General features: G+C 39.5%; 4 protein-coding genes and 6 long non-coding RNA genes across 15 annotated transcripts; 6 read left to right on the plus strand and 4 right to left on the minus strand.

The window, feature by feature from the left end:
* Positions 1-106196: 106196 nt before the first annotated feature.
* On the plus strand, positions 106197-170129 carry LOC109547619 (uncharacterized). The gene is made up of 6 exons (XR_012327773.1): positions 106197-109652; positions 109818-109868; positions 115299-115381; positions 136566-136625; positions 143930-144012; positions 167501-170129. It is a non-coding gene; the product is annotated as an uncharacterized lncRNA (long non-coding RNA).
* A 44547-nt stretch (positions 170130-214676) lies between these two features.
* Positions 214677-800096, minus strand: NALF1 (NALCN channel auxiliary factor 1). The gene is made up of 3 exons (XM_019920900.3): positions 798638-800096; positions 247437-247608; positions 214677-216973 (listed from the first exon to the last, which is right to left on the minus strand). The coding sequence occupies exons 1-3, from the start codon at positions 799529-799531 to the stop codon at positions 216684-216686; spliced, it is 1356 nt and encodes a 451-aa protein (XP_019776459.1). The 5' UTR covers positions 799532-800096; the 3' UTR covers positions 214677-216683.
* Positions 579519-700614, minus strand: LOC141277005 (uncharacterized). Its single transcript, XR_012327525.1, has 5 exons — positions 700561-700614; positions 596783-596875; positions 595603-595647; positions 594658-594802; positions 579519-579574 (listed from the first exon to the last, which is right to left on the minus strand). It is a non-coding gene; the product is annotated as an uncharacterized lncRNA (long non-coding RNA).
* LOC141277090 (uncharacterized) lies at positions 768510-771813 on the minus strand. The gene is made up of 3 exons (XR_012327832.1): positions 771713-771813; positions 769696-769792; positions 768510-768547 (listed from the first exon to the last, which is right to left on the minus strand). It is a non-coding gene; the product is annotated as an uncharacterized lncRNA (long non-coding RNA).
* A 43022-nt stretch (positions 800097-843118) lies between the features above and the next one.
* On the plus strand, positions 843119-909849 carry LOC141277074 (uncharacterized). The gene is made up of 11 exons (XR_012327776.1): positions 843119-843300; positions 855108-855295; positions 855552-855769; positions 861141-861233; positions 862336-862463; positions 864074-864134; positions 878488-878565; positions 882688-882835; positions 891051-891176; positions 900738-900977; positions 909583-909849. It is a non-coding gene; the product is annotated as an uncharacterized lncRNA (long non-coding RNA).
* A 27103-nt stretch (positions 909850-936952) lies between these two features.
* LOC141277006 (uncharacterized) lies at positions 936953-941536 on the plus strand. The gene is made up of 4 exons (XR_012327526.1): positions 936953-937068; positions 939308-939445; positions 940286-940360; positions 941313-941536. It is a non-coding gene; the product is annotated as an uncharacterized lncRNA (long non-coding RNA).
* Positions 941537-942241: 705 nt separating this feature from the next.
* On the plus strand, positions 942242-976792 carry LOC141277075 (uncharacterized). The gene is made up of 3 exons (XR_012327777.1): positions 942242-942341; positions 960874-964783; positions 976542-976792. It is a non-coding gene; the product is annotated as an uncharacterized lncRNA (long non-coding RNA).
* A 1611-nt stretch (positions 976793-978403) lies between these two features.
* LIG4 (DNA ligase 4) lies at positions 978404-987252 on the minus strand. 3 transcript variants are annotated; one of them, XM_004324529.4, is made up of 2 exons: positions 986165-987252; positions 978404-982304 (listed from the first exon to the last, which is right to left on the minus strand). In XM_004324529.4, exon 2 carries the CDS (start codon positions 982274-982276, stop codon positions 979541-979543), a length of 2736 nt encoding a protein of 911 aa, XP_004324577.2. In that variant the 5' UTR covers positions 982277-982304; positions 986165-987252; the 3' UTR covers positions 978404-979540. The 3 variants fall into 3 exon arrangements, with proteins under 3 accessions (XP_004324577.2, XP_019776641.2, XP_073651501.1); XM_019921082.3 differs by lacking the exon at positions 986165-987252 and adding an exon at positions 985845-986145; XM_073795400.1 differs by lacking the exon at positions 986165-987252 and adding an exon at positions 984989-985779.
* A 1592-nt stretch (positions 987253-988844) lies between these two features.
* On the plus strand, positions 988845-1007146 carry ABHD13 (abhydrolase domain containing 13). The gene is made up of 2 exons (XM_019921085.3): positions 988845-988979; positions 1002103-1007146. The coding sequence occupies exon 2, from the start codon at positions 1002123-1002125 to the stop codon at positions 1003134-1003136; it is 1014 nt and encodes a 337-aa protein (XP_019776644.1). The 5' UTR covers positions 988845-988979; positions 1002103-1002122; the 3' UTR covers positions 1003137-1007146.
* On the plus strand, positions 988850-1071800 carry TNFSF13B (TNF superfamily member 13b). 4 transcript variants are annotated; one of them, XM_073795402.1, is made up of 10 exons: positions 988850-988979; positions 1032926-1033040; positions 1033179-1033429; positions 1033908-1034041; positions 1035658-1036017; positions 1036096-1036183; positions 1052108-1052164; positions 1065708-1065820; positions 1065908-1066058; positions 1069142-1071800. In XM_073795402.1, exons 4-10 carry the CDS (start codon positions 1033970-1033972, stop codon positions 1069252-1069254), a joined length of 954 nt encoding a protein of 317 aa, XP_073651503.1. In that variant the 5' UTR covers positions 988850-988979; positions 1032926-1033040; positions 1033179-1033429; positions 1033908-1033969; the 3' UTR covers positions 1069255-1071800. The 4 variants fall into 4 exon arrangements, with proteins under 4 accessions (XP_073651503.1, XP_073651502.1, XP_004327518.1 ...); XM_073795401.1 differs by having other exon boundaries at positions 1032926-1033429; XM_004327470.4 differs by lacking the exons at positions 988850-988979; positions 1032926-1033040; positions 1033179-1033429 and having other exon boundaries at positions 1033497-1034066.
* The last annotated feature ends 81633 nt before the right edge of the window (positions 1071801-1153433 follow it).

The raw sequence follows: 1153433 nt of genomic DNA on the forward strand, positions 1-1153433 counted from the left end.
CAAAAACAACAGTTATTTACTCATCTGTGAATATATATAGATTTCAGAGAGCCTCCATTTATTTTTCTTATTTCTGAGCCGTTTCTATTAAGAGAGTTCTGTCTACTAAAACTTCTGCAGATGTATTTGATTGAGAATATAACTAAGTGGGAAAATTCATGTTGCAAAGTGATTATCAACACTGGAAATAATGACCCCATTGTCTCCCAGCATCTTGTGCTGCTGATGAGAGGTCTGATGGCTACCTGATTCTTATTCTGTGGTAGGTGATCTACTGTTTCCTTCCAGATGCTTTTAACTTGATGGGCAGCCATAATCTGCCCTGGATTATGACTAAAAAAGAAAATATTGCAAAGAAAACGCCCTCCCTCGAACTATCCTCATTTATACTCCTGGCAACTAGTGTTCTGGGCCATCACTTTCCCACATTCCACAGGAAACACCACCTTTTCTCTCCCCAGGCTGTCGAATGGCTTTAACATCAGTCTCTTACATCCATTAACTTCTCATCTCTCTGGATCTCCAGAGTAAAGTACTGGGGGGACAGCTGCTCCCACTAGTTTGTCAGCCTGACAGGAACTGGAACAGCCCCCAATTTCATTTAAAACTTAAGCAAATAGTCCAGTTTGTGCATGTGGCTTTCAACCCAACTTGTGTAACTTCCGAGTTATTTGTTGTTGTTGACACTATTATTTGATTCTTTCAACATTCCCCCAAACCTGCTTCTGTTTCCTTGATACCTGATAATTATATGATTGTAATATAGATGATCAGGTCTTTGTCATTATTAGAAACATTTTCCGTCAGTTCGGCTGTTTTCTTCATCATTATGCTAGATAATAAGCTACATTCAGTAGGATGAATTTGATTTTGAAGAAATTATACCTCTGGTTATCTGATCTGGATATAGAGCCCTGATTCGTTATCACTAAGCAGAGGAAAGCCTTTCAGAGGTTTTGGTGAAAGGAGAATTTATTTCCTCTTTATCCACTTCAGAATGGTTCTCCATGGAGCTATGCATACACTCCCAAATATTTTCTCCAGGCGACTCAAAGGCTGGAACATTACCCTCTATGATTTCTTTTTAAAGTGCTGACAGAGCTAGATGTTTCATAAGCTGAAATCCTAAAGAGAAAATCTGGTCTGAAATCCAGCCTTGGGTAGAAAATGTTTGAAGTCACAGATCTTCTACTCACTCCCGCTATATGTAGGGATCATAAATGTGGGAAGAAAGAAGGGAGACTGTTCTGATACAAAATTATTGGGGTCAGTTACTAGTTTTTGAAGTTGATTTAAATATCCCTTATTTTGAATTCTCTTTCTTATACTTTCTGTCCATCTGTTCATCTCTAATTAGAAAGATAATTTTGGCAAAAGAGAACTTAAGATGAGAGAGTGAAGCCCCCTGACAGAGGGAACCGTGGTCCCCGAGGGAGAAAAGTAGTAAATATAGTGAGAAAAATACTGAAATCAAAACGTCTGTTTGAGACAAGATGGATAATGCAGTTGTGAGAATAGGGGTGTATGTGAAGCAGGCAGGCTAAAATGATGAATTTAATCTAGGTCTCTGCAAAAATAAAGCAAAATTCTTCAGTCTGTGAAATCTTCACACCTTTTTATTGTGCGTGTGTGTGTGCACACATATTATCAAGACTTTAATACAGTCTTGGCTTTTCTTACTAAATCAGATTGTATTGATAACTATAATCACAAAAAGACTGGGGGCACCAGAAGCCAATCCAGAAGCATCCCTCATGGTCTGCACACAGTCTAGAGTCAGGCACCAGCCAATTCTGATCCACAGCCGGAGCCATGGGCACGTAGGTCACCAGGAGCTCATCACAGAATGTGTGCAGCTCCCATGGTCAATGCAGTGTGTGCTCCTGGGCAGGGAATGGGGGGTGGAATTCACTACTTTTAACATCAAAATATCACCAGTATTTAACAGATGAGAAATCGTTAAAGCAATTGATTTCATGTTTCGTAAATCATTTTAAGTGAATAAATAATGCATAATAGCTATAGAAATTTAGAAAAAAATCCCCTATAACTCCACAACTTAGAGATAAATATTGTTTGGGATTTGTGGACATTTTCCCCAGTATTTTTTCCTATATGTTTTATAAATCAGGTGACATATGCAGAATTCTCTATCCTGGCTTTTATAGATTATATATCATGTTTTCCCACTCACTAATTACTTTATAACATAATTTTCAGTGGCTGTATAATATTCCATTTTACAAATGTGTTATAATTTGCTTTGCCTAATGCCTTTTAAATTTGAGACATTATTGTTTGGGGAGTTTTAATAGGAATGAAGTTAGAAGGTCTAAATAATTTAACTGCTTTTTGATATATCATTTAAAATATTTTGGGTTTTCACTCCTTAAAAGGGAGTTACTAACACGTGTATGTCATCTATTAAGACACCAGAAGCTACTCAGGATAAATAGAGAAGATAATTATTATAACCAGTTGAAATGATTTTAATTATTTTATTCAACTTTGAACTAAATTATAGTTTACTCTGTTTTTAAAATTTTCAGTATTCCTAAGGCTTGTTGAGAGATGGCCCCAATCTTACATTTTGCTTTGCTCTGCTAGGCAGTGTGTTTACGTGTGTGTGCTCGTGTGTGATTTTCATTTAAGGATGGAGGAAATAAGGCATTAGGAATACATGGTGCTGGGAGCCCTTTTTTATTTTTGGTCCATACTAAATGTCCTAGGCTATTTCCAAAGCTTTGCTTTAACCCAAAGTATTGAAGCCTTAATTTTTAGGACCCAATGATTCATTATGTGTGGAATTTCATTTGAAATCCAGTTGAAAAACATTTGAAGAGCTCATCCATCTTGAGTAGTGATATCCTAAAATCAATGGTAGATTATGTCATCTACAGTGGTAGCAAAATTAAACATTGTTTTCCTTTATGCGTTATGGTTACAAAGTAAAATGATACTCTTTCAAGTACATTCTTCTACCCATGAAAATCCAACAACCCTCACACGTTTATTGAAAAATATAGTGTATTAGTCAGTGTTCGATCAGAGAAGCAGAACCAACAGGAGAGGGAGAAGGAGAGAGAGGACAGACAGATGTTTCCATTATTGCAGAGAATTGGCCTATGTGTCAGCAAGGGAGGATGGTGAACATACTGCTACCCACGAGCGCGAGCTAAGAGGCATGGAGTCTTCAGGCTCGGTGAAGCCCTAAGCCCACTTTTAAGGGGTTCACTTGATAAGGTCAGGCCTGTCTAGGATAGTCTCCCTTTGATTAATGTAAAGTCAACTGATTAGATGGGAATCCCCTGGTGGTCCAGTGGTTAGGACTCTACAATTTCACTGCCGAGGGCGTGGCTTCGAGCCCTGGTCGAGGAACTAAGATCCTGCAGGCTGTGAGGCATGGCCAAAAAAAGTCAACTGACTAGGGATTCTAATCACACCCACAAACATCCCTAGATTCGTGTTTGATTGAATAACTGAGAACTGTGTTTTAGCCTAGCCAAGTTGCCACATCAAAAAGCCATCCCATATGGAAATCAAGTAAATTGGGTCTAAGTCCAGTTTTCAGTGCTCATTGAAAAACGTCTGACAACCTTCATTTTTTACTTAAATTGTTGAGCTGAAAGAGTTAAAGATGAAAGCATGACTTCTGACGATTCATTATTAGTCCTCAGTTTGTTGGCTTTGCGTGGCATGCACAGTTAGAAATACCCGAGCTTTTCGTACTTTTACTTCACGTATTATCAACTTCTACAGTTCTTCTTTAAAGCTCTTAGCCACCATTTGCATTCATATTAATATTTAATACAGTTGTGGCTAATATTATCCTCTGAACGCTTTTATGTAATAATAGCTTTGCATTTGCACAATACCACTCTTCCAAGGGCTGTGAGTGCTTTGTCGACAGTGAGCCAGATTTCTTCCCCTGCATAAGCTGTTCTCCATCCACCCCTAGAGAAATGTTAGCACTTTAGAACAGGACCTCGGTTTGTGCTTGTAGCAGAAATTAAGTAGTCAGTGTTCTTACAGCATAAGATCCTTCTCCAGTAGGTCCTAGGAGATTATTCAGGGTTTTAAGCACTTCACAAAGTCTCATATGGAATAAGTTATTCACTACAAAGTTGTGAAAGTGAGCATAGGATATTGGACATTAAGAAAGTCAGTGTTTTTGAATAATGGATAAGTTGTGGCTAGAATAAAACATTGTTCAGGTCAGTGGGATTTTCCAATGGTTTTAGGAAAGAAGCCGGTGAAGTTTGGTTAGGGTTGTAGCCTTCTTATTATGTACCAAGGAGAGAATGTTCATAACTAGGAAGAGGGATGTTCTCAGCTGTAAACATTGGGGTAACTGAAATGTCTTCTCTGTCTGGAAAAAGAAGAACCATCTACTGTGTTCAGATGAAGATACTATCAGTGATATGTCCCAGGGAATGACATCATCTCATTAAACAGTAAACCAAGCTGATGCCACTGGAGAGAAAACACTCAGCTGGGGGGTCGTGAAATTTCTTGCTGGATTTGGACACAAATAGCTTTGCAGTTTGAGCAAATCACTTAACTTCTCTATTTCTGATCTTCATTGATAGGGCTGGAGAATTGGTTTAAATGACATTTCTCAATGCTTTTGTGTCTAAAAGTCTAAAAAAATGGATTAAACATGTTGAGTGCAGCCAACTTTGCCTAGAGAAAGGGTATGGATATTCCTATTTGATATTAAAAATGTTTCATATTTTTATCCTTAAATGCCAGATATTTTCAATACTTCAGGGTTGCCAAGACAGAGTGTAATATAGTACACATTGACAAGTTTCATATTTATTATAGAAAACATGGTGACTTTAGTTAGTTTTACATACTGTAATATTCTTTTGAAGCTTGGTACAATTATCTTTTCACTTCCAAGGTCAAATGACAAGCCTAAATTAATTACTTAATTACCTTAAAAATTATAATACCATGGCTAATCTTTTGGATTCTCTAGGATGTTAAATTCTCTTAAACATTATAAGCACTCTGCATATCAAATATACAAACAGTTATTCCCAAACTCAACACAGAAGTCTTCATACAATGAATTGATTTATGTCATCCATATACTTGATTCCAAACCTTTCTGGGTTACTTATAGTCCCCTATTTATCTTTTATGGAAACAACTTCCTATCCCAAGTTTAAGTTGAGTTACATCATTTATAGGCTGAGCTTATGGACCCAGAGATTTTGGCTGCAGTGGTAGACATGCAGGGCAATTTTTCTCAGAGTGACTAGAGGCAGATCGAACTTTCTTTTACAGTCTCTTGGTCAAACCCTAGAAGCGGGATGGATTACACTTTGATTTGAATGTGCGACTCCTCTGATTCTCAGCTCTGACTTGAGCCTGCAAACTCTGCTTGGGCTCTGTGACTCCCAACTTGAAATCAATTAATGACTAACGCTAAACAGCATTTACTCTTTGGTATTATTCCAGATTTTCTTCATACTCATCTTAGAGCTATTTAAAAGTTACTGACGAGGACGCTACCCAACTCTTGTGTGTGTATCTGACCGTGGCATAGCCTCAGCTTCTTAATCCATTTTGATGACAGTACAGATTTTCACTTTCAAATTTACTGTCTCATGTGAGCCTTTTGGTGGGGAGGACAAAAGTATTAAAGTTATTCCCATTTCTATCATGATTATCCCTAATCTATTTTGTTGAGTCTAAAGGATATCCCTGTAAACTAATACAGTAGCTCTGAGGTACATGGTGGGTCTCGTTAAACTTTCGTTAAATGAAGAACTATTAGCTCTGGATTTATATTATACAATATCAACATTGTATAATAAATAGCTTAATTTCTTTATTTCTGTAACTCAAAAAAATCTGCTCCAGGATCCCTCTGAGCTGGTAGAAATGTGAACTCTAATCACAGTGAAGTGGAGTGTGGACCTCGAGGTGGTGAGTTCTGCCGCTCCAGTAACAGGCTGGACAGGCACCCCAAGCCCTGACTCTCACGGGTCACATCACTGGCCTCCATCCTGCAGGCCGGGCCTCTTCCTTGCAGGGTGAGACATAAAGTTATGAACGCTGCTTCTAGACAATCTTACACAAACTTGGGAGGAATTGTGTCACTCTACTGCCCTCCCAACCAACTTAAATCTCTCTTTCCTAAGTCTGGGCACCTGGTTCCAAGCCTTCTTCGTCCTATGTCTGAGGAAGTCATCTGAGTGTCCTTGCTCCTGACTCCAGATACCCCAGAGTCTTGGCTTTTCCAAATAGCCTGGGTTGGAAAAGCTTCTAATTCATGGAAACTTCTGTTTTGTCCCTAAAAATCACACACACGTGCACATGCACACACACACATGCACACAAAGCAGAGAGACACAAAGTCCTTACTCACTTGCTTAGATGGGCAGAAAAATAACAACAGAATAAAGAACGCGCAGGAGTTAATAAGTCGACAAATAAACTTGAATTATTAATGATGATTATAAAATACTTTAAATTTAGTGATGTATATTTTACAAGATGCCTTCATATGTATACCATGTTTAATCTTCGTAATACCTTGTCAAGAAAGAAATCACAACCCCTGTTTTGCAAGTGGAAACCCTGAGACTCAAAGACTTAAATTAAGCGCTTGTCTTGAAGGCTCACAGATGTGTGCGTGTGTGCATGTGTGTGTGTGTTCTCAATGGTGGTGACACATTAGAATAATCAGGGAAGCCAGTAAATAATGCCTGTGCCCAGGACTCACCTTAGATAAATGAAATCGAAATCTCTGGAGACGGCCTGGCACTGATATTTCTTTTTAGGTTTCCAGATGATTCTAATATGCCAGCAGGGATGATTACAGAACCGAATTTAAAATACAAGTTTTCTGATTTCAAATGCCATGTTTTCGATGTTATATCAGAGTAATCGTTTGAATGTGGCGACTGAGGATGTAAATTCTTGCTTGCTCTGTGAGGTGGGGGCGACACGGTTTCCTTGGACATTTCCCGGAGCGCACAGCCATCTGGGGAGAGGGTCTGCAGCAGGAAACGGCGCGGGTGATAAGTGAGGGTGGGGCAGAGGGAGGGGCGGAGGCAGGGGCGGGAGGGACAGAGTACCGCGCGCTCCAGGAAGGCCCACAGGTCCGCTTTCTTTCGATTGGTTTTATGTGAGTTAGCGTTCCTAAATGGTGTGGTGTCATTAAGTCCAGGGCATTTAGAGTCCATGGGGCATAAACATTGCTCACTAAATTCCAGTGTTTGGAGTGGGATCTGGATAAGGAGTAGAAGACCTGAGAAGCTGCAGCTCTTTTGTGGAGGGAACTGGCAAGTGTGCTTCGCGAGGGTGATGCATAATGTCCTTCTGATGACAGTGCTCTCTGCTATTAGGCTTCTTTGTCATCATCAGTCATTAGTTCCATCACCTTTGTCCCACTAGTATCTATTTTGTACGTGGGGAGGGACAAGAAGAAAGAAAAGACAAGCAGTGATCTCTTGCTATGCTCTCGCTGCATTATTTATGACGCAGATTCTTAGGGAAGACTGAGCTCCATGATCCCATGATGAGCAAGCAGCATTCTAGTAAAAACAGCCTTCCCGTGTTAGGGCTCTGGGCTTCTCACCTGAGTGATACTAATTGCCCTCTATCAGTTGGGAAAATATATTTAGAAATGCAGTTGAACTCATTTGAAATATGTCTGCTTTGTTGGGTGAAGGATGGGAATCTTATTTACCTAAAAGATAGGTCATGAGAAAACCATAATTCAAAAAGAGTCATGTACCAAAATGTTCATTGCAGCTCTATTTACAATAGCCAGGACGGACATGGAAGCAAGCTAAGTGTCCATCAACAGATGAATGGATAAAGAAGATGTGGCACATATATACAATGGAATATTACTCAGCCATAAAAAGGAACAAAACTGAGTTATTTGTGGTGAGGTGGATGGACCTAGAGACTGTCATACAGAGTGAAGTAAGTCAGAAAGAGAAAAACAAATACCATATGCTAACACATATGTATGGAATCTAAAAAAAGAAAAAAAAATGGTCAGAAGAACCTAGGGGCAAGACGGGAATAAAGATGCAGACCTACTTGAGAATGGACTTGTGGATATGGGGAGGGGGAAGGGTAAGCCGTGACAAAGTGAGAGATTGGCATGGACATATATACACTACCAAACGTAAAATAGATAACTAGTGGGAAGCAGCTGCATAGCACAGGGAGATCAGCTCGGTGCTTTGTGACCGCCTGGAGGGGTGGGATAGGGAGGGTGGGAGGGAGGGAGATGCAAGAGGGAAGAGATATGGGAACATATGTATATGTATAACTGATTCACTTTGTTGTAAAGCAGAAACTAACACACCATTTTAAAGCAATTATACTCCAATAAAGATGTTAAAAAAAAAAAAGGTCAGATGATTAGGAGAAAACCCCATGTAAAATATGTGCTTTCAGACCTTTTTTAGGTTTGGTTTTAAAAACTCAGGTTCTGTGTAAAATGATACAGTCTTTTTCATGGAGAATGTAAAAATTTAAAGATTCTAAGGGAGCTAATAAGAAAAGGCATTGTTTGTAGAATAAAGGTTTAATCAGAAAAGAATAAAACTTGGAGAGAGTGTTTTCAAAAAGAAAAAGATAGAAAAAAGCAGCCGTTAAAGAAAATCCCTGGAGGCAGTCAGGTGTGGAGGGTCTTCTAGACTCAGAGATAAAAAGCAGACTGGTTTCTTATTACCTTAATGCTTCCTGCCTGCCTGGGTCCTGAGTAAAGACTGGAGTCAAGAGATCAGAGGGAAGAGAAAACACTTTCTAGAATGATAAGGACAGGCATGCTGAGAGACCGATGTTTAATTAGCGCAAGTGGCCACAGTAGCTGAGTGGATCAAGGTGGGCCATGTAGGGAAAAACCCTGGCAGATGGAAGAAGCAGGAGTGGCCTGAGGTGACAGTTTGGCCTCATGTCCCACGGCGGAGGTTCCTGAAATGCATATGAGCCCTGATAGGGGTACGACCCTAAAATTCAACTTCACACCTGGCGAGGAAGACACATTCTAAGAAGGGAATGGGGAAAATGGCAGTGATTACATTAAGCTTATGATTAAGTAAAGGCTGAACAATTAACATTTTTCTTAAGCATTAAAAAATATCGTAGTCTTTAAATGTATTTTACGTAGTATTTTTTGACTTACAGCCTGTTTAACGATTATACTATGTATAAAAGATTAACGAGTAGAGCTCTGTGCTAGTTTATTTCTCTCACTCACTAGTTAAAAGCTTGGTAGTCAGGACATTCCAATGAAGGACGCATGTGTGCGATCCTCTAGGGAAAGCCTGTCCTTTGATGAGGGGACATTAACTACTGACAGGTAAAGTCACCATCTCAGCTGTAACATGGCCATTACAAGCGTTTACAGCCCTTTTACAGGGCTGAAAAGCCACTCAGGAGATTCCTTCATTCGTTCAACGCATAATTGCATGTACTGTGTGCAGGGCACTTGCTGAGACTTGGAGGTCAAGAGATCCAGAACACCCCGCCTTCGGAAGCTCCAGTCTAGAGGACAGATGCGTGCAAGCTCAGTTACATGTGCTGCAGAAAGGGTCAACTCAACACACTGTTTCAGAAAGAAGTGGTATGTGGTCTGATCTGAGACACAGGATGGAAGTAATGGGAAGAGGAATGGCTGCTTTCCTCACCAAAGTCAATTTATTTACAGATTTTCAGATTTATAGTTTTACGGATTTTTAGGGAAAAAAAATTCTCTTAAGCACACGTGGTATTAAGAAGGCGAGTTTTAGAGCCGCTCTGGGGTGAAGAGCCATAGGGGTTTGGCAGGTTGCTTACCTTTTCAGAGCTGCAGGGAGAATTCCAGCTGTCACAGGGAGACATTTGATGGTTACAGGGAGTCAATGAGAGAATTTTGCAGGTAAAGCAATTGGCATATGGGAAGTGATGGACAGTTTGTAGCTGTTCTTATGACAACGTCGGGAGAGGAACTCTGAAAGTCCTTCCCCTCCAGGTCTTCCATCCCCATCTGGTGGCAGAAACCTCGCTACCTTCAGTCTTGCCTCCGCCCAGTCTGCCCACCACACCACCACCAGGGCCATAGCTCTGAACCGCAGAGCTCCCTCCCTGCTTCCCACTGAAACCCTGGCTGACTCCACTCACTGCCTGAAGACAAAGTCCCCTTTCCCTGCTTGACACACAAGGCCGCCCAGGACCCACCAGGACCTCCTGTTCCCATCTTATCTCCCGCTCCACTCCTGCCCCTCTGAAGCTTCTCCTCCACCCGGACCAGACACCGAGCGGGACCCTGATCCCCGTACGTCCTTCCCCGACCCTCTTCCTCTGCACCTGCCCTTTCCTCCCTTGCGATGCCCCTTCCCGTCATCTCTCTGTAAACATCTTTTAAAATCCCAAGCATTCATAGAAAAGCTCTCTGGCCATAACCCTTCCATGGTGACATGTCAATGCTCTGGACTCAATGCACACAAGTGCTCGTATATTATGAGATAACTCGACCTGTTCATGGCCCCCTCTCCCTGTCTGTATCACAGACTCCACAGGGTCTCATATGTGCCTTTGAATTCCCAGCCCAGTGCCTGGCGTGTAGTCGGCCTTCAGTTATGTTTATTGACTTATATATGTAATTTGTTTTTTGCCGATTTGGTTCAATGTATATTTACAGATTCTTGTTTTCCTTAAGATAAAGTCCTGACAGTTGCTACAGTTTGTTGTTAGCTTAGCCGATAATTATACATCCTGTTTCGGGCAGTTTATCTTCATCATTGCATAACTTGGAATCGATTTGCTCGGCATCATAATTGGAGTCCCCTCTTCTCTGTGTCCTTGCATTGTCTGCAGTGACCTATGGGTGTCTCAGAAGCGGTGTTGTCATCCCTCTCTTCCCTGGTCCTTTTGATCCCACCCCCACCCCACCCCCGCCCCGTGCCCTCTGACACCTTTGACCATTCGCTTTAATTGCCCTCCATCTTTATTATGATTTGCTCTGTGTCGCTTTGAGGTCCCCTGTTTCCAATGTCATCTGGTGTCCCCTGATGATATATCCTGGAACTAATTCAGTGTGTCTGGAATATGCATCTATTTGTCAGAATAACCTGTGCTCATCACCTCCGCTGTCAGGCTAATAGCACTGGGGGATATTTATGGGGCTTTGCAGCCACCACAATGGCTCCTGCTGCCTCTGCTGATTGTTTCTCTGATACTAATGTTTGGATGTTGGCTAATTTTCCTAAGCATACTGCCGGTAAAATAGTGCTATGATAGAAAAGTCCTCTCTACGGAGATACCTATTGGCAACTTCATCCTGCATGGTTTCACGAGTCTGTTTCCACCCCCACCCCCACCCCAGACTTTCTAATCTTTGAAGCACCTTTGACTTTGAGTTTCTTTGTAGGACATATTTGAAACAAATCATTGTTTCCATGCTTATCTTTATGTCACTGTCTTAAGTTTAAATCACTGATTCCATTGGACGAAAATTCAAATGGAATAAACACCACAAGGCAAACGTTATCACCTCTCACACCCCCAAACCAAAAGGTGGTTTGATACACTGATCATTACCTTTGACTTTCCCATTAGTTTCCTGCCATCACTTAAAGTAATAACATACTTCCTGCTCTCAGTTTAACAGGCAGCCTCTATTCTTGGATACTTGTATTTTGATGTCACCCCTTTCCTTTTGCTTGGAAAATTTGAGTCACTGATTTCTTTGATTGACTTTTTTTTCTCCATCTGAGCCTTTTCTATGTCCTTTTTCTCCATGTTTGTTTTACCTAATCTTGTATTATTATAAAACCTCATGGGAGGGATAAATTAGGAGTTTGGGATTAACATATATACACACTACTATATATAAAATAGATAAGTAATAAGGACCTACTATATAGCACAGGGAACTCTACTCAATATTCTGTAATAACCTACATGGGAAAAAAATCTGAAAAAAAATGGATATATGTATATGTATAACTGAATCACTTTGCTGTACACCTGAAACTAACACAACACTGTAATTCAACTATATTCTAATATAAAATAGAAGTTAAATGAAAATAAAAAACCCAGCTCATTACTTAGCACTCCACAAATTTGGAAGCTGTGCTAATTCAGAGCATTGTATGTGGAAATATGTCTCTTTTTCTTAATGTGACTTAAACGACACAGCAAGCCCAGAATCCACTTATATCAGAGTCTGTTGAGACAAACCACCGCCTTCTCTTGTGTGACGTCATCAGTCAGTTCCTAAGGGGAAGGAAAGCTGGGTCATCTTCCTTCTTCCCTAATAATCGCCACTTCCTTGTGTCCAGCTTTCCACCTCCTATCCCTCCCACCCCGTGTCCCCAGACTCTTCTCGTGTCCCCTCCAGCTTCCTGCGTTATTACCTGGCTCTCAGCTGGGACCACAATCTCCCCTGCCGCCCCCCTGTCATTGCTCTATATCTTCTCGCACTTCATGTATTTCGAGGACAGAGCATGGCATTGGCTGTCTCCTGGCCCCTCATTGCTCCTTTCAGATCCCAGCTCCTCCACTTCTCCATCTGTAAAGCAAAAACGAAGCAACAACGACAAACCCTGGATCTTTGAGACTCAAGACACTTCACACTAATCTCTGTCTCTTTCTCCCTATTGAGATTATCCACCTTTTAATCAAAAACATCACAGATTTCGCACGTGACTTAGTCTTTTTCTTTTCCGCCAAGGTCTGTCATCCATGTGGGCGACCTCTGTACCTGCGGCCCCGTCCACCCATGACTTTCTCACCGCTGCAGACCTCCGCTCACTTGAGCTCGTCACTCCCGTGGCACACTGGCAGGCTTGTCGGGAAACACCACTGGGAACACCTCCAGAGTCTTAATCAGAGCAGTGATGTGGGACCACAGATTTTCTCCATCCTCTGCTAACTTGTTAAGCGACTTCCGCCAGGTCATTTCGTCCATCCAGCTGAGACTTCTGCCCTTTGGTCTTCCTACTTTTCCTCCAACTGCCTCTCCTTGGTCACCCAGCTGACACTGAATGCTCCGTCTTGTTAATAATTCCTGCCAAGCCTGAAGCCCTCTTGCCTTTTTGTTGCTATTGTTGTTGTCGTTTTCTCCAACTCATCTGACAAAAACATCACCTTGGAAGGACCCAACTACCTCATTCTTCTCTGCCTGGAGAAAGCACACATCAGGGGAAAGTGGTTCTACTGTAAATTCATGATCACTAACCTGCAGTGCTGCCGGGAAATCCTACTGGATTTTGTTGGTCAACATTCCTCCGTTCTGCACCAGAATGATTTCAAATTCTTTCCAGTTTCCATAAATCTCCCGCACTTACCTGGTCCCACACTCCTGGTTGGTGACCTCATTTCTTGTTTTACAAATGGAAAAACTAGCCATCAGGTAGAGATCCCATCATCTTCTGAAAAACACAAACAAACCTACTTCAATTCTGCTCACTCTGCCTTCCCTTCCTGTGACATAATAAGGCAAACGCATCCATTTATCTTCCCGACTCTACCTTCTGCCATCCTATCCTTTCTCTCTGGAATGTCTTTAATTTCTTTTTTCTCCAGAATCACTTTTTCTTTTTTCTCCAGAATCACTTTTACTGGCTCTTTAATATATTTGCATTCTACAGAAATTATCATTTAGTTTTAAAACCTATATAGGCACCATCTATTTTAGAAAGGCAGTGGAAAGGTGTGGTTAAGGGCATAAAATCTAGAGCCATATTGCCTGGGGCCAATGCCCAGTCTTGCTACTCTGTAGCTTTGGGGCTTAGTAGGTTATTTAAACTGTTTATGCTTCAGTTTATCTATAAAATATGGGTGATGACCATACAGTTTTGATGGATTCTGAATCAATATACAAAAATGATTAAAAAGATGTTGGACATATTGTAAGCTTTATACAAGTGTTTGCTATTATTATTAGTTTGTTTCCTAATTGGATCACAGATTTACTTACAGTTTTTTGCTTGTCCTGAAGTTTATAATTACATGCCTTTTCCTTAATGGCCTGAGCTGGACCATTTTCTTTCTAGATCTGCTCTACACCTGTTCTGCTCTCATCCTGGGACTTGAGTTTACCTTTTCTTGGTTTGCATCCATTGTTTCCTGAAACTCACAATTTATCCTTTTGTGTTTTTTCCCATTTGCTTTTGCTGTCTTATATTTGTAAGAAGTTTCAGAAAAGGGTAGGTGGAAGGTACAATTTATGGATCACTGATTGTCTGGAAAGGTGGTTAGCATCTCACATTTGATTTATAATTTGAATCCCAAATCATTTTCCACCAGGTTTTAAAGGCATTTCTCCACTGTCTTCTTTCACCAGGGTTGCTGATAAGGTATCTGATAGCACTTTCATTCTTGTTCTTTGATAGGTTTTGCCCCCCACCCCCCACCGTCCATAGAAGCATTTAAGACTTTTAACTTTTTTTTAATATACATTTATTTATTTATTTATTTTGGGCTGCGTTGGGTCTTTGTTGCTGCACGCAAGCTTTCTCTAGTTGCGCTGAGTGGGGGCTACTCTTCATTGCAGTGCGTGGGCTTCTCATTGCCGTGGCTTCTCTTGTTGTGGAGCACGGACTCTAGGCACGCAAGCTTCAGTAGTTGTGGCGCACGGGCTCAGTAGTTGTGGTGCATGGGCTTAGTTGCTCTGCGGCATGTGGGACCTTCCCAGAGCAGGGCTGGAACCCGTGTCCCCTGCATTGGCAGGTGGACTCTTAACCCCTGCGCCACCAGGGAGGTCCCAAGACTTTTAACTTTGCCCTTGTGAAAAGACACGAGGCTATTTCCGCATCCATTTTGCTTTATACTCGTCAGATTCTTTTGATTTGAAGATGGGTGACTTCCTCTAGGATTGGAATTCTTTTCCTATTATGTCTTCATAATTTCTTCCTTACTGTTTTTTTCTCAGTTTATGAGATGTATTATTTGAATATTACACCTCCTGGATTTGTTCCCTATGCTGCCTATGTTCTTTTATATTTCCTATTTCTGTCATGTTGTTCCACATTCCTGGAGATTTCCTAGATTTTATTTTCTGTCCCTTTTATTGACGTATTTTTTAAATTTCATCAGTCATATACAACTCCTCACCTGTTCTTGTAATTTTTTCGTAGAATTCTGTTACTATCTTAAAATAGAATATTTTTCTCAAATCTTTCTCACCTTATTAAGAAGTCTTTTTTGTTTGTTTGTTTTTCCTTCTGTAAGGTCTCTTGATTGTCTGAACTGTGTGTGTCTTTCTGGGTTCAGTTCTACTGTTAGCTTTTTCTCCGTCTTACTTTTTCATACGGATGTGGTTCCTCCTTGATAGTCGGCTCCTTTTTAAGACAGAAGGATTGGGAACTGGGTGGGGTTCTCTGCTGTATTGCAAGGAAGTCCACCTCCACCTCCACATTCAGCCTTCTCCTTGTCATGGGGCGGACTAGCTGGGGCCCCTGGAATGTGGATCCAGTCTGTTTCCTGGCTCTCTTGGGCGGGAACGGGCAGAGAGAGAGCCTGCTGTCAGCCGCAAGCTCCTCCTTCCACCTCAAAGGGAATGTCAGGACCAGCAGAGCTGTGCTCTGGAGGGCCAGCGCCCACATTTTTTTCCCTTTGGTTGTTGTTTTTCTGATGTTAACCCCCTGGTTACCTATGCATGTCGGATCTTCAGTGAAAGTAGATATTCATGCGGTTCTCTGTTGCCAGCCGCACTGTTTTTGTTTTTCCTTATTCTCCCCTGTACCTGATGCTTTTCTCCTGTATCACATCCTCTTGGTGTGGATGCACAGAATCGGCCCACTTCCTGGGCCCCTTCACGGAGGAGTGTGTTCTGGCTGCTCTCTCTTGTTTCGATTCCATGTGCCCAGAGGCTTGGCTTTCTGTTTTCCAATAACTCATTGATAATGTATATCTGATGATGACTTCCCCCCTTTTTTTTCATTCTTTTTTAAAAATTGAAGTGTAGTTAATTTACAGTCTTGTGTTAATTTCTGCTGTACAGCAAAGTGATTCAGTTATATATAGACATGCTTTTTCATATTCTGTTCCATTATAGTTTATCACAGGACATTGAATATAGTTCCCTGTGCTATACGGTAGGACCTTGTTGTTTATCCATTCTATGGCTAATAGTTTGCAGCCGCTAACCTCAATCTCCCCCTCCGCCTTTTTTTCTTTATAGCTACAGATTTATTGCTTTTTATACTTCTTATGGACGTTAAGACAAACGGGAAGTGATCCACGCACTTATTTCTGCCAATTTGAACTTGCAGCTCTCATAACTAGTTTAAAAATTCATGAATGAAGAATTCTTTTTGAGGAATTATTAATTATTAGGTACAAGGCTTGAGACTTTCCTCTCTATCATCTCATTAACTTCTCATAATCACCCTAAGTAGCCCCATTTACAAATGAGGAAATTGATGTTCAGAGAAGTCTATTAATTGCCTGAAGTTGCACAGCTCTTAAATGGTAGAGCCAATATTCGAACTCAGGCCTTCTGATTCTGAGTCAGGTGTGCTTTTATTTACAGTATAGCTGAAAACAAACTAGTCATCTTGGACTTGGGGAAAGGTTGGAGATGACGAAGAAAAAGGGATATTTGTACTTAATCACTTGTGTGAGATGGACCTTTCTTTTACAATAGGGAGCAAACATCAACTCTGAGCCTGTCCCTGGGAATTCACATAAACAGGGAGAGTAACTTGATGGTCAGAAACAGGAGAATATTTTTGAAAACTAAAAACTTTTGAGGACAGAATTAGGTCCAAAATGGTCACAAAGGGGAGACAAGAAAAAACAAATAGAAGCAGAGTAAGTTTCACGGGGTTAGGGTTATCAGATTCAGTAAACAAAAATATAGGACACCCAGTTAAATTTGAATTTCAGATAGACAATGCATAATTTTTAGTATATGTCCCAATAAGAAACCATTTGTTGTTTATCTGAAATTCAAATCTAACTGGGCTTCCTGTGTTTTATCTGGCAACACTACATAGGGATAAATGCATTTTCATGAATTTTAGCCTTAAAACTTACACAGTTGTAGGACAGGGGACTCTGATAGGGGTTTCTGTGAGAAGACTTAACTGTTTAGATTGATTGCAATATCAATATGACTCTGTAGTGTCCTTAAAAAAAAGAATGAGATCTGAGGCCATATTTTTTTTAAAGTATACCCCCTAAGGAAATATTTCTCAATATATGGGCTGAGGAATACCTGCTCATCATATGCAGCTGTCTGGGCCCCTAGAAACCGGAATGTATAAGAAAAGGGCTTAGAAATGTCCATTTTTAACAAGTCCCCTAGGTAATGCTTGGATACATACAAGTTTCAGAATTACTGATGAAGAAAAAAGAGAGGTCTCATCGGGTACTGGTCAGGCCACACCTAGCCAACTGTGTTCAGTTTCCAGAGCTGCGTGTTACAAACACAGATCCTGAGAAATGAAACTGGGGCGCTGAAAGGCTTTGCTAGGGTGTTCTATGCGAAACATCAGAAGGGGCCAGCACTGTTTAACCCAGAGAATTTTCAAGAAACATGAGAGCTTTACTCAAACATTACTGCAGAAGAATTGGCTTTTTTTTCCCCCAATGTGTGCCCAGAAGTTAGAATTAAGATCAATAAATAGAAATTACGAGCAAGGGTGGGATTCATCATAAGGATGAATTGTTGCACCATTATTCTACCTAGAAATGGAATGGACCTCCTTTAAAGGGACTGCTTCTCCATCACTGGGGTGTTTTGAAAATGAAGGATGAAGGCTTGCCAGAGATTCTGTTGAAGGGATTCCCTCAGAGGCTGGCCTTAGGGTGAATTCTCTGAGTGAGCGCCAGACACTGCCTGAGGCCCCTGCCCATAAATCTCAGACTCAATATTGAGAACCAGCATGTCTTCACTGAGATGGATAAAAATCATTAAAGGGCCGACATTTCTTAAAAAAATAACCAGCCCTCTGAATTTTGACCAGAGGAGAAACTGTTGATTGTGATATATTGATTTTCAAAATCACGTTGGACTCGGGTGAATGTGAACTTAAGGCTCTTATTGTGGAGATGAGAGAAGCAACGCCATTGGCACAGAGGTTTTCTTTCAAAGGCTGGGTTGGTTCATGGGGCAGACTGTAGGAATCTCCTCTTCCAGAGTGATATCTTTCTGCCAAGACTGAGTCAAGTTCAGCTGAGGTGTGAAGTGGACAGTGGGATAGAGAGAAATGTCGAGATTCCATATTACTCTTGGAAATCATAACATCCTTATTTAGCTTTTAAAAATAGTTTTCCTTTCAAATTAAATGTGAATAACCGGGAAGGCAACACATATTTCTTTGAAAACTATGAAATTCTGTATTTATTCTTTTTAAATTTGAAATCTTTGAAAGTACGGGGTGTATTTTACACCATCCAGCAAACTCACGTTCCATATTTGAAGTGAAATGTGATAAAATATCTTGAGAGGAAAGGAAACACCTTTGAGTTAAACCCTCAAGTTCATGTCAATTTCAGCGGGAGATGCAGCTGCTTAGGAACTAAGGGTTTTTTTTTTTTCCTTTTCATCATACAGTGGATTTTAAAAAGGGAGCCCACTCATTACTCAGATGAGGTCATGAGGTCTTAACTCACCCAGGTGAGTTGATTGACTGCGGTTCTGGGGTTTCCGCAACCCCTGTGCTGACTTTGGTTCAGGCCCTGAGTAGCCTGTTCATCCTTCTTTTTCTTGTTATTTTAATAGTCAGCCTTTGTCTTTGTCCTGTACTTTCCTTTCCTAAGGAAAAGACAAAAAAAAAAAAAAAAAAGTAAGCAAGAAGAACTGCCAGATGTTTGAATAGGGAGTAAACAGCTGGAGAGGGGCGCTGGGTTGGGTCACGGGAAAACTGAGGAAATATCAGTGCCCAGGAGGCTACCCTGATTATTAATTCAGTTCCGTGGTCTGAGGCTGGGAAGGGGAAAGAGAGACGGGGTGGAGGTGACGGCGGGGGTGAAGAGAGGGCGAAGGAAGGGTGGGGCTTGTGTGGGAGAGGAACCCAGAAAACCTGGCCTTGGCCCCAGGGAAGGAGGCCAGCGCCCAGGCTGTCAAGGAAAGCATGCTATTGTTAATTTCAATGACTCTGGTAAAAGTTGTAGAAGACCCAGAAGACCAGACTGGAGATGCAGCTTTGTCCGAGGATGGGGCTTCCCGTGGAAGCTTTGCCCGCCACTTAGAAGGGGTTAGATGCCGGGTCCGCAGATAGAGCTGTGAAACCTACGACGCGGAGAAGGATGAAGGTGGAGGGAGGAGAGGAAGGATGCCCGTGGGGCGGAGCGCTGGGACGCCCTCCTGCAGGGACCACGTGGAAACCCGGCCAGGAGCGCCCCGTGGGTGAAGCTGCCCGGCGGCCCGCAAGGCGTCTGCCCAGGTTTGTTAATGTTCATTGAAGGCGCTCTGGGTTCTCTTCTGAACATAGTCCTGGACGTTGTGCTGCTCAGCGGGATGGAATCTAAATTAAACAAAACTCTGAGACGAAGAAGTCAGTGACTCTTTTTGGCCTTAGAGACAACACGGAGTGAGGCGTGTGAAGGGCCTCCTTCAGGGGGTGTCACGGAAACGCAGCGGATTTTTCCAGGAGCCTTCACGTCTTCCGACTGCATTCTAATATCTAATTTGATGCCAGAATGTTTGTTTCTTTGGTCAGAAACTACTCCATGTAGAATTGTATTTTTATTTTATGTCCCTTGGCGTGTAGAACTGGTAGGATTTACCTTTCAAATAAAGAGACTGTGTCCGCTGTTATATACTGCCCTCTGCTGGCCGCCTGGATTGTGTTTGACCAGCTGCTGAAGTCAATGTTTAAGAATGAGGTTGGATTAATTTAAACAAATAAATAAATTTGACTTTTTTTCTCCTCCTTCTGGGCAAACCTAACAAAAACCAACCACCCCCCCCCAAAAAAGAACTAGGTTGTTACCACATTTAAAATAATAAAGAGATTGAAGGATGTTATTTCTTAATCTTTCTACATCCTCCTAAACTCATAGTAAAAATTTTAAGGTGAAACCAGAGTTCGGCACTCTGATATTATCTTTCTGCTTTAATGTGTTTAAGAATGTTCTTAGGAGACTAGGAGGCTAGAAATTCCTGAGTTAATTTTTATTTATTAAAGACCAAATCATACAACTTTGCAAAATATTGGACCCTGTCAGCAGTCCTTGGTATGTAAAGAAAACGTCTCAGTCCAAAATCAAAGAGTCAAATGAAGAATGCAGCAAAACATCTTTGAAACCCAAACCAGACTTTGTAAGACATACTTGAGGTATGGCTTCTAAATATTAGGGTATGTGAGACAGCTCTCCAGCAGCAGCCACCAGACATGTCATGCTTTGTAATAACTTAAAACAAAAGTTCAGAAACTGTGGATTCATGCTTAATTGTCAAAGGAACTGAGATGGAGTGAGAGTTAGTCGCCAAGCCTGGGTTAGAATTAATTGTCTCAAAATCCTCAGCCTATTGCTTTGTCTGCTGAACAAAGCTCTGTCTTTCACAGTAATTAGGAGAAAGAATTTGGTGTGTCAAACACTTTCTTGCAAAACCAAGGTTGAGTGGTGAATTCTAACTAAAGTCATTTTATTATTAAAAGAAAGCCAAACACACTTTACAAACATCTTTAAAAAGGGAAGCCACAGCACGGAAATGGACTGATCATTGTTTATGGAAATGAAGTCTGTTTTAGAGTTAGCTGTGTTCTGTTGTGGATAATTATTTGGGGGTTTGGAGGAGCCTCGTGTGGCTTTTTCCTGGGTTCTTTAAATTAAATAGCACATCTCCATTCCATTCTGGTTGAGTAAACTTCTTCAGGGTATTGGGGTGTCACATCACTTCCTGGATGAACAGTTGGTTGCTGAGCACAGGTTTATTGAAAGCAAGAAACTCGTTTAAATAAGTCTTTGGTCACGCTGTCGAGGGGGTTAACTCCCTGTCAGCAGCGCTGCACATGCAGGGGGACGTTCCTAAAAGAACCTCTGCTTCTCTGACGATGTAGGTCTTAGCGAAGCCTTTTCTGTGCATCTAAGACTTTGTGTTTATTTTATTACACACAGTCTTAATTTGAGTCTGAAAAGGGCAGCTCCAGGACAGACATAAAATTAACTTCTCTTTCAGTGTCCTAACCTTCGGGTTTTAATTTATTCACTTGTCAATCTCATGAATGCCTCATGAAGTCCAGCCATTGATTTCCGTGGCCAATGCTATTTTTCCTGTTTATTATAATATATTGTCCCATTGTTGCCGGCCGTTTGCCCTCCGTTAAATTTCCCACACAGCGGACAGGAAACTGCTCCACAGCCTCAGACTTCCTTGGATTGATTTTCACAGAGACCGGGAGGGACCTGCCCACTTCTGGGTCCTTTGTGCCGAGGCTGCCTTGGCTCTGTAAACCACTTTGGGGACACTTCCTTCCAGGCACCCAGCGCAGACGGCCTCCTGGGCTCAGTCCCACGCAGCCCCTGGGAAAAGCTCCCTTATCAGCACCGAATATTATGTCATTTCTTTTTAACATACGATGTTTATTGTCTTTAGAGCCCGCTCTGTGGGAATGTTCTTTTCAAGGGCGACAATGGGGAACCACAGAACAAACCTGGTGAAATCACTCAGCCCTGGCGCGTCAGGCCTTCCAGTCCTTCGTAATCAGAAAACAAAACCCTCAGCCACAATGCCAACGCTGTCTTCACGCTCTCTGGCTGCTGAAATATGTATTAAAAAAAAGCTTTATCACCAGTGCATTATCCACCCCCCTAAATGCAGGTTATTAAAAACACTGAGAACCATTTGGGATAAACGGGGAAACCTAAAAAAATCTTCTTCTTTTTTTTTTTTTAAATAAGTCAACGTTTATGTTACTATTTTGAGTTTCACTAAACACTTTCTTAAGCTTTTCCAGGCAAAGTCAGCATCTAGTTGGGGTTTAAGAGACACCTGCACTACATGTACTCAGATCTTAGTGTGAAATACTTTTAAACTCAACAAGTTGTCTTAGACAACACAGATGGTGTTTTGTATTTTTTAAGAAGTAGAGCACCACAATTGTTGATTTGCTAACTTACGTGCATACCATCAAACTCAACACGTTTTTTTTTCTTTTTGTAAATTTGCCTCCTTAGGACACGTTTATTACAAAAGATAACACACAAGGTAGTAGATAACTTATTAAAAGTCAGGTGCCATCCTTTGAAAATGATGATTAATTTACACTCTGAAATTATGTTCCCCTAAGGAGCTCATTATCAATTAGAAAACCTCCTGCATTAGGTGGCTGACAGATGAAGCCATTTCCACAACCACAGCTACAATCCCATGGAGGCATCTATATGCAAAGGACACTTTGGGATTTGGGGGTTCTTCTTTTCAAGTGTAGAAGATTTCAGAGGTCATAGAGAAAGGTGTAAATTTTGTGGAGGCTTTACCAAGGGAGCTCAGTCAGAGCTGTCAAACAGATGGCTCTGTGGGGAGGAAACTCACTTTCTACTTCTGAGTTGTGATGGTACAGAGCGAGTCATTCCCCCTGTGAAAATCAATAGCCAATTTATAGATCTAAGGACGGAATTAATGGTTTTGATCAGCTGAAAACTAAATCTTGTTCATTTGCATCAGCAATGGGCAGTATTCCTAGAGTTTGACTGGGTTTCATTAAATCATTTCCAAAGTTTTGACTTGGTTGAATCGGCCAGCTCACAAATAGGTTCTCAGACAGGACGTTACAGGACAAGTTTTTTTTTTTTTTTTTCCCATCTCACTTTGAGGTCCTCCTCTTCATACCCTTAAAATTGGTGTCTCCTGGGGTTTTATCCTTGGCCCCCTAGTATCCTTTCTTCTATCTCCCTGGGTGATCTGTTTTACGCATTGCTGTTGTACTCTTTTGGAAACCGGAAGTCACAGGTATTAGGTCTGCATTGAATCTTATTTATATCCCTGGAACAAGTCACCTGGATGGGAGACAAACTCTTCATTTTACCCTCCAAAATTTCACTCAGTTGTACTCTTCTCCTTTTGGGGGGAGTAAGGGGGTCTTTTATAGTGAATACATATGAGGCATCAAAATGAGATGACCAGATAATTTAATTTGACATGTACGGATATTGGGAAATGTCCCAGATAGGTTCTTCTTCGGGTGACATATTGGTAAATGGAATACAGACCGGGAGAATTTCCTCCCCCTAGTAAAGTGATTGATATTGTAATTTACAGATTTGAACAGATTAATAACAGAGCCATGTAGGAAGCAAGCTACTATTTTAATTATGGATTTCAGCATTCATTCTCTAATGGATATTCCTGCTGTCGTATTTCTCACTTGCTCTCTTCTTAGACCATAGTTTCAACATTTTATAAGTTTTGGCCAGTATCAGCAGATTATGTATATTGGATCCAAGGATTTTTGTTCATAAATTTCCTTACACAGTGATTGAAAATAATCCCAGATATAAGGGTATAGAAATGTTCTGTCAACTACCCTTGAGAAAATGCTCGTTGTTCTCCTGGGGGTGTGAATAGAACTGTGGTCTCAGGTGGTCTCCTGGCCCTCTGACTTTAGGCTGATCTAAAGAAGAGTGGGGGGCTTCCCTGGTGGCGCGGTGGTTGGGAGTCCGCCTGCCGATGCAGGGGACACGGGTTCGTGCCCCGGTCCGGGAAGATCCCACATGCCACAGAGCGGCTGGGCCTGTGAGCCGTGGCCGCTGAGCCTGCGCATCCGGAGCCTGTGCTCCGCAACGGGAGAGGCCATGACAGTGAGAGGCCCGTGTACCGCAAAAAAAAAAAAAAAAAAAAAAAAAAAAAAATTACTCAAAAAGGTAGATTTAAAAATAGAATATTTTATACATAACTTAAAAACTCAGGCTGGGATATTTCTGTCTTGCAGTTATGGCTCTTCAGGGAATGGGGTGACCTGCTCAACCATTCTGAATCTTCTCACAGTGTAACATTAATCAGAAAATTACAGCTCCTTAAGAAAGTTGTCTGGGCACATGATGTTCAGTACAGATGGGGTGGGAGCAGATGAGGAGGGGGCAGAGTCATCTGATTCCTTTGCTTGGGAAATCTCAGGAATTGGTGAGGAGCTCCCAAGTCATGTTGATGAAAAGGACACAGTATAGGGCTTCCCTGGTGGCGCAGTGGTTGGGAGTCCGCCTGCCGATGCAGGGGGCACGGGTTCGTGCCCCGGTCCGGGAAGATCCCACGTGCCGCGGAGCGGCTGGGCCCGTGAGCCATGGCCGCTGAGCCTGCGCGTCCGGAGCCTGTGCTCCGCAACGGGAGAGGCCACAACAGTGAGAGGCCCGCGTACTGCAAAAAGTAAATAAATACATAAAATAAATAAAAATAAAGAAGAGTGGGGAATTTAAATTTGTGAGGAAGGAAGGCCACTGGGGGGCTGGACAAAGGATTCTAGTGTAGTCAACTGAGTGTCTATTTGGGGAGATGATCTAGGAATACTCTAGAATGTCCGGCTTCAGTGATCGTTTCCTTGATAGTACTGATATCTACGACTGGGAAAATGTTAAGAAGCACCAGTCTTAGTTGGAAAGATGAGTAGCTCCAAAGCTCAGTTGAGGACATGTTGAATGTGGGATGACAAGCCTGTGGTACATCCAGACATCCACGTCCCAAGGGCCTTAGCTCTGAGCAGGGAGAAGGGATGGGGGCCAGGAAGAGTAGTGAATCTCCCATCCCTGACATCATCAAAACCTTGAGGGCACAAGATCACCCAGGGAGATGATAGAAAGGAGACTAGCGGGCCAAGGAAAAACCCCAGGAAACCCCAATTTTAAGGGCACGAAGAGGAGGACCTCAAAGTGAGGTGGGGAAAAATTGATGTAGAACAAGAATCGCAAGAGGATAGAATCATAGACATTGTGTCAGTGAATCCTTGTTACAACCTTTACTCGGAGCCATTTGTCATGGAACGGTGTCTCTTTATCTGGAAACTTCATGAGGAGTTGATAAACTCTGGTGAGGGGAGCATGGGGTTATGTGGCTTGATCCATTATATTCTCCATAGATAATTTATATAAATTGTACAGTAAGAAGGAGCTATAAACATAGGAATGGTCTTCACTCCGTACCTCTTGGTCTGGTCTTGAGAATTTTTTGCATGCTTGTTTCTTCATACTATTTTCGATAAAATATGGAAGAACTACTCCCCTCCCCCTTTTAGCGTCTCATAGGACACAAAATAGATTGCAGCACCATCACATCGTTGTGAATCATCTCAAAAATGAAAGAGCAGGCAGGTTACCCCACGAGGGGAGAGCATTTTTTAGGCTATGTTCCTGGAGATTGACTTTGAATGAATTTCTTTTCTTAGGTAGCGTTTTCTCTGCCTGAATTATGAAATAGTTCAAGGAAATGGACATCACCAGCAAAGGGCAGGGAAGATGGTAGGTGTTTAAATTTCCAGGAAGTAAATGAAATTTGTTAACAATCAAACAAACAAACAAAAACTGTAGCTTTGGAATCCATCACTGCCTTAATTAAAAAAATAAATACTAATGAATACATTTGCACTTTGGAAAGGAGAAGGGACTCCCCTTTGATGTTTGGCCAAGGAAAGCTCTACAATACTGAGTGATCACAGCGATTCAGGAGGATAAAGGCTGAACAGAGTCTAGGAGCTCTGATGATAAAGACATCTTTGCTACCCTTTGCCAGAGTCATTTCTGTGGAGGCCTAGAGGCAGAGAGCAGATGGTAGTCAGAAGAAAAATGCATGGGAGGTGAGGAAGGGAAGGAAGGGAAGGAAGATGTCACTCTCATCACTTTGAAGCAGCTTGGCTGAGAAGAGAAAGAAAGCTCAAAGGGTGGGAGCTAGAAAGCAATGTAGAGTCAGAGAGGTTTCTATTTATTAATTTCAGTTTGGGAAGTAAATGGGGATGGTTGGAAGTTGAGAAGAGAGAGAGAGAGAATAGTAGAGTGTACAAATGGGAGAAAAGTTGAGCCTTCTCTCTTCCTAGTCATAAGCGATCTTAATAATCACAGTCACCAGCCCTCCATGACTGTCCTGTTTCCTGCCCAGATCTCTCATCTGAGTTCCAAGTGACACAGCCACCAGGATGTCCCCACCTGAAGCTATGGCTCCTAGGTCCTCATTGACTCTGAAAGGAGGATAATTGAGCTTGATGAATTTCAGGGGACTGCCCTGGACCCATGAGCCCTGGACTTCTCCATTGCAACCGCCCTCCAATTTCTCACCCTCCTTTGATCCAAACTACGTGTGTTGCCAGAGGTTTTTCTAAAGCACATTTAATTCTTTTGGTTAGAAATTATTTAACAGTTCTCCATCAGCTACATTTGGATAAACTCCAAATTCCTTAGCTTGGAAGATAAGACCTATCCTACAAGCCTCTTTACCAATCTGGTTGTACCCTTTCTCCATATACATCTAATTTCCAGTCATGCCAACTTGTAGCTCACTAAACATATTGTATGGGCCCTGGAGAGTGTCAGCTTGTCTTTTCGAGATTCAGTCTAAATGTTAGCTCTTCTATCAAACTTTCCCAAATGGTTTCAAGCAGTTAGCCTGGTCCATTCTCGTTTTCTGTGTTCTACTTTTCTTCCTTGTTTTCTCTTGTTTATCTTTCAGCACATACAGGGCTCCCCCCATGACAGCCTTTGCATCAATAGCACTGCCCGATGTCACGTCTGCCTCTTCCAGAGTATTTTAAACCTTCACAACAGCAAAGGTCAGGTAGTATTCACCATTGTACTTCCAGCACTTTATAGAAATGTTATCTTCTTATTAAATTTAATAAAATACAAATAATATCCTTCCATGGCTAATGTGTCTGTGTTCCAGGTACGCAGTATTATATAGACAAGAGATATCAGACTAACCTAGGGAATCATCTTAATTCTGTGGGCATCTGTAACAATGCCTAAAGCAGAATTTTAGACTCTTTGATGGAACCAACACAAAACAAATAGTGAATTCTAAAGACCAATAGCATACCTGATAAGAGGAAAAAAAAAAAAGCAATCAGTGAGGCCCAAGACTGAGTCTTCATTTAACTTCTATAAAGTAAAAGTGTCTCATCTTGAAAAGGGCACTGTGACTGGAATGTGTAGAACACTTAATAATTAAGATTATCACTAGACGTTTCTAATTCTCAGTGTCTAACTGGCAGAGGTTGAGGTAACCAGATCCTCATACGATTTTTTGCTAACTTGTACTGTAGTCATGTCACTAACCTGTTGCCTTTTAACAAGCTGATCTGACTCTGTCATTTCCAGCCAAACATTCAGACATTGCTGCCTCATTTTCCTCGCCTCAAAGTATTAAGATTTTACCTTCACTCTTTGGTGTACAAATGAGACATTTTGAGCATGCGGGTAAAACACAGCTAGCTGGGTGAGCCCTTGGGGGTGGAGTGTGTCACACATGGTCAAGATATTTGCAGCTCTGGGGCTGTTTTCCATACTAGACTTCGTGAGGTGACAAACAATCAGCATTGTGCTTTAAATTAGTGCATAGAAACCTGCTCTCACCCAGAGAATATTCTGGACTTTTTTCCCTTCTCAGGGATTTTGCTCTCCTTTTTTCTCACAGATGATTTTACTGTAGAGCTAATACTTCACTCTGCCACCTGGGGTCTCAATGTAAGCTGCTTTACTCTCAGATATTTCACTCTCAGAAAGGGATTTCACCTCCATCTTTCCTTCTCTCCTCTTCCTACTTGTCCTTCTGTATCACTGGCAAGAGAAGAAAGGTTTTCTCCAAACATTTTTTTTTGCATTAAGGTATATATTATCAGATTTCTACATGGCTAACATGGTCCTTCCAAATGTCTGCTGCAATCTCCTTTTTTCTTACAGTCCTCAGATTTCCCGAAGGACTTAGGTAAAGTTCCCGTAGGATTGAATGAGAAGGTTTGGAGTATAACCAACATATGTTCTTGGAACACACAGAATCAGTCTCCAAGGAGGGGTTCTATCCATCTCCAGTATCTTTGAGCTCATAGTCTATGTGCGGGCAGTCCATACGTCCATTTGCCCACCCTTCTCTTGTCTCCTGTGGAGTTTTATGACAGTTTCGTCCTACCCTCTTTTTTTTTTTTTAATTTTTATTGGAGTGTAGTTGCTTTACAATGTTGTGTTAGTTTCTACTGTACAGCAAAGTCAATCAGCTATACGTATACATATGTCCCCTCTTTTCTGGATTTCCTTCCCATTTAGGTCACCACAGAACACTGAGTAGAGTTCCCTGTGCTGTACAGTAGGTTCTCATTAGTTAACTATTTTATACATAGCATCAATAGTGTATATATGTCAATCCCCATCTCCCAATTCATCCCACACCTCCCCCATGAGTCTAGAATTCTCAACTTCCATAATTCTGGGATATGTCACTTTCCAAGTGTGTCCGCTGTTTCTCTCAGGAAGTCAGTGGAATCAGTTTGCAAATAGGACTCTGGCAACTTTTTCATGGACAGCTTATCCCAGGAGGCTTTGCTATCCCAACACCTTTGCCTGCCACTGACCATACGTCTACGTCATGGAGGATTGTAGGGTATACTCATGTCATTATGTTTGCCCATATTCTGTCCAGGGTTAAATTGTAGAAATATAGATTGATTTAGTTTCCCCTTATAGTTCTTTTGAATCTTTTGAATTATTTGCGAATCTGATGAAAAAATTTTGTAGCAAATGTACCTGAATTGCAGATTTTACCTTCCATTTTCGGGACTCCAGAGACCCTGAAGTCCTCTGGTCCATATACCTTCTGCTTTAGAGATGTTATTTATGTGAACAGTTTGCCTCCTGTTGTTGGAAAATGGAACATTTTTTCTTCTGTCTCTCTCTGGATTCATTCAGAATTGTTCACAATGAACTTTACCTTTGTGCCCAAAGTTATCAGGTTTGAGAAAACGAAAGACTTCAATGGTGATGGCTACTCCAAATTTGTAACATATATTCATATGGTTACCAGTTCAAAATTGGCCGTTGTATTAAGAAAGGAGTCATGGAGGGACATCACATTAGAAAACGGAAAGGAACAAACCATAAGAAGGCAAACCCTGTATGGCTATGACTATAATTGCAACTACGAAAATATCAAGGAAGAAAAATGGAATAGAAAAGGTCAATGGAGATAGTAGTGACTAATTTCCAGCAAAATAAGTAAGTTCAGTAAATGTTACAGTTATGATGGGACTAATTTGTCTCATGAGACAGTACTTTGCTCAGTTTTAATTCAAAAGAGTACTTACTACCCAGCTTCAGTCTAGAAGCTTCTTTTCTCTCCCAAAGGGTTAGGCTTCTCACTTAGAAAAATAAGTTCCTTATGCTCTGTCCATAAAAGCATCTCTTATTTGGCGAAGAGTGAGAGTTACAATATCATGCTGACCTGTTTCATGCTACACACCCAGGGAAGGTTGGAACGAGAAGTTCTATCAAGATGCTATTCTTCAATCCATCACAAGATCATTTCTTTTCCACCGCACACAGTAAGACACAGCTGTGCACTTAACTATTTAACCAGCCAAGGCTGAAGCAATTAGGCTCATCTTTTTTTGATGTCCTGGAAGAGATGCCTGGATGGATCTCAGCTGCCCTGTGGTGATGGAAATACAGTTCCAGCTGACTGCAGATGTTTTTACAGTTGGTCCCCCATTAGTTTAAAATTCTCCAAACAAATAAAGCTTGGCCTTACAGCTTTTTTCATTTTAATTTATCCTCAGATTAGAAATCATGTTAGTTGGTTCTGTTTAATGCACTCTACTGATTAATCCATTTCCTTAACTCGATTTGAGCACTTTAAAACCACATTACAGGTGCAATACCTATTTCTAAAGATTTCTTTTTTTTAAAAATTACTTTCCAAGTCTTTAAATTTGCTTTTAAATCTCTTCACTATCTAACTGATTAGTTTTCTTGAAGGAGACTCTCCTTTTTACCATAATTTCCTTTTCTTCCTGGAAGTGATTGAGGGAGTGAAGAGTCCTTGAGATGTTGTGAGGATATTAGCTACATAAGATGAGAAAATGGGAGCTGAGCTATGAATTTAGACAAGAATTTGTGATACATGGAGACATGCCAGAAAGAGACCATCAGAGGAAGTCAGGTAATTGCAGTGCTAAGTTATGTCTTCCCCTTTGCTATTGGTTTAAGAGAACTTTCCCTCTCATGAAGGGAAATTGCTACCAGTAGCTATTTATTAGATGAGTAGTGATTTCTTTCTTGGTTAAGGTCAAAGAGTAAACCAAACGTTCACTCAGAAACATGAGTACGGTGGGGTGGGGTGAGAGAGAAAGAGACAGAGACAAAGAGAGAAGGAGAGAGAAAGGGAGAGAGAGGAAGAAGAGAGAATACATTGTGTTGATCTGATCATTAGCATCAAGGATCTGTTGAAATTGGCAAAAATTATTTCTTCATCACTTTATGGCATTTTTTGCCAGTAGGACTGAGTGCTACTCTTGATGCAACAGAGAGAACTTTTTTCTTCAGTTGAACAATTCAGAGGTAAATGAAGATAAATGTAATGTAACTATCAGTCCCAGACCATCCATGAAAGAAGCCACAGAAAAAATGCGAAGGGACCTAGGCTAGCTTTGGCTGGACAAATCAAGTGTTGGAGAAGTACCCACATATTCTTCGGAATGTGGCCCTGTGCCTATACACTGCTCCCCTTTACAGCAGTGGAGGCAAATCTATCGGCAGGCGTATTATCATTCTTGGCCACTCATTTTTTAAATGTTTTTACCCGTGGACCATTTGCTATTGGTTCCACAATTATTATGGGGTCGGATGTCATGAGTTTTGATGATTTTATTTGATATTTGTGAATTTATCAAAAATGTTCTGAATCTCGGTAATTTACATATAGTTCCACTTTAAAGGAGTCAAGCTAAAATACAAGAAGACATCAAAGATAGGGAAACCAAGGCAGTTTATAGTCTCTTAATTTTTTAAATGAAAATTCCAGGATTTTGATGGTCATTTCTTGACATTTTCCCCAGTAGATAGATGTATTCATTCACCTTCACATCCTTAGCATTGCTTTCCAGAAAAACAAAGCAGGGGGTGGGGGGCTGAGAACAATTTGTCTATCAATTCACCTTTTATGTGTTTTTAAAAGGTCTCCATGTTCAGAAATCTTTCAGAAACTTTTCTTCATAGTCAAGAAATCTTCAAAATGATTATATTGAATAAGAAAGTTCATTTTTCTCTAAAATCTCAAGTAAAAATTGGCAGAATGCCCTTTCTCATCAGTTACTAAAGATGCTGTTTAAGTAATTGAGTTTGTCTCGTTCTTCATCTAAGAGTTCTCTACGTTCTCACAGGCAAAAACCTCTTTACAGAGTTTTAATTTCACCTTCACCTTTCCTGCTAATTGGCCATTACATACTCTTGAATCAAGGAAAGGTGAAATCTGCTCCTGATTAAAAAATAAAGCAGGTTGGGCTTCCCTGGTGGCGCAGTGGTTGAGAGTCCGCCTGCCGATGCAGGGGACACGGGTTCGTGCCCCGGTCCGGAAGGATCCCACATGCCGCGGAGCGGCTGGGCCCATGAGCCATGGCCGCTGAGCCTGCGCGTCCGGAGCCTGTGCTCCGCAACGGGAGAGGCCACAACAGTGAGAGGCCCGCGTACCGAAAAAAAAAAGCAGGTTAAGGACACTGGACTATTGATCTCGCCGAAGGTTGAGCATCGTCCTAATCCCATTGATCAGCACGTAGGGGCTACCGGAAGTGACCTCCTTTAATTTCTTTTCTTAAATAACTTCCTGTTTCCAAGAGATTCTTTTACCTCCCTCATGTGCTACTTTAAGACATCCCACCCTAATCGAGTGTCAATCTGGGTACAGGAAACTTTCCCAATTTTCTTTTGAAATATTTCCAGATTGTCCCCTTGGCTCTGTGAACACTTGAGCGTCAGGGTCATCGTTACGTCATCACCTTGATTCCAGGAAGTCCCTACCGTATAGAAATAACAAAACTAAAGCCTGAATGTTCCTCCTCTTTGTCAGAACTTGAGTTCTTCTGGGTCAGCCAACCTGATGTGGAGAAAGGAGAATCATTTAAGGTGAATAATTTGGAAGATCCCTCACTGCCTTGAAGGGTGAGGGAGGAAAGCTTTAAATATGACAGATTTCTGATAGGAGGTATTTCTTGAAGTGGAAAGTAAGCTAGACGGATGAAGTGGAAAACTGAGCATAAAAATAAAGGAATGTATGATCCAATTTTTATATTCTGAGAAGCTCTAAATATAGCTTAAAAAGCGTTTTAAAGCCACATGGGCCGTGCCAGTACATGACAGGGGATTGGAGCAAGGCCTGGCTAGATAGCATGGCTGAAACCTTCCCATGGCAATTTTCATGACCTGTTAAGATAGCAAAAATATTTTATTTTTCACAGACATAACATAGAAAGTATGCGTGTTCTGAAAAGCCACCTCAAAAGTATTTCTCTACGTGCTATGGAAAGTTAGCCTAGCAATAGTATATTTCTCCAGCATCTACAGAGAATCAGGTAGGAAGGAAGTTTGCTTTTATCTTAACCTTCAAGCTAACTCAAAAACTAAAATAATATCATGCTTTATTGTTGCATAACCTACTTCAGCGCATCGACCCTGCTTCATGTGTGTCCCAGCACTGTCGGGCTGGACACAACAGGATACAAATTTACAGACACTTTCCACTCTCTTCTCTACATTTCCTATTCATCTTTGGGATGGTTAATTGTATGTGTCTACTTGGCTGGCCACTGTGCCCAGCTGTATACTCAAATGTTACTCTGAATGTCTCTGTGAGGGTGTTTTTGGATGAGATTAGCATTTAAGTCAGTGGACTTGAGTAAAGGAGATTACCCTCCATAAAGTGAGTGGACCTCATCCAATCAGTTGAAGGCCTGAATAGAATAAAAGACTGGCCTCCCCTGAGCCAGAGGGAAATTCTCCAGCCTGGCAGCCTTTGGACTTGGATTACAGCATTGAGTATTCCTGGGTCTCCAGCCTGTGGGCCACCCTGCAGAATTTGGACATGCCAACCCTCATTGTCCTGTGAGCCAGTTCCTTAAAATAAATCTCTCTCTGTGCAGACACATATCCTATTAGTTCAGTTTCTCTGGAGAAATCTGACAAATACACTCCTTTTCCCCCTTCCTTCTTTTCCCCAACTCACGTTGCACCCATAAAATGCTTTCCGTTGACCTCAGGTTGTATTGATGCGAGAATCTGTCAGGTCAAATATTATCGCTCTCCACAAGGAAGGGTGAAAACCTAGAACTGAACACAAAAATGGCCTGTGTCCCCAATTGACACTAAAAGCAATTAAATTTTGTCAAGATATTTATGACACTTATATGCCAATTATTATCAATTCATTTCCAAAGGACATTTAAGTAGAATAAAAGGTGTGCTTTGTTTTATTTTGTCTTGTTTTAATAAAAGGTAGTTCTCTGAAAAGTATATCACTGAGGGGATAATAGAAGAAAAAAAATTCAGGGTCAAGTTTCAGAGCTGTATGTCCTGAGGAAAGGGTGGGAAACCTTGCCGGGCATCTGGTATACCAGACATGGTGTCACCACCCGACGGCCCCCTTCTCTTACACCACCAGTTCAGAGTGACCCTATAATACTTCCTAATTTAAAAGTCCTTCACGGGCCCCCTTTTGTCAGGTGGATAAACTCCAGGGCACGTAGTTAAGCCTGCAAAGTTTTTCACCATCTGGATAGGAGGCCAGGTTCCATCTACCTCCTCCTTCCCAATCCCACTTTATTTCAGTCCCCACCAGGTCACTGAACGTTTCCCAAATGTCATGTTGGTCCACACTTCTGCCTGTGTGTGGACCCTTCCATCTGCCTGGATGCCCTTTCCCCCTGGAGATGCCTACCTAGTGTCTCAGCACAGACATTTCATCTGACTATAGACTTTCTCTGAAAGCTGTATTCAGTTTTTCTCTAATCCCGTATTACATATTTTTTATAAAAAATATATATATATATATTTTAATTTTTTTTTGCGGTACGCGGGCCTCTCACTGCTGTGGCCTCTCCCGTTGCGGAGCACAGGCTCCGGACGCGCAGGCTCAGCGGCCATGGCTCACGGGCCCAGCCGCTCCGCGGCATGTGGGATCTTCCCGGACCGGGGCAGGAACCTGCGTCCCCTGCATTGGCAGGCGGACTCCCAACCACTGTGCCACCAGGGAAGCCCTATAAAAATATTTTTGACAAGGTGCATTTGTTTACATGTATATCTATGTCTCCACCACTAGATGCTGCACCTTTTCAAGAAGGTGACCATTCCTTATATACCTTTGCACATAGCAATGCCTGACAATAAGTAAGTGCTCTATTAAAAGTAAAAAAGAACATGTACACAGCTTTGACAGCATTAGCTTGAGAATATTATTAACAAGTAGTCCTTTAGCACTTTCAAATATCTCCCACTCGCATGAGGATAATGGAAGTCTTTTCAACAGAAATACAAGAAAGGAAGGAAGGGAGGGAGGGAGAGAGGAAGGAAAGTACAGACAAATAACAGAGTTCCTTATTGTGTAGAAAGTGTGAAAACCTTTATACTCATTACCTTTTTAGAAGGAATTAGAAAGAGCGTTAGAAGAGAGATTAAGAAATGAGAACTGAAATTGTCACTAAGAATGGAGAAACATGGAGGGCTGGTCTTATCCCATCTCCGAAAGAAGGAGAGCAGGAAGAAATGAGAGAATGGCAGTCCCCCATGAAGGAACCACGTGGTCACGACCAACAACGAGAAGGTGAAGAGAATTTCAGGGAGGCAGATCCTCGACTCTGAAACTCTTTTTAAATCTCTCCTATGGGCAAGGTTTGGAATAATACACTTCAAGTCCACTTCAGCGTTTGAATTCCAGGGCAGTTCTCTTTCAGTATCCAAATGTGTTCTCAGTACCTTATTTTGAGACTCAGTATCAGCTTTAAATTATTATACTGAATAAAATAATCAGGTTGTGTTTTAAGAGGTTTTTTTTTTTTTCAGTTGTTAACATAGAGTGCTTGACGTAGCATAAAGCTCGCAATTGGTTAAAGTGGAAAGTTGACTTCTTAGTATAACAGTAAACATTTTCACCTTCTGAGGTGTGAGCAAGGATTTGAGTTGGGGTTGCCTCCCCCTTTACTCTGGGAGGGGTTGCTCTGTGGGCTTTGGAATCTAGCAGATATGAAACGTGGGCCTACTGAGAGTCGCTGGGGAAACTTGCTTGACTCCAATGCTCTAAGTGTTCTCTTTCTTAAAATATAGATTGACTGGCGTGATACTCCTCACCTTCTGTACTTAGAGGAATGGTGGTTTTTCTTACAAATGGAACTGAACTATACTGCTTTTGGAAAATGACTGTTTGTCCCAGGAAGGGGTGTGTGTGTGTGTGTGTGTGTGTGTGTGTGTGTGTGTGTGTGTGCCCTCATGCAGGTGCATGTGGACTTTCTGTCCAGGAGATAATCCTGAGAGAACAGGAGAATCTCTGAGCAACAGCAGGAAAGGATAAGGAGGCCATTCTTTACCGCTGACCACAAAGAAGGTCAAGTACTGGAGGCTGCCCTTCCAGCCTGCTGAAGACCTACGTGGCCTTGCCCTGCACCGTGTAGCTCACACTCAGCCAGTCTTCCTTGGACACCAGAATTGGATGAACAGTCTGTCACATGTTCACTTGGGTGTCTGATCTCGAAAGTAAAGACCTGATTGACTTCAAGCCCACTTCCTCTTTCTTCTTCCATATTACAGCCAAAGGCAAATTCATCCTCTAAGCTGCTTGGGTCAGGAAACCTTGGATTCATCTTTAATATTTCTCTTTCACTCACAGCCTGCATTCAGTCTATCAGTAAAATTTGAATCTACCTTCAAAATACTACTCTTCCATTGCCAGTTTCAAGGGCTAATTTACTATCATCTCTTCTGTGCATTATTTCAAAAACTTTCTAGTAGGTCTTCTGCTTCTGTTTTAACCCTACAGTGTGTTTATAACACAGCAGCCTAAATCATATCGCTTTAGTCAGATCCTTCAGTGTCTTCCCATTTCACTCTGAGTAAAAGGCAAAGCCTTTACTGTGGTCTCAGTGACCCTGTAGGTCTACACCCACCCTCTAACAGCGTTTTGATCAAGATTCTCCCTCTCCTTCACTCTATTTCCAGATACTTCTGCCTCACTGCTGTACCTCCCACCCCCGAGGAAGCCCTACCTCAGGGCCTTTGCACGTGCTGTGCTTTCTGCCTGGAACACTCATCTGCTACATGCTAGCCGCATGTAAACTCTCCTACATCTCAGAGGTCTTTGCTCCATTCTGTGTTCTGAGTCCTTCCCTGACAAGCTCCAATGAAAACGGTGAACTCTCCTGAATACCTAGTCTCTGTACTTGCTTTAGTTTAGTGAGTTACTTGATATTTTACTTCTGTATTTTTAATATACTATACTCCAAAAAATATATAAACCCTATAAGGGTACATATTTTTAATCATTTAAAATTTATTACTATAGTTCAGTGTCTACATTTTTTCCTGGCACTAATACTTATTGAGTCAATAATTCTGAGCCAAAATAACGTTTCATATTCCTGTCTTTCAGAGTGGTACTCAAGGCAGGGAAACTTTAAGCTGGAATGATAGAAGAAATGAAAAAATTTCCCTCCGTTTTAGCATGCATAATACGAGAGATTTATAGGCATGTTTCTGGATATTCTTGACAAAGAGCAGAACGTCATGAAGCTATTGAAATTCTGCAGATTGCAATATTGTATTCTAGACCAGGCCAGAGAATTTCTCTTGGGAAATGTGGGTGTTTAGGTGATGTGGGGGGTGAGGGAGCGGGGGTGGTTAAAGCTGGCTGGGCTGTGTAGACCAGTGGTTAGATGCCCTACATCCTCAGACTCAGGGGTAAGCAAACCGTGTTGATGGTGATAGTATAGAAACAGGGAAGTTAGGGTTCACTCTATGGACCCCAGAAAAGACAGCAAGCAAAACAAACCGCAGAAAAGTCATTTCGTAGTGTGTAATGTATTTTAAAGTAAGCAATACAGCCTGATTCACCTTTATTAAGACATGATAATAATACCTGCACTCTTATGAAATAGCTTGGAAATCAAGCAAAAGAGCCTCAAGGGGACCTCCTCCCACGCTGTTTCCGACCTTCTCGTGTTTGTGAACTGGCGTCTCCGCCTCCTACGGGATGCAGCAGATTCACAACCCACTAGCAACCTAAATTCCAGGTTATCCTGGTGACACGTAGTCACATTAGAAAGCCATGCTGTGCTTTCAAGTGAGTCACAAGAAATCCAGCTTGTCCCAAACAGGACTCACCGTCTTCTCCATTTACAAGGGCTAAAGTTCCCATATCTTAATGTCACCTCCTTGCAGACGTAAAATCTCAGGGTGATTTTTTTTTTTTTTTTACATCTTTATTGGAGTATAATTGCTTTACAATGGTGTGTTAGTTTCTGCTTTACAACAAAGTGAATCAGTTATACATATACATATGTTCCCATATCTCTTCCCTCTTGCGTCTCCCTCCCTCCCACCCTCCCTATCCCACCCCTCTAGGTGGTCACAAAGCACCGAGCTGATCTCCCTGTGCTATGCGGCTGCTTCCCACTAGCTATCTACTTTACGTTTGGTAGTGTATATATGTCCATGCCATCTCTCATTTTGTCACAGCTTACCCTTGCCCCTCCCCGTGTCCTCAGGTCCATTCTCTAGAAGGTCTGTGTCTTTATTCTCGTCTTACCCCTAGGTTCTTCATGACATTTTTGTTTTTTTCTCTTAGATTCCATATATATGTGTTAGCATACGGTATTTGTCTTTCTCTTTCTGACTTACTTCACTCTGTATGACAGACTCTAGGTCCATCCACCTCACTACAAATAACTCAATTTCATTCCTTTTTATGGCTGAGTAATATTCCATTGTATATATGTGCCACATCTTCTTTATCCATTCATCCAATGATAGACACTTAGGTTGCTTCCATCTCCTGGCTATTGTAAATAGAGCCACAATGAACATTTTGGTACATGACTCCTTTTGAATTATGGTTTTCTCAGGGTATATGCCTAGTAGTGGGATTGCTGGGTCATATGGTAGTTCTATTTGCAGTTTTTTAAGGAACCTCCATACTGTTCTCCATAGTGGCTGTACCAATTCACATTCCCACCAGCAGTGCAAGAGTGTTCCCTTTTCTCCACACCCTCTCCAGCATTTATTGTTTCTAGATTTTTTGATGATGGCCATTCTGACCGGTGTGAGATGATATTTCATTGTAGTTTTGATTTCCATTTCTCTAATGATTAATGATGTTGAGCATTCTTTCATGTGTTTGTTGGCAGTCTGTATATCTTCTTTGGAGAAATGTCAATTTAGGTCTTCTGCCCATTTTTGGATTGGGTTGTTTGTTTTTTTGTTATTGAGCTGCATGAGCTGCTTGTAAATTTTGGAGATTAATCCTTTGTCAGTTGCTTCATTTGCAAATATTTTCTCCCATTCTGAGGGTTGTCTTTTGGTCTTGTTTATTTTACACCTCCCTCTACATTGATTTAATTGTCGAATCTTGCTGAACTTGTTAAAATTGGTTTTCTTTTTTAATCTTCAGTTTTGCGCTCCCCCCGGCTAGAACTTCGTAAATTCACTCAGTCTATTACAACTAATGTCTTTGCTTCTTGACTGTTTCTTTCCATCCTGGATTCTGCTATCAGAGTTGTCTTTCTACGCCAAAAGTTCTCAGCCAAAAGTGCTGTGACTGTCATGTAAGCAACACACTGACATGGACAAAGCCAAATAGTCACCTTCCTTCCCCGCAATTGTAGGCAGAAATAAAGCAAATATTGCTGCATTTTTTTGGTGTGATAGTCGTTAAAATATTTTAGAACATGAAAGTAATGAAATCAGCCATTTGAAGATATAAAAAATGTCATTTAAGTGGAAAAATAAATAAATTGGCAATTTTGATTTTAAACATTTTTATTTTTATAGGAAATAAGTCAAACATACTGAAAAGCAATGAAAATAATATAACTGATATCCATGTATCGACCACCCAGATCTACCAGATGTTGACATTTTGTTACACTGGCTTCAGAGTTCTCCTCTTTGTTTTAAAGAGGAAAAAAAGAGACAGCTAAAACTGGGCTTCCTTCCATTCCCTTCTCTTCCTCTCCAGAGGCTAAAGTTTTGTATATCATTACTGTGCATATGTTTGTACCCCTATTATGTTTATATTATAAGCAATTTCTATGATTACCCTGCTTACATTTTTACTGAAATTGTATCACACTATATTTACCCTTTTGCACCCTACTTTTTTTGTCATCAACATATATTGGTACATGTTGATACAGTTCATTTAATCAACTGGCCTTATGGGATTCCAGTATCTGAATAAACCCATCTATTTGTGTATTCCCCTAGTAGGGGATAGTAACTTTGTTCCAATTCTCTCATTATTTCACTGCTACAAACCTGGCAGCAGCAAAAATCCTTGTGAATATCCTTGTGCACATATGGTAGACCTTCTAATCTAGAGCAGAGAAAGTTTGCAATCCAGAGGAAGGCCTCCATTTAGTGAATACACCTCTTCATCTCTCCAGATAATATTGCTCTCCAGACGGTTGTATCAGATCGCCCAATAGTACTGTATCAGAGTTTCTTCTCTCTTCATTGTCACGTACAGAATGATTAATAGTTTTTCCAGTCTGATGAATTGAAATCGAATTTCATCATTGGTTTAATTGCATTTCTCTGATTCCTACTGATGTTGCAGGAGTATATTCATATGTTTACTAGCTATTCTGATTTTCTTTTCTCTGCAGGGCATAATGTTCACAACTTTTGCCTACGCTTTCATTGGGTTGTTTGTTTGTTTCATTAACTTGTAACATATTCTATATTCTAATCTCTCATAGGTATATGTGTTATATAGATTACAAATATTCTCTTCCAGTATATACTTTGTTTTCACTTTATTTGTGTTGTTTGTTGATCGCAGTTTGTTTGAACTTCTTATTTTAATTAGGCCAACTTTATCAGACCTTAGTATTTCATTTTGTATGTGTATGAGCTTTACTTAAAAGCTGCTCAACAACAATGGCATATGCCCTATATTTTCTTCTATTTTTAAAGTTTATTTAGTATTAGAACTCTTAATCCAAATGAAAATGTGTGTATGTGTGTGTGCACATATGGTTGAGAGAAAGATCTAGTTTCATCATTAGTATTTGCACAATGATCTTTGTAGGTATTTTGAGGGGTTTATCATATTTCTATTGATTTGCAATGCCATACCTATCACATATCATGTTCCCTTGTGAATGTGGGCCTGTCTTTTTATCAAACATATATTTTTAACAAAATAATTTTATGTAAAACTAATTCTAAAATATCCATTTATGCTTTAGTGCTTTTTTTGTATTTATATTGTATTTTGCAATAAAAAAAGATTTAAAACATAGTTTTGAGCTTTTTCCAGATCTCAATAACATGTATTATACAAATTTTTAAAACTCAGGTATATACTATTAAACAATAACGATACAAATCCTTATTTAATTTAAAAGGTATAGAACTTACACACTTTTACATGTGATCTGTAATATAAATACAATATTGCCAATTTCACATAAGTCATGACTTTGTTTACCTTTGATTTTGTTAAAGTGAATGATATATTTATAGAGTTAATCTAACCCAGGTACAATGCAGATGTGAATGCCCTTTGAATGGACCCCTTTGTCTTCCTAAATTATCTATAGTTTAAAATTAGAAGGTAAGATAATATAACAAATTAATCTTAGCATTAGTACGGTTAGATAATAGTATTAGCCCTATTCCCATGATAGTGAATGTTTTCACTGTAGCTGTGTCAAGGATAAGCTGACTGTGACCCAGCCCAGTTGTGTGAGAGCTCCGCGTGATTTCTGCTCTTTCTCTCTCATATAAAATTATTTGAATGCAAGTAATTGAGAGAGTAATTATTCTAAGTTAGTAGTTTGGCAGAGGTGCTTACTGCTCCCTAAATATCCATGAGCTCCGCCAAATCTCCCAACCTTCTTGCAGTCATGCAGGACCATGTGACTAGTTCTAGAGAGTAAACAGGTCATGAGAACTGCAGATGGCACCGTAATGAGAGGTAAAACCTGGACCCTTGAGCTTGGGGAGCTGCTGCTGGAGAGAGACCACTGAATGCCCTTTCATTCATAGGCAGTGGTCTCGGCGTGTAAAAGAAGTGCATTTTTTTTTTTTTTACATCTTTATTGGAGTATAATTGCTGTACAATGGTGTGTTAGTTTCTGCTTTATAACAAAGTGAATCAGTTATACATATACATATGTTCCCATATCTCTTCCCTCTTGCGTCTCCCTCCCTCCCACCCTCCCTATGCCACCCCTCTAGGGTCACAAAGCACCGAGCTGATCTCTCTGTGCTATGCGGCTGCTTCCCACTAGCTATCTACCTTACGTTTGGTAGTATATATATGTCCATGCCACTCTCTCACTTTGTCCCAGCTTACCCTTCCCCCTCCCCATAGCCTCAAGTCCATTCTCTAGTAGGTCTGTGTCTTTATTCCTGTCTTACCCCTAGGTTCTTCATGACATTTTTTTTTCTTAAATTCCATATATATGTGTTAGCATACGATATTTGTCTTTCTCTTTCTGACTTACTTCACTCTGTATGACAGACTCTAGGTCTATCCACCTCATTACAAATAACTCAATTTCATTTCCTTTTATGTGTTAAGCACTGATATTCCAGGGTTGTTTGCAAACACGGCATCACGTATCCATCCCAACCAAGGCAAGTGTTACACATACGATGTATTTCTAAGGGTGGATGTGAGAGTTCCATAAACCCACTGAAAGATTTTAAAATATTTTTATCATGATATAAAATAATTTAAATTAAGCACATTCCAGATGGGTCATTTAGATCCTTTTTTCTTCTTCTTCAAACTATGGTCCAGCAACATTGACATCACCTGGGTGGGAACTTGCTAGGCTCTCAGAACCCACCCGGGCCTGTGAGTCTGCATTTCAATAAGATACCTCGGGATTTGTTGCTACATTTTGAAGTTTAAGCAGCTCTGATTTAGGTGATTACCTACAAATATTACTGACTCCCAACTTCAGTGCCCAAATTGGCTTCTAGGTTTACCCTTTCATTGTTGCCAGTTAGTGCTATTTGAATTTCAAATGCTAATCAGAAAAGGACAAAGACTGTGTTTATGAAAATTAAATAATTAGCCCAGTGAGTTTCTGTGAGGTTTTTCAGCAGTTAGTTCAACTAGGGAAAAGTGGTGGGAGATTTAAGTCAGCACATAGTACCTGGTAGTTTAGGCAGATAAATCTTAGAACTTGGACCATGACTGTGAGAGCTGTATTCATATTGCACACGGTGCCTTAATTTTTGTAATCATCATTCGTGTTACATTCCTGCTGTTATTGAGTTCTATTAGCGATATAGTTTTCTTTTTATTTAATTTATAAATTAGTTGGGATTTTGCTGATGTATTATCAGCATAAAAATAAAGAATTTATAAATTGTTTGATGTTTGTACATCAATTTTATAGTAAAAACGATTGGTAACTGTATTAGTTTCCTAAGGCTGCTATAACAAATTTCCACAAACTTGGTGATTTAAAGCAAAAGAAATTTACTCTTCCATAGTTCTGGAGATCTGAAGTCCCAAATCATTATCCCTGGGCCCAAATCAAGGTATCACCAGGGCCACCCTCCGCTCAGAGACTCCAGGGGAGAATCCGGTCCTTACCTCTTCCAGCCGCTGGTGGTGGCCAGTATTCTTTGGCTTGTGGTCACATCTTCAAGTCCTTCTTTTTTCTGTCTTCACATCACCTTCTTCTGCTTTGTGTCAAATCAGTCTGTGCCTCTTTTCTGTGAGGATACTTGCGATTGCATGTAAGGCCCACTAAGATAATCTAGGATGGTTACCCCCATCTAAAATCCTCAATTTAATCACATCTCCAAACCACCATCCCCCTTTTTTGTCATATAAGGTAACATTTACAGGTTCCAGGAAATAGGAAGTGGCTATCTCTGGTGGTGGTACTGGTAGGGGAGAGGTAGGTGTAACATTTTTCAACCTGCCGTGGTAACTTTATAATGAAAATGATTGGTCAACACTGGAGAGTCATTAGAAGTTTGTTTCCTTTTTAAAAAAAAATTTCATATGCTACTCAAATTTGAGAAAGTCTATTTTTATGGGAATAATATTGATTATAGTTTAATTTGTATAGCAAATAAATAATTTGCAAAATTTGATACCTATGATGTTCTGCCACAGAAATGGGAACAGGTGTCAGAATGTTAGCAATATACTGGATTTGAGCAATTGCTTTAAAAGGAAGATTCTAATCAAATTATTCTCATTTGGCATATAATGCCTTTTACAACTTGTCTCTTACCTAATTTTCTAGTTTCAGTTTTTACTGCATTTTCTTATTTTCTCCTCCTTCCCCACCCAGGCAGACACGAAGGGGCCACATGCAGATAGAAATAGTGGAGGATAATAATCTGAAATTTAGTCCAAACCAGGGCTCAACAAACCTATCCAGTCACCAGGGGAGGGGTGGGGCAGAGGAGCTGACCCAAATAAGTGGAGGTGTTGGATGAGAGCAGGGGAGGTGATTCCTTTCATTAACATGGGTGTGATTGTCACCTTTGTCCACATAAGGCAATGTTGAAAGCACACCTGCATTAGGAGTGATTGACGTACAGTGATTGATACCTAACTACTTAGTGGCTCCAGAGGAAGAGTTAATCCTGGTATGAATATCTCGAAGTGATCTCAGGGGTGGGCCTATTGCTGGGGCAGAAGCTGACTTTTATTTATTTTGGATTTATTGATATGTATTTATCAATATACATATCTGTAAAATTGGTGAACTTTGATAAAATAAGGGATGGTATTCATTTTGCTTTTGTATCTAGAACCATGAAGACTAAAATATTTTGTATACAGTAGGAGCTCATTAAATGCATTGATCGTGAATACCTTTGTTTGGGTCAGAGGCCATTTCACACATCAAATGCTTTTCACCAGAAGATTAAAATTTTGCTAGAAAGAAAAGCTACCAACAAAAAAGTAAAGGTTAAATCTGAAAACTGACTAATTATAGGATCCAGAGGCCAAGCTGTGATTTTTTTTTGGCTAAGTTCAAAAACAGCTATTGTAATAGCTTTGGAGATGATTCTAGGTCAGTTGTGTGGGTGTCTCTATTGCATTGAAGTTATCCTTGGAATCTTCCTCTTATAAATGAAGTGTTATTTTATTCTTAATGACAAATTGGAATAGAATATGGTCCAATACCAGAAACTTATTATGGTGGGAAAATAATGCTGCCTAAGGATTATGTGGACGACATTTTGCATTTAAAACAAATCCAATGCACTTTGTCTTGGGGGATCAACTCCAGATTTTTGTTAGGTGTTTAGTTTTGGAGGCTCTTTCTGAATTGACGTTTTCTTGATGTAAAATATTCGTGGCTCAATTCCATTTCTTTACTGACAGTTGAGGGGAAATCTAATCAATAACTTACTATATATTCAGTTGGCTCTCAAAGAAAGCAATGTGATGAATATCATTCCTTTTGTAGTTGTTATATTTTCACATATCACATGGTTCAATCCCAGACATAGGATGATTTGATCCTTGAGTTTAATTCTTCTTTCTGAATTTGAGTCTGTGGGCTGATTACAAAAGACCACTTACTATGTCTTCTTTATCGGGTCAATGACAACTGTTCAGCATGTGGGTAGGGTGGGCAGCAAAGTGGGAAATGATAAAGGTATGGAGATAGGCCTTCCTGAGAGGGGAGGCTTATGCATCGGTCTCCTAGGGTCTCTGTAACACACACTGGGTATATTAAAACAACGGGAATTTATCTTTTTACAGTTCTGGAAGCTAGCAGTTCAAATTAAGGTGTTGGCAGAGTTGGTTTCTCCTGAAGGCTCTGAGTAGAATCCTTCCTTGCCTCTTCCTAGCTTCTGGTGATGGCTGTCAATCTTTGTCCTTCCTTGCTTGCAGCCAGATCCCTCCATTCTCTGCTCCGGCCTCACAGGGCCTCCTCCCTGCCTATCTTTGTCTTCATGTGGACGCTTCTCTCTGTGTCTTATAAGGATACCAGTCATATTGGATTAGGAATCACCCTACTGCAGTAGGACCTCATCTTAACTTGAGTAATTCCATCTGCAATGACCCAACTTCCAAATCAGGTCACATTCTGAGCTACTGGGGGACAGGACTTCGACATGCATTTTTAGGGGGACACACTTCCACTCATAAGGACTTCTGATGGAACATTCCTTTCTAGAAACAACTCTTGATTTTTAGAGCAGCAATTTTTTGATATGTGCAAATTGCTTTCTTCACAAGCAATTTTTTGATATGTGCAAATACTGGAAAATAAGAGAGATTAACTCACAGGTTACAGGAAACACAACCACAGAACCTTAGAGCTGAAGGATATCTCAGAGAACCTTAAATATCTTAACTGCTTCTTTTATTTAAAAATATAAATATAGCACATGTTTATGGTAAAAACAATATTCAAACATATTAGAGAATGAAATTCCTCATACACTAGTCCTGGTCTTTGGAGGAAATCACTGTTAATTTTTATATTTGTTCTTTCTGAAATATTCTATGTGTATTTAAGAATATATATGTATATATACACATAATGTATATATACATGAGTGCATGTATATATATGTATAAATGGAGTTATACTAAATATGCTCCTTTGCAATTTGCCTTTTTTAATTTTATTATAAAGCTTGTAGCCCACAGGTATAACACACTAGTTTTCAAAATGAGTTCTATACAGCCCTGGGCTACACCCAGGTGTTTCTAGGGCTATAAAAATTAAATATTTATTTTTGCCAAACAATTAAAATGTATGCTGCCTGAGGGTCCTTTTTATTACTTTCATCTTTTTTTTTTTTATATTTGGGGGTTTCGTAATAAGATTTCCTTTGAAAATTAGAGTTTATGGCAAAAAAGGAAGGTAGATAGAATAGATTAGAAAGGATTAATCTATTTCAGTTCTCTCATTTCAATGCTGAGGAAACAAAGGTCCAGAAAAGGGCATTAAAGGGCTAATGGGAAGCAGTGTGTGCCCTGCTTTGCCCAGAGTTCTACACAGTAGCTAGCGCGCCTGTAATCAGTGAACATCTGATGCCATGTTGGTGGTATCTTCCTTTTTCTTCTTTCTGTTACTCAATGCATGGATCACTTACCTGGCTCTCTTGTCAAAGGTAGTTCATGTGGTCACACGTAGAGACTAAACCAGGTGGAGAGGAGATGAAGCCGTAAAGATCAAAGTAACGAGGAGAAGATGCGGGAACGGAGAACGTGGAGTCTTAGAAAAAGACAGAGTGGAGAAGACAGAGTGGGTACCAAGGGGTGGAAACTGACATCTGTTGGTCAGAGATTGAAACACAGAGTTGAGAATATGATGGAGAGAAGAAGTTCTGGGTGATGAGATGCAGCAAAGTCTGGTTGTGAGTGAGGGTGAATGAAACGGGAAAGGAGATGGAGGTCATGGTAAGTGAGCATGTGGAAACTCCACGTGGATACCAAAGAAGTTTGTGATGCTGGTGGGAGCTGGGGTGTAGAGTTGTCACCCTTTGACAACTCAAAGGGTGTTGTCACCCGTTGACACCCTTGTCACCCAACAAGGATGTCATTGTCACTCTTATGACAAAGCCCTCAATGATGGGAGAGCCAACCAGGAGCTTTGGCGATGACAATGACATGGCAGGATTTCAGGACATTGTAGCAGGAAACATTACATAAGGAGTGAAGGAGTATGGAGGCGAGGAGGGAAAAAACCTCATTGCTCGATTCCTTGGTGCTGAGGCTTTGAAACACAGCTGCTAAAGAGGGCTACGAGGGACATAGCTTCTGGATAGGACTATAGGAAGAGGAAGACGACGTGGGAAGTACATTTCAGAGAAGGTGAGGAAAACTAGTAGAAGGGAGGTCATCTGTGAGAGGGTAACAGCAAAGGGAAAGCACAGGGAATCACAGAGGGACAGTTTAAGTGACTGTCCCCTGGAGAGAACTAATGAGCAGTGACACCACATTTTGGTAAGTGGGAAAGGATGAGAAGGACGTGGGACATGGAGTTGTTCTTTGGCCTTCAGTCACCTGACGGAATCCGGGATGGAAGTTGACCCCTCCCAGCCAACTCCATCTGAAGTGTGCAGGGCCAGAGAGTAAGGCGCCTCTGCTCAGAAAGTCCCCTCATCAGCATCCCTGGGTGCTGGCTGCATGCTTGTCTCTGTGACAACCTAGGGGCACCGTTCCAGGCTGTGAAGGAGCTGAGTCTATTGTGGGGTCATGGAGGTGAACACAAAGTGAAAACTGCCTCAGAACTGTGTAAGCACAACAACATAGGAGTATGTGTAGAAGGAACGTTGCCTCATTCCGGTCCTGTCCAGGAAGGCTGGTGATGGTATAAGAGCCTCCAGGAGGTTGGAGGGCAGAGCAGATTTCAGGCTTCTGGGTGGACTGTGGGGGTGGCTTGAATGTTACCGTTGTACAACCTCAGGGTCCTTGAATGCTGGGCTGCAGAGCTGGGTAAGTCTTCTGCTCATGAGCCTTTGAGGAGGAACTGAGTAACCCCCTGAAATAGCTGGGCAGGAGTCAAGCCCTAATGAAAGGAAGTCCTCGCTTCTCGCTTAGGAGAGGGTTCTGTTCTTTGCATGGTCAGACCTGCATGACTGTTCCATGGACGGTCACTGAGAAACTCTTCAAGACTGGTCCTAACAGAGGAGAAGGGACCCACCTCGACAGAGCCTATAAAACGATGCTGTAAACAAGGTCCGACTGACAAATGCCCAGCCATCCATATGGCTCATTTAGGTTGGTAGGTGCATGTACATTTCAATTAGCATCACCAACATTATTTTCATGTTAACTTACTATTGTTAACACATCCCCTTGTCATTCCCTGAGAATGTCAAAGGACAGAGTGTAATGAAAATAGACGGAAAAGATGAGATGAACTTCTACCCATCAGGCTATCAACCTTTGGATTTCTTTTTTTTTTCTTCATAGTTCTTTTCATTGTCTTTAGCAATGTGGGAAACCTTCCATTAGGTATTATTGTAAAGTGTTGTGTAGAAGATGTGGGTTTTGATGAAAAGTGCCCCCTTGGTAGATAAAAGAGGATGTCCATCAGCCCTAAACCTGGAGAAACAGGTGTGAAGGATCACTCCAGGTCCTCTGTCAGACTCTTTTAACTGCTCTGTAACAGAGTGATGGGGCTGCAGATAAGGGGAAATAAAGAGAATCTGTGTGGACTTAGGGCTTTTGATCACGGATCGCCCCCAGCAACTGATTCTGCACTGACCTTAGAAGTAAACAGTGCCGGGACCAGAATTGCTTGATAGTTTAATAAACAATCTCTTCAAATGAAGAATTGGAAAGGCATTATTAGCATGACCATTGACACTAAAATAAATATGCTTTCTTTAAATATATAAATATGACCCCGAAGGATTAGAAAGATTTTATCACAAAGCAGAAAGATATTTAAAGAGAACATTTTATGACCATAGATTTATAATTCACCAGTTGGTCTTAATACTTACATGTGAAGCATATTGATAACTCGGAATCTTTTTAATATTTTTCCAAATATTGCAATCTGCTTTCTGGAAATGGTCTTAAATAAACCAAACCAGTGTTAAGATCATGAAAGAACTTAATTTTTCCCATTTTTCTATGTGTGCTATATCATTTTTTTCTCAAACTACCTGTGGTGAGAAACCACATTTTAAAATTTCCAACTCATGGCAAAACCATATATTTGTAAAATACAAAAGAAATGAAGTACTAGGAAAATGAAAAGAAAAGAAAATATGTACAAAATACAAGCCTCAATTTTTTAAAAATTTATTTTATTGAAGTATAGTTGATTTACAATGTTGTGTTAGTTTCTGCTGTATAGCAAAGTGATTCAATTATACACACACACACACACACATATATATATTCTTTTTCATATTCTTTTCCATTATGGTTTATCACAGCATATTAAATATAGTTCCCTGTACTGTAAACAAGCAGGACCTTGTTGTTTATCCATCCTATGTATAATAGTCTGCTTCTGCTAACCCCAAACTCCCAATCCAGCCCTCCCCCACCACTCTATTCCCCTTGGCAACCACAAGTTTGTTCTCTATGTCTGTGAGTCTGTTTCTGTTTTGTAAATCAGTTCATTTGTGTCATAGTTTAGATTCCACATGTAAGATATCGTATGATACTTGTCTTTCTCTCCCTGACTTACTTCACTTGGTATGATAATCTCTAGGTCCATCCATGTTGCTGCAAAAGGCATTATTTCATTCTTTTTTATGCCTGAGTAATATTCCATTGTATACATGTACCACATCTTCTTTAGCCATTTATCTGTTGATGGACATTTAGGTTACTTCCATGTCTTGGCTATTGTAAATAGTGCTGCTATGAACATTGGGGTGTGTTTATCTTTTTGAATTAGAGTTCTGTCTGGGTATATGTCCAGGAGTGGGATTGCTGGATCATACGGCAACTCTACTTTTAGTGTTTTGCAGCACCTCTATACTGTTTTCTATAGTGGCTACACCGATTTACATTCCCACCAACAGTATAAGAAAGCCTCAATTTTTTTTTTAATTGCTGGATTTAACAGACATGAAATCAATCTGTCAAAATAGTTCCTGTCAATTTCAGTACCTGTGTAGCTCATGACAGGTAGCAGTTTGGGACCAGCATCTTCGTACTGAGAAGCACAACTTATCTGTATAAACTCTCTGAGCAAGCAGGCCTTCAGTCCAACCAAGACACGTCCACCCAGTTCCTGCTGGAAAAACAACCCGATGTCCCCGGCATAGCCTTCAAGATGAGCCAGTCCCACTTTCCATTCCTAAAGGGCTCAGAGTTCGATGCTGAATTTCTGATGAATCAGATACTCTCTAACTCAATCCTACATAATTTTGTTGGAAGCCTCTTTTGTTGAATAATTATTTTTAAATGTAAAATAATGAATTCAATCATTTAAAAATGCCCTTTTCCCCCAAATCTCTTTTTGTAATGAATTTTTTTGTTATTGAATAATTATCCACATGTATTTCAGTTCACATCCTAGATTTCTTTTCTTTCTTTTTAATATATACTTGGAAATTCCCTCATGGTCCTTTCTTTACAGATTTCCTTTCTTGTTGTTCAACAAGAAAAATATCCTTGTACCTTTCCCTCTGCTGCTAAGCTTCACTTTGTTTATCATTTCAATGGTATTTTGATTTCTACTATTACTAAAGGTGATAATTGTACCTCTTAGATTATCTTGATTCATTTACCAAGATATTTTTTATGTAGTAAAGTTGAAAATGTCAAATAGTCCTAGATCCCCAGGGACCGCTTACAAAATCTCACTTTATTAAGCTATAACATTGAAATGTAATTACTCATTGATTGATATTTCGGTGAAACGCCACCATTATGTCGGTGCCCATGTTACTTTATTTTGACCTCCAGTCCTAGTTCACATTTACTCAGATGATATGGGAATGTTACAAGGGACAATAAACTTTATTAGTGAAGAAATATGATGCCATTTCTGCCCTCTAATTTACCAGGCTATCACTGGTGTAGGAAGAAATTATAAAACTTTGACAGCATTTTGCTCCACGACGGTCTGTGAATTATTATCTAGCACTACGCGCTCTCCTCCGTCCTTGCAAATTGATTTTTGGATGATTTGTTCCGGTTTTTCCAGGTAAGGAAAATAAGCTGATGCCTGTAAGTTCCAGGGTCATTGTTCATCCCATTTTTAAATCTAGACACTGTATTTGCCCTTTTCAAGTCCTCTGGTGCTTCGCCAGTGTCCTCCATGAGTCCTTAAAAATAATGGGCGGTCACCTGATGGCTGAATATTTTAGCCAGGTTCTCTGACATAATAAGCTGTTAGTCCTATGCATTTGAAAAAAAAACAGGGAGAGGGCCCAAATCAACAAAATTAGACATGAAAAATGAGAAGTTACAGCTGACACCACAGAACTACAAAGGACCATAAGAGACTACTACAAGCAACTCTATGCCAATAAAATGGAGAACCTAGAAGAAATGGACAAATTCTTCGAAAGGTACCATCTCCCAAGACTGAACCAGGAAGAAATAGAAAATATGAACAGACCAGTTACAAGTACTGATATCGAACCTGTGATTTAAAATCTCACAACAAACAAAAGTTCAGGACCAGATGGTGTCACAGGCAAGTTCTACCAAACATTAAGAGAAGAGATAATACTGACCCTTCTGAACAAATCTATTCTTTTAAAATGTTTTTTAAGTAGAAGGTAGCGGGAAGATGACATCACTAACAGGATAAAGATAGAAAACCATTTACTTACGGGAGCGTGTTTGGTTCTGATAAGAGAACACCAACCAAGCTTTGACAGGAAAACTCCATTAAATGCAATTTCAATTTTTTCTTATACGAACGCTATATTGTATTCAAATAGTGGCATGCTAATTTTGTGCCCCCTCCTACATGGGATACAAAACATGAATAGCGCTTGTCTCTCTTGCCAGGATTTTAACCAGAACTGCAAATCTGTGTGGCCCGTAGAGAGGACCAGGCTCTTGGCAAAAATTGGCTCAGCCCATCAGGATAGAACTGATATTCGGATGCTGGGAAAGCAAACGTGTGCTCTCTGAGGGCAGAGACCCGGTTTCTGTAAGAGCTCCAGGAGTTCAGTGTGTGCTGAATGAATGACCTCTACACAGCCCTGGAGGTCGGCTCTGCTTGGGCTCAGCCTAGGTGACCCTGTGGCCTGATCTGACCGCTGGGAGGTGTAGGTTCTTTTCCAGCTCCTGTGAGGATGCTCTCAGATGCTCCCCACCCAAATCAACGCTGTGTCCTCACCCGCTGCGGGGAGGGGATTTAGTGCAGAGCTCTTCTTCGATCTCCACTCACCTCTCTGGATCACCTAATGAAGGGCCTGGACCTCCAGGGAGGCCTGTGTCTTCCAGTGTTATTTGCAGGGCCTTTGCACCGCCCCCCCAGTGACAAGAACCTGAAGTACGGGAACCTCACACCCATTTTTTGTATCTGTGTCTTCTGGTACCCAGTCCTAAAAACTAGATGTTGAACTAGTCATCTGGCAAGCTCAGTTAATGGGTTAATTTGCTTATAAAATATTTAAGAAAAGCATATCTGTGTCCTGAAGCAGATAGACATTTACATACGTACGTCTGGCTAGTTGGAGCAGTACTGTTGCAAGATCCCTCCTAACTTTCCGTTTCTGGGAGAAATAAAATGCTTGTTTCCCAGGCTTTCCAGACCATCTGGACTTGTGCAGGTGGGGAAGCGCATTTACTGAATGAAACTCTCAGTGTCTCTGCTGAAGCCAGCCTCTCCTCCACCCCTGTCCCAACAGCCAAAAGTGATAGGTAGAGAGACGTGTCATACCCATCTGCATCCTTAAATGCCAAGCACCACTTCTACAATGCCTGGGTGAGTACATCACTGATCATCTATTTCTCTTAGATCTCAAAGAGGGGCATTTGGCACCTGGGGATGTATCAAGCATACCCAAGTCCCTAATGATCAATGAATAGACAGTCAGATATTTAGCATACTTGGACCACAACTCTATCTGAGTAGTGTGAGAAGGTTAGGATAACTGGTTCATATGCTTTTGCCTTCATGTGTTCACCGGCATCCGACTTCCTTCCATCGGCCCACGTGAAAAAAAAAAGTATTTATTTTGTCTATATTGATGGCCATTCAGTGTTTAATTTTAGGTATTATTGTTAAAATACTATATAGGCATTTTTGGTAAAACCTATACGTTATGGAAAGCATGTCATTACAATTGGCAAAACTTGTAGTAAGAGTTTAGTTGTAGCTACTGGGGCACCTACAGATAACTAGTTTTGTGACAACAAGGGAATTTGAATCCTGAACTAGAGAAAAAGAGAAATGAAAGGGGAAAGGGAAAAGCAGAGAGAGAGAGAGAACTGTTTCATTTTCTACCTAATTGCAAGAAAAGAAATGGGGCCCTTGGCGTGCCTTGAACTGGAGGTGACCTGGCAGGGCCCGTCTCAAGGAGCATTTTGTTATATAATTTAATGACCCTCACATACTTCTATCAAGGTGTCTGAGGCATTTTCCCCCTTTCATACAAATCTCATGGTAACCTTTGCTCCCCAGTGGTTTAAATCACATTCTTAAGGGATTAAACTGTTATGACAAAAGAGGAATGTTTAGATACTGTGCTCTGCAGCTCAAAATTTGTCAGATTAGAAACTGTGTATTGTATAATCTTTAGATCAAAGAAGCTCTCTAGCAAAGCTTTATGTCTACTACAATATTTTCCCAACCTTTGTTGAACCTGAATTGTTTTGGATTATCTCACGTCGGGTTCACTAAGTACGCCTAGACTAATGTGCAGGGGAAAGCTTTCTTCCAAGCATTTTAAACATTTTCACGTACTAAGCTCCAGCCAGGTATTCGCTGACGGAGCCGGGCAGCCTGCCTTGACAGTCTTTGTAACTTCAGTCCCATAGGGGATGCTGTTCGAGATTATGACAGCTAAAACCCTGTAGGGCAACCGTTTACCTTGCATTAAGAACACTGCTCGCTTTCTTTAACCAGCTGACCAGAGTGCTCCGTAAAGAGGCCTTTTTATAGAGTTTTTACATCTCAAAGGATTAGGTATCATTACCCCGTTGGAAAAAGAACAGTTCAATTTTCTCAGAAGAATGGTTTGTCAGAGCTGGGCAGTTTGTCCTTATCCATCTCTAAATCCAGCAATCATGTTTCCCAAACAGGCACAAAGCAATGATCATTCAAAGTTCAAACTGCCAATTAATTTAGAATCTGCTCCCTGAATTCCTTTATGATTGTACTTCCATGAATCCAGAAAGGCAGGCGTGAGGTCAACTTGATGGTATCTATTATAAATATCTTTGTACATTAAAGGAACGAAAAAAAACGATGCCAGCTTTCTTTCAGTGGAAGGTATTTTCAAAATCATACCTATTGATGGATAAAATGTTTTGAAGGGGAACCAAAATTAAGATTAAGTGCTTTAAAAATCACTTTTTTGATATAATGAAAAGGACAATGCAAGGCTGTAGCACGTGGTAAATATAAGTTGATTGCATTTATTTCTGCACGTAAGGCGTCTTTTATTCATTTATCATAGAGTGTAACGTGCATTGTTGAAGAGATGAATGACTATTATATTCCAGTAAAGCAGAAGACTATAAATATAAATGCTGTTTTCTCTTTTAGACCATCATCTTTATGGTAACACGCTGGTATATTTCTCAAATGAGTTATGAGGACCGGTTTTGAAAGGGTTTTGAAATTTATTGTTACTCAGTGAATTATGTTCATCATATAAAATCCACAGGAGAAATGTCTTCTGATTTTTGGTATTAGGAAGAGTTGTGGGGTTTTTTTTTAGCAACTACTTTGCTTATAACTTAGGAGCACGGCATCTCCTGCATCTGGTCATTCCCTCCGAGTTTTCTGACTGCTGGAAAATGTCAATCTAGGTGTGTGATCTGGCTTCAGCAGGGTGTAGAGGCATTTGGGGACTGCCTTTGTAACCTAACTTCACTCTCAATCCCATTTTACTTTTCAACCTTTCACGTTACCTTTAGGTTATTTGTATTACCAGTCTTAATCAACTTCATTTTGTTATATGGTACCCATCTTTGTAAGTTCACATGCTCTTGGGAGCAAGGAAAGGGGAAGGCGGAAAAAAAAATAGGGCTTATTTTGTTGTAAATAATCGTGTGAAATAAAAGGCAAAAGTTGAGACTCTCCTGTTTTAGCAGGAGCTGCACATCAATATAAACCTTCCCAGAGTCCCCCAGCAGTGTCAGGGACCTGGCCTTGTCCTCCAAACCAGCCAGCTGGGCAATGATAAACCTTCCCCTACAAAGGTCTGTACTGTAAGAAGTTTCACGGTGTCAGAAAATATCCTCCTTGTTTCCCAGGATGCAATGCTTTACTGAGGGAGACACTGAATATACAAAAGTAGAATTCTTTCAGTAGAACTAACATTGATGTTGATCTAGACAAAACTCACTAGTTTTGCAGAGATATCGTTGTGTCTGCAGGTAAAGGAGCTTCTGGGATGGTTGAGGAGAAAGGAACTGGGGAACTCTGGGGAAACTGCTGGAGTCTTAACTCAGGGGTCAAGGAGAATGTAGGAAGCAGTCAATAGGGTACCGGCCACGCCTGGAGCCTGGACGGCGCATCGAGATTTAGAATATCTGGCTTTTCCCCAGGTTAGGGTCGTTAGAAGGCTTAGCAGATTCAGTTTGGGAAAATGTTGTTGTTCTTGTTGTTTTCTGAATAAAAAATGGAAGAGAGGTTCACAGTTACAGAATATAGGAAATAACCACTGACCAGTTTGAAAATTAACGTCCTTAACAAATATGATTTATTAAAGAGTATTTTGTTCTTGCTTTTCTTCTTGTAGCCCCTATTACACATAACCCTTATGGCCATCTTGAGATGTAGTCATCAGTGTTCCCGATTTACAGATGAAACAAACACACAGAAACACTTCTGTACTGTCCCTCAGCAAATCACGACAAAAGCAAAGCTTGAACCCAGGTCTATCTGATTACAAAAACCATCGTCTTAACCACTCTGTGATGTATTTCATGGGGTGTGTTATGTTGAGTCCCATGAATAAATGCTACTTTCATGCTGTTTTTTTAAGCTGTACTGAAATTGATAGACATTGCTTCCACTTTTTGGCTATTATGAATAACGCTACTCTGAACCCGTGTACAAATTTTTACGTGGACATACATTTTCATTTCTCTTGGATAAATACCTAGAGTTAGAAATGCTCAATGACATGGAACTCCATGTTTAACATTTGGATGAGCTACCGAACTGTTTCTGGAATGGCTTCACCATTTTCTCCACATCCTTGCCATCCTTGCCTTGGTTATAATCACTCTAGGGTGTGTGAAGTGGTGTCTCATTGTTGCTTTGATTTGCATTTCCATAATGTTTTAGGATGTTGAGCATCTTTTCATGTGCTTATTGGCCATGCAGTACATCTTTGCAGGCTGCCCCTCCAAGGAAGTTACCATAGCCCTAGACTGGAGAGTCTGGGAGAGGGGGGTCTGCATGCATGTTTGCACCCATCTGGAGTGGTACTTCCACCACGGGGAGCAGAGGACTGGGGAGGGAGTGGGTGGTGACTCAAATGCCACAGACTCCTGGTGCTCTTACTGAGATTTGTAGATATTCTTGAATAAACGTTTCTCTCTTTTTTTTTTTTTTTTTTTTTGCTGTAGGTCCTTAGGATACTTCCTGGGATTTTGGTTATATGTGTATGTGTGTGTGTGTGTGTGTGTGTGTGTGTGTGTGTGTGTGTGTGTGTGTGTGAGAGTGTGTTTAGTAATTTCCCCCATTTATGATTATTTTACTAGGAAAATTGTTCACTGAGCTCTTCACACTGTCACCTCTGATTATTTTTTAATACTGACTTTCTTGATGACTCATTTAGCTTGAGGTCAATCGTAGCTGTTACTGGATCCTTCTGCTACTGGATCCTTGGATTTTGGATAGGAATTGGATTTCCTTCATGTCTAACTGATTTTACATTTCAATGACATGTACTTCTGATTTCCTTTTGTCATTCAGCTTCGAATTTACTCATATTGTCTTATAAAATCACATTTCCAATTGATATGGTGATTTTTCACTTTACATCTGTATTTTACAAAGTGTTAGGAATTCTGCCCAGTGTAGCATGTAAGGAATCATAAGAAGTAATCCTTTCAGCAGCCAACAGAATCTTGCAGTAGCTTCTAAATATATCTCAGCATTTGATGATTGGGTTCTCTGTTCTTCCACATAGATCATTAATATGTAAGTCTAGTGGCATGGGTTCTACAGTCATTTTTATGGTACAATCCAAATTCACATTGTGCTCCTAGCTGACTATCTTTAGTACAGGACACTTCAGGAAAAGGCTTAACTACACTATTCAGTACATAGAAACCATGCCACACGCTCTCATCAGCCAGCAAACTGGATCATGATAGCGCCACAGAGGTCAGACTCCAAAGCCTTATCAGTGTTGACTGTCCACGTCTATTGTTTTTCTTTTGTTGATGTGGCTGCCAGGCTCTCAGTGAAAAAAAATGTACCATCTTGCCTCATTTGCTTTTTACAAAGCCATTTTGAGTGTTTGGTGGTGGCATGCCCCTGCAGTGCTTACAGACTAAGGATTTCTGCGCATATGTCCCTGTGTGTGTGTGCTGAGGATGTGCTGGGGTGATCAGAGGGGAGAGAACTTCTGGGGGATCGTAGCCCCACTACCAACCTGTGTCTGTGGCTACGTTTTGTACCTGTGGCTCTTTTCATTGCTAGATGTGTCTAGAATGTGTAGGTATTCAATATATTTGTGGAATAGGTTAATAGATTCACATCCAATTTTCAAAAATAGTTTATTCATACTTCCATTATATCATTCCTGCTTATATTATTAAATTTAGTTTTATCAATTTTATCATGTATCAGCATCATATTTTAAGCACCCGCTAAATTATATATATTGATCTTATAAGTTTTCATTTCAATTTTTCCTCTTTTGCCTTCTCTACCTTATAAATCGGGCATCAGTGATCTTTTCCCTGATATACCCCACCAGCCCCCAAATCCTGCTTCTTCCTCCCCCTCCCCCCTTGGTTGACAAGCTCGCTCTCGCCATGTCACCACCCCACTGAGGCTCTTTCTAGATCTTCTCAGTGACTGTCGAATTAAGCAAACACCAAGTCCTCTGAATGGCTTTTATTATCACGCACACCAAGACCCCAAACCACTTTCCCTAGTGTCTTTCTCCCCTTTTCCTCTACGTGTCCTATGTGATAGGTCAGTGCTCAAACCCTTCCTATCTTTGCTCAGTCTCAGTTCTCCTCCCCAAATTCCCACTCACTGCCTTCTTCACGCCCAGGCTTCACTCACTCTTCACCACCAAATACTCTGTCCTCCTTACTTGAATTCCCTGGGCCCCGGGTACATCTCTTCTGGTGCTTATGGCCTGTATTCTGGGTATTTGTTTATGATCCTTAATAGGCTGCATGGTCCGAGAGCGTTTTCCCCCTTCTTTCCAATCCTTGCCAAGCCTGGGACATTTGTCTGCCCAGAATGACTGCTTGAAAGCAGGTTTAGTGAATTACACAGGAGCAGAGTTCTCTGGCTTGTAAATTTGGTTCAGTAGGAGAATTGGGGTTCTGGGGGTGCTCAGGCCCACTGTCTCCCATGCCTAGATTTCCTTTTCTTCCCAGACATTGCTATTCCTCCTGTAAACTCATCTCTTCCTTGATACTCTGGCATATGAACTTTACAAAGAGGAGAGCTTGGTCCCTTTGAACATTTTTCCTTCCCATTTCTTTGAAAGCTTACGATGGGATGATTTACATCTTAATTACATAGTATTTCATGCCACATTTTATAACTGGAGATTCAATTTTTTGCTTGATCTTTCATGTTCAAACTATTATCTCTTAAACAAAAATAAAATGGCTCACCATCCAAACATACTTAGCTATGTAAATAGAAGAACTTAATCATGTGAGCATTTTTAATCAAACTGTCTCGGTAGTCTGTCAACACTGGTTACACAAACAGGGCTACAAGAAAACCTGTAGAAACCCTATATTATCAGAGAAGTGCATTGTGTGCTTTTCAGTTTAATTTAGCAAGAAATAGCAATTACACCTTCTGAACATTTCAGCGGAGGGACTTCTTAAACATGAATCAAGTATTAGGATTACTACTGCGGTGATTCCATATTTTATGACTCTTTCTCTAGTTTTATGGTAGTTTTATTTCTTCAGTGGAAGCATTTTTAGGTCTAATAAATTTTTGCAGATATTAGAGCATTTATTTAATAAAATAAAGCAAGTTCCTTTGCTTTGATGTTACCTACAAAAGCATGTCTTGACCTGTTGGGCCGTAATTAATGAGTTTGTGATTTGTCGTGAAATCTTTGGGACCCAAAGAAATGCGTTTTAAGAAACAAATATGTCTTGAACCTTCTAGAATACCTTCTCCTCCTTTGATTTAGAAAAAAGAGTAACATATTCATAATCGAGGGAACTTAGAGGCCTCTCCCTGAGGTGAGCTGAAATAAGATTTCAAAACGATGTCGGGCTCTCTATGCTTGTGTGGCACAAAGATAATTATTTGTCATAACTGTTGTTGCCTAAGGGAATGTTAGAATTAGGGAATTGTACTTTCAAATAGATATAGTTTATTACTTTCTGCATTATTTTAAGCTTACATCAGTAAGCTTCCCTTTAAATAAAGGGAAGCGTTTTGTTTTCTTTTTTTTTTTTTTTAGTGAAGATAACAGGTTTATGCACATAGCCACTATTCTATTTTTTAAACTTTTCAAATTTTACAATAAGGTTAACCAAAACACCTCTTAATGCAAATACATCAGCACCTGGTAGCCTATTTTAGGCCTCTGTGATAGATTGTCATCTTCTTGGTCATTTATTCCACTAACCAAGATTTCATTGTGTATGCACATTCTTCAAGACACTGGGTCAGATAAGACTTGCAGAATTTTGGTTAGGACTCAGTCTTTTCTGGATAAATTTACAGGTTCTGGGAGAACTGACCATTTTTTTAATTCATGTATTTCCCCACTTGTCAAGGATGAATGTCATGCCCATCAGGCTTTAGTTCTAGAGTTTGTATTGAAAACTGGTTATTGACTCAAATTGAGATGGGTAATGTTTTGTCATCTCATGTTTTGGTAGAAGTTTTCATTGTGTGTGAATTACTCATCCTTCAGTTACAATCCCTCTGAATGTTTGTCATCAGGATCATGTAAGGCCCCTTCTCCTCCATTTTTTTGAGAGTTGCTGGGTTGATAGCCAGTGTGTTTACTGAGCAGCTCTATGTGACCATCGTATAGATGTAGGGTAAAAACTCCCACATCATCTGGATGGCTATAATCTTGTTTAAATGTTGACAGATGTGATATCTATGTAATATATATATTTACTCATGTGTATTATAAATAGTTATACACATCTGTGTTTGTCTTCATATGTATTATGCCTCTTTCTAAATATTTAATGAAACATTTAATCAGACCTCTTCAAATGAAGATATTATATTGGAAAGGGTGACAATTACGTTGTACATAAACAGTACTTATTCTTACATTTAGAACCTAAGAGAGAAAACTCAAAAGGAAATAAATAACCAAGGTTAATTGCACAAAGTTAATTTATATTTGTTTCCTTATTTAAAAAGACAAATAAAACATATTATTTGATCAAAAACCTTAGACCATGCCAACATTTAGAGTAAATAAGAAGATATAAAAAATCATGAATCTCAGCTAGGTGATAACTTTTTATCAGATGATATCATTCTAATTTAATATCATTAGGATACACGAAATATACATGTTAAGCCCATGGATATGTAATTCCCTACTAATGTAATTAAGATAATATGGTGTCTAACCAAACTCTCCCAAAATGAAAATGCTCCTAAGACTGTAGTTCACAGATCATTTGGAGCTTTAGAAGTTCTTTGTTACATTGTCTCTTTGTTTACATCTTGGATCCAAACTTCTCTGTGAAAAGCAAAAGCATTATATCCTGCATTTCACCCACCAGCTTCAAAATCTTAATTACCTGTTATTACTTAGAAACCATTATAAAGAATTGATTAGATAAGTTGGCCCCATTATCTGCAAAATTGACCTTACACTGGAGCTGATTTGATTAAATGGCTTTAGGTTGCAGTCAATAAATAATCTTGGTGCTGAAGAAACTATCTTAGGCCAGCCCTTGGCCGGAGGGCTCTACCAAATAACATGTCAAAACCTTACTCTCGGGCTTCCCTGGTGGCGCAGTGGTTGAGAGTCCGCCTGCCGATGTAGGGGACACGGGTTCGTGCCCCGGTCCGGGAAGATCCCACATGCCGCGGAGCGGCTGGGCCCGTGAGCCGTGGCCGCTGAGCCTGTGCGTCCAGAGCCTGTGCTCCGCAACGGGAGAGGCCACAACAGTGAGAGGCCCACGTACCGCAAAACAACAACAACAACAACAATAACAACAAAAAAAACCCTTACTCTCTCTTTGCTCCTCCCTCACCCCATAGCCGCATCTTCATTGTCTAATTAAGAGAGGACATAAAGGCTCCATATCTGTAATAAAAAGTAAAAACAAAGCCAACAACATTCAAAAGGAGGTTCTTGAGTTTATAAGCATTTTCTGGTTGGTTTTTGATGTGAATGCAAGTAGAACGGGCCGGTGCCCTAGTCAGTGGATCTCAAACTTGCAAGCGTTTCAGAATCTGTGTTGAAACACAGATTGCTGGGCCCCAGTCCCCTGAGTTTCTGACTCAATAGTCTGGGTGGGACCTAAGAGTTTGCAATTCTAACCACGTGCAGGTGACACGGGTGCTGCAGATCCCAGGCCCACGTTTGAGAACCGCTGCCCTGATTACTTGCTGCTTCTGGGCTCCCCTTGGAAACAGTCAGCTTTGCCTACTGCTTTCAAAACAGTAGTCGGAAATATACTCAATATTATGTTATAACCTATAAAGGAGAAAACTCTGAAAAAGAAGAATCTGAATTGCGTCCTATACACCTGAAACTTACACGATATTGCAAATCAAGTATACTTCAATAAAAAAATTAAAAAGGAAAATATTAAAAAATAAAAACAGTTGTGCTATCTTTTTTTTTTTTTTTTTTTTTTTGCGGTACGCGGGCCTCTCACTGTTGTGGCCTCTCCTGTTGCGGAGCACAGGCTCCGGACGCGCAGGCTCAGCGGCCATGGCTCACGGGCCCAGCCACTCCACGGCATGTGGGATCTTCCCGGACCGGGGCACGAACCCGTGTCCCCTGCATCGGCAGGCGGACTCTCAACCACAGCGCCACCAGGGACGCCCCAGTTGTGCCATCTTAAAGGAAGGTTTTTCCTTTCTTCATTCCAAAAAGGAATCGCATAAATGCTGTTCATGCATTTTGTTTACTTTTGTGGTGCTAGTCTAGGTTACTAGATAAAATACAGGATGCCCAGTTAAATCTGCCTTGAAGATAAACAGTGAATAGCTTTTCAGTATAAGTATATCCAATGGATAAATTTGCTAAATTTGGAAATCCTACATTGAGTTATAAGAAGTTAGATCCTAGCCTATTGTTTTGTCCTGAACTATATAATCTTTCCAATTAAGCAAATTACCATCTGAATAGAAAAAATATGTATAGTCTATGATGATATTAAAGTTTCCTTGATATTTGAAAGTAAAAATAAAATCTGAGGTCATTGTGTATTTTAAATAATAAAGCTACAAATTTGAGATGATCACTTTTAGTTCATTTTATTCTTTAATGCCTTTTTAAAATGGTTCTCCCCAAATTAAGGCAAGTGCTACAGTGGTCAATTAGCAATCTGATTTCACTTGAAGAGGTTTAGAACACACTACAGCTTTGTGGAATGAGAAAAGCAATGGCAAGTGTGGAAAGTCGGAGCTGTGGCCCCATTGTAATCACAAGTCACTGTGGGACTTCGAGGAAGCCAGTGGTCTCCGTTTTCTACCTCGTGAAGAGGATTGCAAGGGATCAAGGCTGCACATTTGGTAAATATTAGACTTCAGAAACTCAGTGTTGAATTGGGGCTCCTTGATCACCGTCAAGCTGATGGATGACAATCCAAGTACAAAGGTGTCGCCCGTGTGGTTTTCAAATGATGATGGAGTAGACGACCCTGATTCAGATTGATGCATAACTTCTAATAACACTGGTTGGCGTTTTAGGGGTTAACAAGCATCAGACCTGTGAATTCTTAAATGTATCGAAATTCTCTGGCGAAGCTCATGTTTTCATCTTCCCTTCCATGCAAAAGAACATTTCTAGTAGTCAGAAATTGATTGCAATATGCTCTGGCAGGCACCCATGTGCTTCTTATTCATTGAAAAGAGAATGAGTTATTATTAGAAAGCCAAGCGGTGGCATGGATTTGAGAGATTTCATTAATATTTTTTGCCTCAGTATGATTCCTTTAATTGTCTGACATGACAAAGACACGTACTTCCATCTTTCCAGTATACAGTCCACGGTATGTTCTTTTTGGCACAAAAGCTAATAACTGAGCCCAGTATCCATGACTTTAAAATAGTGCTTAAGGTTGATATAGCTTTTATTTTTACGGAGTGCAAATTTGAGTTGCTCCCAGGTTGAGAAATATTTTCCATGAAGAGCTACGGAAACTAAAAGAAAAATGATGTTGACTTTGGTATTTAGGTACTTATACACGAGAAAAAGCTTTCAGGAGATTATTCCTTAAAAAAATGCCAGCTTTCCAGGATTTCTTAGTAATCATACTCTAGCCTACAATTAAAATTTTAAAAAATGCATCTAGCTTTTTGGACTGAAAGCCAACTCAGGCGTTGTTTTGGAACATCCCTATTGAAGGAGCTTTGCCACTAGGTTTGCTGTAAATGAGGCAGCATTTGCCAAGCTGCTCAAGTAACACCCCAGCTGCACAAGTGTTCCTGTGTCTTTCAAACATTTTCACAAGAAAACAACCCATTTATTTCTTTGGTAAAAAAAAAAAAGTTCTTATTGCCAATCCACTCAAAGAAAGCTTTGGAGGAAAACTCCTGGTACATAGGAAGCCAATCTCTTTCTTCCTTGTCTCCCTGAGTTCACTGCAATTTGAACTCTACCACCACCATCCACCCCAAAGTCATTAGTGGCCTCCATGTTGCAAATCCAATGGCCTTTTGAGTCCTTGTGTTAGTTTTCTCTCAGTAGCATTTGATAGAGATGATACTCTGCTTTTTTTTAAATTTATTTGGCTGCTCTGGGTCTTAGTTGCAGCACATGGCATCTTCATTGCGGCATGTGGGCTCTTAGTTGAGGCATGCGGGATCCAGTTCCCTGACCAGGGATCGAACCCAGGCCCCCTGCATTGGGAGCACGGAGTCTTAGCCACTAGACCACCAGGGAAGTCCCGAGATGATACTCTGCTTGAAGATGTTTTCTTTTCTTGGTTTCTGGGTTGACTTCTCGTCTGGGTTTCCTCCCATCTTCCCAGCTGCCCCTCCCCAAGCTCCTCTGTAGATTTCTCCATCTCCCTGACCTCTACAAGGCTCAGAACTTGTACTTTCCTCTTTCCTCTCCAAGCCCTGGGTGATCTTATGGCTTTAACTATCATCTAGATTTATTTTCCAGGTTTGTATCTCTAATCCAGACTTCTCTCTCTAGACCCAAGTGTCCAACTAACTTCTTGACGTTCCCTCTTGGCTCCCATTCTGAAAATAGGTAATAGGCCCCTGATATTTCCTGATATTCGACCTCACTGTCAACACAATCCCTTTCAGGTAAGGGACCTTATTCCTCCAGTTGCTCAGGCCATATGCCATGGCATCATCCTTGACTCCCCTCTTTTTATTTTTTCTCAATCCTTGGGCCATCCTATCGAAAGGGTCATCTCAACCCCCATCCTGGTATTTTATATTCATTTTTATTCCTTAGCATTTAGGAGCATCTAATATATTACATATTTACTTTTCATCTTATTGCCAGTCTCCCTCCAGTCAAAACATTCTATCAAAGCAGAGGTGTTTGTTTTGTTCACTACTCTATTCCTAGACCAGGGACAGTACCTGACGAAAGTACTGGTTTCAGTTGCCAAATAAATGTTTTTCTGAAAAAAAAAAAAGAGTGACCGAACAATAAATTACATTGAAGATAGGCTTTACTAAGTTTAAGTGTGATTAACACAGTTAATAAATATGATAAATAAATCTCAGTGAAGTAGCAAAATTATCTCTTTTAACCCCAGATACTGCAGTGGGAGAAAGAGATTGTTAAAGTTGGGAGGGATGCAGAAAACCGTCATCACAAACATATTCCTAAACAAATACCTCATTTATGAAATTCTAGATAATATTCCACCCAGGAATAATTCTATCTTTGCACAAACCAGAGAATTCTATAAAATTTCTCTTACTTTTTTTTTTTTTTTTTTTTTTGCGGTACGCGGGCCTCTCACTGCTGTGGCCTCTCCCGTTGCAGACGCGCAGGCTCAGCGGCCATGGCTCATGGGCCCAGCCGCTCCGCGGCATGTGGGATCTTCCCGGACCGGGGCCCGAACCCGTGTCCCCCACATCGGCAGGCGGACTCTCAACCACTGCGCCACCAGGGAAGCCCCTCTCTTACGTATTTTATTTTTACAACAGGTGTTTGTTCAGAGGGCATTAATCTTAGAGAAGATCAGATTTTCTGGCACGTCAGGGGTATGCGGAACAGCAGTTAGGAGGAGAAAGTGCTGAAATGACAGAAATTCAGTGGACGAAATCCATAAAATTTAAAGACAACTTTGAAATGAAAGATGGATTGAGTACCATCTGCAATTAACATATCCACCCTTATTAAGAAATTTGGCCAAGTTACAAGACCACCGGGAAAACTAACAGGGGAACCAAAACAAGAAGAAAGACTTTCTTAAGGCTGCGGGTTTATTTAGTGGCTGGTCATTCCTTATGGCTTAATTCCCATGTATTTTTTCTTTAGTATTCTCCTTAATATGCTTCATCATAGTGTTCCAGTAGCCTCAACTTTCTTGTCATATATGAGCCTCAGCTCAAAAGATCATGTAAGGTATTGTTAAAGGGAGGATCTTGAACTGGGTATGCAGTTACTACCCTACACGCATTGGGGAAAGAAAGGAAAAAGCACTTTATTACAGAATGGCAACCAAATAAGACCCATGGCAAATGCTAATCTTAATTTATAGCTAGATAAGTACCAGAACTAGTGGCTGGAGCCATATATGTTCAATCTCATCTAATGCTCACCCTAGGACATCATAGGCAATTGGCGTGGTGAGAATATGAAGGTAAAGATGTTGGCAGTGAGTCTGAAGACTAATGATTAGCTTTAGTTAGCACTAAGAATTTGTTTTTCAAAGCCAGCGAGATTCGGTTTGGAAAGGAAGGTGGGTTTACCATGGCAACAGGCACTGTCTACGACTCATGTTTTCCCGATGCCCTGGAGATTACTTGAGTCTTCCTTCTACTTATATTTCCACGGTTTCCTACATTGTAAGATTTCTTTCCAGGACCACCGTTCTTGAATAAGAGCATGGCAAATTGTTCCTGGGTTTCGGCAGTAGAGAAAGAGAAGCTACCAAAACAAATCTTAAGGGAGGGGGCATTGTACCTGTGAAGGCAGGAGATTAATTGCTGATCTGGGATTCTTTGTTACCATCCTCAACTCCACCAATGTAATCTAGATAAAACGATCTGGTCCAGTGACGTGTATGCATTTGACCATTGTGTGCATGAGAAAGAATATTTTAGGACGAAATAACTCAATTTTTGGAATAGTTATTTAGAAGATCCATGACTTTTTTCTTATCAGTAAAATAATAAGACACGCCTACTTCTTCCAATGTTTTCATAAATTTACCAACCTTGAGGCATAACAGGCATAACTTCTTCCCATGTTTCTACCCTCTCTTTATCTTTATCTCAGCCTATCTGTTCCGATAGGCTTACTGGGGGATACTCCTCCGCCCTTCCCCCAGAAAAGCTTCACTTCATTCAACAGGTTCTTTGAAAGAATTTGGTTCATGGAGGTTATCAGCAGTACAAAGTCTACTCCTTAAACCACACTTCTTTTCCTTCTCTTTCTTTTTTCTCCCGCCACCATCCCAACCCTGCCATATTGCCTTGGGTAGTACTCTGCACACACAGAAGGCACTTAACATATGCATTTCATTGAGTATTTAGTAGCATCCATGAGGTATGTCGTTGCTATTATTGCTGCCAGTAGAGGGGAAAAAAAATGAGAGGGTGTTTTACAGTAACGTGGTGGCATCACAAAGTTCACAGATAGATTTTCCTGTTGAAATGTTTTTAAATTAATGTGTGACACTTCACTGGGTATCATTTTGAACACAGCTATAACTTCTGAAGAAAATAAATCACCGAATCAGACAATGTTTATTAGCCAATGTGCTGTTATTTCCTAAAGCACTGCTTCCATTCGTGATAAAATTGGCAGCCAGGGGAGATAAAGAGAGTATTTGGAAGCGTTTCATCCCTGGGTCCCAGATGAATTGCAGGAATACAGTGTGTATTACATGAGAAATGCTGTTCTTTAATTTCACTGTGATGTTTTAGAAAAGTACTGTTTTTAAAATATTAATTATCTTTTCTCCAACTGTTTAATTAAAACGTTTCATGATTAGGATAGTAAGAGGGAAAGGAGCATTCGTCCATTTATTCTCCTCCTTCCTTTCAACAACTAGCGCCTGATGTCTGCAAAGTATTAATATGTTTCTCATCCTTTTTCTTTTCCGTGTTCTATAATAATTATGCAACTGGTCACGCTGCCTTCTCCCCCGTGATGGGCAGCATATCTAAGTTTTATGATAGCTTTTCTGTGGCACTTGGGGAAAGATGAAAGAGCCTGTCCCATGGCAGGTGATCGAGGGCCAATGCATCACAACGTAGCTCTGAAGCAGGTCGGAAGGATGCTGTCCTGTCGGGATCTGCAGGTTCTCTGTAAGGCAGGCTTCCTCACATTGCTTCCACTTTCCACCTGAACTTGCTCGAGACCCTGTGGGTTTTGGCTTTGCCGTGCGTGTGTCTCAGAAGCAACAGTAGAGAGCAAGAGGTTTGGCTGGTGGCCTGTGCCTTTCCAGTTCACTCCTTTCCTCCTACTAGAAGCCAACAGGTCACTTCATCACAGCCCTCGGCAACCCCCCAGACCCATCCCTGAGAATCTTGCAAACATCCGATTTTCCGGTCCATTATTCCCCTTCTCCCTTTTTCCTCCCCACCTCATAAAACTGCCGTGATCAGCAAAGATGAAGAACAAATGCTCAGTGATACAGGAGATGATCTGTGATTTGGGGCTGGAGCGCGAGAAGGGTATCTGGTGAGTCTGGGGTTATCGCAGGGAAGGGTCCTACAGCAGACCGCTTTCTCTTCCAGTGACCATTCAAAGTGAGATCATTCAGTCCCCTTGAGAAGAGAAATGTAAATGCAGAACATAAGTATTTACAAATAAAATGCATTCATCTTCATCGAGAAAACAGACATTGCTGCAACATGTATCTCACATTTCTAAAAGGTGATGTGAACTTGGCGCTTTCTAAGAGAAAGGGTGATGACTTCCCTGGAAAACTTGACCCGTCACCTCCTTTTCCCTGTACCCTTAGCCCCCCAGATAAGGTTTGTTCTTGAGACACTTTCAGTATTTTGCGGATTTCATTTCAAATTCAGAGCTCTCTTTTTCTTAAAACAGTTTATCGTAAGTATTGTTTGATGCATCTTTTGTCAGAAACACGCTACAGAGTAAGGCGATCTCCTCGTGTTGGGTCTTCCAGGTATACAGGGGGATGAATTACCTGGCCGCCAGTCTGCATGTGCTGTGTGGGATGCTGGTGGCACCCGGGTAGCGCAGTGAACGCCCCAGACTGAGGTTTCTTCCTTTATTCATTATTCAGAGCTTCCTGCAATAAGCACTTCCGCCGTCTTTTAACCTCATCCAAGTGTAACCTCGCAGTCACGATTCCACATAACGTGGACAAAGTGTGCTGGGTCACAAGAAGTTGGCCTCTGGGGAAGTTGTTATTGTCGGGATTGAGCTGAAGCTAAGATGGCTTAGAAGGGAAATTGGTGCATAACAACATTTCCCTACTTTCATTTGCCTCACAGCTGGGAGGAATCAGCTCCTTCCACAAGCCCAGGCTGCTGCTGGCCAGCTGGCCGGGAGCATCGCAGAGCAGGAGTGCCAGACCCTTAACAGCTGTATTACTGCTTATCCATCTGCAGCACAAGCCATATGCCAAACCCCAGAGTAAGTGGGGAGGGGATCCCTTTAGAAAGAGATTTTCAAAGCCGCAGAGAAAAAGCATTTTCTCCTGTAGCGCACAGGCTTTGATCTCATATTCTCATGCTCCTTTATCCCTCCTTTACCCAAGCTGGACACCCTACATCCTTTACTGTTGATGCAAAATAGTAACGGGGCATTTTGCTTGGTCAACTTCGGGAAGTCACTTTCCAGGTAACTTGTAAAGAAACCTAACACCTGTTTGCATTTTTTTCCAAAGAATCATATAATCATTTAATTTGGAAAAACCTCTCATGATCTTTAAAACTCTTTATCACAATGTTTCATCGTAACACCCCATTTAGAACTGTCTCTGAAAAGCACAGAATAAGTACCTTTAGGAAATATTCCAAGATTTTCTTCATCATAGTAACTTTAGAAGTTTATAGTCGACAGTTAGGAACACCAGATCCCAATAAGACCCTCTAGTCCCTTTCTTCCCTTCCAAGGTCATGGAGGATCGTGAGAATTGAACTTGTGAGACAGTCTGATCAGATATTTCATTTTATAAAAGATGCCCATTTAAGTAAATGTGCATTCTAGAATGAAGACTGTTTAGAATAAGTCAGTCACTTACAGAAATTATTTCCTACTGGAAATGAGAAGAAAATGTTTTGTGAACATCTCAAATACAGACGGCAAGGGGCCAGTGACCACGAGAATATGGAAGTGCTCCCGGGGTCACTGAGAGATGGCAGAGCCACCGTCTGACTCAGAACCCAGCTGCCTTTGGAGCTGGTGGAGGGTCTCCTGTGGACACCCTCGCCGTCCTGAGCACTCATGGCAGTCCTTGTGGAGGCGATGGGAAGAGCTAAACCTCCATCGCATTTTTCCCCCTTTATCTGCTTTCCATTTTGATTTCTGAGTTTTCCCCCATTACTATTAAGAGCAATATTTCACATCTGCTTTCTGCTTTACTGTTTCAAAAGTGTCTATTCATAAAATAGTTCATTTAAAGAGACGTCCAGTGCAGAAAACTGTGATGTTCTTTGGAAAGTGACACATGCTGGATGAAAATGACCAGGTCAGCACTATTCAGTGACACATTTTTATATTATCCTAAATATAAGCCAGGGAGCCTCATGGCAGAGTCTTTGCGTGGAGCAGCATTTGAAAAAGAGTCTGGCTGTCAAGCCACAAATAAAAAAGAATTCTGATGTTTACATTCATTTTCCAAATAACATGGAAGGAAATCCATTTCTAATTTTCAGCAACACTTCTTAAAAACTCTCTTTCTCCACTGTCCACTTGTTTACTCTTTCTCAATTCTCCAGATTCTGAATCACAAAGAATCTAGGTTGGCAGAATCGTTGGCTGACATCATAGGTGTTATGTGTGTGTATAGTGTATATAGCAGGTGTTTATACATATACATATATATAATACACATACAGATATAGTATTACTCATAGACATGTGTGTATACACATACAAACGTACATATCCACTATATACACACATATAATACTCATGAATATAGAATAATGTATACACACACATGCAAACATATGCACGTGTGCTTCACTTTAAGCACATCTATGCATATTAAAAAGACTAGAAGTAATCTTAGCAACACATACTTGTTATTTATCTTAGGATTGGTGGAATTGTAGATAATTTATTTAATTTCCATTTTCATTTGTTCTCCAGAAAGTCTGTAATGTGTATGCTAAAACATGCCCCCAATAGCATGATTGCATATGGCAATAATCTTTGTCCTCGTCAGGAGTGGCCAGAGTTTAGAGAGTCTAGAGGAATAGCTCAACATGCTCAGTCTAGTCAATAGGACCCCAGTGAAGGAGGGGCCCCACCCACATATCTGGAAGAGGTTTATGGGGTGTACAGAGGAGTGTGAAAAATGAAAAATGTGCAGCAGGGCTGTCTTGCTAATCTGCTGGGGATGCCACCAAAAAGTAGCATGGATGGGGAGCTTACACCATCGAAATTGACTTCTTGCAGTCTGGGGACTGGAAGTACAGATCAAGGCAGGATTCTGGTGAGGGCTCTTTTCCTGGCTTATGGACGGCTGCCTTCTTGCCATGTCCTCATGATAGTGGAGAAAGAGAGAGAGCAAGGGAGACAGAGAGGGAGGGAGCTCTCTGGTGCCTCTTCTTATGAGGATGCTAATCCCATCCTGTGGGCTCTACCCTCTAACCTCACCTAAGCTTAATCACTTCCCTGAGACCACATCATGTTGGGGGTTAGGGTTTCAACATATGAATTTGGTGGGGCAGGGCAGGGGGGGACAAACATTCAGTCCATAGCAGTGGCCATCCATCGCTCTATTTTAATAAGTATTCCAGGCTTCTGAAATAGCTCAGAGGGAGGTTTTCAGGGACACACAGCTTTGTTTCAGTCCCCTGACACTGAGGTGGCTGCATGGCAATGGCCACATGATCCATGAAGAGGTAGCACAAATGCACTTTTGGAGTCCCCTGGGGTGAAAGGTAACATTATCCTAGAAATGGCCAAAGAAAACCTTTCAACACAACATGCTATTTTCAATTCGGTGCAGATGATAGGAAAAAGGCATGCACAGAAATTAAAAGAAAAACAAATTCAAAACAGATGTTAGGAAATACCTTGCTCCCCAGAGGAGGGAAAAAAAAATAGATGAGAAGAATGTTTACACTAGGTAGTTTTCTGAGCTAAGAAACTGGGATAATCATTTAAAAATAGAGACTGGGTGCTGGGCTGCAGGAGAGGTAGGTAGATGCTAAACTTAGGGTGAGAAAGGTGACCTTCCATAGATGAAAACAAACCTGGTGCGAGCTGGTGGGTGGACCATACCCTGCTGCCCCACGGCCTTTGTCTCTCCTTGGGTGTTTGAAAGGTGTGTTCAAGTTGTGTTTATGAGACAGGAAATACATGTTTTAGCAGGAAATAAATCTGTCCCTACACACACAGATGGCTGTGTATTTCATTAAGTTGGGAGCCAATGGTGCCCCTTTCACCTGTGTTTCTACTTTTGATTCCAACCCATTGACAGAACTTTCCAGACCAAGGCCTCATAGCTGGTTTTCTGAATGACTCCAGGTCACATTTACAGACCAAAATTTCCTGAGTGATTATCGGTGGGTTAAGTCCTCACTCAGCTGCGTGTTTAACACTCTCTTTCATTTCAAGGGTGAGCATCATAGGGGCTGAGAACCTGAGGGGAAATTTGGGGCCAAGAAAATTTCAGTTTATTTTACAAATGCGAGTCCAAGGAAAAGCCAAACAATTTTAAGCTCCTTGGACACATCATCGTGGGTTGCTATGCACCACTGAGTCACTCCTCAAACTGGCCCATGCAAGAAATTAGACCACCATAAAAAAGAATGAAATAAGGCCATGTGCGGCAACATGGATGGACCTAGAGATGATCAGACTAAGTGAAGTAAGTCGGACAGAGAAAGACAAATATCATATGATAGCACTTATATGTGAATCTAAAATATGACACCAATGAACTTATCTATGAAACAGAAACAGACTCCCACACATAGAGAACAGACTTGTGGTTGCCAAGGGGGAGGGGCATTAGGGAGGGATGGAGTGGGAGTTTGGAATTAGCAGATGCAAACTGTTGTATATAAGACAGATAAACAACAAGGTCCTACTATATCGTACAGGGAGCTATATTCAGTATCCTGTAATAAACCATAATGACAAAGAATATATACATGTATAACTGGATCACTTTGCTGTACACCAGAAACTAACATGACACTGTAAATCAACTGTACTTCAATAAAAAATAAATTTAAGTAAAAGAAAGAAATTAGGCTGCCGGGTCATGATGTTTGAATAGAGGAAAATTTAGAAAGGCAAGATTTGGATAAATTTCAGTGTGAAGCTAAAAGAGAAAACAAACCAGAAAATGTAGTCCCTGATGTCCAGACGTTCACAGTGTAGTGGAAAGTTGGTGAAGGCCTCAAAGGATAGAATGGTGAGTCCTGACAAAATGTCACGCAAAATGCTGTCTCCTTCACTGACCCCTTCCCAGTGCCTAGCAGGAAGCTCGCCATGTCATATGAGCTTGGTAACTCATGTTAAAAGAATAAGTAATCCATGCTTTGTTCAGATCACTCCCACTTTTTCTCTGTTTTTCACACAGCACACTATTATTGGATACATCTAGCATCGGTTTACACACCTTTTCTGGAAGCGTCCTGGGACAGATGCCTTTCTCCCATGTCCCCCACCCCACAAAATGTGTTTTTCCCTCCTCTGAACTCTCATAAACCACTGGACATGCTGTTATTATAGCAATTATAATATTCTATTGTGATGAAGTGTCTACTTGTCTATTTCCCTCAGAAAAGGCTACCCCTCCTTGAGTCAGGAGAATGTGTGACTGCACTGCTTATCTTTAAACCCTGGCACATTTTCTAGCATAGAGTTCGAGCCCAATAAAAGTTTACTAAACTGAAGTGACCTGAGAAATTGTCTTAGTTTGGGTTCACCCTCCCAAAAGAGCTTGACACGAGGTCTTGGGTGCAGGTGGTCTATTTGGAGGATGATTCCAGGCATGCAGGCATGGGGAGCGAGACAGGGAAGGAAAAAAGCCAAAGGAAAAAATAATGCGCCAATAAAGGGTGCGTGCGCTGTGAGCAACTGGGGCTCAGGCCCTCTTGGGACCACCTGGGAAATCGTATTGCATGCAGCGCAGAGCTCTGTTCCAAAGGGAGAGATGCCGGCACACTTATCTACCCATCCCTCCAACCGCTAGTAATGGTTGCCCTGGAGACAGCAGCCCACCGCTCCTTGGCTGCCCTGGCTGTCCAGATTGTGTGGCTCTCGCTGACAGTAGCCTCTCTTCAGAGGGCTATAGCTTAAGAAAATTCAGAACTATAAGGAGATTTACAACTGATGCATGCACGATAGAGATAGAAGGGAACCAGAAGTCTTTCCTGCTGCCTCAAAGAATACATGCTGGCATGTTTTTACATTTTCTCAGGCTTGTTTTAAAATTGAAGTATAGTTGTTGTACAGTATTATATAAGGTACAATTTAGTGATTCACAATTTTTAAAAGTCATACTCCATTTATAGTTATTATAAAATATTGGCTATATTCCCCATGTTGTACAATATGTCCTTGTAGCTTGTTTTATACCTAATGGTTTGTGCCTCTTAATCCCCACCCCAGTATTGTCCCCCTCTTCCCTCTCCTCTCTGACAACCATTAGTTTGTTTTCTATATCTGTGTGTCTGCTTCTTTTCTTGTTATATTCACTAGTATGTTGTGTTTTTAGATTCCACATGTAAGTGATATCATACAGTATTTATCTTTCTCTGTCTATTTCACTTAGTTCTAATACCCTCCAAGTCCATCCATGTTGCTACTAATGGCACGATTTTGTTCTTTTTTATGGCTCAGTAATACTCCATTGTATATATGTACCACATCTTCTTTATCCATTCATCTGTTGATGGACACTTACGTTACTTCCATATCTTGGCAACTGTAAATAGTGCTATGATGAGCATTGGGGTGCAGGCATCTTTCCGAATTAGTGTTTTTTTTTTTCTTTCAGATATATGCCCAGGAGCGGAATTGCTGGTCATGTGGTAGTTCTAGTTTTAGTTTTTTGCGGAACCTCCACACTGTTCTCCACAGTAGCTGCGCTAACTTACATTCCCACCTACAGTGCAGGGGGCCTCCTTTTCTCCACAGGCTTTTACTAGTCCTCACATTCAGAACCATGCACTTTTAGGGCATCATGTTAAGTTGTAGAAGCTATATAAAAATCTGTGTCTGATATCTTTGAAAACCCTTAGATATTTATTTACTAATCCTCATCATGTCCTCTCCTGGGCCAGAGAGTTCATTTTACAGGTAGGAAACATCGGATACAGAAATGAAAGGATTCACAGTTAGTGATGGTGAGAGAAATGCAATTTCCTGACTTTTAACTTCGACACACCTCCTCAATGCAGCAACATATTGAGTCAAGCAAGCACATCCTTTCATATAAGACACAGTGAGGGAATTGCTGAAAAGGACCAATGAAAAGTATCACAGTAATGGAACCATCTAAAAACTGATGGTACCCCTTTGCAGCAGATTTTTATCAGGTTAGTTTATTTGTAGAAATTTTTTCACCCTCATTATTATGTTTGACTTTGGAGTGAGGGGAAACTTGATATTTTACTTGGTAGAGAGTTAACCTGATTTTAAATTTAAAGGTTGAGATGACAGAAAAGAGCATGGGTGATAGTTACAAAAGAGAGGATTTCAAAGATTTGGGAAGCTGTCTAATTGGAGATATAATGCTATATTGTAAAAATAAAAGAGCTTTGTGTTTTCTGTAAGAAATATTACGACTAGTGCATGTTGGCCGTCTTCGGGTTGAAACTGAAACAAGTAAAAGGTTACATTTTGAGTAAGGACACATCATATTCTGGGGAAGAAAACCGTATAATAGGGACTCATTGATGCTATGACATTAAGTCACTTTGGGATCACAAGTGAATCAAATCTAATATTTGAGAAATAAGTGAATAAGAAGACCCTATTTATGAATAGGTTGCCTCAAGAAATAAGGAATGCAAGTGCGAGGAGGTGATTCTGGAAATTTGTCTTTGAAGGTGTCTTCACAAGTCAACTGAGTCAGCACAGCTTTATTGGTGGGAAACTTCAATCCTGTCTAATCACACTGTCAGCGGTGACCTTCTCATGGATAAACCCAAGCTGTACAAATAATGATATAGTAGGTAACAAAGATTAAAGCTATTTAGGAAAGATAAATTCCATGGTATCAGGGCAGAAAAGTCAATAATTTATTTGGTCTAAAACACATTCTGCATATCTGCAGAAGCCCAGTAAAGTAAACCAAGGTGGGGCAGGTGGGTTGGTAGTTATCCTGTTCTTAAGGGCGTTAAGATCTTGGGAAGACGTTTGTAAAGGAGTATTGAGTTATTCAGACACATGTACAATCTAAATACAAGACACAGGTCTGGTTTATCCTCCACTGTAGGCTGGGAACACCCATCCCCCCACCCTTCCAGTCCTGGTCTTAAATAGGCCAGAGAGAAAAAATAAATGATCATTTTTAAGGAATCACAGCCTCTCAGGATTAGAAGTGGCATCAATATTCAAGTTTAATCGCTCATGTGAAACTTAAGGCTTTTCTATACTATCCTTATCAATGGTCTTTAGGTATGTGCTTGAGTTTTAGCATCATTGAAGCATCTCAAACCTCCTTGGTTTATTCTGTAGTGAGATATGTGATTGCCCTGTTAGCTTACAATTCCTTGAGTATTTCCCAGTACATACCTAGATGTTCTTACAATGTAGTCTCAGGACATTCCAAAAATGATCTTAAAGTACAGAACATTAAATTCATCATTTAATAAAATATGCAACTCTCAATGCAGCTGAAGATGCAGTTGGCTTTGGTTTGGCAGTTAGTCACACTACACTGTTATTTATGAAAAGCTTAATCCACCTAGGACCTCACAAGGGTCTTTTATGCCTACTACCACCAGGGCATAAATTCTCAGTTGTCATCTTGCAGAAGAAGATTTGAAAATTGAAGGCGGCCTAATAATTTTGAAGCCAGTGGGTAACTTCATCAGATTCTAAGTAGACTGTCTGTGCCTCTTTCTGACCTCACTGCCCTGGGACACCAAGATGGTACGGCAGGAACATGATGTGGGCTGCATCCCTTCCCTGCTATGGCTGCCTTTAAAGTTCCCGCACCTGCATGTACGTAGAGTAGTGGTTTTCAGGTGGGGGCAGTTTTGCACACCACTCCCCAGGACACATTGGGTAATGTCTGAAGACATTTTTAGTTTCCACAACTAGGAGAGTGAGCTGACATCAGGAAGACAGAGGCCAGGGATGCTGCTACCATACAGCCCCAAATGTCAGTAGTGCCAAGTGGAGAACCCCTGATGCTGACCGTTATCATTACTAACAATATCAATTCAGTGCCCTCCTGTGTGCGTTGCTGTACGTGAGAGTTGGGTTGAATTCTTGTCCTCGAGGTATTAGGCTCTAAACCAATCCCGATCAGTGGAGTGTAGAATGTATTGAGAAAAAACACAATAATAAATACAAACATGTTTATCACTGTATTTCCAGACACATTTAAAAAGAAGAGCTGTGACAGTTTCTTCTGGGAGATTAGATGTCAGAAGTTCATTAGATTAGATTCACAGTTAAACCCACACAAGTAAGAAAATGTGAGCCCAAATGTGAATCTTGAGTGCTGGTTTCTATAATGTGGACTATATGTATTAGGACCTATGTCATTCAAGTTGATACAAGCTGTAATCCTTTTAGTTAGGTCACATTAATTGCAATTCCAAGGAGGTAAAGATTTGTGTAAGGCTCTACTGCATCTTTTTTAATATATACTTTGCAATCTCACATTTTAGATTGTGTGACTTCCACCTTAGGTAGCCCCTATAGAAACGTATGCTTTCTGTGAAAATATTAGTTAATTATTCAATGCAGTAATAGATTGTCCTGGTCGATTAGTAAATAACTTGATGTACTCTACCTGTTCCAAGTGATACCTATTTTTATTGCAATGTTTCTTCCCTCAAATTTAAAATTTTGAGGTAAACGCTCAGATTCATTCATGAGTCTCTGACCTGACCTCTTTTAAAAGCCCTACCACCCTGCAGGCCGCCATAACAATACATGTCACGATCTTCATCCTTAGCATTTCCTACATTATATTAAAGTGAGTGGGTCTAGGACATTGTGCTGTTCATCCTGCATCCTCCACCTCTCATAGTCTACTTGAGTAAATATTAGTTAAGTTAAAAATACCAACACTCCATATTTATAGGTTCTTGTGCAAATGGGGAATATTGAGCCAAGTTGAGTCCGAGGCCAGAAAGTTCCTTTAGTCAGAACAATTACTTGCCCATTCATTACATCACAATCACTAACATTTATTAAGCATGTACTATGTGCTAGGTGCTATTCCAAGTTCATTCCAGGTGAGAGTTCACTCAATTCTCACGACAGCCAAGGAGGTGGGTATCATGATCCCCATTTTAGAGTTCAGGCACATAATATATAAGTTGCTCATCTGCTAGGTGGTAGGCACTGAACCCAGCACTAAGAATGTACAGATTAAACAGTACAATCTTTGTCCTGCCCTTAAGGCATTTATAGTCTACAAATAAGCAAATAGGGAACACAGTATGCTGTAATAAACATCAATAGAGGCTGTAAAGGACGCTATAGGGAGGCTTAACCAAACCAGACTTTGGAGTTCATTGACAACTTGCTGCTAATCCGAGGCCCGAGGATAAGGGAGATCTCCTGAGAGGGGGCAATGCAGCACAGGGAGTGACGTGGAGAGTCCCAGGTACATAAAGGGGTCAGCCGGCTACACAGTGTCGGGGAAGGTGATGGGGAAGAAGGTTGGAGAGGTGGCAGGAGCCGTGCATTACTGCCTTATTCGACATGTTTAGTTTGCACTTGACTCTAAGAGCAATGGAGGGCCATTGTAAGGTTTTGTTGTTGTCATTTCCCATTGTAAGATTGTAGTCAGAAGAATGACCTGATCATTCTTCAGTGCATTAAAGAAGGATTACATTGCAATATGGAGAATGTATTAGAAGCAAGCAACGCTAGGACCAGAGAGAGCAATTGGAATCCTGCAGGGTACTGGGTAAGAGGTAATAGTGAACAGTAGGGCAGTGACAGTGGGCATGAGGAGAAGAGGCAAGCTCAAAAAAATATTTAGGTGGTATTTAGGTGGTATCACTGATGGGAATTTTGATGTGGGAAGCAAGGGAGGTGAGGGAAGCAAAAGGATTCTTGCTTGAGCGTCTTGGTAGATGGTGATGCCTGCCACCGAAACTTGGGATCGAGAGAAAGTGGGTTTGATGGGAGTAGGATGAACTTATTTAGGGACATTGGATTTAGACCTTACTGGGAGATATTCAAGTGGTGATCTTCACTAGTTAGAGGGATATATTCATCTAAATCTCAGGATAAAGATCTTGGCAAAGAATATGAATTTATGAATCAGAATCCATCAGTGGTAATTAAAGCTGGGGATGATGGAGCAGAAAGGTGTATAAGGTTAAAAGAGCAGAGGAGCTGGTACAGGTAAAATAGAAAAAGGTCACGAAATAGACTGAGAAAGAGGAATCAGAGAGTCAGGAAGAAAAACAGGTTTAAGGTGTCCCTTAGAAAGCGCAAGTAACTGAGATGTCCGTTGATTGGGAATTCGGTAAAATGCTGATGTCAGGTGACAGAGAACAAAGAGACAGTCAACATAGGCACGGCTTCAGGGAATTTGGAATTGAAGTAGTGAGGAGAACCAGTGAGGGGAGAACGGTTTCAATGGTGGAAAAGACAATCGTGGTCTAATATTGACATGAAAGTGTCTGTAGTGAAGGAGATGCAGAACATTTAATAAAATGAAAGAGAAGAAAGGAAGGGATGGCATCCGGATCACAGGTGGACACATAAAGGGTGAGCTTTGATTCAGAGGAAGGCTTCACTTCTATGGTAACAGGCATGAAAGATTAAACATGGGTTCCGATGCCAGTAAGTTTGTAGGCTTGGTCTTTTCGCCATGCGTGGCATCTTAGTTCCCCAACCAGGGGTCAAACCCATGCCCCCTGCATTGGGAGTGCAGCCTTGACCACTGGGTGGCTGGGGAAGTCCCTGGGCTTGGTCTTTGGATGTTAAAGATGTTTTCCACCTCTTCCTCAATGTCTTTTCATTTTCCTTATCGGAGATGGTCAAGTTGTCTGCTGAGAGTCCAAACTAATTACAGTGAAAAATAGATTAAGTAATGGGGGGAAATGGAAGACACAGCATTTGGCCTTGAAAAGCTTTCTGTTTCTACCCAAATGTAGGAAACAGCTAAAAGGGTATTTGATGAAGGCAAATAAGACTGTGTTTTAAAGAATCAATCAACTTGATCATCATAACCTAGACTGGTTTGAGATGAGAGGATGCAGAGACGTGAGTGGATTCAAGAGACATTTTGGAGGTAGAATTCATCGTACTTGGTAACTGACTAGAAAGGGGTGTAGTGAAAATAGGGGAAGTTGGAGTTGATTCCTCTGGGTCTGAGTTGAGCGACTGCATAGCTGGGAGAGCCAGTCACTAGGTGCTGAGGAGAGAATCAGGACTCAGATTTGGACATTTCCAGCATGAGAAACCTGTGTGACTTTAAAAAGTTCCAATTGTATGGTTGGGTCTAGAACCCAGAGGAGAGGTCTGAATGGAAAGTAGGTCAGGGAGTTTGTATGAGGAATCTTGGGATTAAACCAGAACATCCCTTTAAGATGCGCAAATTGAAGGAGTGAAGCCAGCATAGGAGACAGACAGCTAGATGGAAACCCATGCAGGAGGGGGTGGGAACATGGAGACAGAAAGGACAGGGGCCATGTCGTACGTGACAGAGCAGCCGTCAAGACTGAACTGCGAGTGTCCATGGGAGTAGCTTGCATGACTCTCTGCATCATGGTTACAGCAGGCTCTGAGCTAAGAATAGACTGAACTTGAGTCCCCCATAGAGAGATGGGGCTTCTGTGCAGGGTTGCATTGAAGCTGGGACCCAACCAGCCTGTCCTCGGCCACTGTGAGCTGTGCGAGTGGACGGTGGGATCCAAATGCCGACACTGAAAGAAGATGGACCCCGACCACGCCAGCTACATTTCCTTGACTAAGTAAGATCTGTCCCAGAGGTGTGCTAATCACTATATGCCTCATGAGATCAAGCTTCTGGTTCTCTCTCTGACATGGGACCTGTTCAAGGCCCTGGATGGGCCCTAGCAATGTGGTATTCGTCATTTTGTATTCTTTTTGTTAAATGGGGTATAAAAGATTGTTAACCTTCAATCTCTACAAAGCCTGGGTCAGCCCCTGATCTTTACCATTACTTATGTGAAAAGAGATTGATGGAGGGCAGGGAGGGATAAATTGGGAGTTTGGGATTAACACATACACACTACTATATACGTACAAAATAGATAAACAACAAGGACCTACTGTATAGCACAGGGAACTATACTCAGTATTTTGTAATAACCTATAAAGGCAAAGAATCTGAAAAAAATAGATATATATGTGTGTATAACTGAATCACTTTGCTGTACACCTGGAACTAACACAGCATTGTAAATTAACCACACTTCAATAAAAAAAAGAGATTGATGGGTATTTTTGTTTATATTTAAGGAAATTGCTAAGCATACCTTTGTTATGTATAATATAGTGTAAATTTAATTCTATCCAATGAATTGTCTTCTAATCTTTTAAAAAATATCAAATGGAAAAACAGCATAGGTTTTACATTTTAAGAAGTACCAGATAAATCCAACTGTCCTATACTGCCACTCTCATGGAGTCAAGATTGTGAATGTAAGGGAATAACATTCATTCAATTTATCACAAACAGAGGGAAGTATCTGTCTCCCTCGGCCACTCTCCTTTAGCTTAACACAAGCAATATGTTTGGATTGTGACTAGTTTAAAATGTAAACTTCTAAAAGTAAAGCTGGGCAGGTTGGCAGCAAAATATTGGTGGATAAAGACATGAGCTCCTTTTTTTTTTTTAAGAATGCACTTGGAAGTTAATCCTTAGAGTTACACATTCACAGGTCAGAACACGTGGTGAAAATGAAGATTGAATGTCAAGATTTGTTTGATAGAAACAAATTAATATGTATTCCAAGTAGCAAAACAGAGAATAGGAAGAATGTTCGTTGTATGGTTTGTTTCAGGACACCACCGTAAAGATTGGTAAACTAACAACCTCTTGTTTGACATTTGCAGGAAGGATGTTGGATGGAATAAGTCTCCTTGGCCTTCTTGCCTTGGATCTGAGGCCTTATTTGGGCATATTGCTCTGTGCTATATGAGCAGATGCACCACAAGAGTAAATAAAACTCTCTCCTCCTGGTGTCTGGGTCCAGATACTCTGAGGTCAGGATACAGCCCTTTTAACCTTCACATACACAGCACAGCAAGCACTGAGCACGGTGGAGGGGACCTTCAGGTGAGATTATAAAAGCAATTCGGAGTGCAAAGGGCCAAAGAAAAGTATCTTAACTCGGGCTGCCATAACGAAATACCATAGACTGGCGGGGCTTAAACAGAGGTGTTTATTTCTCAGAGTCTGGAAGCTGGAAGTCTGAGATCAGGGCGTCAGCAAGGTCAGGTTCTGGGGAGGGTCCTCTTCCAGGCTTGCAGATGGCCAGCTTCTCACCTTGGCTTGCAGGACAAAGAGAGAGTGCTGGTCTCTGGTCCTCTTCTTATAAGGGCATGACTTCCATCATAGGGGCCCCACCCTCATGACCTCAGCTAAACCTCCTCACTTCCCAAAGGTCCCATCTCCAAATATCATCACAATGGGTGGGTAAAGCTTCAACATATGGATCTGGGGGGACACAGCTATCAGACCATAACAAGAAGCAAGTTCAAAGCAAGAAAAAAACACTACTGAACTTGGGACTATCTGTCCACCTACAGGATCACTCCATTTTTATATGAAAACAATTCTATTGTTTTGATTTCTTTTTTTTCTCTCTAGTTTTTTTCTTTCTTTCTAATTTTATTCCTTCTCTCCTCCCTCCCTCCCTCCCTCCCTCCCTTCCTCCCTCCCTCCCTTCCTTCCTCCCTCCCTTCCTTCCTTCCTTCCCTTCTGTTACTGGCATCAACAATTTGCAATTAATGGACTAAAAGTTATTCTGTTTTTGTTTTTCCTGAGGTCAAACCCATTAAAGGCAAATGGGCTTTAAGCAGCCCTTCATCCAACTGTAACTTAATCTGTAATTTTCTATTTCTAATATAGAAAAAAAGCCCTATATGCAGAAAATTGAACATGAATTAGACAATTCTTTCCTATTAAAAGATGAAAGCTTAAGGGATAAAAGAATCCAGTGTGTCAAATTAAAAACGAGTGTATATAATATTTTAAATAAGTGTCGTTTAAGCTGTTTAATAGAACCTACCTGAGGGTACATGAGACATAGGTGACAGTAATAGTTACTAGAGCACTAATAGTTCAGCTCTCCAAAATGAAAGTTTTAATTGCATCCTTTAAAAATTTGACCATCAAATATTGTAAAGATCTTTTCTAGAAAACGCGCATGCACATTTTTCTTTATGTAAGTTTGACGCTGGCCAAATCATAGGTCAGTAATTAAATGCTCGTCCGTTTATAAAATTGAAAAAAAGGCATTTAAAATCATTTAGCGTGCATTAGCCCAGGAAGTAAAACATTTTGCTCCTTACATTCCTACGTATTTGGCCGATTACTTCACTTATTCTCAGTTATTAATGTTGATGGGACACTCTTTATTGTAATATGACAGGTTATTAAATCTTAAGGCCACCCACCATAATTTACGTTGCCATAGTTTGTAATACTGGAATCAGAATCGGTACTTAAGACGTTCTTGTGTGGGACAGAGAGGAATGAATAGCTTCTTTTTTCTCACTGAAAGGCCTCCTTCTTTCTTCTTCTGTTTAGGAGAGCTTTGGCTCTACAGGAGCTTGACCTGACATTTGGTCTCTTTCAACATCTGACTAGACCCTTTGGAAACTCCTCTGATTGCTTTGCCTTTATTGCTTTTCCCTTAGCCTGGCTTGTCGAAATACTTTATCTTTACATAGACACCCACCTCTGCTTCCTGTTTCAATCACTTCTATGTCATGCTAAAGAGAAAACAACCAAAAGAAAATACAATAATTAACGCTGGCAGTGTTGGGTTCTTTAAAGAAGTAAAGCTCCTTAACTGTCAGCTCATGAAACAGTCTTATTTTGTAGGTTGGTGTGACTTTATACCAGTATAAAAAGCATAATTGTTACGTATAATAAAAAGGAATAAATAAGGAATTACTGACTTCAACCACCTAGGCACTAAAATGGCCAAATTCCTGACCACTCACCCCCTGAGGCTTGCTCTTTCCACACTGTTCCAATTCAACAATTGACAATGTCTTCTTTTCAGTTGCTTAGGGATCAGATCGAGTTATCTTTGGTGTCTTTCCTCTCACAGCAAATCCTGTTCACTTTACCTTCAAACTATCTACAATCCGAGTCTTTTCACCACCTCTGTGCATCCCACACTGGTCCCAGCCACCATGACACTGGCTAGACGTCCTGTAGCCTCCAGGCTCTTTCCTTCCGTTCCCCTTTGCCCCCTTAGAATCCACGCTCGATAGATGATCCTTTTCTTATCTGGGCCGATTGATCCCCTCTGCTCAATCCTGACACTTCTCACACAAATTCAAGCAAAAGCCAGAGCCTCCGAATGGTGGCCTGAGGTTTCTGACCTCACCCCCTTCCCCTCCAGCTTTTGTCTCTCCTCTCCCACCCTGGACCCCTCGCTGATCTTCCCAACTCAGGGCCTTAGCACTTGCTATATTTTCCACCTGAGAATGTTCTTCCCTCCTTTACCATTAGGGCTGCTACTTCACCTCTTGGTGGTTGGCTGGTACTCAAATATCCTGACTGCTTTGTTAAAAAACTTCAACCCTCCTATCACATGCTATGTACACATATGATATATTGATACATTGTGTATTTATTGGACGTCTGTTTCCCCGTCCGCCAATGACCACCATAGATTGTGAATGCGATGACATCAGAGGTATGACTCTTTTATCCAGTGATGTACCGTCAGTGGGAGAACGCGTACATGGCGCATACATGGACACGCCCCCCCCCCTCCAAAATACTGGCAGAATGAAGAGTTGATAACGAATATTTCTAAAATCTCTTCTTAAAAACGTCTGTAATCCTATTTTCTCTTCCCTGCAGTAGGGCTCCCTTTATATGACTTAAGCCCTCCTGTACCTAGAATGCCCGTCACCCATCTTTGCCTATCCCACGGGCTAGCTGCTCTTTCTGCATCTAAGTCGCTGGATGACACCTGCTTGAAATTCTTTCCCCTCTTCCAGAGACTTACTGGTGCCGTGTCATGCCTTGTTTCTTGTGTATTTATGTGTCTTAACTTACGTGTATGTTAAATTCCTTTAAAGCAAAGGACATACCTTACCCAGGCCTTGGTGCATCTTGTTATTACTATTTGCTCAAGAAATGCTTGTTGAATGACTAAACGAAGATGTGAATAAAGGGGAAAGAAATGAACGAAAAATGCTGTGCTCTTTAGCAAATAGGAAGAGTGTACAAAACTTGAAAAGGATTTATTTAGAGTTATTAGAAAAATCTCAAATACATATTGATGCATTATGCTGCCCATACTTTTTTTTTGCTGTACGTGGGCCTCTCCCGTTGCGGAGCACAGGCTCCAGATGCGCAGGCTCAGCGGCCATGGCTCATGGGCCCAGCCGCACCGTGGCATGTGGTATCTTCCCGGACCGGGGCACGAACCCGTGTCCCCTGCATCGGCAGGCGGACTCTCAACCACTGCGCCACCAGGGAAGCCCTGCCCATACTTCTTAATCATACTCATCTTGGGTGCTTTTTCATCTGACTGAACTTCTTTTGGATTATTTATTCAGAACTTTGTGTTATCAAAGCTGAGTCACATTTTAAAGGTGAAACTTCTTTCTTCCCCCTACCCCAATAATGATTCTTTTTTTCCTATTGGAGGTTAACTTTTATTTATTACTTTTTATTTTATTATCTTTAATTATCTTTGGTTTAAGTAAATTAAACTTGAAGAAGTTTTCTAAACAAAGCCAAACCATTATCACATAGTTCTTAAAGGAAATTTTTTTTTTTTACACACTAATTCAGGTGTTTGTTACACAGTTTATTTTTTATGTAATTTAATGAAAGCAATTTATATAACTCATGATTGGACTACTCAGGAAAATGGAATAATATTTAAGCTTTCATAACAGGAGAGTTTTTGTTCTTCAGTAAAGATTACAACAAAAATTCCAACTGGGAAAACTCTTTCTTATAGATTTGTTTTGAAGTTATGTGTATGTGAGTTTATTGTGTGTGTGTGAGTCTGTGTATCTTTGTGTGTTTACACATAAAATATCTGTTTAAATGATATATTTATATGGTGGAATCAGCCCATGTTAAAAAAAAAAAAAAAAGCCTGATGTCCTGGAAAGATTTTTCACCTAGAAATCAATAGACATTAGTCCTTACATAGTAACATTTATGTAACTGCCACTATGTATTGAACGTCTGTTTTGTACTCAGTGCTCTGCACCCATTAATCCTTACAATAAATGTGTGAAACAAGCGCTATTATCCTGTTTTGAAGATTAGGAAATGGAGGCACAAAGAAAATAAGTGATGACAATGACAATCATCAGGACCAAAGCCATTCAGCTGATAAGGGTCCACGTGACTCGAATGCCCATGTACTGAAGTTTGCCAACAAAATCTAGCTCTGTCATTAGCCAGCTTTGGTATCTCAAGAAGGTCAGTTGATGGGTACAGTGTAAATAGTGCCCTTTAGAATGACCCAGTAGAGCTGCCATGCTTCTATGAGCCTCAGTATCTTTACTTGTAAAATAGGTACTGTAATAGCTGTTGTGTTACCTCACAGTTGATTTACCGTAGAATGTTCACACCATTCAATAAATAACACCAGTGTAAATCGTAGTATTATGGCTCTATTTTAAAGTTTATAAATAGGAGTTTCAGGGTTCAGAAGGAGGTTCTGGGAGAGTAGAGCATCTGCAGAGGACATGGCAGCTCTGCACCCTCACCCCATGCCTCGCCCTGTGCATCTCTTCCATCTGACTGTTCCTGAGTTATATCCTTTTATAATAAACCAGTAATCTAGTAAGAACAAAAAAAAAGATATAAATATAGTAAGGTCAGTATTCTAATTTGAATTATTTCACATAATTTAGTCTTAGTAGCACAGATACAGTTTATCCTCAGATCAAACAACCCTGTTCTGACTACTAATTCCTCTCTTTCCATTATATTACTTATGCACATTAATTTTTCCCATCCTAGATCGTTTGCTTCTTTGAGGGAAGGAACTACCTATTTCTCCCGATGCCAAGCCTTCCTGGGATGCTCAATTCTAAGATTCATCTAAGTAATTTATTTCCAGATCTGGGATAGTTTGCTCTCAAACGTTTCCTTGGTTTATGTTTTAAGAGTTCACTTAATTCCTTTGATTTTCAGGTTGACCCCACTGCAGCCGTGTTACTTCAGACTCTTTCAGATTTCTTGGCTAAGTTCATACAGGGTCATAAACAAATCTTTTAATTATATACTTTTCCTGTTCCTGTTTTTATAAAACATGATTAAAACTTATTTAAAAATACAAGATTTAAGTTTTTTATTTCAACTGACAAGAATTGCCGGTAAGATTTCATTTTTCTAAAGTCAATATTTTTGAACTATTTTAAATACATTCACAATATATGGGCTTAAACAATCTGGGAGGTGTGAGGGAAGTAACATTACATACCACTGCTTGGAAGAATTCCTGGTGAAAAACGGATACCTTAGACCTACATGGGATGGTATTTGTTATGTAGCCACCTGGTGTGGAGGGAAGAGTTCAAATTCTGAAATTTGTTCCCAGCCTTCCCCTTACCTCACCCATGAGGAAGGGTAGGACTCAGCTCTGGGTGAATGGGAAGCCAGGTGCTTTCCCAGCTGTGACCCAGCTGCATGTGTTCTCAGCCTGAACCAATGGAGAAGTGTAAGCCATCTTGAATTAATCATGCTTTTACCTTGTTGGAGGAACCTCCACAGCTGCGCTGACACTTGACCTCGGACCGAGTCTTTCTTAATGACTCGCACGCATGGACAGAGGTGGGGTATGCTAACACAAAACTGCAGGGATGACGCTTAATCCTCAGCTGCTACACAGGATGGGCGAGGATGGGCCTTGTTAAGGTCTGTGCAAAACCAGGGATGGAAAGCAGAAACCAGCCCCACATTTGTTTTTTCTCTCTTTCTCCGTATTTAGTTTAGAACCGACAGTGGACTCTTAGACACGTCAATTCATGAGATTCAATACTGTAGAGCCAATTACCGATTTTATTTTTTAAGAAACCACAACACCTTCGCTCTGGGTACCATCCTCCCCTGAGTATCATGCAGTACCTACCTACCATGGGCCTCATGTGACAATCCTGGATCCTGTGCAGGACAAAAGCGACCTAACACCTATTTTTTACCTAAGAGCCTCTGAGGGCTATGTTAGCTTAACTGGGGAGTAGTTAATAAGTTATCAGGAAGAATTTACCCATGTATATTTTAACGGTCTTTTATCATATCACCACAAACTATAAAGCAATAAAACACAATAAAGAGTCATTCTAATATTAGTTTAAATGATTTTAGAAACAATAGAATTCACTGGCCAACTGTGTCTGAAAACTTTTGGTGAAAGCCAAAGTGTGATGCCCTTATCTTGACTTTTTTCAGTTCATTTCTTTGAAGCCTAGTTGTTTTATGAATGTGCATTGAAACGTAGCTAAAGAATTCCATTGCAGTTAGAACACTTACTTCAGTGGATGCCCATGTAAGTAACCTGCAGTGAAGACATACTTTGCTCTCTACGTGGTATGCTAGGTACAGAAGTAACTCTATTGAAACACTAATTTCTGTGGCCAATATGAACTTACATCCTTTCCACAAAGGACAGAAAAGTAGGTACTAGCAAGTCAAACAAACATAGACATCCCAGTTAGTCAGTTTAAGGGCAAAATGTAAAGTCTATTCTATGAGTCTGACGCATTTGCTTTGACAAAATGTGTACTGTATCAGACCAGAAATCTAGGGAAATAGATTTCTCAACACAAGTTCTTTCACCAGGTAGAATTCTATAATAAGCAACACATGAATCAGATGTAGAAAAAGTTAAACCAAACATAATAATTCAAAAGCATTTTTGCTTTAGATTTGGGAAAAAAGGAAATCAACCTGAATTATTTGTGTTTTAGAAAGTGTATGCTTTCAGCAAACACGTAACACACACATACACGTGCACATACACGCAAGCGTACACACACATAAAGACACATATACACTGAGCATACATTTACATACCAACATAAATTACTGTTAAGTTCACTCTTGGTCAGTAATAAAATGCAAACGAATTTTTCTTTCTCTTGAATTGCTTGTATTTTTGTTCTGTGGGCCCAAGCATATGCTCAGCTCACGTGAGGAACACTCAGTAGATAATTGTTAGCTTTGACTTAACTGAATTGAACGAGTTCAGGACTGTGTAACAGAATCCCTGATTTAGGGAAAGCCATTTACATTGGTAGTAGTGGACTAAACGAAGTAAACATTTTTAGTGTCAAGTGGTACGTTTTCCGTGGTACGTTCCGTTTTCCGTGGTACGTTCAGCACTTACGTAGATGCAGGCACAGGGGACAGAATATCCTAAGGTTGTAAAAGCGTGTTGATCATTGGCTTCTAAAGTAACACCTTTAAAAAACAAAAACAAGTGACTATTTTGATTCCCTTTGTCTTGTTCTATCTTCAGCTTCTCTGACACAGTATCAGTTTTTCTAATAAATCTCTAACACAGGAAGGAAACAATGCCTAGCCTTCTGGAAGTGGGGCAAACTGTTAACTAAAGCAAAGTGCATCATTTTGCCAAACCTGGGGAAAAGTTAACATGAAAAGAGGACAAGCTAAAACAATTCTTAGGATTTTGTTCTGTGAATTTCCAAATGTGGCCTTCATTTCCACGTAAAGATCTTTGTAGAGTCTAAATTTCTCTTTCAAAGCATTCTTTTTGATTTTTTCTCATTGAGGAACAAGCAAACTACAGAGAGGGCTTCTATTTTTTGCTCTTTAGGTTAAACCGGCAGAAGCAAAGGGTCTCTGTTTTCCTGAAGTGTGACACCTCCTACATGGAAACGAGGACAGGATAAACTGGGGCATCTGAAGTGACCTCTTCCGGGCAGGATGTGGAAGTGTGATGCGTCTCCTTGAGCAAGACCTTCCAAAATGCTTAATCTAAGGTAAATAATATTTCAGTATCCTCAGGTGGAGAACCAAAATTCCTGAAAGCTTTCTTGGGCAAGGAAAAGGTCAGCAAAAATAGCCAAAATAAAGTGGCAAAAACCAGATAAGATTATCACACAACAGACCTAAGAACTGCCTGGTGGTGAAGGTCAGACTCTGCAGAAATGTTGGGTCAACAAGCGAGCCATATAGCAACCAGGGGTGTATGTAGTTTATTGGTCTCATGGAAACAAAATATTGATCAGACAGGTAGTGCCACTTAATAATCTTCAAATGCTTGGCAGATAATTGGTTACTGATTTGAAGAATACAGCAGATAATTTTTAAATAATTTCTTCGGTGTGAAAAAAATCATCATTTCAGTATACTGAGCCCTGAACAATGCGAAGAATTGCAAATTGCTAATTCAAGTGGTTTTATGGTAGAGTCATAATTCCCTTTTAAGATAGAAACCTTTATCAGGAAGACGTTCAGGGTTGGGTCTTTTCTTTGCCTTTTGAAACTATAAAAACAGATGAAGGGCAGGGCAAATGTAAAGAGAGTTACATGTACACAAATCCACCCCAAAACAGATACATTCACGTAGATTCATAGGATATTTCCTGCAATTTTGCGTTTATCATAAAAGAATGGGGAGTCTTGGGTTTTAACCATAGAGTAGATTCGACTCTACTTAGATTCCAGGCACGAATACAAATTTTTCTGCAGATGTAACACTTTCTCAAAGGGAAATCCTTTTGAAGTCTAGGAAAAAAGCAGAGACCCAGGTGAATGGTTTTTCTCTGAGGACTGAGCTTACAGTCTGGCTCATTGAATAATATGGACCAGGTAAGGCATTTTCATAAAACCTGAGACCATGATGATTTTCAGCTTGCTTTTTAGAATAAAGAAAATCAACAGTGGTATTTTCTGACATACAAAAGCCATCCCTTTTCCCACCATTAATTATTTGTCTGATTTTAGAATCAATTCGGTATTTACCGGACATCAAAATACCTTAAGAAGGTCTCCTCTACTCCGTGTGTCTCTCACCCACTGACAGTTTACTTTGTGTTCAGAATTTGCATAGAGCTGCCAATTGCATGATAAAAAGGAAAAGGAAAAGGAGTTTGTTTTTGCTTCTTTGGTTTCAATTAACATCTGCCATCTTCCTGACCTGAATTCTGACAACACAATTGCTATGAAATATTGGTCTGAACTTAAAACCAGAAATCCTGAGTGTAGGTTTCTGCCAAATAGGTGCTAGTTAGAACCAGCTGCCTGAAGCGGAACTACTAAATGCTTGAAGGTTGCCTCTGATCTGAGCCGGTCTCTGACAGAGCCCTTTAAAAGGAGAAACTTCCAGTGCAAATACGACTCCAGGATGGATGAAGATTTATCTGTAGCCTGATCAATGGGTCATTTCTCTTCTTGTTTAATTTATCATTGGGTAGATCCCAAACCTAAGCAGCAATAATGAACGAGAGCTATATTTAGAAACTTAAAGCAATTGTCTTGGGATTTAGATGGTGGTGGGAAAGTGTATGCGTTTGAGGGTGTGAAAGGAAAGAAATGGGATATCAGTAAATCCGAAGACTACAATTATAGACACAAGTTTGGGAAAGAGGCCTTAACTGTGGGTGTATGATGGAAATTGCAAGTCAAAACAGTCTCAAGGGCTTCCCCGGTGGCACAGTGGTTGAGAGTCCGCCTGCCGATGCAGGGGACACGGGTTCGTGCCCTGGTCCGGGAAGATCCCACATGCCATGGAGCAGCTGGGCCCGTGAGCCATGGCCGCTGAGCCTGCGCGTCCAGAGCGTGTGCTCCGCAACGGGAGAGGCCACAACAGTGAGAGGCCCGCGTACCTCAAAAAAAAAAAAAAAAAACAGTCTCAAATCACTCCTCGACGTAATTGTGCCACAGGTGACCCTGAATCATCAAAAACAATCAAAAGTTTAACTAATAGAAAAAATTCTCAGTGGGTAGAATTGGCCATGGTTATCTCATTAAGCACACAGTTCTGTTTTCGACATAATTAGTCATCTAATTACTCATCCAAAATTAGTTAGTGCATTCATATGCCTAATTAATTATAATTTCATTCAAACTGCCCTGTTGGTAATGCTTTTGTTCTCTGTTCCAACAAATCAAATTACGGAGGGACAGATTTGATTTGGAAATTGGTTTGGGTTGAGTAAATTGGTTTGGGTTGAGTCTCATCTTAAACATATTAAAATATTAATGAATAAAACTGTGAGAGTATTAATTTCCATAGTAAAGCTAACTCACCCAAATGTTAAATATTTCCAAGGAACCCCGGTTTCAAACGTGAGAGCCGTGAATCTCCCAGAGCCTCAGAGGGCTGAGGATGAAAGAGCAAAATCTGAGCTCAAATATGCCTGTTACTAGGGGTGGAACCCTGTGCAAGTGGGAATGAAAATCAGTGCAGCACAGAAAACCTGGGGGTGGAAGGCCGTTGGGTTTCTTATGAACAATACAGACTGTTCCCTGTTGTTGGTGCATTGTTCATGGCTAACCGGGAAAGATTATTCTAACAAGATGGTTTCTAAAAGTTGTTTGATAGTTAATCTACAACTTTAGTATTTTTCCTGGGAAAAATATTAAGCAGCTCTTTTTGGGGGGATGGACCGTGCACTAGTCACTACGCTAAACGTTTTGAATTTTGACTCATTTAAACCTCAACTGGCCTTTGAGGAGGGTACTGTTGTTGGCCTCATTTCACAGAAGAGGCACAGAAAGATTAGATCATGTGCTTGAAGCCACCAAAGAGAAGCAATAAAAACTGTTCTCTTAGAAAATCAGCCTTTGTGCAATCTTTTATGAGTTTTGTCCAGGAAACATCGTGGAAATAAAACACCTCTGACTATGAAGATTGATTATGAAGAATATTAATAAGGATTGGCTCTTTTTTCTGTTTTTTTTTTTTTGGCCATACTTGTGATTTGCATCCACCTTCATGCTGGACCATGGAAAAGGTATCAGACAGTTGCCCACTGCCTGCCTCAAAGTCTGTGTGTCCTAATGGGACAGTGTATGAGATCAGGATCTTATCTTTCAGAAAAATAAAGGATAATTATGGAGGCTCCCTGCTTTGAAGTAAATCTGAATTCTAATAAGGAATGAGAAGATGAAATGAAGAAGAGAATGCTGGTTGCATTCAGCCAATTGCTGTCAGAAAGACAGGAGTGATGGGACCAACCTTGAGAATGCTCACCCGGTATCTGTTACTAACCGCTATCCCGACAAATTGTCCCAATTCCTGAAATACTGGGCTGCTTTAGTATGGTTTAAGGCTGGCCTTGAATTACCACCTCTACCTTAACCTTAGAACTTACAGCGTCTCTGGGACTTGTCAACACCCTCCAAAGTAGTTTGTATGCAAGCGTTCGCTGCTTCATGACTTAGTTAAAAAGAATGCAAACACGTATGAAATATCTGTATTTCCATGCTGGTTGGATCATCGTGAGGCTAAATAAAAGGCAGCATGATCTAGTGGCCAGAGCACTCTAGGAGGCCCGACTTCTAGTCTCAAATTTGTTCCTAATTAGCAATGTGACATGGCAAGGCACTTAATTTCCCTGCATCTCTATTTCTCTTTTGTAAGATGAAGGGATTGATCTTTTCAGGTCTAAGAAAATATGACATGAATGACCTGGCAAAAATGATTTCACTTCAATTGCTTTATGCACATAATAGTAATAAGAATAGAAATAATAATGAACACATCATCATAATAATGAATAATAATAATGAGCAACAGGGATTGCTGGAGGGCAATAAGTGAAATGATGGTTTGGATAATATAAAATGACTTGATGAAGGAAATGACTTTGATGTGTAAGCATATAGTCACCTTTGTCCTTCCTCTTTCAAAATTAGCAGTTAAATGCATTCCCTGGACGCTTTACGCACGAGAGAAGACTGTTCATTTCTAACTACACTGTAAACTGTGTTAAAAAAAATCTACTTTTTACAAAATGGGCCACTGACTCATCTTTGTATTATAGTTATAAAAGGAAAAATTTAAACTCCTCAAGGGAAGGAGACAAAGCAAGAGAACCCAATTACCTGGCTGAAACTGTACAAATATCACTTCGCACACCCAGCCTCAGAACAATAGGTATTGTAATGAATTACCTTTTTCCATGAAAGGCCTCAGTTTCTATCCCCTGGTTTGCTATTTTCTCCTAAGGTTGCCATCCTGTCTGAGCTATAAAGACATGATGCATTGGTTTCCTTTCCTTGTCTCCACCTTTTGAATTTGGTACAAAAATTAAACCATTCATCTTCTTTTTTCTCAAGAGCTTTCTTGCCTTAATGAATATTTTTTTGAGAAGGAAGGAAAGAAAAGAGTGAAGGTGAAATATACAAAGAGACTAGGGAAAAATCTTAAAGGGGACACAAATGTGAGAGGATAAAGGTGAGAAGGAGAGAGAGTCAAAGCAGAGAATCAGAAAATTAGAAGAGAAGGGAAGGGGCTACAACGCAGGGCTCTGTGCACATCCTTCTTCATTTGTTAGTTTTCCACATCCCTCTCTTCCCCACTTTAACCTTCTCTTCCTTCTCTACTTCGGCTTGTGGGCTTCAGAACTCAACCGAACTAGAAAGGCTCCTTGTCATTCTTCCCAGATCCTCTTTGAATGAGGAAATAAAATCAAGTCTATGCATAATTGCTCTGTGCTGTGCAAAAAACATTTTCCTGAAGGGAGCTTTATACTGTATTCATTTCAGCTACTAATGTGTGTATAATATGCCTTCATTCCTAATTATTTTGTCACCATTTTGTTAAGTGTCCAGGATCTACATTTGAACTAAGACACTTATCAAATTAACACAGCTTCATGGTTGATATGTTCAATTTCTCACCACTGGACTTTTTAATTTTCTTTCTTTTTTTGTTAATTAACTGGCTCCTTTCTGGTCCTTTCCCCAAATCATACAAAGAGGAGAACAATACCCTTGTTTTACATTCATGAATACTTTCCATAAATACCCAGGCATTAAGGGTTGCTAAAGAGTGCCCTTTCCTGCAGCAACGTTTTCATTGTAGTCTTTCTTCCTTGATTTCTAACCCATCAATGACATTTATTTATTCACAGGTTAGGATCTTCAGTTCAGTTGGAAACAGAAAAATTTTCATAGCTTTTTCAACAACTAATTGCTTGAACTCAGCAGTCTCAGGTACAAAAGGAAAGGAACTTTGCATTAATGAAAAGAAAAGGGACATCTAAAATTCTAGCTGACATTAAACTATGAAAAGAAGGAAGATAGGTTATTTTTTTTTAAGTTGTCAAACAGAAATGGTAGAAATGAAGGAGTAATCGCAGAATGAAAGAGGAAGTAATTATAAGACCCAGAATAATTAATTTCTTAAATTCGCTATAGAGCTTATTCATTGTGAAGTACTTTGCACAGTTTCTGTCATGGATTAAGGGCCCTGAACACATTTGTTTCTACACAGGAGGGTGGCAGTTTGCCTCCTGTGAGATTCAGTGCTGCCTCGGAGCAGATTCTGAGGCAAAGTAACCATATTAATTCTCAAGTTTAGAAATTCATCTTGATGACACCAAACTGGCTGAGGTGATCTGTGTGCACCCCCATCTGGATAAGCATCATTTCAAAACCAGCTTTATTGAGGTATAATTTACATACCATAAAATTTACCCTTTTAAGTGTATGACTCAATGAATTTTAGTAAGTTGACAGAATTCTGTGAACTTTACCATAATCCAGATTTAGAACATTTCCATCATCCCAAAAAGATCCTCTGTATTCATTTCCAGTCAATATCCATTTCTGCCCCCTGGCCCAGGCATCACCAATCTTTCCTTATATATTTGCCTTTATAGACACTTCATGTAAACAGAAGCATGCAATGTGTGGTCTTTTGTGTCTGATTTCCAGCACTTACCCTCACCTTTACTGTTAGAGCAGTTTTTCCAACAGGTTTGTTCTAAATTATGGCCCCTCCTACAATCAGTTTTGCCAGTTCTGCTCTATTGGGTGGTAACCTTCACTGGTTATAAAGATGAACAAGCACCACATCATGCTAAGGTGAAAAGGTAACTTTCTATTTTATTCTATAAATTTATTTATTTATTTTTGGCTGCGTTGGGTCTTCGTTGCTGTGCGCAGTCTTCTCATTGCTGTGGCTTCTCTTGTTGCGGAGCACGGGCTCTAGGCGCGCGGGCTTCAGTAGTTGTGGCACGTGGGCTCAGTAGTTGTGGCTCGCAGGCTCTAGAGCGCAGGCTCAGTAGTTGTGGCGCACGGGCTTAGTTGCTCCTCGTCATGTGGGATCTTCCTGGACCAGGGCTTGAACCCGTGTCCCCTGCATTGGCAGGTGGATTCTTAACCACTGTGCCACCAGGAAAGTCCGAGGTAACTTTTTGAATGATTAAAAGAATATTACCAAGAGTGGGAAGTGAGAACAAGCACAACTACAAGAATGGTTGGGTGTATGTATAAAATATTTATTTGGAAGGAAAAAAATGGCAGCATTTAGTGTAGCATTTAAAAAAAACTGCAGAGATGAACACTGATACGTGTGACTTTTTCTGAAGACATTTTTAATAGTGTATTATTTTTAATTTTTAAAATAAAATGACCAGCAATTTTTCCAAAGTACTATTTTATAGTTACTGAATTTAAAATGGGCTCTTCCTTGTGGATGATGTTTGATTTTGTTTTTTTAAACAAAGTTTTCACTTATTGAGGGGTTTGACTGCTCAATATCATAGCATACTGTAGTATTTTTACAGATTCAGGATTGTTTCTGGGGAAAAATCCTGACTGAAATTCAGTGGAAACACATCTATGGTCTTGAAATAAATGTACAAAATATTGGGACCTTCCATTCAAATGAGGTGGGGATACAGCCAGTGATAGCCGGGCCATATTGGAGCCCAAAGTGAAAGGTAACGTTTGTGCCCTTGTATTCGTGCTTTTATTATTTTTAAAATAAATTTTATTTTTAAAAATAGTTTTAGTATTACAGGAAAATTAAAAAGATAGTCCAAACAGTTCCCATATACCACCTTACCCAGTTTCCCCTGTTATTCATGTCAGTACGGTACATTTGTTACAATTAATAAACCTATCTTGGTACATTATTACTAAGTAAAGTCCATAGCTTATTCAGATCACCCTAGTTTTAACCGAATGTTTTCTTTCTAGTCCAGGATCCTGTCCAGGATGCCACATAACACTTCATCCTCATGTACCCTTAGGCTCCTCTTGGCTGTGATAGTTTCTTTTTTTTTTTTTTTTTTTGCGGTACGTGGGCCTCTCACTGCTGTGGCCTCTCCCATTGAGGAGCACAGGCTCCGGACGTGCAGGCTCAGCGGCCATGGCTCACGGGCCCAGCCGCTCCGCGGCATGTGGGATCTTCCCGCACTGGGGCACGAACCCGTGTCCCCTGCATCGGCAGGCAGACTCTCAACCACTGCGCCACCAGGGAAGCCCTGTGATAGTTTCTTAGACTTGTTTTTGGTGCCCTTGACAGTCTTCAGAAGGACTGGTCAAATATTTTGTAGGACTCCCCTCTGTTGGAATTTGTCTAGTAGTTTTTTCCCAGGATTTGACTGGGATAATGTGTTTTAGGGAGGAAGACCACAGAGGTAAAGTCCGTTCTTGTATCATATCAAACGTACACGCTGGCAACATGAATTATCACTGGTGATGCCAACCTTGACACCGGACTGAGGTCGGGTCTGTCAGGTTTCTCCGCTGGAAAGTTACTTTTCTCCCTATTTCCATACCGTCCGTTTTTGAGAGAAGTCACTCTTCACGGCCCATATTTAAGCAGAGGGAGGTTATGCCCCACCTCCTTGAGGGTAGCATATCCACATAAATTATTTGCATATTTGTCTGTTCTCCCCTATTTATTTATTTACTTATTTATTTTGTCATTTATTTATATGAGTATGAGCTCATAGCTGTTTGGATGTTTATTTTATACTTCGGGTTATGTCCCAGTCTATGTCGCTGTTCAAATTGTTGTAGTCTGGGCCATTGAGAGCTCCGTTTTGTGGTTCCTGTGTCGCTCTGGCACCCCCATCCATGTAGGGTTTGGGGAGTTTTTGCACTTTTTGTTTTGTCGCACCACCAGATGCTACAGGCACATCATGTATATTTCCTGCCCCTGTCATAAATTCAGCCAGTTCTCCTGGGAGCCCTCCCTGATTCCTTTTCCTAGACAATGGTATTAGAAACCAAGATCTGGGCATTAGATGTGCTTGTTGCTTCTGCAGTGTCATTGCTTCTAGTTTCTTCAGCTGTCAGAACAAGGAAATATAAGTTATGCCCCTGATATTTTGAAATGAGAAAACACACTTTTTATAGGAGCTGAGATAGCTGGTAATCTGAAAATAAATTCTTCTACATGAATAATATACTCATTTCTGATTTGTTTTCATATTAACATATGTGAACATTTCAGATTGAATATTTGCCAGGTAATTCCATTTAGGATACTTTCATTCAACAGATATTTTCACAACATTCTTTTTTTTTTTTTTTTTGCGATACGCGGGCCTCTCACTGTTGCGGCCTCTCCCGTTGCGGAGCACAGGCTCCAGACGCGCAGGCTCAGCGGCCATGGCTCACGGGCCCAGCCGCTCCGCGGCATGTGGGATCTTCCCGGACCGGGACACAAACCCGTGTCCCCTGCATCGGCAGGCGGACCCTCAACCACTGCGTCACCAGGGAAGCCCCACAACATTCTTTTGAATGTTTTTTAGGGGAATTAAATTTAGATGCTGCAAATTTATAGCCCTTCTCAGTTTAATTTGCTACAAAGTATTAATTTTCTCAATTAAAAATAGGAGCTCTATCAAATAATATTTATGGTAAATCAACTTATTTCAAAATGTAATTATAGAATATCACATTCAAATCTTAAATACCTTCTACTTCTCACCATTTAATGTGTTTGGTTCATCCCTTGCTGTTATAGAACACTGTACAATGTCTTCCAATTCAGAAGCATTGTTTTGAATTATCATGATTTGCTAAAAGCTTCAGAAGCTGACTTTTTTGGGGGGCGAGTTACTCGAGTTATCAAATAATGTGATTAAAGATTTTCAAGTGATTTTGAACAAAATTGCAACCAAAATATAAAAGATCCTGTCGCCAAAGTTCAATACCATTTTAGATATTAAACTGGGATTCTTCAAGGCTCAAACATTTCAAAACCTGAATAATGATGTATAGCAAATGAACCGCCATGCTGACATATTTTTTGTATTCCCATTTTGGAGTCGTGCATCTACGGATGAATACAGCAAAATCATTCTCATCCTGTATTCAAACTATTGAACTTATTTGGATACCAGTTATGAATTATATGTACATTGCAACCAAGTTCACAGATTTCTTAGTTTAGTAAAAACATAGTCTTACCACAATGCTGTGCTTGACCAAAATTTATATAGCGTTATCACTAAAAACAAACAAACCAAAAAACAACAAGAATACATTGCAAGAATACAATGCAATCATGTGCCACCCTTGACTGAATTAATTTCCAAAAGTCTTACTTTGATTCTGTGAACTGGATGAAAACTTGGAACTCTTACTGAGATGCACTCCTTTTCCCTCTGCAGCCTCTGATGGCACTAACATGAAACTGGAACCATTTAACTCTTTGACACACTCTTCTGCCAATGGAGCCAACGCATGAACCTGCTTCTCTTTTCGTAGCTTCAAACAGAAACCTGGACTTAAAAAGAAATGAGTGAAATTAACTGAAACAGGGGTTCCTGATCTAAACGAAACATGCTTCACTGAATAATATAAAATGGACCTTTTCTAAAGCCTTTAAATAATATTTGGGTCAAGCCTCAAAAATAAAAATAACTTTGGGAGTAGATGTTGATGCTGGTCCAGGAGCTGTTGGTGGCATCATATCGGCCCTGCTCCTACCCCTTCTACGGATGGTAAACGTTGAAAAACAATCCAATCCTGCAAGTGCATCATCAACTTTCCTGCAAAATGGAAACCCAGTACCTTATTTTCATTGAAAAAGAGCTTTTTTTATTCAGTTTAGAGTTGCCCAAGGTATTTATCGAAAAATAAGAAACAGCATCGTACAACAATAATAAATAGTTGCTTTTTTTTTTTGCCCTGTCCATTGAAGAGGGCACAGAGTCCTCCCTATCTGCTTGATGTCACGACAGTTCAGCCCCTACCTCCTACTCACAGCTTCACATCATCTCACCTAGAATTTCTCACATTTCCTCTTGAGCCGATGCCTTGCAATTCCACTGGTTTCATGCCTCACATAGCACAAGGCAGTGGTGGCTGTTTGGGGATGGCAGGCTGATGCAGTAGTGCCAGATTCTTCCCTACTGCCCCGAAGACTGGAGGAGTTAGCTGACTAAATCCGCTGGCGTTTGAATCCACTTGTTTATAAGGAATATCCTACACGCTCCCCTGAAAGGAAAACCAACACATACGGTCATCCTGGTGGTCTTATGCACGTGTTTCAGCCATGGAGAGTCAGGGCCAGGAGCTCCCACTCTTCGGCTCATGGACCACTGGGCACCTATGCGTGGGCTTCAGGGAGATCACAGGCCTCCGAAAATAGTGCACGTAATGCTGTGATTGAGTGGTCCATGGCTTCCATCAAATTGTCAAAGAGGATAACTGCTATTAAGGAAAATTATTTGAAACTTGGAAATAAAGAAAAAAGATGAGTGGCATGCCCTTTCTATATCATAGTGGGTTATTGTTCACCAAGCCCGTCCAATGTTTATTTAACACATTTGACTTTGTTGTTTGGTCCTCTTTGATTACAGTGTAGGCACTATGAAGTTGCATGTTAACCACAGATTTCTGTTCAGTAGTAAAATCAACCCAAAAGATTTCTGTTTTATTGCCCTGTGGGTCATTCATCATTTTTGTACTTAACTTACCCATATCCCATTCTAATATTCTGCTTTTTTTCATGCATTTCCTGAGGATGTATTCAAACTCCTCTCCCTCAAATGTTTTTGAATCCAGCTTCACCATCTTCCTGGTTCCCTCACTAATCAATGAGTTGAATAAAATCCTTGAACATCTTCCTTCTATATGGGTGCATGTAGATATATTTAACTTTCTGGAAATTATTCGTTGACACTTCAAAGCATGAAGAACATCTGATGCAGAGGGCCACGTGAGAGACAAGAGGGGTAAGCTTCTGCAGCTGCTACCCCTGACGTGGAGTTTATCATGCAAGGATAAGGATGTGCCCTAATGTAAATGTTTAGGAAGGAAGGAAGGGAAACTGGCTTTTCTTCAAAAATCAGTGACAAGCGAGAGCCTCTGTGTACGGTCGGGCCGGCTGTGCAGCTCATGATTCCTGGGGTCCTTGGACGACGCAGCCTACAAGATCCTCTGTTGTGAAACCAAGTCACAGCTGCAAGAGCCTGTGCTCAGGAGGGAAGTTTTTAAGGATGGGGCCCAACAAACAACACTTCTTTCCATATCCAAAGCATGTCTACACGCAGAAGCACACACTTCAGGGCTGGCAGATCAATCCCAGCGGGAGGGAAATGCAGTAAAATCCATGGTGGGCTCAGAGCTTCACTCATTTATAACTTTATCTGCTCACACATGCATCAATTCATTATAGCATTCATAGGGTGTTTGTGAGTGCTTTCTCTTTTTTTTCATAAAATATTATGCAGTTTATTTTTTTTTAATTTATTTTATATCAGAGCATAGTTGATTAACAACGTTGTGTTAGTTTCAGTAAGTGCTTTCTTGGTGTCAGGTGACAGTCTGGGTTCTGGGGTTTCATGGCAGATATGGGTGGAGGGTAAAGAAATTAAAGAGACAAGTAGAACACAGTAGACTTTCAGGGATATAATGGGGGCCAGGTGGGGAGGATCCCTACCCACATTATGGAGGAGGCAAGGGCCCTGGGGATTCATCAGAAAGGATGAAAACATAGTTGGAGAACGTTTGAGGCCAAATGAAAAGTACATGAAAAGTACATGCAAAGAGCACAGGTGGGGCCTTGGTGGTGCCTTAAGAAGGTGGGAGTGAGGGGCACAGCATTTTAGAGAGATGGTGGGAGAAAGGATGCTGAACAGCAAGCAGGGCCACATCATAAAGAACCTTGAAAACCATCTTGAAGAGCTTTGTTTTGATATTTTCTAAATAGCGCTGTTAGCTAGATATCAGTGACTGTCACACGGTCCGGCAGCACTGTAAGGAAGAACTTTGGGGTGTTGTGCTCCAAAAGAGAGAGAAACCTTCCTCCATCTACCTTCCGCTTCATACATGAACTTCAGACTTGAATTGTGAACAGAGGCATGAACTCGACCCTCAAGGCTGGGCAGTACCATCCACATCCCTGAAATAACTCTATGATGACAGGAACAGATATTGATCAAACCCCAGATTACTTTCCATGGGAAATAAGCCAGCACGGGAGATATCTTAAAGGAGAGAATAGAGGTGGGCAGAAACCATGGACAATGTTTACCTGCTGAAGGGAAGGGAAGGGTATATTCAGGGAAAGATTTTTAAAACGTATTTTGAAGAGTTTTAAAAAGCAATTTTAAAAACATTTTAACATTTTGAAATACCAAAGTTTTTCATTTGTTTCTAAGCAGCAGGAAACAAGTGATCACAAACTAATTTACCACAGGTATTGAGTTGCACTCGATAATTGGCCAAAAATGGTGCTTTGCTTTAGAATATCTCTCCCCCAAAAAACAACCTTTATAAATATTCTCAATGCAAACTTTTCAGGAACAAATCTACTTCAAAGAAATGTAGAAAAGTACCAGAGGCTAATTTATCACATGTGAAATTATATATGTGTAACTCTAAATGTGTTAGTTTTATGACATTTTTCCAGACTATATTTTAGGATCATTCTCTCTATATTTTTTTTAATTTTAGGTTTTTTAAAAAAAATTGGTATCATTTTTTTTTTCATTTTTTACCAGTTGGAAGGATTAATTGCAATTGATTTCTTTGAACACTCTTTAGTGGTTAGGTCATCACTGAGACTTTTCTCAGTATAAATCCCTTAGGCCTTTTAATCACAACATGTGTTATATTCTGCACACCCTAAGGGGAAATAATCTCCTTAACAGTGCCACCTCCATCCACCCAGCAGGCATTGTAAGCGAAGCGAAATGAAGGAGAAGACATTCTAGGTTTCCCTTAATTAATTCCCCAATCTACTGCTGTTTGTGTTGAGAAAAATCACAACCTAGCTCTGGAAAATAAAAAAAAAGTTCAGGTGGAATTTTGGTGAATTTAAAAACTGAGCTAACTACTGCAAGGACCTAAGACCATCTTTATTTGAGAGTCGTAGATTTCTTTAGAGTCCTATGTGTTATCTGCACTGCTCAGCTATTTTGGTAGAAGTGTTGAGGGCTAAAGAAGCAAATCACTTTTACTTAGATTTTACAAGTAATTATTTACGTGCATACATGATACTGATGCTGAATCCGGCCTCTGTACACTGACACCAAATTAAATCTCGGGAACAGAGTTTTGGATGAAGTAGAAAAGAATAGCTTTATTGCTTTCCCAGGCAAAGGGGGCCACAGTGGGCTAATGCCCTCAAAACTGTGTCCCAGCATGGAGGGGCTAGTGAGGAGTTTCATAGGAATGGTTCAAAGTAGGAGTGATCAACTCGTGGACATTCTTCTGATGGGTTGGTGGGGAGGTAATTGGGAGTCGGCATCATCAACCTTCTGGTTCCAACCGGTCTGGGGTCTCCGTGCTTGTGGGCAGCATGCCCTTGACTTCTCCCACCTGGTAGGGGTTTCAGTATCTGCAAAAAGCTCAAAGGTATTGTTCTGTGTATCCCTTGAGGGGGAACCAGGACCCTGCCCCCAAGGCTGCACTATTGTTTCCTGACTGCTCCTCCCTTGTCTCTGCATCCCCTTGCTTCCCTGATTAGCAACTGTTTGAACCTGCCTGTTGGAACTCAGAGAAGGTCAAGGAGGCTGAATGAAGCCTATTTCCTGCAAGCAGGGAACACAGAAAAACTTTTGTGCCCAGGGACCCCACAGGGTCCTGCTGGTCTCAATACATGATAGGAAATTTCCAAAATATATTGTGCTTTTTATATAAGCAGAATGATGCTCTGAATTTTATCTATCAATATATATGTAAAAATAGACATATACAAACTTATGCATGCATGGAGAGAGTCAGAGATGAACAGTGGAAACATTGAACTGTCTATTCAGAATTTTGCAGAGAAGCTAAGGAAAATAAATGCACTTTCAACTTTAAAACCTGCTAATTGATAAGTGAGAACATTCCTAGATTTTCTTCCCATGAAATAAAGCTTAGGTGAGAATGAGTGAGTGTTTCAGCCCCTGGCTAAGAATGCTCTGTTAAGGCTTTAGAGAAGGGAAGATAATAGAGCTTGTTTTAAAGATGGGCAAAGTTTTTAGGAGTGGAGAAAAAGACGTTCCTTTATGGTTTGGGGGGTCGAGGGAAGAAATTTGAGCCAAAGCAAATGAATAAAAAAGCCCGCTGTGAACCAGGATAGGAGAGTTACAAAGATCTGGGTTGGAGATGACACTGGAAAGGTGGTGTTGGTCCATAATAGAGGGCTGAGGAGTCTGTGCCCACTGCTAGAGCAGACAGGAAACATCTGGAAATTCTGTGCAAGGATGTGGCTGAGAGGTACCAGTCTAGCAGGAGTGTGGAGGACGCACTGAAACGTGGAAACGTTTGTGCTGAAACTACTGCTGCACTTGAAGGCTTGAACTATGGTGATGGCAGTGGAGGGTAAAAGGGAAGTTGAGGTGACAGAGGCAGAGTGGAGGAACACAGTAAAGAAGGTGGAGTTTGAATGTCTGGCTTGTTGATCACTGTGTGTCTCTGTGCTAACACAGGGCCTGGTACAGCATAGAAAATCAGCAGGTGTGGACCGAGAAGCTAGGAAGGTGACACCAGGGTTCTGACCTTAGGCACCTGGAAAGGATAATTCTGTCGTTAAGAGGAAAGGAAGCAATGGGACACGAAGCTGGTTTGGGGTAAATATAATCATTTAAACAGATGGAATGGGATGTGAGGGTATTCTACCCAAGGAAGAATAGTCAGCAAGGAAGGCAGCTCAGGAGAGAAGTTTGATGCTGTCGATTACAGGATTTGGTGTCTTTCATACGAAGACAGTAAGTGCAGTCCCGAGACTGGATGATACAGTGAAGAAAGAGAAAACAGGAAGAACAAGTTCAGATTGAAATTTAATGCAGCTACCATTTAAGTTCATCTGCACACCGGCATTTACACGATCTCATGTAATCAGCACTATAATCTAGTGAGTTGGGCACTAAAACCTCACACGAACTGGAGGAACCCGAGGGTGAGAAAGGTAATGTGGCAGTTGAGGGTCACAGAGTTCCTGACGACCACGTGCAGCTCTATGTCCCTCAGGGCACAGCAGCATCAGAGCCCAGGCCCAACGGGGAGGTATTGGAAACTGACATGGAATCTACAATCATCCCTGAGAATTTCAAATGTAGTTTGGTTTGGCTGGATGTGACCTGAAAAGCAAGTGAAAACTAGACCACGCTTTGTCCCTATTCTCTTTTCTTCATTGTTCATTTCCTGCTAAAATTTCCAGTTCTGCTAGTAACTTTCTGTGTATTTTCAGTCACCAGTTTAGAGATCTCATATCACAGTTCAAGCAGGAGCCATTGAAACAACTTAGAAGGGAAAGTGTAAATCTTTTCCCAGAAAGAGACCTATTTATAATTTTCTTTCTTGAAAATATTTAAGGGCTTATTTACGCTTTTGGATTCCTTTCTTCTGATGTGCATTTTTATATCACTCTTAGCAGATGGTATCAGGTCCAAGGCAATCTCTTTCTCCAGCTACCCCCAGGAGGCAAGCAAATAGGTACTGAATCACACTTAAAGTTACCCACACCCTGGCTTTCTTAAGTCTTTTACTCATTACTATGATTTAACAATGAGGAAATGAGATAAATCCTAGTCCAAGCATATAGCAGCGTGTACACCAAGATGAACAGAGTGGACTTATCAAGGTATCAAGTCCTCAAACGCACAGAGCATCACAGAGAAGAATCTCTAATTGTTCTTCCAAGGAGGTGAGGGTCTGAAACCAAGAAGGAATCCTTGACTAGTTCAGGGATGGGGAGAATAAAGGTAAGCTCAACTCACAAATGTAGTGCAACTACTGGGACTCGAGATTTATTTTTCTATCAAGTAGAATTTAGACCTGTTACATTTCTTATAATAGTTTATTGCACTGAGATATCAGTTTAGCTCAGATCCAGAAACGTAGAGAGTAGGTTGATTGTTTTCAAAATAATTACTTCATAATTTTTCTCACATCGTCTTTGTTCCCAGGTGATAAACGTATTTCTGACAGAAACCTGTATTTCATCTTTGAATCTCCAATCGCCTGGCACAGAACTAGACAGACAGTAAGTGCTACAAAAGGTTTGTTGAATGGATGCACGACTAAGGCAAATATCAAGGTAAAATTCCAAGAACGTGAAGCCAGATGACCTTAAAGCCTCATTTACCGTCTATACTTCCATCCTAAGACAAAGCTCACGTGGTCTGTGGTCCTGCTTTTGTCTCCATCACTAACCCCACCCCTACCACAGCACACATAGAACAAAACCAAAAGAAGTTGAAAGATAAAGTTTATTAAGACACAGATAAAAAGAGTCTGAAATTTGACTGAATTGATCAGCTGGATTAAATAAAATAGGCAATATAGTAAACACCGATACAACAGTGAAACAGCAACTTACTCTCTAGACTATAATTTTACTGCTTCCTCCGTGTTGTAAAATGATGTTTCTCAAACTGTGACTGAGGCCATCAATGGCTAAAGACATCAGGGTAAGGGTTGCAGTGGGCTTTTTAAAAAACTCACGGAAGAGCAGTGAACTGTGGTCAAGAGGTAAAAGGAGATTGGGAGTTTGGGGTTGACAGGTACACACCGCTGTACTGACAATAGATAACCGACAAGACCTACCATATAGCACAGGGAACTCTGCTCAGTACTCTGGAATAACCTAAATGGGAAAAGAATTTGGAAAAGAACAGATACATGTATATGTAGAACTGAATCACTTTGCTGTACACCTGAAACTAACACAACACTGTTTGTTAGTCAACTATGCTCCAATATAAAATAAAAAATTTTTAAAAAGAGGTAAAAGGAGAAAATTCATGAAACTTGATCCATTTCTATATTTGTAAGTGACTAGGTCATGATCACATGATCCCTAGGTTTGAAAAACCCGGATATGGAGGAATGATAAAATAAATGATGCTTTTAGAGTTAGGAAACTTACATTTTTTCTAGATAAAAGACACAGGAGTTTTCTGCCTGGTCATCTTCGGCAGACCACAGCTAAGCTCTGACAACTTGCTAGCAGACCGATTCTGTGAAATCACTGACTTGGTGTGACTATCGGCATAGCCTCACCATATAGAAATCACCGCCGGGCTTCCCTGGTGGCGCAGTGGTTGAGGGCCCACCTGCCGCTGCAGGGAACGCAGGTTCGTGCCCCGGTCCGGGAAGATCCCACATGCCGCGGAGCGGCTGGGCCCGTGAGCCATGGCCGCTGAGCCTGCGCATCCAGAGCCTGTGCTCCGCAACGGGAGAGGCCACAGTGAGAGGCCCGCGTACCGCAAAAAAAAAGTCACTGCCTTTCGGGTGGCATTTTTTAAAAATACTGTAAAACATCGCTAGTTGCAGGAAGGTCAGGCTGATTCAATCCTTTCACAGAAAAGCCTGTTCTGTTAAAAGATCACATGAAAAGAAAAGCACCTTCGTTCCATTCTCACCCCTTGGCTCTCGGCTGGCAGGGGGAGGCTTAGTGCACCTGTTAAGCGCTTCACAGAATCGCGTGGAAGTGACTGCCAGAGGCACACTGCTGGTTTGAATGCAGATCGTGGCCGGAATGGCTTAACAAGAATTCATTGACCTTTGCTGCCAAAAATGTTCATTCATTACCCTTCATTTTCTTAGAAGACCCATTTTCACATAGCTTGCTATTAAATATGCTCTGTCTGCGTTTCCTTTATGATTTTGTTATTTATGTTAATAGTATTTAGTCGGTATACATGTACTTGTTCGTTCATTCATTCATTCACCTTCATTGAATTTTGACAATGTTCCAAGTTCTGTGTTTAGATGCCAGGGAATAAGGAGGCATGGTTTCTGCCTGTTAGGAATTTCGCAGTTCAGTGGGGAAGAAAGACGAGCGGATGAATCGTTACAGTAGAGTGTGGTGAGTTTCTTGATAGGGTGCTATGACATTGCTGAGAAGGGATATTAAGATTAGACCAGGTTGGGCTTCCCTGGTGGTGCAGTGGTTGAGGGTCTGCCTGCCGACGCAGGGGACATGGGTTCGTGCCCCGGTCTGGGAAGATCCCACATGCCGCGGAGTGGCTGGGCCCGTGAGCCATGGCCGCTGAGCCTGCGCGTCCGGAGCCTGTGCTCCGCAACGGGAGAGGCCACAGCAGTGAGAGGCCCGCATACCGCAAAATAAAATAAAATAAAATAAGATTAGACCAGGCGTCAGGGAAAGTTACCCTGAACAGATGATAACTGAGTTGAGAACTGAAGGATGAAGAGTTGCTAGCCATGTGAAGAAGCAGATAATCGATGGGGTTCAAGGTGGTGGAGTGGCCAAAGGAAGACCAGAAGGGTCAGACCATTTAGAATATACCCCGCCCAAGAAGTCACCCTCAGGCCACCTTCTCACAATGGCCTGCTAACTGGTTTCCTTGACTCCAGTTTCCCTACTGTTTATCCTGCACTCCACGAGCAATTTAAGATCTCAAGGCTCTGTTTTCATCTAATTATTTCCCTCAGGGATGGAAGATAAATGTTATTCTAACAGCTAAGATCTCCCCCAACCATCGGCCCATGTCTCTTTCTAACCTGTCTCCTCCTATTCTCACGTATGAATTATAGTCATCACTGATGCTGGTTCCTTGACTGCCCTTATTTCTGTTCTTTCCTCACATTCAATTAACCTAAACCTTGCATCAGAGAATGTAGAGATAATTAAATATGTCAATTCTTTACCCTCTTCCTAGCTAAAATTTTGGCTGTGTCTGTACCCAACCCCTAGTTCCATCCCTTTTGTTTCAGGGGAAAAGACATATTTTCTCCTTCATCTTTCTGACCTTTACTATATGTGCTCCTATGGATTTGTTCTCTCTCTCCCCCTCTCTCTGTGTTTTACTAGGTGATTTCATCCATATCTGTGGCTTCAGTTACTACTCAATGACTGACGAATCCAGAAGCAATGTCTAGCCAAGACTTACCACCTAAGATCCCAGTCTGCATCTGCAGCTGCCCACTAGACCCACAACCTTATTCTAGGAAACACTGAGACTGGAATTAGTCCTACTCTTCAGCTTGAAGGAAATCATTTTAATTACGTGGAAATCGATTCATCAACTTTTATTCATGCAATAATAAATGGTTAGGCTTCCCTGGTAGCTCCGTGGTTAAGAATCTGCCTGCCAACGCAGGGGACACGGGTTTGAGCCCTTGTCCGGGAAGATCCCACATGCCGCGGAGCAACTAAGCCCGTGTGCCACAACTACTTAGCCTGCGCTCTATAGCCCGCGAGCCACAGCTACTGAGCCCATGCGCCACAACTAATGAAGCCCACGTGCCTAGAGCCTGTGCTCCGCAGCAAGAGAAGCCAATGCAATGAGAAGCCCACGCACCTCAACGAAGAGTAGAGCCCGCTCGCCGCAACTAGAGAAAGCCCGTGCGCATCAACAAAGACCCAGCACAGCCAAAAATAAATAAATAAATTTTATAAATATATAAATAAATGGCCATCAATGCCAGTGGAGTCCTGAGATCCAAGAATATGTGCTGTACACACTTTTCAGTCTCATGGAATCCTCCTCTGGGTGGTGGTGTGATTGTTATTTTCACTTGACAGGTAAGTCATTAGTATTTGAGAGGTAAAGTTATAATTTCCTCCAGGCCAAAGGGCTCCTACTTAACAAATCCAGTTACAAACAGATGTCTAAGTATACTTCAAAATTCTGCTTTTAAATACCTCATATACTGCTTTCAAATAAAAATGCTTTTTTTTTTTTTAAAGCATTGTGCAGTAACCTGTGTTCATCTCATTCATCTCATCTCATCACAACAGGTAAATATGTTGTTTATTCTCCTGTTTTGCCAACTAGAAGCTAGAAGGCAAGGAACATGAGGAGAAGCTCTCAAATTAAGTGTGTTCACACAGTGAATGGCAGATCCAGGAATTAAATTCACACGTAGTAGTGCACGTTACATCACATAGTGAAACAGCACAGGCTACCAAAGTGGAATCGTAAAAATCAGACTCTTGCTTCTGAATATGTATTTCAAACTTCAATAAAGTTTGAAGACTGTCTACAATATTGATATTAAACTATTATTTACTGTCTTTTTACTAAACTCATATAGAAGCAGGAACTAGTAATTCTCAAAGTCGCTAATGAAGCTTGCCTTTCTCTTTTTAGTATCATTCTAAAATGAGCATCCTTAGGAATTATTCTCTTTTCATACATTATGACGCTACCACTCATTTGTGATCTGTTATCTGTGATGACAAAATGAACTATTACTGCACAGTTTGTTTTTTTCCCTAGAATGAGAGCTTATTGCTGAGACAGCTCCCACGAACAGGCAGATAACACAGGCTTCAAATGACAGAAAGAGCAAAACCCAACATATAAAATGCCTTACAAACTTAAGCAAGAAAGATAATTTTTTTCCTGAATAATAGAAGGTCATGAAAAGAAACAGTATTATGTTGATTGCTTAAGGTCAATCTAGAGACATGGGATTTTATCCTTGCGGACAAAGATCTCTACCCTGATCCTATGAACTCTCTCACCGGGTCGTAGTAAAAGAAGTCTTATCCCATGTTGTTGACAAATCAAAAAAAACACACAAAAAAATCTCTATAAAGAAGTAATGCTAAGTGACAGAGTAAACAGGAAGAAGATAAAATGATAAATGTTAAAGTTGATAAACTCTTGAGGTGATGGATGTTAAAATTTATGGAAAATTTCCTAGTTCTTTTCAAAGACCAATACAAAGTGGTACGATTTCTCAATTTTCCCCCAGAAGTGATAGACTTAAGAAACATAGGTAGTAGCAAATATAAGCTTTCATCAGTATTTGTACCACTTTTGTTCCCAAAGAAAACATTGTTACAATTCCCTAATTGAGAGTCCCTGGCTGACTTCACTCTTGGTTGGTAATTGGGACTCTGCCACAGGCCAATAGCTCCTGACAGACAGCTTCTGCTGTTGAAGGAGTGACCCCTGGTACAGAGCTGGACATCTGACAGGTTCTCACAAACACATTTCAGTACAGCTTCGTAGTTAGCTCCCTGGCTTTGTCTAAATACATCGTGTAACCAAATCATCCTTAGATACGAAGTTCTGTGCTCCTGACTCTTTCTCATTTTAAAGTCATGTCTCCCTGTCTTGACTGTGGGTCACGTGGTCTCACTGTGCTGTATGCAATACCGTGTTAGCCATTTGAAATGTGATTTAAGGAGAGGTGATAAAATCTTCCTTGAAAGCTGTTCTTGCGTCTCTTCTCAGAAATATTGAATTTAGATACTGATTGATAAATAAGAAAGTCCCAGTGTCCTGTCTGAAGTAGTTTGGGACCCAGAACTGAAAGAAAATTTGTGAAAAGTGTTGTAGTATGCACTTAGGTAACAATTGATTGAAATACATCTTTCTAAAACCCTTATCACATCAAATTAAATTTGAAATGTAAGCATTCAATTTCACAAAAGCTCAAGTTTTTCCTTTTAAAAATTATCTCTAATAATTTATTATGACTTAATATCCAAAATGTCAGTCATGATGATATGCCCTTGGAATCTCTAATACTTACATTTAGAAAACAATTATCTGCTCAATAGTTATGGTCTTTAGAAAAAATGTGAGCCCTCACATATAAAATAATTATCCCACAAAACCTGTACACCTTGGGTTAGCGATTATTATGTTTTAAAGACGTTTGATTCATTTGGGAATCTGATTAATGGGATAAACCTATCCTTAGAAAGGTTCTCCTTTGAATTCCTACTTTTTTTTTTTTAAGTCAAGTTCCATGGGCTAATCAGTGTTTAAACCTTTATCTACCCATCCTTTGGTCATTCAGTTGTGGTTCTGCTAAGCAGCCATTGCTCTTACCAGCCATGGAGAACCATCCTTTAAGAGGTCTCTCTTTACTGCCTCAGAATAAAGAAAGCTGACACAAGTCTGGAGGTATCTCTCTGTAGCCTGCGTGATAACATTACAACAAAAGGCCATCCTAAAATATAGAGTACACAGTCCATTTCTAGCCTAGAAAGATGAATTCTTTTGAGAAGTTCAAACTAGCCTTGCCATTAGCTACTAGTACAGTTAATAACAGGATTTATTCACATTTAGCTCATCAAAGCAAAATGGTGACTACTGTTTATTGAGAACCATTTATGTTATGAGTGCTTCCTATATATCATCTGGGATTTCCAAGACATTCCATCAGAGTAGTTGGTATCATACCTATTTCATAGATGGGGAGCTAGGCTCTGAAAGGTCTAAGTAACTCACTCAAAATCACAGTTCGTAACTGTTTGAGATAGGATTTACTCCCAGGACCATGATGTTACAAAGGCCAGTCTCAAAAGCATCCTGATAACTTGACAGTATTTGAGAGGTGGCTAAATGGTTGTCTTAGGCAGGGTTTTCCATGCAGTTATGGAGGCTGGCAAGTCCGAAATCTACAGAGCAGGCCAGCAGGATAGAAACTCAAGGAAAAGTTAATGTTTCAGTCTTACATCCAAAGGCAGTCTGGAGACAGAATTCGTTCTTCCCTAGGGGACCTCAGCCTTTTCTCATAAGACCTTTAACTGGATGAAGCCTACCCAGATTTTGAAGAATAATCTGCTTTATTCAAAGTCAACTGACTTAATGTTAATTTCATTCAAAAACTACCTTCACAGTAACATCTAGACTGCTGTTTAACAAAGAACTGGGTACCGTGGTCTAGCCACGTTGACATGTAAAATTAACCACCACAATGATCATTAGACAGGAATGTAGTAAAGTGTCAGGTATCTGATCGGTGATTGACAGTTTCAGGGCCTTTCTGAGGTTCCATGAGTTTGTTATTCTACCCATGAGGCAAAATGCAGGTGATATGAATGATTACAACCAAGCCAGGAGACATGTCCTCAAGGAGTTCACCATCAAATAAGAGAATCACCAGGAACACAGAAAAACCCCATTAAAGATGAAGTTCATGAAGTGGCTTTCTTGATTCTTATAAATAGATAGTGGGCCCTTGCCAATGTGTTTTGGTCTTGACCTCTTTCCTGAGCCGCAGTGGCTGACCAGTTCTCAGGATAAGGAAGCAGAGATCAGAAAGGTCAATATCATTAGTCAACAGGACTGGGCCTGAACTGAGATGTGTTATCTGACTCCCGGTCCTTTTCCTGCTGTCTTGGCTTCTGCTTCTACTTTATCAGTCCAGTGCAGTTGGATTAACTGAATGATTCTGGGCGTGAAATCAAAATTTGTGTATAAGTCTGCCCTGGACTTCTAGTTGAATCCAGAGCTATTTAAACATTCTTGACCAAATAGTGACCCTCTTGTTTTAGGCTGTGTGCTTTTATTGCACGTTCAGTTTCAGGAGAAGAGTATGGGGAGTGGATAGTGAGGAAGGAAGAACTTGCGAAGAGAAGGTCGACTGTACAGACTCTGGTGTGACGGATGCTGCCATCATAGGACCTTCATGTCCATGATCTAACCTTGACCTGTGATGCTCCCATGGAAGAGGGTTTTGCTTGTTGCTTGGGACCCCTTGATGAGACCCAAACCTGGGAGTAACCCTGCAAGCATTTCAAGTATCAAGTCAGTTTTTAGCAAATATGATGAATATGCTCCCCCATCCTGGCCTGATCCAAAATTATTCTTCCAAGAAGTCTCAGCCCAGTGGCTGGAAAATAAATGATCCTCTTTTATTCCTAACCAGATTTATTGTGCCACTTGGTTTACAGTCACTTCTTCTTGCTAAAGATCCCAAATCATGACCTGAAGAACAGCAGCAAAATTTTATTAGTAAGACTTTTAATAAACATTTTAAATGTACTTTTAAAATAAGACATTAAAAATCAAGCCAGTCTTCTGAAAAATAAATCAGCCCCCAGCACCTTAGTGTTTCCAATGTAAAGATAAGATTTCAAAAACCAACTTACTTAAAAATCCGAACAGAAACTTCACACCTGCAGATCATCTTAGAAATGTGCAAAATGCAGACACATTTTTAACAAATATAGAAATAACATCCACACATTAGAAATAGAAACTGAGAAACATGAAATCTTACAAACTTGCAATAAACTTTAGAGATGAAAAAATTATATGGCCCCCAAAAGAACAGATCGGTGACTTTTTATCATTCTAATGCTAAGATGAGAAGACATTTACTATCTTTTCTAACACATTAATTTTTACATGAAGACATTTCAAAAATCCCTTGACTGAAAATATAAATTTAAAACATTAAAGATTTTTCTTAGGAAGGAGGTTTTGCTTTTGCAAAACTTGAATGCTGACGTTAATTGCATTAATTCCATGACATTATCCTATTTTATATTAACCTGCTCCTAACCTCTGACCTCATAACCATCACGGCGATTATAAGAGAATTGTTGAGCACCCAAGTGTAGTTAGCAAGAAATAATTAGAAAGCAATATATGATCAAGTATTAAGTAGTGTGTTAAAGTCTCTGAATGCAGCAGCCGTTTAGTTGAAGAGAGGCCAGTGGGAACAACCGGGGGAAATCATGGTAAATTCAGAATCTTCACAAAGGAAATGAAGTGTGCGTTGGATTCAACTGGCATATATAGATACAGCAACAAACTTCGTGTTCGTTAGGCTTTCAGTAAATAACAAGTGGAAAAAATGTTTTTTCAGTTTTTCAAAGTCGTATGTGTATTTTATGGTTTGGTAATGCTAACCTAAGGATTAATACTATGATCACTCAAATAAAATTTAAGGGAAAGCAGTAAATAATTTTCAGTACTTCTTCATTAGCCGGAAACTTTAAAACACCAGCTAGTCAGCAATCTGTTTTTATTACCCAGATGTCCTTTATCTTGCTCCCATTTTTCATCCCCCTTGTCTTGCCCCGAGGCTGGCCCACCATACAGCTCCAGCGGGCAGTGTTCTCTCATGTTCCAGTGGGTGGTGCCCTTGGACTCCCTTGAGTGGAGCCCCTGGGGCAATCCTGGGGAACTGATTCTCGTCCTTATCATTCCTTTTATCTGGTCACCTCCTTTCTGATGTTTTTCCATTCAAATCCACCTCCTAAACGGACACAATAATTATTTTCTAAAATTCGAATCTGACAGTTCTAATTCCTTATGTCACTCATTCCTTCCTTCATTTATTGATTCATCAAAAAAGTACCAAATTCCCCAGTACTCACAGTTTTTTATAAGAACCAGTGTACCTCTCAAAATTTTAAACTGCATGTCATAGCTTTTTTACTTCATTTCAACAAATATTTGATTATTATGTATAGGAACCATAGCCGATCCAGGAACACTCAGAACCTTCTTGTTGGGACCACCCCACCTCTCCAGACGCCCAGCTGTTCTTCACCTGGTAGGTGAAGAATTTTCACTTTTTAAGAATTTTCAGCTATTTCCTGTAAGCTGCTAGGCTGTTGTCTGACTCACAGCTTTAACATCTGCTATTACTTCTGCCTGAAGTTTCTTTTCTGTCTTTTCATCCGTCATGACCCACTAAAACATCTATGAAGCCAAATTACAGGAGGGCAGGGGTTCTTTTAAAATTTTTTTTTATTAAAAAATTTTTAATTAGATTTTAAAATTTTTTATTTATTATTTTTAATTTTTTAGTTGAAAAAAGTTTTTTTAAGAAGTTCTTGTTCTTTGTTCCCTGAGATATTAAAAACACCTAGAACAGTGCTTGGCACATAGTAGACACTCAATGAATCTTTGTTGAGAGAGAAACCTTCAAGATGGCAGAGGTGGGCTTCCCTGGTGGCGCAGTGGTTGAGAGTCCGCCTGCCAATGCAGGGGACAAGGGTTCATGCCCCGGTCTGGAAAGATCCCACATGCCGCGGAGCGGCTAGGCCCGTGAGCCATGGCCACTGAGCCCGCGTGTCCGGAGCCTGTGCTCCGCAACGGGAGAGGCCACAACAGTGAGAGGCCTGCGTACCGCAACAACAACAACAAAAAAAGATGGCAGAGGAGTAAGACATGGAGATCACCTTCCTCCCCACAAATATATCAGAAATACATCTACATGTGGAACAACTCCTACAGAACACCTACTGAACATTGGCAGAAGACCTCAGACCTCCCAAAAGGCAAGAAACTTCCCAGGTACCTGGGTAGGGCAAAAAAAAAAGGAAAACAGAGAGAATAGGGCGGGGACTTGAACCAGTGGGAGGGAGCTGTGAAGGAGGAAAGGTTTCCACACACTAGGAAGGCCCTTCATGGATGGAGACTGTGGGTGGCAGAGGGGGGGAGCTTCGGAGCCACGGAGGAGAGCGCAGCAACAGGGGTGTGGAGGGCAAAGCAGAGAGATTCCCACACAGAGGATTGGTGCCGACCAGCACTCACCAGCCCAGGAGGCTTGTCTGCTCACCTGCTGGGGGGGTAGAGGCTGGGAGCTGAGGTTCGGGCTTTGGAGGTCCAACACCAGGGAGAGGACTGGGGTTGGCTGCGTGAACACAGCCTGAAGGGGGTTAGTGCACCACAGCTAGCCGGGAGGGAGTCCAGGAAAAAGTCTGGACCTGCCTAAGAGGCAAGAGACCATTGTTTCGGGGTGCGCGAGGAGAGGGGATTCTGAGCACACTTAAATGAGCTCCAGAGATGGGCACAAGCCACGGCTATCAGTGTGGACACCAAAGACAGGCGTGAAATGCTAAGGCTGCTGCTGCAGCCACCAAGAAGCCTGTGTGCAAGCACAGGTCACTCTCCACACCTCCCCTCCTGGGAGTCGGTGCAGCCTGCCACTGCCAGGTCCTGCGATCCAGGGACAACTTCCCCAGAAGACACGCGGCGTGCCTCAAGCTGATGCAACATCACGCCAGCATCTACTGCCGCAGGGTCACCCCTCATTCCATACCCCTCCCTCTCCCCGGCCTGAGTGAGCCAGAGCCCCCTAATCAGCTGCTCCTTTAACCGCGTCCTGTCTGAGTGAAGAACAGATGCCGTCAGGCGACCTACATGCAGAGTCAGGGCCAAATCCAAAGCTGAACCCCAGGAGCTGTGTGAACAAAGAAGAGAAAGGGAACTCTCTCCCAGCAGCCTCAGGAGCAGCGGATTAAATCTCCACAATCAACTTGATGTACCCTGCATCTGTGGAATACCTAAATAGACAACGAATCATCCCAAAATTGACATGGTGGACTTTGGGAGCAACTGTAGACTTGGGGTTTGCTTTCGGCATCTAATTTGTTTCTGGTTTTATGTTTATCTTAGTTTAGTATTTAGAGTTTATTATCATTGGTAGATTTGTTTATTCATTTGATTGCTCTCTTCCTTTTTTATATATATATAGATATATTTTTTTTTTCCTTTTTCTCTTTTTGTGAATGTGTATGTGTATGCTTCTTTGTGTGATTTTGTCTGTATAGCTTTTCTTTCACATTGGTCCTAGGGTTCTGTCTGACTATTTTGGTTTTTGTGGGGTTTTTTGTATAGTTTTTAGCACTTGTTATCATTGGTGGATTTGTATTATGCTTTGGTTGCTGTCTTCTTTCTTTTTATTTTTAATTTTTTTATTTTTAATTTTTTTTTATTTTAACAACTATTTCTTTCTTTCTTTCTTTCTTTCTCTCTTTCTCTCTTTCTCTCTTTCTCCCTTCTCTTCTGAGCCGTGTGGCTGACAGGGACTTGGTGTTCCGGCCAGGTGTCAGGACACTGCTTCTGAGGTGGGAGACTGAGTTCAGGACATTGGTCCACCAGAGACCTTCCAGCTCCACATAGTCACAAATGGCAAATGCTCTCCCAGAGATCTCCATCTCAATGCTAAAACCCAGCTCCTCTCAATGACCAGCAAGCTACAGTGCTGGACATCCTATACCAAACAACTAGCAAGACAGGAACACAACCCCACCCATTAGCAGAGAGGCTGCCTAAAATCATAATAAGTCCACAGACACCCCAAAACACACCACCAGACGTGGACCTGCCCACCAGAAAGACAAGATCCAGCCTCACCCACAGAACACAGGCACCAGTCCTCTCCACCAGAAAGCCTACAAAACCCACTGAACCAACCTTAGCCACTGGGTACAGACACCAAAAACAATGGGAAATACGAACCTGCAGCCTGCAAAAAGGAGACCCCAAACACAGTAAGATAAACAAAATGAGAAGACAGAAAAACACACAGCAGATGAAGGAGCAAGATAAAAACCCACCAGACCTAACAAAGGACAAGGAAATAGGCAGTCTACCTGAAAAAGAATTCAGAGTAATGATAGTAAAGATGATCCAAAATCCTGGAAATAGAATGGAGAAAATACAAGAAACGTTTAACAAGGAGCTAGAAGAACTAAACAGCAAACAAACAATGATAAGCAACACAAAAAATGAAATTAAAAATTCCCTGGAAGGAATCAATAGCAGAATAACTGAGGCAGAAGAACAGATAAGTGACCTGGAAGTTAAAATAGTGCAAATAACTACCACAGAGCAGAATAAAGGAAAAAGAATGAAAAGAATTGAGGACAGTCTCAGAGACCTCTGGGACAACACTTAACACACCAACATTCAAATTATAGGGGTCCCAGAAGAAGAAGAGAAAAAGAAAGGGACTGAGAAAATATTTGAAGAGATTAGAGTTGAAAACTCCCTAATATGGGAAAGGAAATAGTCAAGCCCAGGAAGCACAGAGAGTCCCATACAGGAAAAATCCAAGGAGAAACATGCCAAGACACATATTAATCAAACTATCAAAAATTAAATACAAAGAAAAAATATTAAAAGCAGCAAGGGAAAACCAACATATAACATACAAGGCAATCCCCATAAAGTTAACAGCTGATCTTTCAGCAGAAACTCTACAAGCCAGAAGGGAGTGGAAGGACATAATTAAAGTGATGAAAGGGAAAAACCTACAACCAAGATTACTCTACCCAGCTAGGATCTCATTCAGATTTGATGGAGAAATTTAAACCTTTACAGACAAGCAAAAGCTAAGAGAATTCAGCATCACCAAACCAGCTTTACAACAAATGCTAAAGGAACTTCTCTAGGCAGGAAACATAAGAGAAGTAAAAGACCCCCAAACAATTAAGAAAATGGTAATAGGAACATACATATTGATAACTACCTTAAATGTAAATGGATGAAATGCTCCCACCAAAAGACACAGACTGGCTGAAGGGATACAAAAACAAGACCTGTATATATGCTGTCTACAAGAGACCCACTTCAGACCTAGGGACACATACAGACTGAAAGTGAGGGGATGTAAAAAGATATTCCAAGCAAATGGAAATCAAAAGAAAGCTGAAGTTGTAATTCTCATATCAGAAAAAATAGACTTTAAAATAAAGACTATTACAAGTGACAAAGAAGCACACTATGTAATAATCAAGGAATCAATCCAAGAAGAAGATATAACAATTATAAATATATATGCACCCAACATAGGAGCACCTCAATACATAAGGCAAATGCTAATGGCCATAAAAGGAGAAAACGACAGTAACACAAACATAGTAAGGGACTTTAACACCCCACTTTCACCAAAGGACTGATCATCCCAAATGAAAATAGATAAGGAAACACAAGCTTTAAATGATACATTAATCAAGATGGACTTAATTGATATTTATAGGACATTCCATGCAAAAACAACAGAATACACTTTCTTCTCAAGTGCTCATGGAACATTCTCCAGGATAGATCATATCTTGGGTCACAAATCAAGCCTTGGTAAATTTAAGAAAATTAAATCATATCAAGTATCTTTTGTTACCCCAACACTATGAGACTAGATACCAATTACAGGGAAAAAATCTGGAAAAAGTACAAACACATGGAGGCTAAACAATACACTACTAAATAACTAAGAGATCACTGAAGATATCAAAGAGGAAATCAAAAAATACCTAGAAACACATGACAGTGAAAACACAACGACAAAAAACCGATGTGATGCAGCAAAAGCAGTTCTAAGAGGGACGTTTATAGCAATACAATCCTACCTCAAGAAACAAACATCTCAAATAAACAATCTAACCTTACACCAAAAGCAGTTAGAGAAAGAAGAACCAAAAAACCCCAAAGTTAGCAGAAGGAAATAAATCATAAAGATCACATCAGAAATAAATGAAAAAGAAATAAAGGAAACAATAGCAAAGATCAATAAAACTAAAAACTGGTTCTTTGAGAAGATCAACAAAATTGGTAAACCATTAGTCAGACTCATCAAGAAAAAAAGGGGAAAGACTCAAATCAATAGAATTAAAAATGAAAAAGAAGTAACAACTGACACTGCAGAAATACAAAGGATCATGAGAGATTACTACAAGCAACTATATGCCAATAAAATGGACAACCTTGAAGAAATGGACAAATTCTTATAAAAGCAGAACCTTCTGAGACTGAACCAGGAAGAAATGGAAAATATAAACAGACCAATCACAAGCACTGAAATTGAAACTGTGATTAAAAATCTTCCAACAAACAAAAGCCCAGGACCAGATGGCTTCACAGGCGAATTCTATCTAACATTTAGAGAAGAGCTAACACCTATCCTTCTCAAACTCTTCCAAAATATAGCAGAGGGAGGAACACTCCCAAAGTCATTCTACGAGGCCACCATCACCCTGATACCAAAACCAGACAAAAATGTCACAAAGAAAGAAAATGACAGACCAATATCACTGATGAACATAGATGCAAAAATTCTCAACAAAATACTAGCAAACAGACTCCAACAGCACATTAAAAGGATCATCCACCATGATCAACTGGGGTTTCTCCCAGGAATGCAAGGATTCTTCAATATGCACAAATCAATCAATGTGATAAACCATATTAACAAACTGAAGGAGAAAAGCCATATGATAATCCCAATAGATGCAGAAAAAGCTTTTTACAAAATTCAACACCCATTTAAGATAAAAAAATCCTCCAGAAAGTAGGCATTGAGAGAACTTACCTCAACATAATAAAGGCCATATATGACAAACCCACAGCCAACATCGTCCTCAATGGTGAAAAACTGAAACCATTTCTTATAAGATCAGGAACAAGACAAGGTTTTCCACGCTCACCACTATTATTCAACATAGTTTTGGAATTTTTAGCCACAGCAATCAGAGAAGAAAAAGAAATAAAAGCAATCCAAATTGGAAAAGAAGAAGTAAGGCTGTCACTCTTTGCAGATGACATGGTACTATACATTAGAGAATCTTAAAGATGCTACCAGAAAACTACTAGAGCTAATCAATGAATTTGCTAAAGTAGCAGGATACAAAATTAATGCACAGGAAGCTCTTGCATTCCTATACACTAATGATGAAAAATCTGAAAGAGAAATTAAGGAAACACTCCCATTTACCACAGCAACAAAAAGAATAAAATACCTAGGAATAAGCGTACCTAAGGAGACAAAAGACCTGTATGCAGAAAATTATGACACTGATGAAAGAAATTAAAGATGATACAAACAGATGGAGAGATATACCATGTGCTTGGATTCGAAGAATCAACATTGTGAAAACGACTATACTACCCAAAGCAATCTGTAGATTCAATGCAATCCCTATCAAACTACCAATGGCATTTTTCACAGAACTAGACAAAAATTTCACAATTTGTATGGAAGCACAAAAGACCTCGAATAGCCAAAGCAATCTTGAGAAAGAAAAACGGAGCTGGAGGAATCAGGCTCCTGGACTTCAGAATATACTACAAAGCTACAGTCATCAAGACAGTGTGGTACTGGCACAAAAACAGAAATATAGATCAATGGAACAAGATAGAAAGCCCAGAGATAAACCCATGCACATATAGTCACCTTATCTTTGATGAAGGAGGCAAGAATATACAATGGAGAAAAGACAGCCTCTTCAATAAGTGGTGCTGGGAAAACTGGACAGCTACATGTAAAAGAATGAAATTAGAACACTTCCTAACACCATACACAAAAATAAACTCAAAATGGTTTAAAGACCTAAATGTAAGGCCAGACACTATCAAACTCTTAGAGGAAAACATAGGCAGAACACTCTTTGACATAAATCACGGCAAGATCCAATTGACTCACCTCCTAGAGAAATGGAAATAAAATAAAAAAGAAACAAATGGGACCTAATGAAGCTTAAAAGCTTTCGCACAGCAAAGGAAACCATAAACAAGAGGAAAGACAACCCTCAGAATGGGAGAAAATATTTGCAAACGAAGCAACTGACAAAGAATCTCCAAAATATATAAGCAGCTCATGCAGCTCAATATCAAAAAAACAAACAACCCAATCCAAAAATGGGCAGAAGACCTAGATAGACATTTCTCCAAAGAAGATATACAGATTGCCAACAAACACATGAACGGTTGCTCAACATCACTGATCATTAGAGGAATGCAAATCAAAACTACAATGAGGTATCACCTCACACCAGTCAGAATGGCCATCATAAAAAGTCTATAAACAATAAATGCTGGAGAGGGTGTGGAGAAAAGGGAACCCTCTTGCATAGTTGGTGGGAATGTATATTGATACAGACACTATGGAGAACAGTATGGAGCGTCCTTAAAAAACTAAAAATAGAACTACCATACGACCCAGCAATCCCACTACTGGGCATATACCCTGAGAAAACCATAATTCAAAAAGAGTCATGTACCACAATATTCACTGCAGCACTATGTACAATAGCCAGGACATGGAGGCAACCTAAGTGTCCATCGACAGATGAATGGATAAAGAAGATGTGGTACATGTATACAATGGAATATTACTGATGTAATGTTATACCATGAAAAGAAATATTACAGCAATAAAAAGAAACGAAATTGAGTTATTTGTAATGAGATGGATGGTCCTAGAGACTGTATTACAGAGTTAAGTAAGTCAGAAAGGGAAAAACAAATACTGTATGCTAACACATATGTATGGAATCTAAAAAAAAAAAAAACAATGGTTCTGAAGAACCTAGCAGCAGCACAGGAATAAAAATGCAGACCTACTAGAGAATGGACTTGAGGACATGGGGAGGGAGAGGGGTAAGCTGGGACGAAGTGAGAGAGTGGCATGGATATATATACACTCCCAAATGTAAAATAGATAGCTAGTGGGAAGCAGCCACATAGCACAGGGAGATCAGCTCGGTGCTTTGTGACCACCTAGAGGGGTGGGATAAGGAGGGTGGGATGAAGACACAAGAGGGAGTAGATATGGGGATATATGTATATGTATAGCTGATTCACTTTGTTATAAAGCAGAAACTAACACACCATTGTAAAGCAATTATACTCCAATAAAGATGTAAAAAAAAAAAACTTTGTTAAATGTGTGAATGAATGAATATATGAATGAAGGCCCAGCTCATATAGCTTCTCCTGGGCAGCACTGGGAGTTTTTGTTTTTTGTTTTTTTTTTTTTCAGTACGCAGGCCTCTCACTGTTGTGGCCTCTCCCATCGCGGAGCACAGGCTCCAGACGCGCAGGCTCAGCGGCCATGGCTCACGGGGCCAGCCGCTCCGCAGCATGACCAGGGCACGAACCCGTGTCCCCTGCATCGGCAGGCGGACTCTCAACCACTGCGCTACCAGGGAAGCCCCCACACTGGGAGTTTTTTAAAGCAAACACTCCAACAGCTACTGACGTTGGGGAGGTGTTTCAGGGGACACTGGGGACTTCCTGTGACAGACTTTTCCAGTGATTCCTCAAGCATCGCCTGAGGAATCACTCCGGAAAGAAGGAGGAAACGGCAAACATTTGGAAATGGAGTCTGGAAAGTTATGCCTATCCCGTAAGAATTTTCCCTTCTTATGTTCACTTGATTTTACTCATCTGTGACTCAGCTTCTGATGAATCACTCAAAGCACGTTTATCCTCTGTAAGTGGGATGTACACAGGTGAAATTAAATGGACACATGAGGAAAGCATGAAACGAACCTGTAAGAACAATGTCAGGAAAGGCTCAAACCCATGACAAACGAAGTTCATGAGAAATGCTAGAAAAAAATACAGTTTTTTTTTCTTTGTTTGTTTGTTTGAAGCAACAAGAACAAAGAAGGCATGGGCCTTTGGGAAATATGATGTCATGTTGACCAAAAGCTGAACTGTGCGATTCCCATATGGCTTTGGTGCCTTCAACTCTGAGGATGGTCCCAGAGTGCAAAGGGTAGGGCAGCTCTGATGAGGAAAAAACAAAACCAAGTCAGCTGCAAAGAATATTTAAACAAAACCAGTCAGTTTCAACATATTCAAATCTCTCTGTACATGAGCATTACATCTGAATGGGTTCAATAAACATGTGTAATCTCAGAAAAACTTTATAATTTTAAAAAAATATATGGATTCTATGAGGTTTTTTTTTTCCTTTTTTTTTTTTTTTTGGCTGGAGAATGGCAAATAGTACAAATCTTCTGGAATTTCCAGAAACTATAGACTTTTGTGAATTGTGGCCAAAATATACAATTAACTCTTTTCAGTGGATTGTCTGTGAGTATTTAGAAAAGAATCTGGTGATTGTGCGTTCACTAAAAACATGTCAAGCTAGACCCAAGCAATTTAACATTTTTTGTTAGGGTTACTAGGCACGTGTTTCATATGTGCCAGATGCAGTCGACAGTTACTCTCGGATCATCGCAACTGTGATACTGAAATGTTGAAGGAACGGGAGATTTGGGGACTAACCCAGATTTACAACATCAGGATGCCATCTGCTGTTTAATTGTCTGAGGCTGCCACGGAGTTCAAAAGTTCAACATGCCCCTGACTTGAGATCCATCTTTCTCAAGATGTTTATTAGTAACTCAAATGAAGGCATAAAAGACAGGCAAATCTATTTTAGGAAGACAAATATATTTGAGGGATATTTGATATACTGTACTTCATGCACTGTGATACTTGTTATTCCTTTCGGAGTATCTGGGGTGCAGAATAAAGGCGTGTTTGGGGGCTTCCATCCAATTAACCATGCTAGGTGACATGTGACATGTATGATTTCTGAAACTTCGAACTACTTCCGATATGATATAGCTCTTTAGATATTAATAAGATTTTTCCTTATATTGTGACATTTCATGGACTAGATTATGATCTGTAGATGAGAGACCATCTTTATGGCCGTTACAACCATGACGAGCATTGCTAAACCTTTGCACACCTGCCTCTCGGTGGGCTCCACTAGATGCTGTGTAAAATTGGCTTGCACAGTCTCTGGGTCTTTGTCATGTGTCACAGCCAAGCTTTGATAGGATTTTCATGAAGAGGAAGCTGACACGTACAGAAACAATATTCAAATATAGGACTCGGTAGAAACTTTTTTTTAGGGTTTACTTCTATTAGTGAAAGACATGCTGTAGAACTCAGTAAGGATGCACCGTGGGGTTGCAGGTTTAGGAGAAATGAAACATCAAAACAGAAGGAAAAGGAACTGATCCTACTTCTCAGAAGGACAAGAATGTGATTCTGAAGTAAAATTTCAGCAGAATGAAAAGCATATACGCTGGAATTGAGACCCAATTCTGGAATCACCTCCTGTGAATTTGTAACCCTAGGCCTCAGCTTTCTCATCAGGTACACAGAGAACACCGTGTAACATCATGGGAAGAATAATAACGTAATTGGTATAGCATTTATAGAGGTTTAGAAAGTGCCGCCACATGCATTACCAACTGGATACAATAACCACATGAAGGATTATTGTAAATCCCTGTTTTGCACATGAGGAAACAGATGCTTGGGGAATTTGAGGGCCTTGCCGGGAACTGTGACCAAGCTGCTCTCATGTGTCGGCATCAGGACTGAGGCCCAGGAACGCTGGGCAGCCTGGGCTTCACTCTCCAATCCCTGCTCAACCACCAGCAGATCAGGTTCTTGACAAGACAGGTTGCTTCCCAAACCACCAAGTTCCTTCCTTCTGAAAAAAGGGGGTTGAGGAGGATAACATTCCTACAGCCAAGTCATTCAGTCATTTCTTTTTTAACGTCTTTATTGGAGTAGAATTGCTTTGCAATGCTGTTTTACTTTCTGCTGTATAACAAAGTGAATCAGCTATATGTATACATATATCCCCATATCTCCTCCCTCTTGGGGCTCCCTCCCACCCCTCGAGGTGGTCACAAAGCACAGAGCTGATCTCCCTGTGCTATGCGGCTGCTTCCCACTAGCTATCTATTTTACATTTGGGAGTGTATATATGTCCATGCCACTCTCTCACTTCGTCCCAGCTTACCCTGCCCCCTCCCCGTGTCCTCAAGTCCATTCTCTACGTCTGCATCTTTACTCCTGTCCTGCCCCTAGGTTCATCAGAACCTTTTTTTTTTATATTCCATATATATGTGTTAGCATACGGTATTTGCTTTTCTCTTTCTGACTTACTTCACTCTGTATGACAGACTCTAGGTCCATCCACCTCACTACAAATAACTCAATTTTGTTTCTTTTTATGGCTGAATAATATTCTATTGTATAAATGTGCCACATCTTCTTTATCCATTCATCTGTTGATGGACACTTAGGTTGCTTCTGTGTCCTGGCTATTGTAAATAGAGCTGCAATGACCATTGTGGTACATGACTCTTTCTGAATTATGGCTTTCTCAGGGTATATGCCCAGTAGTGGGATTGCTGTGTCATATGGTAGTTCTATTTTTAGATTTTTAAGGAACCTCCATACTGTTCTCTATAGTGGCTGTATCAATTTACATTCCCACCAACTGTGCAAGAGGGTTCCCTTTTCTCCACACCCTCTCCAGCATTTATTGTTTGTAGATTTTTTTAAAAATTTATTTGGTTTTGGCTGCATTGGGTCTTTGTTGCTGTACAAAGGCTTCTCATTGCGGTGGCTTCCCCCGTTGCAGAGCACGGGCTCCAAGGGCGCGGGCCTCAGCAGTCGTGGCACACGGGCTCAGCTACTCCGCGGCATGTGGGATCCTCCCAGACCAGGGATCGAACCCGCATCCCCTGCACCGGCAGGCGAATTCTCAACCACTGCACCACCAGGGAAGTCCCTGTTTGTAGATTTTTTGATGATGGCGATACTGACTGGTGTGAGGTGATACCTTATTGTACTTTTGATTTGCATTTCTCTAATGATTAGTGATGTTGAGCATCTTTTCATGTGCTTCTTGGCCATCTGTTTGTCTTTGGAGAAATGTCTGTTTAGGTCTTCAGCCCATTTTTGGATTGGGTTGTTTGTTTTTTTAATATTGAGCTACATGAGCTGTTTATATATTTTGGAGATTAATCCTTTGTCCGTTGATTCGTTTGCAAATATTTTCTCCCATTCTGAGGGTTGTCTTTTCATCTTGTTTATGGTTTCCTTTGCTGTGCAAGAGCTTTGAAGTTTCATTAGGTCCCATTTGTTTATTTTTGTTTTTATTTCCATTACTCTAGGAGTGGATCAAAAAATATCTTGCTGTGATTTATGTCAAAGAGTGTTCTTCCTATGTTTTCCTCTAAGAGTTTTATAGTGACAGGTCTTACATTTAGGTTTCAAATCCATTTTGAGTTTATTTTTGTGTACAGTGTTAGGGAGTGTTCTAATTTCATTCTTTTACATGTAGCTGTCCAGTTTTCCCAGCACCACTTATTGAAGAGACTGTCTTTTCTCCATTGTATATCCTTGCCTCCTTTGTCATAGATTAGTTGACCATAGGTGTGTGGGTTTATCTCTGGGCTTTCTATCTTGTTCCATTGATCTATATTTCTGTTTTTGTGCCAGTACCATATTGTCTTGATTACTGTAGCTTTGTAGTATAGTCTGAAGTCAGGGAGTCTGATTCCTCCCACTCCGTTTTTTTCCCTCAAGACTGCTTTGGCTATTCAGGGTCTTTTGTGTCTCCATACGAATTTTAAGATTTTTGTTCTAGTTCTGTAAAAAATGTCATTGGTAATTTGGTAGTGATTGCATTGAATCTGTAGATTGCTTTGGGTAGTATAGTCATTTTCACAATATTGATTCTTCCAATCCAAGAACATGGTATATCTCTCCATCTTTTGGTATCATCTTTAATATCTTTCATCAGTGTCTTGTAGTTTTCGGCATACAGGTCTTTCGTCTCCCTAGGTAGGTTTATTCCTAGGTATTTTATTCTTTTTGTTGCAATGGTAAATGGGAGTGTTTCCTTAATTTCTCTTTCAGATTTTTCATCATTAGTGTATAGGAATGCAAGAGATTTCTGTGCATTAATTTTGGATCCTGCAACTTTACTTAATTCATTGATTAGCTCTAGTAGTTTTCTGGTGACATCTTTAGGATTCTCTGTGTATAGTATCATGTCATCCGCAATCAGTGACAGTTTTACTTCTTATTTTCCAATTTGTATTCCGTTTATTTCTTTTTCTTCTCTGATTGCCATAGCTCGGACCTCCAAAGCTATGTTGAATACTAGTGGTGAGAGTGGACATCCTTGTCTTGTTCCTGATCTTAGAGGAAATGCTTTCAGTTTTTCACCACTGAGAATAATGTTTGCTGTGGGTTTGTCATATAGGGCCTTTATTATGTTGAAGTAGGTTTTCTCTATGCCCACTTTCTGGAGAGTTTTTATCATAAATGGGTGTTGAATTTTATCAAAAGCTTTTTCTGCATCTATTGAGATGATCATATGGTTTTTATTCTTCAATTTGTTAATATGGTGTATCACATTGATTGATCTACATATATTGAAGAATCCTTGCATCTCTGGGATAAATCTCACTTGATCATGGTGTATGATCCTTTTAATGTGTTGTTGGATTCTGTTTGCTATTATTTTATGAGGATTTTTGCATCTATATTCATCAGTGATATTGGTCTGTAATTTACTTTTTTTGTGTTATCTTTGTCTGGTTTTGGTATCAGGGTGATGGTAGCCTCATGGAATGAGTTTGAGAGTTTTCCTTCCTCTGCAGTTTTTTGGAACAGTTTGAGAAGGATGGGTATTAGCTTTTCTCTAAATGTTTGATAGAATTCACCTGTGAAGCCATCTGGTCCTGGACTTTTGTTTGTTGGAAGATTTTTAGTCACAGTTTCAATTTCATTACTTGTGATTGGTCTGTTCATATTTTCTATTTCTTCCTGGTTCAGTCTTGGAAGGTTATACCTTTCTAAGAATTTGTCTATTTCTTCCAGGTTGTCCATTTTATTGGCATCGAGTTTCTTGTCATAGTCTCTTAGGATGCTTTGTATTTCTGCGGTGTCTGTTGTAACTTCCCCTTTTTCATTTCTAATTTTATTGATTTGAGTCCTCTCCCCCTTTTTGTTAATGAGTCTGCCTAAAGGGTTATCAATTTTCTTTATCTCCTCAACGAACCAGTTTTTAGTTTTATTGATCTTTGCTATTGTTTTCTTTGTTTCTATTTCATTTATTGCTGCTCTGATCTTTATGATTTCTTTCCTTCTGCTAACTTTGGGTTTTGTTTATTCTTCTTTCTCTAGTTCTTTCAGGTGTAAGGTTAGATTGTCTATTTGAGATTTGCCTTGTTTCTTGAGGTAGGCTTGTATAGCTATAAACTTCCCTCTTAGAACTGATTTTGCTGCATCCCATAGGTTTTGGATCATCGTGTTTTCATTGTCATTTGTCTCTAAGTATTTTTTGATTTCCTCTTTGATTTCTTCAGTGATTGCTTGGTTATTTAGTGACGTATTGTTTAGCCTCCATGTGTTTGTGTTTCTTATGTTTTTTCCATGCAATTGATTTCTAATCTCATAGCATTGTGGTCAGAAAAGATGCTTGATACGATTTCAATTTTCTTAAATTTACTGAGGCTTGATTTGTGACCCAAGATGTGATCTTTCCTAGAGAATGTTCCATGCAAACCTGAGAAGATAGTGTAATCTGCTGTTTTTGGATGGAATGTCCTATAAATATCAATTAAATCTATCTGGTGTATTGTGTCATTTTAAGCTTGTGTTTCCTTAGTAATTTTCTGTTTGGATGATGTGTCCATTGATGTAAGTGAGGTGTTCAAGTCCCCCACTATTACTGTGTTACAGTTGATTTCCTGTTTTATAGCTGTTAGCAGTTGCCTTATGTATTGAGGTGCTCCTATGTTGGGTGCATATATATTTATAATTGTTATATCTTCTTCTTAGATTGATCCCTTGATCATTATGTAGTGTGCTTCTTTGTCTCTTATAATAGTCTTTATTTTAAAGTCTACTTTGTCTGATATGAGAATTGCTACTCCAGCTTTCTTTTGATTTCCATTTGCATGGAATATCTGTTTCCATCCCTTCACTTTCAGTCTCTGTGTGTCCCTAGGTCTGAAGTGGGTCTCTTGTAGACAGCATATATACAGGTCTTGTTTTTGTATCCATTCAACCAATCATTGTCTTTTGGTGGGAGCATTTAATCCATTTACATTTAAGGTAATTATCAATGTGTATGTTCCTATTATCATTTTCTTAATTGTTTTGGGTTTGTTTTTGTAGGTCCTTTTCTTCTCTTGTGTTTCCCACTTAGAGAAGTTCCTTTAGCATTTGTTGTAGAGCTGGTTTGGTGGTGCCAAATTATCTTAGCTTTTGCTTGTCTGTAAAGCTTTTGTTTTCTCTGTCAATTCTGAATGAGATCCTTGCCTGGTAGAGTAATCTTGGTTGTAGGTTCTTCCCTTTCATCACTTTAAGTATGTTATGCCACTCCCTTCTGGCTTGTAGAGTTTCTGCTGAGAAATCAGCTGTTAACCTTATGGGCATTCCCTTGTATGTTATTTGTCGTTTTTCCCTTGCTGCTTTCAATAATATTTTTTGTCTTTAATTTTTGCCAATTTGATTACTATGTGTCTCAGCATGTTTCTCCTTGGGTTTATCCTGTATGGGACTTGCTGCACTTCCTGGACTTGGGTGGCTACTTCCTTTCCCATGTTAGGGAAGTTTTCGACTGTAATCTCTTCAAATATTTCCTCAGGTCCTTTCTCTCTCTCTTCTCCTTCTGGGACCCCTATAATGTGAATGTTGTTTTGTTTAATGTTGTCCCATACATCTCTTAGGCTGTCTTCATTTCTTTTCATTCTTTTTTCTTTATTCTGTTCTGCAGCAGTGAATTCCACCCTTCTGTCTTCCAGGTCACTTATCTGTTCTTCTGCTTCTGCTATTGATTCCTTCTAGTGTATTTTTCATTTCAGTTATTGTATTGTTCTTCTCTGTTTGTTCTTTAATTCTTCTAGATCTTGGTTAAACAATTCTTGCATCTTCTCGATCTTTGCCTCCATTCTTTTTCCGAGGTCCTGGATCATCTTCACTATCATTATTCTGAATTCTTTTTCTGGAAGGTTGCCTATCTCCACTTCATTTAGTTGTTTTTCTGGGGTTTTATCTTGTTCCTTCATCTGGTACATAGCCCTCTGCCTTTTCATCTTGTCTATTTTTCTGTGAATGTGGTTTTTGTTCCACAGGCTGCAGGATTGTAGTTCTTCTTGCTTCTGCTGTCTGCCCTCTGGTGGATGAGGCTATCTAAGAGGCTTGTGGAAGTTTCCTGATGGGAGGGACTGGTGGTGGGTAGAGCTGGCTGTTGCTCTGATGGGCAGAGCTCAATAAAACTTTAATCCACTTGTCTGCTGATGGGTGGGGCTGGGTTCCCTCCCTGTTGGTTGTTTGGCCTGAGGCGGCCCAACACTGGAGCCTACCCAGGCTCTTTGGTGGGGCTAAAGGTGGAATCTGGGAAGGCTCATGCCAAGGAGTACTTCCCAGAACTTCTGCCAGCATCCTGTCCTCATGGTAAGGCACAGCCACTCCCTGCCTCTGCAGGAGACCGTCCAACACTAGCAGGTAGGTCTGGTTCAGTATCCTATGGCATTACTGCTCCTTCCCCTTGATCCCAATGCTCACATTACTTTGTGTGTGCCCTCCAAGAGTGGAATCTCTGTTTCCCCCAGTCCTGTTGAAGTCCTGCAATCAATTCCCACTAGCCTTCAAAGTCTGATTCTTTAGGAATTCCTCCTCCCATTGCTGGACCTCCAGGTTGGGAAGCCTGGCATGGGGCTCAGAACCTTCACTCCAGTGGGTGGACTTCTGTGGTATAAGTGTTCTCCAGTTTCTGAGTCACCCACCCAGCAGTTATGGAATTTGATTTTATTGTGATTACGCCCCTCCTACCATCTCATTGTGGCTTTTCCTTTGTCTCTGGATGTGGGGTAACCTTTTTGGTGAGTTCCAGTGTCTTCCTGTCAATGATTGCTCAGCAGTTAGTTATGATTTTGGTGTTCTTGAAAGAGGGAGTGAGGGCATGTCCTTCTACTCTGCTATCTTGACCCAATCTCTCTTCCTTTTCTTTTTTAATTCCTCTTGATTTATTTTCCCATTTTTTCTTGATGAGTCTGGCTAATGGTTTATCAATTTTGTTTATCTTCTCAAAGAACCAGCTTTTAGTTTTATTGATCTTTGCTATTGTTTCCTTCATTTTGTTTTCATTTATTTCTAATGTGATCTTTATGATTTATTTCCTTCTGCTAACTTTGAGGTTTTTTTGTTATTCTTTCTCTAATTGCTTTAGGTGTAAGTTTAGGTTGTTTATGTGAGATTTTTCTTGTGTCTTGAGGTAGGCTTGTATAGCTATAAACTTCCCGCTTAGAACTGCTTTTGCTGCATCCCATAGGTTTTGGGTCGTCTTGTTTTCATTGTCATTTGTTTCTAGATATTTTTTGATTTCCTCGTTGATTTCTTCAGTGATCTCTTGGTTTTTTAGTAGTGTATTGTTTAGCCTCCATGTATTTGTATTTTTTCCAGATTTTTTCCCTGTAATTGATATCTTGTCTCATAGTGTTGTGATTGGAAAAGATACTTGATACAATTTCAGTTTTCTTAAATTTACCAAGGCTTGATTTGTGACCCAAGATATGATCTATCCTGGAGAATGTTCCATGGGCACTTGAGAAGAAACTGTATTCTGTTGTTTTTGGATGGAATGTCCTATAAATATCAATTAAGTCCATCTTGATTAATGTATCATTTAAAGCTTGTGTTTCCTTATCTATTTGCATTTTGAATGATCTGTCCATTGGTGACAGTGGGGTGTTAAAGTTCCCTACTATGATTGTGTTACTGTCAATTTCCCCTTTTATGGCTGTTAGCATTTGCCTTATGTATTGAGGTGCTCCTATGTTGGGTGCATAAATATTTACAATTGTTATATCTTCTTCTTGGATTGATCCCTTGATCATTATGTAGTGTGCTTCTTTGTCTCTTGTAATAGTCTTTATTTTAAAGTCTATTTTTTTTTGATATGAGAATTGCTACTCCAGCTTTCTTTTGATTTCCATTTCCTTGGAATATCTTTCCATCCCCTCATTTTCAGTCTGTATGTGTCCCTAGGTTTGAAGTGGGTCTCTTGTAGACAGCATATATACAGGTCTTGTTTTTGTATCCATTCAGCCAGCCAGTCAATGTCTTTTGGTTGGAACATTTCATCCATTTACATTTAAGGTAATTATCGATATGTATATTCCTATTACCATTTTCATAATTGTTTTGGGTTTGTTTTTGTAGGTCTTTTCCTTCTCTTGTATTTCCTGCCTAGAGAAGTTCCTTTAGCGTTTGTTGTAAAGCTGGTTTGGTGGTGCTGAATTCTCTTAGCTTTTCTTGTCTATAAAGGTTTTAATTTCGCCGTTGAATGTGAATGAGATCCTTGCTGGGTAGGGTAATCTTGGTTGTAGTTTTTTCCCTTTCATCACTTTAAATATGTCCTGCCAGTCCTTTCTGGCTTTCAGAGTTTCTGCTGAAAGATCAGCTGCTAGCTTTATGGGGATTGCCTTGTATGTTATTTGTTGGTTTTCCCTTGCTGCTTTTAATATTTTTTCTTTGTATTTAATTTTTGATAGTTTCATTAATATGTGTCTTGGCATGTTTCTCCTTGGATTTATCCTGTATGGGACTCTCTGTACTTCATGGGCTTGATTGACTCTTTCCTTTCCTATATTAGGGAAGTTTTCAACTATAATCTCTTCAAATATTTTCTCAGTTCCTTTCTTTTTCTCTTCTTTTTCTGGGACCCCTATAATTCAAATGTTGGTGCTATTAATGTTATCCCAGAGGTCTCTGAGACTGTCCTCAATTCTTTTCATTCTTTTTCTTTATTCTGCTCTGTGGTAGTTATTTGCACTATTTTAGCATCCAGGTCACTTATCTGTTCTTCTGCCTCAGTTATTCTGCTATTGGTTCCTTCTAGAGAATTTTAAATTTCATTTATTGTGTTGTTCATCATTGTTTGTTTGCTCTTTACTTCTTCTAGGTCTTTGTTAAATGTTTCTTGTATTTTCTCCATTCTATTTCCAAGATTTTGGATCATCGTTTCTATCATTACTCTGAATTCTTTTTCAGGTAGACTGCCTATTTCTTTTGCATTTGTTTGGTCTGGTAGGCTTTTACATTTCTCCTTCATCTGCTGCGTAGTTCTCTGTCTTCTCATTTTGCTTAACTTAACTGTGTTTGGGGTCTCCTTGTCGCAGGCTGCTGGTTTGTAGTTACCATTGTTTTTGGCATTTGCCCCCAGTGGATAAAGTTGGTTCAGTGGGTTGTGTAGGCTTCCTGGTGGAGGGGCCTGGTGCCTGTGTTCTGCTGGATGAGGCTGGGTCTTGTCTTTCTGGTGGGCAGGACCGCATCCAGTTGTGTATTTTGGGGTGTCTGTGAACTTATTATGATTTTAGGCAGTCTCTCTGCTAATGGGTGGGGTTGTGTTCCTGCTTTGCTAGTTGTTTGGCATAGGGTTTCCAGCACTGTAGCTTGCTGGTCATTGAGTGGAGCTGGATCTTAACATTGAGATGGAGATCTCTGGGAGAGCTCTAGCTGATTGATATTACACGGGGCTGGGAGGTCTCTGGTGGTCCAATATCCTGAACTCGGCTCTCCCACCTCAGAGACTCAGGCCTGACACTCAGCCAGCCAAAGCACTACGACCCTGTCAGCCACATGGCTATTTATTTTGTGAAAGTCAGCAAAACGGGACAGCCCCAGGCCTCCCTCACTGGAGCTCAGGCAAAGTTGTAGAAAGTACAGTTCCTGAGGACAGGCAGCTTAGCTGCATTCCATTCAATCATTTTTTATCAAAGATTATGTTTATCTTGGGACTTCCCTGGTGGCACAGTGGTTAAGAATCTGCCTGCCAATGCAGGGGACACGGGTTCAAGCCCTGGTTCGGAAAGATCCCACATGCTGCGGAGCAACTAAGCCCGTGTTCGTGAGCCCAGAACCACAACTACTGAGCCCACATTCTGCAACTACTGAAGCCTGCATGCACCTAGAGCCCATGCTCTGCAACAAGAGAAGCCACTGCAATGAGAAGCCCAAGCACCACAACAAAGAGTAGCCCCTGCTCGCCACAACTAGAGAAAGTCCACATGCAGCAACAAGACCCAACACAGCCAAAATTATTAAATTTAAAAAATAAATTAATTAATTTAAAATGTATTTTTAAAAGTACAATGTTAAATGTTAATCTCATCCTAAAAACACCACAGAAACATCCAAAATAATGTTCCACCAAATATATTGGAACTGTGGCCCAGCCACGTAAAATAAAATAAAATAAATTATGTTTATCTAAACGGTTTCACTTATTCGTGTTGGTATGAAATGTTAAAACTTCTGAAATATCATAGTCTCACATAGACGAAATATCAGTACTGACTCACGTGTCTTCATTTTTTCTACCTGAACCCAATTTAAGGGCAATTTTCTAAGAACATTTTAAGAAGAATACCTGGCATCTGGTTGCTGTTCCTGTCCATTTCTATATGACCTTTCTCTTCAAAGTTTTGACCTGCATCTTAATTTCCATCTCAAAAACAGCAGTTGCTTCGGTACCTGATGGATCCCTCATATTCTTTTTTCCACTTTAAAAATCTACATCAGTTTCAGAAAAAAAATGAGTGCAGGCCGTCCAATTTTATCTAGAGCAGCAAATCTGTGCCTAGGAAGTTCAAATAGAGGCTAGCCTCTATAGAAACAACTTTTAAATAAACTTAGAAACCGAACTATTTAGACTTTCCATTCTTGGCATATAATACTTTTATTTTAGCAAAGAAAGGACAATGAAAACTTTTCAAGGAGGTCAGAAGTTGTGTTCCGTACTCTAATTTGATTTGCCCCAACTGGAGGGCATTTTCAACACAGTGTAAACAGTTTTCAGCAAACACATTCTTAAAGATCTTTTCAACTCTCTGGTTTCAGTGGACGGTGAGTGGACACATATGTTAATGAAGTATGTTTATTACCAAAGCTGATGCTGAAATCAAACTACCGGCTAGCCTGCCATGTCCATTTCTACCTATGTTGTTGGTACAACCAACTGACTCCTCTTATAGATTTTTCTATGTTCTTTTTCATTCACCCTTTCTTCTTCTCTCCCAAGGAGATAATTGACACTGCCTTTGCATTTCTTGCTTAGCCCGGCTCTGCCTCCTGGGGTGTACTTCCTGCTCCAAATCATGGCTGATGTTGTAGAAATTTCCCCTTCCAGGACCCACCCCCTCAGTTCCTAGTTTCCAAATGTCACATTTAGCCACAGTATTCTTTGCCTCTGGTCTCCATCAAATGCTACTTAAATAATGTTGCTAGGAAAATTGAAACAGTAGTATCATTTATTTTGTTTCTCCACTTATTCTAAAATGTTCTGCTTCTCAAAACAAAACTTTTCGTTTTTTCTATTTTAGAGGAAGAGGAGGCACCCTCATCCCCCCCCCAGTAGTTTGGTCTCCACCAGAAACACCGAGGTCAGTTCAGTAGGAGTTTTGAGTCGATCACATTGAGCTACATTTTGCGGGCATACTCGGGAAAATCCTGTTGATGTAAAACAGAAAATTAAACCAGTTTCATTGCAAGTGTGCATATAGTGTCCTTAAAAAATGGAAAAGCTCTTATTGTCCTTTCTTATATTTTATGGCCAATACGTCTGACCAAAAATCCATCTCCAGCCAGTATTTTTCTATAAGATGGAAATGGAGTGAATGCCCCAGCAGGACGCTGGTGAGAGGAGTGTTCTGCATGTGATAGACGCACACCTGAACTTCAGATTCATTGTTCAAGCAGGAAATCACCCAATTTCCCTGCATTCTATATTTTTTCTCTTTAAATTATATATTTAAAGTGTGCTTTTATAAACGGGTATTACATGATCTCACTTTCACAGATGACAAAGGCTTGGGGGAAGTTAATGCTTTGCTATTATTAACTTATCAAGCAACCGCAGTCCCCAGGCATTCTTTCAGGCAATAAACCCTATTCGTTTTGTTGTTGGCTCACGCTTTATTTTTATGGCCCATTAACCAGTACTGAATTAAAATCAAATTTGTATAAATGATCTAATAGTTTTGCAAACTAGTTAGTCATCTGAATACCCAACACATGGCAATGCCAGAATAAGGTTATGAATCAAATACAAGCATAGATTTTAAATCATTGATGATGAAAATATTCTTTTTTAAAAACTGATAGCCAAAAAGGGTAGAGAAAATGTTTTTTAAAAAAAAAAGATAAATTTGGCACAAACTTTAGCAAACATTCCATTTGCGTACAGAGTGGGATTTGGGGCTGAATGAAACCCACGCTCTGCGTTGGCGACAGTGCAGGTTACAACTTCCTGTTCTTTCCTGTCACTTCATATCGGCTTTTGGAGAAGTGGAAGGTTTCTGGTCTAATTTTTCCACTTCTCAATATTAATACTATCAAAGTGTACTAAAGCTTTACTTTGTGAATCCTTTTACCATCCTGGAAAAAGTAAAGATGAAACAGAATATTTAAATGGGAAATTTTTTGTGATCCTAATGAGAGGTTTGGAGTTCTCTGAACCGCTAATTATAATGATACGATTCTAATTTTTCTTCCTCAAATAATAAGCACCTCTTATTTTGAGGAGAAGAATTTAACTAATTAAATTCCTCCTAAATAAAGGAGGTGAGTCTTTTGGCTCCCATGAGACTTTCCACAGAGATCCCCTCTGGCCTGGCCCAACTGTGGCCTTGTGACCATTCGATGAGGTGGGAAATGTCGCTTGAGATGCATGTAGTCACATGACAGCGTCATCACTGTCTCAGGGGGGTTGCTACAGTGCTGTCATGGATTCTGCTTCCAAATGTTGCTCTCATGGTGCTCAAAACATGTCATTTCACTGTGTGCTTCTGCAAGAAATTTTGCCAAGCAGACATCTGTTTGGATTGAGATGCTATACCTTGAAAAGGGAGGAGTTTGTGTGGTAGAAAGACAGGGCCTTTGAGTCAGAAGAACTTGGCTTTAGTCTTGACCACTAATCACCATTTAAGGTACAGGCTCAATGAACTCTTCACTAAAATGAAGATGAAGCTACCTACCACTGGGTTTACTGTAGGGTGGGGATTAAATGAGATAATATATGGAATATAGTTTGATGCCTGGACATCACAGAAGCTCAAGGATAGAGCTTACCATTAAAAAAATAAAAACAATCTTTTGCCCAGAGAAGAGCAAAAGATTAAACTAATCCAACTGAAGATTCAAATACCTAAGGCTCAACTCAGGCACACTACTGTAAAAAATATTAGTCAGATCCGTTCCCCTATGTGTAGACACTCCATGACTGTGGTAGATAGAAATGCAGACTGATTTAGATGTTTCCTGGTGGTGATGTAAATGCCACGGACAGCATCATGGGATTTTCTAAAATGATGAATAATTCCTGGGAAAGTTCGGGGGAAAGAAACCCTCCCTCAGTTGGTGTATAGTAGCATTCCTGGAACAGACTGTTTATATTAAAATTGTACAAAAAGTGGTTTGCATTCATATTTAAACAGTTTGTTTTTAGGAACAAACATCATTGACAAGTTTCTCTTCTTCACATGAAAGTCCTCTGGGACACAGGAAGGCATGAGGGAGCAGGGACCGTTCTTCATTCTTCCTGGTGGAGAACCAGCCACCCTTTGCAGGAGGGAGCCTTCCAGGTTCCTATTTGCTAACTTGTAGTAGAGGAGCTAGTCTCTTGGCAACCAAGAAACCAGGTCCACCGGTTTTCAAAATCTCCCCTTGGGTCGACTCTTTTCTCTAGAAGAGGACATTCCTTTACAACAACAAGCTCTGTGGGGAAGAGCAGGCCTGGTGAAACTATCAAGGAGAGGCCAACAGGCGGTCCCAGACATGGGGGAGGGAAAAGCCTTGAGGGAAAGTGCTGACAAGAAAGAAGGCATTGTCAAAGGAAGCTATCTGAGCGCTCGAGAACTGGCCCAGGAGTGGGAGCTGTCCCAGAAGGAGGAACTGTAACTGGGAATAGTTGACTCAGCATGCAAAAGCCAATGACCAGGGCTTCCCTGGTGGCGCAGTGGCTGGGAGTCCGCCTGCTGATGCAGGGGACACGGGTTCCTGCCCCGGTCCGGGAAGATCCCACATGCCATGAGCCATGGCCACTGAGCCTGCGCGCCCGGAGCCTGTGCTCCGCAACGGGAGAGACCACAACAGTGAGAGGCCCACGCATAAATAAAAAAAATAAAAAATAAAAAAAAGCCAATGACCAAGGCACCAAGAGGGGCCGAGTCTCAGAAACCAACACTGAGTTGAATCTGACCAAAGAGGCAGGTGGCCCCAAGGAGGGAAGCACAGACCATTAGACTATAACATCACTCTAGTCACCTCCTGAGAAGACTACAGCCCGTGCTTCCCCTCTTCTGAAAGGTAAGGACGAAGCTCCCCAGGAATCCTCTACGTGAGCCCTCTGTCCTGGCCCAGGCCTGTTCTCCACTGGCAACAAGAAATATCTCAACACCAACCATGAGAATCATTCTCTATCCACACAACGTGGACATGGAAATGGATAACCTTCCAAATTAACCTACCTCCCAATGAGGCTACTTTGAAGACTGAGAAAAACAGCAAGATCGTTTTTGCCTTTCTTACCTGAATGTCTTCGATTTTGCCTCTTTCAGTATTATTCTATTAAGCCAAACTATTAATGGCTAAATTGGGAACCTGATAGGTTACATTTGTTAGTATAATGTTTTATAAGTAGTATAGTTGTGGTAGTTTTTATTGTTAAAAAAATAAACCAGACCACAGAATATTGGTTTCTGCTGTTGAACATGCCTCCATAACATCAGCTATACTGAGTTTTATGTGAGACATTTCATACGTGAAACATTTAAAACTCAGGTTTATTGCTATATAACTAGGACTCAATAGCTTCTTATTATAAAATAATATTATTTACCATTATAGTTAATAAAAAGCCAAAAAATTTATCCAGGTTATGTGTTCTGTTTTGTTCAAAGGCCAGAACGTTGGTCACATTCATCAATCATGTGATTCTTAATCCATCTTCACTCACCAGAAGTACAGTCAGTGGAAATTCGGCCTTGACTGACCTCTGCTTTCTCACTCACACTTTATCTATCATATGTGGCCTATCTATTTTGCATTTCTGTGTGTCTGTATATCTTAACAGGAACTCTGGAAGGACATATGTCAGGCACAGGTAACCTGCTACCATCCAGACCACGTGTTTTCTCCTGTTTGTGGCCTCGGGATTGTAGGGAACTTACCTGCCTTGTTCATCCCTGTATCCACAGCATCTAGAATAGTTCCAGACGTGGATTAAGCACCCATAAAACAGTTGTAAATAAACGAAGGACAAGAACAAGTGGGGGATAAGTTGCCCATCCTTATGTTTTATATAAATGCACTAATATTTTTCAAAAGTCTTGGTGCACTAGATTCAGGCGGGCTAAGTGCAACCATAAGTCTCATTTAAACAATCTTCCTATAGAACATGCACATATAGAACACATACTACAGTAGCCTGTGATTTATAAATCCTCATTAGTCATTTTTAATCAACAACTCTACAACATGTATCTCCTTCATCCCAAGCAAGGAGGATGATCACTGTGGAAAACACAGTGAAAAATGGAACCGATCTGCATTCAGTCTCTCTGAAGACAAAAAAAAAAAAAAAAAGAGTTATATGAGGCAGGTCTGGAATTATGAGGTAACTAGAAACTTTATAATATTAGAAATAACTGAAGTCTTGGAGTATGAAGCCTAGAGACTGGTGAACACGTAAGACTTGTCTTAAACATTTAAGGCACTATCATTTTGTGGTGCTGTTATTGGATATTTAGGTATGTTTCACCATGGATAAAGTTAGGGCTCTGAAAGTAAGTATAAGGTAACTGAGAAGTAGATTATTTGATGGTTAAATATTTACAAAGATGTAAGAGGTAGCAAGTTCCTTGTCGCTGGCATGCTCAAGTATGGACTGGGTATACACTTGGTGGAGACTGTGGAGAAGCTCATATATCACACCAGGGTGGTATTTGAACTACTTGGCCTTCGGTATGCCCCCAAAACCTGGGAAATTATGATTTTGTGAGACAGAATCCCAGGCATTATTAAGCCATGAAACTAATTGTGGTACTGGATCTAAGAAACAAATTTCAAGGAAGCTGAGAAGCTTTAGGGTAGCTCTGAGCTGAGTATTTGTGGAGGACTGGGGAGGATATTTAGGATTGGGAGAATGTTCTGAGGAAGTCTACAGAGGAGGGAGAAATCATCAAACACGCTCAGAGGTCAATTTGACTGAAATGAAGGTTCATGTAGAATTGTATTAAAATTGGGCTCAGTGAGGTACAGTGTGATATAATCCGTGGGAAGAGAGAAAATTTTGCCAATTGAGAAATACGACACAAGTGTTAAGTATTATCCAGTTTTCACAGAGAGACTTGAACTGCCAGGTGGAGTGTCAGGTAGTTTGGCAGGAGGTGATGCCCACGTCCAAGGTTGGCCAAAAGTATGAGTCCCGGAAGAAGCCGAGAGTGGGAAAACTAAGATCCCAGGAAGTAGGCAGCTGTGCAAGCAGTTGGCACAAAGGGAAAGGACTCTGGCATCTGAAGAGCCTATTAAGAGAAAGGGAACACCCAAATCCCAAAGAAAAGATGGATCCTCAGCAAGTGACCAAGGTATAAACTCAGATATGGTGCCGTGTACTAAGGTCCCAAAGAATAAGTCAAAAGCCCAGTGAATAGGACTAAGACGTAAGATCGGAGTGGTGCCAGCAAAGAGGGCGGCTTGTTTCTGGGCCTCTCAGATACTAGCCCGAGGTTCCCTAAACATTTATTCCTACTGGGAAAGTTGACCTCAGACCCTGGGATAAGCCTGAAAAAAATAATTAATAAATAAATAAATTAAATTAAATTAAATTAAATACTAGCCCGAGGTTCCCTAAACATTTATTCCTACTGGGAAAGTTGACCTCAGACCCTGGGATAAGCCTGAACTAGACACGGAAGTTCAGGGGTCTTAGCCACAAGGATTGGAAATTAAGAGGAGAAAGAAGCCACCAAGAACAGCAGATGTATTTAAACCTGATGCCCACTCTGATCAGTTGTCCAAGTCACTTCCTGGAACATGGTACTGAGAAGGTTTCAGAAGATATGTTACTACATAGTGTGAAAAAAAAAATGCCACAACCAAGTGATGGTGCCTTCCGTGGGCATGGGACAGTGGTCAACACAGGCATCACATGTTCATCATTCTTGTACAGCAACATTCCAAACTAGGGATGAGGCTTGAATTAGAGTCAGAGAGTGGCAGACCTTGATTACCAGATTGAAGTACCATGATTTTATCTGAGATTCAAGGGACTTCACTGAAAGATCATGGCCAACATTGCTGTGCACTTCTGGTGTTAGATCACAACAGGTCTGCAGAGAAGCTATATTGATCAGGGGAGCAGAGACTCTTCAACATCTGTGTTTGTGGCTCTCAGTTTCCCCTCTAGTGTGAGAAATGAAATTGTGTGCCCTCATGTTAGATTTTCTGTGCAGTGAATTGTAAAAGCCATTGCCAATAAGAATTATTTCATGTACATGTAATCCCATGTGCAGTCTGCTGCAAATTTATTCATGATCTTCTCCAGCTAATATGAGGAAACGCAGCTGCGGTGCCAAGATGACAGGACGATTTATATAGAGAACTGAAATCCACATTAAAATTCTTTGACTTGATCTCCTGCTCTGTAATTTGAAGGGGAATACAAGGGACATATATATATTTTTAAATAACCTTTCCTTGGTTCTCAAATAATTTATAGTATTATTCCACTATTCTCTGCTTCTTACCATGTTTTAAAAAATAACCCTTCCTAAGGTAAGATGTGCAGGTAGAAGATTAGCATCATTGCCCATGAAGTAGCACTTATGTGTTGCTTATGAATATATGGGATAGAGTTCCTGAAGAAAGGACACCAACACCAATGTGTAAACTAAGTAAAATTATAGAATTTTAATCTGAACATTTAAAATATATATGTATATATATATACCCTACTGCAAACACATTTTATAGATGGGGAAAATGAGACCCAGAGATGGTAGAGCCTCAGTGAAGTTTCCATAGCAGAGGCAGAAATAGGACTTGAGTAGACCTGTCATGTGCAGAACCTCTGTGATTTCCTCCGCATCGTGATGTATTTTGAGTTTTCTTTTTTAGAAATAGAACCATCATTATTCTCCAGTTCTAGGATTAAAAATCTCAGTTTTCGTACACTGCACTCCCTCCGATGCCCTCCTCCCCCACCCCTGCTGCCTTACTCTCAGGTGCCAGTACCTGCCCATCTTGCTGACCTACCTTTGCAGTTACTGCTTCCTTTCTTCTTCATTCACTTTCAGTTCCTCAAAGGGACGCCCCTAAGAGAGCTCTCATTCACTTGGTGGCTTTTTAAATTATTTTTTAATTGTTATTTTTTCCTCTTTGTTATAGTCCATAAACCACCATCAGATGTAGATTCATTAAACATGTTTTCTATCATCTTTCCCAGGCACAAAAGCCTTCAATGGCATCTGTTTCCTACTGATTCAGGTCCAATGTCTTTAGAGCCTCACGTTCAACGCCACCCGCATTCTAGCTTCAATCCCTAACCCACTCTTTTCCCAAGAAAATCTCTCCTTTCACACCCCACCCATATCTATAATTTTAATATATATATAGTTATATAAATGTGTGTCACTTTAGAAACTTGTCCACGTTTATTAAATTTCATTTACTCTGCTGAATTCCCCAGAGGCTTTGCACGGAGACCAAGTTCAGCCTGATTCCCCTGTGCTTGGCTTGCTGACCCTTTCATCACAGCTGCTCAGGCCTTTGGTGAGTAAGTGAGACTCTCCTCGCAATTAACACATCTGGTCAATTCCTGACACAAGAGTTTCCTTTCCAGCTGAGTCAGTCTAGTCTCTGCCCCAAGAACACCTACTGCACTGTTCCTTATCTACTCCCCCTCACCCTCCAGTCTCTTTCTCTTCCTCCCTTCCTGGCTGTCCAGACTAGATTCTTTCTTTTCTACTGTTTCAACTCCTGCTTATTCTATGCAAATGCTCTATTTTCCTCATGGAGTCTTTCTTGATTATTACAACTGGAAGAGATTTTTCTCACTCCAGATGTCCTATCACTTAAGAATTGCAGTACAAGACATTTAATGAAATGTGCCCTAAAAGCCTTATATTGTGATTATTTGTTTGCATGTTTTATTTCCTTATGGTTGAAGGTGGTCTTACCAATATTTGTGTTTGCTAAAGTAGTTAGCACCAAATGAAGGAACAAATATGAAATGCTAGTTCAGATTGGGGCACTGACCACATTACTTACAATTAATAATAAAAGAAACAGAACTGACAGTGAAAAGGAAGTGATTATTAGCAAACGAAAACTTGGAAGAATTTCTGAAAGGTAGATAAACAACTCACATATAAGTATTGACTGGTGAGCACTTTCAGAACTCCTCAGAGAAAGATACTAAACTTTCTTTTAAAAAAATAGGAGCAAGTATTAAACAAACACTAGACTTCTCATGAGCACAATCTAATATTTAACAACAATGGAGTAACAATGGTATGAGGGAAACCACATTAGCATTCAAGCATGCGGGCAAAATTAGGTGCTTTCCAACCAAAAAAGGCTCAGCAAGTTTATCTGGTCGGGCACCTTTAAAAAAAAACTATAAACAATTAAAAAACATAAATTCAGGTTACAATACTCCTGGGGCCAATGTGTGTCATGTTAGCAGATCTCTGTGTGTAGACTGATTATAGTTCCGCCCTAACCTATACACATTTATGAGTTAATTGATGGGCTTATTTTCAGGCTTATTTACTTATGTATTCCATTCACCTTTCCAGTAAAGATTTTTTTAAGTTTAAATTTTATTTTGTTTTAATTTTTATTGGAGTATAGTTGATTCACAATGTTGTGTTCGTTTCTGCTGATTCAGCAAACTGCATCAGTTATACATAGATATGTATCCACTTTTTTCAGATTCTATTTCCCTATAGGTCATTACAGAGTATTGAGTAGAGTTCCCCGTGCTATCCAGTAGGTCCTTATTCGTTATCTATTTTATATGCAGTGGTGTGTATATGTCAATCCCAATCTCCCAGTTTTCCAGTAAAGATTTAAGATGAGATAGCTTCTAATGTGTAACCACGACCCCACTTCCCTCATGTCCTCTTGCAGAACGAAACCCTATGGTTCCATTCGGAGCCGGACGGGCTGGTGAGTGGTTGGTTTGCCTGTGAAACACCCTGCGTCTGGGATGTGGTCTGTTCGTTTACTCGTCATTCCATATGGCCCATTGACAGCCGATAGCAACTTTGCCCATCATTACAGTTGGGGAGTTGACAGATGACAGATGTCAGTTGGAGATGGCTCTCTCACACATGGCCAGCCAATCACCAAGCACCCCCCAAAGGTGGGGACAAGATCCCAGCCAACAGATGGCTTGGCCTGTCTTGAAGAGGCAGTAATTAAACATTTTGGCTAGAAATCTCCTTTTTTAGGTTTCCCTTAAGGAGTTGTCATTCAGCCCCATATGCACTGATTTTTCTCCTTCTCCAAACATTTTTTCACACTGTCATTCAGGCACTTGACAGAAGTTCCCACAAGTACGTTTTCAGAGATTCTGGTCAAATCAACTCCAGAAAACCCAAAGATGAAACCTGTCATGTTTAATACGTTGAAAAGAAACAACTGAGTTACAGATAGCAGCTTCATGAAAGCCAGAGGTGGTTTTGGTAGAAGACTCACTGCTTCCTTTAAAAAACCAAAAACAACCCCCAAAAAAAGGATGTTCTCAAAGGCAACTACTTTTCTTACAGCTTTCTTCATATTTTTGGTGATGTTTATGTTTCAAGAAGATTGTTCTTTTTCCCAACTGGGATTCACCATCTGATTGTTTGTGTGAAAAGTCCTGTGTATTATGGCCAAAGGCACGCTATTTCAGATCATGTCCCACAAGCTCACGGCGGAGCACGGGCCTGTGATAGGAAAGAAAAACTTCCTTCCTGAGAAGAAGATGCGGCTTTATCTGGGGTCGCTTCGTCCAAACACTTCATTCAGACCCACTTCTGGGGATTCTCTGCTTTGCGATTCTTTCCATTTCACAGAATTCTTCTTGTGGGAGAAAAACACCATATATGTGTCTAATGGAGGAATACAATCCTTAATTTAAAAGGCTATAAAATATTTTGATATAAACCTGTGAAAAGTGCTACTTGGGGCAAGAGTCCTGTTTATTTTTTTCCTGTTCGCTTAAGGGAACTAACTTTTCTCGAGACAAATGGTAATTTTTTTTAAAAGTCATGTCGAGTAGAGGTTTTCCTAAGGAAAAGAAAAATATCTCTTCCAAAATCTGAATATCTTTGTCTCAGTGAGCGCTCTAGAGAAAAAAATATGTATACTTATATCCATGATTTATTGAAGGAAAAACCGGCTAGGTATTAAATTATGATGATCAACATGCTTGATTTCATCAAATGCTGTGTCTTACAGAACTTTAACCCAAGTTAAGTATTTTTTTTTCTTAAAGAAAAACACCCAGAACCGTAATCCATGGACATACACCCCTGGAAATGAACTGTATATTTTCTGCTTTTTCATGTTATTGCCACCAGTGGCTACACTTATATCTGCGGTGACCACAGTTCATTGATCACTGACACGATGGAACTTCATGGCTTCCACATGTCGTTACCAAATGTGACAAAGATGAGGACCTTTCCATCCATGAATCAGGGATGGGACAAGAAGAGGTACACCTTCAAAAATCCAGAGATGACTACTGGGGAGTTTTGATTGTGCATTATTGGTACAATTTCTTATCATATTCCCTTTAGAGTTGCTGTCATTCATCATCGAAGTTGACTCAAGTTCTTACCTTTAGGCTAGTATTAGAAGGTTTTGCAAGTTCATGCAACTTGTCTTAGTAATGGTCTATTAATCTCCATATCTGTAAACCACACACCTGAAAATCAAGTCATTAGAAATCATATTAAAAATAATCCACAATAATTCTTGCTGTTAGTTTTCTCTTCCAATATTTTTATTTAATACATTTCCCACTTGTAAGAGTCCACAGAATTAGTTTGCCAAAATGAAGCTGTATATAAATAATTCATTTCTAGATGCTTTTCTTTACAATTCTGTAGCTGCTGGCTATTGGGATGTAAGGTAGAGAGCAAAGGCAGATGAGACCCAGGCTCGGTGTCCTTTTAGTCTTAATGCTGGTATGACCAGCTAAGTCTGGGTTCTCCCAAGAGCAGAGCCTGAGCCAATGATGTGAGTGAGAGTAATTTATTAGGAAGTACTCCATGGAGCCAGGAAAGCAGGACAGAGAAGGGGCGAAGCTGGGCAAAGGTGGGATTTGACATGAGGACCCAGACTCTGCGGGTCTGCGGGTTTTGACATGAGGACCCAGGGTTCTGCGGGAGCTCTGGAGGGTGTGTGCAGACCGGAGACTAAGTCCTGGGCGTTGGTCGTTCTGATACCGACCAGAGTTCTTTGCCTTCCCCAATCAATAGAAATTGACTAGAGCCCAAACAAGAAATTCAGGCAGGACTTTATTGGGGCCCCTGCTGAGCCGGGGCGGGGGGGGGGGGGGGGGGGGGGGGGGGGGGTGGGGGGGGGGGGGCGAAAACAAGTAATCATTTTCCTTTCTTGCTCACTCCCTGAAGGAGGGCGAGCTTGTTCCTTACATGGGGTGAGGGTAGGGGTGTGTCCAGGGGTCAGGCCGGAGGGGTGGCTTAGGTGATGTTGGTGTTGAGTGCAGGGGACATGCGCAGTACCCTGCTTTTGCTCCGGGCTCTTCAAAAGTGGCAGTTGGGTTTTTTGGTCTCTTTGTATCTTTTGTCCAAAATTTGCCCCAACTGGGAATGCTAGCAGTTATTTTTAGTCCCATACAGTTTCTTTGTATTTTGTAGCTCAAGGAGACGTTTGTCCAGGTGCAAGCATTGCAGCACTGCAGCAAAGGGCCCCGGGTCCCAGCCTGCCTCACTTCCACACCAGTCCTTGGCCTTGAGCTGGTGGTGGTTTTCGAGGGAATTTCTGGCTGTTAGTTGGGCAGTGAACACATTGGCCAAGACCAGTCTCTGAAGGTGGCCGATGTGAGCCATTAGCAGACAGTTCACAGAAACTGGGAGAAGGATGCTCAGGGCTGGTGAGAGGCACAGGTTCTACGTTAGCTGGGGAGGGGGTGGAAAGGAGCAAACTCTGCGGCGGCACTGACCTTGGGAAAATTACAGTCTCAGGTGACCAGGTTCCTTACCTGTAAGAAAAAAGATGGGAAGGAGGGTTACATAAGAAGACAATGTTGTTGGGAGGATTAAATAACATAATACCTGAAAGTGCCTGACACAGCTCCTCAGGTGCGCTAATCAGTTCACACCTGTTACTGTCTTTCTGTGCTTTTTAAAGTAAACTGCTTTTCCGTATCATTTCCAGGTTAGGAATGTTCAGTGTTTCTGGTTTCCTACAGAGAGCTCCTAATGGTGGCATTTGGGTTATTTATCAATGTGAATCCAACGTTTCCACCAGCCACCCCATAGATCAAAACTGTTCAACCCAGGGACCAAGGTCGTGGGGATCTGTGAAGTCCATGAACCCTCTGAAATTGTGTAGAAATACAGAATGCTCCTTATTCTAGAAAAAGAGCCTATTGCTTGGATAGGCAGGGTGGTGTTGAGCCCAGATTCCAGGTCACACATTTCTGGCTGCGTGACCTTTGACCTGTTCACACTTCAGTTTTGTCATCTAGTAAGGGGAGAGCTTGATCGTGAGACCTCATGGGGCTGTGAAGTTTAAATTAGTAAAAACCTCTTATGTGAAAAACACTGAAGGCACATTGAAATTATGTGCGTGTTATCATTTATATTACTGCTAGCATTAATATAGCATTGTTATTATTACCATCACCATATCATGGTATGCTTAAAGGGGTCTGTGGCCAAAAAATGTCTGGGGACCACAGCCCTGATACACTTGCCACTGTAACCTTGCTGTTCTCTAAAAGCCCCCATACACATTCCTGCATCTGTGCCTTTGCTCTAGTGCTAACTTCCCCTAAAGGGTCCTCTCCTCCTAATACACTGGCAGCCATTCAAGGGCCGACTCGTCTGTCCAGCAGCTGTGTCTCTGGCCCCAGCAGTCTGGCTCTCCCTCCTGTGAATCCCCATCTTACTGACAGTTTACTCAGCCAGTCAGCTATAATCCAACACTTCTGAGGCTACCTTGAAAGTTCCCCATTGTCTTATGTCTCATCCCAGTAAATCCTAAGCATGCAGAGTAGATACTCAAGTACAATGTGTTCAATGCGTGATTTTATTTTATTTTAATTTTTATTGAAATATAGTTGATTTACAAAGTTGTGTAAGTTTCAAATGTAGAGCAAAGTGACTCACTTATATATGTATATATATTGTTTTTCATTTTCTCTTCCTTATAGGTTGTTATAAAGTATTGAGTATAGTTCCCTGTGCTATACAGTAAGTCCTTGTTGGTTATATATTTTATATACAGTAGTATGTATATTTTAATCCCAAACTCCTAATTTATCCCTCCCCCCCTTTCCCCTTTGGTAACCGTAAGTTTGTTTTCTATGTCTGTGAGTCTCTTTCTGTTTTGTAAATAAGTTCATTTGTAACTTTTTTTTTTCAGATTCTACATATAAGTGATATCATATGATATTTGTCTTTCTCTGTCTGACTTACTTCACTCAGTATGATAATCTCTAGGTCCATCCATGTTGCTGCAAATGGCATGATTTCATTCTTCTTATGGCTGAGTAATATTCCATTGTACGTATATACCACATCTTCTTTAGCCATTCATCTGTTGATGGACACTTATGTTGCTTCCATGTCCTGGCTATTGTAAATAGTGCTGCAATGAACATTGGGGTGCAAGTATCTTTCTGAATTATGGTTGTCTCCAGATACATGCCCAGGAGTGGGATTGCTGGATCATGTGGATGTAAATTGATACAGACACTATGGAGAACCGTATGGAGGTTCCTCAAAAAACTAAAAATAGAGTTATCCATGCATCATTTTAATGGAGCTCGTGCCTGTTGCCAAAGTAAATATCAAAGAGCGAACTAGCCCTTTAGGAAGGGATATTAATGTTATGAGTGCCTCATGGAATGCCTGACACATAGTAGGGCTCAATAAGTATTACTGAGAGGATAATACAATAATCAGTAGTCAGGTTCTACTTAAAAGACTATGCTTGGAGTAGATACCAACATTGATGACTTTTATGGCATCATTACTTATTAACATTTATTAAATAAGGGAGGGAAAATATCATTTCCATCACAGTCACGGAGAAGGCAAAGGATTACAACAGAACTGGAAGCAAGAGAGTAGACTTTTCCACACACTACCATTTCTAAAGTGGAAAGTGTCACTAGCTATAGCAAGCTATTGCCTGACACTAAAATAACTGTTTCTGTGGGGCTGGTTGATGATACCTCGTTAGTGATGGAAGATAATGAGATGATAAGGGCAAGATTCATTGGCCTTTCAAAGGCTTTTGATTTACTAAATGACACCATGGGATAAGCTAATTAAATTTGGCTTTTCTCCTGCAGTGATGGCTGAGTTCTGATCTCATTTGATTAGTAAGGAAAATCGGGGGCTGTTTGAAGGCCATCAGCCTGATTTATTATGATTCCTATCTGATGGTGCCTTAGGGCTCAATAACTGATTGGCTTTATTTTATGTATTTTTAAATTATCTTTCTGATGCTAGGGATAAGCCAGGAATTCACTTACAGAGCAATGATAACACCACTTCAAATACTGTTTCCCTTTGTGTCCCAGAACTTAATATGCTTTGCCTTCTGAGTCACTACATTCGCCAACAAGGAAGATTCTGAAAGATAAGCTTACAGATCAGATCGTGAAAACCTTGCTTGGTGACAAACTCCCCCGATACTGAGGAAGGCAAAAAAATCCGAATGAATCTAAGAAAAGCAGAAAGGCAAACAGTTTGATATAATTTAGTTATTCAACAAGTCTACCTAATTGTCAGCTTCCAAGTAATTTGCTGCATGTTCACGCAACTCTGTTTTAATGGTAAAGCCTAGCATTTTTCTCAATAAATACTGGTTTGGTTGGTTCAACCAAGTCCTACATTGAACTACAGACTACTCAGTAATAGGAAGAAATAACTAGACTTGGTTTTTAGACTGAGGCATATATTTAAAATGTTTGACACCTACAAAAAGCTTGTAATTCTTTATTGAATTTGAATTCTATTCTTCATTCACTATAGTTAAATGTAAGGAATGTAAAGCAATCCTCTTTTTAACTATAATGAGGTTGTTTTTTAGAAGAACTTGAGAGTTGAGATTTATTTCCATTAGGCTTTCAAAGACACACCTGTAAACAGTCATTCAAAAAGTTGAGCTAAACTCCAAGAATGAAATAAATCATAGTTCATAACTAGGATTTATAGGAGAATGATAAATTGGGCTCCTGGTCTCTCTATTCTATAATAGAGAACAGCACAGAGTTAAAAGCCTATTAGCAACATACACCTACCATATGACCCCACAGCCATTCTACCCCCAGGCCTTTACCCAAGAGTAATGAAAGTATATTTCCATACAAAGACTTATACACAGATGTTCACAGGAGTCTTTTTGTAAAAGCTGGAAACTGCTCCAACTTCCAGCAACAAGTGAATGGATAAAAATATTGTGGCATATACAGCATATACTATGTTACATGACTCAGCAATAAAAAGATGAATTATTACTATGCCACAACACTGATGAATCTCAATACTGTAATTTTTCATTTGTATACATTTCTTTAAAATCCAATCTAATCTATCGTGACAAAAAGCAGATCAGTGTTTGCCTGGGACTAGGGTAGGGAGTGGGATGGGGCTGGTGAGGGATTGGGGAGTGTATTATACTAGTCAGGGTTCTTCAGAGAAATGGACCAACAGGATGTGTACAGATAGAGCTAGAGGTAGATTTATTTTAAGGAGTTGGCTCCCCACATCTGGAGGGGTCAGTTGATGTTGCAGCTCAAGTCCAAAGGCCATCTGCCAGCAGAATTCCTGTTCTCTTGGAGGATCTCATTCTTCTTCTCTCAAGGCAGTCGACTGATTGGATGAGGCCCACCCCCACTAGAGTGGGCAATCTGCTTTACTCACATCTACCGATGTAAATGTTCCTCATCCAAAAAGCACCTTCACAGAAATAACCAGAATGATGTTTGATCAAGTATCTGAGCACTGTGGCCCAGAGAAATTGATACATAAAATTAACCAGCACAGGGAGGGCCAGTAGTGAGGATGATAAAAGGCCATGCGGACATTTGGGGGGTTCTGTATATGTGCTGATTATCCTGATTTCAGTGATAGTCTTATGGGTGCATACGTAAGTGAAAGTTTATCGATCTGTATGCTTTACATATACACAGTTTATGGTATTTCCATTACAGTTCAAATAAAGTTTTTAAAAAGACAGAGACTTAAAAGATAACAGCTGGGCGGGCCAGTCGGAGCTGTGGAGGGAGAGCCCTCACCTATGTGCCTTCGATGACTTCCGAAAAAATGCCCATTGTCAGAGAAATGAAATCTTAACATATGAAAATAATCTGCAGACAATAATTGCCCCTAGGTTCTACTTTTTAGAAATTACATGATGAAAACAATAGATATGGGATAAACAGTACTTTTGACACTCCTCTGGGCATAATGGAAGACTCTACATTTCTGGTATTAACTATTTTCTTTAAATAAGGTAGTTTTTAAGAAGAGCCTGTTCTTTGGTATGTGGCTTTCTGGCACTGTGCAATGGGTGCAGCACCAGATGAAGACAGGCGTGTCATGTCCTGGTGTACAAATTCACGTTGACAGGGGCACTTTGGGCCAGTGGAGGGTGACTTCTGGCAAGATAATTAACCCTAAACAGAAAGCACGTTCGTCTTTTCCTTCCTCCCCCACCCCATGCCCACCCCCCCACTAGTAATTGGTAGATAATTATTTTAGTAGCAAAACAAACCTTCAAATTATACACTCTTTCTTGTGAAAAAACATGAATTACATTCATCTCATGGTTGTAAATGCTAATGAGACTCTGAGAGGTGTGCTAATGAAGGTCCAAATAGTAAAGTCATATTATTTAGGCCTGGTAGACTCAAGGCCTTCAGAAAGAATGATGAGTCATTCTCAGTAGTAAATGGAGGACTTCTCTGGTGGCACAGTGGTTAAGAATCCACCTGCCAATGCAGGGGACACGGGTTCAAGCCCTGGTCCGGGAAGATCCCACATGCCATGGAGCAACTAAACCCACATGCCACAACTACTGAGCCTGCGCTCTAGAGCCTGTGAGCCACAGCTACTGAGCCCGCGTGCCGCAACTACTGAAGCCTGCGTGCTCTGAGGCCCATGTGTTGCAACTACTGAGCCTGGGTGCTGCAACTACTGAAGCCCACGTGCCTGGAGCCTGTGCAGAAGCCACGGCAATGAGAAGCCCGTGAATCACAACGAAGAGTGGCCCCCGCTCGCCACAACTAGAGAAAGCCCATGTGCCGCAATGAAGGCCCAACACAGCCAAAAAAAAAAAAAAAAAAAAAAAGATATAGATATATATATATATATATATATATATATATATATATATATAGTAAATGGAGGCCTTAAAACAATAACCAAGATGAATTTTGTACAACTTCGTCATCTTTCTAATCCTACACTTCCTCATTGAAAGTTGCCATGAGTCCCTACATACGGGCTCAATAAAATGTTTCTTCTTATGGCTGCTTCTCTCATTGATCTTTCCCTCTTAAAATGGGGCCCCTGAGATGACCCGGGTGAAAATACCCCTCAGAATTTGCCTGGCCCAGCAGAATAAAGATGAGGCTCCTTTGAGAGCTCACGCACACTCGGAATGCTCAACACAGTGTGCAATTAATTGTGTTGTACACGGGAACTGAAGCAATTGCTTATCCTCAGAGCAGATGACACAGTAAAAGTGGAAAGATCAACTCTGAAGACATATAGTAGAGTCATAGATGTGAAGTGTAGTCACACAAAATGCTTCTTTATCCTCCATCTTCCAATTACACCCCTGTCTTAGCCTACATGTGCAGAAAGGCTCTATTCCACCCAGGTCTAGAAAGCTGAGGTTGGAGGAGGGAGGGCTGATTATGGGAGAACATTCTCCTTTTTCTGAGTGGAAAACAAGATGATTTAGCCTAGACTTCCGTTCAAGGTGTATATGCTTCCAGGAGCTGCCGCACTGGGCCTGATGTATCGTTAGTACTCTCTGTGGGATGGTGGCCTCACTCTCATTGATAACCCCAAGGGGATACTCCATTGTGAATCTTAAACTCCTTTGCAGTTGTTGAATAATTTGTATTTTTTCATAACACTCCGTAAAAGAATAAGGAATGATTGACGTTATTACGCCCATTTTGCCTGTGAGGGAGCGGAGCCAGAAGCAAGGCCGTGGCTCGGTGAGGTGCATGCTAGTCTAGGCAGAGGGAGAGCTACACATTCCCTTTTATTGTTGCAAATTAGTTTACTTCTCCTGGGAAGTCTAATTCCCTTCTACTCTCCCATCCACCTCCTAACTTCTTATGACATAAGAAAAGCAATGCTTCTCCCATAAATATTATTGGTCTTCTCACCTCTAACGTTGTAACTAGGACTTAAAGAAATGGCGCACAGGCTCGCTCTCTCTTTTTTTTTTCCTGAGGCAACCCATTCATGGACTGCTATTTCTCCAGGAGCAGTAATAACCACAGTCGGGCTGGACTTTTAAATACAGGCATAGGTCTTCTGTGTTTTCCAACAACTGGGAGGGGAAAGCATTTGCTTAGTATTCATTTATTTTGCATCATGGCAGGGCACAGGGGTACTTTCTAAAATGCTCATCTGATGTCCCCCAAATGACAACCTGTGTTTCTGAGCAAGCTTTCCCACTTTCACCCTGTATGTGTCTCCTGTGATCACTTCATATCCAAACGGGAGAAAACAACTTCAGTAATTGCCGACGTAATTGGCAAGCATGGCTCTCCAGGCTGCACTTACTTGTCATGTCAGGCCGCTGCAGAATCACATTATTCCCAAGATGGTACTATGCATGCCTTTCATTTTCCAACCACTGTGTTAAAAACCCCACACTCCGCTCCTGGCTGATTTCAACGACCCAGATGGTGAGATGGAGGAGAGGGACACACACCTGCAGCCACTTTGCCGTCACAGGGAGGTGTCTGTGTGGGTGTCTTCATGTTTGTTTGCAAACTCTATTGATGAAGTTCACCCTCTGCTGGTCCTCAGCTTCCATAGACTGAGACATCCTTGGGGGTCCTCACAGTACACAGACCCCACAGTGTTGTGTAGGGGGACACAGGCATAGAATTTCTCAGCAGGCTGAGGCTGAAATCACTCATTGTAACTGGGAATAAAATAATGAAGTCACGAGATCACAGAAATCCAAGGATTTGAGAGTTGAAAGGGACCCTAAAGAATATCTAACTTAATTCCCTCTTCATGGATAAAACGCAGTTTGAGTCTCAGTGAGGTTAAAAGATTTAAAAGAGGATAATTTCGTGTTCCTCTCTGTTTTCTTCCTCTTGGGCTTTCAATATTTTTTTGTTTATTTTGTCTGTATGATGTCTTCTTTGAGAATCAACTCTTAATTACACTTGATATTGAGATGGGAAAAGCAGATAAAAGGAAGGTCATTATATCTTTACTTTTGGACTTTACATGTGAGTGCGTGATGTCCAGGAAATTCACATTATTAAAGAATGAAGATCTATCCCTAAGACCATCCTCATGTCAGAATGTAAACTTATTGGAAGGGGTCCAGATTTCTTATTTAACTATTTCCATATTTAAATCAAATCTTCTATCTTCCTGTCTCCCTGCACCCTTTCTTTAAACTTTCTGAAATAATTATACATGGCTGCTCATTTAAAAATTAGATATCAATATATTATCACCAATGCAGGACACATCTGCAAACTCAGGAGATGAAAATATCAATAGAAATTTCAAAAATCTTGGACCTTTCCTGTCTCCGCTCCTGGCTCAGCACCTATTTCTAGAATATTTACTATTCTTTTGGAGTCATACACCTTTTGATAATCTGATAAAGATATGGTCCTTTAGCTAGAAAAATAATATATCCACACACACAGAATTCTGTTCACAACTTCTAGAGAACATAAGATCTCAGGTCAAGAATCCCTGTTATGGATTATCTATAAGAAAGTTAGTCCATTTTTTAGAGTGATTTAATAGCTGAACTTGTGTTTGGAGTCAAGCTGAACTCATGGTAGGTCAACTGATTTTAAGGATAAGATTTTTAGCCAGAACAAATGACTGAGTCTAGGGAAAAAGCCAGCCCAAGATACTTGTAATAACTGAGACCTCTTGCAGATTGGAGTTTGGAGAGTCATCAGTGAAGGATTCTGAGAAATTTAAGGTAGACACACATAAAATTATGAATGGGTTGAAAAGTTGTTAATGAAATGTTTCAATCAATTTTATTATTTCCGTAGGACCAGATGTGGTTAAAATAAAAAGAGTTTTCTCAAACAGCACTCCCATCAAAGGTGAACTGAAGGTCAAAATAAGATTATCCATGCAGAATGTGGCTATTTCAAGAAAGACAGAAGTATGTGATGAAGTTGCAAGGCACACAGAGTACAAGAAAATACATGTAGGGCGCTGGACCTTGACAATCCCTAAGTTTATTCTTTGATGTGATTCCGAAAGAGTTTAGAGTTAGAATCTTGAAGAGGAGAATCTATCAGGCAGATGGATTTTAGGAATTCTAGAAATTCCATTTAGGAATTGTCAAAAACACAGAGAATGCACATTTCATTGAAAGACGCACATACTTTGGTAATTTTACAGCACTAGGACGGGCTCTAAGTTATCCATTTAGAGTCATCATTTAATGCAATTATTTACTGAATAATTACCTTTTTTTGGCATGAGGCTAGACAAGATAGGGAGGACAGTGACCCCAGTTAAATATAAATCATGATTAGTACCATCAAGAGGATTACTGAATAGAAATAATATGCATAAAACTGTTAAGTAATTACACAAGGCAGCATCTGAGTATTGGCCCAAAGAGTGATTTTTAAAGTAGAACAATGGGTTCATGCCCCGGTCTGGAAAGATCCCACGTGCCGCGGAGCGGCTGGGCCCGTGAGCCATGGCCGCTGAGCCTGCGCGTCCGGAGCCTGTGCTCCGCGACGGGAGAGGCCACAACAGTGAGAGGCCCGCGTACAGGAAAAAAAAAAAAAAAAAAGTAGAACAAGAACATATACACACTGCTGTATATAAAATAGATAACTAATAAGGACCTACTGTATAGTACAGGGAACTCTGCTCAATACTCTGTAATGGCCTATACAGGAAAAGAATCTAAAGAAGAGTATATATATAAGTACATGCATAACTGATTCATTTTGTTGTAGAGCAGAAACTAACACAACATTGTAAATCAACTCTACTCCAAAAAATTAAATAAAAAAAAAAGAAGAACAAGAAAAGTGAAGGAAGAAAGAGATGGATGAAAAGGTATTTGGAGGACATTTTTCTGGAGGAGCTGGGAATTAAGTTGGGTCCAAGGTGTGGAGAGGATTTGGATAAAGGGACGGAGTCGGATGAAGTGCGTGTTGTTTTTAGTTTTACTTCGTGCTGTATTAAAATAGTTTCCTGCGCGTTAAGTTGAGGCTGAAGGAGATATTCTGGGCCACCACCAGTTAATCAGCACCCCTAGGGGAGAGATGACTTCACAGCCCAGCTTCCAACGTGATAACCCGAAAGGGGAAGCAGCCTGCCCACGCCCACCTCCCTCAAGGCTGCACGCGGCTCTGTGTTGCAAACTCAGGGGCGCCTGACATTTTGTAACAGGTGTGACCAATTAACTCTGTGACGCTATGAGCCAACAGGGCTGTTTGGTGTCATGTAGACAAAACAACAGCACGAGTGGCCAAATCTGTCATTTTTATCGAGCTATTATTTTGAGGACATGTAATTACGGGTCTCATTTCTTGAGGAAGGCTTTGAGGATGTCTCTTAATGAGAGTACGGGCGTCAGGTGTTCCAGGGGTTGGTGCAGGGGAGATAACATTTTCCTCCAGGGGAAAGGATCGCCTTTTCCAGTGGAAATTCTTACATGGTAATTTCCAAGGAAGGAGAAGTGAATCAGGAAAGGTTGATTATTTATTTCTGAGCCGGGGGGGGGGGGGGGTGGGATTTACAAAGTGAGCGGTTTATAGGACATATCTCAGAGTAAGTAAGCTCTGGTCACCCAAACAATGTCAAACAGATAAATGCCTTACTGAGAAAAGTGGAGGACAGTCACTGTGGGATAGGATCCAGGATGTCAGTGACTTCAAGGGACGGGAAGGGGTCCTCCTGACCTGTGTGACCTCTGTAGATCTGCATGAAACATCGTGGTGTAATGTTGGCTTCGCTCTGATGAGAACGCATCTGCACAGCTTGCATAGCCTAGGGAAGCCTGTGCCGTGATCACCCAGTCTGTCCTGAGATGGAAAATCCTTGAACAAAGTGTGCTTCCTGGAAAGTGTCTAAGAGGCACACATCGTAGTCAAACTATTGTCCCCTGTCACTCATTTCCACTTCTCCTTACTCATGTCATCCACTTCCCCTTCTGCCCAGTCACACCCTTCCTTGGTGTTCACTTTTGTGCGTGCTCAGTTACTTGGAACTTGGAGTCTCTTGATGTGTACGCCCTCAAGTTTCAAAATATGCTCACGTCAATTATGACAATAGGTTTGTTTGTGAATGTGGCTTTATTAGTTTCCCAGGGTTGTTGAAATAAAGTGCCACAGACTGGGTGCCTTAAAATGTATTGCCTCACAATTCTGGAGGCTAAAAGTATGAAGTCAAGGTGTCAGCAGAGCTGTGGTCCCTTGAGGCTCTGAGTAGACTCTTTCCTCTTCCTTGCTTCTGGGGGTGTGCCAGCCATCGTTGGGTACTTCTTGGCTTGTAGAAACATCACCCCAATCTCTGCCGTCATCTTCCGTGGCATTCTCCTCATGTGCACGTCTGCTTCTATTTCCAAACTCTTCCCTTTTATAAGGATAGCGGCCATGTTGGGATAGGGTCCGCCCTAATGACCTCATTTTAACTTGACCGCCTCTGTTAAAACTCATCTCCAAATAAGGCCACCTTCTGAGCTACTGTGGGTTAGGACTCCAACCTGTCTTTCTGCAGGGACACAGTTCAATCCATAACACTGGTATTCAAGAACCATGGGTTGGCTCAAGTATTTTTGAGTTATTCCTGATCTCGCACGAATGGGTTCTAAGAGTAGCAGAACCTCCACCCTGTAACCATAGGGGTGACGTTCCAGACGGTAAACCCGGAACCGTCCTCTGTTCTGTCCCTAGTCAGAAGGTTCACTGTCCCTGGCCTGCAGCAGTTGGCCTAGCACTTGGTCCTATGAAGCCTGCTCCAACCTGATTCCGCTTGACCACTCGAAGCCACTGAAACACTGTGCTGTTTGCACAATCTATCTTTACTGCCAGAGTTTTCATATCACCAGAAGGAAAGAGCTGGGACTTCACCACTCAACTAACAGGTTGTTGTCCATTTTATTTGCCATCAGATGTCTGCAAGAGTGGCTGAGTTTTGCTCTGATCAATTACCCGCATAAGGAGGGTGAGCATGAGACCTGATTTACCTGCACAGTCTTGCTTGTCCAGGTGTAATGACTACTAGTTCTACACCTCCAGTCCCCAAAGGGGCTTGACTTGGTAGCAAGGTTGGGAGACATCCCTCACCCCACCCGCCTCTAAACCACTGGCAGAACGTGATGCTTGTGCTTCATCCCATTGTCTTAGGTGAGATCCCATCAGGGTACCATGAGGATTCTGGCAGATAGAACCCCCAAAGCAGGCATATTGGAGCTGCAGCAGAACAATTCTGCATCCTTGTGAACTTTGGAGAGAGAGGAGTTACCAGTCTTGAAGGGAGACTCATGCTTGAACAAAGAATAGCTCCATTTACAATGCTGCCTTGAAGGCTAGAGGTCCTTTCTCCAAGTTTCTGAGCCTAGCATCCCCCATCTCTACCTGTGGGCCCCGCATGCTGACAGATATTGGGCATATATGTCTCAAGGCCTCAATCCAGATTCACTGTAATCTAGAAAATGTTGATGGTCTGGTTCCCATATTTGGTGGTGTTATGATGTCCATTACAGTAGCCTCAAAAGGAAATACTTGTTTGAATCAGCCTAAGTACATGATGCACAATAATATTGAATCCAAATGGACTCAGTTATCTTTGGTCTGCTTTCAGGTTGCCTGACACAAATATCTGTTTCACCCAGTGTAGGCTCACTGACTTAGGAAAAAAAGAAGATGAAGATATTCTCAATCACTCTGCCCTTCAAGATATATTTTAACTAAGTTTTTACTAACTTAATTATAATAAATAGTTACATAACCTTTAATACGCTATGGGGCACACAATTATTCCATTTCTCTTTTGTTGTTATGAAAACTTCAACATCATTTAGTTTACTCATTGGCATGTAGTAGATATCAAAAATTTGCTAGGTTACATTTAAGCCTCCGTTTCTGTTGATTAACATTTAGGTTAACTGTTGGTACCCATTAGCCTATTAACTACGCAACACCTAGTATGAACTGAACACTGGGATAGTATAGGTTAGGCAGGTTAAAGATTACTTCATATATTTCTTACAAACTGTCTCTCAGTATTCACGTATCACCTTCGTGTGGATAACCTCTGGGACCTAGGACAATAGCTACCTACTGCTGCATAACAAATTACCACGCACTCAGCACTTAAACATCACGCATTTATTTTCTCGCAGTTTCCATGGGTCTGATGTGTGCACTAGGTTACTTCGGTCCCCAACTCAAGTTCTCACCAGGGTGAGAGTCAGGATATTGGCTGAGCCTGTGATCTCATCTGAGGCTCAGGGTCCTCACTGGATTCCACTGGGTGGCAGAATTCCTGTGGTGGTGGGAGTACGATCCTCGGCTCCTAGAGGCTGCCTGATGTTCTCTGCCACGTACCCTCTCCACACCAGGCAGTTTCCTTCTTCAAGGCTGATAGACAGCGTCTGTTGCAGCCTCGAATCTCTCTCTTTATACTCTGATCTCTTTTGCAGTGCTTACCTGATTCCCTCAGATGCGTTCAGAATAATCTCCCTTTTGATTAACTTAAAGCCAATAGATTAGGGACCTAAGGACATCTGCAAATCTCTTCCCTTTTACCATATGTTGTAACCTAATAATAGGAGTGAGAGTGCATCATATTCACAGGTCCTGGTCATGCTCAGGGGAATCAGATTATCTATTGTGTGTACATGAGGGGGCGGGAATCCTGGAGCCTTCTTAGAATAGGGGTGACATTCCATGTTCCTTATAAGAGAGGCAAAACTATTGTACTCATCTGTAAAATGGGCGTTATACTACTTAACTCATGTGAGGATTAAGTGACGTAAAGCATGCATTTATCAAAATACCCGGGAACATGGTCGTGCTCCTGTGACTTATTAAACAGAAAAACACTCAACCTACAGGGGACTTAGTACTGCTTTACATTCCTGCTGCACCCAAACTTAATATACTTCAAGGTTACAATGGTGCCCTTCCTTCCACCTTCCCTCCCAGGACTGCTCAGGTAGATGGATGCCTACATGGGGGGTGAAAAGATGCCCTGGCATTCCTGCAGCCCACAGAGAAAATCTGCTCTGCATTGTTGTGAGTAAAATTCAAGCATTTAAGTTTTGGGGATGGAATGAGGCACCCAGAAGCCATATTCCAAATATTTAACATCCAGTAAGGCACAAGAAATTTCTGATAAAAACAGAGGCCAGGCTGAGATCTGGGCCTCAGGACTCTTGGTGGACATTCACTCTTTAGTTACTGATAGTGATGAGCTTCCACAACGTAAGGGTAGGACTTAGGGCTTGTGATCGGTTGCTATTTACCGCAAGGTATGGAGATGTTTGGATATTTTATCAATCGGTATGCAGCATGTACAGACTAGCCCTAGACTGGTCCTGTTCCTACTTTAAGAATATTTACCCCCCAAGAAAATCCCCAGGAGAGGTAACCTGTTAAACCATTGTCAGTAAATGCTAGAGGTTAAACTATCAGCTCTTGGGGGAAAGGCTGTTTTATGCAAATGTGTTGATAAGATCCAGGTCTTTAGGATGGAGAAGGGAGAGGAGATAGAGATAAAAAGGGGTTGAGTCCAGTCAGCTTTCCTCCAGTGCCAGTTCTTTTTCAGGATTACCACCAACATCTGTTCTGTGCATCAGTTACCTGGCCACAGAGCCCTGGTACTGCTCTCGCACACAGGAGACCATGGGAAACTGGCTTTATTAATTAGAGCACTTGCCCAATGGAACTATTTGCATCCATTCATAATTCCTTGACATCCTTGCATAATAAATATTGGGGTATTCACTCATCTCAAGCAATTATCTAAACAAAGCTACATCCATCACAGGGGTTCATAAACTAGGAGACTCAAGTATAAAAAATTCTAATTAAAGGAAGCCTACTTTTAATAGCAAATGCCCCCTTTCTCATTCATATGTGTTAGGTACTTACCAGCCCGGAAATGAGATGCCAGCTAACATGACACATTAGGGTACAGCAGCAGACGCTCTCTCTTGGAGTGTGGATATTACAGTGGAACATTCAGAAAGCTTTCTTCACCCGCTTGAAGTTCTGAGTGGCCACTCTGAGCATCTTCATCCTACTGTTTGCACCAGGATTGGGGTAGACCAAGCCCGGGGCTCTGGAACTAAGCCTTCTTGTCTGCGTTAGAGGTGTGTTCAAGGAGGCTGTGACCTGTTCACACTACCTGGACACCCAGCAGATGCCAGGCTGCTTTCAACATTGAGTAAAAATCAGGCAAGTTTGAAATTCGGAAGCCACACTGTTCCCTGACCTCGGGGGTCAGAATGTCTTCACAGGACATTTCTGCCTCATTCCAGCTTTCAGTCTTGAAAGACCAGCATGCCATACCCTTCCATGTTTCTGTCTTAAAATGCAAAATATACACACGCCTATCTATAAAATAGATAACCAACAAGGACCTACTGTAGAGCACAGGGAACTCTACTCAATATCTTATAATAACCTATAATGGAAAAGAATCTAAAAAAGTTCTGTATCTATATCTATCTATAAATGAATCACTTTGCTGTACACCTGAAACTAACACTACATTGTAAATCAACTATATTTCAATAAAAATTTAAAACTAAATAAATGTCAAATCATCGCCCAGGCCTGTGTCAGTTCCTCAGGAAAATAAGTTATGCGTGGAAGCAAGCGTCTCTTGCCGCACTTACCTTCTCACGTGATCACAGGAGCCTTCTCCTGTGAGGTAGGTGCCTTTTCCGGTATTGTAACAAAATCCTCCTGTTGACTTCTGACTTTGTCGCAGAGACTTTGACGCCGTTCAAATGAGTTCTTTCTTTGGCCCAATCTCTTCCCCAGCTTTTATTCCTATGGAAAACGGTCTCCTTATCATTATCTTCAAAAATATGATGATAGTACTACTGGGTTATGTACAAATGTGGACGCCACTGTCAGTCCTGGAAACTGTTTTAAAAACTTCTCTTCCCACAGAAATGTTGTCACCTCTAGTTCCACTATTCATTCGTTCGTTCACGGAGTGATACAACATACGTAATTAAGTCCCGATGTTCCAAAAGGCCCATTGTGCCACCTACAGCCTTACCTTCTACCAAAAGTTAATGGTGGTGGGGAAAATAATGAAAGAACATTCCATTTTCTTAAACATGGAGTAAAATACCAGTGCAGAACTTTATTGTTAAGATTTCACAGAACGATATACAGCTGAAAGCAAGTTAACTTCTCTTTCCTAGTCTGAGTCCAATGTCTTTTTGCACTTTTGGGGGCCAAATCTTTGAGAGGCATGGGATGATGACTGCTTTAGACGTTTCTGAAGATAAATATTGATAATGATGATTTAAGGAGGCAGAACCATTCTAAGGAAATTGTGTAAAGGATTTTCAAAATAGAAGTTGACGTGTGAGCAACAGGTGACTATCATGACTGGTATCATTAGCTCCATATCTGAAGGTCTCTTGCTTTTTGTTTCCCCATCTTGAACAGTGAAATAATATTGTCTGCCTGCCACCTGGTTATCAGGAGGAATGAAAGAAGCCTTGCTTGGCATTTGGAATTTTTTGCATCAGATTCATTCTAAGTATTTATGTATTTTATTTGCTTAAAAGAATGTGGAATTGAAAACATCAGTTCTTGGGATTTTTTTCAACAGTTGCACCCTATAGTCTATTGTCAGTCAAATTAACACCAGTTAAGGAATGATTATTGAATCTTTTCTGATGCATTGCATTGTGTAGAACAGCACTGTTGCATGTCTAAATGACAAAACAGCAATTCTCTGCTGTAAACATGAAGTATTATGCAATTACTCTTCATTCTGAGAGCAGCTATCAAATCTTCAGAAGGCTTTTTCTATAGAAAATAGCAAATCAAGCCCTGGTAAAGGTCTCAGTCAGTCTTCAGAATTTCAAACGGCATCTTCCAAAGAAAGAAATAAAACATACGATAATTTTTTTTCTTCAGAAATGTATATTTTCAGAAAATACGTCTTTTAGATTTCCAAAGATGGCGTATTGCTTTGTGAAGAGCCATTGCAACATGTCAGTTGTTTGAATAACACAATTCAAGGCAATATAAGCAACATAAAATAATTATCATGGTAACATCTTGAACTTATAAACTATTTACTCTGAAGAATATGTATAGAGTCACGTAATCTCATTTAGCTGTAAAACCTCTGAAAGTTAGCAGGATGTTGTGTTCCGAAAGGCAGTGTTACAAAGAAATCCTATGTAATTCAAAAGTTGGCAGTAAGTTGAAGGTAGACCCATGCTTCCTATCTCCTATAGAATAATTTTTTATTCATAGTTGTTTATAAGATACTTGGGAAAAAGTGACAAACAAGTTCCTGTGAGGCTGTCTTGGTTTTTTCTCTCCCTTCTTCCTTTCATTCTTTCTCTGCCTTTCATTTCATTTCTGCAGTTGTTTATTCATTCAACAAGTATTTATTGAGAACCTACTACCTTGTTCTAGGTGCTGGAGGTACAGCAATAAATCAAAGAAAAAAAAATCCTACCATTATTGAGCTGGTATTATAGCAGGTGTAGAGAATGAACACGCTCTCTCTTTTTCTCTCTCTCTATAGATAGCTAGATAGATAGATAGACAGATCAGTAAACAACATATATGCATGAAAAAATAAGGCTATTTTCCAACACATAAGAAAGTGAGAAGCATGACGTTGTTTTACAAGTTGCAAATCTCTTTAACATCAGGCTTAATAGAAGGCAGCTGGATTCGCATATCTGCTTTTGCATTCCATCTACCCGTGATCCATTGTTTTGGTTTAAGTATAAGGGAAAACAATCTGGCCTCACACACATATGAGGTTTAAGAAGAGACGATTACTGTAATAGCCTGTTTTTTTTTTTTTTTTTTTTGCGGTACGTGGGCCTCTCACTGTTATGGCCTCTCCCGTTGTGGAGCACAGGCTCTGGGCGCGCAGGCTCAGCGGCCATGGCTCACGGGCCCAGCCGCTCCGCGGCATGTGGGATCTTCCCGGACCGGGGCACGAACCTGCGTCCCCTGCACCGGCAGGCGGACTCTCAACCACTGCGCCACCAGGGAAGCCCTGTAATAGCCTTTTGAGATAAGTCCGGATGTTCTTCTTTGACACTTCAAGAAAACTCAACAGATGATCATTTTGGAAAGGTCAGGTGTAACATGGAACTTGAAATCACACCATTAAACTCTCCACGTGCTGTTACTTTGAAAGCCTTTGGACTAGCTTGTGCTTTGGTTGGATTTTTACTGGTGCATAATTTGATAAATTATTCAGAGCACACATTCCTACTGATGTTTAAAAAGTCATATTTGTTAGTACCATCACTGATCTAATCAGAAAACACTTTGAGTATTGGAAAACTATTAAGCTCACAAGGGCAAACACCAAATGTTCAAAGTTGTAATTTTTGTTCTCAACATTTGGCAACAAATACTGTCAATTGTTTCTCTTGTGATGACCTCATTTTATCCATTTTGTAGAAAATGTCTGCCAGATACCCACGTCTGAATAACCATAGTTCGTCTGTCAGTTGTTTTTTCAAGTAGAAATATTATTCCATGAAAAGAAGCTACTAGTTCAGCTCACAACTCAATATTACTAGTACTTTTCCTTCAGACAACCCATCTGACTTGGATTTGCAACAAAAGCGCTTCATGCTTTCTTCCCATTTCATCATACAGAATAATAAAAAATACCTACTCAAGGGTCAAGTTTTAATAATTTTTTTTACTGTGTAATCAACATATTTAAGTGAAATGAACATTTTTGTTTGTTTGTTTGTGTTTTTTTTGCGGTACGCAGGCCTCTCACTGTTGTGGCCTCTCCCTTTGCGGAGCACAGGCCCCGGACGTGCAGGCCCAGCGGCCATGGCTCACGGGCCCAGCCGCTCCACGGCATGTGGGATCCTCCCGGACCGGGGCACGAACCCGTGTCCCCTGCATCGGCAGGCGGACTCTCAACCACTGCGCCACCAGGGAAGCCCGAAATGAACATTTTTGACTTGCATGCTTGTGCTGCTGAAAAATTCATTGACTACAAATACAGTTTGGTGTCACTGTATTGCCTTGATTGGTGCTAAAGAATCAGCTGAAGTCACTGATCCTTGCTTTTATACCAAGAGGGCAAATGTTGACACAGCATAAAATGTATGTAACATCTTAGTATTATTATAAAAGTAATTGACCTTGCAGCCCCGAAAGATCTCAGGGTTCCCCAGGATCCTGCGACGATATTTTAAGAACTGCTGCTGTAGAACTGAGGTTCTCAAACTTTAGTGGGCACCAAAGTCACCTGGAGGGTTTACTAAAATTCAGATTGCTTGGTTCCACCCCAAGACTTTCTGACTCAGTGGGTCTGGGGTGAACTCAAGAATTTGCATTTCTAGCAAGTTCCCAGGTGAGGCGGATGGTGCTGCTCTGGGGACCACAATCTGAGAAGCACTGCTGGAGAAGAAGGTAAATTCAGTTCTTCACTACACCAGCCGTCTCGTGTGAAAGCTGAGATCCGTGTCTGTGCAGTTGTAAGCATGCCCTACATCCTTGGACCGTTTAGCCTTGCATTTTGCACACAATTATCATGCCATCAATAATTCTGGTAATCAAAATAACTTGAGTAGTGTTATTGACATTGAAATATCTTTTCAGGCTGGCCACTTGAAAGAAGATAGGATATTACAAACATAACATGGACGTGTCATGAAGATATTTTACGAGGTACCTGAGGCACCACTTCTAAGCAAGTTTATCATGTTTAAGATCGTGTGTATTATTTCAAGAATGACATAGCTTTTGCTTCCTGTTTCCTAAAATGTTTCTGGAACCAGCCACGAGGAGACTCCTTGGTTGTGTCTATATGATCCATCCAAGTAGTGCCTTTGAGGACGGCCTCTTTTTGCCTATCCCAGATCTTTCTCAATGTCCTCAGTTTCCCGTGAAAATGAATGAGCCTGTGACCTTATTTTACTTGCAAGGAAATCTCACTGAAACAAACAAGGACTGCTTATCCAAGTTTTAGAACCAGTCTTCAAGGTGACTGTGTCTTAGTAACTTTAAAGTCACTTCAAGTTAAAAAAAGAAGTTTGATGGATGAAGAACTGTAAGGTAGACAAGCTCTCATTTCAAATATCAAAATAATTCAAAATGTCCACACTTTAATTACTTTTGTCAAACAACATGTTTTAGATTCATGGGATGGTTAAACGTTATGAAAAATTGAAACTATTTTTATTTCTGCCGTGATGAAGTGACATTGCATTTCTCAGTATTCCGCTGTTAGCTGGTTCTTCAAAATTTATTGGCATGATATCCCAGTCAGCCCCAACGTCAATCAAATTTATTAAATATTTATTTTCTGCTAAGGAAAAACAACATGAAAGTGAAATATACTAATAACCAAGTGCATGACTGAATACTGAAAGAAGTATTTCTTAAGTGTGTTCTCCAAAGTGTACCTTTTCATTTCACTTAGAAACAATATTTCTAGATCTTTGACACATTTTCGTTTCTCATAGATACAATTTATGTTAGAATAGTCCAAATACATTTTTATTTATTGTGGTTAGGTTTTAAGACCTTCATTACACACTTTTGAATTACAGAAGGATTTAAGTATGAAATTTCATAGCATGCTGTCAAAGAAGGGGGATGCAATCCTGGTGGGATAATATACTAAATCACACATTTTGGCTGTACTGGGTGAAAAATTCTATGGAAAGAAGAATGTCTAAGTTCTTAGGACCAATGAAGGCTTTATTTATCTAAAATTATCACCACCAGCACTGACTTTCAGCAAGTCACAGAGCCGGAATAGGTCATTCTAGGTATTTTACCTGTTTTCGGACCAAACTATTACACTTTGAGTAACACTAACCCATTACATTGCCACGTCCAATGCAAAATTCACCAGTTGGTGACAATGACACAATTCATTCACCTTCAATAGATTTTTGCTTTGTGTTGCCTTTCAAATAAAGTTTTGTACTAAATCATCAGCACTCCCTCACTTTTCCTCAGTAGCATACCTGAGGCTTTACAAGCAGAGAAAGTTCTGGTTTTGCCTGAAATAGTCCTTTCATTTGGAGGGGATAAGCCGAGTGTGTCGGGCCCTCAGCATCATTTGGTTGCAGCATCCCCGTACAGACCTGCCCTGCTGCATCTGGGAGGCCTACACGGTACTTGTTCATCTGAAAGGCAGCTCATTTAGGGGCACGTGGGAGAGTTCTAAAGAAGGGGAAACGACATATTAAAATAGCCCCGAATATTGCTCAATGTCAGCAACCCTGAACCAGATGGATGGACCTAGTTGTGCCTTTTTACCAATCTCCCCTCCTTCTTCATCTTGCTATTCTTCCTTTGGAGGCTTGAAGACTTTGGGCAGGAGGCTGAATGCAAGGGCACCGAGTCATTGCTTGGTGGTGCTGTTTTCTCTGCATTAGCTTTGTACTTTTCTATCTTTGAAAGATTGCTTTTAAGGCATAAGGCTGTGAAGAGGAAGACAACAAAGAATGTTTTCAGGAGGAAAATGCTTGAGAACTATCGGATTAAAGAGTGCTATGTAGGGCTTCCCTACTGGCGCAGTGGTTGAGAGTCCGCCTGCCGATGCAGGGGACACGGGTTTGTGTCCCGGTCCGGGAGGATCCCACATGAGGCGGAGCGGCTGGGCCCGTGAGCCATGGCCGCTGAGCCTGCGCCTCCAGAGCATGTGCTCCGCAACGGGAGAGGCCACAACAGTGAGAGGCCCGCGTGCCGCAAAAAAAAAAAAAAAAAAAAAAGAGTGCTATGTGAAGAGAGGCTCTGTGACGGTCGATGGCTGTTACCCAACTTCTCAGAAATTTACACTCCACCCTTATCACTAGTTATTTCAGAATCACTCATATAGACTAGGGTTTCTCAATCTTGGCACTATCAACATTTGGGACCAGGCAATTCTTTGAAGCGGGGTGGGGTGGGGGGCTGTCCCGGACATTGTAGGATGTTTAGTAGCGTCCCTGGCCTCTACTCACTAGATGCAAGTGAGTAGACGTTCAAACTGTCCAAACCAAACATGTTTCTAGACATTTCCACGTGTCCCTGAGGGAACCACTGCTGTAGCGACATCAGTAGCTAGAAGCCTCTGGGAATCATTAAGAAGTACCTGTTGAGGGCTTTAAAGAAGGTTAATCTATCATCTGAGCAGGATGGATTCTTTATTTAAGCTTTATAATGTACCTATTTATATGATCGTTTTAGGATGTTTTAAATGGATGGTTTAAAACATTGGTCCCCAACCTTTTTGGCACCAGGGACCAGTTCCGTGGAAGACAATTTTTCCACGGATGCTGGGCGGGGTGGAGGTGGGGGCGGGACGGGGATGGTGGCAGGGGGAGGGAATGGTTCAGGCAGTGATGCGAGTGATGGGGGAGCGGCAGATGAAGCTTCTCTCGCTGGCCTGCCGCTCACCTCCTGCCGTGCAGCCTGATTCCTATCAGGCCTCGGACCGGTACCAGTACGTGGCCCGGGAGTTGGGGACTCCTGGTTTAAAAGGAATTTAGACGAAGAAGCAATGTCCTTTAGGAAGCTACTTCATTCATTTTTTTGTTCATTCAGAAAATATTTATTGACCCCCCAGAATGTGCCAGACATTGGGAACAGTAGGGTGATTGGAGGTGTGGATTCTGCACGTAAGGTGACTATGGTCTACAGGGCAGGCACTTGGGCCGGCAATGGCCGTGAAATAGTGATTCTTCTGAGGTAGCAGGATCCCATTTACCTGGAGAGCTTGGTAAACCCCCATTGCTGGTCCCGCTGGGGTGGAGCCAGAGAACGTGAATTCTAACGAGTCCCAGGTGACTTTGTTACCCAGGGAGCCAACTCTGAGGATGACGGCGAAGGAGTGAGCTGTGATAAGGCCAGTTGCTATGGGAATGGAACCGTAAGCCACCCTGAAGGATGTGTGAGTTCAGCGAGATGAACTGGGGAGGAGACCTTGGGGCCAAGGAAGGATGGCTCTAGACACAGTCCTAGAAGTGAGAACCAATAAGGCAGAGCAAACATTTTTGAACAGAAAGCTGTTACTTGTGACGGTGCTCTTGTCACAGTACGGATTTTCAGCTCAGGAACTAGAAAGCTGGGTTTTGTGGGCGTGAAAACACATACAGGAATATTTGGAGTTTATTTGTTTCGCAGTGAGTTTATCTGCCTGCCTTTCCAACTGGACTGAGCATAGAAGTTGGGTGGGGTTTAGTATTTCATGCCATCCCTCAGGCCAATGCTGCCACAGGGAGGGGTCCTCTCCCCTGGACAGCGCCAGAGGCGTACTGATCACATTTTTTCTTTACATTTTTGTTTTCTAGTCTCCATACCCAATGCTTTTTATATTCAGGTTGCAACTTTGAAAATACTAACACAGTCATGGTTTCCTGAAAATATATTAATCCCTCCTCTTCCCATCATACTCACTTTATGGGAGTCTTGTCCACAGAGTTTCATAAGTTGAAAAGGATGCCAAAATCATAGACACAGTGAGCTAAATCTTAGATATGTTGACTTTTAAACATGGAGTCTTCAGAAGTGACTCAGTGATCTCTGATCATCTCATCCAATATCCTCCAAACAACATCTGCTAAACGGTCTGGTAAGGTTCACTAATTTGACTCAGAGCACACAGCTAGGTATGAGAAGACCTAATCTGGTAGGGGATATTAATCCAGGTCTTCTCAAGCCCAGTGAAGGAATCTCATTTCTCTTTGTCAACTTGCTCATATCGGGTGATAAAATTTGTTAAGATATGTTAATTACTACTGGCTACTAACTCTTAAAAAAAACTCTGCAGTTTCTAAAAAGGGCTGGATCTGCTGCTTTCTCCCCTTCTGTTAAGGCCCCTGGCATGTGCACTGAGATGTGTACATGTAGGTGAAGCAGAAGTCCCATCACTCCTGGAGAAGACAACTCACAGACAAATCCATTCTCTGGAATGTCTGCTCCCTGGAGCGTGCTATACAGATGGTGAGGTTTAATACTCTGTTCCTTCCTTGGACACTTAATCTTCATTGACCTCCTTCTTGTTAGAATGTAGAGCTTCTGAAAACTCCCATATGTTGTTCCCCATTCCAACTACTTTAGAACTGCCTTGCAATTCTCCAAAAGGTTACTTTTGTAATATTTTGGTTATGAAAGCATTCTTTTAAATGACTGCAGTTAAGAAGAACTTAAAGTGTCAAAATAATAACACTTTGTAATTATTATTACTTTTATTTTTTTGCAGTACGCAGTCCTCTCACTGTTGTGGCCTCTCCCGTTGCGGAGCACAGGCTCCGGATGCGCAGGCTCAGCGGCCATGGCTCACGGGCCCAGCCACTCCGCGGCATGTGGGATCTTCCCGGACCGGGACATGAACCCGTGTCCCCTGCATCGGCAGGCGGACTCTCAACCACTGCGCCACCAGGGAAGCCCACTTTGTAATTATTAAGAGTTTTTCCTCCCCAGTGATCATGGTGCTTTCCAACGTGCTCTCAAGGACCCACAGAACCACCCAGCTGAACTTGAATTTCAGTTTACCTGTCTGAAAGGGAATCCCTTACCCATAATCAGACCATATTTTGCTTCTTCACTCTTAACTTGAAAGTGAAGCATTTCTGTTAAATCTATCCTGGCATTTTTTTCATAGGAATATTCAAATCTGGTACTTTTGAAAATCGGGTATGTTGCTTTGTAACTTCCAATCACGTGCTCTGCTTTTGAAATTCAATAATCGAAACATTTCCCCTTTCCTCTGTGACTATCTTGTTCTCCCAAGCATTATGTGAATTTCTTAAAATACACTTCCTTCAGATGGATCTCATAAAAATGCTCTACCCTTGTGTTGTAAAACAATGTGGTTTCAGACAGTGGAAAAGGCACTGAGAGAACAAAGCCCTTCGCTTCATTAAACAGTCTGAAGGGCCCATCTAAAGGGCAAAGCCTTGAACGGTTAGGTTATCGCAATGCAAACCTCAGTCCCGAGGACCCCACTTCAGCCAGGGGACCCCCTTGGTGCCTGTGTGTGGGTGATACAGAGCCACAAAAGCTCCGGCCCATTCTAAGAGGAAGACGGGCCTCTTTGTGAAAACAGAGTTTAGCATGTGCTCAAAGCACAGCAGAATTGAGGAAATAATTGACTCCAGTGTTATTTCAAACTCAGGGGATAAAAATCACTTCCAGACTGGTTTTGAGAGTAGACGCATCAGGTAATTAATCAGTACGTATACCACAGTCCTGAAGGGAATCTGCCCGACTTTGATTCTAGATACAAGTACAGATACGGATAACGGCATGGGTCTTTGAAAAAGCTCCATGTGTTTTATTTACTCTTGCCTATACGTGCCTTTGAATAAGCAGCATGTATTTTATTCTTGGCTATTTCCTTGTTATTAATAACATAAATTGTAAGGTGACCAAAGACAGACTAATACTCATTAATAGTAAATCCTGCTCAGAAAATACATTTTGGTAAGTATTATGAGCTTTTAGAATTCTACTGCTCCGAGCTTGCAGTAAAAGAGATAAGAGGAAATCTTTATTGCTCACCCTCGCAGGTAGGCATTTGACTAGTTCTTTGCCAAGTTAGCATACATCATAAAACCTTTTGATCTTCCCTCAGCACGACAGAAAGAAAGTGAATTACAAATATTTATGCAGAGTCTAATGTCCCAGGAAGAATGGTGGTAAAATGTGGAGACCTACAGAACAAATAGTAAAATAATAGGAATGTTTTGAATAGGAAGGCTTGCTACCCATCTCAGCATTGTCAGATTTCTATAGCAAAAAATATCCATGCTGGGAAAATGGTTTGATTATATAAGTAATGATTCTCTTACTCATGGGGAAGTTATTCTGTCCTTGATAACGATCATCAGTTTAATTAATAATTACAACATTTAGGGCTTCCCTGGTGGCGCAGTGGTTGAGAGTCTGCCTGCCAATGCGGGGAACGTGGGTTTGTGTCCCGGCCTGGGAAGATCCCACATGCCGCGGAGCGGCTGGGCCCATGAGCCATGGCCACTGAGCCTGCACGTCCAGAGCCTGTGCTCCGCAACAGGAGAGGCCACAACAGCGAGAGGACTGCGTACCACAAAAAAAAAAAAAAAAAAAAATTACAACATTTAAAATTATGTTTTAGAATGTTTCCCTTTGTTTATACAACGATTAGAGGAAGACTGTGTGAGTTTCATTCTTAACAGATCCTTCTGATTATTCCATGTTTGGGGGACGTGGCAGAAGTCACAGGCTAAGTCTTCTCCCAATGGTGCTTTGCTGTCTGGATATAGAATACTGCATCTGAGGGCAACATGAAGTTGTTTCTGAGTCTTGCTTCTACATATACATTTTCAAAAGAATAAAACATCTTTATGTTATTTTTTCTGGTGGGGAAAATTGTGGCAAAAGTAGGTGATACACAGATTGAAACACAAGAAAATAAGCAAGTGTTATTTGTTTGTTTGATGTTAAAAAAGAAAAACAGTGACACTGCAAAACATTCTACTTAGTGCTAAAAACTTCAGGGTACCCACCTGAACACATCCAATTCTTTCATTCTTAAAGCTCTCCTTATCCCTTTATATTATCCCCACTTGAGATGCTCTATACAGCTGAGAGCAAATTGAACTGAAATGGAATTCTTAGTAGGCATAATTTTCTCCACCTTTATAAAGAATTCTAGGCCAGAATCTGATGAGCTGATCTTATTGCTTCTGCAACAGTTAGGTAAGCTTAGAACTGATCCACCCACTGCTAGAATAGACACGGCTTGAAAAAAGTCACGCCTTAGCCTGTATCAAATGCACTTACCCCGTTTACATATATTTCTGTTTTCTTTAAGTCAAAATCCAATTTACAGAAAACATCATTTTCAGTCTTATCTGTGGTATTAGGAAGATTTAAGCTTGTTTCAAATCCTGTCATTGACCCAAACATCTGTCATGGGTTTGGGGCTCCCTCCCCAGACCTTTACGTGGCGTTTATTCACTCCGAAGGTCTGTGTGATGCTTGTGGGAGCAGGGACACAGCTTCCGGCGTCATCTCACTTTGGTTGTTTAGCCATTCAAGGACTGCTTCCCCAACACCCTGGCATCTAATCCCCTGTGAGCCCGGAAGCCTGGCCGGGCTGGGGCTCATCCAGGCCACATATCTGTTTCTCCCAGGGTCTACCATATTGGTCACCTTGCTCATGTTGGTCATTCTGTGTAGAATGAGCTGGGAAGAGATAGAAACGACATTGAAATTCCTGAGCACAAGTGTAAAGAGGTCACGATGAGGCAGTTTATCAGCAGGGTGTCGGGCACAGAGCTGGAGACAAATAAATGCTTGCTGAATGGAATTGGCTGACTACGTTGCCATTTTGAAGTTTCATTTAGCTTGTAACTTCATGCTTTTCATTGGGCAGGACTCTGTGATTTGACCCCTTTTTTCTTTTTCTCTGAGTTGTTGTGAAATCAATCAAAGTGTCAGCTTTGGTTTACTTTACCCAATAACTTAAAAAAAAATCAATCAAACAATCAATCAATCAATCAACCAATCCTGGCTCAGAGAGAATGAATGATCTATGACTTATCTCAACATATATTCCTAAGAAAACTAAATTTGAAGTGAACAAGGGTAGAGAAGATCCCTTAGATTACTTCAATAGACTTTTACTTTTTTTTCCCGGGTTCAGCAGCTGATTACCATTCATTCCGCCTGTTTTCTTTGAGGCCAAAAGGGAATTCTACTTACTTCACTGTTTCATTGCAATGCATTTAATTTTTCTATTTCATTAACAAAATGGCAATAAAATCGACACCACATGTGTGCAGCCAGGCCGAGACCGAGTCTGAGGTGTTTGATAGTTTTGTGTCGCTGAATGAAATACGTTTGACAAAATCCTCCTTATGATATATTACGCTTAGACTTGCTGCCATGTATTTCCTCATCAGTAAAACATGATTTACGTTGTATTCATCATCGAAATAAAACCCTGAGCAAATCCCCCTCACTGTAGATCTAGATCTTTCACCTTATTAATGATCTTTTATGGCTGTGAACAGCAATTGCTAATAACCACTGTATGTAGATTATAATGCAGTAATAAATAATTATCTCCTGAGGTTATGTACGTGGTGATTTCCTCCCCACTTGAAATTACATGAGGATAAATGTAAGGGTGCACAGAGACAGGATTTCCAGCACTTACATCTAGACAGTTGGGTGATTCTATCAAACGAAACATGCTATTTAAATACCAGAAGGCTGCAAAGCCTTTTACTACCCACTCCAGACCATCCTGGAGTATCATACAGCCCATCTTTCTTCCCCTCCTCCACGGGACCATCTCCAAGCTGCTAGTTCTCACATTCCTTTACTCAACCGTATTACTTGCTATTTCCAGCGTAGTTTTACCTGTAATCCTAGCTGCCCCTGTGCCTTGCGTGAGCTTAATGAGCTCCTGGTCAACTCCAGTGAAACACTTCTTCTCGGAAGCCTTCCCTAGGTCCTATAAACAAAACTGAGCCTTCCTTCTTGTGAACTCCCGTAGTGTGATATATATATATTTACAAAAACTATATATATTTATATAAGATCTTAGCACATTCAATAATGTTTACTTACACGCCTCATTCCTCAAAGGCAGACATTTGTCAAGTTAATCTTTGCACCCAGCAGTGTCAAGCATGGGGGCACGCAAGAGGTAGTTTGATGTATGAATGAATGAAATGTAGTAATTGTAAACATATCTGAAGCGACGAAGGTAGGAATATTGGCGTTCGTTTCTAAGAGTGTTGCTGGGTTTTAACACCCTTAGACGTGCCAGCTGTTCGATCGCTGCTGGCCACCTAATACAGCTAGAGCTGTGGATCAGGGAGAGTTCTCTTTTGTATTTCTTGCCTCTTTTCTGTCTTCCACACAAGACTGGGGGTTCCTCGAGGGTAGAGCCTTTGACTTAGGCCTCCCCGTTTCCCCAGCCTACACTGGCCACGGCACTGGGCAAGTGCCCAGTAAAAACGTGTTGAATGAATGACAGCTAGTCCTGATTTACGGCTGATTCGACGTGTACTTCACAAACGCCTTCTATCCATTTAAGTATTTCAAAGATTTCAGTAATAATGGCAGAAGAGATACTTTCCTCATCAGACCTTCCAGATCAGACTTTCAGGAAGCCTGTGGCCATCCAGGTGGTCTTCTTCTCACAGGGCACAACACAAGACCCAATATATACCCATTAGGTAAAAATATTGAGTCATCTCATATTTACATAAAATACAAACAAAATAATTTGTTAACAACTGCTAGCATTCCCAACAGACTTGCAGGTACTTGAGGTACAAGAAAACTAAAGCCATAATTTTTGCCAGCCCCCTCACAGGAAATACCCTTTATGGAATCTCTCAAAAATATGGATTGCTTTAGCCATTTATAGTATAAAAATCATAGAATTAGAAAGATCTGAGAAGTGCTTGGAAAATGGTATTATTCTGATGCTCAAACTAAAAATTTTAATTTATGAACCTTTTGCCACCTATCAGGAAATAGCTTGAAGGATTTCACATGAAATCTCCACGATATTTGATCCACGTGACTATTTATTTGAGTATCATGTGGACGTGACTAAATTCTAATTTTAGGTTTACCAACTTCAGACAGATTTTAATCTTTCTTTTACCTCTGAGGAAATAATACCGTGGATGTTTATTGACTGACATGAATACACTAAAAACAACGAAATCCTTGTTCTTGATTTGATAGATGATATGATGCACTTGGACTTCTTTTGAAACATTCATGGTAACTTAAGTCTGGACAGAGGGAAAATGTGAAAGTTTCGGAAATAGAGCTGATTTTTGAAAATACGCACCAAAATTAACTATTGTGGAGACAACGTTTAAAGGCTACATCTCAGTCCGTCTTGGCTAAGTTCCGCCCAGTGGTAGATGGTCCACAGCCTGGAGGTCCGGTCCTCGACGGGTGGGGTGCAGAGTTAGTCTCTGCCCGTGAGCACCCGGCCCGGAGCTCGGGCAGAGCCCCTGTGTGCTCCCTGTTCATCAGGCTATAACCTTGCTCCTCCACTGCGCTGTGTTTGTTTAGTCTGCGGCCGAGTGTCTGTCGTGGCTTCCTGGCTTATACCGCTATTCTCTTCTGAAGATGGAATCCTGCCCTGGATTCCTGCTGACATGGGTTGAGCTGGCCAAGAACTTCTCAGGGACTCTGGGTTGTTGCCCATCTCCCCGGCTACTCACTGCCTCAAACCACGTGGTTGTGTCTGGAAGAAAGATCCTGAAGAAGAGTGATTGTGTCGAGTTCATCGTCGTCTTCCCCGTGCCAAACATTTCACCTACTACCGAGTAGATGACAATTATCTGGTCAGTGGATGAAGCAGTACAGCAAGTCTCTCTCTCCCCTCCCCAAATAAAGACCCCACCTCCCTTGTATACTTCTTCCCTTTACCGTCAGCTTTCTCTGAGGTGTCGTCCTCACCAACTCTCTCCCCTTCCACGTTGCAAAAGTCCTAAGTCTCCTAGAAGTCTTATGCTTAAGATTCCTCCTAGGGTGCCCATCTGCCAGACAGTCTTCTCATATAGGGAGAAATACAGATGGAAATCTCTCTTGGGTCGTAACTTAGGAAATTGCCCTTTGGACTGTTAGTCACCCACGTTCAGTCTCAGTCATGACCCCTAACGCACTTAGTTTATTCCTAAATCCCAAGCACCCCAGCCTCACCCTCCTGGGATGACAGACAGTTATTCCTGGACCTGGATCTGCCTTGAATGAGGATGGAGATGCAAACCAGAGTTTCCACAGTGGTTTTCAGGCTTCATAGGGCTTTCTGGAGAAGCGAATATTTCTCCCAAGTAAGGAGAAACATTCATTATCACAGAAGGGCTCAACGATATTCTACCCACTCTGTGATAATTAATGAACCTTTGTAGGCTCAATTCTCCTCATCAGAAATGTAGGTATTACAGAGTTCATCTGAAACGTTTGGAATTGATATCTAATAAAGTATTAAGAAAAATCTCTGTAAATATTATTCAAATTAGGCAGATAATAGCAAAAGGTCTACATGGGAAGGAGTTTACAAAATTCATTAATTTCGGTACAGATTATATTAAATATGGGACCCAAAATATTCTGATAAAAATCTCTAAAGATTTAGCTTGTAGGATGAAATGATCTCAGTGCAATTGAAATAGTTTTAACCAATAATTTTCTGAGACTTTGAAAATTTCATTTAAGTGCTTGACACTTAGGAAAAAGAGTTCACAATATGCGTTACTCTCATATTGACTTAATAATGGGGTAGAATCCTTTTTCCTTATCTGTTAGAAATTTTGAAAGAAAAGTCCTTTTTCTTCATACAATAGTAAAGAAAATTATTGAACATTATAAAAAAATTTCCTGCTGTCTTCCTCTTTAGCATAAAGGCTCCTAGAATGAAAAAATAAAATAAAATCAACGTTGTATTGATTCACTACTAGTTAAGCTGACATATAAGTAAGTTCTGGCTCTTGCTGGTATATTCCCTCGCATGAGGAAATGGACCATCTCGTGGCTACAACTTGACCCTTTAATTTGTCTGGTGGACGAAAACTTTTGGTTGATTTAGACCAGTACTTAGTAGAGTGTTTGACCCCATATTTTTGAAAACTGAAGTCTACATTCCAAGAGGATTGGGAGGTGAGGGGAGAGGGTATCGTGTTCCAGGCACCAGGCTGCTCTGTGTATAAATCAGTCTCATTTTGGTTTTTAAACCATCCTGAAGATGGATATTAATTTCCTCATTTTACAAATGACAAACTGAATCTCAAAGAGCTTAAACAACTATAACAAGAAGACCTAAGTAGTTAGGACGTATCCAAGTGTGGAGCAGAAGCCAGACCTGTCTGTCGCTGCACTTCCCACCTATCCATTTCTTAACCCCACAATATAATCCTAAAATCCTAAAATTTCTGCTCATACTTTTTCACTGAAATAGCATCACCAAAGACATCAACGTCCCTTGAGCTCCCCAGCAATTGGTCCCCTGTCAGCTTTTGTTCCCATGGTTGCCAAGCAGCAGGCATCCCAGTGACCAAATGCTCCTTCTTCAACTCCTCTGTCTTTAGCTCCTCGGAAAATGTTTCCATCCTATTATCTTCTTGTTGGGTCACACCTACGGTGACTTCCACATTCTCCTATTTCCTAAAATGGGCCTGTTTGAGAACTTAACACTGAAATCCATTCTCTTTCCTTCTAATTTCTCCCTTGACAGTTCAGTCTCATAGAATCAGTCATCAAGTTTGTATTGATAATTCCATAATATCAACTTGTAATTTATTCACTTCTAGACAGCTCCACCTGGATGCCCTCCTCTCATGTCTGCCCTATGTCTTGATTAGTTGATACAACAATTTTTTGTAATGTTTTGAACTTAAATCTCATTGTGTGGAACATACACTCCTCTAAATAAATAAAGACCCCGCCACTCTTTATTACCTGTATTGAACTGATTCACATATTTGTTTGTTACCTGGTAGAGAATATAAACATTTAAGTTTGTGATTTCTCAAAAATCAACTTTTCGAATGTCAACTCATTTAGTTTAGAGGTCCACGGATTACTGTCCGTGGGCCAAATCTGGCCAACTGCCTGTTTTTTTGTTTTTTGTTGTTGTTGTTGTTGTTTGCGGTACGCGGGCCTCTCACTGCTGTGGCCTCTCCCATTGCGGAGCACAGGCTCCAGACGCGCAGGCCCAGCGGCCGTGGCTCACGGGTCCAGCCGCTCCGCGGCATGTGGGATCCTCCCGGACCGGGGCACGAACCCACGTCCCCTGCATCGGCAGGCGGACTCCCAACCACTGCACCACCAGGGAAGCCCAACTGCCTGTTTTTATAAATAAAGTTTTATTGGAACTTAGCCATGACCATTTGTTTACATATTGTCTAGGGCTACTTTTGTGCTGTAAGTGCAGGATTAATTAGTGCTGACAGAGACAATATGACCACACACACACACACACACACACACAAATAGTTACTATCTGGCTTTTTAAAGAAGAATTTGTCAACCCCAGATATTGCTCCTATTTCAAATTTCTTCATTCTGAGTATGGTACTTTCTTGCTATAACTCAGTTAAAAATATATGTCGTTACGATCCTTTCTTATTTCACCTCTTCCATTTCTAATCATAGGGATATTCTGGAAATTTGTTTCTTTTCAATGTCTCTCACATTCTATTCTTCTGTTTTCTCCTACTCATCCCCCTGGTCCACATCATAAAGTTCCTTGGACTACTTTCCCTAGTTTTCTACTTTGCTCTTTTGCTCATCATGGGATACCCTCCTTATTAATATTCCTAACTTCACAGAATCACCTTTCCTTCAGAACTCTTGAGTCACTCATTAGAAGATGCCACGGATTCACCTAATTACGTAAAAAGCTTTCATCACAAAAAGCTTTACTGATCATCAGTCTACACATGCCTTAACACATAACACATGCATTAAATGAGGTCAGTGGAGGACAAGTAACTTGTCTAGAATCATATAACCTGGCCATGGCAGAGCTGGGGCTATACCCCTAGTCTCTTGGCTGTCAATACAAACTTCTTTTTACTATCTAGCCTCTCATGCGCAATGTGTGACCTCAGTAACATCTTTAAAGATTTGCTGTTATCATCTTAAATGAACCCTATATTTCCATAAAATATTTCCAACCCCCTCTCTCTACTTTGTATTCTTTCATGGGTCACCTCAAAACCTTATCCTCTGAATGTGCTGTGAGTTTCCTACTTTCTCTGTTCTCTACTTCCCCTCTTGTGAGATTTATCAATTGTAGCAACACTATAAACCTAACTGACTTTTATTATTATTTATATTTTGCCGACTATATTATAGTCTCCCTGACTGTATTAGAATCCTCCCCCTTCTCTGGGATAGAAGCTCCGTTGACATGACTGTGGTGGGATGGGTTTGGGGACACGCTGGAACTTAGGAGCCCCGTGCTGGAGGATGCGGAGGAAGACATCAGGCCTAAGAGACCGAGGATGGTGCAGAGCACTGCTCACAAACAGAGCAGCCCTTGCGAGGTTGACCAGAAGTCCACTCCTTTTCCTTCCAGCCAGTGTTCCTATGCACAGAGTTTGCATCTTGCTGAGAGATGCCCAGCAGGCACAGTGCTTGCAGGATGCCAGGGGCAGGTGGGACCCAGGAGGGCATCCAGCACCTCACTTCAGGATGCAGTGTGGGATCAACACATAGAAGATGGAGTGGATAAGACACAGTCGTGACAGCAGGGCACCAGCTCTGGGAGCTTGGAATCATGTGAAGACCTTAATTCCAACAAAGAAAAAGAGAGCAGAATGGAAGACAGAGCCAGAAATAGTCTAGTTATAAAGACTGGTCCGGTGTGCTGGGGTGAGGAGAGTCCTGTGATTTTGTGAGCACATGGGTTTCTTTGTGTGTGTGTGTGTGTGTGTGTGTGTGTGTGTGAGTGATTCAGTTATACATATCCATGTACCTATTCTTTTTCAAATTCTTTTCCCATTTAGGTAGCTACATAATATTGAGCAGAGTTCCCTGTGCTATACAGTAGGTCCCTGTTGGTTTTCCATTTTAAATACAGCAGTGTGTGAAGTTTCTAAACCTCACAAAACAGCAAGACCCATGGACTGGTGGGTCTGAGGAGACTGACACATGGGTTGCCTTGGTCAGTTCTGGCTGATGAATTAGTGTGGCTAAACCTTTTCGTTGAAGCCAGAATGTCCATTGATAAGAGGGTCTGGGGAAAACAGGGACCAATGAGATGTCCTTCTGCGGTGCCTCTTTCGATCCCGAGGATTTATCACCGTGCTGGTCTCACATCCGCCTCTCAACACATGTGTCGCTGCTACTGAAGAGAACGGCACGTTGTCTTGTGTTTACTTAACGCACTTACAGTAGAAGAAGAGTGGCATGGGGCAGGGGGATGGAGACGGAGCGACAGACACAGATGAGGGTGGAGTGTCGGTGTTTTAACTGCTTACAGGAGGGTAAGTGCTGCGTGGTAGAGATGCAGCTCTTCATTACTCTGCATTAAAAGGCAGACATTATGCGCTGTGAAAATGACATCAAGGAAGAGAAGAGAGGGCAAGGGGAGAAGACAGTGAAAGATCCCCAAGGCCTGGAATTCAATCCTCTCCCGTCCACGGTGGGAATATGGGAATAGGGTAATTGATGACGCAAAGACAAAACAGCATTTTGGGGAGGGAAAGGGAGATGTGGGAGGAAGTGGTGGTATAGAAGCTGACCACCTTTGGAGACAATGTGCTGGAGAAATGTTGCTGTATGTTTTGCCTCATCAAATTCACATCCAGTTAAAGACCGCGCAAGGGTGCTCTGTGTGGGGTGTGACGACCTCTGCAATCAATGGCACCTAGTTCAGTAGGCAAACGGCGTCACCAAGAGGCTCCAGGTCCTGACTACGGCCACACACCGAGCCCTAGGCAGATCCAAGAACATGTTTCATCTTATTCTGACTCCTAGTCACCTGTCGCTTCCACCTTTCCCTATGAGAGAAACAAATGGAATTTATGGTCAGATGAGGAAGTAGCATCCTTCAGAAAGGAACAGGCAGCTTCCGTGGTGGCTTCTACTTACCTAAATAATGGATTAACAGTGAAGGGGAGGGAGGGAAAGTCCTGCTTGGCTTAGAATCCTATTTTAAGGTAATTTTAAGGTCTGTTAATATTGAAATTCCTCTGACATCCGGAGAGCAAAGTGGATGCCAATTCTGCCCCCGTGGCATGTCCTGCTAGCCCTCCCACTCTGAAACCCTATTCCAAATAAAACCCACACGAGTGTTTATTTCAATGATATTCTTTTATAACAAACTGGGATTGGTTCTCAGAGCTGCTGATTGAACACTTTCATTTGCAAACAGGTTTCCCAAAGCTGAGTAAAGCCACCAGATGCAGAGAGAGTGGCCACACCACCGTGCTTGGCATGCTTAATGCAGGCAATATCGTAAACAGCGCTCTGGGGAGAGGTTCCAGAAGTGAATTTAATTGCATTTTCCACTTCCCGTAACAACAAGGGATTAAGCCGAGATGGAACGTCACGGAACCTTCCCCATCCTGTCACCTTAAATCGGGGGGCGGAGAAGAATCCAGGAGGGTGAACTTGCAGGAAGAAACCCCATCGGCTTTATTTGAATAAGTCCACGAATGACCAAGAGCAAATGCATTAGTTTATATTTTACGTTTTCTGGTGGTCAGTTTTCAGTGACAGCCGTCCACTGGTAACTCCCACGTATATGAACAATAACTTCCATCTCTCGTCATGGACTTTTGATTTTAGAAATAAATTCTAATGTGTATTTTCCATGCAGCATCATTTAAATTATTTATGTCATATTGATCCATACAATGTATAATAAGGAATACATGGCCTGGAGAAGCAGATGAGTCTTACTTGCTGAACTTCGGTCCTTTGGGCTATTGTAACGCCGTGAGGCATAAGAACAAACTCCTGCTAAATTAACAAAGGTGGGTTAGGGATTCATTTGCCACGTTCCCGCTGAGGTCAGATTTCCTCAATGCTACACTTCCCACGTCATTTCCATAGATCCTGCCTACAGAGCCCTTTCCAGTGCATGTTGAATGGTGTTCCTCTATATTCTCGTATTTAGTCTTATAACGGCTGGGCTACATCAACAGATTAGAGTTTAGGCAGTTTTTCTCAAGTTGGGTTTTGCCTTTAACCTTGCCTGTGTCAGAATCACTTGGATGACTGTTAGAAGTAAAAAATATTAGTCCTCAAATTTTGAGAATTAAAATTAGAATTTCCCCCAGGTGATTAGCCTACACACGCAATTTGAGAGCTGGTGTTCTACAAAAATACTAAAGGTCCTATTCGGTCTACTCACACAGGCTTTTATTAGGCCAGTAAGAAATTTTTCCACCAGGACATGGCAAGTAGTCCCCAAATGGCATAAAGTAACACTTACTACTTAAACTGGAAGAACACCAGGACTTTCCTGTTTTTCTCCCATAATTTGTCACAAGTGTCAGTTCAATACCAAGCAGCGGATTCCCCAGAACCATCTTCCAAACACAGTCTCTCTGTCTAAAACCAACTGACCTCCAGTGTGTTTAGGGTAAGCTGGCTGCTGTAACCACCTCCCACCCCCAGGGGCTCAGGGCAGTGCAGGATCTGGCCCTCCTGCTCTTGTTCAGAAACCCAGGCTTTTTGCATATGGCGGCTCTGCTGTGTTCTGCCGCTCAGAGTCTGCAAGGGATGCTGTGCTTCCAGCTGGCAGATGGGGGGTGGGGGAGAACATAATGTAAGGTCACATTCCATTGAACAGAAATCAGTCCCAGAGCTCACTTCACTCAAGGAAGGCTGGGAAATACAGCCTGGCTGGGTGCCCACCAGAGAAAGTCCTGGGCTTGGTGAATCCAGAGACAACTTTGTCACACTAAGGACACGCTTAGCATCCTTCCACAAAGCCCGAGTCCTCTCCAGTCTGTTCCTGTCCATCCCCACCACTCTTCAGGCTCCTCTGCATCTCCAGATGGGACTATGATAGATCCCTTAGAAATTCAATTTGATCATTAGGTGAGATGCGTATGCAAAGTGTCCAGGATGATGGGTGGCATACAGAGGTACTTAGTGTAAGGGAATTCCTCCTTGCCTCTGTAACACTTTGTAAATCGTAGTGTTTGAAGCTAATCATATTGTAATTCCTTTCTTTGTTGATAGGTCCTCCTCTAACTTTTTCTACATGGCAGGAAATTTCTTTGATTTTTGCGTCTCTAGTGCCCAAGCAAAGTTCTTAGTAAAAGTGCAGATGTGAGGTCTCTGGGCTAAAAGTCTAACACCTGCCACTACTGGCTGTTTAGTGTATCTGTCTCAGTCTTCAAACCTTTATACGGGGGATGGTAATCCTCCTTACTTTATGGGGCTGTGTGAGAAGTAACACGCAGCAATGCCTAGCAGAGTGTCTGGCAAATAATACACGGGGAATGTTACTCATCACGAGTCTTAGCTCTACGACACGGTGGGTGAAAATTTGATGAAGGAATGTGTGAGACAGAAAAGGTCATGAAAATCTAGCATGATTCAACGCAGCCATTCAGTTCAGAAAAAGCCTCCACGAAACAACTTGGTAGAAATAACTTTGTAGATTTTAGTAGCTCATGAAGCAACTAACTAGAACGTGTAGAAGTGGTGTAAGAGAATACAAATAAATGGCATTTACAATTTTATTGACAAGGCTGTAAGTGCTCCCAGGAAGACCATATGTGCTCCCAATTTAATTTTTTTACAGAAAAGTATTTCACATTCATCTTTTAATATTGCAACATGTAACATTTAGGAATTAACATATCTGAACTCTGACGTGTTGAGATGGGGTTGGGAATAGTGGAGAGAAAAACATCTAATACGTTCTTTAGGAAACCATAGTTTTGATTCATCATTTGGAGCTAAAGTCGAAATGCTGGTTAATATTGCATTTAAAAGATCAGAAAAAAATATGTAGCATAGCTGTCAACAAATTCTTGCCCTTTAGTATCAGTAATTATTAATACTTCAAAGTATACTTGAGTTTGCTTAAGACTGGTTAATAAGAAAACCCTCTTTCTTTCTGCTCTTTAAAAATTAAGCGTCAACCAGGCATTTCTCATAACAATACCTCGTTATGAGCCATAATGTGGGCTTTGATCCCAACACAGGAAATTTTTGTATGCCTGTGCACGCACAGCCCCAGACACGCAAGCAGAATAAATTACTACGTGATTCGGTGACACGTTTGGGGGGCTAGGCTCAGTAGCGTTGACCTGTTTGCTTCGCCACCTGTCCCAACTCCACCCCACATGTGACTTGCAATACTGAAGGGAAAGAAAACTAAACCCATGTTAATAGTTAAGATAGGTGGTCTTTCAAAACATCAGGTTGACCATCCTTCCCCCAGCAGAATGGGTACGCCTAGGCTACTCCTGTGTCCTTGCTCTGAAAGAGATAAGAGGTCCCCAAGGATAAACAGTGCAATGGAAACGAGAAAAGACACTCCAAGGACCGCTTGTGGTGCTTCCTAAGAATGTGAAAATCAGTCAACTCTTAAATTGCCAGTCAGATCAAACGACCGGGCTCCGGTCGACTGGATACCCAAATTGCGCGGGGGCGGATTTAGCAGAGAAAGCTAGAGGTTTCCTCTAGTCTCAGGAGACTGTAGCTGGGTAAGTGCTGTAATAAAGAGGTCTGATCTAAAACACGACCAGATACGCAGTCATAGACTGAAAGGACAGAATTACCGCATCCCCTGAGCCCGGCCAGAACCACACGGCAGGAAGCTAACAGATTTCCACACTGCTTCAGAGGAGCCCTAGATCTTTCTCTCAGAGCTCTCAATCCCTCTCTCTCTTATTCTGAATTTCAAGCCTGCCCCTTCTCCTGAAACGATTCTTTCCTCACGCTAAACGCTTCCACAGTGGGGTTCTAGCCTGGTCTTATCTGCTTTCTCGGTGGTCTCCTATATGCAGTTCCGACTAGACCTTGATGGAGGTGCAAATGCATGGCTGCCCTACAAGCCCCTCAACCTACAAGCAAGCTGGTTGCTTGTTCTGAAAGTCGATGAGGTGCTAGATGGCTGTCTTCCTGTTCAAATAAAAGATTGGTGTGAGTATATTCACATGACGTGCTTTCAGATTAATTGCTACCAACTACCACTTAAATCATGAACCGATTGTGTGAGTGAATTGTATTTATTATAAACCAGTCTACATGGGATCAAGTATAATGTGGCCCAAAGCTGTCTGGTCGGTAGAATCAGATACGCCTTGTTTTGAAATCCGGTGTTGTTACCTACAGAGCTTTATATGTCGACCTTGGGAAACTCTTTGAGACTTGATGTTTTTCATTTGGGACAGCTCCTCCAGTCAGTGATGAGAAGGTACACCTAGGTGTGGGGGAAGAAATACATTTATCCCCAACTTTGGTTTTTCCACACTATAGAGATGATATAATAATTGTAGCTAGTAATCGTTTGCCACATGCTATATATTTCAAAGGGTTTCTAAGTACTTTACCAGCATTTCCCCACTTCTCACAATAACTCTAGGAGCTCAGTATATCATTGTTATCTTTGTTTACGACTGAAGAAACGAAGGTGAAAGAAGGTTGGTGGATTGACCTCAGGTCCCACAGCTGGGTGGGTACGTTGCCGTTTGAACACTTTGGTGCCACAGCCCGTACTCTTTATCGTTGTGGCAGAATCCCACTCAACAGTATACGGTAGCCTACTAGATACACCGTTCCTCGAGCATATATGATGTTCCTGGCACTGTTTTAGGCCCCAGAGACACAGGAATGACCATGAGGGACGGAAATGCCTGTCCTGAGGAGCACCGCTCTGGTAGTTCTAAAATTTATTGAACATTTACTGTGTGCCGGTGCTAGGATAATCTTAGTTAATCTAGAAACTATTCTTAGGATTTTTAATTCCACTTTATAAATAGGGGAAGTGTTATTTCTCGGCTTCAAGTGTTTTCTATAACTATACAGTAGAACAGTAGTAAGACTAGTAAGGGAAAAACATTATGTCTCTGCTTTTTTAACTAATCTGGGGGGTTAGACTCAATTGAAATTTTGATTCAGATCAGTTTAGCTTCTGATGAACTTTTATGTTTCTTTCAAAAGTTTTAGTAAGTTAAGCAAATTAAGCCTAGGCTCACTGACTAGCTACTAAACGTTTTGACTGATAAATATATTGACATGTGCTTTCGATTTGTCGTTCAACAAACTTGGTGGGGGAATGTGGTGGGCTTCATTCCCAGGTCAGTTTTATGGGTTGGGGTTCCTGACGAGAGGAGCTCGTGTGTCAGGAGAAGGCAGCTGTGCACATTTCGGGGAAGACAGACAGTGCGGGAGGCCGGCAGGACACTGGAAAGTGGGGGAGACGTTGGACGGGGAGCTGCCCGGGGAGACTTCATTGGCTGTGTTGCATCTTGACTCAGCTTCTGCTGACACTGATTCACCAGCAGTCACCTGAGAAAGTGAAACAAAGACTGATGTATTCTATGGAGAAAGAAGATGTGGTATATCTACACAGTGGAATACTACTCAGCCATGAAAAAGAATGACATCTTGCCTTTTGCAGCAACATGGAGGGCTTGGAGGGCATTAGGCTAAGCAAAATAAGTCAGACAGAGAGAGACAAATGCTGTATGAGATCACGTATAGGTGGAATCAAAAGACTCACAGAGGGAGCAGACTAGTGGTTGCCAGTGGGGAGAGGGGAGGGGGAGGGGCAACACAGGGGTGGGGATTGAGAGGTACAAACTGTTAGGTATATAATAAGCTACAAGGATATACTGTCCAACACAGGGAATACCGCCAGTATTTTATAATAACTATAAATGGAGTACAACCTTTAAAAATTGTGAATCACTATTGTACACCTGTAACTTATTAATATTACTGTACATCAACTATACTTCAATAAAATTTTTTTTAAAAAGATTAATCTATTTTACACTTTCCTTTGTTATAGCTTGTACCCATCTGTGCAGTTCAGAAACCAGCAGGGGGTTCAGAATGACAGACCAGTTAAGTTTGAAAGAGAAAGGAAAGGACATAGATTATCTCTTCAAACATCGACTCAGATCATCTCTTCAAACATCGACTCTAGGATGACACCAGAGCAGGATGGGGGCAGGACGCAGGCAGTAGCGTCCCCCCAGGGAGAGCCACTGGTACACAGGAGATGCTCCACAAGCCAATGTTGACGTTAGAGCATCTGGATTTGCAAACTGACTTCAAGACTACCTGTGGACCTTCACTGACTACTTCAGTCTTTAATCACTAAGCGTCCGTTTGAAGCTCATGGGAAATTCATTTCTCATGGAAGCTGTTATCCCGTTTGCTGGGTCTAATGGTTATAAAGCTCTTGTTGCAGGCGACCTGCAATCTGCCTCATTGCAGTTTTCATCTACTGTTCCCGGTTCTGCTAAATTTGACTGGAATTAGGGGGTGTTGGTGCCAAAGGGATCAGACTGCCCCCCACCCCATGCACTGCGTACTTGAGAATTTTGTAAGAATGTTCCTTCTACCTCAATATCTCCTCCTCCTGATACATTTTATGTTCAAATTACCTGCACGCCCTTTCCAAGACTGAGAAGGGCAGGGTTCAAATGCGCACATGCTCACATTCGCCCACTCAGCCACTCTGTCAGATCCACTGTTTCTGGTTTTTGTGTATAAATGAAACTGTAAAAAAAAGCATCTGGTTTACAAAAAAAACAACTGTGTTGCTTTGTTTAAGTTGATTCGTTTAAGTGTCCTTGGTGAGAAATTCAGAAGGTACAAAAACACAGTAATTTAATTTGAAGTGATTGAAATTATAGGGATAATAAATCAAATATTTGAATTAAACCACAACACACAGAATTTAATCCATGAAGGATATTGGTAGCCACTCTTTGTCTCTCCTATGATATCTCATCCAATTTAAAGGTGAAAAGTAAAAACCAAGAAGAACGCAGCTCCAGAGTGCATACAATAGTAATTTTACATGCAATTAGAACTAACAATTTCTTTTCGTTTATAAAACACACTCCGATGACCTTTGAGGCTGGTGGCAAGATAGGACATTAGCTTATAATTATGCTTTGATTTGCAGTGAAAAATTGAAATGACTTATTCCCCTCCAATCTAAGAAACAGCAGACTGTTAGAATTAAATTATGAGGCGTTGCTGCCCTCCTCTGGTAAATTTTGGTATAACATTTCTAGAAAGGATTTTTAACAAGAAGCCACATTTTAAAAATCATTTTACACAATAGAAATGAATGTTTTCCTTTATGAATTTACACCTAATCTATTTTAAAAATCATTATTTCATGTGTTTTCTTTAAATTAAAAATGGCAGATAAATCTTTTGAAATCCAGATATAAATTAATGAGGCAGAAAATGTCGGAAAAACAATGCAGGCTGTTAATATCATGCAATTTATACGACATTTTCAGAGAGCACTTAATACATGTTTTCTCATTTAGTCTCACATTATGCCCAGGAGGAAGCAAATCGTTATATATTTTATTTGTTCAACTTCTTAGGTCTGTGGGTGCAGCTGGTAATTGATTTCTTTTCAAATGCAAGTAGTAGACATTTAGTTTGCACGCTTTTGTGATCCAGTTATGTGTTTCAGCCCACAATACCAGCAAGTGACAGTGTCTAAATATCTGTAAACAAATGATGAATTCTCTTGGAATAATACTGATCCACGTTCAGAACCAAAGGGACAACTACACTGTTTAGGGATTTCCACCATTTCATCTTGTCTTTAAAATGAAAATTTTAGATCGAAAGGTGAGATAAGGCACCGCTTATATTTAATTATGATTTGTGATACTCTTAGCATTGACACTTGCTCCAAATCAGAGTTTACTTTTTATTCTCGTGTCCAGAAGAGAAAATTGCATTTATTCTTTGCTTAAGGACTTGAGGGATTCCAGAGTGATTGCCGAACTCTGGTTTATATCCGTGGCTGCACAAAGGGAAATCCAGATGGGGGAGTGTTTGCTTTGGATTTGTGCGAGAAATTTCCAGTGTTTTGTTTTTGTTTGTTTATTTCTCTCTCTTCTGGAAACCACATTTTTAGGGTCTGTGGAAGGATATTCCTGACTATATAGTTGGGGGCATTTCATTAATAAGATTCACCTGGGTAGCGCAGCAAGCAACTCGTTAAGCCTCATTGTACTGCGGGGCGGGGGGAACCCAGCTGCCTTTTATATGTCTTCTTTTATAAAGCCCAAGAGTGTTCTCATGTTAAAGTGTTTTACAGCATTTTGTTTTAGGGCTTAATAACTGAAGTCTAGGGCAAAAAATCAAAGTGACTGTCTTTTACCTCATTGTAGACTATAGCAACTAACATTCTGCTCCTAAAAGGGTGAGCTCCCTGAAGGAGGTTTTCATCCACTGATTCAGTGAACCCAGAAATATGTAGTAAAAGCCTTTTGTGAGGCAGTCTCTCTCTCAGCAGAGAGCATCCTGGGCTGAGTCAACTAGATGTGGCTTTGTCTTCAAAGATCCTGGTCATGGAGACAGTTACACAGCAGATAAAGAGACAAACACATTTACAATTGGGCTAAAAGCACCTGGAGACGGAAAGAAGAGAATGCTTATTGAGAGAGAATGCCAGAGTTACCGGGCCATCAGTGAAGGCCTCCATACGTGTGTGGTACCCTATGTCATCGCATATCAGATGCACTGATTATAAGATATATTGACATTCTACGTTCCAGCAAGAAAAAGATGTGGCTAAACTATAACCCAATGCTTTCTTTCAACTAGAGTCTCTATTTAAACGTATCAGGAGAGATTAGTCTTGACAGGTTTAGATATAGATTTTTTAAATCATAGATCACCTCTGGGTGAACATAGAGAGGAAAATTGAGCAAAATAAATTCGAAAACTTTCACACGTTCAGACTTCGGTTGGGAGTAAGTGGAACAAGAAGAAGCATAAAGACCTGGGCTAGAACTTGAGAGGAGCCGGCTGCTGGGAGAGCAGAGCGATGGGGCCACAGGTGTAGCTGGACACGCGGACAGGAGGCGCTTTGGGAGGAATAGCGGGGATGTTGATGACAATGACTCAGCAGAGCACAGAAGGAGGCAAGAGGGGAAGGAGTAAAAGAGCCTCATCCCAGAGAAGGTCCTGGGGACATGGCCCTGGACTGCCGTGTGTATCGTTCTCTGAGAAGAGAAGGGACCTGCCCTCTGGAAGCACAGGAAGAAGAATGGAAGCTGACCCAGGGAGGGTTTTAGATTTTTTTAAAATAAATTTATAAATTTATTTATTTATTTTTGGCTGCGTTGGGTCTTCGTGGCTGTGCGCGGGCTTTCTCTAGTTGCGGCGAGCGGGCGCTACTCTTCGTTGCGGTGCACGGGCTCTAGGAGTGTGGGCTTCAGTAGTTGTGGCTCGTGGGCTCAGTAGTTGTGGCTCGTAGGTTCTAGAGCGCAGGCTCAGTAGTTGCAGTGCACGGGCTTAGTTGCTCGGTGGCATGTGGGATCTTCCCGGACCAGGGCTCGAACACGTGTCCCCTGCGTTGGCAGGCAGACTCCTAACCACTGCGCCACCAGGGAAGCCCAGGGTTTTAGATTTGAGATGAGGAGATCACAGGGTTTCTGTCTGAAGTTTTCCAATCAACTGAACATGAGGCAAAGTCATCTCCTGAAAAGGAGGATTTGTGGGGAAGAGTTACTGGAGGTTTGAGAATTGAGGAAAGTTATCAAATAATCTTTGCCAAACAGCAAATGTCATTGGAGTAGAAAAGCTATAGTTTTGTTGGACAGATTGCAGGCCCACTGGAGCCCAGGGCTTATGTAATCTTGTGGGCTGGAGGGATCCAGCAACTATTTCCCACACGGGGACAAGCCAGAGATGGACGGGTTTTTTTTCCCATGTTAGAGTTTGCCCAGCAACGATCTTCGGAGAAACATCAAGAGAGAGTGATTGCAAGGAAATAACCATAATATATACTGGGCCACACTCTCTGAGTACTTACTGCGTGCCAAGCTCTGTCTTAACCACTTGGCATAAATTTACCTGCTCAGCCCTTTCAACAGTACTCTGAGGTGGAGAGTATAATATTAGGTACTAACGTCCCCATTTTACAGGTGAGGAAACTTAAGACACAGGCAGGTTAAAGAACTTGTCCGAGGTCACAACAGGTAAGTGTGAGAGCCTGGGATCAATACATCATCGTCAGGAACCTGAGGCTCTGTTGGAAACCCCTGTGTGACAGTTCTTCTAATTATCATGCTTAATCCCGTGATTTCTGCAAGACACAGTCAGAAATAAGAAGAGAGGATACTTGTGGGTAGAAAGAAAATTGTAGGGTGGACAAAGGTCCTTCTTATTATTATATGCTAAGGGTTTAGATGTTCACCTGTGAGGGACCCAAGAAGAGGTAGAATCAATAGGACTTCAGGTCTGATTGAGAGAAGGAGACGTCATCGAAGAGCTTCAACTTTCCAGAGAGTTTCACTGGGTGTAGGAATCACCCAAGATAGACGTTTGAAGACCGTAAGTGAGAATATGTTTTCGATTTTGGCGATGCTGAGTTTGAGATGCCAGAAGGGTGTCTGAGATTCGGTCACATGAGTGTGAAACACAACGGAGAAGTCGGGCTGGATTTCACGACCACTGATAGGTACCGGCTTGTTGCTTGTAGCTGTAGTCACGGAGGGGAAGAGCTCCCCGAGGGGCACAGCGACGGGAAGGGATTGGGGGGAGAGGGGCTGAGGAGATGAAGGAAGAGGAGAGGAGGTGGGGACGACTGGGTGAGAGAAGCAGGAGAGCAATCGGAAGAGTTGGACGCCATGGAAACCACGAGAGGAAACAGTTCAAGGAGAGGGAGGGACCCAGCGCTGCAGAAAGGCCAAGGAAGATGAAGCTCAGACTGTCCACTGAGCTTATGGACCAGAAAGTTATTGGTGACCTCGGTGAGAGACGTGACACTGAAGTCAAGGGGCAGGTGGTGGATTTCAGGGGCTGGGGAAGGGATGGGAAGGTGAAGAGGTAGAGATAGCAAGTACAAACAAGGCTTTGAAAATGCTTAAAGTGGAGGAAAGAGGCAGAGCTGGGGTTATTGGGGGTCAAATGTTGGCTTTAAGATGGAGGATGAAGAATGTTTAAGTCAGTCGGGCTTAGAAGAATTCCCTAGAGAGGGAAAAGCTGACGATACAAGAAAAACTAGAGAGAAAAGTTCCTGGAGGTGCCAGGAGGGGGCGGTGTCCTGAGTGCACATGGGGAGATGGGACAGGTACATCTTCCATGGCAACCGGGGAAGACTCGGCATGTTTGACACACCCGATCAGTTACAAGTGGGCTGGACGTTCATAGCAAGGGATGGAAAATGAAACAGTTCCCCTGCAGTGGCTTGTCTTCTCTCTGAGGAGTGGAAGGAAGCTCATTTGCTGAAATCAGGTGGCTAATAAGAAAGTCAAGGGCGAGGCATTCTGTATTTGCGGTGGTACCAAGCAGCAGCATCGTATCCTGCTTTTTTTTTTTTTCTGGTGCTCTCAGCATCTTGGGTAAAATGTGGAGAAAACTCCATCAGGGATGGACTTTTGACCGGCAGGTATAACGGAGAGAATATGAGTTACGGGTGTGGACAGCAAAAAGAGCACAGTGGTGGAAGTGATGGTTCGAAGAATTTAAACTGGGGAAGGAAGGAAGGAAATAAATTCAGATGGGCCTGGTGTGGGGGTGCCGGGCGTGGACGTCCTCTCTCTGAATGCAGGTCTCACTGGAGTCAAGGAACATGTGCGTAACTGGTATGATGAGAAAAAAGGTGCTTAACTTGAAAATTGTGATCACAGTGGGACTTCCTGCTTCCCCATCCCTTTAAATTTCATACAGTGCAATCTTCTCTTGCTCCTGGGTGACAATTCTTGCCTGTCCCGTGCCTTTTTTTGTTTGCTCGTAGGAAAGGGAGAATCCTACAGTCACTTCGTGTTCTAGAAACAGTTTTGAATCCGTGTTTAGAGCACTCATTCTCATGCGATAATCAAACTTCCAGATGTGAAGGGGGTTACATCAGTTTCCCTCCTGTAGCTCCAGCCGGCTTCAGGATGCAAGACCAACGGAGGGGTGGGGGATTCTTCTCCCTCCTCTGTCTGTCCTTCAACTTATCCTATACCCATCCCTGGTACTTCCTCCAGAATCCACTTGTTTTATCTATTGATCTCGAGTGTATATTATTTTGATATTTTTCTACTCTTCTACGTGTCTGCCTTTTTTCTGTGTTAATGGCTATGTAGATTTGGAATGTACAGCAGAATAATTTATTAAGTGGTAAAAAATAACTCTTCTCTTATCATTTCCCTTTTTCTTTCTTTTCATGCTGATGGCCCAGGCTTTGCCATGCACTCCCTCAAGAAAAACGAAAGTAACTTGAATCCAACAGGTTTTCGGTCTTCTGTGGGAGAACTTAGCCCTTTGTAGGGATCAACCTATATTCTTGGAGGAGGGAGGGGGGGCAAAGGAAGAGGGCTTCTGAACGTGAAGATAGAGGGAAGGCGGAGCCTGGAAGGCGCCCAGAGGAAAGGCATCCAGAATCCAGATGTTTCCAGCCTGTCCTGTGTTGTGGTGACAAAGCACCACAAACTGGGTGGATCAGAACCAGTGTTTGGGATTGACACATATACACTAATGGATAAAATAGATAACTAATAAGAATCTGCTGTATAAAAAATAATCTCAAAAAAAAGAACCAGGGTTAAACAATCTGCCCAAATGTGGATATCTTCCTTTTTTTCTGCTGAATATCCACTATAACAACAACAACAAAGGGAGGAAGATTTATAATATTGATATATAAGTTATCATGCCTATCTCAGAGGACAATCTTGCTTTACTTTCACCCAAGAAGATCTGGGTCTGTGAACAGACTTCATTCTGTGATTTGGTGTGATGGCATAAGTTCTCACTGCAGGGATTCATACTGGGTTTCAAGAGATTTTCAGTTAGATAAATCAGTTCACACTTTGGTACACTGGCCACCTATCTAATGCCCGTGTACAATACAGCCAATGAGTCACCTCCTCCTATGCCTTTAGAACAAAATACAGTGACGAACACCACACTCCTGCTACCCATTTCCATAATCTCACGTTCTTGTCCGTAGCGTCTCAGCACTTCCATGTGGCTTCGTCACTCAGCTTACCGCTTCTACAATCAAGATACCCATTTCAATGGATGCATCTCCCACAGTTCTCTTTGGCTACAGATCCGTTGCACGTCTGTTACCAACGAGCTTTCCAAGGATGCTGTCTGTCTCACCCACGCCTTTCTAATAGCTTAGTAAACTGAGTGTCTTCGAGACCCTGCCAGATGCTGTAGTAAAGGAGAAAGTAAAATATTTGTGTATAATAATCTACCCCAACATTGTTATCCCCCAAGCTTTTAGATTTCCTTCTCTTCCTTAGGGCGGTTCTAGAATTTCAGCCCCATTAAGTTCAGCACATCGTTCAGTCCAGTCATCCCAGTGAACTCTTTCATCCACTTCCAGCTGCTTGAACTAACGCATTAAATTTAAATTCCCAGGGACGTGTACCCCCAAACAATAAGCTTGGTCTGAGCCAGCATTATATTGGTCTTACGGGTCTAGCAATCTCAGAATCCATTCCCACACATATTTGCTACTTTTCTGCCAGTATAAGTTGGCCTGATTTAGCGATGATTTGTGTGTACACGTTGTCTCTTCCAAGATCAAACTTTGCACTACCCCACACAGAGTATGCTGGAAGATGCTTGTATTTAGGAGTCTGGAGGAAGGAGCATTCATGGTAACCCCATCAACAGACTGCCTCTGCTGAGATCTCACACGGGCTCTAAGCTCGGTGGCCAGTCTCCTCGGACAGGGGGAGGGGGGCCCGTCTGATGGCCAAGGGGACTCTGCAGGAACTGGCGTTCAAGACTCATGGTCCTTCTCATCCAAAATCTCACGGTCCCCCTCCTTATTCACCCTTCTCCTTGCCTCACTTAAGAAATGCGGCAACTGTGCGTTCAACTTGCTTTGTAAGTGTACAACCTGAATAACGTCCTGTCTGGCTGGAATCTGGTTAGCGATGATCTGTCTGTGGCTGTAAGAAAGAAGACATTTTTTTCTTTTTTTGCCTGTAAACGTATATTCCTTTTTTATTTTTAAAATTTTCATTCGAGTCTAGCTGCTTTACAATGTTGTGTTAGTTTCTGCTGTACAGCAAAGTGAATCAGTTATACACATACATATATCCACTCTTTTTTAGGTTCTTTTCCCATATAGGTCATTACAGAGTACTGAGTAGAGTTCCCTGTGCTCTACAGCAGGTCCCTATTAGTTGTCTATTTTATATATAGTAGTGTGTATATGTCAATCCCAACCTCCCAATTTATCTTTCCCCCTCCCTTTCCCCGCCGGTAGCCATAAGTTTGTTTTCTACATCTGTGACTCTGCTTCTGTTTTGTAAGTAAGTTCATTTGTACCATTCTTTTTTTTTTCTTTTTGCGGTACGCGGGCCTCTTACTGTTGTGGCCTCTCCCGTTGCGGAGCACAGGCTCCGGACACGCAGGCTCAGCGACCATGGCTCCCGGGCCCAGCTGCTCCGCGGCATGTGAGATCTTCCCGGACCGGGGCTCGAACCCGTGTCCCCTGCACTGGCAGGTGGACTCTCAACCACTGCGCCACCAGGGAAGCCCATGTACCATTCTTTTTTAGATTCCACATATAAGCGATATCGTATGATATTGGTCTTTCTGTGTCTGACTTACTTCGCTCAGTATTTTTAAGGCCACTAATTCTCTGACTTACATTTCTCTGACTATAAATTGAGTTGGGAGTTTAAAGCCCTGCCCTATCTTTTTCTTTCTTTAAGATCTCCACTGCAGTCAGACAAAGAAATTCCAGCCCACAGTCCTTGTGGCCACCATACGTGGATAAATACTGTGATATTCAGAGGCACCACATTCTTTGTATCCTGATACCTTTCTTTTAACCAGCAGGTCACCCTGGGCAACGATAGGTGAACATTTCTCTAGGCATATTCATACAGCCAAAATTGTTTTGAATAAATACATTTGGGACCTTCCAACTTTAACTGTTAAACAGATGTCTTTACTGCAAGAGTTCTCTAAACTTTCATATACTAAAGAGCAATGTGTATAAAACGTCATTTTCCCAGACAATCTTATTGAAGGCAGCTTCCTGGCACCTACTTAGGAAGTGGAACTCTGAGTCTCAGTGTCTTATTTAGCCCCCTTGGATGTACCTGGATTAAATTCTTGGAATGTCTTCCTGTATTATTTTTCCATTGTCGTGTAAGAACTTACCACCAACCTAACTGCTTAAAAATATCCTCATCTATCTTCTCACAGTTTCTGTGGGTCAGGAGTCCAGGCTTGGTAAACCAGGTCCCCTCTTAGACTCTCAAAAGTCATCAGTGAAGTGTCGATTGGGGATGCAGTATTGAGGCCCAACTGGAGAGAGATCAACTTTTGTTTAGAGAATTCCGTTCCTTGGGTTGTAGGACTGAGGGTTTCGGTTGCCTGCGATTGCTGGTCAAAGACCACCGTCAGCACCCAGAGCCTGTCTCCAGCTCCTTACCGTGTGGGCTCCCCGACACAGGCTCCCCGACACAGGCAGCCTGGTCCTTCAGAGCTGGCAGAGGGTGGGGACCTCAGACGGCCAGGACATCTTATATAGCATCATCCTGTCATCACATACACACAGCACATACATCTGTCACCTTTTCCCGATTCTGGGGTTAGAAGAAAGTTACAGAACCCTCCCCGTAGCCTCCACGTACACACACTCAAAGGAGGGGATTACCCAAAACACTGAAACAGGACATGGGGGTCATATGTAGGTCTCTCAAGTATTTCCACCACTCTTCCCTCAGTGGAATGGTCTATTGTTTCAGCTGTTCATGGTCTACTAATTCCCTCACTTGGGGGCGATGGTTAGGTTTGTCCATATTAAACCTAGACCAGGCCGTCAAGTTCCATTTCATGTTACTTGTCCCTTCGGAAAAGACTGCAGCTAGATGTGAGTCCATCGTCGCTAACCCAACAGAGTTTTCTTATCTTTCTCTTTCTGCTGTTCCCATTACTGACTCTTTACCCCCAAGAACGTTCCTGCTTCAGGTCTAGATGCAAAAAGGTCCCAGGGAGGCATGAGAAGCAGGACGTGAGTCAAGTCCTGAACACGGAGGTGTCACAGGGAAAATTTAGAGCCAGGAAATTCTGCAGCACTCAGCAAAAGGAACTCTCCAAGCAAATCCAGAAGACTTCCCCTTGTCGCCAGGCTGATACCCTCTTCACGGGGCACCTATTGCCAGCTATCAATATTCCACTGTGTAAAAAACATTTCCAGGAATCATCCACTCTGGTCCAATAGGGCAGCACATTTTAAAAGTCAACGTCTGCTTCTCTCAAGCTGTTTCTAACTGACTTCTCCATGCCATGATTTGTGAGTGCCCAGGAAATATCATCTTTAATATTAATCAAAGCAGATGTAACTGTTAAGGTGAATCGGGTGCCCAAAATACATAGAACATATACCAAAGCCAAACAAAAACGACTCGGGGTAATTCACGCTTTTGTAATCTCTCTACTTCTTTTCTCCCCCCATTAGCACGGATAGTTGACAACAGCTCATCGAAGTTTCACAGCAGCATTTAGACAACCCTCCCCAACTCAAAACACTCAGCAGTGCTTGTGGTGTCCTCTGCGTTGCACATGCCTTCTTAACTAATTTGCTTTACTATCTTTCCAAGGTATGTCCCTTCCGATTTGAATAACTTGGAACTGAGTGGCCCATCTGGCTCAGCGGAGTATTCCTGCTGGCTCATAACACTGCAGTACGATTGACTACGTTGAGGGTAAAACATTTCTCTGTCAGCATTTTCTAATAACGTTCTCTCTCCTGCCCACTGGGCAGCTCATTACTCTCTAGGTAGAACAGAGAACATAAAAAAAGAGATGTTCATTATTTTTCATAAACTTGTTTTTTACCTAGAACTATTTTTTAAATATAGGAATTCTGGAACTTTTGGAAAGAGAATTGGTTATGATCCAAAAGTTGATATTAAAGTGGGTGGGCTGGAGTATTTAATGCATTTTCCCGTCAATGCAACGATACACATTGTGGTTCAGTTGCTGGCATGGTGATAAGAACCACCATTTATTGACGGTCTACTCTTTGTTAAGTGCCTCCTACGATTTGTCTACTGAATGTCTTTCATTGTCCCACTCTTCCCCTAAATGTCTACGTTTTATCTTTTCCAGAGGTTGGAAAACATGTTCTGTAAAGATTGCAGGGGGTCGACACCTTAGGCCCTGAAGGCCATCCATCACTCCAAGGTGCTATTTTGTGGAAACAGTCATAGACGACATGTATATAAATGGGGCCCTGTGCCAATAAGACGTCTTTTATGGAAACTGAAATTTGAATTTCACATACTTTTCATGTGTCATAAAGTGTTAACTTTTTTTCAACCATTTATGATTTTTTTAAAAATTGCAGTAAAAACACTTAACTCGAGACCTAAAAATTTTCCACCATTAACAAGATGTGAAAGTCATTCTTAGCTCGCACGCTATACAAAAACAGGGGGTAGCTTTTGACCCCCAGGCCATCTTTTGCTGATTTGCATGGGTTTTCTTTCAGTTCCTTGATGCTACTGAACTCCTTCCTCTCCCCTTCCTGTGTTCATGTCCTTCCCTCTCCTTACTCGACAGAGTGGTGATGAACCCTGAAAGCACCAGTGTGTCTATTCCTAGGTTATATTAAAGCAGTAGTCGGACCCCAGGCCAGCTGCACGTCTCTGGTTATGAAAGGGTCTCCAGTACTGAGTGGTGGGATGGGACGTGCAGAATTGCCCTCATTAAGAATATTCTGATCTCACTTTATACCACAGACGATTAGTGAAGTCAGTATACCTCTTTTCCAGGGAGAGTGCATTCATTCAATTATAAGCACCTTTAAAAAAAAAACACTCCATAATCTTATTATTTAAAAGTACTCTTCATAAAAATGTTAATTTTCATTAAGAACCAAAACTTAGTTTTGAGCAACTGTGATCTTTTAGGTTAAGGGAAATATTTTTTTCATACCATGGGGACAATTCACATAATAGATTGAGTAGGTAGTTCATTTTGCAGCTCATAATTTTCTTCATGTTTGGCCTACCTTCAGATTCACAAATGTCTTTATGATTTCATGACATCCTTGCAGGGTATTTTTTTGTATTTCATTTCCCTGAAATTCTTTTCTAAGTTGTAAATTGCTATGGTAATGCTGCAGTTTTGATAGTGTTTCCTGTTTGTTTTTTGCTAGTAGCTAGCGATGCCTACTTGAGTTTATTAGAACTACAACTTCATTTTTTCAACTAATGCTGTATTACCTAACCTATTTGTGTAACTCAGAAGACATAAGCTTCAACTGTAGCCAAATATTTGTGATAACAAATATTGATGGACATAAGTATGGATTTCAGGGTATAGTCCTTGAAAATGGGCCATAATATTAGATAAGATTCTCTTTGGTTTTTCGTTAAGAGTGGTTGTTTATGTATAAAGCAGTCACCCCATGACTCAGAATGGTATTGACTTATTTTGTTAATGAATATGGACACTTGTTCCCTTGCACAATATATTGTGAGGATTTCAGACTTTTGCAACAGATTTTTTTCATCAAGATATGAGGAAGTAAAAGTTTGTGCCTCTTGTACAAAAACAAAACTATAAATAATGAGCTGTCACAACTAGGCCAATTATTTTATTCCTTCCAAATTGGTTTCCTTACCTGAAGGAAAAACAAAGCAAAAATACAGTAAAGCAAAACAATTTTTAAAAACATTTCCAAAGCATCTTCCATCTTAAAAGTCCTCATCTTCCTCCCATTGTTTTTTTTGTTTTGTTTTGTTTTTGTTTTTTTTAGTACACGGGCCTCTCACTGTTGTGGCCTCTCCCGCTGCGGAGCACAGGCTCCAGACGTGCAGACTCAGCGGCCATGGCTCACGGGCCCAGCCGCTCCGCGGCATGCGGGATCGTCCCGGACTGGGGCACGAACCCATGTCCCCTGCATCGGCAGGCGGACTCTCAACCACTGCGCCACCAGGGAAGCCCCACCATTGCTTTTTTATTTCACTTACAGCTATTGAGCAAATGATTTTAATTAGCACACAACTGTGGCTTCTCCAACTGTGTTCTTAACTCTGGCTTCAGGTGTGAAAGAAAGGAGAGTTCAGATTTTAATCACAAGACACCTCTGAACAAAATTCCTTCAAAATAACTCCAAAATAAAATGTTTATCAATAAATCATCAAGGAGCACCTGGGGCCACCAGAAGCTGGAAGAGGCAAGGAAGGATCTTCCTGTAGAGATTGCAAAGGGATCCTGGCCCTGCCAGCACCTTGATTTTGGACTTCTAGCTTCCTCAACTGTGGAGAAATAAATTTCTGTTGTTTTAAACCACCCAGTTTGTGGTACTTCATTTCAGCAGCCCTAGGACAAATACACAGATTTATTTAACTGAGAAGTTCTTTATGTGGGGATAGGGTAGGGGGATTCTCCCTTCCTGAAAAGTCAACATAATCAAAACTGTGGAATTAAATAGCTTCCTCCCCTTTGAAGTGTGATCGAAGCACACTACATAGGGATTAGCCCGCACCGTCTTCTGGGCGGCTGTTGTAATTGTTCAGCCTGCTGAAAAGATACTTTTCCTGCTTCTGATAATAAAAACCAAGCTATTGAGCACTGAATGTGCTAGATTTCCTGGGAAGATGGCTATATATCCAAATAACTACAAAACAAAACAAAGACTTACAAGCACCACGATCTAGGATAAAAAAGGGAGGAGCAATTACAGTTTTTATAAAGTGAATTAAAAATTAATCCAGGGCTTCCCTGGTGGCGCAGCGGTTGAGAGTCCGCCTGCCGATGCAGGGGACACGGGTTCGTGCCCCGGTCTGGGAAGATCCCACATGCTGCGGAGCGGCTGGGCCCGTGAGCCATGGCCGCTGAGCCTGCGCGTCCGGAGCCTGTGCTCCGCAACGGGAGAGGCCGCAACAGTGAGAGGCCCGCGTACCGCAAAAAAAAAAAAAAAAAAAAAAAAAAAAAAATTTAATCCAGTGCATATTATTTTACTTTGTAAAGTATTGAAATAAATTCAAATCTCAACTCTCAATAAAGTATTTCATTCAAATAATTTCAAGTTAATTTGCATCTCTGGGCAGTTATATTCTAGAAAATTTATAGATAAATAGATTTTTTTTTTTTTTTTTTTGCCGTACGCGGGCCTCTCACTGTTGTGGCTTCTCCCGTGGCGGAGCACAGGCTCCGGACGCGCAGGCTCAGCGGCCATGCCTCACGGGCCCAGCCGCCGCGCGGCATGTGGGATCTTCCCAGACCAGGGCACGAACCCACATTCCCTGCATCGGCAAGCGGACTTTCAACCACTGCGCCACCAGGGAAGCCCAGATAAGTAGGTTTTTATACACACATTATATATACAATAGTATCTGTAATTAGTACCACTATTTGCCAAAGAAGAAACATGAATTGGTGTTTACAGCTAGAAAGTCTATGTTACAGTTTTATGAAATTGTACAGAAAATGACAAGCAATATACATAAATATTTATATGTTCTTCATACATATTTAATTTGATCAAGATACTTTACTCATTAAACATAAAAAGTACATGTATATGCACATATATTAATGGTTACAGTAATCCAAATAATTCTTTTTGGTTTATTTGGTCTTTTTTAGAGCTGACCATGTAAGGAAACATTGATCAACCTTAACCTATTTAGGCATTATTCTTCTAGGTTTTTTTAAAGGTATTTTTGGATGATCCCCTTTATTTTTGATGTATTCAGAGATTTTTGAGTTAATGTGGTATTCATTAAAATGGTGAAAAAATGTGGTATTCATTAAAATGGTGAAAACCCTCTATGATTTTTATTTCATTTTCTGCTATCTCAATACACAAAATCCCACAGGAACATAACTAAATTGATAAATTGTACATTGGTATTGACTGTGTCAATAGAACTTCACATTTTGGTGAGAAATCAATTCAAACAAATAAAAAGACATCTACTTGTCTTTTTTATGGGCATCTACTTGTTAGACTTTGAAGTTATGGGCATCTACTTGTTAGACTTTGCAAAGGAAAAGAAATGAAAATTGTATTGAGCTGCTACGAATTGTTCAACTATCCTGACTGACAGGACCCACTGATTTTTTCAGCCATGCTCATGAAAGATATAATGTTTTCAGTTTTCTTTTTCATATAAAATTAAATCGCACTGATAGGAGCGTAATGCTGGGCCCCTAAAATGAGTTGGGCAATGTTCCCTCCTCATATTTTCTGAAAGAGTTTGTATAAGATTGGTGTTATTTTTTTCCTAAATGTTGGAAGGATTCACTAATGAAGCCATCTTGTACTAGAGTTTCCTTTTTTGGAAGGTTCTGAACTTTGAATTCAATTTTCTTTAATAGAGACATGGCTACTTGAGTTATCCATTTCTTCTCGAGTGAGCTTTTGTAGTTTGTAAGCTCTTTAATCATGTAGACAAAATGAAGATCATTGTTAATGGGACAGGTTGAAATTATATTTTACATGATAGGATGACTTTTCTGATATTTCATCCAAAAATATATAACCTCAATCTAATAATGAAGAATAATCCAACAAATACTCATCAGGGGAATTTCTAAAAAATAGCTGGCCTGTCACTTTTGGACATGTCAAGGTCAGGAAAGTAAAGGACCTACTGAGGAACTATTTCAGACTGAAGCTGACAAAAGAGATGTGACAACTTTATGCAACATGTGGTTCTGAATTAGTTCTTTTACGCTAATGGCCACTTTGGGGACAAAGGGTGAAACTTGAATAGAATGCAAGGATTAGATGGTAGTAAGTACCAATATTAGCTTCCTGATTTTGAAGAGTGTTTTGAAGTCATAAAGGAGGATATTTTTATTTATAGAAAATACACACAAAATGTTCAGAAATGGTGAGGCTTCAGGCTGCAATTTATTCTCAAATGGTTTGAAGAAAGTGGGAGAAAAAGTTGATTTTACTTTTCTTGCAACTGTTCTACAAGTTTGTGATTGTTTCAGAGTAACAAAAAAGACTGCAAAGTTTTCCATAATCAGAAATCAATTTTATTAGGATAATAGGAACCCTAAATTAAAAGGGTTAAAATGACTAAGGACTCTCTCAAGATTATTATATTTAGAAATACCAGCTACAAAATTTGGGCAAATTTGGAACAATTTGATTAGTGAACAAGTGACCTGGCTTTCTGGCATTTTTATTTGATAATAAAATGTGAATTGTAGTTCGAATGTTCATTAGGTAACAAAAATCTACAATTTTAATTTTATTATCTAAAGTATTAGGTAACGTTTCATTTTCATTAAAATTCTAATGTGTCTATATTCTTTTATAGTATTTTTATTACATAGTTGTATTTAACTGTGGGCCAGTGAGATTTGGGGGTCCCTCTGAGGCAGGTAAGTGAAAACTACCTAAACATTGAGTTCATGCTCTTGAGATACAGATGTGGTACCTGTAAGTAAGCTACTTATATGGTAGGCAGGTAAGGTTACTTTAACTGATTAATTCTCTAATGCTAAGTAATGTTGAAATAAACTGCTGTTAATTATTTCCAAATCTCACTATATATAATTTAGTTACCATTGGCAAAGTTCCTGGTCTCTTCAGTGTACACTGAAATGGAGACATTCTATTAAGTGGAAATGTACTAATATAAATCTGGGAATTGAGTTTTGACCTTTATATAGATAATCCCAGATAATCTAAATACAGGTTTATTAGTTTAACATTTTCAAACATATTGTTCCTCAACCAGATTTATGTTGAACAACTTCCCTATTATAACGACAATATATAGATTCTTTCATTTCTAGTGAGTTCTTGCTTAGTGTGTTAGCTCATAAATAAGCTTGGGCTTTTCACAATAGTGTCGTTACCATAATGAATAATGCAAATAATTTGCGATTTTTGCGCATAAAACTTAGCTGATGTTATTGAGATACTTAATTTTGGCTTATTCTCAGAATGTATGCTAAAAACCAGGATAATCTATTATATCCAGAATCTTCTTTATGTTCACATGATGCAGTTGTACTTATGATATCATCTAATTGTAAGGGAGTGCGATGAATACTTCTTCCCTTACTAATTGGTAAAACCAACTAGCAATGTTTCCCAAACCTGTTTATTACATACTATTTTGGAAAATAGAAGCAAGTTTTAAAGAATTCACAAGTTAGAATGACCAAGTTTGAAACAATAAAACCCAGAATGTATCTTTTTAAAAATTATACATCTGGCTATCTTTGGTTCTGAAAATCAAGTGAAAAGAAACCGATTAAAGAGTCGCTTAGAAAAACTAAATATTTTCTTAAAACATAGGTGTTTATGAAATTGTGGGAATTTTCCTGATTATCCCAACACGGGTTGACATCATGGAGAATTTCCAACCACATCCATGAATGACTGATGTTGTCACTGAGCTGCATGTGGTATTGAGTTTATAATGAGACATTCTGTAAGTTTATGTGTCCTTAGTAATATCACGAGTGTTCTCTCTTTTAATATATTTCCCTCTGGGGAACAGCAATTCTCTCTATCAATTTTGAGAGAATGAATCGTAATCACTAAACCATTGGGCACAAAGATAATTTGGTCCTTTGCCAATCACAGAGTACATAAAATGAGAAGTATGGTTTCCAATTCCCTTTCAGCCATGTGCCTGTAGCTTTCACTGTTATAAACTTGTCAAAATAGGAGATAATATCTATTATTCATCTTGACCAGCGCCCTGAACACTATGGTAGTTTATTTCAATTAATGTCAACTGGTTTACTTAGGAATTCCATAGCCATGTGGTATGATCATACTTAATCAGTATTGGACCCAAATTTTCATTCTAAGAGGATTGACGACTCTAAATCTGTGGTTAGAACCCTTTATAAATTCTCTGACCTTGAGGACCAAGAGGCAAGAACGGAAAAATAGAAAACCCTTTCACCAGACAATTTTACTATATTTCTCAGATATTCTTGACAATTAAAAATGCAATTTATTTTTATTATTTAAAGCTAAAATTGGATGTTAAACAATATCATCTACCTGGGCCTCCTCCCAGACTGACAGCAGGATTATACTAAGTGTTCTTTAAGGAGAAGCAGAAGGGCCTGGTGTTAGAAAAATCATACTTGAGTCCAAGCACACACGTTGACTATTTGTGCGACCCTGATCTCTCCACACTCTCTCTGAGACTTGAGCCACCTTCAAAAATTTAGATTAAAAAACACCCCTTATGCAGGTTTGTTGTGAGAACCAGAAATGAATTATGAACAACGCCTGACCCTGACAGATGCTTAGAGAAAAATGACGTCTCCCTTTAGCTTTCTTTGTCCTTCAGGGCGATCTGCCCCCAAATTACTCACTTCCCCCCAGAGGTCTTCTTTTCCAAAGCAGTCGTCGTTGTCGTGTTTCGAAAGTGGATGTAACTTTCCCAAACTGTCCCCTTCACCTGGATTGATACGGCAGAAGGACAGGAAAAAAGCCTGGGCCTTGGAATTAGCCACGGCAGAGGTACCCACCGAATGTTAAAGGGAGCAAAAAGTAAAATTCTGTTGTCTACCTTTTAGAGCAGCTAATGTTATCCTAACTAGTAGCACACATCAGTGCTGCCAGGAGGTATCACCCACAGGATGCCTGCTAACATCTCTAAGTGGGCACAGGTTGGCCATGGTCCCAAGTCTATTCTTTCTTCTTCCCGGCTTCTTTTTTTTTTTTTTTTTTTTTTTTTTTTTGCTGTACGCGGGCCTCTCCCTGTTGTGGCCTCTCCCGTTGAGGAGCACAGGCTCCGGGCGCGCAGGCTCAGCGGCCATGGCTCACGGGCCCAGCCGCTCCGCGGCACGTGGGATCCTCCCGGACCGGGTCACGAACCCGCGTCGCTTGCATCAGCAGGTGGACTCTCAACCACTGCGCCACCAGGGAAGCCCCTTCCTGGCTTCTTATTTGATGACTGCTCACTCTGGAAAACTGAGATTCCTTTCTGTCTTTTTTTTTTTTTCCATTTTCTTTTTGCCTTTCACTTGTGTTTATCAGTCATACTCAGAAAAATAACCAAGACCCGTTAATTCTACATCATAATATTTCTCCAGTTTACTCCTTTCCTCTGTCTCATTTGCTGTTGAATTTGTTCAGACTCTCATTATATCTCATCAATGTGCCAGTCCCTTCCTGCCTTACTTCCCTCAGTCTGTGTTATCTCCTGCTGCCAGGGAAAAAAATTTTAATTCATTAAGTTCATTATGCAGTATTAGTTTATAAAAATTCTCTAATGGCTTTCTCTTACTTTGAGGGTCAAATCCAAACTTTGAGGCTGGGTTATAAGACCAGACTCTCGTGTCTTCACCCGTGAGGCTTTCCTGCATCTCTCTGTGCTCTGCAGGAAAGTTCCTTCAGCTTCTGTGTCTTTGCAGATGAACACAATTTCTGTCTGTCCTTTGATTGTTCAACACCTATTTGATTATTAAGATGTGATTTCATCTGTGAAACTTTAATTTCTGCCAATCAGAGTTAAATGCTTCGAGTCTAGTTTGCCACAATCTTTTTTCTTTTTTAAATAAATAAATTTATTTATTTATTTATTTATAGCTGCGTTGGGTCTTCGTTGCTGCGTGCGGGCTTTCTCTAGTTGTGGTGAGCGGGGGCTACTCTTTGTTGTGGTGCACGGGCTTCTCATTGCGGTGGCTTCTCTTGTTGCAGAGCACAGGCTCTAGGTGCACGGGCTTCGGTAGCTGTGGCGCATGGGCTTTAGTAGTTGTGGCTTGTGGGCTCTAGAGTACAGGCTCAGTAGTTGTGGCACACGGGCTTAGTTGCTCCACGGCATGTGGGAACTTCCCGGACCAGGGCTCGAACCTGTGTCCCCTGCATTGGCAGGCAGATTCTTAACCACTGCGCCACCAGGGAAGTCCCTAGTTTGCCATGCTCATGACTTATCTTTGCCTTATAATTGTATGTGTTTCTCCCACTCTGGTCTAAACTGGAAAAACAAAAATACGTCTTTTGTATGTTTCCCCAAAGGCCTAACTTAGTCCCAGTGATATGGAGGACTCTCGGTTTTGGTTTTTTTTCCCAATAAAGGAATGAAGGTCACGAATGTAGGTAGTTTATATGTCTGTTTCATGTAAATGAATGAGTGGAAATATAAAATATGCCTACTCTTCTCAAAATAAAAAGCATTAGGTATTGATTTTAACCTTCAGGTTTTTTTCCCTTTCTGGAAACTTCCATAAAGCATAAAAGAAGTCTCTGTAATGGCTATATGGGAAAAGAATCTAAAAAAAAAAAGAGTGGATATATCTGTATGTATAACTGATTCACTTTGCTGTACACCTGAAACGAACACAACATTGTAAATCAACTATATTCCAATAAAAAATTTTAAAAAACATAAAAGAAGAAAAGAAATGTGTTTATACTACATTTGACTACCATAAGAGACATTTTTATCACCCAGAAATTTTATTGAGGGACCAGAGACTTGGCACCACACGCAACATGTTTGCTGTGTGGCTGACAGGGTCTTGGTGCTCCGGCCGGGTGTCAGGCCTGGGCCTCTGAGGTGGGAGAGCTGAGTTCAGGACATTGGTCCACAAGCTCCCAGCTCCACGTAGTATCAAATGGCGAAAGCTCTTCCAGAGATCTCTATCTCAGTGCTAAGACCCAGCTCCACTCAATGACCAGCAAGCCACAGTGCTAGACATCTTATGCCAAACAACTAGCAAGGAGGGAACACAACCTCACCCATTAGCAGAAAGGCTGCCTAAAATCATACTAAGTTCACAGACACCCCAAAACACACCACCAGACATGGACCTGCCCACCAGAAAGACAAGATCCAGCCTCATCCACCAGAACACAGGCACCAGGCCCCTCCACCAGGAAGCCTACACAACCCACCGAACCAACCTTAGCCACCGGGGACAGACAACAAAAATAACGGGAACTACGAACCTGCACCCTGCGAAAAGGAGACACCAAACACAGTAAGTTAAGCAAAATGAGAAGAGAAACACACAGCAGATGAAGGAACAAAGTAAAAACCCACAAGACCAAACAAATGAAGAGGAAATAGGCAGTCTACTTGAAAAAGAATGCAGAGTAATGATAGTAAAGATATCCAAAACCTTGGAAGTAGAATGAAGAAAATACAAGAAATGTTTAACAACCTAGAAGAACTAAAGAGCAAACAAACAACGATGAACAACACAATAAATGAAATTAAAAATTCTCTAGAAAGAATCAATACCAAAATAACTGAGGCAGAAGAACGGATAAGTGACCTGGAAGATAAAATAGTGGAAATAACTACTGCAGAGCAGAATGAAGAAAAAAGAATGAGAAGAATTGAGGACAGTCTTAGAGACCTCTCGGACAACATTAAACGCACCAACATTCGAATTATAGGGGTCCCAGAAGAAGAAGAAAGAAAGGGACTGAAAAATACTTGAAGAGATTAGAGTTGGAAACTTCCCTAACATGGGAAAGGAAAGAGTCAATCAAGTCCAGGAAGTGCAGAGAGTCCCATACAGGATAAATCCAAGGAGAAACATGCCAAGACACATATTAATCAAACTGTCAAAAATTAAATACGAAGAAAAAATATTAAAAGCAGCAAGGGAAAAACAACAAATAACACACAAGGGAATCTCCATAAGATTAACAGCTGATCTTTCAGCAGAAACTCTGCAAGCCAGAAGGGAGCGGCAAGACATATTTAAAGTGATGAAAGGGAAAAACCTACAACCAAGATTACTCTACCCAGCAAGGATCTCATTCAGATTTGACAGAGAAATTAAAACCTTTACAGACAAGCAAAAGCTAAGAGAATTCAGCACCACCAAACCAACTTTACAACAAATGCTAAAGGAATTTCTCTAGGCAGGAAACACAAAAGAAGGAAAAGACCTACAATAACAAACACAAAACAACGAAGAAAATGGTAATAGGAACATACATATCGATAACTACCTTAAAAGTAGATGGATGAAATGCTCCCACCAAAAGACATAGACTGGCTGAATGATACAAAAACAAAATCCATATATATGCTGCCTACAAGAGACCCACTTCAGACCTAGGAACACAAACAGACTGAACACATACCTGCATTTTTCACATCATTCTTAGTCTCTCAGAATTGGGTGGTATTACTACTTTGGCTCTATATTTTTATTTACTCAAAAATTGTACTTGAGTGAATTTAGAATAAGAATTTTAAAATAACATATGAGTTTATATAGTTGTCCCTATTTTTAATATATCACACATCATCAACAAAAATGGAAATATTGTTTCAGTGCAAACATTAAGGTACTTATTATGATATGGAAATTATAGTCACATGGGGGAAAAGGAAGTAAAGGTAAAGAGAAAAAGTAAAAGAACAATCAAGTCGTCCCCTCTGCCCCTGCCCCGGCCAGCCACATGCTTGCTGGATTGGACCCGGGCCACGGCAGTGAAACCTCCAAATCCTAACAACTAGACCACCAGGGAACTCCCCAATTCAGAGTTTATCTAATGTCCATACAGAATTATAACTTTTGCTTTGGTTTTCCCGTCTTAGCATGTCATCTATTTTGCAGTGAAATGGCCAATGGGAAATGGACATAAGTTGAAATTTGCTTTTCAAAGCCAGTGGCTTCCTCGTTAGCCAGCACTCAGACAACTGGAATCTTGCAGCAGCCAGTGTTGCAATGAGCTGGGGGTTTAAGGAGAGACAGTCACTGTTTCTATATCTGTAGGTCAACAGCCTATATCCACAGATCAATGTCCAGAGTCTGACTTCCAACTAAAGTTTTAAGGGTGAAAGTGTTTGAAGCTGTTATAGCTGGAAATACGGAGTGCGTAAGACACATGCCAAGACACTCACATATCTATCAGGTGGGTGAGAGGTGGATGGAAGGGGAAGAGAGATAAGAATTAGTGAAATAAGAAGGTTAATCAGGAGCCCTGCTTAATCCATTAATTTACTGAGACTTAATTTACTTAGACTTAATCAATAACTTCTCAGCCTTCCTAGTTTTTTTCACTGTGATTTCATTGCATGGAAATTGTAGTACTAATTTAAGACAAAACAGATATCAACTCAGCATAGACATATATTCATACAGAATAAATTTAAATTTACTGCAGTGTTTTTGCTTAAGGAACCAGAGGTACCCTCTTGTTCTCTCTCTATGTATATGTATCTCACTATAAAAATATGCCAGAGATATATAACCCTTTCTCCCTATATGGATGCATATATAGTCAAATACCCGTCTGCAGTTATAGTGAAAATAAGATGCAGTTTTCATTTCTTTGCAGATCGTATGCTTCCAGTTGCAATAACACTGTAAATTTGGCTGTTACTAAGAGAGAACTAAAACAATGCCTGGGACTGATCAATATTTTAATGTTGTCCAGATACCAAATGTCATCTCCCAATTCAGGTATTTGGCATATGGACCTGACACCCAACTACATCTTTCATTTATTTATTTTTTTCCTGGTAAAAGTGAGGTTTTTATTCATTCATGCAAAAATCCATTTTTGTTTTCCTTCCCTCCTCCCTCCCTCCCTCCCTCCCTTCCTTCCTTCCTTCCTTCTTGTCTGCTTTTTTCCTTGCTGTGTTCCTACCTTCTTTTATTTTAATGACTACAGGTCCTAGTAATTAACAGTACCAATTCATCGGTAAGGAATTAAATTGCTTTTTTTTTTTTTATCATGGTGTCACTTAAAAGAACAACTTTTGCTTACTATTTGTGGGTGAGGGGAACAATACTATCTTTTTAATGAAGGAGAAGTCCATATAATGTACCACCAAACATCCATGCAATAAGGAGTAATATATAACCACTTATGTTAGTTGACATTTGGTTTTGCAGTATCAACATATTCTTCAAACGGGGATTTCTCTATTGCAGAAAAAAAAAGACAACAATAAATATGGAGAAATCTGTTTCATACATTTGTGAAGAATATTATTTTCTTGATTTTCAGCTTGTTTTCAGAAATAATTGTTTTAATACCATAATTCATTAGCTAGTATGCAGTGGATATCCACCACGAGGAAAACAGAATAAGACGATGATTACAAAGGTGCAAGGTGGGAATATTTTCTGTGTAGAACGTCAAGCATGTTCTCAAGTAGGGAAACCACTGCAAAGGATCCATGGATGTAGTGAGATGTGGGTCACCAACTGGCTGCATCACAAGTCATCAGTGGTTGTTTCTTGTCTTCGTGAAGGAGTCATTGCCTCTTTGGATTCTTTAGCCAATCGCAGGAATAGCTGCTTTAGTTCACTGTGTCCGTGGAAATGTCATAGGCAAATGGTTACACATTTACCATCATAAATACTAGGCACGGAGACCCTTCCCACGTCAGAGTAAATGTGGCAAGAAAAAAATCTGACCAGAATTACAGTTGATTCCAACTCCGGCTGACTTGCCATTTCCCTTCCCACCCCACCATCTCTTCCTCACCTAAGCGAGAATTTCGTATTTACAATACTGCATGGTTTTTCCCAGTTCTTGAACTTGTCTTTTGGAGGGCTTACCTCCCATGTAAAGTAGTGGTGGTTTGGGTTTACCTTTTTTGGCCACCATTCTCCCCAAACTAAAGCTAAAACATGCACAGATGGAAACATCCAGTCCCCTTATTCCGGAAAAGAATCTTAATCAGTTGCAAAAAAATATTAATAGAAAATGAAACCCCATTGTTAAGGGATGCTATCTGTCATCACTTTGCCCTGTGTCTAGAAATAGTAACTTCTTGTCATCCCAGTAAGAGTGGGTGCAACTTGCATCTTCTGTTGTGTTGTTTTCCTGAAAGAATGGAAATGCCTCTGGCATGAACAGAAGCACAAGGAACACTGAAGAAACAGATAGTGGGATGGTGTTTGCCGGGCAGAGGTAGATGAAGGTCACGACAAACTTTGTTGTGGTCATATACCTTAAAGTCGTTAAGAGGTGGTCAGTGGAAAAAGAGCTCATCTGATACGTTCTTCCCCATGAGTCATCACCCCCCTCCCCCTCCAGTCATTGCTCCCTAACCCTTCTCATCCCACCCCCAACTCCACTGAAATCTGGAATCCCCCACTCATTAGGCTTTACCAAAACTCACTTCTATAAGTCTCGCAAAATTCAATGCAGTTAATAGGCGCCAGAAATAGTACCATTATTTCCATCAATTATAAATGCTGTGCCTGTGTGTGTGCACGTGTGAATGTGTGTTTGCATTTGAATAGAAAACAAATTTCAAAAAAGGAACAAAAACTGGAGAATTTTGCATTTTTGGTGTTTTTTTTTTTTTTTTTTGTATTTGCGCAGACCATTTTAGGATTTTCAGTCTCAACAAAACACTATTAAAACAAAGAATCTAGTAAAATATTTGTGCATGTACTGCTAAACAATTCTAGCAATTTTACTAAGCAATACCTTTATTATTTTGAATATTCTTAACAGACTGGAACAAAACAGTTTTTTTATTTTTTTATTCAAAACAAAATATGCATAACTGTAACGCGTGTCGCAGAGTTAGGTATGATGCAGAGATTAAAGTTTTGTTTCAACAAAAACAAATGCCTGGGGGAATTTCATAGCTAGAAAGTTAAGAACTAAATTTTGTTCGCTAAGAGGACCTTTTCCATGGTTTTCCTTCATCTGCCAGCTATACAGCAATCATCCCTGAAATGCAGTTCCCGAGTGTAGTTAGAGAATAGCAAAGAATGTGAAGTGGTTCTTTTAAAATTATTTGTTTTGATTGTTTGTTTTAAAAACAGCCCTTATTAACTCTTCCTTCCACTGATTCTACTGTAAACTCATAAAAGCCTTTTTTTTTTTTTTTTTTTTTTTTTTTTTTAGAAAGCAAATTCATAGACACTCAGCAGGTAAAATGTTCCCACAAAAAGAAAAAATACAAACAGAGCGATCCGATTTCTCCTCTTGTCTTCAACTATCTAGAGCATGTGAGAGTGGTAACGTTTCTGTACTTGAATGAAAATGGCTAACCTAGTGTTTGAAAAGTTCTTTTTGATAATGCAGAATTGCATACACTTTATACCTGGAGTAATTAAAAACTGTATGTGGGAGAAATACTGGGGTGAAATGGTCTAGATTCTGTATGCTGCAGGTGTCTGAGCACGTCTCCTAGCCCTCCACAATGGTAAAGGAGGAAAAAGAAGTCCAGATTTGGGTCCTCAGAATCCTATTCCTGTAACAATGGCCAAAAGGTGCTCGTGTAGTCCTGCAACAGAACTGAAATCCCAGCGAAAGCCCAGCCACCTGCGGCTTCAGGGCAGGACTCCCTACCTCCTCACACCCCCATTCTGGGCGGCTGCTTCCAGCCACCCGACCAGTGAGGAAGGCCTGGGCCCTTGGAAGGGGGAGCTGGACCAACCGAGTTCACGGTAGTTTTCTTTGCTTTTGTTTTATTTTCAACGTAAAGATGTGCTAACTGTCTGACCCCACCTGTTATGGAGAGCACTTGTTTGTTCAGCTAGAAAGGGCCCCCCTGGTTCTGCTCCGTTGCAGGTTTGTGCAGCAGCGGCTCAGGGGCCCAGCGGAGCGTGCACTGCGCCCACTCACGGCAGCTGCGACAAGGACAGAAGCAAGCGGATGTCATCTGCTGTGGGCGGGGAAGGCCCGGGGCGGGCAGGCCGGGAGGGGTGTGGGTTCCAGAGGCAGGAGGGAGAGTCAGGGAGTTTTTTTATTTTTATTTTTTTGTTGTTTTCTTTTTTTTGTCTTTTTTATTTTTTTATGATTTTTTTTTGTGTGTGTTGTTGTTTGCTATACCGCGAGGTCATAGCCGTCATTCCGCTAATAGAAACTGACAGGACATGAGACAGAACTATCTGAGGAGCACACACAATGACTAGAAATATATATAGAGAGAGCGACAGTGAAAAGACTTAGTTTACCTCTGAGAAACCATCCCCCAAATAAATCCTGTATTAACAAGTGCAAAAACAAAACAAACAGATAAACCCAAATCAAAAGGAAAGCAAAGAAAACCTCCAAACATTAAAACACAGTGTATAAAATGGTGTGAGAAACTGAAGTCACTTTCCAGCCTTTTAGTCCATAAAAAGCTGTGTGTGTGTGTCCTTGTTTGGATTCAGGCCCCTCTTTTCCAGTTTTGCCCTCCAGGCCCTGCACAAAGTGATGCGCGGTCGGAGCACCCAGGCCGTGACGCCGGTGGCCAGGGCGGCAGGCACGCTCCAGGGTCCAGCATCCCTACTCCTTGCTGGCCGAGCGCTCGTCAAGTGCGTGGACGCCCCCGACGCCCAGCGCCGTGGCGTTCTGCGCCGCCGAGGCCGTGAGAACTGTGTGAAGGAGCATCAGCATGAGGACACACAGTCTGAGTCTGCCGGGGCCCAGCCTGGGCGCTGCTGAAGCTGGCAGCGACGTCCTGGGACAGGAGCCGCCTCTGTCCACCGTCCCCTTGGAGGGGGTGTTGGATTTTGCCTCTCTCCTGACGTCACAGCATTCTGGTTCATCATTGGTTAGAAAGGTTTCGTAGAGCCCTGGGGGGTGAAGAAAGGGCAAGGTTAACAGGCGAGAGGAGGATGGGTAGGAAGGCGCTCAGAGCCGACGGCAGCGTGTACTTTAACATCTGATCCACGACCTCTTACGGCAATGGAACGTTTTGTAAAGGAGAGTCAAGTCCGTACAGTCTGGGTCAATGGTCAACCGTGCTCTCAAGCCAGTACTTCTAGGTTCCTCACTGCTCTTACTGTACTCTTGGTGGTCATCCATGAAAGTTCTGGGTTGTGAAGACTACAGGATAAAAGGCTTCACTAGGTCAAAACCAGAACCTAAGGTTCTGGATCAACTTGGTGACCAGGAACATTCAACCACCATTTTCTCTTTAACAGGAATGTGATTAACTAGTGCGATGTGTAAAGTGACACCCACTAGTTATGAGTTAGCATATTTTATTTATGAAACCACCAACCAATCATAATACCAGAGCTACAGGAACCATGTTACTAATCACGTCCTCTCAGGAACCTCACCAAGGCTCAGATCTCCCTTTATGGCTGAATGGGCTTAACATCTACACACCCAAAGCATGACCATTTCCATTTGTATATACTTCTCTTATTCTTCCATTTGCTATTCTATTGATGACTGCCTACATCGAAGCCTGTATTGTCTTTTTATTTTTTTATTTTTATTTTCTGGACCACTGGGGGAGGAGTCTCTGCCTCATCCTTCTCCCTTTCCCATCCTCCAGCATCACTTTTTAGTGATTGTGGGTCTAGCTCACTCTCTCGCTCTCTCTTATTCTCTCTTCCTTTTTTCCCTTCCCTCACCACAGAATCTCTCCTCTTTCTCCCTTCTCTTTTCCCTTCTTCCTCTAAAAACCCACATTGTTCTTATTTTTAAATTGATAAGTGGAGACTTTCGAAGTGATGAAAAAGAATAAAACAACTGGCTATCTAAACCTTCCAATCTCGTTTCTTGCTAGATTATAAAATTTTTACGTGGTCGCTTTAAGCCATTTTGTATCCTTTTTTTTTCAACTTGACTGAAACATTTTTTCATGAGATTTAGCATGAAGTTTCCACACAAATTTTATTCTGTTACTCTCAAGCTTGAAAAACTTGAAAATGACGATAGAGTAATTGTTAGGATTAAATACGATGTCGTATGTAAAGTGCTTGGCTCAGTGCCTGGCACAGAGAAGTAACTTGAAAAATTTGACTACTGTGAATTATAATCACTGTTAATAGTGCCTCATTGGCTCGACGTTACTCATGAAATCTAGACTCCTTTCCTCTCTCTCCAGACTCACTGCTCAGTGCTCCAGACATCCTCAACTCTTGGTTGATCTCAGAACACGTGACACTTCCACCCACATATGGACCACGGCTCAAGCTTTCTTTCTGGAATTTTCTCCATCAATTCATAGAACTAACTCTCATTTCTCCTTCAGGTTCAGCTTACATGGAATTCCCTTTGTGAAGCCTATATTCATAGTCCTGGGCTCCTAGTACATTTTGTGTAACTCTTCAATAGAGCAATTATTATTTTTTCTTTTAATCACAATTGCTCATTTTCATGTCAATTTCCTTACTTATGTGTCACCATAAGAGCAAGAACTATATAGTATCAGCCTCGTGTTCCCAATATGTTGCAGAATGCCTGAATAAAATAGGTACTTAACGAGATTTGTTACATGAATAAGCTCAATATATATTTATTCAATAGTCTATTAAATAATATACACTGCAATCTTCAGTTTCTTTAGAAAAATGACCAAGATATCCTTATAATGATGCTTACAATATTCATTTCTTCTTAGGCATTCAAAGGTAAACTTCACCTTCGCCTAGGTAGAATATGGAAAAAAAACTGAATTAATGAGGTCTGCAGCTCCGACATTTTTATTTTATGTATTTTATTCTTTTTTCAAATAAGATACCTCACGGGTAGACTAATCATTTATTGAAGTATACGTCTTCCAAAATTATATTCTACAAAGAAGAGAGTTTATAGTTAAGATTATAACAATAGAAATCTAAAGGTCATTTAGGTCAACATTTTAGAATGGTAACAGTCGGAATATCTTTAACAATGTCGTCCAGATAAGAAGCTCTTCCGAAGTTGCTCAGAAGCCAGGCGACTGATTTAGACCTAAAGTCATCTCAGAAAAAATAAGGCAATTTGTCAGGTCAATCAATGTACTCTTCTTTTGGACTAAAAACAATAATACTCTTTCTTTTTACATTGTCCATCTTTTTTTTTTTTTTTTTTGCGGTACACGGGCCTCTCACTGCTGTGGCCTCTCCCGTTGCGGAGCACAGGCTCCGGACGTGCAGGCTCAGCGGCCATGGCTCACGGGCCCAGCCGCTCCGCGGCACGTGGGATCCCCCCGGTCCGGGGCACAAACCCGTGTCCCCTGCATCGGCAGGCGGACTCTCAACCACTGCGCCACCAGGCAAGCCCTGTCCATCTTTTTAATAAGAATCTTTATTCAGAATTACACATGCATATTAGTAATCAAATCATTCTACAAGATATTTTATAAGAAAAAATTCCTCCACCTCCTCCATCCCAAATTCTTCCTTCTCAGAGGCAAATACTGCACTTTTTAATTTGTTTCTGTATTGGCTCCATTTCTGGAAATGACCTGTTTTATACTTTTCGTGATTTTTCATTTTTTATCACTATCACTAGTAGATTCCTCCCCGCCCCCAACCCCACCCCAGGACATGTGAGGATAAAACATTCATTCTGCACCTTCTCCAGCCCATAGGTGACCCCCTTCCTCTATGGTAATAAGTTTAATACTTGGTGTTCCTTTATTGGAATGCTGTAAAAACAATTCTCAACTCAGACGTGCAGTAAACTTTCATTTTCCATTCCAATTCCACTTTGTTTTTCCTAGAACTAATACTTACTAATTCTTAGAGTTTTCTACATAGTTACTAGTTCAGCACCCAGTACTTTGCCAGCTCTTTCCTGTCAGTTGTGTTTTCCTGAAGAACTATCTCCTGTAGTCTTTTACCATCTGGACTGGTGGCTTTTATGCCTAGTGCATAGATTCCAGCCTGAAAACTCCAATGAACCTTCCTCTTAGGGACGCTGGCTGCCTCTTTCCCGTGGATTTCCTATCTCCTGTTCCTTACACCTCTTTACTCATTTTGGTGGACTGGGTATCTAGTATTTTCATAAGGACAAACTCTTGGGAGTAAATTTCTGAGAAGCTGTATGCCTAAAAATGTTTACCTCACGTTTAATTGTTTGCCTGAGTATGGAATTCTGGCTTAGAAATTCTTATCCTTCTGCTTTATTTGAGCGATACTCCCATATTTAGTTGTTGAACCTCTGGGACCTGTCCTTTAATATTCTTATCATCTCCCTTGTTCATCACTTCATCCCTGGCTCTGCTTTCTGGAGGATTTGGTGAGCTTTACCATGAAATAATTTTACTGAGTTTTTCTTTTTTTAAAAAAATCACATTTTAATTTCCAAGAGCTCTTTTATATACTCTGAATTTCTTTTTTGAAGTGACTGTTCTCATTTCACAGTTGCAATATATTCTTTTATCACTCTGAGATTTTTACAGCACTTTTATTTGTCGTGTTTTATTTCCTCCCTGCATGCATTCTGTTTTCTCCAGATCACTTTTTTCTCCTTTGTTTGTCTCTTACTTTTTACGTGGGAAGCCCTCCTCACGTCTGTCACCCGGTCCAACAACTTTCTCCAGCCATCTCCAAAAAACAGTTCCCCTCCCACAAAGAAATATGCCAGCACTTTTCTCTGGAGAGGGAGGCATGGGTTATGGAGATCTGACTGCCTCATATACAGACTTCCACCTGCTCTCCCTTATGTCGTCACCTCCTCCAAAGCATTTCATGCTGTCAATTCCTGTGTCTGGAGGGAGTCTTGGATGGAAATCTGGTTGACTCTTTGCTTCTTCTCCGCTGCTCTAGCATTCACTTTTCTAGGTGTCAGCAAATCCTTTCACATGCACCAATTTTCTTTCTAGTTTCTAAGAGGGTTTGGTTGTTCTCTCCTTATCCATTCTTCTGTCCTTTTGGATTTATGCCTAATAACGATTTCTCTTCTCTTGGGTCTGCCTAGGAAACTTTACTGCACTTTTCTCTACATCGGTCTGCTTTGTCCTGATCTCTGACTCACTCCTCCAGCCAGGAATGCTGCCTGTCGCTGGATTCTGCCTCAGTGTCTCCCCAGAAACTGAGGACACAGGGCATCTGCAAAGGGCCAAGCCAGCCTCGGATTTTTTTTCCCTCTGCTGAATCCTTGTTCCCTAACTCCCTCACGGGTACAGTTCTGAGTTCTCTCTAGTAAACCGTCTGGATACAGATGCTTCCTAGGAGAGCCTACCTATAGCAGCCAACACTTCCTCATCCTTCAAAGAAACTGTAAGGACATATTACCAAATGAAAAAAGTTCTCAGACAATCTCATTGCACAAATATATAAGAGATTTGGGATTAGGAAAGGAAAAGAGTAATTTTTTCAGTTAATGAAATGTTGTTCTACAGTTTGCTACAAAATGTTCTATCTGCAATCTCTAATGAATCATTACCTATTTGACATTGAAAATAATAGTAGTAGCAATTATTCTATCTTATAGTACCAACCTCATGAATTATTTCTGAGTATTAAATAATACACATAAACTGTCTAGAACAGTGCCTGGCAGGTAGTAAAATGTCACGTAATATTAATTATTCCTCTTAGAAGTTGGGATAAATAGTAGAGTCAGAATTTATTATTAGGAAGGGCTTTAAGGAACATCTAATTCAAATTCTTTTTCTGTTTTCAATTAGTCTAAGCCACTCACAGAAAAGCCTTATTTTTTACAGCTCAAAACAATTATTCTAGTATAGTCAGTATAAATAACATCTAAGTACAGGAAAGACATTCTAAGGAAATCCTTAAAATAAACACATTATTTAAATATAACCCTTCGTTATCTCAGTAATTTACATTTTGCCATCTTTAAATCCAGGAATATGAGACTAATTTTTCAAATATTTGAACTAGTAATATGCTTTATAATATCTTTCCAAATGCAAAAGTTTAGAAAACAGTAAAGTAAAAAGAAGGGGGAAAATTACCCCAAACCTGATTTCATTAGGATGAAAAAAGAAACAAGAAGAAACTGTTGGAATTTGTTTCCTCAACTTTTTATTAACACGGACACACGTATACAGTCAGACCTCATTTTACTGCACTTCACTTTATTGAGATTCACAGATATTGTGTTTTTTACAAATTGAAAGTTTGTGGTGACTCTATCCAGCCAGTCTAAGGTGCCACTTTTTTCTTTCATTTGCTCACTTTGTGTCTCTGTGTCACATACTGGTAATTCTTGCGGTATTTCAAACTTCTTCACTTTATTATATTTGTTATGATGATCTGTGATCGGTGATCTTTGACGTTACTACCAAAATTGTTTTGGGGGTGCCGCAAACTGCATCCACGTAAGATGGCAAACTTAATCAATACATGTGGTGTGTTTGCTCCACCGACTGGCCATTCCCCGTCTCTCCCCGTCTCCCTCAGGCCTCCCTATTCCCTGAGACAAAACAATATTGAAATCAGGCCAATTAATAACCCTACAATGGCCTCTAAGTGTTCAAGTGAAAGGAAGGGTCACATGTCTCTCACTTTATATCAAAAGCTAGAAACGATGAAGCTTGGTGAGGAGGCATGTTGAAAACGGAGATAGGCTGAAACCTAGACCTTTTGTGCAAGACAGTCAGATTGTGAATGCAAAGGAAAACTTCTCGAAGGAAGTTCAATGTCTACGCCAGTGAACACAGGAATAATGAGAAAGTGAGACAGCCTTAGTGCTGATACAGAGAAAGTCTGAGTGGTCTGGATAGAAGATCAAACCAGCCACAACATTCCCACAACATTAGGCAAAGCCTAACCCAGAGCAAGGCCCCATCTCTCTTCAATCCTGTGAAGGCTGAGAGAGGGGAGGAAGCTGTAGAAGAAAACTGGGAAGCCAGCAGAGGTTGGTTGATGCGGTTTAAGGAAGGGAGCCATCACCATAACATAGAAGTGCAAGGTGAAGCAGCAGGTACTGCTGTAGAGGCTGCAACACGGTATCCAGAAGATCTAGCTGAGAGAATTAATGAAGGTAGTTACGCTAAACAGATCTTCAATGTAGATAAAACAGCCTTATACTGGAGGAAGATGCCATTTAGACTTTCATAGCTAGACAGACGTCAATGCCTTTAAGCCTCAAAGGACAGGCTGACTCTCTTATTAGGCGCTAAAGCAGCTGGTGACTTTGAATTGAAGCCGGTGCTCATTTCCCATTTCTAAAATCCTTAAGAATTACGCTAAATCGACTTTGCTCATGCTATTAACGGAACAACAAAGCCTGGGTGACAGTACATCTGTTTACTGAATATCTTAAGCCCACTACTGCAACCTACTGCTCAGAAAAAGATTCCTTTCAAAATGTTACTGCTCATTGACAAGGCATCTGGTCACCCAAGAGCTCCGATGGAAATGGACAATGAGATTAATGCCATTTCCATGTCTGCTAACATGACATCCGTTCTGTAGCCCATGGATCAAGGAGTAATTTTGACTTTCAAGTTATTACTTTTAAGTAATAATTTAAAAAAGTCATGTTGTAAGGCTGTAGATGCCTTAGATAGTGATTCCTCTGAGGGATCTGGGCAAAGTCAATTGAAAACCTTCTGGAAAGGATTCACCACTAGAGACACTAGTAAGAACATTGCTGATTCACGGGAAGAAGTCAAAGTATCAACATTAACAGGAGTTTGGAAGAAGTTGATTCCAACTCTCATGGATGACTTTCAGGGGTTCAAGACTTCAGTGCAGGACGTAACTACAGAGGTGGTAGAAAGAGCAAGAGAACTGGAATTAGAAGTGGAGCCTGAAGATATGACTGAATTGCAGCCGTCTCATGATCAGACTTGAAAGGATGAGTTGCTTCCTATAGATGAACAAAGAAAGTGATTTAACGTTATCTCCGTTCATTTTAGCATCTTTGATATATCATTGTCCATTATTTTAATTTTTCTTGATCTTTTTATATTTTTCTCTGCACTGTGTTCTACATCTAAGAGTTTCACAATGATTGGAAAGGAGCGTTCCATCCAGTTCCCCTTACTGTCGGATCTGTAGTGCTTGGTCTTGTCTTCATCCTCATATAATAACATTTCCAAACATTTAAAAATGTGTCTTTACCATTCCCTCTGTTGTCTATCATTTGCTGTGTGAACTTAAGTGCATATCTTTTCATAATTTGTTAAATATGTGCAGTTATTCATTTGCCTAGAATTACATTTTTAAAAAATCACACACACTTGGGCAAATTTGTCTAATTATTAGGGTCGTTGATGAGGAAGTTTATCTAAATTTTACTTCCTCCAACTTCTAATCCCTCATCATTTGGGGGGGGCTATATAATCAGATGTTTGAAACTTATTTATTGTCAAATTACTAACATTTTTATATCTTCCCTCCCAGTAATGATGAATAACATTTGCATATCGTTTTATATGTACCTTATTCACGGATTATTTGGTTGCAATTAACAGAAACTCACTGGAGCTAATTTAGGCAACAAAACGAAACAAAACCTAGAGCAGCTAAGGGGAGGAATATGTGAAAACTTCAAGCCTATTCTATGAGATACAAGACTGAGAGCACACAAGGGAACATGAAGAACTAAATTAAGAAATAGCATGGCCATCAGAAGTAGGGGTGCTCCCTATAGCACTGGAATCATCTCTGTTTCCTGCTGCACAGCTCTCCCTCATTTATCTTTGGGCTTTTTCATGGAGATAGGACTTCATTGTTTTGTTCTCTTAATTCGATGTCATAGGGGACTGACTGGAATTGCTGGGTTCCAGTGACATGCTCCTGGGGATGCAGATCGACTTGACATTGGACTGGTTTATGCTGGTCTCATCAGACACACCAGAGAGAGATTCCCACAGAACAAACATAGCCGTGCATGTAGGTTCACTCTCTGAAAGAAAAACGTGAAGTCAGTGTTTTTCTTTCTGCTCAAATATGATATTTTCCACCTTGGAGCTTGTAGGCTATTTCCTCCATTCTCAAAATTCAAGAATGTTTGGAATTTGATCTAATTTCCTTAATTTTGCCAGAATGGGAAGAACCACTTTAATCTGCCAGTAGGAGTGTCTCTAAGCTCAGGAAAGATATTTCCCAGTCTTCGTTTGGTTGTTATTTCTTTATTTTCACCGTGTATTGTGTGCTTTCAATTTATCACATTCCCTCCCATCATTTTTATAGTCTTGGTCTCCACCTTGGACTTTGCCTCTGTTTTCTTCAAGCTTATCCTCCACTTTGCTTACTTCAATCTCTATATGGTTGACACTATAAGTGTACAACATATTTGCAATTGTTTTCTGTTGCCCTGCAATATATATATATACGTATACGTATTATATATATTAATCTAAATTAATTGTTATGTTTGCCTGCTTCCCAGCCAAATTTCCTTTCCACGTTTCTCCCCTTGTTTTAAAGGGTCTATATGTCCTTGAATTTTATTGGGAACAGATGCTGCCTAAAATTACCCTTGTAGTAACTTTTCTTAAATATATGCTATCATTCTGTCTCTCAAACTCTGTCTTCCTTCTTTTATGTGAAGTATATTTTATTAGGTTCCATATTTCATTTTCTCTGTGTTAAAAGTTGAACAGATTTGCCCTCCAAATATATCTGAAAGACCTAAATCCTAGTACCTCAAAAGGTGACCTTATTTGGAAATAAGGTTTTCAGAGACTTAATCAAGTTAAGGTGAGGTCATTGGCAGGGTGTGGAGGGTAGGCATGCAGGATCCACTATGACTTTTGTTGGGTGTTGTTTTGCCTTTTGTTTGTTTTTATGTTGGGAGTGAGTACCTTCATAATTCTGTACTGTGTGTGCCTATGTCTGTTTCTTAATCCAGTGGTTTTAGATCATATCTATTCTCAACTGACAAAGCTGAGTAGATTCATGTCTGTATAGTTCTCTCCTGTCCCATTAATCTCATATTTGGCCATTGCTTTTGTTCTAAACTATGGATACATCTTCTTCCATGTTTTCATCCTGTATGTTAATTTTGAAAATTGAAAGTGAAAGAAAAAACATTCTTAGAGTTCATGCAATGCCACTTCATTACAGTAACATCATTCAAAGGATTTAAGATCTCAGGCAAAATAGACGATTACTTTTGATATTTTATCAATTCATAAAAATTTTAGATAGCTTTATATTTGACTCACGCTTCTCTTGCACATTTTTTCTGAGATTCTAGTTGTCTTTCATGCTTCATATAATCAGGAAAAATATTATATCTTCATCCCTATGTCACTAAATCCATTTCATAATCATAACAATTTCAGTGTTCTAATATGAACAGGTTATTTTCGATGCACAGATATTATCTTATGATTTATTTTACTCCACCACGAATATTGAGAGCCTACATTACCCTCTTTCTTGTAATCCTCTTTTGTTCTACTAGAGTAAAACTACAAGTAATGTTTCACATGGGATATGTAGAAGGTAAATTTTCAAGAACATTTAATTGAAACAGACTTCGTTCTCCTATTTGAAAGACATTTTGCCTGGGTATAGGATCCCAGGCTCACAATCTCTTCTTCTGATAACTTTGGAGGCGTTGCTCATTGCGTCCTAGGGTCCAGTGCTGTGGGAGAAAGTTATGACTATATTTGTTTCCTGTCGATGTTGTAGCAAATTACTACACATTAGTAGCTTGAAACACCACCCGATTATTTACTCACACTTCTGTAGGTCACAGTCTAGGAGGGTTGGCTGGTTTCTCTGCTCAGTGTTAGCAAGGCCAAGATCGAGATGCTGGCAGGGCTGAAGTCCTTTTCAGGGTCTCTAGGGGGGAATTCACTTCTAGGCTCATGCAGGTTGCTGGCAGAGTTTGGTTCTCCACACTTCTAGGACTGAGGTCCTCGCCTGCTGTTGGATGGGACTGTTCACAGCCTCTAGAGGCCATCCTCATCCCTGGGCTTATCCTCCTCCATCTTCAGAGCCAACAGTGACAGTGTGGAGTCTTTCTCATTCTTCTAACCTCTATGACCTCTCCTTCAGCCCCATCTTACCTGAATCTCACATGGTGCCTTTATGACTGACTCTGTCTTCTGTGCTTTTCACAGCCTGTGGGATTAGACGGGACCCACCTAGATGATCCAGGATAATCTCCATATCTCACAACCACAACCTTAATCATAGCTGCAAAGTCCCTTTTGCCACGTAACACGTTCACAGGCTCTGGGCATTAGTTCATGGGCATCTTTTTTGGGGGAAGCCATTATTCAGTCTAACACTCTTCACCCTCTGGCTCTCAAAGACCCACATCCATGCCACATGCAAAGACTCTTCACCTTATCCCAAGGTCCCAAGTCTCAACCCAATACAACTCAAAGTGCACAAATCTCCCCTAAGTCTCATCAGTTCAAACTCCTCAAACTTCATGATCTATATCACCTGGATTAGGTATTGATGTGACACTAAGCACACTCCATCCCAGGATAAAATTCCTCTCCATCTGCGAAACCAGAAAGTAAGTTATCTGCTCCCAACACACGATGGTGAGAGACTAATCGTTGCGGACATTCTGCTTCAAAAAGGGAGAAGGTGGAAGGAAAAGGGGGTCACCAACCCAAATCAACTCTGAAATCTAGCTGCACAAACTCCATCAAGTTTCCAGGCCTGTGAATGATCCTCTGCGACTCTCAGCTCCACCCTCTGGGCTCACATCTCCGTCCTCTGACTCATCTTTCCTTTCTTATAAAAAGTTGCATCTGTGTGCAGCTGAGTAGTTTCACTAGCAAGTTTCCGCCAGTAGACTTTTGAGGGTCCAACAGCCTCCCTTCACTTCATCCTGTCTCTGTCCCTTTCCGTCCAAGCTGGCAGTGTTTTTGCTAATGTAAACTTCTCCATAACTTTGTCAGACTCCTGTCTATGTCACAAGGGTTTACCCCGTTAGACAAGAAGCGCCCCCACAAATCCTCCCTAGATAATCCCTCCTCTACTTTTGGCTACTGCTCAAAGGGCTGAGGGGAATCCATGAGTCCCACCCTTAATCTCTCCAAAAGCCTTTTGTATAACTTAATACTCTGACCTTCCAAACTTTGTGAGGTCTTAGAATGGTTGTACAGCCATCCCCTCAGCAGTTTCGTTTGGTTTTCTCTAGAGTATACTTTCCTGACAGCAATTTGTTTTACCTTTTGCCATCTTGGTAGACTGAGATTGTCCCAAATCATCAAATCCTGGGTTCTATTGTTGAATAATTCTTTTCTCAGTGTATCTCTCTCCTTATGCATTCTATTATGAGTAGCAAGAAAAAGCCAGGTCACACCTTCAACATTTGCTTGGAAATCTCAGCCACAGAGCCAACTTCATGACTTAGTATCTCTGCTTTCCAGATAACTGCAGGACGCAATTCTGCTAAGCTTTCTGTTACTGTTGAAGATGTTTCCAATTTCCATGAACATGTTCCTCATTCCTTTCTGAGCCCTCACCGGCAGGCTTTAACGACCATATTCCTACACCCTGTTCAAGGCAATCTGGGCTTTTTCTATCATGCTCCTCAAAAGTCTTCCAACTTAGGCCACTGCCTGGTTCCAAAGCCACCTGCACATTTCTAGGTATTTGTTACAGCAACACTCCACTTCTACGTACAGAAATCTGCATTCGCTTTCTATTTATAAAGAACTGTCACAGACATCACAGTGGCTTAAAATGGCATCCATGTATTATCTCACAGTTGTATAGGTTAGAGCCTGGGCTGGTTTTGGCTAGTGTCAAAATGAAGTAGAGACATGAGTCAAAACCAACCCAGGCTCTAACCTATAGAACTGTGAGGTAATACACGGATGCCATTTTAAGCCAAGATGATGTCTGTGACAATTTTTTTGTGTGTGTGACAATTTTTTATCAGGCTGAAGTCAAGGTGTTGGCCTTGATTATCCAAACTGGGTCAGGAGGCTGGCAGAATTCACTTTCATGTGGCTGTAGCACTGAGCTCCCTGCTTTCTTGCTGGCTGCCAACTGGAGACTCTCAGCCTCCAGAGACCACCTGCATCCCTGGCTCACGGCCCTTTTCTCCATCTTGAAATCTAACAACAGTGGGTTGAGTCCCTCCTACACCTTCCATTTCTGTGATTTCTCCTTCTGCCTCATCTTTCTGGCTGATACTTTTGTATTCCGTGATTACATTGGGTGGACCTAGATAATCCAGGATAATCTCCCTATTTTAAGATCAGCTGACTAGCCGTCTTAATTCCACGTGCAAAGTCCTTTGAGCCATGTGATGTACCATATTCACGGGCATATCAAGAAAGAAGATCATAGGGGCTAAAATCTTGGCTATGACACAGATGTTAATATCCTTCTCATTTCACTGAAGGCTTGGGTTTGTTACCCTCAGTGAAACCTCTTCGGATAGTTCATATATTCGTTGTTTTCTAAAATTTCAAGAAGATATGTCTACACGTGGCTTCTTCATAGCTTCTTCTGTTGGTCCCTTTCAATCTGACCATGGTTTTCTTCCACTCTGGAGAAATTCCTTCTCGCATTGCTTTGATAATCAATTCCTTTCCCCACTTCCACCTTCATACTCTTTTTGTTTTGTTTTATCCAAAAAGCTCATATGGGGTTGTCCTGGCCCTTCCACATGTTTTACTCTCTTGTCACCTTCAGTTGTCAAGTCTCTCCAAGAGGCAGAAGCCTCCTCAGGGTGAGTGAATGGAGATGAAGTGGATGAATCGCAGCTCCCCTCCTAACACCCCAAAAGTCATTACTAAGAAGGCTTCCTCACATCCACCCAGGGAGCTCATTCAATGTCTAGAAAGTCGATCCCTGGATTTTGTGGGCAGACCCCACACTGCATAGACAGGAATGGGGGTGATCTGTCGGCTCAGATGTCTGCTCAGAGCCTTTAATCCATCAGAGGATTTCTGGTCTTTTTGTTCTGCTTTCTCTATGCCCCCAAAACAATCCATGATCATCAAAGGGTCCTATTGGAAGAACAGTTCCCACGTCTGCTGTGGTCTTTTTTCAGAGCCTGCTCTGAAGGCTCTCACAGTTCTGGTTGCATTCTAGAGTCCTGCATTTGCCTTTTCTCTTCTGTACATTGTTTATTTAAAAAAAAATTTTTAATTATTTTTGGCTGTGTTGGGTCTTCGTTGCTGCGCGGGCTTTCTCTAGTTGTGGCAAGCAGGGGCTACTCTTCCTCGCGGGGCTTCTCATTGTGGTGGCTTCTCTTGTTGTGGAGCACGGGCTCTAGGCGTGCGGGCTTCAGTAGTTGTGGCGTGCGGGCTTCAGTAGTTGTGGCGCGAGGGCTCAGTAGTTGTGGCTCGCAGGCTCTAGAGCGCAGGCTCAGTGGTTGTGGCACATGGGCTTAGCTGCTCCGCGGCATGTGGGGTCTTCCTGGACCAGGGCTCAAACCCATGTCCCCTGCATTGGCAGGCGGATTCTTAACCACTGCGCCACAAGGGAAGTCCTCTGTATATTTTTTAAAACAGTCTCTGTTCTCCCTGTGTCCCATTTTCTAGGTTCTATAGCTTCTATGAATGTATCCCATTTTGTAGTTTTTACTTCAATTTCAAAAGAGTTCGAGACAGGTGGGAAATAAAAGCCCGCTTCAGCTTGCCATCTTGAACCAGAAGTCACACCCGCACTTAAATGCAATGGTTTACTCATCACCAGGACCATTTTTTGCCACCATGTAAATCCTGAGAGTTGCAAGAAATAGTTTTTGAAATTAGCATTTCACCTTTAATAGTCCTTCATTTTTTATTTGCTGCAATAGTGGTTTCACATGCATATAACCTAGGATTTATTTAGAAATAACTTACAAAAAATATAAAATTAGCACTAGTATCCAAATTGTATCCACTTTTTTAAAGGTAAAAATAACATAAGTGACGTGTAGAGATTTTGATAATTTTCTAGGATTATTTTATCATTGGGCTGGTAAAACAATATAAAACGAGGAGTCAGTCTCAGAAATCTAGAAACAAATTTCCAAATCATATGACCATCTGCAGAAAGAATGACTTATATTTAAAATCTTTATAGTATCTTTTTTAAGCAAGGGCAAATTTTAAGTAATTAAGGTATACATTTGAAATAGATTAGTTTTTTTTTTTTTTGAAAGGAGTGGTGGCAAATGTATCAGGTCCACATGATGAATTTTCAGTCTAACATCACACTGAAATCTAACTACTCCATCCTTCCTCTAAACACCTAGCATTCTGCTTATCTCCCAGAGAACAATACGTATTTGTTTAATGAGGGGAAGGAACCAAGGGATCATGAAGTAATACTCTGAGTTGTAAAAGACTGTCTTAATGCGTTGAATATATTAGCACATGGATATAACCCAATAGTAAAATATAAGTACACATATCAGGAAGAAAAGTGACGCAGACTCTCAAGGACGGGCCACACAAGTACCTGCCTATGTAAAGGTCGTTCAGAATAGAAAGCTAAGTGCACATTCGATAGAATAGAGATTGTTTTACAAATGGAAAATCATACGCAATGAAATTAAAATCAAAGGCCCACATTAAAATGGCAAAGAAGTTCTACAAAGAATTCACTCATTTCTTAAGACCATAAGCTAAATTGAGGGATAAATTAGGCATTCGAAGTATCTAGAAGCTAAGCAGGTAACTTCCTCAGCGATGGGTCCTAAATTTTTCTAGGATTGGACTAAAAGAACAGAGACTGTCTTCTGCAGTCAGAGAGGATACAGTCTCAACATAACTAACACATGATGTTAAATATCACATTTTCATTGTTATCTCTCCTAAAATGGTTACAGTGATATTTTTAGTTATGAAAAATTTATTCTAAGAAAATAGGAAAGAAAAAAAGTTCATGGATAAAGAAAATATTTGCTGACCAAATATATCATTTAATTTCCCACCCCATTCCTGATGATGCCTTTTAGGGTGGCCTTCATGTAGACTTTATAGGATGGCGTGGAGGAAAACCATATCAGTTCCCAGAGGAGTGTAGCTGTTAGCATCTGTACAAACCATCAGAACATTGTAGGGCTCAAGGCAGGGGGGCGCTGGTGGGACGGAAAGACTCATGTTCCTCTTTCTATTCTGATAAGTTCCCACGTATCAGGGACTTGTACCAAGTGCAACTAGTAAACGTCACCTGAGGAAGGAATAAGAATCTTGACTCCTCTTCCATTCCTGTGAACCAGCCATGGTTGCTAAGTGCTTTCATTTTTCCACTTGGGTTCCTCTCATAGATGAGAAGAGTGTTTATGGGATTTCATGAGATGAATTTCAAGGATTCAGAGAAATGTGTTTAAGTGTGTCCTATGAATTTACATTACAGGAGGACGTGAAAAACTGGATCTCTCATGGATGTTTCCGTGACTGCATGTTGAGCGCTAGCTAGTTCAGCATTGCTACCCAAGAAGAAAACTGTATGGTCCTCGTTAAGAACATTACCTATTATGTTCTATTTCTATTTATTTGTGTTATTTTTCTCTGTGAAGTGACATGGTGAGGATCACATACTGTAAATCAGTGTCATGTTTTAGTAGATTACCCAGTCTTTTTTTAATTTGGCAATCTTTAGTAACTATGACTCTGCAGAGGAAATATCCTTAAAAACAGGAAACTACGTAAATAAGTCCGCGGCTGCAGAATCTCAAACCATGACTTGTAATTGAAGAGACAGTTTTGCTAGTGCTTTGATCCATCCACGAATGTAGTTAGAGTACAAACAACATTTCCTGCTTTTCTTTCTAAAAAGAAAAACAGACTTTCTGTGTAATCACAGAATACGTACAAAGCTATCCCAATGTCTGTGTCCTGCCTACACGGACACACGTTAATGGCTTCAAGGCATGAAATCACCTCATAAATAGACCCGGACTTCAAAAATATGCTTTTTTAAAATGAGTTAGGGGAAAATTATTTTCCTAATTTGATCACCAGTTTTTGAAACATTAAATGTGAACAAAAGTAGTTGTGATTTTCATCAAAATATTTTTACTCAAAGATAATGCCAAAACTTAAGTTGGTAGTACTCCGACTCTAAGGAAAAGCCAATATTATAGAATCATTTATAACAAGAAAACTGTCTCAATGTGTTAGAGTTGACATTGAACTTAACAAAAAGAATATTAACTAGAATGATTAACTGTCTTTATTTGTCAGATGTGAACTGACAAAGAAGTTTAAAGTAAAAGAGATATGATTATTCTTTTTTGGAGTGGGGGAAATAATAGGATTTAACACTCACTTATGACTCTTATTTGAGCGACATAGAACATCTGTTCTTTTATAATAACAAAAGCATATATTTGTTCAATAGTTTTGATATCTACTGGTTTTCTGCTGATTACATTTTTTTAAATATATAAAGACACATACATATATAGTAAATTGAGAAAATATTAAGATGAGAAAAGATTAGACTGAGAAACTGAGAAAATATGAAGAATAACAAAAATGAGGTTTTGAAGTATGTATCTCTCAGAGGCAAGACGGCACAAATGAATATTCTGAGAAGCCAGGCTCCTTGGGCCCCTTGTTTCCTACAAGAAAACAAAGATGCAAGAAAAGGAAAATGTGCACAGGTGACGACAGAAAGAAAGAAAGAAAGAAAGAAAGAAAGAAAGAAAGGAAGGAAGGAAGGAAAGAAGGAAGGAAGGAAGGGAGAGAGAAAAAAAGAAAGGAAGGGCTTCCCTGGTGGCGCAGTGGTTGAGAGTCTGCCTGCCGATGCAGGGGAAACAGGTTCGTGCCCCGGTCTGGGAAGATCCCACATGCCACGGAGGGCTAGGCCCGTCAGCCATGGCCGCTGAGCCTGTGCGTCCGGAGCCTGTGCTCTGCAACGGGAGAGGGCACAGCAGTGAGAGGCCCGCGTACCGCAAAAAAAAAAAAAAAAAAAAGGAAGAAAAAAAGATTATATATTAAATTAAGAATTAGACATTAGGAGGTGACATAAAAAAGAAAAAAAACGAACGTAAAAAAGTTCAAATACTAGTATTTAGTGACTTGAAACAATAAGGATGTGTAATATTTTGCTTATAACATCGAGAAATACTCATTATAATATGTATGTCCACAAAGGAATGAGAACTGAGAAGTATAATACACCTCTGGCAAGAATCTATGTCGTTAAATCTTTCTGAGTTTTTGGCAATAAATATCAAAAGCCTAAAGTTTTGCAAGCGCTTTAACCTGCCAAGTCCAATTCAATGAGTTTAGGGAAATGAATCAGAAGCGTATGGAAACACTGCAGCACAATGGATGGACCCAGAGGTTATCACACTAAGTGAAATAAGTCAGAAAGAGAAAGACAAGTACCATATGATAGCATTTATATGTGAAATCTAAAATATGACACAAATGAACCTATCTATGAAACAAAACCAGACTCACAGAGATCAGACTTGTGGTTGCCAAGGGGGAGGGGGGAGGGAGGGATGGACTGGGAGTTTAGGGTTAGCAGATGCAAACAATTATATATAGGATGGATAAACAACAAGGTCCTACATATCGTACAGGGAACTATATCCAATATCCTGTGATAAACCATAATGGAAAAGAAAAAGAAAAAAATATATATGTATAACTGAGTCACTTTGCTGTACAGCAGAAATTAAACACAACATTATAAATCAACTCTACTTCAATAAAATTTTTTTAAATGTATGGAAATAAGTATGCATATATGTGCTTAGTAGTATTTTTTTTTTACATAGCAAAAAAATGAACACGAAGAAAAGTCCGGTAGTTAGTAAAACACTCAAGTAATTTACATCATAATAATACACTGTATTATCATGCAAACATTAAATTATGCTATTGAAACATATTTAATCATTCAAACCACTATTCACGGTACAAAATGTTGTTTTCCTATTGGTGGTAGATGATGGATTTTCTTATTATCTTCTTTTTGCTGATGGACACTTATTAAATGCTTTTTTTTCTTTTTGGGTCTTAGTTGAGATCTTTCGTGTGGCACAGGCTCTTTGCTGTGGCGTGCGGGCTTCTCTCTAGTTGTGGCGCGCGGGCTCCAGGGAGCGTGGGCTCAGTAGTTGTGGTGCGTGGCCTTAGCTGCCCCGAGGCATGTGGGATCTTAGTTCCCCGACCAGGGATCCAACCCATGTCCCCTGTACTGGCAGGCGGATTCTTTACCACTGGACCACAGGGAAGTCCTGACACTTACTGAATGTTTTTAAATAATTAAGCATGCATTTTCTAGTATAAATATAATAACAGATATTACTCTACAGAAATGTTGTTGTGAGTTTTTAAGATATTTGATGAAAATGCTTAGATTCTCAGAGAGACGCCATCTTTTCTCGAATCTATTGGCGCTACAGGAACAGTAAGCCCAGCGCTTCTGATGAGGCTCTCCCGGCTCTCCCCGGGCACTTACCAGCAGAGGCCGGCTGGGAAAGGCACGCAGGCTTCCTTGGTCTCTCTGATGAGGGGGCATCTAAGCGGTGGGCAGCTGTGGTTTAGTTCAGGGAACATCCGTCACCCCTCTGGGAACAGCACCCAGATTTTATTTTGGGGAGAAGGCTTCCTGCACTCCAGGGATGGGGTGCAGGTGAGGCTGGGCCAGCCCCTCCCACATGCAGGAGGCCTGGGACTTGCCTTATTGACCTGGACGTTCCGTCTCCCTGGCTGCAGGGATCGCTCAAGTGTGGACACGTGACTTAAGCCACACTACTGGACTCCACGGCGGGACTTCTGCAAACATTATGGCAACGAGGTGATCTCTTCCTGCTGCGGTTCCCAAACTGAGAGTTTATAAACCTGCAGCTGCTGGTGAAATCAACTAACAAAGAGAAACACAGAGCTCAGGGGTGGGGCCGGGGAGCCAGCGCTCGACTTGGGGCTTTGACAGAGCTCGAGAGTTATTCTCTGCGTGGAATCTCTCCTGTATCTCTGTGCTTCAGTATATCTCTTTATGTCAGCATATTTCTACCACCCATCTATCTATCTATCTATCTATCTATCTATCTATCTATCTATATCTATCTAATGAACAATATATTCCCTGCTGTTTATTTCTGGACCGTGAATTCCGTCTCTGCTTCAGTCAGTTCCAGTAGGGTTTCTGCACTTGCAGGACGCCTTACCGACACACACACTCTCCTCATGGAGACACTGTGAAGCTTTAAGGAGACGGTGCATCTTAGGTGCCTGGCTGAAGGTCTTGTGCCGACTAAGCGCTCACAATTAGTGGACAGTAATAATGCTGGGCGTGGTTATAACAGTGGCAGTGAGATGCATACACGGTAAGGTAGCCTGGAAGCTAGGGATGAAATCTTCATCATGGATCTTACCCTTGTTTGGGAAATCATCTGCTTAAACCTGGGAAAACATAGTTTCTCTGTATTCCCTTGCACATCTGTAAATCTGTGATAATTACACTCTCTACACTTACATCTCAGAGAAGTTATGGAGATAAGTGAACGGTTCCTTTCCTCTTCGATATTTTGTTAATACATTACAGGCAACACCTCCAGTCTAGTATTTATTCAATTTGTTTACTTCCACAGATAAACTTGTGTTTCTCGGGTTATGAATCACATCTATTAATCCTCTTTCTATCCCCAGCATCTAGCCCAATAGCTGGTACATGATAGATGCAGGAGGGCAAAATGATGCCCCGCCTCGAAGAGGTTACATCGTAATCCCCAGAACCTATGAATATCTTGTAACATGGCAAAAAGGAATTGAGAATGCAGATGGAATTAAGGTTGCTAATCATCTGACAAAATAGGAAGTTTACCAAGCGAGACTAATCTAATCACACGAGATCTTAAAAAGGGAGAGAGGTTGAGTCCAGCGGGTAAGAGAGATGTGACACGTGAATAACTTGCTTCTCCACTGCTGACTTTGAACTTGGAGCAGTAGGACCACAAGCGAAGGAATGTGGGTGGCTTCAAGAAGCTGGGCACTCTCCTTGGTGGACAGCCGGCAAGGGAACAGGGACCTTGGTCCTACAATAGCAAGGAGCTGACTTCTGCCAACAGTCTGAACGATCAGGAACCAGCTCTTCTCCTAGAGGTTCCAGGAGAAACTTTGATTTCAGCCCGGTGAGATCCAACTTCTGACCTACAGAACTGGGAGATAACGTATCTGTGCCGTTTTGAGACACAAAGTTTGTGGCAATTTGTTAAGGCAGTAATAGAAAACTGAGGCAATGAGTGTTGCGCAAATTTATGTTGAATGAGTGAAAATGCAAGAGAAAATACTTAGGGCGGAACAGGACGCACTTCTTAGGAAGTAAAATGTGGAGGAGAGAATATAGTTTCATATACATCTACCACATTTCTCCTCAGACATTTCTCTCCAGCATAGCAAGCATTTTACAATAAAAGTAGGCGGAGCTTATGACCCTCTGGAGTCGAGAGCTTATGATGAGAAGGTCACGACTGAGAGAAGCTTGGCTACTCCAGTTACAAAATAAATTCTGGTTGAAAAGGGAGAAAACAGAAGAGCAGTGAACTGTGCCAAGTCAGGGAGCCAGATGCCTTGGCTTCGACTGATGGCTTCAGTGTGAACCCGGGGAAGAAGAGACTTGGTTTCTCTATTCTTCAGTTTTCTTTTCTGCTGGATTTAACCACTGAGCCATCATGTGGGACGAATATGACTGAGGAAAGCCTGCGCCTGCTTCCTCACTTGTGCACTTTCCTAGGTGATCACTGAATCCACTAACGGTCCCGACCTCAATCTTCTTTACAGTCCAGACCCAACCGTGCACGGAGCCAACGGGAAACCCACCCTCAAGAGCTGGACGACAGCTCACGTCCTTTCAGCTCTGAACCTCCGTGACATTACATGTGGAGTTTCCCTAATTATATGTTCGTGTTTGCTTCTTTTGTGCTAATTGATGGAGCTCATGATTTCTAATACACTTCCTGCTTTTCCGGATGCTCCATGTATTTAAATTTTATCTCTTTGTGGAAAGAATAATAGAAGCGAACAGGGATGTAAACCATTCTTCTTGTAAGGATTAAGATTTAGAATTTGAAAGCTGTCCACAAATCTCATAAAACTGTTATATAAAATCATGAGTCTGCATTTCCTTCTGACACTACAAGAGTAGGCTGGAAATGATAAGAACAAACACATCTCCAAATCGAAGACAATTTATCTAGAGGTAGAAAGTTTATTTAGCTAGGTTCTCCCACCCCCGCTTTTCATTAGGATTTATTTTTTAGAGCAGTTTTAGGTTTACAGCAATGTTGAGCACCAAGTACAGAGTGACTAGATTTTCCAAAAGAAAAATTCACTAACTGCAATTTCGTGACATGAAAAGTTTGCAGATTCAGGTTTAAAATCTTCTAATCGTGAAGCCACGAAAGGGTGGACACAGTACACACAGCAGCTTTGCAAAGTGAATGTGGTTCTAAATTCCTTCAAAAGGAGATTCGTGAAATTCATGAAAATCATTTTATTTTGCAATTAAAACCGATCCACACTGGTTAATACTCTTTCTTCTTCATCATTCCTCTCTCTGCATAATTATTATCCTCTAACTCCTCTAGGCTGAGTTCTCTCTTTGCCTTTATGATTCCTTTTTATTGCTTCCTCTCCTCTAATCCTCTAGAACTTTTGAAGTACACAAAATCTGTCTTCATAGAAGGGTTAGACATTATTCTCTTCTTGAACAAACAATACTGAATGTATCTGTTCTATTCCAAAATTGCCAGGCAGAGCTCAGAGCCGCCCTAACAAAGTCCCACAGACTGGGCGGCTTCAAAACAGTACTTTATGGTCTCACAGTTTTGGAGGAGGACAGTCTGAGGTCAGAGTGTTGGCAGGGGTGCAGGTGATGGTATTCTCCCTGTGTTTCCCCCACTGTGTTCCCTGTGGGTATGTTTGTGGGTACGAATGTCCCCTTGTTATAAGTACACTTCTGTGAGATGAACTGAGATGTTAGAGCCCTAACTTCCTGCACCTCAACGTGACCGTATCTGGAGACGGGACCTTTATAGAGATGACTGAGTTAAAATGAGGTCTTTAGAGTGAGCCCTAATTCAATGAGATTCCTTATGAAAAGAGTAAATTTGGACACCCAGGAAGACCCCTGGGTGCACACACAAAGGGAAGACCTTGTGAAGACACAGTAAGAAGGTGGCCCAAGGAGAGAGGCCTTTGGAGAAACGAAACCTGCCAACACCTTGACCTTGGACCTCTGGCCTCCAGGACTGTGGAATAATACATTTCTGTTGTTTAAACCACCCCATCTGTGGCGTCTTGTTACATGGCAGCCCTAGGGGATTAACATACCCACTGGGCAGCACGGGATCAGGGCCCATCCTGGTGTCCTCACTTTAACCTGATCACCTCCCTAAATGACCCTATTTTCATATAAGGTCACATTCTGAGATACTGCAGGTTAGGACCTGAACTGGGGGGCAGGGGGCAAGTTAACCTTGATGGTCAGTTTGGGGGGCCCACTTAAAATGTAAATTCCATAAGTGAGGTGTCACAGCGTTCATCAGGCTTAAAGTCCTAGCATCCCAGGTGAGTAAGCAACGCGCATGATGAGGTCTGAACAGCTTTCAACCTGAGTCTTTATCTTGCCTGTGACAGAGGATGGAACGTGAGGGACAAAATGGCTTTCAAAGGAAATACTGATATTCTCTCTGACTCCAACAGGGGGACATGTTGTTAAGGCGCATCTACCTGTCAGCCCCCTTTCTGGAATCGTCAGAATATCGCCGGCAGAGGCAGGCAGGAGGCAGCTGGTGGCCCTGCAGGGTACAACCTTCACCCCCTGGCTTCCTTGGGCTTCTCCCCACCTTGGATGGTCCCTTCTTCCTCATAACAGGGCCCGTCACAGATTGCTCCCCATTAATTAATTCATTCGAAATTTGTTTATTGAGCACCAACTGTGTCAAACAGCTTTCTGGGCACCGGGCATACAGCCATAAACAACAGACATGTTCAGATAAACCTCCCAAAGCAGGAAGAGAATGCTTCAGGATATGAAAATTATTTCCAGAGAAAAGTTAAAAAATTATTTTGAACAATGACTGCATCACGGATATAAACACTGACCTCCTACATCTCACTAATTTGAAGAAAACTTCACATTGAACCCAAAGAGTAAACATTATAATGATCTGATACATTACAAATTATGACTAACAGTAACCATCTCATCTGGTAAAGTCAAGTCGAACCACCAAAAAGACAAGATTTCAAAACTGAGACAAATTGGTTCACTTTCCATTTTTAAAATGTATCGAATGCATGATTTCCTTATGGGACTCAAACGTACTGAACACAAGGCAGAAGGCAGAGTCACAATTATTTAGGCAAACATTTTAGAGACCTTGGGTCCTTGCCGTTACCCTTCAGAGTAACATATTTGTAGGTTTGCATGTGTGCAGTCTAAGAATCTCGCTCACTCATCTGACTGAAAAAGCCAGGCATCTAAGCACAAAATCTTCCAGAGAACAGTGCCAGACAGTTCTCCTTTCTTTAAGCAGAAAGAATGGCCCAGGTAGAAAATATACGTGATGTTTATTTTTAACATAATATGTGATGTTGTGAAATCAGGATGAGTGTGTTGAACTACTGGAAACGGCATCGCACACACCACAGGCTGTGTCCCCACCTTCTCTTTCCCTACAGGGGGACCTTCTCCAGCCGGACAGCAGAAAGGAGACATTTGCTTACAGGTTAATTTCAGGACAGACCCAATGGCCACTTCCCGCTCCACCAGTGATACAGATACTGGACTAATAGCTAGGAAGTGTGGGTCTATCCTGGTTTCTGCAATAATAGGTTGCAGGGGGTCAGCTCTCTTTAATCCTGTATAAAAGCAACATCAGACCAGATGACGTCTATAATTCAGGCTTGTTCTCAAATTGACTGAATCTATAATCACGTGAGGTCACTGCAGTGTCCAAAGCAGTTCAGTGCCCAGGACAGCTACAGGGTGGGGAGAAACACTTCACAGAGAGGCTTCATTGCAGAGATGTTTAACTGCAGATGAAGTTAGTAAACGCCTTCACTGAATAAGGTTTCGCCTGTCCTAGGAGATTCCTCTTCGTGCAGAGTTACCCTTCCTAGACCGAATTCCAGAACTGAAATTCTTCCTCTATCTTCCTACTTTGCTGCCATGTCAGTCATAAACAGCTCTGAGTCTTGTCGGTCACGAAGCTTTCTGGGGATGATGTGAATCTCTGTAGAACAATGTGTATTTCACCCTCCTCCTTGCTCTAGGGAAGCTCTCTAAACGTTTTCTTTCAACCTCCATCTGAGTACAGACCAACCAACTCATTGCCCAGGATGCCCTGCCCTGGTCCCGTCAGAGCAGCATTCAATAGTTCTGGCTTCAGTTAAGGACAGTCGTCCATCCTAGGGAGTTCAGAGGTCAAGACATACCGGCCAGGCCAGCAAGTTACGCTGCTGCTACAGATTACCAGGCAATTGTGAGATGATGTCACTAGGATCCTCTCCAGGTGGCATCAAGGAGGATAGCTTTCTGCTCAATGCACCTGCGGTGCCCACTTACCTGGAAACAGGCCAGGAAGTGGCTGCAGGCTCCGCCCGTCCTGGCTCCAGAAGCAATAAGCTTGGGGCTCCCTGCCATAGAGACTGGACACACCTTGGGGCTGATTCAACTCCACGCCATGCCAAAGCTCCAGGCATGGTTTCCTCAACTCTCCCTGGTCTAACCCCTTTCATTCCTCCTCTTAGATCAGGTAAGGTAGAGAGAGAAAATGCAGAAGTACAACGTGGACTGTGTTGGAACTTCTCCAAGGTTTGTCTAAGTGTGCAGGTTTGGGAGGGTATGGCCAGTTTTATCAGCACACCTGGAGGTAGATGAGTTTATCACCAGTCCTTCCTGGCTCTCCAGCGAGGGGCATCCAGGGGGGCCTGGAGCGAGATGCCAGCCTCCACTAACACAGACAAGGATGGACTCTGCATTGTCTGGTGCTGGGGTGCTTTGCCCTCATTCTGGACCAGGAGGCGCCCATCTGACTCAGATTCTGCCTGGACCAAGGGGCGACCACCTGACTCAGACTCTGCCCTCAACATCCAGGAGGGCTGAATGTGCTGGAGACCCAGACCCATCAGCCACTTGTAGAGATGAGGAAATGGAAACCCAGTGGGTACGACGTTCCAAAATTCATAGCTATGGGCAGAATCCACCAACCTAATTTCTACTCCGGGGCTCTTTCCCTGCATTAGTCCCCTCGCTCAAAGCAAACTTGAACTGCTGGGGAAGCACACGGAGGTGGACGTCGGGGAAGATGATCTTAAGTATGAGGACCTGAACTCAGGTCTCACTATACGAATTTAATAAGCCTCCAAAAGTGCAGTGTTTTAATGGAAGACGATGTCCCAAACACATGACGTTACTACATGCTACGTAAGTTTTTAAAAATAACTTATTTTCATATTTATTATTTATTCTGATCATATTATCTTCCTTCACATTTCTCTTTTGGTCTAAATTTATATATATACATATATATTTATATAAAGATTTTGTATCTACATAAAGATTTTGTATCTACATATTTTGTAGATTTATATATATATATTTTATATATATATATATATATATATATATAAAGACTTTGAATGACATCACATGGTGCTATAACTAGCTGGTATTTCATTATTCCTTTTTCAGAAAAAAAGACCCTTGAGTTTTAGAAAATAATCAAACATATTCACACACTGGAGAAGGTACGGAGATTAAAGATATCATAGACGTCCAAATTAAAATTTATAGGGAGCAGATTTTTCTACTGAAACACTACTTCGGTGAGAAAATCTTTTACATAATCTTTCTAAAAATCTTCATCAACTCCCCAGATGTGAGATAACAGTTTAGGGAATGTTTTTTCACAGTTGTCAACTCTCTCCTGTGAATGACACGCAACATTAAAAAATTCCTTTCTGACTCGATCAATATGCATATCCAAGTATTTTCCCCCATCTTTTTCTCTCAAAGGATTATTATAATGACTTCCCTTGCCTGAGGGAAATAAACCGCTTTAGGTCCCCTGCAGACGCAGAGCCGCGCCACCAGGGGGCGCCCGTCCTCCATCACTTCGTAATCAGACCTGTCACCCTAACGAGCAACAGCCCGCCGTGTTTTCCCAGGAGGCGGAAATATAACCTCATGCTTGTCACAGCTAAAAAATGAAATGCAGAATTTACACAGAATTCTCAAAATGTTTTATCTCCATTGTCAGTAACCCGCAGCAGATCTTTTACTTTACTTTTTCTTTCAATAATTCACCTATGAAAAATACAGCAGCAAATCAGGTAGGGTCTCTCTTATCCATCAATCAAGTGGCAATTTTCGCAACGTATGTTACCATAGCACCCGCAGCCTGAGATGCTCTGCTACTTCTGTGTTGTTAGTGTTGGCTCACCATTCCAGGTAAGCAATCCAGGATTTCTCCAGGGGATTCTAGAAGAATGCGAGGGAGTGTGCAGGGGGGAAACCCACGTCATTATCACCATGATGGGTTGACAGCGCAGAACCCACAAAGGACTCCACCTCCTCACTCTGAAGACGAAGAAACAGTTTCTAAAATAGCAGAGTATTGTGTGAACCCAGCTTGAGAACAGAACCCACCTCGAAAAGTTTTAGCTCAATAAAGCCTGACATCCAATGACGGGCTTCACCCTGACAGCACCTTGGAATTTCTCCCTAATTAATTTCTCAAACACCCCTTCAGCAACGCCTCAGTTTTATCCTCTAACAGAAAAACCAAGAGAGATCTCAGGCAAAGTGTCTTTCCTTCATTACCTAAAACAGAAGCAGAACGTAACAATAGGAGGAGGCTCTTCTCTCCTCTAGTTTTGTGGTTAAAACATCTGTCCTTCACCTTCAGCAACAGCCTCAGTCAAAGACATTGCACAGCCATGGACATGCATTCTCAGATATTTCGTTTTGTAAAAGTAAGCTACCGGCTTGCCAAGGGTCATAGCAGCAGATGACCAAAATGTAGACATTTAAACACTCCCATGTAGGACACGGGTAAGTAATATAAGCCTCATGAAGAAATGATGCAATAGGTTGCATCTAATAACTGACCCAAATTTTAACTAACTCCTGATTATTTAAAGGAGTTTTGTCTGCTCTGAATCCTCTAACTGGTTCCCTGATCCCAAGGACTGAGATGTGCTTTTTTGGATGGATGACAGGAATTCTAAGCATCACTATATATCTAATAAAAGCCTAGATGACGGGAAGACCTGGCGTCCTGTAATCCCAGTCTCTAAAAGATTGGAAAAAAAGCCATAATCACACCACTGGTTTGTCACTATGGAGAAGCACCTTGAACAAAACTGACCCTCACCTGGACAGGATCTGCCGGCGAGCCTTTTGCAGTCACGTGCTCCCTGAGTACTTTTTTGAGATGATTTTTAGAGGGAATCTCTTTCCTTCTGGAAGCTTCTGAATTGGCTGTATTTCCATTAGTAGGGAGACCATTATTAAAGGAAGTTGAAGGAAACTGTCTATTCCTTCAACTCTTGATGATAAATGATGATATTTGTCAGCATACAGAATGGCAATAAAATCATTTATTAATTTTTTTAAAAAAGAGGAATTACTGGAGGCAAGATGAAGACCAACCTACTTGGTGAACTCCTTTTAGTGAAATTGGGTTTAGTGATTGCCATTTACTCATTTCATTGAGGGGGGAGTCCAGCAGATGTGCTGTTCTGTGTGAGCTGAAACGTGGCTATGAGCCTGCTTCCCAGGGGGCCTCAGGTCATGTGCAGCCAACCGGGGAACTAGGAAAAATACTTCCATTTCTCGACTAGACTTAGTCTCATTCTGAGTACAGGAGACGCTTCCTTCACAATGCGTAAAAGGTGTGTGAGATGACTCAATACTTACTCCAAGTACACCTGAAGGGTCAGTTCTTTGGATCTTCATGTCTTTCTGTAAGAGGTGAACCTTCAAAGATCGTGTGACAATGTTTGGGAACAAATGTTTTATATGTAAAAGTCTTACTAGTTTCCCTACACATGTGAGGCCACCGGGCTCCTGGGCAGGGTTTCACCAGTGGCCCCGGGAGCTCACTTCTTCCCAGAAGGAGATGTTCCGGGGACCCTGGTGTCTGGGACCCTCATCGGTAGTGGCATGGCAGCGAGCGATTCCCACCTGCAGAAATCTCTCCTGTTCAAGTCCAGCAGCAAAACTCAAGGGACCTCTGTGACCCAAGGTGGATAAAGGATGGCTGCTAGTGGTAAGACCCAGAAGAATTCTTCCAGGAAGCCTGGGTCACAGCTTAGAAAAGGGGATCAATCTGAAAATTAGTACCATTTTTTTGGTCAAAATTTTTCACAGCGCTCAGGGACCAAATGCCTTCATAATTTATTCTGCACATTTTTGAGAAGTAAGAAAAAGAACATAGGCCCAGCTGACAGTGGGGAAAGAAGAGTCAGATTCCCAAATATTCAGTGATGAGATTCTCCCAGAAAGCTTCTAATTTTCGTGGCATTTTCCCCTGGATCCGACAAATGACAAATCTCTCCTCTTTTCCTATTTGTTTTCCTTAATGATGTAGATGAAAAAATCTGACTTTGAAAGACTCAAAGACAATTAAAAATATAAGATAGACTTTCTGCACATGTGCGAAAAGAGATTAATTTCCATGTTTAGCTTTCTGACGGCCTTGAAAGTGTATAGGGAAGGCGATGAACGTTCAAACCTGTATTTCAGATTCAAACATACAGATAAGAGACCAGGAAGCAGGAGGAGATAGACAGACGCCTCTCCCTTCATCTGAGGTTCTTTTCTGCTCTGAGAATCTAGTGAAGCTGTTGACCTTCTCTACGAAAAAAGCTACATGCATGAGAATGAACAAGAATACAACCTTTACATAAAATTCCAGGAGTTTCTCAGAAGTCCTAAAATCACAGACACCTCATTGGTCCTTAAGTCAAGAGATGAAGACCTTATCTTGATGACCATTTATTGAAGTTTTGTGTGGAAGACAAATAAATGAAATAGCCTGTGACTGGTGAATTCCGGCTCAGATTCAAAGGAAGAAGGTGTTAATATCTTCCTTCCTTCCTTCCTTCCCTCTTCCTTTCTTTTATCTCTCTCTTCTCTCTCTCTCTCTCTGTCTTCCCAGTAGAGAGGAACCATATGAAAAATGATCTCAGCATCAAATCAGTGGAATAACAAAAATAATTGGTAAATCACTTTGCATTCCACAAATCGCTTCCTTACGTACAATGGCTATTGCCTGTGGATGACGTATCTCGTGCAGCTTCTCTATCTGTATTCCTCACTGCAGACATGCCTGAGGGGTATCGCTAACACTAATGTACTAATGAGGAGATGGCGGCTCGGAGAGAATGCATTCATAGAAATAGGAGGAAAGCCCATGTCTCTTAACCTTCATCCAGATATCCTTCCCGTAAGTTTGGGCAGCACAAAAGTCATCCAGTGTGCAGGCAGGCGTTTAGGGGAGAGCTTTGCTGGACAGTCTCTTGACAGCACATCACTTAGAACAGGATGGGTTATGGATAGGCATGGGAATAAGTGCTCTAGAAAGAATCTGATAAATTCTCATGTTGAACATCTCAATATGTCACTCTGCTTAGAAGGGTCTCACAAAGTTTATTATAAGAAGGGGGGTTTTCATGTTTCTTCGTACATATGATGGTGTCTTATCCTTAAAACTTGAAAACTAAACAGGCTACAACTCAAGCCATCCAGTTACAAGGACCCGTAGCACATCTTTACTGAGACAGCGTGAAGCAACAACTCTGATTATCACATTTCTGCAGCAAAGGGGATCGTTCTCACTTGTCTACTCAGCATTTATTTTTAAAAAGCAATCTACTCTTATCCTTTGCGTCTTATTCTACGTCTAAATTGTGTAACACTTATAAATACCCAGAAATTGCATGCTGCTACTGGTGTTTTGCCCAGCCTGAGTCATTTGGTGAAAGAGGTAAACAATTTAACTGGACTCTAATACACATACACACACACGAGTAACTTCAATGGGCATTTCTTCATACTCTCGATACTTATTTAAGATAAAGTAACATAACACTTCTCAGAAAATAGACTTGGGACCTAAACTTGTTACCAATTTGAAGAAGAAACATAATTTTACCGCCTTATCATGTCATCTGTTCTTAGGTTAATACAAAGATAAGGCAGGTAGAACCCAACCGACTCTAAGTCAAATTTAAGCAAATCCAAAGATTGCTGACGTTTTTCCATTTTATCCTTTTACAGACTTAATAATGATGGTGGTCACAGGTAGACGACACATCACGTGGCATCTCCAAATCAGTTTCGGGGTCCCTTCAGGGCTTCTGTGAAGGAAAGCATGGAATAGTCCCAGCCGAATCTTCAGGGTTACATAGGTGGAAGGAAACCCCCAACCAAACAAACACCACAGAAGCAGCTCCACCACGAGAGGCTGGGTGCCAACACCTGCCCCGCACTGTACCTGTACAGATGAAACTGGAGAGTCCCCCGTAGATAACTTCATCATTGTCGGGCAATATGAACGGACACCTCGTCTGAACCTCCAAACAGTATTGCTTGCAAGGAATTGTCTTTCTGCAGTTCAGCTGTGCGACTTCAAAATACTGGGAACACAGCCAGGCTTTGTAGACAATCTGAAAAAAGAGAAGAATCAAAAATAGGGCGGGATGACAACAGTTCTGACTGATAAAGGACATGCTGTACTGTGAGAAACATGCTAGGGCTTCAGGCGGATCATAAGAAAACTCACACTTGGAGACAGCGTATTCACACAAGGCCAGCTGCAAGCGATGTCTTGGCAACAGAGCAAAACATTTTTTGATTGAGCCCTTAAGAGGATGCAAAAGGTAATGTGGCGTTTGAGGGGATGTAACTCATGTGAAAAACAGTGGAGTTAAGCAGGGCCTGAAGTTTTTAAAATCCAATGATATACAAGAAAGGAAATAACTGTGGACCCACCGTGGTTATTTACTGCAGGGTGCGAGAGCCCTGCAGACACCGGCTATTCCCCCCATGGGCACTAGATGGCGCTGATTCCCCTACAAAGATGCCCCCGCGGGCTGTGCAGAGGCGGCTGGTTAGAGCTTGAACTCCAGGGCACAGAACCAGCAGCGGCGGGCATTTAAATTGATGACTCACATCAAATGCATTAAATATCTCATCGTCCGAAAGCCGGGAAACACCCAACCTAAATCAGACACTTTATGTCGTGGTGTGGTGAGGAGAACGAAGAAGGAAACCTCATCAGAGCCGCAACTTGGACCTTTAGATACTGTGATCCACATCGATATTCGATAAGTATTTGCTTAATTTAATAAAACGTGAAAGGACTATGAACTCACCTAGCTCTTTGTTTTTGATAGGTATTTAGGAAAGTAGATACTGAAAAAAATGCCTTTTTCTAATATAAGGGAACAAGTTGAAACTAGGCCCAAATAAAACCATGGCAAGGTATCCACCATACAGATGGCTGTGACTCAGGTATTTCCCAGACCCTGGGCGCTGATGTCTTCTGTTTACCTGTTTCTAAGGTTAATACTAGTCTGGTAAGATTCTGTCGCCTATGTTCTACCTGGAAAGGTGGATGGTGTACCGTTAACTGTACACTAAGAGGTCATAAATACCTGACAATAATAGCAAGAGTAATAGCGAGTATTTATCAATTTCACTCTGTTCTAAGCAAGGTACGTACATTTTTTTCCCATGTAATTCTTAGCACACACAGAGAAGGTAACTATTGGTCACACTTTGCACACAGATAATAATTAGCAATGGAAGTGAGTGGACAGCCTAGAATTCAAGCAGAATCTAGATAACTCTTGTCAGTATCCTGTGAGGAGAATTCTTGTGTCAGGAAAGGGAGAGAAATAAACAGCTCTGAGATACGTTCCATGCCTCCCTTTTAGTTTTGAGGGAGGGGGGTTGAGAAAGTTAGATGTTTTGTGGTGGCACAAAACCAAAGAAACAAGATGATTAACTTTTAAAAGCCCTAAAGGATTTTCAGGGAAAAGCACTGATGACAAATGAATACACCTGTCTTCTTTCAGAAGAACTCCGTAGTATAAGGAAGACCAGAAATCTTTTTTATAATGGCTTAGCCTTCTCCTATGGACAGACATACGAAGTCATCGCTTTTCTAGGTGTCACTGAATTGTATAAATGATTATCTGATGCTAAACAATAATTTTGGGAAGGAACAAAAAAGGTTTAAGGTCTCTGATGATAAATGACTGGTTCAACTACGTTTACCTCCATTTTTCCTGGAGGGCTTGTACTTTCCTCTCTCTGTGGAAGTTACGTTTTCCAGGTAATTATGCTCGTGAAGGACGTCTCACCCCACCCCCGCTCTGCTGCTGCCCCTTGGAAATCACTGCTGACAGTACAACAAATTGTTTGACAGCTGCCATCCTACGGTGAATAGAAAATACTCTCAAGCTACAGTCTAGAAAAGGAACAGACTAGACTATTAAAACGGCCTAAAAAAGAATGACATTTTCACTTAATAGCTGGATAACAATCTTCTCTTTTTCTCCCAGAGCGTTTTCTCATTTCTTATTTTCCCCCCTGAAACCCTTGAGATGGGTTTGGGAAATATTTTACAAATAAAGAACCTGAGTTAGAGAGAGATTATAGTAGCAAATGGACAGAATTCAGGCCAGCACTTCCTTCACTGGGCCCTGGGGTAGCTGGACCTCTTCTGAGAGGAAGCGGAAAGTGATGACAACATGACAAAAGGTGGGTCTCTGGAATCCTCGAGGGGAGGGTGGCAGTTCAGAGGGGAAAGGTCCTAGGGGTCATCTAGCTAAGCCTCTCATTTTAAAGTGAGAACTGGGGCCTAGGAAGACCACAGTTGATGGCAACCTCAAATCCCTGCCTTCTTGGATGTTGTTTTAATAACACAGCACATTACTGGGAAGGCATCAACTGAATCATTCTTAACGTACCTTTATTCTTTTCTTTTTTTTTTTTTTTTTTTGCGGTACGTGGGCCTCTCACTGTTGTGGCCTCTCCCACTGCGGAGCACAGGCTCCGGACGCGCAGGCTCAGCGGCCACGGCTCACGGGCCCAGCCGCTCCGCGGCATGTGGGATCTTCCCGGACCGGGGCACGAACCCGTGTCCCCTGCATCGGCAGGCGGACTCCCAACCACTGCACCACCAGGGAAGCCCTTCTTTTTTTTTCTTTTTTACAAGTCACTTCACCCCAGATCTGCACTTTCCAAACCTTCCCTTGAAATTCTGCGCAGTGGCTGTAATAATCACACCCCAGCCCCGGGCTGATTTCTGGGTCTTCTCTGCACCAACATCACTTTACAAATCCCCTCGGTTTCGCGGGCCTAACTGAAGGTGTGAGGAGAGGAGGGGAGATCCCAGGGAGCTGTGGTCTACTGAACTCATTTCCAGATTCCCGATGAAGACTAGTTTTTTTATTTTTTAAGATAATTCTCAGTTTTCAGGAAAGTTCTGGTTGTAATGGTACAAGCATGGTTGAGAGGAACATCCCAGGAGACAGACTGAGCGAGGGGTCTCTGTTCCCTGATTACGGGAAGTGATGTTAAGCTATGGGACTCTAGGAGGGAGATGCTTTATGTGGCTAGAAATATTGTTCATTACGGGTTATACCCAGTGCCCTGAATAATCATGGTTTTCAGGCTCCTCTTTACAAGTGATGTCATCGTGCACCAGCGTGACGTCAGCATGCACCAGTGTGACGTCAGCACGCACCGGGTCTCACGACCGCTCTTGGTTCTGGGCGTTCCACATGACCACGGCTCACCTCCCGTAGAGCCTTTCACAAAATGCCCCAGATTCGTATTTTTCCCATAGGGGCTTGGATTCTCATTTCTTTTAAGTATACTTGCCTCCCTCCCCCAAAATCTATATTCACGTTTTAGCGCAAGGGAACCAATTTATATTGCAAATATATGTTAGCTGGCTGAAAAAATATGTCGGTTACAATTTTTTATTATTAAGAAAAATGTCAGGTATTGACCGTGGTTGTCATCTTCAAATCAGAAGGCCGTTTTCCCTTTTCCCCCAAGAATTACTAAGGGCTAACTCTTCTTACATGTATACCATGTGTTGATGCGTTTTCTGAGGCCCTTCCCTGGCAGCTCTAACGCGTGAGTGGCGTGTGTCTGGAGCACGCGGGGCTGAAATCGCTGGTTACATAAGCAGTAGTCTGCGGTGGCGACCGCCTCGGGCTAATGCACTTTGATGCGCAAGGCATGTCGTTACAGTTGTGAGTGGGACAGGAGGTCGAAAGAAATGTTCACATGCGTATATCTGAGCGTCTTTCCTTAGCGCTGTGTCAGTGTCTGGTTAAAGCACGCGCGGCACCCAGAAAATGAAAATACGGACATATTTTAAGAGAGAAGCAAGAAAACAAGCCCTGCCTGAGGATGCGCCAGGTCATCTGCAGAAGAATATTCAGAGATGGACAGCGTAAGGAGACAGGCTCCTTGATCCGCCAGATGTCAGCACACCTTGTCCTGCGGGGCTGCATCTTCGCTCCGTTTCCTGCGCCGAATGCAAGTACCTTCCTGTTTTCTCCTGGTGACGCTTCGTGGGTCCTGTGATAACACTCGGTCTAACCCCCTGAACTTCAGAACGGCCCTCGCTTCCTAGCACCACCCTATGTTTTTTAGTCCACCCAATCCATTCTCACCACCACCCTGGGCTCAGTCCCTTCAGGAGAGGGAATCCGTCTGAAGAAGGCAGGGCCAGCCCGGCTCCACCTCTAGTCGGGTGTGATACCTGGAGGCCCACAGACGTGATGGCAACGATGACAAAAAGCAAATCAACTCTTCAAGCTTTCCTGAATAGAGGATGCTACCCTCCAACGATGATCTCGGAAACGAAGGAAGACGGGGAAGAATTTGTCAGTGTGTCTCCTGCACTGTCCGGGGCACACAGGAAGCCAGCTTCTTCTTTCCCTTCTTCCTCGTCAACACAGTAAGTCCCCTACGTACAAATGAGTTGTATCCCGAGAGTGCGTTCGTTAAGTCCAATTTGTTCGTAAGTCCAATGAAGTTAGCCTAGGTACCCAACTAACACAATCGGCCATATAGCACTGTGCTATAATAGGTTTACAATAATTTTCACACAAGTAATACATAAAAAACAAACAAAAAATAAACATTTTTAATCTTACAGTACAGTACCTCGAAAAGTACAGCAGTACCAGCTACGTCACCACTGCTTTTAGGTTTGCTTCCGGACATCCTGGGCTTGAAATAAAGATACTGTACTACTGTATTCTATACAGTACTGTACTCAAGTACACAAAAGCACAACCACTTGTAGAGGATGCACACACGTGACAATGTATGACACGTGAACTAGCTTACGTGATTGGACATGCGAATACGCGTTCCCATCAAGTCTGCAACTTGAAGGCGTGTGTGTAGGGGACTTACTGGACGCCTCCTGCATTGTCTGAGTTAATGACATCCTTGCTTCATCTTGTTTCCCCTCCTCACCTCACTATGGTTTGGTGTCAGCCTGAACTACTGCACAGAAACGTTCTTTCTAAGCAACCTGGCCTCTGGGGTGATAAACGCAGCTGCTAAAATCAGCTGTTTTCTTATCTGACTTCTTGGCAGTAAGGAGCGCTGCTGCTGAAACTCTTTCTTGAAACGCTGGCCCCCGTGATTAAGAGAATCCATTTGCCCTGGGCTTCTTCCTACTCTGCCAGCCACTACTTCATTGGTTGTTTTGTTGTGATTGTTGTTTGTTTCCTCTGCCACTCCCCAAAATGTTGGTGTCACTCAGGCTTCTGTTCTAAACTTCCTTCTGCGCAGTCTTTCGTGGTAATCGTCCACTCTCATGATTCAACTTGGTCTTTAAAACAGTGACGCCTAAATCGTTGTTTCTTTCTCTCTCTCTCTCACCTGATGTGTCTATAAACTGCGTCCTACATGCTTCTGTTTCCATATGCTCTTTAGTATCTCAGCCTCTGCAAGTCCAGAGTGGAATTCAGCACCTTCTCTTCGGGAGAAGCAAGATGAGAGAAATCTGGGAGTCACCCCCAATGTCCCCTTCTATGCTCTCCCCAACCACTTTCTCCCCAGGTCCTATAAGCCTACGCCCTAAATATCAAGGCTCCAAATGTCTTGATTTCTGTTGCCACTATTATCCCAGCCATTCCCATCGCTCACCCACACGACACGTCCACAGATGAGCCTCTGCGTCTTCAGTCCTGATCTCCTCCCCTCCGTGCTGGTCTGTACCGGGCAGTTAGGGTAACCCCTGTGGGACTATTGGATTCTGTCAGCACTCCGCTTTACATCATCCAGGGCCTCTCCGCAGCACTCCGGGAAAAGTTCAAACTCCTTAAAGGACACTGAGCTTTGTGACCGCGCCCTGCTGAGCGCTGCAGCTGCTGAGCCTCCACCCCCACGCTCAGTCTGTGCGCTGCGGCTGTGGAAGGTGACACGCAGCGTCACTAAACGGCCTCGTCCTCAGCAGCCCTGCACCCCTGCTTCCCCTTCGCCTCGCTCACACAGCCCTCAGCCTGATGGGTTCCTACCCATCCTGTGTGACCTCATCTGTAAACCTCCTGCCTCTGATCCGTAAACCCACCCCCGAAAGCCTCTGGAATGTTCTCTTCCTAAGGACTCACACTGAAGGCGACACTCTTTGCTTGTCTGCTTCCCTTTCTAGCCTCCTGTAAAGGGGCCTCGTGCACTTCTGTGTTCCTGGTGCTCTGGGTGTACCTGGGAGAAACTGACTGTCCATGGAACTGTCCTTGGAAATTCACACCATGGCCTTCAGGTGCACAGCTCTGTCGGGTGACCTGGTTCATGTGAGTGAGTCCACCTGGCTCTGAGATCCTGCACAGAGCAGACTCTAACCATGAAACCTGACGTGCTTCCAAGACATTCAATCCTACGGACTCCTTTGGAGGTATCAGCAAACTCCCTTATCGGAGGACAAATAAATCCTATAGAAAGAAACCTTTTAAAGCCCACTTCCTGATTGAACCTCTCTTTCCAAGCAGACACCGTGGTTTAGGTGCTGAGACACAACACGGACTGGGGTTCCAAGCAGAGAAGGATGTCCACACGAAGAGAAGGCTCCGTGGGCGGGACTCAGGGGAGGCCCGCAGAGCTGCCAAGGGCGGAGTTTGCTCTGGCCTTGTCATCGGAAATGGACAAGCTGCTTTGGCTGGGATCATGGCAAAAAGTTTCTGGAGGACAGATTACTCTACCTCATCCCTTTCCAAAACAGTTCTATTGTACTTCCAAAAATGAATTATTCATAGCGATAGAAATAGGTGAATGAAAAGCTCCTGTTAGAGACCAAGCTGTCAGGAACTGTGTGCGCGGGCCTCGGGGAAGAAGGAGGGTCAGCGAGGGCCCAATGGGGAGTGATGGAGGCCAGCAGCAGAGGCCGCATGAGGCCAGGAATCATTTCGCAAAACATCTGATCATGGAGTTGCTGAATATTTCACTAGTGTCCTCCTCTTTTTCCAGCTGGAAAAACCAAGAGAGAATTTAATATCTATATTGCAACGGCTGAGAATTGCCAAATAAGGTATGACTTTCCCGTCCATTATGTCAAATTGAGCTGTGTTTGAGGTGATGGACTCCTTGAATGAAAGCACCATATCACTTACGCAGTACAAAGAAGCCCTCAAAACCCTGAGTCTGTGCACCGCAGATAAAGCTTTAAAGATGATGGGCATGGAATAACTTCGGAAAAATTCAGGTGTCAAGTGAACAAGAGGACTCAGGAAATATGGTCAGCATTTTAATAACACTGTAAGTCCAAGGTAATAAATGATTCTATTAGAAAAAAAAAAAGAAAGGAAGGAAGTTCTTTCATGGAAACCACTTCTGTGTGTCGGCCATGGGTGGACATCATGGTGTTTTCTCAACAGCCTTTTCTAGAATCGGGAAAGACAGGGATAAATGACAGCTTCCTTGTATTTTATCAGCCAAACAATACCTTGGAAATGCAGCAGTGTTACATATCCCACGGTCCTCTAGGTACGCTACGTATTTAACGTGGTCTGTGTTAACTATCATCGAAGTGCCCATGATCCTATTAGAATTGATAGTTTTAAAAAGGCAGTGAGGAAGCACCTCGATATAAATTCAGTCTGGGGCTCCATACCTTAGGCAAGTTGGGAATGTTGAAAGGGGTTTAAAAAGTAGGGAATCAACCTTTTGAAGGAAGAAATGGAAGTGGGTCTGCAGATAAATCTGAGACTAGTCTTCAGCATGTATTCATCAAGGAAATGGGAGCGTCGATATGGTAGAGTCCCCTTATTTGGGAGGACTCACATGGGAATTCACGAAGCAGTTGATTAATAAATGAATGAGTGTTATAATCCACAATCTAGAGTATGTTTAGAAAACACCCATGTATTCAGTAGAACAACAATGAGTAATCAGCACATTCACTAAAACATGCAGCTGTATTCACTTTTTTCATACAAGTAAATAGAATGGGACTTGCTTATCACTGCCTCTCACTTAATAGAAACATCCAATAAAGGTCTAAAGAAAGTTAAGGCATAACTTTCTCATAGGACCCCAAGTAAAATACGGAAAACTTGCAATAATAAAGCAAAATTAGTTATCTAACCATCTGATAATTTTACACAGTCTTACACTTTATAGAACTAGAGTATAAAATGCTCTGGGTATATATCTAAATGTTCTACCTCTTTGCAATACAGTCAAGACATTTCTGTATGAATAATACATGATGACACCCCACTTTACAATATCACAGTCATAAGAGTTGTCAATGAAAACAATAATAATGTCTTCGCTCCAAGCAGGTGCTGCTGCCCCCGGTTGAGTGGACTCTGTGCGTTCTTATTTTCCTCCCAGAGGCGAAGGAACGCTTCTGATTCTGTCATCCCCAAGTCCAAGCTCAGCAGCTATGATTATGGTTTCTGCTTTCTCCTGACACGTCCTGTTCTTGAGGAGCAGGGACAGGAGGGATGGCAGCTCCTTACGGAGACCATGTGCAGACCAGCGCCTTGGGGATGCAGCGGTGCTGTGTGTCATGTGGCCATTGAAACAGGCTATTTATCTACACCTGGTCCTTAGATAAACAGGATCACAGCCAGAAAAGTGCCAGGGAGCCTCTGAGAGTTCATAGCTTTAAAATGTGACAGAGTGAACACTTCAAAATTCTCATTAGAGTAGAGCTGTAGCCGGTTATCATGATGCCGGAAGAGCTAACTGATTTCTACCAACCTTGGCTTCAAAGGTATCGTTCAATCCATCCAAAGCTATTTACTGAGAGCCGACTATTGGCCTGGCCGTAGGAACATACCCTGGGGAGCAGGTTAAAAATGTCATTATAAGACATTTTCCCTGGCCCCCAAAATAGTCCTGTCAGATTAAAGGAGACAAGGCCAGACGTGGTAGGCAGTGTGTTACCATCAGGGTGCTTTGGTTTGGAGAAAGCAGAGGTCAGTGACGACTGAGGGTGGCCGGCGGTTCTGGAGAAGAGAAGGGGACAGTCAAGACGAGGAGTGGCGTGGCATGTCAGAGAGGGGACTGGAGTGGGGGTCAGTGTGCCTGTGATACAGGACAGGGAAGAAGGAAGGGAAAAGGACAGCAGGAAGACAGCAAGGAGGGGGGCAGATAATAACTATTTACTACATAGGCAGACCTAGGAGATACTGTGGGTTCGGTTCCAGACCACCCCAATATGCCAGTATTCTAATAAAATGAGCCACGTGAAATGTTTGGTTTCCCAGTGCATAGGAAGTTATGTTTATATTATACCGCAATCTACTAAGTGTGCAGTACCATTATGTCGAAAAAATGATGTACATACCTTAATTAAAGAATATTTTATTACTAAAAAGTGTTAACCCTTATCTGATCCTTCAGCCTCTTCTGCTGCAGGGTCTGGCCTCCAAGCTGGTGGCTGCTGACTGCTCAGGGCAGCGTTGCTGAAGGCTGGGATGGCTGTGGTCGTTTCTTAAAAGACGACAACGTTGAGGTCTGCCCATCCTTTGATTCTTCCTTTCACGAGCGATTTCTCTGTAGGATGCAATGCTGTTTGATAGCCTTTCACCCACAGTAGAATTGCTTTCAAAACCGGAGTCAATCCTCTCAAACCCTGCCACCACTCTCAACTAAGTCGATGTACTATTTTTAATCTTCTGCTGTCATTTCAACAGTCTTCAGAGCATCTTTACCAGGAGTTGTTTCTAGATCATGAAACTACTTTCTTTGCTCATCCACAGGAAGCAACTCCTCATTCTCTCAAGTTTGATCATGAGATGGCTGCAGTGCAGTCCCATCTTCAGGCTCCACTTCTAATACTAGTTCTCTTGCTATCTCCACCACATGTGCACTTACTTCCTCCACGGAAGTCTTGAACCCCTCAAAGTCATCCGTGATGGTTGGAATCAACTTCTTCCAAATTCGTATCGATGTTGATATTTTGACCTCTTCCTGTGAATCGCAACATGTTCTTAATGGCATCTCTAGTGGTGAATATTTTCCAGAAGGTTTTCAATTGACTTGGCCCAGATCCATCAGAGGAACCACTATCTATGGAAGCTACAGCCTTACAAAATGAATTTCTTAAATAATAAGACTTGAAAGTTGAGGTTTCTCCTTGATGCATGGGCAGCAGAACGGATGTTGTGTTAGCAGGCGTGAAAGCAACATGAATCCCATTGTGCATCTCCATCAGAGCTCTTGGGTGACCAGATGCATTATAAATGAGCAGTACTGTTTTGAAAGGAATATTTATTTTCTGAGTATTAGGTCTCAAGAGTGGGTTTAAAATAGTCAGTAAACCATGTTGTCAACAGAGGCACTGTCATCTAGGCTTTTTGTTACATTAATAGAGCACAGGCAGAGTAGTTTAGCATAATTCTTAAGGACCCTGGGATTTTTGAAATGATAAATGAGCATTGGCTTCAGTTCAAAGTCATCAGCTGCACAGACCCCCAACAAGAGGGTCAGCCTGTCCTTTGAACCTTTGAAGCCAGGCATTGACTTCTCCTCTCTAGCTATGAAAGTCTTGGTCACGTCTTCTTCCAATATAAGGCTCTTTTGTTTACACTGAAAATCTGTCGTTTAGTGTAACCACCTTTATTAATTCTCTTAGCAAGATCTTCTGCAAATACTTACTGCAGCTGCTACATCAGCATTTGCTGCTTCACCTTGAACTTTTATGTTATGGTGATGGCTTCTTTCCTTAAACATCATGAACCAACACCCTCTGCTGGCTTCCAAGTTTTCTTCCACAGCTTCCTCCCCTCTCTCAGCCTTCACAGAACTGAAGAGAGATGAGGCCTTGCTCTGGATCAGGCTTTGGCTTGAGGGAATGTTGTGGCTGGTTTGATCTTCTATCCAGACCACTCAGACTTTCTCCATATCAGCACTAAGGCTGTTTCACATTCTTATCATTTGTGTGTTTGCTGGAGTAGACTGTTAATTTCCTACAAGAACTTCTCCTGTACATTCACCAGTTGGCTGTTTTGCACAAAAGGACTAGGTTTCAGCCCATCTCAGCTTTCAACATGTGCTCCTCACTAAGCTTCATCATTTCCAGGTTTTGATTTAAAGTGAGAGACACGTGACCCTTCCTTTCACTTGAACACTTAGAGGCCATTCTAGGGTTATTAATTAGCTTAATTTCCATAGTGCTGTGTCTCGGGGAATCGGGAGGCCTGAGGAGAGGGAGAGAGACGGGGAATGGCCAGTGAAGTTGGAACACACACAACACTTATCAGTTAATTTGGCCATCTTATATGGACACGGTTTGTGGGTCCCTGAAACAATTATGATAATAACAGCAAAGATCACTGATCCCAGATCACCATAACAAATATAATAAAAATGACAAATTATTAGAATTACCAAAATGTGACAGAGACAGGAAGCGAGCAAATGCTTTTGGAAAAGTGGTGGTGATAGCCTTGATGGACGCGGGGCTGCCACAGAGGTTCAATTTGTAAAAACACATTAAAATGAAGTGCAGTAAAACTGAGGTATGCCTGTACTCAGCTCTTCACCTAGGTAGCAGTGCACTGTCTACGTGAGGTGAGTGTGAGCATTCCCGTTTTACTAAGGTGAAAATTAAGATTCAGAGAATTCCGGCAATTTGGCCAAAGTCCCACAGCAGAATACAGCAAAGCCAGGCTGAGATTTCAGGTCATTTTACCCAGCACCTCTACCCCGAGCAAAATGTGTTTCATTGTACCCCACAGACTTCAGGTGTAAACAAATTCTAACTTCTGATAGTTTATGTAGATTATTCCTGGGTCTTCCGGGGATAAGCTTTGGAGATCTGAACATTTTCAACACTGTGTACTTCACTTCATCTCAAGAAGATATTTCAGCAACTGCTGTGTTAGTCTATAGTGAAAGATTTTAAATACAGCAAAGGATTACAGTGTTTGTGATCTTATTAACACATGCTCAAAACTCCAAGCACTGGTGACATGAGTAATACTACCGTTAATGAGAAAAGGGCCAGAATTATGTCTGAAAACAATTGCCTGTCATTTGAACTAACAGCTACCACCAATCAGAAAGCTACTTTTGCTAGCCCTGGTCCTAAATCCTTGCTGCTCTCTCTTTCTCTTTTATCATGTGAACATTTATTCAACTATTAAATTATACAGAACTGACACCAAACTGTTTATCTTTGAAACTGTACATTTTTCACTCTGTCCTTTTACAATTTTAGTATATTTCCCTTCCATAAATATTTATTTATAAAGTGTTCTGACACACACACGGACATACACACGCACATAGACACACACATTCACACACACACAGACACACACAGACATACACACAGAGACAGACATACATATAGAGACACACACAGACACACACACAGACATACATACAGAGACGCAGACATACAGACATACATATAGAGACACACACATTCAAACACAGACACACAGACATACACACGGAGACACACACAGACATATATACAGAGACACAGACATACACACAGACACACACAGACGTACACAGAGACATACATACAGAGACACACACAGACACATACACAGACATACACACAAACACACACACACAGACATACGCAAAGACACACACATACATACAGGGACACAAAGACACACACACACAGACATACTGAGACATACACAGACACACACACATTTTCTCTACAGTTGGCCAGATCCCATTATCATATCAAGGAAAAAATACCTTCTGCCCTTCCTCTTACAGTGGACTTGGAACAGAGCTATTTCTTTAAGTTCAAAATAAAAACACCCGACTACTTCCCACAGCCATGAACACTCCTTCAGTTTCTCTCTGTGTAGAATTATGACTCCGAGGGCCTTTAGAGCATTCAGTTCCCTTCATAAAAGTTGTTTTCTTGAGGGTCAGTGAGCGGGGAGGATTTATCACAGGGAGAGTCCAAGTTTAAACACAAACCGAGGCCAGAATAACAGACTGGAGGGGACACACTGGGTAAGAGAGATCAGAAAGCAGTGCTATTTGTATGACGTTAAGTCAAGAAATCAGAAAATGCTAGCAAAATTAGAGTGTGATTTTATTCCTTAGAATTTAAGATGCTTTTCCATTGTTTAAAATCAGTTGCAGCCAGAAAATGTCTGTCTTCTGTTACAAGAGCAAAACAAGGTTAATTGCGTATTTACTGGAATTTGTAAACATTTAGATGGAAATTGCTTCCTTCCAGTGAAAATTCGCCAATAACCTGTTTCTTTTCACCTAGTACACATGTGAGAGGTCATTCATTCACTGTGGAACAAAGTGAGTAGGTAACAACATATAAGAGCCTGATACTTGAATTTCAAAGACCTACAGTCTGAAAACTGTTAACGTCAGTTTCCCGACTTCTCATCATTGCTATCCATCTGAAGGAACAGAATGATGATTATAACAAATAGGTGATTTCAGATCTTACAAATGCGACATCTTAAGAAAAGCAAAGATGATCATGACTGACACTTACACAGCACTTACTACGTGCCAGAAACTGTTGATAAAAGTATTACATGTAGTAGCTCCTTTCATTCTCGCAAGAAACCTCTGAAGTAAATAGTAATATTTCTCCTTTTTTTTTACAGATGTGAAAAAAATGAGGCCGAGAAACTTTAAATCCTTGACTGACGTGAGCGAGCTATGCCAAGGGGGCAGCATTTAAACGCAGGCTGGCTATTTTCTGACTAGTTTCAGATCCCATGCACCCAGCCATTCAGCTATGGGACCGGCATGACGACTGCTAGATATTTGACATTCACCAAAGCACATGGTTCACGTGTCACTGTACATGTTGTATGTAGACATTCTTGTATTACATCATTTCAGGAGATTTCTTTTTGGCAAAATGAAAGTATAGACTGAGCAACTCGACATACCATCGGAGCAGCACAGAAAATTCTCTGAGGTCGTGTATCATTCATTGCCAACAATTCTCTTCCTGTTTGAGTCAAAGCTCCAGTCCCTCTCTCTATATCTTCCATTTCACAAAACACAGATGTTGCGTACTTCTGTATGGACTTGTACTTGTGTATAAACTTTTCTCCAATATTTTTTGTAGAAAAAGTATGACCATCTCAGCCTCCAGCAAGCAATGCCGTTGCCTCCAAATTCTGCAGCTCTGATTGGCTGTGAATCAGGCCACACCTGCTTTTTGGTTGCCTCAGTGTCTCCTTTGAAATTGGTAGTGTTGAGGCAGTGTGTCACAGACGAGACTCTTCATTAGGACTGCGCTTTATCTGAAACTTGAAGAGAGCCCTCTGTGTCTAGCGCTGTGCCTTGATCTATGCAGAGTTATTGAATGGGTTAGATTATTGCAAGCTAAAGATGTTCAAGACACAGGTGTGTCAAACCCCTTCCAAGAAAGATGTTTGGTAAATACCATGCCTGCCAGAAGATTTTAAACATCATTATGAATGAACTTGGACCTTCTGATCAAATATTCTTGACGATCACTTTAAGTTAAAATTTGAACACACTGCTTTTCTGAAACATCTTCTCCATTACATCATTCAAGTTTGCATAGTACTGGTAATTTTCACGTCTCTATAGACAAAAACATAGAAATGACTGAAACTGTCAACATCCCCCTCCCCACTGCCAATAACATGCAAGTTTTATATGACGAGATTGACAATGAAATGGAAAAGAATATATAATGGAGAGATAAGAGACAAGGATCCCAGGGAAGCCATGAGCAATGTCACTTTATTACTTGTGATGGGTTGAAGACGCGCACTTATTTGCACTTAGCTTATTTATTTGAGCTCCAGTTAGTAATACCAACCTCCTAAGGTTTTAGGAAGGACAAAATAACCAAATATATGTAGGGAAAAATAAAATACAATCAAATCTAATAAGACTTTGCTGATGGTAGGTGTTGGCAAAGCCCCTGTTTCACAATGCAAGCTCTTTACGTATAACACACTGGTAGAAATAATGAATTGCCTTTTTTATTAACTTGATCATTCCACCAACATCTACTGAGTATTATGTGAAGGGCCTAGGCCAGATACGCTGGTAAAAGGAGTGGTACCGTTATTGATTAACCTGTATTTTTTGGTTAATTTAGCTAAACAGTGGTATCAATGAAGGTTAATCTCAAAGAAGGCTAATGGCAGCTACAATCTATTATAGACTGTTTGGAAAATATATAACACAAGGTAAGGAGGCAGCATGGGATTATGAACATAGTTCCTATCCTTCTACTGAAATAGTCTCCTTATTGCCAAGACGACAGTAATTCAGTGAAATCAGCCCATCCAACACCTCTCTTATGATCTTAGAAGACCCTGCATCTCCTAGAGGTAGAACAGTGAGGAGAACTCAGTGTGAGGAGACGGGGGGCAAGTGAGGGAGAGCAGACAAGGAAAGGCAACCCCATCATCACAGGGAGAAAAAGACCCGGAAGGTAAATGTATACCTCTGCCTGGGGGGCGAAGCTGTGACATAAACCTTTCATTGTGCTCTATTGTCATGTTTAGCTCAAACATACACCAAAAAGAATTCAGTCCTTTTGAGTTGTTTACTTTGTTCTTTGAAACGACATCAAACACAGAGGGTAAGATGCAAGTGGAAGGGTTCTGGAGACTCGGTAGATGATGCTTCTGTTTGTCTGCCTGAAAATCCTCCATTTCAATTAGTAAAGGTTCTCTTCTGCCATTTGGTTATCTTGCATGGTTCAAGCCTACCAGCTTCAGAGAAGCTCTGTCATGTGACTGTTTTATAGTATTTTCTAATATTGTTTTGCCTTTAGCTCCCAGCATAATACTATTTGAACCAGAGATACCGCAGATAAAACAGAAACCATACTTTAGACACATATACTCAAGTATTGAGAAGTAGTAGTAAACCTAGGTGAGCATATTCATTTTGGATTTCATTTAAAAATTTGCAACGAGGAACTATATCATGGAAATACATGCTCATCTAAAATCAATACGAATCATGATGATGGGACCACGTGCTGCTGGAGAAGCCCTTCTCTCCCTGGGGAAAGGGAGTTTTCATCTCATTGGCCCTGTGATAAAGAGAGTGTCAGATCATTTCTCATGCTGGGTGACGCACAACACCTGTAGCATAATTAGGCACTCAAAATCTGTTTGTATTTTAAAAGTGCTTTATATAACTGTTATTATGCACCCTGGGATGCCTTTAGCTCAGCTGCTAACCTTTCCATTGCACAGTTCAAGAGAGCGGGGCAACGAGCCCACGGGCGCTTCACAGTGCATGAGAAATCCAGAGGAAAGCTTGTTTACCAAGAGAAAGCAAAGCTTCCACAGAAAAAGCAGCAGACTGAACCCATGAACATCTATATTTTTATTCCTGGTGTTAAATCAATTCCCCTCTCTGCACCCGGACTCAGGGAGCAGAGATCATTAAGAACACATTTAAGTGCTTAATTAGGTTTTGAAGGAGGTTTCTCCATTAACATTAATTAAAGTCTCCCTGGGCTCCAGAAAGCTCATTTGCCAGGTAGGGGTTTCCCAGGTTCTCTCATCTCCTCGTTGCTGCCTCAGCAAAACTATCTTTCTTGCCTTGGATTCCAAACCAAGCTTCAAGTATGTGCAAGAAAAACCGAAAAGCAAAGGAGCACCGTTCCATTCCGTGATGGAAGTCTTTCCTCCTATGATTTTACCCTTGACAGGGAAGCTGATGATGGTTACCCTGAAATAATGTGCTAGTTGCTGCCCGTGGTTAACTTGTTCCGGAGATGCAGCCTTCCATCTTTGTGGATAGAAACAGTTTTTCATGAGTATGTTAATTTTATTAGGTTGATCCATAAATAATTCCTGATATTCAATGATTCTGATCTATAAAAACGGCAATTTCATACGGCTCAATCTAATAAACTAGAAAGTCTAGATTTTATATAAGAAGAAAAACTACACTCTATCACCAAATCTTTCTTTTTTCCCTCCTTCATCTCTATATGCCCTTGAATTTCAAAAGCGTTTCTATATCTATGCATGTGCCCTAGAAGTACAGAATGTCAGCAATTTTATCTTTGGTTGTTGCCTGTTGGGGTGAAAAAGCCTTTCAATCTTTTTTGTGTGAATATATTGACATTATCGTATTGACTTCCGTATGTCCGTGTGTCTTCTCTTTTGGGTGTTATTTATTGTTTTTGCCCTTCAATGTGGAAGGAACAGTAGGAAAATTACAAACTTCAAGATAATAAGTATTTATTGCTTGTCTAGTAGGTATTGTGAAGAATACAAAGAAGACATGAGGAAGAAAAATGAAAGGGAGCCAGGGAAAGAGATAAGAAGGGATAAAAGAGAAAGATGCCCTGGCCAAGCTAGGGAGTTGAGAAAAAGAACCACTGAGGGCGCCTTAGACGCTGAAACCCCATGACAGCTGTGGGTGGGTTTGCAATTTACCAAGTGAAAGCTAAGTAGTGTGTATTTTGAAATGGAATATTGGCAAATATAGTTTTTTAAAAACTATTTGCCCAGGGCAGGGTAAAGAGGGGATTAGAAGAATGAATTTGTGGTCTAAGACTGTCCATCTGACACAAAAATCTTTAAATAAAAAAATCCCACAGTCCCTCAGTTATTTGCGTATTTTGGCTGCGTTAGCTCAACTGTCTTCTACCACGTGAATGATTTTAAACATTCTATAGGTATAATTTGTCGGAAAGTAGTCGCCCAGATTGCGGCTCTCTTAATGGTTCATACAATCAGTGTTTTTGCCCTGCCGTGCTTGAATAATCGTGCATATTTGAAGATGCATTAATTTTAGACTAGACAAAATTGCCTTTACATAGGAGAGTTCCACATAAAAAATCTACGACTTATGTTTTTCGCTTCCTTCTTCTCAGTATTGCTACAACCGACTACATTTTGGTCTTACTGGTAGCTCCTTGAGGGCTTCTGAGTATAATTACAAAAAAGCAGTTTTTGATCTGTGCCGAAATGTTTCCCTCGAGAGAGTTACTAATTTTTTCTGTGATTTTGAGCACCAAACTTATCTGTGCATTTAAAAGAGCAACCCAGAACCATATGCCATGGCGTCCAGATAAAGGGGAAGGAGAATGGAAAATACTAGGTGCTCTTCAAACGTCGTTTACATTTTCTGCTTAACTGACGACTGCAGACAGCCTCTCTGGCAGCAGAGGAGTTTCAGTGTTTCATCACATGTGCAAGTAGTCTAACATTTTTAAACAATTTAAATTAATTAATTAATTTGGGGTACGCGGGCTTCTCACTGTTGTGGCCTCTCCCGTGGCGGAGCACAGGCTCCAGACACGCAGGCTCAGCGGCCACGGCTCACGGGCCCAGCCGCTCTGCGGCACGTGGGATCTTCCCGGACCGGGGCACAAACCGTGTCCCCTGCATCGGCAGGCGGACTCTCAGCCACTGCGCCACCAGGGAAGCCCAATTTATTTATATTTTCTAATAATAGTTCAAAATGGATGGGTGTTCATAGTGGGTTGGGACAACTATGAAAGTTAGGGCACTTACCATAAGCAAGTTGGATGAAGCAAATTTGATCTAAATTTAAGCATCTGCAAATAAGGTGTGGGAAGAATGGAGAGGTCCGAATGTCAGTCCTGCAGATCATGGCCGTTTCTTCCTTTGCAGTCACTGTTCACATAAGCACTTGGAAATAAAGCCAAGGTAATTGGATGGCTGAGGGCAGGCCCTGTCGTCCCTACCGTGGAGTCTGGAGTTGACATTAGAGGGTGGGCAGATGGGGAATTCAAAAGAAGGGGGACCATGGAGCTCATCAGGAAGGCTAGCAGATAATGGGAAGGCTGCTCTGAGTGTGGTCCTCTCCACATCCAGACAGCTCTTCCATGTTACAGGGAGTCCTAGAGATCACAGACACGGGAGAACAGGGAAACAGTGACGCAGTCTTCCAGGTTCCTTCTGCCTCTAAGATTCTACACTGTTTCACCTAGCACAGCCCACAGACCCAAAAGTCAACTGAATGCCTCATCTTAATCACACATGGTCTTACCCAATCTTTCAAAAATGGCTACAAAAGGGGCTCTTCTTCAGAATACCTAGTGATTTGATAAGCTCAAATTGCTAGATGTGGACTTAAAATTTAGGAAATTTCATTATCTTAATAATGTTTCTCACTCATCAGTGATCTAGGCTGAAAGGCTGGAAGCACTTGCTTGGGCTGGATGCAGAGTACTCAGAGAGCTAAAGCCCCAGGCCAAAAGACTTAGTACGTAGTTGCTGGAAAACTAGTGAAACAGATGATAGAAAGGACCTGTATACTTACTATTTTTTTCAATTATTGTTCTAGACACTTTATATACTGTGAGTGAGAGCATCCTCGATACAATTGCGTTTAGTAGGCACCCCGGAACGCCATCTTCAGAGACGAAGGCACTGAGACTCAGAGAAGTTAAGTCACTTGCCTGAGATCACACAGGTAGTTGGTGTTGGTTCAAGACTTTGAACCCAAACAGACCAGCTTCAGAACCCATGTTCTTCTCTGCCCTGATAAGCTGCTTCTCTTTCAGAGAGCGTGGTGAGTTCAAAGGGAAGCCTTTCAGTTCTATGCCGTTAAGAACAAACACATAACAACTAAAATAGTTAAGCTGAGAAAAGATCTGCTTTGATTCTGAATTTTGAACAAGTATAAACAGAAAGAGTGAGATTCATCTCCAGGTCATATTTTGAAATCTCATATCAGGATGATCTGCGCTGACAAGGAAGAAACATGGAAATATGGGCACAGGGGAAGGTGAGACACAGTGACAAAGGCAAGACACGGCTGAGAAACCAAAGCAAGAGGGTTTCACAGTCATCTATAGCTAGTGTTATTGTCTTTTTCTAGTGAGAAAAGATGACAAGTTAAAACAAGAAGTATTTTTGCTATATCTAAAAACAACAAACCATTTAGGAGAAGGTAGAAAGGTTACAGCATCCACATTCCATAGTGTGGGCCCACGAATTCTCAATCCAGTTCAATCTTCATCAAATCTTGAGTTAAAGGACCTTTTTGGATATTCAAAGAGATAACTGAGTGAAAGACATCCCCAACAGACAATGGCAGCCAAAATTTGGGGGCAGGAAAAAAGGACAAAAATACCCATAAGTGGTTTGCTTAGAGTTCTGAAGGCGTATTTCTGTCTGGCTCTGCTACATGTTACATAAGCAGATCTTACGCACGAAGAGCAGAACAACAACCGAGACGAGCTAAACTGAATTCAGCGCCTACACAACTGCATCTACCACACAATGGCAGAGACGGACTGAGGGAGAGAGAGGGAAGCCCTCCAATAACACACATACAAAGTGATGCTTTACTCCCAATACAAATGATCAAACAGTAATCTTATCTTCTTATATTTAAACAACATTTTGTTATGGAAATGGGATTGTAGAATAATAGTCTTCACTTCAGAAACTACTTTTGCATCCAACCATCTACCCAATGAAAGAATCATTTCTTCTGCATCGTTTTTTCTTAAAACTCTTTGTCTAAAAATTATTTTTCATCCAAAAATGCATACTCTTTTTACAGTCAGAGGAAGACTGGCTGCATAGATATTTCCAAATGTGACAAGGAGTCGAATAATCATAATTGGAAAGAGTATAATACATCAAATATGCATTAGACAACAAACACATCACTTTTTTTTTTGAGTAAGGTCTTTTTATTGTAATAAGATTCTTTATAACACATATGATATATATCATATACATATATACATATACATATAGACACACATTAAGAGCTTAAAAATATGTATTTCTGAATCAAAATATGGACACAGATTTTTTAATTTTGCTGTTCAAACTCTTTCAGATAGTTCATCCAAAGCAAAAGTGGAAACATACCAGAAAACAATAGGCTAGACAGGTACCTGTCTCATACCATTCCCATTGTAGCTACGTTGTGATTACTTTTATTAAGTACGTGAATAGAATACATTGATCCGTGTATACTAAACATAAATCATGGAAATAGGTACTTCTTTAAAATATTTATAAGAAGTCTTTGAGTAATATTTTTAAACTTTATTTTACTGAGACGTCTGCATTTAGATCAACCCAGTGCGATGACGTGTAAATTTATTTTTTAATTTTTTAATTCTTTTCACGTTTGAAAGAGATTTTATTTTTTTAAACATCTTTATTAGAGTATAATTGCTTTACAATGGTGTGTTAGTTTCTGCTTTATAACAAAGTGAATCAGTTATACATATACATATGTCCCCATATCTCTTCCCTCTTGCATCTCCCTCCCACCCACCCTCCCTATCCCACCCCTCTAGGTGGTCACAAAGCACCGAGCTGATCTCCCTGTGCTATGCGGCTGCTTCCCACTGGCTATCTATTTTACGTTTGGGAGTGTATATATGTCCATGCCACTCTCTCACTTTGTCCCAGCTTACCCTTCCCCCTACCCGTGTCCTCAAGTCCATTCTCTAGTAGGTCTGTGTCTTTATTCCCGTCTTGCCCCTAGGTTCTTCGTGACCATTTTTTTTTTTTTAGATTCCATATATATGTGTTAGCATACAGTGTTTGTTTTTCTCTTTCTGACTGACTTCACTTTGTATGACAGAGTCCATCCACCTCACTATAGATAACTCAATTTCGTTTCTTTTTATGGCTGAGTAATATTCCATTGTATATATGTGCCACATCTTCTTTATCCATTCATCTGCTGATGGACACTTAGGTTGCTTCCATGTCCTGGCTATTGTAAATAGAGCTGCAATGAACATTTTGGTACATGACTCTTTTTGAATTATGGTTTTCTCAGGGTATATGCCCAGTAGTGGGATTGCTGGGTCGTATGGTAGCTCTATTTTTAGTTTTTTGAGGAACCTCCATACTGTTCTCCATAGTGGCTGTATCAATTTACACTCCCACCAACAGTGCAATAGGGTTCCCTTTTCACCACACCCTTTCCAGCATTTATTGTTTCTAGATTTTTTGATAATGGGCCTTCTGACTGGCATGAGGTGATACCTCATTGTAGTTTTGATTTGCATTTCTCTAATAATTAGTGATGTTGAGCATCTTTTCATGTGCCTCTTGGCCATCTGTATGTCTTCCTTGGTGAAATGTCTATTTAGGTCTTCTGCCCAGTTTTGGGTTGGGTTGTTTGTTTTTTTGATATTGAGCTGCATGAGCTGCTTGTAAATTTTGGAGATTAATCTTTTGTCAGTTGCTTCATTTGCAAATATTTTCTCCCATTCTGAGGGTTGTCTTTTTGTCTTGTTTATGGTTTCCTTTGCTGTGCAAAAGCTTTTAAGTTTCATTAGGTCCCATTTGTTTATTTTTGTTTTTATTTCCATTTCTCTAGGAGGTATGGGTCAAAAAGGATCTTGCTATGATTTATGTCATAGAAAATACATCACTTTTAAAAGTTGCTATTCATTCTCAAATTAAATGAAGAAACATACCATGATTAAGAATATCTATAGTCAGGCTTCCCTGGTGGTGCAGTGGTTGAGAGTCCGCCTGCCGATGCAGGGGACGCGGGTTTGTGCCTTGGTCTGGGAAGATCCCACATGCCGTGGAGCAGCTGGGCCCGTGAGCCATGGCCGCTGAGCCTGTGCGTCCGGAGCCTGTGCGCCGCAACGGGAGAGGCCACAACAGTGAGAGGCCCGCATATGGCAAAAAAAAAAAAAAAAAAAAAAAAAAAATATATATATATATATATATATATAGTCTATTTGTAAAATGTCAAAGAATAAGAGTTATAGATGATATAACACTATTACCTTATTGTACCACATGAGCTTTCTCTATTATTGCATTCCCTTTATTACACTGTTACTTGAATTATGAAATTATTATACTAATTATATGAGAAATAGAACAGCGATAGAAATAAAGAAGGATGTTGCTGAAAGATCGTTAATTTTCTAGTGCTGTGGACTAAAGTATGGTGTCCAGTATTCTGAGTCTCAAATGAGAAATTAGACATTAAGGCCATTATTATACTTTAAATGGAGCAAGCACAATTAAATGGAACTTTTAGTTTGTTCCATTTTTAAATAGGCATAAATTGACATGCTCTTCCAAACACACACTATCATCTTTCCTTCTTATCTTTTTAAATAAAGCGAATTTGCATCTGGTTGAAATCAAGTGGAAAAGGAGACTTTCCCTAGAGCTTGGGCTAGCCCCTTCTTTCGTTAGGGAAACCTGGTGGCTTTCCTGCATCTTTAGACGCAAGACAACACCACCTGTGCAGTGGAGTCTGAGCCAACCGTGACCTGATTGTCCTTTGCAAGGGGTAACGTGTCCTTGAGGTGGCAGGATTTTGTGTTCTCTGCTTTAATGAGGATGCCATTTTTATAAACATCAAAGACAGGCTGGACAGCCAGCCCGGCAGGCCTGAGAGGTTCAGGCCGCTGGCCCTGTGCTCAGCAGCCGTCGGGTCATGTGGAAAAGCAGCAGAACCGGCTCCTCCAAGATCATCTGTTTTTCTTCACCAAGGACTATGTGGCCTTGCTAAGAGCAATCCCAAGTGACTTTCCCCAATTCCCTACCACTGTGTCCAGGCAGCAGCTCAGCAAAAAAAAAAAGAAGATATTAAGTTCTCCATTAGTCTGCTTTAAAATTTTAAAGGCTTTCCAACGTGGTTATTCTTTTTTCTTTTTTTTTTAGCATTTTTATTGGAGTATAATTGCTTTACAATGGTGTGTTAGTTTCTGCTTTATAACAAAGTGAATCAGTTATACATATACATATGTTCCCATATCTCTTCCCTCTTGTGTCTCCCTCCCTCCCGCCCTCCCTATCCCACCCCTCCAGGCGGTCACAAAGCACCGAGCTGATCTCCCTGTGCTATGCGGCTGCTTCGAACTGGTCTATGTCATCTCTGTTTGGGGTAATTACAGTTTGACTGATTGACTCCCAGAAACCCTTCCTTAGACTTCAGACAGAGCTGATGACTTGACAGTCTTAATGCCTGGATGCCACCCGCTCCCCACACTTCCTTCATCTCAGTGATGCTCTTATCAACGGAATCCCCACTCAGCCTTCCTCCAAATGTGGAAGCCTGAAAATCTCCATGATTAATAGCATCATAGTGCATCAATCAATGAGAGACAGAATTGTACAGAAAAAGAACGTGGAAAAAAAGGCAAGTGTTAAAAATGGAACACACAAAAATCTCCACTGAATTGCGCTTGCTCCATTTAAAATATACTGGACACCATACTTTAGTCCATACCACAGGAAAATTAAAGATTTTTCAGCAACATACTTCTTTATTTCTATCACTGTTCTATTCTCATATAATTTGTACAGTAAGCTTAGCAAAAATCAGTAAGCAATATTCATTGTCAAAGTGCACTGCCTTCCTATTATTGAAATAATTCCAGAAAGTAATCAGTATATATTTACTAATAATTCCACCTTATTAAAAAGAGTGACATAAAAAATCCAGGTCTGTGAACACATACTTTTAAAAACATCCACTGCATCCGGTGCAAAGTAATTTGTTGTGATGATTCAAAGAAACACCATTTTCAAGGACACTTTTAATCAAATGTTTTTCAAACAATTATGACAGAGTTATATGAAATCATAAATGGTAGAGGCTGATAGTGTTCCCTTCAGTTCAATTAATACCTAGTGTGTGTTTACTACATGAAAGGCCTTGGCTTAACACTATCACCTTCCATGGTCTGAAGACACGGGAAAGAGTTTTCCTCTCTTGTAAATACCATCGTGGAGAATGATGCCATTTTCCAAGGACAGAACATCCCCAAAGAAAAGCACACGCCTCAGATGACTTCAGCTTCTTGCTGTCTCCTGGCAGTGCTGGCCAGCAGGTCCCCTTGTCTGCGGCCTCTTCCTCCTCTGACCTCCGCCCGGGTCCTAACTGCCCAAGATGGCCAGAAAAGTGGCAAAGACGGAAGACTCCACAGCCTGCTACTGTTGAGCGCCCTCTGCTTCGGGCTGGACGTTGTACCAGGTCCCGGCATTCCATCTGCGCACAGACAGGCCATCTGCTGAAGGACACGGAGAAGGGTACAGGAGGGCCATAAAGGTCCAGTGAAGGATCGGAACGTCTCAGGCTTCCAGAGCAAGGAGCTCCCGTGTTCCCGACAGAGGAGTCAGTTTCAAATGTTCCAGGGCGGCTGCATTTGGCCGCAAGTCAGTGTCTTCTGAGAACATGCAGGCTCTGGTCAGGATAAAGGAGAAAGGAAGCCTGGTCCCTCTCCCTGGCACAGCCCAGAGGAAAGCAGACCTGCAAACTCCCAGATTAGGAGAGCTCAGATCTCATAATATCTTCATTTTGAAAACAGAAACACAGACACAAAGTGGTGTCTTTCTCAAAGCTACACAACAAATTAGAGAAACGTAAACTGTAAATCTCATCGCTACGTCCAGTAGTTTAATGATATTTGACCAATATAATTATATTCCTGGGACATATCATGTATTAGATATTACAAATTCCTGGGACACATTATGTACTATATAATATATTATATATTCCTGGGACATATTATATATTATATAATATATATTCCTGGGACATATCATGTATTAGATATTATAAATTCCTGGGACATATTATATATTATATAATATATATTCCTGGGACATATCATGTATTAGATATTATATATTCCTGGGACATATTATATATTATATAATATATATTCCTGGGACATATCATGTATTATATAACGTATTTTATATTTCTGGGACATGTTATATATTATATACATAATATATTTTTCCTGTTATTTTTCTGTCCTTGATTATTTTATGGGACATTATGATAAGCACACCCAGAATGCAGAACTTATCCATCACAAATAATTTAGACCAGCAACTTAATTAATCTGAAATTACGGAAATAGAAATTTTTATTTAATAAGGAAAGCTGGAGATGGGTTTGGAGAAAGGGAAATTCTGTGGATAGTGAACTCTAGAACACACATTTAGATTATAAGTATGTGAAACATCAAATTAAATTCTAAGTATGAAAAAAATATAAAAATATTTAGAGATACTGTGCCCTAACTTTGTTGTAATAATCTCAATTATATCCTCAAAAACATACATATAATCTATACTGACCTATCTCTTTATCTATATATGTTATACTGGGTGAAAAGAGTGAGTTGGACCCACGGATCTAGTGCTCAGAAGAGAAACTGGAGCTCAAGACATAAATCTAGGAGACACCAGCACACACACACACAGGTACACTCACATGTATACATACACACACAGGTGTATCTCCCATAGGACACAGAAACATGATGAACAAATCCATCATCTCTAAAAGACAAATATCATATGCTATCACTTATATGTGGAATCAAAAAAAATGATACAAATGGACTTATTTACAAAGCAGAAACAGACTCACAGACTTCGAAAACAAACTTATGGTTACCAAAGGGAAAAGGTAGGGGGAGGGATAAATTAGGAAGTTGGGATTAACATGTATACACTACTATGCATAAAATAGATCATCAACAAGGACCTACTGTATAGCCCAGGGAACTCTACTCAATATTCTATAATAACCTATATAGGAAAAGAATCTGAAAAAGAATCTGATATATGTATATATATAACTGATTCACTTTGCTGTACACCTGAAAGTAACACAACATTGTAAATCAACTATACTCTAATATAAAATAAAAATTAAATTAAAAAATTTATTATCTCTAATTTGAAGGATAATAAAAAGTATAGGTAATAACAGTGTCAGTAAGTCTTCTTTTTTAGAATGGAGCTGAACTCTGTATGAGAGGGGCCCTACCCATTTAGTAGATGTAATTTGTTGCGAGAATCAAAATCACACACTGTAGAACCAGAGCAACACATCTAGGGTTTAAAATCTAAAACTCTGTGGCTTTAGACAAGTCCTTTAACTCTTAAAACCTCCTCTTCCTCTCAGAGTTAGATGACGAGAGCTCTGAATTGTGTCCATTCCGTAAACTCTGTTTGAAAGACGAGAAGGACGTGGGTGCCCTTGTGTTTTCTAAAGTGGGCAGTGTATTTGCAGGTAAGGAGCCGGTTCAGGTACACACGGCTGCGTGGAACACCGCCAGCCCTGCAGGCGCTCTGCTGGCTGAGGATGGCTACTGCCATCAAGGAGTGCTCCGTTCACTGGGGAGTGACACCGGGGCAACTATGTCAACAGAAGGAGCCGTGAGAACACACGTGGCCGGGTGTGGCCAAATGCAAGGTGCCTTGCTAGAGGAGATGGCTGACAGGTAGGTGTGACCGCAGAGACTCAAGAAGGAAAGGACTTTCCAGGCAGATGGCATAAGAGCGACAGTAAAGACCTGTGGAACAATGTGCTTTTGTGTTGGCAGGATACCAGGCAATCTGTTGTTCTTATAAATCGCAGGACAGGCCGTGGGTTCGATGAGACCAAAGAATCAGACCTGGAAACAGGGTCTTGTAAATCATGCCGAGAAACGTAGACTTTATCGTGTATTTGAAGATAAGCCACAGAATAATATAGGACTTTAAGAAATGGTGAGCCTTATGCAGAAATGTTTTAGTTAGGTTATCTTAACAGCTGTGTGGAAGGTGGCTTTACACGGGGCAAAATTATAGAAAGAAAGAAAGAAGGAGAGAAGGAGAGAGGGAGGGAGAGGAAGGAAGGAAGGAAGGAAGGAAGAAGGAAAGAAAGAAGTAACATGCAATATTCAAAAAGAAAAATAATGAAGGCCTGAGTTAGGGTAGCGGCGTTGGAATGGAAAGTAGGAGATGGGTTTGAGAATTTGCAGGAGGCTAAAGAAACAGCACAAAGTGCTTGACTGAATGTGGAAGACAAAAGAAGACAAAAAAAAAAGATTTTAGATTGAGTGTTGTACCAGTTTCCTAGGGCTTCTGTAAGAAAGCACCACGGACTGGATGGCTTGAAACCAATGGAATCCATTGTCTCACGCCTCTGGAGACTTTGCAGTCCAACCTCGAGGTGCCGGCAGCGTCATACTCTCTCAAAGTTTCTAGGGGAGACTGTTGCATGCCTGGCCCCGGGCTTCTGGTACCTCTGGCAGCTGCATGACTCCAGTCTCTGCCTCTGCCATCACCTGGCCTTCCCTCTGTATGCCTGCGTCCTCATGTGGTAGTTTCCTGTTCTTATACGGACACCGGTCATATTGGATTAGAGCCCACCCTAATGACTTCCTGCCTTTAGAGCACGTATTTGGTGCTTATCTATTACCATCTGTATTACAAAGGAGGAGGCTGCCACATAGAAAGATACGGGCACTTTATTCAGACCACACAGACTGCATCACATGTGCTTTAGAAAATATACAAAGAGAACCAACCTCATCTGGGGTAGGAATCTGTAGTACATTTCTGCATCACAGCACATTTTTAAGAATTCTCTGAGAATATAAATTGGATTTTTTTGGTTAGTATGTTAGAATGTGGTTTCAAAATTTAAAAGTGCTTACATTTAAAAGAGGAAATTCCATCTAACTAAAGATATCCTTTGCTTCACTTATTTTTTTACGCTGAATTCCAGTGGAAAAGGAGTGTGTTGGAAGTAAGGTCATCATAACATAGGAAGAATGTCTCCGAATGGCTAGGAAAAGCTCTCTCTTTCTCAGATCTTCCTCTGCTGATGAAGCCACCATGAGACTATTCCCACATGAATCACTCTTCCCGGCTCTGTGGTCACTGCACGTTGAGCTCTCACCCACCCCATCTTGCTTTAGTTCATCGTCTTCACACCTACCTATGAGTTGTATTCAACACAGAAATCCTTTATAGATGGCCCTTTATTTTATCAGCGATAAAACTATCAACCTAAATTTATTCAAGTAGTGTGAACACACAGTCTATTGCTATTTAAGAGTGGAGCTGCAGGCTTTAATCCTCTCAGTAAGGGATACAATCCGCTTATATAGATAACCTGGATATTTATTTATGAATAACAGCTTATGAATTTTGTAGAGAAAACACAAACCACATATATGTTTATTTGTCATGGCAGAAAAAAGAAGAGCTGATATGCCTTTTATCTTGAAGCTTAAAAATAAATATAAAATGTGGCTAAATAAATTTTCAGGACATCTTTATGGGGCCAACCTGATTTCCTCAGAATTTAATTAGACTATAATGGTACTTCAATACCATTCCTCCTCTACACCAACATGGTATTTTGCTGAATGATCCTGATTTCATTTTTGGTTTTGTCCTATGATTAGCACAGGTTACAGAAGTTTGGAGCTGGAAGAGGCTCTAGGGAAAGCAGGGTTATAGGTCAGAACCCTTGGCTTTCCCCCTTAATGTCCTCGTCAGTTGGTGCTTACTCTCCATTTTAGGTTGAACACGTTGATTAATTCTCTGGGACTTAAGTTGCCGGCACCAGAGAAGTTAACATTTCTCCTGCTGTCTTGAGATTCTTCCAACTCTGATATTCTACGGTTGACTGAAGTACGTGGTCAGCAGAGCCAAAAGCGTGGTTCTCCTGAACTATGGTAATTCTCAACGATTTTGATATCAGATGTGAAGACCGGCTGAGCTTCAAAGTGCCACTGGAGTCCTGGCTGATACCATCCAGCTATAACATCTCCAGCAGGTTGGTATGAGATAACAGAGGCAACTGGAACACTTGATATTGGCTTGGAATAAGCACCTGCAGTTTTCATGAAACACAGTGGCGCCTTCTCAATGAGAACAGGAATCCCCCTCAGCTCCTGCCTCGGCCGCTCGCTATCTCTGTGACACGAGCACGTGTGTTACTGAGTGTCTCCATGCCTCGGTTTCTTCCCAGGTACAAAATGGGTTATTAGTGGCGTGCTGCTCCTTGGTTGTGAGGATTTTATGATGAATACAAGAAAAGTCCTTAAGACTGTGTCTGACGTCCAATAGGCATCTGTTGTGCTGTTCTCTGGAAAGCTGACACAAATCTGGGCTCTGTTACTGAATGTAGGCTCCTCTAAAAGTCATTGAATTATTCTGACACTTGCCTGCAAGATGGGAATGTCTATTTCCAGGTTTCACTGCAATCGGTGATGTGAAAACCTTGAAGCCAAAGGGCTGCCGCACAGCGATGAGCGGAGAGTTGGCAGGGAGAGGGACCCTCCCTTTTCCCAGAAAACTCACTACGTGTGACTCTCCCCGAGGGAGGCCCTGGCGGAAGTAGTCAAACATATCCAAAAAAGCACCCTGGCTGGGACGTGTGGGAGGGCCTGCCGGCTCCTGAGCTCTTGAGAAATCTTATTTTCCAATTAGCACTGTTCTTGCTATTGAAAACCCTCCAAATTCTTAAACCCTTGGATGAAGAGAACATTTAGTCGCTCACCCCTGCTTTTTAAATTGCTTCAAATTGGCCTTTCAAGTCCATTCCCTAGCTTACATTCCCAGCTCAGAACAGTACAGAAACATAGCTTCAAACAGGGTCCGGCACGACCAGTGAATGATCCTTGATGAAAGATTTTCTGGCTCTAAGCAGAAAATGGAACTGACCACACTCCCCTCGCCACCCCTGGTCCGCACACATTCCTGCAGAAACCTGGTGTCCTCACCGTGGAGGACCCTTGCTGGGAAGGTCCGTCGGTCCCCCTCTTCCAGGCCCTGTTCCAGGTGGGCGCCCGGCAGGAGCTGTCAGGCTCTGACAGCAAGGAGGAAAGAAAGGGAAATACGGAGGAACAGCCAGACACCTTCAATAAGTTTTCTTGGACTTATCTTCCAGAAAAAGTTGCATTTTGTTTTCGGTCAGCAGTAGATTTCTTTCATAATATTTGAACACGTTATGAATGATATGTTTTGAACAAATTTACATTTATTTTAATTAACTGATCAACATTAATTAACAAAGAATGCATAAATAATTCAAAGTTAGAGCCCTGTGCACTTTATTGGTGTCTCTGTTATTTAAAGATCCCTCTTGCAGAGTGGTCCCACAGGAAGAAGGTTTGGTTTATGGATTCTGTCAGTCTTTAGATGTGAGACTTGAGTGGGTTCTAGAACTCCCTGGGTCATCTCCTAAAAACACTGAATGCGTCAGACAGATGATCTATCAATTATCTTCCTACTTTTGCTCTATTAGCAAAAAGACTACTGTTTCTCCCTGTCATCAATCATACCTCCAAAGAATAAGAATATTTAAAATATCTCCAAGTTGTTCCTTCCCTCCATCACCACTACCAGCTTGAGGCCACGCCACCCCCTCTCAGCCACTCACGCACACTCTGGTCCTCTGGTCCCAATGCAAGACATCTTCACAGGACGGGCAGGGAGTGGGATCCACATTTCCTCGCTCTCTGCTTTCGAGCCTTTGCTGTCCTCTCATTGCACTGGAACCTACAGCCCAAGTCCCGCCTCTGAGGCCTTGGCATCATCTGACCACCGCCTTGCTTTCCGCCATTTTTTCCTTCGGTCTCTCTCCCCTGGCTGCCACCCTGGGCTTCATTTCTCCCAACAGGCTGAGCTCTTCCTGAATCTTATTCACTTTGTTTGCTGGATGCAACCTGCTCTGTCCCCCACCTCTTCCTTCTCCTTCTTCAGATTTCAGTGTAAATGCCATCCCCTGGGAGAGGGCTCCCAGACCACTGGGGTGATTTCAGCTTGGCCCCGACCCTCACTGCCCTTGCTTCCTGTCACAGCCCAGCTGGTTTCCCTGACTGCACTTCTCATAATGTGTGCAGGTTATGCCTTCATGTACTTGATTACCGTCTATCCTCATCCAGATCCCGAGCCTCTACGACCCAGACGTCAGCCTGGGACTGAACCTGTCTTCACTGGTTGCCCAGCATCCAACTTGGAGGACGGTAGGCCCTCACTAAGCATTTTTTAAAGAAATGAATGGACAAATAAACATGCTGGACATCTGTATGTACAGAAAGAGCTAGATTTTAAATTTAAAGCTGAAACATATTAGCTTGAACCATATGAAACGATTATTTTTGTAGGAATACATGGTCAAATATTGAAAATTCCACATGGCTGAACCTCATAGCTCTGCGAAGGATACACAGGTAGATAAAAATAATATCTTCCTGTGGACCAGACCTATGAGGAAACACAAAGAGAAAAATGGTCGAAGGGTGGGAGTATCAAGGACTCACTTGTCAGCCTCTGCTATTTTTCTTCTTCTTGTCATATGATTTGGGAAATCCATTTTAATGTTAAAACACTGAAGACATGATTGCTCTACAGATAAAGACATCTCATGAAATCAGTTAAAGGATACAATTTTGTTAAAAAAAAAGAAAGAGCTAGAGAAGGGCCTTCTGATATTTAATGCCACCTTCCCTTCCAGTCTCCTTATTTGTTTTAAAGCTTTAGTTTTATTTCTTTTACCTACAGTATTAGATGAACAGCCAGCACTGTGTATGTAAGCGGGCTGACGGTCAGGGATCGGGAAACTGAAGGATACTCTGTCACGGCTCCAGGAAGCAGCTGAAAGGGAGGTGAAGAGATGTGACATCCCTGCTTGATTTCCATGCTGTGGGTCCTGTGAGGCACTCAGTTCTGCTGAGGACACACACTGTGTGGCTGGAGGAATGTCCCATTTGTACCCCGCCCCGTCCCCTCTTCCCTAATCCAATCACTGAGGAAAACTACTGCATAAAGCAGTGTCAATAGCTTTAGAAGTCACAGAAATCAGGTTATCCTGGGGGACTGCAGGAAAGTTGCCTTTTGCAGTGAGCTCATCAATGAGAAGGCGTATCAAGGACTTTGCAACAATCTGTGCCATCCTTTTGTGTCAAAATTTGCTCTATAATGTTCCCTCAGAAGGAAGTCATTTCAAATCCTGCAGTAAATGATTCCACTGTTCATACTGAGTCTTGCAGTGACACTGCAAAAACCTGAGTCAGAACAAGGTTGTGATGTTGATAAAATAAATATTAATTGCTATGGTGATTCTGCTGGAGAAAAGAGGCTTCTTGTAATTTCTGATGGTCAAAGAAGAACACCGTCAATACAGTATAGGACATATTGTCACTCTTAAGAGTTGTGTATTCATGCCACTACTTATTTATTATGTAAATACTATGTGAGCTTTATCATGGTGACCTAGCATCTTATGAGAATAGATCCATTTTTTTCCCTCTGAAAGAGAAGATGAATAGGAATTGTAGTCTCACGAAGACTCATTTGTTTGTCTTCATGAGTAGATGTGTTTGTTCCGCTGACACGGACTCTTCATGTCAAAGGGCAAACACAGCCAGTGTTTTGGGAACATCCATGATCTGGGTTTTACACGTCTCTTGAAGTTTAACTCTCATTTCTCCATTCCTTTGGTCTCAGCAGTCTTATTTCCATAGTTGACTCAAACAAAGTCCTCATGGAAGAAAAGAATATCTCCCTGCCTACCTCATAGTGCTGTGATGAAAATACTGAAATACAGAATATGGGCAGTATATGGGAGGCCAATTAATAAATTATAAATCTATTTCCAATTGCATGTTATAAAGACAAAGGAAAGACATACTTGTGTTTGCCTGTGTTTGTTTAGCTTCAGTAGCTGCTAAGAATTACCATCTGATCCTAACTGATAGCAGATAATAAGTATGCTTTTCCTATTTTTCATTTAACAAAGACCCAGGGCCTCACCGAGGCGAAAAGATGCTTCTTGTAATTTCTGGTGGTCAAAGAAGTACACCAGGGCTTCCCTGGTGGTGCAGTGATTGAGAGTCCGCCTGCCGATGCAGGGGACACGAATTCGTGCCCCGGTCCGGGAAGATCCCACATGCCGCGGAGCGGCTGGGCCCGTGAGCCATGGCCGCTGAGCCTGCGCGTCCAGAGCCTGTGCTCTGCAACGGGAAAGGCCACAACAGTGAGAGGCCCGCGTACCACAAAAAAAAAAATTAGTACACCATCAGCACTTTTTAATGTGTTAGCTTAGCAAGACCATGATCATTTTGCAACTTAACACTAACTTTAATTTATAAAGCAGCTATTAAAATAGCTGGAGATCGCTATTTAATTTTGAGTTACCAGAATCAAAGAGACCCGTGGAAGATGTCAGCATGGGATAATTTTGCTATTCGTTATGACTTTGTGACACTAAAAGTCTGTTTCTAAAATTGGAAACGAATTACCCAGTGCCCGTTCAATGAGCGATAGCTATTGTTTTCACCCGAGAGGAGTTATGCCAAAGAAAAAGGCAGTTTTCATGTTGATCCGTAAAGTCATGAATGTGTTGAACTTTTAAAATTTACTTTTCAGTATATTTCTAGTATAGAGTGAAATCCAGTCTAAAGTTTTATTTTATTTGCTTTGTAAAAAGTTAGACACAGAAAATGCTTGTGCCCTGGATCATAATGGCCGCCTGCGTTTAGGCCTCCTGTAATTGACGTGATTGCACACTTACATCTCACCAGGTATAACTCTGGTTTCCAAGTCAACACCTATGAAGAATACTTTTGTCTAATAATATAAATTTACAGTAAAATAAATCCTAAGAAAACCACTTAAATCATTTTATGCATTGACATACTCATTTTGCTCATTTGCTCCTTTGTATTTTTGCCTAGAAATGTTTGCAGTACGAAGCTGAAATCACATCAAAGAGGAAAAATAATATACTGTTTGCCTATCAACCCATGCAGGAAGAAGTCATATTTTCAATATATTTTCCCTCTCAAAAAACTTAAAATAAGGGAATTCTTCCTTGGATATTTAGCCCCAATTAAGCCCCTCCTCCAGTTTAGAGATTTTCGCTTCAGTGTGGATGGTTCCCTAATCCCTGCGTTTACGCCCGACACTACCTTCCTCTGGAGGTCCAGCCCGCATGCTGAATGGCGTTGCCTCCTGGAGGAGAAATTATCCCGTCAAACTCCAGCTCAGCACGTGGAAGACAGGATCCACCACCTTCCCCCCAAGCCAGCATCTCTCCCCTCAGCTCTACTGACTTCGCTGGTACCTGGAGGGTTCTCTCATTCCATCCACATGCCTTTATCTCATTCTGCACAAACAGCAATATTCCACTCCACCGAAAGCCAGAGCACTTTGTACTCTCTTCTTCGGTGCATTGAAAAAAATTCATTTGAAGACACGCTTCAAGCAGTATAAAACAGCCTTTCTTGTAGATTTTCAGGTTGTAAGTATTCTTGCAACAAGAAAGACAAAAATCATTTTCTTCCCCCTTCAAGCCTCAGCTGTTTCCCGGCTTATCTTCAACCCATACCACAGAACTAGTTTTTTTTTTACCATACATTAAGTTGTGCTTTTATTATATTTAGCAATCTTTTTTTTTTTTTTTTTGTTAACGAGGACAGAGCAGGCAGAGTTAGAATCCTATCTGAATATCGAAAATTAAAGCTTGAAATCCTGTTAGAGAATGTAGGATGTTTTTCATTCTTTCATCTTCTTTGTTGTCGCTTTCAAAGATCAAGCTGTTTTTTTTAAATCCTTGTTTTGTTTTTCAGAGTACGGTGAAATGTCACATAGAATTCTCATGGGGTCAAAGGTATGGCTTTCAAAAAGGTCGTGCAACCGTATTTATTTATTCTGATTCCTCATGAGTATCTCTGAAGATTATAATATCAGACCAAAGAACATTTCTCCATTCAGAATGTTTTTGCCAGAATCTTTTGTCACTGAAAACCTACCAAGAGAATTTAAATATAAGAAAATTATGGTTTATGTTTTCTCTGGAAGAAAATGCTACTTTGGAGATTATCCTTGAGGATAAATTATGAAACATCATGCTTATGTTTGGATGGAGGAAAGAGGAGAGGAGAAAGTTTCATCTTTCAATGATATTTTCCAAAATTATAATAAGATGACTAATTAAATGGTAACTTTCTGGATTAAGAAGTACATTTCTGTGACAGTCCTTGCACACATTTATGACATTTTCCACTGAGGTATTTTAAGAATTCTAGTGATTCCATTATGAGACCTATTTGTAAGGATTTATTTCTCATCTCTAAAAATTTACTCAGAGTTGCAACTAAACATTTCCTAGCCAGGGAATAAGTTCTTCTCCCCCAATTTAATTTTTGATTAGTCTGGTCTTTTAATCTCCTTGGATTAACATGAAGGAGAAAAAGAAAACAGTTGGAAATGCTACAGTGAGTCCAGATTAAGGCTACCAATAATCTATTGGTTGAGACACGTAAGGGCAAAGTATTATGTAAGTCGCTTCAAAAGGTGTGATTCCTTTTTCTTCTTCAGTATTGACAGAGGCAAACTTTAAGACTCAAGAATGAACAGTCCACTTATCTTCAAAGTTTTTCTAGTGTCAGCCATTTAAATATAATTTCTGGAAAGATGGTGACAGATAAATCTGTTTACTTCCATGATCCCGACAGACACGGATAATCAGTGTTCTTCGTGAGATACCCCAAAATGAATTTGATTTGCGTAAGTGATCAAAGCGAGTGAGAAAAAGACAGTTCAATTTGCCTATTTTCACAAATACAGATACAAAAACAACTTTACAAGAGCCTTGGTGAAAAGATGTTTAATGGGAAAATGAAAGAGCTGCCTCATAGACTAGGAAAGAAAAGAATATTATACACTAAGATCGCAAGCTAAACGTACAGTCGAATCACATGTGCTTGAAAGAGCTCTCTACTTCTCCAGGGAGACATGAGGTTATCTGTTATTTTGACTGAAAGGGAATTGAATTTAATAAGTTCAATGTAGGAAACAAAACGTAATGATGATGGAATGAGATTAGAATAGAAGAGAAAGCACGGATCTTAAGAAATGACTGTGGGATTTTGAATTCACAGAGAAAGAAGCAAATCAAAAAAACAAAACCCCTCCATTGGCTCAATCTGTCTGACTCCTGGAACAGAGCCGGGCTGAATATAAATCAGTGTGTCATTATGTAGTGTCTGAAGAGGCCACATCTGGGCATTTTGCTCAACCAGCACAAGACAGTAGCTTAGTGAAGAGGTGAAAAGGAGTAGAAAAGATCACTAACAACGATCAGGCATCTTGGAGGATATTCACATCGACAGGAGAGCTTTAAACACCTCAGATAACAAGGTACCCGATCACGTATCTTAAAATTATTATTAATATTACCACCACTTTGCCGTAGCAAAAATGAATGGGTGGGGGAATTATTTAGAAAGGTAAAGACAGAAAGAACATGAAGACAGAAGAATGTGGGCTCTTCACAAGAGAATCGGGGACAGGACTGTCAAAAACCAAAGGGCATGGATTGCAGGGAAAAAGACCCAAGTATTCAGCGAAATCTGGAAAGAAATTTTACGGAAAAGCTTTTACTGTACAATATACAGGTGCTCTCTGGAGCAAGAGACTTATTCCCTTCCTCCCTCTCCTTCCTCACCACTACTGGAGCCCTAAATTACAATTTCAGGCAATGCTGATTACACATCAGAAAGAAAATCATCTATTTATGTAAGAGACATTATCACCAAGAGGAAAATACCATAGGAAAATATTTACATAATTGAAATCAGCTAAAGACTACTTTGTTATTAATCAAACAAAAAAGGTATTTACTGTATCTATTGAATTCATATCAGAAAAAAAGAATTCAGAATATGACCCTCGGCAATAGTTACAAGAATTTTAAAATACCTTTTTTTTTTTTAAACAAGGGAGCATTCTCCCTTGTTTAAAAAATGCATTTTGGCATTCTAGAAGAGAATGCCAAAAGAATGAGAATGACCGTATCTTACCTCATATGGGATCTTATACAGCAGTTATGATAATAGTGACATTAGACATTAACATTCATCTGACAGAATATTATCCATTTTTATTTTCACTAATATCTTGTGCTATAGTTTTCAGAGAGGATAGGAAGGTGGGAAGTACCGTTGTTCATTAGTTTAGGCACATTGTGCAGCTGAATTAGTTCTCCAGTGAATGCCTCCACTTCAACTTCATTAGGATGGAGTAAGTTCAGGAAGCAGCAAACCCAAAAAATCCAAGAAAGTCCTATTTCTGACTGATCAGAAAAGCATTCACAGAATTAGAAGAATAATACAAGACACTGCTCCATTTTGTCTCAGTTTCAAAAGACATATGTTTGGTAAAAGTGGAACAGAAGATTTTGCTTCTGCTGACAGCCGAGGCAGACCAGTGGCCGTCCCCAGTTATGACTAAGTGCCCTCATTACAGACACACCTGCCGGCAGCTACAGCCAATGGCAGCGGCCTCACCTAGAGGGGTGGGATAGGGAGGGTGGGAGGGAGGGAGACGCAAGAGGGAGGAGATATGGGGACATATGTACATGTATAACTGATTCACTTTGTTATAAAGCAGAAACTAACACATCATTGTAAAGCAATTATACTCCAATAAAGATGTTAAAAAAAAAAAAAGACCCGATCTGTAATAAGAGGTTGCAAACTGTGATGTGGCTTCAAAGAACACTGCACACTGCAGATAGGCGATCACTGGCATTTAATTATGGAAACGCCGAAGAACGTGGGGTAATGGATGCAACGTACGTTAAAATACGCTGGGAAGACGTATTGATTTATTTGTATTCTGATGCCAAGAAGGACTTTGTCTAGTCACAACTATTTGGGAGTTACACAGTTGGATTTTGAGAGGAAAGCAAGATTGTTTAGGATGTGTAGGTTTTGATCTCCTGGAAATATCTTAATTCTATTGTATGACTTTTCAAAATCAGTACATAGAAATTTTAAAAGAAGATTTGAACCAATTCATATTTGCTAAGACATTTGAAATAATGAGTCTTTTGTTCTCCTTTTGTACCAGTCCCTTCTCCTCTTGTTTGGTATTTCTTTCTCAGATACTTTCAGAATCATTTACTTCCATTTATCAAGTGATTACTTTGTTTTTGTAGCACGGAAGCCCATCTCTTTAGCAACAAGTTATACACCCAGCAGGTTGTTTCTAAACCCATTTGCCCATAAATCAAAAGAGACACTAAGTGACTGATGGCTAGTGCGTCTCCAGATGACAGGCACAATTGAGGCTGTTTTGCAGACGCTCACATTTTCTCCCCGGGATATCGCCCACACCAGCAGAAAGCCATCTTGCTGCCTTCAGTAAGTTCCTAAGTTTCACCATGTGGTAGGGGAATTCACCTCATCCTACCCCTTTTTAACTAGGAGTCTGTGTTCTCAGCATCTCTAACGCTGGTTTGTATAATATAATCAGAGCAGAGCACTCTAAAATACTAATTCTATAGCTTACACGCCGGCTTATGAAACACTAAGTAGTCCTTAGCATGACTGCTGCCCATTTCTATGACCTAACCTCCTGTCACTATATTGACTATTTCTCTGCAGCCACATAGTTCTCTTTGCATCTCTCTGGATATACCCAGTGCATTCCTGACTCGACACCTTGGGGCATGTGACTCCCTTCACACCATCATTCCCCCTCCAAGGTCTTTGTTTGTCACCTAATTTTCTGCTCAAATGACACCTCTTCAAGGAGCCTTCCCTCTCAACACCCCTCATGGTATCTTTATTCCCGCTGCTTGTATCACCTGCCATCATATTATGTATTCACGTGTTTACCTGATTATTGTGTATCTCCACTAGGATGTAAGCTTGATGATAGCGAGGGCTCTGTCTTGTTCACCACTGTGTTCCCAGTGCACCCAATAGTATCTGCGTATGACAGGTGTTTCATCAATAAGGATGAAATGTGTTTATCTAAACAGTAAGCACACAGGAGCTTGGTAAGAACATGAGGCCATGTGTCTGCAGGCAAGACCTGGGACACTTCCTGTGTTCTGGCCGCTTAATCCTCCGGCAGTCTTCTGCAGGAGATCCTGTTATCCTCGTCTTACAGAACAGAGACAGGGAACACCGCTAGCAATGAACAGAGTCAGAATCTGAACTCAGGTCATGGGAAGCTCACACTTTCAGCTTACAGCATACTGAAAGGCATCACAGGAGAAGTAAGACATGTTGGGTGTTGAAGACTCAGCAGAAGTTGACAGACCAAGGAGCTGAAGCCATGTTACAAGGCGGGGATGGGGGAAGAAGGAGGACAGGTGAGCCGTAGGGAAGGCTTCGTGAAATTTTCTAACACCAAGGACTACAAATTATCATCATCAGAGTCAGGGGAATTGTGGTTTCTGCCACCACTACTTCCATTAATAAAAGACTTCTAAAGTGAGGAAGCCATCTAAGAAAGTCATGACATGACCTGAAGAATGAGACTTTTCCTTTCAGATTCTAGGCATCACTGACAAGGCTTTTGCATCAAGAATTTGGGGGAAATTATATTTCAGTCTTGTATCAGTCAATCACGCAAATACTATAATTCTAGTTATCGTCATTAGCGTATTGGCTTATAACCATAACATGTCCAGTTTAATGATATTAACTCAATAACTATAATTCTAGTTATCGTCATTAGCGTATTGGCTTATAACCATAACATGTCCAGTTTAATGATATTAACTCAATAACTATAATTCTAGTTATCGTCATTAGCGTATTGGCTTATAACCATAAAATGTCCAGTTTAATGATATTAACTCAAGGAAAACACACAGTAGTTGTTAATAAATAGCACTGGACCTATGAAAGTCCATATTTACTTAACCTTTCCTTTTTCAAAGTTGGTTTACTTCTCAAAAAATAGGTTACTAAACTCAGGACATACTCAGTTTATATGAGCTTTCTCATTCACAGATTTTGCAAATACTGTTTCCAATCCTCTACCCCACAGGGAAAGGATTATAAGCAGTGCTTGGGAAATAGCTGGCTATTTCATTCACAGACCTGCAGGTACTATTTTAAACCAGGAGAAATAGACAAATCTTTCAAAGATTGCAAGTCTGCTCCCTGAATGGGGGCATACTGGCAGAAAACAATTAATTCTCTCTTCCCTTCCTATGTCTTTGCTCTTTGATTGGCAAGAAGTTTTTGTCTTTCTTCATTCTCACCAAGAAAGATTTTTCATGTTTACTTCTCCGTTCAGCCCTTTATGTTTTATATTTCCAAGTACTAAAGTAAATTTTAAGTAAGAGTGTTCGTTAGTCTTCAACTTCTCTGAAGCCGCACGGGAGTGCTACACAAAAAAGACTCAGATCCGTGGGGGCGCCTCACTCTCTGAGTAGCAATAATTTTCACAGTCTTATCAAGTCATTGGCCGACATCCTTACAAGGTTTGGGAAAGACCGGAAGGACCAACTCTACTTTGAATTTCTGTATAGATACAGAAATTCAATTGGTTCATACACATAATTGGGAGGGACTAATACAAGATTTACAATAATTAACATTTTTCAAGTTCTTAATATCCGCCAAGCACCTGTATTATATACAGCGTCTAATTTAATGCTCACAACACATAATGTGTTCTTATGTTATTACTATATCATCATTTTATTATGATGATATTACTATTATTACTTTTATCATCATTTATTACTATTGTAATTACTATTATTATTACTATTATTATATTATCATCATTACTGTTATTGATGTCATTACTATTATCACTATTATCAGCATTTTATAATGGAAGCAGCTTGGGTCACTTCTTTGGTTCTGCACACCTAGTAAGTCACGGACCCAAGATTTAAACATAGTTGGTCTGCCTCTGAAACTATCCTTTTAATCACTTTTCTCTATGGCTTTTCTGCAAATAAAGTAGAGTCTTATCGCTTGATCAATGCACTTCGCGGCCACCTAGTACAGGAAGGTACTATCAATGTGTTAAGAAATTTGAGAAATCAGATATTGGCACAGGCAATGAGAACCAGCATTACTGGACCATGTATCCTCAGCGCCGAAACAGGCGCATCAGACAACAGGGATATTCAGTGGTGGGTGGCGTCACTTTGCCCTGGCTGGGAAAGTCCCTTGTTAAATTTAAATTTTTGTTTGCAAACCAGTTGTCTAAGCAGACATAATTAAAAATTAAATGATATAAATTTACAATTAAATACATTATATTAGAAACAAAGGTAATATATGTCCAAGATGCATTACTTCGTATTTTACTCAATTTTACTAGTATCTGTGTTCTTGAAGTTCTTTATATTGAGTGTATTTGGAGGGTGGAAATACCGCGTCCTGGGGCACTGCATACAGTGATGCGTTCGGTGGTGTCACACCGGTAGCTCCAGTTCTGCCACGATGGATGTGTTTACACGATAGAAACAGGTAAACAATGTAAGCCGCAGCTTGATTTATTGCTTTGTTGATTATCTAGTCCTAAGAGAGTGATGGAGAAAATGTTAGTAAACCCAATTAAATGTAAAAGTGCTTCATGTACACAACTGTCACACTGTGAATAGCACAAAAATTGAGGGAATATTCTTCCAACGTTCAACAACTATCGCCCAATCCAGAAGAGAAGCTGCTCTCACGTTACTGCATTGACAAATGAGTGAAGTTTTAATATATGTCTTCACTGTATCACTGTCTTCTTACTAGTTAATGTAACTAAAAATATCAACCAACATTCATGTTCGGTTACACTCGTTTGTCAGCCTGTCAGTCGCAACCATAGTTTGGCTACTCATACAAGAGTTTGCAGAAATCAACAAAAGTATTCTGCGAGAATTGGTTGGCTAAATAGAATTTACAACAAAGAGTATTTTATGTTTCTATTTTTGTAAACTGTGTGCTACCCATCCTCTATGTCAGTAAAATGTATAATAACTTAGGGACTTTCACCCATGAATACCCCTTGGATCTGTTGTTGACCGTCTACCCAAACACCCCAGGGTACGGCAGTAAATAAGGCTGTCATGATCTCGCCTCTCACGGAGAACAGAATCGTTCAACTAATGATAGGAAATGTAAAGTACTTGATCTAACCTACGTTTAATGTTCAGAGAAAACATCAGTGTGTAAAAACAGCTATGAACGCTCATGAGACTCAAATCATTCTTTCTACTTTATTTTTTCTTGATTTAGATTTAATCTCCTAGAGGCTCCAGGAGAAACCACTGGGATAAAGAGCCTCAGAGCATCACTCTGATGGATTTTTCTCTTTGATCCTAAGAAATTGCAGCAGGGAACTCTCCCATCTGTGAAGAGGCCAGTGACCTATTTCCCACCGCCTGATGCCCTGAGGTGGCCAGAGGCCTGGGCCATCTCTGCAGATGGAACCTCTGCAGCTGAGTCACGTGACTGTGCAGAAACGCCAGCTTTGGGGGTCGCGGGGATGGCGAGGGTGGGGGAGGGATAATGCAATACCACAAAGAGCTTCGGCGCCCTACCCACGGCTTCTGCAACTCTTTCTCCTTCCAGGGCTGGAATAGGGGGAAGAACTCGAAGTAAGTCATGCTTTGCTGGAAGCATTTAGCAAGTTACAGAGCTCCTTTTAAAGGGAAAATCTACCTCTGTAGCAGTCAATAAACAGGGAAGGAGCACAGCTTATATATACAGCAAATATATAAATGAGTCCAACCTAGTTCATATTGAACTGGAGTAGTTTCTGAGTGAGATGCCTTGCTTCCCATAAGAATATACTTCTGTGAAACAACCTGGCACACCATTTGGTAATAGCAACAAAATGCAAAGAAAATTTGGTTCTCATCTTAGGTAAAATCTACAGAAATTAAATAATTTAATAGCTTCTAGTGATTTAAATGTGAGCATTATTTTTTAATTTTAGGTTTTTTTAAAAAAAATTTTAGGTTACTAAATCAGTACTTCAAGTAAGAGGGTCATTGTCTCTGTTTGTTTCTTTTGGTTCTATGATACAGAATCTCACTCCCATTGTCTTGCCAAACATTTGAAATCCAAGGTAAAGCAAAACGTTTCACCCTGCCCTGTCTTACTCCTCTGGCTAAGTAGAAGGTTTATAGCTTCTGACTCAAAAGGTCATAATTAGCTTGAAAGATTGGTCAGATCTACAGTGGTAAACTTAATTAGGATAAATACAAAGTCCGCTCGTGACTCTAAAACCTAACTGTGTAGTTACTTGAGGTGTGCTTTATCCATAGCTAATTAACCTAAGCTTGATATTATCCATCGGGATGATATGAACACCAATATACCAGCCTGATCTTGGAGTTCTTGGGAGGAGGGCATTACCAGGGTGGGAGAATAGTATAGGTTTATTTTGCACTAGTTGATGACACACGAAGAGTACTGTGTTCAATTCTTATCCTACATATTGACAAACTTGAAAAGTCTCCAAAAGTAAGTGGACTGGAATGGTGAATCGTCCATAAAAGGAAATACGTTTATGGATAGCTTGTGGAAGGAATCAAGAATATTTAGATGGCATGGACACAGAAAGACCTTTAAGCTACTTTTCAATATTTGAAGGATATTCTCAGTGAAACAGGATGCGTGGCTCCATGATACAAAGTTAAAATAAAGGGCTGCTCTATGTGGCTCTGAGGTCTCCATCGTTAAAGGATTTAGGCAGAAACTAGATGATCAGTTCATGTAGGAATTTAGAGCCTTGAGATTTGGAGTAGAAAGCATTTAGTTCCTTTCCAAATATCAAGTCTGTAATCCTGTAAAACCTTATCCACATGTGGAGACCCAGAGATAATCATAGCAAAAGAACTGGGTTCTAATCCACGTTATGGGAAAAGTTGAGATCAGGAAGCCAGGAGAGGAAGTTTTTGAAACAAACGAAAAAACAAACAACAGAAACAGAGAGTGGGTGAAAAGGAGGCCAAACTAATGATGAAACAAATGTGGTCAGATACCATAAGTCAATGTTAAGAACCAGACTTAGAGGATACAAGGGAATAAGAAGAGGGAATCTAGAATTAAGAGAAAACGAGATGTCCCTGGGCCAACATGTATGGAGGTCACAGTCCAGAAAGTGACAGAGAAAACAGAGAATATGAGCAGGAACCCCAGGTTACCTTGACCCCAGAGACTGAACTACCGCCAGTTACTTGGGTAAATAAATTCCTTATTATTTAACAAGATGTTAATACATATACCAGAGGAAAACATGTCTCAACTACTGCAGTTTCAAAACGTACATTTCAAGGCTGCCTATAACAAGCATAAGACTTTTCCTTTTTTTCTCTCCATTTCAACAAAGTATCCAGGCCTGAAAATCTATCTAGGCCACATGTATCTTTCAAAAGCATTTCTAGGATCATTTGTCGGCCGCTAGATCATTAACTTCTGAAACCTAGATTAATGCTCCCCAGAGTTCAACATTATATCCCACTTAACTCATTTTATACTCACAGTGTCAGATCTGGCTTCGCATTTTATAAACGAATTTTAAAATAAAGCAAAAAGTAATATTTGTTTATTTCAGTGCACTAACAGTGTGACCTAACAGCAGATCACATTTGTTCCTTCTTCCTTTATTTGCTTACATGCTTAGGATTCACATTAAGGAATAAATAAATAAAACTGAGCAAGGCTTCTACATGTTATTATCGCAAATAAAGCAAGCTGTCAGGAGGAACATATGAAGGTTGCAGGATTTCTTTCAGACGACGCTAACACTGTACATCAAACCAGAACAGCAGTCCTTTCCATGGGATCTGTTTCCCCCAAAGAATGCATTCACTTCCAACAGGTACCTCACGTAGACACATAAATCAACTGTCTCCCCCATCAAACCAGAATTTTTCACATGCTGAAATTTTACATTATGATAGGAACAAGTACTGTTTATAAAACTGTCTCACTCAGGCTAACTGGGTGGACACTCCCGACTCACAAGTATTTCCAACATTATCAGGGCAAAAAATATGCCATGGATAATATCTCCAAATCCCATCACTCTTACTGCTGGGCAAGATCACTTCCTTGTACACAGGTGACCTCTATATACCACAGTAATCAAAGTGACAAGTCACTTTACCATATCTGCCGTAACTGGACTGTCTGCACGCAGTGCCCAATGTATGAGTATTTGGGCCAAATAAAGAGAATTATAGGCCTGGTGCTCATACAGGGAGAATGCAAGCCTCTTCCATCAGATGTTTAGTAGTAGGAACAATCTTACACGAGTAGCAAAGGTGAGGAAAAACCAACATCCTGCTTTGCCAGGGACTTTAGGAAAGTCCCACATCCCAGAAAATCATTCCTACCCTCAGAGGACACTCCTTAATCCAGCAGCTAAGTTCCATATTCTGTGTGTAGACATATAGCCTCCCAACACCCCACAAAATAATAATAACAGCAGACACACACACATTTATACTTATATACTTGTATACCTAAACATGTGCGTGTACATAGACTTATATGCACACACTCAACAATGGACTCACAGCAAATGTGTACGTAACTCTTATTACAAAATCATCTTGATTCCATTTTTACGGCTGCTATACTCCATTTATTTGTCAGTCATCCATAGACTCCATCCTATTATATCTCTCTACTGTGAAAATTATTCTAGACCTTTCCTTAGATTGGAACCATGTGAGCAGGGCTTAAAACTTCCTTTTATGTCTAACAGGTATTCACAGTCACCTCACGGCAGTAGCTGATGCAAATCCTTTGGTTGAGTTAGGAACATGGTTGGTCATTCCTTATGAAATTGTGGCCAGATTTCATCTGAGTAACGCACAAAGTACATTTGGTGGATTCAAATACAAAGTAGGTTTAAGAGGAAACGTGTGTCTAAATTTTTTCTCCTTTCATGATATTAAAACCCCTGAATGTGAGAAACATGCCATTGTTTTTAATGTTGTAATCTTTATTTTCTGTAATGACTTAGTAGACTTTTCTTGGTTGTGGTGAATTAATTCTTTTTCATCAACTATGTTGCCAATTTTTAAGTAATTCTTGAGGTCATTTTCGATTAAAAATCAATTCAAAATAGTGGTTTATAATCATTAGTTTATGCACACAAATGATTTGGTTCTCATCACACTTTAAAGATTGAATTCATTTATCCCATTTAATGGGTTTCTATTGGAAACCCATTGGGAAAAGCATAGCGTTTTTGACTAAATTGAAATAATTATCTCAATTTTGTTTATAAACTAGTTAGCCAAGTTAGGTAAAACTAAGGGCCAATCTTGCCCAAGGGAGGCAACTTACCAGGTGGAGAGATGGGGAAATACTTTTTTGTTTCATTTTGCTCTCGACCACTGCTAGTGCTACGGCAAACTTTATACATTCTATCAATCATCAAGTGGACAAGTGTAGCTTTCTTTTATTTGTTAATTGCATAATTAGTACATGAGGCCACCCTCATTTTAAATATTTTTTTATAAATATTGAAATATATTGATTTAAAAAAAGAACAAAAATGCCCTTTGCGACAGCTTCTTCCTGGACCCAATGTCCATTCCCACTTCCTGCTCTAAAGGGAACAGCTGTGAGTAGTTTGATGTTTATCTTTCCTGTGGTTTTTTTTATGCATTTATATTTATATGCATGTGTGGCTACTGAAATATTTTGCAATTACAGTTTTTTAATATATAAATAGAATCACATTGTGTTACTATTCTACTGTTTGATTTAATTTTTTTTTTCAAATATTTATTTATTTGGTTGTGTTGGGTCTTAGTTGTGGCATGACGGATCATTTTTTAGTTGTGGCATGTGGGATCTAGTTCCCTGACCAGGGATTGAACCCAGACTCACTGCATTGGGAGTGTGGAGTCTTAGCCACTGAACCATCAGGGAAGTCCCTGATTTAATTTTTGATTAACTCCTTCTTAGAGATTGATATGATCATATAATGCTCATTGTAATGGTTGTATAGATGCTTTGTAATTTAACTAACCATTTCCTGATTGCTGGGAATTTAGGTAGTTTCTAATTTCTCACTCTTTCAAACATTGTTGTACTGAATAGTTGTGCATGTAAGTTTCTGTGCACTTCAGGAAGTATCTCTACAGGAGAGAGTCCTTCAAGATTACCTACCAGATGAGAAGGCATTATTTTACCTTCTGAGAAATGTTGTCAAACACATCTTTATGAAAGCTAGATATCACCCACCTTTTTAATTTGCCAATTGCTTGTTTTGAAAAATGTGATTTGATTCTGGCTATAATATATATTTCTCTGATTATAGAGATTAAATACCTTATTTTTTGACCAATTATTTTTCTTCCATGAACCGTTTGCACTTTTTCCAACTTTCTTTTGGGTTGCTTGTCTTTTCCTCATTGATTTGTTGAATTTCTTTTTTATTCTCCATCAAGCCACATTACTGAATTTCATTATTATTAACATTCATATATTACTTGATTCTCTTTAGTTCACTGTATTCTTTAAAATATTAATTCAACTACTAAATGTCAAAATTCACTTTAGACATTAACTTTAAGGCATGCCATAGACCTTACATTTTCTAAAACGAACCATATTTAGGGAAATTATCACAATTACTCTGGTCTATGAATATGAGATTATTTTTCCCATGTAATGACTATCTTGGAAATCTTGTCATTTTTTTACAAAGAAATTATATAAGCGCAGACTAAGTAATTAAGTATTTCCAAAGTATATATTAAGAAAGAGATCAGCAGTGCAGCTTCAGCATAGGGAATTAGAGAAATATAGAATGGATAATATTTGGGTTTTCTGTAAGGTGCTGAGAGATCATTATTTCAGATTCTCTCTCATTTATGCTCTCAAGCTTCCTGGAAGCAGTATCAAGGGTTATAATCTCTGTTCCTAAAATCAGCAAGTGAGACAAAGAAACACTCTTGAAAAGCAATCCAGCAAAATTAAAGGTCCAGTGACCTAGGCAGGGTGACGTACCCACTCTGTAAGCAAGCTGGAAATATGGTCTACCCCTTCCTTCCTCCCATTCGACGTCTCCTTTCTGTCACACTGACAGACTTTTAGCCCCCTGCTTAGTGCCTGGGTGACTCTGCCATGTGTATAAAATACTCATATGTGTTTTGTGTCTTTTGCTTAAGTGAAAAATGAACACTTTTGCTGTACCATGTTGCACGTTATAAATGAACACAGCACTTTGCCTGCACCAATCCTGGTAAATAGGTGGCTACTTCTATTACTAATGAACTAGATTCACACTGCTGTACGAACGTCTGTTGTCTTTGTTGGCACTGATTCCTTCTTCTCATGTTGCTCCAGGTTTCCCAGCCTCTTGTTTTCGCTCTTCATCTGTGGAAGAGGAAGAATCCAATACCTATGACTTATATATCTATTTTTAAACTATAAATACAGGAATATAGTGTCATGGGGAAGGCACAGCACAGAAGTTAAACAAAGTCACAGCCTATCACAATGCAATTTCTAACTGTCCCTCTCCCCTGCAGAAAAAGATAGAACGTGAAGCATGGTTATGCACAAGGTCAGCTATGTGAATGACTGACAAAACTCCTTTCTACTGCTCAATGATAGGACTTTTATTTTCAGGTTAGATTCTAGACTCTGAACATCGTTTCCCAGAGAGATGATGACAACAGCCTCAGGCTCCTGTTTCTGACGTGGTGTGTGCGGTATACCCAGCTGGTGGTGACCTGAGAGCCCAGCTGATTCAAATTCCTGCACAGCTGGTGGTGACCTGAGAGCCCAGCTGATTCAACTTCCCGCACAATGTTGACTGAACAAAGTGCTGCTTCAAACCCTGTTCCTCCCTCCTTTTACACAAAGGTTGACTGAGGTCCACAAATACTTCACTATGGGGCCAGTCCTAGAATCTAGGTTTCCCCCAAATCACTTGTCTCCTGGCCAAGGCTCCCTCCGCTATGCTTTATTTCATTTTTCTTTAGAATGCATCAGTTGATCAAGAAATTCTATTGATCACCTATTTTGTGCCAAGCCATGTGATAGAAGCTGGAAACACAGAGGTCAACACAGAGCTTACAGTCTAGCTGGGAATGTAGGTATTACATAAAAGTTGACAATTAAGATGCAGTCATGGAAAGTGATGCCAGAAATACAAACTGATAAATGAGGGAATAAACAGGGGGACTGCATGAGTGGTCGCCAGGGCTTACAGAGAGAGGAGGAGGGAGGTGGGCACGGCTATAAAAAGGTCACGCCATGCGAGGGATTCTTACAGTGATGGAAGTGTGGTTTTTTGTGGTGGTGTATACACAAGCTCACACATGCAATAAAATAATATGCAAATAAACACACACAGGCGCACACAAATGAGTGTGCCTCTGGGTCTGTGGGTATCCTGACTGGGTTAAGATTGGGACTTGGGTAAGATTCCCCTCGGAACAGCCTTTATTCTTATTAGCTTCTAGCTAGTGTTGCAAGCCCAATGGCAGAATTTGGAGATCCTGGTTCTTCTGTTCATGGCTTTTTAGTTCACTGTGACTAGTAAGCTTCCTAAGAAATCCTTGCCAGACTTAAAACAAGAGAGAAGCGAGTAGGATTGATGGATGGATGGATTGCATCATTGTCAATTTCCTGGTTGTGATCTTGTACTTTACTTTTGCAAGATAATACCATCGGGGGAAACTGGGTAAAGGGTACATGGGATCTCTCTGTATGACTGACAACTGCATGTCAATCTACAGTTTTCTCAATACAAAGTTAAATTAAAAAATGGGGGGAGGCATTTACTAATTTAGACTGGTGAATCAGACAATCTTCTTAAAGAAGTCCTGTCTAAGCTAAGACCCAGAATACAAGTTAGGTGGACAAGGAGAAGCAGGGGCCACGAGGATGGTTTTCCAGACAAAAGAAGCAGTGTGTTCAAAGGTCCTGAGGCAGGAAAGCTCGACTGCTTGAAGACATTACAAAAGGGCCAGTCCAGCTAAAGCAGCGAGAGCGAGAAGGGGTCTCATCGTGAATCTCAAGAGTGAACAAGGAGCTAGATTTTGAGGGACATTTTTGTCATAATATGTTTTGTTTTGCTTTTGTTTTGTTTTTCTTTTTCACTTTTCAAGGGTAAACTGTTTTAAGGAGAAGAGTGATATGTTTAGATGAGTGTTTGTCTATTACCTCTCTGGCTGTGGAGTGGAATTGGATTAGAAATCAGGGAAGTGGTGAGTCGGGGGGAGAGTACTTTAGAATCTATGACAATAGCTATGCAAGACCACAAGTACCAAACAAACTGACGGTAACATGGCTGGAGAAAATGGATGGACTCAGAAGGTATTTAGGAACTAAAAGGAATGGACTGGGTAACTGATTGGATAAATTTAAGTCTTGCTGAATGGACAGTAATGTTATTTACTAAAGTCAGAAACTCTGTATAACTGATTCACTTTGCTGTTCACCTGAAACTTACACAACATTGTAAATCGACTATACTCCAAAAAAAATTATATAAAAAAGAACCCCAGCCCCCGGAAAAAAAGAAGCACCTGAAGAAAGGCTGGGGTCAAGCATTCAGATAGCAAGATTGATATTGGAAAGGCTTCGAAGGTAATGGTGTTTATAGTATTTTACAACAGGTCTCTGTGTAAAAGTTTGAATTTATTTTTATTTCTGTAGGTGAATTTCTGTGTGGCTAATCATTCCACAGTTCTTAGAGTTGTGTTCAGACACATAATAACTAAGAGTATCCCTTTTTCTTTTTCACTATATGGTGCACGGCAGAGAGGCAATATCACATCTCAGAGGTGTAACAGCAGGTGCAATATTGGTTTATGTCAGGCAACAGGTACAAGAGAGAAGAGACACCTGCAGAATGAGAGAAGGTGGACGGCACTTGTGATGTAAAAGGCAATTTTATTTTTTTATATGAGGAGAAAATATGTTTTTTTCAAAATACCATTTCTAATTGTGAACGATGTATTTGAAATACAACGTCACAAAAATTTGAAAGATCCTACTACGTGAATAATCAAGCTTCTTTCAGAATATTAAAAATTCAATTTCTTTCTATCTCAAATTTTTGGTCATTCCTTCAACTGAATTATTAATGTTTTCCAAGAATGATTTTCCAAAGGTCAATCTAATTGCAATTTTATTTCTTGAGGCAATACATGCAATATATACCAGGCTAATTTCTTAAGTGAGGCTCAAAGCATTTTTAATACTTATAGGAAAATATTGCATAGATTTTTATAAATGTTCACCCAAAGCTATCACTTCCATTGTTATGAACTTTTAAATAACAAGATATCACTAATCGCTCTACATGCAACTACATATCCTTTATGATTTATAAACTAGCCACAAAAAAATGAGCTATGATTTCTTATGATCAGAAGAGAAGCCCACTGATGCGGTCCCTGTCTATCGCTTCTATTTCTTGCCACTTTCACCCTCGCTGAACACTCTTCAGGGACTCTGACCTTCTTTCAGTTCCGTAACTTGTAAAGTCCTTCCTATACCTGATTCCTGCTCCTTCCCGAGGCAGAGCCAATTCCTCTTGATCTTTTAGGCCTCAAATTATAAGACATTCCTGATCTAAATCAGATCTGAATCAGGTCTAATAAGTCAGCATACCAGTTGATTTTCTTTATTGCAATTACCAGAAGTTCTATCTACCTATCTAGTAAACATTTATCTATCTATCTATCATCTATCTATCTATCTATCTACCTATCATCTATCAGCTATCTATCTATCATCTATCTATTATCTATTAATCTATCACCTATCTATTATCTGTCTATCTATCCAACTATCTATCATCTGTCTATCGTCTATCATCTATCTATTACCTATCTATCATCTATCTATTATCTATCTATCATCTATCAAATATCTATCTGTCATCTATTTAACTATCTGTTGGTTTATTTTCTTCTACCTATAACAGCAGAGGGACCATCTTGTTTATCATCATCGTATCCTCTGGATTTAGTACCGATATGCAGAAGTTGATCAATGAGTAATTTATTGAACAGATCAATGAGAGAAGGAATAGTTTAGAGTCTTGATTTTTCAAGAACTGTTAGTATGATTTTAAGTTTAAATATGGAAGTTTATATTTAAGTCTAAGTTTGAACGTAACATTAAATTATTTTGATGCAATGGATTTCTTAGATGTTTTAGTCAAGGAGAGAAATAAGGAAAACTGGAGATTTTGTTGACAGCTACGTTTTTATAAACGTGGCCACATGGCGAGAAATGTGAGAGGCCTCAAGGAGCTGAGGGGAGCTCTTGGCTGACAGCCCAGGAGGAAAGAGTCACAAGGCCCTGAATTTGTTCAACAACCTGCGTGAGTTCAGAAGAGGCCTCACACTGTGGACGAGAATACAGCCTGGCCGACACCTAAGACCTTGGGAGACTAAGCGGAGTCTCCCTGCTGAGCCAGGGGCCCAGCCTACTCGAGTTGTAGGTCAGTGAGTGGCGCTGTTTCCAGTGGCTACGTTGGTGTGATTTGTTAGTCAGCGAATGAAAATGAAGATACTGTTTTAAAGATGATCTGACAAGGGACTACATTCAGTATCCTGTAGTAAACCATGACGGTAAAGAATATGAAAAAGTATATATATATGTGTATAACTGAATCACTTTGCTTGGCACCAGAAACTAACACAACACTGTAAACCAACTATACCTCAATAAAAAAGAAAAGAAAAGATGATCCAGATGAGGAAGATACCAGCCCAGTGCCTGCCTGAGCGAGTGCTTAATAAATGCAGTTCCTGGGCTTCCCTGGTGGCGCAGTGGTTGAGAGTCCGCCTGCCGATGCAGGGGACACGGGTTCGTGCCCCGGTCCGGGAAGATCCCACATGCCGCGGAGCGGCTGGGCCCGTGAGCCATGGCCGCTGAGCCTGCGCGTCCGGAGCCTGTGCTCCGCAACGGGAGAGGCCACAATAGTGAGAGCCCCGCGTACTGCAAAATAAATAAATAAATAATAAATGCAGTTCCTGCCCCTCTCCTGCCGCTGGACCATTATTTTGCAATTTCATAAACCTCACAGACATCACACTCTAATGTCAAACCTATGCTTTATGGCAAGTTATGCTTTGTCAATGATCTTTAGGAAATGAGGACTTATACGAGCACATAGGAGGACAGATGTAATTGTCTATACTTTATAAAAAAGAATAGTAATGAGACTTCCAGACTCACATTTGGGCACATCTCCTATCTCCTAATCCAGTGCTTGGGTTTCAGAGAGCAACTTCCCTACATTTGCTCACGCTTTGTAATGAAATAACTTCGAAAGTACATGCAGCAAACACACATCTCTCAATATAATAATGTCATATTTATACATGCATAGAGCATACACATGCACACAAATGTGTACACATATGCAGGTATACATACATATATGACAAGTATTCTGACAAAAATAAGCAGACCCGCAAATTTCCACGAAAAGAATTGTCAGTATTTTTTAGGCTATCTGTTCAGTAACATTTGATGATTCCTTATACAATTCTGTATTTTTTTTTGAACAACTGTAGTACAGATGTTAGTTTGCTTAATGATTCCTGCCTTGGATAATATACTTTGTCCAATGATGTTGAAAACTCAGGAAACTATAACTCAGTGTTAAAGTATATTTTCAGTCCTCCAAGAGTTATATCCATTTCATAGGCTATCAAAACCAACAAAAGCCCTTGAGAAAAGTTTCAGGCGAAGAAACAAATGCTGTAAATCACTGGTGGCTTTGAAATGTGTACACATATGTCAACCTGTTAGAACTGAGGAAGCTGAGGGCAACGGGCTGCTGTAACTAAGAAAATCCTCTCATAGCTGACAGAGAAAGACTGTCACCCATTCAGAGACAAACATTTACTTTGCTACATAAGGTATCTAAGTAACACGCTTTAAACTGTGTTAGCTACCATACAGAAATAAGAATAGGGAAGGCATATACAGGATTCTGTCAATGAGGAAGTGTACGGCACTAACGTGCCTTCACAGTCTTGCAAAGTTATGAGTTCGTGGCTTCGTGTAACATTCTCTCAAGCAGCTTTGGGTTGTTTACCCAGACCATGCTCCATGTTGTAGCTTTTTTATTAATATTATTCTTAAATTTAACTTCCTCTTTTAAAACTTTTTATTCTACATTGGCGTATAGTTGATAAACAATGTTGTGAAAGTTTCAGGTGTACAGCAAAGTGATTCAGTTATACATATACATGTATCTATTCTCTTTCAAATTCTATTCCCAAATGATGGCCAAAGATTATCAGCAATGGTGTCAAGAATCAGAAGATCCGTTACAAGAGCTATCCAGGAGGAGAGACTCAGAACATGTACTTATTGTTGTCCTTGATAATTGAATAAGCATTTTTTAACAGATAGAATGATCTGTAGCATATATAACGAAGAGGTAGATGGGGGAGAGAAACAACAGAAAAGGAGCTGTCTTTAGATCATGAGAAGGAATACTGTGCAGAAAAAGTGAGTTGAAGACGTTAGAACAATGAGAGACAGAAAAATACTGCATTTCTGCAGATTATTCAGCTACATAGCATTTTAAGGAACAAATTGGCAGGCAGTAATCAGAAATGGAATACTGATATTGAGAAGGGCACTGAGCACGCCCTGAGACAAGCATGGAGAAATGAAAGTAGCAGCAATGTCTACCAACAGTACTTACATCCAGTAGCCAGAAAACGGAAGTAGGCTCTTACAACACAACACAACACAGAGTTATTCTGAGCCATAACAATTCCTTTAGATGGCGGTGTGTCTTGGAGAGCTAACTTTGCAAACATCCTACGGTCACTCACGATAACCACCCACATGTGGTCTTGTGTGCTACCGGAGAATAACTGAGCCACAACGTCTTGATTCAGTAAGGTTGTGACTTTTTTAGAGAGGTCCTTCATTCCTTCTTTTCATATATTGATTTTCTGGATAACAAAATGGAACTTTCTGCCTTATTGGGCTTTTAAATTACAGTCATCTTTTAGTTCTTCTAAACAAATTATATCCAAAGTTTCGACCAAATTTTCAATATATTGTACAAAGGAGCAGGAAGTGCTTGCCTGTTTGGCTGGTGCTAATTTAGCTTTGTGATCTATGATTAGGTATCAGGAAGTTTTCTTAACTGACTGCTGTGTTAATAAAATGTTTTGCAGCATTATGATTAAAAGCTTAGTTTAGGATTTCATAGCATTGGTGTGTAAATTTTCTAAGAGCTTGTTTTTCTCATGAATGGGAAATATACCCTGATTTTACATTAATTTTGAATTAAATTTAATTATGAACAACTCAGCAATGGGTTCAAATATTGTTTGCTTGGTCACTTGACAGCCAGAGCTACTCTGTTCTTGGGTGAGTTCCTGGTGTGTTATGTCCCTTTGATTTTGCTCAACCATTTATTGGCTATGTTGTGTTTGTAACCTTTTTCTTCTACAAAATATTTATGAATTTGTCAGACACACACACACACACACACACACACACACACACACACACACACCAGGAGCATCTCTTTTAGTAGTTCATTGCTTCAGCTGCATTCCTTTTCTTAGTCGTAGAATATTTTTTTAAAAATCTATAATGAATTGATCTTAAGATAAAGATGTTAAATAAACAATTATTATGCTCATACATATAATATGTCCATGACATCGTCAAATTTTAACTGGGACATTCTTTTCCAGCTAAAAGGTCACTTTCTCTGTCATTCCTTGCAGCCAGACTTATCATGGGTCTAAGTATTACCCAATGAGAAACAGAAAAAATCGCAGTGTCCTTATAGGAATAGGATATGGCTCCTTTGCCTTTGCCTTTTTCTGTCTGCTTTGCTGGTGGATATGACAGCTGAACCACTGGCACCATCTTGGAACATGAGCATCTTGGAAACCACATATGGGGCAACTGCTATACAGGGGAAGCTGGGTCTCTGATACCATAAAGCTGCCCTCCCAGTTCTAATTGCCTATGTCTACTTTATTTAACTGAGAGAGTAAGAAATTTCTATTTTGCTTAAGGTCCTGTGGTTTAGGTCTCTGTCACTTGTTGCCAAATATAATTCTAATTAATCGAACATCAGGACCTGATGACTTGAAATAAAAAACTAATTAAGGAGTGGAAATAACTTTGTGAATAAATATAATATTCTTATTTTCAATAGGTTTAAAGTGTCTTTTTATTTATGCAGATTTTTATTAATGCAGGTTATTATATTTACTGAAAACTTCTACCATTGGACCAATAAATCAGTCTTACAGCACCATGCAAAAATAAAATTTAGATGGGACAGTATTATCCTTTGTATATTTTTAGTCACTAAACAAGAAAAAAGAAGCCACTGACACATTTATCTGCCCATCTAAAAAGGATTTACAATGAAACAGGATAGAAAGCCCAGAGATAAACCCACAAACATATGGTCGCCTTACCTTTGATAAAGGAAGCAAGAATATACAATGGAGAAAAGACAGCCTCTTCAATAAATGGTGCTGGGAAAACTGGACAGCTACATGTAAAAGAATGAAATTAGAACACTCCCTAGCACCATACACAAAAATAAACTCAAAATGGATTAAAGACCTACATGTAAGGCCAGACACTATCAAACTCTTAGAGGAAAACATAGGCAGAACACTCTATGACATAAATCACAGCAAGATCCTTTTTGACCCACCTCCTAGAGAAATGAAGATAAAAACAGAAATAAACATATGGGACCTAATGAAACTTAAAAACTTTTCAACAGCACAGCAAAGGAAACCAAAAACAAGACAAAAACACAACCCTCAGAATGGGAGAAAATACTTGCAAATGAAGCAACTGACAAAGTATTAATCTCCAAAATATACAAGCAGCTCATGCAGCTCAATATTAAAGAAACAAACAACCCAATCCAAAAATGGGCAGAAGACCTAAATAGACATTTCTCCAAAGAAGATATACAGATTCCCAACAAACACATGAACGGATGCTCAACATCACTAATCATTAGAGAAATGCAAATCAAAACTACAATGAGGTATCATCTCACACCGGTCAGAACGGCCATCATCAAAAAATCTAGAAACAATAAATGCTGGAGCGGGTGTGCAGAAAAGGGAACACTCTTTCACTGTTGGTGGGAATATAAATTGATACAGCCACTATGGAGAACAGTATGGAGGTTCCTCAAAAAATAAAAATAGACCTACCATATGATCCAGCAATTCCACTACTGGGCATATACCCGGAGAAAACCATAATTCAGAAAGAGTCATGTACCACAATGTTCATTGCAGCACTATTTACAATAGCCAGGACATGGAAGCAACCTAAGTGTCCATCGACAGATGAATGGATAAAGAAGATGTGGCACATATATACAATGGAATATTACTCAGCCATAAAAAGAAACGAAATTGAGTTATTTGTAGTGAGGTGGATGGACCTAGAGTCTGTCATACAAAGTGAAGTAAGTCAGAAAGGGAAAGACAAATACTGTATGCTAACACATATATATGGAGTCTAAAAAAAAAAAGGTTCTGAAGAAACTAGGGGCAGGACAGGAATAAAGACACAGATGTAGAGAATGGACTTGAGGACACGGGGAGGGGGAAGGGTAATCTGGGACGAAGTGAGAGAGTGGCATGGACATATATACACTACCAAATGTAAAATAGATGGCTAGTGGGAAGCAGCCGCATAGCACACGGAGGTCAGCTCGGTGCTTTGTGTCCACCTAGAGGGGTGGGATAGGGAAGATGGGAGGGAGACGCAAGCGGGAGGAGATGTGGGGATATACGTATACGTATAGCTGATTCACTTTGTTATACAGCAGAAACTAACCCAACATTGTAAAGCAATTATACTCCAATAAAGATGTTAAAAAATTAAAAAAAATAAAAAGGATTTATTTCCATATCCTACTAAGGTTTTGTTTTCCACCTGAAAATTTAACATAATTAAGATATGTCATTAAGATAATATATTACGATAGACAGTCAATTTGGTTACAAAGTAGAACTGCAAATATTGAGATGGGACACCTAACATGTTTACTGTCTTCTGGGATGCCAAGTGACAGAGCCTAAGAGAAAGAAAAATGATATCATAAAAGAAACAAGAATTCTGAAAGAGAAGAATTATAAGCAGATTTCCTAGGGAAATAACCTCCTTTTAGCTGCAATCCATGGTACAGAACAGAGCTGGCCTCTCTGTGAGAGAACAGGACATTTCCCAAAGCACAGATGCTGAGCAGACATCCTGTAACCTCCCAGGATCACAGAGGTGGAGTGAAATGTTCTAAGAATACCATCAACTGTTTGCAAGTTCCTGTGGGTGTGGGAGTTCCTCTGCCTTGTGCGGGGAAGAGGAATCTTTATGCTCATTAGCTTCTCAACGGCATCTGTGATCGCACAAAAGTTCAACACTACCACCCTAGAGAGGTCTCAGAAGAAAAGGACCTGAATCTCCAGAGGTCTAGCAACATTTCTTTTTCTAAATTTTAACCAATATTGCACTTTCATACAAAATTTTGTACTGGTGAAGCTGTGTTTTTTAAATAGATGCCCACAAAGCCCGGATCCGCCCTTGCTACTGCACATCATGAAGATCCCTGTGGGAGCCGAAGCGCTACGTTTCACACACTAGGTAACAGCAGAGCCGTTTCCTCTGGAACACCTACACCTAGCGAATCGTGAATGACTTGGTCATGCTAATGCAACGGAACAGGACAATATAGAAGAACAAAACGAAACAAAGGTTAGAGTCATATTTTTAGGAGACGTTACTTCCGATCCAAATCTTTTCTGCCCATTCTCTGGGTTATAGAACATGAGTAGAACTTTTAGGATGTGGACCTGGTATGATGATTGAAATATTTTGGAAAGGTGGACTCTGGCATTGTAGGGGAACACTGGACATGTAAGAGGACACCGGCAAAGTGATCAGTTGGAAGACCATGGTGGTGGAACAGGTAGAACTGATAGAGGCCTTGTGGGGTTGGAAGGGAAAAAATGAGAAGAGAAGGAAGGAAAGCGTTTGAGAAATGTTGCAAAAAATGGCAGGATAGTATTGAGTGATTGGTTAAATGTGGCCGAGGGAAAAGAGAAAATTCAAATCAGAGGCTCCCCCAATGCACCTGTGTAACTGATGGATAAAGTGCCTTATACATAGTATGGTTACGGGTATACAACATGCATATAGTTTCAAAAGTTGTATAAAATACAGTTTTTTGGGGTTGTATTTTGTATATAGTTTTTGTTTTACCAACAAACCCTCTCTAGGCATCATTCCATTAACTTTTGTTGACCATAATATTTTAGAGGTAAATTATTTTAAAAATTAAAATTTCAAAATTATGTATACATTTTTCCCAACATCTCTCTAATGGGCCTAGAAAGGTTGTCTCTCAAAAGTTGTGTTCCAGTCAGTAGTGTTTAAATGCAAACGATATATCTTTCCTGTCTCCAAAGCAATAAACCATGTTCTATTCTAGGGAGATAGGCAAAGGAAAAGCATCATTATTGGTCCTGCACTTCTGAGACCAATCAAAACATGTGTCAGTCAAATTGCAGGCTTGTCTGGACCCTCATCCAAGTATTAGGTAATGTATTCGTCATCTATCGTTGCAGACAAATTATCCCCAAACTTCACACCTTAAAATGGCAAACGTTTTGAACCTCACAGTTTCTATCGGTCAGAATCTGATCATGGCTTAGCTATGCCTCCAGCTCAAGGCATCTCATTTCTAGTGCTGCCAGATAAAATGCAGATTAAATTTGAATGTTGGATGAACAACAAGTAAGTTCTCAGTATAAGTGTGCTAAACATTGCATGGGACATAATTATACTGAAAAAATTATCGTTGTTTATCTGAGATTCTGATTTATCAGAGCATCTTGTATTTTTATCTGTCAGATCCGAACACATTATCCGTGAGATTACAGTGAAGCGTTGGCTGGGTCTACTGTGTCTCAAGACTCGACTGAGGCCGAGAGAGCCCCTTCTGAGCTCACCTACGCGGTTGTTGGTGGGCTTCAGTGTCTTGTGAGCTGAGGTCCTCACTTCTTTGGGAGCTGTTGGACGGAGGGTCTTAGTTTCTGGCCGCACCACATGGGCCCCTCCATAGGGCTGCTCACAACGTATGGTCTTGCTTTCCCCAGTGTGAGATCCAAGAGATGGTTCAAATGGGAGCTACTGTCTGTTCTATCCAAATCTCGTAAGTGACAGCCCATTCTTTCTGTCATATTCTACTCATTAGAAAGAAGTCAGTAAGTCCAGCTCACATCCAGGGGAGGGGGTTAAAGGAGGGTATGAATACTAAGAAGCAGGGATCAATGGAGACACCATGGAAGCAGCCCACCATGGGTGTATTCCCAATGAATTAATGTTTCTAAGCTCAGAACAACACTGAAACGCATAGCTCATATTCTTCCGTGGGTTACTCCTCTCTCCCCTCAAAACATGTCCAAAATAAGAAATAATAGGCTACATGACCGTAACAGATTTAGCACATAATCAGCTAAGTGCATTTTGTAGGATTAATCATAAAGAACGGCAAGAATAAATGACACGGAAACTCATACACATGAATTCTGGATCTAATAAAAGTTATTTTAAGGCTACCTTTCTATAGACCTAGTTCAACATAGAGAGATTTTTACATGCCTCCCCTTTTGATGAGTGTTAAGAAAACCAACATACTCCATTCCATCTTTGTATAGGTTATGACAGAAAATTAAACTTTTTTTCCAAACTGCATCAAGAGATAAATACATCATTTATAAATTAAAAAGTCTAAAATTAGGGCTTCCCTGGTGCCGCAGTGGTTGTGAATCTGCCTGCTAATGCAGGGGACACGGGTTCGAGCCCTGGTCTAGGAGGATCCCACATGCCGCGGAGCTACTAGGCCCGTGAGCCACAACTACTGAGCCTGCGCGTCTGGAGCCTGTGCTGCGGAACAAGAGAGGCCGCGATAGTGAGAGGCCCGCGCACCGCGATGAAGAGTGGCCCCGGCTTGCCACAACTAAAGAAAGTCCTCGCACAGAAACGAAGACCCAACACAGGAAAAATAAATTAATTAATTAATAAACTCCTACCCCCAACATAAAAAAAAAAGTCTAAAATTATGCATTTATATTTAAAATTAAAAGCATTCTAGGGCTTCCCTGGTGGCGCAGTGGTTAAGAATCTGCCTGCCAATGCAGGGGACACGGGTTCGAGCCCTGGTCTGGGAAGATCCCACGTGCCGCGGAGTAGCTAAGCCCGTGCACCACAACTACTGAGCCTGCGTGTCTGGAGCCTGTGCTTCACAACGGGAGAGGCCGTGACAGTGAGAGGCCCGCGCACCGAGATGAAGAGTGGCCGGCCCCCACTCGCCGCAACTGGAGAAAGTCCTCGCACAGAAATGAAGACCGAACACAGACAAAAATAAATAAATAAATTTTTAAAAAATTAAAAGCATTCTATAATCTGAAAGCCATCTTTTAACTTAGCTAATCATATATATATAAGAATTTTAATTCCTTACAATTTTTTCTAAAAATGTTGATTCTGTATTGATGACCCTAACAAGTATATTTTAATCAAAAAACAATAAAGGAAGAGAAACTGTAAAAGAAAATTCTTCAAGAAACATTTCAAAATTAAATTATTTTTCTCCTAAATAAGTTATGCAAGATACAGAACATTGTATTCAATTTATAGTTTTTCACTGGGTTCTAGGAAATTATGTGAACTTTCTGGTAATTAGATAATTGCTTTCTTCTGCTGTGATTTGGAAATAAGGGAGAGTGGGTATCAGCCAGAAAACTTCCAATTTATTTCTTTAAAATTACAGAGGTATTTTTTCCTTCATGTCTTACAGGTATTTTGAGTGCTGTCGTTAAAAGGTGCCTTAATTATTTGTGCCAGTCTCTTTCTTTACACAAATAATTATCCTCGTTATTAATACAGCTATCATTTCAGTTAGCAAATACCATACCCCTTTAAGAGTTAGATAATAGGTATTATTCTTAGCTTTGCCTCAGTTTCCTTCTCTCAGGAAAGGAAGCATGACAAGTTCATCTCTGCTTTAGGCAGTTTCCTCTAAAAACTCAGTTACCCAGAAGGGCAGCTTTCTGTTCCTTCCCTTGGTCAAGACTGAGCTGTTCCAAGTTATCTACAGGCCAAGAAGAGCCATTATCAGTACCTAAATGTGGGTCTTGACTGTCAGGTTCTCATTAGCATGGCGCTGGCAAATGGCTACTTGAAGTCACTCATCCCAGTAATGAAATTCGCTTTTAAAGCCAGTGCCTAAAAGACGGAACCATGTTTCCTGTTTCCAGCTCTCTCTTTCTCTGTGTCCCCAGCCTCTGTTTTGGTCCCCAGCCACATACCATCCACCAATTCCTGGCATTTCTTCTACTCACCTGTTGCTTAACAAAGCATCAGTGAGAGAACTGGTGGGAATGATTGAAAACTATAAGCATCAAATCAAAATGGCTTTAAAGGAACAAGCAAGCTGGGCACTGGGTAAGGGTTGGACGTAACTCTGCCCCACGCCATCCTCATGCAGCCGTCCCATCAGTCCCTTAAGGAGATGTTGTTGGTCCCATTCTCAGTGTGTAAAATTTTTACTGTATAGTTTGACTGTCTCTGTGCCCTTTGACTTTGCCGATTTAATGATTGAAGGGAAAAACTGGCCCAAAGCAGCCAAAGTGTTTCCATTGTATACCATGATTTACAGGTAAGAACAACAGTTTTTACAAAGTGTTTAAAAATGTGTCACAAAATATTGGTCACCCAGTTAATTGCTGGTCACGTTAATGATCAACTCACCATTCAGGCACACTCACGATTTCGAGAGAATTCAGTAGAGGGAGAGTCGGTCACTAGCTGGATTGTTTTATATGCTTTTTAGCCCCATGCATACTCAGAATAGATCTGGACTCACTGTTGATCTCTGCCTTTCCTAAACTCCTGGTCTAATGTTCTTCTGTTTATCATCTGCCAAAGCGGGACTTTTAAAAAATGAAAGTCACTCCTAAAACGTCCATGTTATTTGATACTTGTTTGTGCAGCCAACTATTAAAGAAGATAATATAAGGCAGCACATGGTAAACTCCCTGGAATCGGGGATTATGTGGGTTTTCTCCTCCTCTTTCTCTATCACGCTCCTGCCATACTCTCTGACACTCAATAGCACCACCAATGTGACGAATAAATGAACAAATGAGTTCACAATCTAAGAGCTTAGAGCAAAAAGCACGCCATATATTCTGACCAGATTGGTTAATTCTGGATGCCCAATAGTCTGTTTATGGAAAAGTGAAACCAATTACCAGCTAATTGTAAGACACGAGTTTTTTTCTTTGTTTGTTTGTTTTAAATAATCTGATAATGTTAGTACTTTTACCTGATCCTATGAAGCTACAAATGACTGGCTATGAAGCAGGAGACAATTAGCTTTTGAACATTTTGAATAATGTTTTCCACAGTACATTGGAATTCGCTACCTGCTTTAAAGATTGTGCTCAACTCCTCATGTTATGCCAAGTTCTCCTTTCCACACTGCAGCAAGGCTGCTAGAGCAAGTCGGGAAATAACGCTGATTGGATTCAAGGTAATTGAATGTCATCTATCCTCAGCGGTTTACCTGCTTGTTTGTTTTTGCAGGACATTTTTCTACAAGTCATCTTCACTCTCTCTCCTCCTGATTTCTACGTCAGCCTCTAACTCAATTGAGATCAAGCCATCTTAATTTGAGCTGTCTCAATTTTCTTCCTTTTTTTTCTCAAAACGGTCATCCACTCTCTACTTCCCCAGACATGAGGAATAAATGGCTGCCCCATTCCTCCACCCTTTGTAACCTAAAATCCTCCAGAGATGCTCTTGAAATCTCCTCTTCCCAGACCTTGCACCATCAATTATCCTGTTATCTCTCTGTCTTTAATCTGTCCATCTCTACCCACTCAACTCTGCCTACAAAATGCTTCCTTGTTCTAAAAAGCCCGACCCTCAATCCTGAGTCTTTGCTGCATGCAGTCTTATCTCTTTCCCCTTTTTTATCATCAGTCTCCACAATCTCCACTTGCTACCTTCATTTCCTCTCCACCGGCTCAATAATGACTTGCAGTGGACTCCTACAATTTAATAGAAATAACTGCTTCCCAAGTCCAACAGTTACCTTTTAAATGCCAATTAAGATTGCAGTTTTTCTATAAAAATAGAACTACCATACCACCCAACAATCCCACTACTGGGCATATACCCGGAGAAAACCATAATTCAAAAAGAGTCATGTACCACAATGTTCATTTCAGCACTATTTACAATAGCCAGTACATGGAAGCAACCTAAGTGTCCATCAACAGATGAATGGATAAAGAAGATGTGGCACATATGTACAATGGACTATTACTCAGCCATAAAAAGGAATGAAACTGAGTTATTTGTAGTGAGGTGGACGGACCTAGAGTCTGTCATACAGAGTGAAGTAAGTCAGAAAGAGAAAAACAAATACTTTATGCTAACACATATATATGGAATCTAAAAAAAAAAAAAAAATGGCTCTGAAGAACCTAGGGGCAGAACAGGAATAAAGAAGCAGATGTAGAGAATGGACCTGAGGACACGGGGAGGGGGAAGGGTAAGCTGGGACGAAGTGAGAGAGTGGCATGGACATATATACACTACCAAATGTAAAACAGATGGCTAGTGGGAAGCAGCTGCATAGCACAGGGAGATCAGCTCGGTGCTTTGTGACCACCTAGAGGGGTGGGATGGGGGGGTGGGAGGGAGGGAGACGCAGGAGGGAAGAGATATGGGGACATATGTATATGTATAGCTGATTCACTTTGTTATAAAGCAGAAACGAATACACCATTGTAAAGCAATTATACTCCAATAAAGATGTTAAGAAAAGAAAAAGATTGCAGTGTCTCAATTCTTATTTTGTTGTCTTCTATAGCACCTCAACTAGTTTAGCCCTCTATACATTTTCCATTCTTCATCAGACTGAATAGTACACGATCAATATTGCACTTTATGCCTCTGAACCTTGGAATTCTCCCACTGACAACTTCCAACTGTTCAATTTCCCTCTTTACCACGTAAGGTCCAGCTTTTATTTCTATGAAAATGATCTCTTACTACTCTGAAATTTCAAGGCTCTTCTTCATATGTGTCTTTAAAAACTTCAATTATGTTACTAGTTACTTGTGTAAATGCTACACCTCACTTATGTAGTAAACTGAATGAGGGCTGGTAAGCTTTATATCTTTTTTATCTTTGCACCAATAGTCTGATAATTGGGGTTCCATCAATCACCCAGGAGTGCCCCATGTTGAACCACGAAGATGTTACTGACTTACTGACTGAATGAATGATACATGCAAACATTCGTTGACTGATTAACTTCCAGAATATAATCACAGAAGAATGTAACCTACAGTTTAAATGCCTTGATGTTTGATGGCAAACTGTCTTTAACTTAAAATTTGTTCAAACTAGCTCCAGCGTGCCTTTGTTTTGATACAAACTGAAGAAACATAAGAGACTTTATACTCTGAATTGCCACCTTTACGTAAATTGTGGCTATCTAGATCAAACTAAAGGTCAAATACTAAAAAATAAATAAGTAAATAAAAGCAATCTGTATGCTTGTCTTTTGTACCACTTGTCTACGGAGACTACGAAAATACGAATTCGTGCACCAAACCAAACTAGAAAGTCTCACAACTAAAACTATGTCCCAGTTTTTCTAACTGGCTAAGAGAAGGCATTCGTCAGAAACAGTATTGTAGTTCTTTGTGTCTGACAGTTCGGCAGAGCTTTAAATTTGCTTAATTAATTTAATATTTTCTATGAAATGTTCTATGATGCATGTCCCTCTTTTTATATCCTTTTACATATGCAAATATAAAGATACATATCTATGTAGGGGCTGTACCCCTACAAATACTCATTGGTGACTAATTTAATTTATTCCGAAAACACCTACCGATTGCCTGCTGCACGCAAGGTACAGTGGGGTGCTGTGGGGATATAAAGGTAAATTAGACAAAAATCCGGCTCCTCAGGGACTCCTAATATAATAGGGAACATAGAAATATACACAAATAACTGTGGTACAAGGTCAACAGTGATATGTCCCATAAGAACATTACAATACAGATGAAATGCCATGGGAGTCCTTGAAATAAGGGATGTTCTCTCCCCAGCAGGAAAGGCACCACAGAAAATGTAGAACATAAGCTGATCCTTTAGCAAGTGGTATAAGTTGGACATAGGAGGAATATATTTCAATTAGAGGAGATAAAATGGGAAAAGAAGGATTTTTCACTATCTATCGTCCTGCTATAAGCCTGATGATGCAGAAAGAGACAGAACCCAGATGGACAGCAAGGATTGATGAAAGTGAGAGGAACTGAACACTCGAGCGGTGGTGAGACATCCCTCCCAGCCTGCCTGTATGAAGCAGTGGGTCCACAGTCCCGACCTCTTCTAACCCACAGGCTCTCCCTCTGCACTGACGCACTGTCAGCTGGGGGGCAGCCCCTCAATGGAAGACAGGGGAGGCATCGGGAAAGTGCAGTCTCGGTTGTGATCTTACCCGGTGTACTACAGACCTGACGCTGCCGGTTTGAGCGGCCCTGTCTGAACTCCAAGTTGTCATCAGTAACACCAATATCCCATCCCAGACAAACCTTCTGAGGTCAGGCTGAAATCACATGGGAAACAAGGGAGTGTCTGATGCTAGCTGTTCCTGAGCGCTTGCTACCAAAGCCGAAGTGCTCAGTGCTTTAAGTAAAATGCATGATGCTGTCACCTACGTAAGGCCTGGCTTAGGGCTGTAACAGAGAACGAACGGACTGGAAGAGGCAGAGCTGGTGAACTTGTGACTAGTCAGACACTTGGTTCGGTAGCCAGCCTCCAAGGCCCCTAGTGATTCTGGCCTCTTGGTGTGGCCAGTGCCCTTGTATGAAAAGAAACCAGAACGTTCTCTCTCTCTTTTGCTGTCCAGTTGGGCACAAAGGAGAGGTTATGTGAACCCTTAGAAAGAGCACTCCCTACAAGCCAGGAGGCTGGGGAATAAAACCTACCTTTTTCTCACCTTGATCTTTGACTTGCCAGGCTCCAGAACGGTGAGAAATAAAATTGTGTTCAGTCACTCAGTCTATAGTATTTTTTATGGTAGCCCGAGATAACTAAGACAGTAACCAACTAGAAATTCTGGAGCTCAGAAGTACAATAACTGAAATGAAAAATAAAGAATCGGTAAGAGCTGTTAGTGATTAAAAACAAATGGTAACTGTAGTCTTCACTCCATCTCCACTACCATCCATCAACATACACTGTTCAGAAAACGATTCTGGTACAAAAAGATTCTGACTTATCAGTGGAACATTACAGAAACCACAACACCATCTAGAAATCAATCTGGGCCCCATTATTATGAGTGTGCTTGGTAAACACTTCTTAGTTCAGACTTTTCCCATTCTGCAGCGACCTACACAAATCATATACAACGCAAGCCAGTGTGTTACTATATTTCTCGATAGTCGTCTTCGAAGTCTGGGCTGTTTTTATTTTGTTAGGGTCGCTCTGATACTCTGAATAGGTCAAGTAAGTAGTAAGCAATTCAGGTTTCTTGCAGAATTCACAGGGCTCTTTTTGAAGAAAGGTTTGTGACATTGCATGGAATTCTGATGACCTAATATGAGATTTGTACATAACCTAAATGATCTCCTGACATTTGCTTGAACTGTACATGGTCATTATTAACAAGTTTAAGCTCCTGTGCGTGTTGGGTTCTGTGTTTTCACTGTGATACACAGATACTTCAAGAGACTTGATCCTTGCCTTCTAGGTCTTTCTCTATTAATATCATATAATAAAATACCAAATATAAAACTTTAATAACTAACTCTGTGCTTTTATCATAAAATAATCCTGCCTAATCAAAATTCACGGCTGTCATTTCAACTGACCATACCTCACCTGACCAGTACATAGTGCATTTAACAGCAGACAAGTCTTACGTCTTGGTAGGAAATATATATGATCTGAAAACATTTCTTTAAATGTGTGAATAGAATAAAACAGTGGCACAGCTGATAGTCTCTCTTATTTCTGGTACAAGTTCTCTGTTAGCTATATTTTAAAGTTAAAACAATGACAAGCGCATCGGATAAGGCAAGAGGTGAGGTCAAAAAAACTCAAAGGTATTAAAAGACTATGTGAAATACAGATATGCCCTCATTCTCCTTAATGGTGCCTCATTAACTGTTAATAAATAAATTCTGCTGGTTTTATCTTCACCCCATTGCCATTGTCTCAAGACATTGCACTTTTTTCCCTTCTGTAACATCAAATACTTTTCTTCGTTCCCTCTGATTGCTGAGGCCTTTGTCCAGTGTTCCTGCACACCTTAGCGTAAATAATACTTCTGTTCCCATCACTCTCTGAATAACATACCATGATTTTTCCTCAAAATACTTATCACTGGCACTATATTACATATTTGCTGTTTATCTACCCACTGAAATACACGCTCCATGAAATACAAAAGTTTGTCCTGTTCACTGTTGAATCCTCATCACTTAGGACAGTACCTGGCACAAAACAGGTGCTCAACAATTACTCACGAAAAGAGGTGATAAGTTATTTCTTTTAAATATTCTATTTTTTTGTTCTTTTTGTTTTGTAATGTAATACATTATCAAGGTGTACCATGGTATGCATTTATAACATATGCATGTTACGCTATACTATACTATATATGTATGTTCACACACACACATACACACACACCTATTGGGGAGGTGTGTTCAAAACTGTTTACTAATGGTTTAGAGTTCAATGAATTAGAGGATAATCAGATCTAAATCTGCTGATCCTTTCGGGGCGTGTGGACATCTGAGTGCACACATGCAAACCCATCAGCCTCCATCTGCACTCATCCAGCTGAGAGCCATTTGGAAAGAAAACGAGCTATTTCCTGGATGAATTCGTCACCAACTCTCTACCAGAATAGCTTGGAATATAGATGTTTCAATGACTAAAAGAACATTAAAAAATATGGTCATTCCTGTGAGTCACAAAGTGTAAGTGAATAGATGAATTCAAAGAATAAATGAATTCAAAAGACAAGCCATTCCCTAGGACCAGCAGTAACAGTAACGAGCCTTTTCGAGTGTGGGAAAGTGTTGACTGATCCTTTTCAGGAACTTCCAGGAGAACAAGGGTGGCAGGTAACAGGATACCGGCATCTCCGTGTTCTGATAGGATATTGGTAGAATTATCCTATATTCAGAGGATGCTTGGACTCCAGTAGACTTCACTGGTAAAATTTATTAAGTTTTTGTATTTGCTAAGTATCTTCTACCTCAGAAACCTCACCCTCTCACTCTCCCGAAGAGGCAGAAAACTGAAATACATTTTGCTACAAATTACGGTGAATGATTTCATATCAGGAAACTTATTTTAGTGATTTAAGGAACCCGTGTAATTCCCTCCTCCCTTAAAAAAATAGGGATAAAAGGGAAGAAAAGGTACTTCTTGAATGAACATTATTTTTCAGAAAGAACTTACTGCGATTTAGAAAAACAAATTGATATTGAGACATACCTTTATGTGCTACTTAAATATATCATCTATAGCTTTGTATAGGCTGGCATAGATTTCTGAGTTTAACTTCAAATTTGTATCTCATTGAATTAAAGAAAAAATAGTGCCACTGAACTGACACATTCAGAAAACAAGTTATTAATTGAAGGAGTAGAGGGTCCTGGAGTCCTCACTGGAGACTGTGAGGCAATTTCAGGAAAAAAGGCTGTTTCTCACTCTTAGCTGATTAAGGCTGACTCTTAACTAACTATACCGTATTCTACCATTCATCTCTGCTTTTGTAGTTCCATTATGTTTTGTAGTTCCATTATGCTTAATAACTAGCTCAAATTACAATCAAATATGTGAAATTCTCTTCCTAAACGTGCATCTTTATTCTGGAAGCCAATTCCTTACCCATTTATAGGGATGTGAACAAAAAGGACAAATTACGCTCTGATTCAGTGTTTTCTAGGTGAAGATTTTAGGCACTAAGTGATAATAAGAAGTAAAACTCCTTCCCTATGTGGTTTATATTGGTAATCTGAAGTTACCTCCAAAACGAAAGACTTAAAAAATTACTCAAACCTTGAGGTAGCTATAAATTATTTTTCATGAAAAGTAATGAAAATATTTTTCAAAGCAATGTTTTCTCTCAAAATATTTCAGATATTTTCCTTTAAACAATGAGTACCTATTCTAAATTGATTCAATTTCCAAGTAGAAAACAGTCATGAAACATTTTAACTTCGTACGTAATTCAGGAAGTAAAGATACTGAAATTTAAATGAGACGTAGTATCTCACCGCAGCTACCCTGCTCCTACCGGCGTATGACTCTTTGAACAGTGTGCGTGGGCTTTGTATTTTATGCTGTTCCACCACAAACCAAAGGCTACAAAAAACTCTCCAGGCCTCATTCCCAGCTTCTCACTCACTAGGATTTGACTGGTCGCCATCCTAGCCATCAGCAAAGGCTACAGGAAGAAAAAACTCAACTTTACACATCCAGTAGTAATTAATATGGTAATTAATACTGAGTCATCCTTAGTTAGGCCTCATTTAGTGTTCCCTTGGATTCTTCTGAAAAATGTAAATTCCTGGGCCAGGCCCTCAGAATTTCTGGAGTGGAGCCAGGAAAATGCATTTGTAAGACGGACCCAAGGTTGTTTAGAGAAATAGGCTTCAGGGGAGACAAACCGAACAGAACCAGAAAATATAAAGCGTCTTGTTGGAAATAAAGTCTTCATTGAAAGACTTGGAAAAATATATTATTATATAAATATATACAATATATATTATTTTTTATAAAAATAAGCAGTGATATTTTATGGCATAAGAAGCAAGTTTAGCAAACATTTTGAAGAGGATTTAAACTCCTCTTAGACCATTTTAGCTACACACCTCAATGCCAAGAGAACCTCTTTAAATTTATTTTACTGAGAGGTAAACTCAGCAGATGTTTGGAACGCATTCTCATGGTGTCTGCAGATGGCTACTCAGTTGTACATGCTGTCCGGCTAAATTGAGAAAATTCTACTGTGAATCTCACCCCACCAGGGACCGTCTAGTCACAGAACATAAGGGAGGAGAGGGCAAGAAAAGTTTCCCTGGGGATGCTACAAATAGGAGAGCTCGTTGGATCCCTGTCACTGTTTCTTTCTTTTGGACATTCATTATTTTATTTAATCTGTATACTCTTTGAAGGGTAGTGTTGTTTTCTCCATTCTCTATGGACAAACTGAACTTTGTTGTACGTAATTTGCCCATGGTCACACAGTTACAAAACAGCAGATCCAACATTCAAACTTAGATCTTTATCACATAGTGTCTGTGAAACTTTGGAGAAGCTACTTAATGATAATAAGAATAACAAGAAAAATAATCGCAAAATTTATTGGAAAATCCATTCGTTTCACAAATATTTATTTACTGCCTAACATGTGCCAGGTAACCTTCTGAACACTTTCCATGTCCTAACTCATAGGATCCTCAGTGATGCTATCAGGATGGTACTATTATCATCCCATTCTAAAGATGTAGAAACTGAGGCAATGCGAGATCAAGACCCGTGTGTGCCTGGCTTCGAAACAGAAGCATCAGATTACTTTGATTTTGAACTAAACTATTGGTTTTTGAAATTAAATTTTATTATTTTTAGAACCAAACCCTATGGACATAAAATTCACCTCATCTGTCAAGATCTGATTATTTAACAGTTTCTCTAAAGCGTTCACAAAAAGTACTGGTTATCTCAGTTCCCTTGAAAGTTGGTGTTTTGAACTGTCAATGCAAACTCTGAAATGAACTTTGATTGAATTCCTCTGAAATGCAAGAGCTTAAAGAACTAAAGAAAAAAGCTTGCCAAAGTACATTCTGAAAGTTGTTAAGCAAGATACAGGGAACATTCAAAACATTTTTTTAAAAAAAACAAACCATTGCCAATTCGGCTGTATTTCCAATTATATGTACGTCTCCTTATCTAATTTAATAAGATGTGAATTAACGAAAAAACAAAAAATGTGCCCAATATCATCAAATTAATAGCAGTCCCGCAAACTGTATATTCTCTGCCAAAAAAAACCCCCCAACTCTGCCAAACAAGTACTTGTCCTGCATCCAATTCATTTTCAGTTGTAATCCTTTATAGTGTTTATTTGTATTTTCTTGTAATGTATCAGAAGAGTAAGTGGAAGATACACCACCTGGTACTATTAAAAAATAGCTACAGTTACATTTGTTCATTGCTGATTTTTGTGGGGCTACCTTTTAATAGAATATCTAGTGAATATCAGTGAAACCCAAAATCTATGAAAGTTTCATCTGCTGCCTCAAGGTTGATCAGGAGGGAAGAAGAACAAAGATGAAGGGTAACTTGGGAACTGGTGTTGCCCCTGAAAAATCATTTCATTAAAGCTCTTACTTCAAGCTGTTGGTTTCAGCTCCATGGAGGAAGTTTTTAAGAGAAAGTATTTCACTCTCAATTGACAGATGATGGATATCCGCTGATACCCAGGTTTCATTATTTTAACAAATATTTACTAAGGGATGACACTAGTCAGGCCATCTTCAGGTCACAGCAGTTTACAAACATCAGGGGACAGGGAACATTGGCAGGTAAAAAGTGAGTAAAACTATCATTTTAGGGAGTATCAAGAGCTGATCAAGAAGAGGCAATGTGACGATGGGGGTCCTTAGAGCCAGGGCCCTGCTCCGACACCCGGGAGGACCCAGCTACACAAACGATGGGGAGGGCAGATGTCACCTTAGGTTAGCATTCAAGCAAAAGTTGTCTGGAAAAAGGTCAGAAAATTAATGTCGCATTATCAGTCACCACATGGACCCACGTTGCCCAGAGTACTATTTTTTTTCATTGATTAATAGAGCTGTAATTAATAGAGAAAATACAAATGAAATTCATGTTGGATTTCTCTGACCTACTCATTCTGCACAAAGGACCTCTCCTGAAGGCTTTTATTGTGAATCTCCTTCTGGGCTCTATTATAACTGTTGCTTTTTTCCCCTTTCTCACTACATGGGGGGCTCTCTGGGGAAAAGAATCGTGTCTTTTCATTGGTTTTTCCTCCAGTGTTGAGGACCAAGTAAGAATGTTTGCTGAATCTATTAATGACCACTTCAATAATGAAAATAGTGCTTTTCTCATTTTACCAGGAAAATAATTGCAATCTTATGCAATTCATTTACCCGAGTCTCATTGCTTTCCCTCTAAAATGAAGTGCATCACTGAAATTACCTCTGTATCTAAAACTTATAGAGATGGATAGCTGACCTCAGGAATGTTAAAAGGAGGGGGACAACTTTACCTTTACATTTGACTCAAAAAGGCAGCCAGTCATTTTCAAGAGGCTGGATTTCAGAAAAATGTAACTTACAGGAAGAAAGGCTCTCAGACTTCTGGGAAAATGCATGACTGACAGAATAACTGAAGAAAAATTGAGAGCAGTTCCAGCCGGGCAGATATAATTCTAACTTGAGTTAAACTCATTTACTGCATCATTTCCTACCTTAATAATGAGTCTTACTTTTAATATTTTAATGAAAACTTTTCAAGTTATTGAACAGATGGCAACATGGAGCTGACTCAATGAATTATGGTTGAACAGAATACAGCAACATGGATGTGAACGGTGCATACATTAGGAGCAAAATAAGAAACAGGGCACATTTATAAATATTTCCATGGATCCACACAGGTCAAATAATGTTCTCCAATTCTATGAGGAATTTTTGCAGAACCAAAGGGAGCACTTATTACAGTAAAAGCCATCTGCTAGCCACTGAAATATGTCCCAAACGGTAGTCAAAATCTTTCTATAGTTACGCACTGAAGCTTGGGCAAGTGTGATAGATCAGGTTTGAATTATAATGAGTCAAGAAACATAAATTATAGACAGGTATACACACACACATATCCACACACCACACACAGACATATATGTTTCCTTTGAAAGAACTTTAAACTTATACAAATAATTACAAAAATAGTACAAGAGGTCTTCCCTGGTGGCGAAGTGGTTGAGAGTCCGCCTGCCGATGCAGGGGGCACGGGTTCGTGCCCCGGTCCGGGAAGATCCCACGTGCCGCGGAGTGGCTGGGCCCGTGAGCCATGGCCGCTGAGCCTGCGCGTCCGGAGCCTGTGCTCCGCAACGGGAGAGGCCACAACAGTGAGAGGCCCGCGTACAGCAAAAAAAAAAAAAAAAAAAAAAAAAAAAAAAAAATAGTACAAGAGATTTCCCATATGCTATTCACCCAGCTTTCCTTAGTGATAGAGTCTTACATAACTATAGCACGAGTCTCAGAACCAAGTAATTAACTTTGTATGATACTCTTAAATAAATATTAGAGTTCATTTGAATTTTACCAGGATTTTCCCTGTCTTCCTTTTCCTGCTTTAGGATGCAATCCACGGTCCCACATTAATTGCTGGCCCTTCTTATTCTCCTTCAACATGTGATAGTTCCTGTCCTTTGTCATCTTTCATGATCCTGACACTTTGGATGAATACTGGTCAGTTATTTTGTAGAATGTCTCTCATTTTGGGTTTGCCTGACATTTTCTCATGCTTAGATTGATGTTGGAAAACATGACCACAAAAGTGTTGTCATGCTCAATGTTTCAGGCTCTTTTGTATTTCCTCTGCCCCAAACTGAGACTCAAGCCATTTCTCCAAAGAGCCCTGGTTCCTGTTCTTAGAGAAGGGTATTTAGAAAAAGACTACAATTAAGAATTGTAAATATGAGAATTTACATTTCAAAGCAACATAGTTACCAAACCCCTTTAAAACAAAATTTCTCTCAAATTAGATACCAACTGTGCTTTGAGTTAATATTAAATTAATTAAATTTATTTAATATAAGTATATTATTAGTATTTGAGAAGCAAGAGAGTTTTACGTCTAGATAAATATATAATGGAAGTCTCAGACTGAGCCTAAAAGATTTATGTATATCAGGCAGATCAGACAAACTAATGTGAACCTCACACTGAAATGAAGTTTCATTGGGACTGGAAAGATTTCAGGGGAAATGATTTATACACCACAGGAGTTTAGACAGAACAAAGTGTGTGTATGTGTGGGCTGGGTGGAGAAGCAGAGGAAACACTAAAGACTCTTATTTGCTGAGAGTCTACAGGGAGCACAGTAGCTGCAGTGCCTTGAATTTGCACTGTACTTTTTTTTTTTTTTTGCTGTACGCGGGCCTTTCACCGCTGTGGCCTCTCCCGTTGCGGAGCACAGGCTCTGGACGCGCAGGCTCAGCGGCCATGGCTCACGGGTCCAGCCGCTCCGCGGCATGTGGGATCCTCCCGGACCGGGGCAGGAACCCGTGTCCCCCGCATCAGCAGGCAGACTCTCAACCACTGCGCCACCACGGAAGCCCTGCACTGTACTTTAAAAAAACTTTGTGTTCAGAATGTTGGACACATGTTATCTCAATTGGTGGGGACAACAACCCTGAGAATCAACAAAGAAAAAGTGAAAATGCCCATTTTATAGGTGAAGAAACTGCAGCTTAAGAGGTTCCATGGTATCTACTCTAAATGTTTAAAATGTGGATCCAAGACTAGAGTTCTTATTTTCTCATTTCTAGTCCACTGCTCCTTAAAAACCTTGAACAATAATTATGCTTAAGAGCAGGAGAAAATCCAATTAAAGAAGACAGAGTGCAGTGAGAAAGGAGACCCACAACGTGCTGGCAAACCAAGGGAACCGGGTGTCAAGAGACAACGGTGATAAGAATGTCAATGGCCAGAGAGGGGTCTGGGTTTCGTCAGCTTTGTAGCCCTATGCAAATGTTCTCTAGCACTCATCACTGTGGCTATTATTCCATGAATGCATTAAAGACCATTAGTTAATTATGAGCGCAGGCTAACTCCTGGAAAATAAATACAGAAGTCTTCCAAGGTCTCACTGGAGCCCTTTTCTGAATACACAATAACAAGAACTCAGAAGAGGTCCTTCAGCAACACGATGTTAATAAGCTATTAAAAGAAATGCAATCGGTAGTTTTCAAACTAATAGCTGGTTGAACAAAACAACACTCTCATTCAATCCTATGCCCACTACTCCAAGTCACAGCCTTACACTCAGCAGTTAGCTGGTCGTAAGTCAGCAAATCCTACCACCTCTTATCGTCAAGTTACAAACACTTATTGTGTCTGTAACGTGTCCACCACTTTGCTTTAGGGACCAAAACGAAGCATAAAGAATTTTTTTTCTTTACTATCTTTAGGTTGATTATATTAAGAAAAACAACATAACAAATCATAAAATCTCGTATTTATCTGCTCTTTATTTAGAAAGAACTTCAGAGTATCAATTGTTTGGGTATAAAAATGAAATTAAAATTCTGATTGCCAATAGATTTTTAAAATGAACGACATTATTATATCCACATCCTTCATTTATTTATTATCCAAATGCTAATTTTATTTTGGGGGGTTAAGTTTAAAACTTTCCAAGTCTTTTAAGCTTTGCCCTTCTTATGCTTTCGATGTTGTGGTGAGAGGACAAAGCATGTGTCCATGAAAAATGACAGCTCTAAAAAAAAAAATTAAAAAGAAACAAAAAACCCCCCAAAAAACCCCCCAAAAAACAAAAAAAAAAACAAAAAAAAACACGGGTTCATGCCCCGGTCTGGGAGGATCCCACATGCTGCAGAACAGCTGGGACCGTGAGCCATGACTGCTGAGCCTGCGCGTCTGGAGCCTGTGCTCCGCTCCGCAACGGGAGAGGCCACAACAGTGAGGCCTGCTTACTGCAAAAAAAAAAAAAAAAAAAAAAAAAAAAAAATTACAACTGTGACATAGTGAGGTTGGCAGAGAGGAGCCTGGATCCTTGATGATGTCACTGAGCTACCAAACCAACCCACACGGTCTCCTGGAATACTACACAGGAATGAAAAGGAATGGAGTTCCGATCCATGGAGCAGCATGGATGAAACTTACAGACTTTACACTGAGCAAAAGAAGCCAGACACAAAAGAATACATAGCGCATATCTCCTTACATCCGCAATTCTAGAAAAAGCCAGAAATAATCCAAGGTGAATAACATAAGAAAAGTGGTTCCTTCTGAAGGATGGGCACTGACTGGAAAGTAATAAGAGGGAACATTTTGTAAGAGAACATATTCTACGCTGTGAAGAGGTATAGGCTACCCAGGCATATCCATTTGTCAAAATTGTACTGCTACGATGTATGCATTTTGTCTGTAATTTTTACCTTAAAAATGGTAAAAGCAGCAATAAATCAAGCAGGTGCATGGGGCGTGGGTGGAGGTATAGATGACGTGAGAATGACAGAATGTTGATTACGGCAGAAGTTGGGGGATGTGTGCACGGGGATTCATTAGTTCTATTCCTATTCTATTCTTATTCTATTTTATTCTTATTGTATATGTTTAAAGTCTTCCAAAATTACAAATTAAAAAAAAATTTAAAAGTATAAAAGTGTACAATTAAAAATCAAATAAATTTTTAAAATTATAAATTATAAGTGATCTGAAAGTAATTACTTGTGTCCCAAAGTCCTTTTTTTAAATTAACGTCTTTGAAAGTCAAGAAAAGCTACCAGACGGACCAAAAATAAACAAAAAACCCATGGTGTGACCTCTCACACCGACATAAGATCGATATTGGACCTTGGTTACAGAACCAAATCACAAAGCCGTTCTCCATCTCCCTTCTGTAGCAAACATACACACTTGGGCACCATATAGCAACAGTGGACTCAAAGCCGAGGCCCACTGCCATGGCCACGGTTATGTTTATTGTGACTTATGGCAATGAGTTTGTTATTTAGTATCAATGATGATTGGGTATCAGTGATAAAATCTGGTATTCCAATGATTTGCAAACACTCAATGGATGGATTATCAGTTACAATTTGGGGGCTACGGGAAGAGGCTCTGATGTGTCAACAAAGTGACCACCACCACCACCACTGCCACAACAGCAATGAATGACATTTCAATTTCAGTCAAGAGCTGATTAGAAAAACCTTCTCACCTGATAATATTACCATGAGAATTAAGAGCAACTTCTGTTTAAAAGATACCAAGTCTTTGCAATGTTGACACCTGAAAGCCCTGATGACATTTTTCCTAAATAAAATAAGGTGTTTTTCATATGTATGTCTATTTCCTTCCAAAGCATACATGCCCACTCCCTTGATCAAAGTCGTGTTACATCTGGGGTCTTAGTCGCTTCAATGGACAGAGTGCACATCTGTGATGAGGTGAGGCGCCTCAGACCAGTTGTTCTCAACCTTTACTGCCGTTAGAATTACCAGGGGTCTCTAAGTAGTTAAAGCTCCAGGATCATCTCGATACGAAGTAAAGTCGGAGAACCAGTGGGGTGAGCTTCTGCTGTACCTTGTGCCTCTTTTCCCCTTGATAGTAAGAAACAATGTTTTGTTTTCTACTCTCTTTGCCATGACAACTAAACTATTACCTCCGTTAAGAAGATGCATATTGAAGATGCATAAGAAGATGCTTATGAGACATTTAGAAAAGAGAAATCTTCATCCACTTTATACTAATGTTTTGAATGGACATAATAAACTTGCCGTGATTAATGATCGTGGGCAGTTAATTCCTTAGGAGTGATGTTTTAGACTGTAATCGATGATGCAATTTATAACTATCATTAATGATATTATGATTATCTTCTAAGGAGCAATTAATATTATGAAATATGTTACACCCTTAGTATAATACTATTGTATGTGTAGGGTGGATCTGTGGGTGGAGGACCTAGCATTTGTATCGCTTATACCACTGTATTTCTACATTATTTCCTACCCAGGAAATCACAAGGAATCTCATTAGATTTCTGCAACACTTTTCCTCTGTTTTTTCCTCTTCTTTGTATCCCTGCTTTTATTCTTTTAATGTCCATAGGAATCACAACCAAAATTTTTTTTAAAACTGACAAATATTTGTAACAGTATGAAATACCACCAATAATTTCCCATGAATTACAAACAAAGAGACTCTCTAAGTTTCCAAAAGTTAGAGGGTACAGAACGTGAAATGATAATTTCAAGCAAAGGAAATACAAACACCCAGTCATCTACTGACAGAAAATATTCACCCTCAATTGCTTTTAAAATCAATCCTCATGTTATCTTTACTCCTACAAAAATGCTACAAAAATAAACAAATGTTTCCTAACAAGGTATTGGTGAAACCAGCACTCTCAGACGTTGTGGGTATGAGTGTGAACTGGCATACTCTTTCAAAAAGTAATTTGAAATATATATTAGGGAATTTTTAATGCTCATACCTTCCACTAATTCTACTTTTGGAAGTCTCTCCTAAAAAATCAATCTTAAATATGGAAAACATTTATTAACCAACATATTTATTGCAAAATGACATATATTATTAGCATAGAAGTGACGTACTGGAACAGGGATGACCCATACGCTGTTTTACTCAAGCTTAAATCCATTCATGGATGTTCATATCTCCCTTCTTTTCCCCTCCTTAGCCACCAGCCTCTTCAGACTTGAATTCCATCTTATCTGCCTATTTTTTAATCCCTATAAATTCTCTGAAGTACAGAACTTATTTGACTTCTAATTCAATTTAAGGCATTTAGGCTACAGACCAAGTGTGACTTGTCTGCCTATGTGTCTACCTTTTACAAGAGAATTTTTCCAATAAAAATCTATTTTCTTAAGTCTCCTCCTTAACCAGGGAGTTATTAATGGTGAGGGCATCAACCCATGTATTTTCATATCTGCCTGAGATCTTGTCATTTCATCAAAATGTTGATGAGTGAATAAGCAATACAATGACGAGCAAAAGAAACTCTTGTGTTTGGCGATTGCTTTCTCTGTACACAGAAAAGGTTAAAAGCAACAGACTTGAAAAAAGTGGTTTCCAGAATGATGTCGTTCAACCTTTCTCATTTTCACCTCCCATTCATTGGGGTCCAGAGTTCCTGACTGTTTGAATTCTGCCCAGAAACATTCCTGCTTTTAAATGCCAAAGAGCGTGACCACTATCAGTTTACGATTCTCAGAATTCTGAGAGAAATCCTGAGGCAAAGAAGAGACACTGACGAGAGAAGGGAGAGCTTATTTGACTCAGGAAAGCTTGAGCTGACATTTAACCAACTGTCGTCACCCTGATAGGAGGTCAACACACAAGTCCACAGCAAGAACAGGTGCAAAAAGGTGAATTTGGAGAACATAGTCAATTATGAGGCAGTGTTGCTTAAATTTAATGCAGAAGCTGGTGCTTGGTAGAAACGATTGGCTTTTTTTTTTTTTTTTTTTGCGGTACGCGGGCCTCTCACTGCTGTGGCCTCTCCCGCTGCGGAGCACAGGCTCCGGACGCGCAGCCTCAGCAGCCATGGCTCACGGGCCCATCCGCTCCGCGGCATGTGGGATCCTCCCGGACCAGAGCATGAACCCGTGTCCCCTGCATCGGCAGGCGGACTCTCAACCATTGCGCCACCAGGGAAGCCCTGACCTATTTTTGTGTGGTCATTCCCAATTGTGAGTCTCATTTCACTTACCAGGGCACTGACTATATAATATGATTGGAACAGCTAACATACTCCTCTTAAAAGCACGTTGCTTGTTTAATGGATTTGGTCATCTTGTGGCTCAAATTTCAGCTTCATATTCATTGTGGTGCAGTGGTTCTGTTTTACAATTATATTCATTCTCTGAGTTTTATAGTAGAGAGGATTCCTCTGAAGTAAACACTTATATCCATTTTATTTCTTCATTTTAAGAGCAGAGTACCTGACGGATTATCTCAAACATTCCAGATGTCAATTCCATATGGGTTTTGGAATTGACATGAGCTACCAGCAAGGGATGCAAACGCAAGGCTAGGGTTTTGTGTGTGTGTGTGTGTGTGTGTGTGTGTGTGTGGTGCTGTGTGTGTGTGTGCCTGCACACGCGCTACTTTTTGTTTTGTTTTTTGCTTTTAATGTCTTGGTACTTCAGTATCGATCAAGATGTGATTTCTCCTAAAACACTGAAAAAGGAGACAGATTTTCTTTTCTTACCAGTGACGTTTCTTTATATCAAAGTATCATGATGAATTTCATTTAATCAAATTTAAAGGACAATGGTAGCTCTCCTGACATGAAAATAATGCTGAAATAACACCAACAGCAAAACCCCTGATTTTCTTTTTATATTGAATTCTGTAACTATATCAAGCACCTTATCCTAAAACACAGTGAAATCGTCTGTGATTATTAAAGACCGTATATGAGTGAAAAGCCTGGTGAGAAGTTAGAAAATGTGGCCTGAGGCGAACAAAGGTATCATTCTGATAAGAAAACAACTCTGAGGGAGCCAGATATCCTGAATGACGTTCTAACTTTTTTTTTCCCTATGAAATGAGCTCGATCTTCAGCTGTTCCCATCTCCACTATCAGTACTCTGTGTGTTATTTTTGCTTGAAAATACTTCCTCTACAGGGTAAGTGAAAAAAGAAGTGGTAAAAGAGGTCTAGTACAGAAAAATAATTCCTGTTACCTCCCGGCATGCTTCTCTTAAAGACAAATATGTTTACCATCCAAGTTTAACTGTAATTGAAGTCGTATGTCAATTTTAAAAGAGCATACATATAGTTGATTCACTTTGTTGTACAGCAGAAGCTAGCACAACATTGTAAAGCAATTATACTCCAATAAAGATGTTATTAAAAAATAAAATTGTGGGTTAAAAAGCAAAAAATTAAAAAATTTAAAAAAACTAAAAGAGCCACCTGGAAAGTAAAATGGTTGGTGCTGTTTCTCTAATCTAAAAACTGTCAGATCTTAAAACATATATTTCAGAACTTATAGACTTTCTAATTATTAAAACATCTGTCTTTGTGGCATTCATTAGGTTTACTGGCTTAGAAGTGAACACTGTGGCACATTAGTCAAAAAAGAGTTTTCTTAAGACTGAACTGTATTTAATTGTTCATTAAATTATATAATAATTATGTGATAATCTCTGAGCAAATTCATCATAATTCAGTTCCCAAAAAGTGCTCAATAAAAACCTAAAAATAATTAACTGGCAGACTTCTGGTTTGAAGATGGCAAAATTCAGACATTTCTAAAACTGCTTTCTGCACTTAGAAATCTTAAAATAACATCAAGGAGAATCAGAACAGAAATATAATCTTTTATGAAACCCAGAGACACCTAAATCCTGGAATCACAATCCCTAAAAAATGTGAAAGCCAATGGGGAAGTGGTGGCTGACCTAGTAAGAAATGGATTGCCCACGTTGGAGAATTAGCACAGAGAACTCTGCACCGACTCCAACATTCCTGTCCAATAAGAAATTATCCAGTTAGCTTTGTAAGTGTCTTGCTCCTAATCTCTCTCTCTCTCTCTCTCTCACACACACACACATGTACACACGCACACACACAAAGGAATCACAAGATATTTGAGAATGTTTCTTACTTAAGAAAAATGAAACCAAAACAAACCAAAAGAGAAAACTTGGAAACGCTGTCATGATACAAAGAGCAGAAGAAAATATCAGTACTACAAAAAATTGTATTCTCATAGAAATAAGAGGAAAAAAACCTGCATTCACGACATACAAACTAAGTACTGTGAATAGAAACTACAGAAAAAAGAAAGTCTTCTTTGAAAGTTAAAATACAGTAGCTTGAATAAAACTATTAATAGAACAATAAAGTTTAAGAATCTCCAGAAAATAACAGAGAAAAAAATAAAAGAAGAGGAACAGAGAAATGGCCAAGAGCAGCCTTAAGAACAGGTATAAACAAACATCCAGTGAAAGGCCCCCAAATGCAGACCGTAGATAATAAGGGACAGGAATTTTTTTCAACTATTCATGAGTAATACAAAAGTATTTTCAAGGTCTCATGAGTTTCCAGACTGAAAAGACTGATCATAAGCACAACCTAAATGAACTCTAAAACAAAAACAGAGCAATGAAAGAAGCAAGTGCAACTGCAAGTCACCACGTACTCATCATTTACCAAGTCTGACAGTTTTGTAAATAACTCTTAAACCTACTCACTTCCTCTTGAGCCCCACTGACTCTACCCCAATAAGGGCACCATCCTTCCTGTCCAAGAACACCACGACTGCCTTCTAATTAGGCTTTGGCCTCCAGCTGGCCTCCTGGAATCCACTTTCCACCGGATGGTCTGAATAATCTTCCACAAATGCAAAGCCTTTCATCTCCTCTTTGCCTCAGGATAATGTACTAATTCCTTAATGAGATTCTGCATGATGTGACCCCACTTAGCACTTTTTAGGTTTTTTTTGCGCCACTCCCTTTCTCTCCCCCTAGTTCTACCCTCATCTTAATTCTCCAGAAGCACTGTTTTTCCCTTAGTCCCACACTGAGCAATTGAGCAATTTCCCCCTTTGCCACTCCCATCCCTTCAGCCGTGACTCTCCCTTTGCCCTGTCTTACCCGAGTTACCTCAACATGAATACCTTTTTCTCTTGAAGACCTCCTCCCTGCCCAGTCTTGGTTGGTATACACTTTATTTGACATTGAACTCACCCCACTGGATTTTTATTGTCTTTTACTTGTTTATATTTCCTAATAGACTGTCCATCCCGTAAGGAGCCCTGTTTATTTCTCCATTAACATCCCAGTGAATAGAACAATGCAAAACACTTAGTAAACACTCAAAAATATCAGTTGAATTAAGAAACAAACAAATGAAACAAAGCTCATGCAATTCAAATAATGGAATCAAAGCAATACAACTGCCAACTGATGGAGTAAGGTATCTAGTCTGAAAATACCTTCTCTGTACTCCTTCATTGTGTCAACAATGTCAACCCAAACACTCTCGATGTGATGATTCATGGATTGCCACCCACTCTCTGATGGTTAAATGGACACTTCCAATGTTCACTTCCTCATCTTAAAATCAACTTGAGCAAAACTAAATGTATGACATTTTCTTTCAGATTGGCCCTTTTCTCAATACCCTTTTGTGTATCAAAAGAGAAGATGTGAAAGAATTCACATTGGTTTTTGTTTGTTTCCTTGAAAATGCCTCAGATTTATGCAGCTTCAGGACTACCCTGCTAAGCCAGGCTCTGTGCAGCGTGTGTTTCTGCCACCACGACTTCACGTGCCCATATGGTGAATGACGCCGATGAAATCACCTTGCCCAAACACTGATTTTCACTGAGGCTTTTTCATACTTGGGGTTTACAAGGTTTTCAGGTTGCATGTGTATCTTCCTCTGTCTGACTTGAAAAGGCTTCCATACTCTTACCTTAACTGCTTTCTCTTGGTTACTTACTTTGTCACATAATGTAAAATAAAACATTACAGGCAATTTCATACTGTTATTGAACAAATGCATTTTCCAATGTACTTTTCAGATTTACTTTTGAATAAGTGTTTTCTTTTTTTTTCTTCAGTTATTTCTGAGATATACATTTTAAAGTAATAACTAGGATTATGACTTATAACATTATACCAGAACATATAAGATTTTTAGAAATTTGAATAAGTGTTTTCTATTCTAGAAATTGAAATGTGATTTTCGTAGGTCTTCCAAACTTATCAAATGTTGTCTATGAACATTTTTGCAGCTCCTTCCTATGTTCAGGTTGAGTACCTCTGCTTAGTGTTTTTTTAATTTTTAAAGTCTACAGCATTTCTCCTTGCTTAAAATTATTTTTTTTCTTTTGGTTTATCCTTTCCAAAGTAGTAGAAATAAGCATATTCACTTCCTAATATAAATGATAAATAAAATTGAAGTAAAAAATCTTATAACTTAAGCTACAGTTCTCTGCTTTTCAAAAATGCACTTTATTTGCATTTTACTGATTTATCTGCAACTGACAGCCTCATTTTACATTCTCTGTTGCCAAAGAATAGCACCTAAATCTTTAATTAAGTCATCATTGCAACTATGACAACAAGCCATAAGTGGGAAGTACTGTAACAATTACAAAAGTAAACACCTTCCTTTTATTCTTAGAAATGTAAATGAAAGATATTTTCTAGGAAGAAAGAAAATAGATTGTTTTGTAGATATGGAACTTACCTAACATTATAGTAGAAACATTAGTAACCAAGATTACTTGGTTCAGATTTTGCTATTAGAATAATACTCAGCTTTACATTTAATTTTTATTATTTATGACAAAACTTATCCAGCAAAATAAAAGATTATTTGGGAGCAGAGTTTGATTATTTGGAGATAAGCTAATAATCAAGACAATAATATAACTATTTTCTAGATTTAGCCAGCCATGCATACAATTCTTCATCAAGACAAGAACACTTGTCTATTTAAGTATATCTTTTAATACATTTCTAATAAACATCATTACACTGTATATGTACTTGGATGACAATCATTGTTTTTTAACAAAATCATTCTAAGATCTCAGTAAAAGAGAGACTAAAATTTTATCCATTTTCTTTATGATGTTGATAACAATTTTGCATATGTGAGGTTTAAACAAATTAGAGGTTTGAAAAAATTGTAGAATTTCTGGGAATCATCTTTAGGTTCAAAAATCAATCCAGCTCTTAAACTCTCTAATCACACACACAAAGTTTAAAGTTTAATCTTAGCTTAGACAAGGTAAGAAACATTATGTCCAGAACAGATTGGATGTCTAGTTTCATTAAAGACTCATCAATATTAAGAGTATATACTAGGGCTTCCCTGGTGGCGCAGTGGTTGAGAGTCTGCCTGCCGATGCAGGAGACACGGGTTCGTGCCCGGGTCCAGGAAGATCCCACGTGCCGCGGAGCGGCTGGGCCCGTGAGCCATGGCCGCTGAGCCCGCGCATCCGGAGCCTGTGCTCCGCAACGGGAGAAGCCACAACAGTGAGAGGCCTGCGTACCGCAAAAAAAAAAAAAAAAAAAAAGAAAAGAGTATATACTAGATGATGATATGAAATAACAGCATATAACATGCATATTGATAATATGTTCAAAATAACCTATTTAAAAAAAAGAAATATGAATGTGTTTTTGGACTCTTAACCAATAATTATATTAGACTACAACCTCCATACCATAATCTAGGAAAACTAAACAAGAGACAAAATTTAGATAAAGTAAAGCATTAAAATATTAACTTTACAATTTTTTAAAAAATAAAAAGGTCATAGAAATTCTTTAAGGTAATAACAGAAAAGAAGCAGAGACTAACAAAAGAGTTGAATAGAGCATAAAAAAATTGAATTTCTGGAATGAAAAGTGTTTAGAAAGCATGCAAAACCCAATAGCATAAGTTAATAGAACTACTTTCCCACATGGACTCCTTAGTTATAGAGAATGAAGCCAAGGGACCAGAACAGAGTTAAATGGTTAATCATGCAGGATTCGGGATGGATAAAAAAAAAGAAAAAAATCAGTACTACAAAACAAATCTTGAGACAATCAGGAATTATTTCTACAAGTCTTCCATTATTAATAAATAATCATTTAATGTTGCAAGAATCACACTTTCATTGAGTAAAGAATGGTGGTTTAATGAGCAATTACTAAGTTCTGTATCCTGGGCACCTGATCGGTGATGTGACTAGCTTGTTTGGGCCCCCTTTACTGATTACATGTTTTCATCTTACAACACGAGGTTAGGTTGTACGATCTCTCACGTTCCTTCTGGGTGTGAATCTCTATGAATTTTTATTAATCATATTGTTTTAGGAACTATTACATCTTTAAGAATATTATTTCCTATCAATATTTATAAAAAATTTTATGTGAGTTTATAGGTTAAGGATGTTTAAAACTTGGAGAAATTTACAATATTATTGCACACTGAATTTTAAGGTAAACAAATCTAGAGGACATTTATTTGAAAGGATGGCAAATGTTTTTATTTTTGTTGGTAATGTATTCATTTTACTTTTTCCATCAATTTTAAACATTCTAATTATGGGCCTTTAAATTTGAAAAGTGGAGCTTCCAAGATAAACTAATGAGTTGAAGGGAACAGCCCTGCTAAAGAACAGAACAAGCAATTTTATTTTTCTGAATATCGAGACAAAAATATGAGAACATTGCAGTGACTGATAATGAGCATTTATCATTTTTCCTGTAGTTTGTGCAATTTTCACTGCAGAAGGACATCTCAAACTCCACTGGAAACATTAAATTTGCTTTGTAAGTTGAAGAAGAAGCTACACGTAGCAAGTGTGTTCTAAGTGTCTAAATGCTGATTTCAGGAATAATTAGTGAGATGACTTTCTGAGGATCAGGACATTTGCCAACTTCTTCTCTCTGGAACAGCAACCCATGACCTTTTCAGACAACGCTATGTGGTAGAAAGCTTGTTCTCATCTGGAACCGAACTCTGTTTCCAGTAATTTCTGGGGGTTATTCCTGGTCCTGCATCTGGAAATACACAGAATTCATCCACGATTTCATTAAAACGCCATTTCAGGTGCTTCCACAGACTTTCTTGCTGTTAACACTTTTCTGATTCTACTTCTATCAATATCCCTGTTTAAAATGTGACTTCTAAAACTTAAAAAAAAATACATATTTCTGATTTATTCAATCAATTCAGGCAGGGTGAGATTTTTACGTCCTTTCCTTTATGAACGGAGCCTGTCCCTAATTACTGTTATTTTTCAGTAGCCATATCTCCCACTCCATTGAGTGGCTGTACACTGAATTGTATACAGAATACAGAGTTTTTGTTAAAACAAATCTCCTTGTCTTGTGTTTGTGAAGATTTTTTTTGGAATGTTGATAGCAGCTCTATATTTACCTCCAGATAACCATTATTTCGTGGTCATGCTAATGTAATCTCCCTGTTTAAGCCCAGTATGTAGTACCTTACTGCCTTCAGATTGGCATTTCCCCCTTAAACAATATTCTCTAGAATAAGACTTCAAACAGCTATAAACCTACCTATATGTAGTAAGAAGAAACCTGCATGTCTATATAGTATCTAAAAGGCTGTCATAAGACATTTTGTTAAACGCCTCATGGAAAACAATTAAGACTCCCTAGAAAACAAATAATCTATGCATCAGATTGGATAAATTAATTTTGGATTCCTGTGATGACTTCTTGTTTCTTACATAACCACAAACCAATCATTCAAGGCAAGAAATCAACTCTGGATCACTATTATGCTACCTGTTTTCCTTTTTTCCTCCTTTTTGAATTTTGGAAAAATATTGTATCTGTAATTTTCCAGTAGCTCCACCCTAACTTCTCGTTTCTAGAAAAACACCAAGGCTGGTTTTACCACCACTGACTTTACTTGCTGTTTTCAACTAACATTAAAATAAGCTGTTTCTCTGTTTTCAGGGTTCTATCAATACATCAGATGAGTACTGACAAGCAAAGACCTGATAAGATGTGACAGCTGAACTGTGGTTCCCTACTTTCCAAACTTCCAGCAGCACGATTAAGATCTACCTCCCAACAGAACTGCAACTGCCTCTGTGCTACACAACATCTGATTAGCTTTAAAACAGTTCTATTAAAGAATATTGTATCTATAAATCCCCAGGGTCTCTTGGACAGCTTTCAAAGCTCCAATTTGATTTTAGAACACTTAAACAATCTTACTTCATTTAGGGCTTTAATCTTCAGATCACCATTTAAAAAGTTTTGCGACGATTCATCTGCATTGCTTCTACCTTTTCAGATTTTCATTTCCCGATAAAGGAAATCCGTATATCGGGGCCCACAAAATGGAGGCCCAGCGCAGCTCACAAATTTACACCAAGGTCAGCCTGCACTTACTGGAAGGTCCTCACTGTCAAAGCAACCAATCACGATCCTCCAAATAAGCTTTAGCTAACTTATCTGACCCTGGGAAACAGAGCCTGATACCTTATAAGGAAATCCACGACTCCATAGCGCCATTTCCAAGTTGCCTCTTCTAACCCTCCGTAAAATTCCTCTTGCCCAAACTCGCTCTTGCACAGGAAGTTTCCACTGTACGCCCCAATCCAAGGGTTGCTTTCCGTTGAATAAAGGACATCAAACTCGTTACTAAATTGCATTACTTTTGTCATTTGAAAAGTCTTACACCTCTGTTCCTCTTTTTCAGGCGGATCAGAGAAGGGTTACTTTATCAGCCTTTATTTTCTGATTTTTGCCCCTTCCAATTGTTTCCCTACTTTATCGCTGGAGGGATCATTTTAAAATGTAAATGTAATCATTGCTTCTTCTACTTAAAACCTACCAGTGGCTCCTAATTATTCATTTTCTTTCACATCAGATTTTAAGAGATGAAGATCTGCTCTTCATCAACAGCCCGGGTGCCTGCTACAGTGCTTGTACTGTGGCAAGCCTGCGATAAATACTTGTTGAATAAAATAAATGCCCAATCACTGAATGATGAAACACACCATTATATTCTTCCTTGGTCTTTGGTTTATCCTTACATTTTCCCCTAATCTTTGCTTTTAAATTTGAACTTATCAGAGACACTGTTAGTATGTATCTGCCTTTTATATCCTGTATGGATTTTGTCACCGGTAGGAGAGACAAAAGCAGTTTATAGCAGGTTCATTTTTATGATTGGCAAACACTTTGACAAATGTTTTCCGACACTGACTATTATTTTTTTAACTCATAGTATCTGATATTTTTAATCAAAGATTTATTTCAAATATCTTGTCATTTTAAAACATTTTGCTTTTTATCCATAAATAGCTTTTTTTTTTTTTTTTTTTTTTTTTTTTTTTTTTTTTTTTTTTTTTTAACATCTTTATTGGGGTACAATTGCTTCACAATGGTGTGTTAGTTTCTGCTTTATAACAAAGTGAATCAGTCATACATAAACATATGTTCCCATATGTCTTCCCTGTTGCGTCTCCCTCCCTCCCACCCTCCCCATCCCACCCCTCCAGGCTGTCACAAAGCACCGAGCCAATATCCCTGTGCCGTGCGGCTGCTTCCCACTAGCTATCTACCTTACTGCGTTTGTTACTATGTATATGCCCATGACTCTCTCTCGCCCTGTCACAGCTCACCCTTCCCCCTCCCCATAACCTCAAGTCCGTTCTCTAAGAGGTCTGCGTCTTTATTCCTGCTTTACCCCTAGGTTCTTCATGACATTTTTTTCTTAAATTCCATATATATGTGTTAGCATACGGTATTTGTCTTTTTCTTTCTGACTTACTTCACTCTGTATGACAGACTCTAGGTCTATCCACCTCATTACAAATAGCTCAATTTCGTTTCTTTTTATGGCTGAGTAATATTCCATTGTATATATGTGCCACATCTTCTTTATCCATTCATCCGATGACGGGCACTTAGGTTGTTTCCATCTCCGGGCTATTGTAAATAGAGCTGCAATGAACATTTTGGTACATGACTCTTTTTGAATTTTGGTTTTCTCAGGGTATATGCCCAGTAGTGGGATTGCTGGGTCATATGGTAGTTCTATTTGTAGTTTTTTAAGGAACCTCCATACTGTTCTCCACAGTGGCTGAACCAATTCACATTCCCACCAGCAGTGCAAGAGTGTTCCCTTTTCTCCACACCCTCTCCAGCATTTATTGTTTCTAGATTTTTTGATGATGGCCATTCTGACTGGTGTGAGATGATATCTCATTGTAGTTTTGATTTGCATTTCTCTAATGATTAATGATGTTGAGCATTCTTTCATGTGTTTGTTGGCAGTCTGTATATCTTCTTTGGAGAAATGTCTATTTAGGTCTTCTGCCCATTTTTGGATTGGGTTGTTTGTTTTCTTGTTATTGAGCTGCATGAGCTGCTTGTAAATTTTGGAGATTAATCCTTTGTCGGTTGCTTCATTTGCAAATATTTTCTCCCATTCTGAGGGTTGTCTTTTGGTCTTGTTTATGGTTTCCTTTGCTGTGCAAAAGCTTTGAAGTTTCATTAGGTCCCATTTGTTTATTTTTGTTTTTATTTCCATTACTCTAGGAGGTGGGTCAGAAAGGATCTTGCTTTGATTTATGTCATAGAGTGTTCTGCCTATGTTTTCCTCTAAGAGTTTGATAGTTTCTGGCCTTACATTTAGGTCTTTAATCCATTTTGAGCTTATTTTTGTGTATGGTGTTAGGGAGTGATCTAATCTCATACTTTTACATGTACCTGTCCAGTTTTCCCAGCACCACTTATTGAAGAGGCTGTCCTTTCTCCATTGTACATTACTGCCACCTTTATCAAAGATAAGGTGTCCATATGTGCATGGGTTTATCTCTGGGCTTTCTATCCTGTTCCATTGATCTATCTTTCTGTTTTTGTGCCAGTACCATACCGTCTTGATGACTGTAGCTTTGTAGTATAGTCTGAAGTCAGGAAGCCTGATTCCTCCAGTTCCTTCTTTCGTTCTCAAGATTGTTTTGGCTATTCGGGGTCTTTTGTGTTTCCATACAAATTGTGAAATTTTTTGTTCTAGTTCTGTGAAAAATGCCAGTGGTAGTTTGATAGGGATTGCATTGAATCTATAAATTGCTTTGGGTAGTAGAGTCATTTTCACAATGTTGATTCTTCCAATCCAAGAACATGGTATATCTCTCCATCGATTTATATCATCTTTAATTTCTTTCATCAGTGTCTTATAATTTTCTGCATACAGGTCTTTTGTCTCCTTAGGTAGGTTTATTCCTAGATATTTTATTCTTTTTGTTGCAATGGTAAATGGGAGTGTTTTCTTGATTTCACTTTCAGATTTTTCATCATTAGTATATAGGAATGCCAGAGATTTCTGTGCATTAATTTTGTATCCTGCCACTTTACCAAATTCATTGATTAGCTCTAGTAGTTTTCTGGTAGCATCTTTAGGGTTCTCTATGTATAGGATCATGTCATCTGCAAACAGTGACAGCTTTACTTCTTCTTTTCCAATTTGGATTCCTTTTATTTCCTTTTCTTCTCTGATTGCTGTGGCTAAAACTTCCAAAACAATGTTGAATAATAGTGGTGAGAGTGGGCAACCTTGTCTTGTTCCTGATCTTAGTGGAAATGCTTTCAGTTTTTCACCATTGAGGATGATGTTTGCTGTGGGCTTGTCATATATGGCCTTTATTATGTTGAGGAAAGTTCCCTCTATGCCTACTTTCTGCAGGGTTTTTATCATAAATGGGTGTTGAATTTTGTCAAAAGCTTTCTCTGCATCTATTGAGATGATCATATGGTTTTTCTCCTTCAATTTGTTAATATGGTTTATCACATTGATAGATTTGCGTATATTGAAGAATCCTTGCATTCCTGGAATAAACCCCACTTGATCATGGTGTATGATCCTTTTAATGTGTTGTTGGATTCTGTTTGCTAGTATTTTGTTGAGGATTTTTGCATCTATGTTCATCAGTGATATTGGCCTGTAGTTTTCTTTCTTTGTGACATCCTTGTCTGGTTTTGGTATCAAGGTGATGGTGGCCTCGTAGAAGGAGTTAGGGAGTGGTCCTCCCTCTGCTATATTTTGGAAGAGTTTGAGAAGGATAGGTGTTAGCTCTTCTCTAAATGTTTGATAGAATTCGCCTGTGAAGCCATCTGGTCCTGGGCTTTTCTTTGTTGGAAGATTTTTAATCACAGTTTCAATTTCAGTGCTTGTGATTGGTCTGTTCATATTTTCTATTTCTTCCTGATTCAGTCTTGGCAGGTTGTGCATTTCTAAGAATTTGTCCATTTCTTCCAGATTGTCCATTTTATTGGCATAGAGTTGTTTGTAGTAATCTCTCATGATCTCTTTTATCTCTGCAGTGTCAGTTGTTACCTCTCCTTTTTCATTTCTAATTCTATTGATTTGAGTCTTCTCCCTTTTTTTCTTGATGAGTCTGGCTAGTGGTTTATCTATTTTGTTTATCTTCTCAAAGAACCAGCTTTTAGTTTTATTGATCTTTGCTATTGTTTCCTTCATTTCTTTTTCATTTATTTCTGATCTGATTTTTATGATTTCTTTCCTTCTGCTAGCTTTGGGGTTTTTTTGTTCTTCTTTCTCTAATTGCTTGAGGTGCAAGGTTAGGTTGTTTATTCGAGATGTTTCCTGCTTCTTAAGGTGGGCTTGTATTGCTATAAACTTCCCCCTTAGAACTGCTTTTGCTGCATCCCACACGTTTTGGGTCGTTGTGTCTCCATTGTCATTTGTTTCTAGGTATTTTTTGATTTCCTCTTTGATTTCTTCAGTGATCTCTTCATTATTAAGTAGTGTATTGTTTAGCCTCCATGTGTTTGTATTTTTTACAGATCTTTTCCTGTAATTGATATCTAGTCTCATGGCGTTGTGGTCAGAAAAGATACTTGATACAATTTCAATTTTCTTAAATTTACCAAGGCTTGATTTGTGACCTAAGATATGATCTATCCTGGAGAATGTTCCATGAGCACTTGAGAAAAATGTGTATTCTGTTGTTTTTGGATGGAGTGTCCTATAAATATCAATTAAGTCCATCTTGTTTAATGTATCATTTAAAGCTTGTGTTTCCTTATTTATTTTCATTTTGGATGATCTGTCCATGGGTGAAAGTGGGGTGTTTAAGTCCCCTACTATGAATGTGTTACTGTCGATTTCCCCTTTTATGGCTGTTAGTATTTGCCTTATGTATTGAGGTGCTCCTATGTTGGGTGCATAAATATTTACAATTGTTATATCTTCTTCTTGGATCGATCCCTTGATCATTATGTAGTGTCCTTCTTTGTCTTTTTTAATAGTCCTTATTTTAAAGTCTATTTTGTCTGATATGAGAATTGCTACTCCAGCTTTCTTTTGGCTTCCATTTGCATGGAATATCTTTTTCCATCCCCTTACTTTCAGTCTGTATGTGTCTCTAGGTCTGAAGTGGGTCTCTTGTAGACAGCATATATAAGGGTCTTGTTTTTGTATCCATTCAGCTAATCTGTGTCTTTTGGTGGGAGCATTTAGTCCATTTACATTTAAGGTAATTATCGATATGTATGTTCCTATTCCCATTTTCTAAATTGTTTTGGGTTCGTTATTATAGGTCTTTTCCTTCTCTTGTGTTTCTTGCCTAGAGAAGATCCTTTAGCATTTGTTGTAAAGCTGGTTTGGTGGTGCTGAACTCTCTCAGCTTTTGCTTGTCTGTAAAGGTTTTAATTTCTCCATCAAATCTGAATGAGATCCTTGCTGGGTAGAGTAGTCTTGGCTGCATGTTTTTCTCCTTCATCACTTTCAGTATGTCCTGCCACTCCCTTCTGGCTTGTAGGGTTTCTGTTGAGAGATCAGCTGTTAACCTTATGGGGATTCCCTTATGTGTTATTTGTTGTTTTTCCCTTGCTGCTTTTAATATGCTTTCTTTGTATTTAATTTTTGACAGTTTGATTAATATGTGTCTTGGCGTATTTCTCCTTGTATTTATCTTGTATGGGACTCTCTGTGCTTCCTGGACTTGATTAACTATTTCCTTTCCCATATTAGGGAAGTTTTCAACTATAATCTCTTCAAATATTTTCTCAGTCCCTTTCTTTTTCTCTTCTTCTTCTGGAACCCCTATAATTCGAATGTTGGTGCGTTTAATGTTGTCCCAGAGGTCTCTGAGACTGTCCTCAGTTCTTTTCATTCTTTTTTCTTTATTCTGCTCTGCAGTAGTTATTTCCACTATTTTATCTTCCAGGTCACTTATCCGTTCTTCTGCCTCAGTTATTCTGCTATTGATCCCATCTAGAGTACTCTTAATTTCATTTATTGTGTTGTTCATCGTTGCTTGTTTCATCTTTAGTTCTTCTAGGTCCTTGTTAACTGATTCTTGCATTTTGTCCAATCTATTGTCCATTCTATCTCCAAGATTTCGGATCAACCTTACTATCATTATTCTGAATTCTCTTTCAGGTAGACTGCCTATTTCCTCTTCATTTGTTAGGTCTGGTGGGTTTTTATCTTGCTCCTTCATCTGCTGTGTGTTTTTCTGTCTTCTCATTTTGCTTATCTTACTGTGTTTGGGGTCTCGTTTTTGCAGGCTGCAGGTTTGTAGTTCCTCCTGTTTTTGATGTCTGTCTCCAGTGGCTAAGGTTGGTTCAGTGGGTTGTGTAGGCTTCTTGGTGGAGGGGGCTAGTGCCTGTGTTGTGGTGGATGAGGCTGGATCTTGTCTCTCTAGTAGGCAGGTTCACGTCTGGTGGTGTGTTTGGGGGTGTCTGTGGCCTTATTATGATTTTAGGCAGCCTCTCTGCTAATGGGTGGGTTTGTGTTCCTGTTTTGCTAGTTGTTTGGCATAGGTTTTCCAGCACTGTGGCTTGCTGGTCGTTGAGTGAAGCTGGGTGCTGGTGTTAAGATGGAGGTCTCTGGGAGATTTTCGCCGTTTGATATTATGTGGAGCTGGGAGGTCTCTTGTTGATCAGTGTCCTGAAGTTGGCTGTCCTACCTCAGAGGCAGAGCCCTGCCTCCTGGCTGGAGCACCAAAAGCTTTTCATCCACAGGCTCAGGATAAAAGGGAGAAAAAGTAGAGGGAATTAGTAGAAGTATGAGGAAAGAAAGAAGGAAAGGAGGGTAGGAAGGAAGGAAGAAAGAAAGAAAGAAGGAAAGAAGGCAAGAAGGAAAGAAAGGAGGGAGGGAGGGAGGGAGGAAGGAAGGAAGGAGGGAAAGAAGGAAAAAAGACAGAAAGAAAGAAGATACAGTAAAAATAAAATAAAGTATAATAAAGTTATTGAATTAAAAACTTCTTATTTAGAAAAAAAAAAAGGGGGGACGGAAAGAACCTTAGGACAAATGTTGGAAGCAAAGCTATACAGACAAAATCTTACACAGAAGCATACACATACACCCTCACTAAAAGAGGTAAATGGGGAAAAATCCTAAATCTTGCTGTCAGAGACCACCTCCTCAATTTGGGATGATTCGTTGTCTAAAGGAGGGAAGGAAGGACGGAAAGAAAGAAAGAAAGAACGAAGGTAAAGTGTAATAAGGTTATTAAAATTAATTATTAAGAAAGAAAAAAAAATTAAAAAAAAACATGGACGGATAGAACCCTAGGACAAATGGTGGAAGCAAGACTATACAGACAAGATCTCACACAGAAGCATACACATACACATTCACAAAAAGAGGAAAGGGGGAAAAATCATAGATCTTGCTCCTAAAGTCCACTTCCTTAATTTGGGATGATTGGTTGTCTATTCAGGTATTCCACAGATGCAGGGTACATCAAGTTGATTGTGGAGCTTTAATCCGCTGCTTCTGAGGCTGCTGGGAGAGATTTCCCTTTCTCTTCTTTGTTCTCACAGCTCCCAGGGCTAAGCTTTGGATTTGGCCCTGCCACTGCGTGTAGATCGCTGGAGGGCGTCTGTTTTTTGCTCAGACAGGATGGGGTTAAAAGAGCCGCTGATTGGGGGCTCTGGCGCACTCAGGCCGGCGGGGACGAAGGGGCACAGAGTGCGGGGCGGGCCTGCGGTGGCAAAGGCCGGCGTGACTTTGCACCAGCCTGAGGCGCGCTGTGCGCTCTCCCGGGGATGTTGTCCCTGGATCCCGGGAACCCGGCAGTGGCGGGCTGCACAGGCTCCGCGGAGGAGGGGTGTGGAGAGTGACCTGTGCTCGCACACAGGCCCCTCGGTGGCGGCAGCAGCAGCCTTAACGTCTCCCGCCCGCCTCTGGGGTCCGCGCTTTTAGCCGCGGCTTGCGCCCGTCTCTGGATTCCGCGCTTTCAGCCGCGGCTCGCGCCCGTCTCTGGATTCCGCGCTTTCAGCCGCGGCTCGCGCCTGCCTCTGGATTCCGCGCTTTCAGCCGCGGCTCGCGCCCGTCTCTGGATTCCGCGCTTTCAGCCGCGGCTCGCGCCCGTCTCTGGGGTCCGCGCTTTCATCCGCGGCTCGCGCCCGTCTCTGGGGTTCGCGCTTTTAGCCGCGGCTCGCGCCCGTCTCTGGAGTTCCTTTAAGCAGCGTTCTTAAACCCCTCTCCTCACGCCCCAGAAAACAAAGAGGGAAGGAAAAGTCTCCTGCCTCTTCTGCAGGTGCAGGCTTTTCCCCGGACTCCCTCCCGGCTAGCTGTGGTGCACTAACCCCTTCAGGCTATGTTCAAGCCGCCAACCCCAGTCCTCTCCCTGCGCTCCGGCCTCAGCTCGCAGCCCCGCCCGCCCCGGCGGGTGAGCAGACAAGCCTCTCGGGCTGGTGAGTGCCGGTCGGCACCGATCCTCTGTGCGGGAATCTCCCCGCTTTGCCCTCCGCACCCGTTGCTGTGCACTCCTCCGCAGCTTCGAAGCTCCCCCCTCCGCCTCCCGCAGTCTCCGCCCGCGAAGGGGCTTCCTAGAGTGTGGAAACTTTTCCTCCTTCACAGCTCCCTCCCACTGGTGCAGGTGCCGTCCCTATTCTTTTGTCTCTGTTTTTTCTTTTGCCCTACCCAGGTACGTGGGGAGTTTCTTGCCTTTTGGGAGGTCTGAGGTCTTCTGCCAGCCTTCAGTAGGTGTTCTGTAGGAGTTGTTCCACGTGTAGTTGTATTTCTGGTGTATCTGTGGGGAGGAAGGTGATCTCCGCGTCTTACTCTTCCGCCATCTTCCGCCTTCCCCGCCAGGTGATTTTTACAAACAACTCATAAATAGCTTTTTAAAACTCATTTTAACTTTTCCTTCCTCTAGGTTTAGTATGTTTACCTAAACTCCACAGAGACTCTTTCAAATTTGCATTTCTGAGGTCTCTTTTAAAGTGCTTGACCTTGTAGTTAACTTTCAGATTAGCAGATTAAAGTACTACATTTTTTAAAAATCCCCCTGTTTTAAACAGTCTTCAGGGCCCTCTGTGCATATTCAGAGACAAATTTCTTTAAGGAGATCCCTGAATTCCAAGAAAGTACCCTTATACTAGATGATAACATTGCATAGAGCTATAATTGTTGGTTAATCAAAGCATTCCATTTCTTCACCATACATATACATTAACTCATGGTATATTGTGTATGAGTTGGAAGTGTGTGTGTTTGTGTCTAGTAGATGTACATGTAATCTCATGAAACAGTGCCTAGATTTTCCAGAAATATTTCCCATTTTTCAGTAGTTCATATCACTTCTAAAGAAATCATTGTTCATTGCAGAAGGTATGGATAGAGGAAAGTTATGCCACAAAGTCTACTGTCAAATAACTCAAGGTATGTTATTCAACACCAAGTAGACTGTTTCTACAGTATAATATAAACAAAACCTGGACGAGTCAATTTGCTTACTTCAACCATCTTAAATGATTTTGTCTGTTGCCACAAAGTGGATTTGCTGAAGCAATTGAATCAGTTGTAAAGATGACCACTGCACGCCCCTCCGTCCTGCCAGATAGTCTCTTCAATCAAACACTATCTTGAAATCTTCAGTGGCTTCTTTAAATATATGGAAGTGCTCTGTTGACACATGAGTTATTTTTCATGTTCTGAATGTTTCATGGCACTTAGCAAGTACTATATAATTTGAAACGCAGAGTGTGCATATTATAATATACAACAGCATAATATAATACCATACAGATAAAAATAAAATAATCCGGGCTTCCCTGGTGGCGCAGTGGTTGAGAGTCCGCCTGCCGATGCAGGGGACACGGGTTCGTGCTCCAGTCCGGGAAGATCCCACATGCCGCGGAGCGGCTGGGCCTGTGAGCCATGGCCGCTGAGCCTGCACATCCGGAGCCTGTGCTCCGCAACGGGAGAGGCCACAGCAGTGAGAGGCCCGCGTACCGCAAAAATAAATAAATAAATAAATAAAAATAAAATAAAATAATCCAAATACTGTAATGTAACATAATGGCCTAATAATATAATGCATAATAACAAGTTACGTTTTCTATTTATGTTCCCAGTTCTTTCACGTCTATTTCCTAATTAATCTTCCAGAAAATTCTGTGAGACATATTTTACGGTCCTGATTTGACCAAGAAAAAGAAATTAATGGAAAATAATGACTTGTACAAAATCTGTCAGTTTCAGAGCTGAGAGCAAAATACAGGTGGGAAATAAATTTCTTTCCTTTGACTTCTAACATTGTATTCTATAGTAATTGCTAGTTTTTTTTTGTTTGTTTGTTTTGTTTTGTTTTGTGGTACGCGGGCCTCTCACTGTTGTGGCCTCTCCCGTTGCGGAGCACAGGCTCTGGACGTGCAGGCTCAGCAGCCATGGCTCACGGGCCCAGCTGCTCCGCGGCATGTGGGATCTTCCCGGACCGGGGCACGAACCCGTGTCCCCTGCCTCGGCAGGCGGACTCTCAACCACTGCGCCACCAGGGAAGCCCCAGTAATTGCTAGTTTTAAAGAAAATAATTCTATTTCTCATCAAATCATTTCACTAGCATCAAATCAGCAGAAAAAAGGGATACGCAAAATTTCAGACAATTTTTAAAAAATTTGTAGTAGTAGAGATAATTTTGAAGGCTGAAAAGCTAGGAAGCTGGAATCAGGAAGTTGGTATTTGAGGCTTATCTAAGTCATCTAACATCTAGGAAAATTAGCACAAGTCATTACGTAACAGTGCACCTGAAGCAAAATTTAAGGTGGGTTAGCTCTGCTTATCCAACAAAAACACTGTCTTCCATTCTCCTTCAGACAAACCAGACAGTCCAAGCACGGCTGACCTGAACAGACATTCCTGGTCTATGAGAATATTGCCAACCACAGGCGTCGGGACTCGAAGCTCTCTCGAATTATACTTACTTCAAGAGAAATCATTTTATGAAACGAATGCAATATGAATGAGATCGCCATGGCCCAACTATTCTGTAATGAGTAATATTCTAATAGGCTGCCATTCACATATTTAATACATTCTTTCCTGTTATCAAGCTTGTGGTATAATTACCACTTAATCAAATGTCACTGAGTGCCCTAGATTTGGTAATATATCATTCAGGTTGATGAAACATGACGATAGCAGTACGTTTAGAGCTTTCACTGACTTGAGCCACCAGATCACAAATGCATCTCAATGTGGGTGACTTTTTCACTTCCTCTCCTCTTTACATATTTGGGGTTGCAATACTAGATTCAAATGGCTAATTGATTCTTCTTAAATACTTGACAGTAAGCTTCAACAGCCATCAGATATTCAGGGTGTGATGGTTAATTTTACGTGACTAGTGACTGTACAGGGCACTGTGTGCCCACCATTGTCCCTGTCAGTCCTTCTTGCTAGTGTGGTACCCATCTACCCAACTCCAGGTCATCCTTCAGATCTTAGCCTAAAGTGACTTTTCTCCCCATCCCTCCCGACACACACACACACACACACACACACACACACACATTTTGGTTCAGCTCTCACTGCTATATTGTATATTATCTCCCAGCAACTTGGAATTTTCCTCCCTAGACTTGTCATTCTTCACTCCCAGTACCTAGCATGCTTTAGGTGCTTAAAACAAACTTTTCTTGACATTCGTTCAAATTTTTTTTATAATTATCTAATTCATCTCAACTTAAACTCAAGAATCCAACCGGATATCAGAAGCCCTCACATAGCGCATTTTCCCTTTGTCAATCGGTTCTTACAGGGCTCTTTAAAGGAATGGTTTGACACAACCTTTGGTTTCTCTGCTGCCTGTCTTGCTTCTACAGATGCACAGGTGTTTGGAGGAACAAAATGTATTTCTAAAGGAACAGTATAATGCCTCATAAATCTTTTTACCCATGTTCTAGGGAAACAATTTTCTAATCTCATTTTTAAAAGGAAGCAATAGAGGGATAAACTTGCAATCCACAGCCTAAGCCTCTACATCCACAGGGAGGAAATAAATGAAAAGCACTCATGTTTATGGTGTTCATCCACATTGGTTGTCTAAATCATCAAAAATTTACCTCTTTTTCAGAATCTCAAGCAAACAGAATGCCAGTGCCAACCACGAAGATTTCAGGGACAAACAGGCCAATACAGTATGTCTACAGAAAATATTGTTAGCTAGGTTTTTAATTAGAGATGTAAATTAGAGATGTTTCATTAGTATGATATTGTAATAGACTAGCTTTTATAAATGAAGAGGGGGGTCTCAATAGAGCCAAATTATCAAGATCTTGAGCTATGAAATATTCAAGACCGTAAATACAAACTGACTGTATTTCCTTAAAATATTGTTTGAAACATAAAGCTTGTTAGGAACTGATAATATGTCTTGAGGAATTTAGAAAACCACAATTTAAGCATGAAATCTTAGTAGACATTAAAGTTTGCTTTGATAAAAGAGTTTAAATTTTCAACTCAAGAAAGTCTGAAGCATTTTTCTGGAAATCCAAATGGAGTAGAAAAAAGCATTTCACCTTATTGAATGCAATCTGATGTCAAGTATCATGGAAACATCAGGTCCTGACCTAGGTAAGTGTTTTCCAACAGACCTGATTTTCAACTATCTAACAGCTACTCTCCTAAAAAAATCTGGCTTGCGTCTTTAAATTACTTTTGAGAGAAGTTGTCCCCACAAGTTTTATTGCCTAACTTCACCTTTTAAAATTGTCGGCCATTTTTCGCTGCGCCCCATTTATTTCAGGTTTATTATGAACTGAATGTTTGTGTCTCCCCAAAATTCATATGTTGAAGCCCTAACCCCCCAGTGTGATAGTATTTGGACGTGGGGCCTTTAGGAGGTGATGAGGTTTAGATGAGGTCAGGGAGGGTGGTCCTAATAAATGGGATTAGTGCCCTTTTCACAAGAGAAACCAGAGAGCTTGCTTTCTCTCTTTTTCTTTCTCTCTCTCCCTTCCATGTGAGCATAAAGCAAGAAAGTGGCTGTCTGTAAACCAGCAAGGGGAGCCTCTCACTGCTGTGGCCTCTCCCGTTGCGGAGCACAGGCTCCGGATGTGCAGGCTCAGCGGCCATGGCCCACGGGCCCAGCCACTCCACAGCATGTGGGATCTTCCCGGACCAGGGCACGAACCCGTGTCCCCTGCATCGGCAGGCGGACTGTCAACCACTGCGCCACCGGAAAGCCCTGATCTGGTTATTTTGACTCTAATGATGAAGAATCTGAGACTTCATCTACTTGATGTCAAAAGGGAAATGATGTTGACAAATATATGGACACAGTATCTCTGTGATGTTTGATACTGAGTACCTATAAATATCAACATGATGATATTTCAGTTTTTAATCTCTATTTTCCATATTATGATGAAACATATGAAATTGTAGGGAATCAAATTCATTACCAAGAAAGTTATCAATTGATTCTCAATTGGGGTGAAAAAGACATGAAGGTAACTATGAGAGGAGTAGTTTATATTTATAATCCCAAATGAAAAAGCCTAAAATCAAAGGTGCTGCATATGCTGGGGTTTCAGTTCATCCTGCTTCTACCCTCATCTCTCAACTGGTCTCTCACATCCAGAATTACAGTGTGAGGCTTTTCCTTAGATGCACATCCTGTGCCATCTTTCAAGCCACAGGGCTGTGTCACCATGGTTACACAGGGATACTGGAATAAATGTGCTTCAAGCAGTAATTGTTTCATATTTGTATACAAACAGCTGAACTGCACCTTTCAATTGCAAATGCAATCTGTCTAAATTCAAGCCTTGTCATGAAGAATGCCATAGACTGCTCCAAACAAGAATAAAAAGGAAGATTTACGCTAATAAAATTCTTTCAAATATATGAAAACCTTTCTATCAACCTATCCCCTCGTGTGTCATATCCTTTTCTACCTCTACATCTATCCTCTCTGCTTATATAGTGAATCTTTTCAATGGCTGACTATAACCTGTATCATGAAACACAGAAGATGGCAAAGAAATTACATAAACTATGTAATAATTGCAATGATATAGAATAAGAGGAAAAGAGAACTATAGAAGAAAAGAAGATACTAACAGTTTTAAATATTCACTTTTTCTAAAGTGTCTGAAATCTGGTTTACAAAACAATCGTAATACAATAGTAATCTTGAGACTAGCTTTATGATACTGAACAAAAATATCTTGTATATTGATTTTATTTTTGTTAGTATTTAGGGGAATCTCAAATCTAACCTTCTCAGTAATGTAATATTTTGAAGGCTGTGGAACAATTGTTCAATTCTGAATTCTGAGAAATGATTTGTTCATAGATAATAAAAATGATAAAAGATATAAAGGCAAAGTTCTTACGGCATGATTAATGTTTACTGTGTGCATATGACCACATTTTCCCCCCACGATGACATAAGTCATAGAGGAAACCCAGTCTCAACACCTTATTTCACAATTGGGGAAACTGAGGTCCAGAAAAATCAAGCAACTTGTAGAAGTTTATACAGTTAACTAGTAGCAGAGTCAGTACTAAATCTTATTTTCCTTATGTTTGTTCCAGGCTCTTCCTCTAAGCTTTAGCATAATATTACAATAACTTTTAGATAATTATTCATGAGAACATGAAGCAATTTTTACATGACAGATACAATTTTCTTTCAACTAATAATTAGGGGAAATTACTATGCATAATTTAAAGATTCAGAAGGGGTCAGGCACTTAAAAAGAATATCAAAATGTTTATAAACATTTTCATAAGACATTTCAATTTTATATATCCTAGAATATTAACTCTTAGGGATGAAGAACAATGCATATTTCCAAGGACATCAAAATAGTCAGTGAAAAAACATGAGTAAAACTCATGAAGTATCCCATTTCTATTGTCTGCTTCAGAAGAGAATTACTTGTAAAATATTTATTTTCCAAAGAAAACTGCCAGTAAATTTAAATTTCAATAAAAGAACAATTCCTAAATATGGATATTAATGGTTAGTTCCTAGAATTGGTCCTTTGCAAATACATTCTGCACATAAAACAATCTGCTTTTGAATACACAGATTTTGTAAAAGTGGCAGTAAACAGTCTACTTTCAAAAATATTCACTTATTGGTTCCATAACAACCCTGGAATGATCCTTTCCACACTGTACAAATGGCCCGGTTAGCAGAAGGGACAAAAACACTTACATTTAACCGTAATGCCACCTGGCATTCAGACAGAGAATTTAAACATGTAAGGGAATTAAATCAAAACACTGAAAAAAATTTTTACAGAGGTGCAACAGGAGTAGAAAAACACAACCAGAGAATATATATATATATATATATATATATATTTTTTTTTTTTTTTTTTTTTTTTTTTTTTTGGTACGCGGGCCTCCCACTGCTGTGGCCTCTCCCGTTGCGGAGCACAGGCTCCGGACGCGCAGGCTCAGCGGCCATGGCTCACGGGCCCAGCCGCTCCGCGGCATGTGGGATCTTCCCAGACCGGGGCACGAACCCGCGTCCCCTGCATCGGCAGGCGGACTCGCAACCACTGCGCCACCGGGGAAGCCCCAGAGGGTATATTTTAACCTACTGTGACAGATGGACTTCCTCAGAGCTACACAGAGGAGTAAACCCCTTTCATCGCCAGAGGCCAGATTCCCAGAATACAAATACTGAGTCTTCCGTTCAAGGTCAAACTGAAGAACAGCTAAGATGTGAGCATATTTCTAAGGAAACCCACTGCTGAAACTGAATTCAGTTTCAAAAGTGATTTTAAAACAACAAAAGATTAACACAGTTCTATACCCGATAAAAAATTTAAATAAAGAGTGAAAAAATTAGATTCTCCTCACTCGTGGCAGTTATGTTCTGTTCAGACGCCACAAACACTGAAGTAGTGAATACTGACCATGGCTCTTGGGGGAGCACAGGACTGGGTTCCTGCAAGCTTCTGGTCACAATACTTTCATCAACCGATCAATATGTAACCTTGTTTTCTGTGTGTTTCTGTTTAAGGACACCTTATTTAATATATAATGTGGAGGCATTAACATTGAACTCTAGACCAGCAGCACTGTGACTTGTGCCCGAATGAAGCTGCTCTAACAGATGTCCTTTCTCCGTAAGGCACGTCACAGCCTTCTTGCACTGAGGAACACAAGACACCCCTTCAGCACTATGCTTAGGGGCCGTTTGAAATAGTGAAATCACCAACAAAAAGCATAAAAAATGTGAAAGACATGGCACTAAACAGACTACGAAGAGAGTGCTTGTTTACAGTATAAGAGATGAAACAAGAAGGCAGAGTATCACCTTCTGAGTTGCGAACATGCCCATGGGTGACGAACCTTTCACTGCTCTGCATGTCCCTGAATGAGCACTGAAGCACCCAAGCACTGATTTGGGGGTTACAGATAAGTTTTAGCAAGTAGGTGAATTTGCAAATGCAGGATTAATGGACAATTGAGATGGCAGAATCTGTACATCACATCTCATGACTTATTTACTTTATAACTGGAAGCTTGCGTGCAGCATAGGGGATATGGTCAATAGTATTGTAATAACTTCATAGGGCGACAGATGGTGACTAGACTTATTGTGGTGACCATTTCAAAATGTATGTCAATGCTGAACCACTATGATGTACACCTGAAACTAATACGATATTTTATGTCAATTATACTTCAATTAAAAAAAGATTGGCAGAAGCTGAGAAAATAAATGAAACTCAATCAAATACGTGAGATGTTCCAAAAGATACCTATAAAATGCTTACTAATACACAGTGTGCTAAAATGCTGAGCAAGCGAAAATAAAAAGGGAAGCGATCACTGCTCCTGCCTTATTTTCCCAAGAGGGTAGTGAATGCTTCCAATCTGGAGAAGGGGGTGCTCCTGTTGGTTCATTTGGGTTGTATTTTTCCCTGCTATTCAAGAACTTATTGTAATTTGCAAGTCTCAGAATTTCCCACTGATGAATAATTCAGAGAAAAGGATGTATCTCTATTTCTGTATATTTATTTTCTTCCGAGTTTCCCTTAAATAAAGGGAATGTATTCTGTTCATTCATATCACTGTTTCATTCATGAAGTTATGTTTAGAAGAAACAGCAAATTTTAAAACCCACATTGAAAAGGAAACTGAATATTAATTAAATATTCTTGTTGTATTTTAATTAATGCGATGGTGGATCAAATTCAAGGAAATCCATCTTCAACAATACTTTATTTCACATAGCAGTAATATCCTAAGATTTGCATAGAGGGATATATCAGTACTGTCTGGGGAGATCTTTCCAAAATGGAAACCTCAGAATATGTGACTTTGGTGAATCTGGTCATCTGATTTGATCTTTCAGTTGAGAATATGTGGCCCACAGGACCAAGGACGGAGGTCAACACCTTAGCTCCACCCTCACCTCTCTATTTGGAGCCTTGTCCAATGCCTGCTACACAAGCACGGTGCCACATGAGCTCTGTTTCTCTAGAATGTTCCTTTAAAGCGTGCCCTTGATTTACACATTCTTCCAGAAGGAGCTGTCACCCCCTTAGTGAAAGACCTCAGGAGTTGACCCGAGGTAAGATTATGTTTTTAACCTTGACAAGTAAAAGCAGTGAAAACAAATTGTAGTTAAAATTTGCAATTCTTACTAGAGATGGAGCTTTTATTTACCTCTAGGGCTATGTGTATTTTAGTTTTTGAGTGGCTCTTTACACAAACGGAAAGCAATTTGAGGGCAAAAAATAATGAAGCGACCTAAACGCATGACTTAGGAACAGAACGCTAGGTTTGTTTACTGAGCTCTTGAGCCTATCAATTTTGTGGTGTTTTGTTTTGCTGGGTGAAATGCAAAGCAATATTCTAGGCTCAGGCAGAGTTTGTGATGGAGGCTTATATTACTGCTTATTATTGGTGGTGATGTTTTTGTGGTTTTGGTTTGGAGATTTAAAGATGAGGAGATGGGAAAATCTAAAGGGCTCACTTTCCCGAGTCTTTATAAATCTCTGCAGTGGCAGAGTCAGGATGAGGTCCGGAAGCAGGGATTTGGAGAGAATGCTGCTTTCCCCAAGTCTGCCCTAAAGCCAGCATCAACGCTCACCCAAAAGGTTAGAGAGACTGTTCTGCTAATGAGAGGGAGAGTAAGATGGGACAAAGATGACCTCATCTTAAATCTCCCGGAAATTAGAAACTGTGGCCTTGGCTACCTGAGAACATTCAATTCCTCAAGATTTTGCATTAAATGATACCTGACTTCTGTTGGGCACTGTCACTAAAACAGCGGGTCCTGAACCTCCTGTGTTATACGAACTACAAATAAAACTGACCCAGTGTCTTGAAGCTATCACCCGTCTTCACAAGTCTTCAGAAAGTGCTGGAGGAAGCACATTTAAGGCCCGCCTATTAAATCTCACAGAGCAATGACCTTTTCCTATCTTTCATCTACAACTGAACATCTCCTTTTAATTTTCTACCACTTTAAAAGTGATTTTAAAATCCCAACCGTGAGGCATGTTTGCGACTTTTTCACAGCTATCTCAAAATCTGTAGCTACTTAGAAATATTCAGTATGATTGACTGCATTTCTTTTAACTTCAAGCAAGTTATACTCATCTTTTAATTTATTTTACTGAAGTATAGTTGATTTACAATGTTGTGTTAATTTCTACTGTACAACAAAGTGATATATATATATATACACACACACACACACACACACACACGCACACATATTCTTTTTCATATTCTTTTCCATTATAGTTTATCACAGAATGTTGAATATAGTTCCCCGTGCTCTACGGTAGGACCTTGTTGCTTATCCATTCTATATATAATAGTATGCATCTTCTAATCCCAAACTCCCACTCCATCCCTCCCCCACCCCCTCCCCCTTGGCAACCACAAGTCTGTTCTCTATGTCTGTGAGTCTGTTTCTGTTTCATAGATAAGTTTGTGTCATATTTTAGATTCCACAAGTTATGCTCATTTTTTTCCTTCCCACCAACTGATATACTTTTTACTTAATTAATAAAGATATACTTCCAAAGTTTAACTAGTTCCTTTTTTCAGTTTTGTAAACTACATCTTTCCAAATTTTAACTTTTTTTTTTTTTCAGTTTTAGGAAATGCATCTTGCATCCTTCAGTTAAACCAGTCAGCTAGTGTGGCAGAGAAGGGTGATGGAAAGGTTGGGCAGTGGTGATGGATTTTTCTTGTAATCTTCCTCTTTCTTGCAAACTTAGTATCTTATTAGTATTTAAAATTTAATAAATTAATGAATGGGGACAATGTACTCCAGAACCTTCAGAGCACAAATATTAAAATAATTGAATTCTTATACATACATATATATATATATATATATATATATATATATATATATATTTAATTTGCTGGTTTCTACAGTACAACAGCCACTGAGGTTGTAAAGTCATTTGTTAACATCACATAGAGAAGAGCACAACTCTGCTTCCTAACACACTGCCAGGAAGCCAAGTTGGGACAACTCATTACACGCTATCACCCTACCAGGCCCCATCTGCCTCTTCGTATTAATGCCCTTGAATATGCATTTCACGTAGCACAAAACTGTGAGCAGAGCTCGTTATCAGTAGTAACTTTTTTTTCTTCTTATTATGAAACTACCCTAAAAATAATCTATTACTGAACAGGTTTACAGTTTTTTCCCCACAGTCTAATTCAAGCAACACTCTTCTGCATGGCAAACATAACTTTAGGTGTATAATTGAGCATGATTTGAAGCGTCTCCGAGTCATTTTCTTCCCCTTACTCCGTTTGACAGTGACAACAGAATCAAGTTAGGAAAGTAAGAACACCTTCTGGAGCAGCTGTTTCTAATCAATATTAAAACATTCATGCATAATGATCAATTAAAAGAAACCAGTGTCGTTCTTTTTTTATACCAAATATTAGGCCGTCCTGGAAATAAAGTATCTCCTTTTGTTAACTATGAAAAACGTGTTAGAAGAAAAGGCCAATGATGGGCGTGACACCTCTCATAGTGTGGCCCACACCTTGGAAAATGTAAGGGTCTGAATGGTCAGAAGTTTGTTCTGCTAGATCAGAAAGCCTGGGTCCGGTCCTTTAAAAAGCTGAGTACTGGTTGTCCCTCTCTCAGACTGCAGTGCAATATGGAAATTCACAATTCTATTATTTCTCTAAACTTAATGGCAGTGTGATCACTTTGCAGCAGAACAAAATGTGCCGTGTAAATGTTTGAAGACTAAAACCCAGTGCAGTATCTGTATTGTTTTCAAATGCAACCTCTTCATTTTTAATTTCTTGCATATCTGTATCCTTGAGAGATTTGAGATGTACTGGGGACTCCTCAGTGAACTGCTGAAGTCTGTAGATCTGTAATGCATTTGCTGAGCAAGGTCAGTACTGATAAAGGAGCAGAGGGGGCACCTTGCCCTCGCATCACGCCCAGGACTCCATCCCTCAATGTTCGTGTCCTTGCTCTCCCTTGATCTTGCGAAAGCTCTTTGAGGCTATTGTTACAGCTCCTTCCTCTGTGAAAAAGTCAAGATCCCAGAGCTGAAAGACTAGTGCAGAGAAAAGAGTTAAGAAAAGTGTCCTGGGATTAGAGCCGTTCGCTGCATCACAGCACAGTACAAAGACTTTAGGATGAGAGGCACCAAATATTTATTCTGACTCCACCACTTAATGGTTTGATTTTGAAGGAGTTGCTTAGTTTCTCTAAGTCTCAGCTGTCTTGCCTGTGCAATGAATAATAAGAAGAAATAATAATAATCCCTTAGCAGATGGCTGAGAAATTTTAAAATGAATGTACAAACCTACCACCCTGTCACACACATCTTAGTAACTTAAAAAAATGGTTGCAGATGTGGTTATTCTGGGACAATCCAACATTCAACACTGATTTAAAATCTAGTATGTATAGAGTGTCACATTTCATCCATTATAAAGGTGCATATATTTTCATATTTTAGCATCTCTGAGGTGGGGATGTTTCTTAGCTATAACAACTTAATTCTATGAAATACAGTATAATCTTTGTCTACTTAATAATGAATAATCTTTGCTAAAGTTGAGCTCTTACTATGTGCTAAGCACTGAACTCTCTGCATGCATTATTTGGCCCAATTCTTCTAACAACCCCTACGGGGTAGAACCCCTTTATATAAAAGTCTAAATCTATTTGACGTGGCTGGAACTTAGGGAGGAGCTGGAATAGGGGACTGGGTACCCGTCCGGGGAGTGGGGTAGAACTGGGTTGCCTATTAGTGACTCTGTGACCCTAAGAAGGCATTGAACCTATCTGCTTTCGCACCAGTAAAATAACATAATTATGTTTAAACCATACTTAGTGGTTAAGACATGATGTCTGGAGCTGGGCTGCCTACCTTTGGTTTCTGGCTTTGCTACTTATGACATGTGTGACCTTGGCCATTGACCTATCCTCTCTGAGTCTTGATTTTCCCATTGGTAAAACGGAGCTAAAAAATCAAACAGCACATCATGGGTAGGTTGTCAGAATTAGGTAAGTTAACATTTGCAAAGCTCCTCAAAAAATGCCTGTCACCTACTAAGCACTAGTTAAGATCCGCTACTATTTTTATTATCTAATACGGTTGTGATGTTTAAAGGAGACTTTGTGTAGAAACATCTGCTGCTATGCAATTTTGGGCCTCTTTACCCCTTGTCTTTCCTAAAGATGTATATGTAGAAGAGCCTAACAGATAGAAACTAACAATAAATCTACAAGGTATCAACGAACCATGATGAAATAACAATTAATTTCACGCTGATTTTTGATCTGATTATTTTTGCTTGTCTTTGGTGGCGTAGAGATGTATACGTTGGGTTTATTTAAAATGTGGTAAACTCCCACTAGGTGCTCGGGGGAAGGCAAAGATGCTGGGTCATTAAATTATCATATTTACCTCCTTTGACAGCGCTTCTCAAATTTAAGGAGCATGCAAGTCACCTGTTTGTGAAAATACAGATTCCTGCCCCACCCCATTCTGCTTTGGTAGGTCTGAACTGGGGTCTGGGAACCTGCTTGACCTGTAACTCGATTTGCACTCTGGTCAGAATATATTGTGCTTCACATACTTTTCAAACTGCCAGACGTGTGCTTTAAAAAAAAAAATGGAGAAAAGCTTAACACTTCCCAACACTTGTTGGCGGGAAAGCACATGAATAGATTGTATGTGTGTATGGTGGTTGTGTCAACCCGTATGTGAGTGTGTAAAGATTTTGTTCTTACTAAATGAGTTGGTTGAAAAAAAAAATAGAATATATTGTGATTTTATCCTTTACAAGTCATATAACCCACAGACATGCTGTTCTACAGACCCGGTTCGTTGTATTTACGTGTGTGTTTATGTGTGTGTGTGTGTCCACATGTGCATATATATCAATACAAGTATATGAACATACACACATTTTCTGTGTTCCGCTATAATTTTTCTCATAATTAAGAAAAACACTTTCCTTTTCAATTCTTTCATTACATTTCCTATTCTTGAGGCTGAGCCAACATTAAAACACAACTCTCAACTGGCCACGTGAACGCTGCTGAGAAAGGCGGCCCTGCCCCATCTCCTTCAGAGATGTCGGGATGTCCTCAGAGATCTCGTCTTCAGGGGTGGGCTTTACCACTGCCCCCCACCCCGTCTGTTACTCCCTTCCACAGCAGTCTTGTCACGTGCATTCCTTTACATGCTTCCCATTTTCTTTTCTTTCCCTTTTATTTATTAAGTTAGAAACCAAAGCGTGGAAGGGAGAGAGCATTTCTGGAGAGAGGAATCGTTTCACTGACAGCAGACTGCAGACAGATTGATTGTGTGAACTGTGCCAAGGGCCACACGGCTGCGTGTAACTCGGACGTCTCTTTCCACGTCCACCGTGGCCACTAGAGGCTACATTTTGTCCATTTTCAGTTTCCACGCTTTCTTTACATTTCTGGTTTACTTTCTTATAAATCTCCTTTCGATAAAGTCTGCGGTTTTAAATAGTCTCTGCCTCATCACGGTCTGCCAGGGCAGCTCCCGAGAGCCATTGCGACCGTGTGGCTTAGACAAGTGGCTCAATCACCGTCCTGCAGGGAAGGAACTCTGGTGACAGTTTTTGGCTCTAGCTGATTTATAGAACGAACATTAGTTGGAAGGATTCAGGAAAAGTCTGTTACTGCCCCATTTTTCTTTCTCCTAGAGCATCGCCTTTCCTGGAACACCTACCCGTCCTCCTTCCTCCCAGCGTGCTAGATAACGGCATGATTTCTAACACACACCTGGTGCTGACGACAAGGCGGCCTAGGCCACGTCACTGTCAAAGACAGGAGATGTCTCTCGACTTGACAAAGACACTTCCCGAGAGCCTACCTTTGTAGAAGCTCTTAAATGTTTGGAGCAGGTCTCCTACGTAGAGGATACTTTTCATTTTTGGTGTACTTGAGAACACACGACACAATGGATGAGAACAGGTAGCTTGTGCAGGTTGACCTAAACACACTGAGTGCGTGTGTATATACATGAGTGTATATATATACAGAGACAGAGCGGGAAGCCAACCGGTTAAATTATAGTGCTAATATTAAATATTGGCACTATAATCTTCACCGCAATCCATGGGTACTACGATTTCCTTCATTTTGCAAATATATATATATTTTCCTACACATATATGTGACACAGAAACAAAGACAGACAGAGGGAAGACACCCATCTAACGATAGACAGAAAGATTGGAGGGATGTAGCTGGGAACCAGTAAGTGCCGGAGATTACAGGCAAGCACCGGAAGCTAGGACAGGGGCACGGAATAGGCTCCCCCTCTGAGCCCCCAAGAAGGAACCAATGCTGAGACTCCAGGCTTCCTGACATTTCTGTCATTTTAAGCCCCAGCTGTGGTCCTTCATCATGGCAGTTCTAGGAGAGACGTACACCATCCATGAGGGAGGAACTGTTATTTTCTCCCTCCTACAGAGAGGAAACTGAGACACTGAGCGGTAGATGACCTGCCCAAGGTCTCACGGCTGGCGAGCGGCACAGCTGGAATTCAAATGCTACAGAGATCGTGCTTCTGACTCCTCTGTTTGCTGCCTACACAAATGATAGATGGGAAAGTATTTTTCACCTAAGGTTCAGAATTTAGTCTTTTTTCACATAAAATTTTGTGTTCTTGTTAAGATCTGGTTGAAAGCCATCTTAAGATATTGTTACAGACAGATACTTGTAAGACTCGGTCTTCACAGCCCAAAATTTTTTGCAGAGAATGCACTGTCCAGCAAAACAGTCCCCCTTAGAGCAGGCTGGGCTGAAAAGGCATGATTCTGACAGCAAGAGGATGTGCATGGGAGTGAATTGCTCACTTTGCAAGAAGGCCTCTCTCAGCAAGAGCTCTTGCTGTTTCAATTTCATGGGACATATTACAGCCCAATTTCTATGAAGTGTTTCATTGAGATATGACATTTTTCACTTTTAAAATTCTCTGTATGGGGCTTCCCTGGTGGCGCAGTGGTTGAGAGTCCGCCTGCCGATGCAGGGGACACGGGTTCGTGCCCCGGTCCGGGAGGATCCCACATGCCGCGGAGTGGCTGGGCCCGTGAGCCATGGCCGCTGAGACTGCACGTCTGGAGCCTGTGCTCCGCAACGGGAGAGGCCACAACAGTGAGAGGCCTGCGTACCGAAAAAACAAACAAACAAAACAAAAAAATTCTCTGTATGTTGTTTTCTATGAAGTCATATAATAACTGAGATTTTTCTCATGTGACTATGGATAAACAGATACATCTGTTTATTAGTTACCACCTATATGAGGATTACATTTTACTGTGGTAAAAAAATATAACATATCCTCTTTTTATAAGGATACCAGCCATATTGCACTTAGGGCACATACTCCTCCAGTATGACTTTATCTTAATTTAGGATTATATCTGCAAAGACCTTATTTCCAAATATGGTTACATTCATGGCTTGAGGGGGTTAGGACTTCAACAGATCTTTTGGGGAGACTCAGTTCAACCCATAATGAATGGTTATGAAGACGCAATGGGGATTGATATTTGTAAAAGGCTTAGACAGAGATGTCACCGCAGGACGTGTTTGCTAAATCAACTAAACTATAAATGGTGTACAGTAAGTATATATATATATTGGGGCTTTACAATTGAAATGGAAATTGACAGTGACATTCTTATTTTGCAATGATCTTCGAGTGCTTGGGAAAAAATAAACCAAACAGAAAGGAGATTGTTGAACATTTGCTATATTAGGGCATAGTTAAAATGTCTTATGTTGATGGTTTTTCTTTGAAATTGCTACGACTGAGGAACAACCTCTGATTTCACACAGATTTAGGACTCTGACAAAATGTGAGAAACAACACAGCCAACTCCCTCTAAGGTAATGTAATTAGGGACAACTGCCCATTTTTCTCCCTTTTGGGAATCTGGGGAAGGGATCATGATTTGCCAGTGGGGTCTTACAAGCTATACTTACATTCAGGAGTTCAGGATTAGGTTCATTGTTTTCTTAAATCCTTTTCAACTAGGGGCACACACTTTTTAAAAAAAATCAGAAAGAAAAGTGAATTTAATTCATCCTGGATTACATTCGTCATTATAGTGAAGCAGCCATAAAGTATAATTTTTCATACTTTTTATGGAGGAAAAGGCCCACAAGAGCCATAACGTGGACTTGGGGCTGAGCACATTTCTTTCATTTTCCCAGACTCTTCTCCAAAGAGCCTCTACTGGTGGCTGGGCCATGGCTCTGCTCTCAGGCTTCAGGGCTGTAACTGCCCTGACTTGTGGGGACAGCCTGCTCCCCCCGCCTGTAGAGTCACCCCATCACTCTGTGCTGGACCTCAGGGGCTGCCTGTTCACCTAGGGGACCACCAACCATCTGATGACCTTTCCTTTGTGGACCACAATCTACCTGTTAAATCAAGCATCCTTTGGCAGATCACATTTCAAGTGGACACAAAGTTTAAACTCTATGCCACCCCAGCAGAGCAAATACACATTCTGAGTTATGAAACAAGGCACACAAAATAGCCTGTGTAATTATTACAAGCCTAGGACAGGCTCTGCTTATCCAGTTACAACACAATCTACTTTAAAATTCCATCATCTCTCTTTCAGGGACAGACTATCTAGCCAAGTCAAACAACGATGAGCATGAAATGCCCAGCCCTGAATCGACAGGCCCCTCCTTATTTCTGGATCCTTGTAATAATACAGAGTGCAAATGGAAAAGCCTGCGTTTGAGTCAAATGAAATGCAACAGGCTTTCTAATTACTAACCATACCTCTATCTGCGGCTGCAAATATTGTCCTTGCGCTAATAACCACATCTAAACTTCAACTTCAGCAGTGTCCTCTGAGTGTGTCACCACGATGATAGTTAATTGCTCTTGTCCATGAAATGTGCCAAGCTTTTCAGATGCACGGTTGTTATGACGCAGATGTGCTCTGCTGCCAGGCTGGATTTGGTCTCGTCTGTTACACCTCACAGCAGAAGGGAAACAAGCGTCACCCCCCCTCTGATTCTAGGAAGTGTTATCCCACTGCCATTCGTCCTACGACACCTATTTCAGAAGATTCCGGTGATTCTATTGGTTACATTTAATTATCTGGACACATTTCTCAATTGTTTGTACACTGGAACTAGCTTTGAATGTTGTTTATTTCACTTCCATAGAAAACATAAAAGAGCTTCTCAATATTTGATTGGTTGATCGCTGTGCCAGGGGTATTTTTAGAAGAAAGAGTAATATTACTTGTGTACTTTATGGATCTAATAATTTAATTCATACATGTCATGAAGGGTCAGGTTTTTTAAAGAAACATTTCATTGGCATGAAAAGGGTAAGTTTACTCAGAAGCAAATTTAATACTTGAGCAGATTTCAATAAGTTTCAAATCATTTGAGGAAATTTAAAATGCATATGATAAACATACTTTTCTTAATCATTAATGAAAAGTGTGCACTTATTTCATTTGGTGACAAGTCATATTGTCAGAGGAAGCATATAATATTTTAATGATTCGGGGGAGGGACGTGTGTGGAATGCTATTTTTAGATCATTTGAAAACAGAAGGACAAAAATCAATGAAATTAGCTATAATACACCCTTCATATCTTGCTCATTTCCATTTCCCTCTTATTAAGCCTCTCTTTTGTTTCAGATGCTAACTCTTCCTTTGTAAGAGGTAGAGAGCAGAGATGCCCGGACCAAGACCCCATCCATTCTTTAAGAATGTTTCCGCTGTTCCTTGCTAAATGAGATGACAGGTGGTGTAGTATAAACGGCCAGTGGAATACTGCCTGTGGAGCACGGTGGCGGACACTGGTCAGATACAGAGCTCTTGGCATTCAGGGATAGCTATGAATCATAATCCTGAAGTAGGAGTTCCTGGGGACGTTCCCATTAGCCTGATTCTATCTTATATTTTCTAGTCGATGCATTTTCAGGTATTTCAAAAGAGAACAATTGCTTTCTTCTTCATCTCTCCCTTCCCCTGCTAGTTTCCTCTGCTGAGCTGATCGGAAATTTACAAAATGGGTTCTGATTGCTCCACTCACAGCTCCTGGCCCCGTGGCCTATCTCTGTGGCTCACAAATGGAAGTCATGAATGTCTCTAGTCGAATAAAACTGTCCTCGGTGCCCTGGCATGTCCCCCAGGAGGGTAACCATTCTGTGCAAGATAAGCTAGTGAGACGAGATAAGAAAATCGAGCTAGCTCATCTATTTCCTTCTTCTTGACAAATACCCGCAAGTAGACCCTCTGACCTCTCTGAGGTTCGAGGTTAGCGTGTGTCGCCTTGCTTACGTTCTCTGTTTTGTGATAGCATCGAGAGCTGTAACATCAAGACAAATCCATTTACTAAAACCCGAGTGCGTTTTCACACAGCTAAGCATGCAAAGATACGCTATCTGTCAGTTGCCGTAAAAAAAAAAAAAAATAAATAAATAGAGCTTTGTGTATGAAAACTACTGATCCCCTTGGGAAAGTCCATGACGGGCATATTTTAAGTGATTCACGGGAAAGTGATGTCATTTTTAAAAGTTAGGAGAATAGCCCTTCACACAGCTAACCTGTGTGGTAAATCACCTTTTCATTCACAAAAGAGAGACAACAATGTCTTGTCTCTGAGGGGAGGTTAAATTCTAGTTTGAAATCCCACAGCTGGGAAACCGTGAAAGAACGGAAACTCGAACCCTTAGCTTTGACTTCTGATGCAGCTCTACGACCTGAGAGAGAAAAGTGATCTGGATTTACTTGATGACGTTAATGAATATTTCAGATGGTTTAGATGACTTACCGTCTTTATTCTTGAAAATAAAAAGTTATTTCGTGTGCCGCAGAATACTGCTCCCACAACACGTTCACGCCCTAGTAGAGGAGCCTGTGAATTGAGTCAGGGAACTTAGCAGGTGCGAGTAAGGTGACACCTAACACAGGGAGATTGTTTAGGTTATCTAATTAGTCCCAGTCTAACTGCATGTATCCTGAAAAGCAGAAAATTTTTCCCCACTGGAGGCAGAAAAGTGCAGCCGAAGGGAAAGTCAGAGGAACTCCAGGTGTGAGCAGGATTCCAGGTACCATTTCTGGCTCTGAGATGTAGGGACCGCATGCAAGGACTGGAGAGAATCTTCCAGGATCCAAGAGTATCCCCGGCTGACAGCCAGTGAGGAAATGGGGACCTCAGTCCTACAACCACGAGAGCCCGTATTCTGCCACATCCTGAGTGCCCTTGACTGGGGATTTGTCCCAGAGCCTCCAGGAGAGGCCAGTCCAAACCCACACCTGTGCTTCAGCCTGCGGCGTTCCTGGCAGAGAGCACACCTGAGCCGACCGGGACTTCTGACCTCTAGCCTGGTGCGATGCTTTGTCACGCTTTGCTAGTGTTGCGTCGTTTGTGATGATTTGTCACGGCTGCAATAGAGAACTCATCCAAGTGCTGGCATGCTCACACACACCAGTGACTTGTGTGGGATACTGTGTAATCTGGGTTTGCCTGTTCATTCATCAGTGAACTTGACAGGTATTTGAAGCTATGCTTTATCTTGTATTTACAGGTGTTTGTAAGGGTGGGTTCCTGCCATCAAAGAGTCTGGGCTTCACATCTGCAGTGACATCAGGCACAACAGCAACTCTGCTAGAGAAGGAAGATTCCAGAAAGCAGAGATATGAGAACACCATCATCCATCCCAGCTAGGAGCTCCAACCCCACTATCTCACAGATAGCTAGCGAGACTAAGGGCTTCAGCAGGACATAGAATTGAGGACTCCAAGGCAATTATCATGGCAGGGAGGCCCCGGCAGGCTTGTGGGTAACGTCCACCTTCGTTCTTAGTTTTCTGAGACTGTGGATCACTAAGTTTGTGGATAACTAAGGTGTCATTGTCCAGCTGGGGATGGACAGAAAATAGTCCCTGTATAGTTAGGTTTGTAACGTCAAACTCATTGGTATGTCATCTCAGGGGACAGAGAATAATCGGGCACAAAAAGAGAGTTTTTGAAGCAGAAGCAAAACAAAACAAAAAATTCCCAGAACACAAGGTCAGGGGGATAAATTAAGTTACAAGATGTTCCAAGCAAGGCTATGTATGGGACCAAGTCTCTAACTTCAGTTTGAGAAACTGAAGTCTTGGCAATCAGTAATTTTGGCAAAATGACGATAAGTTCTGGAATATATTTATTCTAGGTTTTTCCAAAGAAACTGCCTGTGCAGAAAGTGCTAACTGGAAATAAAGAAAAGTAAAAGATGAAAGATTTTAGTATCGTAGGACATCTGTTTCTTAAGCAAGGTACGCTAGTGCATTTCATCAAGATTCCCGGCCCTGAAAAATTCTGATGAAGATCTAGGATTGGTGGTTACATCCCCTCTCTCTAACTAAAGGCCCTCTTTACTGTGGCCAGTATTGCCTTCCTGAAAGCCTGTGATATGGTGTTCCATGTGCCCCTTCCTGTAGCAAACACACAGCCTGATGCGATGCTCCTCAGGCAGGTACAGCTGCGGAGTCTAAAACCTCAGAAACTTCATGGATCTTCTGTGAAGCTCTGTAGATGTGACTACTGATCTGAAAGTAGCTACACTTTAGTACTGGTTCATGTCTGCAGTTCAGTCCTCAAAGATAATCTACATTAGATACTTTAGGCATGGGTGGATTTAATGAAAGCGTGGCACTCAGTGACACCACAGGGATGCTCAGTTAATTAAGATTTCAAAATGTCAAGGGTCTACAACAAAACAGGAATTTAGGTCTCTAGTGAGCTTGGTGCCAAAGTGGTTTCCCAAAACTAAGACTCTTTCAGATTGCTATATATCGACCAAGGAAACTTAAATTGCTTGGAAAGCAAAATTACAAGTGGGCTCTTTATCACTTCAAAGTTAATGGTCTATTTGCCCTATTCTACCAATAGTCCTCTCTATTCATCCCCTATCCTTGCTCATTGCTTAGCCCTTGTGATCAGGAAAGGTGATGTAAACACGCAGATCGTGAAGTTGACTCTACCAGGGCAAAGCTTTCGAACAATAACAACTGGCATCTGTGTTTTTAAAAGTTCATGATTAAACACTAAACAACAGTAAATAAAACTCATTAAAATAAAATTCTATTGTTAGAGAGAATTTAACTCTTGCTAAAATAAATTTAACTCATTAAATTCTCTTGTTAGTAATGCTGCAGAGAGACACATTCTGTGGTCAAATCAACAAGGGCCAAACAAATTTCAAACAAATTGTCGAACTCACCAAGAGAATTTTTAGTTTGCCTTTGAACAACAAGTTGAAAAACAAATGCCAGCCATGCCAGATTCACTGATTCTACTTAACTGAAGCCTTTTCTACGTTAGAATCTCACTGTTTAAATAAATATTTGGTGACTCCCATAGTGCCCTGTGTCACATAGATACAGTGAGGGACAGAAAGATGAATCAAACATAAAGTGGCCTGAAATCTAATAAAGAAAGTAAGAGATATAAACAATACACTGTAGAAAGTAGATAGATGTAAAAAGATGTTATGGGGGGCTTCCCTGGTGGTGCAGTGGTTGAGAGTCCGCCTGCCGATGCAGGGGACACGAGTTTGTGCCCCGGTCCGGGAGGATCCCACATGCCACGGAGCGGCTGGGCCAGTGAGCCATGGCCGCTGAGCCTGCACGTCCGGAGCCTGTGCTCCGCAACGGGAGAGGCCACAACAGTGAGAGGCCCGCGTACCACACACACACACACACAAAAAGATGTTATGGCAGGTCTTGAGAGAGAGAGAGAGAGAGAGAGAGAAATTATTTCCAGTTGAGGGACCAGGGAAAACGTCCCAGAGGAAGTAGCTTCGGAGTATCTGAACGGATGACTGGAGAGGAAGGGCATTACAAGTGGAGGACCCTTTTATTTTCTCCACTGTACTTCACTCACTCCTATAAAAAAGAAATGCTACCGCCAAAGTGCTGAGACATAATCTGGAGATAATAACGGCAAATGATGCCGTAGTTTCTTGCAGAGAGCAGTGCAGTAACATATGGGCATAAACCATAGAACTTAGTTTAATGGATCGTTTCTGGAGGAGTTTTCAAATAACCTCTCAGCACAGCTCACTACAGTTTAGGGGTCACTGTGAGGCTCTCCCTTGGCCCGTTATTTGCATGGACAATGCCAAGTTTAGTTCCTGAGCTCAGCAGGCCACTCGGGGTGTGCACTTACTGCATTTGCAATGAGGAAATAAATGAAGAAACAAACAAATGAACTATATACACAATGAATACATGTACACACATGAATATACATATGTATTATGTACGCACAGGTGCATACATGTGTGTACACATAGGTACATATACATGTTTCTGTATATAAATGTATATACATATATAGAAACATCTTTCTGCCCATCTATTTTATATACACATATACACATCTTCCTACCCATCTATCCATTTTATATACTTATTTTATATCATATAATTCAAACAAATTTATTAATCATTTAATAAATGCATTAATAATTTAATAAATTTATTATTAATTTACTTCTACTAATATTGGTATCATTTGATTCCTGGCGTCATCACCTGTTTGCTGTGGCACCATCAGAAAATTACCTAACTTCTCTGAGCCTTAGTTTCCCCAGCTGCCAAACGAAGTGGAGAGTGGAAACTGCCACACAAGGCATTTGAGCTTCAGGGAGATGAAGACGAGGAATGCTCAGTGGCGCGTGGCACTTGGTAAATGCTGGGAAACACACCTCCCCAGTATGTTTAACCCACGTGAATGCCTACGTAGGTCTGTCAACCGCACTCCAAGAGATAAGGAAAGCTAATTCAACTGTTTGGAACACCAGGTCTCCTCCTTTGAGGCCTGAAGAAGATACTCCCAAAAGCATGTCTCTTCAAACTCTCCAAAGAGACACAGTGCTGCAAATGAAAATACAACGTCTTCTGCTATCACCAGGAAAATAAACCATATGTGCGTCCCCTGCACCACTGAACACAGTATATTATGCAAGTGAATTTAGTCAACATCCCCAAAGAGGGATCCATGCGGACATGCAAGCTGGAAAACCATGACAAGGCACAGAATGGACATGTTGGTTTCGATGGGTAACACATATTTTCTCAATTTACATACAGGCTTCTTTGGGACTGGATGCAAAGACAAGTAGCTGGAGAGAAAGCCCACCATTGCAGCGACTTTTTATCAGCATGTCAACCACAAGAGCACGTTGTTCTTAAAGTGTCACTTAGTGCTAATTCCTGATTTTAAAAACTACTTAAAGTCCTGGACATTACTGGAGACGCTGAACAATTTTGCTGAATCTCCTTTTAATCATCCTTTCTCGGCTCCAGCCAGCCCGGTCCAGTAACTCCCCCAGACACGCTCTGAACACTCCCTTCCCTGGAATTGTGTTCACTACCCTGTCATTCTCATAATTCCTTCTTCTCTCTTCTTCCAGATCAACTGGATCCCACTTTCTCTCAGTCCCTTTCTCTTGCCGGGGTTTCTCCCTGGACACCCAAACCCACAGTGAACCTCTTCCAGTGGCACATAATTATACTGTTTTGTTGCTCAGCTGCGCATTGCTAACTGATGTATTTTGTGATCGCCCTACCTCTTCCGCTGGACTTCAAAGGTCTGAGGTAGTCTGGTCTTTGCCCTCCCATCCCATGTTTAGAAGGAATGTGTGATCCAGTTAGAACAAGTGCAGTGGTGTCACTTTATAAAAGACACAAACAATATGCCTTTACAAGTGGCCAATTCTATAAATATTAAAGAAGCATTGAGTAGCATGCTGATACAAGTTTTTAAGTTCTATTCCCTAAAAATTTATCTTCTCCCTTCCTTCCTTTTTCCTTAATGTCAATATCTCTCCACTCTAGGAACCATATAAAAAATGTGGCCGCCTCTAGAGTGTGGCATTCTAATCACTTTTTAAGCGGGGTCAGAATCAAAGTGCCCTGAAGGGCTCCGAAGATCCTGTCTTTGTCAGTCTCCCATCTGAATGGAGTGTGTGTTCTAGGACAACAGAGGCAGAAGGAAACTAGGCAACCACCTTCTATTATAATTTGTTCATTTGCACTTTAATGAATAAATTAGTATGCCACATCAGTACTGCTCCACTGTCATGATAAAACTTGCATTTACATAACCTGTAATTATTTTCACTATGGGCACAAGGGAGAAATTGATTTTTAAAGTTGACCACAAATGTGGTTATGCTATTGCATAGATGTGAGAATTTGCAAATGACTTGTAGCAACATGTGAAAGACAAGGTAAAATTAAATGCATGGCAATAGAAACAATTGCACTGATGATGGGTGTAAGGGCACTAATAAAAAGACAATAAAAGTAGGCACTTGTATGTGTTTACAAGTCAACAAATAGTTTTGGAAGTAAAATGAATCAGAGGCAAAGGAAGTTTGTGTAGAGTTCTAGTTATTTCTGACTCAATAGTGTACAAGAGACTAAACTTGATTCGAACTGTAACACAACTTCCACTAAACTATGGTGTTCAGATCTCAGAAGAATTCAGGCCTCAGTGGTCTTTCATCTTCACTTCCAGATCAAAACCCCACTGGAATCATCAAATCCATTTGGAGCTGAACTGCTAATGAAATATCTCACCCTTTTCACATCAGGAAAATTGGAATTGGTGGAGGCTTAGTTGTTATTTGGCCAGTTCAGTCCATTTTTTTTTTAATTATGAAAACTTTCAAATACAAAGAAAGAAAAGAGAATAATAAAGGAAGCCTCACATCCCATCACCCAATTTTAACTCATACCAAATTATAATTGATCTATATCCAGCACCCACTTTTTCACACTCTGAATTATCTGAAGTAAATATTGGACATTATATTGATATATTTTATTTTAAAAAAACATTTTAAACGTATTTCTAAAAACATCAGCCTCATCAATTATCATGACTAGAAAATATAGTAATAGCTCAGTGTAATCAAATTTCTCTTATTACTTCATAATTTTTAGTAGTATGTTCAAATCAGAATGCAACAATTGTAACAGGCTGATTTTTGAAAGTGTTTTTCTAATCTACAGCTACCTTTCTTTCTCTCTCTCTGTCTTCTGCTCTCTTTCTCTCTTTTTTCTCTTAGAATATTTTTGGTTAATAAGCCATGTCTTTTTTTCCTGTAGGGTTTCCTATAGTCTCAGTTCACTGACTGCCTATCAGGGGTGTTACTGAATATGTTCTTTCTTCCACATTTCCTGGAAATTACTAATTAAATCTATAGGCTTGATCAGTTTCAGATTCCTTTTTTTTTCAGCCAAGTCTTACTTATATACATAGAAATATTTCACTTTGTAGATCAAAAACCAAGAACTTCCTTCCCTTACTCACCAATTCATGGTCCAGCCCTCTGCTATCATGAGTATGTACTAAGCTAGGTAAACAAAAAGTACTAATTACTTAAATATCACAAATGAGTAAGCTGGAGGAATTCAGGGAATGCTTACAAAAGGAAGTGACTTTTGATGGAAGCTTTGAAGCCTTCTGGCTGAGGCTGCTGCAGAAAGTCCATGGAAGAGCCAAGAATGTTACTGGTTCAGGAAATAAGTATCAGATAGTTGGACATCTGCTGCTCAGGGAGAGTTAAAGACCAGAGACATGGACCTAAAGAGAGTAGACGCAGCAACAGATGAGGAGACCATCCCAGGAGAAAGCACCATCCCAGGAGAAAGCAAAGAAACCTTTCCAAGGTCTTCTTTGGGAACAAAGCAGACCTTGGAAAGACCCAGGATGTAAGAATTTGAAAGAGGAAGATGAGTCAAGAAAAAAAGAGAAGGGCTGAGAATGGGAACAGGTGAATCGGAAGAAGAAGAAGAAATAGGACTAGAGGAAAATGTTCAAATCAGAGGATGCTGAAGCAGAAGGCTTGTTTTATAAAGATGCAGGAATAAGGTAAAAAGGGAAGGAATTAATATGTGCAGGTAAGGTCACTTTCATAGGTTCTGGTGTGAGGATTTCAAAGTACCTTGTTTGGGGAACACAATTCAAACCCAAACAACAGTTTTGGGAGGGAGGTGGAGCTCCTACACCCCTGCAAAGCACCATGTGTTCTGATATGAATTTCCATGAGTGTTCACGTGAACGTCCACGTGGGCACACACCCATGAAGCAACCATGTGTGGTGTGAGTGTGGTATATCTGCAGTAGGTGGAGTGAAAGATATGGAGCACATATCTTTGTGCTCATGACACAGGCCGAAATTCTATCTTATATCCTCTTTCATAGAATCGTGACGTTCCAAAAATTCAAAGTCTTATATTGCAATTGGAATCATAAAGTGAAAAAATAAATCTTATTCGGAAAACGATACATCACATGTGTAACACTTGAACCTCTACTAGAATAAATGAAATCCTTTAATACTGGGTATGTTTCAAAATCCTCAAGTCAAGCATTTTTATTTAGTTGGTCCATTCCTATCTAAACTATCAGATAGTCAGATATTCCTCTAAAAATCTTAGTATTCCTACCAAGTACTAATCTTAGTACTTTACAGATGGTCAAAGAGGACTGTATACAGTCATACTCAGAGCGCTGTTTATCCTGGATGAGGTGGGTAAGTATAGTTTATGTGATTTTTTTCGGAATAATATCTGATTTTATTTTGGGCTTGCTTATGTTGAAGATTAACAATAAATGAGAGACATTTTGACTTGTTCTAACGTGGGCTTCAGGATTATAAATAAATTGGGTCTAAATACTTCTTGGATCAGAATTTCCTCAATAGCGTTTATAAATAAAATTGTAAAACATTTCATTTTATTTCAAAGAGAAGGTGCAGTGAAATCTATTTTATGTTGCATATCTCAGTCTTGGGGCGACAGTAGGTAACCCGGAAATCCAATGACAAGTGGCTTCTTGTAGTGACCAAGTGTCCTTGAGTAATACTAGAAATAAGCATAAATGAAATAAAATAGGTATAAACAGGCATAAATGAAAATCTTCATCATTGTACTTTCTGAACATTCTAATGAGTAGGTAATAAGTTATGTTTTGAGTACCATTCATAACATCATATTTGGAATGTTTCTCTTTTTGCTGAGAAACCAAAGCTACTTAGTACTATGCTAAGATATCTTGGTTTATTAAACAATTGTTATAGCTCATAATGCTTGAAAAATTGTACCATGGGTCCCTTCAGCTACTTAAAGTAATTTTGACACGGAGAGGTCCAGGTTGTCTTTGATACAAGCATTTGCTACTAATCTTGGATGGGAAGCGCCGTCTACTCCATTTGACAGAATCTTCCAAAAGCACAGAGGATGGGGAGACACAGCGTGTGGACGTGGAATGCAGGGTATGCTGCTATACGTCAGATCTAAGCCTGCGTACAGGTGTAACACGCATAAGGTGTGAAAACGTTCGTAGTGACATATTTAGCGGTGCTGACGCACCCCGTGGCAATCACGTGGACTCTCACCCACCCATCCTCACTTCGGTGCCCATGCATCCAGACCAGAGGATCGGGCTCGCCCTTACTCTCCTTAAGGATGGAAATGCCAGGCTGCTGTATTCTCAGTACCGAGCACAGTGGCCCGTTCAGATCCAAGAGGCTGTTGTGTTGTTGATCAAAGGAACAAGTGATCAGACAGTAAAATAAGGTTTAAGCAAAGGAGTCAATGTTCTCCTTCTACTTCATGTTAAAGGTAGTCAGGACCTTAAGATAAATGTGGAAACAGGGTCAGACAAAAGCCTTGGTTACAAGTTCACAAACATCTGCTCCTAAAAGCCTGACAGCCTGACCCAGGATGATGTGCTTTTGACGCTGAGATAAAAAGACGGTACTTTTCATTATTCAGGTCTATATCTGAATATGTGAAGGGTTTTAAATGTTTTCTTCATATCTTTCCCTCAAAAATAAGAATAGTAGCATATTCACTTGAGAATGCTCCGCATATATTATGATGGATATAATTTTATTGGGAAGTGATCAGACCAAGTTTGAAAAGGTGCAGAAAAATCGTAACTGCAAAAAACACATCATTGCAAGCTGCAAATAGTATACCAGTGTGAGGGCAGACGCGAGGGAACATTTTGCTGCTCTCCTCTTGCCAAAGAACCTTAATTATTCTCCAAGTTCTCTTTGCTCTAAACTTTTCCTCTGGCGGTGGTACAAAGGAGTTTCACACACAAACACACATCGCTCAGTTCAGTCTTCCACTTTAGGACTGTCTCTCTAGAGTTTTTGTTTTTTTTTTTTGCAGTACACGGGCCTCTCACTGTCGTGGCCTCTCCCGTTGCGGGGCACAGGCTCCGGACACGCAGGCTCAGCGGCCATGGCTCACGGGCCCAGCCGTTCCGCGGCTTGTGGGATCTTCCCGGACCGGGGCACGAACCCGTGTCCCCTGCATCGGCAGGCGGACTCTCAACCACTGCACCACCAGGGAAACCCTCTCTAGAGTTTGTGACCTGAGGAAATGTGGCCAAAGTGGAGAAGCAGCAAAGAACAACAGATGCATGGATGCCATATGTACGGTCTTTTGTTGTCTGCCGGCGCTTATTGACGTCTGGGGCTGCAGCCAGGTTGCTGGAGACACTAACCTCCTCCTGCAGAGGCATCCTGACTAACAAAGAGGATGAAATATTCTCGTGGCCTCATTTGTGGACAGAATCAGATGGTAAATCGAGTGTTTAAATCCAAGCAGAGAGAAATACCCTCCTCCTCTAAAATATCACTAATTTTATAGCTCCCCAGAGCGACAATCTCATTGGCTTAAATAATAACCCCCCAAGCTATGCATTTGTATATATTTTTTCCTACTCTTGTTCATTATTCAGCATTACTAGTCCCCCCAGATGGTGTACACGTTCCCTACATGTCAGGGGCTTGCTGTTTCGTTCTAATGCAATAAACTTGGAAGTTCAATTACCAAGCAACAATGAGATTATGAAGCCCATTGTGGGTCTGTTCTACATTTCCCTGCCTGTTGAATGCAACAAAATAAGTCACACAACAAACAGAGAAATCATCCTAAAGCACATGGAGACACACAGAGTGATAATCTATCAAGGTTTATTTTGATGGAAACGATAGTCACCCTTAGCATGTGCAGAGGATCAGTCCAGAAAGGGAGTTGGTGTAACAGCCTCATTCATGGAGAACTTCTTTGGGACAAATGATTTCTATGAAATCTAGATTCCTATCTACAGGAGAGTGAAGCAGAAAGTACTCACTGTGCTATGATTTTAATGACAAAAAAAATGAGGTTAGGGCTTCCCTGCTGGCACAGTGGTTGAGAGTCCGCCTGCTGATACAGGGGACACGGGTTCGAGCCCTGGTCCGGGAAGATCCCACATGCCGCGGAGCGGCTGGGCCCGTGAGCCATGGCCGCTGAGCCTGCGCGTGCGGAGCCTGTGCCCCGCAACGGGAGAGGCCACGACAGTGAGAGGCCCGCGTACCGCAAAAAAAAAAAAAAAAAAGGTTATACACAGAGATTCATTGCTCCTTATGAGAAACGGTTTCAATATCTAAACTTGAAGTGGGAATTATAATCATCTTGACTTTCTGCCTTTTAGTCTCTTTCTGCTATTAAGTTCTGTAATGCAACGTCTGCTCTAAACCTGCAATCCAGAAAGTCTACATATGTGGAATGAGTAAGTTCATAATAAATATACCATACCAACAAAAGGTCTCAGGCCAACCTATTTTTGAGGCAAGAGCTTCTTACGTAGCCATTATTTCCCCTTTATTGTATTCGCTCAATGACACCTTGCCAGGGCACTAATCCGGACCACTGCTTCAACTCTGTCAACAGACTTTTGCTTTGGAAGAGACGTTGAACCGTGGCATAAAAATTCCGGAATGACGGTGGCTTGAGCAATGTAGAAGTTTACATCTCTGTCACTTAATTGTAAGCCATCCAGGGCTGGTCAGAGACCCCACATTCTTGGGGACCCCAGCTCTGTCTCCCTTGTTGCTCTGTTACCCTCAGTATACAGGTTCCACATCGAAGCAGCTCGTCTATATCGGAGCCCACGACATGACAGAAACATGGACCTCCCTTTAAGACACTTCCTGGATATTCCATAAATCTCTCCTATTGACATCTCGCTGGCCAGAACTTTGTTACGTGGGAAATGAAGTCTGTATTCTGATTGCCTCTGGGAACAAATAACCTCCAGGGGAAGAGAAGAAGGAATATTGGGGACAACTAGTCTCTTATTCGAGGATGAAAGTGAAAAGGCAGGAGGGAAAGTGAAAGTTAAGGCAAGAAATGAAACACTACAATTAAGCTGGATGTGCTTAAATTTGGAAATTAATTTTTTAAAAAACGGAGGGATAATTCCTCTTACCACACATTCCATCACCAACGTAAAAATGTAATTCAGGAATGAATGATAATGAGAAGAGACTGGGTGGGAAAGCCAAGCTCTTAGAAAGAGCCACCAGGCACTCTACTGTCACCCAGGTCTGCACCTCATCAGCTGGTGCTCGTTAAGTCTGCACAGGTAGCTCAGTCCTGAATTAGACTGACCTGAATAGCGGTGTGGAATTCACACTGTCCTGACGTCTTATTTCAGACAGAGGAGATGGAGGACAGTCTCGCCCTCATTTCCTGTTTGGATATATTGATTAAGAGTTTCCTATCTGATTAGCATGTCTCCTGGCTGATGGAAGAAAACCCAACGTGGGAAGAAATTAACTACAAAGATAGCCTGAATTTTGCTCCACCTGGAGAACACACACAAAGCCGTGGCTTCATTGGGAGCCTTGAGGCCTGCAGGATGAGCTACCTGGTATATTCCCATATACCATTTCATCATCGTTGGCAGGAAAGTACCCACAGCTACACAGTCTCACATCCAGTTACACATCCCCTTGTGCCAAATCATGTAGTAGTTCATCTTTACATTCGTAACTGTCCTAAGAGGCAAAGAGGGAAATAGCACTGTCCATTGACAAACTGCTAGGCAAACATCTGCACAGGCTAAGAAAATTGCCCAAATCAGGATTGGGCTTAAACAGTCAGAGAGGCTACTTCACTGTGCAAAAAAAAAAAGATGCATTTACATAAATAATCTTTATTTTTGAAAGGATATCTTTCTGAAGATGCTATCTTTGATTTCAGTACAGCCATTCTACTGAGCACTCCGATTCCCTACGAAAAGCGCTAAATCGTTGAGCACTTAATCCTATGTACATAAAATACAGGGTTCTGTGTACTTGAGGTACATTCATAACTAGACATAAAATGCCTTTTGACGGCTCACCGTAATTCTTAGAAAAACTCACGAGTCCTTGCAACTAGAGCACAAAGGGTTACTTTCCTCTACTCAGAGTTGTAACGCAAATATGGCGGCTTTACCCCCAGCTAAGATCCACATAAAACTCTTCATTATATGGCACGCAATGCTCTTTGTGTTAGTTTCCTGTGGCTTCTGTAACAAATTACCACAAACTTCGTGGCTTAGAACAACAGGAATGTGTTCTCTTGAAGTTCTGGAGGCAAGAAGTCTAAAACTGAGGTGTTGGCCGGGCCACGCTCCCTCCAGAGGCTCTAAGAGGGATTCCGCTCCTTGACTCTTCTGGTCTGGTGGCTGAAGGAAATCCTCGGCCTCCATTGGCTTGTAGCCACTTCACCCTCATCTCTGTCTCCATCTTCATCCGGCCTCTTCTTCCGTGTCTTCTCTTCTATGTGTCTCCTAAGGATTGGATTTCGGGCTCATGCAGACAATCCAGAATGATTTCTTTATCTTAAGATCCTTAATTATATCGATAAAGGTACTTTTCCAAATCAGGTAACACCAGTCCGGGGATTGGGTGTGGATATGTCATCGGGAGGCCCACTACACCCATGCTGGTCAAGCTCACCATGTACATTTTAACATCATCTCCTGAAATGCCTTATATTCTGACCTGTTCGCCCTTATCACATACGTCAATTGTTCACGCAGCTTTGTGCATTTGCACATTCTCTTTCCTCTGCAAGAAATGTGGTTCTCTTTCCTGTCCAGCTTGTGATCTCCTACTCATTGTCTGCCAAAAATTCCCAGTTATGGCCCCCATGTCCCTTTCTTCCAGGGGAAGTTTAGAGCTCTTCCTCTCAACCTCCTTAGCACCAAATGCAAAACTACAGTCGAGCCCTTATTACAACGCATTCTAATATTTTTTTCACAAATGCCCTCATCTGATTGTGGTTCTTCTACCACAGAATGCAAAAATTCATCTTTGCGTATGTTTCAATACTTGGGATATGACAGTTTTTCCCGGGTGTTCTATAATTTTTTTTTAAACATCTTTACTGGAGTATAATTGCTTTACAATGGTGTGTTAGTTTCTCATAATTTTTTTGTTTTTTTTTGCGGTACGCGGGCCTCTCACTGTTGTGGTCTCTCTTGTTGCGGAGCACAGGCTCCAGATGCGCAGGCTCAGCGGCCACGGCTCACGGGCCAACCGCTCCGCGGCATGTGGGATCTCCCCGGACTGGGGCACGAACCCGTGTCCCCTGCATCGGCAGGCGGACTCTCAACCACTGCGCCACCAGGGAAGCTCCTCATAATGTTTTTAATAACTTTTTTGTACTACAAGTAAATTTAGATTATTTAAATAAGCATAAAAGGCAAAAAACAGAATTGCCTATAACCCTACCATTAAAAGTTAAAAACAGGAAACATTTAATTGATGAATGTCTTCCAATATTTATGTATATTTCATTGTATGTACATAGTTGTGGGTATATAAAAAGTTACTAAACTCATTCTGTATGTGTTTTGTCTTCCCAAAACTTAATGAATATTTGTTGAATAAATTAATGAATTGATGAATCAAAGAATTAAAAACTACCACTGAAAGAAAGCTAATATGGTCACAGAATAAAAGGTCTGAAGAAGTCATTACTTTGACCCAAACATAAGCCTCTGTTTGGGTTCTTAAAGATTTATTTTTAAGATCTTATCAAAAGATGTTTGATTACTATCTAAACTGTATACAGTTTTTAAGACTAGAAATAGGAGAAATTCTTCTAGATAGTGAAGATACTTTCTTCTTCTGGTTAGTTTATTCTTGAAGTTGTCTCTTCTTTATGATCCTCTAACATATAGAAAAAGGTATGTTTTCTCCACATTCTTGACCTTAGTGCCTTTCCAAAGACGGTCTTGGACAAACGTGAGAAGATGGTAATTGGTGTCTTACGATAAACATCTGGTTCACTCATTTAATAAACCAAAGGAAGAACAGAAAATAAACAAGCTGTCATGAGTTTTTATTCTTTATGAATTCAAATTACCATGAAGTGCCCTGCAGGAGCAAAAGTGATCACGGGAAGCTTGTAAACAGAATGCCATCCTTCTGAAACATACAAATTTACTTTCCAAAGTTAAATGTCTATTAGCCTGAGGCACAGAAGGTACAAATCTGTGAACCTGACAAAGAATAAAAACCCCAGATTCTTCCTTCCAAACTGTGGTTTGGTGGAAGGTTACCTCTCCCGCAGGTCCTCGTCAGGGGGTGATCACTGAGTAATCCCTGCTTGGTGTCCACCACATTCAGTGAGATGAGTCAGTACTGGCTGGGAGGCACACAGCCTCCTCCCAAATAGTCTTCTTCTGACTCTGGAAGACACTCGAGTTTCCTGAGTTCCTAAGGAGAATTCCAACACGCTCTTGCAAAGGCCCGCTCATTACCCTGTGTTCTCAAAATGAAGAATCTAGACGACTTACAAAAGCCAAATCAGTAGGTGGCGGGCCACTGGAGAGAGAAAATCTACCCCCGGCGATGACAATGAACTCAGCTGGTCATAGACTTCAGTCAGATTTAGTCTGTTCTGCATGTTGATCCAAAAGTAACTTCATGGGAAGGAAAAACGTGAAGGCTTTATCATTTAAAAATTCTCATCCATTAAATGGCTTACCTCCTTCTCACCCCTCAAGCTAGGGTTGGCTTTAAACGGAAACATGGCAGAGTTTACTAAAAGCAAAACAGCAAATGAGGAATTAAGAGACCCAGATTTTAGCTATTCCTCTGGCCCTGAGTTTCCTCTGCTGCAAACATATTGGAAAGCACTGACACAAGAGTTTTGAGACACATTCACAGGAAAAACCCAAATTATAAAACAGCAAATGTGGTGCTTCATTAGAAAAGCGTATTTCATGAGCTTGTCCTTCAACTTTTATTATGATCAAGTCCATCAGACAGAACAAAGATGACATTTTGAAATGAGTAGCTATGACTGAGAGTTGTGATTTTATATAGGTCTTCACAACCAATTTACTTTCTTGTGATTGTAGTGACCCTGAGAAATCGTAATTTAAAAAGAAAAATTAGTAATTAACCCCAATCTAGGATATTCCTTTTTTTTTTGTGGTACGCAGGCCTCTCCCGTTGCGGAGCACAGGCTCCCGACGCGCAGGCTCAGCGGCCATGGCTCACGGGCCCAGCCGCTCCGCGGCATGTGGGATCTTCCCGGACCGGGGCACGAACCCGTGTCCCCTGCATCGTCAGGCGGACCCTCAACCACTGCGCCACCAGGGAAGCCCCTAGGATATTCTTTAATCAGGTAGAAAGAGCAGAAGTTAAAAACTGGCAGCAGTAGTCAGAAAGAAGGAGGCATCTGATGTGTTAAAATTTTATTAAGTTTTAGAAATATTTAAACTTACCTTGTGAAATAAAAATGTAATCAAATTTTCCCAGCCCTCCCTCATCCCAGGATTCTACACAGTTTGAAAATAACCTGGCAAGATGGCCTCTGAGAGTCCTTCCAGCCCCAAAAGTCAGTGACTGTGTATTTGTTCTCTGAGCTGAATAAGATACTATTGACTGAACTCCTGCTTTGAGGCTCTGCAAAGCTCAGGGAAGTTTCAGCTGTATATGCAGCCTCAGAGACAGAAAGATGCTGGAAGGATAAACCACTACAGATGAACTAAGGTCCCAATTTCTTTCATCTTTCAGACTTATGTAATCCCTTCTAATGCTAAGGTTTTAACAATGTGCATGTGATTTAAAGGGCCTTGAAATCTCCTTTCGATCAAATCCTTCTCTGACAGTGTCACAATGCATGCAATTTCTATTTTAGACAACCTTCTGGGTAGGATATACCAGGCCTCTGTTGAAACAATAATAACTCGTTAGGGACATATGACATGCCAGCCATGAACTTCCCAGGGAAACTTAAATATAAACAGTCATTTACATAACCACATCATTCTATTCTCATATTACACAATTATTTACTGAGTGCCTGTTCGTTGAAAGGCACTATAGTTACCTCTAAACTAATTTCTGCCCTCTAGGAATTTGAAATTTGGCAGAGAAGAAATGTTTAATGAAATTACAACACTAAAATAAATCATATGATAGATATCATTAGAAACAACCATGGAAAGACACACAAATGAGGATGAAATAATCAGGGAAGATCTTTGCTTAGATGAGATGAGGGGAAACAATTTGTGGGCAGATCAGTACTATCAAAATGTGTACTACAGAGCGATGGTGTCTGGAAAGGTGCAACTATGCATGACTGTGGACACTTAGATCTCAAAGGCCATGAGAAACTCAGAAGAAAACCTGATTAATTTTGTTCAGTGCAGCATTTCTCAAAACGACGTGGTCGCCCATCTAACTCGTTCACTCTCAGCGACAGCTGTTACTATACTATCAGATACATCTGAGTTGGATCCTATCTCCTCCACTGCTAGCCTCTGTGAGAAGCCATTTAACTTCCCTGAGCCTCAAATCCTTTATCTGTAAACTGGGGATACTAATGCACACTCTGATTCCTTTGGGATGAGTTCCTGTAGTTGTCTGAGTTACATAATCAATATATGGATGATAACGCCTTCCCATAAGGCATGAAGAGCACCTACCAGAGAACAAGGTTCTAGCTGGGAATTCAGTAAATGGGGGCTCCCCTTCTCTCTTCCTGTTAGTCCTTATTAAAGAGAGATGAGACCTAAGAGGAAAGTAACTTTGTGAGAATCATAAGTGAAATGTGGACCTGAGACCAGCACCTAGCACTCCTGGTAGCTGGTTCAGGGTCCTCGATTTCACTTTGAGGAACAGGTGATGCTGACCTCGAGCAGGGAAGACCTGAGGACAGACTGAAGATCCCAAATGGAATGGATATGAGTAAATGAATTAAAATCCCAATTTTTAACAGTCTTTCAACTTGAGCGACTGCTCAGTGATGTGATCAAGATTACAGTGAGCCCGGGGATCCTGAACTTAACCCCTCAGCTGACTTCGTATTACGCTGCAGCTCCTACAGCTGCTGGAAGATGGGACCTCAGCTGGGTCCTAATGTACTGGTCCAGTGGCATTGCTAAACTGGACCAAATGAAAGGGGCCCTCCAGATTTCCAGGGCTCCCTCCTCTGTCTGTAGAAGATCCCCTCGTATCTGACCTCTCTAAGCATCCATCTGGTCTTTCAAACAGCCACAAGAGGGCAACACGATCATCTTTTTTTTTTCTTTTTCTTCTTTTTGGACCTGAGATTTAGTCTGATTCACCACACAAATCTCACAGTGTCAAATGATAAAAGTCGAGGAAATCTGGCTTAGCATGGTAAAAGGTTAAGATTATCCATCAGAACAACCTACCTTATTTACAGTGATTTTCGTTCTTTTAAAAAATATTTATGAAAAATACATTGTACATGATGATCAATATTTTTAACACCAGACAATATTCCTTAAAAATGAAACACTGTTTTTCCTCTTACCACCTAAAATTGCATTTGGAATGTTTCTGACCTTTCCAATGTTTCTTTACTTAACATGTTTTCCATGCTATTTTATAATTATAAAGAATGTATATTACAAAATTTGTCAGTGTCCTCTGTTTCCTCCTGCTTTCCCATGCAAATCCTTCTCTGCTTTAGTCAATCTGGACCAGTTATCATCCCATAAATGCAACACAATTCCCCAACACACCTTTGCTTGAATTGACCCTCCAAGCCACCCATACATTCTGTGTGGAACAATATGCTATCAAGAACGTGGAATTATTTTCAGAGGAAATTTTTTCTACTCTGATTCAGCACATGACTACATCAGAGCATCTTTATTGGGCTAGTTTTCAATTCAGTAAGAGATTAACAAGTAGATTGCCTTTACAGTTCTGGAATATACCTTATTAACGTTTCATTTCATATTACAGGCTAAGCTGTATTTAAAAATGACAACTTAAATATCATTAAGCAGCTTTCACCTGAGAAAAGTATTTTGTAGTCATCATGGAATTGCTCAAAGAAATACTGAGTGAGATGTTAAGAATTACCTCAGTCACAGAGGTAGGATAGATTCTGCCCCCAGTCTCACAAGGTCAATAGCAAACCAAGAAAGAGAATACATTGTCTCAAGTTTTTGCTAATTTATTCTCTCCTTGATCGACGACACATTTTTATGAGATGAGACACATCATATGATTATTTTTTATCTAGCCTTGGCACAGAGGTATACTTTTGTAACTTAAAATGGTACCATCCACTGGTTTTTTAAAATTCACCTTCACATACCTTTGAACTATATAAATGGCTCAATTAGGTTTTCTCTAGTTGTACAGGAAAAAAGTATGTGCATATACCCAATTGCATTCATTTTGACAGGATAAATATAGCACACTTAGACTCTTAACAATTATGATTCAAGGAATATAAGTGAGTAAACCATATGAACGGAATGGGCTGTGATACCACGTGTCTATGTATGCGTATGTGTGTTTAGCTTTCAGGTATGTGGTTTCAAAATACATTCTTCCTACCTAATCATACTCCATTTAACATGCGAAAGCTGGACTTGACATTTTCTATTCAACCAGGCCAATGAAGACAAATTGGAAATTCTTTTAATATTCTTCATGTTCTCAAAGAGTAACTCTCTGGGAAATGCTTGCTCATATTCCACAGAATACACTGTTTATGAAAATGTATATTAAAGAAGAAAAAACATTCCAGAAAATATCTATCATGTAGATAAATAGGAAATATCTCATCTGTGCGCTTTGTCCAATTTCAGTGATGAACTGCTTCATATTGCATATTTTTACTAGCAGTTGAGAAAAAAAATAGAACAGAAATACATGCAAATTGATTTAAGCTTCAATTTTGAATTTTTAAAAGTTTAATATTTTAATGATTTAAAAAAATAATATAAGAACTCTATAAAGAAAAGAAAGAATAGAATGACAAAATAGCTCCAAGTTTGAGGAAAGGATTAACACAGAACATTACTCCCTTATCCTGATAAACATTCACAGCAAAAAAGAAAAGAAAAGAATGTCCTAGAACATTCTTCTTCTAAAAGATTCAGAAAGCATATATCAAACTGGGGTAGAGAGTGGAATTGGGGAAGTGGGAAATGGCGGTGGTGGCCAGGCTCCAAGATGACCCCAATGGTCCTCTCTGCTGAGCCCCCTTCCACGCACACATAGAGGAACTTCCACTTTCTCTTCTTAGCATTTTCTATTTTTTTAGACAGTTAGCATGCGTTCATATAAGCATCGCAAAAGCAGCAACTTTCTCTATCTTGTTTATCCCTGTGCCCCCATGCCTGGTAAAGTACCTGGCACAGGTAAATAAATAATAAATGTTTGCTGAATAAATTCAATGTCTTCTATTAAAAGTATACTGCTGGTCTGATACGAAAATGACCAGAAGATCCTGCAAATATAATCAATCAGCCACCTTCTCTCTTCAGGGGGTTTCTGAAGACTGTAATGTAACAGAGTCCACAAATTATGCCCAATATTTCAAAGACACCTTAGCTTCTATGTGCCATGAGGTGGGCTATAAATACAACACACGTTTCAAAACCCTGAAAAAGAGAGTCCATTTCCAATGAGAGCGCTGCTCCTTTCCATATCTGCCACAGTGGAAAGGACGATGAAAATTTACCTACTTTATCACATATGGTCTAGACAAAAGTGGAGAGAATTGCACCACAAAGATTGATTGCTCTGGGAATTCGTGGTCACTGGCCACAGCCAAGGCCTCCAAATGTGCAGGCATTGCTCTGTGTTTCTCTTGTCAGCTCCCTCCTGTTCAGCACAGTGAAGCTGTAAAACCTTCTCTACTCTCACAGCCTCTTAATACAAGCCAATCTCTCTATTCCCGCCTCGCCCCCCATCTCTCCACCCCCAGTCAATTAGGTTACTTTGGCTCCTGTTCAGCAGAAGAGACAAAAACCACAGAAGGTAGCTCACCCTTCCTGCAGTAAAGCCCATGCACGGTCCCTCCCTGCCCTGGTGGGGAAGCAGCCCTGCCCGGCACTGCTGACCACCAGCTCTCACCTCCTCAGGACCCAGGGCTGAGCAGAAACCAGGACTGGTTACTGTCTCCTGACCTCCTAGGAAGTACCCTTCCTCCTAGGAAAGCTTGGATGAGCCCTGGAACCAGGGAGGGAGGGGAGGTCATGGATTCAAGGACCACAGGAGACAGCTCTGTGTCCTCAGCCCCGTGCCTGCATCCCAAAACGGGTGGTGGCGAATCTGAAGGGACGCATTTTGCTTCTTCCCTTGACAGAGTCTCATCAGTGGGTCATAGAAATCAAAGGAATTTCGGAGGTTCACAAAGACAGGACAGGAGGAGACAGAAATGGACTGGGAGAATGCCAAGGTCGTTTCCCTGCCTCAAGGCCTTGGACCCGGCCCTTATTCTCTTGTGTCTCCAATTTACAAAATGATGAAGTGTTAATAACATTCCTTTCCTAAAACAGTCTTTTCCCCTTGTTCTCTGTCCTGTTCCAGCTTTTATCAGATAGCATTTCTTTACTTAAAATCGGTCTCTTCACTCTTCTTGCCTTTTTTTTTTTCTTTTTTTGGTGGCCCCCCTCAGAGTTTAAACAGAGTTGGGACTTAAAACAAAATGCACAGTAAATCCTGAGCTGCTGCGCACAGGAGTCGCCTGAAAGGTCAAAGTTAAAACCGCTTTTGATTTACATTCTCTGCAATGCTACAGAGAAAACAGAAACAACTTTCTCCCGGGAGTAAACCAAGCAGTTCTCACAATCTGAATCATGCAGAAGAATTCTGTGTGTATACTTGAGATATATATGAGCAGTGTATGGTGGCTGTTACCATGTAACTGCTCCCCAGCAGGTTAGTGATTTAAATATATACTTATAATATGGCCAATTTTGATGGTTAGCTACATCTTCAGATTCAACACACATGCACATACCTCACCAAGTGCTTTTGCATATTCTGAAAGAAAAATTCATTTATAAGCTAACCCTGAGAATAAATTTTCTCTGAGGACTGCTTCACTTTTTCTATCCATAAATACTATGAGAAATTACTACAAATTCTGGTTCCAAGTGAAAAAACATGTAGCTGAGTGTCTGAAAATCTGAAAATTTATCTGAATTATTGTCAGCACTCTTGTTGAAAATATAGGTCAGAAAGAACTTGAAAATACATAGCTAACCCTGCATGAAATTTTAGGTAATACAGCAGATTTTGTCCAAAATTTTTAATATTATTGTTGAAAAATAAAATACACAGGCATTTACTCTTTTTTTTTTAATGCAGGTTTTTGGACAGGAAAACAAATGGTGTATTGATTATCTTGAAACACAGGAAAATCAGGACTAGATATTTTAAATGAAAATAAAACCAAGATCACATTAATTTAGGATGCTTTTATTCTTGGTAGCATTTTGACCAATGATCACCATTGTAGGATGATAAGTCATTGCTAACGCAACTCCTTATTGTATCATGAAAAAATAATTGCTTTCCTAGGTGACTTACAGGACCTCTTCCAAGAAGGAATTATTTTATCTTTATAGACCACCTTGCAAGTTAGAAATCACTTAAAATAGAATTGGAATGTTCCATTTCTTATGCAGCTCAAAAAAAATCACTTCATGTTCTCTTCAGTGATAACCCAGAAATAACCAGAGTAGTGGGCTGTTAATTAATTATAGCTTCTCTTATCACCAAGGAAACGACAAAAAACAAATCGCAACGTGTCGTAGTCCCAGCCCAGGCCTGATTTTGTTATTGCTCTAGTAACTCTCCATTAGTTTCTTAAAACGGTCTAACATTTCTGTTTCCACAAAGTTCAAATGATATGATGTTTCCCACTCCCAGTGCATTTCAGAGTTCGAGGATGCTCTAAGGATTTCAGGTCTGAGAATCCCGCTGGGGGAAAAGCAAAAGGACTACGAACGGAGGGAAGGGGAGTTGCACGCCCACACCGGGATCATCACGGAAGCCTGCCCTTCTTAGGAAGAGGGCCCACCGCCAGCGCAGCCTTGCCATCTGTTAGTCAATTTCACTCCGGACTCGCTGTAACCCACCCGCAGAATTTTCTCCTTCCTCTTCACCACCTCTCATGCAAGAAACCTCATCTGATTAACTGCACCCCAGCCTGAGCACTTCATCCAACACCTGCTCAGAACTAATTAAGCTTCAGACAAACGACACGCCTTCAGACCACCTATAAGAGAATACGCTTCTATTTAGAGAGAAATGAGCAACTGAGTAGATCATCTGGGGTTTAGACTCAAGGCTGAGATTCAAAGTCTCTCTGTTAAATCAGTAGCACATGGAGACGCCCCAACGGCCAAGACGGATGTGAATACGAGCTCCATTATAAAGACCCACTCTCACTTGGGAATTTATCATAAACTCCTTTTAAGTTTCAAGAATATAAAGTCATACACGTGTCAAGAATTTTTTAATGATGGATATGGCCTGTTTTTCATCTAAGATACTGAGAAAGTAACAGATTCTTTCATAATTATATCCGTACATTCAGTAATAATTTGTTGTCATTATTTGTGGTATTTCTGAGTCATTACTGAATATGCCTACTAAAATAACAATTTCTGAAAAGCATTAGTATTTTTAATGTTTCCAGTTCTGAAATTTAAATCAGCATAGCCTGAAAAATTCCAATTTCCCAGCCTTTACCAGATTTTTGCATACTTGAATGCTGTTTCCTTTATAGTACTATTTTTTTAAAACACTCTCATCATTTTTGTATGTGATAGTAATTACAAAAACAAGAAAATGTAAAGTTATATAAACAAACTGCTTTATGGAAAAATCTTGTATGAGGATGGAGTAAAGGAGGAGTTTGAATTGACAGCCTTAACCAATGAAACAAAATTTGGGTACAGATTTGTGTAGCAAGGAGATGTACAAGAACTCATTTAAGGCAGTTCTAAGACATCAAACAAAATGACCGTTCTGATCTCCTCCCCTGAAATTCCCCCCACGCCCCTTTCAGTACAAAAAAGGGATTTTTCCTGAGGGATTATTTTCCAGAAACAGGAAAAGAAAACAGAAAATATTGCATCGCTGAGGAAAAGAGAAAGTATTTTGTCAAAAGATGGAGATTAAAAAGTGCACACGTGTTGGTAGTACTGCTTTGTTTCCATTTCCTTTACATATTTTTTTAAATGTTTTGTTAGAGAGGGAAGTGGTGGTTGAAGAAGAGAACAATAAAGAAAGAAGAAAGGAAATCTTAGCTCTTTCTGCCTTTCCAGGACCAAATTCTGAATGGAACGTCTGGGAATGATAGACATGGGGACCTCCGAGTGGTTTATGGGGCATCAGAGTAGGGGCCTTTCATAGGCTGTTTCCCAGCCATGTTCCTGCTGATGATACCTGCAGGAGAATGGTCCATCTTCCCTTCCCAGGGCTTAGTTCCTTTTGGTACCTCTGCTCAATACCACACCCATCTCCCTAAGCTATCTCTGGAAGATGAGTACCCCGCAGATGCCCATTCTTGAGCTCTTCCCTCCATTCTTGAGCTCAGCCCCTCCAGGGCTGCTTTCTATCCGAGTAAGTAGGCAGCTGGCGGCTGATTCTCCTCTTGCATTTTGCTTCTCAGAACACAGCACTACCGTTCACTGTATTGCACGGGCAAAAGAAAGTAGGAGCCGTAGAGACATCTGTCTCTTCAATTCTTCTCGCCTAATCCATTAGCAAATTACTTTGGCTTCTCACAGTGCTGCTTCTACAAACCATATCATCTCTTGCTGAGCTTCTGTAACATCCTGTTCCCTCCACTACTCACTCAACTCCCTCCACTCTATTCCATCCAGAGTATTTGCTTCCTGAAGCAGCCTGGGTGACCTGTCCCAAACCTACACGCTCAGATCATGTTACACCTCCTCCCAATGCCTGCCAATGGCTTCCATTCCATTCAGAATTAAGGCAACCTCTTGAACAAAGGTTATGAGGTCCTAATAATCTTCCGTCCCATTCAGAATTAAGGCAACCTCTTGAACAAAGGTTATGAGGTCCTCATAATCTAGATCCCTCCTGATTCTTCCTCATCATCTCCAGCTTATCTCTGCCTTGCCCATTACCCTGGAGCCACACTGGTCTTCTTGCTGGTTCTCAAACAGTCCAGCCTGTGCCTTCCTTTCTCAAAGTCACTGCCCTCTCCTTTCTCACCACCTGCGATTATTTGTACATTTAGATCTTTATGCAAATGTCATTTCCTCAAAGAGGCCGTCTTTGGCCACTACTTAAAATGACCTGCCCTTCCTCACAACTAGCTTAGCCTATTTCACTTCATAGTTCTTATCACTCTTTGAAATTTCACTGGCTATATATTCATTTACTTGTTAATTGTCTGTCTCTTCTATAGGAATATAAGATCAAAAAGGGCAGGAACCGTATCTTTTTTCCAAGTATATACTCAGCATCTAGAACAGTGCCTGGAACAAAGTAGGAGTGTCACAAATAGCTGTTGGGCAGATGAATAAAAATGAAATAATCTTTGTGGCACCTCTAGGCATGAGCAGCGCTTCTGATCCTCGCCTGACCCTGAAAAAGAAAGATTTTCTATCTGGTCAGTCACTGTTCATAATGCAAAAACAAACTGGATGACTATACAGCTAGTTAATCTTAATTCAGAGTCGATCTGAATAATTAGAAATTTAAAAAAATGGAACCCTGTCAAATGAATTACACACAATTGGAATTTTATAATAATTAAAGATAATTTAATGAATAGAACTGCAACTTAACAGTTGTATTCATAAAATAATTTAGCAATCTTGGGGGGCTAAAATATTAGTAACTTTGTGAGTTATGAAACAATAATGCCAATACTATTTCTTGCCACTAAAATAAATTCATGTGACAACATTAATAGTCACTTTTTATAACTTGTAATTAATGGTTTATAATCTTGTGTTCTTGAGAAGATTAGCTAATTACATAAGAAATGAGGTAGTCCTTAGGTATGTTAGATGAACTCAGAATTGTTGGTCTATTTGGTTGACTAGTGTTCTAAAAGTTTTTTAACCTATATGTTCCCAGAAAAAAGGAAGAGGATCTTGAATTGGCTTAAAAGGAAAAATCATGTTTGAATAATTGTAGTAACAACCCAGTACAGAAGAGGGGTTTGGCCAAATATTCTTACTGTCTTAATCCGTTCAGGTTACTATAACAAAATATCATAGACTGGGTGGATTATAAACAACAGACATTTGTTTCTTAAAGTTCTGGAGGCTGGAAGTCCAAGACCAAGGCACTGGCAGACTCTGTGTCTGGTGAGAGCCCACTTCCCGGTCCATAGACCACCATCTCTCACTGTGTCCTCACATGGCAGAAAGGCTGAGGGCTCTCTCTGTGGGTCTCTTCTATAAGGGCACTAATCTCATCATGAGGGCTCCACCCTCATGACCTCACCAAGGCCCCACTTCCTAATATCATCACACTGGGGGTTAGGATTTTAACATATGAATTTTGAGGAGACACAAACATTCAACCTACAGCACTTATTAATATTCTGTAATCATACGACCTTATCTCCTTTAATGTGTTTTACTTATTTATTTTATAGTTTTTATTTTGAAATAATTTTAGACTTACAGAAGAGCTGCAAAAATAGTACAAAGAATTCCTGTATAGCATTCACCCAGCTTCTCCTAATATCAACATCTTACATAATAATGGTGTAAATTTCAGAACTAAAAAATTAACATGGGTACAATGCTATACTATGATCCTTCCTCCCCATACCTTTGTTATGTCAGGAAGAAATTCAAGATCCTACATTGTTTTCATTGTCCCACTCCCTTTGTCCTCCAATCTGTGACCATTCCTCTGTCTTTCCTTGTCTCGATGACCTTGACACTTGTGGAGAGAACTGGTCAATTGTTTTGTAGAATGTCCCCCAGTTTGCCAGTGGACACTAAGAGCAGTGTCATCTGTTGTTGAGTTTGATCTTTTTTCCCTGAACTGTTCTGCCCTTACATGATCAGCTTTTGGATAAATGGCTAGTTGTAGCTCTGCTTTAGGGAATAAACACAGGTGTGAAACTGACAGCAGAGAGCTGGGCAGCTTGAAGAAGTGATTATAAGATACCCAGAGATGGCAGACCAGAAACTCCGGGCTGCAGCCACCACTGAGAGGCAAGAGGCAACACCAGGACTTTATATGGCATACCTGAGCTCTTCGTGCATTTCCTGTGTTTAAATACCGCACCTTAGTAGTTGGTACATTTTGAACATTCTGTGACCTCATTAAATTGTAAGGGTTCTTTTCAGTATGTGTCTGTAAGATGTCCGAAGCTTCAAAAAACATGGATATACTCCAATAAGCAACTACTGTTGAGGGTATTATGTATTCCCTGCTGTTTATTTAACACACAACTTTAGGAATAAATGGCAAAATAATTTTGTGACCCTTTTCTTCTAAAAATATAGTCATTGCTTTAACTAACATGTAATTGAGCTAGTAAATTTAGCCTATTAATAATACCTATGATATGATTTCACCTCATTTGCAAACGAAAACTCCATCTGGTGGTGTTCTACTAACCTGGTTAGAATTTGACATGCTTATTCGAACTACATAAACATCAGTCTCTGTGTACATATTCACTTTGTGTATTTAACGTGTAAGATTAATTTTTTGATCTTTTTTCTTTTCATTCTCCTAAAACTATCAAACTTTGAAGTTCCATATACTCAAAAGCTCTACACGTTAAAAAAAAAAGTCTCTGTTTCTTTGTGGGTAATAATTGATGTTTATCCCATTGTTATGCTTAAAAAATATTTTGAGGGAATAAAAATCATATTTTTGGGATAATTCCCATTGCTCTAGGAAAACAATTCACCTGACAACATTTGCTCTTTTATCCTGAGACAATAGCAACAAACGTATGATATAAAAGTGAAGTCAGGGCTTCCCTGGTGGTGCAGTGGTTGAGAGTCCGCCTGCCGATGCAGGGGACATGGGTTCGTGCCCCGGTCCAGGAAGATCCCACATGCCGCGGAGCGGCTGGGCCCGTGAGCCATGGCCGCTGAGCCTGTGCGTCCGGAGCCTGTACTCCACAACGGGAGAGGCCACAACAGTGAGAGGCCCGTGTACCGAAAAAAAAAAAAAAAAAAAAAAGTGAAGTCAAGTTTATAAAGAAGAAAAAAATAGACTGAAGAATAAGTAACTTGGAAAATTAAGGAGCAATTTTAAAAACTGCAAATAGATTATTTAGTTACCTGAAAGATTAATTGGTTGGTTCATTTTTAATGCACTCTCTTAGGGCAAGGAGGTATTATTTCCCTTATAAATTTCAGTTAGATGCAATTAAAAATTAAATGCATTGAGCCAAGTGCATCTATAACTCTAACATCTGTGTGCCTCCACAGAAGACAAGCTTGGGCTCTCATTTTACTTTCCAAGAAGTCTAGGAATTTAGTACCAGAACTATTATATAATTACTTAATTTTGGAGGGGCAAGTTACTCTTCTGAGATTTTATTTTGAGTGGGAGCAATTTTTTTCCTATAATTTATATCCCTTTACAGTGACTAAAATGAAATAATATTTTTCTCCCAATGAAGAGTGAATCCATTAGAATTTAAATAAGTGAAACCAGGCAAGGCATATTATTTTTAAAAATCAGACAGATAATAAAAGAACCTTTGTTTGTCAACATCCTATACTGACTTTTCAATGAACTTCCTCCTTTAAGCGTCAGCATATTAAAAACAGAGCAGCTCACAGTGGTGAGAGAAAAGGTTAAGACCTGTCTTCATGTGCGTGATACAAAAGGGGAAATCAAATAAGTTAGTAAATAGGTTCATATGGAAAATGTGTTGATCTTGCTTTCTAAGGTCTGAAGGAACAGGTAGTTTCTCTCCTGATTATTACGCCTTTAAGATGCGAAGTCAGGCTGCCTGGGTTTGAATCTCAGATCTATACCCTGCTGTGGGTCTGCAGGAAAGCAAATTATTCCCTGTAAACCTCTCTCCATCTGTAGAAAGCAAACGGTAACACCCATACCTACCTTATATGGCCATAAAAGTTCAATTATATAATCAAAGTAAAGCGGTGAGCATAGTTCCGGCACATGTTAAAGGGTAATTAAACGTTAGCCGTTTTTTCCATCATTATTATTTCAAAAATCTCTAAAGTTAACAAGAATACCATATTTCTTCATGTTCAGTTGAAATAAAAAGTATCTCCCCCTCTCTTGTTTTCTTTTCTAAATAAGGAATTCCTTTATTTAACTCTATGAGGAGGAGAGGTAAAGCCAACATTCTTAAGTTCTTAGAAATTAATTGCACTAAGAGTATCTTAAAATAACAGGTTTTCATGCTACTTGGAGGACAAGATATTGTTTTCTTCAATAGTTTGCAATCTGTTTATGCCGATCCTTAGAAAATAGTGTCAAAGGAGCAAATTCCACATTTCCACACTCTTGTCCCATTTATAGAAAGTGATAGTTCACAGTGTATTTTAAAATTTTGTTCTCACTCATTACTGATATGTAAGTTAAACAGAAAAGACTTTTCTTAGTTCAATCCAGACACAGAATGAGAAAGAAATAATACCTCTTGGAATGTGAGCAGTCCACTAGCTCACAACTGCAGAATTAAAACAGTGTGTTCCAACATGGGGCCCTGAGACGGGTGAGGATGCCTTAAATTCTATGAAAACCAGACACTTTCCAATTTTTAGCTTTGAAATAGAGAACAGCTTTCATCTTAAATGACATAAAATCACACCTTTTTCTTAAGCACTATTGAACATAAGATAGGTGTGTCTTTATTCTGTCTTCTCAATGAGAACTTGATTAGGAAGCTTGGCATTGAGGCTGACGAATAACTAATTCAAAGATAGATATCTTCACTCAAGGTATGTTTTCTTCAAAATAACGTTAATGTAATTTCTAGACACTTTATAAATTGAAGTACCTGAAGGCAGTATCTACACACAAAACCTCCTTGGTTGGCTCTCTGTAAGTCAAATCGATATCTTGATGAATGTTTAGCCACTTGTGGCCTAAGAGTGAAATGATTGTGGCCATGATATTTCTTAAGTTTGTGAGCAATTTGCTCTCTCCTAACTGGGCTTTCATACTACTGTTCCACTGCTTGGAAAGTCTTTGCCTATTTCTTCTCTGTCTTAGTCCACTGTGGCTCCTAAAACAAAGTACCACAGACTGGGTAGCTTGTAAACAACAGACATTTATTTCTCACAGTTCTGGAGGATGCGAGTGTGAGATCAGTGTACCAGGATGGTCACGTTCTGGTGAGAGCCCCCTTCCTGGTTGCAGAAGGTGACCTCACAAGGTTGTCCTCACATGGCAGAAGGGGTGAAGGATCCCTTTGAGGTCCCTTTTATAAGGGCACAAATCCCACTCATGAGGGCTCCACCCAAGTAACCTCCCAAAGGCCCCACCTCCTAATAGTGATACAAGGGGATTAGGATTTCAATGCACACGGGGAACATAGACATTCAGTCCAGAACATTATCCTGATCATTGGCTATATGCCACTGAACTGTCACCTTCTCTGGGCAAATCTTCTTGAATCCCCAAGTCTAACTGGCTGTTGATTTTGAGATAAGTGCTCCAGTCCTTGCCCTACTTATTTCGTAGTAGCTAACTGTGTGACCCTTGACAATCATCTGAATCCTATGAAAAGGCAAATGGCTTGCTGACCTCAAAGCTTTAACATTGTGCTGAAATTCCAATGACTCTGTCTGCAAATATGGCCACAACAGTTTCCCTGGCCACTGAGATGTTATCAGAGACATTCCATCCAAGGGCTGGCACCTGTACCTCAGAAAGCACTATGGTTTCTGTGCGGAGAGCTTAGAGATCAAAAGGAAGTAACATAAGATGATGAATATTCCAGAGAAGGGATAAGAGCAAAGTTATCATCTTTCAAGTGAAAGTGACACATTAAAACGAGCTGCAAACAGGCTCTTCATGTCATAGCTGGCATCACAGACCAAAGAATGACACATTTTCTGAATCTAGAAGGACTGTAGTTCATGTATTAGACCTCTCCCCCCGAAAAAAAACACCTTTGACCACAGCATCGGTAGCTGCTTAAAATAAAGAGGACATTGATAAACAGACACATCTTGGGTAGAAAGAATAAAAAGCTCGATCAAGGGCATTTTGGCCATCCAAAGTGTCTTAGAAATTTGGACAAGTCTGACAGAAATTAAATTATTTTTTGGAAGTGATCCAAATGTGAACTTTCAAAACTCAGAGACATTTCAGAAATCTGTGTTCCTCCTGTAGGAATTAATTTGTCTAGTTCTGTGACCACAGGCAGGATGATATTTGACAGAGAGTTTCTGTTCCAGGTTCAACCCCCAACAGGCAACGCCGAGCAGCAGGTCCCTGCCTTACTTCACGGAGCTGAAGTCTCTGGACAAGACATGACTTATCTTCACACCTTTAATGGGCTACTGGCAACCCCGACTGATTGGGGTTCGCTGCTTGCCTGTCTACTGCTGTCTTGTTCAATTGAAAGCACAGTATTAGATTAAAAAAGAAGTTTTCTGGGGTTGTACACTGGATCTGCTCAGTGTCAGGAAAACGAACCTGGCCCCCACCTGCATATGATCCAATTCCAAAGATCAGTTCCGACCTGAGATGAGATTTTCATGACTGCGGTGTCATAAGAGATCAATCTGTCCCCAAAACTGACAGCAGAATTATAGACTCAGAATGTGTGCAGGAGAAAAGGTGTCACGTTTGCAAGTCTGGCAAGTTAACAGTTGCAAGTCTGGTTAGGCAACAGCCCAAATTTTGAATAAATTTGGTTGAAATTCATAGGTATTTGCACTCTTTCTTTTAAAGGTAAGTCATTCTTTAGCATGATTTTAAGAGAGGTCTTGGTGCCCCTAATTCATGGTGGAGGAATCTTCACTGATCTTCTCACCAGAGCTTGTCTCTTCTGGTCCTTCTTTTTCTCTCCTCTGTGCATTTAAAAGGCATCTGTGAGGTTTCCCTCGTGGCACAGTGGTTAAGAATCCACCTGCCAACGCAGGGGACACGGGTTTGAGTCCTGGTCCGGGAAGATCCCACATGCTGCGGAGCAACTAAGCCCGTGCGCCACAGCTACTGAACCTGTGCTCTAGAGCCCGCGAGCCACAACTACTGAGCCCGCGAGCCACAATTACTGAAGCCCACGTGCCTAGAGCCCGCGCACCGCAATGAGGAGCAGCCCCCGCTCGCCGCAACTAGAGAAAGCCTGCGCTCAGCCACGAAGACTCATTGCAGCCAAAAAATAATTAATAAATAATAAATAAATAAGACTCTGTAGAGCAAGCCCTCACCATACCCTTCTCTTGCCGGCCTCGCCCTTCTGTCAATGCCTGTACCATGTCGGCAGCACTAGCCTCTGTCCCCATCTACCTACTCTTAGAAATAAACAGGTGACTAATCTTTGGTCTAGTAATTAAAGAATCAGAGACATAATGTAATGTTCCTGGAATTCCTCTTACCGTGCTTAATCATTCATAACATAGGCCATTTTAAATCTAATCAGAATAGGTTTTCATCTCAAGCAAGAGAGAAGCCCTCATGCATATTCTGTTACCCAGAATCCTTTGTCTAGGGTACGGTACCAAGATACAAACGTGTAGATGTCTCTATTTTTCAAAAGCTCTACGCCAAAGGCTTTATTCTCAAATACTTTGAAAACTGTAAAACCAAGGGGACTACGGCACAGTGCTCACGTGTAAGTCTGTTACACTCTTGTCCGCACGTCTGTCTGAACACTACCTCTTTTCAAATACTTAAGACTTTGGAAAGAATGACCCTATAATCTGAGACAAAGTCAGCATCTCACAAGAAACAAGACCTCGGTGCCATGCAAAACAAATTAGGTGTAGTCCGACACAAGATTTTACAGCCTGGGGGAGAAACTCGTGCCCTGGAGGGAGAAACGGTAGGTTTTACAATGAACTCCTTTTAAATAAAATGCACTTCACCAAGTAAAATGTATTAAGAGGGAATGGGGCCTGCTTTTCCACCCCTTCATCCTAGTGCCTACAGCACGTTGTGAAGGAAAGAAAGAAGCCCAGGCATCAGAGCCTATGAAACGCTACCACCCAGGAAAACACTGTGCAGGGACAGCAAGATCATACTAGTCCACAGGAGAAGGCGTCTCGGGAACTGCCAGGTAGCAAAAAATGCAAGAACATACTATACATCCGTGAAACAATCATGTTAGCTCTTCTCAACTCCTTACAGCTGTAAATATCCTTCAAAGATCGCAGCTCCCTGGATACAGGGACGTGTCGGCACAATGCACTGCTGCAGCTTCGGGGGATGAGAGCCAAGTCTTGGCCACACTTGCATACCCCCGCCCTCCTGTGCTTTCCCCATACTGGACATTCAGAGACAGGCTGCGGCAGTGAGGCGGTATGACAGCGCCTCTAATTTGCCATGTTACCAGGCTGCTTCCTCTGCAGGCAGTCAAGTGGCTTACTTCCCCACACCGGGCACTCGTCCAAATACTTATCACCTTCTAACACACCTCCTAACACCTCCATCACATGGTAGGGGTTGACTTGTGTCACCCTGAAAAGAGTGGAGTCCTAACTCCCAGTAAGTAGCTCCGAATGGACCTTATTTGGAGATTGTCTTTACAGGGAAAATCAACTTAAAATGAGGCCATTAGGGCGGGCCCTAATCCAATATGGTAGGTGTCCTCATGAAAAAGGGGATATTTGAACACATGCAAAGAAGTAAAAGCCATGTGAAGAGATACAGGGAGAAGACGGCCATCTGCGAACCAAGGAGAGAGGCGTGGAGCAGACTCTCCCTCACGGCCTCAGAACGACCAAACCTTGCTGACACCTTCATTTTGGACTTAACAGCTTCCAGACGGTGAGATAATACATTTTCATTGTTTAAGCCACCCAGATGGCGGTACTTCATTGTGGCCACCCCGCCAAACTTATATACATCTACTATCTACCTTATTTAGCTGTCCATTGCCTCGTGATTATTGAATGCCCACCCCCCCACACAGGCTAGTGTGTTAAGTTCACGAAGGCCAAGTTTGGTCTGTTTTGTTCATGAATCTAAGTACCATAACTGCTTAGAACAGCACCTGGCATTCAGCGCTGTTCAATGAACACTTACTGAATAAATAAATCATTTCAAGGTGCCAAAGCTATCATATTCATATGTAATTTGACGTGACAGCTGGGGCTAAAAGCTAAGGAAAAGAACTTGGATTTAATAGCCCAATAATTACTTAATATAGCCTCTAAAAATGTGCCTTGCCCGTTGTTTAAGCATGCAAGTAAAACTTCCTAGGTTTGATTTTTTTCTAACCATACCTCTACTTATCTCACAATTTCTGGATAAAGTTAGTGGCTGGACCACTTTGGTAGTCAAAATATATCCCTTAGTAGAAGATGCAAAACAACTCTTTCCTTTTGACCGAAACAGAATTTGATCCTGGAGAGCTTACAAGCTTTAAATTCCTGAATAAATTAAGCATCTTGAAGCATAAGGAAGATGCAAAAACCCAATTAGAACAGTAATGAAAAGCAGTAATATTTAAAACCCAGTGCTTTAGAATTTACATGAGAAAAGGTTGATTCATGGAAGTCACTGACTATCCAAGACCAACCTTGCGCAATGCTATCGCTTTACAGATGAGAGAGCAAAGGCACAGAGAGATGAAAGAAATGGTCAAATTCCACAAGAACGTGGAGGCCAGATTTTGAGTGGATTGCATGAAGCTAAAATAGCAATAGGGCACTTGCAATACCATCCCTTTTGTAAATCCCCAAATCCAGAAGCCAAGATATATTTGGCCAGGTGGAGTGGGGCAGAAGAACCAACAATAATCAAAGCAGTAGTAGGAGTAGAAGTAGTAATAACAGAGGCTCTTTAGAGAATGGAGGGAAGGACAGGGATTGCTCACTGCACTCAACATTTATTAAGAAATTATTCAGCATTTAATACGTGTTAGCACAACACAACACAAGCGCTCTGGGTGCAGAATGTGGAAGAAGGAACATTGAAGCTGATGTAACCACCACCCTGAACAGGTAGGATATTTGGGGGTATCATCGGAAAGCAACTCTTTTCCTTCTCTTCATGGTCCATTTCAATCTCCTCTGGGTGGGTAGTTTCTTCCCACCTCTGTGGATGAAATCAGGACGGATTCCAGGAAGTGTCTCCTGGCCATCAGATGATAACAGAGTACTTGAGACATATTGTCACTTCAAGTCATGGTCTCAGAGCAGGAACTAAAGTACCCAGTTCAGGGTAACAATAAAAATTACCAAAACTTTGACATCCACTGCTCCCCTGCCTCTCATCACTGGCTTCTTCTCCCTCTCCTGTTTCCTGCCCTCCCTCCTTGTTAACTCTTGCCTCTGTGGAATCTTCAGAGACTCTCCCCCTTCCTTCCGACTCCCTGGAGTGACAACTCCCTGGGGATTCGCTCCCAGACTGCCTCACATCCAGGCCAGTATATTACCTGTCCAGCTGGTTGGCTGTCGGTCTTTCCTCCATCCCAGGCATCCAGCAGGACCTCTGCACCTCCCGCTCCGTCCCTTCAGCTGCTCTGTTTGACAGGCTCTAAAGCGATCCCTTGCTTGCTGTCTTCTGTACAAGCCCCAGGCTAAACAATCATCCTTCTTCCCGTCAAGCTCTCACGATTAACATCGGGTAGAGTCTGCCCCTCAGGCAGAGATTTTTCCCTTTGGCTCTGTTTCTGGCATTGGCTGGAGAGGCTCTCACTGTCCAGATTTTCCAGGGGGAGGAGACAGCAGTGCTTCTCTGCGTGTCTCTATACACCTATTGTCTTGGGCCTGGGCAGACTCTAGAGCGAAACGGTTCCATTTTAACATTCTCTCATACCAAGGCTGTGAGAAGGACCTAGCCAGAGTGAGCAGATGAACAGGCCACGGGGGAGTCATGGCCGCAAGGAGGGGGCAGCAAAGGGCAGAGATGGTACAAGTGGGACATTCCAATGGGGACATCCAATGATTCCTTCTTCATTAAATTATACAACGTATTTTCGAGTTCCCATATGTGCTGGATGCTATGAAAGATACAAAAATATAAGGCATAGACTCCACTCCCCCTCCACCACTAAATAAATTCATAGGCTCTTGAGGAGCTCTGTGAGAAATGAGAATGTTAACGCCTTCAAAGAAGACCAGCTTGTATATGACAAGAAAAACTAATTAGTCAAATTGGTTGCCTTGATGCTCATGGCAGCAGGCAGCTGAAAAGCCATCTTTTAAAGCTGAGAGCATCTACTGACCACACTAAATGAGCTCATTCCATTGGTTACACTTTTAGCTTCTGTGGTGGTGGATGAACTGCCTGATGACCATGGTCACTGGGTCAGCCCTGGGGCGATGCTGGGGAAGGTCAAGACCTTCCTAGCACTTAGGTCGACAACTGCCTCACTGAAGGTGGCAGACTGAAGGCCATAGTAAGCTTCCCAGGAACTACTACTTAATGGAAGAACTGGGGTAAAATGCTCTGGTGCCACCCTTGTTCTTTGAGGTTATGTACTACAACACAAGAGGCAGAGCAGATTTACACCATAGTGGAGATGGGGTTCCAGCAGAGTCTATCCTGGTTAAACCATCACTCCAGGAGCGCTGTGGAGTCTGTGTGTGTGTGAAAAATGCCTTCTGGGTGAAGAGTGTACAGTAGGAAATTATGAATACTAATGGGTTGATTGATATTAATCAGACTGCAGATGTATGTGTGAGTATGTGTTCATTTAAGTACACATAGAATAACTTAAGATAATGGCAGACGCAAAAGGAAGCAAGGGGGTCACGGGGGCATATTTGGAGGATAGAACACTACCCTTTGTGGAAGGTGGACCACCTGGGACGCCAGGTTAAGTTTCAGTTTGCATCGCCCTCTAGACCACAAACATCAGTTGACTGGCTCTAAGCACCGGACCAGTCATCTCAGTAGGGAAACTACTTCAAGGAGCGCCATGAAGACCATCCCTAAGTTGGCTGCTCTGGAGTCCGTCCACAGGTGTCCACTTCTCTTGCTACTCCATGCAGGGCCTGTAGCTGATTGCCTTCTTCCTGTTCCTTACGTTTCCCTTCTCTCTCTCTACTCCTGAGAGATGGTGAGAGGAGGAAACTACTGAGAGATGCTCCAGGCCTCTACCTGTGATCTGTGTGTTCCTAACATTAAGGTGTCACTGTCAGCTGTGGGATGCCAAGGAGCTCTGAGGAGGACTTTGCAAGGCTTTGCAAGCACACTGTCCCCACCTGGTACTTCTGACTTAGACTGGCGTGTGCGTAAATTGCATGCACACATCAACTATCCCAAAGGATTCTCGGGCACTCCTGTCACTGGAGGAAACCCCCCAGGACTGCATTCTCTTTATGCGTAAAAGTTGCTCTCCGGTCTGCCCAAGTTTCTGTCTGTAGTTAAGCATTACTTGGTATAAACACTTGGCTTCCTAAATTTGATTTTTAGAGCTGCCCAAAGACACGGCCTTAGGCTCACCCCTTTGCTCCGTATTTGTCAAGTAGAATAACCTATGACAGTGTCCGATTTTAGACCCTAGGAAGCTAATCCCTGGCTCTAGTCCATTTAAAGTAGTGGTCGTGGAAAAGAGGGCAATCAAAAAGTTACTTTGATGTTTAATATTAATATGTCTTCCTATGTATAGAAAATTCCAACATCCTAAAAATAGCATAGAAGGCTTACGATATAAATGATGGCCATCCTGAAAAGCAGTTACAATTGGAGTGGCTAATACTCTGTTACATAATTGATCCCTTTACAGATGAACTTGACTGATATTTATTCATTCTCCCTTCCATCAGCATGACAATGTTCCAGAAGCAGAGAAATAATGGGTAATTCATATTTCACCCAGGTTGTCCTTTTCAAAAAAAGAATTTGATAGCTTTTCTCTAAACTCCATGGTTAAGATTATAATTCTCACCTTTAAAAATCCATTTTGAAGTGTGGAATGCATCTCCTTGCAAAATGATTATCTTTGTACATATTTTCTTATTACTTTGGCTCTCCAAACAATACACACAAATGTTTAACATTGGTAAGATTAAGATTTCTCCCGGTTATCCAATGGATTCAGAGGAGAGAGATTTTACCCTCAACCCAGAAACAGGGACATGGAATCTTAAATGTCTGCAACATAAACAAACATTCAAAATAAATCCCAAACAGTACAAAGAAACAGACAATGTGAACGAACAGTAATGTTTAATAACTTATACGTTCTCTCATGGATACTTCTTGAAACTGAGTGGAAGTGTTTTAAAGTGGTAGTTCTTACTGTTATTCTTCTTGTTTGGAATAAGTAAATATTGCAGCAGGTTGTACTAGGTTGGAAATTCATTTATTTTTCTTTACTTATTGCTGTTCCCAATACAATTATGTCCACCTGTTATTGATGAGCAAACTTGACCTGTTAACACAGAGTCAATGATTTGATGCCCATAAGGGTCTCGATCGCTGACACACTCTTCAACACGTAGTACAATATCCAGTATATAGAGTTGGTACTTAGATATTTGTTATATGAATAAAGGAATGAATTGATAGTTAGGAAAACATAAGCAACACTTTCTTCCAACTTCAAGAGATGACAGAAACAAAATCATTCTCTTCAGACTTTTTACCAATTACAAAATCCATGTCCTCACTGTTGGCCCTGAGCATTTCTCTGTGGGAAGGAGGCTGAAGGGTGGTAGAAAACGTCCACATTAGAGCAGAAGGTCACAGTGGTGCCGACCATCTTTGTGAGTGGCATGGTCACAGGTTGTAGGATGTATAGTTCCTTCTACCAAAATTCCCATAAAACCAATACAGCTACAGATTGTACGCATCATATTTACTATAGAAGCTGCAGACTCAGTGATGTGGCTAGACACATAGGGCTTGCACTAAAAATTTCAAAAGCAGCTCTATGATTATTTGCTTAATGGGAAGACATGGATGTGGAGGGTTAAATACAACATTTATAGACCTAAGAGGGATATGAATTACGTTACACTCAAGGAAGAAGAAAAATTATGTTGAACCTTTTACATAAACATATATGTATATATAATTGTATATATTATCTATTTTAATATATAATATAACCATATTTGCTTATATATGGTATAAGTGCTCATTTGTATGGAGATATACATATAAAATACATACACGAGTGTATGTGTGTTTGCAAGTGTGTGTGCAAACATGCATACGTGTGTGCACGTGTGTATTCGTGTGTGCGAAAAGGGGCGTGTGTGTATGTGTGTGTCTTCATATAAATGAGCACTTCCTTTGGCTTATACAACAGAATACCCACAATATAGTGAGATGTTCAACATTCCTAACCACCTAACCTGCACTGTACTTCCCTAAAATAAATAACCCAAAATTACAGCAAAACAAAACACACACACACTGCCTAGGAGAGAAGAAATCAGTCCAGCCGATGAAAGAGAAAGGTCCTCTCTCCTGTCTGCTCAGCCCCAGTGTTCCTCACAACACTGTGGCCCCAGCCACGTCACCATCATAACACATCCGCCCTGAGTCTTTGCCTGCAGAACCCGCTTAAGCAAATTCCCTGGCTTGCCACTTCCTGGAAGAGTTCAGATCCTCTTCACACCCACCAACACCCTCAGAGTATAAAGTAATAGGGAAATCCTGAGACGCATTACCAAGCGGAAAAGAAGTAGCAGAATGCCCTAACCCCAGCTTCAATTTCTATTAAAATGTCTACATAATTGCTTTGATTTTCCTTTATAAACCTGTCATAAAAAGACCAAACGAAAACAAACATCAAAAGCAGAAAAGGACAAAAAGGTATGCAATAATAGTACCATTCTCTGTATCTTATTGTTGCAAAGGTGGATTATTTATATAAAATGATCTGTTGACTAAAGTCATTGCATAATGATGCTCCTTTTAAGACTATGTTTCATTTTAAACAATTTTACAAGATCCTAATGTATACTAAAAATGGCACTAGAATTAAAAACGTGCTAATTGTCTGCAATGACATTCATTCAATACCACATTTACTTTATACCTCTACCTCAGAATTGCATACTATGTTTCATGCATGTAATTGCTTAATAAATGATTCACAAATCATCTAATTTTCTAACTTTTAAAACATAATTAGGCATATTAACATGTGTGAATTTAGCCTATTATCAATTAGTTATTCAAATTGAGGCATGGATTATTCAGTTTATTCAACTTAGAGTAGCTAAGTTTTTTATTAAGAATAAACAATTTACTCCGTTTTTAATATATATGATTATGCTTACCTTAGGTAAGCTTAAGATATCAACAGAGAGAAGATGGCCTTCAACTATGCTTTTTGGCGGTGGTTCTCAAACATGAGAAGCGTCTGGAAGGCTTATAATAACATGATTGCTAGACTCGACTCAGAAGGAGGAGTCTGAGAAACTATTTTCCTAACAAGTTTCTGGTTGATACTGACACTGGTGGTCTGGGATCCACACTTTGAAAAGCTGCTTTAGGACAAGGTTAAGCTCAAGGTAATTGCTAATGCTGAAATTTCATGGTACAGAGCGTCAGCAGTTAACATTGATAGATGCAGATAACCAGTATCATCAGATGTTTCAAATTAAAAATCCGTTAATTCCAGTAACTTCAAATTTTTTCAGCCAAGTCATGAAATCAAAGTAAAGTTTTTGGAGATAAATTTTGTTAATAGTGAAACATCTGCTCTTCTTTTTCTTTTAAATTAAGTACACCCATTTTTCAATTCCAATTTTAAGGTACTTTATGGAAAGTTACCTAAAGACAAGATCTTAGAAATGTTTTAACTTTTGAAGAACTACTTTGTAAATTATTCCAAGTATAGTACTAACTGTTATATAACTGTTTTGAAAATAAAGCCTATACATTTTTGCTATATTTGTTCAAAATAAAGTGGAAATTTTTAATCAAAATATTTGATAAATAAAGCATCCAAACACTTCAGCTTTTGTTTTCTTTAGCGCTATTTAGTTATTTTAGCAATTGAAAACAGTGTGTAAAGAAATAGAACTATATCTTTATAAAAGCAAGGAAGGAACAGAATAAATTAACCTGAACACAATAATGTGATAAGAGTTCAACCCATGTTCAAGATTTAATTTAATTTTGATATTCTAGTGGTGACCCTTGAAGCATCCACTCATGGGAGTATCTCTCCACTCATGGGAGTATCTCTCCACTCATGGGAGTATCTTTGGAAGGAACTCCTGTTTTAATTGGGTAAATTTATAATCTGTGCCAGAATTGCATGACATTTGGAAAGGCTGCCTTTTTGAAGTATCTAAAAGTGGTGAAATATTTACAATAATAATAACTAAAAACAAATTGTTAAGTTATGTCACAAAAATACTTTTCAAACAGAGGTAGTATGACTTTAACCCCAAAAATGTGGTAATGTTTGCATTCAAATATTTATCCATTTAAATATAAACAAAGTTATACTGAGAATAAGCTCCAATTACTAAATTGCTCTGAATTTTCAAGATACCTTAGCAACTGTAAAGACAATTTTTCCTCAATTAAAAATAGTATAGCATGGTCAGAGTTAACTGAACATGCTGATGTATTGTGAACATAAAGCAACAAAGTATAAAATACATCTTTGATGAAGATTGCAGGCAATTATATTTAAAAAAATTAAGACCATATTTTAAAAAGCATTCTTCAGGAAAATACTAGAGGCACAGTATTTGGGGGAGAGGTGGCCAATATACCAGTTAAAAGTATGTGGGGCTTCCCTGGTGGCGCAGTGGTTGAGAGTCTGCCTGCCGAGGCAGGGGGCACGGGTTCGTGCCCCGGTCCGGGAAGATCCCACATGCCGCGGAGCGGCTGGGCCCGTGAGCCATGGCCGCTGAGCCTGTGCGTCCGGAGCCTGTGCTCCGCAATGGGAGAGGCCGCAACAGTGAGAGGCCCGCGTACCGCAAAAAAAAAAAATAAATAAAAGTATGTGAAATGTATCAAGAATAGTCATCCTGTTTGTGTTCGTATTTAATGTTCAAATAATTCATATATTTTTTGGCAGGGGGAGTTTAACATGCATAGATTTTGTTGTTTTTTTATTTTTGAAAAGAATTTCATTAAAAACAATTTTTGTATACAACTTTTTATAAGTTCACCAATATAATGAAACATTTTGTTGATTAATATGTGCTTTTTAAAATTGCATATTTCTAACACCCTCTTTCCATCTCAAAATTGTCTCCAATTGGGAGCAAATTATACGGTTGATCAAATTTCACTTTCTCTCTCTTTGATTTTTCTAAAATGTGTTTTATCTCCTCCCTGTGTTTTACTGTCCTCTCTTAGAACTCTGGTAAAAAAATAACACAAATTTAAATTTGCTTTCATTAACATGCCTTAACATGATCAATTTCACTCTTCTGTCTTTAAGAATCTCTTACAGTCTTTTGTAATGACATAGTTTATAAAGCAGACCTTGATCTATCACTGTGCTCAAAAGTAATTGAGTGGGGCTTCCCTGGTGGCGCAGTGGTTGAGAGTTCACCTGCCGATGCAGGGGACACGGGTTCGTGCCCCAGTTCGGGAAGATCCCACATGCCGCGGAGTGGCTGGGCCCGTGAGCCATGGCCGCTGAGCCTGCGCGTCCGGAGCCTGTGCTCCGCAACGGGAGAGGCCACGACAATGAGAGGCCCGCGTACCGCAAAAAAAAAAGTAATTGAGCGGACCAGTTTAGATAAGACCCCATATAGACACTCCTTCCCTGATGAAGTTCTCTAGATACCCGATTCACTCAATCCTATTGAGATAGGTGCAAAGAATAAATGAAGTCTTAATCATGTGTGTACTCTGACTTGGCCAACATGTAAATCCTTGTTGAACACAGGGAATCTGAAGTCAAACCTGTGATGATAACAGGATTTTGTTTTCTAGTCAAGCAGTCTACTAGTGACTACGCCGTCTCTTTTAAAATCAAAGCTGAGGTATCTTCATCACCACAAACGCTGGAGAAAAATTAAAGCAAATTATTATTTTGTCGACTGTTTTTTGTATGACAGGCTTTCCTCTGGAGTTGCTCATTTCCATGTCAAAGGGAAGAAAATATTGTGCATCTCTAAAGTAAACAGACGATTTTTAAATTATCCTCACCCTACTGAAAGAATTGTCACTTTAAAAAAAAATGTTGAGCTTCTTTTCCTGCTGTAGTAATTGGCAGTCTGCTCTAATGGCATGTGACTGGAGATAAATGACTGCATACAACATTTAGGACAGGGTAGAGTCAGAACCAAACCCACACTGGACAGCCTGGAATTCACGAGGACTTTTCACACAAGCAATTTGACTTTTTAATTGTTTCTGAATTATTTAATTTGTTTATTTTAGTGTTCAGCTGAATACTGAGATTACAGCCTTATCATTTCTTATAAAAGGCATTTAGACCTCCGTACCTGTGGAGGGCAGACTCTCAGGTGGCCCCCAGTCATCCTCCCCTCCTGGTATTCATGCCCATGCATAATCCCCTCTTCCTGCATGTGGGCTGACCCAGCAAAGCTGATGGGATGTCCTTTCCACGCCAAGGTTTTACAAGGCAGTGATTTCACCCTTACAAACAGACTCTTCTTTGTTGACCTTGATGAAGCAAGAAGCCATGCGCTAGAGAGGCCCATGTAGTCGGAAACGGAGCAGGGCCTCCAGCCAACAGACAGCAGGAAGCTGAAGTCTTTAGTCTAACTCTAACTCTCAGAACTTGTGAACAACCTACCGACAACCACACGAGCTTGGAGATGGACCCTTCCATAGTCAAGTCTTCAGATGAGACCTCACCCCCACCCAACACCTTGAATTCAGTCCTGGAGAGCTAAGCTGCGTCTGGACTCCTGGTCCACAGACACTGTAAGAACATAAATGAGTGTTGGCTTAAGCCTTTAAATATGTAGTAATTCATTATATAACAATAGATAACTAATACAATACTTGATACCATGCCCTGGTTTTATTTGGGTTACATAAGTCAGTAATGGTTTCTACTAATACATATGTATCATGCTACAACCACAGTTTTCATTGAGAGACACAGAGAATATAGGCTTTGAAGTCAGATGGAGTTGCATGTGTAATCCGTGTGTTTATGCAAAGTATTTAAACTCTCTCGGCCTCAGTTTTCTCACCTCTAAGAGGCATTATATTATTCTTACTTCAGACGGTTGTAGGAAGTATAAGTGTGTTCACTGAACAGGTCATCTGGAATTACTACTATGAAAATTCTAAAGAAAACTTTATAATCTATGACTTTTAGGATTTTTTCCCTTATTTCTGGCCACTCTGCCATTCTGCTTTGACGACTCATCCCCTTTTCATCACAATCTATTGCCCCAGCTGTCAGGCCTCAGCAAAAATTTTGTAAGAGGTGTCCTACTGAAGGTCAGAGTTTTCTCACCATCAAGACGTCCAGGCTTGGGTGCCTGCAGGCCTGATGACTTAGTCTTGGGAGTTGACTGATTGCAGCCTCTTGGCACACACGGGGCTGGCGCTCCATGTCTGACCTCACAGTTAGCTTCTCACCTTTGCTTTTTCATCCTGCTTTGGCTTTGCACCCTGTTCCCATACTCTCTTGTAGTTTGGAAGCAGAGAAGGGTGATCATGGAAACGAGTAAAGTTTCTAATTCTTGCGCTTAAAATTCTCTTACACCGTATTTTTATTACCTGTGTAATGAATGTGTTTGCTGTAACAGAGCACAGACGCAACTGGTGGGAAGCCCGCCTGTTAAGAATCTGCTCTGCCGACAAGTCTGGGCTCGGAAAATGTAGCATGTCTGAAGCGATGAGATGTTCAGCGTACTCCATTACTCTGTTTATTTGGTCTTTAAAATGTGTAATTCAACATTTTAAATGTACTCTGAAGATGAAAGAGAATGCATTTTTCATAGCTTATATGACATGCCCAATGTAATACTTAAGCAAGTTGCTAAATCGATCTGCAAAGCAGGGGGAAAAAAGTGGTCAATAGTTTTGTTTGTTTGCTTGTTTGTTTTTGCGGTACGCGGGCCTCTCACTGTAGTGGCCTCTCCCGTTGCGGAGCACAGGCTCCGGACTCGCAGGCTCAGCGGCCATGGCTCACGGGCCCAGCCTATCCGCGGCATGTGGGATCTTCCCGGACCGGGGCACGAACCCGTGTCCCCTGCATCAGCAGGCGGACTCTCAACCGCTGCGCCACCAGAGAAGCCCTGAACTCTTAAATTATATGGCTTTTCCAAGAATCAGGAAGATTAGACTCAAATTGAAATTGGTAAAAAAAAATGTTGAGAAGCAATTTATAATAAAATGTAAAAAGTTTAATTAAAAGTTGAGAGAAGAAAGAGATACAGGAAGCTGAAATATTCGGTGTAGTTATCATAGAGAGAAAGGAATTGAGGTAAATCCGAAATGATGGGCAGACCAGGAAAGGCAGAATTATAGCACCCAGGGAGAGGCGAAGGATACAAATTTAATGCTCACCATGTCTAATGAGCAACCGATACAATATTCAAATCATCTCCTTTTTACTGACATACTTTCAGTATTAGCATTGCTAAACATGTAGATTTTCCTGTTGTTATTTTCTGATTTCCAGCACTATCGGTCCCTCTCCAAAGTTTAAGAGTGAAAAATGGAAAAGCAATCTGAATAAAATCTACCGAGAGAATCCCCTGACAAATATGACCCAAACTGAGACTGAAATGTGGACGGAGATCCGTCAAGCTAACTGCATCCGCTCCATTCGGGAGAAATAGGCAACGTCGCACTGCCCTGGAGGGCCATTTACGAGGACCTGGCCCTTACGAATTGAAATAGTTACTTTGGAAATGATCAAGGAATCAAACACACACACACACACACACACACACACACACACACCAATTAAAGCTGCTAAAACACTTGCAATTTTTTCTGGGTACAGAGTAGGGAGAAAGACTGTACATGTCTTAGAAGAGACAGTAAACCAGACTCTGTATGACACTTAGGTGCAGACAACCTGGATTTTGTGTCATTCAGTTTCAGAATATATACTTCAGCTGTGTCCAATATTTCTTACTCAAAATTGTAAAGGGGTGAGTGTAAAAGACACAGGGCAAATCATAGCAATTCTGCAATTATTCTGAAAAATATCTATGCAGGGCTACAACTTCCGCCCGATTTAAGGCATTTGTCCTGGAAGGGACTTTAAAATACCCAGTCCAAAGGAGCTCCAAAGTCATCAGATTTTCAACTATAAGATGTGGAGGTGGGAGGTGGTACAGAAAATTGAGAGTCAGAAAACTCCCAACAGAAATGCTTGGAGCTGGGCATCCAATTTGTTTAGGCTGCACTTTTAGAAGGTGGGAGAAATATATTTCCTCTAACAGTAAAGTTACATCTCAGCTTTTAAGGCCCTAGGGGCGATTTGAGCTAAGTCTCGTGAACAAGGGATTGCTGGAAAGGTGGTGAAATTCAAGGAAACATAAAGACAGTTAAGGAAGGTTGTGGATTTTCCTTTGCTGCAGGGCTTATGACACACTTCTTCTGGGAACGCTTGGTTGCTCTCCTGCCCACAGGCTGAAGGTAAAATACAAAATGTGAAGTTGACTTACACTCATGGATTTATCCTTCATTCAGACACTCAGGTATTCAGCTCCGACTGTAGGCCACTTCTGTGCAAGGCCCTGCAGACGGACCAATGGAAGTGATCGTGAAGATGATGACAGTCACCAAGAAGAGCAGGACATTAGGGGACCAAAAGAAAGGAAGACTAGCTATATCCACTGATCCCTTAAGGTGAGCTATGGGCGCCCAACCCTGCCACCAGTCCCCACATGACTGCCTTAAGCGCAACGATATCCTGCATTGAAATGGGGTGGACAGCGGGGGTAGCTTTCCAGAAGCCACTTTTAAAGGATAAAAACAGCCAGCCGGGTAAATGGGACCGGAAGGGACAGCCTGGGAGAAGGTCTGGGCAGAAAACAGCAGAATGTGGGCAAGAAGCTCCTCGGGACACCTTCGCAGATTCAGGGGTGTGAGGGGAATAGTGGTGTGGGGAAGGGAACGGCTGGAGTTGAGGCCAGCGAGGTTGGCAAAGGTCCACCTCTTTCCTATTTTATCCTAAGAATACTGGGAAGCCACTGACACGATCTGATTTGGACTTTCAAAAGCCTGACAGTCCACACATTATTAGAATCTGTCCAACTCACAATTTCACAGCTAGATGAGCTGTGACACCAAGTGACGGAGACAGAAACACCATATGGTCCAGATTTCCAGACACTTAAATGATAGCTTCCTAGATGAACCTCAGTTTTCTCGGAAGCAGCAGCAACAAAAGTAATAGCTAAAGCTTAACGAAGATTTATTTATACTAAGCCCCATGGTAAGCACGTCCCCAAACTCGTCTCATTTAAGCTGGCATTGTGCTACGGATGAGGTTCTCTTATTATTTTCATTTAATCGATAAAAACTTGAATATTAATGATATTAAAAAAAAGTGTCCAAATTGAAGAAAAATTAGTAACTGATCAAGCTGTTTTTGTAAGTACTACATCAGCTGCCTCTAGGACGGCCATTCATATTATAATATCAACTTCTTGTAGCTGCCATTGCAGTACTAGTATTGAACTCACAGATTGCTAAAATGTACCGTCTTCACTAGGGCCATATATTTTCACAAAGGATAGCAGGGGGCTATTGCCTGCTCTGTTTGTGTCCCCTGCAGCAAGTCACGATTGCTGAGTTCATATTGTGTTTCATGTGCTTTGCACATCACTGTCACATAATATCATGGCTGCAACAAAGCATAAGATGATTGTTCAGTCAGACGTCGCCTGGAGAATACTTACAAGACTGTGATATCAAAAAAAAAATGCAGATTCACCCATGAACTCATTAACTAACGCAGCACAGTTAGGACTGAAGTTCCAGCTTTACCGCAAGAGAGCACCTGGCATAATAATGTCTTCACAAAAGGGAAGTAACGGATTTTATGCTATTTGAACTCACAGAGTCTTCACGTTTAATAGCGAAAGAAATCTGCTTTTGTCGGGGTAGAGTATCACTTTCTTTCCCAGTGAAAACATCAATTTTTCTTATTAGGAAAATATTTCGAGAAGAATTTTCCATCGTGTGTGACTTATGAAAGCCACGTGAGATTTTTAAAAACTTAACCTGGATTTGTTGAATATATTAATAGTTGTCTTCTTGCCAAAAGGAGGAACATCTTTTCTAAAACCAGTCAGAAGGGAACACAGATTATGAAAAGAACAATCCCCGTTTCTATCTGTCAAATTGAAAATAAGTCTTTTGCTTGTATGGGAAATACTTAACATTTATTAAAGTACATTTTATGTTTATGTATTAATATCATATTTTAGCAAATGGGTCTGAATAAATAAACTTGAGGAGAATAATTAATTACCACATAAGTCTAAGTGCATGTTATTTGCAATGATAAAAAGGTTAACTGCAAATAGTCTTCAATTATACTTTGAGTACAAGAAACAAAATTTCTGCATTTAAGTCTCATCCATTAGCAAGGCCTATTTGCATATTACAGCCAAAAGATAAGTAAAGAGGAAAATGGCAAAAGCAAACTCATCAATCTTAAATCATCTCTGTACAATTTTTAGATTATATATGTTTAAAAAATAGGAATGATGTAACTGAATTGTAGATACTAATTAAATTAAAATTACATGATAATTAAAAAGGTTAATATCTCATTTATATATTGACCGTTTATTTTTCTCCTTTTGTGAATCAATTCTGTGTATTTTACTAATTTTTCTACTTCGAGTTTTTTTCACATTGATCATATATTAAAAATATAAAAACTGTGTCATATATATTGCAAAAACCTTTTCCTCATGCCTCCATTCACCTTTCATTCATTCAAATGGGAATATTGTTTTTAATAATATTTTAAATACATTTTAAAAATTTTATATAGTCAAAATTATATATTAAAATAATTTCATGTAATAATCATATGCTTTAAAAAGTCTTCCCTTACTCAAAATTATTTTTTAAAACCCAATATGAATATTTATTGTATTTTTATGATATTGCTTTTAATATTTAAATATGATTATTAATTTGGTACAAAGTATGAGGTACAATCCAATTTTCTTCCTTCCATTCTTCCTTCTTTTCTTTTTTCTTCCCTTTTTCTTTCTTCCTTTAAACTTTTATTTAAATGGCTTACCCCATCATCCTAAGTGCATTTATTAAACAATCAGCATTTCTTTATTTACTTGGAACTCCACTTTATGGTTGTTTTTACGAGCTCTCCATTGCGTTGCAGGACCTTCCTGCTGATCCCAGCGCCAGTATCACTGTCACTCTACGCGACTTGCTAAAGACACCACCACCAGAAGCCGACTCACTGAACGGTGCATTTGCCAAAGGACAGAGTCACTTAATTGACAATTTACTAAAACTGGATGTGTTTCTTGGAGAGGGGTCCTCGGTAGGCTCTGTGGACCCAGGGCCAGGGCTACAGGAGGTCCTCGCCTTTCTTTTTCAGGTTCCTCCCCTCTCTGCTCAACCTTCCCACTGGCTGGTTAATACCTATTTGGTAATAAAAGTGTTTTCTTTTTCTACTACCTTGGTGGAGAGGTTTCCTGGGTTGGGAGAAGTTTTTGTTTTTAATTATGTTTCCCCAAAATAACGGCCCGTGAATCAAGCTTCTCCTCAGACCTTTCACTCTTCTCTGCTTTCCAGAGATTTTGCTGATCATTTTCTCATGCTTATTTCCCACATACAATTCAGAATCGTTTTCTGAGTTGAAAACAAAAAGGCTTTGAGGATTTAGACTGAACTTAAATGTGGTGTATATATATTACATTTCAGATTAATTCATGTGTTTGTAAATCGAGCTTCACATCAAGAAGGCAGTGTTTCTGCACTTATTCATTTTCTTGTGCTCACCCCAATAGTTAAATAGCTTTCCTTTTATAGAGTCTGGGTATTTGCTGTTAAATTTATACCTATGTGTTTTATGAGTAATTATTATTGTTTTTAAATTAAATTTGTAAGCCATTTTTCTTCTATTACATATATTCATATATACAATTTATTATATACAATTATAATATAATATATAATTATATATAATATATATACATAATTATATATATAATATAATATATATATTATCTATATATTATATTATTATATATAATAACATATAATATATAATTATATATATACATATAATTATATATATTATATATATATAATTATATATACAATTATGCAGTCAGTCCCCTCACGGACCATTCAATTTTTTTCAAAAAGATTTTTATTAAATTACCTTGAGTTTTCCAAGGATAAAAATCATATCATTCCTAAATAATGACATTTTTTCTTTTTTCCAATTAAAAAGAATGGTGACAATATTATCAAATGCATTACTTGCTCCCAGTGAACTGTTTTTATTTTTTTCAATATACAGATTATTAATTTAAATCTTACTTCTCAATCTTGACCATAAATTCTCTGTAAAATCGTGGTTGTATTTATGTTCTTTTTCGAGCAATTCTTGAGAAGTGAAAATCACAAATCATCAGGCTACTAAATTTTCATTTTGATTAAGAGCTGTAGATGTTTTACCCTTGCCCAGTATTCTAGAAGCAAGTGTTTCATAACTTCAGCATACATAAAGATAAAATCAAAATTGTCACTGCCAGATAAAAATCCAAGTGATGAATTATAATATCTAACCGAAGATAAAACCCACATAAGAAAAATAAGAGCCTAGTAAAAGTATCATTTTCAAAATAAACTTTCATAGGACATTTCACTAAGTCTAACTTGACATACTTCTTTAAACTTAATTTTGCAAGCTTATTCTGAAAACATATGGATTAGTAAACAAGACACAAAGTTAACTGATTTTACTACATATCTGTATACAGGAAATGTATCTATGAAATTCTCTCTGCCTAGTACATGTCCTATCTTCATAAAACACAACCGTCTTGTCTTTTTTATTATGAGGGTGAGGGACCAGTAAATTAAAAGAATAAAAAGATTAACCAAAGCATATATTAACTCTGAGAGAGTAAAATTTTATTGGACTTTATATCCACTGCCAGATGCCCAACAGCCTAAGGAAAAAAAAAACAAGGACCAAATGAGAAATTTTTTCAGTGCAACACAAGAGCTCCCCTGGTCGGAAATAACAGTACCAATGCACTACCTATATAGAAACAGACCTAGGATTAGTGGTGGGTGAAAACTGGCGAGTTTTCCTTCACATGGATCTTGCTGATGACATTGCAGATTTCATTATCCTGAAAAAAAAAAAGCCCCAAACTTTCCAAAGCAATAGAAAAGTAATATGACTCTTCACCCGAATTAATTATTGCTACCATGACAAGCACTTCACTCTGAAGCTGTAGAAATTTAAATCGTACAATAGCATCGTGTGGTGTCGTAGTTTACTTTTCCTCTAACTGTAAATGTGGAGGAAATTAGGTAATCCAATTTTGCATTTTACTTTCCACTCAGAATCATCTGTAACCTTTTCCCAAGAAAAGACATATCCAAATTATGTGTTCCAATACGACCTGGCACCTTAGGTTTTCTAGTTCCTCTCTATAACATTGAAAACTCCTACTGGGCACATAAACTCCAGAGTGTAGGAGAGATTTATTATCTGACATCTAAGACCCACCTGAAGTTAAAGCCTGACTTTCCAGTGTTTTCTGAAGCCACTTCGCACTTGAACTCATCTATTCACCAGCCCAAATACATGTTCTTTATGCCACTGTTTGCGTATTTACTATTTGCCATGCTTGCACTGTCTTGTCTCGACTTTATTCAACACACCCTTGAAGGAAGCAATCACTCCTCCCTGCCTCTGAGGACCTGTTGGTGAACTGACCCCACCTCCCCAGGACCCTTGGGTCCCCATCACACTGGTGTTCAGGGGTGCAGCTTCCTCCAACTTTCACCAGCCAGCGTGGGGAAACTTTCCTCCCATCCCTGACACCTTCCATTATAATTACTTTATCACTCAATTTCTTACAACGGATCTGCGATGCGATGCTTTGCTTTATTCAACTCCTTTTAAAGCCCTTGTGTCTAAGTCATCCTCCCTAACCATGGAGAATGTATTTACCGGGACTGTGGCTAGAAGACATTCTGAGGAACCTGTCCATATTATACTCAAAATATCCTGGTGTTGCACCTCTAACCATTGTCTGTGCTTTGGAACACTGATTCTAATTTCCAAGAGCGAGTTCTTTTCCTGTCTATCAGGTTATTGATCTTGCTCAAGCCCCAGATATAAATCACATCTTCCCAAGAGGTGTATCAGAGCTTCATCAAAGTAAATATCTATCATCTTCATCTAACAACCCCAAACTTACCTGGACAAGATCAGGTGCACCTTACCATTTCATTATATCTGGATTCCTACCCTATTTAACATCTGTGCCATTCAATTTTAATATTTAACTTAATGCTTCCGTATACTTATTTAACCCTTTGTGTTTGTGTTGTCCTGACTTGACTGTGAGATCCAGGAGGGAGCGTGTTGTGCTTACTTCTCTGAACGGCAGTGGTGGGTACATGGACTTAACAACCCTATCCCCGTCTTACTGTGTCTTGTCCTTCCTACTTCCTCCCTAGTAATGTCACCAAGATGTCAAAAAGGCTGAAGAATTTTAAAGAATTCAAATATGGCTCTCTTGATCCACCACTTCCCTATTATTTTTAAGAATACATGGACTTGGGGGCTTCCCTGGTGGCGCAGTGGTTGAGAGTCCGCCTGCCGATGCAGGGGACACGGGTTCGTGCTCCAGTCCGGGAAGATCCCACATGCCGCGGAGCGGCTGGACCCGTGAGCCATGGCCGCTGAGCCTGTGCGTCCGGAGCCTGTGCTCCGCAACGGGAGAGGCCACAACAGTGAGAGGCCCGCGTACTGGAAAAAAAAAAAAAAAAAAAAGAATACATAGACTTAAATAAAGGGAAAGGAAATTTCCATTCACATTGGTGCTAAATGTTCTCTAGTTGCTTGGCCCAGTAAAGATAAGTTACAGTCTTCAGTCATCTGGCCTTTCTGTGTTCTTTAGAGAAGATCCCCGTGGGAGGCAGCCTTGAAGATGGTCCTGGATGATTCCCTCCTCCTGGTACCCATGCCCTGTGCACCCTCCTGCTCTGGGATGTGGGTAGAGCTGACTGATTACTTTCTAATGAGGACAATACGACAGAAGTGATGAGATGCCATTTCCAAGATTAGGTTAGAAAAAGATAGAGGCTTGTGGCTTGGATCTCTCTCTGTCTCTCTGTTTCTCTGTCTTTCTCTTAGATCACTTAATTCTTGGGAAAGTCAGGAGGGGGCCATATGGAAAGAGCCCTGAGAGGCTGGAAGCACGCATCTTCCTGGTGGAGCCCTGATAGGGCTGCAAACCCAGCAGCACCACAAACCCACAAGTGCCACCGCCAGGGAAACCCCGAGGCACAACCACCCAGCTAAGCTGCTGTTGAATTGCAGAGCCACATAAACTGTTGAGATAATATACATTTGTTTTCCTCAGTTGCTAAGTTTGGGGATAATTTGTGTGCGGAGATAACTAGTAGGTATGTGTGTAATACCACTGACATACAGATTGTTTATATCTACTCTAGAAATGAAAAATCAGTGATCTAGTACCAGAATTCTTAATTTTGTTCCAAAGAACTGTTTGATAGATGCTAAATTTTATCTTCCATTGCCTACGATGCAGAAGAAAAGTAGATAGCAAGAGTGGCACTGAGGATCAAAACCAGCTCTGCTTAAATCCAATAAATAAATAATATGACAGCATCAGTAGAATTTATTGTCTTTTAAGGTTAATTGGCCCCATATGCAAAGTGGATATTCATTAAACTGCATATGTTCTGAGCAGAGTTTTTTCTTCACAGGCTTTTATGGTTGTTTTTAATTTTGGTTTGTAGATGCCTATACGATTTGTTAAAAGTTGATCATCCAATTAAACATTAATCAAATAAAAACAAAGTTACATGATTTCTAAAAAATTCTAGAAATTTGAAGCTTCATTTGACAGTGAAAATACTCTAAGATAATATCAGTTATTGGGTACATCACGCATCCTTATATCTAAAATCAGGCCGTTTTCTGCATATGAGTAATTAGCTGTAAAGCTAGTCCTCAGGGATACAGAAAAAGAGATCAAAGTCTTGTATAAGAAAGAATGGAGTTGAACACAAATAGAATTGGCTCTTGTAGGAAGTAAGTTTCACATCCTTGAAGAGCTTCAAGCATAGACTGGAAAACTACTAGGTGAGGATACTAAGGCAGAGGGGGGTTGAATTTTGAGATCACTTCCAACTTTAAAACTACATTCTAATGAAATAATTACATAGCACAATACTTTTAATTTCTTTATTTCTCCTTCTAAATCCATTCTTTTCAAACTTAAGAAATACTACGTATGACATATTTCCTTAAGAAGAGTCAGAAGTATAAAATACTGTGGAGGAATCAATCACATTGGCAAATAAAATAAGGTAATAATTGAAGTATTTCTATTTTTAGTGTCAGTGACAATTTATAGCTTTTGTTGTTATCTGCAAGTACAACTGCTCTTTAGTTAACTCTAAAAATATGTGAAAAAAATCAGAAGTCAGTTTGCTATGGCGTGTTGGGATAATAATTTACTGACGTGTTGCATGTCTGGTGCAAAAACTGAAAAGACAAGTAAAGCAGTGGAAGTGTGTTTGAGTTTATACTCTAGAGAGGCATTTTCTATATCCATTTTCAATTGCTCTTAGGACACTATAGTTATAGAATTCAATTTCAGTGTTCCCCAAAGAGAATTAAAAGATGAATAACATTTCAAAATTACACTGCTTTCAATTACTTGCACCTTTTTATCATCAGAAAAAGTAAAAAAAATTTTTTTTTCAATTCAGAAAAAAACCAAAAGTGCAATCACTGAACTGTTTTAAAGTCACATTTATTTTATTTAGAGGGTTTCCCTACTAAAAATTTTCATATGCTGATCACTTGACATTATAATAAATGTATTCCTTCTTTGCCTGAGGAAAATTAATAAAATAATAACTATGCATAAGGGGAAAATTATATGTTTTATTTATTTTTTATTTATTTATTTTTTTGCGGTACGCGGGCCTCTCACTGTTGTGGCCTCTCCCGTTGTGGAGCACAGGCTCCGGACGCGCAGGCTCAGCGGCCATGGCTCATGGGCCCACATGTGGGATCTTCCCGGACCGTGTCCCCTGCATCGGCAGGCGGACTCTCAACCACTGCGCCACCAGGGAAGCCCTAATTTTTTAAATTAAGTCAGATATCATCCATCTTTAGCTGATAGAATTCTTTTGAGGCTCGTGTGCCTGAGGCAATTCCTAGAGAAGTTAGTGCTGAGAAACGAGAGCTTAGTGGCAATCGCCGGAAAGAGGTGACAGCTACGTATATGGCTTTCATTCCAGAAATCATACCGTCGCCTAAGGGTTTCTAACGGAATCCACTCAACATATTAATCTAGAGAGAGTCAGCCACACATACAGGCATACCAGGTACATTTGCATTTTTATGGGCCCTATTTTATCATTGGCTAGGAAACACTGTATAACCTCCCCTTTTTTGTGTGTTTCTGTGCACTTCTCCAGGCATGCCATCCAATATCTCCCTGTTGTTTCCTTATTTTTATCATGCGGGCTGCCTTGACGACTTTTACTAAGCAACACAAATAAGAGGTCATAAAGGGGAGATGTGATAGGTTTTTATGTCATCAACATACACCATTACAGTGGCTTTAAATGTGGGAGGAAACACCATTCTTCTCTCAAAACACCCACCTTTCAGCAATGCATACTCTCTACTCTAAGCACAGAAAAGAGAAATTTAATGTCACATAACTTCATAATTAGAGTTGAGGTCTTAAAAACAGTAGCCTTTTTGAGCTCTGATGATTTACAAGCGCAGGTTTGTTCGGCATTTTCTTTGGTGCCTCCTCTTCATTTATATCCCACTTCTCACACAAAAGGAGAATTTTAACTGCTCGGGTACGTGTTACTTGCCAGATAGTCACAGCCTGCTATTTGGTTACTGGTGGTATATTGTGCTATTTAGGGATGTAAAGTACCTCTTTATTAAATAGGGTATTGTAACTCTGCTATGGAAAAGAGTAAATTCTAAATGAGAGAGAAAACAGATTGTGCCAGGTGTATCTTACTTCATTCCCTAAACTTAAAAAGCCAGAAAGATAGACATGAGGCTAGTTTCATACAGCGATGCGCCCTTGAGCTGTGTCTCCCCGATGGATGTCACGGGTGCAGCAGGGGGAGCTCAACGCCACCTCCCCAGTAGACTAGGAGGGGGGCTGAGGCGGCGTCAGGAGGCCCTTCTGGTGGCAAGCTGGCCCTGTTCATTCTGCAGCATCTGTAAACATTGAAAGAATGGTGCTGGGTGCTAGAAAAGGTCAGTGTGTTGCTGGTTTTCAGTGCAGGCTTAACCAGAGCCCTGACTAATACACAACTATGGAGAGGGCAAACTGCCAATTCTGGGGATTGAGGAGCAGAGCAACAGGAATCGCGTTTTCTGAAGGCGATGGTCCAGGAGGCATGGATTTATTCTCCTTTGGGAGGTGGCGGCTCTCTCCTTGTCACTATTAGATTCCTACCCATGAAACGTACTGTGTGTATTTTACAGATCACTTGTTATGGGAAGGACCGCTATTCCACTCATCATGGTGGTTACAATCACTCTTAGGAAACACGTTTATCCAATTTCTCTCTATACATGACTGTACCACACATCACACCAAAAATGAAACTCATATTTTCCTCCCCATTAGGAGTTTGCTATTCGACACCCATACTACTGATGTGAAAATGTGTTCTGAGGTTTCTAAGCCTTAGGATCTCAAATGTTGCCATGCTTTTTACCTTAGCACATGAATATGGTGAAGAAACGCTTAAATCAACAAGCCATCCACTGACCATACTTTTATTGTATTGTATTTTACTGGCGTATAGTTGATTTACAATGTTGTGTTAGTTTCTGCTGTGCAGCAAAGTGAATCAGTTATACATATATATATATCTCCACTCTTTTTTAGATTCTTTTCCCATATAGGTCATTACAGAGTAGACCATACTTTATTTTAAACTAGCTGGAGAGCTATTCCATGACACCTTAGCATCTCATGAAATAAAGCTTAAAAACTACTGCACGAATAATAATCACACTCAGCACGTCAATGAGCCCTAGTCGGGTAGATGGCTCTCTTGACATTATAATAAATGTATTCCTTCAAAATAGCTTCAAAATCCTGCTTTCAGGTTGTCCTCACTGCATAATGATGGCAAGTTGAGGGTGATAAGCAGAGTACTGGCTTCCAAATGCCCACTTCCTAATCCTCAGAACCTGTGAATACATTATTCTACATGGCAGAAGGGACTTTGCAGATATGGCTAAGTTAGAGCCCCGGAGATGGAGATCATTCTGGATTCTCTGCATGGACCCAAGGGAATAACAAGGGTCCTTATAAGGGAAAGAGAGAGGTCAGAGTGTGAGAGGAGTTGTGACTAGGAAAGCTGAGGTCGGAGTGATGGGACTGCTTCCTGGAACAGGAAGCAGGGGACCGGCCGGCCGCTAGGAACTGGAAAGGGAATGAGGTGAATGTTTCCCTAGAGCCTCCAGGAGGAACGTAATCCTGTTGGCATCTTGACTGTAGCTTAGTGAAGCCTATTTTGGTCTTCCAACCTCCAGAACTGTAAGATAAAATGGTGTGGTTTTAAGCCGTTAAATTAGTCGTGATTTGCTACAGCAGTGAGAAGAAACTCATAAACGTATGTTGTGTTGACTCTGAAACACATCAGGTTTGCTCACATCCAGGATGTGAGTATGTCAGCTCCTGCCTTGGGAAGCGGCAACATCTGATGCGCTTCTTTTCATTATTAGTTTCATAAGGGAAACCCAGTATGGGTTTCAACTCTGACCAGCAGAGTTCAGGAAACATAGGAAAGAGGAGAAAGAGCAGATCATTCAGAGCAAACATCCCTGCTTCTCAGAAGTCCAGGACGCGGCTGGTGGAACAAAGACCCAGAAGCAGGGAGGGGAGCTCTGAACGGAGGAGCTCATTGCTCATCTTCTTGCAATCCTGGCTGCTGCCACTGGTCATTTTTGTAGAATGTTCCATCTCCACTGGTTGGAAAACCAACGCTCCAAAAGAGAAGACTCTTGCACAAACAGCAAATATTATTTCCAAAAGAGGAAAGAAACAACTTGAAGGAAATACATTTTTCTTTATTTTCCTCTCACAGGGCGGAAGGGGAAAAACACAAGGGAGAGAAAATGTGCCAATAAACCCTGCACTGAGTGCCCCTGGCATGCCTCGCCGCAGCTGCTTGTGGCTGAAAAGTCGGTAATATTCTCATATTCAGTATTTCCAGCTCGCGTGAAAGATAAAATAAATCCTGGAGCCCTAATAGCATTTCTAGCTTTGGGACTGCTCTGGAAAGGCAATGCATTATTATTATGAATCTAATTAAGACGTACGGATAATCCGGTAGCTCCACCAAAAGCTTTAGAATAATTCCATGTGCCGAACGTAAATCTTCAAGTTATTTACTTCCAAGATGTTTTTAGTGCAAAGCAAGACCGCATTACACGATCGAGATGATGTGTTTACACAGTCCCTAGAACAATTATTTTTACTTTTAGAATGTCCCTCAATTTGGGTTCGTCTAATGTTTCATCAAGATTAAAATCAGGAGATGCCTTTTTTGGACAACAACGCCACAGAAATGGTGCCCTGCTCTCTGCATCACATCAGGGGATGCATGACGGTGACGTGTCTCATTACTGGTGATATTCATTTTGATTACTTCGTTAATGTGATATCTGCCAGGTTTCTCCACTGTAAAGTTATTATTTTATCCTTTGCAGTTAATAAATATCTTATGGAAAGACACGCTGAGGCTATGCAACTATCTCCTTTCTCATTACGCTGTAGATTTAACATTCATTGGTGCTAATTGTCTGAAATGATTATTACTGGGGTGTTGCTAAATGGTGATTTTCTATTTCAATCATCCCTTCTGTATGCATTAACTGTAATTCTACTGTAATGCAGAAGACACAGCTATTAATACTCCTTCAAAAGCCTGATGTCATGGGGCAGGGCTAGGGATACTGGCATTTCTACTTCCAAACATAGTAGCCGGATGTACCTCCCTCTGCTGTTACAAATCATGACAACAGTGTACATAAGAACAAAAGAAGATGACAGAAGATGATACAGGAGGAGGACAAGAAAGGGAAGGTGAAGAAAAAGAGAAAGAAGCAGAGCAGTAGCGCCACATGGAAAACAGACACATCTCGATTTCCTAGTTGAGAAACCGGCTAACTTAAAACCCGCTCTGGAGAGATACTGGGATTTATCATTTCGACTCAGGTCCATGCAACATCATTGGTCCTATTTATCTACCTTCGCCCACACAATTTACCCACACCCTTTCTTTCTTCCTCCTCTGATCCTCTCTTAATACTTCAGACACAAAATATTGGCACAGATTAAACTTTCTTCATCTCTCGCTACAGATAAACAAAAGAAAACTCCTCTGGAAAGGGAAAAACAAATCTGAAAGCACTATTCTTTCCATGGACCCACACACCCCCTACAGGCTTACGTTGCTGGATGAAGAGTTTTCACCCTGCTCACCCACACTCAATAGGCAGTAAGCCTGGCCACCTTTTCTCTCTCGTCTGACAGATGCTTTTTCTTGTGGATAATGATCGCGAACGTGTATGGGTGCCCACTACATACCATGGGTCCTCTTGTGGCTGCACTACCCAGTGTTTCACTTAAACCTCCAACACAGTATGAGGTAGGCGTATCCCACTATTCAGATGAGTATGATGAGAGAACACAATTTTTAGGAACCCACATAAGCTCTTACAGGTCGTTAACCGTCAAAGCAAACTGACTCCAGAACCCACCTCCTTACCGCTGTCCATACGGCTCCCTGATAAGAAAGTCAACCAGTGGGGAAGGCAATCTCTGCAGCCTTTCAAGTATCGTCATCAATTTTTTAAGAATTATTTTTCACTCATCAGAATGTTAAAAAATATCACAAAAGGGCTAAAAAGAGCATTCTCACATCTTCCTTTATGATCATAAAAACAGTACCTGTTTATTGCACGGTTTTCAATAATAAACTCGGTTTGAGCATTGAATACTCACATCCAGCCAGTGAAGAGTGTATTGTCTCTACTTTGCAAATAGGCTGTGGCTTAAAGTTCTAAGATAATTTCCCCAAAATAATAGGTATATTTAAGGGGTCAAGCCAGGACCTGATTGATCCCAGAATTACTCATTCCAAAATTCTGTTTATAATCATTTTACTATACTGACTAATAAGCATTTTCTTTGGAGGTTTATCAGAATTAATAAAAACAAAGCATTAATAAACTAGAGAAAGAAACACTTGATCTTCACTGACTCCAAAACCAGAACTGGACTATCTCAATAACCAGGAAGCAAACACAAACACACAAATACATTGATGCCTCCAGAAACTCACTGCAAACTTCTTTTGTTTGCCAATTTCCTGAGGCTACCAATCTTAGATGAGTGAGTGTATATGCCATGTGATTTAGCAAGTTATTTTTAAAGGACAGCAAATTATTAATTGAACTGAATCAGTTGTACCTGCCAGCATTCATCTAGAGCTTAAGAAATAGTGTTTCTAATTCTAATATAATTCTTTCACTGCTTCAAATTTCAAGTTTTTCAAATGTATTACCAGATCTCAACCAGTACTAGCCACACGTCAAGTGAACTGGTATAGCTAACGCCTGGATAACTTTCCAAAGTGATCTGAGATTCTTTGCTCCATCTGGAAATAAGCCGCCTTCTCATACGCATATAGGAAGTTCTCATGTACCATGCACTTGTAGATTGCTTTTACATCTGATTAACAGAATAGTATTTTAATTCAAGTGACTGCTGATGACCCTATAAAAGCTAATTTATCTATCTCACTTAAAAACTTTTTTGTATAATTTATGTCATTGATGGGGAGAGACATTCTAACACTTCAGATTTTCCTTAGAGGTGTACCACTGATAATGTCATCTTTCTGTTCAAGTCCTGTAGATCTCAACTTTTGTGATTTCTTTAAAAGGTCACTTGATTTTCAGAACTTCTTCAGGGAATTTGAAGATTTCCCATGTAATAGGTTAACAGCAGGTCACTAAAAAGTTCTTTTACAAGTGCTTTCGTGTTCTACGTGAAGAAATGAGACTTTGCCAGAGATACATCTCTCTGTTCTTTACGATTTCCCTGTAAGTGGGACACAAAATATATACCAGTGACAAAGTTCTTCATTTCACCTGTCGGGTAGGAGAGAAGTATCTGGTCTCAGAACCTTGCTCCGTTAGAGCAAACCTTTGTTAGAACCAAACCTTTTCTAGCAAATGAAAGTTGCAATTTGCTCCTAGTTTCCTCTACTGGCAGCATTAAGGAAGAAAGTCGATGGGAACAAAGTCCAAACTGGCAGTTAGGATTAAACTTTGAGAAACGAATGCTTTTTACCAAAGGCAGAGAACTTCAGAGCTGTACTGGTTGAAGCAATAGGCACAACCACAAATCAAATGTGGGTGAAAATGTGGACACATGCTTGATCCATAATTCACCATAAACTAGGTGCAATTCTAAAGAGAAAAACCTCATCGGAAAATCTGACCTAAAACATTTATATAAGTTCCAAAATGGCACAGAGAGAGCAGATATTCGATATAAAAATGTAGAAGGAGAAGAGAGAATGGCCAAGTTCAGAATAAGTTGTTAGGAAAAGTTTGACTTCCTACTAACTCAGATTTTATTGATTTATTATTCTTTAAAAGAACATATTAAGTAGCTCGGTACCAGAAACTCCGTTAGACATTTTCTTATTCAATCTCTTGCTCAGTCTTGTCAACCATACAACCTCCTCTTCATCCTGGAAAAGGCACGTTCTCCCCGACTCCAAGAAATGGGTGGCCTTTGTTTCTTCTGTATGAAATGCTCCCAGTGGGTTGTTTCCACCCCACACCCCAACTTTACTCTTACTATCGCTCCCATTTTAAGATCACGCCCTCAGGGACGACGTCCTTGGCTTTTCAAGCCAGGCAAGGGTCTTTATCACCTGTGGTTGTAGAACAGAATTTCTCTCCCTTTTTTTTATCTCTTCTTTCTTCTCCACTTTTATCTTTTTAAATTTTATTTTATTTTTTATTTTACATTGGAGTAGAGTTGTTTAACAATGTTGTGTTGGTTTCAGGTGTAAAACAAAGTGATTCAGTTATACACATATGTGTATCAATTCTCGTACCTCCCATGGTGTCAGGGATTGATTGGTATCTGTCCCCTGTGTTCCATGGTAAGCTCCAAGAGACCAGGAATCGTTGAGTAAGTGAATAAATGTGGTGCAACATTTTAGAAAATTGAAGAAATGTACAGACAGAACAGATACTTGAACCTTCGCCTGAGTGACACTAGGGTCCATGGGATTTTCATTGCATATGAATGTTCAGCTTCCTCCACCATCTTTGAGATCCAGAAGCGTGTTTGGGAATTCTTCCCCTCATATTTTCACAACGAATCATTGAATATACAAAAAAAAAAAAAAAGGGAACTTGTAAATGGTCCGATCCAATATAATTTGAGAGATACTGGAGTGTTGCCTCCGTAACTGCCTCTGTATAACCGGGTTCTGTCCTGGAAGTGGTAATGCTGCTTCAGAATTTCTAATTTTTGCCAACCAAATAAGCGCTATCTTCAAGCACACACGCCAGAGGGTTTCATCAGATTGCTTCCAGAAACATTGTTTCTCATATTCTTTACCCCACAGCTGCTTGCTTCTTGAAAAAACTTGCTCAATGATATCCTGCTACCTTGAGTCATAAAATAATTCAGATTTTAGGCTCTTGATAAAACAAAATGAAATATAATAGTTTCTAAAACTGATCACAGTAAAGATTATAAAACTAAGATAATACCTCTCGTATTATATAACACAAGTGCCTAGCACATTATACATTATATATAATGTCAGCCAATTATCCTAATTATTATTATATATTCTAATTTACATATAGAGAAAATGAATATGCAAAACTAAAATTGTGCAATGAGTCAGGATGGTGTGTTAATGGATAATTTTATTATAATTCAAAAAATGAGGATATTGATATTTCAAATAGATAAATACACACAAATGAGGGAGCTGAAATTTCTTTTTTCACGAAATAAATATTTTATTCCATCTCCTATACATAATTATACTATTTTCCATTGTTTTTAGAACACAACCTACATACTTGTGTTTTTCTGTTCACTTTTTATACTCTTACTGCATTTTCGCCAAAATATTTTTTAGCCCTGGAACGTAACCACACAACATTTTGTTTTAAATTTTAAAAAGCAATCAAAAGAATTTGGGAAAAAATGATCATAGTCATTTTGACTGGGGAATTTTATTTTATTTTTCCAAGAAACATACTACTGGAAGTATAAAAATATACATTTCTTTGAATTTCACTTCCTAAAAGGTAAACTTCTTAAGAAACAGAAGGAATATTCAGAGAACTAGAGCAGAGCTGTCAGCTTCAGATAAGTTCTTAAATGATGCTTCAAATCAGTTAACTTCAGATGAGAAGAAAGAAAAAAAGATAAAAAAGAAATTTGAAAAATGTTTTATGACATCTTTGTTCTTTTTAATTAAAAACAAAAACCCCTGCCTTGTGCTTTCTCTGGGGCCAACTAAGGACTGGGGCTGTTAGACAAGGGAACGGATTTCCTTCTCAAATCCAATTAGGAACTTCCTCTGTGGAGTGGCCTAACAGGAGCTGTTCATAAGCTGGCTGAGAGCTCTGTTCCAGGAATACAAATTCTCCATCTAAACACTATTAAGGACGGAAAAAAAAGATAAAGCGATCCTGAAAATTCAGGACCCTACAGGAAAATGTACTTCTATTCAACAAGCGTGTATTGAATTTGAAATACCCTATGGCGCTTATTGGACAAACAGCCTCACCTGGGGAGAAAGGCGTGCAGTTCTCTAAAGCAGTGACTGCCGAAACAGAATGACTGGGGAGGAAATAGCGAAACTGGTGGGAAAGATTTCTTAGAAGAGGGGTTGTACGAGCTGACCCTTGAACGAGTGTGGCAGAATACTATTAATAAATAGAGTTGACTCCAGCTGATACATAGTGCTTCCCAGGAGCTGGGCCATCTTCTAAGCCTTTCACATCTACTAACTCAGGCTACTTGTAGCAGCCTGATGGGGTCCGGGATGATTATTATCCCATTTTAGAGGTGAGGACACTGAAGTTCAGAAGTGATAAGTGACTTCGTGGTGCTCACACTTTCTGTAAATGACTTACCTAGGACGGGAACTCTGGTACAATTTGCACCCAAGATTCCGGGATCTTTACCACCATCTGCTGCCTACCGACTTGGAAATCAGGAAATGGGGACTGCTGAGAGCTTCATGTCAAAAGTCATTTTCTGGATCTCATTTTTTCCCTAAAATTTGAGAGTTATTTGAGGTTGGAATATTTTTTTAGGCTCCTTTCCTGCTCTGAAATTCTGAGGACCAAACCTCCCAGAATCAGGAAGCAGCCCAACAAAAGGCACTGAGCAAAAAAATAATAGGAACTGTTAGCATGGAGAGTGCCAAGAAGTATACTGCTAAATTCTGGGTCCTGAAATATCTAAGCAAATATGTTTTTAAAAAACATCTTTAGCTACTCAAACTTCAGTGCTTTGGAGGATGTTTTAAGTTAAATATTTCATTGTTAACTAATTGTTTATGGTGACTTCTTGGTATCTTATGTCAACAAACTATGTACATTTTGCTGCAACTTAACATGAGTTCTACTAATAACAATCCTCCAACCCTTACACCCTGAAAGAACCCTTCTAACAAGGGTTTAAGTAAATCATTACACATTTAAAGGTAAATTCTCCAGCATGGTTACTGAGTGCTTAATATGGACCAGGTGCTCTACTGGGTCCTAATCATGTATCTATGTCTTTGAAATGCTTGCTATCTGAATTGTTCAGACCTTTTAAAGAAAAGTATTATAATCAAAATGTTTTCCATGTGTTAATTACGCTTACCTGCCAAATATAAATTAATATCATGTCTAGGTAGAGAACCGATTGCTAAAATAACTGAGGGAGAAAGCTGAGGGCACCTCATGCCTCCCTAACATTCTGTTTGGATAAAGCAATAAAATCAGTGTGGCGTTATAACACCATTGGGTTGATTTGTTACCAGCCAGAGAACCATACTCATTAGTGTTCATAAACTAAATAACGTCAAAGAGAAAAGAGTCTGTAGTGGAGGCACTGCGTTCTCCCCTTCTTATGCAATACGGTTATCAATCATGCAAGGTTACTTTTCAGTGCTTCCAAGCTGGTAAGAAACAGTACGATGATAAAAATAGAATCAAAATGTAAAGCAAACAAATGGAGGGGAAACACAGAACTGGAACACTTGAGATAAATTTTACAGGGATAAATGTAAAACTCCTAAAATCAACCTATCAAATACACTATTCAGTTTTGCAGGCATTATTAAAGCAGTTTGATGTACAAATACTTGTTTTTTTTTATATGCCCCAGCTTTTTTTTTTTAGTAAATTTATTTATTTTATTTATTTATTTTTTGGCTGCGTTGGGTCTTTGTTGCTGCGCGCGGGCTTTCTCTAGTTGTGGTGAGCGGGGGCTACTCTTCACTGCAGTGCGTGGGCTTCTCACTGCGAGGCTACTCTTCGTTGCAGAGCACGGGCCCTAGGCGCGTGGGCTTCAGTAGTTGTGGCACACAGGCTCAGTAGTTGTGGCTCCCGGGCTCTAGAGCGTGGGTTCAGTAGTTGTGGCACACGGGCTTAGTTGCTCTGCGGCATGTGGGATCTTCCCGGACCAGGGCTCGAACCCGTGTCCCCTGCATTGGCAGGCGGTTCTTAACCACTGCGCCACCAGGGAGGCCCTTATATACCCCAGCTTAATAAGAACATCTGACAAAGCTGTTAACTATGTTAAATATCAGACTGCTGACCCTCCTATATCAGAAAGGAGAGATCATATTTGGCTTCAGGTGTTTGGTTCTGAGCTTTAAAGTATTAAGAGAGATGTCAGTTTCTACAGAATACATTCACAGCAGGGAATCTCAAATGAAGAGAGAGGTTTGAATACGTATTCTTTACTCACTTGTCCACATTCAAGTATACTTATTGAAAAGCTATTCCATAAAAGGAAGTTGGAATATAACAGTAATCAAGACAGATAATTCAGGTAGCCAGCCTTGGACATAGCAAAGCTATAGAGCTAACAGATACCGGAGTTCCTAATCAAACAAACTTCACTCTGACGCCAGAGCACATGTTTTAGCCACTCTACTACTTTGCTCTTAATCAAACAACCCTCTTCCAGTTGGGCAAGTGAACCCCCCTCCCAATAACCGTCTGCCTTTTGGTGTGTTGAAGAGGCCCTGGTCAATGGCCCACGTTGCAGCTTAACCATCAACAGCGCTTCCTAAACACACATCTGCACAGGCTGTCCCGGTTTGTACAATGTGAATAGTTTGATGAGCTCTATGATGCCATTAGGCTAAATGCATAACACAGCTTAAACCGATTGGGTGTTTGCTGCTCACAGGGGCAACTGTGAATTAGGTTTGTGGGGCTAGAGGCTTGACACCTTGCAGGAGTGCCGGGAATACTTGGCTACGTCCTTAGTGAGCACAGGAGAGACTCACAAGACCATGTAATGTACCCCCAAATATTTATGCCTCTGTAACATCCCCACCTTCTGTCTACCAGATATCCAAGTAAGGGTCTGAGAGAATTATGCCTTCCTGCCCTAAGACTGCCGTATGCCTTTAGGAATAGCAGTACTTATAGGAATCCCAGGAGGACCTAAAAAATGTAGTTACTAAAATAATTTCGGATGCTCTGTGGTACAAATGAGGCACCTCATTTAAGAAAGCGGGCCATTCCAAACCCTTGCTTGCATGAGATTTTCAACATCATATACTCCGTTGTCACAAAGCTCAGTGCTTCCCTATCTTGGCTTCATGCTAGAAGTATCTGAGGAGCTTTAAAATTATAATGATGTGCAGGCTCCACCCAAAAAATTCAGACTCTCTGGGGTGCGGTCCAGGCATTAGTAAATGTTAAAAGCTCCCCGAGGATATTCCAACATGCAGTCAAGGTTGAGATGTACTTCTGTGAATAAACAAACGTGTGAGGAGGCGAGTTGTCAGCTGCACCCCGACCTTACACCCCTAGATAAGATTCCCTGCCCATGTAAATTCAAAACCCTCAACAAGGTACTTCAACTCCCGTGGGGCCTCGTGTTCTTGTAGGGACCTCTGTCCCCAGGCTCGGTCATCTGCTTTTGCTGTTTTCAGTTCTTCTTTGGGATTCGATAATTTGCCCATTCAAATAATTTCAGATTATGATTGCTTTTACATATTATTTTGAGCAACAGAGGAGGGATTTACATTTATGGAGGCAAATATATGTGATTCGAATTAGACATCCATCCCCTAAAATATCCTTAAGTCACCCCACCACAAAGACAGTGCACTTACCCCATGGAGCCCTCAACCTTACACCCTCTTACTCACTCTTCCCCCTCATTCACCTCTTGATCTTTTCTTTCATTCCCATCTCAAGATACACTTTTATGTTTGGTCTTACAGAGAAACCTATTATCTTATTGTCTGGGCCACAAGTAGACATCCATTCCCCAGTGTTCTACCTTCACTTTTAAGCAAATTATGGAGGTATTTTCTCAAAAACAGCCTGACCCTAAGGAGAACTCTGGGGTGATAAAAATGCTCATTTTGTTATACCTACTAAATAAATGAAAAAATGGAATAAATTTACTTTATTATTGTACATTATAATAACTTTAGGCTGGAAAAGAGACCAGTTCCTACATAATGATGACTGAAACTATTCTAAAGTTAGATTAACTATTTCTTCTAAAAATATAAATATCTTAAACTGTCTGAGTCACATCTTCATTGGTCAGAGACTTGGCTTTGAGGGTAATTTGCCCATCCTATCCCAAATTACTCTGCCACGAGAGTTACAGATTATGGAGAGGAGATTAAAGAGATAATTAGTTCTCTTTTATTCCTAGAAGAACACTTCCCATTTCTTCAGTTAAAAATGGTTCACTTCGTGTCATGATGGAAGTACTGTGATCACTGATTATATACTATCAAAAATTCGGGGAGAAGTGAAAGGAGAAGATTTCCCTGGAGATCATTTTTCATTTAGTGTATAAGGTTAAATAGACTCCCAGATGCTCTGCTGAGATAGAGAGATGCATCTCAAGACACGCGCAAGCAGCCAATTTGCCAGCAGATGGGAAAGCAAGCACCCGGAAGCTGGCAGCTCTCTCTGCGTGAGGAAGACGTATGATCTCGAGGTTAACAAGCCTTGTCCACTTAAGACTATATGCCACTAGGAAATGTGAGCGAGTTCCTCGTCCATTGAATGAGGAGCGTGTGTCAGAACATCAAGAAACTGCTGAGTGAGACTCAGAAGCCTGACATTCCCGCCCTGCTAAAATACTACAATGCCAAGTAAACTGACCAACTGCACGTCCAATTTTAGAAATTTAGAACTATGTCACTTTCTGAATAAGAGGTCTGGTTTCAGTGTCATATAATCCCATCCTAACCTGAGTTGAAGATTATTTCGTTCACATGCGAAGACATCTAGAGCAGTCAGTGAACTCCTCTATTCTGATTTCTATATTTATGAAATTAGAAACTTTCTACCAATTTACTGTGTGCTGGTTTTCACTGACACAAAGTGAATGCTCTCTTTTACTCCTTTCTCAGTAGGTAAAGAGAAATTGGATCGTCTCTTCATCTATCCAGAAAGATCCATCACCATAAAGATGATGAAATTCACACTAACCAGAGTGGTGAAAGAAGACCATGCGATTCACACGAGCCTCTTTAATTAGATTCTTCTCTCCATTCATTTTGCCAGCTCAGCTCTCCTGAACTGTTCTGCCAGTTGACTCTGGAAGCCCCAGATGATTTATGCCTTTCCAAAAATAAACAATAATAAAAGCTCACAGATACAGTACAACTTGAGTCATTGGACCCAACCTACGGGAGTAGAGCTACTCAGGAGGGCAGCATTCAGCGTCTGAGAGCACGGGGTTGGGAGCGAGATGAATCTTACTCGACATTCTAGCTCCGCTGCTTACTAGCATGACCTCCAGGATGGGGATATCCTCTCCAAGATACAGTTTCCCTATTTTGCAAATGCAGAGGATAGTATGTCTTAAAGAATTCTTGCAGGATTTCAATATGATGGTGAAGATAAAGAGCTTAGCAGAGGACCTAAAATGTGGAGAGTGCTCAGTAAATGCAGTCCCCATCATCAGTCTTCGCAGGGGACTGGGGTGCACAGACACGTGAAGAGAGGTGTAGACCCTGCCTGCCGTACCCTTTCTTCTGTGACAGCAAACGTCTCCAAGTTGGCTTCAAAATGGTGACAGCTGCCAAATAAGTGGAGGTTTCTGGAGACATCGGGTGTGTTTAAAAGAGGTTTTCCTCCCTAGGGTCCTCGCTTCCCTGATGGGGTTAGTAGGATTTGCGGAGGTAACTTCGGCAACTTATTACCATGTATAATTTGGCCTCTGTGAGAAATGTGTGGACAAAAAGCCCAAGGTGACAAGGAGAATTCCAGTCGTGAGAGAACAACAAAACAGGCATGTTCCTCTAGTTTTGGCCCTGAAACACATCATCAAGACACTCCAAGGGTTTCTGAAGATCTTTCCTAGCTGTGGAGTTGAGATGATATTAGAAGTAACGGCACCTTAGAGGCTGATTAAAAAAATCAAAAGTCAAGTTAGCTCAAAATGTTGTTAGCAGACCCATTTGAGGTGTTTTTCTTCATTAAATTAATAAATGCAGGCAGCAGTTTTACCTGCTTTTCTGATTGATGAATCTGTTAGTGTCTTAAATGTCTTCTGCATGATTATATAGGGATAGGAAGGCTTATCTTCCACTCATGAAGTGCCTACGTTTTGTGTTCACTTGCCGACAGATCTAGCGGTTTCAACGTAGCTATTAACCGAGTCATTTGCTACCTGAAGAAAACTGCAGAAGTACTTGGGCTTTTACTGTATCCAAACAGGCTGATGGGACAGTGTTCTTACCTATGAAAAGAAGTGATGGGAAATGGGTAACAGTCTGATGTCTGAGATATAGGAGCCTCTGATAAATATTCACATCTTCTTTTTTTTTTTTAATTTTTCTTTGGCTTAAACAACAGAAATGTATTGTCTCACAGTCCTGGAGGCTAGAAGTCTGAAATCACAGTGTAGGCAGGGTTGGTTCCTTCTGAGGGTGTGAGGGAAGGATCTGTTCCAGGCCTCTTTCCTTAGCTTGTAGGTAGCCATCTTCATGTTCACATGTTTTCTTCCAGGTAACCCTGTCTGTCTCCAAATTTCCCCTTTTTATAAGGACACCAATCATATTGGATTAGGGGCCACTCTTATGACCTAGTTTAACTAATAGTCACATCTTCACAATATGACTGAAGAAAGAGTGAAAAAGAATGAGACTGAGAGTGAGGGAGGGGTGCAGAGAGGAGGAGAAAGGGGAGAAAGAGCGCGCACGCGAGAGAGAGAGAGAGAGAGAGAGAGAGAGAGAGAGAGAGAGAGAGAGAGAGAGAGTGTGTAAACAGAGCAAGCATCCAATGAGAAAATGGCCACTTCTTTTCCAAGAGCTCCGAGTAAGAAGCACTGGACCCATTTCTAAAATCTAAACTAGAGCAAAACTTTATCTTAGAGAACAAGAAACACCAATGATAATAGTAAATAAACTAATTTGGTCAGTGAACTTTGTTCATTTTTTAATAAACCTGTTCTGTGATTTATAGTGTCCTCCTAATATATTTTTGAATAACTGCTTAAACCTATTCTCAGAAATAACTCTTGCAGTAAAATTATCTTAGGTAATTAGAATTAGCTCAGAACATTATCTAAATAGAAAATTAATTTTGTTGGAAAAAAAGTAAGCAAACAATTCAAAAACATCTCCTTGAATCTAGAAATTTCAATAAAAGGCAGAATCTAGCAGTAAATAAGACAGATAATACATTCCGACCAAGTGGGGATTATCCCACACAACGTGACTGCCTCAGTATTTGAAAACAAATCCACATCACTCACTGTATTAGCATAATAACAGGGGAAAAATAAAAGCCTGTGATCATTTTAATGAATGCAGAAAAAGCATTTGATAAAATTCAACGCCCCTTCATGATAAAAACGGTCAACAAAAACTAAAAGGGAACTTTCTCTGATAATGAACACCTATGAAAAAAACATCATAGCTAGTGAAATCTTGAAGGTTTTCCCCCTCAGATGGAGGACAAGGCATGGGTATATACTCTCATCACTTTTATTTAACACTGTAGTAGAGGTCCTAACTGGTACAATAAAGCAAGAAAATACAAGAGCATGAAATTCAGAAAGGAAGAAGAAAAACCGTCTTCCCTAGCAGGTAACCAGACTGTTTATGTAGAAAATCCTAAGGAGTTTATAAAACAACTACTGGAATTAATACTGGATACAAGGTCAGTAAGCAAAAATCAATTTTGTTTTTATGTACTAACAACAAACTTTTGCTCATCAAAGACTCCATTAAGAACAGAAATAGCCAAGACATGTCTTGGAAAAATATTTACAAAACATATATCTGACAAAGAGCTGATCTCAAAAGTATATAAAAAACTTCCACAATTCAAGTTAAAGAAGACAAGCCATCCAAGAGTGTTTTAAAAAGGCAAAAGATTCAGATATTTCATAAAGGAGGAGATACAAATGTCAAGGGAACACATAAAGAAGTTTCCAGCATCATTAGTTATCCAAGAACAGCCAGTTAGCTGGGACGAAGTGAGAGAGTGGCATGGACATATATACACTACCAAATGTAAAACAGATAGCTAGTGGGAAGCAGCCGCATAGCACAGGGATATCAGCTCAGTGCTTTGTGACCACCTAGAGGGGTGGGATAGCGAGGGTGGGAGGGAGATGCGAGAGGGAGTAGATACGGGGATACATGTATATGTATAGCTGATTCACTTTGTTATAAAGCAGAAACTAACACACCATTGTAAAGCAATTATACTCCAATAAAGATGTTAAAAAATAAATAAATCACACACATAAAAATAAAAAAATAAAAGAACAATGAAATACCATCACACACTCAGCAGAAAGACTATTATTTTAAAAGCCAAAAAGCTGGTAACGCCCAACTTCGCTCCACGTGGCTGACTCTCTTGTACTGCTGCTGGGTGTACAAAATAGGCCAACCACTTTGCAAAGCAGCCTGTTGGCTTCTTACGAAACCACACAGACACCTATCCTGTGATGCAGTCTTTCCATACTTAAGTATGTCCCCAAGAGACAGAAAAGGACAACCATAAAGCTGGTACAAAAACGTTCGTCAAGTATCATTCATATTATTCATAATTGTCACCTAGAAACCACCTAGGTGTCCATCACCGGGTGAATGGCTGAAGAAATTGTCGTGTATTTACACAGAAATGCTACTCAGAAGTAAAAAAGAGCAAACTTTCAATGCATGCAACCACACAGGTGTATCTTACAGACATTATGAGTGCAAAATGCTTTATACAGAAGAGTACGCAGTCTATAACTCAACTTACATGAAGTTCCAGAACAGGCAGAGCTAATGTGTGGTGGCCCATGGGGCAGTGGGAATGATGATTGTCTAGAAAGAGCCATGAGCAACTTTTCCTGGGTGATGGTCATATTCTAAAAATCGTAGGTGTTTGTATCACTCAGGTGTGTGCATTTCTCAACACTCATGGAGTGGGAACTTAAGATCTGTGCAGTGCACCATTTTATGGGTTTTTACCATTTTACCATTTTCTCAAAAGAAAAAATAAAGAAAAAAAATATTGACCTTTGGTTAGTGGTATGTATACTGAAGTGTTTAGTAGGGAAGTGTGCTGATATCTTCAACTTACTTTGAAATCCATCAAAATTGATACAAGAACAAATTGATGGATACTTTTGTGATAAAGCAAATATAGTAAAATATTAATTGTAGAATACAAATGGTGGGTATATGGATGTCCTATATATAACTTTTCAACTTTTCTATGTGTTTGAAAGCGATCTGAATATATATATACACACACGTTGAAATGTGTTTTTAAATTGCATGAATTTATTATAGACATAGGATTCTAGAAATATTCACCAAGGTTAATATAAGTCAAATATTCCTTGGGAAAGAAATTCATCTTTGAGAAGGAAATAAATTTCAGATCTCTTCCAGATATGACCTAGATATCATAGTTTGAAAGGAAAAAAGTATACTTACTATTTTCTGGACAAGAACATTTAAAAGTTTATATCATCTCACTGAAGTTGAGACTTGCTGGTTTTGTAAAATTAGGGATTAGAAACTTGATTGGAATATAACTTCTACAATGCCTGCTGACACTGTTTTAGAAACAGAAGTAGGCAGAAAAAGAAGCTCTCAGGTTACAATCTGACTCGGGCTGTTCGAAATTTGCAGAGTAGAATTTAATAATAGTGCAACGAGCGTCTGTGTTTGTTTTATAAGAAAGACCTCTTAAATAAGGTATACCTGCAACATAATCTTTTACACCCGGTGCTCATTCATTTTAAAACATATCGTTATGTTTTTGGTATTTGTATTTAAATTCAGAGATGGCATCTATTATAATAAGAGTTGAAGGAAAGAGAGTTCACGCCACCCAGGAGCTAAAATGCAAAGGCCTTTTATTAAATTCACAAATATTTGAATTCTTAATTAAGCATATCTAATGCTTGTCAATCACAGTGCTGAGTGATTGGTGCCCTTATTCTAATATAGTCTTACGTGTTAATTTAGTATCAAGAGCCTGAAGACAGAGACTATATTTTTGGCATATTCTGTGATTCTCACCCGGGGCACTTAGCTATCATGCCCATGTGGCTGATAGGGGAATTATAGTTACTGAAGGGAAATACGTACATATCAATTTCTTGGAAGGAAGCCATTGAGAACACTCAGGGCTACTAGGACAAACCCTAACAAACCTTCCTTTGTCTCCCCTTCACAGCTGGTTTTCACCAGGACCCAGTTCACGGCCTTGTGCTCATTCTGTGGCTGTGTCTTCACGGTAGAGAATGACAGCGCTCCTTGGATATCTAAAAGAAATCCCACATGCCCTTGGGTTGTGATTTTAGAAGAAAAGACAACTACATGCCTGGATAAGCTCTCTCCTCCCACTGCAACGTGGCCCCAGTCCTTTTCCACGTTCCTTACCCCCCTCCCCCGGTATTATCTGTATCATCTTCCTCTAATTACCTCATTCTCCACGTGCATTAATCCCCACAACTCTCAAACGTGTTGGGAAACTTTGTTTTCAGCTGGATGGAGTTAAACCAGAGTATACTTCCAGAGTATACTTCATGGTTTCAGTATTTCTTTGTCCCCTGGATCTAAGCTCAATAAGCTACGTTCATAGCGAGGCCCAGATCTTTGCTGCCAAAGTAAATGAGTTTCCCTGGAAATGGTCTCAGATGATCCCGGGCAGGGGAGAGCAGAAGGAGAAGGGGAGAGAGGAAGACCTCTTACCCTTGACTGGGTTATCCTTCAACTGTGACTGAAATTGCAAAGCAAATTACAGATCACTGACAATTTAAGAGGACAAATTATATGTGCTTTAATTATATGTATGTCTTAATATTTGAACTTTCAAAAAGAAATGCTTCCACTTAACATTTCAGAATATCTGACTTTATCCATTATCACTGTAGTTAAGCAGAATCAGAGAGTCATGGAAAAAAGATACAAGAGGTTTTCTAATTTAATAACCTTGATTACAGATGAGGATTTAGAAATATATTTTGAAACTCTAAGAAACATTGAGCTAATTTCTATCTCTCTCTGTTTTTGCATTAAAACCCTACCTTTTGCTGACTGTGGTGGATTACCTTAGCTACCTGAGTGGAGGAAAGGGTCTTGTGGAATATATCAATACGGGCGGGTGGTGGGGGAATGGGGGCAAAGTGAGGAGTCGATACATCAAAATAACGTCAGGTCAGTGTAGCTGTTTAGTTGGGGCGTGTTACAGACAGGGGAGTCGAGCCTGAAGACGTCGAAGGCTGCGTCACTTTCTTCATTTACTCAACAAATGTTTATTTAACTTGTACCATGCATACTGTTCCAAGTGCTGGAGAAAGAGCAGAAAACATCTTTTTTAAAGTCAGTGATAGTGTTCGGACTGAGTGTCGAGAGGAAGAGAGCAGGGTGGTGTGTTCTAGGAAGTACCAGTAGGACTACTGCAGAAGCACAACGTGTGAAGGACGAGCAAACGCCCAAAATGGAGCATTTGTGAGTCTGTATATTTATTGCAATTGACTCTGATTTGCGAGGAAGGTAACAGGAAGTCTTGCTTGGAATTGGATTTTAGGGCACTAACCCAATTCTATTAAATTTAAAATCTAGGTGTTTAAGCCAATTTGTGTCATCAGATTGCGCTTGTTTCCTAATTCTTGTGCTGTGCAAGGAGCTCCTTCATGCGACCTTATGTAAATCCCAGACAACCTTTCAGTTACAGTTTCCTTTGGGCTGCTTTTGCTTAAAATAAACAAAAGACTGCCCCTCTCTTCAACCAATGCAACGAGGTCACCAGATGACAACGCGTCATCTGACCGCAGGTAGATGGTACCTGAAAGGTCCCTTCCCAACCCCCAAAGCGAAGTTCTTAAAAATTGTGCTGGGGAGTCTGTTAGGATTCACTTCAAGTATCTGGTTCTGTATAATTTGACATTTTGACCAGATCCCAGGAAATTCAGTCTATTAAAAAATATGAGACTCCTTGCACCTCTTGCTCTGGAAATCATTTCTGTCAGAGACAGAAAAATGTGACAGTATTTGGTATCTGACAGTATTGATACATTTCATCGTTGGTTCAACAACAACAAAAACTGATTTGCCTGAAGTAAATAAGTCAGCTATTATGAAATTGTTCTTCTTTATAATTAGGTTAGATCTGGGGAGAAATTTAACCTGAGGTAAATTAAGGAGAAGATAGAAAAGGTTTTCTGGATTAACATCCTCCAGTTACACAGAGGCTTTAGAAATAGATTTTGAAGCACAAGAAATGTTGACGAATTTCTATCTTTATATGTTTTTGCATTAAAACTCTACTATCCTGGCTGACACCAGTGGATACCCTAGCTATTTCAGATTTAGCTTGAAGGAAATTGAGTGAATCGACATTGTAAGTTTCATTCTAACAATTGTTTAGATTAAGCAAGACAGTCACATCTTTTCCAGGCTATGCCTTTGATCCTTTCTACAAGTTATTCACTTTTCTTCAAAATCTGCTTATCTTTTCTTCTTAAGAGGATTCTTTGGGGGTGGTTTGAAAATATGTACTTATTTTGTTTAATCAAAATATAGCTAACATTTAAAAATGATAAAGGACTTGAAATTTTCAAATATAAATGTTTCTTTCCCTTAGAACACATGACTAAAAAAAATCACTTTTTTTGAACATATGTGACATAATTGACATTAATCAGTTTTCTCTCGTGATGCATGAGTTTAAATCATCTTTAAATGTCATAGAAAGGAAGCCCGACGCTGGAACGAGCAGAAACACTATCGATTTATTCGAGTCTGTAATTTAATTCTGAAAAAGCTAAACACAAATAACCATGGCAGAGCTCCACTCTTTGCCGACGCTTAGGCTCCAAATGCTGAAACATCTTTCTCCTCGCAGCACCAGACTGCGTTTCTCACTTAGAAGGACGGCCCTGTTTTATTCACGCAGGGTTTGCGAATTCCAGCAGTGACAGGGCCCAGGTGTCTACATAAAGGAGCAAAGCAGCCCGGTGTACAGTGGTGGAGAGATGGGCCACCTGAAGGCACACATCCATCTAAAGATGGTCTTGCCATGTGGGTATCCAGGCCAGGTATTGCCGCAGTTTCTACTTTTTCAAAAGAAGCTGAGCATCTGAAATTTTACGTAATTTTTTTTCATTTAAAAAGGTATTGCCCAGTAATTCAACTGTTTAAACACCACAATGATCAAACATTACATTCCCATGGACCAGGTTCAGCATTTAGAATGCTATTTTGTAATCTCTACAATAAAGTCTCACCTTATAGTATCAATGAATGCACAGAATGGGTTAGGCATACCGGGTCTAGAAGCAGACTTTCTTGGTTTAAATCCCTCTTCTACCAAGCTGTGTGACTTTGGGCAACTTATTCAATCTCCCTGTGTCTCTGTTTTCTCATCTATAAAGTAAGGTTTTTCATGGGGCCTACTTTATAGAGGTGTTGAAGACATTAAATATATTCAAATTGCTTGGAATATTGCCTACACCTAACAAAACAGTCACTAAGTGTTAACTATCAAATCAGTACTATTGTTTTTATTATTATTATTATTATCATTATATACAGGACAAACACTATGGTTGGAACTCGGCTGCTACTGGAGTTTGCAGTTTGGGGTCAGGAGGGTAAGCAGCCTCATGGGAAGGAATAAACATTTTTAAAACCTCTATTGGGCTTCCCTGGTGGCGCAGCGGTTGAGAGTCCGCCTGCCGATGCAGGGGACACGTGTTCGTGCCCCAGTCCGGGAAGATCCCACATGCCGCGGAGCGGCTGCGCCCGTGAGCCATGGCCGCTGAGCCTGCGTGTCCGGAGCCTGTGCTCCGCAAAAGGGAGAGGCCACAACAGTGAGAGGCCCGCGTACCGCAAAAATTAAAAAATAAAACTATTATTTTTAAGACACTTTATACAATTTATTCAATTTTTACATCACTTGATGAGGTAAACATTATTCTCATTTGACCAATGAGGAAAATGAGACTCCAAGACTTTAAGTAACTCGTCCACACTCACGTCGTACATTTTATAATCAGGCTCATGTGAATACGGAACCCTTTCTCTACACAGTGTGCATTATTGCCTTTCTCAAAAAAATGGGAATCTAAGTTGATAGAAGAGACTGGTGAACTGGCAGATGAGCCAGAGATCACATCCTGAAGATCGAAAGCACAGGCTGGCTTAAATTAGGGCAGCAAGTTGAGGCCCTGAGAAGTTAACCTAGGCTAGGAGACCAGGGACTATTGATGCCCAAAGGCCACCAGGTACGAGCCAGCAGTCTGACGAAATCAGGATTACTGACTTGATGCAAAGACAGAGGGCCCTCAGGAAGAACCGTGGGACAGCACTCCACGTGAGCCTTGCAGGAAGCCTCTTCTATAAAGTTCAGGTGAAGGGGAAGGGGAAGGACTCAGAGGGTCTCAAGGAAGCAGGGTCAGTTCTGGATTGGCTTCCATTTCTGAGCCAGAAGGGGGAAAAGTAGGATTGACTAGGGACTGAGCCCCATAATGGAGGCAGGGCAGGTCAACAGCTGTGTACGCCAGTAGCAGATGAGAAGAGCAGAGTGGACGTGGGATTTCATTGGCAAGAAGAAGATATGTGGCAACCTTCAGCCACTTGCAGGGCCTTGGGAGACAGGGCATTTCCTGCTCACTCTGCTGCTTCCCCTGAGTCTGCATTCTCAACAGGGAATTCACAGCAGGGCTATTTGCAGGTCTACAAACTAACCTTTCAGCAAATCAAAGGGGAATGGTTTCGAGGGATTACATTAAGAAAGATTGATAATTTAAACCAAAATGCTGATTTAATATTTTACCATTACAAATAAAACTATCAATAACCAACATGACCTCTGCAGGCACAACTACATGATAAGGTTTATCATAATTACAAGGTTGCACTTAGAACACAGAACAAGTAAAGCTGTTTACGAGGGTGAGAATATTTAGGGCATCAGGTGGGAGTGTCTGGTGTGCCCCTGTTGCTCAGGTAGAGCACAGACTGTGGAGCAGATTTCCTGTCTTGAAATTCTGGCTCCAATTCTATTCCTGTGTGACCTGGAATAACTCACTTAACTTCTCTGTGCCTCAGTTTTCTCGCATGTGAAGTGGGGATAATAATCTACTTCATAGGGTTATCAGGAAGATTAAATGAGTTAATGTACGAAAGTACTTAGCACAAAATCTGGCACATAGTAATAATAATATATCAGTTGTTCTTGGTGTTCTTTTTACAGTGTTATGATTATAGATTCATAATCCTGGTCAGCCTCTGTCCTGACCATGTTCTGATGGATACTGCCAATGTTTATGTTTGTTTGTTTGTTTGTTTTTTCTGTGATTCTCATTGTACTAAGTTTTCTGGCTAACCAATCCTTCTAATTAACGCTTTCATTGTGTAAATATGCACTGTTTCAATCTGGTAAAAGTAAAGTCTTATTGGTCTAGGGACATTTTTTTAAAGGCAATTTTGAAACTCCTGGCTCTGACTAATTATGTACTGATGATATCTGTAGTTTAACGATTAATGAGAGCTGTGTCTTCAGGTCCCCAGAGAGGAGTGCTGGCTGGAGCATCTGGGGCAGTTCTAGGTCCAGGCCTGGTTTTAGGAAACCCCACTTCCTACCTCTCTGACTTTTTTTTTTTTCTGTTAGCAATTGCTGTTCCTTACACAGTTTCATTTACACCTAAGAATCATCAGCTCTACTTTTTATCTGTTTTAATTACTGGGCGTCAGTTTAATATTTATTTGAAGGAAGAAACCCACCACTAAAAGACATGTGCAAACCACTGATCAAAATACGTTTCCACGATACGCGTGCCCACGTATGGAGATGTTATAGTATGTGTGGTCCTGCCTCAAATGGGTCTGCACTCTGTTTTCTGGGTTTGTTCTACGTTTCTCTGGTTAGAGGGGGCTACCTATGCACCGGGCAATCCTGGAAGATAGAGGACACAAAACACTGGTCAGCAAACACTGGTAACATAGCCTCATCTCCTGTGCAAATTGCTTGCCGCCAACAATGTCAGGCAAGAAGATGAACGGGCCACCTTGACCAAGAAAACCATCCTTGGGTTGGGATTCAGCCCTTAGGACTGACACAAACCTTCCTGAGTCACTGGGCCACAGTGTGAGCATTGTGCCGCTTGTACAAAAAACCATGAGACAGCCGCCAGAACACGCGGCACACTGGGTTGAAAAGCAGGAAGCAGAAATGAAGAGAGCAGAAGCACAGTGTTAAGTAGTTTTTCCATCCTATTGGCACTAAAGCGTCCTCATCCACGATTTCCAATTCTCTTTCCCGTCTGCTGGCGAACTAGGACTCTGCCGTCAGATCCTGTTGCTGTTGCCGCCCTAGGGACCTGCACACACACACACACACACGCACACACGCACGCACGCACGCGCGCACGCGGCGCCGCCTGTCTTCCTCTGCTGCCTCAGCCACTTCTTACTGACCCTGTCTCTTTACCGAAAGAGCCTTAAGGCCACCCAGTAATTTCCCTCAACGTTTTATTTCAAAATCAAGGCATCAAGATACGTCCGCCGAAGCAGTACTCTCTCCCAAATCCACCTTAGCTCACTGATACTCAACTGTGGACCAGCGTGGAATCATCTGTATCAGCGCAGTTCACTCACTCTGTGACGGCTTAAAACTCAGTTTTCTCACCTGTAAGGGAGGGATTACACCCAATGCTCACAGGTTGTCATGAAGACTGGATGATATATGCGTCTACCATACACACATGTTAATAAATATCCAAAAAACTTTACTTATTATTGTTATCTACATTCCAGGAAAATGGCAAAACAAACCCCCCAAACAAAAAACAATCGTTTTGGTGAATAAGATACCAAGCAACATATTTTATTTCACATTATGTGAAAAATTTTAATGGCTATCAGCTGAGAGGTTGTTTTATAGAAAAAAGGGTAAATTCACAGTCTGTCATTCTTCTGACTGGGGATTACATGAAGTACCGAGAACATCACCTCACAAGAAGCTAAAATGTAATGTAAGTAAGTAAGTTTTCTAAATATGTATCATTGAAAATCGTACAGCCTTGGCCCCAATATACCACATCAGACGAAAACATTCAGAAAGTACAATTGGGCACGAAGGGGTATGATCCAGGGAGAGGCCCTGGTCTCTGGTATGAAGATAGAGGGGAAGAGGATACTCCATGAGCACAGAACCAACCCAAGCTATTTTAACTAAGGAAAGAACCCTCAGTCATGGCAATAATCCTGAACTGAAGCATCCGTTGAAGATGCTTTTTATTTTTGAATTTTTATTTGTTTGTACTTTATTATGTACACACAAAGATAGAACTGATAAAATTAGTTTTCTGAACTAGATCTTATATGCAAATCAGCAACATTCTTAAACTTTTATTTCTTTCAGCTGGAAAGCTACTGCATAAATTTTTTTTGAGATCTTTAAAATTTTAAGAGTCCTATTCCTAATTAGAAACAAGTTTTTACAATCTTAAATTGCTTCATGAATTGGACTGATGTTCTGTAAATGTTTTTTTTTCTTTTTCTTACATTTCTAATAGTTCTGTACAGCTCTCATCAATAATGAATGCTTACTATTCATTCTGGTACTTTCAGTGCTGGATAAACATAGGTAATGTAATGATTCGAGAATGTAAACAAAGGTATTACAGGAAGGCTTACTGTCTAATTATGGAAAAGTATAATTATGAAAGGATATAACGATGTTTGCTGTAAGTTTATTGTCTAGTTGAGATGATTTTTTAAAGTCGTCCCTCAATACTTAAAATGCTGGTGAAAAAGACTGAGAAATTATTCCACGTAGTTTGTGTGCTACACTACTAGGAACAAAATAAATTTAGAGGGATATTCGTAATAACTTTAAAGTCTTCATTTGGAATAAAAGAAAACATATATTCTCTACTGCTCTCTTGTTGGTGAATGGACATTAACCAGTTCTCTCAGTTCATATTTACTGAATGCATAACATTTACTGAGCACAAGGGTGAAAACCAGAAGAGGACATGGCTCCTACTCACAAATCCTTACATCCCAGTGCAGAGTCCAAGACGGGTATGGGGGACCCTGGAGCTTATGGTGGAAATCCATTACTGCAACAGGAGAGGGGCTAAGCTTTCGAGCAGACTGCCCTCCCAGTGCTGGGTAGGATGGTTAAAAGGAAGCAGAAATCCACGGGCAGACCATTTTCATCACACAGGCAATAAGGGTCTATCCCAGGCTTTTGGACAATACCAGGGAGAGACAGTCCCACATGAGAGATATTGAAGAAGCAGGAAAAGTGAGCCATGAGAGAAAAACAGAACAAGGGAAAGGTCAAAGATCAGCCCTCGTGTGAGTGACTGGGAACACAGGACTGCCGCACACAGAAGCGGAAAGACTAGGCGTTTCAGCAAGGGCACGAGAAGGAACAGTTATGACCTCACCTTTACTGAATGTGAGATACCAACAGTGCATTCAGGAAGGAAGGGTCAACAGGCAGTGAGACCTTGGAACTGGAGAAATGTAGAGGGTGACAGGAGAGAGGTTATTCCAGCCAGTGCCCCCAGGAGCTGGGCGCACGTGCACAGAGAACAGATGTGACTTAGTAAGCCACCCACCGCACTAGGGGTGGCCATCTGAGACGGCTCCAGCTGCTTCACGTCCAATCAGTAGGTTTGATGATACAGATTAACGTATGAGGGAAAATACGGTAATAAAGGAAAACGTGTAGAAGAAAGCTGAGGAGATGAACAAAGTATAAACATAATGGGAAAAATAGCAGTTAAAGTAAGAGCTCAAAGTTAAATTATTCAAAACCAAGAGATCATTTAGGAAAGCTGAAATAGGACAAATTCTCCCCAAAGTGCTATTTTGGGGAATATTTCTGGAAGGTGGGATTTGAAACGGAGCCTTTAAGTGAGTGGTGAGTACTGCAGAGAGAAAGGAAGGCAGGAATAGAGTGGTGACTGAACAAATGTCTGAGAGAGAGAGAGAGAGAGAGGTGGAGAGAGACAGAGACAGAGAGACAGAGAGGGGGAGAGAGAGGGAGAGAGAGAGAGAGAGGGACAGAGGGGGAGAGAGAGAGAGGGACAAAGGGAGAGAGAGAGAGACAGAGAGAGAGAGAGAGAGAGAGGTGGGGAGAGAAAGAGACAGAGAGACAGAGAGAGGGGGAGAGAGAGAGAGAGAGAGGTGGAGACAGAGAGAGAGAGACAGAGACGGAGAGAGACAGAGACAGAGGGAGAGAGAGAGAGAGGGACAGAGGGAGAGAGAGAGAGACAGAGAGAGAGAGAGGGACAGAGAGAGAGAGAGAGAGAGAGAGAAAGAGGGAGAGGGAGAGAGAGAGGGAGAGAGAGAGAGACAGAGAGAGAGAGAGAGAGGGACAGAGGGAGAGAGAGAGAGAGGGACAGAGGGAGAGAGAGAGAGAGGGACAGAGGGAGAGAGAGAGAGAGGGACAGAGGGAGAGAGAGAAAACATGAGTCTTGTTCTCTTGGGGCCGAGAGCACCCAGCAGGATTTGAGTTTGAGCAGAAACTAGACTGTAGACAGGAACCAGGAATTCTATCCATTTGGTTCACGACTATAGAGCTAGCACCTAAATACATAATTGTTCTGTAAATTTTTTTTGAATAAATGAGCTAAAAAAAGCAGAGCAAGAGAAAGACCAGCCTCGCCAATGTGCTGGCTTCTCTAACTGTATGTGTACCCCCAGTCTGACTACTTGTGACTATCTGTAAGGTGTCCAGGGATCAACTGGGCTCTTGCTACTGCACAGGTAACAAGCCAATCCCCCCAGGCTTGAGCAAAACATCACGCAGATATAGTAAAGAAATAATTTGAATTTTTAACCGAAGTCTTCTGTTTCTAGTACTTTAAGAAGAAATGCCAGTACTAAGAATTTCCCTCACATGTCATGCAGGTGGAGGAGATCATTTCTGACTGCTGGCACATTGGATCCTGTCACCCTACGTTACCATGGGGTCGGCCCTGTCCCTGGGAATGGAGAAACAGAATATTTATGTAATATTTATATGGAAGAACGGGAGGAATAGTGTCCAGGATGGATCAGGTCCCAGATGGGTGGTCACACGCGTGCATAGCATCTGCATTTTCTTTATGTGTTGTTGTAAGCATGACGGATTCATTCAATCGTTGGAGAAACATACAGTGAGCACCTACTATGTGCCTGGAGCTGTTTTAGGTGACACAGTTTTAGGACTCAATAATGGACCCTTACTTGTGTAAGCAAGCAGCCCTGGAATTGCTTTTGAAAGTTAAGTGTCCGAAAGAGTCCCAAGGAAATAATGATATCATCATGACCTAGTTATGGTTCACGTTGGGTGCTGCCTTTCTCAAGCTGACGTGATGGGGCCCCAGGCTCTTCCTCACTGTCCTCTGAACGCCGCTGCGTTACCACCTGCAGAGCAGAGCTATGCTGTCAGCACACCACTCGGGCTGCCGTGGGCAGGACCCGGAGGATGGGTTGGGTGGTGTGTGAAACTGGAACAAGAACTTCCTCATTGTCCAAACTGGGGAAGAAAGACTGACCTAGATTATTGACAATGCGACATAAAGAATGAAATGGATGAAAACGGAAGAGGTAACACTGCAGAGTGTAGAGGAAGGCAAAAGAGACAAGGGAATTACAGTGACTGCGGAGTTTGAAGCAAGAGGACTGGTTAAATAGAATGATGATTTTTTTTAAGTCTAGGAAGATACTGTCAAACGGGTTTGTAGAAGAAGTAGGTGAAGAGAAACTTGATTTTGAACCTGTTGCCAGGAGCCTGGGGAACACGGAGATCAAGACATCAATCTGGTCCCGCAGCTTGGAAGAGAGCCGGGCGCTGGAAATGTAGGTTACCGAACAGAGCTGTGTTTAACGACAATAGCCAACGTCTACACAGCCCTTCGATGCTATTTTCAGTTCTTTAAGTACAGTAACTAATTTTACCATCACAACAACCTAGGGGTCTCACTAATATTCCAAAATTTAGAGATAAAGAAAGAGAAGCACATAGAAGTTGGATACCTTGCCTAGAACTCCTAGGCGGCTAGAAATGTCAGCAAAGCAGATCTCCCGTGACCACACCCTCATTCACTAAGGTGCAGCGGCCACTTCTGGCACCAGCAGTTGTCTTCAAAGTATTTGTCCAGGAGGAGGCGGGGCTGAGAGAAGGTGATGGAAGGGTGACGTAAACAAGGCAAAAAGAGCTTACAGGATGACATAAGGAATGACCTGCCTTCTACCGTTTGGTTTTTGTGTTTGTATGCTTTTTTTTTAACTTTTTATTTTACATTACAGTAGAGTTGATTAACAGTGTTGTGTTAGTTTCAGGTACACAACAAAGTGATTCAGTCATATTGATCCATATATCTATTCTTTTTCAAATTCTTTTTCCAGTTAGGTCGTTACAGAATATTGAGCAGAGCTCCCTGTGCTCCACATTAGGTCCTTGTTGTTTATCTATTTTAAATATAACAGTGTGTATGTGTCAATACCAGACTCCCTAATAAGCCTTCTACCATTTGCTCCCCTGGGAACCCATTCTGCGTTCTACTTAGTGCCCCCAATAGGAGCTAGAGTGCAGCCAAAAGATAAACCTTGAAGAACACCTACAACTGAAGGACTGGGGGAAGCAAAAGTACCAAATGAGAAAGACAGAGGAGGGATAATCAGAAGGGATGTGGGGAAACAAGAAAGAGCCCTCACAGAGCCTGGAGATGGAGAGGGCCCAGGAGGAGAAGGTGGCTTCTGGCCAGTGTGGGAGAGAGAAGCAAGAGGGTGTGGGGAGGACCAAGACGAGAACAGAACACATGCGCTTCAAAGAGTTGTTGAGCTTGAAGACGGAGATTATAATAGAGCCGTTTTATTGCAGTGATTCAGGAAACCCAACTGCAAGGGGATGGAACATGACAGCAAGATGAGAAAACGGAAGCACTGAGTTTAGACCGCTTCCCAGAGTAATTTGGGCTGTGGGAATGATTAGGAGACAGAAGCATTTTTAACGCAGGGAGAGGGGGACACAAAGTGGAAAGACTGCCAGGTCTAAGGTGTCTCGGGGACGCGCTGGGTGAATTCCTCAGGCTCTGTGGCCCGAACTGGTTTAAACCCAAGAAGTGAGATGGAGTTGGTCGTGGAGAGGAGCCCTATTTACTGCCAACCTCATTAGGCATCAGTAATGGTTATAAACAGATAATTTGCAAGAAGATGAAAGAATCCAAATTCATGTTGCCAATCCTAAATATTTAACTAATGGAAAATATAGGCTTTGCATTGGCAGTGAAAGTCTCCAACGACGAGCTACGTTTTAAATGCTTTGTGCCCCGGAGCTGATGTTTCAGTCCCTGGCTGTGCCAGATGGGGTGTGAGTCACACACGGCACAGGAAGTAACACTGGATTTCATATTATGTTGCTTACACAAAGGATGTGGACCTTCCGAAAGCTGTTGCCCTGTAGATGAAATGAAAACGCAAAGAGAGGCAACCAGGATGACTGTGCTCCGCTGAGCAGACCATGCGACGCTGGGTCAGAGCTCCACGGCAGGACACCGAGCAGGACAGGGTCCTGCCAGCACGCTGGCGGGTGGAGATGTCTGCTTCTCTTACACCAGGGCGCAGATGCCAGATACGAAGACCCATCCCAGAGAGAGAGGCATACGTAGCCTCGTCAGGGAGGGGGCCTGGTGCGGCTGAGTTTATTAGCTCTCCTGATCTCCCCTCCTATTTATTGCCCTGTGGGTGTCTAAAGAAAGCATCTTTTGAAGCACACATTCTAGACTGGATGAATTTAAAGCTTTACAATAACCTATTGTGTCCTCATCACTTAGGGGTTACAATCCTCAGAACAAACAGCGCCTACTAAGCCACGAGTGTGTGAAATAACACGAGCTTACGAAATGACAGGGCGTAACGTCATTTCAAAAATAGGTACAACGAGGAGCGTATGTGAACAAAATCCTTGAGGTTTTTTAGCTCCTTTTCTCTTTTCCTGCAGCATTCTTATTCACTGTCCTCCTCACTGTTTTTCACACTTCTGCTTTACACTTGAACTGATCTCCTTTACCCAGAAAGATTATTTCTCTCCTGGCTTCACTTCGTCTCCCTGGTTTCTGATCAATTTCTTTCCTCTAACTATCAGACTTCTTAACTAAATAAATTGTGCACAACTCCTTCCAATTTTCCACCAGTTTTGTCTTTTCTCCCCTCAGATGGCATCTGTGACCCTGATGCTCAGCTAACTTCATAGTGTCAAAGGCCAGACACAACCCCACTGGCTAATAAGCCCAGTGGACTGTCTTCAGCCTTAGGTGTTGGGATGTGAATTCCAGAGAGAGTACGGATTCCACCCCATCCTGCTTGCCTTCCACTTTATTGCTTTCCCTGATTTCACACTTCCTTCTTTCCTGTCTCTCCTGCCTGTCCGTGTCCATCTTTCTGTCTGTCATGCATTGATGTATTTGATTTCGCTGACCTCCTTGCTGCCTCCCCCATCTTTCTTTTCCCACTCCTCCTAGGTCAGTTCTTTTGCTCTTAGCCCAGGACACCGCAGGCCTGTCTCTTTCTCCAGCCCATTTCTCTTGCTCTGGAAGGTACAGCACTGCTGACCCACAGGCCACACTGCTCTTGCACATATGCTTGTCTTCATCTGCTATGTTCTACTTAACACTGGGGCATGATTTTTACACTGGGAGATTTGAACACTCTGGTTTCTATTGAAAACTTGAAAAATCTGGAAATATTTCTACCTGACCCCCAGCTGAACAATATTCTTCTAGATGGACCACAGGTCGATGGCTCACCCCAGAGGCTACGCCTGGAGGCTTCCCACCATTCAGACCGTTTTCCTGGGGCTCACGGAAGCTTTTTCATGACTACCTTTGTTGTTTGCTAGGAGTTCAATCTTTTTTGCCATTAGCCAGACGAAAGAGGCTTATGTATTAGGTCTGTCCAGTAAAATTTTCGTATTAAATGAGTGTAAAGAGAGTGTCTTTAATGACCCATTTTTTTTCGTTTTACTCAGCAACAGAACATATTGCATTCTAATTAAATTACTTACATGTTAATGCTTATTAAGAATCACAAGTAACATAAAATAACCTCAAAATTCTATAATTGAACGTAACTATTGACTTGTAAGAAGGAGACTTATTTTTAGAGGAGTTTGAGGTTCACAACAAAATTGAGTGAGAAGTACAGGGATTTCATGCTCACACACATGCACAGTCTCCCCTACTGTGACACGCCCTCATCAGAGTGGGACAGCAGGTACAACCTGTGATGGGACGCTGACACGTCACCGTCACCCAAAGCCTGTGCTCTATGTCAGGGTTCACTCTTGATGTTGTATGTTCCACTGGGTTTTGTCAGATGTATAACGGCATGTGTTCACCATCACAGTGTCATACAGAATAATTTCACTGCCCTAAAAATCTCCTGTGCTCTATTCATCCCTTTATCCCTCCTAACCCCCAGCAACCACTGATCCTTTTACTGTCTCCATGGTTTTGTCTTTTCCAGAATGGCACAAAGCTGTAATCACACAGAAACTGCCCTATGCAAGACTGACTTCTTTCATCTGGTAATAGGCATGTAAGATCCCTCCACGTCTTATCATGGCTTCACACTGATTTCTTTTTAACACTGAATAATATTCCATTGTCTTGATGTTAATTTATCCACTCACGCCCTGAAGGACACCTTGGCTGCTTCCAAGTTTTGACAATTATGAATAAAGTTTCTATAAATACCCGTGTGCAGGTTTTTGTGTGGACGTAAGCTTTCAGTTCATTTGGGAAAATACCCAGGAGCACAACTGAAGATTGTTTCACCTTATTTTTTTCAGTGCTCTCTTGTTGACTGCGGGAATGTCAAAGGCAACACAGGGGAGTAGGGGAGCCATGGGGATCTTCTTCATCGACACAGATAGCAAAAAAAAAAAAAAAAACCCATGTCAGAGTCTCTCTCCCCTGACACCCAGTCCCTGTTTAATTCGGAACCGGAACACAAGATATTTTTCCAGTAAAGTGCAACCACATAAAAGTGAAAGCAAAGGTGAACATTCAGAACACCCTGCTACCCAGATTTATGTGGTCCATGACATTTATCATTAATTTTTCAGAAGTTTTTTCTTATTTGAATAATCTCCTCTCTAAAGACTCAAGGAATCCTTAACTTGGGACCAGTAAGAATCACCCAAAAAAATAATACTCTCTACTTGGCCCATTACGTTGAGTAGAATATGTAGGAATTCTAAACAATATTTCCTGGCTCTGCATCAAAATTATACTACTTAGTGTACAAATGGAGACACTCCTTCTACCATTTGTGGTTTTCACAGCAAGTTTTACTTTTAGTGATGATATATAATGTCTTTTGAGCTTTGATCTCCTTCTGCAGTTTCAGATTTCATGCTGGTTTTATTTCAGAAAGATGAAGAAGAACTTTTCCGTGTTCAGTACTCGTTTAACTCTAGGAAAAGTCTAAGTGGGTGGCATGTAAAAAGTCTACTCTCATGTGGATTTTTTCAAAAAATAATATTTAAAATCACAATAAACTTCAGAAAAGGATATCATCTCATTAAAGAGATGAGGTGGGCTTCCCTGGTGGCGCAGTGGTTGAGAGTCCGCCTGCCGATGCAGGGGACACGGGTTCGTGCCCCGGTCCGGGAAGATTCCACATGCCGCGGAGCAGCTGGGTCCGTGAGCCATGGCTGCTGAGCCTGCGCGTCCGGAGCCTGTGCTCCGCAGCGGGAGAGGCCACAACAGTGAGAGGCCCGCGTACCATAAAAAAAAAAAAAAAAAAAAAGAGATGAGGTGATAGGTGAACCTTCCTCCACAGATGCCATTAAAAGGGGGATTAGATTTGTTCCCTGCCCCTACTGGGAGCTGTATAAAGTACTATCTTTATTTAGTTCCGATGTTTCAAATGACAGCATTTATATGGTATCCGTTGATGTGAGAGCCTAAGGCCACTCACTATCAGAAGAAAGGGACACATAGAGAAACTCAGCCAAGTCAATGGAAAGAGTGTTTCCTTATTTAATTTTTCCATTAAAGTTGCCTAAGTCCTGCTTTAATGCTAAAGAAGTTTACATCCCAACAGTTTATGATGTGATTTAAAGTAAAACCCCTCTAAGAGGTACTGACACATTAAAGATATCCCTGGAAGATTAGTATTGGGAGGGACATTCAAGGCGTTTGATTTAAATCCCTTGTTTTACTAGTGAGGAAGCTGAAACATGCAGTGGTCACCTCATTAACCAGTGATGGCCCCACTGGACCAGTGAGAAGCCCTGCTTAGGAGATCAGGAGACTGAAAGAGCCTTGAGACTCTCAGACACTCAGAACTCATATTGGCATTGATGTAACTCATAAGATACTTTTTAAATCCTTTTTTTTGGGGGGGGGGGGGAAATTGCATCTACGAACACTGTGCTGAGACCCAAGAACCCATGGCAGGTAGGAAACAGGAAGGGACACTCTTCCTTAACTTGGAACAAAACCTTACTGGTTTAGACTCTTAGAGGATGCTTAATATTTCATCTGCTAAACTGGTAACAGCATCTTTATAGGCTAAGATAAAATAAAAGCATGTACACATCTCTGAGCATCTACGATTTATTTATTGCTCAAAGCTAAATGGCCAATTGCAGAGGCTTAGAACAACTGCCAACAGGAACCTAAGATAGTCTTTTAAACAAATGTTCTAACATTTGTTTGGGTTAAGAAAGCCCAACAAATAAACACTTTCCAAGCATGCGTCTACGGCTTTAGTTAGTTTTGGCAAAACGTTTGTGCGTAAATGTTAAAATAGAAAACATTTTTTAAATCAGAGGCCACAATAATACTGTATATTTCTATGGTACGTTGCACTTATTTTCACCGACAGAGGTCAAGAAATATCCATGTTCTAAGACTACACTCTATGAACGCCATCTGGGCCCTGCAAGCTGAGTTTTTTTTTTCTGCTGTAGCCAAAGTATGTAAAAGTCTCTTGTGTGTAAGAATATCGTTTCTAAGCTTAACTTTTTTTTTTTTTTTTTTTTACCATTTTTCTGGCATCTTTTCTGTGCATGTGAACTGAAAACTGAAGCCTTGTATTCTGGAACCAAACCAAATGTTTAAGTAAAAAGTGAAATGAATATCCCTTTATATCTCACTTCTTTCATCTCAAGCCCAAAGAGGCGAGAGTGGGAGGTGACAAGATGATAAAAAGTCAGATGCCCGGACATCTCCAGGGATTTACAACCTCCACATTTATCCCCAAGCCTCAGAGCTGTGTATCCCTCAAATGAAACTGTGCACCCAGAGGGGCTGGAGATGAGGGACTGGCAGCCAGGGTTATGACTCTTTACATAACATCCAATTATTTTTCTAATTTAACACACATCTCAAAAATTTTGAGACTTGACAACTACCTCTAATATTATGAACTAACAACTGACATTCGGGGTATTATTCTATGCTAGGAGTAGGTGTGCTCTGTCCCAATATGCTGACTTTCTTTCTAGACCTTTTGTTCTATAAAAGATGTTCCTGGGCATCAGACTCAACTTCTGCAAAAGGTACACAGAATTCTGTGGTTAAGAAAAGCATTGATATGTTTTGCACCTAGCAAATCTCACTACAGATTTTCATGCACTGCTACCTTTGCAAGGTGGTATATACTGTAGGTCGAAAATTTTACAGATATTGTAGTTGTATATGGTATTATATATACACCAAACTATGTATATGATAAAAAAAAGTTACCATAGGTTTTTAAATTTGGTTTTGCTTTTCTCCCAACTCATATTTCTCAAGGTAAAATCTTTCTAAAAATTATTTTTCTTCTAAAGATGCTTTACGGAGTGTATCAAATTTAGCCTTTAAATGCAAGAAATGTAAGAACACTTTAATGAGAACTCCACTTCATTGTACAGTAGAAATTAACATAACATTGTAAAACAACTATATCCCATTTTTTTTTAAAAAAATGTAAGAACACTTGGACTAATGGCAGCATAATCTAATCATGGGTATTAGAAGGAAATACACTATATTGAGGTTGTCTTCAGTATAACCCTGTTTTTCTTTTTCTTTTTTTTTTTTAACATCTTTATTGGGGTATAATTGCTTTACAATGGTGTGTTAGTTTCTGCTTTATAACAAAGTGAATCAGTTATACATATACATATGTTCCCATATCTCTTCCCTCTTGCGTCTCCCTCCCTCCCACCCTCCCTATCCCACCCCTCCAGGCTGTCACAAAGCACCAAGCCAATCTCCCTGTGCCATGCGGCTGCTTCCCACTAGCTATCTACCTTACTACGTTTGTTAGTGTGTATATGTCCATGACTCTCTCTCGCCCTGTCACAGCTCACCCTTCCCCCTCCCCATAACCTCTAGTCCGTTCTCTAGGAGGTCTGCGTCTTTATTCCTGCCTTACCCCTAGGTTCTTCATGACATTTTTTTTTCCTTAAATTCCATATATATGTGTTAGCATACGGTATTTGTCTTTTTCTTTCTGACTTACTTCACTCTGTATGACAGACTCTAGGTCTATCCACCTCATTACAAATAGCTCAATTTCGTTTCTTTTTATGGCTGAGTAATATTCCATTGTATATATGTGCCACATCTTCTTTATCCATTCATCCGATGATGGGCACTTAGGTTGTTTCCATCTCCGGGCTATTGTAAATAGAGCTGCAATGAACATTTTGGTACATGACTCTTTTTGAATTATGGTTTTCTCAGGGTATATGCCCAGTAGTGGGATTGCTGTAACCCTATTTTTCTTAAAAAGAATCAGTTGGCACACGAGGACACATCTTTTAATATTTAATGTGGGACTTTAAGACAATATAGTGTAAAATTTGAATATACTGCCTTGATTTTAACTGACCACCTGAAAGACGAAAATTCAGAGAAATATTTTGTTAAAAGGGACCGTAACACAAAAACTTGAAGGCTCAATAAAGACCAAACCTATAGAGGAGGCCCCTAGGTCTCTGATTTACCATTAACATTTCTCTTTCGGCTGCACCGCACGGCATATGGGATCTTGGTTCCCTGACCATGGATCAAACCTGGGTCCCCTGCATTGGAAGCGTGGAGTCTTAACCACTGGACCGCCAGGGAAGTTCCCGCTAACATTTTTTAAGTAGAAATAATTCATGTTTCTTTTTAAAAAATTATATCTAATCAAATTATTTTTCAGAAAATTAGAGTCTTCTGTTAGGATAGAAAAAAATTAAATATAAATTGTAAATGCCCTTTTATTAAAACTATTATGAACATGAAGTAAATGAAACTGGGTGAAATCATGCTATAATTTGCATAAACATTCACGTAGAGAATATTAGACTCATTGTCTAGTTGGATAAAATGAGATTTTAAAAATGCTTTTAGAAACATTCTTTTATTTCTATACTGAACTTCCAAAATCCTGTATTCTACATAAAAACATTTTAAACAACCTTCTCTGTGAGGTAGGAAGAATAAGAAATGTATCCTTTTCTTGCATGTGTATTTTGTCCCCAGCTAGGTCAGAGACATTTGTAAGAAACTGTGTCTGCATGTTTTCTTTTTATTTACCCACAGCAGTCACTAAGTATGGTCTACAAGTTTTCAAAACTTTCAAGCTCTTTGAAAGCTGCCTTTATGGTCCAGTGAAATACTCAGTTGAGCTGAGGCAAGAAGCGTGGACCAGCTCTGCTTCCTCTCAGCCCTGTCCCAGCTCCCAGCCCTCTCCCACCACCTCCAGGACGGAGTTCCCGAAGGCGGTAGGTTATCTTACTCCTGCCTTTAGGCCGTCACATATTTAACATCTAGATGTTTTCTTTGGCTTTGCAAACGTTGGTTCTCCCTTATCTTTCTAGTATTTCTGTTGAAGGTGGACCCTTCCAAGGAAAGCTTTCTCTGTTTACCCGTAAATGTGTGCCTTTTGCCACTTTGTGTACTCCAAGTTAGGAAAGATCAACGTTGACTTGTTTTCTACCATCACTGCAAATCAACCAACAATCTTTGAAAGGCTCTCGGATAATCCAAAGAAAAACAAATACAAAGCTTGAAGCTTGAACAAATATAATGTGCATACTTTGCCTGGTTCCCTAAAACAACAGGAAAAACAAAAGAAACTTATCTATGAATTATTATTATCAATTATGAACCTATAAATATATATTGGATATTGCATATAGGTCATGATAGGAGATTCAGAAATGCATTTGTGTATTTATGCAACCACCTGACAAAGATTGCTTGAGTACAAAATACTAAGTAGTGGGAAGACAGAAAAAAGAGGTATGTGGAATTATTGTAATAAAACACAGTGTGCAGTGAAGGTTTTAATTCAGGAGGTCTGAGCCCTGCGCTTTCTAGAAAAAGGTCTGTTTCAGGAGGACTGGCCCTTGACAGGCTCCTGGGGCATAACTTCTAAGCCTTTGGAAGGTCCTGCTGGGTAACAGTTGTCTGGGTATCCCTGAGGACCCAGGGCCACCCTGTATCAGTGGTTTGACCTCTAGGAGGCTGGAGGCTATGTAGCTAAGGTCAGTCACTTCTGTCCCATGTGCCTATGTGACTAGCCCGAGATAAAACCCTGACCCCAAGGCTGGGTGGCTTCCCTCGGGGGCACCATTTCATAGGTGCTGTGTCCTCGTTGCTGAGGGAATAAAGCCTGATGCACCTGCAGGACTTCCCTGGAGAGGAGGCCAGGACGCCAGCGCCTGGTCTCTCCTGGGCCTTTCCCGTGCGCCTCTTCCCGTAGCTGATTTTAACCTGTATCCTTTCACTGTAAGAAACCATGACCACGACGACATCAGCTTCTCTGACTCCTGCTATGTGAATCATCAGACCTGAAGTGATCTTGGGGACGCCTGGCATGAATATGCATAGGGTGGACAAATGCACAAAGGGAGAGAGAATTTTCCTTAGAGATTCAGGGATGACATCAGATAGAAGGAGACGCGTGATCTGAATCTTGAAGAGGAAAGGAAGGGGACTCTCATTTCTGATTACTCACTCATCCCAGAAGCGATGCTTCATGATTGTACATAAATTACTTCATTCAATCTTCACAGTGTCCCTTGATGTAGGAATTATCAGGCTCACTTTGCTAATGAGGAGAACACACAGGAGGGGTGGATGTGAGATTCCAAGATAGGTCTGTTAGACTCCACAGGTCATGGTTTTTCACGATCCTAGGGGCATGGAAGCACATCCTACAATACCTGTTGAGGAAGTTGTAAACATCTGGAGGAGGGTACAGAACAGAGTGAGAGGTAAGGATGGTGCTGGACAAAAAAAGTGCATGTCAAGCTTTGGACTTTACTCTATAGGGGATACGGATACACTGAACAAGGTAAAAGAGAAAGATTTTATTTTTGCATTCAGAAAGTTTACCGGAGCTTCCCTGGTGGCGCAGTGGTTGAGAGTCCGCCTGCCTATGCAGGGGACAGGGGTTCGTTCCCCGGTCTGGGAGGATCCCACGTGCCGCGGAGCGGCTGGGCCCGTGAGCCATGGCCGCTGAGCCTGCGCGTCCGGAGCCTGTGCTCGGCAACGGGAGAGGCCACAGCAGTGAGAGGCCCACGTACCAAAAAAAAAAAAAAAAAACTTTATCAACTGAGAGGCATAAACCAGATATGCAGATATCTCTGTGCTATGTAGCTGGAAGTAAGGTTCAATCACACAAGACAAAGCAGTGGTATAGAGGATGCAAATGGAGACAAGGTGGTCATGGAGAGCAGAGAGCTTCCACAGGGTAAGGGGCATTCAGAAGAGAAAGGAAGAAGCATGTATCGTTCACACAGGCGAGAGGGGAAAGAAAAGGAAAAGGAATTCCCAAAAAAAGGAGGAAAAGTAGTTAATGAGCCCTTACGCCAAACCAGAACCGGTGCTTGTTCTTGGGATAATGACCAGTAGGGCTCAGTTTCGTGCCCTTGGGATGCTCATAATCTAGTTGTGGGAAACTGATGTGTCAACAAATCCATCGATCATACATCATTGTAAGAAAAGAGCTATGAACGAAGAGCTATAAACTTTGGAAACGGGAAGTACTAGTTAGGCTTAGACAAGTAAGCTAGTTTTCCGATGTTCCATTCCACCTGTCTGACACCAAAACCCGTGTTCCTATCCAGACAGGTGTCTTAGACTCCCAACTGTACAACTCGCTAAGCTATGGTACCTCGGACAGGTTACCAATGTCCTGCACAGGTCTATCTTGCCCATCTGCAAAATATGATCTTATTTACCAACTCACATAAAAAAACTGACATACTAAAGTGGCTGATACACAACGATCGCTAAGTGACAGCTGGCTACTACTATCGTTACACAGGAAAATGAGTGAAATTTAAATGAGAACCATTTGGCAATGGAATAGATGACGGATATATACATTGTTAGTAGGGGGAAAGTCAAAGTCACATTGAAGTGACAAAACTAGGGGGCAGGACGGATGGACACGCTGTGAGCTTTGAATTCTTAAGGACTTGGTTTGAATTTTTACGTCTGGAGAAACCATGCCACGGTTTGAAGAAGCAATATGAAATTTTAAATGAGTAAAATAATTCAAGAATTATCTGATCTTCTCTCTTTTCTAGTCATTATAAGGTGGCCTTTTGTCTTATTTTTCACAAAGGATTGCACCTACAGTCACACTTTGTCCTTTTTATTAAAAAATGTACATTTTGGTACATTACCTTTACTTTTAACTTTTTATTTATAGCATAAAATCAGCAAGTCTGATTTATATATATTTTTAGATTTATAGCTTCTATCATTAAAACTGTCTGGAACTTTGGTAAAGTCATAGAAGTTTTTAATTTAGATACCTTTTTAATATAAAAGGAAATTACATGTGATATTTTGGCTTATTAAATTTTTCGTGGCTTTCTTGGTTTGTTAAATATTTCTATGTTGTTAGAAAATACTATTAACCAAACAGTATAGTTATTTAGATATCTTCCTGTTTACCTTTTTTGCTTATCATCCTTTGTAAACCTTACGGTTTTCTCATTTTTCCTTTGACTTTCTGTTCCCACCCTCCAGCCCCGAAGTTCAGGCTCTCGTTACACATATCTTAGCACCTGCCTGGTCCTCTGTGCTCTGTGGGAACCTCCAGCGCAGAAGATGGTGATGAACAAAGCAATTTGGAGGAGATCCGCCAGTTCTCTGCTTGCACTGGCACATCTACTGAGCTCATGTGTCCCTGATGAAATGAGCTTCAGTGTATTTTCACCAGTCAGAACCTGGAATGGGATCCTACTCCACCATAAAATAGTGCCATGGCTTTTGGCTGGATGGAGGATTAGGAAGCAAGTTCAGGAATGTAACGGACAAGATAAGAAGGGCAAGAATGGTCGTGGTAGAAGGAGATGGAGACTCAAGACAGACAGATGTGGAAGGATGGTTGCCAAGAATCTCAGAACCAGGGTCTAGCGCAAATGGACCAAGGAACCTCTTGCTTCCAGGAACCTAACAGGTGCCTCCCCCTTGTGGCCCAGAGCATATGGACAGCTTATAAATATTCAGATTTTGAGTTTTCTGGTCCAATGAACTCCAGGCAGAACTGGGGGCTGAGAGAGTTTACTTGATGGTTCAAAGGTATATTCCTTGAGATGAGATAGGGAAAATAAAACCGATTGGGTCCACCTGGAAAAGGGGCTCTGAGTTGGAGAGAACCTCTTTGTATCATGGTTTTTTGGAACTTCTTGTAAAGTTTCTTTTTCCTCTTCATGGTGTTTTCCTCCTATTTTGGGGCCGTTGAGCAACGTGCAGATAGGGCGAGGGTGTGGAACATGCTTCTTTCTTCTCTCAAATTGCTCTACCAACTTCGTTTATTCCAAGTTTCCCGTTTGCTTATGTTCATGTTGTATTGCACTTAACTGATGAGGCTTCTTAGTAATGACTTACAGACTTGATTCTCTCTCCCACCAAAATTTCACATGAAATTGTGTGACCACTTCATTAGGAATCCCGATGATTCTTTTTGTCTATTATTTCAGTGTGCTCTTTGAACATATGTGTAAATCCTGTATGTATACCGTATGTCGTTGACCATTTGAATTTACAGGGCAGGTCACGTTGTTGCATGCTGACATGGAAGGAGGTGAACCTTGGAGACATTTCTATTACAAATAGAAATGATAAATGTCGAGTTAAAATCTGTATAATTTTGGCACCTGACATAGATGTATACTTTCACTTCTGAAAGACTAAGGTTTGAAATATACTTCCAGTTCTTTCAAAGAGCTATTAATGCTCTGTGCTCTCTCACTTCTGTGTAAGATATAATAAAATTTTCCACAAACCACCTGTGAAGGAACAGCAGTGCCTTCAGACCTATTTAAATATTTCATTCTTCAGTGTTGCTGTAAAATCAAGCTACTGAAATCCACAATAAAAATTCCACTACCTTCTTCTCATTCTTATGGCGTAATTTTTTATGATTAATGAAAATAAAGTACCAATTAAGAAGTTTACATTATTAATATTGCATTTAGCAGGAGAAACAGCTATATGAGAAGCAAATATGATCACTGAAAAGTCAAATACTTTAAACCGTCAGTACAATTTTTATATGATCTAGCAATCAAATTCTGGAACTATTAAAACCAGTAACTGTCAGGCTTAGAAAAGTCATGACTGTTCCTTACCTCTGTCTTGTACCAAGGAAATGTACTTGATTGATGCAAAGAAGAAACAAACTGCTGATGTTTTAAAGTTCAAAGAAGAAAAGTGCTAAACACTCTGGTGAGCCGTAGTGATTTCTGTTTCAATTTGATCCAACCCTAACTTATTAAAATTTACTGATAATGACCTGAGGGGAGATGGAGGCCACTATGCCAGAGAGTTTGACTCCATCCAACAAATATTTACAGATTCCAAGAAGAAGAGCTGTCCATGTCTCTACCCTCCTAAACTTTAACATCTGGAGAAGAAAGAGCGACGTTCAACTCTAGAACATGGCTGAACGAAACAAGGGCCGAGAATGTGCGGCTGTAAATATTTAGAACCATGACCCATGATCCACCACGCTGGTCAGAGTGGTTAATCTGCTTAGATTTTGTGCCTAAGTTTCCTCACTTTAACGCTAGCCACTCTAAGAAAAATATGAGAATAAAATGAAATAACGTGTGAACAGGTGTTTATTTTCAGCAGTAGAGCTGACCAGATACAGAACACCTAGTACTTCTGGACAGAATAATCATATAGCAAACACCTTTTAACAAAGGATCATACGTGATAACTATGAACAATCATATGCCAATAAAATGGACAACCTAGAAGAAATGGACAAATTCCTAGAAATGGACAATCTCCCAAGACTGAACCAGGACGAAATAGAAAATATGAACAGACCAACTACTGTAATGAACTTGAATCAGTACTAAAACAACTCCCCCAAACAAATATCTAAGACCAGATGGCTTCACAGGGGAATGCTACCAAACATTTAGAGAAGAGTTAACACCTATCCTTTTGAAATGTATAGAAATACCAAATCACTATGTCGCATAGCAGAAACTAACCCAGTGTTGTAGGTCAATTATACTTCAAAAACTAACAAAGAAACATATAAACAAACTCAAAGAAAAAGAGATCAGATTTGGGCTTACCAGAGGTGGTGGTAGAGGAGGGGGAATTGGGGGAGGGCAGTCAAGAGGTACCACACAATTCCAATTATAAGATAAATACGTACTAGGGATGTGATGTACAACATGATAAACAAAATGAAAGCTGTTCTGTGTTGCATATAAAATTTTTTAAGAGAGTAAATCCTAAGAGTTCTCATCACAAAAAATTTTCTCTAATTTTGTTTCTATGTGAGATGATGGACGTTTATTAAACTTATTATGATAATCGTTTCACGATGTATGTATGTCAAATCATTATGCTGTACACCCGAAACTTATACAGTGCCTAATGTCAACTATATCTGAATAAAACTGGAAGGAAAAAACACCTCTTAATAAGTAACTGAGCTTGTGAAATAGTAAGGGAGGAATCAAATATGTAAACACATAACTATGATAGGTAAATTTAAGAATGAAGATATGAACACAGCATCTTGGAAAGAGAGAAAATACTAATAGTGAGAAGAAATAATGATCTTACAAGTATATTTGTATGGTATTGAATCAAAACATACACACTAACATGTACAATTACTGAAATGAATTTATTTGATGATTCATTAATAAATACACAAAAGTGTGGTTAGAATTAAAAGTATATAAAATATAGCATGTCTGCTGAATTTTGAGCTCAGTTCCTCAACAGAATTTTACCATAAAATATGAACCTTGATTTCTCCCAAAGTCTTTGAGGTCTTACTTTCACAGATATACCCATTTTTTAACATATGATTTTAAAATCTACTCTATATTTACAAATCACAGTGATTAAAAAGTCTTATAAGTTCCTCCTTTTCAACAAAATACTCTACTTCGGAGTACATTTATTGTTTTCCAACCTGAGCTACATAAAGTCTTTGAACATATGCTTTCAGTGAGAGATAAAAGATGATGCTGTTTATAGATGATGCTTCTTATAGATGATGCTTCTTATAGGTGACGCTTCTTATGGGCAGTGTTTCTTATAGATGATGCTTCAAGTCTTACTCTTTTAGCTTATAAAATAAGTCACATGATTTCTATAAGTCTAATCACAGTAGCAGAAAAAGTTGGAAGTTTCTACTATGTAGATGTAAAGGATATCTTTTTAATCAAGACCCATTCACGGCATATTTCTTAGAGGGTATAAATCAATACTTGTGGCTGGTTTGATTCTCACAGTAATTATTAATAATAAAACAAATTATTTTAAAACAGCTAGAATATTGAGTCTGAGCTGGAAGAATCTAATAGTCCCTAACTCGATTTGTTTTACATGTAGTTATTCCCAAGCTATTTATTTCTTATTTCTTTATTGATTTGACAGATACTGATAGCAAGAAAAGTTTCAAGCTTTCAATGCTTTAAATCAACTATTTTCACCTATTCATGTATGAAAGGAAAATGAAGCTCTATCATCTCTTAGGCAGAATGTAAGACTCACTTTGTGCACTGCAGACAGTAGAGGAAAAGGCTTTTCTGGGCTGGAGATTGTCATAAATATTTGTTAAGAATAATATGCTGTAAACCTCAGGAATGCCAGGATATTTTCTTGCATTGCTCAGCTATGATCCCTTACCAATAAAAACAGAGCCTGATCTGACTAAAAATTTTATTTCCAGGATGCTATCCCTCAGAAATATTCATACACATGCACATGGATATATGTATGTTATTGTGCTCCTCGCCCAATTCACATGTTGAAGCCCGTTAACTCTCCAATATGATGGTATTTGGAGGTGGGGCCTTTGGGAGGTAATTAGGTTTAGATGAGGTCATGAGGGTGGGACCCTCATATGAGACTAGTGATTTTATAAGAAGAGACCAGAGTGTGCTCATTCTCTCTTTTTCTCTCTCTGTCATTCTCTGTTTCTTTTTTCTCTCTCTCTCCCACCACGTGAAGACAGAGCAAGAAGGTGGCTGTCTGCAAGCAAGGAAGAGGGCCCTCACCAGGAACCGAATCTGCTGGCACCTTGATCTCCCAGTCTCCAGAACTGGAGAAATAAATACCTGTTGGTTAAGCCACCCAGTCTATGGTATTTTGTTATAGCAGCCCGAGCTGACAAAAACAAAACACACATATATTTACTGAAGCATTAATTATAAAACTGAGGAAGGTGGAAAAACCGAAATGCCCCTTAATGGTCAATAGCTAAATGGATTGTTTTACATACACACACGGAATCCGACGCAAACACGAACAACAGTAAGATGATTCTATATGAATCATAGAGGGATGCCCGTGAAATATCTTTGATGCAAAAACATTTAGTATAATTATGTTATTTATAAGGCTTATATATACACAACCATGTTTACACACACAAAAGGGTAATATCAAATTATTAATAATAGTTATCCTGGATAATTTGAAGGGCAACTTTCATTTTATATTTTGTACGTTTCTGTATCAATCAAGGTATTGCAGAGTATATATTGCTTTTGCAATATATGACCAAGAAGGAAAATTAATTCACAGAGCTGAAAAACTGTTCTGTGACGCAAGGTGTACTATGACATTTTGACATTAAGCCACTCTTAACACAGTATTTTTAGTTGCTACCATCCAGAAAAATGGAACTAAAGGCTCTCATTAGAGAATAAGGAGAGGCACCGGATTTTGAGAGAGGAGACTAGAAGGGCTGAAACATGAGAGGCCCACAAAACGATAGGTTGCAATCCTTTGAACCTTACATTCAAATCCAGCTCTCATTCACTGCATACATGTGGAAGACACTATGCTCCTTGGCTCCTTACATAGCATTCTGTTTGCATACATAAGATGCTAATTACCATAAAGTGACAGAATGCCTCGTGTTCTTGACAAAGGGTTTACTGTAGATTCTTAGGTTGATAAACATTCAGTCCTCAAATCAATATTTTAAAGATGCCCTAGAGGAGCTAATAAACTTATGAAAATAAGTATAATTATAACCTAATTTTATTTTAGAAATTGCTAAAGAAATTCTCAGGGAAATTATTGTCTCTTTCAGCTCAAGGAAATGGACAGTTAAATCAAAAAGTAATAGAGCTTGAGGGAGAAATTACTGCCTCACAGAAGCTCTTTACTGCGAGTTGTTCAACCAACACTATGTAGGAACTCACAGAGAGAGCAACACATACCCAAAGCCTTCACCCAGTGCAAAAATACACGTTTCTCTGTATTCTTTTTAATAAACATAGGAGTAGAAATACTAGGAGAAATGAGAAAGAAAGCAGTCCAATACTCTGGCACAGGATGCTTTTGAGGATAGACTCATTGAGAAGAGGAGAGTCCAGGTCTGTAGACAAGCACATTCTTTTGGGAGATGAATTAGTACTCAGTCTACACACTAAATCTCTGAAAAAAACAAATATTTCAAAAATGAAAGCTTTCAGATTAATACAATTATGTTTGGGAGTGGCATCCTTGAGTTACAAAGAAAGCTCTGTCCTTGCAGGTGGCAGACATCTTCATGTTGGATTTGACTTTTTTTTAAAAAATTAATTAATTTTTTGGCTGCGTTGGGTCTTTGTTGCTGTGCGCGGGGGCTACTCTTCGTTGTGGTGCCCGGGCTCCTCACTGCAGTGGCTTCTCTTTGTTGCAGAGCATGGGCTCTAGGCGCAGGCGCTTCAGCAGCCATGGCTGGTGGGCTCTAGAGCACAGGCTCAGTAGTTGTGGCGCACGGGCTTAGCTGCTCCGCGGCATGTGGGATCTTCCCTGACCAGGGCTTGAACCCGTGTCCCCTGCATTGGCAGGCAGATTCCTAACCACTGCACCACCAGGGAAGTCCTGGATTTGACATTTTAAGGACACAAATTACTTGTCTTGAGCCCTGAATTTTGAACTGTGAACCACTCACCAAAGAAAGTGATTGTAAAATAAGATATTTTGAACTGGCAGGCAATGTGGTATAAAGAGCTGTAATACACAGGTTTAGAATTTTTCATCAACTATCTGACCATATCCTTAACCATTTGAGTGTATGTTTTCTCATGCATGAAATGTATGAGAAAACTAAGTTAGATTAAATTAATTAATCCAACTGGAATTAATCCAATTATTTTGAATAGATTATAAGCAAATTGATGATCATTCTAAGAGTAAGAACTCTAAAGTATTTCTCTGATATTTGGACAGTATCAAACCATCCAAAATATTTAATCTTTCATATAGCAGTGAATGAAGTATAGATAACTTTTGGTCATTTTATTAATTTTGTTTATAAGTACACATCAATTTAAGCACTTAGAGTTGGGATGTTTGTGTTCTATCTCATTGGGCTATGATCATAGATTTATGTTGGAATCCCTAAATGAACTCACCTGGTAGAAATTCTCTGGCAGCAGAGACAACCACAGAGACCCTCTGCTGGGTCAATTAATACAAGTGTTCCCGTAATGAGCCAAGAGGTATTCAGGAACTCAGGGATCAATTAATTTATAAGTCAACAAACAATTTAGGAGAGTAGCTAGAGTGTTTAAGTGGACAGCTATTCTTTTAAAACTATAAATCATATTAATGTAAACTTAAAAAGCATTTTCATGTGATGTTTAAAGCTCTTACTAACGGCATTTGCAGTCAGGGAAACTGAGTCAAGAAACAAATCCAATGAAATAAATGAAAATCATCTTTGGGTCCTATTTCAATTTCTGAGAAAAGAATGCACAGTTAAATGTTCAAGTAACTGCTGAGAACTGAGAGCAGAGGTATTCCATAGTTTAATTACCAGGACCAAGGTTCAGACCTTCTATATCAACACTTTATCATTCATTCCAGCAAATTCTTGCTCAAGGGAGATAAGGTTGTAAGCCAGTAAATAACTTCATTGTTTGCTTCAGGAACTTCCTCCAAACCAACAGACTGCTCAAACAGCTCCCTTCTCTAATGAAACAACTGTTTATTTATAAATACTTGCTTCAAGACACAGGCCTTTCTGGGTCCACCAATCCTTAATTATAGTATCATGAACTTGGCCCATTCTCAATCAGATCCCTGCACTGAAAGACTGACATCTTTTGAGTCCAGACCTCAAAGCCCAGAAATATCCATCTGTGAGTCCCCCTTCTTAGGCCACTGAAGGACTTTGCCATGTACTCTCCCATGGGGAGGTAATGAACTGAGCAGGCTGGTCTGGGGTTGGCCAAGATGGCCTTAATGTTCCCTTCATGTAACAAAACTTCAGACAGGCTTCTTCCGGATTCTAGGCCCCTGACCTCCCTTTTCTTGGAGCATTCACTTTAGAAGACTTGTAATTGAAACCCTTTCTCTGCTCCTTTGAGATGTAAGCCTTTGCCAAAGCCTCTTGTGACCTCTACAACCCAGGACTGTCTTCCTCACGGACCTGGAAGCCATCCCTCCCAAGTGTAATCGTCAGGGGAGACAGCACCCCCGTATCCCAGTCTCCATGGGAGGGGAGGGTGCTGACTCCAGCAGGGGCCCAGCCACAAGTTGTAATAGTCCCTGCTGTCATGGAAAGTTTGCTTTTCCTCTGAGGAAGGACAATTAGCACAGTTAGCCCAAAATCCCATCCCTGTCCCCTAGCTCATAAAAACCCTTTATCCTTTGGTTTCAGGAGAGGAGAGCTCACGCTGCATTCTGGCCTCTCTCCCTATTACAGTAGCCTTGAATAAAGTCGCCTTGGTCTGTTTAACATCACCAGGTGCAAGTTTTGCTTTGGCATAGTCTTTCAGGTATTTGGTGTTCAACATTCATTTTCTCACATGAAAAATGTACATTTTTAATGCACAACTCAAACATGATCGTTGAAATGAATGTGAACATTCCCAAATGTGATTTTCATTTCTATTTGGACCTTATTTTTATTTCCTCAGAGACTTCAACAAAATCGAATTAATTATTCAATTTAACTAATAAATATTTGGAAACACTCAAAACACAAACTCTTCAAAGTATTTACAAACGCAATATAATGTATCAAGCAAGGTGAAGGAGACCTATGTGAGACTATAGGTAATCATATTTTCCAATAGTTATTAAATATTTAATGAGTGGCAGGCATTGTTCTCTGTGTTAATTTATTTAATATTCACAAAACGCTATGAGGTTGGTTAAATTATTATTTCCATAATGCAGATTTTAAAAAGAAAGAGAGATAACAGAGTGGTCATGGAACTTGCCCAAGTAACAGAGAAAAGCTCAAAAAAGAAAGTCTGGTTTTGAGTCTGTGTTTAAACCACTACGCTATACTTACTTTCTTCCATATGGTTAAATGTTTACATTGATTTTTATTATTTTTTATTACATTTTCTTTTTGCGTAACTGGAGAAATTAAAGAAACTCATCCTTTTTTTTAGTTTTCACTAAAACCTTAGATTTGTGCCAATTCATCACAAAATACTCACTGTTACATAAATATATTTTACAGTAGTATTAAGTATTAAGAATACAAATTTGAGAAACATACAAGATTTTTAGAAATAAATATACTCATTCCGGATTCTAAAATAAAATAATTTCTGACTTCTCATGAAAGCTATAGTTCCAAAGTTTCTCTAGAGTTGCATCATATGGAGTAAACCAGGAGGATTAAAATTCTTTGCTTCAAAGTCACTTTTTTACTCAAATGAGTTCTGAGTGTCAAAGGAATCACTGATGCTGGCAGTTCCAGGCTTCTGTAGAAGATGCCCTTCAAGTTGGTCCACTGAACCAGGTGTGGACCAGCCACCCCACCTCCTGGACTATTTCCTCCCTCCTCGCCAAGGCTCTCTAGTAAGCATCTCAGATGTCTGATTATATGAACTGACAATAACAAAATCCTCAAGATACCTATTATATAATCATGATCTGCCTTTTGGGAATTTCAAAACTGGTAGTGTAACTATTAGCCTCTTATGAAACTGTTGCTTCATATTATCTCTGTCTTGTATTAGTTTTATGCTCAAGTTAAAGAAATACCAATATTATAAGCCTTTCTTATATTGTGAAATATTTTTGTTATTTTAGCATATCTGTCAAAGGGGACCCATTCTATCTAGTTATGCCCTCCTTCACCCTGGCTTTTTTTATAGATAATTTGTCACTGGCATATATTATATGTGTATCCACTTTTATAATTGAGACATTGCTCTTTGGTAATTAGAATTGTTAAATAGTTAATTTCTAAACTGAATTAAAGTGCTAGATGGGGTTTTAAATGAGATCTGCTCCAGAAAAAAAGAAAAAGAAAAAAAAAAAAAACTTGGAAAGAGTAGTAGCTAATGCTTTTCTAATTATGTACATCACTAATTAACATCCTGACTTTCAAGGAGGATATTATTATATTATATTATATTATATTACATTATATTATATTCCTGCAGTTTAAGCCTATTGTAAATTAATATTTTAGATGAGAAATGTAAGTCATGTATTGATATTTGAAACTTACTGGTAACTTCTTTTTAAGTCAAAGTGGATTATTTTTAAGAACTCAGGAGGAAATTAAAATTGTGGAAAGAATGAATCATTTTTCAAAACTCATGCACAATTTCTCCGTTCAATTTTTCTCTCTCTCTCCCCATTTCTTTCTCTAAGTTTTACATTCATGAAAAGTGTTTGCAACACCAAGTAGAAGTTGAAACTTGGGAAGATGAACCATTTAAAGAATTTCTGGCATTATATAGTGCAGCGGGGGAAATATATATATATATATATTTCAGAGTCCAATGTTCATAAAAAATTAAGCCTACTAATCAGTGGAGGGGGATTACTTTACTCAAAACATGGAGACAAAATGTCAAAGCCAAATCGAGTTATTGAAAGCTAACTTCTTTTAGCAGTAAGCATTCCTGCTGGCATCGTCCCTAACCTTGGAGGACAGTGGAGCTCAGTGAGGACAAGTAGATGGCCCTTTGGCTGGTGGTTGGCAGAGCCGGACTGAAACCAAGCCCGCTGAATGCAGAGACCCTCTTTTAATAACAACACTAATCTTTCCTCTCTGGAGGTTAAGCTTACTCATTAGCTAAATCACTCATTAGCTAAATCACTCATTTGCTAAGTCATTCATTTGCTAAATCATCCTCGCACATCTGTCTTCCAGTATTTTGACTCAAATTTGTTCTTCAGGAAAATTCCAAATTGCTACACGTCATGAATCTTTGGGGTCTCTATAGAACAGTCAAATCTGTTTATACAAAAGGTCTCTTGTACTTTTTATTCTGGTCTAAATGAAGTATTTTAGAATCTGAATAGAGATTATATGAGATAAGGTAAACTTTAGATGAGATAAGGTAAACTTTATAGAGCTCTAAGTATTCACTAACAATAGGATTGCCATTAAATCTCTGATTTTAAACAAAATATACTGAGGAAGGCATTCTCACATCCTTTGATTTATTATACCTACTATTTCTACTATCTTCTTTAAAAAAAAAATGAGGGGAAAAAGCTTTGATCGTTTGATACTGAAGGAACTCCTTGATGTTACTGAAGGTCAAAATCTGAATCCCGGGCTTCCCTGGTGGCGCAGTGGTTGAGAGTCCGCCTGCCGATGCAGGGGACACGGGTTCGGGCCCCGGTCCGGGAAGATCCCACATGCCGCGTAGCGGCTGGGCCCGTGAGCCATGGCCGCTGAGCCTGCGCGTCTAGAGCCTGTGCTCCGCAACGGGAGAGGCCACAGCAGTGAGAGGCCCGCATACCGCAAAAAAATAAATAAATAAATAAAATAAGATAAAAATGAAGATCTTCTCATTCATTAATTACATTTAAACCGATTCGACAAACATATAGCAACTGGATTGATCCCTAAAAGTTTGATTAGTGCAATTAGAAAGCAACTGCATTATGTCATTGATATCAAGAGAAAGCCACTGGAAAAGTATTCATTTCATACATAGTTGAATGCATTTCCTACCATGAAACTCCTATGACTGAAAATTTCCCATACCTAAAATTCCTAATAAATGAAATACTATCTTGAAATGGTTTGCTGCAAATAAATCTTTGTCACAATGGTCTATCTGAAATGATTTAATAGTCTAAAAGTCTTTTCTGCTGTCCTTTCAAACTCTAAAGTGAAAAAGAAAACCTAGTGATATCTTCTTTTCTATTAAAAATAGGTTATTATCATATAAAAGCAATCATACAGAAATAACCATTATTTATGTTACTTCTCTCCAAAGCATGTAAACAGATACACTGAATTTGACTTTTTAGGTGATGTTGTAATTCAAATGATCTATTAAACACCTATTACGTGCAAGTTTCTACTGGAGAATAAAGGATGAAAAAGACACACTGCCCTCAGTCTAAGCATCTCCAGTGAAGCAATGAGAGAGAAAATCCGAGGGAAAGAATGTGTGAAGTGCTCTGAGCGCTGACAGGAAGGACTGAGTGGGTCTAAGTAACAGTACAAGCAGCATTTCTTGGCAGAGGAGATAGCTGACGTGGGTCTCGGGGGATCAGGAATTTTGAGAGGAGTCCTCTGCTCCGTGACAGTGTGATTTTCACAAGGTTCTACCTGATCAAGCCATAGAAATACCATGAGATTTGCTGAAAGTAGAGGCTGTGGACTTAGGCCATGTGGAAAGTGTTCAGTTATCCTTACTTCTGCCATCTGCATGAAATTGATGATCTCAGCACGGCAGTTCATTTTATGTGCCTGCTTGGTCATGCTATAGGGCCCAGATATTTGGCCAAATGCCAGTCTATACGTCACTGTGAAGGTGTTTGTTACATGACATTAGCCTCTGACACAGTAGACTTTGGACACAGCAGATGATGTTCCATAATGTGGGTGGGTCTCCTCCAATTAGCTGGAGATCTTAGGAGAAAAAGACTGAGGTTCCCTAAAGAAGAGGGACTGCCTGTGGATTCAAGATGCAACATCAACTGTTTCCTGGCCTCCTGCTTGCAGCCTGTCCAGCAGATTTTGGACTTGCCAGCCTTCACAACTGTGTGAGCCAATTCCTTAAAATATATCGCCTTCTCCTTCTCTCTCTCTCTCCCTCTCCCTCTCCCTCTCCCTCTCCCTCTCTCTCTCTCTCTCTCTCTCTCTCTCTCTCTCTCTCCCTCACACACACACACACACACACACACACACACACACACACACACATCCTAATGGATCTCTTTCTCCAGAGAATCCTAAATTTTACAGGGACCCTGAAGAGGATGTTGCTTTTCAACAAAAGAAGCTTTATACTATCCTTCTATTTTTAGAGTGTAGCAGACAATTCAAATACAGGACAGAGAACATCCAAGCAAGAAAAAGAGAATGGAGAAAGAAAGAGAGAGAAACTGCGTCATTTCATTTTAAGTGGGCAGCCACCTTTTACAGAACAGATGAGAAATAAATAAGCCTTTTAAGCAGAATAATTAATTTAAAAAAGTATATATTAAATGAATTTTCAGCAAGAGCTTAGGAAGTGCCCTGGGAAGAGATACATTTTGGCCCAGATCAACATGGGAAATGGAGAGTGGTCCTACTGGGAAGAAAGATCTGGGGATTTAGGGAGGCAAGAAGAAAAAGACTATGAGCAAAACCAGTCCCAGGGCAGTTTCCTACTCACGGTGGCCAAGTTCATCACGAACAGTAATTTAAAATGTAAACCACAATCTTCTTCTCCTTCCCAATTAACATTTTGTCATCCTCCTGGCCTCAGCTCCTTGTAATTTCCCAGGAAGGTCTTCCCCTATTCCATGCTGAGGTACCCCTACTAAATGGTTCTGGAGTGTCGGGCTTTACATTTATTTGTCGGATTATGGAATTAGTGCCAACCTGCCACACTGTGCATGGGCTCCCATATACAGATGTACGGCACTGATTGTGTCTGTCCTCATTCACCAGGCATCATGCCTGAACACTGCAAGTTAACGCGATATCTCTCAGTTAATGAAAGGGTGAATGAACATTGTATAATCAGCATGATGAGTGCTTTAAGCTAACTTAGGTAAAATTCATATAAGTCTCTAATTTCTTTGATTCTAAGACAACGTTACCCATTGCCTCTTAACATTTCTGAAGTCTAACTGTTTACTAAAGTCCATAGACTGTCATATTCTGTCTGGGTTTTTTCTTCGTCCTGTAATTGATGGTATACTTGATTTGATGAAATACAATGTATCCTTGGCTTTAATCTAATCAGATTTCCACCTGTAACAGAGAAATCTGATTTATTAAAACAACTAAAACAACAATTATAAAGGGTATTTCTTCTCCTTTAAGCTACAGATACAAATATAGGCCTTTAAAGGAGGGAGCCACAAGATAAAATAAACTTCGGATTATTTTAGGACTAGAATAATTTTTTAAACTATGCTATTTTTTGTTTGAAGAGCTTAGAACCAATGATTATTATTATATTAGATGAGAATAAGATTTACATAGGAAGGAATTGCAGCTTCACCGTGGAACCTAATTTTTAAACTCTTGCACTTGTGACATTACAACACTGTAGCATCGAAAAGGACAGCACTTTTATAAATATGTTACATAAACATAATAGGTAAAAAAAATCTTTAGAGTTAAAAAAGTTTTTAAAAAATATATATAAGTCTCAAAAAGTTCTAAGAAATGGGTATTACTGGTATTACTATTATTATTATTCCCTCTTTTCACAATTTTGGAGGTTAAATGCATTACCCATAGTCCCACAAAAAGTAAAGGGAAAAAAACCAACATTAAATGCAAACTTCCTATCTCTAAAATTTCATTCTTTTCCCCTCAAGCCACTATAGCACAATGTAGAAGGCCAAAAAGGAATGAGAAATTTATCATTTATTATAGCTCTCTGACAGTGGAAAGGTAATTGAAATAAAGAAAGATGTCTCTAATATCCTTATATATTACAGTACTTCTAGAAAAAAATGAACTATTTCTTCATGCATATTCTATATTCAATATCAAATTGAACTAGTTTAGTGTCCATTGGTGACTCTCTTGCTTTATAAACACTTTCCAGAAAATTACTTTAGGGATCGGTCAGATTTTCAATCACAAGAACACATTAGATATCTGAAACTTAAATTATTCTTCAGTGTTTTGAAATCCCCGTAAGATCCTGGCAAGGAGAACAGTTTTGGCGGGCGAGGAGCCCGTGCTCTGGATGAGAGGGACTTTCTTCTTTCTCCATTTCTCTTCTACCTCATTGGGGTTAAGAGAAGAACAAGAAAGGCTCTAACAGGGTTTCTTAGTCCCACCTAGGATTCCCGTATGCCAGCCGATAAATATTTGTTGAATGAATGCCCCTGTGAATAAATGTTTCCAGACCACTGGCAGCTCTCATTAACATCCTGCATGACATACAGTGCACTTAGCAGGAGGCAGGAAAAGATGAGGACAGAAGAAATGCCTAAGACATTCTGATGTTTGTACTACCGTTTGTAAACGGTAGTCGTAGGACGCCATGAAGCCCTGAGAACAGCTGTCTTCTCTTCTGGGCATTAGAAGGCAATTGTTGGGCTTCCCTGGTGGCGCAGTGGCTGAGAGTCCGCCTGCCGATGCAGGGGATGTGGGTTCGTGCCCCGGTCCAGGAAGATCCCACATGCCGCGGAGCGGCTGGGCCCGTGAGCCATGGCCGCTGAGCCTGCGCGTCCGGAGCCTGTGCTCCGCAACGGGGGAGGCCGTGGCAGTGAGAGGCCCGCGTACCGCAAAAAAAAAAAAAAAAAAAAGAAGGCAATGGTTATTTTTCAAACCAGGACTCCCCAGGCACGTAAGCAGAGGAAGTCTGTAGAAAAACGGGAGTTCACAGCCATAATAATCCATTTTTAGTGTGAAAGCCTTTCAGAGCCATCATGGTTGTGGAGCATTTGTCTTTAGGGTATTTCCACTGAACAAAGTACCTGGCCAGTGGTACAAGATGGGATATCAAGTTCTGCTTCTGCTGATACCCTCACAGGACCTGCTAGCCTCATAAATGCGAGCTAGCTCACATAGGGCTTGGGAAAGACTGTATTTTTCAGCCAATCTCCTAAATGTGCATCTATGATAGAAGTGGTATAAAGGCGGGTTTCATAGGTAATTGCTACCCTCCCTATCATGAAGCCTCCACCAGTTACATTGTGTGTGTCTGTGCTCCTTCTGGAGACGAAGGCGCTGCGTTTCATTGCTGCCTCTCTCACTGATTGCCAATTAGTAAAAATTAATGAGACACTTGACCGGCACTTCTGCTAGAGCTGCAGGAAATTCTGTATTGGGATCCCGTCAGTTCCTTTCACTTTTCCCAGCATCTAAGGCCCTAGATGTCTGCAGTGACGTCGGTCCCTCTCTTTGCCACCAGGCAAAGCAGTTCATCGCAGGACCAACATGTGAATGGGTCTCATCACATTTTAAACAAAAACTCTACCTTCCTCCACCTTAACTGCAGGGCACTTTCCACACCTCATTTACTGTCAGATATTCAACGATGAAGTTGTAAATACTTTAGGGATGAAACTGCTTGTGAGCAGGCAGTGGTTGGGCCTCAGTCACGTCTACATTCCTAGTATCCAGTAGAGAGAGGAGTCTGCAGAGAATTTTCAGTTACTATACACTGAATTGCACGAATGGACGGTTGCTCTAATAGAAATATAAATGTATCTGGATACTACTGCTGCAAACCATTTTGTGATGTTTACCTAAAATGGAACTGAAGTCTAAAACCTTTGACATATATTCAGGGTCTTTGGTTGTGAAGCCTCTTCTCAGGTCCCAGAGCTCAGTGTCAGGCATAAAGTCGAGCGCCCAAAATATTAATTAATTGTAAGAAGGCTCAGTTCCCTCTGGGCTAAAATTGCACACATCTGCAGGACGACCTCTGCCACCATGGACTGTAAGGGAGCTAGACTGATTAGACAAATGGGCCTTTTCTTTAGGCCTTGGTGTGACATGTAGCAGTTAGCTAGACCCATCTAATAATTAGAAACTGATAAAGGGAAAAAATGATTAGTTTTTTAGTTGTTAACAGACAGTAAAGGTAATCAAAGTAGAGAGGAATTATCAGGGGAAAGATTACAGGAAGAGCTATCAGTGAGAGAACAGGAATGCAAGGATCTAGGAAGACAGAGCTTTTAGATTAAGCCATGTTCAGAATCTTCCAGTTCCCCGGATCCCTGTGTCTCTGAGTCAAGAGCAGGCTGGGCTCCTGAGAGAGAGAAGCTGGCTCCTTCCTGTGCTTGGGATGTTTCCAGCCTGCTGTGGCTACACATCGCCCCCCTCACTAGTGACCTGGGAAGAACGACCCCACGGTTGGCAGGGGAAGCCCAGGCACAGAAGGTACACACAGGGGAGTTTCTTTTCGACGCTCTCGTGTCCTGTTTCCAATCTGAATTTTCCTGATGGGGAAACAAGACGACGAATGCAGTATTTTCTTCCTCCCCTTCATTTCCTGCCCGTCATAAAATATTTCAACTCAGTGTCTTTGGATACCCAAAGGGGTCATTTTTTTTCATCCTGTGTTCATAGAAGTAATTAAACTTTTAAAGAAATATCACCACTGTTTTCTCAATATATTCTGTGTGAAGAATCAACTTGACCCTAAAGGCCTAAAAGAGTATCTATCCATAAGGTTACTAAATCCTAATTTCGAAAAAGTCTGTACCAACTTATAAGAGAGACCTGGTTCTATTAAAGTAGAAAATAGTGTAAAGGCATAACATAAATTCCTCAAGTGCAGTAACCTCGTCTGTACGCTTCCAAGATTATTCTCAGCATCACTCCCCTGTGGGTGTCATCCACTATCCGCTCTCACACATGCAGCCCAACGGATTTCTGACAACTCAACAAGTGACTATTTTTAAACGCACAGACTTTCCTTTCCAGATGGACAATACTAATAATGGAAAATTATCTGGGGTAACTAGGGGTGCACCACCCACTGGTAATTTTCACACACAGTCACATACATTTAGGACTTGGGAAGCAAGTTTCCAGGTATCTGTGTTTGTCTTGTTCTTGAACAGTTAATACGTTGTTGGTCAAGTACTTACAAATAAACAGGTGGCCTTTGTGGAAAAAACGGGGGAATTATGACCAACATGATGAAAACTTTGCAACCATAAGGAACAACTTCATTCGTTCAGCACCCATGGGTGGATGTGCAGTGGCTCCACAGTGTCGATCATCTATATCATTTGATGATAAGCTCTGTGTAACATTTTATCACTCCCCCGCAAGCTGTCACATTTAACAAGAGGACCATCATCTACAGAAGCACCACCTTCTTGGGGTTTTCTATTCAAGTTTATTATGTAGAAACACACTGAAGCATAACAACATGGTAAATGACAATATAATGTACTTGAGAGACTAATAAAAATGTTCAACCAATTAAACTCTGTGAAGAAACCTTACTGTGCTGACTAGACACTGAAGTTTCCAGGAACAAGGACGCCTGGGTGCTTATCCCAAGTTACTGTTGAGAGTACTGTGGTTGAGAGTCCGCCTGCCGATGCAGGGGACACGGGTTCGTGCCCCGGTCCGGGAAGATCCCACATGCCGCGGAGCAGCTGGGCCCGTGAGCCATGGCCGCTGAGCCTGCGCGTCCGGAGCCTGTGCTCCGCAACGGGAAAGGCCACAATGGTGAGAGGCCCGTGTACCACAAAAAAAAAAAAAAAAAAAAAAAAGTTATCTAAAAAAAAAAAAAAGAATACCCGAAGAGAAGGCACAGTTTGCAGAGGAGTACAGGACGCCGCATGTACGGCAGAAGGCACAGTTTGGAGGGTCCAGGGTGCCCTGCTGAGAGAGCAGGGTGCAGTCCACCACCCAGGGCTAAGCCCACTGGGAGGGGTTCTGGATGAAGCTCCCCAAAGGTGCCCTGTGAGTTAGGGTGGTCCTATGCTCCACTCCCACAAAGATTAAGTTAAAGAGGTACCAAGAGAAGGCAGAAATTCATCAAAATAGCCACATACCAGAAACTACTGCGAACACATACTGTCTGTCCCTAGCGTACCTCATATTCAACAGTCCCACTCAGCACCACTGCCAGGACACACAGACTCTCTCTCTTCAGAACCGTCCATAAGTGTTTAGTAATTTAACTCATTCTTACAAAGATTACTGTAGGAAAGAAAAAAGAAGAAAAAAACCTGAAGACAGCAGGTGAGATGAGCCAAAGTGAAGGACTGATGGGATCAATTATTTTAAGTGATAATAATAATTACAGTAATATTCATTGCCATCACTAACATACTGATAAATGACATCTGGGCACATATGCCCTTTACGGCACTCAGGTAGGCTGCAAATGTATTTTTACCTCATTTTTACGGGCCCATCTTAAACTTATCCTGATGTAGAGGATTGACAGCACCAGAAAGAGTACCTAAAAATTCAATTATCTCCTCTCAGCCCCACAGGTTTTCTTGTGCTTTCCTCTGCACCACTGCCTCCGTGAATTTCTCATTTTATATGAGAAATTCATGGGTCACCTCCTCAAAGAAGCCTTCACTGCCTTCCCCACTGTCTTGTTGTAATATCCCACCCATAACTCTAGGACTGCAATTCCACAGTATTTCTATAATTGGCTGTTTATTTCTCTTTCTCCTCTTTTCTATCAGTTCTTTGCTGTCTGCAGTAGGATGTTTTCTTAGATACCAAAAAAATAAAGTACGTTGAAAAAGATTAACTTGTAAGATTCTGCTAATGGATGTACTTCACTAATGGGCAACAATAGACATTTCTGTAGTTATTTAGATTCAAAACCGGTTCCATCAAAACTCCAGAAGAGAAAAGAAGTACACAATTTCATTTTCTTTGAGGGTATAACATCTGCAACCAAAAAGAGACAGCTGCTGAAATGACTTCACAGTGATATTAATACGTAGAATAATTATGAAAAATGAAGCAATTTGTTATTAAAAACAAGTATGGCTGAATCAGAATTTATCACTGGAATTTTATGTAACAGGATCATCCACCATCTTATAATCTTCAGAATTGTTCAAAGTGCTTTCATAACCGTTATTTTATTTATGGTTTTATCGTCTCATGATAGCCCTGATATGCAGAAAAAGACATTATCATTTCTACTTTATGTATGAGGAAAATAAAGTAAAAATGAAAAATGCTGGATGGGCTGCACAAGTCGTTATCTGGGAAAATTTGCACCCAGAAAATAACACTGGAAGGAAATGGTACAAAGTAAAATTTATTTTGAGCCTTTTACTTACCACGTAGAGCCTTAGAAACAGGTAAGTCAGGACCTCTTAGGTATCTGATTAGGAGTATGAATGGGTGAAAGGCCACCACCTTGTTTTGACAGAAGGAACCAGTACATGTATTTCATCAGCACAAATCTTGACTGCAGCGAAATGCACAGTTAGGGACATTTAGAAATAAAGAAGTGTAAGTGTTCTGAAGGGTTGGGGTTCAACAGGCAGGTGGACGGAAGTCTTATAATGCCATTATTCACCTTGGCACCTCCAAACAGAAATGGCTTGATGTAAAGAGGAGTCCGCTGACTTTCTTGATAAAGGGGAAAAGACCCAGAATGGAAGGAAACACCCAAAATTCCAGCTATCACAGAGGCCTTACTCTGCCTCACCGCCAGCCTCTGTTTGCACCATGCCCACTTTCTCAAACACCATTGACACACACTGAAACAGTATACTGCCTCTCACCTCAGGGCCTTTGCACACACTGTTCTTCTTGCATAAACGGAATCCTTAGGCCTAAGCAACTCCTCATCTTTCTTTAGATAACTGCTCGGTGGTCTTCTTCCCCAGTAAGCCTTCTTTGATCCTCTGACCAGGTCAACTGCCGTTTATCATACCCTCAAAACCATACCCTTCTCCCTGGAAACACTTATTACAGTTGGATTTTTAAATGTTCTGCGTGTAGTTCTTTGAATAATATTTGCTTTCCTATAGATGACTGTAACCTTTATGAGGACAAGAACCAAATCTTAATTTTGGACTTTGTGCTAGTTATCCTGACTAGTACAAGAGCCGGAATTGGCTCTAGTCTTCTGGCTGAGTAGATTTTGAACAACTTCATCCCAATTCCTAAGGCCAGGTGCTCCTCTGCTGGAGATCCCATAGTCCTTTCTTTTATGCTAAATTTTCCTTCTAAAAAAGTAAACAAAAAAACAAAACCAGGAGGCATTAAGGTCTCTTAGAAGGGAAGGAACCACACGCAGTATTTTGCGATGGGGAAGTTTGTCTATAATACTGCCAGCTTCCCTTTCTAGAGTTAGAGATGATTTGCTCAGCCCATCCCATAAACCAGTCCACTCCTGCAATCTCACGCTTCACTCTCTGGTAAACTCATTCATAATAAGGGTAAACAATTCGTAATCTTCATATTTCATATCTTTTGTAATATTTGCACTTTAACAGAGAGCAAAGACTTAAAAGAAAAAGAAGTTTATTTGTGAGATTTCCAACTGTTAGTGTACCTTCTTACCCCGAAGCAATCAAGATGCACAAATTGTTAGGCTGACCGAGGCGAGCATCACGGTCTGCCCAGGGAGCTCCATATCCCAGGAAATGTCTCCCGGGATGCAAAACTCCAGAAGTTGCCTTTGGCAATGAGGGCTGAAACCTGGGGGAAAGTACAAAACTCCAAAGTAAGCTCACAAAATAGGGGTTGAAAGCAGCACTGTTTTCAGTTTCAGGTGGGTGTGGCAGAGTTGATTAACCTAACACGTCCCTGTTGCTGTCTTTCCCCCACCACTGATGTTGACAGTCATGACTTCCGGTTCCCGGTGTTGGATCATCTGTCGCTACATCATTCCGAGTGATGCAGCTTCAGTGCGTTGTAATCGTGAGTCTTAACCAGTGTCCGTTTGCCTGTGGCTTAACTATTGTGCTTTGTATCAAGGTAGCACTAGTTTAATTTTTAACATGATGAATATTGCGACCATGTTTCCTAAGAGTTCATATAGTGAAAACAATCATGATTACACCAAGCCAGCATGACCTAGACATCACCAAACAATAAGGATGAACAACAGTGGTATTTTAAATGACAGAGAGAAGGACACATTCAACCTAGTTAGGAAGGTAAATAACCGAAAGAGAGCATACTTCTCAATAGACTTTGAGTCTGGTCACGGTGGAGAAGGGGATGTAATAGCCCATGTGGACACAGGATCTCCCAAGTCAGCATAAGACAGACAGGTGTTCCTAAATCAATCAAAAGATTCTGTCTCCCCCAAAGGCACCATACTCAGAATGTAACAGCTACTGAATTTTGAGCATACTGCACAAATGAACACACATTATCACACTGCACGTACAATATCATATCATTCAAACAAACTCAGTCATCGTTCCATTCTCTTGACGGCTCAATAAAACCAAGTAAAGTTACATTTCCTGATCAGAGGTTGCAGCTAAAATGTGCCGTGGGTGAACAATAGGGAGAATGTGGGTTTTGTCAGATGGTACTAACAATCATGCTTTCTGTAACATATTAAAAATGACGTGTCCGATCGCAGCCACAAAATCAAAAATGGTATTCCTAGCTCTTAGGTATTCTGAAAATTGGAGTTTTAAATCATCATCTTGATTTCTGTGAAGATTTTAATGAAAGCACAGGAAACATCAAACAAAAAAATTGTTGATTGTTGATACCTTGTCCGACTGCAAACTAGACTTCTCTCATCCACCAGCATATGTAGCAGAAGGAACAAATACAAATTTTGGCAAATTCCACCTAGACTACAGACTCACCCCACTCCCTAAAAATTACCTTCCAAATGCCTGTATATCCTGTATATGATACTGAAAAATGGCGTGTGATTTGCTTCCCTGTGACACTGAAGTTTTCATAATGAAAAGTCTGGTCACTCCTTCACCTGCCTCAAAACGTGCAGAAGCACTGACCGGGATGTGAATTCACAGCTACGGAAGGAGACAGCACCCAAAGACAAGACGGTTAACACTGTCGTCAGCCATAGAAAAGATGTTAAAATACTGACCTGCAGTAAGATTATACTTTCCAGGTGTGGGAAAAGAAGGATGTCCACCAATGTGGACTGCACTGGACGAGAACGGAGAGCAAGATTACAGGAAAACGGAATCTACATGCTGCTCCTCCGAAACTGTGATGACCTTTGAGAAGCCAGAAGGAGCCTAGAAAAGGGTAAACTGACTACACCTCAGCGGTTCAATGCCATGTGCAGGCTGTGACGAAAACTCAACAGCAAAATGAATTAGTTTTTTGAAGCAAGACTGCTTAAGAACTAAAAAAACCCCAGAATGTTACCAGAAAAGGGCAAACGAATTACACGGTCCTTTCTCAATTTCTTTATTAAATTGTAATGTATTTGGAAACCAACTTGGACTCGGCAAGTTCCAATTACCTTTGTGCTTTGAAAGCATGTTCCCTGAGAAAGCGCTGTTTAATTGGTGATGACATCCAGAGTGCTACAGTGTGTGTAAAAATGTCAGACCTTTTAGGCACAGAGAGCCAGTATGATGAATTTAAAGGACCTAATTGACTAACAGCCGGTCTACCAAAGCAAGCCCGTGGGTACAAAGTGGATGGGCATTTTTGGAAAGCTGGAAATTGATTCCTACACGTCTAAAACCTGCTGTTGCCTGCAAGTCAAGTCCTAAGAATCCCGCGCTCTGACCCCACTGCTGAGAGAATATTTTGCTTGGTGCCCTCACCGGACTGACACCAGGAATCAGTGCCCTGAGGGTCTGACAAGAGCAGAGCTGCAAGTCAGAGGGAGGTTTCTGTTTGTATCCGATGTTAACACCACGCCAAGAACGGGGGCTGTCCTGAGGGTGCAGGCAGCCCAGCAAAGTGGGACGGAAAGCAACGTGCCAGTAGTATTTTTTTATTAAATATAGGTAATACTGATTAGATTTGTTACGTAGTTTCCTTTCTAAAATTCTTACATCTATGAATACTGAGGGTATACAATAATATAGCCTAAGGATTTTAAATATCCAGTACAGAGTTTAACAAAAAGTTCAAATAAATTGCTGTATCCAAGAACAGAAAGAAATGTTATAAGAATATTGTTATATATTTTTATTTTTTTATGCAATTTTTTTTTTTTTTTTTTTTTTTTTTGCAGTACGCGGGCCTCTCACCATTGTGGCCTCTCCCACCGTGGAGCACAGGCTCCGGACGCGCAGGCCCAGCGGCCATGGCTCACGGGCCCAGCCGCTCCGCGGCATGTGGGATCTTCCCGGACCGGGGCACGAACCTGTGTCCCCTGCATCGGCAGGCGGACTCTCAACCACTGCGCCCCAGGGAAGCCCTTTTTATGCAACTTTTAAAAGTTACTTTCCATTTACAGTTATTACAAAATATTGGCTATATTGCCCGTGTTGTACAATACATCCTTGAGCTTATCTCAGTATTGTTATATTTTTATCATACATATTTGATTAATCATTCTTACTGTTTAATTACTATTCATTGGCACTGTTAATTAGTCCTACTGTTTTATTTAAATAATAGCATTTCTGTAATGGAAAAGTAAGTAATACAGAATAATGTATCATTCAGATAAACACCAATGTTTCATAATTTTGTTAATGTATAATTATTTGTTATATATAATGCTGTCGTGGTTTTGTTTTATCTGGTATCTGGGTTATCTTCCCACAAAGTTGGTCACTCTGATCACCAGGGCCATGTCACGACAAGTCACTTCCTGCCCTGATGTATACTTCCCTTCAATTACAGTTTTCTAGATGATTTCAGATCCATATCCAATGCTACTTCATCAGTAAAGGCTTTGACAATCAAAGCGATCAGAATTAGTAGTTCTCTGTGTCCTCACAGCACTTCGGATATAGCTTTTCTGTAACCTGATTGGTACCGTAAATATTTGTGTGCATGCGAATCTTCCTCATCAAATATAAACAGCTGCGGGTCAGGAGTCCAGCCTCCTGGATCTTCATAGGCTTTTAGCACCTCTCATAGTTGGAGGCCTTTAATTAATGATGATTAAATGTGTCTTTGCTGCGTCTGACAATTAAATAGAACAAAACAACTGAATCAGGAATCAACAGATCCGCCACACACATGCAGATAAAGTAATTTTACACTTTATCTGTTTCCCGATCATCAGAACCTTTGCCCTCGTAAAAACAGAAAACTATCTTATGAAATGTAAACATCTTGACTCCTTCCAAGTTCTGATTGCTATCCAAAAGAAATAAGATGAAGCCAATCAGATCTGATATTTTACTTTATTAATTTGATGTTAGAATAGATGGGCTACTGATTACCTAATTAAAGAGATATCACATAAAACAAATCCTGTACACAGAATCTATGAGTAAACAACAAAGAAGAATAAAAAAAAGTTGTATCTGGTGATAGACTTATTCTTATATTAAAAAATAAGAAGCGGGAACATATTAATCGTATGTCAGAAGGAGTCAGGCGGATAAAATATGTCCGAGAGTATTAAGCTCAAAGAAAGGTTCCTATTGTTGGATCCACTGCAGAATAACTACAGGAAAAGAATTTGAGGGGCTTGGGAGAGAACTGTGGGGAAACAGGAACAATTTATGTTGGGGAAAATAAGAAAGCCCTGGAGACGTCTGCTTCCTGATCATTGTTAAAAATGGCTATGGGTTTAAAGTCAATTGAATTTGGGCAGTGATTTTGGAGGGTAAGCAAGTTTTGTGCAGAAGGAGATACAGGAGGATGATGACTAAGGATCAAAGAGTAAGATTTATTGCTGCAATTTTAAGAAGAGAAAATGGTGGGAAGAAGACATCTGAGGAACGATGCAGAACTGAAAAGTGATTTCAGACCTAGGAGGTGCTTTGCAAATGACAGTGTCTCCATTATGAAGGGAAGAAAAATGAATGGATACACACAGATTATGAAGAAATGAACAAGGGGCTTGATTTTTCTTCTTGTTGCTATTATTATCTTAACAATGTGTCCAAGATTCTTCAACAAGAGAAATAAAAACAGTAATCCTGACAATTGTCATTACAGTAAGAGGCCAGAAGGAATTCTTTCAGGTTAATCCAAAAAAAATCTTTGCAAAAACAGAAGCAGTTTCTATTCAGAACAAATGAATGAAAATGGATATATGTAGAAAGCACTGTAGTAATGGATTTTTTAATGTTATTAAGCACTCATCAAATATGTGTGTAGACATGTACAGTTCTATCACACAAGGACACACACATACACAGCACAACTGTGACGCAGCCCTAACCTAATGACAACTATACTTCAGCAAAGGCAAAAGGTCAATATACGTGCAGGTAAAACTGAAATGATGCCTGGTCTTCTATTATCTTAATTATTTAGTCAATAAACGAATGCCAGAAGGAAATAAAACTGGTATATGGTCACTTAATAAACTTTATTAATACAGACGACTTATTTTCATATTTCTGCTGAGTACAACATATCTTTTTACTCAGGCTTTTCTCCATAGTTTGCCTAAACTACCATCACAGCGTGTGTCACCACTGTAACTGTCCCCTTCCCGTCATTCTTGGTGCCTAGGGGAAAAGGGCATCCCAGGTAAAGCTGCTGTGAGCCGCAAGGTCTAGTTACCCTCTCTTTATACCTCTGTTTATTCAACAACTACCTAGCAAATGTCTACATATGCCAGAGAGCCAGGGTTGAATGAAACAGACAAAGGTCCCTGCGTGCAGAGAGGCTGTGCTTTAGCAGGGGAAACAGAACATACACAGATAACCCAAATTGACGTAACTGCAAGAAGCTGTAAGGGCTATGGAGAAGAGAGAGAATGAGTAGAATTCAGAAAGAGCTCTGAGCCCGTGACAGCAGGGAAGCAGAGCAACGCCCAGGGTGAGGGCAGCACCATGCAAACGGTGGAAGAATGTCCCAGGCAGACAGTACAGCAAGTTTTAAAGTGGTGCGGAGAGAACAGAGCATTTGTGATAAATGTCCAAGGCACGGGGGAGGCTAAAGTGCAGCGAGGAGTGGGAAGCAGGCTTCAGGGCGTGACAAAGAAGAGTGGCTTTCATTCTAAATATGCAGGGAAGCTGAGGATGGTGGATACGGAAATGACATGATCTGATCTGTTGTTGAAAAGGATCCCTCCAGTTACGGCTGCAGGAGGCTCACAGGAGAAGCAGGGAGCTCAGAGATGACTCGTGGAAGTGGTCCAGGTGAGACATGACAGCTGGGAACAGGTAAGAGCTGGTCAGAGTCCGATTTCTGTGAAGGTAGGATGGCAGATTTGCTGATGGACTGGATTGGATGTGGGAGTGAAAGAGAGTCACAAATGACTCCATGAGTGAGATCTGAGGACTCGGAACTCGGAATCACTGGAGTTCTTCCGAGAATACAGAGAAGAGTGAGTTTGGTGGGCAGTAGATTAAGAGTTCCATTGGGTACACAAGAAATTTAAGTGTCTCCTGTATATCCAACTGGAGGTTTTTTAGTACATCACTGGATGTGTGAGTCTGAGTTTCCAGAGCTGGGCATATACATTTGAAAGTTATCAACTTTGACATATCCATATTGCTGTGATTGCTTTCAGCCTTGAGATCTAAGTTAGGTATGGACAAATTTGTTTTCCCACCATATCAAAAACTCATTGGACTACTCAATATTCTGTAAGAACCTCTTTAGGAAAAGAGTCTGAAAAAGAATAGATACATGTACATGTATAAGTGAATCACTTTGTTGTACACCTGAAACTAACATAGTGTTGTAGCTCAACTATACTCCAATATTAAATGAAAATTAAATTAAAAAATAAAAGCCAAAAAAAAGTAAGAAAATTCATTGGAGAACACCATCTTCTGAGTGGTTCCCATAGTGACATATAAATGCAATTGGATATAAAGTTAAGGTTCAATAGATATTGGTGGAACTTATGGAAATCAAATTTTCTTTATAGGTGGTTTGATGGATAAAAATTTTGTTCTTAAAACCAATTCTGAAGTCTTTTAAACCTGTTCAGCGTTGCTGTACTGACACTATTTATTAACAATTATGATGTAAAACATTTTACCATGCTAATTCTCAAACTTGGAGAAACTTTTTGTTGTTATTATTAATTTATGACATCAGAATATGTGAGGAATTAAAGATTCAACTTAGGCCAGAAATGCCTTTAAGTATCACTCATTCAGTTAAAATGTAGTCATTTTAACTATATTTCCCTGAAGTCAAACCAATCCATATCTATCCCTAATTTTCCCCTTCAATAACATGTTTTTTTTAAAATACACTGTATTTTATCTCATTATAATAAAGTCCACATATGACAACTCACAGCTAACATACTCAACAGTGAAAAACGGAAAACTTTTTCTCTAAGATAAGGGACGAGGCAAGGATGTTCATTCTCATCACTTCTATTCAACATAGAACTGGAAATCCTAGTGAGAGCAATCAGGCAAGAAAAAAAAAAAAAGGCATCCAAAAAATGAAGAAGTAAAATTGTCTCTGCAGATAACATGATCTTTTATACAGAAAACATTAATGACTCCACCAAAAATCTGCTCAAACTAATAAACAAATTCTGTAAAGTTGTAGGGTACAGAATCAATATACAAAAGCCAGCTACATTTCCACACACTAACAACAAACTATCTGAAAAAGAAATCAAGACTACAATCCAATTTACATAGCATCAAGATAAATTAAATGCTAGAAATAAATTTAACCAGAGATGAAAGATGTGTACACAGAAAAATACAAAACATTGATGAAAGAAATTTGAAGACACAAATAAATGGAAAGATATCTTATGTTCAAGGACTGGAAGAATTAATATTGTTAAAATGTCCACACGACCTTAAGTGATCTATATAGATTCAGTTCAATCCCTAAAAAAATACCAATGGCATTTTTCACAGAAATAGAGAAACCTATCCTAAAATGGAATCACAATAGACTCTGAATGGTCAAAGCAAACTTGAGCAAGAAGAACAAAGCTGGGAGCATAACACTTCCTGATTTCAAACTATGTTACAAGTTTATAGTAATCAAAACAATATAGTACTGCCATAAAAACAGATACACAGACCAACGAAACAGAACAGAGAGCCCAGAAAAAATGTGCACATATATAGTCATCTAATCTTCAAAAAGGTGCCAAGAATACAAAATAGAAAACGAATAGTCTCCTTAATAAATGGTGTTGGGAAAACTGTATGGTCACATGCAAAAGAGTGAAATTGGACCCATACCTTACATCTTACACAAAAATTGACTCAACATGGATTAAAGCCTTAAATATAAGACTGGAAACTGAAAAACTCCAAGGAGAAAACGTAGAGGAAAAGCTCCTTGACACTGATTTTGGCAATGATTTTTTGGAGATGACACCAAACAGCATAGACAACAAAAGCAAACACAAGTAAGATTACATGAAACTAAAATACTTCTGTCCAACAAAGAAAAAATTCAACAAAATGATAAGGCAACCTATGGAAGGGGAGAAAATATTTGCAAATCATATATCTGATAAAGGGTTAATATCCAAAACATATGAGGAACTCCTACAAATTGACAGAAAAAACAAAAACAAATAACCTGATTAAATATTGAACAAAGGACCTGAAGAGACATTTTTCAAAAGGAGATGCACAAATGGTTAACAGGTATATGAAAAGGTACTCAATGTCACTAATCATCAGAGAAATGCAAGTCAAAACCACAATGAGATATCACCTCACACTTGTTGGGATGGCTCTTATTAAAAAACAAAACAAGCGTTGGCAAGGGTGTGGAGGAAAGGGAACCCTGGTGCACTGTTGGTGGGAATGTAAACTAGTACAGTCACTATGGAAAACAGTATGGAAGAAATTAAAAATAGAAGTACAGTGTGATCCAGCAATCCCACTGCTGAGTATCTATCCAAAGGAATTGAAATCAAAATCTCGATGAGACACCCACACTCTTATGTTCACTGCAGCATTATTCACAATAGCCAAGATACAGAAATAAGCTAAATGTCCATCAATAAATGAATGGATAAATAAAATGTGGTATATACATATAATGGGATATAATTCAGCCTTAAAAAAGAAGGAACCCTGAAATCTGTGACAACACAGATGCACCTGGAGGCCATTATGATAAGTCAAATAAGCCAGACACAGAAAGACAAATATTAAATGATCTCATTTATACATGTAATCTAAAAAAATCAAATTTAGAGAAGTAGAGAGTAGACACAGTTGCCACAGCCTGGGGGAAGGAGGAAATGAAGAAATGGTGATCAAAGGGTACAAAGTTTCTGTTATGTAAGATAAGTTCTGGAGATCTATTAATCAGCATTGTGTCTATAATTAAAGATATTGTACTGTATAATTAAAATTTGCTAAGCGGATAAATCTTATATTAGGTGTTCTTAACACACACACATACACACACACACAAAATGATGATAAAAAAGGGGGCGAGAGGGAACTTTGAGAGGTGATGGATATCTCTATGGCTTTGATGGTTGTGACGCTCTCATAGGTGTACCCTTATCCTCAAACTAATTGAGTTCTATATATTAAATACAATAGAGTGTTTTACAAATATACTAAATTTAAAAACAAAAGAGTATATTTAAAAAAAAATTAAACAGGGCTTCCCCGGTGGCGCAGTGGTTGAGCGTCCTCCTGCCGATGCAGGGGACACGGGTTCGTGCCCCGGTCCGGGAAGATCCCACATGCCGCAGAGTGGCTGGGCCTGTGAACCACGGCCGCTGAGACTGCACATCCGGAGCCTGTGCTCCGCAACAGGAGAGCCCACGACAGTTAGAGGCCCGCGTACCACACACACACACACACAAAATTAAACAGCTTTATTGAGATATAATTCATATTCAACACAGCTCACTAATTTAGAGTGCATAATTCAATATTTTTAGTACATTCACAGAGTTGTGCAACTATCACTCCAACTAATTTTAGAACATTCTTGTCACCCCTCCCCCCCAAAATACCTGTACCAACTAGCAGTCATCTATCAATACATCAACGCAAGGCAACCACTATTCTATAATATTTCTGTCTCTATATATTTCCTATCTTGGAAATCTCATGTAAGTGGAATAACAAAATACATTAGCTCTTGTGATTGGTCTCTTCCAATAAGTATAGTATTTCCAAGAATCATCCATGTTGTAACAGGTAACAAAACTTCAATATCTTATTTTGCTGAATAAAATTTCATTCTATGTATGTCCGCCCTTTATCCATTCATCACTTGATGGACAGTTGGGTTGTTTCCACCTTTTGGCTCTTGTGAATAAAGCTGCTATGAACATTCAGGTACAATTTTTTGAGTGGAAATATTTTTTATTTCTCTTAAATACATAATAAGGAATATAATTGTTGGCTAATAGTATTTCTAAATCTATTTTTAAACTTAAACATAATTAAGAAATTATCTTTAATTTATCAGGAAAATCACCTTTTATTGGTTAAATACAGAAGAGAAAGAATACTGAATTTCTGGGATATTGGTAATTTCTAACTGAGTGGGCAGTTCTTTCATGCAGCACAAACAAAATACATGTACTCTTCATTCAACATTGAACAGATGCATATGAAAATTCTAAGCTATTTTCCAGGGAGGAAATCATTATTCAGATTGTAATAGAGCTTCACAAATAGAATTTTATGTTAAGCTGACCTACTTCAAGCATTTTATTAGGGAGTTCCTAGTCAGCGCGTGACAGCAAAATGTAGGAGAAAGACGGGTTTTCTTCAAATTTCCTTTCCTTCATTAACTTAGAATATAGGGCATTTGTTCATAACTGGCCCCAGAGGAGATTCATGTATTTTATGCGTTAGAATTTTTTTTTTTTAATGGATAAGGGAAGTTACATAAGAAGCACCTGAGGCAACCAAGGGCTAATGAACCTGCTCAGGTATGTTTAAAAATCTAAGTTGCCTCTTAAAAAAAATGTTTAAAGGTGTTTCAATATGTTCTAGTTTTCCATCCTCCTTACAGAAAGCAAGGGCAGAAACACTCAATACAGTGAAGTTCACAGTAGCTGTCAAGTAGCCACTTTTTCTAGTGTGATGAAGATGGTTCGAAATCAGGACTTTGGGTTCTAGGTGTCTTACACTGTCTTGCCCTCTTGATATTGGGGTTCCTTCAACTCATCCCTGTTATACTTATGAAATAGTAGAGAATAATTAGCACTCATTGCCTAATGGATAACTGAAGAGCCAAATGAAAAGTCTAAGTTAAAAGCATAAAAATGGCTAGCTGTGTTAACTAGGAGACCAAAAATTGCTCAACTAGCTGGATGTTCCTAGAATGGAATGGCTGGCCTGCCATGTCTGAGCCTCCTCCCATGCCACACATTCTTGCTGGCCTTTTCTCCTCTGGATCACCACCTTCCTCATAAAAACAGATTAGGCTCATTGATTGGAAAAAAAATAGTAATAAATTATACTGCTCCATCCTATTTAAAAAAGTATCTATCATGACTTCTGACAATTTGAAATAGTCATAGGAATGTTTGGGTGTTATAAGCATGGGGACTTCCCTGGTGGCGCAGTGGTTAAGAATCTGCCTGTCAATGAAGGGGACACGGGTTCGAGCCCTGGTCCGGGAAGATCTCCCATGCCGCGGAGCGACTAAGCCCGTGCGCCACAACTACTGAGCCTGTGCTCTAGAGCCCATGAGCCACAACTACTGAGCCTGCGAATCACAACTACTGAAGCCCGCATGCCTAGAGCCCGTGCTCTGCAACAAAAAGCCACTGCAATGAGAAGCCCGTGCACTGCAACGAGGAGTAGCCCCCGCTCGCCGCAACTACAGAAAGCCCACGTGCAGCAACGAAGACCCAACGCAGCCAAAAATAAATAACTTAAATAATTAATTTAAAAAAATATATAAGCATGAACATAATTATTCATTATTGTTGCTTTCTAATGATCAAGGTGGTAAGTAAGCATTAGTGGAGATTCTGCTTCATATATGAAATTTTGAAACGATTGATTCAGCTCTTTATTTCACCTTTTATTATACAAATATTTGGATTTCTGAGGTCAGTCGTAAATGCTTTCATCATATAAGTAGCTAGGGACCATACTAATGTATATTATACTAATATATATAATTACATGGATATATTAATTATATTAGTATAATTTATTAATATATTTATATAGGTACATTGATTTTATTAGTATATTGCTATATTATATAACTATATGTTTTATATTTTAGATTGGTATAGTCACTGCAACTATTGATGAATAATACTAATGAAGATAAGGAATTTTGATATAAAATGAAATCTGAACTGCTTGCCTGGTAGAGGCTGTATAACTAACCAGGTGTGAATCTTTCTTCAACTTTTCATTTCCGTCTGTAACACAGAGGGGGATAAATTAACTTTCAAACCTTGACAATAAAATGCAGTTCTAGGTATTCCAACTCCATCATCATCTTTCGAACTCACTCTGGTTTTTCCTTGAGGAGGCTGCTGAAAAGCAACAGCAGAAACAAACACCTGAAAGAAAAGTCCAGCTGTGCATTTTCACAGGTTTCAACCACACACAGACAACCCCCATCTCACAACTAACGCAAAATCAGGAAGAAGGAGCCAATCAGACCAGCCTCATAGATGGAGAGCAGAACTAAACAAACCTTTTACTTGTTAAAAAGCAAACAAACAAGCAAGCAAGAAAATAAGACACTTTCCATGCTAAATAAGTTTAATATTTGGGTTTGGGAAACTTTTATTGCTCTCTTTTTAGAGTATATTATAATTATTTGTCATGGAAATAAGTCTAACATAAAAATAAATTATTCGCAAATTATATTTTAAAGTTCCAGTAGTTAATGAATGGAATTAAAAATTTGATATATATAATATTTATTTTTAATCAGATTCTGTTTCAAACAGAAATTGGTTGCATATACACAAAATATACAAATTCAGCCTACTGTTTATGCACAACTGACTTATCCGTCTTTACCACTGGTGTACATATTTATATGTAGTAGTATTGTATCTACATATTACACACTACTTTATAATACTGTACACAAACACAAACTTATGCTCACACAAACATACCAGACACTCTTGGAGACCTTATTCCATATTTATCGATTGAATTGACTACTTTCTACTATTTTAATGCTTTAACTCCAGGAAATCTAAATAACAATTAAAAAGCAAATTAATAATTACAGGATTGTTGACAAAGTTTACTGTAATCAAACCCTTACAACAAAGATTTCAGTAGAAAAGGATTTACGAGAAACAGATTTAAAATTGATATATGGGGATTAGAATAATGCGATATTCCCTAATTTTTGGAACTTTCATGCTTCAAAGACAGTGGCTTGTTGGGCTGTCGTGGAGGCCCGTGCACTTTCTAGTATATCACTTTTACAGCGTTACTTCCATTTTGTCTTCAAACATCAACATTTCTATTAGATGTAGATTCATCTCATCATTTTAGCCACTATAAGAATTTGTAAGAAAGTAATACATTGAGAAGTAAATTGCCAAAAAGTAACCACTAACCACTTCGAAAGGTGTTCTTCTAGCCATCAGACAAAAACGGCTTTAAACTGACTCTCTTTTAAAATTCTTAAAAGAACAATTGGTTTAACTAAATTTTAAGCTTGCTTATTAATAAAATCTGTATCCTTGCATAACACTTAATCAAAGCTCAAATATGTTTTTGACGATGGTAATATTATTGAAGTGACACATTCAGTTTCACTGATGTTTTCACACCTCATTCCCAGGTCTTGCTCTCATTACCTCTTGGGGAGAATCAGAAATTAAACCTGGTTCATGCCATGATTCTCAAGGGCAGCTGCCCAGTAGAAGCTGTGAGCAGAAAAGAAGAGGAATGCTCTCCCATTTGAGCCTACAACAGGGGGTTTTATTTCAAATTAATTTAGTTCTTACTATATTGTGCAACCTCAATATTATTATACACAATTAACAGATGATGAAATAGTCCAGAAAGAGAAAAGCCGCCTCCAACATGCTGGAGTTTGCCCGTTACTCAGCCAACCCTTGGCATTCTGCTGTTGAACCCAATTTCACAGACCATCAACACTGGACAAGGCCACTCTGTGACCGTGACAGACAAGAGAGCTCTGTAACCGTGTCTGAACACAGACAAAGCATGGACATTGGGCAAACCACAGGTGGCCAAACTTTCCCTCTCTGTGCTGGCTAATATGACTGGCTACTACTTTCTTACAAGTTACAGCTTAGTTCACCCTTGTCTTCCCTGTTTCTAGATAAGATTTATTAAGATTTCCAATCATAGAATCCCTCACCCTTGTCTTATGTCCTGCTTCTTGTCAGCAAAGCCCTACTTCTTAAGCCCTTTCCAAGTCACCTAAGACACACACCTAAGGCACATCAGCTTCACATCCCAAATGTCTGAGAGGCGGTGGTTTTGAGTCTCCTTAATGACTTTCCCGAAAGTCAAGCGCCAAACCACAAAAATACCTGTATAAAGTTAGTACTCATTTTTGTTTCTCTCTGGAGTTAATATATCTGAAACATATATGCATTACTTTCTAAAGTGATCTTTAGAAAAAGCTTGTTTACTGCAATATCTAAAACTCACTAATACAGAATCAATCCCCAGAGGAATAAGTATTAGCCCTGTATTAAATGTCTGATTTTTAAATATATTTAGGTGACCTATTATAACAGGCATCAAAACAGCATTGCTTGACTTTATTTCAGAACAATATGTCTTCTCATAACAATACTTTCAAAGTAAGCATTTTAAAAAATTCATTGTAGTATGAAGGATTTCATAAGGACTGAATATAAGACAACATCACTTTTTTGAGGGATAATTTTTGGAAAAAATAAAGCTCTCTTTGATATTTGGGCATAACAGGTAGTTACTGATAACTGCACACTTACCATAACTCTCTCCTAGGTGATTTGTGGGAAAATAATTTATCAAAGTACTAATTTGGTTAGGAAAAAAACTATTAAGTTATTTGTTCAACGTTTCTTTTTTTTTTTTTTTTTCTTTGGTACGCGGGCCTCTCACTGTCGTGGGCTCTCCCGTTGCGGAGCACAGGCTCCGGATGCGCAGTCTCAGCGGCCGTGGTTCACAGGCCCAGCCACTCCGCGGCATGTGGGATCTTCCCGGATCGGGGCACGAACCCGTGTCCCCTGCATCGGCAGGCGGACTCTCAACCACCGCGCCACCAGGGAAACCCTGTAGGTTTTAATGGTTTCAAAATAAGAAAAGTTGGGGCTTCCCTGGTGGCGCGGTGGTTGAGAGTCCGCCTGCCGATGCAGGGGACACGGGTTCGTGCCCCGATCCGGGAAGATCCCACATGCCGCGGAGTGGCTGGGCCCGTGAGCCGTGGCCCCGTGAGCCGTGGCCGCTGAGCCTGCGTGTCCGGAGCCTGTGCTCTGCAACGGGAGAGGCCACAACAGTGAGAGGCCCGCGTACCACACACACAAAAAAAACCTACAGAAAAGTTGCCTGCATGATATTTTTTGTGTTGTTCTTATGCCACAAATCGTTCTCTTCCATTCCAAGTCCTTCGTGAGACTTTTGTCTTGCAGGACGTTTGCATCATAGGAAGAGGCGCAGTAGTTGTTTAAGACTAAAGCATCCTAGCCTTTCTTTTCTTTTTCCCTGAAGTCTGAGCTAATTAAGGGTCTATCGCTATTGTAACAGAGGTGAGAAGGGCCTTGAAGGATGATGGTAGAAGTAATAATAGAAAGCAAAACTATTGTCTCAAGCCTGGTAAATGATGGAGGTGCCTGAGCAGAGGAGACCCCACGTTCTCTTCCTCATAGTGGCCCCCTGTCCCCCTGGAGGTGGCGGATCATTTGGGGGAATGGCTGAAGGTCCATCAAGGAATGCTCAACCAGGAAGAGAATTGGGACCAAGGCAGTGGAACCGCCCTGGACATCAGACTTTATGGGACGCACTTCAATGGACAATGGGTGTTTTGGTGGCTACTGGGCCACTGGTGACTATTCGTTCAGCATAAGAAATGTGAGACCTCTGAGTGACCCCAGGTTTAGGGCGACCACTGGGCCAACTATAAAGTTGAAGATGAGACTTATGCCTCTGAATTGATTTAAATAAACGTAAGGTAACTTTTCTTGCATACACGAATTGTTTGAGAAAGATTTACAACTTCCGTGTAGCAGTGTGAAAAGAAGGCAGAACACATTGTTTTTATTTACTAAATCCTATCTTTGTTTCCTCAGAGAGTTTAGGTAATTTGCTCAAGGTCACACAGCAAACAAATGGTTGAACCTATATTCAAACCTTGGTCTGTCTAACTGATCTAAAGCCCAGAATCTCTGCACTTAGCAGTTCACTTCAGTTTGTTTATATCACTGGATAGACAACAGGATATAAAGATAAAGAAGTAGGCGGGCTAAGGAATTAGAGTTTGTTGGGAGGCAGTGGACAGTGTGGTCAGATCTGACCTTTGTTTATGTAACAGGTATTTATTACGTTTCCCACGATAAATAAGAACAGACCCTGTCCTCATAAGAGGTCCGGGAGGATTAAGCAGGTTATGTGATCTGCCAGCTATGTGTCCATAAGTTACCTAACTTCTCTGAGCAACAGTTTACCCATTTACAGAATATGAGAAATAAATGTACCCCCTCTAAATGGAAACTTTGAAGATCAAATGCACTGCTTTTGTAAAAGTGCCTGTAATCATAAAAACGACTCCAAAATGAGAAAGTATGAGTCCTACAAACAACTGAGTGGTAACTGGTGCTGGAACCTTTGTGTTGACAGTAAGAATGGAAAGGTTAGGGGTGGGAAATGGTTTGGGAGAAAGAGAGAAAAGTAAAAGATTACCAGACATTTTTTCTTTGAAAATTCACACTTACAGTATATTGAGCATTAAACATCATTATACGGAGCACTTACCACATGCCTGACACCACCCAAAGCCCTTGCCATCAATCAACCCATTTCATCCTGATAACAGCCTCGCATGGTCGGCATTGCCATCATCATACAGAACAAGAAATAAGTAACAGACTTTTCAGTAAATCAGAGAGACTTGCCCCAAAGCAAACAGCTTCAACAACAAACGCTGGGGGTTTGAAAACAACTCTGCCCAGCCATGAAGCCCTACTTCTGATCCGTTACTGCTACTACAAACAATAACCAGGTACTGTTCCACGGCTGCGCTGTGACACCACCATTCACACAGTGAACCTGAGATACTCATCCCACGTTCCCTTCATCACCTTCCCCGCCACCTGAACTGTGTGCTTCCAGCATCTCAGGAGCTGGGATAGCTCCTCTGGCAGGCTTATTTCTGGGGTGGGACTGGAGTGGAAATGACCCTATTTTACTCACTGTATGAGGACAGAGTTGAGGAAGAAGGAATAATTTCAGGCCTCGGAGGATGGGAGAATAGGTAGCTCCACTGACTTAGCAGGAAACTTTTTCTCAGACACTGAGTAGGTCGTGAAAGGAACTGAAAAGCCCTCACAAAGAGGAGATTGAATTGACTCTTCAGGGCTAAGCAGAATGTGAGGAAAGAGTGACACCTTTCCAGGACGGTTTCACTCAGTGGTTCTGAAAACAAAATGAAAACATTCTTTCTGCCAGTTGGAGCTATTGAGCATGACCTGCAGGGCTGTAAGGAGAGAAAGGCTGACGTTTGATCCACAAGCAATAAAGAGTCTCCACCCGGCTTTCTAAAATGACAGAAGACAAAGATGACAAAGAGCAGATCCTGGGTCTGAGGACTCAGGAGTGGAGAGAGGAAGCGCAGACTCCAGAATGAAGGTAATACGCGCTAACCCATCAATGTGGCCGGAAGCAGAGGGTGAAAGAAAGGAGCAAACGGCGCTTGCTCGCTGTTCCAAGCCTATTAAACAGAAAGTAACCGTCATCACCATTCAGTACAGAGAGACTGTCCTTGAACAGCAGCACTTGCCATGATATAAGCAAAAAGATTTTATTTGACAACTCAGTTTAATTTAGTTTTTCTCAGCTTTATTAACGTATGTTGCTTTCTCAACTTATTGTCAGCCTTCAGATGCGTAAATAATAAAGCAATCGCAGCAGTCTTGTAGTGGTTGGCAATTACATTTAGGACAAGAAAACCTTTTCTGTAGTGACGGCTACTCGTTTACAGTCTCCATTACAAACAGACAGATTGAGTTTAGCACATACGAAAGATGAGCACACCCCTATTCCCACTTTCTAATTGCGCGCCGCAGGGAACTTTTCTGAAGCACCATCCACTGTGATTTCCGACCAGCTAATGAGGATTTTAGTAAATACTGGGATATTCACTGATATTTTCCAGAGTAAACATTTACGTCTGTGTTTTGTCAATATGCAAAAATGGACCTGGGTTTTTTAATAAACACTAGATTCCAAAGTTTCTAAATTTCACTATTTTGGATAATCTTAGATTAGATAAATAGAAGTGTTACCGTGCTGACATTCTTGGAAAAAGATGCAGGATGGTGCCTAGCTGTACACTCTTTCCATTGTATGAAACAGATACTCCTCACTATTTCTCTATTCCTTCCATACTATTTGTTATCTTAGTTTAAAGTAAAGTTTGTGTGGTGTGTGTGTATAAGTGTGTGGTGTGTGTGTGTGGTCTCTGTGTGTGTGTCTACGTGTGTGTGTATATATACGTGTGTGGTGTGTGTCTACATGTGTGTGCCTACGTGTGTAGTATGTGTGGTGTGTGTGTCTACGTTTGTGTGTCTACGTGTGTGATGTGTGTGCCTAGTGTGTGTGTGGTGTGTGTGTACGTGTGTGGTGTGTATATGTGTGTGGTGTGTGTATACATGTGATGTGTGTGCATATGTGTGTGGGTATATACGTGTGTATGTGTGTGTGTGGTGTGTGTATACTTGTGTGGTGTGTGTGTGGTGTGTGTGTATATGTGTGTGGTGTGTGTATGTGTGGTCTCTCTGTGTGTGTCTACGTGTGTGTATGTGTGTGGTGTGTGTCTACATGTGTGTGCCTACGTGTGTAGTGTGTGTGGTGTGTGTGTCTACGTTTGTGTGTCTACGTGTGATGTGTGTGTCTACGTGTGTGTGTGTGGTGTGTGTGTGTACGTGTGGTGTGTATATGTGTGTGTATGCGTGTGCGTGTATGTGTGTGGGGGTATATATGTGTGTGGGGTGTGTGTATACGTGTGTGTTGTGTGTGTGGTGTGTGTGTATGCATGTGTGGTATGTGTATACTTGTGTGGTGTGTGTATATGTGTGTGCATATATGTGTGTGGGGGTAATACTTGTGTGTGTATACGTGTGTGTATGTGTGTGTTTGTGGTGTGTGTGTGTATACTTGTGTGGTGTGTGTGTATACGTGTGTGATGTGTGTGTGGTGTGTGTGTGTATACGTGTGTGGTGTGTGTGGTGTATGCGGTGTGTGTGTATACTTGTGTGGTGTGTGTGGTGTGTGTGTGTATACTTGTGTGGTGAGCGTGTACATGTGTATCTTCGCTCTTACTCCTACTGGTCTTTGATGATGTTTAGAAAAAGATTCTGTCCTATTTATTTATTTGAAAAGATCCTTTTTTTAAAAAAATAAAATAGAGAAAATATAATTGAAAAAACCAAAGGAAAAGAAAAGAAGCAAACTATTGGCAATATTGGCTACACTACCCAGGCTTAACTTCTTCCCACATATTAATGGGGATTTTTTTTAAGTAGAAAAAAAGGAAATTGAAACTTAACATAAGCTCAAAAAAGTAGTTTGGAGTAAGGCAGAACATAATGCTGACAGGAGCAACCCACAAGGCCTGCACACAGAATGCAGAACGAGAGACGAACAGAAGCTGAGAAGATTTGATGCTCTGAAATACAGGTCTTAATGTTAGGAAGAATTGAGAAAGAATTTTGTCAAATATGAGAAAAACAGTTGCTTTATTTTCTCTCTTCTGTACAAATATGTTATTTTTATTTTCAGATTAAAGAATTAAATGTTGGCATTGAAAGAAGAGGAAAGAAGAGGAACAGAACAGATAAGATCAAATATTCCCCCGAATAATTAAATATAAAGTAGGTCATCTTTATGGTGCTGCACATGGCTTTGGTTTCATTTAGTTGTTTACATATTCTCTACGAAGCACACACAATGTTGGAATTTGGGAATATCTAGGAACTGAAGGAGTGAGAGCAGTTTTGGGGAAACTAGTGAAATGAGATTTGAGGTGTTCATATACGTATGTGGAAAGAAAGGAGCTCTTGAAATTACTGGGAAATGGCATAAGGATTGCAGCTCTACAGTCTGACAATCACAGGGAATGACCACAGCCCCATGAAGGCCCAAGTGAAGTGAATGGGGAATTAAAAATAGGCATCATCTGTTTCAGCAATTCACATGTATTACTTTGGTGTGACAATAATATAAAAATTGAATAGTAATTCTGTTTTCCCAATTAGAGAAAATGTTAGGCTATGCACATAATTTTCTTAATTTTACATTTTTCTCTCATACGTAAATGTATATTTTTTCAGTCTAGCATTCTTCTATTCATTGGACAAATATTCATTGGCTGCACTCTGTGTCAGTCACTTTTCTAGACACTTAGGATACTCTGAGTTACCCATTCTCCTGGAGCTTACATTCTAGTAGGGAAAAGCAGAAGAAAATGTAAACATGGCATGTAAGTAACTATATAGTATACTAGAGGTGATAACTGCTCCCGGAGAAAAAATTAAAAGTAGCCGGTGAGGACCTGGTGAGTCTGGAGGCTGGGATGGCTGAGGGCAGGTCTCTCCAAGTGGATCAGAGACGTGATTGGCTCTTGCTATCACTTTATGCTACATGTGAATGAAAGCAGATAGCTGAGTTACCCTGAAATCGTACATTTACCTCTTTCGGGTCTTCTTCAACAAGCATGATGAGCTCTGGATGGAGCATCCTAAACGAACTTGAGAACACTTCAACATCACGGTGATTTATTTGGGAAAGTGGATTTGAAGTGGAACCATACAAGACAACAAGGCCAGAGCGATTCATGGGAGAAATGAAGGTAAGACTGGAATATGCCAAGTGACAAGTCAGGCCACAGTGACCCTCATGGGAAAGTAAAATAACAAAGCAAACACACAAGCACTCAGACGCCGGCAGAGACTGTAATGTGCAGAATTTACAATGCGCCTTCCAGAGGACTTTGGTTAATATCTGGTAAAGGGGATTAGGTAATAGTTTGTGATCTGTGTTTATAACCAACCACAAGTTACAGATAATATATAATTATTGTTCACATTGGTCTCCAATTAGAATTTTAGATTTGAGGTACTCAAAAAGAGATGAAAACTTCTTTGGGCACTCAATTCCAATTTCTTGGAAGCTAAGGATGAAGCTGTAATGTGAGACAGATGAAGAAGATTCTTATGTGATAGCAAATCAGAAGATGTGGGGAAGAAAAGACAGCATGTCAAAGACAGCATGTCAAAGACAGCATATGTCAAAGACAGCATGTCAAAGAACGTTCATTAAAGTGTGTAACAACTGAAGCTGCGGTACATGTAAGTTATGACTCACAAAGGACCTTGTGTTATAAGAATGGTGTCCCCCCAGGGAGTTGGCTCCCCAGGGATCCTTTTAGAAGGATCACACCATCCAGTGTATGGTTTGCCAAGGGGTGGCCATTTCTCCAGTAATAAGAAGGCAATCCAAGTTGTTAAATAATTGCTGCTTTTTGCTGGGACAGAAAAAGGGTCCCATTTTAATTCCTTCCTAGCCACAGAAACTAAAGTCTCAAAATAGAAATATTTAACAGCAAAATATTCAATAAAACTAGATCCTCATGACCTAATAAAAGGAACGAGACTTCCCAGCCAAAGTAATGTTTTTCTTCCGCTGCAGCTGTATCATACTGTTACCAAGAGACATAGGTAGAGAGAGAAGTAGCTTACAGAACAATATCCAGGTATTATTCAGTTAAAATTAACTATCGTTCATTCTAGAAATAGTAACTATATCTAACGCTAGTTAGACAATGTTCATTGCAAAAAGTGGAGTACTCTGGTTAAAGTTGCCAATAATTTGCATAACTTACATACAAAAATTATATATAAATCATATGTAAAAATTAGAATTCAAGAAGTAAAATAGGCTTTATTTTTCAATGACTGGGAAAGTTATTCAGTATCTTACAGTAATTAAAGTCAGCGTCATGAATATCAATTGTAGGTTACACAGGAGGAAATTATGGGAATTAAGCCATACCTTTGAAATTGCATTGTAGGGGTCAAATTAATATAACTGCTCTCATACATGTATAAGGGGACATGCACATGAAAACAAAAACATGTTTTTGTTTTGAAAACGAAAACGATTAGTTGGTAAGCTGTCAGTTTCATTGGTTTTCACTTAGATGAGGGCTTCCTATTCAAAAATCATGACTAGAAGAGTATAAATGAGTTTCAGGACTCCCCACGTAATTTACACTTCTTCATTCAATAGATTTTCACATTGGATGTCCAGAAATAAAATGTGAAAGGAGAAAGATTATTACAATAGAAGGAGGGACAGATCTGAAACAGACCTGGAGAAAATGAGCTCAGAGATTCTTAAATGTCTTTTGACCTAAATCTGAAAGCAGGGAAACGTTTCATAATGTAGTCATCTGAGTAACCACAGTGGCTAACATTTATTAAAGAGTTACATGGTGCTCGGCACCCAGATAAGCATTTTACATTCAGTTCCCCATGAATGAACTTTATTCACTCAGTCATCAATTAATTTATCAAATCTTTACTATGTGCAAGGCTCTGTACACAGTGATTCTCAACAGGGCTTCATTTGTCATTTGGTGGAACAAACCTTCACTGTGTGTGACAGCCCTGTGCACTGCAAAGTGATTGGCATCACTACCCACAAGTACTGGTGGGGTTCCCTTGTCCTGCTGACAAACAAAGAAGCCTCTTCTCACCTTTCTAAACTCATGGGAGAGGCAGTACCAACCCTGCCCGATGGAGCTGGAAGGACACGATCTCTGCCGTCCGGGAGCTGGGGCTGGTACCATCTTGCCCATGAATTTAAAGATACATGGGGAGCTGAATTAATTGCAGCAGGCAAGTACGCCATCATCATCCTCATAGCTAACACTTATATGTTGTCTGAGGCAAAGATGCAAGAACCTTAGGTATAGTACCTTTTTACAAGCCTCCAGGAGACCCTACTATTTATCTCCATTTATAGGTGAGGCAACTGAGGCACAAAAACTTTAACTGCCAAGAATTCCATGACTAGAAAGTAGTCAAGCTGGGGTTCAAACAGGCGGTCAGGCTGCAGAGTCAACTTGTAACACCCAGGGAGCAGATGTTCTAAAAATCCCTCCCAGGACAGTATTTTCAAACATGCTGTATTTACAAAATGCTTAAAATTAAAAAAAAACAAAACAAACCTTAAAACGAAAGGCATGGCTGAGCCGGGGCATACATTTGAAATGAGGCCCTAAATCCATATAGACACAAAAGCTCTGAAACTAAAACTTTAGTTTCCATCAGGCCACAACCTAAGTATTGGGATTCAAACCTGCCAAACTAAGTAGTGTGGAAGGTGCCAGACATCTGGAGATACCCCCAAAAGCCATGAACTGATGAACTGCAAATAAACCTGCCCAGCAGAGGGGGAGATAGGGTATCTCTGACTGTCTTTTCCTCCAGATATCTCAGTGAGTGAGTAAATCCTTTGCTATATCAGATCTTTGCTCAAAAAACATCACTTTCTCAGTGAGTTCTACCCTGAAAACCCAATTTAAATTGACTTGCTGCTCTCCTGGATTTACATTACCCTGATATATTTTATATAGCACTTAGTGTATTTTCACATATTTAATTCATAAATAAATAATAAATTATTTTTAAAATCATTATTAGGCACTAATTAATTAATTAAGCTTCACAAGGACAGGGATTTTGTCTGCTTTGTTCACAGATGGACTCCCGGAACCTAAAACCAGCAGCCTAATGTTTCAGTTTTGACCTAAGTGCAGAGGCAAAAAGGAAGGAAGTCTTCTGTGAGTGTATTATTGTTCACCCCAAACTTGCTTTCATCAGCCGGTTGGCAGACTACTATCTCAGTGGCTCCAAAGTTTAAATTTACAGTAACCGATGGTACAAACGGAGAATCATACCCAGGAATACAACAAAGAATTTTACAAAATACATAGGCATAGATTGTCTCTAATTCTGCACCTTCCTGAAATTGATCTGTCCCAGAACTTGCTAGAAATATAGACTGGTTCTCCTTTCCACCTCTCTTTTCACAGTCTCCCTCTTTCCAATTCATACTTCCAGAAAAAAGCGTATATCCCTCACATCCCCTGAATCTTACTATGTCCCTTTCTCAAGGCATACAATCTTCCAGGCTACAAAAGAAAGAGACAATTGGAAATACTGGTACAGGTGAGAAGAAAGCAAATTCTCTACTGATTGCGTCAGAAATCCTCCTGCAATTCAAGGAGAAAATAATAGATGTATCTGTTGACAAAATGAAAACCTAACTTCCAGTGGCAGGATCTTATTTCCCTTCTTAATCTTATTGGATCTCTTTCTTGAACTCCATACCCTCCCCTACACACTGAAGAAAATAATAATCATTTTCCCTCTTACTCCATGAACTCCAGACCTTTCTTACAGACTCTTCATCCTACGCTGCCTCTTTAAGTCAGTGATTTCTTCATTCTAGCCCAGTTCTCTTATCTCTCTATGTCCAACCTTTAAAAAAGTCACCCATTCCTAAGGCTTCTGTGATAAATATTTGTCTTTTATCTTTTACAGTATTTATTTGTTTACAGCATTTATTTGGGGTCCCCCTCTACAAAGCACTTTAGTTTTTGACAAACTTTCTCTTTCAGTTCGTATCTTCCTGTTAAGAGAATCCTAATGTTCGCCAAATTCTTTCAAAAGAAGTTCTAGGAGGATGACAAGTTGGAGAAATTTAGGAATGTGAAGTCATAAGACCAGCAGGTCAAAAACTGAACGCATCTTCTGTTTCCCCATCTCAAGCTATGGCTTGGTAACACTGATCAGAGAAGAGTGGATAACTTGAATGGAGGCTGGAAGAGAGCTTCATATCAGAAAGACAAAAAGGAAAATCAATGAGGTTATTCTCAAAATTACCCAGGGAAAAGTACAGAGTAGGAATGATGAGGAAAGGATAGAATTCAGAGCTGCGGTCCTCAACGTCTGTTATTGCCCCAGATCATTCACCGATGGCAAAACGCTGCTGTCAGTTACAGACTTCAATGCACAGAATGATTCCCAAGGTGGCACCTTCTCGGTGATTCTCAAGGTGGGAATTTTATGGATATTTCAGAATCTCAGCTAAAAATCGCTGCCCTAAGCCATTCCACAATGGAGACTTATATACAGATCCATCCCAGCCCCTCTTGAGAATCACCGTGGCAGAGTTCCAGGCGGCAAGGCTGGGCAGCAGGGGGACAGGGTGCAGTCTCCTGGTCCCTGGTCTCAGTTCTCAAGTCTGGGTGTGGGGGGGACTGGTGGTTCCTGTATGTGGTATTAAGGCAAAATGAGAATGATGGGTATGTTTAAGATGAAAGTAATAATTACCTTTTGTTTAAATTTTGTCCCCTAAATGAGGAGAGATTCTTTTCTGACTCTAAAAATAATACCTGATGAAGTCAAGGAAAATCAATATAAAAAAGAAGCACTTATATGCTACGTTATGACCTCACATTTTCATTTAATAATATAATTTGGGTGTATTTCATATCTATAAATGTAAACATGCAAAGGATATACAGAAGTGTATAATACGGAATTACCTTTAATTTATTTAGACAATTCCCTAATGATGAATATTGAAGTTTTTTCACTTTTTTTGGCTATAAAATGATGATGTCTTACTTATCATCTCTGTACACATGTGTTTTTATTCCAGAAAGTGGTATTGCCGGGTCAAAGGGCATGCCATAGAAACTTTGGGTACCTCTTGACAACCTGTACTTCAAAATGTCTTCCAGTATAAACTTCCACCAAAAATGCAAGAGAATTTCCATTCTGACTCTCAGCAGTAATGGGATTTTTCAAATACAGAGAGTTTAAGATGTTGTTGAAAAAGTCCAGTAGAGAAGACCCAACTGATTAAAGTAAAGAGGCCAGAGCAGAAAGGGTTGATTTGGAAGCTATATCCATGGTTAGAAGAAGCCATGACAATTAATGTCATTTTTCAAGGAAAAAAGTGTATGAGGGAAGAGAATGGATAGATCCAGTTTCTATCTTAGCAAAATGTCAACATTTGGAGGGTGGGAGAAAGGAAAAGATCCACAGAAAAAGTTAGAATGAAATGATCAGTAGACTAGGAGGAAAATAAGATGAAAGAAGTGTAATGGAAGGCAAGGTTAGAGGAGGTTTTTTTTTTCTTTTTAGAATACCACATAATAATAACTAGCACTTGAATCATTCTGTATCCCAAAGCCTCAAAGCACTTTGCAGCCTAATCATTTGAATTTTAGAATACCCTTGGTAGGGAGAGAGTAATTCAATAGGAAAACTTGGATAAAAAGAAGTAAGATGGAGGGCTTAAAAGTTTACTCAAGCGTGGTAATTCCACGAACTCAAAACCTCGGGTTAAGGAAGGAAATGTTGACTCTCCTCTAAATTACTGTATATATAATATTTACCATTCTCAGTTTCAGATGATTTCCAGAGCCATAGTTCAGCAGCTGCAGTTTAAAAGCTGTGAATTTAAACATCTTAGTATAACAGCTGAGGAACTTGTTCTCAGAAAACAAAAATCTCAGGAGACACAGAGAACTTTCAGGCTTCCCAAGTTCATCCCACCGTTTCTGACTTTGTTTTCCACCTGGGGCTCTGGAGAGATTCACCTACAGATGAGTCAGCGAATCCTGCACATTTCAAGGGACTATGTTAACCCCCTCTATAAGAGAGTTTACATTTAAATTAACATAGAGTTAAGCTGATTGTGTACATGTGCAGATCCATGAATTTTGACACATGTGATCATGTAACCACCACCACAATCAGAATATAGAACAGTCCCATCACCCCTCAAAACCTCCTTCATACTATTCCTTTCAAGTCACACCACCCCTCACTCCTACCCCTAGCAAGCACTCATCTGTTCTCCATCGCTATAGCTCTGTCTTTTCCAGAATGTAATCTAAAAGGAATCGTACAGCACGTAATCTTCAAGATTGATTTTTTCCATTTATCATAATGCCTGTGAAATTCATCTGTGCTGTTGCACGTATCAGGGTTTTGTTGCTTTTAACTGCTGATTGTATTCCATGGTACAGAAGTACTACAGCTGGTTTATTAATTCACCACTGAGAGACGCTTGAGTTGATTCCAGTTTGGGGCCATTACGAATAGAGTCTCTATAAACATTTATGTACAAACTTGTGTGAACATATGTTTATATTTTTGCCTGGATAAACACCTAGCATTCTTTCAAAAGAAAGCAGTTAGGTTTTCCAGGTCATATAATAAGCATATAGTTAATTTTATAAGAAACTGACAAACTTTTCCCGAGTGTCTCTACTATTCCATACTTCTTCACACTGTTTTGTTTCAGCAATGTACAGTTGCTCTGCATAATCACTAGCACCAAATATTGTGTTTATATACAAATATATTTAATGTTAGTTACTGTAATGGGATGTGGTATCTTACAGTGGTTTAACTTGCATTTCTGTACGGGCTCATTATGTGGAACATCTTGTTGTATGCTTACGTACTATCCATATACCCTCTGTGGTAAAGTGTCCATACATGTTTTCTTCCCGTTTTTAATTGGCTTGTTTGCTTTTTTCTACTGGTTTTGAGCGTTCTTTGCACACTCTCCATACAAGTCCTTTGTCAGATATTTGCAAAGCAAATTATCACCTTTTCACCCAGTCAGTTTGTTTTTTCATTCAAACTGTCATTCGCAGAGCAAAAGTTGTTTCTCTTTGTTTTATTCTGCCATTTGTCATTTCGTTTCCTCCTAGAACTACTTATTCTTTACCTCCATTTTTTTCTTGAGCATCATGTGCTCAGATAAACCAGAGTGTTATTAAGCTAACCTGGCCTTTCAACTATATACTTAAAACAGGGAAGCCCATCTCTTCGGTGAAGGTTTCATCTACTGAAAGCTTTTCCTGGCAGCAAATGGCGCTCTGCTTTCTGATGCCTTTATCTCTTAACTCTGTTTCCATTGATTGTTTTATGTTATCTGTGTATCCCCCAGCAGGGAAACAGAGAGTCCTTGTACAGGGTGGTTATTTGTGTGAATAATTTAATATTTATTATTCATCTCATGCATTATTTTCCAAGGCAATAGTAAGCCTGACAATTTTTGAGGACTGAGTTGCTTTCTAACTACAAATAAGGTTCCTGTAGTGGGATAAACAGTGGAAAATTATTGTTTAGCAAGGGGATCCTAGAAAAGTGATAGGAATTGTTGTGTTATCGATAAAATTGATATGATTTAAAGGTCAAAACAAAAGAGGATAATCTGAAACTTCAGACCTTGGGTTAAAGCCATGAAGAGACGCAGTTCATGCCTCTGTGTGTAGAGAGCATTAAACGTTAGACATTCAAAATCAATGGAAATCTATCTGACTTGAAAGATCTTCTACAATTAAGAAACAACATCTGATGCTTAGGAAAAAACGAGTCAAGAAAACAGTTTCAAGCATGAGACAGCTTGGAAAGTGTACGTCTATCAAGTGACAAGATGAAATTAAACTGAAAACGAGTATAGTCTAACCTAGTTATGACCCAATTGATATGCTGGAGAGCCACCGAGACTCTTGAATAGCGTCACTAAAAAATCAGACAGGCATGATTCCTGTAAGCCACAATACTTGCAGTGGGTCTCTTGGAACTTTCTAATTAACCCCAGTGAAATTTCAAACATGATTTTTCTATTGCCTTAAGTGTTACGAAAAATAACTGTCAGAAAGAACTAGGATCTTTACTTGGGGAACTGCATCTACTGACTCACTGTCATTGGGGGACCACTTTGATGTGTAGAAGGATGAACGGATTTGTGTTGATACACCTCCATGCTTAACCTGGCTCCTTTGTGATAAATTGTTAACATCTGCAAAAAGTTCAGAGGACATCTGTGGGAACATAAACAGAGGAACTCTGATGGTCCAGGAAAAAAAGAATGTTCTGAGAGCTGGCATAGACACATTCCATTTTGGAAGTATACATTTTCAAACACTCAGCATTACTTTTAATCACACACATGCACGGGCACATGTGCACACACACACACACACACACAATATTACAGCTGATAATTAACTACTGAATTTTTGCCTCAATTTGAAAAAGTCTGGGCAGGATTTGAAAAAAAGGATTTGAAAAAAATTGAAAAAAATTGAGAAAAAGGATTTGAAAAAAATTCTGCCTGGATTGTTCTTCTGTAAAAAATAAGATTTTTTATATTTCAGATGTGTTTCGTTTACTACAGAGGAACATAAATAGAACTGATACTTTAAAATGAATGAGGTCATTACTAATATAATTGAGAGAACATCCACTAATTAAAAAAACGCAAGTATGCATAAGCATAAGTACTCTTAAATTACCAGCAAATTATGTGATGCAAGATAGCTCAAAAATATTCTCTGTAATTAATCTAGACAATAATACAATAATTTGCATGTTGATAACAGCAATTTAAAAAATCAACATGTTTTACTGATTAGAAAAGAACAATTTTTTACAAGGGGCCAATTTGCTCATCTGCATAATAAAGTAAATAGAAACTTTATGTTTATGTCATACTAAAAATAAGTTAAAACCATACACTCTGGTTAAGAAAATTTATACAAATATATTAAGCAGCGTGACATATCAGTTACTTACAGTCTTTAATAGTGTCATATGTTTTTTCAAACTTAAAAAAATGTCTAATTCAACAAGGATTCATTACCCAAGTCCCCGGAACTTCTGTTTCTTTGTTATCTTTTGAAGTTATTAGGATCATCTGAGCATCCAAAATACCAGCCTCCAGGATGAGTGCCCAGTTTCAAAGGTGTCTGCATTCTGGAGGAATCTGAGGGCAGGGTCCTCTTCCCCAGCTATGTGAGCCAGAGCTGAGGATGAGTGGGGTTCAAAACGGAGAACACACTTGGCCCTGAGGAATCACCCCTCCAACAAAGACAACAGGTGACGTGCCTTCCTAACAAAAGCTGACGTCAGCAGTCACTGACTTATTCGGGAAGGTCATTTATGATACTCTTATAATGCAGATGTGATTCACGAGCACGTAGGGCAAAGGACCAAGTGTCCATCACCTGTCAACTAACTGCTTTGGCTGTGTAGTTCAGAATTTGAGGGTACAACTTAATAACTGAAGAAACCAAAGCTCGGCTGAATATTTTAATGAATAAAAGTGGCACAATGCCTTGAATCACAATCTTCTGCATACAGTTGTGTGTAGTCCTTGCCCGTCAAACCTTTCCCACTTGAATTATTTTTCAGTTAAACTGCAGATTCTACAAACCCTTCCTACGGGGTTGCTCAGCCCCACCTTTGTCCTCTTGCAGCACCGTTCACTTACATCGCATATTCGCTCAACAAGGTCTCCCCACCAGACAGTGAACAGCCCAACATGAGGGTTTTGTCTTAATCACGTTTGTTTTCTCAGTTCTTAGCACATGGTTGGCACACCCTCTGCATTTCAAGGAACGAGTGAATACTTACTAAACAGCAGAAGAATGAGAACACAGTTCTGGTATTACCCAGCTATGTGGCTTTGAGAAGTCACTTAACCCCTCTCGGCCTTCAAATTTAAAAAAAAAAAAAAGGTGACGTAGGCGGTCAGGAAGAGAACATTCCAGATAGGAAAAGAGAACTTGAAAACAGGGAGACAGAAGGGAGCAAGGTATACTCATAAAATAGCAAATGATTCATCAAGTTTAGACAGCCCGCAAGCTTTATGCTTTTGACTTTTCATACAACCCCAGATTTTCACACCACAGACACTGAAACCCCTAAAGTATAGTTCATTGGTTTAATTTCAACTTTCAGCTAAAAGGTGAGCAATGCTGGCTTCCTGCTCTTCCAGGTGCCCCAGGAGGCACCAGCCAAACCTTTGCCAGCCTTGCTCGCGGTGCAGCCATCAGAAGATTCGCTTTATTCAGATGTGGAGTCAAGTGCTGAAAGCCCTGTGAGAGAGGAACAGGTGTCCCCTGATGGAGAGTCACTGTCTTAGCAGATCCTGACGGTGACTGTGTTGAGAAATTGTCCACGGTGGGGGGCGGTTGGTGGTCTCTTGGTTTAGTTCCCTTCATCCAGTGCCCATGGGGTTCAAGGTAGTTTTCAGAAGGAACCAACGCCAACCCCTGGTTTGCCTAACCCTGTCGCCTCATCTATTAAGGAGAAGAGAACTGTCAACAGACAAGGGTAACGGGCCAGGTTCTACTGTGACCCCAAACCACGTTCCCACAGCTCACTCTCATTCAGCCACCCCAGCCCCGTGGGTCCCTCCACCTCCCAAACTCCCAGCCCAGGGCCTTGGACCACTCTTTCCGCACTTGCTACACGGCTGGCTCAGCCTCACTCTTCATAACTCAGTCACCTACGCAAAGACTCCGACACCTCTATCCAGAGGCAAACCCTCCACACCACAAGCCACTCTCCCTTTGTCCACTGCATAGCATATACCCCAGTCGGCAATAATGTCTATATCTGTTTTCCTATTTCCTGCCTGTAACCCCCACTAGCGTGTAAACCGTGAAGAACCTGGTGCATACCAAGTGCTCAGTTAAAAAATAATAATAATGAAAGAAATACATCCACATAGAAAGAAGCCAAGTCCAATAAATTCCTCTTATTTAGACTTGTAAATTGAAAGAAATGGCTTAAGGTTAAATGTATTTGGTGTGATTATTTTAATATGCCCATAGCATGTGCATGAAAGCATTAAAACACTCATTCCACACAAAAATGCCAGGGCGTAAACACTGCCTGTTGGGGCAACCAAGCAGCTCTGACAGGACAAACAGGAAGCAAAACAATATTGCAAATCACCAAAGCTATGGGGAAAACATAATACCAATTAGATTATAATTATGTAAACTGGAATCCATCCTGAACATGGAGGCTAATCATCTATGAAGAGCAGCTGACACTATACAAAGAAAACAAGCATTTCTAAGTAATATAGGGACTCTGATCTGGTTTCTCCATCCTGGCAGTAAAATTTCAGCAATACCGTGGGAAACGGCATAAATGACAGAAATGTATCTGACCATGTGCAAATAATACTCCCTATTTTTATCACAAATTTTAGTGAAGAAATTTTAGGTGTGCTAAAAACTTTTAAAGAGCTAGCACTCTGTCCTCTGCACTCTAAATACCCCTTTCCTGAACATTCTCATACACAAATATTTGTCTGCAACTGAGCTGTTATCTTAAGGTACATTCCTATAAGAGGAATTACTGAATCGAAGAGTATGCATTTATATATATAAAATTGTGGCCCTCTAGAAAGACAAAGCTCTTGACCACTGACCTTCATCATCAATTTTCCCCATTTATTCCAATTCAATATTTAAACAATGGTACTTTTGGCTAAATTCACGTTGAACATTTCTTTTTTATGATTTGTCTGTTCATATGTGTTTTCCATTATTCTATCAGCAGGCTCATCTTGTTCTGAATTTGACAGACATACTGTTGCAAATGATTTTTCCAGATTTTCACTTGCATTTTAATTTCATGGTGCTTTTGGACATGCCAAAGTTTTGTGTTTCATAAAGATTGATCGACTGATATTCTCCTTTGAACTTTTTCATTACTTTCATGCTTATGAAGTTCTGTGAAATTTTGCAATCAGATATTCAAGTATTTGTTTTCTAGGTGATTAAGGCATCATTTTTCACAATTAAATCTTTAATACGGCTAATTTCTTATACTGATCTAACTTAATTATTTTCTCTCAAATAGTTAGCTAGTTATCTAAGAAGTGTTTATTGAAAAATGCTTTATTCCCTAACTGATTAATAAGCCACTTTATCATACACTAAAACTTTTTAAGTGCTCTGGTCTGAATAAAGTTTCTTGTAATCAACTAAAAACTAAAGAGAAATAGGAGAAATTAAGCAGAATTAGAATCTGAAAAACTACAAGTTTTCAAGAACAAATTTTTAAAGTAAAACTGCATCAGATCTTTTGAAACACTGTGAATTCCCCCAATATGAGATATGTTTTATTCAAGGATAAATCTTGAGGAATTCATTAAGGATTTTCAATTATTTTTATTTCTTTTGGATGAGCTGCCATCATGGACTATTTTACTACTTACTTTTTTGGCAATAAAAATCATTGCTAATATTTCCTGTTACAATGTTTTTCCAGGAAGTGTTCATTCTAGTGGCATGTGTATCCTCATCAATAAACATGAAATGTATCTTATTAAATATTGAGAGTTCAGGTTATGTTAAGTCTTAGGCCTTTGTTGTGATCTAGTCCAAATCCACACTTCATAAACTACTAGCAGATTAATCAAAATGCATTATGTGAAGTTTTTATATACCCATATCTTTTGACATCCATTATCTAAAATATTTGATTATTTCTCATAGATATCATTCCAGCTTTAATTTTTCTGTCTCATATGCCTTGCTCATTTATATAAGTAGCCTTGGATATTATTGAAGTTATCAAGAATTTCAATTTAGAGAAAATATGAATCCCTGAAAAGACAGCAATTTAGATATTAATTTAGAAATATAATCACATTTCTGTGCTAGTTTCTAAGATAAAATCGCAATTATATTGACCAAAGACAAGATGCTGATCCCTAGATAGGTTCCAAAAATTATACTAACGATAGTAGCAGAACTATTAGGAAAACTCCATGACAATGATAGCTATCAACATATTTTAAATCACATGAAAACAAATTGAGTATAAATACTAAGCTGAAACAAAATACAATTTTAAAAACTGGACTGCTTCGACTCGATTCGGTTGTTGCCTGTCCTTTTGAATTAAAACTTTAATCATTTTATCCAAACATAAATATTCCCTAAAACATACAGTTATAACTTTTTTTTTAAATTATTTTTGGCTGCGCTGGGTCTTCGTTGCTGCGTGTGGGCTTTCTCTAGTTGCGGCGAGAGGGGTCTACTCTTCGTTGCGGTGCGCGGGCTTCTCATTGCAGTGGCTTCTCTTGTTGCGGAGCACGGGCTCTAGGCGCACGGGCTCAGCAGTTGTGTCTCGCGGGCTTAGTTGCTCCGCGGCATGTGGGATCTTCCTGGACCAGAGCTCGAACATGTGTCCCCAGCACTGGCTGGCAGATTCTTAACCACTGCGCCACTGGGGAAGTCCAACAATAACTTTTAAAGAGGCTTGGCTTTCCCAATCTCTTTTTCTTTCTGTATATTTTGATTGTTTGTAAGTGACTTAGAAATCTCTATAGAAGTTTATACATTTGAAATGCCTAACAGTATTTATGACGGTAACACAGTTTCTTTAATGTGTTCAGATATCTTTCAATAAGAACTCGAGAGAGTATTAGAAAGACCTTCCTTTGGAAAACAAAACAAAACAAGCTCACCAAATAAAACAAGCACCCGAATCCCTCCTCTGCTGCATGAGTCTCTATGGTGCCAGGAAGTGTACAACTGGAGACTATGGCTTTGGTTAAGGACTTATTAAAAAGTTAGTGCCTCTGAAAGGGTGTCTTCACATGTCCTTGGATGACATACGGTAAAATCCGTTCTTCGGATTGTTTGATGACATAACAAGTTGATTTTATATGACAATGGAGAGGAGAAGGAATGAAGAGATCTGTTGTTGCCTGAGAGGAACCCAGGAACTAAATACCCTGGGAGACAAAGGGTTGCAGAAGGAAATTCTTTGCACAACAGAGAAAGAGAACGCAGGTGGGCGTCAGGGGTGGAAGGTGAGTGGGAAATCTAGAGTGTTGGCTTTAAAAGTGTGTTCCATGGACCAGCAATGTCAGCAACACTTGGAAATCTGTGAGAAATACAAGTTCTTGGGTCACACCCAGTCACTGAATCAGGACCTGCAGCAGGGCCCAGACATGTGTTTTTAACAAGCCCTCCAGGTGACTCTGGCCTACACTCAACTTGAGAACCACAAATGTGTTTTTACTTCAGAGTGTTTGCCTCATCTTCTGATCAGGAACAATGAAGTGAAATATTCTTTCTAAAATAATTTTTTTCTTTATGTACATATTAACATTCTTCCCTAGAAAAACTTAACATACTACAGTTGGCCTTCCATATCCACAAGTTCCCCATCTGTGAATTCAAGCAATCCGAGGTTCCAATTCAATCCATGGACAGGGAGGGCCGATGGTACTTCACCATTTTATATAAGGGACTGGAGCATCCTCAGCTTTTGGTCCAAGGGAGTCCTGAAACCAACCCCCCATGAACACTGACAGACAACTATATTGATAATTTAGTTGGAAAGAAGGAAGGAAGGGAGGGAGGGGAGGAGAGGAAGGAAGAAAAGTTAACATGGAATGCTAAGTTTCTTATATAAGTTCGGCTAGTATTTCCCATACTCTAATATGCCTAAAATTTCACCAGTGAATTTGTTAAAAACACAGATTTCAGGTCTCGCCCTCTAGGATCTGGTCTAAGTAACTAGAGCACAAATGCAAGACTCTATTCCAAACCAACACTAAAAGTGATCCTGACGAGACGGATGGGCCCCATTTACAGTCGCTGACCTGAACATCAATAGGAAGATAATTATCCTGTTGACTGTGTGTCAAAGGACAGGTGAACACATCAGCACACTAAAATTCCTGCAGGTTCTTGGTATATAATCATTTACCTTAGGGCCTTTGGGCATCCGAGCCTTGCTATAGGAGCGCTTTGTATGTAATTAGATAACCCAATTTGGAAACTACCTTCAACATGTCATTTCCCTTACACCTGTGGTCATTTATAACTGAGATGTGGCATTTGATTATCTTTTAGCTTCATTATTATAAGCTGTTTACTTAGTGACTGGGATACCTCTTTCATCATTCCACTTGAGGATTTTGATGGAACTAGGATTCACTTAACACTTGATTTCTCTCCTTGTCATCTCAACAGTATCTTACAGACTCATGTTAAAGATGACATGATTGGCATCCTACAAGGGGATGACCAGCTCAAAAGCCCCAAGAGACCAGCCAGGCAATGTGAAAGAGTGAAGCAAGCCCGTGTTACTCAAGAGAATGGGCGAACTGTGGGGAAGCGGGCCCCCAGACCCAGAAGCACTGAGCATTGCATACACAACACACTAGTGGGGACAGATTTTCTAACCTTTCTAAAGTAGCTCAAAATATGAACTTATTTGTGGAATTTTCTGATGTTTCAAAAACTTTCAAACCCGATAAAAGATGTCCCAGGACTCCAACTGACTCACAGTCTATCCATTTTGAACATCTGACTGACTTTATGTCCCAATTAAGCCGTTTAATAATTGCATCCCTTATTTTTTCTGAGTATAGTCTACTTCCGTTATTTGAGAAACTTCTTTTTGTTCTCCATAAAATGATCATTGAAGAGGCGGTAATTCTTGAGCGGTTTTCCTTTGAACCCCATACCGGGAACCCCTTAAGTGCATTTTAGGAAACATTTTCATATGCAAAGCACTTAATCTGCATAACCCTGGGAGATACAAAACATTATTTTCCTCAGGGCAGAGCCCCTGGAGCTGAGTTAAATCACCTTCCAAGGACCCAAGTCAGCAAGATATCTATCTGGGGTTCTAACCACAGGATCACAGACACAGCTCCTGTATTCGCTGGCCAGAGTCAGACCTTAGCTGGAGTCCTGACTTCACCCAAGGACTTGAACAAACTAGCTCGAACTCTAAGCTACAGTCGACCCATCAGCAAGAAGGGGATGATATCTCCTGCACAAGACTGTTGTAAGAATTATGACAGATCCTATTTCTGAAAGGTCTAGCGCAGCACCTGGAATACTGTAAATGGTCAGCATGGCTTAGCTCTTACGATAATAATACAGAAATCACTAACTAGTACCTATTATTCTAGTCACTCATTTATTTTGCACTCAGATGAAGTGTGTATCTCACTCAAGGCGTTTGGCTAAACCCTAGGTCTGGATGCATTGGTGAACAAAGCAGACGCGGACATACTATTTGTACTTCATCACTGGAGTTTGCCTACTCGATCTTTCCCTCACTTTGCTGTACACTTCTTAAGGGAGTTCCCTATGCCTTATCTCTGCATTCCCTAAGCACCTAAGTACTATGTAAAGAGGGCTGACACTCAATAAATGTTTGCTCAATTCAACTTAATTTTCTTAAACCTGTTTCTTCATCTATAAAACAGAGAGAAATGACATGTTTACCTAATGACATCACAGAAAGTACATTTATATGCTAGAATAGGATAAAATACACAAAAGACTTTATATAGAGGTAATGTAATAACTGTGATGACATTATTTGAAATATTTATTTATTTATAATGGTTCCTTGAAATATTCTCAGTCACATGACATCTATGCTTATAACTGTACCAGTTTTGAGTTTGTGTCTACTCCAAAGCAGCTCTTCTTTTTTTTTTTAAACATCTTTATTGGAGTATAATTGTTCTACAATGGTGTCAGTTTCTGCTGTATAACAAAGTGAATCCGTTATACATAAACATATATCCCCATATCTCCTCCCTCTTGCGTCTCCCTCCCTCCCACCCTTCCTATCCCACCCCTCTAGGTGGTCACAAAGCACCGAGCTGATCTCCCTGTGCTATGCGGCTGCTTCCCACTAGCTAGCTATTTTACATTTGGTAGTGTATATATGTCCATGCTACTCTCTCACTTCGTCCCAGCTTACCCTTCCCCCTCCCCGTGTCCTCAAGTCCATTCTCTACATCTGCGCCTTTATTCCTGTCCTGCCCCTAGGTTCTTCAGAACCATTTTTTTTTTTTTAGATTCCATATATATGTGTTAGCATACAGTATTTGTTTTTCTCTTTCTGACTTACTTCACTCTGTATGACAGACTCTAGGTCCACCCACCTCACTACAAATAACTCAGTTTCGTTCCTTTTTATGGCTGAGTGATATTCCATTGTATATATGTGCAAATCTTCTTTATCCATTCATCTGTCAATGGCCACTTAGGTTGCTTCCATGTCCTGGCTATTGTAAATAGCAAGGCACCTCTTCTTAACTAGCATGATACATTGGTTTTGCTCTGCACTACTGAGATGTATAAACTTACAAAGTCTGTTTTTTTTAAGTTCCTAATGATAGCATAATTATAAGGATTGTTCTAGTTAATGAGTAGTCTCTTAAAATACCATTAAAATCCAGCAAAACACAAAGAAAGTAAAATCAGAGAGCCACCCGATTTTGCTAGCCCAATGAGAATTTAAAGTTTTCTTAGGTTATATAATAATAATCATAGGCAAATGATGAAAGCATTATGGTTCGTAGACTATTCCCATCAGAATAATATTGCTCAGTAATTCTTTGTCTTCGTTGAGGCGTGCTCTTTAGGTAGACACACACGGCATTCGCCTTAAGTATTGCAGAAGATTTCACATGCACTCCTGTTCCCCACAAGAAAGCTCTAGCCCACTGAAAGGGAATAAATTCCAAACCTCAGCCTCTGCTAAAGCTAGAAATACCAAACATAAAAATTACTGTTAAATTTGACAAACCTGAAGAAACTGCCTCTGAGTTTTGATTTAACCACTTCCACATAGATAACATTTGAAATTCTAATTTCCCTATCATGATCAAAAGATAGCATCAAGTATTCTAAAGCTGTATTCTTGATTCCCTAAAAATGAATGTTTCATACCTGTGTATACATGCTAACCAGGAGGCAGAAAACACAGATCGTTCTAGAGAAGTGAATGATTGCTTTTGTTATGCACGACTGATTGAAAGCTCTGCTGTCAACTTCCATGGTGACTGCTGGTCACTGAACTTTAAGATGCTGAAAACATTAGGGGTAAAAATATCTGCTACACTGAGAACATTTTATACAAATTGAAGTCATCCAATTTCCAAACTCCTGACAGCCAAGCAGCCACTAATGCCTGGGGAACGTGCCTACTCGGTGACATATACCAAAAATGCTTTGAGATAGGCTCAAACAATAAAACTCTAAAAATATACAAGTTTGAATACATTATCTAATTTAGATGATAGGAGATTCTGATTAAGAATCCATAAAGCCTGTGGCATTCTTTTTATAGAGACAATTCCAATATACTCCATTAGGATTTTCCGCTGTTAAATTAACTTTACAGACTTCTAATGGATTTCTTAATTAGACTTGTTTTTTTTTTTTTTTTAAGAAGATGTTGGGGGTAGGAGTTTATTAATTTATTTATTTTTGCTGTGTTGGGTCTTTGTTTCTGTGCAAGGGCTTTCTCTAGTTGTGGCAAGTGGGGGCCACTCTTCATTGCGGTGCGCGGGCCTCTCACTGTCGCGGCCTCTCTTGTTGCGGAGCACAGGCTCCAGACGCGCAGGCTCAGTAGTTGTGGCTCACGGGCCTAGTTGCTCCATGGCATGTGGGATCCTCCCAGACCAGGGCTCGAACCCATGTGCCCTGCATTAGCAGGCAGATTCTCAACCACTGCGCCACCAGGGAAGCCCCTAGACTTGTTATTAACAAGAATATTAAATAAATTAAAAGCCCTGACAGCCACTTATAATAAACAAAAAATGAAAAGCAAGATTTATGCTCCTTCCTTACTTTCCCCCACCCAATCTAAAGCTTTTAATAATCTTACAAATGTATTGCAATTAATTATTCAACTGTCAAAGAGTAAAAAGCTAGGATCATTACGTGCCTGTTTGAAGAAGACCTTGTTACTTCAGAGACAGGCTGGCTCCTGGAGCCGCTGTTCTGGCCTTGCTCGTGAAGAGGCTGCTTCAGCTCGGATGGCCCTTTGTCCTGTAACTGTTACGGCTTCAGGATATTAATTTAGTATGTCTGCCTCTGCAGAAGTACCCTTCCTCCTCCTTCATTTTCTAGAGCAAAATAAGTATTTAAGCAGAAGAAAGGAATAGCTTTAATTCCAAACTCAAGACATGCAATGGGGACTTCCTTAGTGGTCCAGTGGTTAAAAATCTGCCTTCCAAAGCAGGGGACGCGGGTTCCATCCCTGGTCGGGGAACTAAGATCCCACATGCCTCGGGGCAACTAGGCCTACGCGCTCTAGAGCCCGCGCACCACAGCGAAAGATCCCACGTGCTGCAACTAAGACCCAATACAGCCAAATAAATAAAAATTTTAAAAAAACAAAACAAAAAAAGACACCCAGTGACCAATCTCTTGTCAGAGAGAAAGAGATCTCGAGAGACAGAGAGAGCGGGAGATAGAACAAGATTTATCCTCTCTGGGGACCACACTGAAGCCCTGCCCCTTCCTTATATACAGCCTTAAAACTGCACTGTGCTCTATGCATTTTTATTTCAGGGATATTTATGTGTAATTCGAAGCAATAGGTGTGAATGTTACAGATACGGACTAGGTGATTTCATTAAAATGAACGGCCTGATGGTGAAGAGGTCTTTAGATGGTGTCTCCAGCCAACAGCCTTTCACAGTAGTAACATGACAGCCTCCCAACCCAAACACGGAACAACAGATAAAGAAAGGGAAAGGTGTTAAATGTTTTCCCAGGGTGAAGAAAAGCAGTGGTCTCTGCTATACTCATTCACAGACACTCTGTCCCCGGATGGCTGCCCTGCCTCAATGAGACTGGAAGGTAGTGTAGCTCAAAGAGCCAAGTGTGCGCCCAGCCCGCCGCGTTCCTTCTACAGCAGGAAACCAGAAGGAGCCCTTGACAACTAAGAATAAGGACACTCCAGAAAGTGGCTATAAAATAAATGTCTCTCTATCAAGTGCTTTTTATCCTTGGCACATATACATGTCTGAAGGAAGAAGGAACAAAGCAAATTCAAATTAATGTGAGGGCAGAGTTTGGGGATGGCCTTGTGCCACCAAACCGATGTCATTTATCAGACCTTTGGGACCAGGTAGCATAAGCCAGCATGAACTCAGTTTCTCCTCGCGTGAGCATGAGACGGAAGTCTTCCCTGTCACCTTTATGGCTGCAGTGTATGAAATTCTGCCACCGCCCTGGAGATGAATTAGGAATCCTACCGCATCGGCAGCTGGCATAGTGTTCAAAACCCAAAGATTCTGATATTTTTGGGAAATACTTCATGTTGGTTCATTAATTCTGCAGAGCTAAATTGCAAATATTTACTTGAATGCAATTACAGATATTAGTGGATACACAGCTATGCCATGACTAAGATACACCACGTCCCGGCAAGGCTATTTATTCATTCTACAGACACGCACTGTGGTATGTACTGCGGGCGCAGAGCTTACTCCTGCTGGTGTGTCCGCTCCCAGGGAGTGTATTGTGAGAACCAGACAAACCAAGAGTTCAAATACACGAGGAATGTATGTATTTTACAGTGAGGAATGGTATGGGTTAAAGGAGCATACCAGCTTTCCTCCATACTCACCAGGGCACGTGATCTGGTTTTGGAGGGTCAGTCTCCAGGGATTATGTCTGATCCGTGTTTTGAAAGATGAACAAGGGGAAGCTAAGCAAAGAAAGCGAGGGGCAGAGGGAATTCTGCAGTCTGGGAGAGAAGGCATAAGCAGTACCTGTTCTGTGACAGGGGTCAGGGATACCATGGGGGGCAGAGCCCTGATGTCTACCCTCCCGAGTCTCCAACGCCAAGGGTTATATTAAGCTGATTACTTACAAGAATTAAATATGGCAGAAAGGAGCAAGATAAAGCAGTGTAGATGAAGTCTGAGCTCTGGAATCAGATATCAGGGCTTGAATCCTGGATCACCCACGTGATAGATGTGAGTTCTTGGGCAAGTTCCCAGTCATATTAGGGTTGAAAAAGGAAGTGCGGGCAGAGCAGCTGGAGACACATCTGACCTAGACGGGTGAGTGAGAGTCAGCTGCTCCAGTCCTTTAAAGATAAGCACACCTATCCCTGGGACCATGTGACAGGGCTACCCACCCCAGTCTGGAGGAATCAGAGCAAGTTTCCCTGTGGAGGTGATATATGAATTGAGACCTGAGGATGTGAACAGAAGGGTACACATGGAGGCTGTGAGAGAAAGGAGAGCTCAGGAAGTGGGAGCAAAAGGAAGGGCAGTTTGCTTTGCTTTTTTTGATAGGAAAAGTCTTGCTATTAGGATTTGAAGTTATGGGCAAGAGTTAAAATCACCAAAGTTAAAAATAAGCTGAACGAATAACAATTAATAATTGTGCAAAGAATATGAATAGATACTGCTCCAAGAAATGTATACAAATGAATAGTCGATAAGCTGATAAAAAGATGCTTGCCATTATGTTACCAGGGAACTGCAAATCAAACCCACCATGAGGCACCACCTCATGCTCCCTGGATGGCTGGAAGTATTAGACAAACACTAGACTTCTCATGAGCACAATCTAATGTTTAACAACAATGGAGTAACAATGGTATGAGGGAAACCACATTAGCATTCAAGCACGCGGGCATAATTAGGTGCTTTCCAACCAAAAAAGGCTCCGCAAGTTTATCTGGTCAGGCACCTTTAAAAAAAAACTATAAACAATTAAAAAGCATAAATTCAGGTTACAAATCCAAAAAGAAATCGGAGAAAGAAGAGGATATGAGTTTTAAGGTGGAACTAATGTACCCCTGAATGTTACATGGCAGCCTGGATGGGAGGGGAGTCTGGGGGAGAATGGATACATGTATATGTATGGCGGAGTCACTTTGCTGTGCACCTGAAACTATCACAACATAGTTAATCGGCTCTACTCCAATATAAAATAAAAAGTTAAAAAAAACTAACAGACTTCATGAATATTAAAAGTCAAATGACTGTCTTTTGTTAAAGTGAATTACACACTAGAAATGTATTTAATTATTGCATAGCAACAGTATTCACATTAAACAGGACTGTCAGTAAACTTGTATACTTTGAAACATGTAACAAGCATTGTTATTTCTCAGGGCAAATTCTGTTCTTAAATTCAGAATAAATAGTTCCTACATCAGATACCAAATTGAAAAAATGAAACTCACGTTGCATTTAGCATTAAACCTGAAACTAATGCTACATTATATACTATGAGTCCATTCCAACTCACTTTATTTAAAATAGCAATAACCACAAAATAAAAACAATGTATTGTGGACTCGAGTGTAATTACTAAGATCCTGTGCAGGCCTACTCATGGGAAAGATGACCTTGGTATGTATGCCCTGAACCTTTCATGCAATATATGAAAAGGCAGGTATAATTCTGTCAACTGTTGGAGACCTTTGCTTACTAGATATCTTCCTAAAGAAAAAAAATATATATATATATATAACAAATATATATATGTTATAGAGTTTTAGAGTTCTCAACCCGAATAGCATTTCAGAGTTAGAAGTGAAATGGTAGAAATATAGTGGCAATCTATAGTGTTAAATATCTATAGATGATAAAATATTTTTAATGTCAATACATATGGCCAAAAGTGGTTTTTTTTGTTTTTTTTAAATCTAACAGTGGATGGTGTTTCCAGTCAGGGAATAATCTAAAAGTCAAAATAAAAACAAAATATCTTGATAGGCAAATATATCAGAATGTACCCTTCTGCTAGAATTAGACTATCAAAATGTGCAGACGTGATAATAGCAACCTATATGTAGAACAGATAAAATTATGAAAAATCATTCTAAACAAACCATCTACTAAGTCACTAACATAAAGGAGGTGAGCGGACACGTGCTTTTAGATAAGCACCTCAAATCTTCAAATACAGTTTCTGAGACACCCAAAGGATTTGATTTTACTGAATCCTTAGTTAGAAGGGCTTGGCGTTCGTGATGTTATTTTAATATGCTCTACAGTCCCAGTTCAGAGACTCCTTTACTTCAAATGAGTCTAGCTACAAATGAGAATAGATGTCTTAACTATCCAAAATGAAGAAAAACAGCAATTTTCCTCAAAATTTTTCCACTGTAATAAACAAAACTGTCTCAAAGGCAAAACAGAAGCATGAGCAATTTCCAAAATCAGAATTCCGGTTTCTTCTAAGCCATTTTGCCGCTAATCTGAGACAAATCTAGAATCTAACAACACGTATTTTGGTCACACTGGCCAGCGTGCCAACATGGGCTCAACTGCAGTGACCCCTATGTGAAATCCGCTCCTGTAACTGCCTCTGAGCGAAGCTTTGTTTTCAGATCCATGGAGGAGCCCGTTACTGACGCCTGCCTTGGGGGAGGAGATGGGGAACATTTTGCACATGAGGTGAGGGGTAGAAAAGAGATTCATTCATAACAATTCCTGAGTATTAACGGCGTGCCAGTCACTTCATGTGGAGCCAGATGGAGCTAGAGGTGCACAAATGGAGGTCAGAGTCCACTCGAGGGGACACACCTGGAACAATCAGCAGTCACAGAATAATCGTACAATGGCAGACTGTGCTGGATACACTCAAGGAAAAATACAGGTTGCTCTGTGTTACGGGTCAAATTGTGTCTCCCCAAAAGACATGGTGAAGTTCTATCCCTCCGGTACCTATAAGTGTGCCCTTATTTGGAAATAGGATCTTTGCAGATGGAGTCAAGTTAAGATGAGGTCATTCGGGTGAACCCTAATCCAGTAAGACTGGTCTCCTTGTAAAGAAGAGCAGAGATGCAGAGGCAGATTTGCATGGAGGGAAGAAGACGTGACGGGACACAGGGAGAATGGTCTGTGAGGAGAGATGAACAGATGGGAACTACGCATCTGTCAGCCAAGGGATGCCAAGACTTGCCAGCAACACCAGAAGCCAGCAGAGAGGCAGGGCACAGGTTCTCCCCTGGAGCCTTCAGAGAGAATGCGGCCCTGGCAACACTGGTTTCAAACTCCTAGCCTCCAGAATTGAAAGAATACACTTCTGCTGTTTTAGGCAACACAGTTTGGTGGTACTTAGTTACAGCGGCCCCAGGAAACTAATAGGCTCTGGGAGAGCACAGCAAGGACCCCCGAGCTTATCTAAGAAAGAGGGTGGGAGAAGGTCAGGAAAGACTTCCCTGAAAAAGCGAAGCTGGAGCTTGAGATCTGAAGGAAGAGTAGGGTCAGAGCAGATGACGGAGCGGGGGTGAGTAAAGTGTGTTTCCAGGCATGGGCCAGCGTGGTGCAAAGGCTGTGGAAGCGAGGTGTCTGATGCATTCCAACTGGAAGGAGGTGGGGTGAGCATGACGCCCAGAGACAGTAGAGTCATCCTGGGTAAGGAGGCAGGCAGACAGGGCAAGATGGCAAAGGCCTGATGGGCTGAGGAAAAACCCCTTCCAGCATATGCTCACGTCCGAGCAGGAGACAGATACCATGGACAGCTCTCTCTTCCTGTAAGTTCTAACACACTGGAATACATCTAGCATTGGGACCTGCAAATACCTCTAACAACTAGTGTGCCTCAATAGTATGGCTTCTTGCCAACAGCAAATACCATTCTGGAAGGAATGACATTGCATTTTTGCAGGCTTCTGTTCAGCAAATAAAGACAGGCGCGTCCTTGACACTGAGGCGTTCACAGTCTCCAGGTCAAGCAGCTGAGAACAATTTTTAGCTTTTCCCGGAGTTGCCCACAGGTAGCTGGAAGCTGCTGGGCCTTCCTTCTTCCTGGGGAATGATAGCCAACAACACAGTAACACTGGTAAACTGCCACTTGGCCTCGGGTCGTGGGGCCACTGTGCCCTTGAAGGCCATTGTGATTTATCCATCCTGCTGCTCTGCAGGCTGGTCTTACAGAAAGGGGGAAAGTTTCCACTTGAACTAGGGCTCTTAACAGACACCCACCGCGTTTGTCCGCAAGCAGGAGTAGTTAATAGAAAGCAGAAATCTTCCTTGCTACGGTTTTTCAGCCTTCCCTAACACAGGTTTGCCTGGAAACGTCTCTCACACATTTCTTCTTAACTGACCTCAAGGGTGTTAAGTGTCCAGAATATGGTGGCCTGAATTAATTTCATTTTAAACGAGGATCAGCTCTCCTGAATACTCCGTTCATTTGTGCATTCCCATTCTACACTGACCTTTTTATTTGCACTTCCAGGGGGCAAAAAAGCTCTAGCTGCAACCTTGAACACTGCAAATACAAATCAATAATGCTTCGCTATGAGGCAAGTTTAATTATTTTGTTATTGGTTCTCTCTTTCTCCTTCTCTTGGCTAGCTGTTTCCAACCTAGTCATCTAGCCCTGCTCTGCCTCAAAAAACTCTGAAGATCATTTTGAACCAAAACAACTAGATAAACAAAATCTCAGTGACATAGTATATAAATAAGTTACCTAATAGTAAAAAATAGATTTTTTTCAAATATATCAATACTAGTGTAAGAAAAAACTAGAAATGTTGCGATATATATAATGTACAAAATGTATGTACAAAAACTGACATATACACCTCTCTCTCTTCCAAGTAGCGCTTCCCTCAGTATAATTGGGTACCTAATATAATACTTGTCACTTTATTGTATAGGGAGGAAATATGGTAGAAGGATTTGCAGAAAAAATATTGGCAGGCCTTATTTCCTAAATCCAACTCAAATATTAGCTGTATGACCATCACTAAGTCACTTCATCTTTCTTATTATCTTAGGCTCCTTGCTTGCAATTGGGAATAATACTACCTACCGAATTTTTGTTAAGAAAATTAAATGATAAAATGTACCTTTTTTCCCCCAGTTTTATTGAGATATACTTTGACATATAACATTGCATAAATTTAAGGTGTGCAGCATAATGGTTTAATATATGTATATACTGTGAAATGATTACCACAATAATTTTTTTTTAATTGGAGTAGAGTTGTCTTACAATGTTGTGTTAGTTTCTACTCTGTACAGCGAAGTGGAGTTCCCTGTGCCATACAGTAGGTTCTCAGTAGTTACCTATTTTATACATACTAGTATATATATGTCAATTCCAGTCTCTCAATTCATCCCACCCCCCCTTTCCCCCTTGGTGCCCATATGTTCGTTCTCTACGTCTGTGTCTCTACTTCTGCCTCGCAAACAGGTTCATCTATACCATTTTGCTAGATTCCACATATATGTGTTAACATACAGTATTCATTTTTCTCTTTCTGACTTACTTCACAGTAAGTCAGACAGTCTCTAGGTCCATCCACGTCTCTGCAAATGACCCAATGCCACTCCTTTTATGGCCAAGTAATATTCCATTGTATATATGTACCACATCTTCTTTACCCATTCGTCTGTTCATGGGCATTTAGGTCACTTCCGTGACCTGGCTATTGTAAATAGTGCTGCAGTGAACATTGGGATGCATGTGTCTTTCTGAATTATGGTTTTCTCTGAGCACATGCCCAGGAGTGGGAAATGAGGTATCACCTCACACCTGTCAGAATGGCCATCATCAAAAAATCTAGAAACAATAAATGCTGGAGAGGGTGTGGAGAAAAGGGAACCCTCTTGCACTGTTGGTGGGAATGTAAACTGATACAGCCACTATGGAGAACAGTATGGAGGTTCCCCAAAAAACTAAACATAGAATTACCAACTGACCCAGCAAAATGTACCTTTTTAATCTCTTTGCTCTTTGTTCTTTGCTCGGTGCCTGACCCTTGGAGAGTGTCCAATAAATGGAGGTCAGTAATAATAATCATAAATTTATAAACAGAAGGAACATTGTAAATTGTACTTTTATGACATCAGAAGACTAACTCATATATATAATAGTGTGGTTTACCACATTTATGTGACTTAAAAGGGCAGAGGTGGTGAAGGGGTTGGTCTACTGTTTTCCTTAAAGAGAAATGTTCTATTGAAACTGAAATCCAGGAAAGGGGAATTCTTTTTTTATTTTTAATTTTAATTTTTATTTTTTTATTCATTTTTATTGGAGCACAGTTGCTTTACAATGTTGTGTTAGTTTCTACTGTATAGCAAAGTGAATCAGCTATACATATACGTATGTCCCCTCTTTTTTGGATTTCCTTCCCATTTGGGTCACCACAGGGCACTGAGTAGAGTTCCCTGTACTATACAGTAGGTTCTCATTAGTTATCTATTTTATACCTAGTATCAACAGCGTATGTGTAGCAATCTCAATCTCCCAATTCATCCCACGCCCACCCCTTTTCCCCTTGGTATCCATACATTTGTTCTCTACATCTGTGTCTCTATTTCTGCTTTGCAAATAAGATCATCTATTAACACATATATGTGGGATCAGGAAAGGGGAATTCTATTATGGAATCCCACACTTTTCCATTTTACGATACTTACTAGAATAACGTAAGTCTCAATAATTTTGTAATTTAAGAGAATCTATAATAGACACCATCTGTGGGTTATCAAATTAATTTTTTAACTCTTGTTGAATAATAATATAGCTATGACTATTTTGTGTTTACCATTGGCCAGGTAATATGCAAAGTATTTTACATAGATTTGCTTAATTAATCCTCACCGCAGCTCTAAGAGGTGGCAGCCATCATTATACCCATTTTACAGATGAGGTGACTGAGGTGTGATTTGCCATTGTGCCACAGGTTGCAAATGGCAGACCCAGACTTAAAATGCAGGCTGGTGGCTCCATAGCCCGTATTCCTGATCCACACATAGTGCCCCTCTCTATCCACACATAGTGCCCCTCTCACATAAGCATTCAATACTAGAGACCACATTGAGCAATTCCACCTACGGTTGACGCAGATTTAAACAGAGTGGTAAAGACATTCTTGTATTAAATGGAAATTACTGATCAAGTGTAAAATCCAATGAACCCATTATTGAAGCAAAATAATATTTAGAAAATCTAGGCAGAAGAGCAGAAGAGCTGTGTCTGCAAGACCACTTGCAGCAGGACAAGTGATCACAGACTAGAAAAAGCTCTTTTAGTTAAGAAGAAATAGTGCATGGGCCATCCTTGGTGTTTTAGCACTGTCTAGAAATCCCTTCCCCAGCTCGAAGGCCGACCTAAGGCTTCCTTCTCCTCCACCATCCATCAGGTACCTCACTCCCTTAGAAGTGTCTCCTAACACCCCTCCTGACTGTTTTGCATCCTTTTTCTGTTCCCCTTTTTGTTCCATAACACACTACAGGTAGCACTAAGTGTGCTGTGTCGAAACTACTGATGCTTTTCTTGACCATCTGCCTGAAGCCTGTAAACTTGTAGAGATTTATCTACGTTAACCCCATGTATACATTTATATATTTATATAACTATACATTATATAAATACATATTGTATATTATTATTTATATATTATAAATAATAATATATAATATGTGTGCTATACATACGTTATGATATGTAATATACAATAGATATATTTTATGCTTGTTTTTAAGACTCAAAATATGTCTATATAGTTATTTAACTAAATTAATACACTTGCATTAGCAAATTAAATTGTATCAGGAAAACATACAGATCATTTAATAGAATCTCCTCCTTTACAGAAGAGAATTTGGTGATTTTAAGTGCTTCTCCAAAAGATACGGGAACCACGAGGCAGGCTACAGACATATAAACTGGCTCATTTGTGGGAATTGTCTTCTTATACACAGAAGATGTTGGGAACGCCTCTTAAAGGTGCCACAAAAATACTCCCCACTTCAGTCTTTCTAAGCTTCAGCCCTGCTGCACTCCACAAATTTCAGGGAACTATGACATGTATATTCATAATGAATCTAGTTTTCCTACAAAAGGAAATAACATATGAAATAGGTGGTTAATTATGTTATAGTCTGCATTAAGCATTTCAAGTTTTCAGATTGTACTTTAATCTTAGGGCATTTAGAATATGTTTATAGTGTTACATCACATTTTCAGGAATTAAAAACAATCATGTTTTACCAATGATTTCCTTCTATTCATATAATATCAAACACGGGGCACACTAATATTAAATAGAGCTTAAAAGGTATAACTCATTAAATCAATCTCCACTTAAATACTTTGAATTGTTCTCTCATAAATCAATGAATTAAAACTGAATATTCAGTGACTCTCATTTAATTGTATAAGGTTTAAGAAGCTCAGTTTTCATAAATATAAATAGATGAATCTTCAACAACATTGATATTTAGTAAATGAAAAGTCACACAGACAAGGTATAAGAAGATAAATGGTTCTGAGAGAAAATAGTACCTAATGTTTAAAGATAAGATACGTTCCCTGGCCTATAAAAGCTAGGAACTCATTACTAAATCTTTTCATAAAACTGCTTTATAGCATGTAAAAATTCCCACTGTAACTAATGCACTTCTGTTTTCAAAATAAATAGGATTTTTGTTAGCGTGCCTTGGGCAGTCATCAATAATCGTATCACATGACTCCAGCTCACAGCCTCCCTACCTGTTACCACTACTCTTGACAGTAGATGTGCTGGGAGCTGCACTGTACTAAAAATATAGCTACACTTTTAAGCTAATATTTAGAGTATTTATTATGTTCCAGGAATTATAAGAGACCCTTTACATGCATAATCTAATCTTTGCAAAAACCTCGCACTTGCTTCTGAAGTTAACATCATGGTTTACTACAGATTACTCTTATTTGAAATGTACCTGCAAATTATGACAATGTTATATGCTTAAGGTTCTAGTTGAATTGTCGCTTCAGTAAAACCTCACCTATCAAAATGTTTATTGATTTATTTGACATTTAATTAATATGAATGAGCTAATTAGGCTTCATTAATTTATACATACCTTACTGATATACTTGGAGCAATAATGAGTAAGTCACCAAAGTTATGCTTCATTTATAAGAAAGAAGGCATACGCTGTGGATCTCACAGCCTTAGAGAGTCAACATTCTTCCTGTCTCCTACTCTGTTACTCACATTCTGGTTAGTCCTAATACTAGACCCGATTCTGCCTCAGTTAAGCAAGTGCTCGGGGGAGTCCACGCCTACTTAAAGGGCACATTCATGGCCTGACAGAGGCAGGAAGTCATCAGCTCTGGTCTCAGGGTCCCCACTTAGCTCCATGATTGTCTGCTACATGCCTCGGTTTCCTCATCTGCAACTGGAGATGGTCTTGTGACCTCATACAGTTGTGTGGATGGGTGGGAGATGTTATGCATAGATAGCACCTGGTACCGCGTAAGGTTGCCTGACGTACGGCAGGGGGTCTGAGCTGAGCCCGGAGCAGAATTTAGTGCCAGTTCCAGGCTGTATCAGAAGGAAGCTGTGTTTCCAGCTTCCTGTAGATTTCTTGAGAGGACCGAACTGTGTCTGTTCTTCTGTCCAGTTCCATGATCTAGGCCAGAGGTCCCGAGAAAAGGCTACAAGGGAAAACTAAAAATAGCCTTCGGGGGATGGATTTTGGGAGTCCTGAGTCAGAGGCTTTGCTGCTTCAGAGAGTCGGTGGGGAAGGTCACAGCAGAGTTGATCAGTCCCCCTGCACTGAACAGCCAGTGTCTGGCAGCCGAGGGATGGCTGAGGGAAGGCAGGGCAATTAGTCACAAGAGCCTTTGCAGCCTGGGGACCCTGGAGGCCTCCCCTTTGGCAGGGATGGCACGTCCCCATACAGCAGCCGGGTGACAGAGGAGATGAGGCCCAGAGATGCTGAGAGAGCAAAAGCTGGAGCTGGTGGGGAGCCATCAAAGCAGGCCATGGCCCCCGTCAAATTGGTTATGTTATTTACGCACGTTTTGACTCCAGAGTTTGAAAGGCACTCTTCCCTTCTAACAGCCTTCGGTACTGGCTCACCATCCACATTCGCTGCCCACTGCTTTATACTGTGTCTGTGTGATTCTCTCTCCCTCTCCAGCTGCCACCAAGGCATAATGATAAATACTGCCATTCCTCCGGTGGAGGGAAGGTCTTCCCCGGCAGAATGCGCAATCAGGCTGGCTCGCAGGGCCGGGATGCCATGTGCGAAGGAGAGCGTGGAGAATACTTAAGCAGGGAGGAAGGAAGGCATGAAGGCGGAGGATGAAGCAAGTCCCAGCTCTGCAGCGAGCCCTGCAAGGGCTAGGCCCCGAGGGTGGCACAAAAAGGGCTGTGAGCCCAGGGCACCCAGGATGACTGCCGCGGAGAGATGCCTTCTCTCTCCTAAATATTACAGGTAAAAAAGACAAAGTTGAGCTGCAAAACAATCACTTTAATCTGAGTGATTATCGCAACTCTCTCATTCTTCAGGTTGGCAGCAACCAACATAACCCAATCCATCATTTAGCCGCTGTTTAATTATATTGCGATTCACACCCCCTAGCCACTAGAATAGGGCTCTGGAACAGGGTAATACAGATTTCTTCACGCAAATTATCCCTCAAAGTTTATTTCGTGAGAGGAGAAAAATGTTTGATTGTACTAAAACAAATTTGGGAAGCTCTGCAGAAACCCAAATTCACTTTGGATGACAATCCTTAACTCTTCTCTGCTTATTCAACTTGCCTTATTGTTAATTAGTGCATCATTCATCACGTATCCTCCCTAAGAATAATGGAAAATAATTGTGAATGATGGGGGGAAACCTACGAAATTAGAAAAAAATTAGGCTTTATAAAATAAATTTAGAAGAAATTCAGTTTTACTGCCTGCGAAAGTATAAGGTTATACAAAGATCAGTAGCTAGCAAAACGTATTGTCAATTATCGTCCATGTAGCTCTCTTTCTGTTCGTTTGTTTCATTGTGGCAAGTAGCACATAGCATGAGATCTTTCCTCTTAACAAATTTTTAAATGTACACTACAGCATTGTGAACTATAGACACAATGCTGTACAATGGATCTCTAGAACTTTTTCATCTTGTGTAACCGAAACTTTAAACCAAGTGAATAGCAACTCCCCACCTGCCCCTCCCCCTGACCCTGGGAACCATTCTACTTTCTGCTTTGATGAGTCTGACTACTTTAGATACAGCGTATAAGTGGCAGAATCATGCAGTATTTGTCCTCTTGTGACTGGCTTATCTCCCTTTACTTACATCCTCAAAGTTCATCCATGTCGTAGTGTAGGGCAGGATCTCCTTTTTGTTAAGGCTGAATAATGTTCCACCATATGTATGTACCCATTTTCCTTCTATCAAGGGACACTTGGGTTGTTCCCACATCTTGGCTATTATGAATAATGCTGCAATGAACATGGGCATGCAGACATCCCTTTTGGATCCTGATTTCAATTCCTCTGAACATGCACTGAGAAGTGGGATTGTGGGATCATGTGGTAGTTCTAGTTTTAATTTTCTGAGAAATTTCTGTATTGTTTTCCATAGTATCTGTACCAGTTTACATTCCCACCAGCAGTGATGCAGATCTCTTTTAATGACTGGGTAAGAATCATACATGTTTAGAATATTGTTGAAATTAAAACAAGTGCCGCGAGCTTACTTGTAATAGTTCAGGAATATTTTTAAATGACTTCTTTACACAAATTACTATCGAATCTTCTCAAATTCTAAATCAATAAAGTTTAGTCTAAGAGTATATTATATCTTCAAAAAAGTAGAATATATCGGTGTCTTGAAGGTTATTCTGGTTTTATATTTAAGCTAAAGTTGTTTTAGCTGAAGAGAATGCAACCAAATTCTTATATATATAAGGTCTGTTGGAGACATACCAACTGATTAATAAAAGAGAGACAGGGAAAGATAGAAAGGGGAAGAAAAGATTATATTGGCCACAGACATGAGACTGGTAATAGTTCTTTTCGCTTATCTTCAAAAGTGGGCCAAATTTTTTTTTTTGCATATATGTGAAGAAGCCTTGGGGAATAATAATGGGCTTAGAACTTTTTTTGATTTTTTTCCTTTAAAACTCAAGAGGCCTTATCGATAATGCTGAATTCATATCTGTTTATTGTTCAACAGTTCCTTCGGATTAGGTTTGCCTGTCCCTCAGTTTGGATAGAAGAAGAAAGAGGAGGCGGAGAGACTGGAGGGGAAGGAGGGGGAGGACGCTGGAGAGAAGGGGACGGAGGAGGGAAAGGAAAAAGGGAGAGGGGGAAGGAACAGTCTGCTAACACTTGGAAGAGAAGCCAGTGCATTCAATGCTACACCATTTGCATAATGCAAATTTCCAGCCTCTGACATGCCACACACACTGGGTTTTAGTTTAGTGTATACCTGTTCTTTAATCTTTTTATGGCCAGAGGCTTGCTTCTTAACATGAATATTGTTTTGTTATCATTATTAGTTTTTATTTTTATTTTTATTTTTTGTGTTACGTGGGCCTCTCACTGTTGTGGCCTCTCCCGCTGCGGAGCACAGGCTCCGGACGCGCAGGCTCAGCAGCCATGGATCGGCAGGCGGACTCTCAACCACTGCGCCACAAGGGAAGCCCTGTTTTGTTAGTATTTTTTAAAGAACATTCATTCAGTCGTTTATTCATTCACCTAAATGGAGTGCTGACTATAGCTTGGAACATTTCTCAGCACAGGGGCTACTGCTGCAAACACGTGAAGGAGCACAGTGTGTACAGAGTTCTCAAATCAAGTTCAGGAAAAGACGGAAACTTTGGGGAGGGTGTGTAGCAGGAGGGGTGTTGAAGGTTTCTATGCAGCTGGTGGAGAGGACAGTCCGCTCTTTACAGGTTATTTCTCATCCCAACTGTCCCACTCCGGGTTGTGTAATAAACACCTCCCCACTTCAAGTTCAATTTGGGATATTTTATTTTTCTTCGCCTCTGCCTGAGAACTTTTAATAATTCTTTAATTCAGACAAAGGACCTTGATAGGTTGTCAGTGTTTATTTGACACATTTCTTGGATTACCTTTCATTGCACATCATTATTTATTAATTTTACCACTCTATTAAAAGTAAATTATTATTTGTTCTTTTCAATATCAAAGAGAACTTCCTGAAATCAAGCTAGATGGCCAGCTACTCTTTGTACCAAAAAGTGACCATAGATTCCCTTCCTCCCAGTGGGTAAATCCACAAAGATCACGCTGGTGGTTGTGACTGAGCTACTGTCCCTGTTCACCATGGTCCCTTTGAGCTAAACATCAATGGACTGGTAGCTTCACAACTAAATTAATTATAACTGGAAAACTGGGAAAACTGAAGGATTTGCCAAGGGGCATGCATACCACTAAGTTGAGGCTAATTCCAGGAGACACAGAGGTTAACTCTACGTTCTATAGTTATTTAAATTCTGTCTTTCCTTATGAACTTGAAGGAGACTTACCTAGAGTTGGGGCTATTGCCAGGAGCGTCAGTAGGACTTGGGACACTTCAAACAGACTCAGTCATATATGGCTTTGACCCTAACGGTGATTCTCCTCACTCCAAACCATGTCACCATCATCATCAACCACTAAACTGCAGGCCATGTCTTTCCATCTGGCTCATTTTCGCTAGATTTGAATCCCTATATCTTCCATGAATTATAGAAATGATGCATAAAAGGCTTATTAATTCAGCTCCTAATATATAAGTTCTCAATAAAGCTATTTTTATTAGCAGTAGTAATGTTATTATCTATAGACCCTGAGGTTTGCTGCAGCTTCAAATATTAAATGTTCAATCATCCTTGGTCTAATTTTCTTCTAAATCTTCTTGTTGATCATAGCAATTGACTGCATCAGGAAGAGTTCTAACTTTCACAAACAACAGAAATGGGTTTTGGCTGATTATAGCAGAAAATAAGTGTTTGGAAATTGCCTAAAATCTTGGAGAACCAGACTTGGAAAAAGGGATGCAGTATGGCCCAAATCACTGTCAAACGTGCCCAGCTCACGCTGCAGGACTGAGGACACTGCTGCCACCACATGAGACTCTAGACACTTTGTTTGCGCTGCTGACACCAGAGGACGGCCCCTCCTGGCTCCACTTTCCCTGCTGCCCTGGAAAATGGATGGTGGTTATTCCTCCTTTAATTATTTTGGTTTCTCAGGAGCCTGGCATTTTTGAGATGGATGAAAACACGTTTTGTAGAACAGAACACTCAGGCACAGGAAATTTAAGTCTCCTTCCTAAGGCACGAAATCTGTGGTCCCTAAATCCCATCTCAATGTGCTTTCTACCACACACACTGTAACAAAATACAAACGAAAAACAAACAACGGAAACGCGTTGTGTTTGATGAATAGAAAAGAGGCTCCACAGTGACTCTGATTTTCCTTATTTAAAAAAAAACATTCAAAATTTTATCAAAAGTGCCAGCTACCAATGTTGTGTCTACGCACCATTGTTGTGGGCTGGCATTCTGGGGGGATGTGTCGTTGTCACGGTGGCCATTCGTATTGGAAAGGCACTGGCATTCAGAAAGACTGAATAGATGAAACAGAACCCAAACCCAAACCGTATCCCTGTGGATACACTCAGGTCACTGGTCCAATGACTCTGAGAGCTTCCCCTATGACTCTTCCAAGAAAAAAAAAGTTTTTTCAAATGTTGATAAAGATGAGTTTAGGAGGAAGAAATGAATTGCTTCCAATTAGTGCGGAAAATGAATGACAAATCTGTGACTAAAACTTGGGTCTCTTCTTCCCTAGTATAGCATCCCGATCAGGCTACATTTATCTCTAAATACAGTAGTGTACATTTCTTGAAAGAAAGTACTAATACGATCACACAAATAAACTATGAAGAACAACGGTGCTTGCTTATGATTATTTTCACAGTAAGAGTGTAACTAAGTCATTCGCTACTCTTGCTATTGGTTTAAGGTATGGCTTGAACTGGAACTTGCTTTGGAGAGAGGTGGGCGTGGTGGAAGATACCCCTTGTGGAGGGGACGTTTCATGGGGAGGAAACTGCAGAAGCAAATGCAGAGAAGCAGAGAGGGCAGGTAGACTGTTCAAGCAACAGCCTGTGTTGTTGAAGAAAGGGTGGTAGAGAAGACTTTGCTGAGTGACCCCCGAATCTTGCATAGCATGAATGGGACTGCACAGAGAGAGCCGTCCAGGTAAGAAATAATTCTTTACTGGCTTACAGACTGCCTCATAAAACCAAAATGAGCTAAGGCAGTGAACAAAGATACAAGGAGTAAGATAAAATGTAAGAATAATTGGAGAAGCATTGAAGAAAATATGTACAATTTTAGAGAAATAAAATGAAATCGAGGAAATAAAGATCTAATAATATACTAATTGTTTTGATCTGAGCTTCCTAGATCCAAAGTAAAGAAGGAAACATCAGACGCGGGCGTCATGGTGACCACTGGTGACATACACTGTCCCTGTGCATTGTTAAGTTGTTTGGGGTAGCAACAGTTACTCATCGGTCACATGAAGGTCATGCAATGAACCATAAGCTTAGCATTACAGCTATGCAAAAAAAAATAACAAAATCTATAGGGTTGGTATTTTTATCTTTCTTCAATGTTCACTAATGCTAAAATTTTAAATTAAAACTAAAATTGACATAAATTTTTTATACAAGGGGAAAGGATAATAAGGATTTGAGGTAGATCAGTATGGTGAGAGAAAAGGAAAGGAGAAGGAGAAACACTGTGGCCATGGAATCAGTGGAGATGAATGTGGAACTGGCTGAGAAGGCGAGAAGGCAGGTCATTCCAAGGCTTTCCTCTCTAACAATGACTCACGAGATCCCACTAAGCAAGGTAAGCAGCCCCGGGGAAATGACCATCTCACGTGGGATTCGCAGCAAGTGGAGGATGGAGATAACAAGTTGGCTTGGACATGCTGAGGTTGAGAAGCCAGTAGAAATTTCCAGCAGAGTGGATCAAATCTGCAGGCTCCTAGGAACAGCATTTGGAGTTGGCAAGGGAATGTGCTGGATACAATTAAGGTCAAAAGGGAACTCCATTATCCAGCCATAAAAAAGAATGAAATCTTTGTGACAACATGGATGGACCTGGAAGGCATTATGCTAAGTGAAATAAGTCAGACAGAGAAAGACAAAGGTCTTCCTTATATGTGAAATCTAAGAAAGGAAAAGCTCACTGTAGATACAGAGAACAGACTGGTGATTGCTGGTGCAGGGGAGGTGGGCAAATGGGTGAAGGGGGTCAAAAAGAAAAAGAAAAAAAAGTGGACTGAAGACAGGAAAGGAGAGGAGAAGGGGTCTACTGTCGACTGCAGGGTAGACACAGGGGAGGGGCTGGGGGGGATCAGGTATGGGATTGAGAGAGAAGAAAAAGAAATTTCTGAAGAGAGCTAACACTCAAGGATTTGTCTAATGATTTTCTTTCAAGGACACTGCAAATAAAAAAGCAAATAGATACTGGCATTATGTCCTATATTACTTAGAAAGGTCTGTTTCACTCCAAGATTAAAAATATTTTATATTTTCTTTCAGTACTTTTTTTACTCTTTAATCTTTTAAAGGGTCTGAAGTATATTTTTAAAATATGGTATGAAGTAGGGTTAGACTTTATATTATTTTTAAATGGATAGCAATACCCCGACACTACTGCTTATTAGCACGTTCTTTCTGCTGATGTATTCACGATACAGCAAATTCACATTCACACAGTCACTAGCACACACTCAGGCACACTCATACACAGAGGTGTATGAGCTCTGTGCTCCCTCAGTGAGCTGTTGGTGCCCTGCCAGACAAGTCTTTCTAAAACATTCATATCTTTACATTAACTAAGGCAGGGAGACAACCTTCTTAAAAACAGAACTTGAAAGTCTTCATCGTGAGCATGATGTCAACAGGATAAACTTCCCACATGGTTGAGAAGTTAATCACTTGTTCTCAACACACTTTTTCCAGCCTTATTTCCTAATACCACCCACCACTAGCCCCTGTATTTTTTTCAAACATCCTTTATATATATATTTTTAAGTATGTCAGTTCATTACTTTGTGTCATTACATGTGGGTTCTAAGTGTTGAATGACCTTGCCAGGTTTTTTTTTTTCTGAACCATTTGAGGAAAGGTTTTATATATATGTGTGTATAAAAAAATCTAAATCCCTTTACTCCTTAATACTCATCCAAGTCTTACATCTAAAGAACAAAGATACTGTCTTGTAACAGTGCACAGAGCAGCTATCAAAGTTAGTAAACGTAACATCAATACCATAGTTTCATGTAATACACATCTTCCATATTGCAATTTTGACAAAGCCAATGGCGTCCACCGACGCCCTTTGTAACATTCCCCAGTTCTGACACGGAATTCGGTCCAAGAGTACAAAGTACTTAGCTGTCACGTCTCTTGAGTCTCCTTTTAATCTGAAACAATTCCTCAACTTTACTGTCTCTCGTGACATTGACATTGTGAAGACCAAAGGCAAGTTATTTTATAGAATGTTCCTCACTTGGTTTGTCTGACGCATCCCACCAGAATAACACGTAACGGTGATTCTCAGGGTATTATCTTTAAAGGCACCCTGTGTCTCTCTACTCCCATTGGTGATGTTAACTTCGAATTCTGGGTCAAGGTATTGTTTAGTATTTCCACTGCAGTTACTATTTTCCCCTTTAACTCGTAAGCAATCTGTAGGGAGAAACTTTGAGAACATGCAAATACTCTGCTTCTTGTCAGATTTTTAGTTTGTAAATCCCTACCTATTAATACTTAAGACTATTTTTAAGCTTTTAAGATTACCCATCATTTTTTATCTTTTTGGTATGACACGTTCACCAGTCCCAGAGCACAGCTAATTATTTCCCCTGCTACAGGGCGCATTCTGAGTAAGTGTTGATGTAACTGTCTCTTCTCTCTACTGACTCTAAAAAGGCAGTGACAACGTTTTGCCAGCATTAACATTTCTCACTCTTGTGAATCAGTTACATTATTATTTAGGGACTTACATTATACCGAAAGAAATTCTCCAAGGTTTGCCATTTTAGATGAACAAAATGAGATGCAAAATGGAGCCAATTTGTGATCCCTTGAATTTACTCATATTTAATAAAATCATATTTGTAGAATCTAATGATGACTCTGCCTAATAGTCTATGAGAAAATAAAGAAGAGATTTTGCTATTTTGACTTTGCCTTGAGATCTTGGAAACAAAAAATGTCTTTTGCTCCAGGGTCCACTGCACTGTACGGATTGAAGACATGTCTACACTTTCTGGGAATGGTGTACAACCTATGAAATTAGTATGTTTGGGCATGGATTTAACCTTCATTGCCATTCTGCAGCACATGCTACTATGAATGAATCCTATGCTAGCATCTGTGCAGTTTTATTTCTAAAGAAATGACAGAGGCGTATTTGCAATCTGTGTATTCTATCCTTATCTGCCCCTCGATTTCTGGCCACATGACTGTTCTAGACGCTAGGAGACTGTAAACCTCGCAGGCCCTGTACTTGCACAGACTCACCCCTGCTGTGCCTCTTCTGCTTTGTATGCAACTTACAGCAGCTGCAGCACCGGGCTTGGTGAGGGTATCTGATATAAATACAAAAGTTTCCATTTGATTTCGTTCTGAAAAAAATCAGTTGATAAGTGCTACGGATCTAGTAGCATAATCTCCTTTGTAGCATCGCCAGACACCGCCTACAAACATGAACCTCAGAATCTTGAAGTCATTTGTTTCCAAGACCATGTGAACTCATCCCTGGGACATTTTTGGACCATCCAGTGCGCTCCAGGCTGAAGGAGGCTACAATGAGAAGTTAAATTGGTCCCTGGCCTAAAGGAGGCCTGTGAAAATCGGATGGAATAGGAGTGGATGCATTGAGTTCTCTTTCGTTTTGAAGAAAATTCTACCTTCCAGCCAACTAGAGCTTTCATAGTTTCCACGTCTAGTTTCCTTTCTGTTCCACCTCAGAAATGCTAACACCAACTTCTGAAATTTTGGAGCTGAGCCTACAGAGAACTCAGGTGGATTTCTTCAAACAAATGTGAGTGAGTAAGTTTAATGAGTTTTAACAACTGTTTATTCAAATCTGAGTTAAAAAAAAAGAAAAACATTTACTGAGCACAAAGTCAGTGTAAGGCACATTACTTGGTATATGAGGAGTGCAAACAGTGACTGTGACAAAGTCCTTGCCTCAAGGTGACACTGGGATACTAAGGAGGATGCCAACTTTATGTGAACTGCATGCAACTGCTGATTGCATGGCCCCCTCCTCAGAAACCAGAACCTCCTACAGAAGCTCCTAGATCTGTAGACGTAGGGACAGGCCCAACTGCATGGATCACTTTTGACAAACCCAGTCAGTGGTGTAGACTCCTGTTCCTGGAAGCGCAGTTCAGGGACCATCCATCAATGCCATCGAGAGCCGGTGAGAAAAAGAGAGTCTCAGGCCCAACCCAGGCCCCAGAATCCGAATCTGCCTTTAACATGTTTCGTACGTCCTTACTGCACATTGATATCTGAGAAGCATGGTTTAGAAGTGTTGCTCTGTTTATTCCATTTAAAGCAGTGACATAACTTTGCAAAGTTGAATCCAGATGAGGAGATTGCACTTCATACTACAACGCATTTATAAATAAATAATGTGTTGTTCATTTATGCCTATCCAGCCCTAACGTCCCTTATTTAGCTCTGCGCCATTTTGCCGAAAGTCTTTGAAGACCGTGCAGCTAAACAGCCCTGTGCAGTTGCAGGGGAATCAACAGAAAACATCGCCATCGTGGTCACTGGAGGCAGCACCAGCTGTTACATAATTTTGTTATAAAGCTATTTCCTGCTACTGGAGGATCTGAAGTAACATTTACTTGTACAATTCTCTTTATTTGATCCATCCGGGACCAAATAAAAAGCATAAATTAATCCACTATGAATATGTCAGGCAGATAACCTTTTTAGAATATGAGAGAATTAAATAGTATTTACAAATTCTTTATAACCTTATCAAAATATCTTTTCAAAGGTCTCTAAACATCTATTGTACGTCTCACACCTGACCCATTATTGTTCAGCACAACTGTATCTTCCAAACTTTCACAGTTCTTAGCATGCCTTGGAACATACGGGGTAGACTGGGAAAGACAACCCAGAAAGAAGCTTCTGAGAGAATGGAGATAATGTCCCATCCTCATGGGGGTTGGGAAATGATACTTCCTCTATTTCCTCAGTCCCAGGTTCATCTCTCAAATATAAATATGCAACTAATCAATTGTAAGGCCTTATTGGTCTAAGGTCTAATGAGTCTACATTCATTATTTTGTTTCAAAGGTTTCACAAATGCATATTGTAACATGAAGCAGCTGTGAGAGAGAGAGAGAAAGGATCATCAAAACAGTCTACTTCCTCAAATTGGGAATCTTCATAAAAGAGGAGCAGTTGCCGGTTGCTGGTCACCTTTTAAGTTCCCTCTCTGTCTTCTGACCGCCTCCCAGAGTAAGTATTAGACCATGTCCTTCCAACATGAGGCTGTTCTATGCAGTGGGCCTTCCTGAGTCCCCCCTGGTTGCTCTTTCTCATCCCCAGGGGAACGCAGACTAACCTTGCTCCTGGAGGCTGCACCCTGTTCCTCTCCAGAGTAGCTCAGGCGAACGCCCGCATCTGAAACCATCTGAACACTGCAAACTGCTACTCCATCTAGAGGGAACCACTGGGTCTGATTCAGCCTCAAGCTTATTCTGCTCCAGGACTGGAGGGGTCTCCAGGGCAAGGAGACTGGGCTTCTCATTTGATCAGTCTTCATAATCCACAGTCCAGCTAGAGGCGGCAGGTCCTCTCCATCTTTTGCATCTAAGACAGAGCCATTAGAATGCTGAGCCTAAGTCCCTCATACAGGTAAGGCTGCTACAAGGCTTGGAAGTCAGAGAATTGACGTTGCTCCTATTGGGACCATGTCTGACAACTCCCCACAGGAACTGCCACCTGTTTCCAAGTCTAAAGGAACATTACAGATATATTTTGGGAGCACGTTTATATATGAAAGCACAAATATGATTTTCACTTCTCCATTGACCAGTGCAGTTAAGCAGGAATGCAAATGCCTACAAAAAAGACATTTTCCTGGGTTTTTATTTTACACGGAGTCATGTCTAAATCAGGAAAGAACAGGAAGATGAAACTCGTTATATTGAGAGAAAAAAAATACAGGGAAATGTGTTTTTTGATGAAGTAGGAGAACAAATGGAAGAGGAAGAGGCGGAAACAGAACAAATGAAAGAGAATCAAGGGGAAAATACAGACAAATCATGGTAACTTGAAATATGGGTGGAGGGAGGCGAGAGCGGGAACAAAGGATGGTGTACAATTATAGAAACATAGGAAAACGAGGGGTAATAACTGGAGGAAGTAGGATCCCTAAGAGGGAAAGGAAAAGAGCAAAATCAAAGACAAGCAACCATATAAAATGGAAACAAACAGTGTCACATAAGAAGAAATAGAAACACAGAGATTACCAGAGAAGGTAGAAAAGTGGCCCAGAATATGGGATCATTGACATGGAGAGGCATAATACAATAGGAGCTCTAGGAATGTGGTAAAGAAAATATGCCCACAAGGAAGAGGTGAGCAAGTGGAAACAAAGCAAGACGGAGTCCCTAGTTAAGATGGAGTAGAGAAGAGGCCCACAGATATTTGTAAAGAAAACATTCCTGGGGCTGGGAAACTTCCTTTCCATGCCTAACAGTGGGCTTCAATTTTCTCATCTGTAAAACAAGACAGCTAGCAGGATGCTAGATAATGTGCACGTGTGCGTGTATCAGTATCAGGATGTGGCCTGTTTTTTCTTTTTCCGGTAACATTACTTCTCAAGGATTCTATTTCTTCCAATATGAGAACAGCTGGACATTTCTCCTTAATCTGATTGTTCTTGAAATTGATAAGCCCATAATACTTTGCCCAGGCAAAAATTTGAATTTCCCTGTGAAACCTTACAATTGATTTCACTAGTGACCTCTAGCAGCCTCTCAAAGGAATAGATTTCAAACACCTAAATTTTTAAAACGGAAAGAAATTTTTCTCGGTCTCAAAAATAACCTAACATAGGACTAGAGCCTAGCTCTTCAGGTAAAAGCTAATTCTATTTTTCCAGATAGAGTAAAAGATATACTTATATCCTAACATACATGAATGATAATTTACTTGGATGGAGACCAAAATAGTCTTTCCTATTGAGAGGCAATTGTTACACGGAGAACTTCTAAGTGATAGGGAAATTCTTCTCAGCGACAATAAGCTGAGAAGGTATGTCAAGAATTGCTATAAAAACGTTCACCCTATTCATGGAAACGGGGAGGATTTTATGAGAGGGCATTTCACAAAAGATACCCACAATTTTACAGGCAAGGAGGGATTTTACAGAAGGCTTGAGCAGAGCCCATTCTATTGGAAACGAGGCACACTTTCAGCATTTCCCACACTCTGCAGGGCTGTGCAATAACAAATATGAACATAATATTCTCCATCCTGAAATAGAGGTGAGGAAGTCTCTGGAGTCACAGCCAAATCTGTCTGAACTTTAATGACTATACTGGGAGCAACCACAGAGGTGCAAGGCCTCTGGAGTTTGAGCGGACACAGCCAGAGGCACCCAGCACTGCCTGGGTCTAAACACAGGAGTCCTTCAGACGCCCTGCAGCCTGACGTGAATGGAGTTGGAAATGTACAGAAACGCACTGCACAGCCCACCCTCACATCTCACGGCCACGCCCAAAGGGGGTCGGGCACCCACGCCAGCCCACGAGATGGGTCTGTCCAGGAAGCCTCCAGAGTTTGCTTTCCACATAAGCTGTTTCTTTCATTTGTATACATTTGTATAATTTAAGATAATTTGATTTCTGTTAACTTCATTAGCGTTGTTGGTCCTATCAGAATATTATGCCATATTTTTTACAATTTCCAATCTAATAGGTCACCCTTAGGTGATCTAAAAGAAAGCTAGTTGTGTGAACAGAAGGAATTTGACATTTGCAGGAAGGACTTCCAAGGCAGCGGCCCTGAGCAGCTGCTGGCTGGGTTGGCTGACCTCGGCATGGGTATATGAGCACGTTTTGAATCTTATATAAAGGGGAGCAGAATCAAGAGAACAAAGCTCTTAAACGTGCTGCACTATAACTTGTTCCTGATTCAAGCCTTTCGAGTTTCCTACTCAGCACTTAATTATTATATATAATAATTGATCTATTGTCATATACCATTTTTCTTCTATCGTTTATCATCTAAGGATAAAGACCTGATTAGGGTCTTTATCATTTATTGTCTGTTTACTGTCTGTTTCTTCCCTCCTCACCCCAACTAGAACATAAGCTCCATGAGAACAGTCTCTTTTTTTGACAAAAGACCAATTCCTGGTACCCAAAATGCAAGCAGTCATAAATATCTGTTGAATACGAATATGTGAGTAAATGAATCAGTGATTGAATTCTTACAGCTGATCTTGTGCTACATAGTTCTGCATTAGAATCACTTGCTGAAGATCAAACTTTGCTTTTTCAGCTTAAGTGAAACTCATAGATATAACTTAGCGACTTGTTAGTAGCAGATCAAAGTCTCACAATGTAAGAGGCTCTATGGCCTATTATTCTGCAGGGCTTTGGTTGATTCCATAGCTTGAAACTCCTAAAGGACACCCTGATTCTTCAATCTGCATATCAATGAGCAGCCTTTCTTTAGCAAAGATGTTATCTTTGAATTACAAATGGAAACTTGAACTCCAAGTAGAACAGGGGGCTGGAAATGAAAGTCAGTACCATCTAGGGCAAGCACAGAGAAGTCCTTGACAACTCAGGGATAGTAAAGTGATCAATAGTTATTCTTATTCTGGAAGCATCTTGCACTTCTATTCTATGAATACTTCTCAGCTAATAAATTCCTGGACGCATGCCATAAAGCTTTTCTTGACACTTAGAAGAGGGGTCTAACCATTTTTGCTGTATTAAGAGTAAGGCAAAATTTGACACCTAAAGTGCACAAGGACCACTGTGAAATTCTATTTTCCACTAACAACAGAAAATTACTTGTATATAGAATATAAAATTATTTGTAGTAGAATGAAGCCATAGAACTTTGGTGAATTTTTCAGATTAACAAAATTAGTAGAGTCCAGGGGAAAAATAAACCAAAATCTTATACTCAAAGGGACTTCCAAGACATCTGGTGGAATGTATTCATCTCGCATTTGAGAAGATTGAGGTGCAAAGAGATGGAGTGAGTAGCCCAAGGGCTACGAGGTCAGGGAGGAACCAGGACCAGCACCCAGTTCAGGATGGTCTTGTCTCCCCATAACACCATCCCACAAGCTCCAATCTACAGTGTACATTCAGCATGGATTCCCTGACTCTTCTGCACATCCACTCCCCTTTGCATCCTCGGCATTCCTTCTCTCTCTTTCCTTTGGTTAAAGATGGATACCACCTGACTGTCGCTTTCTGCCATCTGACTGTGATTGGGGAGGATTTTTGAAAATATCATTTTGTAGTGTCACCAAAATTCTAACAGTTAGGTGATTTTTTTTTTTCCCCATCTGTAAGACAAGCCTTGGACTTTGATTTCCAGTTTGAGATTGAACATAGTCTGGGTATAAAACAAAGTTCATGAAGGTACGTTTGGGGGGGGGGGTGTGTGGGTGTGTGTGTGGGTGTGTGTGTGTGTGTGTGTGTGTGCGCGCGCGAGTGCGTGCGCGTGCACGCAGATTTGATACATTTAGTGTCTGGCTTCTGATCAAGAGCAAGGGCATAAATAAAACAGTGACAAGATCAGACCTGATTAACTTCTCTGTCTTACTTGAAGCAGGAAATGAGAGTGCAATCTACCATGCTCTTCAACTTTTTATTTAATGATGAAAGGGAATCTCTCCAACAGGTCTTATCATGGTAGATAATGATTTAGCTCTTGTTAGACCAGATTTAAATGCACTGAAAAGTTCCATTTCAGAGAATAACCACTGAATTAGTAATCTGTACATATTCACTGACATCCTTCCTTTCTGGGTCTAAAATTCCTAAGAGTGAAACAATAATTACCCCCAAAGGAAAGAACATTTTTCTTTCTCTATTCTCCTGAGAATTCTTTGCTCAGACTAAGTTTAAAGCCTTCTGTGTGTCAGCAATGCTGAAGGATGAGGGTTGGAAAACAAAGATGAATAAATCATGCTACCTACTCAACAAGGAGTTCACAGCCTAGTAGAGGAGCCTAATATAAAAGGATAATGATCACACAGTGTGATACGCTGTCGTAAGACCAAGCACACAGTCTTGCATACCGGTCACCTACATACAGGTCAGAGAAGGGAATGATTAATTTAGGGAAGGTTCTTTGATGTGGATCGTACAGAACTGGGTGGAGTAAGCCAGGCGAAAAATGAGAATGACCACTCTACAAAGAGAGGGCAGTCTACACCGTGGCAGGGAGGTATGGAATGGTATGTTGTGTATTAAAAATGACAAGCAGTTTGGAAGGACAGAATTGTAGAAAATAAATATTTCCTAGTCTCAATTGGGGATTGACTTCATAATTGTTCATACGTGTTGCAATCTTCCGTAGATGAGTGTTCTCATGAGAGTGACGATGCAGCAGCTAGCCCTACATGGCCAGGAGTTACATAAATTAGAGGGTAGGCAAAGCTTTCATAACAAAAAAGTGCCTACTATTCTGTGGCCTAGATAATATAAAAGTTTGTTTCTCTCTCATGGGAGAATCTGGGAATGGGCAAACCAGGCTGGCAAAGCACATGGCCACACCTAGCTGTAAGGAGAGAGGGATGTATATTCTAACTGGGCAGCTACAGACCCAGGAAGAAAGGGGAAATGGATTTTGGGGAGAAACTAGCCACTTTCAATACCCCAAATTGTTAAAGTCACAATGCTTCCAAACTAGGTAATCTGTGATCTGGGAAATATGTATTCATTATTATTCTTTTGCAAAGTCAAGGGATGTACCATATTGTTTCTCACTCAGTTTATTAGCTGTGATTTTTTACTTAAATCTTCTCGTCTCTATTGTGAAAATCTCCTTATTAGTTGAATGGGTGGATTTGTTTTTTTGTCAAATTTTGTCTCCCTCAAATGTTCTGTGGTCTCTGATGTTGTAAAAACTACTATGTTCTTGGAAATCTCCCACCCCAATCCCATGAGCTTCTTGAAAGTTGGATTAGCCCACGTCTCTTCAAATTGAGCTCCCACCTCTCTACGTTCTGTGTGGTTGCTCCTCTCCTTCCAACCTTGACTTTGGCTTTTGCTCCTGACCATCTTATCAGAAGACATTTGTCTTTTCTTCAGTACCATCCCTTTTTCCATAATCAAGTAGCATTTCTGATACTTTGTCTTTAGATGCATAATCCCGGCCTAAAACTCCAGGGGTGCAGCACGGAATTGATGTTATCCCCCTCCCCAATTCTTGTCTCCTCCTTTTCCTCACTGGGTGTCCATTCTGTCCACTGGAACTTAAAATCTGAGTCTCAGACTCCCTTCCACTTATTTGCTCTCAGTATCCAACTTTTTTACAAGTTCCACCATCTTTTCTTTTCAAGTAAGTCCTAAACCAATCAACTCGTATCTCTTCTGGTTGTTTCTACCCTCGCCCAGTGCCCTGTTCCTTGTCATGTGTCTCCTAACTGGTTTCTTTGACATCAGTCAGGCCTTGTTTAGTTAAACTGACTGATTTCAGACTAGTGTCTTTAATTCCCATCACTCCTCAATCCATTCCATTTAACATTCTAATAGAGTGATTTTTCACCCTTCTTTGTACTTCTTTTGCCTGGGGGATGGAGCCGTATGTGGAGATATTCATATATATACAATCTATTAATAGCCTTATTTTTGTCTTGGCTGATTTTTATTTCATTTTTAATTAGACTCCTTTGTACACATTAAGGCCTCATGTCACAAACTGGCCCCATTGTGGATTTCTCCCTTTATCCCATCTTCCACAGCTAATCCATCAGCAATTCCTGCTATTTTCACTGCACTCCTTCTCAACTACTATCACTTTGATCCAAGCCATCTTTATATTTTGTCTAAAAGACTACAATAACCTACTAATTAGCTCACCGTGCTGGGACCCCTACCATCTATATCTTGTCACATTTCTAGCTCAATATTCATTTTCTTAATAAATATCCATCTGGTGTTTACTTTTCTTTTGGAACACCACGCTCCAATGTGCTTCCTTTGCTCCCTAACACTTCTGCTCGCTTCCCACCCAGAGCTGGTGCACCTGTTTCTCTCCTTGCTGGGAGCGCTCTCCTCCATCCTGTGTGCACTGGCGCCTTCCTGTCCCTCCTGTCTCAGCTGCAATGGCACCCCTCCAAGAGGTCTGCTCACGACCCTTCAGTAGTAGTGCCTCCCCCCTCCTAGGCACCCTTCATGACATGACCTCTTTCCTTTTCTTCACAGTACTGTTCACTCTCTCAAATTGTATTATTATTTAATGTTCGGTTTTTAGGCTCATTATTTAATGAGCCTTTCCTTAAGAAAATGTTCATGACAGAAGGGACTTAGCCTTCCTCCTTGTCGCTCTCTTTCTTGGGCCTGGAACTATGTCTGTCACGTAGAAGGCAACCAATCGATATGTGCCTAATAAATAAAACTGTAAGCACATACTCTTTCTGAGTTTGGAGGAAGAAGCTGAAAACTCTGGGGGATCATGTTTAATGCCCAGATTTTCTCCCCTTTCTAAATTATAATTAAACATTTTTTTTTTTTTTTGCTGTACGCGGGCCTCTCACTGTTGTGGCCTCTCCCGTTGCGGAGCACAGGCTCCGGACGTGCAGGCTTAGCGGCCATGGCTCACGGGCCCAGCCGCTCCGCGGCATGTGGGGTCTTCCCGGACCGGGGCATGAACCGTGTCCCCTGCATCGGTAGGCGGACTCTCTACCACTGTGCCACCAGAGAAGCCCCTATAACTAAACATTTTAAAAGCAGGGGGAAAGGGGAGCCAGATTTGACCAGAGAGGACTAGTGGCTTGTTGGTGATTCAGAAATCAAAGAAAAAGCAGCTGAGGGACAAAAGGAAAGAGAGAGTCACTGTAAGGACAGAAGAAAAACTGCCCTTCACTGTGCCCATCTGAACAGGAGCCAAGAGAGGCATTAAATGAGCTGGAGACCAGAGAAAAGCGGTCAAAACATGGTGAACCCAGATAAGAGCTAAGTAAAAGGCTCTGGCAGTGAAAACCAAGACTTGGAAATGACTTTTTTCAAGAAAAATAGAGTTGCTTCTGTTTTGTTTGCGTTGTTTGTTCCTTGGCGGCATTTAGATTAGGCTACCGCACTGATTCAGGACAGCATTGGTCAAAGGCTGGGTAACTGCTGTGTTATTGCTTCTTCTTGTTATTACCTGAATGCAAACGTGTGGCATTTTTTCATATTAAAAAAAAGTGACCCCATTAAGGGCCAAAAAAGGGGAGCAGAATCAACAGAGCAAAGGTCTTTAACTTGTTGTACTATAACTTGTTTCTGATTCCAGCCTTTTGAGTTTCCTACTTAGCCCTTAATTATTACATATGCCTCCACAATTCAATATAGTGCCTATTTTGGCTAAAGCAAAGCGATCACAGGGTATCAATGAGCCTTCAAAACCACTGGTCTTGCTGATTTCACTAAAAACACATAACACCTTGCATAGTACAAGAAAATTGTGTGATGAGAGAGGTAAGTGAACTGTGAACAAAGTAAACGTATCATTCTAGTTCTCCTTGGAGCAAAGTTTTCATAAGACAAAACTGAAAACATATTACAATAAATGTCTAGATAATAGAGGGAACCTTGCAAATAAGTGCTGGAGTCTTGTTGACTCTTCCTTCATAAGCAAATAGTATCTTTCTAATCCCACACCCATTCTGACCCTCATCAGTGCACATTAGTTTCCTATTTTCTGTGACGCTGTTCTCACCCATCATCCCATATAAATCCATAATAATGGTAATTGTTCTTATTCCTAATAATTCTACCCCATGATGATTATCCCCTCATCAGATCTCTTTGGGCACTTACTTCTCATATGACTAATTTGCTGTAGGTTTATAAGCTTTCTTCTAGCAATTTTTGTATTTCATTCTACATTGTCACTGAAATCTCCTATGCTATAAGTTACTTAGTACAAAATCCAGGACATAGCATAAAAAAATCAGTAAACACCTGATGGGAAAGATAATTTTGTTGACTGGATGATGTCTAGAAATTAATATAATGACATGAACACGTAAGAAATAGATTCTTTTTTTAAAATTTTTTTTAAAGTGTTTAATTTTTTGGCCATACCACACAGCATGTGGGATCCTTGTTCCCCAACCAGGGATCGAACCCATGCCCCCCGGCACTGGAAGCGTGGAGCCCTAACCACTGGACTGCCAGGGAAGTCCCCCAGGTTCTTTTTTTTAAGCATTCAGAACCTACTGTGAATAAGCACTAACAAAGAAACCAGGGATACAAGACTGGATGAGACATGGATTCTTCTCTGTGGATATGTTAAGACTAATGTGGAAGCACCTACATCCTGCATAGACTAAAAAACATGAGGATGGTGGTGGAAATACAAGTGCTACAGGAGAACTGATAAAGAAGTTCCCCTGCATTTTCAGAGAAGAAGGAAACGTTTCACGGACAGCCAACAATTGAACCTGGTCTCAAAGATTGAAAACATTACAGGCCAAAGAGAGAAGCCTGGCTAAGCCATTCTGGACCAAGAAATAAATAAGTGAAGTCAAAGGTTCAGCATGAAGTTTAAGTTGAATTTGGAGCAGGAAGCATAACTGGTTATTGGGTCAGAATTTATAGAAGATTCTTCCAACTTTAACCTACAGTTATAAATTGTTTCTTTTCTTAAATTTTCATCTAGGGGAAGACTTAAAGTAAATTTAAAGTTACATATATATAATATTTCTATTATATATAAGCAAATGTATGTACTGCAAACACGAAAAAGTTCATATTTAAGAGCAAAGAATTCTAAGAACAATACTTTAATGATGATTTTCTTCCCTAAAAAGGAAAAAACAAGTTTATGTACAATCTACACAGATTCAAATTTTTCATCTGTAATCATCCAGCCTATGTATCTATACCTGTACATTCATGCATTGTTTTCTCACTCTGGTTTTGCTCTTCAGAAGTCCAAAGCCTTTCTGATTCCTGATTCTTTGTATGCCATTTTTTCCCCCTGTCTGGAAGATTTTAGAATTTTCCTTTCATCATTAATGGTTTGAAATTTCCCAGTAAAACACTAGGCTTGGGGTTCTCTTCATCATTTCTAGGAACATTTCTTGAAATATTTCACTGTGATTTCCTTCCTCTTTTCTCTGCCTCTTTTTCTGAGTCATCCAGTCTTTTCATACAGAAGGAAATAAAGATTCTGAATTTGACAGATAAAACATTTATACATACATTAATATAGTATTTACAAAATTTAATATAAATGTATACAGTATATAATTTATAAAATGTAATATTTAAAATGTACATATATTTTTGCAAGAATCACTTTTGTGATATACTCCTTAATCTTTAAGATTTATACATGTATTTTATCAGGTGAATGTATTTTCAAATAATATTATTAGTATTTTTTAGATTATCAAATAAATAAAACTTTTCCCTATGCTATTTTACTTCAGATCAATTATAAATTACGAAGTATAATTTTGTAAAACTTACATGATCTTAGTTTCCATATAATAAACATGTTCTATCTATTGGTTGTGGCCAGTGATAAAATACAGCAACAGTGATCCATTAAAATGATCATTTTAAAGTGACCACCGTGATTTTAAGTCTAGTTTTAAAACACGCCCCTTTGGGAACAAATTGTTTCAGGCTTCAGTTAAAAATGCACAAGTTAGGGGCTTCCCTGGTGGCACAGTGGTTGAGAGTCCGCCTGCCGATTCAGGGGACGCGGGTTCGTGCCCCGGTCCGGGAAGATCCCACATGCCGCGGAGCGGCTGGGTCCGTGAGCCATGGCCGCTGAGCCTGCGCGTCCGGAGCCTGTGCTCCGCAGCGGGAGAGGCCACAACAGTGAGAGGCCCGCGTACCGAAAAAAAAAAAAAGAAAAAAAGAAAATGCACAAGTTAGTATGTGTGACTCCTGACATTCTCTTACCTACAGAGACTCAGGGTTTTTAATCTGACATTAATGCTGAATATTTTAGGAAGTACTCAAACTTCTAGAAATTGTACATGGAATTTTGTGTGTATATACATTTAACAGGGCTGCAAATATCTGGCTTTCATCATATTTCAAAGCAGTGTGCCCCAAAGAGTTACTGTCCACGGAAATATCCTGGACCTTTCCCTCCACCTGCTTACTAATGAGGCCTTTTCCTTGCCTCTGGGTGTTTCTTTCTTCCCCTCATTATCTCCTCCTCTGACTCCCAGCGAAGGAGAGAGGTTTCCTCTACCCCAATCCTAACAACAAAAAGTTCCTTTTCCATTACCTGTCATGAGAATGCATAGCAATGAGGCTTAAAGACCATACAGGACATAGGTTCCATTCTGAAAGGTCCTGGTACCTGAACATATAGACCTATAGTCTTAATTCACCAAAAAAAAAAAAAAAAAAAAATTAAAGATGTGCAATAACCTATGAGCTCGGGACTTCCCTGGTGGCAGAGTGGTTAAGAATCCGCCTGCCAATGCAGGGGGACACGGGTTCGAGCCCTGGTCCGGAAAGATCCCACATGCCGCGGAGCAACTAAGCCCGTGCGCCACAACTACTGAGCCCCCATGCCACAACTACTGAAGCCCTCACGTCTAGAGCCCGTGCTCCACAACAAGAGAAGCCACCACAATGAGAAGCCCGCGCACCACAACGAAGAGTAGACCCCGTTCGCCGCAACCAGAGAAAGCCTGTGCATAGCAACGAAGACCCAACACAGCCAAAAGTAAATAAATAAAAAATAAATAAAAACCAAACCAAAACAAAAAAACCTATGGGCTCTCCAATGAACAGCTCTCCCTCTCCTGCTTCTAAAAGGAATACATGTATATTCTTAAATGAATGACACATAGGGGTAAGGGCGTCAGTCAAATAAACACAAGATTAGTATGAATCACATACATAAGAAAATTAGACACATACCAGAGTTATTTCAGAGGTTTAATAGCAACTGTGATTGGAATGTCAGATAGTCTAAAAGCTACCACTTGTAAGTAAGATGCTTACAAAGTTGAATCACTAGAGTATTTTAATGCATGGGTGTTTAAGGAAATGAGCTGTTTTCTTCCAAATCTTGAATTTGAAGAACTCATTTTTTATGCAATCACTTATCAGTTCATACCTGAAGTTTAACATCATAAATTAAACCTCAAAGAAGCAGTGATCAACATGTCAAATAAGAACAGCAGTTAGAAGAGGCTTTTAAATTATTGCTTCTTGAGGGAATGTCAAGTATCAAAATGGTTCTCATTCTTTATCACTGTGGTAAATAACATCAAACCAAACAGAAATATTAACAGAACTGCCACGTGTTTTTAGTTTGTTTGCACTTTTCACTTGTGATAAATGGAGAGGTTCATTTCTGGTAGCATGTAGGTCTCACCATGGAATGTCTCTGCATCCTGCATGGCTCCATTTGACACCCACAGGCTGGGCGCTTCCCACATTCCTCCTGATTTGCTGCCTTTTTCTTTTACTACATTGTATTATTTATATTATTATCATCACTATTATTACATCTCTCACTGCTACTTAATATCAGGCTACTTTTTCTTAAATGCCTGTTGGCTACTATACAGTGGTGGCTTCCTTAAATAATTAAAAATAATTTATTCTCACAGTAGCTTTGGGAGTGATTTTATTTTGCAGATGATTAACAGAGGTCCCGAAAGGTAAAGTTATTGACCATGGACACACAGACAGAATGTGATAAAATTGCAATTTAGACTTATTCTGATTTCAGAGACTTGACTTTTCTATTATATTAGTCACCAGTCCCCTTTCAAAATAGACTCTTAATAATCAGTTACTTAAACAAATCAAATAAAGAATCTCTTCCATTCCTTCACCTGAAATTCGATACAAATAAATTCGTGACAAACCAATCCTGGCTGGCACGGTGGGCAAGTAGGAGGTATTCGGTAAACCCAAGTGCTTACAGAGGGGAAGAAAAATCCTGACTAATCTTGCAAGAAATATGAGGTTTCACCTCTTAGATAAGGCTGATAATTCTCCTTTAGGAGCTAACAAATTATTGTGAGTTTTCTGAAGATTTCATAAAGACAAAGAACAAGACTTCTGCGTTTTCTTTTCTTAAAGAAAAAATGAAGTACTGGACAAGACTCCATAGATGATGCTTCAGCCCAGCATCTATTCTTTCCGGCAGAGCCTTCTGTAGAGTTGCTCCACTAAGGGAAATTACCAGTCATTTATCATTGCCTCCTTCCTGCTTGCCGGGGCCTCACAACCCAGCTGACAGCCTCCGCCATCTGTTCTCAGATCATAGTCGGGGACAATAATTACCTCGGAACAACAAAGCAACGCTCTTTGTGTTTATTATTATTATTATTTTTTTGCCGTTACCATATACCAACCTCATAAACACACTGTGTGGTATTTCATTAATTTAATCACTCATATCACAAACTCCTTTCTGTTGGGGAAAAATATCAATTTTCTGAAATCTCACACAACGTACGTATTTAATTACTTTTGACCATATGTTTAGGCCTGGAACGTTTGCATAGGATAAAGACAGGATTCAAAGTTAGTACCCTGAGACAGCTAGTGTGGAAACTTGAGCTCTGGAAGAATGCCTGTCACCTCAGCAGGTGACAAAATGTAGTCAAACAATGACATGCATTTTACACTTACTGAGTAGAGAGGGCTGTGTGTGAAGAAAGGAAGAAGGGACACGGAAGGAAATTCCAGACACCTGATGTCACTGTCCTGCCCTGGAGCAAGCACTGCAGGGAAGAGCTGGTTTGAATGTGCAGCTACGTGGAATCTTAACTGCACTTCCCTCGTTCATAAAGTGGGGCTGACAGCCATCCTACCAATTTCCCAGGGCGGCTATTAAGACAGTAAAGCGTAAGAGGTGCAGTCTAACTCTCCTTTACCAACCAGCATCCCAGTGGCCCCTGTGGTGAGAGACACAAGCATATGGAGTCTGAATGTCACAGGGGCTTTGAGTTCCTGTGGCTCCAGACACACACTGAACGCAATCCCTCCGTCACGTGCCTAGAATACCAGCATGCTATGGGTGCATTTCCAAACGTTTTGTTGCTTGTTTAAATAAATAATTGAATTTATCTAGTTATGAGAGGTAGGTCATTTAACTGGTATTTTAAGAATATACTTTCAGAAAGGAATCACCGAGAGATCATGGCTTTACCCAGGGTTCTCCTAAACAGATTTTTGCCATACTTGAGTTTATAAAATCCATTAGCGCAAACAGCATAAAATGCCATTGTTACATTTTACTACCCTCAACATTCTGCCTTGGTTATTACCTTTGGGTTCTCAGACTGATGTACAGAAAAGGGAAATGGATGAAGAATAAATAGAAAGAACTACCTTATAATATATATATATATATATATATATATATATATATATATAAACAGAAGGAGAACTACCTCTCCTTCTACCGTGTCATGGTAGAAGAACCATAAGGCTTCTTATATCTGCCGGGATTCATCTATTATCCTAAGATACTTCTATAAAGCCATGAATTAGTGGTAGAATGGATAAATCTCATGAAGCTGTTCGCTTGAAAAAAGAAGTCTAAGACACGTTACTTCTTTTGGAACCTGTGCTCGTGAATATCCTTTTCTCGCTCCTGGATCTGAATAATAGCACTACCAGGGTGTTATGCTATCCTGATAATTAGAACCACGGAAAGTTACCATGCTTCCCCCACGACGCCGAGAGGAAGGAGAAGTGGGAGGGAGACACAGACATTCCACAGGGCTGGTAAAAGTTTCTATGAACAGCAAGGATCGAGGTGCTTTTCTCAGCCATGTGTGGATGCTTCAGAAGCAAAGGTCTCAAAACCATGCAGTGCAAACATCCGTAGTCAGTGCCTTAGGGAGATCAGATTACCAACTTACAAAGGGTACGTACTTCTGAGCTATACCTTTCAGGGTAATTCTTCCCTATTTCAATTGTTTTGTTTTTTCATCCCTGTTTCTCTGTAGAGAAAATAAGATTTCAAATATAAATGTCACTTTTGAGATGATAATTGTTGCCAAAGGCTCAATGCAATCTGTTGCACCTGGGCAGAGGGGGCGATGAGAACAGAGGAGAGAGTAAGAATGGATAAAAAAGCAGGCAGTTTTATAAGTGGATCTGAAAAAGGGATGCGTTTTGCATCTGGTATGAGGGGAAAGGGATAAGGGACTGCCAAAGGTGATAAAAGGGACTGCCAAGGTGATAAAAAGTGAATAAAATGGCAGTCTGAGATTCAGAATTCTTCACAACTGTGCCTGGGGGTGAGGAGAGGCGTGTGTAGGGCTCCTATTCAACGCTCAAGTGGTAACTTTTATTGTTATTGATTGTTGTCCTATTTTTACTTTGAACTGGGTTGGGGGTGAGTGGAATAGACACCATGCATAGATTTCTGTCACCCGAGTGCATCCCTGCTACGTTGTAAACCACACGAGGATATGTAAGGTCTACAGTCCTCTCTTCTGTATCTTCAGGGCCTACACATTAAGATGTGCTGAATGAATGACTGAATGGCTTATAAAGATTTTTCTTGCTTGCTTTAATAAGAGAGTTTATTCCCAGAGACTGACTGACCTAAGCCACCACAGTCCACCCGTCACAGGCTGTTCCCACAGTGCCCACATACAGTGCGTGTGCTATAAACACCCTCCTTTCTTCTTGCATAGTGATATCATCCAAGAGCTTCCAAAAGCAGAGTGTAAGTGGTAGGCCACTATCAACACACACACATTTTAGCTGAGGAATAAGGTCAAAGAGCCTTAACAGAAATTACTTTATCAAGTAAATTAGTGGCCCATATCACTGTAGGCAATTTTGAGTCTCTGACTAGATGCAATATGACAGGATAACACGGAAATGGTGCAGCGTCTGAAAAGAGTGAGTTGGGAAACACGGCCATGACAGCCTTAGATGTCTGGGGCCATAAGGAAAGCCCTACATAACTGAACCAATTGAGCACACCTGGAAAAAGAAGACAGGCCGCAAATAATTGGGCACGAAAAAGGGTCCCGAGATAGGATGGCTCGGGCAAAAGTGGAAGAGAGAATGGAGTCATCAAAGAACAAATTTGCCCATTATATTATTTTGATGAAGGCTGTTTTGGTATTTATAAATCTGTTATTTATGAGTGGAAAAGGGAAAACAACACAAGTAAATTTTCCTTGAACAATTTCTGGCAAGCAGTCTTAGGAGTTTTAGTTTCTACATCTGCATGATTTTGGCTGCTGCATAAAAAGAAATGTCCTTTTAATTTTTGTTTTTTTTCTGAATGGGGCATACTTGGCACCATGTGCATGGCATCCTGCATGTGCATAAAACTAAATCAATCGTATTTTCCAGGAGTAATGAAATAAGAGAAAGAGAGTCAAATCTGTAAACGCATTGAGAGCATGTGGGCCTCCATAATGGTAACGTCATAACTTGATGTCATTTAAAGACATAGATTAAGCATTTAAAAATGCTGAAATGATCAACTTAATCAAAGGCTAAGGCACATTTCTGCCCCAAATAATTGAATTACAATCCATTTTAATTGAAAATTTGCCTAAAATACTTGGGACACAAAATAGCAAACAGGTTACTGCCAAGATATCCTGGACCATGATTTTTGTTCATGGTTTTTCTCATTGTTTTGTGGTAGTGTACATAGTGAATTCTCAAGAAGTCAAGAATCAAACGTCAATTTGTGAATTATTCAAATTGTTGTTCATCTCAAGTCTTTCCTTTTTCTGCCTATTAACATTTTTATGACTATTGGCCCACTAGGAGTGGTTAGAAAAATCAATATGAAGATGAATTTACATGCACTATTTTCATCACCATTAAAATTTTGGTTACATTTCAAGGTTACAAGAGAAGCCAAAAACAAATTCCAGCTGTCTGAATTTTGGTAGCTTTTTACTAAACAGCAACTAAAATACTTCCTACTATAATAAATTCATTAAGGGAAATAATTCCTGAAACATTTTGTAATTTTACAAGTGCACTGACTCAATGGCATATTTAATTAAGTTTTTGGAAGCTTTACATTTTATTTTATGAATTTGCTTTCATATTCAAGTAATTATGAATGGCTTTTGAGGGTAAATGATCCCTCCAAGATTTTTTTTCTGTAAGGTAGAAAATAACTGGCATTTCCCCCTAAACATTAAATTAATGTTATTAGAGTACATTTACCATTGCTTAGTCCATAACATTTAATATAAATTTCTCTGAATTCTGTGTAATTAGGCTGTAATTGTGAAATGAAATGTTAAAGTATAATATTTCCAAAACACAACGATTCATGTATAATTAGATACTGATTAAGGGAGTAGATTATCTGGTAAACCAGTTTTTTCTTTGATTGCCTGATTTTTGGAAATTCCTGAGGCAGTTATTATATGCTGTGATTGGGCTTTCAATATTTACTAAAACTTGTAACATCAGGCAGGATGACCAAACAGATTACATATTTAGACTAGCTGGGTCATTTACATCTCAGCTGAAAGAAGATAACAGGAGGCTCTCATGTATTTCTACTACTTCTCTTAGTTAACAGGCTAATTCCTTAGTTTTCACTTGAATGGCATTAAATTTCCTTTTTAGTCCTGTTCTCGGTTGGCAAAAAAGACACTACACTAGAGATACATCAAGATTATAATTACAATAGTTGCAAGCACTGTTTTGATAAATATTCTTACCCTGAAAAGTACCAACCATCGGATAGTTAGAAAATGTTTAATCTTTTTGTCATGAAAAGACAAATGAGATGATTCAAAAATTTTAAATAAATTAGTAACAATGCCACAAAATTTATACCAGTCAACATCTGGCTTTTAAGGTGAGAATTTTATTTGTATGATTTCTTGTAAGAAACAGAAATGGTTTCACTAACCTTTCAATTTCCAAAATATTTCAGAATTGTTCAGAAAAAATACAGTGTAATGTATGATATTCAGGATAATTATTGTATTATGTGGCATTTTATTGCCTTAAATATCATGTAGTGAATAAGTCTGTTCATTGGTTGAAAGAAAATAAAGTTGCTTGAATTACAGACTATTAACTATATAATGAATAAACCATCTTCACTTCTATTAATCATTAAGAACAAAAAATGCCTTTCTGGTTTACAACTGAATATTGTGTATATTTGGTGACATCAAGAACGATTTTGAACAAAGAGAAAAATAGTATTTAAAACAGGTGGAGTCCTTCTCAGAGGTTAGGAACAAGCCTCAATCCCTTTCTTTATCCATTTACACACCTATCACTTGTGAATTTCTCTAAACTGTTTCGGTAGCAGTGAATGGGTATCACTTTTTATTGGCATATGAATAAGAACCTAGGCTGTGTTTGACTTGTCCCAGTGAGTACTTAAAGGAGCCAAGTACCTCCTTCATGTACAGTTTTGATGAGTCCCCTGCTCCATCACAGTCTCCATCTTCCGTTGCCTCCATCTGTAATGTGCCCTTACCTTACAGACACCTGGAAACCCTTATACATTAGCTGTAGTTGGCAGATAAACTAGGATGTCACAGGGTTTGGGTGACTATTTTCTAAGTACAGTATTATAAAACTGTTATAAACTCAGTTATACAGTTTATAAAGACTATTATAAAACTTACTGACAGAAAGAACATGTAAATGTGAAGTTGAGAAGCAGTAAAGAGGAAAGAGACAACCCAGTGGGTCAAATGTCTAATGGGATGAATAAGAATGAGGATAACAACAGAATTCCCAACAGGATAATTCAATATTTCAATGGTTCCCAAGTATTTTTTATATAACCTAAATGTGTTTACAAAGACTTCTTGATAGAGTTATGTTTAGCACCGAACAGGAAAAGGAAACTGTCAGGTGAGTATCAGACGGAAGTAATAAGGTGGACTATGTGTACAAATACCCCAGAGACCTCTCCCACAGCTGCGCAAATGCAGCGACACGCGCAAGAGCCCTCACTTGAGCGGCCAAGCTTACCATCTACTCTGCAACATAACAGCCTTAGAGCAATTAGCACTGTTTCCGGCTTCTTCAGACTGATGGAACTATCTGAAAATCATCAGAATCTACCTTCTAGACCTTCTAGACGACTGACAGTATGCAAATGTACATTTTGATTGAAGCATTTTTACTTAGTATACCACATATTCAATTAAATGCCAGATAACGTAAGAAGTTATTCATATTCATCTTAGTTTTAACTTTATTATAAAGGTGACTTTACTTCCAAATGACTGAAGTGTAACCTTCACTTAGGTTTATTTGATTTTATCTCTCTTCCCACTAGTTTAATGGAAAGAAGAAAGCTATTTTTTCTTTCCTTCAACCTTCTGGAATTGCAGATGCCACTTGCTTCATTCTGAGAGAAACCAAGTATGACGAAACCTTCTTGAATGACTCTTGGTATCTTTTTTTTCAAATATGCAGGTGAACAAATTAAAACATTTGACAGAATAGTTTCCAAAAATTAAACTTAGTCTGAACATTTTTCCCCAAGAGTAAATCTATGTGAAGAATTACTGTTATTTCTGTTACTTCTAAAGATGGACGGAGATTCTATGGCCCTTGGGACACCCAAGTATAGATAATTTACAACATTTGCCCGACAATTTCAAGTATTTACCTAGTCAAATGCAAATACTTCACTTCCTAGATTTGACTTTTATTCAACGTTTTTTGCAAATCTGCTATACTATGATCCCATTTCTTGTGAAAAAAAGAGAAAATTTTCTGTGTGTGTGTGTGTGTGTGTGTGTGTGTGTGTGTGTGTCCAAGCAACTAAAACGTTCTTTTTGGAAAAAGCCAAAACAAAGTATCTTAACTATTTCCAAGCTTTCACACTCCCTCTCTCTTTCTCTCTCAAATATTTTCCCATTATTTTTATGATTACTTTTTAAACTCAGTTTATTATAGTGCTTGAGACGTAGCATGTACTGAAAAATGTTTACTGAATTCAGTTTAAGATAGAATCAGGTCATTATCCTGTAGTCACTGCAACATCCCATAGAAATAAAACAGTTTTTTATAAATTCTATTAGTAGATGATAACCCTAAATGAGAAGTTGTAAACACATAGAATTTCAGAACTGTGAGAGACCTAAGACCACCTCTCATCACTTTGTTCTTTATACCATTCAGCAAATGCGAACACTGAAATCCAGTGATGCTAAGTGATATATTTGGGGAACATACATCATTAGCTTGAGATCACACACACCATGAAACCTTGAATAACAGTAAAATGACTATTCAATGTCATCACTACAGATCAAGAAAAAAATTCAGTTATGATCAAAGACCAAATTCAGCTTGCCTCTGGTATGTTTCTACCAGGAAAAAACAGAATTTGGAAATTGCATTTGTTTAGAGAATATCATGGCCAGGTTCTATATAAGGTCTTTTTAAACCTATTTAATTTTTATGACAATATTTGAAGAGTACATGGCAGGCAATAGAAGCTCAAGAATACTGAGCTTTGGGCCCTCAGATAATAGGACAAATTTACGTTTAAACAAAACTTTCTCATTTCAAAAAATGACTGCTATGCTCTGAATGTTTGTGTATTCCCAAAATTCGTAAGTTGACATCCTAATCCCTAAAGGTGATGGTAATTAGGAGGTAGAAAGTTTGGGAGGTGATTGGGTCATAAGGGTGGAGCCCTCATGAATGGGATTAGTGCCCTTATAAAAGGGACCCCAGAGAGCTCTCTTGCCTCTTCTGCCATGTGAGGATGCAATAAGCAGTCTGCAACCTGGAAGAGACCACTTATCTAACCATGCTGGCACCTTGATCTTGGGCTTCCAGCCTCCAGAACTGTGAGAAGTACATTTCTGTGGTCTACAAGGTGCCCAGTCTGTGGTATTTTGCTATAGCAGCCTGAACAGACTAAGGCACTGACTTTACCTCGACCTTTCAGATAGTGATCCATTCATCCATCTCGGTCTTCCTCTCCAAATTTCTCAAAACTGTCAGCCTGAGTCCTCCCCTTTCCTCTCCGATTCATTGAAATTGGGCTGAAAGTGGTCTTTTGGGCCTACTACCCTGAAACAGATACTACAGTTTTGATTTTAAGTAACCTGCCTTCTACATTTGATGTTGTCAGTCATCTTGAAACTCGTTACCTACTTGGCTTTCACGACGACACATTAGCCTTCAACTCACGGTATTCTGCTTCTATTTCCCTCCATGGCTGATGCTTCACCTATGTCCGCCCACAAATGCAAGTTCCCTTTTCTCGTCCTTCCCCCATGGAAACATACCGGAGGCAATACCAGTCTGTCCTCAGCCTTGATTTGTCCCCCTATATTAATAGCACTGACTCTTCCGCTGCACACTCCCTAAATGCTGGTTTTCTGTAGGGTTCCATTCTTGCACTACTCTGCTTACCCTACATTTTCCCTGAAGATCCCATGTACTCTCTTGATTTCAGCTCTCACTTGCACATTGATATCCCCATGCCACTATCTTCAGACCAGCCCTCTGAGATTCTGATGTCACATCTAGCTACCAAGTACACACCTCATGCACAATATGGCAATCAAATACTCAACATCTGTTCTTCTGGAACTTTCTCTCCTTAGCAGCATTACAAAGTCAACTATTCTAGAAATATGAGTCAATCTTGACTCCTTTCCTACCCTCCTTCAATATCTAATTAACTGGATACTTATTCCTATATTCCTATTCCTATTTGTTTCTACAAACCATCCCTACCTCACCATCCCAACTCCCATAAACCCTCTTCATCTCTACTGCATCTGAGCAGTCTCCAGAATCTGGTTCTTGCCATCTTCCATATGGCTGTCGGCACAACAGAGCAAAAGTGCCAAGTCTTACTATGTCAGTTCTCCTCTAAACACCCTATCCCTTACTTTATTGCTTGGGAAATTAGACATTTGATAAACATTTGATGAGTTAATGCATGAATAATAGATTATTTGCATGAATTTGAGTGGTGAACTATATAGTCAGTCACTTTGTGGCATTAATAATACAAATGGCATTATTTCATTCTTTTTATGGCTGAGTAATATTTCATTGTGTGTGTGTGTTTGTGTGTGTGTGTGTGTGTGTGTGTGTGTGTGTATGACATCTTCTTTACCCATTCATCTGTCAATGGACATTTAGGTTGCTTCCATGTCTTGGCCATCGTAAACAGTGAGCAGCTGAACTTTCTGAAGTCAACTCATGTCGCTTAAAATCACAACGCTAATTTGCTTTTCTAGGTAGATGCCTCTGTTTGTCCTGCTTCAATTTGGCATTTACTTGACATATTTTAATCTATATTAAAATTGAGATAAACCTTAAATGATATTTTGCATCTATTGAGGGGCTATTTTTCATATTTGCTCTCTGAGAATATCAGAAGTGCTCTTGTAGATTATGTGAACAGATTCTTCAAGTAAGTCCTTGAAAAAGTCTACTTATTGTCAAAGACACTAGCATAAAGCAGCATGTTAGTGCCTTAATGCCTGGAGACTTGCATAACTAATGCACACACAAGCACACGTACTCACACATTCATACATACTCATGGCACTCCTGCACATGTAGACAAGGTGAATTAAGGCAAAGATGGTTTAAATTATACTTTTGGTACAAGATTTGGGAAACGTGTACAGTATATTCTCCTATCTAGCATCTCATCTACCACATCATTCATTCCAAACCTTTCCTTACATAAGTGAAAATGCATGAGTTTTAATGTGTACATTAAGTTCCAGCTGAGACTATCAATCTTACACACATGAACATTTTCTTTCCAGAGCTTTTGTTCTTATAAATAATAGAGGTAACATAAAAGGTATTGAACTGTGGAAATGGATTGCTTCTAGGGAAAAAACTACAAAAGCTTACAAAAGAAAAATAGTCAACGTTAGGTAATTCAATACAGTGAGAAATAAGAGTAGAGATGGATCCTGAGACTGAGTCTGTGAGAAGCCTGCCTGATTTTTTTTTAAATGAAAGGAGCTTTTGCACTAATTGTAAAACTAATGTACAATTATTTTAAAAAATCAATCAATATGGTTCTGAATAAAAAAATCAGGTAAAATGTATCCAAAACTCTATGTTCTATCACCTACATGGTGATAACTATTGTTAACATTTTGTTATCTTTTCAAATTGCTTCATGAGGACACACACACACACACACAGACACACAATCCCAATTTTTCATAGGTGTATGATTTCCATTTTGTCTAAATTTATATTATGGGCACCAATCACTCTTGGTTTTCTGCCTTCATTATTGCAACAATTTCATACTCTCTTTTACCTGAATTCTCTTATCTTCCAGTGTCTAAATATTTAGGTAACCCAAGGCTTAGCCCTTAAATGTCTATACTGACCTTATCGATAATAACAGTCTCATAGTTATAAATCAATTTATAGACCAAAGTTTCCCAAATATATACCTCTATTTCTGAACTTTGCCCTTGAACACCACCTTCATATATTCAGTTGCCAAGACAACATTATTTATTGGGTGGCTGATGTGCATATCAAATTTAACCTGTCATTCCCTCCCCAGAATACACAGGCTCCCTCCCAAGCTCGCCCCCTCCCATTCCTCAAGATTGACAAGATCCATGAGGAGGTTAATTCACTCTTCCAGGCTGGAGATCATGGTGAGCTGAGCTGGGAAGGTGCCAACCAGGATGGGGAGAGGGAAGATGGATTCTAATGAATGAATTCCCTCTATGATACAGAAATACAAACTTGGAAACATAAAGCAATCTTATAAATTACTTTACCCATTTTTTTTTTTCATTTTCGGTTGAGGAAGTGATGTCTAGAGAGATGAAATGACTTTGTAAATTTGTACATCCAAACTCCTTTCCAACACTGTCTCTGTCCCATTATGGAAAGAATTACTTTAGTTAGCCTCCAGAGCGATTTCCTAGATTAACTCAAACACAGCTAGCACTCACATTTTAACTAAAAAACTATAGTGATCTATAATGCAGGTGTTTATATCATGATGGCATGGCTTACTAATAACACTTTCCTATTGTCCTTAAATGTTATACAACGTACTTCCAACTGTACTCTAGTTTACCTTTAAATATTTGAGCAATATTTAAAGATTTCACTTAATATTTAGTGTGATTCTAGAAAAGGTTTAATTCATTAAATTATTCCTTGGTATCTGACTTTGCAATTCAGGCCCTTACAGCTGCAAGTTTTCTCGGGTATCCATCCATCTCACTGATGCTCCTGAGAGCCCAGCAGTACCAGACGCATAAACACACGAGAACACGTGATTCTCTGTGCTCATATTTATTAGAAGTTTAACAACATATACACGTTTCATAACTCATCTTCTTTACTAATTAGGTAGCAAATCTCATTCCCCACAACTGACTTGGCAAAGAGACCTAGTAAGAGAATGAAGGGACAGGACAGTTTTAGCAGCTCTCCTAATACAGAGTCTTGGTTATAGTCCTGTCTGTGAAGAGAAATTTTAGTAAGTTCAAAATAATTCCTTAATGAGATTTCTTAAAAAGAAAAAAAAAGCCTCCTTAATTGTTTTATAGAGCAATGATAAAATTAATCCAAATGATCATTTTCCTTTTTTTCTAGCATATATTTGCAACTTAATGATTAGTTGTGCAATTTAAATGTTACTGAAATGGTATTGCCAAAGAATTTCTAATTAAAGTGCACTTTCTATTCACATTTTCTAGGTGACTTATGGGCCAATGACTCCATTCTCAGTTAGTCAAAAATCTATAGAGGCGTCAGTTCATTTTTCAAGAAGAAAGATTACCATGCTCTCTTCGAAACTGTTCAAATGTAAGCACTCACTTTCAGGTTGATCAGAAAAGTTGGCCAACTATGAGGGGTTCTTTTTATAACTTTGAAGCAGTAATGAGTTACAATTGCTGATTTAAAAGACTAAAGTCATAACCATGCAAATATCACAGTCTGAAATCAGTGATACAGGGTTATTTTTAAAAATGCCAACATGTATCAAAAATTTTAAAATGGATTAAACTATGTCATGTAAAAAGTATACTCCTCTCCTTTAAATAACAGATCAGTAATGGACACACTAACAAAGAGTCAATTTAAAATCTGACCATGAAAACTAAACAGAAGAAGAAAGTAAGGATTAAGATAGAGATCGTTTGACTGTGGTGGGGCTGACCAGTGAACCACAGTATGCATGTATGCGGCTCCATTTTCTATGTTTCCATCTGTTACTCCAAATGCCAACAGGATTCTGGGGAATAGTTATCTATTTTGAAAATGCCATGCTCTTTGCACGTTTTGACACTCTGATGACTTACATTTTGTGAACTGAGCACTGGAAGATTGTTCCTTTATACTGCCCTGGAGTGGAAGGAGGGTAGCTAAAGGTGACACACAGGGGCCACATGCAGGAGGCTGTGTTTTAACTCAAAGATTTTAGTTTTAACTGAGGAATAAGTCATTCTCAATTCCAAATCTTCCAGAAAAAATCTGTCCTCTAACCATATTTGAAGACAAAAGTGAATCATGTAGCTAAAATGTCTAAGCCATCATAAAAGCATCCAAACAAGCAAAAGTTAAAATGCTCACATAACTCCCCCCCCCAAACATCCTAAAACAGTGACCTTTAGATCAGAAATGCTTGTGCTCCAGATAATCGCATGCTTGCCAACCTCCCTCCTCCCCTTCTGCCTCCCTCCCTACCACCCACCCCCTTCATCCAAATGCAAGCACATCCGAACTGCTTTTTGCTGTTTAGGGGAACTGAGAGGCTATATTTTAATTGGTGCTCCCTAATCCAAATAATTATTTGCTCATCTTTTCTATCCACATTTAGATTTCAGTAGTTTGTTTTTTCATTCTAAGGAATTAAGAAAAAAAATTTTCTCATTTGTATGATTAGACATTTTAGAAGACTCAGAATCAAAATGAAAATACTCAAAGCAATGCAATTCCAACCTGAATTAGTGGGTTTTTCATTTCTTGGGAAACATATCTGAACAAAACATCGCTGATTTCAGAAAAAGTCTAGGGTGCATGCTAGTTTACATGTTTGATATTCTTCCGGAAGACTTCATTGAAAAGACAGATAGGAAAATTATTCTCTCTGACTAAGACTGGGAGTAAAGCATGGGATGAGAAAACAGGCAGAATATGGCATGTTGCCTCATTAATATTCCACAATATTTTGATTAAAAAAATTAAGTCTCAGCATGAAATTTATCTAAGAAAAATATCTGTGCTACTTCCCAGTTACCTGGTGACAGTAAACTATGGTACGATTATTTTGAAACTGCTGCGTCCTTAATATCATTGGAGCTGACACCAGCATTTCCCTCATCAGTGGTCCCATTAGCCATGAGATAATGATAATTCTACACACAATAATGATGATGGCCTTCCGTTTCTGAATGCTTACTATGTGCCCGATCTTATGCTGAACACTTTACATGCATATTATCATTTTTTTAAACAGTATACCCTAAAGCAGATTTAAAGAAAAGTGTTGGTCAAAGCATGACTTCCATTTAGATAAGGACTTGGGTTCACATAATCACTTCTAATAACATTCTGCGTTTTCTTTAAATCAAAATTCTAAGACCTTGATGTGCTTCTCTTCCAGCAAAATCGTTTGAGCTCCTATCGCTCCCAGCATTAAGGATGTAACACATCCTCTGCTCCCTTCCAGCCTAACTGGGTGTCACGGCCAACTGTCTCTAACGAAGTGAAGACATCTCCCACCTCCCTGTTAACCGATTCAGGACCTGGCTGTGCAGATTTACAACAGACTCTACAATAATTAATTAGGCCTATTTACTTAATTGTATATCATAATACTTTCGTTTTTAATATTTCTTTCTATTGGCTTTTGCTCTATTATTTATGGGTTTCATAAAAAATGATTTGTTAAAGAAAATAAGACTCTATTCCTAAGAAGGGAAGAATACTAACTTGGCCTTTCTTAGAAATTTCCATCTATGTGCATATGACACTGTACTGTTCTACCGGTTGAAAATATGGCTTATTTTCCCATATGGTGTGTTTCTAGAGAGCTAGACAGGGGTGTTTCAGATGAAGCAGAGCAGGATGGAGTCATTGCTGCTGGGAAACATCCCGTCCACACGGTGAAACATACTAGCTGAAGAAAACATTTGTTGAAACATTATCTATCAGGCAACCTGCTCCCGTGCTGAGAAGCTAATGTCGCCTCTCCTGCACCAGTTAATTCCTTCCAAAAACACATGTAGTTCCAGCCGGGCTGTATCGTTCAAATCATAATCCATCGAGGGACACAAACCTGGAGATGTTTGACTTTTAATATTCAATAGTCCGAACTCTGATAGGTTTCCTGACTTGCCCTAAAGAACATAATTCTTCTTTCAGATCTATGCTGCAGGCAAAAGGCACAATTTGAGAAACAGTGTGTTTTCTACTACCTAAACTCACATGTACAACAAAAAGCACCACGATGAGTATTTTGTAATCCTTGCTACCACTGTAACTATGACAAATGGCACTAATGTTTGCAATGACCAAATTAAGCAGTAGACGTGGACCTACTATTCCCCAAGAAAACATTCTCTATATTCTTACCCATTTTATATTTCTTAACATCTTTTGAGAAGAAACATTTAAAGTGTATTTAGTGATAAATAAAAACAAAATCCAAGTTAAAACTTAATTTCTTAACACAAATTTCATTCCCAAGCTGAATAGTCAGTTGGTTGGTTAGTTCATATTTTCTCCGTTATGACGTTTTTCTGCGGCACTAGTGATCTGGATTTCTTTAAAAGAAAGTTTGTTTATCCTGAAAGTGAAATAACTTAATAGGCTTGGTATGTTTTTATCTCATAACAATCTAACTTCGCTGAATTAACAAGGGCACTTTGCTCTTCCCTAGTCCATATGTAACTGGAGGTAATTTCCTCTCTGTTACTCTGGAGGCTAACTCTTATTATAATTAGCCTACTGGGGCTTCCCTGGTGGCGCAGTGGTTGAGAGTCCGCCTGCCGATGCAGGGGACACGGGTTCGTGCCCCGGTCCGAGAAGATCCCACATGCCGCGGAGCGGCTGGGCCCGTGAGACATGGCCGCTGGGCCTGCGCGTCCGGAGCCTGTGCTCCGCAACGGGAGAGGCCACAACAGTGAGAGGCCCGCGTACCGCCAAAAAGAAAAAAATTAGCCTACTGTACCTAGGGAGTTTCTCTAGGGCCTATAATGTGGAGGTTTTTGAGGCGTATCAACAAAAAAGAGAGCCAAGAGAAAACCAGAACGTACCTATGAACCATCTAGATGTGAACAACGGCAAGAATACTGCATATTAAACATTAGCAATTCAACCACACTGGTCTTAGAAATTTGTTAGCTTTAATGGATTTGTGGAATATAAGAAAGGTTATAAACAAATAAGGTAAGCATATGATTCCAAAGGCTGGAAAATAATCATACAGGTAACCCAAAGGAAAAAGAAAGAAATGAATAATGAAAAGAATGTAGATGTAATGAATTAGAAAGCAAAAGTAGAATACATTTGCAACAAAACCAGAACTAGTAGTTAAAAGGAAAAACTTCATGCTAGTTTAATTTGTATTTTTTCTAAGAGAAAGAAGTCCAAAATAAATAAATAACAGAGGAGGTTCATTTCATTCCACTGGCTCACCAAGGACAATCACATGGTCCTCTTGCCCCATCTGTAACCCAGTCTGTCACTACTGCAGAGGCAAAATAATGATGTGATTTAAAACCTAGAATCTGGAGTCAAATCTTACAGGTCTGAGTCCTGGTTCTCTCATTTACCAGCTGTGTGACCCTGGACAATTTACTTAACCACCCTTGCCTTACTTTCCATATCTTTAAAATGGGAATAATCACAGAACCTAACTCAAGGTTTTTATGAAGATCTGTTGAACAAAATTTGTAAAGCACTTAGAACCATACCTGTAAACAGAGAAAAACATATTTAGTCAATAATAATAAAACCCCCTATTTTTCTCTACAGAAGGATGGGAGTTTTTTCATGGCCCGCATTGTCTATACTGAAACATCAGACTACTGCTTTTTGCGCAACTTTGTACTCTCCTTAATGGCCATTTCATATTGTTTAAAAATGAGTCTACATAGTCTTGGACAGTTCCCCCATCCAAAAGGGTAAGTGTAAGTAGGGACCGACCTTAGTATCTTCTTTCGTTGAACAGAATGTGTTGGAAGTGAGGCTGCAGGGGTTCTGAGATCAGGCATTAAAAGGTGGCACTTCCAGGGGCTGCTCTCTCTTGAGATTCCTGCCCTTGGAATCCATCTACCACATTGCAAAGAAGCCCAGGCCACATGGAGAGGCCACAGTCTCTCACAGAGTGTTCTGGCCAACAACTTCAGCTAAGGTCCCTACCAACAGCCAGTATCAATCACCAGATGTGTACGGAGATCTGTTGTACAAAAATGGCCACAGAGTTTACAACACTGTAATGTATAGTTAATAGCTGTTAAGAGGGAGTGAGAGTTAATTTTGAGTGTCAGCGTGACTGGACCATGGATGCACAGAGATTTGGTCAAACAGCATTCTGGGTGTGTCTGTGAGGGTGTTTGGTTGAGATAACATTTGAACCAACAGAGCGAAGAAAGCAGATGACCCTCCCTGATATGGGTGGGCTTCATCCAGCCTCCTGAAAACCTGAGGGGAACCAAAGGGCTGAGTAAGAGGGAGCTCCACCTGTCTCCTGAGCTGGGAAATTGTCTTTTCTGGCCTTCGGACTCAGGCTGAAATATAGGTTCTCCCTGGGTCTCTGGCCTGCTACCTTTCAGGCTGGAGCTTATCCCATCACCTCTCCTGGTGCTCAGGCCTTTGGACTCAGACTGGAACTACACCGTCCATCGACTCTCCTGGGTCCCCACCTTGCTAAATGCAGACCTTGGGACTTCTCAGCCTCCACTGCTGTGTGAGCCAATTCCTTAAAATCAATCAATCCCTCTCTCTCTCTCATTCCATGCATATGTGTGTACGTGTATATATATTTGGTTCTGCTTCTCTGGAGCAGGGGTCCCCAATCCCCAGGCCACGGACCGGTACCAGTCTGTGGCCTGTTAGGAACCAGGCCGCACAGCAGGAGGTGAGCAGCCGGCAAGTGAGCGAAGCTCCATCTGTATTTACAGCCCCTCCCCATCGCTCGCGGTACCGCCTGAACTCCGCCTCCTGTCAGATCAGCGGCGGCATTAGATTCTCGTAGGAGCGCCAACCCCACCGTGAACTGTGCGTGCGAGGGATCTAGGCTGTGCGCTCCTTATGAGAATTGAACGCCTGATGATCTGAGGTGGAGCTGAGGCGGTGAGGCTAGTGCTGGGGAGCGGCTGCGAATAGAGATTATCATTAGCAGAGAGGTTGACTGCATAGAGACCATCATAAATCAACTGCTTGCAGGCTCATACCAAAGCCCTATCAGTGCGTGGCAAGTGACAGTTAAGCTGCATCTGGTGGCAGGCTCTTGAGTGGCAGGTGAGTTCATGTACTTCAGTTGTACAGCTGCAGCTGGTGGCAGGCTTTAAGTCAGAACCTGACGCTTATTTTGGTCTGTGTGTGGTCTGCCCGTTATTTTATTTATCACTTCCGTCCAAGCCTCTTTCCCCACACTGTGCACTTGTCTCAGTCACAGTTTTGGTAAGCCCACAAGCTAACCCTAGCTGAAAGGACTAAAATACAAACATCACTGGAGAGCTTCTTTGAAAAGGGGGAAAGACCCAAGGATGAGACAGCGGAAGACTCTAAGACTGCCAACAAAAAGAAAGCTGCATTGAAAAGAAAATACCAAGAGTCCTACTTAAATCACAGGTTCACTGCAACAGATGGTTCATGTTCTCCAAGCCCACTTTGTATAATATGTGGCGACCAGCTATCCAGTGAAGCCATGGAACCTTCAAAGCTGCTTCGCCACATGGACACCAAGCACCCTGCATTAAAAGACAAGCCTTTGGAGTTTTTCAAAAGAAAAACACGTGAACACAAAGAACAGAAGCAATTATTGAAGGCGACCACTTCATCCAAAGTGTCTGCGCTGAGAGCATCCTTCTTAGTAGCTAACCACATTGCTAAAGCTAAGAAGCCCTTTACTATTGGTGAAGAGTTGATCCTGCCTGCTGCAAAGACATTTGTCATGAACTTTTAGGAGAGGTTGAAGTTCAAAAGGTGGCACATGTTCCACTTTTGGGTAGCACCATAACTAGATGAATCGATGAAACAGCAGAGGGTATTAAGGCACAATTGTTAGAGAGGATTAATGAGTCACCGTGGTACGCATTCCAGGTTGGCGCGTCTACCAATGTTGACAACAAGGCAACAATGCTTGTTTCTGTGTGATATACTTTTCAGGACGATGTGCATGAGGATATGTTATGTGCACTTTTGTTGCCAACCAACACCACAGCTGCAGAACTATTCAAGTCTTTGAATGATTACATATCAGGAAAACTGAATTGGTCATTTTGTGTTGGTATATATGCACAGACGGAGCAGCTGCCGTGACTGGACGGCTTTGTGGTTTCACTAATTGGGTCAAAGAGTTAGCTTCTGAATGTGAGGCTGTGCACTGTGTCATCCATAGAGAAATGCTGGCTAGCCGAAAACTGTCACCTGAACTTAACAACGTTTTGCAGGATGTGATTAAAATCATCAACCACGTTAAAGTACATGCCCTTAAGTCACGTCTGTTTGCGCAGCTCTGTGAGGAGACGGACCCAGAGCACACACGTCTTCTCTTATACACAGAAGTGAGATGGCTTTCCAAAGGGAGACCACTGGCCAGAGGTTTTGAGTTACAAGAGCCGCTCCACAGATTTCTTTTAGAAAAACAGTCACCACTGGTAGCACGTTTCAGTGACACAGAAGGGGTTGCAAAACTTGCTTACTTGTGTGACATATTCAACCTGCTCAACGAACTCCATCTGTCACGTCGGGGGAGAGTGACAGCTGTGTTCAAGTCCACAGATAAAGTGGCTGCATTCAAAGTCGAACTGGAATTATGGGGGTGGCGAGTGAACATTGGGATTTTTGACATGTTTCAAACATTAGCAGAGATTTTGAAAGAGACGGAGCCAGGGCCTTCTTTCTCCCAGCTGGTGCATGACCACCTAACTCAGCTTTCAAAAGAGTTTGAGCGTTACTTCCCAACCACAAAGACCCCCAAACTGGGAAGGAATGGATCCGCACCCCCTTTGTGAATAAGCCAGGTGAACAGACTTCCGTGCTAGAAGAGGATCAATTGCTTGAGATCGCAAATGATGGCAGCCTTAAAAGTACGTTTGAGACAACTTCAAATCTCCTTACATTCTGGATTAAAGTCAAGGTGGAATATCCTGAGATTGCCACAAAAGCACTGAGAAGCCTGCTTCCATTTCCAGCATCCTATCTTTGTAAGGTAGGGTTTTCTGCAGTGACAGCAACCAGAACGAGATCACGGAGTAGACTGGACATAGCAACACACTTCGGGTGTCACTGTTTCCCATCACCCCCAGATGGGACCATCTAGTTGCAGGAAAACAAGCTCAGGGCTCCCACTGATTCTGCATTATGGTGAGTTGTATAAGTATTTCATTATATATTACAATGTAATAATAATAGAAATAAAGTGCACAATAAATGTAATGTGCTTGAATCATCCGGAAACCATCCCCCCGCCCCCCAGATCCGTGGAAAAACTGTCTTCCACGAAACCAGTACCTAGTGCCAAAAAGGTTGGGGACCGCTGCTGTAGAGAACCTGAGTAACATAGAGGGTAAATTTGTGCTACATATATATACACACACAATTTAAAAAACTCCCCTGGAGGAAGTTATAAGGATTTGATGACCCAATATTGATAAAGCACTTAAAACCATGCCTGGAAAATAGAAAACTACCATTTAAATGTCCATTAAATAAACAAACTTACCCTCTATTCTCTGGAGAAAGATGGGAGTTTGTCTAAAGATCACATATAATTTCTTTCTCTACACTGGCATAGTGGAGTGGAGGTTCTTCTTTTCAAAACTTTCATTATTTTCAATCCCATGTCCCTTTTTGCCTTTAACCACTGACACCTAAATGTGAAGTCACGATTTCAAAAATCAGCCTGCATAAATGTGACCTCCTCATCCTCTACCTCAATTCAACTACCACCCTGTACATTTATTCGTTTTCCTAACAGGGGATAAAAATCATATCTCTGGATGTATCTATTCTCCCTGTAAAGCACAGTGCTTTGTCTGCAGGAAGTAGTCTGCAGCTACCCTGCCTTTCCTGTTCTCTGTACTGTGGGCACGTCATCTGCAGGTTCACCAACTTATTCCTCCTGCCTGTTTATTCTCCTCACGACTGTCCTCTTGTCTGAATCCCACTGTTATTTCATAAACCCCACCTGGATCATAAAAACACCTGTTCCTTCCAGCCCTCCCTCCTTCAATTCCTACGGCAGCTACGGTCTATAATATGAAATTGTCAGCCATCAGTCAGCAAATAGGTCCAAAGGGTGCCAATGCATTGATCCCTCCACCTTCAGGGCAGTGGGGAGTAGCCTGGAAGGACTGGAGCCCATGGGCCAGTCACTTCCTTCTGAACCAGTTGGGGAGCTCTGGTCTATACTAGCCATCTATGTTTAGAAATTAGTATCTTGAACTGTTTTTATTTTAATGCAGATATTCATTCTATTCAGTTAGATTACAACCTGTCCCAAGACCAGTGAACATTATCACTTACATCTTCTTTGACAGCAGAGAGCCATGCAAATGGTAGCTGCTTAGTGGAGTGTACTTCGTAAATCAGATCTCCCATAGCCTTGGTTTAAAATCCCCACCTTGCCATTTTAAAGTCCCATGGTCCCTTGGGATTTCATAATTCTCAGTCTATTAAGCCCTAATCTGTAAAGTGGGGAGACTGAAGTGAGGATTAAATGAGCAAATGCATCTAAAGTGCTCATCACACAGAAGATGTTCCAGAAATGACAGCTGCTTTCTTACGTGATTTCCATGCTGCTGATGAAGAGAAAGGAGGAGATGTGAAAGTTAATGCCTGTATCAACAAGATATAAACTTCCTGGAAAATACAAATCTATCTGAAAAATAAAAGTTTACAAGAATAGAAAATCTGAATGTTAAGATTAAAATTCCAGAAACACACACACAGCGGTTAGGTTTAAAGTGGGCACCTGATCTCTAGTAATTGATTTCTGTCCCTCTGCCTGATGATTTGCATGTTCTTTGAAAGAAGTCTCCCAGTCACATCGCTGTCATCACACTTAGTTATAATCCAGGAGCATTTGCCGGTTTTAGTTCAACAAGTGCTAAGCATTTTGTTGCCATATGTGCTGTAACCAGATTTTCTTGATGTAGCTTTCAAAGCTACAGATCTCCTTCTCTTTTTTGATGGAAAAATGTTAAAAAACCAAAAGCAAAATACAAATTTGATTTTGAAACAGAATTCAGGGAAACCTTCTGAAAACCTACCTGCTACCCAGAAAACAAGATGCTTACTCTCCCCTCCTTTAGTCCAGAGCAAATGTCAGTAGCTGCTATTTCATCCACCCTTTATAGAGCAAATGCCAGACAGGATGACATATGAGAAGACATTCAGTGCTCTGCAGTCATCAGGAATAGTTACAGAAGTAAAAGGACAAGCCAGTACCCATGCCATCAGGAACTCTCCCACTGCAGCAGATGGAGGGTGACCCGTGGATGGAGGTGAGAGCACATCTTCCTGGACTGCAGAAACTGCTGGATTTGCAGTCAGATGCCACCCAAGAATAGAAATACAGAAATGAAACATCTAGGTGTGGAGAAGCAAAAACCTCTTACAGAGCAATCCTTGTTTTTTCCATGTAGAGCATGAAGCTTAGTTATTCTGAAAAATTATTTTTAACATAAAAATGCCCGGGTATATACAAAATCGGATTTCCCCAGTACGTATAAGTAAGTGCACATTTAGCAAGCTAAATTCATGAGAGACACGTTCCATTTGTCATGGGACTTAATAACCCAAATAAAAGAAATTAGGTGTTTTACATTTTAAATTTTGCTTCTTTAAATTTGAACATATTCATGTCCTTCTAAATTTAACCATGAAACTTTGACAAAACGTGTCCTCCATTTGAGGAAACGATCCAGGTATATACTCTATGATATGAAGCCCCTTTTTTTTATGCCTGATGAAAGGAATCACTTAATTTACCATCCATCGACTACATTCAACTATCTTGCCAGAGAACCATTAGTTATAATCATTCTGTGAAGGAATTCTATAGTTTTCCTTTTCACAGCAATGAGGAAGAACACAATGCTTCCTAGAACAATGTGTTTGAAGAGCAACTTTTCAGAAACTGGGTGAACATTTTGGCTCTAGGTACCTGATAAAAAAAAATCAATTCTCAAGAATTAACAATAGTCTGACCTTCACCACAGTGGATGGTGAACAAACCAGTAAAGAACAGCTCCAGCAAAGATGAGCCACAAAGAAGGAGCGTGCGGACAACCCTGGGTTAGAGATGGCAAAAACAAAGCAAGAAAAGTGCCACAAAATGAAAGAAAAAAATTAATTGAGGCAGGAAGATAAAGCAACACAGGAATGACAAATGGAAAGAAGATGATCACTAAAGAAGCAGAGGAGTGGAGAGCGAGCTTGCTGCACGGGTCCAGATGTTATCTCCACCTTCCTTTTCCTTCTTCTCCTTAGCACACCTGCAGCAGCCTGGCAGCTAGTGTTTCTATGCCGCCCACCCCCGTCCCCCATTGTCCATAATCTGCCACTCGGAAGAAGCTAAATGCTCCAGCGTTTCTGTGATCACCTTTTCTTACTGAAATTTTGCTGTGTCTCATTCTTCAAAGTGCTTGGTGCGGGTAACGAAACTGAGAAGTGCATTGTGTTCATCTAATTATTCATTCATTCAACACATACTCATTAGAATATTCCACAATGAATAATACAAGCAGATCTCTGCTGTCATCAAGCAAATAATAAAAAAGAAACACAAATACCTTAAAGCTACTTACAGGTTGTAATAAGTGCTATGGAGCATATAAACAGGGCGCTGGGATAGGAGGACCTAAAGTAAGAAGCTCAGGAAAAGCCTCTTTGAAGAAAGGAGATCTCACCTGAGATTGGATGAAGCCAGAAGAAACCAGCCATTCACCGTGTGGGCAGAACATTCCTGGAGAAGGAGAAGGAAGGTAAGGGTGGAGTGCTGTGAGCCATAGGGTCATGTTATGTCACAGTGCAAAGGAAAGACTCTTGAGTTTTAAATGGAAGTGTGACATGTTCTAACTTATACTTTTCAAAAGATCATTTCACTGTTGTGTGGGAAATGAATTAACATCGGGACAGGGTGGAAAACAAGAGACCACTTTGAACACCTCTCCAGGTGAGAGCAAGGAGTGGCCGGGATGCAGTTTGCAGGACTGGCTGGTAGACGTCACTTGTGTCGGGTTTGTGAGAGAGAAGTCTGAGGATTAGAATGTAGGGGGTGAAAAGGAAACGAGATGCACGGTTTGGACGTGAGCTAAGACGTGGCAACAGTGGCAAAGTCTGGCTGATTTATTTCTGAATATTTCTTGCGCGCACCTCTTCCTCTTCGTTCTGACCATTGCTACCCTAGAAGATCTTCCTCACCTGATACCTGAACTGACAAGAGGTGCGTTACTCCATCAGAGTATCTTATTACTCTCTCCTGAACCCCGGTCATAAACAAGGATTTTGGAAGGAATATAGTTCTCTGATGCAATATTCAGACAGGGTTGCCTCAGAATATACAATTAATCTTTTACATACTGCACTTTTCTTTATTAGATCAGAGCCAAATATACAATCTTTTACTAAAGTCAAATTTGTAAAGCTAAGAAAATATATCAAGCATCTAATCAATTCCAGTTTTAGAGAAAACCACAGACTATTTGACTTGGAACTTTCTCAGGCATCGTGCAGTCCTGCCACCTGCCTTATATGAATGAGCGAACTGCTTCCAGGTACACGAGGAGCTGCCCGCAGAACCGGGACAGGAACGCAGGCCTCATTTACACTTCTAATGTAACCACATTATATGATAAGATTTAACCAAAACAACAGCCGTCAAAGCTATTTTTTTCCAGAGGAGGCCAATATGGAAATTTCAGAGGCTCTAATGCCTGGACATTCTGTTTTCTTGTCAAATTTCCCAAATCATAAATAGATTAGGGGGTTGGAAAGAAACAGGTGTCGTTCTTTTTGTGTGTTCATTATTAAGTAATCTGGCATGCATCAATGGAACATTTTTTTCCTGGAATTTTCCAATTGGCTTTTATAGGGCCTTTAAAATGGAATAATCCCTAATTGTGATGTTTGAAACCTGTTCAAAAAAACCAACAAACAAAAAACCTCCTGTAGGACAGAAAAAAAAAAAGGAAAGTTACCAATCCTTAGCCAGGAAGCTTATCATTGAAATCCAGAGTACACACTGGAACCACAACTTGATGGTGAGCCAGAGAAGGGATTTCAAAAGAATGGTGATGATTTGGTCAAGTGGGAGACACCCTTGATATTTAAAGCTATCAATACCTGCGCCACAAAGAGCCACATATACTAAGAGAGATAATCTTTATGGGGAATAATGTGCTACGGTTTGAACAAAACAGGATAATCTCTAATTGTATGTGGCATTCCAGACATTCTAAGAGGAACAGAAAAATCCCTGCAATTCTATAACTGAATGTTCACAAATCTTTAACGGGATTCTTTACCAGCTGGACTCTCTATCTGCATCATTTTTCTCACCTATGTCAATCACAGGATGTCTTCCCATCCATGGGTTCCCTGGTGGATGAGCAGTGGTTTCTGATACTTTGGCACTAAATGACTTTCTCACAGCAGTGAGAACCCTGGTTTTTTGTCCACCAACCACTCTTTAGAATTTAGGGTATAAAATGGCAATCAATGTATATATTCAGTGCACAACACCACCCAGCCAACAAATTATGCCAGATGCAGCCTCCTAAATATTGAGTGTATTTCCAACTCAGTCATATTCTTCCTTTCATATTCCATTCCCATAGGACCATGGAGTAGAGAAATCTGGAACTGTCTGTGTGGGGAGGGCATGATAGAAATTTGTCCATCACACTAACTCAGAGCTTCCCCTTATCTCAATTAATCACCATCCCTGTGCATTTCTAAGTTTTCCAAAATGTCTGGTTTATTTGAAGAGAAACGTTAGTCCCCAGTACTAGAAGTAATCCTTTCTGTCTCCTTCAGGCTCTTTCCTCTCTATTTCTCTCTCCGCCTCCTTCTCTTGCTTTCTCTGTTTCAAGTGCAGTAGGAAGGACACACGCCATTCACCTCGTCATAGCTTTCACAGTACCATGAGAGCTCACATACAGTGCACGCTTGACTAATAATCCCAGGGAGCATCATTCTGTCAAGCAGGACACGTGTTTAACATCAGACCAGCTCCTGATCCTGAAAGTTTTGCTTCTGACTCATCCCATCAAGGAAGGGATGCAGTGCTGTGGTTGATCTCCGAGTGAGTAATTACATCTGAGTGCCTCAGCTCTCCCTGCAATTTCATCAAATTCTTCCTGTCCCAAATTACAGTGTTAACACAACAGTCTACTGTTAGGTAGTCTGCGTATTTCCAGGTCAATAATAATATTTTCTTATTATACTTTTGATTTGATAAATACTTTCTAGTATCATTAAGCTTCCTTAAGGTTAAAAGAACTGTAGAAACATGAAGGAACATATCTTTAATAGTGGCAATAGTTAACCATTCTAAACTCTATCAAGAAGCTGTGAACTGTGAGAAACAAGACAGTAAAATAGTCCGGTGTGGTGAACTTTTAAACTAAATTAGACTGATGTGAAATTACAGAGAGAGGGTTGTTGAGTCATCAGAAGCACAGTCCTAGCAAAACTCGTGTTTTGCGTGCCTGCTGTTCCCATTCCCATGATGTGCTACTGTAACCGGCTCTCACTTTAAAGTGGTTGTACAAAACAAACACCGTACACTAACGCTAACATATATATATGGAATCAAAAAAAAAGGTTCTGAAGAACCTAGGGGCAGGACAGGAGTAAAGACGCAGACGTAGACAACGGACTTGAGGCCACGGGGAGGGGGAAGGGTAAGCTGGGGCGAAGTGAGAGAGTGGCATGGACATATATACACTCCCAAACGTAAAACAGATGGCTAGTGGGAAGCAGCTGCATAGCACAGGGAGATCAGCTCGGTGCTTTGTGACCTCCTGGAGGGGTGGGCTAGGGAGGGTGGGAGGGAGACGCAAGAGGGAGGGGATATGGGGATATATGTATACGTATAGCTGATTCACTTTGTTATACAGCAGCAACTAACACACCGTTGTAAAGCAATTACACTCCAATAAAGAGGTTTAAAGTGGTTGTACTGCTTTTTCCTCTGTTGTAGTTGCTAGGATACTACTTTCTGCTTCTAGGTATTCTTGTTCCTCAGGGACCATACACATTTCACCCAGGCCTTCCTGGATGTAATGCTTGGCTATCTGACCTGTCACCCCCACTCTAAGGCTGAACACTCAAAACCCATGAGAAAAATTGAGATGTGCTGCTCCCCTGAGGCTATAATGAAGGCCCAGACAGGGCTCTGACTTCCTGAGCAGAAATCAAACTGCAAGCCAATCACCTGGGTTCTGATCCGAGTAGGATCATGAATGATCAAGTCAACCGAGCCTCCCTGTCCTTTTTGGCTCCGGGAGTCGGCCCTGGCATGTGTAACTGGGGTGGCCCCTCCAGGGGAGATGTTGCTGGAACTCACAGAATGACGTCTGAAGTATGCCCATGAGAGAGATTTTCCAATAATGATTATTCTATTCCACCGATCTTCTGTCTCTGATGAACTCTCCTGCTTACCTCAGACGTAAGCTACTGAAAAAGAAAAATATTCTATACAAAACCCTGGCGTTGCTTTCACCCCAGGGATTTACAAATCCATCTGCCCAGGTGGAATGTCAGTGATTATTCATGAACAAATCATTATTCACCAGCAAAAACTATTCCACTTCGGATATAGCTCAGGTATTTTTATTTTTACTATTTTTTTGTGTGTGTGGTACGTGGGCCTCTCACTGTTGTGGCCGCTCCCGCTGCGGAGCACAGGCTCCGGACGCACAGGCTCAGCGGCCATGGCTCACGGGCCCAGCCGCTCCACGGCATGTGGGATCTTCCTGGACCGGGGCACGAACCCGTGTCCCCTGCATCAGCAGGCGGACTCCCAACCACTGCGCCACCAGGGAAGCCCAGCGCCACTAGGGAAGCCCGAGGTATTTTTATTTTTGGGTTTTTGTACCCTTTAGACAGTGCACCCTATAGGGAACGGTTTTCAGAAGCTATTACAGAACCAAGGCCTAGCAATGGAATTGGGAATGATTGAGACTTTATATAGTAGTTTTCTGTCAAAGTGAAAAAAAAAATACATGATATGAGACCATGAATATCTGGGAAACACATTCACTGCATCACGAAAAATTGTAGAGATCATCAAACGAACCTGATTTGGCGAGCAAAATCTACAGTAGGCCAGTATATAAAAAACAAATGCTGTGTAATATCACTTATATGTGGAATCTAAGAAAGCTGAACTCAAGAGAAATAGAGAGTAGAATGGTGGTTGCCAGGGTAGCAGAAAAGGGGAGACGTTGACCAAAAGGTACAAACTCCCAGTTATACGAGGAATAAGTTCTGAGAATTAAATGTACATAGTGATTATAGTTACCAATACTGTATTACACACTTGGAAGCTGCTGGAGAATAGATCTTAAATGTCCTCACCACAAAAAAGAAATGGTAATTATGTGACACGATGAAGGTGTTAGCTAAGACTACGGCGGTAATCATTTCCCAGTATTTAAGTGTATCAAATCGGCAACTTGTATGCCTTAAACTTACACAGTGTTACATCTCAATTATAACTCAATGAATCTGGGAAAAATTAAAACATAAATTACTGGTTTTAAATGAAAAAGGAAAAAGAACTTTTGTAATAGGTTCCACTGTTGCCAAAGACTTGCTCTTAAGAATGCAGTGGGTTCAGCTCCAAGCTGGATCACAAGGGCTTGAGTCACCTGGGCTTATGGCTCCCACAAGAAAGCATGGAAAGCATACATTATAAAACACACATACATAGTCAACTCTGTTATCTATAATTAGCCTTTCAAGTTCGATTAATATAATTAAGTTAGAGGGTTTATAAATCTACTGTTTTAATATCTCCTATCATGACTTTTCTTTTATTGAATCTGTATTCAAAGAAACAAACATACAGCAATTTTTCTTTATATGCATTTTTTTTCAGGAAAACATTGTTTTTCATGCACGGTCACATTATTTAGGTTGAAGGGCTACATCATCGAGAAAGGAAATATTTCTGAGCTTTGGAACAGGGTAAAGAAATTAGAAAATAAGTGAACTCCTCTTGAACAGTATCTCTAAAGCTACTCTTGGAAGTATTTTGAATGTTTAAGAATTTTAGATGCAAAAATATCCCAAAGTCCTAAGTGAAATAAAGGTAAATATACTATCTATCTGCACCACCGTTTCTTTCTGTTGTACGCATGGTTCGAGTCAACTGCATAAAACCTCTGTAGAAATGCAAAGATAGGGCACATTTGCTGGGAAGTAAGGAGAGTGGAGTGCCATGGTGTCTCTGTGCTCCCCCAACATTCCTGAGCGTTCTAAAACCCAGTACATGCTCATAAATATCTATTCATTAATTCAGCAAATAAAATGGCCACATACAGAAGACAGTATGAATTAGAAACAACTTTTTGGACTAAATACTATTTAATTAAAGAACAGAAGGAAAGAAATTATTTTGGCTCAAAGGATAAGGAAGTATTTTGTAGATGGAGTGAGAATGACAGGCACAAGCATTTTAAACTATTACAATGGATGAAAATGTATAGAGGGATGTGTATATTGCATCAACATACAAACTTGGTTGGTTGAAGCATAACTACCGTCCAGTTGTGTAACAAAATAGCCGTATTTTCAATTTTCATTCCCACAGGACTTTAAAAATTTGTAAAAGGTTTCTGAATATTATAGCATTAAGTCTTGTTGGAGAATAACTCAGTGATGGAGGAATAATCATCCTCACTTTACAAACAAAGAAATGAAGGCTCAGAAATGTTAGTGAATTATCTAAAGGTACTTACAAGAGGTAGATGTATAAATTTCTTCTGATTTACTGTGTAATGTACTTCTACTAAGCCAATGCGTGGTTTATACAAATGTAAGTACAATTTTGTGTGGCCAATGGAGAGGAAGGATGGGGAAAAAAAACATAGGAGACAATTATTGGAGCTCTTAAAATTCAAATTATTTATCATAACTCTTGCTTTCTACCATATATTGAATTTTCTTGGTAAAAATTCTTAAAAATCAGAGACTTTTCAATTTGTAGTTCTGGGAAAAACCACAGGATGTCATCTTGTATAATTCTTTTTTCTGGCAAGCTGTTATTTTTAGATGAGTAATGTAACTTTTAAAGCTGGTATAAAGCTTATTTTTTTAAGTGAGTTTTATTATTTTGAATGGTAATTCATCCCTATGGCTTAGAAATCAAAATGATTTAATAAATTATATATTAAAAAGTCTTGCTCTGACTCTAATTTCTGTTGTCCTCAATTCTCACACTCACCGACCCATTCTCACCTCATTGTGTATATCCCTGTTTTATACACTCAGATACACACACACACAAACACACAGAACACACACACAGAGATACACTCACACACATTCATATTTCCTCTTTATCACAAAAAAGGTAGCATAATGGACACATCACTCTACGCTATTTTAAAATTTAACCCATCGTGAGATATTTTATAATCAATGCAATCTAATCAATTTTTAAAATTAATTTTTATTGGAGTATAGTTGCTTTACAACGTTGTGTTAGTTTCTGCTGTACAGCAAAGCGAACAAGCTATACGTATACATATATCCCCTCTTTTTTAGATTTCCTTCCCATTTATGTCACCACAGAGCACTGAGTAGGGTTCCCTGTGCTATACAGTAGGTTCTCATTAGTTATCTATTTTATACAGAGTATCAATAGTGTATATGTGTCAATTCCCATCTCCCAATTCATCCCACATCCCCAGATCCCTTCTTGGTGTCCATACATTTGTTCTTAACGTGTGTCTCTATTTCTGCTTTGCAAAAAAGTTCATCTGTATCATTTTTCTGGATTCCACATACAAGTGATAGTATCTGTGGATGTTTATGGATAAGTGCTTGGGTTCTTCCTAATTTCTGCTATAAAAACCTTTGAATAGTGAATTGTAGAACAGACAGAGCTAAATTGTAAAGTTAGGTATGCCCATATCTGTGGCCTTTGACCTTTAGCTCCCCGCTCCCTCGGTTCCTCTTTTGAGGATGACGTTCTTTGACGGCTTGCTCACCATCACCATGGATGTTCCCCTTATCTCACCATCACCATCGATGTTCCCCTTATCTCCTCAATAAAGGAGGAGAGGAGCGGAAGGCAGGGCTGGGGAAAGATGTTCTGTTTCCAGATTTTCTGGGTAAATGCTAGGTTATACTTTCAGGCCAAAGTTAAAAGCAACACATTCAGATGCTAAACCATAGACATTTACGAGCTTTTAACACATAGATTTCTTCTGCATAACCCCTGGCTTTTTCCAACATGCAGTAATCTAGCCATAGGCACATGATTCCTTTTGCCCTTCAGGGCCCCAGTCACTAATGCTGAGGAATTATCAACAATCAGAGTGCAGGCAAGGAACTCCCACGCAGAATATCACTTTTTTTTTTTTGCCTTTACAGATTAAATTTCCACCAGCACCTGATAATTTGATCGTAACCTATCTCTACTTGCAGCTTTATGTAGAGTTAGCATTAGATTCATCTCCACCCAGGGGCACTGTAACCTGAAAAAAAACCTTGGTTCAATGTTTTTGATAATAAAGGTCTAAATGGGGAGCATCCTGTGATTCAGAAAAGAGGTCAACTTTCTGGCACTGAGCAGAAAACAGCACACAGATATGAACCACCCACTCCAAATTATTAGCTACATCTTAAGTGATTAAAAAATTTTTAATGCAAAAATAGTTATTTAAGGTGTTGCATATCAGAACATACTTAAAAGTACCTTAGGGATATTGTGAAATACCACAGTTTCCCATCTTTCATTTCTACATATCTTAACTGCTGCATTTTATGTTCGGCACTGGTTGTCTATACAAACTGTTTCTGGAAAATCAAAGTTTATTAATGACATGCTGAAAAGAATAACCCGGTCTCTTTCTCTCCATTTAATCCCAGTGTTCATTTCCTCTTCATCATTCTCTCATATGGCCTTTCATTGGTGTTCCAATCCAGGTGAATGGTACAGTTTTCCAGGAAGGGTAATATTTCTGGAATAAATGTTCTTTCTAGTCTGAGCTACACAACAGCAACAAACTCTGTTGAAAAGAGAAAATTCGCTCCTACCTGACACCAAATAACTGTTTTGAGTGATTATCTTCTCTGAACTGACAGGTTGTTCTGCAATGTAGACATAGCTTAGTCAATTTAGCACATGAATGGTACATGAGGGGTTCCATATTCAAAGCAGAAAAAATTTACACCTGTTCACTCAACATCCAGGGTATTTATTTAGTTCAATAACACCTATTTTATATATATATATATATATATATATATATATATATATATATTTTTTTTTTTTTTTTTTTTTTTTTTTTGCAGTACACGGGCCTCTCACTGTTGTGGCCTCTCCCGTTGCCGAGCACAGGCTCTGGACGCGCAGGCTCAGCGGCCACGGCTCACGGGCCCAGCCGCTCCGCAGCATGTGGGATCTTCCCGGACCGGGGCACGAACCTGCGTCCCTTGCATCGGCAGGCGGACTCTCAACCACTGCGCCAGCAGGGAAGCCCCAATAACACCTATTTTAAAAGATTGACTATGGGGCTTCCCTGGTGGCGCAGTGGTTAAGAATCCGCCTGCCAATGCAGGGCACACGGGTTCGAGCCCTGGTCTGGGAAGATCCCACATGCCGCGGAGCAACTAGGCCTGTGAGCCACAACTACTGAGCCTGCGCGTCTGGAGCCTGTGCTCCGCAACAAGAGAGGCGATAGTGAGAGGCCCGCGCACCGTGATGAAGAGTGGCCCCCACTCGCCGCGACTGGAGAAAGCCCTCGCACAGAAACGAAGACCCAACACAGCCAAAAATAAATAAATATCTTTAATAAGATTGACTATGTAGATTATAAAAAGTTTTCTTTTCAACTTGTTCATCTTACCCACTACATAAAATTGAAAAATAATGACAATGGATGTTTAATAGTTTTGTCAATAACTGATGAGATGACACATATGTCAAAATCTTAAAAAAATCATGAACTCCCACTTTTATAAATCCATCACAATCACAGACACTGTAAAAAAGTTATATGCAAATTTGCTCCTTGAATTATTATTCATAACTAGAAACTGGAAACCATCAAGAAGATCTACAATAAGAAAGTGGCTAAGTAAACAAAGGCACATTTTATTTTTCGTTCTTCTCTGCCACATAGTGCAAGAATGATCTCCAAAAGTTGAGTCAATCTCAGAGTGGCATATTGTTCCTTATGCTTCCCTACAACATCCTACCAGGAGCGATTCCAGAAGCTGCGCTCAGTTTCAAGATGGCACACACACTAAAAATGGAATCAAAACATAAAGAGGTGATTTTTGTCCCCTGTTGAAATAGTTCTAATCCAACTGATTTAGTCCTGGGTCTATGTACAACTGAACTTAGGAAAGTTTTAATCACCTAGAAAATACATTATTATTTCCCCTGGGATATGGGAATTAGAGAGTGATTTTCAAAAACTTATGAAAAGAAATGAGTACCTTGTGAGATTAAGCACTGCACCAGCTTGATTCCATAATACTATTTACCAGACCCTGTATTATTAAAATGAACAGATTTCTTGAGGCTTTTTCATCCTTATGATTATTATTAGAAAAGCCCATAATGGAGTTCATAATTTCACAGGAAGTCATATTCTTTTCAGTGTTATTTACCATGGGTGAGGGGGAGATTGTCTTTTCATATGTGCCAGTGAAACCTTAATGAAGGAGTTCCTTTTGGACCTATATTTTCTCTACATGAAAGCGGCCTGAATGTCTGCAGTAGGGGCACATTCTCCCCTGTATGCCTAGGAGTGCAATTTCCTATAAACTTATCTTTTAAAGCCTACACATAAGGCTTAAAGAAAAAATGCCACTCAGAAAGCGACGTGGAACAAAGGATCAAATGAAATACCACTATGGAGAAAGCACGGTAACTATGGACTCTATATTTTCTTCCCCCCTTCTATTATTATTAATTCTCAGCTTAGTTCTAAAAGTATCCTGCTTTCCAGAGAGAAAGTACAAACTTGCATGCACTCAGTATGAATGCCTTCCACAGGTTTACTTATTTTGTCTTAAACTTGAGGGTAGTTATCACCCTGGAGTTGTTCTGAAATCCAGCTCATTTAAACAGTAGGAATGCAATGTTAAAGGCTTTTTTTCTGCCTTGAAAGTAGAAAAAAGAAAACAAAAAAAAAAAACCCAAGTAATTCTATTTTCATTTCTAAGTAACGTCTATATAGAATCCATAAATGTTACGAGGATGAAATTATTCTCTCATAAATCTGAAAATACACAAGCTATCACACAAATCAGACACTTCTCTTCAGTGGCACGGACATCCCTTCCTTACCCATAAGATTGATCTTTTATGTTTGTTCGTTTTTTAATAAACCATCATGAAGGCCTGCTACCCTTGTAACAGACACTTGATATTTTTCCAAAGCAAGAAGTTTCATTTAAAAAGACAGCCAAGATTCATGCTCTGGTCATTTGGTATATAAATCAACAGACAGCGCTGCTGCTTCACTTTGCATTTGTACAGTGCACTTTAGCTGATTTAAGGCAAAGTCCAAAGCCCTTTCCATGTAATGGACATTACACCTCCCCAAATCCCCACTTTCCTTCCACTGGGATACCCCTTCCTCTCATTGTTTTTTCAAGCAGAATGTCAAGTGAGAACACAAATTGATCTCTTGCTATTTATTTTGTGAGCCTCAATTAGACTCTGAGCCCATTAGCAAGATTGTTAGAGGGAACACACGTTTCATTCAAGGCAGCCCACCCTTTACTTCAGCTCCTTTTGTGTGGCAGAAACTTCTGAGGAACGGTTTACCATTTCTACATTTCATAAAATGTTTCACATTATTAAAAGGTGTATTGATTCAACGTGCTCACAACTATACAGCAAATGGAAAAGATAATTAGGTGAAGTAAGTTCACTAAAGTATTTTGCATATCAAAAGGTAACAGGGGTTTTTTAGTTGCTTGCTGTAATTCTCAATGCTCTTTTAAAATGAGAGACTAAACGAGTTTTAAGTAATATCTTGAACGTTCTTTCAGTCACAAATTTCTTTCTTTCTTATTCAGGAAAAAAACCATTGTCTAAACTGATCTAGTCAATTTGCAAATGTTACTTAAAAAAACTAAACAAACAAACGAACCCTGATTAGCTTTCACATGGAATGCCAATGGGATTTTTAAAAAATTATTATTGATGTTTTCATTTCAAAATCATTTATAAAAAATGTGCTTGGTGATGATTTTGGCAACTTCGGGAATAAATGGCAATTCTTATGGGCAAAAAAGAAAAATGTGGGCAGTTTTTAATAATCAGGGCACTGAGGCATTAGGTTAAAAAGTGATGTTAATACGCTCTTTCTCTGTGAATCCTTACCTACAGGCTCCGCAATTAAAGTTTTTACCGCTTAGGACATTCCTTTTAACTGTCCCCTGTTATTATAAGTAACAGGGTATTTATAGTCTGTTCTCTGCTTCATAAAAATTTACTTGAGAGGACTTGCATTTTCCAATTTCTTATCCATCTCTCATCCACTCCGCATGGAGATGAATTAAATTGCTTAAGACTAATGTGCCCTACTTTTTGCAAGGTGGCTTCTGAGTGACCATCAGTTGGCCAATATAAGGAGTGAGATAAAACAAATAATACGGTGTGCACTGTCAGGAACACTCACTGTTCATCCTGGCGCTGACTGAACAAATTACTTTGGGCCTCTATGTCTCTGTTCTAAAGAGAATTGGATGAGTTATGGTATAAAAATTCCTTTAAATCCAAATTTTAAATGATTCCACTATGTAATCCAAATCCAAAGCACCTCCATAAGCACCACTGATGTGAAACTAAGCAACCACCCAGTTCAAGAGGAACATGACACACATGACACCCACCTAGTGACACATATGACACCCAGGGACGAAGGGAACCGCCATTGTTAAGAACTCTAGGAAGGACTAACACATGTTTCCAATTCTAGTCTACATGTTTAAAATTCACTTGTCATCTGGGCACTGAGATACCCCTCTACGCAAAGCGCTAGTCTACTAACATTTCATCAGATTCCACAACAAAAATACTTTTAAAATGTTAAAAAAAAGAGACTAATATGCAATAAAGAAAAATTTCTAGACATATAGTCAAATGCCAAGTCAATTTTATGCAATGCTCATTACTATTTCAATGATCGTAATCAGTTTTTATTTTTTTACTGTTTTTGAAAACAATACTAATATATTTATTTTATTATTAAAATATCCTACTCTTACCCATTATACATATATTTATTCAGGTCAACATAAACAAACAAAATCTTTGAAATGTGTTTTTACAATTATCTGTAAGGAATTTATATTGTTGTTCTCTAAGGAGTGAAGTTGTATCACTGAAAACTGTGATTGAAATTTTTGGCAATTATGTAATTCCAACCAAAATACTCTTTTGATTCATATATACACAGCAGGCTTCAACTCTGATCTTTCTCTTGAGCTTCAGATCCATATACTTTGTCTGCTAGAAATCACCTATTTTAAAGGACTTGCTTTGTCAAAATCAGTCCAAAACTCAAAACGTCCCCTCATCCTCCCAGTTGTTCCATCTCCCCATCTTGATTAGTGATGGCCTAATTCCTCTCCTCACTCAGCTACAAACTTTGGAGTCTTTCTCAACAACTCTTTTTCCCTTACTGCATACATTCTCAATTGATCATCAACTCCAATGAATTCTACTTCAGAGATAGTTACACAGAAAGGTACATAGATGCCAGATAGATAGATAGATAGATAGATGATAGATACAGATAGATAGCTACATAGGTAGATAGATAATTTTAGAAAAGGTATCTTGACTGGTTGGAGTGAGAAGATCTTGGAAGCAAAGACACTACAGGCATACCTTGTTCTATTGTACTTTGCTTTATGCTTGGCAGATATTACATTTTTTACAAATTAATGATCTGGGGCAAGCCTGGATGGAGCAATCTATCAGCATCGTTTTTCCAACAGCATTTCCTCACTTCATGTCTCTGTGTCACATTTTGGTAATTCTCACAATATTTCAAGTATTTTCATTGTTATTGTATTTGTTACAGTGATCTTTAATCAGTGATCTTTGATGTTACTATTGCAATTGTGTGGGGTGCAACAAACTGTACCCATGTAAGACAGCAAACAATTGATAAATGTTGTGTGTGCTCTGACTGTCCCACTGATCAGCAGGTCCCTGTCTCTCTCCCTTTCCTCGGGCCTCCCTATTTCCTGAGATACAACAATACTAAAATTACGACAATTAATAACCCTACAATGGCCTCTGAGTGTTCAAGTGAAAGGAAGAGTCACATGTCTCTCACTTTAAATCAAAAGCTGGAAATGATTAGCTTACTGAGGAGGCAGCTGCACACTGAGACAGGCTGAAAGCAAGGCCTCTTGCACCAGATAGTGAATGCAAAGGAGAAGTTCTTGAAGGACATTAAAAGTCTACTCCAGTGAACACACAAATGATAAGAAACTGAAACAGCCTTATTGCTGAAATGGAGAAAGTTTGAGTGGTCTGGAAAGAAGATCAAACCAGCCACAACATTTCCATAAGGCAAAGCCTAATCCAGAGCAAGGTCCCATGTCTCTTCAATTCTATGAAGGCTGAAAGAGGGCAGGAAGCTGCAGAAGAAAAGTTTGAAGGTAGGAGAGGTTGTTGGTTCATGAGGTTGAAGGAAAGAAGCCATCACCATAACAAAAACGTACAAGGTGAAGCAGCAAGTGCTGATACAGAAGGTGCAACAAGTAATCCAAAAGATGTAGCTAAAATAATTAATGAAGGTGGCCACACTAAACAACAGATTTTCAATATGGACAAAACAGCCTTCTATCGGAAGAAGATGCCACTAAAACTTTCATAGCTAGAGAGGAGAAGTCAATGCCTGGCTTCAAAGCTTCTAAGAACAGTCTGACTCTCTTATTAGGGGCTACTGCAGCTGGTGACTTTAAGTTGAAGGCAATACTCATTTACCATTCTGAAAATCCTAGCCTTTCAGAATTATGCTAAATCTCATCTGCCTATGCTCCCTAAATGAAACAGCAAAGTCTGGATGATAGCACATCTGTTTACAACATGGTTTACTGAGTATTTTAAACCCACTGTTAACCGGAGTGTGGAAGAAACTGATTCCAACCCTCCTGGATGACTTTGAGGGGTTCAAGACCTCAGTGGAGGAAGTAACTGCAGATGTGGTGGAGATAGCAAGAGAATTAGAATCAGAAGTAGAACGTGAATATATGACTGAATTGTTGCAATCTCATGATAAAACTTTTAATGGGTGAGAAGTTGTTTCTTATGGATGAGCAAATAATGTGGTTTCCTGAGATGGAATCTCCTCCTGGTGAAGATTCTGTGAAGACTGTTGAAATGACAACAAAGGATTTATAGGATATTATATAAATACAATCGACACAGAAGCAGCAGTGTTTGAGAGGATTGGCTCCAATTTCTAAAGAAACTCTATTGTGAGCAAAATGCTATCAAACAGCATTGCACCCTACAGAGAAGTCGTTCATGAAAGGATGAGTCAGTTGATATGCAGACTTCACTGCTGTCTTATTTTAAGAAGTAGCCACAGCCTCCCCCAGGTTCTCTTCTACAACCGCCACCTGGTTTGGTCAGCAGCCATCAATTGGGGGCAAAGAGTCTCTACCAGCAAAAGGGCTACTTTAAGACTCGCCGAAGGCAGGGATGATGGTTGGCACTTTTTAGCAAGAAAGTACTTTTTAATTAAGGTATGTACATTGTTTTTAGACATAATGCTACTGTATACTTAATAGACTACAGCATAATATAAACGTAACTTTTATACTCACTGGGAACCAAAAAATTCATGAGACTTGCTTTACTGCTGTCTTTGCTTTATTGTGCCTCCCTGGAACTGAAGCTACACTATCTCCGATGTATGCCTGTAGTTAGGAAGCTGTTAGAGTAATCCAGAAAGTAATGATGAAATTTCCACTGAAAACAGAAAAAATTAAGATGGGAATGAATACACAAAGACACACACACATACTGGAGTAGATCTATCTATCTATCTATCTATCATCCATCATCTATTATCTATGCCTTTGGTGAATTTCCTTTGCCCAGTCAGATTAAATCCATTCTCTTACACAAGAGGTACTTGAAAGTTTGCTAAGCTGTCTGTCCCCTCTGAGTTTACTGCACAACCCCAGGTAGTCATTCTGGTTCATTCATACCTCTCTATATACCATGAGTTCTCTAACTTAGGGCTTTTCCTTGAGTTCATTATTCTTCCTGAAATCCTTGAACATCCACATATGAATGAAAAGAACCTCAGATAGCACCCTCTGTCCCCAAAATAGCATTAAACTACAGGCACTTCTCAGAGTATTAGAAAGTCATCACTGAACAGAGCCAATGTATCATTTTTATCCACTGGAGCCCAAAAGCTGGAATACTGTTTTTATCATCTTTCTACCTGCTGTCCCTGCCATAGAGTTAGCTCTTGATATGTATCTGTTGAATAAATAATTGAGACAAAATTATATTTTTGTCATAATTATTAATAGCTGGTTTAGATTTTATTTTGCATATCCAGGTCTGATCTAAGTGTGGCACTAAAAAGTCAAATGTTTTGAGACAAAAAGGATTTCTGAGATACGGTTTATAGAACATGTATAGTTTATGTTATGACATATGTTTAATATTCTCACCTCTGAGGTGATTGACAGATCAATTATTGAACAGAAAAGATGAGGATTCACGCTCATCCAAGAGGCAGCTGAGGCATTTACCTTGGTAACTCAACTCAAACCTCCCGGCTTTTTGAATCTATAGACCTGAATGTTTAAATACAATGGTGCTCTGTAAATATTACCTTATGTTGGCAAAATGGCTTATTTTTCTTCTTATGCTGTACTTTCGCATATTCTTTAATTCTTATGTAATAATAAAACCTGCCAATATATGGTGCCTGCTCTGTGTTCCCCTGTGTTAGGGGCTTATGCACACCCCCTCTTATCCCTCCCATGTAGGTGGTGCTCCCACTATCATACTAATGAGGACCAGAATCTGAAAATATAATACTTTATTTGTGAGAAAAATATGTTAATGGAGAAAAACTGTCTTTTAAGAGAGCAGCTGAATATTAAACCTGATTTTGATTTTTAGTTAGTTAAAATATGAGAAAATGACGTCTGTAATTTGTCAAACCTAACAGAAACAACGCCACTGAGATTACTGAACACCCAGGATTCAGGCTGGAGGCCGTCTTCAGAGCTTTCGATTCCAGAAAGCAGGCTATGAACAAGCAGAATGCATAGCAGGACTCGTCTGGAATCGCTGGGCTGGGGGATTGCACACAGACTCACCAGGACCTCAAGTGGCAAATGATTTGTGTTCTTTATCATGAGCCCCTCATATCCTTGCTGACATCAAATTCAGGGACAACTCATCTCCTCTGATACAGATGACATAGAGCCAGAAATATGAGAAATATTTCACATGAATTACTTCTCGTTTTTCAAAAGCAACCTGGGCAAATAGCAGTTCAGCTACATGACCTCCTCCCTCTCTGTCTCCTCTTCAACTTCCCCTTCGAAGATTTAGAAAAGATGATATTGCCAGAGGCCTCAGAAATGACAATACCTATGTTTAATCCTCCACATTTCATATTCTGGGTATAAAATTTTAAATGTATATGTTACTATATTAATAGCAATAAATAATAGCTATCATTTGCATAGCATGTGTACTTGATGAAACAACTCTGCATATGCAACTTAATTTAATTTAAAACGAGTCTACTGTACCACAGCGGGATATTATAAATGTCTGTGATAGGATATACGTATCTTCAGTGTTCTGGTGACAAACGCTGCATCTATCTCTGTATCTATGCATCTTTTTCTACATATCCATGTATCTATATATTTATCCATCTCCATTTACCCATACACGTACACATACACATACTTGAGCACACACAGACACATTTAATTGGTTTCTCTCTGTCTTCACCTCCTTGGGTTATTCACATCTCTGTGTGGCCCTTCTGGATTCTGGTCCCTGGGGAAGGAAATATAAATGAGGTGGGCTGGAGAGGCCTGGCCTTGGCTGACATTGGCAGAAGACCCCCTTCTGTGTCACCTTCACTCTCCTCTGTCCTCTCCTTCTGTCTCCCCTTCCTTAGGAAACACCCTTCCTAATAACACTCCAGCTTCTGTAGTTTTCCACACATGGGCACGTTCCAAGGCCATCAGTCCTCTTACTGCCTCTGTCTGTCTTCCATCTTTCAATGACGACGTCTTCTCCATGGCTTCAATTGCCTCTATGGGCCGACGCTCTACTCCCTCACTGAACCCAGTAACAGAGGGTGAAAAAAAAATTCCCACTTTTAGCTACTTGCGTTCAGATGTCTTAAAGGCTCGATTTGATAGCAGTTTCTATTTAAGTAGATTTAAGGAGATTATAATGCAAACATGTGTATATAAAGTCAATGGCTTTAAGACAAAATGAGCATAAACATTATATTCCAAATTTCAAAGTGAACGAGGGGATAAATGGAATATGATTATTGGATCATATGCTCTCCAGAGAAGAAAAGCCCAGAAAAATGGAAATGAAAGCCAAAACTTTTATAACAAGCCTCACCAAAAAAACCCCATGAAAGTGCAGGTGTGTAGACTTCACTGACAGATTTCAATTAGTGCAGCTCTTTTTAAAATTAGCACCTGTCTCCACTGAGGACTGGCATGCAAAATAAAGCATGCAGGTATTTTCAGAAACAAAGACGAATTGATCTGGTGATTCCAAAACTGCATCCCATCTTTAATTTTTTGTTTTGGAAATAGGCTTTGCTTACAATCAAAAGAACAGTTGAAGAGCATATTCAGATGTATACAGTTTGACATAAATACAATTTCCAAAGTCAGTGACATTTCAAAAAATAAATTTCTAAAGCTCTCCAGTTATAGGAAACACATATAAAACACACATATAAAATATAGATACAAGAAATTCTGAAAAAAACAATGTAAAATGTAAATAAAATGTGGTCAGGACACTCAAGAACTCATAAGAACTATACTGATACTGATCAAATCATATATCCCTTTACTGTTCAGTCATCACATCTAGAATAGGAACAGCTGGACTAAATCATTTCTGAGGTCATTTCAAGCTTCAGCACTGTACCATAATGCACCATCTTATCAGTCATCTTTGTGAGTGACCATTCTATACCGCTGATGCTGAAACATTAGCCTGGCATGAACTTTACTGCCATTCAATCCGTCTAGTCCCTCCCCTGACCTTTGGGATGCTTTATGGCCTGCACCTACCTCGTTAGTGTCACATTATCACCTTCCTAAACCTCTTTTCTCATTTCTTTCCTCCTTAATAAGACTTTGAATAATAGTATAAACAAAGCCAGACTATTTTAAGTCTAATTTACATTTGCCCAATGTTTTATTTATTTTAATATACATATGTTACATAATATATATGTATATAAAAATAAAATTGGTCTCATATTATTGTTCTAGGTGGTATAAAGCTCAGAGAGTTATACGGATTTTAACATTTTTTTAATAAATCAAGACATACTAAGTACCAGCTCTTTAGTCCTTCATGTAGAATTACAGAACTGACTCCAAGCAGGAGACATTAACCGGTTAATCAACAGGCATTCACTAACCATACAAGGTATATTTAGTGAGTAACCTCTGAGAAGGGAGGTAAGGATGGCAGGGGGCAGTAACTAGAATGCTAATTTACTTTCCCTCCTCTTATACATATTTATATTCCACTTGGAAAAATGTCATTAATAAATGTGAACAAATCAGAGGACAAATTTGTTTCGAAAACATGTGGTGTTGCAAAAGAAGTTTGGAGAAAAGAGAAAACTCTAGCTTTTGGAGCTATATAAAAGACTTATTTTTGGAGGTGGGATTTCAGCTAAATTGTGAAAGATTTAGATAAGCAAAGAGGAGGAGAAAGAACACAGAGGTGAGAAAATGATATGAAAAGAGACTCAGAGGCAGTTCTTCCCTTCTTCCTCCTCCCTCCCTCCCTCCCTCCCTCCTCCTTTCCTTCCTTCCTCCCTCCCTCCCTCCTTCCTTCCTTCCTCCCTCCCTCCCTCCCTCCCTCCCTCCCTCCCTCCCTTCCTTCCTTCCTTCCTTCACTTCTTCCCTTATTTATTTCTTTCCCAGGGAGAGAAACATGGCAGAAGGCAGGGGCAGAATCAAAGAGAAGAATGTTGAGAGAATCAAAAAGTCAGATTCTCATCAAGGCAGAAGAGAAAGAGACCAAAGGGAAGATGTTCAGTGTCTTACTATGTCTGTATCAAATGCTACAGTAACATTGTGCGGGAAAAGGTTAACAATGGACATGAGATAGAGCAAAAGAGTTACAGTTAACTCTAAAGAGAAGTGTTTCAGCGAAGTACTGGGAAGAAGCCTTAGAAGGAATATAAGATCATGGTTGTACCAAGAAAAGAGTAATTGGTATATCTGTAAAGTAACTTGTGTTGTCTACCTCATATTTATCCAAATTATGATGACTGGTACATACAAGCAATAATTAAAATGTTTTGACCAAATTTGAGTATATGAACATCTTAACAAGCAGAGCTGCTTCTATGAACTGCGGAACCCTAGTTGACTTCCACACACCTGCAAAGCCTAATTCCTTCATGTCGTGATGATGACCATCTGAGGCTAAAGCACGTTTCTAATGAGTACTTTGTCTTCAGTCCACTACACTTACTGACCCCTATTCGCGGAAAATTCACCTAGCCTTTCTAAATGTCAGTCCTCCATCTGTAAGTTGAGAGTGGTAATGAACTAATAAGTTTATTTGAAGAATTGAATATAATAATGCTTGGAGAACACAACCCCATGGATGGCCCCTGACTGTTGTTTAATGTTAGTTTTAAATATTAGTAGCAGCCCCAATCAAAATAAAACCTATTAGTTACACAGGTAAATGATTGGCTTGGATAGGAAACAAAAGCCTATTCACAACTTTGCAGTACGATCTGATCTCCCACTCTAGCTTACTAAGTTATTAAACCTGCAAACTTGAATCAGATTCAGAGAGGTTTAGGAAGAAGAAACACATAAATGAGATGTAAATGAAAGCATTTTTTTGAAGGTATGGAAGGGAAGATAAGTAGGGGACTCTACCAATTCAAAGAATGAGTGCCCTGATTGGTGCAGTTTGAATCTGTACCAATGGAAGCATAATGCCAAAGGTCAGTTGAGTTCCTCTTACATGGTTGAGATGCACAAACTATCACTACCTCAAACAGTTGACTTACTGAATCCATTAACCAGCATAACTTGATGCAAAAACCAAAGCTGCCAAACAAGAAATAAACTGGAATAAAATATGGAGGAGTTTGCTCATGCATCCATCCATTAAAAGTTTTTAAACAAACACATAATTGTTTAGAATTGTATGGTGCCAATTCTAGAACTTGCAAGATGAACCAAAACATTTCTTCATTGCATGTTATTTAAAAGATTGATTTGTGGTTGCTCAAGATGGATACGGATCAAGAAGACTCTATATTGAACAATTTATGTTCAGGAAAACATGCTAACGGAGAAGGCTTTTATTTCTGACTGTGACAGAATGAAACGCCTTCATTACTTAGTGATATCTTTTTATCATGCATCATTTTATTTTGCTTTTTGATTACTTTTAAAGTAATGGTGGCTTCTTTTTCATTATTATTTTTTTTTTGCAGTACGCGGGACTCTCACTGTTGTGGCCTCTCCCGTTGCGGAGCACAGGCTCCGGACGCGAAGGCTCAGCGGCCATGGCTCACGGGCCCAGCCGCTCCGTGGCATGTGGGATCTTCCCGGACTGGGGCACGAACCCGTGTCCCCTGCATCGGCAGGTGGACTCTCAACCACTGCGCCACCAGTGGTTATTCTTATTATTATTCTTATTATTATTCTTACACAATTATATGTAGTAAGAAGAAATATTATTATTCTTACACAATTTTATGTAGTAAGAAGAAATATGTTTTACAGTATAAAATTATAGTAGTCTTCAAATCAGCCTTAATTTTATAGTTAACTTAATTAGTAGTCTCTATATGTCTTTTGTTCATTATACCAAAGTTATTTTTTATTTTTAAAATATTTCCCAGTATTCATGAATCTCACTTTCTCTCCTACTCATAAATACATAATGTATGAGGTAAGCCTGATTCACCGATTTGATTTTGTTGTATTCTAATGAGAATTCTCTCTCTCTCATTGATTCATCAAGTATTTATTGAAGGCTTGCTATGTTGAAGTTGCCGCTCACAGTGCTGGGTGGTAGCAGTGAATGAGGCAGAAGAGGTCCTGCTTTAATGAGCCTTACAACCTGCGACAGGACACAGGAAGAGGATGCTAGGTAAAGACAAAGTGGAATCATCATTGAGAAAGACGATTTCAGAAAGTGACACAAACTTTTAAAGAAGAGAAAGGAAAAGAGAGTAACGGAATAGGGGTAGCTGAGGGAGCTTCTATGGCATAGTCTGGGGAGACCTCTCTGAACAGCTAGAACCTGAGTGAGTCAGAAGCAGCCATCTGAAGATTTTGGAGAGAGATCTCTGGGCAGAGAGATTGGGCAAGGGCACTGGGGCAGGATAGAGACCAACTTGATAGCAGCACTACAGAAGGCTGGGGAGGCTGCAGAAGAGTGAGCTACGGGCAAAGGATGGGCGATGAAATCACAGATACACGAGGGGCCAGGCCCACAGGGATGGAATAATGAAGGACACTCACATGGCTGGCATCTGGCTGCCATATACACACATAACGTAAAACGCTTCTCATTAACAGGAGCCCAATAAACAGTTGCTGATTGATTACTGTTGGAACAGCTGATTGATTACAGTGCATTCCCAGTAAAAGCAAATTGTTCTCCTGGGAGAAGTAATGAAAAAGATAACTGTCCCCATGGAAGAGATAATTTACCTAATATAAGCTATTTATTTTGCTGGAGGCCAAATGGATTACTTCTCATCCATCCCACAGCCAGGCTGCCTTGCAAGGCGAAGTCTAATGCCATCTCCCTCTGCTCTTCTGACCACCTTGAATTGGAACCCAAGACCTTGTGTGATCTGACCCTTGCCTACCTGTCAAACATACCTCTCAACAAGGGCACCTTCCTTTCCCTCCCAGTGGTGCAGACAAATCAAGTTTACAGCTCTGCAGACACACCATGTCGTCTCTGCATTTGCTCCTACTGTTTACTCTGAGTGTCCTTACCCTCTACCTCCAACTCATACGGTTAAAACATCAGCTTAGGTGATATTTTATCTAAGAAACTTCCCTAACTACTCAGCCTGTACTACCGATCTCCCCTCCCTACCCCTCTCCGCCATGTCCTCATTGTAGCCTGTGCATTTTTTTTTTTTTTTTTTTTTTTTTTGTGGCACGCGGGCCTCTCACTGTTGTGGCCTCTCCCATTGCGGAGCACAGGCTCTGGACGCGCAGGCTCAGCGGCCATGGCTCATGGGCCCAGTCGCTCGGCGGCAGGTGGGATCTTCCCGGACCGGGGCACAAACCCATGTCCCCTGCATCGGCAGGCAAACTCTCAACCACTGCGCCACCAGGGAAGCTCACCTGTGCATATTTTTACATCATTGTTTGTTTAGAACGTAGGTTCTCCTCATCAGATCACGGGCTTCCTCAGGATGCAGATTTTAAGCATATAAATCTTTGCATCCCTAGGACCTAGGAACAGATCTCAACATAGAGGAGGTATTCAATAAACAGTTAATGGAAATAAACGTTCTTGACTTGGATCAAAGATATCTACTCTTTGACACCATGCTTCATACCCCAAGTGGAAATGAAGCTGCTCAGCTACAGGTCTTCATTGTGCTTTTATTTTTATATCTATAGCAACCTATAAAGATTATTATGAGTGGACTCTGTTCTACTTATGTTGATATTCCCAGTACCTGAGAAAAGTGGTTGGTACGTAATAAACGTCTGTTGAATATATAAATATTTGAGAAGTATCATTCAATTTATATTATATTATGGTGGTTTTGAACCAATCTTTATCATCAAACTTCATCCAAGCAATTGCATGATAAGATAATGGAAGATCTCATATTCAAAAGGATTATAATCATTTAATGCTTTAAATATCTATAATTTACCTTGCCTTCTTGTTATTATGGTATGGCTCTGGTGAGTGAAAAGGAAATCATTTAAAATTATAATTAGAAGATGCCTGTGCCAAAGAAGAAAACAAGTTTACACAGTGTTGAAGTTTATAAACAAATTCTACATCTCCACCGCTAAGACCCATGGTAGCAGTCAGAGGAACAAAATAAAAATTGTAACCTGCCCTAGATGACACAGCCTACAGCTAAACTGGTGAGAACGTGGCTTGTTGATGCAGCAGTGCAAATCTTTTTTAGTGTTTAAAAAGTCAAGGCAGGGAATTTTAAAATATAATTTAAAATGAAACATTCCCAGCCGTATCAGCTTACTTGGTTTTATTTCATTTTAATATAATATTCTTATGATAAAGTAAGAAGGCATTCAAACTAGTCACTTTTCCTGGCAACATTCACGTAACCTTTAATTAATTTCACAACAGTTTTACATTATAAGATTTGAGACTAATAAATATGAAACTGAAATAATCTATAGGTCAAGTGTTGTTCAGAGTTGGGTTTGATTGTTCATGGAAAGATTTATCAGCAAGAAAACAGTATATGGGAAAATATTCCTTTAAGATTTTTTCCCCTGAAGACTTCATTTGCATGAATATTTTTCTAAGAATAATGCTTTAGTGAAAGAAATACATTTGACATGTGTGTTAGCCGTTCTGTGTGGCCTAAGAGCAATAACGATGAGTGAACCCTAAAAATGCAAAGGAATTAACAACATAGATTGTGCTATTTCTAGACCTTGAGACCAGTATGAGACGCTGTGATAATATGTGAAATATTAAAAGATATAAAACCTGTCTTTAAAGAGTCAGCATTCTGGTTGAAGAAAACAAATACAGATTTGGAGATAAAAATAACAGTGAAAGCAATAATAGTAATAATAGCTAAAAACTATTGATTACTTCCCACCACAGGCAAAAGACTATTCCAAGACCTTGACTTGAAATCATTTAATCCTGTCAATACACATCGGAGGTGGACACTTATTATTCCCATTCCACAGACACAGAAATGAAGCCCAGGCTCACACAACAGAAAGTGGCAGAGCTATAATTTGAATGCGGACAACTAGGCTATAAATCCTGAGTTCCTGTCCATTATACCAGCGCTTAGAAAATGATGCACAAAGGAACTGTATTGGAAGCTCCTCGAAGGTAGGGGCCATGAAAATAGAGCCTTTTTGCCTCTGCAAATTATATATCACTGTGCGAACAACACGGTAAGTACGTAGTTGTTTAAAGATTCATTCATGGAACCAAGCCTCATGGAGCACAGTTTAAATTTCCCAGGTATCTCCAGCTATTGGGTCTATGCAAGTCCCCTCCTAGTATAAGAAGGAAGAGGAGCAAATGTGTTGAAATATGGGTTTTATAAACTCCTCCCTTGCTCTTCATGTAACTTTTACCTACATTTGTATGTTCTTTGGTGAGGCTCCAACAAAAGCTGAGAATCATCCACTACAGTTGCAGGATAAAAATGGCCAGGTATCATCAGGAGAGATGCGGTGCCCCACGTCATAGCATCCTTCCTTCAACATTCACTTCCCGATTTTTTCAGCAGAGATGCTATTTTGGCAGTATATTTCTATAAAGGACGTGTGAACATAGGTATTCAATTATAATCTAATAATCAGTGGGACTTTCAAACCCTGTCCTTAGATTGATCAGTTATTATCTTAGCCAAGAATCATGTGATAGCAGGTAGATAACCCCCAAAGGGGAGTTTCTTTCAAAGATGCAGAAACAGTCCATGGAAGCTAAAGGCAGTAAGTGTAGCTGGATCTCAAAAAGAGAGGAATGAAAACCCAGGGTCTTGAGATCTCCTCAATTCTTGTTTGTTTGGTTTATTGTTCAGTCTCTCTGCAGAAAGATGCTTCTATATCTCAAGTGTCAGAAAATAGCCAGCCACCCAGATATACCTCACTGTCCATTCTGCATGAGGCAGTCCCAGGATTCAGAATCACCTTTTCTAGCTTCCTGAGTGATTCCAACGTGCAGCCAGGTATGACAAACACAGGCTGAGGCCAAGTGAGGTACTGAGAACAGGGGAACCAACATTGCCTGGTAGCTTCTTAGAAATGCAGAATGCCCCAGAACTATTGGATCAGAATCTTAACAAAATCCCCAGGTGATTTTTATGCACAGGGGAAGCTAAGAAGCACTGCAGTAAACACATATCAGAGCTGGTGGGAAGTGACTGTCATAACTTACGTAGTTATATTTTCACTAAAACCAAAGGTTGGGTTTCACTTATTTATTTCTCTATGATGCAGTTAACTGAACTAAAACATTGGCTATGTTAGTACAATAAAAAAAAAGTCTGCATTGAAGTCAGCATTTATGCATCTATCCCACACAGATTTACTAAGTCAATACCATGTATCTGACACCGTACCAGACATTGAAATGTTCAGTTTCCAATAAATAAAAAAAAAAGACTTTATATGCTCAGGATATAACATAGTGATCATTATGCACACTGCATATTGTTGAACTGAAATTCATCTATCTTGTTCCTTCGTAACAATCAATTCCTAATATTTACCTGTGAATATCGAAATACATCTCCTGAAAATATGAATGTGCTTTGTCCTAGGTGAATTCCTACGTCCTTAAGTATTTCTGAAATGTGTAGAGTTTCTGTGAAAGGACAAACCAGAACATCAAGGAGGGATGTGTGGATAAACATCATAAAGACCAAAGTCAGAAGATGTCTCTGCAAAGGGGAAACGAGGATACCTGAGTCATCACCTACCATTTAACGCAGCCATGCTAACCCTGGCGTTTATCACAAAGGCGGACCCTAGCTCACCATTCTCATTAGGTTTTACTTTAACTCAGAAGCCCCTTCACCTTGACTCAGGCAGAGCAGTTGTGTCCTGCTCTTGAATTACAGGTGTTTCAGGAAAAGGAGCTGATGTAGAGACCTTGTGTTGGGGTTTCTGCCTCATCTTCACGGTGCATGTATGAGAGTCACAGCGGTGGAAGCGGACTGAGCATCTCAGAGCATAAGAGCGGACGGCGGTATCGCAGCACACTGCTGGCTCAGGAGCACGGTTATGGCTGGGGAAGCTAACTGAACGGTATTAGAGAGGATGACTTTCTAGACAAAGTATTAGCATAACTAAAAAAGAAAGACGGTTAGCAAGCCAGCCGGTTGTGGTTTAATAAACTATTCCCATCAAAAACGCCCGATGATACAGCTATCGTGCTTATGCTTTGAAAGAATTTGTAAGTTACAGGAAAGACTTCCAGCAGAATGAGATAAGAAAAAGTCAGGATACAGAAATTCTCGTATACGATTTCTGTGGGGCTGGAGAAAATGGAAGGAAGTGAGGACAATTTAAAATATCGTGATTATAGTTAATAATAATGCATACTTGAAATGTGTTAAAGAGAGTAGATCTTAAGTGTTCTCACCATACACACAAAAGAAGGTAACTCTGTGAGGTGATGTATACGTCAATGTGCTTCACTGTGGTAATCATTTCACAATGTATACATGTATCAAACCATCCCGCTGCATACCTTAAGTGTATATACAATCGTTATGTGTCACTTACACCTCAGTAAAGCTGTGTGTTACCTACACATTTAGGATTGTTACATTGCCCTGTGAAATAACTATTCTATCGGTATAAAATGTTTTTCTTTATCTATACAATCTATATTGATCTATGCTAGTCAAATTTAACCAGTTTTGTTGAGTTTTATTATATATTTTTTCCATATCTTTACTTTCAATTTTTCCGTATTTTTATCTTTAAGTTGTTTTTCTTTGAACGTTATACAGTTGCATATTTTATCCAATTTGGTACTACCTGTCAAGTGTAATATTTGACTACTTATATATGTCTTACTGGATTTAATGGGTTTTATTGATATGTTTGGGTTTCTGTCTACCATAAAACTATTTATAGCCTATTGTCATCCATTTAATACTTATTCTTCTCTGTTCCATTGTCTTCTTTTGACAACAGAGAGTCTAGGTTGTTTCCTACAATTTCTCCTTTGCAAGCTCTGAACTCTAATTTCTCAGTCCGTAGCACCATGAAAAAGGTAGAGGGGAAAATAAAACTGTTTTACTTTTCAGCTGTTTTATGCTTGGCTTCTTAGACTTTTGCCCTGCGGAGCTTCATTAGCAAATAACTCGAGAAATTGATACAAATTGAAACTGAATTGATTGAAACTGATTGAAACTGAATATTGGGCTCATTTCTCTGAACGTCTCTTCCGGGTTTCTGTTTCCTGGGTCTCACAGCAAAATTCAGCTCCAAGTTGGGTCTCCCAAGCTTCAAGAGGTTACAGAAAACACTAGTGCTTTCTCTGCCTCTCAGCAGCTGCTCTCAACCTATTCTCTGTCTCCAGCCCTGTATCAGCTCCCGTAGAGTGAAATCCAGCAAGCCTGGCTCACGGTGTTGTCTTCCCTTCTCTCTTGGCGATGGCCCTTCAGGCTTTGGCTGCTTCAGCAGCTGTCTGATCCTCTCAAACATATTTTACAAATTTTATCTGGCTTTTCTAGTTGTTCTCAGTAGAAGCATTGGTCAACTACAAGCTATTCCATCACAACTGGAAGAGTAGTTTTATCTTAAATGAAAAGCACTAACATTCCCTATCTCCTTCACACATACTCCCCGGGTAACTGCCAGCTACGTAGGAGAAAGAAAAGTAATGAATAAAAGTGTAATTAGGTAAGAACATTTTCGATTTCTAAAATAATAGCAGAAATATTTTCCTAATGATGTAGTTAAAATAAAATAGCATGAGACAGAATTGTGTCTTTTCCCCCATCAAAAAGCTATTCCCTTAAAATAAATTATTTGAAGAGATCCTTACCTCTTCTATTGCTTTTCATCTTGTACTATATTCTCCACAGTTAAAGTGCCCAAAAGATTTGTTGATCAGATGACCTAGATTATTTCCTTATACTTAATTACTGAGTAAAATATTTTTCCTCTTTATGTGAATTCTTTGTCTATTAATGTAATGTGCATTTGATTTCCAATATAAATTAATCCTCCCCACCCTTCTCTCTCTCCATACATTATATATATAGTTATAACTTGAGTTTCCTACATTTAGCTTTATTTAACCATCACATAGTATAATATAAATCTTTTCACACTGACATTAAAGCTACCTTTAAGCTCTTGTCACTAAAATTCATGATGTCCATTCATGAGTGCATTAGTTTGAATCTGAATGGCCTTAGTGGTTAAAAAATGTATAGAGAATTTTTATTCTTCTAAGGCCAATGATATACATAATCTCTTTAATGATTTGGCAACATTCATCAAAAATATAAATGCACTCAAATGTTGACCAAGCAATTCCACTTATAGGAATCTGCTGTGCAGATATATTTGCTCATGTGGACAAAGACATCTATACTGGAAAATAGTTATTGCAACTTATTAATAAATCAAAAGTGTGGAAATATTCTAAAGACCCATCACTAGGGACTGGTTAAATTACATTAAATGTGTTCAGTGAATCACTGTGAATATTGAGGTAATTTGCTATGCGATAATAAGAACTATCACTAAGACATATTGGTAAATGAAAATAAACGAAAAGAAAGCAATGAAAGGATTGTGATGCTCCCTGAAAAGTATACAAGAAACTGTGAACAAACCCCTGCCTCCCACCCAACTTGAGAGATTTACATTTTAAATTATGTGTTCTTCAATACTATTTTTTCCCTTTTTTAACTATATGTTACCTTTTTACTAAAAGCATTCTACTTAATTAAAATAGAACACTTATATCTCTAGTTCATTCCTTCAAATTGCTGCAGAGCGCTCTATGGTATTTTTTTAAGCTTATTAAACACCCCTCCTACTAAAGGACATAGAGATTGTTTCTAGAAAATCAGAACTGCAAATTTAACACACCTCCATGAAAGCCTTAATAACTTAATAACACAAGTGAGATGCTGTTTAAAACAAACTACCCTTTATTATAGCAGAAATATGGGCTTCAGGGTCAGAAAGCTTCACCAGTGATGACTTATCTGTCCTGAGCAACTTACTGCTAGCTCTGAGTTAAATTTGCCAAAAGTGAGAAAAAACACAGAAAGGGATTACTTTAAATATAACCAAGGGATATTCATATTATGGGTGTGTAGCAAGTATTACATAATGCAAACAATGGCATTAAACAGCCTCTAAATTTTAACTCATGGAGCTTTACTGAATGTTTAAAAATGTTGTTTAAAAACTCAGCTATTTAGACATTAATTTTTAAAACAGCTTAGCAAAGTAAAAGAGCTACTGTAAACTTACCTGATGCTTATGGAATATAATAATTTTTCTAAATTTTGTGGATTGTACCAAAATATTAATGATAAAAATGACTAGCATTGTTTGTTTTAATTAATAGACTACTTTTTAGAGTTTTACGTTTACTGAAAAACTGAGGAGAATCTACAGAGAGTCCCATTTGACACCCTCCCTACCCCCTACCAAAGTGTCCCCTTTTATTAACATATTGCTTTAGGATATTTGTTGCAACTGATGAACCAACATGGTATATTATAATTATCTAAAGTCTGAAGTTTACATTAGGTTTCACTCTCTGTACTTTTTATGGGCTTTTATAATGGCATGTATCCACTATTCTCCCCTGCAACCATAAAAACAAAACAAAACAAAAAACAACCCTCAGTAACCACTGATCTTTTTACTGTCTCCATAGTTTTGCCTTTTCAGGATGTCATATAGTTGGAATCATACTGTATGTGGTATTTTCAGACTGGTTTCTTTCACTTAGCAATATTTATTTAATGTTCATCTATGGTTTTTTTGTGGTTTGATAGCTCATGTCTTTTTAGCACTAAATAATATTCCATTGTATGGATGTACCCAAGTTTGTTTACCCACTTACCTATTTTTGGACATCTTGTTTGCTTCCAAGTTTGGGCAATTATGAGTAAGTCTGCTATAAACATTCATATGCAGGTTTTTGTGTGGATATGTTTTCAACTCATTTGGGTAAATACCAGGGAGAGTGATTGCTGGATCATATGGTAAATGTATGTTTAGTTTTGTAAGACTGCCAAACTGTCTTCCAAAGTAGCTGTACCATTTTGCATTTCCACTAGCAATGAATGAAAGTTCTTGTTTTCCACATCCTTGCCAGCATTTGGTATTGTCAGTGCTTTGGATTATAGCCATTCTAGCAGGTATTTAATCAGTATTTTGTTTTAATTTTCAATTCCTTAGGGACATATGATATTGAGAATCTTTTTGTGTGCTTGTTTGCCCTCTGAATAGTCTGTTCAGATATTTTGTCCATGTTTTTGTTTTTTGTTTTTTTTGCGGTACGCGGGCCTCTCACTGTTGTGGCCTCTCCCATTGCGGAGCACAGGCTCCGGACGCGCAGGCTCAGCGGCCATGGCTCATGGGCCCAGCCGCTTCGCGGCATTTGGGATCTTCCCGACCGGGGCACGAACCTGTGTCCCCTGCATCAGCAGGCGGACTCTCAACCACTGTGCCACCAGGGAAGCCCTTGTCCATGTTTTAAATTGGGCTATTTGATTTCTTAGAGTTCTTTATATATTTTGGATACAAGTTCCTTATCCCTTATGTGTTTTGTTAATATGTCTCCAAGTCTATGCCTTTTTTTTCCAGTCTCTTAATAGCACTCTTAAAATGTTAAAAAATGATGATAACAGCTATACTACGAATTAACTTTGTTACTTTCCTTTTATCCTACTACATGTGGGAACTTTCAATTTTCATTGTTTACAAAGATATACAGATTCTCATAATGAGACTATAATATCTTGAATCATGATATTAAATTATCAAGAAATATGAATATATAGAATCGTGTTCTGTTTACACCAAAAACATTCTTAAAGATTACTCTTTAGTTTTATATGTTATACAGTAAAATTTACAAAAATAGGTTTTTTAATGTATTGATGATGCAGTTATTATTGTGTTTTTTCCTGTTATATTTTTGTTAAAAATGATTAAATCAGATGTTTCCTTTGTCAAGCATTTACATTTAAGTCCTGGATTACAGAGTTAATTGTTTCATATAAATTACTTTTCCCACGAGGCATACTGACTGAACAATGTATATATTTACCTTTATCCAACCCTGTTTAAGTGCAAATAAAACTTTTAACATAAGAAGTTGATTAGTCACAGAAAAAAAATCCTGGAGAATTATTTTTAAAATTCATGCTCTTTAAATAGTTAAAAGGAAAACTATGATGTAACTGCAATAGCATAGGAGATTCAACTTTTTATAAAACAGACTATCTTTTAGGAAACTGTATGTTGTGATGTGCTGGGCCTGGAGTCCACGCTATAAAGATGATCCTAAGCACAGGATATAGGCACAGGTCAGGCTCAAGCTCTTAAAAGTCAGCTTGTCATTTAAAAATATAATTCTATGTAGGCTACTGCTGATATCTGTGAGTTACTCTGGCCTATAAATTATAGAACTTAAAGGAAAAGAACTAGTAATTGAAAGGCATCCTTGGTATCGTACTCTAAATTTTAAAGGTTAAATTCGCTCTGCTGATCGCTCCATTCTTAAAATAAGTATTTGAATGCTGCCTGTTAGGTCTAGAATTGTACGAGTTTGTGCCACTTGGGGGCATATCCTGCACAGTTATTAATAATATACTCTTGATTTATCTGATAAGATGAAGCAGACACAGATGGCTCCCAAGTTAATAATAGCAAATGCAAAGGAAGGTCACTTTAGTTTCAAAGAAGTCAGCGAAGTCTCCCATCCTAAAGGGCCAACTGTGTGGCAGGGAGAACTGGCCCCGGGGGGAGTGCAATGAGGCTGTGCCACCTAGTGGTCGTAACTTAGCTTCCAACAAATCAGCTAATTCCTTTGGCAGACACTGAATTCGAATAGTAATGTCTGCTTATGGAAATAATTATAAAGCCATTACCTTATTTGACTCTAAAAACTTATGAGAGAAGAGGAAAATGAGTTGTTGCCCCTGTTTTATGTATGGGGAGACAGTGTCAGGGACTTGCCCAGCGTCCCACAGGACACTGCCTATGGCCTCAGACATTCGGTCCAGGGCTTCCCCCATTCTCATTCCTTATTTGCACAAAGCAATAATTGGGAAGCAGGGACAATAGGTCGCATCAGGAATGCTTTAAAGCATCTCACCATTCCAACTGTTCAATGCCAAAGGGTTGAGTCATCCAGTTTTGTCTTAGCTCATTTGAATGAATCTGAGATTTTCGTCAGCATTTTGATGTCTTACGTATTTGATTTGTTTCTGTGTGTGGGGCGAGGGAAACCCCTGAAACAAATAAAGCCTGCATATGAAAGTGTTGAGATTATACCTGCAGTAACGACTGAAAGTTTGATGGATACAAGTATTAAACAGATTTCAAGCTAGCTTGCTCAGTGGAACAGCGCATTAATTACCTTTGAAATGGAGCAGGCATTTCGGCTTGCTGACCTCTTTTCAAAGAGGAAGCCCATCCCCCAGCCACACCTTCATCCCCCAGCACTTCCAACCATCTGTGAGCTCAGCTGAAGCATCGGCTTATTACAGGAGGCTCCTAAGGCACTTCCACATACTGAGTTCTCAGTAACATACACTTGAAGATTACTAAATCTCAAGCGCTAAGATCTAGTCTAATCAAAGTAAGATTCAGGGTAGAATGAAGGCTGGAAGGGAGGAAGGATGCATCTTTCCACCCAGATGCTCAGATGTTCAACCAGGACTATGGAGATTTGCCCTCTGTGAATATATCAAAGCTAATTTTAAACTTGGAAGTTTTCCATTTTAATGAATGTGAGATCATAAACAAGACGAAGATATACGTGATTTTAAAAAAATCTTTATAGATATAGGTATGATCACCTCTATAAATAGCTTTCTTACTCTTTGTTGAAAAATACTTTGAGTTACGATGCAGAACACTGTATTACTTTTTATTTACTTCATCTTCCGTCTGGGAAATCTACTAGTGGAAACAGGCTCTTACTTGGGTTCAAATTATTTCGCAACCTAATGTCATCCTGCAGATAAGAGGGAAAATTATAAAACCAAATAAGAAGCAAAGTATCGAATAGGAACAGATATGGCCATTATCTTCCTATCATTAAATTAATTCCTTTGGGATTTTTAAGCTCTCCCCAGAAAGCATATGTGTGGGCAGGGAACAGAACATTTACAAAGACATTTTTTTCCTTTTTATCATTTTTTAAGTGTTGGAACTTTGAGGCTATTTCCCATGAAACATTCCAGGAGTATTACCCTACTTCAATTTTTCTCCCTGTCCTTAGCTTGATAAATTTATCATCCTTACATTGTCAATAAAAGACTTTATCCTTGGGATCACTGTATTGACGATTTCCTCTTCACAACATGGAAAAGACCAACGACTAGAAGCGGTGTTAGGTGCCGCAGAACACTGCATCCTAAATTTATCCACAGGTTGCTCTATGTCCACTGGGTTCACTTTTTTTTTCCTTCAAGACTTCTGCCAAATATGTTTCAAGGGAGATAAATGAGGGTTGAAGGAAACTTTATTCTCTAAGGATTCTAGATTGGAAATAACTATGATATCCCACCTACCTTTCAGGAAATAAAATTCCAATACAAAAGCATTTCTTGGTGATAAAAACCTTGCTGAAACAATGGCGAAAAAAATGGTAAACTTTTCTTGGGTTGTTTCTAGTAGCATTTCTAGTCTTGAGAATAAAGTTCACCTGTACTGTGGGCCTCCAGATTATTCAACAGAATCACCGTATTGCATACCTTTTTGTCACTGTAGAAACTCAAAAAATAAGCAATTGTAATGGGTATGCTTAAGCCATGCTTAAGAATTCTATGTTCCCATCTGAGTCTTAGATATCATTCCTACTGTTGAAAGAATTAAATGAAAGAAAAAAATTTCAACTAAGACTATCTCGTAGTGGGAAACGGAACATTAAAATATAGCAGTCAAGCTTGGTAACCCTCTAACTTTATTCTAGAAAACCCAGTAAAAGTTACAGTGATTTTTTTTAAAAAACCTTAAGTCCTGCCAGGAAATTCTTAAAACTCAGTTTCTTATGATGGTATAAATCCCTCCGTAACATTTTTTTATTCCTACTTAGATTCTTGTACTATAATTTTTCTATATTGTTAAAGATTATTCTGTGTAATTTCTAGAAGCAAATACGCTGGATGAAATTCAATCTCTTTAAAACAAAGGTCTTTCCTTGAAAAAGCAGAGAATCAGAAAATCTCATTCATTCTTAATATTAATAAAATGCTCTGTTATTTAAGAGAAAGTAGATTGATGTAAAGCAATTTGGATCTGCTTGAGCTGTAGATGTAGGCCTCACTGGCTTTGATTTCACCCTTCCCATGTCATCACCTAACACTCTCACCCAATCTGATAATTTGCGACACCAACCAATCCCATGAATTATAAGAAGTTTGAAACAAACAATAATTTACCATTATTTTTTAAAATGTTTTGTGAGTTTCATTTTGTGATTTGTTTTCCCCAGAAGCTAATATAAGACATTATAAAATGTGTCTAAGCTCCTGACTGTGCTGGATAAGAAAAATAAAGAAAAAAAATCAGTACTTCTCTGAGGTCAGTATTAACACCAAATAGTTTTGGTAACCTTTGCCTTCCTAATTTTTAGCTGCTGTCTCTCTGAAAATCAGACTACTGGATGAAATAAGTACTTTTTTTTTTTTTTTTGCGGTACGCGGGCCTCTCACTGATGCGGCCTTTCCCACTGCAGAGCACAGGCTCCGGACGCGCAGGCTCAGCGGCCATGGCTCACGGGCCCAGCCGCTCCGCGGCACGTGGGATCTTCCCGGACCGGGGCACGAATCCGTGTCCCCTGCATCGGCAGGCGGACTCTCAACCACTGCGCCACCAGGGAAGCCCCGATAAGTACTTTTTTAATGTACGGAAAACTGAATATATTTTAAAGCTCTCTTGACATAGGCTAGGTGTTCATCCACTCTGCTCTTGGTGTGTATACGTGTGTGGGAGTCTGATGTATGGTAGAGATCAGAGTAGCAAGAAAAAGGTACAGATAATGAAAAAGAAATGCAATATTCATCTCTGTAAATACCTCAACATGAAGATGCAATGGTTAAATTACTGAAAGACAATCTCAAACCTCAAACGTTTTCAAAAGATATGCTGACAAAGGGAATAAGGTAAATGTAACAAAATGGAAATAAGAACAAAGAAGATTGGTGAAAATCAAACAGACAACTTTTAGTATAACTAAAATATCATTGTTTGGTGAAGGCTAATTTTGTTAATGTTAAAATGAAAAATAAGGTGTTGACTATGATTCAAACATCATTTTCAGAAATTATAGCACTAAATTAAATATATAAGTACTTAATAATGTCAAGGTGAAAAAGCCCTAAAACATTAAGTACAGTATGTTCCTATTTCCCTTATTTTCTTAAATTCTTCCAACAGAATGTCTTAATGTCAATCAATTTTTTTTGAAATATAATAATTAGAAAAATACAGATAATTTTGCATGAGTCTTTTAAATAAATGAAGCTTGCTTAGATATATTGTGCAATTTGAATATCTACTCAGAGGACTGATGTTCCAAAATAGCATTTCATTTGCACAGTACCTCATAGATTACACCAGTTAAATTTATTTAAATTGCAAAAGTATTGCATATATATATATATATATATATATATATATATATATATATACACACACACGTATATATATAAGCAACCCTATAGCTTTCTATTTTCATTTCTCTTTTTACCACAAACATGAGAAGGATGCTAGTGGCAATGTAATATTTGGAGACACATAGATCTCGGAGTTAGTAAACACATGTTAAAAGGAATAAGTATTGCTATATATAAACTATAATATTGATGAATTTATTATTATAGTTTGTTCTATATAATACGTACTCTGCTATAAAAGAAATATTTAAATAGGTATCAGAAAATACAGAAATTGAACACCCCAAATCTCTTCCTTTTTGGATTTTCTAATGTATTATTGTTTGTATTATGCAACTTAAAAGTTTTTCATGTGCAATTAAATTAAGGATGGAGATGTACACATGTACCCTCAGCATAGAGAAGAATCTACACTCAACAATGCTAGGCTTTCTTCTACCATAACATAGATGAGTCTTCATATTGTTGCTTATTTAATGGTTTACTTTGCCATAGACTAGCCATTGGTGAGGGAAGACTATATCCATTTCTTCACTGCTGTATCCCCAATTCCTAGAACATCAATGGCAGACAGTCAGTCCTCAAAATGTATTTGTTGGAAGGATGCACGAATGGATAACATAAATCAGATATATGCGGGGAACAAATTAGGGATTTTGCAGTATAGAAAATGAATCTGGATCTGCAAAAAAAAAAAAAAATCATCATGGGTTTAAGGAGCAAATGTCCTTTCTGAGATTAAAATAGAGTACTATAAATGAAAACAGACATTTTTAAGCAATTGTAAGAACACAGAATTTCAAGAAAAATAATGTTTTATTTCACCACATTTCAATTAAATGTATAAATTTTGTATATTGAGTTAGATATTTTAATGTTAGCCCACTAACTAACTAACACACCCTCTCTTTCAATACATTTTTTGTAGGGAGAGAAGGTAATTGAGAATTACCCAATTGGGAAGTCATTTCACTGAAAGCTTCCTCAAATGTTGAAAGAGAAAATTAAGTCAACTAGATGGTGGGAGGAATTATCTACTAATTCTCTACCTAGTTTTAGATTGGGTCATCATTTATTTTAGTCCCTAGTCATCTAACACTGATAAACATAATCGAGCCATTGTGTTCTTAGCATAAAGCAATTTTTTTAAAACTACAAATTAAGGTCTAGAACTGTTGAAATCTATCAACTAAGTCAGTAAGTCCATTTTTTATTTCCAATGCATTTTGAGCTTTTCATATAGATAGACTGACTACTACTTCTATCAACAGTACAGACAGGGACAAGAATGCTTGAGAGATGGCCTGCACAATCTAGATTCCTAGAGACCACCACAACTGTCCAGCTGGAAACAGTCGTGGAGGTATTTACAAGGTCAAACTCACCAGCCTCTTATTACCTACCCCTCACACACATGAATACATAAGCATGCACACACTGAAGAAAAGAAATTGTAAATAAAACTAAAAGCAAGTAAAAATATGAGTGCCCATTTTAAACACGATAAGCCCATTGCGCCCTGCCTTTGCATCTGAAAGTGAGAGAGTATCTTTCCCCCTCCAGGTACCAGGTACTGTACCTGGTACTGACTGGCCTGCAGACAGCAGTTGCCTAGCTTAGTAGGCTTGTCTGTGGCAGGAGAGGAGGGCAGTCTCGGGGACAGAGACAGGACAACAGAGAAAATAAAGTAACTTTAAGGTAAGGTAATAAGGCAGTCCCGGGGGTTCTGCAGGTCACTTCTGATGGGCATCCTGTGCCTTGACCTAGACTCTGGGCATATGCATCACGTTGACCAAGCACAGCAACCAAACCATTTCAATATACTTTTCCCCACCAAATCCCCAGTTTTGTAGAAATGGCATGGTTTATTTATAGAAGTAGTATAAACTGAATACAGTGCTTTTTCTATTTATGTGAATCGTGAGCCATTCAAAAGGAAGTAGCATGTCTTGGTCACCACTGGGTCCACCACAGCTTCTAGCAGAGTGCCTAGCATGTGGCTGTGATAGGACGATTACTTAGCAATTCATACACTGTTTATAAATTAGATAGGTGGGGTCCTGAACTTTGGAAAGCGACACCACACAGACAAAGGGAGCAAAAATAATTAACGAAATAGCAGATTCTACAGACAAAGGGAGCAAAAATAATTAATGAAATAGCAGATGATTGAAAATCAAGTGGCATTCTGCTTTGACTTCTATACCATATTTCCAAAGACAAAAAGAGAGAAAAAGAACGATGCGCAGGAGTAAAAGAAGAAAGCAAACAGAAGAAAGGCTATGCTGAACTCAGTTATCACACCACCACTGTTTTTGTGTCTCGGTAAATGCCAAAACACATGCTTATTTTTTACCTTTAAACTTCAACCTGTCCTTCGGTTTAATATTACAAGTAAACTTAGAATAATACCAAATAAATAGTTGTCAGCAAACTCATCCATTCCTTTCTCTCAATAAAAAACCCATAGTATTGATTATTAGTAAGCTAATTTTACATGCGGATCGGTTGATGTACCATATTACTTTTTTGTGTGTTTATCTATAATTAATTACATAAAATGTCTTCATAAATTTACATCTTCAGTTTCAAACTTTGCCCTGGGCTCCAGAAAATGTATCCAATTATTCTATGCGAATACACATAGTGAATTCTACAAGTACCATTAAATATGGTCCCAAATTAAAGCAGTCACTCCTTTCCCTTACTGTGTATCACCACCATTAACAACCACCACAAAGCAGTTCTTTAGAAGGTAATTGGGTTGACTTTTTTTTTCCTGGTATTGTGTGTTTAAGTGCGTGTTGTGTGGATGAGTCTGGTCTGTGTGTGTACACACATACTTGTATATTGGAGAGGCAAAGGGACTGATCAGTGATCCTGGTGAGGAGAGAAAGTCTGCCAAGAGAGCTGTGGAGAGAAAATACAGTTCACTGGCTATGATTTTATTGCTGTGGGACACAGTTTTTACAAGTCTTTGTGACCGTGTGTCCTTCCATTGCTACCCAGCGACGGTGACTGATACTCTGAGGTGTGTGCTTTATACGAGAACCTATTATTTACTCTGGCTCCAACTGAGGACGCCTATTCATTTTGTTTTTCTAAAGTATACACTTAAACCTCATTATACACCAATACCTGAAGTACCAACGCCAGGCATAACTCTGTGTTGGATTCCCACCTGTTGACCAATGCCCGACTCCCCCTGCCATCTGACACGTCACACGGGCATGAATGCCGTGTTTTAGCATTTTGTTCCTTTAGAACAAAATGGGCTGTGGCGTAAATTCCGTTTTCGTCTGAAGGAAAGTATTGTTACTGTGCCCTCCTTGTTGAGAGAGATTTTGACAGGGTTTACAAGTTTAAGATGTTACTTATTTTTCCTGAGCACTTTGTCTCCTGGTGTCCACTGATGCTTTAGGATGAGAATTGTTAGTCGGACATTATAAGTTACTTTGAAGATTTTTCTCTTCGTTTCGTAGATTTATTATGATGTCTGCAGGTGTGAATAGCTTTTTATTTGCCTCTGTTGGGATTCGGTGAGCCGCCTGAATGAGAGGATTGGTGGAGTGTACTGGTTCTGCACAATTCTCATCTATCTTGGAATTGTACCTCCTGCCAATTACCTCTTCTCTCTTGAGCAACTTCCATTAGCTTATGTGAGGGCGTTATCTGTCTACCATCCATGACTCTTGATCACTTTTTCATATTCCTCCTCTCTTTGTCTGCTTTTCAATCCCTATGGCCCTGTATCACCTTCCCTAATAGTATCTACAATTTTCAAATCATTTAATGTCATTTATCAAAACTCTGTTCTTCAAACTGTACTTCATGTTGAATACTGAATTTGCACATTAACCTCTAAAAAATGAATTGGCCCTTTTAACTCAATCACTATGACTTTGCAAACACCTAGCACCATTTTCAAACGCTGCTTCTTGTCATCACTTGAAATTGCTCTATTTCTGAAAAATCAGACTTCAAATTCTCACCCTGCCCACAGCCTTGTGTTATTCTAGACTTGAATCCCCTTAATCCAACTCTACCAGCCCTTCAATCTCATGGAAGCTTTCTTACCCTTGGCCCACATTTATCATTTCTTACTAGTATTATTAGAACGCCCCCCCACAAGAACCTCAAGTCTGGTTCCTCTCCCTTAGTACCACTCTAATGATATTTCTGTAACAAAAATGTGATTGGCATTCCCTCTTCAAACTGCTTATTCCATAGGTCTTTATTACTCCATCAGAGATGCAAGGAGGTCCCCTTACATAAAACTGGAATATAGCTCCAGCTCATCTTGCCCACCTGCTTCACAATGCTCCGTGTCTGTGTAAACTGCACTCTCTGTAGTTACTCATATGCACCATTATTCTTCCATTTCTATGTATCCTTTCATGTGGAGTATTCTATTTGGGATACCCTCCTCAACTAGCCACAACTCACCATGCACACGCGCACACACACACACACACACACACGCACGCACACAGTTTTCCTCCTAATTAACTCCTACTCCTCGCTTAAGTATCTGCTGAAATGTCACTTCCCCCTGGGAAGCCAACCACACCTCCCAGAGTGAATCAAGAGTCATTTCTCTGTCTGCATACCATCCCATTTAGACTTCTAGCCTATAATTTACACGTAATCTATTGTATTTATCTTTTCCCTCACTGGATCGCAGGGTGCCTTATCAACAGACAGCATCTTTTATCTTCATGTCTTTGGTACCCAGTGGAGTGTCTTCCATGTTGTTGGCATTAAAAGAAAAAAGTCAAATGGATGAATACCTATAAAGACCATTGTCACCCCTCAAACTATCAACATTTAACATAGTCCAAGTAATCCTCTCTGCCACTTCTCTCTGTAGCATTTAGTTGGCATCTTATTGGAGACATTGGGAAGCAGCTCTAATTATTTTTTCAGGAGCGGGGGTTGGAGCAGCTCTCAAACAAGACTGGTTCAGTACAGAGAGCTTCTAAATTCTATGAACTTTAAAGAAAAGTTTGCATTCATCATCAGGAGACATTTATTGAGCATCTTTGTGTGGGTTTGATTTCTAGGATTTCTCATCTTCCTCCAGTCCCACCCTACACCCTCCTCCCTCCAAATCTTACCACCATGTAGTAAAATCCTCTTTATTATTAGCAATGAGTACTAGCAAGTGTATCCAATCAGGCTCCATCAGATACTTTCAGTTTAACCTGTGATACATTTTTTTGTTGGCTTGGGAAATCAGTTTTATGATTTGTTTTTACTTTTGTGTCTGCTACTCAAGACATATTTAAGGAAGTAGAGAGAACCATATGATGCCCCAAAACCAACTGCAATCACATCTCTCACAAGTGACCAAGGGAACCAGGACGACAGATAACTAAATATGAAATGTATGATGGAGAAGCTTCCTAACAAACAAAAGCACTAGGCATATAATACCTTAAACAAGACATGCCACATAACCCAAGGATTAATTCAATTAGCATTACATGAATGTTCTGTGAAAACTGAATTACCTCCCATCTCACAGTTTGAGATAATATCCTGTCATCCATCAACACTGAGAAAATCATGGGTTCCCCAGCCCAATTCACACTGAGGTAATTACGCCTATCCAATAAGAAACGTCAAGAATAAACATATTGTACAACACTAATTTGATACATATTTTAAGCCTGATACTTAAACCTGTTACAACCTGTTAACCAGAAGGAAAAATAAAGACAATGAAGAAAACATAAACAGGAAATTTACTTAGATTCCTTAAATTTTAGATCAGTACTTCAACCTAATCTATAATTTTATGATTTTGTGGATTATTTCTATAGCTACAATCTTTTGAAAATTGTATGAAGAAATTATTAACATTTATTTCTTTCCAAGAAGAGCTAAATTCAAAAATCTGAATTAGGTAAAAAAGGGATGATGTGGGGTTACAGAATAAAAGCTTCTATCATTCCATTAAAACAAAACCCTTTCTCTTGGTATTTTTGGGCATGCAGTCTTCTGAACTCTTTCCTCTTCTCCCCACTTTGGCAACCACTCTCTTCATTGCTGTGTGTCCTATGGCCTGGTCGTTACAGCCCGGCCAGGGCTGGTGATGAATGAGCTGGAGGTAACCATGGTCACAGGTGATACGAGGAAACATCCACATGGTATCCTGGGCACCGGATTCAACCAGCTGACAGGGAAACTTATTTCCAGGATATGTGTCTGTGACACAATAGAACAACAAATGAAGCCTATCACCTACTAAACCCCCATATTTTAGTTAGTAGACTTTTAACATCGTTGAGAGCGTAAATAGTTTTTCCTTAAATAGGGAAAATTAAGCCTGATAGCAATCATGTGAAAAAAAAAATAGCATAGGAAATACATGGCAATAATCTCTCTTCAAAACTGGGTTTGTTTTTAGCCACTGTAATATGATTTCCTACAAATGTTTCATGTAGTTATCAAGTACCACATCCATTAAAAATAATTTGAAAATAAAATTAATGTCACTTAACTCCCCTTTTCATTACGTTCTATGATTTTAAAGATTCTAAAATTTTAAATTAGACAATTAAAAATAAAGTTATGTAAGATGTTATTACGTAAAATTTTGTATTTAAGAAATAAAAGAAAGGGGAATCTGTATTTCTGAACATATTCTAATTAAATGATAATAAATACTATTATTAGTTGTAAAAAGACACTCTCATTTTCCAGGGGTTCAATGACCAAGTATAAAATTGAAAAACGATTTAGTTCAACTAAATAAAGACTATGGTTTTTTAAAATAAGTATATTCTAAAGATTTTGAAAGTTAAAATGACCTTAAACTAGTCATTTAAAATTAATTCAAAATTCTAATTTAATTGTTAATTTTTTGATATTTATACATTATTTACTTCAATGTGTCTATGTAAACTTAAATAATTAATTCATCTAAATTAACAAAATATATATTCCCCTCCCACTTACTCTGAAACTAAATATTCAACTTGAATGATTCCCTTTCACTGAAAAACAAATTATGCTGGTGCTATATAAGTATCATCTCAGAGTCTCATAGTAATAAGCCTTTACACTAAAAAGTACTGTGTTATTTCATACTTGAAAAAGAATATTCGGGCTTCCCTGGTGGTACAGTGGTTGAGAGTCCGCCTGCCGATGCAGGGGACACGGGTTCGTGCCCCGGTCCGGGAAGATCCCACATGCCACGGAGCGGCTGGGCCCGTGAGCCGTGGCCGCTGAGCCTGCGCGTCCGGAGCCTCTGCTCCGCAATGGGAGAAGCCACAACAGTGAGAGGCCCGCGTACCGCAAAAAAAAAAAAAAAAATGATATTCAACCGTGTTTGGAGGTGATAAATTCTAGCGATCCTTTTCATTACTTAGCACATAAAATTCCTTCATCAGTTCCTTAGGGAACACATTTTCCTTTGTATGTACAAAGGTAATAGCCCTGAATGGAAAACTGATGAAATAAAAATGTTTTATCCTATAGCCAAAAAAGACCTTCAGAAAGTATGTGGTGAATACCACTACTGCAGGAAAAACACGCAAGTCAGCTAATTTCAGCAACTGAGAACCTAGTTTTTTGTTTTTAATTAAAGTATAGTTGACTTGTAATATTATGTTAGTTTCAGGTGTACAATATAGTGATTCAACGTTTAAATACATTATGAAATGATCACCATCATAAGTCTAGTAACCATCTGGGATCTCAAACCTATTGCAGTACTACTGACTATATTCCTTCTGCAGTATATTACCTCCCTGTGAATTATTTATTTTATAACTGTAAGTACCTCTGAATCCCCTTCACCTCTTTTGATCAGTGCCCCCATCTCCTTCCCCTCTGGCAATCACCAGTTGGAGAACCTGGTTAATTTCTGATGAACTGCAAAGCAGAAAACTCCAAAGAAACCTGACCATCAACATAATAGTCTTTTTTTTAATGTAGAACTTAATACCTCATACCACAGCTTAACTACAGTTATACATGTTACATTCTTGGTATCACTAGCTCGAGAATTGCATTATAATTTTGTCCAGACATTTAAAAGACAATACAATATTTTACTATAGAAAATCTAAGAGCTTTCTTAAAAATACAACATTCTGTAAGACACTCCACTGAGCCTTTTGCCCTCCTCATCTTTCTATAAAAACTACTCTTGACAATGTCATCAAATAACTCCTCGTTATCAAATTTAATAATAACTTCTCAGTTATCTCACTGGAGCTCAACTGATCCCACCTTCCCTTGAACACGTTCACATTTTCCTCCTGGAAACACGCCATCCAGCTCTCCTGTTCCCTCTCGACTGTGCTTTCCCCTCAACTCCTGACTTCTCAGGGCTGCAGTGGCCCAGGGCTCTGCCCTCCGACCTCTTCTTTCTCCACACTCACTCCTTCGTGATCCCACCCAATGCCATGGCTTCAGTGTCCTCTGTATGCTGATGGCCCCCACCTCCGAAATCTCTGTTGAAGCCCAAGTCCACGTGTGCAGCTACCTACTTCTTGCCTCACAGATGTCTGAGAAAAGCACATCCATGGCTGAGTCCTGACCCCACAAAGTCTTCACTGTAGACACCGGGGACTCTGCTCGTCCGCCATCTCCTCCTTCCTCTCACACACATTCCACCTGCTCGCATATCTGCTCTGATGGTTCTACCTTCCAATCATGCTCAGGACTCAGATGGTCCTCATCCCTTCTCCATCTTGCCCGGACCCTCCCATGACTCACTGGGGTCAGCACATCAGGCTCCCCAGCTGATTCCCACTTGCACTCTCCTCCACACAGTAGCCAATTCAAATCAGATCACATCCCACTTCTGAACAAAACCCTCTGTCACTTCCCACTTGACTCAGAGGGAAAGCCAACACCCTCTTGAGGACCCGCAAGGCTTTATCTGATCTGCCTTCCCACCGCTCCCAACCCCAAGTCTACGAACTTCTTTCCTTTTACTCTTCCCTGAACCCTTCTCTCCTACGCCATTCATCTCTAACTCATGGCTGTTTTTGTATATTTTTGCCACAAATGTAAACACAAGAATATGGTTCCCCTAAATGTATTAGTTGAAGTTGTTATTTTCTGCACTGTGTTCTTTTGATCCAGTGTTATACTCATTATTCATCCTTATTGAACTTGGCCCTGGCATGGTTTTTTTTCTGTAAGCGCTGTCGGAGTCTCCCAAGGATGCCTTGAACTTGAGGTCTACTTGCCCAGGTGATTTTGTCCCCCTACTTCACACCCTACACTGGTACTTTGGTTTCAACAGGTGACCACACAGACAGCTCAGGACAAAGTGAAACAACAGTGAATGAGTGAAACAGAAGATGAAAAGAGATGTGAAGAGTTCCAAGGGGCAGTATGTGCTTAGAACCTGACATGTTGGCTGTAATGAGATAATAAATTTAGCTCAGCATTCCCTGATATTTGTAAAGGAGATATTTGACTAGTTCTACAAATCTAATTATTTATGCAGAAGACACATCTGTACTCCGGGCTTCCCCCCTCCATACTTAGCACTAATTTTCTGCACAAAATATAAAAAGATAATTATCAGAAAAAGCAACCAGCGACAGTTATCATTGGGTTTGCTCCAAGACTGTGGAGGCCATTTCTAAAGAAGACATACACTGTTAGTATCATGATGGTTTTTTTTTCTTGAGCAAGAGTTTTCTTTCTAGACATGGGCACTGCAAATATTGTAACTGACAGGTTTCAAAATCAGCTTTATCTAAAATAAAACTTACAGACAAGCTTGTGGATCATCTCTAACAAGTATAAAGCCATTCTTGGCATGCTAATTCTTCAGAAAACATGTTTTCCCTTCCCTGCCCTGGTTCTAAGTTCTAAGCATAACCTAGTGTTAAATATCTTACTGTTATTGGTGGCAATATTTCGCTCTTCTACATTATTTTCCAAATTTCTTTGTATTTTATTACATCTTGTTATGTTGCTTGTGTTCTAAAAATTGCCTTAAATGCTTTTGAAAATATTGAGAATACATAAAGAAAAATATGTAAAGAGCCAGAGAATAAGAGAAACTATTAAACCATTTTAAATAGATAAGCAAACGTACTTAGGATTTTTTTTCAGATTTCTAAGGTAACATCTTAATTCTTCCTCCACCTATATTAATTGCTCAATAAATGCAATTTCACATAAAACAAAACAAAACAAAAAAAAACCCCCAAGATTGGTTATTTAAAATGAGAGAAAAAAAGATTTGTTTTTTTGTTTCATTATTTATGTCACCTAATAACTTGGGCTTCAGTTTCCTCATTAATTATGCAAGGACTTAAACTAGAAGATGCCTAAGATTCTTAAAGCCTATATAAAGGTAGAGAAGTGGCACAAAGGAAAGTGAAAGTTTAATATGCTGGGTTCAACATATAAGTTTTCAAGCAAAATTTAATGTTCAAAGTCAATTTTTAAAAAGTTAATTGTTGTAATTTTTCTTTTAGAGAAAAGCCAAATGTCTATCCATCAGAAACAAATTTAATTTCTGTAACTTCTATGGATATCAGAAGTAAGATCTTTTTTTTTTTTTTTTTTGCAGTACGTGGGCCTCTCATTGCTGCGGCCTCTCCCACTGCGGAGCACAGGCCCCGGACGCGCAGGCTCAGCGGCCATGGCTCACGGGCGCAGCCGCTCCGCGGCATGTGGGATCCTCCCGGACCGGGGCACGAACCCGCGTCCCCTGCACCGACAGGCGGACTCTCAACCACTGCGCTACCAGGGAAGCCCCAGAAGTAAGATCTTTAAAGAAAATGTGGAGTACTACAATTACTTGATGACAAAAGAGTCACCTAATCAAACACCGTAAAATCCTAAAAGAGAAAATGAATTTTCGAAATCTCTCTATGTAATGAAAAATATTTTCTTATTTTTTGCGAGGGCAGGATGAACCTACTTTTTCTTTACTTGTGAATGTCTCTTTATATCATATATAAAATTTAATTAACATCTTTAAAATTATAAAAATATATGGCCATATGGAAATTTGGGTCAATGATTATTTTTTAAGTAGAAATGGTGAATCATTTAACTGAAAATTTATACTTGTAGTTCAAATAGTTTCCAATTTATTTTGAAATCACCCTTTCAAAAGTTACCGGAGGGTGATACAGCATGTACTGCTGAACCATCCAACACATAAAGACAGAGATTTCATTTTCTCTACTCAAAGAACAAGCATGCAAGGTTTAAAGAAAAGAAAATAGTGTGTCATCCTCTGTTTAGTTTTGCCCCCATCCCAACTACTAAGTACTCTCTAAGGTTTGGGAAGTCCATGAATCTTTCCTCTCTCTTTTTTTTTTAAACATCTTAATTGGAGTATAATTGCTTTACAATGGTGTGTTAGTTTCTGCTTTATAACAAAGTGAATCAGCTATACATATACATATATCCCCATATCCCCTCCCTCTTGCATCTCCCTCCCAACCACCTCTAGGTGGTCGCAAAGCACCGAGCTGATCTCCCTGTGCTATGCGGCTGCTTCCCACTAGCTATCTATTTCACATTTGACAGCATATGTAAGTCCATGCCACTCTCTCACTTCGTCCCAGTTTACCCTTCCCCCTCCCCGTATCCTCAAGTCCATTCTCTACCTCTGCGTCTTCATTCCTGTTCTGCCCCTAGGCTCTTCAGAACCACTTTTTTTTTTTTTTAGATTCCATATATATGTGTTAGCATAAGATATTTGTTTTTCTCTTTCTGACTTACTTCACTCTGTATTACAGACTCTAGGTCCCTCCACCTCACTACAAATAACTCAATTTCATTCTTTTTATGGCTGAATAATATTCCATTGTATATATGTGCCTCATCTTCTTTATCCATTCATCTGTCAATGGACACTTAGGCTGCTTGATGTCCTGCCTATTGTAAACAGAGCTGCAATGAACATTGTGGTACATGACTCCTTTTGAAATATGGTTTTTTCAGGGTATATGCCCAGTAGTGGGATTGCTGGGTCGTATGGTAGTTCTATTTGTAGTTTTTTAAGGAACCTCCATACTGTTACCCACAGTGGCTGTATCAATTTACATTCCCACCAACAGTGCAAGAGGGTTCCCTTTTCTCCAACTCTCTACAGCATTTCTTGTTTGTAGATTTCTTGATGATGGCCATTCTGACTGGTGTGAGGTGATACCTCATTGTGGTTCTGATTTGCATTTCTCTAATGATTAGTGATGTTGAGCAACCTTTCATGTGTTTGTTGGCAATCTGTACATCTTCTTTGGAGAAATGTCTATTTAGGTCTTCTGCCCATTTTTGGATTGGGTTGTTTGTGTTTTTGATATTGAGCTGCATGAGCTGCTCGTAAATTCTGGAGATTAATCCTTGGTCAGTTGCTTCATTTGCAAATATTTTCTCCCATTCTGAGGGTTGTCTTTTGGTCTTGTTTATGGTTTCCTTTGCTGTGCAAAAGCTTTGAAGTTTCATTAGGTCCCATTTGTTTATTTTTGTTTTTCTTTCCATTTCTCTAGGAGGTGGGTCAAAAAGGATCTTGCTGTGATTTACGTTACAGAGTGTTCGCCTATGTTTTCCTCTAAGAGTTTTACAGTGTCTGGCCTTATTTTAGGTCTTTCATCCAGGTTGGGTTTATTTTTGCATATGGTGTTAGGGAGTGTTCTAATTTCATTCTGTTAAATGTAGCTGTCCAGTTTTCCCAGCACCACTTATTGAAGAGGCTGTCTTTTCTCCATTGTATATTCTTGCCTCCTTTATCAAAAATAAGGTGACCATATGTTCGTGGGTTAATCTCTGGGCTTTCTATCCTGTTCCATTGATCTATATTTCTGTTTTTGTGCCAGTATCATACTGACTTGATTACTGTAGCTTTGTAGTATAGTCTGAAGTCTGGTGGCCTGACTCCTCCAGCTCTGTTTTTCTTTCTCAAGATTGTTTTGGCTATTCGGGGTCTGTTGTGGTTCCATACAAATTGTGAAATTTTTTGCTCTTGTTCTGTGAAAAATGCCATTGGTAGTTTCATAGGGATTGCATTGAATCTTAGATTGATTTGGGTAGTATAGTCATTTTCACAATGTTAATTCTTCCAATCCAGAAGCATGGTATACCTCTCCAACTGTTTGTATCACCTTTAATTTCTTTCATCAGTGTCTTATAGTTTTCTGCATACAGGTCTTTTGTTTCCTTAGGTAGGTTTATTCCTAGGTATTTTATTCTTTTTGCTGCAATGGTAAATGGGAGTGTTTCCTTAATTTCTCTTTGAGATTTTTCATCATTAGTGTATAGGAATGCCAGAGATTTCTTTGCATTAATTTTGGATCCTGCTACTTTACCAGATTCATTGATTAGCTCTAGTAGTTTTCTGGTAGCATCTTTAGGATTCTCTATGTAGAGTATCATGTCATCTGCAAACAGTGACAGCTTTACTTCTTCTTTTCCAATTTGGATTCTTTTTATTTTTCTTCTCTGATTTCTGTGGCTAAAACTTCCAAAAGTATGTTGAATAAGAGTGGTGAGAGTGAACAACCTTGTCTTATTCCTGACCTTAGAGGAAATGGTTTCAGTTTTTCACCACTGAGAACAATGTTGGCTGTGGGTTTGTCATATATGGCCTTTATTATGTTGAGGAAAGTTCCCTCTATGCCTACTTTCTGGAGGGTTTTTATCATAAATCGGTGTTGAATTTTGTCGAAAGCTTTTTCTACATCTATTGAGATGATCATATGGTTTTTCTCCTTCAATTTGTTAATATGGTGTATCACATTGACTGGTTTGCCTATATTGAGGAATCCTTGCATTCCTGGGATAAACCCCACTTGATCGTGGTGTATGATCCTTTTAATGTGCTGTTGGATTCTGTTTGCTAGTATTTTGTTGAGGATTTTTGCATCTATGTTCATCAGTGATATTGGCCTGTAGTTTTCTTTCTTTGTGACGTCCTTGTTTTGGTATCAGGGTGATGGTGGCCTCATAGAATGACTTTGGGAGTGTTCCTCCCTCTGCTATATTTTGGAAGAGTTTGAGAAGGATAGATGTTAGCTCTTCCCTAAATGTTTGATAGAATTTGCCTGTGAAGCCATCTGGTCCTGCGCTTTTGTTTGTTGGAAGATTTTTAATCACAGTCTCAATTTCAGTGCTTGTGATTGGTCTGTTTATATTTTCTAGTTCTTCCTGGTTCAGTCTCGGAAGGTTGTGCTTTTCCAAGAATTTGTCCATTTCTTCCAGGTTGTCTATTTTATTGGCATATAGTTGCTTGTAGTAATCTCTCGTGAGCCTTTGTATTTCTGCAGTGTCAGTTGTTACTTCTCCTTTTTCATTTCTGTTTCTATTGATTTGAGTCTTCTGCCTTTTTTTCTTGATGAGTCTGGCTAATGGTTTATCAACTTTGTTTATCTTCTCAACCAGCTTTTAGTTTTATTGATGTTTTGCTATCGTTTCCTTCATTTACTTTTCATTTATTTCTGATGTGATCTTTATGATTTCCTTCCTTCTGCTAACTTTGGGGTTTTTTTTGTTCTTTCTCTAACTGCTTTAGGTGTAAGGTTAGGTTGTTTATTTGAGACGTTTCTTGTTTCTTGAGGTAGCACTGTATTGCTATAAACTTCCCTCTTAGAACTGCTTTTTGAAATAACTACCGCAGAGCAGAATAGAGAAAAAAGAATGAAAAGAATTGAGGACAGTCTTAGAGACCTCTGGGACAACATTAAATGCACCAACATTCGAATTATAGGTGTCTCAGAAGAAGAAGAGAAAAAGAAAGGGACTGAGAAAATATTTGAAGAGATTATAGTTGTAAACTGCCCTAATATGGGAAAGGAAAGAGTCAAGTCTAGGAAGCGCAGAGAGTCCCATACAGGATAAATCCAACGAGAAACACACCAAGACACATATTAATCAAACTATCAAAAATTAAATGCAAAGAAAAAATATTAAAAGCAGCAAGGGAGAAACAACAAATAACATACAAGGGAATCCCCATAAGGTTAACAGCTGATCTATCAGCACAAACTCTGCAAGCCCGAAGGGAGTGGCAGGACATATTTAAAGTGATGAAAGGGAAAAACCTACAACCCAGATTGCTCTTTCCTCCCTTTCACACCTTAGTGAGGTCCACCTCCCAGGCAGTCTCGCTGCTGCTCTCAGCTGGGTGGGGTGAGGGTGCAGAGCTTAGGCTGCTGTGAGGTGGGGCCCCAACTTCCCTAGGGACCCCCCCTTGGCTCCCAGGAAGTTCTGTGCATCTTACACCTAGATAACTGAATCTACCTTTGTTGGTTTGTTTCCGTTTGCAAAATGTAGTTGCAACATGCTTGAGGAGTGATTCCATTTGCTAGGGGTTCCCGGGTTAACGATGACAATTATTCCTCTCTTCCCCACTCTAGGACCCACACAACGGAGGATCCAGAATCAGGAGCAACTCTGCCCTGTGATATATGAGATGTGGTCATGCAGAGTCCAGGCCTCTCTGCCCTTTGAGACTCTGTGCATGAAATACTCTGTTACTAATCTAACAGCTTTTCATTTATAATTTAGCCATAGCTCATCACCTACCTCAGAGGGAGAGCATGAAATCTAATGAGATTGAGTCTAGAGGATACTATGAGCTTCTTGGAAGACAGACAGCCCATAAATAATGCACTAAATACTGGAATGATCTGCTGAGTTTTTCACTTTCAGATAACTTTTTTTTTTTTTTTTTTTTTTGCGGTACACAGGCCTCTCACAGTTGTGGCCTCTCCCGTTGCGGAGCACAGGCTCCGGACGTGCAGGCTCAGCGGCCATGGCTCACGGGCCCAGCCGCTCCACGGCACGTGGGATCTTCCCGGACCGGGGCACGAACCCGTGTCCCCTGCATCGGCAGGCGGACTCTCAACCACTGTGCCACCAGGGAAGTCCTCAACATTTTTTAAAATGTGTTATCAATTAAGTAAAGGTGTGTTGATTTATGAATATCTGCCACTCGCAGGGGACTATAAGCCCTGGGAGGGCCAGACCTGGCATTCTGAACACCCACCTAGTAGGACCCCCCCGGTCCCATCCCCCATGGATGAGCATGCCCTACATCAGGGCAGAGATAAGAAAGTCTGAGACTCACGTGGAAGATCTCTTAATCCAAGTGCAGCATGCGTTCCAATTCATCACTGCTGCATGCGTGGCCCCAGACTATTCCAAAAGTCTAACTTTTTTTTTCTGAGTTATAAGTTTAAAATTAAATTATGTTTAGGTTTAATTTTAGTAACAAATATTTTTCTATTCAAATTTTTTTTTAATTGGCACCATGTATAAACAGTAAGGGAAATCAACATAAGCAGTGCTGTGAGAAAGCACAATTTTATTTTGATTTTCTACCATCCCTTGAAAATATACTCACTGGGGAAATCTTTCCTTTCCACTGGTGAAACCTCTAGCAGAACCTCTGTGCCATTTCTGCATATGCAGAGTCAGACAGGCTTACAGGCCTTTTATGTTGCAAGATACTTTTTTTTTTTTACATCTTTATTGGAGTATAATTGCTTTACAATGGTGTGTTAGTTTCTGCTTTATAACAAAGTGAATCAGTTATACATATACATATGTTCCCATATCTCCTCCCTCTTGAGTCTCCCTCCCTCCCACCCTCCCTATCATCCCACCCCTCTAGGTGGTCACAAACGTAAAATAGATAGCTAGTGGGAAGCAGCCGCATAGCACAGGGAGATCAGCTCCGTGCCAAATACTCTTAATTCTGCAATTAGAGCCTATAGTGAAAGGTGCCGTTCCAAAGTCCAAAGTGAAGCCATCGCTAGTCTGCCCTATGCACTCTGCTCCGGTGAGGGGCCTGCAGCGGGGTGCAGTCCTTCTGCCCCACGAGGCTGTGGTCTGTCCTCTCGCAGCTGCTGGAGCATGGATGCTGGGCTCCTGAGCGTGACTGAGGCCGCCCCTCTTCACCGGGGACGCGGGGGGCCCTCTTGGAGGTTTCCGGCCGGCCCCTCCCTCCTTGGCTCTCGTCGTGCACAGCCGCCTCTCTGTTCTGGGGGCTCGCTTGTTACTCTTTCTCAGGCTCTGGGCTCCCAGCGGAAGGCGTCCTGTGGGTGTGGGGTCTCCTGGGCACCTGGGTGACGGGACCACCTTGCCTCTATGAGCACATCACTTGCATGAAAAGCACCCAAGTATTCTCGCTCCAAAGATTTTGGCAACCAGCCAGTCCTGGTGGCAGCCCCAAAGCATCCTCTCAGCCGCCAGCCATGTCTGGCTGCCCAGGGCACCTGGGCCCGGCCATAGCCCTCCTCAATCTTCCTGCTCAACGGCAAGCCCCCCAGTTCTCTGAGCCGCCCAAGTGCGGGGAACACAGCTCACAGCTCTCTGCCTGTGTCGCCAAACTCTTCCCTGTCCCATAATGGTTATGGGGTAGGAGGTAGTAACCCCTGCCTGTGACCTCACGTCAGGTCTGAGTTTCAGAACCATTTCCGGGTCCATTTCCTGTGGAAATGTGCAGAGGGGAGAACATGCTTTGATCACCCTCCCTTTGATGTTTGGTCCCCCTATACTGATGCCTTAGGAATCTGAAGGTAGAAGACTCCCATTCTCACATTGTTACAATGCTTCGAAGATAGGAGGTAACACTAACATTCTAGAACTCAACCATTCCATATCCAGAGTCTGACAGGGAAAGGATGAGTCCCAAGTGGTATCAGAGGGGATGTGGGGAAGAAAGGAGTCAGGGGGACTCCTGGAGAGGGGTGGGCCCAGGGATGTGGACATCACTCTGGCTGGAGCTCCTGCCATCCCAAGTCTATGTCATAGGTTTCAAAGACAGAAAACCGTCAACATCTCAGCATCTCAGACTGGTATAATGCTTCCACTTGGCAAGGTAAGAAAGAAACATGTCATTTCCGTTTAGTTACCTCTAGTGAATTATTTAGCTACCAATTATAAGGAGTTTCAGGATATTTAATACTTATCAATGAGCACAGATGTGAACAGATATCTTCAGTTTGGTGCTAAGTTTCTAAATGAAATAACCCCTAGCTAGTCCACCTCTCGCTGAGTAGCTGGCGTGGGTGGCTGTTAATCTTGCGGGTGCCCGAAGGCCCACGGACTCCTCTGCCGCCTCACTGTGTTCTTTTCCTCCTGCTGCCAATGAGGCTCCTGGGATCTGGGGAACACGCCCTCTACTGGTGCACATCTCATCTTCCCTCCTGGCCAAAAATACTCCTTAAAGACACGAACTCTCTTACTTCAGAGTTTTTGTTTCCCCAATATTACTAAAGGTAGAGAAGGGGCATGACGAATCTTGTTGAATATTAAAGTATTTTTAAAAATTGATCGAAATTGATTATATAGAAAAATAAGTGTTAGAATTCAAGCACAGAATGACAGCAGCTTGAAATAAAGAATGGAATAATATATTTTTTAAAAAGAATGCCTTTGTATATTCACTTGGATTCTTGATGGATACGTTTAGATGCAAAGTTTAGGGGAAGAAAGAGGGATAAGATAGGACACTATATTATTTTCCAAAGACATTCATATTTTAAGTGGGGATTAATTTAAAAAATGCATAAATTACTTTAACCATGTTTCTATTCTTTTGACATGGAACATATTATTTTTAAAGGGAAAAGTTTCATCTTCACTGAAGTGAAATTTTTTCAACAATGTCCCTCTAAGTCTTTAATGGGTCAGCGGATTTCTCTAGAAATCCAGATTCAAGCTAAATGAAGCCCAACAGCACTGAGGGGAAAGGGACGATAATGAACGCAAAGTGCAGAAATGCAAAGAATTCAATCATCCTATTGATTCGTTTAACCAGTATTTGGAGCACCTGGTCTCTGCCAGCTCTGTTCTGAGCTACTGATATTCAATGGTGAATAAGTTAGGTTGGGTTCCTCGCTCTAAGACTTACATTCTAGTTAGGATGCGGGGAGCAGGTAACAAACCAACCACAAATATCATTAATGCTGGTGCTGGGCGTGATAAAGTGGGTGTGGAAGGGGCTCTTTGAAGGGGTGATGTTTGATCTGAGAACTTTAAAAAAGGCCATGGGAATGTCTGTGTGTAGAACATTCCAGAGAAGTCTGTCCTAAGGCTGCATGGTAAAGGCAGTGCTGGTATGTGGGAGAGACAGCCAGAGGGCCAGTGGGACCGGGGAGGAGTGGGGAGAGCGGAGAGTGGTAGCACATGGGGTGGGGAGTTGCGGGGGGAGAGGGCCCTCCCTGGAGGTCAGGTGGAGACTTTATTTTAACCACAGCGGGGCCACAAGAGCAGGGTCTAAGCAGGGGTGTGTTTACAAGGTTTGCTCTGCCTCATGTAGAATGCACTCTAAGATCCTAATGATGAAAGCAGGGCAAACACAGTGGCCTGGCAAGAACCCAGGTGGGAAACAGCAAAGGCTGGGACAGGTGTGGAGGCAGAAAGAAGACGAGCTCTGAAAGGCTGGCTGCTGGACTGGGAACAAGGGACAAAGAAACGAGAGGTGTAAAGGATACATCCCAGGATCACAAGTATTTATGCCACCACCATCATCATAAATATACCTTACATCTGTGTGAGGTCTGAACCTCCACAAAATACAGTCGCTCCCTTAGCTCTCAAGATCAGCCCATGAGGTAGGTTTCATGACTCCCATATTCCTCTGTCATCCCCTGCAGTCTGTTCCACGATCAGGCAAACTTGGCTTGTCTTAACAACAGTCTTAATAATCTTGCAAGAAAAAGCATTTGACCATTTTGGTAGTCTTATAAAATGTATTTGACTTCAAATAATTATGCATTTGATAATGATAATTATGACTGTTCAATGAATTTCCTTTAAAGACTGAGAAATTACAAAAGATATTCTACAGAGAAGAGTGTGAAAATACACAATCCCCCCCCCCCTTTACAATTATGTCAAGTCACTACTGCTGTCTCTGTTGAGAGCAAATGTTTCTTCGTATTTTAAAGTCCTTATGCTTGGGACTTACATATGTGGATAACTAAGGAATTAAAATCACTTTATTTAAATATGTAACCCTTGCTTATTCTGTCTCTACGCCATAGCCCAGCTTTTCCTATGTTGTGTTCCACATTACCTACATGTTATTTAAGACCCATATATTATTCTACTTGACTCAAAAGAAGCATGTAATTTCCTGAAGTTAACCAGTATTTCATTTATTTGGCTTCTCTTTTACAATAAATTAACGATAAGGTTCAATTTAACATTACTTAAAGTCTTTGAAACTTCCCATGATATCACCAAGAAACTATGTATTTTGATTTTAGATAACAGGTCACAAATGAAGTGGAAAATTAATTACAGTGCTATGTTTTATATGTTCTTGTTGAATGCATTTGGTAATTTTATCTACTTAAAAAAAGGAGTTGCCTAGAGACAGATTGTTCAATGCTGTAAACACGAGTGACATGTAGCTGTTTTATATTTGCAAATAAAATACTTACTATAAGCATAACCCATGCAACATTTGGGACATACTTACACTAAAAATGAATCTTTTGTTTGGCTGAAGTTAAAATTGAACTAGATGTCCTTTAGTTTTATTTGCTAAATCTGGGCACCCTAGGCTATTAAAATTAAAACCATTTTAAATTAAATATAATTAGAAATTCAGATTGTCAGTTGCGCTAGCTTTGTGGCAAGTGCCCAGAAGCCAGACACTACTAGACACTACTACTGACAACAACAATAATAACAATGGCTGACAATTTTGGATTGCTTTCTACGTGGCAGACGCCGTGCTAAACATCTTAACCACATTCCCACATCATTTTGACTAAAATCTGATGATATGGGCACTGATATAGTAACAGTGCATCTACAGCTGTGAAAACCGAGGCTCGAAGAAGTTCACTCACTGCCCCAAGTTTGCTGGATGCGATGCCATGGCACCAAAAGCATCACAAACACCGTGCCTGACTCAAGACTCCTGCCCCATCCACACCCGCCACCGATACTGCCAAGATGGTGAAGAACTTTCACACTGGCACATGGTAGGATTTTACCCCAAGTACTGACCAGCTGAATGTTAGTAAATTTAAAGTATATGCCATGTCCGTTAACTTAGATGAATGGTAGATCATTACAGAAATATGAATCAATAGGAAATACGTAAATATGTTTTGAACAGTATAAAATGCCTTTGACGTGCACGGCAAAGCTCTAGTCAATTGTTCTTAGAGTTTAAATGGGAAAAAATGATGAAGGATTACAAGTCTAAGGTGGCTATTCAAATAAAATGAAACGAGACCTCTTTTTTCTGCATAAGATTTTCCAGGGAAAAACCAGAGGCAGTGTCAAAGGCAGCATTTCTCTGTCATTCTACAGCTCCTGTCCAAGTGACCCTAGCTCTGATGTCTGAGACCTGCTGCCTGAGAAGCTAGGTTAGAAATGTCAACCCAAAGGGAGAATCCACCTGGAGAATTCAGAGGTCAGAGACAGAGGCTGGCAGAATGCGGCTCCCGGGTCTGGTGACATACATGCATTACCTAATGAAAATGCCACCAAAGTGAGGCAGACAAGAATCTCAAAACGGAGGTGGTGAGTGAGGATGATGGTAATGAGAAAAAGCAGGAAGGCAAGCTTTAACTGGAGTAGAAGGACCAAATGACACAGAACAAAAAGACCCCGCCTGAAAAGCCTAGAGTTTTGTTCTGTCACTAGAATGGCCAGGAAGCTTGATCAGACAGCTTGCTTCCCTGGAGATACTTTCTCTGCAGTGCTCTTGAAAACATCTAGAGAGAAGTCACCCTGCCAAGATCACAGCAGAGCTGGACATGTTTATGTGCTGCCCTGGAGTCTGATTTTCAATCCCCGCCCCTATCCCCCAGCCAGCGCGGTCTCACCTTTTCTTCTGTCTCTGTCCTTGGTCTGCCCTCCCTTTCCGGCAGCTATCTTCCCTTCTCTTTCTCCTTTCTCTTCCCTCCTCTGTCTTACTTGATCCTACTGTTTACTTCTTATGATGACAATTTTTTATAACTGATATAATCCACAATTTTTGACCATTCTTTGTTTTCGGGTCCAAGTAAATGAAGAATCACATTGGAGCCGAATTTTTGCCGCAGCTTTCTCATCTATGAAATTAAACCTACCTTGATGCTAAGTTGACAATTAGAAGGAATATAACTTAGTCCTATGGACTTTTGTCAAAACGGAAATTCAAGGGATGGTCATTTGAGCTTACGCTGGAACTCTTAAAATAATAATATTGAAAGATTTCATTTTAAAATATGACGTCAAAAAGTCATCACAGATATTTACAAAACTGGATTTATTTTTGTGATTTTTGAATTCTCCATGTAAATCTGGGAATGCAATTGCGGTGGAAAGAAAAATACCTTTTCTTCTAGAAAAAGTCTTCAGATTCTTGATATGTGTAAGTGACCTAAGTTCTGGCAACTCTGAAAACATTCTAGGCCTGCCTCTTAACTTGGTTTTATTTATTTGCCTCCATTCCCTTCTGCAAATTGAAGACACCATCAAAGGTCACATCTCATAAAGAACTGTACATATTTTATCATTTTGATAATCAAACGTAACTAAATCTTGACTTGTACCTTTTCGGAAGCAATTATTATTTAATTTAGCATTTGAGTAGGTAAAAGTAAGTAAAACATAGGCAAAGGCAAGTTTAAGAAAGGAACTAAACATAGCATTAATTGCCTTTCACTGACGTGTTAGCTGCTTTAGTGTAGCAAGTCTTAAAAGTAAGTCTTACTATCCTGAGTTTACAGATAAAGAACGTGAGTGCCAGAGAGTTTAGGAATTGTTTCAGAGGCAAGAACAAAGGAAAAACTAACCTGCCGTTCAAATTCAGTTCTGTAGTGGTCTCAAGTCTTAAGTCTGTGCTTGGCCCGTTCTATTACGCTTTAAGGGTTAATGCAATCAAAGTTTCAATGAGAATGCTCTCAGTGCAAGAAAAAGAGATACAGTGCTTCACCTAGAGGGAAACAGCGTAAATTAGGGAACAGCATATTCTTATTATGCAGTTCACAGTTCAACAGTATCTAAAAGTTTCCAGTACTTGACTTCCCGAGGGAGAATTCAATGTAGGACATTCGGAGTGATAGCTTTTAAGTGTGTTTGTTCTGAGACGCTGAAGTGGTTTTCAAATTGTCTCCTGGGGAATTAGTGAGTGATTTGAACTAAAGAAAGCATTCAAAATTAGATAGTTTGATTAAATGGAGCAGGTCAACTGTTTACACTGAGAGTGCTCATCTTAAAATTTAGGAAATAAAAACTACATAGTGAGTAATGGTACAGCCTCCGAGTAGGGTGGAAGAGTTGTGAAAAAAAAAAAAAAAATCTGATCAGAACAAACACTTTGAAGGAACACGGGAGGACTGGTGACTGATGCCATTCAGAATGGTGTCTTAACCAAAGGATCAAATGCTGCAGTGGAGAGGATGAAGAAACAAGGAGAGGTAGAAATTTAATTATTCATGCTATAAACACTTGTGGAAAATTTCTAATAGTCACGAAGAAGGTACACAAGCAAGATGATGGTAAGAATATAAGTCACTCATGCATTCTTGCAGAGACTTGGAAAATCAATTTAGTTTTATGTAAATCTGAACCAAGAATTCATTACCTGTTGTGGGTTGAATAGTGTTCCCCAAAATTCATGTGTTGACGTCCTTATCCCAATACCCCAGAATGCCCCTTATGTGGAAATGGGATCATTGAAAATGCAATTAGTCAAGTTAAAATGAGATCATCAGGGTGGGTCCCTAATTCAATATGACTGTGTACTTATCAAAAGGGGAAATTTGCGCGCACACACACACACACACACACACACACACACACACACGGAGAACACCATGGGAAGATGAAGGCAGAGACTGGGGTGAAACAGAGACCAAGGAATGCCAAACACTGCCAGCAACCACCAGAACTAGGGAGATGCCTGGAGCAGATTCTCCCTCACAGACTCAGAACCAACCTTGATCTTGGACTTCTAGGCTCCAGGCCGTGAGACGGTTTCTGTTGTTTAAGCCACCCATTTATGGTACTTTGTTATGGCTGACCTAGCAGACCAATAAAGTATCCAAGGATGTATTTCTCATCTGGTTTTCTACACAAACTGTATCTTATTACAAGAGTGTCACCCACATACACTTTGCTTTTGAGATCAGAATCAAAGTAAAATGAAGAGCTCATCTTCTATCTCACATGAATCAGGTCCCTTTTTCTTAATAACACTATTTTTTCAAAGTCAAAACATGCAGGGGCTTCCCCGGTGGTGCAGTGGTTAAGAATCCGCCTGCCAATGCAGGGGACACGGGTTCGAGCCCTGGTCCGGGAAGATCCCACATGCCGCAGAGCAACTAAGCCCATGTGCCACAACCACTGAGCCTGTGCTCTAGAGCCCACGAGCCCCAACTACTGAAGGCCAGGCACCTAGAGCCCATGCTCCACAGCATGAGAAGCCACCGCAATGAGAAGCCCGCGTACCGCAACGAAGAGCAGCCCCAGCTCGCTGCAACTAGAGAAAAGCTGTGTGCAGAAACGAAGATACAATGCAGCCTAAATAAATAAATTAATTTAATTAAATTAAAAAATGCAGCAACAAATCAACAATGGAATATTAGAAAAGGCAAGTATCTGAAATCCACTTATACTGTATAAATCTCAAATATTTCATATGAATGTATGCCCTGTTAGATGATCTGTGATGCATTTCACAAATTCAAAAGTAACAAAAATGGTATATGAATAAAGCAAACATAGGCAAAGAAAGTCTGAACAAGATTTGGTAAAAATGTATGTTTCTTAAAAATATTTATTCCATAATACTCTAAACCCTCCTTTATTTTGTAGATAAATTGAGGAGAGAGCTATGTCATATCTTTTTTATCTTCACCTCCAGGCATAGATTTCTGCACATTGTACATGGACAGTAAATGTTTCTCAAGTCTGTAAATAAACAAATGAAGCAAAATAAAATCTTACGGACAACTGAGTATATTTGCATGAAAAAGAGATGAGAGATGTATTGAGATTTACAGATAATTCACATTATTTAAAATCATCTACCTGATGATTTTGAACTATGAAAAATTTAAAAACAGATAAAAGACGTAATTCATTCTTCTCCAAATTAGACTCTAGTGAGACAGGGTTGCAGTCAATGCCAATTTTCTGCTACCTCCCTTTGGTACCTGAATTTATTACATATAAAATATAATAATTTTATGAATATTGCTTTTGTGTAAAAAATGAATTTGGTAAATTGATATATTGGATATTTGATACAAATATACAGTGCAACCAAACACAAACTTTATTTTTCATTTAAAATTTCAATTTTCTTGAGAAATCAATCCTACTTGGCTTTATATTATGCAAAGCTGGCCCAGTTTGAAGTAATCAAGAAATTACTTTAATTCAGCTATTTATGGATTAAAGCATTATATTCGCTGCTAAAGAAATCCAGACTATGTGATTCCTAGTAGTTTCTTCTTGAGTTGCAAACAAAATCACATAAAAATGTGCTAAGTCTAAAGCCAAACTATCCATTATAACTAAAAATTTTCTCACAAACCTGGACAAAGAACTGTGCATCTAATATATTTGAAAAAATAACCGTCTCAACTTAACATATATTTATGGCTATGTCAAACTAACAATGTATACCTCATCTAGAAGGATGTCTAGAATCCACCCTTTTACTATGTGCCTAAACAACCAAAAAAACAGTAAGAATTCTTAAATGAATTTTAATAAAATTTCTGAGTTTACATAGAAAAGAACAGTACATATTTAGAATAAATACAATGGGAGAAACATTTTTCAGTGAGAGTTGCATGGAAATCACCATTATAAGTTAGGCAAAGTTCTTTTAAAAAGTTAGTTTTCTTCTTTTTCTTTATAACGGGAGTAAAAGAATTAGTTATACCTAGATCATCAGCTAAGTAATTATTGCTTATCGAGTACTTTCTGCTAGATTGCCACTCTAGATTGCCACCAACTTTGACCCGAGGAAGGTAATATATTATGATTCCCAGAAAAAATTATACCGTAAACACACACATCAAATGTAAGACACGATTCAGTTTGGGAAATGCTAAAATGTGACTCTCAGATTCAAGAGCCATGGTGTTTTCTAAGTACTGTGCTAGTTGTTTCGCACACTTACCTCACGGATACTTGCAAGATCTCGTTAGGTGAAAATTACCACCTTCCTTAACATACAGATGAAGAAACTGAAGAGGAGAATGATTAAACTACACACGAGAGGTCACAAAAGTAGTGGTGATGTTACAGAGCACCTCTTTATGCCACTCTACATGATAACCTGCAGCAGGAACCAGTACTTTTTAAAAGTACTAATCCTAGAAAGGATTAGGAGACTGGAGATACCATCTGAAATCCTATGAGCTCAGGAACTGAATCTCTCAGCCTCAATCCTCCTTTTAAATTCGACTGGCAAGTCATCTTTCACTTTTTACTTTTTCCACATGCTCCTTACTCTCCTCTCCATTTCACTTTTAATTTGATGATTTGATAAGAAAAGGCAGACTGCATTTGCTTCCAGTCTGTCTTTCTTCCTATCTATCTATCTCATTAAAATGTCAGAATCAATTGTGAAAGAATGATTGGTTTGCATGGGAATTAATTCCGGAGAATTCTGATACATTTCATTTTCTTTTGTTGGGGACGGGGAGATCTATATGCAGCAGGGACTGGGTCCCACCAACAAAGCACTCCCGTGCCACCAAATTACTAATGATTTACTCATGTTTGTGACGTAGTCATTTTGTTAGTTTCTGCAATTTTCTTGCTCAAATCTCAGACTCTATTTCAATTGCATCAATATATTCCTGATTTCTTCAGCAAAAATAAATTAATTAAATGCTATATAATCACACCTTATTTATAAAAATAGTTATTTTCCGTGCTATAGAAATTCTCTGCTTCTATGACATTATTTTGGAATTGGTTCTGGCTAGCTCCCCAGCTTCCTTGAACTTAAGAAGCTCTTTATCCTCCAAGTCTCGGTTTTCTCACATGGGATATAGGACCAATAACAACTACCCTTACAACGAAGGGGAATAAAAATATAAAAGTGCCTACCACATCTTCCAGTCAGGGAAAAACAAATATATATAAATAGTTGGCAAGAGAGCTACCATGAATCTGGATGTGTAAGTAAGGTTAGGGCACTTTTTATAACATAACTTTAACTTTGTAGAAACCATAGCCATTAAAATAAACAAACCTAGCAGGTGAGGGTCACCTCGGCACGAGGGAACATTCAGTGATTCTCCTCTCACATATTTTCTCAACAAGTTAAAATATCACTTTAGTGGCAGATTTATGGTTCTGTACCTAAATAGTTTTGTTTATTCCTTCCTACTAACACTTCTAATTTAATTTGTTTGTGCTTACTCAAAGCCCAGAATAAGCTCTTAATCAAAATACAGAGATTTTAGTCCACCTCATTTTATAGATGAAAGAACTGGGTTCTTGCAGACTATAGATAAAACGGGTAGTCAGTGAATGAGCAAATGATATAGTTCTCCTAGTTTCTGGTTGAGTTCTCTTTCTATTACACTGTATTCTCTTGGTTTATTATTCAGTGCCCTCCTGATACACTGTTTTATTTTTAAAGCCTGTACAATTAAGCACACCTTTATCAAAAGCATAAATAAGATGCAATTTTCTACACAATGCCTGGTTCAATAAATTTTGGGTGAATGAATTAGTGCAATTTATGGTGGAAAATATGAGCTACGTTTGCTCATCTATAACTCTTAGTAAGAACCTTTATTAGTCATCTGAGTCTGTGAGACTTAAAACAGTGGGAAGCCCACGAGTGGCTCTGGTAGAAGCTATGCTATGTATAATTTACATTTCAAAACTTCCAATACCTTGCAAATGTTAATCATGGTGGACATCCATTTGATAATAGATGATTCAAAATCTGATTTCCATTTCACAACTGAGAACCTCACTCAAAAGGAAAGCAGAATGAACACAGACAAAAAAAGGGTAGGATAAAGGACCTGGGAGTCAGACACTCAATTTAAAGACCAGCTCTACTACCTACTTACTAGTAAGAGTATGTGGGCAAAGTACTTCACATCTCCAGGTCTTTAAGCATGTGTGTATGCGTGTGTTTGTATGTGTATTGTGTGTTTGCATGTGTGTGTATACATACAATTAGTGTGTATATTTCTGGTATATATACAGATATATACATATATACAACTTAAATATCAGAATTAATAATATTTCACAGAAATGTTGGGGAATTTAGATTAGATGATGTATATATAAAATAACAGAATGTTTGTTATACAAAAATGCTCAACAGCTTGTAGCTTTCATTTAGTTTTTGTAAATTACACGGTGCTTACATTTGGAATCATTTTGCATTTGGAGGGTTTTTATTTTTCTAATTGGCCTGGTTTTTATATTTTGCACTTTGTGCCCCTGCCTGTATCCCACTTCACTTGCTTACTCCGTTGTCATATACACATTCTCTCTTCCTTAGCCTTCCCCTCCCCTGCAACTTGCTTCCTTCCTCCACTTTTTATCTGTTATTTTATTTATCTGTATGGTCAAGAAGCTAGTATGATCATTATCGATTAATGATCAATAATAAGGGAGAAAGAAAGGATAAACAATTTGGTATATTGAGACAATCTTGGTTAGTTTTAGAGAATGTCTAAATAACGATTACACAGAATGTTTAGTTACTTGTCTAAGGCCACATATCATGGCTATAAAAACTAAAATTGTAAATATAAAGAACCAATACGCCTAATTTTTAAGTACATAACATTCCAATAGAATTACTAGCCTAAAGATAAGATTTATAAGACTTCTGGTATGTTTTATTTGAGACTACCAAATAATTCTTTTGTAGCAATGGATTTGTGAAGAATACCTTAGGTGAAGATACTAATATATCAAGTATCTCATTTAAATGAAAAAAAAATCCAAGAGCTAACTTGTAATGAACTATAGCCAGAAATATTAGTTTTTAATCTTCCATTCATAGATTAAGATGGATAATTTCATTTTGAACTTTATGCCTTACTGTAGTGAAAGTTTATTTGTATTTTCTGGTATTTGGCCATGTATTTCACCTGTAATTACATTCCTACCTTGAGCATATCCATTTTTCAGGCTTTAGTTAAATATTTTCAATTAAAAATTGGCTGCTTCTGCTGGCTGCTACTGAACATTCTATTGGTTTTAAATGCCTTTATTTATCAAGAAAGCTCTCATCAAAATGTCTACTGAGGAGGAAGGAAGGAATTTCAATTTTTTCACAATATCTATACACAAATATAAAAGTAAATAGAATCATTAGCTACAAATTCTTATAAACTAAAATAGTGTTTGACTTGAAACCCTATTTTCTTTTGGCTGCATTTTATTCTTGACTCTTACACTCTGTGACTTACACTATTTCAATCTTCTCTTAGCAAACGACTTCACTCTGCCCTACACCATCTTCTGCATAGCAGCAAATTCAAAATCTCAAAATGTGAAATATCTAGGGAAAAGTCCTTTGCATTCTTATCCCATCCATTCATGTTTTCAGTAATATAATATGCAAGCCAATTACACTGATAAAATCTCTATTCTTTTTATACAAATAGTATCAACAGCGCATACACTGTTACACATTTTGGCTTTTGGTTTTGTCTGTTTAGTTTTTTAACATTTTTTTTTTGGAAATCTCTACAAGTCAGTTCATAAAGGCTATCCTCATTATTTTTTAATAGTAATTATTTACCATTCCATTAAATTAATGTGTTACAATTTATTTAACCAGTCTCCCAATGATAGAAATTTAGGTTATTTCCTATCTGTCCTTATTACAAAAAAATAATGTAATGAATATCTGTGGACATACATAATTTCTCAAGTGTTTGTCAAGTGTTCCGGTATATGCAAATCATTGGTCAAGGGATATATGATATATAAATTCAGGAGATAACTGCCGGATTACCCTCCAGAGGGGCTGTGTCAATGTACATATCCAACAGCAATTATAATCTACTTTTCCTGAGTCTACCTCCTATCTCGTGGTCCCTGGTTCAGCCAGAAGAAGCTCTGTAACCACTCACCATAGTACTACCTAGGGTCACTTTTCTGTTTTCAGAGGCTGTTTTCTCAGAGGCTGAACCTTGATTAGGAGGAGAGAATCCCATAATATAAAATTCAATTATCCTGAATCACCTTGGGTATTAGTCTGTTCATAGACCCCCTTTTCTAAAACAGGCATCTGGAACAAATACATAAGAAAATCACAACTGGTTGTGAACTATAATAAACACACACACTGACCAATTTAACGGGTCCCATGTATCTTTGTTTGAAAGGAAATCACACCACATCATTTACTAAGGCAGGGAAAGAGTGAGTATGTATGTATACACACACACACACACACACACACACACACACACACACACAATTGTTGATGACACTGTGTCAATGTTGAGAGTATGAAATTTCGGAGTTGCCAGATTTGATGTAAATTTGGTTCTTTCACTTACTATACAAATGACATTAGCTAGCTTACTAAATTTTCTTGACTTTTAATTTCATTCTGCAGAAGTAATGATGTGAGCTGCAAGTACTATAATTAATACAGACAACGGAAAGTTGAAACTATCACTTTCTATTACAAAGCTTATTATGACAAATGTCCTCTCTCCACCCGTTTCTGACTCACCAGTCTTGCTTCTCAGAAGCAACCACTATCACCCATTTTAGTTGCTTCTTTTCATATTTAAAGTTATATTTCTAACAAAAAGAGTTCTTAAAAATTAATTCTTGGGCATCCCTGGTGGCGCAGTGGTTGAGAGTCCGCCTGCCGATGCAGGGGACACGGGTTCGAGCCCCAGTCCGGGAAGATCCCACATGCCGTGGAGCGGCTGGGCCCGTGAGCCATGGCCGCTGAGCCTGCGCGTCCGGAGCCTGTGCTCCGAAACGGGAGAGGCCATGACAGTGAGAGGCCCGCATACCGCAAAAAAAAAAAAAAAAAATTAATTCTTAAATTATACATTTCAGAAATTTTCTACTCATTTTTCATTATGGTGGATGAATATTCTGCCCTCTCAAGCAATATCTTACTTAAAGTAAAAATTAGCTTGTACAATTTAGAAATATTTAAATATTCCCTGCTGGACCCCAACATTGTAATATGTATTTATCCAATGTACAAATTTTGTTTTTCTTAGAATTAACAATTGGCTTGAATCTCTTCATTTGCTTAATTTTTCTTACATATCCATTGTGAAAATTTCCCAAAGACACTTGTAAAGGCCCTATCATCTAATCCACTTATTTTCAAATGCACCAGATAAACTATAAATTCTATCTTCTTTTTGTTTGTTTGTTTTGTTTTGTTTGTTTGGAGTCCTTCACCCTGGAACTTTTCTAGTCCTGCCCCACAAGGAACCTCTTTTTTTTTCTCTATTAAACTCCTGTTTCCTGTATCTCCTGCTTTTTCTTTCATGATTTAATTCATTGTTTTGGTGGAGTATAGCTTCTGAAGTTTCATAAGAAATACTAAAAGAGAGGCAAAAATTTCTTTGAGAATTTTACATGTCCAAAAATATCTTTATTTTTCTCTCACTCATTGATAGCTCGACTGGCTATATAATTCCAGTAAAAAATATTTTTCCTTCAGAAATTGAAAGACATTTGTTCTGTCTCCTAGCTTCTAGTATAGTTCTTAAGACATTTAATTAAATCTGGTACATTTGCATGCACCATTTTTCTTTTTTAGATGTTGTTGGTTCGCACTATTATGTTTGACAGCGTGAAACTGTGTGGTCTTTTTTTTTTTTAATGACTTAATTATTTAATTATTTATTTATTTTTATTCAGATGTGTGGTCTTTTTAATCTGAAGATTTGTGTCTTCCAATTATGGGATAGAGTATTGAATTATTTCTTTCTTTGATAATATTTCATTTATTTTCCTTTGGTTTCCCTTTCTGAAATTCCAAATAATTAGATCTAAGACTTCCTGGATTGTTTTATCTCATTTACTAATCTTTTCTTTACTATTGTCTATCTCTTTCATTTGCATGGTATTTTTGTGAAATTCCCTGAATTTGTCTGTTAAATTTTTTCAGTGATTATATTCCCGGTTTCCAAGAGTTCTTTTTCAGTTGTTTGACAAATTATTTTATATCCTATCCTAGCCTTATCTTTTAATGCAGCAGCATGTACCTTGAGTCAGTTGTGTTTGTTGTGGGCTCCCAGGTTTTAGTGTCACTAGGTCTTTTTTTGGGGGTTATTGGGTTTATCCAAAGAAGAATTTTACAATCTCTAGCTTTGGGGAATATCTGCATGGCCACAGGCATTCTCAGGTAAAGTGATAAGAAGACAGGGAACCCCACCTTTCAGTGTATAGAATGTGATACAACCATTGTGTTTTTATTTCTAAACATTACCCTCGAATTTGAGATACCTCTAGTCTCAATTTCTCTGGATCACTTACACCAGAGAATAAACTAGGGGAGGAGAGGAAAGGAAGGAAGAATGCTCCCTGGATGTTTAGGTCCCTACCTTTGGGTCTAACTAATGTGCGGTTTTCCTATTATCAGTCTCACACCTAGCCTGCATAATTCACAGAAATTCGTTCTTCTATAATTTTTTTTTAAAATCTTTATTGGAGTATAATTGCTTTACATTGGTGTGCTACTTTCTGATTTATAACAAAGTGAATCAGCTATACATATACATATATCCCCATATCTCCTCCCTCTTGCGACTCCCTCCCACCCTCCCTATCCCACCCCTCTAGGTGGTCACAAAGCACTGAGCTGACCTCCCTGTGCTATGCGGCTGCTTCCCACTAGGTACCTATTTTACATTTGGTAGTGTATATATGTCCATGCCACTCTCTCACTTCGTCCCAGCTTACCCTTCCCCCTTCCCATATCCTCAAGTCTGTTCTCTACGTCTGCATCTTTATTCCTGTCCTGCCCCTAGGCCCCTAGGTTATTAAGAAATTTTTTTTTTAAGATTCCATATATATGTGTTAGCATACAGTATTTGTTTTTCTCTTTCTGACTTACTTCATTCTGTATGACAGACACTAGGTCCATCTACCTCACTAGAAATAACTCAATTTCGTTTCTTTTTATGGCTGAGTAATATTCCATTGTATATACGTGCCACATCTTCTTTATCCATTCATCTGTAGATGGACACTGAGGTTGCTTCCATGTCCTGGCTATTGTCAACAGAGCTGCAATGAACATTGTGGTACATGACTCTTTTTGAATTATGGTTTTCTCAGGGTATATGCCCAGTAGTGGGATTGCTGGGTCGTATGGTAGTTCTATTTGTAGTTTTTTAAGGAACCTCCATTCTGCTCTCCATAGTGGCTGTATCAATTTACATTCCCACCGACAGTGCAGGAGGGTTCCCTTTTCTCCACACCCTCTCCAGCATTTCTTGTTTGTAGATTTTTTGATGATGGCCATTCTGACTGGTGTGAGGTGATACCTCACTGTAGTTTTTGATTTGCATTTCTCTAATGATTAGTGATGTTGAGCATCCTTTCATGTGTTTGTTGGCAATCTGTATATCTTCTTTGGAGAAATGTCTGCTTAGGTCTTCTGCCCATTTTTGGATTGGGTTGTTTGTTTTTTTCATATTGAGCTGCATGAGCTACTTGTAAATTCTGGAGATTAATCCTTTGTCAGTTGCTTCGTTTGCAAATATTTTCTCCCATGTTCTTCCATATTTTGACCTCTTTATGTTATGTGCCAGGCTTTAAAGATATTCTCTCATTTAAACTTTATATGAGGTATATGAAAGGCATAAACATATTATTCCCTTTTACAGACAATGAAAGAGAGGTATTCTTATGGTCAAGACACTGTAAATGTCTTGGAAAGCACTTGTGAGATGGGCATGCACCATATGAGAAGGCACTTGCTTTTGCAATATTAGCAGAGTATGGAGCCTAAGGCAGTGCACTGCACAAGGTTCACAGGCCAAGTCTACGAGATCGATAGTAGTGTGTATGTTTATATGTGTATTTGTGTATATACATATTTACAGTTGCAATCCAAAATGGACCATGTTTACACAGTCAGGCTCAAGTATAAAACAACACAGAATTTGGTGTTGATCATAATATGAGTGAGCGTTTTCAAACAGAAGCAAGACACTGGCTTAGAAAGAAAGAAAGTGAGAAAGTGATATAACTGTCCCCACAATTTTCTCCAAAGCCAAGGCTCTAACTGAGGACAAATGGAAACAATGACGCCTTTCAGCGTAAGAAAACATAAACAGATGCTTTAGTGAAAACACTAGTGCAAATCTTGCAAGGCCTTACTTTTATTTTTTCCATTGAGAGCTTATATTCGGTAATAGATCTGCAGCGGTGATAAAGCAGCTGGATAGTTACTGTTCCAGCTGATAGGTCCTGAGAATGTGTGAGGAGGGAGGGAAAGGGGCGGTGAAGGAAGGGGGCGCATAGTGCTGCAGAGGCAGAGCCACTAAGGAGCGGTCAGAAGCTTAGCTCCCCCGGGGGTTTGAGCTTTAGCTCCAGCGACACAAGTGACTATCACATAGACATCTGGATAAATGACAAGTTATTCCCTTTAAGGACACGTTCTCAATATCCTGCTAAACTGCAGAGAAAGAGAAAGCTGGATGTCTGTGGTATTCTAGAACAATAGGATTCAATCTTTAGTGGCAATAAAATGCCTGAAAAATGCTCTCTCTGACTGTCTATGTGGGAGGGAAAGTTAATTAGTCAGGAATGTAACCAGAACTCTGCTCCCTTCCAGACACTATAAATTTCTTCTTTCACCCTGTATTTCTTTTGCTAGGAAAACATGATGTGTGCAGTATAAGGACAAGCAGCTCTGCAAGACAGATTAGACTGGCAGTTACTTCATTAGGCCTAATAAGGGTTCGTATTATACTTAGATTTCTCACTTGAATTTCTGTTTTTGTTTTTTGCGGTATGCGGGCCCCTCACTGTTGTGGCCTCTCCCGTTGCCGAGCGCAGGCTCCGGACGCGCAGGCTCAGCGGCCATGGCTCACGGGCGCAGCCGCTCCGCGGCATGTGGGATCCTCCCGGACCGGGGCACGAACCCATGTCCCCTGCATTGGCAGGTGGACTCTCAACCACTGCGCCACCAGGGAAGCCCATCACTTGAATTTCTTTGAAGTAGATGAGTTCAATCCTGCAAAGATTTCCCTGTCACATTTATTTCTTTATGCCTACTGCTCTCCCACAACCCCCCACAAGAGCTCTTCTCAATGCAAATTTAAATGTAGCCTTTGATGCAGTCTTTTTCATTTGATAACTTGAAAGCAGGATTAGTCCTGAGCAAAACAGTGTCATCCAGAAAACCAAAAGAATGGATTTTTTTACATGAGAAAATGTAACTCCAGCCCCTACTCATACAGAACAGGCTGTACTAGAACGACTGCGTGTCCTCAGGATGCTTCAAGGATTGGCTACACTGATGGTCTTCCATTCTTTGCTCTTCCTATCTTCTAACCTAAAACATCAACCAGAAAATGTTTTTCTCTTAATAGTTTTAACCTCATTCGTATTTGAATGCACCTGCTTAATTGTTTAACATACACAGGGAGAGAATTTTGTCCTGTGGTTTTTAGATTAAGTACATCCATATGAATACTCTGCCACTTGGCCATTCACGTAGGCTAAAGTAAACCTAATGATCTGGCAAAATTTAATTTCCTTACTTTCATGAGTCATACAAACGATGCATCCGATGTCAGCGATAAAGAGATTGAGCTAGATTTTACGTAGGGTAGGGCTTTTTCATTACTTGTGGTTGTTTCATTTTGAAATCCCCTCCCTCTTGAAGCAGAGCCCAACTCTCACCACCAAACTGAAAATTCTAGATACTCTCCTTCCACCCATGCCCCACAGATAGGGCACTAGGGCACAGCTGAAGGACTTTGGCTCTGTCAACCACAAGCACTCACTTCCTGCTGTGAACAGGAAGCGAATGAGGTAAAATGGGAGGGAAGGCATGAACCAGTTCTGGTGAACGTTTACAGCCACAGCAGTGCCCACTGTCCAGAGATGGTGATGGTGACGTCTTCATATGGTTAGATATTTTGAGATAGCTTGCATTGTTCACAGCTGCATAGCTTTCAAACTGGGTTAGCTGGCTTTCTTAGAGTTTCTGTTTGCTTAAATTAGCCACACAATTGGCTAATATATGTTGCTTGCAAATAAGAATTCTGACTGGTATTCTGCATTTCTGTTTGCTCTTATATTTCAGTTTTGGGACTTCTAGACCAAGAAAACACACAACAATCCCGATTTTGGATGTTATTCTAACACAAATAATTATAAACTCCCCCAATTGTTTGCATGGATAGGTGTGTTTTCTGGACGGCTGCAGAGAAAGGATAAATAGAGTCAATTTTACGCCACCTAGAAAATGCTCGTATAAATTTCTGACACAAAGATAATGATGGGGACCTTTGAAAGTCATGATAGAATTTGCTTCTAGGGAATAGTCTACCCTTAGGTCAGGGTATTCTTGCTGGGGAAGAAGAGAAATTCTTACTGGAGACCACAGTTACCCCTGAAAGTCACTGTCCTTGTTTTTGGCTGAAGGTCTATTTTATGCATACTTATATCTAATCTCCTGAGGAGATTATCCTCTGGGAAGATGTCTCCTGGAGGAAAATCCTTTAGAAAATTCTCATCATTCTCTTGTGAAATTGGTTTCCATTAGTAGCTAGAATGGGATCAACAGTCTTAACTTGGATGTGGCTTTCAGAAACTCTTTTAAGCCATTTCATCTTTTAAGAAGCTCAGACTAAACATTCAACAACCCTTTTTCTACACCATTTAAAATTCTTACAGCATATTACCATCCCAACCAGATATTGGCGGTATACCATTCAAGGTCTATTCCATAAGGACTTAGTCCCAACACAGAACATTTCTAACGGATGTTTTCACCAGACCTCAGATATGACTGAAAAGGACTCCATGTAAGTAAAAGCGCCTGTATCCACATCACAGACGTACCAAACTTTTAGGTATCCGTTTCCTGTTTGAAGAGTTGACAACAACTGCTCATTAGGTAACAAACAAAAATTCAACCCCCCAGATCAGCTTACCCTTGGTAAACATTCTTATTTGATATTCATGACCCTCAGCCCCATCATCATTATCTTTTGGTCATTAACACCACCATCACCACCACCACCAGCGTCATTATAGTCATTATAGCTATTATAGCTTAATGTTTACATTTAACCAAAGGCAGGGATTTTCAAAGCACACACCCCCACCACCGGAAAAAGAACTCCAGGAGACCAGCAGTTCTAGATTAGGGCTCTCTTTAAGTTAATTGCTCAAAAATATTTCTTTAGTCTCCTAAGCAATAAAAAATTATTGCTCTACCTTCAAAGGAACTTAAGTGTAGTGCTGCCCAATAGAAGTTTCTGTAACAGTGGGAATGTTCTATATCCGCAGTGTCCAATAAGGAAACCACGACCCACATGTGGCTTTTGAGTGCTTGAACTATGGTTAGTATAACTGAAAAAATGAAATTTATTTTATTCAATGCTACTTAATTTAAATTTTAAAAAGCAAGCATGGCTACTGGCTGCTCTATCAGATGATGTAAATTTAGTGAACTATTGCTAAGAAGGTAACTTTAGAGAGGGTCACAAAATATTTGTCATTATATTATTTCCCACTCTTTTAACATGTGTTGTTTAGGATGAAAATAATATGGTTAATTAATAAATTTCCGTTTCATGATGAAACAATTGAAATGTTACCATTAATAGATGAAAAGATTGTGAGTTTTATCCCCATTAATTAATTCTTTTTGGTTTCATACGTAAAAATATAGAAGGGACATTTATATATTTATAAATTTATATGTATATTTACAACCTTTATAAAAAATATGCTGTAAATGCATATTATTATTCATTTGTTGCCTATTCCTGTGATGACAGCTTCATTGGGATTTAATAATTTGGTCAAATTTAGCAGTCATTGGCATCCAATGAGACGGAGATGGGAAGGGTATCAGTTATCCCAAGATGCTGTGCAGACAACCCACCTTCGATTTTTTGATAAAAGTTAAGCTTTACGACATCACTGCAGTTCTGTAAAAGTCAGCATGGATACTTCCCTCCGCCTTCTAGCTCATGTGGAATAGTAGTATGTAAAAAAGCTTTCCCTAGTTGTCATGTCTCTGTGGGTTTTACTTGCTTGGGAATGACTGAATCTAGGTATCAGAAATTATTTTACAAAAGACCACCCCAAATGACAATTACTTATTTGACACTTTCTTTATCCCTACAAATAATATGATTCCTCCTTCTGAAGTGCTCAGTAACTTACCAGTCACAAAAATACGTTATAGTAGTTATATGTTTATCGTATTTCTTGAGTACACTATAAGCAACTTGAGAGAAGAGGCTGTGTCTTGCACATCGTTATGTTATCCACATGGACTGAGAGTGCCCTTCTAGCAGCAGCTATACCAGAAGTGTGGGTACAGTTGAATTACGTGTGATACTGTGACACTGTACCAAACTCATATTCCTTCTTTTAGAGAATTCCCTTTAACCTAGTGTGAAGTCTATGCATTCATGAAGGAAAGAGCAGTCAGTTGTTTATCACCCAGGAAAACGTCCATGAACATATCAAATGCTTTCCTCATCATCTTGGACGTATCTATATTCCAGGAGGGTTGTCTGGAGGATTTTGTAAAAATAAGAACAAATATCTTACTAACCTGTGCCAAACCCCAGGTGTTCAACAGGAGTTTCAAACAGCATTCTCAAGAGTACTTCTAAATACTACTTCCTATGGAAACAGGCAGGGAGACCATCTAAATAGAGCACGCTTTTGCTATAACTGTTGATCATTTTTTCTTTTTTTAATTAATTAATTTATTTGGCTGCATTGGGTCTTCGTTGCTGCGTGGGCTTTCTCTAGTTGCGGCGAGCGGGGTCTACTCTTCGTTGTGGTGCGCGGGCTTCTCATTGCGGTGGCTTCTCTTGTTGCGGAGCACGGGCTCTAGGAGTGTGGGCTTCAGTAGTTGTGGCTCGTGGGCTCTAGAGTGCAGGCTCAGTAGTTGTGGCGCACAGGCTTAGTTGCTCTGCGGCATGTGGGATCTTCCCGGACCAGAGTTCGAACCCGTGTCCCCTGCATTGGCAGGCGGATTCTTAACCACTGCGTCACGAGAGAAGTCCCTATTGATCATTTTCTAATCCACAGTTAGTTAATAAGAAACATGTGTTTGTTAACAAGAGAATATTTTTACTGGGAACAATATTTTATATGGGAAATTTTAGATGGATTTAAAAGAGAAACAGATTTTTATATGGACTAATCACACAAAAAGTCCCCAGCCAGAATAAACAAATAAGACCGTAATTTTGTCAATCCCTTCCATACCCAAAACGTAAAAGCTCTTTGAATTTTACCTCAATTAAATTACCTTAACCCGTACACACCTTAATTAAGTCATATTTTAATCCTATGATAAACTCACATGCTATAAATTGTACCTTGATTTGGTAATAAGGATCTAAACAAAAAATTATCAAAATGGACTGGTGACTGCATTAAACTCAGCCATTTACGTTTGGATTTGGAGAATTTTTGATGCCTGTATTCTCCCTTTTTCTGCTCTCCCCTGGAAGAGATATTAATAAGCAGTGACACTCCCAGAAAGGATTAAAGAACCAAAAGGAATGAACCCCAAAAATCAAACAGATGGTAATAACAGCAATAACACAGAGGCTGGGGCAATACACAGCCTAAAAAATATGTTAGATGTAAGCCATAAACACAAACTAAGTTCTGAGATCCTAAATTAAGCTGAGATCCTAAATTAAACTGAGATCAGCATGAATTACTGAGGCCTTGAGAGCCTTAGAAATTAATTCTGAAAGTTCTTTTTCAAGATTTGATTAACAAGTAGGAGAGACAACACAGAGTGGTACAGATGTAGGGAAGCAGAAACGTAAAATACAAAGCATCTTCCACAGCCCCAGCTTTGTTTAGGGGAGAATGAGTCTTGCCAGATGGAGGACTGCTATACTTGTAATTTTACTGTGGCATGTGCTAGAAAGATAAAAAAAAAATGAAAGCACTGAAAATGTCACACAGTGCAAAAGGCTTGTATGAAAAGGTACAGAGCCTTCTTTCAGCAAAAAGTCTACAAAAGCTTTTCAAATTGTTGCCTCATAACAGCTGCAGTGGTTTGATTCCTTAAATTCAAAAGATTTTCTCTTGTCTGCGATCAAAGACAGGAGCTGACTTGCTAACCCACAAACCAAACAGACACGGAGGCGTGAGGTCCACCCAGGCCTCACTTCCATCTGGAGACGGACCACGTCCAGCATGTTAACCTGGAGCTGAGGCGGAGGCCCTTGCCCTCTGCTTCCAAGCAGGGCAGTAAGAGCCGCAGTATCCCTGTGGCTGCAGGAGTGCCTTCCTGACCCGGATCTGCTGGGCAGACCACAGCCACGTAAGGGACAGCCACTGCAAGGCAGCATCCAGTGTTGCCTAGAAATGGCACTCTTAAATGTATTTTTAAATTTACTTATATTCTTCCAATTTCCTTGTTCCTTCAGAAAGCAGAACATTTCAAATATTGATTATCCTTTGAGGGAAATGAACACAAACAAATGGTTTTCACTCTCTCAGAGCACAACAATATAATTGGACCTTGTTCCTTTCTTAATTCATTACATGATTTTTTTCCTTCTCTACTGTCTTTTAAGGACTCATATTTTTCTGTTGAATGTAATGATATAAACTTATAATGATAAGAGTGATGTTTGTGTACTGCTAGGCACTGTGGCGGTGCCTTAATAAATGGCCCCATATAATCCTCATAGCGGGATTGTATGGTAGACACTGTTATTACCTACATTCTATAGATGTGGCAGCCGAGGGGCACAGAGATTAAATACATCACCTGACGTCACGCACTGGATTTAAGAACGGCTGGTATAAGCCAGTGTTCATATCACTGTGCTTTCATAATCTTACTTCAACTTGTCATCTTAGTCCCTGATAACCTAGTAAACAACATAGTATGGAGGTAAGAGCATGATAAAATGGAGAGTTTAAATTAACCAGCATATACAATACGTGTGTCATATATTTACCAGTAATCTTTCTGTACCTACATTTTTAATGAAAGGGTCGAATGACTGCAAGACCCAATACCCTAAACCTTCTTGCACGGGAAGAAACAAGATACTTGAAACTTAAAAAAAAATAACACAATGTGTAGTATGCTGTATAGACTAAAGGAGAGAAGTGTTTTTAAATAACTAAGTGAAAAGAATAAAAATCAAAATGGAGAGAGAGATAGAACAGGATTTAGGAAAAGATCTCATATGTGGGTCAGAAGCCCTAGACAAGAGACCCGTTTTTAGCTTTTACGACAAGTGGGGCCTGAAACAAGTTACTTCAACTCTGTGGATTTAAGTTGACTTCACATAAGAAATAGATAATCACTAAAGCTCTTAATTTGCAGCTTTTAATTCTGCAATTATAAATTTTAATATAAGGAATCCACTTCATGGCCAGCATTCCACTTACCATTGATCATGAGATATGATGATGAGTGAATCTCTGTAAAGCTTAGAGTCAACAAGGCCCAGAGCTGTCCTTCAGGACTCCCCTGGCTCTTTCTCCCAGCTTCTTCCCACCATGAGAGTGGACCCCCTGAAGCTGCCCTAAATTACTCCTTCCTCACAATTTTTTTTTGGCAGTACACGGGCCTCTCACTATTGTGGCCTCTCCCGTTGCGGAGCACAGGCTCCGGACGCGCAGGCTCAGCGGCCATGGTTCACGGGCCCAGCCGCTCCGCGGCATGTGGGATCTTCCCGGACCGGGACACGAACCCGAGTCCCCTACATCAGCAGGCGGACTCCCAACCACTGCGCCAACAGGGAAGCCCCTTCCTCACAAATTTGGGCAGCTCCCTAATCTGAACAGAATGTTTACCTCTCTTGTGTATCTGTGTTCTGCTTTGATATTCCCAGTTTATCTATGACTTTGACATAAAACTGTCTGTATCAGTATTATTTCCTACTTCGAATTCCAAGATTCCAGGGATTGGATGGGGTCCATGGCAACATTCTTTGCCTATGTTGTTTGTACCTGAAAGAGTTTCATTTTATAAAATGTCTCAAATATTAACCAGGTTCTTTGATAAAGAGAAATTTCCCTCCAGTTGTGGTCGTTTACAATTAGTTACGGTCCATAGAAAGGTAAGTACAGAAAGTGAGTGTTTTGGAACTTTCTGTAACAATTTGATAACGCACGGCATTCCTGTGTCTGATCAAGGGAGTCACTTGTTGAACAAGAGTCATCACTTCGTTGGAGTGTTTTAGAACTCCGTGATGAGCTGTGTGTGGCAGGCGTGAGCTTTGTACAGTCATGTGCGGGGGACCACCAGGGGTTGTGATGTACTGGAAAAAAGTGAGGCCATAAGCACGGATAGTTTGCAAAGCGCTGCCCTGTAGCACACATTCCCGCCATAGAGACCTCTAGCGACTTTTTTTTTTTTTACATCTTCATTGGAGTATAATTGCTTTACAATGGTGTGTTAGTTTCTGCTTTATAACAAAGTGAATCAGTTATACATATACATATGTTCCCATATCTCTTCCCTCTTGCGTCTCCCTCCCTCCAACCCTCCCTATGCCACCCCTCCAGGCGGTCACAAAGCACCGAGCTGATCTCCCTGTGCTATGTGGCTGCTTCCCACTAGCTATCTACCTTACATTTAGTAGTGTATATGTGTCCATGCCTCTCTCTCGCTTTGTCACAGCTTACCCTTCCCCCTCCGCATATCCTCAAGTCCATTCTCTAGTAGGTCTGTGTCTTTATTCCTGTCTTACCCCTAGGTTCTTCATGACATTTTTTTTTTTCTTAAATTCCATATATATGTGTTAGCATACGGTATTTGTCTTTCTCTTTCTGACTTACTTCACTCTGTATGACAGACTCTAGGTCTATCCACCTCATTACAAATAGCTCAATTTCGTTTCTTTTTATGGCTGAGTAATATTCCATTGTATATATGTGCCACATCTTCTTTATCCATTCATCTGATGATGGACACTTAGGTTGTTTCCATCTTCGGGCTCCAGCGACTTTGGCTCCCCGCTATGGTTGGCTACGCTGGCTGGATTAAAAGCCTCCTCTGAAGTTTTTAAATGAAAACAATAGCTCAAAAGATTGCCATGCAGGGCTTCATACAAGGGGACGGAATTTTTCCCTGCAATTACAAGTATTGCTCCAAGGCAAAGGAAGTAAATTGATCAGTGTAAAAGATACAGCGTGCTAGCAGTTTTTTCTGATGTTATTTTATCAAAGTTTGCTAAGTTCAATGCCTGGAACACAGTTAACTTTGGGACGACTGATGTTATCTATAGAAATTAGGATGTCCATTTCAGGCGGTAAATGAAACCCATTTATGTCACCCTTCAAGGCAACATTAATTTCCCGCTTCGCCCTATCAATGCTTCCATCAAGACCATTCAGATGTTCTCAAAGGCATCAGGCTCATTTGCACTTCTTAGCTGGAGTTATTACCAAGGATAAGACAGTGTTGAAAGGTTCAAAATTCACTGGCATCTTTGCATTTGGAAAAGAGGACTTTCAGTCACTCCGGAACAGGGCTCCCTGATTTCAGCCAGGTGTAAAGTTCACCTGGAGGAAAGCATTGCAGCATATTCGATTTCACTGCGCCATACTTTCCTCCTTTCCCTCCCCACTTCCTCCTCAGTACATCAAGGGCCACGGCTTGATATGGGGGACAAACTCTGCACTTAAGGTACAGACCAGGTGATATGTTTTGAAAATACCTCCTTCTCAAAAGTGGATATGCCGTGGCCTACTTGGCTGAAGACAGGAGTTGTGACTATATTTATACACGGATTCGTTTCCAGATGAAATCTCTTCAATGGCTGATAGGACCTTATGTGGGCCACAGGCCTCATCAGAGAGCGTGGTGGAAGGAAGAGAGTTCAGCTACCAACTCTGTGACTGACGGTGGTAATGGAGGGGTGGAGTTGTAAAGAGAAATACATTTTTAAACCTTTATATTGTTTTAATGTTGGGGGAGGTAGTGGTTCTGGAAAAGTAAGAGGGCCCAGGCCGCGCTGAATAAAAATGTTGAACTTGGGAGAATCAAAATCACTGGAATCCCAGAGTTGAGAGGAAGCTTAAAGATCATCTACTCAACTTCACATGCACACTGGAAACTGCTACAGCGTCCTCAGCAGTGTCCTTGAAGCTCACCCACGTTATCCTCTTGAATTCAGTTCTTCCTTAAGTGCCAGATTTCCCTGTACCTTCTGCTCATTAATTCTGGTTGTATCCACTGGAACCAAACATCAACAAAATCCCTTTTCTAACTGACAACTACATAGCTATTAGAACCAGTCTGCCACGCTCTCCAGAGTCCAATATATTCTTTTTTTTTTAAACAGATCTTTATTGGAGTATAACTGCTGCACAATACCGTGTTAGCTTCTGTTGCACAACAAAGCGAATCAGCCATATGCATACACATGTCCCCATATCCCCTCCCTCTTGAGCCTCCCATCCCCCCATCCCACCCCTCCCCCCATCGCAAAGCACCGAGCGGATCTCCCTGTGCTATGCTGACGCTTCCCACCAGCCAACTATCTTACATTCCTTAGTGTATATATGTCGATGCTACTCTTACTTCGCCCCAGCTTCGCCCTCCCACCCCACGTCCTCAAATCCATTTTCTATGTCTAACTCTTTACTCCTGACCTGCAACTAGGTTCATCAGAACCAATTTTTTTTTTTTTTTTAGATTCCATATATATGTGTTAGCATACAGTATTTGTTTTTCTCTTTCTGACTTACTTCACTCTGTATGACAGACTCTAGGTCCATCCACCTCACTATAAATTACTCAATTTCATTTCTTTTTATGGTTGAGTAATATTCCATTGTATATATGTGCCACATCTTCTTTATTCATTCATCTGTCGATGGACATTTAGATTGGTTCCACGTCCTGGCTATTGTAAATAGTGCTGCAATGAACACTGTGGTACATGTCTCTTTTTGAATTATGGTTTTCTCAGGGTATATGCCCAGTAGTGGGATTGCTGTGTCGTATGGCAGTTCTATTTTTAGTTTTTTAAGGAAACTCCATACTGTTCTCCATCGTGGTTGTATCAATTTACATTCCCACCAACAGTGCAAGAGGGTTCCCTTTTCACCACACCCTTTCCAGCATTTACTGTTTCTAGATTTTTTGATAATGGCCATTCTGACTGGTGTGAGGTGATACCTCATTTCTCTAATAATTAGTGATATTGAGCATCTTTTCATAACAGAGTTGGAGGAATCAGGCTCTCTGACTTCAAACTACACCACAAAGCTACAGTAATCAAGACAGTATGGTACTGACACAAAAACAGAAATACAGATCAATGGTACAAGATAGAATGCCCAGAGATAAACCCACGCACAACATATTCTTAATCTACAAAATTCCCCAAGTGAAGTGCCCTGACCAGCAGTATAAGCGTCACCTTCTAACTTACTAGAAAGGCAAAACCTCAGGTCTCACTATAAACCTACTGAATCGGGAATGCTGGAGCCAGAATTCAGCCTGCACTGGTTTCACAAACTCTCCAGGTGATTCCAATGCACACTAGGGCTTGAGAACTGAGCTAGGAAATCCTGAAAAGGAAGGAGAGGGGAAGCCAGGAAAGAGGAATGTGTTCATCAAGGTAGCTGGAGGATGTTGAGCAGGAAGCTCTATCCAGCGCCAAGGGCACTGCAGTTATAACCAAGAAGTGATAGGATGGGAGGAGGGGCTACATCCAGACAGAAAAGGACTGAGTCTGAAATAGAAAAAAAGTAATCTTCTGCCTTTATCATCTTTCAAATTGCTGAACGCAGGCGGTGGGAGGCTGAAGTGATGCCCGCATGCCTCCATCTTCTTTTCTCAATCCCAAACCTCCAGTTATGACTGTTTGCGTCCGAATTAAATGAGATAAATTACATGCAGTGCCTGGTCCCCAGTAGGTAATCAGTAAATGTCATTATCACAATCACTTTTCAGGCTACTGGTTTTCTTTTTTTTTTTTCATCAATAACATTTTGAAGGAGCTACCTATTTCTATTTCCTCACACCTACTCTCCTTACTACTTGAACTCTGGCGACTATCTACAGACCTTACCAATAATTCATTAGTTTTCAAATTAGCAGGGTTCCTTGACGTTTCTAACATTAATCCATTGAGCACTTCCATCTTGGTGTATTATCTCTTAGCTGTTATAACACCACCCTGTTCTGTTTGCCCACTGCTCCCACGATTGCCCCTAGACACTATGTCTGCAGTCGCCTTTTTTTTCGTTTCCCATGAATGTAAACATTCACCATTCCTCCCTCTTTTTTGGTGATATGATCATGCTTACCACTTTGGCCATCACTTTTTAAAGAAATTTCTAAATTTCTATTTACCCTATCCTGCTCTTTTTCCAAATCCACACTGCTATACCTGCCTGCTAGACATTTGCACTGGATGACCCAGCAAAAGCAAACTGAAGTTAATTAAAATCCAGCTCCTCGTATTTTCCTCTCACCTCTGACTAAATTCCTCCCTGCTGAATACTCCCTTGCTGGTAATGGAATGCTTTCTGGGGTTCCAGGCTTGAAAGACCATAGTCGTATTTTGCTCTTTTTTAATCTTTTCCCAGCATTTACTCATGTGTTTCTGCCCCACTCAGCCCTTCATCACCTCTGACCTGTACTACAGGAACGGCTCTCTCAAACTCAAACCCCCTCCCGAGACTCACTGCAAGTAGGGCTGCACGGCTGATCTTCCTGAACACAGTGGTGCCGTGTTGCTCTCCTTCCCCAGGGACTGATATCTACCTCCACCCCTTTGCTCATGTCTCTCTCTGCGTTTGAAATGTCCCCCATCCCCCCCCACTACGTCCCCATCCCAAACTCGTCCCACTTTTGTGTCTTCACTCCTTTGTCACCTCCTCCATGGAGCGTCTCCTATTCACCTCCAACAAGACATGATCTTGATCCTACAGCAGTCAGGTGGCCTCCACCCTACAAACTTGCCACTCATTAGGCCTGCACACGACCTTACTAAATCTCCTTGAAGACGATCATGTTCTCTGTGCAATTTCATAACAGCCACAGCTCCAAGCAAAATACCTATGAGTGTTGAGTCCAGTAATGCCTGTTGAATTGGATTTTTAAGTTCTGCATTTGACCACCTTAAAGACTGCAGCAGCAAATTAGCCAAATCAAATGATGGAAGGAACTCAGCTGGGGAAGCAGAGAGAGTTTGTTATTTTCCCAGGCATTACCCATCTGCCTACACTGCAGTTCTAATCCATGCCCTTTTAATGACTGATCACTTTAGAGCAAAATCATGCTGTGCTGAGGGTAGTGATTCCTCCCACCTTCTGGGTAAACACACGTTGAAACACATCTGTTTACACAAAAGGTTGCATATTTGCTTTTTTTTTCCATTCTGGGAGAATAATCCAGCACAATTCTACTTGTCTACAGTCAAATCCGAACTGAACATGGAGGTTACAGAAGGCATCATTTCCTAAATCCATTTGTACCCACATGAACTTGTATCCTTGTGGGTATCTCATCGTGTGTACAACGTAAGTTTACCTTGGAGCCTGACAGCTGCATTATTTACTCTGAAACATTACCGTAAAACTGGTTTGCCATTGGAGCTCAACATATATAAAAGAATCTGTAATAAAATAATCATAACATTCATTTCCGTAACAGACATCAAGGGCAGGATTGTGAATGCTCTGGATATCATGCACCTAACTGTATGAAGTAAAGTTAACACATGAAAATGATGTCGCTTCCAGGGGATACAACGAAAGTGGCTTTGCTGACATTTCCACCTCTGCCTGCCTCCTCGACAAGTGAGCTGGTTCTCATCAGCTGCCACCCAGGACTAAAGGGAAACACAGTCCTTCTCAGCCCAGCCCAGCCCAGAAGCCCTGTGTCACATTTAGAGAAGTGAGGAGTGCAGGCAAGCTGAGTCCATACTACAGACTTCCGAATTTTCAATGCTAGACTGCATTTCAAATAGAGAAGGTTTAATATTTCAAGTTCTGTGTGTTCCTGAAAAGATACACAGAACTCAGCTCTCTGCAATGTGGCGTACATTCGATTTTCTCTCTCTCCACGGTACAGGAGAACACACAGCCAGGCTCCTGCATGGCCCCAGGCTGCAGGAAAGTGCAGGGAGGCTCATCCAGCCCCTGGGGAGGGATTTCCTGGTTCTGGGCTCTGCCCACAATGCCCGCTGGCTGTTTCTCCGGCAGAATCCAAACACCTAACTTCCGGAAGAGACGGACATCGGGGATAGCCTCAATCTGCATTTTTCCTTCTCATTATGTTAATCTTACTGCCTAGTGTTGGCAAGCAGAATACGTAAAATCCTCCCTCCTGCTCTCTTCTGTGAGAGAGGGAACCGCAGCTGGAGAAGGGCTACTGACTGCAGATCTGTCAGATACCTTCCTACCACTGTTTCTTTTTCTCTTTTTTTTTTAAGTATATATTTTTAACATCTGTATTGGAGTATAATTGCTTTAGAATGGTGTGCTAGTTTCTGCTGTATAACAAAGTGAATCAGCTATACATATACATATTATCCCCATATCTCCTCCCTCTTGCGTCTCCCTCCCACCTTCCCTATCCCACCCCTCTAGGTGGACACAAAGCACCGAGCTGATCTCCCTGTGCTATGCGGCTGCTTCCCACTAGCCATCTGTTTTACATTTGGTAGTGGATATATGTCCATGCCACTCTCTCACTTCATCCCAGCTTACCCTTCTCCCTCCCTGTGTCCTCAAGTCCATTCTCTATGTCTGCATCTGTCTTTATTCCTGTCCTGCTCCTAGGTTCATGAGAACTTTCTTTTTTTTTTTTAGATTCCATATATATGTGTTAGCATACAGTATTTGTTTTTCTCTTTCTGACTTACTTCACTCTGTATGACAGACTCTAGGTCCATCCACCTCACTACAAGTAACTCAATTTCATTTCTTTTAATGGCTGAGTGATATTCCATTGTATAAATGTGCCACATCTTCTTTATCCATTCATCTGTTGATGGACACCTAGTTTGCTTCCATGTGCTGGCTATTGTAAATAGTGCTGCAGTGAACATGGTGGTACCTGACTCTTTTTGACATTTCTCCAAAGAAGGTATACAGATTGCCAACAAACACATGAAAGGATACTCAACATCACGAATCATTAGAGAAATGCAAATCAAAACTATAATGAGGTATCACCTCACACCGGTCAGAATGGCCATCATCAGAAAATCTACAAACAAGAAATGCTGGAGAGGGTGTGGAGAAAAGGGAGCCCTCTTGCACTGTTGATGGGAATGTAAATTGATACAGCCACTACGGAGGACAGTATGGAGGTTCCTTAAAAAACTAAAAATAGGGCTTCCCTGGTGGCACAGTGGTTGAGAGTCCTCCTGCCGATGCAGGGCACACGGGCCCGTGACCCGGTCCGGGAGGATCCCGCATGCCGCGGAGCGGCTGCGCACGTGAGCCATGGCCGCTGAGCCTGTGTGTCCGGAGCCTCTACTCCGCAACAGGAGAGGCCGCAACAGTGAGAGGCCCGTGTACCGCAGAAAAAAAAAAACAACCAAAAACTGAAAATAGAACTACCATACGACCCAGCAATCCCACTACTGGGCATGTACCCTACCTCCGTTTCCTGACTATTTTAAACGTTCTCAAATGGCATCCGCATTCACAAGGCTTTTGGCTTGCTTTGTTTACCCACACACCCTGGCTAATGACAAATGAAAGAAGTCATCATCAAGGACTTTTTTTCAACCTTTGAGATTTAATGCCATTATAAAGTCAAACTGAAACAGTCAGCAGGTTAAGAAATAAAGACATTCTGGTGGAATCATAGGTACACCATGACCTAAACAGAGAGAGAGAGAGAGAGAGAGAGAGAGAGAGACCAAGACAGAGACAAAAGAGCCACAGAAGGAGAAGAAGGGACAAGGAGGGGGGGAGGGGAAGAGGAAGAGAGAGAAAACATTAAAGAACTCATTACGTGGTCTTAGCATAAAGTGAAGTGTGGCACCCATATTCTTTCTGTAGTCCGAGGGCCCAGACTGAAGGAAACAAGGAGAAACAGCCTCTGGAACTGGATGACTTGGTGGTTCACGTCACGGGAGTCTAGGAGGAAAGCCCGCACATCCTCTCCCGCTCTGGCAGCCTGACCTCAGTGTTCCAGCACCAGGGGCCAGAAGCAGGGCCCTCTGGCCCAGGAGTGACGCTGTGAGGCTGCTCCTCAACAAAGGCTTTCCCGTGGAGCCTTCCTGCAGGCCCCTCACAACACGTATATCTCCCTTCTTCAAATGTCTGCCGACGGCCCTCATAGCAGAGTGTGGGGAAAAGGCTTTGCATCCAGACAGACCTGAGATCAAACCTGGGTTTGTTTAGCCACGTTCACATGGGCAAGTCACAAAACCTCCCTAATCCTTATTTTCATCTGTAAAATGGAAGTAACAAAATGCCACTCCAGGGTTGCTGGAACAGTCTCAGACGTTGCATTTACAGCATTCAGTCTAGTCAGGTCAGATGGTTACAACCCGGGATGGATTCCAGCCTGGTTTTCCCTCTTGGAAAACTGACTTACTGTACATGGTTGCTCTGACTACATGCCTTATACCCAAAAGGGTGGTTGTTAAAATGATCACGCAATTTAGGATTTTCTATGCATGTATTTATCATAGATTTTCAATATTAAAAAAATCTTATAAGCCACCTAGTTAGAGTTCACATCCAAAGCTGGAATTCCTTGTGCAATAACCTTGATTAATTATTGCATGCATTCATAATATTGAGCCAGTTTGTTGGGGACCTAAGAAGATGATAAATGTGAAATGAGGCATGTGATTCCTGGGCTGCTCGTTTATGCAAGTCCTGGAACCAGAGTGCCTGGCTGCTTCTGCAGGCCCTGACTCTTCAATACATCTTTTGTGCTGCAATTTCCACTGCTAGCTGTGCAGATCTCCTCCAGACCCTGAAAACTCAGAGTCTAGTGTACTAGCTCAAAAAGCCCATTTTTCGTAATCCCTTAAAATATATTAAATTCTCTAGACATGACTTCAAAGCTGGAAGGGATGTAGCTGAGAAATGCTGAAAGATGGAAACACAAAATTTAAGAGATCCTGCATATCTCTTACGTGCCAGGCGTTCGGCTGGTGGCTGGCGGGGAGCACAGGCAACAAGAACATCCTCCCTGCTCTACGAAACTAATACCCAATGGCCTGCGTTGACAACCCTCTGAACGGGGATCACGTGTAAATCAAAACAAATAATATCTTGGCAGCAGGATAAAAGTTAAGATAAACCTACAAAAAACAAGATTTCAAACTATGAAGGGAGTACTGTTTCTTCTTGGTGTTTTATACAGCACAGCAGCTTCATACACCTCATACGATCTCTTTAAAACTAAAGCTCTTACCAAAGAAAACGAAAGCCCTAACTTGATAAGATACGTGCACCCCAGTGTTCACTGCAGCTCTGTTTACAATAGCCAAGACATGGAAGCAACCTAGGTGTCCAGAGATGGATTAATGGATAAAGAAGATGTGGTACACATATATACCACATGTATGTGATATATATATATGATATATACCACATTTCTGGTATATATGTATACACCACACAAGATGTACATATGTGTGTGTGTGTGTGTGTGTGTGTGTGTGTACACAATGGAATATTATTCAGCCTTTAAAAATGAAGCCTTGCCTTTTGTGACAACATAGATGGACATAAAGGGTGTCATGCCAACTGAAGCAAGTCAGACAGAGAAAGAAAAATACCATATGATCTCACTTACGTGTGGAAACTAAACACAAAACAAATGAACAAACATAACACAGAAACAGTCTCATAAACACAGAGAACACACCGATGGTTGCCAGAGGGATGGGAGTGGAGGATGTGTGAAATAGGTGAATGGGATTAAGAGGCACTAACTTCCTGTTACAAAATACAAAAGCCACAGGGATATAATGTACAGAAAAGTGAATATAGTCCATAGTATTGTAATAACTTTGTAGGGTGACAGATGGTAATTTTACTTATGGTGAACATTTCATAATGTATAAAAATATTGAATCACTATGTTGTGCACCTGAAGCTAATATGACATTGTAAGTCAGTTACACTTCAATTAAAAAATAAATAAACAAATAAAGTTCCTACCAACTATTCCAGTATCACATCCTTTATTACCCTTAGCCACATTCAACCTCTTCTTACTCATCCCATACAACGCCTTTGACAGTGGTGTTCTCTCTTAATAAGTTTCTGTCTCACTTACTTTCTTTTTCGTCCCTTTAAGCCCCCAAGTTCAGTACGGTAATCTCTTACACTTGGTTTGAAATACTCTTTAAATATCTTGTGCTTTCATTCATTCAGCAAATAGTTTAATTATTAGATGCCTAATATGTAACAGGTAGAAGAGAGACAATCTTTGTCATCATTGAACTGTGTACACACACACACACATATGCACATGCACACCCATCAACACATACATATATTTTGTGATAAGAATAAAGGGTGACACAAGAAAATTTTAAGAACCTTAAACTGGATTGGTCAACCTTTGAGCTTGCCAGGTATCACTTGCATGATAAAAGATAGGTCAAATATGCAAATATATGAGGAAGGAAATGCATTTTCTTGAGTTACTGAGTAACAATCAAAACAAAAAGCACATTTTAAATGTTTTCCAAATGGAAAACTCTAGAATTTTCTCTAGGGATTATATATGACAGTCAGCAGTATAGATTGAATTGTGAGTTGAAAGTGAAATAGCCCTAATGAAAGCACAGAAGGAAATCACATTTGAAAGTTACAGATTCATATTGATATTCCTTCAGTACAGTGCCTGCTTCCATTCTGAATCCTACAAAACATTTCAACTCTTCTTACTTAAAAAACAGAAACTTTCAGGTATCAAGCTTAAGGTCTCACCTGTGAAGTACATTTCTGAATTCAAGTGACACCTTTAATCATTTAATTGGTTCCTGTCATGAAATACCACCCCAAATGTCTCTTACCTACAGCTCATGCACACATCAGAAATAGTCAATTAATTAATTACTTAATTAAAATTAGTAAGTATCATTTGCGTTGGAATTAAATTTGGCCATGGCCATTTGGCCACGTATTTAGGACAATCTTTCTTATCCCACCTTTCCTTACCAAAGTGCTCTCTCCCCAAATTCTTGTAGTGGATATTTCTAATTTGTAGAGAACCACTAGCTACTCTAAACACTGGAGAATTACAGAATTACTTCCTATCTGTAAGGTAGAGCTAGGGTTAGTCAGGTATAGAAGCCATAGGTTTATCAAGTATGATTTCAAACAGAGAGTGAAATTGCAGTGGTATATATCACCTGAAGTAATAGAATAGCTGGCCTGCATTATTCTTCTGATATCTAATTTTAGGGCTTTAAAATGAGGACTTATCATTATTAGCTCTAGACCACTGACTCATTAAATACAAAACTAAAAAAGTTCTCAGTTACTCAGTGTTCTAACTGAATGATAAAATCCATTAAATACAGAAAGTATAGGCAATGATGCTAAAGTTACACTGTCTCTCTTCCCACCATACTTACCCTAACATCCCCAAAATTCATTTTAAATTGTGTAATGTCAATATATTTTTGACATAATGTGTTTTTTGGTCATTAGGGAAAGGAGTAATTAATTAAGAATTTTAAACATACAGTTGACCCTCCTTACCTTAGGATGCAGAACCCACAGATACACAGGGCCCACTGCAAGGGACCTGACCATCTGTGGATTTTGGTATCCCTGGAGGGTTCTGGAACAAATTACCAGAAAACACCAAGTGATGACTACATACATATATTAAAATTTGATGTTAGGAATTCAAAGCAGAGCAAAATACCTCTTATAATGTTGGCTAGACCATTATGCACACAGTCAAGTGTAGTTAACTTATACTTAATGTTGGTTCAGTTTCCATAGTTATATGCTAAATGCCTCCTGTGTGAATTTTTTCTGTTTGGTAGTGGGGGCTTGGTATTATTTTACTTTTGTTAAATAAGCCCTAATTTGGTGTGATGAAATTATAGAAAACAGAATGGCATACATAAAGTTTTATATATTTAAAAAAAATAAAACCATGACCAAAATTGTATCTAATTTGCATTTGTATCAAATTAAATTCTCCTCCATAAAATCAAATTATATTAAAAAGTTTCTTTGTTGTTTGGAAAATATGAAGTTATCAATTAAATGGAGTGTTACTTTTTTCTACAGAAAAAGCTGAAATACATTGCCTTTGATGTCCCCTATCTCTGACTGTGCTGTCAGCAGCCACATCTGTCTATGACCTGTTGGAGCAGTGGGCAAGTCCATCTGTCCAGAACTGCCAGTCTTACTATTATCTGTTTAATTTGTATGGATGTCGAGAGTTCTCCATTGTAATAGAAATAACCAAGTGTTAAAACATTTCAGCCAACTCTTGGAAAATAACACCCAGCTGATGGTCAAAAAAGAGATCTGGATGAGATAGTGAGCAAGCAAGAACAGAATGGCACCAAAGATACACAATGTCTACTTTATAGGATATTCTTCAGCAAATCCAGGGAAGATTTGCAAACTGAGTTTTGCACATACCAACTGCAAAGGCTGTGGAGACACACTGGACCACTGAAGTTGAGTGCATCATTTTTAAAAATTTAATTTAAATAATTAGTACCTAGTCAGTTATTACTAATTTAAATTGCTATAGTTAAATATGTATTACATATAGCATATGTATAAAATAATGTTATATTGTGATATGATACATATGATATATACTATATATGATACATGACTTTAGTTTACATACATTAAATACTATACTATATGACTACACATTATGCTATAAATATATACTATATAATAAATGATAATATATTAATATTTACCATATAAAATAATAATGTTTCTTGATAATTTCTTATGGGTTGTCTAAAAACTGAGGCTTTTCACTATCTATCAGAAATACGTGCTTTAATTATACATTACCTACAAATGCAAGGGAGGTAAATACAAACTTCAAAATCAATAAGATCTAATGAAATTATTTTCTAAATGGCCCCTTGTAGCTCACATGCAAACAGAAGAAATTTGTGGAGAAGGAAGAAAAAACCTGGTCCAACGTAAGTATAAGAAGTTTGGTTAAATAAGCAGAGTGAAGCTGAAAAGAATGCCAATCTTGTAATTCCAGACAAAAATTCCACCTGAAGCAATTTAGCATTAAAGTAGAATTAGTTTAATATCTTGGTTTATTAAATTACCTATAAAACATTTCCAAATATCCAACTGGGCTCCACAGAAACTTCTTTAAAATAAAGCAGACCCTCATCTGGGTTGTGATTTTCCTTTTGTTTCCTTGAGCCCAGTCCAATTTTATTGGGCTTCAGAGAGGCATAGATATTTGTTATTCGGATCAGAAATTCATGTGTGTTTTCTCTTTTTTATATTTTATCTTTGATACATGTTCCCTATTCACAACTTTTCACTGTCTCATCTAACTTTCATAGGAAAACCTGTAAAGTCAAAATGCCCTTACATATTGTTGTATTTATCAGTATTCCTTACCTGTCCATTTGAATTTTATATTGATAAAGATATATTTAAAGTTAAATTTTAAGCTGAATAGTTTAAGTTGAAAAACAAGGGATTCTTTTTCATAGGACGGATGGTTGCAAATTAATCTGCAAAGACATATTACTGCTTACAAAGAAAACACTCACAGAAAATCAAAGATGAAAATGTGAGATTGTGTCATGCGTTTTCTTAAAGGAGAAACTCGAGACTTTTTTACTCCCAATTTCCAAAGAGTTGTGCCTCAACTGATTTGCTTTCCTAAGAGGTGTTATTATCAAGGTTTGGCATTTTATGATTTTAGCAATTCTTCATTTTTATTTTTCCAAGTTTGGAATTCACACCTACTTCATGGTATAAACTATACGTTCCTAAAATTTCAGCATGGCAGAGCAGAAAATTGAGAAAAATAAATAAATAAACAGATACTTAAATGACACAAGAGACTGCCCATGATAGCAAAGGAAATGGCATGCTTTGAGGCACAGGCTTGAGACCAGTATGTCTTTTGCTAAAAGAAAACACAGACACACAACTTGCTATGCAAACTGAATTAATTAATAAGATAATACACACAATGGATAAAACTAAAATAATCCTGTAGAAAATTTCATCTGAAAAGATTCGGAGGGGTAGATGCATTATATCCCTATCTCTTTTTGACTTTCTATGAGTTGTTCCAAAAACTACTCACGAAGAATATTCTGGGTCTTGTGGCACTTCTCATGAGAGTTCCAGGCTAAGGGTTTTCAGAACTTGGGAACTGCTATCCATCCCTTTAGCACCTGCATCACACCCAGTACTCTGTGAGTTTAGGAGCATCCCTGAGGATAACAGGGAAAGACAAAAAAGCTTCCACGAGTCCAGTGGTCGGCGTCTATCACAGTCCTTGCCTCTGGCACCGGTTCCTGTAATTTCTTCAGCTCTGAACCTGAAGAGGAGGAAGAATCTAGCTGTGAGGAAACGACAGAAGAGTGTTTCCTCGTTGAACTACACAAACTGGTTTGAAAGTGGGAAACTGGTCTCCTCTTCAGAAGTAGGCATAGCTGAGAAATCAGGTCTAAGGGCAAGGAAAGGGTTATAGCCAACAGGCCAAAAGAACATCCATTGAACAGGCTACAATAAGAAGACACAAGGACACGTGCTAGTTGAAAGATATTCTGACTAGTTTCTTGAGGTTAATACGTGGTCTGTATATGATATATTTGCTCATCATGGCAGAGAATGCCAATTTAATTGACTCCTCTTAGTGGATGCACAAAGTAGCCTTTGAAAAAGGAAGGCATTTACTCTTTGAGCCACCAAGTACACACTGATTTGCTTGAGCTGGCAAACTAGAGTCTCATATCCAAATGCATCTGTTTTGTGCTGCAATAATCTAAGAATAGTTTTACATTTTTAAATGTTTAAAAAAAAACGCAAAAAAGAACATGTCAAAGGGACTATCCATTGACTGCAAAGCCTAAAACCAGACATTTACTGTCTTGCTCTTTACAGAAAAGTTTGCCAATCTTTGACCTAAACATCTTACTTGGCCAACCATAAATCTCCTTTTCTGCCTCATCCTTATGGAATGCTATTTGTGATAGATTACACTGCTACTGAGAAAAAAATAAATGTGGGAATGTAATGTATAATGATGCTATTAAATTGTAAGGTATGAATGTATTTTCAATTTTACAATTTAATTTAAAATGAATCAAACTAATGAACTGTGCAGCTCCTTCGGCCACGTACAGTTATACATGGGATAGACTTTGGGGACATATGCCCAGAAGAACCGACTCAATCTCCCACAAGTATTGAGTGTCCACTCTGTGCAATGTAGTCAAAATATATTGTTTCCTTGATCCATGAAACTCTTGGTCAACATAATAAAAGCCATTCCTGTTAATTATCAATGGCATAATCTCTACAGCATCTATTTTCTAAGCCTGCTACTAAAGTTGCTCCAGGAAAAATCAAATACCTGTCTGTTCCAGGAAAAATGAGAGAGCACATTCATAAAGTAGGATTCTACATACAGACATACTGTCAAGAAGCTTCTTCTCATTATTATTTTGCTTTAAGTAAAGTGATTTGTTTTCACAGAAGTCAGCACAAATGAGTTACTGAAAATATTGTTGACACATGAATGCTTTTCACACATTTTGCATATCACAGTGAGATTCGGGCTCAGTCAACACTCTCCAATATAATGACTGAGCCAAGTTCATCATAATATGAAAATCAAACAGGATTCTGGTTCCTGAGCTTATTTTCATTTTTGTTGTTGCTGACATTAGCTGCTGAGGTTTTTATTTTTGTTTTGTTTTGTTTTTTACCTCTAGCCGTGACATGAATTCAACTTGGGACTTTAATCTGATTTAGTGTTTTCCCAGTATTTCTGTGTTTTGATTTAATTCATTGGCTGGAGTAGAAAATGAGTCTCTAACAATTCCTAGTGTTCCAATCTAATACTTGCACTTTCCTTAAAAGACATTCAGTATTACCTTGTATGAATGTATGATATCGCAAAAACAATTTTTCATAAAGAAATCATTTTCAATGTTTTTTTTTTTTTTTTTTTCTTTTTGCAGTACGCGGGCCTCTCAGTCTTGTGGCCTCTCCCGTTGCGGAGCACAGGCTCCGGACGCGCAGGCTCAGCGGCCATGGCTCAGGGGCCCAGCCGGGATCCTCCCAGAGCGGGGCACGAATCCGTGTCCCCAGCATCGGCAGGCGGACTCTCAACCACTGCGCCACCAGGGACGCCCTAAGCTCACTTATTCTTTGAAAGAGGTATTTCTTGACATTTATAGTGTTGGTGATGAGGTTATAATTTCCATTGTAATGAGATGCTTTTTTTTTTTTTTTTTTTTTTCCCGGTACGCGGGCCTCTCACCGTTGTGGCCTCTCCCGTTGCGGAGCACAGGCTCCGGACGCACAGGCCCAGCGGCCATGGCTCACGGGCCCAGCCGCTCCCGGCATGTGGGATCCTCCCGGACCGGGGCACGAACCCGTGTCCCCTGCATCGGCAGGCAGACTCTCAACCACTGCGCCACCAGGGAAGCCCTCAATGTATTTTCAATAAAAATGTCATATTTCTTCAATGTTTTAGGGTAGTTGATATTATTACATAAAATCAGGTAACCAGCTTAGGATGACCTGCCACAGCTTACCTTTTACTGTAAGTTAGTAAATGAGTAATGGAGTCTAAAGCAGATGCTAGGGCTTCTGCAGGAACCAAGCATTATCCTCTCTGAAGGCTAACACGCACTGAAATGCTTGGTTTCAGACCGCACAATTAGAGACCCTGCAGCTTATAAACACTATAAATTACCTCAGGGTTTTCAGCCTCAGACCAGTGATGAAGTGTTTCACAACACACACCACCTGTATGCTAATGGAATGCCCATCTGAGAGGGGGGCATGCATGCTGAAAATGTTGGGAGAGCGTGAGAGCTATTCCTACAGTATAAAATATAGGAATGGGTATAATTAGGGAAGTATGTGATATTGTTTTTGCCGTAATATTTCTTAGGAAATTAGTATGGGGACTGTCTTTTCAGAAAACTGTGGAAGGAATCTTTGCCCAAAGGTATAGAGACATCCTGCGTCTTTGCAAGGAGATGATTCAAATATTTCCCTGTTTACTGTAAGGAAACTTTACCTCTACATTAATACAACAACATCATTCAACAGGAGCCTTTATGTTATATGTGAATCCTCAGTAAATGTTACAACCTGGAGGGTAATTGCTAGGAAAAGTGAACTTGAAGGTTCACATATTAATTTACGCTATAGTTAAGTTTAAAATTCCTAAAAACCCTCTCTCCTGCTTCCTTTGCCCTACAGAATTCTCCAGAGGGCTATCTAGATTGTAGGAATCTATATGATAAGGAAAACAAACAAGGGGAAATAGGAACTGGGAATTCACTGCTGCTTTAACTGACTTACTGCTCCTAGGTTGACTCTTGCCGTGTTATCCCCACATTTCTAGCAATTCTTGACTCTTTCTTAGCTGCCTGGGAGCAGCTTCACTCGTCTCTCTTCACAGAGCTTTTCTGGATTCTTTTCCGTTGATTTTGAGCACTGTACTATACACACTATGTTTGACATACTATAAACATGAATATATATATAATAGCATACCAAAAGAATATATGAATAATATTATTTATCTCATATACACACACGTAGAAGGTTTGTACTGATTTCAATTCCGTTTGATTTTATGTCTGCATGGTGTATAAGTACACGCGGTGAGTTTTTCAACCATGGGCAGTGAGTGCTTTGACCACTGTGGACACTTGAAAAGATGTATTAGCTGCCTACAAGCCCAGCCTCACAGGAAGCCATGTGTGGGTGCGCCTGCCTGCCTGTCTTCCCGGCCAGAGCTAGGGCGGCGCTCTTACTGCTACTGAATACATCTATCCTCTCCTCATGCCCTCAGAAATTGCCACATGAGAACACACCCACATATCTAGGGCATGGCCTCCAGAAAAGTGCAAACAGTTTCTCTTAAGTCTTACGTGGGACTACAAAAAAGAGGAGAAGCAGAATGGGTGCCTCCTGGGATTTGTTTATTTTAATCTACTTTTCTCAGTAGTGAGATTTGAGGCTTCCCCTCACCTTTTGCCTACTTCCGTTGCCATGATAAATAGGGATGCAGAGTGATATACATCTATTACAGAAACCATGTAAACACCTGGAGTAACATAAGCAACAGGTCCTACCCTGGATCTTTGCTTCATCTTTCCATCTCCCTCTATATGTTGGGTGTATGCAAGTTTGTATATAGCTCACCCATTTAGTAGAAATTTGCTTTGCCCCAAAGTTTTCAGAGTTCATAGAAAGGTAGGGGTTGGGGAGTGAGGACAATATTGCTTTGAAAAAAAAAAAAAAAATTGTGCTAATTGAATGGGTTAATATGGAAATTCAGAAAGCAAGACAGCTCTCTGGAGAAGAGAAGGGACTCCTGGACCAAAAGCACCTTCACTCAAATCCTCTAGAAATACTGGCCTTTTCTTTGGGTTCATAAATTCTTCTATTAGGATAAAACAATGCCTGGGATGTTAATCCGTTAGTCATTGTGTCAATTTCTTAAATTAGACAAAGGTCTAGTCTTTCAGCCTAAGTTAGCCAGGGTGCGCTGCGGAAGCTACGGCAGCATGCTCACCGCGTTTTCCCATCACCCACATCCCAGAGCACACCTGTTGTTTACCGCAGACACTGCTGCAGGAGGGTAAACTCCTTCTGTAACAACTCTGAAGTCGTCTTTTTTTTTCCAGAATGGCTTAAATCTCAGTTATTTTGTCTTCTTGTTGAATTTCTAAAGTGCTGCCAGACTTGTGGTCACATGTAAGATGCCAGCAGCTTATGATTTTACATTTTAGTTCACATGGATGTGTCTTTAAAAAGCAAAATACCATGAATAGTCAACGACAGTGATGCATCTTAGATCTATTACTTTTGTAAAAAGCAAAGGCATACATTAGTATTAGCCCGAAAGAGGGGTATATTTCTATTAAGAATTTTTACTAATTCCTAATCTACATAATAAAAATAAATCGATGACATAAAAAAACCTAGTAGAAATATCGTGACATTAAAAGCCACCAAGGTCATGAGAGAAGATTAATTTATCAATAGTTACCTTTATAGTTTGTGTGACGCCAAAAGTTGTTCCTGATACAATTTGTATTTACCTCCCAGAAGAGGGAAGCAAAAGAATAGAAGCTAAATAAAGAGGAGCTTGGTCTTGCCATCACATCACTTAATTATGCTAGAACATACAGCAGTATCAGCCACTGATGAGTCCTACAATTTAATTTCGGGAAAGGTCATCACTAGGGAGCATCTGTAATGTTGCACTGTGAGACAAGAGAAAACCCATGGATCTTTTCCGTGCCTTGAAAAGCATAATAATTGAATTAAGGAGGATCCAAGAGTTAGATACAGGATACTCAAAACATATTTACTTTCCTCTGCAGTACTAGCGGTCTCAGAAAATCCTTCTAAGAGTTGTTGCTGTTTTGTGTCTGTGTGTGTGCATGTGTGTTTACGCTGTAGTACGTAGTAAATCTGTGGCATAATGGAAACAAGCTTTGGATGCAGAAAGATGTAGTTTTAGCTCTTCCTGCCCATAGGTGGGGGACCTGGATAAGATGCTGATCTCTTTGAGCCTTAGTTGTCTCATACATGAGATGTGGATACCAATGCTTATCTCATAAGACTATTATTAGGATAAAATAAAAGAAGATGTGTAATGTGCTCACATTACTAATGATGATGATGATAACTACCACTGACAGTATTCACTGCATGTTAATGATCTGTATAAATAATATTACGTTAGATCCTCCAAATGATAGTTGACTTCTGCTATCCCTCCCCAACTACGCTCCAGGCACCATTACAGACCAAAGTTTAGACACGGCTATAAATACACTCTACATGGGGGAAGTAAGACAGCAGCTGACAGGTGAACTAAACCCCATCTGGATATCTATGGAGTCAAAAGCTATCAGTCCTGGGAACAAAAGTATAGGTGCAGATGGGAGGCCCTGCTGCCCATCCTGAAAGCAATTTTCTACCAGGAAACCTGGTAGACTGGGAGCTCAGAAACACTGATAAAGACTTGATCTAGTTGCATGGACCCTGGTGGAAAATAGGAACCCAGACCGCATATTCTCATGAGTCCCAGAGAATGAAGATTATAATAATACATTTTGGTTTAATAAGTTTTATCTCCACATTTGACAACAATTTGATATACATAGTAAAGGCATACTGATGCCAAGGTGCCTTTGTGGCAGACTAAATTGTGGGCATTTCTAGATTCCAAGTGATCAGGAATATAACATGGTTGGATGAATAAAATAATTAATTTGGAGAGAATGGCCAAATGTTTTCAGCCAATATTTGCGCATGGCAGCTTGCCTTTTTCTCCTGGCTTTAGAATGCTGACTAGCCTGCTTCATCCAGGAAGATACCGTGAAATCAGAAAAGCTCCCCTCTCCAAATTCCTATCTAAATACACATATGTTTTATGATTCACTTTTCTTTACTCACAGATTAAACTGAGCAAGGGGTAAGTGGCAAAGAAGGAAATAAAAATGGATTACTTGCCCTGTCTCGAACAGAAAGCCATGCTCATAAAATCTTTATTTTCTTACTAAAATATCTAATTATGTTAGTAAAAACAGTAGATTATTGTACAAATAGCTGTAGCCTCCTAGATTTGAATTCACATCATTAACAGATTATGGTCAAAAGGAGACAGGCTTCTCTTCCAGCACCCCCTTACTCACAAGCTGTTTCTGGTACGAGGATAATGTAGAAACAAGCCCTGGAATCTAAAATTATATCATCACAGCTAATAATAGATGGGTACTTAACATAGTCTTGCCTAAGAAGGACAACTGTGTGTTATTGAACTACTAACTCTTTCAGTGATTCTTCTCTACTCTGACTTGTATGCCCTTCTCATGGCATTTATCTCATTTTATCTTGTGTCAAAGTTACTTTTTACATGAATCTTATGTTCCCTACTGGACTATAAAGACCCTTAGGGCACACACACACACCCTGAATAAGCTATATTTAATCAGTTGCACTCTGTAATCAATTTGGACACTTTCATTAGAGTGCAGCGAAAGTGGAGGCAGCCGCAACTTTCTTAGATTGTGTAATGTTTCCTTGTTGGAGCTCGCTTGTTGACTTGTTCACACAGGTTGATTACACCCCTGGCTACTGCTGTTGTCAGTAGGTTTCCCTGAAAATAAGATGCTGCAATTCACAGGTGGGAACATATCCATACAAATAAGCAGCAAACCTACTCATTCCTTTGTGCTTAGTTATAAGTCTCTTCAAAATGTTCCTTCTGTTAGTTCTCTAAATAACCACCGAGTGCTGAGCACAGCCCACATTACATTTTACACCCCACCTCGTTCAATTTGGGTGTTAGATCACCTTCAAATGGTAGGGGTCTGAAATGGTCTCTCTCTTTTTTCTTTAGCTCAGTTCTGCTGTCTATAAACTCTTGTCTGTTAAGACACCGCTTTCAGTTAACAAGCTATGAAAAAAGCCAGAGTGAATCAAAGACTCATAGCTAATTTTGGGTGTGATGAGGCACTGACAGACAAGCAAAATATAGGCTAAGGAGGGAGTGCCAGAGTAGAGATCGGAAACTTCCTTTTCCAAAATTTAAAACAAAACAAAATGAAAGCCACGCCACCAGATGAAGATAATTTTTCCTAGATGCGGTTAGCAGTGGATCCCCAGGCAGTGGAGAATCCTAATGACCTGCCAACCATTACGAGCAGGTCTGCATTTCTGATTACACATGTTTCCATGCCTTATAACTACCTGTTTTGTCTGTTCCACCAGTCTGGAAGCCAGCTGAGATCCACATCAACTTCTCCATGAACTTCTTTTAGTCTGAACATTACAACATTATTGTTAAATGTTTGTAAAACAACACGGTTAAAGCTGCATGAAGAAGCACCAGTAACCTCTTTACTAGCCATTATGTAATTTCCAGTTTCTGAGATTATTATTAATGATTTCATAAAACCATTTCTTAGGAGTTTGTTGTAGTTGGTTTCTACTGAATAGCTAACCATAAATGAAATTCCTGAGTTAAAAGTGATGAATATTTATAAGCTTAGTGAGACAAATTAGTTTTGAAATAGGTTTTATCAACATTTCCACTGTGATGCAGAACTCCCATTCACTGAATCCTTAACAGCATCAGATATTTTCATTCTAAAACCAATTGATTTTTTAAAACTATTGATGAGGGAAATCAGAAGAATGCTAATATTAAAATTTATGTAACTTTGATAACAATAGGTGATCATTTTCCATGTTTATTAACCATTTACAGTTTCTATATTGTAATCACTATTTTTCTAAACCCTAAAAAACTGACTTGTTTCTGGAAAAAAGATTCAAAGTAGAAAGCTAAATTTTATTTAGTTTCACAGTATACTCTTGCATAAATAACTTCCAGAGATGCTGAAGGAACTAGAGTAGAAATAAATTTCCTAATTATTTGTAGATTTCTTTTTGCATCTTGTCTGAGATGTCTGTTACCTATAAAAGTATGGCAAATAACCCATCATCCTGTAGAATACACTGCTGTCTGGGAGTCTGTAGGCCTAATGGAAACAATTTCCTTCTTCTTCTTCTAATGTAGAGGTCATAATATCCTTTCTGAAGAATACAAAATGCATCCATGCATGATTCAGATGGAGGGATACTAAAACATGCTAAGTCATTTGGAAAATATAAAATTTCTGCACAGTCATAAATACATGCCTTACAAGAAGCAGTAAAAATAGTTCTAGCTCAGTCAGTTTGACACTAAGGCACAAGATTAAAACTTTTAAAAATATAGGTCTCTGCATTCCGCACTATTTTACTGTGGAAAGGCAACAGAATGAAGATGCAACTCACCCCCACCTGCTTATCATCTCATCTTTCAAGTGCTGGTCTCTAAGAGTAACTTGATGATATTTTTCAGAATTCTCATTAAAATTTTTAATAGCATATGCATTTTATTTATGTCCAGACACAAAAAAAGCCTAGTGTAACACTTTCTAGAATGTTCCCAATTGATATTTATTTCTGCTTCTGAGAAGTTTGCTCTGGATAGGAGGTCACCACTTCCTTACACTGAAATATAGTTGATTATGTACGATATGAGTTACAGGTGTACAATATAGTGATTCACAGTTTTCAGAGGTTATACTCCATTTACAGCTACCATAAACTATTGGCTGTATTCTCTATATTGTACAATATATCCTTGCAGCTTATTTTATACATAACAGCTTGTACCTCTTAATCCCTTACCCTTATATTGCTCCTCCCCGCTCCCCTCTCCCCACTGGCAACCACTAGTTTGTTCTCCGTATCTGTGAGTCTGCTTCTTTTTTGTTATATTCACTAGTTTGTAGTGTTTTTTAGGTTCCACATATAAGTTCCACATATAGGTTCCACAGTATTTCTTCTTCTGTCTGACTTATTTTACTTAGCATAATGCTCTCCAAGTCCATCCAGGTTACTGCAAATGGCAAATTTTCATTATTTTTTATGGCTGAGTAGTATTCCACTGTGTATATTTACCACATCTTCTTTATCTTTCTGTTGATGGACACTTAGGTTGTTTCCATATCTTGGCAATTGTCAATAATGCTGCTATGAACATTGGGATGCATATATATTTTTTGAATTAGTGTTTCTGTTTTTTTCAGATATATTATATACCCAGGAGTGAAATTGCTGGGTCATATGGTAGTTCTATTTTTAGTTTTTTGAGAAACCTCCATACTATTTTCCACAGTGGCTACACCAGTTACATTCCCACCAATAGTGTACGAGGATTCCCTTTTCTCCACGTCCAGGCCAACATTTGTTATTCGTGGTTTTTCTGATGACCGCCATCCTGACAGGTGCACGGTCTTGATCTCGCTGTGCTGTTGGTTTGCGTTTCCCTGATGCTTAGTGATGCTCAGCATCTCTTCATGTGCCTGTTGGACATCTGCATTCCCTCTTTGGAAAAATGTCTGTTCAGTCCTTCTGCCCATTTTTTTGTTTTTTTGACATTGAGTTGTATATTTTGAATATTAACCCCTTATCTGTCATACCATTTGCAAATATTTTCTCCCATTCAGTAGGTTGTCTTTTCATTTTGTCAGTGGTTTCCTTTGCTCTGCAAAAGCTTTTAAGTTTACTTAGGTCCCGTTTGTTTATCTTTGCTTATATTTCCTTTGCTTTAGGAGACAGATCCAAAAAAATATTGCTACGATTTATGTCAAAGAGTGTTTTGCCTATATTTTCCTCTAGGAGTTTTAAGGTTTCTGATCTTACATTTAGGTCTTGAATCCATTCTGAGTTTATTTTTGTATATGGGGTTAGAGAATTTTCTAATTTCATTCTTTTCCATGTAGCTGTCCAGTTTTCCCAGCACCACTTATTGAAGAGGCTGTCTTTTCTCCACTGTATACTCTTGCCTCCTTTGTCGTAGATTAATTGGCCATAGGTGTGTGGGTTTATTTCTGGGCTCTCTGTTCTGTTCCCTGGATCTATGTGTCTGTTTTTGAAGAGGTCACCGCTTTTTTCTCTGGTTGGCTTTTAAAAGTTATGCAGACTCATGACCTCGATGGATAGCCTCCATCTGACCAACTGCACAGTAACTGTATAAAGTCTTACATGATTCTAATCACAGACCTGCAGTTTGTCCAATTCCCCTGCTTCTCCCCATTCCCTTGCCCCCAAACCCATTTTCATCCTCCTAAATGGTCAACTTGAGTCAAATAATTAGTAACTTGCGAGAACACAAGGAAACAACAATGACACCACTTAGCTCAATAACAATAAATTATTAAGAGCTTTTCCCCTATAATTTCAGAATGGGTAAATAAAGAGGCAGTTAGAAATGAAGTAGATACATTTTTCAAAAGAGCTGTGTATAATTTACAAAGAGAAAACGGCAGTTACATTTTATAATCAAAGCACATGTTTCCTCAAAAATCTGACTGCAGGGGTTTTCTAGTCATACATGGGACAAGCTCTCACATGCTGATACTGACCTCACTGACTCATCAGGAACATATGGTGACAAATACGTATCTAATGTATTATTAGAACAATGCCATACTGATGATACTAGGTAAATTGTGTTATTAGGACCTAGGGGAACTGAACTCTACAGTGTATTCAAATCAATATGACTTGATACATACTTTGCACAATTTATATCCCTGAAATAATATTGTTTATAAATCTAGGTAAAAAATAATATCTATGAATACAGAAAATGATGCATTTCCTCATTGGAAATGATACATGCAGAATATCTCATTAAGAGCAGAAACAAAACCATAGAATAGAATCAGGATAGAAACAATCTACGTGGTATCTGTTGATAATATTATATCCTTTCTCTTTATCTTTGGAGAATAAAGGATGGAGATTTCAAATGATTATTTTTCGTTTGGGGAACTTAGTGTAGAAATACTTAAAAATCAGTTATATGTAATTTACACTGAATTTCTTGAACTTACATAGCATCTATCATTGGATTATTAATCACTATTGATCTTTCAGATTCATGTGCAAACTATAATAAAATTAATACATGTAACTATAAAGTTAAAAATGTTTACCTATTAGTTTCATCTATTTTTCACAAATCAAATTATAGTAACCTAGGTAACTCCCAGATATTGGTGAATATCTAATATCATTATATAAATCATTTTATAAATAGCCAACATTTTGCATGTATCACCTATCCAAGAATGGTTTGCCAAATGTGTGAAATGCTCTGCCAATTCCTGCCAGTTTTCCTGAGGATCAGAAAAACAAAATCACACCGGACCCTCCACAGCCAGGGATAAAGCATGTTCTCTGTAACGCAAACAGAAGGTAAACTACTCTGTGGGTTACAGAGTGGGAGTGGGAGGGATGGACATAAAGGTAGCAGAGAACAGCTTCAGGTATCATTAAATTCAAGAGCTAGAGTGGCAGAGATCATGATGCTCATTCACTCATACAATATAATGTATTGTATTCATTCAATATACATTAATGTGTTCCTACTATAATCCATGCATAACATTGATCCTTCTGAGTAGCATTTTGTTAGTTAAAATACAACAAAATCAAATTAATATTAAGGTAATTCACTCATGACAATGCATGGACTCATCAATGGCATACTGACATACAATCCCAAAATCTATTATTTACATTAGTTTACGGTGCTAAATGGATGGTGGAATTCCACTAACTACTGTGACTTCTCTGACTGTTGATTTCCCAAATAGCAAATATGGCAAGGAGTACTTTTTACCCATTTCACAGGGAAACCTTACTAAATAGTAATTATATATTGGGAAATGTTTTAACCTCTCCTAGGAGAAATATTTGCCAAAGCATAAATCTGTCAAGGAAATGATGATTTTATTATTAAGATTGTTTTGTAGATAAAGTGAAGGTATGAAAAAAGACGAATGCTTTCATTATTAACAAGAAACAACTTTTGATCACCTACCAACTGCTTTTATACAGTCTTTCTGAGAGGTAATCTTATCGGTTTCACATAACTAAAACATAATATAATAACTGAAAAATGCCTTAAGTAAATAACCCAGGATAAGTTTTGTTTTGTTTTTTAATATAAGAAGATAGTAATATTAAATCATGCCCACTGGCACATTTCTCCATACTGAAGCCATACTACCTGGCATTTTTCTTTAATGTTCTCCTCGTAGTTTTGGCTTCTTTAACTTAGCTGGGAGCAAACAAAATTTTGCTCACAGGTGCCCCTTAGGCAGTGCTGTACAGAGGTTATCCCTCTGTTAATTTCCTTCCTTGCTTACTGACCTGTCCTCACTGTTTGTAAACTCTACGTGAGCAGCACTGATATGCACCCTCCACATTCAGGGGTGCATCCACAGCCCCTCGCACTAGGCCTGGCATCACACAGACACTATATAGATAGTTGTAAATGAACGAGCCGATGAATGAATGCCACCGTGCTAAGCCTTTCAGACACTACAGAGAACATAGAGATAAACCCACAAGGTTTTGCCCTGGAGGCATATTGCAGACACTTGTCCTACCCACACAGTGCACTTGTCTCCCTGAGTGCTTTCTCTGCTTGCTTCACTGGCTCAGTCTTTCCTGGCCCGGCAGGGAGAGCTGAGTGTACTTCACCTGGGTGTGGCCCTCAAACTTTACAGAAGAGAATTCAGCATATGAATACCTCAGCTTTTCCCTCCTCAGTGTGGACACACTAGAGGATCTTACAGATCCTCAGAGGACCATACTGCAGCGTCTCAGGGCCTCACCCTGCTCTTTAGCACACATCCTTCCCTTCCCTGTCTCAATCCTCCCCTTCTCCTATAAGTGATTCCCAAGATCAACTCCAACATAAATTACTTGCACTCAAATCCTTGCTTCAGTCTTCAGTTTGGGGACAAGCAACTTACATTCTGGTAGGAAACAGCAACCTTAAATCACAGTAGTACAATATTAAAAGTAACAGAGGCCATATGGAAGTGCAGATGGAGTGCTATGGAAGCTCATGGGAGGGGCTGTACCTGGAAGAATCGATAAAGATGCATTGAAAGAAGAAAGAACCAAGATATATACCAAATTGGTCAAACCTCATCTGGGTTGAGTCGAGAGTGATGGTTATAGACATGAAGAAGCTGAGACCATTCTTAACAGAGTAAAAGGAATAAGAAACATATGGAGGCCATACAGCAGAGTTCTATGGAGAACACGGTGAGTGTTTCTGTTTGTCTGGACCATAGACTGTGTGAAGGGGGTTTTTGGGAGGATGGGTTGGAAAGGGACTCTAACTTGTATGTTTGGCCAAGAATTGCAATTGTTTTGTATAGGCGACGGAGAGCCTTAAATTTTTTTTAGAAAGTAAGTGACATGATCAGACTGTGCCTTAGGAAAACTGATCTTTTAATTGTGTAAAATAGATTAGAATAAGGAAAGGGAGTTGTGAAATCCTTGCAGAAAGCTAGTCCAGTAGTACAGGTAGCAAATAATGATGCCCAGAGTGAAGGTTACAACAGAGGCAAAGAAAAAGAAAACAGAAGTATGTGTTAGCCGCAGCCTGACCGGCTGTAAGGCAAGGACGTGACCATAAAAATGAAACACAGAAAGTACAGCAGGCAGAGAAGGCTCTGAGTCAGACAGACTTGGGTTTAATCCAGTGTGAGATCTTGCAGGCTCTTTCAGCCCTGTGAGACGTGAACATTTTCATTTACAAGAAAGAGAAGAAGACATACCCCGTTGGCTACCGAGGCATAAAACAGATGATGCATCTGAAGTCCAGCAGAGTGCCTGGAGAACATTAAGCGTCTGATTAATCGATGGCAGTTATCATCACTGTTGTTAAAACATGAATAAGTAAGCAAAGTCTTTTAAAAAAATGATATCTTCAAAGCTAAAATTTAGCCAAAGAGATTAACATATCAAAATAAAGAATTTACCATAGAATGGATAAATAACAAGGTCCTACTGTATAGCACAGGGAACTATATTCAATATCCTATGATAAACATTAATGGAAAAGAATATGAAAAAGAATATGTGTATAACTGAATCACTTTGCTGTACAGCAGGAATTAACACAACATTGTAAATCAACTATACTTCAATAAAATAAATTTTTAAAAATAAAAGAATTTACCAATCAGAAGAGGTGTGGGGTTTATCAGCCTAGAATTAATCATTAAAGAAAGGAAGGCAAAAGACATAACAGGCACGTACCTAGAGCAGAATCCAGAGCATTACTCTATGTGAGTCACACAACTTACGCTTCTTCCTCTGCTTCCATGATCTCAAAACAACCTTGAGATTGTGATTTGGTTTCACCAAAGGTCTGACTACAATAACAGAAAATGCTGGCCATGCCAACTTGAGAAATCTGTTTTCTGTTCGAGTGGTATTTTTATTGAAGTTTAATAAATACTCACTTAAAATTTATATATAGTTTCTTATGACATGGTTTAACATGATCATACCCTCAATTAAAGTCAAATTCAAGTTTCTAAGCGTATCGACCTTAAGATTACACCCTAGGCCAGGAAGAATTTAGCAAAAATATCTGTCTGTTGATTTATTTCACTTCTCTCACAGGGCCTGGTGCCTGATGGCCCACCACACTCCTGAGGGAATGATTCAGCTGTACAGCTTGGTTCATTCTACTTCGTTTACGTTCATAATCAGCTGCAGTAAGTAAGATGGAACGATGACCAACTTCAGCAAAGTCTCTTAACAAACATGACACTATTGATCTTCCAATCCAAGATGGGGAAGTTCTGTAGCATGAATTACCACCACGGTCAAAGGAATACCAACACTGGCTTTCACTGCAACTAAAACTCAGATAAAACAGAAATATAATAATCCATGATTTTATCATTTTTACATAACTTTGAAGCAAGGTTTTCTTCCCACCTGCAGAGAAGTTTATACAGAACAAGACTAAAGGTAGGAAGTATTCTGATATAGTACGAAGAGTACTTGATTGAGAGTTAAAAAACCAGGAGAGAAATCTGCTCTCACCTCTGTCATATACTAGCTGTGTGATATTAGTCAGACTGCAGACACTTGCTAGGACTCAGTTTCAATAAATGTTCATGAGACTGTTGGGTTAGATGATTATGAAAGTCTCCTAAAGTTCTAAAATCCCCCCTGAAACTGCTATTTCTCCTTAGCCAAAACAGATTTGATCTTATTTCTCACTCCCTTTTTATTTCATAATGGGGTTTGCATAGATAAATAATAAGAAGTAATAAAATATTTATCGTGACCTATGTCTATTTAAATCAGGGAATTCCTGTTCTTGAACATAGCACCAATATTTGTTATTTATTATAGCCAGCAAGGCAGAGCAGTAATTCAGATCCTGGCCAGCTCGCCCCAAGGTGCTTAATAAATATTGATGACCCAATCTGTGTCTAAAGAAAACAGATATTCTCTTGGGGGGAAAGAATCAGGTTTCCTTTCAAGACATTACGGGAAACATTGTTACAGAACTTGATTTTTTATTGCTTAGCACTTTGTTTTAGCATAGACTTTTTGAGATCTACTGTTTTTTAATTCATCCACGGCTGCATATTAGCAGAGTTATTCTCTATTTACCTAAGAATTTTACTATCAAAAAGCCTGGATTCTTCAGGAGTTATTTTCTCCATCTTTGCTGCAGATGCACTAAAATTCTGAAGCTTCTTCTCAATGTTAATTGGAAAGTAACACTTGGTGTAATAACTCTTTAAACAGGGACCTTCAAGCAAGTATTCATATGTTTACCAAAATCAGACTGAATGAAGATTAAATGTTCTGTTCTTTATGCAGGCATTTGGCCATCTTTCTCAGGTAGAACAAGTTTCTATTGTAATAAACATAGCTAAAAGACCACTGTGGCTTCTACATTCTATCAACATGTTTGTGAACATATATACCAGGATCCAAACCCAAAGGCACAACATTTGGCCTTCACAGTAAATCAGCAGTGAAATTAAAATTGCCTAAGAATATACAACATGGAGTTGTGTTCAATAATGTACAAACTGTAGAAGCTCCATTGCTGGTCCTCTGTTCCAATGTCCATAAGAAGGTCTACAACCACAGAGTAAAGTCAGGGCTCACAACCTATGACTTGCCAGGGATGGTAAGAAGGGGGGCTATTGAGATGCCTATGCCAGTATCCACCAAAGCACCACCACCTAGGATTGGTAAGGACATTTCCAGAGTCACCAAGCACAGATTCAGGGCCAACAGTATGGCTGAGGCAGTGTCCTAGAGTCATTGCTGTTACCCAACACACTCAACTCAAAACAGAGTGGATTTTATTTGTTTTTATCCTCACTTTCCCAGTCCCTCCCTCCTCCCAGTTACCGGGCTCTGTTTTGCCCTGTATCTTACATACTCCCTTATTCCTCATCCCTATTCTGGATCTCTACCCAGACAGCCTGGGAAAATCTTGCCTTGCTCTGAAAAGCCTATTTCCTTCCCCATTGCTCCTGTACTATAAAAAACTATTATTTCAATAGTAGCTATTGTTAGATCATTTTACTATGTTCCAGATACTTTTCCAAGTACTTTCCATACATTAACTTATTGAAGACTCACAATAAATCTATAAATCAGTATTATTAATACCTCTATTAGCAGCTGAGGAAACAGAAAAAGAATAAAAATCCTCCCAGAGTCTTAGTATGTGAAGAACCTGAGATCTGAAATCATACAGTGGGGACCCAATAATACTCTTCACTAAACCCTATTGCTTTACTGTATCACTGTGTGATATGAATTATTTAAAATTTATTAAAATTTGTTGAGACTTGCTTTATGCATTACTCAGATGATTTTTAAGTGAAAATATATAATTTAGAAGTGTGTAGGGGCTTCCCTGGTTGCGCAGTGGTTGAGAGTCCGCCTGCCCATGCAGGGGACACGGGTTCGTGCCCCGGTCCGGGAAGATCCCATATGCCGCGGAGTGGTTGGGCCCGTGAGCCATGGCCGCTGAGTCTGCGCGTCCGGAGCCTGTGCTCGGCAACGGGAGAGGCCACAACAGTGAGAGGCCCGCGTACCGCAAAAAAATAAAAAATTAAAGTGTGTATATTTTATAAGTTATACACACACTAGTTTTATGTACAGGTTTTAACAAATCAGACTTGCTCATTGTGTTGTTCAAATTTTCTTTATCTTTGCTTACTTTTTATTTTCTTCACCTATCAATAATTGACAGATATATGTGAAATCTTCCATTATGATAGCAGAGTTCTATAGTTCTATCAATTTTGTTTTGTTACTATGTTAGGCTTTTTTGTCAATTGCACACAATTCTAGAATTATTATAGCTTTCCGGTGAATTTCAGTGAACTCAGATGGGAAGAAAAACATTGATTAAACTGATTCATACTCAAGTGTAAAGAAATCCCACTTAAACTTTCCAAAATTACTCAATTTTGAATCAAAAGTAATCTTTTATTCAATAATTGGAATAAATATTTACTTGTGAATATTTTTAAAATTTGTGGATGGAAATATTTTGTGTTGTTTCCTGAACTGCTTGAATCTCATCAGGACTTTGATCTCAAAGAAAGCTGGCTTCAGGCTCACAGAAGTTGCCTTCATCCAAACCAATACTTCTCCGAATTCTATCCACTCTAAACCGTTCTACTGAAAGATTAACATTCCTACAATTCATTCATGAATTTTATTTTTTCATTGTCCATTGAACACAATAGGTGTCATGATAGTCAGTGCCTTTACAATTTGACTTCAATTTCCATCTTAAGTCCTTTTGCTTACACTTATCTCATGCCATAATCAAAGCATTATTTGCTGCACTCTGATGGTGATTTCATTTTCTCCCTTAAGTCCACATGGTTCTTTCTGTTTGCAAGGCTCGTTTTTTCTCCATCTCTGTCTGTAAAAATTTGCTAACCTGTGCAGCTAATTTCAAATGCTGCTTATTTTGTGAAGCTCAAACCTTCCACCAGATGGGATCTTACTTCTACTCTACTGAAACTAGGTTGTCTTTCAGCTGTTAGTAAATGAACATCTATCCTTTGGTTTGGTTAACTGTTATGTTTGTTTTACCTCCCTCTGCCCCATTAAACTCTAGGCATTCTGAGTGCAAAGAGTATCTTACTTATTTCTCTATTGCCTCAAACACCTAGCTCAATAAATATTTTTTCAAAAGGCTTGTATTTTTCCAAGGTGGTCAAACTCTAGTGTAAATCTAATCTTTGAAAAGCACACTTAGAAGCCAGTGAAGAGTCTTGTATGCCCATATTCTATAATCTACACATTATATCTTTCAATTTTGTTAGACACAGATGACTACAATTCTGTCATGTAATAATCCCCTCTTCTGGAAAATAACTATTTAGGACAAAGTTGTGTTTCTTCAAGAAGAGTTCTGGACTTTTTTTTAAATAAAATGACTCACTGTTAAAATGTATATATGACTCTACCGAGATTGTAAAAAATAAATTTTTTTAAAGTCTTAAGATTAAAATATTTAATTCTAAATTTAATTATTTCTTATTTGTTTCCTACATACAATGAGTAGTATATTTCATAGAATTATTTTATGTCTCACCAAATATTTTCCCTGTTCTAATTAGAAACATCTAATGAGAAACATCTTAAGTGAATCAGTTATTGAAAGAGCTTATGCTATTTCTGTACATAATGGTTTCAATTCTAACAAAATAACAAAATTGAATTTCAGCTACAATAATTTAACTGCTCTTCCCCACCTCTGTGAAAAACACCTCCAGTTTGCCTGCTTCTTTTAGGGGATCAAATTGAATTTTTTATGTTAAATTTCCACTCAGAAAGAGGAAAAAGCTGGAGAAAATGAAACCGGAAAATTCTATCAAGTAATGGTCCTTCTGCTGTCTTAGTAGGTAATTTTATAGCCTTTGTTAATCTGAAGTGTATAAAAATATTTCAGTTGCAGCTTGTGGTTTATAAGACACAAAATGCACTTTTCTTTTACGTTTATTATGTACAAATGTATACTTGGCAGTTTCATATAACTATTTTCACAAGTTCCACATCTTGTTTAACATAAAGAGCACAAAGGAAACCTCAAAGGAATAAACGAACAAGCCTTCATACTACACATGCACCGGCTATTTTTGTTAAATATATGGCATTTATTTGCTGATAGTTATTCTCCATGAAGTCATATCATTAAATTCCATGTGTGTCTATTACCACTGACTCTCCAGTGTCTACAGCACAGTCCCTTGCAGAACAGAAACTCCTAATAAACATTTGTTAACTGACCTGACGATTAATTAATACTCATTAGTAAGGAATAGTTTTTGATCAGTAGCATTGAATGCCCTCTGGTATGTTACTTAATGTCATGAATATTTAATTGAAGCTAATGATAAGAATTAGAAATGTTTGGCATAAAATATTAAATACGAAAATATCTGTGCTAAAACTGGGGTACAAACTGCACACACATTATTTGATTTACTTACGTTATTTGTAACTAGCTGGAAAAGGCCACTTAGTCCCTGGGGAAAAGTGCCAAATAACATTAAATATATGTGTAATATGCACCTGGGACTCAATGTGAGGAGCTGCCATTTGTCACATTAGGATAAAAGATGACCAAAATGGTGAGTTGCACAACCATTATTACACTTCCAAACATCTGATCACCTGATCCATAGAATGCTGTTCTTGAGAGATGCTCCTTGGAAATCAATTTAGGAAATGCCTCAGGGGATAATGTTTATATATACATACGGCACATGGCATATTAAAACCCTAAGAAAGCTTTTTAACATTGTCAGTAACATATTTTGGGAAATCTGTGTTTTAAGACGATTTTCTCTTAATAAATTAAAAAGGAAAGAATCTGTAATGATGGAAAAAATGTTGAGTTGTGTAGGAATTCACTGCCAAGTTCACCTCTGCATAGAGAACTATCACTGTCTCAACTGAACCACCAGAGCTGCACTGTATAACAGAAATGCAGGGCAAGCCACTTAGCAATTTTAACTATTCTGGTAACCACATTAAAAAAGTATAAAAAGAAACAGGTGAAATTAATTTTAATAGTACATTTTATTTAACATAATATATCTACAATAAAATCCTATCATCTCAGCATGTCATAAAAATAAGAATTATTCCTGAGATATTCTGCTTCCTCTTTTCATATAATATCTTTTAAATCTTGTATTTTACATTACATCTTAATCATATGCTAAAATTTCAAAGGTCAAATACAGTCCTAGCAAAACAATGAAAATATGTTTACTGTAAGATTATTTTACACTGCATCAGTTTTTAAATTTAAGTTGATTAAAATAAAATGAAACTGGAAAGGAGCATTCCCTCCACCTCACCCCATTTCAAGCGCTCAGTCGTCACACGTGGCCAATGGCTGCCCTACTGGAGAGTGTAGGTGTGCAGACTCAACACATCATCTGCATGAAAATACAGCCAGTTTACCATAATGCCATTATCCAGTGAGACTAGAAAATATGGTAAGAACTTTAAGCTGTCCAACAGGAGGGTCTATCTAGGTCCTGCATAAAGTAACCATGGGAATCAAATTTCTCAAGGAAGAGACACAAGGAATTATTTAGCCAATATTTAACTCATACTAAATTGAGCTACATCACATTTTTAAAAGTCTCATCATAAATTTCATCCATTTAACTTTTTATATCTGGATGTGTTTTAGAATGAAACTAGATAATATAATTCCTACCTTTGTGGAAAAGGAAAGGAAAGAAAAAGGGAAAAAGGAAATAAAAGTTATTATTTGGGGGCAAACCCTAGCCATTACAATATTATTCTGGATTTCTTTAACATGAAAAATAAAAGAGAACAAAGAAAAGCAACAAACAAAATAAACTCACAAATAATGATGTTATAGTAACAGGTAACAATACTTTTAAGTAGATACAGCTTTCCACTAAAATAATAATTATTCTGTACTCAGTTGACAATTCTAGGAGATAATCATAGATCTTAAATGATATTTTCTCAAATATTAACATGGAAGTCCTTTCCATTAAAAGATCACAAAATACAATATTAGAAAGTAAACTTTCTTAAGGATTTTCTTTCATTCAAAAAGCTAAGAGGTGTTAAATTTGAAATAACTAATTTTTTTAATCTGCTTTATAAGGCAGGGAACCAAAAAAAAAAAAAAAATTCCAAGATAGAACGCCTCCTGTAAAGACTACATCCTAGAGTGCACAGGTGAAAGTCCAATGGGTGCCAAACTTAATTTGGAAGCCTCTTGACTGATGATAAAACAGAGCAGAAATTGATTAATCTCTGTGAGCGACAACGCTGGTGCTATTAAGCATTCTAAAGTGGCAACTTCATTTCCTCCAGGGCAAAACATACTTAGAAAGGAAAAGCTGCTTTCCCATAAAATAATCTGTTTTGTAGGCTTAGGAGGTTTCAGCTGGATGACATGCCTTAACCTTTCTGGAGTGGGTAAATTGTCGTAAAGCTCATAGCAAAACAGCAGAGTATGCTCCAATAATATTTCACATTGCTTTGCTCAGGGTAGAGGTAAGAGAGAAGCTGCATTTGTATGCTTATGGAAGCCTTCTTTCAGGTTAAAATTAATGGGAAACTGACCTTGAAGAATATCTGTTTCGTAAAGAATTGGAGAACATTATTTAGATTAAAAAATAATAGCTGGGCTTCCCTGGTGGCGCACTGGTTGAGAGTCCGCCTGCCGATGCAGGGGACAGGGGTTCGTGCCCCGGTCCGGAAGCCTGCGCGTCCGGAGCCTGTGCTACGCAGCGGGAGAGGCCACAACAGTGAGAGGCCCGCGTATCGCCAAAAAAATAATAGCTATATGGTGCCAAACAACTGGTCTTTGGATTAAGTACACACAAAAATTAACTGGCTTGACTATTTTAGGTTAAAAATATCTATTCATATATCAATTACAAAGTTAGATCAACTCATCTCATACATGCACAATTTACTGAACTAAAATAAATAATTCCTTTTTAAAACAGATCTAATTAATTTCAACAGACTTTTCTATCGTATATATCACCTGGTGAATGGTACTGAACATGTACAATTTCTAGTCCTATTAAGATACTACCCTATAAAATATTTATGTCTCAAATGCTAAATCATGATGAGGAATATAATGCAGAAATTCATAGCTATATACCCTATAAGTGACTGCCTATCCCAAAATAAACTTGAAAGAAATACAAACTTACTCAAAGTTTTATTACTGAATATAAGGATATTACACATATATATTACACATAGTTATCTATAATATATTTATATACATTTACAATTTATAATAATATAGAATGAAATTCATCCAAAGTGCTTAGAATTTTTGCACATGGTAACAAAAATATAGATTTTAAGTTTTACAAAGTATATTCACATTTACTATTGTATCAAATGTCAAATTTTTTCAAAATGCCAATAAATGTAAGAAAGATTCAATCATTGTTGTCTAATACACAATGAAAAATATTAAATGAATCAAATTTAGTAATTAACGGCACGTCAGATGTTTTGACTACCTGTCCAATGCTATATCTACTATACACATTACACAACACCATCTTTCTCCTTTTCTCTACAATAGATTGCCAGTCTATTGATTTTCTAATTGCCTTTCACCATCATATCAGCCAACATTTAGACTCTGGCCATTAACATAATTATTATGTGTTTAAAGATGAAAACAGATTTTTATGAGACTTAGAGCTGCTTTTTAAGTCACTTGGTTACGCTCTAAACCCTTCCAAGTAGATTGCAGGCTCAACCATTTGTTCATGGTCAACTCATCACCTTTATTTAAAGAGTCAGCATAAGAACAAAACTGCTTTCTTCTGTAAAGCAAAGCTCAGTGTAACCATGGGTCTCTCTTTGGCCATCCACCCTTTGATTTAGATTTTTTTCCTCTCTTCCAAAGGCCATTTTTAGTATCTTGACACATTTCTAACTTTTTTTCTAACCCCAAATTGGTTGCTGCATTTCTTGGCAGCAAAATAATCAATCTTTTTTTCTTGTTACTGTCTTAATTTAAATAATGCATTTGATCATGACAAAAACAATGCAGCCATTTCTTGAAGATGTGGAACAGATGAAGAAATACAGAGCAGCGTTCGCCAAAACTTCAAAAATTCACATATTTATGGAGATTGAACTTCAACAAAGGTGCCAAGAACACACAATGAGAAAAGGACAGTTTCTTTGGTAAGTGGTATCAAACTGGTTTTCCACATGCAGAAGAATGAAATTGGACCCTTATTTCACTCCATATACGAAAATCAACTCAAAATGGGTTGAAGACTTAAATGTAAGACCTGAAACCATTAAACTATTGAAAACAAAATATAGGGGAAAAGTGTCTTGACATTGGTCTAGGCAATGATTTTTTGGATATAACCCCCAAAACACAAGCAACAAAACAAAAATAGAAAAATGGTATTTCATTAAACTAAAAAGCTTCTGCACAGCAAAGGAAAAAAATCAACAGAGTGAAGAGACAACCTACAGAATGGGTGAAAATATTTGCAAACCATACATCTGATGAGTTAATATTCAGAATATATGAGGAACTCAAACAACTACATAGCAAGAAAACAAATAACCCAACTAAAAACTGGGCAAAGGACCTGAACACACATTTTTCCAAAGAAGACATACAGCCAGCGAACAGGTATATGAAAAGGCTCTCAACATCATCAGGGAAATGCAAATCAAAATCACAATGAGATATCTTCAAATACCTGTTAAAAGTAGCTACTATCAAAAAGACAAGAGATAGCAGGTACTGGTGAGGGTGTGAGAACACGGGAACCCTGGTGAACTGTGGTGGAATGAATACACATTGGTTCAGCCATTATGGAAATCAGTATGGGGATTCCTCAAAAAATTTAAAATAGAACTACCATATGATCCAGCAATCTCATTTCTGGGTATATACCCAAAGGAGATGAAATCAGTATCTCAAAGAGATGTCTTTACCCCCTGTTCATTGCAGCATTATTTACAATAACCAAGATATGGAAATCACCTAAGTGTCCATCAACAGATGAATGGACAAAGAAGATGTGATATCTCTATCTCCATCTATCTATCTATCTATCCATCTACCTTCATCATGAGAAAGAAGTAAATACTGCCATTTGCAACAACATGGATGAACGTGGAGGATATTATGCTAAGTGAAATAAGTCAGACAGAGAAACATAAATACTGTCTGATCTCACTTATATGTGGAATTTTAAAAAAATGTCAAACTCACAGGTACAGAGAGTAGTACATTGGTTACCAGGGGCTGGGCTGAGGGAGGAGAATGAAGAGATGTTGGTGAAAGGGTACAAGTTTGCAGTTATGCAGGATGAGCAAGGCTAAAGTACAGACATGATGACTATATTTAATAATACTGTACTGAACACTGGAAATATGATGAGAATAGATTTCAGGTACACTCTTCACACACACAAAATGGTAACTATGTGAAGAGATAACATGTAAATTAGCTTGACTGTAGTAATCACTTCACTATGTATATCAAATCACTATGTTGTATACCTTAAATATATACAATTTTTATTTGAAATACTCATTACAAAAAATGTTGAGCAGATGATTAAGGTATACCAAGCTGTGTCTGCCAAAACTTCAACCTGGCAGACTTTTTTTAAATACGTAAGACTGATACATTTTTTATTTATGTCAAGAAGGAAATACGACATACTAATGATACACAGAATACACCCTGAAAAAATTTTTATGCTCAATTTTTTTGACAGCCTGAAAACATTGGCAATAAACTTTAGAATGGGTGAAGGAGGTTAAGAAGTTCAAACTTCCAGCTTTAAAATAAATTTAAGTCAAGGGGAGGTAACGTACAGCACTGTGACTATAGTTAATAATACTTCAATGTATATTTGAAAGTTACTAAGAGAGTAGTTCTTAAAAGACTTTATCACACACAAAATATTTTGTAACTATGTATGGTGCTGGATGTTAACTAGACTTATTGTGTTGATCATTTTGCAATATATACAAACATCTGTATGTACAACATAATGAAATTAACATGTTATATGTCAAATACAGCTAAATAAAAAATTTTAAATGAAACTACAGATATACATCACCATTATTTTGAAAGTTCTCAACAGAATGCAGTACTGATATAATTGAAAAGGATAATATAAAGTGTCGCCTTTAGGTTCAAAAAGTTAACTGCACAGATAAAGACGTGGAGTGGCAGAGCTGAGAGTTTCTTCTGAGTGCAAGATGAGCAAACAGAATGATAATGCTGACAAAAATACCTAATGCAGTATTTGGCTGCACCTTCCCAGGACGCATGTCCAAACAGGAGAAGACTACACTTTAGAGCACTGTGTTCAATTCTGATATAACATTTTACAAAGAGATATTGACAAAATAGAGGTCACAGAGAAGGCTGCTTTCAAAATTTTGGTCTGCTGACCATGAAGAGATTTTTCTGTAATCCACGGAAAAAAGTGAAAAAAATAAGGACTATATTGTGCAGAGTTTTGCTACGTATGATAAAATTAAGTTGCTGTCAGATAAGGGCTGTTTTATTCTGAGATTATTTTTGTCCTACTTTTGAAGTGAAAGTTATATTTTTATTTATGTAATAACGGTGAAATTAGATACATGACAGTGATTTTTAATGCAATTATTTGAAAAGTCTTTGATCTAATTTGCATTTACTGGTCCTTTCCTGGGAACTCATCCAAAGAAAGGATATCAGAGTACTTAGAAATTTTATACAGACAAAAATACACACAGAAATAATTTATACCATGTATGGAACATTTGAAGAATATAAGCTTAGAAAAATACCAAAGTTCTAAGCAGAAGTTAAAAATGTGTTCCCAGTTTCCTAGTTTGGGGTCAGGGATGGACAAACAAGTAGACCACTGAATGGTTCTCCTCTGATTTCCAATCAATTCAAGATAAAAGGGCTTTCCAGATGCTGTTTTGAAAATTTCAATGAAGAAAATTGTCAATAAATGAATTTAAACAAAACCTGGATGGAAACCAGAAAAGAGACAGAAGATTTCTGTCCTTCATATGAAAGTTGAAGAAGATGGTTCTTAATGATGTTTTCTTTCTAAGACCACACCATTTTGTAGTTAACTACTTTAAGAAGTGTCTTTTCACATTTGTCTTCTAAATTGACTTGAGTATTTTCAGCCTACCAATATTTATAAAAATAATGCCTTTATATACCTAAGCTATTAGAAAGGTGAGAAGATGTAAGTACTATGCAGTGGTGGCAAGTAGAGCTCTCTTCCTTCAATTTTTGGTATTTTCAATTTTTCTCATTTTTTTTCTGGGATTCTTTTTCATGAAGAAGTTACAGTCTTCTGGTCAATTGATAGGTAGTATCAATCCTGTGTGTCTCCTATGGTCGTTGTTGAATATAATTTCAAATCTCAGCTCTAAAATTGTTGACCAATTGAAATGAAATATAAGGGCAAAGAGTTAAAGAGATACATTTCAGCTTTATAACAAAAACAAGGGATCTAGTTACTTGTGAGAACTCTTGAGGCTACAGAAATTTTCCAGTAGCTGTTATCACATATGGGAGCTAGGGCTCAAGAGATAGAACTTGTCAAGTATTTCCTGAGTAAATCAACTCCCCAAACCAAAAAGAAAGAACAAAATCTTTAAAGATAACAAAAACATTTTGGGGGCTTCCCTGGTGGCGCAGTGGTTGAGAGTCCGCCTGCCGATGCAGGGGACACGGGTTCGTACCCCGGTCTGGGAAGATCCCATATGCCGCGGAGCGGCTGGGCCTGTGAGCCATGGCCGCTGAGCCTGCGCGTCCGGAGCCTGTGCTCCGCAAACGGAGAGGCCACAACAGTGAGAGGCCCGCGTACCGAAAAAAAAAAAAAAAAAAAAAAAAAACCAAACAAAAAAAAAAACATTTTGTGTGTGCGCTGCCAGATCCCTCTGCCAAGGGCTCTGCTTAGATCCCATGACTTTCCACACACAGTCTTACCTTTCACTTTCACTTTCTAAATAAAATGCAGAGTTTCTAGTTTAGCCTCTGACACTTACAGAAGCTATAGCTTCAAATCGTCTTCTCTCCACCATTTTCCTCAGTGGAACTATTTCCTCTCCAGTCCTCACCATTTTTGGTTTTCTTGTCTTTGTTCACACTGTTGCTTCCAATTAAAATGTTCTTGTTTTCTTCTACCTGTTGGAGTGTCGTGTATCTTTCAAGGATCAATTAAATACCAGTTTATCCAAAAAGAAAAGTCTTTTTGATTACTCTACCCAAAGTAATCAGGGGCTCTTCTGTTACATTTCATACGGGGATGATTTCTGTTCAGTTTATCTTGCACACTATATTACAAATGCCCAGAAGGCAAGAATTGTTCTCTATTTATCCCTCTAACTGCCACGGCTCCTATAATGAACTGAGGTTGATAGACAAAACTATTAGAGCTGCTCAGAATTGATTCTAAGTATGTTTGAGTGCTCATGTGTTTGCACATATGTACACTCGCAGGGAAAAGTTACAGTCTGCCGCAGACTGAGAACTGACCCAAAGTTTCAGCCGGTAGAATTTCTCTCAGAACATAAAATCTTTAGCAGTGCCACTGGAAGCCCTTTTACTTAAGTAGCAATGGAAATCAGATCCAGCAAATTCACTTGGCCAAAATTTTTATTTATATACAATTCTACTACAGTTCTGTAGATTTCTAGGACTACAAATGTGACAACTAAGGACAAAAGGGTCACTAATGAGAAAGAACCTACTTTCAGCAATATTTAGGCCTGCTACACATAGAGTATCTAATGAAATCTTGCCTTTTAGGTTACTAAAGACGTTATGTTTAATGTTTCTTTGTAATATTCCATCTGTGTGACTCCGGAGTAAAATCTCCATCCACCAGGTAGAAGTTAGAAGACTTTGTTATGAAAAATATTAAATGACTTTTTCTAGGCACTCTAACTTCCCCAAAGCAACTGGCAATGTTTCAAAACCAAATACTAATTCACATCTCTACAAAGAGTACATTTCATAGAGATGTAGAACAGCCCTCAAACTTCAATATGCATAGAAAACATTAGGCTGGGGGTTCTCGTTAAAACTCAATATTTTTGACGAAGTAGTTGAGGGCAGCACCTGAATTCTGCATTTTTAACAGCTTCCCCTGGGTGATGCCAATGTTGCTGGTCCACGGACTGTACTTTGAGGAGGACATATGTAGAGTACTAGAATCAAGCATAAGGAAATATGACATGAGTTTAATGTCAGTGCATATAAAGCACTAATACAGACACACATAAACCGTAAATACATAAAGTCATGATGCAGGCTCCACATTTAACAGAAAAGAAAATAATCGTTAGCCTAGGCAGGCCTGACACAGCTTCTGTACCCTCACAGTTGTCATTTAAAAATGTTTAGCCCTTATTCAACATTCACGCTTAACTGTATTGAACACGTCCAGGGATTAGTTACCGTTAAAATCATTCCTTGTGGCCCATAAACCATGAATATCAATTTTCACAAGTATGTCACGGGTCAGAGGCAATCTTGAAAGGGTGCAAGGAAAGAGGGTGTGTGAGCCGTGAAGACAACAATTAACCTCAAAAAGAAGATGTGCACTTTCTCTTTCACACAATAAACAAGGACAGGAGACTCAGTGCTTTGTGAAATTAATTGTTTGGTCAAATACGAAGGTTTAAGGATCTGATTTTGTTGTAATGACATTAGATTCACTTGTCACACAAATCTTCACAATTAGTCTCATGAATTCTTTGATGCACTACTGTCATAAGTTTCATTTAATAAGTTCATATTAAAAGCTACAAATTGACATGTGCCTTAACTTCCAGTTGTCCCTCATTATAAATATTCATCCAATGGTACTTTGTAAAAGAAAAAAAAATTATACACAGATGTGATTCCAGACTAAAGACTCATATTAGCACAAAGGCCTTGCCCTATTCAAGGTGTGATGAGACTGGAGACATGGTCCACACCTTTACACAAGGAGCAAGGCCAGGAGGCAGTACATGCCGGTGCAGAGCCATGAGAGAGAAAACAGGAAGGTATGAAGCCTGCACGATCCAGCTGGTCAGGTGAGATCACCACTGTAGCAGCCCGAAGGAAGGAAGGCCTTCCACGCATGTTACTGCAGCGGGAGGAAGGGTGGGAGATTTGTGGCGAGGATGAACATAACCTTAACGGAGGCTTTATTTGGGGAGATGAAGAGGAACATCACGCACAGCTTCACACTCCAGTTAACAGCTTTGGCCTTGATTTTGTTCACTCGACAGATACTATTGAAAGTCTATTTGAACAGTAAGAAGCTAGAGATCTGTAAAAATGCAGCCCCTAACTATAAAACCCTTTGAATTTTGTCTCATAGATAGTAAAGAATCATTATAGATATAAAGAGTTGAACGTATCATTACTCCCAAAGTATCTCTTTCATTTTGAAAAACTTAGGTGAATATATGTTTACATGTACACACGCACACACATACACATATACACACATATTTCCCCTTATGTAATTGATTAAATTATTGATTTTGTCACTGAAGAACAGACCTGTTCTAAGACTTTAAGATGACTTCTTAGTTTTATTGGCTGATCAGTAAAATAAAGCATCTGTCAAGTCAATCACTTGACTGTTTTGAAGGTTTATGTTTTTTTTCCAAACTGGATGCTTAAAGGATTTAAACAGTTTGAAAAATTCTGTAAAATCATCTTGAGTTTTGTGATATGTCACCCTTAATGATAATGGCTCGTGCATAATCTCTTTTTTGAACATTATGAATGGTATTAAATCATTTTCCACTACCAACTGTACAGGGACTAATCAGAGAGATAAATCAATTATCTCTGTATTTGGCTATTTCATTCATATATCCAACTGACAGTGGCAACTCCCCAACACCACCCTGCAAAAATGAAAAGAGGAAGTAACACCAAAATGCAGTTACTCTCTTATGTTATTTAGGCAATATAAGCAAAATAACCAATGAGAAATGGCTTAAAAAGATCAAAAGAATTCTGATTGGATTTTGATTTCAACCATACCTGCTTATCTATGTTATTCCTCCCTACTTCACTATTAATATGTGTGGATTTTATGCTGACAAAACTGATAATTTCCAAAACAATTTTTTTCCATTGCTGTATTGACATCATCCTATTCATCAATCTCAAATGATCAAAGCTATCAAATAATTCCGTTTTAAGTTCTATATAAAAGCACATTCATTATTTTATTATATGACTCATTTGCTGAGTCAATAAAAAGCATGTTATACTTGCCATACCTTTGGCTTTCCTAACAATGCATGTTTAAAATAATGTCTTATGCATAATGGAAAAAAAGGTTAAGTATGGAATCATTTTATTCAGTGTCTCAATAAAGAACAACAAAACCCAAAACCCTACCTCCAGGTTGCAAGACTCTAGGAAGCCACACTAGGTTACCTCGTCTGAGAGGGGCCGAGGATGACCTTTACAAATGATGTCAGTTTCCTAGTGGGGAACCCTGGGGGTCTCAGAGCAGGGATATGAAAGGTGCTTGTGGGGTTTTTGAGACTGTCCTCTTGGGTTGAGGAGTCAATTGCTTAAAAAGAGATGGCAAACTGCAAGGTTGGGAAAGCTACCTGCAGCTATCTTTGAAGAATACCCCTTTACCTTGGTAGAAATTGTTAGAGGGAATGGGTCCATGCCTGTCTCTCATTCTTGCACGTGAAGCTGGCTCTCATGAGTCCAGATCCATTTTCCAAATCGTCCCAGGGGACTAGCTGGTTTAGTTGGTGCCTGCCAGACGAGGAGCTAATCCCGGCACTTCAACTCGCATAGAAGCCATTAGCCAACACTCTACCTGCGTTTTCTCTGCCCTACCTGCTCAGTACCTCTTTCATCCTCTCTATGTGGAGCCTCAATTAGCTATCTTCAAATGGTATTTACTCTGCCTGTCTCTTGGGGACTTAATTGCTTGAAACTGTTGATGTCTTCCCAGAGGATCTGTCATTCTGCCCAGGACGCTGTTCTCAATCCTATTGGTTCTTTCCTCCAGGTAAGTTCTGCTGGGAATGAGAAGTCCATCCAGACACCACTATGCTGTTTCGTTTACGTGAAACCAGAGCAAGTTACAATAATAACTTCTTTGTCACGTTTTCTGGAGTGTGAAGTATCTATCTAATAATCTATAATTCCACTAACAGGCCAAATTATTTCCCATTCCAATAAACAACTGTGCATGACTAAAACAAATATAAAATGAATACAATCAATATAACATTATCAATAAAATGGTAGTAAAGTTTTGTAAATTTAAAGAGGGAAATAATTTGCATATCTTTTAAACACAGCAAGTGGAGAAAATAACAAAATATTCATTCTGTAGTAACTCTGCTTATAATTCCTGTCTATAAAATTTAACCCCATCACCATCTTTCATTCAATGAAAAGGGAAGGTCATATGAGGTTATATCTTCAGTAGACCCAATTAATTCTTATATTTTCTTTCTTTACTAAAACACAGATTAACAAAAAACAGATTTACACAGACTGTGCAACAATGGCAAATCCTCCTACAGGATGATTGCATTTGGCTCTTACTACTTATTATAGGTTGAATTGTGCTCTCTTCCCCCCCAAATATGTTGAATTTCTAACCCCTAGTACTTCAGAGTGTGACCTTATTTGGAAATAGGATCATTGTAAGTGTAATGTCAAGAGCAGGATGGGTCCCTAATCCAATATGACCACAGAAGATGGGCATATAAAGACACAGACCCTCAGGGAAAATGCCATGTGAAGACTTGTGAGGTAGAGGATTGGAGTGATGCATCTGTAGGTCAAGGGGCATGTGGGGCTACCAGAAGCTAGGAGAGAGATTGAACAGATTCTCCCTCAGAGCCTTCAGAAACAGTCAACCCTGCAAACAGCTTGGTTTTGGACTTCAAGCCTTCAGAACAGTGAGACAATACACTTCTGTTGTTTTAAGCCACCCAGTTTGTGGTACTTTATTATGAGCACTAGGCAACTGACATATGATTTAATACAGCTGATAAAAGGAGGTTCAATAGAGCAAAGGATAGTTCAGTCGCAGAAGGAAACCGTATCAAGTATACCGGCCTTTCAGTCTTTGTCAAATATACGTGACATATCTGACATACGTATATGTGTGCGTATTTACACACACACACACTCACGCGTACATGTATATACAGTCACTGCGTCAAGGTAAATTTCTCATTTTTTCTATTAGATACATTTGATTTACACACATATACATGTGCATAATAAATGCAACTATGGAAGCCCTGAGGAGGAGAAATAACTCCTTCTCTGGGGATCAAGGATGAGGAATATTTTAAATCAATGTGATGCTTGCTTGTGGGGCAAGAGAAAAGAAAAGATGTACAAGGAAGAATATGAGTAGAAGTAAGGGCAACATACCTCCTGGCGGGCCCTGGGCAGTCCCAGTTTATGTCTGTTGTACTAACTTAACTGCTAAGGTTCTCCTTCCACTTTCAAAAAGTCCTGTTGTGATGAAGAATTATATTTTTACAGGACAAGCGTTCTAGAAATACAATTTCTAGTTCCTCTTTGTACCCTAACTATTCTTATCTTCAGCAAATCACTTTGTACAATGGGAATTGTGATAGTCTAACCTTTCTCTCAAAGTCAACTATGAAATAAAAAGGATATGAAAAATGTGAACAAGCTTTCAAAGTTATAAGCATTATCTAAATGCCAGACATTTCTGCCACAATCCCAGGAAAGTACTAGCACTCAGTTACAGGAAGCCGTTTTCTTCTTGAATCTGCACCATTCTTCTACAGCTTGTACCAATTATATTTCATTTTCTTGGCGGCCACTGCAACATGCTCTTGACCTCATTCTATTGCACTAGTAGTTGCCTCTGACTTGCTCTAATTAAGGGGGAAGAAAGAGAAGACAGGAGCTAACATTTATTGAAAGCCTCCATCATTAGAAGCACTGAGCAAGGCACTTAACATTTATTATGACAGTAGTTGCTGTCATTTATTGAATTTTCACTACATACCAGGCATTGTACTAAGCAACTTTCATAGATTTAATGCTCATCATCCATATTTGAAATGGTTACAGTAATCGTTATTATATAAGGAAGTGGGGCCCCAACACTTCAAGCAATATTTCTAAACGTGACTTCAGATTCAAAATGTCTGATTCTACGAACAGTTCTGTTCTTTTGAACTGTGTGGCCTTGGACAAATCACTTAATATCCCCATTCTCTGTCCTCATCTGACAATGGGCATAATCATAATATCTACTGCATAGAGTTATTATGAAGATTAAATGAGTTAATATAAGTAAGGGCTAAAAAATACCTAGCATGTAATAAGTGCTCTGAAATGTCAGGGATAGCATCTTGCTACTACTATCACTATTGTCGTAATCATTATTACTGTCATCATAATTATCTTTATGTATTCAAGGGCATACAACCAGTAGGTGACAAAATAAAATTCAAATTTAGGCATTTTGAGCACTGACCCATTCATTCAATCAACAAGTATTTATTTAGTGTGTGCTATGGTGCCAGGAATAAAATGATGGGAAGGAATGGATGTTCTTATTTGTGTAGCACATTTTTAGTTTCAAAGACTCATATTCTGTTAGAAAAAATTTAAAGCCATTTTTGTGGCAGTTGGAAATATAAGGTGCACATAAGAACACATAGTTAGGTGTACATCTTCCACTCTAGGAGAGCCATGTAAGTCTATATGTGAAAGTTGAGTCATAAGTTAACAATACTAGAGGTGGGGGAAGAGTGTCCTAACCAATGGAAAGAACATAGACCAAAGTCCCGAAATGAGAGTTTGAATGGGTAATGGAAAGACGGTGTGTGCCTGGAGAGCAGGTTTTGAGATGGGTTAGAGAAAAATCAGAGAGCATAGGCAGGAGCTGGATGAAGAAAGTCTTATAGAACAGTGGTGGTCAGAGGTTGGAGAGGAGGGGGAAATGAGGAGTTGTTGTCTAATGCGTACAGAGTTTCAGTTTTGCAAGGAACATTTGTAAATGTTCTGGAGATCTGCTGCAGAGCAATGTAAATATACTTGATGCTATAGAACTGTACACTTACAAATGACTAAGAAGGTAAATTTTATGTTATAGGTTTTTTAAACACAATTTTAAAATCATTAAAAAAAGAAAGTCATAAATTTTCTTAAGGAGTTTTGATTGTATCTGAGGGGTACTGAGAAACTATTATGAGTTTTTCAGAGAGGGAACTGAAACAAGGAAAAGAATTACAGATTTTCCAGCCTCTGGATATCAGCCTTTGTAGATGCTGAAAAGAATAACAATGAACACATCTGTTCTGATAATTTTTTCTTCTTCTAATAGGTCTCAAATTTTAGCTTAAAGAGAGAAAAATGAATTCATCATTTATTCTGGCATCCAACAAATCATTTGAAACCATATATTTCATATATTTCGTAAAATCTTCTAAACATACTACAACAGAAACGAGAAAATGAGAAAATCAATATCCACACAAATAAGAGGTATCCATTTAAAGTGTTCTTAAACCCCCTCCTCTTCCCCCAAGAATTAGTCACCAATGGGATTTCAATGGCTGAAAATAGTGACTCTGGTAAATTAAGTATCACTAGATGCCATCCTCCATATAATGTCCACTTACATTCTTAAAATAGCTACTTAGTTGCCCTGTTATTATTTTCTTCAGACTAAATCACTGGTTCTCGGATGATGTACTTTTAGAACACCTGGGATCTATACTGAAGTTTTCCATACTGAAATTAAAAAAAAAAAAATGGCAGGCCTTTCCAGTTCACTGGGGAGAAAAATAGTAGATAGGGTTTCCATTTCAAGTTTTCTTCAAAAATATTTCTTGCTAAGCTCTGAGGTCTGTTTCTACCTGTCCTAAACAAACATTAATGAAAAAGCAGCCAATTGATATTACTGGAAAGTTTAGAAATAGCTAATTATTTCTGTCACTGACTTTGGGGTTATAGTGATATATGCAAAAATATAATATATACATTCTCCTAGTCAAATATTTACTATTTCATGTCACTGAATTAATAAAGCAATACTATAAAAAGTTATATAAAGACAGGACTACCAGATGTCCAGCCATTTGGGTGAGTTTTCCCACCACAGGCCAAGAGGTCTACCTTACTTGATCAAAAGCTGCCCCACCCCACTGGCACCCTGTCCTAATATTTTCTTCCTAATGCTTTGCACTGTACATTTAAATAAACATCATAGTCCCAGTAATTCGATCTTCTTAGTTTGGTCTTCAAACCTTTCCGGCCCCTGAGCTCTGGGAGAGCCTGCCAAGCAACATACTTTGAGTTACCATAACATCAAGGAACTTTCCCCACTGTGGTGACCATTTCGTTTTCTTTCTCACTTCTTTCAGCTGAGGTAGAAATATTATGAAACCTGGGCATGATAGGAAAGGAAACAGACTGCAATACACTACACCACCAAGGCAAAGCTTTATTATATACATAAAATCTGTAAATATGTCTGTATCTGTATATCTCTATATTGATGTCTATATCTAGATCTGTATCCGTTATCTCTATCCGTATCCATATCCGTATCTATTTATCACAGAGAGAGAGACTGAGATACCTTGACATCAATATCTGGTAAAATATCCTAATGAAGAGACTTTGTCTCATCTAGGTGACAGTAATGTTAAAAAAAAAATCAAGAAACAGAAAACCAAGTACATTTGACTTAAAAACAGCACCTAAAAATTCATGTGATTATGCCAAAATGGCCGTTCTGTGTTGTCAAACATGTAAAGCATAATAGCTAGAAGTCTCTTCTATCACAGAAATATTCATCAGATGACCAAGATCAATAAAGTCAGTGGAAACAGTGCAAAATACCCAGTGATGTATTGGGACATACTTTAACGGAGTTTACAATTTCTCCCGCAAAATATTCTCTGTGCCGAGGTCAACTATGTGATCTCAAGAGTCAAGTCCTTTAGAAAACTACATTTGATTAGTAATTTTCCAGCCACTGGACTGAAAGAACCAAGACAGATTATAAAGTGATTTATCTTACAACTCGGGAGTAGCTTATGCACAGAGGATATCAGTCCCTGCTTTTCAAGTCAGTGCAAATTACTGCATCCTTAACAATGTGTTAAACAAGAGCTGCTCCTCAGCCACTGAAAGAGCTACCTAGTAGGTATATTTGCCACTTCTCTGAATGAGAGTTATCACTGAATGGAAAGAAAATACGTTGCTAGGATTAGAATACTACAGAAATCCCCACCACCACATGCACAAGCAGCTTAGCAGAGAAGATACTGAAATCTCACAACTTTCTCATTTTTCAACTTTGTTGTGTTAATTGCAATTTACATATTTTCATTACACCACAATGTTCAACAAACCATAAATACCCATTTCCAAAGAGCTGGTATCATCAGAATCTGTCCTGAATGAATCCAGTCCAGTGGGGTTTCTAAATTTCTCCCTAAAATATTTATCTAACGACAAAATTCCAAGGCTCAATATCAGGTTAATGTGGATGGGACAGTATAGTTTGGTTATATAAGTGACAGCACACGAAAGTGTCACCTTATTTTGATTAGCTGTTAGAGCTGAGCACATAAACTTGCACACCCACTTACATAATATTTATCTATTTAGTTCCAACTATGTGTATGTATATAATAAATGTATATAGTATTAACATACAGTTAACACTATTTAAGAATAGATTTTGAAATAAGGATAGGTTTTAAAAATGAGGACAGATTTTTAAAAGAAATTAACTGGTCTCTCATAATACCATTTAGTAAATAGAATTCCTGCCCATTCATGTTTTATATTCACAATAAATGAAAAGAGATAGTTTGCTTGCCTCATTTATAAAACCTATTCTCACTGATTGCTCCTGAAACATCCTTAGTTTATTTAAGCCTACTAAATTAAAAAATATTTAAATTAATAAATATTACCTAGATTTGGGTGGTTTTAAAAGGAATGAAATATTTGGAGAGTAGCTATTATTAACCTTTATAAATATTTGAGGAACATATTATGTCTATGACAAATCACATTCCTTTAGGGTCTAATAAACTAGCTGTTTTAAATTCCTCTTTATGTAGGTCACATTACTCTCTTTTATAAAAATAAATATATTTTAGCTGAGTTTTTTCTTTGCTCATTGTAAAAATTTACAAAAACCATAAAGAAGAGAAAGATCATCCATCTTTACACTCTGTGATTATTCTTCATGTTGAGTTGGGAGGTGGGTGTAATTACAGATACAGGTGCAGCTGCAATAAGCCTATTTTCAGTGCCATTCCCTTTCTAGCACAAGAGCACTGTGGCTAACGGCTACCTGAGAACCTCAGTAAGTCTCACCAAGGGTGGTGTTAGTAAGATGAATCTGTATCATCCCTAGAGATCAAGTAAACAAAACAGACATCTTTCATATTAGACAGCAAGCTAAAGCAAACAGCAGCTCAGCAGATGTGTTAGAAATTCTGCTTTGCAAAGGAGTAGGTTGTAGATAACGATGTGCTCACCAAAACATTTCCTTTTTAAATCAAGCAAAAATCAAAGAAAATGTATGACTAGGTCACTAAAAATTTTCTTTCAAGTGAAATTATACTACACAACAGATCAAAATGCAGGCTTATTAGCATTAATAATAATAGGAGAAATACATATTGAAATCTGTAGTGAATCTGTTGTCCCAAATACTGTCTGGGTTAATGACATATATACTCAATACAGATTTAAGCTGATGAGTAAAGTGTCAAACAGGGTATTTTAGAGAATTGTTGCCAACCTATGACAGAATTTGTATCTGTATGTGTAATATATGAGAAAAATTTCCTCTCATATGTTGTGAGCATATTGGTACCTTTGTATTAAAGCAATGATCAAAGAGTGCTGCTTCAATTTAAAATAGAAGACAAATTTCACTAAAATAAATTGAATGCAACAAAACTTCTAAATTGCAAATTATCATATATTTATTTCATGTACTGGATTCAAAACAGTTCATGGAAAGAGAATGTGGACTCAGGCCCTACTCTTTGTTTGAACAGCGTCTGATCCATAAAAAGAATCATCTAAAAGCTACAGAAGTAAAAACAAATTCATTTTGATTTTCATATTACAGAAGGAGCCCAAAAGCAGCTCAGACTTTTTTTATACTTTTATTTTATATTATCAATAAAAGAAGCCGGTAACTGACAACAGAAAGAATTAGAACTGGTGGGGGGGTTGGGAGACAAAAGAGTAAGAGGAAAAATGCAACAGAAGAGGAGGAAATATAAAGAGATTCACATGCAGAAAGTGACAGAGGAATACCCCACAGTGTGTTTTTCTCACATACAAAGAAATAAATGACACGTGTAAGCAGAAGCAGAGGAAAAAATTAACAAGCTAGAAATCCATACCACGTGACCTCTTAAGGTAGTTTTTCTAAGGTCACATTGTGCTTTGTGACTGGATGCGCAAATGGCTTGTCACTTCCTGTTACCCCCAGGGCCAGATGAAATGAAGTCAAGGGCCCAGGATTCCCTCTCCCTGCTGTACATCCAAGGAGAGTAGCAATGACTGGTTGTTACATGCTAGTCCATTGTCCTAAAATGCTCTATAAAGGCTTTGCAAGATTTAGTTTCCTGGTCCACATCAGAGTATTCTAGGATGTCCCATATCTGTATATCAGTTAGGGGACAGCTGTGTTCCTTCTGAAAAGTATCCTAGAATTGCTTTACTACCATAGAGTTAGAGAGAATGTTAACTGTATCATGTACTTTCATGTAATAGTGTAAGAGTTATATGGGTGCTGCTAAAGGTCATTTCATATAAATCGTATTACATACATTACATGTGTATGTGTGGTTGCTTATATAACCCTGTAATGCCGTTCATGATAGAATTTTTCTGTTTACATATGATATCATACCCTGCTTTAGTACATACTCTGAGGCAGGGCTAGATCTTCACAGAGTGTTTTTCTCATTTTTATGTTTTTATGTAAGAAGAAATAAGTTTAAGGAGTGAGGAGACATGCATAAAGGAGAGAGACACTGAGAAAGCAAAACTCCCAGGAACCATCACTGGGCTGTCATTCCTGCAAACACTCCTGGGGACTAGAGCGGGGGTGGGGGGCAGATGAACCTGAATGCATATCTCAGCTGTCAGTGAAGAGTCCTGTGGCCTTTAACAGATTATTTCACTTATTTGAGCCTCAGTTTTTACAACTGAGAGGAGGATCAATGATACATACCCTATAAGATTCTTTTCAGAATAAAATTAGGCATTACATCTACAGCGTTTTGAACAGTATATGGGCTGTAGTAAGTACTCAATAAATGAATGAAAGGTTATTTCTAAAACTATGGCTCGGACAGGCTAAGTACTGCACACCTGTGGCAAGTTATTTTACTACTGTGTTTCTTGACTTCTCTTCTACAAAGTAGAAGTAAACATACCTACCTATACCTGGGACTCCTTCTCAGGACTAGAGATAATCTATGGAAATATCCTAACACTAAGGGGCACAACAAATTTTCAGTACATGGTAGTCTCAGAAACATTTGGATGTAAACAAAATTATTGAGAATTATTTTTTTTCTACTAATTGAGATCTCCAGAAACATTTATTAAGAACAAGGATGGACAGTTTGAACAATTCTCTGAATAAATTTCCCTCCATCTTTAACACCTGATACACAAGTAGAAGAAAATGAAATCAAATCTTTTTTGGAAGTAGAAGTGTAAGTTTTAAAAATTCATACTACCAGTAAAATTGATAAACAATAGCAACTCATTAGCAGATATAGAAAATTCTTCAGAATTTATAAATAAATAGTGCTTAACCATAAAGACTGTTCATTAACCTTAATTAAACCAGCCAGTCCCCCATTAGATCACTGGCTGTGTATGGACACAGATGAAGTGCTGCCCCTGAGCCTAACTGCAGCAGGCTACGGGCACTACTTGGAAAACTGCATCAGTGCAGACTCTCCTAATATCTCAAACTTCTAAATCTACTTTAGCTTTTCTATTATTTTGATAATCTCCAATAATACCCAGAGTTCCCCAAAACGTTCTTGTCATTATTTCTGCTGTTGGGAGCTGCCTACAACTCAGAGGCAGTTGTGTTATGCCTCAGAACCCACTTTGTCTTGCACTGTAAGTACTGATGAGGGGTCCAGGTCAACTTTCTATCTGACATAGGCTTTTGATGCCTCAAGTTTTCAATGTGAAAGCATTATTCAATACCATTTATGCACAGTAAATCTCCATAGATATATATCTACTTTATATGTGATGTAGGTTTTTATCCCTTAAGTTTTCAATGTGAAAGTGTTATTCAATACTATTTATGCATAATAAATCTCCACAAATATACAAAATACTAACTCTAGCTTCTTTTTCAAGAAAAGCTCTACTTTTTTTTCTAGCATCTTCATTGGAGTATAATTGCTTTACAATGGTGTGTTAGTTTCTGCTGTATAACAAAGTGAATCAGCTATACATATACATATATCCCCATATCCCCTCCCTCTCACATCTCCCTCCCACCCTCCCTATCCAACCCCTCTAGGTGGTCACAAAGCACCAAGCTAATCTTCCTGTGCTATGCAGCTGCTTCCCACTAGCTAGCTATTTTACATTTGGTAGTGTATATATGTCCATGCCACTCTCTCACTTCGTCCCAGCTCACCCTTCCCCCTCCCTGTGTCCGCAAGTCCATTCTCTATGTCTGCATCTGTCTTTATTCCTGTCCTGCCCCTAGGTTCATGGGAACGTTTTGGGTTTTTTTGTTTGTTTCTTTCTTTTTAGATTCCATATACATGTGTTAGCATACGGTATTTGTTTTTGTCTTTCTGACTTACTCCACTCTGTATGAGAGATTCTAGGTCCATCCACCTCACTACAAATAATCCAATTTCATTTCTTTTTATGGCTGAGTGATATTCCATTGTATATATGTGCCACATCTTCTTTATCCATTCATCTGTCGACAGACACTTAAGTTGCTTCCATGTCCTGGCTATTGTAAACAGAAGTACAATGAACATTGTGGTACATGACTCTTTTTGAATTATGGTTTTCTCAGGGTATATGCCCAGTAGTGGGATTGCTGGGTCATATGGTATTTCTACTTGTAGTTTTTTAAGGAACCTCAATACTGTTCTCCATAGTGGCTGTATCAATTTACATTCCCACCAACAGTGCAAGAAGGTTCCCTTTTTCCCAGACCCTCTCCAGCATTTACTGTTTGTAGATTTTTTGATGATGGCCATTCTGACTGGTATGAGGTGATACCTCATTGTAGTTTTGATTTGCATTTCTCTAATGATTAGTGATGTTGACCATCCTTTCATGTGTTTGTTGGAAATCTGTATATCTTCTTTGGAAAAGTGTCTATTTAGGTCTTCTGCCCATTTTTGGATTGGGTTGTTTGTTTTTTTCATATTGAGCTGCATGAGCTGCTTGTAAATTTTGGAGATTAATCCTTTGTCAGTTGCTCATTTGCAAATATTTTCTCCCATTCTGAGGGTTGTCTTTTTGTCTTGTTTATGGTTTCCTTTGCTGTGCAAAAGCTTTTAGGTTTCATTAGGTCCCATTTGTTCATTTTTGTTTTTCTTTCCATTTCTCTAGGAGGTGGGTCAAAAAGGATCTTGCTGTGATTTATGTCATAAACTGTTCTGCCTATGTTTTCCTCTAAGAGTTTTATAGTATCAGGCCTTGGATTTAGGTCTTTAACCCATTTTTAGTTTATTTTTGTGTATGGTGTTATGGAGAGTTCTAATTTCAGTGTATCGTTTAGCCTCCATGTGTTTGTATTTTTTACAGATTTTTTTCTGTAATTGGTATCTAGTCTCAGCATTGTGGTCGGAAAAGATATTTGATACGATTTTCAATTTTCTTAAATTTACCAAGGCTTGATTTGTGACCCAAGATATGATCTATCCTGGAGATTGTTCCATGAGCACTTGAGAAGAAAGTGTATTCTGTTGTTTTTGGATGGAAAGTCCTATGAATATCAATTAAGTCCATCTTGTTTAATGTATCATTTAAAGTTTCTGTTTCCATATTTATTTTCATTTTGGATGATCTGTCCATTGGTGAAAGTGGGGTGTTAAAGTCCTGTACTATGATTGTGTTACTGTCAATTTCCCCTTCTACGGCTGTTAGCATTGGCCTTATGTATTAAGGTGCTCCTATGTTGGGTGCATAAATATTTACAATTGTTGTATCTTCTTCTTGGATTGATCCCTTGATCATTATGTTGTGTCCTTCTTTGTCTCTTGTACTAGTCTTTATTTTAAAGTCTATTTTGTCTGATATGAGAATTGCTACTCCAGCTTTCTTTTGATTTCCATTTGCATGGAATATCTTTTTCCATCCCCTCACTTACAGTCTGTATGTGTCCCTAGGTCTGAAGTGGGTCTCTTCTAGACAGCATATGTACGGGTCTTGTTTTTGTATCCATTCAGCCAGTCTGTGTCTTTTGATTGGAGCGTTTAATCCATTTACATATTTAAGGTAGTTATCAATATGTATGTTCCTATTACCATTTTCTTAGTTGTTCTGGGTTTGTTATTGTAGGTCTTTTCCTTCTCTTGTGTTTCCTGCCTAGAGAAGTTCCTTTAGCATTTGTGGTAAAGCTGGTTTGGTGGTGCTAAATTCTCTTAGCTTTTGCTTGTCTGTAAAGATTGTAGTTTCTCTGTCAAATCTGAATGAGATCCTTGCTGGGTAGAGTAATCCTGGTTGTAGGTTGTAGGTTTTCCCTTTCGTCACTTTAAATACGTCCTGCCACTCCCTTCTGGCTTGCAGAGTTTCTGCTGAAAGATCAGCTGTTAACCTTATGGGGATTCCCTTGTATGCTATTTGTTGGTATTCCCTTGCTGCTTTTAATATTTTTTCTTTGTATTTAATTTTTGATAGTTTGATTAATATGTGTCTTGGCATGTTTCTCCTTGGATTTACCCTATATAGGACTCTCTGTGTTTCCTGGACTTGATTGACTATTTCCTTTCCCATATTAGGGAAGTTTTCAAATATAATCTCCTCAAATATTTTCTCGGTCCCTTTTTTTTTCTTTTCTTCTTCTGGGACCCCTATAATTTGAATGTTGGTGCGTTTAGTGTTGTCCCAGAGGTCTCTGAGACTGTCCTCAATTCTTTTCATCCTTTTATCTTTATTCTGCTCTGCGGTAGTTATTTCCACTATTTTATCTTCCAGGTCACTTATCCATTCTTCTGCGTCAGTTATTCTGCTATTGATTCCTTCTAGAGAATTTTTAATTTCATTTATTGTGTTGTTCATCATTGTTTGTTTGCCCTTTAGTTCCTCTAGGTCCTTCTTAAAGGTTTCTTGTATTTTCTGCATTCTATTTCCAAGATTTTGGGAAGTTTTTTTTTTTTTTTTTTGCGGTACACGGGCCTCTCACTGTTGTGGCCTCTCCCGTTGTGGAGCACAGGCTCAGGACGCGCAGGCTCAGCGGCCATGGCTCACGGGCCCAGCCGCTCCGTGGCATATGGGATCCTTCCGGACCGGGACACAAACCCGTGTCCCCTGCATCGGCAGGCGGACTCTCAACCACTGCACCACCAGGGAAACCCCCGACTGTGGAGATTTAATCCGCTGCTCCTGAGGCTGCTGGGAGAGATTTCCCTTCTCTTCTTTGTTCGCACAGCTCCTGGGGTTCAGCTTTGGATCTAGCCCCACCTCTGCATGTAGGTCGCCTAAGGGCGTCTGTTCTTTACTCAGACAGGACAGGGTTAAAGGAGCAGCTGAGTCGGGGGCTCTGGCTCACTCAGGCCGGGGGGAGGGAGGGGTACAGAATGCGGGGCGAGCCTGCGGAGGCAGAGGCCGTCATGACTTTGCACCAGCCTGAGGCGTGCCACGGGGAAGTTGTCCCTGGATCACGGGACCCTGGCAGTGGCGGGCTGCACAGGCTCCCCGGAAGGGGGGTGTGGATAGTGACCTGTGCTCGCACACAGGCTTCTTGGTGGCGGCAGCAGCAGCCTTCGAGTTTCATGCCCATCTCTGGGGTCCGCGCTGATCGCCGCAGCTCGCGCCCATCTCTGGAGCTCATTTAGGCAACGCTCTGAATCCTCTCTCCTTGCGCACCCCTTAAGAATGGTCTCGCCTCTTCGGCAGCTCCAGACTTTTTCCCGGACTCCCTCCCGGCTAGCCGTGGTGCACTAACCCCCTTCAGGCTGTGTCCACGCAGCCAACCCCAGACCTCTCCCTGGGATTTGACCTCCGAAGCCCGAGCCTCAGCTCCCAGCCCCCGCCCGCCCCGGCAGGTGAGCAGACGAGTCTCTCGGGCTGGTGAGTGCTGGTCGGCACCTATCCTCTGTGCGGGAATCTCTGCTTTTCCCTCTGCCCGCCTGCTGCTGTGCTCTCCTCCGTGGCTCCAAAGCTTCCCCCCCCCCCACCCCCCATCTCCACCAGTGAAGGGGCTTCCTAGTGTGTGGAAACCTTTCCTCCTTCACAGCTCCCTCCCACTGGTGCAGGTACTGTCCCTATTCTTTTGTCTGTTTTTTTCTTTTGCCCTACCCAGGTACGTGGGGAGTTTCTTGCCTTTTGGGAAGTCTGAGGTCTTCTGCCAGCATTCAGTAAGTGTTCTGTAGGAGTTGTTACACATGTAGATGTATTTCTCATGTATTTGTGGGGAGGAAGGTGATCTCCACGTCTTACTCTTCCGCCATCTTGAAGGTCTCTCAAGAAAAGCTCTACTTCTTAAAGAAAGATATTTTCCATAAGTATCTACAACTGGGCTTTAACTTCTGAAACAAATTTCAACATTCTATGGTTTCACAAGTAAATAATAATGACTGTCTTATCCAATGATCCTGCTAATTGCTTCCAAGCCATTATCCAATTATGTTTCTCAAACGTGCAGGTTTACCAACAGCCTGTTCTGAGAGTTGCCTAGGAAGATATGTTAATGGCCAGGGTGAAATCTCCATGGGGCCACTGTAGAAGTTCATTTGATGGCTTTGTTCTCGCTGACTCTGACTAGTCAATTAAATCTTTAATGACCTAAACTTTCATTTTTCTCTTCCCTTTTTTTTTTTTGTGGTATGCAGGCCTCTCACTGTTGTGGCCTCTCCTGTTGTGCAGCACAGGCTCTGGACACGCAGGCTCAGCGGCCATGGCTCACGGGCCCAGTCGCTCCGCGGCAGGTGGGATCCTCCCGGACTGGGGCACAAACCCGTGTCCCCTGCATCTCAACCACTGCACCACCAGGGAAGCCTCGCTCTTCCCTTTTTAAAGAACTTGCTGACTTCCTTTTTCACTATGTCTTCTTTGTTTCTGGCAATTCTTTTCTTGCATTCTTGGTTCTGGCCTAAATTTTCCTTGACCTTTAGCAGTCCTTGCAGTTATTTGCCTTCTTCCTTCTGAGGAATTAGGAAATTTGGGTCTAGCACCTTAAATAAAATCACTTGACATGTTTTTTTCAAAGGGGCATAAAACAATTTCATTTGAAAATGTACTTATGGTACATGTACTTATAATATTATGCATACCATTTTATCTTGCAGTTTAGATGTCTTGCAGGTTAGTGATTAAAGTTAAAAAAAATCTACAAAAATATAAAATTAACAGAACTTTTATTTTTACTTTCTGGAAGTTTCCAAATCTCAAATCTCTAGGTTGGTTTGAGATTGAATTTTATATGAAGGTTTTATTAGTATATAGTAAGTACTTGGATTTTGATTTTTTAAATGTTTTGCAATTGAAAATATAGATTTTAGAAAGTTAATTATGAACATAATATATAACATTTAATGGTTATCAAGTAAATTGAATTCGATTATACATAAAAATTAAAATTAAAATATATGTATAAATATATATACACACACATACAGTTATATATTCTGGAGAGCTTACAAATGATGTGGGGCAAAAAAAATCCTGTCCTGGCACAAGTAATACCGTCAGTATGTCTCCATTTTCTGAGATAAATTCAACCTGAAACATAAGTTCAGTGAGGCCTTTAAGGAGCTGTATGAAATGTTATGTGGAAAAAAAATCTCTTATTAAAAAATGTAGAAAATATATCAGCAAAAAATAAACTAACCTGAAATTTGCAGCATCATTTACATCAAACTTTCCTAAAATATATTCTATGAAAAACATTCTGTGGTAAAATAATCATGGGAAACACAGTAATTATATTTCTTCTTGAGCCATGACCTTCCGTATCAGCCTATTATAATAAAACCTTTGAGAGCCTGGGTTCTTACGTGATAAAACCACGTTAAACTCTGAAAGCAGTGTTCTATGGCATGCACCTTTTAAAATTCGATATTTTTTAATCATATAGCAAAATCTCTTCCAATTGATTTGTGATTGTTCTCAGTTGAAAATTAATGTTTAAATTTATGGAACAGAACATTTCAGGATAGACCTTTACTACCTATTACATTTCAAAAAAGGTTTCTTAAATCTTATATTTGTGTTACCTAATGAGCATTAGGTAAGTATCTAGAATGTACTTTGCTAAGCAAGCACAAGTAATTTAGGATGAATAATTCACAGTTCTTACTTTTAAAGAGCTCATTTTTATCAAAGGTTAAAATGAAAGTACTGGTTCTTAATTAAGGTAAACAGTATATTGGCCATGTGTCTGTAGAAGCCATTTGACTTGTGATCTATATTTTAGTCACATTTTGACATATTCCAGCTTGGTCATATTCCACCTTGATGAATTATTTGCAATTTTCTTATAAGAAACATGAGCTGAAACAAAGATAGCACTAGAAAATGTGAAACTATCTCTCTTGATATATATGATAAATCATAGTTCAGGGTTATAAATCATACTCATAGAATAAGCCAGGTTGAAAATAATGCTGAATACAGACTAATGTCTTTGTTTAAAGCTACTCTAGGGCTATACCTTGAAGTTATTAGTAGATCAATCTTGTGATTACTTTGCCATGGGGTGAGCAAACTATGAATTTTATAAAATAATCTCAGGGGATTAAGTTTTTTGTTCTTATTCTAATTATACCCCTCCATTTATCAGTAAATTTTCTAAAACCAAAACAAACAAAAATTATCCTACAAGAGGGCTTCCCTGGTGGTGCAGTGGTTGAGAGTCCGCCTGCCAATGCAGGGGACACGGGTTCGTGACCCGGTCCGGGAAGATCCCACATGCCGCGGATCGGCTGGGCCCGTGAGCCATGGCCGCTGAGCCTGCGCGTCCGGAGCCTGTGCTCTGCAGCGGGAGAGGCCACAACAGTGAGAGGCCCGCGTACCGCAAAAAAAAAAAAAAAATTATCCTACAAGAGATTTCTCTTACATTTAATTTACAATGCTTGTTTTTTGTTTTATTTCCTTATCATTTAAATAAAATAACTGTAAGTATCACTATTTTGTATGAGTTTAAGATTAGGTTGTAAAGGTTATTTTACATTTACAGTCCTGCTAAAGACAGCTTTTTTTCCCCTTAAAAGATCAATTTCAAGTGTTTTAAAGAGTTTATTATTAAATTAATTACCTAATTATGCTGTTATGCTTCCAGCATACCTGTTACGTTTCTATTCATCAACTATTAATTGAGGGCCTACTATGCTACACATACTGAGCTAGAATATTTACCCCTTAATGAATGCAAGAAGAGCGGTCACTTCATTTCTCTTGACATTTCCCACATATTTAAGGTGGCTCATTATGGTAGCCGTAATTCTAAGTCAATTTTAATGTGTGTATTTATGTTTATGTGCATACATGTTGTTATAGAGCTCCGATTCTGGATGTGATGCCATGCATTTTTCTGAACGGTTTGCAAATCTTAGTGGCAGTACTTTATTAGGGAGCGCTCAACAGTTCCAACAAGCTTTTAAATCAGCTAGAAAAATGCGGTGCTTATACAATCACCAGTGGATTCCAAAAGCAATCTGAACACTTGATTTCATTCTGACATTTCTTTACAAATTAGGAAGACAAAACTCCTGAGAAAATACAATCACAGATTTTACAGTCGGAAATGCTACATTCCTTTCTCTTTTCCTGACTGGATGAACTATTTTGGACAAATCACAACATCTCTGGGTCTAAATTTTTCATCAGTGGAATGGAAATAAAAATACTTCTGACCTAACACACAGTATGTCACTGTGGTTATTATATTCTCTGTTGCTTCCTAATTGATCCAACGGATATTTGTTAAAACTGTATGTAAGGTTTGCTGCTAGACAGTGGGGCTGGAGTGTTGGGAAAACAATCCTTCTCTTTGCCCTCATGGAGTCCATGGGAGCAAATCGCTATTAAATTAGCCATGCTCCAAAGAAGCGGAAAATTTCCTTCAAGGATCAGCCAGAAATCTCATTTTTATGGACCTTCCTCCTCCCTTTTTCCAGAATCAGGAGGGACCTTTCCTCCCTAATAGCTCTATATCCTACATATGTCTAATACAATATATCTCAGAGACCATCATGCTATAGTTATTGATGTAAATTCCTATGTCTTCCACTGGATTATCAACTTCATTTGGGTGAGAAACACAAAGTTCTACGCTGAGGTACACAATATTTTAGGTGCGCTCACATGTTATTTCACTTACTCGTTACAACAATATGGAAAAGTATCGCATCCACCTTTTCAAAGATAAGGGAACTGAGTTTGGGGAAGGCTGAACAGTGTCTCTGACCCAGCTTGGCTGTCATAGCAGGTTGGCTGTTACACACCTAGCCTATAACAGCTCAGCGGTGATATCTCAGTAACACTCACACAGAAGAGTTGCCCTAAAGTGACAGCCGACCCTGTTTTTCTCACACATCAACTGTAAGACTTGCTGGCCTCGGCAGCCAGAGGGAAGAAGAAAGTGCCATGGCCCATCAGCTGTGGCTTCTGAAAGCACAAAACAAATGTACAAGCTGACCTAAATCTGGGGCAAAGTCTTGTGTTTTAAATCATTATTATCATTAGAAAGATGGAACTTGAGCAATTCAGCAGGTGGGAGGCAACAGAGGGCAGTAATGGGTGATCTTGGCTCTGGAGCCAGACAGGCTGTTCTCTAATCCCTTCTCCATCCCTCACCAGCTGAGTGACCTTGGTCAGTCTCATCTCCTCTGTTCCTCAGTTTCCTCACCTGTAAAAAGAGGCAAATGACTGAACGTATTTCACAGGGTTGTGGCGAGGGAGGATTCAATGAGAAAGTGCACATAAACAGCCCTGGCACGTTGTGAGCTTTCAGTGATAACAGTAATACAGTGGTTAACACATAAAGAACAGGTCTTGGGATTATACGAGCATTACATTGTGATGAGCACTGCCACTAAACAGCAGTCTAGTGGGACTCAAGAGTTCTTAGACTGCCTCATAATTTCACCAATTAATCCATTTATTACATTAATTTCACAATCACTTACTGAGTACCTACTGTGTGCCAGGAACCATCTTATGGATACAAAGTTGAGTAAGAAACAGTTCCCTTAAGGATATGACAGATTATAGGACAGACAAAAATGTAAACACATGCTTGAAATATGCTCGAAATATGCTTTGATGTAAGTGCTGAAATAGAGAAAAATCCAGATTCAGCGGTGGCCCACTAAAACTTGCTAATATTTACAGATGTCTTTTCTGAATCTGGCCATTTGTCCAACACTTCACATAAGGTATCACGTATGACCGTCAAAGCATCCTGATGAGGATGATATTGTTACTGCTACCCATTTTACAGGTAACACAACTAAGGTTAAGAGAAAATTTAAAATTCACCCTAGACAAGCAGGTAGTAAGTGGTCAGCCACATTCTGCCTCTTAAGCTCTATCACCCAATGGAGAAGGGATGCAAAGCAAAGGAAGTGCACCCACCAATGCCTTTCAAAAACAGAGCTTTAATTATATGCAAATTATAGGAAAGGAAGCAAAAAAGAGAGATTAAAGAAATCGGAGAAAATAAACTTCAACAAGCCCTTAACATATTATGTAGAGTTTATGTATGTTTAAAAATTGTGATAAACATATTTTTATAACATATTCCTAGAAATGTGCTTCCTATGACTGTGACATGACATTGTGCTTACTTTCTGTCTTGTTCAAATTATCTGACGATTTATCTGCTGATGAATTAAAAATAAAATTTAGTAAGACAGACTTAATTTGCATGTGTTAAGTTTTAAAACATCGATCCAAATCCCAAGGCGACCTGGATAAATTTTTTAAAACTTGTTAAAAATACCCAGGGCCTTTAGGGTGACTGCATATTTAACAGGAGTGAAGAGAAAGACTCAGATACCAAAACTTCCCTGTGAACTTGGGCTGCACAAATAGAAACGCGGGATTCAGAACAAAGGAAACACGTGCCTCCCTCTATTCCTTAATGCATGGAATGTATTTGGAGCATCGTGTTTAAATCTGGGCACCACAGTTTAGGAAGGAACTTAATGAGAGTGTGCCCAGAGGAGGAAAATCAGGAGGGTGGAAAGGTAAAGGCACACCACATGAGGGCTGGTTAAAGGGACGATGGGGAATGTTGCAGCTGTCGGACTGGAGGCTTAGGAGGCCCACGACTGCTGAGCTCACAGGTCAAAGGTCTGAACATAGAAAAGGAACTGGGACTGAAGACAGACCAGAAGCAATGGCTGGGCCTTCGAAAAAGGCAGACTGCATGCCACAGCTGAGACAGGAGTGGGATATTGTGGTGGAGGAGCAGGCTCCCTGTTTCTCAAAGGTCAAAGCACGAGTTTCCTCTACAGACAGAACGTGGAGGCCGTAAGCTCTGAAATTCCCTCCCGTTTCTACTGCCGACTCCTCTGCCTTCTCTTACCTCTCATTCTCCGGGATCAGCAAGCACTCCGGCCAGCATCCAGTTTCTCAGGGATTCTTTCTAAACAGCCAATGGCTCTCAACAGCTTCAGCTCTCACTAGCCAACTATCTCCTCCTAAATTTATATTTTTAGCCACAAACTCACATTTTTCCAGTTCCAATTATTTTCACTAAAAAAGTATTACTATTTGATTTTTCCTAATCTTACATTCTCTGCAATCAATATGCCATCAAGTTCTGCTCTTTCTTTCTTTTTTAGGTCCATAAAGTTTATACACATCTCATTTCATATTCAGAATATTCTGGCTGAGTTACTGCAGACAGATGTAATACTTTCATTGCTCTATGCTTTTTCATACACAAAGCTCACTGACCTTCCTTCATTTTTCTGCTGTATATTCCATCATCTTATCATATTGACCTAAATGAGGATGAACACCTGCATCATTATAGAATTAACTCAAACACCTGAGCTCATGATGTCCTCTGGCTACGTCAACCTTCCAGCGTTTGCTCAGAACCAGAAAGTCCATCGCTAATACCACCTTCAGAGCTACATATTGAATGGTATCATATCTTTAAGTAATTTTTCTTTCCATACTTCACTGAGGGGAATATACAATTACAAATCAGATACTTCATAATCTCTGATTCACACGTATGATGATACTGTTTCCAAAAACCAGATCTAGTGGCTTTTAAACACTGATATTTTTCCATGTGCTCTTCTGCTTATAACAAGCAGGGTGAAGGAGGCTCCTCTGCCCCCTTCCCTGGAAATGCCCTTCCCTGCTCACATCCGCTCTCAGCCAAACCATTCACAGTTGGAGAAAGAACGCTGACTGCCAGCACACCTAAGGCTAGCTCTTTACTCTTCTGCCTTTTAGACCAAGTTTTACATGACACTTTCATACGTTACCTGAGATGTCTCCACACTTGGATGACTTAATCAACCCTCTCAAGCTGCCTTTTGAAATTCCTTCACTTACTCTCTTTCTACTTTCTCCTAAAACCTCAGGTAACTTCCTTTTCTTATGAAGCAGCACTTCAATACTTCTTTTCCTTTTCATGCTGAGACCTTCAAGTTGGACACCCTCTGCTATAAAATTTAAAGCATGACTCGTGGTCTTAAGCCCTTTGGAAAACAAGTTGTACTCATAAAAGTTAAAAGAGAATTATTTTTTTATTTTTACATAAAAAGTGCTATTATTACTTTGATCTCTATACACAAAACACACATTTTTCCCTGTTGCTGTTTTATTCTTGTTGTTGGAACAACTCAATAGCAAAAAAAAAAAAAAAGAAAAAAGAAAGAAGACAAGACATACAAATGACCAAAATGTACATGAAAAAGTGTTCAATACCATCAGGGAAATTCAAATCAAAACTGCAATGAGATATCACCTCATACCTGTTAGAATAGCTATTGTTAAAAAGACAAGAGATTGTAACTGCTGGTGAGAATGTGGAGAAATAGGAACCCTGGTGCACTGTTGGTGGGAACATCAATTGGTACAGTCACTGTGGAAAACAGTATGAACGCTCCTGAAAAAGTTAAAAACAGAACTATCATGGAATCCAGCAAACCCACCTCTGAGTATTTATCCAAAGGAAATGAAAGCATTATCTTGTAAAGATATTGCACCCCAATGTTAATTGCAGCATTATTCACAATAGCCAAGACATGGAAACAACTTAATTGTCTATCAACAGATGAATGGGTAAAGAAATTGTGATGTGTGTATGTGTATATATAATGCGATAATATTCACATATAAAAAAGAAGAAAATCTATAAAAATGTGCCATTTGAGAAAACATGGATGAACCTTGAGAGCATTATACTAATGCGATAGGCCAGGCAAAGAAAGATAATATTCTATGACTCCACTTATATGTAGAATCTAAGAAGAAACAAAACAAAAATGAACTTAGACACAGAGAGCAGACTGGTGGTTGCCAGGGGCTGGGGGCTGGGGGAATAAGGAGATGTTGATCCAAGAGTAAAAACTTCCAGGTACAAGAAAAACAAATTCTGGAGACCTAATGTGCAGCATGGTGATTGCAGTTAAAAACACTGTATTGTATACTTGAAAATTACTATGAGAGTAAATCTTAAATGTTCTCACCATAGCAACACCACCACCAATATCAACAAAATGATAATTATGTGAGGTAAAGAATGTCAACTAGCCTTACTGTGGTAATCATTCCACAATATATATTTGTGTATCAGATCACCATATGGTACACCTTAAACTTATACAGTGGTATATGTCAATTATACCTCAATAAACCTGGGGGGAAAAACCTCTTTTGCAATGCCTTCAATGATAGCATGTGAGCTTTCAAGGATGGAAACCAGGTTTTTATTCATCTTTATATTCCTAGCATTAGTATATTGCCTGTCGTATATTAGATGCTCAAATACTGAATTAGTTAATCAATACCTGCTAAGAATTTTATCAGTTGCATAAACTAGAACATAGCAGAAATGTCAAATATTTACCAAATTTATGGTGGATATGCAGCTTGCTTTTTACTCCTGATAATACTGCAAATTTCTTCTTGTACAAGAAGAATAACCAATATTGTCTATGCTAATATTATTATGCAAAGGTTTTAATTTCATTTGTATATTTCTGGAACCAGAGGTGTCTCTTCAAAAAAGAAAGTTTATTTTTAATTCAATGAATCTTTTCCACATTAATCATTCTAAGGCAAAGCAAGGCTCTATAGGAGAGTATATGTGCCTGGATTGGAGGCTGTATTACCTAAGCCTTAAGAGATTTAAAAATCAACATCCAGGTGAAGAAACAGCGTGAGTAATTTGTTGGTGCTTTTTAAATCTGGTCTACATCTTGGATCTGTACAGAACTTTAATTCAGCTCGCCCCCAACCACCACATGTAAATTCTCTTCCTTTTCTAACTCCAGGTGATACTTGAGTCTGTCCACATCTGTTTCACCATCACTAATAATATTACATGTTTGAATTGTATTTTATGAGTGTAATGTTTGGTATGATCACTTAAAATCTATCAGTAACTCCGACTAACTGACAAAGGCACAAAATTTCCAGTTGACCAGACCATATCAGAAGCACTTCTTCTTTACAGCCCTTCATCTGGGACTCTAATTTTGCGTTAGATGCCTCTGCTACATGCCTCTAAAAGCTCTGCTCTTTGATTTTAATTACTTATTTAACTGAATGTTGTATGCACTTACTGTAATCATTATGTGGAGAATAAGTACATATGCTTTAATCATAATAATATCCTCATTGCCTAGCTCAGTAAAATTTGTTGAATGAATAAATGAACCAAACAACCAACTAATCTATGGTCATATTTATGATTATTTTTCTGTACAAAACTGACTTACTATGTACCAAACACTGTTTTACTGTTTGTTTGGTGTTTGACTCCCTAGTAGATAATAAAAACTGTAAAGGCCAGGTTACATTTCTGTGGACCAATTTTTTAAAGAAATCTTATGAAAACATCTTAAATCTTAGAGGTGAACTCACTCCTTCTCTACACAGCACCCTGACAGAGCTGAGCCCCTGGGAGACCAGCAGATCTAGCCTGGGTTATGGAGAACCAAGTCCACACCACAGCTCCCTTCAATTAGGGGGAGCGACTCAAGAACTAACTTTCCTTCCCGAGAGTCACAAGTAGGTGACAGCTGCAGATGGTGTATGAGATGACAAGCTACATGGGATATCAGGAAAACTTGTACATGTTAGGGTCTACACATATTTTAGAAAAGAAGATGCCCATGAAGGCATGACCTAAATAACCCTTCCCCTGCTTAATCCGAGTGATGCATCTCAAATAGAAATTGTGATTTTAAGCAATAAAACAAGAAGTGAAGACATGGAAACTGCATGTTGCTAGTAATCATTGAAATAGCAACTGTCCTGTGTGTTTACACAAAAGCATGCACACACACCAGAATAGCTGTTCCTGTCAGTTCAGGAAGACTTTTCCCAGTAAATCACTGACTGGTTTTGTTTCTTTATATAGAAAAGAAAACTTCTCAGACTGTCTAAAAGTATCACAGATGAACCAGTTTATGGCCTGCTTTGATAAATATTTAAAATGAAACTGGTGAAAGGTGTCACTCCATTGAGATGCAAAGAAGTGTCTACGATAACTGTTCTTCTGAACAGACTTACTAATGGTTTTACGTTGATGACAGCGGTTCTCAAAACCTATGGAAACAACAAATCATTTTCCTTGATGAAATTCTAGAGACTACTGTATCAATCAGCATCTGACAGAACATAGATGGCACTCAAATTGGGATAATGTGGGGAGGCGTTATGTACAAAGAGACAATTGTGGGCAAGATGTAAGGATACCATAAAGGGTAGCGTAAAAGCACGGGGCTAGCTTTTCCCACAACCAACACCCAAAAAGACAAAGGGAAGGAAAGGACGGAGAAGGAAAGAAAATTCCAGAGAGGGTCTCCTTGGAAGATCCAGGACAAGGCAACATCATAGGAAGGGAACCAAGGAATGAATACCCTAACCACCGGTTCCCCCTCTCTCTCATCTCTCCTGAGGCAACGGCTTGCCTAACTCGAATGGCTAAGGAACTCACTGAGATAAAGTTTAGAGTAGCTGTTACAGGTCCACCTCCCTCAGCAGAGTGGACAGTGGTGGAAAGTGAATCTGGTGGGACAAACAGGTATTTGCCATCTCCATTTTAGAGATCAGAACACTGGACTCCAGACCTAGGTTAACAAACCTACTTAGTAGAGAGATACTCTGGAACCTTAATGTAATCATTGCACATGATTATTCTGTCTCCCAGCCTGTGCTTGCTACTAACCAACACTGAAAATATACCAAGCTTTAGACTGTCATGTACATCTAATGGTATTTCTTTATTGTTATATTTAACTGTCATCACTATTCATTACTGAGGATTTTAAAAATTCTTCTTACCAATTCTGCTGTATAGACATGGGAGAAAATATTCTTACACCGATGTAAGAATATTTTACATCTTACACTGATGAGAAATCTGTACATATGCATGTACACCGATTATTCTGACCAATCGGAAATTCTAGCCTTAAATGTTTGCAATAATAGCTGCAGATGGCAGAAAATATTATCACAATTATATGAATGTGAATGTCTATATAAGTAGACTTTTCAAAAATACAGACTTCATTTGAGGCTCAAAGGCATTGCAAATTGACATGAGTTGAGTTTTGATTATGCCCTTTGTTCTCTTTATGATTCACAGTTTATATGTCTTTAATTTTACAACCAGTGTTACCAGATCTCTGTTATGTTGGCTCCTAGTAAAGCAATTAAAAACTACTGCCAATGTTTGTATGTCTTCTTGGGAGTTTTAGGGACCAAATTCAGAGCTACCTAACTCTGGCTACTATAACTAGTATATCATTTATCCTAATAAGTTGGTAAGTAAAATAAAGTATTTACAAAGTTATTTCTTTAGAAGAAAATTACTACCAGTCTGAACTCTCTCACAACCTAATATATCTAGCTTATAGGCTAAGCAATAATGAAGCCACTCTTTTCTGAAAGCTACAGTGTATGTGCTTAAATTACCAATAAGCGTGTCTCCTAATCAAATCTTCCTAGGTGATATAATTCCTTTTTTTTTTTTTTTTTAGACCTGGTGGCTTCATCCATTACTGTGAGTCATGAAACCTTAACTCATATTTACAACCATATCTTCCAGTCAGGATGGGATTTTCCTTCTGCAAAATGTTATCCTGAATGTTTTACTTAAACTATTTTCATAATTTTCCCAAGCTACGTTTTTTGACACCAAGCAGAGAGTAAGTAATACTTGATTCTGCTTCTACTAGGAAGCAGATTTGTGTCAAAATTTTAGTATTTGTGTTTTTAATCTCAGCTTCAAAGTTTCTGCCATTAACTAGTCATAAATTTGAATCAGACTTAGTTATTCTGAATCAATTTCTACTGAAATTTTAGGTCATAAAGTCTGTCCCACCTACCTAGCCTATTATAAATTCTGATATCCAGACACAAATAAACCCACCTCAGCTTAACTGCTTTCTTTAGTCTCTAAATTGACAATGAATCACTACAGCCTTTTTAAAAATTTCAGTCTTTAAAAGTTGCTTGAAATTATCTGAAAAAAAGATGAGCTTGAGTATGAATTTCATTAACGGATCCTATTCACTCTTATTTTTAAGCATGGTAACTAATACCATTCCAAACAGGTGTGAGAATCTTCACTGTTTTAAAATATATCTGGGAAAAAGAGTTTAGGTAATTAATCTTTAGGTAAATTATCCTCACAGCCATTTTATATTTAACCTACAGCCAACTTACACTTAACTTAAATCCACTGCACAGCAGCATACCCCTTATTTCTTGTTCTATGCCCTCGGAAATGAAGAACAGCTGCCTGTTACCCTTTCACTGGATCTGAAAGCTCTTGGTTATGTCAGTCTTTTGGCTTTCTTCCCCCCACCCCCCAATCAAAGCCATGGTTGTTTTCCTGTGAGCTTTTGACCTCTCCCCTCTTGAATAACTGCTGTGTCCTTCTTTTCCCACTTTAACTGCTGGACTCCTAAACTGGATAGAGATGCACAGGATGTGAAAATGTTGATTATAATGGGAAAAGTCCTTTATTCTCCATTCAGACAAGCATGTGGGTTTTTTTGTTTCTTTGTTCGCTTTTCATTGCCAATGTTAAATGCTTGACACAAAATATGTCAATATATTGAAAGACTGTTTTTTCAAAACTTCCCTCATCCACCAAAAAAAAAAAAAACCATTTCTATTAAAATATGACTTCTGTTGCCAGTTTCTACAAGTATTCTTGGAATCTACATAATTAGGTTAAAAAATTCTCACTAGCACTACTTTCTATCTATGGAATATCAGAAATAATGGGGACTCCATTACAGGATCATTTAAGGATTTAAGCTACTGTAAGGCAAACTTCTGTCACAAAGAAAGCACTGAATAATTATTTTTACTTATGTTCTTTAAGTTCTATTTTGAATGTTTGTACAATATATTCATGCCTAAAGCTATGTTTAAACTGGACCAAATAATGGGTTTACCTTCTTAAGCAATAGGAAAAATATCTGTCCAAACACATTCTTTTAGCATTGAAGAGACAGGAAAATATTTGGATTCATTTATTCCCAGTCACCTTATTGACTGAGAGCGTAACAATGAGAACAAAAAGAAGAAACAAAATAAAACGAAAGAGGTGAAGTGAACATGCACATTAATTTTACAAAGTGTTTATTTGCATATACAAATAATTGTAAAAAAAAAAACAAAGAGAGCACATTGAGCAAAGCAGGCAAAATTAGCTAAGGTAATGTTACAGTCCTGCATTTGTAATTTTTATTCAGAGCACAAGGGTAATTATAAACCATGCCAGTGTTTCTAGATAAAATAAACTACAGTCAACTAATATTTAGGTCAATCTAATTTTTTCATTCTCAAGCAAAAAAGAAAATCAGTACCCATCTTGTGAAAGAGGAGGAAAAAGCCACTGATCTTGGGAAGAACAGAAAAGCTTTAATACGGCTCATTGTTCACAGGCAATGTATCCAGTTAGGCATCCTTCCGTAGAAGCCATAGGTCAGCAAAGGGATGGAAGGTCTCACGAAACAAAGCAGTCCATCCCTCCTAGTCCAAGGTTTTCCTCTAGTGCCACTTATCTCTAGCCTTTTACCGAGTTGAGGTTTAAAATGCTGGAAGAAAACACCTTTACTTTTTTCTGTATGAAGCCTTTCTTCTCAAACTCCATGTTTAGAAGGTAGAAAGCTCTGTTCTTTTGTGATTTCAACACTCTCCCTTTATCTTAGCATAGAGCTATACACATAATAATTATTTGATTATGTCTAATAATGTTATAGTTCATAAAGTACTTTGCACTTTGTAAGCCCAAATTATCCTAAGTTAACAATGGATGAGGACTTAATATACATTTCCAGTATTCCATTGACTGTAACATCCTCGAATATAAAACACATTTCTCTGCTGTACTTTTCGTCTCAGTTGTCTTGTGCTACGTCAGTACAAGTGAGAAAAAATATTCTCCAAACAGGATACTCCTAAACTGTAGAACTTTCTTTTTCTTTCATCTCCCTACCCTTCCTCTCCCTTCACTTTCCTCTTTCTCTTCTTCTGTAATCTTAAAAACTGTTTTGTTTTTTTACCTGTTAAATTTCATACCAGTTTGATGACTACCAGACTCAAACGTACATCAATGCTCATATTGGTGAGTGTCTTACTGTATTCCTATGTCACTATTTTTTAAAAACATCAACTGTAAATAATTTTTTACATCAAAACATGCTTTAAGACTAATGTAAGGTAATCTTTGTATGTGGTAATTAATGTAGACTAATAATTCTCCTCAGATATTTCCCTCTTAAAATTTGTAGTCATGATTATTGGATTTCCTTTTATTTATCTTATGTACCTTGTTTCTTTCAACGTTTTGAGCACTATAATAAATCCAGTGTAGTTTTTAGTCACATCAAATAGCATCCAATTCATCATTCCCTGGTCTGGGATTACACAATTATACTTCTTAAATTGAATTTTTTCTAGCCTAATATAATATTCTTTTAGTATTTGCTTGTATTTAATATAAGAATTCTCTTTGACATTATTATTTTCCAAATCTTCTCTTATTTTGACATGAACAAATGCCTGAGGAGTGTTTAACCCTAATTTTCACCGGTGTTGCTATTACAAATCCACTTAAATTTTCTGTGAAACCCGTATTTCTCTGGGAATAATCTCCAAACAGGATTATTAACAACCTCTGGCAGTTTTAAGCTCTACATTTTCCACTGATTTCTGTTGTCCTTTGGCTTCTCTAAGCGCCTGGGTCGCTCCTCTATGCTATTAGTGCAGTCACTCCCCCACCAGTCATAGAGTATCTATCCTCCCTGTGTCTTCCCAGTGTTTCAATCCAGACTTATCCTCCAAGGTGCTATCAAAGTTATCATTCTAAAATACCATCCTGATTTACTGTTTAGGCTTACTTGAATACAATCTTTCAATATCACATCTCTAATTATAGAATGAAGAGAAACTCCTTAACAGGAAATGCAAACCTCTGACACCTGGTACTCTTCCAGCAAGACCATTCACCAGACTTCCTATGTTGTCTTCCTATTGTGCCCATGAAAGTATTTTCAACAGAGCAAATGAAATACATTTTAACAGAAATGGCCCAAGATGACTATTCTTTTCTATACTTAAAAAGTTTGAAAGCAATTTGCAACTATTCAAATTGCATCCCGGTTTTTCCTCAGTCTGGATTACAGCAGATTCTGTGTGAGTCCTTCAAAAGCAAGGCATGCCACTATGCTTTGAAGAACAATGTTCTTGGCCTCAGAGACATGTGGATGTGTAAGGCACGGTACACAGTTCTCCCCACGACTGATGCTTCCTGCTTTTGCCCTCTGAATATGGGACACTTTGGCATCTGTCTTTTCACTAACAATTAGTACAGATCATTAATCGCTGATGACAGTCGCCTTTAGCTTTGTGTATCTTTTCGTCCTTTGCTTGCAGAATTATTTTTCAAAGAGAAAAATTTATAAAACAAAACGCACAATAAATATATGTTGCCAGGTAAGTAGGCTGACTGTTGTCTCTAGAGATTAAGATATTTTTTATTCAGAATTAGGTCCTAGTAGTCCTAACAGTAGGACAGTCTTTTGTCCTGTCTTTTCTTTTGAATTTTGAAATCTACTCACAAGCAGATGAGCCAACTGACAGTGCAATTTAATTTATTAGAAACAGTGTATTCAGAGGGGAAATTTGTTCCGTTTGGAATGGTTTTACAGTTTCATTTTCATAATTTCTAAATAAAGTTTGCTAATGTGAGATAAAACAATATTTCTTTTCTGAACTGTGTCTTTCTGGCTTGTAAGACTTTGAATGCAGCCCATTGTCTATAAAGTCCTGGCAATAGAGAAGAACAATCTGCCCCAAAATACTACAGAACAAAATGCAACATTTGTCAAATTAGTAATAACAGTAAATATATAAATGATGGCCTTTTAAACATTTATATATGCCAGGAAATTTGTTTTCTCTTTTAAGTTCACAACTCTCTCATAATTACCCTTTTCTTAAATAGAAAAAGCCAGCCTCAGAGAGCCTAATGTATTTAATAAAGTCCCACAACCAAAAAAGGGCAGACTTTAGTCCCTCTGGTCTTGTTTATTGCTAAAACTTGTTCCTCACCGCGGTATTCACATCTACTTAGTGCAGAATCCCTGCACGCCCATCGGGGGAAACCTTGCAAAAAGGACTGTGACCCTAGACATCCACTGCAGTGACTGAAATGCCTTCTGCTGGGATATGAACACACACACTGCAAAGTCAGGAGCAAATCATTCTGGTGCCGCCACCAGCCTCCTCTTGTTATGCCCTACTTTCAGCCTCTTTCCTGGGGCTGGCTCCGCCGAGGAGCCTCACTGGTGCTGATGGGAATGGGGCCTGCCTCTGAATGAGGTAATATGTGTGCGATGCTCAGCACGGGGCCGGGGGCCTGCTGGGCACTCCACAGATACTCGTCTGCCTGAACCTCCTTTGATCTCCCTCTCCCTTGCATATGAGAACACGAGAGTGATGAAAGCAATGGAAGGGGTTCCACATTCATCAGCTTTTCTACAGTCCCAACCACCATCATGGTTAAAGGCTAGAAGTGTGGACTCATTATTTACTTCTACAAGTAAGACTTACAATTAACGGAGCTTGTTTTGCTTACAATCATAAATCTTAGGGTAGAAGGATCTATGGACTGCTTCTTAGCTACTTTTAAAAGTAGAATTGGGCTTCCCTGGTGGCGCAGTGGTTGAGAGTCCGCCTGCCGATGCAGGGGACACGGGTTCGTGCCCCGGTCTGGGAAGATCCCACATGCTGCGAAGCGGCTGGGCCCGTGAGCCATGGCCGCTGAGCCTGCGCGTCCGGAGCCTGTGCTCCACAACGGGAGAGGCCACAGCAGTGAGAGGCCCGCGTACCGCAAAAAAAAAAAAAAGTTGAATTAACATACATTAAAAATTTTAAACAAAAGAGCCTCAAAAGAATGCTGAAAATTTGAAAACTGTATTACAATTAGTAGGTGAAAGCAAAATAGCAAGACTGAGGATCCAAATGTTCAGATTCCTTGTACTTTACAAAGAAAGGAAAAACAACAACAGGTTAAGACTCTCTGGAATTTGAGTTACATCTTTTTTGGCTAACTATTGGAAACAGGAGAAAGCAATGAAAATTGAAGAATGTCAGAAAAAGTAAAATAAAGTGAGAAAGGAAATAAAAGAGAGTGAAAAGAAAGGAAAAAAGAGAGAGATGTAAAAGAAAATAAAGGAAGGGAGGGAGGGAGGGAGGGAGGAAGGGAGGAAGGAAGGAAGGAAGGAAGGAAGGAAGGAAGGAAGGAAGGAAGGAAGAATCAAACTATGCCTAATATGTCTGTCACAACCCTCACACTTCAAGAGCATCCTGTTAACATTTGTTGGTTGACTGAAGTACAGAACTAAGAAAGAAGGAGCAAGAGGAAAAGAAAAAGAAAAAGGTAGTACAGTCTAAAGATTTCTCTTAGGAGTCATTCAGAGTTATTCACTGCCTAACTTTTGTGGGCAAGAAAATGAGTGCTCAAGTGAAGTAGAAGGTTCAAGACAGGGACTTCCCTAGTGGCGCAGTGGTTAAGAACCTGCCTGCTAATGCAGGGGACACAGGTTGAAGCCCCGGTCCAGGAAGATTCCACTTGCCCCGGAGCAACTAAGCCCGTGCACCACAACTACTGAGCCTGCGCTCTAGAGCCCGCGAGCCACAACTACTGAAGCCCGTGCGCCTAGAGCCCGTGCTCCGCAAAAAGAGAAGCCACCGTAATGAGAAGCCCATGCATAGCAATGAAGACCCAACGCAGCCAAAAATAAATAAATAATTTTTTTTTTAGTTCAAGATACTTGACTTTCAAATTTGATATTTTGTAGAAAATCCTCTTGAATTAGTTTATTGTGTTATTATTACTCTTTATATTATTTTTCCAGAAGCTCTCTCCTAGCTTGCATTCACACAATTAAATAAAATGAATTAAAAAATAGTCAAAGTAGGGCTTCCCTGGTGGCGCAGTGGTTGAGAGTCCGCCTGCCGATGCAGGGGACACGGGTTCGTGCCCCGGTCTGGGAGGATCCCACATGCCACGGAGCGACTGGGCCCGTGAGCCACGGCCGCTGAGCCTGCGCGTCCGGAGCCTGTGCTCCGCAACGGGAGAGGCCACAACAGTGAGAGGCCCGTGTACCGCAAAAAAAAAAAAAAAAAAAAAAAAAAAAGTCAAAGTAATTTGTAAATTACAAATGAAGAAACATTCAACTCTTCCTCTTAGCACCATTTAGATTGAGTTAGAATAGTATATTTCTTTTCTAAAATAATAAACTACAGATATTCAGAACAAAAGTTTTGTGGTTGCTCTAGAATTATCTTTTATCCATCAGAAGAAAATCAGCGACATCAACAAACTGTCTTGCACTAACTCCACTTCCTTAGTCACACTTCAAGGAAATTGGTTTTCATAATTATCTTCCTACAGGTTCTATACAATTTGTCAGTTAAACTACTTAAATGCCTTAAATAATATTTGCTTTCATTTGCTTTGACTAGTCCTGCATCTTTTCTACACATTAAAATAAAAATTAAAAGGTACACTACATAGTATAATATTAAGATATTTGTCCGGAAAGCATTTAGAACTGTAATAGTGTCACTGCTCTCACAGAAATCTAGGATTCTAGATGACTGAATATAATTCTTTCATTAAAATATCCTCCACTGCCTCCATAGCTAATTTTCTTTCCTAGCTACCCAATGCATAGAAAGCATAGCAGTAAGACATCTCCCAGATGTCACACAAGAGTAGATTAACTGGTGTACTAGGGTGATGTCAATTTGTTTTCAAATATTTGCAAGAAAGGTTTTGAATAGATGAGCAATCACTGAGGAGGGGTGTGGTGCAATTATAACAGTCACAGGTGATGCTCAGGTACTCTTCTTCTCTTTATGTACGAGGAATTCCAAGGACATCCAGTGAAAGGTAATCATAACAAGACAGATGGATTTGGCAGCACCTTGGCAGCCGTCAGTACGAAATATAGATCAGCACATTCCATTCCTTACAAGGTTTTTCTAGAAACTGACTGCAGAAATTAAAATCCTGTCAGGGGCCAACTAAAGATGTGCCCTGTATTGCTGACATAATATTCAGTTGGATGTGAACAGATTTTAATTTCATATCCTAATTAATGCTGATAGAGAGCAATTTCAAAAATGTCTCACAAGGATGAACCAGGTCCACTCAGCTCTCGAAAACTGGCCGTGAGGCCCTGCACAAACTTCGCCCTCCTGGCTCCCAGCATGTTTTCCTTCCTCAGCACACACCCTTCCCTGTGCTGGCTGAGTGAAATGACTGTGAGTTACCTCTGCCTTTTGCACACTTCATTGGCTCAAGTCTCTAACTATTTGTGTGTAAGTAGTTTGAGAACCTATCTCATTTGCCCATGTTGTTAGATGGGAATATGTTTTAGAAATTTTTTAAAAATAGAAATTTGCATGAAATCTGTCTTATGTAAAGATCTCAATATGAAAAACTTCTCACTAGAAATATCTTTAGCTCTATTATCAAGAAGTTGGTTGCTAGATGTCTCCTCTCACAGAAAAAGAAAAGATATGTGTATCAAAGTTCCATATAGGTCACTCATCTTTTATGTTATAATTTTTTTGTTTCAATTTGTAACCTCTCCCTTTTTTTTCACTTGGGTAAATTTATTATTCACTTAGCATATTATAAATGAGTATGCTGTGTAGATATACGTAGAAAAATATTTTATTACCACAAATAGAAATGACAAAATTAGTCTTCCCAAAATATGTTTTTGGTATATTTTCACTTTTCCTTTTACAGCCTACAGCTAATTTATCTGTATGTGTGTGTGTATGTCTGTGTATATATATGTATATATAAAATATCTGTAAATATATTTGTATATACTACAGATTGTTAAAATAAAAACAACTTTTACAAACAATATCAAAATCATACTATTTGTAAAATAGATCCTTATAAATATATTTTGCATGTCAATTTTCTAATCATAATCTGCGAATAATTCTATAAATCTTAAAAACAGTAAAATATATAATGTTTTATATTTTTTTCTCTAACCCCTTTCTTATTTTCTTTTTTCTACAGTCATCTAAAATTTACTCAAGTGCACAACATACATAGATATACATTTCCCAGAAAGAAGAGATGTATAAAACATGGGCTCCTTGAGGAAAGGGACCATGATTTTGGTATATCAACTGTGGTACCTAACACAATGCTTAGCAGAGAGTATATAGTTCATAAATTGTTAGAGTGTAGATGGATAAGTGAATAAAAGGAAGGTTGCAGAATGTGCTAGACAGAATTAAAAGGGAGAAGCCATTTTTATACCATCCCCATTGCTAGAAATTTTATTAGTTCAAATGCTTGACTTTAAGATTGAGGACGAGCAAAAGGAAAAATCTTAGTGGAAAGTTGGGTTCAAATGAATTCAATGACCAATAAACTCAATTGTACTAGATATTGAAACCTTCATCACATCCTTCATGTAGAAATGGAAAGACCTCTTCATGGAGCAAGAGGAAAAAGTGCCTAGAAAATCTCCAATTTGGTGTCATTCTATCATGCATACAGCTATTCAAAAATACTTACTAAGCCCCTTTTAAGTGTCAGCATTGTTGCAGACATGAAAGGAGTGAGCCTTGCCCTCTCAGACTGCAAATAGATACATGGGCTGCCCCTATTATTTGAAATAATCAAATGAACAGCTCAGAAAAACAGAGGAGACTGGATTCAGTTTGTAAATTATGTTGATAAGAATTCAAAGAAAAATGACAATTAAATGACACCAAATTTCTAAATTTAACATTGCTAAGATTAACACAACTTGGTCAATATTTCCCTCAGAATCCAAGTTGGTTTCCAGGAAATAATAATGAGGATTAACTGGCAACTTGCTCAAAAGTATGTAACAGAAGTCAAATTATTATTTTATGCTCTAATCTGGATTAAGACCTTTAAAAATAGCTTTGTATTATTCAGGATAAAAATCATTAAGAAATATTTGCATTATCTGAATATTCATTTTCAAAATACTACATATGAACTTTGCTGTCTTTTTCTGCACATATTTTTATAATGATGTACAGTGCAGAGGGATGCATTCTCCCAGACAAGTGCTAAACTCTCTGAACTAAAATCTCCCTTAGAAAAGTTATCTCAAAAATATGGGGGTTTTATCTGTGTTTATGGTTTTAATTTGTTAAACTAGCTAGAAATAAAATGGCTTCCAAACAACACATTTAGCAAGCCTTTAACGAAGGCCATTATATACTGGCACTTTAACTCCCACAATAAATATGGCAGACTCAAGGGGGTGGCTCCTTGCCCAAGTACATGCAAGTGAAAACTGCAGAGCCCGATCCAGACACTGGCCCTGAAGTCAGGGCTCTTTTCAGGCACCATGGACCGATTCCATAATTCAGCTCAACCAGTCGTTTCTGGGACATACAACTGAACTTCCTAAATCTCCAGCGGAGTGTTCAACGCAGAATCAGTGCACTCTGACTACTCCACATGGACACTGTCATCATGGAGACCTTTCTAGAAGTTTACGATTTGGGTGCTAACAGCTGAGGTTTTCCAATGGCTGGTTGAGGGAGGGTGTTTTGATGTTTCTTGTACATTCTCTAAAGCAACAGCAGTGTTGGGAATAATTTACGCATGAAATTGATCATTTTCAATTTCTGTGGTATGTGATGCAATAGGATTTGAAGTAAGGTGAGACAATACAGAGGAAGAGGATTTGACGGAAATGGCCAGGGAGGAGTGAAAGACCTTGACATTTCAAGCCTCGTTGCCTTGGAGATCAGCGGTGAAGGATGGGACTCAGCCCTGTTTCAAGTGAATGTAAGAATTCACCAGAGCAAAATATTTCAAATACATCATAACTGTACCTCAAACTGAAAATGAATCTCAGGGTGTTGTGTCTTTGGACATAGCAGAGAGGGAGACAGAGCCACGAGTACTAAATAGAGCTACCTGGAATGTCATGGTCTGTGTAGACATGACTAATGTTTCATTCATTTCTTTCCTCACCAAATCTAAATGTTTCTTTACCTCTGTCATTCATTCTGAGTCCAGCAGAACATCTTTACTTCTCTCCTTGTACACGCCATCACTCCACAGCTCAGGAATGCATTGCCGTAAGGTTCAGCTAGACAGATCTAGGAACTTTGTTTCTGTTTTCTAAGTGACAGTGGAGACACAGAACAATATGTAGGTGGAAGCATGTGGGCAGGAAATTAATTGCTTTCGTTTAAGGAAGGGTTCACCTGCCCATTTACTTTTTGGACATCATGTACCAGAGCTTATTGATATTGAATAATGGTCTTTCTTGGCTTTGGGAGCTCTCTTTAGAGGTGGTTAAGCTTTTCTAGACTCAGAATGGCACTAAACTTTCCTAAATTATTGGGTTTTGTTACCCAGGCCATATTCCTTTGATCTCCTTTACCCTTAAATGTAGAGAAGTTACTCAAGGTGCACGTCTAGGACTGCAGATCCCAATGAAAACCTAAAATTAAGACTTCAGGAGCCACTGGCCCTAGCAAAGTGAGACAGACAAGTTGCCTATACTAAGAAATGGGATCTGCTTTAGATTTTCCAGACTTGCTTTTCTGCAAAACAAACTTAGCATACCCACCATGGTGAACATCTTACTCCTGAATCACTGATTCAGATATAGGGTAATATCCAATATTTTCCTCTCCTTCCATTATTTTAAAGTGAGCTGGTCCGTTTTCCCCGGTTCCAATCTCAGTGAATTGCCAGCCAGACAAGTGGTAGTTTCATTGACTTTTCCCTCATCACAGTGAATCTCCAAATCCTGTCCATTCTTCCAACACAATATGTCACCATTGTGTCCTCTCCTCTACTTTCCCTGGATTTTCTTTCCTAAACAAAAATGCAATCACACAAATCCCATGCTATAAGCCCCTGCTCTGACGCTAAACGCAGCACAGACTAAAATACAGCCCTGAGTTCTTGTCCCCCATCTCACAGCTCTTCCCTCGCCTTCCCACCTTGGGGCCAGCAAGCGCCCCTCCAGAAATGCTCTGAGCACTCTCTGTCTTCAACACCTCACACACGCCCATCTTCTGTCTGGAATGCTCCTTACTCAACCATTTTAAAATGCCTTCAGCATCAGTTAAGCCCAAGACACCTCTCTACTGCTGGGAGGCAGGAGAAAAAAGGTTCACAGGTTCTATTTCTCAATCTTTTCCACTTCCCTTTCCTTCAGGTGGAGCTTAAAGGCCATTTCCTTTCTCTGAGAAGCCTTCTCCAGTCCCTGCCCCAGTATAAACCTGTTTAATATCCTCCCTGTGCATAGTCTTCCGCATCTGTGGTGGAATGTCCCCCACTTGTAGATTAGCTCCCCAAAGAAAGGGACCATGTGCCTCAGCCCTTCACAAAGCCCGCCATGCAGGGGGCACTCAGTACGTACGTGTTGGACTGAACAGGTTCTTGCCTCACCACATAAGAACACTGCTACACTGTTGTGCTGTTCTCAGTGTGAGGTCTCTTTGAATGTCTATACATGTTGGTCATTTTTAAAGATAATAATATATGTTTACTAAAATTTCAAGCATTAAATTTACAAAGAAAAATTAAGGCGTAATGAACTGTGTCACAGTATCTCAAATGTGTTCAGTTAGTTGTCACAAAAGTATGTGCATGTGGGATTTATTGCCTTGAACAACAAATAAATAGAAATCAAAATATTTACTTGTCAATATAAACAAAGAAATATGGTGTTGAGCCTTATATATTTAATCTTTTGCTTCAAATTATGTTTTAAGGGACCTAAGGAATTAAGTACAGTTAACATGGAAGAGTAAAATTTATATCATAATTTATGTACCATACAAAATAAATGGAAATGTATTTAAATTTAAATAATTTAAATCACTGAATATATCATTGACTTGCTGGGAGATCCTGGACAACTGACATCAAATAATTATCCTTGAGTCAGGCAGCTGAAAACAGTAATTGAAATACATTTAGAGAAGTGTAATTATCCTTGGTGTGTGTTTTTAAGGGTCCAATTGTGTAACATCTGAGATGGCATTAACTACATCAGACTGTCCGTAAATTCTATAGGTCATTGCACCATTTTTTAGTGACTTCTAAGAGCTTACTTATATATTACATGCAGTCTTTTTAAATGTACATATATCACCATCGATTATACCCTCAAGTGAGTCGAATCCTATCAGAGTCATTAGCCCTGGCAGGTTCAGCCATGTTTCTCTTTGCAGCGTTTCACTTGCATTCTCTATGCCATAGGCATAGGTAATATTTTAGGATGTCCAAGATATGTTTACGCCTTTATAATTATGAAATAAACAGGTTCATTCTCCACCATCACAGAGGCTCTTTTATTCTTACAGAGGGAAGGGAGGGCGGTGGGAGAAAAGCTCTAATAGACTGCAGAGTCTATCCACCTTCTTCCGACCCTTTATTTCCATGCAGGGAAAAAAAATCATGGTTTCAAAACTTCTAAATTACAATCCACGAGTAAATACACATTTAGTTGAGAAATGGAACATTATTTAATCCTATGTGCAATGAACCCTCCAGATTAGTGATCACAAGAGTAAATTTATGTACAAATAAAGCATTTATTATAGTCTCAGAAGTCTTGGATAAGCATTTTGGAAATATCTTCTTAATGAATTGGTAACAATTCTAACTCCTGTCAGTGTGGACTTTCAGTTTAACTATCATCTGTGGCTTCTTCTGGCCCAGATCCCTGACATGGATAGGGCTTCTGGTCATACATAAAATTAAAAGGGCCAGTCCCAACACTTGTAGGTTTAAAATAATAAGGTGAAAACCAGATCGAATGTCTTAAAATACATTTTTACTGTTATTTAATGTTAAAAATAGATTTTGTAGAATGATACAGAGAGAATCATGGAGAAACCTTCAGAAAGCTCACCCATTTTGTAACGGTTTCAGATTGCAAGTACTGGGCTGGCCAAAAAGTTCGCTCGGGGTTTTTCCATAACATCTTATGGAAAAACCCAAACGAACTTTTTGGCCAACCCGATATTTTTGAACTAAGCATATAAACCTCAAAGTGACCTAGAGAGAAAAGGAAGGTACATGCATTTGTGCAGGGATGACCTAGTTTCTAATACTAAATATTCTTCTGTGCTCTGGGTTCTGTTACTGACAGCTTTAAAATTCTCTATGCCTTTAGGTGTTTCCTTAATGCAGTCACTGATGGATGTGGCTTCATACTGACCTTTTTATTTAAGGGACATAAGATAGAATATATTGTGTTTTTCTATGTGTAAAAATGTTAAAACATTCTAAATAAAATTAAAGAAATTACCTCAGAAGAGAACTATAAAAGAAGAATGAATCTTGAGGCACACCACTTTTTTAAAAAGTCAATCATGTATTGATTGTGCCCATCTCTTAATACCATTTCATAAAATTTCTACATGATAAAAATATATAATTTTATAAGTTTTATAAAGCAATGGATTGTTCATTTAGCATTAAACATGGTGCCAAAATATGACATCTTAGAAAAGCAAAAATGTCTTTATGTGGGGTTGATTCAGTATACCAAGTGGATGAGAAAATTTGAAATTCGCTTTGAGAACACTTCTTATTTATAAAAGTCATTTCTTAATCTCTGACCTGCAGTTATGATAGTTTCCAGTGACACTGAAAGGTCTGCATTTTATTTTCTGTGTATGTGTCCAACCAACTACAAGTAATTGAAAACAAAGACTTTTTTAACCCCAAGAGTTTAAACGTAAGAAATCAATAACATGTGCTTTAAAACTCCTGGCTCATAGGTACTATGCTCTTTTTCTTTTCTTTCAAAATCATTCTTATAAATTACATTACTTTGCTAGTAGATAGTCTATGATTCTTTCTCAAAGTTAAAACAATTTTGGGCAAGTCCTCTTATTTTCTGTTTTGCTGAATTCTAACATGTGTTTCAAACCCTAAATATCAAGGTAAGTCAGTAGACACTTATTTTAATACTGACATCTACTTGCAAAAGAACAGAACAGTGTTATTTAGTTTCTTTTAGTATTAATCCCTTCATGACTTCTTTGTAAATTCATTTGTAAAATACTCAGTATGTATGATTTCATTGGTATGAGAGTCTGCTTATTCAGTTTCATAAAACACTTTGAATTATTACAAAATACTATTTAAACATGTAATGTACACTATGTGCATCTAGAATACAAACTATCACCATGCATAAATATACGTTATGATAAATTATTGAATAGTATTACTGCACCTGACTGATTCTGCAAAGCCTGACAAAATCAAATAAGTAAAAACAAAAGGTTTATTTAGCACATCAAATAAACGAGTCATGAATACCAAAAATGTTTCACAAAAATATGCAACTTTTTTAAATGAGTGTTGATTTTCACCAAAAAGAAAAATCGCTAAGAGCCAACTGATGGTTCCCACTAAAGCAGCACTTGCAGATTTTATATTACTCTTTCCACACTGCGTTACCTACATATTGCGATAAAACAGTAAATGCATAAATGATAAATGAACTCACCATATTTCAAAGTGGTTCCTTCTACAAACAATAATTTACATAGGAAGCATATCTAGTGAGTTGTAGGCCTCCTTCATTAACAGGCTGTCTGATTTAGAAAATTACTTTTTTTCTCTCTAGTTTATTTATCAAAGGGAACCATAATTACTGCTTAATTTGCAAGGGTACTGTGAGACCCAAGGGCTTTTGCAGCCTAGATGTATACCCCACAGGGAATACCTTATGAGGACTACCATATAAATGATGGTACCAACCAGTGCTTACAATGAAATGTTTATAATATTTATTTAGATTTTTTCACATTAAAGGAATCCATCCCATCCATGTTTCTTATTTTAATCCTGGAAAATATAAATTTCCGTTAGTTTTTTAGAAATTTCTTCCAAGATTGTTCCTACTTTTGGCTTGTTTTAGCCTGTCTTTCTCTTTCTCCTGACTTCCTGTCCAACATCATTATTTTAGCTTCAACAGATCCCTGTACTATGAACAGCAACCATGGACAGAGGCTGTTAGAGAAACAGAGGTGACTCCGGAGGAAAGAAAGCTTGGCTGATAGAGGGAGTGGTTTTCCCTATTTCCATTTTCACTTCTAGTTGTGACAGAATTCCCAATATGCAGTAAAAAAATACTCCTTGGGGCTTCCCTGGTGGCACAGTGGTTGAGAGTCCGCCTGCCGATGCAGGGGACACGGGTTCGTGCCCCGGTCCGGGAAGATCCCACATGCCGCGGAGTGGCTGGGCCCGTGAGCCATGGCCACTGAGCCTGCGCGTCCACTGCCTGTGCTCTGCAACGGGAGAGGCCACAACAGTGAGAGGCCTGCGTACTGCAAAAAAAAAAAAAAAAAAAAAAAAAATACTCCTTGGACAGATTATGAGAACAATGTGGAAAATTATGTAGTAAAAGAAAAGGCATTTGGAAGATAGCTATCTTCCCGAAATCTCTCCACATTTATCTCCGTGCTTCTGCTCACAGTATTAGACATAACAGGGAATATGGTCGAGAAAACTCAAAAGGCAAGTTCAAATCAAAGTACTTTGTGACCAGATTGTCCAATCCAGGACCAACTCCCAGAGCTGGAAATAGGTCTGTGAACGTGTAAGCCAGTTTTTATGGATTAACATCAAACACAAGGTTAAGAAACCTTGTTTTCTGAAATCACAGAACATGCAGAATTTGCAGTGAAAATCATACTGGTGAAAAAGAAACAATCTACTCTGGGAATCTGCTCCCTGACAATGGGAAGCAGCCTTGTTGCCAAAACAAGATGCAGATCCTCAGATTGGGAGCTTTTGGATTCAACATTCCATATTTCTCTTAATCACATAGTTTACAAAGAAACAGAACCCCAACCCCAAGTCTACTTCTCAACACTACCGTTAATCAAATCATGAATCTCCTAACCGAACGTAAAATGATGTCCTTACCTAGATATGGGCGGGGCCATGTAGATAATTTTTCTTCCCAAGCCACGCACATCCCATCTTCTTGTGCAATCACTGCTTTCTTTCCAAAGATATCCCTCTCAGTCCCCTCAACCTTCTGCATAGTTACTGAGATCAGCAACTGACTCTGCCTCATGACAAATGCCATTTAAAGTCACTCTCTGGTTCACTCACAACATTCTTACAGTCATTCAGCAAAATTTCAAGCCCTGAAAAAGCCCTCTCCATTGCCTTTGACTGAAATGCCCACAGTTGCCTTTTCTGCAGCAAATGAAAAGAGCTAATTTTGTCTTTGGTTGTCTTTGGGGGGTGAGCTTTATCATCTTAGAGAAACATGGGATGGGCCTTCAATTTCTGGAAGACCTGCTTTTGCTGTGCTCACCCCTCTGGTACTGGACCTGAAATATTAAGCCAACTGATATACTCATAGTACATTTCCCAAGCAGGAGCTTCACTCCCCAAATGTGAAAACTCCACGTTCCTTCCTACAACTGGCTCTCAGCTTGTATTCACTTGTGCACCTCTTCGGGAAAACAGAGTTCATATTCATGTAAACGTTTCCATATATCTCACTTACACCCCCAATTTTTCTTTTATCCTCAGTCATCATCTTCATTTTCTCTCAAGGAAGAAATCATTCTCATCCTTTTCAAGGCAAATTGCTCCATCATACTTTTGATCTTTTCCTTCCCATTTCCTCTCATATCTTACTGTTCCCTCCCCTTGTCAGGCATATTTATGTTTCCTCTGTCCACCAGGTCTACTCTTATTCCAGCTAATGCTCTTCACTGACAAAGTTTTCTAGAAAATAATTTACATTCATTATATTTACTTCCTCTTTCCTAAATACGATCAAACTGGTTTATTCTCCATTTCTGTAGAAATTTTCTCCAAGATCAACAACCGTTTCCCGATGGCAAATTCAGAGTCTACACACCAGTCAATAGCTCCACAGCATTTGATATTTTTGACCAATCACAGAATTATGTCCTTCCTTGTCCTTTTATGATGATTCAGTACTGCTTTTCTTTCTATGTCAGTGACAGTTCATCTCAGAGTTTCTTTATTCCTCACTCTCTACTCAGCCATATTAAAAGATTCTCTCTCCCAGATTTCCAAAATCATTTCTCTTCTCTGCATGCTTTATATATGCACTCCCATAACCTCTGTGCAGATAATCCCCAAGTCTATATCTTGGCCCTGATCTCTTCACTGAATTCTATATACATTTTTCCAATAGCACCTTGCACATTTATGCATGGATACACTGATAACTTTGCAAACTGCATAGAGATTGAACACATTTATCGTTTTTCAAAAACAACAACTTCTTCCATCTTATCTTGGTCACTGCCATGATCATTCTTTTAATCTGAGCCAAACCTTTATGCTTGTCTAAGATTGCTTTCTCTCCTACATTCATTGCATTCTGTCAGCCACCAAATCCTGCCAATTCTTACTTCAAAATCTCTCCCATCCTCTCTTTCCTTTTGCATCTGAATGTCATTCTGTAATCTGTATCTTCAGTGTCTCTCTCTAGGGATGTTGCTTTAGCATCGTGACCAACCTTCCTTCAACCTTCTGCCTCTCCATTCTATTCACTCTACAACCAGATTAACATTTGTACAATTCTCCATACATGTTATTTATGTTAATCATATAATTATACAAATATCGTATATGTGTAATCTAACATATAAATCAATGAGCAAATATATCCTCTGATGTATGGTGACCCATTATACCTTTATTTAGAAATATTTACGTGTAGAGTGGGATCCAAAATCCTCTGTATGAAATTCAGGCCTTCTGTTAGATTAGCTTTTCAGACTGCTTGTTCTCCTAAATCAATACCCACCCCACTAGAGAACACTATCTAAGCTCCAGGCCCACTGGAAACTTAATTGCTACTGAAACGTGGCATGCAATTTCATACTTGCTTTTACTCATGCTATTTCCTCAGAAGGAATGCTATTTCCCCTCTGTCCACTGAAGAAATTCTACTAACCCATCAAACCCCAACTGAAAGGCTAACACCTGCAACACCTGTCCCTGATTCCTGAATCAGAAATAATTGTTCCTTTCACTCTGACTATATACCTTTTAGTCTCTACTTAACACTTTCTATATTTTATGCTGATTGACATCATATACATAAAGCATATAGATCTCCTCTATTAAATTATGAGTTCGCAGAGGACAGGAAATATATCTTATTAATCTTTACAGCCTCCTAACGTCTAAAATATGCTTTTTGATTAGGCTAAACTTAAATCCCTTAGCATTTTTGCATATTTACACTTTAAGTTGTTTTCACTGACATTTAGGGAAATTAGTCATGGCAAATGAAAATTTGTTCTATTCAATATTTTCATAAGGCCTGAGAAACAGAATTTAAGAAGTAGAAAATATTTTAATGTTGAATATTACATAGTGTTTAATACGTAAACATAATTATGAATAGTGAAATTTTAAAACGGATAAACTTCACTCATTTCCGCTAGATATATGCTAAATTAATGAAAAGTCTGTATGTAGAATAGATGCTATAATACCCAGTAAAAATGCAATTTTATTAAGATTAATATAAGAACCAAATTTTGCCAACCTAAACATCATCGACATGCTTCAATGAATTAAATGTTTCTACTATAATATTTGTTGACCACGCAAATGAACACTGCTGAGATATATGAAGATAGTTTGTTCACTTAGATTAGTGAAAAAGATCACCTGAAATGGGTTCATCTGATGAAGATGCAGAGAATATGGAACACTGCATACCTCATACTAGGTCAGCTGAGAAATGTGATTTTTTTTTTAGCCATGTCAGTGAAAGAGCATTTCTGATAATGGCTACAAGGCTTGTGTTATAATATTAACATTCAAACTTCTCCTTACTGATTTATAATTTTCACCCATGGATCCATCTAGAGCTTTATACAACTTATCTAATATTTGTCATGTAAAACTCCTCATGACTGTAAGTAGTTAGTATTTATTTTTATTTTTCCCTAGCCAAAGCGACTGCTTTCAAGGAGTATAATTTTATGGAAATTTTGAAATAATGTTGCATTATTTCTAGCCCCAATATTATAAAATTTTAGAAAGCTTAGTCTGCCTTGGCCTTACTGCGATAAGATTAGCAACTGTCTTAATAAGTAATCATTGTGACACAGGCTTGGTCAAATTTTGATAAATTGTGAATTGTGAGCATTGAATAAATACGCTTATTTGTATGTGTCATTTGCCCACAGCAAATTATCACAATGAACAAAGAAACCAAAGCTATAATTAAGTTGATAAAAAATGACTATTATATTCTACAATAGCATTATAGGTCTTAAAGGGGGCTAATTTAGAAGCATAAGCTTACTATATAAATAAACAACACATGAAACATACAAACCTACCTGGAGAAACAAAAGTACTTAATTCCTCCTATAACAATCTCAATTTTGAAAACTCATAAAATAAATTTTGGGCAACTCAAACTTGTTTTAATGTTTACTTATGTAACTTTACATTTTCTTATAAGGTTGGCTATATATTAGATGTTGCTTATTGCACATTATTATATATAATACATAACATGTATTTTTTAATATTTATATTTACTGTGTGTAAACATCTCAAGTGTCCATCAGCTGGTGAATGGATAAAAAATATGTATATTACTCGGCAATAAAAATAAATATAGTACTGATACAAACTAAGATACGATGGACCTTGAAAACATATGCTAAAGAATCCAGTGAAACATATGTGAAAGAATCCAGTCACAAAGACCACATATCGTACGATTTCATTTATATAGAAGACTCAAAATAGGCAAGTCTACAGAGTAGATTAGTAGTTGCCTGGGGCTCGGGGTATTGAGGGGAAATAGGGGGTGCCTGAGAATAGAGATAGGGCTTCTTTCGGAAGTTAAGGACTATGTGCTCAAATTAATTGTGGTGAGCGTTGCACAACTTTGTGAACATAGTATTCACCACCACTAGAATGTACACCTTAAAAGGGTAAATCGGAGGGTACATGAATCATACAGCAATAAAGGTGCTATAAAAAAGATTTTTATTGACAATAAAGCATATGTGATTGTATGATAAGAATTGTTGATTTATTTAGTGTTAAATAAAACAAAAATAAGTTTAAAATCAAATTGCAATAAAATTATGCTGAATTTTATTTTTATGTAGGATGTATCCACCTAATTCATATAATTAACTTCTATCTAGCATACAGAAGGAGCCAGGGCCACTTAAAAGCAAAAAATGGCAGTCAGCTAATCAAGCAAATACAATCATGAGTGACATTTCCAAGCTCATTATTTCACCTTTTCCTTATTCTCTTATAATACACATGGACTTCTCTTCAGGGAATTTAATACAAATGTTTTTGTAATTTTTAAATTTCTTTAGGACTTTATTCTTGGTTGGAGTAAGAAAGAGATAGCATTATATGAAATATGAATACCAATGTCAATAAATGAAGAGGTAAATATGTGAGTAAAATGTAATAGGTTAATAAAAAATAAATATTAAGATCTTCATGTAAGAATCATCTAAAATATATCTCACAAATAAAAATGGAAAATGTTATCGTTTAATAGACTGAAGAAGAAAGAAGAAATTAAATGCATTTGAAACTGTGGTTTGTGCAAAATGACACATTATAGGTATGGAAACAATATATAACAGCTATGTTATCTTTGTAAATGTTATTTAGAATGATGTTTCTAAAATTATAGGTAGAGTTAAACCAAGATCTGTGATAAAAGAAGTACAAACAGGTTAATGACACCACACCAGAGTTAATACAAAGAAACATATTATGACATCTTAAGAAATGTTATTTTTAAAACATTCACCATGGAGAGTATAAATAGTTATTCTATAATCTCTCCTATCTTCTCTCCCGATTCTCTTTTAAAGAAATCTTTCTTCCTTTTGTAGGTAATTCATCCATCTGTGCCACTTCTCCTCATTTAAGATTTGTTTCCAACAACTCGCCAGTCACAGAGGACACCCCATCAGTCTGCAGTCATTCTCCAGCCACCCCTGTAACTCCACAGTGCTTCTGCTGTGCATGGTCCCTCTCCACTTCACTGACACACCTCCTGAAGGGGCACTGCCCTTGTGAGTCCTACACTTCTTCAACACAGCATCCATGTAATCTAGCTTCCATTTGCTTTTTTGTACTGTAGTAGCACAAAGGCTTTTGCTTTCTACATCCATCCACCCATCCATCTATCATTTGACAAATATTTGTTGATTGTCAGGTAGTCCAAGTGGGGTGAATATAAAGATATGTAAAGCAAGCGCCTTGCTCTCAAGTTGCTGTTTGGTGGTAGAGACAGACATGCAATAAAAGATCAATTCCTATCGTTCTTAAATTCTCCCTGTAAGTCGTATGGTGATCAATGCTGTCTTTCTTATAAAGATCTCTTCTCTGGTATGTGAGGGACTCTGAGGACCATCAACAAGCATTCCCTGGCCAGAGTCAGGGGTGCATTAATCTCCTGGGGGCATTTTGGGAAGAGTTAAGCTTGCTCTTGTTCAGCTGGACAGGGGCAGCAATCAGAAGAAGGACTCAGTCCACCGGTTGCTCTCTCTTTTTAAGGGGTAGGGGGCATGGCAGTGGAGAGAGAGCACAAAGCACTCTGAGCCTGTGTGTCAAATAACCTTAGCTCGAAGCCACCCTTCACAGGGGTTGCTGGGAACAGCAAGTGCTCAGTGTATCTTGGCTGTGTGAATGAGGGCCCTGGCGACATTGGAAGAAGTAGGGTCCAGGCATAAGTCCCAGTCCCAGAGAGCCCCTCATCAGGCAACACAGATCACCTGGTGCTGAGCTGTAGACTGCAGTTAGAGTTGCCTACGTTTCACTTGATGTCAGAATTTGTCCTAAAAATCCAACTGAGCAGGTTTGAGAACTCCAGTGTTAAGTGTGGAAGCATCCAGCTATGTTCTTGCAGGAAGAGAATGCTGAGAAATCACGGAGAATGACAGCTTGCTCCTGAAAGGCACACAGTTATTGTGCTTGTTTCCCTTGGACTAGGTCCACATATTGATGCATACTCACTTTTGCAGCACTGACCATGATCTCATGGCTTACTGCTCTATCTCCTGAGCTTACTGTCTTGCAGAGAGTTAGGTTCCCAATAAATATCTGCTGAGTAAATGAATGAATGATTCGTAATCACTTAATTGAATAAGTCTTTTTTTTCCCATTTGAGTATGAGTAATATGAGGTCAGGGATCATATTTACCTTGTTCACTCTGAACTTCCAATGTTAACACAGTGACTATCACATAAAGAATAGGCACTCAATAAATACCTTTAAACATGAATCACTCTATAAATAACTATAATTTGTCAGAGTCTACCACAACAGTGTTTCTTGTACGTGTAGCCTCTTTTTTCCAAACTTAGGACGTCATCACCTTTTGCACATACTACTAAGAAAGTATACGCAGTGCTCTACCCACCTAAAATCTATTTTATAAACTGCTAAATCTTCCTGAAGTACAAGTCTGTTTATGTTATTTTAGTACTTGTAAATATTAATCACTTCCCATTGACCACTGAGTAAGGTCTGGACTTAAATTACTTTAGGAGTATGTTACTTGTTCTCTGACACTACAAGCCCATGACATGAAGCCACAGTCTCCATCTGGAAATTCTCTTTCTCTCCCCCTTCCTTCTACCTTCCCTCCTTCTCTTCCTTCTCTCAAACATATCCCATAATCTATACCTCCTTGTGTATAGATTAATCTATACCTCCTTGTGTATAGATTAATCTATACCTCCTTGTGTATAGATTAATCTATACCTCCTTGTGTATAGATTAATCTATACCTCCTTGTGTATAGATTAATCTATACCTCCTTGTGTATAGATTAATCTATACCTTGCCACTTTCTATTTTGTAGGGTTTCTGATTTGCAGTCATTTATTTATATAGTTGTCTAAACTGGTTCTAGCTTATTATCAGTTTCCTCTCCTATAATAGATGCATTCAGAGGGAATTTAGACACTAAATTCTTGAAATGTGGATTGCAGACTTCCTGCTCAGATCTCAGAGCCAAAGCTTTCTATTCCAAAACCTAGCCCTGTTTCATGCAAAACAGCCTGTTAGAACTCTACGTCCCCTTCCCAGTCCAAAAAGACAAGACGTTCAGACAGCTATGCTCTTACTTACACTCTTCTTAGGAGTAGATTCTTTATGCCATATATCATTTGCATCATCTATAGTGCTTCACACAGTGTTTTGCACAAGGTAAGAGCTCAATAAATACATGTTTCATGAATGACGTGTGATGTTTTGTGAATGCGAGAATTTCCTATTCTTCCAAAGATATTTTATAGTCAACTGGACTCACTGTCAATCATACATTTCCTTGAGTACGACTGATTCCAGTGGCCTGAATCACACTTATATTTTTAAAACTGAATGTGCATAGAGATCTGACATTTACTTTGAATGGATTATTCCAGACTCTTCATGGTGCATCACACAAGCTGGCTAAAATTGCCCTCAGCCTTGTTACCTGCAGCTCCCTGTCTACCTTGTCAAGGTGCTGACACACAAACTTATTTTTTCAAAACCTGCCAGGCAGAAGCTTATGGTATTCAGTGAGTCCAAAAATCTAAATGATAATTTTGAAATGAATATTGGGAAACTTAATCTATTTCCCCTTATCTACCATATAAATCTTTCTCTTCATGCTCAAGGGCTTCACATTTTAATAGGAAATATGTTTCCCTGTTCTCACTACATTGGTATTTCTGTCACAGTGACTGCTGCTGACAGAGATTTTCCAGTTCTAGTCTGTAGCTTAATAACCACAGGAGACACTGATTTGGCAAAATATGATATTATTCCATGGTGTAGTTCATTATCAATGTTCGAAACCTGGCAGCTAAATGCCCCTGCCAGATATTTACTTCAGGTATTAGCAAAAATTGTCTTGGGTTACTTGCACTCTCATGTACACGGATAAAACCCATAGCTATTTATTTTGCATACTCCCTCCCCTTAGCATTTCATTAGAAATAGGAATATAAGCATAAACTACAGTCACTATATGCACATGAGCATCACTGCCTATGTTCTTCAATGTTACAATATGTCTCTAGAGGTGAAAATAAATGTTTCTTTAGGGACAAAAAATATTTCTGTGCTTAAATATGACTCTTTTACTTATTTGAAGTTTACTGATTTGAAGTTAATGAAATTAATAAATTTTGGTTTATTATAGCAACATTTATAAGAGAATTTTCTACCTGATTTGCTGATGGCTTACACAGATATCCTTCAGCTACTGAAATACCAATCTGCTCAGGTGATTCCTATTATGCAATTATTAGCACTCAGATTCAGTAATTATGCCTGCCATTACATAAACACAGGCATAGATCTGTGATGTCCTGTTGATATCATGCATCCTCTGATATGATACTACGAGAGCACTTCTCTGTGGTACTCTTTCCAAAACCCATAACCCTAGTCTTATCTTGAGAAAAGTAAAGACATATCTAGCTTGGGGACATTCTACTGGATGCATAGTCAGTATTCTTCAAACTCTCATAGTCAGAAAAAGTAAAGAAATATTGAGAAACTGTCACTGACAAGAGGAGACTGGGGAGACAAGATAACTAAATCAATGTGGTGGCTTGGATTGGATTTGGTCCTGGAACAGAAAGAGGACATTAATGGGGTAGCTGGTGAAACCCAAATAAATCCATATCGTTAACCGTATTAACAAAAAAGGAAATAAGAATTTAAGCTAGTTGTTTATTTGTGAAAATACTGTTATTTTCCATACCCTTTCCTAAACCTTTAAACAACTTATCTTTATCATATCATGATTCATCTTTACATTGGAGCATATTTTCAAAGGACTATAATGAATCAATGGCCATGACACAATATAATCTTCAAAATAACTCTAGCACCACAATTGGTGTGGACAATGGTGATGCATGAAAACATTTTCTTTTGTTATATCATTTACCCCCTCTCCTGTACATAAGAATTAATTGCAAACATGTCTCTCTTTTAGAAAGTGCCCATTTGCACCACAGCAAAGAGTAGTCCCTGCTCGCCGCAACTAGAGAAAACCCGTGAGCAACAACGAAGACCCAACACAGCCAAAAATAAACAAATAAACTGATTTAAAAAAAAACAACTACTGAATCATAAACTCTCCAGGCTAAGTGCAGCAATCTGTGTTCTTACTACAGGGGATTCCACAATACACCCAAATGTGAGACCCAGCGCTTCACCATTAAAGCAACTCAATGTGAACACATTTACGCCATCAAAATAGTCAGCAATGCAGTTTTATCACTGCAGCTAACAAATCACAAATATTGTTAAAGTCCTGAGCTCCTTCTGTTTATAGCCTTTCATGTTTTTTCCCTTATATTTTAGCACTAAGGTGACTGAAAATGTTCCAAGTTTTGGCACTATAGTTAAAGCGATAGATGGCAATAACATTCTGGAAAGATATTAAGACTTAGGGACATTGTTAAATATAAAAAGAACAATGAAAAATTATGGCTTAAAAAGATTAACCCAAAGATTGAAACGGTCAGTTAAACTGCTACAGCTAAGTCCAAAACTTATGATGTGTGAATATTAGTTCATCTTTCTGAGGATGTCTGCTCTCTATTCAAATTGGATTTTAATAAAGCATTTGCCACTGGCCATAACAAATAAGCCAGCACTATTGCAGTTTGCTGAGAATGAGAATCTGTGTAAAAGTGCTGGATGCAGCTGACCAAGAGAAACGCTGCTGCCAGGAGCATTTGTTTGGTTTTACTGTGACAGTTCAATTACCCGAATTTCTTCCATCAATATCTCTCTCTCTCCTCTACTTAGAATGGCCAGACACCCTCCCTGTCTGTCTGGCAAAGTCCTGCCTTATGGGCCCAATGTGCCTGTTACCGCTCTTTTGGGTCTTTCTCCCACAGAGACTTGGATACAATTAAAAACTCCTTAGGCAGTTAGCAAACTGTGGACTTCACTGCCATCACTCTTGTCTGCACTGCTATCATCTCTCACCTGGTAAGTGAGATACTCTTCTAATTTACCTTCCACGAGAGTCTCTGCCCTGTTCCACTTGTTCTCCAGACATAATCATGCAAGCCCACTGGTTTCCCACTGTTCTGAGTTTAAAAACAAATTTCCTCACGAAGGCCAAGAAGCCTGCACCTCCTGCCTCACCTGCCCGTGTTCTAGTCCCACTGGCTTTTGTTGCCACGTCCTAGAGCCTGTGCACCCTCTCCAGAGGGCCTCTGCACGTCTGCCTGGGATGCTCTTTCTCCCTCTCCACCAACTTATGTCCTGCATGTCCTTCAAAGCTTAAGTGTTCAGAGAAGCCTTCTATGACCTTCCAGAGACCTTCTGTGCTCTTCCTTCCATGCAACTTTACGTAAGTTTATATAATAAGTTTATAGATTTTGGAGCTGGGAAACCTGGATTTGAATCTTAGTTATGCTATTTACCAGCTGTGCAATACTGGGCAAGTTACTTCACCTCCTTGCTCTCAATTCTCTCATCTATAAAAAAAAATAGGAATAATAGGAATGCTTATTTCATAAGGCTGTTGGGAGGAATCAACGAATTAATACATGAAAAGTGTTTCTTGCAGTGCCAGCATCTAGAAAATGCTCAATATTATTATTGTGATTATTCTTACCCCCACCAGGATATACACTCCTTAAAGACAAGGATGGTTTCTGTGTTCTCACCTTTGTAACATATTAATGGTACATGACTGGCTTTCATAAAATGTTTGTTGAATAAACAAATGGCTACAACTATTATTATATTTAGCACATATTAAAATAATTATTCTAAGTACATAATTCTGTTTTTTCATTATATTGCCTGACTGTTAATAGTAGGGACTATGTCAAAGTCATCTGTTTTGACTCCAGACCTAACAGTGAAAGACATACAGTAAATATTTATTGAATGAGTGAACAAATTAGGAAATAAATGAAAATAAAGCGTGAATAGATTAAATGTCTTAAATCCTTTTTCTCCCATAATTTCCGTAACTGCTTGCCTTTTGGGTGACGCTTCACTGGATTGAAAATGCTGTAATGGAATGCATTTACCATTCATACAAAGCCTGGGGAAACATTCCTGAGATTTGAGAACACAAGGAAGATAAAGGGCAGAATAGAAGTCATGGGTCTGATATTCTAAACAGGAAATTCTGGCCTAAACTAATCCAGATTAAAGGATTAAAATAACTGATTCAAACTGAAAATTGCTTGTCTCTCAACTCCATTCTTCATGTGTGGATTCCTCCATTTTTCATATATAAATATAGGAAATCATAGAGTTCTGGGAAAAGAAGCCAGGAGCCTAGCTGCAATTCATTTCTGATGAGAACCTGATAAGCGTGTGAGTGCACACGTTTCCCAGCGTGTGTATCGGGCCTGTCCATCACCCTGTAGTCGTGAATCATGCTCGCTTTGCACCACTGCCCTTATGAATTTCTGTTTGCCACTTCAGTGGCCAATGTCAGAAATATTAGAGATAAATAAATTGCTTTCCACCTCTCCTGAACGCTAGGACACAATCCAAAACCACGAATCTAGTGGTTACGCTGTGATTTATTCTCTTGTTTGTTTGGATTCCAATAGTACTTTGGATGTTTAGAAAGGAAAGGCAATACTTGAGAATAGCAAACTCATGATTCTCAAAAGCGAAATGCAACTGTCAATTCCTAGAGTAAAACAGGCATATTCCTGGGTCGGAGAGAGTTAGAATTTCTGTCCTTGTTTCCAATTAGCTTTGTTGTTTTGTGATAAGTAACCTAAAATCTACCTTCCAGACACCCCCTCAACTGCAAAATGAGAATATTGGTCTACTTTGAATGATCCCCAATGATCAAAAGGCTTTATAACTATAATTGCCTGTTTCTCTCTCTCTCTCTCTCTCTCTCTCTCTCTCTCTCTCTCTATATATATATATATATATATATATATATAATTTCTTGTCTCTAACCTAACCTAAAAGAATCATGTTATATAACTGGTGAAATGCCATTTTTCAACATCAAATGTCTTATGACATCAAAAAAAATACTGATGCTCATTAATTTAAAAAAAAATCTATAATCTTTCCTTAGAATCTTCTTTCCTTTATCTGAACTCTTGCCTCAATCCATAGTTAGGCCTCAATGCCTATGCTTCAAGTTGAAAATACAATTCACAGTGAGCATTAACTCCTGAAAATATTATTTAATGATCAAAGCTACAGAGATAATTAAAAATAAACTCATATACTTGTAGAAAATAAATGACTTCCATTATCACTCATATAAACAGTTCTTCACCCATGCAAAACTATAAAAAGAAGAGAAACTTTTTAAATGATCAGTTACCATTCCGAAAAGGTCCAGTAAGGTAGCTGTATTTTGACTACAACTAGTATAACTCATTAAAGAGCAAAATTATACAGCTGGTAGTCTTTTAAATGTAGCCACTTTGCTGGAGAAGAGAGTAGAATTTTAGACAGAAAATGAGAGGGAGGGAGAAAGAGAGAAGGAAAGACTCATTTGAGGTCCTGGCAAAGTGGCCTTTCTGAGCTATCCCATTCCTGTATATGCACCATCCTGCGTGCGTGCGTGTGCGTGTGTGCAGCCCCTACTATAGTGCAAAGCCACTCAGCCAACAGCACAAGCTGGGCGAGTGTGCCTCAGAGGATACCAGCAACCGCAAAGCTGTCAAACACAGCAGGGGGGCCATGAGCAACAGAGACAGCAGGAGCAATACTGCAGGCTTCACAGAAGAGCATGCCCAGAAAGAACAGAAAAGAGGCGCCATCTATAATGGCTCAGTGTGAACAGAAAGATGCCAAGCAGCTCCAGGCTGACAGTATGAAACAGAAAAACAAATTCATAAAAAGAGAAGGCAGCTTATAAACAATTTTCAGCAAGGGTAGGGAAGTCTTTCTAGCATTAGAACTGTTAATGTCAGATTTCCTGCATAAAACATAAAGGACGCTAGTGGAGAAGACCACGGTCACCTCACAGACAAAAGGACATTTCCCTCTGGACAGGAGGTGGCCTTTGGATGCAGAAACATTTAAATTAAAATTCTGTTCCACCTTATTATTTATGTGACCTTGAGAAAACACACAACTCTCCTAGCCTCAGTTTTCTTATTGGAATAACTGGCCTCAAATGTCTCAAAGGGCTGTTGAAAAAAATACGTAGTGGGCTTTGTGCCTTGCCTGACACATTGTAGGTGTTCGATCTTCATAAATTTATGAGAAAAACAAGACCTTACACACATGGAAATAAAATTATAAGAGAAAGCAAGTTAGCATATCAAATTATGTCAGAATGCCTCAGGCTACTAATCCATGTAAATCTATTTATTTACAAGATTTAGCATTCACCATGTTCTGGAATAAACCTCATGCTGAGCATAATCTCTGACACTGCCTTATGATTTATGATGTGCCTTAAAACTACAAGTATTGCAATATACCTGTTTTAACCTATCAAATCTAATATTATTTGACTCATCTTACAGAAATAGAAATAAATATTTTTTGAGTATCTATTCTAGAATTAAATATTTTCCTAATAAATAAAGGGCCACATGTAGTAGTCTTCTTAACTGCATTAGACTTTGCCTTTTTCCCCTCTGTTCTCCTACTTACTTTTCAGCTAGTTGAGAGTTCATCTGAGCTAAAAGAGTATAAGTGTTCCTTATTAAATGAGTTATGTCTTTCTGTTAGAAGGATTCCACCCAGGCACCCAGGAATAATATTTGTCAGAGTCAAAGAGTTTGCTGCAAAATCACTGAGAAGAGACCTATTCCTAGGAACTAAACCCAGTGTCTTCCCGCAAGGATCCCTGGTCATAAGGAAGCATTAGAACTCAACTGCCAAAACTCACTTCCCCAGGCTAGTAAGTGCTATGCACCTCTAGGCCAATTCATTCTATTTACTTTTTTTTTTTAACATCTTTATTGGAGTATAATTGCTTTACAATGGTGTGTTAGTTTCTGCTTTATAACAAAGTGAATCAGCTATACATATACATATATCCCCATATCTCTTTCTTCTTGTGTCTCCCTCCCTCCCCCCTCCCTATCCCACCCCTCTAGGTGGTCACAAAGCACCGAGCTGATCTCCCTGTGCTATGTGGCTGCTTCCCGCTAGCTATCTATTTTATGTTTGGTATTGTATATATGTCCATGCCACTCTCTCACTTTGTCCCAGCTTACCCTTCCCCCTCCCCGTGTCCTCCCTCAAGTCCATTCTCTAGTAAGTCTGCATCTTTACTCCCGTCCTGCCCCTAGGTTCTTCATGACCTTTTTTTTCCTTTTTTCTCTACATCTTTATTAGAGTATAATTGCTTTACAATGGTGTGTTAGTTTCTGCTTTATAACAAAGTGAATCAGTTATACATATACTTATGTTCCCGTATCTCTTCCCTCTTGTGTCTCCCTCCCTCCCACCCTCCCTATGCCACCCCTCCAGGCGGTCACAAAGCACTGAGCTGATCTCCCTGTGCTATGCGGCTGCTTCCCACCAGCTATCTACCTTACATTTGGTAGTGTATATATGTCCATGTCTCTCTCTTGCTTTGTCCTATTTACTTTTTATTAACTACTAACCACATTTTTATTTGTTTTTATATTTATTTGCCTGTATAATCTTTGCCCTGTATCACCATCATTAAGGCTGTTATAACAAACTACCATAGACTGGGTGGCTAACAAACAACAAAAATTTATTTCCCACAGTTCTAGAGCCTGGGAAGTCCAAGATCAAGGTGCCAGCAGAGCTGGTGTCTGGCAGGGGCCCGCTTCCTGATTCACCTGCTCATCTCTCCCTGTATGCTCACGTGGCAGATGGGGCGAGAGAGCTCTCTGAGATCTCTTGCATAAGGGTACTAATCATACTCATGAGGGCTCTGCCCTCATGATTCAATCAGCTCCCAAAGGCAGGCCCTCCAAATACCATCACCTTGAGGGTTAGGTTTCAACATACGAATTTTGAAGAAACACAAACATTCAGTCTATGGTACCCTGCAAATCAACAGTCTAATTTTTTTCCACAAACATGCTTTTTAAAAAATTCTATTTATAACTACTCTGTGTTATTTTCCACAGACATATATAAAGGACATAAATCAATTCTTTCTTTCTTTATCAGTATAGTAGTGAATTGAAAAAAGAAAAAAAAAAACACAATGTAGGGCTTCCCAGGTAGTGCAGTGGTTGGGAGTCCACCTGCCGATGCAGGGGACGTGGGTTCGTGCCCTGGTCTGGGAGGATCCCATGTGCCGCGGAGCGGCTGGGCCAGTGAGCCATGGCCGCTGAGCCTGCGTGTCCGGAGCCTGTGCTCCGCAACGGGAGAGGCCACAGCAGTGAGAGCCCCAAGCACCGCAAAAAATAACAAAAAAAAAAACCCACAATGTAATAAATCCTGGTTATAGTTTTAAGAAAACTGAACTTTGGTAAATTTTGGTAAGAGCAGTTAAACTATTTCAGCACTGAAAAGACACACTCTTCTGGGCATATTCATGCTCACATATTTATTTGAAAAAAGCTGAAGCAGATGAGGAAGCATTTTGTCCCTCAGTCAGGACCTCCTTGCTGCCGTTTGGGCTGCCGTGCCAGTGCCAATGTGTACGCCTCTCACTGGGCACTCAGCGGAAAGTGATCTTACACTGCCCCAGCAAACCGAAGGGATCTGTCAATTAGATTTCACATTATTTCTCATTGGGGCAATTTTCAGCTTAGTCTTAAAATGCTGATAGCACTTTTATTAAACTACACAATCTTATCTTTTTTTTTTTTTTTTGCGGTGCACGGGCCTCTCACTGTTGTGACCTCTCCCATTGCAGAGCACAGGCTCCGGACGCGCAGGCTCAGTGGCCATGGCTCACGGGCCTAGCCGCTCCGCGGCATGTGGGATCCTCCCGGACCGGGGCACGAACCCGTGTCCCCTGCATCTGCGGACGGACTCCCAACCACTGCGCCACCAGGGAAGCCCTTATCTTTCTTTTTGAAAAGGTTTTCATGAGTGATTAGAATTAAGGCTCCCCTTAGTATCATTTACACTCCAAATTTTGATATTATCTGGCCCATATTCGTGTCTTTGTGTGTGGTTCTCTTCTGCAGTCACAGTGGGGAGCACAGGCAGCGGAAGGTCTCAGGTTAGGCTCCATGCAGCAACTGCACCTGCATACATCACTGCGTGCTAAATACTTGTCTATAACCCATCTTATCTAAGTTGATTAAATCAAATCACTCAGAAAATAAAGTAGAATAAAGAATAATATAAAGAAGTAAAATAAAGAATACCATGAGGAAATTCAGAATATGTAGTGATTCACATTAAATTTAATCAGAACACACACACACACACACACACACACACACACACACACACAGTCTCCCCTAACAACAAACACAATTTCCATGTCTGGTTCATTCCAATTCCACATCTCTTTTCAGAGGTTTATTTCTGCTTGGAGAAGCAGATAAAAGAATGATGGCTTAACAACTGGTCACCTATTCAAAAACCATGTAAATCAGATATGAATTTATATTTTCACTTGATAACTAGCAACTCAGTCTATATGAACAAGGACGTGGCTTCAGATCTGCTTGGAGGGATGGTACCAATTTCACCATTTTGGTTATAGGTGTATCATCACCTAGACAAAGACATTTCTCTAAGCAGTTAGATTATGTGCACTGTTTTTTCTGGCCCAAGATTCAGTACACCGGTATCCATGGTCTCCATTTAGAAGAGTTTCAGAGGTGGCTGGAGCATGACAATGCCCACTCTTTCTCTGCAGGTGAGTCTGCAGCTGGACAAACGAGCAAAAATGGAGAGGCAAATCTGGATGTAAGGCATATACACCAGAAACACTTCCCATCATCGCTCATGCAAAGCACAGACAAGAAAGGTCTTTGGGAGATGTCAGGATGACATGGAGGTGAAATAAAAATACCTCCCCCTACATCCAGCTCCCACCTTTGCTCCACACTCTAGAAAGGAAACACAATATTAAGCAGTGACTGATCTGCTTCTAATAGTGTTGGTTAGTCAAATCCTAGCCTGTGGCTCTGACAAAGCATATCATATCACGTGCATATTTCAGAAATTTGCTAGACCAAAAATACAGCAGTGAACCTGACATTTCAATATTTCAATGTTGAAATAATATGCACCCACAATAGCAAGGAAATAACTTTTAGAACTCAAGTAATTTTTCTTAGCAGTGGTTTCATACAACCGGGTCTTCAAACACTTTCAGACAAAAGCACTGACATTTATGAGGTCATGTTATGAACAGAACCTCCTTTTTGCATCTTGATATTATGATAATTAATTAAAATAAAAGCTAAGATAACCATATTAATTTTGAACTCAAGGTATTATCATTGTGTCAGAATAAATTATGATAAAAAGATCATGAGCTGACTCATTTCTGAACATTTGCTGGCAAGAAACATACTAATAGATTTACATGTTTTTCTCCATCAGTGAAGTTTACGTGTATATACTTTTCAAAATCACTGATTCACTATATTTTATAAGGTTTGTGTTGCAACAGGAGGGTATATGGCAATAAACATAAATTGTTTCTCTTTATGCAACTGTATTCTGTAACAGAGATGGCATATAATTTCAACCCATAGTGCCACTGTGTTTAGAAGGACATGAAGTCACAGTGAGGCTTTACAGGAGGGAATATGATAGCTTGACAACCTACTCCAACCCTATCCCACAGAAGACTCCATTTAAAGGATCCCAAGAATGCTATCACTAACCTGAGGAACCCTCGTCAAAGGAGCAGGAGAACTACACTGACACCACTTTGACTCACCTGCCCATGGCCCACTCCCCTTTCTACTCCCTCCTTTGGGGTGTTCAAAGCAGTCTGACTCACTGTATGGTCAGCAAATTGGTATGATGGATAGTTCACACTGTGCAGACAAAAACATCTGTCTTCCCAAACTGACACTCTATACCCATTAAACAAAAAGTCCCAGTTTCCCCTTCCTTCCAGCCCCTGGTAACAACCATTACATTTTCTGTCTCTATGAATTTGAAATTTTTGGCCTTAGGAAGATAGATATGTTTTTGAGTACAAATATGAATGTTACTGGTATAATTTTCTATCAGGTTCAAAATAAGCACTCTGCTGAACACCGTGTATTATAGCTGGATGAAGAGTCACCTTTTCCTTTTTTTCCCCACTTACAGAATTTATGTGTCTGCATGTATGTGAAACTATTCTTGCTAGTTCTCTTATTACACTGGTTGCTTCTATCGTTACAACTAATCTTCTACATTCCAATCTCCCAATCACGATGAACTATCAAATTTATTTAGCTTTTTTGTGTGCCATATTTAACTTTATTTTTCCTCATATTCAATGGTCACTGCTCCCTTCATAATCCTCTCAAATGGAAAGATGTTAAAAATAAGATATTTTACATAGCAAAGCAATGGAGGATCGCAAGATTAAATAATGAGCCCAAAATTTTTCAACCAATTAGCAAAAGTATCAAAATGAAAGCCATGATTTCTGTAACTAACTGTCCATTGATGGATGAATGGATAAAGAAAATGCGGCATATAACATTAAAAAAAATCTTGTATATACACAATGGAATATTATTCAGCCTTAAAAGAAGAAGGAAATCCTGCCATACGGGACAATATGGATGAACCTGAAGGACATTATGCTAAGTGAAATAAGCCAGACATAGAAGGACAAATACTTACCCCTTTAATAAGGTATATAAAATAGTCAGGCTCATACGAACAGAGTAGAACGGTGGTTACCAGGGGCTGGGTAAGGAGAAAATGGGGAGTTGCTAGTCAAGGGATACAAAGTCTCCATTACACAAGATGAGTAATTTCTGGGGATCGTCAGTACAGCACACTGCTTATATTTAACAACACTAGAGGGTGCTTAAAATTTCAAGAGGGTAAATCTCATACTAAGTGTTCTTACCACAATAAAAAAAATAAGAAAAATGAAAACTAAGATTTCTGACCCCCTTGTTATCTGCCATCATAATGCTTCTCATGAAAAGGTACTATTCCATGAAACCATTTTACTTTCTTCTCATAATATTTAAAATTTCAGGGTTTTGTATAGTTAAGACAGTTGTCTTTTATTTTTAATAATGCCATTCACTAACATATGTATTAACTCTGGCGACTGTGACAAATTTCAAACCTAATACTAAATTAGACCATTTTTGTTTCATACCTGAGTCAGAGAACATGAGACTAAATTTGTTACCTATTTTTTTTTTAGTAACAGTAAAGCTCTTACCATTATGTCAAGAGAGTAGAGGGAAATGCAATGAATCATCCCCTACTTATCAGCCAAGCTGTGAGACGGTAGTCATCAGGGTACTGGCCCAACAAGGGTGGCAATTAATGATGCACTAACTGGGTAAACAATTAACGAGTGTAATTAAAAAGATTCTGATTCTCATGTCTAATTGTTACCCCAGACAGCTGGATTACTTGCCTGGAGAAAAGCTCTGTTCTCCAGTTTTTGATAAGAAAAATGGAATCATTTCTCATTCTCATATTCCCTATGTGGATGATAAAGATAACTCTCAGGAACATATACATTAAGATATTTCAACTCTGCTAAGGTATGGTATGCAATTTAATTTTGAAAATTCTGTCAAAACATTATTCATCTCTAAGATTACTTTCCTAACTGTGGGATGATAATTTCCTGTATAACGAATCACTCAGAAAGGTTCCTAAGGAAACGAGACAAGAACACCAAACTAATTCCAGGTTTAATATGACAGTAAGTGGCACCGAGGAAGAAAGGGAAGAAACTTTACAGGAGATGGGCTATAAATAATAGGCTTTAAGGACTGATTCTGGAACACACAGCAGTCATATATTTGTTAGCATCTTCCTTTTTCTTCTGTTTCTTTTGTCATGGAAATATATGATCATACATCATCCCTGATGTCTGATACAGGGCTAATTACTACTTAATTACTTATTTTTCCCTTTGATGTAGTACGGTACTTATTTACAAGACAGTGGTCAAGATACAGTGTCAGGTTAGAAATGGAGGACACAGAAGCACATGCGAGCACAAGTTCACATGTAAAATGGCTCATGGGAACATCTTTCTATTCTTAGATACACAGAAAATAAAAACCCTTACAAATCTCTTTACACGTCATCAATATCTCCCCTCCACCGAATGATGGAAAGATAGATTAACCTCTCTTTTCCCCTCCTAACTTTCTGCACTGTGAAAGCTCTTACAAATGAGCATGATTTACATTAATTTTAAAAAAAGGACCATTTCATCCACCCACTCATCCTCCCCAAAACTGGAAGAGTAAATCTGACTGCGACTGTCCCTTCCCTCAGCCAATTCTGCCCTGAGAGTGAGGGATCCAGGGACATTTGTCTTTCGTGACACCGATTTTGAGACAGTGGGAAGCATAAACGCTATAGTTAGCCCATTCGAGTAAACTTAAGAGTAGGCACAAGATCAACAGGCAGACCAGTGGCTGAGGACTTAGCTCATTATTAACAACATTTTAAAGTATATAAATAATACATGACATAAAATATGAGAAATGATAATATTAATTAAGAGCTAGCATTCAGCGATGCTTGCTCTCCACTAGGCTGTGTGCTGTACATTCTCATTTTAATCACAACAACTGGAATCCAGGCAGTGACACAGAGAGCCAGCCCGACTTTAAGCACAACACAGAAGCAATTTTATGTTTTAGGGAACATAAATTTTAGGAATTTCCTAAACATTTTAGGAAACATTTTGCTTGCAAAACTATCAAATTATTTGTGTTTGATACCAAAAAAACACTTAGAAAAGTATAATATACCTTGAAATTAAGGTAGTTAACATTTAATAGTGTTATTTTCTTGTTAAATATGCCAACAAAGGCGTCATCAAGAATGAGAAATTTCTCTCAAAACGAATTAGCACATTTGCTCATGGAGTGGGGCTTTAAATTTTTTTAATTACAGTTTTAATTAGGACAATAGTAGAAATAGATCGTAACATTAAAACAGAAGAAAAACAGGATTCCATACTATTCTGGGTTAAATGCTACTCTATATTTGAAGGGTAATTAACAGTATCTTTCTAGCAGTGAAAGTTCTGACCTGGCTTCAGAATTCCTTTAAAATCCTCACTAGCCAAGTGACCTCAGGCAAGTTGTCCTACATTCATTGTTGAGACAATTTCTATGAAAAGCTTTGTAAATGGTAAAGCACACTATGAATGTTGCTAACGCTAGGAGATGTTATTCACAACCCTTTTTATAAACTCATCAATCTCAAAGAGCATCTACCATGTGGAAACTGGTGCCCAGAGAGGATAAGACAGAGCAGCAGACAACACTCTCAAAGCTTCAAGTTGATTTATTGAACGAAGAAATATGTGGGCACGATGATAACTCTTTGTAGCAATAAAGAGCCTTTTCCTCCCAACATCAAACGCACCTCCACAAGTTTCCTTGGGCATCTACCTTCTAGAGGGATTTGGGATGAGCTCTGTAAGCACAGAGGATGTTGCAGAGAATGGGTCCTGAAAATAGAGGGGAGGCGCTGAGAACGCTGAGAGACATCAAAGCTTGAGCAATACAAATGACCTGAAACAATCTGGGGAGGGCTTTGGGACCCTGAATGCCCCACCAGCTGCACCGACTCTCCCAGGAGTCAGCATGACATCTGCTTTCACTTTCTTGATATAGCACTTCACAGCACCACCCGGGTTTCAGAAAAGACACTTGATGAGGATGATGAACGGAAATGATACTTTACCAGTTCTTTCTGCAAAAAAAGATACCCTGAAAACCTCGAAGATCATTTCACAGAGGCTTCTCTGAGAGAAAGCAGTCATAACTGATTTACAAGGGAGCATCCATCATTAGATTAGGCAGCTTTCTTTTAAACATAGGTCCAAAAATGCATGTTAGACCCAAGATGCTTCAGAAATGAGCTCTGGTTTGGTATTTAGATTAGGTGCTCAGAATGTGAGTAGAAAGGTCTGTAACTTCTGTTTAGACAACTTGCAAATGCTGGAAGCCCAGTAAAAACAAGTACAAGAACCACTCATGAAAGAGTAGGGTTCTGAAGAGCTTGGCTTTGACTCTTTCTCACGTTTACTAACAAGTTACACCTTTATGCCATAGATGCTTGCTACTCCGAGTGCAACTAAAGAGCCGGCATCATCAGCATCCCCCGCCCCGATCCCGGCGGCGGCGGGGGGCTTGATATAAATGCACTCTCAGAACCTATCCCATTTACGGAATCAGAATCTGCATTTTAACAGATCCCCAGGTGATTTGATACATAACACCACCATGGATTACTCTTTCCTTAAGCAATAAAATAAAATCACATTAAATGTTTTTATTTTTCCTTTTCAGCGCCAGTATTTTTTTCCTGTAACTGCTTACACTCTACAGAGCATCCTACACTTGGAAATTATTCTGTTTCTCCTATTCAAAGGGGGCTTGGGGACACATTTCTTAAAGCCGTTGCAGGTAACAGCTAATTGGTGGGAAGCATGCTTGTGTGAGTATGCATCCAGGCTATATCACTGATTAAAGAGGTCTTAGCAGGGACAGTGAAGACAGCAAGAGTGTAAGAAGTGCTTCAAAGATGTTTTATTCAAGCTATCATTTAAATTCATGCAAACACACCTCCACTCTTGTCCTCCCCCCTTGTGATCTCACTTGGCTTCAAAAGATACAGGCTGTTAGAGGTTCCAGTTATTCCTGAGCAGGTGGGAGGGTGATGAGGAGCTCTTCAGTCACTCATCTGCAAGGAGTTTGGGGATGTTTTGAGCATGAAAGTCATTATACGAAAACAAATCCTCTTCTATCACATTTTACTGGTGAGTAATTATTATGTTCTAGCAAGTGAGGAATTAACAGCACCGTCTTGCAGAAAGAGAGCACATAGATGCTTCCCCCACAGGAATCTGCAGGTGCCTTATTTTTGACAGCAAAATTCAGATTCCGATTCTGTGTTCGATTCTGGGTCTTACTTACCCTCTCAGAGAGCGAGGATTCATGATGACCTCCACCACCCCAAGTAAGTTAATAATTGCCATCCTCCTGGGAGAAAAATACCTGATTTGTAGGATTTGTAGTAAGATGTTGGGTAAAGGAGTGATATTTAGTTGGCCTAGCTAGTTTAGTGCTTGGACCAATTCTCATGCCAGGAAGGTGAAAGCAGTCTTAGTGCTCTTATTCTAGTCTCCTTGCTTAGCTCAGCTGTCATTTAAATGACGATCTGACATCTCTGCTTTATCCTTGTTTTAATCCATCTTCTAGACTCCAATCTCTTTAACCTACCTAGAGTCCCAGTTTCCTCATTAATATGCTTCCACTGCCAATTTAAGTTGTTTGCTATTTTACATGTTGATAAAGTCTAAACTCTATAGCTTATTGTGAAAAGATTACCACTAGAATTGCTGATCATTTGATAGTGTTTACTGGTGCCAAGTACCATGAAAACACTTTCCATATATTAACTCAGTTCACCCTCTGAGGTAAATTCTATTATTCATTTCACCCATAAGGAAACTAAAGGAAAGAAAGTTTAAGAAACTTGCCCAAGGTCACGCAGCTAGAAAGTAACAGAATTGGAGTCCCAGCTCTGGGTCCATAGTGTAAAAATGTGTGCATGTTTAAGACAAAAATATCTCTTAAACATTACTTACATTTTAGATAAGGATTTTCATTACCCGTTAAAAAATTGTAAGATAAGGAGTAAACTTTGAAGGCAAGGAATAAATGGAGAAAATAAAGATGGCAAAAGGCCATTATTTTTAATGCCTTATGTATAATTTTAAGAATATTCAGTGCTTAATTTAAAGTGGTGACATGGTATAGCATATTGTATTCAGTTCACATTTAAACTTGTATCTCCCTCCCTTTAACAGACAAATACACAAATGCAAATACTCTAAAACACATATATACTGTGGACTTCCTATGTTCTTTGTGTAGATAAAATGAGATCTACAAATTGATCTTATGCATATCCTAAGATCTAAGTATGTATAAACTAAAAGAAATGAGCACAGTTGGTAAAGCTCTTTAGCAATGCCGCTGCCATATATATTTTCTCAGACATGTAACAGTAAAATCCCAAATAATAGTGGCTTCAAGCAGGTAGTTGTTGTTTTTTTTCTCGCTTTAAAATGGAAAAATTTTGGCACCAGGTGGTCCACTTGGGTATAGTAACTCCAAATACTCACCAGATCCCATGGCTAAACTGCACCATCCTTAGGATCTAACAGACTTTCCTCATTAAGGTTCGGGATGCCTGCTGGAGCTGAAGAAGATCACACTTGCCTTCCAGGCAGAAAAGTGGAGAGATAAAAGGTAAAGAAAGGCCCTTTCCCTCTAAGATGACCCCACTGAAAGACTACACTGAATTCCTGAACACATTTTATTGGCTACTACTTGGTCACGTGGCCCCATATAACTACAACTGAGTTCAGGATATTGGGTTTCTACTAGAAAACAGTAAAGAAAAAAATAACTATTTCTGTGTAATTTATGACCCTACTCATCCTTATGGTTTAATTTTAAAACTACTTCCAAAATAAAATCTTTCTTAATCCTTTCTTGCTGAACTTGACCTTTCCCTAGTGATTCACAGCATCCTGATTTGGAATACAAATAGTTTTAAGCAATTCTGTTTCTCCCATTAAATGATATGCTAGTGGGAGGCAGGGGTCATCAGTGCATGTATTTATTCATGCATGCAGCAAACATGAATGGAGGGACTATTACGGGCACCTCCCCCGATGTTTTGCATATAGAAGATGTTCAATAAATATTTGGTAAATTATGCAATTACACTGAAGCGGATTTCAAACACCATTTTAACAGCGCTTAAGGTTTCACAACCCAATGAGGGGTCAAGGCAATCTGGGAATGTCTGTGCCTCCTCCATCTGTGACTGCCAAAACTACTGCCCAAGGAGCTTGCCCTGGAATGAGAGCCCCGACTATGTGTGCCCCCAAGGGACCATCACAAAGGGGAAAGAGCTACTCAGAGGCAATGCCCCATTTAGCACAGTTGATGCCATTAGGATGCACCATTCATGAGTATTTTCATTTAACAGAAAAAAAATATTAAAGTGCTTGGGGGGGAAATGGTAACATCCCAGCACTGAAATAATCTCTATAAGTATTGCGGTTCATAGATATTCTCTCCTTTATTAGTCCTTAGTTCTTCTCTGAGAATGACTCAGGGCATGCAAAACAGAAACACAAAAGAAAAGCTGGAATCTCTGCTAAATTCTTTTAAAACCCCAAACTAGAAAAAATAAAAATGTTTTCAATTTCTTGTTTAACTTTGTTTTGCTTTGTTTTGTTTTTCTACAACACATTTCACAAAGACTGTTTTTACACTGCCATGGGGGAAGCATATTGTTTGAGTAAGTTCTGGAAAAGAAGTTGATTATATGCCTGTTTTACTTTTTACATTACTTTTTGCGTGCCTTAAGTGTCACTGAAATCTCAAATACTCTTGCAAAAGAATGCTTTTCACAAACCATATATAGAAATGTACAACTATATTTAAATTTCTATCATTTTAGAAGTACACAAAAATAATGAATAGTTATCTATAAAAATCTATTTTTTCTGCTTATATTTATGAAATCCTTCTTACATATAACTTGGTGAAATATATTCTTTTTACATACACATAACAATTAAAAAATTTTTTGATCTCATTTTGAAACATTTTAGCCAATTTGGCTTCTAAGTATAATAAGGTAAGACAAGTGACAGAAATAACCAATATATCATTAAAGCAAATGTGATCCAAGATTCATGTACTCATAGATATCAGAATTAAAACATAAAAAGATCCATTTCATCATTTACTTGTATGCAAATGAGGTAAGCCTAGTTTATAGATAAGAAAATCAAAGCCAAGAGAGATCAAATTACTTGTGCAAGGTCATGAAGAAATAATGTGTCTACTACAGATGTTTGGTATACTGGCATTTTAAAATTTATTAATTGTTGCCAATCATTATGATGCAAAAATTTGAATTGTTTTCAAAATCAAATATGTAGACTGAAAGTATATTACATATAAAGAGCAAAGGTAGAAATCTGTACATTTACCAAGCTTGGAGACTCACAAAGCACACTGATATGTGAAAGACTATGAGTAGGCCTGCCGTAAAGAAATATAATTCACTTTATTTTTAAAGCTACCAATTCTGACACACTTGAGGACAACATTCCTTACCTTTCAACATCTTTTAACCTCCTGTGTAATCAGTGATTCCCCAGCACACTCTTTGGGAAAACTTGACAGCGATCTAATTCAATCTTGGCAAATCTCTGGGAAGACGACATCTGCCAGTGTGATATTTATGCCCAGCTGTTTATTTAGATATCACCAGGACCCTCCCCCTACACCCTAATCAGCTTTTACGTGTTCCCTTCAATAAAAGCATCACCCAGATATTCTTGGACAAGCCAGGGAAGCGCTCAGGCTCCATGGGTCATGTGCATGTTATTCAGGCCACTGATACTTCCCTAGGTAGTAGAAATACATGTAACATTTAACTAACCACATTTAGCAGAACATCAGTGGTGACTAATGGCTGGCTGCATGTTTTACATGCCAAGCGTATTTTATTTATCTAGCAAATACTCTTCTATGGCACTGACAGTGTGCCAGACACTATTCTAAGTGCTTTAGTAATCTGGATTTATTTAATCTTTATAACAACCCCAGGAGTTAGGTGCTGTGATTAACCCTTTATCACAAATGAAGAAACTGAGAGTCAGAAAAGTTAACTAAATGGCTCTAAGCCACACCAGCAGTAAACTGCAGAGACAAAGTTTGAATGTAGATTTGACTACGGAGCTCAAGCAACACTTGAGAGAATTATCCCTATGATCTGCAGCTCCACCAAAGAGATAGTGTTATATGACAGGAGCCCCTCAAAGCTCACCTTACCAACAGTCACATCTTTCTATTCGTGGCATGTAGCACAATCACATAATAATAGATCCTATAATATTGATCCTAAAAATATTGGAGCAAACTCATTTGACTTTATCAAAGAACTGACAATCACTGAGAGTTTCTTATTGAAGGTTATATATTCTGACTTTCATGTGGATAAAATGACTTTTTAGTAAGGGCTGGCACAATGAATTTTAATTACCCCTCGCCTTATTAATCATTAACTGAGTACAGGGTCTATACAAGTTACCCTGATACTGCCTTGGAGATACAAAAAGCCATTCAGATACTTATGAGATAGCTACTATTTTCTAGAATTGTGCTGTTCACTATGGCAGCCACTAGCCACATATGGACATTTAAATTAAATTTTAAACTAATTAAGTTTAAATAAAACTGAAGATTCAGTCCCTCTGTTAATACTTGTCACAGTTCAAATACTCAATAGCCACATGTGGCTAGTGGCTACTGTGTTGACAGTGAAGGTATCAAACATTTCTATTATCATGGAAGGTTTGTTTTTTTTTTTTTTGAAGTATAACTGATTTTGTGGAAGGTTATTTTGAACAGCGCTAGAGCTGCTCTTGAATAACCTCAGCTAAGATATAGTTAAGCACCTGTAACTTCCTCTGCAAAATAAAGGACAGGGTAACCTCACTGTAAATAAACAAGTCTTGGTCTCTTTATATAGCTTTTGAGGGATTATACATTTAAGATAAAAATATAATAATATTTTAAGATTATAAGTGGTTTTTTTGTGAAATTATTTAAATTCTGAAACTTAGTTTAAAAATGCAAGCTTTGATATTTTTTCAACTTCTACTTGGTGCTTTTTTTAATGCCTGAATAATTGCCCATACGCATGTAATCTTCTAATTTTGTAACCGTTATTCTGAACCTCATTTGACTGATATCACTCTCCTCTTCTCCCATAATAGCTCGGAATTGTATTAGTAATCTCCTCAGTACATGAAACCAATACTCTACTAGCAGAAGGCTGTGGTCAAGCCTGCTCATGAAGAGACCCAAAGCTGGTGGAAACAGAAACAGAAATCTCTGGCCAAAGAACAGGGCAGGTAAAGAGAGGTGGCTCTGGCACTCACACAAGTTGCACTTTAAGGTCTAGAATATTCTGCGTATATGGAAGTAAAAATGATTTCTGTGCTGATGTGGCTAAAGGTAGAAAAGGCAGCAAACACACAAGTGAGTGGATGTGTCTCCACATACCTTTCTGGTATATACACGGGGCTTACAAGAAATCAACTGTCTTGACAACCCCCTGTGCTTCTTCCTTATTTATACCTTCACGTTGCTTGTTTTCTGACACCAAAGAGTAAAAGCTACCTTGATCCAAGTCCAGGTGAAAAGTTCTCACCAGACACCATGGGCTGGCCCAGTACCATAGCGGACCCATGATTCATCATCAGTGGTCAGATTTCTACATTGGAAAGTAAACACATCATGTTCAACGAGCCTAAAATACTCCATCATAGGAAGTGGCCAAATTCAGGAAGACTGTGTCTGTCTTGTGCTTCTACATGATGATTTATATTCCTGAGACCCCAGTCTATTTTGTTTGACATCTGAAATTAAATGGGGAGCATCCATTAGGAAGAGCCACAGCTTAATCTGCATCACTGGAAATGGATCCTGACATGAAGTACAGCGTGTTGCATATGAGTGAGGGTCTTTAAGAAAAACACCTTTCTTAGAGTAGACTGGCATAAGCAACGTTCTTATGGCTGGCAAAATAATTTAAGGTTTTTCAGGCAGAGATTATTCCCTGAATGACCTAGTATGGAGACTTTAGTAAAGCACTTGAAGTCAGAGAGGACCAACTCCCATAATTAGAAGCCGCATCTCAAGGTGGTAGAGCTCCCAGCAAACAATGGACTTTGTACCTAGCATTTCCAGACATTTTTATCAGTTTATTAAAAACAATGAAAAGAATGTGTACTTTGTGATAGTTAAACTAACTTAAAAACTCAAGAATAACCTCTTTCACCTCCTGGCCTTCAAGGTGCCAGCTCTTTGATGTTTGCTCAGCTGTCTCCTCCAATGAAATAAATTTATTGTAGTCTGTTTAAAATACCTTTTTGTCTCTCACCTACAGTCAGTGTTTCCTTGACTGAGTTACCTGGGTATCTTGTTAATGTGCACATGCATCACCTGGAGAGCTTATTAAAATGCAGATTCTAATTCAGGGATGCAGCAGGTCCAAAGCAGGGCCCAAGACTCCATTTCTACAAGCTCCCCAGTCAGGGCTATGCTGCTGATCTATGGAACACACTCTGGGCAGCAGGGAACCCAGAGCGTCTCTCTGTCCTTTTACACACATAACCCTTGCTGGCTTCAGGTTTCGGTTTAGACACTGGTTCCTCTAAGTAGGCTTTCCAAAGCCTCACATAGTACCTGGACATCCCTCAGAGTATCAATAATCACACTATATTCCAATTATCCATTTGCTTGTCTGAGAGTCTTGTTTGCCTTTGTCACCAAGCACCTAAGAGAATGCCCAGCATACAGTAGGATATCAATACATATATGTTTAATTGATAAATGACTTATTATCATAACTGCAATTCAAAATTGTACCTCAGTAATATTATAAATTAAACCTACAAGTAATGGACTTTCAAACTCTGAATGTTAAATTATACATGCCAAGGGGCTGCTAAAACAAAGGCAGGTGGGACGTGAGCAAGTCTCTCTGGTACGACTACCTCAAACCCCACAAAACTGCAACACAAAACATGGTCCATTCCATGTCCCTGAATCCTGGTTCTGACCTGGAAATGTGTTGGAAATGCAGAAGTTCAGGCCCAGACCTACTAATCAGACTTGGTATTTTAGTAAGATTCCCCAAGAGGTTCACCTTGAAATGAAATCTAGAAGTGAACAAACCTAATCACTGTAATTCCTTATTTCAGCTTTGTTTTCCATCAGATACATCCTACAACTTCTAATGTGCACATGGAAGACCTCTGTGTTGTATTCCCTGGGACAGAGGCCAAATTAACCAAAAACCCATTAAGAAGAGCCAGTAGAAACAGAAGCCATCTGTGAATGGAATCAAGCAGAAAATAAATTGAAAATAAACTTAAAAGCACTTTAAAGACATTTGGAGAGAAACTACATATCAACTGATGATCAAAAATGCTATTTTATAAAACAGACATTGCCTCTAACATTAAATGCTTCTAAAGAGGCAAAGTGTTGTAAAAGTATGTTTCTTATTTTCCACTCAAGTACTGCTTGGTCTTTACTTTCTGCATAGTTAAATCTGATGTAAATTAGTAAATAATGAACATTAATATTCACTCTCATCAAATTTCTAAAGGAAACTCCTTTTTGAAGGGTTCTAAAAATAGTTAATTAGAATATAACTGAACATTCCCTCCTCCAATATTTGTGACTAGAAATAAGTACAATCTGTCGAGTAGCAAGTTGTAAGTAGCCACTAATAAAATACATATTTAAAGAAAATCTATAAAATCAATAATTATACAAGAGAATCTTATGAAGTGACCAGAAGAAAACTTAAAATGAATTTGAGCATCAATTTAAACTTAAAAGCCAAAGTAATTATGCCAGAGTTCCTTCTCTGTCTCTCTCTTTTTTTTGCAGGATGTTAATAAGAATTTGAAAATTCATTACTATGTAGGTCATTCTTAAAATATACTTCAATGGGTTTTTTTTTTTGAGGAACAAAATGTCTTGCCTCTGGATTCAATCTTATTTAAAGAATATTCAACAATAACTATAACTGAATTCAACATTCAGCAGTTCTCACTGCAGACGAGTTCTTCATACTCCATCTTCTTTTCATTCATCACAAACCATTAAAATACCTTCAGTCCTTTAATAAAGCTAATCATAATACAGTAATTATATGAATCATGCTTTGATTTGAAGAAATCCAGCAACCACTGATAGTTTGACAATAGAATGAATATACTTTGAAATGAAGACATGGGTTTGCTTAACTTCTTTTTTCCTAATTCAAACAAGATTTTGACACTCTGATCCAACATGACTTCACCTAAAAACCATGCAGAAAAAGACCGTAGTTAAATTCTGCCTGATTTTAAGAGTGTAGCGTAAGGATACATGTTTCTGGGAGTCACAGCAGATTTGGCTGCCCCACTTTTTTAAGATTATGGAATTAAAACTAGATTTTCTCCAAATGGATATATCCATTCAACAAATAGTTAGTGAATAATTATGTACCAACTGTGCTGAAAGGATAAATAATAAAGACCTGGAGCTAATTTTACATAGCACATTAATTCTAAGTCAATAATTATGCATATGAAAAATGAACAACTTATATGTAGTTTAAAAGTTCAGAATGTCCAAGAAGATGATTCCATTTATGGCAAAAGGAAAATCCAGAAATACTTTTTTAAATTCTTAATTTTGTACTAGTTTCTTTTATCACTTTGGCATGACCCAAGTCCAGATGAAGGACTGTTAACTCCTTTCTCTCCTTTAAATACAAAGATGATGCTATCGGGTGGTATATGTTTGGACTCATTTTCCAAATAGTGACCCACTTCAGCTTCTTTAAACAACCAAAAGGTCTGGTCTGTGCAGTGACACAGGGATACCTGATGACAAAGAACGGGTGCAAGCTGAGGCAGGCAGAACGGTGGTAACCTTAACCCTACCCTGTTTGCCCAAGCGCCAATCTAATTGCTCCTCCACACAAAACCATACCAGTTCCTCAATGAGTATAAATCCAGAAATTAGAGCACTATCTCCAAAATGTGTTTTCCATTTTCAATACTAAACATTCTTCAATACTAAGCATATCTATTTAGATAATTTAACTTCATAAAACCACAGTGATATAAATGGGGAAATGTAACTGAGAATACCCTTTTAAACCTTGGGATTCCTTTAACTCCTGTGCTTTTGGGGAGAGGACTCCAAAACAATGCTCTACACATATCCCCACTCTACTTCTCCCACTCCCCAGAAAGTTAGAATTTGCCTTCAAACTACTTACATTTTAAAATGACATATGGAAAAGTCTCATCTATCCGTTATGTTAACTTTATCTCCATTATCATACCATCCTAAAGGATGCCACTAATAAGGTAATCTTTGGAACACTTTCCTGAAAAAAACTTGGAAGATAATGGCAGAGTTGGATTTAATATACAATTTTTTTAAAATACATTAGAAAGTACCAACCATAAGCAAAGTCCTGAAATACAAAAATATATCTTCTTTGAGCCCAGATTCTCTGCATTTTATCCTTACTATCTCTGGTAGACTGTATCACCACCTGACAAACACCCTAGTTTCCTCTCTACTCTGTTGAACACAGGAGTGGTAGTGTGACTTGCTTCAGTCAGTAAAATGTAGCTGTAAGTGGTATGTTTCACTTTTGAGCTGGACTTTTATGAGCCAGATTATGGTACCCTGTCTCCTTTCCTTCTGCCACAAGACTGACAATGTTCTAAACAGCAACTGTTCTGTCAGACTGAACTCTGGATTGAAAATGTATAACAGAGGCACTGCCAATCCACAACGACATATATTGTTAGCAAGAAAGAAATCTTTCGTAGATGTTATTGTTGTAAGTCACTGACATTTGGGGATGTTTATTAATTCACCATAACCTGACCTATCCTGATTTTTTTTTTTTTTCAGTACACGGGCCTCTCACTGTTGTGGCCTCTCCCGTTGTGGAGCACAGGCTCCGGATGCGCAGGCTCAGCGGCCATGGCTCACGGGCCCAGCCGCTCCACGGCTTGTGGGATCGTCCCAGACCGGGGCACGAACCCGCGTTCCCTGCATCAGCAGGCGGACTCTCAACCACTGTGCCACCAGGGAAGCCCTGACCTATCCTGATTGATACAGCCTTCTCACCTTCCAAGTCTGACTCAATACTCCCAATCCTACCCCAGGTATATTTTTCCTCTCCCTAAAAAAAGACCATACAGTAAGCAAGAAATGGAAAACCATTTTACTCAAGTAAATGTATAGCAGTGTTAGGTATGCAGAATTTGAACTTTAATGAGGATGCAGGACTAATGACAAAAAAAAGCAGCTCCTAGAAGAATATCTGCCATTCCAGAATGGTAAAAAGAAATAAGTATTCTAGTTGGATCAGAATAGTTGAAGAGAGATCATTTCCAGACCTCTATTCATAAAGGCAGCTGCCCTAAAGTGCCTTCAAGTTTATTTCAAATCCCACTGCTGAAAACTTTAATCTGAATTCAGCATTATGGTCAGCATTCCAGACAAATGAGATTTATATAGATGACTAAATAGGCATATGCAATTACTCTACTGGTCTAGACAAGTCAATCTTATTATGGAATTATAGGTCACCACTTAGAAACTACAGGTTCTAAAATTCATTAATTTACCCTAAAAATACATTTTAGGAAACGGACTGTATTCATCTAAAGCAATTATGTGACATTTATCATTCTATAATTATAGCAAATCTCTTAAATTTTAAAAAATATTACAAAGAAAATTTAAATTACAATTTTTAAAAAATTTTTATTGGAGTATAGTTGCTTTACAATGTTGACTTTACACAAAAAGCAATTTTGGAAGAAGTAAGAAGGCTTGAAAATGACCACTTTCAATTTCTTTAATTAAAATTTCATTTCCTCTAGGCAGAATCAAGCCTAATAAAATTTTACTTACATATGTCCCTGCAATAAAACACATTTGTACTTAATAATGCTGATGAAATCCTACATTAATAAATATTTATCAAACATTGACTTAGTGACAAAACAAAAATGAAGATGTATCTTGCCTGAGATGATTTAAAAATACATGAAATTGTCTCTGCTTAACTAAAGAATAATATCTTTGAAGGACCTTTAACAGTAATGGATGTGCAAACAGTCTCTAATGTGTCCACAATTCATTGTCCTGGTCTTCATGTCCTCGGGTAGCCTCCTCCCCTTGAGGACTTGCTTCCAAAGAATACAACAGGGCAAAGGTGATGGTTGTCATTTTCATGATGACATTACAAAAGACTGTAACATTCGTCTTGCTGAGAAAGCTTCCCCCTTGCTGTCTTTCAAGAAGCAAGATGTCAGGTTGTGAGCAACCCTAGGGAGGGCCACTTGGCAAAGAACCCAGGGCAGCCAGCATCCAGCCAATGGGCAGTAAGTATCCCAGGTCCTCAGTTCCACAGTCTGCAAGGCATGAATTCTACCGACAATCGTGTGGGTTTGGAATCTGATCTTTCCCTAGTAAAGACTCAGTCGAGACCCCAGCCCTGGCCCACACATTGATTGTAGCCTTGGTGAGGACATATCAAAGCCATGCCAGACTCTGACCCACAGATATTGTGAGATAATAAACATACATTGTTTTAAATCTCTACATTTGTGGTAATTTGTTACAGAGCAATAGATAACTAATACAATGGAATTCTCTGCTTTGGGGGTTGTTTTTTTTCATTTGTTTGCAAAGCAAAAAATGAAAAAAAAAAACCTCAAGCTCCTTCACTTCGATCTAAACTTTAAAAAGAAGTCAAACATAACATCTCATTTTTGAAATTACCCATGAAAACTGGCAACCACTCTGTTGAATAAAATGTTTAGCAAATTACTCATAAAACTGATTGGTTCTTTCCTTCATGATGATTGTTTGCCTCTTCCTATTCTACCCAACATTTAGATAATGCCACTTGCTCCTGATTATACCGTGTGCCTGGCTTTCTTTCTTTATTTCTGGCCTTTAATTCTACAGTGACTGCTTTGGTCATCTGATTTGAAGAAAGTTTGTTGATCAGTCAACAACCCAAGTATAGGGAAAATAATTGATGAAAATCTACTTCTCTGTCTTTGTAAATATAAATTTTACTTTTTAATTTTAATTTGATTCGTGGGTAGGCAGCAAAGCTATGCCCAAAGTTGGAGGACAATTTTCCTCTCTGTTAAGATCATAATAGTTCACAGTTAGCACCTAGTGTTAGTGATAGACCAAGTTATGTAATTCTCTGAAGTAGGTCTGATAATTATCCCCATTTTGCATAAAAGTAAACAAAGGGCACAAGACTTTTAATTAAAGCTCTTAATAATTATCTTATATTTGTTTTCTATTACATTGCTATGGTATAGATGCAGTCTTGATTTTCAAAGATTACAGATTATTGGAAAGAAAGAAAGTAGGAAATCACTGAAAACATTAGCTTGAAGACAATTTCTAGCAACATGTGGATGATTTACATGATACGTCCATAATATTGATTTTGTACGTATGTACTAGTCCATTTGTTTCTCCTGCTAGATTTTGAGACTACTCTTAAAGCTAGGAGTTATGTCTTATTCATATTTTTTGTCTAATCACTGGTAAAGAAGAAAAGAAAGAAGAAAATGAGCTTGTGTTGGTTAAAAAACATTGTCATGATTCTTCGATGCTTCTACAACTGAGAGGTGCGAGCATGTCCTCTCTCTGAATCTGGGCATGCTTGTGACTGCTTTATTCAAAAGACCAGGGCAGAAGTGATGCTCTGCGACTTCCAAGGCAGGTGATAAAAGGTTATGCAGTTTCTTCCTTGTTTGCTGGGACATGCATTCTTGAAGCTTTGGGCTGTTCTTTAAGGCAGTCAGTGAACCCAAGACCACGATACAGTAAGGAAGCCCAAGCCACATAGAAAGGCCATGGGTAGGCTTTCTCATAGAGAGTCTCAACTGAGTCCAGCCTTTGAACTGTCCCAGGCCAGGTGCCATACATGTGAGTAAAGTCTCCAGATGAGCCCAATGCCCAGCCATTTAAGGCACCTTGAGCCCTTCAAATCTTCTCAAAGCACCAGATACTCTGGAGGACAGAAAAGCTTCCCCCATTACGCCATGTCTGATTTCCTGATCCACAGAATCCTAGACTGTAATAAAACAGTTGTTGTTTTATACTACATTTCAGTGGTTTGTTATGCAACAGATAATAGGACAGTGTTCAATAACAGCTTGCTGAATGATTGATTCTCCATTAGGTTAGAGGTTCCATTGAGTAAAACTAATGAAAATTGAAACAAAAGAAACCTATGTGGCCTCATGTACCTTACTGAATTCTTTCCCTCTCTGGTTAGCAATGCTGCTAAGCAGTTTCTTGAAGTTGTTCTTATGACATTTTCTCCTGCCAGTTCATTTAATTCATTTAGTAGCCAATATTCATGCATTGACTCTTGCGCCCAATTCATCATCTGAGAAGTTTTGACATGTATGATGTTAAGCAGATTAACAATGCCTATGAGCAAGCTGTGTACAATACAACTGAAAAGATTCAGTTTGAGGCTGCATATGAACGGTGTCATGGAAAGATATATAGCAGAGTCCGCTTCTTACTTCTTTCACTGGGTTATACTAATGTGTTTCACTGTGTGTCCATATGTGGCAAGTTAAATGGAAATTAGTATAACTGTCCAAATAAATAAAGTACCAAATATATCTGCTGAAATTTTTGAGGGAAGACTAATTTTAAGGCTGTGTTATCTGGAATATTCAGTTGAAATCCTCATGTTTTGATTTTTTAAAAGTAAGGAACTATAGTGAACTAGTCCACTTGAAATTGAATAATTTACTCTGCATTTATAACTTTAATTGTTTTCAAGTGGGTGATTATTATGATATTCTCTCTCAGCCACAGAGTTTTTAACTGTTCTTTAGGAAAAAACAGTTACATTTTCACTCACATGTTAAAATCATCACCTCTTGTATCATCCACCTACTAGCCATATCTTTGGAATATTCTAAACATCATTTGAACAAATTTTCACATTCAATTTATCTGGAATATTTTGGGAAGAATTAAAGACCAGAAATCAAGAAAGAAAACTAGGCACGGTATAATCAGGAGCAAGTGGCATTATCTAAACGTCGGGTAGAATAGGAAGAGGCAAACAACCATCACGAAGGAAAGAACCCATCAGTTTTTTCAGTAATTTACTAAACATTTTATTCAACAGAGTGGTTGCCAGTTTTCATAAGTAATTTCAAAAATGAGATGATATTATATTCGACTTCTTTTTAATTGGGTTGAAGTGAAGCAGCTTGAGGTTTTTTTTTGCTTTTCAAACAAATGAACAAAAAAACAAAAAACAACCCCCAAAGTAGTGAACATTTTCCTCCCTGTAGGCCATTGATTTGCTTTCAAAAAACTTTTTAATTATGAAAAAATTTAAACATATAGAAAAGTTGAAAGACTAATAACTAAACACTCATATAACCATAACCTAGATTTGGCAAATGTTTCCATAATTACATTTATATTTTCTGCCTAAACCATATCAAAGTAAGCTGCAAATGTCACAACACTCTCCTTAAGTGGAAAGTGATATTTTAAAACATTTCTCTGTGGGTTATTTGAATTTTTGGAACTATCTGACCTGTCCAGGTGATTTCACAGATGAAATCACCATTGTAAAGTTATAATATCTTTCCAGTCTCTTAAACGTCATAAACTAATCAGCAGAACCAAACAGTGATATATTTTTCTAAAGTCTTCTAAATTTGGGAAAAAAACATTGAATTTTTTTAAAAATTGCTTTTCTGGGAAGGTTCAGAGATGAATAGCTACTTCTTTCTTTAAGTGGTCAGATTAAGGAAACACACATCCCCACTGCAAGCTATGGAATAATTACACTGCTGTTTATTACTTTTCAAACCCATAATTACCCATAAAGAAGCATGTAGAAATAAAATACTGGGTTTATATTTAACATATAAAAAGATCTGTTGTTCAGCAACAAAGATATCAAGCACTGTATTTTATAAAATTGGTATTTTGTAATTATTTGACTTAGGGCCAACTGTCTTTTTAAGAAGGAAACAATGAACTTCTCATAAGCAAGTTAGAAGGAACAATTTCAGGTTGAAATTGCAACACTGCCCTGATTTCAAATCTCTGAATGAAATCTAATTTTCATTTATAGGCTGAAAGTGAGACCATGTGAAAAGAAAAATTTGTTACCAAGTTGTTGGGTTTTTTTTTTTCAGCAGCAGATTATGAACACAAGAGCTTTTAGATTAAGAGATTTACATACCTTTTAATCTTGTTCTCATAAACATGTACCTAGAAAAATAAAATCAAATATTCTCTTTGATTTTCCCTCACATTCTTTCCTCCTCTTGCTTTAGTAAACACGCTGTTTATATATAAATTTCTTACATTTTTTTCACGTCCATATGAGAGTCACACATGATGAAGCATCTGATTATTTATTCCTTTTTTAACTAGGTGCACTGTGGGGTATCTTTTATCTCAGTACCTAAATTACTATTGCCATATAATAATAGTGCTCAAATTATCTAAGAACAGCTTCCACTAAAGATCTATTTTTAAAAAGAAATATTCATTTGTCCTTATACTGTTTTTTTCCTATAGAGCACACAAAAATTGTATGACAAAGTGCATTCCCGGAGGCAATGATCACAAATTAAGTTATTAAAATGTTCTTTATGAAGCATCCTTTAATACATCTGGATGGCAATTATCATATCCTTTGCAAATAATCACTGTGATCATTCTGAGAAAATGCATGTGTTCTCTTCAGTGCTGACACTTCTTTGGTCCCTATGATTCACCTGCTCATTCCACAACAAGCATCGACCAGCAGCCATGAGAATGGCCCTTCACCATTAATTGGAGAAGTCAGAGGAACTGAGTTGAACAGCCCCTTGGGAAATTCTCTTTAATAATTTACCACAATAAATGCATCATATATTGTCACGGTAGGGAAAAAAAACAAAAACAAAAAAAAAACCCAGAACAGTAGAAGAGGAATAGGCTCAAGGCCGTAGAAAATAGCCCAGAATGGAGACAGCGTTACACAGACAAAAGTAAATTCATGACAATCGATCACAGGTAGGAAATGGGGACTCTGATTAATCATTGTGTGTTTCCCTCGGTCTATCTGCAGCACCTTCATCTGGTCCCATGTATGTCAAATGTCCGGCCATTAAGATAAATTAATATATTTGGATGAAGATAGAATGTTTTTCCCTAAACAATATCTATCATGAATTAACTTTTCTACAGGTCACCTACTACAAAATCTAGTCTTGATTTGAAAAAAAAAAAGTAAATCGTTGGGTTCCCTTAGCTATATAGTTTTCAGTTTATTAATGTAATCAAGTTGTTAAAGATGCAAATTTGCACTGCTTAGCTTTTGCATTTATCTGTTTAAAGCGTATACTGTGAGAAACTTAAACATCCATCCAATTGGAGTATAATACTGGAGAAGCTGTAACAGTGAACCAAGTGATCAGTGAACTCTCAGTCATGCACTTTTGAGGTGCTGCCTGTCTGGACAGTGCGACTGGGGCAAAGCCCGAACTCTTCGTCCATGTTAAGAATTACTCCTGTATGTAGGGCCTTTTAAAATCCCTACCTTTATGAAATAATTGAGAACCATCAAAAATCAACCCCACTATATTTGGGGAACCATTTTAGATTTTTGTTATGAAAAGTTCAAGCACTTAATATAATGTATGAAATGTAAAATTACAAATTTAATACATAAATATTCATATGGATTTTTGAAGTTATTTGGAAATGAGAAATTTATTCCTCAAAGACTAAATAAACAAATAAGAGTCTGGGTACTGGGTACTCTTTTAATATGCTTGCTTTTGCCAAAAAAAAAAAAGATAAATAGCTGGTTTGACTCCTTGTAGGTGAAATAGCACATACAAAGTGCTATTTTATTGGCCTGTTTTATCCATTAAGTCATAAGAACAAAAAATATCAAGTACCTAAAGACTGAATCAATTATTTTAATAACCTTGAAGAGCCAGTCAATCGAATAGAGAAATCAAGTCCGTGGTTGAGCAGTTATAACTACGACAGTTGAAAATAATCTATATTCGTCAATGAAGCAAACTATGTTGACAAGGATTTTGTTTACTCAGACTTGAATTCCATCCTACTGGAATTTTCAGATACATTGAATAAAAATGAACATTTAGTTTAAAAAGTCTAAACTGGGCTTCCCTGGTGGCGCAGTGGTTGAGAGTCCGCCTGCCGATGCAGGGGACACGGGTTCGTGCCCCGGTCGGGGAAGAACCCACATGCCGCGGAGCGGCTGGGCCCGTGAGCCATGGCCGCTGAGCGTGCGCATCTGGAGCCTGTGCTCCGCAGCAGGAGAGGCCACAACAGTGAGAGGCCCGCGTACCGCAAAAAGAAAAAAAGAAAAAGTCTAAACTGAAATGATAGGAAAGGATTCATTTTTTCATAAGAGACTCTTAAAATTTCAATATGTATTTAGAAATCCTTAGGACAAACAGAACATACCTGAAATCTGCCATTTCTCTGCCGACCCTCTACAAAAGCAGTCAGGTACAAAGACCCACAGCTCCACTGACAGCAAGATCATTTGCATTTGCATGTAGTCTTTTTTCCCATTATTTCAGCTGGGCTTTGCATTGAAGCCACTGCCTGGAAAAGCACGGGGGCGGGGGTGGGTGTGTGTGTGGGGGGGGGGGCCACACCTCCTTGCCCAATGGCCCATAGTGACCAGCGCAGTCTTCACTATGCCGAAGGAGAGATTCTGTTTTTAAATAGCTTAGAATTCAGATTTACCTTTTTAAAAACACTTGCTTCTCTTCAGACAGTCTCTCACTGCTTATCTAGAGTCACAGTGACTCCCAAGATTAAATATGTCACCAGTGCCTTTTTAAATGCCTCTATGGAAACTAAATCCAAGATCTCTACACTAGGACAGCTCTGATCAGAAACCAACAACTGGATTAGAAGGACAAACTTGTCAATGTTTTCTACCAGCTCAGTGTCTTACAGTAAAGAGAGCAGAGTATGCCTTGCAGTGTGACGCCACCCTCTCTTCTCAGAGTAGCTTGGACTGAAAAGATGACAACTCTACCTGCCAGCTACATTTTTTTTTTCTTTTGGCCTCACGGCTTGTGGGATCTCAGTTCCCTAACCAGGGACTGAACCCGAGCCATGGCAGTGAAAGCCCGGAATCCTAACCATTAGGCCACCAGGGAACTCCCTCGCCAGCTACATTTTATTACACACTTGCTCTGTTTCTTCTCTCAGTGACTCCTCAGCCTGGATATATAAGTATCCCCATCTTACAGGACTGATGGAACAGCCATTTGAATCTAGGTGTTTCTGACTTTTAGACCCATGCTCTTTTCCTACACCAAGCTGCTGCAATAGAAAAATTGGATGAAGTGAGTTACATTTTCTTTCATGTGCCAAAGAACTTTATATTCTATCCACTGCTGCTGTCACCCACCCACATTCTCCCCCTAAAAAATTTTTTTAAAAACTAGACATGAGCAGTGATTTGTGACAGAGTGAACAGGATATTATAATAGTTAAGTCAGGGCCATGAGATTAAGAGCCAGATGTTACTGGTTAGAGTTGTCTATGCCACACATGCCTGTGAGAACTTTGGCACATTTCTTACCTTCTCTAAGCCTTAGTTAACCCATTTGTTGAAGAAAGCTAATTTTGCCCATAATGGTGGATTGTCGTGGGGATTAAATAAGATAAGGATGCTAAAGTTATCGTGTAGAACTTGTTTATTTTAAAAACATAATGTGTACAATTCCACAAGAATGGGAATTTTATACAGTGATTTTAATTACTAGTGATAATGTCCCCACAGAAACTGTATGTGGGGTGAATCCACGTGTGACAAGAAGTGCTGCAAGACCAACGGAGGATGGCCGCACCCACTTCCCTTCAGATCTGACCATGTCGTCGAGTCTTGCTTTGCTCAAAAGGTCATTTGAGAGTTTATAAAAGTGACTGATGTGTTTGTGATTAGGAGAGAAGAATGAGTATTTATTCTTGTTATCAGCAATAACAAAAAATTTACTTAGAGATTAGTACAGCTCAATTTCTATATTTCTTCAGGATAAGCACATGTATTCGATTCTGTCTTTTTAAAAATTATCCAGGTTGACAACAATATGAATGGGAACCAGAGAAATAATTTAAAGTTGAAGTCGTCAAGACTTCCTTTTTTAAAAGCAAAGAACTATTACTATGAGCAAGGTGTTAGGCAAAGAATATAGTGCAATCTCACTGTGCAAAGCTATCACTTCTGGGTGCCTCATTTTATGCCAAAGGATGTTAGACAGAATATTTAAAATCTTCTGGCCAACCTGCAACACCTAGGTAAGATGCCCTCTAGGGTCATGGCAGATAGCTCCCATCCTATTTGTACATCTTCTGTAGCAATGTGCACCTGATTTCTCCAGACAGATTGTTCCATTTTATCCTTTAACAGAACATTCTCTCTTATGTAGAGGAGAGATATTTCTAAAACACCTGCTTACAGAGCCTCATTCTTACCCCTAGACCAAAACTAAGTACTAGATAATAAGACTCCCCTTCCACATGACAATTTTTATCAAATTAAAGAACCTTGCTATGTCTCCCTGCGTCTTCTCTTTCTCAGGGCAATAATGTTCCCATTCATGGAGCACAGCTTACAGTCTTTGATTCTAGCCCATACAGTCTTGCATATCTTGGCACCTGCCATGTTTGCCTTGTCTGCTAGCTCTAGTTCAAATGCCGAGGCAATCTTCTACTCTACTTCCTCTCCCTCCCCAATCAATAAAATTACTAAGTATGGCCGAGTGCATAAGTTCTGGGGGGAAGAGCAGAAAATAACAGGGACAACCAAAACAAAACACAAAGCCAGGTAGCTAGTGGGTAGAGCAAAGGGCCCCAAAATTTAAAATGAAACTTGGAGGCACATGAGACTTTGCAATGCCTGACAGACTACATAACAAAGAATTTCCCCCAAGATTATTTTCACCCAGAGGTTTTCAGGAGATGGAGAGTCATTACAATGGTTTCTCCGCTTGTCCTCCCCAAAAGGTTTGTACACAAAGGGGCTCAAGTCCCTTTGCAGCAGTCTAAGAGGATCCACGCGGTCTACAACCCAGCACATGTTAATTTTTAATCTGAAATAACAGGGGGAAAAAAGTCAAGCTTTAGGAATGAACCATTTTCACCCTAGCTGAATTTCTGTTTTCTGTTTCATTCTAAAGAATCACCACTAGTCACCTTTCTAGAGAAGCAGAAGGAATGTAGATGTAATAAAACTGAGAATTTTACCGTGCAGAATGCAAAGTCTGCTTATAAAACTCTCGTAAATAAGTGGTCTTTACCAGAAAACTTATATGAGATCTCAAGTGAAGCAATTTTACTGATTTTCCCATGGCTTCTGTTTTAATGAAATGCTACCATTTATTGGGCATCATCAAGCCCTAGGTTAGGTACTTTAATCTGCATGGGAGTCTCTTGATTTCTTCCCATAACTGTCTTACTAAAGAGATGCTAGAATCCCTATTTTAAGTTGGATGATGTCATATAACTAATAAGTGATGAAACTTGGAGTTGAACCCAGTTTTCCTCAATACTTCTTTTAAGCATTTTACTATACTTCTCTATTAGGTTTAAAATTAATTTCTATTTTTTTAAAGTTAATTTCTATTTTTAGAACTTTCTATCAAACACATCAATATTTTTTAAGAAAACGTATAATAAGATAGCCATATTTAATTCCATGGACTCTCTAAATATGTCATTGAACCCCAGGGCAGCACATTCCTAAAGAAAGTAGTTTGCAGTAACACACATGATATAATTATTTATGGTCTCATATTTACAGCCAGTAACTATTTTATACTATTTGAAAATGAATATTCTACTTTATTTAAGAATATTCAAGATAATAATTGTGCTTATTGTCTGAAATCCTGAAATTAAAGCATTGTTCCTATTTAAAATATAAACAACAAAACAAAGGATCTTAGATGCACAGCACAATGCACAAGATAAAACCTCCCTCCTCCCCAAGAGTAAGCAACAGATCAGAGCCTATTATCTCTTCTTTGGGATCTGGTGCCTTCACTAACTTTTTTCTGAAAGTGGTACTTTCAATATCATACTCCCATCTGGGTCCTAGATCAAAAGCTACAAAGATTCTAATGTTTATCTCATCATAAAATATTTATTTCTTTAAACTCTCATCTTCCCACCTATTTCTTTTTCTTTTTCTTTTTCTTTTCACTGCTGAACTTAATGAAGAATAGTTTGGACTAGTTCTTATTTCCTCAACTCCAACTCATTCCTTAATCCATCACAATTTGACACGTCTTCCACCATTCTATGAAACTACTCTTGTAAGGTCAATAAGACTTAATTGCCAAATGCAGTGACCTATCTCTAGGCTTCATTCTATATGTTCTTTCTGCAACATAAGACACTCTTGACTGACTCTTTATCTTTCTTAAAATGCTGCCCTGTATTGTTCAGATCATCACATTCTAATGATTTTCTCTCTCCTTCCCTTCTACCTCTGCCTCTCCCCCTCCCTCCTCCATTCTCTCTTCTGTTCTCATTCCCCCATTTTCACTCTCATTTCCTGTTTTTTCAGTCTCTATTCTTGGTTCCTTTTCTGCCCAAGCCCTTTAATACTGCTCTTGCTCAGAATTCATCTTTGACATTCTCTCCAAGTAATCTGTTTTGTTAAATCATCTAATCTCTGCCCACAGCTTCCTGGATCAAACTACATGAGGCGCAGAGAGTAAACTTCACACCCAAAGGCCCTACTTACATGGTATACTATCTACTGGACATCTGATGTCATTATCTCCAAAAATGGACTCCTGTTTCTTTCACCAGTCTCAATCCCAACGTGTTCTTCCTCCTGTATTTCCTATCTCATTAGATGTATCCACATCCAGAGTCTCACCTTTTATAAAGTTTTTTTTTCCCTTGCATGTTTTTTTTTAACGTCTTTATTGGAGTATAATTGCTTTACAATGGTGTGTTAGTTTCTGCTGTATAACAAAGTGAATCAGCTATACGTATACATACATCCCCACATCTCCTCCCTCTTGCGTCTCCCTTCCACCCTCCCTACCCCACCCCTCTAGGTGGACACAAAGCACCAAGCTGATCTCCCTGTGCTATGCAGCTGCTTCCCACTAGCTATCTATTTTACATTTGGTAGTGTATATATGTCCATGCCACTCTCTCACTTCGTCCCAGCTTACCCTTCCCCCCCCGTGTCCTCAAGTCCATTCTCTACGTCTGTGTTTTTATTCCTATCCTGCCCCTAGTTTCTTCAGAACCTTTTTTTTTCTTCTTTTTTTAGATTCCATACGTATGTGTTAACATACAGTATTTGTTTTTCTCTTTCTGACTTACTTCACTCAGTATGATAGTCTCTAGGTCCATCCACCTCACTAAAAATAACTCAATTTCATTTCTTTTTATGGCTGAGTAATATTCAAATCCTTCCTCTACACAGTAACTGGTAAATTTGAACTCAGAAAAGTCTCTTGAATCTTGCTTTCTTCTCCACTTCCATAGCCATCATAGTCATTTAGAATTTTCTGTCCATCATGGTAGCCACTAGCCACATGGCGCTATTTAAATTAAGACCAATTGAAATTAAGCATAATTTAAAATTTAGTTTCTGACATCACTTCACCCTCCTCCAACCTATCGTCATATTGCTGCCAGGGCTAAGTTTTGAGAAAAACAAACCATCCCAAGTAAATCACTTGATTAAAATTCCTCTCTGATATTTTATCACACAGAGAATGAAGTTCAGAAAGACTTGGCACAGGATACATGGTTCTTCACAACTGAGCACGACCATCTTTCCAAGGTATTTCCTACAGCCCTTGCCATATACCTTACTCAACGTATGAGTGGAACTATGTCCCCCAAAATTCATACGCTGAAGCCCTGACCCTCAAACGCTGAAGCCCTGACCCTCAATGTGACTATATTTGGAGATAAGGCTTATAAGAAGCTAATAAAGGTTAGATAAATGTTAAGATTCCTAAGTGTTATAGATGTCAGGCAATGTGTACACAATTCTCAACTAATAAACTCAACATCTTTTAAAACAATATGGTAAAAATTGGACTGTTGTTTAAAATTTATAAACAGAAAGTGATTGTATCTTATCTAAGATGAGTTCAGCGTAGGAACTACCACAGATTTCCAAAGTTCACTTCCTTCCCTCCAAAGCTGTGTATTTATCCTTTCTCTGCTCCACTCTAAAAAGGAAAGCAGAAGTCTAAGTGCTCTGCTGATCGTCATACCATTTATTCATATTCATATCTCCCTCTAAGACTTGCAGTGATGAACCAGGAATTCCTGGCCATTCATTCCAGCTGTCTAGGGCTCCAAACTTTCTGTCATCTTAGCTTTCTGTATCATCTATAACATGTTTTTAATGATAAATTAAAAATAAAAAGAAGTATATATGGTGAGGTTTTTAATAGGTGTTAAATCTATTTGTGGATTTATTATACTTATCTCTTCACTCTTTGGTATGATTGTAATGATCATAATGAAGGGGAAAAAGAAAATAACGATCAAGTGAGGAAGTGAACTTGATCTTTAACACTACCAGCTATTTGACCTTGGAACTGTTAACTTTATGTCCTCGCTTTACTCATCTGTAAAATATGTGATAGTACTTACCTCATAAAGATGACGTGACGATTAAATGAAATAGACTAGTTTCTGACTTCTAATAAACTCTAAAGCTTGTTAGCTACTACTGAAGCTCATTCCAGCACTTAAATTTCTGAGTGATTCAACTCACTTTCTTAGAAAACTAATAACACATTGTCATGATCATCCATTTAAATCTTAGTTCAGTTTTCTTTTCAAAGAAACTAAGTCAGTGATAGTTCAGTAGGAAAGAGACTGATCATTTTTGATGTCAGTAGAGATGCAGAGAAGTAAGACTTCTGAACTTCGGGTTTCCCATGGGACACAGGCCCTGCAAGTGAAGCTTCCAGACACGAGGAGAGGATTCAGCCAGATGAGAGCAAGAAGGCACACTGACAGGAAGAAGAGGAGACCAAGGGGTGAAGACTCAGAGTTTTGAGCAGAGCCCAATTTCCTTCTCAAGCAGGGCAGAGCAGCTGACATATAAAATCCCTAATATTTCCAAAGAAGTAATTATTGCATTCACCCGTCACGCACACATGTAGATACACTACTGCTGCTGCTAAGATCGATAACACTATTTAAACACATAGTAAACTTGTATTATTTGCAGGATATTTTTCTTTTTACCATCTGTGGTAACATCTACAACTTTTCTTTTTAAATAAATGTGTTTAGAAACAGACTACCAAGGGAGGGGAAAAATCAACTATTACCTTTTAACATTTTAAACACCCAAGAAGTAAAATATTTTCATGCATTCTACTACAATACATAGTATAAATCATTAACTATTTATTACCAAAGAAAGGCAGATGTTAACTCTTGTTTCCAGTTTTAAAGAATCAGAGTAAATTAAAACATTTTACTACTAGAATTTCATGATTTGGATTATAAGGTTTAATTGCTTATTAATTTAAGGTAAAACTTAAATTTAGTGTTTCACAGCATCTTGTAATCTAAACTTTTAAAAAATATGACTATGTTATAATCACTTCAAAAGAGAACAATGATAAGATCCCTCTAAAATGAATTCCTAAATTAGGTAGTATTCTGTGCCTACTTAGCAACTTGTATCTTCAAAACACTGTATGAATATCAACTAGTTATTCCAGTATGACAGAAATAAGTAAAAAAGGAAACATGGCTCATCATTACAATGTTAAAAGAAAAGTAAAAAAGGATTAGTAATTTCCTAGGTTTAATAAAGTGAACAGGTGAAGAATAAACCCGAACTATGTGAAATACTATGAAAAGCCAAAATGTTTTCTCTTAAAACCAACCCATACTTTTGAAAAATTCTAAATTTTAGCCATTTATATAATCTAAAATTAGAGACAAAAATAAAAAGGCTGAGGCTCCTCTAATCAAATAGTTGATAAGTCTCACAGAGACAATCATCCAATTTCTGCATTCATGTGCTCAGCGTATTAGTGAAGACTAGTATAATGACAGTTCTGGCTAAAAGACAGAAAATCCACAGCCAAGAGGCCCATCCTTGACTCTGGTCCTCTATTCATCCTTCTCCTTCTCTCCATGTTCTCTCCTGGTACATTCCTTAAACTTTGCACCCAGTTGGTTCACTTCTCATCTACTTCCTCAGCCCAGTCACTACCTATTTGCTCCCCTGCCCTCTGGCTGTGTCCTACCTACTGCCTTTACCACTTAAAAAAAATTTAAGTTGCTTTATCATCAGTTGAACAAATGAGGTTATTATGTATTAATTACTGAGGCCCAGGAGCTAAAAGGTCTTTCCACTTTGCTTGGCACTCAACTAGAACAGTGGTTTTCAACCTGGGCTGCACATCACCAGGGAAACTGGAAAATCCCAAGCTCATGACACAAGCCAGACCAATGAAATCAGAATCTCCTGGGGCTGTGGGTGTCTTCAAAGATTCCCAGGATATTCTAATGTGACCCCAAGGACCACTGATCTAGAGTAAATGTTTACTGATATCGAAGAAATATCCTTTAAGTGTAAATCAGTAGAAAGCACACAACAACATGACTGGAGCCTAGTCAATGTGAGGTCAACTTAGAAGATTAAGATTAAAAAGGAAACTGGGAATTGAAATGAAAGCAATAGGTCAGATAATTCAAACCAAAATAGTACTGTGTTTCAAACAGTTATCTGTATATTTGTTCTTTTATATTCAATCTAGTATGAAAATATATCTTAATGGATTATAATTTATTTGTGGGGGAGCATGAGACTGAGAAAATTATTTGATTTCCTTTCCTCCATATTTTAATTCACCTTGCATATGCAGACACCAATCTCATCTAATTAAAGTGGTTAAAACCAAGGTATAACAGCAATTATTAAAACTTTGTGGTTATGCCCTATATAGCTAGTAATTTGACCCAGTTACAAGTCCAAAGTTAAAAAAGAATAATCATTCTTTGGTCTATAAAGCAACAGCATATAATATTAAGATAAAATTTGATAAAAATAGAATAAAATTAAGATAAAAATAAAACACATATCATAAATCAGTAGTTATATATGGAGCAAAAATATGAAAATGAAAATCTGGGTTATAAAAACAGTTATGAAAGTGGCTTTGATACTATAAATGGCCTTATTAATGGTTAATGTGATCATCTGAAGGTTAGACTGTTTGATTTTACAGAGAAGCAATTCAACTATAAAAATATGATTTAAAAATAACACAGTGGTATAATATAAAAGAGATCTATTTGCAGACGTATTCCACACTCTGGACAGTGTCATAATATGTACAACAGCACTTAATCAAGTAAGAGCAAAATAATATTTTAGATTCAATATTTAAGTGGAAAGAATTGTTAGATATTTTATTTCCTTATAAAAACTATTTTTAAGAATCTATAGTATATGACATCAAAATAAATAAGGACTTAAAAATGCCTTTTTTTTAACTTGCACATTATGTAACCCAAATTCTGTGTCCTCAAACTGGTTAATGTTTCTGAGTCATTTCTGCAAACAATACAGAAAGCCCTGAGTATCACGATTGTTATATATGCCGAACACTGGCAGAGTATTCTTTTAGTCATTGTCTGTTAAATAAAAATAGGCAATATAATTTGCTTTAATACAAAATTATAATATAAAAATGTAAGAATGTATACATTCTTGATAGTATAAAGATTAGAATCTATTCGGAGAGAACTAAAATACAGATGATGCAGTGATTTATGTTAGAATCTAATCTCACACCCACTTTCCCTGACCATCTGTCTTAAGGAATAGTAAGTCAATAAAACTATCATTAACAAAAGTTTAACTGTAACATAGAAGTTTATATTCCCTACATATCCCAGTTTTGTAATATGTAATTTCAAGAATGCTTAGGAGGTAAAGAATGGCATATTTAAGAAAATATATTTAAGCAAAAATTCAGGCATGTTAATAATATACATGTGTAATTCTGTAGCTTAGAATAGTGTATTTTTTAATATTACCAGCCAATTTGAAGGTTTTCAGATTCTTATTGTATGTCAAAAACATTAGTTTGAATAACACTGCAAAATCCAGAGAAGAATTACTGTCAAATTTTTGCAACTTGATTTATGTAATATAGCAGCTTGAATGCTATAGTCTAAATGATACACGCAGAAGTTCTTGTTCTTTATTTTACTATAATTTACTTCCCTGATAAAAGTGTATATTTACTTTAAAAATTAAACCAGCTATTTCTATGAATATTAAAAAATATTCCTGGGTGCAAATGATTTCTATTATACGTTGCAAACAAAGGTTCGCTAAAGAAAATCCAAGCTATATTTGATCTCCAACTACTACGGGCCCAAGACAACATGATTGGATTAGATCAATATTAAGGTGTTTTTTGTTTTGTTTTGTTTTGTTTTCAGTATAATGGGCCAAAAGCCCTTTAAATCAAGTTAAATAAAAATTAAATTTAATCCATTTTAATTTTATACGTATATGGAATGTGGCATTTTTTTTAATGGGGGAGATTATAAAACTAGAGGGTAATAACATGACCTCACTTTTAAAAGTCAGAAATCACTATATTAATCATTTAATTATATATAACAAAGTTAATATATTGCTCCTCAAATATGGATTCTACTAATTTGTATAGCTAATATTATTGCATATATTCTCCTGTCCATAAATTTATAAATATACTAATAAACTATTAAATTGGATTTTTTCATGAATATATTACCAATTCCAGAAATATAATGCATTTACTTTCAAGATGGAAAATTCTGCACAGACTGTATATCTTGAACATTGCTCCTGAAGACAGTCATCATTTCATAATTATAAGTATGTTTGAAATAAGTAAAAATGTTCAGAAAGAAACTCAGACACATTCTTCAAAGACTACAAGTAGCATTCTAAGCCATGTGTAATATACTTGGTATGTGGATGTGTTTGTGGTTTTGCAGAATCATAAAGAAGCTGTATATTAAGCTCAGGAGCTAATCAACAGATTTGTGAGTTATCAACCAAGAACACCTAACACTGCCCCCCTCCAATCCCCTGGCACCTAAAATCTGAAGCTGTGTGAGAACAGTTATCGTGGAATAAATGTTTCAAGTGTTTCCAGCTGACAAACAACCAACCAAGAAATAGCTACAAGGCATCACAAGTAATAAATCCTGTGTTGTGGAGATGAAAAACTCAAATGTCTGTGTTTACTTTTCAATGTGAAGAAATGTTTCTAAAAAGGAGTTCAGATTTTTATAATATGCCTTCGTGTATACAGCTAACAACTACTACTTTATATGAGAACACAACCCAGAAGTAGTTCATAACATTACACATTAATTTAACCTACACTGTACCTTATAGCTATGATGATATAAGTATAAAGTTGATGATGATTTCAGGTCAAGAGGAAAATATACATTTATACATATTTAAAACTTGAATATTTAAACAAAAACATATTTGACAGACTTATTTGAAAATATGCTCTAGCATATTGACAATGTAGACTATCATTTAAATACTGAAACTATACAAATTGGAATTACTAGAAATTTCTATGAGAGTTTACATTCAAGGAAGCAAGCAAATTCAGATTATTACAAGGGATCACTTTTAAACATAAATATACTGAAACCTTTGCAAGTTTTTTATTAGTAGTAGAATTAGCAGGCACGTCCGTTTCCTTGCACTTCTGATGCAACGTACCTTGTCAAAATAAATAACTGCAATAAATACACTAGTCATTCATTATTAACTTCTACCATTAAGATTAAGTTTAATTCCCAGGCATGACTTACAGGGGTATGGTTAAGAAAAATATGTAAAAAACTTTTAAAATCCATTTATCTAATGAAGCAGCATTCTAAATTAATGTTGTATATGCAATATTATTATTTGCAAAGAAGATATGTTTCTGGTCTTAAAGAATGTTGGCAAAACAAGTTTAGTTTTAGTTTAGCTTAGTTGTCAAAAGCACAACTAATCAATCCAAACTAAAATACAGTCCTTGAACTATGTTCATTTTAAGTAGGTATCCCTTAGGCCAGCTCTCTTGTGAAAGCATCACAGAATCTTTTGATCCATACTGCCCTTGATTACGCTTTCTGGGTACAAAGCAAGTGAGGCCAAAAAGGGACATTTGCTGTCTTCCTGTGGAGAGGCTGGGGAAGTAATGAAGAGAAAGGTAGAGAGAGAGAATGTGGTGTGTTATTTATTTTGAAAAGCAATACTATTTTATTGCACTCTTTAAGAAAATACCTTTGGAACAAAACATTAAGGCTTACTGAGATTCTGTCATCATTTCTTCCCTACTAAAAGGTCACTGCAGTATCTTCATCTTCAACAGAGCTCTTGAGCAAATTTCAGCACCACGGACAGCAACACTTCTACTAGGACAAGCGCCCATGGTTGCATTAGCCATTTCTTAAAAAACTTGCATACACTTCTTTGTGAATCAGCAAGGATTATAGCCATTATTATATTAATAGGAAGGAGTTAAAGGTAATATACGTTATTAATGAGTTCAGTATTTTTCATTCATAGATCAAGCATTTGCCAATTAGTACCACTGGAGAGCATCCTGAAAATTCAAGCTAATTACATAAGGTGGCTGATAAAAAATCTAACATTGATCAGTTATCACCAGATACTTAATTAAAGCTTTCTACTCATAATGAGTCTCCGATCAATAACTATACAAGTTTCTAAGAGAAAACAGGAAACTTATGTGAGTAAATACGCTTAGGTAGGCCCACAGACTTTCCAAATGGCCAGAACTACCCCTGTAAAACAAGTAAAACACTTTTTTAGTTCTTCCTACATAAACAGCCACAAACACTTTCTCTTGTCCCTTCGGCCAACCAGCTTAATGATGTCACAATCAGAGAGCTCATGTGTAAGGCCCATAAGCCAGACCATACATGCCTGTCTCAGACTATTCTCATTTTCGCTGCAGTCATCAGTATGCAATCCCATCCCTGTCTCCCTAACAAGCTTCACTCAAATTCCATTAAAAAAAAAAAAGGCAACAGAGTTTGAACCAACTCCATAGCACTGGCTTTATTATCTCAGAAGACCAGGGTCTTCCTGACCTTCCCAGGATCCCAGAAGAAGGCACCAGTCCACCAGCAATCCATGGGATAGTCCCAAATCAAGCAGCAAGTCAAGCTCTTATAACCACAAAAACAACGGTGAAGTAACAAAAAAACCAGAGTCCAAAAAACATTTTAACACTCTAGAAGACGCCTCAACCAAACACACACGGATATAAAAGCACAAGGATGGGGAAAATCCACTGTTCCTACCTTACAGTCCTCAGGACACGATTTCACCGAGTACTCCTCCGATTGTAAGTACTTATGGAGCACGCTTTCAAACTCTTCGTATTTCTCCTGAGCGTGGTGGTCGTAGTCTTGGTAAGCCTCGACGCACTGCCTGCAAGTGGTCATCTCACCGCCCTCCTTGAGCACCACATCCAGACTACAGTTCAAAGTGTTGGGACTGGACAACCCCGAGAACAACTCCCAAAGTGTGTAGGAATTACAAAATGAAAGGTAAAAATCCGACAAGTTCCAGAGCGGAGTTGGATGCGTGCCCCTCACCTGCTGCTCCTCCCCCGTGGCCGCCAACCCCCGACTCCAGTTCCTGGCGCACACGGCGTCCGCGCTCTCCACCGTGAAGCACTGGCCCGAGGAGGCGCCCTGGGGGTAACAGGTCTCCAGGCGCCACACGGGCTTGGCAGAGTTGCCCAGAATAAGAGCCTTGCCCCGGTTGTTTCTGCCTCGGCTGCCCTTGCCGCCGCCGCCGTCTCCCGGGGAGGGGGGCAGGGTGGGGGACGAGGAGGCGGCGAGGAGTCTGTGCGCCTGGGCGGCGGGCGAGGACTCCCCCATGCTCGCCAGGAGCGCGGGCCAGGAGGGCTCCTGCTGCCGCTGCCGCTGCTGCTGCTGCTGCCGCTGCCGCTGCTGCCGCTGCTGCTGCTGCTGCTGCTCCTTGTCCCGGGTCCGGGTCAGCTTGGCCTCGGCGCAGAACCACAAGTGATCAGAGAGCAGGACTGTGAAAAACAAGAGAGATGCCAGAGACAGTCGCCATTTCTGAGCCCTCTCTGAATCGATGAACGGTTTCTCGTTCTCCCGGGGTGCCGCCAACCAGATTTTTAACCCGTCGTCATACTGCCGACACATCCAAGCACCCCTGGTCATATTTTGGGAACGCACAGCCCTGGCCGACTCCACCGTGAGGGCTCCTGTGCCGGTGTCACCACGATATGCATTGACTTAAAGGGTTTAATTTCCTTATCCCCTCCTCCCGTTTCTTCTCTCTCCCTCTCCCTCTCCCTCTCTCCCTCTTTCTCTCTCCCTCTTCTCTCTCTCTCTCTCTCGTTTTGCCTACATAAATATTACCAGGCTTTGGAGGAAGATATGACTTGCTTCCGACCTAATCATCAGCCGACCCCATCCTCTGTAGAGTGGGAAACAATAATGCAGAGAGAGAGGCGGAGAGGGAGGGAGGGAGGGGGGGAGAGACAGTCGGAGGCTGGGGCTGGCGGCCGGCGGTGAGCGGAGTGCAGGAGGTGATGGTGGAGGCGGCGGAGTGGCTGGCGCTGCCCCTCTCACCCAGGCACTGTCAGGGCGCGCGTCCCCATGGCCCCGCCGAGGACAGCCCTCTCTCGCCCGCCGGGGGCATGCCGCGTCTCCGCTGCCCGCTGGCGGCGACCAGAGCGCCTCCCCAGCTCCCTCCTCTCCTCCTCCTCCTGCTCCTACTTCTCGCTCTCTCTCCGCGAGTCCGGAGCCTGGGCCGCCGCCGCCGGCAGGGCTCTCCCTCCCCCCCACCCCCCACCCCGCGCTCCAACTGCCGCTGCCGCCGCCGCCGCCGCCGCCGCCGCCGCCGCCGCCGCCGCCGCAGGTCTGCCCGCGGGCGCAGCCGCCGCCGGGCTCCGACTGCTGACGCCGCCTCCCCCAGACCTCGGGGCCGAATCGCCGGGGCTGGGCCTCCGGAGAGCCACAGTCATCTTCAGTCCCCGGCTAAGTTGCCGCCATCTTCGTCCTGGAGAAACACTTTTTTGGGGGGGAGCGCTGGGTTTTGCGTCATCTCCTCCCGCGCCGAGATGTCTCCATCCTGGCGCATTGGCACGGGGCTCGGCCGGGGTGGAGAAGGGGGGCGAGGACGCCGGGGTCCGGCGCGGGTGGGGGGGCCTGCACTGCTGCGCTCGGACGCTCGCGCTTTCCCTTCCGCACACCCCTCCCCACGTTTTGGGTTTTTTTCTTACTGTTATCACTGGATAAAGTCAGAATGCGGACTGCAAGGTTGAGGATGCCTGCAAATTTCTTCAGCATCTCCCGCTCCCTCTCTGACTCCGGAAAAAGTCCGAGTTGCCGGCGGGTGGTTAGAGGCTTCTAGCGGGGCGAGGGTCTGGGTGTCACCTCCTTAACTAAAGAATAGTCGACTTCAAATGAAAGGTTGGGGGCATGGGAGTGAACATGAATTGGCTGGCGGAGGTGGAGGAGGCGACATCTGATCCCTCTGCATGTGCCTCAGGATCCCTAGACAACTAGAGATCAACAGCTTCCCGTGCATCAAATCATCTTAAATGATTTTAGTATACGGAAGGGATATGTGCGCGCATCGACATCTTTAGCTGTATATAGGACAGCGACATTTTTCATAAAGTAGAAGGAGATTAGAAGTGGCCTCATAGAGTCTTAGGAAAAACTAATAAGACCTCGGGTACCAAGGCTCACTGCCCAGCGCAGAGTTTCGAGTTCGACACCCTGACCTCGGGGGATTCCCCCTCCAGCCTGCAGCACCCCAAGCTCCCGGGACTCCCGCTCCGAAGGCCTGCGCCCCAGCCCCCACCGAGCGGGGTTTTGCTATAGCCCAGGACTTCCACAGCAGCGGGCCATCAGGCTGCCCGGGTGGCAGCCGCGGCAACCCGAGCCTCTGGTGCCCCTTAGCGTTGGCTCTCGGAGTTCCGAGAAGGAAAAGCCTCAGTCGCGCTGGGAAAACCAGGGATTCTCTCGACCCCGCCTCACGTGGATCAGTGCTGGGGGCAAACAGCCGTCTCGTTTTATCTGAAGACCCTGCCCACTTCGCCCCTCACTCCCACCAGCGCTGCGAGGGCAGGAGACCGTGCCGGGGCCAGCGCCTCCCCGTGCGCGCGCACCCGGAGCGCAGCACTGTCCTGAGCTCTCTCCGGCTGTCGCAGAGGACAGCGGTTTGTTCCACCGGGCACTCACTGTGTCAACCTCCCTTCCCTGCTTTCTAATGACTGTACTATTCTGTAGGGTGCACATTCACATGGGCAGTATTAGGGTGCCATCATTCTAAGCAGCTATGTTGAGAAAACAAAAGGATGGATCATCCGTATTCACATTCCTTAAGTGTTGGCAGGAGGGAGAAGTAGATATTTTTTAAAAGCTGAGTTGCAAAAGATAATGGGCCGGATTCAACCAACCAGTCCTTTCTGCGGAATACTAAATTTTACCCATGTAAACTGTAAGTTTCTAAAAACGATATGCAGTGACCGTCAAAGCTTGGTGCAATGTGACAGCTTTTTGATCTGTGTCATGTAATGTTTTACAAGACAACCTGTATAAGTATACCATGCTGGCACTTTGGCTTTTAATGTGTTGAATTTTAGCTACATAAAAGATCTAGAAACTAAAAGATATACTTTCTATGGCAGGTTTGTCCTTACCTTATAGCACCTTTCAGTAGGCAAATTTCCATGTTGAAAATTAAACATGAAATGAAAACATTTTATCTGAGCTTTGTATAGGAAGCCAGCATAAGCTGAGGAAATAGTCTTTTCAATTCTTCTCTTTTGATGGTTTAAATTATTTTGACATTGAATACAATATTCTCTCAACCAGTGATATGGATAAAGATATCCTTTGGAAAAATCCCTGTAAATTTTAGAAAGCATTTTGTTTGGTCCTCTACTTTTTTCTTAAATTTAAAACGTCAACCCTCTTAAACCAAATCAGATTTAAGTACAACATAAAGTCCGCTTGTAGACATAAGTGAATATACCGGTGTGGCATTTTCTATTGTATAAATAAATACAATACATGTGGAAGATAATATCAGAAGTCTTGATTTCTACTTCTCGATAAAAGACCTTGCAGAACATGAAATTGAACATATCATATTCTAAATCCTGAAATGATTCTCCCTCTCTTTTGTTTTGAAATTTTTGGCCCTCTGTGATAAAATATAGATGAAGTGTAATAATCCAAGGCCTTTCTTTCTATAAACACAGGGTGAGGATTTTTTTTTTTTAATTTAAGGAATTTTTTTGCTTATCCGTCTATCTATTTTTATCTCTATCTAGAGGCAGTTGTTTAATACCTGGGTTACAGGATTTAATTTCGTACTTCTTTCTCTCACCTACCTCTTCATTTTTCTTCACCCTGTTTCTTCCTAATCTAAAGATGCTGCCTGGACAGGTTTATATTTTTCTTGATCTCTACTATGCAAGATAGAAAGCTCAGAAAATCCTTGGCTAAGGAAGTCCACATGGTGTCCTTGAGTGGGGAAGCTCACACAGAAAGTTCACAGGCAGACTAGACTGAGTTTCAGAGCAAAAGATGATCTGAGCGTGACTGGCTTTTTAATGTAAGAAAGCAAAATCCGCCAGAGCCCTTCTGCTACCCCGAAGGGAGAGAGGTGGGCAAAGTGACTGTTAGGGTTGCAAGGCTGAATTGCCTGACTGGACCCCCACTCCCCAGCTGTGCACCACCCGGCCACCACCCAACCCTGCTTCCCCCTGCCCCGTGTGCCTCTGATCCTGGCAGTTTGGACTTTCAGCTCAGGTCAGACTTGCTCTTGTTCACAGGGGTAAATAACACCCCAAGTGAACGTAAGGAAGACCTGAAGTTATGCTTCCGAGGAAAAAGTGGCAGATGTTCTACTGAAATGAATTACCATATTTGCTCTTTTTTTTTTCTTCCTCAAAATACATATTTCTTGTCCCAAGTCCAACACATCACAATTCTTACTAACTCTCTTCCCCAACTGTCCACTCCATGCACATTTTCAGCTTCAAATTTCATGTCCGGTAGCCTGGAGTTGTGCTCTCTGTTGAGCGCTCTCACTACTGACAGACAGACCCATTACCTAGGGGATGGACTTTAAAGCCAAGGATCAACAGAGCTATTGCAATCAAAGCATTCACAACCACTCCAGACAGTGTTCCCCGGCATCGCCTCTACTGACACATGGGGTCAGACGCTTCTCCAGCATGGGGTGGGGCTATACTTCGCACCAGGTTCAGCCACCTCTCCGGCCTCTACTCACAGCACACCAGCAGCACACGCACCTCTCCCCAGTTTTGGCAACTACAAATGTCTCCTAGCACTGCCAAATGTCCCCTGGGAGCAAAATCACCCTCGTTGAGAACCACTGCTCTAGAAACATCTCAAAGTGGTGGTTTCTTAATTCATATCTGCATGGGAGAAGTTCTGGCATCACAGATGAACCTATAACTTCTGCTTTATATACAGGGAACTTACAATCGTCACCCAGAATCACCACCTCCTCATACATCTCTTGTTACAGAATACTTTTAAAAGACTAATACTGAAAATACTGCAACTCCCTTAACCTCTCACTCTCTTCTCTATAGAAAGTTAAGGGGATAAGTGACACTTAAATCTGATTAATGTCAGAATTTTTCTCCATAATTCCGATAAAAATATTATTTATTAACCAGACTGTTTACTAATCAGGCAACTGTCTGTTTGTACTTTATACATAGTATATAATAAACTGAACTAAATATATGTGTATATGCTCATAAATGTAATTACTGTTATTACATGCACATTAAATACAATATGCACATTGTAGAAAATTACAGAATGCAAACAATTTTAAAAGTCTTAAGTAATCCCAACACCCAGATATAGTCACTATTTCCATTTTGCAGTATCTCTCTAACATTTATTTTATATTATGAAACCCCTGTTTTGTGACATTTACTAAATCAGATTTCTTTTAAGGACTGAAGTAGGAAGTCTGATAGCATACGTATTCACATGTACTAGATAATAAATTTTCCCCTCAGTACTGCACTGTTAATTTTAACCAGAGACACACAAATTCTAATGGTGTCTCAAAATATTAGTGTCTCTCTTTTTCCCTGAGCGTGTGATTAAATCAGAAAGAGAACTAGGAATGGGGAAAAAAAAAGAAATGAACAATATATAAAATTAAAGGTTCAGGGCTTCCCTGGTAGCACAGTGGTTGAGAGTCCGCCTGCCGATGCAGGGGCACGGGTTCGTGCCCCGGTCCGGGAGGATCCCACATGCCATGGAGCGGCTGGGCCCGTGAGCCACGGCCGCTGAGCCTGCACGTCCGGAGCCTGTGCTCCGCAACGGGAGAGGCCACAACAGTGAGAGGCCCGCGTACCGCAAAAAAAAAAAAAAAAAAAAAAAAAAAGGTTCATTACTCTCAAACAAGGGGAAGAAGCAAAGTCAGGCTCTGTTATTTTATCTTAGTATTAGTCATATCTAGCCAAACTATGTCTCACAAGATATTTCAATGATGCTTAGTAAAAGTCTAATACACTGCAATAGCATTTTACTAATTTTTTTTTAATAATTGGGATAATACTTTCTACAATAGCCTATAGTCAATTCTTTGTTTTTAGGTAATCTGGACCTTGCCCTTCTCTTATAGTTCCCATGAATTAGGATGTTTTAAAATAAGACAACTTTAAGGGTACATGCCCTCTGAAAGTAAACTGTCAACAACCAATCCCACTTCTGCTTGCTATGTGTTGGTCCTAGAATGAACCATGAGGAGGCTGAGATGACAGACCATGTCCAGCCTCTTGAAGCTTAGTCAAGGGGGAGAGGAAGGGACGGACTGGGCCAGCAACCACAACAGGGCGGGGAATGCTAATGGATTAGCGATTTGGGAGGCTTCAGAGGAGGAGGGATGAACTCCAACCCGATTTTGAGAGGGACCAGGATAGGAAGATACTGGGGTCATTGAGTGACATTAGGAAGGATCCTTGAAGAAGACCCCCAATGTTGAAGGACCCCAGGGCACTGGAGGACCGACGGGTGAGTGGGCTGGCCTGGAGTGTGAGGGCACATGGCGAAGCTGAAGGAAGAGACCAGAGAACAGGGCTGGACTCTCGTGAATGATAATGTATCATGAGCAAAGAAACTGGCTCTTCTCCTGAAGGTGGTTGGGATTCATTGAGGAAATTTAGATAGTGATTTAAAAGTTGGTTTTCACTAACATCACTGTTCACTAAAATCAAAATGAGAAATATGTGCAGGGAAGGTGTTAACCAGGTTAGTAAATACATTGCTTCTTGTTAGCTTAACAGCTCAAATGTAGCACAGTGGAAAAGAAGAGCAAATAGCTTGGCTGGTATGTAGGTTTCATTTATCAGAAAAAGTAGGCTGTGGAGTCTAGGAACTCCTACGTAGGTTTCACCTAACAGTGTGACTAACAGCACAGAGTAGCTTAATAGCACAGGCACATTTCAGAAGGCAGCTGAATAGTACCCAGTTGCAAATATATTGAGGGATCTGGTGATTAAACGTGCTTCTTACAAGAGAACATTGCAGAAATAATCTACATATATATCACAGCTCTGTGTTTACTTTTCTGGGTGTCATTTATGCTTATATCTTTCGAAGAATTCAAAGTGCTGAAGTTATTTGATTATACTTATTTTCATGAGACTGTACTTTTATTCCTATTTAAATGGCTAAATTGTTATGAATTGGAAAGGAGATATTTCTTTTACTTTGGTTCTATTTTATAAAAATAATTAAAATAACATGTTTTGTCCTCTTCTCAAAAATTTACCTTTATTCCTTAGAGTTAATTATCTACTAAATAATTTTACCATAGAAAAGTCAAACCGAGAAGAAATATTTTTTTTTCTAGTGAAAACCATTACTTGAATATGCCAACTCCATAAATCAAATATATAACAATCCTGAGCTATTTTCTTTTTTCACTTTGAATGTCTTCTGGATGCACAAAAATAGGCACCTCCTCTTAGTTGTTATGACACTGCTTATGTGCCACATATAAGTGAAAACAGATCATGTTCTTATATACCTACTGTTCTAGAAGGGCATTTTGTGCTTTCAGAATTCACAGATAACCTGCAAATTCTTGACCAACATATCTATATTTTTAAAAACAAATTATGGATAAAGAGCTAATGAAGAGTATGCTAAGCTTATTTATAAAGAAAGTAAGATTAAGCCTTTAGATTTAGGCCCACTATAGTTTGCTAATATAAATTCCCTTTAAAGAAGAGGGCAGGTTCTAGCACCATCAGGTACCTGAGGGCTCTGGTTAATTACCAACAATGGTAAATGTGCCAGAGTTGCTCTGAACCTCAACTGACCTTGACTTGATTGGGTTGGTTGGGCATAACTAGAACTTGCTCTCTATCTTCCAGTGTGCTCTAGCTCAGTGGTTTTCAGACACTGGCGGGCAAAAAAATCAAGTGGAGGCTTGGAAATTTGTGCCGCTCTCCAGAGACCTGCTTCAGTAGGACTAGGATGAGGTGCAGAGAAATTGCATTTTTAACAAGTCTCTCTTGGTAACTTTGTATGACCAGTGAATCCGGCTATCCACGGTGACGGCCCTGCTGGATAGAGCAGCCCATGTCAGTCAAATTAGAGTACACACTCTAAATTCTAAAACAATATCAAGATCCATCTGTTAGAGGATGTAATGTTAGATAATAGTATTTGTGATTAAGAGTTAGCACATGGAGGGTTAGTTCATGAACACTTTCCATAGAATGCAAATATAGTATACCAACACATACCATTAAAAAATCTACATCATCATCACAGAAATTACTTATTATTTGCCAAATACTGTCCTGAGTATATGTGTAAACACACACACCAAATTTTGCAAGTAAAGAAGTCACAAAGGGAAAACACTTCCTTCAAGATGTACAGGGCAAGGTCCAAATGGAGAAATGAACAAAAGTCACTGAGAAATATAAGAGAAGATTTGAACAGCAGGAAAAATCAGCCTGTGTCTAAATAGGAAGATGATTATTATAAAGATGGAAATTCTCCCCAAATTAATGTACATATGCCTAAAAATAAGGTGAGATTATTCTTCCTGAAAGTATCCCCATATAAGAGGGAGCCATCTAATGTTTGAACTCTTACAAAATGTTTCATGCTGTGGGGCCTCTCTCTACTTTACCCCAAACTTCTTCTGGGGAAGACACATCCCCTACCATAAGACCCACCAACGTTAATTTTACATGCTTGCAGAGGATACCCAAGGGAGTTGTTAACCTAACGAAGGAAAACTTTTTTAAAGGAGGTAAATTTAGTTATTATTTCTGGGGTAATGATTCCACAATATTAAGTATCAGATTTCATTTTAAGTAAGGATGTCAAAGATCACAGTAGAAAACAATATAATGTTCATGTGGCAGTGGTTAAGAATACATTTTCAGGGATTTTTTTTTAAAGAGAAAAGAACATTATCACCATTATGCAAATGGATTCTCTGGTTTGGCACAAAATTTCCCAGGGGCATCCTCACAGAACCATCTAAGTGCTGCTCATCAGGCAGAAAGAGTAAAGTTAGTGACAGTTATTGTCTCTAGTGGTGACACAAGTTCAGATACTCACAAAAATGCAAGTGGAGAGTTTGAGTAATATTTTTTGTTGGCTTGTGAGAGTGTAAAAAGGTGTTTCAAAATTAATGTATTACTTTATGTACTAACTCAAATAAGTGTGTATCTAAATCTATACATAAAATGCTATGAGTAGACATTTGCTATTTATTTTCATCCTTAAATTTGATAAGTACAAGCTTATAGAAGCCTTTTTTGGGTAAGTTTCTGATTCATCAAAAGGGATGGGCTTTAGACACATTCTATTTCGGTTTCCCTTATATTCAGGCACAAATATGGCTTGTTTAATACATTTTCAATTAAAGCAGGAATTTTCTGTAGAAACTGATAGCAAGATATAAAGGTAATCTGGAATCATAAGTAGATATTAGAATGCATCCTCCCTGAATGTGCTCACGCACAGGAACGTCTGCCTCCACCTTCAGCTGCCCTTGAGACAGGACGTCTCCAGGGCTCTCCCTTCGTGACTGGCCTCTCCATCACAAGACCCAATAGGCTATTATGGAAAGCAGACTAGGAGGGGGATATAAATGGTGACTTACTCATTCCATGAACAACTGATGCAGGATCCAGCCTCTGCCCTTCCATATCTCTCCAGTGTTCAGAGAATCTCCAGCCAGAGCTTAGGTGAGTGAGGCCAGGTGGACAGATCTCAGAGTACCATACCTGGATGGTTATTCCCAGATACTATAGTGCTGTTCTCACACTACCATACAGAGAATGGATTTATGACACCAGCTACAGATTTAATCACAAACTGAAATCAGATACATCCACCAAAGAGTAGACAGTAATGTATTTCTCTCTCTGGCTCTCAGACCTTAAAATCAGCACAGATGGTAGTGACAGAGGTCAGGAGAAAATCAACTGTAAACAGAGAGGAGGGAGAACACACCTAAGAGATCTACATCCAAAGGGAGTGGCCACCCAGTTGGGAGCTTTCGAATGCAGGTGAATTTTAAAGTGAATAAATAAAGTAGAGAGGGTGATAACCTTACCATGTGCTAAAACATATTTTAATTATCTAATAATTAAAGCAACGTGTAAGTGGCCTAAAAGTAGGCGAAGAATGGGGAAAAATAAAAACCACAGAAACAAGACCTATAAAGAGTTAGCATATGATAAAGGATTAGGGAAAATATAACACAATAAATGGTTCTGGGACAATGGATTAGATATTGATATATGAGTTCATTTATATATTTACTTCTTTCACATAGTCTCTAGACGTTAAATAATTAAATATGAAAACTTAAACAACAGTGGAGAAAATATGGAGGAAGGCTTAAACCAATGAAAAAATTCATGTGATAAATTATAAGATTTAACTTCATGAAATAATTAATCTTTTGTTTGTAAAAAGTTATAGCTATGACTGAAAGGAAAATGAACTCCTACTTATTCAGGGGTGTTGCATTCATGTAGCTGATTCACTCCCTGATACTGAAACACATTTCCTCCACAAGCTTATAAACATACAGGGTCAGAGTTTTTGAAATACTGTGCAGTGTGTATTCATTCATCCATTCAGTTATAAAGCACTCTAGCTGCACAGTCACTAAGCGTTAGGTAAATTTCTTAGTCTCCTTAACTAAAAAGATCAACATTTAGACATGTTTCTTTAACTTCACGGTGCTCACAGTCTAGAAATATAGGTAGATATTTTTATACTGTGCTTTTAAGGGCTTTACATTTTTGTAAACTAATCCGCTCAAAAGAGCAAGTGTGTCACCAATACAGTCTACTTTGTGAATTTCTACTACTATTAAGACCTGGCTAAGACATAACTTTTTCCCTTCTGCCTTCCTTGACCATGCCAGACAGAGCTAAATTTATTCATTAACCTATTTAGCCAATATATACTGCGTATCTACTATTTGTCTTTATAGGAATATAAATGAACAAATATGTTCTCAACGTGTTCTGAACAGAGCTGCAATTTTACTACTGACTACTTCCCTCTTTAGTTTTTCCACAATATTCTATACAGCAGTGACTCCTAACCATTTCTGGAGTGAAGTATCTCTGATACTCTGATGAAAGCTCTGCACACTCTCCCCAAATGAAGTTTATTGCTCATACACTCAAGATTTTGCCTACAGTTCTGCAACATTCAGAGACTTCCTGAAACTCCATCATAGGCCATTCACATCGGGTCAAAAAATACCTGTTGTAGACCTTTCCATCCTGGCATGTGCCCATAAGTACTGCCTGAGTTTGTTTATACATCTGCCCTTTTAAAAATAGCAACAAACAAACAAACACCTTGTTGTAAGCTCCTCTCAGGCAGAATGTCTTTTTGCATTTACTGCAGCTAACAGACTAATAGCACATATCAATATCTATTGAGTGAAAGTGAATACATGTGAAGAAATAATTCAACAGGACTTTGCACAACTTTTCCTCGAATACATGCTCCATGAATGATGCTTATGCCCATACAGTGCAACTACACCAAAGACAACTGACTGCATACAGCATCAGTTAGGATTCCTTCTGTTCAAAGTGACAGGAAAAAATACTGAACAGGTTTAAATAAAGATCACTTTATTGGCTCACGGAACTGAAAAGTCCAGGGGTAAGCCTTCGTTCAAGCATAGATGGATTCTTAGGGTTGAACATTGTCTTCTCGGCTAATTTTACTGTCCAACTTTCTGCTCTGACTTCTAATTTGTTGGCTATGCTCACATGCAGGTGCTTCACTTATGTGGAAGGATTGTGTCAGCAGCTGCTACCTCATAGGCTTCAAAGCTCAAGATCATCAGAAATGACTGATCCTCTTTCAGTAGCTCCCACTGCAGTCCTGAGACTGACTGCGATTGGAGACTATTAAGTCATGTGCTCACGTCTGATGCGATGGCTATGGTTTAGCCTACCTCACATGATCCACACCTGGAACTGGGGTTGATCCCCACCCCAGCCATATGCACTGAACCTAAGAGTGGCTCACCTGTAAATGAAAATCTGAGGCTGTTGTGTGGTCTAGGGTGAGTGGATGCAAAACACTCCAGGAATGGCAAGGAGTCTGTACTGTTGTTCCCGAACATCCACATATCCTCCCTCCCAACCATATCCTTCAAAATACACAGGTTTACATAAGCTGCTCTCTCCCCTCTCCAGATAGGAACAGCCTTCATCAGTGAGATCTTTTATTTGCAAGTCACAGAAATCTACTTAAAACTATTTTGAGAAAAGAAAAAGGAATATATTGGTTTTTATTACCAAAATGTCCAGGGACAGAGCTTTACATTCATCCATATTCAGTCAACCAATGTGAGTAAGAGTTGGCCTCTCTGTTTTCTGGGCTCTTCCTTCCACTGTGCTGGCTTCATTCTTAGCATTCACATTGTGGTCTCTTGGAGCTCCAAGGTTAATGTCCCCTTAAATCTCAATTTTGAAATTTCTTGCTCCTGCTCTGCCCATCTTGGTCCTGGAGCCCATCCTTGAAACAGTCATTACGGCCAAGAGGATAGAATGTGCTGAAGGACTTAGCCTGGACATGTGTGGTACTCAGGAAACCAGGAGTGAAGTTTGTTTTGCAGAAATCGTATGGGCTAAGGAGAGATCCCCCAAATAAAGTCAGGGTATTGTGACCACAAGAAGCAAGTTGATACTGAGCATAAAATACAATAATTATTCAAATACTATAGCCTACTTTCCCATCTGACTGATTTGTCATAATCTCAGGCACAGATGTGGCTTCTCAAGGCCTGGCAATTGTGGATATGAAATGAATGTGCCTGACCACTCAGGCACAAACAACATGCCTGCCCTCTCCCCAAAACGCATCATGGGAAGTGAGCTACTATGTCTTTTTATAAACGAGGAGAGACTTCCACTTCCATTTTTTAAGACAAGTTTGTTTCAGCTAGGGAAGCTGAATAAAATACAAAATACATCTGTGTGAAGGTGATGATGAACTACACAAAGTCAAACATTCTATGTTGTTCTTCAGGAATTTGTCAATCCAAAAGTGATAGTGAAGGGGCTTCCCTGGTGGTGCAGTGGTTAATAATCTGCCTACCAATGCAGGGGACATGAGTTCAGCCCTGGTCCAGGAAGATCCCACATGCCACGTAGCAACTAAGCCCGTGCGCCACAACTACTGAGCCTGCGCTGTAGAGTCTGAGAGCCACAACTACTGAGCCCGTGCACCTAGAGCCGGTGCTCCGCAACAAGAGAAGCCACCGCAATGAGAAGCCCACGCACTGCAACTAGAGAAAGCTTGCGCGCAGCAATGAAGACCCAACGCGGCCAAAAATAAATAAATAAATAAATAAAGTTACTTTAAAAAAAGCAACCGTGAAGAGGCTTTAAAACTAAACTGAAAGGAGCAACTAAGAGGTTGAGACTGAAAAGGATTTCACCTCTCTTTTGGTTGGGGGTGAGGGTAGGACAGATCATTCAGCATCTACTAAAGAGGACAGACCCTGATAGATATCTCCAGCTTTCAAATGGGAGCCCAAATGTTTACACACTATAATGTAAGAAAGAGAACTAGAAAAAAGCAAGCCCTCATGGAATCTGATGCCCAAATTTGAAGCAGCTCAAGCCCTGATTAGATTCAGGCATCCTGTGTCTACCCTAACTGGACTGGCTACCTGATGCAAAAGCAAACCTATCCTGAGAAATCGAACATCAACCAGAGTCTCAAATTATGTCTACAATGGTTCATATCAATATTTGAAATGTAATAAAAAATGACCAAGAATATCTGAAAACTTCATGACAGAATTTCAGGAGAAAAATTTTAAAATATGAATAGATCTGCTAGAGATCCAGAAATTGGAGTATCGGGCATAAAATTTAAAGTAATTTTTAATTAATATGTTAAAGAGATTACACAATGAAGAATTTTGTCAGAAAACTAGAAACTCTAAAATTAAATAAAACAAAGTCTATAACTAAAATTATAAAGGCAGAGTAGATATAGGCTGTAATATCTAGCGTAACTACTAAATAATAGTAAATGAATTAATACATTAAAAACAACTGGTGTTTTTTTGGTCATTATGGAAATGATGGGATGCTGACCATGTGATGTTGACCAAAGCCAGAAATCTTGCTCAATTATAATCTGTGAATTTAGAATCTGGTCTGTCAATATCCTTTTCTTTACTCATAAGCGTTGACACTCAGGCCTTTGAATTACAGGTCTCTAATTTAGCCTATGCCTCTAGGCCGTCTGAATCAATGGCTTGGGGGTGAGAAAGTCTTCCTCTGGTTCCTGAGCTGCATTCTGGCACCATCCTGACACTAAGGGTATGGTTCCTTGTCTTGGCAGAAATGAGTAACAGGAGGTGCCAAGGATAGGCCTAGGGAATCAGGATTCTCTCAGGTTCCAGAATACATCTAAACGTCTACCGTCCACGCCTGTGTCTAGCTTAGGCTGAATAGCTTAGGACTGGAAATTTGGCTTTTCTAAACATACAAGGTCCCAACTATTAGATGTCTAAGTCTTTTCAATCACAGGCTGAAAGTAGATACCACTGTTATCAGACAGACCAGTGTCAACCTCAGTCTGGCACTCCCTCCTTCCTGTAGACAGTAATATCCTGTATTTTTCCTACTAAGTTTTCAATGCTTGCCTTCCCAGTGTTATGTCCTAAGTCTCAATATTCACCAGGTGTGTTTAACTAACTGTTTTACCTATTTTATTTATATTTCTCATCCACTGGAACTCTGAGGTTTTTTGTTTTTGTTTTGCCTTTTGCCCATGCTTTATCATGAACTAGCAGTCAGAAACATAACAGCTGATTAAGACACAAAGTTTAGAATAAATGACACTGTATTATCTGATACAGTATTACTATTCTAATTCAAATAACACCTTCAGGCTGCATCTAAATACAACACTATTTGGCACTGTATATCTCTGATCAATTGAATTCAATACTAGAGGTAATACATGAAGTGAAGTCTTCTTAGTAAATTCATTGTGAGAATGGGAATCGATGCAGTTGTTTTGCAAAGTAATTTAACAACATTGATTAAAATTTAAAATTCTCATATTCTTTAGTAATCTCTAAACATCTATATTTTAAAAATAGATTTTTTTTTTTTTTGTAGAAAAAGGGCATGTATGTGATTGAATGAAGTAAGGACTTGAATATGGTAATGTATGAGTCAGCTTCGGCTGCCATAACAAAACACCACAGACTGGGTGGCTTAAAGAACAGGAATTTATTCCTCACAGTTCTGAAGGCTGGAAAGTCCAAGATCAAGGTGTCCATTCAGTTCTCTGGTGAGAGCTCTCTTCCTGGCTTGCAGGCCTCCTCACTCCGTCCACACATGGGGGAGAGAGAAGAAGCAAGCTCTCTGGTGTCTCTTGTTATAAGGACACTAATATCATCACGGGGGCCCCTCCATCATGACCTCATCTAACCCTAATCACTTCCCAAAAGCCCCACCTTCCAATACTATCAAACTGGTGGCTGGGGCTTCAACATGGGAATTCTGAGGTGACACAGTTTAGTCCATAGAAATGCGGCTATATCTGTTTAAACTTACGAACCATATGAAAAATCCAATAAAAGCTTAATAATGTTTATCTCTGGGGGAGTGGGACTGAAAGATAAAATGGGAACTTCTACTTTATATCATTTAGTTAAAATTCATGAATAGTTAAAGTGATATGATCATTTTGGCAGCATAATTTTTGAATATCCAAAATATTCTTCCTGAAAACAAACAAAAATAAATTTGGGTAGTGAAAGGAAAAATGATGATGGCATATTCCACAAAAGTAGATAACAAAGAATTCCCAAGGAAATATTTGGGTGAGGCCAAACCAGTAAGAATCAATATCTGTGAGATGGGAATGTCAGGCCATGAAAGGGGCCAATCCACAACCTATAAACCCTGTGGAATACAATGTAATACCCACCTCTTCTCCCCACCAAAGAGAGGATTGAGACTTGAGTTTAGAAGCCTGGAAGGGCTAAGAGCCACATGTATAGCTGGAAACCATCAGAGCCTCCAAGTTCCTGGTAAGCACAAGAAGCCAGGATACGACAGGACTTCAAACACTGCCATGGTAGAATGAAACCCAGTAGCCTGAGAAATAACTGCAAAAACTATCCTCCAGAAGATGACAGGCTCCTCCTGAGAGATCCAAATTGAGCACCGAAGGAACACCAGGAATGAGAGAAGGTTCACGTGCCCGGAAGGGGAGACACCCAGGAGCAGGTCTAAGAAGTACTGGGAAGCAAGAGAATGCCTAAGGTGAGAGCCTGTGGCATGGCGCAAAAGGAAAAAAATCATCCCGAGAAGACCTCATTTAGAGAAATTGAGGAATGGCTACCTGAGTGAGGTGGGGCCACATTTTGAATCCCTCAGGAAAGGTGGGGAGCCCACAAGCCAGCCAGGAAACAGAGAAAGCCTCCCTAGCTCATCCCCATCCAATCATCTTTTGCAATGGGAGGAAAGAAAGGGAATATATTCTAATCCATAAAAAGGTTACTAGAAGAATTACAAGGAGAAAGATAAAAAATAATCCTATTAACATTTTAAGAAATAATGAAAACACACCAGAAATATGTGGCCACAAAGCAGATGGAACTGTAGTCTAACACTTCATATTGATCTAGAAGAATTAATAATCAATCAAAGCTTTGAAATAACCAATCAAAACCAGCAAAATTCAGAAATGATGTAGCTAAATCAAACATATAATGTATTATTGAATTATTTTGTAAATGAGTTCTTGAAAAATTGGTCCTAATTTGCACAAAATTGGTTGGAAATCTTTATCCAAGTATTCAATGAAGAGAAACTTCAGCTTTTGAATAACTGGGTGAACTGCAATTATTGAAAAGAGACCTTGGAAACTAGAAGACAATGAAAATTATCCTGACAAAAGCAAAAGAGGAAGTGAACAAATCAAAGAGTGAGAGCTCAGATGGTGTACAGAATTTAATTTTTAACTTCTACAAGTGTGATTTGGAATATCTTGGATTGTGAGAAGAATTTTTGATGAAGTTCCTACTTTAATTGGATAAATTTATACTCTGACTGGGACAGAATGAAACAAGAAGGCCTATGACTTTCCAGCATATAAATTTGGTAAAACATTCAAAAGAATCATAAATAGAATCAACTGATTTAAAGAAATGTTTTTCCTGTAAAAATTTTTTTTAAATACTGATGATCTGAATAGAGGCTTAAAAAGATAATATCTGGAAAATATTTTGGTAAAATAATTACACACTTAGTATTTTTAAATATTAAAAATACATACCCAGGGCTTCCCTGGTGGCACAGTGGTTGAGAGTCTGCCTGCCGATGCAGGGGACACGGGTTCGTGCCCCGGTCCGGGAAGATCCCACATGCCGCGGAGCTGCTGGGCCCGTAAGCCATGGCCGCAGAGCCTGCGCGTCCGGAGCCTGTGCTCCACAACGAGAGAGGCCACAACAGTGAGAGGCTCGTGTACCACAAAAAAAAAAAAAAATACATACCCGAAAGGAATAGTTTTTCAAAAATATTTGGGTATACAGAGAAAAGTCAATAAAGGTCTCAAGAAATATAAAATTATTAACCATCATTAAAATTCTGAAGATCTCAGTAAATTTTATAACAAATTATAAGTGATAGTATCATATTGAAAAAAGTAACGTATTTCTTTAAAATACTAGTGACAGGCTATTATAAACAGATGTAGATAAGGAATGATTTTGTGAATATTACCAAGATTAATTATTCTGTTTGTGTTATCTTTTAATGCTGATAGTCAATAAAAGATTTTAAAGATTTGCTTTAATATGTGTAACGTTGCTACAGACTTAAGGTTTGCATCCTCCCAAAATTCATATGTTGAAATGGGCCTTTGGGAGGTGCTTAAATCTTGAGGGGGGGAGCCCACATGATAGGATTAATGCTCTTATAAAAGAGCCCCCAGAGAACACTCTCACATATTCCACCCTGCGAGCACACAGTGAGAAGCACCATCTATGAACCAGAAGCGCACCCTCGCCAGACTCTAATCACCCTCTAGCACCCAATCTTGAACTTCCCAGACTCCAGAACCAAGAAAAATAAATTTTTGTTGTTTATAAACTGCCCAGTGTATGGCATTTTAAAATAGCAGCTAGAACAAAGACTATGTGTACATTGTATAAATGTTCTTTTATTTTTCAGAAATAACTTTATTTTTAAAAATCATTTTGAATAGACATTTCCATAGGCTCACCAATATAATAAAATTGAGTTACACATGAATAAATATTTTTAAAACTCACATAATTTTTAGTAACTTCTTTCACTTTCACATTGGCCCAGTTTGGAAAATAAATTATATGGTCACCTTAATCTTTAAGTTGTAGTAAGTAATATTGTGCAGTACTAGATGATAGATATTCATAAAGACCAATGGACAGAACGGAAGGTGCAAAAGCAGAAAGAGATCCTTCTTACATGGATGCCTGGTTTATGAGAGATGTAGCATGTAAGACAGTGGAAGATTTTTCAATAAACATTTTGATAATTGATAACAATAAATGATTATGGGATAACTGTATTAACATATGGTAAGAGTGAAGGTTAGCTCTAACCTTTCAAAAAATAAACTCCAAATTGATTAAAATCAAGTGTAAAAAGGACTAAGAATACAGGAAAATAGCTTCCTTACTTAAAGATAGGAAGTAATTGTGTAAGCAAGACACAGGAAACACTCATTACCCATAACTTACATTATTTAGGCATTGAGGAATTAGTATCATAATACTTAAAGACTACCTAAATCTGAAAGAGAGCATGTAGATGATAAAGACATAAAACCCAACAAAAATGTGCAAAAGAGTAAAGAGGTACTCCAGAGAAAAGGAAAGTCACATGATTAATAAACATGTGATAGATGCTTAACTTCACTAATCAGAGAAACACTAAGAAAAATCACAAGCTGATACAATTATATGTCAACAGATTGTCAATTTTTTTTGTTAATCTGACAATACTGAGTGGAATGAGATGTAATGCAACAGGAATTGTCATACATTTCTGGTAGGAATGTACAATACAAATACTTTGGATAATAGTCTGGCCTTATCTTCTAAATGTAAAAACATGTATATCCTATGACCCAGACACTCAGTTCCAGGTATATGTCTGAGAGAAATGTATGTTCTTCCTATGGATTTAGATATGTGATCACCACGCTGGTTTTTTTTTTTGGTAGTTGCCTCAGATTGGAAAGCACAAAAAATGTTCCACCCACATCATAATGGATAAATAAAGTTTGGTCTGTTCATAAATTGGAATATAATACATAAATGACAAGGAATAAAAAATAACAATGAGCAATACTGTGCATGAATCTCACAAGTATAATACTGAGCCAAAGAAGCCAGTTAAAATATTGTCTGATGTTTGATTATACTTATATAAAACTCAAAATCAGAGATGGATATAGATGGTAAAACTATAAAGAAATGTAACAACTAAAGAGTGGTTATCTCCAAAGGGAAGAGGAAGAAGGCGGCCACTCACCCCTCATTCTCAGTTCAACATAAACTCTCATTTCATCCAGAAGTGAGCTTGGAACCCAAGCCTTCTCAATCAATATCGCATCTGATTCTAGGGAGTGACTGTTTAATAGACAGGCCTCAGCCAAAAGAGCCCCTGAGGTTCAATCTTAGGATTTTTACAACTTCTGGGAAGAGAGAAGAGTACTTAAGCATGGATCTGCTGGTAGCCATACTGCCATAGCAAGAAGAAAATCTGTGTCCCAGGAGGCCCAAGGAGAGTAAAGCAGAGCTAAGAAATGGAAATATGGGACTCTGTGTTCAGGAGATCACAGCAATTTTTGAACCTATATTGGACAAAATAAAAACAATTTTTAGATCTGACTATTATCTGAGCCAGTAAGTTGATTCTTTGCTTAGAACTGTTTGGATCAACTTTTCTGTCCCTTGCAATTAAGAGATCTGACGTTCCATAAGTCATCCAAATGTCACACCCCACAATTTCACCTTGCAGTGTATGTACCTGACTGCCTCTCATACTTGTATGTTACACAATTAATTAAATAAAATCCAAATACATTTGGCCCTTGAACAACATGGGTTTGATCTGTACAGGTCCATTTACACATGGATCTTTTTCAATAGTAAACAGTACACTACTACATGAGTTCCTTTTTCTTTCTAGAATTTATCCCACTGCTACTAGAAGTCTTTTAAGAGTCAGAGGGTAATTTCAAATGGGTTCAAGCCTGCCTTTTTGTGACAAGCTCTGCACATCAGAAACAAATCTCTGGTCTCTAGCCAGAGTCTGAGCAGGGCAAACAGCAGCAGAGAGCCTTCCATGACCTCCAGGATTTCCACTGGGGCTGAGTCACCTGTATCAGCTCCAGCTTCTGGATTCCAAGCTGGTGCCTCTGATGCCAAAAACACTGTTGGATCTTGTCTTCTACCATTCAGTGCTGCCTTCCACCATTGTTTCTATGGAATTAGTTTCAATAATCACAAGAATTTAGGGATTCTTTAATGTCTCATGGAAGTCTCTTTTGTTTTGGGGGTTTTTTAAATACTTTATTCAATATATAGAGTTTGGGGGGTGAGGATGGTGGTGTGCTGAATTGGGCGATTGGGATTGACATGTATACACTGATGTGTATAAAACTGATGACTAATAAGAACCTGCTGTATTAAAAAAGTAAATAAAATAAAATTCAAAAAAATATATAGAGAGTTTGCTTCCACAACAGTTTTACCTAACCAGGGCTGTTTTTCTAAACTCTGCATTACAGCAGAAGTATTTTCCGCAGTGCTTGCTATGAAGAAAATTGATGCCAAAATTCTGGGAACCTATACTTTATACTAGGTTCAAGTGCACTATGCATCAGTTTAGAAATGGGGGAGTTTGAGAGTGTGCGACAGATATAATTCTTAATGCCAGGCCCTGCAAACTTTCCATTTATAGATGTCACTTCTCCTGTGTAAGGCCTGTCATTTCTCTAAAATTTCAGTGACATACTGTAACGCCTACTCAAAATTCCCCACTCCTGTTTTCTGGCACTGTACATTCTACTAATGTTTCTAGATTCTGGTAACATCAGGAGTTCAGAAGCACACTTGAGAGCCAATCCTACAGCAGCTAACCAGCCTTGAGGGCCTCCTGAATCAAGAAAAGGGCTTTCATCACACTACATGTATCTTCCATAGACATTTTTTTAATGGTTAGACATCTAAATCCAATATCTTGATAAAAGTGTTCATTTTCAAAACTGCTTATGCTCCAATTTTCACATTTTCCTATCACCACATGGTTTCTTAGCCTTTCTGTCTAGCAAACTCGCACAGGGCTCCAGGACCTGGCTCTCCACCTGAAACACCAAGTCTTAAAAGGTACAACTCACAGAAGTTTCAATTAAGATCTTTCAGAGAAGCTTTCATAATGTCACTGACTCTGAGGTGGTGTATAAGGATCATTACAGGTCCTGCCTGATCTGTCTCAACTTCTGATCGCCTCACATCCAAGGATTTAACAGGCACAGTGAGTCCATTCTCAATTCAATTCTAAGGGATGGTTTAATCTAAAACATACTGGGTACTTCATCTTAGTACAAGAATCCTATGTGAAACAGTACATGTCACTGAAGACTCGCAGGTACTTCAAGATTGGACAAATTTAGCTCTAAGCACCTCTTCCATAGCTTTGAAAAATCCAAGCTGTCTCTAGTTTCTCTGAACCCCTTAATCTTTTTTTATTTTATTAAGAAAATTTAACCTTATTTTTGTATCTGCTCTGCTTCTATTCATGTGCCCCAGCTGCATTTTTTCCTCTCTTTTTAAATTAATTAATTAATTAACTTTGGCCATGCCGTGTGTCTTGCAGTATCTTAGTTCCCCAATCTGGGATAGAACCCAGGCCCCGGCAGTGAAAGCGCCGAGTCCTAACCACTGGACCACCAGGGAATTCCCCTGGTTGCAATTCTGCTCAGCCTACCCAGGTCTCAATCAATGTGTCCTTTCACAATCATACTTTGGATACTGTATGTTCCTGAACAAGTGAAAGTTTACAGGGAGGGGATCAGTGAAGCAGTGAACAACCTTCCACCATCTCCCTGGCTCTTTCCTCCTGCTGCACCTCCATTCCTAAGGCAGTGGGTGTGTTTGTCTGCCTTGCTGTCTTTCAGGTGTCTGCCTTACAATGTTGGTCATCCTTCCAGAATTTTCTTGAAGATTTTTTTTAACATCTTTATTGGAGTATAATTGCTTTACAGTGGTGTGCTAGTTTCTGCTGTATAACAAAGTGAATCAGCTATACATATACATATATCCCCATATCCCCTCCCTCTTGCGTCTCCCTCCCACCCTCCCTATCCCACCCCTCTAGGTGGTCACAAAGCACCAAGCTGACCTCCCTGTGCTATGCAGCTGCTTCCCACCAGCTATCTATTTTACATTTGGTAGTGTATATATGTCCATGCTACTCTCTCACTTCGTCCCAGCTTACCCCTCCCCCTCCCCATGTCCTCAAGTCCATTCTCTACGTCTGCGGAAGAAGATATTCTTTATTTATACTTGCTGAGCACTGAATGTGCAATATGTTTTGATTAGTGGACATTATGTAGGATTCACTTAGGAATGTTCATTCTAGTAAAAAAAAAAAAAGTGTGCTTAATTCTTCATCTTCCCCTAATTTTCCCAGTCCAGTTGTTACATTATTGACTGTACTGTTGACTATCTTAGATGTTCTAATCTTATTTCAATGGTACTTTCTCTGGTATCCTAGATGCCTAAATACCTGTACTCAGCCCTCTCAGTGAGCTTAGAACACAGTGACCAACTCAAGACCCTACACTCTTACCCCGCCTCCAATTCATTTTTTCCTTTAGTGTTTGCAGTTCACAGAGGAAGAAGCAGGACGATGTTCTATACAGATTTATGCTTTCTAAATTTAAATTTGCCTTTTCTACCATTTTTTAATCATTTTATTCATCCTGATTCACTTCCAATCACAATTCTCAAAGCAGTTGTTCTATATTTTTTCTATTTAATCTTCCTATTCTTCCAACTCAAATTTCTTAGTAGAGGGACCACACTCTATAAGGAACCCCGAAGTAAACAGTAATAATCCCAGCCACATACCAACCCCTCTTCTTGAGTTTTTGCTGCACTCACACCAGCTTTGAATATTACCTTCTCTTGCCAGAGTGTTCTTAACAGTGAGTAAAATGGTTTCTCTCAAAAGTTATGGGTGGTTGTATAAATTTAAAGAACCTTTCTGAAGACCAGTTTGGCAATATATGTCAATGTAAAATAAGTACAACATGTTATTCGAAAATGGTCTTTTCCATGAAACAGTCTGAAGGAAATATTGCTAGAAAAAAAAAGTTATGCATACGGATGTTACTTGGAAGTTTTAGAAAACAGTAAATAAAATAGTAAAGATAAAGAGCATGATCTGACCATCTATCAAAAAAGAGACTAGCTATGTAAATTATGATGTGTACATATGCAGCAGAATCAACTTTGATCAATTTACTGATGTGCTTTCAAGTCTTACAGTTCTTGTGATCCTGTGTAATAGATATTTTTCATATTTTGGGTAACCAGTATCTAGTCTCCTGGATACTTTTGGGAGATAATGGCTGCCTTCCTCTATAGAAATCAAAGAGGCTTGATCCTCATTTTCCCAATGGCATAATCAAGAGGCACACATAAGACAGTCCGGGCCAGTTGAGCGCTGTCTCACAGGATTTTGGAAATCGAGCTAATAATAATAGATGGCTGGTGAGCACATGCATTATGGTTTAGTGTAGAACATGACACTGTCCTGCACGTCCCTCTAGTTACTGCTGCCTGATATTCACAGAGGCCTTGTTTCCCATGCCTGGATATCTAGCTCCCATTAAATGCATATTTTTCATGAATGCACAGAATAGAGGATCAAATGTATCTATTAAATAGAAAGATAACCAACACATCTCTGTTCTATTTCTGTCCATTCATTCCTGAAAACTTTTTCTGAATGAGTCTAGTTAAACGTATACTTCCTAACTTTTTTGTTTTATTTTAAACTGCTATCTGTCAGCGGCTATGCCCTATTACATTTTGCTCTATAAAATAGTTTCCACACATTTTTTCCTGCTGCAGGCACAAATGAAGATATTCTCACGCATGACACATTTCCATGATATACCCAGATTTTCTATATTCAACTTTGCTAATTTTGTTGGGAAATCAATCTACATTTTTTTTTTGCCACAAATCCTGAAGTACAGCAGTATTCATCCAAAGTAACTAACTACATATTTCAATTATTTTTGTTATGTACATATTTCTGTATGCTGTGTAAACCACTTCCTTCCCTCCAGTTCAAAAAGACAACTTCAAATGCAAGTTAGTGAGAAAACTGTTATTTGATGGAAAAGTTGCATCTGTTTTAATGTATGTATGTATAGAAAAGCAAATAATTTACAATATTCAGTAGTGATTTTCTTACCCACATATATGATAGTGAGAATGTTTTTATTTTATTTTCTCCCTCCCTCTGTTTTAACCTATTCCTTTGTGTCCATTCATATGAGTGATTCCTCACTCATTAACTGAGGACAGGAGTATGGCAGGACAGGAGGCAGGCATAATAAGCCTTTAGGGTAGGAATTTGCAGCAACATGTGTAGACTAATGAATAAGACATATAAGAAACATATTCTACCTGCTCTCCACACTCCACCTGGCCCCAGTTCTTTGCAATGTTTATAACTATATGGCTATGTCTCAATTGAGAGGGGACATTTTTAAGGGCACTGTGTCTGAGCAGAATAAAAGTTTTGAATTAAACATTAAGTTGAATAATAGAAAAAGTTATATGTCTTCTGCACACCTGAAATTATATACTGAGAGTTTTAGTTTCTCCATACATTCAATAATTGATCAAGACACAGGTGTGTCCTGACTCACTGCTAGGAAAAGCTGTTCTAGTAGGGAATGAGAGCAGTCAACACTTGATGCTCCTTTAGTGAAACATCTGCTTCACCTGCTATGTTTTGCCATTCTTAGTAGAGTTTTCCAATCAAAATGTCCCATGGTTAGCTTTCAATGACAAAAATATAAATGAATTTGGTTCGTGTCTATACTCATACATACTGGTTTAAGAGGGTTTTCTTTCTTAATTAGATTCAATGACTGTAACATATTTTACCGTCAGGACTCTGGGTAAGTGCTTTGATCAAACTCAACTTTAAAGGGCTCTTAGGTCATATCTATATTATGAGTAAGATCAATTACTGAGTCCAAAAGAACAAGTGATACACTGGAAAGAGAGGAATCATTTGTAAATGATAAACAGTGTTTTTACAGACATTGAGGGTAGTTCAGATGACTGGGTAGGTAGGACTTAAAGCAGGATTATAATGGTGAAGTTCATTAAAAAGCATGTAGATGAACACAACTACTGAAATAGAAGGCAGAATAGGTTGGGATCTATTTCAACAAGCTGATTGTTTATATAATAGGATATGTGGGTATATATTATTTATTAGAGAAATAATTATGGAATATATCACTCTGTGTCAACTTTATTCAGTTAGTCAATATTTGAACATCTACTTTAGGCAAGCAACTGTAATTTTCCTGGAGATGAAAAGGTTAATATGATTTTGTATTTAATGTCAAGAAGTTCCCATCCTGGTAAGAAATACAGACACAGAAATAACTTATAATATGTATGTTTATATAACCATAATGTTCAAGGAGTTCTTCAAAATCAACAGGGACTAGAAAAAGGATGCAATGGAAGAATATATGGGCAAATATAAATGGCCTTCAAAGATGAAGTTTAACTATTAGTTACTAGTAAAGATGAAACTCACTAGTAAACAAGAAAATTAAATACTAAAAGAAAGGAGTGTGGGAAGAAATTTGCCCCTGTGAAATTGGCAGAAATTTAAAAGAATGAAATACACAGTGGTGACAAGGAGGGGGGTTGAGAATTAATAAAATTCTGAAGAATTTATTGATAATATTTGTTTGTAAACATAACCTGTTGATATTTATGACAGGTTAAAATTAATGTTCCTTTTGGGTCAACAATTCCAATCCCAGTAATATACCAAAGGGAAAAAAATCACATGAAGGTCTGAGACAAATATGTATCTTATGTATACAAGGTTGTTCATCCCGTGATTATTTGAAGTATCAATAGTAATGGCCATCAACAGGAGATAAATTTAGGTACATTTTGGTATTGTCATAATATGATATATCATTCAGCCATTGGAAATAATGAAGCAGAGCTACGTGCACTAATCTAGAGAGCTGTCCACTATAGGAAGATAGGGGAAATGTACACTGTTAAAGATAAAGGAAAAAGCAAACTGCAAAATAAAAACAGTAACTGAGTTCAAGTGAAAGTCCCTTGCTCCCACTGAAAGAAGAAAACACTGGATAAAATAAAAGCATGCTTGTCTTTAATGCCATCAAAGAGCAATGCATGCAAACAAATCTAAATTAAATAAATTCTGCAAAGGATAAGCCCTTCATCAGTGAGCAAAGAGAGACAGTTGCTGTTGTATATGGACCAGTTGCCTAACCTAGGTATGGTAAGTAGAAGGATATGACTGCTGAAACTAGATAGACCTTTCTAGGAAAAGGAGAAAGTAGCCCAATTTTTATTAACATTGTTGCTTGGAAAATCTGGTTGGTAACTGGAAGGGTCTCCAACAACAAAAACAAACAAACAAACCGAGTATCTTGACTTGACAGTTACCCTCCACTGGACTGTTGCTAAGTTAACTGAGCCAGAGCACAGCTGGAAACAGAGCACAACTGGAACTGAATTCAGCTAAGTTGAATATAACTAAAGCTACAAACAGACTCAGTCCCAAGTAATATATGAAAGATCAAAGAGTACAGTCCCTAAGTCAATTCAACAAGTTGATAGTTGGGAAAAAAGGCGAAGACATTTCCTGTTGTCTCATTTAAAACCAGAGATAAAGTAAAACTAATTAAATTTGCAGTTGTCCACCCACAGTTCAGTTCCACTCATGGTGTTAGGCACTTCAATAGGCTCCTAACAAAGGAAAGTACGTGTTTCCAGTGGAGCATAACAAAACAAAACAAAATCATCTATTTGAGTCTCTGCTGAATTTTTTATATAAAATGCCTAGCATACTACATTGATTAGAGACATACAAATATACAGGGAAATGTCACCCATAATCAAGAAAACCCACGAGTCAACAGGGTCAGAACAAAGGATGTCCTAGATGTTGGAATTAGGAAGCAAGAATTAAAGGCTAAGATAAAATCATTAACAAATAACTAAATAAAAGGACTAATGGAGAAAATTATTAATTGATAGGACAAGATGGTTAGAATGTGTGAATAGATGGGGAATTTCAGCAGAGAAACAAATGCTCTAAACTAGAACTAAACAGAAATTGCAGACCTAAAATATAAAAAATATCAAATAAATTATTTATTGAATGATATTAACAGCACACTTGACATAGCAGAAAAAATGATTACTGAACTTAAATAAAGGTAAGTAGGAACATTCAAATCATAAAACATTAAAATAAAGAAAAGAAAAAGAAATCAAATATAGTATCAGAGACCTCTAGGAAATCAAATAAACCTACATACATGAAATTGGATTTACAGAAGGAATTCCTCTGGAAAAATACCTAGGAATGAAATTTCTGGGTAATATATGGTAAGTGTAACTTTAACTTTAAAGAAAGTGCAATAAAATTCACCAAATTACCATTTATCTCTACTATTAGCAAAATATGAGAGTTCTATTATTTCATATTCTAGCCAATACTTTTTAATTGTATTCACTCTAATGGTTGTGAAATAGTATGTCAATCATGGTTTTAATTTGCATTTCCTGAATCACTAATGCATTCGAGCACCTGTTCTTGTGCTTATTGGCCATTCCTATGCCTTTTTTGTACAGTGTGGAAACAGAACAGGACTTATATCCAGAATACACAACCAATTCTTAAAACTCAATAGTAAGAAGATAAAACCTCCATAAAAACAACGGGCAAAAAGACCTGTTTAGTCTCCCAAATATTGTTACAGCTATAGAAGTCTCAAAAAGAACCATGCTATCTCACAGACTGTAAAAAGAAAGGCACAGAATGGGTTACCTGAAATGGTGAGGGAATTTCACTATCCACCTAGAATTCTGTATTTATTTCATCAGGTGTTGTAATCAATAATACATCTTTTTGTGTGTTGTATTACGATGTGCCAATACTAAAATTAAATGTTTGTCTGGGGCCTAACAGTTTAAGTCTTTTAGGACACATTACATTATTTACTATTAAAATAATTTTGTAAGGACAAAAAGTATTAGTTTTCCTCCTTTTTATCTTTTTCTTTTTTGTAGATGAAGAAAATGAGCTCCTACAAATTTATAAATTTCCCTGGTAATAATTTCTGGAGGACTGACCAAAACCTAGTCCTCCATCCCCATAAAAATTATTTTCTCACTACAACCAAATTTTAAACCCATTCTTGAAATAAAGTACAATTTAAAACTTTAGCTGTATTCAAAACTGAATTTGCAAAGAGGAGAAAATGGGCATCCCTTACCCCCCAGTCTTCAGGCACAATTACATGCTTCTCTGTATGTCTGAAAGGAGGTGATGACTCTCACATTTAAACTTTCCTGCTTTAAAAGATGATGGCTGTTAGTTTATTTCATATATATTAGCATTCATTTTCTAGATTTTCCTCTCTGACTAGAAATACCACTTCAACTCCACTCACCATGGCAACAAAACAGCTGAAGATTCTTACAGCTTGCTTAGTGAAGAAAAATACTTGAAAATATCCTTTGATGCTAAAATTGGTTTTGTTTCCACAGTACCACATGAAGCAACCGAGGATGAGGGATATCACCATGTATTTCAGATGGATTCACCCAGCAGGAGCATTGAGGGTATACCAGAAAAGGAGGGAGGGAGGGAGGAAGGGCAATACCATGTTTATATACTTGAAGTCATATTTGTACACACACGTACTCCCACAAACCATGCTTCATTTACATCATTGCACTCACTTTGTTGTTGGGTATTTCCTGTTTATCTGGCTTTCTCGTCTAACTAGATTATAATTGCCTTGAGGGCAGAGACCACTCCTTATTCATCCTTGAGCCTCCATCTTTTTTTTTAAAGCATGTGTTAAATAAAATAAATTTTTTATAAAAGAATCAAGAACATAGAAACTAAAGAATAGTTAACTTCAAACAACTTTAGAATCTTGGCATGAAAAGAATTGCAAAAATACTATTTTTCTTGAATGTATTATTTGTAGCAAAACATGTTTATCAGCCTATTTTCCTCTTTCTCCCAGGATAAGCTGCAGAGCCCTTCTGTAAAAGGGTATTTGCTTAGATGGTTAATACCTAATTGAGTTAAACTAAAGACATGTGGAAAGGTAAATGCCTTGCCAAATACAGGATTACAAAGCTACACTGAAATGATTATATTTTTTTCCTCCTGGTTAATTTTTATTTATGCATATAACTGAGACTAGATTATATATCCTGAAGACTGGCTCAGCTACAGTTCCATAATGAAAAAGTTTGCTTTGTTTCCTGTGCAGCAGCGTTTCCTAGGAGCTTAGTTTTCAAAATCTGACAGCCATGTTGATAGTTCTCAGCTCTTGTGTCCTAGTCATCAACAAACAATGGTCTCCATTTGGGGAGAGTTATATCAGTCGTGTGCTGTCAAATGTTTAACGATAGCAATCCAATCCAAGAGAAAAAATAATGCCCATGTTTCTAGTGTTTGCTAATTTTTTTTAATTTAAAAAATTTTTTAATTCATTTTTATTGCAGTATAGTTGCTTTACAATGTTGTGTTAGTTTGTGCTCTATAGCAAAGTTCATCAGCTATATGCATACATTATATCCCCTCTTTTTTGGATTTCCTTCCCATCTCGGTCATCACAGAGCCCTGAGCTGAGTTCCCGGTGCTACACAGTAGGTTCTCATTAGTTATCTATTTTATACATAGTAGTGTATATATGTCAATCCTAATCTCCCAATTCATCCCACCATTTCCTCCAGTATCCATATGTCTATTCTCTACGTCTGTGTCTCTATTTCTGCTTTGCAAATAAGTTCATCTATATCATTTTTCTAGATTCCACATATAAGCGATATTATACAATATTTTTCTCTTTCTGACTTACTTCACTCTGTATGACAGTCTCTAGGTCTATCCATGTCTGAAAATTGCACAATTTCATTCCTTTTTATGGCTGAGTAATATTCCATGTATATGTGTACCACATCTTCTTTATCCATTCTTCTGTTGATGGACATTTAGGTTGCTTCCATGACCTGGCTATTGTAAATAGTGCTGCAGTTAACATTGGGGTGCATGTGTCTTTTTGAATTATGCTTTTCTCAGGGTATATGCCCAGTAGTGGGATTGCTGCATCATATGGTAGTTCTATTTTTAGTTTTTTAAGGAAACTCCATAGTGTTTTCCATAGTGCCCGTATCAATTTACATTCCCACCAACAGTGTAAGAGGGTTCCCTTTTCTCTACACCCTCTCCAGCATTTATTGTTTGTAGATTTTTTTGATGATGGCCATTCTGACCCGTGTGAGGTGATACCTCATTGTAGTTTTGATTTGCATTTCTCTAATAATTAGTGATGTTGAGCATCTTTTCATGTGTTTGTTGGCCATCTGCATGTCTTCTTTGGAGAAATGTGTTTGCCACTTCCTATGGTGTAAATACACCTATCATGTCCAATTTGGAGCTGACAACACAGTGTCGCTGAACGCAGAGTTGGGAAGAAATGTGCAGTAGTACGTAGTGATGTAGTAGATCCACAGTAAAAATATAATAGATGTAAGTAATCTCAAATCATAGTAGTAAAATAGTTAATCAATGATGACTGTTGAGCACTTATTATTTATTTTTGTTTTAACAAAATTTATTTAATTATAAGCTTATATAATTTAATTTGTAATAAAGGCTGTGTTAAAACATTCACAATCCTCTGTCACGCATTGCCAGGAGCCCACTCCAGCACATCACTGGACATTGGCTCTGTATTTTTGCCTTAGATTACAATGAGCCAGGGGTATGCTGCCCGATTCCCTAAAATGGCAGCTCTTGGCCTGAGTAAGGAGGTGTGCGATCTTCCTTTTATTGTACAACTGTGGCACAGACACACAGCAATGAGAGTGCTGTGTACTTTATCTGTACAACTAGGATTACTGGGTATGGTGCAGTGTTCTCATATTCTCTTGCTGTTCACAGAGGCAGCTTGTGTTGGGCAGAGCTGACCACATCAAGGAAGCGCACCTCAGTATCAGTCTGTGTATTATAGTGAAAGAAGAGCAGAGCACATGCAGTGTCTTGTACAACAATCTAGCTGCCTGCTGAGGAAACAACCTTGTTTGAAAATAAGAGTTTCTGGAGCTGTTCTTCCATTGAATCAACTTGTGCATGCTGAGTCAGATTCTGGCAGACTCCTGAAAGGGAGGAGGAACTGAGTCTCTAGAGCATTTCGGATGTGCTTTTCCTCACCCCACACCAACTTAGGAGATTCCCCCAAATAAAGTAGACCTGGCTATACAATGTAATTATTTCTTCTGTCAGGCTAGATTTTAGCTTCTCTAAGTCATCCAATTTTCCTGAATGGTGTAGACAACTCCCAGAAGTTCTCAAGTCTCCTTATGAGCTAGGTAGTAAGGTTAAGGTCTGCTTCCAGGGTCTGAACTGTTGAAGGGAAGGATGACTTCACAGTCAAATCTATGCCATTGATAGCCTGGCCAGAAGATGGAAAGTGGAAGTAGAGGTAACTGAGAGAGGGTTTGACAGACCAGAAGTACCCAGGTGCGTAAAGTCAGCTTTGGAAGGTGATCAGGGCTTCATCAAGCTAAAAGGAAATGGGCTACACATTTTACCAGGTACCATCTTTAGCAGAAACGTCAGAAGAATGTTCAGGGAGTGACTTTAACCAACTACTCTACGGAGACGATCAGTGAAAAACCATAGAACCCAACCGTGAATGGAAAATCCCCACTCTTCTGCTGCCATGTGATAGAACAAGCTCCTCATACACCTGGGTGTCCTCTTAAGTGGAGGAATGAGGAAGGGGTAATATTAGAGACTGAGCATGTTTCCCTAAGAGCATTGAGCGATTTCTCAAAGGACTGTCTGAATTATCCCATGGGACTGAGTTTAATACATTGGGGTTAAATTATATTTCCCCACTTCCCAGTGGGAAGGGAGCTCTAAGGGAAAGGGATCTGTTTAAAGTATGAAAGAAGGAAAGATGTTAAGTTTACTTTGCACATTTGAGTATGATATTGGTAAGTCCAAGATTCTTCTCTTTTCCATAAAATATTCTTAGCAATCCAAGGCAAGATTCCCATGTGTGGGTGGTACCAATCGAAGTCCACCCACTTTGGTGTGCAACACATTAAATTTTCTCTATTCTTTTAACATTTCAATTTATCACTATTTAAGCATCCTTCAAACACTTGTGGGAAACCTATTAATATATCAAAGATCCCCTTCTAAAAAAAAAAAAAACAGATACCTTCCATTTATACAAACCAAAAAATAAATAAATAAATTCACAAAAATGTACATGACTTGCTCAAGGTCAAATGGTCATTGGTTAATGGAACTAGTATATAGCCCAAGTCTCCTGATGCCTGATGTGATGCTATTTCCATTTAAATGTGCCAACCCCATTTATTAAAAACATTTACTGGGCTTCTACTCCATTATTCCAAGCCCAGGAATCCCATTCTTTTAGAGAAGTCACAGGAGACTTCCTGCCTCTTACCAGTAACTCATTTATTTAATTGGTACTTTTTATAAGCCTTTGAATGTAAGATTTAGAATGGCCAGAATCAGTTGTCAGGGCGTGAGGGGAGGTTTTTGCATCAAAGTCCCTCTCATTTCTACACAAGAAAATACTAATAAATCATCCAGACATTTTACCTGCACTGATTTCACAGCTCTCTGCTGGTGAAAGCACCTGGGACTAAAACATCTTTCAGGTTTTTGATGCTTGGTAACTTTCCCTAATTTGTCTAAGGTCTGTTTAGAATTTCTATATCTTCATTGATTAGTTTTGGTTATTTCTAGTTTTCTAGAAAATAATACATCTCACCCATGTTTTCAAAATTATTTGCTTAGTGCTGAACAAAAAAGTCTCATGAGTCTAAATTTCCTGTGTCTGTGATTAGTTCTCCTTATCATGTCTGCTTTTGAATAGTTGGGCTTCGCTTCTCTTTTTTTCCCCTTGGAAAGAGTTAGCTAATGATTTATGTACTTTATTGTGCCTTTTTTCCATCAAAGGTCAAACTGTAATATTTTATTACAATTATTTTGAAGATATTCTGCAATAATTTTTTTCTCTCTGCCACCAACCCTCCCCACTCCAGAGTCTTTGCCAAAAGTCTTTGAAGAGAATGTTCAAATTCTAGAAACTAAGATATTTTATTTTCCCATTTTTCTTCATTGATTGTTATTGCATTTTGATAAGATAATAATGTCTCTTATTTCTTCTTTTTGGAATGGTTTGAGGTCTTCTTTGTCTGTTTTTGTGACTATTTAAAGATGAATGGCCACTTTGTTGACAAGTGTCAATAGTAGGTAAGGTACAGGTAAATCAACCAGTGTCGAACTATCTGAAGGATACAGGTCTATCAGCACACTACTGGCAGGTAGCCAGGATATCAGCAATATTTTTACAAACAGGGTGAAAATTTGACCCTAAAATCCTTCACTGGAGAATATAAAGCTGCAAACAACTGATGATATGTGAATGAATGAAGGTTACTCTAGAACTTCTTAAAACTTAAGAATTTCTCCTAGGTCCAACCTAGTATATTAGTCTATAGAAATCCTACTACTAGTCAAATCTGAATCCATGCCAGAGAACATCTCACCTGGGCCAGGTGTGCTTCATCAATCTCTGAGCTATCCTGTTCAATGCATCACTGCAGGGCAACAGTGCACTCAGACCTGAAGTCCTCATCCATCACTCACAGACTCAGGCTGTACAATCTGGCCTGAGTCAATTCATGAATTTAGTGTCTGAGAACCAGGACAAAGGACAAGTTTCCAGATAGCTACAAGATCATGTTTAAAATGCCTTCCACGACCTGTAGTTTCTTTGGGCTTGTGGATGGGCATATGGTCACTTGACAAAAAGGCATATTCTCTGTTTTGAAGGTACTGAATTCATTATATCAAGTAGATCTTCTATTCATCAAATTATCTAGGTCATCTTTATCATCATTTTGTCTACATACTGTGCCACAAGAAAGGTATGCATCAAATTGCCTACTACATTGTTCCTATTTCTGCTTGAATTGCCTGTTGGTTTTGTTTTATGAATGTTTATGATATTTTATCACATGCAAAATAACTGTTAGATTTTTGTTGTGGATTTCACACTTAATCAATATAAATTGGCCTTTTGTGTCCTACAATGCTTAATAACTTTAAATTTAACACTGACTGATATCATGGCTCCTGTTTTCAATTTGTGCCTTGCATGCTTTAAACATCTGATTATTCTCAGTGTTTTTGAGTCACTTTGTTTTAGTGACTTACATACCATATACATTTGCATTTTATTCAATAATTCCATTTGGGAGTTACAGAATTTTAATAGATGAGTTAAAAAAGTTAAAGTTTCTTAATATAATCAATGTTGTTGTTCTTGGGTTCAAATTAATACTTTATGTAATACTTTGTTTCTATTGTTTTTTATGCTTTTAACATATTGCCTGTGTTGTCTGAGTGTATTAGTGTGTGTGTTTTTCTTCTGATTGTTTCGAATCTTTGTAATTTTGTTCTGTTGGTCAACTTTAAAACGTTATCTTGGGCTTCCCTGGTGGCACAGTGGTTGGGAGTCCGCCTGACAATGCAGGGGACACGGGTTCATGCCCCGGTCTGGGAGGATCCCGCATGCCGCGGAGCGGCTGGGCCCGTGGGCCATGGCCGCTGAGCCTGCACGTCCGGAGCCTGTGCTCCGCAACGGGAGAGGCCACAACAGTGGGAGGCCCACGTACCGCAAAAATAAATAAATAAATAAATAAATAAATAAATAAATGACTGCAGGAGAAAGTAATTAAATTTTTTTAAAAAATGTTATCTTATGTACATCCTCTAGTTTACTTTTCTCTTACTTTTATCAATTAATTATGTAGGTGCAAAATGGATACAGAACTTCTTGTAAATAAATGTAGACTTAATAAATGATGATAATTAATAGTAATTATGTAGAAATATTAAGTTATTTTAGTTATAAATATTTCTTCCTGCAAAGTATTATCTCTGTTTTACAAATATTGCTGGTATCTCAGCACAACTGTGTATTTTTCTGTCATCAGTTCTGAAGCTTGATAAACTGGATAGGACTAAGGGGGGCGGGGCTGAAACTCATGAATAAGGCTTCACTGAATTTTCATGCCATTAAACACAAAGGTCTGAATAAAAATAACTTACAACTGTGATTATCGTGATTTGGCTTTGCTTGTTTTGCTGACTGCTGTTCTCTCTATACGCATCTTTCCTTCCATTCATCACTCCTCACTTTCCCTCACATTGTTTATCTAGATGAATCTATGGTTTATATAGCCTATTTTCCCTTTTCTTATTGTCTCCTTTCCCCTAACACTTTCCATTAATTAATGAGTCATAGTGTCCATCACACTTACAAATTACATTTTATAAAGATAACGTAATAAAAATCATAGTAATTGAAGAGAGACCAGATAATCATAAATACTCAGTCTGTACTCAGGACCAAACTTTGGTTCTCAATCAATTAATACTGCTAAAGCCTTCAATCCTAATGAACCACCAGAGGACCATCAGATTTGTCTAAAATTCTGTGCATATAAATGCAAGGAGAAAGCTAAGCACAAGCACGATCAGTATTTTTTTAAATATCTAAGCAAAGAGCAACAGATGACTACTCAGAATTTTAAATTATTACTTTTGAATACTTAGTATAGTGTTGCTTAGTTAGAATACCAAATAATGTATTTATCTCTGAGAAATAATTTTTTACAATAATAAAATTTTTATTCATTAATTCATTTATCCATCCAAGGATTCACTAAATATAAATTGAATGCTAACAATATTCTAGAGAATGTGAATCCCATAAATCTGAATATGACATAACCTTCAAATACCTACATATATTTTAATTTAAAAAGTATTCCACGTACTTACAGAAAACATAAAAAATGACACAGAAGAATGTAAAAATACAGGAGACAGTTACACACATACACTCACAGAATTAAAATTGTATTATATAACCTTACATTTTGACTCATGTGAAAATAAAAATACACACTAAACTTTTATATTTATATATGCTTTCTTAAGTTTTTTTTCACTGCTATGAAATACAATTCTTTTCCATGTAATTTAGTGGTGAATTTAGTGGCTTTCTAGTAATCTATTAAATAGACACATCAAATTTCTTTAAATGGATGGCCCACTATTATTGGACCTTTAGACTGAATGCTACTCTTCTACATTATTATTGGTCTACAACTCTTCAGATTGTATAGTCTTTCCAATAAAATTTTGAGCATGATCCCCATACATAAATATCTACTTATAAATTATATATCACTGTATATATCTCTTTTTAATTTATGAAGGTAATTTTACTTATTTTTTCCAAAACTGTATAAAAACTAAATGGAAAAATTTTTTAAAACCCATTTACTGTGAAAAATTTCTGCAGAAAAAAATCCCAAGTTCCCTCTGCATTCTACTTTCATACTTTGCTGGTATGGGCATGGAGTAGACTTCACTCCAGAGAAAGATGTGCTCTTCCACAAGGCGTTACTGTTCTGGGGGTTTTGCTAAACACCACAGCAAATCATTGAGAATTCTCTGATCAGTCTGGTCATAGTTGGAATGTGTTTTTACCTTGTGCTAGCTCTGACAAGTGTTCAGCTTATCCCTTGGTCATTTTTTACCTAGGCTTTTTTAAGGTCCCCCCTTTGTACACATGGCCTAGTACTCAGCAATGCCTCCACAATGTTCCTGTATTGATCTCTAATGCTCTTTCACCACGGGGCTCCTTCCTCTGCAGCTCTGTCCCACAACTTCCAGCCCCCTCTGCCTCTCTAACGTCCCACCTCCCCGCCAGTCCAAGGAGAATGCTGGCCTCTACCTCCCTGCCCCTACTTCATGCTCCTGGTCCAAAAACTGCCTCCAGGCAAAAAGCTGGATAACAATCCTAGGACTCACCACATTTTATGTGCTTTCTCTCAAAGATCATAGTCAGAGGCTACTTGATATCCACCACCTGAAAACAGTTGTTTCATGTACTTTTCCACTTTTCTAATTAGTTATGACAGTAGGTTAAGTCCAGTCCTCGTCATTTCAACACAGCTAGGAACAAATTTCTATCCATTTAAATTTAGCTAAGAACATAAAATTCACTGGACACATTTTTTTCTTGCACACGTTGTCTGTTTTTATCTTTCAATCTTGCTTTGATGCCATTTCTTTTTGTTTAGAGAATTTACTTGGTCAATTCCTTCAGAATGATACCCTGGATGGTACACCCACTAAGCACCTGCTATACCAGATTTTATCCTTCTTTTGCCCTCACATATGACTGCTATCTTGGGTGTATAAATATTCTCAGATGGCAGTTCGGTACCTGAATAATCCGTAAATATTGTTCCACTGCATTCTAGCTTCCAGGATTGCAAATAAGAATTCTCATGTGATTCATGATCAATTAGTTGAAGCACAGACAATATTAATAGCTCAACACTACTGCAGGATAGGTACCTGGCACGAATAGAGCTCTCAGGCAAAGTGGCCTAGATCCTGACACTTCCGTTGAGTAGATGAGTGATCTTGGGTAACTTGCTCATTCTATGTAGGGGGTGGTGTGTGTGTGTGTGTGTGTGTGTGTGTGTGTGTGTGTGTGTGTGTGTGTGTGTGTGTGTGTGTGTGTGTGTGTGTGTGTGTGTGTGTGTGTGTGTGTGTGTGTGTGTGTGTGTGTGTGTGTTCCTCATTTTCCTCACTGATAAAATAAGGATACATAGTAGTACCTGCCAGAGGTTTAATGTGAAGATCAAATAAATGTTTAAATATAAAGAGCTTAGAATATTGCCTGGCACACATTAACCACTCAACTAATGTTAATAATATTATGTGAAACATCACTGCAAAGTCTCTTTGCAATAACCCAGACTAGTTCATTCTTCATGAATAGATTTTCTTTACCCATTAACTTCTCTGAAAAAAGGAGCAACCACACACTCTGCTTCCCTTTGCAAACCAATGCCCACAAAAGGGAGTTCAATCTTTTGTGTTTTCTGTTATTTAAAAAAGTGCTTTTGGTAGCTTACCGCATCCATTTAAAAGTTTGCTTATTTGTTTTTAGAACAAATATGATTATATAAGATATTGTTTATAATAGTTAAAATTTAGAAGCAATCATAATGTCAAAGTACCAAGAAATAGCTGATAAAGTTTCTCAACAGAATATCATGAAGCCACGATAAAATTTTTTTTCTAAAAGCAGATACTAATATATGGTTTTGCTGGTGATACAATGTTAAATTATAAAGGTAGAATTATATATATATAATTTATATGCTATTATCTTATGAATCTATAATGTATTCAAAGAAAATAGACACATCACAATATTGCACAGTGACTATCTTTGAGTAATAGCTTGCTTTTTTAGTTAATTTTTCTTTAATTTAAAAAAAGATATTACTTTTAAATTCAGATAAAAAGTTGTTTGGGCCAAGTAATTCTAAGAAGTTGTTATTTATTATCCTCCCGTGCCTTTGGTACTACTGGCCCTACTGATCCTCTGTCCTAAGTACGGACTCAAACAACGTTTCTGCAGTTTTCCTGCACAGCCATGTACGTCCACACACGTACATACACATGCCTGTGTGTGTGGATGGACACGGTTGTGCAGGAAGACTGCAGAAACGTTGTGTGCTATATACACATATTGTTGTTTGATATATATAAGAGAATATACTTTGTCTTATGAATCTATATCTATAAATTTACATTATTTTCCATTCTTTTACATAATTCTACCATGTGATTTCAAGGTCACTTTGCTCTTTTTACTGGTTTCTTCTCTCCCCTTTTGTAAGCCATTTCTCTCTCTCTTTTTGGGACCATCTCAAGGAAGAAGTGGAGGAGGTAATTTGTTTTTTACTGTGTGAAAATAGTGACGAATAAACTAAGACAACTTAAAAACAGTCTCCTCTCTTTCAATAGTTTAAACTTGGTACATTTCATAACCAAAGACCAATCTTATTTGCAAAGAAAGGACAGAATCCCCCCTGGTAATGACTCCTTGAATTCTGATTATCCATTTGATGCATGGCCACAATGTCTTCGGAATGTTTCTGGTCAGGATCACCAAATTTCCCCCAGGATTCTGAAAGTTCATTTTGAGCAACAACACAGATCAGCAAACCCCATATACAGAATTTTTTGGCCTCAAATTTTCCATGAGGAAGAACTGACAAGGTAAAATGCATGGGATATTAAGGTTTTTAATTTGTCATTTATGAACTTTATCATGGCTTCTCTATTCTACCAATAATTTTCAGTGAAAAACAAGTTCCAAGATGATTTGCCACAATTTGATGACTGCCATTAATTTTAATGAATCATTTCCTGTTGGGGGTACAATCATGGATGCAGGCTATTTAAGTGTTCTGTTCTTCCCCTATTTATCCTCACCACTAACAATCTATGGTACATCTTTTTTATTCCCAGGATACTTTGAAAGACAGAACCCTAGATGGCTGATTGATACGGACAGATAGAACTAGTAATTATTGGGAATATATGCTCAGATATTTTACAACCTTTGTCTTACTGTTTGCTTATATGAACTTTTGTGAAGTAGATAAACTCTTTCCCTTTATAGACATTAAAAAATTAAGAACGAGACCAGCTAAGAAATTTGGCCAGAGTCATATAATTTACAAGCCAGGGAGCCACCATGTAGTTCCATCCTCATTCTGATGCTCATTTACATTTCCTCACAGTTCGGTCAACCTCTCACCTCTAACCACTTAAATTCACCCCAAACCTTGATCCTGGATTAATGTTTCTAAGCCTAGGGCTAACGATACTATCCCCTGGCTCAAAGTCATGATGCATCCCATATTGCCTTCAAAGCTTTCTAAAACACGGTCCCCAAACTACCTTTGCAAGCTCTTCTTTTAGAATATATGCCGTATTTTCCAATCGAGTCAAACTATCCCTGGACATATTTTAGTGTGACTTGCCTTCACATTTTTCTAATGCATTGGCTATGGTAAAGCTCTCTTACTCTCCAAAATTCTAAGGTCATACTGGTAAGCATGTTTGTAAATCACTTTGTGACAGGGTCAGGATAGGTACTTCCAGGCTCGGCTGCACTCTTCCTGTACTCCTTCTTCTCCTCCATGAACATAATCCAGAGCATCTCACAATTCCAGAGACATCCATCAGTGTTCTCTCACCAAGTCTTTGCACCCATCTTGCTATGGATCCATCTCATGCCACCTCATTCCCTCCTGCAGCAACCTCACAGACTAGAGTTTCAACCCTATGTCCACTCTTGCCCTGGAATGAGGAAGAGGAAAGGGACATCAGTCACTTGCCAAGGAAGCCTGAGTTAGTGGGCTGCATCCAGAAGGGACCAGCCCATTGGCCAGAGCTGCTATACACCTTGCCCAAGGTCAACTCCTTTCCTCTGAGGCCCATATCCAAAGACTGGTTGACGCCAGGCCTGGCCTTCTTGATCCAACTCAAAACAATTATGAAAGTTTATTCTGTTTCCAGAGCCTAATTTCCTGTGTGTTGCAGTCTGGGATCTTGAGAAGCATAATCTGTGAGAGAGTTTAGCATGAAAAATGTTTATAAAGACATGCCCTTGAGACCAAAACCTGTGGAAGGAAAGGTGAAGACAGAATGAAAAGACGCTGTTTGTCCCTGGATACAGATACTATGTGTGCATGTGCCTGGAGATTAAAAAGTTTCTGCTCAAAGATTAACAGTAAAAAAGGTTTAAAAAAAGAGGCTTGATTATGTCAAAATTGATAATATTTCCATTTTTACATAACATTCTGAAGTTGCCGAATGGTGGGCTTATCTCGTGGTCTTCAGGATATGTTTAGGAGATAGAGGTAACGTCCTAAGGACATTATTCATATACTGATAGTCCTGACTTACAATGGTTCAACTTACAATTTTTTGACTTCAGTGTTGCGAAAGTGATAGCATTCAGTAGAAAATGTACTTCGAATTTTGAATTTTGATCTTTCTAGGGCTAGCAATATGCAGTACCATGCTCTTGTGGAGCTGGGCAGCGGTAGCAAGCCACAGCTCCCAGTCAGCCACAGGATCATGGGAGAGTCAACAACCCATGCATTAACAGCCATTCTGCACCCACGCAACCATTTTGTTTTTCACTTTCAGTAGAGTATTCATTAAATTCCATGAGCTATTCAACACTTTATTATAAAATAGGCTGTGTGTTAGATGATTTTGCCCAAAGTGTAGACTAATATTAAGGGTTCTGAGCACATTTAAGATAGGCTAGGCTAAACTATGATGTTTGGCAGGTTAGGTATATTAAATGCATTTTCAACTTAGATATTTTCAACTTATGATGGTTTTATTGGAGGTAACCCCACCGTAAGTCAAGAAAGATCTGTAATTATGACTGAGGATGTCTGTACACTCGCTTGCTGTGTGCCTCTGCCCCTAATATGTTAGCTCTGCAAGGCCAGGGACATTTTATGATGGTCTAGCAACTAAAATAGTTTGTGTCACATAAAATTATTAACAATTAATTAATAACAATTGTTGAATGAATTACCAAATTGGTTTTTATATGATGGTATGAATAAGGGCTACACATGTATACCCAATCTATTGTCTGGTGTTCATTTTTCAGGGCGGTCTGCTCACAGTTTAAACAAATTAGGCAGCACATTGCCCTGAGACATTTTTGTTACATGATTATTTCCAGAATGGTGAATACTTGAAATTTAGGGTCATGTGTGCAGGAAAAGCTGCTAAATCGAATGCCAAGAATGTCAAAACCCGGTCTCTTGGCATCGGAGCACTGGCAAAAGAACAGATCAAAGTTTGGGTTATGCTATGTACCACAAATGGCCTGGTGTCATGTTCTACTAACTACATGGCCCTTTCACAGTGGTACATCCCCACCTTGTCTTTCTTTCCACTACTATAAATTAACATCCATATTATCAATATAGTTCATTTTGAACACTGGCCTTAAGAGAAAGAATATTAAATTCAGCAGAAGTCATGGCAGGCTTTTTCCAACAGCTTTGCAGGAAAGCAGAATGATTATAGACTAGTTTACATTCTTCTTATATTAAAAATTATTTTCCAATAACAAATGTAATTTCTCATTGTGGAAAAATGCATAAAAGTATGAAGAAAATAACTGCTTCCCTTACTGCCACTAAGAGAGAAGCACTTTTTGAACATTTTGGTATTCTGGGTATTTTTCTGTTATGGTCTTTTAACGTGTGTGTGTGTCTGTATGTGTGTACACATGCACATTAAGTCTGGATTTCTCCATAGCATTTAAAGAATAAGAACTGCCACTTTTTAATTTATGTAACCAAAGCATCTCTGCCTTGAGCGCCTTCACCTCAATGATGGAGAGAAGTGTAGTTTTCGGGTCTCCCCATCAAATCCTTTTATCAGAGGTACCTCAGTGTTTTTATCAGTCCAGAAAGCCTGCAAGCCCTCTGGTCATTGTACTGGTCTCCTTATCACTGGGCCTCTGACCTAAAGGTGTGAAATCTGTTTCAGGGTGGACAGCTTCTCTAGAAATGCAACATCCTCAGAGCGAAACTGAGTTACCTGGGAACTTCAGGTCAGCTCTAGGAGCTCTTCAATTGGTTCCCTTACTCACTCTTCATTACATTATATATTTGCACCTCGTGTTCAAGCAAATTCACCATTCCTTAAAGAACAAATGCTGAGCTATTAATCCGAGTTTTCGGGACAATATTATTTTTCTCTTCTTCAAAGATATGCTTTCATGAACCTCTTGTTGTAGTTATTTATTAATTATCCTTAGATCTTAAAAATCTTCCTCTACCAAATGCAAGCCGTGGGCTGCCTAGCCACCTGATTTCTGGCCCAATCCTCTTAGGTGTCTCTCTGGACGGCACAATGCACAGATTTCCTGCATGACCTCCCTGTGTCTGGCGGGTCTCACCCAGCGCGTGTTGCCACTGGCGATGGGATCATCTCCTGCCTCGGCTGCGCCTAACACGCCGCATGAACGGCATACAGACATCTTCTCACTCCCGACACACAACAAGACGAGTCACCGAAGAGGAGAGCACCCGGCGTCACCCACGCAACTCCCCCCTCCACCTCCATCAGTCCCCGAGTCGGGGACAGCGAAGTCACTCATCTCAAGGTCGTCAAGCAGCGGGCTTGGTGTTTCCGAGACGGAGGCGGAAGCCCTGGGGCCCGCCACACCCACGCCAAGAGCTGCGGAGAGGTGACAGAGCTGCCAACCAACACAAGGCGCCGCCCAAACTACTGGGTGGGGAATCTTCTAGAAGAAGGAAGGCGGGGACAGGACGCGCCCAGGTTAGAGGAGCGGCGAGTGTTTCGAGCGCTTCTCTCTCAGCTGCATTACACAGGGACGAAGGAACTGCACACACGGCGGCGCTGACTCCATATCCTGCATCTCCCCACCCGCGAGGCAAGATGGCGGCGGCCGGGAGGCTCACCCCTGGCGAACCCCAGCGCGGGGCGGAGCTGCGGTCTCGGCGAGGCGCGCGCAGCAGCCCGCGGCCCAGCGCTGACGAGGGAGCCCAAGCTCGGGGGCCCAGCCGCACCCAGGGAGGGTGCCCGGCCCGCGGGCCTCCCCTGGCGCGTCCCCACCCCCGAACTCTCACCTGCGTCGGCCCTGCGCGGCCTTCCTACCGAGGCCTCCCTCGCTGCTCGCCAGAACGCCGGCTGTCCGGGAGGTTGGAGGCCGACCCCGGGCCCCAGGTCTCCAGACGCCACCGTGGGGACCCGGAAGGTACTGGAGGTCATCGCCCCTCCTCCCGGCTCTTTCCAGCGGGAGGCAGTGGGCGCACCTCGCCTTCGCTGAGGTGGAGCCCGGGCCTCAGGGCAGAGGCCTACTCCAGCGTTTCCCGCCACTTCCTGCGGCCGCGATGCATTCTGGGAGCCGCGTAAAGGGAGGGGCCGCCGGGACCGCCGGCTCCCGGGCCGCGGGCTGGATCTCCGCAGGAGGAAATCGAGTTCCGGAGAAAAGCAGCGACCACTCAAGACGCCGGTTGTGAGGTGAGGTGCCGGGCGCGGTGGAAGATGCCAGAGACTCGGGAGGGGGGCGATTTAGGGAGAGTGGGCGCCTGAGGGGCTCCTAATGCCAGGACCGGCAGGGCGTCCCTTTCTGACATTATGGCTTTTGAGACGCTTGTTAAGCTGTGCTCGTCGGTGCGGAGCTGATGTTCATGCGACGGCGGGGATGATTGTGTCCGAGGGGCCTGCGCCTCGGTACGTGGGTTCTGGGTTGTTGCTGCTTTAACTGGATCACAGTCGCGCAGGGTTGCAACAGAGAAGGTTTCCAGGGTGGGACGGGTGTTGTGTTTTTAACATGTTTCTCAGAAAACAGGTCCAGAGGGGGCTTGAGACGGGATGTTTAAGAGCTGGGATTGGCCTCAAGACCTGCTCTGGGAATGCGTGGTATTGATGCCCAAGGATTAGGATAAATTCGGACGGACCCCGCATGGGGAGGTCTTTTATATGCACCCCATGCTTCAGACCACAGCTTTCCCAAGATCTGACCCCAGAAACCTGATGTCAACCCAAAGGCAGACCCTGGAGTCCTGTCACTTTCTCACCAGTTGTGTGAATGACAGGAGAGCAGGTGTCGCCCTAGAGAGTGTTTTCTAACTTCCGACTTGGTTCCAAGAAAGGCCTGTTTTGGCCCGTGTCCTTCTTCCACGATCCTTCCAGTTCTTCCTAAGAGGGATCCCAAGGTGGTGGAAGTGTTACACATGCAAAAACCATGTAAAAACCAAGGTTCAGAAAGTTTAACTTTCTCCTAGCAGGTGAAAGCATTTTTGTTGTTTTCCATTAATTGTTTGTAGGATATACACACACTACTCTAAGTAGAGTTGTGAGTTTTTCACCAACGTATGGATATACCACCATGGAAATGGAGAACACTCCACCATGGGAAAATAGTGGTCTTATACTGCCCATTGGTATTGAACCTCTCCACCCTTAATCTTTGATCTACTTTAGGTCCCTATTCCTTGGTATTTTCTAGGATATCATATAAATGGAGCACTGTGTTGCTGTATGACTCCTGTTTGTAAACTTTGATGCCACATTTGTAAAAGTGCATAATTATACAAACCTTGCAGTGTTCTAAGTTCAAAATCTTTGACTTAGAGAGAAATGCATTATGCCTTCAAAACTAAGAGATTCCACTGTTATGAGCCACCTTGTTTCGGGTGAGACCCTGTGCTTAGTTTTATTCATTTGCATGTTGGGATGAATGATGGGGGCATGGGAACAGATGAGAAACTAATAACTGTAAAAATCACATAATCTCTATACCACTAAGAAAACATAAATTGGCACTGAAAATGGGAGGAAAAAAAAAGAGCACAGCTATATAAAATAAAGATGAACAGAATCACTTATACCACGCAAAGTAAAATTAATGGAACACATAATTGAAGAGTTTAATTTAGTCACATTAAGTATTTTCAAGGAGATAAGGAAATATAAGGAATTATAAGGAGAACCAAGGGTCAGATTTGTATTAATTTATTTTTATTATTAATTAATTAATATTGAGGAATAACAACAGATTGGGAAGAGTAGAATAAATCTAAAGACAAATTAATGAACTTGAAGTTCAGATCTTGATACTTTACTAAAAAGGTGTCAGAAAGAGATAACAAAGTGGATACTGCAAAAGAAAAGTCTAGGAATATTGAGGACAGAAAAAAATGCATTAACATCAACATGAAAGGAGTACTCAAGGACAGAACAAAAATTTTTTTAAAGGAATGTTATCCTAGAATTTACAAGGATAAGAGAAAAATCATTGCTAGCTGATTGAAAAGCTTCAGAGTACTCCAGGCATCACACCTAGAAATATTTTTGTGAAATTTAAGTAAATGAAAGACAAAGAAGTGTGTTTCAAAACCTCCAGAGATGAAAGAACTCTTCCCTAGACAGAAAACAAATTCCATCAGATCTACCTCAAATTTCAATGGCAATTTTGATGGAGGAAGAAAATGAGTAGTATTTTCAAATGTTTAAGTAAATAACTTTAAAACTGTTATTTTTGTATTCGATTCAATTATCACTGGATTAATAGTTAAAGATAATTTCATCTTTCAAGGCATCAGATGGTATACCATGCCAAGATCTAATTATAAATACCCTCGGGGGAAGTACTCAAATAAGAAAGCAGTATCATGGAGGATGGTAGGCGCCAATGGAAGTAATGGTTTCACGTAACTTAGTAAAATGAAATGTTTTCTCACAATGTAAGGAACAGAATAAAACAAAAAAGCAAGCAACAGATGTCTATTCTTAACAATTTAGATCTAAAGTTCTAGATGTTTTTATTGTACATTGACAGAGGAGGGGTGGAGCAATCGAGAATGGAGAAAGAGACCCTGAGTATGAGTACCGGCAAGTGTGCTCATTTTGTTGCGGGATGATATGGACAATGGTAAACTGAAATTAGCAGGGGAAATAATTTTACTATCTAGTAAGGAGGGAAGAAAAAAAGAGTCCTGAGGCCAAAAGTTTCAAGAATTTCTACTTTTGAGCAATGAAAATAATTGAAATAGGGCTACCTAAATCGTCTTGGGTGGCTCTAAAAACAATGCTGAAAGATAAAAAACATGGTCAGAGATGAATTAACACAGTATCAGTCCTTTTTTATAAATATGAAAAGAAGCAAAATTAAAACATGTACATATTATTCAAGGATATCTTTTTTTTTTTTTTTTTTTTTGAGGTACGCGGGCCTCTCACTGCTGTGGCCTCTCCCGTTGCGGAGCACAGGCTCCGGACGCGCAGGCCCAGCGGCCACGGCTCACGGGCCCAGCCGCTCCGCGGCATGTGGGATCTTCCCAGACTAGGGCACGAACCTGTGTCCCCTGCATCGGCAGGCAGACTCTCAACCACTGCGCCACCAGGGAAGCCCCAAGGATATCTATTATTGTGATAATTCTACAAAGAAACAGGAGGAAATGATTATCACCAAATTAAGAAGAGTGATACTATCTCCAGGAATCAACGAGGACAAGATTGGGGAATGACCCACAGGACAATCTAAAGTACTAACATATTTAGCAAAGCTTTGATTCATGGGGTTCATTTTTTTTATTATTCTTTAACTTCATCTATTTGCCATAGACATGTTTGTATGCACGATATATTTCCTAACATATTTTTAAAACAAAATATTTATTACAGTTGCTGAATTTTCTCTTCTTAATGGACACCAACATACAAATTTTCATTAATAACAAACTACAGTTGATCCTTAAACAGCACAGGTTTGAACTGCACTTATTTGAACTGCACTGTCTACTTATATGTGGATTTTTTTGAGTAAATACAATACTACATGATCTGTGGTTGGTTGAACCTGCAATGAAGAGCTGCAGACACAGGGAGCGGACCCTGGGGACTTGAGCATCCTGGGATTTTGGTATTCATGTTGGCTCCTGGAACCAGCCCCCCTCGGACACTGAGGCAAGACTGTACACAGATTTTCGACTGCTCAGGGCGTTGGCACTCCTAACCTCTGCATTATTCAAGGGTCAAAACTGTACTTGCTAGAGAAAATTTTTCATCATTGCTAATAATCAAAAAACTACCTGAGGGCTTCCCTGGTGGTGCAGTGGTTGAGAGTCCACCTGCCGATGCAGGGAACACGGGTTCGTGCCCCGGTCTGGGAGGATCCCGCATGCCGCGGAGCAGCTGGGCCCGTGAGTCATGGCCGCTGAGCCTGCGTGTCCAGAGCCTGTGCTCCGCAACGGGAAAGGCCACAGCAGTGAGAGAGGCCCGCGTACTGCAAAAAAAAAAAAAAAAACTACCTGAGTGGAGGTGCATTGTTATGTCGTTCTGAGACATTGTGCAGTTCTTTATGGTGGGTTTGAAGAGTTTGTGCCATGCTTTTTGCTGTCTTAAATACACTAACAAAAATTATATAGAGTTGCCAAAGTGGTGATAATGTGATAACGCTAGTAATCCGAGGCACTACAATTATTTTAGAAACCAAAGTATGCACAATAAAAATACTGTGAGTGGTAAAAAAAATGACAGACATCACTTGTGTGGTTTCTCTTTGAATATCTAAATAGCCCTGTGCAAACTAATGTGTTCTTAGCTAAAAAGATTGTTTCATATACTAATAAAGTTGTTCTTTTATTTTAGAATAATTTTCATATTTAATTAATGTTATTCAGACTATTCATTTCTTTATCAAATATGTATCAAATCCCCCACAATGGCCCATACGTGAAATTCACATAGTAAATTCCCGGTTCACTCTAGGTTGTTTTAAGTAGTTGTTGGATAAATGATTTGTGGTTAAAAATGAATGAATAAGTTATAAATTTACCAAAATTCCTCCAATGAATAAGCATCAAGACTGGGAGTTGAGCCCACTGTTCTGTATCTGAAGCCTTTGTATCTGTGCTGTCTTCATTTAGCAGGTATGTGAATTGTACCCTAATCTCCAGTTCTGGCTGCTATCTTCAGAACACACCACTACTATTTGTTTGTTTGTTTGTTTCTCCTGTTTGCATTCAGACTGCCCTGTGCCTTAGAAGATTAGTTTAAATGAATCAACATATTTATTGATCTGCTGTAAGATTCCAAGTAACATCATTCCTCGTGGTAGAAACAGATATTTGAGTCAGGTAAAAGTTTGTGTCAACAAACACATGGAATAGTTGGAGGTGGTGGATTGGGTGTCTGAGGAAGGAGAGCGTGACTAAGTCACATCACAGCATTTTAAAAATTACACTTGAGATGTAGATTTAACCAAGAGCCTAAACTTTTAACTGACATGTGAAGATTACCTCAATAATAGTCTTGCTTCTTCTACAGACCACGTTAGTGAATCACTGGAAAGATATTTTCATGTCAAGAAATGTACTGAGGGAATATGAGGGCAAACTGCCTACCTTCATTTATGCCAAAGATACCAAATGTTAAAAATGCAAATAGACACACTCTTTTCCTTGCATGCCTAACACTATGCAAATATAAACTTAGGAAAAGGCCCAATATAATTTGCAGCAGAAAAGTAAATAAGCAAGCACACTCTCTTGACATATTTTGTGGTTCAGTAATACAAGTCTTTTTGTTTACAAAGGAATTTTAAAGTGTTGGTCTCCATGTTTATACTCTGCTGCAAGATTCTGAGTAGGAGGCTTTTTTTTTTTGATCTGGTATGTTTTTACACAAAACTCACATGAGATTACTGATCTAAAATAAATGTAAATATTTGTGAGATCCTGCATGTATGGGTAGTCTTTCATTATGTAAAGAGCAGCACTGCTGGCTAATGTTTAATACACACTAAAAGAGATAAAAATAATCAAGAAATTAAATTTAATAAGTGATGTCACTAGAGCATGTTGAATTGTAATGAATATTCACTGTTTTTCTGGTTGATTTTACTATTTTCTAAATCATATTACTTCAGAAGGCTATTGCTTTGACTATTCAAAATATCTTCCTTAGAACATACAATGCTTACATAAAAAGTGTGTATACCAAAATAGTACAGATTTCATTATATATGCATAAACACATGGAAGTGTACAGGAAATAAAAATGTTCTAGAGACAGACATATTCAATTCAGAAGCAAAGCATTAGCATTTTTCTAAAATGCAGCATCTCAAAAGAACAAAGCCAGTCTTATATAATGTTATCTATGTAATATATATTTTATATATTATTTATATCTCATAGTTGAATCATATTTGAATAGCTGGCCAACATTTTTGTGGCATTTCCCAAGGTCTCCGAAGAATATGAAAAATATTAGGAAAAATGCATCCAGGTAAGAAAGAAAGTCTGTATTTGGGGCACATATTTGGCGGGGGCCAGAGCACCTCCATCTCACTCCTCTCCAACAAGTCTTCCACACAGTTCTCAGAGTTCTTTTTCTAGCATGAAAATGCAATTTGTCATTGTCCCTTCCTTTTTTTTTCAATGTATCTTCCTTTTCTACAGAATAAGACAGACTTCCTTCTTTATAATATCAAGGTCTAGTTCTGCCCACCCATCATATTCATTTCCTGTTTCCTCAGGAGTTGGTGTTTGTTTGGTTTCGTTTATTATGTCTCTGTCTTTTCCATTTCTGCTCATAACCTATTTTGGAAGTTATATCCCTGTATGAGTTTGCAATAATTTGGTTCATTTTATGCACTAGAAGGATGTCGGCACTGCCTCTGCCCTACCCCAGAGATAGGCATGTGAGATCGAACTCAGTAAGTCACAGTACCCTCTATTTTTGGCAAGTGTAATTAGTTCAGAAAAGAGAAAATGACCCAAAATGAGCCAATCCACGTCTTACCTGGAACTTACTGTAGTGTTAGGAGAACTGCAATGACAATAACAATAGCAACAAAAATTCTCATCCTCTAGCTAAACTGATGGATAGGAATATTCAGCTTTAGCTACTGTCTTTGCCAGTTCACTGAGAATGAAGCCAACACAGAAGAAAGAAGAGACAAGGTATGGAAACAGGAGTCTAGATGCTGTGATTTAAATCCCTAGATACGGCTAGGTCAGGAAGGACATTCTCAGTTCCCCCTAAATTCAGTTGAGGCAAGTTTCCTTAATAATACATCATTAGTCATTACTAATAGTTCTCTCATCTACATCTCAAACATTAATATTCTACAGTGTTGAACCTCTTATACTTTACCAAACAACTTATGTAATTTCATACTTCCCTGGTTTGGCACAATCCCTTCATCTAGAACTCTCTCCCATTGCCTCTCAGCTTAGTTAACCACTTCTCATCATTTCAATCCCAACTGAAATGTTTTCTCCACTGTCAAGATTTCTCTGACCCCATCTTCAGCTTAGTTCATCTTTCTCCTATTCTCCTCCTGCACACATGATATAATTAGTGTCTAGTTAAAATATTCTTGTGCCTGGATGTTTTCATAGTAATTCCTACACAAGTTGAGCAAAAGCTGTGAATGTTAAAACAAACCCTGACACTAATACTTTGTAAATTTTATGTATATAGTGGATAAAGAAATGTATTGTCTAAGTTTTGGAGGCCAGAAATCTGAAATCAAGATGTCAGCAGAGTTATGCTTCTTCTGAAACCTGTAGGGAGAATTCTTTCTTCTTCCTAACTTCTGGTGGTTTTCCAGCAATCTTGGATGACCCTTGGCTTGTAACTGCAGCACTTCAGTCTCTGCCTCAATTGTCACTTGGTCTTTTCCCTGTGTGTCTGTGTCTTCCTATGGCCGTCTTCCTCTCTTATAAGGACACCAGTCATATTAGGTAAGGGCCCACCCTACCTAATAACCTGATCTTAAGTTAACTGTAAAAACCGTATTTCCAAATAAAATCACATTACAGGTATCTTCAGGAGGAGACACATTTCATCCAATGATAATGGCTTTCTTAAATGTATACAAGAATAATATAAATCTATGTTAACAGGCATACAACATATGAAGGTGTAATATGTGATAATAACATGAAGGGGGAGGGATATACAGCTGTACAGGGGCAGAAATGTTGCAAACTGTAGAAGTTAAGTTGGTATTTATTCAAACTAGTTTGTTATAAATTTGATATTAATTGTAACCCCCAGCATAACCATTAAGAAAAATAACTAAAGGGCTTCCCTGGTGGCACAATGGTTGAGGGTCCGCCTGCCGAGGCAGGGGACATGGGTTCATGCCCTGGTCCAGGAAGATCCCACAAGCCACGGAGTGGCTAGGCCCATGAGCCATGGCCGCTGAGCTTGCGCGTCCGGAGCCTGTGCTCTGCAATGGGGGAGGCCACAACAGTGAGAGGCCCACGTACTGCAAAAATAAATAAATAAATAAAAATAACTAAAAACAAACAAAAAAAATAGGAAAGGAAATGAGAAGGGGATCAAAATATTACACTAAAAAATCAAGTAAATACAAAAGAAGAAAATAATGGAGAAAATGAGGAACAAAATGATTAAAGAAGTATAGAAAACAAATAGTGAAGTGACGGTAGGAGGTTCTTCATTATTAGTAACTGCATTAAATATAAATGGATTAAATTCTCCAATTTTAAGCAGAGATTGGCAAAATGGATGAAAAAAAAGTGATCCAAATATATGAGACTCGCTTTGTATCCAGAAACACAAATCAATTGAAAGTGATACGTTGGCAAAAGATATACCATTCAATTAGTAACCAATAGAGAGCTGGGTTGGCTCTATTAATATATAAAAGGACTTTAAATAAAAAATTGTTACAGGAGACAATGAAGGATATTATACATCAATAAAAGTGTCAATTCATCAAGAAGATATAACAATTGTAAACACATGTGCATCAAACAACAGAGACCAAAAGTATATGAAGCAAACATTGAGAGAATTGAAGAGACAAATAGATAATTCAATATTGAAGTATCCAACTATTATTATTTTTCAACAATGAATTATCCTTCTTTCAAAAATGAATAGAACAACTAGACAAAAGAATAACAAGGAACTAGAGGACTTGGCCACACTGTAAATCAACTAGACCTAACAGATATAAGAACACTTCCTAACAACAGCAAAATACACATTTTCCTCAATTCACATGGAACATTTTCTAATATACGTCATGCCTTAGGATGCGAAACAAATCTCAATAAATGTAAAAATATTGAAATCACACAAAGTGTATTCCTCAGGCACAATTAAATGAAGTTAGAAATCAGTAACATAAGGAAATATGGAAATTTCACAAGTATGTGGAAATTAATCAGTAGGGGTCTCAGAAATGTGTGGAAGAAAAAATATGAGAAGATTGTTTGATTTTCCACAGAGATTATGAGTACTGTAACCAGGATGTGGAAGGATTGCAAAGCAAGTAGAATGGCAGGAAGCCTACATTCTGGGTTCTGGAGGGATGTAGAGATTTAAGGATCTGAATCATGCAAGGGTTCTTTTGTTTGTATCTTTGTTTAATTTTTATAGACACAGATGTTTGATTTTGCAATTGGAAAGTGTCCTGATGGAAATTTTTTTGGATGAAGATAGTTCTAGAAAAATTTGTGGTTAGTTTAGTTGATTTCTCATTTCCCATCCAACCTTCAGATTTGCTAGCAGGAGCCATGGAAAAAAGAGAGGTAGAATAAAACCCAAAGCATGAAAGAGTTGGACATTCTGTACCTCATGTAAAATTTGTTTATAAAACCTTTGAAAGAAGTTGAGTTTCTAGTTCTTCTTTCAGAATTAGGGCAACATAACTTAAAAGCAATCATGATGTGTGTTATGATTGATAGTCACAGTGTGGCTATATTTTGCCATCCATGCTACCACATTGATCAATCATATGTCAAAGTGAACATTGCCACAAATACTGTTCTGTCTGTGCTTAGTTTCCTTTAAAGAGTGCTCACCAATTAAGCAAAGCCTTAGGTGAAAAATATATCATCTGGAGAAGAGAGTACAGTAAGTCCCCTACATACAAACAAGTTCCCTTCTGAGAGCACATTCATTAAGTCCAATTTGTTCATAAGTCCAACAAAGTTAGCCTAGGTACCCAACTAACACAATCGGCTATATAGTACTGTACTGTAATAGGTTTATAATACTTTTCAAACAAATACATAAAAAAACAAAAAATAAAGAAAACATTTTTAATCTTACAGTACAGTACCCTGAAAAGTACTGTAGTCCAGGACAACAGCTGGCTTACAGGGGCTGGCGTTGAGGGAACAGGCAAGAAGAGTTACTGACTGGAGGAGGGAGAGGCGGTGGGAGACGGTAGAGATGAAGGATCCTCAGCAATAGGAGACAGAAGGCAAGCTGCAATTTCACTCATGCCTAACATTGATGGAACACACGTTCGCATCTTTGAAAGTTCACAATTTGAAGGTTCGTATGTAAGGGACTTACTGTAGTTTGAAAATTTAGAAAGAAAAGTGTCTATTTGTTACAAGGCAAGACACCAATAAGATACAATACAAATGAAAAACAATAACTTCCATTTCTACTGCTTAGGTAAATTTTAGAGTACTGCCAGATCTCTTTGGATAGTGTACTAGCAGATTAAACATTGAGAGTAAATGTGGCCAGTTATAGTCTTCTCTTCAGCACACAGTTATCTATGAATAAAATACACACATATGCATCTTCAGATGAAGGATCTCTTCCCCTATATCCAGACCTTCAGCTCTTTGAAAAGTGAGACTAATAAAACAGAGGTTTTTAAAACAATGTCTTACCATGAATGAAGATTATTCTCTTACTAGCTGCTTTAAATCTGTTAACTCTATTATGTAACATTCAGCTAAAAATGGGAGAGGTGATTTCTTGAAAAACTAGCTAATATTGTAGCTTTGTAATATTTAGAGGCTAACACCAACCAAAATCCTAAGTCTATTTTAGAACATATGAAACTAGATTTTGCACTTAGTCATCAGTTCCACAGTACCCCCACTGACTGGAAGAAAAAGATGTACCATTACTTAAAATAGGTAAAATTCAGAAATATTAATTATTAAAAGCATTCTTCATCGCTTATGGCCATAAATATAAAATATGCAATACTAACAAGTTCTGATGCATCTAATGCTACTTATGTAAAAGAAGCAAAAAAATCTGGTTCTTAGCTAGTGTTAAAGCAGTTGACATTAGAATAAATCTAAAGGACAATTTAAATTAGGAGTATGAGGTTTGATTAGCAAAGTAAGGTAAATCCATCCTTAATGCACACATGTGGATGACTAGGTTATATCTTATAAGATACTCACCTTGTAAGAGATAGTTCTCTCTTTTTCTAAAGGTTGGCTATTAACTGGCAAGTGAACTCAGAGGGCCAGATGGCCACAGCCATACCAGATCATTAGACAGTTCCTGTTAAGATTTTGGACAACAATTAACAGAAGCCCAGCAGGAGTTCCCCACTGTTGACCCCTAAAGGGTGGCTAATCAGCAGCATATGTGTTTATTTATACCAGCAGGTCCTTTTAATTAACAACTCTGAGGTGTGTACTTTTTGGAATTTAGTACAGTGTATTAGGAAAAAGTTCTGACAAGGCCCAGTTAAAAAATATAATTCATATTAAAATCAAAGGGAGGGCTTCCATGGTGGCGCAGTGGTTAAGAATCCGCCAGCCAGTGCAGGGGACACGGGTTCGAGCCCTGGTCAGGGAAGATCCCACATGCCGCAGAGCAACTAAGCCCACGTGCCTAGAGCCCCATGCTCCACAACAAGAGAAGCCATGGCAATGAGAAGCCTGCACACCGCAAGGAAGAGTAGCCCTCACTCGCTGCAACTAGAGAAAGCCCGAGTGCAGCAACGAAGACCCACTGCAGCCAAAAATAAAATACATTTTTAAAAAAAAGAGTAATCACATACAAGTAAATAAATAAATAAATAAATAAATAAAATCGAAGGGCGAAGACAACAAGATGTCAAGAGGTCTAGTCACAGTACAGATGGGCCAAATATTTATAGGATCCCAACAAAAAAGTCTTTTAGCTGGTTCCAAGGTTTGCTCCTGCTTTCATTCTCTCATCCCAGTCGTGACAAGTTTATATCACCTAAGATCACAGTACTGCCCTGACACTTGGAGGGCTACTGCAGGTGATGAATCCACATCCCCCTCCTTGCTCCTTGCAGTTAGATTCCTTGTCAACATCGATCCGGGTATCATCATAGCTATCAAGTGGACCTCATCATATATGCACGGCATACTCAAGGCAGTGGAATGCTGAGGATATGACAGGGATCTTACTTCTTTATCTAAAAGATGGACTTAGTATAGTTAATGCATTTTTCATGATTGGGAAAAGTATACATATTCAATATTGAAAGATTATGTAATTTTTCTTTCATGGTCTTAACCTAATGTTTGATCTTTAAGCATGTGAGATATGGTTGAAAACTGATACATGAGGAAGTAGAAACACCATCTTCAACAGCAAATTTACTCCTGTGTGAGTCATTGACTTGTGATTATCATAAACAAGGTGGCCCCATGCCAAGAACTCCATCAATCTTGACCACATGAGTTTCTGAAAAGCATTGGACTTACTTTCAAGGTCTCCAGAGGTAAAGATAACCATTAATATTAATGATACAAACACAGTAATATAAGCCAATGTTCTAATTATTCACTTTAATTTATTTCAGAATGTTTGCTTAATTTTCTCCTCAATAAAGTAATTTTTATTCTGAAAATACCTCTTTAAATCATATTGGTATCTGATCTTTACTCCATATATCAAACTTTGAGCTTTGAACATGCTTCTCATTTCCATATTTTTCAAATTTATTTGGTATCTAATATTTCATTTCATTTTGGCAGTACCTGTGGGAAATGGTCAAAGCAGATATTATTGTCCTTATACGTGAGAAAGAAAGGAAGTGAGTCCTACAAGCCTCACAGCATATTAAGGGATTTCAACCCGGGATCCTGATTCTGTGAGGAATGTTTTCCTCACAGGAGAAGGTGTTGTCTCCTGAGCCTCCGTAGGAAACTGCAGAGCATCCCAGACGTCCAGGATACTTACAGATTTACTTGAGGTACTAATCATTTCCACATTCCTAAATCACGAAGAAGTTATGTACAATGACTTTTTTAATGTTATAATAATATTGTTAAGATCCCAAAGACATTCCACAGCTCTTCATTGTTACTATGTGAGATAAGTTTTGCAAGATCCAGCTGAAATATTAGATGGATAACATTCCAGTATTGTAATTCAAATGTGCATTTTCAAACTGAATAAGAACCTTACATGGCTGGCTTTGCTTTGAGGTTAAATAACAGTTAATGAATCCAAGGAATAAAACAATAGATGACTGTTTCACATTTGATAACTGGGACCCCAACATTTTTACCACAATAATAGTAAATTTAACTTGATATTATATTTGGGGGAAGATGATAATTTAATGAACCATTAATATGAAGTAAAGTAGTATTGAAAAATTTGAATGCTAAAAGGTATAATTTTTGATGATTTTATTTGATACTGAATTTCTGTAAAAATAAAACAATTTTAAATCTTCTCCTTTCTAGTGACCTCACCAAATCACTAACTAAGCTGTAATTACATGCATCATTTATAAAATGCTTCAGTTGAGAAAGAGTATAAGTGATAGGAAGAGAGCAGGTATGCACCATAACGGTGTGTGATACCTAAAGGAAAAGACATGGTTACCTGGGGCGTTACTGTAACTGGTTTTATATTTAGATTTTAAATTGCATTTGAGCAAGTCACTATTTTTACGTAAAATGGAATGAATACTGAGACAGTGCCAAGATGTTCTGAACAGAAGCACCCTGTTAACACACCTGCTATATATACCTTACATTCTGCAGAGACTGAACTGTATGTATTATTATATTTAAAAGGAATAGACATGAAGAATGACACCATAATATATCTACGGCAATTATGTCACACATCACAGTAGACAACTTGAAAATCTTATGAGATTCATTAAAACCATACTTGTATCAGAGAATGATGATAAGACTTCATCTTTTAATCTGTGATTACATTTTAAATCTATTGCCGTTCGTTTTTGTAGATTGATTAATAATGTTTGCTTGGATAATGAAACATTAAATCGTAGCCAAACACTAAACTAATAAAGTGAGAATACTATTTTATGTGTTATAGTACACCAATTTATACCATAGAATCAGAGGCTTTCAATAATGTTAGAAATTTTAGCAGTAATCTAATCAAAGTTGTTTAACATCTCTGGGACTTCCCGTTCTTCATTTTAATTTGGTAACTTAACCAAAAACCTACAACTAATTTTGGTAGAGAAAAAGTTGGAATCCAGGTCAAATTACCTGTTCAGTATATTTTCAACCACTATATAGTATGCCCTAAATATTGGGTGACCCATTAATTTGCTCGGGGCCTAGGAATTAGGTAAGTCAAATAGTGCCATTTTACATTATAAACTTAAAGGTAATATAATCCCTTTGCTAGTGATGGGATACTTGAGATGATCTTATATAGAAAGTATCTAGTCAAAAACTCTCAATGTATAAAGACAATATATATTTTTGAAAGACAAAATTTTGATAAAATGTAATTTTAAGTGGAAGTAAAACTTTGCCAAATAGATTCTGAACTTACTCTTCTTAATAATACTCAATTATGGATTTGTAATTAAATGTATTTATTCAGAAATGGACATGTTCTTTTCAGAATGTAACTTTTCCAATGTTTTTTATTTCTTACTACCACGTGTGTTAGAACTTTTAAATACAAATACTGTGGTGGGCAAAGTTAAATGGAAACATGGAAATTAGGAAAATACTTTTATTTTAAGACTTCTTGCAATTTAAGACTTCTTGCAATTCACCTTCCAATAGTCAAAAAGAATTTGCTATACCAAAGTTAGTAATGATGATGAGATGATGTAACTTCTTTAAATAGTACCATCAGGTATCAATTTTAAAGACCAGAGATGCACTGAACTTCAGTTGATCAAGTCTATTTTAAGGCCATATGAAGAATAACTAGAAGATAGGAAACTAACTTAATAGCAGCACAGACAAGCCTCAGTTAAACCGAATTTCTCTGGATGCAGTGCATGTATGACCATTATGGGGAAAAGATGTGTTTCACCTCAGCAGAAGTTGTCTTCTGCTTCCAGCAATAGTGGTCTGCCATAATATTGAGCCATGATATTATTCTGTTTGTTTTTGTTAGCTCTAGTCTTCTGGTCACCATCAAGTGTTTCCATTTCCTCCAAAGTAAAACTGTCTTTTGGGAATGAGCCGTTGATTGGATCAGTCAGTCTCCATCAAGTATTGAATACCTTAGTGAATGCAGATTTTCTGGGGTAGCTTGTAGAGTGATGATTGGCTTGTAGCTGGTGTATTTGGGTAGTTGATTATCTTTCATCCAATCTGTGGCCAGATTCGTACAAAACAAAGCATAGTAACAGGAAGAGGATTTGCTTGCATTCAGTAGCATTTAAAGTAGAAGTGATGAAACTTTCAGGTACTGGTCTTAAATCACTGACACTGGAACCCACCAAGTGTTAGCTCTCATCATTGTCACCATAATTAAGATTTGATAATGATCATTACTACAGGTCGTTTCGATTCAGAGCCTGAAGCGCTCTAATCCATAATAACATACTACTAATAAAAACACCCTTTAAGCAAACTTTATCCACTGGATTAAAGCACTGTTTATGAAATGGATGGTAATTCCTTTTGATTCACGCTTAAATCTGGGGCTCAGTTTACACTTTCCATTTTGTTTCCTTACTAATGAATGTATTAGCCCAAAGGATGTACCTAGGTCTAAGAATGTATCACGGCCACACTTGCTTCCATTGTTAGAGTTGGCTTCTCTAGTCTTAAATTACAACTCACACTTTTTTCCTACATGAAGCTAGCAGAATTGCATAGGTGCTATGCATTGTGGGACAGTTTGACTGTCATATTTTTCATTTTTGTCTTGGTCAGAGAATGAATGGCACATTATCATCAGCCCTACCATTGATTTTTAGCTGAGTATCTAGGCTTCATTGATCGCCAGCATGGCTATTAATTACAGAAGCAGTCAAGTCGACATGGTTTAGGTATTTTGCTGATGACTGCTTTTTGAATTTTAGCATTCTTTATGCTTAAAAGTCTTGCAGAAAAGATGCTCACCATCACTAATCATTAGAGAAATGCAAATCAGAACCACAATGACCTATCACCTCACACCAGTCAGAATGGCCATCATCAAAAAATCTAGAAACAATAAATGCTGGAGAGGGTGTGGAGAAAATGGAACCCTCTTGCACTGTTGGTGGGAATGTAAATTGATACAGCCACTGTGGAGAACAGTATGGAGGTTCCTTAAAAAACTACAAATAGAACTACCATATGACCCAGCAATCTCACTACTGGGCATATACCCTGAGAAAACCATAATTCAAAAAGAGTCATGTATCACAATGTTCATTGAAGCTCTATTTACAATAGCCAGGACATAGAAGCAACCTAAATGTCCATCGACAGATGAATGGATATAAACGATGTGGTACACATATACAATGGAATATTACTCAGCCATAAAAAGGAATGAAATTGAGTTGTTTGTAGTGAGGTGGATGGACCTTGAGTTTGTCCTACAGAGTGAAGTAAATCAGAAAGAGAAAAATAAATACCGCATGCTAACGCACATATATGGAATCTAAAAAAATGGTACTGATGAACCTAGTGGCAGGGCAGGAATAAAGATGCAGACATAGAGAATGGACTTGAGGACACGGGGAGGGGGAAGGGTAAGCTGGGACAAAGTGAGAGAGTGGCATGGACGTATATACACTACCAAACGTAAAATAGATAGCTAGTGGGAAGCAGCCGCATAGCACAAGGAGATCAGCTCAGTGCTTTGTGACCACCTAGAGGGGTGGGATAGGGAGGGTGGGAGGGAGATGCAAGAGGGAGGAGATATGGGGATATATGTGTATGTATAGCTGGTTCACTTTGTTATACAGCAGAAACTAACACACCATTGTAAAGCAATTATACTCCAATAAAGATACTAAAAAAAAAAAAAGAAAAGAAAAGTCCTGCAAAAGTAAAGTAACGTAAAACACACCGTTTTCTACTAGAATTTTGTTGGAAAAAAAATGTGCTATAAATATAGGCAAAATATAAAGTAGAAAACTGAAGTAATTATTTAGATAATATAGGCAAAGAAATGCTGTATCCAAATGATTGAAATACGACTTATGAGTAGATTTTAAACTATTCAGAACATTCATTTTTATTTTATTAACAGCTTATGGAATATTTCATTGTTTTCTTCATTACATGATGGTTAAATGTTACCCAAACTAAATCTGCTAGTGACATCAGTAAAGCTGGTTTTATTTTATAAGGGACTTTACTCAGAAAGAATTGAAAACAATATGTAATCATTGAAATGTACACTAAATTATTCTAATGTGTAAACGTGCACTAAATTATTCTAATGTGTAAACGTGCATATTACATTTGTTACCTTAGTAAAGTCCAGCCATGTTTTAAAATCAGGAAAAAATAAAATTTAAGAAAATTTCTATAATTAATTCATATGGTCAAGTTAGAGGTTTTAATTAATATTAAAAGTCTTCAATTTGGAATTTAAGGCATTATCATTGCTGCAAGTAGGAAGTATTTTAGAAATATGTCTACGTATAATATAAGTAAAATCACTGAAGAATAAGTCAGTTATGGGTTAAATTGTGTCCTCACCAAAATATGTTGAAGTCTTAACTTAACCTCCGCTACTTCAGAATGTGTCCTTGTTTGGAAATAGGGTCTTGCAGATGTAATTAATTGCAGTAGGATGAGGTCATACTGGAGTAGAGGGGGTCCCTCATCCAGTACGGCTGTGTTCTTATAAGAAGCTGGCCATGTGAAGATGAAGGATTGGAGAGATGCATCTACAAGCCAGGGAATAGGAAAGATTGCCTGCACACCACCAGAAGGTAGGAAGAGCTAAGAAAGGCTTATCCTCTATAGGTTTCAGAGGAAACCTGGCCCTGCTGACACCTTGATTTTGAACCTCTAGCCACTGGAATTGTTAGACAATACGTTTCTGTTGTGCTGAGCCATCCAGTTTGTGGTACTTGTTACAGGAAACCAATGCAAGTTCCTTCAGAAATGATTAGTAACTCGTATCTAATTGAAGACATTGTGTGGTATTTGGAGGAGGTGCATCAAGAATGGTATCGATGGGTCTAAGTATTTCCTTCCATGTCGGCTGCACATTGCTGATGATTTAACACTTCTTGTTAATGTCCTGTTACATGTAAGATAAAGTCATATGGACAGCAATATAAAAAAGCCTTTGGGGTTCCTGTTGAGAGACCAAATTACAGGCCCCTCCCTAATAAGTCTTTTGAAAAGAATGTCTTCTTGAACTTTGTTTAGGTCCGTCAGTGAGGCTCACCACTTAGAAGAGAAGCCAGTCTTGAAAATAAGCACATTATTATTGACAGTGAAAAGATCAAAGACAAAACAGAGGTAAGAGAGCAGTGACCTGTGTTGGAAAAGACAGGACAACTTACTGAAAAAGATGACTTCTTAGCTAGGCTTTAAGAATGAATACTATTATTCCATGAACAAGGGCCCTCCAGGGGGAAAAAAAGCTTTGGGAGAAAAATATGGAGTCCTCAGTATTCATCCAGTTGACAATGCTTCAGTCACTCTCTGCACCACTCAAGATTTCAGTCCAGGTTCTAGCTTTATTTCCAGCTTTCACATTTTGTAACATCAAACAAGTTGTAAGTGAATATAAACTAGCATCATTTATTAAATCAGTGTTTCTCAAATACAAGCGTCTGCAAAAATGAAAAGGAATTGCAAACATTAGGGCCCTTAGGCTGGTCGGTAGCAGTATAACAGCTCCTTCTTTAAGATCAGCCAAATGCATAACACGCCCCTTTCCTAAACCTCCCTTCCCTGTGTCCCCAGCCTCAGCATCTCAGCATCTTCCCTGTAGTGAGACAGCGCTAATCAATCACAAGTCACTTTCCTGCTGACGAGGGTGCAGCTAACAGTACTCATCTCAGCACTGAGGCAGCCTCTGTCAGTTCATCGGGGTGATGTGTGAGTGTGTGTTTGTGTGTGAGTACAAAGGGGATGCAGAGGTCTCACAACTGTAGATTCCTTCAGAAGGGGTGAAAGATGGATGGGTAAGGATTTCAATGATGAGAAAAGATAGAAAACGAGAGAAAGAGGGAATTCCCCGGTGGTCCAGTGGTTAGGACTCTGCGCTTTCACTGCCGAGGGCCCGCGTTCAGTCCCCGGTCAGAGAATTAAGAACCTGAAAGCTTCGCAGCGCAGCCAAAAAAATAAAAGAGAGAGAGAGTATTTATATGAAGCTGAAAGAAAATACATTTTTAGTCCCTAGAAAATATATACTGTCCAGAAAATGTTTTACGCATTTACAAAAAGCTTTTGATAGACTTCACGTAATCCTACAGCAGCTAAACCGTCGTGAGCAGATGACACCAGCTTGCTCTCACAAGTGTGTTTAATACAGCATAATTTACGGTTTTCAGTTCCAAAATAAGTACCGTTTATCCATCTGGCACCTCTTCCTCCTTTGTCTCCTCTATCACAGTGTCACCTGTGAGTGGAGTAGCCTCCGGGCGTGAGCCCTCTAGACAGCTGTTCTTCTCTCAATCAGCAAAGATGCTCGTGGTGTGTCAGGCCCGTGAGAGCTCGCTGGCAAAACAGAGGTAGTACTGGGTGGGTACCAGTCTGACCTTCTCTAAATCTTTTAATAAGAAACTGTTTACTCTAGGGGAATATCTGCAGAGAATTAAGTAAATTGAACAAAATGATTATTCTGAGTTGGAAGATTCCATGAATTCTTTCAGCTGTTTGAGTACAGTCACGGAAAGGCATACATTCTTATCCCTGTTTATCTAACTCTAAACATACAAAGAGAAAACATTTCAACATATGAGGGCAATTGAAGTACAACTAATACGGTAAAGTGCCACCTTTTTTCAGATATTGTTTTCTGCACACGGTATTGACGACCTGATTTCCTGGGCCCAGTGCAAAATAAAAAGGGGGGGCCCTCGCTAAAAATTATTAAGAACATCAAGATGGCAACAGCAGAGCATTAAGGCAAGTGTGGGCCCTTCTGAGGTGGGCTTGTGTGGCTGCATAGGTCTTGTACCCATGAAGCCAGCTCTGTCTTCATGGTTTGACTCGCCATATTCTATGTTTATTTTATCACTACTGGACCTAGTATTTTCGTTTACCAATGATCCTTTCTCTTTTTTACTATATGATAGATGAGCTCGTTTTCCCTTTATTCATAGTCTTACTTGAAAGTGAGAAAACAAATGTCAAATACAGTTTTTAATTTATTTACTATTGACAAATTATCAGTTTCTTCCTAGGCAGAAAGGACATCTAAAATAAGTTTAGATGTTATAAAGCAGAAACTAACACACCATTGTAAAGCAATTATACTCCAATAAAGATGTAAAATAAAATAAAATAAGTTTAGAATTCCATGGATTAAAAAAGAGAGGACATAAAAGGCTTGAAAATTAATTATAAACATTTGACATATTTAATATATAATAATGATATATTAAACAGTAATTCAGAAATGACTTTAAATGACATATTCTTTCATGTTATTTTTCACTTATTTACCATTCTGATATCATCAGCATTGCTGAACAGAGAAACACTATTCCCAGTTTAAAAAGTATTAAAAACAAAGGATGTAAAATTTCACAAACCAAATGTATTCCAATATATCAGTTTTGTGCTGACTGATAATGCAGATATGGACTCTCCTTTACTATTTCATCCTAAAAATCCAATTGCATGCAAACCTATAGATTTCGATTTCTTTATTGAGAGAGAACAGTTAATATCCAAATTACTTAAGCCGGTATGCATATGTTATTTTTCTTGCCAAATTTTTTGAGCTATATTTTATTAATATGTATCATAAAATTCACCCACTTGAGGTATACAATTCATCGATTTTAGTAACTTTAGTACGTGGTGCAACCATCATCAAAAGTCAGTTTTAGAATGCTTTCATCCTTCTAATAACATCCCTCATACCCCTTTACAGCAGATCCCCATTCCCACCCTGAGCCCCAGGCAACCACTAATCTAATATCTTCTGTCTACAAATTTACCTTTTCTGCACATTTCATGTAAATGAAATCGTACAATATATATTCTTTTTATATGGTTTCTTTCACTTAGCATAGTGTTTTTGAGGTTCATCCATGCAGTAGCATATGTCAGTAGTTTGTTTTTTTATTGATGAATATTATTCTAGTGTATAAGTGTATCACATTTTGTCTATCCATTCCCAGGTGATGAACATTTCTTTCTGGTTTGAGCTATTAAAAATAATACTGCTATGAGCATTCACATGTAAGTCTTTTTTTTAATTTGTTTTAATTGAATTATAGTTGATTTACAATGTTGTGTTAGTTTCTGGTGTACAACAAAGTGATTCAGTTTTATATATATGCATATATATACATTCTTTCATATTCTTTTCCATTATAGGTTATTACGAGATATTGAATATATTAGCCTGTGCTCTACAGTAGGACCTTGTTGTTTACCTATTTTATATATAGTAGTTTGTTAATCCCAAACTCCTAATTTATCCCTCCCCACCCCCATTCCCCTTTGGTAACCATAGTTTGTTTTCTATGTCTGTGAGTCTATTTCTGTTTTGTAAATAAGTTCATTTGCATCATATTTTAGATTCCACATATAAGTGATGTCATATATTTGTCCTCTATCTGACTTACTTCATTTAGTTTGGTAACCTCTGGGTCCACCCATGTTGCTGCACATGGCATTATTTCATTCTTTTTATGGCTGAGTAGTATTCCATTGTATTTATATATACCACATCCTCTTTATCCACTCATCTGTCAATGGACATTTAGGTTGCTTCCGTGTATTGGCTGTTGTAAATAGTGCTACTATAAATACTGGGGTGCATGTATCTTTTCTAATTGGAGTTTTCTCTGGATATATGCCTGGGAGTAAGATTGTTGGATCATATGGTAACTCTATTTTCAGTTTTTTAAGGAACATCCATACTGTTTTCCATAGTGGCTGCACCAATTTACATTCCCACCAACAGTATAGGAGGGTTCCCTCCACACCCTCTCTAGCATTTGTTATTTGTAGACTTTTTAATGATGGCCATTCTGACTGGTGTGAGGTGATACCTCATTGTATTGTTTTGATGTGCATTTTTCTGATAATTAGTGATGTTGAGCATCTTTTCATGTACCTATTGGCCATCTGTATTCTTATTTGGAGAATGTCTATTTACGTCTTCGGCCCATTTTTTGATTGGGTTGTTTGGGGGGTTTTTTGTTGTTGTTATTGAGTTGTATGAGCTGTTTGTATATTTTGGCAATTAAGTCCCTGTCAATCTTATCATTCGTGAATATTTTCTCCCAATCCATAGGTTGTCTTTTCATTTTGCTTATGGTTTCCTTTGCTGTGCAAAATCTTATAAGTTTGATTAGGTCCCATTTGTTTATTTTTGCTTTTATTTCTATTGCCATGGGAGACTGAGCTAAGAAAATATTGCTACGATTTATGTCAAAGAATGTTTTGCCTATGTTCTATTCTAGGAGTTTTATGGTGTCCTGTCTTATATTTGTCTTAAGCCATTTTGAGTTTATGTTTGTGTATGGTGTGAAGGAGTGCTCTAACTTCATTGATTTACATGCAGCTGTCCAGCTTTCCCAACACCACTTGCTGAAGAGACTGTCTTTTCTCCATTGTATATTCTTACCTCCTTTGTTGAAGATTAATTGGCCGTAGGTATGTGGGCTTATTTTTGGGCTCTCTATTCTGTTCCATTATCTTTATGTCTGTGTTTGTGCCAATACCCCGCTGTTTTGATTACTGTAGCTTTGTAGTATGTAAGTCTTATGTGGACATAAATTTTTATTTTTATTGGGTAAATACTTAACAGTGGAATTGTTGGATCATATGGTAGTTTTATGTTTATCTTGAAAAATTGCTAAAGAAATTTTCCAAAGTAACTTCACTATTTTACACTCCCACAGGAAATGCATGAGGGTGTTCATTTTTCCACATCTCCGTGAACATTTGTTTTTTGTCTGTCTTATTTAATATAGTCATTCTTGCAATTTTGAAATTGTACAATATCACATTATAGTTTCAATTTACATTTTCCTAATGATTAATGATGTTGAACATCTTTTCATGTGTTTACTAGCTGTTTGTATACCTTCAGCATGTCTGTTTAAATCTTTTTTCCATTTTTTTATTAGATTGTTTATCTTTTTATTGAGTTGTAAGTGATCTTTGTAAATTCTAGCTGTAAGTCCTTTATCAGATAAATATTTTGCAAATATTCTCTCCCAATCTATTGCTTATCTTCTCATTTCTTTAATGAATTTATTTTTCAGAGCAGTTTTAGGTTCACAGCAAAATTGAGAAGAAGGTACAAAGATTTCCCATCTACCCTCTGCCCCCACATGCCTAGCCTCCCCCATTTTCAACATTTCCCACCAGAGTAGTACATATGTTACAATTGATAGACCTATATCGACACATTATAATCACCAAAAGCCCATAGTTTACATCAGAATTCACTCTTGGCATTGTACGTTATATGGGTTTGAACAAATATATATCTGGTATAATGACATGTATCCACCATTATAGCATCATGCAGAGTATTTTCAGTGTCCTAAAAATCCTCTGTGGTCTGCCTATTTATCCCTCCCTTCCCTGTAACCCCCCTGACAACCACTGATTTTTTTACGGCCTTCATAGTTTTGCCTTTTCCAGAATGGCATATAGGTGGAATCATACAGTATGTAGCCTTTTCACACTGACTTCTTTCACTTAGTAATATGCATTTAATGTTCCTTCATGTCTTTTCATGGCTTGATAACTTTTTTTTTTTTTTGCTGAATAATATTCCATTGTCTGGATGTACCACAGTTTATTTATCCTTTCAACCACTGAAGCACATCTTGGTTGCTACCAAATTTTGAAAATTATGAATAAAGCTAATATAAACATTCCTGTGCAAGTTTTTATGTGGGCATAAGTTTTCAGATCCTTTGGGCAAATCAAGGAGCGATTGTGGGATCATATGATAAAAATGTGTTTAGTTTTGTAAGAAACCACCAAACTGTCTTCCATAGTGTCTGCACCATTTTGCATTCCCACCAGCAACGAATGAGAATTAAGTTGCTCCACATCCTCTACAGCATTTGGTGGTGTCAGCGTTCTGGATTTTGGCTGTTCTAATAGGTATATATTAATGGTGATTTTTGAAATGAAAATTTTACATTTCAAACTTTGGTGAGTTCCAGCTGGTTATATTTTATTATATGGACTGTGTTTATAGTGTCGTATCTAAGAAATATTTGCCTAACTCAAGGACTCAGTGATATTCCTCTATGTTTTCTACTGCAAGTTTCATCATTTTAGTTATTTCATTTAGATCCATGATCCATTTTGTGTTAATTTTGTGGGTAGTGTGAGGTATAGGTCTAAGTTCACCTTTTTTGCATATGGATATCCCATTGTCCCAGCACCATTTGTTGAACAGACAGTCCCTTCCCCAATGAATATTCTTGGCACCTTTGTCAAAAATAAATTATTTCTTTCTGGATTCTCAATTCTTTAACATGCATCCCTATGTCTACATTTACTATCTAGATAACTGGAGTCTTACACTAATTTCTGAAATTGGTAAATGAAAGTCCTCCAACTTTATCTTTTTCCAAATTGTTTTGGCCATTTTGTATGTTTTGTATCTTCATATAAATTATTGAGTTTGATTGTTAACTTCTGCAAAAAGTAAAATAAAAATAAAAAAATTTGATAGTGATTAAATTGAAACTGCAGATCAATTTGAGGAGAATGCCATCTGAACAGTATTGAGTCTTTCAATCTGTGAGCGTGGAATGTATCTCCATTTATTTTTAAAAAGTATTCTTTTTTATGCTATTGTGAATGGAACTTTATTTTTAATTTCATTTTTGGATCGCTCATTGCTTATAAGCACATATTACTCTTGTTACAAGCCTGACAAAGGGGAACAAAAGGTCCTGGCTCCATTTAGGAGGAAAGGAGGAAAAAACTCAGAAAAATCACAAGTTAATACCCAAATGAATTCATGTGCCATACATGTATGGTTTTAAAATAAAACCCCTATATTTCTTTTTTCTTACTTTCTTGAGCGATAAATACTCATTGTAGAAAATGTGGTTATAACACGAGAGTCACTGGAAGCTGCAGCATCAGGGAGTTGAGTCACATCTGCGTCACCCTTGGTTCTGTCTGCATCTGCCTACACACATCAGCCAAGACAGTGCCATTCACTGATTTCCAGATTCCTTTCTTGCCATCCTTTCCACAAAGTATTTTCTTAACAAGTCAAAAAGCTTACTGTGAAGCACATGGGTTCTAGATTGCATCCAAGTTCACCATCCACCAGGGGTGAGACACTGAGGAGCTTGCTTACCCTCTCTGTCCTCCCTCCCCCCTTCCCTTGCTTTCTTCCTTCCTTCCTACTGGATTCCATCTCTTTAGTAAACCCATATCAGACTCTCTGTCTGAAATAACTGCTCTTGAACAGTGTATCTTTTCAGAACCTGTGATGCCAATCTTATATAGTTTCCACACTCTACCTCTGATTTGGGGATAGCATCCAGGCACAGTTTGAGGCAGGCTGCCCTGGAGTGTTAGCTAAATGCACAATTTCCCAGCCTCTGTGACTTCAGCATCCTTCTCCCATGCTTCCTCTGGGTTCTTGGTCTTCATTTCCACTTTTGCATCTGTGTGCAGTGTTTTATTTATTGCATCTTTATCCTGATTGATATATAAATCTGGATTCCTCTAGTATTTTCATGCTAAAAGTCCAGTCTCACTCATGTTTTCATGAATTTAATAACTTCATGAAGACACAGGGAAAGCTTGCCTCATGGATCACAGGTCATCTGCAGTTTTGCTGCCTCATCTCTAATTGTCCTATCTAGGGAGCACCTACAGTATTGCCACATGTCAGCAATGCAGAGAAGGACCTCTGTTCCCCCCCATCCCCAAGCAACACTCTTGTGGGGACAAGGTCTGCCTTCTCTAGCCCGTACAAAATTCTACAAAAATGACAGCAGGTACTTTAATAAGACAGAAAAAAAAAACAAGAAGGAAAGCACCTGTATCTCTGTTACCCAGAATTCAACATCATTATTAGAATATTGTAAGAACTTTCCTTTTCATGTGGTTTTTGAATTTTCAGATATAAAGTAGTATGTGTGATGATTGAGACAAAGCACTTACTTTACTTTGGGGCTTTCTTTGTTTTCATTAATCTCTAAGGTTCAGCCATTTCAGTAATCTACAGATACAAGAAATGTGTGTGCTTGTACTAATTACATTCAAACCTAAGATGAAAATGTTGTCTCCATTTTGAAATCTGTATATTCATTTCTATTATTTAGTCCAAGTTAAATTCTGTAAGCATGCGTAAAGATAATTTTATCATAGTATTTTTGTGACCCTTATATATTAAATAAAAAATTTAGGCAATGTAATTTTAAAAGTTAACTCAAAAACTAAACTGTTGTAAAAATTTTGAATATCATAAATAATTTCCACTGAAGATTAAAAGAAGACCTATGAGGTACTTTAGAACATTGGTCCTTGTTTTTGAATTTGGAAAGAGTATTTAATGGGTTTATACCACAATTTCTCTTTTTCAATAGAAGAGTAACTGCTAGTTAATTCTCACAGGAAGTTTCATATGTTTAGTGATTTTTAAATGATTTTAGAACCCAAATGACAATAATTCATCAAGGACAAAATGTCCTAACACCACTTAAAGTAAAAATGAGGGCCTAGTTCATTCAGAAGGCATAGAATTGTTAAATGTGAGGGTTTAAAGTAAATGTTCTTTAGTGACATAAATCTTGACTTTCAGTCCTCAGAGACTGAAAGTGGACATTTATGCCATGGTTCTGCATAATAAACAGGAAGCAGAACTTAGTTAACAAAAAACTTGCTTACTGGTAATAAGCCACCATATTCTTTGCAAAATATCTATCAGGACCAGCCATTTTTGCTGAAACAAACAACCTAATTTTGCCGTTTTGGGAGTGGCTTCCATTCTGTAGCTCATGAGTTAAGAAAGGTTATTAAGCTTGCTCCTAAGACCCGTACACCTGCCTTTTTACATTTACTGGCTTTAACTGTCGACGTGCCTGACAGTAATTCAGAGGACAAAGTAGGTATTGTTACACTACTTAGTTCTCAAGAACAGCTATGTAGTCATTTTAAAAGAGATTGCTAGTACTGAAACTGAGGTCCATATGGTATAAAAATAGCTAAGGGATTGATGGTATTAACAGCACAAGTGGAGAAGAGAATATAAACATCTTCTAAGTTATTGCAGCAATAAGAACAGACTGGCTATTGGACAATCTTCCCCATGTACAAGCAGTTCAATCAGCAATGTGTTGCAACTGAGGATATACCCGGCAAAACCAAAATTAGACCTGGCAGGGTAAAGCTTAGAAACTTGAGTCTAGAACCTTAGGACTGCAGTCAACCATCCCCGCGCCACCTTCCCCACCCGGCACCCCAGCCTAATGTAACAGCAACGCTTTGTGCAAGCATGACCTACGATAACTTCCTTATTTCAACTGTCTGTGAAATCAAGGTACAGTTTCCAGTCCCTTCTGGCGCTACATCCTGTGGTTTTATGACGGGGGTGTGTAGGGTTACCAGTGCTGGCTTCATGGGCTTGTACCCTGGGAAATGGCACAGGCCCTGCACTCAGAAGAGCCTCAGGCTTGGTGTAATGCTCTGCTGTTGTCATCTTCAAATTTCTAATAATTTTAGAACAAGGGGCCCGGCATTTTTATTTTACACTGGGTCTTACAAATATTGTAGCCAATCCTGGGTATGCCTTTTTTTTTTTTTTTTTAATTTTTGGCTGCGTTGGGTCTTCGTTGCTGCGCGCAGGCTTTCTCTAGTTGGCGGCGAGCGGGGGCTACTCTTCGTTGCGGTGCACGAGCTTCTCATTGCGATGGCTTCTCTTGTTGCGGAGCACTGGCTCTAGGCACTCGGGCTTCAGTAATTGTGGCACGTGGGCTCAGTAGTTGTGGCTCGCAGGCTCTAGAGCACAGGCTCAGTAGCTGTGGCGCACGGGCTTAGTTGCTCCACGGCATGTGGGATCTTCCCGGACCAGGGATCAAACCTGTGTCCCCTGCATTGGCAGGTGGATTCTTAATCACTGCACCACCAAGGAAGTCCCTGGTTATGCTATTTTTATTGTAAGTTTTAGATCAAATTCTATGACTAACAATGTGATCTGGAAAAATAACATTAACTTTTCGTAACCATAAGATAGATGAGTGTGAACCTAATGCAACCAAAGGATTATAATGAAGCATGGCTTAAGAGAGGTAGACAGCACTATTCTGGATTATATGAGAATGAAAGCTGCTAATCTATTTGAAGAAAAATTAAAAATATGAAAAATGTTGGTCCAAAAAGATATTTTCAGACCAATTTCTTTATAAGTAGTAAACAAAAGTCCCAAACATTAGCCCATAGAATTCAGCAGCATCTTAAAAGAATAATAGAATTTGACTAAACTGGGGTAAACCTAAGAATGCAAAATATTTTAGAATTAAGAAATGTGTTAATATAATTCACCATATTCATAGATCTAAAGTGAAAAATGGAAGATCTACATTAATACTGGAATAGCATTTTAAGATTCGAAATCTGTTCTTGGCAAAAATATGTAATGATAAAACATAAGTAGTATTGTTTTGATATAATAAAAATAAAAGCAACAGTATCATATTTAATTGGGAACACTAAACACATGAGGAAAGGGCTAAATGTATGGTATTTAACATTGTACACAGTATATTTAACATTGTTTACTTACTACCCATGCAATCTGATGCTTTGTATTAAAGTAAAATGTTGAAGTTTTCTTCTATTTATTTTAATACAGAATGTGTCACTGCTTTGCTTCATTGATGTTGTGCTGATTGAGACTGTGGGGCAAGGAGCAGTGAAAACTACAGTGTCTTCATAGCAGACATGAATGCCAGAGTATATGGGATAAACCCCATGAAAATTGAGAAGCCCACCAGCCCATGGAAATTTGAGCATCCGGGGATCTGGAGTGTGTTTCCCTACCTCTCCAAAGCAGAAGATAAGATGCAGCACATTGCACCTCCAATTACCAAAATGTGGCACATCATGTATGTGGGTCTTTTTTGTACTTGTAGTCAACATACAGCATATTTAGTCTGGTTTATTTGCTATGTATCCCATTAAGCTGCTATTCTGAGTGAGGCGTAGAGCAAGAGAAGGTTTTGCATCAGGCCCAGGCTGGTGAAGCTTCTCTAATATTTGGGCCTTAGAATATCCAATGATAATTGAAGTGTTTATGACAAGTGAACTTGACTCTGGCAAGCTCAAACAGGATGATGCCAGCACAGATCTGTAAATGCTGGAGAAAAGTTATCTCCTATTGCACACATACCTTATGCTCCTTTAAAGGAACCGTATCTGGCTTTCTTCTGAGATCTACTAGGCAGTGAATGCATGTCTCAGACTTTATATAACCATTTCCCATCAGGAACTGATGAAAATCTGACCCCTGCACCATAAGGTTGGGTGTTCTCCACAGTAATCCATAACCGTGTAGAAATGATATTTAAGAGATCAGGCTTGAGCAGGTCTGAAAGGTCCAAATAAGTCTGCATGAGCTGGAGCTTGAAAGCTGACCAGTGGCCTCACAGAAGTTTCATAAGAACAATTGACTGAGGAATAAAAACATGGAGCTCTGCAAAGTCATGAGCACCTAGTGGGAAGTGAACTGTTGCATGGTTACAGCCTTCTCAGAACTCACTGTCTGCCTGGTGAAGGCAGACCTTCCCAGTGGGCAGAATTTCTAGCTGTCATATTCAGTTGCTCACTGTGTGTGGATTGAGAGATGCAAGGGTTATGGCCACATCATGAAATATCTGATTTGAGGTATTAGAGAAGAGAAAAAGAAAAAAGTGAAAAGTCACAGAAATTATAAACAAGATCCATCTTACTGTAAAGGAATTGTAATTTAATATCTTGTGAATCACACACCTTTAAGTGTTTGTCCCATTTATTTGCTAATCTGTGAAGAAATACTATCTCTAAATTCTGTAAATGAACAGAACCTAATTTTTAAAGTTTTACTTTGGCAAAGGCTGTGCATCTAACTAATTTTGTTTCAAACATTTAAAGAACAGACTGCTGTAGCTATGTGGTGGTGATATTAAGGAGTATAGTCTAGACTTAGGAAGACTTCTACGGTCTTAATTTAGGGGCCAATGTAAGACAAATTGCTCAAAAGACTAAATTTCCATCTAAATGAAACCCTTTCACAATAACAAAAACAACAAAGCTTAAGTTACTGCAAAGGAGACAGTAGTTGATCATGAAACCTTTGGGAGAACTATTTTGGAAGTAGAGCCAGTGTTTGACATGCAGAGCTCACCCTAGATTCAGCTGTCCAGTACTGTACCAGGCAGGAAGTGAGCCCTGCAGGACTCTTCATCAGTGGGCTGCCAAGGCTGACTTCTTTCGTGTTAATATCACGACCACGACCCCCAGCCCTTCATTAAGCCATGACAACTACTAATCTTCTCTCAGTCTCTATAATTCTGTCATTTCAAAATGTTATATAAATGGAATGATGCAGTTTGTGGATTTTCTGGAATGTAGTCCACTGTGATGCCAAAAGAAATTCCTTTGAAATCTTTCTTTTCTAATCGTAAGAGCTGAACAATTGTGATTGTCAATAATAAATAGTCTCCCTTTAGTGTCCCCCACCCACCCAGGATTAAAAACCTTTATTGGATGAAATAATAGGAAGTCTGGGGTTTGCTTCAAAATTATCTGGAAGACGGAGAAGAGGTGGAGTGGGGATAAAAGCAGAGAGGCCATGAGATAATTGTTGATGAGCACATGGGGTTTCCTCATGCTTTCTTCTTTTTGAAATAAATTAGAAATTTTCCATAATAATTGGTAATAAATAAAATAATACTTTTGAAATCCTACAAGTCCATGCTTTGAAATATGTGAAATTGAATTCCTTTTGAATTTAGTATAAAATGAATCACCTTTAGGCAATTCATTGTCTAACAGAGTACATGGCAGACTACTTAGTAAATGTCTATTGATAAAGATAAAGGAACATTCTGAACAGCTGAAAACAACTGAACAAAAATGAACTTTCATATACAAATTAGAAAAGTCCTTGAATATGAAACAGATAAGAAAAGAAAATGAGTTGCATTTATGTAACTGAGCAGGACCCTATGGGGTCTTCCCGGGACAGACCCCTCCCCTATATTCTCGGCCGTAGCTCCTCTGTGAAGTACCCAGATAATAGTATCTGATGCATGCTTCCTGAGTTGTTTCACAGATGCTAAAAGCACCACCAAATGGAAGAAATTACCTACTTGATGATCCTGAGCATGTAACGCCCAAACCTACTGGTGCTTAAGAATTGATGTTAACCCCTGTGATACTGCCCCGTTACCTCACCATCAGCTACTCAGAGAATTATGCATGAGCTGATCAGACACCCTGAGAACCGCCCCCCCTCCCTTACCTGGCCTTGAAGAATGCTTTGCTGAAACGCTTTGCAGAGTTTGGGGGTTTTGAGCGTGAGCCACCCGTCCTCCTTGTGTGGCGCCCTACAGTAAACGCTGCCCTTTCCTTCGCCACAACCCAGTGTCAGTATATTGGCTTCACTGCCTGATGCAAGTTGGTTCACTAACAGTTACCCAATATTAATCTCTGAAAAATAGAGCTAGACTGTGCTTCCTGTTCAGTCTTTCAGTTTCATACTCAAAGAATTACAAGATAATGTCATTACTAATTAGATATAGGTTTTTAATGGAAATATCAGAATCAGCTTTTCTCCTAGGGCAACAAGTATTTTTAAACTTAGTAGAAGAGGAGAAGGAGAAGCAGATTTTCAAGCCGTATTCTGATCGTTGTGCAGAGAATGTTCTGTTCTAAGTAGGCAAGTGAAGAGTCTTTCTGGACGTGGGTTGAGCTGCTAAGGGATGGAATGAAATGTATCTTAATAAAGCCCAGTCATTGGTTCCACACTGCATTATTTCCTGGGTATATTTTGACTAGTAACAGTATTCTATAGAAACTATCACACTGGATTTACTATAATTATATTTTCTTTCATATCTTGTTATTAACTCCTAAGTGGGTTTTTTGTTATTGTTGTTTAAACTTGCAGAAAAGGGCATTTTGCCATAAAATTTTTTTTGTTTTGTTTTACAGCTCCTGTGTTTCCTTCAGCACAGTTCAAATATCCGTATGATAATGATTATTTCATTAAATCATTTATTCCTTTATCTATTTGTTGAAATCAAAAATTAACTCTCGTTACAAAATGGGTAGGCAGAATGATTAATTTAAGTTTTTATTTAAGTAATCTGGTCTTTCTTCTGAGCAAGCAAAAAATTAAAGGTCACATCTGGTTTAAAGCATATTCTAATCTGACATATAGGCAGTTATCAGTCTCTGTTGAACGAGCATCCTTAGTCCTCCAAGTGTCTCCCCTAAGATGTGTCTGGTTGCAAAATCTGACTCGTGGCCTTGGGCTTTATGACAGTTTCCTCACTACCAGGGAGCTCTGGTTTTCTTTTTATGCTTTCGCTGTGCTGTGGTCACTGGGCAAAGCTCTCACTTCCAACCACCCTGTCTCTGGCTAAGGCTCGCTCAGGGTTCACTGGTGACTAACGTCTACAGTCGGTGCAGCTCAGCACGCTCCGCTCAGCTTGGAGGAGAGTCCAGGTGCACCTCACCCCACATGGTGCTGTGCATTACCCTGAGTTCCCAGCCCAAGCAGCACAGGCTCCATCCGTCCCTGTGGTCACCTTACTCCCTCTGGCAAGTGTCCCCTCATTCGCCTGCAAGGCCTGACCCCAGTATATATCACATGGACCCAGGGCCAGTGTGGAAAGGCGCACCCCAAGTCCCCTGCTGCTCGCCCGCGTCACAGAGCCTCATATTCCTTGCAGACGGGCATTCCCATGTCGGTATATGGTGGCCTGAGAGGAGGTTGCTATCCAGAATCCCAAACGGGAGATCTCGACGTTGTCCTCAGTTGTTGAGCCTATCCCCACCCCTCCCCTGGGTGTCAGGATGTTGAGGTGCCTCCACCTCCTCCCTCTCTGATTCCTTTCCAAGGCCCCCGGGCTTTTCTTTTATCCCATCCATTTCATACCCCCTTCCTCTGTACTGTCGTAGGCAGAAGAACTATCCTTTCTACACATGGGAGAATTCCAAGGGTAGGTAGCACTGGTCTTGGTTGTTGACTCATAAAGCTGATGAAAAGGGAAAGGAAACAGCAGTCTTTAGCCGCACAGTAAATGGGCCTTTGCACAGGGAATGGTTTTGCTGCAAAATTCTATTTTTCATACATACATAGCAGAAACTATGTATTTGTCTTCCTTCTCTAACATTACTAATCTCTGCCCAGGGCAACGAAGCCTCGTCATGCATTAGTAAAGACATTTCACAAAGATGTGTTAATACTTCTCAATTTTTTTCTATGTTGAATAACTTGTATTGAAAATTCACTGTGGTCAGTATCAGGTTAGGAAAGATCATATTCAAGGTGAAGGGAAAATAATACTGGAATAAAAATAACTAAATCGAGAGTGGGTGTAACACTAAAACACGAGAGAAATGTCTGTACAACTAGAGTGCCGAGATGCCTGCAGGCCAAAAATGGAAGCAAAGCTTCTCAAACAGCGTTCATCAAAAAGCAGTCTTGGGCTTCCCTGGTGGCGCAGTGGTTGAGAGTCCGCCTGCCCATGCAGGGGACGCGGGTTCGTGCCCCGGTCCGGGAAGATCCCACATGCCACGGAGCGGCTGGGCCCATGAGCCATGGCTGCTGAGCCTGCGCGTCCGGAGCCTGTGCTCCGCAACTGGAGAGGCCACAACAGTGAGAGGCCCGCGTACCGCAAAAACAAAAAAACAAACAAAAAAAAAAACAGTCTTTATTATCTCAGAATCATGAGGTGAGCATTTTTTTAAAAAGTCAGTTGATGGGCACTCATCTCTCAGTTGGAAATTCTGAATCCATGAAATTGGATTGACGTTAAGATTCTGCATTTTAAAAAAAAGGAAAGTTCTGTAGATGATTCTAATGAGTTTCTTAAAGGAAGAATTTCAGACTCTACAAGAAGCATACGCAGTGATACTCACTTACTCACACACACAAACACATACATATTTCTCCATTCTAAATGGAGAATGACCTACTTCTAAAATGACCATTTGTGTGAGAGAAGAACAGCTTTTGCAGGCACCAAGGAAACGTGTCCTTATGGATCTTATAAAAGAAACCATTTTACTACTGGATGACTGTGGTTAACAGTGCTGTATGGTGTATGTGAAAGTTAAGAGAGTGGATCCCAAGACTCCCCACCTCAAGGAAAAAAACATTTTTTTCTTTCCTTTTCTTACAACTATATGAGTTGATGGATGCTTCTTGTGGTAATTATCTCACAATGCTTGTAAGTCAGATCATTACGCTGCATGCCTTAGACTTATACGGTGCTGCATGTCAGTGGTATCTCACTAAAACTTGTTGGGGGGGAACCATTTGTGAAACATCGGACAACATTTTTATTCTGGAAGTGCTATCTATTACATGGTGCATGTGCCAATGAACAGATTAAAAATATATATTAGACAGTTCTGAATTCCTCTATACCATGAGCAAAATTTTTACTACTGCAACATTTTTTGATCAGTTCCCTCCTCTTATTTCCAGCTGTCTAGTTCTACCCTGGCCACTCCAGCAGCTATGGGTGCTCCATAGAAGGTGGCCAAGCAGATTGAGAACGGCTGAGAGTGTAAACTATACCCGGGTTTTCAAAGGCTTAATATGAGAAAGTAATGAAAAGTATTTCAATAATTTTTACATTAACTACTTGCTGACAAGATGTTTTGGATATTTGGAGTTAAAAAGAATCTAATACTAACATTGATTTCACCTGTTTCCTCTCACTTTTTTTAATGTGGTAATCAGAAAATTTTAAATTGTACATTGGCTCCCATTTACAATGTGCCTTATATTTCTTTTGGATGGTATTGCTATAGTATGTTAACCTTCTAATTAGGGTTACTTGAACCAATTATGCTTTTCCTAGATTGTGTTAGATACATCTGTATGTAAACAAGAAAAAGCATAACTGACACCTAAATAAAACAATTAAGCAGTATGCCATGAGAAAAATCTTATTTGGTGTTTTGGATTAGAAACGTGCGTTAAAATTCAGTGTGGATTATAAAATTTTTCTCTAGATTTAGAAAGCATGAATTTTCTTTTAAATTATTTTAATGTCTTTACACAGATATAGGTGTATATAATTGTATGTGATTACATTAATAATCAAATCCTATATCATTTTAAGTGTTTTTATGCTTAACTGTCCCTTTTCCCGTATCGGATTCTCCATCCTCGTCTCCCCAGCATGTTGACAAAATGAGCAGTCTAATTTGTAGTCTTCATATATTTCCAAGCTCAGATAATCATTTATGTACATTCGTGTATTGGCATATATGTGTATGTGCATAAATGTATTCGTCATTTTTGCTTTGCAAAAAAATAAGTTCATATAATGCACATTGTTTTAAATCTTTCCCTTTTCACTTATAGCTCTTCGTGGGCATCACTCCAAGTCAACTGGTAGTGTTTTAACTTATTATTTCCAGTGTCTGCAGAATATTCCAAGATGTGAGTACAATGTAATATATTCAGCTGCTTTCCTATTGATGGGCAGTTATTTGTTTTTAGGTTTTATTTCTGTTTATTTGCTTGTTTTTGGTCATTACAAGCAAGACTTTCATAAACACCGTCATACATATTTCATTTGGACTTGGACTTTTATTTCTGTGGGAGAGATTACCAGGAATGATACTGCTGTCAAGACAGTTATACAGAACACACACACACACACACACACACACACACATATTATAAAATGTTATTAAATAAATATTGTTGTTTTGCTTTTAAAAGTGATATGCCGCATTATAGGTCTGTGGCAATGGTAAGAATAAGTGAATCCCAGGCAAGGAGGGTACTCTTGCTCTTTTCTTGTTTTGCCAGTGTGGTGAGTGTAAAATAATACTCTGCTACTGTAATCACTACTGCCATATACTAGTGATTTGGGCCATTTGTTGTTGTTGTTGCCAGTTGGCCATTTGTATTTGCTCTTCTGTCAGCTGACAATTTGAAGCAGCAGCTTTCCATAGAATTTTCCAACATAGTAGAAGTATTCTTTTGAAATGTAGCAATGTGACTGAGAGACTGAATTTTAACTTTTGTTTAATTAAGTTAAATATAAATGACCACACTTGTCCACTAGTATTCACAATGGACCATGAAGGGATCCTTATCGAATTTTCTATCTATTGATATTTTTTCTTTATCGTGTAATTATCAAATAGCAGTTTCCATATTATAGAAATTAACACTTTGTTTATCATCTATATTATATTTCTTTACATTTAGCTTTTGGTTATATATTATATTTTATCTTTTGAAAGGAGTTGGAGTGATATTGCCAAATTTTATACATAGATAATGTCTTTTAAAATTTTCTCAAACTTTGGTATGTATTCATGGTTTTATAATAAGTTTACTAAGGAGGGTGAGAAAAAGAGAAAGTATCTTGCATAGTGCTTTAGTATATTTTCTTAACCATATAAAGTATATTTTAAAACTTTGCTTTTTTATATTTTAATATTTACTACTGAACAAATGCCATAGTTTTCAGACGGCTTCTTAATTTCTCTTTTTATTACTAAAAATGGACCTTATTTGCTCACTTTGATAGTTTGCACCTGTGTCCTTTTACTAATGCTATTAATAACCTGTTAGGTTTTAGATGAAGCAATATAACTGTGATATAGATATTCAGTGTTTATTAACTCCTTATAATGTCTTCTTGACAATTGTGTATTAGAATATATTGGATAACAAAAACAACCTATGGTTTTATTGTTCTAAAAATTAAACTACCATATAAGCTAGAAACTCATATGTACCAGATTGCCGAATACTGAATTGAGGTTACATGGTGTTAAAAAAGCAAAAAAGACAATCTCAGACTTACACGATTGATTAGAAATCTTTCGTGTGGGAGCATGACAAGTGGATGAAAGTATATAAGATGAAAGCAGAATGGATTCAGATTTAATCTCTTTTCTAACATATAGTAAATTTATGTGTGTCAGTTAAGGAAACGTTATATTTTTATTGCATACAAGAAGCAATAAAAATAGGGCAGTTGTAGTTTTTTTCACACCAAGAAAATTGTGAATGTTTTCACATATGTCACCAAGATTTTACTTGTGCAGAAGACACAATATTGCAAATTTCCTTGAGGGTGCAATGCACTGTTGATTCAACAGACTTTCCACTTATACCATTTCACCAGAATAATGTTTCTTCATTTATTTTGAGTTAATGAATTGACATTTACCTCACATTTCAATGTAGTTTCAATGTTAAAATTTTTTTAATTTTTGTAAAACAAAAATATTGCTTATTGAAGAAAATTTAGAAAATCCAAAAAATAATAAAGTAAGAACTGAAAACTAAAGACAAAATATGCAGAAAAGGCATGAAGAATGCAATAAAACTAAACTACAGCTTCAAATTACAGAGGTAATTTTTTTACGTGATCATTAGAGTGTACAAAGGATGATAATTTTATTTTTATACAGTGATTTGGAATACTGTGCATTTTAAATTTATTTATTTATTTTTGGCTGTGTCGGGTCTTCGTTTCTGTGCGAGGGTTTTCTCTAGTTGTGGCAAGCAGGGGCCAGTCACTATCGTGGCCTCTCTTGTTGCGGAGCACAGGCTCCACATGCACAGGCTCAGTAGTTGTGGCTCACGGGCCTAGTTGCTCCACAGCATGTGGGATCCTCCCAGACCAGGGCTAGGGCTCGAACCCGTGTCCCCTGCATTAGCAGGCAGATTCTCAACCACTGCGTCACCAGGGAAGCCCGAATAGTTAATTCTTGAAGGTCATAGTTGAAAAATTGTTATAGGAAAAAAAAGCGGGAATTAGGTTACCCGAAGGACATCTTTGACTGTGTAAAAAGTGTAAGATCAGTAAGGTCACTTTCATTTGTTGAATATAAATTTTTTAAAAACCCAGCCTTAAGCCAAAAACTCTAAGGTCGGAGAGGAGGTGCTCCTGGTTCCTGGGAGTTTAATGAATTCAGTCTCTCAAAGAAACTTGTCCATATTTATGATATTATTTGGTTTTTCTCTCCTTTGCCTGATTGCCTTTTTTAAATGTTTAGTCCTAAAATAACTTAAATTCTTTGGGCTTATTTTGTTTTGACATTCTCATTTTGCAGCTGCTAAGTATTGAATTGTCTTAGCCAGCTGAGGGTATAAAAACTGCATGTTATAACAGCATTGCTTAACTAGACTTTGTTAACTGTTCTGCTAAAATATTAAATTTGCATGAGGTAATAATTGACACTAATGCAAAAGAGAAACCACTTCTAAGTGTGACAGAAAAAATCTTGGTTTTAAGGAGTAGCCCTTGTTGCAAATACTTTGTTTTTCCACCAAGAACATATGAACGTCAGGTCGGATATTTTAAATCTTGATTCTTGGTTTAAAGAAAATATAGGCCACTAACTTATCCATAGGTGTTGTATGTTTTCATGTTAATTTATCCTAGTAAGGCATAAAATTTTAAATTCCTTTTATTCCGGTCATTTACTTATAAAAATAAAATATGAAAACTCAAGTTTACCAAAGTCCAAACATTCCAGGGAAACATACTTAGGCATCTTTTCATAAATCTAAGAGCCTGGATAAAAACAAAAAAATTCAGTTTCCAGCCCATTTGAGAAATTGTGACATGATGTAGACACAGCCTAAACTGTGTTCCTTTAACATGGTGCCACATGCATTTCTCTATTCACCGCCGAGTTACTGGAAGCCCAGCAGGTGTCAGAGACCTTACTAAGTGCCGGGGATACAAGTATTAAGTACTGAAGACATAAGAGTATTGATTCTTAACTCTCACAGAATTCACTTTATTATTATTATTTTTACTTTTAATCCCCGGAATTGATTAGATGATTCCTGCTACTGGGAAATGACCTACAGAGCCTGTTCGCGAACTTTCACCAGTGAAGCTTTGCTAGTTTGCATCAGTGTGACAGCAATCTAGAGAACGTCACATCATTATATACTCTAGCCTAGTAGCTAACAATGCAGGCAGGAACTCAAATAATCACAAATATTTGTTAAAATGTTGGCCTGGGATTCTCTTTGAAACTTGTGATAGTCCATCAAAATCACAAAAGTCACGGTGGTTTCATTTTCTCAGATAATTCAGTCACAAAACATTTAAAGATTTTCAAGATTTCAGTTTTATCATTCTAAATAAAACTTGCTTTTATCTCCCAAGAATTTTACCCTCTTATCTTCTGCCAAGTAATAGGCATGTCTGCCTATCAAGTGTTTCCAGCTTTTGAGGGAGCAATCAGTGACTGGTTTTGTCTGAAATTAAAGGAGGAAAGAAACCAAAAGAACTAGTAGCTGAAACAATAAGGGTTTAAAAAACAGCAATCAAATGTGACCTTTCTGCAGACTAATGTAATAAACAATGTTGCAAGTATACAATGTAGGAGAAAAATAACTGATAAAAGTGTGAGCTTTGCTTTTTTATTTACAAACATCACCATATGAACTGTGCATATTCATCATACTCATTGAATGCTAGGTAACGTTAATGATGTATTTTTCTTGGAGAATTAAAAATTATTACATAAAACTTTATACTGAATAACTAAAATATACACATCTTTTATTTTTCAGTTAATCCTATGATGAACGAGAAACCTTCGTATTCTCCCCAGTGTTGTTATATTTACTCACACCCAAATAATAATTATAAAATGGTTGGCAAAGAAGAAAGCTGGAACTTTCACAGTTACATAAGAAGGCTGACATCCCTAAGTCACCGGTAAGCACCAAGGAAATGAAAAAATATTTCTGTATCATTCTGAATTCCTGACAACTGTACAAAAGTAGGGTCAAATAGTTTGCCTCTACATTAGGAACACATGCCTATTGCTCATGGAAGAAAAAACAAGCATCTTTCTCGTGGTAAATTTGGAAAGATAACAAAAAGAATAAATTAACATCACACTAATTTCACCATCCAGATAGAACCACTTTTAACATTTTTGGTGTCTCCCTGTTACTTGTGAGTGGTGGGGTGTGGGTGGAAGAATATGTATTTTGTGATTTATTTTTACAAAACTGGAAACAGAGGTTATACACAGTTGAAAATGTTAATTTTTATTAACATGTTCTGAATTATTTTCCAAGTCCTTAAACATTCTTCAAAAATAGGATAACAATGTCTTCATGATATTCCATCACATAACTATATCATTGTTTAATTAATCTTATTTTTGACATATAGGTTACTCATGAGGTTTCATCACTATAAACAATAGTGTCCTAAATACCTGTTACTAAAAATCCTACAAATGAGCTTACTAGCTAAATAATGGGAACTTAAAATTACCATTTTCCCTGATTAAGATTAATTATATTTTTCCTGTATAATATATGATAGATACACAGAAAGCAAATTAAAATAATCAAAATAATTCACAATCCTATCCTCTTCTCAGTTTTTAAATTTATATATACTATTCATTTTTTAAAACATGGGATCCAACCTTACCTAAGATAGGAACAGTCTTATTTTTGTTCCAGGTTCACACTGCCAAATTGCTTTCTAAAATGATTGCACTTCTGTACACTGTTCACAACTGTTGTTATATTCTTAGCTAAAAATAAATCTGTTATTATTACAAAATTAGAACATGTTCGTTTTAGAAACATTTAAAAATGCACATAAGCAAACTATAGAAAATTTAAATAACCATCATCCCATTACAGTGAAATGGTCATTGTCATATCTACTTCCAGGCAGAGGAGAAATAGTTGCTAAGAGGGTAAACTCTGGAGTTGGGGTGCAATTTCTGGCTCCATTTGTAAAAACAGTGGGGCCTCCTTAGTTGTGCCTTCGTTTCCTTGTTGAAATGGGGATAATAAGTGTCTAACTCATAGAACGGTTTTGAGGGTAGAGTGGTTATTATATGTGACATGCTCAGAACAGTTCAAGGCCCAGAATAAGTGTCAGTCAGTGCTAAATGTCATTACATCACAACGTCTTCAGAGGAGAGGAGGTGAGCCTTTGTTGTGAGCATGACATCCTGGGTCAAGAGCAGCCCTTACTTGGGAACGTGGAGTAAATACCCCCATGGTCAGCAAGGTTTCTTCACTCTGGCCCTTCAGGGCTAAGGGAATTGTCCAGCAAGGGCTGAACCACAGTGATCCTCTCTCCCAACCTCATGGAGTTTCAGCAACACAGGGACAGCTGAATATTCAGTCCAAGACTTAAAAGACACCTGTGTACATCTCAACACTCTTTCCCCATGTAGCCCTCCTCTCTGGTACTCGCTCTCTCACGACCTCCAGCTGTCCATCCTCCCAAATCATCCTTGCCTCCGCAGCCCAAAGAGCCCACCGTGCTCAGCTTAGGTTTTGCTCTTGCGTTGGTTTGGCAATGTGCCTCCAGACACAAAGTGGGGCACCTGTGGGGCTCCCCTCATCTGTCTCCTTTCTGCCTGCTTTCCAGCGTCTGAAAAAAATGTTTATTTCACATTTGTCCAATTTTCCAGTTGTTTACAGTGAGAAAGCAAATCTTTAACCACTGTGGAATAAAATGGAAATCTCACATAAGGTTTTAAGTATTAAAAAAAATCACAAGAAGATATTACAAATAACAACACCAATAAATATTCATCTGTATTATCGTTTTCATGCCTAACTAATAGTCAAGTTCATGGGGATTTAGGGTTTCATCTCTCTTAAAACACATATATCAATTTGGTTCATTATAATAATATTCAGTGTATCTGTCACAGGGACAGTGTTAATTATTCCTCAAATTCAGTCATGGTCCCACCTGAATATTCTTCACTTAAAGACTAAATTATAAAGTTACCTACCACCTGCAACCCTTATATAAATTAACAAGGGGAAAGAAGATAGGAAAGTACTAGTATAGAGATGATAGATAGATTGATAGATGATAGAAAGATTGATAGATAGCTAGGTAGATAGATGATAGGCACCCCTACACACATAAAGAATTAGCAAGCAAGAACATGGTACATATGCAAACACATATGTATCCAACAAGCAAGAAAGCAGTGATTCTCAGTAGCTGCCACAGTCCTAGTTTCTGTAACTGAGGACTAACTTCCTTTAATGTCCCCTTTGCCCCTTCCTGGAATCTTAGATAGCTGGTTTCTTTAACTGTTGGAATAACTAGAACTTTTACTCTTGAAGGTTCATTTCATTCTTTCGTAAAACTTCCACGGCCCTGACTTGTTTTGATTGTTATAGTTTTCCATTAACTTTTCCTTTACAATGTAGTAGTTCATGAGATGTCCCAGGGAATCCCTGGATCCTAGACCAGTTCCTCCCCGCCCACACTGTGGAGCAGCCAGCAATACCTCATGACTTCTTTTAACATAACTGCTCAAAGGGTACAGATTTCATAGAATCCCCTTTGGTTTTATGTCTACCACTTGTTTTTGGAGAGAGGGCAAGAGGTCTTCATTTGTGTAAGGGATGCTTTCATCTTAGTAGGCCGAATAATCCAACTGTTGTTGCTGTGTGGAATTGCAAATGTGTGTGGACAGTTGTGCGTGAACCCTGAGTATCCAGCATCGTGGCTTGTGCTGGTGCTATGTTATTGTGCTTCCCCTCGAATCTTCCCTCTGTTCTGGAGCTGCTGGAGAGAAAGTGCAGACCCCACTTCTTTGCTGGCTAGCTTGCTGTTAGTTTATGCCAGCAGGGCTGCTAGAGAGAAGAGAGAGACAGGAGGAGGAAGGGGGGCTTCTGCTCCCTAGGTGCTATTTGTCTGCCAGTTTCCCCCCGTAATGACCCTTCCCTTTGGCAGCAGCTCTGGGTTCCAATAGCAGCTGGTTCTACTTCCAGAGGTTTTCCTCACTGTCAGACTAGCTACATCACGCTCTTCAGAAACACTAGCCCCAGCTTACAGGCATCTCGTTCTCCTCAGACGTCTGGACCCCAGTTCTGTGAGCCTTCGTCTGAGATCCTGGGGTTTCAAAAGCTGTCTGTCCATCAGCACCATTCCTTAGAGGTCTGGGTCCCAGATGGGCACAGTCTTCCCTGAGCTCACGAAGCGCCAGCCCCAGCTGGACAACCTCCCGGCTCAGATGTCCGGCCCCAGTTCACAGACCTCCTCGACCTCAGCCTCCTTACCAGGAGTTCCAGGTCCTGATAATGCCGACCTCTTCTACTTTCATCACCCGCTCGTGGCGTGTATGTCACTGTGGCACCTCGCCTGCTCCTTTTTGTCTGCCAGTTCTCCAATTCCTGTTTAGCCGATATCCTGTGTTAAATTATCTCTGGCTAAAAAAAAATTGGGCTTTTGTTTTCCCCAGTCGATTCTGCCTGATGCAGAGGTCGAGCCCCATAATTTGAAAGCATATTATTTAGAGCAATCTTTAAACATAAACATATCACAGCTATACTAAGTTTTCCTTATTGATACTAAAAATGCTTCATAATTTTTTTACAGTAGTCTCTTTAGAAACAAAACTGGGCCATATGACACCCCCTATTCCTTAGGCAATTATGTTAATAGATATTATAAGAATTAGCGACGGACTTTTTCTCAGATTGTGGGCAGCAGACAGATAATTAACTTTTTTTCTTACACCAAATACATTTCTAATAATAATATAATCGTGATATCACATTGGGTTTTTTCTTTGTTTGTTTGCGGTACGCGGGCCTCTCACTGTTGTGGCCTCTCCCGTTGCGGAGCACAGGCTCCAGACACGCAGGCTCAGCGGCCATGGCTCACAGGCCCAGCCGCTCCGTGGCATGTGGGATCTTCCCGGACCGGGGCACGAACCCGTGTCCCCTGCATCGGCAGGCGGACTCTCAACCACTGCACCACCAGGGAAGCCCAGCATTGGCATTCTTGAAAACCCACCAACTGATTTCCATCACACTACTTTAGAGGATGGATTTTTAAATCATGGCTCATGTAACAAAAGTAATGGTTGAGAAATCCCGAAAGGATTCACAGGATTCTAGGAACTCCATAGCCAAGGACAGCACTAACGAAAGACCATCTCCCTCTAACTTCTCTGGGACTTACCCAGGTCTGCAGGGCTGTGAGTAAAGCCAACAATTCCACGAATCCATTCTCTGCATTTAGAACACTCTCGCCTCAAATTTTGTGCCCAACGTAACACTGTATCTCCTGGCTGTATATACAGAGAGGAGGAACACAATGTCAGTTCGTAGTCGACTCGGATAGTTTATTTATCTCCACAGTTCTTACTGCTGAACCGTCAACCCAGTCAGGAGAATAACTGGGAGGGGATAAGGATCAGGTTCACCAATGGCAAGTGTAGCGAATGGCGCTGAAGTTTGCATCTGTGGCAAAGGCTGGCTCATGGGAACCGGGTTAATGGGTAAAAACATTCTTTTGGCAAAAAATGCTGCACTAAAAAAGATAAACTACCTATCTTTTCACACCACATTAAGTTATTTTTCTTCCACGTTGATACATCTCTAAGCCCACTTCTGGACTCTGGCAATCTAATTTTCTTCAGCACAAGTACGTGGAGGTTTGCCTCAACTTTGCTTAGTTCTTGAAGCTGGTTTCATGGTATTCTATTCCTAAATCTTTTATCAGAGGGCTTCTTAGATCACCTCTTCCAATATGATCAATTGATCAATTTTCTCTCTTACTTTTACTAACATTTTAATTATTTTGCTTTCTCCCAACAAAGTGCTTCAACTTCCTCCTCTCCTCTCTTTTTTATCTTCTGAAGCAATAAATCGCCATTTCCTCATGTGTAAAATAGTAGTGTTTGGGGGAGAATGGATGCATGTATATGTATGGCTGTCGCTTTGCTGTACACCTGAAACTATCACAACATTGTTAATCGGCTCTACTCCAATATAAAATTAAAAGTTAAGAAAAAACGGTATGGATTTCTGGATTTTATGCCCTTGTCAATGACAAGAAAACATTCGATAGGAATTTGTTTTATAATTACCTTTAAGATACTGGATTTAAACTTTATGTAAATAAACCATAAGAAAATATTTTTAAATGTTTCACTACACAAAAAGTCCTAGCACCTGAGTCATCATATCCATGTTCTTTAACCGGCTAATTCAGTACGAAATTTTGGCCTCAGAAAATATGCTATCGATTTTACTTCTCAGAATATAACTACAGGGCTTCCCTGGTGGCGCAGTGGTTGAGAGTCCGCCTGCCATTGCAGGGGACGCGGGTTCATGCCCCGGTCCGGGAGGATCCCACATGCCGCGGAGCGGCTGGGCCCGTGAACCATGGCCATTGAGGCTGCGCGTCTGGAGACTGTGCTCCGCAACGGGAGAGGCCACAACAGTGAGAGGCCCATATACCTCAAAAAAAAAAACAACTACAGATAGTCTCTAATTAGTGTCCTAGTATATGCCTTGTACTTTTTAGGATGGGTCACATCAATAAGGTCAGGAGAAAAGCTAAGCAAGTTGAAGAAAAAGATATTTACCAGATTTGAAATTGTTTTCAAGTTTCCAGACTAATTTATTTTCCTTGTTCCAGAGGCAGTCTTTTAGAATTCCACTTTTACCATGACAATATTGTGGATCCCTGCACAGGCATGGGATTATCTTAGTTTATTGCTTAAATAGGTAACTTGAAATGGAAATGGTACTGTGGGCAGCTTGTTTATTTCACATCTTCCCTGCACTCTACCTGGGTCCCCGCTGCCTCTGTTTGTTACCTGGCAGGTGTCTCCCTTTGCAAGCAGGTCACCCCTGATTGCCCACCTAAGAGCAGCTGGTGAGCAGCTGGATGGCTCCCAGTGTCCTCTATTCTCTGGAATCGATACTATTTAAAGTTGTTTTCTTTCTTTCCTCTTAAGCCCTTTTCACCAGCTGTAGGCAGGCTTCATTCCATGCTGTATCACCCCTGACATTTGACAGAAAAGATAGAATTTCAATGTTATGAAACCACAGCACGCTGCTGCCACTTCTTCCTGCAGGGTGTTCCTGCCCAGTGATTTAACAGACCTGTTTGGACAGGGTGTGAACGTAACAAGGCAAAACTATTGCTCTCTGAAAAGCTGTTGATTTTCTCCCAGACAGAGCTCAGAAGTGTTATGCAAATTAAAGACAAATGCCTTCTTTCTTAGAACCCAATATATTTATTGTGATACTGTCCCTTTACATGCAAACACAAAAGTCTCTTTGTTACTTGGCAAAACATCTAAGCCACAGTGATTGAGGAGCATGTCACTGAGGAGTGTGTCACTGAAAGGCACCTGCCAGTGCACTGGGGTAAAGGATGATGAAGCTCAGTCTCCAGGTGTATACATTTTGAACTAAATTTCAATAACGTAACCAAAATACAAAAAGGGCTCCTTAATATCAGTCAGTTCGTAAACTAATAGTTTAATTTTCAATATAATCTGAGCTAAATATTCCCATTCTAAATGCCACGTAACACAACATACTTGGATCATGGTTCTATAACCACCTTGCATTATGCTAGAGGAATTATTAGTGCCATTTCTATGCATATTACTAAATCAATCACAACAGTACCTACAGTGAGAGACAAAAGCCAGCACCTTCATGTGCAAAATAAGATGAATATTTTAATATTCATAAAATACTAGGGCCTTTGTCAGGCAATATTTCTGAAGATTTTATGTTAAGACAATGCCTACTTATATCTTAGTAAATGCCACATCATAATTTTAAATATTTAATTTTACAGCAGGTAAGTGAAATATTTCTTCATGATATATAGAAATAGCACATACAACAAAAGTGCTATATCTGCTTTCATTTCAGGAAATCTAAAATAGTTATTTTTCTGAAATGGTCAAGCCAACTTCAAAGTCATTTTTCGTAGGTCAGTAACAATAATAATCATTATTATTATCTTGCCAGAAGGATATATTATATTGTCTGTATAGAAAGTGCCCCAGTGAAATTTTTCCTGATATATTTTTTTGTTTGAGTGGACATCCAACTAAAAAAAAAATGTAATGGCCTTAATATGACATTTTCTAAATTTGAAAGACATGTCTTCAACAATATAAATAATGCTGAGGAAAATAGTATTAGTGTTCCTAATAACAATCACTTGCTTGTCAAATACCCTTGAAGCTGAGTCGGTGCAGCTTTTTGCCCATCTCCTCCAAACGCATACGTCAGATCACACACATCAATCAAGAGGAAACTGGAAGCGTTTCAGTGTTTTATTCAGTTTCTCTACCAAAGTCTGTCGAGGTAGGAGGAGTACATGTAAATCGTCCCCCTTATCTCAACCCCGCCCCCAGCTTCCCAGGGACAGCAGCTGCTCCTGTCACTCTTGCTTCCACACTCACCTCTCAGACCTCCAAAACTCTGACTTTACAATCACTTCCTAACCACCCCCCCCCCCCCCGCCGTCAGCCTTCTACCTTTGTGTATCCTACCTGCAGCCTCTCACTGTGTTCCTCCAAGTCTACATAGCGTTCCTAGTCAAAAAGGCTTCTTCCTCCTATTAGCTTGAGATGAGGGAGGGATGTGAGAATGCTTCATGTCTTATTTGTATGTTTCCTATAATATGAACACATTAGCAATTTGAGCACAGGTCATAGGAACGTATCTTGCTTCCACGTAGTACTTCCTTTCCCTCCCAAACAACTCAGCCACTCCTCAGACCACCAGGATGGTGCACACACACATAACATCCACTCCTTGAATTAGGAAGTGACACTGCCAAACTCAACTGATTTTGATACATTTTACAACAGTAATTCTCACCTGGGAATGGTATTGACCTCAAAGGGCACGTGGAAATCTTCGTGTCTGTTTTTTTTTTTAATGGTATCAGTTGCTCAGGAGCACGATTGACATCTAGTGGCTCCACAGATGCAAAGAATCATGGCACCCAAATGCCAATCACACCCCTTTGAGAAGCACTGAGTCAGAACATTGAATGTTTCATTCTTTGGAACATTCTACCATAGGGCTGGAAGGGATTGGAGAGAGTATTTTGTTCTTCACGTTGCATTTGATCAGGAATAAACATAACCTTACAGAATCGGGGAGTCCAGAAGAGAAAACATTGGGAGGATTGGAATTTCAGAGCAGGAGGAGGACCTGAGAGGACAGAGAGGAAGGACACCAGCCGGCTACTGTGTAGCGTGGGGAAGCTTCTGAGGAAGGTAAGTGAAAGGACTTACACTTCACCGCCAACCTGATTCAACTAATATTGCTTCTCCTGGAGTGGAGGCTCTCCCGGCAGCTACATCCCGATCTTGTACAGTTGCTAAAAAGAGTAAAAGTAGGATCTTGAATAGATATCTGCACTATTCATAGCAGCGTGTTTCACAAAAGCCAAACCATGGAAACAACCTCAGTGTCCACTGACTAAGGAAGATGTGGCATATGTATGTACAATGGAATATTATTCAGCCACAGGAAATCCTGCTGTTTGCAACAATGTAGATAAACCTAGAGGACATGATGCTAAGTGAAATTAGCCAGAAAGAGAAAGACAAATACTATATGATCTCACTTATATATGGCATCTTAAAAAAAAAAGGTCAAACTCAGAGACACAGAGAGTAGAATGGTAGATACCAGTGAGGAATCAGCGGTGGAAGTTTGGGATGGGAGATGTTGGTTAAAGAGTATAAGCCTTCAGTTATAAGATGAATAAGCTCTGGGCATCTAATAGAAGGCATAGTGACTATAAGTAATAATGCTGTATTTTGTACTGGAAATTTGCCAAGAGTAAACATTAAGTGATTCATTACACAGGAAAAAAGGTAACTGTGAGGTGATGGATGTGTTAACTACCCTGATTACCTAATTGTGGTAATCATTTCACAACGCATACATACATCAAATCATCACATGTACACTTTAAATACATACAATTTTGTCAATTAGATCTCAATAAAACTGGAGAAAAAGAATAAAAATACATCAAACTCTGTTCTGATCCTCTGATAATACTGGATTAGGGTTGTCTACCCTAATGATTGGATTTGATTACCTCTGTAAAGACCATACTTCCAAATAAGATCACATTCTTAAGTGATACTAAGGGTTAGTACACCAACATATCTTTTGGGGGATATAATCAACCTGTAATAACAAGAAGTTTCTGCATCTTTTTACTTAAGAGTATTTTTTAAATGGAAAACTCCATATAATTTTAAAATTATATTTAAATTATTTTACCTATTACTAGAAGGTCAGTAATTTTTAAGTAATCTCAGGAGCCAAAAGTTCTGAAATATTATTTTGTCCTATTCTAACTGTACTGTGTACACAGATGGAGGGTATCCTTGTAAAATAAAACCCCAAAATACCTAAAACAAAACAAATAAAATCATATTCCAAGTATTCCAACAAAAATTCCAATATTTTAGTTGGGGGTGGAGGTGGAGATGAGATATTCCTAGAAGTATAAGAAACAGTTCATTTTAAAAAATGATTAAATTGACAAAAATAAAAGGTTATTCTTTTTTTTTTTTTTTTTTTTTTTTTGCGGTATGCGGGCCTCTCACTGTTGTGACCTCTCCCGTTGCGGAGCACAGGCTCCAGACGCGCAGGCTCAGCGGCCATGGCTCACGGGCCCAGCCGCTCCGCAGCATGTGGGATCCTCCCGGACCGGGGCACGAACCCGTGTCCCCTGCATCGGCAGGCGGACTCTCAACCACTGCGCCACCAGGGAAGCCCAAGGTTATTCTTAATATTAAGTGTTGGGTTTTATTTGCATGTATGAAATAAAATTATTCAGCAATAAATGGGAATTAAAGCAAATTAAAAAAAGAGAGTTAATGCACTAGAGAATGGATCTGAACAAATTGTCCAGAATATAGGACAGATGGACAAAGAGATAGAAAATATAAAAGAGAGGTTTACGTAAAATGCTCATTTACAATAGAAGGCTGAATAAATATTGTGATCTCTAAGAAAAAAAGGTTAGGAGACATGGAGGAAGGAGTGAGAACATCAGAAAAAAGATCAACATATCAAAGACTCCCAGAAAAAGTTTAAAAAAATAATGGCAAATGGATCAGTGGACATATTTGAAGAGATAAAAAATTGAGAATTTTTCAGACCTGTGAAAGAAGCAAACCCACAGATGAAGAAGCCCAATGAAGCACAGGAGGGATAGTAAAAACACACACACACAAAGACAAAGAATATTTTCTTGCTATATAGCTAATTGATTTTCTTGTTAGATATACTCTATTTTGTTTGCTAATTGAAGGTCTCCATCATGTTCGTACCTCTACTAAGGTGACTTTTATTTACACATTCCTAACAAATTTTTAAATCAAAATTTATATGCCATGAAATGGAATATTTCTCTTCCATACAAAATAGTTTACCTGATTCCTCTTCCATTTCCTAAACATACACCTGAAATGGCATTAGTTGGTTTTACCTGAGGGTGTAAACTATATTACTTTGATAACAACATAAATGATTTTTTTAAAGATTGCTATTCTTGAGCATTCAATTTTTCCATAATATTTACAAATAAATCTGACTTTTATGATTTCCAGGTCCTATGATTTCCTTATCTGTTTCCTACCATTATAGTCGTAATTTTGACTCATTTCTCAGTGGCTCAGACTTCAAATAATATTTTCAAGGACTGCACATACGAGCTGAGTTTAATGAGTTAAGTATATGTGATTGGCATGGATGTATTGATTCAAAATTTGTTTTCACTCAGCATTTGTAGGTATCACATCATTATTTTTCTGGTTTGTTAAATAGCTATGAAAAAGCATGCTGTCACTTTACTTGCACTGTTTTATAAATAACTTTTATTTTTAAAAATAGGAATCTAGTAAAGTGGGCAACTGATTATGACCAGGTGTGAATCTTTTCTTTAGTCTTCAACCTCGGTGAGTCCTCTACAAAATCAGATGATAATGCTACTGCATGGCACAAGGTACTCAGTATCTTGTAATAAGCTAGTGGAAGAGAATGTAGGAAAAGCATATATATATTCATATATTTAAAAAATCAGATGATCATGTTTCTCTCAGCATGCAATCCTTCTTTTCCTCTCTATATTTATTACATTTTTCCCTCAGTTCTATTTTTTCTTATAAATTGTATAGGATATGTCATATATCCAATATCTTATATCCCATCTTATAACTTTCATCTACTTATCTTCTTTCTCTCCTTTCTGTGACTGGTCCAGAAATGTGTTTTTTAATTCAGTAATTCCATTTCTGTTACTTAAAACCTGTTCTTTAAAATATCGCATTTATATTTTTGCCTTGTGTTAAACCTTTGCTAACACTATCCATTCCAGCTATTCTCAATTTTTATTTTACTATCTCTATAATGACCTGTACTTTTATTATAGGTAATTTTTCTCCTTGAGAACATGGAGAAACTATGCTGTCATTTTCGTTTTGTAAAAAGAAATCTGTTTCAGAAATCTGGTGTCTCCTGTGTTCTTGGCATATGCTTTAATTTCCTTTTGCGGCAATATTTTTCCATACATCCCAACTGGATTTTTCTCCGCTTACTCAACAATACAAAAAGAAGTCTATTTTGATGGTTGACTCTCCTGCCCTGCTCCCTAGAGCGTCTTTCCAGGCAAGAGCAGCCTGCAACAGAGAGAACAGCAGAGAAAACTGATGTACAAATACCTAGTTTTTTTTCACTGATCTCTCTGCTGAGGAGAGCAAGAGGAACGACCAGCATGAGCAGTGCCCAAGATGACCTTGAGAAATCTCCCAGTTCAATATAATCCCATTTATCTGCCATACAAACCATTTCAACATTATTTCAGAGATTTTCCTCTGTCTGAATCTTCCCAAACTGCACCTCAATTTTTCTTCTCTTGTGGTTGCAAAAGAATAAAACCTGCACAATTCTTTCCTTTTTTTATTACTGTCTCATTCTTATGTCTAAAAGTATCTTGTTGAATACGTCTTTCTATTCACTTCTAATGACATGGCCCATTCTATTTTTACAAACAGAGCATAATATTTATTTATATTTCCAAACATGCAAGTGCGTGATTGAAATGAGGAGGACAAGAAAATAAGAGGCTGGAATGTTACAGGGATAATCTACATGGACACTGAAAACAACAAAGTGAAAACAGGAGAGAATAACGAGGGAAGTGCTAAAATCTTTATGTGACGAGAAGAAAACCGGAAGCCTGTGTGTAACTATTACTAACCCATTTCCACAAGAAGGAATTAAAGCACAAAGACATTAGTAGCTGCCCTAAGAGAAGCAGAGCCTGGATTGGAACCCCGGAGTCCAGCTCCGGTGCCCGTACCCTTAACCCTTACCTCTCCAGGTAGGAGAGGACAACATCTGGGACAACGCTGGCCATCACCTTCTTTCACGGGTAGGTCTTATCAAACCAGGAAAAGCACCATCATGACTGATAACTCTGTAATACAGTTTCTGTGTGTGTGTGTTTTTTAACTTCTTTATTGGAGTATAATTGCTTTACAATCTTGTGTTACTTTCTGCTTTATAACAAAGTGAATCAGCTATACGCATACATATATCCCCATATCTCCTCCCTCTTGCGTCTCCCTCCCATCCTCCCTATCCCACCCCTCTAGGTGGACACGAAGCACCGAGTTGATCTCTCTGTGCTATGCGGCTGCTTCCCACTAGCTATCTGTTTTACATTTGGGAGTGTATATCCATGCCACTCTCTCACTTCATCCCAGCTTACCCTTCCCCCTCCCCGTGTCCTAAAGTCCATTTTCTACATCTGCGTCTTTATTCCTATCCTGCCCCTGGGTTCTTCAGGACCATTTTTTTTCTTTTAGATTCCATATATATATGGAATATGTATATATATGTGTGTGTGTGTGTGTGTGTGTGTGTGTATCTGTGTGTTCGCATACGGTATTTGTTTTTCTCTTTCTGACTTCCTTCACTCTGTAGGACAGACTCTAGGTCCGTCCACCTCACTACAAATAACTCAATTTCGTTTCTTTTTATGGCTGAGTAATAATCCATTGTACATATGTGCCACATCTTCTTTATCCATTTATCTGTCGATGGACACTCAGGTTGCTTCCATGTCCTGGCTATTGTAAATAGAGCTGCAATGAACATTGTGGTACATGACTCTTTTTGAATTATGGTTTTCTCAGAGTATATGCCCAGTAGTGGGGTTGCTGGGTCGTATGGTAGTTGTATTTTTACTTTTTTAAGGAACCTCCATAGTGTTCTCCATAGTGGCTGTATCAATTTACATTCCCACCAACAGTGCAAGAGGGTTCCCTTTTCTCCACACCCGCTCCAGCATTTCTTGTTTGTAGATTTTTTGATGATGGCCATTCTGACCACTGTGAGGTGATACCTCATTGCAGTTTTGATTTGCATTTCTCTAATGATTAGTGATGTTGAGCATTCTTTCATGTGTTTGTTGGCAATCTGTGTATCTTCTTTGGAGATATGTCTATTTAGGTCTTCTGCCCATTTTTGGATTGGGTTGTTTGTTTTTTTGATATTGAGCTGCATGAGCTGCTTGTAAATTTTGGAGGTTAATCCTTTGTCAGTTGCTTCATTTGCAAATATTTTCTCCCATTCTGAGGGTTGTCTTTTCATCTTGTTTATGCTTTCCTTTGCTGTGCAAAAGCTTCGAAGTTTCATTAGGTCCCATTTGTTTATTTTTGTTCTTATTTCCATTTCTCTAGGAGGTAGGTCAAAAAGGGTCTTGCTGTGATTTATGTCATAGAGTGTTCTGCCTGTGTTTTCCTCTAAGAGTTTTATAGTGTCTGGCCTTACATTTAGGCCTTTCATCCATTTTGAGTTTATTTTTGTGTGTGGTGTTAGGGAGTGTTCTAATTTCATTCTGTTACATGTAGCTGTCAGTTTTCCCAGCACCACTTATTGAAGAGGCTGTCTTTTCTCCACTGTATATTCTTGCCTCCTTTATCAAAAATAAGGTGACCATAGGTGCATGGGTTTATCCCTGGGCTTTCTATCCTGTTCCATTGATCTATATTTCTGTTTTTGTGCTAGTACCATACTGTCTTGATTACTGTAGCTTTGTAGTATAGTCGGAAGTCTGGGAGCCTGACTCCTCCAGCTCTGTTCTTCCTTCTCAAGATTGCTTTGGCTATTCGGGATCTTTTGTGTTTCCATACAAATTGTGAAATTTTTTGTTCTACTTCTGTGAAAAATGCCATTGGTAGTTTGATAGGGATTGCACTGAATCTGTAGATAGCTTTGCATAGTATAGTCATTTTCACAGTGTTGATTTTTCCAATCCAAGAACATGGTATATCTCTACATCTGTTTGTATCATCTTTAATTTCTTTCATCAGTGTCTTATAGTTTTCTGCGGACAGGTCTTTTGTCTCCTTAGGTAGGTTTATTCCTAGGTATTTTATTCTTTTTGCTGCAATGGTAAATGGGAGTGTTTCCTTAATTTCTCTTTCAGATTTTTCATCATTAGTGTATAGGAATGCAAGAGATTTTTGTGCATTAATTTTGTATCCTGCTACTGTACCAAATTCATTGATTAGCTCTAGTAGTTTTCTGGTAGCATCATTAGGACTTTTTGTGTATAGTATCATGTCATCTGCAAACAGTGACAGCTTTACTTCTTCTTTTCCAATTTGGATTCCTTTTATTTCATTTTCTTCTCTGATTGCTGTAGCTAAAACTTCCAAGACTATGTTTAATAATAGTGGTGAGAGTGGACAACCTTGTCTTGTTCCTGATCTTAGAGGAAATGGTTTCAGTTTTTCACCATTGAGAATGATGTTGGCTGTGGGTTTATCATATATGGCCTTTATTCTGTTAAGGTAAGTTCCCTCCATGCCTCCTTTCTGGAGGGTTTTTAATCATAAATGGGTGTTGAATTTTGTCGAAAGCTTTTTCTGCATCTATTGAGATGATCATTTGTTTTTTATCCTTCAATTTGTTAATATGGTATATGACGTTGATTGATTTGCATGTACTGAAGAGTCCTTGCGTTCCTGGGTTAAACCCCATTTGATCATGGTGTATGAACCTTTTAATGTGCTGTTGGATTCTGTTTGTTAATATTTTGTTGAGGATTTTTGCATCTACGTTCATCAGTGATATTGGCCTGTAGTTTTCTTTCTTTATGACATCTTGACATCTTTGTCTGGTTTTGGTATCAGGGTGATGGTTGCCTTGTAGAATGAGTTTGGGAGTGTTCCTTCCTCTGCTATATTTTGGAAGAGTTTGAGAAGGATAGATGTTAGCTCTTCTGTGAATGTTTGATAGAATTTGCTTGTGAAGCCATCTGGTCCTGGGCTTTTGTTTGTTGGAAGATTTTTAATCACAGTCTCAATTTCAGTGCTTGTGATTGGTCTGTTTATATTTTCTATTTCTTCCTGGTTCAGTGTCAGAAGACTGCTTTTCTGAGAATTTGTCCATTTCTTCCAGGTTGTCCATTTTATTGGCATAGAGTTGCTTGTAGTAATCTCTCATGATCCTTTGTATTTCTGCAGTGTCAGTTGTTACTTCTCCTTTTTTATTTCTAATTCTGTTGATTGGAGTCTTCTCCCTTTTTTTCTTGATGAGTCTGGTTAATGGTTTATCGATTTTGTTTATCTTATCAAAGAACCAGTTTTTAGTTTTATTGATCTTTGCTATTGTTTCCTTCATTTCTTTTTCATTTATTTCTAATCTGATCTTTATGATTTATTTCCTTCTGCTAACTTCGGGGGATTTTTGTTCTTCTTTCTCTAATTGCTTTAGGTGTAAGGTTAGGTTGTTTATTTGAGATGCTTCTTGTTTCTTGAGGTAGGATTGTATTGCTGTAAACTTCCCTCTTAGAACTGCTTTTGCTGCATCCCATAGGTTTTGGGTCATTGTGTTTTCATTGTCATTTGGTTCTAGGTATTTTTTGATTTCCGCTTTGATTTTTTCAGTGATCTCTTCGTTATTTAGTAGTGTATTGTTTAGCCTCCATGTGTTTGTATTTTTTACAGATATTTTCCTGTAATTGATATCTAGTCTCATAGCGTTGTGGTCAGAAAAGATACTGATACGATTTCAATTTTCTTAAATTTACCAAGGCTTGATTTGTGACCCAAGATATGATCTATTCTGGAGAATATTCCATGAGCACTTGAGAAGAAAGTGTATTCTGTTATTTTTGGATGGAAAGTCCTATAAATATCAATTAAATCCATCTTGTTTAGTGTATCATTTAAAGTTTGTGTTTCCTTATTTATTTTTATTTTGGATGGTCTGTCCTTTGGTGAAAGTGTGGTGTTAAAGTCCCCTATTACGATTGTGTTACTGTTGATTTCCCCTTTTATGGCTGCTAGCATTTGCCTTATCAATTGAGGTGCTCCTATATTGGGTGCATAAATGTTTACAATTGTTATACCTCTTTTTGGATTGATCCCTTGATCATTATGTAGTGTCCTTCTTTGTCTCTTGTAATAGTTTTATTTAAAGTCTATTTTGTCTGATAAGAGAATTGCTACTCCAGCTTTCTTTTGATTTCCATTTGCATGGAATATCTTTTTCCATCACCTCACTTTCAGTCTGTATGTGTCCCTAGGTCTGATATACTACAGTTTTTGGGTGATCCCATGCAGACTGAATTTCTTTCAATTCCTTTTTTCTGATGCTGACACCATCTTTACATCCTAAAATATTAAATGGCATGCAGACACTATTAGATAACACACTGTCCTCCATTGTAAACAAAATGTATTCACACACAGCCATCTGCATTGCTTATATCTTAGAGGGTTTGGTATAAATGATTGCTCACCCATTTATATATAAATATCTGGGTTTACATTATAAGTGTGTTTATCTACCCCAAAACATGTGTATGCATACATACGCAGTGGAAAGATTGGGCTTGCTTCTGTGACCTCTGTCAGGACCAACCAGAGGGCAGGGGGCACTAGCTGGGGGTCTGAGCATACTCCTGATCGCCTCCACCACAGGTAACAAGTCCCAGATTGGATTCCACCTGTGATGGGATTCTATTTTCTTATCTTAAGCCAGCCTCTTCTTACATGCGTTTGCTTCCTAATGCTGGATAGACTCACAAACACAAAAATATAAACACAATAGAGTAAAACTTGACTGCAATTATCATTATTTTTATGGACCTGTGTGTAAATTTCTATGAGTATTTATAATTAGGTTCAATCCAAATAGCCACGAACCGGGCTTCCCTGGTGGCGCAATGGTTGAGAGTCCGCCTGCCGCTGCAGGGTCACGGGTTCGTGCCCCGGTCCGGGAAGATCCCACGTGCCGCGGAGCAGCTGGGCCCATGAGCCATGCCGCTGAGCCTGTGCGTCCAGAGTGTGTGCTCCGCAACGGGAGAGGTCGCGACAGTGAGAGGCCCGCGTACCACAAAAAACAAACAAACAAATAGCCACGAACCCTTCCCTTATAATAAATATAATAAAGTCCTGTCATATCTCTAATGCACATTTCTGAGAATAAGTGTTTGTTTGATAATGCCATAAGAAATAGGTCAAAGATAGACTGAATCACAGAAACCAGCTTACCTGACAGTGCTATGGTTACCCCAGGAAAACTGTATGAAAATACCAAGTCATTTGTCATAATGTTTTTCTCATAGTTGAAACCAAAGATTGCAAGACTTCATGTTTGCACCCAATTTTCGAGCATGTAGGTCAAGTAGACTTGATTTTACATGAGATTCCAAAAGCTTATGGTGTTTTTTTAAAAAATATTTATCTTCCTTTCTTCTAACACAATGAAAAACCCTTTTGCTTTCTCCACAGTAATCAGAACATGAAATATTAGCTGGTGTTCCAAATGTAACCCATGGGATTTCTTAGCATGTGTCTGTAAGACTCTCAGGAATTCTGCACAAACGTTGGAAAACCTCATGCTGGCAAAGTCATTAAAAAGGAAGAAGACAGATGGTTCTTCGGCTTGCAGGCAATTTTGTGTGTTCAGGACAAGTTCAACAGGATTTTAAGTAACAAATAACTGTCCAGCCACATTCTGTTTTAGAAAAAGTAAGTCTGTCTTTTATTCCACTTGCCCTTACCCACCTCCCCCTGGTGAGAATATTTGGCATTTTTCATTTTAAGATACCAAAACTTAGGGGCTTCCCTGGTGGCGCAGTGGTTGAGAGTCCGCCTGCCGATGCAGGGGACACGGGTTCATGCCCTGGTCCGGGAAGGTCTCACATGCCGCGGAGCGGCTAGCTAGGCCCATGAGCCATGGCCGCTGAGCCTGCACGTCCGGAGCCTGTGCTCTGCAACGGGAGAGGCCACAGCAGTGAGAGGCCACATACCACAAAAAAAAAAACAAAAAACACAAAACTTAAGAAGGGTTACTTTGCTCTGTCATAATGTCTTAAATTCTAATCACTGTTGACATGGGAAGGCAGCATAGCATGGTGGTTAAGAGTTTGAGCTCTGGGGTAGACAGAGTTCCAGCCCTTGACAATTCACCGTTCTGTGCCTGTTTCCCTGTTGTTTATCATGGGCGACAGTGACAACATTTACTTCATAAACCTTTTGTGAGGAGATGGTACTTGGAAAATAGTGCCTGGTACCTAGGAAGCAGTCAAGCGTGTTTCCATGTCTATGAATTCTGTGTGTTTGTACATACAGGCACAAAGCCCTCTTTTCGCTAGGTTTATTGTTCTTTAATAATGTGGTTTAGAGTAAATAGAAGACTACTTTAACCTCATCTATTTGAATTGTTCCCTTGAATGGTTCTTTGCTCTGAGACCCAGTGTCTTGTTTCTAACTTAAAGCAAAATGTGCCCAAGGAACAAGTGAGGTCATAATAGATTGAACTTTGCCCTTAGGAATGAGCCATTTAAGATTTCTTGGTACTTTTTACCACATTGGAGACTGGATACATCTTTTGCTTCACCATAGTGTCATTGTTTGGAGGGAGAAAAATAATGGAGTTAATAACTCAGCCATTTTGAATAAGGTGATGTTGCCATGCAAAATCATGTTTTGTCCTACCCTCACACAGTGTTAACAATGACAAGCTATGTGAGTGTGTGTTAAAAATGAGCTACAGTGACTTGCTGTATCAAAAACTACCAATAAAACAGGAGTAATAACAGAAATAAGCTGCTTTTACCTATTTTTCAAACACCAAATAGAGAATCTTCTTGAAAAACTAGATCCTACAGACAAGGGGACTGAACCTCCCATATTCACAGGGGATAATTAGGAGGATAATGGAGGTGATCCTATTGTATTCAAAGAGGTAGCTCTTTATGGGTCTTTCCTGAATTGGGTTTGAAGGCAAGCTTTTTTTTAGCAGTCCACTCACAAAAACAAAAACAAAAACAAAAAAACCTCACAGGTCAAAGGAGCCTTTTCTATTATCTGTAGTAATTACAGTGGAAGTTTTGTACATCATGTTTTCATGTTTCCATTTTCTAAAGAACAAGGAAGATTTGGAGTAGCTAAGACATGAAAAGCATATTGATTTTAGTAGTACCTCAAGTCCACTAAATGAGAAGCCCATTTTCAGAGCTCCATTTCATCTTTTGTACTTACTTTTTTGAAATGGAAACATACAACCACAAATTCAATCTTCAATATGACAAAATAAGAATTATGATGGAAGATTTTGCTAAAAAGTTTAAGCCCCGGGCTTCCCTGGTGGCGCAGTGGTTGAGAGTCTGCCTGCCAATGCAGGGGACACGGGTTCGTGCCCCGGTCCGGGAAGATCCCACATGCCGCGGAGCGGCTGGGCCCGTGAGCCATGGCCGCTGAGCCTGTGGGTCTGGAGCCTGTGCTCCGCAACGGGAGAGGCCGCAGCAGTGAGAGGCCTGCGTACCGCAAAAAAAAAAAAAAAAAAAGTTTAAGCCCCAAATACCTTTTAACCATTATCATACCTGGCAAATTTCTAAGTAACATTGCCAAGCACTCTGTTGTGGGTGTGACTCACAGCTCCCTCACGCTTTCCCTGTACACAAGGACCAGAAGGAATTTATATGGCTCAGAAACTGGGCAGGGGTTGCGGGGAGGGGAAGAGTCTGTATTTTCCTTAGGAGGTCATCCAAAGTTGAATCATATACATTTATATTAATGTTTCTAAGACTCAAAGATGCTCCAAAGATAAGTTTTAAAATTCTAATAAAATAAGCTGTAATAGCCAATTTTTACTTGCATGTAAAATATCATGGAATGCAGACCCTAATCATTTCCTCATGAGTCTCCCCATATTTGCAACGCTTCCCAGTTTTCGAAATGTTCTCAATCATAATGCAATAGAAAAGGACATTTCTTGGAATGGCTTATATCTGGGTATTAGAATAGACGATTAAATTAAAATATTTTATTAAAAATGGTGTAAAACTAACATATTCAGAGACATGGCTAGAAATGTAGTAACAAAAACCAACATAACAGTGCAATTATTGAAGCCAGTACTTGGATTTAACTAATTTTAAAATCCAGGTTGGTTAATCATTTGGTTTCTTTTGAGCAATTAGGATACAACCTTTGATGCAGCTGAAGTGCAGATCCCAACTCAGTTGGCTTATCCTGTGCTCCCCTCAAAAAAATTGCGATGTATCAACAACACGGGCCTTCTCAAAAGTTCCCCTGTTATTCAAAATTCACTTTTTAAGGTTATTCTGAAGATGATCTTTAAGAAGTTTTCAGAAACATCTTATTTGAATTTTGTTCCTAGCTTAACATTTTCTTTCTTATCATTTGAAAACAATTCTGATGATTTTCCTTTAAGCTTTGCATACCTTTTAGTGGTTTACTAAGGCAAAGTTTTGCTGTGGTTTATGCCACAATGGAAAAATGAGGTTAAGGCACATTTACATTTTCATAAAAACAAAACCGACACGTTCTACACAGACTGTTACTGCTTACTCCAAAATCAAGATTTTCTGGCATAGGTTGTAATTCTTTAGAAGATTCCTCAATTGAAACAAAAGCTTCTATAGCAACAGAAGATTACAAACTTCCTTTGGTGTCTTACATATTTACAATTATTTTAATCTTATGCTACAAATTTCTAATTTTATAACTAATATATATTCTTAGTTAAAATATAATTTAGAATTACGACATTTCAGAGACTGAAGTGAAAATCTTTCTAAAGTTATACCCACTCAAAATAATAAAACCTTGGGATTTTGTGGCCATTTCTGTCCTTTAAGTAGCCATATGGTGTTGATTTGTGAAAAACAGAATCAAGGAATTCAAAGGAAAAGTTGTCATATGAAATGATCACATTTTTTATTATTTTTTATTTATTTATTTGGCCGCACCGCACAGCTTGTGGAATCTTAGTTCCCCAACCAGGGATTGAACCCAAGCCCTTGGCAGTGAAGGCTCAGAGTCCTAACCACTGGACCACCAGGGAGTTCCCAATCACATTTGTTAGAAAAGAAGCTAAATAAACAATGTTCTTAGGTCTCAAAATATTTTCAGAGATTGCAAAAGTTTCACATTTTGACCTTTTATTAGGTGCATACCCATTAAGCATCGTTATGGGGTTTTTTGAGAATAAACTCCTTTATCATTATATAATACCCTTCTTTATCCCTGACCATGTTCTTTGTCCTGAAGTATGGTCGTCTGCAATTAATATAGCTACTCCAGTCTTCTTTTGATTACTGTTATCATGATGTCTTTCTCCATTTATTTACCTTTAACTAATTTTTGTCTTTAAATTTTAAGTGGGTTTCTTATAGGCAATGTTGGGTCATGTTTGTCTAACCACCTCTGCCTTTTAATTGGTATATTTAGACGGTTCACATTTAAAATGAATATTGGTGTACTTGGATTGATATCTGCCCTGTATGTGACATGCTACATCTATCTGGTGGGATTTTTAGACATAAGACCCAGGAAAGTGTAGGGGAGCCCCAAGAGTGAGGCCCCTGGATGGCTCTCTCATTCACGCTAGTCCGTTCTTCACCTCCACCATATGGTCACAGTTGCCATTTAAAGTGTTCTTGTCGGTTTATGGCTCCAACAGTCTTTGCTCCAGGTCAGCTGATCTCACCTCAGACCCTCTCTATTTGCCTCTCACTGTGAGCTCAGTTCTGTGATGAGCCCAACTGTATAATATTGATAAGTCATTTATGAATGCTAAATGCCTAATGTCCACAGAACAGTAGTGACTCTGGCTGTCTCAAACTTTGCTAAAAAATATTATAAAAGCATGCTAATAATTTAAAATGCTAAGACTATACACATTAAGAGACATAATTTTCATGCTGTGTAGTAACCCCATATCCTGTAATTCAAAAGAACCATTATTAAATATCAATATTACAAATGCAAAAATATTTTATAACATTTTAACATAATAAAAATCAGGAGAAAATGATTGTTCAATAATATAAAATAGTAAAGGAAATTATCTTAAGTAGGATGTTATTTAAAATGATAGTTAAGAAGTTTGGTTAAGAAGATATAATCATAATATAAGAATAGGCAAAATGTTTACATAAGACCAAATCAACAAAAATGAGCATATTTGTTCCTGTAGTTAAGTACATATTAACAATGTATAATGGTGAGCAAATTATGAGTCTTTTTTTTCTATTTTGTCTCATGTCAAAATTTTATTTAAATTTTATTTCATAATAGAAATTATGCTTAAAAGCAAAACAAAATTAGCTGTCATTAATACATTTATGAGTGAAAACTGATAATTTATATGAAGAGTCTTATTATAGTTACTACAAATCACCATTATTTAATACTTTTCAGAAGTGGAACTAGAGAAAATGAAAAAGATAATCTAACTACCAAGACATTTAGAGAGAGGAAAAAAAAAATCTTTTTTCTCTTCCTGTAAACTCGTGATAATGTTTCCATGTGAACTTATTTTTGTAAATGTGCTAAATAAATGCAGCGTTAAAATAAACCATATAAGTCTTTGCTTTAAAAGAAAAAGAATTTTTCATCATTGATCCCTCTAGTAGTACATGCATTCTATTAATGTCTATTCAGTGAACTCAATACAGCAGAAAAAGAGAGAAAGAAGGGAGGGACAGAAGGAAAGAATATCTATTTATTAGTTTATTACTATCTTTTTCTTTGGCCGTACTGCATGGCTTGTGGAATCTTAGTTCCCTGACCAGGGATTGAACCCGGGCCATGGCAGTGACAGGGCCGAGTCCTAACCACTGGACCGCCAGGGAAGTCCCTACATTTTTAAATGTCTTCAATAGAGCGTCTCCATAATTCTCTAAAACATATGTGACCATCAAGCCTGCAGATATATTTTAGACTATGTTCATTTATAAATATTTATACGAATCAAGACTAGCAAATTTTTCACGATTTCCAAGCCACATTAAAGGTTTTATTATTTTTTAAAAAGAGGTTTATTATTTAAATAATATATAACCTTCAAGACGCAAAAATGTTATTTAATGTTTTACTAAAATCTTAAATGTTAAGGAATATTATATAACGCATTCCTTTCCACTTAATTGACTTGTGGACAAAGAATGCCGCCCAACATTTCAGTAAACAAAGGATGTTGTGCGCATGAAGCCATCAGCCACTGCAGGCCTCCTCTGCCCTCCACCCCCCCCCCCCCCCACAGGGAATCTCAGGATAGAGCAAAGCAGGATATGGCCCTAGATAGTTAAAATGCATATCAAAGGAATGATTTCAATAGGCCCAGACTCTTGGATCTTCCCATACTTAGAAAAGTACTAAAATCTTTAACTTGAGATGTCTGTTTGTGTGGTTAGCAGTAACCTTTTTTTTTTTTTTTTAAGATATTGGGGGTAGGAGTTTATTAGTTTATTTATTTTTGCTGTGTTGGGTCTTTGTTTCTGTGCGAGGGCTTTCTCTAGTTGTGGCAAGCGGAGGCCACTCTTCATCGCGGTCCGCGGGCCTCTCACTATCGCGGCCTCTCTTGTTGCGGAGTACAGGCTCCAGACGCGCAGGCTCAGTAGTTGTGGCTCATGGGCCTAGTTGCTCCGCGGCATGTGGGATCTTCCCAGACCAGGGCTCGAACCCATGTCCCCTGCATTAGCAGGCAGATTCTCAACCACTGCGCCACCAGGGAAGCCCCAGCAGTAACCTTTTGATGGTCAACTACATGGGGTTTTTTACAGCCTCCCTTACCTTTTCAGAACAGTCCTCAGAACTATCTGAGAGGCTGCATCCCAGGCTTAAATCCTCAGTAAAGTCCACTGAATGAAACATAATTGTCAACTTTTAGCTTGTGCATTTCTTTTTCAGACGACAGGCTCATAAACTTAACAAATGAGTAGATGATAAAGATATCTACAGAGATATTACTTCTTTCTCAAATGAATGAGTATTTAAAAGAATATCACAAATATTGTCTCTTGAGATAGTTCTTAAATCTATTCCATGGTAGGCAAAGGGAAGGTTCTTCCAGAAAGAAGAATAGTAGTACATGAGTTACATAAAGAAAAAAATTTGATACAGAAGTTTGAGTAGGCAATTCAGTGTTGTGGTTAATGGAAAATCCCGTTGGTGAAACAAAAAAGTGAGGTCAGGTCAATCAGAGGCAACAATGAGTCTCCTAATTCACTTCTTGTTTTCCAATAGGCAACGTGCCATTGCTTGTGTTTGGCTAGTACACAGCAAGCAGCAGTGTTCTCTAACAATCACATTCGAATTTATCAGCAGATAATAAGAAATGTGAAAATGAAGCATATTTCATGTGATGAAGTGCTGTCATAATCCTAAACTACATTTCCGAAGAACAACACTGAGATATACAGAAATATACCCAAGCTCTCCTTGTCGTTCAACACGGAACAGAACGTGTGCTCAACTCATTCTGAACAAATGTGTTTTTGGAGTTTTATGATATATGTATTTTAAGGTGTGTGTGTGTGTGTGTGTGTGTGTGTGTGTGTGTGTGTTTCTTTAGAATACAAGCTCCTAAAGGCATTTTGCTTTCTTTTGCAAACTTTTTACAGTGGCTTCGTAAAATAGTTGTGTGTATAAAATTTGGATGCAAAAAATTACATAAATTAAAGAAAAAAGAATAGCAGTTCCAGTTGTGCTCAGGGTTATAGAGAGGAACTAGAGGAAGATCACTTCCTTTGTTAAGAAGAACTCAGCAGGAATACATCCTCACCTGCAAATACATCCGCACCTGCAGACTGACCTCAGTTATACCCCAGGGAAGCTCTGGAGTATGACTTGCTCCGTGGAGTTATCCTGCAAGCTATCCAGTCTCCAGACCCCCTCAGTCTTTTAGTTGTTGACCAGCTGGTTGCCTGAAAAAAGGCTTGAGGGCGTAACCCTCTGGGTAAGGTGACTCCTGTTTTAATGCATAGAACTGTGCCTGGCGGTTAATAAGTTCTGGATAAATATTTGTTAAATGTTACTATCTGCCTAGGTGTTCCCCGCTTTACTCACGTTCAATGCAGAGTCTGAAATGAACTCACTGTTTCTTCTCAAATTCTGTTTCTACGCTTCACTCCATCTTCATCTTACTACTATCTTCCCAGACACTGGAGCGAGAGATTTCTAAGTCAAATTTATTTATTACTTGCCTTTATTCACTCATAAATAATTCATTAATTCTACAAATATTGCTGCTAGGAGCTAAAATAAGTGCTGGTGACACAGAGTCAAATAAAACACAGCCTCTGCTTTCAAAGGTAATTGTTATCTAGTGAGAAAGATAAATAAATCAAGATTTAAAGGACAAAGTGCCACGTGGAATGGCAGGACAAAGACAGCGCAAGGCCGAGAGGGAGGGGAGTCCTAGGGAAGAGGGATGCTCACTCTTGAAAAAAAGGAAAAAATGTCGCCCGCCATTTCAGTTCTGCTAAGATCAAGCCATTAGCCACTTGCCTACAAACAGTGCATCTGGGAGGAATTTGTGGAGGAAAACAGAAGGCATTCTGGGCTTTGGTTACCGGCCCCTAGGTAGTTAATATACATATCTAAGTTAAAATTTCAGTGACTGCAGATTCTTGCATCTTCTTGTACATAGGAAAGCACTAAAATCACTATCTTGAGATTAGTAGTAATCTTTTGATGTTCCGGTTTGTTTTCCAACCAAAAACGTCATACATATCCAGGCTCCTCCCCTGCTTCTTTGGACAGTTCCTCAGAGCTCTTTGAGAGGCTATCTCCTGGGCTACAGTCCTCAGTACAACACTGAATAAACTCAACTCACAGCCTTAGGTTGTGCCTTTTCTTTCAGTCAACTGTCAGGATACAGAAGAATGATGGGAGGGAGCCTGGAGGAATGAAGAATGGGGACAGGGGACAGGGCAGAGAGGCAGTGTATACACAAGCAGACAGGGTTCAGTGTTGAGTGTGAGTAACACAGGGGCTGGCATGGAGCCCAAAGGCCAGGAGTGGGATGCAGGCCAGAAGAGGCAGGATGGCCACGGCCAGGCACCTTGTGGATGCAGGGAGCCCGAACCAAACAGGCATGTTTGCAGGAAGGTCCTTTTGTCTCTGTCCTTGAAAGCTCTGGAGAGTGGTTGAGGGATTTCATACAGGGTTTAACATTGTGTGTATGTGCGTGTGCGTGTGCGTACTATTATAAGGAGTATGTTTCCCACTATGCCACAGTGGGAAAATCTCATCTAATTTTTGGTATGGTTTACATATATCAATATTATGTTTACAGCAATTCTTCTATGTTCTGAACTAGCTCCAAATGGAAATGCAGGACTAGCTAACGTGTTCTAAGCACTGAGGAGCCAGAAGCAAACAGGAACTGGTCCCTACCGTGGGGAACTCACAATCCGTAAGTAATAAAAGCACATGCAATATCATGTGGTAAATACTAGCATAAAGATGGGAACTGGCTGCTCTGAGAGTGCCCAGGAGGAAAACACTGGCAGCCTGGAACTTCACTCTCCACTGGCCCCGTTGCTGCTGGTCCAAACCCCCGCAAACGCCCCTTTGATAACGCATTCAACACTCTCTTCCAGGACTGAGGACAAGCTCCTTTGTCTGTGGAAAGTGAATTCCCTTCTGACCCATTTTTATTAAAGCATTTCAAACTTAACAGAAGTGTTTGCAGAAGTCAGTGATGCATGTTGTATTTTAATGCACGTTAGTTGAAAAGGCATATAATGATAAAATTGTATTATTTGTACAATAATATTTAAGTAAGTTTATTACTATAGTTACAACAGCAACTATATCTATTAGAAAAATGAGGTGCGTGTGTCTATCTGTGGGTTTGTGTTTGTGTGTGTCGTGGGTGTGTATGAAAGAGCTATTTGCAAGAATTACTTAAAACAAATGCTGATGGGGTAGTATGTGGCTGGGGGAACGGAAAAGTTGACAATGACTTCTAAACATAAAAGGGAAATGCAATTCAACGAGAAAGTGAAAAAATGCACATTCAAATTTCCCTCAGCAGTTTTGGATGACGCACACTCTTACAGCTACTGCTGGGCAAGTGCCAAGCGCTGGAAAAAGAGTTTCTCATTCATTATCTCATTTAATAAGGTGAAAAGAGTAGAAAAATAATACAGGAAAAATAAACACTACTTTCGAATACATAAAAGGCCTGTAGCATGGTAGAAAGTGTGAACTAGTAGTGGGGATTTAAAGGAGTCAGATTTGGGTATCAAAAAAGAAAGAATTTTCTAACCATATGACAGACAAAAGCAATAAATCCATACCAAAAATTAGATAAAATGTCTATAAATGTCTAACTGCATACAACGTCTAAAATACATAATTATTACCACTGTTTTCATTAAACGATTGTGTCTTAAACATCTGATTTTAAAAACACACAAACATACATTTTATTGAGAAAAAATCTTGATACAAAGGTTTTGAGACTTAATGTACAAAGTATAATGAGAACATCATGGGAAGAGATTCAGAAAGTCTAGAGTAGGACCCGCCACTGGTATGTTTATAAAACTCCGTAAGTCAGCCATGCAACAGTAATTGAGAATATTTGGTCTAGAAAATGCTAGATTCAAAGTAAGTAAGAGAGTGGCCAAGTAAGAATTTTAATGATAACCAAACATATGACTGATAACATGTTACTGATATCTAATATCATTGGGAAAACATCAAGTGCGATAAGCAGAAACCTATTATGGACAGTGAGAGTATTAACAAATACCGAGGAACTCCCTACAAAATACACAATTTCTGAAATACTTATAGAAACAGCATTTTTCCTCTACAAGTTTCAGCATCTCTTCCAATTTAACGTCTCCCCATGCAATTTTAATAGTAACATATTAAATAAACCTAATTATTTACAGCACCTCCCTTTTTATAAGAGGAATGAACAAATCTTTGTGATTACCCAGGGCCCCTCTGGGAAACCTCAGGCTACTTTTGGCTTAAAAGATAACCTGAAAGCTATATAATAATTTTTCTATATTTAAGACTCAATTTGGGGATTCAAAAATCAAAACAGTTGTCACCGGAAATTTGGACATTGGATCAAGACAGGACCATGGGTGCCTGAGGGGCAACACCTGGTCAGCTATTTAATCAAAATGACAATAAAACATTTAAAAATAAGCACAACCATTTATTCAATAACAAAAATACCTCAGAGGTGTACAGAGCTGAACGTGGATGTCAGTCACATTCCACAAGAGGAAAAAAGCAGGACAAACTGAAGATTAATGATTTTCTTGAGCTCATCAGAGAACTGAGACCACAGGGCAGACAACACTCCTGATTCTGAAAGACCCAGAAGTCTACAGAGAGAAATAGAGCCTGAGCATTTGCTTAGAGGCAGACATGTCTGGATACAATATAATCCAGGAGGAAGTTTAACTAGAAAGATTTAACAAGCTGCTAAAAGCTGAAGTGGGCTAGTGTGAGAGTATAAAGCCTTGGGGGCACCGACATAGAGGGGTTCTCACACTTCTTCCTTCAGGCCTTTGCTCTAGGACATCCTCCAGGCTCTCAAGGAAAATTAGAAAGAATCTGCTGCTTCCCTTCTCACCCCACTGTGAAAATTTACCCAAACCCACGCCCTGTTTCTCCACTAGAGAAAAAACGCAGTGAGTCTACAGGGGAGGCATCCACTGCAGTGTGGCAGCAAACACATTCAGCACCGAGAGGGCACAGTCTCCTTCCTCCCATCTTCCCTAAGCAGGAAAGGCTCATGTGCAGAGGGCCAGGAACAAAAGCATAGCTTGAGGACACTGCAACTGGTGCAGGAGATAGGGGTGCAGGAGGGGCAGGATCTCTCGTGAAGCCCACACCCACAAGATCCAGGTTCCCAGGACTTCCCTAAGTCTGAAACTTAATCGGAATACAGCAAGTCCCCTACATACGAGCCTTCAAGTTGAGAACTTTCAAAGATGCAAACGTGTGTGCCATCAGCGTCAGGCGTGAGCGACATCGCAGCTCGCCCTCCGTCTCCTGTTGCTGACGATCCTTCAGCTCTACCATCTCCCCCCTCCTCTCCTTCCTCCAGTCAGTGACTCTTCTTGCCTGTCCACTCAATGCCAGCCCCTGGATGCCAGCTGTTGTCCTGTACTACTGTACTTTTCAAGGTGCTGTACTGTAAGGTTAAAAGTGTTTCCTTTATTTTGTGTGTGTGTTTGTTTTTTATGTATTATTAGTGTGAAAAGTATTATAAACCTATTACAGTACAGTGCTATATAGCCGACTGTGTTAGCTGGGTACCTAGGCTAACTTTGTTGGACTTATGAACAAATTGGACTTACGAATGCTCTCTCGGAAGGGAACTCGTTCGTATGTAGGGGACTCACTGTACAATGATGATGTCTCTGCCCCCAGCCCATAACCATGCTAACAAGCCTCAACTGAAAAATAAAGGGAAACAGCTGGCAAGCTGCAAAAGGGAAACTCTCTCAAGGGAGAAGCATAAACTGAAGACACAACATCTACCCGGGAGATGAAAAGATTCACTTGAGAAATTGACAGTTTGTGGTGCCCAGAACAACACCACATTTCAACGCAGGTAACCACAGCAACAACAAACTTCAAATCCAGCCCAAATCCTGACCAGATACCAAAGGCATGGCAGAAGGAACATAACAAAAAAAGCACACCAAAAGTAGACAGAAATACAGCCTGAAGAGTCCAAGTGATCCTTACAACCAAAATCAGCTTTGAGGGCTTCCCTGGTGGCGCAGTGGTTGAGGGTCTGCCTGCCGATGCGGGGGACGCGGGTTCGTGCCCCAGTCCGGGAGGATCCCGGGGCCATGGCCGCTGAGCCTGCGCGTCCCGAGCCTGTGCTCTGCAACGGGAGAGGCCACAACAGTGAGAGGCCCGCGTACTGCAAAAAAAAAAAAAAATCAGCTTTGAAACAGGTACTGAAATGATCAGACAGGGAGTATGAAATAATTCCGATTAATATGTTCAAAGCTATAAATAGAAAAATTAGATAGAATGCAAGATCAGAAGGTAATTTCAGCAGAGAGATGGACACTATAAGAAGTAGTCAAATAAAAATATTAGAAATAAAGAACAGCTGAACTATACAGGTCTCAACAGTAGACACAACACAGCTGAGGAAATGATTGGTGAACTGCAAAACAGTTCAAATTAAGTTTCCCGAAAGAAATGCAAAAGGAAAGAAATGCTGTTGTAGGGGAGCAGATTTTGCCACTCTCAAATATGTTTCTTCAGCATGGGGATTGATTTAGGCTGATTATTTTTAATTATTATTTTTAAGAAGACTCAGGAAGTTTTTCTCATTACCTTTCCCTTAACTGCCTAAAAGAATTTAGACAGAGGGCGTGTTCCCAGAATAGAGCCATCAGGAGAGAGAGGTCGATAGAGACGTCTGCAAAGAATATGGGCTGGGTGTGGTGTGGGAGACTCTGTCAGGGCTTAGCGACCAGAGTCTACTCTGATCTCCCGGTGTCTCTGGTGACCCAGCAAACACTTGTTTATCAAACTTTTATTTTTTCCATCTCCACTCGAATTGCCTTCCTCCTCTTTGGAGTCCCAAAGCACTACCTGTGAAACCCAGCCGATCTGACAGTTTTCCTTCCCAGCCTGTTCTCCTCTCCCTGCCTGGTGGTCAGATGCACCTCATCATCTGAAGAACATCCTCCCTGCTGTTTGCCTGTTCCTCATCCTCCCTTTATTTAACACAAACATTTCCCTCAGTAAACCTTTTGCCCACCTAATCCCATCATGGCGTCTGTTTTCTGGAGAACTAAAAGTGACACACATAAGGGTTAAACTAATATTCACCAGTAAGTATTACCGTCACCACCTGACAGTGATAAAATTACTTCTGGGTAGTGTGAATTTGGTTCTAGTTGGCTGCAAATTTCATACTCTTCCTACTATACAACACAGCCTCTATTAACAAGCACGGTCCCTGTCAAATGCCTCAAATATTGCTTGGCACCTTAACCACATTTGTAGGCAAATACATGCCATGTATATTTGTATATTTCCCAAACGAAGTTCTGTGCCAAATCTAATTTGATCGATTACATATGTATGATCTGTCTCAAGATCTGTGAGTTCTATAATGAAAGCTTTAATGAAAGCTTTCAGAAGCATAGAAATATGAACAATTCCCTAAAGTATGGGGTTGGCCCAAAAGTTCGTTCGGATTTTTCCATAAGATGTTACAGAAAAACCCCAAAGAACTTTTTGGCCCACCCAATATAAGTATAATCTATATACACTTTTAAAATATATTTAAATCCCTGCTCTATCACTTCCTAGAGATTTTCAATTTTATCTAATATAAGCAAAAACAAAAAACAAAACAAAACAAAAAATGGAGAGACTTTTAATAATAACTCAAAGCCTGCAATTAAATTCTGGATCCAAAGGGCCCTGTAATCCAAAAGATGAGATTTCAGATTTAGGGAGCAAAAGAGCTCTACAAATATAAGTTATGATTAAGAAGTGACGTTTTTATACCTGGATTCACTGTGCAAGAACAGAGCAAACTTTTCCATCCTATAAAATCTGGCAAATTTCTTAAAAGATGAACAGCAGCGCACTTGCCTCCAGATATAACTGAATTGGTGGCAGGAAGACGTGCCATGCTGTCCACCATTAATTACTCTTGACAAATTAGCGGACTAAGCTGCCTCAGGTGTCAGGTCTAGGGTGTGTGCTTAGCTGGTTCTTTTATAAATGAGATACTGCTCTCTATTTGTCATATAACAGTTTAAAAGCCATGATTAATGTGAATCCCGTGTAAGAATGCTAGTGCCTTCTAGAAAAAAAAGTCTGGATGCAATGCCTTGTGCAAAGTGACCATTTATGGTTATAGACTTGAGTTTGGCAAAGACAAAAGGAAACATCCAAAAAACTACCGTTTTGCAACTTTTCCCTCATTCCAAGATTTCTAATCATGGCAGAGTCTTAATAAAGCCCTGAAGGCCTCACATAGATTCACCATAAATATCACCCCAAATTAATGAGCTATAAATTCTGCTGGATACTTTATCACTTTATCCAGTGATGGCCCTGGATAAAGACTAGGAATAGCGACCGGGAATAATTATTGGCAAAGGGCATAGTGATTGACAAATGATCTGTTGCAAACCTATGCTAGAATAAGGCAGAGGAAATTGCTCCCGTGTAGCTAGCTCATCAGCCAAGCCTCATCAGCTGGCCTGGGTTAATTCAGTTTCCTGACACCTAGTTCTTTCAAGAGGTTGTTTTTGACATTGGGTGGCTTTGTCCTACACTATATCATATCTCTAACAAGGCTGTGTCATCTGTTATTTAATGTTTCTAAAATGAGAAAACATTTAACCATTCCTGAAATGATAAATAAGCTTATATATTCATTGTCTTACATTTTGATTATTATAGTCATCTGTTTGAAGATATTCCTGCATACTTATTATATTGCTTTATTTTATTTTTTATTTATTTATTTTTTTGCGGTACGCAGGCCTCTTACTGTTGTGGCCTCTCCCGTTGCGGAGCACAGGCTCTGGACGCGCAGGCCCAGCGGCCATGGCTCATGGGCCCAGCCGCTCCGCGGCAGGATCTTCCCAGACCGGGGCACAAACCTGCGTGCCCTGGCAGGTTGAGAGGCGGGCTCTCAACCACTGCACCACCAGGGAAGCCCTATATTGCTTTATTTTAAAATACGTTTTCATTAGTTTGAAGCTGCAAAAAGTTGTTATTTTCTGCTTATATATCATTTCTACAATTCATTGTGCTTTTATAAAATGATGTTAGGGTACTCCCTTAGTTTTTCTTCTTGCTAATGTTATTAATGACACACTTATACACTCTTGTATAAAGGGAGCTCACAAGTATAAATGCCATGTGTATGCCATGTAGTCACAGTATGTATGGGTAACCAATTCTAAGAGTGATCATATAGATTTCTCCATTTAATAGATTAATTAACTGGCATCATACAGTATTAGTCCATTTCCTTTCATTAAGAAAATTCAAGACACTTGATGTACAGATTTTAATGTAAAATGTAGGACAGGGTCAATGTTCACATCAGAGCCAGACAATAGGACGAAAGTAGAAATCTACCATTAAAACCTAAGAAACTATTTTGAGAAGGGAAAGGTGCACAAAATGTAGGAGGTGAAAGTGAATACCAAGGGTGTGGAGCCATGTGCTCAGTTGTTCTTAATTTCTGTGTTAGGGCTCCTTTAGTTTCAAGTGACATAAACCCAAGACAGATGAGCTTACACAAAGGTAAAAGAAACTTATTGGCCTGCAGCCAGGCAGTCCTAGAGCTCTGTTGTACCCCGAGGTTGAAATAATCTCATGCTCTGGCAGGCTGCCTTCATGTGGTGGCCAAGATTGAAACAGGAAGTTCCTGCTTACACCATCCTCCTGGCTAACAAGTGCAGGCAAGTCAAAATCACGTGACTCCTGACAGTTCCAGCAGATGACCTTGGAGGATTCTGATCAATCTGCTTGGGTCAGATGCTAATCCGTTTGATAAGTATTGGACACAGGACTATTGTAAACAGGTCCCAGTTATGCCTAGTCAACTCCAGCACAAGACTGGGAGAAGCGTCAGAGCTATTTAAGCCTGGTGTGGTGAGCTCTGCACGGGAAGGATTGGCTTATTACCCAAAGGGGTACAGGATTGGTGGAAGATAGTACCCATGGTCTGCCTAATCTATAGCCATCACTGGCCACTCCCACCTCAACTCCAAGGAGCTGCTGGAAAACATAGCCTTCAACATAGATCCTGGAAGGACAGTGGCCATCAGGGGTGGGTAGATATGTTGAGTGTTCAAGCCCTTTATTTTAGCTGCTAGATCCTAATCTCTGCTCCTGTCCTCATTTTATATCTGGTCTGTTTCTTTTTACCAATCTCTGTCATTCCAATGCCAGCCTTACAATCTGATCTGAATTATTCCTGTTCTAGGGTCTTAGCAAGAATGGCCAGAGATGCTTGAATGCATGTGTTTTGACAACTTCTTCCAAGGTTTGCTGTTCTTTTATATTCTCTGTTAACATTGCCATTTAAGTGTCTAAGAGACAAGTGTACTATCTTACATTATCTTGGACCCCCTGGACCTCCCTGGAGCACACTGAACCACTGTTCTGGTTTGTAAAGCAGACTGAAGTAGCAGAGCACTTCCTATTTTATCTGGATGCTAACTGTGGTCCCAGGCTGGCACTCTGCCAGGAGGGTTTCAAGCCTGAGCTTCCATAGGCTGGCTACGGATATCAGGTGACCTCAGAGGACACTCAAGAATCTCTCAGTGGCATTTCTGCTTTTCTTGGAAGCACAAGATTACCAATGGTGACTAGTTTTAAGTTTTGTAGCTTTTCTGACTCCCAGTGATATCACAAAGCACTGTTAATATTTCCCAGAGTTAGAGTGCAATGAGATCTTCTCAGTGAGATGGCATCTTGGAAATTTGTCTTTACTTCTGGGCCTAGTCCAGTTCAGAGTCAATGCAGTGCAAGGAGCAGAATGTCTAATCCCAGCAGAATTTCTGGGTGATCACTCAGGGTGCTGGACTGGAGCTAGAGCATCTTTAGGATATTATGGATATAAATTCCATAAGGAACATACAGTGAACCAATGTATATTCTTTTCCAGATTACTAAAGGAAAGCTTTAAGTTCAGTAATTTGTATGATATAGCATGACTGAAGGAAGCTCTCCACATAGGCACAGAATTAAAAAAAAAAAATCTGGATCCTTTAAAGACTCCTAAGGGGCAACAAAATAGAGGGAACATGTACCAAGGTGTCTTGAGAGGAGAACGCACTCTAGGGGTTCACCCACTCAGTTACATCCTTAAAACATAGCCACCTGCACTTGAATCATCTCTCTGAACCTAACAAGTTCTGTCCATAAGACAATCGACATTTTCTGTGGATACATCATGAGTGAATTAGTTAAGAGCATTTTGAGTTCTGTGTAAGAAGAATTATATAAATTATTTTGTTGGCACAAACAAGGAATAATTTTCTCAGTGCTGAACGAGTTAGGCTTTTTATGGATGAAGTAATAAATTGTCCAAAGAGAGACTCTGATGCTCTCTATACAGACTTGCAAATAAAGAAAAAGGCAGAGGGTTTACTACATCAGCAACTTTCACAAGCATTCAATTCACTTAAAGTGCTTTTAAATCAGAACAGTGTCCTACGGACTATGACAATATCTTATGAATTTATATATTCTTCCATAATTGTTTCAACTCTAGAAAAGATGCACTACAGTTTAAGGTTGAGTCCACTCTGCTGAGAAATGATGAAAGGGAAAACGTATCATTATATGACCCACGCATACCTCTGGGACTGCATTCACCTCCAGGATGCATGCACCTTATGCTGGAAAGAGATCCCAAGAGCTATTAGAAAGAATTTGATTCCAGCATCTTTTCAAACTCCATATCAATCTTATTCTCTCATTTTGTTCTCCTCAGGAAACTGAACCTTTGAAGTTGTTTTTAACATAAATTCTCCAGCAAATGCAACGATGTCTTAATCTTTTTAAGAAAGCCCTGTGAAATTAACTTAGTCATCAGAAAGAAACTTAAAAGTAGTTGACTAAGGAGTCAAAATGGCAAATTTTCAATATTTGTTGGTTGGAAGTGAGGGTTTAGCAACAAGAGCTATTCTATATCTGGAAGTGTGTAATTGATAGGAGAGGATTTATTTATGTGTTTAAATTTTATTTCATTCTTGTTATACACAAATAGAAATGACAACTATATTCCAGCATTAACTGAAATGAAGTCACACTGCATACTGGCAACTGGCAATCAACTATTCTTTGGGTGATTATTAAGAGGCTAGACTGATCCACAGTATTTTTACAAATCAAATTTAATCCAAGTCGAATCGTTTCTCTCACATATAAAGTTGTGGGATTTACGTTTGAAGCTTGAATTTTCTCTTAAGCTTAAATATATTAGATTTTCATCCATTCTAACACTTGTTTTCTATCAGATTATTATCTCAGATAATCACATGTGTCTTATCATTCATACTCATCACGTGTTAGTTGGCAGCACATTTTATGCCTAGTGGTATAAGACAGACTCGTGTAACTTTAATTGATGGCATCTTATCTTCCCTAAAATAAGGAAGATCCTCCATTAACTCACAAAATTTAGATGGAAACAGAAAAATATGGTGAATAGAATATCACGGGGGCAGACATCATAGATTCAATTCTTGTCATTAGCACTTGATTACTCTATTACTTTTGTAGGTAAAACTTATCTAAACCTTAATGCCTCAAAATATAGATGGGTTAAGAGGAAAATCAAATGAGGCAAATCAAAGTATTTTGTCTTTAGTAGGTATTCAAACCATAGTGGTTCCCTTTTTTCCATGATTTGAGAAAAAATATACTCCTTAGACAATCCATTTTAATTCCAATAAAATGGTATAGTAAAATAAGAATAAAGATAGTTATTATTATAGGGCTTGATAATTTCCCTCTGCCTGGTTTCCAAGTGGAAATATTTCCCGGCCTTCTCCAGGGAGGTTGAGTGAGTTATCTGATTGAACAAGGACAGTCTTTGTTCCTTGTTTGAGTGGCACTGACTCTCTAAAAGACAACCTTAGCCCCACCTTATTCCTGGGCCCCCCTGTAGACCACTGGGGAAGGGATATATCAATGGGGGAGTAGGGGTCATGGCACCGAGATAGTTGTGCCAAAACAGTTGCTTCTAGCAACTAAGGCTCATCTGTGTGGGTCTTAGTGTCGTCCTTCTCCTCAGCACCCTTGAACTAGACTCCATTTAGGAGAATTTTTTCTCATAGTTCTGCTTAGTTCTGGTGTGATTCTCAGTATTATAAAGAAGAAACATAATATTTTGACTTCAGGTGAATCCTTCGTTTTGAGGAAATGTGTTTTTGCTTAAGCTTTCTGAGATCAGATATTGGATACTACGGTCCTGTTTCTCTCATCTCTGTTCTTCTTCTTTTAATCCCCTTCCATGTGGCTTCTACCCAATCTTAGCTGCTTTTTAGTAGCTCTTCAACATGCTTTAGAATCTGTGGTCTTGATGGAAATGGAAGTCCATTTTGTTTTGTTTTCACTGTCCTTTTTGCTTTTATATTGTTTTCAGAAAAGGGCAAGGTCTGACCTATGCGGCCACATTTCTTCTTGAAGTCACCGTTTCCCATACATCCATTTAAAAGTTCCATGTTCATATGAATCTTCTATGGCCGTTCTCTAGGAGATTTTCTGATTATTTAAAAAATCACTCTCGGGCTTCCCTGGTGGCGCAGTGGTTGATAATCTGCCTGCCAATGCGGGGGGACACGGGTTCGAGCCCTGGTCTGGGAAGATCCCACATGCCGCGGAGCAACGAAGCCCGTGCACCGCAACTACTGAGCCTGCACGTCTGGAGCCTGTGCTCCGCAGCAAGAGAGGCCGCAATAGTGAGAGGCCCGCGCACCGCAATGAAGAGTGGCCCCCGCTTGCCACAACTAGAGAAAGCCCTCGCACAGAAACGAAGACCCAACACAGCCAAAAATAAATTAATTAATTAATTAATTTTTTTTAAAAAAGTTAAGCTCCAAGTCACCCTTAAAAAAAAAAAAATCACTCTCTATCTATTAGATGGGCTTCTCAGAGAAACAGAACCAGTAGGATATATAGAGGAGATGTTTTATGAGAACTGGTCCACGTGATTATGGAGGCTGAGAAGCCCCACGACTTCAAGTCCATGCCACAAGCTGGAAACCCAGGAAGACAGTGGTGTGATTTCATCTGAGCCTGAAGGCCTAAGAACCAGGGATCCAGTGGTGCAAATCCCAGTCGGACGGCCAGAGAAGATAAGAAGAGATGTCCCAACTCAAGCAAGCAGACAGGAGGCAAAAGGGTGAGTTCCTCCTTCCTGTGGCTTTTGTTCTGTTCGGTCCCCCAAATGGATTGGGTCATGCCCACCCACACTGGGGAGGGCCATCTACTTTCCTGAGTCCACACATGCAAATGCCTATCTCGTCTGAAAATACCCTCACAGACCCCCAGAAGTAATGTTTACTCTAGGTACCCCATGACCAGTAAAGTTGACGCATAACCATCACACAGTCCTCAAAAAATTCTAGTCTCAGTGAAGATGTATATGAAACAATCCCACTGCAGTTCTGTACTCGACTATGCAATAATGCCTGTAGTGAAAAAGAATTCAGTGAAGGAAGAGCTGGTTTGGGCTTGAGAAGTCAGGGAGTGCTTTATGGAGGATACTGACATCGAAATTGTCTTGAAAAAAAAATTAAAAAAGAATAGAGAGGAGTGGGTTAATAGGAAGATGACACTACTTTAAAAGTGCACCTTGAAATGAAACCTGGAAAGCACGTGACTTTTCTCTACTGTAATTATGGAAATGGTAATTTATAGTATACAGTGCTTTAGAGATTTCAAATGACTTTCCCATATACTATTCAATATTTGAGCAGCCTTATTGGATTCCTGCTGGGGATACAGATACAAAATTTGGAGGTTTATTTTTACGAGCAAAACGTTAGTAAATATTCCCGAAAACTCTTTAAGAGATTAAACAAGCAAAATCAGTGTGCCTAACACAACGTTTTGATTATGTGTTGAGGAAATTAACTGAAGTCAGTTTTTCCATGGGGTAGGAAAGGTTGGTTATATATGAAATTTTGATGCAATTTCTTCACAACCTGATATCTACTTTAGTGAGTAAAAGCATATTTTTCTTAAATAGAAAAGCCCTATAGTAGTTGTCCATCTATTGGACAATCAATTGCCCAAATTAAGATGCAGTTCCTGTTCAGTGAAGGAAAGTTGGGCTGTGTGTGTAAAGTGAGATCTTGTAATCACCCAGACTGTCAAGCTACCCATCAGCCTCTTGCTCCATCTCTTTGCTCCTACTCGAACCCCACCCCAAGCTTGGCCTGCTTGCTGTGAGTCCAAGTAAATCCTGTTCCTGGATACACCATGTGCATCTAGTCGACTCTACCAGTAGGTGACTTTTCCAACTCAAACTCCAGTCTGTGTCTTAGAGCCAGTCTCACTTTTCCCTCTGACCTAGCCTCCCATCCACACATGGGTCGCTTAGTGGCAATGCTCTGGGCGGCCCCAGAACCACACAAAGATCTGCCCTGCAAAGAGCCTCTATGCGGAACGAAGTTTTCAGTGTTTTAAGCATGAAGAATTTGAAAGCCTCTAATCCAGAGTTTTCAAGGGTCATACGGATTTGGACCTCTAGAAAATAAAACCAGAGAAAATTTATTTTTGGTGGGCTTATTTCCTACTTTCTACCTTTTATATAAACCTATGTCCCTCTTATATTTTCAAGTAATTCTGAGACCCTTCACAGTGGGAACTCCTGTTTGATACTCACTTAGACCTATGATCCTCAAAAGAGTGATTTCTAAAGAGCTTTACTACAGACCGTCCATACCTCTCTCTCTCTTCTTATTGCTATTACACATGGCAAAGTCACTTACAAAAGAATATTTAAAGAAGTAAACATCATTACATTTTTAATGTCCAACTGTGCTTTTTAAATTAAAATTTTCCAATTTATGACCTGATTGGATTCTCAAATGCCAAAGATCCTCAACTAACCTAGGAAGTTTAATAGCTCACTATCTTTCTGCAGATCAACGGCAGGGGTCACTGATGATAAGAAATTAATCTGTTCTTTTTTCACAGAAACTCATTAGGACACAGAGAAATATGACCCCAAGTCAATTACTTTCAATAACTTAGACAATTATACAAAATGAATTCATCATATAATTGAAGTTCAAATGCATTGTTTTATTTTAATCTCGGGGAAAACTCCATGAATAGCCCTTGTTTTTACTGGCTCGTGTCAGACTGCTCTATTCTCACAGATGACAAGGGACAGGCTCATTCTGATGTGCTGCCTTACGATGAGGAGATACAAGTTACAAATTAAGACTATGATCAATTCCTCGTGAAGTACGATAGCGATGCTGCTTATTTTCAGAGTACTGTTATATTTGACATTTTTAGACTTTAAAAATTCAGTCATGGGAAGAAACGCTAGGAATATTTAAAAAGCGTGATAAAGGTTAAAGGTAAAGTGGGTTCTTTTGTGCCATTCTTTAATTGTCATGTCATTTTCCAGTCATTATTACTTTTTCCAAATACCTGCCTGACTCTGATGCTGCCAATGTTAGGCTTGTTTTTATCAGGGAACATATTTTTCTTTAAGTGTAAAGGACAGTTTTTATGTTTTATAGCCTGAACAAATAGATTCCTCACCCACAACTCGTATTAACTGATTTAATGGATGTTTATTGAGGGCATGTATGACCTGGGAATTGGAACTGAGGAAATGAGTCCTAGAACTGGTTAAAATAAATGGGTCAGCCATTAAGGGTTAGACTGTCCTCCAAAGGTTGCTTTCTGTGTTTCTTTATGCCACACATAGGTCATCAGTTATGTGGACTTTGAGCAGGAATAATATTGCCACCAGTGTTCTGGAATATTCAAATCATTTGAATGATTTGAATATTGAACATTTGAACATTTGAATATTCAAATGTTCAAATATTTGAATGTTCAAATGAACATTTGAACATTTGAGTATTCAAATGTTGAGCATTTCTTTTTTTTTTTACATTTATTTATTTATATTTTTATTTTTGGCTGCGTTGGGTCTTCGTTGCTGTGCGCAGGCTTTCTCTAGTTGTGGCGAGCAGGGGCCACTCTTCATTGCGGTGCGCGGGCTTCTCGTTGCGGTGGCTTCTCGTTGTGGAGCGCGGGCTCTAGGTGCATGGGCTTCAGTATAGTTGTGGCTCACGGGCTCAGTAGTTGTGGCTCGCGGGCTCTAGAGCACAGGCTCAGTAGTTGTGGTGCACGGGCTTAGTTGTTCCGCGGCATGTGGGATCTTCCCGGACCAGGGCTCGAACCCATGTCCCCTGCATTGGCAGGCAGATTCTTAACCACTGTACCACCAGGGAAGTCAGAGCATTTCTTGTATGAATACAAGAAGGAAGCACGGAGATCGTCAGGTTGGACAAAAAGTGAGAACTGGATCAACATTGAGGTAAAAATGCAAACCATTAAGGAAAAGTAAACTATCGTTCCTAAGACTTGAATTCTATTTCATGTGAATAGAATTTGCCTAGAATAAAGGGTAGATTTTGAAGGAAAATCCTAATCGGGAGTACCATTAAATAGACATTAATATAATGTCTTAAAATAAACATTATAAGGTTAAGTTTTTATGTGGGAAATCTTATAAATCGTATTTTTAAAACTTCTGGGACCAAAATTTAAAAAAAATAAAAAACTTGTGTATGTGTTAATGCGTATTGGGAAATATTTTATTTATTAGCATTTGCTGGGATAAATTATATGAATCAATAGAACTAAACAAAATGACTTACTCTTTTAAGGAAAAGGTATCCTGGTTAGTAAAATTTTTGGACATGTGGAATAAAACAAAAGTGATAAAGGCAATGATTGTACAATTTTGACAATTTCGCACCCTCAAGGGAGAGGGAGGGCTGGCTGACGATCACTGAAAAGTGTGCTTTGGGCCAGTGTGCTTCCCTCTTGGATGGGGTGCCTGCCTGCTGTTGGGCTCCTGGAAGGCTTCCTCGAAGAACCAAACTAAGGCAGCATTGTCCCATGGAGGATTTCTCTGTCCTTTAGTTCATCACCCCTGCTGGCGGAGAGGGAATCTAAAGAATTCCAGAGATTTCAGGTACTTTGCTCCAACACTAATTTTTCAGGTAGGCTTCTGAAATTCATTTCGTAATTTTAATAAACTTGAACTCAAAGAACAACAGCAACACACAAACACACACACACACTGCTGTCTATGCTATTTTCTGAGAGTCACACAGAGGCTGAGATGTCGATGTTGTTTGCTCTAAACAAGGCCTGACACAGAACCAGCGCTTTGGTGCTGTTCTCATTGTGAATATTCTCATTGATATTAGGGGTAATGTGGAAAATGTGAGAAATTCACACTTGGAAATGAAACACAGTGACCCAGGTTTGTATTACACAATGCATTTTTCCACGGTACATTATGTTGTTAGGGAACAGCCTATTTTACAGAGGCTATATTTAGAAATCTAATGCATTTAAAGAGAAACAGTCTAATGCAAGTTTCCACACGTGTCAACAAAATGCGTGTTTTTAATTACACTTTTATTCTGTGTATAATTATGTGTAATCTAGTCTTTTTGTAAGAGAAAAACATACTTCACGTTCAGTTTTCTCCCTGTCAAGATGAAGTAAGAATTGTTAGAATAAACATGACGTTATCATGTAAATCAAATTTAACATCATGAGCAGCAGTGCAGTAGAGCAGTTCAGAGCAGATTTCGTTTCAAACAGAACTGAGTTCAAGCCTATTTCCACCAGTTGGTAAATGATGAGTCTGAGCATGTTGCTTAACATCCTTAAGACTCAGTTTTGTTTTCTGTCAAACAGAGATGGTAACCATAATTTGAGGAAGGATTCTGCTTGTAAGGTACTCGTGAGCAGAATAATGTCTTTAAACTGGTTGGTCGGTGCAAGGAGCTTTGAAAGTTTTAATAAATGATATTCATTGCACTGTTATTGCTTCCCTTTCTCTTCCCATTCTAGCAAGCTGGGGCCTGATTATTTTCTCCCTTGAGAAAATTGCTCATAAAATGAAATATCAGTGAGCCTGAGGTCTGAAGCCTGAGTGTGGAGAGAGTCTTTTGGAGAGCTCCCAGGGGATTCCAATATGGAACCAGGGACAGAAGAGATTCTGGCATTGCCATCACAGACATTTTATAAATCACATTATGCGTCTGCAATATTTAGGTAGTCACTTCCCATTTTAATTCACTGTAAGTGTGTACACTCTTGCTAGGTATCTTATAAAAATGACTTTAATATTAATAAGCTTAAAATATTATATAGCTCCATTTCTAAAATTCTAGTCTCAAGCATCATTAAAATTAAAAATTAAAAAATATCTAGCCTCATGCATCATTAAAAATATTGTTCCTTAGAATAGCATTTTTAGACTTATCTCCAGTCAAAAAAGCAAAATGAGTAACATTTTAAATGGTTAAATAAAAAATTAGAGCTCAAAAGGTTTTGTTCTGCTATTACTTGAGGCATGAAACACAAATATTTCTATAAGCACAATGTTCAAGAAAATTTATGGGTACCATTGCTTCCTGTTTTGAATTAAAGAAGAAAGAAATTAGAGGTAATATATATTGAAAAGCCTATATTTGCTTGTACACTATTCCTCCGTTTCCTTTATGCAAGAGTCCTATTTAGTTTGTATATCCGGTGGTAACTCAGAAATCCAAATGTTTATGTGTGCAGCATTATTTTTTTAGTTGAAGTCATCCTAGTCTAGAAAGTTTATTACTTGTTTTGAGAAACAGATGGAAAAAAATACGTGTGGCAAAAATGTAGCAATGGCAGTATGAGGGAAATGATGAAAGAGACCTGGAAGAAAGATACTGGAGAGATAACTCATGAGTGATGAGAATCCTAGAAGGATGGAAAAAAAGACCAAAGAACGATTCATAAATAGATATATATAAAATCCCCAAATCCCGGGATAATTTCGTAACTCCGAAATTCAGAGAATAAAGAAAATATAATGCACACTTTGTGATGGAGGAAAGAAAGAAAAATGAAATCCAGTTTTTTTAATGGACAAGCCTAGTAGAAAGATGGCAGTGGAGCAATACTATAAACTGTGGAGGAGCTGAGACTGGAATGAAGAGTAACATGGCAAGCCAAGACAGCATCCATCTGCTGGTGCAACGTGAAGATAGTCTTGGAATGGCAGAGTTGAGGAAGCATGCTGCGGGTCTTGGCTTGCTGCTCTAAGCCCATGCCCTGCCCTTCCCCAGAGTCTGTGTCCTCAAGCCGAGTCCCAGGTCCCTTGCCAGCTGGCTTCTCAATAGCTTCCCATAATAGGAGGCCCTTACGGGAGACTGGCAGGTAGGAGTGGGGGAGAAGCCGAGATCTTTTTTTCTTCTCCTCTCTGCATCAGGTCGCATCTTTGGCTGGCACTCTCTCTCTCTACTATGGTTCCAGCTCCCACCACAGTGCTGGCAACACCACCTGGCTCCCTGATTACTCCGGCCCTGACGGAAGTAGCTACGTTTTCCTATTGCTGATCAATGGGCTACGTCCTCTCTTCCCACACTTTTGTCACTAGTTTCCTGTCACGTACTGAACTGTCTCACGCGGACCCTATTTCACTGGCAAGACCCTGCTGCATCGTCCATGTACATCATCTCTCAATACCGTAAGTATTCCAAGAAATGACCGTGAAATTAGAGCAGGTATCTCAGGGAACACTAAGGAAGAAAGAGTGGGGAAACAATGGACCTTGCATTGCTAAACCCTAATGGATGATGATAGTGAAAATGAGAATTTGAAAAATTATTTTTATGTAAAGCTTCTTAAAGGAAAATAGATGTATAGTAAGAGTGAGTTTAATAGTATTTTGGAAATAGATAATTTTAGACTCTCAGAGAAAAGAAGAGTTGAGGAAATTCACAAGTATTCTTAAGATTTCATCTTGGAGCAAGGAAGGCAATGCCAAGTAAATATTTGAGGTGAGGGCATGCAAAAATTATTGAACGTTGGTATGTTCCTATAAAATGGAAAGAAGGTTTGGAAAGCATACTGGGAACTCCAATTTCACAGGAAAAAGGAAAATGATCCATAAAGAAAATGAAGATAAATGGCAAAAGAAGAGAAAACAGCATAAAATATTTAAGTGTAAGTACAACTTAAAGCTTTAGAGTAGGTTTATCAAAATGTCAATGGGTTAAAATGTTGTATCACATACAATGAATGTCAGACTCTGTTAGAACTAAAAATAGCTCTTTATCACTTATGAAATCACCACAGAACAAGGTGACAGAAAAGGTTTACCGTGAGTGAATGGCAAGGGGACACCAAGCAATGGAAATGAAAAGAAAGCTCCAGAGGCAACGTTTTCATCCAACAATACCGAGCTCGAGGCTGAAAGCATTAAATAGGGCAAAGAGAGAGAGCAGTGATTTTTAAATTTTTGATTCTTGGAAGAGTAAACCTTTATGCACGCAAAGAGGAGACCGTAAAGCAGAGGTTGTACAATATTTCTGTGGCAGGCCTAACTTTGCCAAGCTTTGTCTTCTGGAGGAGACAGAATGGCTCTTAGAATCAGCAGCTGACGGGAGGAGGTGCCTTTCTGAGCTGAGGGGAGAGTAATGAAGCACATTTCTCTCCATCTCTTGTCTCTGCAAGCTTACTAAGTGAACATCAGATCCGCGCTGGAACTGCGAGCCCCCTGTAATCACTGCCTGGACGTGGGTGCAAAGCAGAGTGCCACGCTCGTATCCGGGAGCGCATCTCCAAGGTGTGCATGTTTGCCTGCATCCGTGGTACTAGTCAGCACCAATACAAAAAAGAGCTGACCTCTGCTTCCAAGAGGAAGTTCTGGTGGTTTCTAGAGACTCGTTACCAGTAACAGGTAATTCATAGCAAAGTATCCCACAAACACATTTGATTTATTTATTTTTTATTGAACAATTTACAAGGCCGTGTTCATTTCAGGTGTACAGCACCGTGATTTAGTTATTTGTGTATATGTGTATATATTCTTTTTCAGATTCCTTTCCCTTATAGTTTATTACAAAATATTGAGTATAGTTCCTTGTGCTATACAGTGGGTCCTTGTTGGTTATCTCTTTTATATATAGTAGTGTATATCTGTTAATCCCATCCTCCTAATTTATCCCATGCCCATTTATATATTTGGAACTTCAAAAATATTTTCCAGAAAATCAAATGAAAGCTAGTTAAGTTTCCAGCCTAGGCCTTAAAATCATAACCAAAATAAAACATTCAAAATATTCTCATATACAAGTCATCCCAACCCAAATCTTTCCCAGTGGTAGTTCCCATATATGTCTCTCCACCTACTGGTCTCGTCTTAGAAAAACACTGTAAATTTACTTTCTGATTCGTTTTCCGTATCAGGGTGAAGGATGGCAAACAAAGAATCAGAAGTATCTGGTGACTGAGTGGTTATAAGAAGTGACGGTGCAAGATGAGTTAAGATGATTTTTAAAGTTCTCAAATGTGAACAACTAAAAGAATGCTCTAGCACGGATAGAAACAAAGAAGCCAGGACAGTTTACGCTTCAGGAAAATTAATATACTGCTATGCAATGGTCTGCTGGAGATGTTCATTAGCCCGTGGACAAAGGACATGCTCAGAAGACAGTCCAAGGGTTAGGATCTGGAAGTGGGAATTATTTGCATAAAGGACTGGTTGGAATCACCGGGATGTGTCATTTCAAGGAAGAATAAAGCACGTATTTGAGGACAACTTGGGGAGAAGTCAAGAGAGGAAATCGACCAAGCCATCAGTTTCCTGTGAGTAGAGTTTAATGTGTACTAAAGAAGGTATTATAATCAGAAACCTGCATTTTACCCAAAGTCCATGTGCGTAAACATCAAGCACTCACACGCTTAGGAAGAATGGGGGAAATATTTTCATATGAAAAGCTGAAAAGGTACAAACTCATAAAATACAAAGTGAGTAGAATCAGTTGGTACATCATGCCCTAGATTCGAGTGAAAAATGTCGGGAAGGAAAAGAAAGTGGCAACCCCCCCTCCACGTCATCAGCACAAGCAGCCCACAGTAATTTTCAGCAGTGGAAAGGTATTCCTATGAAAATATTCATGTAAAGCCACTCAGACAAATATAATTTTCTTCAAATTTCTAAGACCTTTATAAAAGAAATACGCAATTTCTTTTAACCTGTTTCCTATTCCACATTCCCTCCTTCCGTCACACACACACACACACACACACACACACACACACACACACACACGTATGAGCGTAAAACTCTGCAACAACTAAGCCACGTCCACTTCTGAATTGGTGTCCACTTTGTTTGCTCGTTTTGATAGAAATGATTTCCTCTGAACTATAATTCCCTGAGGGCATGACTTTCATCTGTTTCCTTCATCATGGTGCTCCTTATGTCTAGAATGGTGCCTTGCACATTGAAGGGTATATATGTACACTTATATACAAACATACATGCACTTAAAAAATAGATACATGTATATACAGCACATATACACATACGTACTACACCCATATACGTATATACGTGTGTGTATATATATATACATATAACAAATTTGGAACAAATGCATTTAATGGCTCAACAATACTATGTTACTTATGATTAAAAACATTAATTGACTAACCCAACAAATTTTAAAGAAATAAGCTGTAAAAAATAAAGTGACGGAGCACTTTAGTATCAGTCATGCAGACATCAAGGTTCTGGATGACTAGGTATCATCTACTGTGAATACACCAGAAAGATATCATTCACTGGGGAAGACAAATCTGGGAAGAGCCTTAACATTGTCCTGACATCAGAGTGAGAGCTTGAAATGAGACCGACACTCCCACCTCCTAGATCCAGGGACGTCATTTCGCTGGACTTTAATTTCTTTTTTTTTTTTCGGTACGCGGGCCTCTCACTGTTGTGGCCTCTCCCGTTGCGGAGCACAGGCTCCGGACGCGCAGGCTCAGCGGCCATGGCTCACAGGCCCAGCCGCTCCACGGCATGTGGGATCTTCCCGGACGGGGGCACGAACCCGTGTCCCCCGCATCGTCAGGCGGACTCTCAACCGCTGCGCCACCAGGGAAGCCCTCTTTTTTTTTTTTTAATAAAACTAAAACTGGAGATAATAAGAATCCAAAGATCCCTTCTAGATCGAAAACTTTTTCTATCTCTAGAACACATGTGCAGTAATTAAAATGAAGCTTTGCCCAAACTCATGATAAACACATTGTTGCCTTAATAGGTACGAGAAGGGGGAATTGAGTTCCATCCAGTGTTGGAATTTCAAAATAATCAACAGGAAATTTTAGAGCATATGCAAGGGGTTTTGCCTAAAATTCCCATACAAATAATTTCCTCAGTAATTTTTCCTAATCATTTACAAAAATCTGACATATATCTCATCCTGAGACATTATATGGCACTAATGACAGACCGAAATCCATCTAACCTGGAATTCCTATTGGCAAGATCCAAAATATATATATATTTTTTTCTTTTATTCTCTGTACTTCGTGTAGTAAAAGCAAAGCACTCAGCAATACTGAATTATTTAAGTGGAATCATTTGAATCCTGAATTTATAGTGATTAATTGTCATGCACTAATGAATCTTTATCATCCTGGAATCAAACATCTTGTCTTAAATATATTTTGAGAATCAGAAACTTCCAAACATCCAGGCTAATTATTGTTGGGTAGAGTAAGGCCCACCTAGGGTTTGGGGCTGTCCGGCACCCCTTTTGTGGGAAACAGCTCCTCTGGCTCTGCATGTAGTCAGGAGGGGCTCTGATCTCAGGAGCCCAAGGGCACAGATACCACATATACTAAGTAATCAGATTCTCTCACCTGTAATTGGAATCTTGTGTGAAGACGTTCATAAGAGGAAAAGGCCACTGGAGACTTTTTATTCTTTTTTTGTGGATTTTATATTCTGTTCAATAGTTATTCTTACCTCACACTGTAATCACCTAGGAGCTCTCCAAAACTAAGTAGAAAGAGAGAGGGAGAGGGAGAAATTGTTCTGGGGAGGAGCAGAGCCATTAGTTTTTGTTATTTTAATTTTTATAACATTATCTAATTATCTTCTAGTATCTTGTAGTAGATAGATGTTTAATGTAGTCTTGAAAAAAAATGAGTATTTTTTATTTGGTGTGCATGTGGATTAAAGTCTCTTAATGGTATTGTGCTAGGTATGTTATATTGTTTCTTTCTTCATAAGTAAATGCTTTTAAGATCCATCCATGTTGCCATGTATATATTTAATTCATTGCCTCTAACTCCTTCTTCTACCTGCTTCATAATTCTCCTTGGTTTATAACTATCAACTTTCATTTTCTCTTCTCCCAGAGATGGACAGCCAACTTGAAACCAACTCTTTGTAACACAGATAACACTGTGATGAATATTTTTGAGCATGTTCCTGTAGAGACCTATGTGAGAATTTCTTTGGGGTATATAGCTAAGAATGGAATTACTGTGCTATGTGCGTAATTTGGCTAAATGACAGATTGCTCTTACAAATGGTATACCACTCCACACTCCCAAAGCAAGGCATGAAGCTTTATATATATATATATATATATATATATATACACTCAAATCCGCACTAATCCTTGGCAACACCCAGTTTGTTAATTTTTTCATTCCAACGTTTCCAAGGGTATATTTTTATTGTAGTTTTCATTTCTATATTTATCAATGATTCTGAGTATCTCTTCATGAGTTTGTTAGCTTTAGGGCTTTTCTTTTTTTCTTATAGAGATCACCCTTTCATATCCTTTACTCATTTTTACATCAGGGTTACTTTTGATTTGTTGTGAATTTCCAAGCAGTCTTTGCATATTTAGATATTAGCTTCCAGATATAGACTTGAGACTGTTTTCCTTGGACCACTACCTGTCAATTAATTTCATCCATGGGGTCCTTAATTTGATGCCCCCAGTTTTTTTACTTTATTTTTTGCATAAGTGCTTTTTAAAAGTTCTGCAGGTGAGGAATTCCCTGGCGGTCCAGTGGTTAAGACTCGGCGCTTTCACTGCCGCGGGCCCGGGTTTGATCCCTGGTAGGCAAACCAAGATCCCAGAAGCCCCCAGGCACGGCCAAAAAAGAAAAGAAAAAGTTCTGCAGGTGAGTCTACTGTGTAGCCAGGGTTCATTCGCGGTTCGAAACCAATGAACTAGATGGATGGTCAGATGTAATTCTGCGGCTCACACCTGAGTGTTTGCTCTTGTCCCTCTCCTCCTCAACCTCCCCCTTTGTCCAACTCTTGAAGCTACTCATCATCTTTGCAATAAGAAAAGGCACCAGGCCCTTTCTTCCTGAAGTTAATCAGAGTTGCTCCTCTAGATTTCACTCAAAGAAACTGCTATGGTATGGAGAGAATGCGCTGCAGGTTCAGATCCTTGAGGGATCACAAAGAGCCACCCTACCCCAACCTTGGAGGAAGGAGAATTGGAAATGTTTGGTGAAACAGTATTAACGCACCTACGAAAGACGTTCCTCAGTGTATCCAACCGGTAGTCATAACTCCTCCCCTGATTTTCACACTGATTCAGAGGCCCTTGAATGAAAGTGAAGCTGTATATTCTTAGAAAAACCACGCCATAATATTACACAACTGGACTTTCTATTTATCGAGCTAACTGTGAAATAGGGAAAAGGAAATACCCAACATTCTCAAGGCCTCTTGGACCCAGGTCCTAGGGACTTGGGATTATACTGGTGCTACATGAATGAGAATAAAGCATAGAGAGAGCTGACGGTAAATGCAGTTTGGTATTTGTACCAAATGCCCTATGACACAACAAGCTCACCTGGTATCTTCCCAGTGACTGAGCCTATACACAGCATAGATATTCTCAATAATTTGCAAAATTTCCACATTAGTTTGTCACTTATCATAGTTGGAAAGACCAATAGACGATAATGAAGCTTTGCCCTCCTCATCAAAATAATAAAACTTGGTCTTTGATTAAGAAAAAGCCACAGTTTACTTTGTATGGCTAGCCTGAGCTCATATACATAATTTTTTAACTTATTCCCTTGCTTCTCTTTCTCTATAGCTGAGACTAAAATCTCAACCTTATCAATTAAATTCAGAATGAATCGTGATGCTAATGGAGGCAGAACCCAGAATGGAAGAAGCCACTGTGATTTGCTTGATTCCTGCTTAAGACATCAGGCTTCTTCCTGGCTGGTGTTCAGGCTTAGAAGGACCCATGGAGAAATAAAAACAGACTGGACTTGGCCATAAAAGGTGTAGCTTCTAGGTGGGGCTCTGCCATTAACCGCATGTGTACATTATATTCTTAGCACTTAGGAGTAAGTGCTCAGAATTATTTCTTGATTGAATGACTTCACTTTCTAAGTGACCTTGGAGGAGGGTTCTAACTACCTGAGTCCATGTTTTGCCTAAACAAGGGGGCTAGAGTAAATGATACCTAAGCTCTCTTCCAGTTCTGTAATTCCCATATATTGAAAAAATTCTACCAAGTGTTTACCATTTATAGAGCATATCACAGTATATTCTCAGACTCTTACAATGTATTGTCTCCTTTTTCCAGGGAATAAAAATTTCCCGGTACCGTATTTTGATCACCTAGTAACTTAAATCTGCACAACCTAGTGTAAATCCCTTACTCTTAATATTCCTACGTATCCATAGAACCAAAAGAAATTACAAAATAAATAAAAACAAAACTAACAATGTGAATTTATTTCAAATTACTATTTATTCAACTAGATTATTTTCTTGAAATTAAGTTACAAATGATGACTTCAATAATAATTTGTATTTAATAACAAAGAAGATCTGGCCCTGAGTTTCTTTCTGTTTTAACAGTTTCTCCCATGTTGACTTAAATATATTAATATAGAAAATGCATATTTGCACTGATGTGTTTTATAAAGTATTAATAATTTTAAGACTTGACTGCTTAAGCTAATATGGCTTCTCACTTTAATGAAATGCTGCCATAAGAAGTTCTCTAATGCCAAGTTTAATTAGGATTCACTTGCTCATTCTGTACTGTGGTCTGCGTGAACGTAAAGTCTGCATAGCTGCATTCCCGAATCCTTCACTGCGTGAGTATATATCGTAATCACTGCCGCTATCAGGAGCAGAAGAAATCTTGACAGTGAACTGTTGGAAATTGACAAATAAGTCAACTCACAACACAGAGATGGGAAATGTGTGATGGTAGAGGTAGTTCTGAACTTACCCAGCCTCTGCCAGGGAGACATGTGTCACGGCTCAGTTCCTCTATTACTTTTCTCCAGTGATTGCAAAACCCTCCTTCCTACAGTGTACTGCAAATGTTTACTTACGGTCTTTACCTGGAGTGAAGTTAAACACAAAAGTAATTATGGTAGCAGAAATAAAGAGCTGGGAGTCAGTTCCAGGCAGTAGTGCCGATGACCCAGAATATACTTATATTGAATGTTTCATTAAAGATAAACACTTAATGTGATAATATAGAAGACCTCAAAGCCTCTAAGAATGTTTTCTGGGCTCATATGGGATTTTTCCTGGGCTCGTAGGGGGTCACAGTTTGAGAAATACGATTCTGAGCATTATAGCTAATAAAAACGTTAAGGTTCTCTTATAAATACTCAGAATGCATTTCTTTTAACTGATAAATTTAAAATCAAGAAACTAGTGGAAGAAGCTTAATACTTTATCAAGGTTCTAACTAATCCTATTATCTATTGCCATGCTTTTCTTACAGAAATTAGAGCCTGCAGCAGGTGAAGCTAAACTTTCAGCTAGAGATTTCCAATATTGATGTAGATGAGAAATAGTAAAAATATAGAGAGACATCAGATACTCTCTCAGATCCTTGTTGTACTCAGCTTATTTATCTACTCAACTGCTTTGAAGAAGGCATAGCCTCTCTCAAGCCTGCCTCTCCTCAGCTTGCAATGGTGATGCTAATGAGTACAATGCTTTCAAAGAGAACAGAACAAGGAGACAGAGAAACCCCAGGGCACAGAAAATGAGCTAACTGGATAACCTGTTCCCCGGCACAGAGTTCTGGCTGTACCTCTAAAATAATAGCACAGGGAGATCAGCTCGGTGCTTTGTGACCACGTAGAGGGGTGGGATAGGGAGGATGGGAGGGAGACACAAGAGGGAGGAGATATGGGAACATATGTATATGTATAGCTGATTCACTTTGTTATAAAGCAGAAACTAACACACCATTGTAAAGCAATTATACTCCAATTAAGATGTAAAAAATAATTAAATTAAATAATAGGACAGAATATTTTTTTAAATTATACATTTTTGGTATTTTGGAAAAGATCAATGTTTGTCAGCACGAGACTTGTATGATTTAAAAGGAAAATTGTAGGTGTACCATCCTTTCAATTGAAAACAGGTAAAAATGTTAATGGACAAATGATCAGGGTTCAACTGCAGGCCATTCCCATTAGAGCAGCCCTCTGTTCTCTGTGTGACAACTACAAAGATCTATTTATACGTAGGAGCCTTGAGATCAGTTCACTGTAGTCTGTGGGGGGAAGAGTCAGTAACCCTTTAAGAACACTGAATTCCCAGTATTTTTCACTTAGAGTTTCTTAATGATTGTTTTTTAAGACACAAGCTTCCATGAATGTACCTGGAATCAAACTGTTGATTATTAAAGTAGGAAGGATAGACATGGGCTAATCTGATCTCTTTCTTTCAGAGCTAAGCTTGACTCACAGAGTATAGCTTAGTAGTCAGGGACAGGGGAATTTTTGTTAGATAAAATTCGGGTTAGGGTGCTAGTTTCATGATTAACTGTAGCATGGCCACAGGTAAAGATATTACTTTTCCTAAGGGTCATTGTCCTTATTCATAAAATAATATGAATGATAGTATCTATCATATGAGGTTGCCACAAAGATATTAGGCCAGGTATGAGCATAAAGTTCTCTTCATAAGAAAAGTGCGTAATAAATGGCAGCTTAATTATTGATGCTTGCAGTCGTGTGATGAATTGCTGCTCTGTGATGGTATATGCCATGGAAAACATGTTCTCCAGGACCCCCATATAACACTAACCATTACAAACTATTGCAGAAAGAACACTGGATAACAAGATACCTGACTTGACTTTGATATCAACTTGACCTGTGATTTGGGGCACATCTCTGTAACTTCTCTCAATCTTTGTTTCTCCTAATTAAAACACAGGTAAGCCTACATATCCTTTAAGTGCCTTTCTAGAGGTAAAATAATATCATTACCTAATTTTGTCTGCATTCCCAGTCTCTGAATGAGATGTAGATGGCTTACATCTTTATTGGAGGTAGGTGAAGAGGTTGCTCTTGGGTTGACACAGTGCTGTAGCCACTAATAGAAGATTCTTACCTTTGCTGCTTCCTACACATTTTCCGTTGACCTGTAACAGAATCAATCAAAAAAAAATTACTGTATGACAGTTGTGGTGAGGTAAGAAGATGGGTCCTGGGGGAGATCTGAATTTGAGAAGGCAAACATACATATAAGAAGAAAACTATTTTCATTCAATCCTAAGCATAATTTATGTCAAATATCAAGTGCTAAATTCTTGCTTAGTATATAAATGAAAAGGAGACTGAACATTAAATGTTTCAAAAATGGCTAAGACTCCAAAAACAAGGAGAAAGTGTCAATACTTCCTGTCTCTCTGTCCTGTACTATATTTCATTTAGACATGTTACTCTTATAGCCTCAGTCATTGTGAGTGTTTATGCATCCATGCCTCAGATAAATATATGTATATAATACATGAAGTAAAATACAACAAGAAAGAAGGAATGAAAAACACAAGTAGTAGAAAGTCACTTTTTCCTACAACCTTTTAAAATCTTTAAACTTGTGTTTGAACTTTTAATCAGTTGATGAGTTTAGACATTTCTCTCCCAGTAATGCTACCCTCTGAGTCTCTGATGCTACCCGTGGGAAGAAGAAACTGAATATTTCAAGATCAGGTTTTGGGGACTATTAGGGCTCACAACATACCAGCCTGACACAAACCTGTTAGAATCGCTTTTATAATTCCATATTTGACTCCTCTTCAACTGCTGCTAAGGAGGTACTGTGGTTCAAGGAGACCGTTCTGTTTGTTTCTTTCATTCATTTAATACGTTATTGAAAGTTTGCTGGTTTCTAGGCCCTGTGACAGCTCTTTGTGATTCAACAGTGAACAAGATACCGCCTACGCTCAGACCTTACTTACAGACAACACGCCTTTGTGTAGGCTCCAAGGAACACAGGAAGATAAGCTGGGATCCTCTAGACTCTTACGAAGTGAAGAAAATGTTCAACCCAGTCTCTTCCACAATCCAAAAATAAGTTTGCAAATGCAATTTCAGCTGCTGTCCATCAAACTGCTACTTGTGGCAGAACTCGGAATGTGAATATGGACGTGGGAAATACCCAGGTAGACGTAGGGGATGATAAATGCCTAGAAGTTGTTAACCATATACACTGCAATTTTCTACATATTCGAGTGTTGCCCAACAGCCTCTGCAGTGGGCTTAAGTGCTTTCTGAAAACAGTTGTTTCAGTTCTCCTAGCCTATAAAAGTGAAATACTAGAATTCCCCCAAATTAACTCTATCTTAGGTTTTTTTTCAAGAACATGGATTTTCGCATTCCCTTGCTTGAGACACTTCTGTGGATCTTACCGTATGAGATTCATACTCTAACAGGAAAACATATTCTTCGTCATCTTGCTCCTGTTGTCCTAAAATCCCTCCCCTGTCCTACACCATCTTTCAGCCATAACAATGTCTTCCCTTTTCCCTGGACACATATGCCTTTTCACACAACAGGGCTTTTACACGTGCTGCCCTATTTGTCAGAAATGCTCCATCATTTTTTTGTACTATTTGTCACTATTCACTTTTGTACTTGGCAAATTCCTATTCACTTTTCTAAACCTCTACAGATTATCCTGTTCTATCCTCTGTGACCTCACATACTTGCTAAGACCACTGACTAGAGTCCTGCCCAATTCATATAGTGAGGCATTGCCTGTTAACCTAACCGGACTTGAGTCTTCAGAGGCAGAGTGTTTTATTCGCTTTTGCATCCATAGCATATGTGGTCGAATCAAATGGATTGAAAGATTCAGGGTCTCTCTAAACTTCAAAGAGCAAATGTGATTCCAACAACAGGAGATTTTAAAAGGGAGAATGACTCAGGAAGGATGGGGGCTCTCATGACAAAATTGTGAAGATTTACTAACACACGACCTTACTAAGGAAAAATGATCTGTTTGAAGAGGAGTACGTAGTTGCCCAGGCTGTCCTCTAACGAGTTAAGATATCAGTGATTATGTATATAAAAAGGAAAAATAACTAGGTGCAGAGAAAAGATGGGGCCTCGGGAGTAAGGTGATTCGTTCTGGGTCACTAGAATAGCCACAGAGCTTTTTTCTTCTGCAGGGAAGCAGGCTTCCTTCATGGAGAAGCAAGATGGGAAAGAAAAACGGCAAAGTCCACCAGACCACGGAAGATGAGCCCTGGGATGGTGTCACTATCCAAAGAGGCTGATTGAAGTGATGAGGTGCATTGATCAAGCAGGTAAAATTTCCTAGTTTCATGGGCTCCCAGTGGTATTAACTAGCATCCTTACAAGGTCTACAATTCAGGCCATACTTCAGTCCACATGGAGAAAGATTTGCAAAGGATAGACAGGTTACTAGAGCCACAACCAAAGGAGTTCATGGAGGTCCTATCTCCAGCGAGGTACAAAGTACAAATCAGGGTCTGGGGAGGTCAGTTATTGGGCTGGGAAATTATAGAATGGGATATGAGGGTAAGTGGCTGTTGGGTGCTTAGAGATATAGGGGAGTGGAGAACAGAGGGAAAATCCCCACTAAGAACAAGAGATGCCAAACTTAAACAGCAAAATTATCTTCTCATAGGTGGAAGTGATTAATGTGTTATTGTCTGTGTTAGCTAGGGCCTCTGGCAGAGCGAGGTTAAGGAAGAAAAAAAGAACATAGGATCAGCAGTGCGACGTGGCCACTATGGGCTAACCCTCAACCCCAGTCTTCATGAATAAGAGTAAATTCATAGACATGTATTATCTAGAATAAAATATGTGATTACTACTCTACTTTTGAACTGTCATGTGCACACCAAGAATATCATATTATGTTTTCAGCGTGGAAGTTAAGATGGAGCAAGACACATGAACATATTGAAAGGAGGTTAATAGCCAGAATTCAGGATAACCACAAACTATACTATATAAATGCAGGCTTAATTTTTAGCCAGAAAAGAGAAAACCATGAATCATTATGGCACTGTTTAAATATGGAAGAGGGACTAACCCTAGAATTTGTGAAGCTGAAGCAATAATTTGAGGTTGGAGAGTTTACACTCTGTCGAAATGCAGACCTTTGTCCTTTTCTCCAGTAGCACAGCTGTCCGAACGAAACTGGAAAGGCCTCCCTCGTGCGACATGTACACACCAATCAAACGTGCCTATTGGTGAGATATTTTGTTCAATATGCTGATAGGTAAGAAAAAGATTAGAATTTTTAACTCCGGGACATCTCTGACTTTTAAAGTCAAGTCTGTGTCATGGCAGACAGTATTGTGTGAGTATTAGGAATTCCTCAGGGGATAAGAGAAGATGCATGCTGAGTCAATAGCAGGTATTTCCAGTTGGTTCTCCTATCAGCAGCATCTGAGTTTTATTTCTTCTTTTCTAAATTTTCTAAATTTTATTTCCTGTCTTTCTCCACTCTTTACAGTGAATAGAATTAGCAAGCACAGTCATGTTTGTCTCCTTGCTTACTTTAAGGGGAATTCTTCTAACATTTCTTCATTAAAAATTATGCCAGTAAGTGGGCTTCCCTGGTGGCGCAGTGGTTGAGAGTCCGCCTGCCAATGCAGGGGACATGGGTTCGTGCCCCGGTTTGCTACAATACCGCGTGCCGCGGAGCGCCTGGGCCCGTGAGCCATGCTGCTGAGCCTGCGCGTCCAGAGCCTGTGCTCTGCAACGGAAGAGGCCAAAACAGTGAGAGGACCACATGCCGCAAAAAAAAAAAAAAAAAATTATGCCAGTAAGTGTTCAGTTACAGGAAATGGAACCACTCCAATTATTTTAAGCATAAAAACACTCTATTGAGTGTTGAGTACTGATAAAATATTTGAAAATGATGCAGTAGTGGAATCTTGAGTGTTCATCCAGGAAAATATATATATATATATTTATATTATAAGTATAATATATATAATTTATATATTATTTTATATAATATATTATTTTTATAAAGTAGTATATTATATTTATATAATATTATTTATATTATCTCTCTCTCTCTCTCTCTCTCCTGACTTGACTTTCCAAAACATCCAGAAGTATAGCTTCCACCTAACTTCCACCTACCAGACCTCATTAAGTTTATGTGATTGAAGGAATTTAATTCACTTGCAGAACCCCTATCGATGAGAATGGCTGGGAAATGCAGCTTTTAGATTTCAAGTCTTTGCAAAGGAACTCACTAGAAGAAGGCCAGTCCTGTGGTCCTCCACAGCTATACATGCTCTCCCATGGACATTTGTGCTTTCAAACAGCATCATCCTGTTTACATTCCCTTAGAAGGGAAACCCATAGTCCTGTCAATCACTGGACACATCTCTGGATGACGTCCTTTCCTTTTCCAGGTAAGTCATAATCCCATTTTACTAGCCTGTAACCTAAGGAATTAAATGGCTAACCCCCATCAAAAGTTTTTTTTTTTTTTTTTTTTTTTTTCCCCGGTACGCGGGCCTCTCACTGCTGTGGTCTCTCCCATTGCGGAGCACAGGCTCCGGATGCGCAGGCTTAGCGGCCATGGCTCACGGGCCCAGCCGCTCTGCGGCACGTGGGATCTTCCCTGACCGGGACACGAGCCCGTGTCCCCTGCATCGGCAGGCGGACCCTCAACCACTGTGCCACCAGGGAAGCCCTGCCACAATTTTTATAAATGCTTTATGTTGCACTTGAGAAGGGTTTGTTTTATGTATATATAATGTGTGTGTGTATACAAATATATATGTATATATACACACATATTTTTAAACCAGGTTATATATACACAGTGTTTTTAGCTTTTAAAAAATTTTTTAAAAATAGTAAATACATTACGAACACTTGCCTTTAAAAACTTCAAGGCATGTTACTAAAAAGAAACCTTTTTAAACTTTAACACAGAACTTGTCCACAAAAGTTTTCAAAGTCCTGGAATCCTCTTTGAGATTTGTTGTTCTGGGACACATGGATATCAGACACTGAAAGAAGTCTATGTGTGGATGTGGATGTGTACAATGTTGTCACTGTCCCATACTGTTTGTGTTTGTTTTCTCTGCCTCTTTGTCCAGATAGTTTGGCAGAGAAATCTTTAGAGCATCCGTGCAAACTGGGAAGATAGGGATCCACTCTACACCAGGCGTGGAGGAGGTTAAACAACAACAGAGAATAAAGGTAAGGTGCTGGCTTTTGAAGGAGGGCAGAGGGGCTGAGCTCCCCTGAATCTAAAGAAAACTACGGGGAGACCATTTACAGACCATTGACAGAATGAGATGGAGCCTAGGACTCACTCCTTTCAGGCTCTTCCTTGTCTCTGCCAGAGTCTCTAAGAGAGAGAAACACATTCCAGGGCTGCCGGGGAGTCTGCACAGGTTAACCATTGATTAACAGCCTTGCTAGGAACCAAGTCACGGAATCCTGCAACACTCCACCCAGATCGCGTAAAAATGAGCCCTGCTGACCAGCTTGAGAAACACCCCCTTTAAGTTTCCTAGAAGTCCAATGTTTGGTGTGATGTAGAGAACAGTGAGGCACCACCCCCTGCCACATGGCCTTAGAGGGCCCTTGGTCTGACGGAAGGTCGATCTTACAAGGCGTCGCTAAACGTTTCACAGTGATATTCTCGCCGTCATCTCTATGCCAGCTTTCCTGACAGTGCTCTGGATTAGATGCTTACTCAGAAGCCATTTTTAATTTTAGCATCTGGAGGGCTGGGAGCCTTCCAAACTAGCAAGTCACGCTGTAGTTTTGAGAGCCTTTGCTTATTCTTGTCCTCACACGTTTTTTTAATAGGCGATGGGAGCAATCAGGTAACACTTGACACACCCTGGTCGAAAACCCCCTGGGATAAATCACCTGGTAAATTAGGTATATTTTCTACCTTCCATGTACCTACAGGTGATGGTGTCATCCTTGTCATTTCAGATCATATCTCCGTTCATTGAATACAAGAGAGATTTTTGTCTCTAAAACCCCACATTAAGTTTCCAGGATTATCTCCTCAGCAGGTACCTCAATCCTCAATTAATCCTGTCACTTTCAGCCAATGGCCATATAAGATGAGGAAATGGGGATGAGGCGGGAGGAGATGGGGGCGGTACACCAGGTAGGTGGATGATAAAGGGAGAAAAAAATCATGAAAAAACACGCTATGCCTGGCATAATGTTTCCAAGGGCCAGTGCAGAATCTAGACTAAATGCGTGATTTGCAGCATTCAGATCCTGCTTTATGTCTCAGCTCCACCCAGATCTGGCATTATGTCACTGTACGACTTGCAGCACATCTGTTGACCTGAGTCTCAAGTTTCTCTTCTGAGAAATGAGGATCGATCGTGTCCCTTTGGTTCTAAAATTCTGAGTTTGTGCTGCCTTTGGAAAACTTGTGCAAAGAATAAATTCGGCATTCCTCATTACCCTCAAAATCCAGGATAATCGATCACCTGTCAGAAAGCCCGTCCTCAGGGCCCCTCCCGACCCGAGACGTGGACAGCATAAACTTGCTCTCTGTATCATATCAGGATGAGAAATCGTAACTCCAGTAAGTTATCTGAAACATGGGCCATTTAAAAGGGAAGGAAGACAGGGCAAAACATCGAATGAATTGTGATATTAGATTGAGAAATTGAAAATATATATACATTTCCTATTTATATTTATTCTTATATTTGCTTTTATTCTGCAAACTGAAATATTAACCTCTGAGAAACAAAGATTTTTCTGTTGGTGATTCTGTTCATATGAGTTCAGAACTGGCACGTTCTTTAACAACCTTGTATGCTGCTAATTGTTTATTTGAAGAGAATAAGAGTGATAGAAGTATAATTTCGTGAAGATCAATACCTGAAGTCATTAGACAGATTAGTAAAATGTGTCACTAGCTGTGAGAACAGTCAGACAGACAGTGGCAATGTCACCGCATGGGTTCACCTCCCACCTGTCCTCATGAAGGTGGCAGGTAATGAACTTGCCAACTCTTCAACAGCTACCTCTATGTCAAGGCGATAATTTCTCATGGAATTTGGTTGATTTCGTGACTACTTTTGATAGTTAAAGTAACAATACCTTTTGAACCCCTTACTCTATTGAATATTAGCGTTTTATTTTTAATTTCATTAAAGTAAGTGATTTATTCAAGGTTACACAGCTAGTAAGTGATAGAACTGGAACCCTCATTTTAATTTTTTTCCACCACACAATGCTTGAGCATGTGCATGTGTGAACACACACACACACACACACACACACACACACACACAACATGATTGATTAAGAATGAATCAACCAATACAATAAACAAAGCTTTGAAAGTCAGTAACCCCAGAGGGTAACGTACTAATAATACCATCAACTCTTATCCCAGAACATGAGGCAGGGACCATACTAATTCCCACTTCCTTGATCCTGTCTATGCCCCACCATCAATTGCTTAATCTAGAAACTGACTTGGTTTTAGCCCAATTGTAGCCCATAATATTGCCTGCAATAGAGTGAGAAACACTTGAATTTTCTAAATTTCTTCAGAACATAACTCTGAAACATAAGAAAATTGCAGTGATGACTTAGAAGAATCACAGGTTACAATGCACTCAACTTGGTCAATCAATTTTATCAGCTTTATCCAAGCATGGTTGACCTACAGTGAAAATGACCAATTATAGATGCACAATCTGATGCATTCTCCAAATGTGAAGTCATTTAACCACCGTCACAATCATGATATTGAACATTTCTATCACCTCAGAAAGTTCCTTCGTGCCCCTTGGCAACCAATCCCCCCCCACCCCGCCGGGAATTACTGTTCTGCTTTCCATCACTAGAGTTTTGTTTCTTCTAGAAGGACATATAATTGGAATCACAGAGTAAGCCTTTTGTGTCTGGTCAATCAGTAACCTTTGAATATTTATTAAATTTAGGACCCAGGCAAATGCAAGTTCTCGGGGGCTTATTTAACAGAATGGATCACTTTACTAGCACCAGGAAGCAGTTCACCTAGAGATTATGTCTTTTTTGTGCGTGCATTTTCAACCCTCTATGTGAAATACAACCTGGCTTCAAACAGTAATTTTCTGCAGCTCTGGAAGTTCGTGAGATGAAGGGAAACTAATTGTGGTTGGAACACACTGTTGGTATTGGCAAAATCTCATTTAAGCCTTAAAAGATCACACAAACATTTATTCTACATGTTAATGCAAAGGAAGCCAAAGGTGGTTTTGTGGACAAATAACAAAAGCATTTTGCTCTTGTTTGAGAAATCGTGGGAGAATAATATTACATAAATATCTGTAGGGCTGTTCCAATCTTCTTACATACTGAGATGTTATCAATTATTGTTTAAAATTTGTTTCTTTGTTTCCCCCAGTATTTGGTTTCATTTGCTGTCTGTGTTTCATTTGTGGTTCTTATTCTTTATTCATAATTGAACCAACGTCTATTTTATGACATACTGTCTCGGGCTGTGATCATAACCATTAGGACAGTCTTTCTGGCAAGGTCAGCAAAACCGGAAGGGGTCATCTGAGGACCGAGATGAGGAGGGAACACATTTGAATAAAGGGTGGATTTTTGCTGTGCCTAAATCCATCCCCCGCCTCAATTAAGGACAAACCAAAGTCTCTCTATCCACTTCCCCCTCACCACAAGACCTGCATTTCTGAGCCCAAAGTAGGTTCTCCTTCTCTCAGACCCCGGGAATTTAGGGGAAAGGAGCCTGATGGTGTTAAATCACAACCTCAGGATTTATCAATCCAATCAGCAGACAAATGAGAGTCACAAAATGAAGCTGATCCTCTGTAGCGCTGACTGAAGGCCCCTCTGGTGTTCAAGACCTTGACTTTCTCTTGTTTATGTTTCTCACATATTTCTTAAGTTTATTTATGCACTGTACTAATACCTGGGAATTCAAAACAACTACAGAACATCATCCTTACCCTGGTGGGCCTCACAGAAAGAAGAGAAACATAAATGAGTACCTCTGGTGTTAGATGACCGGGACTACAATAGAGACACTTGTGTGCGTATGAATAGGAAGGGCCGGCTACTTGTGGACTCTGGGCAGATCAGAGAATGATCCAGAAGAGACGAGACATTTCAACTGAGACCTAGAGAAAAGACATGGCAGGAAGGAGCGCAGAAACACGAAAGCTTAAGGAAACTAATGAGTAATTCACTTCACCATTTTGCTACTCCTAAAACATGAAGAAGCTAAGTGTCCATTATATTCCCAAGCTAAAAGATGTGAGGTGATTAAAAGTGATCACAGCTCGTGCATCTGAAAAAGGAAACAAATTCTTAACCTATTTAACGTTATTATTCTTTCCTTAACTATCTCCAGTTAAATGTGCTTCCATTCTATGAAACCGGAAGCTTATGAAATTAATCAGCACATGTGGAGAGGCAGCGGACATCAAGGCGCTTTCTTCGTTCTGTTAGCGCTGGTCCTGCTGAGGGGCCTCGAGTGTGTGGTGCCCCTTTTCTCAACATTCCCTCCAGCTTCATTTTCATGAGCTTTCTCATCCTGCATCCCACAGTTGGCTACTGACATCATTTCCTCTTGCTTTTATTCTCTAATGAGGTCGAGGTCTGACTTTTGAATTCTTTGTTCCATCTACCCAGTGCTAACATGCCGCGGAAGGTAGGGTTCTGATTAAGGGTCATTCATGATTAGGATAAAAATTTCCTTGTTATTTTCCCCTATCTTTTAAACACATAATGCCATTAAAGTACACTGAACTGTGTCCCACTCCCTTACAGCTCAAACCAGAAGATGATTCACGTGTGTCCCCAGATAGTCTTAATTTCAAGGACAAGTTCTTGTTGATGGTAATTCAGAAGAGGGCTAAAGTGAACAGGAAAACAATTATAGCACCTAAAGTGATAGATAAGGCAAAACGAGACTCTTGTTCACAAATCATCATCACCATGCCCAAAGATTTACGGAGTGTGACTAACGTCTCTGCATTATGGCAAAGATATGGATATAAAAGAAGACTCTTGAATTTGAAAACGTTACAACCACAGTTAGAAATAAGACATTAAAATATAAGCCCTAATCATGAAGTATGTAAACAGTTGACTTTAATAGTATAGATACAATTAGTCACTTAATGAATTTTAAAAATAAAAATTATTGAGGTCCTCTGTAAAAAAGAAAAGAATTCCTTCAGGCTGACATGGAATGCACAAAATTGCTACTCCCTTCCCTAAAACCTAGATTATCAAACACACAGTTTGCTTGTGCCTTGGAGTCACTGTCATTTTAGGTTGCCCCTAGCGAGTGTTCTTTTCTCCAACCATGATTGGGTCGAGCATGAGGGAAAACTAACACTGATTGAGACCATTCTTCAAGCATGGCATTGTGTTAATAGTAACCCAGTCATCCCTGAAATTCAGGTTAAATCGACTTAAAACCCATTTCAAATTCCTAAGGAGTTTTACCTGCGATTCCACTGATATTTGGCGGGACTGGAGAGGTGGAAGAGGGGCGATTTACAGCTTCATAAGCCTTCTCACTGCAAGCCCTTGTGATGGCCTTGGCAACTGGGCTCTCCTTCGGTCCAGTGTGCAGTTCAATCTGTGTGTCCTGGACAATGTGCTCTCCCATAAGGATGAGTCTCCATTAGAAAAATCTATTTCTTTCTTAAGGTCCTATATTCTGGTGTCTATCCTTTGCATTATAAGCCTGGAACGGCAGTGTGATGTTCTGTATTTTGTAACAAAGCTGGTGATTTGCCACAGTATCTAGCAGACTTTACCTGATGGAGAAATTAACTTGTAGTAGGTCAAGTGACCAATATTTGGAAGTGTTACCACAACAAAGCCCAGTTAAATTCAATGAATGCTCAGAAGGTCAGCCTCAGATTTCCATCCTCACCTGCAACTGTTTCACCTTCCTTCTATCTTGAACAATTGGAGTTCTGCACCCATGGGCACGCTATATCCATCTTGCTCATGTGGCATTGTTCCCCGGAAGTCTTCCAAACTTTCATTGTTTACACAAACTCTCTCACGATACAGATGTGGCATCACTAGGTCAGTGATGACTTCCTGAACCTTAGAATGGATTGAGTGCCATTTCACGTCACCTGAGAAAGTCACCAACTGAGAAAAAAAAACTCTACAATATTAAAATTATCTCTTTCTACACCTTTCTCTTCTATCAGGTTATAAGCTCTTTATATTATTTCAGATTTTTGTAATATGTGATTATAATATCTCAAGGGGTAGTCTCTGGGCTACCATATATAGGGATACTTTAAAAACCCCAAAGAGTGTGACATTTTGTCTTTTGCTTCTAAATTTGTGTCCCCAATCACCTTGCATAGTTCCAATAGAAAATGGGTGCTTAATATATATTAGTAGACCTGACTTGAATAATGAGCTATGTTATAATAGGGTTGTATTATATCAATAATTAAAGTTTTACTCAAATCCTGTGATAAAGAACAAGGCTTAATTCACCCTAGAAAGGGCACAAAGCCCTTGAAAATGACAAGATTAAAGGCTTATTAATATTGCAGAAAATGTGCAATCATTGACATTTATCTATGATGCCTCCTAGTTTTAATGCTATGTCACTTTAGGACTCGACAGATCAGCCCTATGAAATTCAATTTTCCACTTTTTTTGATTCTTATTGGGTGACCATTGGAGAAAAATAAGAGCAAATATGGAGCTTTGGGAACATACGATTCCTTCTCTAAAACAGCGTAATCCTGTAACAAAAGAACAGGGAATACAACAGAGCATCTATACATCAAACAAAATGTATGCATACTTGAGGGAAGAAACCTGAGTTAAAGGATACGTAACATACATTTAACAGAAATAGTCAAGTAGGGAAATAATCTCTTAAAAATATCTAAAATCATGTTAATCATGGGTGAAATGATGAATGTGACCATAAAAATAACAACTGTTAGAAATAGGTTTTATAGGGAATCCCTGGCTGTCCGGTGGTTAAGACTCCCGCGCTTCCACTACAGGGGGCGTGGGTTCGATCCCTGGTTGGGGATCCCACAAGCTGCACAGCCAAAAAAAAAAGAAATGGGTTTTATATAATGGAAAAAAATCTAAAAAAGGAGATATATATATATATATATATATATATATATATATATATATATATGTAATGTATAACAGAATCACTTTGCCATACACCTGAAACTAACACAACGTTGTAAATATACTATATTTCAATAAAAAGTTTAAGAGAAAGAAATAGGTTTGAAACCAAGTCACCAAGATGACAACACATGTTATTTCCCTGCCGTCTGTTGCTTCCACGCAGCAGGATACTACCCGCTCTCTTGCGAGTGAAATGTAATTTATAGAACTCAAAATTCCTTTGCAGAGACTCCACTATGAGGATATAGTTCTATCAAGAGTAGGTGATAATTAGATGATTAATCAGGCACAGGATTGTTTTCACTACTGGTGTCTCTCACTCTGCAATTCCTGCTCATTTTGCTCTTCAAGGAGACACATTTCCCAAAGCTGCTGATGGACAGGCCCACACTCACATGCACACTGTACATTTGGTCTCCCATAAGCTTGTCGAGGAAAATGCTTCCTGCTCAAAGGGAGAATATGGTATTGAGCATATACTTTTATTAAAATCCCTCATCTGTTTGATATCCCATCTACAAAGGCACTCATTAAATTGCAAGGCAAAAAATACGTGGTGTTTGGGTAAGGATTTGTTCAGATCTTGGTCTTCAGAAATTATTTAACCTTTCACATGAAGCTTTCAGTGGAATCTTTCAATAATACAGAGCATTCTTGGACAGTGGCCTGTGTAAGTTCATTATACAATTAATGTTTGTAATTTCTAGCTCAGGAAAGTAAACATTCTCAAATATCTACAATACTGCAAGGTGGGTTCAGTTTTTGACATCTGCACATATTACAGTGGGTTGGTTTGAAATATCACCGTAATCAAGAGAAAGGAGCAGTGCCTAGCAGGCTGACTGGCAGTTGGTAATTTAGTAAAAGCCATTACCATGATCTCTCAGACTTTTCTCTGTGTGGCTCTGAGCTACATGCTCTAGATCTGTCCTCCCAGACAAATTCCTTTATAAGGCTTTTAGTAATAGCCCCACAGACAGGCCCCCATACATTAAAAGGGAATCAGCATTAAAATAACCAAATTAGCCAGGTAGATAGAACACCTTGTAGAACATCTTGTAGAAAATCTGTGGAGTAAGCATATACGGGAATAAACATAAACTAATTGAAACACTAAATAAATATAAACAAACAATTCATACATGTGCAGTGATCTAAATCATAAAATTAAAACATAAGAGTCGTATTTAAATTACATAAATATTTTAGATGAATTCTTGCTAATTTAATATCACTCTAACATTTCAATAGAGCAAGTAACCTAAAAATAACTACCCGTTGATGCTTTTGTGAAAAGTTTTCACATGACACGACTCCATTCTTCTTTTAGATGCTCTATTATTGAAGTATTATGCTAATTCAAAGGGAACTTCCCTAGGTTTCCCAATAATTTATGAAGTTTTACTGTTCAAATAGAATGGTTGCTAGTGAGTGGGGTTATTAAGAGAACACAGTTTAGAATCAGAAGACCTGGATGAGAGTACATCCTCCACCACTGTGTGAGTCTTGGAATGCATATTCGTATTGTCTGAGCCTCTCTTTCCTCGTCTGTTAAATGGACCCAATAATAAGATTTGTAGGGCTGTTGAAAAGATTAGATGATATTTTTGTGTAAAACTTCACAGGACAGAAATAGCTGTTGTTACTATAGACCATTTTTAAAATCCAACTGTTAAAATAAAAGGTAATTATATTGTTAGTTTTATACCCTGAAGTGGCTCTGAGGACTTTTGCCTAATTGCTATGAAAGAAAGAAAGAAAGAAAGAAAGAAAGAAAGAAAGAAAGAAAGGAAGAAAGGAAGAAAGGAAGGAAGGAAGGAAGGAAGGAAGGAAGGAAGGGAGAAAGGGAAGGAAGGAAGGAAGGAAGGAGGAAGGAAGGAAGGAAGGAAAGAAAGAAAGAAAGAAAGAAAAAGAAAGAAAGAAAGAAAGAAAAGAAGGGAGGGAGGGAGGAAAAGAATGATCCCATTGTCCGTAATCAAACAAAACTGATAGGGCAGGGGCCGCTCTACCCCCCCCCCACCACAGTGCCCCCTGCTGTTCCTTTCTGGGGACGGCAGCTCTGCCCATCCACCTCTGCCCGGCACCCTGGTCAGTCCAGCTCTACTGCACCCTGCTTCCTCACACACTCAGCTAGGGCTTCCCCTTTTTCCGAATCTATAATGAAATTCCTGACCCTCCTAACTTAATACTTCTAGATATGATCCTGAAGCAGGGAAAAGTGAATAAGCAGAGAGAAGGACTTAAGAAATGTCAACAAAAGAGAAGCAATAAACAAGACATTTAAGGAGTGTAAAGGAATCCAGAATTGCTTGGTGAGCAGAAAATCATTGTGGGTTCTCTACATACTTGTTAAAGGGGTAGGTGTGTGCTCACACCAAGAGTATGCATACAACACATGTATACTACATGTATACACAATAGTTTCTCCTGGGTAAATGCCCCACTAAAATGAGAAGTGTATGAACCTTTTTGAATAAGAGAATGATTTATAAATTCCCTTTGACCTCAGAAATTTAATAATCTGTCCAAAGATATCAATACTCCATTATATCAGAGGTTTTAAAGCTTCTTTAAGATGAACTCAGAAAGAACTAAGCAGTATTCAAATTGTCATTCTGACAATTTTTGCAGAATAAAGTATATTATGGGAAAAGTACACCAGTTATCAAAAGGAAATCCTGAGCTAATAGCATTTTTTTCAGAAGAACTGATTGCTGCCCAAAAAAGAACTAAGGTTCTTTTGTTTTCTTTTAGAATAATCTTACCTCATATATATTTTCCTAAATGTCTTTTTTTTTTTTTTTTTTTTTTTTTTTTTTTTTGCGGTACGTGGGCCTCTCACTACTGCGGCCTCTCCCGTTGCGGAGCACAGGCTCCGGATGCGCAGGCTCAGCGGCCATGGCTCACGGGCCCAGCCGCTCCGCAGCATGTGGGATCTTCCCGGACCAGGGCACGAACCCGTGTCCCCTGCATCAGCAGGCGGACTCTCAACCACTGCGCCACCAGGGAAGCCCCCTAAATGTCTTTTTATTCCGAAGACATTAATATAATTTTATCTCAGAAAGCTTCCTTTAATACCTGGAGTTAGTTAAGAAATTAAAAATAATTATCACAGATTCCATCTTGAAAAGTGTGGAGAAGTTGCTGGTCAGAATTGTACTTGATTTTTCCAATGGTATGGGAAGAAATGAGTGCAAATAAGATAATTCAGTTATGAAAATAAGGCCTGGCCTATTTAGCCAAAACCTAAAATAAAATAAATTGGATTGGGCTCGCATGAGTGAGTACAGTGAAAATCATGCTGCAGACCTAGAGGACTTGTGGCCACAGGTGAAGGAGGGATACAGGAAGGAAGACCGTGAGATCTTAGAACAATTTTCCCCCCAAAAAAGGCTTCTTGGATCCTCACGTAAACATCATGCCAAAATAGATCCCAGACAAATTCCAGTAAGACTCCACTAATCAAAACACTAAGTTATTAAGTAATCCATAGAATACTTTGAGGAAAATATAAGTAGGTCTTTAACAAACCTATTGGAGGAGGATCCCATTAACTTCCGCGTAACTCAAAAAGAAATCCCCCCAAATAGATCTATTTGGTGAAACTGGTTGAATCTAAGCTTGGATGTTTCCAATGGAACACACCAAGCCAACCACAAAGGTGGTTTACAGTGAGATTTGTGGGCTTCCCAGCACAGTTACCCATCCTTCTGGGACCACACCCCTGGGCCCGTGTGCGTGGGGCAGGACTGAGCCAAGCTCCGCTGTGGCAGTCAGGGGAGACTCCGATCGCCTTACACCAGGCAATGACGCCCCATTCCCTGGTCACAGCAGTTGGCTCAGGGAAAATCCAGAAGCCAAAGGAGAACAATGGGATGTGAGGAGACACTTGCTAAGGTCTTCTGGGAAGGGGCCAGTTCCTCTTCTCTCCACAGAAGCTATTAGGAGTGATCCTGTCTCCTCTTATGAAGTACATAATGTAAGGACTGAGGTCTGGAACTGTTGAGGCCCTTTTGCTGTTACATGAGGCGCGACTGCAGGGGAGAGTGGTGGGAGACGGCGCATCCCTTACAGGCTGAGGATGAAACCAGCACTGAGTGAGGCAGAGGGAAGAATCAGGATGAATCACGGCCCTGGGTATGTAGCTTGAGTTATTACATAAAGATTCTTTTCCTGATGCCAGATTTTTAGTTGCAAACCCAGTAAATTAACTTTGTCGTTTAAAACATTTTGAGTTGGGTTTTCTACAACGTGCCGCACAAAATATTCTAAATGATGCATATTTAAGTAGACATTTTCTCAAGGCATTTTTTGGAGTTTCAAGGAGGGTTTTTGAGTCATCCACAGAGAGCCTTAAACGTATGAAAAACAACAGGAATACAACAGGAAATAATTTCTCACTTTATAAAAAATTCATGATGGGTCTCTAATGAATGTAATCCACCCTAGTGCACTTAAGATAGAAACTGACTTATAAATATTTTATGTTCTTATTTTTTTTAGGTACAATATTATAATTTTTAATGTGCTTTAAAAAAATTTTTTAATAGATCTTTATTGGAGTATAATTGCTTCACAATACTGTGTTAGTTTCTGTTGCACAACAAAGTGAATCAGCCATATGCACACACATGTCCCCACATCCCCTCCCTCTTGAGCCTCCCTCCCAAAGTAATAGCCTTCGTCTCTTAGGATTTTACAGTTTCTAAAGCTGTTTGGTGTGTATTATCTCACTGAATCTAGGAAACCCAAAGAAGCTTATGTTGGCCAAGATCCCAGGAGGGTACTTTTAGGAAGAGCTGATGTCCATCTCAACCCTTCTGACACTGATACTGACCCACTTCTCTGTTCTCCATCATCATGCAAGTACCATCCATCCATAATTACCACACCCTATCGTTCACCGGTCACCCATCTCTCACAAAGCAAACACACAGCATATTCTGTTTGATGGTCACTGGTTCAGTAGCCCTGTTGTCAAGTGGGAAGCTTCTGTGCTTATTGGGAGACACACTGCCCATGTGTACTAAGTGTACAACTAAGCTACAACATTTGGAAAAATCACTTAAACACTTTGAGCCTCTGCTTTATCACATGAAAGTGGAATAAGTGTCCACATCATAGACTTTTGAGTACTAAGCAAGATAATTCCTTCTACGTTCTTTTATTCTTCCTATGACCTGTCTTACCCTCTTCAATTCTCTGTTCATAAAAATTTGCATATTTCCCTGCTTTTAAAATTGATCATTTTATTCCCAAGCTTAAAATCTTTCAATGATTACTTGTTTCTAAAAAATGAAGCCTAAACTCCACATCAGGGCTCCAAGATTACCCCTGACCTGGCCCTGGACCACCTTCTCACTTTCTGTCACTTGGTCACTCCAGGGTCTATGTGCTCCAGGGTCTAGATCCTGCCCTGGATGGCATGAATCCTGAATGTTCCCTTCCGTGTCAACAAACTTTAATCAGGCTTCTTCCTACTCTAGACCCTGACCTCCCTTTTCTTAGAGCATTTACTTTAGAAAACTTGTAAATTTTTTCTCTGCATCTTTGTGATGAATGCAAATCTTTTTTAGAGACTCTTGCAAGTTTTACAGCCCAGGACTGTTTTTGTCAAGGGCTTGGAGACATCTCTTTGAAGTATAAACGTCCAGGGAGATAGCACCCCATTTTCCAGTTTCTATCGGAGGTGTGGAATTAATTGGTGGGATTTGCTCCAAGTTGGAAAACTAACTCCTGTCACAAGGGTACAAGAAGGTTTGCTTTTTCTTTTGGTGAAGCTGATGAATCCTGACTTTGAAAATCCCCCTGCCCTGTTTCAGTGGAATTAAGGTCAGACTGAGTTCCGGCCTCTCTCTCCTATTACAATAGCCTGGAATGAAGTCGTGTTTGCCTGTCTACATTTGTCTGGTGCAATTTTTGCTTTGCCTATCCCCAGATGGAGCATGTGGTATGTTCACGCCTACCTTAGCCCGTGTTCTCTCAACTTGGAACCACTTTCTCTCTCCTACCCACAGCTCTTCAGGCATTCCTATGTCAAAGGATTTACCACACAGTTCACTGTGCTCGCTTCAGCACACTCCCCACTTGGGCGAGGAGCCTCTTGGGGACAGAAAGTGTTTCATTCAAATTTTTGTTCTTACATGTTAACCCAGTGTTAAATGCTCAGCAGACCCTCTGCAAATGCTTGGTGCCTACCAAGAAGAATAAACAACTTCTCATCCCAGCAAACTGGCTTTCAGCCTCTTATTTTATTGAGGCTGAAAAAGTAAATTCAAGTGAAAAAGGAAGTTGGAATTCAAAAGGAAATCCCACAGATAAACCAGGAACAAAATACTTGTATTGCTCGTCAGCAAAGATGTTGAGAAAACTAAACCTGTATGGTCTTTTTGTGCAGGAAATTAACTACCCTGGTCACGGGAAGTGGTGGTAAAAACAAAGACAGTTACTTCTCACGCTTCAAAAGTGTAGTTCCTTCCAAATAAAATGGAAATATCTCTTTAATGTTTCCATATAGGTTAAGACTTCAACACTTTTCCTAAGTATATTTTAGACATTAATAAAGCAGGTGTTGAAACAAGATTTTGGGTTGTGTGTAGGCAAAATCCTATCTTAGTTTGGTGACCACACCTAGCCTGGGGAACATAGATGCTCAAAGAAAAACAGAAGTGGAGTATACACACAGTAAGCCAAAGTTATCAGCACTTCATTTACCTGTGCCCTAAAATATCTCAAAACTGAATAAATATGGATGAACATTAATTTTCTAGACAAACCACCTGTAATTTTTAGCAAAAGTGTTTTCAGATCAGCCACAACAGAATTTTTCTCCTCTAATTGAACATAAGTACATAGAAGATTAACAGCAAAGAAAGTCATATTTTCCCAAGGAAAGGGCAATTCTACTCGTACAGACTTCATCCCAGTTTGAGAATGATGAGATCTGCAGAGGAAATAATTGCGTTCCTGTGGGGTGCTCTGACATCTCAGATTGCTCAGCACCTCGATATTAAATTACTCAGAGGTCCCACTGGTCACTGTTTGTTAATGCACATGGAGCCAGCAAGGGAACTGGCAACTGAAAAGTATTTTCCGAGGAAAAGCAAAGATACTCAATTAGAGTTTTAATAAGAAACCCAGGAAATCTCAACAAGAATATAGTTAAATTAACTTCAATTTTATTATGTTTAATCTTTTCCCAAGGTAGACAGGAAAGAAGCTTAGATGTAAAATAAATTAATTTTTACTGTTTTAGAGACTTCATGTAGATATTAGCCATGACCTTTAGGAGTCACATTGGTTTTATCTACTTTGGGATGACAGTAGCTAAAAGTTAAAAGCTAAAACTAATAGTGGGAAGGATAACTGAACTATATCCAATCACTTAAAATTTTTGATGTGAGGCAGGGACTACTGAGTCTAAGATCACATAACTAGCCTCTTTCATGTTACCTAATTGAGTAGAGAGTAGTCAGTTTACTTCTCAGGAAACTGTCCCCCACATGGAACACTTTGGGATAAATATTTTGAAATTTTTTCATGGTTATGTGTTCATATGTGTTTTAAAATAGTGTGAACTTTGGCAAGGACCATGTGCATCCCATTTATTGTGCTATGCATTTGCTAAATTGAATGGTTGATGTTTTGATCTTATATTATTGGACTTTTCTATAGAATTTGACACTTTAATGTTCTCCTAAAAAATGCTGTCTTCCAAATCCAAATATATATATATATATATATTTAAATGTGTACTCAATGAACCCAAATATCTGTTTCTCAATCAGCTCAACTTCCTCTACTACTGAACTACTGAATTTTCTTCCCTTGCTCTTTTTTCCTTGCCAGGTTGAGTTTGTGGTTCTACATTCCAAGTCTGGGACATTGTCCAACCTCCATCTCTTTTCTCTCCCATATCTAAGTTTTCTTGCAGATTTTTCATTGTACATCTCACAACTATTCTCATCCCTCCATCCCCGTTGCCAAGTGCTGCCTTGGGTCAGACTCTCATTATATGTTTTTCACAAGTCCCCCCCTGACATTATTACTTATCACCCATCCATCTACAATACTACTACCTGATTAAGCCTAAAATGTTGTTCTGATTGTGTTGCTATTCCATGTAAAACTCTTCAATAGCTTTCCATAACTTACACAATAAAATCTAACTTCCTTGCAAGATTTTTTTTCCATTTTCCTTTTCATTATGGTTTATTACAGGATATTGAATATAGTTCCCTGTACTATACAGTAGGTCCTTGTTGTGAGACCTTTAAAGATAGAGTATTGCCCAATTTTTAATATGCATTTACTTTCTCTCTTCTCCACCTGCAAATTTATGCAGCAGTAATGCTGAGCTACTTATTTTGCAAATTCACTGTTACAGACTTAATATTAGTATACATTTAAAATCAGTATGTTGAAGCCCTTATCCCCAACATGATGGTATTTGGGGTGGGGCCTTTGGAAGGTAATTAGGTTTATGTGAGGCCAGGAGCGTGGAGTCCCCATGATGCGATTAGTGCCCTTATAAGAAAAGGAAGAAGCACCAGAGCTTTCTCTCTCTCTGTGCACATGCACCGAGGAACCTCCATGTGAACACACAGGGAGAAGGCAGTTGATCAAGCCAGGAAGAAGGTCCTCACTCTGGTCTTGTCAGTTTTATGGACATTATCCACTCTTATAGGTATGTAGTGAGATCACATCATTTTTCATCAAGTGTGATTTTAGCTGTGGATTTGGGGTAACTGTTCTTTGTCATATTGAGGAAGCCCCATCCATTCCTAATTTGCTGAGAGTTTTTATCATGAATCAGTTTGGGTACTTTTCAAATATTTTTTTCCTGCCTGTTCACAGAAAAATGGATAGGATCATAGGATTTTTCTTCCTTAGCCTGCTGATGTGGTGGATTATATTAATTAAACTATAAATTACATTGATTAAACTGTATCTTTTCACTAATGACATTATCACATAGCTAAAAAAAGCGCAAGATTCTAGTATGAAACAACTAGAATTAATAAGCACTTGAGGAGGTAGCTATATACAATATAACAACAAAAAATCTATTGATTCTGTATATTTCATTTATAAGAACCTAGAAAAGGACACAGCAGAAAAAATTGACAATATGGAAAAAATTATAAAAAGTCTTAGGAATAAATTTAATAAGAAAATTATTAGACCTATATGATAAATATTCTAAACTATTTTTGAAAAGCAAAGAATATTATTTGTTTTAGCTCTTCTGTATATCTTGCTTTCTCAAAGAACTTTAGAATCAGCTTGTCCATTTCTGCAAAAAAGGCAGCTGGAATTTTGATAAGGATTAGATTGAATCTGTTAAGAAGCAGAGAAAAGGAGAAACAAACAATAGAAACAGAACTACAGGTGAGCCAGACACTGGACTTATTAGATAGAGTCCTTGCAATAACTTATTAAATAGAGTGCTTGTCAGGTTCAAGAAGAGAATGACAACACGGAGAATTTCACCAGAGAATTATAGATTTAATGTTGGATATTTAGTATAAATAATTGTAGAGCATCTGTGTGAACACTTAGCTTTTGACAAGCAGTTGGAATAGAGAAAGATCCTCCTAATCCAACCTGGAATTAAGTTTTGCAACATGTGCATCTGTGTCTCCCAACTGAATATGATTTCATTTTCTCTCCAGTTTACGGCTGCAAGGGTATACCTGCTGGTTTTGAGGCAGGTTTGGGGCTGCAGGTTTTAGAGGTCATGGGTGATTTCTGGTTTGTATTTTCCTGAGGATGCAGTCCTTCTGGTATTCCAGCATCCAAGCTAAGAGCATGGGATGTCTGATAGAGTGCCTTGTCCTTGCAGGCCTGAGACTCAGAGTCTTATCTCTAGCTCGTGAAACCTACGAACCCCGGCTTACTCCTCAGCCCCTGAGGAACCGGCCTCCCCAGTCCTAGCTGGTTTGGTAGCCTGCATTTCTCCGGTGCTGTGAGATAGCCAAGCTCTGCGCAGTCGCTGCTCTCTACTCAGATTTCTCCTTGGTTTCTCAGTTCCTGTCCAACTTACATATCAGCAAACACCTCAGGGGAAATGCAGCAAGAAATGTCAGGCTCGACTCTCTCTTCCCTCTCTTAGCTTGGACCCTCAATTTTGTCTGCCTTGGCTCCTTTCTGATGTCTCTGAACAGATTTTCTTTTGGGGGGTGGGTGTGGGGAGGTAGGTGAGAAGTATTGTTTTGGGTGTTGCTTTTCTAATTTTGGAGGATACACAAGGCTTGCTTTGCTGGAATCTAGTCCCTCATTAGCTGGAAACACAAGTATCTGCTAGAATATTTTAAAGCAATTCCCAGTTACAGTATCATTTTGTCTGTAACTGCTTCAATATGTACTATTAGCAGATATGATATGTTTAATGAGTTTAACGCAAGTCTGTTATAAAAATAACAATAAATAATATAATCTAAATATCAAGTCTAGGTTCAAATGTTCAAAAAAAATTATCTCCTGAATTTGGAAGCAAATGAGGCCCAATCTTTGTATTTTGTTGATGTCTCTTTTTAGTCTATAACGATCCCCTGCTTTATCTCATGTTCATTTATAATAAAAAAGTAATCATTTTCATATAAAATTTCCCATATTCTGAATTTTGTTGATTGCATTCCTGTCATTTAACTTATCCTCCAATCCCTGTATAACTTGTAAATTGAAAGTTAGATATAGAGGTTTGATTATGATCAGGTTTTTAACAAAAATACTTCGGAGTACACAGATAAGCTTTTACAAGCCTGCTCTTAATGATGTCTTCCATTGATCAGTAGGCCCAGGTGTTACGAGCACAAAACATTTTTAGGTGAAAAAAGACATTGCCAAAGACTTACAGCATACGCCAGTTTTGTAACTCCCCTGTAATCACGGTGGCTCTCTTTAGGTGATATTATCAGTGGCTTCATTTTGCTTAGTGTGTTTTACTTTTAGTTATAATTGCACTTTTATTCAGTTTTAAGGGACATGTAAATTCATCTCAGAATATTCAAGCACTGTTAGAGAAACAGTACCTGCCTTAGAAGAACTCACATGAGTAGAAAGAAAAAAAATAAGACACTATTTAACAGGGTAGAGTAAAAGAAACACCCACCGGAAGTCTCACCCTGACATAAGAAGAGTAAAGCAATGGCTCTCCAAGGGGTGGGACTACCCTTGGTGAGCATTGTGGATGGAATGTCATGTACCCGCTGCATGCATATGCTGAGATCCCAGCCCCTAGCACCATGGTACTAAGAGGTGGTCTTTAGTTAATACCTGGATTCTCCTGAGTCCTACTCAGCTTCTGACAGCCTTCCTCCAAGAGGACGATCTACCCACTCAGCCTCCTCTTCTAGCCTGGACACAGGCTGTGCTGCACGTGGACAGATCCCTCACACCTGGGGGTGCTTTGATTTCCTTTCCAGCCTGGGAGTGAAAAAGTGTACCTCCTACAGAGCTTTCCTGAACATATTCATTTTGTCAACTGTGACTTAGACAACCTGGTTTTTGTCTTTGTGGCCATATTTTATAGCTGTTTATTCTCTCTCCCAAATTAGAAAAAAGAATCTCTGCTTGATTTCAGCTCCCTGTTGGCCCAGGGCTGCTAAGACATCTGGGTAAGAGGTGCTTGGGTCCAGCCAAGATAAGACAGGCGCCATACTAGCTGGACTTGGCCCCACTCCACCCTCTACGACCAGCCACTGATTCCTACTGGACACAAAGGAAGGTGTGAGGTAGGTGTGAGCTAAGTTTGGGAGGACCTTGAAGGTAAACAAAAGGTGGCTCCACCTCTGAAAGGAATTTACCACCCGGTTGGAGAAATCACGGTGACACCAGAGTTGACCTTGCCCGGAGAAGGCTTCTCATCCCAGTGCTTTTGAAACACGAGCCACTATTTACCCCAGCCTCTCTGACAAGCCCCTCCCCCTATTTCTCCAACCTACCCATTCTTCCTCTCCTTTGGTCAATATTGACATTAGTCCAATAACCATTATTGACAGGGGCCTGGGAGATGGGGCTCCTCCAGGTTTGGGGAAACAAGATAAACCCACAGAAGTATAAAAGTGAGGGATGTATTCAGAGAATAGCCAGTACCCCACGGTGAGTAGGGTTTCAGGGAGAGAGACGTTAGTAGATAGGACAGTAATTAACTAAATAAAAACATTAAATCACAGGTCATCTGTAAATCTCCTTACTCTTCCTAATCATCACACAAAGGAAAAATTATGGGTAAGTACAGATATTCTGTAAGCTCTGTCCTATTCCCCCACTGAGGGGTTATGTGCTCTGGCCACAGCACAGATGGAGGTGATGGAGACTTCATCCTGGAATTAGATGGGCAGGGTGAAGCACAGGACACAGTAAAGACTGATTCCCTGGCTAATGCTCCATCCCGATCCAGAGCCTTCTCCACGGCCCCCTGTGCCCCTGTGACATTTTCTGTGCCCACACGAATTTCTCTTCTCTCTCCTGCCCTTACGTGTTACCTCTCTTTGCCCTACATCAGAGTGCTCTGATTCTTACCATTAACTGCAGGCCTCCTTGAAACCTCATTTTCTCTTCTAGTTTTATTCATTCATTTCTTTATTTCTTACTGAAACACTCTTTAATGACCTAGTAATTTCTCCACCTTTTAACAATTACCTTTGCTACTCAGGTATCTTTTCTGAAAACTCATCGTATTTTTCCTAGTCCTTTGAATTCTCATCAGTTATTGCATTTCCCACAATTAGCAGCATGACAGTGGTTCAGAGACTGGCCATTAGAGCCAGATGGCCTGGTTTAAAATTCTACCACCTCCACTTAGCAGCTGTGGAAACTTGGGCCAAGTCCCTGCCTCGGTTTTGTGGCCTGTAAAATGGACACAGTAATAATACCAACAGAAAGGTTGGTGTGAGTAATACATAAATGCCGCGTATAAAGTGCTTAGAACGGTGGGAAGCGTAGATTTAGCTCTCGATATAGTTTAGCTGTTTTTATTATGATTGTCTTTAGCATGGTATGTTATCTCCATACTGGAAAGTTACTTTCATTGTTAGCATGTACACGCATGTTACTTTCACGTTAAAGGTCGCGGGGCGGGCTCAGTCACGGTAAAAGGTGAAAGAACAGCGTGCTGGTGCTTAGATTGTTTGAGGCGATTCGGCCCTTTTGCGATATTCTATGCTGCCACCTGCTGGAACTCTCGGGAATTGTTCCCCTCAAGAGGAGGTGAACCTTGCCATGCTGTTTGAAATAATTTCACATTTACACAAAATAAAGGAAAATATATTACTCGAAGCATTCAGTCATCCAATATTCATCTGAGCAATTGGTCTCACTGGGTGGCTCTGTGAATAACTAAATGTGATCTTAAAACGCTCAGAAAGGCATGTAGTCTGTGAAAAGAAGACACCAATGTGATTATGAGCATCTTCATAGTTATGATAACGACGGTAAATGCTCTCTTAGCTATAAGATCCACACTTCAGGGGACATTTTAATGAAAAGTGGAATGTGAGATAAATGTGACATTTAAAAGACTGTATTTTTTAAATTAAGTGAATTTAAATTATTGATATCATAAAACTGTTTTCCTCTTGTTATTTAGAAATACTTTAGTATAAAGTGAGGAAATGATTAAACAAACAGGAGATACTGAAATAAAACATCAATAATCTCTATTCAGAATGTTAAGGAGAATATAAAATATATTAAAAAATTTTTTTCCATTAGTTCCAGTAGTTATCAGATTTTTGTTTCACAGAGTCCAGGGTTCTGTAATATTTTTCTTATGTGCTATGGCTAAGCTATGAGCCAAAGTGAGAGACAAATCCATATGCAAGCGCAGAAAATAATATTGGAGAATTTCATAAATAAAGCTTAGAAAGTATAAGATCTCATGATTTTAAATTTCTTAACACCAAACAGAATCTTAGAACATGTGACATCTCTCATAAGCGCGTGAAGACAACGTGGTCCCTGTCCCTTGAAGCTCACAAATGCTAAGTAGTGGAGTGTTGGGACACATCTCTAAGACTTAGTAATATTAGCAAATTATCCTATATCCCTTAATAATCACTAAATCATTAAATACTGGATTCTGTCTAGAAGGAGCACAGGTGAGGGCCAAGAACACCAGGTGAGACGATGTGACAGCTCCTCTCCTAGTTTTTCTGCTGAAGAGGTGTGTGCATCTGGGCACACCTATGCCCCGCTCAGTACCCTAACCTATAGCCTGTGGGGTTTGTACCGCATGGTGGTTAATATGCTGGGTGTCAAGAACACGAGTGAAAGTCAGATGGAAGCTATGAAGCTCTTCCTGGAAAAATTCTCACGTCCATCCCTCACATACACACACACACACACACACACACACACACACTCTTGCCAGATCCCTGAATAGATCTCTTTCTTAAATTGCTTAAGGGTAAAGAATCCATGACCGTATCTTATGTAAGGAACTTTCCAGGACTAAAATCCAAATAGGAAGTGTAGGCATCGTGATGGCTAATGTTACGTATCAACTTGACTGGACCACAGGACACCCAGACATTTGGTTGCACGTGATTGGGGTGCGTCTGTGAGGGTGTCTCTGGATGATATTAACATTTGAGTCCGTAGACTAGGAGAAGCAGATGGCCCCTCCCTGAGGCGGGCGGTCCTCACTCAATCCATTGAAGCCCTGAATAGAACAAAGAGGATGAGTGAGAGGCAACTTCACCCTGACTGTCTTCCAGCTGCCACATGGCTCTCCAACTGCTTTAGGGCTCGACTAGGACTGGAACGTACACCATCAGCTCTCCTCGGTCTCCAGCTTCAGAACTGACTTCAGAACTTAGGACTTCTCAGTCTCCGCGGTGGTCTATATAATCTTTCTAATAAATCATATACACATATGTGTGTGTTCTGGAGAATCCTGACCCATGCAGGTATGTAAGAGGAGAACCCACACTCCTGGAACTGGGAAACTGGAAGACGGAGACAACTTAAATGTTGTGTGTGTTTCCCTCTGAAGCCTCAGAACGTCTACCTGGGGCATAGCAGGAGCACCTGCACCCAGGCATAAATGTGGCAACACACACGTTTGTCGGGAAGTACGTCTGTCCCACTCACAATCCTAACTTTATCTGAGTCATTAAGTATTCGTTGGTACTTCTTATCCTTCACAGCCTCATTGTAAAATACGTGACCCCATTTATTCCCAACTTCCTGTTAGTGGTCTGCTGTGAATCCCCAATGCACCCCTGTACGTATGGCCCTTTTGGGTGAATTTCTAGACCAAAGGTCTACAGAGGGAGAGCCTGACTCCCACATCCTATCATATAAGAGCACTCTGCCTTCCTTGTGTTTGATGCCTCAAGTTCATAGCCATGTTTATTTGCAGGTGACCTGGATCGTCATGAGGACACATGGACTGAGAGTGAGGGGAACCCCAGGACGGGCAGGACTGCTTCTTCTCAGTGGGCACTTATCCTGAGCGTCAGGAGGAGTAGCTGACAAATGAGTGCAAGGTGTGCTCAAACTTATTATTATTATTTTAGTTATTTCTGATATACATTTTAAAGTAATAACTAGAATTATGCCTTATAACATTATACCAGAACATATAAGATTTTTAGAAATGTCATGTAATGTCTGAACCATTTATATTAACATATTTCCATACAAATAACCCCAAGAAAGTTTAGTATTAGTTGTTTTTGTTTGTTTGTTTATACTGCAGGTTCTTATTACTCATCAATTTTATACACATCAGTGTATACATGTCAATCCCAATCGCCCAATTCAGCACACCACCATCCCCACCCCCCCGTGGTTTTCCCCCCTTGGTGTCCATACATTTGTTCTCTACATCTGTGTCTCGACTTCTGCCCTGCAAACCAGTTCATCTGTACCATTTTTCTAGGTTCCACATACATGCGTTAATATACGATATTTGTTTTTCTCTTTCTGACTTACTTCACTCTGTATGACAGTCTCTAGATCCAACCATGTCTCAACAAATGACTCAACTTCATTCGTTTTTATGGCTGAGTAATATTCCATCATATATATGTACCATATCTTCTTTATCCATTCGTCTGTCAATGGCCACTTAGGTTGTTTCCATGTCCTGGCTATTGTAAATAGTGCTGCAATGAACATTGGGGTTCACGTGTCTTTTTGAATTATGGTTTTCTCTGGGTATATGCCCAGTAGTGGGACTGCTGGGTCATATGGTAATTCTATTTTTAGTTTTTTAAGGAACCTCCATACTGTTCTCCATAGTGGCTGTATCAGTTTACATTCCCTCATTGTCTTTTTTTTTTTAAATAAATTTTTTTAAATTTATTTATTTATTTATTTGTGGCTGTGTTGGGTCTTCATTTCTGTGCGAGGGCTTTCTCTAGTTGCATTGAGCGGGAGCCACTCTTCATTGCAGTGCGTGGGCCTCTCACTATTGTGGCCTCTCTTGTTGTGGAGCACAGGCTCCAGACGCGCAGGCTCAGTAGGTGTGGCTCACGGGCCTGATTGCTCTGCGGCATGTGGGATCCTCCCAGACCAGGGCTCGAACCCGTGTCCCCTGCTTCGGCAGGCGGACTCTCAACCACTGCGCCACCAGGGAAGCCCTCCCTCATTGTCCTGATCACTGTTTAATCCTCAGCATACACACCATGCCTGGTACACAGTTGGTGCCTGATAAAAATTTGTTAAAGGATATAAATTACTCATCTTTGATTAACTCTTGTGAAGAAAAATCTCTTCTTTAAAAATCCTTTCTGTGGTTCACACTGAAACCACCTCTTCTGTGTGTTTTCTACAAACCATAATATGGCTTAATCAATAGATTCATACTTCAATTTTAACAATTTAATAAGTCATATAGATTTCAGTTATTTTTCCTCCCTGAGTTTCTTCTCAAACACATCACAGCCTTCTGACACTAGGACCCCATATTTGAACCATTTCTTTGTACTTCTTTGTGAAAATTCTTCCTTGACCTCCAAGACAGGATTAGATGTCTCTCATGTGTTCCTTTGCACCCTTGTCTATATACCCCTTTGATGTCAAGGCCTCATTTTGTCTTTCTGTTGAACAAAACCATGAACTCTTTGAGACAAGGACAATGTCTTATTTTTGTAACAGTAGTGCCTATCATATAATAGGCCCATAATTTATATCTGCTGAATTATTTAAAGACAAACATACAAATCAATGAATGTCAAAACAGCAAGACCAACAGAATTCATTCTTGACCAGTAGATGGCAACAGTAGAAAAATGTCAAAAGAATGACCCCTGGGAGGTGACCAGGAAGCCTTTGGTGTGGGGTCTGAGTTGGGCTACCAGTTTTGCCAGAGGAAGTCACCTTATATATTAAATTTATTAATATAACTTTAGTCGCTCTTGTTTAGATGCCTTCCAAATTTGCTGCACCTTCTTCCAGCTCCAGAAATCTGAACTGGTTTAATTATTCCATTTGTAATAATATTTTTGTTGGACTTCTTTTCCCAGTAGCCTAACTTGTAAAATATTTATTTTCAAAGAACTGATAAAAATGTTTATATATTTCTCTTATCTAATTAAGCTATAATTTGAATACATACATGATACATGTCCCGATTTGAAAGTATACTTTCCTATTCCTGAATATGTGTGGATTTGGAGAAATTCTGCCTTTAATAACAACCTGATATTGGAGGAAGATGAAGTTACCCAAAACAAGAAACCATTATTACTGAGCATGGAAGCAGAAATGAATGTGAACAATTTTCCCTTTAGGTTTAACCACGGTCCAAACATTCTAGAAGAAGGGGCACTCTGCAATAAAATTAAGAAAGAATGTTCCTCTCACATTTATTTGCACAAATTCCCATCCTTCTAATAAAACTATTTAGACTAGTGCTTCTTTTACAGTGCAAATAAGTCACTCGGAGATTTTGTTAAAATGATGCAGGGAAGGGTAAGCTGGGATGAAGAGAGTGGCATGGACACATATACACTCCCAAATGTAAAATAGATAGCTAGTGGGAAGCAGCCGCATAGCACAGGGAGATCAGTTCAGTGCTCTGTGACCCTCTAGAGGGGTGGGATAGGGAGGGTGGGAGGGAGACACAAGAGGGAGGAGATATGGGGATATATGTATACATATGGCTGATTCACTTTGTTATACAGCAGAAACTAACACACCATTGTAAAGCAATTATACTCCAAGAAAGATGTTTAGAAAAAAACCCACAACAGCCTGGCCAGCCATATGACCAAGAAAAAAAATGATGCAGGGAGTCTGGGGTAGGGCCAGAGGTCCTGCATTTCTAACAAGCTCCCAGGTCAGGCTGAAGGTCCTGGACCATGGACCACAATCTCAGCAGCCAGGACCTAGAGCACAAGTATTTCCAGCACTTCCGGGACAAGAATAACCTGTGCCTGTATGTTAAGGTATCTGATGGCCTCAGGCTGAATCTTAAGGGTATGAATATTTCTTAGTTATATTTGACTTAATACACTTAGCTATTATGTTGATTATTTTTTGCAAAGACAGTCATTCCCTGAAATTAATGTTAAATCTCTTCCGAAATTAATCCAACCTGCAATATTCTACTAATGCATAACAAACTCTCCCCAAACTCAGAGGCTTTAAATGACAGTAATCTCACTGTACCTCACAATTTTGTGCACCAGGAATTCAGGCAGGCATTGCCTGAACATTCAGTTAGTCTGGTCTCCAAGGTCCCAGCTGTCTTTATTTCCAAGTCTGGTGCCTTTAGAGCCATGGCTAGAAGGCTGAGCTCCTCTGCGCCCCTCTGCCATCCCCCAGTTTCAGGACATCTCTAGATGGTCTGTTCAGCAGGGCGACTGGACATCTTACACGATGGTTCAGCCTTCAGGATCAAGGCGGAAAGTGGCAAGTCGTGGCCTGTCAGGGCATCACTTCTACCGCGCTCTGTTAGTCAAGCATGACAGGCCAGTCCAGGCTCCAGGGAAGGAGCAATAGGCTTTCCTCTGGACAGGACGAGTGTCAAGGAACGTGCACCCATCTGGACTCTCCCACAGCTGCCTAATCTCAGAGAACAGATGGACACCATGGAACCAGTGCACATCTGTGTGTTTGTGTTAAGTGGTAGGAAGAACTGGAATGTTTATGCTGTTTTCTTCCTCCTTATAACTGGTCATATATTCAAATTGAATTTCTTTGCGTCTCTCTTCATTTCACTTGACTGTCATAAGATGGGACACATTTACGTTTGCAGATACATTTGTTAGTGGTGAGGTATGTATCTCTCCCTTGGTCTCAATTTTCTTCTTGTTAAACTGGGTAAGAACTTATGTGACTGCTAAGCCTCCTTGGAACTCCATGATTCCAAGATATTTAATCTCTTTTGTCATCTCGTGTAATATACTTATAGTAGTTTTTAAAAATATTTAATATATTTAATGTCTCAAAATTATACCAATCCAAACAAAAAAGTATGTACTTATATAATTATATATAATAATATTAATAATAGATTATATATTATTATAAATATTATATACAATTACCTATATATATAAATTATATGTATATGAAATATATATATGATTACCTATTTATATCCTAACTCTCTGCCTCATCTTTATTTCTGGCAAGTTCTTCAAGAGCTTCTGCATAATTTAAGTATTGCTTACTTAAAGATTTACCACTTTAATTATAGCATCCTCCCTCTTTGAAAATCCTTTAGATGTTTAGGGAAATCTTACAGCTCATTCAAGCCCATATAATTTATCTATATAACATAATTTTAAAGCTTAACTAAAACCTTCCTCAGTTCAAATTATGATTGACTGTTCTAAATCTTTCGACCTTTTTCTATTTCGTATTAAACATACTCTCGCAGCTATAATTTCCAAAAAAATGTTAGAGCATAAAAAAAAATTGCACCCATTTACTACAACCTCTAGCTCCCTCTAAAACTGAGTGATAGTGAATCTTTGGATTGACATTCAAACCTAGAAAAAGGAAGAAAAAGAAGTTTACATTATCATAAAAGTATCACAGAATTTTCTAGATGTTTCTTTAAAACTGCTGGTATGTAGTGACTTTTCTAGAGAATGAAAAAACATGTTTGTAACTCACGCCAAAAAAAGAAAAGAGCTGGGATTAAGGAGAACCAAACATCTGCAGATGCGTTAGGTTCAGGCAAAGAGCGAGATGCCTGATGAGAATACAATACAAAATAAGAGATGAAAGGTCAAGATGGAGAAGCCAAGGTGCAGAGGGAAAGGAGGCAGTACAGGGTCTGAAGATTCAAGGCTGATGCCAGCCAGGGGCCCGCAGGTGCCCTTCAGGAAATGCAAATGCTCAGGAAAAGCAGGGACTTGCAGTTGATGTGCCCAGACTATTGTCCATCCCATTTTAGATGTAAAGTGGAAACACTTTAAAGATAGTTCTTAAATATACATGGTTTTATCTCCACATTTAGAAAGTAGCTGTTATGGGCTGAATTGTGTCCCCCCCCCCCCATGCCAATTCATACGTTGAAGCTACCTTAGAATGTGACTATCGCTACTTAAAGAAGGGCCTTTAAGGAGGTGATTAAGTCAAACCGAGGCCCTAAGGGTGGGTCTAATCCAATCATACTGATTCTCATCTGGAGAGGATACACAGATAGGAAGACCCAGGAAAGACCAGATAGGCACCCAGGAAAGACCACCTGAGGACCTTGATTATCTGTCTGGCTGAGGTAGTGTCTCCCAGGCGTCTCCACCATAACATTACGCTTTTCCTTCTGTGTACACAGTAAGGAAACATTTCAACCACCCTGAACCTGTTTCTTACTGTTGTAAAATATGGAAAAAAACCCCTCCCACTGTTTTGGAAGCAATTCTGTGAAATGATGTTTTCATTCTGCTGATGGACCCGAGCAGCATCTACTCTACACTTACCTTGAGCAGGACAGGGGAGCTGCCTGTGCACACAGATTTCACACACACACACACACACCCCTGCCCCCCAACCCACGCCGGGTCCAAAGCCAACAAGTGTCATCTGAAGCTCTCTCTTCCAGCCCATTCCCCATGAGCTGCAGCCCCCAATTTCAGATTCCATCCCCTTTAACACCTCTCCTCGTTTTCTTAGTCAAAGAAATGTTGAGTCGTAACAGTCATCACTTAATACAGTCTTCAACGGTACAAAAGTCTACCATACTCTCCCCAGTAAATCTTGTGGCCACTTCTATTCAAAAGTCTGGAAAATAATAAATAGCACTTTTTTTTTTTTATCATCCCTTGTCTTCTTCTTCCACTGGTATCAGTTCCATCAGTTACTCATCATCAACCTTATGGAGTATTTACTTAGCACCTTTTGGACACTCTTACTGTTTTTCATTCTAACACTACTAAGATAAAAATACAAATTTAAGAGTATAATAGCACATAATATCTAATTAACTAATGATAGGAGTTTACTATATAAATTATAACTGAAAATTCCCCCCAAAATAGGGGTAAAAGATTAAATTTCCCTGAAAGAACTATTAAGACTACTACAGCTCTAGATAAAACAGAGTGCTTAAGTAACTTTTTTTTTTTTTTTTAGGCTAGAAATACAGTAAGAGTTCAGAGAAAAGGAAAGATTAGAGAAGGCTGTTGTGAATGAAAATCTCACCTGCTATATCAGTAAACAAAGTATGTTGCAGCCATCGGGTCACTGCAGCGGCCCCTATGGTGAGCCCTGAGGGGATTCGGGATGAGAAAACATGGGATACTAACCCCAGAGAGCTAAGGTGCATATGAAAGGAATGATTTCAATGAGCCCAGACTCTTGCATTTTCTCATACACAGAAAAGCACTGAATTCCTTTACTTGAGATGTCTGGTTTTCTTTAATTAACAGCAATCTTTTGATGTTCTGACTACCTGGTCCGTGTTGCAAAAACCCCTATATATCCTGGTTCCTTCCTTACCTCTTTGGAGCCGTCCCTCAGAACTATCTAGGAGGATGCCTCCCGGGCTTAAGTCCTCAGAAAGTCTGCTGAATAAAACATAATTTGCAACTTTTAGGCTGTGTTTTGCTTCTTCAGCCGATGGTGTATGGAGCAGGTCAGAGTAGGAGTGATCCACGTAAAACACGATGGGTGTTTCCAGGCAGAGAGGGGGGTCAGGGGTGCTCTAACATCTCTGTGAACATAAGGAAGGGTGTATATAATAATGATACATAGATCTTTCCTGGTTTTTTACAGAAATGATTTATTATAGACTGACGGGCCACTGGGAAGCCTGTTGATTAGAACAAAGATTTCATGTTGAGAAATTGAAGCTTAATTTGAGCATTAAAGAGGAGGCTATGGTGAAGAGATGATGGAGATTATTGATAAATAGAGAATGAAGGTTCCAGTGAAGATTCTTTCTTCCATAGAATGACAGGAAATGGCATTCTATGGTTTCTCAGTCCCAGGACATTATTTTTTCTAGTTGCCCTCTCCCTTCTAATTTTTATTTGTTGTCCTTAATAGGCACAATCTTCAAGCTAGATTTTTGATTAACACAGAAATGCTAAACTGTACTTGTCATTAAGCTCATAGTAGAAGTTCCTGAGAGAGGACTGAGGAAACCAAGAATCCTATGACTCTGGTACAATGCATTTGATATATGTTTCTAGCGTCATAATTTATACTTCCTATTAATTACACAAAGGACACCTGGTGAATTTTTACTTCTTATCTTTATTCTGATATACTGTGCTACAAAATCAGTTCTTTGTTTAAAGAACGCAGAAAAATGTGTATGTAAGGTTCATTCTCATAATATTCTAGTAATTCTATTCTATTCAATTCTATTGTATTCAATTCTATTCTATTCTATAGTCTGGGCCCAGTCACTCTTTCCACATTAGCAGAAGGACTGGAGTGAGGGTCTGTGATACTACAGGCCCTATTTGGTATCAGCAACACCACCAATGAATTAGAACCAGATTATACCTAACAACGTACAATTAGAATAAAATATAACTCCTGCTTTACCATTAGTAAAAAACTTGTGAAAGAATAAAGGAATCATTAGAAAGGAATCTGAAAAATTAAATCAGCCAAAATTTCAAAAAAAAAGGACATATCTTATGAATTCCACCAGGAGAGAAAAATAAGATTTCTGATTTCAGTGTTCAGTGTCTCATTTTTTTAAAGTTCATAACAATTTCATTTCCCTGGAACTTTTCCCTCAGTGCAAAAGTACTAAAAAATTTAGGAAAACACAAAGAAAAGGAAGTACTCATAATTTTTGCATTTACATATAACTGATGTTCATATTTTGATATATTATCCACAGGTTATATTTTTTCTATGCAATTAAGTATTTTTAATTACATACTGTTTATATCATTTTGTACACATTGCATGCTATGAAATCTTCCTCGATAATTTAATGTCTATCATATCATTATATGAAGTACCTTATTTTACTTACCCATTTAGATCCTTCCCCAATTTTTCTATTACTGATAGTATAAGCATCCTTGCACATACGTCTCTCCATATATATGGAATTTCATATTGAAGAGTGATGCTAACCAAGAATTAGATCATGAAAAATGTAACCTCCATTCTCACTATGTTCAAATAAATGAGTATGGTTAAAATTATGCATATCATGCCTACCTCTCCCATCAGGTATTGGATGGTAACTGATAATTAGCAACTGCTCCTACAGTGATCTCATTTACACTAATAACAAAATCAAATAAGGTTGAAACTTATTGTCCTGTTCAGTGAATCATGAGTCTGTCAGCTGCTCCTACCAAGGCTGGCGTTTGAGCCTGGCTGTTAACAGACTGTCTGAAAAAGTATTTTGCTGATTATCTTCTAATGAACTTATTCTTTGGAGACAATAGTACAAGAAATACATAACCAGATTTCTCTACTGAAAAAAGTGTAAGCTGATTTTACATGAGGATTTCCTTCACAAAAGGAGAAACTCCTTCAATTAATAGGTTTACATTGAAGGAAAACCAGGAAACTCTGGGGAACAGCCATTTTGAGATACCTTTTGGAGGAGAAAACTGTATCTTCTCCAGGCATTTCCTCTGGTGATGTTGACCAGAGAAAACAACACTGTTGAGTGGAGACTAAATCCATTTGGCGCCTACTGTGCCCTTTAATTTTCCATCTCATCATCTGAAATTACAAAGTATCCATTTTGAACAAGTCAGATCTTATCTTTTTATCTGTATTTACAATACAAGGACCAATATCTAAGGGTGTTCATTGTCGGTGCAAAAAAACAAGGAAAGAAAACAGTGGGTCTCTGTTGTAATTAGACAAGTCTCTTAGAATTAGCACTTATTCTTGAAAAACAAACACAAAGTATAGTTTGAATTTAGCTTGGCTATCATGCCAAACATAAATGCCAGGTAAAATTAACCTTTATAAAAATGTGTCAAGAAAATAGTCAAGGCTTCTTCATCTAGGCTGTTTCAATGAAATAACATCCTTAACTCCAGTAATGTTTCTCCATGATTAAACTGGTATCATTTGTGTGCATTTTTTCAATAAATGAACAAATCAAAACTACAATGAGGTATCACCTCACACCAGTCAGAATGGCCATCATCAAAAAATCTACAAACAATAAATGCTGGAGAGGGTGTGGAGAAAAGGGAACCTTCTTGCACTGTTGGTGGGAATGTAAATTGATACAGCCACTATGGAGAACACTATGGAGGTTCCTTAAAAAACTACAAATAGAACTACCATACGACCCAACAATCCCACTACTGGGCATATACCCTGAGAAAACGATAATTCAAAAAGAGTCATGTACCACAATGTTCGTTGCAGCACTATGTACAATAGCCAGGACAGGGAAGCAACCTAAGTGTCCATCGACAGATGAATGGATAAAGAAGATGTGGCACATATATACAATGGAATATTGCTCAGCCATAAAAAGAAACGAAATTGAGTTATTTGTAGTGAGGTGGATGGACCTAGAGTCTGTCATACAGAGTGAAGGAAGTCAGAAAGAGAAAAAATATCGTATGCTAACACATATATATGGAATCTAAAATAAATAAGTAAATAAATAAATGGTTCTGAAGAACCTAGGGGCAGGACAGGAATAAAGACGCAGACATAGAGAATGGACCTGAGGATGTGGGGAGGGGGAAGGGTAAGCTGTGACAAAGCGAGAGAGAGGCATGGACATATATACACTACCAAACGTAAGGTAGATAGCTAGTGGGAAGCAGCTGCATAGCACAGGGAGATCAACTCGGTGCTTTGTGACCACCTAGAGGGGTGGGATAGGGAGGGTGGGAGGGAGGGAGATGCAAGAGGGAAGAGATATGGGGATATATGTATATGTATAGCTGATTCACTTTGTTATAAAGCGGAAACTAACACACCATTGTAAAGCAATTATACTCCAAGAAAGATGTTAAAAAAAAAAAAGAATGGTAAAAGAATCTCCACCATGTCCTGCAGATTTCTTGTTTTATTCTGCTTAATGTATCTGAAAGATACTTCCCTACTGGTAAATACAGTAGGAAAGTATCTTTGTTTTTTTAAAAATAGTTTTATGTTATCATGGGCTGATATACCATCATTTATTTAACCAAACGTCTGTTACATTTAATTTAATCCCTCTCCTTCATTATAGTGTAGTTTTGCAGTAACTATGCTATGCTTATAAATGTATGGTTTTGTATGTGGGTAACAACTTCTGAAAGATAAATCCCTGAAAATTCATTAAGTTGGCTAGAGTATAAATACATTTAAAATTTTGATAGATGTTGCCATTTCCCCCTACAGAAAATCAGTATATACACAATATAAATATTTGCATCAAAAAAGCATGAGGATAACTTTTTTTTCTCACATTCTTATGAGCACAACTTATTATCAAAGTTTTGGTTTGCAAATTTGATAGCAAAAAAAAATACAACTTTAGATTGTCTTTGTAATGGATGGGGAGGATATCTTTTTATGAGTTCAAAAGCCTTGTGTTTTCTTTGACGTATCTTTGTATCTTTTTATATTTTTGAACAGTTTTACATGTAGTTTTATTTTTATCTATTATCTAGTTGATAGCCTTTCTTATGGGAGCTCTTCATATAATAAAGAAAAAAGTCATTTTCCTGCTATTTTGGTACAGATATTTTTCCTGTGTCACCACCTTTGACTTATGGCAATCACTGTAGAGTATCTTTATCAATCATATAAATTAAATTTAGCAATCTTTTCTTCTCTGGCTTCTATTTTCATTTTTGTTTTCAATACTTAAAATACCCTTCTCCTAGATATGTATTATTTGTGTGGTTTTGTTTTCTTACTTTTAAATATCTGCTTTATCTGAGATGCATTTAAGCAATAAGAGAGGGTTTGTTTTCTAGATGATTACACAGTTGTCTCCAAACTACTTATTAAATAATCCATGTTTTCCCTCATTGACATGAAACGTCACCTTTATTAAACACTGAAGTTCACATGTGCGTCCATCAGAATTTGGCAAAGCCAAATCTCACAGCTCAGAATTATTTACCCCAGTATGTCACTACAGATACTTCATCCAGATTGAAGCTGAGTTAAAGATACATTGTTATTTAAATCTAGAGGTTAGATTCTACCTCCTAACAGGAAAATGGTCACATTAGGTAAAATCAAGAGCCATATTGAAATTTAAAGACATTTATACTGTCAAAGGATAAAATTGTATTTATGGGACATGATTTACACTTCATACCTAGAGCAAAAAGCATACTGTATTATACTCAGTTTCTTGGTTTCTTCAGATTTTTGCAGTTCATTTTATCGTCTTCATTTTATCAGACCCAGCCCGAGTTACACAGTGACTCCCAGGCCAGAGAAAACCAGTTTATAAATATAAATAGTAGAATTTTTCTATCAATTAATTGTTTCTTTATAATAATTAAAATTGTATTATGGATTCTTGCTACTCCCCTCCCCGACCCCGCATACAGCGCTGTGAAACTGGAAGAAACTTACTCCTGTTTAGCAGACATATCCCAAAGCAAAACCTATAGTTTTCTTAGTCTTAATGAGCCAAGTTATATACGGTCACATCCCAGCCATTGAAAACTGGCTTAGGTCCTGATGCCCATCTTTCTCATTATAAATGTTCCAGCTTGTCAAAAATCACGCAGTGCCTCTTAGGCCTTTGAGGCTTGGCTGTGGTCATGAGCAAGGATCACAGCACGGTCTTCCAGAATGGTCATTAATAACACATAGCGTTTACATACGATTTTACATCTTCAAAGGACTTTGCAAACACTAATTAACCCACTTACGCTTTTAAAGGAAGAAGCGGGAATCAGCTTTCGTTTTATGAATGAAAAACTGGCTCGCAACAAAGCTGTGATTATGCACGGTCTTTTGGAGCTACTCGTAAGTAATATAAGGTCTTCTTTCGTTACATTTCAGGTGACTCTGTCAGCCTCACCATTATTGACATTTTGGTCTGGATTGTTACTTGTGGGAGCTTTTCTGTTCGCAGTAGGATATCTGACGGCATACCTGGCCTCTGCCCACTCGATGCCAGTCACACCTCCCCCCCTCCCCACCCCCCCCACCCCCCCCACCCCCCCCCCCCGTCTTGACAATCAAAAAGTCTCCAGATGTTGCCAAACCCCAGAAGGGCAAAAATCTTCCCCAGCTGTGAACCACTTCGTAGGAGAAAGGGCCAGAAAAAGTTTGGTAATGCCCATTACAGGGTTTTCCCTTACAAACACAGTTCTTTTCTCCAATTCACATTCTATTATTACCATGTATCACAGAACCTCTGCGCGTATTATTTTTCCTTCTCACATTACGTACAAAAATAACTGATAAGATAGTGTTCTACACATAGTCATAATATGTATGCACACGTGTGTGTGTGCACACACACACACACACAGGGTCCTTACAACCACCGGATAAACCAGTTACCACTATTACCCTATTTTATGCAAGAGGAAACTCAGATACATTTTCCTAAATGGGAAAAGAATTTGAAAAAGAATAGATACATCCATGTGTTTAACTGAATCACTTTGCTGTACACCTGAAACTAACACAACATTGTTAACCCACAGTACTCCAACAGAAAATAAAAATTTTAAAAAAAAGATCATGTTTGTTTGAGAAGTCAGGAATTCTACTATCAAATATCTTTAGATGAAATCATGTGATCTAAGATGACTTCAAAATAATTCAGAGGTCTATAAATATGAAAAAAGATTAATCATTGATAATTGTTGAGAATGGGTGATGTGCATGCAGGTTCATTATGCTATCCTCCTGGTTGCATTTAAAATTATTTCTATGATTAAAAAAATAAGTTACGGTTGGACACATTATGTTTGAGAGGCCCATGCGACTTCATGTGGAGATGTTATGTAAATGGTTAGATATGTGAACTAGAGTTAAGCAAAGAAATCGGGGCTAAAAAAAGTGGGTGTCATTAGCATATTTAAAGCCACTGGGCAGGATGAGAACACCTATGAATTGAAAGGAGAGAGAACAGGTCTAGTACTAAGAAACTGAACTCTCCAAGAAAATCCAGAAAGGCATCCTTGCCAGAATTTTACAATGTGTCTCAAGTCACTGGAAAATACATAACTATGAATCAGTAATTCCATTTCCACAAATGTAAACAACTGATTACAAAGCTCAGTAAAGAAGTGAGGGTGACTTAGTGACATAACCTAAAAGCCAGACAATAAGGGCCAACTGGATACATTACAAACCAATCAATGGAATACTGTGCAGCAACTAAAAATGATGTAGATATAGTTTAGTGACCTGTAAATATTCTCACAATTTATTAGGTGAGAAAAGCTAGTCACAGAAAGCATTATAGCTTATTTTATATTTATTTGTTACACTGCAAATATGCATTTTGTGCTTTCCTTACCATCGGTAACCTAAAATAGATGTTATCTTTGGTGGTAAAATTATGTACTTTTCTTCTCACTACACATACCTGTATTTTGTAATTTTTCTCAATAGACATTATATAAAAATATACAAGTTTAAAAATTTTAATGAAGCTCATTCAGTAATATGAAATTCAAAGGACCTGAAATAGGAACTGACTTGAATCAAAAATTATATTAATATCATAATGTCTATTTGACTGAAATAACTATTATGAATTGTTTGAAAATAAAGATAAGAAATTATTTTAATAGTACATTAAATATTTTATTTAAATTAAGAAATATAACAAAATAACATACATTTGTTCCATGGGTTCGATAAAATTTTTAACTACTTACAAATAATCTACACACAGTTTCTCAGGTACCAAATTCCAAGTATTTAACTGATGTCATAAAAACATATTTTTCAAAATGTACAGGCTGCATTCCAAAATTTGGTATATTTTGGTATTTATATATTTGGTATATAAATCCAGACATAATATATATATATAAATACATACACATACTATACAAACTTTACATAACCTAAGGGTAAATAAAAGTCACTTTAAAAAGTCAAAGCAATGTACTTCTCTGTAAAGAAAGTTATAACACACATGCCATTCTGACACATTCAATGGGTTATACTTAAGAAAATCACTCTTTGTGGATACTATTTATACTGAAGTACAAATTCACATAAAAGTATTTTCTTTAAAACATGCTCTATTTTAGAAAAAGCATTAAGTGTGGGCCAAGTACTTTTAAAATTGCAAGAGATTTTAAAACTCAAACTGATCCAACTTTAAGTTTTTAGACCATTAAATCTCATTCAACTTCCCCTGATTTAGCTAATGACATCATTAACAAGGTATGTATTCATGAGCTTGACTTAACCTTAAAAAATAAATTTGTTCACATTTCACATTTAAAAGAGGAATTTTAGCCTTCAACTTAAAAAGACATATATTTACAAGTCCAATTGTAACAATTCTGATTTTTTTCTTGCAATGCTTTTATTAGACAAAAACTATTATTAAAATTTTTATTTGACTTCAGAAAATCCTGTTAGGTCACTATTTTTAATGACTCTAAAAGCTTCTAAATCTATTTTATTAATATCTGAGTCAAAATTCTAGATTTCTATAAGGAGACTGTTAACATTAAACATTTTGTTTCATCTTGGTTATAAAAATAATCAAACACCACACTGTTAAAAAATTTTCTTTCTTGACATTGGGCCATTGGGTGTCTTTTCTATATCAAAAGTTACGATTACTGTGTTTCTATATCTAATAATACTGTTTAAGCACAGATTTTAAGAGATTAAAATAAAATGTGGTTTAATGAGTCAGCCAGATCAGAGGCCTTCCCTCACTAGGAAAGCTAGCTTCAAAGCAAATATTGATTTTCCTCCTGTAATTCCCTCTTGTCTATTGATTCAGTTACCCAACGTTCTTGTAGGATTTTAAACTTTCTCTTAAGAGTTCTTCGAAAAGCTTTAAAGTCTGCAACCCGACTCTGATCCTCCCCAATGATGACATGAGACACTCGCTCAGCTAAGCATGAAACTACTTTTGCTCCATGAAATTGAAGCTCCAGGGCTGTGACAGCTAATCTTGCCCCCTCGATTTTAGTGCTTAAGTCATTAATAACAGTATACAAGTCCAAAAAAACGGTATGGTGTCGAAACATGCTAAGAGGAGTGTTGTCCCAGGAATACCGGTGTTCCAAATCGGCAATCACAGGATCCATTTCCCCAGGAGTCTGTTCACCAGCATTTTTAATTCCCGAGAACACTTCCTTCAGTTGGTTCCAATCTGTATCGACAAAGTAACTATCCCCGTAGCGGTCGTATTCCCGAGCAAAGTGCTGTTTTGTTGACGGGCACATGTGAATCATGAAGCGAGGCTGCCACGGCACACAGCTTTTGGTCTCTAAACACTCTAACAGCCACTCGGGCTTGACAACATCGTGTTTATCAGAAGAGATGATGTTTTTCACTCGAATGTTCTCACACCCTGCGATCACACAGTATGTGTCTGGGCCTGGATTTTGGACTACATAACCACCGAATTCTGCGATTCTGTTCTCCAGATCGGGCTTTGGATGGCTGTTGGTTCCACTCATGACACAAAACTCCACATCTTCAAATATATTAGAGACTTTGTTTACGTTAGAAAGGTTGGGTGCTTTGAGGTGCTCAATAATCCCAATAACTTTCTTCGTCTTTGGGGCAGCCTTCCGCTTTTTTTCTTGTGGTTCATCATCGTCACCCACATAAAGGTGTTTAGACGCAAGCTTTCCGGAGGCTTTCCCTCGGAGTTGTTCTAAGTCCTCCAGAGACATACATTCGTGCCAGTCTTTGTTTTCTCTTATGTTCTCAATTCGTGGGAAACGCAACGTGCAGCCAGTTTTATACATGCCACTGGGGACAATCTCTGTGGCCTTAACCTGAACGAGGACCGAGTTCCAAGGCTCGATGTAGACCTCTGGCTTCTCTGTTCCACACAAAATGCAACTGGGTGGGGCTTTCTTATGAAAAGGCTTCCAGTGTTGGGCCAACTTCAAACCCAGGTCATACAGTTCTTTCATGGTGTAACCTGAGCCAACGCGACAGAGAGTATGAAACACTGATGGTTTTTCACCAGGAGGGGGTTTCTCTGACACCGCACACAAAAAATGAGACATCATTCCACCCCGGGAACCTTTCCCCCAGTAGCCCCCCACGATTAAGATGTCCAGTTCATCCATCAGCCCGTTTACATACTCTGGTTTAATTTTCAACCATCCTTCCCCTCTTTTATCTGGCTTGTAAATGGACAGAGGATGTTTTATCATGATCCCCTCTTCTCTTTTATCTATTGCTTCATTCAAAGCATCAATTACTTCTTTCTTAGTATGAGCTTGTGTTTTTTGCACTATTTCTATTCTACCTGGTATTGGTGTAAAAACACTATTAAGAATTTCATACCTCTTTCTCAGTGTCTCCTGTCCTAGCTTTTTATCATTAACCATCAATACATCAAAAACACAGTAACAAGTGTGCAGATCAGAATCTTCTACCATTCTTTTAATATCAAACTTACTCCCCTTTTGCATAAAAGTTTGTGTATCAGGGTTGTAGGCCATCATCTCACCATCGAGGATGCAGTTTTGAACATCTGTTTTGAATGCATTGTGGATGAACGGTGTCAGGGAACCTTCCTGTGGGGAAGAGCCAAACTGATCCTCATAGTTATATCCATTGCGGGAGAAGTACCGATACACGTCCCCATCCTTGTGCATCTGCATACGCTCACCGTCTAGCTTGGTTTCGATGTAGAAACTCTGGTGTTTCATGTCCTTCTCAATTCGCTCGATATCTGCTATAGAGGCCAGCATGGGTTTAAATGCAGAGAATAAAGTGATAGAAATGTCGCTGAGTCCAACTGAAGGATCATGCAGTTGCCTACAGACCTTTTCCAGATCTGTGGTGACATTATGCAACTCAGCAGCGTCATTATGAAAGACAGAAAACACAGTTTGCTGAGTAAAACCAAGCTTCAAGTCCTTTACAATCATCCGTATCAGCCACTTTTGTTCAAGTGCTGAACTCTGAGTTATAAGCTGAAGAAGACTCTTCTTTACTAGGTCCTTCCTTTGGGCAGAATTATTGTTGGCGATGGAGTCTAAAAGGTCATTTACTTGCTGTATGGTTAAACTTCCCTTCTGTAAACATCTGGGTTTCAACACAAAGTATGCAATCATCGCAAAGTCTCCAGCATCTCCACGAGTTCCGGTAGGTGTTCTGTAGTTTAGAAGTTTGAGGGCATCTTTTCCTCCTCGAGGTAAGTTAAGCAACTCAATATAAAGCTTAGCAAGCATCGTTTCTTTGATGCCATAGGCCATTCTCTCTCTTTCCAGCTGAGGAAGAATAAGTCTCATGGCTGGATAAAAAGAATCTGTGACATCTTTTTGGTTCTTATGAAGGGCATCATGAAACTTTCTCCAAGAATCTAAAAATTCTTTGAAGTGTCTGATTTTTTCTGCACGTCCTTTACTTCTCTGTATTCGTTCTAAAGTTGAACATAAATCTGCAAAAGGAACGTGAGATGCAACAGTCTGTGAAGTTTGTGCGGCAGCCATGGGAGCGACGGTGAATCTTCTGGTTTATCTGATAAAGCAAAAAGAGAATAACTGTGAAGGATAAAATGCAACTCAATTTTAATGTAAAGACCTTACAGAAAGTGCCTGGTTCATAACAAATGTTTAATAATGTTTGTCAAATGAAAACAGACCAATGTTACAAACGATGTCTCTTTTCAACCTCTACGTTGAATGATAATCAACTATTTTGTTTCAAACCCATTTCACTTCTGGGCTCCTGAGGTCTTTTCTTATATTTCTCCTCTTTTTCTTTCAGACCACCACCACACAGCACCAGAAACAAATTTTTTTTTTTCAATTTACAGACAATTTTCCCCATTTTATTGTTTTATTTTTTATTGAAGTATAGTTGATTTACAATATTGTGTTAATTTCTGCTGCAAAGTGATTCAGTTATACATATGTATACGTTCTTTTTTATATTCTTTTCCATTACGGTTGATCACAGGATAGAGAAGATAGTTCTCTGTGCTATACAGTAGGACCTTGTTGTTTACCCATTGTATGTAAAAAAAAAAAAACTTCCTAAAATCATGCTTTTAACAAAGCGCTAGCTCACTGAATTGGAATTTGGCTGAACTGCACTTCTACGTAGATAGGGTCCTTTCCCCCAAATAAGTACCCTCTTCTTCCAGACAAAGCCTATGACTATGTTTACTGTCACTTCTTCACTGCTATGACAAATCACTCTAGCATTCAAAACCCAAATCAAAACATCCTCCCCATGAAATTCTCACTTTACCTATCTCTTTTTTTTTTTTTTTTTTGTGGTACGCGGGCCTCTCACTGTTGTGGCCTCTCCTGTTGCGGAGCACAGGCTCCGGACGCGCAGGCTCAGCGGCCATGGCTCACGGGCCCAGCCGCTCCACAGCATGTGGGATCTTCCCGGACCGGGGCACGAACCCGTGTCCCCTGCATCGGCAGGTGGACTCTCAACCACTGTGCCACCAGGGAAGCCCCCGCGTTACCTATCTCTTAACTCTATTATCATAGTTACTTACAGTTTTATAAATTTAAATTCATTAGTGCACTTTTTTGGCCGATAATCCCATGCCAGTAATCCCCAAACCACTTGCTGACTATGTATGGGACATGCATTGTGCTATGGGCAAATACAGTATGTTTCTGCCTCAGGAGTACATTTTGCAATGAAAAAGAGATGTAATGGGAACAACTATAAAATGATAAGGGCTTTAACAAAAATATAGCAAAAGTAAAATGTCATGAGACAGAGCTTTTCACTGAAATATCTCCTGAAAGTCAAAGAGGAAATAATGGGGGCCTTATTCTAGACCCTGGACTAGGGTCTAGAATATTTGCTAAAGTGGTCACCACAAGCATAAAATTTCTTTGAAGTTTTAAATAATCATGCAAGTTCTATTAGAATCTATAAGATATCAGAACTAATATGGTTTAAATGGAACACTAAAATATACTAACTTTTCCAAAAAAAGATTCAAGTAAAATGTGTACTCTAGGAATTTAAGCCATGTTTTATCTTGTGGTTTCAGATACCTCCTAGCATATCCCCATGTAGCCCAGAGGGCAGGGAGTCAGAGCAGCTTCTGGGGAGTGGGGAGGTCTCTTGTGGTGCAGAGTCCATGAAATTCCCGGCCCAGCAAACAAAAGAGAATCACACAGTATTATCAGCACGAGGCTACACTATCTAGCAGGAGAAATCACATGGTTAACTACAACACCACGTTAACTAAACTGTCAGTCTCTGGAGGTTAGAAATCATGTTGTAATCTGTGCCACTAGCTCCTGGCACATAGTAGGTTGGTTTGTTGAATGAATTACTGAAACCTACAGTTGAGTTCCTGGAAAAGCACACTAGGGAAGGCTAGGAGCTGATCTCACACACACACACACACACACACACACACACACACACACACACACACACACACACACACACACACACACACACACACACACACGAGCGATGGGGTAGTTTGGTTAAAAACACCCAGCAGCTATGACTACTCTGGGGAAAGTTAACAAAATCCATTTGGGGGCCTATGGGGCAAAAAACCTCACCTCTCAGTCTAATTCCTGACAAAGGAAATCCAATTTCTACAGAGTCCATTAGGCCGAGATAAACCCAGGAGATACCACAATCCTGAGTCTTTTATCTCTGAATACAGGAACTGCTTCCCCTTGCTGCGTCTCATTTGAATAACTGACTGCACCACCTGGTTAGGTCTGTTCACTCTCTCATCTCTCAAAACATGCTCCCTCAACCTATATTACAGTATATAATTACAGTATTACAGTATATTACAGTATATACTGTATACTGTATACCTATATTACAGTATACAGTATACAGTATATATATTACAGTATATTCCACCTATATTACAGTATATAATGCCCTGCTTACAATTCATATATAATATATACCAAACAAAGTACGTTAAGAAATACTTCTTCGAATGTTCAAGATTGGTATAGGGTTTCTGATTTATCTGTAGATTCTATTACAGTCCCAAAGTCCAAGTTTCCCTGAACAAGTCTCAGGCAAAGGCTCAAATTACTTTATACTAATGTTGAAATCCACGTAATGATGTAAATATATATGCATCATAAAACTGCTCCATAGATAACAAGGATTCCAAAATTAGTATAAAATGAATAGACTTCAAATATTTTTACTTATTAAAATAGTACAAAAAAGTCGAATATTACCATTTCCAGTGCTTTTTACGTACTCTTTTCATTTTATTTTCTGGATTCTGAGGACTTTGGCTGATGCTTTTGAATTGTGAAAAAGCAATACAAAGAAGTTTGTGGTGAGGGCTCAGGCTCTGGAGTCCAATAATCTGAGTTTAAATGTGGAGTCTAACACTTCATAGCTGTGTGATATGGGGCAGCTGTTTAATTTCTCTACGTTTCAGTTTCCTTAAGTGTTAAGTGGGGTTGATAACTATGTAGAAATTAGGATGATGCCTGACAACTCACATAAGATGCTTAACACAGTACCTGGCATTTAATAAGCCCCTGATCGATTTTAGTACTATAATGCTTGTGGACCCAAAAGACACTGAACACATGAATATTACAAAATAGTAAGCCGGTAAGAAGAGAGGGGGACGATTCATTTTGACAAGGATAAGCAAAGCTTTCAAGAGAATATATACAAATAATTGGTACAATAATGACTCATCATCTATTCAGCTGCTGCCTCTATACAACAAGACACACTAGCAAGGTTTTATTCGGTGAATATGGGAGATGATTCAATGCTCTTCTACTGGAGAGAAAGAAATGGCACAGGTGAAGTTTCCTTCGTGCAACCCTCGACAAGACAGAAGGGTTGACAGGAGCCCACCTTCCACAGCACTTTGTGATATTCTGGGAGAACCTCAGGAGAAAGAAATTAGTGGTGAGAAAAAGCCAGAAAGCTGTGGGAGGCAGGAAGTTAGTGAAAGACAAGGTGTAGGAAGAGAAACAAGCTTACTCCCTCTCCGCAAAATCACTGGACGGTCCACACTACCCTCATCAGCGGATGCCGGGGGAGCCCTGGCCCTGGGCAAACCGTTACCTCTGGGTCCAGGGGTCTCCAGCTGGCGGGGCGGGCGCCGGAATCAGGCCATTCAAGCAGCCAACACGGCTCCTGAGCGTCAAAGGCGGGGGACACTACAGTCCCCTCGCCCCACGTCCCAGGAGGGGGGGTCCAGAGCAAGAGCCCGAACCGGGGACCGGGCTTCTAACGCGGCGGGTCGCCAGGGTGTCGGTGCCCCTCACCCGGGGACCCGATGAGGATGAACCGAAGGACGAAGAAGAAACCTGAACTCTTAAGACTGTAGCATTTCCTGGACTAAGAAGACGCTACACGGCCCCCTCCAGTTCGGCCTCACCTACCCAGCCTCCGCCTGCCCAGACTCCACCTCTGGATCCTCCGTGGAATCCGAGGCCCCCCCGGGCCGTCACACAAACCGCCAACCGGGCCTGAAGCCGCTACCGCCGCCGCCGCCAAACCGGAAGCGGGAGCACCGAGGGCCGGTTCCGCCAGCTGCTCCCTGCGCAGGCGCAATCGCTTCCTGCGGACGGAGCGGCCCTGACTTCACGCTGCCGATGTACGCGAGCGCCGTCGCCACCTGCGGGCCCAGAGGCTGTGACGTCAGGGAGATGATGTGCGCAGGCGCCGTACCTTTCCGGAGGCACTGGGAGGACCGCCCACCTTGCTGGGCTGCAGAGGCCCAGAGGGAACCGGGGTTACAGTGTGGTTACCAACACATCTCCGGTTGGCCTCAGCAGCAGGTGCTCTTTGCAGTTGGCCCACGAGAGTGGATTTCGTCGCTGAGGGAGACCCCCAAATACTTTGTCCACTGGTTCCTTACTGGGACTTTGAGCCTGAGCCTCTCTGCTTAGGCTACTCTTAGCAAGTGACACCCTCTCAGAGTTCTGCTCCCTATGTGTAAAGAGTGGTACCATCACTCATTTCCGTGGTTGTGAAAGCACCCAGGGGAGAGGAGGGCATCTTCCCTCCCAAATCGTCTGCTGTTTCATTTAGGTGGAAAAATATGCTTCTGCAAAATTGTCTAAGGCAGTTCTTTCCTATTTGTTTTTCATGATGGTGCAACTGTGATGTCAGCTCTTGTCTCCTAACACAGAAATAATACATAATTCACAATAATACATAATTCATAATACAAACAGTTGCATACTCAGAAATCAACAACGAACTCCTAATTTCTATTCAAGGATTCAAAATAAAACTGTTCCACAAATCTCTCCTGAGCACCTACTATGATATTGTAAATTGTGCTACATACAGAGGATTGAGAAATGAAAACAACCCGAATCCTTTTGTGTGGCTTTCCAGGAGCTGTGGCTTTCTACCAGTATCTTGCTATGGCTTGTCCTCTTCCACCATGGAGAATTGAGAAATTATTCATAAACTGTAGGAAGAGACAACTTTTAGAATTACTTCATTTTAGCATAAAATATTATTGCTTTAAAATGAAAGTGAAATTTTGCTACAACAGGCTCTGAGAATACATTTTGGAGCTTTTAAGTGCCCTTAGGAGTTGTCTAATGTACAAAAGCCTCTTTTTACAAACTGACATACATTTAATCCACGGTACTAATTTGTAGTAAAGCTACACTTAGGGGTCCTTCTAGCTCAACAACAACTATATGTCACATCAGCTATGTTATCTGACTACTTTTCTAAAATAACTTGAGTCGTAAAGTCACATGGTACTGTTTTGTGGGTAATTTTTCCACCTACTAGTCAACTTAATTATCAATTCACTTTGGAGGAGCACCCAACAGTGTTAAGTTAGAGGACCCTCCACGTGCCCATCTTTTGCGAAGGCAGTTGTGTACATTTTTGTACCCTGTTCAACATCTACTGAGTTTGTATAATGTCGGAGATTGCACTTTGTATTAGTGATATAAGAGGGGAACAAGGAAACCAGACAAACTCCAAGTTGTTTCAAATCCCCATCTCCAAGTTATCATGTTATTTTAGCCTTCTGATGCTTGGTTCACAGAGAATCGAGTTTTTCATTGAGTATCGTCTAGAGTTGCTTTGATTATTAGTTTATTTGTGTAAGTGGTCGGTCTACCATGGTGGGTGGTGCTTATCAGATGATGCACCACCTGATAACAATTTCTGATAAAAATAGGAATTATTATCAAGAGCCTCTCTGACCTGGAGCTCTCAATTTGGCAGCAGATTCCAAGCTTTAAAAAACATTGTTACATATCCTCTGTATATATAATACAGGGTACAGAGACTAGGGAATGACGGGGGTGGGGGTAGACATTGATAAACAAACAATTGAGTACAATTTGCTGCGCAAGGCGGTTGTCAGTGAAGGTAATGACGCTCCAGCTTCAGGGGCCCATTTGTATGGTCACTTCCAAGGCCCTGGGAGGGGCCCTAGCAATGTCTTCACGGTCTTGTGCTTCTGTAAAATTTGCAAAAGTAAGGTAATGTTCCATTCTTTTTCTTTACAAGGGCCGTCTAAATGGTACAAGTTTCGGGCCTCATAAACCATGCATCCGCCCGTGACGGTCCACTCTGATAAAGGTAGGAGCGGTCTGGGTTGGGAGAAGACAAAAAGAGAAACAAAGTTAAGGAAGCGATTTAAGTGCCGGAACTCACTCCTATATCCTTAACAACCGACTGGGGCACACACCGCTTCTTCGGGAAGACATGCGTCCTACAGGCAGATCCGGCAGGCTCCGAGCTCTCACGCCGGAGGCCTCGGAGGCGGGGCGAGAGGCCTCCCGGTGATCGGAGGGAAGAGAGGCTACCGGACAACCCGCCGCTGGGTATCCGGCCCATCGCGAGCATGCGCGTGCCGGCGGCCCGTTCCCGCGGTATCTTGTCCGTCCGGGCCGCCGTCGCGGGTGGGGAAACTCCTCCGGCCGCGGTCTCTGCGCATGCCCGGGAGGGCGGGCCCGCTTCCCACTCCCGGGAGGAAGGCGAGAGCAGGTGATGTGGGAGCCGGCGGGAGTATTTGCCGGCTACACAGAGCGTGGGCCGGAAGTGGAGGAGCCGAGAGCGGCGCCGCAGGAGCTCCGGGCTACACCGTGGCGACGGCGGCGGCCCCTCGGCTGGAGGAGGACGATGAGGAGCGACGGAAGCGGCGCGGGGGGACGCTTCTCCGCGGCGCCGGGTTCCGAGTCCGCGGCCGACTGCGCAGCCTGCGAGCAGGTCTAAGTAAGTGCGGTGCGGGCCGCGGGGCCGCCGTGTCCCGGGGCCGCGGGGGGCGGCCGGCGAGGGCCTCCCGGGAGCGCGGGGCTGCGCGCCCAGGGCCGTGCGGGACCGGACGGAGCCCTCTCCGCAGCCTCGCCGGCCGAGGGGGGAGAAGCCCAAACAGACGCCGCTGTGGGAACCGAGGCGCGCCGATTCCCGACCGCCCTCCGGTGCGGCGCCGGGACGCTGTCCTAGAAGGTGTCTTAGAATTCGCTGTCAGTGGTGTTTCCAGTAACGTGTACAAACCAGCGCGTGGACACCATCCATCCCCAGCCTAGCCCTCCCCCGCACACAGGAAAAGTGCAGCGAAAATCCCAGCTGCCAGGTGTGAGACATGGAGTAGTCCTGGCCCACTCAGGTCAAGAACAGGTTTAGACCCTGCGAATTCCATGGCAGGAACTTTGGGGTGTTTATGAAACGGGGCGGGAGCACCCCATAGAATTAAGTCAGTTTTGCTGTAGAGTCTTGTCAACATGTGTTTTCTGCAAAATGCATTACGAGAGTTATTGCCCAAGGTATCAGAACCCCAAACAAAGTCTTTTATTCGATAGCTCTTTGGTTTAGGTTCACCATGTTACAGTTACTGCATAGAAAGGCACAAGAAGATGTGGGCTTTAAGTTTTGATGCTTGGCTTTTCATGGATCCTCTCCTGGTATCTTTCGGCACGCGTTAAGAACTTGTGCGCAAGCGTGGGTTAATCTCGTATCTTTTGCTGAGAGGTTAAGTTTTATTCCACGAGCTAAGAACTCGTGGTTGACCATCTAGTGGTATGTCATAATTGTCCTGCTTACGTCCTAGACTGCTCAATTCAGTAGTTGTTAATAGAGACTTACTGTGTGCCAGGCATTGCTCTGTCGACTGAAAATACGGATTTGCATAAGATGATGTCACTGTCATCAAGGAACTCACAGTCTCTGTAAAGCAAATGAATTACACTACGGCAGTGAGTGCCACCACATGAATTTGTACAAACTATAGGATGTGAAATGGTTGGCAGTAGGGAGTAGAGGACCAGGGAAGGCTTTCTGAAGGAGCTGCTACCTGAGCTGGGTTTTGACAGGAAAAAATAAGGCAGCGCCCTAATTCCTTCCTGTGTGCACCTACTCAGGTAATCTCCAGTGAGTCCTACCATTATTTCATCCAGGTCTAGCAGACCTTCTAGTTGTACTTACTCTGCTCTAGTAGATAACAAAGTGCTTTACCTTTTGTCTCGTACAAGTAGCTGCATGTATTAACATACTGTGTTACAGTTGATCGCAGCCGTGTTTCAATTACGTGTTTGACCCCCTTTTTACACACCAGGAGACATATATTTAGAAAGCTTAAGTGAGTTGGCAAAAGCCACCCAGCTGTCAACGTACGGAGCCTGAAAACACCCTCGTTCCCACAGCACGACGCTGCTTGCCATTGATAGGTCCTTTGGAATGATGAAAGTGAGCCAGCTTATGAATATGTGTACATATGGACCTTGGCGAGCCTCCTGGCTTCTCAGCCACACCTCAGGCCCGAACGAGAGCATTTACTAACCAAGCTGTCCTGGGTCAACATTGTGACTTTAGAAGTGGGTACAGGAAACAATCCAACCTAACCTTTTTCTGGGATCTCTTCTCTCCGGTCGCTTACCTCAGGAAAATCTACTTCTGTTTCTCTGTTTTTCTTTAATTTAGAACTCGGTTGTTACTGAGAGATTCTAAAATCTTTCTAATTATCGGTTAGTCACCTCAGGAATGTTTGAGGCCCTTATATACTCTTTTGAGAACAGACCTAAAAAAAAAAAAAAAAGGGTTCTAGTTTTTCTATTTAAGATTTTTTCCCCCTCAAGTGATAGACTGCATAATAAATTATTACATTTTACGTTGCTGTTTCGTATAAGTCTCAACTCCTACAGCCGTATATTGTACTGGAATTGCAAAGCTGTAGTATATCCAGGGCGTGAACTGTGTGCATTTATGAGCTAGCCTGAGAATCTTACTTCTTCTGTAACACTGATTTTATAAGCAAATAAATTCCAAGTTTCACCCGTTTAGTTAATAGTATTTAGAAGACTATCCCGTCGTAAATTGGAAAGGTCCTGAATTTCATTATCAGTTTTAATTCTTACATCAGTGTTTGCATTTTTAGCCTTGTGGATCTATTTTTTTAACCCTTTTCTTTCTTTGATATTTATAATCTCAGAATAAATTGTGATTGACTTCCACAGTGACAAGAATCTGTTATCTTTGTTCTCTCAGAGTTGACTAGATTTGCGAAGTCTTCTGTGCTTCAGGCGAAAGGGAAAGCACAAAAATGCTACTAAGTTGCTGCCTGGTATAATGTTCCAGATGTCTGCTCAAGCCAATTGAAATCCCAGTTTAAATCCAGCATCTCCATAGGCAGTTACTGTTGATTTGTCCCATAGGACTATTAATACACACTTTTTCATTATTGATGACACGTGGGTAACCATTAGGGAAATAGATAATTCATCCTGTGGTGTCTCCAGCACATGGATAGTGGCTGTTTGTGTTTTCATTTCAGCTGTGCAGCTGGCATGGTTTCTTAACTTTCCAGTGCTTAGCAGAAAAGGAGATCCATTGATGCAGGAGGGCTGAATCTGCTTTCTCTGTTACTTGAGATGTGATTGGAAGCTGTGAATTCCCCCAGAGGATACCATTCTCCCCCTGTAATGCAGACGTTAGGTGTGACACATGACTTTGCTTTCCACTTTTTAGTCTTCCCTTGAACCTACACATGGTTTTGTCACTTGTCGGTATGTTTCTGTAATGTACGAGCAGTTTTTATTTTTAAACAAGATGTTCCTAAAATTATCAATCGAGATGGATATAAAGGCCTTTAAAATAATAGTACATTTATGACTTCTTAAAATTGTATTTATAATTGGTTACTCTTCAGTCAGATTGTTTTTGGGGGAAGTCATATTTAATTCATGTATAGGTAAAACATCTTTTGTAGTTTTCAAAGACCTTTTACTGTTGGCAGAATCAGTAAATGAATATATACTGTGCAATATGATATAAACTTCTGCATTTAAAAAATAATGAGAATAATTAGCATTTACTTTTTTTTTTTGCGAGACAGTTCCAGCCTTCATTAAAGTATAATTTTATCTGCGATTGAAAGAGTAACATATTTGTTCAGTTTACTCTGCTGGTATTATTGGGGCAGTCATAATTAAATGTATCCATTCCCATAGTTTGAGCTTTAGTTCTTGATATATCTAAGTTGTTAATCTTTATTTATTTTAAATTTTTGGATAAAATATTGCTAAATGAATAAATAAGTGGAATAGACAGCTGTTTGATGGAAAGTAAGAGAAATTCTTAACCCTAGAGTTGTACTTTGTCCTGTTTTTAAAAAATTGGCAAAAATTTCCCCATGGTTTCTTTAAGTATTCAAGCATAATGAAATCCAGAGATTACTAAAATTATGTTGTGACGGACACATAGTTAAGGTTTTCTTTTTCTTTTGCTCTATGTAAGGACAGTGTGATCTTTCTCTAATTTTCCTTGGCCCCTCTATAATTAAATTTATGTTAGACATATACAGTTACATATGCCCATGATCCCTGAGTAGACCGAGGGCTACTGAGTAGATCATGAGCTACTTAGGAATAGGACTGCATATTTATAAGTTTTAAATAGTCTGTAGTGTCTGAGCACTATGATTCAGATAGCAGGTGTCTGCAAGTATTGGTGGCGTTGTCTTTAATCTTGAAATACTATGATAAGATGCAATGGAATCTGATGAGGCTGGGAAACCAACCCTGGGACCATTTTGTGGTCTGGGCTGGGTTTGAGAACTCCCTTGGGGGACGTGTAGTTGTGTTCTGAGGACTCATATGATTGAAGGTGGGCATACGTTTGGTATTGATCTCTCTTTTTTTTTAAGCCTCAGCTTATTGAACAGTTATTTAAATATTTTTCCTTAGAAATGGAACCATTTGTGATCCTCCAAGTACATATATGAGGGAGCACATAAGGTGATTAAAGGAGGTCAGATGCACATGTTCATCACTCACTCAGTTGACTGGTCACTCAGCTCACCCTGTAACCAACATGGTGGTTCTGACAGCTTCACAGCTATAAATTGTTTATATTTTTAGCCTTAAATGGGTTATTGTATACTTATATGGGCTGATATTTAAAGATAGGAAGCATATGGAGCAATAAAGGTGAACAAAACAAGTTAATGACTATAAAATTCTCAAGATGAGCATCATCAGATTTCTACTTTTCATTCATTTGCTCAAAGTACTTATAGAGTATAAAAAGATACTACTAATATTTCAGAACCATTCTTTTAAAAAGAAAACAATCATAATTAGATTTACTTTGTCTATACATTACAATAAAAATTAGTCTTATTTTGCGGTACGCGGGCCTCTCACTGCTGTGTCCTCTCCCGTTGCGGAGCACAGGCTCCGGACGCGCAGGCTCAGCGGCCATGGCTCACCGGCCCAGCTGCTCCGCGGCACATGGGATCCTCCTGGACCGGGGCACGAACCCGCGTCCCCTGCATCGGCAGGCGGACTCTCAACCACTGCGCCACCAGGGAAGCCCCTAGTCATGTTTTTAATAGATTATTTCTTGAGAAGTGCTCACTAATATCAGATGGCACCTCTGACCACTTCATCTAAATAAAAAGCACAAGAATTGTTTTTAAGGTTGATATTTTTTCATTCGGATATAAGACCTGTGCATGTTATAATAATGTACCTATTATTGATATTGTAACATAGTTAAATTTACTTTGCATGTTATTTTATATGTAGCCCTAGAATCAATTGTTTTTTAAAAAATATATTTGTTTACACATCATGCTTTTTTGTTCATAATTAACATAAAGCATGTAAAACATCAGATGAGGAGGATTTGTTTAGTTTTGGGTAAGTCTGTGTTGTTAACGAAGCATCAGGTACTCAAGGAACAGATAAATTGAGATATCGATGGAGTAGACATGGAGAATGGGAATAATTCATAAACAAGTATGATGGTTGGAGCCATGAGAAAGAATGAAATCCCTGAGGGAAAGAAAGGTAAATACACAGGGCCTTGGAAAATGCCAACATTTAGGGGTGGGTCAGAGCGAGAAACACAGGGATTTGATTATACTGGAAGCTGAGGAAGATTCCAGGTTTGGTGCTACTTAGGGGTACAGTGTTGCAGTGTGGATTGAGAAGAGTCCATTGGATTTATTAGTAAGTGAGGTTTGCTTTTTATGAGAGATCATCACAAGAGCTCATGCATCAGATCCTCTACTAGCGAGTAGTTAGCAGTTACTGGGGTGGTCGAAGCCATAGATAGATGGGCTTTAGAGACATTTGATATGTGAGAGCTGGTGTGATAACTTGGCAAAGGTAGAATTGAGAAATGAGAATAAGTGAGGTACTTATTTAAGACGTAGGCATAAGATTAGAAACAGTAATAATGTAGAAGAAGAATGGCAGATGAAGGATATTGGTTGACCGAGCTTCTATGCTCTACAGGTCTAATGTTCTTTCCCTCTAAACAGCCTTTTTAAGTAGTATAAACATTGATTTCACTTGGAGTACATTAAACTCAAATTTCTCTTTATTGTTTATGATGCTAAGATGTTATCAGCAGGTGCATTGCAGCATGCAAAAGAACCTGGCAAATAACCCATCTCTTCTGGCAACACATTTCATAAATTTTCCTCATAGGATGTACTTTCTTTTTTTTTTTTTTTGCGGTACGCGGGCCTCTCACTGTTGTGGCCTCTCCCGTTGCGGAGCATAGGCTCCGGACACGCAGGCTCAGTGGCCATGGCTCACGGGCCCAGCCGCTCCGCGCCATGTGGGATCTTCCCAGACCAGGGCTCGAACCCGTGTCCCCTGCAGTGGCAGGTGGATTCTTAACCACTGCGCCACCAGGGAAGTCCGAGAAAAGGTTTTGTTAACCCTTTATTCAAACTAATTTTTTGACAAAATAAGTGGAAAACTTACTGTTAGCTCTAGGATCTGTGCAGTGGACTGTACCGGCGGCAATGTTCATTTTTATTGATCATCATAGCATCTGGGTTTATGTGAAGTTGTTTTTACATCTCAGCAGATGGCTCTAGTAATTGTACTTTGTTGATAGTTTCAGCAAATTTATCAAAAAAAATCCTTCCTATATTGTTTGATAGATCCAGTTCCATTAAGAGCATGGAGGTGTGATACAGAAGGAGGAGCAGAAATTATTGGCTAATTGGGTTATAGGAAAAATAAGGCAGTTCGTGCATGGAGGTCTCTTTCTAAACCGCCAGTATGCCGTAATGTATTATAGAGAAGAGACACACACTCTAGAACAGTTTTTATTAACCTGTCCTTAAAATTGACATCCATTTGATATTCCTCAAAATGAACTGATTTTATTGACTTCCACAGTTTAACAATCCATTGCAAGATTACCTTTGTTTATCACAAAGTCATTTAATTAAGGCGGCTTTTCAGGAATGCTTTGTGGAAAACTGCAAGGTTAAATCCCTACTGTTCCTAACCAATAATGGACTCAGATATGCCATTTTTCTGGTGTCCAGTCTTAAATATATATGTCTGACGCTCAGAATGCAGTTGTGTTTTCTTAGAAATCTAATAAATTCAGATACATTACTGGATTGTTCATTTAAAAAAAAAATTTTAGTTTTGAATGTATATAAAGTGCTGTACTACCCATAGGGATACAGTAGTGAAAAAGAAAAACACAGTTCCTGGCCTTACACATTTAAATTCAATATTGTATGTTGAAAAGATTCTGAAGACGAAGCAGCTGTTATAGGAAATTACCAGTGATTTAAGAAGCATCCATACCATGAACATAATGAGATTCTAAGAGACTCAGAAATAGTTAGATGCTTTGAAGTCAGAGATTAAGAGCTTTGGGTCAAAAAGGCTTGATTTCTCGTCTTGTCTCTAGCATTAATCAGCCTTGTAAACGTTAGCAAGTTGCTTCACCTCTCTACCTGTTTTTTTTTTTTTTTCATCTGTAAAAGGGAAATAACATTACGTGCTTCCTTAAGTTGTGAGGATTAAATGACTTAAATTGGAAAAATGAGTCAGCTGAAAATTAATGAAAATTGCTCAGACACTGTTACGCCCTCAGAGATGCCACCAGAGCATGAGGTATGCTGGGGACTGTGGTTCCTGACAGAGGAGCCCAGGAAGACGGCTGCTGTTATTCACTAACCATGATCACAGGGAGACCACACTTCTGTCCCAGCCTCACTTCACTTCGAAATATGTCATCTCAGCCAGTGAGCAGGTCTCTGGATATTGAGAGCTAGCGCATCAACAATTCCCTATTCCGGGGTTAAAATGCCCTTAAATATTTCTGTAGTTACAATGGGAGAGCTGGTTGGATCAACAGTGAGATACTTGAGCAGAACTTATTTCAGAAGCTCTCACTGATCATGGATCCTGTCCTGTTCCCATCCTCTGGAAGAAAGAGGAGAAGGAAGAGCCCAGTGCGAGAGACCAAAAGGCTGATCGCTGTACAGAGCTTGTGATTTCTGGGGAAGAGCTCAGAAACTTGTTTTCAGGAAATTTCTCAACAAAAGATTTGACTGTCATGTGATGCTGGCATATCTCATGTTCTCAGGCATTTCTCATTATATGAGGTTAGATTTACTGTGTACATTATAGAAAGACCTTTAAAAAATAGATGTTTTGCCATAATTTCCTATGAATGATTATAAATATATGCAAGCAACTGTGTGTTTAAAAAAGCAAATTTATCTTTAAACATCTAGTTGCAGTTCCCAAGAAGGACAGAATGAAATAAGATGATGTAAAAACAAAGATCATGGTAATGATGACAGTCATGGTAATGACCATAATAGCTGTTTACTGAGCCTTTTCTGTGAGTGAAGTCTTGTTTTGGAGGCAGCAAAAAAAAAAAAAAAAAAGAGGCCACTTTTTTAAAAAAGATATTTTTTCAAAGTTTGAAAATCGAAAACTTTATATAGTTTAATCTATATAGGTGGTTTGAATTTCAAAATATGCCCTGTCCATGTATTATGAGGTTTATGTTTTATTTAGAGTTGTATTAGTTTTTTATAAGAACTTTGATGTGAAAACTTGAGTCAATTCGCTCCTGATTATCCAGGTTGTAGGAGTGCTTTGCCATGCCCTTATCAAATTCCTATATATTTTTTTCTTACAGGTGCTTGGTAAGTTCTAATTTTGATGTTAATTCAAGCAGAACATGGTTAAGAATGTAGTAGTACAGCCAGAAATACTAGTCACAAAAGCAAATGAAGTTAATATACCTGTAGCATTTGTAAATGCTTTTTTATTAATTTTATTTGATAATGCTGACCAGCTTTATAAATAGGCATTTTTAGAATTCTCATTCTACTGAAAAGGAAATTCAAACTGGAAATAACTGATAAACCCAAGATTATTTAACAAATAAATGGTAGAGCAGACTTTAAGGGTGATGGAATTTTAGTGTTTTTTTCCTACTATATCACCAAATAAGTGATATTTGAGTTACTCATCTCTCTGATACTTCTGCCATAAACGATTGGCTTGACTATGAAGAAAAGTACATTTTTTCCCTAAAGAAATATCTTAAATGGTATCTTATTTTCCAGATGACACAGTGCCTTAGTATATTTGTATGTTATATCCCAAACCTTGTTAATCCTAATCATTATACAAAAATTATTTTATTTTGATGTATAAAGTAAATGCCAGTCTGTTTTCAAATTTTCCTAATATAACTTCCGGGTACAAATGAAAATCATTCTCTTAAAGAAATAAAATTAAGTAAGCATTAGATGAAAAATTTAAGTGCTCAGATGTGTTGTTCAGACTTATCCACTACAGTGAAGGATTATAGAGTAGCCCTGTATAATTTAAGCTGTTGATGAATAGTGGTCAGAGATTGTAAACAGCATTGATTATTGACCTGGAACAGTTATTCAGTATTCAGTGTAATTGGCTTATTTGGCTGCTGTAGTGTAGCCTCTTTCAATCTGGTTCTTATCCAGGTCTGACACCTAAGGCTCAGGTATTGCTTCTCTAGTTGTTAAGCCTGGATTTTTGTTTTACCTCACATACCTGCTTTTCTCTGGCTTAACATAGTGCTTATTGTAATAAAACTTGCTGCAACTGGGTGGCAGTGTTGATTTTAGAGAAACTTCAGAAAAATGCTACACTGTTGGTTTATGTTCAAAGAGAGTTATTTGAACGCAAATTCAGATTCGAAGGTCCATGTTTAGCGGAATAGTAAAATATTTTTGATGAGATTATAATGAAAAATTGAATCTATTAAATTGTCTAACTCATCTTTGTAGCCAGTATAATTTAACTTGGTTTTCAGTGTTTAAATCTAATTTGATGAACTAAAATGCCACATTTATTAGCTTATGACATACAGTAAAATTTTATAAAGATAAGTCATTAACAATTATTTATTAAATTTAAGAATAACTTCTTTATGGTAGTTTTGTTAGTGAGTAAAAGAGAATGTAATTTTTAAAAATGGTAAATATATAAGTAAATGAGTACTACATAAGCAAAATTGTGACATCTCACCTCTTGTGCCTTTTTAAGACAACACACATAAACTTTATTTGATAACAAAAACAATGACTTCTGAAAGCTTTTCTTTTGTATTTTCTTTACATCAGTTATAGTTTTTAGCAAACTTTAAAAAGATTTTTCTCCAGTAAGTCGTTTTCTTCATTTATCTCTGGTTCTGAAATAGAATTTCTGTGTCTTTGTTTCACACTTATCCCCCAAGTGTTCATGGCCTCATCAGTATACTGTAGCAATCTTTGTTGACCCGCTGGTGTGAAATTGCAGTGAGGGCTCTATAAAAGATTGAGCATATTTCACAGTATTAACTATCTAAAGTTTCTTTTTAATCAGGTATGAAAGACAAATTATTAGACTTTTTCTTAAAAATAATACAATATTAGAAACTAGTGTTCCATTTAAATTATTTTTTAAATTTAGCTGTGAGAACCTCCAAATAGAAGGGAACGTATTTTATATTTTTTATTTTAGTTTAGTTATAATTTTTTTCTATAATGTGAAAAAGAAAATTGACAACAAATTCTATTGGATTGGTCTTGATAGGTTAGAATCTGTTAACTACCTCTTTAATAAAATTTGCCCTCAACCTACCTAGCTCAGTAAAGTTGTTTTGGGTCCATCTCCTAGAGAAATGGAAACAAAAGCAAAAATAGACAAATGGCACTTAATTAAACTTAAAAGCTTTTGCACAACAAAGTAAATCATAAAGAAAACGAAAAGACAGCCTATGGACTGGGAGAAAATATTTGCAAACCGTGAGACCAACAAGGCCTTAATTTCCAAAATATACAAACAGTTTATACTGCTCAACATCAAAAAAAAAACCCCAAAACCCTCAACCCAATCCAAAAATGGGCAGAAGACCTAAATAGACATTTCTCCAAAGAAGACATACAGGTGGCCAGTGGCACATGAAAAGATGCTCAGCGTCACTGATTATTAGAGAAATGCAAATCAAAACTACAATGAGGTACCACCTCACACTGATCAATCAAAATGGCCATCATCAAAAAGTCTACAAATAATAAATACTGAAGAGGTTGTGGAGAAAAGGAAGCTCTCCTAAACTGTTGGTGAGAATGTAAGTTGGTGCAGCCATTATGGAGAACAGGATGGAGGTTCCTTAAAAACTAAATATAGAATTACTCTATGATCGAGCAGTCTCATTCCTGGGCATATATCCAGAAAAGACGAAAACTGTAATTCAAAAAGATGGATGCACCCCAGTGTTCATAGCAGCACTATTTACAATAGCCAAGATGTGGAAGCAGCCTAAATATACATCAACAGATGAATGGATAAAGAAGATGTGGCATACACACACACACACACACACACACACACACACACACACACACACACACACAGAGTGGAATATTACTCAGCCCCAAAAATGAATGACATAATGCCATTTGTAGCAACATGAATGGACCTAGAGATTGTCATGTTAATTGAAGTAAGTCAGACAGAGGAAGACACCGTATGGTGTCACTTATATGTGGAATATAAAAAAAATATACAAACGAGTTTATTTACAAAACAGAAATAGACTCACAGATATAGAAGGCAAACTTATGGTTACCAAAGGGGAAAGAGGGGGAGATAAATTGGGAATTTGGGATTAACAAGTATACACTGTTAGATAAACAAGGACCTACTATGTAGCCCAAGATACATTCAATATCTTGTAATAACATTATGGAAAAGAATCTGAAAAAGTTATATATGTGTGTGTGTGTGTGTGTGTGTGTGTGTGTGTGTGTGTTATGTATGTATCTATATATAACTGAATCACTTTGCTGTACACCTAAAACATTGTAAGTCAACTATATTTCAATTTAAAAAAAGAATAAAATACCAAGGAATAAATTTAACCAAGGAGGTAAAAGAATTGAACACTGAACACTATAAGACATTAATGAAAGAAATTGAAGGATACACAAGAAAGTGGAAAGGTATTTGGTACTCATGGATTGGAAGAATTAACATTGTTCATACTGCCCAAAGCAGTCTACAGATTCAGTACAATCCCTATCAAAATTCCAGTGGCATTTATCTCAGAAATAAAACAAATAATCCTAAAATTTGTATGGAACTACAAAAGACCCTGAATAGTCAAAGTATTCTTGAGAAAGGAAAACAAAGGTGGGGACATCATGCTTCCTGATTTCAAACTATATTACAAAGCTATAGTAATCAGAACAGTATGGTATTGGCATAAAAACAAACACATAGATCAGTGGAACAGGATAGAGAGCCCAGAAATAAACCCACACATAATATGTCAATTTATGACAAAGAATATACAATGAGGAATGGACAGTTTCTTCAATAAATGATATTGGGTAAACTGGGTAGCCACATGTGGAAGAATGAAACTGGACTACTGTTTTACACCATACAGAAAAATTAACTCGAAATGGATTAAAGTCGTGAAATTTAGCACTAACTCAAAAAGATATATGCACCACCATGTTTACTATAGCATTATTTACTATAGCCAGGATACAGAGACAACCTAGGTGTTCATTGATGGATGAATGAATAAAGAAAATGTGGGATGTGTCTGTGCGTACACACACACAATGGAGTATTATTCATCCGTTAAAAAGGAGGACATTTTGCCATATATAACAACATGGATAGATCTTGAGGGCATTATACTAAGTAAAGTAAGTCAGAGAAGGACAAATACTGTATGATCTCACTTATATGTAGATTCTGAAAACAAACAAAACAACCCCATACTCATAGATAGAGAGAACATATTGATTGTTGCCAGAAGCTGGGGGTAGTGAGCAAAATAAAAGAAGTGGGTCAAAAGGTATAAACTTAACAGTTGTAAAATAAGTCATGGGGATGTTATGTACAGCATGGTGACAAGTTAATACTGTATTGCATGTTTGAAAGTTGCTAAGCGTAGATCTTAAAAGTTCTCATCACAAGAAAAAGATTTTGTAACTATGTATAGAGATGGATGTTAACTAGATTTATTGTGATCATTTTGCAGTATATACAGATATTGAATCATTATGTTGTACACCTGAAATTAATATGGTATATGTCAGTTTTACCTCAAATTAAAAAGTTGCCCTCACCTTACCTAGCTGACCAGTGGGTGCACCAGGAGCACTAGAAGCATGCTGCTTGGTCTCCAGGCTCTTCTGTCTGCAAAGCTGGGACACGGCCAATCCACTTATGCTGCAGAGCGTTTGTTCCCTCATATAAAAAATTGGGAACATGGCATCAGCTTATTTTTCTGTCAAATCAAGGAGAATACATGAATGAAAGTACCTGCATTTTTTTTAAGAAAATGAATATAGTTTGATGAATATTTGTGTTTCATATATACAGCAGTGGAGGGAGAAAGGAGACCTTGAGAACTGAAGGGATGAAGAAAATTAGAACAATCGATTTTGTGGATGGATTGATGTAGGTTTCCAAGGATTCACCTAGTACCATGATTTATTACATCATGGATCTAACTTTTAAAATAATAGATGTATGTTGAATTACTGATTCTCCCTATCTCTGTCTCTCTTCAGGACGCTTACGGAGAGCCACAATGGAAAAGTCCTGGATGCTGTGGAACTTTGTTGAAAGATGGCTAATAGCTTTGGCTTCATGGTCTTGGGCTCTCTGCCGTATTTCTCTTTTACCTTTAATAGTGACTTTCCATCTGTATGGAGGCATTATCTTACTTTTGTTAATATTCATATCAATAGCAGGTATTCTCTATAAATTCCAGGATGTATTGCTTTATTTCCCAGAACAGCCATCTTCTTCACGCCTTTATGTTCCCATGCCGACTGGTATTCCACATGAAAACATTTTCATCAGAACCAAAGATGGAGTGCGTCTAAATCTTATTTTGATAAGATACACTGGAGACAATTCGCCCTATTCCCCAACTATAATTTATTTTCATGGGAATGCAGGCAACATAGGTCACAGGTTACCGAATGCATTGCTTATGTTGGTTAACCTCAAAGTTAATCTTTTGCTTGTTGATTATCGAGGATATGGAAAAAGTGAAGGAGAAGCAAGTGAAGAAGGACTCTACCTAGACTCTGAGGCTGTGCTAGACTACGTGATGACCAGACCTGACCTTGACAAAACAAAAATTTTTCTTTTCGGCCGTTCCTTGGGAGGGGCAGTAGCTATTCATTTGGCCTCTGAAAATTCACATAGGATTTCAGCCATTATGGTGGAGAACACATTTTTAAGCATACCGCATATGGCCAGCACTTTATTTTCATTCTTTCCAATGCGTTACCTTCCTTTATGGTGCTACAAAAATAAATTTTTGTCCTACAGAAAAATCTCTCAGTGCAGAATGCCTTCTCTTTTCATCTCTGGACTCTCTGACCAATTAATCCCACCAGTAATGATGAAGCAACTTTATGAACTTTCCCCATCTCGGACTAAGAGATTAGCCATTTTTCCTGATGGAACTCATAATGATACATGGCAATGCCAGGGTTACTTCACTGCCCTTGAACAGTTCATCAAAGAAGTAATAAAGAGTCATTCTCCTGAAGAAATGGCAAAAACTTCATCTAATGTAACAATTATATAATTTTTTTTTGATTAATGCACTGTATTTTAATTTGTGCAGAATGATAAAGAATGTTCCTTTCTAGAAGTGTGTTATATCTGTACTTGTCTGAAGAGTGACATTAAACTTTGAAAGGACTTCAGTGCTCCTTTAAAATGATCCAAATAGTTTTTTACATTTGAAGGACTATAATCATTGGGATTTCATACATTTTCATCGAACCTTTCAATATGGTTATGTATCCATATCTTTAGTTTAGTATGCTATCATAATAGCATATTCAGAAGTTTCTTGTTGCTGAAGTTGTGTAATCTACGTGACACTTAGATTAATGACTAAGTGTGGAAGGAGACATGTAAACAAGAAACCTTTGGGTATTATTCCTTTAGTAAATATTGGGACAATCATGGTAAGCAAACTTAGTTCTGTAATTGCATTTTTCACCTTAAAAATGAAATGCATGATGGTATTTTATTCCTTGACTTATGCAATGCAATGTTTTTAATGTAAATACTGGTCATATACCAATGTATATGGTAACCTGGGTTATATCTATTTTTATGTAAACTCTATTTTGTTTTTAGCAAGAAATGAAATTGAGGCCTATGTGCAGGTTGCCATTGAATTTTGCTCTGGTGAATGCTGAGATCCAGCTTTTTCTTACAAATAAATGGGACCCCATTTTCCAATATAAACGTACCGTGTTTTGTTAGGTACAGTCTGGATCATGGCATGTAAAAATAGAAATTGAGAATTTTACTGCAGCTTTGATGTGCATATTTGAACTTTTTAACATTTGTAATTTTGGTGGCAAAGAGAATTTTAGCTTCTGTCGATTTTGTAAGTCTACAGCTGAACCACTAATAGCAGTCATAATGAAGATTAGAATCTGTTTAAGAATTAGGAAGTCTTATCATTACATTATTGTACATACTATTTTACAAGAATTCCCACATTTCATTTTTAAGTCCAAGTATCTAGGTATATCTGTCCCACTAAAGCCAGGATATCATTTATTGGACTTTCTGAAAATAAAAGTTACAAAAACAAAAGTAAATGAAAACTATATTCTTTGGTCTGATGTTTCAGTTATGAAATAGAAGAACTGCATCAAAAGACAGCTTTAGGAAGTCTTATTTATTTTCTACATGTGAGAATGTGCGGATAAAGGAACTCTAGGGCTTTTGATCACAGAACCTGTGACCACATTTAACAATTAAATGGCTGTAAGTGGGAAGTAGTATTTCGACATATAGAAGGTAAGAAAAATCTTATTTAAGAAAAGAGCCCCTTAATCCTTACAGGATTTACCTTAAGATATATAAGCTAAGTTGTTTCAAGCAGTCCTCAAAAATTAGATGTAATTGAGCTCTGTACATTATGTCAGCTTTAACATATGATATTCTGAGTATTTTAGCTATATTTATTGGCTTTGTGCAAGCAGCTAGGGCAGAGAAATAATGGGTCAGTAATCTTGACCTTAATTGAAACTCTTTCCATAGAGATAGGGCTAGAAATACTTTTGCCAAATAACATTCTTATCATTCACTTTATGTCAGTATTTAGAAAAAAAATAAATTATAGCAAGTATGATTTCTAAAGGATAATGTTTTCTATAAATTGTAAAAACATCATGCGTTTTTAAAAAAAGTTGGAAACGCGTATCATGGAAGGTGTATTTTATATTTATAAATTCACTAAAATTAAAGGCTACTTTTCATCTTGTCAATCATAGCTATATAGAATGACTATCCTAAATAGTAATGTATTAACAAGAACGTTAATACAACAAAATGTAGTGTATTTAGACATGAGTTTACATGGCACACCTTAGACTTGTATCATTCTTTAAAGTTTACAAAGTACCTTATGTTTTCATGTGATGATTTAGTCTAGTACACTATGGAGGAATTTATCAACTTTAGTTATAAATATTATGCTGATGAAGTATAAAAAGCTTTTTCTTCATCAGTGTTTTGTTTTATGCTGCCTTTTTTTTTTTTTTTTTTTTTTTTAGTACTCCAGGTTTATTAACAATCCCCCCCTCTTCTTTTTGACCCAGGACTTCAGAAGTTGTGGATTACATGTGTCCCATCCCTACCTTCATTCTCCTCTTTGGGTTGAGGAGCCTTTCTTTCTGCAACAAAAGGAAAAGGTGTCTAGGGTTGTAGCACATCTTTCCTTCCTAGTTTCCTTCTGTATTTGAGACTGGTTCCTTAGATGGGAAGAGAGTAGAAGACAAACTCCTATTATCAGGGGTCCATGAAGCCTGTGGCATCATTTTTTTAAAGCATGTCTAATATTGTGGCCAAAGCAATTGGTCTTAATAAAACATGAATTCTTCATGAGTCATACCTTAATTTTGGACTTATCTCTTAGTGGGAATAGGTGTGTGTCCATCTTGTTTATTAATTTTTGGCTCATTGATGTAAGAGCAGCTGTAGGAGTTTCTGAATGAGTTTTTAAGTTATTAAGCTACTGGAATTTGGAAACCCTAGAGTGATTTTAAATATGGCAAGAAAAAATCCGTTGAGATCAAAATCCATTATTTTAAAAGGGATTATTGGGGGTAAAATGGCAAAAAAGATCCTAAAAAAAGATATTGCAAAATACAGGAAAAAATCATTTGTAACAGATAAAAGAATACTAATAGGATAGAAACAACTGGAAAGGGAAATGTGACATCGTTCTTAAATGTAGATCTAGGAAATAATTAGCTGGTGAGGTTGGTGAAAAGGAAGCATAACATGTAAAACAGATCATTTGAACTCAAGGTGTTTCTAACGGAGAAGGCAACTGGAGCACCTGATACTGCATCTACCCTATGTCTTTGCAAACACTTTGACTGTAAAATTGGTGGTTTCGTTAAAATGGTGTTCTGAAATTTGTTATGGGGCAGCTTAAATTTATCTTTTCATGACTGTAGACAGTTGAGAATAACCCAAATTCTACCTTTGGTAATGCGTCACCAGATTAATGATACCGTAATATTTATTGAGAATCATACCACCTGATGCTTTCATACTCATTTCTTTTGTTTATAAGATTTGGTTTGAGGTGGGTATGGGCTTGTTTGGTGGAATTAAAGAATGAAGGCCATACTCAGTTTTATATAAACTAACATGCAAGCCCAGCCAAAGTGTAGTTTTTGACTGAGTCCTGTCCTTGAGGTTAGGAATAAATAAGGTAAACCTTAAAAGAGGGTGTCGCAGAAGTCACTTTTTAAATTAGACTATGATTGAGATATACTGAAAACCTCCACTGACCTCTCCCCTCTCTGTTTTTCTTATTATGTTTGACAGCAATTATGGAGAAGGAAATGTGAAAAGAATTAGTCATAATGCTTTTGGATTATCCTTAAATTTATGTATTTTCATATCACTCAGGTAAAGTTGGGAAATGACAGAGCACAGACATATTTTTAAAATCGGAGTAGAAAATAAAAAGCACTTCTGTTGACTTATATTGCCATATGCGCACATCATCTCAGCTAATCAGAAATAGTATATCCATTTGTATGACAAAATAAATGCATTCATCCTAATAGTAGTCAACACATTTTGCCAGATGGTGCAAATATACCTCCATTTATATTTTGTATCTTAAAAATGTAGTTTAACAATAGGACTGTGTGTAAGAGACACTTTTTTTACGAAAAGTGTCATATATACATATGTAACAGGGATGAGTGTGTGTTGTTTAACATCATTTATAACAGAATTTCTGTCAGTACTCCATATACTGAAAATTCAAGTTGTTTTCAACTTCTTCAAATGCGTTCAGGATAAAATAAGTTAACCCAATTTCATAATGTAAATCATATTTTTGTTATTTGCCATATTTTATTTGAAGCAGTGATAAAATTTTATAACTCAAATCTGAATGTTATAGTACATTATGTGCTAATCATGGCAAAAGCGAACATTTACATTTGTGTTTTTACAATAAATTTCTTTTAAAATACACTTTCTATTTTTCTGTACTGACATATGCAATAAATTGATACATTAAAAGTTTGATTAATGTCTTAAGATAGTTTGTATTCAGTCTTTTCTATTAATCTAGATTATATGGTAGGACATTAAAGCTTCCTTAATGATCAAATAAACTCCTGAATTTGTTCAGAAATTAATTTTTATTGTACTAATGGTGTGAATAAAAAGTAGAAGTTAGATTTATTTTCCCTTTCCTCGTATTTTTCTCTCACATACATTTCATTTAGGCTAATATTAAATATTTTCTATATGTGAACTGCTGGTGAATGAATAGACCCAAAGCATTTGATTAGTTACATTAATCTAGGAATAAATAGATTTTAACTGTTCATGGTCATGTTGTCTTGAGATTTCATAAAGTGCCCTTTTATGAAATTATGCTTTTTTTTCTCTTATTATACTGTGTTAATGATTTGGGATGATTACAGAAATGGCCTAATATTCATTCGACCTTTAGGGGGCTGTAGCTTGCTTTCCTTAACCAGAAATTTGCATGCTTAAATAGTGTCACAACCAGCTGGATGATAGGAAATGTATGACAAACCTTAAATGGCCCCCTGTAAGTGCAGATGAAGAATTCACCTAGTGGAGACCATTTTTCCATGGGTAGATCTGGTGGGAAGAAGCATCCCTCATGTACTTCCCTGAGAGATCACCAACCTGAATCCTTTAGATAACTAGTTCTTATTTTCAAGTGATAATTTTTTCACGTTCCTATTTCACTCTTCAACTCCTGCTTTACATCCTAAAGATGATGAGCAGTTGGATCTGGTTAGAGACTGTAACTCCTGTCTTATTAAGGGGAAGGGAGGGAAAAGATACCTTTTCAATACCTACAAGTGTAGAATGTGTTAATGTCATTGAACCCTCACAGCAAACTGTCTAGTAATTTACATATAAAACTCCCATTTCATAATAAACGAGCTCAGAGTGATTCAGTAATGTGCTCAAGATCACCCAGAATGGAGCTGGGATCTGAATGTATCTCCAGTTCTAAATCTAGGACAATTGCACATTCCCTCATTTACTCAGTGAAACAATTTGTTTTTATCCATGTTGGAGTTGATTTAAGACATTGAAATGAAATTAAAAGTGGCTATGTATAGAAAATTAGGAATATACAAGAAACTACACTTTTTTCAAAGTAGTTAAATATATGTTCCTGCAGGAAAATGTAGAAGTTAATTAACCTCATAAGACTTCTCATCCTCTTTCCTCAGCCTTTTATAGAAAAATTTAGGAGTCATCTTCCTCGTGAAGTGAAACTGATATATCTGATCTTGCTGTTTCTTTTTCCAATAAGATTTATTTTCCCAGCCTTTCCTCTATTACCATACCACCATACCAGTCCCTGGAATTATTTTATAATAGCTGACATTTTAATTGAATGCTTGTTATGTACCAGGTATTGTTCTGACTCCTTTTTGTCATTTATTCTTTTTTAAAAAAATTTTTGGCTGCCCTATGTGGCTTGTGGATTCTAGTTCCCTGACCAGGGATTGAACCCAGGTCCACGGCAGTGAGAGTGTGGAGTCCCAACCACTGGACCACCAGGGAATTCCCTGTCATTTATTCTTGATAACTGAATAGTCTATGATCTGGTGTCCAAACCCACTGACCCCACTCCTCCATGTTTGTCCTGTTCTAATTTGTCAGAAAAATCTGCATGCCTTTCCCTAAGAGCATTTAATGACTTCATTTCTCATTAAAGTCAAGACTTCTTGGTCTATAAGGTCCTTCACCAACTACACAATCTCATTGTGAAAGAAGTTTTCTCTTTCTGTTTCATAAGCCAAATTCATTCCTCCTCTATGTGTTTACCCGTGTCCGGTGCTTTAACTGCTAGGTGGAATGTCCTCTCACCTTGCTAGGCTCCCAAGCTCATCACCCGAATTCAACATTGTACTGGAGGTTCCATGCAGGACAATTAGGCAGGAAATAAAAGGCATCTAGATCAGAAAGGGAGAAGTAATATTTACAGATGATGTGAGCTTGTGTATAGGAAATCCTAAGGAATCCACTAAAAATATGAGAACTAATAAATGAACTCAGCAAGGTTGCGGGATTCAAGATCCATATACAAAAATCAGTTTCATTTGTAGACACCATCAATAAACCCCCAAATGAGAGTTCTGTAGCTTGGATTATGTACCCCAAAAAGATATGTTGAAGTCCCAACACCTGGTACCTATGAATGTGACGTTACTGGAAATAGGGTTTTTGCAAATGTCATTAAGATGTAATTCAAATGAGATCCTTCTGGAGTAGGGTGTACCATTAATATAGTATGACTGGTATCCTTATCATAAAAAGAGAAAAGACATAGAAACAGACATACATGGAGAGGAGAATAACATGTGAAGACACAGCCAGAGGAAAGATGGTCGTGTGGCAATGAAGACAGGTTGGATTTATGCAGCAGCACCAAGGAATGGCAAGGATTTCTGTCAGCCGTTAGAAGCTAGGAGAGAGAGTATGGTCCTGCTGACACTTTGATTTCGGATATCTCTCATTCAGAGCTGTGAGAGAATGAACTTTTGTTGTTTACGTCACTTAGTTTGTGGCTCTATGTTAATGGCAGCCCTAATATATTTTTTAAACTTCCATTTACAATAGCACCAAAAATAATGAAATACTTAGGAATGTACTTAACAATAAAGGCAAAATGTTTTCTCTGCAAACTACATAACATTTTTTAAAGAAAAAGAAGTCAAATAAATGGAAACTAATCACATATTTGTAGATTGAAAGATTTATTATTGTTAAGATGGCAATCAAGGGATCAATCCACGAAGAAGATATAACAATTGTAAATATTTATGCACCCAACAGAGGAGCACCTCAATATATAAGGCAAATGCTAACAGCCATAAAAGAGGAAATCGACAGTAACTAAAGTGGGACTTTAACACCCCACTTTCACCAATGGACAGATCATCCAGAATGAAAATGAGTAAGGAAACACAAGCTTTAAATGATACATTAAACAAGATGGACTTAATTGATATTTATAGGACATTCCATCCAAAAACAACAGAATACACTTTCTTCTCAAGTGTTCATGGAACATTCTCCAGGATAGATTATATCTTGGGTCACAAATCAAGCCTTGGTAAATTTAAGAAAATTGAGATCGTATCAAGTATCTTTTCTGACCACAACGCTATGAGACTAGATATCAATTACAGGAAAAAAAATCTGTAAAAAATACAAACACAAGGAGGCTAAGCAATACACTACTAAATAACCAAGAGATCACTGAAGAAATCAAAAAATACCTAGAAAAAACCCTATGGGATGCAGCAAAAGAAGTTCTAAGAGGGAAGTTTAGAGCAATCCAACCCTACCTCGAGAAACAAGAAACATCTCAAATAAACAACTTAAATTTACACCTAAAGCAATAAGATAAAGAACAAAAAGAACCCAAAGTTAGCAGAAGGAAAGAAATCATAAAGATCAGATCAGAAATAAATGAAAAAGAAATGAAGAAAACAATAGCAAAGATCAATAAAACTAAAAGCTGGTTCTTTAAGAAGATAAACAAAATTGATAAACCATTAGCCAGACTCATCAAGAAAAAAAGGGAGAAGACTCCAATCAACAGAATAAGAAATGAAAAAGGAGAGGTAACAACTGACATTGCAGAAATACAAAGGATCATGAGAGATTACTACAAGCAACTGTATGCCAATAAAATGGACAACCTGGAAGAAATGGACAAGTTCTTAGAAAAGCACAACCTTCTGAGACTGAACCAGGAAGAAACAGAAAATATAAACAGACCAATTACCAATTACAAGCACTGAAATTGAGACTGTGATTAAAAATCTTCCAACAAACAAAAGCCCAGGACCAGATGGCTTCACAGGCAAATTCTATCAAACATTCAGAGAAGAGCTAACACCTATCCTTCTCAAACTCTTCCAAAGTATAGCAGAGGGAGGAACACTCCCAAACTCATTCTACGAGGCCAACATCACCCTGATACCAAAACCAGACAAAGATAACACAAAAAAAGTAAATTACAGACCAATATCACTGATGAACATAGATGCAAAACTCCTCAACAAAATATTAGCAAATAGAATCCAACAGCACATTAAAAGGATCATACACCATGATCAAGTGGGGTTTTTCCCAGGAATGCAAGGATTCTTCGGTACACGCAAATCAATCAATGTGATACACCATATTAACAAATTGAAGGATAAAAACCATATGATCATCTCAATAGATGCAGGAAAATCTTTTGACAAAATTCAACATACATTTATGATAAAAACCCTCCAGAAAGGAGGCATGGAGGGAACTTACCTCAACATAATAAAGGCCATATATGACAAATTCAAAGCCAACATCATTCTCAATGGTGAAAATCTTAAACCATTTCCTTTAAGATCAGGAACAAGACAAGGTTGTCCACTCTCACCACTATTATTCAACATAGTTTTGGAAGTTTTAGCCACAGCAATCAGAGAAGAAAAATAAATAAAAGGAATCCAAATCGGAAAAGAAGAAATAAAGCTGTCACTGTTTGCAGATGACATGATACTATACATAGAGAATCCTAAAGATGCTACCAGAAAACTACTAGAGCTAATCAATGAATTTGGTAAAGTAGCAGGATACAAAATTAATGCACAGAAATCTCTTACATTCCTATACACTAACGATGCAAAATCTGAAAGAGAAATTAAGGAAACACTCCTATTTACCATTGCAACAAAAAGAATAAAATACCTAGGAATAAACCTACCTAAGGAGACAAAAGACCTATATGCAGAAAACTATAAGACACTGATGAAAGAAATTAAATATGATAAAAAACAGATGGAGAGATATACCATGTTCTTGGATTGGAAAAATCAACACTGTGAAAATGACTATACTACCCAAAGCAATCTACAGATTCAATGCAATCCCTATCAAACTACCACTGGCATTTTTCACAGAACTAGAACAAAAAATGTCACAAGTTGTATGGAAACACAAAAGACCCCAAATAGCCAAAGAAATCTTGCGAAAGAAAAACAGAGCTGGAGGAATCAGGCTCCCGGACTTCAGACTACACTACAAAGCTGCAGTAATCAAGACAATATGGTAGTGGCACAAAAACAGAATTATAGATCAATGGAACAGGATAGAAAGCCCAGAGATAAACCCATGCACATATGGTCACCTTATTTTTCATAAAGGAGGCAAGAATATACAATGGAGAAATGACAGCCTCTTTAATAAGTGGTGCGGGGGAAACTGGACAGGTACATGTAAAAGAATGAAATTAGAACACTCCCTAACACCATACACAAAAATAAACTCAAAATGGATGAAAGACCTAAATGTAAGGCCAGACACTACAAAACTCTTAGAGGAAAATATAGGCAGAACGCTCTATGACACCTAAATGTAAGGCCAGACACTACAAAACTCTTAGAGGAAAACATAGGCAGAACGCTCTATGATATAAAGCAAGATCCTTTTTGACCCACCTTCTAGAGAAATGGAAATAAAAACAAAAATAAACAAATGGGACCTAATGAAACTTAAAAGCTTTTGAACAGCAAAGGAAAGCATAAACAAGACGAAAAGACAACCCTCAGAATGGGAGAAAATATTTGCAAATGAGGCAACTGACAAAGGATTAATCTCCAAAATTTACAAGCAGCTCATGCAGCTCAATATCAAAAAAACAAACCACCCAACCCAAAAATGGGCAGAAGACATAAATAGACATATCTCCAAAGAAGATACACAGATTGCCAACAAACATATGAAAGAATGCTCAACATCCTTAATCATTAGAGAAATGCAAATCAAAACTACAATGAGGTATCACCTCACACCTGTCAGAATGGCCATCATCAAAAAATCTACAAACAATGGATGCTGGAGAGGCTGTGGAGAAAAGGGAACCCTCTTGCATTGATGGCAGGAATGTAAATTGATACAGCCACTATGGAGAACAGTATGGAGGTTCCTTAAAAAACTAAAAATAGAACTACCATACGACCCAGCAATCCCACTACTGGGCATATACCCTGAGAAAACCATAATTCAAAAAGAGTCATGTACCACAGTGTTCATTGCAGCTCTATTTATAATAGCCAGGACATGGAAGCAACCTAAGTGTCCACCGACAGATGAATGGATAAAGAAGATGTGGCACATTTATACAATGGAATATTACTCAGCCATAAAAAGAAATGAAACTGAGTTATTTCTAGTGAGGTGGATCGACCTAGAGTCTGTCATACAGAGTGAAGTAAGTCAGAAAGAGAAAAACAAATACACACACACACACACACACATATATATATATATTCCATATATATATGGAATCTAGAAAAAAAAATAGTTCTGAAGAACCTAGGGGCAGGACAGGAATAAAGATGCAGATGTAGAGAATGGACTTGAGGACACGGAGAGGGGGAAGCATAAGCTGGGATGAAGTGAGAGAGTGGCATGGACATATATACACTCCCAAATGTAAAGTAGATAGCTCGTGGGAAGCAGCCACATAGCACAGGGAGGTCAGCTCGGTGCTTTGTGTCCACCTAGAGAGGTGGGATAGGGAGGGTGGGAGGAGACACAAGAGGGAGGAGATATGGTAATATGTGTATATGTATAGCTGATTCACTTTGTTATACAGCAGAAACTAACACATCATTGTAAAGCAATTATACTCCAAGAAAGATGTAAAAAAAAAAAAAAAAAAAATGATGGCCATACTCCCCAGTTTGATCAATGGATCAAAACACTCCCTATTAAGCCTGTCTCTTTTTTTTGCAGAAGTTAACAAGCTGATCTTAAAATTCATGCATAAATGCAAGGATCTAGAATAGCTAGAACGATCTTTAAAAGAAGAACATGGTCAGGGGTCTCATATATCCTGATTTTAAAACTTGCTAGAAAGGTATAATGGTCAAGACATACAGGCATGAGGATAGACGTATAAATCAATGGCCTACAATTGAAAATCCATAAATAAATATATATTTACAGTTAACTGATATTTGACAAAAGTGCCAAGATAATTCATTGTTGAAAGGACAGTCTTTTAGCAAATGGTGTTGTGTCAACTGGATATTCACATGCATATGAATGAATTTGGACTCCTACATCTTACCATATAAAAAATTAATTAAAAAGGGAGTAAAGACTCATGTGTAAGAGCTACAGCTGTAAAACTCTTGGTAGAAAACGTAGTCACATCTTTGCGACCTTAGATTAGACAGTGGTTTCTTGGTATGACACAAAAAGCACAAAGGACAAAAGAAAAAAAATAGATTAATAGGGCTTAATTTAAAAAAATATTCCTCAAAGGACATTATACATTATCAAGAGAGTGAAAGACAACTTATAAAAAAGGGGGAAAATATTTGCAAATCGTATATCTGATAAGGAACTTGTTTCCAGAATATGAAGAACGCTTACAACTCAACGATATAAAGACAAACAACCCAATTTAAAAATGGGCAAAGGCACATTCTCCAAGGAAGACATACAGGTGGCCAATAAGCACATAAAGAGATGTTCACTGTCATTAATAATAAGGGAAGTGCAAATCAAAACTACAATGAGACACTTCTTCATATCCAGTAAGACAGGTATAATCAAAGAGACAGAAAACAATGTGTCAGCGAGTGTCAGCGAGGATGTGGAGAAATTTTGAACACTCACATTGCTGGTGGGAATGAAAAATGGAGTAGCCACTTCGGAAAACATCTAGCAGTTTTTAAAATGTTGAAAATGGAGTAGCATATGTCCAGGATCTGCACGACTGGGTGTGTATCTAAGAGAATTGAAAATATATGTTCATACAAAAACTAGTACATGAATGTTCATAGCAGCATCCTTCGTAACAGCAAAAGAGTGGAAACAATCCAATAACTAATGATTGAATAAATAACATGTGATGAATCCTACAATGTAATGTTGTTCAGCAATGAAAAGAAATGAAATTCTGATAGATGCTACACATAGACAAACCTTGAAAACATGCAAAGTGAAAGAAGCCAGTCACAAAGGACTATTCGTTTGCAAAGTCCAAAATAGGCAACTCCATTGATATAGAAAGTAGATTAGTGGCTGCCTGAGTGTAGGGGTATTGGGTGAGGGGAATGGGGAGTGACTGTTCATGGATATAGAGTTTCTTTTGGGGAAGATGATAATGTTCTAAAATTGTTGTGATCAATCTGTATCACAACTCTGTGAAAATACTGAAAATCATTGAATTGTACCTTTAAATGCATGAATAGTGTTGCATGTAAATTATATTCAGTAAAGCTGTTATAATAGGTGAGACTAGGAATATTCTAAGTAGAAGCTCTTGGATTTAAATGATGGTAGTGGATCTCGAGAGAAGTGGATGGATTCATGATACACTTGGGGTGTAAGCGATTGTCAGAGGTGCAGAAGACTATAGAATGAATACATCTATATCTCTGCCTTTCATACCTCGTTGATTAAAAGAACCCAAGAATGTTCTGGGAGAAATATCAGGAGTTCAAGTTAAATTCGTAATGAGTTTGAGGTGTCTCCTGAAGAAGGTGTGAGCAGTCTTCATCCTTTTCAGCTGCCTAGCACCTGCCCTTTGCTTTGGCAAATGTTCCATCCGATGGGTCAGAGCTGGATGCTCCTCTTGCAGCTGTGATGACCCAGACTTTGTCAACCAGGTAGAGGCTGGTGGTGTGGAAAAGGAAGGCCATTATCAAATCCATGCTAATGTGGCAGCAGCAGTGGAGCGCCAGCAACCAGATGCAGATTTCAGAGCCTCCAGCACCTATGCTTCTAGCAGTAGGTACCCAGAGCTATGACCGCAAGTGGTGGTCTGTGCCCAGCTGTAACAGCAGTGGTATTTTTAGGGGTTCACTTCTGTATCGTGATTGCGAGAGGTATATATATTCAATCCCCCAAACATGCTTAAGCATGATTCTCTAATTCTTTCCATAGATTCTGCAAGTTACTTTAAATCCTTTCAATGGAATCCTTTCTATCTGATTAGCTAGAGATGGTTTATGTTGCTTGCACCTAAGAGAAACCTGACTGGAATAACATCCAAAAGAAGATGCTGAAAAGGCCGTTAGCTTTGGGGAAAGAGATCGGAGATAAAGATACGAGTTTGAATAGCCATCAGTGATACTGTTGATATAAGAATTGGTGGTGCACAGCAGTGTGATTGTCCCTAATGCACTGAACTGTTTATCAAAGGATGGATGAAATGGCACATTTTGTGTTGTATGTCCACAATAAAAAAAAAGGAATGGATGAGAATGTTTAGGGCAAGAGTCTAAACGGAAAGGAGAACGAAGGACCTAGGCTGAGGCATTTGAACCTTTAAAGGATAGGAGAAAGAGATATGTCCCTAGAGGAGAAAGAGAATGAGGTGTTTTATTCAGCTCTGCGGAGTAGCTGGCACTGGGTAGTCTGGAACAAGGTTTGTAGCCTTGTTCCAAATCTGAATGAATGAATGAGTTTACTCCTCAACTGGGGAGCTCCTGAGCTTGTTGAGTGTTAATTGCATCTTTAATTACACATGGGTTATAAAATTTGGTATATAGCATCATGGTGAAAAAGATTAGCAGTTGGGGTCATGGCATAGAACAGCTCCTTTTATTATAGTGCAGAGTCCACAGGAATCCAGGGTCCAGGACGGGGACTGGAAGACGCAGTACTGTTTACTCTGCACGTAGTCAGAAGCAAGGCGCCATTGCCTGAAAACACTTTTATTCAGTCTTCACATACAGTCATATTCCCGACATACACTCTAATTCAGTTTATTGTTTCTCTGACAAGTGAGATTTCTTCATGAATGTGGGCCACGTTCTGCAGCTGTTATCAACAACCTTCACTACGATCGATTGCCACACCTTTCTTTACTTAGTAACATCCACTCCGCTAAGGTGGCAATAAAAATAATGACAAAGTTAAGTCTTATATTTTCTTTTTTCCCTTAGCTGGATACTTAGAGGTGGCAGAAGTGAACATATATATGTTTAGGATAAAGAGCAAGAAAGAGAGATGATGGCATTTAGGTTTAGATTTTCTGTTACTGTGAAATTTTAAGATTTGGAATTATAACCACTCATTGGCCAAGAGCAGATGAACAAGGCCGTTTTTGATAGTATTGACTCTGCTGCCTTTGTAGCAGCTGAGATACAGAGACAGACCAACACAGAGTTTCTGGCCTTTTGACTCTGTCCCATTGACTTCTCTACCTTTATTTCAGTACCACTCGCTTACCTATTAAAGCTTTCTAGAACGTTTTGAAATCGTTTCGTGTAAATCCTCAACATTTATTCTTTTTCAAGATTTTTTCACTATTCTAAATCATTTTCATTTCCATACGAATATTGAAATGTTATTTTCTTTAAAAAAAACCTTCAAATTGATGAACTGTTTGTTTGGGTCAAATAAATATCTTAAAAATATTCATCTTGAGGCGTTCTTTAAGTTCTCTCAGCATTCTTTTTAAATTCACAGTTTATCTTCAGATAATTTTAGACCTCTTCACATGAAATTTGAGAACCTAAAAATGGTATGCTTATGTTCCTCCCCTTATTGCCTTTGTGCTATTTTGGTCATATATTTTGCTTCTGTATACGTTATAAATTTCACAACTGTAATTATTTTGTCATTAGTTATCTTTTTTTCTTGTGGTAAAAGTCACAAACATGAAATTTACCATCTTAATCATTATTGAGTATATGGTACGTTAGTGTTAACTATATGCTCTGTGCAATGGATCTCTAGATTCTTTTTCATCTTACAAAACTGAAACTCTCTACCTTTTGAACAACTTCCATTTCGCCGTTCCCCAAGCCCCTGGCAACTATAATTCTACTTTCTGTTTCTTTGAATTTGACTACTTTACATACTCCATGTAAATGGAATCATGCAACATTTGTCTCCTTGTGACTACTTCACTTAGCATAATGTCCTCAAGGTTCATCTGTGTTATAGCATAAAACAGGCTTTCCTTCTATTTTAAGGCTGAATAGTATTCCATTGTGTGTATACATCACATTTTCTTTATCCAGTCATCAGCCAGGTTGCTTCCACCTCTTGGATATTGTGAATAATGCTGCAATGAAAATAGGTGTGCACATACCTCTTTGAAATCTTGTTTTCAATCCTTTGGGATATATACTAGGAAATAAGATGTGCTGGATGACATAGCAATTCTATTTTTAATTTTTCGAGGAACTTTCATACTGTTTTCCATACTACCTGCACCATTTTACATTCCCACCAACAGAGCACAAGGGTACCAATTTCTCTGTATCCTTGCCAACACTTTACTTTCTTTTTTCTTAATAGTGACCATTGTAACGGATGTGAGGTGGTACCTCATTGTGGTTTTGATTTGCATTTCCCTGATGATTAGTGATGTTGAGCATCTTTTCATGTGCTTGTTGACCATTTACAAATTATCTTCTTTGGAGACAGGTCTATTCAAGTCCTCTGCTGATTATTAAAGCAGGTTATGGGGGGATTTTTGTTGTTGAGTTGTAGATTTTTACGTATCCTGGATACTAATTCCTTATCAGATCTGTGGTTTGCAATATTTTCTTCCATCCTGTAGATTGCTTTTTCGTTTTGTTCGTTGTTTCCTTTGCTATGCAGACGTTTTTAAGTTTGACGTGGTTCCATTTGCTTTTGCTTTTTATGCCTGTTCTTTGGGTGCCGTATCTAAGAAATCATTGCCAAATCCAGTGTCGTGAAGTTTTTCCTGTATGATTTCTTCTAGGAGTTTATAGTTTCAGGTCTTACATTTAGGTATCTAATCAACTTTGAGTTGATTTTTGTATATGGTGTAATAGAAGGGCCCCATTTTATTGTTTTTCTTGTGGATATTCAGTTTTCCTAGCACCATTTGTTGAAGAGACTATCCCTTCCCCATTGTGTAGCCCCGAAAACTTTGTCAAAGATCGTTTGACCATAGAAGTGAACGTTTATTTCTGTGCTGTCTCTTAAATGCTGTTCCACTGGTCCATGTGTCTGTTTTCATGCCAGTACCATACTGTAAATTTGTACTGTGTTTTAAAATCAGCAATTGTAAAGACTCTATAGTTTTTTGTTCGTTTTCCTGTGAAGACTCTAGTTTTATTTTTTGTCTTTCTTAAGATTGTTTTAGCTACTTGGAGCCCTTTGAGATTCCGTCTGAATTTTAAGATGGTTATTTCTATTTCTGTGAAAAATGCCATTGATAGTTCGGCATGGACTGCATTGAATCTGTAGATCGCTTTGAGTATTATGAATATTTTAACAATATTAACTCCTTTAACCCATTAACGTGGAATGTTTTTCTACTTATTTGTGTCTTGTTTGATTACTTTCAGCAATGTTTTATAGTTTTCAGTGTACATGCCATTTACCTGCTTGGTTAAGTTTATTCCTAATTGTTTTATTATTTTTAATGCTATTGTAGATGGGAGTGTATTCTTAATTTCCTTTACAGACGGTTCATTGTTAGTGTATAAAAACACAACTGATTTTATATTCTGCAACTTTACTGAATTTATTTATTTTAACAATATTTTTGTGGAATCTTAGGGTTTTGTCCATATAAGATCATGTCATCTGTAAACAGACAATTTTACTTCTTCCCTTCCAATTGGGAAGCCTTTTATTTCTTCTATTTGCCTAATTGCTCTAGTTGGGACTCCGAGTACTGTTTTGAACAGAAGCGTCAAAAATGGGCATTCTGGCCTTGTTACTAAGAGGGAAAGTTTTCAGTTTTTCACCATTGAGTATGATGTTAGCTGTGGTCTTTTTAAAAAAATTTATTGAAGCATAGCTGATTTACAATGTTTTGTTAAGTTTTGCTGTACAGCAAAGTGATTCAGTTATATCAATACATATATGTATATTCTTTTTCATATTATTTTCCATTATGATTTATCACAGGGTATTGAACAGAGTTCCCTGTGCGGTACAGTAGGACCTTGTTGTTTATCCATCCTATATATAATAGTTTGTACCTGCTAATCCCACACTCCCAATCCTTCCCTCCCCCACCCCCGTCCCCCTCAGCAACCACAAGTCTGTTCTCTGTCTATAGGTCTGTTTCTGTTTTGTATATACGTTCATTTGTATCATTTTCTTTTAGATTCCACATATAAGTGATATCATGTGATATTTGTCTTTCTCTAAGTGACTTACTTCACTTAGTATGACAATCTCTAGGTCCTTATGTAACAACCTAAATGGGAAAAGAATTTGAAAAAAGAATAAATACATGTATAAGTATAAACTGAATCACTTTGCTGTACACCTGAAACTGTCACAACATGGTTAATCAACTATAATCCAGTATAAAATAAAAAGTTTAAAAAAATCTCTAGGTCCATCCATGTTCCTGCAAATGGCATTATTTCATTCTTTTCTATGGTGGAGTAATATTCCATTGTATATATACACAACATCTTTATCCATTCACCTGTTGGTGGACATTTGTTTCCATGTCTTGGCTATTGTAAATAGTGCTGCTGTTTACACTGGGGTGTAAACAGACACTGGGGTGCAGATGCCTTTTTGAATTAGAGTTTTCTCTGGATATATGCCCAGGAGAGGGATTGCTGGATCATACGGCAACTCTATTTTTATTTTCTTGAGGAAACTCCATACTCTTCTCCATAGTGGCTGCACCAGTTTACATTCCCACCAACAGTGTAGGAGGGCTCCCTTTTCTCCACACCCTCACCAGCATTTATTATTTATAGACATTTTTTTTTGGCTGTGCTGTGTGGCTTGTGGGATTTTAGTTCCCCAACCAGGGATCGAATCCGGGTCCTCAGCAGTGAGAGCACAGCGTCCTAACCATTGGACTGCCTGTTTGTAGACTTTTTATTGATGGCCATTCTGAGCAGTGTGAGGTGGTACCTCATTATAGTTTTGATTTGCATTTCTCTAAAGATTAGCTGTGGGCTTTTCATATATGGCTTTCATTATGTTGAGGTAATTTCCTTCTATTTCTAGTTTGTCGAATGTTTTCAGTCATGAAAGAGTGTTGAATTTTGTAAGATGCCAACAGAAGCAGACCCTGCCATGACCATGTGATCAAAGAATCAATGAATGAAGCTTCTCTTTGGCTGTTCTAGAGTCACATGGTCTCATATCTCTGCTTCCTCTTAGCAGATCGACTTCTGCTCTGCTTGGACTTAGCCCATAATTGGTGTCACCAAAGACGCCTGCAACTCCCAGCCCCGTTATTGGGCTATGCATGGGGCAGATGGTCCAAGAAGGGGATGTGAAAAAGGGAGGAGGGCCAATTAGCATCTTTAGTACTAGTTTATTTCTTTGGAATGTATGAGTTCTGGGAGGATTTGTTGGTTATTATATTTTAAAATCACAAGAATTTAATTTTTAGTGAAATTAGTATAGAATTACTTTCTACTCCAGAGGTAGCTGGAATAACAGTTTAATTTGGTGTCAGTGTATAAACAATACACTGTTTTGTTTTTCAAGTTTAACAGGAACAAGATTTAAATAATTGATAAAATCTCATGCTGGCAAGAGCACAAGGAAGTGTTGCCGGCAGGATTGTGAATTGCTACACTTTGGAGACCAGATTGCATACATCTATGAAACATTAAGCTTCGTTTCATCACTTTTTTAAAAATTTTATTTACTTGTTTATGACTGCGTTGGGTCTTCGTTGCTTTGCGCGGGCTTTCTCTAGTTGCGGTGAGCAAGGGCTACTCTTCGTTGTGGTGCACGGGCTTCTCATTGCGGTGGCTTCTCTTGTTGCAGAGCATGGGCTCTAGGTGCCCGGGCTTCAGGAGTTGTGGCTCACGGGCTCTGGAGCTCAGGCTTAGTAGTAGTGGTGCACGGGCTTAGTTGCTCCGCGTCATGTGGGATCTTCCTGGACCAGGGCTTGAACCCGTGTCCCCTGCATTGGCGGGCGGATTCCTTTTTTTTTTTTTTTTTTTTTTTTTTGCGGTACGCAGGCCTCTCACTGCTGTGGCCTCTCCCGCTGCGGAGCACAGGCTCCGGACGCGCAGGCCCAGCGGCCACGGCTCACGGGCCCAGCCGCTCTGCGGCATAGTGGGATCCTCCCGGACCGGGGCACGAACCCGCATCCCCTGCATCGGCAGGCGGGCTCTCAACCACTGCGCCACCAGGAAAGCCCCGGCAGGCGGATTCTTAACCACTGCGCCACCAGGGGAGCCCCACTCCAACGTTCTTTGCTAATGCTTTTGAGACAGGAGCAGCATGCTCTGTGGGTCAGCAGCTTCGCAGGATTTCTCTTGAAATAGAGAGATGCAAGGTCAGCAGGATCCATACTTTCGGGGCACCGTGCATGGCTGGGCTCGCCAGCTTCTTATCCGAGGACGTGCAAAGGCCGTGGGCCCTGCCGTACCAGTACTCACTAACACGTATCTTGTAGTCCACTGATTTTGCCAATTAAAGATAATCTCTGACAATCTTTATGTTTCTTACCAAACCTAAGATGTAATACGGACGAGCTAACGCTTTACAATAATTACTCAACCTCTATTAACTAATTCTAATTAATTCACATATAGCACATTTGCCATAATGAGGTGTAAACAATTTACCAGAAATCCAAATGTATTGTCAACTGAAGACATGCTGATAAGATTTTGATATGGAAGAATGTTGAAATAATGTGAAATAGGGCAAAATAGCTGAAATGTTTGTATATATATATATTCCATTAATAAACAACTGCACACTTAGATAAACTAGCCTAAATTATTGATTGATTTATAGCCTAAATTATAATTATTGATTATATATAATTATACTATATATTGTATATAATGTACATAATATATAATAATATAATGGATATTATTTGTTTCATTAATTGTTTAAATGAATGGAGCATTTATAGTGTGTTCTGTCACTGTACTGTATTTTGGTTCCATAGAGGCAAGCAAAACAGACACAGCTTCTGCCTTCATGGAATTTGGGAGATGAACAGTTAACAGGTAAATAAATATATACACATGCAGTACAAATAGTACATGTTATAATCAGAAAGAATAGATTTCTCTGAAAGAGAATGACTTCCTTGTACTTGGGAGGCGGAAAGATCATGTTTCCTTGTTTTTCTACATCAAATTAAATCTGACTCAGCCTTCACTCATCTTCCTGGCTGGATTGTTAATCTTGGTGATCAAGATGGTTCTGCTGTCAGGGTCCCCTAATCTCTTTCTTGAGACGGTTCTAGAGCCATTTGACTTATGGGATCTGAGACAGTTGGAGCAGTGCCTCAGGTTTTCAATATAATATGGTAACTGCTGGCTATTTAAATCCTGTTGGGTCTTTCTACTCCAGAGTTTGTTCTAAGGCGGCATCGTTCCTTCCACACCAGGCTCAGCCACGAGTCTATTTTCCACGGCTCCTAGGGACACTGTGTGTCTCTGGCCCTCACACAGACCCCCCATCAGAGGCCCTGCAGGTGGCAGATGCGGGTTTCCCTACTTGGCGGAAACTACCCCCTTTCCAGTCTCTGTCCTGAGTGCCGTTCTGTTGGAAACTGACGAAGATGCTGCATGATTTAAAAATCCAGAATCAGCAGAGCAGGTGATGGGCATAGATTCTGAAGGATAAGAGTACAAAGAAGCTGACCTGCCTTCTGGGAGAAAGGGCAGAAGCAAGAGAAAGTTTCATGAGAGCTCACACATCCTACTTTTTAGAAAAAGGACTGTTATGTACGTGGACGAAAGACGGAGGGGCCGCCTCCAATGTCTTCTTTTCCCAGAACTTGTAAATAGAAAAAGGTGATTGACCTTTTGTTCCATTTGTGGGGTTACAAAGTTTTCATGCGTACGGAGCTATTGAGATAGTGGTAAAATGGATAACCATTCACTTGTCACTTAGATTCAGAATTTGCTCATGTTTTTCTCCATATTTGCTTCACCTGTCAGTCTGTTCTATCCATCATATATCTATTATTTTACGTTGAACTATTTCAGAGTAAGTTGCAGGTATGATGACGCTTTACCCATAAATACTACTGGATGCATCACCTAAGAATAAGGACGTTCTCCTACGGAAGCACAATACCACTGTTACACCTAAGATACGTAACAACAAAGTAGCCAATCTGTATTCAGCTCTCCTCAATCTCTCCCCAAATTTCTTTGAGCTTGTTTATTTTTATTTTTTTTGATCCAGGATCTTCATCTGGTTATACATTGCGTTTGGATTTTATGTTTTATATTATAGAACAAACAATAATAGATTAAACGTATGCAAAGTCTCCTTAAAAAGTAGAATGTTTCATGGCACAAGACTAACAAATCCAAGAGGAAAACAGTGTCTCAGTTAGAGAGGAGTGGTCAGGAATGGGGCATGAAAAGTGGAAGTCACATTAGCAGTAAGTCTCCCACATGGCGGAGGAGACTGACCTAGAGAGTGGGGTGTAAGGGCAGGTGTGTCCTTGTAGACAGCGTAGGTTTATTTTGCTAACGTGGGTTGATAACAGTAACTGTGAAATTAATCCAAGAAATCTCCTGCTCAATTCCAAAACCTGTGCTTCTAATGTTGCTTCACTAGTGTATTTACACATGAATATCTGAGCATATTTGAGAAAATTTGCTGATCAATAAACAAGAACTGTATCTATAGTTTTTTTCACATTGTTAATAGGTTAGCTTCTAAACGATTTTTTAAAATGATTTAGAAAATATTTATATTGGTCTTTGATCGGTTCCTGATGCAGAGTTCCTAAATCCTTTGGAATATCCTAGGTGATAGTAGTGTCTTTTGTTCTAATGAGGAGACTCTTGGTCACTGAATGAAGAGTGGTCACCAAAAAGACCAAGCCATGATTAGAAGTTTGGAATTTTCAACCCCACTTTTCATTCTCCAGAGATGGGGCTGGAGCTGGAGTTAATGAGCAATCATGCCTGGTGAAGCTTGCAGGAAAGTTCCAGAAGTGTGGGGTTGGTGGCTACCTGGAGGTGCTGGGAGCATGGCGTCCTGGAGAGGGTGTGGAAGCAAGGCGCCACTTCCCACACGCCTCTTCTGTCTGCCTGTTCATATGTACCCTTTATCGCATCCTTTGATAACAAATTGGTAAACACTAATTAAACCATTTTCTTGAGTTCTGTGGGCAAATTAATCAAACCCAAGGATCGGGTCGTGGGTTCCTCTGATTTATAGCCAGTCTGTCAGTTGCACGGTGACAACCTGGACTTGTGGTTGCCATCTGAAGTGGGCTGGAGTTAGTCTTGTGGGACTGAGCCCTCAGCCTGTGGAACCTAAGACGAACTCCAGATAGATGTGTCAGAATTGAATTAAACTCTAGGACAGCCAGCCGGCCTCACAGAGGAGTGTTGAGGTGTCACTTTTGGTGTCAGAAGAGTTGAGAGATTGGTAGTGGTGTGACGGTGAAAAGATACATAGAAAGATAAAACAAACGGAAAACGAAATTAAAAAAAGAAAAAAATGCATAGGAGGAAGATTGAGGTTTTCTTTACAAGCCTATTTGAGGAGATGTGCCAGTCAACGCACAAGAACTGTCTGTAGTTTTATTTCACATTGTAAATAAGTTAGCATTTGTGTTATTTTTTATTTTATTTTTTTTTGCGGTACGCGGGCCTCTCACCGCTGTGGCCTCTCCCGTTGCGGAGCACAGGCTCCGGACGCGCAGGCTCAGCGGCCATGGCTCACGGGCCCAGCCGCTCCGCGGCATGTGGGATCCTCCCGGACCGGGGCACGAACCCGCATCCCCTGCATCGGCAGGTGGACTCTCAACCACTGCGCCATCAGGGAAGCCCTGTGTTATTTTTTAAAGTAAACTTTAAAGACCTTTAAAAAATGTCCATTGTTCATCACTAATCAGGGAAATGGAAATCAAATCCACAATGACATATCACTTCACTTCTGTTGGATGGCTACTATCAAAAAACAGACAATAAGAAGTATTGTCAGGGATGTGGAGAAACTGGAACCTTGAGCACTTTGATGGACATGTATCAATAAAATGGGTGCAGCCGCTACAGAAAAGTGTGGAGGTTCCACAAAAAATTAAAAATAGAATTAACATGTGATTCAGCAACTCCACTTCTGTGTATTTGTCCAAAGGTATTGAAAGCAGGATCTCAAAGAGATTTTGCACACTCATATTCATAGCAACATTATTCACAGTAGCTAAGATGTGGAAGCAACCCAAACTGATCATTGAGAAACCCAAGTTGATTATCGTCCATCATCGATGGATGAATAGATAAATAAAATGTGGTATCATATTAACCAGTGTTTTCCAGAACCAACAGGATGCGTAAATATACATGTATTCCAGTATGTGTGTGTGTGTGTGTACACACACACACACACACACACACACACACACACATACACACACACACACACACATACACACACACACACACATACACACACACACATACACACACACACACACACATACACACACACACACACACATACACACACACACATACACACACACACACACATACACACACACACACATACACACACACATACACACACACACACATACACACACACACACATACACACACACACACACATACACACACACATACACACACACACACACACACACACACATACACACACACACACACATACACACACACATACACACACACACACATACACACACACACACATACACACACACACACATACACACACACACACACACATACACACACACACACACACACACATACACACACACACACACATACACACACACACACATACACACACACACACACATACACACACACATACACACACACACACATACACACACACACATACACACACACACATACACACACACACACACATACACACACATACACACACACACACATACACACACACACACATACACACACACACACATACACACACACACACACATACACACACACACACACACACACATACACACACACACACACACACACACACACACACACACACACACACACATACACACATATTCCAGTACAGGTCTGAAGTCCTGAGAACCAGGGGATCTGGTATTGTAGGTTCCACTATGAAAGTTAGCAGGCTCAAGACCCCAGAAGAGCCAGTGTTTCAGTTCAAGTCTTGAGGCAGGAAAAGACACGTGTCCCCCTTAACAGGCAGGAGGAGTTCATTCTTACTCAAGGGGAAGTCAGCCTCTTTGTTTTCTTCAGGCCTTCGATGGATTGGATGAGGGCTGCCTACATTAATATCACAGGCAAACGTACGTACATTGGAATATTATTCAGCACTGAAAAGGAATGGAATTCTGACACATGCCATCCCATGGATGAACCTTGAGGACATAATGCTAAGTGAAATAAGCCCATGACAGAAAGACAAATATTGTATGATTCCACCTATATGAGTATCTGGAGTAGTCAAAATTACTGAGATAGGAAGTGGAATGGTGGTGACCAGGGCCTGAGGGAGGGGAAAGGGAGTCCTTAGTTCAATGGGTATGGACGTTCATTTTTGCAAGATGGAAAAGTTCTGGAGAAAGATGGTGGTGATGGTTGCACAACAGGGTAAATGCACTTAACACTACTGAATTGTACCCTAAAAGTGGTTAAGATGGTAGATTTTATGGTATGTGTTTTTAAACCACAATTTGAAAAAAAAAAAATCTAGGGCCACAGGAGGCACTGTAGACAAAGGACAGTCCTGGGAATCAAAATGCCTTTCTCTGTACTGATTAGAGTGGAAGAGACCTGAAAGAGAAGTGAATTCCACAGAGGAATGAGATGAAACCCAAGGGTGAAGGGACCAAACCTAGACACGCAGCTGTAATCAGGACCCAGATTTTCTGAGTGTGGCCGGGGCTTTGTCCGCCATGCACTGCTGCCTTCTGGAGCCTGAGATGACGTGTACAGTGCGTCCTGCAGTCCTCTTCGTGTTGCAGATCCATGACATACAGAAGTTTCCCCAAATGAGATATCTTTCCTTCTCTGGGATGGGGTGAGGATTATAAATTCAAAAGTTAACCATATTGGGACTTCCCTGGTGGCGCAGTGGTTAAGAAGCAGCCGCCAATGCAGGGGACACGGGTTTGATCCCTGGTCTGGGAAGATCCCACATGCTGTGGAGCAACTAAGCCTGTGTGCCACAACTACTGAGCCCGCATGCCACAACTACTGAAGTCTGTGTGCCTAGAGCCTATGCTCTGCAAAGAGAGAAGCCACTGCAATGAGAAGCCCGTGCACCGCAACGAGGTGTAGCCCCTGCTCTCCACAACTAGAGAAAAGCCCACGCGCAGCAACGAAGACCCAACAAAGCCAAAAATAAATAAAAAAATAAATGTATTTTTTAAAAAAGTCAACCATATTAAAGAGAAGTTGAAAAGTGACTTCAAAAGGGTAACGTGGATACAAACGACTATATGTAAAATAAACAACAAGGACCTACTGTATAGCACAGGGAACTATATTCAGTATCCTGTAATAAACCATAATGGAAAAGAATCTGAAAAAGAATGTGTATATAGGTATAACTGAATCACTTTGCTGTACACCGGAAACTAATACAACATTGTAAATCAACTACGCTTCAATTTAAAAAAAGGTAGGGCGATAAATTTTATGTTATGTGTATTTTAACACAATTTTTTTAAATCGAAAAGATGTGGTACATGTACAGTAGAATACTACTCACCCATGAGAAAGGGGGAAACTTGCCATTTGTGACAACATGGATGGACCTTGAGGGTATTATGCTAAGTGTGATAAGTCAGACCGATAAAGACAAATACTGTTTGCTTTCACTTACATGTGGAATATAAAAAACAAACAGACACACAAAACAAAACTCAGATACAGAGAGCAGATTGGTGGTTATCAGAGGGGAAGGGGCTTGGGGGGGTGGGTGAAATGGGTGAAGGGGATCAATTGTACAGTAACAGATGCTAACTAGACTTACTGTGGTGATCACTTTGTAGCGCACACAAAGATTGAATTATGTTATACACCTGAAACTAACATAATGTCATATGCCAATTTTACCTCAATTAAAAAAACTCAAAAAGTGTCTACAGTTAACGGTTTAAGATTAGTGTTCTAAAATACTGAAGGATTTTAATAGTCACCAGCAGAGCCCAGTTTATACTTTATTTTATTTGACTTGTTATCCTTAGTTAATTATTACTAATACTGCTGGCTGATAAGTGATAGTGAAAATTTCACATGAATTTTGTACTGCATCGTGATCACTTCTCTTGAGTGTGGAAATACGAAAATGGGTCTGGATTGTGTTTAATTTTTGAAACTAGTAGAAACTCATTATTTAGTTTAAAATATGTAAACAGCTGTAGCTGTGAGATAACAGATTATGCTTTTGGTTAAAATTCTGGAAATCACCCTCTTTTTTTTATACCAGTGGTAGAAAAAAGAGGCTTATATTTAAAAGGAATAGACAAAAATCAGCAAATTCATTTTAAATGCAGTACATTCAGATGTAATTAACAATAAATGCAATTTATGAACTCTGACATATTAGACATGTTTTATGACACTTGACGATTATCTAATACAGCTTTTACAAAATTTCCTATAAAATTATATTTCTGTTGAGCAATCAGACTTGGTAATAAAACAATCTGAGGTTAAGAGAGTCTTTATATTTTGAGTAGCAGGAAAACACAAGAAGAGAAGTTGCAGATTTCCAAGCTGCTCAGAGAGGGCTTCCCTGCTGGCGCAGTGGTTGACAGTCCGCCTTCCAATGCAGGGGACACGGGTTCGTGCCCCGGTCCGGGAGGATCCCACATGCCGCAGAGCAGCTGGGCCGTGAGTCATGGCCGCTGGGCCTGTGCGTCCGGAGCCTGTGCTCCACAACGGGAGAGGCCACAACAGTGAGAGGCCCGCGTACCGCAAAAAAAAAACCCAACAAAATGTGACCATCCTTTCCTTTTTAATTCATCTATTAAACTGTTTCATTGGAAAATGATGGGGATCTTTTTTAGTTTCTAAGAAAACTTACTGCAGTTGAATTTTCTATTAATTTTTAGAACTCAAATTGTCCATCACCTCTGTTTTGCATGTTGGCAAGAGGATTCCTGTTTCTCTTTCCTTCTGTGCCTGTTCACCTCTCCTAAGCATCCTATCAGTTTTCTTTACTCACTCAACTGCTGGGAAACCAAGTCCTCTCCATCTGGATAAGCCGGCCTGGTGCCGGCAGAGAAGCTTGCCGTCTACTGATGAGACATGGGCGTTGGGGAGGCTTTCGTTTCCTCTCACCCCTTACGTTATCCCAGCTCCAGGGATGGGAGGAATACCTCCACTCATCTGGTTCCTCCATGCCGTCTCCAGGTCAAGGACACCTGGCACACTCATGGGAGGCTGATGGCCCCCACTGCCTGGGCCCACAGACTTCTGCTTTGCCATTTATTTGAAGATTCACTGAGACTCCAGTCCCAGATTCAATACTACCTAACCTTGCTTTGGGGGAAGAAGCCTCACATCATTTTTCTTTGTCTAAGAACTGTTAGAGCCCAACATCCAGCTGCCTATGGGTTCCTCTGTAGTTTGGCTCAAGAAAGATGGATAACTCAGAGCCTGTAGGAAGGAGAAGAAAAATGGATTCAGGCTGCATTTTTCTCAGAATACCCTGGGCTTCCTTTGGTTTTTCTTTAATTCGAGGTGATTCCCTCCTTACATGGTGACCCACAATTCTGATTTCCTAATTCCCTTCCTGAAGAGGTGACTGAATTTATTCTGGGTCCACGTAGAAAAGACAGATCCCTTCAATACCTCTCCACAGAATAACACTTTTAAAGATGTTGTTTTCTTGTGTCCTAATTCTACTAAATAGTTGAAGTTATCAAAAAGTAACTTTAGAGTAGAAATGGAAATAAGATTCTTCTTAGTGAATGAGCTAGTTTTTCCAGCAATAAATGCTAGATGAAATATAAGACAAAAATTTCTCTTTACATTGTAATTTTTAACATGAAGACATTTGGAAAAATTCTGGAAGAACATTCGAAACACACAGTTTTTGGGTTGTAGGAATACAGATATCCTCACGCTAGCAGAACTAGTTAGGATGTTTCGGGATCCATTAACGTCTACTCTTGTCTCAAATTGGCTTAAAGAATAAGGCAAAAGGATTACTCAGTATAAAACATCCCCAGATAGGGAACACGAAGAGTTGATTAATTCAGCGGCGCAATAGTGCAGTTAGAGACCCAGGTTTTCTTCCTACCCTCCACCTGTCGGCCTAGACAGCACAGCAGTTGGTGGATGGCCAGCACAGTTCTGTGTGGTCATATGTGAACATGTGGCAGTGCAGGAAGGATGTCTTTTTCTTGGGTTTCTCTTTAAAGATGATGAACTCTTTCTCATGAGCCCCCAAAGAGACCACCCCTCCCATCTGATTGTTAGAAACCTCTCTTATCCGTCCACTCTTAGCAATCAATGCTGATGCGGATGGAATCACCAGGACTGCGTTGCAGTGATTAGAATTGAAGCTTGCAGTGGGTCAGCATCCCACCAAAATGTCTATCTAAACAAAATCAGTTTCTAGATTCGGGGCAGGGAAGAGTCTGTTAAGATGGTAGAACAAAATTGGGCATGCAGATGCGTCTGACTTCAGAGGCCATACATCTCACCCCCATCATTTTACTTCTCACATTTAATAAGCAAAATTTCAAATAAATTATTAAAAACGTTTGCAAACTCTGCTTTATTCGTTTTTAAAGACAGAGAGAATTTCATAAGTAATGTTTCCTGCATGGATAGAATTAATCCTTTCTCCCAACATTTTTGAGATGGTCAGATCTGACCAGGTATTATTTGAGTGCCCTTCTGTGTCAGTGTGTATTGTCTGTGTCATGCATGTAAAGTAGAAAAATTAGTTGATGTATATGAAATAGACAGATGATCTGACACATATTCATCTTAATACTAATGAAAATATTCTCGTAAGTGTTATAAAGGTAAAGAATAACAAACTAAATTGCACTTTAATTGAAAATAGTATTAAACAGAAATTTCTTAAAAACACACACTTAAATAAACACTCAAGAGAATTAAATCTGAAAGCAGTTACACTACAAATTGAGGACAATTCACAGATGAAACTGAATTCTTAGCGGCTTTTTTTTTTCCAAAACTGACAAAAATTAAGCTCCAGTAAATACATACACACTCCTCATTTGAATATAACTATTAAGAAATAAAAATCAACATCGCAGGGACTGACATTATTTTTTGTATAAGAAATGACCAGTGTTGTCTATGTTTAAAATCACACCATTACTTCCTGGTTCAGTTTCACAGAGCAGATAGCACTTGGCCTTCCAACTCAAGTTTCACTATAATTATAATAGCAACTGACTGCATGTATATATTTCTACAAGGAAACAACATGATTTTTTCTGAAATTAATAATTATTTGCATCAAGCCATTTTCCATATTCTGAGCACCTGAGGAAGCCAGTTTTACCTAGGTCTATTTTTAGGTACATATGCATTTCTAGAAGAGCTGTTGTCTCCATGCTTGAGTTGTCCAAATCCTTACGAAAGACACTTTTTTCCTCAAAGAAATGGGTAAAGGATAGATTTCTCAAACCCGCCAATTCTTTATAGGATTGCTAAGCCAGAAGTTTAAAATTAAGCTTTCTGAATCTTTTTGAGGTTGTCACTATAAGAAGCAAGCCGTCAGAGTAGATGTTTGTTTTACGCTGTGTTTCATCCATCAGACAGACTCCTGACTTCAGTTCTTTTCAAATATACTCTCCCATGTTCCTATCTACTCTCTCCTGAATAGATGGGACAGGGAACGTGGGACTCCCTTTGTTTATTCAGTTTGTTCCAGCTCTGTTGCAGGAGGATGTTTTACACTCCAGTTGAGAAAAAGAAGTGGCTGAAAAGGAGCTGAACCGTGGAAGAGAAGTGTGGCTCAGGTCCAGCCCTAAATAAGCATGAATGTGGTGAGCTAGTCAGTGACTATGGACACGCTTGCTATCTGTTGAACAGAATTTCAGTTAAATTATTGTCACACCCTTTCCTCTGCAGGAAACAGATCCTTGATTGATGGAGTAATAACTTCCTTTTGTTCCTCTAATAAGAAATTCGAGAGCACATAAATGCCACTTCGTTTTCTACCTGTCTTCTGAGAAACTGCATCATGTGATGGCTGTGGAGGACATCACCCGGCCATGTCCAGTCTGGGCCAGCTGCCCTGCCGCCTTTGGTCGAGGGAGAACTAGCCCTCCTCTGCTGGGGCTGCCCGCTGGTGGTCCAAGACCAGCTCCTGGTTCCAAACTGGCCGCAGGCAGACTGCTCAGTGGCTCTCCCAGGAGAGCAGCTGAAGGCGAAGGTAATTCCCTAAAGCAAGTCATTCCCTCTCTCTTGAGAACTTTTACAGCAGAACACGGAGCGGAGTGGCCTGCCAGAAGGGGAAGAATGTCCACTCACAGAAAGAAGCGCTGGCTGCAGGTGTCCAGGGTGGAAAAGAGAGTAATTGGTTTCTAGCACTGCCTTGAATTCTTTTATTTCTCCATGTATTTAGGTACTAGGAAATGCACACACTTATAATCTGAGAGAGTTTCAATTACTTTCAGTCAGAAAGTAATCCCCAAACTAATCCTTTTGTAAAAAATTGAAATGTTACCTAGTATGTTTTACCGTGATGATCTGGAAACGAGGACTGTCACAAAGGAATTGTATTACAGTAAAGAGTCTGCACGCTTACTTATAGAAGACAACTTCCACCTGAGAACAGCTAACTGGGGGGACCACGGGAATCACTAAAACCTTTCTTTAAACAGAAAAAAATTTTAAAGTCATTTTGAAAGGTCTTGGAACTTGCAGATGCAAAGGAAAAAACAATCCCAAGAGGTAAAAATGAATAAGGTGGATGACATCGCACTTAGTGAGACAAGGACGAAACAGGCGGTCCTGGGAGGGAGCTCAGAGACACCTGGTCAAGGTGACTATGTGCTCTTCTCCAGCAGGTGTGTGCAGCTGTGACCAGGGGACAGGTACAAAGACGTCTATTGCAGCACTGTTTGTAAGAATGAAAAAGATTCCATGGACTGAATAAATGAAACATTCCGTTCATAAAATGAAGGAATGAAATAGATTCCACATGATGAATGAATGGAATGAATGGAATGAATGAAAAATGGGAACATCTTAAAGGTAGCTTGTTCTACATTCCTGTAAGTCTCCTTACAGCTCTCGGGGACAGTTATCACCCCATCCAACAGATGAGGACACAGAATCACAGGCGGGATTGGTGTCCTTACAGCCACGCCACGTCCAACAATAGAGATTTTTTTTAAAACTTAATTTATTTTTGGCTGTGTTGTGTCTTAGTTGCAGTGTGCGGGCTTCTCACTGCAGTGGCTTCCCTTGTTGCAGAGCACGGGCTCTAGGCGCGCAGACTTCATTAGTTGTGGCTCACGGGCTTAGTTGCTCTGCAGCATGTGGAATCTTCCCGGACCAGGGCTCGAACCCGTGTCCCCTGCATTGGCAGGCGGATTCTCAACCACTGCGCCACCAGGGAGGCCCCCAACAATGGAGATTTGAAACTAAATTCTGTCTGGGTCGAGTCGGGTCGTCTTGTATACAGGTTAGATTGGGGCAGAGTCGGCCTAATGTGGACGAGCAGATTAGCTGCTTTAGGGAAAGAGCAGTTAATGACGGGACCCAGGCATCTGGAGCTGAGCTAAGACCGATTCTCCCCCAAATGGTGTCAGACGGAGCAGGGACTTGCAGCTCCAGAGGTGGGGACGGCAGAGGTGGGACAGCTCCTGGGGACTGGCCATCCTGTGGGTGGCTGCCTCTCTAGCAGTGAGTCCCAGGAGGAAGAGGATTACTTAGAGTCCCTTTCAAAATGCATACACCTGCATATAGAGGATCCCCTGCACAGCTAATCTAAGTAGGTCCCCAAAATATAGGCACTTTCTTCTCATTCCATTACTAAGGTGATAGTGGGGACAGTACTCCCCGGCGGACTTTTATGCCTTGTCTAAGGACATTTCATTGTATTTCCCACTTAGAGACTGTTAGGAAATCACTCTCCAGCTGACTACAGTTCAATGCTGAAGTACTTAGCTTATCTGACCTTGGCATTCATTAATTTTATCACACCAGCAGGAACTTATTCATATTCTTTTCCCCCTTCCCTACAAAGCCACGTGGCCCCAAGTGGACCCAGTTCTCTCCTAATGCCTGAGGGGGAGTTCCTTAAACACCTTCCTATCTTAAAAGTTGTCTGTAGTGTGCTGGTCCAAACCCCCAACTCCTTGCCGTCAGTAGATTTAAGGGGCCCTTTTGTGCATGAGTGTTCTGAGATGCCATTAAAATTCTTACAAAAACTGAAAGTGAAATGAGGAAGACTGATTGAGCAATCACATAGAAGGGCGAATGCCAGGAAGACCTATCATACAGTAGGGGCAGAGATGCGGCCGGGCAGAGAGAAGAAAATTCAGGAGAACTCTCCGGAGGGCGAGCGCCGAGCTGGGCCATGTAGTCAATGTAGGACATCAACAAACACAGATAACAGGAAATGATCCATTCTCTGTGGTCACTTATTCAAAGGGCCCGAACCTTCAAAGTTCAAGGAGGGAAATGGATGACTCCACAGGGGAGCAGTCACGCCTTTCTCGCCTTAAGACCAGAGACGAAATGAAACTGAAGGAGACAGTCTCCATCCTCCCCCAGAAGGAAAGCCCCTCTGTCCGCTTCTCCAAAGATGGAAAGCTGCTGGCCGTGACCCTGCTGCTGGCCCTGCTGTCCTGCTGCCTCACGGTGCTGTCCTTCTGCCGCCTGGCTTCCCTGCAAGCAGAGCTGGGAAGGCTCCGGGCGGAGCTGCGGGAGCTGCCCGGCGCCCCCCAGGCGGGAGCCGCAGCCCCCAGGGCCGCCCTGCGGGAGGCTGCAGCCGCCACCTCCGCCCTGAAAGTGAGTCTGCGGCAGCCCCAGCCCCACGCTCCCGCACCCAGACGCCCTGGCAATAACGGGGGCCTTTTCTCTTGGCAGGGGAGTTTTGCGCTACCAGCTCCCCGAGAAAGCAACTCCAGCCAAAGCAGCAGGAGTAAGCGTGGCCTGCAGGATGCAGAAGAAACAGGTATGTTGGGGGCACAGAAGCGGCTAGGAGTCAGGGATCCCGGTTCACAGGTGAGGAGCAGAGGGAAGCCAGACAGGACCTGGAAACTTGGACACTTGCCAGCTTCCCGTGCCAGCCGGGTGTGGCTCCAGGGAAAACCAAGCCCTGGCCGATGTAATAGGCCGACAGCACGTTTTGTCCTACGGTGAGCGGGTTTCGTGGGGAGAGGGATTTATCTGCGCGGCACTTTAAAAAAGGGGAAAGGGGCCCACATTTCCCCTCCAATAGATAGTTCACTCCTACGTCAGGAGCATCGTCTGGCCGTGCAGGAACAAAGCACCACGTGCCAGTGTAGAATGAGCTTCTGTCAGAGAAGGGCAGCCAGACAGCATCTCCTGGGGGGCGTAGCCGCCGTGAAACCACGTGTAGATCACCCCGGAGGCAGGTGCGTGTTTGTGCTTCATTTGGTGTCTTGCTTTTTAAAAAACGCCTATTGTACACACACACTCACACACACACGGAGATTTTAATGCTTTTCTTTAACGTGTGCTTTTTCCTGGAGCTCCACACACGTTTATAGCCTCCTTGTAACAGTTCCTTAGCGATCGCTACCTTTCTTCCTGCTGCACGTGTCCCACAGAATTGTGTGCGTCCCGGACGCCTCAGGTTTGGTGGGGCCTCCCAAGACGTGATTCAGCTCTAGTTCCTTCATCTCAAGGCTGAGAAAGAGCATTTGAATGGCGCTTACTAATATTGCAATTTAACAAATCCTTGGTGCTGTTTCCCTTTTATATTGAAGGAACCTTTTCTTGAGCCCCTAGAATGTGCCAGGCAGGCTTGTACTAGGAGAGGTATCGTCACACCTCCTGTTTCCTTTCATCTTCACGGTGAGTGTGAGGCAGACCCAACAGGTGTAATTATTTACATGTATTTGTACTTCTGAACAGAAGTGCATGAGAGACAGAATAGGTGTCCTATCACACCACACACACATACACACACACACACACACACACACACGCACACACAGGATGCTCCTTCTGTAAACTTATTTTTCACTAAATGCCTTATTCGTGGAAAAAATTCTTCCTCGTTTTATACAACTGTAAATTTTGTATCTGGTTATCATATCTTCGTGCCAATTATCAGAAACAATTGGGTTTAAAAATTTTAAAACTGGAAAACACTCATATTTTTACTAGGCTTTAACACATCGATTATTTTCATATTTTGCATTTTATCATCTATATTTTTTACATAATTGAAAAACTTCAGTATATATACTGTGGTATATTTTTGTATTCACTTATTACACAATAAATGTGTTCCTTGTTTCTGAGTAATTCTCACACATCCATATTTATTTGTTATCATACAATTATTTATCATGATCATTTCCAATTTTTTTGATAGAATGGAACATGCCAAAATTTTTGTGCAGATCTCTTTGTTTCTGAGGAATTTATGCATATATTCAATATAAATTCCAGACATGGAATGTCTGAGCCAAAGAGGGTGAACATCTTTAGCACCCTTGCTACCTGTTGCCATACTGTTTTCAAAATGAATTACAAATGTATGTAGTCAGAAATGCAGTGTACAAGTTCTCCACATTCTTACAGCATTTTACCTTTAAAAATATATTTTGGCTAGCTTAGTAGTTGTAAAAGAATGCCTCAAATTTAATTTTTTGCTTGCTTACAGATAAGAATTAACTTATTTCTGCATATTTTGATAACTTCTAATTTTATCTTCTACTAATTTTTATTTATAACTTCCCTCATTTGTCCTATTTTTAAAATAATTTTGAATAAACTCTATATTAGGCATCTTGTTTATCAAAATTTTGATGTAAATATTTTCACAATATTTTGCAGGTTTTTAAACTTGTACAGAGATTTTGCATCTGTATATTTAATGTGATACACTTTTTAAATTTTCTGTAATACATCAAAGCCAAAAATATATTTGTTCATAATCTCTTAAGTAGTTTATTCTTTTCTCTGCCATTTTGACTTTTTTTGTAATTTAGTGTTGTAGTTTGGTATTTAATCCATTAGTCCTGGAGTTTATTTTGGTAGGTCATGTCTTACTAACTTCCTTTCTTTGGAACTTCCTTCCTTCCTTCCTTAACTTCCCCTTTCTTCTTTTACTTTTTCCTTCCAAACTATTGCTAAATATCTCGGCCAAATTCAGTAGATGATTCTTTTTAACTCATTTGCATTGGAATGCTTACTATATTATATTAAGTTCCTCATTTATAGTTGAATCTATTTTGAGACTTTTTTTTCATTGATTTATTTCCTATTTATCTGTATTAAATATTTTAAGTAATTTTATAATAAAATGAGCTTCAATGCCTAGTAGGGTGAGGATGCCTCAATCTTCTTCAACCTTGTCTGCTAGTATTCCCCTGCCTCTAAATATTAATATTAAAACTAAACCCTAACTTTTCCATTCCAAAGAGGATATAGACTCATTACATCAGATTTAAGAAGGAAAGAATTGAGTAAGAAATCAGTAACTCCCTGAGTCCCACTTGACCAAAATATGTTCTATTAATATTTGAAAATTTCCTCCCATGTGAATATTTTTTCATATTTGTGTTACTATGGCATCCAAAAATTGTATACTGACAAAAATTCCCCCCCCCAAATTTGCAATTTTTAGAAAGTTTGGAGAATAGCAGAAAGTTCTAACCAATGAATCAGAATGCACCGGGTTTCCATAGCCCAGATGTAGTCACTATGGTCATTATCATGGTTTGCCTCAGATTTTTATAAACCCTGATGTAGCATATATATGGTGTTTGTGTATATATATATACTCTATAAATATACTTAGTACATATATATCTCTAAATCTCTACATATATTTATAACATTCATAGATCCCACATGAAAGGTTTGAAGACCAGAACCTTAGTGATAGGTAATATCAATTATTCCCGGTCAATGAAATTGGCTTGAATGTTGTCTTAGACACTATCCTTTTGTGCAGGGAAAATTTATTTTGTTTAGCCTTACTCCAAAATTAATGCATATATATATACCAAGAAGGTTGTCTGAGACTCCATGATTTTTGTTTGTTTTCTGTTTGGTAGGGTCCTTTTTTTGGAATTGAGAAAATTCTATGCAGTTTGAATCTAGCAACTTTCTTTGGTTTTGGTTTCCATTCTAGTTGTTGTGATTTATTTTAAGTAAAACTCAAAAGCCAGAGTTATCCCTTTTCCTTTCAAAGCATTAGTTTCTATTTTATTTATTCATTTTCTATAAACGTTTTTGTTGGAATTTTAGAAAAACTGTAACTCTGAAGAAGAAAATGAATTTTCACACTTTGAATTGATATATTCAAGAATTTTTAATATCTCTATTAAATACAGAATTTAAAATTTCACAGTAAGACAGTTTTCCTTATATGGGTTTCACTATTCTTTCATAGTTAAATTAAAAAGGGTTTATTGCTATTAGGAGTCTTAGCATTTTCAAATAGCTTGTTAAACTGCTAAAAAACATAGAATTTGCAGTAAATGATTTAGTATTTGATCTCACGCTTATTTTTTTTTTTGGTACGCGGGCCTCTCACTGTTGTGGCCTCTCCCATTGCAGAGCACAGGCTCCGGACCCGCAGGCTCAGCGGCCATGGCTCACGGGCCCAGCTGCTCCGCAGTATGTGGGATCTTCCATGACCGGGGCACGAACCCGTGTCCCATGCATCGGCAGGCGGACTCTCAACCACTGTGCCACCAGGGAAGCCCTCACGCTTATTTTTAAGCCACGTCAGTAGTACACTCAGTGGATCTATACTTAACAGATTTATAATATTATTCTAGACTTTGTCCAAAATACTCTGCTTTCTGTATATACTCCTCAACATCAGGTGGTCATTATTTTATAACTGTGTCAAAAAGGTTCACAGCTGAATATTGCTAAGTAACATACCAGAATGTTACTCGTTCTTATTTTTCTATAAATCCAACCCAAATTTCACCAGGCATCTCAATTTTTATTGTGTGGATATTCAGTTTGTAAGTAAATTCCAGTATGCCGTGGGCTAGAAAGTCGAACCTCCCCAGCACACAGCCAGCCTAGTTATTGCATTGGTATTTGATACTCATCACATATTACCTAGGAAGGTGGTTTTCTTTTCATTTGTGTATACCCCGTCTGTTCAACTGAAGAGTAGAGACTTCTGTGGTCTGGTCCTATTTCTCCTTTTGTATATTCATCATGACACTTGCACCCTGTAGATATTCCACGAATATGTGTTCATCAGTTTTGGGCTCAATATCAAATAAGATAGAATGATTTGGTATCATTTTTAGGGGGAAGGGATTTTCCCATATTTCTTCATTTGTCAGGTTTTGATCAAAGGCCATCTTATGAATTTTTTTTAACTTGACCTTTAAAATAACTAATTAACCAAAGAATGAGCATGATCATAAGGCTAAAGTCGCAGGGGCAGTCTGGAAACCCCTTGCCTCAGACTCTGTTGGTGCACCAGGTAGAGGCACTGTTTGGGCTCATTGAAAAGTCATAGAGAAGCTCCCATATTCAGCAGCTTCTTTAACTATAATTTCCTGGGTTTTTAGCTTAATTCTTTAAAATTTTAATTGACGTATTATTTACACACAGAAAAGGGCATGTATCTTCAGGACACAGGTCAGTGAAATTCACAAGCTGAACAGCAGTAGGTGAAGGGCAGACATCACCGTCAGCCTACACACCCATTTAGTATTTCTTGCAGACCACCCCCGGAGTAAACGTGCTGCTTTGACTTCATTCTAGAATTTGGTGCTGTGGCTCCAGTTTTGTTTTTCTTAATTATGTTGTGTTTCAAATGAAAGTCTCAGTAAGTTTCATGTGTTTCATAAGATAATTTATGATTATAATATAACAAACAGAAATGTGGGGAAATCCAGGATTTAAATTGCCAAATGGCTTACAATAGCCAAAAGTTCACTTTTAAGCCCATAAGTGTATTTGGAGATAGTCCCAATTAGAAAAAAAAACAAAAACAAAAACACTAAAGTGACATGGCTTTGAAAATATTGCGCATGAAAATTTCTTCACAGATGAAATCATGATGACCCACGTTTTGAACCCGCACTTAACTATAATTCTATTCATTTCAAGAATCTAAAGATAAGCATCTTCAGAGTCCATCAAGAAAGTGAATTCTTCCAAATGGGTTCCTACTGAATTAAAACAGTTTATTAATACAATTAGGTGACCTTTCATTTTTTCCCTTGTTATTCAGTAGGGAATTTAAGTTATCAGAAACCCATGTATTTTAGATTATAGAAAGACAAAAATTATTTTTTATTAATAAAGTTTATTATACTCATCTCAACTGTAATATTAAAAATAGTGGTGAAAGGGACTTCCCTGGCAGTCCAGGCTTAAGACTCTGTGCTCCCAGTGAAGGGGGTGCAGGTTCTATCCCTGGTCGGGGAACTAAGATCCCCGTGCTGCATGGCACAGCCAAACAGCTAAAAAAACACAAAAAACAAAAAAAGTCATGAAGTGGTGAAAGCATGAGCATTTCAAAGAACTATAAAAACAAGAGCAGAAAAATTTGCCCATATTTTATCTTTCAAATATTTATTGTAAAATTCTGACCAATCTACTTTATTTTTCTCCATTTTTAAATAAACGTTTTAGTTTGAAATTATTTTAGAATTACAGGAAAGTTGCAATAACAGTGCAGTGAGCTGCCATATATCCCTCATGCCGTTTCCCCTAATGTTAACATCTTATGTTACCATGGTACCTTTGTCACAACTTAGAGACCAACATTAGGATTTAACTGAACTCCCGACTTTATTTGAATTTCACCAGCTTTTCCGCTAAGGTCTTACCATGTTCCGGGAGCCATCCAGGACACCAGAATGCATTTAGTAGTTTTTAAAAATCAGAGTTTTGAATATAATGCACATAAGTTAACACCTAATAGTATAACTAAAGTATTTCTCTGGGGTAAACATTTTTGTTGTTAAACATAAAGATATCAATACTATTAATATTTTTGAAATATTAATATTTCTTTCTTGAAATCCATAGTGCATTTCCTTTGCAAGAAAAGATGGGGTGTCTGAGGGGTCTGTAACATCCAGTCTTTGCTCCATCGGCATTTCGGGCTCAGCTGTAACTTACAAGGCTGTAAAGTGAGTGTTAAAAGCATGCAGTGTATAACTCAGCCATCCAATTTGTCCCCAGATGAGGCTAACGGCAGCCTCTTACCCAGCAAGGGTGTGTTCCTTCCTAGAACAGAAACAGCTGGCTGCTGTCATGGTGACCTTTGACCAGAATCTTCCCTGAGTGTTATTTTTCTTTTCCCCTGCTTTAAATAAGGAGAGCCTTCTTTTCAGTGTTGCAAGAGCTGGATCCTGTTCAATTTCCACAAGAGTATTTAAAATGAAAATAGTGACCTGGTAACCAAACCTTTGAACCCTGTTCTTATCAAGTTTAAAGTTTTGGGAAACAGAAGAGCCAGGAAGCGAATCAACCAGTGAAGCCAGAGGCGATGTTGTATCTCTTCCAACCTTCCCTGACCTATAGGAGGTCCAAGCACTGTTCTAGTTGTTGGGTATTGATTATAAGACAAACAGATAAAAGTTTCCCATGCATTGGAGATTACATTGCAGTGAAGTGGAAAGCCATAGAAAATAATCAATAAACATAATTAATGAGGAAATTATAATACTAGAAAATGTCAAATACGTTGCAAAAGTGAAAAATTTAGGACAGGGTTAAGAGAACCAGCAGAGTTAAGGGTGAAGAAGGGTAAGAGGACATGTCTGTATTTTAAGTAGGGAGGCCAGGGTAAGTCTTTCTATCTAATCCCTGAAAGCTCAATAATTCTTTATTGTTTCAACATTTAAAAAAATTGCAGACATTCCAGGTATTTTAACAATAAATTCATAACGTCGAGGGATGCATTCTCATTAATAGTTCGTAGAAATGGGTGATATTAGTGTTAACGGTTAATTATGCTTTTTATAGGTCAAGTCCTACTTACAGGATCTGCGTTGGGCAGCTCCTCTTTTGTTGTGGTGGGATTTTCTTTGACCTAAATAGACATTTCTCCAAAGAAGACATACAGATGGCCAGCAAACACATGAAAGGATGCTCAACATCACTAATCATTAGAGAAATGCAAGTCAAAACTACAATGAGGTATCACCTCACACCGGTCAGAATGGCCACCATCAAAAAATCTAGAAACAATAAGTGCTGGAGAGGGTGTGGAGAAAAGGGAACCCTCTTGCACCGTTGGTGGGAATGTAAATTGATACAGCCACTATGGAGAACAGTATGGAGGTTCCTTAAAAAACTAAAAATAGAATTACCATACAACCCAGCAATCCCATTACGGGGCATATACCCTAAGAAAACCGTAATTCGAAAAGAGTCATGTTCCACAATATTCATTGCAGCACTATTTACAATAGGCAGGACGTGGAAGCAACCTAAGTGTCCGTAGACAGATGAATGGATCAAGAAGATGTGGCACATTTATACAATGGAATAGTACTCAGCCATAAAAAGAAACGAAATTGAGTTATTTGTAGTGAGACGGATGGACCTAGAGTCTGTCATACAGAGTGAAGTAAGTCAGAAAGAGAAAAACAAATACCGTATGCTAATGCGCATATATGGAATCTAAAAAAAAAAAAATGGTTCTGATGAACCTAGGGGCAGGACAGGAATAAAGACGCAGACGTAGAGAATGGACTTGAGGACACGGGATAGGGGAAGGGTAAGCTGGGACGAAGTGAGAGAGTGGCATGGACATACATACACTCCCAAATGTAAAGTAGATAGCTCGTGGGAAGCAGCCGCATAGCACAGGGAAATCAGCTCCGTGCTTTGTGACCACCTAGGGGGTGGGATAGGGAGGGTGGGAGGGAGACGCAAGGGGGAGGGGATATGGGGATATAGGTATACGTATAGCTGATTCACTTTGTTATACAGCAGAAGCTAACACACTACTGTAAAGCAATTATACTCCAATAAAGATGTTAAAAAAATAAAAATTCCTCAAAGGACATATCAAAAAACCCCCAAAAGTATCCCCATTCTGAGGAGTTAGAGAAGAAACAGACTCTTCTCAAAATAGAGGAGACACCTACTGTGCAAAGCTCTGAGGTAGGCTGTCCAGAATATGCAGAAAAGGGGAGAGAAATGAAATGAAATTAGCCGAGTACGGTCCATGTGAAAGCTCTGGGTTAGGCCCTGTGGGCCTGTGATTATCATTTGCCCTCTTCGTAACCCTGCAGTGCTGGCATTATTGTCTGCATTTTAGGTGAGAGAACTGAAGCAGGCACAGCCAACCCCTCTTTGCAGAAACCCAGTACTGAGTTGGAGAAGTTTCAAAAAACTAATGTAAATTTCAAGATAATAAATAATTAAAAAATAACAATGTCTTTTGCCTTTACAAAACACATGCGAATTATGCCTTCAACTAATTCTCACAACACTATGAAATAGATAGTTTTTTTCAGTTTACAGATAAGAAAAAATATTTCAAAATTGTGTCAATCTCATGATTAAATAGCTAATTGGTTTAAGAACTAAGGTTGAATTTATTATCTCGACTATAAATTCTGAGCTTTTTTGATCACGTGAGCTATATGTGCTTGATGTTCAAATAAAGCACCAGTTTTGAGAAAAGTTATTGGATCCTGGAGAAGCCTAAATTATTATTAATATTATTACCAGTGAGAAGGATAGCTAGTTATGGGATCACAGGATGTCAGTAGTGGAGATCACAGACTGAAAGATTATCTAGACCATGGTCGAGAAGAGCTGAGCTGGGTTTTAAAGGTTGAGTAGATGTGGGTAAGAGGAGAGTGTATCCAAGGTATGGTAACAGTAATAAAACAGGAAATAGAAAAAATACAAGAAGAGACCTTATTATAGTAAGCGGCCATCTCCTTGGGGATTTTTGCAAATGTTGATTGATTGAAGTTCAGGCTTTCCTCTTCTCCTCTCCATCCCTCTCCTCTGACTATCCTGTGTCAGGTAGACAAAGAAATGGAAAATAACTGCTTCATGGTATCTGCTGACACAAGTTGTGAAGCTAGACTCCAGCTCATCTTTTTTCTCTTCTATCTACTACCCTAGAGCTTCTTCTGGCAACTAGAGAGTAAGAAATTCTAGAGAAATAGCACAAAACCATTTACTTTTAAAAATATTATAGCATGCTACAGTTCTATGGATGACGTTTCAAAAATTTATTGAGATTATTCGTTATGAAGAATGTTTTCCATAAAACCATGGACCCAAAGATTTATTGTTACAGAGTTCAGACATCATGGACATAGGTGTTTTTTTTTTAATGGGACCTATTTTCCCTAAAACATTAATTTAATTTGATTTAGCATGTCTTATAAATTTGGATGTAAGGATGGGGTTTTTAAAAATTATTTGGAAAGGTTAGATGTTGGTATGATGTCTACTTTCTTTTCTAAATTGTTCCACAGATTTTTTTTTAATGTGCTGTAAATCAGACACTGCAAATTTGTAAATGATGGCCCTTAATATGAAGTGACTCACAGTCTAGGGATGGAAGCAGTTATAGAAACAATTAGTACATATAGTGAAATGTATTTCAGTAGATGTACGTACAAAGTGTAATGGCATCAAATATTTAGCTAGAAGGATCAGGGAAAGATTTGATATGTGGCCTGAGCCCTGAAGCATGAATGAGGTTTCACCAGTTGGAAAGGTGAGGAATATTCAGCCGTAGGGAATGGCAGATACAAGGTCCTGGAAACATGAAGCCGACCTCCTGTTCTGAGAAGGTGTGTTTCAGTACAGCGGGGGTGGGAGAGGAGGGTCATGAGGCTGTGCAGGTAGGCTTGGATTTTGTGTGCAAAGAAATCCTTTGAAGGAATTATAAACATGAAAAGGACAAGATAGGATTTGGGTTTAGGAAGATAATTCTGGAGGAAATGCGAGTGATGGGCTAGGAATTGTAGAAAATGGAAGAGGCACAACTAGGTAGACTAAGGTAATTGTGAAGAATGGTGAGGGTAAAGATCTGAATTTAGGCTACGATGCTCTCTCTCTCTCTCTCTCTCTCTCTCTCTCTCTCTCTCTCTCTCTCTCTCCTTCAGCCAAACTTGCCACCATTCAAAGAAGCCTTCCTCATTGGAACAGACATCTAGGCACTGTATCTCTCTTACAGTTGCAATTTTAATTCTGTTTTGGTGCTACTGATTCATGCCTGTTCTTCCCACTAGATTGTAAGCTCCATGGGGGTAGGAATTATATCTCCCTTTTTTTGGTATCCCTAAGTGCAACATGTGACACAAATTTAGTGCTCAGTAAAATTGTTGAATGGATGAATGAGAGATGAAATCTTAATTGAACGAAAGTTAAAAGTTCAAACCATTAGAACTTGGTTATTAGTTGAATTTCAAGATTGAGGAGGAAGAAATAAGGCATGTTTATAAAGTTTCTAGTTTGGGCAACTCAGAGGACAGTTATATATCCACTAAGAGAGAAAACAGAGAAGGAGTGAGAGGTGAGTGTGTGTGGAGAAGATCAAGAAATAGATTTGAGGCAGATGAAACTTGAGGTATCACTATGGCGTTCAGGTGGGAATGTCCAAGCGGGAGTTGCAAATGTAACAGCCAACTGTGCAATTTATTGCTACCTTTCTCCAGGTATTCAGGTGTATTTCTATTTTTGGTTTTACCTTCCTTGACTTCAGAGCTGTTTGCACGTTGTGTTATGAAACTAATGTCCTTCACTGGTAAGTTAGTGATACCCAGTGCCTTCTGAGTATGCGTCATTAATAAAGTGAAATATCCCGGGCTTCCCTGGTGGCGCAGTGGTTGAGAGTCCGCCTGCCGATGCAGGGGACGCGGGTTCGTGCCCCGGTCCGGGAGGATCCCACGTGCCGCGGAGCGGCTGCGCCCGTGAGCCATGGCCGCTGAGCCTGCGCATCCGGAGCCTGTGCTCCGCAAGGGGAGAGGCCACAACAGTGAGAGGCCCGCGTACCGCAAAAAAATAAATTAAAAAATAAATAAATAAAGTGAAATATCCTAAAATAATGCAAAGAAGTCATGACCGAAGAAAAAACATATCCTGTGGAGATGATGACAACTATAAAATTGGTAATTTTAAGTTAAAATATTTGATCATTTGCAAAATTAAACAACATTAGATGAAGATGGTATTTTTGGGGTTTTTTTTGTCTTTGTTACTTTACTCTTACGAGGCTATCCAGAGGGCTGCCATCTTACATATCCTGCCTTACTTTAGTCATAGAACATGATTATATGATGAGTGGTACATGGCAACTTCCAGTCCACGTCAAGACTCTTTCTGTGCACGTATACACATAGAAAATCTTCAATTCAAATGTATTTCTTTACTTCTATCCGTTATATTTATTTTTACTCTATCAGCTTCATTCCAAGCCCTCCAGAAATTCAGCACCCCTTTCTCACTTCCCCAAGGCCATTGTAGTGCTGCCATCTTTGTGAATTCCCCAGAATTGAAAACGTGCTTTTATTATTAGTTTTTAATTCTCCTTCAAGCACATATACTCATTAGTCAGAAACTTTTAAATTTTTTTCACAGTTTGTCTTGGGTGCTTCACTTATGTAATTGCATTTTAGACCAAATCACCCACATATTGTATTTATTACCAGTCAAGAGCTGAACCTTGGCTTTCATTCTCCCTTTACAGCAGTTCATTCTACACATAGACACATGTATTGTCTTTCTCAGGCACAACATGTATCAGGCAAGCCCCTCTCAAGGTTAAGAATTCCTAATATTTTTTCTATTTTCTGGTAAGTCAGATACAGACTTCTCAACCTAGCTCTCTAGAAATTCTTTCAAAACTCTCTCAATTCATTGTTTTTGTAAGTTACCAATTAGTAACTTAATAAATGTTGCCAGTTACACAAACTGCTTATCCCTGATCAAATAAAACTTTATAATCCAGTTTCCACCCCTAAAATTTTGTCTTCCCATTCCAGTAGAAATGTTTATCCTAAAACCATGATTTCTTTGATTTCTTCATAAATCTATGTCCAGCATTAGGTCAATATTTAGATCTGTAAGGGATTTCTCTTAACTAACTATTCCAGCCACTGATGATTTATTCAAAACTAGCTCAAGAAAATTCCAACTCCTACATTTGTCATGGCTTCCATGTACTGAATGAAAGCTCTACAGAAATGAAGAGAGGCATCATCTCCAGAGTCGTCATTCTTGAAAAAATGTACAATGTAATAAGTAAGGCAACAGAAAAAAGAAGAAAGATAAAAGAAGATGAAGGAAGGGCGTCTCACTCAGACTGAAGAGCTTAGAAGAAGCTTCTTGAATGAGATGAGTGAGAAATATGGGAGTTAGTGGGTGTAGGTCATATGGACAGGACACGAGTAATGGGAAAAGCTCATGTGGGATGCTTTTCATGGGAACCACGCATAATCTGCAATAATTGCATTATTTACAGTAGTTTCTATTAGATTTAGCTTTGTGGAAATAATGTATAATAAACTGGATTCCAGTCTGAAAAGGTTTGGTTTCAACGCAGAAAACAATACAACAGATATTAGCAATTCCATAAACGTATAAATCTCTTTTCCTGATTAAAAGCCACTTTAAAAGGTGGCTTTCAATCTCAATCAGTCCAACCACTATTCTAATTGTGAAGTTGGTTGGATTTTATTATATCAAATATTGAGCAATAGGAAATGACTTTTGTCTAAAAGTTCTTATTTTAGGAATTCTCTTTTGTAAGCTAGTTTTGTCATCAATATAATGTTTTGTTTTTAGAAATATTTTTCGCATGGTTTAATATTATGAGTAAATTTTCTTATGCTGTAAAAATGTACTTAAGATTAATTATCTGTGGTTCTCACATCATTATGAGATATATATACATATATATATATTTAGAAATATGTGTCTCCCCATTAACACAGAAATGTTTTAATGTATGCTACTGCCTTGCTTAGTTAAAAAGATAAACCATTCTCAAACTCTTGTATAATTCCCCTCAACTGTAGCAGCAGGAAAGTTGTGTGAAAGGCATTTGAAAACCAAACACGGTCAATTAATACTACAATTGTTATCAATATTATGTTTCTTATATTAGACTATGCATTCGCAAAACTATTGTGGTTGGATATCTATGCTATTGGGAGATACAAAAAGAGTACTGCTCTCTTGGCCAACTTTTTGTGAGCAATAATCTATAGTCTAAAATCAGATCTATGTTGAATTGGAAAGAGAGTCCTCAAAGACTGAACTGGAGATAAGTTGATAATAGATACTAAATTTCCTTAAAAGGAAGAGTTGAAAGCTGAAGAGGTAAGTAGCACTGATAGGGTTGATGGGACCTGAACAGCATCTAATGAGGGCAGGATGGAAAGTCCTGTTCTTATTTCCAAGAACTTACCTCCTTGAAAAGCCCAGTGACTTTCTCTGGAATAAGGAAAACTAATGAATAGCACTCGCTTTAGTGAGTATAATTCAAACACTACTCTTGAGCTGTCATTTTAATATCTCATTTTCTTTTCTGAAGAGTATTTCATGAAATAAAAATTTCTCTCCATAGTGTATTTTCTTCTGAAAGTTAGATTTCTGCTACTGTGTGATAGAATAGAGCATAGTTTTTCAGTGTGTAGGTTGTGGCCAAGTTTTAGTTGGGCTTTGGAGATTAAAATTCAGATACTTTCGTATCAGTTTGGTAGTTTCCAGGCAGCACTCATTAGGTAAACCCCTTTCTGTCTAAATAGAAAAGGTAAGTCTCCTACTTAGGAGTTTGTGGAAACAGTCAAGGAGAGGGCTAATTGGAATAGTATTTCTAGGGACTTCCCTGGCGGTCCAGATGTTGAGACTCTGCGTTTCCACTGCAGGGGTGCAGGGGGCAAGTGTTGGATACCTGGCTGGGGAACTAAGATCCCAGGTGCCTCGTGTGGCCAAAAAAAGAACAAGAAATAGTATTTCTAGTATTTCCTTGGGCCCTTTATCAGCTCCACTTGGTCTTCTTGCTCTCCTAATGTCCTTCCCTTGTGTTCCCAGTTTATTTGGTTCGATGCTACTAAGAACAATACCACTAATAATAGCCAAGATTGACTTCGCAATTATTATGTTCCAAGTACAGTACTAAATGTTTCAGATGTATTATCTCACTTAATCTTTACAATATGCATCCACATGACAAAGGAAAGATGGAAAATTTGGAAATTTAACTTTGACTTTCGTCAAGATCCTCCTCTTTTTCATTGTGGAGGAAAGATTAGAGCGTTTCATGCTCTGATTGGCCCTTGCATCCCTCACAAAACTTATCATGGTGCCTTGCACGTAGTAATTCCTCAAGAAGTGTTTGTTAGAAAAATAGGTTTAATATGGTGACTCTAGACCTTGTGCTTTTCAGACTTTGGCTGCTTTGGATGCTCTGTGGTTCCTTTCTTTCAAGCTGTCCTTATTCACAGCTGTTCTGCCTGTTACGATGCTTTTCCATATTTTCTGTGGCAGAGGGTCTGCCGTAGTAACTGCAGTAATGAGTCACATTTCCCTGTGGCATAGACATCGCTGCCATTGTTTTCCAGGTCAATAAAAGAACCACAAAGTGGCCAAAATGTTGCGCTCCTATCCAAACCATCACATTAACATAAAAATGTGTTAGAAAAGTCTCGTGGTTATAAAGGAATTGCAGTTTTTATCATTACAGTTCTACCTTTAAATACCAGGGAAGTTTCTTAGCAGATTTTCGTATGTGATCACTACGTGTAACAGTATTCTTTTTAGGCCTATGCATTTGCACAGATTCAGAATATTACGTAATTATTACATCTGTTATTCCACGTTTTCCATTAGTGACTTGCAGCAGGAACTCTCCACTGTGTTAATAAGCTCCTGAAGTGTATACATTGCGAAGCATGTTTTTAAAGCATTACTTCAATGCAGAATAAAATATTTGCTATATAATAAACGACCTAAACTAATATTTTCTTAATTTAAAATAGGCATATACTTAGGTTCATGTTCCATATTTACCGTAGATCTTTGCTGCTTTGTTTCCTTTTCCTACAGGCAGTGTACCTATTTTGCTGTTACCCAAAGGCATTGTCTTTATTTAATAGCATAGTTACATATTCTTTGGGATACTCTGGGTTATATTCTATATGTGATGTGTGATGTGAATTGATGCTTCCCAGAAGCTTTACTGGTGATGCAGTGTCAGGGAAATCTTCCATTTTTATCCTAAAAAGACGTTGTAGCTCTCTTTCTCTTTCTAGTCCAAAACATTTTACCAAAAGCCTGACTTTGGTTCCACAGTGAAACAGGCGTGATTAAATTCTGGCCCTGTCACTTTCTATCCCTGGGGACTGGACAGGTTGTTTACACTTTCCATGACGTAGTTTCCAGTATGTAAATCTTGGGATTTTTGTGAAGTTGCCTGGATTTATATTAGCTCAATGCATTTTAGCAATTATTTTTATTTTCAGTAATGTTAATAGTGATAGTTTCAGTACTAGTGAGTTGTTACTTAATGTTAGATTTTTTAAAACAAAAAATCATTTTAGAGTAATCTGATAATTTGGCTTGTGTATTTGAGAGAATTGAAAAACAAATGACAGTGGCTAAACTTGCTTTCTATACAGGCATAACATTTTAGAATAAGTTAAGCTAAACTGTTCAGATAATATACTTACTGTATTTCAACAGCATATAGAGTTTTTCTAAAGCTTGAATTTCAAGTACATATTGTATTTCAAGTACGAGTTATATTAAGAACCTGTGGGCACATTTCCTATAGTAATTTTAAGAAGAGCATACAAGCAATATAGAAAGTATAACTGATTCGGTGTCACTGGAAGAGTGGGTTTACAGCTCTGTATTCTTGGTCATCTTTATTCCCTTACTATTTCTATTCAAGTAGCTAAAATGATATATTTTTGCTTTTCAGTCACTCAAGACTGCTTGCAGTTGATTGCAGACAGTGACACGCCTACCATACGAAAAGGTAATAAAATATTCCCAGGAACGTTTCCACTTAGAATTCAATGCAGTCCAATTACCTGTACATTTCAAGTCTAAAGATTGTATTCAAACTCCATCTCAAATCACCTATCTGCCTCAAAATTTCTTACGATCAGATTTAAAATAATGAATTTATTTAAAATGATTGGGGAGTAAATATTTAGGCTAATGTAATAACCTAACAGAATTACCTTAAGGATACTAATACGTACACATTTTAAATAAGTAGCAGATGATAAAGCAAAATCAGTACTAAATCAAATTCAGTATTTTATTATTTAGAAATGATTTTGGCCTCTATGGTGCCTCAGGATCCTCTTCACAAACATTCATTCTCTGTTATATTAGGTTGTAGAATATTACAATAGGATGAAGATAAAACTGAACATACATTTTATATTAATTTATCAATAAGTATATGTACAAATGTAACATTTTTGTGATAAATCTCCAGTGTGACATTATTGCTTTATATTTTACATATACTGGTTAAAAACATACAGTGTTCCAGTTACTGTGTAGGTATTGGGGCTCAGCAGTGAAACATATATATAGGTCCTCATTTTTATGGAATTTACCTTCTCATGAAGGGAAAACAGAAAAGCCAACAAATGAACGAGTAAAATGTAGAATGATAAAATTAAATGGTACGGAGAAAAATAAAGCAGGCGGTGGGGGGGCAAGGGAATATTTGGGTTGTGAACCACAAGGGGGAGTTCAGAAGTGTCAGGAAGTTAAGCTGCGGGCCAGGAGTGGAGACACAAGAAAGATAATGAATTTGGATTGGCCTTTGCAGTGATTCCTGGGAACGCTACCTTTCATCTCTATTTTTCTATGTGACTTTAATTATCCTAAATGTAACCCAAATAATAAACTATTTGCAATTCTCTTATTATTTATTGTTCTGCATTTTCCAAAGTCATATGTTTGCAACTTTTATTAGGTAGCAAATTGTTCCCTAAGAATTAAAATAGAGCCAGAAGAAGACCCTAAGGACCAATTAAAAAATATAACTTGGAAAAGGTTTGTTTTACACATTTGGCCGAAACCAAAAATGCTATAAATCATGCAAAAAAAATGCAGCTGCTACTCCATTGTGAGCTTGAATTTCACAGTGTTGTGATCTTCCTGGCGTGGTGGCTGCTCTACATTGATCCTCCTTGGAAGATCTGGGTGCTTATCTGGGTGCTTTGCCATTTGGGCTGATGCGTTGTGATGCCAGTAAACCTTGAACGTGTAAATGTTAGTGTGTGTGGACACTGCAGCAGTACTGCTTTACTGCATCCTATAAGTTTTGGTATGTTGTGTTTTCATTTTTATTTGTCTTAAGATATTTTTTGATTTGCCTTTTGATTTCTTTTTTGACTCCCTGGTGGTTCAGGAGTGTATTGTTTAATTTCCACATATTTGTGAGTTTTTCAAATTTTCTCCTGTTACTGATTTCTGGTTTCATACCATTTTAGTTGGAAAAGATGCTTGATATGATTTCAGTCTCCTTTAATTTGTTAAGACTTATTTTGTGTCCTAACATTTCATCTATCTTAGAGAATTTTCCTTGTGCACTTAAGAATGTATATTTTGCTACAGTAGGCTAGAATGTTCTCTATATATCTGTTAAGATCATTTAGTCTGCAGGGTTGTTCAAGTATGCTATATCCTTACTGATTTTCTTCTGGGTGATCTATCCGTTGTTGAAAATGGGGTACTGAATTATCCTATTGTTGTTGTATTGCTGTCTGTTTCTTCTTTCAGATCTGTTAATATTTGTTTTACGTATTTAGGAGCTCCACTGTTGAGTGCATATATATTTATATTTGTTATATCCCCTTGATGAATTGATCCATTTATCATTACATAATGACCCTCTTTGTCTCATGTGACAGGTTTTGACTTAAAATCTATTTTGTCTGATTTAAGAAAAGCCACTTCTTCTTTCTTGTTTACCATTCGAATGGAATATTGTTTTCCAACCCTTCACTTTCAGTCTATGTGTGTCCTTAAAGCTACAGTGAGTCTATTGTAGGCAACATATGATTGGATTTTGTTCTTTCCAATCCATTCAGCCACTCTGTGTGTTTTGACTGGGGAATTTAATCCATTTACATTTAAAGTAATTATTGATAATGAAGACTTATTATTTCCCTTTTGTTAATTGTTTTCTGGCTGTTTCACAGTTCATTTGTTCCTTTCTTCCTCTCTTAATGTCTTTCTCTGTGTTCTCTGATTATTTTTTGTAGTGGTATGCTTTGATTCTCTTTACATTTTTTGTATCTACTACAGGTTTTTATTTCTGCTGACCATGGGGTTTACATAAAACAACCTAGTGATAATAGTCTACTTTAAGCTAATAACAACTTAACTTTGATCTTATCCCAGAACTGCACTTTTACTTCTCCCTCCCCTACACTTTAGCTTGTTAATGTGACAACTTACATCAGCTTATCTTGTGTATGTATTAACACATTATTGTAGTCATAATTCTTTTTTAAAAAAATACTTTTGTCTTTTAACTTTTATATTTACTAGAGTTAAAAGTGATCTACAACTCATTGTAGCCATTTCTCTCAGGTTGTTTACTGGAGATTTTTTTTCTTCCTTTGTGTTGTGTTTTCTCGATTCCTCATATTCCTTGTAGATTTGCTTTGTTGTCTGTGCATTTGAAGAAGCAGCTACTTCTCCCCATCTTCTTGGACTGATTTTGACTGGGATACACTTTCACTGTCAGCAGTGCTCAGTGTTAGTCACTCTAGGGCTGGGAGCAAAGCCCCCTTTGCGTCCTTCCTTCCCTCCGGAGGAAAAGTATCAGTTCTCTCTTTTCCACAATCACGACAAAAAAATTTCTGACTATAAGGGGATGCACTCCCCTTTTTTGTTTCTAACTGTCTCAAGGGACCAAGATCTTTGGTTGTTCAGTGCTCAGTACGAGGCAAGATAGAAACCAGTTCCTCAGAAGGCACCCTAGGAGGCCCTGAGGCCTTGTGCACAATCCAACCTCACCATCCCTCCATGCGAGAATCATGGGCTGAGGCAGTCTTCCTGGGGTGGAGCTAAGCCTGTCTGGAGGAGGGACTGATGTGAGTAAATTGAAATTGCTTTTCTTACCTGTATAAATACGACTGCTTCTCAGTTTGTGCTCCCCTAGGCTGCTTCTACTTCTTAGTTGGATCCTGAATGTCTCTTCACGGTATTTTAGTAACAATATTATTGTTAAATCAGCATTTCTGTGGAGGGATGAGAGGTAAGTCTCCCTACTCTACCATCTAACTGGCATAATTCCTCATTCAGAACCTTAAATATGTCATCCCACTGCCTTTTGATGACATAGTTTCAAGTAAGAAAACAGCTGTTGATCTTATGGAGCATCCCTTGTACTTGAGGAATTGCTTTTCTCTTGCTACTTTCGAAATTCTGTGCTTGCCTTTGTCTTCCAGCTGCTAGTTATAATGCATCTTGGTGTGGATCTCTTTAAGTTTATTCTCCTTGAAATTCATTCAGCTTTGTGGATATGTAGATTCATTCTTTCTACAAAGTTGGGAAGAGTTTGGCCATTATTTTTTCAAATATTCTTTCTGCCTTTTTCTCTTCTCCTTCTGGGACTCCTATAATGCATATATTAGTCTGAAGGAGAGTGTCCTATGGGTCCTTTATGCTCTTTTCACTTCCTTTTATTCCTTTTTATTTCTTCTACTCAGACTGGATAATTTCAGTCGTCCTATATTCAAGTTTGCCGATTCCATCTTCTGCCTGGTGAACTCTGCTGTGTAACGTAACCTCTCCAGTAAAAATTTTATTTCAGCTATTTTAATTTTTAGCTCCACAACTTCTTTTTAAAGAAAGAGTTTGGTTCCTTTTACAATAATTTTTATCTCTTAACTGATAGTGTCTATTTGTTCATACACTTTTCTCCCAGTTTTCTTAAGTTCTCTGTCCATGGTATCCTTTAGCTCTTTAAACATACTTAAAATATGTAATATCTTTGTCTAGTAAGTCCAATATCTGGGCTTCCTCAAGAATGGTTTCTGCCAATTTTTTTCCCTGTGAATGGTCCATAATTTTCTGTTTGTTTGTATGCTTTATATTTTTCTTTGTAAATTGGACAATTTGAATATTACAGTGTGGTAACTCTGGAAATCCCATCCCCAGGGTTTGCTGTTGTTGATTGTTGTGGGCTGCAGTTGTCCATTTTTTTATTGAATTTTCCAAAATATTTTTTCAAAAAAATAAACTGTACTCTTTGTTCTGTGTGGTCACTGAAGTCTTTTTTCTGTTATCTCTGCAGTAATCCTGTTGGGGATTCTTTTATCTCCAATCCTAATCCCGATAGAGATTTACTTTAATGCCAGGAACCAAAACCAAAACCACCACCACCAACAAAAACCAAACTCCCTTTTTTCTGAGCAGATTATCTCTGGGCTGGGGCACTCCTTCAACATTTAGCTAGGCTACCAGCAACTGTGCCTTAGACTTCCCATCCTGCTTGAGCAAAGAGCAAAGATCGACTAGAGATGTTAGCTTAGGGTTCTTTTCAGGTGTTTTCTGAACATGCATCCTGCTCTGGTCATGCACAATCCACTGCAGATTCCTTGGTGTATGTGGTAACCCTTCAAAGCCCTTATTCCTTGAAGTATCTTCCTCCTTAGCCTCATCCTTCTCAGGCTTTTTGTCAGCCTGCTGCTTGCCCTGTCCACTGTTCCTTGTTACAGGTGGCTACAGGTAGTGTATTTCTGTAAAGCTTTTGACTGACACCAGCCTGAGGAGCTGCTCCCATCTAAATGGAAACTCCAGGCAGGTCAAAATCCAGAGTCACAATGTTTTGAGAACAAAGTGAGTATTGCACTTCCTGGCATCAGCAAGACACCAACTGGAACTCAGGCCACCATCTCCATGTCTGCCACTAAGCAGGAGAATGAGGGGTGGTACATGAGGAAGCAGAAATACCACAATACTTTCTTACTGAAATTTACACCTTTTGTTTCATTAAACACTCCCTTGGTTTCTATAAGTTTTTTACTAGATTTCATATATCCAAAAACATGGATTCTGTAAGTTCTTGCAAGTTTAATTGCTGCCTTAGCAAAGGGACTTTTCTTTATCTTTTTTTGATGTTTGAATTTTATTTTATTTATTTTTTTATACAGCAGGTTCTTATTAGTTATCCATTTTATACATATTAGTGTATATATGTCAATCCCAATCTCCCAATTCATCCCACCACTACCACCCCCGATGCCACTTTCCCCCCTTGGTGTCCATACGTTTGTTCTCTACATCTGTGTCTCGATTTCTGCCCTGCAAACCAGTTCATCTGTACCATTTTTCTAGGTTCCACATATATGTGTTAATATACAATATTTGTTTTTCTCTTTCTGACTTACTTCACTCTGTATGACACTCTTTAGGTCCATCCACGTCTCTACAAATGACCCAGTTTCGTTCCTTTTTATGGCTGAGTAATATTCCATTGTATATATGTACCACATCTTCTTTATCCATTCGTCTGTCGATGGGCATTTAGGTTGCTTCCATGACCTGGCTATTGTAAATATTGCTGCAGTGAACATTGGGGTGCATGTGTCTTTTTGAGTTATGGTTTTCTCTGGGTATATGCCCAGTAGTGGGATTGCTGGGTCACATGGTAATTCTATTTGTAGTTCTTTAAGGAACCTCCATACTGTTCTCCATAGTGGCTGTATCAATTTACATTCCCACCAACAGTGCAAGAAGGTTCCCTTTTCTCCACACCCTCTCCTGCATTTGTTGTTTGTAGATTTTCTGATGATGCCCATTCTGACTGGTGTGAGGTGATACCTCATTGTCGTTTTGATTTGCATTTCTCTAATAATTAGTGATGTTGCACAGCTTTCATGTGCTTCTTGGCCATCTGTATGTCTTTTTTGGGAAAATGTCTATTTAGGTCTTCTGCCCATTTTTGGATTGGGTTGTTTGTTTTTTTGATATTGAGCTGCTTGTAAATTTTGGAGATTAATCCTTTGTCAGTTGCTTTGTTTGCAAATATTTTCTCCCATTCTGAGGGTTGTCTTTTCATCTTGTTTATGGTTTCCTTTGCTGTGCCAAAGCTTTGAAGTTTCATTAGGTCCCATTTGTTTATTTTTGTTTTTATTTCCATTACTCTAGGAGGTGGATCCAAAAAGATCTTGCTGTGATTTATGTCAAAGAGTGTTCTGCCTATGTTTTCCTCTAAGAGTTTTAGTGTCCAGTCTTACATTTAGGCCTTTAATCCATTTTGAGTTTATTTTTGTGTGTGGTGTTAGGGAGTGCTCTAATTTCATTCTTTTACATGTAGCTGTCCAGTTTTCCCAGCACCCTTATTGAAGAGACTGTCTTTTCTCCATTGTATAGCCTTGCCTCCACAAAGGGACTTATTTTTGAGCTTTGTACTCTGTCATTGTTCATGATGTTACTCTGACATCTATAATTATATCTTTAGATAATATATATTGATTGTCTACTCTGGTCTGTAATAAAATTAAATATGATTTTTCTTTATTTTCTCTATCATTCCTGTCCTCCACCATCCATTTTTTGGATAGTGGTATTACATTTCTTAATGCTTATCTACATACTGTTACGATGTTTATATTTCTATTACTTGATCTCTCAACTTTATATCCTTTGAGCCCCAGCTGTTACAAATGAGGCAGTTGATGAATTTACTGTCAACATTTTTTTCTCCACTACTTCTCAGTATTTGCTAGTTATATAATCTCTACATTGTCATGGCATAAAACTGTTCTATTCTTTATCATCAAACCATCCTCTTTATGTGTTTTTACAGTAAATATATTCAATACCCATTGCAAGTCCTTTTGCTATGGTTTCCTCATTCGTATCTTAGTTTCCTGAATTTTGTTTTCTACTAGTTTATTCAAAATCGCCCCAGGAGAACAATGCTCTCTTAGTGTTTGCATCAATAAAGCTGTTTCCTTGTAGTTTTTATACTTTAAGGACAGATGCCTGGGTATGAAATCCTCAGTTTACCCTTTCTTTACCTGGGTAGCTTGTAGGAATTTCTCACTGTCTTTTGCCTTTGGCATTCTATGCACTTTGAAGAAAACTAAAGTAAGAGAAAATTCCTTCTCATAAGTGGCTTGACTATCTTGCCTAGTTACACAAAGAAGTATATATTTACCTTAAAGTTTCAGTACTTATTTTATTATGTATCTGAAGGTAGACTATTGTGGTGGGTAGAAAAATATTTCCTCAGACATGTCCACACTGTAATCCCTGAAACCTGTGAGTTTCTTACCTCACCTGGCAAAAGGGACTAGGAAGATGTGATTAAGATAAGGAATTTGGGCATATTATCCTGGATTATCCGTGTGGTCCCAGTATAATCACAAAGGTCCTTGTAGGAGAGAGTTAGCAGGGTCAGAGTCGGAGAAGGTGATGTGGCGATGAAAACAGAGTTCAGAATGTTGTGATTGCTGTCTGGGAAGAGGAAGGGCCACAAGCCCAGGAAAGCAGGCAGACTGTAGAAGCTGGAAAAGGCAAGGGATGGACATTCCAGCGTCCAGAAAGAACACAACTTGCCAACACCTGGACTTTTGCCCAGTGAGACTTCTGATGTTTCAAACGGGAGATAATAAATGTGTATTGTTTTAAGCCACTAAGTTTGTGGTAATTTGTTACAGCTGCAATAAGAAACTAATAAAACTCTGAATCAACTTTCTCTGGCACATAATGGGCCTTTTAATTCTGCAGTAGCTCTAAGTGCTTGTTCTGCTTGACTTTTTGTTGTTTTTGTTTTGTCTCTCTGGGTTCCAATTATGTATATGCTGGTAATTCATTACCTATCTTTTATATTCTATAGTTTTACAATTTTTCTCAAATTCTTAACTCTTTTTTTAATTTCCATCTCATTTTGTTCTGTGTGAAACCTATTTTCCCTTCTGAAACTTTTACTTTCATTTAAGTGAGCACTTTCCCCCCCTAATTTCCCAAATTCTTTTAGCTTACATTGACATTTGCTGTTTGTTTGTGTGTAGATTTCTGTGTGTGTGTGTGCGGGCCTCGTAACCTTTAGCGAGTTGATTTTGCTGACTCTGTGTGAACTTTGCTGTTCCAGGCCATTGACTCTTTCCTTTGCTTTTTCTCTGCACTTTTATGCTCAACTTCAGTGTGATCTCAGTTGCTTTGGGCATCCCTTGCAGTTATTTTGGAGAACACACATCTATGTTTCTTTCATGGGATTTACAGGAGGTAAAAAAGGAGACATGTGATTTCCACAATCACTGATAGTGGAAGTCTCTCGTTTATTCTGTTTTTCAACATAATTATTTCACAGAGGCAATGATGAGATTTAATCTCACAGTAGAATTTGACACTTGATGATTTCCCTCTTTTTGAAACACGTGCTTTTCTTGGTTTGTTTCTCCAACCATGTTCCTAGCTTTTTTGGCCACTGCTTTTTAAACTTCTTTGCAAATTATTCTTAAATTTCTTCAGTATTGATGTTTTTCAGACCGCTGACACAGTCCCATTGTCTTCGTTCTTATTTCTTTGGCATTCCTAAATCCTCCTGTGTTCTCACTTAACATGCATGTGTGACGGCTTAAATGTAGATCTTTAGCCCAGATGACTTTTCTGAGATCCAAGCCTATATATATACCTCTGTCTACTTAACATCTTTTCCTGAGTATCTTGGTGGCATATCAGCGTGAACTCTTTAGAACTTTTCCCCAAGTCTGGTCTTTTTCCAGTGTCTCCTGTTTCAGTAAGTGCTGACCATGTCTTCAGCTGTTCAATCCGGAATTCTGAGTGTCATTCTTGACGGCTTCCTCAAAGTCAGTACGTTAATCTCAAAACTTTATCAGTGGTTCCTCATATATATAATTTGAACGAATCTGTTTTTCTTCATTTTCATTTCACCATCCTAGTATAAACCACCATCGTCTCTCACCTTGGCTGGTTTCCTTGCCTCCAGTTTTGCACATTTCTTACCTGGTAACCACATAGAGATGTTTCTAAAACACAGATACAGTCATTTTCCCCCACTTCTCACAGCCCCTACAGGGCTTCTCACTGCCCTTCTGGTAGCTCAGCCTGCATGGCTCTGCCTGTCTGGCTTCTGTTTCTTTTGATTTTCCAAGTCCTGCCTCATCTACAGAATCAGGCATATGATTACGTGGATTTCACTGCTAAACTATATTTGTTCAATAAAAAAAAAATCCCTGTTTCCTTTTTAAAAATCCCTATTTCTTAAATTGGTTTACTTAATCTATCTTCAAAAAATATTATTAGTATCTTCTCCCTTAAAACTATTTCCAGGAGTTTTAAGATAATAAAATAGAAAATCAGGAACAGTAACCAACTGTGATAGCTGTGATTGAAAGCTGCTCTCTGGAGCATCTATATTCAATTACTGTGGGAAATAACACTGGAGGTATAACTATCTGGGAGGAGATTGCCTATTCATAAAATAGAATAGAAAACAAATATTAATGAAATAGATCTGATTTTCCTATAAAAATTTCTTGTCCTAAAATTTATCTACAAATCTTTCATATATATCAGTACAGGAAAGATCTACTCTTTCAAAAGCAGGCATTTTCAGAAATACATGTAAATTATTTTTACGTTTAAACACTGGCATTATTTTTATTTAATTTCACATATTAATGTACACAGTAATTTATTATTTTTTCCAAAACATTTAATTACATCAAGTATTTAAAGCTGAGTGGAGCTGGGAAGTTCACACTTTATATACCAAGATATATCAGTATTTTAGCTGTTGACTAGCAAAATTAAGCATTAATACTCCTAGAATTTACCTCCACTGACTGAAATAAAAACACACAATATAAGATCTATGAGTTGGAGTTCATTCAGTGTCTTATTGAGGACTATAGCCCGGGAGACAGCCTCTCAGATAGCTGTGAGAAAGAGTTCCAAAAAGGCAAGGGAGGAACCTGGATATATCTAATTTTTTTTTTTTCTGGAAAAGAATGTTTAGTCGACCATCAAAAGATTACTGCTAATCACAAAGAATAGACCCTCAGTTTAATGACTTCAGTGCTTTTCTACGTATGAGGAGAAGCTGTAAGAATCTGTGGTCATTGAAATTTTTCCTTTCCGAATTCCTAGATACTATAAGGAGTGATTCACACTAGCTTAGATAAGCGTCCTACAGAGGAGCCATTTAGTACATATTTTCTTGTTAACATCTGTCTGTGGTCTAACTAGCAGGCAAAAAAACCTAAGTGAATTTTAAGATGTAGAGACATATTATAACATTTATGCTTCAGTTTATAACTACTTTAGCTTGTAATTAATTGTTCAGTCTGTTTTCTTAAATTAAAACTTCATGGAGCAGCACATGTTGATTGAGTGCATACTGTGTGCTAGGCTCCATTCTTGGCGTCTGAGTTTCCAGCTGTGACTACAGCATAGTCATTGCCTTGGCCTAATGGAGTGTAATTGTGTGTGTGTGTGTGTGTGTGTGTGTGTGTGTATGTGTGTGCGTGTGTGCGTGCATGTGCATGTGTGAGGCTGCGGTTGGGAGGAGAAACATAGACAGTATATAAAGACAAGCAAATGTATACTCTCTCTCTCTTTAATAAGAATATTTCCAGCGAGGTATGATGAAAGCAAAAGAGTAAATAAGAATAGAAACCTAATAACTATTTGTTTTTCTTTCTATTATGACAATACAGCAGTGGAATTTGGTAAGAACTGGCTAATTTTATAGATATAAGTATTGTATAAAGAAATAGAGGATCAATTTCAGGTATGGCAAAAAAATTTTTTTACTCAATATCTCTAGTCAGAATATAAACAAGCAGTTTTAGAAATATGTGTTTTACTTCAAAGTTCATATTACCTCTATAGTGGAGGGTGTTTCATTTCCAAGAGTTTCAGAAACCAGGTAATAAAATGCTTTTAAAAACCAATCGCATGCTAGTGACTAATTGCCTAGTACCCCACCATTTTGAATTATTTTATGTTTAAAGTTGAATTAGTTAACTCAGTAAATATTTGCTGCAACTGCTGTGGGCCAGGTATCATTTTAGGCCCTGGGGAAACAACAGGGAACCAAACAGAAACAGTCCCCAAGCTCAGAGAAATTAGAGTCTATGATGTGTATAGTTTTGAAGGGGAAGGAAAGCCCTTTGTGGTCAGAGTACCAAGTATCACTTCCATGAAAACAATCACATTCAGTCATCAGCTTACATTTTACAATAATAACAACCATGATATTAATTTTTCCTCATGTTTTCAGAACTCTACCTTAAAGAATGCTTTGGGAACGTGATCTTTATTTAAACAGAACTTAAAACTACATCATTATAATCTTTTCACCGAAATAATATTTTATAAAAACAGGTGATGATGAGATTACCTCTGTTATTTGTAAATGAGGAGATCTTTAGTCATGGACTGTCATTACCCAGTGTGTGGCCCTGGAGAGTTTTCATTTAAGGAAATGGTTTCTCAGAGACCATCTTTGTAGACAGCAGATTGGGGGGATCAGACCTGCCTCATGTGCCGGGGGGTGCATTCACTCCTCCTGAGAGACAGAGCCATTCAGGGGAGCACAGGAGAGGAGTGGAGATCTGTGGGGTCCCCTCCTGCTTCTTCCTCTCTCCTCTCTCCACCCACCCCTCCCTCTCAGCTCCCTCCCTCTGTCTGTGGAATGTGATCCTGGAGGGCTGCCTTAAGGAATTGTTTCATTGTAACTTGAATTCACAGTATAGTGGCTTTGTTTGACCACTCAGGTTCTTAATTCCTCAGAAATATTCAGAAAATATGTGGTTCTTCTTCTGTATTCTTCCCTCGAGAATCCTATTTGGGAAAAGCTCAAGTAGGATGGTTTTGCCTTGGGGGCACCATTGAAGCGGGCATGTCCACTTAGAAATTGTGTTTATGAACATGAAAGCATCGTCAACTATTGCATCCTAGGGCGGCGCCTTAGGAAAATCCGCAGGGGAACATTTCCTTTATTCTCAATGTAGGACAAGTTGTTCTTTTCTTGAGCTTCTGTCATACCGTCTTGTAGACTTCTGAATTTTATTATTGATTTTGTTTCTTTTTTTGTTATGACCAAGGTGACGCTTGGGGACACATGTGGTCCAACATTGCCAATTATATGGGAACATTTTTTATATGATTTTAGATGACCCCAGTTTCATTTTACTATTTTTTTCTTGTACTGCCATTTCCCTAATCTTCTTTTCCCTTACTTTATGCCATTTTATTTATACCCCAGACTTCCCAGCCCCTAGCCTCAGGGTCCACTGTTTACTCCACTATATGCATAACATGATGGTGGGAGCTCCAGTGACCTTAGCGTGTGAATTCACCGGAAAGCAGTGTTTACTCTTTCAGTGGGCATTCCGGCTCAGCCATCCGCACCCCTTTTGCCCATGCATTTCTTTGGCCTCTGTTTTCTCTCTGCCCCTTTATCCAACTGTTGAGAACCGTGGCTCTCCTGCCACTCCCCAAGTGATGTTTGAGGGATAGTGGAGGAGAATGGGTGTATTGAACAGAAACCACTTCAACTTGAACATTACGGATGGGTATCACAACATTCCTGGACCATTTCCTAGGAGAGGTTGCATCTCAGTAATTTCTCTCCCTCTCCTTAAGCTCTGTCTTATTGCCATGTTGGGGAGAGGGTGGCTTCCTCTCCATATTCTTCGCTAAACTCTCCACATACAAACTCCCTCCTTTCTGGGAACTGGAGGGGAGCAAAATTTGCTGCCCCAAAATGTGTCTCTTTGACATGAGGATTAATTTAGGCTGATTATTTTTAGCGATTATTTTTAAGAAGACGCGGGAAGTTTTTCTTGTTACCTCTCTCCTTAAGTTCCTAAAAGAATTTGGATAGAGGACTTGTTCCTAGAACAGAGCCATCCTGAGAGATGTCTGCAAAGAATATGGGCTGAGGGTAGTGGGGGAGACTCTGGTAGGGCTTAGCGACCAGAGTCCACTCTGTGTCCCACTGTCTCTGGTGGCCCAGCAGACATTTGTTTTGCCCACTTTGGGGGGTTACTCAGTCTTCCTGGGAGTCTCCCATGTATGCATATTATTAAACTTTTGTGTGATTTTCTCCTGTTGATCTGTCTCATGTCAGTTGAATTCTTAGACCAGCCAGAAGAACCAAGAAGGGTAGAGGAAAATCTTTTCCTCCCTGACAGAATCAAAGGAAAACCAAAAATTTCTCTTGGTGTGTTATTCAGAGACAGTTTGTCCATGTTTTTGGCCTCAAACTGTCCCATCCAGACCAGACTATATTTTGAAAATTGCTGAAATACAGAAGAAATCAAAACCCCAGACATTACATATGAAGTGTTTGCTTTCAAGTTCCTGTATCTGACAATTGCCTGGGTGAGTATGTAAATATGGCTGAGAAACCAGTGGAGGATTGTGATTTCTCTTCTTTTCCCCTTTTTTTAAAAGATGAAATTCTCCTCTAGGTTTCGGACTTAGTTTAGCAGCTAAGTGGAGGTGAAGAACTGCTTTTCTCAGTTTTTTTTTCTTATAAATGATTCTCTTCATTGTAGGAGCTTACACATTTGTTCCATGGCTTCTCAGCTTTAAAAGAGGAAGAGCGCTAGAAGAAAAAGAGAATAAAATATTGGTCAAAGAAACGGGTTACTTCTTTATATATGGTCAGGTAGGTTCCACCCTAATACCGCTGTCACTGTCCAGTGCCTCCCATTTTGTGCTGACTTCTGACAAAGTTCTTTGGTTTGTTTCTCAGGTTTTATACACCGATAACACCTTTGCCATGGGACACCTAATACAGAGGAAAAAAGTCCATGTCTTTGGGGACGAATTGAGTCTGGTGACTTTGTTCCGATGTATTCAAAATATGCCTGAAACACTACCCAATAATTCCTGTTATTCAGCTGGTAAATAATAGTTCTATATACATAGACAGAAAGACATTCCTCAATATACTGTGTGGTACTTATTATCTTGAATGATAAGCTAGTCTGTGTTGATAGAGGCAAAATCATTATTAATAGGTTTATCATTTTTATATACATTTAGAAAGGCAGTAACTTCACAGCAATACACACTAGAACAATCGTAAGCGGTGTTTTCTTCAACCTGTAATAACAATGCTGGAATAATACGAGAATGATAAGCGCGTGCCAGGCACTTTACCTGTGCCCCTTCCTTTAATCCTCCCTGTCGAAGGGAGGTGGGGTCTGAGGCACAGAGAGGAAGCACACATTGTCTTAGGCTGCACAGAACTTAGTTTAAACCAGCCAGTCGGACCCCAGTGGGACTCACAGAATCTCTTCTTCACCTCCTGCGGAAGAAGTACCTTTGGCTGGTTTGAGGGTCAGGTCCAGTGGCCCAGTGGCTTTGCTGGTGTCAGTGGACACCAGGTGGATGCGTTTGGGATGTGAAAGTGTAGGAGTGAGGCTGCATTTCAACTCAGAAAAGGGAAAGGGCAGGCTCGCTTCATTGCAGGTCTGTTTGGGCTGTAATTGCCGTCGTAGCCTTCATCTTGTCTTGGGATAATTTCAAATTAATCGAGGCCAGTATTTGAAAAAAAAAAAAATGCCTTCGACACGTTTATTTCTCGCTGGTGATTTTGACAAATCCATTCAGGACCCCGAGGAATGTCTTCCCTTCCAGACAGTTAGCGTGAATGGCAGTGTGAACACGGGGTGCAGCTGGGCTGTGCGATTTGAAGCGCTATATTCCAAAGGCGTTTACTGACAAAGGCACGATGAAACAAGTGAGAAGGCAAAATAGTTCCCAATAATGGAGACAAGTGTCATCCTGGATCCACAGCCACAAATAGCTTTGACAGGGTGATGAGGAAGTGTACGAAATTGGAATTCCCTAATTTTCATAGAGAATTGTTTCCCTGCAGCCAGTGGTAACCAGTATCTTGGTGTTGCAAAATATTTATAAATGGTGAGGTCACTTCAGTCTGTTATATGTATTTACATTAATTAGTACTTAGAGCTTTACAACACACTCTTTTTCAAATTTTCTATTCATCAGCCCCTCATGGTTACTTTCTCAGCCAGATTTCCTAGGTGCCTTACTTTTTAAGACTAATTAACTTGACCTTAAAGATATTTCTCAGTGCTAGTAGCTTAGTATTATTTACGAAAAGTGTTTTCTAGAAAATTTCAGGTTTTCAATCTTTATCTGTTCTAGAACGAATTTGTTTAAAACCATTAAAAGCTACACATTGGTGTATACGTATATAAAGTGCTTCCATAATAATCTGGAAAAAATTAAAATGGTCCATTTGAGGAGCCCAACGAAGCTGAATCTTATTATTTCATTAACAAATTGAATGTGTTTATTGTAGAAAAAGTTAGAGCTGATTGCTATAATCTGGAAGACTTGAACTAGCCAATAACCCAGTGTTGAAATTTTAAATAGAACCTACTTTGAAACGTAGTTGGTTCACACAGACTTTATTTGGAGAGTTCCTGTGAATTAATGATCTGTGATCTATAGCCTTTGTCAAGTTATTAGATTATCTTCAATCTCTATGATAATGACTAATCCATTCAACAAGTAACTTCAATCTTTTTTTTTTTCTACTACTTAATGTAGTCATCAAATGCCTTGCCAATCCTAAAAGTGTACACTTTACCCTTAACAATACCTAGAACTATGTTCTTTTGTTTGTTGTCTGTCTTGGTCTATTAACAAAAAACAAGGTCCTTGTAGACAGACTCTTTGGTTATTCTGATCACCGCCCTGTGAGGGCCTACAAAGGTGTCTGGTATATCTGAGGTGCTCCGTAAATAAATACCCGCTGGCTAGTGCTGCAGGACACCCAGGTGCTTTGGTTTGACAGTGGAATAGAGGTTCATGTAGATGTGTTCCTGTAAATACATTTTCATGGCATGTTAATGAAACAATGCAACTACTTTTAAAATTGTGAGTTGAATGTATCGACAATTTAGATGCTATTTCCTTTGTTATTTCGTTGGTTTTATTCTCTGCCCCTCCTCCTCTTTCTTTTTCTTTATCTTTTTCTTTTAAAATGATGTCAAGAATGACCTGATAGTATACTGAGTGTAGTTCCTGAGTTGTGTTTTGTATTCCTGAATCACAGGCTGCATTATTGTAAATTAGGCGCATGAATGAAGATTAGTTGATCAGTTTTGAGAAGCTAATTACCTTGTTGCTTTTGATTATAAAAACAAGTATGGAAACACAAATTATAGAGGGCTATAAAAGTAATCCAAATGACTTCTCATCCCGTAGTTTGTACTCTAGAGAAAGACTATGTTAGCAGATGTGCTTTGTGAATAAGTAGTGTTTTGTTTTTCACTTTTAAATAATTTATGCATTTTATATGCACATTTGAAAGTATATTTAGGACTATGCAGTATATATACGTGGCTGTGCTCATTTTTTTGTATTTTTATTTAACATTATTTTTTAAAGATTCCCATGTCAATAAAATGAAGCAAAACCAATTTTTTTTTTTTTTTTTTTTTTTTTTGCGGAACGCGGGCCTCTCACTGTTGTGGAGCACAGGCTCCGGACGGGCAGGCTCAGCCGCTCCGCGGCATGTGGGATCTTCCCGGACCGGGGCACGAACCCGTGTCCCCTGCATCGGCAGGCGGACTCTCAACCACTGAGCCACCAGGGAAGCCCAAAACTACTTTTAACTATATAATATTCCATCAAGGGACGTGCTATGAATTCCTAAACTTTTTCTTATAGTTAGATGTCTGAGTCCTGTTTAGATTCTCCATTTTACGAACAGTAGGTGATACATCCATTTATGTCTGTTATAACTCCTTCTGCTTATTTCTTTTACTTTTTTTGGGGGGGGGGGTGGTTAGGCAAATCATAACTGGTTTAGAAGTCCACTGGTGTAATTTGAAGGGTGAATGCCTACTATTTTTTTCCAAAACAAAGTAGTTGTCTTTAATGTTCTCCCCTCCCCCTCCTTTCCGTGTACAACTGCTTAAAGTTCTTGCAAATCATTCTTTTCCAGGCATAGCAAAGCTGGAGGAAGGAGATGAACTCCAACTGGCAATACCACGCGAAGATGCTAAAATATCCCGGGATGGAGACGGCACGTTTTTCGGTGCACTGAAACTTCTGTGACCTACTTACACACCTTGGTGTGGCTGTTTTCCTCCCTTTCTTTGTACCTCTAAAGAGAAAACACTTAACTGGAAATACCAAAAGGAAAAAAAAAAAGGTAGTTACCATAGCCTGGTTTGCTGAAACTAGACCAAAACAGGAAATTTAACAGACAACCACAGCCAAAGGGTGTCATGTGAATTAAAGAACTAGAGCCCGTTTAAGGAAAAATAGAACTAGAAAGACTTTTCACTATAATGCCATGTTGAACACCTTAGTCATAGTTTCTTACCTTGCAAGAAGCACAGGATTCAAAGGGGCAGTAATCATTTCTTCAGAAATGGTATCCCACTGTTTGCTATGGGACAGCGCCCATGGCTGTAGGACATTAAGACATTTGGGGGAAACCTGAGGATTTATCCTCTATTTTTATGTTAAATACCCTTTCTCCATTTTCAGTTAATATTGAGGAAACTAAAAAAAAGAAAAAAAAAGTATAGAAATCTTGCATTCCATACATGAAAAAGTAACTAAAAGTTTAAATATCATTAAACAATCGGACTCAAAATAGGATATAGGTACTATTTAAGTCTTTTAGGTTTATTTCAAGTTTGCAGTTTTTAGCTCTAATATCATATATTACCTGCTGGAACACTCCTGGACATCTTTCACAGGAGGGAAATAATTCTCTCATGTGTTTACACTTAGGTGTATTTTTTATAGCTAATTTCAGTTACTTCAGAAACTTTTAATGTAGGGTAATTCCAATTCATGCATATAAGCATTAATTGAAAGAAATAACTATAAGTGTTTTAACCTAAAAATAAAATCTGCCATAGAAGTTAATAAGTACATTTGTAATAATGTAATATCATTTCCCTTTATTTCCTATCCTTCTATTTTAAACTGCTGGTATTGTAGTTCACATATCCCAGCCTTTAAAAAATACTCATGTTATTAGCTTTACAGAAGTTGAGGTTTAATGAAAGTTCTTGGCATCCTGAGTATGTTATATCCCATGTGCTTGTTCCAAAGATTATCACATGCCAGAAGACATTGTCCTAATTTTCATTTTATAAAGACTCATTTTTGAGAATGCTGTAATACTTATCTTTTATAACGTCATGTGTTTTGCTTATATTTTTAAATGTCATCAGTTTAAACAGTTTACTTCATTGTTTAAACAGATGGAAAAATAGACCCTGGTCTACACTAGTTTTCCCCAGTTTACATTAAAATATTTTTAAAGGTATTTTTTTCAAAACAAAATTATTTGTATTTTGTGCCTAAAATTAAACTTTGTTTAAAACTGATTTCTATAGTTTTGGCTTTTTGGTTAAAATAAAATACACTTTGCAGTTTATTCTGTTCTTCAATATTGTAATAAAAAAAGAAGTGATAGGTGAGGTAGAAGTTTCGATAATAGAAGGAAGTCAGAGATTTTCTTAGTGTTGCTGCTAAGTGGATTGCCAAATAAAAAAATGTTAGTGCCTTTTGCCTCATTTTTGGATTGTTTGTCTAACACTAGTCATCTTTTGGTTTCTCTCCATAACACTGAATGTTGTCTTAAAAATTAGGTGCATGCAGGGAACTATAGTCAGTATCCGGTGATTAAACCATAATGGAAAAGAATATGGAAAAGAATGTATATATATGTATAACTGAATCACTTTGCTGTACAGAAATGAACACAATATTGTAAATCAACTATACTTCAATTAAAAAAAAGACTAAGTAAAATGATAAAAAAAATCAGGTGCATAAATTGTTGAACATGATAAAGTAGTATGTGTTAGGGTATGATATAAAGTATTTCAAGTCATAAATATTTTACATGTTTCAAAAAGGATTTGGTCACCTCGATACTATATATATAAAGTTATGGATTAAATATTTCTTAGAGCCCAGGTTAAACAAAGATAAAACTACATTGTAATAGGCTTGTGCCCTAATCTCTTGTGAATCTACAGCTTGCAACATTTTTCTTTCTAAATGGCTCAGCATATTTTGTCAGCAGGTGTAGAATTCAGCCACATAAAATGGTCTTAAATCTTATTTTGCTTTCTGTTCAAACCAGCCTTAAAATGTGAATCTTATCTTCCTCGTCAGTGAAATTGTGAGGAAAATCAGACTTCGGGTGAGTCAAAGTTTATGCAGTTATCAGGAAGTTGAATTAAGTCAGAAAGAGAAAGACAAATACCATATGATATTACTTGTATGTGTAATCTAAAATATGACACAGATGAACCTATCTATGAAACAGAAGCAGAATCAGGGACATAGAAAATAGACTGGTGGTTGCCAAGGAGGAGGGGTGTGGGAGAGGGATGGATTGGGAGTTTGGGAATAGCAGATGCAAACTGGTATATATATAAAATGGATAAACAACAAGGTCCTACTGTAGAGCACAGGGAACTATATTCAATAACCTGGGATAAACCATAATGGAAAAGACTATGAAAAAGAATGTAGATATATGTATAACTGAGTCACTTTACTGTACAGCAGTGATTAACATGGTGTTGTAATTCAACTATACTTCAATAAAAAATAAATTAAAAAAAAAAGATTAGGTAAATATAGAGGTGTGGGGGGATGTGACTGCAACAGTGAGTGAGATTGCCCAAGTTCAGCTTTTGCTATCTTTCCTCCAATTTATTTTAGCAGAAAATGGATGTTATCCTGGGATTTCCTACGAAAGAAAATTTCTAAGGTTTAAGTGTATGGGCCCAGGCCAGATACTCTTCTGTGTTAAATCCGAAGTCAAGATTCGTGATGCTACCTAATCACCCAGTGAGGGCCCTCAATGCATTAGCAGAACATCCTGAGGAAGTAATGTGCTGGCCTCACTGGCGCCTGGAGAAACGCCTCCACTGTCTGGTCACCATGCAGAGAAGCTCCTCCCATGCACACTGTTATGGGTACAATGACCTACTGATAGAAGGGCTTAATAAATCTTATTGTCATTCGAAGTCCAAACCAGAAAATATTACTCTGAAGATGTCCCTGCCTTAGGAGACCCGTGCAGCCCCCTGACGTGTTTGGTTTGGCTCCCATGTTGCTTCGCAATTTTTGAGTTCGTTTCTTTTTTCTTTTTTTGTATTGGAGTATAATTGCTTTACAATGGTGTGTTAGTTTCTGCTTTATAACAAAGTGAATCAGCTATACATATACATATATCCCCATATCTCTTCCCTCTTGCGACTCCCTTCCACCTTCCCTATCCCACGCCTCTAGGTGGACACAAAGCACCGAGCTGATCTCCCTGTGCTATGCAGCTGCTTCCCACTAGCTATCTACCTTACGTTTGGTAGTGTATATACGTCCATGCCTCTCTCTCGCTTTGTCACAGCTTACCCTTCCCCCTCCCCATATGCTCAAGTCCATTCTCTAGTAGGTCTGTGTCTTTATTCCTGTCTAACCCCTAGGTTCTTAATGACATTTTTTTTCTTAAATTCCATATATATGTGTTAGCATACAGTATTTGTCTTTCTCGTTCTGACTTACTTCACTCTGTATGACAGACTCTAGGTCTATCCACCTCATTACAAATAGCTCAATTTCGTTTCTTTTTATGGCTGAGTAATATTCCATTGTGTATATGTGCCACATCTTCTTTATCCATTCATCCGATGATGGACACTTTAGGTTGTTTCCATCTCCAGGCTATTGTAAATAGAGCTGCAATGAACATTTTGGTACATGACTCCTTTTGAATTATGGTTTTCTCAGGGTATATGCCCAGTAGTGGGATTGCTGGGTCGTATGGTAGTTCTATTTGTAGTTTTTTAAGGAACCTCCATACTGTTCTCCACAGTGGCTGTATCAATTTACATTCCCACCAACAGTGCAAGAGGGTTCCCTTTTCTCCACACCCTCTCCAGCATTTATTGTTTGTAGATTTTTTGATGATGGCCATTCTGACTGGTGTGAGATGATATCTCATTGTAGTTTTGATTTGCATTTCTCTAATGATTAATGATGTTGAGCATTCTTTCATGTGTTTGTTGGCAGTCTGTATATCTTCTTTGGAGAAATGTCTATTTAGGTCTTCTGCCCATTTTTGGATTGGGTTGTTTGCTTTTTTGTTATTGAGCTGCATGAGCTGCTTATAAATTTTGGAGATTAATCCTTTGTCAGTTGCTTCATTTGCAAATATTTTCTCCCATTCTGAGGGTTGTCTTTGGTCTTGTTTATGGTTTCCTTTGCTGTGCAAAAGCTTTGAAGTTTCATTAGGTCCCATTTGTTTATTTTTATTTCCATTTCTTGAGGAGGTGGGTCAAAAAGGATCTTGCTATGATTTATGTCAGAGTGTTCTGCCTATGTTTTCCTCTAAGAGTTTGATAGTTTCTGGCATTACATTTAGGTCTTTAATCCATTTTGAGCTTATTTTTGTGTATGGTCTTAGGGAGTGATCTAATCTAATACTTGTACATGTACCTGTCCAGTTTTCCCAGCACCACTTATTGAAGAGGCTGTCCTTTCTCCACTGTACATTCCTGCCTCCTTTATCAAAGATAAGGTGACCATATGTGCGTGGGTTTATCTCTGGGCTTTCTATCCTCTTCCATTGATCTATCTTTCTATTTTTGTGCCAGTACTATACTGTCTTGATAACTGTAGCTTTGTAGTATAGTCTGAAGTCAGGGAGTCTGATTCCTCAAGCTCCGTTTTTCATTCTCAAGATTACTTTGGCTATTCGGGGTCTTTTGTGTTTCCATACAAATTGTGACATTTTTTGTTCTAGTTCTGTGAAAAATGCCAGTGGTAGCTTGATAGGGATTGCATTGAATCTGTAGATTGCTTTGGGTAGTAGAGTCATTTTCACAGTGTTGATTCTTCCAATCCAAGAACATGGTATATCTCTCCATCTATTTGTATCATCTTTAATTTCTTTCATCAGTGTCTTATAATTTTCTGCATACAGGTCTTTTGTCTCCTTAGGTAGGTTTATTCCTGGATATTTTATTCTTTTTGTTGCAATGGTAAATGGGAGTGTTTTCTTGATTTCACTTTCAGATTTTTCATCATTAGTGTATAGGAATGCAAGAGATTTCTGTACATTAATTTTATATCCTGCTACTTTACCAGATTCATTGATTAGCTCTAGCAGTTTTCTGGTAGCATCTTTAGGGTTCTGTATGTATAGTATCATGTCATCTGCAAACAGTGACAGCTTTACTTCTTCTTTTCTGATTTGGATTCCTTTTATTTCCTTTTCTTCTCTGATTGCTGTGGCTAAAACTTCCAAAACAATGTTGAATGAGTGGTGAGAGTGTGCAACCTTGTCTTGTTTGTTATCTTAGTGGAAATGCTTTCAGTTTTTCACCACTGAGGACGATGTTGGCTGTGGGTTTGTCATATATGGCCTTTATTATGTTGAGGAACGTTCCCTCTATGCCTACTTTCTGCAGGGTTTTTATCATAAATGGGTGTTGAATTTTGTCAAAAGCTTTCTCTGCATTTATTGAGATGATCATATGATTTTTCTCCTTCAATTTGTTAATATGGTGTATCACGTTGATTGATTTGCATATATTGAAGAATCCTTGCATTCCTGGAATAAACCCCACTTGATCATGGTGTATGATCCGTTTAATGTGCTGTTGGATTCTGTTTGCTAGTATTTTGTTGAGGATTTTTGCATCTATGTTCATCAGTGATATTGGCCTGTAGTTTTATTTCTTTGTGACATCCTTGTCTGGTTTTGGTATCAGGGTGATGGTGGCCTCGTAGAATGAGTTTGGGAGTGTTCCTCCCTCTGCTATATTTTGGAAGAGTTTGAGAAGGATAGATGTTAGCTCTTCTCTAAATGTTTGATAGAATTCGCCTGTGAAGCCATCTGGTCCTGGGCTTTTGTTTGTTGGAAGATTTTAAATCACAGTTTCAATTTCAGTGCTTGTGACTGGTCTGTTCATATTTTCTATTTCTTCCTGATTCAGTCTTGGCAGGTTGTGCATTTCTAAGAATTTGTCCATTTCTTCCAGGTTGTACATTTTATTGGCATAGAGTTGCTTGTAGTAATCGCTTATGATCTTTTGTATTTCTGCAGTGTCAGAAGTTGTTACTTCTCCTTTTTCATTTCTAATTCTATTGATTTGAGTCTTCTCCCTTTTTTTCTTGATGAGTCTGGCTAATGGTTTATCAACTTTGTTTATTTTCTCAATCAGCTTTTAGTTTTATTGATGTTTTGCTATCGTTTCCTTCATTTCTTTTTCATTTATTTCTGATGTGATCTTTATGATTTCTTTCCTTCTGCTAACTTTGGGGTTTTTTGTTCTTCTTTCTCTGATTGCTTTAGGTGCAAGGTTAGGTTGTTTATTTGAGATGTTTCCTGTTTCTTAAGGTAGGACTGTATTGCTATAAACTTCCCTCTTAGAACTGCTTTTGCTGCATCCCATAGATTTTGGGTCATCGTGTCTGCATTGTCATTTGTTTCTAGGTATTTTTTGATTTCCTCTTTGATTTCTTCAGTGATCACTTCGTTATTAAGTAGTGTATTGTTTAGCCTCCATGTGTTTGTATTTTTTACAGATCTTTTCCTGTAATTGATACCTAGTCTCACAGTGGTGTGGTCCAAAAAGATACTTGATACAATTTCAATTTTCTTAAATTTACCAAGGCTTGATTTGTGACCCAAGATATGATCTATCCTGGAGAATGTTCCATGAGCACTTGAGAAAAAGGTGTATTCTGTTGTTTTTGGATGGAATGTCCTATAAATATCAATTAAGTCCCTCTTGTTTAATGTATCGTTTAAAGCTTGTGTTTCCTTATTTATTTTCATTTTGGATGGTCTGTCCATTGGTGAAAGTGGGGTGTTAAAGTCCCCTACTATGAATGTGTTACTGTCGACTTCCCCTTTTATGGCTGTTAGTATTTGCCTTATGTATTGAGGTGCTCCTATGTTGGGTGCATAAATATTTACAATTGTTATACCTTCTTCTTGGATCGATCCCTTGATCATTATGTAGTGTCCTTCTTTGTCTCTTGTAATAGTCTTTATTTTAAAGTCTATTTTGTCTGATATGAGAATTGCTACTCCAGCTTTCTTTTGGTTTCCATTTGCATGAAATATCTTTTTCCATCCCCTTACTTTCAGTCTGTATGTGTCTCTAGGTCTGAAGTGGGTCTCTTGTAGACAGCAAATATATGGGTCTTGTTTTTGTATCCATTCAGCCAATCTGTGTCTTTTGGTGGGAGCATTTAGTCCATTTACATTTAAGGTAATTATTGATATGTTACGTTCCTATTCCCATTTTCTTAATTGTTTTGGATTCGTTATTGTAGGTCTTTTCCTTCTCTCGTTTTTCTTGCCTAGAGAAGTTCCTTTAGCAGTTGTTGTAAAGCTGGTTTGGTGGTGCTGAACTCTGTCAGCTTTTGCTTGTCTGCAAAGGTTTTAATTTCTCCATCAAATCTGAATGAGATCCTTGCTGGGTAGAGTAATCTTGGTTGCAGGTTTTTCTCCTTCATCACTTTAAATATGTCCTGCCAGTCCCTTCTGGCTTGCAGAGTTTCTGCTGAAAGATCGGCTGTTAACCTTATGGGGATTCCCTTGTGTGTTATTTGTTGTTTTTCCCTTGCTGCTTCTAATATGCTTTCTTTGTATTTAATTTTTGACAGTTTGATTAATATGTGTTTTGGCGTATTTCTCCTTGGATTTATCCTGTATGGGACTCTCTGTGCTTCCTGGACTTGATTAACTATTTCCTTTCCCATATTAGGGAAGTTTTCAACTATAATCTCTTCAAATATTTTCTCAGTCCCTTTCTTTTTCTCTTCTTCTTCTGGAACCCCTATAATTCGAATGTTGGTGCATTTAATGTTGTCCCAGAGGTCTCTGAGACTGTCCTCAGTTCTTTTCATTCTTTTTTCTTCATTCTGCTCTGCAGTAGTTATTTCCACTATTTTATCTTCCAGGTCACTTATCCGTTTCTGCCTGAATTATTCTGCTATTGATCCCATCTAGAGTATTTTTAATTTCATTTATTGTGTTGTTCATTGTTGTTTGTTTCATCTTTAGTTCTTCTAGGTCCTTGTTAAATGTTTCTTGCATTTTGTCTATTCTATTTCCAAGATTTTGGATCTTTACTATCATTATTCTGAATTCTTTTTCAGGTAGACTGCCTATTTCCTCTTAATTTGTTAGATCTGGTGGGTTTTTATCTTGCTCCTTCATCTGCTGTGTGTTTTTCTGTCTTCTCATTTTGCTTATCTTACTGTGTTTGGGGTCTCCTTTTTGCAGGCTGCAGGTTCGTAGTTCCCGTTGTTTTTGGTGTCTGTCCTCAGTGGCTAAGGTTGGTTCAGTGGGTTGTGTAGGCTTCCTGGTGGAGGGGACTAGTGCCTGTGTTCTGGTGGATGAGGCTGGATCTTGTCTTTCTGATGGGCAGGTCCACGTCTGGTGGTGTGTTTTGGGGTGTCTGTGGACTTATTATGATTTTAGGCAGCCTCTCTGCTAATGGGTGGGGTTGTGTTCCTGTCTTGCTAGTTGTTTGGCATAGGATGTCCAGCACTGTAGCTTGCTGTTCGTTGAGTGAAGCTGGCTGCTGGTGTTGAGATGGAGATCTCTGGGAGATTTTCGCCATTTGATATTATGTGGAGCTGGGAGGTCTCTTGTGGACCAGTGTCCTGAAGCTGGCTCTCCCACCTCAGAGGCACAGCACTGACTCATGGCTGCAGCACCAAGAGCCTTTCATCCATATGGCTCAGAATAAAAGGGAGAAAAAGTAGAAAGAAAGAATTAGTAGAAGTAGAAAAAAAGAAAGAAAGGAGGGAGGGAGGAAGGAAGGAAGGAAGGAGGGAAGGAAGAAAAAAAGAAAGAGGATAAAATAAAGTAAGATAAAATATAATAAAGTTATTAAAATAAAAAATAATTATTAAGAGAAAAAAGAAAAAAATTAAAAAACGGACGGATAGAACCCTAGGACAAATGGTGGAAGCAAAGCTATACAGACAAAATCTCACACAGAAGCATACACATACACACTCACAAAAAGAGGAAAAGGGGAAAAAATCATAAATCTTGCTCTCAAAGTCCACCTCCTCAATTTGGGAATGATTCATTGTCTATTCAGGTATTCCAGAGATGCAGGTACATCAGGTTGATTGTGGAGCTTTAATCCGCTGCTTCTGAGGCTGCTGGGAGAGATTTCCCTTTCTCTTCTTCGTTCGCACAGCTCCCGGGGCTCAGCTTTGGATTTGGCCCCGCCTCTGCGTGTAGGTCACTGGAGGGCGTCTGTTCTTCACTCAGACAGGACGGGGTTAAAGGAGCCGCTGCTTCGGGGAGGGAGGGGCACGGAGTGCGGGGCGGGCCTGCGGCGGCAGAGGCCGGCGTGACGTTGCGCCGGCGTGACGTTGCACCAGCCTGAGGCGCGCCATGCGTTCTCCCGGAGGAGTTGACCCTGGATCCCGGGACCCTGGCAGTGGCGGGCTGCACAGGCTCCCCGGAAGGGGGGCGTGGATAGTGATCTGTGCTAGCACACAGGCTTCCTGGTGGCGGCGGCAGCAGCAGCCCTAGCGTCTCATGCCCGTCTCTGGGGTCCGCGCTGTTAGCCGCGGCTCGCGCCCGTCTCTGGAGCTCCTTTAAGCAGCGCTCTCAATCCCCTCTCCTCGCGCACCAGGTAACAAAGAGGGAAGAAAAAGTCTCTTGCCTCTTCGGCAGGTCCAGACTTTTCCCCGGACTCCCTCCCGGCTAGCCGCCAGTCCTCTCCCTGCGCTCCGACCTCCGAAGCCCGAGCCTCAGCTCGCAGCCCCGCCCGCCCCGGCGGGGGAGAGCAGACAAGCCTCGGGCTGGTGAGTGCTGGTCGGCACCGATCCTCTGTGCGGGAATCTCCCCGCTTTGCCTTCCGCACCCCTGTTGCTATGCTCTCCTCCGCGGCTCCGAAGCTTTCCCCTTCCGCCACCCGCAGTCTCTGCCCGCGAAGGGGCTTCCTAGTGTATTGAAACCTTTCAGCCTTCACGGCTCCCTCCCGCTGGTGCAGGTCCCGGCCCTATTCTTGTCTCTGTTTATTCTTTTTTCTTTTGCCCTACCCAGGTACGTGGGGGGTTTCTTGCCTGTTGGGAGGTCTGAGGTCTTCTGCCAGCGTTCAGGAGGTGTTCTGTAGGAGTTGTTCCACGTGTAGATGTATTTCTGGTGCATCTGTGGGGAGGAAGGTGATCTCCGCGTCTTACTCTTCCGCCATCTTCCCGGAAGCTCTCCACCACTCAGCCTGAGTTGGTTTCTAAGATTCACTACATGAAACAGGACACTCATTTCTTTTAGAAGTACAGACGTTTTATTTTACAACCTTGGAGGGTGATATATAATATACGTACAATAATACTCAGAATCTTCAGGGCACGGTTTGGTGATGCATTTTTACAAAGTGGACCCCTCCTGAGGCCACCTCCGCCATCTCAGCACAGGACATCGCCAGCACCCCAAAGCCTGTCACCTCCTCCCTTACTTTAAGTAATCGCCATTCTGACTTCTGTCTTAAAGGAAGAGTTTTACCATTTGAACTTTATACAAATGGCCCCTTACGGGATGTCATCTTTTGAACATCTGCTCACCACTCTGTGAAATCTTTCCACACTGTTTCCTGTAGGAAGCGTTCATTCTCTTTCTCTGCTGAATAGAATTTCACTTTGTGAATGTATCACAATATATTTGTCCATTTTACTATTGAAAGACCTTTGGGCTATTTTTAGTTTGGGGCTATTATGAGTTGTGTTTCTGTGAATATTCTCTGAAAATATTTTGGGGATGCTATGTACCTGTTTCCACTGGATCTATACCTAGGAGTGCAGTTGTTACGACATAGACGATGCATATGTCCGGCTTCAGTTAATACTGCTAAAAAGATGTCTGAATGGTAATTTCCAGAAAATCACACGGAACCGGGCTATTCAAGGCCACAATTGGCAGGGCTAATTTTTCTCTGCCCACTGCAGCCAGACACGTGCTCTCTGCTTTGCTGCAGACCCCTGGGACTCTCTTTGCCCCCCTGTTATCTGCCTGGCCTGTGCTAGGATCCCGGGGATTATAAAGAGAGTTTACTCTGGATATCTGTGGGCTCATTCACTTTTCTAAATTAATTTTGTAAATGTGCGTAAATCTAATTAACTTTCACAGATTCATCATGGTTAAAGGGGGTCCAAGATCTCTAGGTGTCCATCAAATCAGCTTCTCCTCTCTGGTTTCCCTTCTCCTGTGGAGGACGGGAGGGCCCCAGGGGCTGGCATGGGGCCCTCAGCAACTCCAAACACTGGGGATGTCCCTGCTCAGCCATGCCCGGGCCATCAAGAAGCGAATGCAATTTTCTTTTAAGCTCCGTTTGAGGGTGTCTTTGATTTCCTCCTCACCTTTCCCATCGCTAAGTTGACTAAGTCTTTTGTTACTTAAAAAAAAAGGAAATAATGTTTAAGATCATTGAAAAAGTAAAGATAATAAAATTGTAGAAGGATGTTAATAACAGTTACGAGTATCAATTTGTTGTTTATTTAGATTTATTTTACAATCTTATGCTAGCATGAACCTCACCAAAAGTTAAGATCATGTATTTAGAGTATTCGATACTTTTCCTGAATACTTAATTCTGTGCACGTGAAAAGATTTTAGGCATTTGTTTAGTTTTTGTTTTATCTTGTGTTTCTAGACCCCGCTGCGATCACACACTGTATTTAAAACTAATCACAAAGGTGGGAACTAATGAATGGGCTAAGATGGAGTGGGTAGCTCTGTGTGAGGGACTGTTAGGTTTGGTGTTATGATATGGAACTGTCAATTTAGATCTCCCAATGTCTAGTTAATTTGTCACTTTAAAGGACTAAACAAACAAGACCAACAACACAAAACTATGATATATCTGGAGTACAAGTTGATTAATTTTTCTGGGTCTTATTTTTTCCATCTGTTTAGCAACGATTTTTTTTCACAAATGAATGTGAAAACTCACAAAATCCATTTTAGACCACTTAGAGGGAAACACTGCTTACATTTTTACCTGTAGGCATGTATTTATAGTGGTAGAATATATGCTATGAGAATTTTTTGCATGAAACATTTTATTGTGTGTATATATATATATATATAAAACTTCGATAGTGACTCTAGACATTGTGCTTTTCAAACTTTGGCTGCTTTGGATGCTCTGTGGTTCCTTTCTTTCAAGCTGTCCTTATTCACAGCTGTTCTGCCTGTTACGATGCTTTTCCATATTTTCTGTGGCAGAGGGTCTGCCGTAGTAACTGCAGTAATGAGTCACATTTCCCTGTGGCATAGACATCGCTGCCATTGTTTTCCAGGTCAATAAAAGGACCACAAAGTGGCCAAAATGTTGCGCTCCTATCCAAACCATCACATTAACATAAAAAATGTGTTAGAAAAGTCTCGTGGTTATAAAGGAATTGCAGTTTTTAACATTATAGTTCCACCTTTAAATACCAAGGGAAATTTCTTAGCAGGTTGTCGTATGTGATCACTGCCTGTAACAGTATTCTTTTTTTTTTTTTTTTTTTTTTAACATCTTTATTGGAGTATAATTGCTTTACAATGGTATGTTAGTTTCAGCTTCACAACAAAATGAATCAGTTATATATATACATATATTCCCATATCTCTTCCCGCTTGCGTCTCCCTCCCTCCCACCCTCCCTATCCCACCCCTCCAGGCGGTCACAAAGCACCGAGCTGATCTCCCTGTGCTATGCGGCTGCTTCCCACTAGCTATCTACCTTACGTTTGGTAGTGTATATATGTCCATGCCTCTTTATCGCTTTGTCACCGTTTACACTTCCCCCTCCCCATAGCCTCAAGTCCATTCTCTAGTAAGTCTGTGTCTTTATTCCTGTTTCACCCCTAGGTTTTTCATGACATTTTTTTTTTTTTTAAATTCCATATATATGTGTTAGCATACGGTATTTGTCTCTCTCTTTCTGACTTACTTCACTCTGTATGACAGACTCTAGGTCTATCCACCTCATTACAAATAGCTCAATTTCGTCTCTTTTTATGGCTGAGTAATATTCCATTGTATATATGTGCCACATCTTCTTTATCCATTCATCCGATGATGGACACTTAGGTTGTTTCCATCTCTGGGCTATTGTAAATAGAGCTGCAATGAACATTTTGGTACATGACTCCTTTTGAATTATGGTTTTCTCAGGGTATATGCCCAGTAGTGGGATTGCTGGGTCGTATGGTAGTTCTATTTGTAGTTTTTTAAGGAACCTCCATACTGTTCTCCACAGTGGCTGTATCAATTTACATTCCCACCAACAGTGCAAGAGGGTTCCCTTTTCTCCACACCCTCTCCAGCATTTATTGTTTGTAGATTTTTTGATGATGGCCATTCTGACTGGTGTGAGATGATATCTCATTGTAGTTTTGATTTGCATTTCTCTAATGATTAATGATGTTGAGCATTCTTTCATGTGTTTGTTGGCAGTCTGTATATCTTCTTTGGAGAAATGTCTATTTAGGTCTTCTGCCCATTTTTGGATTGGGTTGTTTGCTTTTTTGTTATTGAGCTGCATGAGCTGCTTATAAATTTTGGAGATTAATCCTTTGTCAGTTGCTTCATTTGCAAATATTTTCTCCCATTCTGAGGGTTGTCTTTGGTCTTGTTTATGGTTTCCTTTGCTGTGCAAAAGCTTTGAAGTTTCATTAGGTCCCATTTGTTTATTTTTATTTCCATTTCTTGAGGAGGTGGGTCAAAAAGGATCTTGCTATGATTTATGTCAGAGTGTTCTGCCTATGTTTTCCTCTAAGAGTTTGATAGTTTCTGGCATTACATTTAGGTCTTTAATCCATTTTGAGCTTATTTTTGTGTATGGTCTTAGGGAGTGATCTAATCTAATACTTGTACATGTACCTGTCCAGTTTTCCCAGCACCACTTATTGAAGAGGCTGTCCTTTCTCCACTGTACATTCCTGCCTCCTTTATCAAAGATAAGGTGACCATATGTGCGTGGGTTTATCTCTGGGCTTTCTATCCTCTTCCATTGATCTATCTTTCTATTTTTGTGCCAGTACTATACTGTCTTGATAACTGTAGCTTTGTAGTATAGTCTGAAGTCAGGGAGTCTGATTCCTCAAGCTCCGTTTTTCATTCTCAAGATTACTTTGGCTATTCGGGGTCTTTTGTGTTTCCATACAAATTGTGACATTTTTTGTTCTAGTTCTGTGAAAAATGCCAGTGGTAGCTTGATAGGGATTGCATTGAATCTGTAGATTGCTTTGGGTAGTAGAGTCATTTTCACAGTGTTGATTCTTCCAATCCAAGAACATGGTATATCTCTCCATCTATTTGTATCATCTTTAATTTCTTTCATCAGTGTCTTATAATTTTCTGCATACAGGTCTTTTGTCTCCTTAGGTAGGTTTATTCCTGGATATTTTATTCTTTTTGTTGCAATGGTAAATGGGAGTGTTTTCTTGATTTCACTTTCAGATTTTTCATCATTAGTGTATAGGAATGCAAGAGATTTCTGTACATTAATTTTATATCCTGCTACTTTACCAGATTCATTGATTAGTAGTTTTCTGGTAGCATCTTTAGGATTCTTTATGTATAGTATCATGTCATCTGCAAACAGTGACAGCTTTACTTCTTCTTTTCTGATTTGGATTCCTTTTATTTCCTTTTCTTCTCTGATTGCTGTGGCTAAAACTTCCAAAACAATGTTGAATGAGTGGTGAGAGTGTGCAACCTTGTCTTGTTTGTTATCTTAGTGGAAATGCTTTCAGTTTTTCACCACTGAGGACGATGTTGGCTGTGGGTTTGTCATATATGGCCTTTATTATGTTGAGGAACGTTCCCTCTATGCCTACTTTCTGCAGGGTTTTTATCATAAATGGGTGTTGAATTTTGTCAAAAGCTTTCTCTGCATTTATTGAGATGATCATATGATTTTTCTCCTTCAATTTGTTAATATGGTGTATCACGTTGATTGATTTGCATATATTGAAGAATCCTTGCATTCCTGGAATAAACCCCACTTGATCATGGTGTATGATCCGTTTAATGTGCTGTTGGATTCTGTTTGCTAGTATTTTGTTGAGGATTTTTGCATCTATGTTCATCAGTGATATTGGCCTGTAGTTTTATTTCTTTGTGACATCCTTGTCTGGTTTTGGTATCAGGGTGATGGTGGCCTCGTAGAATGAGTTTGGGAGTGTTCCTCCCTCTGCTATATTTTGGAAGAGTTTGAGAAGGATAGATGTTAGCTCTTCTCTAAATGTTTGATAGAATTCGCCTGTGAAGCCATCTGGTCCTGGGCTTTTGTTTGTTGGAAGATTTTAAATCACAGTTTCAATTTCAGTGCTTGTGACTGGTCTGTTCATATTTTCTATTTCTTCCTGATTCAGTCTTGGCAGGTTGTGCATTTCTAAGAATTTGTCCATTTCTTCCAGGTTGTACATTTTATTGGCATAGAGTTGCTTGTAGTAATCGCTTATGATCTTTTGTATTTCTGCAGTGTCAGAAGTTGTTACTTCTCCTTTTTCATTTCTAATTCTATTGATTTGAGTCTTCTCCCTTTTTTTCTTGATGAGTCTGGCTAATGGTTTATCAACTTTGTTTATTTTCTCAATCAGCTTTTAGTTTTATTGATGTTTTGCTATCGTTTCCTTCATTTCTTTTTCATTTATTTCTGATGTGATCTTTATGATTTCTTTCCTTCTGCTAACTTTGGGGTTTTTTGTTCTTCTTTCTCTGATTGCTTTAGGTGCAAGGTTAGGTTGTTTATTTGAGATGTTTCCTGTTTCTTAAGGTAGGACTGTATTGCTATAAACTTCCCTCTTAGAACTGCTTTTGCTGCATCCCATAGATTTTGGGTCATCGTGTCTGCATTGTCATTTGTTTCTAGGTATTTTTTGATTTCCTCTTTGATTTCTTCAGTGATCACTTCGTTATTAAGTAGTGTATTGTTTAGCCTCCATGTGTTTGTATTTTTTACAGATCTTTTCCTGTAATTGATACCTAGTCTCACAGTGGTGTGGTCCAAAAAGATACTTGATACAATTTCAATTTTCTTAAATTTACCAAGGCTTGATTTGTGACCCAAGATATGATCTATCCTGGAGAATGTTCCATGAGCACTTGAGAAAAAGGTGTATTCTGTTGTTTTTGGATGGAATGTCCTATAAATATCAATTAAGTCCCTCTTGTTTAATGTATCGTTTAAAGCTTGTGTTTCCTTATTTATTTTCATTTTGGATGGTCTGTCCATTGGTGAAAGTGGGGTGTTAAAGTCCCCTACTATGAATGTGTTACTGTCGACTTCCCCTTTTATGGCTGTTAGTATTTGCCTTATGTATTGAGGTGCTCCTATGTTGGGTGCATAAATATTTACAATTGTTATACCTTCTTCTTGGATCGATCCCTTGATCATTATGTAGTGTCCTTCTTTGTCTCTTGTAATAGTCTTTATTTTAAAGTCTATTTTGTCTGATATGAGAATTGCTACTCCAGCTTTCTTTTGGTTTCCATTTGCATGAAATATCTTTTTCCATCCCCTTACTTTCAGTCTGTATGTGTCTCTAGGTCTGAAGTGGGTCTCTTGTAGACAGCAAATATATGGGTCTTGTTTTTGTATCCATTCAGCCAATCTGTGTCTTTTGGTGGGAGCATTTAGTCCATTTACATTTAAGGTAATTATTGATATGTTACGTTCCTATTCCCATTTTCTTAATTGTTTTGGATTCGTTATTGTAGGTCTTTTCCTTCTCTCGTTTTTCTTGCCTAGAGAAGTTCCTTTAGCAGTTGTTGTAAAGCTGGTTTGGTGGTGCTGAACTCTGTCAGCTTTTGCTTGTCTGCAAAGGTTTAATTTCTCCATCAAATCTGAATGAGATCCTTGCTGGGTAGAGTAATCTTGGTTGCAGGTTTTTCTCCTTCATCACTTTAAATATGTCCTGCCAGTCCCTTCTGGCTTGCAGAGTTTCTGCTGAAAGATCGGCTGTTAACCTTATGGGGATTCCCTTGTGTGTTATTTGTTGTTTTTCCCTTGCTGCTTCTAATATGCTTTCTTTGTATTTAATTTTTGACAGTTTGATTAATATGTGTTTTGGCGTATTTCTCCTTGGATTTATCCTGTATGGGACTCTCTGTGCTTCCTGGACTTGATTAACTATTTCCTTTCCCATATTAGGGAAGTTTTCAACTATAATCTCTTCAAATATTTTCTCAGTCCCTTTCTTTTTCTCTTCTTCTTCTGGAACCCCTATAATTCGAATGTTGGTGCATTTAATGTTGTCCCAGAGGTCTCTGAGACTGTCCTCAGTTCTTTTCATTCTTTTTTCTTCATTCTGCTCTGCAGTAGTTATTTCCACTATTTTATCTTCCAGGTCACTTATCCGTTTCTGCCTGAATTATTCTGCTATTGATCCCATCTAGAGTATTTTTAATTTCATTTATTGTGTTGTTCATTGTTGTTTGTTTCATCTTTAGTTCTTCTAGGTCCTTGTTAAATGTTTCTTGCATTTTGTCTATTCTATTTCCAAGATTTTGGATCTTTACTATCATTATTCTGAATTCTTTTTCAGGTAGACTGCCTATTTCCTCTTAATTTGTTAGGTCTGGTGGGTTTTTATCTTGCTCCTTCATCTGCTGTGTGTTTTTTCTGTCTTCTCATTTTGCTTATCTTACTGTGTTTGGGGTCTCCTTTTTGCAGGCTGCAGGTTCGTAGTTCCCGTTGTTTTTGGTGTCTGTCCTCAGTGGCTAAGGTTGGTTCAGTGGGTTGTGTAGGCTTCCTGGTGGAGGGGACTAGTGCCTGTGTTCTGGTGGATGAGGCTGGATCTTGTCTTTCTGATGGGCAGGTCCACGTCTGGTGGTGTGTTTTGGGGTGTCTGTGGACTTATTATGATTTTAGGCAGCCTCTCTGCTAATGGGTGGGGTTGTGTTCCTGTCTTGCTAGTTGTTTGGCATAGGATGTCCAGCACTGTAGCTTGCTGTTCGTTGAGTGAAGCTGGCTGCTGGTGTTGAGATGGAGATCTCTGGGAGATTTTCGCCATTTGATATTATGTGGAGCTGGGAGGTCTCTTGTGGACCAGTGTCCTGAAGCTGGCTCTCCCACCTCAGAGGCACAGCACTGACTCATGGCTGCAGCACCAAGAGCCTTTCATCCATATGGCTCAGAATAAAAGGGAGAAAAAGTAGAAAGAAAGAATTAGTAGAAGTAGAAAAAAAGAAAGAAAGGAGGGAGGGAGGAAGGAAGGAAGGAAGGAGGGAAGGAAGAAAAAAAGAAAGAGGATAAAATAAAGTAAGATAAAATATAATATAGTTATTGAAATAAAAAATAAGTATTATGAAGAAAAAATTAAAAAATGGACAGAGAGAACCATAGGACAAATGGTGGAAACAAAGCTCTATAGACAGAATATCACACAGAAGCACACACAAACACACTCACAAAAAGTGGAAAAAGGGAAAAAAATCATAAATCTTGCTCTCAAAGTCCACCTCCTCAATTTGGGAATGATTCATTGTCTATTCAGGTATTCCAGAGATGCAGGTACATCAGGTTGATTGTGGAGCTTTAATCCGCTGCTTCTGAGGCTGCTGGGAGAGATTTCCCTTTCTCTTCTTCGTTCGCACAGCTCCCGGGGCTCAGCTTTGGATTTGGCCCCGCCTCTGCGTGTAGGTCACTGGAGGGCGTCTGTTCTTCACTCAGACAGGACGGGGTTAAAGGAGCCGCTGCTTCGGGGAGGGAGGGGCACGGAGTGCGGGGCGGGCCTGCGGCGGCAGAGGCCGGCGTGACGTTGCGCCGGCGTGACGTTGCACCAGCCTGAGGCGCGCCATGCGTTCTCCCGGAGGAGTTGACCCTGGATCCCGGGACCCTGGCAGTGGCGGGCTGCACAGGCTCCCCGGAAGGGGGGCGTGGATAGTGATCTGTGCTAGCACACAGGCTTCCTGGTGGCGGCGGCAGCAGCAGCCCTAGCGTCTCATGCCCGTCTCTGGGGTCCGCGCTGTTAGCCGCGGCTCGCGCCCGTCTCTGGAGCTCCTTTAAGCAGCGCTCTCAATCCCCTCTCCTCGCGCACCAGGTAACAAAGAGGGAAGAAAAAGTCTCTTGCCTCTTCGGCAGGTCCAGACTTTTCCCCGGACTCCCTCCCGGCTAGCCGCCAGTCCTCTCCCTGCGCTCCGACCTCCGAAGCCCGAGCCTCAGCTCGCAGCCCCGCCCGCCCCGGCGGGGGAGAGCAGACAAGCCTCGGGCTGGTGAGTGCTGGTCGGCACCGATCCTCTGTGCGGGAATCTCCCCGCTTTGCCTTCCGCACCCCTGTTGCTATGCTCTCCTCCGCGGCTCCGAAGCTTTCCCCTTCCGCCACCCGCAGTCTCTGCCCGCGAAGGGGCTTCCTAGTGTATTGAAACCTTTCAGCCTTCACGGCTCCCTCCCGCTGGTGCAGGTCCCGGCCCTATTCTTGTCTCTGTTTATTCTTTTTTTCTTTTGCCCTACCCAGGTACGTGGGGGGTTTCTTGCCTGTTGGGAGGTCTGAGGTCTTCTGCCAGCGTTCAGGAGGTGTTCTGTAGGAGTTGTTCCACGTGTAGATGTATTTCTGGTGCATCTGTGGGGAGGAAGGTGATCTCCGCGTCTTACTCTTCCGCCATCTTCCCGGAAGCTCTCCACCACTCAGCCTGAGTTGGTTTCTAAGATTCACTACATGAAACAGGACACTCATTTCTTTTAGAAGTACAGACGTTTTATTTTACAACCTTGGAGGGTGATATATAATATACGTACAATAATACTCAGAATCTTCAGGGCACGGTTTGGTGATGCATTTTTACAAAGTGGACCCCTCCTGAGGCCACCTCCGCCATCTCAGCACAGGACATCGCCAGCACCCCAAAGCCTGTCACCTCCTCCCTTACTTTAAGTAATCGCCATTCTGACTTCTGTCTTAAAGGAAGAGTTTTACCATTTGAACTTTATACAAATGGCCCCTTACGGGATGTCATCTTTTGAACATCTGCTCACCACTCTGTGAAATCTTTCCACACTGTTTCCTGTAGGAAGCGTTCATTCTCTTTCTCTGCTGAATAGAATTTCACTTTGTGAATGTATCACAATATATTTGTCCATTTTACTATTGAAAGACCTTTGGGCTATTTTTAGTTTGGGGCTATTATGAGTTGTGTTTCTGTGAATATTCTCTGAAAATATTTTGGGGATGCTATGTACCTGTTTCCACTGGATCTATACCTAGGAGTGCAGTTGTTACGACATAGACGATGCATATGTCCGGCTTCAGTTAATACTGCTAAAAAGATGTCTGAATGGTAATTTCCAGAAAATCACACGGAACCGGGCTATTCAAGGCCACAATTGGCAGGGCTAATTTTTCTCTGCCCACTGCAGCCAGACACGTGCTCTCTGCTTTGCTGCAGACCCCTGGGACTCTCTTTGCCCCCCTGTTATCTGCCTGGCCTGTGCTAGGATCCCGGGGATTATAAAGAGAGTTTACTCTGGATATCTGTGGGCTCATTCACTTTTCTAAATTAATTTTGTAAATGTGCGTAAATCTAATTAACTTTCACAGATTCATCATGGTTAAAGGGGGTCCAAGATCTCTAGGTGTCCATCAAATCAGCTTCTCCTCTCTGGTTTCCCTTCTCCTGTGGAGGACGGGAGGGCCCCAGGGGCTGGCATGGGGCCCTCAGCAACTCCAAACACTGGGGATGTCCCTGCTCAGCCATGCCCGGGCCATCAAGAAGCGAATGCAATTTTCTTTAAGCTCCGTTTGAGGGTGTCTTTGATTTCCTCCTCACCTTTCCCATCGCTAAGTTGACTAAGTCTTTTGTTACTTAAAAAAAAAGGAAATAATGTTTAAGATCATTGAAAAAGTAAAGATAATAAAATTGTAGAAGGATGTTAATAACAGTTACGAGTATCAATTTGTTGTTTATTTAGATTTATTTTACAATCTTATGCTAGCATGAACCTCACCAAAAGTTAAGATCATGTATTTAGAGTATTCGATACTTTTCCTGAATACTTAATTCTGTGCACGTGAAAAGATTTTAGGCATTTGTTTAGTTTTTGTTTTATCTTGTGTTTCTAGACCCCGCTGCGATCACACACTGTATTTAAAACTAATCACAAAGGTGGGAACTAATGAATGGGCTAAGATGGAGTGGGTAGCTCTGTGTGAGGGACTGTTAGGTTTGGTGTTATGATATGGAACTGTCAATTTAGATCTCCCAATGTCTAGTTAATTTGTCACTTTAAAGGACTAAACAAACAAGACCAACAACACAAAACTATGATATATCTGGAGTACAAGTTGATTAATTTTTCTGGGTCTTATTTTTTCCATCTGTTTAGCAACGATTTTTTTTCACAAATGAATGTGAAAACTCACAAAATCCATTTTAGACCACTTAGAGGGAAACACTGCTTACATTTTTACCTGTAGGCATGTATTTATAGTGGTAGAATATATGCTATGAGAATTTTTTGCATGAAACATTTTATTGTGTGTATATATATATATATATAAAACTTCGATAGTGACTCTAGACATTGTGCTTTTCAAACTTTGGCTGCTTTGGATGCTCTGTGGTTCCTTTCTTTCAAGCTGTCCTTATTCACAGCTGTTCTGCCTGTTACGATGCTTTTCCATATTTTCTGTGGCAGAGGGTCTGCCGTAGTAACTGCAGTAATGAGTCACATTTCCCTGTGGCATAGACATCGCTGCCATTGTTTTCCAGGTCAATAAAAGGACCACAAAGTGGCCAAAATGTTGCGCTCCTATCCAAACCATCACATTAACATAAAAATGTGTTAGAAAAGTCTCGTGGTTATAAAGGAATTGCAGTTTTTAACATTATAGTTCCACCTTTAAATACCAAGGGAAATTTCTTAGCAGGTTGTCGTATGTGATCACTGCCTGTAACAGTATTCTTTTTAGGCCTATGCATTTGCACAGCTTCAGAATATTACATAATTATTACATCTGTTATTCCATGTTTTCCATTAATAGCAATTGGCGTATAGGTACTAAGTGCTTTTGCTTAAAAGACACCCCCATCCTCAAACATACACATAAGAGGAGGGATTTGAACCAGAATTCGAAGGAAGGAAATAGACATGCACTATTCGGTTTTATTTTAGAAAAAAATATGAAAGTTAAATTGGAAGGAAATTGAGAAATCTAGTTTTATTATTTTGTTTTAAGATCTCTTGAATAGACCAGAAATAAAGAAACCGAACCAGAGAGAAAGCAGCCCCCCGGGACTGGGAACACCTCTCCTGCCCTTCTTCAGCCCCATGGGAGCCTCCTTCTGTCCAGTAGTGCAAATGGAAAAGGAAACACACAGCTCTGACCACATCCTGCCCGGAGGCTACGTGTTTCCAGGATTTAAGAGGCAGGTGGGGCGAGAGCTTCAGTGTGGAAGCGGAAGGTCGCCCGAAATTTAACTTGATGGAAGGAGTGAAAGGAACCAGGATTCAGGAGATCTGGAAGGAGTGGCAAGAAAGCAGAATAAGGGGGAGTTTATGAGAAAGAAAACGTCCATGGGAAAGAGTCTTTCCGGGGCCGGGGGCTGTCCTATGGGAGCAGCCTACAGGTCTGAGCTGGGGCAAGTAGGGAGATGGGGGCGTGGTCTGCTCTCATCCCTCAGGACCGCCCCTACCTAGCCTCTCTCTACGTGCTGAGAAAGGATTGATCCTTTTAAGGGGTCTTATCAGGGAAGAGCATAGTGTTGGGGTCCCTGGTCCCCCAGTGGAATAGGGGCCACACTCAATATGAACAGGACTGTGTGGGTAGAGAGTCACTTGGAAATGAACACAGCCCACTTTCTCCTTCTGCATTTCAGAGAAGCCTATTGCATAATACATGACAATTTGACTCCCTTGGAAGTGAAGAAAAATTATTATTTTTTGTACGTGTTAACTTCAGAGTTGACAGGGCTACTCTAAAAATCACAGTAAAAGTGAACAAGACATTTCTAAACAGCTTCCCGCCTGCGGAGGACTCTGCTCTGCCACTTTGGAAGGTTGTCATCCAGCCTCGGAGGAAACACCTCCAGAGAAGACAGCCTGCTTTAGTGCTGAAATCGCATCTCCTTCGGGAAACTAGGATGCAGTCTGTGCTTTCAGAGGTCCCTCTCCCCACATCCCAGGAGAGGAAATTCAGCACTTAGCAGAAGTTCTTTTTAATCCCCATTATCTGAGTGGATATGTCCAGCCATTTGGAAGAGTTTGCAAAGCTGCAAGAATTTTCATTTGTGAAAATTAAAACTAATTGGAGTTCTAGCTGTTGCTTGAGTCTTATCTCAGGGAATGGGTGGTCCACTTGGGTCTCATGTAGGAGGAAGCCTGCTTTTGCACATGAGGTGAAAGAGCCCCCGGATTTCCCAGTCACCTGATAGTGAGAAATGTGGAAAAGGTCAAGGAAGGAAGTGTCAAGAAACTACAAATTTCTGTACAAGAGAAAAAAATGAAAAAGAAAGCCCCTGCCCCCAAAAGAAGTCAAAAAAGACAGAAAGGAAGAGCAAGGAAGGAAGGAAGGGAGGAAGGAAAGAAGGAAGAAAGGGAGGGAGGGAGGAGAAAAGGAGGGAGAGAGGAGGGAAGGAGGAAGAAACTTTTTCAATATTTAAAGAGGCATAACATGCTAGAGGGTAAAACTAGAATCAATGGATGGAACTTACAGAATTTTTTCTTTTTTAATTTAATTTTTATTTTATATTAGAGTACAATTGATTCACAATGTTGTGTTAGTTTCAGGTGTACAGCAAAGTGATTCAGTTATACATACATATATATATATATATATATATATACACACATTATTTTTCAGATTCTTTTCCCTTACAGATTATTACAAGATATTGAGTAGAGTTCCTTGTGCTATACAGTAGGTCCTTGTTGATTATCTATTTTATATATAATAGTGTGTATATGTTAATCCCAAACTCTTAATTTATCCCTCCTGGAATTTTTTCTTTTTTAAACTTTTTTAAGGTACAAATGACATACTATAAAATTTACCTGTTTAAAATACATTTGAAGACTTGTGCAGAAAGTGACCAAATTTAATTAAAAGCCTTAGGAACTTGAAATTATAGTCTCAGGAAGGAAAGGGAGAGGCTTAGAGAAAGATCTAAAAAGAAGAAAAAGAATTTTCTGAGAAAAGATTTTGCGCATCCTCCTATATTAAAATGGATTTAGATTTACAGGAGGTTACAAAGGTAGTATAGTGTTCTGTACACTCCTCACCCAGCTTCCCACAGAGTGTCATACATACAGGACATTGCCACAACCAAGAAGCAAACACTAGTACGTTACTGTTAACTGAACTCCGTACTTCATTAGGATTTTATTGGCTTTTCTTCTGCTGTCCTCTTGCTTTCCTGGATCCAACCCAGGGCACTTCATTGCATTTAGTTGTCACACTCTCTTCGCCTCTTCTGATCTGTGACTGTTTCTCAGACTGTTCTTGTTTGCATGGCCCTGGCAGCTTTGAGGGTGTTTTGTAGGATGACCCTCAGTTTGGGCTTGCCTGATACTTTTCTCATGGTTAGGATGGAGTCATGATGCCTTTTGGGAAAGAACACCAAAGAAGTGGCCTTCTCATCACATCAAATCAGACAGAATCACCTGGCTAGGTAGCGCTTGCCAAATTCCCAAGAGATCCCTTGGAAATTCATGTTTCTCATTACTTTGGAAACACCGCAGTGTCTTCCCTTTGCCTTGTTGAGATGTTGTACCCATGTACAACCACCAGAGGGAAACCTAGAACAACTAAAGTAAATTGTCTTTTCTTTTTTAAGTCTTTATTGAATTTGTTACAATATTGCTTCTGTTTTTTGTTTTGGTTTTTTAGCCGAAAGGCATGTAGGATCTTAGTTCCCCAACCAGTGATCCATCCCGAACTCCCTGCATTGGAAGGCGAAGTCTTAACCACTGGACTGCCACGGAAGTCCCAAATGGTCTTTTTTTTTTTCTAACATCTTCATTGGAGTATAATTGCTTTACATTGTTGTGTTAGTTGCTGCTGTATAACAAAGTGATTCAGCTATATGTATACATATATCCCCATATCCCCTCCCTCTTGCTTCTCCCTCCCTCCCACCCTCCCTATCCCACCCCTCCAGGCGGTCACAAAGCAACGAGCTGATCTCCCTGTGCTATGCAGCTGCTTCCCACTAGCTATCTATTTTACACGTGGTAGTGTATATATGTCCATGCCACTCTCTCACTTCGTCCCAGCTCACCCTTCCCCCTCCCTGTGTCCTCAAGTCCATTCTCTACGTCTGCATCTTTATTCCTGTCCTGCCCCTGAGTTCTTCAGAACCATTTTTTTTTTTAGATTCCATATATATGTGTTAGCATACGGTATTTGTTTTCTGATTTACTTCACTCTGGGTGACAGACTCTAGGTCCACCCACCTCACTACAAATAACTCACTCCAAATGGTTTGTTTTTAAATACAACTAAGTGGGTAGAGAAATACTGAAAATGATAAAACCAGGAACTGGACAAGCGTCTGTTTAATTTAAAAAATCATTTATATATATAACCGCACTAAGCCAATTTGTACACACTATCTAATTTTTAATTTAAAAAATTAATAGACAATATTTTTAGAGCAGTTTTGTGTTGGCAGAAAAATTGAACAGAGAGAGCCTGTCCACCTAATCATCACCACCTCAACTCCCCATGTTAGTAACATATTGTATTTATGTGGTAAATTTGCTATAATCAATGAACCCACATTGATACACAATTATTAACTAAAGTTCTACAGTTTACATTAGGGTTCTTGGTGTTGGACAGTCTATGGGTTTTGACAAATGCTTAAAGCCATGTATCCACTATCACAGGATCATATAGAGTACTTCCACTGCTCTAAAAGTCCCCTGTGCTCCCCCATTCATCCCTCCACTCCCTTCACGCCCCACCCTGAGGCTCTGGCAACCGCTCAGCTCTTTTACTGTCTGCATAGTTTTACCTTTTCCAGAATGTCATAGAGTTGGAATCACACAGTGTGTAGTCTTTTTTTTTAATGTTTATTTTTAAATTCAAATATAGTTGATTTGTAACACTGTGTTAGTTGTTTCAGGTGTACAGCACAGTGATTCAGTTTCACATTCTTTTCCCTTATAGGTTATTACAAAATATTGAGTAGAGTTCCCTGTGCTCTACAGCAGGTCCTTGTTGGTTATCTGTTTTATACATAGTAGTGTGTATATGTTAATCCCAAACTCCTAATTTATCCTCCCCCTTTCCCGTTTGGTATCCATAAGTTGTCTGGCTTCTTTCACTTGCAGTATGACTTAAGATTCCTCTATGTCTTTTTGTAGCTTGACACTTGTTTCTTTTTACTGCTGAATAATCCTCCATTGTGTGAATGATTGGCAGTTGTTAATCTGTTCACCTATGAAAGGACATCTGAGTTGCTCCCAATTTTTTTTTTTTTTAAAGAAGATGTTGGGGGTAGGAGTTTATTAATTAATTAATTTATTTTTGCTGCGTTGGGTCTTCGTTTCTGTGCGAGGGCTTTCTCTAGTTGCGGCGAGCAGGGACCACTCTTCATCGCAGTACGCGGGCCTCTCACTATCGCGGCCTCTCTTGTTGCGGAGCACAGGCTCCAGACGCGCCAGCTCAGTAGTTGTGGCTCACGGGCCCAGCCGCTCCGCGGCATGTGGGATCCTCCCAGACCAGGGCTCGAACCCGTGTCCCCTGCATTATCAGGCAGATTCTCAACCACTGCGCCACCAGGGAAGCCCGCTCCCAATTTTTGATAATTATGAATGAAGCTGCTATAAACATTTGTGCACAGAATTTTGCGTGGACGTACATTTTCAAATCACTAGGGTAAAAGTCAAGGAGCACAACTGCAGGAACGTGTGGTAAGACTATGCTTAGCTTTGTAAGAAGCTGCCAAAGTGTCTTCCAAAGGGGCTGCAGCGTTTTGCCTTCTTACCGGCAGCGAATGAGAGTTCCTGTTGCTCTGCGTCCTTTCCGGCATTTGGCGAGGGTCTCACTGTCAGTGTTCCAGATTTCAGCCGTTTAATAGGTGAGCAGAGTTGCCTCCTTGTTTTAACTTGTAGTTCCCTCCTGACACGTGATGTTGAGCACCTCTTCAGGTTTCTTTGCCATCTGCAGATCTTCTTTGCTGAGGGGTCTGTTCAGACCTTTTGGCCACTTTTCAATTGGTGTGTGTTTTCTTACTGTTGAGTTGTAAGAGTTCTTTGTCTGTTTTTAGTAGAAGTCCTTTGTCAGATGTGTGTTCTGTGAAGGTCCCTTTCTAGTCTGTCGTTTTTCTTTCTGTTCCCTTAAATCTAATTTAGTTTTCACCACAACCGTGGAATTGCAGGTGCTATTATTCCCTCTCTTTTATAGACGAGGAACTGGGGCCATATCTCATGCAAGGTCTCAGAAACTAGAGTATGTGCATCTGGACTGTGACCCCTGATGGGGACAGGGTCTGCAGAGCCAACTGCTTCTTCACTTTCGTATTCAGTGTTTATTAGCTTTACACCCCTTTGTGCTCCATTGAGGTCAGTAGTGATGCTGAGACCCTGATATTGGTCCACTTTCCATTTATGTTGCCCTAGATACTGGTGCCTTCTTGGACATGCAGTGAGCTAGCAATAGTCAGTGTTTGAGAACAGACTTTGAAATACTGTAAAATCAAATCCAGCTTCCAAAAAGTTGCATTCAGACCAACAGCAGGGGTTTTTTCAATGTCAGAGAACAATGCAATGGTTTCTTGAAAGAGCAGGGAAAAATCCGCTATAACTTAACCCAGGGGATTTTCATTTGGTCCTTGGTAGAAGTGAAAATGAAGCTTCAGAAGTCAGGCCGTGGGGTCAACTATCCTTACTTTTAATCACTTTGGCCTGGAAATTTCCCGGCAGAGGGCTAGTATCCACTTCATCTAAACAGATGCATAGGAGAAAGGGTGGATGAGTAACACTGTGGGTATATTGTCACCTCTACCGATCTTTCTTAAAAAAGAGAGAGAGAGAGGAAGAGAACTTGGGAGATGAGATAGGGGAGGGCGGTGGAGGGCAGCACGAGTGGTACCTTCACGCTTTTTTTTTTTTTTGGTACGCGGGCCTCTCACTGTTGTGGCCTCTCCCGTTGCGGAGCACAGGCTCCGGACGCGCAGGCTCAGCGGCCATGGCTCACGGGCCCAGCCGCTCCGCGGCATGTGGGATCTTCCCGGACCGGGGCACCCCGTGTCCCCTGCATCGGCAGGCGGACTCTCAACCACTGCGGCCCCAGGGAAGCCCTGAACATACAAGTTTGAATTGATAATTGCAGAGCAGTGTACATACGTCTCTAAAATGGCAGTTGGGGTGGAATCATGTCCATTTTGCTTGATTAATTAAAAATTGAATACCAGTGTGTACTTGTCTAGGAATTTACTTTCTTTGCCATGAAGATTTTGCATTTCTCTCCATTTGGGAGTTGCTTAAGCCTTTTTCTGAAATGACACAGAACTTCATTTTTACCTGTTTGGTGTATCTTATTAAATTACCCTGAAAAGCAGTATAGAGTTGTGACAGGATCATGGGGTCCTTGGAGTCCAATGAACTGGTTTGAATTGCAACTGTGTTAATTTTAGATATGTGTTCTTGAGTAAGCCCTTAACCTTTCCAAGTCTCAGTTTTTTTATCTGTAAAACAGGGATAGGAATCTGTACAAAGTTGATGTGGGAACCAGAGATAAATTTATAAAACTTGTAAGCTCACTCAGTAGCTCAGTTCCTGCCCCTGGCAGGTGTGGCAATGATCTCCATCCCACGTGTGCCTTTATTACCAGCTGATGCTGATAGGGCAAAGGATGTCTCTGTCTTACCCACCTTTCTATCCCCCATCACTTAGCCCAGTGTTCTGCTCATAAAAGATATCAGCTTACATTTCTTACTTGATAAATAAATTAAGGAATGTATTCACAATAGCCAAGACATGTAAATAACCTAAATGTACATTGACAGATGAATGGATAAAGAAGATGTGGTACATATATACAATGGAATACTACTCAGCGATAGAAAAGAATGAAATAATGCCATTTGCAGCAACGTGGTTGGACTTGGAGATTATCAGACTAAGTGAAATAAGTGAGACAGAGAAAGACAACTACCATATGATATCACTTATATGTGGAATCTAAAATATGACACAAATGAACTTACAAAATGGAAACAGACTCACAGACACAGAGAACAGACTTGTGGTTGCCGAGGGGGAGGGAGAGTGGGGGAGGGATAGATTGGGAGTTTGGGATTAGCAGATGCAAACTGTTCTATATAGAATGGATAAACAACAAGGTCCTACTGTAGAGCACAGGGAACTCTGTTCAATATCCTGTGATAACCATAATGGAAAAGACTGTGAAAAAGAATGTATATATCTGTGCACTTAGGTCACTTTGCTGTACAGCAGAAATGAACACAATATCGTAAATCAACTCTACCTCAATAAAATGAATTTTAAAAAATTATTAAGGGCATGAAGCGCCTCCTAACCCCTAACTTAAGAAAATCTGGAAATCGGTGTCAGGTCTACTTTCTTGCGCCTACATCAGTTTCTTTCCATATATTATGCCACTCTGTCAAGAGATGGAGGCCCTTTTATCGTGCATCATCTATGGTCTTACTGAGAGAAGTAAAACATTCTTGCATCTCCAGCAGATAGAGAAAGTGGAAATGCCCACAGAGAATTTGCTGAGGATGCTGTATTGTTTCCTGTGTCCACAACACCTGCTGTGTCCCCACAGCAGTTCAGTAGCCCTTGTGGTCAATAGCTAGTAATAAAAATGACTCCGGCTGAGTCGCAATTCAGATAGCAAAGATTTGATGTAAAGTTGATATTGTTTGGGTTCCTTGGATTTAAACGCCATAGAAAAAGGCTAACTGGAAAAGTAATACAACTGTCTACATGTTTTAATGGAGAAACTGAGGGCATTTGCACCTGGCTTACTTTTCCCTCTTCAGTCCAAGCGTCGTCTCCTTTGGAGATTTCTGATAATGATGGGAATTAACTGTTAGGGTGAGAATCGGAGAGCTCCTGTTGGCAGGAGTCTATCTTTCTCCTAAAATGGACCAAGTCTCTACCAGACAAAGCCCTGGAAGGAAAAACTATAAAGACCAGACATGTACAAAAACTACCTGGAGGCCATGGGGGTGAGGAGAAGCCAGCAGACTCCGGGAGGAGAGCACACGTGCTTGAACCGGGAGGTGGAACTGTACACGGAGGCTTCTCTGGGGGGCTGGGGGGCACATGTGGAAACATCCAGAAGGATTTCTAGGAAATCAGAAATGAGCGGGTGAAACATGACTGTCGAGGAGTGTGGGGAATCCTGGAAGGAAGGAGTCTGAGAACGGATGTCCAAAATCTACCTCCCCATCTCTCTCTCTCTTTTTTTTTTTTTTTTTGCCCCACTGCTTGGCTTGCGGGATCTCAGTTCCCTCACCAGGGATTGAACGTGTGCCCCTTGCACTGGGAGCACAGAGTCCTAACCACTGGGCCGCCAGGGAAGCCCCTCTCATCTCTAATCAACAGATGCAAAGCACAAACGCTGAGGACGAAATATCTGAACTGAGACCCAAACTAACTGCTGAAGAAATCCAGTTTGTAGCCCAAACTCAGCTAACATGATTTTCTACAATTACTGACATTCACCTACCTATATACCTAAAATTATATATGCCGTTATATATAAACACTATCTTAGTAAAAAAGAAACAATGAACGTAAACTAGAAAAGCCTGATTTAACTGTAATTGAGAATTTGGTCTCTTTTGTGGGCTATTTTCAGCTAATTTAATCCTTTTTTTTTTTTTTAACAAGTAGCTTCAAAAGAAAAATGCCCTACCAGTTTATCTTTTTAGATTTTCATTGCAGTTTTTTTTGGTGGATTCATAATTTATGAAACCAATTTTATTTCTCTCTATATGCATTTTTTCACTTATTTATTGTTAACATTGTTTTTTCTGGAAAAAATTTAAACTGCACTTATGCTCTTAAATTTTGGTTTGCTTACCTTCAGTGTCTTGTACTGGCATATACGCAATCATTTATCTCATTACTTAATGAATTAAACTTTTTCTGAGACAGATATACATCTGTTGAAAACGGACATAGTCTGGTGATGCGTAATTGGCATATCCTTTTGCGGGGGTATCAGTGGTTTCTAACAATTAGAGGCAGGTACCTCTCTGCACCCCGGCAAGAGAGAGTATTGTGTTTTGCCTGTAGTCACACGGTCAGTTCTCTGTCCTTTTCGGTACTTCACCAAGTACATTTAAAAAAATTTTTTAATTTCATTTTTTATGGAAGTGTAGTTGATTTACAATGTTGTGTTAGTGTCAGGTGTAGAGCCCAGTACTTTGCAAGAAAAGTTTCCTCAGATGCAAATTCAGCAATGTTCTGAAGGTGGATGTAGCACGTTTTTGAAGCTCTTGGTCACATGATTGACTAGGACTTTAAACCTTTGGCACCTTTTTGGAAAGTTAAGCTGCTTTACTCTCCAGGTTTTTCTACATGATCATGTAAAAGTTGAAGTGCCCCAAACATCTTTTGCAGCCATGCAGGGTGAACACCGCTCATTCCTCCCGTGAACTATTATTTATTACATCTCTTATGTAGGTTTACAGTCCTGCAGTGCAGAACGGAGCTGGCATCACAGGAAGAGCTGCGGAGCCCCCTGGAGGCTGGAATACCAACGAGGGTCTTCGAGTTGCCCGCCCGGAGTTTGTTTCCTGATTCCTCCTTGTTGACCCCCATCCCTCCCTTATGAACGAAAGGCAACGTGCACACACACACATGTGCATCCTTCCGTCTGTACTGAAGTATATAAAGGAAATGATAGATGACATAACAACACTATCAGGTGAAATTCCCTGAGAACGGTGTTTTCTAGCACTTCAGATTTGATAGAAGGCTGGCAGCTTGGGTCTGGAGCAAACTGAGGAAGAAGAGGCGAGGTGGCCACGGGCAACACTGGAGGGGAAGGGGTCACATTGACAGCAGGCTCCCGGCGGCGACCAGCAAGCACTGAAGATGCAGGGTGGCAGAGGCAGTGAGGCTGCTGCCAGAGAAGCAAACGTGGAAGGTGTAGGGCAAATAAAAAGTGAAAAGAAGAGGCATCATTCTACCTGTTAGAGATGAGGGAGGAGCTGCTTCCCCTCCCTTTTCTTAGAACATTTTCTTTAAAAAACTTGCAAGTTCTTTCTCTGTCTCTTCGAAGTATTTGTAAATCTTTCCAAAAGCTAAACTTAGGTTTCCCAGCCCGGGAAAGTCTTTCTCAAGGACCTGGGAGCCATCTCCTTGAGATGTAACATCAAGGACGGTAGGGCTCCATCTCCTGCCGTAGAGAGATCGGTGTTTGTTCTTCCTTTGTATAAAGTCAATTAACCAACACGGATGGTCACCCCAATTACCAGGTAGATTTAGGATGAATTACATGGGACACATGTTTCTGTCAAGTCCTGTTACTTGAGGACTAGTTACTGTTTATCCTGAGAACGTGTATCTAATGGGTCGCATCCACTTGGTGACAGAAGAGGGCTTTCTGTCCTTGCAACCTCTTAGCAGACCACCTGCTACGTGCATCACATCACGTGCTTATTCAACAATAAAACTATTTTCTTTCTCTACTGACTTTATGGAGAGAATTTCAAGGTTGGACGATTATTCTGTTTTAAATTATATTTCTCCACTAAAGGCTAACACTTGGGGAAAGTCTTCACGATTTCTTTGCTGTTTTTATTGCAGCACGATGATGACAAGGTGTTCTCCTCAAACGTTTTCTCTTTGTTTATAGGAATAGTATTTATTTTCTAGCAGGTGAGCATATTGTAATGTGGTTGCCCCTTCATCTCTGATCAGTCTAATTCTTTTCCCTGGCTGAGCCCTGAGGTCTTTCGGTCCATCCCCCTGTGCTCATAGGTTGATCAATATTGTTTAGCCAAGTGTCAGCTGGGCCCCAGGATAATTTAGTCAAATCATAATGTTACAGGTAATGATTAACATACAATATTTCCATCGAATGTTTAGATCTTTACCGATAGCTTCAATTTCTTTTTTTTATAATTTTTCTCATTGATTTAGTTCTGTTTGTAATGCATTGAAGTAGAAAAAGAACTGTTCCCCCTCCAAAGGACGTATCACAACATTAAAGCCCTAGAGCTAATCACCAGAAAGACTTCACAGTTCTCCGTGTGTGGGTAGCTGACTTCTCCATATTTCTGCTACTGCAAAGAGTGCACTGCAGTAATGGAAGAATATAAATTTTAAAAAAGCAAATTAGGAATGTGAACTAAGATAGTGCCGGTCATATCAGTAAACAAAGGGTGTGGCAGCCATGACGCCATCACAGGACAGGTGCCCGGATGGTGAGCCCTGAGGGAACTCAGGATGGAGACAAAAGGTCTGCCCACTGGCAAGTCCATCTAGCAGTCAGCTGCTGCAGCCACAGGATGAGAGAGCACAGGGTACCGGCCCCAGAGAGCTGAGGTGCACATCCAAGGAATGACTTCAGTGAGCCCAGACTCTTGCATCTTCCCATACATAGCAAAGTGCTAAATTCCTTAACTTGAGATATCTGGTTTTCTTGCATTAACGGTAACATTTTGATGTCCTGAATTCCTTGTCGTTTTATTTATTTATTTTTTTGGCCGTGCCACCAGGCGTGTGGGATCTTATTCTCTCTTCCCTGCAGTGGTAGTGCAGAGTCCCAACCAATGGACCGCTAGGAAAGTCCCTGACTTCTTGTCTTTTGTTGCCCAAAACTCCTGTATATCCTGGTTCCCTCCCCTCCCCGCTTGCCTCTTTGGAACAGTTTCTCACAGTTTTCTGAGATGCTGTGTCCCTGGCTTACGTCCTCAGATTTGTCCACCGAATAAGACATAATTCTCAACTTTTAGGCTGTGCATTTTTTTCAGTTGACAGGAAGGAATAACATGGAAATCTTTGTCTCCAAAATTCTTAGATATTTAAGAAATCATCGTGCGAAGCACCGTACTAAAAGACAAGCACATCATTGGAAGAATACTCATTTGCAGTTAGGCTTTTAAGCAGAACTTTCGGTTACTTTCGGTTCCATCACAGTGAGCCAAATTGCTTTGGCTAAATTGCTTTCAGCCTAATCATATGCGCTTTCTTAACACAGGGCCTTGTGTAGCTGCTACCAATTAATTGGAGTGATCTTAAAGGGCTCTTTTTCATTAGTGAGATTGTCTTTAGGGATAAATGAATCATTTGCTTGGAGTTTGTAAGAAAAAAAATCAGGACTGAGAAACAGTTTCCAAATTGCAAGACACGCCCGGTATTTTGTTGCTTTTGCTTGAAAAGTGTAAGCCTTTAGCAGCACCTAAACAACCAATAGGGTATTTACATAGACACTCGTGTTAGTAAAGTGTTAATGCCAGAACTTTAAATTCCTGCATTATAAAATTATATTAAAGATGCCTTCTTCTGAGAAGAGGGAAGAGACAATAAAAGGGAAGTCATGATTTATTGAGGCTAATCTTGAACTATGATGATCTTTGATAATTACCTCTCATTTAATTTAAATCTTCAAAGAAATACATTTCTTCCTCAAGTATCAGCCTTAAATTTCACTGGCTGATCATCTCACAGCTAAAAAAAATTAATACTTTTCCAGGTGGCTTACTTTATAAGAGGGAACAGTTGAAGGCACGAGAAAATTTGGCTTCAATCCCATCCTGGTCCTTGATCTTGAATCCAAAAAGCTGCTCTGTGTCTCAGCAGTGATGACCACTAGGTGGGATGCAGCAACAATGCCCGCTTCTCTGTTTCTTCAGTGGCTAATAATAGAAAGCATTTCTTCTCAGCAGCTGCAAAAACTGTACACTCAAATGCTCACATAACTGATAAACTGTCTTTTGAAAATGAGAGATCGATCATTTAATTGTCATTGAGTCCAGCCTCCTATTTTACCAGTTCTGTGTTTGGATAGCCCTTTGCCCAATCCCTGCCCTGTCCTCTAGGTGCTGCCTGAGAAACAGCAGGAAATGACCACAGTGCGAGGTAACCAGTGATGGCAGGACGCGGGTGGCGTGGGAGTGCTGGTAATTTGGGAAATCAGCACCAGGAGGGCCTAGAGTAATAATATCCAGATATTTTACCTACAGGCCAAAGAAGGGAAGCAAAGCTCAATGTTGATGTCTTGTCCTTGTTGCCAAGGAGATAAAAGGGAAAATGGAAATGGAGACGTGCAGGAAGAAACTGACATTTTTGGTTGACGTTGCAGAATCAGAATCGAACACTTTGCTTTGCTGCTAAGATGTCTAAGAACTGTCATAAAAGATACTGCGTGCCCTTGGGATAAACCAAAACTAACAGTTCACACTTATGGGTTCTGGAATGCCCAAAAGATAAAATCTTGACTATTTTGTATAAACTGGACTTCATAAAAAATTTTATCCCTGATTTTTTTTTAATGTGTTGGTGTTGGAACATAACTTTGTGGATATAACTGCTTGAGAATTGCTCCTTTTCCACCATGAGCAGAATAATATAAATGGACTAAGCTTGGTCATTTGCCATTGTTAAAAATATCTGTTGCATTTTATGTTTGGTGAGCCAGTCTTCTGAAGCCTGACTTTCCTAGAAGTCTTTGTGAAAAAACGCTTCCTCTGCTTTTTAAAGTGATTCTGCTTCTGAGTCTTCCTTTGACAAGACATACAGTGTGTCCAAAGATAAAGAAGAAAGCTTGCTTTTATAAATAACTTTGAGATCTTGACTAATCCACAGAATAGACGGTATTTCCATTGACCTCTGTAAGTCTTTTCACTACTTTTTCCAACCAAATAGTTGGAACCGCAGCCTATAATTATGTAATATCTTCACTGTGGAGCATTTTGCCAGTTGACCTCAATATCCATCCTCTCCTTCCTTCATAGCAACAGAAGTTTTCACCAGGTTAATTTCTTCTCAGAATAAATATTATGTTAATTAGCATCTCACACAAGAGATGGGTGGGGCCATTTAACTTAATTCTGGCCAAAAGAATGTAAGCAAAAGTACTTGGGAAAACTTTCTTAACAGGTAACTTGCTTATGCTCTTTGCCACTTTCTCCTTTGTCCAGTACTACTTCCTGCTAGCCGGAATATAGTCCTTATGGCTGGTGCTGCAGCAATAGTTTTGGTCCATGAGAGAATTTAGGGAAAACATCCATGCCAAGCTGAGAAAAAATAGCTTGCCAAGCTGAGAATGTTATTGGGCAGTAAACCAGCTATTTACATAATATCCTTAGATTATACAAGAAATAATCAATTTCTGTCTTGTATAAGTCACTGTTACTTTGGATCTTTCATGGGTTGAATTGTGTCTTCCCTTCAAATTCATATGTTGACGTTCTAACCCCTAGTACCTCAGGATGTGATCTTATTTGGAGATACAGCCTTTACTAAGATAATTAAGTAAAAATGAGGTCAGTAGGGTTGGCCCTAATCTAGTAAGGTTGGTGTCCTTACAAAAAGGGGAAATTTGGAAACAGATATATTCACAGGGAGAATGGAATGCGAAGAGACACAGGAAGAAGATGGCCATTTACAAACCAAGGGGAGAGGAGTGAAAAAGAGCATCCCTTACAGCCCTGGGAAGGAACAGACTCTGTGGAACAGACTCTGTGGACACCATCCTGCACGTCCAGGTTCCAGGCTATGAGACAGTAAAGGTCTGCTGCTTAAGTCTACAGTCTGTGGGACTTTGTTCTGCCAGCCCCAGAAAACTAAGACAGGGTCTGAGAACCAAGGAGGATTTTGTCAGAGAAACAGAAATCACTCTCAGTGTTTCAAGGATTCAATATAGGGAATTGAGGTTATGGAAACTGCTAGAATGCCTGGGAGAGTGAGCCTTGATCACTTGGCTCAGGTAGTGTGTATCAGATTTCTCCACTGCAAAATTATTGTTTTTTTAATCCCCTTGATACTATATGCTTTGGAAGGAGATCACTGTTCAGCCAGTACCTCAGGAATGGGAGTTATGCTTCACCTTTGGAGGGTAGAGTATCTACACAGATTACTTGGAATTCTTCTTCATGGAAGATTTGTTTCTTCTCTCATATTTATTCAATTTTTTATTTATAGCATATGGACTTATGCATGTTTACTCTATACTTTGGGTTATAATCTGACTCTACTTTATTGCTCAAATTTTTTCAGCTTTGGCTACTGGAGGTTCTTTCAGTAGATTTCTTGTAGGCCTTTGACATGTCTCCATCACTGTGGGATTTCCTTACATTCTGTTCATTGTGGGTTTTTTTTCAATAAAAAGTGTCTGGTTAAGGGGAAACTTACCTAGAATTGCACTTGAGATCTTTACCATCCTTACTGGTCTTTGGCCCACCAGCTATCTCTTGCACCAAGAGTGTGTTTCAATCTATCCCGTGTCTTCCACAGTTTCTGTCTTATGAAGGAATTGTGTTCTTTAGAGCCTAGTTATTCATACCTCCTATATCTTAGTATAAAATGTTTAAAATAACGAAATGGCATTTAATTTATTTCATTTGCCGTTTTTAATTCCAATTCTGTTGTCTGCTCTCAGGATCAGTACCCTGATATTCTGTTGTTTCCACTGGCCTCGTGTATTTGCTTATCCTCTAGTTTGGCTTTGCTGAATCACTTTGTTTTGAGTGTGTCTCTTGCTTTGTGAACCAAATTTAAAATATTGATATGACTGATATGATTAGTTTCAGCTCTGTCACGTCATCTTTGTTGAATTTGTTGTGCTTTCCATTAATATTGTTTTGCTGCAGGCATAATATTTATTTGGTGCTATTTGTTCTTCTTGGTGATCTAAATAGTGTTTTGAAGGATGTGTAAAGTGGTTCAGAGTTAAGTGGCTGCCCGTCCCTCGGTTCCCTAGAAGTTCCCCACCAATATTTCCTTTTAACATTTATTTTGCTTTTCTTACGCTCAAGAATGCTATAAAAAGGCAGAATAGCTTTGAGATGTCTGAAATGGCTACTATGGTTTGTCATACCCTTTTTGTAAAATAATTAACAGGACCTTGAATAAAGAAATTTAAATGTATCTGACATTTTCAAAAAGCCAGTGATAATAAAGAGAATTGTCTACAGCACAAGTCAATTCTCTAAATATTAATATGTAAATTTAATTAAATTTACAATTTAAATTCCACTGGAATTTATCCAATTTGGAATTGGATAAAATGATCTTAAAATTCATATGGAAGTACAAATCTTTGGAGATAGCCAAGAAACTCTTTTTAAAACCTATCTGGCAGATGTCAACGAATACTATAAAGCCAGTAGAATCGACTCAATACAGTGTTGGAATACAGATAGATAAATAGATTAGTTTGACAAAGTGGTAAACCAAATAATTTTAACCAAAGAGAATCGAGAAATACAGCCCAGTATACATGTGATAACATATTAGGCATAAGTGGTGTTTTAGTCCGGCGAGGAAAGTGTGGCTTATTTAACAGACAGCGTTGGTACGACTGCTCATCCACATAAGAGAATATTTGAGGGGATGCGAGCTGAGTCCCACCAGTGACCCCACGTGTCGGTGTCTGTGGCCAGAAGGGAACAGTGAGGGGCTAAGGCTGGTGAGTGAGAAGGCTTTTAGACCATGCAGGTCTTTACACGTCACCTAAGGAGGGAAATTCAACCTTGTAGGAGAAGTGGGGAATCAGTTTTTCTATTAAGCAGAAGGAAGGCAGTTATGTATACGTGCTATAGGACAAAGTGGGCAAAAGTGTGAAGGATGTTGGAGGGGAGAAAATGAGAGTGTTGGAGGTGGCTAGGAAAAGAGGGCTTGGGAGCCCAGAAGTGGAAAGACAGAAGCTTGTAAAAAGCAGGGGAAGAAAGAGCTCTGATAACTGGGCCGGCCGACCCCGTCATACTTGGCCTCCTTTACCATTTGCTTCCCCATGGAATTCCCTTGCCGTGTACATTTCAAATAGATTCCTGGTCTCATGTTCTATCTCTCCGGCTCTATGGTTACAGTGATCCAGAGAGTGTATGATCTGTGTTTAGCCAATAGTTTCTCTAACACCATGGCCCTGCTTTGTCAGTTCCTGGAACCCCCTTTCATTATCCTGACCTTCCGTCCTCTTTGCTGACCTGGGTTACAGCCTTCAGGTCTCCAGTAAAGTCCTCACTCAAGGGAAAAGGAAAATCTTGTGGTTCAAAACCCAACTGGAGTGTTCCCAAGCACAAGGGAAGGCGCACAATCGAAATATATGTCAAGAAGCAGTGGCACCAGCTGGCGGGGCTGAGTTTCTATCTGCAACTTGTAGCAGCTGTCAATTGTCTGAAGAGACAGGTGGAGCCCAGCTGGGACACAGCGGACCCACAGCTGTTTGACTAGGGTGGCTGAGGTGTAGATCTTTTAGAAAACAAAGCCTAGATTAGGTCTGAAGTCCCCTCAAACTGCATAATGCAAAAAGTCGTTGTGAAAACACAGGACATAAAGATGAAAGCAAGATGAAAATAAATGTCTTCATGTCTTCACGTTACATGAGGATTTCTGCTTTGTGTTTTACTGTCTATACCATGACTATTGCGTTGAAAGATTTGGGAAGCAGCGTCTTTTCTTTCTTCTTAGGCTTTTTGCCACTACTGTTTTCTGTTATTATTATTATATATTATTCTGACATTAGTTTATTCAGTAAATACTTTGTGCGAGGTATTCGAATAAGAGTGTTTATTCTTCATTCTCAAGTCGTTTTATTCTCAGAACAATTTAATTTTATCAGCAAGATTAACTAATTTTTCCATAGTCACACATCCAGAAAGTGAAAAACTTGTCTTTTAATTCAAGTGTACACAAATACACTTGAATTAAATATGCTCTTTCTACATTATATTTCCAAAAAATATGCTCTTTCTACATTATATTTCCTCTTGATTAGGCAAAAGCAACTAGTTCGAATAGAGAAAGGTCAGAATCATTTTGGTAACTCTTTTTACCTTTCATGCAAATTGCTTTTGTGTCTGCAGTCTTAATGGAGTAAATTAACCAGCCACTTTGATGTGAGCACTGAATCTGAAGAGGGTGAAACTGTTTTTCAGCATTTTTCCTTGTAGCCTTACTGACAGGGTTTAGAATCTGATAGTTATTAGATGATTATTTAGGATAAGTTTCTTAAATTTGCTGAACCTTGGTTTACTCATCTATAAAATGGATTGTTCCAGACATTAAATATGAATATATATAAACACGTCTAGAGAATAATACTCACTAAATAAGTGACAATATCCTTCCTCTCTATCATGCATCTCCTCTCTGCTCTATAGTGTCCTTAGACCCCTAAAAGTTTATACTTCATATTGTGAATAATGCTCTTGTGGTAAGGATGGCATTTGACCAAAGAAATAAATATGCGATAATTGAATTTTATTATTACAGTAAACAAGAAAAAATGATAAGTTGTAAGATCTTCTTGGAACATTCTCAAATCTTAGCAAATTGGTGTCTGTTTCTTTAAAAAGTACTGTGAAAATATACGTTTTGGCCACTATCCATTAACAAAGTTAGGCACTGTAAAAAGGGAAGGAGCGTTTGAAGGGGAAAGAACAGGACGTGCACACAGATAGGTTAAGACAAATATTTTCCATATCAAAGCATACAAAAATTAAAAATGGTAAAAGAATAGTGAAGAAGTGAGAAATAAACCATGAAATGAACCATTTTGATAGAAAGCTTTGAATATTGCTCATGTTTAATATTGTCATTTTAGTCTCTTAAGGTCACAGTGTTAATGAAAATTTTTAAATCCATTTGGTTTGATATAAATCCACTAGTCACCATGGATTATCTCAGCCGGAGAAGCAAAGGGTGGAGTGAGACTAAAGGGTGACCTTCAGTATGAAGGTGCAGAAGCTGGCTGCGTCCACCGTTCAAAGACAGCAGAACAAGAAGAGATGCAGAGAATGCAGTATTCAGGTTCTGTTTTTTCTGAAAGCGACACATGAGCGTTGCAATTGTGTGCCAAGGGGAATTGTGCAATTCTTCCTCTAGAGATTCTGGCATGGCTTTGCCAAAAAATAATGCATGACCCTGCTATCACAGTTGCTCCTCTGGCCCTTTGGGGATATAATTCTTTATTTCAAGAGCCCAAGCCGCGTTCCGCTATGTTTCAAAGACTCTGGAATTCTATGACTGCCATGGGAAAAAGAATGTCATTGTGTTTTGGCAATTTGTCAGATTGAAAATAGAATTCAAAGTCTTTGTCAGGTTCACCTTTTTCTTAGATAATCCTCTGAGAGCTGTTGTATGTAAAGTTGAAACGGAGCGCTGGATGCATTGAACCGCTCCGTGGTGACTAAGAGCTCTCTCCGCTGAGCAAGGTACTTATGTCCAGAGTGATATACACGCGTATTCAAAACTGCCTCACGTCAAAGAAGACAAACTGTTGGAAGGATCTGGCATATTTTGAACTTTGTTTGACATACAGGAAATAGGGGAGCAAAAACGTCCTGTCATTGAGTCTTGGTAATTGAAGAATCACTGAGTTGAAGCCTGAATAGAAAGAAAGACAGGAAGATGAATTCAGCTTTTCTGTTCATCAGTATGATATTGACAGTATAGCTCTTGAATGAAACATTGTAAGTAAGGCTGACAGATACACCGGTGAGGTCTGCTCTCCTCCTTCGTCCTGATGGGTTTATCTTTGGGGGGCACATCAGCTTTACTTAATATATTCAACGGAAAGTTGAGATGCAGTAGTTTATTCGAAAAGCTTCACATGTCTCATTCCATCAACAATCATTGTTGAGTACATGCGAGATAGATGTCAGACTCACAGAGTTCAAGATGAAAAAGACATGGACCCTCTTTTCAAGGAAGACTCAGTCATCCTTTGGGGATGCTGGGTTCCAGCCCCCCAGAATGGAACTTCTGCACTTGTAAAATTTTAATCTAGTGAGTGGTCAGCAACTAGGCTGCGATTCCTGTTGTGCTATTTGACTCTCACACGTTTATATTAAATCCTGTTCTGCTACAGATGAAACCAGAGAAGGGGTCATGGAGAAGGCAATATTCCTCCAAGGAGGGGGGTGATGAGCCCTCGCCCAGGCAATCAACACTCATTATTAAGATTCCACTCACCTCGTGAGCAACAGAGTAAGATGCTCACGGGAAGGTCACCCAACACTTTCTTCAGCCCTTTGAGGAGCAGTTAGAGCCTAAGGCTCTGGGCAGTGAGGAACATCACGTACCTCCTTCTTTTGTAAGGCTGCTGTGTCAGTCACAGGGCTGTCGCCGTGTGTGCATATGTCTGGTGTCCATCTCAGGGAAGGTGGTGTTTTGGCTTCTTTGACACTCCTCTTCTGTTTCTACTGTGGTAATAACAGATGAACGGATAACAAGAATCTACCCTCTTAACAAAATTTTAAGTGGAGGATATAGTGTTGTTAACTTCAAGCCCAATGTCCTATCTCTGGTCTCTAAGCACTTCTTTGTCGTCTTGTATAACTGAAACGCTATGTCCCTTGAACAGCAATTCCTCATCATCCCCGCTCCCCAGGCCCTGAATGCCACCATTCAACTTTCTACTTATCAGAGGTATCGAAAATAGTCAAACTCATGGGAGCTCCAGATATTTTGGAAACATAACAGCTCATGACTCAGACGTGAAAAGGGACATACAGTCTATGTGTCTTTAGGCTATTGAGTTAACTGATCACATGAGTGGATTCAAATATGAGTCAGCCTGTTTCTTTGCTCATTTATTTAACCGAATGTACTCTCTTGATGGGCTGTTTTGGTGTTGCCTGTATAAAACCGTAATCCCATGTCTTGCTATCTAGACCACAGCCCTTGAAGAGTCATCCTTAAAGCCCTGTAGACGAATGTGACACGAATTTTAATTGACAGCCTGTCCCATGTCAGTCCCTGTTTTAGTTTTGGGAGATGTTGGAAGGAACAAGACAAAAATCTCCGCTCAGGGAGCTTCCATTCCAGTGGAGGACACAGGCAATAAGCAAGTTGAATACGTAAAGCAGACAGCGTATGCACCAGTAATAAGTGCTTAAGAGAAACTATTGAAGAGGGAGGTGGGGCTGTGGAGTGTTGGAGTCCAGGGAAGGAGTGGGTATTGACATTTTAGAGAGTGTAGACTCAGAAAGCCTCACGGAGAGAGTGACTTGTGAATTAAAACTGAATGAAGGAAGGAGCAGGTCACGTGGCTGACAGGAGGGGAGCAGAAAGGGAGGGGTCAGTGGAAAGTGCAGGGTGGAGGGTGCCCGGCGTGTTGGGGAACTCGGCACCTGGAGAGCAGAGTAGCAGGAGATGATGTCAGACAGGCAGTGGGGGCCTTGTACGGGGTGGAAAGGGTTTTGCTTTTACTCCGAGATGGGACTCTCCTGTAGAGTTGTGCCTGGGGAGTGACAGTGTGTAACTTAGGCTTTGATAGGTTTGTACCGGTACTCGTGTTGAGAGTATACAGTAAGAAGCTGTGGTACAATCAGGGAGAAGTTAGATCAATAGTTAAACACAGGGTTCATGATGCCCTTGACCAGGGTGTCGGTCCTGAGGACAGTGAGAAAAGGCAACATGCTTTATTCCTGGAAGACATGTAGGATGTGAGAGGAGAAGCAGAGTTAAGGATGAAGGTTCGTAGCATAGAGCTCCCACTGCCTGAGACGGGGAAGACTTCGTGGGATAAGATCACATTCATGGGAATATAGAAACTTGTTTTTAGATATAACTATTCTTATTTTTGCTTTATTTACTTTTCATTGAAATACAGTTGATTTACAATTTTATATTAGTTTCAGGTGTACAACATAGTGATTCAATATTTTTATAGATTATGCTCCATGTCAGGTTGTTACAAAACGATGGCGGTATTTCCCTGTGCTGTACAATATGTCCTTGTGGCTTATCTTTTTTTCCTTTTCGTTTCCTTTTGTATTTTCTGTTTTATATTGGAGGCATATATTTGATTAACAATGTTGTGTTAGTTGCAGGTATACAGCAAAGTGATTCAGTTATACATATACATGTATCTATTCTTTTTCAAATTATTTTACCATTTCGGTTGTTAGGGAATATTGAGCAGACTTCCCTGTGCTATACAGTAGGTGTTTGTTGGTTATCTGTTTTACACACAATAGTTTTTATCTTTTAATCCCATACCCCTATCTCATCCCTCCCCCTGTTCACTTTCCTCTGTGGTAACCACTAGTTTGTTCTCTATTATCTGTGAGTCCGTTTGTTTCATAGATGTAACTTTTTAATACTAGTAGGATTCTCAATGGAGGGACCAGTAGATGGGTGGACATATGGTTTCTGGAATTTGGGGAAAAGTCTGGACTGGAGATATATATTTGGGACACATCAACAGACAGGTAGTATTTAAAGCTATGAAGCTGGATGATACCAACTAGAGAATTAGTCAGATTGTTTCCAAAGCCTCATCAGAACAGACAAAGAGGCAGAGATTGGAGCTGAGGCTGGCCCAACCTGGGGTGTTCAGAGCAGGCCTGTGCTGGTGGCTGGAATGTCAGAGGAATTCCAGGCCCTGCCTTGAGAGCAGCTTCTAGTCAGGCTTCACAGTGCATCACTGACTTGCTTAAAGATTGACCTTGGCTTTGGCTATTACATAACTGTGGAATCCGAGTCTTCATTGCATGTACAGGAGAAGGGTTGAAGTAGCAGAACTGTTCAGTCAGTAATTCTGCAGATGCAAATATTCCCTCACAAATATAAATAAACATATTCATATATTAAAATATTTTCCCCACAATTGAGCATTTTATTTTGTTCTTAATTGTTTTATTCATTTACAGTGAGATTACCAACTAGACAGTAAAGTGTTTTGTTTTTGTTTTTTTTTTACAGAGAAAGGATCTATTTTGCACAATTCATAATAATGTTAGACACCTGGGAAGCCCTCAATGAATACTTTCTTGTTAGAGATAAAAATTTTATAACCATATTTTTCTTTTAGAACCATGATAATGGTCCTAATTTTAAACTATTGTTATAGGACTCAAGCAGAGATGAGATTCCTGAATGAATATGAGATTGAAATTGAATTCATGATTTCAATTTTCAAAAGTGTATCTTGGTGATTACTGATTGGCCCTCCCGTCAAGGTACACTTGTCAACTGTGTTAGGGTCTATTACTTGCAGAGAGCATAAATTTTAGAAAAAGGAAAGAAACCCAATTCTCTTCTGAGAATCCCCATAATAATATTATCTTTTAACTATATTTTGACTCCTGCCTGCTGTATTTGGAGAGTGTGATGCTAAAAATACCATCTGGGACAGCTGGGTGGTAGATTACAGAAACTACAGCTGTTCTGGGGTAAACTTTTGATGGATGTCATCCAAGCACCAGTTGTTAAATACTACCATAGCAAAGGTTTTCTTTTTCCTTAAAAAAAAAAAAACAACTGAAATGAAAGCCACAGAATTCGACCTCTCAAGCAGCATGGAATACTTTTAAAAAACCCTCACGGTATGATACTATAATATAATGAAGTATATGAAAGACGTGTCTGAATGGAGTGTTGCTAGAAGAATCAACAGCAGAAAAGCCAAATATATGTAGCACAGTTGCACAAGCTACTAGTGGTGGATACAGACTCACCAAGACAAGGCAAACATGTGAAGCAGATCTATAACTTGCATTTTTTACAAGGAGCAAAATACATGTGGCAAACACGAATGCTGATCATCCTAACTCAGCCTTACTGAATTGAAGCGGGTCCTCCTTGAGTGCTTTCAAATAATACTATTTGCTGAGCACCGACTGTGGTCCAAGTGACATCCACGATCTCATTTAACCCTTGCAACAATCTTGGGAATGTGTATTGTTTTCCACATTTTACAGGTGTGCGGATATATTCTCACACCGGGCAAAGTACTTGCCCGAATTATCCTTCAGTTCTTGTAGATTCACAATATAAAATTAAGAGTTACAATTTAAAAGTTTAATTATAAGGAGTGCAAAACTAAGGACAAAAGACGTGAAGGAAATTTACATGGAGTGACCCGCAAATCCTCCCACAGCATAGCGGTGCCTGCAAGGGCACATCCTCCCAATGATAGGTCAGCGACGTCACCTACCTGCCAGAGGGACAGAGCATGGAAATGAAAAGTCTGCGATTTTAGAATCACAGGTGGACTGAAACTACTACGAGTTTTGCCTCTAAATGGAGGTGACAGTGGTACCCTGTGTAGCACATGATTAAGCAACTGTTTCTTTAACTGTAAAAGTATGTACTTAGGGCTTCCCTGGTGGCGCAGTGGTTGAGAGTCCGCCTGCCGATGCAGGGGGCGCGGGTTCGTGCCCCGGTCCGGGAAGATCCCCCATGCCGCGGAGCGGCTGGGCCCGTGAGCCGTGGCCGCTGAGCCTGCGCGTCCGGAGCCTGTGTTCCGCAACGCGAGAGGCCACGACAGTGAGAGGCCCGCGTACCGCAAAAAAAAAAAAAAGTATATACTTAGAAGGCATTTCAACCACAGCAAAACATTAGGAATAATAACGCTCTTTGTAGTGTGTCCATATACTTGCTCTGAATTAATTCTTGCTAGTGCTATTTTGCTGAAATGTTAATGAATTCAGTTAAGGCAGAGGTGTGATGCGGAATAACACAACGACAAGGATTTTCACCGAGCGCTCCTTCCTTTACTTCCTTTGCATCATCCCTAACTTTAATGGAATCGGTGTTCATGATGACAAATGTGAAGAAAAATAAAAACAGGAATCACAAAAATCGGTTTTCAAGTAAAAAGCAAAGCTCATTCTTCATCTGTAATAGACGGTTGACCCATAATTAAGGCTGGGCAGACACCTCCCTCATTGTCATCCCTCACATATGGGAACAAGCGTGACTTTGTGGGACAAGGTGACCTTGAGTCCTAAGACTTGACTTCTAGTCTCTGCTTTGTGCTGATCGGCTACATAACCCAAAGTCTCTACGGCCAAGTTTCCCAGTAAAAAGAAGGTAACACGGTTTATCTTGACTGCTTGTCAAGGATATTTGGAAAATCCAATGAGGGAGTAAGCGTGAGGGGAAGAACTGTGTCTCTGAGAGGGGTGAGTTAAGCAGGGGTTCCAGTCACCTGGGGTGGGGTTTTTAACATTCCTGAAGCTCCAGCCACTCTGCAGACCAATTCAATCAGAAAACTTTGGGAGTGGGACCCAGGCATTCATGCACTGATACTTCTTGAAAGCAGCCCAGGGGAGTCCCCTGTGTAGTCTGAGAACCCGAGGGCTGGAGGGAGTTGAGAGCACCCCTAATGCACTGGAGCTTCTTCCTCATCCTGTGATGCGTCCACAGTCATGGGTGATGGACTGTTGACCCCAGATGATCACAATTGGGACGTATCATTACTACACCCAATGCTGTCTCTCTCCCACTAGTAGATTGGCACAGATTTCAAGGAAAAAATGGGCTAACTAAAAACTTGAGACCTAAAGAGATGACCTTCAAAGGAGTTACAGCATGACATTTTGTAGACGAACACATTGTACAATTTTTTCCCCAAGAGCCAGTACAAAATTCAAATTATCTGAATAATGAAATGTTTCCGATCCACGGTAGAAATAGCCATTTATTCAATTTGTATGTGCACCTCGAGTTTCAATTTTTATTTTATTTAGACATTTTTTATTGAACTATACTTGACATAAATCATTGTATTAGTTTCAGGTGTAGAACGTGATGATTCTACATTTGTCTGTATTTTGTGAAATGATGATCATAGTAAGAGTCTAGTTAACATCACCACACACGAAGGGTGTTTTTACAAGATAATCATAAATTTAGGGAGTGGAGATAGTTATGACTTAAGTGTAGAATTTGAATCGTGTGGACGTACTTATTACCATTGTGCTCTTACTAAGATAAGGAAATTATTCTTTGGATGACTATGGCAGGCTGTCTTTATGGCATTAGATGTTATGAAATTTTATATCCTGTGGGAAAAATTGTTTATTCACTCAATCCTTGAGTATCCACACGATCTAAGAAGGTTTAAAAAATGCACTTGAAAGAGACCAATTTATTTTTTGCGGAGTCAGCCAGCAGCTACCTATTCATCAATGGAACAATTAACGTTTAGCAGCCCCATTTTACAAGACAGGAGTTTTAACAAGACTATTTCACAGTCAGTCTGAACCACTAGGCAAAGCAATTTCAAAGTGGACTTTGATTTGCCCCCTGTCAGCGTTCATCTATTATAGCAACACTATTAATAGGAAGCGTATATACAGCATAAATATGACCAAAGAGAGTGGTCAGTTTCAGATATAGATCTGGTTGGAGAGGGTCTATCATTAATCTTTGAATTTTATTTTTGAGAAGGGTGAACAACTCAGTAATCATAGTAGCAAATGCTGAGTGCCTGAGACATGGTTTATACCTGTCCCATAAGAAGGGCAATGCGGGCTTATGAGCTGTAATAAACCCATCTTGTATCGTGCACGCACTTGTCATTCACACACCTGAAAATCCTCTTTGCCCTGAGTTAATGAGACAAGTATAGACTCTAAACTTATTGAGAAAATCCAGATTCCCATAATTGAGGAAGTCTAAACTTATTGAGTTAAACTTAATAAACTTAAGTTTATTAAACTTAAACTTATTGAGAAAATCCAGATTCTAAACTTATTGAGAAAATCCAGATTCCCATAACCGAGGAAGTCTCTCTGAGTCCTGAGTTTTGTTTATTACTTATCCCGGTCACTTTGAGGAAACGGGTCCTAGCTTTCACCCCGTGGATCTGGTAACTGTTGGGGAAGCATGGGAAAACAAAGGCATTGGAAACCCTAGCTTTTATTCATCGCTCGAGAGCACAGAAGGGGTAGAGAGTGCTGGGATTTTCTATTAGGAGGAAGACTATTGAGTATTCTATATTTCTATTCCTAGACTATACACAGAGCTAACGAAATTTTTGTTCAATAACAAAATGATCAGGCAGAAAACGAGGCTGAGGGATTCTGAAAGACACTAGGGGATTCCAAGTGGGAGTGAAGCCAGTGATGGTGCGGAGTTGGCAGGTGGAAGGACCAGCTGAGGACACACATGAGTGGTTGGGGGTTGGATGGCAGGTCAGGGGGCTGGCAGATCTTGCACCTGGCACACTCAGCCCGGGGCAACCACACCAGTTGCTCAGCATCTTGGGTGGAGAAGAGCTGGCGGTGAGACAGGGCACATGAACAAACACCAGCCAGCTGACGTTTGGATTGCCATGTGCCAAGCACAGCAAGGAGTCCGAAAGATTTGATTCTTACTTATTTTACCTCTGTTTTCACTATACTAAAATATTTACAGAGAATGGATGGGCATGTATACATCAAAGAATATTCTAGGCTATGTGCTGATACAATACTATAGTTCCACAAGGGGATTCAGCAAATGTTTGAGTGGCTAAGTATCCCTGCATTCGAGTTTGGGTTCAAGTCCCCGCACGGCCACTTTCCCAGATGTGACAATCTCATAACCTTTCTGTGCTGAGTTCAATCACGTGGACAATAGGATTATGTTTATAACTACTTCACAGGGTTGTTGTGAATTTAAATACATTTATTCTGAAGAAAAGCACCAAACCAAAAACTAATAGCAGCTATTGTTTTCTCACAAGCCTTTTAACCAAGTGGACTAAAATATATCTTCAAGAAAGCACTGAATCATTAAGATTTTCCATCCCAGCCACTTCACTGGGTGAACTGGCTCGGGGCAGAGGTATGGCTCTCAGAGTAAACTTCCATTATTGGGTTGAATTCATCTCATTACCAGGAATGCAGCGAAAACTTGAAAAGCTTTTTTTTTTTTAAATACGATTATAAGTACGTCAAACAAGTTATATGTATGTATAGGAAAGCGAATAGTGCAGAAGCACCTAAAATAAAAAGAAATTATCTCCTGATCCCATGTTTCTCATTCCCAGGCTTTCTTCCAAAGCAATAAATTTAAAATTTTGAATAATAGCATATGTGTACAGAAAAGGGCACAAATTATCAAAGTGCAAGGTGAATTTTTACAGTGAGCACACCATGTACCCACCACCTAGATCAGCTGTTGAGCTACCTGGTCCAATGCAGTAGCCATGGGCACTTACGACATACGATGTACATACTTACGAGAACTGATAATTGATTCAATTATTGGACACTATTTAACTATATTTGGAACAGCTGTAGTATATGAATCTACTTTTCTGTCTGTAAAATTTACAAAATCTAAGTATCAATCAAGAACTTCTGTTGAAAAATTAGTGTCTGAATTGAGAGCCAAAAATGACTGCAAAGACACGGCACAAAAATTTAAAATATCCCAGTAATTTTTATACTGATTTCCTGTTGGAGTAAATAAAATCCACAAAAATAGTTTTAACTTTCTAAAAATGTGACTACTAAGTATTTTAAATCACGTGTAGCTCACTTCGTGTATTTACTCTGGTCAGGGCTGATCTAGAACATTACCAGGACCCCTGACTCTGCCTTGCGTCCACGTCCAGCTAGTAGTAGTAGTTAGTTATCTTTATTGACCTTTAGCAGTCCATTGTTCGACAACACCACAATGTATTTATTTATCCATTCTACTGTGAATGGTCCTTGGGGGGGGGTTGCCTTTTTTTTTGGTCTTCCTGCTATCTGGTTCTAGAAGCTAGGCTTCTGTAACTCTTCAAGGATCCAGTTTTTATGGAATTTCCCTATTCCTACAATTTCTGCACAGGTATTGTTCTCCAACTCTCTCTTGAGCTCACTTCTGTCTTACAATGTACGGCTAATGCAGCCCACTGCAACCAACATACACTTTTACATTCCGTTCTCCAGCCTTTTGTATCACAGCTTGTACTTTTACCAAATGTTTTTCTATCGCATAGCATGTATTTCCTGTGATCCGCCCCGCACAGCTGTTTCTTCACCACGACTCTTTTATTGCAATGCCAGCGCTACATACTTCAGATGTTTATTATAGCAGCATCAGTTTAAGTCAAGGTATCAGTTTCTATTTCAGTCAGAGGGTATGAACTGCTGGAAAAAAGCCCCCCAAATCTCAGTTTACCATAAGAACTTTGTATTTCTTGCACCCTCATAGCACTGGTTCAGTAGTGGACGGCTGGGGGGATGCTCGCCTCGGTGGTATGTCCCAGGAGAAAAGGAGTCATATGGGTAGTGCAAAGCTCTGTTAAACTCCCTGTGGGGTCTTCCTATTGAATTCATCTGCCCTTCAACTTTGGAGATGATCACATGTCACTCTTTGATAATTTATTTTCCCCTCTTTTGAAAAATTGCTATAAATTGTTAAGTTGTGCCTCCTGTAATGATAGTCTATGCCACTTACCTTTTCCTCTCATTTTTTCTTTTTCCTCTTTCATTTCTTGACTTTGTATGCACCTCCTAATTAAAGTTTTCTTTCTTGTTGTTTCTGTTCCTTGAAGTATATTCGTGGGCCATTTGGTTTTTTTCTTGGATTTTCCCCCTCATGTTATAAGGGTTCTTAAAATAACTGGTTCCTCATATTAAAGGAGAAGGTGGTAGAGAAGCTGAATAGAAACTCTGTGTTTGTTGATGGGCTTATATATGGACAGACTTCACTCTGTGATGGTTGGAAAAGAGCCAGGACCCTCCGATATGAAAAGTTGGTTGTCCTTGTGCTGGGACTAAAACCGTCTCACTTCTGCTTGCTCTTCCCCCAAACTGTCTTCAGAGAATAGGTCCAACAGTTATCTACTGTGTCTTTTTTTTTTTTTTAAAGAAGATGTTGGGGGTAGGAGTTTAGTAATTTATTTATTTATTTTTGCTGCGTTGGGTCTTCGTTTCTGTGCGAGGGCTTTCTCTAGTTGCAGCGAGCGGGGGTCACTCTTCATCGCGGTGCGCAGGCCTCTCACTGTCGCGGCCTCTCTTGTTGCGGAGCACAGGCTCCGGACGCGCAGGCTCCGTAGTTGTGGCTCACGGGCCTAGTCGCTCCGCGGCATGTGGGATCTTCCCAGACCAGGGCTCGATCCCGTGTCCCCTACATTAGCGGGCAGATTCTCAACCACTGCGCCACCAGGGAAGCCCCTCTACTGTGTCTTGTTTATGCTTTGGGTGTTACCCAAACGCATGTGCTCTGTGTGCTGTTTCTAGAGAGTCTATTGGTTACCTTCTCCCCCTCGCCTCTTCCCACACTGAGGACCTCGCAGGGGCTCTGTCCAGCAGGTCGGCTGCTGCCGGTGCCATGTTGTCTTGATTAGAGTAGCTTTACAGTGAGAGTTAATACTGAGTCATGGGAGTCTTCCAATTTTATTCAACAACCAATCCAAACTTCTTTAAAGAAATAAAATGTGGTATGTGTGTTCTTCAAGTTTAGTTTCAGTTTTTTAATTTATGCTTTTATGGGGATTGGGGGCTCATGATTAGTTGTCAGTGAGTTAAGTCCCACCCTGTTTCAATTTTAGTACTTCCCCTACATGGTCACAATATATGCATTAAGGAAAAAAGTATCAATTTGAGAACCAAAGTTTGTAAATACACCACAGTTGCACACTCTAAAGTTTTCTGGGGACAGTTTGACCTCGATTTTCAGTTAAATAGGTTCATGCAGTGAAGGCTATATTATAGGATGCCCAGCCCCATGTGTCTCTGATAACCTTCACCTTCTAGAACCACCACATGGATTTTACAGTTTTCGTACTCTTCAAGCTTGGCTACACTGCCCTATTGGCTTGGGAAAAAGAGGTCAGCACAGGAATCATTTATAAAACACATGGATTTCCTTTGAAACCCACTGAGGGTCTGGGGCATGAACCCTCTTGGGTGGAGTTGCTCAGGCTGAAAACACAAGTGTCCTTTTATAGTCTCCACTGAACTGTTTCCACAGTAATTAATGGGAGGACAATTTCACTTGTGAACTACAGTGGCTGGATAATATGAGGCCGAAAACTGGATGGAGAATGCATACAGTTTGATGTCCCGAACTATCACACCCTCCTTGAAAAATGTCTCCCTTGAAGCATTTACTGGCTAATTTGCGAAGTATATTTAGAGGATATCCGAAGTTGGAGCCTATTAAGTGACTAAAGAACTAGTTTATATTTTAAGCAATTGAAAGATTTTACAGCATTTCATTCAGATTTGTAATCCAGTTAGATGGGGTTTTCTCAACCAGGACAGTATTGACACTCCGGGCTGGGCAATCCTTTGTAGTGGGGGCAGTGCTGTGCATTGTGGGATGCGAGCAGCATCGGTGGCCTCCACCCACTGGACGCCAGTGGCTCTCCCCCTGCCTTCCCTATTAGTCCTGACCATCAGAAATGTCCCCAGACATTGTTAACTGTCCTTGAGGGGTGGGAGCAAAACTGTCCCCAGCTGAGACTGAGTTAGACGATAGCAGCTGAGTCGTAACCTCTGGTTGCAGAGAGTTAGTGACTTTGACTGGAAGCGAAGTTTGTTAAAGATAAAAAATCATGTTTCAGAAAAACTGTGTGAAAATCAGCACAATGAAGGTGAGCTATAAAATGCATTGACATCTGTAATGAATGACATACTGAACTATCCCAATGCCATATAATTTCCTGAACACTCCAGTCTCTCCTTATAAGCATGGATGACATAAAAATCACATGTTGCCCAAAAATGTCAAACTTATTTACATCTGCGGGCTTCCCTGGTGGCGCAGTGGTTGAGAGTCCGCCTGCCGATGCAGGGGACACGGGTTCGTGCCCCGGTCCGGGTAGATCCCACATGCCGCGGAGCGGCTGGGCCTGTGAGCCATGGCCCGTGGATTATTTTTAGTTTTAGGTGGAATATCCAAAGGAATTAGCAGCTGAGCCTGCGCGTCCGGAGCCTGTGCTCCGCAACGGGAGAGGCCACAGCAGTGAGAGGCCTGCGTACCGCAAAAAAAAAAAAAAAAAAAAAAAAATTATTTACATCTGCGATTTATTTTTGCCTTAAAATATTTACTCTTCCGTAAAGACAAGTTTATTTTTCTGGATACTGGCTATTTCTCTTTCATGCTGAACTCAACGGACTGTTATAGAGCAGCTATTTGTGGAATCATATCAAAAATATTTGAGTCATTTTATTTTAGAATCACACATCATCTTCATATTCAGTGCTGAAATTTTATGCAACTCACGTATGGAATTAATCTATTCTTCCAGTTATTTTGAAGTCAGGTACATCCTTCGAAGTACCTCAGCAGGAAGTCTTTTATAACTGTTGTTTACTCTTTCTCTGTTTTACTTTGTTCACCTTCCTATAAGATTCTAGTCACCAGTCATGTAATGTTATCTCTTTCCCTCTCTCTTGTGTGATTGGATGAAGTTAGACTGATTTTTGTTAGATATAATAGGGAGACTAGAATTATTTGCTTGAGATAGTAACAGAAGATCTTTCATTCACGTTAGAGCTATTTAAGGGTATGATAAAAATGCAGTAGCATTATTAACAAAGAAAACATTTTAAACAATGCCGTAAAAATTATATACTTTAACATTTTCACTCCTAGATAAACCTCAGATAATTTAGTAGTACTAATAAGAAATGTCTTCTTAACTTCAGAAAAGTACAATTAAAGTGAAATTTAATTATACTAAAAATATAATATTTTAATCAATTCTTTTAACAATTATTTATTAAAATGGTATGGGAGAATTGGTAGCAAGATAAAACATTATTACACTGAAACTCCACCTAAAAATGGTTACTTCTTCCTTTGGAATCATGGTTAACAGAATTGTAAATACTGTGCTGACAGAGTCCACACTAGCTTTTTTTTTTTTGACCGCGCTGTGCAGCTCGTGGGACCTTAGTTCCCCCACCAGGGATTGAACCCGGCCTCTGGCAGCGAAAGCGTGGCGCCCTAACCACTGGACCGCCAGGGAATTCCCTCCACGCTAGCTCTTGTCACTAGAATCAGAATTCATCTTCCCCCAATTTTGGTGAAAGTGACTTTCAGCACCGTACTTAGACACAGTGACTTGCCCATTTCACAGCTCCAGATTTCAAAACAAATCAAAAACAAAAGCACACGCCCAAGTAAAGAATGTCGTTTAGATCTCTCTTTAGCTTAAAAGAGTAGCACTAACTCATTCCTTCTTTCTGGTTACAGAGCTCACCAAAGGAGCCTGTTGGTGGCCGGGAATGATGACACCTTCCGAAGAGGCTGCTGAACTTTGAAGCCAGTGGACCAGGGAAGACACGAAACCGCAGGTAGGTTATGAGGGGGGTGTTTGGGGGGAAGCACTATGGGCGGGTGGAAACCACTAATTCCAGGAAGTAGGAGGGACAGGGATTTTGAAGGCCTACCTTCAGATGTTGCAGTTGTAGGTGGAATACCCAAAGGGAGCAGCAGACTTGAACAAAACTAAACTAGTCCCCAGGGACGACGACAGACGCATATACATTTACGCGTCCTGGCAGACCTGTAAAAACATCTACAAACAGACGGGCTAGCACTCGCTGGCCACTTAGGTAGAGGCTTTACTGCCCTCACATTGCCCTCGCCTAGGTGCCCAGGGCAGAATCTAGAAATGTCCCAGGAAACGGGTGATCTTTCTTAACAGCCCGCATGGCGCTCCCCTCCCCCTTAGTTCACAGCCCGTCGTACTGACTCTTACCCAGCATCCCGTGATTTTCCAGCTGAAATACACAGGCTGGTAATCAGTGTAAGCGAACAGACTTTGCATTTTGCTTGCGTTTGGCAGCCCGCCTGTCACTGAGGTATGGGACACCATTGGGATGTTGAAAGGCCACCAGCCCTTCCTCTTGCCAAGGGTCGGTGAATTCCTTCATCCCTCCTCCACCCGCAGCTTATGCAGACATTACCAATCAATCACTGCACTAGCCTCAGTGAGGGCTGGGCTCAGAGTCCTTCATCAAACAGTCCCCAGGGCAGTCAGTCTATTGCAGATTTACTAAGTTGGGGCTAGAGTTGAAACCTCTGCATCATCCTTATTCTAATTCTCTTATCTGTTGCCAACATTTGGTTTGACCATGAGCCAACCTCACCCCTTGGCCTTGACTTTTTCATCTATAAAACACAAGGGGGCTCATTTTTCAATTCTATCATCATTAGCCTGATGGGAGGAAAGAAGGTGGAATATATAAAATTGAGGTTTCTTCAGATTCACAGTTTTATCATGAAAAACATATAATATTAAATTGCCTGTGAGAATTGGAATATTCCACTTGCCTACCATGACCTACATGTGAGATGACTACATTAATCCAGGGTATCGTAGCTCTTGAGAAACATTTGTAACAATTCCGTTTATAAAGCAAAGCTAGATTATCACCCAGAAAGTATTTCTTGGTGTTAATAAGCAATTCAGTAAGTTAAGGCCAACTAACAAGAAAACAATCTCCTTTTTTAAAAGGACACATTTTTTTTTTTCCAGCATTCCTTTCTGAAAATTTTCAAGTCTTAGTAATTAACTCTAGCTTCCAATTACACTGTTTTCAGCACTCCGTGTTCACAGGAGAGCAATCAGACCAAAATTCACTTAACATATGGAGCCGCAGCTGTTACAGAAGAATGAGTCCGCGAGGCTCTGTGTTCACCTCCTAAGTCCCAGGTAGGGGAACTAAAATGGGAACTTCAGGGTTGCAATACTTTCCAGTTATGCGGTATTGAAAGAACTACCTTTGCTAGTGATTTGATTACGTAATAAGCACTCTGTTTAGTGATGCCTAGACTTTTGCAGGGAGGGACAATGCTGTGCTTATGAAGCACGAGGTCACAGTGCTGAAACCTACAGCCTCTGGAGACAGCCATCATGGTGCAGGCCCTTGTATGACTTTGTGTGACCTTGGGAAGCTGTGCGACCGTTTGTGCCTTGTTTTCACATGTGCAAAAAGGAGATGTCACCTATTACATGGTGTGCTTGTGTGCCTAATTTGGATAACATACGAACAGTTATTACTAACAAAGAAAATTGTTCCAGGTTGTTAGGTGTCCCCCACTGTGGACTGAGGCTTCCTGGCCCACAGCCATAGCGCCATAGAAAATAATTCCATGATCTTGTGTTTCTCCAAGGCTACCTATTAAATTTTGGCACCTGCATCAGTGCTATCAGGGCTGTGCACACGTGTGGACCCATTTTTTTTTTCTTTTGGCTTACGAAGCATCTGCAAGGTTCAGAGTTTATGTCCCTTGGATATTACGATGGCATAGACCGGTCACTGGCACACTCCAGATGAGTCTGGAAGGCTGTGCCTTGGGAGATTTGCACACCCCGAGGCAGGTCAAGGATGGGGACGCTGCTGCTCTCCGTTCTCCTGTGGATCCTAAGCTCTCAGCCCTGGCAGATATCACGGTGCTGATGACCCGGAGCTGAAGGGATTCCCCCTCCAGAGATGCACTCTGGTTGTTTGCTTTACTCTCTCGGGTGAGGCCTCCCTGCCCACCTCCCCGATCAGGAGATCTGCAAAATAGCCTTACCCCATCTTTCCACTATATGACTGACACCCTTCTTCAAAAGAACCAAGCCGGGGCTTCCCTGGTGGCGCAGTGGTTGAGAGTCCGCCTGCCAATGCAGGGGACGCGGGTTCGTGCCCCGGTCCGGGAAGATCCCACATGCCACGGAGCGGCTGGGCCCGTGAGCCATGGCCGCTGAGCCTGCGCGTCCGGAGCCTGTGCTCTGCAATGGGAGAGGCCACAACAGTGAGAGACCCACGTACTGCAAAAAAAAAAAAAAAAAAAAGCCATCAGTGTCCTGAGAGGAGCATTTGAGATGATCGCTCTCTCTCTCAGCCAAGCTTCCGGAGAGAGGAGTCTGCCTTCACTTTGGCCAGTCCCTGCGCCATTTACCCTATGCTCCACTGCAATCTGGCTTCTTTTTTTTTTAGGCCGGACCCCATGGGGGATAGTTCCCCGACCAGGGATTGATCCCACACCCTTAGCGGTGAAAGCACTGAGTCCTAACCACTGGACCGCCAGGGAATTCCCATGAATACCGTGTTTAAAAGTTATTAAATAATAATAGATTTATGGACCAGGAATGTGAGAATCCTTCCTAAGAAACATGTGTTCTTTCTGTATGGCTCCCAGAGACACAGTCGTAAAGAAAAATTGACTTTTAATGCTGTCCAGGTGATTGAATATGCGGGCAGACCGAGAACTGCTAAATTATAGTGCAGATTCTGAAGCAGAGTTTCTCAAACCTTCGTGTGCATACAGATCATCAAGGGATCATGTTAAAATGCAGATTCTGATGCAGTCAACCTGGGGGCTACTGGGATCACACTTTGGGTAACAAGGTTCTAAACATTAAGCAAGTTGTTTTCGGCATCGGCTGCTCATCGGGTGTACCTGGGGAAGTCGGAATAGTCCCAACGCACTGGTTCACTGCCAGAGATTCTGGTTTTGGTTGGCCTGGTCGGGTGTGAAGCCTGTGTATCAGGGCAGCCGAGGTTCAGTCTCCTGCTTGTAAACTAGGACCCCTGTCCTTCTCATTGTGACGCAGAATCGAGGGTAGGCCCTGGGGCCTGAAGACAAGTGTGACAGGTAAGGACTTGGCCCAGAGATCAGACATTATTGGAAACTTCCTGAGTTGTGCCTAGTGGTAGTGGCTTGGTTGTTTTTTTTTTTTTTTTTTGCGGTACGCGGGCCTCTCACTGCTGTGGCCTCTCCTGTTGCGGAGCACAGGCTCCGGACGCGCAGGCTCAGCGGCCATGGCTCACGGGCCCAGCCGCCCCGCGGCATGTGGGACCTTCCCAGACCGGGGCATGAACCCGTGTCCCCTGCTTCGGCAGGCGGACTCTCAACCACTGCGCCACAAGGGAAGCCCCTACTGATGGCTTTTGTTTGCTACATTAATCATAATTATCAATCATTTTGCTTTTTCTACTGCATTTGATATTGACCTGCTCCCCTTCCATATACTCAATTTTACTAAACCATTCACACATCTTCCAGGACAGGACTTGGAAGTCTTCTGCATCCCTGTCTTTCTGTGGTTCTAGCAACCAGTCAGTCACCCAATCTTGTGACTTTTCATTATAAATGCCTCCCCAATCCATTTTCCTCTTTCTGCCTGCACTGGCATGACCTTGGGCTATGCCCTCGTTTTCTCTCTCCTGGGTCGCAGATGAGCTTCCCCAGTGGTCCCTTGACACAGGCTGTGTCTCTCATCGTCCTCTCCCCATCACCAACAGAGTCATGTTCCTAATCCAAAAACAGATTTGCAAGGTGTGGCATTGGGGGAAACTGGGTGAAGGGCACATGGGGTCTCTCTGTGTTATTTCTTACAGTTGAATGTGAACCTTCAATGATCTGAACGTGAAGTCTAAGGAAAGAGTACCACTTCCTCTTCCCTTATAAGATTTTAAAATGTTTTCCAGAGTTTGCAAATCCCTTTCTGAACTGGCTTCTCTCCTTCTTCTTCAATATTACTTCCTGCTACATTCTGTCACTGTACTTCTCATTCAGCCAAGTAAACTACTTACAGATTCCAGAATCTTCTACATTCACTCACATTTTCGTCTTGGTAGACAATGCTTCCTTTGGCTTAGCCGTCCTTTGCAACGTGTCAGTTGCAAATCTTTGTTCAGATGCTGATTTCTCTATGGAACCTTTCTAGGGGCCTCAAGCACACTTTAGGGAGTTTGAGATTGACACATACACACTGCTACATTTAAAATGGATGACCAACAAGGATCTACTGTATAGCACAGGGAACTCTGCTCGATATTATGTAACAACCTGAATGGGAAAAGAATTTGGAAAAGAATAGATACATGTATATGTATAACTGAATCAGTTTTCTGTACACTTGAAACTAACACAACATTGGTAATCAACTATACTTCAATAAAATAAAAAGTTAAAAAAAGTTTCATATTTGGAACTGTACAGCAATTTGTATATACCTCTACTTAGACAAATGTTGTGCTATAAAATAAATGTTTTTTTCCACATCTCCCTGTAGGCTTCCTGTGAACAGGAAGTGTATCCACTTATCTCTGTATTTCTAGTAGCTGAAACAAAACAGAGCTCAATAAATATTTGTTATACAAATGAATGAATCCTCTTTCTTGCCTTGATTGACAGATTCAATATAAAATATATTGATATCCCTAAATGTTACTAAAATATTTATTATAATATTTCTGATGCTCTTGTCTATTCTGAAAATTATGTGTAAGTTTATAAAAAACAATCTTTTATGCTTAAGATAAAAATGTGCAGATAAAAAGACTGCACAAAATATTATATATTCACAACATATCTTGTATTCTAAATCCTTAAGTTACATAAATCAATACCTAGCTGATTAAACCATTTTTCATGAATATTTTATGTGAAAACTGTATCTTCTTTAGTATTTCCATTTTTTAATTTAACTTGAAGATTTTCCTATAGAATGATGAGATACAATAAACCAACATGTTTGTAAGCTGTATGCGTTGGTGATAAGAATATTGAGAATTAAGTACAAAAATAAGTAATACCGCAAATTACCTTAAACAGTATTTAACATATTTAAAAGTGTTAAGATATTTAAGTCTTTAAGCTTTCACTGTGGATGAATGTAAATATTTGGTTAGTGGCGTAGGTGTAACGGTAGAGTAGGTAATGCAGTGCGTTAGCATCCTGACCTAAACCATTAAGATCACAAACTAACTCCTCCTGCTGTAATTTGGTTTCCATGACATCCCACCTATGGGGCAAGGCTGATAACTGGGGAAGCCAAGTATCCCATACACCTGGTAGGTGTGTTTTTATGTAAGTGTGAGTTTCAGTGATGTCTGTGTGCTGGGACATGTTAGCCTCTGGGTGCATTAACCGTCAACTATCTAAACATGCGCAAGTGAGTACCAGACCCGGAACTGGGTGTTTATACTACGTTAGCTCCCCTCGAAGGACCCCTCCCTGGTGGGGTGACCAAAAAAGCTGTCACTAGTGAACCCTGATTTCTCCCACAAAACTTTTCTTTTAAGCAGAAATAACTGATGAGCAGACAACTACTGCGAAGTTTTTATTGAGCAATCAAAAGAATGAAAGTGAAATTGAGCAACCAAAATTAAATCAAAATTCCCCCATCGCTTTAATTCATTACCATCTCGTCCACATTCCAGGAGAAGATATTAGCTTGCAGTGGTTGTTTTCTTCTTCTTCTTACTATTTTAAACTTGGATATTAATAATGAATTATATCATGCGTTAAATAGGAATTTTATAACTGAATACTTTGGCTTTTAGAAAAGGCAATTCAATTCAAATTAGCTTATATAGAATAATGGCTTTATTTAAATTAATGAAATCCTTCTATATATTTTAGTATATTAAAGCCATACATCGTAAAAGGAATGTGTCAGATTATTATAATCAGTGATTGAAAATGAATTTAAATGTAACACATACCTTTAAAAGGCATAATAAATAGTTCTTTACAACATGTGTCTGAGTGAAAAACAATTTGTTGTGTTTGATGTTTGTGTAAGAGGAGTTCCATATAGAATACTAAAATTATTGTGAGGGTTATTTGCAAAAATAAACCAACTTCTTTTTAGGACAGTGGCATACACATTCCTTTGAAAGATGCCTGATTGACAAGACTCCATGATATTCTGTTTAACGGAAGAACTTGTTTATTAAATGTACACACTGTATGTAACACACACACACACACCCGTGTTACCACCAACCCAATGAAGGGTATTGAATAGATGGTGCTAAGTTTTGGATAATCAGAATAGTCAGTGAACTGAAAAATTAGGATAGATCACTGTTAGCTGAGGTACATGTTTTCACTTGCATGCCAGTGAAACAAAGAAACTAGTCAAAATGACCTCAAAATATCCTGGGACTGGTTTGGGGAGCTTGATATTCTAAAATGGATTAGACACATATTAAAATAATGCAAAGAGTAAAAATTGCTATCCAGAATTGCATGAATAAGGCATGACTCTTAGCTAAGTGTAGCATAAGCCCAAGATCTGTCCCTTCGTATCTCTGTGACTTTTACCTTGTTCTTTATCACCTCTGAGTCCATTTCTTCTTCTTTAAAGTGGGACACCCAGACTTCAATGCCTGAGACAGGCATCTCTCTCAGGGAAGCCCCCTTGATCCCCAAAGATAGGGAAAATCCCTCCATCCTATCCTCTGTGTCTTTCAGATTTCTATTATTGTACTTGAAATTATCAAAGGATCTGCCATTCTATCTGCCATTCAACACACATACACAGAGCAAATAATATATATAAAGAAGTATTACAAAACATATAAGAGCAGAAACAATGGAAGAACAAACTTACAATGAAGATGTAAAGGTCCTGATTCTTACTCCAGAGATTATATGCTCCTATCTCTACAGCTATAGGAAGGTAACATCAATGACTGAATGATAATCAACAGTGCAGAAGGTGGCAGCAACGTGGAGCCCACATGACCTGCCCCAAGGGGAAACTAGACACTAGACCAGGATTGTTGCTGGGGAAGAATATGAGCTCCGGGAAACCAATGCAGAGTTTTTCAATAAAACTGAATCCCCACGTTTTTTATGGGAGCTGTCCCTACGTTTTCAGTATTGTGTGCGCCAAACAAAACATGTCTGTGGGCCATATGTGGCCCAGGAGAGCCAGTGTATAACATCATTCATGCAGCACATAAGGATGCATTAAGTATTTATATCTGGAAATATTAGAAACACAAAGCCGTAATTACCATAAAAATCATATTTACCCCCAGACTTTGTCAGAACCAAGAGGCAAAACAAAAACAAGCCAACAAACCAAAAGCATATATATGTACACATGTACACAAATGTGAAATTGGGCCATAATCAATTAAGTTCTTCTGGATACACCCGTTTAACTCAACATTAGGGCATCATACATGAGATAAAATAAATCTTTTAACAGCAAGAAAATCATGGAGCAAAATCCTATGCCCATTCCTGATATTTTAAAAAAGAATATTAGTTAAGTGGACCTGATGTTTCTAAGGACACCATCGTGAAAGTGAAAAGAAAATCCATGAAATGGAAGAAAATATCTGCAAATCATATACTTGATAAAGGAGTTGTATCTAAAACATATAAAGAATCTTACAACTCAACAATATAAAGAAAAACAACCTAATTAAGAGGAGGAGCAAAGGCTTTAAGTAGACATTCATCCAAAGAAGATAAAGGAATGGCAAATAAGCACAAGAAAAGATACTCAGTATCATTAGTCATCAGAGAAATTCAAATCAAAACCACAGTGAGACACCACTTCACACCTACTCGTGGATACAGGAAAAGTGACAGATAATAAAAGTGTTGGCAAGTCTGAGGAGAAATTTAATCCCTCATTCATTGTTGGTGGAAATGTAAAATGGTGCAACTACTTTTGAAAATAGTTTGGTGATTTCTCAGAAAGTTAAACATAGTATTACCATATGACCCAGCAATTCCACGCCCACATATATCCAAGAAAATTAAAAAATCATGTTGATTAAAAAACATGTTCATGAATGTTCATAGCAGCATTATTCATGATACAAAAAAGCAGAAACAATATAAATGTCCATCAGTGGATGAATGGATAAACAAAACATAGTTTATACATATAACAATATTATTCAGCCATAAAAAGAAATGAAGTACTGCTACAACATGCATGAAAGTTGAAAAAAATTATGCTAAGTGAAAGAAGCCAAGATCTATTCTAGTCCAATTGTTGGTCAATCAAAGCAGAGACAAAAGATACCATTTAACTAAAAGGACACAACTTCTGAAGACTCTGACTTCTACCTCACCATGATTCACTACTGTTAGTTCACAGAAAGACTGTGGAAAGTTTCCAATTCAGTTGCATGGATGGATCAAGTTCAAGAAAAGGCCTTCAGATGTTTATCAAAAATAAAAAATAAAGTAGGAACAGAAAGATGTTTCCTAAATGGGCAGAATTAACAGCAGGGGTTCATCTCCTTTTCCTGCCAAGCTTCCACTGATACAACATTAAAGAAGGAAATGATATAGAGTGTTACCCGGTGGCCCACAGACTGTTTTGAGGGTACACACAATGTTTCAAATTAGGAAATCACCCTACTTCCAATCCCCCTCCTGCCCCGCATTGGAAAGACCTGAGACTCTGACAGCAATGATCCCACATTCTTACTTTGATGCTGTTGGCTGGACAGAGTAGACCACATGGCAGCCACAGCCTTCAGGGGAAGCTTCCATAATTCCTTTCACTCCCTGTGCCTGTCACCCAGCCAATATATTCATTAATTTTATTTGCTTTGTTCCTTAGACATACATATTTGTGACCTCTGTCGTGAAAACACAATAATGAAAGGAGCAGGAAACATGTTTGTCAAGAGAAATCCATAATTTCTGGAAGCCTGAACACGGTTGGAGGAGATATAACCAATGAAGTGGAGATGAGGAAGCTTCAGTCCAGAGTTGCAATTCTCAAATTGTCTCTGCTTTAAAAAAACCACCTATTAAAACACAGCTTGTGAGACGCCACCCCAGAGCTTCTGATTCGGTAGGTGCAGGGTAGGGTCTGAGAATTTATGTTTCTCTCAAGCTCCTCAGTGATGCTGACTCCTCATTCCACGGATCACACACTGAAAGACAAGTTAGAAAAGGAAAGGAATAAGTTATAGACAAGGACAGAGACGTTGGCATGACCCCAAGAGAGCAGTGGGTCTCAAAAATACCAACTTCAAAAGATCACTGTAGTAAGGCTTAGGGTATAAAATAGAGGATTGGTTATTGGAAAGTCTGGTTTTAAGTCAGTTTACAACATCCCCTATCTCTACCCAGCACCCAAGTGCCTGCCCACCTAGCGAAACACTGTGTAGGTCTTTACTACGGAAAGTTGCCCCAGAACAAAGATGCCACATTAGAGCCCTTCAGGTTACTTTCTTGCTTCTTGAACCGTTACCTAAGATGAGGATGTGAGTTGACAAGACTTGCCCGTACAAACAGAGCTTCCAAGCAGCTTTTATTGTTTCCATCTCAAATATGTGAACCATTGGATCACTTAATGAAATCCTTGTGATAGGAAAGACGCCAAGATTAACTAGGACAGCTGATCACGGAAGAAACTGATACTCAAGGAAACAGATGAGACCCAAAGAGAGAGAGAAAAATAATGTCTAGAGAGAGAGATGAGAAAAAAATTCATCTGTAAAATGAGAACAAGATAGTATTAAAAATTGAAAACAAAAGGACACTTGGAAATGAAAGCTATGATTTAAGTAATTTAAAATATCAAATAACAGTGGTGGGATTTTGAAAACCAAGGAAATACCCTAGGAAATTGAACAAAAATCAAAGGGGTGGAAAATATGAGTGAAAAGATAAGCAAACTGGAAGATTATTCCAAGAAATTGAAACGCAACTTTTTTCAGCAAATGGAAATACCGGGAAGAAAGGGCAAATAGAACAGGAATGAAAATAGAATGTTAAAATGGTTAAAAAAACAACAACACAAAATAGTTTCCCAGAGCCAAAGGTCAGGAGTCTGCAAATAAAAGAAGACTAACAAATGTCCAACAAAATGAATGAGAAAAGAATACAATAATTATATCAGTGCAATAATAGAAAACAGAAAGTTTAAAGACAAGTTCCTAAAATTTCCAGAATAAAAATCACCACAAAGGGATGAGAATCAGAAAAGGATCAGATTTTTCCCATTAATAACAACAAAAACTTCCAGTTAAAGGACTAATACCTTCAGAATTGTGCATAATAAAACATTTTAACTTAGAATTTTGTTGCAGAAAGACTTTCAGTAAAATAAAGGAATTTTTGGATTACAAGGACTCATTTATTCCTACAGACCTTCACTTTAGAATGTGCTCTTTGAAAATAAGGGATCATTCCCCAAAATGGAATCAATAATTGGATCCAAGCAATAGTAATCCCTCTTAGAGTAATGATGAAGGAACATAAAACAATAAGAGACAGGTGGTAGACACAGGAGAGAAAAATAGGAGACCAGAGAACAGAGGACTCCAAGAAAAAGCTATGCTGAAAAACATATGTGAGATTTTTGACACTCTATTTTAGAATTTGTAACACCTAATGAAACAATAAAGGCAGATAACATGAGGAAGAAAAAGTAACCAATCATGAAGTACATAGTTTTTGTAATAATTAGAGACAGTTCTGGAGAAACTAACAAATGCAAACACACCAGATGAAGATGAAAACTACGTCTCTAGATGATTGATAGATAGATAGATAGATGATAGATAGATAGATAGATGACAGATAGATAGTAGATGATGGATGGATGGATGGATGGATATATGGATAGATAAAGATGAATATAGTGATATAATTCAGAATTAGAGCAGCTTTGGAAAAAGAATACTGGTGAGCATAACAATTATTTATATATAGGAATAAGACTGAATACCTGTGAGAACTGTGGTTTTGAATTTCTTAAAAAATGGTTACAAACCTTAATAAAGCAGTAAAGTTATGAAAGTAATTATAGCTTCATGGAACTTTATAGAGAAAGAAATGTAAGTATGTTAATTTCTACAAGGAAATCAATAATGTCTGATATTGAAGCATAGTTTTAAAAAAGCCAAGAGAAGGACTCCAGATTCTTAAATATTCTTGTAATACTTTTTTGCTTAGCCTTAATAGGATGGGTTATAAATCCATATCTCTTGTGGTAAAGGAACAATTATCTGAAGTTCAAAAATGTCCTTAGTTTCACTTTTTTTTCTTCTGTTAAATTCAAGTTATCTTACAAAGTAGCATTTTTATTAATGAATTTATTAGTAAAAATTCCTGGCTTAATAATTGTCAGATCTGTGATTCCACTTCTGAGGGATTTTATGTAAGGACATCATTTCCAATGCTTTCATCTTACGGAGCTTATTTCTAAAGTAAATTCAAGTCCAAGCCATCAGCCAAAGGGTAGAGGATTGACTTGCAGCTTGTCAGTGGTAAGGCATCTTGAGTGAAGAGGTTATAATTATAGAAAATTATCTGTCTTTTAGTTTAGAGGTCTTGTTTACCTTTAGTGTTTTATTACTCACCTTTCCAGATGGTAAAAACTTTGGTCCATCACATTCTTGTTTGATTTTTATGACATCACCATATTTTTTCCTATGACTCTTTTCTTCACTCAACCAGTTAATTGATTTAGCAATGTGAAAACCTAACTTCCAGTTTGAAGGTATTCATAAAGCTTCAGTCATGTAATGAAGGGTTTTGATCTAAAATGCCGATTACCACCAACTTAGTCACTTCAACAGATCAATGGCAGGTCTGACTTTAAAAATATGATCGAGTTAATTGCTTGGCATTGTGATAAGCGTCAACCCAATCGCTTTACTGATTTCCCCCTTTTAAATTTGTTACATTAACGTCATGTTTTCCCAGACATAGAAAATTCTAGATCAATTTAGTCTTACATTTCGGATGTGTTGATGCTACATTTCTGTACATCTAAAATGAAGCATAATAATACTTCAGAGATTTTTTAATACAAATTTCAATAGATGAGGAATTGAGTTTTCAGTAGTCAAAAGTCCACGATGGAATTTACCTAATTGGTAGCCATTTGTTTTACTTGTAAAAACAAAACTCTGGAGATGTAAACTGCCGTGCATTGGAACCAAGAAGAAATTAGAGCCAAGCATAGATTGATGCCATTTTAATAAAGTTACTTTTACACTGTCTTATGTTTCCGTCCAACTAGAAAGTTATACACACGTGCACATTTAGGTGTTTAGGTGTTTTCTGAGGTCAAAAATGCACATTATTCTATAATTTTAGGTAAGTGCAACAGTGACAAAAAACCCAAAGTCACAAAGACAAGGGTCCCATGACTCCTGTCTAATTCTGTTTAATTCTATTAAAAGTATCACATTGGTCAATAGAAATGCCACCAGTTGTAACCTTTGCTATCAAATGAAAGATCGACAAATTTGACTCCATAAAAATGTACAACTTGTGTATAGTAAGATCAGAAACAATGTAAAAAGACAGGCCTTCCAGATACGGCAGTATGGCCAATCAGAAAAGCCATACAGCATTACCTTTATAAAATGCTGGATAATACTTTCAGGCATTTTTTTTTTAATGCATGACTAAACACCAAGTAAATACTAAAAGTTCTCAATTTAAAAAATTTTCAAAACCAAGTATGCAGAAATGTGAGACAGCACCTTGCCTTGGAAAGGGCGCACACCAAATATTTCCCCCCAAATGCATCTGTAACCACAGGCTGTCCCTCCTGTTTCTATGGGGCCTGAATTCACACCACCTGTGTGCTTTTCATATTTTTTTGTGTGGGAGTATAAATTGTGCTAACTTTGTGGAGGTTGATTTGGCAAAAGCAACCACATTTTTTAAAAAGGTATGTACCTTTAGAGCCAGGAATTCAACTTCTAGATTTATCTACTCATAGAGGTGCACACAAAAATATCTTCAAGGATGTTTTTAAAAGTAAAACACAAAGAAAAGAAACAACTGTATGCCCATCAATAAGGATGTGGAACTATAAATTATAGAACAGTCATTTTACACAATAATAATGGGCAGCTAATCAATCAGAATCAGTCTGGTGGGCTGTCATCAAATACAGCCAAGGAGCATTAACTAAATGTAGAATGAGCTCATTAATAAGTGTATATGTGTTCTTCTGCAAATAAATAAGTTTAGAAGATTCACGCTATTTTAAGAGTGGTTACCTCTTAGAAAGAGTAGACGTCTCTTTGTAATGTGATTGCAATGATCATTTTAACAGTTAAAAAATACTCAAATCAAGATTGATGAAAATCACCTGTGCTCCATATACTTGTATATAGGTGTGTGTGTATACAGTTGACCCTTGAACAACACAGGTTTGAACTTCGAGGGTCCACTTATACACAGATTTTTTTCTCCTTAGTCAATACTTCAGACCTACACAGTCCAGGGTTGGTTGAATCCCCAATGGATGTGGACTGGTGGGATTGGAGGAACCTCGAATAGGGAGGGCTGACCATAAATTATACTAGATTTTCCCTGGTGGGGAGGTGCAGCACCCCTGACCCCCACCTTGTTCAAGGATCAATTGTATATGAAAGTATTGCATTCCAAGCAGAAAATAGAAAGTTCAACTTCATGTATTTTCAGGCTCTGAAGCAGTGTGTATATGCAGTCTTCTTAAGCATCGAGGCGATGGGGACGCCTTTCTACTCAACAGCCGACAGTCATGGCAACACACATATGGCCCTGGCCCCCATGAGCCCAGTGGATATGCCAGGGGGCTCTGGGGACCTACAACCCCATAGCCCTAGGAACACAGACGTGATTTCCACATTAGTCTTGCCACCTGCAGGGGCTCCCGTAGGGCAACCCAAGAGGCGTGGAGGCAGCAGAGACCCTGGCCAGGAGACCCTGCTCTCAGGACCCAGAGATCTCACACCCCTTCCGGGTGTTCTGGGATTCCCCCACCCCATCTCCTCTCTCTCAAAGCTTCCCTCTTCCTGGGACCTTCCAGAAAAGTCAGGGTCATCTCCCCAATGGGTTCAGCGTTTTACAGTAGACAGACTGCCTTTGCTTTCGTGCCAGCCAAAATCTTGGTAGGAGGAGGGATTTATAAAATAATCACAAATCCTAGTTACTTGTTTGCAACAAGAAGAAAGAAAATTACAGGAAGTACCAGAACAATGTACTATGCCAATAACTTCTCTTGGCCACAGAATGAAAACCGATTTAAGCAAGTCAAATTTGAACCACAGTGAAAATGCTAAGGGCAAGAAAGCATCAGAGAAAACAAAGACTTGCTAATTCAAAATCAAATTGTAAATAAAACCATAACATCAAGTTAAAAGAGGAAGGCAAACAAGCCTTTCGAAGACCAGAAAACAAACTAACAGACACTGTAAAAGCTGCAGTTGAGCCCTGCTACTTCTCTGTATACAAAGGCGCCCAGCACTGATCCCTGCCCTGAGGGTCTGCAATCCAGTTGGAGACTCAGCCGCAACAAAGGAGCTGGGGCTGCCCTCTGCTCAGTCAGACGGGCGGGAAGCTGTTCCCAGCCCGCTAGGGATGCCCCAGTTCTCAGCGGGAGCCACTTGCTTAAACAGATCAGGTCCACCACGCTGAGTCCTGGATTGACAGAGAGCAGGTGTTCCTCGTTACCGCCTTCTCCATCACGTTCGTTTTCAGGAAGAGCAATCATGTTTATCCCCACGTTGGAAAATATCAACCGGCATCTATAAGATGACTTTCTTTCACATCTCAGCACCCTAATTAAAAAATCAAAGTAAGCAAACAAATACAATTTATAAATACATTCCTGGAGAGAGTGAGGGCAAATGTCTCCAGGAGGTTTTGCTGAGAAGAGAAACAGAAAACTTGGGGGTTGAAACGAGACAAAGCGACTTTGGGGTTTTGGTTTTGTCTTTTTGTCCCGTTAAGAGAATTAAAAGCACGTATGTGCGCTGATGGGTAGGAGTCATAAAAAGGGGAAATGGATGAAGCCGAAGGGAAGGCAAGGGTTGCTGGTGTGAAGTCTTTGAAGAGTGGAGGGGGACCTTAGCCGGGGCTGCAGTCAGTTCACCCTTGTCAACGAGAAGACACAGAAGCATGCACACTGGTGCTGGGCGCTGAGAGAGGTGATGTGGGACAGAGGTCTCTGCCATTTGTTTCTCTTTTCCTTGTGAAACAAGAAGTAAGAGCATCAGATACAAGCCAGAGAGAGAGGAACCTTCCAGCAGTTCCCCAGACGCCACTGCCTCCCATTTTTTATGAGTCCTTCACCCTTAACATACATGCCTCTTTCCCCTTCACCTTTAACCTCTTCCTTCCCATTGACGGCCGTCTATAGAATGACATGTCTAAGTCGGCCTCCCACCCAAACAGCAACAGAAACAATTCTCCAAATCTTAAGCACTCAGGCTACTGCTCAGCTCTAAGCTCATCATTTGAACGTTGGATGAAATGATGATTATCTAGGAAAAATGAAAGATTTAAAGTTGACCTCAGAAAATATTTAAGATCTAAAAGAGAAATTACCAAAGAAAAATTTTAAGAAAATAGGCAAATACCTTCCCCTGAGAAATAAATGAATACATGATAACAGATTAATATATCAAAGGAGAAAAGGCAACATCTTGATTGAGGCTGAAAATCTGATAAAAGTTTATATCATTCCTGATAAAATGACTTTTTATAGTAAGTCAGGTTATAATGCCTCTCTCTATAAATTAATCCAATGGATCTCTTTTGCTTTTTAGAGATAATCTACCAACTGCTTCTGCTAGCACGTGCGCGCGCGCGCGCGCACACACACACACACACACACACACACGCACACACACACACACACACACACACACACACACACACCCTTAATGAACTAGCCCTAGCCTGTCTCTCTATCCCTAACTTTGTACGTTTTGTTAAGCTTCAAGTGTGCCGAGGAATTGGTGTTTCTCTGACCTTTCTATTTTCTCTCCATCACATTGTAAATGATGTCTTCTCTTGAGAAAGTCCTTTACTTCCTGTATTCTTGCTAAATGCTTAACTCATCCTTCAAGACTCAGGCCTGGTGCCAACATTCATATGAACCGAAACCCGTCCTCATTGTAAGTGGTACACACTTCTATTTAAAATTTTATACTGTCTTTGGGGATATTAGCACCATTCACTCGATTGAGTTCTTGAAAAACAACGATTTTGCTTTAATCATCCCTGTGTGCCAGAGCAAAGCCCAATCCCTGGAGCTTGAAAGATGTGTGTGAAACAGAGGAAATTCGTCTTCGTCTCTTGATATCTCCACTTTTGGAACTATCCTTTTTTCTAGATATCCAGGGCCCTCATATGGCAATTAGCTACAAAACATCCCATATAATTCTGTCTTGGGTAATTTATTTGCCTCTTAGAGATACTACGTTAATAACATCATCATCATTATTCCCCTAATGATTACAATTACATTGTAGCATGCCAATGGAATGACATTTTGTGGTTGCTTACCTCAAGCCATTAACTCAAATCTACTAGGTTTGCCTTGCCCACAGCTAACATTTACTTAGGTGATGGGAAAGGTGAAGGAAAGAGAAAGGGATGTCTTGGAGCAGAGGCAAGGACTCATTCATTGCTTCTATTGCTTATTTTTACTTCTTTATATTTCTGATGGGGGCATTGCTTTGGCATCCTCTCTGTTCACATCAGTGCGTTCCAGGTTGAAGAGTGAATTTTCCTGACAGGGTGGACAATACTTCTGATAAATAAGGAGACGGTTCTGTAAAGGTGGTACATTTTTCCCGTGTGGTTAGCGGGGATTGCTGTACATGGGATTTCTTTTTATCAGTAACACATTGAACCTTATTGTACTTCCTGTGACCACATCTGTTTGGTTCTCAGGGTAAGCTGAGTAAGGATAGCATTTCATAGTAACTATCCTGTCGTAGTCATTGCCTAATTCTTCCTTGTGCCCAGAGGGACTTGCAGGTTCTCATATATAATTTTCCCACTGTACTAGGCAGAAGAAATTGCCCAGTAAAGACAGAATAAACATACTCTTTAAGCAGAAGTGTTGTAGCCTAATTGATATATGCTAGTAATTTGCTTTTACTGATTTTGATCACCTATGCATACCCTTAAACAACCAGGCAAGTACTACTTAGGTTGTTTCCATGTCTTGGCTATTGTAAATAATGCTGCAATGAACATAGAGGTGCAGATATAGCTTCGAGATAGTGATTTTTGTTTCCTTCAGTTACGTACCCAGAAGTGGGATTGCTGGATCATATGGTAGTCTTATTTTTAGTTTTTTGAGGAACCTCCATACTGTTTTCCACAGTAGCTGCACCAATTTATATTCCTACCAACAGTGTAAGAGGATTGACATGTTTTTCTGTTAATTCAGAGAAAACTATAAACAGAACAAAAGAGTAAAACCATAAAAAATGGGAAGAGTATTCAAATATTGACAAAGAACATATTTGGTATTAATACCCAAATAAGTATAGTTGACTTGATAAGAGGGAAGTGGTATATTGTAGGATTTTTACTAATTTCAGAAGTTATGCCTGTGCCTTTTCTTTAAGAATTTAGCTAAATTAGTTTCCTCTCCTTGCAGAATTAGAATACATTATAAACATAAAAGAATAATTGTCTTTGACACAATAAATCAAATTTACATTTCTTTTCACTTGTTATTTTTTTTAAATTTTAAGATGAGGAAATATATGCTAAATCCTGGATCTAGGTTTACAAAAATTCTAATAGCTATAGACAGTACAGATTACAATAAAATCCCCATTTTTTCCCCCTGCAGTTTGTACAGCGGGCTGAACTACAGCGTTTCACATAAGACAGCAAGTACAACCAATCTAGCAAAAGCTTTATCAATCTCTGTATAAAAAGGAGCTGATTATATTGCAGTAGCTGGACTTTGATGTGCGAATGTTTTCTATAAACTTTAAAATCTTTGTTCTAATTCAAGTGAACAGGAAACTAGAAGTATCTTATCTAGTAGTAGGTACATGCTAACGTTTAAAGTGTTTCTTTTTATGTCTTTTTCTTTTTATCTTTTAAAAAATTATTTTGTAGTTAATATTTCAAATGCCTGTCTTGTTAAAGGTTGTAAGATGGAAATTTAACAATTTTTTACAATTTGTTTTAAATAATTTACAGTCATGCAAGTTTATTGAATCTTCTATCTTGCCTTCTGGGTCCCTGAGTAGAGCCAAGGTGAATATGCCCTTCTGGATCTTTCCCAGTGTGTTTACCAACACAACCCTGCTGGACTTGCGAGTCGCTGACCAGGTGTTTCTTGGTACTCACCACACCTTTCGATAAACTGATTCAACGCCAGTCATCAGGGAACTGCAAATCAAAACCACAATGAGATATCATCTCACATCTGTCAGGATGGCTATCATCAAAAAGAAAACAAATAACAAACGTTGGCAAGGATGTGGAAAAAAGGAAACCCTTGTGCACTGTTGGTGGGAACGTAAATTGATACAGCCGCTATGGAGAACAGTACAGAGGTTCCTCCAAAAACTAAAACTAGAACTGCCACATGGTCCAGCAGTTCCACTCCTGGGTATAGATCTGAAAAAACAAAAACACTAATCAAAAAGATACATGTGCCCCAAAGTTCATAGCAGCATTATTTACAATTGCCAAGATATGGAAGCAGCCTGAGTATCCCTCAACAGATGAGTGGATAAAGAAGATGTGGTATACACACACACACGCGCGCGCGCACACACACACACACACACACACAAACACCATGGAATACTACTCAGTCATAAAAAAGAATGAAATTTTGCCATTTGCAGCAACATGGATGGATTTGGGGGGCATTATGCTAAGTGAAATAAGTCAGACAGAGAAAGATAAATACTCTATGGTATCACTTATATGAGGAATCTGAAAAATACAACAAGCCAGTGAATATAACAAAAAAGAAGCAGACTAAGAAATACTGAGAACAAAGTAGTGGGTGGGGGGAAGGCATAAACTATCGGGTGAAAGACAGGCTCAAGGATGTATTGTACAGCACAGGGAATATAGCCAATATTTTGTAGTAACTGTAAATGGAAAGTAACCTTTAAAAATTGTATAAAAATTAAAAAAAAATTTTAATTCAGGCAAAATAAAGATATTTCATTAAAAATTTTTAAAAATTAAAAAATTAACTGATTCAAAGATAGTTTACGAGTACCGATAATCCCTGCTACCAAATACTTCAAAGAAAATGTCAAGGTGATAATTCAACAGAAGTTAATTGATTTGAGAAATGCTACAAATGAGCCCTGTAATTCATTTGGGCTCGAGAGTGTTTTCACTGCATAAAAATCATCATCATTTCTAGTACATATCCACAATAAGAAGGCTTGATTTATATCAGAATCTTCTGCTCTTCATGTGAGCAAACATAATAGTCACATAATAATGATTTACCACCAGGGTAAATCATGCAAAAAGCAGCATAACAAAAAGAGGGTCCAGGGGAGATTTGTTGCTTGGTTGGTTTGCACAGTATTTATTTATTATTGTTAAGACTGAGGAAAGTCATGCAGGAACTGAGGCGGAGACTCTGAGTGAGCTGCTTCTGGGGTAGTAGGTGCTGCCTGAGCTGTAAGTGACGCTTGGGGGAGGGGCGGGGACACCCCTCACTTCCCCATCAGTGGGCAAGTAAGACCTCCTTCCAAGGCAATGTAAGATTTTGAGGAAACACTTTGTCTGTCTTGTTCACCACTGTATTGTCAGTGCCTAGAGAACTGTTGGGAACATATTAGCTGCTCAGCCAATTCTGTGGAATTAATAATATCTATATAATATCTAAAATAACACCTATTTTGGACAAGTTAAAATGTTTCAATTAAAATTATTTTTGTCTTTCTGTTATTTAAATACATCATAAAGTCACTTGATAAAGAGCTGCTATGCACGTTCGCCATAGTACTGAACATTTTGGCCACACTCTGCTTTTCTCTGTGAGCTCTTTTGTGTGGTTTAAATATTGCTAAGGCCTATGTGAAAAATCAACTGCCTTATGTTTGCCCCCCATTTTTCTTGAGTTTAGAGCTAGTATTACTGAAAATTGTATTGTTTTGAGATGTTTTCCACCCATTATTTTAAAAAGAACTCTTTTTTTTCCCACACAATAGTATCTACTTTTTTTGTATCCATGTAAAATCAATAGGAAATCAAAACTCCTTTCTTGTACATTGTATCTTTTCCCCTTTTAGAACTTTTTTGTCTTTTGGCCACACTGGGTCTTCATTACTGCATGTGGGCTTTCTCTAGTTGCATCGAGCGAGGGCTACTCTTCCTTGCAGTGCATGGGCTTCTCACTGCAGTGGCTTTTCTTGTTGCAGAGCACGGGTGCACGGACTTCAGTAGTTGCAGCACGGGGGCTCAGCAGTTGTGGCTCACGGGCTCTAGAGCGCAGGCTCAGTAGTTGTGGTGCATGGGCTTAGTTACTCCGCAGCATGTGGGATCTTCCCAGACCAGGGCTCAAACCCAGGTCCCCTGCATTGGCAGGCGGATTCTTAACCACTGTGCCACCAGGGAAGTCGCACCTTTTAGAACTATTAAATAAAATAAATTTCTACTCATTTAAAAATAAATGGATGGCTAATGCTTTTAAAAGGTAATTCTGATGGCTGAAACATATTAAAGCTGTATATATTTTCCTAAGATTTAATACTAGTGGCATTCAAATGGCCATTTTTGGATATATATAGTTTGTTGGTTCTAATAATGCTAACTTTCAATATTTCCTAATTCAGGGTTAGTGTAATCACTTAAATACATCTAGCTGGTGGATGCACGTGTATTATACATGCAAGAATTAGCTGCAAGGGGTTCTGGAAAACATGGTTTTAGCCTTGTAACCTTTATAAATAGAAAAAGCTGGGACTGGTATTCCAGAGAGACAATCCGGGCATTAGACACATTTGCCGATTGTTGACTGAAAGAGTCTGCCTCTACCTGTAGGCACTGCCTCTGTGTCCAAGACAAGATGAAAGGGCAAGGCCCAGTCAAGCTCACTCTGTCTTTTATTCACTGAACCAACACCACAGGGGAGATTCCCAGGAGTGTGATGCTTATGCTCTGGTTCAGAAAGGTCTCTCAGGCCACATCTAGCTGCAAGGGAGGAAGGCAGAGGAGAAGAGTTTGGAAATACTTTACTCAGTCAATGTATAGTGTCTGCAAGAGGGCTGAAGTGTCAACAAGTAAGAAAGGACACTTTCAAACATTCATGCTTTTAGGGACTATGCATTCTTCTTGAAAGAAGATAAAAAATCTTTATTTGACAACAAATCCATCTAAGAGACGAAAGAAGATGTTGGAGTTAAAGATTAATGGTAGGCACTGAATCCATCTCAGTCCTGAACTAAAGGTTTGGGGCAGGAAGTAAATGACATAAATCACGTGACATCACATCAACCCAATCTGGAGACGGAAAGGGGAAAGGAGAGGAGGGGAGTCGTGTTCTAAGAGTCCAACGTCTTTCATGGTGGGGAATCAAAAGAATTACCTAAAGCTGATAACATAATTAGTAGAAGTTTAAGAGCATAAATGAGTCCTTTGGAAAAACAAATTATGACAACATAATTATATTAGCGATGTAGGGAAGATGAAGGGAAAAGAGAAAGGAGAATAATTTATAATGTTTTCATTTTCTTATCTGGAAATTAAAGGAAACCAGATATAAATATAACTTTTCTTATCATTGTTCACCAGTATCCCCTGCCTAAGTTTTTTTAGAGCATTGTGAACATGTTATTAACACTTAAAAAGGAATTTTCCATATGAAAAAAAAGCAGACTCTAATCCTTCTAAACACTCAGAGGGAACACACACACACACACACACACACACACACACACACACCCCAAATTAAAAACACAAAGACCATGAAGTAAAAGAGAAAAAAATAGAAAAGTCATTCAAAAGGAAATGGAAAAGAAAATATAAGAAATATGGCAAAACTGAGATCAAACTTCTTGTCAAATCAACAGCTGTAAATGGGATAAGAAAAACTAATTAAAGGAAAATCTTTCTGGTTTGATCAAAAATAGAACCCTCATCTGTGTACACAAAGTGATGCATTCTAGAACAACCTTACAAAGACTTGTTGGACATAAAGAAAAGGAGATGAATCACTGATAAACGTCCACAAAAAGAACTCAGGGATCATGAAATTGTATTTGAATTCAAGGCAAAAATATTGAAAGACAGAAAGAGCTACTTTATGATGATTGATGCTCGATAGAGGATAAAGTCTAGAGCCAGCGTGAATCCACGGTCACCACTATTGTTCATATTGCAGACTGTATTCCAAGCAAACGTCTCTTCCAAGGGTTGTGCCACGGACTCTGATACATGAGAGATTTTATTTCGTTGGCTGCATAGAGCAAGGGAGAAAGGAGACAGATGTAGATTTGGGCCACCCTAGATTAGAAGTCCAGCATGAATCCCCTGAATAGAGCTGGCCCCAAAGTGTTAGCACACTTTCTATGAAAGAAAACAAGAAATAAATCTGCCACCCCAAAGGGGACAGGAAGGAAACTTACCTGGCATGACTTCAGCATCGAGTCATCACATAATTTGTCTCCAAAACTGGGGCACTTTTGGGAGGAAAGGTCACTGTTTATAATTATGCTGTAACAACAGGCTGGGGATGTAGAGTCACTCTAAGTGGAAGGAAAAGGAAATCCTCTGAGAATGTATAACCACAACCCAGTTCTTCAGCCAGTTTTCAACATGAATTCATACTACCTACAAGGCTGTAAAAAACCTAAGCAAATAATTTAACTTAAAGGAGTCTCAGGATGGTAGTGATTCCAGGAGCCTGGAAAAACAAATGCCACTCCTCTTTGGAGAAATGTAACCTAAAACAGACCCCAGGGGATTTCACAGATAAAGTGGAATACGAGATTAAGGGCAAATATCAGAAAACACATGAGGAATTAAACAAATTTTGAATGAAAACAGAAGAAAAACTCAACTTACGCAAACAATTAAAATAATTGTATAGAAAGCAAGACAAACAGATAAGTATAAAAGCTTCAATTAATTTTCAATCCGGAAACATTGTAACTAATACACAAATTCAAGAACTGGTCATTTGCATAGCAGCCAGGAAGTAATTAGCTTAATCAAGATAAAAGAGACAAAATAAAACAACAATAAAGAGATACAAAATAAAAGAAAATAGTTATATGTGGTTACACTGCCAAACTCTAAGCTAATAATTTGAAAATTGGATGAAATGGTGATTATTTAGGAAAAATGAAATGTCTAAAGTTGACTTCAGAAAACATTTAAAATCTAAAAAGGAAATTACAGAAGAAATTTTTTGAGAAAATACTCAAATAGCTTCCCCTTAGAAATAACTGAATACATTATAACATAATAATGTATCAAAGCAGAAAAAACAAATCTGGATTGAGGCTGACATCTAATTAATAAAATTCTACATCATTGCTGATAAAAGTTACTAATAAATTAAGAATTTACAAGTGTGTATCTTAAAACCCAGCATAATGATTAATGGTAAAAGACAAGAAGATTTTTATTAAAGTCAGAAAGAAATAAAGAACCCCCAATACTACTATTGTTCCTTATAGTTGTTTGGAGCAACTAAAGTAATTTATTCAAGAGAATGAAAGTACATAAAATTCTAAAGCGGGAGTACACAATATTGTTTGCAAATAATAAAGGGAAATCCAAGGGAATGAACTGAATGTATTAAATGAACTTATAAGATAAGAAAATTTAATAACCTGGCTGGTTGAAAAATTAATATGTAAAATCAATAGGCTGCATAAATACAAGCAGTATCCATTTGTAAATATAGTGGATTAGAAGTCTGAATTTCCAAAAGCTACATGAAAGCTAGAAGACCAGGACTGCGGCAGTTTTCCTTTTCACTCAGGGTTGGACATAAAAGTCATTTTAACAACCCTCCCGACCCTACCGCTTTACACAATAGCAATTTGCAGTCCTAGGGTGGCTTACAGTGCCGAAGTCTCTACTCTCTCTCACCCAGAGACAAAGTCCACCTGTAAATACCAATCCAGTGAGAAAAATGAGTTCACACGGCTATCGAAAGAGTGTACACAAATGTCACAGCATCTTTACTTATAGTCTCAAACTGGAAACAGCCCAGGTGTGAATCCACAGGCGAATGGATAAAACAGTATGGGATGTTTATACAATGGAATTCAACCCAGCAATGAAAAGGAAAAGGAAATAATGATCCCTACAGGCAACACAGAAGAATCTCACAGAAATAAGGATGAGCAGAAACCTAGACGTAAAAGAGAATATACTCCTGGTCCTGACTTTATGCATTTCTGAATTTGCCGCAGTGCTCTCCAGGAGTGAAGATGTGTTCTAAGGGCAACAGAATTATGTACCACTGTCCTTGTCCCTGGAACGTGTGTATATTTTATAAGTTTCTCTTTTAATTAAAACAATTTATTAAAAATTTTTTCATCTTTTAAAAGAAGAGAGAATATACTATACAATTCCATTTTGTAGTATGGATCAAGATCGGGCAAAACCAATATATAGGGATAGAAATGAGAACAGTGACTGCCTTCAGGGTCCAGATGTTCACTAGGAAGGAGCGCCGGGGAATCGTCTGGGTGCCGGAAATGGTGTGTATCTTGATCTGCGTGGTAGTGATCTGAACATACACACACAAATACACACACATGCACACATATGTGTGGATATGGATGTCTGTGTGTGTGTGTGTGTGTGTAGAGAGAGAATAAATATATATATAAAGAGTATATAATAGTGTGTGTAATACTATGATATATAAAAAGATATGTGTATATATAATATATAAAAAGATATATAGCTGATTCACTCTATACAGTATACACTAACACAATATTGTAAAGCAACTATACTCCAATAAAATTAAAAAAAAAAAAGAAGGAACACAGCCCTGCCAATACTTTGATTTTAGACTTATAAAACTCATTTGGTACTTCCAACCTCCAGAGCTATAAAAGAATAAACGTGAATTGTTTTAAGCCAAAAAAAAAGAGACATATATATGTGTGTGTGTGTGTGTGTGTGTGTGTGTGTATATATATATATATATATATATATATATATATGAGAGAGAGAAAGTACTGAACATGTAGAGCTCCTGCTTGGCCCGCCAACTTCTCTGCTTCTTTAACCTACATCTGATCCATTGAAGCTCCCACATCTGCTTTTGCACCCACTCTTCTGAGCTGCAAGTAAGAATTTTGGGCTTTTCAGTATGTATATATAGAGCATATAGTTTGCAAGCTCCTCCTGAAATCTTTTGGGTGACACTCTGCCTTTTTTTTTTTTTGGTTGGGTGGTTGTTTAAGGATCCCCTAGTTTCATTGAAGATTGAAGATGACGCTGACATTTCTGCTTCATGTTAATTGAAAGGCAATTAAATGATAAAACAAGAGGACTTGGTGACCAGTTGGATATAGAGGGCTGAGGAAAAGGAGAAATCGAGAATGGTGTGGAAGTCTAGTGTGGACAACCATGTTGATGGCAGCCCCACTCAATGAGGAAGCAAAACAGAAAGATGGGAGTTTGGTGAAGGAGGGGTTGGGTTTTTCTATGGCGCTTGTGGATTTTAAAGTATTTATGGGCTATTCAAGCAGAGATGCTCAGAGGATATTTGCTCCTGAAGCTTAGGGGAGAGAATAATTTAACAAACAATGCCACAAATCTTTTTAAGAGCCTACCATGTGTTGGACTTTCTTTGGAAACTGGAGATAGATAAGAGAATAAATAGAGATTTGAGCTGGATCCAGAAATTTTGATGCCATCAACATATAAATCATATTTTAAAAAATGAGAATGTATATGACTGACTAGGTAAAGTATCTGGAAGGAGAACAGGAGGCTTTGAGCCAAGTCCCAAGGAACATCAACTACAGGGACGAGGTAGGAGTAAGGAAACAGCAAAGAAGGCTGAGAAGTGACCAGAGATGTAAAAGGAAAGTTAAAGAATGAGTAAAGTCAAGAGAAAATATATTTTCAAAAGAAGGAGATGGTAAAGTGCCGGATGCTTCACAGAGGATGGAAAAGAATTCATTGAATTTAGCAACAGGGCAGTTACTGCGAAACTCAGGGAGGGATGAAGGAAGAAGCTGGGGATCATGAACCTTATCTATTACTCTATCTCCTGCACCTGGAAGATTGTAGAAAATCAATAGATTTGGGGAATTAATAAACGAGTATATTGACAAACAGATTAATCTGAACAGAGCAAAAGATTAAGAGAGATTCACTTACTTGACAAAAAAATTATTGAGAGGATCTCTATGTGGCAGGATCTATTGTAGGTGTTGTTGTTAAAACAGTGAACAAAATAGAAAAAGCTCTCTCCTCTCAGGGAAATGCATTTTAGTTATGTGGAGCCAGAGGATGAATAAAAAATAAGTGTGTGTCATGTCAGAAAGGGATACACACTATAAAGTAGGGGGAGAAAGATTGGGAATGATGGAGGTAAGGATGGTATTTTTATAAATGCCCAGGAAATGACTCTCTGACAAAGCATCATCTGAGCAGAAAGGGAAGAAAGGGAAGATTGAGCCCTTGCCAAGGGGTCTGCAAAAGCAAAGGCCATGGGATGATAACAAGAACCAGGGCGAGAGCTAGAGCAACGTGAGTGAATAGAGACACTCCTCAGGGAGCAAAGGCCATGGGATGATAACAAGAAACAGGGCGAGAGCTAGAGCAACGGGAGTGAATAGAGACACTCCTCAGGGAAATGCAAGGTAAAACAACAATGAGATACCACTACACACCTGTTAGAGTGGCCAAAATCCAGAACACTGACAGCACCAAATGCTGGCAAGGACGTGGAGCAACAGGAACCCTCATTCATTGCTGGTGGGAATGCAAAATGGCGCAGACACTTTGGAAGACAGTTTGGTGGTTTCCTACAAAACTAAATATACGCTTCACATATGACCTAGCAACCAAACTCCTTGGTGTGCACCCAAAGGAGTTGAAAACTTACGTCCACACACACGTCCACACACACAAACCCTGCACATAGCTTTATTCATAATCACCAAACCTTGGAAGCAAGCAAGATGTCCCCCAGTAGGTGAATGGATGAATAAGCTGGGCTATATCCAGACACTGGAATAATATTCTGTGCTAAAGAGAAGTGAGCTATCAGCCATGAAAAGATATGGAAGAACCTTAAATGCATATCACCAAGTAAAAGAAGCCAGTCTGAAAAGGCTACATACCGCATCTTTCCAACTATATGACATTTTGGAAAAGGCAAAACTGTGGAGACAGCAAAAAGGATAAGTGGTTGCCAGGGATTGCGGGGAGAGTGGGATGAATAGGAAGAGCACAGAGGATTTTTAGGGCAGTGAAACTACGCTGCATGACAACATAATGGTGGATACATGTTATTAAACGGCGGAGGCCATGCCTATCTGGGGCAGGGTTTATACGGGAAATCTCTGCATCCTTCACTCAATATTGACGTGAATCAAACAGTGCTCTAAAAAAATTAAGGCTATTTAAAAAACTCCTTTGACTACAAAGCACGAAAGTACTCAAACCAAAAAACAAACAAAAATTGTAGAGACCTGTCTGAAGGACCCAAGTGGCAGCATGAAGAGGTTCCTACTGGCTAAACCTAGAATTGGACTCTTTACTAAAGGACAAGCAGAACAAAACAAAAAGATTCTGCAAAGAACATTATTAAGACCTCTGACAAGTTTGAAATGTATCAGTATATGGTAGATTAGATTAAAGTGCTGTATCAAGGTTAAAGCTTTTGATTTGCATAACTATATGTGGTTACATAAGAAAATACCCTATTCTTAGGAAATACATGTTGAAATATTGAAGGATTGAAGGGTATGATGTGTCCATCCTAGATACCCTCAAGGAGACCTGGATGAAGTTACTTGGGAGCTCTGGCTATTATTGTCCAATTTTTCTAAAAGTATAAACCGGATTCAAAATAAAACCAAAATAAAAATGAGAGAAAAATCCTTGTCTTCCTCTCCTGTGTTACAAAAAGCAAGTCACAGAATCCTCTCTGGTGGAGCTGAGCTCACAGTTTGCTGTGTCAGTGTGCATGTGTCACCAACACAGCACGTTGGTTTGTGCGCTGGGGCAGGTGCTGGGAAGCTGGGTGTGAGGTCCAGACTTTTTACGCTTCACATGCCAGCAGAGATGTTGCTCTGCTTACAAGACACAGCCTTGAAACTGATCAGAAAACCTTTAGCTTTTAGATGGAGCGAAGTAAATAAACTAGTATAGAGCCTAATATCCAAAGGATGTGTGTGTGTTTAATGCTATTTCGATGTCTTCACTTACCCATGCTAAATGTATATCTAACCTGGTTAGAGGTCACCTTAACCTAGTCAACAACTGGTGTTTACCTGATGGCAGCTAACCAGAGATGCAGACAGAATAATAAAAAGAACTGAATTAGTCTTTCTACGACTCTTGGACAAATGCCAGCCCTTTAGGGGTTGCAGATGTGTCACAGTGATTTCTCAGAATCAAGCATTTTCTTCATCATCAGGTCAGTGAGCTTGAAACAGGATGTGTCCAGGTTTTGCAGAGGCCCTAAAATCTGAGCGTTGTGTGAGAATAACAGTTACCAAGAGCACGCACACGCTAACAGGAATGCTTCGAGATTGTCAAGTTGCTCGGCCAGCCCATCACCCAATTCCTGGATAGAAAGGAGGTGAAATGGAAGATGACGGTGTGCGCTATCTGGATCGTGGAGGTGACTCCAGCGGTCAAAACTTACACTGCACACTTTAAACACATGCAGTCTCTTGCCTGTCCAGAAGTGAGGCAATTGTTGGAGCCCTAAGGCGTTTCCCTCCCGAC

Source organism: Tursiops truncatus, chromosome 18 (assembly GCF_011762595.2).
Source record: "Tursiops truncatus isolate mTurTru1 chromosome 18, mTurTru1.mat.Y, whole genome shotgun sequence".
Lineage (NCBI taxonomy): Eukaryota > Metazoa > Chordata > Mammalia > Artiodactyla > Delphinidae > Tursiops > Tursiops truncatus.

Coding starts and splice junctions, on each gene's coding strand:
- LIG4 (XM_004324529.4), bottom strand. CDS start 982,276: ATGGCTGCCGCACAAACTTCACAGACTGTTGCATCTCACGTTCCTTTT.
- ABHD13 (XM_019921085.3), top strand. CDS start 1,002,123: ATGGAAAAGTCCTGGATGCTGTGGAACTTTGTTGAAAGATGGCTAATA.
- NALF1 (XM_019920900.3), bottom strand. CDS start 799,531: ATGACCAGGGGTGCTTGGATGTGTCGGCAGTATGACGACGGGTTAAAA. Junction 247,609..798,637: donor CGTGTCCTGAGGACTGTAAG/GTAGGAACAGTG, acceptor CTCTTTTTTCAG/ATTGTCTACAAAGCCTGGCT. Junction 216,974..247,436: donor CTCCAGTTTCATCTGTACAG/GTACAGTGCGGG, acceptor TTCACCCCCCAG/GGCTCTACGAAACCTTTCTA.
- TNFSF13B (XM_073795401.1), top strand. CDS start 1,033,970: ATGACATCGCACTTAGTGAGACAAGGACGAAACAGGCGGTCCTGGGAG. Junction 1,036,018..1,036,095: donor CCGCCACCTCCGCCCTGAAA/GTGAGTCTGCGG, acceptor TTCTCTTGGCAG/GGGAGTTTTGCGCTACCAGC. Junction 1,066,059..1,069,141: donor TAATTCCTGTTATTCAGCTG/GTAAATAATAGT, acceptor ATTCTTTTCCAG/GCATAGCAAAGCTGGAGGAA.